Source organism: Pipistrellus hanaki (genome assembly GCF_964339955.1).
Source record: "Pipistrellus hanaki genome assembly, chromosome: 13".
NCBI lineage: Eukaryota > Metazoa > Chordata > Mammalia > Chiroptera > Vespertilionidae > Pipistrellus > Pipistrellus hanaki.
Window position 1 is genome coordinate 25,800,266 of NC_140515.1, and position 1,065,587 is coordinate 26,865,852.

The 1,065,587-nt window shown below is 44.6% G+C and overlaps 14 protein-coding genes, 2 long non-coding RNA genes and 4 pseudogenes across 68 annotated transcripts; 12 read left to right on the plus strand and 8 right to left on the minus strand.

Moving 5' to 3' along the window:
• Positions 1-174,781: 174,781 nt before the first annotated feature.
• Positions 174,782-223,238, plus strand: LMCD1 (LIM and cysteine rich domains 1). Its single transcript, XM_084901996.1, has 6 exons — positions 174,782-175,145; positions 203,676-203,764; positions 205,577-205,832; positions 208,164-208,493; positions 221,217-221,432; positions 222,601-223,238. Exons 1-6 carry the CDS (start codon positions 175,104-175,106, stop codon positions 222,757-222,759), a joined length of 1,092 nt encoding a protein of 363 aa, XP_084758122.1. The 5' UTR covers positions 174,782-175,103; the 3' UTR covers positions 222,760-223,238.
• A 120-nt stretch (positions 223,239-223,358) lies between these two features.
• LOC311631652 (transforming protein RhoA-like) lies at positions 223,359-231,098 on the plus strand. The gene has a single exon (XM_084902019.1). It carries the CDS (start codon positions 226,817-226,819, stop codon positions 227,396-227,398), a length of 582 nt encoding a protein of 193 aa, XP_084758145.1. The 5' UTR covers positions 223,359-226,816; the 3' UTR covers positions 227,399-231,098.
• Positions 231,099-262,442: 31,344 nt separating this feature from the next.
• Positions 262,443-290,591, minus strand: SSUH2 (ssu-2 homolog). The gene is made up of 12 exons (XM_084901575.1): positions 290,508-290,591; positions 278,548-278,646; positions 278,131-278,212; positions 276,760-276,889; positions 275,888-275,948; positions 274,579-274,703; positions 273,563-273,625; positions 271,357-271,442; positions 269,807-269,899; positions 269,178-269,283; positions 266,832-266,942; positions 262,443-263,981 (listed from the first exon to the last, which is right to left on the minus strand). The coding sequence occupies exons 1-12, from the start codon at positions 290,533-290,535 to the stop codon at positions 263,835-263,837; spliced, it is 1,131 nt and encodes a 376-aa protein (XP_084757701.1). The 5' UTR covers positions 290,536-290,591; the 3' UTR covers positions 262,443-263,834.
• A 42,467-nt stretch (positions 290,592-333,058) lies between these two features.
• CAV3 (caveolin 3) lies at positions 333,059-345,808 on the plus strand. Its single transcript, XM_084902025.1, has 2 exons — positions 333,059-333,452; positions 345,077-345,808. The coding sequence occupies exons 1-2, from the start codon at positions 333,339-333,341 to the stop codon at positions 345,416-345,418; spliced, it is 456 nt and encodes a 151-aa protein (XP_084758151.1). The 5' UTR covers positions 333,059-333,338; the 3' UTR covers positions 345,419-345,808.
• A 6,686-nt stretch (positions 345,809-352,494) lies between these two features.
• OXTR (oxytocin receptor) lies at positions 352,495-368,993 on the minus strand. Its single transcript, XM_084902479.1, has 2 exons — positions 367,992-368,993; positions 352,495-352,918 (listed from the first exon to the last, which is right to left on the minus strand). The coding sequence occupies exons 1-2, from the start codon at positions 368,908-368,910 to the stop codon at positions 352,671-352,673; spliced, it is 1,167 nt and encodes a 388-aa protein (XP_084758605.1). The 5' UTR covers positions 368,911-368,993; the 3' UTR covers positions 352,495-352,670.
• Positions 368,994-402,262: 33,269 nt separating this feature from the next.
• On the plus strand, positions 402,263-404,035 carry LOC311632188 (E3 SUMO-protein ligase PIAS2-like; annotated as a pseudogene). Its single transcript has 2 exons — positions 402,263-403,110; positions 403,358-404,035. The product of its transcript is annotated as an E3 SUMO-protein ligase PIAS2-like (transcript).
• A 31,903-nt stretch (positions 404,036-435,938) lies between these two features.
• On the minus strand, positions 435,939-515,928 carry RAD18 (RAD18 E3 ubiquitin protein ligase). Of its 4 annotated transcripts, none has more exons than XM_084901968.1 (13): positions 515,768-515,928; positions 511,273-511,354; positions 506,100-506,161; positions 504,868-504,938; positions 495,892-496,226; positions 494,531-494,630; positions 489,319-489,503; positions 479,494-479,570; positions 478,239-478,299; positions 463,606-463,755; positions 460,013-460,187; positions 443,656-443,718; positions 435,939-436,801 (listed from the first exon to the last, which is right to left on the minus strand). In XM_084901968.1, the coding sequence occupies exons 1-13, from the start codon at positions 515,816-515,818 to the stop codon at positions 436,702-436,704; spliced, it is 1,512 nt and encodes a 503-aa protein (XP_084758094.1). In that variant the 5' UTR covers positions 515,819-515,928; the 3' UTR covers positions 435,939-436,701. The 4 variants fall into 4 exon arrangements, with proteins under 4 accessions (XP_084758094.1, XP_084758096.1, XP_084758095.1 ...); XM_084901970.1 differs by lacking the exon at positions 515,768-515,928 and adding an exon at positions 515,411-515,659; XM_084901969.1 differs by lacking the exon at positions 443,656-443,718.
• A 6,283-nt stretch (positions 515,929-522,211) lies between these two features.
• On the minus strand, positions 522,212-741,795 carry SRGAP3 (SLIT-ROBO Rho GTPase activating protein 3). Of its 10 annotated transcripts, none has more exons than XM_084901918.1 (23): positions 741,043-741,795; positions 628,019-628,211; positions 610,535-610,697; positions 593,921-593,983; positions 584,570-584,755; positions 579,013-579,141; positions 577,852-578,073; positions 574,879-574,980; positions 572,464-572,661; positions 568,041-568,125; positions 560,645-560,672; positions 558,087-558,173; positions 551,540-551,585; positions 550,401-550,461; positions 548,345-548,422; positions 542,924-543,058; positions 541,953-542,058; positions 541,501-541,728; positions 538,868-538,947; positions 536,014-536,194; positions 534,282-534,431; positions 531,961-532,288; positions 522,212-527,572 (listed from the first exon to the last, which is right to left on the minus strand). In XM_084901918.1, exons 1-23 carry the CDS (start codon positions 741,107-741,109, stop codon positions 527,159-527,161), a joined length of 3,330 nt encoding a protein of 1,109 aa, XP_084758044.1. In that variant the 5' UTR covers positions 741,110-741,795; the 3' UTR covers positions 522,212-527,158. The 10 variants fall into 10 exon arrangements, 8 of the variants coding, with proteins under 8 accessions (XP_084758044.1, XP_084758045.1, XP_084758048.1 ...); XM_084901919.1 differs by having other exon boundaries at positions 551,555-551,585; positions 741,043-741,794; XM_084901922.1 differs by lacking the exon at positions 558,087-558,173 and having other exon boundaries at positions 551,555-551,585; positions 741,043-741,794.
• On the plus strand, positions 576,948-840,789 carry LOC311631662. The gene is made up of 2 exons (XR_014796619.1): positions 576,948-577,146; positions 840,385-840,789. It is a non-coding gene; the product is annotated as an uncharacterized lncRNA (long non-coding RNA).
• On the plus strand, positions 765,366-765,823 carry LOC311631601 (small ribosomal subunit protein uS12-like; annotated as a pseudogene). Its single transcript has one exon. The product of its transcript is annotated as a small ribosomal subunit protein uS12-like (transcript).
• On the plus strand, positions 808,854-830,938 carry THUMPD3 (THUMP domain 3 tRNA guanosine methyltransferase). Of its 3 annotated transcripts, none has more exons than XM_084901980.1 (10): positions 808,854-808,938; positions 810,215-810,490; positions 812,246-812,323; positions 818,223-818,696; positions 822,488-822,618; positions 825,405-825,474; positions 826,799-826,914; positions 828,473-828,583; positions 829,595-829,718; positions 830,040-830,938. In XM_084901980.1, exons 2-10 carry the CDS (start codon positions 810,236-810,238, stop codon positions 830,199-830,201), a joined length of 1,521 nt encoding a protein of 506 aa, XP_084758106.1. In that variant the 5' UTR covers positions 808,854-808,938; positions 810,215-810,235; the 3' UTR covers positions 830,202-830,938. The 3 variants fall into 3 exon arrangements, with proteins under 3 accessions (XP_084758106.1, XP_084758108.1, XP_084758107.1); XM_084901982.1 differs by having other exon boundaries at positions 808,926-809,560; XM_084901981.1 differs by lacking the exon at positions 808,854-808,938 and adding an exon at positions 808,950-809,564.
• LOC311631651 (uncharacterized protein) lies at positions 833,941-840,488 on the minus strand. The gene is made up of 2 exons (XM_084902018.1): positions 840,358-840,488; positions 833,941-836,539 (listed from the first exon to the last, which is right to left on the minus strand). The coding sequence occupies exons 1-2, from the start codon at positions 840,387-840,389 to the stop codon at positions 835,987-835,989; spliced, it is 585 nt and encodes a 194-aa protein (XP_084758144.1). The 5' UTR covers positions 840,390-840,488; the 3' UTR covers positions 833,941-835,986.
• Positions 840,790-842,870: 2,081 nt separating the features above from the next.
• On the plus strand, positions 842,871-931,261 carry SETD5 (SET domain containing 5). Of its 21 annotated transcripts, XM_084901883.1 has the most exons (26): positions 843,082-843,224; positions 876,405-876,591; positions 877,360-877,584; positions 880,903-881,095; positions 881,372-881,477; positions 881,861-882,012; positions 882,351-882,409; positions 882,862-883,040; positions 883,954-883,992; positions 887,018-887,260; positions 888,983-889,131; positions 889,507-889,624; positions 890,303-890,412; positions 891,563-891,815; positions 892,383-892,466; positions 893,120-893,377; positions 895,003-895,323; positions 895,718-895,960; positions 900,893-901,022; positions 919,543-919,787; positions 922,994-923,050; positions 925,047-925,517; positions 928,062-928,357; positions 929,404-929,537; positions 930,023-930,111; positions 930,419-931,261. In XM_084901883.1, exons 4-26 carry the CDS (start codon positions 881,004-881,006, stop codon positions 931,025-931,027), a joined length of 4,437 nt encoding a protein of 1,478 aa, XP_084758009.1. In that variant the 5' UTR covers positions 843,082-843,224; positions 876,405-876,591; positions 877,360-877,584; positions 880,903-881,003; the 3' UTR covers positions 931,028-931,261. The 21 variants fall into 21 exon arrangements, with proteins under 21 accessions (XP_084758002.1, XP_084757999.1, XP_084758006.1 ...); XM_084901872.1 differs by lacking the exon at positions 880,903-881,095 and having other exon boundaries at positions 881,804-882,012; XM_084901874.1 differs by lacking the exon at positions 880,903-881,095.
• Positions 872,771-873,286, minus strand: LOC311631885 (large ribosomal subunit protein P1). Its single transcript, XM_084902551.1, has one exon. It carries the CDS (start codon positions 873,148-873,150, stop codon positions 872,806-872,808), a length of 345 nt encoding a protein of 114 aa, XP_084758677.1. The 5' UTR covers positions 873,151-873,286; the 3' UTR covers positions 872,771-872,805.
• Positions 931,262-946,797: 15,536 nt separating the features above from the next.
• Positions 946,798-971,651, minus strand: LHFPL4 (LHFPL tetraspan subfamily member 4). The gene is made up of 4 exons (XM_084902016.1): positions 971,514-971,651; positions 970,060-970,538; positions 953,821-954,057; positions 946,798-950,401 (listed from the first exon to the last, which is right to left on the minus strand). The coding sequence occupies exons 2-4, from the start codon at positions 970,463-970,465 to the stop codon at positions 950,301-950,303; spliced, it is 744 nt and encodes a 247-aa protein (XP_084758142.1). The 5' UTR covers positions 970,466-970,538; positions 971,514-971,651; the 3' UTR covers positions 946,798-950,300.
• On the plus strand, positions 966,573-967,814 carry LOC311631647 (large ribosomal subunit protein uL30-like; annotated as a pseudogene). The gene has a single exon. The product of its transcript is annotated as a large ribosomal subunit protein uL30-like (transcript).
• Positions 971,652-971,673: 22 nt separating the features above from the next.
• Positions 971,674-987,854, plus strand: LOC311631660. The gene is made up of 3 exons (XR_014796617.1): positions 971,674-971,789; positions 975,364-975,503; positions 987,629-987,854. It is a non-coding gene; the product is annotated as an uncharacterized lncRNA (long non-coding RNA).
• Positions 980,071-980,499, minus strand: LOC311632139 (small ribosomal subunit protein eS25-like; annotated as a pseudogene). The gene has a single exon. The product of its transcript is annotated as a small ribosomal subunit protein eS25-like (transcript).
• Positions 987,855-988,352: 498 nt separating the features above from the next.
• MTMR14 (myotubularin related protein 14) lies at positions 988,353-1,041,769 on the plus strand. 8 transcript variants are annotated; one of them, XM_084901965.1, is made up of 20 exons: positions 988,353-988,658; positions 989,507-989,655; positions 993,395-993,503; positions 1,001,844-1,001,919; positions 1,002,203-1,002,263; positions 1,003,939-1,004,061; positions 1,005,100-1,005,173; positions 1,010,190-1,010,260; positions 1,011,056-1,011,130; positions 1,019,905-1,019,971; positions 1,021,750-1,021,835; positions 1,022,085-1,022,161; positions 1,022,404-1,022,440; positions 1,025,433-1,025,503; positions 1,026,403-1,026,461; positions 1,026,636-1,026,774; positions 1,027,481-1,027,663; positions 1,037,281-1,037,355; positions 1,037,918-1,038,073; positions 1,041,168-1,041,769. In XM_084901965.1, exons 1-20 carry the CDS (start codon positions 988,497-988,499, stop codon positions 1,041,352-1,041,354), a joined length of 2,037 nt encoding a protein of 678 aa, XP_084758091.1. In that variant the 5' UTR covers positions 988,353-988,496; the 3' UTR covers positions 1,041,355-1,041,769. The 8 variants fall into 8 exon arrangements, with proteins under 8 accessions (XP_084758091.1, XP_084758084.1, XP_084758088.1 ...); XM_084901958.1 differs by lacking the exon at positions 1,037,281-1,037,355; XM_084901962.1 differs by lacking the exon at positions 1,037,281-1,037,355 and having other exon boundaries at positions 1,037,959-1,038,073.
• A 64-nt stretch (positions 1,041,770-1,041,833) lies between these two features.
• CPNE9 (copine family member 9) lies at positions 1,041,834-1,064,664 on the plus strand. 8 transcript variants are annotated; one of them, XM_084901972.1, is made up of 20 exons: positions 1,041,834-1,043,330; positions 1,043,854-1,043,894; positions 1,044,012-1,044,058; positions 1,044,176-1,044,279; positions 1,044,791-1,044,827; positions 1,045,357-1,045,433; positions 1,050,368-1,050,431; positions 1,050,547-1,050,650; positions 1,050,890-1,050,994; positions 1,052,830-1,052,871; positions 1,053,192-1,053,267; positions 1,053,380-1,053,433; positions 1,053,842-1,053,903; positions 1,054,667-1,054,713; positions 1,055,623-1,055,804; positions 1,056,085-1,056,212; positions 1,061,599-1,061,701; positions 1,062,334-1,062,391; positions 1,062,784-1,062,857; positions 1,064,258-1,064,664. In XM_084901972.1, exons 1-20 carry the CDS (start codon positions 1,043,263-1,043,265, stop codon positions 1,064,441-1,064,443), a joined length of 1,659 nt encoding a protein of 552 aa, XP_084758098.1. In that variant the 5' UTR covers positions 1,041,834-1,043,262; the 3' UTR covers positions 1,064,444-1,064,664. The 8 variants fall into 8 exon arrangements, with proteins under 8 accessions (XP_084758098.1, XP_084758099.1, XP_084758100.1 ...); XM_084901973.1 differs by lacking the exon at positions 1,052,830-1,052,871; XM_084901974.1 differs by lacking the exon at positions 1,050,368-1,050,431.
• The last annotated feature ends 923 nt before the right edge of the window (positions 1,064,665-1,065,587 follow it).

Genomic DNA, 1,065,587 nt, shown 5'->3' on the forward strand with positions numbered 1-1,065,587 from the left:
AGTGCAAGTTCATAAAAAACACAAATTATACATCAAAAAAACAAAGGCACTATTGAGGTACTGAAGAGCAGTTGTAAGAATCTCTAAGGATGAGTATTTGCAATTCTACTTTTGTCATCATGTCAAAGCCGTAACTGAGATGACCCAGCTCATACTAAGGTTTGTGAAAATGTCCCACAACCAAAGCATCATTTCAAAATAACTTCAAGGTCTTCATGTGCCTTTCCCAATTTCTATTAAAACATACTCTTCAGTACTGTCTCCTCTCCTTCCCTTCCCTTCCGTACCATTACTCGTCCTGTGCTTTTCCCTCCACAATATTACAAAAGCCCTGCTCCCGGTTAGGGTGGTGAACACATGCTCTTCTGCTGCCTCTGCCTGGGAGAGTGAGTGCCATGCATTGGGCCATCCCATTCCCAGGCCGACACCCAGCTTCCCTGCTGCTGCTTGGTCACTTAGAATTGGTGGCAAGGACGCTCGCTTGGATTACTCACTTTTCTGCTCCCATGTGTTCTGAAGCAAACATCAATCCTTAACACACAGGTTAAACTGTGTCCAGCTGAAGTTTCTCCTTTCTCGTTCCTAATAAAGAAGATATGACCTTTCCCACTTATTTGGTGTCCTCTCCTCCCCTTCAAATGACTAATTTTACTCATTCTTCTGGCCTCAGCATCACAGACAGCACTTCCTCCTGAAAGTGTCCTTGCCCTGAAGGCCAAGAAAGCCTGTTGTCCCTTTTGTGTCCTCCTTGGTCCTTTGCTTACTACTTGGTGGTGCATCACACCTTGAGTGGCTACCAGCTCCAGGCCTCGCCTGGAATCTGACCCTCCAGGCCTCCCAGTGAGATTGTGAGCACCTTATTCCCCGAATTTCTGCCACATAAAGCCAGAATAATTTCCAGTTTCCTAACTTTCTTGATTCTAACCAGAATTATTTTATGCACACTGATGGCTGGAATCATAAAGTGAGATTGAAGGAAGGAACAAAAGGGGAAAAATACATATTTAGGTTTGTAGGTCCTTAAGATAACTCTCAAACCCTTAGTGAATAGAGATGGAAGGAGAATTTTACGGTATTCCTGGTGCTGGCATGTTTTGTTAGTGCTGTTTACTAGTAACTTGTATGTACTAATAGATTTGTCTTTGCCCATGAGCACAGAACAGGACAGTATAGCCACATCTAACTGAGCATTAGATAAAAATTTAATCAATTACATTAGAAACACAAATAAGCACTTCTTTTGTGACTTTTCAAAGTACCTAGTGTGGTACTTTATCGCCCAGTGACCTCAATTGAAATACAATATTCCGCCTTATCTCTGGTTCAGCTGTCTACAGTTTCAGTTACTTGTATTCAACCACAGTTCAAAAATATTAGGTGGAAAATTCCAGGAATAAACAATTCAGAAGTTTTAAATTGCACACTATTCTAAGTAGCAGCATGATATCTTGAACCATCACACAGGGCCATGAATCATTGCTTTATCCAGAGTCTCAAAGCTGTAGACCCTCCCACCTGTTAGTCTCTTAGCCATCTGGGATGTCAGATTGCCTGCCGAGGCATTGCAGGGTTTGTGTTCGAGTAACCCTTAATAGTGGCCCCTAAGCAGAAGAGTGGTGATGCTGGCAATTCGGATATGCCAAAGAGAAGCTGTAAAATGTTTACATGAAAGGGCGAAAGTTCTTGACTTAATAAGGAATGGGGGGAAATCCTATGCTGACATTGATAAGATCTATAGTAAGAACTAATCTTCTATCTGTGAAATTGCTTCATTTATAAATTATACTTGATCACAGGAATGCAAGTATAGGAGAAAACATAGTATATGGAGTGCTTGGTACTATCTACAGCTTCAGGCATCCGCTGGGAATCTTAGAATGTGCACTCCATGGGTAAAGGGAACACTGCAAACTACTCAACAGAAAAATTCAGTCTCCCAAAAGAACCAATTTGAACCAATTATATCCATGTAAAAATGGTTTCATGCCTCCTTATCCTACATACAAACACACACACACACACACACACACACACACACACACACACACAGCTTTTAATCAAAACATTAAGTATTTTCCTGTGAAGTTTCTTTTTTTAAGTCTTAAGTTCTTTTTAAATCTTTTGCCAAAAGCAGTTATTTTTCTAGTCAAAAAAGTTTCCAATTTTAAACTTTGAGAAGAAAAAAGCCCAACTCAGCATACAGGTACTCACCAAAGAAACTGTATGCTAAAATAGAAAAAAAAATTGATAAACCATTTGTACATAAAATATTAGATTTATTCTTTCCTACAAATGAGAAAGCTCCATTGATTTCTTTTAAGCCAAAGCCATCAGGTTAATTAAAGGCTTAATGATGTGATCTACCTCTCTTTAGATGAACTCTCTTTTTTCTTGGCGCCCTTTGTTTTTTACACGATGAATGTACAACCTGCCTTCGGCGCCTCTGGGAACAACTGGGTTATGATCTCCCAAAGCCCATTACTCGGGAGTCAGCCTTTTGGCAGAATATACAATGTCTTCCTGGGAGTTTTGCCAGTCCACCCACCATCGGCAATGAAAATTATCCAAGTGTGATGAGGAAGAAGTTGTGAAAGAGAAAGGAGAAAATAATAAATGGCCCTTTCACATCCTCTCCCATCCTGGCTCTTCAAAACAGCAATCATCCTACATCTTTGCTCCCATTTAGGAAAGGGCTCAGTCTTTCCTGTCTGAAGGGGAGGAAGGCTTGGGGAAAAGTTCTACGTTGCTTCTCCCTTGTTGTCTCTCAACGCTGGCTCTCAGAGAGGGATGGCAGTTAGTTACTTACATATCCATAGCTGGACTGTGAGCACCTCAATCAAAGGTCCCCAGACATCCTATGGCTTCAGGTTGGGTTCCTCAGGGAGCATACCCCAAGATATACGTCAGCGCATGGGAAGACTGTTGAGGAGTACTCTGGGGAACACTGAGGAAGGGGCAGGAAGGAAACTGAACTGGGCAAAGGGGACAAATGGGCTGCAAAGCAAAGTCCATCCACCATCTCAACTCTGAAGCCAGGATGGCCCTTTAGGGTTAGACCTTCAGACCAACCATTATATCTGGGCTGCCAGGGGAAGGGGATGTGACCTTGGGCGAGGCAGCTCTCTCCAGCTGAGTCAGTTCCTGAAAAGGGTTGACAGTTGAAGGCTGTCAGCCAAGGACACTCACAACACCTAGGAGTTAAGTCCTTCCATTTTAAAGGGGAATCCTAGCATCCACTGTTCTTTTGTTTTTGTTTATTGCCCTCATTACCTCGTACTGGGTATAGAATATTAAGTGTTAAAAGGGTATTTATTTAAATAAATTATTTTGGATTAAGAAGAACATGGCCAGAGATGGGCCTTACTATACTCCAGCCCCAGCACCCTACACCTTGCACCTTGAATTTTCTCAGATACCACAGTGTAATGGCTGCAAATGATTTGGGTAATACTGGTTCAAGAGTTCTGAGAGGCAGTGGAATACTCCAAGGATTTCAGTCATCACAAACAGACCCAGGCCTTATGATGATGTTGTTCCTACCAATTATATCTTTTAGAGGAAAGTACGTTCGCAGGAGAGGAGACGTGGACAGCATTACAAATTTATTCCAATAGCTGAGTGGGGTCAGAGAGAAGCAGTATATAGTACTCTCCATCCTTCATCCCCATCTGGGGCAAGCATGGGGAAGGTGGGCATTATGCAAAGGGCTTGCCTGGCCTGAGTGTCCAGTGCTCTCTTCCAAATGCAAACCCTAGAATGTGTGTGACCCTGAGCCAGCCCCTGTGATAAAACGGAGTCACTATCAAGAGACAGACTATAAATCTTCCTCCAGGTAAAAGAGAAGCATGGTAGAGTGCTGGTGATATTTATGGGCTTATTAAAATAAAGCCTTAAGAATCCGCATGGGCTCTAACTGGTTTGGCTCGATGGAAAGAATGTCGGCCTTGTGGACTGAAGGGTCCCAGGTTCGATTCCGGTCAAGGGCATGTACCTTGGTTTCAGGCACATCCCCAATGGGGAGTGTGCAGGAGGCAGCTGATCAATGTTTCTTTCTCATTGATGTTTCTGACTTTCTATCCCTCTCCCTCTCTATAAAAAAAATCAATGAAATATATATTTTAAAAAGAATCCACATGAAATAAGGCCAGTAAATGTCTACATGTGTTTTGCTTGTAATAATACATTTTCTTTCTAAATGTGACACAGGAAGAACTGCAGAGTTTTGGTCCAATGCTAGATAATGAAGTTCCTTCTGTGATCCGAATAATCCGGCCAGAGCACAAAGAGCATAGGAAACACATTAAATATGAAGCTATTAAATACATATCTCCCACTGAGAAATCCAGCTCCTCTCTATGAGGATGCTTAAGCTCCCACTAGAAGCTTGTGAAAGGGCATCTAGGATTACACAGCCCCTACTCTAGAGAAGATCAAGGTGCAAAAGTGACCTGAGAGCCCCATGAGATCTATACCTGAGGGTATCTTCACAAGGATCTAAGATTGCCACTAGGGGAGAAGCAGGGTGACCTGGGAAAGTGGCGTCCATTGTCAAAGCAGAGATGGGATTGGAGAAGAGACTAGGCTAAGCCCGGCTTTGCAGGCTTGAGGACATACAGGAGCAGGCCCCTGCTTGGCTCTCTCCTCATGGCCAAGACAGTTGGTTGCCCGCCATAGACTCATACTCACTTTCCATAATGGAGAGCTATTTCTGGGGAGCAGGTGCTCAGCTACAGACCTCATTTTAGCATCTCTGCATCCAGGAAGGACCAAGAGAATGGCACATAAAATGTGAGTGAAAGTGACATAGGCTATTCCAAGTCTGGCCCATAAAAATATCCCACCTATCCTCCCTGTTCTTTTCCCATTTATTATAACCATAGATAATGTAATGAGCAAAAAATAAAATGTTTTTGTGTTAACTCATCCTGAGGTTTTGTGATTATTTCTTCTGGCAGTTAATCAATCTTGACTAATACTCCAAAAGAATAATAATTCAATGAGGAAGAAATGGTCAGTGTTAAATGATTTTGAGGTCAAGTAACATAAGAGCAGACTATTGGATCTGGAAATATGGAAATTGTCAGTTACTCAAAGACAGTTTGAACAGAACAGCAGGAAGAGAAACCAAATTAGAGGGAATGGAGGAAAGAATAGCAAGTGAGAAATGGGAAGCAACACTTGTGGGCAATTCTTTTAATAAGTTTTGCTAAGAAAACAACATGGCTAAAGCAGGAAAGAGGCATATGATTAAGAGTGGAGAGATAGATAGAGGTAGATATAGAAATAAAGATAGAAAGAGAGAGAGAGAGAAAGAGATAATAGAGATTCAGATTGAGACACACAGAGAGAAAGGTATGGAGATTGAGAAAGAGAAAGAGAAATGAAAAAAGAGATAGATACTAGATGGACAGATAGATGATAGATAGATGGATGGATAGATAGCTAGATAGACAGATAGATAGATAGATAGATGACAGATAGATAGATAGATAGATAGATAGATATGGGAGATCCTAGATATGCTAGTATGCTGATAGAAATCCATTGCTGACTCTACTCCAGAACACTAAAAAAAATGAAATGACAGTCTTCAAGATGAAAAGGAAACCAGCACCCTTCAAGGATGATAAGTTGCCAAATACAATACTTCACTCACCAAATGTGCAGCACCTCAGGGCCTTACTAACCTGCCTCTATGAAGAGAGACAAAGAACATAAGAAACAGAAGCCCCTCTCTCCCACCAAGACCATGGAGCATTAGTTTAACTGTTACAATGACATTTTCTAGATGTCCAGACACTTCTGAACAAAAACTTGAAACAGAAAGATCACCAGGTTCAGAACTAGAAAGACCATCTTTTGTCCTATGCTATTCCGCACAATTTATGGTCCTGGACAAATAAATCACTGGACATGTTTGACTTCACTCCTTAAAATGGCAAAATCGTGTCACCTTTTAGTGATACCATTAGTTCTTACTGGACTCTGATAAGGTCATAAAAAGAACAATTAAAAGCAGGTAGGAGAAAATAACTTGAAACCATTAGAATGCCCGAAGATTTATTCCTTCTCCATTCAGGAAGTACAATAAATACTGTGGATTGACTCTATTCTGAGCAATATGTACTGGGAAGACGACAGTACCAAGAGACATGGGCCTCATGGAATTTACGGTCCAGAACTGTGGTCAGCAAACTGCAGCTCGAGAGCCACATGCGGCTCTTTGGCCCCTTGAGTGTGGCTCTTCCACAAAATACCAGGGCCTGGGCAAGTCTATTTTGAAGAAGTGGTATTAGAAGGAGTTTAAGTTTAAAAAAATCTGGCTCTCAAAAGTAATTTCAATCATTATTCTGTTGATATTTGGCTCTGTTGACTAATGAGTTTGCCGACCACTGAGTCTAGAAGAAGAGATAAAACATGAAAAAATAGATTTAAAAATAACACATTGACCATGAGCAGTCAGTTGTATGCAGTAAGCAGCCATGATGCTAAGATAGAGAACAGGGAGCTATCGAGGTACATTGGCCATTGTACCTAGATAGGTACATGGAAAGGATGGTATTAAAGCTGAGAGGGAAAGGCGGAGAAGGACCCCAGGCCTGTGAAGAACAAGGGTGGTAATAATTCCCCAAAGTCATCAGATATCTGATCAGCTTGTTTCCCTGATTGTCTCCCAGTTTTCTTTTTCAGAGATCTCTGGGTCAGTCCAGCTTCTGAATTGGTCAATTCACTGGGATCGTGTGTCTCTTATTTCCTGGAATCCACATGCTTCCCTGCGCTCCTCTCCCAGGCAATAACTGGCTTGTCTTGAAGTTTCCCACGGCCTAGATTGTGCTGTTTGCGCCCCTGTGGTGACTTTAATTTGCTCCCCTGCCCCCTGTATCCCCTGTAAACTGGTAGCTAGATCTAGCTTGACTGATTGGGGATCAATAGTTTGATATTTCTCACAGGGGGCTTTGTGTACTTCCACCTGGAGGCATATGCTATTCAGTTGCTGCATGTTGTATGGCATTAACAGTCTCTGTGATCACTGCTCATGTCTGTGGTTTCATTAAGGTTTGCAAAGCAGGGACGCTCTGATCCGGTGGCTCTCCATGTGTAGTCTCAGGACCAGCAGTGGCAGCATCACTTGGGAACTGGTTAGAAATGCAGACTCTCCAGTCCCATCCAGGCCTCAATCAGAAACTCCAGATGGAACCCAGCATCTTGGTTTAAAGAAGCGCTCCAGGCAATTCTGGTGCATGCTGGTGTTTGAACTGTTGTTCTAATTCTACCTTTTTTTTTTTTTATTATTATTCATTGATTAGTTGGCTGCTTCTATGAAAAGAAACTTCTCCTTACCAACTCTTTGTTTACCCTGATGGTGCTCATACAGCCAGAGCAAAGGAAATGCTTGGCTCTCTCCTTTTATTTACCAGCTTTCAGAGAAATTAGTTGATTCCTCTTCCTTTCTCCCTTCTTCCCTCCCTTTCTTCCCTTTTCCTCCCCACTCTCTTCTTCCCTTCTTCCCTTCCTTCCTTCCTTCCTTCCTTCCTTCCATCTTCTCTCTCTCTCTCTCTCTCTCTCTCTCTCTCCCTCCCTCCCTCCCTCCCTCCCTCCCTCCCTCCCTCCCTCCCTCCCTCCCTCCCTCCCTCTCTCTCTCTCTCTCTCTCTCTCTCTCTCTCTCCTCTTTCAATGGTACCCGCAGAAAGGCAATTTAGGAAGGAAGCTACTGACTGGGCTTTGCATCTGTGTGGTTGTGTTGGCTCCAGCCAAAGCAAGTATGCCGGAGGGATGGAGACTCTGAGCATAAGGTCTACGAAGGAAACACCCAAGAATGTTTGCAGCCTGGACAAACAAGTGCTCGTCCCCGTTTCCCAGCACTCTGCTCTGCCTTTTCCCTGCGGGCACGTGTTACACAATACGTGGCAGGCCTCATTAGACCAATTTCTCTGTCCCTATCCTAGAACCAGGAGGGCCCTGGGACTGATCAATACACCCTTCCTGCGATGATAAACAAAGATGGATGAGCCTGTGAGGCCTGGCCGGGATTTGTAATTACTGCCTCTGTAGGCATTCAATTACTGCTAATGAAAGGGTGATGGGCTCCCTGGCTGACAGAGGAGCACTTCTGCAGGCTCGCCGGAATGGCCAGCAGCAGACAGCTGTTTCTCTTTCTTCCTCTGACTGCAGTTCACCCAGCAGCCTCCCCAGGACACCTCCAGGTGCCATGACACCACCCCTAATGAAATTTTTAAGGAAGAAGTCCATTTTGCTCCCTATAATGCTCTCTGGCCCAGCCGCCCCAGGCCTGCGCAGGGCCTGCCAGGGTTGTGTAAAAGAGGGAGCTGAGCTCCGGTGAGTGACACTGCTGGTGGAAACTCTGCTGAAAGCTTTTCTCACTTAGAAGCCAGGCAGTGGGCAGGCAGCTGGCAGCTGCTTCTGTTTCAGCATCTGGGAATACAGGAAAGGGGGTGTACTCTATCCTTTCTTCATGAAAACAGAAGCCATTAGGGGATAATCAATTCCACTTCCTCTGCTAAGGAGCTGAGAGGAAATCTGTTGAATGCCTGAGCAGCACCAATTTCCCTTTCTAGTAATTGCATCTTTCATTACACCCCTTGCATTGGACACTGGTGGGTCCTGGCCAGACCGTTAGTGGCCATACAGTCATCCCTAGCTGCTGTGTGTATGTTGGCTGATGAGAGATTATAGCTGCCTCATTTTCTAAAAAAAAAAAAGTGTCCTCAGCCAAACAGAGCTGCCTTCCTGCACCACCAGGCCTTGCCAGTGACTGACCAGCGTGGGGGTATAAGCGGTAGAACTGTGTTCAGCCAGGAGAAAGAAGGAAGTCCTGCCATTTGCATCAACATGGATGGAACTTGAGGGCACTGTGCTAAGTGAGATGAGACAGAGAAAGACAAATGCCATATAATATCACTTATATGTGGAATTAAAAATAAAGTCAGCCGAAACTGGTTTGGCTCAATGAATAGAGCGTCAGCCTGCGGACTGAAAGGTCTGAGGTTTGATTCCAGTTAAGGGAATGTACATTTGTTGTGGGCACATCCCCAGTGGGGGGTGTGCAGGAGGCAGTTTATCAATGTTTCTCTCTCATTGATGTTTCTAACTCTCCCTCTCTCTTCTTTTATGTAAAAAATCAATAAAATATATTTTTTAAAATAAAATAAAGTCAAACTCATGAAAATAGAATATAAGTGGTTGTCAGGGGCTGCAGAATGGGGAACGTGGGGAGGAGGTGATAAAAGGGCATAATCTTTCAGCTATAAAATGATAAGGTCTGAGGTTCAATATAAAACATGATGACTGTGGTTGGTAGCACTGTATCATATTGTTAAAATGTGCTAAGAGAGTAGAACTTAAATGTTCTCACCTAAAAACAATATGTAAATGTGTTAATTAACTAGATGGGGAGAATACTTTTATAATGTATACATATTTTTTAAATCTCAGTAATCAAGATAAATAATATTTTAAGTCTTTTTTAAAATCAAAAATTTAAAAGTATCAAAATTTTAAATGAAAACTGTATCCATATTGCCTTTATTTTTCTTTTTGCCTCAGGCTTCCATTAGGCCCTCACAACACTGCACTCTGCCATCACTCTGGAAATTTCACAGGAATCCAGCCAACATAGAGGAATAGAGCCAAGAGATATGGAAAGACAGATTCCAGTTGACATGGAAACTGCCCTCTGGGATCAGTGAGGATTAAATAAATTAATGCACGGAAAGCCCTAAGGTACAGCCTAGCATGTAGTAAACCCAATGCAAATCTTGATTCTGGCTGCTGCTATCCTCTCTCCTGCCAGAACCATCCTCTGCCTTCCCTGAACAACCCTGGCATGACCGGCCCACCTCTTACATTCTCACGTTCTACGCGGTAACCAGGGAGTACATGTTGATCTCCTTGGTGTCAGTGTTACAGAAAACCAAAGAACAAAGCAATACCAGAGAGATGGAGTTACATTTATTACGTGCGGGTCCCGGGGAAAATGTCTCTCAAATTCTGGGCCCCAACATGCAGGAATTCTCCCTATTTATATGATTTTACCTTCTTTGTCTCCCAAATATGGAGTGTTTCCAGCCCCTTTTGCAAGTTCTTAAAGAGCCCGTATGTGTTGGGCCTTGAGACCTCAACCAGAGACTTAGCCTGGCATCAGCACTGATAACCTTGTCTGGGGAAAGTTTAATGGCCTCTCTGAAGTGGGAGTAGTCTTAGCAAGCAAGAATTTACAGAAGCCAAATAGCAGGGTTAAAATTTCAAACAGCAGTTTTCATACAAGATGGATGCTTCATCAGGAATAATTTATTAATTTTTCTTTGCACTTCTTTTTTAAGAAGCTAGGGCTCAGCCCAATGCCTCTCTTATACACCCAAGATACCATCTGTGTTTACAGAAAGAAGGAAAAGAGAATTGGAGAAATAGGCTGAGAAAAAAATTAGTAAATGAAAGGTGCTGTATCTTCTACATCAAATTATAGTAGTAGGTGCTGCAATTTCCCTTGCCATGCACATCCTGCCCTCTAAACTCAAGATCACATAGTTTTAATGGCATGGAATACATCTCCCTCACTCCTTCACTGACCCAAAGCCTGCAGGTCTTTCCTACTTAGCTCAAGTTCTGCCTTTTCAGTGATGCTACCCCCAGCTACCTAGCCACCCAGCCCTCCCTGCATTCCTCTCCTTGGTGATCAGATCTGAGGATACAAGCCATTGGTATCCTCCCTACCTTAATGCTTCTCTGCTTCATTAATCCTAAATAGCTGTGTGGCCTTGGGCAAGACACTTAATCCAACTGGTTTTGCACTTGGGACATGTTTTCTCTTCTAAAAAAATTTTAAAAAAGTAAATGGTTTAGACTTAAAGGCCTCTGAGGTCGTTCCTGGCCTAGACTTTGGCTCTCTCCTCTTCCGTTGCCAGCCTCTTACATCCCTGTGTCAGTGGGAAACAACTAACCTTCACTGAACTGTGTGGCACTTGTCAATTTTCACCTCGACCTTAGTGATACTCTTTTAAGGGGAGTCCTACTTAAAACTCAGCGCTGACTTGTACAGTGGAGTGATCTCCTGCCCTTAAATCGTCTCTTGGCTCCCCACAACTCAAAGCACTTTGCAGGCAACTGTCTCATTAATCCTTGTGCACTTTTCAGAATTTAAAAACAAAAAAAAAACATCAAGGAGAAAAGCTTTCCTCAAAGATCACCTGCCAGTCGGGGTGAACCCAAGAGAAGGAGAAAATAAAAGATCTCTGATGCGGTCTGTCTCACTGACCCAAGACACTGCCAACCTGGGGAAGTCTGACATGAGTGAAACCGGTTCCCGGGTCAATTTGTAAAAAGCTGTTTTGAGGCCAATGCAGAACATCCAATCTCTGGCGGGGCCCTGGCCAGATCCTTCTAGGGGCCATACAGCCATCCCTAGCTGCGGCGTGTGTGTTGGCTGATGAGAGATCACAGCTGCCTCATTCTCTGTGTCTTCAGTTTTTTCAGAGGAAAAACTTCAGATTCAATTTATGTTTGACATGCCATATGTAAGCATGATGTAATGAGATAGGAATTCAATTCTGTAACCAGAGTGTCTGGGATCAAAATCCTATATTTAACTGCTTACCAGCTACAGACTTTGAAACTTCCTTTCACCTCTGTTCAATAAATAAATAAATAAATACTTGAATTTACTTATTGATTTGTAGGGTTTAAATGAGAAAATGGATGAAAGTAGAGTCTTTGTCTTAATTCTGATATTTATTGGCCAAATAACAAGATCCATACCCAATTCTAGTTATTTTTTAACTTTAAAGATCATTATGTATGAGGTGAATAATATTTAAAGGTTAGATTTTGAATTGAGAAGTCTTACAGCTTTTTGAACAAAAGAAATCAATCAACAAATTACTAATTTGTGAGGAACAATGCATGATGGAGTCATATTTTTCTTTTGTTGTTTTTGTCCTAAAGAGAAAGTTAACAATCTTTCTGCTCATTTAGAGATTTCATGCCTGGGAGTAATTAATTTCAGTCTACTGCCGAATTCAATAGAACATATTTTTAAAAAGTATTATTCTTGCTTTTATAACTGCAGCTCTATATTTTATTGTTCAATGTTTCCTTCCACCAGTTAGAATGAAACATATGACGTGTGATTTAAAAAATAAAAAGCAAAATTAGCATTTGTGCAAACCTACTGAGGATTAATGCAAACTCAGTGTCCAACCTCAAAATAACACTTAGAGACTGAGCTATGACCAGCTGTTATGACCAGATGCCATTGGGGATCGAGCCCACAACCCAGGCACATCAGAGGTTGATACTCAACCACTGAGCCACACCAGCCAGGCCAGTTTCCCTTTAAGCCAAGCATATCAGTGTCATGGTCTCTGCTTGGAAATCTAAGGCAAGATTTATGACAAAGAAGATCATCTCAGGAAACCACATTAGTTTTTGAAGGCTCAAGCCTGAAAGCCTAGATGAGATACTAAAGACCTTTGACATTACCCTACTCTAATTTTCCATCTCAAGGAGTACAAAGTAAAAGACGCGAATGCACTGAATTTACGAGGGTGAGACAGCCTCAAGGTCAGCGGAGAAGCTTTCTGTGAATGGCAGCAGAGCACAGAAACCTCACCTCTATTGCTCCCGCAGAGCGATCGCTAACATCCTGATCTCTCTTAGACTCACGCTGAGGATTATTTAATTTCTCATTACCTTGACCCTCTTTGATATTGAATTGTCTTGAGGGCTAGTTTTCTGACCGGCCACTGGGCTTGAATACTACCTTTTCATTCATCACTGGCCAATTTTTATTAGACATCAGACACAGCTATAAAAGCTACTTTAAAATCCTTTTCTGCTATTTCCAATATCTTGAAGTCAGTCTCCATTGATTGTATGTTCTTTTTCTTTCCTTTTTATTGTGGTAAAATACACATAATAAAAAATGTACCAGTGTGACCCATTCCTGAGTGTGCAATTCAGCTGTAGTAGTACATAACCACTATCTAGTTCCAGAATTTCTCATCACCCCAAATGGCAATCCGGCGGAACCAATTGATCAGTCATTTCTGCTTCTTCACAGCCTGTGATCACCACTAGTCCTCTTCCTGTTTCTTTGGATTTACCTATTCTGGATGCTTCATATAGACATTAGGAAACAGGCCAGTGAAGTGTGATGGTTGATGAGGTGACCAGAAGAGAAAGTGGGAGCTGGAGAGGGAGGAAAATAGTGAACATTGGACACAACCATGGAGAACCCCAGGGAAGGGAGCGGATGGCAGGGACTCTGAGCATGACTAGCCAGAGAGGCAGGAGGAGATGCTATGAAGAACTCAGTGATGAAGTGAGAGAGCAGATTCAGCAGCACAGAAGCCAAAAGGCCAGATGGGCCTGGGTAGAGGTAAAAACCTAAGACCCTGAATGTCCAGGACTCCCCAAAACTGTGGTACAAAGGGAAAGAAAGAAGGATAGGTCTATAACCAGAGGGGGCTGAAGGATAAAGGAAGATATTGATTTTTTTAATTTTTTTTTGATGAGAAAAGGCTGTCTTTAAAAGTGGAAGGGAAAGATCTCATTGAATGAGAGAATTTGAAGATATAGGAGAGAGGGGGAAACCCTTTAACTTTCCTTAAAAATAACTAAAATAATACATCCTCATTTCGGTAATTCAGAAGTAAATAAAATGGAAAATGAAAGCCCTTCCTAGCTTCCAGGACCTGCCACACTCAGTCTCAGAGGTTATCTCTGTCCACTCTAATTTTCCATCTCAAGTAGAATAAAGTAAAAGATGTGAATGCACTGAATTTACAAGGGCAGACAGCCTCAAGGTAAGCTTATCTTTTACTGTACCAGGTAGCTCTCCTATTTACTATGTTTCTTGTTCATTTTCCTGGATGAAAATGTAAGCTCCAGAAAGACAGATTTTTTTTTTTTCTGTTCACAACTTGGCACATAGTATACACTCAATAAATATTTATTGAATAAATGAATGCTGCATATGCTTCTGGCTTTTTTTGTACATAAAAATTGGTCTGACAATATACATTACTCCATAACTTTCTTTTTCAACATAATAACACTATATTCATTTTAACAGTTTACATAAAATGTCTATAGCAAGATTTATTTAGACAATCTTTTACTGATGAGCCTTGTAGGTATTTCTAATTTTTATGATGACACATAAGCCTATGTATTTTTTTATTTCCTTGTGAGGGAACCACTATAGGAGGAAACACTCCTAAAATTGGAATTCCTGAGTCAAAGACTACACGCATTACAATGTTGACACTGCATCTTAAAATTGGCCTTGAATATGCCTTGGATCTATTTGAGTCTGAGAGTGGAGAGGGGCCATGGACGGAGTCAAATTCCAGAGGATAGGAAGGCGAAGGACTTCCAGGGGGGAGAGGATTTGGATAGGGCTCGGGGAGGGGCACTGAGAAAGATATGGGCAAGGCGGCTACCTGTGCAGTGAGCCATCATCGGAACAACAGGAACGAAACGGACGCTCTCTCCCAGCTGAATGAACATCACAGCTCCTCTCAGGAGCCCTTTCCCTTCCCAGCACCACACTGAAAGCTGGCAGCCCAGATTGGAGAGGCTGTTTAGCATTCCCTCCCCGGGCCATCTCTCTCCCACACTGCGCCAAAGCAGCCCGGGCTCCCTGTCTCCCTTTAAAAACATAATTAAGATTCTCAGCGGGGTGGGCTGTGCACATTACTTGCAGATAGATGCTTCCTGTCTTGTTAGCTCGCATGCTGGCTTTGGAATAATATGCCAAACAATGCTTTGAGTTCCCCTTCTCTTTAATTAAGGGAACCTTTAGACTCTGCAGCATTCTGGCTCATCCTTTCAGCAGTTCAACTAACCTGTATTGAGTATCTACTCCGTGCCAGACACTCTCCCCCTCCCCCATCCCATCCCACCCCCCTTATAAACCAAATACGGCCCTGCTTTAAAGAATTCACATTCCTTCAGGGATCCAGGCCTATGCATAAGCACAGTCCTGCATTAGGATGGGAAAGGCAGTATATGGAGTTCTTAACAGACGCAGAGGAGAGAACAGGCAGTGCTTCTTCCTTGGGTATAGAATGGGATTGTTTTGTATCAAGCTGACAGTTTAAAGTGGGAGAATGAGCAAAGCATTTGGGTCAGTTCCTAGTTCCAGCTCCCCACTTACTGAGGGCCTCCGGGCCCTGCTTTCCTCATTTCCAAAATGGGATCACAGTCATCCCCAGCCTCTAGGAGTGTTTGGGGGAGAGCACACATTTAAAGTAGCAAGAGCACATCCACCGCTTGTCAGCATCTACTAAGGTATCACTTAGGCCCTTTAAATACCTTTGCAGCTTCAAGGCTCTCTCAAGGTGGGTTTCATTCGCTTCATATTATAGCTGAGACCACTGTTAAATAAATTCCAATTGGCAGAGTCAGAACGTGCACACACAGTTGCTAAAACACATGCTCTGTGTAACCTGCCACACTGCCTTTGACTCCTAGGCCCTGGAGTGGCCGGACACCGTTGGCCAGAAGTAGATTCTGGCTCTGAGAGGTGACATCAAGAACTACAGATTCTGACTGCCCTTATCAGTCCCTTCCTTCCATGTTTAGAAACCACATGCAGTCAGCACTGCTATTTTCCAATCAACAAGATGGTCCAAGTGTGGCCTATCCTCTGCACCTTGTAAGAGAAGGACCATTGAGGCATGGTGTCCTCCTGAGAGGTCTACGCTTGCGGGGAAGCTACAACTAACCACCTGCACAGTGCAGAGTAGTCTACTTAGTTTGGTGCAGTGTGTACTGAGTCTGAGACCTTCGGATAAAGATGTCCATTGGGCAGCTGGGAATTTGTAACTGGAGCTTTGGCATTTCGGAATTGCCAGCATGCAGGTTATATTCGATACCCGATGTGGAAGTATTGGTACAATTACCAATCTCACTTTGAATCCCAAAGTCCATAGTAGCCCAGCGAGAAATACACAAAGGAAGAGAGAAATCCAGTCTCGAATAATTGTTTATGATCAATAATCAGGAAAAAAAACATTAGATGGTTTGCCTTCCTTTTCACCCCGTTTTCAAAACAAGTATCTCAGCAACAAATTTACCTTAAGGGTGTAGATGAAAGAAAACACACCTCCCCCTGGCTTTACAACTGTAAGTAAATAAACGTGAGCATAATGGACCCAAAAGGTAGTCCATGGGAACCCACAAAGGCATGCCAGATGCATTATTAACAACCATGCGGCACATAGTTAGCCCTACACAACCAGGAGCAGCACACTAATCAGGCCTCCCAGTGCTCATTCCTGCTCCAAAGGCAGTTGGTCAGACCCCAGAAGGCATTTCCATAATGACAGTTTTCTGTATACCTGCTCTCTACCAGAATTATGAGTTCCATAAAAAGTAATAGCAGTATGATTTTAGTGAAAACCCAATTTACATTCTGCATTTCCACTCAATAGTCTAGTTGGTGGAGGCCCTTTGGAAACAACTCTTATCCTGTGGTACTGAAGCTCATTAAATAAAACCATCCATTGTTCAAAATGGTTACACACTCGGTTTACAAGTTCCTTAAATATTATTTATCTTTCTCCTTAGCTTATAAAATATTGAGCAGAAAAACCACTGATGAACGGTGCCTGAATTTTACACACACCGGGGAGGAACCACCGTGGTTTACTGGAAAGAGCAATCTCACCCATGTTTGGAAATATAACGACATAATTGCCTCAGAATCTTGAAATAGCACATTGCCAGGAGTAGGCACTACATCTGCTACCCATGAATCTGGAAACGGAAATGTTTAGATAAAAGCTCAATGAGGTGCCACTACACTAGGCAGGGGTAAGAAACAAGTGGAGTGAAAAACTAGGTGGAAGCTAGAAGTAGCTGCAGGAACTTCACTCCTATTGACCACCATCATCCATTATTCAAAACCCCCCTGGACTTTATAACCTTTCCGATATCCTGCTAGATCACTCATTATCAATTTACCATCACTTGCACTCTCTTTGTACCCCCTCTAAATTTTAGAAGAGAACTGCATTGCCCATAATCTCCTCCCCCATGGGGTTCCCGATAGACAGAGATGAGAGAGTTGGGGAGGTTATTACGCTAGTCAATTTGTCTGAGAAAAGCATTTGCATGCAGACGCATGGGTAAACATTAGATTTGAAGCAAATCTTGGTGAGCTTCTTGGGGACCTCCTAAACTTAGAATATGAACTGTGGTTCCCTAACATCAGCATGCTCTAGAATCTTCCGAAAGGCTTGTTAAAAGTAAAATTCCTGGGCCATACCCCAGGGTTTTTAGGAGGACTGGGGTGGGTCTCAGGATGCTAATATCTAACAAGTTGCCAGCTGATACTGGTGCTTCAGGTCAGGAGATGACATATGTAGAAGCGCTTTTATAGACTGGGATACCTGGAGGAGCTTCCTAAAGGTGCAAGGAGCTTGCGGATGAACTCTTGAGGACCACCTGGGTCAGAACAGCAAGTGGAGGGCATTGGGTCTCCATTCTGACCTTTGTCCCCATTCCTCCTCTTCCAGGGGTCAGGTGGCCTCTCACTCCCTGTGTGTAAAGACCTTCACAGCCCTAAGATAAAGACTGCTCATCCAAAGCCCCCGCCCATTTATGGTTCTTTTCCTAACTGATCTTTCCCTAACCCAGCCATCCTCCAATTAGGGGTGTCGAACTCAATCAGAGAAGGGGCCAAAATCTAAAATCCAGCCTAAATCGCGGGCCGAATGGTTTACTGAACAGTCATAAACTGACATTGTCATAAACTGACAGCGGATTGCAGTGATGACAGCGCGGTGCGGGCCACATTGCAAGGCCTGGCCGGCCGGATTTGGCCCGTGGGCCTTGTGTTTGACACATGTGCAGTCCAAATGAAAGATTATTTGAATTCTCCTCTTTAAAAATGTTGATGCCGCCAAAACCGGTTTGGCTCAGTGGATAGAGGATCGGCCTGTGGACTGAAAGGTCCCAGGTTGGATTCTGGTCAAGGGTATGTACCTTGGTTGCGGGCACATCCCCAGTAGGGGGTGTGCAAGAGGCAGCTAATCGATGTTTCTCTCTCATTGATGTTTCTAGCTTTCTATCCCTCTCTTCCTCTCTGTAAAAACTCCATTAAGATATTTTTTAAAATGTTGATGCCTCCAAACTAGACACATCCCTAATGTCTATCAATGATGAAGAGACAAACTGTAGTACAACAAAAAGCTATTGGTGCATCCAACAACATGGCTGACTCTCAAGGGAAACTTGCTGAGTGCAAGAATTTCTATGACATTCTGAAAAAAGAGGAACTATAAGGACAGAAACTAGGGTGATAGATGGAGAATGACTATATTGGGGTAAATGGAATTTGGAAAGAGATATTCCATATCTCCAGTGTAGTGGTGGTGATACATCTGTAAGTATTTGTCAATATACTTAGAATAGAATACCTCAAAGAGAAAATTTTATCTTATATAAATTATACCTCAATAGACATGACATTTAAAATAATAGATACTCTCTAATACCAAGAGCATTACTTGTACATTTCTTAGAGGATAAAAAAGATTGAAAGGGAGACATGAAGGAAGTATTTGTGTTTACAAGTGGTACAGAAAACAAAGCAGCTCAAGTCCACACTAGCATTTAGTGTCCTCCGTATATTCAGAAGGGCTATCTTCCAGGATTGCCAACAGCAGCCAAGAAAATCTATAGAAAGCAGAACAGTGTTGGAAAGAGACAAAGAATAATCTAATCTTGCCATCTCATTTTATAGCTCCTGAGAAAAATTAACTTGATTAAAGTCACAGGCCACAGCGCTTTTTTCTAGCTACCCCAAAGGATCTGGCAGTAAATGAAAGCTTGGTATAGAAGTGAACACTCAGTTCATAAAAGCACGGAATTCAACTCTTACTTATCTGAAAACATCAGTCGTTTGGCTCTCTGGAGACCTGCACATTTAATGTATTTGATTAAAAATATATTTCCTGCACTGTGATAAAAGCTTCTAATGTCCCCTTATATCTATCATCTTCTCCTTCTAGATGCATGAAAGAAATGCACTTTCACAACTCTCATGCTGCCTGTGGGAGGGGCTGTGTGACTAATGCCAGCGCAGGGGTTGTGAGAAGACATGGAAAGTGGCTGGAGCACTTCTTTGATGGTGTGGGATAATCTCACACTCTTTTCTTGCTGCAAGGATAAGGGAGGAGCCTGGATGATGGAAGATGGAGAGGTGTTTGGGCTGACCATCTGGACCCTCAGAGATTGGCATAAATGAGAAATGGGTTTTCATTGTCCAAGGCATTGAATCCTTGAGATTGTTACAGCAGCATCACTTAGGACATCCTGACTAATATGGCCATATTTAACCCCCAAGTTTAACATTAACTAAGAGAAGTTATTATCCTAGTCAGTTTTGTCTGGGAAAAGTACTACTCAATCCACAGGCCTTGTAAACCTTATAAAAAGAGCAAAACTCTTGCCTGATACAAAGGCCCATTTGTTAAATAAGAATCATCTAGCCTCACCTTCATTTCACTGCAACTCAAAATGCCTCTTTAAGTCCACAGGAAACTGCTTTGTAAAAAGACCATAAATATCAATTTCCTGACCTCAAACACCACCAATGATGCTCATTATTATAATAGTAGTTACAGCCTTGGATGTATTGAGTACATTTTCTCTGGAAAGTTTCTTTCCCTTTGCATTTTAAGAGTATTCAACACAGAATACATTGGAGGTTGTGGCCAATTAGTTTCTATGGAGGAGGACTCAAAGGCTGATGATCTTGTTAGAAGAGATGCTTCAGCTGCATACAATTTTACATATCATTGAGAGAACTGTCTGTGTCAGGGATGTCCAGAACTTTCTGCAACAGGGGCTATTGGTCACTTAAAATATGGTGTGTGTGACTAAGAAATTAAATTAAATGTTTAATTTCACTTAATTTAAAGGTAATAATCAAGTGAGATTAGTGGTTACCATGTAGGATACAGATCTGTAGCAATGAATGGGGCCCATGAAAATATGGGACTTCCCAAAGTCCCATCCTTGATATCGTCACTGGTGAGATAGGAAGCTTTCCAAAATAGCTGTAGTCTTTAATTAAGCCATCGTAAAAATATGAGTTTCCCAAACATTCTAAATTATTGCTGAGGTGGATTCTACCAAATTACTCTTTCACACTATTTTATAAGGTTGTTGGAACTGCGGAACAGGATCAATTCAATGATCCTGACCGAATGGTTGGTTGATATAACAATCAGGATGAGCTGGGTTTTGCCGTGGCTTTGCACCGGAGGTCACTCCTCACTCAGGATCTGCAGCCACTGTTGGTCAACAAGTGGACTCTGCACATTGCTGTTCTTCTAGACTTGTGCTACCACAATTGCTAAAACAGCGGGATGAGGACATGACAAATTACACATTGGATTTTCAGCCTCCGCTTATGTGATTTGTCATATTTCATTGGCCAAATTAAGTCTCATGGTCACATCTAACATAACCTAATACGGCAAAATATAATCCTACCCTGTGACTGCAAAAAGATCTGAAAGTATTTGATGAACAGCCAAATGTGACTATCACAGTTGCTTTTATCCTTTTCTGTCCATATCTGTTTTATCATATCTTACACGAAGAGTCATCTGCCTAAATATTTACTAATGCACAACAGTTTATTCCCTGAAAATACAAACCAATCAAAGGAAGAAGACTAGCCTGGCCTTCAGGCCCATAGACTGAAAGGTCCCAATTTCAGTTCTGGTCAAGGGCATGTATCCCGTTTGCAGGTTCAAAAGGCAACCAATCGATGTGTCTCTCTCACATCAATGTTTCTCTCTCTCTCTGTATCTCCCCCTCCCTTCTACTCTTTCTAAAAATCAATGGAAAAATATTCTCAGGTGAGGATTAGCCAAAAAATGAAAATTAAAAAAAAACATACAAAAAAAGACTAGATTTATTGAACAATTGCTACATTTTAAGTAGCATGCTAAGTGTATACATGTATGTTAGCTTGGATCCTCTTCCGTACAAAGTAGATACTCTTATCCCTATGTACAAAAGAGAAAACAGACTCGTAAAATTTTCCTTTTCCTAAAGCTACACGAACACAGCCTTATAATGCCATTTTGGTCAACAGCAAGCTGCATATGAAACTGCTGGTATGCCATCTAGCCGAGGGGGATAGTAGACTATACTGTCTAGATCTGTGTAAGTGCATTCTGTGATGTTTGCACAACAAAATCAACTATCAACGTGTTTCTAAGAATGTACACTGGTTGTTAAGTGTTGTGTGACTCTAGTAAGAAACAGAAAAGGGGTGGATTTGAACCCAGATCCAAAATCCTTCATCTCACTCACGGTGTCTACAGGCACATCCATGAAGAATTAACATTGCTATGAAATATTTATAAAAGTAAAAATATTTGTTATATCATTGCCATGCATATTCAATTCATCAACTCGGTTTTATATAGGGTGTCCTCCAAAAATGAATAATTATAAAGAGAATTTTTATGAAAATACATTTCATTTTCAAAATTGAGCTACCTGCTGTTAAAGTGGATATAAATTTTGGGGGGGTATATTGAGTAACTGTTTTGTGCCCAAAATTTCAGCTATTTTTCAAAGTTTTTTAATCTTTAAACAGCTTAAACCTCAAGGCTTCCAAGTAATGAAGCACTAGTCCATCTTCCCAGCCAATGGGATTTTGCACCGAGGATGAAGATGTGGTGTTTTTGCAGGTTGTACAAAAGCAACTGAGGAAAAGTCAACACTGGCAGACACAATCTTACATCTCATGCCTAGAAAATAGTCCTGCTTGCCCCCTCAGCCTTCCTCAGCCCGTTCATTCAAGTCCTCAGCATTCCTGTCAGGCACGACATCCAATGATTCATAGCAACATTCCTCCTGCTCTCTGGTGCAAAATTTTATTTAGAGAGTGACATCCATTTTGACATTTGAGATTTTTTTTACTGAAATTTGAAACACAAAGGCTGAGAATTGCTGCCAGCAACTGAAGTACGAGCGGTTCCCTCAGTTCTCAATTATAAGATCTCGTCTGGAAATACGAACAGCCAGTGTCCTCGTGGAAAAATTTTGCCTGCATTTTTATATTTCTGACAAACAGTTTGATGGCTGAAGCCAGTGTGGTTTCCACAAACTGTTTTCTATTCAGCAAAATCTCTGCCGCACTAGGCAATTGGGACTGGGGAATTAATTGAGGAATGATTAATTGAAGGTGTACCCCTGATGTTCTTATGGAAGAAGGATGGGTGTCTGGGTCGTGTCCTGCTCTAGGACACCCTGCTGAGGGGTGGGAGAGGGCAGAGACCCAGGCCACCCTTCTGTCATCTTGCGGTGAGTGCAAGGCTGCAAAGAGTGGGGAGGGGAGCATGTCCTCATTCCCACAAAGATGGCAATGGGCTGGCAGGGTCCACAAGGAAGCCCTTTTAGAAAACAACCTTGGAACTTCTTTCTGCTCTCTGTCCTCTTTTATTCCTCTCCCCTCCTGTTTCCTTTGACAAGTTCAAATCTACATGCCAGACTTGCTCTCAGCAGCTGAGGTGGGGGACTACAGCCCAAGTGCGTCCTGCAGAACCACCTATCCTCAAGGTAGCCATGGTTTCCTAGTCACCACGCCTCGCCCGGGTGGCAGACCCATGGCCCTGTCAACGAGGAGGGCAGGAGAGCTGGGTCCATGATGGAGGTTACCCCGGTAAGGAAGAGCCCTGCTTTTTGTTCCCACTGGATATAAAAGAAGCCCCTGACCACCACGATTGCCAATGAAAATCATAGTTTAAAACCAAAGTGAAATTCACATCAAAATACGGTATCACGCCATACCACTTGAGTGGCGTGTCAAAATCAGCCAAAGTTTCATCTCAAACTAACATAATTAGTTCAAGAGGTGCTTTATAAAGAGGGGATAATCAAGAAACTTGAAAGAACACTCAGAAACTCAAAAGAACACTCAGACCCTTTCCTTCAGGGACTGCCCGTTTTCACACTTTTATAGCAAAATGTAGGCCTTGGCCGGAAGCCCCTGACCGGCAATCTACCTGTGACCAATGCCTACGACTGAGGCTGAAGTAATGCAGAAAGGAGATGCGGGTGAAGGAAGAGGTTCACATCCAATTCTGAAAAACTCAATGCTCTTTCCAGCCAGGATGAGCACTCTCTGGGTTCTGGTCTCCCCAACACCAGATCTTGTTACTCTTCCACTCAATGGCATCTTTAGTTATACTTTGTGCTGGGCACCTTCTCATAGTTACCATAACTGGTGCGCACATTGATTGTTAGGCTCATTTTGCAGATGAGGAAACTGAGGTTTAGAGAAGTTAAATTAATAAACCTGAGAGTCACAAAGCTGGTTTTCCGGGGTTGGTGTCTCCGAAAGGAAGCAACACTGAGGTGAGAACCCAGGGAAAGTGAGTTGTTATGCAGCATTTTGAGGAAATAAGCAGTAACTGGAATGTGAAACCAGTAGGTGATGAGAAACAGGGTGGACACCGGGCACAGATCCTTCCCAAGGAGGGGAGCTCTGGAGACAGCGTGGGTCCCACTTGAGAACTGTTGCTGTGGGGGTGAAGGAGGCTGGGTGATTATATTAGTCATTGGTTAGGGGCCAGCCCTGGGGCATGCAAATTCCCAGTTTTCCCAGGATTCCTGAAGGGACTGGCAAAGAGGGTCCAACAACCTGAGGATCTCTGTCTCTTTGCTAAAACAAACCAACAAACAACAAAACACCTCAATGCTAGCTGCTGAGAGCTGCAGGGGGTGCTTGGCCATTTTCCCCAGGTGACCCCTTCCCCACTCTCAGATCAAAGCTGTCACCCTCCAGCTCAGACCCACCCAGGAATTGTCCTTGGCCAGGGGAGCAGGCTTGCCCAAGGTCACGCCCTCCCCTCTGCCCCACCACCACCCGCATGTAATTACTGGTGGGTTCCTGTGAGGAAACAAAGCCTGGGCCCCTGGCCTACTGTGTTCAACTCTGAAGGGCTATTCCTACTCCAGAGCTGCCTCCAACTACCCTGTGGGTCAGTCAGTCCTCCATGGGCCCCATCCTGCCTCCCTCACTGTTGCAGGTGTGGCTCCCAAGAGCCCGCCCCAGTGAACCTGCAGCTCGTGATTCCCATCTCAGACTCTGTTTCCTGAGAAAGCAAACTCTGGTCAGGAGGGAAGGCACCTGGAAACCAGTGCGGTCAAAAATGGCAAAGGGATCTGCAAGGAAGGTGGAGGGGTACACTCCCTGCGTCAGCTCCCTGGTGCATGATGGGAACAGCAGAAATTACTCTAGAATGCTCAAAAGCAAGACATGGCCTATTGATTCATTTTGTTCAATCAGATTTAATTAGGCTCTGCACTCATCCAATTGGTTGGACATATGTTCAAGCTTAATCACTTTTTGAGAGCCTGCTCCTAGGATTGCACAAAAATATCGGGAAAGCACAGGGGAGCGCTGTTCTTTGGCGCACCCCACCTCATGCATGAATGTTCCAAGAATTGAAAATTGGAGGGATGGGTTATCTGCAGAGGTGATGGTGATGGTGATGGCTCAGGTAGAGAAGCACAAAGCTTACAGGGACAGAGAATGAATGACTCTTCTTAATTTCTGGCCATTCAAGACCCTTTGAGGCTTCATAACTGGCCCCTTGTCCTCACCTCTCATGTATGTCAGGGAACAACAAGCCTTGCTGATAAGCAAGAGCAAGTGGGGCCCTCTGTTCAGTTGTTGAAACTTCTCCCTTTGCACTGTCATCAGACCCCTCTTCCTCTCTTCAGTCTCCCAGCCCCCTTCTCTGATTCTTCCCCTCAACCACAGCCTTCCATGCACCTGAGCAGGTCTCATCTCTGCCCTCCCTGGCCCTGGCTGTGGCTCTATTCATCCATACCCAGCAACTCTGTCTCTTTTCTCTTGGCCAGGAAGGCCCTGCAATTCCTTCTTCACTTATTTGAATCCCATCCCATCTCTGACTGCAAAGCCCCCTCCTCCAGGAGGTCATAACTGCTGCTCATCCACACCGGGCCCTCCCTTCTCTGACCACCAACACGCAAGTCCTGGCCTACCTTTGGGTGAAATACATCCACCCATTGTCACCTCCCCAAATGGACTGTCTGCCAGCCAAGACCTTAAGTAATAAAAGCCCTCATGAATCTTGAACAGCACAGAACATGAAGACACAGAGGATATTATCAGTAAAACTAATAAATTGACTAGAGGTTTATTATATGAAAGTTAAGAGCCCCCTGTGATTCCTGGTTTTAAATCTCCTTCTTGGAACAGCACTAACAAGTTCTGGCTGAACTATGTCCATTTTCCCTCCATGTTTACTTTTCAATCTTAGTTGAACTATATTTCATCCTGGGAAAGAAAGATAGGCTCTTTCTCTCACTCCTTCCCCTGTATTATCCCTCTGCACAATCCCTTTCCCAAGATGAGACACATTGAATTGCATCCAATGCCCCCATGACAATGTCTTTTCTATTCTACTCTACAAAGCAGATCCAAAGCTGTTGGGCAGCATGGTCCTCTAAGTATAAACCCCAAGAAACCATGAGGCTGGATGCGCCATGACCCAGGGCAGTTAGTGTGAAGGGTACTGGTATGGCCACAGGTGAGACCATGGGTCTGGGCATGCTCAGAAGCAACAGGAATACTTAGAAAGAATGGGATGCTTGGAGAGAGACCCCTACGGGGGTTACAGAGCATGCTCAATAGTGGGAGATTGACATGAGAACTATCTCTTGCAATCTGGGAAATGCAGCAAAACAGGAGGGGAAAAAAAGAAGCTTCTCACATGTCAATACCAGTGTGGATTTTGAAAGTCAGAGACACCTGGTTCTTCACTTTCTAGGGAATACCCAGAGTAAGTCATTCCATCGCTCTGAGCTCCCTATCTGGAAGAGGGGGAAATAGTAGCCAACTCCAGGGAGGTGGTGATGAGTACAGCACAAATGGCCAGCTGTCCACTAAGAACCATGTTCCCATAGTACATACATGACCCTCAGGTGTATCCACATCCAGATGGAATCATGCAGTGGAGGGATAACCAGTAAACTGGGCAGAAGTGATATCCGCCACTGGTAGGCCTGGCCCACAGGAACCTCCACAGAGTCCTCCACTCTCAGACACCACCAGCCTCTTGATGTACAGGTCCCAGCAAATGGCTTTACACCCCACTGGTTGCTGGCCCCAAAAATGAAAGATACCTAGTCTTTTTTATTATATTTGAAGGGAGATCTGTCAATCATATTCCCATACTGAATTCATGAATATACACGAAGGGAAGTACCATCTTAAGGCACTGAAACTCCAGGGTTTGCCTGTTAGGGAAGCTAGTCTCATGTTTGCTGAAACAAGGATTAATGCTCTAATGCAAGCACTGAGCCCCATGCATGGCACAGAACATGGTTGCTCTAGTTTTTATCACCCCTAACTCCATGCAGCACTTTACACTTTCTAGGATGCTTCTGTATTAGATAGACTGCTTCAATGTGTGGCCAAGCACTGAAGATGACAGGAAGTTAAAATTTAAAAAATTTAAAAAAGCATATACTTCACTCTTTGGGGATTCATATGCTGGTGGTACAATTAGACCCATAATACAAGTAATTATATTGCAAGGCAAATTTTATTAAGTGCTTTGGCAGAACCTCAATATACAATGACAAGGAGGAAATTAATTTTTGCTGAAGAGTTCCTGGAGGAGGGAGGGTATGAATGAGGTCTGGAGGCACAATCGGGACATTGGCCAAGGGGTTTGGGCAGAGGGAATGCTAGAGAATGGGCAGCACTAGAGGGACCCAGTCGGAGTTTCTAAGTCACTCCACCTGTTCTCCTGTGTGAGGCAGGCGTGTTGGCGGGGACAAGCTGTGTCAGGGCCGGGGCAGGCAAAATGGAAGGCAATTTGGGGTGCAGTGGGAATAAAGCTGCACACATTAACGGGGCCAGCTTGAGAGGGTCCTCAGATGCCAGGCTCAGGAGCCCAGACTTGGCTTTATTAATCACAAAGTACATTAGGGATCTGACTGAAAAACACAGAAGCCCAACTGGCACCTGCATAAACAAGCAAAGGGACTGGGAGGCCCTGCTCATAGTCAAACTACTGATAGGGTTAGAGCTGGTCCTCAGGGAGACATGAAACCCGGAACCTGCTCACCATCAAGAATCACAGGTAGCACCCCCATCCCTCACCCCCATTTACTCTCATAATCCCATTTTAAATAGCTTCTACTGTTTTCCAGCATCCGAGACTATTTAATTTGTTTGTTGATGCTTCCCGAGGACACAGGTCTGTGTGGTTTGTTCATACAACACTGCAGCGTCTAGCATGATCTCCTGCATGCCTGGCATAGAGCAGGCACCCAGTGTTTGTTGAAGGAATGACAGGGATTGGTCAGAGATTCCCAGATGTGCTGATTAGGAAAATATGAATATTTACTCTCCCTAACTGCTCCATGTTCCCACATAAACGTGTATCTGTGCACTAAGATTTGAATGGTCCAATATCGCTGTGATTAATATCTGCAATAGGAGTGACCTTCCAGTTCTGCAAGACTGAAGGTCAGAAGCAAGACTAGTGAAACCTCGGAGATGAACCATCTCATAGCACCACAGGAAGGCAACCCAACCGACCTGAACTGTGACATCCTAACACTCTAAGAGGCTTTTTGAAATGCCTGTCATCTCTGTCTCAGAAACTCATCTACCTTAAACCAAACTCTATCCTTAAAGGCTTGGAGGGGAGTAAAAGGCCTTTACGTCACATAAAGAGTCACGAAGACATTGTTTAGACCTTGTCCCTGTTTTGTGGAAATGAAAGTCACTGTGAGACTTTTCTGAGAAGTCTTCACTGAGGCGTAACCAAGGCACTTAGTAATCTATCAGACCTTCGCCAGATGTTAAAATGATTCCATCCTCTCTCTTCTGAGGTCCCTTGAGGTCTTTCGGTCTTGTTAAGACAGAGTTGGTTTGAACATACTGGAGGCTTCTACAGCTGTTCTCTCTGGTATCATATGATGAGAGATGATCACAGCACTATTTTGAGCCTTTTTGTCTGAAATAGCCTTCCCTATTTTTACTACCATTGGGCTAAAAAGAGCCACAGTTATTTCAGGATCAGACAAAGCATCAGCACACAATGTTTTGGGTGGGTTGACTTATCTTAGCCATTCCACTCCTACCTGTCTCTGACCTATAATGGTTTCACCTTGATCTGCTGAATACTTGATACATGTGTGACCCTGAGAATTTAAGCAAGCCACTACAGTTTTCTTTTGTATTTTCTTTCCATTTTTTAAATAATGTGATATGCTTTTTTGTTAGAACAGGGAAGTGACACCAGAAGTTATAAAATAGCATATGTGTAACAGCCTATTACATAAAAATATGTCATGCTTTTTGGCCATTTTAAACAAGCCTACTTGACTAAAATCAGGAAATTAAAAAAAAAAAAAAAAAGAGTTAAGTAACAAAAAACAATCCCTAATCTTCTAGGCAGACAGAATGTCTTTTGGGTGGGGGGTGGGGGGAGAGGCAGAGAATACTATTTGTAAACTATTTCCATTTTATGGAGTAACTTACACTAATCATGAATGCTTTTATATAAACCCCAAAATAGCTTTCATCCTGCACTAGGGGAAATAATGGTGAAATTATTAGTAGTACAAGCAAATCACCCCATTCTTTGTATTGTCAGGCAGGAGCTCTGTCATTATTTGGGAGAGAAATCTGTGCAAATCCTATTTCTAAATCTCATCCCACCCAAGACCAGTGACATTTACTTAACAGCAGGTAAATTAGGACATAATTTCCATCTGTAGCTATCACTAAAATGAGGCCCAAATTTACCATCTATCCACAATGTTTATTGAATAGCAACAAGGCACGAAAATTTATGCTAGGAATTCAGGGGCACAAGAGAGATGAATTTCCTGTCTTTTAGGAACTAAAAGTCTAATAACAGGAGGGGGGAAAAAGATCATTAATATGTTAAGACAAAAATAAGTGTCTTAGAGGTAAGAAGAGGAAGTGGTATAGCAAAAGCAAGTGCTGTGGCCACAAACTAGGTTTGACTTTCAGTCTTAATGTATCAGTCAGATTCTACTACAATAATACTGTGTAACAAGCATTCCTGAAAGTTTAATAGCTCTTACAACAATAAACAATTTTCTCTCTCTGAAGGAGAATGTGCTCCTCCTAGACTCCTCAACTTGGCTCTAGGTTATGGGTTGGATTTAGATCTTCGCCACATTTCTTTCAACTTATTGGGCCAATAACTGCCTGATACATACATATTCTTCTCATTGCAAAAGAAAAGCACATGACCCCTGATTTTAGCCACGGAGGCTTACACACTTTCCTAATAATGGAGTAATGTTTTTATTATAAGCAAGACTGGTTACAAAGGCTGAAATTTCCAAATGTATAGAATTATATTGATATGAAAGCAAATAAAACTCTCCCAGCCCCCTTCTCCCTTCCTTTCTCTCTTCTACTATAACTATTATGATAATGCCCAATAGTTTCAAAACTTTTGATTGTACTCCAAGGTTGATGATCTTGCAGGGATGCATTTTGTTTCTCAGAGCTCCCTAACAAGTTTGGGAATGTAAATTTCTCTCAAACCCACTTTGAGGCAGGGTGGAGAAAATAAAGCCATCCTAAGCAAAATGGAGCACAAACTTTTGGATACTGAAATCTGGAATCTAATGAGATTCTAATTTAAGAGTTTAGGAAAACTCTTAAAGGGAAGAACTGATCAATACACTGTGGTAAGCTGGGACATTGCGGGGGAGGGGGGGGGGCACAGTCGGTAAAAAAAAATGTCACTATGGTGAAGAATCATTAAGTCTTCTTGAGAATAAGGACTGATGTTAATTTTTTTTTTTAATTTACTATACAGTGCTGAGTTATTTTTGCCTTAAAATACTGCATGCCCATAGTAAATTCTGCAGCACACAACAGCTTCTATAATTGAACTTGGAGGGAACGAAAGAATGGAGTTTCTGAGCAGCATGGAGCAAAGTCATCATAGAAGGAGATGGGAGCTGCAAGATGCAAGAGAGGCCCCGGAGGTGGAAAATACAGAAGTTGGAAGAAATAACAGTGAAAGTTAAAATACTAGAAATATAAACCTCCCAAACAATTCTTAGATGCTAGGCTGTCCACAAACTTTCCAGTAATTCTCAATTTCCCTTTGATTTCCCCAGCTGGTAGGGCTGCAAACGTGGCCCTTCTATTGCCATTCCATGGGTGGAGGAGAAAGCTACAGCCCAAAATGCACAATGCAGAGCTTTTCACCCTCCTGAACACAGAAACTGGTCCAGGTGGGGCACCCAGTTCAATCAGAATCCTATGGAATGAGGAGAAGGCTTATAATACATCCTTGGAGAAAGAGGGTGTCTTCTTTAGCAGTTACAAGGACTAAAAACCCTATAAGCCCAGGTCTGCCATTGGCCATCTTTTCTACCACTTAACAGAAAGTTTGTCTAGCAACAAAGCCAATACACCAGGAAGCAGAAGCAAGAGAATAAAAGATTCCTGGTGACATCCCTTGAGCCCATGGATCCAGCCATAACTGAAACCAGTTAACTGCCACCATAATTTGAATTTAATTGAAAAGGGTCTGCTGCTTGTGTCTATAGACTCTTATGGCATACAAATGGGTAAATGAATGCATAGAGCTATGTTCCTGTGAAATTCTATACAAAACCAGGTTGGCAGGAAAGAGTTTGCTCTAATGCTGTAGTTTGTTGACCCTGCTCTATAGAAAACCTTAGATGGAAGATTTCATAAATGGCCACTGCATTTGTGCCTCAGAAAATTCCATAAGGAGAAAACTTCACCGGAGAAAACTAAAAATCATTCCTTATGGAGAAAACTAAAAATCATTGCCTTGGTGAACTTCTTTTATTTTTATTTTACTGCAAAGACTGACAAATAGTCTGGGTGACATCACAGATTGTGCAGTGTTTACTCTTGTTCACTCTATGTGTGGAGCTAAATATGAAACATCAAGTGTTCAAAAAAATATAGCTGCTGACACGAGACCTTCTGGGCCCAAATTCAGTGAAACTTTGAAAATTAGTTGACTGACCAAATCAGTAAAAAAAAAAAAACAATGCTTCTTCCATCATATTTGTGTATTATATTTTGATGATGACTATTGCCACATGGGATACTCACCAAGCTTTACTTATCCCTTTCCTGGGAGACTTAATGAAAGCTTCCTTTCATTGGTTATTTTACTTTCCAATCTCTTTATTCCCTGGAAGAGTATGTCTCCTAGAACTACATGTATGTCCCACTGATGCAAGTGGACAAACTATTCAGAAATGTCCTTTCTTGTGAATACAATAGGAATGGCCACCAGCAAGCAGCAAGTATGTGAATCAATTCAAAAATACCTTTGAGTATCATTCATGATCAGAGAAAAATTAGGTTTACATGTATCAGTCTGTCACAACTGCAGAAAACAGACATAGGCTTAGCTCTGCAGTTATCTAACCATCTCGTCTACCTGTTTTAATGAGTTCTAGAAGCATCTGTTTAGGTCACTGATCCCATTGGGTTGAATCTGAACAAGTCCTAGAACTCTATGAGATGTCAGCCATCCCTCTGGGGGCCTCAGAATCCTGGCAGATGAGGCCTGGATTTGACAAAGTTATGGTTTCAGAAACTCTTAAATAGATGCCCAGTGGTCAGCAAACTCATTACTCAACAGAGCCAAATATCAACAGTACAACGATTGAAATTTCTTTTGAGAGCCAAATTTTTTAAACTTAAACTTCTTCTAATGCTACTTCTTCAAAATAGACTTGCCCAGGCCATGGTATTTTGTGGAAGAGTCACACTCAAGGGACCAAAGAGCCACATGTGGTTCGTGAGCCACAGTTTGCCGACCACGGGTATAGCCAACTACCCTGAGTCATTGATGTGAGTCTTCCCTCTCCTCAGGTTCTTGAACATACAAATTCTTTCTAAACCAAATAAATTAAACCTAGTGTCTCTCAAAAGGCAAGAGACTAGTAGAAAGAGATTATTCTCTGGGATATTGGAAATGCCAACTGCATTCACTGCAAAACCTCAAACCTACTCCCCTCCCAAGCCCAAGATCTAATTTGTCTCTCTCCATCCCATCAGATCAGGCTGCAGCTAGGTCTCCTAGCAGGATCCCAGGATCCGTGGACTCCCAATTTCCTCTAGGTCTTCCTTAGTATCACCTCAGTGCTTAGCACAGTGCTTCACACATGGTAAGGAGTCAGTATTATTTGATTGCAGAGGAAAATGAATGATTGTGTTGAGACTTTAAACTCAAATGATAGATGGCTATGGAAGAATATAATACTGTTTGGCAAATATCCATTCCCTCCTCCTCTCTCACAGATGACATATACTTACTTCATGACTGATGATAGGCTTGGTCATATGTTTTTCTTTGTTTTCATGGGAGGTGAAACACTTTATGCTTCCTTATCCCTTGGGGAAACTGGTCCTGGGCTTGGCCATATAACTCACCTCATCCAGTGCATGTAAGCAGACTTGATGCAATAGAAATTGTGCAACATGGCTTACCTTCTTATACTTCCATCATCAAATTGAAAAGAACTCCCACTCCCCAAGGTAACTGCTGCTCCTCTAGTCTGGGAGCTGGAATGAACACATGTAGAGTAACCTTGAGCTCAATCTACAGTAAGGAATCAAGCCCAGCTGGGTCTGCACCTTGAAGCACAGCCACCCAGCTAGCCCAGCCTAGACTAGTCATCCATCAGGTAATGTATCTATAGGTAAGCAAGAATAAGTAGGTGGCATATTAAATCACAGAGTTTAGAGTGATATGATATGTAGCATTATTGTCATACTAAATAACAAATACATCCACTACCACCAGTAACAACAGCATTGTCACTGTCATTGCTATCATTATGAGACAGACTCCAAGCACAAGACATTGTCCATTTGCCAAAGCTATGCTTGTGCTGGGAAGACAGAGTGCATCGTGACAGCCCTGGTGCCTAAGTGGAAGATGCCTGGAGATGCTGGAGAAGGGAAGACATTGCTTATTGAGCCCACAGAGGTCTGGAGGATCTACCCTGAAGGTAACAGGTATCAATCAAGAAAATCCTCTCTCAGCTGAAAAAGAGAAACACACTCCATATTTTCTTTGCACCCTCACGTGAAGTGAGGAAATCAACTCAGTTCCTTTTTTAAAAATAATCATTTCAATAGATCCTCACAGATCTGAGTGGGCACAACCAGCTTAACAATAGCTGCTAACAGCATCATGATGCAAATGCAGTAATCTCTCAGGGTCCTTGACTTTCAGATGTGGTGACCAATGCAAACCCAAACCCCAATCCTTCTAATCAGCATTGGCTTCTGAGGCTAATATACAGCCTTGTACATACAGTTGTTGCCTTTTCCCTGAGAAGTTTCTAAAAAAGAAAAAAGAAAGAGAAAAGCAAAGCAAATGGCTTTTTGTTTGAATTTCCTGAACAGTTATTTGGTGAAGCAAGCATCACTGGGTCTTGCAAACACACAAAATTCATTTAAGTGATCTCTGACTGTTCAGAGAAATGGGAAGCTGAAGCCTTGTAGCAAATTGTCTCAAATGGGTCATGGAATGTGAAATGCATACGATATAGGCAAGATTGCCTTTATGACAACTCAGAGAGGAAAATAATTGGCTGGTGCTCTTAACGCTTTCGGGTAGGGTTCTGTTGTCTGCCATCCTAAAAAGGGAATCACCCCAAAGCTTGAGATAGAAGCTGCGGGTAGGATTCAGGAAGTTGGGGACAAGGATGTTTGGAGGCCACCCAAGCATTACATGGACTTACCCAAGACTATGTGACAAAAGGTACTCTGATCATCTCACTATTTCCCTTTTCACACATCTGCTTCTTTCTCTGGTTTTCAAAGAGGTGTCTGAGTATGCCAAGGAGACCAAACTGTGCACCCAGGAATAGTGAACATCATATGCTGGCTTACCCTAAGTGTATCTATAAAGGTGAATGCCTTCTGACCTCTTTCCACCTCCTTCTTTCCATTCATTTGGTTCCTTCTCCTTGGGAAATCACCCACCCCATAGTGGATGCCTACTAAGACTTTAATGCCAGCCTGACCTCCCTGTTGAGCAAAACCCATGTGCTAAGTAACTGAACTTGAATATTTCACATGTTCTGACTCAATGTGACCCATGAAGAATTCATTAATTTCCCCAGATATATTTCTTCTCCTGCCTTCCCTTTATTGGGTAAAGAAATCAGAACCCAGATTCATTCTATACTCTCCTTTCCATCCCCAAAGCCAGGTGGAGGCCAAGAGCTGCAATTTCTACTCTTCTGGTTTACATCGGCTTTTTTCTTTTTTTTTTCTTTTTTTTCAGGAAACTCCCCTTCATTCATTTATCGAGTCCTTTTTCTATGCCAGGCTCTCTTCTAGGTGATCTAGGATGTAATAGGGAGTGAAGGGAGCCAACTATGACATCCCAAAATATGCCTCTTTGTCATAAAAATTATTTTGAGCTAGTTGTTTTTGTTCTCTTTGTTTCATTTTTCTTTTGATTTGGTTATTATATTTTTTAAAAAATATATTTTTATTGATTTCAGAGAGAAAGGGAGAAAGACAGAGAAACATCAATGCTGAAAGAAAATCATTGATTGGCTACCTCCTGCACACCCCCTACTGGGGATGTAGCCTGAAACCCAGGTATATGCCCTTGACTGGAATGGAACCTAGGACCCTTCAGTCCAAACTGGTTGGGGCTTGATTTTGTTCTTTTAAAAGAAACACAGAAGACATGGGAGATGTAAAAACTGAATAAAAGCTAACTTTTATAAGGGCATTTACATTGTAACATAAATCTCCATTTGTAAGGGTGTCTCCCGCTTTTACCAGGAAGAAAAAATTGTTTCAAATCTCTAGAAATTTATCAATGGAGAACACAGTGCCTTAACTCTGCGTAGCAGCAACACCCTCAACTTATTGTGTTTTTCCTGGTAAATTCCCATAATGATCTAGAAGCAACTAGGATGATGAGGAAGGCAGAGCCAAAGGACTGGATAATTGGTTAAATGGGGATGGTGTTGTTATGAAAAAACATCAAAGGCAGCTCAAGAGTTTTTTTTCCTGAACATCTGAAAGGATGGAGTTGCATTTGAGGTGGGGAAGTCTGGGGAAGGAGCAGGGTTAGAGGGGAAGATCAGTAGTTCTGTCTTGGACACGTGGAGTTTGAGATGGTTTTGAGACATTTAGTAGGACATTGAGTAGGCAGTTGGATAAAAGAGACTGGAATTGGGGAGAGAGGATCAGGCTGCAGATATGTCCCTGGGGCAGGTCCATATCATCACTCACCTGCGTTACTGCATTGATACCTACCAGAGAGGTGTTTCTAAAACCAGAATCAGTTCCATTTGGCACCGGTTTAAAAACAAAAAACCCTGTGATAAACCATTAAATACCAAATCCAATGCTTCTGCACAGCATGGCACTCCAGTCTGCATTTCAGTCTCTCTGATTAGCCCCAACCAAATGGAGAGAATATGCTAGCTCCCGGACTAATCCACAGTCTTGGGTTGTCAAGCACCCCCAAGCATTTGATGTCTCTCAACCTGGATTATCATTGCCTCCTTTGGACTTCTGGAAAGTCCACTCATCCTTAAAGTCCTAATTCAAATGCCACCTCTTTGAAGGTAGGTGTTACTCTGTATCTTCCAATGGAATTATTGCTCTTCTTTTCCTTCCATTTTTCCATTGTCCTTTATACATTCCTCTACTGGTAACATTTACCATGTGGCCATACATTTTTCCCTCTTTCACTTTTCCACTGTGGATGAAAAAAATGGGGGGGGGGTGTTTATGGAAAGGAACCTCACAAGGTGATCTGATCATAAATTCATTCCTAATTGGGCAGGTCATGGTGGTTAGTCACACCTCAGGCATATAATTCCTTTAGTAAAAGGTTTGTCTTTGCCTTAAACAAGCCTTGTCCATTGTTTTTGTGGATCCATCTAGGTTGACACAGTTTTGAAGTACCAGAAAGAATACCCCTCAAATGGGATATTAAACCTCAAGGGAGCATATAATCTTGTTAAGTGTCCTGGTAACCCAATCCCCGCCTTGCTTTCTCCAATCTTCCTTACATCCTCTCCCTAATTTCAAGTGAAGAAAGGAAGCTGCAAAATTGTTATTCTCTGGAGCATTTAAGATCTTGCTCCCAGGCATATGCCATTAGTTTGGCTCAAATAAACTCTTATAAAAATTATCTAGAGCCGAAACCGGTTTGGCTCAGTGGTAGAGCGTCTGTTTGTGGACCAAAAGGTCCAAGGTTTGATTCCAGTCAGGGGCATGTACATTGGTTGCGGGCACATCCCCGGTGGGGATGTGTGTAAGAGGCAAGTGGTCAGTGTTCCTCTCTCATCAGTGTTTCTAGCTCTCTATCTCTCTCCCTTCCTCTCTGTAAAAAAATCAATTAAAAATATATTTTTAAAAAAATACAACTTAAAAAAAATATCTAGATATTTGGGAGTTTCTTATATCAGCTCTACTGACTAAATGCCACTTTATTCACCTCTGAGTCCATGGCTAGCATTGTGCCCAGCCAAGTGCAGAGGTATGCAATGAACCAGAATCAACCCAGCTCCCTGCCAGTGTTGGCATAAGCTGGGATTCTGGGGACATAAGAGAGGGAGTGAGGAGTGACATTGTCCACCTACTGGTGAAACTAAGAGCTGTTGGCCAGGGCAAGAGGACACCCCTCCAGGTGGGCGACAATCTCTCTCTTACTAGGTAGCAGCCCCTCTTTCCCTCCCTCCTAGTGGAATCCTGGCAGAGAAGGGCAGCAGAGGTAACAGGCTTGAGTTCTGACAGCAGGGGTTTTGTTTAGGCATAAAGAATGTCCTCATTAAAGGGAGAAATGAGACGGAACTTGCAGAGAAACATTAGGGCAGTAGACAACTGTTCTCTACATTCATCAGGCGCCGGGACATCAGCAGGTACCTCAATTCATCACACTTTGCTTCCCTCGCTTATTTACAAAGCAGCCAAGGGTCCTGGATGTGCAGTTTATTAAGAGACATGCCTCCCATCCCAGGGGCCACACATACATGCCCCTTCTCCTGCCTTCCCTCCACCAACTTCAGGGATCCTCCAGTGTTAGAGCTGGAGGCGTCCAGTCCCAGTTCAACTCCTCCTGCAAAGGTCTTTTGGAAACTTAGCACTTTTAAATTAAGACAAAACTCTTTTTTGAATGGAAGGTGAGATGAGGGAAGCCCTTCTTTATCTGCATCGTAGAATTCTCACCTCCTGCCACAGAAATAAGCAGCCACAACCTCTGCTCTTCCCGGGGATTCAGAGCTAATTCCTGACTATTATGAACAGCAAGGCCCACAGGAAGCTTTGAGTCCTCAACACCATGAAGGAGGCTCTTTGGGAAAAAAACAAAACAAGAGGGACTGAGGGATGGATTTATTCTTCAGGAGGTTTTAGATCTTAACTGTTTCCAAGGAAAACAGAACAATGATCAGGGATGCTCAAATGTGAGTTTGATATGAAAATAAAAATCTCAGACTCAAATAGGACAAAGAGGGGTCACCCCATGAGGAAGACCAGGAAATTTTTCTTATTTTGTTTCCTCTCCTGTCCCCAGCCTCCAGAATGTCACCTGGCATAGAGGAAGCATGCCAGAAACCTTTGTTTAATAAACAATGGATCAGCCTGGATGGTGTGGTTCAGTGGTTGAACAACAACCTATGAACCAGAAGGTCACAGTTCAATGCCTGGGCTGCAGGCTCCATCCACAGTATGGGGTATGCAAGAGGCAGCCAATCAATGATTTTCTCTCACCATTGATGTTTCTATGTCTCTATCCCTCTACTTTCCTCTCTGAAATAAATAATAAAAATATATTTTTAAAAAATAGTAAACAGGGACTTAATAATCAAAGGTAAATGGAAGGAGAAGAGCTCAAAGATCAGATGTGATGCTGAGGAGCAAAGAATTCCTGTACATTTTAATCTGATTAAAACGTTAAACATAGCCGAAACCGGTTTGGCTCAGTGGTAGAGCATCGGTCTGTGTACTGAAGGGTCCCAGGTTCGATTCCGGTCAAGGGCATGTACATTGGTTACGGCACATCCCTGGTAGGGGGTGTGCAAGAGGCAGCTGGTCAATGTTTCTCTCTCATCAACGTTTCTAGCTCTCTATCTCTCTCTGTAAAAAATCAATAAAATATATTTTAAACAAACAAACAAACAAAAAAAACGTTAAACATATGACTAAGTAAAATAAGGTATCCTGGCATCTAGCAGTTTTTCATTCCATGTGTGTGCACATAGAAAAGCAAAGGTAATGGAATTATCAGCCAAATATTTACCAAAGGTAGGAATTCAGAAATGTGCTGGTCTCTCTTCTCCTTCTCTTCTTTTCCTCCCTCCACCTTTCCCTCCACCATCTTTCTTTTTCTTAAATATGTTTTTATTGATTTGAGAGAGAGAGAGAGGAAAAGAGAAACAGGAAGAGAGAAACATTGATCGATTACCCCCAGTATGCACCCTGACAAGGGATGGAACTTACATCCCCGGGCATGTGCCCTGACCAGGAATTGAACCGACAACTTTGCTGGTGCATAGGATGATGACACTCAACCAACTGAGCCACACCAGCCAGGGCCCTCTTCCTTCTTTTTCATTTCTATCTCTGTCTGTCTCTTTCCCAGGCTGTATCTCATACACACACTAGTTCACAGGCCACCTGCCACTAAATATTGTGGTTTTAATCTCTGTGCTGAGTCCTCTTTATCAAGATCTTTTCATCTCTCTTCTGTAATAGCTCCTGCCTACAGTCTCTCACAGGCTCATCCTTTCTCCGCTCTGCTGCCGAAGTGATCCAACCATATCCCTTGTCTCCTTACATATAGACCATAATGGCTCTCCCTGCCTAAAGCACAAAGTTTAGGAAGGTTTGGGTGGCATTCAACACCTCACCAGCTTCACTCCAGATAACTCTGGGCACACTCTGCCCTGAATGTGAACTGTGGCAGGCCTCTCCCCAGGTCTGCTTGGCAAGCTCCACTCATTTTCAAGGCCCAGATATCTTCAGGCGGTAGTGATAAGGGAAAAGATTAAAAAACCAAATCTCTAAACTCTTAGGCCAGCCAGTATGCCTAAGAGCAAAAGACCATTATCTGCATTTTTCCAAAAGCCTGAAAGAATTGCTGGTTCAAATACATACAAGCTTTTAGTCCCTAGTGGGGCGAGTCCCACATTTCTGTAGATGGCCAACTTGTGGCCAGAGTTTTGTAGTAGCAAGTGGTATCGCCGATTAATCTATTTAGGCATCTTATTTGTCTTTGGTTTTGTGAGTTCTTATTTGTTTCGTTTCCTGCAAGGACTGAGACTCCCAATTGTTGCCATCTTAATGAATGAAAGTAATGTATAATATTATCTCTCTCCATCAGTGATGGTTAGAATAAATTAGGATTATGTAATATAGTATGAGCAGTTTGAAATTCATTTCACTCAATTTGTTTATTCCTGGAAAATTAAAGACAAGAACTTTCAGAAAGATAATAAACCGAATATTTAGCGCTATGTCTCTTTCCATCTCAGAGGTGATATGCCAAAGATGACAGCCAGGATTGGAGACAGTCCAATGAAAAGTTCTTTTCTCAGTGCTAGGGAGTTGTCCTCAGTCCTCTCAATCATGGACAACATGAAAAGTTAATAAAAGAAACTTCAAAAAGGTATGGAAAAGTCACTGGAGGGTTCAGAAAAAATAAGTTAAAAAATCAACTCTGAAAAAGTCTTTCTCTTTAAATACAGTCAAGACTGTATCAATAGGGGAAAAATAATATCCTATTTTAAGCTGAATGCCAAGCCCTCTAAGGTAATTTATTAGTAATATTAAGTATATGATGCCAAATTACTTTTTAAATGCTTCTAGGTTTCAAATAATTTGAAATCAGTTAAGAGATATTAGAAGGAGGAGGTAAGTCTCATGATCAGAAAGAAAATACTGTAAAAGGGAAAGATAAAAGTTGTAACTTCTATTCAATATATTCATTCTGCTCATAGAAGGGGGAAGACTCAGAGTAATTCTTTCCTTCACATGAGTAAAATGCAAGCTTGCCTGGGCATCTGAGGGCTTTCCAGAAATGAGCAGGTATTATAGAAACCACAAACACAGTTCTTAACCCAGAACAACCAACTGGGGGACACTCCCGGCTCAGTGATACTCCTGGCCCTAGGATATTCCTGGCCATAGTGAAAGCCACAGGGAAACCCAGAGACCTTCTCTTGTTAGGTAAGAACAAAAACTAATGCAAGTCCCCTTGGCCTGATGCAAACCCTCCTAGATGAAGCAGTGATTGAGACCAGGTGAACCATGTATGATCAGTAGCTGTTTGTACCAAATGTTTTCATCCGTTGAGATCATGTGCAAAAAGGTAAGTCAGAATGTGGCGCACCTGGCATTCTGAAAGCTGCTAAGATAAAGCCACGGAGAGGCTGGAAGTCCAAGATCAAGGAGCCAGCCCAGCCAGTTCCTGGTGAGAGCTCTCTTGCTGGCTTGCAGTCAGTCCCCTTCTCTCTGTGTCCACATGAAGGGCAGAGAGAGCAACTGATCCATCTCCAGCCCCGGCCAGTGCTGCTCAGTGTTGTCTTGTGCACTGAAAGGTTGTAGGTTCAATTTCCGGTCAGGGCACATGCCTGGATTATGGGCTCAATCCCCAGTAGGGTGTGTGCAGAAGGCAACTGATAGATGTTTTTCTCTCTCCTTCTCCCTTCCCCTCTCTCAACTGAAGGACTTCTATGCATGCATATAAGCGTAACCAATGGATCCAAGACACTGGGGGGGTGAGGGCATATATGGGAGTAGGGTGGAGGTGGGGGGGGGGTAATGGGGAGATATAGACATATGTAATACCTTAATCAATAAAAATTTAAAAATTGGGAGAAAAAATATTTTTAAAAAAGACCCCATCTCCAAATATTTTGGGGTAGGGCTTCAAGATATGAATTTTAGGGGGTCACAATTCAGTCCATACCGAGTGTATACATGGTAAGATGCATCTTAAGAAAATACTTGATCCCATCGAGCATATTCACCTTAAAAATATGGCCTTGTTAAAAGGATTAGCTCTTAACATTCCATATGGTTTTATGTCCAACCTTTGATCAGAGTGAGCAGATGTGGAGGGTCCAGGATGGAACCCGGCAGGAGAAAGCGCTTTGCACTCCTTGTGTTCACAGGGAGACACAGAAGGAAAGCTGAGCAGGCTCCCTAAGAACATACAGAGGATGACACAGAAGCCTCGCTGGCGCCTGCTCTGGTTTCCCCTTCCATCAAAGGGTAGAAAACGACCCTGTGACACTTAAGTAAAATGCCATCTGTGCTGATGCTTCTGGCAATTGCTTAATTGATAATACACCAGGAAACAAAATGAAGTGTGCTTCTCATTCACACAGCTCGGTCCCATCTCAGGAGTCGCAAAGACACAGGGAGCATGCATTCTGCCTAAATTGGAAGCTGAAGCTCTTCTTCCTGCCTCGGATTGGATTACCAACATCTGAAATACCGCCCTGCAGGCATGAGCCAATCTACAAACACACGGCTTGGTTACCACCTGGTTTGAAAAGCAGAGCTGCCCTGAGTTCTTCCCACTCCAGCAGTGCTCACAGGTAGGACATCGAAGGTGCAATGTATTTCCCTTAACACATTTTCCCCAAGTTCCATAAAGGTCCATGTTCTCTGAAAGGCAACATGTGTTTTCTCAGATCTCAGAACTGAAACCAAAGTTGCATGCAAAGAGGAATTAACAGGATGGAAACCATCTAGAAACCTACATATAAGCTTGTTTCATTGCAACTCACTACTGAATTCCATGGAAACTGACAAGATCAATATTCCATCAGCCCAGACCATCTTGACACCTTGAAAATCACCTGGCCACGTGCCACCTGCTATACAATAGGCAGCTATTGACCCCGGCTTGCCTGCGGCAGATATGGCCACACTCCCCTCTGGTCATCTGGTTCCTCCTGATAACCCAGGCTTGGCCTCCAGAACGATCTCTTATCAGTTCATTATCTGCGGGGCAGAGAGTTCTATAGCAGCACAATGGGTGGTGCTTCAAAAGAACATGGAGTCATTCAGACCAAGTTTTCAGACTCTTAGAATTCCAAGGTCCTCTGATTGATTCTATTCTACAAAGTACTTAACTTTAATCTTCAGCTGCGCTACCAAGAAATGGAATATTTTGATTTGTGATTTGGAAGGTTCATCCCCAGGGTTTTAAATCTCCAGCGTTGGGAAGAAGTGATGTCTTTTTCTCTCCCCTGGGCATGTCTCTATTTGCAGCATTGCATGCTATCCACCGGCAAGCCATGGCACAAATTATTTTTAAAAATAGAAAACGAGAAAGTTGTTTTTTAAAGAGCAGTATTAGGTACTGTAACCAAGTTTTCAGGGAAATAATAGCTATGTGTATGTTGCACTTACTATGGGGAGGTAATCAAGCAACAGAGGAGGGAGGGGGGAGGGGAAGGGGGACTCCAGTGCTGTTTCTAAACTAGTGAAGTCTCTGCAAAGCCCCTCCCAGAGATGTGGCCTCTAGTGACAAAGAGCCAAAGGGTGTCTTCTCACTAGTCGTAAGCTTGGCCTAGACCCCTGCACCCACCCTCACCCCCAATTAGTGCCCGGCTCACTCCTTCGCTTCTTATCTGTGAGCTAATCTCATCTAATGCCCATTGATCTGCATTCTGCTTGCCTCTGCAGAGCCTGCACCCTGCCACTCCCCTCCGCCCCCTCCACTGCCGCCATGTCCTATTTGGTCTCCATCAGTCAGAGCAGTATACATGGGGTAGGCCCACAGGTCCCTCAAGGGGGTCAAGCTGACTGCACGTGATCACCACATCAGCGATTATGTCACTGTCACCAACTCTGGGAAGAAGTACTGGACCCACCTCTACCACTCTCCCCAACACAAGGAATCTTACACTAATAGTCAAGTACAGGAAGTGGGCAATGTGACCAATGCCAGCAGTGTGCAGCCATCTAGTAAACCTAATCTTCCCTAAACCAGGGACACTTATAAGTAAATAGTTTGCACTTCTCCTCCCAACCAGAGGATAAATAGCTGAAATCACCCTACTCTGGGAGACAGACAGCAGAAATGTAATTTGTGCATTTGCCAGCCACACCCAAGGACAGATGAAGTAAGAGAATAAATATCATTTTGGTACATCAGCATAAAGGGGATAAATATTCTATTGAAATCCTCCTCTAAGACCTCCCCTAAATGCCCAGCCTCTAAAACCCCTCAAAAGGGAGGTCCCAGAAGAGCTCTCCCTCCCAGGAGCATGCCCTTGTCTTTCCCCTCCCCTCCTCCTTCTCCCACAGGCGTGCATCTCCTAAAATCCAAGGGACCCCAAGGCCCCCTTTCCACTGACTTCTGAGTGAGCCAAAGCAGCCCAGCCTGGGCTCATTTCCCCACCAAGTTCTTCTCCTGTTATGTGAGGCCCCTCCTTGTGTCCCTGTCCCCAGCTTTAATAAATGTCCTCTAAAATTCACCTCAACTCGTGTTAGGAAGTTTTTCCTACACAAAATCAAGAACCCACACAGTACCAGCCAACCCTAGGGCCAGATCCTCTGTCCGGTATCAGTTGGACTAGGTGACTTTTGTTCTCTTCTATTTCTGAAATTCTGTGATTCTAAGAGAAATTCATGGGAAAACCTAACCCAGGGTTTCTGAGCAAGGACCAATGTGACTTCTAAATGAAGGAGCTCCCCCTACTGGACATACACATTTTCATCTCTGAATTTTACTGTTTCATCAGCCTACCTTCTCCTACCAACTTTTTCTAAATCCTGAAGAAGCCACTAGAGCCCGCATGGCACACCCAGGTTTGAGAATCAGGGGTGGGAAAGTGACATTGTCACAAGAAGTGAAAAGACCACTGGTCAGAAAGAATCTGTGCCATCATCCTCAGCAAGCATGTCAAACTCTCGGCCCACAAGGAGTGTTTTTGTGACCCAGCCAATATAACGGTATGTAAGAAACATTTAATAAACATTTCGTACCTTAATTTTTACAATATCCTGTTATACATAATTATTAATAACAAACTACAACATTTGCTAATGACTGATTACTATAATCATGTTGCATTCATTTCCCTTATGCATCTTGTGTGCAGGCGCACCATTTCTCTCCACTAATACTAGCAGCGAATATTTTAGCAGCCAATTGCCACATCATTAGTCTTGGACTGACTTGTTTGCTGTGCACAACAGGAAATATTTCATATTCGGAGAACAAGAAAAATAGGCTTATTTGTGTTACGCTTATTAATTTGTGCAGTTATTCAGTGTCTGGTAAGTTAATGTTCAAAAAATATTAATTTTTATTAAAATGTTCTATTATTTTATGTTAACGATGACTCATTCATTTCAGCACTTTGTATTCAGTATGTGTCTATAGAAATAAACCTACCTTTCTATGAAAATTGAAGCTTTTGGGTGTTTTTTTTTTCGGTTCACATCAACTTAAACCTTATTTAGTTGGCCCCTGTTAGCCTTTGAACTGTCTGCACTGAATGCCTACCACATGCATAAAGGATATGATGCTGAGAAGTGAACACAGACTAGTGCTAAGAAGTATAGGACCCTATAAGCATGTATGACATGGACTTATGACCTGTGTGTGTGAGTGAGTGAGTGAGTGTGTGTGTGTGTGTGTGTGTGTGTGTGTGACACAGGGCCTGTGGCCCAGGACAGGAAGAACTGACTTTCTAGGCTGATGTCTGAGGGATGAATGGAACAGGGTAGATGCTCACTATTTGTAAAAATTAAATAACTAAGCCACCCAGCCCATCATTTTATTTCCGTTATGTAGTGTTTTTTGCCTGCCTGCTCCTGGACAGACTGTGGGTGCTCTGAGGACAGGTACCACAGCTTGTATAATACCAGGTGGCCCCTAACCTGAGTTAAACAGAGGAAACCTGATGATTTCAGGCTCTCTGTCACTCTGAGGAGCTGAGCATTATACCAGAAACCTGTGCTGCCTGTATTTTCACCAATATCACTTTGACTTGAAAGTAATGAAAGTGTTAGTGGCATTTAAAATTTCGTCACCAAATATGGCTCATTGGCATCACATTTAAAAGAGCTTTGATAATGGGGACCCCTCCATACCTATTTTGAAAGGATAATGCATGAGACTCATGAATAGCCAATGGGGTGGGAGGGAGTTAAGAACAATGACTGTTCACTTATGCAGCAAAGGTACTGACAATATCTGCTGTAACGAGAAGGAATAGAAGAAAACACACTTACTGAGCACCTTCATTAATGCAGACAGAGGTCTGTCTGCTGCATTGTGTCCTTATGAAAAACATGTGAAATGGATTTGGTCAACTTCAATGGGTAAATTGACATACATTAAGCCTGGGTCACAATGGTTGTGTAATAACAACAATTATATTTCTGTCAGCCTCTTCCAATTAAAACGGGACAAAAATAGATTTTGAGCCATTACCATGCACCAGGCTTAGGCACAGTAGTTTATATAAGAGCATCGTAGACTTAATCCTGGGTACCACAATTATCCTTTCTTAATGGGCAAACTGGGGCTCTACGAGATTCCATTACCAGCCTGGAGCCACGTAGATATAGGCTGGCTGAAGCAGGACTCTTCATCGGCCCATCTGACTCAAAGGCCAGGTACCTGGCCGCATCCTACACAGTGTCCCCAAGCATCCAGACAGGCATGGAGAACTAAGGAGGCTTGGAGCACATAGGAAGCCATTCAGAAGGAAACCTTGTTTTTTAGCCCATTCTAACTCCATCCCAAGGCCTGTGCAGAAAGCTAAAAACAAAATAGTCGCCCCTCCACTCAGACAGGAAGGGAAGGGATGAATTGATTTTCGGAACCTCGGCTGTAAAAAAATCTAATGGGAGAATTCGAATTTTGTAGATGATGTTGATGTGAGTAAAATGCTCTGGGTTCCTGCCATTGAACTTTTGGGCTCATTGCCATCACTGACCCCTTCACCACGTTCTGCTAAAGCAGGAATTGGCTAGAAGGACACGACCAGGAGGGAAGTTTAAATTATAAGATCGGGGGACAAGTCCCAGAGCTTAAACAAGGAGCTGTGAAAGCTCTTTTTGTCTGCCCCTCCAAACCAACCCAGATTCGCCTATGTGAACGCCACCCACTCTCCTCTCTGCCTGGCCATGCCTGTTCCACACGTTCAGACTTGACCGCCATACTCACCTCCTAGGACACGTGGTGTATTATTCCTCAGGGGCAGAGGCTGTGCTTCATTCATCTCTCTGATCCTCAGCGGCCAGCCCAGTGGCTCATCCAGAACACACACTCAGAATAAGTTAAGCTGCTATGACTGTGCCCTGGTCTGCTCGGGCTGCCATCACAGAATCCTGCAGACTGGGAGGTTTCCTCGGCAGTTATCTCTCACGGTTCTGGAGGCTGAAAGTCCAAGACTGAGGTGCCAGCAGGGTTGACTTCTGCTGAGGACTCTCTTCTTGCAGATGCCACTTTTCACCGAGTCCTCATATAGCATTACCTCTGTGCACACATGGAGAGGGAGCTCTGGTCTCTTCTTGTGATAAGGCAACAGCCTTGCCCTTATGACCTCTTTTAACTTTAATTACATCCTTAAAGGCCCATCTCCAAAGACAGCCACACTGGGGCTCAGGGCTTCAACATATAGACCTTGGGGGTAGGGGTGGGACACCATTTAGTCCATAACAGATGCAATTACCAATTCACCATCAGCTTGCTTACTCATATTTGTATTTCCAGTGAAGGTGTGACCCCAACACAGAATAGAAGCTCCAATGAATATTTAGTAAATTCAATCCCATTTCACGTACCTACTGACTAGCTGGCAGTCAGTGTGAGCATCCCTGTGCCACACAAAAGGAAAAAAAAAAAAACCACACAGCTTTAAAGAAGTAAGTTTTCTGGGTCTGGGCAGTAATCATCTATTCTTCGAAGCTGGAGATATTTATGGAGGTTGCAAAAATTGAAAATGAGATCTGTCAAAAGAGAGAGAAAAATGAATGAAAATGAGTGGGTCAATCAACAATCAATCAAGGTGTGCTAAGTGTGGAATTCAGAGGTGGCTGCAGCTGCTTTTTCTGTTGGCCCCAGACCTTATGAGCTGAAGCATGTTTTTGAAGTTCTCCTTAATTGGTTCATCAGATATACCGATAGGGGATTATAAATCATAAAAAAAACTGGCTCTTACTGTGAGAACCACAAGGGCTTTCCATGTAGATGAGGGCATTTGCAAAACAATCAGGACAAAAGACATTAATTGTAATTAGACAGTGACTGTGATGCCAATATTATGTACATTCATTATAACATAAATGCCATTTTTCACACATGACCTCTAATTCATCAAGTTGTTGGAGGCAGAGAGATAAATTTCTGCTCCTGGAATTAACTGGAGTCATTGACTCTTCTTTTATTACCAATAAATTAATATCCTGTGGGTGGCCTGTGAAAGAGCCATTTCAAGACACGTTCTTTGGGATCAGATGAACTGAATTCCAATTCCCATGTGCCACTCCTTACCTGACTATCCTTGGAGGAGATATTTGCTGTCTATGTGTCTTAGCTTCTCACCTGGAAAAAAGGAGGCGGAATCATGACCAGTGATTTAGATGTACCTGAGAGTTCTTGGCTTGTACTGAACAGCTGCAATACCCTGCCTCATTCAAACCCTTTACCTTTACTCCCAAAGAGTCACCTCATGACCAAGGGAGCCTACATACACTACAGTCTTAAAAGAAGATAAAAATTATCAGGCCCTGGCAGGTTTACTCAGTGGTTAGAGCATTGGCCTGTAGACTGAAGGGTCCTGGGTTTTCTCTCTCTCTCTCTCTCTCTCTCTCTCTCTCTCTCTCTCTCTCTCTCTCTCTCTCTCTCCCTACCCTCTACCCTCCACTCTCTCTAAATATTAATGGAAAAAATATCCTCAGGTTAGGATTTTTTTAAAAAAATCATCAGAAGTTCTTCTCACTCCAATGCAGGCAGTCTATATAAAAATCAAACTTCAAATGAGAAAAGTATGCTGTGAGTCAAACACATCCCAGGGCATGGAACTATGGCCCAAACCAGCACAGTTCGTCTGCAGGAGCCACTACTTGACTCATGACACTAAGGTCACCAACAGCTGGGAAGGAAAGTCCCAGGTGTGGCACTCTGAGGAAAATGAAACTCAGAGTGGTTAGGCAAGCGAACTCAGGTAACATAGGAGTAAAGTGTAGAGTCTGGATTTGAACCGAGGTCTGAATGAAGGCAGAGGCTGAAGGCTTACCTATTATTGCTACCATATTTGCCCACTGAGTAAACATCACTCTAACCTCACAGCCTTTGATTTTTCCAAGAAAAGCCTTAAAGATGCTCTGATAAAATTTATGGAGAACAATGGACTAGTGTATCACTAGGTACACCTGAAATATATGTAGCAAGTAGCTAAAGTCCAAGCGATTCAGCCAATCCACAGGCTGCTGTTTCCTAAGATGTCCAACAGCCAACCTGGGCTGACACTTCACTGGGGGCCTCTCAATTCTGAATCAACCCAGCTCTAGTGCACCTTCTCTGAAAATATAATGGCCAACATCTGGAGCCAGGTGAGATAAATTAGCCCCTCAGCCAGATGCTTTGATGTTTGTTTTAAAAAAATATTTTTGTATTGATTTCAGAGAAGAAGGGAGAGAGAGAGAGAGATAGAAACATCAATGATGAGAGAGAATCATTGATCAGCTGCCTCCTGCTACCCAACACTGGGGATTGAGCCTGAAACCTGTATGTATGCCCTGACCGGGAATCGAACCATTACCTCCTGGTTCATAGGTCATTGCTCAACCACTGAGCCACATTGGCTGGGCTTGATGTTCATTAATGTGACAACATCTTGTTAAGAACGTGTTATGTTTGGAACACCGCATGAGCTGGTATCTGGTAAGGAACTGTCTAGTTTTTCTTATCTTCCAGATATGTTGTATAATATAAAATAGAAAAAATGGTCTGAGCCCTCATAGAAAAGAACTGAGTGGGGGAAATGACAAGGATTATAAAACAAAGTCTCAGACTAATTTGCATTGCGCTAGCAGGATTTATTACTAATAATAACATAATGAGGTTCATGGAGAACTAATGGCATGTCAAGGCATATAATGAATGCTCTATGTATACAGCAGGTCCTTGAAAAACATTGTTTCAATCAATGTCATTTTATTATAACATTGATGAGATGCTGTAGGAACTTAACTCTTGTTTATATAAAAATTGATTTCATTATAAATCGATTCGCTTAAAGTCACAGAACCTATCAACGATGTTGAATAAGGACTGATTGTATTGGGTCACAGGTCATCTCTGCACCAGTTCCCATTTGAGACATAAGGATTCAGGGATTGGAAGAGGTTGGTCACCAAGGAAATGGTGAAGTTGAACTCAAACTTGTGACTGCTTGGCAGCAGAACCCTCACTCAGCTGTCACCTTAGTGACTTTTCTATGTCCTTGCTACTCTACTCAGCGAGGTGCATGGACCAGTGGCATCTGCCTCCGGGTTAGATATGCAGCTTGTTAGATATGCAGAATGTCAGCCTCTCCCCAGATACTGAACAGGAATCTACAAGTCACCGGGGTCCTCAGGTGAGCGTGTGCTAGCTGTTCTAGGTGAGGTTCACAGACAGCTTGCCTCCTTTCACCCAAGTGCCTGTGCAAAAGCCACTTAACCTGAGCTCCATTCCAGTTTACTAAGTAAGATTCTCTGGGGGTGGGACCCAAGAATTTGTATTGTAGCCAGTTCTTCAGATTCTGCTAATGGCACGATAACATCTGAAAACCAATGCTTGGTGTCATCCCTTCCCTGTAAGGTCTAGATGGGGGGCTCTATGTTTTCTTCGGAAGGTGTGTCCATCTGAGGGGTCCTAGGAAGGTAGTCATTGTTGCTGCCTCGGAATACCAGGGAAGCTTTCAATCTTCCTGTCAAAGCCAATGCAGCCATTCCATCCGATTCAGCAAACATGTGCTGTGTCCCTTCACTCAGCATTAGGAGCAGGGGAACATAAGGGCGGGCTCTGAACCAGGCGGGTGAAAAGCAAAGACACAAGCAAATGCCACCCAAGGCCCAGGATCCTGATGACACAACAGAGATGCACACCGTCGGCATCAGCTCTCCCGACATGGGAAGGCCGCTGCCCTTCCTCAGCCAGCTGGGTACATCTGGCCCCAGAGCCGCCATCCTGACCAGAGCAGCAGCCTGCCTGCAGCCTGAGCTCCTCCTCTGGGTGCAGCCTGAGGTCAGTCAGATTGGTGGGCACTTTGGTCCCAGGAGCTCCCAGCCTGAGTCTGCACACCAACCACGTTGGCCTTACATATTCACCTGGCTTTGGCTTTGGTTTTCCTCTTCAGGTGTGGAATCATCTACTAATATTAAAGCTTTCTGCTTTGGCAGGTACACACCCCTGCTGATGTCCAACAGTGTCCCTGTCAGCTCCCTGCAGTGGGCCACCAATGTCCCTGTCAGCTCCCTGGAGTGGGCCAGCCAATGTCCCTGTCAGCTCCCTGGAGTGGGCCAGCCAATGTCCCTGTCAGCTCCCTGCAGTGGGCCAGCCAATGTCCCTGTCAGCTCCCTGGAGTGGGCCAGCGTCTGGATTTTGAACATTCATTCATGCATTTCACAAGCACAAGCCCAGGAAGGAGATGCTGTACCACAGAGATACAAGCCCGTCTCTGCTCTGCACCTGGAAATCTCACTTAGAGGCTAACAGGAGGACAGACAGTCAATAATTAATTACAAGCAGAGCCTAATGCAATAAAGGGGCGGGCCAGGGTCCTGTGAAAGTGAATAATAGGGGAGCCACACTCAATCAGGGACGCGTGGAAGACTTTCTTTTCCCGAGAAAGTGAGAGCTCAGTGGAGACCTGAAGATCCTCCAAGATGGGACTGGTTACCTGCACCCCTGCCGTCTGCTACAGGTCAAAAAGGCTTGCCCCTGAGCATCCACTGCTCTGCTATGCTAATGGCTGCTTAACATTCACTGAACACCTCCTGCTATGAACAAATGAAGCTTTGTGCTGTGTTATGGACTGAATGTCTGTGTCGCCCACAAAACTCATATGTTGAAGCCTTAATCCTTCATGTACCTGCATTTGGACACGGGACTGCTAAGAAGTAATTTAGGTTAAATTATGTCATAGGGAGGAGCCCTGATTCCCTCCCTCCCTTACTCTCTGAAGTCAATAAAAATATATTTTTAAAAATAAAGTAGAAACTTCTTAGCCTGTGTGAAAGACACTGGTTGCAAATAATAGAATCGGACTACTATATATCAGTAGCACCCATTCCTGTTGTGGGCATCTCATAAATGTCTCCAGACATTTTAGGGGGCAAACATTTTAGGGAGAACCACTGCTGTAAGTATAACCTCACTTCTAGGTGCTCTCTCTTCCGTCCTCTGGGAGGTCTTTACCTGACCATCTCCTACCCATCATGCACAGTTGGCTGAGATGGCACCTCCTCCTGAACTTGGGTGCCCTTCTCCAACTCTCTTCTGTTTCTCTACTCACCTGGACTCCGTGCCTGTCATACTGTAGGAAGAGCACCTGAAAATGTCTGCTCTTCATAGACAGTCCCTTGTGAATGGGGCCCACCTACTGTTCTTGTTCCACACCTGTGCTTGGCAGGGTGAATTACAGTGTAACAGGTAGACATCAGATAACTCCTTAAGGACAAAGAATGTGGGCAGGTAACATTAGCACCACTGTGCTCTGAGGTCAAGGCTGTTAACTAACTTGCTTATCCAAGGTCATAAAGCTAGTTAAATTGTTAGCTGCTTTTATTTCCTAAATTTCTCTAAATTCCAAATATGTGTCTCCATCGCCACAGAAATTAGCTAGGTCAGAGTCATCCTCGCTCACCTGGCCTTCTTATAGTTCTGGGGGCATCCTCTCCAGCCCTACCATCTGACCTTCACATGCCAGTCTGGCGGTCTTCCAGAACCCAACCCCTCTGCTCTCACCCCCCACTTCCATCATAGATCTAATCTGAAAGGAAAGCCCCTATCTAGCTCTGCACCCCTCCCCCCTCCCCCCTTCCCCCCGACCGCCACTCCCCAACCTCTCTCAGATTTTCCTTGTGTTCCACATGAAGCAACTCCCTCCACATCAGGGCCTCAACATATACCTTTCCCCTATTATGAAATGTTCTCTCTCTTTTTTTCACCTAATAAGCTCTTCTATTCTTCATGCTCTCAGCTCTAAGGTCACTTCTTCTTTGCCACTTCACAGCATGAGCCAGACCAAGTCCCCCTCCCTCCCACTGTAAGCTGTTCTGCCCCCATACCTTCCCTTCACACCACTTATTAGAACTGCTTGTGACATGTGTTTGATGTACAGCTCTCAACTCTACCTGTGAAATATAGACTCTACAACGATCCATCTATGTTTCTTTTGCTCACTAGAATTATACCATTCCATTGCACAGGGGCCTGGCATAGTAGACACTTAATAAACATTTGTGGAAAGAAGGAAGAAAGGAAGGGAAGAAGAAGGAGAAAAGGAAGAAAGGATGAAGGAAGGAAGGGAAGGAGGAGCATGCAAAGCCACGATTAGTTGACAATACTAAATCCACAGAATTAGTACTGGTAGCTTATGTACTTGACATTCTTAAAGAAAATGCCCCTTGACAAGCATGGCCTGACCTGCTTCCCATATTAAACCATCCACTCCTCCAATAAGCAACTGTTATATGGAATCTGTTACACACACACAAGACATCACAAATCAATAGAGCATGTGACCTTTAAAGAAATGACATTTTGTGGGATATATTGGCAGCAGGGGACACAGGGCACTTCTGGGTCAACGTGTACACCTCTGGAGGCACATTTCAGATTTTCTCTCTCCACACCTGCCTGTACCTGGGCTGTGGTTGCACCTTCCCTATGTGGGAACCTGAGGTCAGGCTTTCTTCCTCCTCTAGACACAGAAGGCCTTTGACCTTTGACCCTTTAACCATGGCACAGCCTTTTGATGGGTCACACAGGTCAGGCAGAGGGTGGGGGCAGTGGGAAAAGGGGCTCTAGAATCGAACCAGTGAAGACGAGAGCTAATGGAGAAGAGCAGGGGCAGCAGGGGCAGGAAGTGGGGGCAGTCTCTCTCCCTGTCCTTTACGCTTTCTCTGAACAAAGATGGGAGAGAAGTGAGACCTGGCTTTTCCCGGGCTGTAAGATAAGGCTGGTTCTCAGCAAAATAAAATGAGTGCTTTAGGTCAGGCCTGGCATTGGGCAGCTGAGGGTCAGTCACCCTGATGCTGCCTGCTCCTCTGGCCCCTGAACTTTTCTCCATGGACTCTCCCCACCTGAGCATTTAGGACATCCAACCTCCATTCCCCAAATGCTCCACTGTGGCAATCCCACCTGTGGTAGTTACTTTCATGTGTCAACTTGACTGGTCCATGGCACCCAGTTTTAGGTCAAGCACCAGCCTAGGTGGTGTTGTGAAAGGAATGTGTAGATATAATTAACATTGAAATTGGAAGACTCTTAAGTAAAACAGCTTACACTCCATAATGTGGGTGGGCCTTATCACATCAGATGAAGGCCAGAAGAGAAGACCAAGAATCCCAGTAGATGAAGACATTATACTTTCAGGTTGCCTGTAGATTCAAACTGCAATATTGATTCTTCCCTGGGTCTCCAGCCTGCCTGGCCTGCACGTTTGAGACTTAATATCCCCCATAATCATGTGAACGAAATCCTTAAAATCTACCTCTAACTCTGTCTAACCACCCAAATGCACACTTACGTGTGCGCATACACACACACACACACACACACACACACTCTATTGTTTCTTTATAGAACCCTAATACATAATTCCTACTCCTTCAAAGCACATGCACAGCTCTGAGTCTGGCCCTCTGGACTTGCTGGAATAATCTGATTTACTATTTCTGGCTGCAGCATTAATAGATATGAACAGAGTATAGGATTACTGATCTGGAAGAATACTCGTTGTAGCTAAGACCTACAAGTGTGTTTACTGACTTATTTTAATCATACACTATCCCAAGTAAGGAAACCAGGTATTAGTGTGTCCATTTTTTTAAAAGAGGAAAGTAAGGTTCAGAAGGTAGTGTGTGCAAACTCATGTGTATGATGAGTCAGCAGCATTAGGACTCAACCCCATGTGTGTGTCCCCAGTTCTGGGCTGTTTCTGGATCCATATAGGTCAGCCTAGAGCCAGGATCCTGACATTACATGACCTAATGCTGGGACCTTGAGACATGGATTCTTGGCAGAGAGAGAAGCTGAAATGTGTGGCAGAAAGACCTTGGATTTCAATTGAGTCAGACCTGGGATAAGCATCTCAAATTGATGCTACCCCCTGTGACATCATCTCATCCTTCTGGACCTCAGCTCACTCATCTCTAATATGAGGGGATTGGATTGACTAGATAATTGATTTCTAGAAGGGTGTCTCTCTCTTCCTTTCTCTCTCCTTATGCAGCTTCCAAAGTGCCATGACTAGGGAGAAAGGGCCAAGCACTGATAATAAACTACACCCAGGAAGGCATAAAGGTGTCTAGTGTGTGTGTTGTTTTTTTATCACTTCTCCATGCTGCCTGGGTCTGTTCTTCATCCTTAACACTTGTGTCTGACATATCCTTCCAGCTCATAATGAGCTTTCATTCAAGCCACTGATCAATAGCAGGAACCAGCAGGTCTGTCTCTCCTGCTTGTTTTCTCTATCTTCAATCTGCCAAGACAGATTAGGCTATTTCCAAGGTCACTCAATATTCGGGGAGAGAATGAAAAGATATCTGGTGGGCTGTTCATAGAACAAGACTGCAAACAGACAAGATGAGAGCTCAACGGTATGTTCCATGGCAGATTCAATTGACATCAAGGTCAAGAAGAGTATTTTTTCATACTGAACCTTTCCCTATCTCAAACATGCTGGGTTGTCCATCTGCTACCAAGTCAGCATCCTTCCTAGTGGAACACAAACTTACTACAAACACGGGACCGGTTGCACCATCCAGAGGTGCAATATAATCTCATGAGCCGAGGTGGCCCTTCCTATGCAATCTGCTTCAACAGTTTGCTGAAATATTCATCACCAGGCCAAATAAAGTACAGGACCTGGCACAGAGTCCCTTTCCTTGCCAATGGGATTATGGGATTTTGTTGCAATGGCTGAGGTCTAATTATTGACAAGTAATTAAACTCACCCGAAAGATTCTATGGAGTGTTTGTAGAGAAACGGTCTGCTCAGCCTCCAGCCTCTAAAAACATACAGAGATTTCCTTGTTCAGAGAAACAACACAATAAACACCATGTCACCCATATTCACTCCATTATTTAGGAGGAACTAGAAAAAATAAAATGTGAAAGAATACAAGCTAAAAAGAGTCTTCAATTTAACCCTGAAAGCATTGGGTCAAAAGCTAGAAAGATGAAACCCAGGTTGCAATATATGAAACATGGAGAGGAATCTGTCTCAACTCTTATTATGGGTTGAATGATATCCCCTCCAAATTTATATATTGGTGTCCTAAGCCGCAGAACCTCAAAATGTAATTATAATGGAGTTTAAACTGTAACTTTAAAGAGTTAAATAAATTAAAACGAGGTCATTAGGGTGAGCTCTAATCAATGTGACTGGTGAGCTTATAAGAAGAGAAAACTTGGACACAGTCACATTGAGAGGAAGGATGATCTGAAGAGATATGGGAGAAGGGGGCCATCTACCAGCCAAGGAGAGGGGCGTGGAACAGAGCCTTCCCTCAAGGCTGTCAGAGAGGACCAACCCCGCCGACACCCTGATCTCAGATCTAGCTTTCAGGGCTGTGAGAAAGATTATGTCTGTTGTGTTTGCCATGCAAGCAGTGGTACTTTGTTCCAGCAGCACTAGCGAACTCATTACACTCTCTCTAAAGACACTATAATGTTTGATAAGTAACTGAAGTACATTCAGATGTAGTGTCCCCTTTCTGAAAAGCTTACAATGTCAATAAAAATGGTCAGTGTTTCAAAGCAGATGCTCTCTAGAGGAAAAATAAATGCAAATACAATATAGATATATACCGTGTTTCCCTGAAAATAAGTCATCCTCCGAAAATAAGACCTAGCGCATGGAAAGATAAGACATCCCCTAAAAAATCAGACCTAGCGCAACTTTGGGAGAAAAAATTAATATAAGACACTGTCTTATTTTCGGGGAAACAGGGTAAGCGTGGATAAAAGAAAAAGCAAGAGAGAAAGAGATACTTTCTCCAAATCCCTTATTTTTTATGGTACTTTAAAGCTGTCAGACTCAGCTCCATGAACCACAATACCTCTGTCAGATGTAGTGCTGGGTGCTGTTCAGGGATTCATGTATTCATTCTACAAATTGGTTATTGAATGTCCCCTATGTTCTTCACACTGTTCTCAGAACTAAGGGTACAGCTGTGGATAAAAATCACTGCTCACACTAAGTTTACCATGTAGTAGGGGAAACAGGTGATAGACACAAAAGTATATAAATAATATGTTAGGCAGTGATATAAGCTATAGAGCCAAATAAATCAGGGAAAATGAATAAAGTATTGAGACTTGACATTTTAGACAGCATGAACAGGGCATGCTGATAACTGACCCAATGTCTTTCTGCTCTTTATAGCAGGGAGTTAGAGGCCTAAAAACTACATTTCCCAGATTCACTTGCAGCCAGAAGTGACTAAGTTCAGCCAATGCTCCCTCTGCCATGGGAAACTGATAGGAGATAGGAAGGCAGGAAAGATGAGGAGGAGGAAAAAGAGGAGGAAGAGGAGGAGGAGGAGAAGGAAAAAGAGGAGAAAGAAGAGGAGGAGGAGGAGGAGGAGGAAGAGGAGGAAGAGGAAGAGGAGGAGGAAGAGGAGGAGGAGGAGGAGGAGAAGGAGGAAGAGGAGGAGGATGAGGAGGAGAAGGAAAAGGAAGAAGAAGAGGAGGAGGAGAAGGAGGAGGAGGAGGAGGAGGAAAAAGCCATAATCTTTTTGTTTCTGGTGGTGCTTTAAGCAACTGCACCTACCAAGGCCTGAGTAGGCATTTATTCAGTTCCATATCAGACAGAGTGAAACTGATAGCAGTTAATGACTGACAGTGGTGACATCAGGAGAAGGTCTCTTCTAGCTCCTGAGCACCATTGGAAGTGAAGGGTCTGGTCTTCCTGCGAGGCCACAGCAGTGGTGAGTCTGGCAGTAGTCACTTCTGTGGCACAGTGAGCATGGGTGCTAGTTTATACTATTTCCCCTTTTCTCCTCCAGCCATCCTGCTGTCACTAAACTTGGTTTAAGCCCACCTATCTCTTCTGCAATAGCAGACCTTTAAATCCCCTACATTAAATTCTCTGTTTGAAATACCTACAGTTGTTCCTGTGTTTCCAATTACCAGACACTGACCAGTACAAAAGATCTAAGAAAGTGACATTTGAGTAGAGACTTGAAAATGGGATGTGCTTTGTGAGTAACTGGGGAAATACAGATCCTGAGGCCACTGAGATGAGACTATTTCCCTAAAAAGTTTCAGGCTTCCCTATTGAATATGGGGGAAGGGAGAGAATGACAATGTAAGGTGGGAATTATCATAAACTCTAAAGGAATATTAGAGTCCAACTTGAAGAGACTATGGGAACTATGATTTAAAACAGAGGTTGACGAACTGTGGCTCACAGGTCAAATCCAGCCAACCACCTGTTTTTACATATAAAGTTTTCTTGGCACACAGCCCATAACCCAATAACTTACATATTGCATATGATGGCATTTACACTTCAATGGTAGAGTTGAGTAGTTAAAGAGAACTTATAACCCATAAGCCTAAAATATTCACTCTGACCCTTTATAGAAAAAGTTTACCAATCTTGATTTAAGAAGTAGTCATCTCACTGATGAAGTAAAAGTGATTTCATATACAAAAGTAACTATCCATGGCTAGTAAAAAAAAATTATAGCTTTGACCTACATAATATAGAGTCTTGGTACAAAGTGAGTAAAAGGATGATGAAATAGAAACCTGCAACCATTATATTATGTACCTTGTCACCTCAAAAAAAAAAAAATCTGAATATTGTCAGAAAAGCATCAACAAGCACCAGGCAGTGATTGAAGCAATGAAGGGAGGCACTGAAATCCTCAGGGGCATGATTTCTTGAGCAAGAAAACATCTGATTAATGTGATCAGAACAAAGCAAAAGCCTGTGTCCAGGAAGTGGTGGGAATCCAGGGATACAAGATACGAGAAAACTTCACAATTTTGGAAAACCAATTCTAATCCTAAACCTTGAAGCAGGAGGGGAGAGAAATACATCTTCCATGCCAATAATATCTTTCCCCAAATGAGCACCCTCCTCCACTTCATCTTTCCTTCTTTTTGCCTAGGTTATACCCCACTCTGAGCATGGAGGTAGAATAGAAAAAACCCACCTTTGAATACAGACCTTTATCTTGTTTTCTTAAAATGTACAGAACTAGAAACTAACATTTGCATTTCAGTCTTCAGATTTTCATGGACCTTGATGAGCCAAGAAGCAGTTAACACAAGCATTCCAGGGTAAACTCAGTTTTCTATTGGCAAATAAATCTTTTTATATTAAGGTGGAACAATAATAATCATTTTAAACAATCATGTAGAGTGTGATTACAAAATAGCTCATTTGGAAAGAACATTATCAGCTTATGAGATCCTCAGAGATTCTAAGATGGAAGGTGCTATGGATAAAACCAACTGTTATGGGCTCTGTTATTTCCGAAGCACACGGAAGCAAAATTCACATTTTAATACTGTAATGAGAAAACAATGCAAATTCTGATTAAGTAAAAAAGTGAGAGCACTTGTTAAAGACAAACACAACGTCTCTCATATCCTTGCTGACATTGAGGGGAAATTGCAGGAGAGGTTTCCAAACTCTCAGAGCTCCTCAGGTACCATTCAGCTCTGTGCACTCACATTCTGAGCACGCTCTCTTCAGCGTCTGGGTAATAGCAAGGTTTTTCTAGCAAATGCAAACAATTACACTTTGCAATATTCCACTCAGTTGCTGTTTACCCAAGGTTTCCAGAAAAGAAAATTCTGTCTGGCCTAGTCTAAGTCAGTGGTGAGTTTTCCAAAACAGTGGTAACCTCCCTGATGTGGACTTCTTGGTAAAATGTCAACACTGAGTTACTCAACCATCAAAGGGGCAGAAGCCTTGAGTATCGTTGCCAAGGTTTGGTTGTGCGTCTTCTGAGTTCTAGAGTAACTCCTAAAATAGCAAACAACATGCACCCAACAAACAGTAACTGAGCCCCTTTCTTGTACCAGATGCTATTCTAGGTGCTGAAGATCGCTAGGAAGATAATAGTCAGAATTCTACCTGCATGGAACTTCATATCCAACACAGATCGGAAAGGCAATGCATTATATCAATAGTTTTATGAAAAGATGTATTTAAAAGATGTATCCTGAATATGGCAGCCATCCTCATTAACCTTATTTACACAAGGACAAATATCATTTACTTTCTTTCATAACACAGTTACAGGTAGTTTTGAGCAAAGCCATTATCCAAATTATGAATTCTTGACATCTGAACCAATGCAACTTAATCCTAATTGTACTGGCAAAGACAGTGTCTACTTTCTAAACTATTCATGAACATTTTCTCTGCTCCTGCAGGCTTTTTCTTACTGCCACGCATATCAGGCCTGCTTCTCCACAAAGCAGAAATTGTGGGTGCTTGGAGAATATACCTTATTCTTATTTTAATTGGCCTTTTACATTTTCATGTTTTTATCTCAATTCCCTCATTAACCCACTACAATCTGGCTTCTGCTTCTGTCACACCAGTTGACTATTGCCAAGTTTATTAATGAAGACTCTGTTGCCAAACCCAACAGTTAAGTATCATTCCTGTTTATAGATCTCCATTGCTTTCCCTGGAGGTGAGCACTCTCTCCTATCTTTGTCTTCCATGGCACCGCCTGTTTATGGGTTTCCTCTTACTTTCTTGTCCTCCATTGCCACTAATTCTCCTTTAAATGTTGCTATTTCCCCCGAGGAGGTGTTTACAACCTTTTCTCTTGGCTTCATGCTCTTCCTGCTAGCTTTTATAACCATCTTTGTGCCAATGACTCATGAATGTATGTGTCCAGCTCATGCCTCTCCCCTAAATCAAAGTACAACATGCTCAACTGTCTACTTCACATTTCCCCTTGGATTTACCATCATACCTCGAAATCAACATATCTAAAACTAAACTCTTGAGCTAATTCCCTACCCCTGTTTTTCCCAAAGTCCTCTGTCTCTCTGAAAAGCAGCACCAGTTGTTACAAACCGTCCTCCTTTCTTACCCATCACACCCCAGTCGATGTCAAGAGCTATTGATTCTACTTCCTAGATATATCTCTAGGACCTACCCAAACCTACTACAACTAGAGTCCAAGGCAACATTTCTTTTTTATTGACCACTGTAAGACCTATCTCCCATGTTTAACCCTTCAAAGCCCATTCTCCATATTGCAGCCAGAGTGATCTCTTCAGATCTGATAATGTTTCCCTACTTCAAATCCTTCAGTTACTCTCTACTGCTCTTAGAATAAAAACCAAAATCCTTAACCTAGTCATGCCTGATAATGCACCTGCCAATTATGCTTTGCTGATCAATCAAATTGACTTTTCATTTCCTCAAATAAGCTATATATTATCCTACCTCAAGAGCTTTGCACATCCTCTTTTTAGTGCCAAGATTGCTCTTCCTGCTCCTTTGAGATTTAAACTTAAATGTCATTTGATCCCCAGACTATGTGAAGCACCCCTTTTTCCCAAGCATAGAACTCACTGAACATCCCCATTTCTAGAACGACATTTGTAATCAAATGACTGGTGTATTTCTCCCATGCAGAAATCTCAGCTCTATGAGGGCACAAAATAGCTTAAGTGCATTTGAAAGACTGAACGAGCCAGTGAATCAATAACTAAAGGAGTTTTGAGAACTTCCTATAATCTGGAGTGTGGCATCCATGACTTTCAGCCCAGATACCCAATGACTAGAGATTATCAAAAGCCTTCATGCATTATCTAGCGTTTACATGGAGGGGAGAAAAAAAGGTTGCTTTGTTATCACAAGCAAGTAAGCCACACGAGAAAATGCACGTTAATTAATCCATGTTCATAGTTAATTAGCTAATCAGTTGTGTGTTCTCCCAATCTTCTTTTTCTCTATCTTCTCTCCATAAAACAGGCAGTCAAGAACTCAGCGAGAAAAACAGCATCCTGCTGTGTCAGAGCAGTGACCAGCTATCCCATCTCAGAGGACTGTTACACCCGTTCCATATATCTCACACCACCCCTCACTCCCTCCATGCAAGCATGCACTGAAAATATTTTAAAAGTCAGTGGCTGGTGCTAACTGGATTCCATTCTGTTTCACCTTCTTTGACCTGCTGCTTATGTGTGTTTTTACTTTTTTTCAGATCTCCAACTTCTAATCTTCCCCCCAATACCATCCATCTCTAGTTATGTCCTCCTATATCAGATACACTACTCTAGTGTGTTAGGTAGTTATTACTGTGTATCATATCAGATAAAATTTTAGTGGCTTAAAACAACCACCATTTATTATATCTCAAGTGTGTGAGGTTGGCTAGGTAAGCTGGATTTGACCAGAGGAGGCTGTGTTCCACTTTTTCTCACCCTCCTCCTGAGACCAGTGGGCTCACCTGACCATGTCACTCTCAAATCACTGATCAAGATGCAGGAAGTGAAAGTCCCTATAGAGAAGCCCAAACTGAGCTTCTGCTTGTGTCATCTCTGCTCTCACCTCATTGGCTATAGGCAGTCACGTGCCCAGGCCCAGAGTCACCCTTCCCCTGAAAGACTGCTGAGGCTAAAGATGCCATCTACTCTCTCAAACTGACTTGATATCCATTTGAACACAATCTTAGTATTCCATAGAGAGCACATATTGGAGATAGACACTCTAGCATCCCCTACCTCTTTACTCCCTTGTCCCTTTAATTAGCTCTCCTTCCTGGCTGGACTCATTTTGAGGATGAGCATGAGACAGCATGGTCCATGATGACCACTTGATAGTGACGACTAAAAAAAGGGTTAATGGTTGAATGTTCTACTTTAAATCTTTTCTAGGTGGGTTGCTGTCTCTGGGCAGAGAGAAATTTCTTTTGAAGGCAAACAAATGCTAGCTATAGCGGTGTTATCTATGCCCTTATTATACAAAATGTAATCCATACACCAGCAACTTGATGGAAATGCAGAAGCTCAGACTCTGCCCTAGACCTTCTGAACCAAAGGCCACCTTTTAACAAAATCCCCATGTGATTTGCATATATGTTAAAGTTTGAGAAATACTGAACTATGTCTTGACTCCTTCAAATTCAGGTAAAGAACAAGAGGTAACTTTGAAAATGATGATTCCTGAAATCAGAGCTGACCGATAGGAATAGAAGTGGAGAGCATAGAGCAATGCTGCTATTGCCAATAGATTATTAGACTCAAAGCTTTGGTTTGAAAAAATCTCCCATGGGGTTGTGGACAATGCATCCTTCAATGACTAGTCTATTCCTTTTGAAATCATTAAATTTCAAACAAATTACAAGAAAGGTCAGGCTGAAAATTAAAGACATAATTTTATTGGGTGACTCATCTTGGGCAGACAAAGCTGTTTTTCCTCACTTCTTTACTTTTATTGAATTTCTGGGTCATTTGAAAGGGGGGGGGGGGGGAGAAGATATGCCCAAAGTGAATGATACGTATATGCAGTGTTTGAGTCAAAGAAAAAGTATAAAAGATTATCATTAATTGTGAAATACTAGTTTATGGTGGACAAAAATAACTCAGTAACCATGTAGAAAAGCAACCAAGCAATTTTCTTATGTAGGAATAATATGCATAGAGAATATAAAAAAGAAAGTGAATTTTCAAATAAAATATATCTATGAAGAGTGTAAGGGGAAATATGCTACATGTAATCTGGACAAGAGCAATATATCTCCATCTATATACCTCCATCTATATATCTATCTATATCTATATCTATATCTATATCTATATCTATATCTATGTCTATGTTTATGTCTATGTCTATGTCTATGTCTACATCTATATCTTTATCTGCAAAAGCCTCCTGTGTCCTTTTGTAATTCCTCCCTTCCTCTATCCCTTTCAACCATTTAGCTGCTTTCTGTTATAAAATAACTTGCAATTTTTACAGTTTTATATGAATGAAACCATACATTATGTATTCTTTCTTTTGGTCTGGCCTCTTTCACTCAGCATAATGATTTAAGATGTATCCATACTATATCAGCACTGAATTTCTTTTTATTGCTGACTAGTTTTCAATTGTATGACTAACAATCACCTGTTACTGAGACTTGGGTCATTTCTATTTGGGCGATTAGAAATAAAGTTGCCATGAAATGTGGGTAGAAGTCTTTATGTGGACATATGTTTTTCTTTGTCTTAGGTACAGTATATACCTAAGAGTAGAATGGCTGGGACATAGGTTAAGTGTGTATCTAACTCTTTGAAAAGCACTGTCAAACATCTGCTGAAGTGGTCATATCATTTCACACTCACACCAGCAGTGTATGAGAGTTCTGGTCCCACCACATCCTCATCAGCACTTGATAGGGTCCTTCTTTTTCATTTCATCCATAAATGGGTATGCAGGGTTATTTCACATGGTTATCATTTGCATTTCTCTAATGAATAATTACTCTGGCCATATTTTCATGTTCTGATTGCCCATTGGTACATCTTATTTTTGAAGTGCCTATTCAAATATTGGGCCATCTTTAATGGGTTATTTTGCTTCTTATTATGAAGTTCTATAAATTCTGCATATAAGTCCTTTATCTGATATAGTTTATCAGAAAATTTTAAAGGTTCTTTTGTACCATCATAATTTAATATTCCATGGTTTGGATGTATTCCTGAGGATTTGGATACTTGTAATTATGGAATCGAATGCTACAAGAAGTATTTTACTTTTCACTCAATTATCAATATTTGTAATTCATGCAGATGTGATCCACTCAAGAGTGCATCCATGCAATGTAAAGAATTGCAAAGCTTATTTATTTTGTTTTTCTAGTACTATAGATGTTTGAAATATGCACAGTGGCTTTATATTAAGAGCAACTATTTTGTCCACTGCCCAGTAGCTGTGGAAGAAATTGAGCCTACTTAGAAAAAAAGAAGGAAAGTAAAATTGTCATAAAGAAAGGAATCTGTGCCTTAGGGGCCAAAACAAGTACATTCCCTAAAAGGCCTCTACAAGCTAAAAAGCCTGATGTAAAGGGGTCATGAGGTGATTTCTAAGAGATCACAGACATGACACTGGACAATAAAGCCAGGTCCCACTTAGAGACCAAACAAATAGGTTTGGTTACTGGTCAGTGAGGCCAAGGGAGCTAAAAAGACCACGGAAATGGTCAGATAAGTCAATATCGAAGGATTCAAAGCCAAGACCGGGTCGCTCAGAGAACCAGGGACTCAATGCTCCCTTAGGTGTAGGGAATGTGTCAGGCTTTGTTCTTGAGCTTGAGAACAAAGATGGGGAAAAGACAGGATTCCTGCCTTCAAGCTGCTCACACTCTAAGGAAGGCAGGTAACAGAAAGGAAGGAAGGAAGGAAGGAAGGAAGGAAGGAAGGAAGGAAGGAAGGAAGGAAGGAAGGAAGGAAGGAAGGAAGGAAGGAAGGAAGGAAGGAAGGAAGGAAGGAAGAGAAGTTTAGGAAGATAATCCAAGAGCAACTCAGAGCGCCACTGACCATCAGACAGAACAAGAACAGGTATTGGAGCCCAGCACAACCGACAGTGTGGTACCAAGTGTGATGAGTGATGGTTTTTCTGGCATCCCAGTGCAGACATCTTCCCCTTGGGGAAGACTCAGGATAACAAATTCAGAATAAGGCCCAAGGGTAGAACCAGAAACCAACAAGATAATAGCAACATTGATGGTACCAGTTAAGGGGCAGAAAGCCTCATACTTTGGAAGATTAACTTAGACCACAGAAAGACATACCCCAGATTAGTTTCCTGTGATCCGCCTGTTTCTGGACCTAGATGGCTGGCAGCACATGAAGGCTGGCAAACCAAGAACAGAATCTAAGAAATGAATGACTCCAAAGAGCCATTGTCTCTCACTATCTCCCTTAGCTACGACTGTGCCTGTCTCTGCGATGGTTGTGTTATAATTGCTATAATCGTATGTCCAAGTTCATTGTTTGGCAAAAATTCTATGGGATATTATTTAGACTCCTTACACTGAGTCCCATAAAACACACACACACACACACACACACACACACACACACACACACAAACACACACACAAAACAAAACAAAACAAAACAAAACAAAACAAACAAAAATAAAAAAATAAAAACAGGAAGGAAATCCAACCATCTGTGACAACATGGATGAACCTGGAGGACATTATATGAAGTGAAATAGCCAGACACAGAAAGACAAACACTGTATGATCTCACTTACTAATATATGTGGAATAAAATAAAGGCAAACTCCTCCAATCAGAGTGTAGAATGCCAAAGCCTTGGGAGTGGGGGAAATGGGGAGATGTGGCTGAAAGGGTACAAACTTACAGCAGTAAGATAGTGAGTTCCAGGGATCAGATGTACAGCATTCTGATTATAGTTAGCAATGCTGTATTGTGTACTTAAAATTTGCTAACATGCTAACAGTAGATTAGATCTTAAGTGTCCTCACCACACACAAAAAAAGAAGAAAGTAACTCTGTGAGATGATGGGTATGTTACTTAACTTGACTGTGCTGATCATTCACAGTGCACATGTATATCAGAACAGCATGCTGTACACCTTAGAAATAAAATCATATTTACAACCTAAAAATAAATGAATAAACTTTAAAATAAAATTAAGGTTTAAAACATCATTTAAGACAATGGCTGAGAGGAGTAACTCAAAACCTCAACTCAGAACTGTCCCAATGACAGTTCACTGCCCATGGGGTGAAGGCATCTTGGTCCACTGATTAGGCCCTGAACATTGGGACTCCCCACACACAACTGTCCCCCGAAACCAGAGGTCTCCACCACCAAGCTTCCCAGAAAATGGGATCCATGCCCAGCCTGTTTCTTCCTGCCACTGCACTCAAAATCTTACATGTGTTTGCATCTCATTGGCTGAGCCCAGTAGCAAGGGAGTCTGGGAAACTTAGTGTTCCACTCCCACCTTGGGTAGGAAAAAAATCATATGTAGAAAATTCTCCAAACGAATGACTTTTCAGAAGATTCTGTGTGGCCACAAAACAAATGTCCATAGATGTGCATGGGCACATCTATCCAACATAGCCCACAGTTGCCACCCTGGGGCTGTGAATAGGAAAAGAGTGAATGGAATACCCATGACACAGGTGTGACAACGCATCTGGTTTTACTAAGCATCATACTCCTTCCCACCCAGTCAAGTGGTACTCGCTAATGTCCATTTCTCCTTATCTCTTTACAGAGGTTCAAGTCAAGCTTCTGCCTCGGATGCTGCCATGGAATGATGGATAAAACTGAGTCTTGTAGCTATATTTGCTAGAGAACAAGCCTACTCTCAGTTTAAAGAGCTTTTGTATGTTCCACACACAATAATGGTTATCTAACCATTGCTATCATTGTACATTTGGCATGTACATTGAAACTTGTAAAAAAAAAATATTCTTTATTTCTATGGGCACAAAGGCAAGAGTCTGAGCCATGATAAAAACACTGGAGGCCACAGAGAGTGGGGAAGTTCCAAAGTCTAACAAAGGCTATTTTTTGATAATAGCAGAACTGAAAAGGTCATGTTGGCAAGATAAGGAGACTCTATGAAAAGAGGGAATCAAAGCAACCTATTAAAATGAATCTATACTATTAATATCATAGAGGTATGAAATAAAGATGAATGGTTATAAACCAGGAGATAGGGTTAAATTGTCAGGTAAATGGATATCCTAACATCAGATATCTTCTGATATTATAAAGACGTCAGTCTAAAAATGTTCAAGTAGGCATCTGTCTATCTTTACAAAAAAATGTAGTACATTTGAAAAAGAATACACACACACACACAGGAACAGTGAACTTCTTTGTTTGTGGAATCCTCATTTAAAAAAAAAAGAAAGAAAAGTAACTCTATAAAGCAAAATTAGATGTAACTTTTCAAATAAGTTTTTCTAGGGAAAATTCTCAGAAATGCTTTCTTGAGAGCAATTCTTTACTTAAAATGCTTTAATTTTACTTGACTGTCTCAATATTTCAAAAAGATAAGCTTTTAACATCCAGATTGATGTTCTGGGCAAATATCTATAGCCATAATTAATATGCATTATGAATATAAAATACAATATACAGTATATTCTATTTTGGATGCAATGTTTTATTTTTTTATAAAACAATGAATATATGATTTGACACATGAAAAAGCAACCAAAATTTATTTCACAATTAAGTTTTTAAGTTCTTAGTAAGTGGGATAATGCATACAATTTCAAACTAGTAATAGACTTCTCTTAAGCGAATTTAACATGTGCATAAAAACACTTTGATCAAAATAAATAGCTTAAGCTTGACGGCATTAAAAATATGCCTAGGATTAGTTTCAGAACTGTCAGAAAATTTAGAAAAGTTAAGGCTTCTGTCCACATAGTTTCTAAAGAGCCACATCATTTAAAAAAAAAAAAAAAAAAAAAAAAAAAAAAAAAAAAGATCCTTTTGAAACAAATATGTGGCCTTCACCCTGGATAAACTCCTGACCAGCATGTACCTGGCAGCCTGCCTCCCAAATCCAGCATGCCTTGCTCATTAGCAGCAATAGGGCCTCATAAGCCTGACTTTTCAATGCATCCTCTTGAAGAAATGGGGCTTTGCATTTTCCAAGCTTTCCAAAACCAAAAAAACAAACAAAAAAAACTTTTCCAAGAAACTTTATATATCACACACACCACCTTTTCCCTGCCTCTGTGGACCTGCAGGATCCATACAGGCTGCTTTCATTATGCAATGAAGCTTCCCAAGCCCAAGCCACCTGCAGAGACAGAGATGAATGAGAAAGGGTGGATGCTCACCAAGGAGGCAATTGATTTCCCTGGTACAGCTGCTAATCACGTTGGTGACATTAAGCCTGGACAGAGAAGAATTACACTCTCAGCCAGATGGTGACAGTGCCCTTTACTTGCAAGTTCCTGGGTGTAGAGAGCTGGTCCAGGACAACACGGTGAAGTTAGAAAAGTTCCCCAACTCAAAACACTCTCTCCCCCACCTCCAAGCGCAGGGGAGCTCACACCATTCCTCACAGGGAGGACACCCCTGCACTCCCCTCAGCTGCGCAGAGACTCGGGTGCCATGTCTTTAAAGTGGGGATAACAACATTACAATTTTTGTGTTTGATAAAGGAGCTACTGTAGGGGCTAGGTCCATGTGCTCAGCTAGTGGGAGATATTGTTCGTTCATATCAACATCGGTAATATTAACCCGGTAGTATTGATCACATCAGGTTACTGTCCTGAGCTAAACTGCTAAGCCTAGCCAACATTACTCATTTAGAGCATCATCTTCCACTCTCACTAGCTCCGAAGCTAGACATGACAGACAGTGGCTTCACACACTTTTGTAAGTACTATCCACTTAGTTGTTACTATGCACCAAGCACTGCGATAAGGATTTAACACACAAAACCTCGTTTAACCTCTGCAACCATCTGAGGAGAGAGGTGATAGCATCCTGTGTGGTGGGGAGAGCAGGGAAGGAGTGGGAGAGCTTCCTAGTGCCCCTCCAACACCATGTACACAGCCATCGGCTCCATGGATATGAAGGACTCTCCTAAAAAGCAGGTGTCTCCCACATGCGACCAGAAACAAAGTGTGTGGTGCACATCCTGACGATGGACATGCAAATCTGTTCACGTCCCACCACCATCCTGTTCTGTCATCTTGAACAGTGACTTTTATTTTTTTTCTTAGATTAAGTTTCCTCACCTGGGAAGCAAAGACTAGATGTTGTCCACAGTGTTTTTAATCTCTAACGTTGTATGTAGACAGTTACATAAGCCAGTCTCACTCTGTTGCAAAACACAGGGCCCATCTGAGCTGGCTCCTGAGGCAGGAGTTTGTCATAGGATGCCCAAAGTTAGAATCAGAAAGTGGTCCAGCCCCAAGACAGCTCAAAGGCCAGCCATCAAATCATGGGCGTCTCTGCTTTTCTTGAGCTTTGCGTCTATTGGTCTCTTTACTCTCTCTCCACCAGGGCTCTCCGCTTCTGATGTTTCTCTGCTGCTTTTTTCATGACCCTAATAATATCAGTTTGCACATTATCTTCCTTATAGCATTCTATGGCCTTTTTGCCCTCACCATTAACTAGGTAAGTTTTCTGGATTTCCAGTTTCCTGGAATGTCTAGCACAGCTACTAAACCATATCAAAGCCTCAATGAAAAGATCTGCTTTTACCAAGGAATGGTAGCTATACATATAGTAGCTACACATACTACTGTGGCTAAAACACACACAGACACAGACACACACACACACACACACACACACACACACAGCTGACTCACTCACACATTCATGCACGTGCACATGAAGAAGCACCAACTCTGTATTTGTCCAAATGTGAATGTAAAACACCCATTTTTCTATAATGCCTTAGAAAGAGGAAGCCACCCCTAACATCCAGCAGCTGGCCTGGCACCGCCAGCAAGCCTTGGATGTTCTCTGCTGAACGTAAACAATTTCACAAAGATCAGACTCAGACACGGCTGCTTTGTGACCATGATGGGTTAGGACAAAAAAACGAAACCATAAGCATGTCTGAACACAGAGAAAGCACCAACACTGTCCAAGACACCACAAAAATAGCGAGACATCCCTCCGTCCTGGCTAATATGAGTAACTGCTCCTTTTTTACTACTTACAGCTTGAGCCTCTGTCTAATCTTCCCTCCTTCTAGATACAATGTATTAAGGCATCAAACAGAATTACCCCAGCATCCTGACAGCATCCAATCACAGCACAGCCCCACTTCCTTAAACCCTCCCCCCAAACCATGAGACCCAGGCTAAATCTCACCTAAGCCTTTTCTAACACCTTCTAACGGAGACACCCCCATGGTTTCCCATGAACCCTTCTCCTTCACAACAATGAGTAATGAACACGACTTGTTCAGTTGCAGGTTGTTCTTAGTGGTCTTTCACTGGAGGGCAGTCCCATGCTTTTTTAACTCATTTATTTATTTATTTATTTTTAAAATACATTTTAATGAATTTTTACGGAGAGGACGGGAGAGAGAGAGAGAGCCAGAAACATCGATGAGAGAGAAACATCCATCAACTGCCTCCTGCACATATCCCACTGGGGATGTGCCTGCAACCAAGGCACATGTCATTAACCAGAATCAAATCTGGAACCCTTCAGTCCGCAGTCCAACGCTCTATCCACTGAGCCAAAGTGGCGAGGGTCATTCACATGCCTTATAACTTATGAAGCAATTTCACTTATATGACATTCACTCAGTTAACCTCTTACCTAGTACCACTAGTCAATAAGTAAAGCAACTAAGGCACAAGGAAAGTTACCCGAGAAGCACAACTGGCCAACAACAAAGGCCAGATTTAAATATAGGGCTGACCGATTCTAAACCCACTGCTCCTCATTCTGGAAGGAAACAACCTCCTCAAAGCAACTATTTTCCTTGGAAAAGTTACAGAAGCCAAACAGTCTCATGTTTCTCTTCCCCCACCCCCTTTCTGCTTTAAAAATCAAGGTGAGCAGCACAAAACTGATTATTATTTTTACCCCAAAGTTGTGATCAATTAGATTCTGAGGCTTGGCTGGAAATAAGGGCCATTCCCATAATTTAGGAGAAAATGCCATTGGCATGGGAGACCGCGGCCCTGGACGGTATAGAGCCCCTGTATATGTCTCCATCTCAACCCCAGCCAATCTGGACCAAGCTGATCACTTACTATCCTTCTCCCTCTTCTCTTTCTCAGGAAACTGGTGAAGATCCAGTCTCCATTGCTATTCAAGCAGGCGGACAGGAACACTTAAATGGAAAAGTCATCCCTATGTGTACTTACTATGAAGAGTTACTCCCATAAATGAAGTACTGAATGACAGAATTAATGAAACATCGAGAAAGACGCATTATCTCACTTGAAAACTTAATTGCTACAGCACATTTAACAAGAAACTCGACATTCTATTTCATAAGTGTTTTATTCTCCAATTGCACCTTTGATTTATAAACTGCAGGGTGAGGGCCCAGCATTGTCCACAGGGAACATTTCTCTTCCTACATACCAAGGTTTAATTTACATACATCAAGACTAAAACTAATTTATTTGACCATACAACCCAAAGTGCCATTAATTCTGTCATTATAACTTTGAAAAATTAACTTTGAAAATAAATTAAGCCATTGCCCTTCTTCACAAATACACATATCCTTTGGGACTTTGTCTGGGCCAAGAGCTCAGATTATCACTATGAATGGCAGTTAGAGAAGATTCCAACTTATGCAATAGGATATCCATCATATTATTAACCAACAAAATATCTAGTTATAGTGGGGATTTGGTTAGATAAAGTATGATATGTCCACCCAACAGTATACAACAAAGCCATTAACGACTTGAATGCAAAAATACATTTTTTGATATAGGTGTTCCCAATACATTAAGCTAAAAAAGTAAGTCACAAAACTATTTGTAAGGTACTATCCTTTCTTAAATATATATGAAGGTTAATACACCCTGTATTAACTGTTTGTAGGTGGATGAGATGATGGTTATATTTTAATTTCTTTGCCTGTCTGTTCTTTTTTTAAATGAGCATGGATTGCTTTTGTAATAAAAACAAACAATAAAAGAAAATTTTGAGACACACAGACTTCTCATACTGACTGTATCTAATTTAAGGGCCCAAAAAATAAGCAACTATTTTATTCTGTTTCCTCAGACCTCTGTGGCCCCATAAAATCCAGATGTATTGGTTATAATTAGGTTTTGCTGCATGTGACCTCAAATCCAAATTAAGAGAGGCTTAGAACTGAGGTTTTCATTTTCTCCCATTAATCTTATGGGTATTAACAGTCCTAGATCAACTTGACAGCTTACAAATCCGAGGCACTCACTCATCTCTCAGACTTACACTTCACCATTGCTGGAATGTGGTCCAAGATAGCTGCTGGAGCCTTGAATCAGGAGACAGGAGAAGAGGGAAAGAGAAGGAAATATTCTCCCCCTTCAAGACGCTTGCTTGAAGCGTACATACCACTTCTGCTTTGACCCTGTGCACTGGCCAAATCTCCCCATTAACCCTATATAGTAGGTTCTATTAATATCCCGATTGTACAGATGAAGAAACTGAAGCACAGAAGTAATTTGCCCAAAGTCACACAGCTAGTGAGCACTTTGAATCCTAACTTGAGCTCCTAACTTGAGCCTTCTCGTTTCTCTCCTTAAACCTCACCCAACTTCAGGTTCCTTACTAGTAAAATGGGGATAGTAACTCACACATTTACTAGGAGGATTAAAAGATAAAAAAACTCAGTCCCTGAGCAAAATAACGACTCAACTAGGAGTTCTCTTCTTGAGGTTACTTTCCTTTTCCTCCTGCTTTACCTCATTCCTTCATCTTAAATGACGATCCTTGCCTTCCACTTTGGCCGATCTGCAGTGTGACAACCTGGAAGTCATTATAATATGTTCCTGCGGTAGGTCCTCGGGTGACATCAGAGACCCGCTCTTAAGGCGCCATGTAATGTAAAGTGATTTCCGCCATAAGTAGGAACCCACCCACGTAAGTACCAGGTCCCTCACATGGAGCTCACACACGCAGTAATGCAGTGAAACAGTAAAAAAAAAAAAATTTAAAGAAAGATAACAATTCCTGACCTTTACTTGTGGTAAATTAATAATAAAATACAGAAAGCACATGGGTGCATACATATGAAATGACGGTACTTTTTTTTATATATATAAATAAATGGGAGATGGCAACATAACCATGAAATGACATACGTCGAGTCCAACATAACCTGAGGATCGCCTGTATTTCCTTTACCTCTAGGGTCCACCTTAAGTGAACTGGAAAATACTATAAAAAAAAAAAAAAAAAAAAAAAGGAATAAAAAAACTCACTCAAGATTTTAAGCCAATTAGGGAGCCAGCGTTAATAACAGTCCTCAGCAGGGAATTCTTTTTTTAACAAAAATAAGTAAATAAATACATAAATACATAAATAAGAGTTCCTCATTTATACCCCACCTTATTCCAGAATAGATTGGAGGTGGTTTCCATAAATGGATATGCCTCAGAAAGATAAATTAAATTAACAGGAAGAAAAATCAAACAAGGAACCTGATTTAGAGCCACCACCAAAGTCAGTAAGCTTCCTAGGGCTGCTCCACTGACTTGGCTGAATTTTTCAGAAGAGAATATTTCAAGGAAGCCGGATCGGGCCATGAGAGTCACAGTGCCCATGGGGCTGAGCCCACCAGGGCTCAAGAAAGGCCCTTAGCACAGAGGCCAGAGGAAGATGCCTCCCCAGGGATCCAGAGAGAAAATACCAAATACCAACAAACACCATGCCCGGCAGCCCCCAGAACAGCCTGAAGAATCACTTCCTAGTTGCTGTGCTTTGTAAAACCAGGGCTCAAGTTAGCATCATCTATTGTAAAGCCAGGGTTCAAGTTCGCATCATCTATTATTTAAGAGGCCCCCGGAGGGCTGAGGAATTAATGCTGGTATTCATGCTGCTGCATTAGTCACATGGAAGGAGAATGTGAAAGCTGAATAATCAGAAAGGCCTTCTAGCCCAGAGATCTTGAGGCTATTTATTGGATTTTATGGATTCCACAGAGATGTCCGGAGGAAGGGGAGGGCTGGGAGTCCCTGAGGGGACAGGGTCTTGCACTCCACAGCCTTGGCATCAACCAGAACAAAGTCTGGAAACCACAATGGCCTCAGTGCAGTGCAGAATTCAGTGAGCAGATTTCGGAGTTATTTGGAGGCCTGAGAACTCAGGTCAGGATTCTGACTACTCATGATCTGTGTGACCTTTGGCAAATTACTTCAGCTCTCTGTGCTTCAGTGTCTTCATCTGAACAATGGGGATATTAATAGAACCTACTATATAGGGTTGGTGGGAAGATCACACTGCTTGATGAAGATAAAGTCCAGAGACATTGTGATTTATAATAAATATATTATATATAAGTTTGGTCTTCCCTTATGGCTCTTGGCACTCAATAAATATTTGTTAATTGAATGAAAAAAAGGAATAATGCAGAGAAAATGGCATAATAATAGTTCATATTCCTCTAATGAAAATAGCTAACATGTGTTAAATATATTTCCTAACCTTAGAAGTCAAAATCTAGGAGAAAAAAATTATTTGCAACAATAAAGCTATATAATGAACATGCTTTGCTTTTTTCTGCAATTTCTAATCACTTTTATTCAAGTGTTTTATAGATATTTTTAAAACTTAATGAGTTTTTAAATGTTTCAAAGTAATAGGGAATTATTTTGAAACATTCAAGTTGTTTCATAATCATTTTCAAAAATGTCAACTAGTCAGCAAGCTTAGAAAGTAAACTAGTTCAATATCTAAAACTGTATTGAAATTGTGCCTTAAAACGTTAGGATTTAAAAATGGGGAAAAACAGTTTGGAGACAATTGTAAAAGCCAAATGTTTTCAAACTCATCGTGCTTGAAATTTAAAGTTTTTGTTACCTTTGTGAAGAAGGAGAAAGAATAAGTCAAATATCTCAAAACCACTTAAAAAGTAACATTTCCAAATTTGGGGGGGGGGGAGCTAATTAAAAAATGTCAAACATATTCAATGAAGAAAGTAAATTGCAGAATCATAGGTAAGTCATAATCCCACTTAAGATTTTTTTCTAGGAAGTTGAATGTGTAAACATACTCATGCATTTGCATGGCTGGAGCGACAGCAGCCGTGGTTGCCCCTGGACTGAGAGACTGGGAGGGTTAACATGGGAACTTTATTTATCTCCTTTTGTACTGTTTAAAGAATATTCAAAATGTGAATTATCTACTGAGGGTCTTTTTTTTCTTTAAAAAATACAAAAACCATAAAAACGGTTTCAAATATTTTAATCATCAGAGGATATGAGCTACTAAGATGAATTAAATGTTTGCAGCTTTTGAGGGATTTAAAAGACAGTAAAGCAGCCAGAAATGTTGAGGAATCATTGTTCTACGATGCAATAAGCTCTATGACAAAGTTCAGGAGATGTGCACATAAAGGAACACCTCAGTCTGTTAGGAAGCCTTCCCAGAAGATAAATAAATGGGCCGGTACTAAGGGACACCCAGAATTGGGTCAAAACATTCCAAGCCGGTGAGCATGAAAGGGCACTTTGGGGACACAGGTGGCTGTTTGGCTTGGCTGGGGGATGGGTTTGATGGGCTCAAGACTCCATGGTTATTCCTAGGAAGGCTGGATCCAAACTGGGATGAAATAGGAGGTAAATAAGTTAATACGTCTTTAAAATTTCTTAGAGTGAAATTTTAAGGTCTGCTGGTGATGAATATTTTCTGCTTTAATTTATCTGAACACATGTTTATTTCACTCTTTCTTGAAATATATTTCACTTAGTTTCTGTTTTCTTTTTCTTACTGGAATAGATTCTTCCTTAAAGCCTCCAGGAGATACCTGAGTAACCTTGGTTTCAAATCTCTAGCCTTCAGAACTTTGAAGGAATAAGTCTCTGCTGTCCTAAGCCACCTAGTGGGTTCATTTGTTTCTAGTTGTAAGAAACTAATACAGGTATAGATTAAAGTTCTTTTCTTTGCATAGGAATACCTAATTGTTCCACACCATTTGTTGAAAAGACTATCTTTTATCCACTGAATTGCATTTGCAACCTGCATAATAATGCAAAAGCTCACTCCAAACAGATCACAGACCTAAATGTAAACCCTAAATCTATAAACATGTAGAATAAAACATAGAAGGCTTTTGTGAGCTTCAGTTAAAGATTTCTTTAGATATGACATCAAAAGCATGTTCTATGAAAGAATAAAAAAGATAAATATATCAAAATGAAACATTTCTGGTCTTCAAATGAAAAGACACACCACAGACTAGGAGAAAATATTTGCAAATTTTGTGTCAGGTTGCTTGATCCCCAGTAGAGGACATGCAGGAGGCAGTGGATTAATGTTTCTCTCTCATTGATTTCTATCTCTCTATCCCTCTCCCTTCCTTCTCTCTCTCTAATAATCAATAAAAACACAACATTCCACTACAAGGCACAACCTTTGCCGTAATTATATCACTTAATATGCTCAGCAACCCTCTGAAGAAAAGGCTCTGGTCTCCATTTTACAGGCAAGGAGAGTGAGGCTTGGCAAAGCTAATGAACTTGCCCAAGCCCATCAGTCAGGTAAGTAAGACTTGAACCCAGGTTTTCCTGTTGAATATTCCGGTTCTAACCCCCTAATCATCCCACTGTGTCAGGGATCCTCAACCTCTGCCCAGTGACTTTTGGGGCCAGATGATTTCTTGCTGTGGGGCTGGCCTGTGCATTGTAGCATGTTTACCAGCACCCCTGGCCTCTATTCACTAGTTAATAGTAGCAACCCACTCCAGTAATGGCAACCAATAACATCCCCAAATATTGACAAGTGTCCCCTGTGGGCAAAGTTGCCCCAGTTGAGATGTAAGGTGCTCCAGAAGTCCGTTTCACTCTAATATTTTACATTCCCACTTCTGCTTGAAACTTGACCAATTGACATCCTCCGGTAGAGCATAGCGGTTACACAAAACCAACAAAGCCTTGGTTTAGAAACCTCCCTCCTGGACTTTCTTACCTTATCCTGACAGGGTGGGGTGGCAGCTAGGTCAACAGGCACCTTTGTGCTAAACAAAGGTGCACCCGCTTAGCAGGCAAATTACTGCATTGCCTCCTTTCACCCTTTGAATGACTTTGACATTGGCATGAGTCTTATAATCAACAGCCTATCGAGGTTTGATTGGAACATCTTGTCTTTCTAGGTTGTAAATTAAATAGGGATGCCTCTTACAATCAGTGGCATCCTAAATGTGATGATACACAATTTGCAAAGCCTCCCCACACACACACACACACACCACAGGAGAGCACATGTTTAAAAAAAGTCACCACCTCTGCACAGAGGTGACCCCAAAGGCCGTGGCTTGGCAAGGGACAGTGCACTGGCATGAAGAGAATGCTCCTGGGGCAGCATTCTGGCCCCAGGAGCATGGGGTGAGCCTGCTGTCCCTCCCTGCCCAGCCCCAGAGGCTCAAAATGAAAATATCATCAGAGAACAGAGCAGAGCATGGCTTCTCCAGCCAGAAATAATTTCAAGTTACAATTTCTTGAAACAATTTTCAATTTTTTTTTTCAAAGCCCAACAAAGCAGCTTGTTTTAGACCAACACGGTCAGCCAATTACCTGCAATTCAAAAGTAAATGAATAAACATCCACGATATGATGTGTGTGTGTGTGTGTGTGTGTGTGTGTGTGTGTGTGTGTTTTAAAGGGAAATGCTCCCTCAACAGGAGACAAATGTAGCAAAACAGCTATTAATATTGTCCCCTGAAGAAGCATGAGCTGGTACAAAACTGGGAAGGACAGGAGGCAGGCATCTTTCTCTGTCTCGTAAATACAGCCTTCCTGAAAACTGATGTGATTGCTTGTGAAGCCAGAGTTCCTCTCTTTTTTCTTCTTTGATGGCTCTGTGCGCCTTATGCGCTTTAAATGTGTAATAAAAATATAATGAAAAACATACATTTATTCCATGTGGCTGCTGCAACATATGCTAGAAAGCCCGAATATCCTATAAAGTTGAATTTTATGGCACTTCTTAAACCTGTTCCTTCCACTTACAGCCACCCTACAGTATTGGTCAGAATTTAGTGCTTCTCTCTCCCAGTTCCGCCTCCCAAGAAAAATATGGAGCTTGGACTTCCAGTTCCCATTCCTGCTCCTTCCAGGCTAGCTCCCCGAAACCCTTACTGCCCTCTTCTTCTCAGCCTCTCCCCCTAGCTCACCCCAAAAAGTCATGCTACACGTGTTCATCAAAACAATCACATCAAAATCACGTGACCGGGCTCCCAGTCCAAAAAAAATTTTTTTTGTTAAAATGTTAAACAGTGGAGTTAGATGAGCACTCAGTTAACTACAGTCCGTGTGCCAAATCTAGCTCTCCTTTTTCTATAAATAAAGTTTTATTAGGACACTGCCTTACCTCTTGGTTTAGTTATTATCTATAGCTGCTTCATGCTACCAAGGTGGAATTGCCTGGATAGCCCACAATTCCTATAGCATTTACCAGGAAAACGTTGCCAGCCCCTGGGTCAGAGCGGGAAACCTGGTTCACATCCCAGCTCTGTGCTTTCCAGCTCTGCCTATTGGGTGAGCTGTTACCCTATTGGTGCTTCCGTTTCCTTGTGAGTCAAATGGAGATCAGAAGAACTTACACCCTAGGGCTGTTGGGAAATGCATAGCACTTGGACCAGTGCCTGGCTCGAGCTGCGTTAAGAACTCAAATGTTGGGTGTTGTCTCTGCTCACTAGCATTTCCTGCCTTCACTCCCCAAAGAACAGAAAACTTGGTCCCCCTGTTCCCTGTCTTCCCTTCCTAACCTTTCTCTGTCTTCTCAGGCCCCTGCCTTGTCCTGAATCTTCCCCGCGCCAATAACAACACTCAGATCTGCATCACTGAGCTCCTTCGAGTGATCAACTGCTACTGCTACTGAAATCTTCAGTGGCTTCCAGAACTGTGGACCACGCCCCTCCTGGGGATGGACTTCCTCCCTGGGACTATCCACCCCAGGGCATGGATTGACTAGGACAGTGGCCATCAGGTCTCATGCTTTAGAGAAAACCAGTTTCTGCCCCACACTCAGCCCACCATGGAAGCCACGTGAAACAGCATGCTCACATACTGGCCACGTTCTACCCACACGGTGTGAGCCCTGTGGGGCCCCAGACTTCACTCTGATAGCTGCCTTAATGGCATGAGGATCTTTGGTTACCCTACTCAGGGGACTGGAAAGAACTCTTCTTCTCTTTTATACATTTTATAAATTGATTTTTTTTTAAAGAGAGAGAAAGGAGGAGGGAGTAGGAGAGAAACATCGATTAGTTGCCTCCCATACAAACCCCAAACAGGGATCAAACCCATAACCTGGGTATGTGCCCTGACTGGGAATCAAACCCATGACCTTTCAGTGTGTGGGAGGGCACTCCAACCAACTGAGCTATAAAAGCCATGGCTAACTTTTCTTCTTTGAAAACAATGATAATAAAGTGGGCTCTCCAAAAAGCAGTCTAATAATAAAAGTATTATTAGATGGCAACTGGGAGTCGGACAAAAGTGCACCAAAATGGCCAAGAGGCCAGGATGTGGTTGCCTGCAGCCTCAGATACAACATGTGTCAAATAAATTACCCCCAGTGAAAGGAGGGTGTGGGGTTATGTGAGACTGAGATTTTATGTAAAAACTGAAATATGCTTGTTAAATAAGGCTGCCATGAGGCTGTTGGAAAAGAATTGCCTTAACCAGAAGCAACTGAACGTGTTTGAATTTGGAACAAAGAATATTTATTCTTCTGATAGAATTGCTCCAGGATGTTTGCAATAAGAGCTGATCTCCACCTGCAAGGTATTATTAATGTTACTGGGCTGTCAATCAAGCTGTTTTTCACGTCATTTGTCCTAGAAGAAAACGTCCCCCTTTCTCTGCACGTTAGATATATTATTTCTCCTCACTAGGACTCAAGAAAAACCCCATCCTTATAAAAGACATATGGAGTTTTTTATACATTTACTCTCCTTGCTGTAAACACCACTGACACTCTAAAGTTACTTCAGACCATATTGTGCAAAGTGATAAGTGAGAGGTGAGGCTATTTTTAACATTAAGCAGCCATTTCGAAGTCCCTCCTTTTGCAGCCATTTGTTCAGGCACTCACTCAGTCAAGATCAGTTTTCTTAGTATTTGTTTTGTCAGCTGTTAAAGGTGGGAAGAGAATGCGAAAGCATTAATAAGCTATAATTGTGGCCTCCGGAGAATTTAACTTACACCTGTGTTGCAGAGAGCATTTGTTATTTAGGGTCTGCCCATGCAGAGAAGGCATCTAAGAAACATTCTTTCTCTTGTTCTAGACCAGGGGTGAGGAATCTTTTTTTCTTCCAAGGGTCATTCTCTTGTTCTAGACCAGGGGTGAGGAATCTTTTTTTCTTCCAAGGGTCATTTGGATATTTATAACATCATTCCCAGGCCTTACAAAATCTCCAACTTAAAAAATTAGCCCGCCATATTTGGTCAAAAATTTAATTAACTCACCCCTAATGCCTTGGCAGGACCAGACCAAATGATTGCACAGGTCTTATACTACAATGAGGGTCAGGCATTCCCCGCCACTCCTCTAGACAGACGCTGCTCCCAATCCTGACCATCTTTCCCATGGAGCCTAAACACAACCTCAGAATCCTCAACACAACTCTCCAGGCAGCTATTGTTAATCCACCAGATTTTATTCCTGAGATTAAATCTACTCCCCACATTTGAGTTCGGGTTTACAGAGAGAAAAAAATGATTCCTGCTGCAGAGATTGCTGGTACTAAAAGAGTAGCTAACATGTCTCCATAGAGATCTGAGTAACATTGTCCTTCTATGGGAGAAAAACAACGGGAACCATGCCTGAGGTGGGCACAGAGAGCAGAGGAGTCTGGCTAACGTCCATGAGAGTGGAAATGAGGCCAGAATTAAATGATTAACTTAATCATTTAATCAATTTAAATAAGTCTTTGGGAAGAAGAACTAGAAGTTATTTGGAGGGTAAAAAGAACCATCAAAGATATTATATTAGAAAAGTGTCATGTTTTAGAAACATCAGTGGCTGGATTCTAGGAAGAACAAGAACAGAAAGAGTAAGAAATTATATTAAAATACAGAGAGATGAGTTAAACAGTCAAAGCATATAGAGGAGTATATAGTCCTGACAATGAAAAAGCGAGTTGGGAGAAGCATCATGAAGGAGGAATAATGGTGTTCTGGCCCCGAGAGTGGAAGGATGAGGAAGGGAAGAGCAGTTTGAGTGAGTGAGAGGACATGGTATCAATAGAGAAGCTGGAGAAGGCTGGTTCTGTTTGGAGAGGGCTGAGCTTAAACATGGTAGGACATGCCATTGACATTTTCAGATGCACATTGATGGGGAAGTTGAACTTGAGGGAGAATAGAAGGTGGAGACATGGGAGTCAGAGCTCCAGCTGTGGGTAAGTAGGAGTGTGGTAGGGATGAGAGGAAGGATGGCCAAGGGTTCCTCCAAATAAAGGCTATCTTTGGGAAGCAGTCTGAAGTCAGGGAGTCGTGTGAAGGGACCAGAAATGGGGCACCCAGTTTTCTAAGATAATAGCTCCTACCCAAAAGGATGATTTTGAATCAAATAGGATCTTTTGGGGGAGGTGGAGAAGCAAGCCCCTGTGGCTGTATTGCACTGCCTATTGGTGTGGGAAGCACTCACTTCCTGGGCCTACAGACCTCGGGGTGCAGCGAGCTGTACATAGAGCTATGACTATTTCAGTGACAGATTCAGGTCCAAGCCTAACTGGCCTCCCAGGGCTATCCACAATCCTCCCAAGTCCACTTATGGCACCTATTCTGAGTCCATCCTTGGCTTGATGATGGGGATACAGAAGTGAATGAAACCCAGCATTTGTTAATATTCAAATATATTAACAAAAATGTGATGGAGAAAACAATTGTCTATCTAAGTGGAGGGATAATCGGAAAAGCTAATCAAGTCTAAGAGGTTTGTTCTTGACTTTCAAGAGCCGTGTTCTGGGCCTGGTACAATTAAAGTGGGATGGACTGATGGAAGGAGTATGTATTTGTCAATTATAATGACATGGAATAATTGTTAACATATTAGAGTTAGCATCTTCCTCATCTCCCTGCCAGCTAAAGAAGACACTGGTTTAATCCTTTCTCTTTCTCTCTCCTGCAAAAAGGATACTAAAATTGTCACAGATTTTCTTCTCTAATTTTTTGGGAGGAAGGACCAAGAAACCCCACATATATGTGGATTCCAGTTTTCCATTCTCAAGATTGAGAGTTACTAATGTAGTTCACCACTCCTCCCCAATCCCTGCTCTATGTGGGTGGTATGTGGTAGGAACAGAATGTCCAAATGAAGAGAACTCTTTCTGAGGATAAGAGTGAGTAGTCACTATATATCACTAGTGCAACTGTATATTTTAGAAATAATAAATTATTTAACTGTTTTAATGTCAAATGCACATTTTAATATGAATATAAGCAAAGAAAATGATTTTGTATCCATATCTATTCATGTCAACCACCGCTTGCTTTTTTGTAAAATCCACACTGTATTAGATGAAAATATGTTTTAAGCAAGCTCTTTAGAGCAACAAAATACTTACAAAAGCAATAACAGAAGACATAATTGATATTACGTCTATGTATGAATAGGAAAGCATTCTGGCATAAAGCTTAGTGTCCCTTTTTCACGACAGTACATTTAATTTCAAGAAATGCTTATAGAGGTGGCTTCAAAGATAAATCATTTTTATTTTAAGTTCCTTCAGGGGTAAATTTTAATGGTAAATTTTAACTATCCTCTCATTTTTTTTCTTTTAAAATGGGATACAGAAAAAAAAGAAAGAAAAACTTAATTTTCCAACCCTGTAGCATAAGTATTAAAGATAGTAAAAAACAAACAAAAAAATAGAGAAGTGGGGGAAAATGAAAAAAGCTTGTGGCTATTATATTGTTACAATATATCACTACTATCCCATAAAATTTTTATGTGACATCTCAAGATGTGATTTTAAAAAGTCATAAGTTTAAAATAAAACTGTTCCTCTAGTTCCCATCTAATCAGTATATATGGGAAGCTGTAGCAAATATTATACCTGAATTCTGAGAGAAAATAGAAAGCAGGCTCAAGGCAGGGGGGAGATGGGGACAAAGAATAAAGAAAAAAAACACATTATTTTTATTATATTTTATGTTAATACAGTCAAATATAAAAATTATATTTGTTTTATTTTTTAACAATATAATTACTCATTAACCCATTCGAAAAATCTGTAGAAAATTGGCAAAAGGCCCTAATTGGTTTGGCTCAGTGGATAGAGCGTTGGCCTGCGGACTGAAGGGTCCCAGGCTTGATTCTGGTCAAGAGCATGTACCTTGGTTGTGGGCACATCCCCAGTAGGGGGTGTGCAGAAGGCAGCTGATGGATGTTTCTCTCTCATCAATGTTTCTAACTCTCTATCCCTCTCCCTTCCTCTCTATAAAAAAAACAACACAATAAAATATAAATTTTTTTAAGAAAGAAAGTTAGCAAAGGCTCTATTAGTAATGTCAAATATTATAAAAGTTAGTTATTTTTCATTTCCTCTATTGATCCATCCATCCATCCATCCCACTGTCCATTCATCCATCCATCCACCCCACCATCCATCCATCAATCTAGCCAGCCACCCCATTATCCATTCATCCATTCCATCCATCCATCCATCCATCCACCCCACCATCCATCTATTCACTCACTTATCATCATTTAGCTATTCCTCCATCTACCTCTCTATCCATGCATGCATCCATTAACTTCATTTAACAAATGTTCAATTAATCAATGAATTGCAACATGTCAATCTCAAAACTCTTTGAAAAATATCATCTTAATAACTTTAGAGCTGGTGGAACTATGACACGGGAGAGGTACCAAAAAGCACTGAGTGTTCAGAAGAGATAGCAACCTCCCAGCAACCTTCCTGGAGCGGGAGACTGAGGTGGAAATGAAGACAGAGTGGAGGCTAATTCATGCCTTGCAGCTGAGGCTGAATCAGAACATAGTATTTATTACTAATAAATAGCTACTGTTTCAAAGCAAGCTGCATTAGCTGCCAGAGAAACATAGAACTATTTCTGCAAACCACTCCTAGAAAGTTTTACCATAAACCAAAAAAAAAAAAAAAAAAAAAAAAAAAAAAAAAAAAGAATGGAGATGAAGAAGAAAGTGGCAGGCCTGGGTGGATTTTTTTTATCTTTGTTAAGCAGAAACCCGCACAATGCCTTTGATATTACGTCTATGTAATATCAAAGACCACAAAGGCGGTCTACAATCAAAATGTCATCAGCTCGCCTCCTCCTGCTTTTCCGGTCTTTCAGGAAAATTGCTCTTTAAAGAAAACCATGGCAGCACATTTCCACCCTTCTCTATGCGGCTGTCCAAAACAGTGGCATTTGGTTAATGTCAGCACTCGGGTATCATTCACATCAGATGCTGCGATTTTTTTTTATTTTTTTTTTGAACTTAGGGTCTTACTTTGGGTATAATATTTGCTACAGCTTCCCATAAGCCAATTACAAAAGCCTTCACCACTGCTCCACCAGAAAAAAAAAAAAAAAAAAAAAAAAAAAAAAAAAAAAAAAAAAAAAAGGAGGGGGAGCAGGGAGGAGAGGGGAAAGAAAGAAAGGAAAAGGCTAAAACCCCTGGGTTTGTAAAAAGGTGACTGAGCATTTCACTGGCGCCCGATCATTTAGCACCAAGTGGCTGTGGAGGCAGCCCTGCTTTTCTGTCTCCTATCCTTCACGTCTCTTTTCTCAACTCCGTGGGGACTCCGCGCTGGGACTTGTCTCCACAGAGTGACAGGCTCGGCTCCTGTTTTCCCATCAGCAGCCCCACTGTTTAATCAAGGGAGTTAATCAACTGTGGAGTTCATAATGGATGTCAGTACCATTTCCTGCGTTATGATTGATGAGTCTAACTCGGGACTTAATGCCTTTGTTCAAAATTAGCTGACAATAGAATCGAGATTAATACCATTTTTTAAGCTGCATTGTGGCGGCGAACAAAAGTAGTGCTCCTCCAGCAATGGCAAACACCCTGCCGACACTGGGGGCGATTTCAGGCAGAGCCTAGAATTTTCCTTCTAACAACTACATATATTTTAACTTGTGTTAATGTCAATCTTCTATGTATGACAACAGATATTGTTTTTTTTCATGAGTAGCGGTGATAAAAAATTTCCTTTGTGTAGATATGTCTTTAAAAAATTGAGTTTTCCACCCACACGTAAGCTTTGGGTGCATAAATTTCTATCCACCTCCTCTTCCGACAAAAATCAAAATTACTTACTGAGTCACCTTTTTCCTACCTCAATCTCTTTCTGCCTCTCTAACCCATTCTCTCTCTTAAAGTAAAAGCTGATGATGCCGAAACAGATTTGGCTAAGTGGATAGAGTGTCAGCCTGCGGACCGAAGTGTCCCAGGTTTGATTACAGTCAAGAGCATGTACCTTGGTTGCGGGCACATCCCGGTAGGAGGTGTGCAGGAGGCAGCTGATAGATGTGTCTCTCTCATCGATGTTTCTAACTTTCTATCCCTCTCCCTTCCTCTCTGTAAAAAAAGAAGAATATATATATATATATATATATATATATATATATATATATATATATTTTTTTTTTTTTTTTTTTTTTTTTTTTTTTTAAGTAAAAGCTGATGAAATGCAGATTTCCCAAAGACACCTCCCTGGGAAAGCTGTGCCTGAGAAACCAGTGACTCATGCCCCCCATGGAAGCATCCCTCCTGGTACTGGTCTTGTCTGTCAGTCCTGCATCCAGCAGGCACTGCTGCATTTACAGCATCTTCTCCACTCTCTCCTATTTTCCTTTATTTTTTGATTAATCAACAATGCTTCTTAGTAATAAAGTAATACTCTCAAAAGAACATCTTGATAGATTGCAACCATTAAAGGACTTTCTCCACAGAGAAATGTACTTGAAATATTACTCATCAGGTTGAGGGAAGGGGCGGAGGGGGGCCTGCAGAGGAGTCCTTAGCAGTTACAAAAGGAAAAACTAATAAGACTAAAATTATTCATTTCAGCGCAATGGGGGAAGAGTGATTTTTAAATTATTAAGTTCCTGAGAAAACAAAACAACATTATTGCATTATAAAATTGGGCAGCATGCAGATGAGATTCTGCATAACAATAAGTAACTCTGTTCTCCTGATCTTTTAAAATCTTCATTAGCACCTAGAAACAGTTATCTCCTGAGATAACAAAGATCGCGACAATTACCCTATTATGTAAATCCCCTTCCATTTGCTTTCTTTAATCCTCAGGAGCATTATAACCTATGGAGGAAGGGGTCTCCATTCATCGGCTTGTACATATGAACTGCATTATCTTCTCCAGGAGTTGCCACAGAATTCCTGTTGCTCCCTGGTGAGAAGACTCCATAACATCTCAATTTGATTGTATAATCTAGTTAGTAAAAGTCTCCGCTTGATTCTTTAGACTCCACTGTGTTTGTTTCAAAGCATCACCTTCCTGTACAGTTCCCAGCTAGCCCCTCTGCCTTCCCTCACCAGTACAGGCTGCAAGGGCAACTCAAGATCCTAGAAGAGGCCGGTGGACAGCACCCGCAGTTTCTTGAACATCCCTGCTTTCTTCACAAATGGTGTTGAGAGGGAGAGAAAGGAGAGGGAAACAGACATCTTTCTTTGGCTAGTTATATCCACACTCTCCATGGACTTGAGGAGCATGTGTGGGGGCTCCAGCAGACCCTTCTGAAGGGGGCTTCACTCCACTCCCTGCCTAACAAGCAAAGCCTCAGCTCCTCAGCTGAACATTTAAGGTTCTTCACAACCTGATCCAAAACTCTCTTTCCAACCTCAACTTCCGCAAGTCCACCCCAGGGGCCCTGAGTGCCAGCTCCATGAAACCTTTGTCTGTTTGCCCAATGTGCCATGCTCTGTTCCGTATCCTGGCTCGTCCATTCACCCCCTTTATCCCTCAAATTAGGTGGCCCTTCTTCCCTTCTCAGCTCTCTAAATTCTTATTCACCCACCAGTCTTGAGACACATCTGTCTTCCAGGCAGTGGGGAAGGGAGGGAGGGAGACTGGGAATATACCTGGTTCCACTGGAATTCTGAAACAGGAGGACTCTGTAACTACAAGCCCTAAAATCAGGAGGAAATGGAACATATCCAAACGTATTTCTTTATAGTCATCGAAACATATAGATGATACTTCCCCTTTGCTTTCAGTACTTTCTATAATGCTATTACCTTCTCTAGCTAAAAGTTAATTTAAAAATAACGATACGCCAAACACAAAAGCCATCAGGAAAACATTTAAAATTTCTTTCACAAGCCACATCTTTACTCCCACATAAATGATGCTGTTTTCTTAAATCAAATAAATTACAACTGTGACCTATCAAAATAAAAACCCTAATTATTTTACTGGATGTTATCTCCCTGAGGAAACACACACACACACACACACACACACACACACACAACACACTACATCCTTGAAGAAATACACACACACACAGCAGAATTTCATCAAGATGGTCTTTTATATGTTGTCTCACAGAATCATCTAAGGCACATGTGTCAAACACAAGGCCCACGGGCCAAATCCAGCCCGCCAGGCCTTGCAATGTGGCCCGCACCGCGCTGTCATCACTGCACTCCGCTGTCAGTTTATGACATTGTCAGTTTATGACTGTTCAGTAAACCATTAGGCCCGCGATTTAGGCTGGATTTTAGATTTTGGCCCCTTCTCTGATTGAGTTCGACGCCCCTAATCTAAGGGAATATTGCAAGGTGATGCTTTACATCAAAAAAATAAAATAGCCCTAGCTGGGTTGGCTCAGTGGATAAAGCATCAACCTGCGGACTAAAGGGTCCCAGGTTCAATTCCACTCAAAGGCACATGCCCAGGTTGGGGACTCGATCCCCAGTGGAGAGAAGGCAGGAGGCAGCCAATCAATTATTCTCTCTCATCATTGATGCTTCTATCTCTCCCTTCCTCTCTGAAATAAAAATATTTTTAAAGTACAACAATCAGATGATATTGAAACACCATATTCCTTGTGCCAAAGAATAAAACACTAAATATATATATATATATATATATATATATATATATATATTCTAAATTTACATCTATAAATCAATGGTCTTTTTACAACAGACAAGAGATTTAGAATTGGTTATCTGAAATGGAATTTTCTATCATGTTATTTATCTCCTTTCCTCTCCCTAAAATAAATTATCTGTATAGACATAATCTATAGTTTAGGGAAAATGTTTGCTTTAACTAAGTAAAACATTTCTATTTCTTTTCTGAAATGACTTGTGTCTATGGTTTCATTAGGCAGCATTCAGTAGTGGAGATACAGGTTGAAAATTTGTTTGGACTTTTCCCTCTTTAGACGGTTTAGCAAAATCTCCCTAATGGATTCAGGTGGGCAGCTATGTGGGGTCCTGTGGGAGGCAGTGCATGGGTGGGTAACCGACTGTCTTCACCTGTTAGACCTTCCCCCGTACTGGCCTCCCACTTCCAGGCAGTACAGCTCTGAGCATCTGAGACTAAACAAATCTCTCATCTCCAGCTCTCAGGTTTTCCCTGCTGTGCAACTGGGCAAATGCAGTACAGTTTCTTCCATTAAGGCCAAAAGTACCATAGATTTTAACTTTAATTTAAAATGCAATCTCTTACTAGAGGCAAACAGAGTCTTTAGGGAAGCACAATACTGGCGAGTCTGTATGAAGTAGGCGAAGGATGTAAAATAAACACTGGCTATCACCAGCTCCCAGAAAATGACACGGCTGACCTTTCCTGACCACCATCTGAGGTGTGGATGCTATCACATGGACCCTCACCTGGACAAGCCCACTGAGCATGAACTCAAAATGTGTCACACAGGACTATACCTGGAACTGTTGGTATAGTGGGGGTAAGAACCCCACTCAAGAAAAATGTTATATAATCTATTGAAACTGTGAATTCTGTTCAAAAATTGCTCATGCTGATAAGTGGCTGTTGTCCTATATAATAAAAGGCTAATAGACAAATTGTCCCCTCAACCAGGAGTTTGACGAGGGGGTGAGGCCAGCCAACCAACTTCCCACATCCTTTCCCTTCCAATCCCCCTCCTCGACTGGCCAAGTCCACTGGACCTCACTGGTGCATGAATTCATGCACTGGGCCTCTAGTACAAAAGTAAAAATAAAAGGTGTGTCCTTCCAATGGGAATTTTGGTGGCCTGAAGGCAGCACAGTGCACCGAGCACTGTCTGAGAGTCACTATGCTGAATAGAGGCACCAGCTCTGGCAATAACTAAATGTGCTGTTCAGAGGTGGGCTATCACAGATTATGCACATTCTTAATTCTTGAATTCTTCAATTGTAAAGTTGGATGAAACTGGGGTCTTCAAAAGTTTTACCGTTAAATCTAGTTAAGGAAACTTAACTAGTGAGAAATCTCAATCTGATTGTATAACCTGGTTAGTAAAACAGTCTCAGGTTGATTCTTTAGACTCTGTTGTGTTTATTTCAAAGCATCAACTTCCTGTCCAGTTCAAGCTAGCCTCCCTGCCTTCCCTCACCAATGCAGACTGCAATATTGGCTCAAGGTCCTAGAGAGGAGGCAGGTGGACAGCACTTGCAATTTCATTTTGCTCATGTGAAATCGTATGCAAGACCTCATAACATCAATGGATAAAAGATTCCACTCCTCTAACTTCCAAAAGGAAGCCAATCTGCAAAGATTACATGGACAAAGGTTAAGAGGATAAAACAGGGTGGATTGAGTTTCAAATAATGTGAACCTGTCATCATTCTAACCACGTGATTGATGAGTGAAGTAATGTTGTCACTTTCTCATTGAGCATGGTCCCAACCCAGGGACCTTCAGAAAAAGAAATAGAAATTTCAAGTGGCTACTTGCTAAATGAGGAATGGGAGAGCCCAGAAAGAGAAAATCATTAGATTTTTATTGGATCATTTAGTCAATAAAAAGCAAATAAAGTCATCAATCCAGTTATTGGGAAGCAAAACTGTAAAGACACCAAGATAGAAAACCAGAATAATATGTTAGTAATTGCAACCACGGCCAGATCAGAGTGCATCCTAAAGCAAAAGGAATCCACATTTCAACTTGGGCTTCGCATATAGTATGCAGGGATATTCTTATCCATCACGCAACTGTGGGAAAAAATGGCTTTGGCCATTAATTAATTACTGGATTGTCACAACCCATTTTATGCTCACCCATCTTTTCTTTTCATAAGCTGACTTGGTTAGCACTTGTTTTTGTAATTACAGTCTCCTGACAGGCACCTCTCCCATGCCTGTCATTTTACAATGGGATCTGCTGAGGGGGGGTGGGGATCCCCTATGTACAGAGACTTCAGTGCCTTGCCATCTAGTCTCACGTGTGGTTCTGAAACAGGAAGGAAGGGTGCGGTACTGCCATTCTGATGCCACACAGGTGAGCAAGAGCCCTAAGAAGTACTCAACTTCTTTTTTATATATGGCTCCTTTAAGTGTATGTGCAGAATTAACCACTCCACCTCAGATGCATGTCAATGAATCCTGGGATTAGCTCTCTATTTGGGCTGACAAGCAGTTATTTCTGAGCTCCTACAATTACCAGGATGACTAATTTAATGAATGTGATAGCCAATGTTAACATCCCACAGAGCAGGGTATGTGACGGGGCTTGCTGGGAACAAGGAAGGGGAGACTTCACAGACTTCTTACAAATAATATTAAAATCAGAATTTCAGTTTTGTGGGGGGTTTTGCCACTTGTATTGGCCATATTTCCTATTCTCACTCCTCTGGCTCCACACAGCCCTGCTGTCATCCAGCCACACCTGTGAGCACCAACCCCATCAAGGGTTACCTGGTCATGGTGTCATCTGTTACCTCTCTGCATGGACACACTGCTAGACTGCAAACCCCATGGGCACTAAAAGGAAGTCTTACTTATCTGTAAGTTTCTTATCCCTGACATCACATATGTCCCTTCCTGTTCTGTTTAGTAAACATTTGTTGACTTAACTTACACATGGCTTTGCTAGTATGACAAGGCTCATGCAAGTAGGGCACACAACGTATTTCTCTTCTACAATAGGTATCACAGTGCTCACCTTCAACAAGGCCTCTCACACAGTAGCCACTGAAAGAATGCTTATGGAAAGAAGAAAACATTTTAACATTGGATACCATGAAAATCTGACTTTGACCAAATATGCTGTGGAACTAAATCAGGAGTCAATGATTATTTTCTGCAAAGAGCCAACAGGAAGTATCTCAGGCTTACAGGTTTTACTGTCTCTGTTGCAACCACTCAATTCTGCTGTTGTTTGTTGTACCAAAAAAGCAGACTTAGACTATAGGTAAATAAATGAGTGTGACTGTGCTCCAATAAAACTTTATTGACAAAATCAGATGGTGGGCCAAATTTCCTTGCCATAATTTGCTGATTCCTGATATAAATGAGAAAGGCAACCCAATAAAGATTTTGGAACACAATCCAGTAAAGTATATATATGACCTCAGCATACAAACAGAGTGTTTAAATGAAATACAAAAAAAAAAAAAAAAAAAAAACAGTCACCATTCTGGAAAAAAATTACAAGTGGACTATATTAGAATTAAGAACAATGGAATACATTGCATTCATGAAACGAACAAACCGTAGCAACAAACACATGTAAATAAAATCTCACAACATAACATTGAACAGAAGAAGCAGCTCATAAATGTACAGAAAAACACATCAGCAGCCCTAGCTGGTTTGGCTTAGTGGATAGAGTGTCGGCCTGCAGACCGAAGGATCCCAGGTTTGATTCCAGTCAAGGGCACATATCCAGGTTGTGGACTTGATCCCCAGTAGGGAGTAAGAGAGTAAGAGGCAGCCAATCAATGATTTCCTCTCATCATTGATGTTTCTATCTCTCTCTCTCTTCCTTCCTCTCTGAAATAAATAACTATATATATATATATGGCACATCATTGAGAGAGGGAAAAGGTAAGCTATAGGGTGGGAAAGAAATGTGTCACTTACTAGTATATAACTAACAAAGATCATGTAACCAACCATAAATGTGTGCTGAAACCAATTTCTATGTGTGGGTCTTTTCCACACCAGCAAGCAATTCTGTGACACCAGCTGTGTGACCTACAATTAAACTCAATTCTGACACTGTGCACCTGGAGGCAGTATCAGATTCTATAGGTTAAGGGCTCAGTCTCATGAGGCTGCCCATCCCACTTCAAATACAAGTCACAAGCAAGTTCGTGCCTCTGATCGACTGGCTGTGAATCAGAAGTCCCCAGGGCCTCCAGGTTTGATTAATTTGCTACAGGGACTCACAGAGTCCAGGAAACATTTTACTTACTAGATCACTAGTTTATTCTATCGATATAAGAAACATCCAAACCTGTAAGAATTTTTATGAGTTTACTTCAGCCAGACTGGGGACAATTGTTGGGGAGCAAAATCTCAATGGATTGAGAAAACGCTCTAGAGAATGGCAGTCTCACCCCTTATTTTACTCATTGCAATTAAAGGAGGAGGCGTAAGGGGGGTGACATGAAATTCATTGGTGGTAGATTAGGAAAGTTGGAGAAAGCAAAGGGATGAAGAGACATATTTCTTGTACATTTGTGAGTATAGAATAGTTAACAATTAACACATTAGAGATGGTATGCGAGAGAACAAGATAACAATGAGGTGCTCCCTGGTCTTCTATTCTGGTGGGAAATTGTCCCCTGAGGGGTCTAGAAAAAGGGGATTATTCTGACATTTCAAATGCATGTTATCCTAGATGCAAAAAGACAATAGATAGGTTCAGTTAAGGCAAAGATTGACCTTTGTCAAGAAAGATATAGGCCTAGTACATGACTGACTACCTGCCATGACTCACTTTTGGCTAGAAAGTTTAAATTTCAGGCCATTAGGTGTCTGAGTTTGTAAGGCCCACCCTGCCGAACTCCCCTGAGCTTGTCAGGTTCAGCATGTGGCCCCTCTTCACCCACAATTACAAAAGGATACAGATCAGAAACAACATAGGGCATGGAATGGGACACAACCATACCTCCATGCTGTCTCCATGGACACCACCCGCCCAGTACCCACCCTGACATGTTCAACAACCAAGAAGCTCTGAACCCTGTCTTTTGGGGGTTTCATGGAGGCTTCATTACATAGGCAGGCATTTCAAGGAGGCATCGATTACATCATCAACAATTGCCAATTGACTAAATCTCTATCCCCTCTCCCCTCCAAGGAACTGAAAGTTCCACCCCTCTAATGACAAGGTTGGGTCCTCTGGTAACCAGCCCCCATGCTCAGGTGTGTATGTGGTCTAAAAGGCATATTTTTTAACACAAAATGTCATATTTGTTGCTCTCATCTCTTAAAAAATCCCAAGGGTTCCAGGAGTTCTGTGCCAGAAAGGGATAAAGACACCAAATATATACTTCTTCTTACAAATCACATCAAGACATGTAGCACTTAAAGAACCCCTACATATCAGTAAGAGAAAGATAAGTGAAATAGGAAAATGGAAAGAGAAATAAGCATTTCACAAAATAGGTATATCAAGTGGCCACAAAGATGGTGTCCTGTGTCCCCTGAGATCTTGTCTGTAGGCACCTCGGTGTGCCCCAAACCCGAAGCCTGCCCCTCGGCTGAAGCTCCAGGACAAAAAAAATCGTCCTCTTCCACAGAAAGCCTAGGGCAGAAAGTGGTTGGCATCAAGATAGGGGCACCCTGAGGACTCTGCATTCTGGTCATTGGTTTCTTGACCTGTAATTACACAGGGACTTGCTAAATAAGAAATTATTAAGCTGTATATTTATCTATGTGTGTGCATTTTTCTCTATGGTGATAGTTCACAATTTTTAATACGTCTTTAAATGATCTGAGGACTGCCACTTGTGAAATTGGAGATTTGTAAAAATAAAAACAGTACCTTTAGCAGGGCTATTTTTTTTCCCAATGTTGCCACTGTGTCTTATGGATGTCACATTTCCTGTGGCAAAAGTTATTTCACGTGACTTTTGAGGCTAAGTCACAAAGGGTATTACAGCTTCTGTCCGGTTCTCAGTAGCTCCCTCTGGGAACAGAGCTGCTATGTTGTGACAATTTCAAACCATACGGAGAGGCCATCGGTGGGCTCCATCGGTGGGCACAGCTAAGCCCATCTTCAGAGTCATCCCAGCCGGCACCACACATGTGAGAGAAGAAATCTCCAGAAGATGCCCACACCCAGCCATTGGAGTCTTCCCAGCTGAGGCCCAGACATCCTGAAGCAGAGACAAGCCACCCACCGTGGCCATCAGAATCCCTGATCCACAGAAACCATGAACACAAAGAAATAGCTATTGTTTTATGCCACCAAATGTAGTGTCTGTTACACAACCACAGCTATTCAAACAACCACTGCAGCATTGTTATTTCTAGTTTCTGTCAGAATTTGAAGATAGGTGAGGCTGAGAGCAAAGGTGAATTGCCCTGTGTTATGTGGTGGAGCCTCCATTTAACCCTGAATCTGTCTGTCTCCAAAGTCTCTGTGTTATCCATGTGTCATGCTGCCTTCTTACAGGAAGGAATCGTGACCACAGAAAAATACCTCAGAAATGTGTGCCACAGAGATAAGAAAATTTCCTCCATGCTATACCTGATGCTGAACCCAACCTCCAGAATTTCTGTGAGAAGACTAAGAGGATTTAACATAGACTCTGGCACATGACAGCACCGTGGGATGCCAATTCACCTGGCCTCCACTTCTCACCCAAGACACTGGGACATAGAATGGGATAACGCCTGCTTGTGATCCCTGTTGGAGGCTTTATGAGGATAAAAAGAGAGAGAGAGAGAGAGAGAGAGAGAGAGAGAGAGAGAGAGAGAGAGAGAGAGAGAGAGAATAATGAAAATTAAAAATAATAATGATGCCATTAGGTATGTTACTTCTTAGCCAATGAACTAGTTTTGAGAACATGAGATTCTTACACACATCTACACAGCACTTAGGGTTTCAAAGCAAGTTGACCACATAACTGGGATGAAAGCACTCAGTAAAGTGTAGGGCATGGTGACAGACAGCATTATTATTGACACCCAGGGAGACAATCAAAGCTAAGAAGCATCAGTCTGCCATGGCCAATGGAATAAAAAAAGAAAGAAAAGAGGAAATAAAGGAGAATGAGGGCATTCGATGGTTTCCCTTCTATATATCCTAGTCAACATGGCCAGATATGCATGAGTTAAAATTTCCAGAACGGTATCTGGATATTTCCTTTCAAGCCAGCCACTGAAAATCTTTGAAATCTCAGACTTGGCAAAATAGTCCTATATAATTTCACAGGACAAATTTTCTGCCAACTCTGCTCTCTTCATGTAAGAACTCAGCATAACTATTCATGTGGCAATGAGGAGAAAAACAACGAAAGCTGGCCAGCACCGTTAGGGTAGCCAGAGTGACATTCCCTTTATGAGCTAAACCTCTGGGACAGGACACCATCCCTCTGAGGAACCAAACCCCCTCAAAAGGGTGGTTAGGATTCCACCCACTGGTCTCAATTCAAGGACTTGCTGCTTTTCTAAACTATAAGAGATTAAAATGTTCTGGGTGGCCAAAATCGGTTTGGCTCAGTGGATAGAGCGTCAGCCTGCGGACTTAAAGGTCCCGGGTTCGATTCCAGTCAAGGGCATGTGCCTTGGTTGTGAGCACATCCCCAGTGGGGGTTGTGCACGAGGCAGCTGATCGATGATTCTCTCTCATCAACATTTCTAGCTCTCTATCCCTCTCTCTTCCTCTCTGTAAAAAAAAAATCAATAAAATATATTTTTTTAAATTAAAAAAAAAAATAGCCGAAACCGGTTTGGCTCAGTGGATAGAGCGTCGGCCTACAGACTGAAAGGTCCTGGGTTCGATTCTGGTCAAGGGCATGTACCTTGGTTGCAGGCACATCCCCAGTGGGGGGGGTGCAGGAGGCAGCTGGTCAATGTTTCTCTCTCATCGACGTTTCTAACTCTCTATCCTTCTCAATTTCTCTCTGTGTAAAATCAATAAAATCTATATATTAAAAAAATTTAAAAAAATAAAATGTGTTGGGTGATTCATCTTCTTTTCTTTTTTCTTTCTTTCTTTCTTCTTCTTCTTCTTCTTCTTTTTTTTTTTTTTTTTTTTTTCATTCCCACTGAAGCACAATCAATGGGAAGAACCTGAGGTCAAGAAAGAAAGAAAAAAAATAGAATAGAAATTCACTTTGTATCTCTGGGAAGAAATGGGAAGATGGCCGATCGTGTTCTGAAGTGACTTTCACTGCTCTCCAAGGAGCAAAGTACAATGAAAGACTCAAAGAGTGGGGTTAGAGGTCACTTCTCTGCTCAGCTTTTGAGCTGATGTATTTTATTCTTAGTCTTTTGTTGTGTTCTTCTCCTCCCGAGGTGGAAAATGTCACTTCAGAACTTGCTCTGCCATTTTCCACTTTTCATGGAGTCTGTGCAGGGGCTGGTCTGCCTTCAAAGGACAAAGAATTCTTTGTTGATTTTAAGCCTTTATAGAGTTCCATGTGCTCAGACCATGTTAAGTTTTGTGCCTGACCTAGTGCCCCAAATATAGTTGGTGATCAAGAGATGGCTGGTTATTCATTCAAATAGACTGTGCTGGGCCCTCAGCTCAAGTTGATGAAACGGACTGCCTCTACCCTTCTGGAGCTCCCCGTGTTACAGCAGTGATGAAGGCACTAGGTACTGGATGCTATAGCTCCAGAAGCAGAAGTGAGCAGCTATCTGCCACATTCATGCTCTCCTTCATAAGGCAGTTACTGGGAAACAGTTTCCCACCATGTGGCTAGCCTCCTATGCACCTCAGCGGGGTCATGCTCATCATATCCTAAACAAAAAAAAAAAAAAAGATGGAGAAGTGATATTACAGCTTCCATACCCAGACCATACAATCTTCCCACAGAATCCTACATGCTCTCTGTCTCTACCCAGATGACATCTCTGATGGCATCTATGGGCTGGATGCCAATGCTTATAGGAGCCACATATTTAAATTTGAAGAACCTCTGTCAGCCTGGATCCCTGAATGACTCTATGGAGCAGAGATTCTGCCCTCAATCTCTACACTGCAACTCCATTATCACTGATTGAATTCTACATGAGTGAAAAATAAACTTCTATTCCAAAAATCCACTGAGATGGAAAGTTTATCTATTATTACTGCTAACATCCTATTAACTACTCATATAGCACATACTATTTCATTCATTCATTTGTGTGTTTTTTAAATTTATTCCAATACAACCGAAAGCCTACTATTAGCTATACACAGTTCCAGGTACTTGGGACATTATGGGTGGGGAGAAACATAAAATAAACAAAAGGATAAATACACAAGAGAATTGAAATTGAAATACTGCAATGCAGGTATTTTAGTCTATTTGGATTGCTACAACAAAAAACCACAAATGTCACTATGTCCTCAGTGTTAGGGGCTCAGGAGCTCTGTAGGATAAGAGCACTAATCCTGCTGAAAATGGTTTGGCTCAGAGGACTGAAAGGTCCCAGGTTCAATTCCGGTCAAGGGCATGTACATTGGTTGCAGGCACATCCCCGGTGGAAGGAGATGCAGGAGGCAACTGGTCAATGTTTCTCTCTCTCGTCGATCTTTCTAACTATTTCTCTCCCTTCCTCTCTGTAAAAAATCAATAATATATATATATATATATATATATATATATATATATATATATATATTTTAAAAGTACTAATCCCATTGATGAGGGCCCCACTACTACATTCACCTTGGGGGCTAAGATTTCAACATATGCTTTGGGCAGGCAGAACACAGACATTCAGATCACATAAGGAGGGGGGGAAATTTTATCTTGAGATAAATTGAGAACTATCTCTGATGAGATGATAATTTCACCTAAGACCTGAAGGACAAAAAAGAGCCAGCCATGCTTACATTTGGGAAAAGGACACTGCAAGCTGAAGGAACAACAGACACAAGGGCCTCAAGTTAGGAGATCACTAGACATATTCTAGGAACCAACCCAAGATGTGTGTGCTGTACTAGCTAAATCATAATAAAAGGTATAAATCAAGACAGCGCCTAATGATTCAGGAGGTGTGGTCCCATACTCATGACCTTCCCAACCACTTTTCCAAGGTCAGTCACTGCTGTCTTATAGTCCAAAAGCTTTGTTGTCCTCCCAGTGCTCCATGCTCTGGCTGTGATTACCCCTAGTAAGGACTGACTGATCCCCAAAACCATATTTCTTAGCAGCAGCAGGAAAGATTCTAGAACACTGCTTGGAGTCATCTCCTTTCATCAAGGAAACATTTTCAATTTATGTTGTTGTTGTTGTTTTTCCATTGGGAGTTCTATTGGCTTGAATATCCCCAAGCATCTTGACCTGAAGGCTTCAAGAAACCAACACCAAGCAAATTACTAAGTATTTCTTAATAAAATAAATAAATAAAAGGCAGGGCAATCATAGTAACCTCAGTTAGAGAGTGTTTCCTGTAGTAGGAAGAAGAAAATGTTATAGTTTCCATCCAGGACCCTGGGACCACATTTGATGTGAACCCTCCTGCCCTTACATGAAATATTGAATTAATTTCTGTTATCAACTGGAAAATGTTGCTTGTGAATTACCTCGGCTGAAAGTATTTGCTTTTTTTTTTTCTCCTTCAGATTCTCCTGTGTCAATAGCCTGGGGGATAAACTGTCTGATTTAGTTATAGAGAAAATCGCTGTTTTTATTTGATGCCTATTTTTCTCCAAGGGGACAAGAAAAACATTCTCACTACTGCCAACTTGTTTTTAAGAAAAGAAGAAGGTGCCATTTCACTAAAAATCTATCACGCAGCCTGATAAGGAGATTGCTCCGAGCTAGGGTAAGGGATGCTGCAGGAGATAACTTAAGTAGAAAGGAGGAAGTGAGGGTGGAGAGGAGAAGTTTGGATACTGTAAATCCAGAAGTTTAAATACTGTATTTCTCTGGGGGGCAAAGGAAGTCAGAACTTTTGATGTCCAATAGTCTCTACAGGCAACAAAGAGAATTGTGGAGCGGGAGTCAGGTAAGTGGGGTCAGGGAGCTGGATTCTGGTCCTGACTCCATTCCCAAGTGGTTGTGAGCATGTAGCCACCAGTATGGGCCTCAGACAACATGAACTTTGTTTAGTCTCTGTCCATCCTAATGGTCTACGATTTTTTCAACAATGTTCATTGAGCATTGTGATAGTTATTTTTATGTGTCAATTTGGCTGGGCTAAAGTATCAAGACATTTATTTCATCAAACACTATGCTAGAGGTTTCTGTGAAAGTATTGTTTGAATGAGATTCACTTTTAAATCTAAAAGCTTAAGTAAATCACTTTGCTCTCTATAATGTGAATGGGCTCCATCCAACCTCAGTGTCCCTGGACCTAAGTGTCATTGCTTGTAAAAGGGGGTAATGACCTATCAGTACGCCCAACTTGTTGCAATGATCAATAAGACCATTTTTATCAGTGGGGTCCCAACAGGACACAGATGCAATGCAACACTCAAGAATCATTCAAACAGGGCTGCTTGACAAGGGATTCATGTCAAACCTCAATGGACGGTGCAAGCATCTGGTCTAACAACAGTGGAGCTGTCTGGATGCCTAGGAACTAAGGGACAAAAGAAAGAACATGGACTAAAACACAGTAGTGTAGAGCACATTCATGGGCACACAGGGACTGAATATGTGCCACAGCTAACTACACAGAGGGGGAGGGAGTCAGGAGAACGAAGAGTCTAACCTTCCTCTTCTCCTCACCTCCTGCCACTGACCTCCCATAGAAGGGACTGGCAGGTGAGCCAGTTGGTGAACTTTCAGGTCACCTCTCAGGTGTGGAGAAGAGAGGAGATTAGAAGGTGAGCTCAGAAGGACAAAGAGACACTTTCAAGCATGGAATATAACAGGACCATAAAACACATGAAAAATGTACAGTCTCACTGGAATCAGAAGAAAAAATAATTTTAAGTTTTTTTATATCAAATTTGGAAGAAGCATTTTTAAGGTCATATTAAGTATCACTGTAGATCTGATAAAAAAACAGGGGCACTCAATTCAGCTGATTGAGGTAAAGATATCCATAGTTTCTGGAAGACAGTTTGGAATAAGTAGCTACTTACCCTTGACCCAATCTTTTCATTCAAATACCTAGAGATATTCCTATACTAGAATATTAACCATAGCATTATTAATAAGAGTACAAAGTTAGAAAATTAAATGTCTAAGAATAGAGTCTTAGTTGAATACACTGTAGCATGTTTATATGATAGAAAACTCTATAACCATGGAAAACCATACTGTTGGAGAATAGAGAATAGTTACATATAATAAAATGTTGAAGATACAATATTTATGACCAAAAAAATCAAGTTATAAAATATACCATGAAATATATCAGGCCTATCAGCATACTGCTTGTATATCTGGGAATACATCTAAATCCAATCAGGAAGGAAGTGCACCAAAATGTTAGCAGTAACTACTTCTGGATCAAGGGGTTTGGGGTGATTCTTATCACCAGTGGCTGAGGACACAGGAGAAAAACTAGGGAAAATAAGTGCCAGAAATCGGTAAGCTTCAAACCAGACAGAAAATCAAGGTTTGAAATTCCAGATGACAACTTTGTGCCACACCCAAAAGTCAATAATATCGCACCCAGTAGGCATAAAAATGCCCTTAAGTCATATCAGAGAACCCCAAACAGGGAAGAAATAGAGGAGTCCCCGGAGTCCTCTTCTCTGGTAGAGAAAGAGGAGATTCCAAAAACTAATCAATGTTACAAGTCAAGTATCTATTATTTCTTAATGTGGTGATTGGAAGTCAAGCTCTAGTTACTTTCAACAATAAACCCTAAAGTGAATGGCTCTATCAAAATGCACGCTTCCCTGATCTCATTAAGCGACACCATTTTTGCTTGGGGGTCCCAAAAGCTGTGACAACAGTTTCTTAGTGACAAGGAAACCCAGTTTGCCGAACTCTTTCCCATACATCTCTTCCCATGTATTGTTCCTCCTTCGTTTCCACATTCACATGGAAGCAGCTGTACAAAGCCCCTAGCACAGTGGCTGGCCCACGGTAGATCATTCCTGTTATTACTGAGCTCCTCAACAATGGGGAGGACCAAAGCCATTGCTCTAAGCTGGTAGGTGAGCAAAGAGAGGCTCGGAATGGTGAAGCTTCTCACACAGGAGAGGATGACTTGAGCTCAGGAATCCTGAGGCCAATTTACTACAGATCTTGTAACACAGAAACCCACACCCGAAACCTATATGATGATGTTGACCAATGTCACCCAATAAATTTAAAGAAAAAAAGGGGAAAAGAATCCTGAGGCATTTCCCTTATATCGGCTTCTCTCCAGGTAGCTGAGTGTGCTTGAGCCTCATACGTAGCTCCTCAGGAGGGCACCGCGTGTGAGAGCCTTAACCTGGGTGTGCGCATGGTTCTGCAGTTCATTTCTCAAAATTCATCCCGGGGAATCCACCCAGAAGAACACAACCGTTTATGCTTATGACAGTTATCTATTAAGTAAAATAGCAGGAAAGAACGGAACTGTGGAACAATAAGGGAATCAGTAACTGAAGGATGATGGAGCTGTGTACCGGAATATGTGTAACCATTTTTAAATGCTTTCAAAGACTACCCAATGGTGAAAGAAATTCCTCACAGTACAAAGCTGGATGGTGAGAGAGAAAAATTCGACAAAGATGACAAATTGTAATCCCTAAGGATAAGTACAGAATGACGATTTCAAAGAAAAACAACTGCTTCTTGCAGTCTCTTAAGTAAATAGTTACTGGGAGGACTTCTTTGTTTTTAAGAATAAAACAGCTTGGATACATAAAGAACCTTTTCTGCTGACCTCTATCTTCAAAGTAGTTCAACAAAACTACATTTATTTTATTAATAGCTTTGCTCTGATCACAATTGTAATACATGCACAAAGCAGTAAACCTGAGAAAATACAAAATGAAAAGGAAACAAAAGCACCAATAAATGTCACATTTACCCTACCTAACCTGTGCCCCAAGGTAGACACTCAACTGTTTTGTCCAAAACTCTCCCATTTGCATCCCAAGCTCATAATCAAGTCTTTAGATTCTGTAACTAGTGTGTATGTGATTGTACAACCAAGAAGCATAATATTCCTTAATTCTATTATATAAGCATATTGAGTGCCCTGTTCTTTTGTTGTTCAAAATGAACTGAGTTTAGGTTGTTGTTTTATTATTTATTTTATTTTTTCAAACACCTTTTATTCCCTCTATGTCCTCTACCACTTCCACCCATCCTCCCATTCACCCCCGCAATCACTACCCTGCTGTCCATGTCCATGAGTTCTCTCTCTCTCTCTCTTTTCTCTCTCTTTTATTTTGCTTACCACTCTCCCTCCCATCCTTCCCTCCCCCTCTATCTGCCTAATCTCTATGAGTCTATCTCTATTTTGCTGGTTTGAACTAAGTTTTAAAAACAAACAAACCCTATCAATCCACTAAAAAATACTGACCACCCTTCCCTTCCCCAATCATGGAAAATTCTTTTAGTCTAATGAATGAGTAAATTAATACATAAAAGAAATAAGTTTGAAATAATGAATGCATGCCGAGTGCATGTTTTTGACCTGGCAGAGAGAGTATGAGGCGATCTGCAAAGCTGCTCTCTAGCCCATAAACAATGAACAGCAGCACAACACAAGGCAGAGTTGCCACCAGGTCCTATCTGTCTGTCTTGCCCCAGGAATATCTGAGCTATTGTCTGCAATCCTGTTTGGTAAGCACAATTCACTTCTCATAGCACTTTATTTTCCTTTTGCCTGATGGGTTTTAAACTATTCTGTATCTAAGTGTTCCTGTTGAATGAGGCAGCAAGAAGAAATAAAATATCTGAGAGTGAGGCCTAATTGTCTTCAACTTGCTGGAGGAGCTCTGCCCTGGTACCGCCCATGGGGTCCCTGAGTCCTCTGAGCTAGCCAGGGCTTTCTCTCTTACATCCAGAGACAACGACCAGGTCATCTACAGATCTAGGTACCGCCCTTACAGCCATTCCACCACTGACACCAGTCAGTCTTCTCTCACTCATCAAGGTCAAAGTACTAAGAACACGGAGTCCTGGTGTCATTCGCTCGTGGTCTTATCCAGTGATAAAGAGCAGAGACCAAGTGAAGACATGATCCCTCTTTGCAAGCTCAGTGTTACTCGAAGGGAGAGATATTCTTTGGAAACTCACAGGCTGGTTTTATTAGGCATTCATTACTCATTCATTCACTCAATAAATCCGTGTTAAGTGCCTACCATCCCAAGCTCTATTCAATGAGCAGGTGAAACAAAGAATTAGGCAGACATGATCTCAGTCCTCATGGAGACTACAGTCCCGTGGAGGAAACAGTAAGAAATTAAAGGGAATAATCAGACTGTTGTATAGAAACAACAGGACCGACTCTGGGTGGTCAAGGAAGGCTGTGTGGTGGTCACTGTTGCGTTTCCTAGTCCTTCAAAAAAGGACTTCATACCTGTGAGTACTGTGGGCTCCCACCTTTAGCTGCCAACCCTCTCCGCTGCAGAGAGCCACCTCCCCCAGGTCACATCCTCCCCAGCAGGAGGAGGAACCCCCACTTAAGCCTGATGAATGAGAGCCTACAAAGGCCTGGCCAGGGCAGCCTGCTGGGGGCAACACTGCAAGACCACTCCAGCTCCAGAGCTCCTCCACGTGGTGGGCCGAGGCTGTGCACAACCTGCATTGCTCCATGCCTCCCTCGCCCACCCCAGCTGCATACCCCTCCCTCTCACAGGGGTGAGCCCCAGGGTCTCCCATACTGAACGTCAGTTCCATCTCAGAGCCTGCTTCCTGGGAGAGGCACACGCTGGCCCTCGAAGGATGAGCAGGAGCCAGCCATACCAAGAAGCGAAGAAAGCTGCACAGATTGGGGACCATCCAGGACCAAGTCACTGAGACACGAGCTGCGAGGCGCAGTTATGGACAGCAAGGCAGAACGTGTGTTGGGGACAGAGTGAGCTAATGAGCCAGGTGGAACATGAGCTAGAGGAGCACTCAGAGCTGTGCTTGGGTTTCATTCCCGGCGTGGAGGAGACAAATGAAAGGGTGTGTACTGAGAAGTGACAAGATCTGATTTTTTTCTAATACATTTTATTGATATTTTTTACAGAGAGGAAGGAAGAGAGATAGAGTGTTAGAAACATTGATGAGAGAGAAACACTGATCAGCTGCCTCTTGCACACCCCCTACTGGAGATGTGCCCGCAACAAATGTACATGCCCTTGACCAGAATCGAACCTGGGACCTTTCAGTCCGTAGGCCGACGCTCTGTCCACTGAGCCAAACTGGTTAGGGCTGATGTTTATTTTTAAGAGATGATTCCAGTGGCTTGCTGTCTGCAAGACTGCTGTGAGCACTGGTAATACACAGAGACATAAATCTCTGATCCAGCTGTTCCCCTACATGAATGTGGGCAGACAGCAACTCTTTAAGATGTGTTCAAGGTCTGCAGGACAAGAAAGGGAAAACGCCTACAGCTAACAAATACCTAAGTGCTGGCCCTGAAAGCCTTTCAAGGTAGGCATCAATTCCTGTGTGTGACAGACAGCAATGGGGACAAAGAGAAAGCAAGAAAGTGGCCCAAATTCACACAAAATGTAAAAAAAGGCCAGGGATGTGAGTCCAGGTCTCCTGGCTCACCAGTGAATTATTCCTCTTTATAAGTGTTATAGTATTACCAGTACATGCTATATGTGTTCTTACTACCTATGAGTATCCTATATAAGAAAAGCCTAATATGCTAAGTGTCCGTCCATTTGTTTGACCGTTCGACCAGTCAATATGATGCACACTGACCACCAGGGGGCAGAGGCTCCGACAACTAGGTTAGCTTGCTGCTGGGGTCTGGCTGAGCGAAACTGACTAGATATGCCCTGGAGTCCTCCTGCAGTCCGTCCCCAGCCCAGATCATGAACCCTCATACACTGGTGGGGTCCCTCAGCCTGGCCTGTGCCCTCTCACAATCTGGGACCCCTCAGGGGATGTCAGAAAGCCTGTTTCAGTCCAATTCCCACAGGCCACCAAGGGCCCCCACCGTTGCACGAATCTGTCATTATTATAAAGCCACTGAGAATCACAGGCATTTCAACAACCAATTGCTACCATTCTACATAATTCCCCATTATCTCAAACAGCTGAACTTGCCCCCGAATAATCAGTCTTAGAGGGAAAGGAAGAGACCCAATGAAGTTGACGGTGTCCAAGTTCCTTTGTGTGTCCTGAAGAGTTCCTGGCAGCTTCCCTCCCAGTGTGTCCCGCTCCCTCTCCCCCAGACTGTTATGTGAAAAAGGCTTCCCCTTGGGGGTTGCTGACTGCAGACACAAAACCATGGCATGTATGAATCCAATTACAGCTTTGGCTGTAATTCAGTGTAAGTGGCTGAACTTTCAAGAGGGTCTCCCTCTGCTTTCCCTTGATCTGGAACAAGAGAGCAAAGAAAACGCCTGCAGCTGAAGGGCCTCACAGTGTGCTGATGTGAAGGTCAGGGGAATGTAACTCTCCGCTCCTGACAAGGCTTGCACAATGAAGATTTCTAACACGAATAATGTAAAAGGTCAAAGTCGAGATGAATGTCCTGTCTTCTTAAACACTTCTGGGGAAAACCAAGGTCACCGATGCATTATATTATTTCAGGGAGTGATTCCTGGATAGCATGAAAGGGCACAAGAAGAGAATTCTAGCCCCACCTCCTCCCCCAAGGAAAACCACTCCATGCATGCTCTTCCCTTCACTAGATGGTATTATTACTCCTCCGGGTTCTACTTTTGTTGTCCTTTGAACAGAACTGCATCTAAAGAAAAAAATGTAGGTCATCCAATAAGGAGAAGAAAGATCTTGTCACCGTTGCAATATTTCCAATAGTTTCTAAGTCTTCATTAATTAGGGGGGAAGGGGACTCAAGGCAGCTTATGCAGAATATTCATAAAGAGAACAATCCACACAAAAACTAAATTGCAGTAAAAAGGCAAGAACCAAGAAATAACCATATTCAACTTGCTGAGATTTTCTGGGTTTATCTAGGATCATTGATTAGTCGGTAATTTCCTAATTTTCCAAAACAATAGATTGTCTGGTCCAGATGGGCATCTCTTCCTGGGCTGAACTACTCTTACAGAGTATATGTGTTTTATCTAATAAATGGTTTTAAAGATGATTCACTTAACAATCATATAAGGTATATATAGAGAAAAGCTATAATCTACTGATTACATATGTATATATTAAAATTACATATGTATATATGTAATCAGTAGATTATAACTTTACAAAGATTCACCAAGTGAACAGTCTTGTTTTAACAATTAAACCAAGAACTTCAAGCCCCTTCACTCACCCCATCTCCACCCTCCCCACCTTGCCCAAAGGCAATCAATACCTTATCTGACCATCAGTTAGTTTTGCCGGGTTTTTATATGAATGGAATCACATGTCACGTGCTCTTTGGTGCTTGCCTTCTTTTCCTCAACACAACGTTGGTGAGGTTCAGCAGGTGTTGCAATAACAGCAGCTCATTTGCATTACTATGGCGCACTCCCTTCTGTGACCACACAACAGCACTGTGCTGTGAGTGTGTATTTTGTTCTTCCCGGTGCCCAGGTATCAGGAAAACTGCTGCTACCGACATGCTTGTACATCTTTTGGAGCTCCACTGGACCTCTACTGGACCTGAACTGCTAGATCATAGATCATATGGCCTGGGAACAGTCAGCTTCAGTAAATACTGTCAGCGTTCCTAAGTGATCACTAATTTACACTCCCATGACAGAGGATGAGAGTTCCTGTTGATCTAAGAATTTTTTCCAGGGTTTAGCTGGTTTTGAATAATCAAGTAATGTATGTTCATACCTTTATTTTTTTTTAATGCATTTTATTGATTTTTTTACAGAGAGGAAGGGAGAGGGATAGAGAGTTAGAAACATCGATGAGAGAGACATCAATCAGCTGCCTCCTGCACACCCTCTACTGGGGATGTGCCCACAACCAAGGTACATGCCCTTGGCCAGCATCGAACCTGGGACCTTTCAGTCCACAGGCTGACACTCCATCCACTGAGCCAAACCAGTTAGGGTGCATGTCCATACTTTTAAAGCATGGCTTGTAATCCAATAAGGCCTACAACGCAAAAGAGCAGTCCCGGCTCTACCCTTAAGCCCTGCTTCCCAGAGCCAAGCATTTCCAACCCTTTTAGCTCCTCTTTCCAACATTTATCTTCATGTTTCTATACTTAGGTTTCTATTCCTTAACTAATTGTTTTTCAGGATTAGCTATTGTTTTCCTTCTATAGAAAAATTAACTTTTAACACTCTTACAGCCTATGTTTCTTTAGCCCCCACATACATTTCACCAGTTTGAAGTGAAAGGGAACAGAGAGGACAAAATAAATAAAAGCTAGAGAAATCTCAAAATCCTACAAACAAGAAACAGGCTCATAAAGGCATCCAGATGCAAACATATACTATTTTTTTAAAAATGATTTCCAGGCTCAATTATCTTCCTTAAGGGGACAAAGCAAATCAATCCATCACTCTCCTGGCTATGTCATGTGTTGACCAATATAATGCTGTGGTCTTTTCATAGACTATTTCAACGCTGATACTCTTAGTATCTGAAATGTGCTTGTGTGTTGCTTCCTATTCCTATTTCTCTAAGACTATCCCAGAATTATTCTGCATAGGGAAATTGGCACACTGAAGCTGGTATATTATCTCATGTTTTCCATCCCAATCCCCAAGCCACAGATTCACAATCAGGAACTACCTAAAGTAACCTCTGATGAGAGAGATTACAGTGCAGATGACACTGGTCCCCGTGAACAATGGACAAAGCGGATTCCAAAGTTGTTGTGTGATCTTCACCCTACATTACAGAGGGCCCCCTTCTGTGGTGTAGGGCTGTGGAGGTCTGATAACTTTTTAAGGATCTGTTCCCATTGAAGATGGCCACAAATTCCTTAACACGCCTTCCATCAGGTAAAATAAGTCAGACAGAGAAATACAAATACTGTATGATCTTATTATCTGGGGAATCTAAAAACAAAACAAAACAAAAAACTCACTGAAACAGAGAACAGACTGATGGTTGCCAGAGGTGGGAGTGGGGTGATGAAATGAGAGAAGGGGGTCAAAAGGTACAAATTTTCAGTTGTGAAATAATTAAGTAATTATTTATAAATAACTATAAAAAGGAATGTAATATCCACATTACATGTGTGACTACAGTTTTGATAATACTGGATTGTATATTTGAAAGTTGCTAAAGGAGTAGACCTTTAAAGTTCTCGTCACAAGAAAACAGAATGTATAACTATATATAGTAATGGACATTAACTAAACTTATTGTGGTGATCATTCCACAATATGTACAAATATCAAAGCATTATGTTGTATACCTGAAACTAATCTAAAGTTGTATCTCAATAAAGAAGAAAGGGGGAGAGTGAAGTGGGAGGGAGAGAGGAAGAAAGGAAGGAAAGTGTGAAGCTTCTTATTCTCTTATTGAAGTAAAAGGACTGGCCTCTTTGACCAGAATTGGGCAGAAGTCATAATAAACCAGAAGTAACTCTGGGCCTCGGCCTTAGGAAGACTGGCAACCTCTACCCTAGTCTCTTGGAAGCCAATAGCCAAGTAAGAAGCACAAATACTCTGAGATCATCAAGCTGTGAGAAGCCTGAGCCATACGGAGAGGCTCTGAGGATGAGATGCCATGCAGAGAAGAGAGAGTCCAGGCAGCACCAAGGTTTCAACATGTGAGTGAAGAATCTTCTTGAAGGTGGGTCTTTCAGCCTCAGCTGCCCTCACTGATGATGTCAAGTGGATGAAAACAAACCGCCCAGCTGAGCCTTTCCCAAGTTCCTCACACCAACAAAACTAAGTGCAAAATAAGCAGATCACATAAACCCATGAGTGTTGGGGATGCTTTGTTATGCAGCATAGATCACTGGGATAGTATTAATTTATCCAAGATGCTTCTCTTGGACTTGGCGAGCTCGTTCCTATGTTAGAGCCTCTGCACTGGCTTTTCCTTCTGCTGGGAAGTTCTCCTTCTAGGCATTTGCCTGGCCAGGTCCTTCCAACCATTCAAATTGTAGAAAGGCCTTCCCTGACCACCCTATCTGAAGTGTGTGCCCCCCCCACCCACCCACACCTAAGTCACCCTTTATCCCATCACCCAGTTGAAACCTCCTCTTTGTTCGTTTTTTTCACTAATAATGGGTCTCCCCACTCCCTTAAGGACTGGGAGCTCTGTCTTCTCTGTGCGTAGCTTATCTCAATCTCCCAGAACAGTGCGTGGCACGCATTGGGTACTCAAGAAATGTGTGTCAACCAAACTAAACATGTCTTTTAAAAGAGAAAATAAAGCCCTAGCCAGTTTGAGCTTCAGCCTGTGGACCGAAGGGTCTCACATTTGATTCTGGTCAAGGGCACATGCCTAGGTTGCAGGCTCAATTCCCAGTAGGGGGGGTGAAGGTTGCAGCTGATCAATGATTCTCTTTCATCACTGTTGTTTCTATCTCCCTTCCTCTCTGAAATCAATAAAAATATATTTTAAAAAATAATAAAAGAGAAAATAAAGGAAAAAATAATGGTAAGTTACCAGAATACTTGAGGAAACGAAAAAATCTTGAAGAAGAAAAAGTTGCGAATTATGATAAAATTATGTTGTAACAAAGCAAAGAAAAGCTTTTATCCCTCACTGATCTGCTTCTTGTGATTCTTATGTTTCCGAATTGAGAATTGAAAGGAATGTGTTAAAAATGTCCTTCCTGATTTTCCAGAGTAGGACCCTGAACATTAACATGTCATTTACATCAGACATCACTCCACCACCGAGCAAAGCTTCCCTCTTAAATACAGCCATTTTTCTCACTCTGAGACTTCAATTTAACAGTTACACCAAGGTGCTATTTTGTTAAGCTAAAACCCTGAAATCAAAGCTATTACCACAGTGCTACCTGGTGGCTAATGTCAATTCCACACATACTTCTCTTTGCATGCACAATGGAAATGAAGGAAAATGAATCTTGCACCTCAGGTTAAAAAGTGTTTGATGGCCGAAACTGGTTTGGCTCAGTGGATAGAGCATGGGCCTGCAGACTGAAAGGTTCCAGGTTCGATGCCGGGCAAGGGCATGAACCTTGGTTGTGGGCACATCCCCAGTAGGGGGTGTGCAAGATTTTTTCTCATCGATGTTTCTAACTCTCTGTCCCTCTCTCTTCTTCTCTGTAAAAAATTATATATATATATATATATATATATATATATATATATATATATATATATATATAATTTTATATATATATATCATGTAAATCAAACACCATATATATATATATATATATATATATATATATATATATAGTGTTTGATTTACATGACCTTACATGAAATGCAATGGCTGAAGCAGATGATGTTATTCCTACATTATAGAGGCTGAGAGAGGGGAAGAACTATGATAAAACATTTATTGATCCCTATCCTAATGTGTACTGTGTTAGGCAAGGCCTTCTGAATCATTTTCCCCGTTTAATTCTGGAAATAATCTCTGGATATTGATACTACCTTCATTTTTTAATATAAGCAGACTTGTGCATACTAATGTTGAATGTCTTGACAAACATCTAGTAAGTAGAATGCTGGCCTCTGAGCCTGTTTTCATTGTGCTGTATGTACAGCAAAGTCAAACATCTCCATCAGGTCTGCTGAGCCCGTACGTTTTAGTGACGAATCTCAAGCCCCAGACTTCTGGCTCCCAAGTTAGCTCATGTAGCAAACATTGTTGGGCCAGACAAGCATTGCATTCTGGAGATTGTGTTGGCTGCCGAAGACTCTAGTGGACTATGCCTGTCATTGTGTTCTGCCCAAGGCCCCAGAGAGGCAAGCATTGCCATTTTTCTAAATGTGGCCAACACATCAAAACCAGCAGGCCCTGGTCAACTCTGGATAATATGCCTGTTCATTTAGTCATTCATTCATCCTATGTAATTCTGTCATTCTCAGCAAAAGTAAATCCCCAGCATCACAGCCTAGTTGGGGAGACAGATATTAATAAAATAATCACGATAGAATGTAAAATACATAGTAGTAAGGACTATACAGGAGAAATGTGGTGCATAAGAGCATGTAGTAGGAAGAGGTGACCAGCACAGGAAGTTAGGAAGTGGTGATGGAGCCAATAGGAGAAGGAGGAGTCACAGAGGCAAAGAGGAGGGGAAGGAATTGCAGGTGGAGGAATCTGCACGCGCAAAGGCCCTGAGGTATTTGAGGACAGGTGACATGTATGATCCTAAATTCAAAAACCCACTGAGCATCTGCCTCATGTTAGAAAACAGAAGTGCATTCTCAGCACTTCAGATGCACTCGGAATCTTCTAGAAATGTAAAAGAAATGGAAACAACCCCAAAATACCCATTTTGCAACTGTAAACTAATAAGCCGAGCCTCACATTTGTGTGGTACTTTCAATTTCTAAAACACTTTTACATTCATATTAAGTTTACTCTTCCCGCAAGCAAAGTGTGTGGTTATTTTTGCATTCCAGAGGAGAGGGAGGCCGGAAAGGCCAAGTGGTTATCCACATTAGTAGGCAGCCTCACACAAAAAGTTTACTCAATCCCAGTCCGATTATCTTCTCACCATGCTTCTTCTTGGTAAATTACAGTGTAACTTAGTCCCTGGTTACCGCTAACTTACTGCACTGCAATAAGCAATAAACCGTTTGACAGGTAAGTCAAACTTAATCCTTATTTCCCTATAAATGTTCTTAACCTTCTGGGCAACAATTTTGTTGGGCTTCATTCACTGGCCAGCAATACTTTTGTTAATATTCTGATCTAAAAAACAGATACCTGTCTTGTTTTCTTGGCTCTCAGATTCAAGCTCCTCTGAGAATTTAATCAACTGATCAATTCACATTAGCTTAATTAATATTTTCCACTGAATTGCTCAATTCTTTAATAGATTTTTATCAAGTTGATCAGTTACATGAGAGTTGGGAAGATATAACAACCTAATTCAATTAATTTTAAATGTAGTAGAAAAGTGGGATTGAAGGAACTAAAAACCGCCATTTGCTATTCAATAGGTAAAATTTCCAGTGATAAATTGAATTTTCCAAAACAGCTTCCAGGAAAGAAGTCAAACCTTGCCATTCATTCATGCCCGGATTCTTTCCATTATTCAGTCAGCATTAATTTCACATCTACTAAATGCCAGGCTGGTGCCACGTAAGCCTGGTACAGAAATGACTCAGAAGAAGGCACAATGCAAGAGTGTGCCAGCTGTCAATTTGTTGCCTTCCAGCTCCAAGACCATCTCTCATTGTCAGCTCTGTGAGAATACAGTATTTTTTGAAGATGGCATGATGCTAAATTTTGTCAGTAGAGGGCGCTGGAAAGACACTGCCTGAAAAGGGGGCTTCTCTCTCAGTTCCCATGCTTTCCATTGGCTGCTTCTGGCTCCTACTAAGAGTTGTTGCCAGCAGTGTGCTGGTAGGTAGGGGGGTAAGTAGGGGATGGTCCATCGAGTTTCAGCAACACCCCAGATGGGTTTTCAGTGTGTCACCCGCACTGGCAGTTAGCTGCTGGCCTCTGTGCACCTGCACCAGGACGGGCGAGCAACTCCTGTTAGCTGATGTGGCCTCCCCTCAGGTTGTCGTCTGCTTGCCTGGCCACTGTAGACCAGCCCTGGCCCGAGAAAGTCCATACAGAGTGGGCTTCAGCCACACCTTCTTCAACAATCTGAACCCCAGCTTGGGGAGGAGGTCCCCTTCTCATACTCCCCTCTTTACTCCTGTCTAGATGATCTCTGACGTGAGTAACAATTCTTTCAGCAGTGGTTCTCAAACGGGGCCATTTTGCAGACACTGGCGATGGCTGGACACATTTTCAGTTGTCACAACTGAGGGAGAAGGAGAGAGTGCTCAGGCAGAGGCCAGGGACGCTGCTCAACATCCCCAGTGCACAGGACAGTCCCCTCAAATTCAGAATCATCAGGCCCCAGATCTTAGTAACGCTGAAGCTGTTTCACGGTAAACTTTCCTTGTTCGCGTCTCTGTGTGGGTGCTTTTTTCCCCGATTGCACCCTGACTGGTGCAGTCAGAGGGTGAAAGAGACATGAAGTAAGTTTCGCCACCAGGCTTTGTCTTGGCAGCTCTCTCTTGCTAAGGGAGACAGGATCTGATGTTGCTTATAAAGCACAGGTGCTGGAGGGTGGGAAGAAGAATCCAGGGAAACGCCCCAATGATGAGTGGGGAGCATATCTCCCACAGACTCCACCTGCTTCTCCCCGCTGTGGGAGGGAAACAGGGCCAGGGCGGCATGAGATGGCAGCTCACGGACTCGTTAACAAAAAGAATTTAAACATGAAATACTGAAAAATCATAAATTTAAGGAATATAAAATACAATTCAAAATCACTTCCAACTGGAGTGAGATGGCCTTAAAGACCACCAATCCATGGTACCCAAACCTGGAGGAACGTGAGTTACCGGGGGATTTTCTGAAAAAATACAGCTTCTGTGGCCTCAGCCCACGATGATGAAATCAGAGTCTCTGAAAAGCAATAGATCCCACTCCTTTATGTTGGAAAGGCCACTGCTGGCCCAGAGGGTGCTTGGCTGATGGAGAATCTGGGTTGTAGTCCCCTCCCACCCCTCTGCCAAGTTCACCTGTGCAGTGCACAACCTGCACAACTACATTTGGGAGCCCTGGTTTGCTAAATCTAAAAACAGAGGCCCACAGTATTCCATTTAATTATTTCACCAATGTATTCTCTGGCCCATTGATTCACTTGACCATCATGGGGCATAATATCTGTCCAAAATCACACACAGAATCCTGCCCTGAGATGGAAGCAGAGCCCAGCCCTTGAACCTAGAACAATGCGCCTGTTCTGGGGAGCCTCAGAGGTGCCATGGACCCCAGTACCTAGGTAGCCTGTCCCCCCAAACCTGGGCTGGAAGTCATTTTCCTCCCTGTTCCCACATCCTTGGGTTCTTCCTGATGAGGGATGCCTGAGGCATATATCCATGAATGCAGATGCCCTCTCGGGCCCAAGGGCTGCATTTGAAAATGAGAGAGAGAGCAGGGGCAGGTGGGAAGATAAGACATAGTAAATGTGTGCCCTGTTCGTGGACAGTGCCTCCAGTGTTACTCTGTCCTGGGAGAATGAATGAAGAATGAACAGGTTTTACAGAGTTCACGCAGTCTGGCCAACCGAACCCTTTTCTGCCTTTGGGAGGAAAGCCAAATGCATGTGGTTTTGTACAGATCAACGAAAAGCCTGTAAAACCCTCCGGCTTTAATAATGCAAACTCTTGTCAGGAAACTTGGAACACTTCCTCTCCAAACCTGCGCTTTTACAGTTAAGACCTTCTCTGCTTCATGGTCAGTAAAGGAATGTTCTTATAGCAGCACTAGCCCGTTTATGGTCTGTTTCTTTTTATGTGGATGATTAAAAATATATATCCATCTCGTTATTTTGTGCCACTCCAGTGGTCCAGAATAAACTGCAAATCCAATGTAGACAGTATGCGCGCCATCTTAGCGATGCATCGCAGAGTCACAAAACACTCGAGCTGGCAGAGATCGGAGAAGTAGCTGAGTGTCATACTCTTCTCACATGGGCACCAATCTGCAGCCAGATGGTTCAGGGAACCCCTGAAAACCACACCACAGGCTGGTGTCAGGTCTAGGATCAGACCACAGTTCTCCCCGGTGTTTTATTTCATATGTTGGGGTTTCAGAAAGAGACTCACAGATGAGGCCTCTGTGACACAGTCCTGGTTTTGGGAAACAAAGAGGAAGGAGAAATGTGGCTCTCACTCAGCTTCCCTATCTTTCTCCCTCTGGTCTCTAGAATGAATGGGTGTGGCATGAAGCTGAGTGTCAGATATATGTTGTTGCCTTAACAAACTACCTCAAAACTTATGGCTTAAAGTAATGACCATTGATTTAGCACATGGTCCCATAGGTTGGCAACATGGGCTGGGCTCAGCAGGAGATTCTTCTGGATTCCGTTCACTCATACATCAGCTGTCAGCTGCTGGTTATTTATAGAAAACTGTAATTTGGCGGAGGGCGAGAGAGAGATTTGGCCATGTGTCTATTATCCTCTGGCTTATAAACACAGCAGAGTTCTGGGAAAGAGACAAAGCATGATGGGGCTCCTTGAGGCCATCCTCTTACACAGCATTCAATGGCCTGGAAGCCTATGAGGTCAGCCAGGACTCAAGTGCAGAGACAGACTCCACTTCCTCATGGGAGGAGCTTCAAAGTCACATTTCAAAGTCAAGAAAGAATTTGTGACTATTTCTGTAATCTCCCACATCAATCCACGAGGTAAGCATACCCCTCCACATAGCCCCAGCATCTAGCACACCCTGTTTTGTAGGATTCTCTCAGCCAATCTGTAAGAATATTCATTTGCATCTTTAATAGGTATAAGCTCACAGAGATATTAAGAGGATATGACAATTTTTTTACAAAGAGAGTCACCAATTCAACAGGAGAAGTCACTTAAATTGCTATGGTACAGACAAGGAGTCCTTGTAGTAATTAAGTGTGTGGGTGGATCCTGGAGACAGCCTGCCTGGGTTTGAATCTTGGAGGGACCACTGACCAGGTTTGTGACCTCAAATACATTATGTAATTTCTCCAGAAATCTGTTTCCCTTTTTGCAAAGTGGGATGATCAAAGCAGCCTGATATCAGGGGACTGTAGTGGAGATTAAGTGAAATAAGGCAGACTTCTCCTACTGGAGGGTGTAGGTAAATGCCGCTGACTACTTTCTTATCTATGATGATAATAAAAGAATGAGAGGTGTGCTCTCCCTTCCCCTCCCCCAGCACTTTTATCCTCCAAGTTGGGGTTTCCCTCCATCCAGGCGGATTTGATGCCTGGGAGCTGTTTTGTCCAATGGGGGAAGAGGGCCCGGAGAGCACCTGGCCTCTCCCTCTTGAAGCACCTGTGTAGGGGGCAGGAACAGCCAAGAATGTCCAAGTGGAGACAGCGGCTCAATACGTGGCACCCAAATCTTCAGAATCGGTCCCAGGAGGAGCCAGACCCAAGAAGCCCAGAGGTCCATGACAGCCAGAGCAAGATGAGAAGAGGCCTTCCCATAGCTTCTGGGCTTTGGGAACTCCACAGACTCCCACACAACCCCAGGGCTGGGGAGGGGCTGCCCCAAAGCATAAACCAGGCTGAATTCCTGGTCCTTTCTGACAAGTGGGGAAGGGTCATGCCAGAATTGCTTGATTTAAAAATACAGAGAACTGTGGATTGCTACTTGTGCTACTTCTTGTTATAATATTGGCCACAGGTCCATTTCACGGCCCACGGAGCTGTGAAATGTGTATGGCCCATGCTGATGTTTCTCAGTCTCCATTTTACAAGATGCTACTGGAAGTTTAGCCCCAGCTCTTCCTGGAACTCTTGCCTTCCTTATGTTAGACTAAGCCCTGCCCCCCAACACACACACACATACACACACACACACACACACACACACACACACACACACACACTGGCTGAAGGCCTCAGCCAGGCTCAAGGACATCTCTAGGTATCATCTCTATTATGTGACCTGTCCAACACAGGAGGAGAAAGCCAAGCCAAACACCCACAGTCCTGCCTCAGGGGGCAGCCTTCTCAGGCTAGCACCGAGACAGGGAAGCTACAGAGGCAACTGAGGGGTCCAGAGGAAGACAGGGGTTGGGAGGGGAGGGATCAATGAGTTTAAAGCTTAGCTCTTCCACTTGCCTATGTCAGCCTCTCCTCTGTGCCTCAGTTTCCTTTTCTGTTGAGTCGAGATTTTATCTACTCTGTAAGGCCATCGTAAGAACTAAATGAGATGATGAATAAAAAACTTGGCACATATGGGTTGGCTGTGATAAACAGCATCAATACTGCCAATAGTTCACAGGATCTCTCTCAGCAGGACAGCTCAGTGCTGGACTCCTTGCTCAAAGCCAGACACATATAGTCACAACCTTTACTCTTAGGCATCTAGACCCACCTTCCTAACTGAATTGAGCTCCTTGGCAGCCATATACTGAGCTGTGGCTGTGCTAGGTGCTCAGTTGCTGGTAAACAAATAAAATAATGAATGCTGACTTGTCAGTCCACGATTTTTTTTTAATTTTTTTTTCTTTCCCCCCCCCAATTTTTTTTTTTATTGATTATGGTATCACATAATTGTCCTCATCCCCCCAATCCCATCCCAAACCCCTCCCTACATGTCAGTCCACGATTTAAAGGCCTTACAAGCAGAAAATCGTTATTCAGGGATATTTCCACCAAGTTCATAGGGTTGATGTGCTGATTAAAAGAGAATGAATTTGCACTGTCCCTGGTGCCTCAGAATTTCCCAATAAATGGTATAGCTGCTATTGTTGATTATTAATAATTAATTACTATGTAATGGCATTATTAATATTCTATACCATTATTAATATTAACACTGTGTCTTTGTTAATATCCATTGCTCCCTCAGCCCCCTCCCTTTTTCACCTCATCTCCAACCCTTTGGTGAGCGGATGTTCGGGTCAAATAGATACATCTCAGGACCGCAGAGGTCCAGTAAGATTGACCCTTAGCCTCTTGTGTAGTGTTCTTTATGTACAAAATAGAGATAATATATGGCTGGAAGGATTAGTCAGAAAATGTGGGAGTGCCAGGAACACTTAAAATGCATTCTCTTTCTGAATTCTTAATGATCCTTTTTAATAATTTTGGTTCCCCCACCAGGTAACACACTCCATGCCCTTTTTCACTCCTGGGCAAGCCCTCCTCTCTGGGCACTGGCTCTGTGACTCCCTCTTCCACCTCTTCTTGCCTTTCCATCATAAAAGCAACGTGCTTAGCTGCTAAATAGAACCCAAGCCTCACAACCAATCTACTGCAAGTCTGAAGGCATCCGGGTCGATCATGAGCGAGAGTGGAACTGGACAGGAAGTGCTGAGATCCATGGGGCCAGGTCTTGGGGACACCAGTCAAGGGGCCAGTTGCAGGGGTCACTGGGAGGCACCAGGAGCCAACATGGAGCGACTTGGAGGGGTGCACCAAAGAAAAGGCAAACAGATGCACTAACCTGAAAACAGCCATTCTCTGTAAAAGTCCCAGGCTTAATTTTGCCAGAAGCATCTTTATGGCCTACGGCGGTACTCAAGGCCCTTGAAGGCATGTCAAAGAGATCTCTGTTTATGGTTCCCAATAGGGCCTCATCCAATTTCCTCCGGATCACCAGTGTGCTTTTTGTTTTGTTTTGTTTTGTTTTGTTTTGTTTTGTACTCCAGCTCCAATTTTTGCCTTCCAGGAGCTAATGCTTCCTTCCAAGCCTGTGCCAGTCAGCTCCTTGATTCCCTCCCCTAACCAGCTGGCCCTCACCCTGAAGGGCCCCCCACGAAAAGCCCATTGGGGGCCCTTGCCAAAGGAGAGCAGCATTTCCACAAGAACTAAATTAACATTCTTCTTCAAAAATGAGAAATTTCTCATTAACAAAAAACACACCTTATGTTTTAATTTTCAGTCTTAATTATAAATTTTTCTTATTAATTACTGCACAAAATGAAGTGCGATGGGTCACAGGATGCAGGTTTCCCCCCTCCCCCCTTCTTCCCAGTCCTGTAGCACCTAATTATTCCATTTGGAATTAAAATCCCAGCCTCTGCACTCTAGGTTATGAGGACGCAAACACCCACCAGGCTAAGCTAATGTACAATACATCTCCTAGATTCGGTTCCTAGAATTTCATGTTTATTTATGAAGAATAATTAAATATTGTAACGATCACATCATGCATTCTATGTGCGAGGCACTGCTCCAGACACTTCACAAGAACTATGACTCTTGTAATACTTGCAATATGAGGAACCGAATAACCCTATGAGGGCTACCATCTTGTAACCCTAGGAGGCAGGGTATTAAAATGATTAGCTACATTTTGCAGATGAGGAACGCAAAGCACAGAGAGGTAGGGCTTCTTGCCCAAAGTCACATAGCTAGCCAGTAGTAGAAAACAATTTAAACACAGGCAAGCTGGCTGAATACAGTGTCTGTGCACATAGTCATGATACCATGCCAAAAACATTGTGATTGGAATTTTCCACTACCCCTGGGAAAACACGAATGCCGGCAGGACAGATGGTAAGTAAAATCCACCATTTCAAAAGAACGAGTTTGAGTGACCCCTGATGGCCACTCTGAGATGATGCTGAGGAATTACCTTGGGGTCAGCCCTGGCCAGTTCTCAATCTTGCCTAGACATTTCACCTCTCTAAAGCTCAGCCCCTGCTGCTGTGAGGATTAAAAGGTTATTACTTGCAACGTATTCAGAGCAGTACCTAGCACAACTTACCAGTTCAATGAATATTAGCATCCATTATTGTTTTGCAGATGCAAACACCAAGAGAAGCAATGACTCCTCAAAGCAAAGCCACACAGCTGGAGCATGAGGGGCCCAAATGGACTCGGATCCGTGGGTCTTCTTGTCTCCTGAAACAGATTCTACTACCTCGAGTATGGGTTCATTTTTTTAAAAAAAATATATATTTTATTGATTTTTTACAGAGAGGAAGAGAGTTAGAAACATTGATGAGAGCAAAACATCGATCAGCTGCCTCTTGCACACCCCCTACTGGGGATGGGCCCGCAACCAAGGTACATGCCCTTGACTCCTTGACCGGAATCGAACCCGGGACCTTTCAGTCTGCAGGCCGATGCTCTATCCACTGAGCCAAACCGGTTTCAGCAGGTGCAGGTTCATTTTGCCCTGTGCTCTGCCCCACCTGCTAGGATATCTGTTCATTCCGAATATCCTCCAGTGAGGGCTTCTGGCTCCAAAGAAACCCGAAAGCCACCAGAAAGGAAAGGGATTAGGAATTCCAGCCTTGCCCACAAGCCTGTAGCCAGGGACTCCTTATGGGATCAGACAGGTTTGCAGTCGGCCTTCCTGTGCTGGCGTGGTCAGTGTGCTGAATTGCTGTTTGTTTATTTCAAGGCTGAGCTCCAGCGCTGTGATGATAGGAGAAGGTAAATGTGAACCAACAAGGGAGAAAGGGCTACACAGGCAACCCAAACAGTCAGCAATCGATGTAATTAATCTGTCGGGAAGCCAGGCACCTAACTCAAGTGAGTTTGCTGCCAGTTTGAGGCATTTGTCTTCAAGGCTGAGATGCATTGAGTCTGCTGAGAGAACCAGTTTGCATTTCAAAGATGCCTGGAGGAGAAGTGGTACCTTGGCCTGCAAACAAGAACATCGAACGTTTGTAATTCCTCAGCACCTAACAAAACAATCACTCCCTAACGGTGGCGTAATTCTGTTAGAGGCTTAGCTGTGCGGATGGGGCATCTTTTCACATTTGTACCAGAGACCCTGGGGGCTTCTCTGCCCACGTGTTTGTGGCAGGTGCGGATCATCCACCTGGGAAGTCAGATAGTAAAGATGAGCCAGACCAGCCAGCCACCTTTCCCTCCCAGGACGCTTCTCCAGAGCCAACGCATCCATCAGACACAGAGGTCCACAGCGATACTTTTAGGAGACCTTGGACATGGCTTAATTCCTTTCGAAATATAAAGAAACAGCCCTCGTCGGTTTGCCTCAGTGGATAAAGCCTCGGCCCTCACACTGAAGGGTCCTGGGTTTGATTCTGGTCGAGGGCATGTACCTCAGTTGCAGGCTTGATGCCTGGCCCTGGTGGGGTGCGTGTAGGAGGCAACCAATCAATGTGCCTTTCTCACATCGATGTTTCTCTTTGTCTCATGCCTTCCCTTCTACTCTTTCTGAAAATCAATGGAAATATATCTCAGGTGAGGATTAACAAAAAAGCAAAATAATAATAATTTTTTAAAAGAAACATAAACTTTTAAGTTGATGAAAATGTTTTATACATGATGTTAATATATTTCTCTTTATACCAAGTAATTTCTCACTACACCTGTGCACTTTCTTAATGCACAGAGGGTCACTGAATGTGAAAATTCCTAGGTCCCATGACCCGGGTTTCTCTAAAGGCCAAATGCACAATGTGGTTAAATGGGGAAAGACTTCACTTTTAAAATGTTAAAGTGAATAGAAAGCAGCAAGCTGATGGAGAAATGGCCTTGGCTACTCAGGGTCCATGTGAGGCCGGTGGCCACTCCGGAGACTCTAGCCCCAAAGGTGAATATTCCCAAATTACAAAAATCCCGGGAATCATAACTGTGTGTGTGTGCACAGCCCCAGTCATTTCAGTACCCAGAAGCAGACACAGGGCCCCGCCCCCATCCTCAGACCTTCCCCTGGGCCCCCACAAGCCTCTAGGCCGTGGAATCTGCATTTCTGCCCCAGAGGATTTTCACCGTCTAGGACTGTGGACAGTCAACCTGCCAGGCCTCTCAGGAGTCAGTGTACAAACACGGCGGCTCCCTTACCCCTCACGGCATCTCTGTGAGGTGTGTGTGTGGAATCATTTCCCAGTTGAGTTCGATCATGCATCTCCATTGCTAGTTTTCACAGTTCACTCAGGAGTTAATATTCAAAATATATAAGAAATTCATACAATTCATTCAAAGAAGAAAACAACCTAATTAAAAATGGGCAGAGGCCCTGAATAGGCATGTCTTCCAAAAGACATACAGATGGCCAACAGACATGTGAAAAGGTTCTCAATAACACTCATCATCAGGGAAATGCAGACCAAAACCCCAACGGGATGCCACCTCACAGGGTCAGGATGGCTATCACCAAAAAGCCAAAGAAATAGCAAGTGTTGGCGTGGAGAAAAGGGAACCCTGGTGCGCTATTGGCAGGACTGTGAATTGGTGCGGCCACTACAGAAAACAGCACGGAGGTTCCTCAAAAAATTAAGAATCGAAATAATATACAATCCAGCAATTCCACTGCTGGGTATTCATCTGAAGAAACTGAAAATACTACCTTAAAAAGATACATGCATCCCCATTTTCCTTGCAGCATTATTCACAAAAGTCAAAATATGTAAACAGCCTAAGTGTCCACAGATGGGTGAATGGATAAAGAAGTTATGGTGCATATATGCAATGGGATAATATTCACCCATGAAAAGAAGGAAGCCTTGCCATTTGTGACAATGTGGATGGACCTTGAAGGCATTAAGCTAAATGAAATAAGTCAGACAGAAAGACAGATACCAGTTGTCTCACTTATATGTAGAATTAAAAAAACAAAACAAAACAAAACAAAAACTAAGCTCATTTTAATTGGGTTGTTTTCTTCTTTGAATGAAATACACACAGAGAACAGATTGTGGGTTGCCAGAGGCAGAGAGTGAGAGGTGGGCAAAATGGGTGAAAGGGATCAAAAGGTACAAACTTCCAGTGGTAAACAAGTCCTGGTGATGTAATGTACCACCTGGTGACTATGTGATTGTAGTTAATAATACTGTCTTTCATATTTGGAAGCTGTTAAAAGAATAGAGCTTCAGTTCTCGTCACAAGAAAAAACTTCCATAACAATGTGTGGCCATGGATATTAACTAGGCTTATTGTAATGATCATTTCATATTATATAGAAATATCAAATCATTATGTTACACATCCAAAACTAATATCATGTTGTATGTTAATTTTACTCCAATAAAAAAAAAATAGTGCACCCAATTGGCTGCCTTCCCTCCCTGGCATCACCTCCCCAGACCTTCTATACTCTCTTCTGTCTCACAAATAAAATCTTGAATTCAAATCCTCAATTCAGAATCTACTTCTGTGAGAACTCAGAAGCCCACCCTCTGTTAGCAATCATCAACCAGTTTATGCTCAAAAGCTGTCCCTGACTTGATGTGATAGGACAATTTTTTATTGATACATTAAGGTTTTTTCCTCATTCATTTTTTTCTCTGCTATCTACCCAATGCCACCATTGACTTGGAGAATTTTGGAAAAGCAGACCCTCCTTAAAGTCAACAGCTTTCCCTATGCATTGTAAAAACCTAATTTAATTGTCATGAATATGTTAGATGTCCCCAAGGGGGAAGGGAAGGGTGGGCATTCTGTCTTAAGAGTAGCAAAAAAAAAAAAAAAAAAAAAAAAAGAAGGAAAAGAAGTTTCCAGAGGTTCCCAAGAGGTGCAGCACCCCAGGGGTAAAAGGACATTGGTGGGACCCCAACCTCTAGACCCAGCCCAAGCTTGGCAACAGAGTCCCCAGACTTCAGTGGGCCAGGCGAGCTGGAGCACTGGGCCCCTATGGAGTAGCCAGTGAGGAGCTACCTAAGACCCTGCCATCCAGAACCTTAGAAAGACCCCAGGGAGATGGGGCCGAATAATCATGAGATAGACCATATTAGCACCCTGTGCAGTGGAAGCTCAGAGATGAATTTAAATGGATCAAATGTAAAAGGAGCTTGATGGGTCCTGTCAAAGGGACACAAGAGCTATGCAAAGGGACATAAGAGCTATGGTAGACAAAATAAGGGCCCCTCCCCAAAGATGACCATGCCATAATCCCCATAATCTATGACTATGTTACCTTACACGGCTAAAGGATTTTACAGATGTGATTAAGTTAAAGATCTTGAGATGGAAAGTGCTATGAACTGAACTGCGTACCCCTCAAAATTCACACATTGAAGCCCTTAATCTTAAGTGACTGCATTTGGAGAATGGCCTACAAGGAGGTAATGAAGGTTAGATGAGGTCATAAGGGCAGGGCCCTAATGTGCTAGGATTAGTGCTAGGATTAGTGCCCACAGCAATGCTACTTCTGGATATTTATCCAAACAAAACAGAAATACTAACTGGAAAGGATATATACACCCCATGTTCACTGCAGCATTATTTATAATATATTGCCAAAACATGGAAGCAACTAACAACCTATGTGTCCGTAGATGGATGAATGGATAAAGAAAATGTTTTATATATATATATATATATATATATATATATATATATATATATATATGGACATGGATATAAGTATAGGTTTGGGTATAGGTATAGGTATACACACATAATGGAATATTAAATCTTGTCATTTACAACAATATGGATGGACCTTGAGGGCGCTTGCTAAGTGAAATAAGTCAGAGAGAAAAAGAGAAATGTCATATGACCTAACTTACAGGTGGAATATAAAAAACAAATAAAACGCAAACTCATAGACACAAAGAAGAGATCAGTGAATGCCATTGGCAGAGAGCAGGGTAACAAAATGTGTAAAGTGGGTCAAAAGGTATAAACCTCCAGGATAAAATAAATAAGCCATGAGGATGTAATGTACAGCATGGTTACTCTAGTTTAAAAAACAATAATTCTACCAAGTAGATACTCTTGTTACAATTCTACAGCTAATAAAGATGCAAATAATGTATTCACTATTGTGATAACAACCATCATTATCATTAGTTAAGTGTTTACTATATGGAAAGTGTTATACTAAGTGCTCATATGTATATACACTGGATCTTGCTAATTCTAAGGTATGGTCACTTATAAGATCCATGATTAATTTAAAAGAAGAAAAATTATCTATACATATAAAAGCCAAGCTACCATAACTCTGGAAGGACTGAAATGACCCATTGCTAAGACATTGGGCCAGCCAACAGACCCAATGGGTGGGTGGGAGGTGGCCTCTCCCCTCCCCTTTCACCCCAGCCAGATCAGAGGTAGGGATGGCCAGCCAACCTCTCACGGCCCCTTCCCCCCAGCTGGCCCTGCCCCTGATCAGCCCTCCACACCCCAACTGGGGGCAGAGCCACTGGCCAACCACCCATGGCCCTTCCCCCAAGATTCATGTTATGCATTGATGGAGCCAGGACTGAATGCAACACTGGGTTCTTAAATAATACCCGTGCTGCCTCCCAGAGGCCCCTGTAACTACACAACTACACATGTGCATGCACACAAGCGTATGGTGTACGTACACACACACACACCTTTAGATTTATACTTAGGTCCTCAACTTTTAGACCATTTAGAACTAGTGACAAAGTTCCATCCCCAAAGAGGGATAACCATATGCCCAAGGGGACTCACAACTTACTATTCTTTTTAAAAAATATATATTTATTTATTGATTTTTTATAGAGAAAGAGGGATAGAAAGTTAGAAACATCGACAAGAGAGAAACATCGATCAGCTGCCTCTTGCACACCCTCTACTGGGGATGTGCCGGCAACCAAGGTACATGCCCTTGACCGGAATTGAACCTGGGACCTTTCAGTCCGCAGTCCGATGCTCTATCCACTGAGCCAAACCAGTTTCGGCACAACTTAACCATTCTTTTTCTCACTCTTTGGCCAAAACCAGTATAAGCTTTGCTCTTTGCTCAGGCCACTTCTGTGCCTGGAGCTTCACTCTTCGCTGAGTGACGGACATTCTCCAGGCCGTCCCTCGGTACAACTTTAACCAAGAGCAGGTCAGAATGGGTTCTCCTCAAGGGACACAGCAGGAATGCGGACAGAGGCCACAGCTTGCCCCTCTGCACAAGTGGGACACAACGTCTCAACATCCCTTTCAGAAGCTTTCCAATGGCTGAGGGGACATTTGAGCCTGGTCTGGCAACCCTGCAGAGTTCTGGGCGTGCCTGTCAGCGCTTCACCCGTTCCCTATGTTCTTTCCGTTTTTAGAAGCATCTTGTGGAGAGGGCATCTGCAACAGCCCTTAGAGACAGTCCATTTGGTGAGGATTGGGGGAAATGTAAAAACAAATGAGTCCAGGGCTTTTGTTTAGAAGTTCAGGATAAAGTGCCAGGACTCCACAACACGGGGCGGGTCACCAGCTGCTGGTTGCCAATCCGCAGCAGGAGGCTGGCTCTGACTGTTCCCTGCAGTGTCCCAGGCGCCTGTCCGGAGCCTCACACACAGCAGGCACTCAATAACCCTCCCAGAATTCATGAAAAGGGAACGTCTACTGTCTCAGGGGTTTTCCAGAGTCCCCTGGCCGTGCCTACAATTTTATCATTATAAATTCACTAGAGGCCAGGTGCACAAATTTGTGCACAGTTGGGGTCCATCCTGCCCACCCCAATGGTGGCCCATCGGGCTGGTGCGGCCAGGGGGAGGGGCTGCAAACAGTTGGCCCTGCCCCCAATTGGGGTGTAGGGGGCTGATCCAGGGCTGGGATGGTGGGGACAGGGGGTAGTGGAGGCTGATCGGGCCCTGGATCAGCTGCCACAGTGCGCATCATAGCCACCAGACATTCCACTCAGAGATTCCTTTGGATTTAAGTAAAAGTCTCCCACTAAGGAACAAAAGTCAAATATCTTCCAAGAGGGGAAGAAAGAAGAATTAAGAGCTTAGGCAAATAGAAGCCTGAACAAAGAAGCATAACAAGGCCTGCTAGGTGCTAAGGACTCTCCAGACATTAGTTTTCCCTGAACTAACTGGGTCCCCAGGATGAGGGACTTTCGGGCTAAAATCAGGAAAGGCCCAGGCAAGCTGGAGTAAGTTGGTTATCCTGTTTGCATCCTCTTATTTAATCCTCACAACAGTCCTAGCTGGTACAGACTGGGAGTCCCACTTTACAGATGAAGAAACCGAGGTTTAGAAATGTAAAGTCTTGCCTAAAGCCATACAGAAAGTGGTTCATTTGGGCAAGACTTAAATCTACACATGTCTAGTTCCAGAGATCAGGCTTAGCAACCAGACCCTGCCATGAAATCCAACGGACTTCCTACCCTGTTTCCCCGAAAATAAGACAGTGTCTTACATTAATTTTTTCTCCCAAAGTTGCGCTAGGTCTTATTTTCAGAGGATGTCTTGTCTTTCCATGCGCTAGGTCTTATTTTCGGTGGATGTCTTATTTTTGGGGAAACACGGTAGTTTATCCAAATATCATTCCAGCCGCCTAATCCTTCCAGGGCAGCAAATCCTGGCTCACCGCCTTCAAGAACTTCCTGGAATAGGTTCGATGCCTGCCCGGGGCAAGTCTTCAAGAAAAACCTGTTGAGTGAATAAACCATCAGTTGGGAAACCAGCCCCTTCCTCCCTGCAGTCTAATCTGCACAGTGACCTTGGGCCTCCGTTTCCCTGAGTTTTTCTGAGAGGGAAGGATCTGGAACCAGATCTTCAAAGGTAGTAGACTGGATAGTACAAGGAGGAGATGGTGAGTGCCGGGAGGGTGGACATGCATGGACACAGCAGGGAGAGGGCAGCGTGGGCAGGACATGTGCATAAGCAGACTGGAGAAGCATTTGTGCCAGAGCGATGGGCCCAGAGACAGAAGGCTCGAAGGCCAGGACTAACCCCGGCTTTTCAAAGTGGGACGGCACAGCTCAGGAGGACAGAGGTGAACCTCTGGGTAAAGGAGAAAAGCTTCAAACATCTGTTTGTTTACCTTTTCTCACAGCTTTTAAATGTCTCTTTTGTATGCTTTATAATGAAAATAATGTGTTACTGAAGAAGGACACATACAGCTTATAAGTAACATACATATGTATACTGGGGTCTCAGCTTTTACAGCTGAGGCATCATCAAAATACTGAAAGTCACTGTATTTGACTCAGGGGTGGGGGAGCTTACTTTTTTAAAAAGCAGGGAAATGAACTGGCCAAAGTCCACACTATAACTAACTTCCTGCTAGCTTGCTCTCACACCCCCAAAACCCATGGCACTTTTCTTCCAATGTCTGGTTACTAACCGTGCTGTATCATCTCAAGTTGAACTAGATACAGATTTGTGTCCATTCTGATTCTTAGCCACATTGGATATCACTTAGGATATAACTTGAAGAGTACTAGGTTAGTTCCGACTGGCCAAAAATGAGCCAAGGGGACTGACACTCTGTGCACTTATGACTCTTTTCAGTTTAACACTGAAAAAGGTATTGAAAAATACACTATTATTTAAAAGATGCTGTGTGTTGGCACCTGGAATATAAAAGAGGAAGGAAGTGAGAGTGAGAGGATGAGGAGGGAAGAAGTGGAGGGGAAATCTCACTGTTTAATGCAGACTCAGGCATGTGAATATATTGCTGCAATTCAATGTAATAAGTACTGATATATAGTGGGTGTGCAGTAAACAGTACTGACTACTTGAGAAGATTATTTTAAAAGAATTAAACAAAAGGGAAATAATAAATGTCTTGAAACCCCAGAGGAGTGAGTGCCTGGCTTGGTCTGGGCAGAGCAGGGAGGATTCAAAGTGGGCATCATCACCAGCGTGGAGGCCTCCATCCCAGTCATCCTAGCAGTGCCCTTCCGGGGAGAGGGAATGGGTCAGGGACAAGGTAGGTGAGGAAGGCTGGAAGATAGATGCTACGTAGATGCTGCCTGAATCCAGAGACAGAAAAACAGAGACATGAAGGAGACAGTCAGGAGTGGGCAGCTTTTCGGGAATGGGTGGGGAAGGTAGAGCAGGGAAGGGAAGAACAAATCCAAAGCTTTGCACTCTGCTTTCACAACTACTTCATCCAACCACTAGATGTCACCAAACACAAAACCTGCCAGAAACTCAGAGGGGAGGAAGCCAGGGAATCTGATCTTAAAGAATTCCTGGTCTCAGAGCCCAGGAATTATCTTAAAGCTAAAGAATGTTACACCCAAATACTCTAAGTCAAGGAGGACTGATGTTCATTACTGTCGCCGGAGGAGATGCCGCAATTCTGGTGTCTTGGTATCACAGTATCTCAGTAAATGCTCAGAACATCCAAGAGGGGCAGTACCACTAATAGCCCCATGTTACAGGTGAGATCACTGAGGGCCTGAGAGATTCTCATGTACTCAAGTTCACACAGCTAGGAAGTGGGTGAACTAGGATTAAACCCAGGTCTTTCCAACCTTTCTTCTACACAATGACATACGTCCCAGGGCTGTGACATGCTGTGAGTCACCGGGCACAGGCTCAAATGGCAGACCAGAGCAATTCTCTCATTCATTAACTTTGCTATTCTAATACAAGTATCTCTCCCTGGTTTTGCAGCAGCTGGAGTGGAATGATAGCCTGGATGACCTCCAACAGCAGAACTTTTTTGAACGTTTTGCCTCCATTATATATGTTGCACTTTCTTTGAGGGAATGAGGGAGGTATTGTGTTTTTAATCAATTTATGTAGCTTCTCGGTGTAGTCTGGTGTGGGATATTACTCAGCTGAGTGTATATGTTGTCTGATACAGGAGGTGCGTGAGAATGTAGACAAAAAGAAAGACATGGGCCACTATGTGGCCTAGAAAGCTCAGCCAGGTTCAAACTGCCATTCCAACATCAAAAGTTGAGGGACAACACAGTTTGGAGAGAGATGTGCTACAAGCCAAAAATACAAAGATTTTGAAGACTCCGTGAGAACAAAGAAAGTAAAATATCTATACTAATAAAAGTGTAATATGCTAATAAGACTGGATTGACCAGACATCTGGACAGTTAGAAGGCAACCAGGCCAGCAGGGGGGCAGTTAGGGGACCACTAGGCTGGCAGGAGGCAGTTACGGGGCAATAAGGCCAGCAGGAGGGCAGTTAAGGGGTGATCAGGCTGGCAAGCAGAGGCAGTTAGAGGTGATCAGGCAGGCAGGCAAGTGGTTAGGAGCTAGTGGTCCCAGACTCCAAGAGGGATATCCAACTGCCCATGTAGGCCCTATCCCACAGGGCAGTCAGACATCCCCCGAGGGGTCCCAAATTGGAGAGGGTGCAGGCCAGGCTGAGGGACCCCTCACCCCTGTGCACAAATTTTGTGCACTGGGCCTCAAGTCATTAATATGTCTATATTGTTTGGCTAATGATATTTGGGATATACTGAGCTTTAAAAAAAAAAAAAAACTATTTGATTAAGTTCACCTGCGTAAGTTTACTATTTTCCTGTGGCTCCTAGAAAATTGAAAATGGCATCTGTGGCTGGCTCCGCAGAACAGTGCTGAGCTCCTTCGGGCATGACAGCATCGAGTGCCATCCTAAGGGGCATGGGCTCTTCTTGCAGCAGAGGCTAAGCTGCGGTTTCGAAGCACCCGGGGAGGGCTGCCAGGGAAGGAAGGGAAGCCATGGGCCGGGAGAGCACTCTGGGGGCTGTTAGGATTTCCCAACTGCGACATGATTAGGACCAAACAAAGCAGAGAAGGGAAACTTGAGAGAGCTAGTTAGGAGGAGAGAACACCTGCCCGGTCAAATGCAGATGATCCCACTGTAAACAGACACCTGACCCGGTCCCAGTGTTCGGAGGGAAGTTTCTACTCAGCAAAACACACCATCCAGCCTCGCTGGCAGATGGAGACCACAAGGCTGAAAAGATGGTTTTCAGGGCACAGGAAAACACAGCGAGAAAGCTTCAGTGAAGGACTACTCCTTGTTAAGGATCCAAGAGAAAAATCCGGACTCATTAGGCTCCAGACAGCAATACCCAACAGTGTGCTCTTTTAAACCTCCCCGCAAAGCTGCTGACAGGAAAGGCCGTTGCCGTGGAAACACGCTCCGCAGGGAAGCAGAGTGGCTGCAAACACAGACAGTCTCACGGCTCGCTGAGTCCACAGAGCCGACCGGTTGGTAAATATTACACGAGGCACATACCAGAGACGCAAAGCAAACAGTAAGTCATCTCGGGGCCGCGCTGGCAGAGCTCCACGAGGAGATGATGAACTTGGAAGCTGCGTGGCTTGCTTCCCAACTCACAGAGGACCATCTCCCAGTGCAGCGGGGTGACGGTGGGGCACCTCGAAGTTTGCTGGTCGGCTAGCCCTGGAGCATCAGACTTGAAGTGCATGGGCCCATTTACATGCAGTTGTGGTGGGGTTTGGTTTTTTTCAATACATTCAGTCCGCGGGGTGTGTGTGTGTGTGTGTGTGTGTGTGTGTGTGTGTGGTGTGTGTGTGTGTGTGTGTGTGTGTGTGTGTGTCTGCGGGTTTTGTATCCAAACGTTTCGCATCCGCAGATTCAACCAACCATAGATGGAAAACAGTGTTTTCGCACTTGCAGATGCAATTTCCCAACTGCAGATTCCCAGCCGTGGATTTCCATCCAGGGTTGCTTGACTCCAAGATGCAAAGGGCCAAATGCAGTGTCAAAAGTTATTGACTCGCCAAAACCAGTTTGGCTCAGTGGATAGAGCATCGGTCTGTGGACTGAAAGGTTCCAGGTTGGATTCCAGTCAAGGGCATGTACATTGGTTGCAGGCACATCCCCGGTAGGGGGTATGTAGGAGGCAGCTGGTCGATGTCTCTAGCTCTCTATCCCTCTCCCTTCCTCTCTTTAAAAAAATAATTTTATATATATATATATATATATATATTTTAAGTCATTGACTTGACCATCCTCCCAGGTAGCCCCATTTTATTAAATGGAGGCCACAGCTCTGGTCTAGCAAGAGTAGAAAGCTATCCTGTATCCTCGAAGAGCCTGCTATCTGAAATAGTGTTTTTCAAAAGGTGGTCTCCTAACCACCTTCAATCAGAATTAACTGAGATCGTCTAAAATGCAGGTTCCCAGGCCCCATCCTAGACTAACTGAATCAGAACATCTGGGCATGGTGCCCGGAAGCCTGTATCTTTAGCAAACTTCCCAAGTGATATCTACGGTATGCCCAATAAAGTTGGGAAATCACTTCTCCCTCCATTATTTTTGCATTTCTTAAATGAATTCTTGGAGCATCTGCATTGTAATCTTCTGGATGCCTGTCTGTGAACATCACCCACATCCAAGAAATCCTAATCTCTGGTCTCAGGAACCAACGTGTAGAATGAGACCGCAGGTGACTCTTACCCACAGAGAGGTTTGAACCACCGGCCTAATGCATTGCAAAGCAGTGCTCCTCACCCCTGTACGCATAGGAGGCTGGGGGCTTGGGAAGAAAGAAGCTCTCCGGTAGGTAAAATGCTACCAAACAGCATCACATGCTACAGACAAATTATAATGTCGCTGCAGCAAACTCAGTTGTCTTAATTGTCACACACCCTAGCCTTCAGCAACCACCCTGATCAGCCAGCAGCCATCAACCTCAAGACAAGACCATCCAATGGGTAAAAGGTTACAACTCATTGAAGGCTCAGATGATAGTTAGCATTTTTTAGCAATAAATTATTTTTAATTAACATATATTACATTGGTTTTTGATACAGGGCTAGTTACACATACAAGACCACAGTATAGTGTAGCAGGAAAGCGAATCATGAATTTTTTGGTTTCCCAGTGCATATGACATGTTGTGTTGCTATATTTCCTTTGATGTGGTGGTCTGGAACCAAATCTACAATATCGCTGAGGTATGTCCCTACAAGCTTTGAACACCATTATCAATTCATTTAGGTATGCTAGTATATTTAAGAATGAAACTGCTGGGTCATATGATAATTCTGTTTAATTTCTTGAGAGACTGCCAAATTGTGTTTCACGGGGATATACCATTTTACGTTGCAACCAGCAATGCATGAGTTCCAATTCTTTCACATCCTCACTGATACTTCTTATTTTCCTTCTTGATGTTATTGTTATGGCCAACCCACTGGGTGTGAACTGTTATCTCATTGTGGTTTTCATTTAGTATTTCCCTAGTGACTATTGACATTAAACATCTTTTCATGTGCTTGAGGGCCATTTTATCTTCTTTGAAGAAATGTCTATTCAAATCCTTTGCCCATGTTTTAATTGGACTGTTTGCCTTTTTGTTGTTGAGTCATGTTATTTATATAGTCTTGATACTTAGACCTTTATCAGATACATGATTTAAATAGTTTATCTCATTCCAAGGGATGTCCTTTCACTCTCTTGAAAGGCCATACCATCTTGAAGATTAATTCAATTCCAGGGCAATGTCATTACGACAGAAGTTCATAACAGACAAGGGCCTGGATACTTCCAGTCAAAAGCATTCCAAGGAGAAATTGAAGCCTAGAGATCTACCAGGTCTCATGGACACGCACCAGTATTAGAAAGGACAAGGAGGACATTCAGTCCACTCCCCCAACACCCAATAGGCATTTGCAAACATATACACGTGCATATGATATTATTTTATGTCCTGAATGTTAAGGGCCTTGAAATACACCCATAGAAAGTCACCTCTTCTCAAAAGTCAAAATGCAACCCACCTTTAGAGTTTGTTTGTTCATACCTTACTTCCTTGTCAAAGGGGTTTTATAGAAGCCAACAACAAAGGGCCTAAAAGGGCTAGTAAGATAACTACAGGAATAGTGAATCCAGACAAAGGAAAAGGAAAGAAAGGAAATATGAGGCATAATATTAGGTAACATAGAATCTATGAGTAGCGCCAGATTTTGCTGGGAGCTCCCTGGCAGCCTGGAGGGGAAAAAAGAAGAGAAAATATACATAATTCTTAGTATCAGGGCTAGTTATTCCTAACAAATACTTTTCCTAATGGCAATTCCCCAAAACATCATCAGACAGTTAAGCATGCCTTGGTAAGTGTTTCTGAGCACGGACAGTCTCCCATGGGTGCTTTCCCTTGACATTGTGCGGTAGAGCAGCTCATGCAGACGCAGAAAGCTGCGTGCTAGAGCTAAGAGAAGAGGGCATATGATCCTGGGAAAGATGGAGAATTCACTCGTTCAGCTGCCCACACCAGCCCCGATATAGCCATCCTCAGACATCAAGGACAGTCTACACCACACATCTCTAGGAGTGGAACAATTCCAGAGTCTTAGATAACTTTCCAGGAAAACAGAATGGGTAGTCTCCAAGTCCAAAAAAATTAACAATTCCTTTTTTGGAGAGAGAGAGAGCTGCATCTGCGACATGGGAAAGATAAATCTGTGGAAAAAGTCCAGATAGACATCCCGCTCGTAAGATGATGTCTTCTGAAGCAAGGAATTTTCCAGTAGCCGGTGCTGAGCGAAGTAGCAAAGCAAGAGTCATTCTCCCGAGGGGACTGTTCACTATTTTAATTAATTAATCCAAAGCACCCTAGCGACAGACAATGTCAAACGGATGTATGTGAAGGTGGAAAAGAGGGAGGAAGTGGGGAGCCAGGAACCCGGAGAAGTGGTCATGGTCAAGCAGAGTTCTCCTTTCCATTGTGTCTACAGACACTTTTTAGTTCTTGGGTTAGAGATTCCAAGTCATAAAATGTAACAGATGAGTCACTATATTCATTAAGAGTCTTTCATCAAAGGCAACAGGACTGATTCAGATGAACTGAAACAGAGAAGAAATTTATTGAAGGCTCTGGGTGACGCAGAATCAGAGGAAAACTCCGGATCAGAGGAGGAAAAACAAGGCTTTGTCTCTTTAGGACACAGCATTCTTGATTAATCACCACAGCCATGTGTGCTCTTGCATCACTCCGCAAGAGCGAAATTCCTGGGTGGGAGAATCTGACTACTGGAACTTGGGCCAAATGTCCATCCCCCAGCCAGGGGAAGGCAAATCACCTGACCAGCAGTTCTGGGGGTGGGGGTGGCAATTTTTCCCCCAGGAGACACTGGCACTGTCTGGAGATATTGTTGGGCATCAGTGGATTGTGACTACCGGGAATGCTGCTGAGCATCTGCTGAGGCACAGGCCAGCCCCTACCACCAAGAACCCTCCCACCCCGAATACCAGGAGTGCAGGGACTGATGGGCCCCAAAGCAATGCAAAGAGGTCACCCCCTCCATGAAAAACTGAGGTGTGCAGAGGACACGTCCAATGTCTGCTCCATCAGATTCCCTTAAATCCCATTGACCTTCTCTCTTTGCCCTGCCCAGCTTGTTTCTCCCAGCGCCCATGCGCAACCTTCTTCAGAGGATGTCGCTTGGGCTGCTGGAGCCACTTGTGAGCTCAGAGAGAACAGTGGGGCCCAAAGTTTACAGCTCCCATGGGTGACCCTGCGTTGGGGGAGGCGGGAAATTAAACTCTCTGGCCTCAAGTCGGTGCAGTTACTCTCCAGAGCTCCCGTGGAATCGGGCTGTGGCTAGGGGGTCCCTTGCTGGGCAGCTCCTCCTGTCCCAGGCCTACTTCCTCACCGGGTTCTCCTGGAAACACTTGCTTTCTCTTAATTAAATGTATTGGGGTGACAATGGTTAATTAACACATATAGTAAGGTCCCGCCTTTGGCAGGACGTCTGGTCACCTTAATATAGGTTTCAAGTGTACAATTCTGTGACACCTCATCTGTATATCACATTGTGTGCCCAGCAAAGTCAAATCTTCTCCCTTCACCATATATTTCTGAATAACTCATTGGAGCTTCTATCCCCTCTGAGGGTCTGCATTGGGACACCTGGCCCAAGCCAAGGTGCTCTTCCCAAAAGGAAGGAAAGATTCCTGGGCAACCCAAAACCAGAGACCCACCATAATGCCACGCACCTCCCTGCCCGGCTCCCAGCTCCGCCCTCGCTACAGACAACACACTGGGTGGCCCCGGGTTAAGTGCATGGGCTTTGCAGCCAAACCTGGATTTGAAGCCTGGTTTGGTCACTGTGCAGCTTTGGGTGAGTTATTTCCTCAGTGTTTCCCCATTTCTATCTGTAACGTAGGCACAATGCTAGGATCTTCCTCACAGGGTGGTCTTGAGAATTAAAGGGAAGAACAGGAACCCTTTATTCTGGGGTGGAGTCCTTTTTGAATGCTGATCAGATGGGCACTCACCCTCTGCAGATGCTCTGATTACTAATCTCGGGAAGAATCTCTCGCACAGCGCAATGAACACAATGGCTGTAAATTAACTAGAGCTGCACAAAGTCAGCTTTCAACTGGAATCCAGAAGGAAGGGATGGGCAGGAAGGTGACGAATACACTTGCAGTCTGTGACATGATGAATACCTTCGCATCATTGTTTTCATTTTAAAACGGCACCTGTCAGAATGTATCTCACCAACAAATGAACAAACAGCAAATGCTGGCCAGAATGTGGAGAAAAGGGACGTGTTGAGCACTGTTGGTGGGATTGAAAACTGGCACAGCCACTGGGAATCAGTATGGAGATTCCTCAAAAAATAAATAAATAAATAAATAAATAAATACCTTTTGGCCAAGCAATTCCACTGCTGGGTTTTTATCTAAAAAAAAATAATCTAAGACACTAATTCAAAAAGACATATGCACCCCTATGTTCATTGCAGTGTTATTTGCAATAGCAAAATATGCAAGTAACCTAAGTGTCCATTGATAGATGTCTGGATAAAGATGTGGTGCGTATACACCATGGAATATTACTTGGCCATAAAATAGAATGAGATCTTACCATGTATAGCAACATGGGTGGACTTAGAGGATATTAAGCTATATCCTCTAAATAAAATAAGTCAGACAGAGGAAGGCAAATATCATGTGATTTCATTCATATGTGGAATCTAAACACACACACACACACACACACACACACACACATACACAAGAACTGAACAAACAAAACAGAAACAAACCATAGATACAAAGAATAGACGGATGGTTGCCAGGGGGAAGGGGCTTGGGAGGCAGAGGCAGGTGAAGGGATTAAGAAGTGAAAGCAGCCACGGGGGTGTGAAACACAGCACAGGCAATAGAGTCCGTACCCCTGTAATGACTGCACGGTGCCAGGCGGGTGCTGGGCTTATCAGGGGGATCACTTGCAAGTTAAATAAATGTCTACTCACTAAGCCGTACACCTAAAACTAATGCAGTAGTAAATGTCAACTCTAATGGGAAAATAAAAAGAAATTTTAAAGTACATGGCTACCTTCTGAAAATCAGTAATAATAAAAACAAAGCAAGAAAGAAAGAAGGAGGGAGGGAGGGAGGGAGGGAGGGAGGGAGGGAGGGAGGGAGGAAGGGAGGGAGGGAGGAAGGGAGGGAGGGAAGGAGGGAGGGAAGGCCATTGTATCTAAGTCAGCTAAGAAATGGCGTCCAGGAAGTGCCCAGCCCAGAGGAATGCTGATGGGTGGGTTGCAGGCCAGCTGTTGTGTAGAATGACACCTTTGTAAGCAGAAGCAGAGATTTAAGGCTCCAAGATGCTTTCCCATTATTAACAACAGGCTGGTGCTTTCTAATCACTACCAACACACACAGCAAAATCACCTCCGTGGCCAGCCCCGGCATCATCCTTTCAGATGGCTGGAGAGGCAGCGGCTCAGCCAGGCAGGAAGAGACGATTAGACAGAGGGAGAATTATGGTGCTTAATCACAGCAAGGAGACGGGGAAGGCATGAGGAAAACCAAAGAGTGGACCCCTGGGAAGCTGAATTGCTAGTTCCTTGTGGAAATCAGTGTCGCTGAAGTGCAAGGTGGAGATCAATGCCTTATGAATGAAACATAAGAGATCGCTAGTCTGCAGATGAGGAAATTGGATGTTTGCAAGCAGCGGAGATGAGCAGAGGAGAGCCAGCAATCCTCAGACTGTGCAAACCAAGTCCTCCAAGCGGGCTGAAGTCAGACAAAGGCTATTCAGGGAGACCTAGAGCAGGCCAGACACCTGGTCCCTGGGTGGGCAGGGAGGAAGAGCTCACACAGCTCTCGCATCTCTGCCTTCTCGGCTGCTTGTCCGGCAGAGACATCAGGGTTCTCAGTGAGGTGAGGAGGATGCATGCTTCTAAGGCTCCACAGCTTTAGGAGTTCTGATCGGGGGTTGCAGGCCGGCTGTTATCTAGAATGACACCTTCATAAGCAGAAACAGAGACTTAAGGCTCTAATACACTTTCCCATGATTGAAATAGCATGAGATTCAAAAAGACATATGCATCCCCCATGTCCATTGCCCTGTTATTTGCAATAGCAAAATATGCAAGTTACCTAAGTGTCCATTGATAGATGGCTGGATAAAGATGTGATGCATATATACAATGGACTATTACTTGGCCATAGAATAGAATGAAATCTTACTGTGTATAGCAACACGGATGGACCTGGAGATTATTAAGCTAAGTAAAATAAGTCAGACAGAGGAAGGCAAATTTCATATGATTTCACTATAGAAATAGTAACTAGCCACGTGGTCCTGATACAGGAGCCACTAGCCACATGTGGCTTTTATTTACATTTAAAATATTTAAATTGAATAAAAAATTAAAATTTCATTTTACAGTGACACAGGGTGCTAATTCCAGCTCGGTCCAGCTAATTCCAGCGTAAGCAAGTCACATCCCTCCCAGACCTCGGAATCCCTCCCAGTGAGTGAGGGCGCTGACTAGGTCTGCACGATCCCTTCCAGTCCAGTGTCCTCTGCTCTGCAGTCTGTCCTGGGAAACAAGTCAGGAGGAACGTCCCAGCTGAACAGCCACACACATGCCCCTCAGGGCCAGCGCTGTCCGAGGGCGTGGCCTTCCAGGCACAGTCTGTCACCTAGCACTTAGAGCGTGCCAGGCTCTCTACTCAGAGCTTTACGTTTATTCAATTCTTTCATCCCTGCAACAGATGTGGAAACCGAGGCTCAAAGAGGCAAAGTCACTTCCCCAAAAGCGGGGAAGCAGAGCCAGGGTTTACACACAGCAGGCTCCGGCATCCGTGCTCTTGACCTCTGATGACTCACAGCATCAAGCACCACCAGCAGCAGCACTTATTCAAAGTAAACATGCTCTTCCCACTTGGCACCCCCACCCTGGCCACCCCCAAAGCAGCAGGAGAGTGAGGGGGTGAGGAGAAGAGACAGGGAGGGGAGGAGAGTGAGAGGGGGGACAGGAAGGAGATGGGGAGGGAAAGATGCCAGACAGACAGAGATGGCTCAGTTCTCAGCCAGGGGTGCCTACAAGGGACTGCACTATCTGGTGCTCCAGTCTGTCACCTGGCCAGACAATGGGTGAGGTTTCCCTTCCCCTCCCTGGGAGGAGAGAGACTGGAAGGCAGAGGCAGTGGACGGAGGCTGGGGGCAGGAGAAGTGAGGTCCCGTTGGTTAGGAGCATGCCAGGCCCTGGAAGAAGCACTTCTGACCCGCACTGACTCATTTAATCCCCACCACAGCCCCATGACACAGTTACTTCCTGATCCCCACCGCGCAGGTGAGGAAAGTGAGGTGCAGAGGGGGGAAGAATCACACACAGTCACACAGCCAGTAAGTGCTCCCCTGAGTCCCATCTCCGCTCAGTGAATTCTCTTCACTCTCCACAATCATGAATTACCGTTGTAGCACTTGGTCCATCCAAGTGCTTGTTCCCGGAGGAATGAAAGACACACTGCCCTAGGAGTCAGGAGGCCCGGGTGTGGGGGCGCCTCTGCCCCCAGCAAATGTAGATCTTGGCAGGTTCTTTCTTCTCTGTCAGCCAGCATTTCCTCACTTATAAAATGACCATATGGATATAAATGATGAGTTCACATAGGAGTAGCAGTAATAACAATATTAAAAGTAGTAGTGGTGGCAAAAGAAGAACTAATAGTAGATGCAATAGTGATTGAAGTAATAGTAGGAGTAGAAGTAGGAGTACTAGAATAGCAGTGGAAGTCATACCAGTAATGGAAGGAGGAAGAAGAAGAGAAGAATAGTAATAGTAGTGATAAAGGAAGTAGTACTAACAGAAGAAAACATAGGAGTAACAATAGTGGTCCTAGACATAGGCACAGCGGTGACAATAGGAACAGAATGAGTTAAATATAGTGCTAGTAACAGAATATGTACTAGGAGAAGCAGTGGTAATAATGAGAGAAGTAACAGTAATGACAGAACAGCAGTAGGAATGAGAGAAGAAGTAATAACGAGAGTAGTCACTGAGGAGGAAGCGGAGGAGGAGAGGAGGAGGAGGAAGACACTGCCAACATTCACTGACAAGCACTGTGTGCCAGGCATCGTTCCAGACGTCATGCTGGGTGTGTCTTGTGCACTCACTCCTCACAGCCTTGTTAGGTAACTCCCTATAGTTGTGCCCATTTTACAGATGGGCAAACTGAGACCTGGAGACATCAGCCTGTGTGTGTGTGGGGGGGGGAGAGTTCGTGCCTTGACAGTCAGCTGTGCTGCAGGTTCCCAGGCGCCCCCACCAGGTCCCGCTGCCTCTTCTAAGCCTCCCCACAGGCTCCCCAGGAGTAGCTCTGTCCTCTCAGCTTTCACAAAGCTCATCTAGAAGTCTGGCTACAAAATCTAGCAACGTGACCCCTTGTCTTCTGGATTAGAAGGAAGCTTAGAACTCATTTCCCGCAGATAAGGTTCTGCACAAATTCTTTCCATGGAAGGCCCTCTCCGCTCTGTCTGACAGGCCCGCATGAGACTGGTTGTCACCCAGTACTCTGTTGACGTTTCCTTTTTAAAGAACATAACGTACATTCTTGGGCTGGATTCAAACATTCTTACATTTTGTATTTTTCTTTAAAAAAAACAAACACTATTTATGGAAAAACATAATATTTAGAAATGTTAGGTGAAAGCCCCGAGTTCTCGCTTCCTCTGTGATGAGGGGCATACGGCGTCCGCCCTCGGCAATTCTGGGGGCAGGACTCCCCTCCCCCGCCCCCGGACTGGCACAGAGCTTCAGGAGAACATTCATAGAGCACTCCGTGTGTTCTCGGCATGTGCAAAGCATTTCCATGCATCTTTTTCATTTAATTCTCTCCGTAACCTTATGAAATAGGGGGTTGCCATCAGCCCCATCTACAGGTGATGAAACTAAAGCTCCCACACATTAAAAAAAAACCTCCCACGTCCCAAGTAAGTGACAAGGAAAAGAAGCTTAAATACAGGTCTGTGTGAATCTAAACAGGACTCCCGGAATGGCTGGGAATGGCTGCAAGTAACCAGCTAAGGGAATGTAATAAACTACAGAAGGAATGAAAACTTTATTCAGCACACACACACACACACACACACACACACACACAAATGGGCATGAGGGGTCCCTGGTAGCACCCACCTAAGTAAGATGGGAAGGGAGAGGCTCTGTGAATATCTTCACAGTCACTCATTCATTGTTTATTCAACAAACATGTCCTGACCACCTGCAATGCCAAGCAAAGACCTAGGAACTGGGGATGCACACAGTGGAGGGGGATCCAGCAAGCCAATAGACAGTTACAATTCAGTGGGAGACATGAAATGCCTAGCTTAACACAAAAGACAATAGCAATCTGGGAGGGGGCCTGATACAGCCTAGGGGGTGATCATAATAGCTTTAACTTACAGAATTTCTGGGGGGACTACATGACACCAGCAACACAGAAAATGTCCAGTCTGGCACCTCCCACAATTGTTTTTAGAATCCCAGCATGAATCACAGCTGTTTGTGGATGTGTGTGCACCAATAGGTTGTGAATTATTCTAGGAAGGGACAACGTGTGTTTCTCTCTGTATTCTCATGCCTCTCTCTGTATTCTGTATCCCAGAGTCCCCAGACATAGTAGCTGCTCAATAAATGCTTGTCAAACTTGACCAGCGTAGCTCAGTGGTTGAGCATTGACCTGTGAACCAAGAGGCCATGGTCAGATTCCCAGTCAAGGGTACATGCAGGTTCAATCCCCATTATGGGGCATGCAGGAGGCAGCCGATCGGTGATTCTCTCTAATCAATGATGCTTCTCTCTCCCTCTCCCTCTCCCTCTCTCTTTTCCTCTCTCCCGCTCTCCCTCTCCTTTCCTCTCTGAAAGCAATAAAAATATACTAAAAAATAAATAGATAAATACTTGCCAAATTCATTGGGTGCCACTCTAACAGGACCCAGGCATGTTAGTGGCTTCAGTCTGCCTTCCCCCTGACCTGCAGCTGTCTACAGAAGGCAAACCCATATGGCTCATGTCGTACGCAAAACTTTAAGAAATGTTGCCAGCCATGAGAAAATAACCATGCCCTGGGTTCCCACACCCAACAGAATTGCTTTCAATCAAGTGCCTAGTCTGCACTCTGCCCCTCTGACCCGTGCTGTTAGTGTGAGCAATCAAGAGGTTACTCTGAGAAACTGCACGGAGCGAGCGGGAAATAGCGTTTGGCTGGTATCTGAGCCCCTGGTTGCTCTCTCTATGGACGCATTTTCATGTTCCCTTCTCAAGCAGAGGTCTGTTCCCTCAAAGAGAAAAAAAAAAAAAAAAAAAAAAAAAAAAAAAAAAAAAAACCTGTTCTGAAGACACAAGACCTAATGTCCTAGCCCTTTGCTGCCTAAACTTGCCAACTGTTCCCTTCTTCAGCTCAGGAACTGTGTCAACTTTCAGATCCTGACCACAGGGCCGCAGAGGAGCCAGACACGCTAACCAAATATTACTTGCTTGCCTGGTTGCTAGTGCATTCTACGGGAGCATTCAGCTCCCAGAGTCCCCAGACTCTGCAAATGATTACCCCAAGCCTTCACCACTCACTCCGGCACCCGTCAGAGTCTCAGACACCTCAGGTGGCTCCAAGGTCTCATTCCAAGGGTGGACTGTGCTTTCTTTTTCCAACGTTATGAATGCGCTTCTTTTTAAGACGTATTTTGCTTGGAAAGATCTGCATGTCCTCACTACGGGTCTCTCAGACTTCACCAGCATAATATGTCCCTTAAGAAGTCAAGCGCAACTGGTCAAAGAGCTTCAGAGCAGACACTCAGCAAGAAGGCCGCGAGATCTGCTACCTCGATCTGAGACAGTAGTGGGGTCAGGAGGGGAAGGCTGGGAAGAGCATGAGGTCCCAGACGGGCCCTCAGGGGGCCATTCTTCATTCTGGAAATTGTCATTTACTTGGAATACCTCTTTCTGTTCCACGGATGTTGGGCATGTTTTCTTGTTCAATGAGAAAATGGAAGGAATAGGTCATGGAGGCCTTCCATTTTTCTCATTCTTGTCATAGAAGCATGCAGAAACTGGCCTCTCTAAAAATGCCGCTCAGTTAGGGCAGCCCAGGGATATTTTGAGCCTGCATTTCTGGTCATTTCTCTCTGTTTTATGTGGCTTCCTGCTCTCACATCTGATGAAAATAGCTCTTTCCATAGCAACACCACATAGAGATATGGCAGGTTTTGGTTTCTTTTTAAAGAAATACTGTTTATCTTGAAACTGAACAGAATTCTCCCCCTCTTTCTCTCACTCCTCAATCACACCAGTGTTGGCAGGCTCTCTTGAGGGCATGTGAGGACATCTTAGCCATCTTTACCGAGAGACGATAGTTCTTTCTCTAGTCGCCCATATGACAGTAATCCCGTGTCCTTATAAATGGTTCCGAACTTTGAATGCTCAAGTCCAAGTTCTTAGCTTGATGTTCAAGGCCATTTACACAACGGCCCAACCTGCTTGTAAATGTCCATGTCCTAGAACTGTCTACATTTTACTTGGCATGCCAACAATGCCATGATGCTTATCTGGGACTCAAATGTACCTGGACTTCATAGCCAGCCCCCCATTTCATTACAGTCGAGTTCAACATATCACCTCCTATCAAACACACAGTAGCTTACACGCACATAAACACAAATACATAGACACTAAAATATACTCTCTATTACATTCAGACAGTAAAGTAGAATTTTACTGAAAGTCTGTAGAGAGAGACTGAAGAAAGGTATTAGGTTGTTGATCCATTTGGCCAAATCCTTTAAAAAATATTTCCTCAGAGTAGCTTTCCCTATGATAACTGTCAAGTATGTCTCTCACCTCTTTATGCAAAAATCATTCTCCAAAAGTTAAACTCTTTCTCCTCACCCCACACTCAGCTCAAATATCCACTGAACAAAATAAGAGCCAGGAAACCAGCTGGCAGGTTTCAGTGAAACCAGGGCATTAGGCATACCCTGGTGACCCAGTGTTCCTGGCGAGTCCCTGGCTGGGAGAGGTGGGTGCTGATGCTCAGTTCACTGTGCAGAGTTTACAGATACATCAGGCAGCTCTGACTCCACAAGTGTACACGCTGTTCCCTCTTCCCGGAATGCCCTTCCCACAATGCCTATCTGATGAACAACTTAAGGCTTCAAGATCCAGGTCAAGAATCACTACTTCTACCCTAATCTGTTTGGCTCAGTGGATAGAGCGTCGGCCTGGAGAGTGAAGGGTTCCATGTTCTATTCCAGTCAAGGGCATGTACCTTGGTTGAGGGCACATCCCCAGTAGGGGGTGTGCAGAAGGCAGCTGATGGATGTTTCTCTCTCATCGATGTTTCTAATTCTCTATCCCTCTCCCTTCCTCTCTGTAAAAAAATCAATAAAATAAAATTTTAAAAAAATAATCACTTTTGAGAAATCATGGGGATTTCAGATGTTTCCTCATCCAAAGGGAAAACATGGAAGTCCAGAGCAGACCACTCTGACTTAGCACTGTTACATTATCTCTGGATTTCATACTTATTGGCATATCCCTTGGCCCTATTATAGCATAAATTCCTTAAAGGGGAAGTCTTCCTACCAAATCTCAGACCAGCACATTGCCTGGCAGAGTGTATAAATGTACCAATAAATGTTTGTCATATGTAATTTTATTTTTATCACACACCCGAGAGTTAGGTGAACTGGGGAATATATGAGTAGAAATCAATGGGCAAATTCCTTTTCCTTTCCAAGACACAGGATATATTGTGTGTGCATGCTGTAAACACTTTGGATGCATTAACTCATTCAACTAACACAGTAATCCTATGAAGTACATATTATTATCATCCATGTTTTACAGATGGTGAAGTTGAAATAAGCTGCAGGTTCGATTCCCAGACAGGGTGCCTATGGGAGGCATCTGATCAATGTTTTTCTCTCTTTCTCTCTCTCCCCTCCCCTCCTCTCTAAAATCAATAAACATATCCTTGGGTGAGGATTAAAAAAAAAAAAAGTGATGTGTGTAATTTCCAAAATTGCAAGAATCAGTATGCCTCAATTCTCCCTGCCCTGTGAGCAGCCTCTGCTCATCACCCTACCATAAAGACGATGTAGGACCAAAATACAGCTGACCCCATGTTCAAATAGTATAGCAAAAAAATGAGCCTTTATTTTGACCATGATTTGGGGGTCATTTGTTACCTCGGCATAACTTAGCTTAAACTTACAAATAAACTCAACCAACCTGGTCCTTTTTTCAAATGAACGAGATTAACATCCATCTATCTACATAAACCATGAATCTGGAATTTATCTATGGTGCCTCTTCTCCCTTCTCCACCCCCTGCCCACAAAAACAAATTCCAAGTCCTGCCAGTGTACTTACTAAAACTCCCTGAACTGGACTACCACCTTCTTAGGTCAGGCCATGGTCATTTCTCCCCTAGGGCTGCTGAAATGATATATCTGAACCCCCCAATCCCACACTCCACCACCACCTTTTCCTCCCTCTATACTACCTTCCACCGATGTTTTAAGGACAGCACCAATCATGTTACCCTGGTGCTTGGAAGTCTTCAACGCCTTGCCATTGTTCTCAGGACACTGAGCGATATAGCCTTAAATTGGAGACAAGTTCCTTTGTGACCTGGCTCCTGCCCACCTTCCCAGTCTCATCTTATCCCGCCCTCTCACTTAGCCTCAATGATCCAGCCCTCTGGCCTTCTTTCCACCTTAAATAGGTACTGTATGTTATCTTCCACCTTCGAGTCTTACATATGTTATTTCTTCTACTTGGGGTTCTCTCTCCACTACCCACCACCAACCCCCACCTCACTCCTCAACTGTCACTTCCTTGGGGAAGCCTCCAGGACCCCCATAGTGTGGTTCTGGCCCCTTAATTAAGTCTTTCATTGGATCAGTTACTTCCCTTTCATAACATTTTTTCACGGTTGCAATTTTAGATGTATTTTTAGGATTGCTTTAGGGAGCTGCCTCGCCTTCTCAACTAGACCATAAGCTTCATATTAATGAGAATCATGCCAAATGCATCTCTTAATGGGAATACCCAACACTTTCTGAAACATGGAAGCTGCTCAAACATTTGGCGATAAAGTCCATTTCCATTTGTATATTCTAGGGCTCCTCGTAATGCTTGAAAACCCTCCCCATTCAACTTGATGGGTCAAAAAACAAACAAAAAACAAAAAAACAAACCCAGATACCACAGTAGTAATATTTCATTAGTGTTTCTAAAGGTCCTGTTACATGTATTTTCATCTACTTAGGCCCCCTGGCTATGCAGGTAAGTTAAACTCAGGACTGCTCTGGATGCTGGCCCCGGACTGAAGACAAATAAGATGAACGTGAGTGCTGACAAGGAGGGCTGGGTCCCTGCAGTCTCAGAGTTAACTTGTCATGAGCTAAAATGGACTGTTTTTCTTTTGGAATGTGTGTAGATGAGGACCAGAAATGGAGTCCCAGCTGATATTTTCCCTCAACAACCAGCCAGGGATTTGCACATCCCAAGGGCATGGTCTGAGCAGTTCCATATAAATAGTACCAGAGGCCCACAGCGAGGCCCCTGTGTTTTTCTAGGCCACTGGTCACGACACTGGCTGTGCCACTGTTCCTACTGGTGGTGGTCAGAGGAAGGAGGCCTGGGCCGGCTGCCAGCAGATGCTCCATGATCGGCATGGCTGTTTATTTCAGAGTTCCAACCCGAGTTCCAACAAGCACCCCTGCTGAAGTTCGCAGGACAGGGGAGCCCAAGCATCAGCAGCAGGGCACAAGGAAAAGAAGCAAGTTTCGCCCATGCTCCTGGGTTCAAATCTCAGCACAGCCACTCAGCAGTGATGTAAAATCGGGCCAGTGACTAATTTCTTCGAACCCTAGTCTGTTCAAAGAAGGATAATTTTTTCTACCTCTGAGAACCTACTATGCGCTAGGTGCTTCATATGCATAATGAAGCACCTAGCGCATAGTAGGTACTCAGTAAACATCCGCATCTTCTCTCCATCCCTAATTCTTCTTCCAACAGAGTGGAATTCTCAGCTTTTACCCAAATAGCTAAGAGAGTGATTCTTTGAACCTCATACTCTCATCCTTACTTTAATGGAAAAGACGAAATGTTTTTAGTTCCTTTATAAGAATGACAATGGGGGAGAGGGGGCGGTGAACTGTATGAGAACCAATAGAACATTAGAAAAATGACTGAACATTAAGAAATAGCTTGCCCTGGCCAGTGTGTTCAGTGGTTAGTGTCAGCCCATGCACCGAAGGGTAGCAGATTCGATTCCCAGTCAAAGGCCATGTACCTGGGTTGCAGATTTGATCAGTGGCCCAGTCAGGGTGCATGTGGGAGGCAACCAATCGATGTGTCTCTCACATCAATGTTTCTCTCTTTCTCTCTCTTCCTCCCTCCCTGCCACTTTCCATTCTCTAGACAGTGATTCCCAAAGTGTGGTACACATACCCCCAGGGGTACGGGAAGAGTTTGGTGGGGGTACGCGTTGCACCGGAGTTTGGTGGGGATATGCACTGCACCGTGCTTAGCTGCGCCTAATTCTACGTTCTCATGAGTACGAGGGGTACTCAGCGTTACGAAAATTATAGAAGGGGTACACATATGTCAGAAGTTTGGGAAACACTGCGTCAATAAGATGGAGAAGGAGGGAGGAGGAGGAAGAGGAGAATGAAGAGGAAGAGGAGGAAGAGTTAAGTGCTTAGAACTGCACGCACAGTAAGTGTTCAGCAAATGACAGATCCCGTTTTCACCCACGAACACGCTGGAGCAGGTGTGCAGGCTTCCCGGAGCGGAGCAGACCGCAGGTACTTCCTCCCAGCCAGCGCTCAGCACAGCGCGTAGCTTCACATCGGCTGTCATGGCATTTACACCACAGGAATCAGAAAACACTACAAATAAGGACCTCTTTATTTTCAGAGCTTGTTATCAGCTATTTGCCAGCACGGAACTAATTATTCTTTGTCCCCCATGAGGAAAACGACATTTCTGGGAAGATTAAGTGACTTTCCCAAGGTCACGCAGTCAGTGAATGGCAGGGCTGGGAGTTACATCAAGTCTGTTTGGCATCAAGTTTCATAGTTTTGCCCTAACCAGTTTGGTTCAGTGGATAGAGCTTCAGCCTGCGGACTGGGGGTTCTGGGTTCAATTCTGGTCAAGTGCATGTACCTTGGTTGCAGGCACATCCCCAGAAGGGGGTGTGCAGGAGGAAGCTAATGGATGTTTCTCTCTCATCGATGTCTCTAACTCTCTATATCTCTCTCCCTTCCTCTCTGTAAAAAATCAATAAAACAAAATAAAAAACTTTATAGTTTCTTTCCACAACAGATGTGCTGATATTTAGAATAAAGGAAGAGGTAGCAACTTGCATTTTTAATAGGTTCCATATATATTGTGAAGGTCTCAAAAGGAATCAAAATATTTGGCCAACTGTTGTTAACTTAGCAAAAACCTTTACAGCATGTGCTTTCCCTTTGTAACAGAGCTTCACAGTGTTCCTTCAGGAAATCCTACTCATGACTATGAGGTCCTTCTAGCTGTTGTCCCACTTTCTGGATGAGATAAGGGAGGCAGAGGGGAGGGAAGTGGCTTGTTCAGGGTCACATGGCAGAACAGAGGTGCCGCCCAGAATCTACTAGTAACTCCACCATCTGCTGTGCTCTCAGCCACGAGAGCCACGGGCCTGGGCTGTGCCTCCAAGACATCCAGGAGCGTTGGCCTAAAGCTCCCGCACAAAAATCGCCCACTCCTTAGCCCTGGGAACTCAGTGGCACTGCGTTTTTCCTTCTGGAACCACAGAGAACACATTGACGGATGCTCCACCATCGCACCACGGGGGCAGAAGTCAGTTTGCACAAGGGCCTCGCAGGTGGACTTCTTCTGTCAGCAAAATTCTGACTGGGTCATGAACCTCTCCTCTGGAGCAAGGCCTCGTGTGGCTGAGGGTTGACGGCTGCGGCTCTGAGAGCGCAGCCCGAGGTGGTGCGTGGGAAGGATCTATATTGATCAATTCCTATTTGAAGACTGATTTTTTAAAAATATATTTTATTGATTTTTTATAGAAAGGAAGGAAGAGGAATAGAGAGCTAGAAACATCGATGAGGTAGAACCATGGACCAGCTGCCTCCTGCACAGCCCCTACCTCTATGTGCCCGCAACCAAGATACATGCCCTTGACAGGAATCAAACCTGGGACCTTCCAGTCCACAGGCAACCTCTATCCACTGAGCCAAACCGGTATCGGCGAAGACTGATTTCTTTACCTAACCAGCAGTGTTTGACTCCACATTTAGGAGGTAGATGAGGTGAGTTCAAATAGATTTGAATTCCAATCACCTCCCCAAGTCCATTGCTGTGACCTTGGCCCTGGCCGATGATATCATCGCCTGGAAAACTGTGGTTGACTTTAGATGGGTTTCCTGGCTTCCATTCCTGCTGCCCAAAACTCTGTTCTCCAGAAACTAAGCACAGTGAGACTCATAAAGTATAAAGGACATTACATAACATCCCTACCAAAGCCCTCCGTGGCTTCCCCTCATATAAGAATCAAATCCAGACTTTTACCATAGCCCCTCAGAAGCCAAGAGATCAGCCATCAGCCAACATCTTCAACCTTATCTCCCGCCATCTCCCTCCATTGTCTCACCTCCAGCCAATGGGCTTTCTCTTTCAGTTCCTCCAACAGGCCAATTCCTTCTCACCTCATGGCCTTTGCACTTGCTGTTTTCCTACCTTAATTTTTTTTTTTCCCAAATGGAGATATGGCTGGCTCTTTGTCACTATTCAAGGCTCAACTCTAATATCTCTTCCTCAGAGCACTTTCTGTGATCGCCCCCTTTAAAGCTCTCCTTAGCATGTTCTATCCACACTTTATTTCCTCGAGAGCACTTGTCACTTGCTTATGCATTTCTTGGTTTAGTTATTTTTCTCCCCGCCCCCCAAGCTAGAATATAAATTGCATGAGAAAAGGACTTTGTCAAGTTCACCATTGTCTCCCCAATGCCTGAAACAGTGCCCAGGACCTAATAGGTGTTTAATCGATATTTGTTGGGTGAAAAAATAATAAGTGATGAAACATAAGCAATGGCTATGACTCCGCCTAGTGTCTGATAGTCTTGAGGTGCTTTTCCCAAATAGCAGGGCTGTAGTGGACATGTCCTATGATATCACTTTTGAATGGAGGAAGAGGTCTCCAGAACTGATTGACATACAGCCCAAATTCTCAGGGAAGCAAAGTGACTTGTGGGATGAGGAGGTACCTGCCATTCTGCCTGCACTATATATTGTGATTGGAAAGAGGGGGTGATGGACAGAGCCTCCGGCTCATCATACCTTTGTACTGTGTGGCAGGAACTGTGACTTGTTTCTAATGGAATGAATAGGGCAAAGGTGACAGCATTTCATTAAACAAGACTCCACCTCAGCAGACTGGAGTGAGAGTTGCTCTCTCCCTTCTGGCTGCCATGTTGAGAGGGCCACGTGGCCATGGCCTGCAGGAATCCTCTAGAACTGTGGGCACCAACCTTTTAGACCTCAAGGACCACCAGTGGCTACAGACCACTGGTTAGCAATTAGCAACCGCTGCTCTAGAAGCTGAGGGTGACCTCCAGATCACAACTAGAGACAGACAAACAGGAACCTCAGTCCTACAACCAGAGCAGATGGATTCTGCCCACAGCCTGAGGAGCTTGGAGTAGTTCCTTCCACAGTCAAACCTCTGATGAGACCACAGTCCTGTCTGGCAAGACTCTAAGCAGGGGACCCAGCTGAGCTGTGCCAGGACTCTAAACCCACAGGGACTGTGAGGTAATTAACATTGATGTTGTTTTAAGCCACTAACTATGAAGTAAGTTGTTACACAGAAATATGTAGTAAACTTAACAGAGGAAATTAAAGCCATTCCTTCATTTACAGAACGGAAGGCCCTCCACTAAAGATGTCTGCACTAAGGCCCAGTCAGACGCAGTTAGAATTTATAGAGTGTGCCATCAAGAAAATGAAGAACACGGGGCATTTCTTTACCACTCCAGAGACAAGCTTGGTGAACCAATGGCTAATGCGCTTGTGATGGCCCCTGGTAGTTTTCATTAAATAAAGCAAAATGCCCCTGTGGACTTGTCTTCTGGAGCAACTGGGGGAAAAGGATAGCCAGGCATGGGGGGGGGGGGGGGGATTCCCAAGGGTTAGTGCATATACTGAGAGGAGAGGAGAGCAGGCTGAGGCCCTGGGCTTGTGAGAAAAGGAAGGAAGAAAACCTTTTGTTGAGCACAACACAGGCCCCAATGTAAAGGGAGGCTTAGCAAGAAAGGATCATGGGCTCCCAGATAGTAGCTACTCTCTCCATCTCTCTCTCTGGGAGCAGCTATAAACAGCTTCAGATCACTGACTTGCTGGGGCAGGAGGGTAAGGGTGTGCCAGGCCTGGCACATGTAGTCTTGGTCTCCCTGGCAGTCCGGCTCGCTAGGCCAGCTGGACTCGCTGGGAGGTACACGTTGATGCTGGATAATAGCACCAGCACTGGGCTGCCTTCTGATCATGAGTTAGGCTTCAAGGCCAACCGCTTCCCAAACTCCTGGGTAAGTTTCACAACGCACTTGTTATGATCCCATGGGGCTCATCCTCATCCCTCGCAAGTCATTAAAGTCAGTGCCTTGTGATGGCTGCCACCAGGCACCAGACAATTTTGGGAAGTGAAAGTACAAAGATGTAGCACAGATGCAGAACAAATAAACCATCATTAATGGAGCCAAGGGACCCATCTACTTCCCAGGGCATTATCTTCTCATCGACTGGCGATCTCTTCCCACAACAGGGAGTGTTTCCTGCTGGAGGCCATGACTCAGCTGCCTGCTGTGGCTGGCGTGGCTGGCGGGCAGGCTCCAGTTATGCCCTGGGTTTTCTCTTCTTCTAGGAGCAAGGAGGACACATGTCAAGGGGCTAGGGAGGAGGAGGAAGGCAGAGGAGCCCTCTGGGTTGTAGAATCAAGGAAATGAGTGGGATTGAGGGATAAGCAGTGTTGGAATAGGGTTGGCATGAAACCAGAGGGGAGAGGGCTAGACCCACTGGGGCCTGACTGTTTGGGCCACTTTGGCCAGATGAGCAGAAGTAATCTCCCTTTCCCTGTGTGGCCAGACTTGTACTGTGAGACACTTGCCATTTCTCTACCAATGGCCACCAAGGAAATCTTAATTAATTTAATATTAATGAGTAGAATCCAGGAAAGACCCACAAACAGCAACCCCTGTATCCTGGAGTGCTAGCCTGGAAATCTAATATTAACTAAGCATCTTCTATGTCCCACAGCCTGGGCCAATAGCTTTCTTACCCTGAGGGCAACTACACTTGCTTCTACCTAAGTGGTGCTTCTTACTGGGTAAATCTCTCTGCTCATCTCTATGCAGTGCACTCCTACTCATCCCGCAAAACCCTCCATCACCTCCTTCTCTAGAGTTAGGCCCTGCCTCACCTGGGCTCTCTGTTACCACCTATGTCATACTTTCTTGTTTTAATTTATTTGATTGTTTGTTTGTTTATAATAAGTCCTTGTTGTTGAAAGTATTACATATGTTCCCTTATTTTCTCCTATTGACCCCCTCCAGACCGTCCCCACCACCCCCACCCCAAACCCTCACCTGCCTCATTGTCTAAGGTCCTTGGTTGATTACTTCCCACCCATCCACCCACCTAGCCTTCCCTCTGAGACTCAGAACTCCGTTCCATGCTTCCACATCTCTGGATCCACTGCGTTCATCAGTTTGTGTTGTTACTTAGATTCCACATGTGAGTGCATTCATGTGATATTTGTCTTTCTCTGACTGACTTATTTCACTTAGCATGATACTCTCCAGGTCCCTCCATGCTATCCTTCCTTGTTTTATATCTAACATATGGTGATCTTTTTATTACCAAAATATGAGTTATTCAATGTAAAAAAAAAAATCCTAAAAAAAAAATGAAGGAATAAGACAGAAAGTGAGATCAAGTCTCCCTTTCAACGCAGTGTCTTTCTCCAGAAGTAAACATCAACAACACTCAATGTTCATCCATCCAGATGCTTTCGCTCGCATGCAATGAACCATGTGTCTGTCCCAGGACACATGAACTCTCCAAGGACAGGAATTTGGCCTCCCTCGCCTTGTACCGGTACTGTAGGGCCATTCAGCCTGGATTCCAACCCTGGCTCACACACTCATTAGTCTGCGACCTAGGATGAGTTAACTTATCCAGACCATTTCCCAAGACATGCACACCCTGTGGACTGGACAAGATGAAGTGGGAGCTGGCAGGAGATGTTCCTTCCTAAAAACAGCAGTCACATCGGTACTTAAAACCAGTAAGAATGATCTTAGCTGGTTTGGCTCAGTGGATAGAGCATCGGCCAGTGGACTGAAGAATCCTAGGTTCAAGGGCATGTGCCTCGGTTGCAGGCTCTGATCCTGGGCCCTGGTTGGAGTGCATGCAGGAAGCAACCAATTGATGTGTATCTCTCACATCCATATTGTTCTCTTTGTCCCTTCCCCTCCCTTCCATTCTCTCTAAAAATCAGTGGAAAAATATCCCAAGTGAGGATCAGCAAAACAAAACAAAAAAGCAGTAAGAATAAAACAATTAGAGATAGGTTCACGGGGCTTTGCAGGAAGAGAACTGAAGGCCAAAGACATTAGGGCAAATCCATGCTCTCAGCCAGCTGGTGGTGCAGCAGGGGCAAGAACACGACCTCCCAGCCCAGGCCCAGACTTTGCAGCAGGAAAACAGCGTGGCCCTGGTACCCTGGATAGACAGCGGGTCAGGCAGGCCCTAGGTGGATAGCTCCGTGATCTTGAACAAGTAGGACACTCGGTTACTCCACTGATAAAATGCAGGTACTAATTCTTTCATTGAATTAGTAACAAGAACATATAAAAGTCCTCAAAACATCAGTAAATAAAATACAACCAAGGAAAGAGGAAAAGTGGGCAAAATAAACAGACAATTCACAAAAGAATAAACATAAGGCAAAAAAAATATTTTATATATATATATATATATATATATATATATATATATATATATGAATTAATGTTCTACATCCTTAGTGCTGAAGGAAATGCAAATCAAAATTACAATAGAGACCACTTTTTTATTAGCTTGGAAACAATTTTCTGATATGACAATTTCAAACACTGCATTGGACATAATCTGCGGGCTCTCGGATACATTGCCAGTAAGTGCACACATCAGGGCAACCACTTTGGAAAACCAAGAGGCACAAGAATGTTCAAAGGCCATGTTTACAAGAGCAGGACCCTGGCGGTCTCCCAGAAAGTCCTGAGGAGAAGACTGAATGAATACACTGTAGGATACAGTAGTCATGCATGTAGTAATATGTAGGGTAACTTTCTACAGCCTCATTCGTATGAACCACAGAGAAGTCACCATATAGAAAGATCCCAGCAAAGTATTACATGGAAACCAAGTCCCTAAAATTAGGTAAAGTGTGGTAGCCTTTTATATACAGATAAAAAAATTTAATATACATATATGTTTATGAACTTACATACATACATATGATTGTATAGAGAGGAAAGCCAGAGAGCGGGCGACATGGGGTTACCTCTGACAATGGTTACTTCTGATGGTGTGAAGGAGGGAGCCACACTCTTATATGTTAGTGTCAATGTCTGAGCTTGTGTTTAGAAGTCCAGGTTATGAGTGCTCATCTCATCATTAGCATGTGTCATTTTTGGTGTGTGTCATAAACCCAGAGTCATTAGTAATCTAATTCTGTGAAGCTGAGGACCAATGACAATGCGGACAAAGATTCCACTTGGCAGTGAAATGGAATTTTTGGACTGGAACACGCGTGTTCCCTGGGCAGGATTGTTCCCGTGATTCTATGTCCGCCAGAGTCAAAGAATGAATCTACAGATGGAAGGTGGCTGGCAGAGCAAAGGTGGAAATTTATTGAAGAACAAGTACAGACTCCACGTGAGGAGGGGGAAGGGTCCCCACATGGACTCTGTACTGAGTTCCTTTTCCCCACGGCTTATAAAGGCTGCAGATCTTGGTGCCGTGATATCCCTCCCCTCTGGTGGGTCACTATCCCTTAGATTGGTTACCATAGTAACTCCTGAGCTCAAATGTTGAACCTCACATGGGTCATGTGAGGTTTCCACACACACACACACCCTGTTTTCCTACCCCTATTCCCTTTGGGGTTTCTTCTCCTTCTGGATGAAGAGGTTCCTTCCCTTTATTTTGTAAATATAGCCTTTTATTTTGTAAATATCGGCCTTTTGCTGCTCCCAGCTCCCTCATTCTATGAAAATGTACCTGTTGCAGCTTTTCAACTTCCCTATTTTATGGAAATACACCTTCTGCTGCTCTGCAGCCCTGTGCCTCCTCCATGTTCCTCTTAATTTCCAAAATTTCCTAACCCTGTCATTTTCACCCCTAAAAATTCCTGTTTCAGCAGGTGTGGCATGAGGGTTCGGGAGTGGCCCAGCTCTTAGGCGCCTCCCTAACAACAGCCAGCTCTGGGGTGGTGGTTCCGTGTACTACTGGCTCAAACCCAGCTTGAAAGGAGCTCAAGAAGATAAAAGTCCTTTCCACACCTTCTCCATCCACTGGGGAACTCAACTGATTTTGTGAATTGATATAATCTCTTGGCTCTTCTGAGCTCCAGGTTTGAAGATCACACAACTCTCATCTGGTGGATAACAGGGCCCCGTTATTTCCAGAAGTCTCCAGCTGACCCTCTCTGAACGGTAACCGCCCTCTGTAAAGCTCTGTGGCAGGTCTGCACTGCCTTCCCTTCTGGAGGAACACCCCTAGCTGGGTCTCTGGCCCAAGGGTTTCACCCAGCCCAGAGTCCGGGTAAAAAGAAAAGCTGCTTTGGGCAGGAAGGGGGCGGGAACACCTTGTTGACACTGCTCTCCCGGAGGCTGGAGGTGAGTTTTCTTTTTCCTCCCACGCAACACAAGGAACAGAGAAGTCATTTAAGCCTCATAAATACTGGCAGGCTTCGAAAGCAAGTCGCCAGCCTCAAAAACATGTCTCTGTTTCCTTTGGCCAGTTTGCAAATCCAGGCATATTTTCAGATAGCAAGGTAAACAGAGGGTGGAGAAGGGGAAGGAGGCCTATCGGGCAGGCCAGCATCCTCACAGAGAAGCTAGGAGAAATGGCCCTGGATAGAAGAGCAGACACACTAACCCCAAAGCCAGGAGGGTAGTATTTTTCTCTGCATCTCCCAGAAAAAATCAGAATGTCTGAGAAAAGGGTGCCACACCTATCCCAGCCTGGGGCTCAGAGGCAGGGAACAGGTGGTGGTGGGCGGGGGCGGGGGGGGGGGGGGGGGGGGACTGGTCAGGTCTGTCCTCTCCAGAGCTCTGGGATGGAATGGGCGGCCTGGAGAGGTAGAAAGTGCCCCGATCTCTTTAAAAAACTCCCTGCCTTGTGGTGAGCCCCTCTGGGCACAGCTGCTGGGGACGGCTCTCAAGATGGTAGAAGCAGAGCAGCAGCTGGAGGGTGGGAGGTTGGGAGGCTGAGACCAAAACCTTCTGAGACTGAAGGCTCCAGAAGCCTGTGACTCTAAGAAGGATGATGAACCAAGAGACTAGATGATTTTGAAGTTTCTTCTCCACTCACCACCACCAAACCCCTGGACTTAAAATTGGTTCTCTATGTCTCCGAATTCAGGCTCTTCTATGACTCTACCCTAACTGGACTGTGGGCTCCATGGAGGCAAGGATTTCTGGGTGTTTGTGGCCCTGTTATAGCAGCTACAATAGTGGGGAAACATTTGATGATGAATATGGAGGAAAGAACCCTAGCCAAGGCTGCTGCTTCTTTTCCATAGGTCCGTGGTCGGCAAACTGCGGCTCACGAGCCACATGTGGTTCTTTGGCCCCTTGAGTGTAGCTCTTCCACAAAATACCATGGCCTGAGTGAGTCTATTTTGAGGAAGTGGCGTTAGAAGAAGTTTAAGTTTAAAAATTTTGGCTCTCAAAAGAAATTTTAATTGTTGTACTGTTGATATTTGGCTCTGTTGACTAATGAGTTTGCTGACCACTGCCATAGGTGATCCAAGGACAGGCAATGCCTCATCTGGCTGCTGGTGGGGGTGGCTGGGCCGCAGCAAATGCTCATCTTTGGAGCATCTCTGCACAGATTCAGAGAGTCCTCCGGCCCCCGTAAGTCTAGCCATAGCCACACCTGGCATCCAATGCCAGCTCCTGATTATGTCATGTTGGAGCTGCCCTGAAGCATCCCCCTACTCTGCCACTAGAAAGGAAGGTGTAAACTGTGGCTGGACACCAGATGTATGAAAAAACTTCCGCTGCCCTGGGCTTCAAACTTTCCCGTGTTGTTGACACGGGACCCTAATTATGTTGACATTGGTCTCCATGGTAAACAAAGCTTACAGGGGAAATGTTTGGACCTCGAGATTCCTGTTTGCTCCAAGTTTGGACAAATGGCCGGAATAAAGAGCATTTCCATTCATTTCCTTTTAAAGTGCTGCTGATAATGGAGCTACATGGACAGCCCCAAACCATTCCTATTGGCCAATTGTCAAAAAACAGTCTCTGGAATGCAATCAATACGCCCCACCCCTGTGGAATTTCTCCTAGAGGAAATGCCAAGAATGGTACCTCCATGAAGGCCCGGAGGTCCTGAGAGTAAAAGCAAGGCGAGAAAGGAGAAGGAGGGGAGGTTAGGAGAGATGAGGGTGCCAGACATCAACAGCTCATCAGAACTGCGGATCTCCATCCTCAGGATGAGCCTGGTACAGAATTAAGCCTCTGAAGTACCTGTCTGCATGGAACCCTTCAACAGCCTGAGACAAAGATTTTACATTCTCCATTTATTAGCTGAGAAAACAAAGGCCCAGAGATGTGTCCAAGGTCACATAGAGCTAAAGCCTGTGTTTTTTTGTGTTTGTTTTTTTTAAAATATATTTTATTGATTTTTTTACAGAGAGGAAGAGAGAGGGATAGAGAGTTAGAAATATCGATGAGTGAGAATCATCGATCAGCTGCCTCCTGCACACTCCCTACTGGGGATATGCCCTCAACCAAGGTACATGCCCTTGACCAGAATCGAACCTGGCATTTTTCAGTTCACAGGCCAACGCTCTAAGCCAAGCCGGTTTCGGCAAGTCTGTGCTCTTGACCACTAGTCTGTCTTTGTGCCCAAATCCTGCTCCTCTCTCTTCTCCATATGCATCCTTCCCCATCATCTGAGAATGGTTTCCGAGTTGTACAGAGACTCCTCAGGCGTGAATGACTAGTGAGCATATGAAGGAACTGACGGAGGTTCCATGTGGCTGGGTGGCAGATTGCAAAGGCTGGAGTTGGAGTGAGCTCTGTGGGTAAGCCAATGAGCTGGCCCGGACAGGGGAGGAGCATGGGGAGGAGAGTGGCCAGGACTGTGTGTTAGAAACATCATGCTGACTGTGGCATGCCAACCCTCCGGGGGCCCCAAGCAAGACAGAAACCGCGGGGCTCAGGAAGTTGTCTGGCCCATGGCACTCCCGGAAGGGGCAAGCCTGGCCAACCTCGGGCTAGTAACCTAGTCTGGAAAGCTGGTCTCTGGTCATGAGCTCAGCAGGAGAGAATGCAAGTGTCCCTGGGTTAGAGTTGCAAGGGTCTGCTCCTGAGGTCACAGCTGGGCCATCGCACGGAAGGGCTGGCCCAGAGCCAGAGCTACCTTTGTTTCTGGCCCGGGTGGTGGTGTTGCATCAAACTGGAGTCAGGCTCATCCTTGGCCCATGAGGGCTTAGAGCTCTGAAAATGAGCACCAAGAACCTGGCTGTTCTGAGTATGTCCAGAGCCCAGCAGCAGCAACATCACCTGGGGGCTCCTCAGCAATGTAGAATCTGCTCTGGCTGGTGTTCTCAGTGGTTAGAGTATTGCCTAAAGACCAAGGAGTCATGGGGTTCAATTCCTGATCAAGGGCACATACTTCCTTTGCAGGTTCATTCTTAAACCCTGGTTGAGGTATGAACAGGAGGCAACCAATTGATGCGTCTCACCTCGATGTTTCTCTCCCTCTCCCCCCTCCACCCCTACTCTGCCTAAAAAATCTTGGAAAACATTCTCTGGTGAGGATTAAAAAGGAAATAAAAAAGAGTAGGAGGGAAGGGAGGAATGGAGGGAGGGAGGGAGGGAGGGAGGGAGGGAGGGAGGGAGACATTCAGAATCTGACTCCACCCAAACCAGCAGGCTCAGACTCTTCATGTCAGAAACGCTGACCCAGAGATGCCCTGAGTAGGATCAGAATCCCAGAGGAGCATTTCTTGAATCTGCTTGACATACGAAGCTCCCCAGGTGAACTAGCACATGCTGAATTTTAAGAATGAGTATGAGAAACCTGTGAATGCCACAAGGACGTCAATATAATGGCATTCAAACCACATCTTTCAGATGCCTCCCACACCCAGGAGAATCACAAAGATTCCCTGTGGGATGCCATGGAAAAATACCATTACCTCTCAGAGAGGACGTGTGACAGCTCACAAACAGAGCTGGTGGGCAGCTGAGTAGAATGAGTTATAGGAAAACTCCACAAGCCCACAACCCACTGAGCGCCTTTCTCCACATTGGGGCTATGACAGAGCCCCAAATCCCACCCCTGGTTTCCATCCACGCTTCTTGTTTAAAGCCACACGTTTTCCTAGGAAGAAAAAGCACATTTGCATTCAGACAACATTGATGACTTCTCAGAGCCTGCTTTTCCCAGTGGCAATCTGTCAGCAAGTCTCGTTCTACCTCCAAAGAAAACCTTGAGGGTTCCACCTCCCCACACCTCCGCTGCTGCGTCATGTCTCCTTTGCATGCCCGCCAAGAGTGTCCCAGCTGGTCTCTCTGCTCCGACTCCCGCCTCTCTCCGATCTGTGCCCCACGTGGCACCCAAAGTGGCCACTGAAAGAGGTGATTCACATCATGTCCTTGTCTAGCCGAAAGCTAAGAACTGCCTGCATCACTTTCCTTGGCTAGAGCAAATTACCACAAACACGGTGGCTTACAGAAAGCCTATTGTCTCACAGTTCTGGAGGCCAGAAGCCCAGCATCAGTAACATGGGTTGAAATGGGCCTGTCAACAGGGCCGTGCTCCCTCTGGAGGCTCTAGAGAAGCATGTTCTTTGCCTCCTGCAGCTTCTGGAGGCCGCCAGCATTCCTTGGCTTGTGGCCACATGAGTCCAGTCTCTGATTCTGTGGGCACACGGCCTCCTCCTCTGTCTGTGTCAACTCTCCCCCTGTCTCCCTCAGGAGATAGGGATAAAGGTGATGATGAATTTAGGGCCCACCCACAGAACCCAGGATAATCTCCCCATCTCAGGATCCTTAACTTAATCACACCTGCAAAATCTGCTTTTGTCATAACATTTTCAGGTTGTAGGCATAGGATATGGAAATCTTTGGGGCTCATTATTCAGCCTGCCACACGGCCTTTCCATCGCCCTTGATAAAGTCCGAAGTCTTGCCGAAACCAGTTTGGCTCAGTGGATAGAGCTTCGGCCTGCGGACTGAAGAGTCATGGGTTCAATTCCCAAGGGCATGTACCTTGGCAGCTGATCGATGACTCTCTCTCATCGATGTTTCTAACTCTCTATCTCTCTCTCTTCTTCTCTGTAAAAAAATCAATAAAAAAATTTTTTTTTTCTAAATCTGAAGTCTTGACTGAGGCTCCGAGGTCTCTGTGACCTGACCTCTCTCCACCTCTCAGACCCATCTTGCTCCACTTGCCTCCTCGCAGCCCACGCCTCAGTCTGCTTTTAGATCTTCAGGTATGTTCCTGCCACAGGGCCTTTGCCCTGATGGTTCCTTTCTCTTGGAATGCTCCTACTCTTAGCCTCATTTGGTGAATGAATGAATGTGATGTTCCCAAGAATTCAGAAAACAAGTTGGTGGGGAAAATAGAAGCAGCAGCATGGGTAGAGATTAAACCCACCTACTTCTCTGTTTTGCCTATAAAGCTGTTTGGCTAACGGTGCTTGTACCTGCTCTTTTTTTTTTTTTTTTTTTTTTTTTTTTTTTTTTTTTCAGTTGCCTAATACCTCCAGGTACCTGTAGGCTCTTTGGGAAGGAGTTGCTTAGATAGCAGTAGCTAATCTAGAAGTGGGTATTGATAGGAAACTCACATGGAACCATCCACAGCCGCCTTGTTCTTGGAAAAATAAGACAGCCCTAGGTACAGAAAGCTATTTGGACTTCCAGCAATAATGTCAATGATGTTTCTTCTTCTAGTGGTCAATGAATGCTCATTGTTGATTTTGGTGGCAATTTGTAAAGGCCACTGCTAATGGCTGCATCCTGACCCATGGACAGGAGCCCTGCATGTGGTTGAATGACCTGTGATTATCTCCTGACTCTGAGAGCAGCTCTGGCACTAAATGGCATCCCCAGGGTGCTATTGTAAAAATGTACGTAGATGTTCTTTCCTGCCCCAGAGGGAAGTTGGAGTTCTGTACAGTTATCGGCATCAACAGCTCTGCTGTGTTACAGCTAGTGAATGGCCCAAAGTTATCCATTCCCCCTGTTCCAGTTTGCTTGAGTCTCTCTCCATTAGCACTTTAATTCCTGTATCCCAAGTGATCCCTTAGTTTCTGGTAAACTGTGATGACTGGTCATTCTAGTGGTAACTAACAGGCCTATTCTTACAATTGAGGGACCCAGAGCAAAAGGGTGGAAGTAGAGGTCTTCGTAGTGTCTGTCTAAATATATAGATGTTATAAATCACGTTAACACACTGCTAAATAAGCGTGCTCCATCCTCCTGCTGTGATAAATGTCTTCAAAACAACCCGGAAGGCCAGGCTTGAGCTCTGAGCTCTAGGACTCCCACCTGGCTTCCAGTCTACCTCTATCTTCTCTTCTCACTCCTAGCTGCCCCGCCCCCCAGGGGTCTCACTCATCATTTAAGTGCAGACACTGAAACTCCAAGCCCATAAACAGCCCCCTCTTGTTCCCCGCTCCCAGGATTTGGGGGTCTAGGGGTAACTGTGATAATGTCCATCCTTGGGGGAGAATGCCCCCAGGAAGAAGCCCACTCTGCTCTGGAAGTGGGGTTAGGGCTTTTCAGTCAGGGTGTTCTGGAGTTCAGGGAACCTAAGCCTGGCCTGGAAGGGGTGGATCACCAGAGGGGCCAGAGTGGGGTCCGCAAGAAAAGGGCCACTCTTGCCTGAGTCTAAAGTCACCATTCACTGGAGGCCCCTGGAAATTAGAAACCATGAGATAATTTTCAATTACCAAACACACCACCAGGTCCTACTAGGCAAAGGTTAGAGCTGTTCAGCTTGAAGTAACATTTGCACAAAGCCTTATAGATGCTCTCAGACTCTTCGTAGCAAGAACTAAGGTCCTCACTAGAGGACATGAGATACTATAGTATGGAATAAACCTGTGGCAAAGAGGAGACCAGAAGCTTAAGACCCATCCTTTTGAGTCCATGCTAACACAGGACTTCTGTTTTCTTTCTTGGGATTCACTTTGATGGATGATGCAGATCGTGGTCAAAGTATCCGTAGGTTAGAAGCACTGCACACTGAAATGACTGGTCTGCTCTAGAAGCTTTATTCCTCTGAGTGTGGCAGTGTCAGGAAGCTGGTATTACACAAACAACAGCACAGAGGTGATATATTATGAGATGGTGGAAAAGATCACGAAGACAGAAAACACTGATATCGTGGTTCAAAGCATACGACAGCTAAGTTTGATTTAGATAAGGCCTCTACCATTTGCTGATAGCAAGTCATTAGGTGAGTTCCTTTGCTTACTTGAGCCTTGGTTTTTCTTGCTGTGCAAAATCAGGATCCAAATAAGACCTACCATATATGATTGGTATGAGTATTGAGATACAACATATAAAAACTTAACCAGTGTCTCTAACATTGTAAGTGTTCCAAAATATTACCTGCTTGTAGTAAGAGAAGAGGTGGTGATGGTGGTGGTGAATGTGATGGCGGTGATGGCGATGGCAGTAACTGCAGCATTGCACTTAGTAGAGTAGTAATACCCTGTTTCCCCGAAAATAAGACAGTGTCTTATATTAATTTTTTTCTCCCAAAGTTGCGCTAGGTCTTATTTTCGGAAGATGTCTTATTTTCGGGGAAACATGGTAGCTATTGTCAAGAAGGGGCAGTACCATGTAGTTATGTGGGGTTTAGTCAGACCAGTTGGATTCTAAGACTCACTATTCTTGAGTCTGGAAAGAAAGGAGACATCTTTATTGATCATGAGATATTGGGTAAAAGAAGCCCCTATGACAGAGGAGATGATGTATGAACTAATCCTGTGGTAACCAAATAGAGCTGCTGGGAGACACATGGCAACATGACTCACTCAAGCCTTCATTGAAAACATGTGGCATAAACCGTGCAGTGCCCTCAGCACAGAATCACCACAGGCTGCGTGAGGGACGCCCAAAGAAACTGCCGAGGGAGCTCACTGTGTATTCATGGCTGGACGGGCTCAAGCTGAGTCATCCCAGCGATTCAGCGGCATCTCAAGCAATAGAAGACGGATCACTCACAGGCCGGCCTGAATCACCACCTCCACTAGCAACTAACCCCATCCCTGGCTAAGCGTAGGTACCACTCAGTTTGTAAATGAATCATTTCTAAATTAGGCATGAAGATCTCCAAATTAGCTCAAAATGATCTATCATCTGGACAAGAGATACATATTACTGAGTTGGAGGAAGGGACTCACATTGAGAGAGAGGGAAAAAAAAAAAAAGAAAGAGAAGGCTATGTTCTCTAAGAAAACTATTTTCTTTTGAAATATTGGGTCTATTTTTACCAAAGTGACTGACTCACTTTATTTTTCTGATCATTGAAAAGGAAGGGGAGGATGTGTAATGATTGCTTTACAACCAAATAAAGATGTCATGTGCACATCAGGCTTTCTAAATCGGTTTATATTATTCTAGCTACATTTAAAAAGGCACACGAGATTAATTCCTCAGTTGATTGCCCAAGGTCTTTCTACTGTTACAAATAGCTTCCCGCAAAGCCTTCTCATGCCTTCTGGGATGCAGGAATATAGCTCACCTCACGGTGCTCTCTGACCTGCTCACCCCAAGTTCTTGTTCCTGGGGACTGCGAAGCCTCGGAGGCCACAGAGCTCTTGGCTCTTGGGAACACACTAGAAAGGTCCAAAGGCTCTCTTTGCCCTGACTTCTCAGTGCCTTTTGTCATAGGTTTTCCAGTTCCAGGGCATGGGGGGGAGAGGGAGGGGACGATGACGGGAAGAAAGCATTCGTAGTTATTTACCCTGAGACAGATCAGGGTTCGACTCCTGGCTCTGCCACTTCACTCTGCATGACTACAGACAAGTGGCTTACCCTCTGGGAGCCTCAGTTTCCTCATCTGTGAAATGGGGACACTTAGAGTGCCTGGCTGAGGATTATTGGGAGGATTAAGTGTGAGCATGTTTGTAAAGGGTTTGGCTCAGTGCCTGGCTACATGGCAAGAGCTCCACGAATGTGAGCTCTTAATCTTTCTAATGGAGGAGTATTCGGAGTTATTTATTCAGACACCCCAGAAGTTAAGCCACTTGAAACTGATGTTTTAGGTAATAAAAAACTATAATCTCCAGCCAAACTAAACTTTCACCTCTGGGCCCACGCTATTCCAGCCATGACGCTCCCCATTCATCACGTTTAGTTGTAATTGCTTGTTTAAGATCTGTCTTCCCAAGGAGAGTAGGTCCTGGGAATCCTTTCTCATTGCGCATGCCCAACACCCAGCAGAGCTATTGGTACAGAAAGAGACATGCTATAGTAATTTGTTGAATGGCTGAAAAATTGACTTGAGTCACCGATGAAATGGCAGACTGAATGAATGAACCACAGACCAAATGGCTGAATGAACAACTGAGTGACTGACTAAATGAATGAATGAATGAACGATTGCTTTGGTCCTCTGAGCTCAACTGGGTGATATGAAAATACTTTCCTAGCATGACAAAAGATGAGACTACTAAATACAGAATTTTTAATTTGAAACGATAGCATCTTTGGAGGGAATATAACTGTTTTTTAACATCATACAGTTCAATTCTTTGCTCCCTAACTCCTCTCCCCCTCCAAAGATGGGATAGATGTTTGTACCCTCCTGGAAAACATTACTCACACCACAGTCATGTGACCCTCACAATGCATATCCCCCAACCTCCATCAGAACCAGGATCTGCTTGAAAGCTTCTGGCCTCAGTGTGTCTATCCATGTCAGATGACATCATGGCCAAACCATGAGTCCTGGGCCCTGAGAACAACTGGGGGGATCAACAGGAAGCCCCAGAGTGTCCACGGCCTGACTTCTGATAACTAAGAATCTTCCCTGAAATCTCCCACACACCCCTTTCTTCTGGGTGAGCTCATCCAGGCTTTCCAGAAAGGCTGGTCAGTGGTGAGGCATCGCTGGACTTCGTCAGGGGGATTTGGTGTCTTCATACCTTCTTCATCACACGCAGGACACACTCATCTTTCAGAAGCTCTGGAATGCTGCCCAGGGACGTCTGGACATTCCACCGCCTTCCCACGGGGCCTCTTAGGGTGTACATGGTTAAGTCATAGGAGAGCCAAATTGTTTTTAAATTAAAACCTGCCTCAAACGGACATCCTAAAACATCCACTGAACAAGTATTTTGACTAGTCTATCCTCCTACCAAGAATCTGTGATTGTAGTGAAATAAGCTAAACACACATTCAATGTCATTTTCCTGCTAAAGGGAGGGGGAAACTCCTAAATTCAGGCTGATCAAGACCCTAAAAGCCACCAGGAAGATTTTCTCATAAGAGAACCAAACCTGGTGCCTGTCTTCCTGGCAATTAGGCAATAACAATTACGCAGCTGCCAGGGATCAAGCGCGCCTTCTTCAGGCCAGGAGCTAGAACACACGTTTTCTCTCTATCAGAACAGCTTACCCGCATGGCAGTACTATAAGGCTGGTATTATTGCTTCTATTTTATGGAGGGGTAAACTGAGCTTCCCAGCAGGTGCCCAAGCAGGAATTTGAAGCTAAGTGTCTGACTCCAAAGCTGGTGCTCCTGCCCCTCCACGGGCTGCACCACAGCCACCAGGATAGGGGGGAAGGAAGACTGCCGATGAGGTGGAATGGAATGGTGGGATGTGACTTAGGCGGAAAGGAACAATGCCTGAAATCTGGAGGAAAGCATGGAGAGAAGACCACTTGAACACATGATCCGTTTTCTAATAGATCCACTGTCATCAACGGGAGAGCCCCTCAATAGGTGCCAAGGAAAGAAGAGACGGGTGACAGCGCTGGGGAGAGAGAGGCAGCCCCAGGGAACAAAGCACCGTCTGACAATGAGAGCTGTCCAAAGCTGCTGGCACAGCACCGACTGCTGACAGAGTGAGCCACATGTGTCAAACACAAGGCCCACGGGCCAAATCCAGCCCGCCAGGCCTTGCAATGTGGCCCGCACCGCGCTGTCATCACTGCACTCCGCTGTCAGTTTATGACATTGTCAGTTTATGACTGTTCAGTAAACCATTCGGCCCACGATTTAGGCTGGATTTTAGATTTTGGCCCCTTCTCTGATTGAGTTCGGCACCCCTAGAGTGAGCTCTCCCACATGGAAAGCATCCAAGCAAGGGGTAGGAACCATCCTGTCCAGTGCCACCGAGGTGAGGGTGGGATACCTTTGAGGTCCTGTCCTACGCTGTTTGCTTTGGGTAAAGGCTCACTCATCGGCTAAGAAAGCGCACCCCTGCCTGCACTCAGCCATTATCTGACACGGACGAGCAGAAAAAGATCTGTTCAGTGTGACAGCTTCATCTCCTCGAGGTTAGAGGAAACAATGATGGGACCTGTTATTCTGAATCTATTCATGATAAACAAGAGAGAACTGAGTGCACATGAGAAGGGAGAGGAAAGAACATGGTCATTACTGCATACCAAGAAATGGGTTAGGTCAGTAGTCTGGCTCACAAGCCAAATCACAAATGACACAGGTCCTCACACACAGGTCCTCAGATACCTCAATCTAAACAAAACCCACATATGTCAACTTTGCCCCAAATGTAACATTCAGAAACACCTTCACCATTATTTCCCGGAGTAGAGGATGATTTCAGTATCTCATGGAGAGATGTTACCAGGGAAAGCAGGCTCACGAGGCTTTGGAAAATTAAAATGCCAACATGGCAAACAGAAAGGAAAATGTGAGCGAAAGATGTGAATGATGACTTGAACTACATTGATCTTTAATCTCCTTTGTCTCCTAACTTCTCCTCAGAAACTGGGGTGCTGTGATGCTCCCCGGCCTCGCACTCATCAGAGATTTTCTGATGGGTGGAGCAGGCCTGAATAGTAGACTCTTATTCTAAAATTGAATGTTATTCTAAATAGCCCCCATAATTAGGTTGCTGAGGGTTACCTACAAATAGACCGCAGGGGTTAGGTGTGGGTGTGAGGCAGGGAGATGACATTTCTTACTGCCATGCCAGGCATGCAGACCCTATAGCACAGCGAGTACATGTGATTAGCAGAGTGCGGCAGGTGGTAGACAGCCCAAGCAATGGTGGCCGGTGCTTTCGTTGTTCTCTTATAATCAGTAGCAACTTTGGAGTCTCATACACGTGAGTCCAAATCCAGGTTCTGCAACCTGAATTGTAACCTGGGGGAAATTACTACTTAATGGCACTAGGGCTCAGTCGGCTCTTCTACCCTTTGCACTCCGAACCATTCTGGACATTGGCTACCAGCTACTCGACGCTACTTTGCGGCGGAAACGTGCTTTGAAATACAGTAACTCAGTTCCCCGTAATCACTAATAAACTGCAATGTCCCCTGAGAGGGGACATCCGAGTGATATGCTAGAATTCAAAGCGCTATATGCTAGAGTGCAAAGCGCTATAAATGGGAATAAAACTGCCTGCTTTAAGATGTTGGGAGAATATGGTGAAACTGCGCTTAGAGAGTGGCAAAGTCATTTTGATGATAGCTCAGAAATGGCACTTGGTTAAGGTGACCAGACATCCCGCTTTTGGTGGGACAGTCCCGATTTTTAACAATTTGTCCCGCGCCCCGCAGCATTTTTTAAAAAGTCCCAATTTCTTTTCAAAAATCGGGACTTTTTAAAAATGCCGCAGGAGCCGAAACCGGTTTGGCTCAGCGGTAGAGTGTTGGTCTGTGGACTGAAAGGTCCCGGGTTCGATTCCGGTCAAGGGCATGTATGTTGGTTGTGGGCACATCCCCGGTAAGGGATGTGCAAGAGGCAGCTGGTCGATGTTTCTCTCTCATCAACGTTTCTAGCTCTCTATCTCTCTCCCTTCTTCTCTGTAAAAAATCAATAAAATATATATTTTTTAAATAAAATAAATAAAAAAATAAATAAAAATACCGCGGGACGCAGGACAAATTGTTAAAAATCGGGACGTCTGGTCACCTAACACTTGGTACAAGAAATGCCCCTTGAGGCTGGAAAATATCCCCTTTGAGAGGCCACCCAGAACCTCCAAGCTAGTCCACCCCACTCAAATGCCCCTCCTCCAAAGATCAAAATCATCCTTAGACTGGGAACTTGGAGTCGCGGTACTAACATATATGCCTATGGAGTGAGTCACGCCAACACCTCACCCTCGATGGGCATGTAATAGAACACAATATGGATTTTGCTGCATCTCCCTGCAAACTCCGTGCAGGTCAGCAGATCACAGTGACTCAAGCTACGGAGGGCCCGGCCCAGCAAAGCACTGCACAGTCCCCAGCGTCTCACACCCCAGCCTCATCCCCAAAGATTCAAGGCTGGCTTCCTGTCAGCTGGAGCCCTGGCCCGGAGACACCACGCTTGGAAAGGCCATTAGGACTGAGACCAGGCTTCGGCATACAGCCCACCCTCACTCCTCACAAGGAACCCATTCTTACAGATAAGGAGACTGAGGCACAGGGAGTAGAATACCTACAGTCACTGTCAGCGGCCGAAGGAAAACTCCGCAATCTTCTCAGGACACAAGAACAGCCACGAGAAGGCCCCCCCCCCTCCAAGTTTCTTTTTTGCTTCTCCCAGCACTTCTCCCTGGTTTTCCTGTTCTAGTTAGTTGCCAAATCCCAATTCCTTTTAAAGAATTAATGTGCCAACGGCAAAAAGGCTATATAAGAAACAGAGCGGGCAGCCTATATCTCAACAACCTAGGGGCGGTCGCCCAGGCATCACCTAGACCCCCCCTTTGGCTTCCATTTGGGTCAGGACCCTCCGCGAAGGGAGATTAACAAAGGAAAAAACAGGGTTCAAGGAACTCAGTAGGGAGAAGCACCCCAGGCCAATGACAACAGAAAGCCAGGAAGCAGGGACGCCCCAGGCCCAAGGGGCTCAGAGACAGAGCTGTCCCCGCGGCCAGAGCTGCGCCCAGAGGAGAAACACCACCATTTTCAACACCCAGGTGGGCAGTGGAGAAGCGGAGAAATTAAAGCACCCACCTGACCTCAGCTGGAGCCCCTGCTGGCTGCACCGATGGGAGTCCATGGCTGGAGCAGTCAGCCTCCCAGGCAGAGCAGAGGAGCCGGGAAGGAGGGGCTCTGGAGGGACCTGAGGACATCCAGGGTGCTCCCAAGCCTGGGTCCTGTCTCCCTCTTCCCCCAGGCCGAGCCCTCAGGCTGACCCCTGCCCTGGTGGCTCCTCAGTGACCCCAGCAGGGTTTGGATCCTGATTAGCTCTGAGGCTTGGGCAGGGCCTGTTGCTCACCTGTAACTGGGACCACCTGGGGCTGCTTTATGGGTGAACAATACAACCTCTGCCCCACCCTCTCCTGCCTGCGGCGTTTTCTGGGCCTCTTTGTGAGCAGCTTCCTTTTTATCCAGCAGCTCAGCACCTTAGAGGCTGCAGTGGGAGCCCAGCTCTCTGAGCTCCGCTGCCCAAGGGGGCCGCCGAGAAGAAAGATGCAGGAGCATGGGCCTAGCGAGACAAAGGCCCCGTGAGCAAATGTGGGGCCAAGCCCAAAGGAAGAACACCGAGGCACGGTGCAGGGCCAGCTCAGTAACCCACTCAGGTGTGTCAGAGCAACACATGACAAACTCCGTAAGGAAGATTCCAGCTCCCAGTCTAGAGCCCAGCCTTGTCGCCGAGAGAATGACCACCCTGGGCTCCTGGCCGGGCAGCCCTGCAGGAGCCCGTAGGAAAGGACTAAGTGAACCAGTGTCCAAGGACAGAGCTCACGTATCGTGCACCAGAAACACAGCAGGGCACGTGTCCCAGCTGCTGGTGAAGGCGCATGAACAACAGGTCTCACCAGCTGTGCATTTTGAAAAATAAAACTATTGAATAAAAAATTAGCCCCAACTGGTTTGGCTCAGTGGATAGAGCGTCAGCCTTCGGACTGAAGGGTCCTGGGATCCATTCCGGTCAAGGGCATGTACCTTGGTTGTGGGCACATCCCCAGTAGGAGATGTGCAGGAGGCAGCTGATTGATATTTCTCTCTGATTGATGTTTCTGACTCTCTATCCCTCTTCCTTCCCCTCTGTAAAAAAAAAAAAAAAAAAAAAAAATCAATAAAATATATATATATATTTTTTTAAATTAACAAACACACACACATAACGTAACCTCATAAGGTACTGACAGCACATAGAAAATACCAGGCATGCCGAAACTGGTTTGGTTCAGTGGATAGAGCATCAGCCTGCTGACTGAAAGGTCCCAGGTTCAATTCCAGTCAAGGGCATGTACCTTGGTTGCGGGCACATCCCCAATAGGGGTTGTGCAGGAGGCAGCTGATCAATGTTTCTCTCTCATCAATGTTTTTGGCTCTCTATCTCTCTCCCTTCCTCTCTGTAAAAAAAATCAATAAAATATATTTTAAAAAGAAAAAGAAAATACCAGGCATTCACCTCACCTATTCACTTTCTTCCTGCGACCCAGACAAGCTGCTGCAGAAACCACACACACACACACACACACACACACACACACACACACACGATGGGTACGCTGAGTATAGTGTTACATATTATACCTATGGAATTTTAATGTGCAATATGGGTCCACCACAACCACCACCCCCACCACCGCCATAACTACAATAGAACCCTCTCCGAGATACAGAGTAAATGCTAGCTTAAAAAGGAGCTACTCGACGCATGTAACTTGTTGCCCTAGGAAGCTTCAAGAACCATGAGAAGCAAAGGTACTGAAATAAGAGGCACCAACTTCACTCCAAGAAGTAGCAGTAGAATAAAAAAGTAGCAGAGAATTCAACCTTTAAAACAGACCCAAGAACCATGAGAATGTTTTCTGTGCTGTGCACCGAAGGACCATGAACTCAGCAGCTTAGAACAGCGCTCATTTATCATCTCCTAGTTCCCATCAGTTAGGAGTTCAGACATGGCTTAGAAGGGTCCTCTGCTCAGGGTCCCACATGGCTATAATCCAGGTCTCAAGGTGTCAGCTGGGGCTGGGGTCTCCTACTCTTGGTCTCGTCATCCGATAATGGGGGGAGGGGAGAGGTGTTAGTTACTAGCCCAGGTTTCTACTATTAGTACTTCCTGGGTGTCTTGCTGTGAGTTAAGTGGTAAATCAGATATTGCCACACCCCCACTTAACTCTATAATTTCTCTGTCCAATACGGCAGCAATTGAGCATTTGCAAAGTGGCTGATCTCAACTGAGGCGGCCTGAAATATAAGACACACCTAACTTCAAAGGTGTAGCATGGAAGAAAGAACGTAAAACATCTCGATAACATTTTATATCAATGTTTTGGGTTAAATGAAATATAAATAATTCACCTGTTTCTTTTCACTTTTTAAAATGTGGCTACTAGCCCTGACCGGTTTGGCTCAGTGGATAGAAAGTTGGCCTGCGGACTGAAGGGTCCCAGGTTCGATTCCAGGCAAGGGCATGTACCTTGTTTGTGGGCACATCCCCAGTGGGAGGTGTGCAGGGGGCAGCTGATCGATGTTTCTAACTCTCTATCCCTCTCCCTTCCTCTCTGTAAAAAAATCAATAAAATATACTTTAATAAATAAATAAATAAATAAATGAATGAATAAAATGTGGCTACTAGACATTGTAAAATGGCATATATGGTGCACATTATATCTCAGTTGGAAAGCAATGAGCTATAGCTTCTTCCTGTTCTCAGATAAAAATGTAAATCCCCTTACTGTGACCTAAAGGCCCGACAGGACCTAACCCTGACCACCTGTCTCAGGTCCTCTCGTACATTCTCCCTGACCCTCACTGCCCTCAGGCAGGCTGACCTTATGATCCCTCTGAAGTAGTAAGCGCATGTCCACATAGAGTCTTTGTACTCATGACTCCAACCTTCTGGAATTTTCTTTCCATGGGGGCTCTACTCATAGCTGACTCATTCTCCTTCTTCAGGTCTCTGCTCACATGTCACCTCCTCCATCAGGCCTTCCTGGACCACCTGCTTTGAAGGAGTCACACATCCAGTAAACTCTTCCTCCACTTGTGCTTCACAAGGCACTTGTTGCCATCCTTACTCGGTTACCTTACTTAATGATCTGCTCACCTGCTGAATGCCTGTCCCCTCCCACTGGAATAGAAGCTGTGGGAGGCAGAACCTTTCCTATCGTATTCACTGTCTTTTGTATCCACAGCCCATTGTAGTTCTCAGGTCACCCTTTGTTGAATGCATGCAGAAATAAATGAATGAATGGTGAAAAGAGCTTAGGTCAGAAGTCCCAGTTAGGACAAACCCAGTTCTAATGATGAGGACAAAGCCCCCATCTTACCAGGCGCCCACTCTTTTCCCCTATAAGCAATCCTCGATGGCCACTTTAGGAGGCAGTGGGTGTAACTGAAAGGGCATGGTCTGGAGGTAGAAGCGCTGAGTTTGGGTTTCAGTTCTGCCGCTTACTGTCTGTGTGACCCTGGACACCAGAGCCCTTGACTGTCCCCAATCTCCATTTCCCCCCAGAGTGGTTGTCTTGACACTCAAATAAAGAGAGCATCTTATAAATATACCAGAGAGCCCGAGGGATATTTGTAAGACCAAGATGTTATTGAAAGGGAGAGATCCTTTCATTTACCTGGGTGTCCCCAGTACCCAGCAATGGGTTTGGCTAAGGCAGGTGCCCCCAAACTGCTGGATGGATGAATGAAGCTTCTCATGAGCGAAGCCTCCAATAAGCCCCAGCCCCATCACAAAGCCACGAACCTTGGGGAAGTCAGATCTCTCTGCTGTTCCAGCCTGGAGCAGGGACCTCATTTGTTCTCCCCGGGAAGCTCATGGACCTCAGAGTTGGAGTGAGGCTGAGGGTACTGGCCAGATTGCCTCCATTTTCCAGAACAGGAGTCTGTCCAGGTGTCCACAAAAGCTCTGTTGGTCTCCTGAGACATTTGGCTCCCAGTGTCCCAGTCAGCATCCTCATCCGGGAGGGGAGGAGGAAGAGAGGGAGCCTGGTCAGGCAGCAGGATCACCTGTCAGCCACCACCACACGTTCTCTTCCAGAAAGGAGAGTTCAGGCCACTCCAAGCAGTAGCCCAGGATTCTCACACTCGGAGAATCAGCCACAATACCTGCTTCCTTAATAGAAACTGAGGCCAAGAGTAAAAATTAGGAGAGGGGGAGGGAGTGTTGTGTTTGGAACTAACAGTGTTAAAGTTAACACCTTTAGAATTATTCCATGGAACAATGATTTCTCAAGCTGGGGCAAGAAGGTGCCGGGGAGGGGAGTGGGAAATGCTGTGGCTGGGAGGTGTCTGCCAGCTTGCCCGGGACAAGGCTCGCCTTTGTTCTTCCCCTGGCTGCTGAGACAGAGAGCCTTCGGGCAGGACAGCTCAGGCAGCACTGCTGTTCCTAGCATTTGCTACCGGAAGGCCTGTTCTCGCAGAAACCTCTCTCTGCCAGGCTTCTGTTGGGGATGGGTTACTTTATGTACACGCTGGTTTAACATGCAGCCCACTGTGGAAGTTTGGGCTAGCCAGGCCAGGGGTAGCATCGCACCTTCTCTCCCTAGTCCACCTTGCCTGCTGATTTCAGATTAAAAACCAGATTCCAGCCTCCATTCATTCAACACGTGTTCTGAACACCTGTCACCTGCTGTGGTTTGGGCTATAGCTGGGAAGCAAGCAAGACAGAAATCCATGAAAGAAGAAAAAGGCCACCCCGGGTCTTGCAAAAAGGGAGTCACCAAAAGAAAGCCCTTTCCAGGAGCGCGGGGTCACCGTTTGGGATCACTAGTCAAGGCTGTGGTTGCTGGAGCTGATGATGTGTTAAGAACCCAAAGGCTTTAAGGAGGAAACTGCCTCCAAGGAGAAGGTCCTAGGGTGTGGCCTGCACTGCAGCTCCCCCTGCACCCCCAAATCGATCCCACGTGGTGTGCTTTGAAATAACACCACCCTTAAACCCCTCCACAGCAGAGTTTTATTTTAGCCACTGGAGCCTGGTTGCTAGCACTGCCAATGCGGGTGACAGGATGGAACCCACAGAAAGAGCGGTTTCCTCCCCGGAGTGAGATGGGGCTTGTGTGTAGTCCTCTGTCCCGGCAGGGACAATGCGTGTGGGAGCCCAGGTCCCTGGAACCGGCTCCATAGAGGCCTGTGGACTTACAGGCAGACAACAGGGCATAGAGGGGAGCCTGGCCAGCGCTGTCTTACAGGCGTCGTTGTTGGATGCTGCAGCACAAATGTCCTGAATTATGGTCTGTAATCCTGTGCCCCTTCTCCCCAGTTGGGTTCTCCCTCTCCATCCCGGGTGAAAGCCTTGCTGGGGAGTTCCATTTCAGACCGGGTACCCTCTCTGCTCATACGTCTCCATCTGTCAAATGGGAGTGATCCTCTTCATGGTAATGAGAGGACCGCGGGACACAGTAAGAAAACACGCCCATTGGAGTGAAGATGTACATCTGGGCATTCATAAAATCAGGACGGCCTTCTCTTCCTGCGGAAGCAGGAGGATTTATAAGTTAGGAGAGGCAGATTCATATTTTGCAAACATCAAGTTAAAACACGCACGACTCGCTGGTAGGCTCGCCCTTCTCTGGGGATTGGAGAGTGTGCCCAGGTTTGGGGAAAGGGAGCCAGCCAAGGCAGTGCCGCTGCAAGCCACCTGCCCTCCCTCCCCTGGGCTGTCCCCCTCCGAGGACAACCAGGCAGAAGAGGTGGGAGGGGAACATAGCTCAGCGTTTATTTTTGGACCCAACTCACTAAAAATATCTCCGCCTTCCTGTTTGATCACTCTCCCTTTTGACCTGAATGAATCGCGTCCGGTGGGGCCCGCCCCTCCCTCTGCCCGGTGTCCTTTAAAGGAGAAGGGCGTGGGGACGGGTTCCTGCCGCCGCTACAGGGACGGACCCGCTGGCAGGGGCCGCTGCACTGACATCAGGGCAGCCCTAGCTCCGCTGCAGCCTCCAGCCCATCCCGGGCCGCCCAGAGGGAGGGGGGAAGCCGCGCGCTGCGATTGGCTGGCCCAGTGCGAGCGCCCGCGCGGATTGGCTGGCGAGGTTTTAGAGGGAGTCCCGCTCTCCAATTAAAGGGCCCGCCGCGCCCCGCTGCGCGCAGAGCTCCGCCTGGGCCCGCGAACTTGGCCATTCAGCCAGCGCAGTGCCGGCTGAGCGCCCTCGCGCCTCCGCCTGAGAAGCCAGGCGCTGCTGCTTCCCCAGCCCGGAGAGGATGGCGAAGGTGGCCAAGGACCTCAACCCGGGAGTCCACAAGGTGAGCTGCGACGTGTCTGTGCTTACCCAGACACTTTTTCCTCCCATTTCCCTCTCCCAGGCGTTCCTGGAGATTTAGCTGGAAGCAAGAAGGAAACCCATTAAATCCCAAGACTTCACAGGAAACGAAATAGCTGGGAATACTTGTTTAAACTAATAATAGGTACCCCTTCAGGAATAAAAACAAACAGTCAGCAACAACCAAAAGCCCTGGCGTAAAGTGTTTGCAAGGAATCTTAGTTCTTTGGTGATGCTAAAATATAAAGAAGGTGAGAACCTTTTTTTACATGGTAATCCCATGGTCTGTAAGGGGAGGAGGAACCCTACCTTCCCCTTTCCTTTCCCCTCTAGCGATTGGGGTAAAGGTTGGGGGGCGAGGGGACTGGCTTGGACTGTTTACTCACAAGGAATTCCCCCTTTCGCTGCCACCCTGGTGCTCTCTCTGTGTTTTCCACGCACGGTTTTTCAGTGGGTGATGTTGGCAGTGGCAGCGGCTCCAGCACACGGGAACTGATTTGTCCCCAAGGTCTGCACGTTTCCTTTTCAAGAAGGGCTGGCCCAGAGCCCAGGAGGTCATGGGTGAATTACCGCAGGAGGGGCCAGAAGCTGGGCCCGCAGCTCCAGCACCCACCAGTTACTTACCTGCATGCAGTGGGGAGAGGGCTCAGGCTTCCAGGACAGGAGCTGGAAGGGAGCAGGCATCCTTGGCCAAGGGAGGAACGGAGGCCCGGGGTCAAACAGGGCTGGTCCCAGCAGGCAGCAGGGAATAAGGAAAGACCACATTGGAACCCTGGCCCTGCCTCTTCTTAGCTGCACCGTATGGACGGGCACTTTCCAGAGCCCCTCTTCCCGCTTCCAATGCCCAGGGGATGGTCCCTACCCCACTCCCCACCACAGTAACAGTGCTGGTACATACCAGGTTCATCTCCTACGGCTGTCTCTCCCTCCACCACCCCCTCTTTAAAAAGACCTAACTGGCTTTCCTGAGGGATGCATGAATGGGGCAGTGTCTTCTGTACTAAACAGAGAGGAGCTCCAAGAAGTTTCAAATCTGTCATTTTTTAAAACTCGGATTTCAGGCGACTTGGTTTTGCAGGGCAAAGTCCTCCTTAGACATCTGCTGCCATTACCTGCGGGGTAGAGTGAGAAGGAAAAAAAAAAAAAAAGGAAATTATGTCAGAATCAAAATAAAAACGCAAGCCCAGCCACGTAGAGGCGCAGCATTCACACATCGGATTCACAGCTGTGCCACCGCCCGGCGGTCCTGGGGCGACTCCCACGGAGTCCAGCGGGCCCTCATCCGGGCCTTTCTCTGGAAGGCACCGTGCCCTCGTGCCTTTGCCGGACTATTTGCAGAACCAAACCTTCTCTCCTCCCATGGAATTCTCGCCGCACTTTCGAGACTCACTTTACAGTTGTGGGTCTGGGAAACCGTTTATTCTTGTATTATTAGTTATTGTGTTATTTTCCATACGAACAACTGTAAACCTCCTTTTGCCCCACCCTGTGTGCACCCCATGATATGATCCCCGCCGTAAGTCTAGTAGCCATCTGTCACTGTACCAGTTCTTACAATATTCTGGACTGCATCCCCTGCCTTGCTCTTCCTTTTCTTTGCATCGCAGAGTGTGATTATGTAGATTAGAGGTGGGACGTGGTCTCCTTCTTGTCCCCTCTGGCGTCAATGTCCTCAGCCTGCAAAGGGTTTATTTTTCATTGAGATCCGATTACAGGCTTAGAGAAAGAATGTGGTGGGTAAAGATGAAAGGGCCGCTATGTTTTACCTCTTGGGCCTGTGACAATGGGTAGGAAGATCGCCACTTGGTAGCTTAACCAACGTCTTCAACTCAAAGAGTCAAGGGAAGGGGGGGGGGAGAAGCTCTCCTTGCTGAGCGAATACCGTGTCATATCCAGGGTGTGCTGAAAAGCTTCCACTGCCTATTTACTTTTTAAAACTGCAACAAGCAGGGCGTGTTATAACATTTGGCATTGGAGTGCATAATCACATGGAGGCATTTCAGAATGATTTCATAGACTCTTGGAGCTTCAAGGGATCTATTTACAAAATGAGAAATTATCTTAAATGGCATATAAGCTGTCTCTACTGCCCTACACCCCCCCAAAACCCCCGTCCCACCCCAGAAGCTGGAAAGTCATAAAAAGGTCTTCAAGAGAGAACATAAAACACACAACAACTGGGACAGTCTTAGAGGTGATCTGACCAACCCTAGACAGACGGAGGGACCCGCCTTGGGTCCCAAACAGTTAGTGACAGAGCTTAGAAACAGCTCCCCACCTCCTCTCCTCTTGCGAAGGCCAGCGTTCCCACTGGATGGATGCTCTTGAGTTGTTTTCCTGCTGGGGGAAGAGAGGTCTTGTAACACAGCATTCCCTGAGAATGACGAAATAGCCAGCACTGCTTGGTAACGAAGGGTCCTAAAGGCCACATGCCATTTCTCTTGGTGGAATCAACCCTTACTGTGGATTTGTTCTTCTGTTGTTGATTAAGTGTATTTAAGAATTTGGGGTACTGGTATTCTTATAACGAGACGGGTTCAAATCCCTGCTCTGCCACTTAACTAGCTGTGTGCTCTTAGGCAAGCTAATGAGCTTCTGGGTCTGTGCCCTCAGCTGAAAATTGGGGAGACAGTAGCAGCATCTACTTCCCAAGAGGATTGTGGTTATTAAATGAGATGATGTATATAAAGGGGCTTAGCACATGAGCTGTTAAATAGAGTTAGTCATTATTATTGTCACTGGTGGTGGTATATTTCCATGGATGTGTGAATGCTGAATGGAGTCTTTGGGTGAATGAAGGACACATTTTTTTATGTATCCAGAGCAACTATTTTCATTCGGCTGAACCAAAGCCCATTGCTCTGCCTCAATGAGGTAGGACAAGGACCAATGATCTGACCTTCATTCGAGTCCAGCAGATACATGCAACATAGAACTCTTTTCACTTTTTAGATAAGGACACTCTGAGGTCCAGAGGGATCTTGCTCCTTATCTGAGGTCGCTGAGAACCCCGTGCTGAAGCCCACTGGGCTTTGCAAGTATACAGGCCCCTCGGCTGCCAAGGAACTTGCAGGAATTCCGAAAGGACTGGGACAAAGAGATCTAAGAGCATGCTCCCTGTTGACTGAGGGTGTGCCAATGGACTGGCTCCAAAAGGTCCTATTTTTCACTCCTCAGCCCAATGTCAGGGGAGCATTCAGCGATGGTTCTTCTGAGCGCATGCCAGCTGGGCGTCTCCCTCCACCCTGTCCACATCCTATCCCTCTTGGCTTTCCTCTCCTTCAGCTTTCTCCTCCCCTCTGTACTCAGCCCTTCCTGCTTTCACCTCCAGTTCCTGCGACGTGCAAAACTGCTGGCACGTCGCCTGGGTGAGCAGATCCAAGGTAAACACGGCTCCTCGAGAATTGTCCTTGGCTCCCTCCATCTTAAAAATATATTAAGCTGTCACTTAAAGACCTTAATAGCCATAGCATTGGAGACATGCCCATAGGTGTATGAGCAACTTGGCCCCAAAGAGAGCCTTAGTTTAAAAAAAAAAAAAAAAGGAAGAAAGAAAGAAAAGGAAAACAAGATAAATTACCTAAAAGACCTTCTTAAATAATGCTCCAAAACAGCTGCTGAACCTTTTACTTTGTCAATTGCAGGTGTTTGTCATATTGTGCAGATGTGTCTGAATATGTAGGGTTGGGGGCTGATGATTGGCTTTCTCCTATGCATCTGCCACCTATGGTGAAGGGAGGCAGGAAAAGGCTTAGTCACACAGCATCTCAGCTCCAAGGCCTTCTACAGGTAGGACAATGGAAAGGTGACTTTTCTGTTCCCCTCGGAAGGTCCTATAGTTTAAATCTCTCTGCCGAAACTGGTTTGGCTCAGTGGATAGAGCGTCAGCCTGCGGACTGAAAGGTCCCAGGTTCGATTCCGGTCAAGGACATGTACCTTGGTTGTGGGCACATCCCCAGTAGGGGGTGTGCAGGAGGCAGCTGATGATGTTTCTCTCTCATCGATGTTTTTGGCTCTCTGTCCCTCTCCCTTCCTCTCTGTAAAAAAAAAAAAAAATCAATAAAATATATTTTAAAAATAAATAAATAAATAAATCTCTCCATATTAACCGACGAAAGGTGACAAGGGAGAAAAAGAATAGGTTGGATTCAGCAAAGGCTGGGGACCAGGAAGGAGGGACAGGCTCGTGTGTCTTTCTTTTTCACCCCTACTCTGCCACTTGCGCTGAGGATAAGGTGAGGAACAGGTGAGAACTAGAGTCAGCCTCAGAAGAGGCATTTGATTTGACTTTAAAAAGGGACTCATTCTTTCTTTCCAAGTTGCTTCCTCAAAATAGTGTGTGTGAAATAAAGTGAAAATCTAAAATCTGTCATGTTAAGAACTGACCTTGGGAGTTCTCATATCTCAAGTATTCATCCAACATGGTTTAAATATTTATTATAAGGAAAGTTTTGGGGCAAGGGGATGAGTCGGTATAATAACTATAGGCATGGATGCACTGGGTGGCGGTGGGCAGGCCACTTTTCCATGAAGCGGCAGACCTTGGATGAGAACCTTCTAGTACGTTGACCTTTCCTGTCTATCAGGCTGTCTCCCAAATAACAAATGATTACAGAAAAGTATGCCTAAAACTGTTTCCCTGAAAGCAGAATTGTGGGGCAGCTTTTCAGGACACCCAGAAGAAGAGATAGTTGCTTTTTAAGTGCCTTTGTCTGGAAATGTGTCCCCCAAAGTCCCCCACCCCCCAATCTCCTGCCTTTATTTGGCTGGCAGCTGCCATGATCTCACCAGATGCAGGGCCACCAGGCACTTCTACAGGAGCCCCTCAAGTTCATGCCATTTCCTTCCCTTCACGTGGAACCGTGGGGCATCCCAAACCCACTCAGAGCTTCTCGTATACCAATGGCACAGATCTACAGAAGCTCAAGACATGCTTTCTATAAAGCTTCTATAGAAAGAGTTAAACAAGAAGTTGGGGCTCATATATGCCCATGTAAGACTCTTTTAGTGCCTGAAACTTACATTGGGTATCTAAGCCCAGATATCTGATGTGGAAATTCAACTGTTTTCACAAAAACAGAGACAATAATGCAACTGCAAAGCGTTGTAAAACTCCCAGATCAACTCTTTGGCTCATTGTCTGCTCTTTCATATGAGAAGCAAACACTTTATATTTGTAGTCTTACTTTTACCATTGATTTGGCTCTTGTCCCTTCAGGACTCTGCGGGGAGACTGATCCGTCTGTTCTCTGTTAGGGCAGACAAATTTGAGGGAAGGCAAAAGGGAGGAAGGAAAGCCATTTCTTGAATGCACACAGGGCAGTTGACATTTTTTCACATCTCATTCCACTTAGCCTTCAGGACCTCCATGTGAAAGGAACAATGACCTTTCTAAATGTGAGTAAATTAAGACTAAGGTTTAAATCATTTGCCTAATATCAGAAGATGGCAGGTTCAGAACACAAATCCATTCTTCTCTGATTCTGAAACTTAAGCTCTTTCCACTCCCAGAAGAAATGAGAAGGCTTTCATCAGAAGCAGAGGTCTGTAGAGAGGGATTATGATCATTGCCATGAGCTTCAAGGAGATGAAGGCCTTCCTACACAGTGATAGTCGGATTCAGGAACCACCTCGAATTTACCAAATGTCACTAGGCATCTGTACCTCTCTGACACCGCCAGGTCACCACCAGGTGTATACTACCACCCGCACCAAGTCAAAGCCATTTCCCAGGTGTAGAGCAAGGAAAATTCTAGATTTCTCCTGTTTCCTAGTTTTCTAGAAGCCTTGTGGAATTCTCTAGGGAGGAGTTGTAGGCTGGCAGGGAGACAATCTAAGGCATCATATAATGTAATCCTGGAATCACTAAAGAAGCGGTAACACTTGACAAAAAGAAGAAAAAAATCTCCCAGAGATCCCAGGCCCAGAGCTTCCAGGAAACTCCAGTCTAGGGATAAGCTTGTGTATCCATGCCTGGCCAGGCTGACTCATGTTCTACCCCTAGCACATGAACCAGGACCAAGCAAAACATGGTGCAGGCCCCCACCGGGACATGCTTTAAAAGGAAATATGATTGCTGAGGGGGCAGGAACCAGAGGCTCCATTTGGCAGCTCGCTCTTGAAGGACAAAGCAACACCGGGGTCCAGCCCACGGTTGCTGTTTCAAATCCACGTGATTTCTTTATGGATTGTTTTTCCTTCCTTCCTCCTGTTTTAAAATACGGGCTTCTCTGTGGAATCAGTCCTTGGGGAAAATGCAAATGAGTCGCTATATGAAAGAGCTGAGCCAAATCTAATGATCTGCTTGGTCAGTCCCTGAATGTTGCAGATGGGACATGGGGGAGAGGCATGGTGTATCCAGAATTTGCATGTGACATAACTGGGAGGTGCACTGACTCACAGCATCTCTGATGAATAAAGGAGAAAGGGGTATCTTCTATGTCCCTTCACTTCCATGCTCAGAATACTGTGATTTCAACTCGACATCCTCAGAAGGTCAAGCGAACATTTTGGTGGTGAACTTAGCTTTGGCCACAAGGTTTAGAGGCTTGGTCCATCACACGACCTTTGCAAGCATGGCATCTAGATGTGATACATGTTCTGCCATTTGCCAGGTCTGCAACCTTTGCCAAGTCGCTTTTCTTTTCTGGACCTCTGGTTCCTCACTGGAGAAAGAAGAGTTAGTAGCAGTTCTACCTTTAAACAACAGTTAATGAGATAAAGCAGGTACAGTGCCTAGACGCGCAGTAAGTGCTCAAACTCTACCCCTCCTGCTGTTGTCGGCGTCCCCATTGTGAGCAACACGCAGAAATCCCAGGGGTCGTTAAGTGCTGGAACGTGGAAGAGCAAGTCCAGCTTGCCTACGTCACACGTGGCTTCTGAGATATCAGATTGCAGGGCCTTCTCTTTGTAGCTAAACTTAGACCTCGCCATAAATATACTCAGGCCTCATCATATGCAAAACCATGACAATGACAACAATTTGCCCTGCGGGCCTGGTTGCTACACTTCCAAAACAGCAGCCGTCCCCAGAGAGGCAGCCAGTGATTGGCCTCGGACTGGTGATCTCACACAGGCACTGCATACCCTCACCAAGCCTTGGATGGCTTACGTATAAGTCAGGGTAACAGCCACTCATTTCTTCACTTAGAAAATATTTATTCAGTGCTTATTATGTGTCAAGTGCTGTGCTGAGAGCTGAATACAAGGCAATGACTAAGAAAGCTTTGTTCTCGGCCATGCAGACTTGAGTCTGATGAAATTCATTTCTCAAAGATGGGAGAAAGGCCAAACAATGCAGTTGATCTAGGATTCTTTTAAAAAAAAAATGTTTTATTGATTTTTTTAGAGAGGACGGGAGAAGGATAAAGAGCTAGAAACATCGATGAGAGAGAAACATTGATAAGCTGCCTCCTGCACACCCCCCACTGGGGATGTGCCCACAACCAAGGTACATGCTCTTGACCAGAATTGAATCTGGGACCCTTGAGGCTGCAGGCTGACACTCCATTCACCGAGCCAAACTGGTTAGGGCTATTCTATGATTCTTTGTGTCCCTCAACCTCCACCACCACCACCACTACCACACACACACACACACACGCCTTTTTTCTTTTCCTTTAATACCCACCATCCTCAGACTTCCCAGCACAGCACACATCTGAGCCACATCCCAACCTTGCTCATCTCAACACTATAACAGTGGAATGAGCATGATCATTCTCCCAGTTATTGACCTGAAACAGAGCATTGAGTGGAGAGAAGTCTGAGGCAGGGGGGACTGACCACCACTGGCAGCTCTTAGGTACCACTGGTAGCCAGTGGCCACTTCCACCTCCTTCCTGATCTGTGGAGATAGACAAGCTGTCTGTGCTCGGGCTATGTCTTCAGAGGCTCTGTCCTTCGTGGTGTTGATGTCAGGGGCATCAAAGGGCAGGAGCATAGGAAAAGTCTTGGGTGACTAATACCCTGTAATAAACCTGCCTTAAGGAGACAGCTTCTATTTGGGCTGCATGACTAAGTGGCATTTCCAGGTCTGAGGCCGAGGCTGAGCCCTGAGGTGACTGACCTGGTTCATCTGCCGGCTGGAAGGGGTGGAGGGAAAAGGGAACCCAGCCCTGTCCTCTTCCTAGAGCAGAGCCACCCACCTGCCTGTCACCACCTGTACCCTCCACCCCAGCCCTGGCCCTGGGGTCTTCAGTGTCCTTGTTAAGATGGTCTGGCCCTTATATGGGGAGGGGTCAGCACTTGGGGCTTCTTATTTTTGGATGAAGTCAGGAGGAGAGATTTTTAAAATCTTGTTAATGGGTAAAGGTGAGGTTAAAAAAGGAATCTGTGGACCCTGGCTAGTTTGGTTCAATGGATAGAGCGTTGGTCTGCAAACTGAGGGGTCCCAGGTTCGATTCCAGTTGAGGGCGCATGCCCAGGTTGCGAGCTCTATCCCCAGTGGGGAGCATGCGGGAGGCAGCCAAGCATTGATTCTCTCTCATCATTGATGTTTCTATTTCTCTCTCCCTCTCCTTTCCTCTCTGAAATCAATAAGAACATTTAAAAAAGAAGGAATCTGTGGATAGAATTGAGGGTACCCAGAATGAAGAATATTGCATCTTTATATCCCCAACATCAAACTGAAATTTAGCATTTTTTTTCAATTATGAATGAAGACAAAGCCCTGGCACCTTCTTTTTTTTAAATCAAATAAAGCCATTGTACATAACATTTACATTAGAAAAAAATAGCTAGATGCAGGCCCTGTGTCCTTGACACCAATGGAAATCTAGTATTTCCGTAACCTATTCCAGCAGTGAGAGATGCCCAAATACCACTTCTACTGGTCCCATTCTGAAATAGTAGTAATTACATCAGCTGCTAATTAATTTGGTAAAGGTATACATGTTACTAAATTTGTTCTTATAAATTTTATCATCCTACATGTTATATTATATGCATTTAACACATTGTTCTGGGAAGGAATGCTTTCATGTCAGTCAAAAGAACCCAACTATATTAGGACCTCCATTGAAATAAAGCTTTACATACACATATATAAACACACACATGCACAACTATAGTGGATTGAGATCAGAAGTACTTGGAGTAGAAAAACTGGGCTTCAATCCCAGCTCTGCCACATGTTTCCTGTTACCTTGGACAACTCACATTAGTTCTGAGCCTCAGTTTCTTCATCAGGCCTAAAAGTTTTCCTCACACCAATTAATCTGTTTAGTCCTTAACACAAAACTTAACAAATAATGAATGTGTGTTAAACATGAGTTAGCACTATTAAAAGAACTAATGAGTGAAGCAGTAAAGAATAAAAACATTGTTTTGATGTTTTTTATTTATTGATTTTAGAGAGAGAGGGGAAGAGAGGGAGGGGTAGGAAAAGAGAGAGAGAAGACATTAATTTATTGTTCCACTTATTTATGCATTCCTTACTTGATTCTTGTATGAGTATGTGCCCTGACTGCAGATCAAACCTTGGAGTATTGGGACAATGCCATAACCAACTGAGCTACCTGGCCAGAGTCAAAACATTCTGATGCAATTTACTACCCTCCTCTGATTTTACAAACTTTAAAAATTTACTTTCTGCAAACACATAAGCTGTTATATGCCAGGGACTGAGCTGGGAAGTGGAGAAGTAAAAGGAAAGGAACAGCCAGTTCAGCCATCCAAGATTATACCGACATCTAAAGCCCTTGATCAGAGATATAAGCATGGGGCTCTGAGATCAGAAGAGGGGGGACTCACTTTACCTGGTGCTGCCAGGGAAAGCTTACCCAGAAGGCGACCTGTGAGCCAAGTGTTGAAAGACAAGGATGGATGAGCTATTAGGATCGGGTCACAGTCCAGTTTCATGCCTTCCAAGTCTGACACCAATGTTTTCCATCTATTTGACTTCTAATTTGAGGGATGCCATCCATCTTACCCTGTGGAGAAACGCATTCCCTTGTATCCATCCGTGATGCTCATCCATGGTTTTTCCATCTGAGAACTTGCTCCTCTTGCCTCTCAACCAAAAGCCTGGGGGGTGGCAGGATGGCAGGGCCTGCCAAGCTGGCCTGCAGGACACCCCTTATGGCAGCGGCTGGCTGCTCCGCTAGGCCCAGCAGTGGAGTGCCAGCAAGCGCAGCCCCTGAATTTCTTGCAGGAAGATGTAGATTCATATTATATCAGAAGATAACTGAGGATAGAAGATAGATAGATAGATAGATAGATAGATAGATAGATAGATAGATAGATAGAGCAAGGAACAACACACACACACACACACACACACACACACACACACCCATAGGAGATTCAGCACACTGCATGTGTAAAAACATGAAAACACTTCCAAGTGTCTTCACCTATAAACTCTGAGGCCATTTAAATGATTTTCAGAGGAACAGAAATCCCAAGTAGGGTTCTTTAGTGAACTGAGAGGAAGAAAATCATCCTTTGAAATAGGGGAACGTGATAGACAAGACCCAGAATCCCCTTTGCACTGCTCCGATTTCCGATTTCCGGCGGGTCTGTGACTGGGTTCCTGCTTGTCCTGTTGTAGAGCAAATGATGCATCAGAATGAACCACACATGGTTTGGAGGTTAAAATGCCACTGGGGGTGGCGGTGGGGGGAAGATTATTCTTGATTTCTGTCAGTTGCATGTGGTATATTAAACAGAGAAAGAGAGATCCCGGATGATTCCCTGCTAATTCACTAGAAAAGGACATTATGGGGATCCTCTCTGTGTCTGCAAGGAGCTGAAGAAGAGGCAGGTTTTGATGGGAAAGCTGTGTCTCCCCATGTCTGCATTATGCAGTCAACAGTCCAAGCAGCCTGCGGGGAGAATGCGCTGTAAGAAGATTCACACTAATTAGAGCATCTCCTGTTACCCACTCTGTGCCTTTCCTGGGACCCAGCCCAGACTGGGGCCATCACAGGGAAATAATCATTCCTAGTGGAAGAATTCTTATTCTGTATTTTTCAGCAATTAGAATTATTAATTTTCAACAGGTGGATGGGCTTTGGCGATTCCTGAGGTCAACTTCCTTGTTTAACAGATAAGGAAACAGATCTGGCAGGTTAGGTCAGAGAGCTTGTTAGTAGAAGAGCAAGGGTTAGAATTTTGGGTGTCATAGTACTTCAAGTCCAGAAAGACTGAAAAACTCTATTTTTATCCAAGTATCCATCCAATACCTTAAACGTGAGATGAACTGGGAAGCTAAATGCTGTAAGAATACCACTGGTGAGCATTTATTCCTCCTAAAGAGATCTGTTTTTCCTTAATCCCTCTAATTATTAGGTAGCTCTTTTTTTTTTTTTATTTGAGGATATATATATATATATATATATATATATATATATATATATCTTTTTCTCTCTCCCCCCCCCCCTCCTCTACCTTCTTCTCTCCCTCCATCTCCCTTCCTCCAATTTCTCACCGTTAGTTCTCTGTTTCCATAGTTCAAGCTGAATGGGCAGTTTCTGTTCAGCATCACTCCTGTGTGCCTCCCCCATCTGGGCAGGGTCTTCCCTCTCCTTCCTTCTTCACCCAGAGGGCAAGGCCAATCCCACACCACCAACTATCCTGTTTCTTAGGAGAGTCTTTACAGTGAAAAAATGTGCCACGACAAGGGAATAGGGAATTTTAAAGCACCAAGAGAAGCACTCCAAACCCAAGTCGTAAATACTCATAAAAAATTAGCCCCGTTCCACATGCAAGGTGCCTAATTCATAAAAAGGAGGAAAGAGTGATATGAAATCAGAGAAGGCTATGGAGGAAAAGATGAAAACCTTGGTAAATAAAGAAAATATCTTTTAAAAGTTCTCTAAATTATTTGCAAAGTTGCCATAGCTTATTACTTACTATATGGAAGGCTAGAACAGTAAGAGAACAATCTTAAGTTTCATATCCTTGTGACTTTTTCATCTGAAGGGAGTGCTCAATAAATAAATATGTAAGAAGGGCATTAAAATTAACTGTTATTTGAAAATACCTCTAAGAAAGTGAAAGATAATCCACAGAGAGAAAATGTTCACAGTACATATATATCTGACCAAGGATTGTATCCAGAATGTGCAAATAACTCCTATAAATCAATAATTTTTAAAAGTCAACCCAGTTTTTAAATCCTCATATGAAGATATGTTTTTTAATTTATTTTTAGGAAAGGGTGGGAAAGAGAGAGGGAAATATTAATGTGAGAGAGAAATATCGATTGGTTTCCCTCCATACACGCCGCAATGATTGAACGCACAACCTTTTTGATTTATGGCATGAATGCTCCAACCAACTGAGCCACCTGGCCAGGGCAAGACAATGTAATTTAAAAATAAAAATAAGTTATGTATCTGAACCGCAGAAGGGTGTGGGGATAAGGCGCTGAGGGCTGGGCTCTTGCTGCAGCCCATGGAGCAAGCATGTGAATGGACAGCTTTGTCTCAGGGACCTGCTCCTAGGGATTCTTCCAATGTTTCCACTGACCTTCGTTTGGAACTGAAGTTTCTGTGTGGTGGGTCCCTTTTCAGCTTCACCTCTCGCTACAACATTTGGCCTCCCCCACACTGATTGGCCACTTGTTCCCTGACTGTATGTTTTCTTCCTCACATGCATGCTGAAAGGCCTTCTTCTCTATGGGACTAAACCCTGCCCATCCCCCCGTCCCCTCTTCCATGAAGCCGTCAGTCCCCCGAACTCCCGTTGTGGATTTACTCCCTTACTGAATAGATGGTCTGAATGGCCCTGAAACATGTACGTCAGTCTTGCCTGCTTAACTCCTATACCTTAATATCCTGTTGCTGCCTAAATTCTCCATCTATAAGTCCTTGACTCCGGGACCATACCTATTCCCCTTGGTGTACCCCTGGAACGCCTGGCATACAGTAAGGGCTCAGCAATGGCACTGGATAGAAAGGGAAATAGAATGAAGGATACAGGAGAGAGAAGGAAAGGTATCAAAGGAAGTAAGAGCAGCTCGGTTCTCCACCCTGACAGAGGGAAGGCATCCTGCAGGGACAGAATGGGGGAGAGAGAACGTGAGGCCGGAGGATACGAGACAGATGTGGGGTAGAGTAGGTGAGACCATTGGCCGCTTCCAGTTGCCCCACACATGGCGCTTAATCTAAAACCTGACTCGTGGACCAAGATCAGGAGTGGGGTGAGAGGAGAGGGGAGAGGGAAGGACTTTGCTTGGTGCTGTTGTTTAGGTTTCGGAAGGATCTTGAAGTGAAAAGGAAATGAACCTGAGAGGGCTGGGGAAGGCACGATGCCAAACCAGACCCTGAACTTCTAATGTCTGGTTCCAAGTTTATGATCCTCCTTCCAGTTTGTCTACAAAAGGATTGGCTTTAGGATGGAGGATGAGCCAAGCCTTTGACGTGTTTCCTTCCTTCAGACAACTCACTTGAACCTTCCTTCATCTGAACCCGAGGCCCCCTGTTTCTGGCTGGGAGTCTCACGAGAACAAACTCCAGTGGTTTGCCTGGTCTGGGAGGTGGTTGGCTTGGATCTCGAGACAACAGCAGCCCCGTCTCAGGAGAGTCAGCCCTCCTGAGAGGCAAGAGCCAGGGAAGCGACTGAACACTGGCTGAAACCGGGTCCAAACCACTCATTGCTCAGACCCATATCTCCTCTAAGTTTCTAGTCCTTGATGAATATTTATACCCAAATAGGGCCAGTGGAAAAGTTCCATCTGTGCGGATTTTAAGAGTTTTGCCTTTACTCAGCTCCGTTGACCAAACTCAGGAAAGTGGTGGAATCTTTGCCAAGTACATGCTCTTTGAAGTGTAAGAAATTCTGAGAAGGCGCTGGGCCCATCATATTTCTTCTTATCCTGAAGACTGAGAATTGGCACTCTCTTTTTAAAAATGCTTAATATCAACACCTCTGGGCTTTGTAATTGAAGCCAAGCCCTTGACACCGAGCTGACTGCAAATGCTCTTTGGAAAGAGTGGGTGATGGCCCGGGGTGAGTTTTGCTGGGGGGAAATTGCTTTCTTGGTTGACGTTTTTCCCATGTTTTAAAAATCATTAATGGTTCCATTAATCACTTCACTTCTACTCTTTACTTTGCTAGTAGAGAAATAGCCCCACATTTTTCTCCTTAGTTTTGCTAATTATTCCATACTCGTCAGAACCAAAGCACCAGAAACATCAACCACCTTCCGCCCTTGATATGAGGGGCAAAAATAGAAGGCTTGCTCTTGCATTAGGCCTATTAGCTGCACTTATGAAAAACATGGGCCACGTGCACGCATTGTTCTACATAGATCTACATATTTCCTTTCTAATGTTTCCACCAACCCCATTTTACAGATGAGTAAACAAAGATTCAGAAGTAAGATTTAGGGACTAAGTCAATTGCCATAAAGATATAACTGGTGTGATGGATGTGCATTAAATGTAGGGAATCCAACCCACATCTGCACACTCTTCCCTCTGTACCTTTCCCATCTCCATCCAGCATGTTCACACAGCAGGGTTCCAGAAGGATGGGCCGTGAGCATGCTGGTCATACGATGAATTCAGTTGGTACAAAGATATGCATCCACCAATTGAACCCAATGAGCATCTTCCTCCCTCTCCAGTTCCTCCTCCTTCAGCTTATGTCAGGGCTAAAAGTGTCTCTAAAGCCTCGGACACTTACCCAACTCCACGTTCAACAGATGAAGAGTGGGCCTCAGGCTCAGAGCATTTTGAAAGCAATAGTATTAGCAAGAATTTAATAACGCTACTTCATATTTACTGTATTTTTATGGTTACCTTCCATTTTTATACATTTTAGGGATAAAGATTTCAAGAAATAAGTTCTTAAGAAACGATTTGTTTAAAGAACAAATATAAGTTAAGATACATACAGACAGTATATTGAGGACAAAACTAACGAAGGAGGAACTTGAGTCCCTTAAATATCTCCTGTTGATACTCTCTACTCTCTACAGCACTTTACAGTTTTCAGAGCATCTCATGTATATCATCACAGTTGATTCTCAGAACAACCCCATGAAGCCCTTGGGATTGTGATCCATTTTAGAGATGAGAACATAGAGTCTCAGATGCAGAAACTGCTCGTCAGGGTCTCCCAGGCAGTGAAAAAAGTAGCCAGGGCTCAGCGCCTCAGCTCCAACGCCCACAATTCTCCCTCACCCTCCGCCAGCAAATCATTTGAAGGGCGGGCGTGGATCAAGGGATATTCCAGAGCAATGCGCCAAGCCCAGAAATGCCACGGAAAGTCTGCAGAACTTAATGGCTCTCATGGATTGGCCCAGCTCTCACAATTTCCTGGTGCTTGTATAGATTCTGTTTCATGGAAAGCCTGCGGTTGCCACATTCTGAGTTTCTCTAAAGAAGTCTGATTTTCTCTAGTGAGGCACCACTTTCTCCAGAAAGTTCAGAAACTGGCACTCCCATAGGGGAACATCTACCTTCTGGGGTACATCGTGGAAGGGAAGACACAAAGAAGAAATGGGCCCCTCGATGAGGAAAAGCCCAGTTCTGCCCAAACAGGGGAGCTTTCTTTCCAAGCTACTTGCCTTGAGCAGCTGACTGGCATTCAGACCGCAGGTCCAGGTGACCACACGGGCAGGGATACCATAAACGTGGGAGAACCAGTGGGTTTGAGGGGCAAAGAAGATGAGTTGGCAGTTCCATTGGTCTATACACTGAGTGGCCAGATTATTATGATCTCTGAATGCACAATAATCTGGCCACTCAGTGTATATCTTATATAATAAAAAGCTAATATGCAAATTGTCCCCTTAACCAGGAGTTCAACCGGCAGGCAGGCCAGCCACGGTCATGTACCCTACCCCTGGGCAGGCTGGCTGGATCCCACCCATGCACGAATTCATGCACTGGGCCTCTAATATATATGTGTGTGTGTGTGTGTGTGTGTGTGTGTGTGTGTGTGTGTATACACACATACTGAGTGGCCAGACTATTATGTGTTCAGAGATCTAATAATCTGGCCACTCGGTGTACATGAAGACATTTTAGGAGCTGAAAACCCTCTGGAGATAAAGCTGAGAGCTGGAGGGAATAGTTTAAGCCATTTGAGTAGATTCATACATGAGAGAAGAGCATATTGAAAATGAAGAGAAGACAAGAGCCAGTGCTAGAACCTTGGAAGGGAAAGGGAGCCATTGAGGGGGGAAGAGAAGGGTTAGCCTATAATCCTAGAAACCAGGGTGGTGCTTTTTTCTTCCACACCCTCTGCAGGCATCAGCCTCAGATGTGTTAGCTTTTAATGCACCAAGGAGCATTGATGAAAGGGAAAAATGAAAGTGTTAGAAAATAAGCTATTCAAGCAGATGTTTATTAAGGACCTACTATGTGCAAGACATTATCTTAGGCACTGGTGACAGAGCAATGAGCTAGACATGCAGGGACCCTGCCCCCATAGACTTACAGTCTAGCAGAAAAGAATGAAATTAAGGAGTTATATCCACAGCAAACTAATTAGAATTGTGATGGGTACAAGTAAGAAGTACAAGACACAGCGTTTTCTAAGACCATATGTTAGGGGTGTCTGAGGAAAGATTAGGAGTTTGTTAGGTGAAGGGAGTGGGAAATGGTCCAAGCAGAGGGAACTGAATGTGGGCAGGCTCAGAGGTATACAGGAATTTGGCATTATTCCTAGGGCATATGGTTAAATGAATAATTCTAAAGTTACTCAAGGGATAATTTTCTGGAAAGAAACTTGGCTTCTGTAGTTCTGGTTTTACATTTTAATTGTGTTAAATGAGTTTCAAAGGTGAGACCTTAAAAGTGAATAATTTGTAAAGTGAATTACCATGTACTAATGCTTGTTTCATAAAACTGGGCTTAGAGAAACCTGGCCTAAATACTCTTTAAGGTGTTTTCATTTCTAAGAATCTGTGACTTTCTTTATGTCAGATTTTCTGAAACACAGATTTCAACTGTATAAACTTTGTACAACTACTGCATTATATGTGGTAAAACCAAGGAAAGGAGGAAATACTTGAACGTATATTGAATGTTAGTTTTAAAAACATATAACAGCAAAAAAAGAGAGAAGAGGGAACCCATTTATAAGAAGAATACTTGTTTTAAATGAAAAAAGTCTTGCTAAATGTCAGTACACTAAAACGTAAGTGTTTTTTAGCATCAAGGAACCAATATTAGATGAAAGGGGTGTGTAAGTGTGTATGAATGTGTATGTGTGTGTGTGAGTGAGTGTGTGTGAGCGTGTGAGTGTGTGTGTGGGGGGTGGCTTGAGTGAGTGAGTGTGGTGAGTGTGTGGGTGTGGGTGTGGGTGAGTTAGTGTGTGAGTCAGTGTGTATGTGAGTCAGTGTGAGTGTGTGTGTGTGTGTGTGTGCATGTGTGTGTGTGTCAGTGTGTGTGTGAGTGTGTGTGTGTGTGAATGCTTTCATTGTGTGAGTTAACCTAAGAACTTGGGCCTGAGATTCCCAGCAGGAACCATTTGCATAAGCAAGGCCTGCAGACTTTCCAATCCAGAGCTGTACATGGACACAGCACAGTTCCTTTTAAGACATTAAGATTCAAATAGGCAAGATTGCAAATTCTCCAACTTGGTTTGCTAAGTCTCTCCCATTTCCAAAATTATTCCAATAAAAGTGTGTTATCATTGGAAATATCAGAAATGCTGCAGGTTAAGAAATCAGACATGTGAGCACTTATACACACACACACACCAAATTACATCCTTCTAGGAAGATCTCAGGCGGCTGAAATCAGGAGTCTTACAAACCATGGCAGGTACAATAAGGAGGCATTGCTGGCCTTAAGCTTACAGTTTTCTACTTGAGGAGCCAGTCTATTAAGAGCTGAAACCTAAGAACCATGAGGCCAATTCGATTTTCATTTCGCGGCACAAGCAGAAGATACCAGGCCTCGGGACACCATCAGCGTGTTCTCATGTAGGAAATGGGGGAGGGGGCGTAGAGAGTCCCTGCTGGGACTTCCTTCCCTTTTATTGGGACATCCCCAGAGCTCCTTGGTAAATCTCTAGGTAAGATTCCCAGAGGATCTGGGTAGCTTCTGGCCCACAGTGAGGCTGGTGGTTTTATTTATGTCTTCCAAAAGGCTGGCAGGGCCTGTCCAAGAAAAGAAGAAGAAGAAATAAAGACTATTTCAAGAAAAAAATAAAATTACAGTGGAGCCTCTGGAAGCACTTAGCTTGGCAAGAAATGCCAGGACAGCGCTTGACCTGTGAGGTCCCATTTTCAGTGGACGGAAACGGGCCCTCTGGGAATCCGTGTGTCTGGAGAGGTCGAGAGGAAGTCTGAAAGTGCGGAGGCAGGAGGACACCCCCCCCCCCTGACAATTTCCGAGAAGTAGGGAACCCCTCAAATAATGGGCCGACTTTTCTAGAAACAGGGAGTTCTCTAAACAGAGGAGGAAGGTTTTGCTCCTCCGCTGCATGCACTTCCTGTGCCGTTGGCTGCTCAGTGGCTGAATCTCCTTCAGAGGGCGTCAAAGACCACACTGGTTCAGCCGTAAAAGTTCTATCCCTGCCCCAGCCTGTTTGGCTCAGTGGATAGAGTGTTGGCCTGCGGATCAAAGGGTCCCAGGTTCGATTCCAGAAAGCGCATGTACCTCGGTTCCAAGCTCCTCCCTGGCCTGGACCCTGGTCCTGGTTGGGGCTCATGCAGGAGGCAAGCAGATGATGTGTTTCTCTCACATCGATGTTTCTCTCTGTCTTTCCCTCTCTCTTCCACTTTCCCTAAACAAATCAATGGGGAAATATCATTAGGTGAGGATTTTTAAAAAAAGTGCTATCTGTTCAGTGCAGCAGGGCCCCTCACACATGCACTCGTGGGCCTGATTTGGATACAACCACGTGGAAACGCCAGCTCTCAGTGAGAAACAAGCAGGGAAGAGGTCCTGACCTGGCCAAAGAGCGTCAACCAGAGGGTCAGCGTCCTCTCTTCTCCGTGGCCCTCGTGCAGACCTAGGGACGAGCGTGGTCACCTTCGGGATAGAAAGATATTCTGGGAACGCCTCACTGCTGCCCACTCTCACCTGGGCGAGGGCCCGGCCTTGCAGACTGCTTCCTGCCGCTGCCACAGCTCTTCGTGCAAGCGTAGTCCCTGTGTCAGGCCTTTCCAAGAGCCGCAAACTCTTGAAAAAAAATGTCCCGATTTGAGTCTTATCACCTCTTTGCCTATTTTTTATGAACGTGCTAACAATACAAACAGGGACCGTTGTTGGAGCGGCAGACAGACGGGGGAAAGGAAAAGGAAGGGCAGACCATCTCTATCTTGCTGGCGGAGCATCGGCTGCGTGGTGCCAAGTGATACGGGGCGGGAGGGAGACATGACTAACCGCTAGGGAGGGGACTGGCTGTAATTCATTTTGCATCGGGAGATCTCCAGATCTGCAGTGAAGAGCGGGGTCCCTGTTGGGGTGGGTGCGGTTTCAGAGGCAGACACCCCGAGGCAGGCTCAGCTGCTCCCTGCAGCCACAGCCGGGGCCCGGGCATGCCTCTGGGTCTGGAACCAGCGGGGATGGGTGAAGCGGTGCTGGCCGGAGCAGGAGGGGAGGCAAAGGCAGGGTCTCAAACAGAGAGACCTTTCCTTTTATAGTTCCCTCTCTGCATGTGGACTGGCTTTGCCACCGGGTTTTTCAGAGCCAGATTAACCCTTTGTGTTCACACCTTGGGGATCTCTAATCACTTCCTCCCCGGGATGGGAAGAAAGACTCAAACGAGTGGTAACAGCAGAAGATGTTCCTAAAGGCTCAGGCATGGTGGTCAGGAGCCAGCTCAGGGGGGAAGGGAGAGGTACTGAGCCTGGGAAAGCCAAGGACCTCCCTGAGGAAGGGACAGGAGGAACGGGGCAGTGGTTTCCAGAACTTTCCCAGAAGCATGTTCTTCCAGGGGCCTGGCAGGTGATTAGGACCCCCCGAGGGACCGTGACCCGCACCCACCCTGCTGACCTGGCCCCAGCGCGGCAGGCTTCTGTGGCTCCCCGCTCCTGCCTCTCCGCCCTGACCTTCCCTCAGTCCTACCTGCTAAACACGATGTGCAGAGTCTGTCCCCAACCCAAATTCTCCTACACCTGAACCTGGACAAGCTACCTTGGCAGACAAGAGCTAAACACAGTGAAACGCCATTTCTCATGGAGGGTAGCAAGTGCCCTTTTGTCAGGCATTTTTACAGAACTTCATTTGGGACGTCAGACACTGCTGACATCCTGAGCTAAAGCCATCAAACCAGCTCTTCCTACCACAGCCGTCCGCGTGATACATTTAACATACACAAATCATTCAGCAGGAGAAGAACTGAATCCGTACCGCGAAAAACCAAAAGCCCAGGCACTTGTGCAATCAGAACGTCACCCACTGACCGTTTTCCTATTCTGTTGCTTTAAATAGGATCTGTCTTTAAAAGCAAACACACACACACACACACAGTTTTCCATCCATAGAAGTCTAAATACTAGATCACTTGAGCTAATCTCACTTTGTTTAGTCTGTGCATTTCTGTCCTCATTACACAATTCAGGAGAATGGTATCTAAATTGAGGCGATTTCTTCACATCTGTGCTTGCCCAGACAGATTAGTAGAAATGGCCAAGGGCAGGGGGTGGGGGAGAAAGGCCAAAAGGCCGCAGCCACACGGTCCCTGCACACACGCACACAGAAGTCACCGCTGATGCAGACGGGGCTTGCAGCTGCAGGTATCGAAGTAGCCATGCTCTGAGGAAGCGCTTTATCTGAAGTGGTTTCCTGGCTGATTTGCACGTACGTCATCACGGAGCCCACAGGTCCGATGGTGCAGGGTGAAAATTCAAACAGGGAGCCGGTTCCGCACACTCCTCTGCCTGGTGCTACGGGGGCTCAGCCTGCTGTCTGGAGGCCAGATGGGCTAACGCCAACCCCCCCACCCCAGGATCTGGGCTCCAGGTCCCACTCCCCCCTCTCCTGTTTGGGGGGCAGTAGTGCTTTCTTGGCCATGCCGACAGCCCAGCCTGAGGACCCCCCAGCCAGCAGAGGAGCATCCACAGAGGGATCAGCGAGCCAGAGGACAGGCAAACACAGGGCACCGGGTCTGCCTGAGACTGGCGTGGGCAAGACGGGGAACGTCCATTTTACACCCAAACAGGAAAATACATGTTATGGAAATGCGTGCCAGAAGTCATCCTCATTAAAAGCCAACAGGAAAGAGCCTTGTCGTTGGCCTTCCCCAGCATCCGGGGGTTCTGCCCCCTGAACCCCCGGTGACAGGGTCGTCACAGGGCGGGTTTAGCATCAGGAAGGTGGCAAAGGCAGAGGCAGGGGTTGTGCTGGTGGGCTACTGATGTCATTGCTCTGGTAAGATTTTGTAGGGCCTGGGTGAAAAAAGTGAAGGGATTAAGCAAATAAACCAACACCTCCTAGACAATAGTATGATGATTCCCAGAGGGGAAGGGGCTGGGGGAGGTGGGAGAGGGGGATAAATGCTGATGGAAGGAGACTTGACTTGAGGTAGTAAACACACAACTTAAAAAAAAAAAAAAAGATTTGTAACCCTTTTTTAGCAACTCATGTTTTTGGTTGTTGGGGAGCAGATCCCTGTCAGGATCGTGGGTTTCTTGGGCGGGACAGTGAAGTGTCCTTAGATAAGGTGACCAGATGTCCCGATTTTTAACAATTTGTCCTGAGTCCCACAACATTTTTTTTTAAAAAAGTCCCGATTTTTGACTTTTTTCAAAAGCTCCATGGGACTCGGGACAAATTGTTAAAAATCGGGATGTCTGGTCACCTTACCCTTAGACCTCCCAGCCAGGCCACTCCCCAAAGGACCAAACTTCTGAAAGGAAAAGCAAACTAACAGCTCTGCGTGATGCAGCTTGTGATCAGCTGGGGGCTCAGGTGTTCCCCTCCCTCTCACCCCTGCAAACACTCCCTCCCACCCCTGCAAACCCTCCTTCCCCCCTCTGCAAACATACACTCCTTCCCACCCCTGCAAACACTCCCTTCCACCCCTGCAAACCCCCCTCTCACCCCTTGGATCCCACAGGCCTGATGCCCGGAGTCCAGGCCAGACTCAGTGGAGGCTGTCGGGGCCTGGAGACTCCTGTGTGGTAGGAAGTCACAGGATCTGGATTCCACAGACATGAGTGTGAACCAAGCTCTGTGCAGCAATCCCATCAGTCCTCGGAGCTTGCTTTTCTCATGAGCCAAATGCAATCCACCCACAGCCCAGGGCTGGTAGGAGCATGCTTCCTAAACCAGAGGGAGCTTAGAGCAAAGAGCCACAGCACAAGGCTGAGAGCTCACTCTGAAGTCAGGCCCTAGGTTTCCCTTCCTGCCTCTGGCACTGGTGAGCTACTGGCTCCTCACCTCTCTGGGCCTGATTTCTCGTCTGAAAATGAGGTTGGTAAAAGCCTCTCTCTCATAAGGTCATCGAGCAGCTTTAGTTAAATATCATGAAAATGCCTGGCATTTCCCCAGCATGTAAGGCGTTATCAATAAATGTTAGTTTTGTCATAAACATTAGGAAAGAGCAAGCGTTTGCGTGACGGCCAGTACAGATCAGTGGGTATTTAGAAGGTGCCACCCCAGACGAGCTCCAGGCCAGACCGTCTGAAGGCACACGTGGCTTCTCCTGCCCAGACGCGCTGTCCTGCATCGCCGGTTGCCCGGGGGGAGTAAGGATGACACCTCATGGGGCTGTTACAACTGTGAAGGGAGAGAATGCTTAAGGAAAAGCACCCCGTGGGCGATCAGGCTGCTATAACTTTGGGGTTGCTGATGGGAGTGGGGTGGTTTCTGGGATCCTTTTTCTGGTTATGATCTCAGTTCTTCTCTGGACCTTCTCATAGCTTCACCCCACCCAGCCCTCTCCACCCTCTCTCCCGGGAACCTCGCCGGGAGAGTTTGTTTTTAAGTAGCAGAGCGTGTTGACCAACAACCTTTAACAACACATGAGTGCATGGTGCTTACTTGCAAAAGACATGTCAGAGGAATTGACTTGGAACGGAATTTAGTGTCAATTCAGAACACCCAGCTCAGAAGGCAAGCCCATGCAGAGTCAGGAGGGTATAGGATGGTGTTAATGTGTAATTTTCTAAAAGGTAAAACCATGACTCTTGTGCAAATATGAACTAGAACTTAGCAAAGATTTTAGTCCTCTCACTCGTTCGCCAATGAAAGAATCAGTATGAGATTCCGATCACTTCAAAAACCACTTACTAAGAGAAGCATGGAACAGACTGAGAATCTCAGAGGGAAGGGTGGTGGAGGGAAGAGACTAACCAAAGAATTTACATGCATACATGCATTGCCCCTGAGCACAGACAGCAGTGCGGTGAAGGTCTGAGGGGCAGGAGGGGTGTGAGTAAGGGCTGGAGGGGAGTCACTTGGGGGGGGGGGGATCTCTAATATTTTCAACAATAAGGATTATTTTTTTTAAAAAAAAAATTTAAGGAGCTAGGTATTCATAATCTATTTAATATTAGGATAAGATTGATGGGTTAAGTACAAAACTTGTTTATGTCCTCTAGGACAATAACCCATAGCCTTTGGGGTTATCTTCTTCAAAAGGACAAAAAAAATATTTGCATCTGCATCGCCACTGGAGAAAAAGCTCCATGTTAACATGTAGCACCAGGTCCTGGGGCAGAGCAAAGTGCATTTCTCTGGATAGTCTTCGCGGTGTGGGGCAGGAGCAATGCCATACAATGTGGAAAGGGTGAGCCACCCATCTTTCTGCCTTGTTTCCAAGTTTTGGATTTCTTTTTAATCCATTGATTTTTTTAGGGAGAGTAGAAGAGAGAGGGAAAGATAGAAACATCGATGTAAGAGAAACACATTGACTGGTTGCCTCCCGCACAAACCCTGCCTGGGGCCAGGGCTGGGGAGGAGCTTGCAACTGAGGTATCTGCCCTGGATCGACCCTTTGGTCTGCAGGCCGATGCTCCACTGAGTCAAACCGGCTAGGGCTGGATAATTTTTAACAATGGTAAGTAATTATTTGACGTTATAAACAACCTTTCAACCTTAATGACGCTTACAAAAGCACTGCCAAGCCAAAAAGGGCAAGAAGGAAACCCATTCATCCCAGGTGAAAACTGAGTGACAGGGAGAGAAGCTGAGCTGGGAGGAGAACCCCCATGGCCAAGTCCAGGTCCGTGCTCACCCCTAAAGCCCACATGGCATTTCCCTTCCGGGCTCCTCTTCCTCTGCGGCCCTACGTCGTTCTTGGTGGCATTTTCCCATCTGAGATTTCCCTCGGGGTTAGTCTGAGGCCAAAGCTCGAAGGCAGGAGGAGTCCCTGTTGCCTGCCTCTTCATCCCGAGGGGACCTGGTCTGAGTCCTGTTCAGCCCCTCACACAATTAGGCTCCACAACATCAGATGAACCAGATCCTGGGATCCGGAGCCAAATAAAATTGTCAAAACATGTTATCTTCCCCTCAAAAAAAAAAAAAGGACAGTATCGATGCTACATTCCAAGAACCCCCCCCCCTTTTTTTTTTTAAAGTGACAGGTCCTTGTAAGCTCTTCTCCGCTTCACTGCTGTGGGCCACTGTGCCATCTGTCATCAGAGACACAGTCCCCATCAGACGAGCCCACAGTTTATAAGCTGGAATATCTCACTTGAACACGATTTCTGGTCCGAATTACACCCTCCACCACCCCCTCTGCCATAAGCAGGATCGCATCTGTGTGGAGATAGCTGGGCTGGCTGGCTCCGGGCAGATAGCACACAGTGCACGGGTGGCTATTCAATGTGCTAAGCAGTCTGCCAGGAAACCGGCTGCCAGTGTGGCCTGATGCCCCAAATCTATGTCTTCCTCACAGCTAGCGCCATTTATTTTCCTCTTCCAGGGACTGCTGTCGCCATGGAAACTGTCCCACCAGCAGGATGGAGACAGGGTCCAACTTTCGGCTCCCTACACTTAGTTAGAGAGGCAAAGCATATACGTATGTGAAACAAGGTCAAGAGTAAGAAAGACTGTGTGTGGGTGTGCAGTTAGGCAAGCAGGTCCTCTGAAGTCCCCTAGAGTTCTGCAGCTAGGAGGGAAAGCTTTTTTGAGAACATCTGGGTCTCTCAGACTGTTTATACAGGATAAAATGACGACAAACAGTGGGTACAGAGGAAGTGCAGGCTGCGCCCCTCCCTGCAGACCCATTCTCCCTCACAGTAACTGTGGGGCAGGTGGTTCTTATCGTCCTCGTGATACAAACGAAGAAGCAGAGTCCCCAAGACCCATCACCTGCCCACATTCAGCGGAAGAAAGGCCCAAAATGGGGAGGAACACCTGACGGTCCAACCCCAAAGCCTGGACCTCTAACACACAGCCCCCTGCTCCCCCCCTCCCCCCCTCCCGCCTCTCCTCTCACTTCCCATCGGGTCAGGCTCCAAAGGCTCCACACCAGTCCCAGCCACTGTCTCCCATTTTCGTTTGAGCATGTGATCCTCCCTGACCCTGGCCCCGGACCCCTTTATCGCACCCCACAGAACAAGGGCTCTGCAGAGCAAGATGTGGGCAACCCCGATTCCGGCCAGGTTTCTCCTTTTACAGAGGAGCAGTTTAGGAGGGGTGAGGAAATGTGTTGCCTCCAGCTGCACAGCTAATAAATGTCAGAGTTGGCACCTCAGGGCCAGTCCCCCTCCTCCCCTCAACCCCACCCCCACCCTCCCCAGTGCTCCGCTTGCTGTGTTGCCTCACATCACTGTTTCTAATCCAAACCCTGAGCCAGCAGCTCAACTCCCTGGCCAAGCACCAGGGCTAATCCCCCTGCAGGCGACTGTTAAACCAGTCACCCATTAGGAGAACCACAGAGCTCAGGCAGGCAGGGTGCACAGCCTCTCAGGAAGTGCTTCCACACGGCCCTCCTGCTCCGGGCCTCGCTGCCTCTGGTGCATTTAAAACCCAATAACGAAGCCTGTTCATAAAGTGTGCGCCTCCCACAGTCACCGGGGAACTACTGCGGAGCGTGAAAGGGTTGCTGTGCTCCAGCCAGCGGGACCCAAGGTGTCCAGGACAAGAGACGGATGTCTGCACGGTTTCCCACGTCAGTGGCTTTAGGGAGCAGAGAGCTGCCTGTGAATGAAAGCTCCCAGCTCAGGACGAGCGGGGGGCGGTGTGCATTGTCTTGTTTTTCCGTTTTAACACGAATCTTAGCACCACTATGAACATGCTTCCCTCACACACTGCAACATGGCTCTAGCTCTAGCTCACCGGAGCTGTGAATGTTTTTTAGAGCCAAGAGCATGGACCCGTCCCGAAGAGCATGCTCAGACGGCGGCCCCCTGCCCGACGAGCCCATGGGTACCTCTTTGCCCTGGCACATTTTCTTCCTTCTGGCAGAAATCCCTTTCCCCTTTCCTGCCAGCTCACCTTGCACTTCCCTCCAATGTCACCGCCTCTAAGAAGCCTCCCGGGATTTCCCATACAGGTATATGGAAACCTTATTCTGTGCTCCTAAAGTATTTGTGAAAATAACAGTCGCTACCATTTTTAGTGCCTAATACAGTCAGACTCTTCACATACATATCTCTGTACCCGTTTGGCAGGCTCAGCTGGTCCGAGGTCAGTGTGGCTGTTAGGTCACGAAGCTGGGTTTGGAATTCAGATCTCTCAGGCTCCAGAATCCATGCCTTTCTCCTACACAACTGGCAGCTTTCTTGCCTCAAATTTACCCCTTCCCAGAGCAGGTGATAAATATGTGTTTCCTACTCCATCTGCCCGTAGACTGACTGGGCATTCCTGAGTCTTACGATGTATCCCTGTGCCTGGCACAAGGAGACGCTAAATAAATGGTTAGTGGAGCCCTAGCTGGTTTGGCTCAGTGTATAGAGCGTCGACCTGGGGACTGAAGGGTCCCGGGTTCAATTCTGGTCAGGGCTCATGCCCGGGTTGTGGGCTTGATCCCCAATAGGAGGTGTGCAGGAGGCAGTCAATCAATGATTTTTTCTCATCCTTGATGTTTCTATCTCTCCCGCTCTCTTCCTCTCTGAAATCAATAAAAATATATTTTTTAAAATAAAAATAAAAAATAAATGGTTAAGTGGATCAATAGCTTGTTGAATGGTGACCTTATCTCTGTATCTAATTAGCTTATGGAACCTTGTTTTTGATAAAATCATAGCAATGTACCAAATCATACTCCGCACACCACTCCCAATGTAGAATCAGGTAAGTTTCTCAGCCAGCAGATCCATATACTAACCCACTGCTTCTCCAGTTCTAATGTAATACAAGTCTCCTAATTTAAAATATATATATATATTGTTATTGTCTTTTTAGAGAGAGAGGAAGGGAGAGGGACAGAGAGACAGAAACATGACTGAGAGAGAAACATCATCAATAGGCTGCCTCCTGCACAGCCCCACAGGGGAATGAGCCCACAACCAAGTACATGCCCTGACTGGGAATCAAACCAATGGCCTAATGCCATAGTCAGCAAAGTGTGGCTCACAAGCCACATGCGGCTCTTTGGCCCCTTGAGTGTGGGTGAGTCTATTTTGAAGAAGTGGTGTTAGAAGAAGTTCAAAAAATTAGGCTCTCAAAAGAAATTTCAATCGTTGTCCTGTTGATATTTGGCTCTGTTGACTAATGAGTTTGCCAACCACTGGCCTATTGCAAGCATGTCAAACTCAAAGGCTAACACGGGCCAAATAAACAAGGGTTAAGTTTATGCGGGCCCCCCAAAAAAACAAAAACTCCCACTTTCATAGAAACGTAGGTTTATTTTGATGGAGACATGCTGAATACAAAGGGCTGAAATTAATAAGTAATCATTAATGAGTATACGATGTGGGCCACATGTGACCTGTGGCCGCAAGTTTGACATGCTTGGCCTATTGGTTCCTGGCTCAACGCTCAACCATTGAGCTACCCTGGCCTGAATTCTGTTAAATGGAAGGTTCTGATATAAAAGGGCTAGGTGGGGCTTGAGGGTCTGCATTTCTGGCAAACTTCCCGTGACACTGCTGATTTCAAGACCTCATTTGAGAGAGCCATTTGGGTCTAAAGGCAGTAGCAGCAGAAGCCATTGAACTTCCGTTCCCTTTGGCTGGTAACAAAAAATACAACCGCACTCGTAGGCCGTGCTCCTTCCAAAGCAGGACGGGGCTGCGAATGGTCCTGGCTTTCCATGTTTTAGCCAAATGTTGAAGTTGTGCTCTGGGCTGTAAACATTTGGCAGCATGAACATTGGTTTGCACTTTGGTTTAGTCACCCCCTATCAATAAATTACAAGAGGGGACGTTTGCTGGAAGATTCCATTCCAGTGACAGTGGATGGGGAAGTGGAGGAGGGGGAGGGAAGTGGCAGATGGTCCCTCCCAGCGGCCTTGGCAACTAGTGACAACTGCAGGCTGGGACGCAGCCCCGCTGCAGCGATGGGAAGTGCCCACCCTTGCACACCGCCCACCCTGAGGCCATGTTCCCAGCGGGTCTCCCGGTGAACAGTCAGCGATGGCTGGTACATCTGCAGCCCTGTGCGCCCCACACCATCCCTTTGCCGGCATGCCAAGGGTTTCAGAGGTCAGGCATCCCGGGTCCCAGACGTGTGGAAGGAAAACACCCTCTTTTCTGCTCCTTTTCCAGATGTCCCTGGGCCAGCAGCAGTCAGCGCGAGGCGTGTCTTGTTTGCGATGCAAGGGGGCGTGTTCAGGCTTCGAGCCGCACCCGTGGAGGTAAGGGAGTTCATCCGGAGGCTCTGGCCCTCCTCTCAGAGGCCCTGGTGATGCTCTGCAGGGGCTGCTTGACATGCACGCTGTAGGGCGGAGTGGCCCTGGGACCACTGCGTTCCCTCTGAGCCTAACTCAGAAATGCCAGAGAGCCCTCGGGGAGCCAGGGTGAAGCAGTTTAGTTCTCCCTTAACCCTGTCATGGTGGAGGCCCAGCCCAGAAAGCGCTGCCCCCGGAAAGTGTGGGCAGTTGTTAGCTGGTGCTTGGTCCACCCTGGGTAGAGCTCTGGCCTGGGGTTTGGTGCCTGGGACCACACCATCATCCCCGTTGGTGATCTCAGTGCCCCTTGGACAGAAGTCAGGGTGTCCACACACCTAAAACCAAAACCTGGAATTCACACCCAGGAGGGAGGACCCCAAGAGCCAGATTAGCTTCCAAGCTTGTGCCTTTCCGCAGTCAAAGGTTTTCTATGATGGATGCAGAAATGGCCACTTGAACACCACGGAGGGCCTCTGTATCTGTGCCCTCCACAATCCGGCTTCCTGGAGAGAGTGGGCGGACTTCTACAAAGCCCCAGCCATAGACCTAGCAACATGAAAAGCACGAATAAAGGAGAAATAGTGTGGGAACCACCTCAGAGAACATCTCATTCGTTAGCACTTTTCATTTCAAAGTTTACATTCCTAACATCGCTACTGGCACCTGAAAATTGACGCTAACCAGGAAAACAGATGGCCACTTCTCCCAGGTTTACGCACAGCAGGTGTTTTTATATACAGCAGGTACTGGGGAGGGCAGAGGACCCGTGGGAGACCGGGATTCCCCCTCCTCCCACCTCCTCCCACTTTGTGCTGTCTGTCGCTGCCCATGTCAAACCAATGGTGCCATGGTGGCCCATCTGCTTGGAGAAGAGTCTCCCTGTGCCTTGTAAAAGGGAGAGGCAAGAGGATGGCGTTGATCAGGAATGAAATGCCCCAGGTCCACAAACCAAGCAACCTCTTCTCATGAGAACGAAGAGGCCTCGTCTTTGCCCTGTGTCGCCTTTAGGGTCTTCTTCTCTCTTGAGGTGCCAGAATTATCCTTGAGTTTGTCCATTCTGACTTTTCTCAAACTGCAGCCTATGAATGGGAACTTGGGCACAAGCTTCTCCTCAAATAACATCTTCCCCCACTTGATGTCACATGGCACGTAGTTCACTGAAGACAGAAAGCAGCTCACACTAAACAGTAGGCTCTACCTTCTGTAACCCACTGCTTTCCAAGCCCACCTCCATGAAGCCCTTATCCACACACCACACACTAACACACTGTGGTCCATCCGGCGAGATCCCACACGGCACATGCACCTTTCATGCGGCCCCACTAACCCCACTTCACATTTAGTTTCCATCCGATGCTCTCCCCACCCACCTCACCTGGAAGTTCCCTGAAGGCTGAGAAGAGGCCTCTTCCCCTCCTGGTACATGGGGGCCTCTCCCCCTCAGTGCTGCTGGCATTTGAACTGGAGGACTCTTCGCTGCAAAGGGGGAGCTGTGAACTGTGGGTTATTTCACAGCATCTCTAGCCGCTGCCCTATAGAAGCCACAGCACTCCACTGTGACAATCAAATGGGTCTCCAGACATTGCCAGGTGCCCCAATGCAGTCCCATCCCAAAGGCCCATGGGCCTCAGGTAACCATGTGTCTGCCGCTGACCTTTCCAAAAGTTAACTCAAGTTAAACTTGGCACTTGCTTCCCACAGGGCAGCTGCTGCTAGCAGGAGACCACCTCTCTTTTCTGCAGGTTGAGCTCACCTGTCCCCATCTCTCCCTGCCCCCAGGAAAATATGCAAGTCCTGCAAATGCAGCCAAGAGGACCACTGCCTGAGCTCCGACCTGGAAGACGACCGGAAGATCGGCCGCTTGCTGATGGACTCCAAGTACTCCACCCTCACGGCCCGCATCAAAGGCGGGGACGGCATCCGGATTTACAAGAGGAACCGGATGATCATGACCAACCCCATTGCCACCGGGAAAGATCCCACCTTTGACACCATCACCTACGAGTGGGCTCCCCCTGGAGTCACCCAGAAACTGGTAAGACAGCTTCCTCCAGCTAAGTGGTTATCTTCTTGCCCTCGTAAATAAATGTTCGCCAAGCCACAGATCCCCACCTTTCAAGAGGGCAAGGTTACAGGAGTAGTAGAAATGGCTGTGGTTTCATTTCTGTTCCCACCTTACAATGTGACCTTGAAGTGAAGAGTGTCTGGGCCTCAGCTTCCTCATCCATAAAATGGGTACAGTTGTTCATATGACCTCCAGGGCCCTTCCAAGTCTAGTACCTGGCTGCTCGCGGTTCCCTGTGCGCTCCTCACTTCTAAACGGTGGATGGCTTATCATCCAGACGTCTCCAACTACTTGTCTTCATCAGAGCCATGTTCATCTCCCCTCAGCGCGGCTGGGATGTGCCATTTGCAAGCAGAGAAACAGCCCTTGCTTCTCCCTCGCAGCTGAAGTCTCCTGGGCTTAGAAGGGAGAGCCAAACGGGCTTTTCCCAGCTGCGGGCAGAGGCACCCAGAAAAGGCTGGGGGAAAGACTTGGAGAAGGCCTGAGGAGGCAGGAAGGATAAGGCCCACAGAGAATGGGTGACTTGCACAAGTCACTGGCCACCCCTGGAATCTCTGGATACTCCCTAGATGGCCCCTGGAATCTCTGGGGACTCAAACAAGTCCCCATGCTGGGCCTTGCCCCAGACCATTAAGTCAGAAGCCCCAGACCTCAGGGTCAGAATCCCCAGAGGTGAGCAGTTAAATGCTACCCCAGGTAGCGCCATGTGCAGCCACCCCTCAAGACCCCTGGATCAGTCCAGTTCTGAGCAGACCACTCAAATTTCAGCAAGCATATACATCACCTGGAGAGCTTGCCAAAATGCATCCGGGACGCTTGGGTCCTGAGATTCTGCACTCCCGACAAGCTCCCAGGCGCTGCTGATGCTGCTGGTCCCAGGCCACACCTGGGATAGCAACAGCCTAGGTCTGTGGTCGGCAAACTGGGGCTCTTTGGCCCCTTGAGTGTGGCTCTTCCACAAAATACCACAGCCTGGGTGAGTCTATTTTGAAGAAGTGGCGTTAGAAGAAGTTTAAGTTTTAAAAAATTGGCTCTCAAAAGAAATGTCAGTCGTTGTACTGTTGATATTTGGCTCTGTTGACTAATGAGTTTGCCCACCACTGTCCTAGGTGGTGTCTGTAAGTTAGTGAACTAACAGAGGCCCTACAGTTTCGGAGACTCAAGCCTGACATTTAGTTAAATCTCGCCTGGGAGAAAAGGAGACTAGTTGGAGTCCTGCGTGTTTCTGTCCCCACAGACTCCTCCCACAGCTCCTGCTGCACCCCTGTCACTCAATACCCTGCTGTATCCCTGTCACAGTACGTGACAGCCCGCTGGCTGTCCTCCTTCCTGCTTGGAACACACTCAGCTCTCAGCCTCCTCAGGGATTTTGCACCTGCTGTTCCCTTCCTTGGCGTGTCCCTTCCCTGTTCTTGCATGGCTGGGTCCTTCTGACATTCAGGTCTCCATCTCTCCAAACTACAGGAGATGCCACCCACTCTCCTACTAGCTGAGCAGGAAGGGGCGCAGCCCTTTAAGGCCAGAACCACAGACATATCCTGAGACTGGGGAATCCTCACCAGGCGATCCGTACCCAGTCTTCCTGCCTGACATGATGACAAAGGGAGACTCCCCAGGCCACTGTCCCCAGAAGGGCCCTGACCCGCAGGAGTCCTGCTCCAGACGCACCGGGAGGTCTTGTAAAGGGGCTCTTTGCCTTTCATAGTTTCTCGTGCTGCGTGGCCCTGGCCTTTCCTTCCCCCTCTCTCCCATCCCCAGGACCCAGCCAACTAGAAGATTTCTGTTCATTTATTCATTTTTTCCTAAAAAGGCCAGATTGGTGGTTATCTCTGAACATATCAATATTCAGCTGATTACCATTCATACTCATGCAGAAATGTTACTGACTTCAGACCTTATTGATTCTACTGTTGGAAGGTGTCTTTGCAGATTTTTAAATTAATAAACCATGAAAACCCTTACATCCATAAAGATTTCATATATTTTTCCAAGGAAGCAATTTTAAAGTGGATTGACTTTTTTAAAATCAGCCATCAACATGAAGTTAGTAAAGTAAAAATATTCCCTTCTGAAGGAAACAAAATCCATGTCCCAAAGCCAGCAAATCTAAAATGAGCACCTGCTTATGTCACACTGTTCTCATCAAGAAAGTGGCCTGTGGCTGCCACTGGGTGTCACCACTCCTTCCCTGGGGATCCTCGGGTTCGGCCATGCCCTGGAGAAGCTGGAGAAGGTTCCCTGGTTCTCGGGTCTGTGCTGGGGCCGCAGAGTCACCGTGGGTTTCTCCCCCTGCTCCCCCAGGGCCTGCAGTACATGGAGCTCATCCCGAAGGAGAAGCAGCCGGTGACCGGCACGGAGGGCGCCTACTACCGCCGCCGCCAGCTCATGCACCAGCTCCCCGTCTATGACCAGGACCCCTCTCGCTGCCGCGGACTTTCGGAGAACGAGCTGAAAGTCATGGAGGAATTTGTCAAGCAGTATAAGAGCGAGGCCCTCGGCGTGGGAGAGGTGGCACTCCCCGGGCAGGGCAGCTTGCCCAAGGAGGAGGGCAAGCAGCAGGAGAAGCCGGAGGGCACAGAGCCCGCCGCCCCGACCACCAACGGCAGCATCGGCGACCCGACCAAAGAATACGTAAGTCTCTCCCAGGCCTCGGGGCTGCTGCAGCCGCCGGGCAGGCCTCCTCCCTCATCCAGGCACTCGTCCATGCAGGCAGGCCTCCGGCGGCTATCGGTGCTCGTTTACTTTGTGCCTGGCACTGTCCCGTGGACAGTAACACTGCCTCCAGAGTCTCTGTCCAGTGGCAGTCACAGGCAACCAAACTGTGGCAGCTTTGGGAAAGGGCATCTAAGCTTGCTTGGGTGAAGGTGGGTGTAGGTCAGGAGCCAAGGCCCACTCTGGGCTAGAGCTAGGAGCCACACAGTCCCTAAAGAGGTGAGCATGTGCTGAGAAAAGCCCAGAGAGCAGAGTGGAAGCAGAAGATGAAAAGAAGTCCCGTGTGATTAAAGGCAGGGTGAGCTGGGGGAGATAGACCAGGTCAGCGGGAATCACTTCCTGAAGAGTCATGACATCCATCCATCCATCCATCCACCCATCCATCCATCCATTCACCCATCCACCCACCCACTCACCCATTCATCCATCCATCCATTTATCCATCCACCCACCCACCCATCCATCCCCTCAGTTATTCATCCATCCATCCATCCATCCATCCATCCATCTATCCATCCGTCCATCCATCCACACATCCATCCATCCATCCATCCACCCACCAACCCATTCATCCATCCATCCACCCACCCACCCATTCATCCATCCACCCACCCACCCACCCATCCATCCACACATCCATCCATCCATCCATGCCTAAGTACTGATCAGCCTCTGCTGTTTGCTAAGCGTAGGAATTCAAACAAGCCAGATGCTCTTCCCACGTGGGAGAAAGCCACCCCTGAGGCTTCACTCCAAGGGCCATGGGAGCTGTGGCAGGCTCCCTAGGAGGTATCGTGGGATTGGAGCCAGAGTGAGGGTGATGTGCTGGGGGGTAATCCCCTGGAGGTTATGTGGGAACACACAGAGGAGCCAGGGTCTGGGTGGTGGAAGCCTCAGGGATGGGTTTGCCTCATTCTGTCCCCCAGGAAGTGAAGGGACCAGCTTGAGACTGTCATTGCTGAGTCCCGTGGCTGCCAGCTCCCTTCCACCTTTTGCACCATCCCCATCCTCCACACCCCTCAGCAGTCAGGTGGCCGCAGGCTTCTATTTGACAATTGGAGACAGAAGCACATGGTCCTCAAGCAAACTACCTGGCTTTCTGGGAAGAGGCTGTGGTCACTGTGTGAGCCAGACACCCGGGGCAATGCCAGCCCAAATGGCTCTGTCCTCGCTGCTGCATTGACTGCTGCATTGACGCAGACTTGTTATCTCAAACTGAGGCCTGCATCTCCCACCCCCGTGCTGTTGGCACATCCCTCTAGGATTACCATCTAAGAAACTGTGTTTATCTGAGAATTAAGACAACGAACAAAACTTTCTCTACCACACATTTAGGGGTGATATTGAAAAGACCCATTTCTCAGGAAGACAACATGTCTCAGGAACTTTAAAATTAGATCCTGTTTTATAAACAAATCTCCTCCCCGACTCTGCCTTTTTTCCACCCTCAACTAGCTATTTGTCCTTAAGGATTAATTCTGTGTAATTCCAAGTTGGATGGCGACTTCGTTGGGACATTTCCCAGTTGCCATTCCCGAGAGACAGATGTTGATCTAAGAACGTATTTTCTCTTTGACTCAGCCCCACATTTTGTTCAGGGTGGAAGTGGGACAAAGGTGGCTTGGGATCCCTGATCCCTGCCCACAGTCAACTGTAGGAAACACTTCTGACACTTAGGAAGCATGTAAACAAGACCAGACAGTAAGTGGCAGATTCCACAGTCAGAAAATAAAGCAGGGACTCCAAAGGAAGCCACTTGTGACTGGCCTGGGCGTTGTCCTTCCCTCCCCTACCCCCAGTCTTAATGCAACAGCCAATTATGTGATCAGTGGCTTCAGGTCTGTCACCAGCGCTAGAGGCTGAGGTCTTATCTTGTTCATCTCTCTACCTGCAGCAGTGCCTTCGATAGAGACACTGAGCAAGTCCTATCCAGGCAGCCAGGCAGCCCGCCAGGCCATAGACCGTGTGTGCCCAGCAATGACCGGTTTGGTATGGACATGGGCTGCACTCCTTGAGCGGTTCCACTTTACCCCAGGGGCCATCCTAGGTGCTGTGCCCTTGTTGTTTCTCATAACAGGACAGTGTGGGCAGGTGCCCAAGGCAAGAATCAGGTGCAAGGTCTGATTTCTGCTCCCCTGATGAGAGCAATGAACTAGACTCTAAGTTAGGGGTGTGGAACTCAATCAGAGAAGGGGCGAAAATCTAAAATCCAGCCTAAATCGTGGGCCGAATGGTTTACTGAACAGTCATAAACTGACAATGTCATAAACTGACAGCGGAGTGCAGTGATGACAGCGCGGTGCGGGCCACATTGCAAGGCCTGGCGGGCTGGATTTGGCCCGCAGGCCTTGTGTTTGACACATGTGCTCTAAGTGGTCGGGGCATTCAAGTTCACCTGTGGGTGAGGAGGAAATTGTAGGACTCTGTCTGATACCCCAAATCGAGAATTTTATGGAAAAAACAGATGCCCAAAAAGAGGCACGTGAAACTATTATACTAGAGCTGTATTGGTAACATATCATCGCTTATCATCCTAATCGTGGCCATAATTATCGCTGCTAATAGCTACGGTTTAGTGGGCATTGCTGTGAGTCAAGGGAGGGTGTGCTGAGCTGTGCCGTGTCTGAAACTCCCACACCCAGGGGCCTGCGGATTCAAATCAACTGACAGACTCCAGTCCATCCTTCCTGCTTTCAAAGGCCAATTCCTCAGAAAGCTAATATAAGGGTCAGTGGCCATGGAAGGTTGGGAGACCTCGGAGTGAATAAAAACGAAGAGCTTTTCAAGGCTAAAGCAGCGGTTCTCAAACTAAAATCAGTAGAAGGCTTGTGAGTTTGCCGACCACTGGTTTAACCGATGTACTGATGAGAGGTGTGGCTGGGATTGCATCGGACCGGTGGATTCTAAAACTCCTGGGGATGAGTGAGAACTCCTGGGTGGGACCCAGCATGTGGGTACACCAAGACAAGGGGTGCATGTTAAGGTTTCCTGGGTGAACGGCAGTGTTTGGAGTAACTCAGAGCCCAGCCCAGTGGATAATTTGGGGACCTCTTGTCTGGGTGCCAAGAACAAGGGAAGGACTTGCCTGCCCCACCCCAGTCTCACCCACCGTGGGTCTTGGGGCTTGAAAGGGTTCTGTGGCCAGGACCGGGCGCCTGCCCCACCAGAACAGGGACGCTCCAGACTCCCTTTCCAGCCCCCCGCCCCACTGTCCCCACCTCTCCCACCCGGAAGGAGGCTGTGGGAGTCTGCGCCCTGTGGACAGTCACCTTCCTGCTCTGACTGTGACCATCTCCACCAAACCATTTCCCTGCATCTAGGGAGCTGGCTGGATGTCCTCTCAGAAATGGGATCTACAGATTTCCCGGGCATGGTCCTTTTGCCCAGGCATTTCCGCCCTTCCCTGCACCCCAACCTTGTAACGGAAGACGGGGGGAAATGAAGCCAGAACATAACATTTAATGCAGCCTCCACCCTTTAGTGTGTGTGAGTCTGCCCCCAGCCCTTGCCCACATCCCCCCTTATCAGGCCAAGCCATGCCACAAGGAGTGACTGAGAGGAGGGGAGTGGGTTGAGGGGAGGGAAGACCTTCCTGGAAGTTGTAAGGGTTTGTTAGCTGGGCCCAAAGTGCAGCCTGGCCCCCACCCTCCTCTTCCCACAAGAATGCAGAGGAGGGGCTGGCTCGGACCCCGCCCTCCGCGGAGTCTGCCTCTCAGATGGAGACTCAGCAGCTGGCAGCTCAGCCGGACTCCGGCCCCAGTGAGGGACATATTTGTGGGCAAGGGACTTCCAAGTCTCTGTCTGAGCAGATGTTTGGCTCCTGGGCTTGGCCCGCTGGCTTGCCCGCCAGCCCCTCTCTGGGAATATGAAACCACCGCCCCACCCCCCACCTCCCACCTTGTGCCCATCTGAGCTGGAGGACAGGAGGACCCCAAGCCCAGAGAAGCAGCCCCGAAAAATCACCATGGTTACCAGGCTCCTCAACATCTGCCTCCCTCCTTCCTTGTGGCGGAAATATTTTAATAACAGTAAAGGAGCTATTTTTTTCACAGAAAATTCCCTGGATGCCACTTTTTATACTTGTAAATACTTTTCCATGTTGCCGCACAGGCTTCACAAGCATTTCTTTTCTGAGGCGGACCGCATAAGATTCCATTGACTGAAAGAGGGCTTGGCAAGCCCTTTCTGTAAGGAAGAGAGGCAATATTTCAGACTCTGCAGGCACACGGTCTCAGGCACAGCCACTTGCCTGTCTTTGTAGCACTAATGCAGCCACAGACAGTGTCAAAACTGATGACACTGTTGTGTTCCAATAAAACTTTATTTGTAGACATGAGCAGTGGGCTAGGTTTGGCCCATGGAGGTAGTTTGCTACCCCAGAACTCAAAGAAACATTAAAAAAAAAAAAAAAAGGTTTTTTTTTTTATTAATTACTTTGGCTTTATCTGATTTTATTTTGCAATTATAGGTTAATGGAAAATGAGGATGATGATGATGATGTCATCAACCACCTAGGTTGTGCTAGGCCCAGAGCCAGGATGTCACATCGTTATTTTATTTAATCCTAAGAATTATCCTACAAAGTATATGACCCCCTCCTTTATGAAGACTAAGATATTGAGAGAAGTTCTTAGCCAAGTTAAATAGAGTTTTCAAACTCCAGGTCACAATCTGTCAGAGGATAGTAAATCAATTTAGTAAATTATAACCAAAAAAATTTTTTAATTATTTTGAAAAAAATAAAACACAGAAGTGCTTCAGGGATGGTAACTATTTTTCTGGGACCCTTTTGTCTCAGGGTGTGATGTGCACATGTGTGTACTACATCGCGCCATACAATGCATTTCCTGCTCTGGATCACAGACGAAAAGAAACATGAGAAAACGTAGGTAAAAAATTGTGGGGAGTGGTTAAGTCAGACTGGAACTCTCGTCCCACGCCCAGCACAGACTCCAAAGTCCAGGCACTCGGGCTGCCGGAGCCCCATGCTGAGGCTGCCCAGCAATGACCTTGTGGACGGCTTCTCCTGCCCGCAGCCCCTGTGGCAGGAGGGCCATGGTTACCCACACGCTAGTGAGTAAAGCTGGAGAACGCCCAGCCGGTGGCCTCCTTTACAAGAGAAGCGTGACGGAGCCTTTCTGGTCCCCTCTTCCCCTCCGCCAGCCACCAGCCAGGGACACTCAGCTAGAAGTGCCTCCATCAACACACAGGACGGCTTCAGGGATAGAAACTACTTTTCCTGGAGACCAGAGTGCACGTGTGGAATGTGCGCCATATTAAACCCCCTGCCCCAAGGATGCGTGAGGCCAAGGGGTGGCCAACTACAGAGACCTCACATGTAAGGCATTTCCAGTGGGCAGGGCCTGCCACTGCTTCAGAGGGGAAAGCGAGGCTCCGTGAGGGGGGGACTTGTCTAAGGCTGAGCAGTGATGAAAGCTGAGGTAGAGATCTCAGTCCAGAGGCCATGGTCCTAAGCATGGCACCCAGCCAGCCCGTCCTGCCCGGGCAGAAGCCTCAGGAGGGTGACAATTATGGGGAAACAGAATGCAGCAGGGTAAGGATGCCAGAAATGACCAGAAGCCGGGGAAGGGAAGGGAAAGGAAGGGAAGGGAAGGGAAGGGAAGGGAAGGGAAGGGAAGGGAAGGGAAGGGAAGGGAAGGGAAGGGAAGGGAAGGGAAGGGAAGGGAAGGGAAGGGAAGGGAAGGGAAGGGAAAAAGAAGAGAGGAGATTAGAGGAGAGGAGAGGAGAGGAGAGGAGAAGGGAGAGAGAAAGGGAGGGGAGGGGAGGGGAGGGGAGAGGAGAGGAGAGGAGAGGAGAGGAGAAGGGAGAGAGAAAGGGAGGGGAGGGGAGGGGAGGGGAGGGGAGGGGAGGGGAGGGGAGAGGAGAGGAGAGGAGAGGAGAGGAGAGGAGAGGAGAGGAGAGGAGAGGAGAGGAGAGGAGAGGAGAGGAGAGGAGAGGAAAATAAATAAATACTGACTCGGCTGCAGAGCAAAGATGGTGAGCAATCACCATAAGAGGAAATGAGGAGATGCTGTTTATAAGTAAACTGGGGAGCATTTGTATTGGAAAGCTCCCAGGCGAGTCCAGGCCTTGTGCTAATATTTACGGTATTGTAATGGCGCTCTCACAGGGCACTCAGGGTCCAGGCTGCACAGGCCTTTGGATAAGAGCCGTCCAGAGGAGAGCGCAGGATTGGACAGGATTCTGGCAACCCTGACGGGGAGATTACCGCTGCTGTGGAGGGTTCTCCGTATCTGCTGACCCCTCTCTGAAGGCCAGCGAGCCTCGGTCCTTAGAGACAGTTCTTTGGCCGGTAACCCTTGGCCACTGGCCTTAATCTGCTGTTGCCTAAAACTCTGTGTCTTGATTATGTCCATGACAGAAGTCTTAAAAATCCCTGTGTCCACATTTGATGGTCCCGTTACCTAAGGCTACCCATCAGACCTCCCCAGGATGCAGAGCAGGGGAGGGGAACCTCTTTCCTGCCAAGGGCCTCTGGGCATTTATAGCATCATTCGCGGGCCATACAAACGGATCAACTTAAGAAGTAGCCCGCTCTATTTGGTCAGACACTTAATGAACTCATCCCGAAGGCCTTGGCAGGCCCAGACCACATGATGTTCCTCACCCTGATGCAGAGGCTTAAAACAATAAACTCTGCTGGCACTGAGGGCAGGGCTCCGTGGGGAGAGCTAATCGCTGTCCCCGCGACATCAGCGGGGGCAGCTCGCAGACTGGGGCTGAGCTTCTCTGACTCACAGTCTGGCCTTGGTGCTGGGAAGACGTGAGCAGCTGGGCCGGGCCAGCCATTGCTACTGTGTGTCTCCTCCTCGGGGTCCCCCCTCAGGACCTCTCCCACCTGCCGGGGGGCCGGAGGGTGTGCAGTGGCAGCGGGAGCCCATGGAAGCTGTGTTGCCTTTTCTGACCTTCCTCTGGCATCTAGGAGATCCTCTTCCATTGGACAGAAGCAAGCCATGAAGGCGGGATCACACTCACAGGAAGGGACTTAGACACCCCACTGGCTGGAAGAGGGCCCGAGAATTTGCAGCATCATTTTCACACACTTGAGGGACCCCCAACCCTGCGGGGGGGGGGGGGGTGTGTGTGGAGGGTGTCATAGTGGCTGAGGTGGATCTAAAATGTGCCTCAGCTTTCTCAAAGCAGGTTACAAAGGCCCAAAGTAGAGGATTTTCAAACTCTTTCAGCGACACCCTCTTCATTCAGAGGCTGGTCACCGGAACAGGGACAGGACAAACCTTCAATGGCACAGGGAGAATGTCACGTTTGTTCTGCCTGTGACGGGTTTGTGCCACGTGTCCTCCCCCCGCAGGAATAGTCTGTGAACTGAGCTGCATGGCAAACGTTGGCAAGGGTCTCATGAGCATGCTCTGACTTTTATTTTATTTTTTTAGAGAGGGAGAGGAATGGAAAGGGGGGGGGGGGGCATCAAAGTGAGAATGGAACATTGATTGGCTACCTCCTGCACCTCCCCCTACTGAGAATCGAGCCCAAAACCCGGGCACGTGCTCTGACCTTTTTGAATCCAACAGGCAACCTTTTGGTGCATGGGATGATGTCCAACCCACTGAACCACACTGGCCAGGGCACAAACTCTGATATTAGATAGCAGGGAGTATGAGTAAGAACCAACTGATATGCTAATCATAAATGTTTTTCTCTAAGCTTTTTCACATAGTCCCAGAGGACTCCTACTTGACCACACTATCTCCTTCATAGGCAAAGTAGCCTAAGAATGACCACATTGGGCTTTCTTAAAAATAGTCCAGAATATAAGCAGGCAGGGAATTCTAATTGGATTTCGCTGTACCCCAATCAAAAATTGGTGATACCATTTTTGCTGGGTTTGCTTACAAGGTTACGTTGAAACGCTCTAAGACAATGGTTCTCCAACCGTGGTCTGCTGACCACATCAGCATCCCCAGGGAACTAACAAATTCCTGTGCCCCATCCCAGACGTACCGACTCAGACTCTCTGGGCGGGGGCCCAGCGGGCTGTGTGAACAAGCCCTCTGGGGGCGACTGGACAGACTCCAGGCTGAGAGTCACTATCTTACAGACAGTCGCGTTGGAGCGAGATCAGAGCAGGCCAACCAGGCCGGGCACTGGTTGTAGCTGAATCTGAGGTCCTGCCAGACGGTGAAACACACATAGCTCAGAAGGAATCCTGGGCCCCCTAACCCAGTGCAGACCCCACCGTCAGCCTGTCTTTGTCACCTTGAGCAAGTGTTAACTCCTCTGAGCCTCGGCTTTCTCATCCATCGGGGGGCTGGGGCAGGGAGTCACAGGAGGTTTTAGCTAATTATGCTGAACTCTCATGGAGTCCACTAACCGTGTTCTCATTTCATCATGCAACAGCCCTGTGGTGTTGTTAGTGTTAGTAGTAGTATCTTCACTTGACAGGTGAAGAAACTAAGGCACAGAGAGGCTGGGTAACGTGCCCAAGTCACACCTCCCAACCACCTCCTGTGCTTTAAAGATTGTAAACCACAGAATCAAAGGTTACAGAAGTTTGTCCAGAGGAAGGTGGGGCCCGGACTGCAGACCCCAGCAGGCGAGGCATTCTGACTCGCGGAGGCCAGCCTGCCCCTGGTGGCTGGGGGACCGGCAGGTGACAGTCAGGACAGTCGGCCCCATCATCCTTGGAGACGACAGGGAAAGAGGTATAGAAAACAGCTCGGAATCAAGGAGAAGTAAACTGGTTCCTGAAGCATGCTGACAGGGCTCATTACCCAGATGTCTTACTTTCATACAAGGGCAGCGGCGCTGTCTACTGAGAAGGGCTGGCTACTGTCAGCCACGCGGCCAGGAGCCAGGGATGCTGGGAAACAGAGAGGGAAGAGACACCTCAGTGAGGCCCTTGACAAAGACCTGTCAGTCAGTAGAGGAGCCGAGACCAAGCTCGTGAGCATGAATCCCTCCTCCTCCACGATGCTGCCAGAATTCTCTCTCTACAGTGCAAACCAGCACGGCACTCCTTTCCTCAAGAACCAGCAATGGCTCCCCATGACCTCCAGGGTGAATCGCAACCCATGACCTGGATTCAGAGCCACTCATGGTCGCCCCCAAACTGCTCTTCTGACCGCGTATCAGACCGCGTATCATCCATTTCCTCCTCGGGTGCTCCGAGGCCAGCCAGGTGCATCGGTATCCCTCTCCCTCCCCGGTGATGCATCAGGGTGACATCCAAACCCCTGTCTTGGGTCAACAGTCAGTCCCTCTGTGGGAGGAAAGGACTGGAAACTTCATTCCACGAAATTTAGAGAGCCAGCCAGACAGACAGACAGACAACTTGCTTGGTACTCAGTAACCTTTGCCAAAGAGTTGACCCTTCCCGGCGGCTGCACTAGAGAGATGGTGAGAATAAAGGAATGCTGACTCATCACTGGCTTTTGGTTCAGACACCTGGTGGGTTCCTGGCGAGCTGGGAGCTGGGACTGGGTCGCGTGAGGCGGCGCGGGGCTACCACACCACTCATTCCTGTGGGCAGAACCGAAACCACAAGCCCAGCACGTCCTCAGCGCCGTCGGTGGGCGTCGGAGCAGTTAGCATTCCTTCCCTGGGTGCTCATCCACCGGCCGTGCTCAGGGCGGCGCATGGACACCCTGTCATTTGGTTCTCTTTCCCCAGTTCCACCGAGTTCATTTCCATTTCCCCTTCAGGCACAGGGGGATAGTGGTGTGTGATTCAAGTATTTGAATGGAGGGTACTAAGTGTGTAGGCTCTTCACATAGGCTTGCTCATCTCTATGGGGCAAAACAATAACCACTCCCATGGGAACTGGTGCTCAGTAGCATGGGGCTCTCCCCCAATGCCCGGTCAGCAAGTGTTTTCTGGAGAAGGCCCAGCTGCCAATGTGTCAGGGGTGGGGGGCCAAGATTAAGGTGACCAGACGCCCCACTTTTGGCGGGACAGTCCCGATTTTTAACTTTAATTTTTAATTTTAGTTAAAAATCGGGACTGTCCCGCCCAAAGCGGGACGTCTGGTCACCTTAGCCAAGATCCAAATCAACGATGTCATGTGGACACTTTTTGTAACAAGAGAGAAAAACCAATCTCTACCATATTTTAAATATTTGTAATTCAAAATACAGTTGATCCTTCAATGACACAGGTTTCAACTGTTTGGGTCCCTTTCAGTTTAAAACCATGTTACTCAAGGGTCAACTGTATTTTCAATCCATGGTTGGGGATCCAAATACGCAGAGGGCCATTTTAAGTTATATGCTGATGTTCTACTGTATGGAGTGTTGGTGCCCTCAACCCCCATGTATGAGGGTCAACTGTACAACATTATAACTAAGCACACGTTTTTATATAATAATAGTCAGTTCAGAGTATCATTACAGGGAACTGGGAATAGCACAGAGCAGGTGGCTTAAACAACAGACATGTATTTTCTTACTGTTCTGGAGGCTGGAAGTCCAAGACCAAGGTGCCGGCAGGGTTGGTGAGACCTCTTCCTGGATTTTGGATGGTCTTTCCCCTGTAATAATCAGGAGGAGAGAGAGAAGTTGCTCATCTCTGGTCTCTCCTCTTACAAGGACGCCAGTCCTGATTAGGGTCCCACCTTTACGATCTAATTCAACCTGAGGTACCCCCTTAAAGGTCCTAGGTCCAAGAACAGTCACCCTGGGGTTAGGGCTTCAGCGTGTGAATTCAACATAGAAATGTAGTGGAGACACAATTTAGTGCATAACACAGATCTGCTAGTGAGAAAAATTGATTTTTTTTTTTTTTGAGGAAACATTTCACTGAATTGGAGCTCAAACATAAAACCCATTCTTCTCTGGCCTACCAGAGCAGGCCATGGTCAGGTTTGGCCACAGCCACACTTTGCCAATGCCTGATCAACATGTAGCGGAACAAACCTCAGCTTGAGACAAGTGTTCAAATCCCAGCTCTGTCTCCTATCAGCTGGACATAGCTGAGCAGTCGCTGAATCTCTCTGAATCTCAGCTTTGCCATATCTTGGGGGAAAATAATGAATTTTTTAGGGGCAACAATTCTCTGGGGTTTCTATAAGAGGTATTAGTAATAATGCGAGATCTTGAGCACCGTGCTGAACCCAGACCTGCCCTAAGGAAATGCTAGTCCCATCATCATCATCATCATCATCATCATCATCATCATCAGAGTTTTGAGAGGCAGGAGATAACTCCAAAATGACTCAAAGGGTTTTAGGGATTGAGTATGTCCTCTAGGTAGGATGTGATGAGGCTGGCAATTTATCTCTGTGGTTTTCCTCCCCGTTTAATGAGAACATCAGACAAATCCCTACTGTGCAGCGCTCCTCCAAACTGTCAACATCATCAAAAACAAGGAAAGCATGAGAAACGGGCACAGCCAAGAGGGGCCTAAGGAGACGGGACGACTACATACAATGTGGGGTCCCACAGGGGGTCCTGGGACAGCAACAGGACATTAGGCAAAAGCTAAGACTACCACAGACCAGGTAGCTTAAACAATAGAAATTTAAAGCTTGGACTTCAGTTAATAATCACATCTGTATTATTAATTAATCATGACAAATATACCAAATTAATGTAAGCTATTCATATGTGTCACAACTTTTCTTTAAATCTAAAACCGTCCTAAAATTTAAAGCGTATTACAAAATCATCAAACATGGGCAAAGATCCATTCCATGTATGAGGTGGGCCAGTGGGTCTTCACGTAACGGGATGAAAGGCTGGCTGAGATGCTTTCAAACCCCACAGTAACTGACTTGTGGGAAACTACCACTCGCATTTTAATGTAGAATCAAAGAAAACTGTATCCAGTTTTCTGGGAAGGTGATTAAAACACCCTCCCTTTCCCAGCTTCCTATCAGCGTGCAGCCAGACTTTCTTCATGAGTTCAAAGAAAACAACATCATGCAAAACAGGAGAAGGGGAGGTGGCGTTCAGAACCCAGAGGCCAGTCATCAAAGGGATTTGCAACACTGTCGAGCAGGCCACTCTTCTCACTAAACTTTTCTGTTTTGAAAAATAGGATGGTTTTTTAAAAAATATATTTTATTGACTTTTTACAGAGAGGGAGAGAGAGGGATAGAGAGTTAGAAACATCGATGAGAGAAACATTGATCAGCTGCCTCTTGCACACCCCACACTGGGGATGTACCGCAACCGAGGTACATGCCCCTGACCGGAATCGAACCTGGGACCCTTGAGTCTGCAGGCCGACACTCTATCCACTGAGCCAAACTGGTTTTGGCAGGATGATTTTTAATTACCAATATTTATGTTAACATACTGGTTTATTGTCTAATGGATTAATATGTAATTATTTAATTTTTTTCCTCAGTTTTAATTTCTCTGATGGTAAATATCAATAACTATCACTCTATGAACAAAAAGTTATTTTATGCTCTTTTTTAAGAGTGTAAAGCGTCTTGAGAGCAGAAAGGTTGAGAGTCACTGTGCTAAACAAGTATTCTATTTGGTCCTCACACCAACCTCCTAAGTGGGCACTGTTAACCCACTTTGCAGAGGAGAAAACTGAGCAATGACAGTAACTTGCCCGAGGTCACCAGGGAAGGAAGGAGGCTGGAGTTGAAGCTGTCCCCTGGGTCACTTTGCTCTCCTGACTACCTTGTGTTTTCGGGGTCCCCCCTCCCTCCAGGTCTGTGAGCTCTGCAAGGGCGTGGCACCCGCCGACAGCCCCGTGGTCTACTCGGACAGGGCCGGCTACGACAAGCAGTGGCATCCCGCCTGCTTCGTGTGCGCCAAGTGCTCCGAGCCGCTGGTGGACCTCATCTACTTCTGGAAAAACGGGGCGCCCTGGTGCGGCCGCCACTACTGCGAGAGCGTGCGGCCCCGCTGCTCCGGCTGCGATGAGGTGAGAGCCCGCGCGGCTGTGATGGCGGGGGGGAGGACCCGGAGGCCGAGGAGCGTGTGGCTTCCCTGAGGATGTGACCCACAGAGAGGAAAATTGAAGCTCAGGCTGCACTCCCTGCTCTCTCCCCATTTGGCATCTGGAAAATGGGGCCAGCATCCTTTTGCACCCCTAGGGTTGCTGGGATGGGTCAGATGCGGAGTGCCTGTCCAGCCTTGGCCTTGGCCCTTAGTAGCTGCTCAGAAGGACATGGCGGGGTGTAACGGGAGGCAGGTATCTGGCTCAGCATCTATTGCTTGTGTGGTTGCCCAGCTCCTGAGCCTCAGTTTTCTCACTTATACAATGGGCAGGATAACAGTGCCCAGGCCATGTTGCTATGAAGGAACGTGAGATACTGAACGAAGAAGCTTGACATGGGCCTGGCCACGGAACTAATCAGCGGGAGCTGCTGTTAGTCTTAGGGTAAAGGAGTATAATGTGATATAATAACACCACATTAATGTACTATAATACAGTAGCTAGAGGTGCTATGAGAGGGGTTCGATGCTCCAGTATAGGTCAAGGCTAGAGGAACTCTAAGGTATGTTAATAATGACAACTGTGACTGTTGTCTGCATGCCGATGGTGACAGGAAACACTACCTTTATGGTTAGGCTGTCCGCACCGGGGTAGTTAATATTGTCTTAGAACGTTCTAGAGACTAGACAAGAAAAACCTGCGGATGGTGGAGGACTTTTCTTTTTTCTTTTTTTAAAATATATTTTATTGATTTTTTTACAGAGAGGAAGAGAGAGGGATAAGAGAGTAAGAAACATCAATGAGAGAGAATCATGGATCAGCTGCCTCTTGCACACCCCCTACTGGGGATGTGCCTGCAACCAAGGTACATGCCCTTGACCGGAATCGAACCTAGGACCTTTCAGTCCTCAGGCCGATGCTCTATCCACTGAGCCAAACCGGTTTCGGCTAGAGGACTTTTCTTTACATCTGAGAACCTACGATGCCACCGTGACTTGCACCAAACACTGTACTCAGCGCCTCAGACTGGTGTCCGACTTCTCCATGGAGGCAGGCCAAGGTCAAAACAAAGTCAAGCATAGGCTGACCCACCCTCCAACCCGCCCTCAACACTCTGTCTCTAGCAGGCTCGTTTCCTCTGTTCTCCTCCCAGATAATCTTCTCCGAGGACTACCAGCGCGTGGAGGACCTAGCCTGGCACCGCAAGCACTTCGTCTGCGAGGGCTGCGAGCAGCAGCTGAGCGGCCGGGCGTACATCGTCACCAAGGGCCAGCTCCTGTGCCCGACGTGCAGCAAGTCCCGGCGCTCCTGAGGGGCTGCCGGTCCGCGGCCGGGACCCGCCGGCGCCCGCCAGCGCCCACCGAGAAGGAAAGCCGGGTGTGGGGAGGCCCTCCTACGGGCCTGATGTGACAGCCAGCCGGCAACAAAACCCGCGACGTTGCTTTCCTTGAGAATATATACGCGCATATATTCCAGGTTGGGTGGTGGTGGATCCTTGAGGGTCGATAGTTTTCAAAGCCAGAAATGACCTGAGAAGTCTTAGGACGGAGTTTGCCTTTGTCTTTGTGGCTGTTGTGTCCCAGCTACCCAGAGACTCAGCTGGCATCCTGCACGGGGCCTCCGGGAGGAGTTTCCCAGAATGCAGTGCTGAGTGATGGAACTGCGTAGCTGTAGAGTGCGCGTGCTTTTTCGTGACCCCGGGAGCAGGCTGGGATCCCAACGATCGATCGTTTGTTGCCTCCTCCCCAATGGAATCTGAATTTTAAATAAAAACCGTTTCGGCGTGATAAACACAGCAATAAACATTGTATGCAGTCCGCACACGCCCTTCTCTAGTTATTGTCACGGAGGCCGTGATTTCCTGGCACCCATTTAGCCCGTTCCCGGGATGCTGGTGCTGGCACAGGCTCTGAAAGTGCGGGTGCCCCTCTTGGCCTGGTTTCCCCAGATCTCGGATGGAAACGTGTGTTATGTTTCATGGTGTCGCAACAAGCAGCCTCCTGGGGACAATGAGCTGCTTGAAGAGAAGGGACCCCACTCCCTGCCGCAGAGCCCAGCAGGTAATGGGGGCCCCTCTGGGTGTACGACCAGGTTGAGAGTTGGGGAGCCGCCAAACACGGCCATGGCACACGGTGACGTGTGTGGACAGAACTTGCCAACTGAACATTGAATGGCCAGATATGCTAGGTGTTGGAGTGCGTTTTTCTCTTTTTATGGCCTCTCTGAGCATGTGCCGCTTCCAAGTTAATTTCTCTCCCACCGTTTCTAAGAAAAGGCATCTTTTATATATATATATATTTGATTTTTTTACAGAGAGGAAAAGAGAGGGATAGAGAGTTAAAAACATCGATGAGAGAGAATCATCAATCAGCTGCCTCTTGCACACCCCCTAACTGGGAATGTGCCTGCAACCAAAGTACATGCCCTTGACTGGAATCGAACCCGGGACCCTTCAGTCTGCAGACCGACGCTCTATCCACTGAGCCAAACCGGTTTCGGCAGAAAGGGAATCTTTTTCTGCTGCAGATACAAGGCAAGAGCCCTAGGACTCGCAGTCCCGTCTCCAGACCTTCCTTCTTTCTTAAACTTCCCCTCTGTTGCCAAGTCTCTTGAATTTTTCACCAGATTTCGCTTTGGCTATCTCTTATCTGCAGTCCCCGCTTCATGTGCTTTGCAAGTTTGGCCAAAGCTACAGCAATACCCTCCTGAGCCGGCGTTGCTGCTGCCTCCTCTGCAGCCAGACTGGGTATCCCGCCTTTTCTTATGTCTCCTCGGGGAGGAGATGTGAGTGCTGTCCTCGCCCACTCTCCTGGCTCCCCGCCGCCTCTCAAGTTAAGAACCAAGTGCTCACCCTGACGTTTGAATCGTCCCAAAACTTGGCTTGTCTTTCTGGTCGTATGACCCATAATTTCTCTAGATTTCTCTTCGCCTATTTCTCTGACACATCCGGAAACTCCCTTTGATCAAGCTCCCGCCCCTTCCCCCCCTCTCCCCTCCCATGCTTCTGCTAGCTCTGAGCTGGTTACATGAAGACCAGTTCCTTCTGTCCAATTCTACCTGTCCTAGGAGGTGCTTCTCAAGTATAAGCTGCTTCTCAGTCACTTCCCAGAAGCATCAATGAGATATTCATTCATCTACTCACTCATTCATTCATTTCACAAATCTTCAGTGAGTAATACAGCATTCCAATTCCTAGAGTGGGTACACAGGTATAATAAACAAACAAACAAACAAAAAACAACACTGGATTTTACAGTCTGCGGGGGAAATTCTGGACAAATATCCCACAGTCAATGTGAAACTACATCTACTATGGATGCTGTAAAGGTGAGGTACATGTTGCTATGTTGCTATAAAGGATATGAAAGATATTGGACCTAGTCACGGATGTCAGGTATGCTCTTAGAAAAGTGACCCTTAGAACTGGTAACTAAAGAGTGAGTACACCTGAGTAGGCAAAGAGGAAAGGGACAGTTACAGATGGATATGGGGACAGCATGTGCAAAGGCCCTGGGGCTAAAGCGGCCCCAGTTTATTCAATACTGTTAACTGCTTTTATTTATTTTTATTTTTTTAAATATTTTTATTGATTTCAGAGAGGAAGGGAGAGAGAGAGAGAGAGAAAGAAACATCCATGAGGAGAGAGAATCATGGATCGGCTGCCTCCTACACACCCCCTACAGGGGATGGAGCCTTCAACCTGGGCATGTGCTCTGACTGAGAATCGGAACTGGGGACCTCCTGGTTCATGGGTCGATGCTCAACTACTGAGCCACACTGGCCGGGCACTGTACCTGGTTTTAGAGATACAGTGGTGAACATGGCCCTTGCTTAGGGCTGAGAGAAGACTGCTGTAGCAGGAGCACAGAGGGTGACAGGGGACTAGATTGGCACTGAGGCCTCAGAGGGCTCCAGCTTTGTGGGTGACAGGAAAGGCTGGTCTCTGCTCGAGAAGCAATGGGGAGCCTTCAGAGAGTTGTGAGCAGGGGTTGGTGACAGCTAGATAGGAAGGTTATCGATTGCCCCATCTCTCCTCTGCTGGAGCCCAGCACGATGTCCACACTCTGGTGGGTGGCCCACAACAGACCCATGGACCCCACCCAGAGCATGCTCCTGCCTTCCCGAATAAGCTTATTCTCCTTATTTATTTACACATTTATATCAGTTTGGAGTTACAGATGTCTTTTTCATCCAACTGTTTACCATCTGTCGCTATCATTATTTATTTTGATGCTCACATTGTTCCAAATTTGGCCAAAGAAAACTCCTTCAAGTTGGCTCTGTCTCTCTGGCATGTCCCCATCCTTCTTCTTTTTTTTCTTTTTTTTTTTTTCTTATAACAGACAATAGCTTGTTCTTTCTTTTCAATACATTTTTATTGATTTAAGAGAGGGAGAGAAACATCCATGATGAGAGAGAACCATGGATCGGCTGCCTCCTGCACACCTCCTACTGGGGATGGAGCCCCGCAATCCAAGCATGTGCCCTTGACCGGAATCAAACCCGCAGCCTTGCAGTCTGCAGGTCGATCGATGCTCTATCTACTGAGCCACGCTGGCCAGGGCCCCATTATTTTTTTGTTTGTTTGTTATTTTTTATTTTAATTAATTAATTAATTAATTTATTTATTTATTTATTTATTTATTTTACAGAGAGGGAGAGGGACAGAGAGTTAGGAACATCGATGAGAGAGAATCATCAATCAGCTGCCTCGTGCACACCCCCTACTGGGGACATGCCCTCAACCGGAACCGAACCGGGACCCTTCAGTCCACAGGCCCATGCTCTATCCACTGAGTCAAACCGGCCTTGGCTTGTTCTTTCTTTTCAATACATTTGTATTGATTTAAGAGAGGGAGAGAGAGAGAAACATCCATGATCAGAGAGAATCATGGATCGGTTGCCTCCTGCACACCTCCTACTGGGATCGAGCCCTGCAACCCAGGCATGTGCCCTTGACCGGAATCAAACCCGAGACCTTGCAGCCCGCAGGTCGATCTAAGCTCTATCCACTGAGCCACACTGGCCAGGGCCCCACCATTCTTTAAATACAAATTTACATTCTGTCTCCATATGAAATGCCCGTCTAGGAGCCCGAGGGACACGGACACGAGGGGGCGCGCACGTTGCTCCCCGCCTGCCCTGCGCCCCCCACCCCCGCGCACGCGCTCGCTCGTGCTCCCCGCCCACCGCCCGCCAGTCCGTTAGTCCGCCGCCCCCTTAGCCGCTCGCCCTAGACCCAAGGGGACCGGGGTCATCGGTGCAGAGAGGCCGGAGTCAGAGCATCTCCCTTCCTCTGAGAAGGTCACGGCGCTTTGCAAAACTTCTGCCCCCGGCCACGCGCGGGCCCGGCAGCCCCTTGGTAAGCCATGGCCGCCATCCGGAAGAAGCTGGTGATCGTGGGCGATGGAGCCTGCGGCAAGACTTGCCTGCTCCTCGTCTTCAGCAAGGACCTGTTCCCGGACGTGTACATCCCCATGGTGTTCGAGAACTACGTGGCGGACGTGGAGGTGGACGGGCGGCGGGTGGCGCTGGCGCTGTGGGACACGGCCGGCCAGGAGGACTACGACCGCCTGCGGCCCCTCTCCTACCCGGACACGGACGTGGTCCTCATGTGCTTCTCCGCGGACAGCCGCGACAGCCTGGAGAACATCCAGGAGAAGTGGGCCCCGGAGATCAAGCACTTCTGCCCCAAGGTGCCCATCGTCCTGGTGGGGAACAAGAAGGACATCCGTACCGACAAGCGCGCGCGGCGGGAGCTGGCCAGGATGAAGCAGGAGCCGGTGAGGCCGGAGGAAGGCAGGGAGATGGCGCACAGGATCGGCGCTTTTGGGTACGTGGAGTGCTCGGCCAAGACCAAGGACGGCGTGCGGGAGGTTTTCGAGATGGCCACGAGGGCCGCTCTGCAAGCCAGGCGCGGGAAGAAAAGGTCCGGCTGCCTCCTTTTGTGAGCGGCTTGCAGGCACAGCCTCGCGTGTTTCGTTTCGAAGTGCTGCTCATTAATTCTTGTATGTGACTCCTGGCCTTTTCCGTTACCTATATCTCACCGGAGATTGCAAATCACAAGTCATCTTGCCACCAGCATTTAGAAGCCAACCATGATTAGTGAGGATCCAGTCCGCCTGTCCCTGACAGCTCTCTAACAGCCCTCCTCTGCACTCCCACCCGACACACCAGGCACTGATTCAAGGAATTCCTTAACTTCTTGCTTCTTTCTACAATAGAAGGAGAAACGGTAACACTTGTGAGTTAGGCTGTCACTGCTTCCTAACCGACATGCCTTGCCTGTCATCTATCAGCTGCAAGGTACTCCGGTGAGCTGCCACTTCAGAGCTTTCCTCCTGAGCAGACGCGCTGTGGGGCCTCTGGAGCAGGCATCCAGTTTTTTCAAAACGCGCTCAGCCAGAGAGGCCAAGTTCATGCAGCTATGGCCACGTCACAGTTCTGTGGCTCCGTGTTCGTTACCTTATAGTTACTGTGCAATTAGTGCCACTTAATGTATGCTACCAAAAATAAATAAATATATCTACTCCAAACTAGATGTAGTACTTTTTGTATAATTGGATTTCCTAATACTGATATCTGTCACCCCCACAGAAAGTGTATTGGGTTTTTGTTTTGTTTTTTAAAGGAAGTGTATTGGAAAATAAAGTCAGGTGGAAAATTCATTTAAAAAAGAAAAGAAAAAGAAATGCCGGCTCAGGTTGTATTTTCTTTAGCCCAGCTTTGGAATCCGCCGTTCCTCAAGGAGTTCCCTCATCTGAAGCCGGGGCTGTTGGCTTGAAACTCCTGGTGCCACCTTAGAACCGTGAGGAGACACAGGAACCAAGCCAGTTGCAGGATTATGAGACTGAGAGTTAAAGCATAGGTCCTTGGGTATGCCCTCAGCCAGTGGACCTTGGCTCTAGGCTTCTTACACAAGAATCATTTCTTATTCTTTAATGCAAGGTGATCGATTTCCACATTGTCTGACAAACTTCTGTATCAGACGGTTCCCCATCAGTGGGGGTCTTGGTCATTGTAGCCAAAGACAATGCGACTGGTCCCCAAGAAGTGTCACGTTTCAGCTCGTGTGACTAACACATTTCTGAGGCCATGCTACTCCGTGGTTGATTTGGGTTTTTAATCAAGTCTGTCCCACGGGGATGCAGACGACAGTGCCATGAGCACTGACTCACCGCGTTATCGGACTTCGGCTCCAAACGTTTGGCTTCGAACATGAGAACGCTACATGAAAGACAGGACTGCGAGGGCATCTGTGCCGGCCGCTGACATGTCTCGGCCATTGACAAGCCAGTGCTGGCGCGGCCGCCGCCGAGGGAGGAAGATAAGAGGCTCGCCCTTTGATTCCAGCTGCTGTTTGCATCCAGTCAGATTCTCCTCCTGTGAAGCAGAATGATCTCTTTGTTTGAGCCCTCTATCCTGTGACGATAAAGCATGCAGGCTCTGACATAAAATGTTCTTCTGATCTGAGTCTGGGACAAGATTGGCTCTTAAACAACAGAAGGGATTTGGACTGCAAACAGAAGAACTGTTATCCAGGCCTCTCTTGTGAAGGAAATCCAATTCAAACCAGTTTAACATTTACCCCCTCCCATACCTCCCCCCCCCCCCCCCCCCCTGTGCCCCAATTAGAGGGAATCCATATTCTAGAATCTACTTTCTGGTCAGAAAGTTCAAGAGAATGGCTAACTTCAGGAACAACTGGATCCAGCGGTTCAAATGATGAAGTTCATTCCTTTCTCCATCTCTCCCCTCTGTTTTCCTCCAACGGCGGCTCCACCCTCGGGCAGTTCACCCAGGTGGCTGCAGACGAGGCCTCCGCAGCAGGGAGGGTCCCTTTGGCCCCGGGAGCCAGTGACCCCAATGAGCAGGAAGTCTCTCCTCCTGAGGCTTTCAGAGAACTACTCTGGTTGGCCCAATGTGGGTCACGTGCCTTTCTTTTGACCAATCACTGCGCCTGAATGGCCAAGGTACTGAGATTGGCCTTGATCACGGTGCCAACCAGCCACTTGATGGGGAGGAGAAAGGATTCCAAAAGACAGCCACACCCAAATCGGATGAAACAGGCCCCTTGGGGAAAGCAGGCTTGTGAGAGCTGGAGGTAGCAAAGAGAAGCCTTCTAGGCAAAGCGGAGCTGGCTCAGGTCTCTGAAGAGAGGGATGATGGGTACAATGCACAGGAAAGCGGTGGTCAGAGAAACTGGAAGAAAACGAACCCACGGAACCTACGGGACTAAGACTCCCAAGACTGGGGAATGGAGGCGCCTGGGAGGCCCGGGAGGGTGGAGCAAAGAGCAAGGATAGAAGCCAAGTCACAAAGAATCAATTATCCTGAATCAATTATCGTGCCACTAAAAATTGTATTTGTCTTGATATTTTCTTTAATTACTGGCAAGGAAAGGCTAATGTTTTTAAAGGTGGCCTAAATAAAATGATATTCCCTAAAGGAAATGTCTACGAGGTTTTGTGGTGGCCTCCTCTGCTTAATTTTATGGATGGTGATGGAGACTTACTAAACTGTTTTTATGGGAAAAATTTAATAAATGGAAGGGATGTACTTCCACGCATTCAAATATGGAAAGTTTTAAAATAGAAGAGTGACACAAGCAGCAAATGATCCCAATAGGCTAAGATTATGCAGGCTGCTGGCTCGGGTTCCGCTTCTTAATCAAATATATAAATTATGAAATATTGCGGCAAAAGGTCGCCAGCCTTGGCCCTACAAGGGAATGGCCTGTGCTTCGGTTGACAGGGAGCGCTGTGGCATTCACCTTCCGCTGGTAGGGGGAGAGGCAGCGGGAGCAGACAGGCGGGCATCCTTGGCCAGCACCAGGGACCACGTGGTGCCAGAGTGGATGGAAGAACATGCTCCCGCCGAAGTCCCCGGCCAGACAGGAAGGTGTCTGTCAGCTCGGTGCGTGGCCTGTGTGGTCCCCCTCTGCAGGAGAGGCATCTGTGATTGCCTGGACAGGAGTTTGCAAACAATGGGCTTTTGGCATTTGTTCCCATCTGAAAGGCCACCCTTCTGCCACCTCCTCCAGGAAGCCCTGGGTGATTCCTCCAAATGCTCACTTTCCACCAACTCTGTGACTGGTTTGGCCTTGACCAGACTATACTATGTCAGACAAAGGAAACTTGCTCACTAACTAGTTCGTCCTTTTACTCATTCATTCCGCATGCATTTACTCAGCACCTATTATGCCCCAAGCAGAATCCCAGCTTGTGCTCCTTCCCAAGACAGTCCCAGCCTCCTCGTAAATAACTCTAGCCATCCTGATCCCTCCCAGTCACTCGCCAAATAGGCCCCAAGTGCCTCGCAGGGCAGCGCTGGTCACGGACAGCATGGGCGTTGGAGCCAGATGTCTCCGTTCTCATCCTGACGCTTCTGTGCCGCCTTAGAGAAGACACGTGGCTTTGTTCCCAGGCTTCTTCATTATAACATGGGGAGAGTAGTAACATTTGCCTCACAGGGTTGTTCTGAGGATTTGTGCATGTTTAAAGGTTTGGAACAGCTCCTGGCACATGAGTGTTCCCTAAGCCCCAGCTTTAAGTCCATCAGCAAACTTCCTTTCCTTGTTCTAGTCACTCAGAACTTCTAATAAATGCTCAAATATGACCTGCCCACAGAGAACATTTCAGCCTCTTGACAAATACATACATGTGCACACACACACATGTATTATATACACACATGCAGACACGCACACACACATGCATACACACACACACACGGTGAATGTGCTACCCCTGGCATACAGATTACTTTAAGCAGAGAAAGTCCAACAAGCTCACGAGGGGTTGCTTTTTACCTTCTACTTTACCTGCCTAAAGGAACTCAGATAGAAAAACCTGTTTCAGGGAGGAAACTCGGCATATTCTCTCTGGCATATGTGAACTCCGTGTGGCAGACTGGGAGGGCCATGCACCTTACCCTCCCTCAGTGTCCCCTCTGTGGCCAAGCATGTGTTTGCTTTCCTCAGCTGCCTGTCAACTGCCGACTTTCTCTTTGAAGTCCCAGACCTCTGCTCCCTCTCCTTAGTCCAGAATGGCATGTAAGCCTCAATGCTCAGCGTGTCCTCAGGTCTCACATTCCTGGGGAACCCCATGTGCACACATGTAATGAGTTGGTCACTTTCTCCTGATGATCCATCTCCTGTGAACTGATTATTAGTCCAGCCAGAAGAACTTAGGAAGTGGGGAAGGAACATTTTTTCCACCCTACAATACTTCTTGGTCTGGCTGCCATTTCAAAGCCAGGCATTGCCTGTCCTGTATTCCTGCTGTCACACACACAACGGGTCCCACCCAATCTTAAGAGAGAACCTGCGAGAAGGCTGGGAGACGTTCTACTAATAAGATCATACAGCTTCTATCTTGTCTGAGTCCCCCCAGGTGTAAAGGCCACTCAGAAACAAACTTGGAAAGTGGTTTGCTGCTAACCTCACACCAGGAAGGGGACATTCCCGAGAAATGCGTCTCAGAAGCAGCGTGTGTGGGAGTCCCCTGGGGAGCTCGTTAATATGGGGGTTCCAGTGCAGCAGGTGTGGGCTGGGCCTGAGAGGCTGCATTTCCAAGGAGCCTTGGCATCCAAGCCTGGGAGCCCTGAGGGCCACACTTGGAGTAGCAGGACCACCGCCTGTGAGGGGCTGGGTTGTCGAACCCCTTGCCTGAGAAGTAGGGAAATGGAGGCCGGAGAATAGAGTGGTTTTACCAGGGCCACACAGCAAGCTCAAGATACAGCCAACATCCTTCCTGGTCCCCTAACCGGGGATGGGGTCTCCTGCCCACAGGACTCAGGCAGAGAGGTAAAGGGACGAAGCAGGCCAGGTGCCAACTGCAGGGACCACGCTGCCCCTATGCCTGCTGTTACTTCTCTTTTTACAACATCAGCAAAACGTGCCTGTAGGCTAGGACGGTCTGCAGGTGGCCAGATTGCATCCCCCATAACCTCGACCAGGACTAGCAAACCTTTCCTATGAGGAGCCGGAGAGCAGCGATTTTAGGCTTTGCAGGCCATGTGGATGGCCTCTGTTGCAACTACTCAGCTCTGCTGCTGTAGCAAAAAGCAGCCACAGACAATAGTAAACAGAGAAGCATGGCTGGGTTTGAATAAAACTTTATTTACAATATCAGGAACTGGGCCTGATCTGGGCTGTGGGCCATAGTTTGCAAACCCCTACCTTAGCTGATTAGACAAACTAGAGGGGATGGGGGGTGGTCTCTATTTATACAAACTGTGACTTATAAAACAGTATTTTAAAATGGTAGTTTTAAAAATGTGCATCTTTCCAGTAATGCTGTCTGTGAGTGTGTAGACATGGAGACAGAAGTTAACTATCTCATTTCTGCAGTTCCCTCAAAAGACACATTAAAGGAAAACATTGCGTTCCTAAAGTGAGGATTCATCTTAGAATGCATTTAATGTGCTAGAGTTTCTTCCTCCAGCCCCTACAAAGTTGTTACTTAAGTATATGTTATGGACTAAAGGGAATTCTTTAAGCAGAAAAGATGAAAACTAAAAATAAGAAAATATGTGAAAGAAAAGAATCTCTCACTAGAAAAGGCAAACATATAGTGAAGGTTAGTAGATCAACCACTTATAAAGCTAATATGAAAATAATTAAACCGGAAACAGTATATGCCCATCAACAATTATTTTCAATGTAAATGGCCTAAGTGCTCCATTCAAAAGACATATGGTATCTGAATAGATAAAAAAACAAGATACATATGCTGCCAACAAGAGACACACTTCATATCTAAAAACACACACAGACTGAAAGGCGATGGATGGAAAGAGATATTTCATGCAAGAAGAACTGAAAGAAAAGCTGGGGCAGCAATAGTTAGACCAAATAGACTTTAAAACAAAGATTGTAACAAGACACAAGGAACCTAATAATAAAAGCCTAATATGCAAATTGTCCCTTTAATCATGAGTTTGAGTAGGGAGAGAGGTGGCCAACCACCCATGGCCACTCCCCACAGCTGGCCCTGCCTCCTATCACCCCCCACCCTGATTGGGGGCAGGGCTGGCGATCAGGGCGGGCCTGATGGATCCACCTGTGCACCAATTTGTGCACCGGGCCTCTAGCATGACATAACGATAGAGGGATCAACCCAACAGGAGGCTCTAACACTTGTAACCACCTGTGCATCCAACATAGGAGCCCCTACATACATAAATCAAATATTAACAGACATACAGGCAGAGATGGACAGCAATCCTATAACAGTAGGGGACTTGAACACCCCATGGAGAGATTCTCCAGACAAGATCAACAAGAATACATTGGCTTCAAATGACAGTCAGACTAGATGGACTTGAATGTGTACAGAACATTCCATTCCCGAACAGTAGGTCACACATTCTTTTCAAGTGCACATGAGCATTCTCCAGGCTAGACCTCATGTTGGGCCACAAAGCAAGTCAATAAATTTAAGAAGATTAAAACTCCATCAAGTATCTTTTCTGACCACAATGGCATGAAACTAGAAATCAGCTATAAGAAGAAAACTGGAAAGAATAACACGTAGAGGCTGAACAACATGCTGGACATCAAGAAACACCTTGACCAAATGAAACTAGAAGCACCATTACAAAGTCTATCCGACCATCAGAGGCCCTTCTATGTGGGAGTTTATGTCAACAGAGGCCCTCAGGAAACAAGAAAAGCCTCATGTAATCTAACCTTAGACCTAAAGCAACTGGGAAAAGAGGGAGCAGAGCCCAAAGTTATCACAAAGAAGGAAGTAATAAAGACCAGAGCAGAGGTAAATGAAATTGAAGTTCGAGACCTCACTCTCCCTGATTTCAAATAACTAAAATGGCATGGTACTGACACAAAAGCAGAATAAAGAGCTCAGAAGTAAACCCCCACCTTTATAACCAGTTAAATTTATGACAAAGGAGGCAAGAATATACAACAGGGAAGAGTCTTTAATGATGTTGGGAAGCCCCAGCTGGGTGGCTCGGTAGGGTGGAGCATCATCCCAGACACCAAAAATTTGCAGGTTCAATTTCAGATCTGGACACATACCTCAATTGCAGGTCCCATCCCCATTCAAAGTGTGTACATAAGAAACTGACTGATCTCTCTCTCACTCTTTTTCCCTCCCTCCCTCTGTTCCTTTCTCTCTAAAATCAGTAAACATATCCTTGGGTGTGGATTAAAAATTATAATAATAATAATAATGTTGGAAAAATTGCACAGCTACATGCAAAAATATAAAATGCACCACTCTCTTGTACCATATACAAAAATATATATATATATATATATATATATATATATATATATATATATATATATATATACTCAAAATGGATTAAAGACTCAAACATAAGACCTGAAACCAAAAAACTCCTAAAAGAAAACACAGGCAATAAACCCTTTGACATCAGACAAGGGCAACAAAATAAAAATAAATAAATGGGACTACATTCAACCAAAAAACATGTGCAGAGTAAAGGACACCATTTAACAAAATGAAAAGGTAATTTACTGAATGGATGAAGACATTTGCAAATGATATATCTGATAAGGGCTTAATATCCAAAATATATAAAATATAAAACTTGGCATCAAAAATCAAATCATCCAATTAAAAATGAGAGAGGACCGACACAGACATTTCTCCAAAGAAGACACAGTGAACAGACCCTTAAAAAGATGCTGAACATCGTTAATCACTAGGGAAATGCACAAGAAAACCACCCTGAGGTATTGCCTCACACCTGTCAGGATGGCTATCATCCAAGAAAAGAAGTAACAAGTGTTAGGGAGGATGCGGAGCAAAGAGCAGCCTTGAGAACTGTTGGTGAGACTGCAAATTGGTGCAGCCACTACAGAAAACAGTATGGAGGCTCAGTAAAAGATTACAAATATGACCACCATACAATGCAGCGATTTCAGTTCTGGGCATTTATCCACGGAAAACAAAACCACTAATGGAAAAAATATACGCACCCCTATGTTCATTGCAGCATTATTTACAATAGCCATGCTATGGGAGCAATGGATGTGGTGCAATGGAATATTACTCAGCCACAAAATAGAATGAAACTTGCCATTTGCAACAACATGGATGGGCCCAGAAGGTATTAGGCTAATTGAAAAAGTTAGAGAAAGACAAATTCTGTACCATTTCACTTATATGTGGAATCTAAAAACTAAACAAATGAACAAACAAAACAGACTCATAGATACAGAGAACAAACTGGCAACTGACAGAGGGGTTGGGCGGTGGAGGGATAGAGATTAAGAAATACAAACTTATAACATGAATAAGTCATGAGGATGTAAAATACAGCATAGGGAATACAGTCAATCTGATCTAATAAAAGATTAATATGCAAAAATCACTCCAACACACAAGATGGCCACCCCCATGTGGACACAAGATGGCCAGCAGGGGATGGCAGTTGGGAGGACCAGGCCTGCAGGGGAGGGCAGTTGGGGGGGACCAGGCCTGCAGGAGAGGGCAGTTAGGGGCAAACAGGCTGGCAGGAGAGCAAGTAGGCATCAATCTGGCTAGCAGGGGAGTGGTTAGGGGGCAATCAGGAAGGCAGGCAGGCAAGCAGTTGGGAGCCAGCTTTCCTGGATTGTGAGAGGGATGTCCCAGATTGGAGAGGGTACAGACTGGGCTACGGGACACACACCTCTGTGCACAAATTTTGTGCACCGGGCCTCTAGTAATCTATAAAAGCCTAAGCAACCTAATGACATAATGAACAGTCAACTGCTCACTATGATGCACACTGACCCCCAGGGGGCAGATGCTCAATGCAGAAGCTGCCCCTTGGTGGTCAGTGCACTCCCACAGCCAACCTCCTGTGGTTGGTTAACCTCCTGCAGATGGCCAACCTCCAGCAGACAGTCAACTTCCCGCATCCCCTCCCCACAGCTGGCCTGTTGCAATCAGCCCTGGGACCCAATCAGGGCAGGAGACAGTCCTGATTGGCCCCAATCACCAGCCAGGCCAGGGGACCCCACTTGTGCACGAATTCATGCACCAGACCTCTAGTATTATAATAGCTTTGTATGGTGACAGATGGTTCTTAGACTTAGTGCAGTGATCACTTTGTAAGGTACATAAATGTGAGATCACTGTGTTGTGCACCTAAAACTCACATAATGTTGTATGTCAGCGATACTTTAATTAGAAAGAGCTTTACATTCCAGGAAAAAAAAAAAAAAATGAAAGGTGGCTTAAGAATTTAAGCCTGAAGGAATGAAGAATGTAGAACCAACAGCCTCTTTGGCACATGGGTTATTTGGCGATAAAGGCCACTGAGAACAGTAGATGCAGGAGAAGCTGCTCTGATCATTGTTCTCAGGCAGAGGGAAATGGTCACGACGTGACATGGCAGTGCCAGCTCATGCTACCATGGCGATGGTACTGCTGTATGTAATGGTACCAGATGCTGTACAAACTTACCTACACATCAATTACATCCCAATGAAAAACATTTAAAGAAGAATGGTGGAAGCATTGAAACAAGTAATAATTATTAATGATTGTCACCTCAGGAGAACAAAAAGATGCTCCCAGTGTCCCATTCATAAGAGTTTGGGGAGCTCTGTTGCAGGAAACAGCGGAGACCAATGTAGATATTTGCTATTCTTTAATAATCCCTACCCTCATTTCCTTGGTACAACGTACCCCAGTAGGAGCACCTGCTTATTTCTCGTTTACCCATTGTCTCCCGAGTGTAAGCGCCTCGAGCCAGGCCTGTCTATGGTTGGCCCCAGGGTCTGGGCTGCACCTGGCACACAGCAGGCCTCAGTGCATGTGACTGACGGAGTGTGATACAGAGTGAAGAGGAGAAGGACCTGAACTGTTGGCTGCTCGCTGCCTGCATGCTGGTCCCCCATCCTGCCTGTAAACCTCCCGAGGGCAGACCCACGTCTGCTCCCCGTGGGACTGTGTCCCTGTGTGAACTCCATGTGATTACTGTTCTGTGCTCCGGATGCTCCGGCACCTGGCCTCCTCACTGAAGATGGGCAGCCCTCCCAGGGCTGGCCAACTCTCCGAGAGGGCAAGCGACCTGTCTGCAAACAACCAGGCTGAGTCCACGCCCCAGCTCCTCCCATTAGACTCCTGCAGCTCCCTCTTACCCCCTGCCCTAAGTATGCCCAGGGACCAGCAGGTATTGGACAGCCATAGGCCATCCTATAGCCCAGAACCCCCCAGCCCCCAATTATTCAAACTCTCCACTCCTAAACCCCCCAGCCTGCTTCCCTGCCTCACCCACTCCTTCCCAGGAAAACCTTAATAAAAGCTCTCACTCCTTCTGCCTCCGTGCGCTCCTCCCCCACTCTTCACACACACACCCTCCCCCCAGCGTGGCCTACTACGTGCCAGGACTTCCACAAGCGGGAGCAGAGCACAGCGGGTGGGACCAGGGATGCCGAAGCCTGGCCTGGATCCTGTTCTTTGCTTTCTCGCCTCATAGACTTGGACAAGGTATTGAACTTCAGTGTCCCCATCAGCAAAGGAAACAATGACACCTCTCAGAGTGGTTGTGGATGCTGAGTGACCTTGTTTAGGCAAAGGCTGCAGGACTGTGTGGTTCAAGGACATCATCACCCACCTAATGGCATGCTCCTGCTTTCTCCATCTGCCAGCTCTGAGAACTAGGCCCTGATGATCCCATTTTGCAGAGGAGGAAATGAGTACAGAGCTGTGTTCTTCCTTCTCCTCCCTCTCCTCCTCCTCTTCCTCTTTTTCCTCCTCCTCCTCTTCTTTTTCCTCCTCCTCCTCCTCTTCCTATATCAGAACCCCAGGTTCCTCCCAGTGAGGGAAGCGGGCTGGCCTCCATCACCCCCAATCCTCTTCCCTTCCCCCACCCCCTCAACCCCGGTCCCCCGCCCCAGAGCTCACAGTTCCCTCCTGCTTCTCCCCTCACACCTCCTGACCCTGTCTCCTGGGTGCTGTATCTTGGGTTGCACACACAAGCCATTCAGAGCAATAACCTGGATTCCAGGCGTTCAAGTTAAGCTACAGTTATGCCTGTGAAATCATAACTATGTTATGCTTGGCAGAGAGGCTGTCCAATGGGGCCCAGGCCACAGCCCACCCCCAACATAGCTTAAGCATTTTTATTAGTTTAAACTTGTTTGTTAAAAATTGTTGACATTCCACATAGAACATCTATATGGCCACACTCTGTTGAGAAATCAGAAGGCCTGGCCCTATCAGCCTTGAGGGACCTGCCTCCCCATCACCACTGGCCCTTCACCAGGCCACTCCCCGTCCCTGCTCTCACCCCCTCCAGTTCTCTCTTCCCCCGCCTCCCAAGGAATTCTACACCAGGCCCTGGCCCTAGGGATCTCCTTAGAAAGGATTGGTTCTGTCAGGCTACCCCCTTGCTCAAAACTATGATCCTGTTTCTCTACGACTGAATGTCTCAGCTTACGAGAGTATTCCCCCCATTCACAGCCTGGCTTCTGGCTGCCTCCCCAGTCTCGTTTCTTTTCACTTGTTTTCAAAGCCCTCTGCTCTGAAATGGGAAGATAGACAACGAAGAAATGAATGAACAAGATTATGGAAGAGCTATGAAGGAGCCAAACAGGCCAGTGTGTTAAATGGTAATTGTGAGTCACGCTGGGTTAGAGCCATGTGGGATGGCTTCTCAAAGAAGGTGGCCTTTGAGCTGAGACCTCGGTGGACAGAGTTGTCTGATGAGTGGTCCCAGAGGCTCACTCAGGTTCCCTGGGGTGGTAGGTTCCAAAATGAATCCAGTCCTTCATATCTCCCTGTCTCAATCCACACCCCTAGCAATGAGACTTGGCTGCTCCTCCCATCAAAGTTGAGTCTATTTCCCTATTCCTTGGATCTGGACTAGCCTTGTGACCTGCTTTGGCCAACAGAATGCAAAGACTATACTTTCTCCATTGGGGCATCTTGGTTGAAAATCAGTTGACCCTATGTACGTAAGTCTCTTTTGGACTCTCTTCTATTCCACTGATTCTATATGTCTATCCTTTGCAAACCAACAGCACCGTGATGACTACGATTTTATAGTAAGTGTTGAGATCAGGTAGGGTAAGTCTTCCAATTTTGTTCTTTTCCAACATTGTTTTGGTTGATTCATTTGCATTTGCCATTTTCACATAAAGAAGTCATTTGCATTTGCACACAAACTTTAGAAACCATTCCTCAATTTCTACAAAAATGCCTGCTGGGACTTTGATTGGGATTGTGTTGAATTTATACATCAATTTGAGGCGAATTTTCATCTCAACAATTTTGAGTCTTCTGATCTATGATTATGGTATATCACTCCATTTGCCTAGGTCTGTGGTTGACAAACTGCGGCTCAAGAGCCACATGCGGCTCTTTGGCCCCTTGAGTGTGGCTCTTCGACAAAATACCACAGCCTGGGTGAGTCTATTTTGAAGAAGTGGCATTAGAAGAAGTTTAAGTTAAAAAAATTTGGCTCTCAAAAGAAATTTCAATCGTTGTACTGTGATATTTGGCTCTGTTGACTAATGAGTTTGTCAACCACTGACCTAGGTCTTCTTTCATTTCTCTTATTGCAGATGTCTTCCATGTCTACATCTTGGATATCTCTGATTACATTTATCCCTAAATTATAGATGATACTGTAATTTCTAAAAATGTCCATTTTTCAATTGTTTACTGCAAATATATAAAAACACAACTGGTTTTGTTTAGCCTTTGCTGGAAGCTGCTCACATCTGACCTGCACATGTGTTTTCAGTGCTCGGTCGGAGGCATTTGGAAGAACACAAAAAAGTTGGGACTTCCCCTTCTGCAGCTCTCGCCTGTCCAGGACTCCACCCTCTGCTTCCCAGGGGTCACAGAAGCCCCAGAGGACCAAGCTCCTGTTCCCTGAACAGAAAGATGGTGGAATTGCTACTGGAGTTTTAGCAACTGTTCGTTCGCTTCACTGTACCTGCTCCCTGCCCTCAGGCTAAAGCCATAAAAACTGGAAACTACTCCATGTTGGTCCCTACTTTCAAGTTTTGGCCCCTTTCCAAATCTGCTCACTTTAGTGCACTTTCCAGAGCCTTTGGACACTGTTGTTTTTTGTTTGTTTGTTTTATTATTTTGTTTTTGTTGTTTATCCAGTGTTTACAGTTGCTCTGTGAGGGAGGATCAGCCTGTTAGGAGCTGACTCTGCCATCCCGGAGGTGGGACTCCTTTTGAAAAGCAAACACACCATGATAAAAAGTAAAGTAACCGGTGTTGGCAGTGATGTGGAGAAACTGGAACCTCTTGCTTTGCTGGTGGAGATATAAAATGGAGCAGCCACTGAGGAGAACAGCTTAACAATTTCTCAAAATGTTAAGCATAGAATGAGCAGAGGATTCAGCAAGGTAACCTCTGGGCATATTTCCAAGAGAAACAAATGCTCAGACTCCAGCAGATACTTTTACACCGATATTCAAAGCAGCCTTATGTACAACAGCAGAAGGTGCAAATAACCCAAGTGTCCAACAGCAGATGAATGGGTGAACATGCATACAATGGAATCTCTCTTAGCCATAAAAAGGAAGAACCTTCTCTCTGATACATGCTGTTTGCTCGTGCTTTTATAAGAAAGTACCACAGCCTGGGTGGCATACCCAACAGAAATGTATTTTCTCCAGTTCTGGAGGCTGGATGTCCAGGACAAGGTGTCTGCAGGGCTGGTTCTTTCTGAGGACTGAGTGGAGAGGATCAACAATCCCCTCTCCTTGGCTTGTGGATGGTCATCTTTTCCCTGTGTCTTGCCATGGTCTCCCCACTATACGTGTGTGTATCCAAACTTCCTATTCTTTTTTTAAAAATATATTTTATTGATTTTTTACAGAGAGGAAGGGAGAGAGATAGAGAGCTAGAAACGTCGATGAGAGAGAAACATTGACCAGCTGCCTCTTGCACACCCCCTACCAGTGTGCCTGCAACCAAGGTATGTGCCCTTGACAGGAATTGAACCCGGGACCTTTCAGTCCTCAGACCGATGCTCTACCACTGAGCCAAACCGGTTTCGGCAAACTTCCTATTCTTATAAGGACAGTGGTCATATTAGATTAGCGCCCACTCTAATGACCTCAATTTAACTTAATCATCTCATACAACTCTGACCTCCAAATACAGTTGTATTCTGAGGTCCTGGGGGGTCAGGATTTCAACACAGGAATTTAGGAGTTTCCTTAGGAGGCACACAATTCAGCTCAAATCACCTACAACATGGATGAACTTTGGAAAATATAAGCTAAGCAAGTAAGCCAGACACAAAAAGACAAATACCACGTGTTTCCATTGATTAGAGGTACCTACAGTGGTCAAATTCAGAGACAGAAAGTAGAATAGAGGTGGGGGTGGGGGAGTGTTTAATGGGAACAGTTTCAGTCTGGGGGTGGATGGTGGTGACGGTTGCACAACAGCATGAATGCTTCATGTCACTGAATTAAACACTTAAAATGGTTAATGTGGCAAATTTTGTTATACTTTGTCCATTTAAATCAATTCTTTAAAACACACACACACACACAAACATATTTCTATTGATTTCAGAGAGGAAGGGAGAGGAAGAGAGAGCTAGAAACATCAATGATGAGAGAGAATCACTGGTCAGCTGCCTTCTGAGGACTGAGCCTGCAATTTGTGCATGTGCCCTGACTGGGAATCAAATTGGGACCTCCTGGTTCATAGGTCAACACTCAACCAGGGACCACACTGGTCAAACTAAAAGAATGCTTTAAAAAAAAATCTATAAAAATAAATTATTACCTGAAGTTTCTTCTGTTTCACATCTGAAAGTCAGTGGAGTAGTAGCAGGTGTTTCTATTTTGTTTCTGGAAAAACAAGAAATTATAATTCCCTCTTGTTTTCTTTTTTCCTTTGAATTATGTACTTCAACACAGTGACATGGGCCATTATTTTAAGAAAAGTGACAGGTTATTAAAAGCAAAATGAGAAAGAGGAAACAGCTTCTGAACAAGTGTTTTGAAAATGAGATTACAGGCAGGTCTTAGGTTTGAACAGCGGGCCATCAATAACCAGGGCATTTCATTTAAATAGGATACTTGAAGTTTCCAAGATGGTGACCTGGGTGTCCTTTTGCTCAATAAAATATCATCTTTTGGGCTGCAGACTGAGAAGACTGACTTAACTCTGTATCATTACAAGGACAAGGAACGCATGTCAGGGTCCACAAAGCATTTCAGACTCTTGAATATATATATATATATATATATATATATATATATATATATATATATATATTATTGATTTTTTTTTTTTTTACAGAAAGGAAGAGAGAGGGATAGACAGTTAGAAACATCGATGAGAGAGAATCATCGATCAGCTGCCTTTTGCACTTCCCCTACTGGGGATGTGCCTGCAACCAAGGTACATGCCCTTGACTGGAATCAAACCTGGGACCCTTCAGTCCGCAAGCCAACACTCCATCCACTGAACCAAACCGGTTAGGGCATATGTTCATACACATACACTAAATACTAAAATTCTGTGGTACACCAAAATAAAAGTAATTATTTTTTGCTGTTCTAACAACAACAACAAAAAAGTATAATTTTGATTTGTTCACACTGGATGGCTATTGTTGTGTTGGCTGTTGTCATTTTTTAATTTGACAGGGAAAGAGGTCATGCCCCTGACTAAATAGTCACGTATCGCATGTTTTAAAAGTTCTTGTGGGACACCAGTGTGCCATAGAACACCAGCTGAAAATTTCTGGTCTAGTCAACTGATATTGGAGGCCCCAAACCCCGAACCCTAACTCACACTGGTGTTATTTCCAGCTTGGCCAGCCCTACCTTGAATCCCATCATTACTCTCTGGCTTTTACCCAAGGCCCCAGGCAAACAGAGATCACCTCCTGATAACCAGGGGCAAAGGCCAGATTCCTTCCAGGTGAAGTTAAACTCTCTTCTGCACATTTTCAAACTTGTGCTTGCATTTGTATTTACACAGACACATATGGAAAGAATGTATGGAAGAAAGACTGGAAGGAAACACCAAAAAGTCAACAATCAGAATAAAATGAAATGGAACCTAAACAGGTAACTCTATGTAATCTTTCTCTATTTCTCTATTTCAAAATCTTTCCCGCTGAGAATATATTTGCATATTACTTATCAGGATGGTTATCTTTAAAATTTAGAGAATGAAGAAAAAAGGGGAAAGAAAACAAAGTCTATTGTGGCAGCCAAGCCGGCAGACCAGGCGCCAGTTCTGTATTGCACATCATCCCTATAAATAGGACGAAATCTGCTGACTTGACTTTGTGCGGAATGGCATGAGCTGGCCATATGGCGGAATGTGGAGTTGGGAAATCCAATTGAAATGGCATGCTGCTGGGCCTCGGGAGGGAAGGGAAGGAGGGAGGCAAATCCAGGAGAGAAGTGATGGCCAGGCAAGGGTCAGCTTGACCTGCAGGGCCCTGGCAGCGGGCTAGGCTGAGTCCTGCCAGGAGGTAAGTGGGACAGTGGCCAGGATGCAACCATGGAACTCAGATCTTGGCCTTGATAACGGGGGAGGGAGGTGAAGGTCAGAGGAGCAAGAGGAATCTCCCGCACTTTGCTCACCTTCTACCCACAACCCTGGCCAGGAGAAGAGAGCGGCGAAGCCTCACATCCCCCTGCCTGGCCCTCCATCACTGTTCCGTGCTCGTGTACCAAGTGCCAAAGTGCTTCCCTCCCGGCACCCTGAGCTCCCTGATTTACACCCACTTCTCTGCACATCCCTGGCCCGCCTGTCTCTGTTCATCAGGAGGGGGTCCCAGACCCCTGCCGCGGAGGGGAGGACGGCTGTCCAACGCAAAGGCAAGGCCTGGGAGCGTTTTCCTTTTCAAACGTAGCTACGCTTTGTTCTCCAAAAAGACTTCCTCACGAAGCCTAACAGTGAAGGGAAGTGAAGTTACCCGAGTGAGAAACACACATTAGAAGCCATGTTGAAACTGCAATTCAAGTATACTCTGGGGTCTACACCTCATGCCCTCCACCACTTCTCCTTGTTGGCTCAGATTTTTAAAAAGAGCTCGTGGTGCTAGAGGCATCGGGGCTGTGAGGTCACAAACGCAGTGTCTGCTCTATGGCAGGAACCGTGCTCCTGGGATGGACCCTCACAGGGATCAGCAAAGAGTAACCCACCTTACAGATGAGGATAACAGAGGCCAGAGAGGTTCGTGGGCGCAAGGTCACACAGCCAGAGAGAGGAGGAGCCACAGTGCAAACCCAGGACCCAGTCAGCTTCCGCACTCTCTCCAGAAGGTCCTGCTGCCTCTCCGAGGTCCCCAGCCCAGTGGAGCACAGGGACCTACGGTTACTTGTTCCCTGTCAGAATTTGTCTCCAAATTCAGCAGCATTCTGAATCTCAGAATGACCGGGACTGACGTTAAGGTCCCCTATTATGGGGACAGGTCTTCTAGACCAAAAGAACACACATCCAGAGTCTAACAGAAGACTTCTGTCTCCTCCAGGTGTGAGAGTCACGCTGGGAAGTTGTGACTGGACACCATAGTGTGATGACTGGGAAGAGTGCACAGCACAGAACCTCGGCCTTGGGGCTACCCAGAAGCTCCTGTTCCCATGGAGACCAGGGGGCTCTGGACCCTCCCCTCACCACCAGCGGGCATGGGTGTTGGTGACTGACATGCATCTCGCCCATGGTCTGTGACCTGGAGGACAGAGGCCCTCTAAGAAATGGTGAGTACAGAGAAAGCTGGTGCTCAGAACCGGGGGTGGGGGGTGGGGACCCGTTGAGAGGAAGGAGGCGAAGGAGAGGAAGGCAGGGAACGTGGGAAGGAGGAAGGAGAGAAAGCCAGAGAAATGTGAGACCTACGGTCACTCTAATGACACAGCCACTGAGTCCTGCCCCAGGAGAAGGGGCCCCAGGTCAGTGGTGAGCAGACCTGGGCCAGGTGGGCGGCTCCCCTTTGTCTGCCTCTGTTCCCCAAGGCCCTTCCTGGAGACCTCAGCCCAGAGGCCAGAGCCTTCACCGTGGGGGTGTCAGCCTCCAGGAGCCCTGTCCAGCCAACGCTGTTGCCTCAGGCTCTGCCTCTCCCTGGTTTCCAAGGCAACCAGGGGACCTGGCGGCCCTCCGGGCAGGAAGCTGAAGTCAGCAGCGGCCTGGCTAACTGCATGGGGCACCTGGGCCCCACCTCGTTGCCGTGAACAGTACACAGGGCGTGTGCGTCCACACGGAATGTCTGCCTTGCAGCCAGCTTCCCCAGCAGCCTGGCGTGGGGGTGGAGAAATGGGGGCTCCGTGTACTGTGCTGAATGACCACCCCAAAGGGGCGCAGGAGCCTGACGGGACACGCCTGCCCAGCCCCATGTGCTGGGTGCGAGGCACAGAACTGAGAGGGGCCGCCAGGGTCAACTGAGAGAATTAGGACCCAAAACACCTAGAAGCCAGGAATGATTGCAGGCATCCAACAAGGCGGAACTATAACGGGGACAGATGGTTGGAGGCCCTGCGCTTGGGCCTAACACACAGCTGCCCCAACCCCAGAGCAGGTGGGCGGCTTAGCAGCAGCATGTGTGAGAGCTGCTGAGGGCTCTGGTGGGTGGCAGGGGCTGCCAGGCCGGGCTGTGACAGGGGCTGTGGGAAGAACAGGGTGAGTGACTGGCTTCTGTCCCTGCGGTCGGTGCCTCCAGGCCCCGCGCTGTGAGAGGGACAGGGAGGAGCTGGTCGCCATCCAGTGGAAAATGATGAGGATGGTGGCACGGCCTGAGCCATGTCATATGAGCAATGGCTGCAAGAGCTATGTTTAGCCTGGAGTCCGAGCTCCAGGGGGGCGTGAGAGCCGCCTTCAAATGCCTGGAGGGCTGTCGCAAGGAAGGAGAATTTAAACGTGTTCTCTGTGGCTCCGCGGGGTGAAGCCAGGGCAGTGGCAGTGGCATCAAGAAGACGGTTGTAGGCGATGGAGAGGTCAGGGCTGGGAGTCAGGGTCCGATCGTGAAACGAGGTGTCTGTGAGAGACGGAGCTCCCCGTAGCTGGAGGTAATGAGCACAGCCAGAACGACCAGTTTGTAGGGGCATCGGGGAGGGTGCTGGCCGGCCAAGAGGACCTCTGGGGGCCTTCCATTCCCCAGAAGGGAGCCTTTCCCCACGGGACCTCGGGAGGAAAGGCCTTCCTCCAGGGCCAGGGGCCTCAAAGGGCCGTTTTCTTAAATTCTCTGGCTGAAGGGGGAGCCAAGCATTTTCAGCAGCTGTCATCCCACTGATTCCCTTTTCCTAAATTAGGCTCCTCGGGGCCTCACGCCGGCTGGAGCCCAGACACGGGGCCCTGCGTGGCCCAGAGAGTAATCAGGCCCATGATGTCATCACTCGGCTCGTCCCAGAGAACACCGAGGCTCCGGGGGCAGGGGGCCAGGTCTCCTCACATTACCATTCTTCCGGCGGATTCTGGCCTTTTGTCCCCCAGGGCCTCTGCAAGGTGACGCGTGTCAAGTGGTGACCGAAATAGAGCTGAGCCCTGGGAGCCAAGCTGCCCCCACGGGGGGACGTTCAGCCGAGGACACGGGGAAGCGGCCTCCAGTGTCCTGACCCACGGCTCCCCCCGCTGTGCCTGCCATTAGCTGCCTCGCACTCAGCCAGGCACAGCCGGGCGTGGGAGGTGACCCCCGCAGGAGCAGGAGCAGGAGCGGGGCGCCTTGAGGGGGCGGGACGAGGCCTGCAGAGCAGAAGGGGCTCCTGAGAGCATCTGGCCCACCGGCTCAGCCGAGGAGTGAGGGCTCGCTGGTGCGAGGCATTCTGCTGCAGCAGCTAACAGGGAGCACTGGGCTCCCGTGGAGGGAAAGAAAGAGGATGACACGTGAACACACGTTCTCACGTGTGGCACACGGGGAAATCAGGGCCCAGAGAGGCTGAGTGATGTGGCCGGGGCCTCAGAGCAGTGGCAAGGCCTCGGTCGATTCTAAGACAGAAATGTCAGCCCCGCTGGGCACAGAATAGCCAAGGAGCCATTTCCATCCACAACCCATGGGCTCTCCTCTCTTTCAGGGAATAGAATTTGTTGGGGATGAAAACTCCCCAATAGGTAGGAAATATACATTCTCCAAGTACCTCCAGGAGGTGTGTGGGAACTCCAAAGAGCAGACAACCCCAGAGGAGTCTGAGAGTTCTGAAAATGAATTTATCTTCCTCCCGAGGTGGCTAGGAACATGAGGGGCATGAGAGGAAGGCTGGGGGTGAGGAGGGGCAGAAGCAGCGGCATGAAGATGCTGCTGTGATGGGTGGGCCGCGTTTGAATCCTCACCCAACAAACCAACTTGAAGTAGACACACGTGCTCACCAGCAGCTGCATGTGGAGCAACGTAACCCCTTGTGAAGCGCTGTGGATGGAGTCACGGGGTTCTGGGAGCCAAGCTCGTGGGGTAACAGCGCAGACGAGGGAAGTGGTGGCCGAAGAAACAGGACGGGCCGTGAGTTCACAGCTGCTGAGGCTGAGTCCTGGGAACAAGGTGCTCACTATTCCTGCTGTGCTCTCTAGACTCCGGCATATGCTGGACGTTTTCTACAATTAAAGATTTAAAGTGGAGATGCTGCCAATATTCTGAGCATCACAGCTAACGTCGCGGCCTAGGAACAGAATTTTAAAAAGGACGCAACTAGTTTGCAAAGGTCAGCTTGGGTGTCCATGATTAAGTTGTCGCTTCTCCATCTTTCTGGGAGTCATCTGAGCAAATGGAGCAGGGCAGGGATTGAGAAAGGCACACTCGTTAACACTGTGGCGGAACTGTGGCTCATCCTCACTTCCCATTTCCAGGTTTCCGCCTCCTTTAGAGGGAAAGGAGGCTCCCGGAGAAATGCCTAGAAGTAGGGAGGAGGGTTCCCTCTCCCTTTCATTGCTTCGTGGTGGTCTCTCAGCTGCACTGCGGCTCCGGGGATGCCACCAACAAGCCCGCGTGGGCACTGGAGCAGCCCCTCTGCAGAGCCTGCCCCAAACCCAGCCACTCAGCTGCCTCTCCGAACAGAAGCCCGGGTGATGCCTCCTTCCTGCCACCGAGGGAGCCAGGCCAGAGGCCGAGCCGATGAATCCCGAGCTAATTTCTACCTGTGTCCACCTGTCCGTGTCAGTTTCCACAGGTCCCGAATGGTGCCGCCACATGGCACGGCGCTGGGACAGCCTGTCTTTGGGGCAGGGCTGTCCCTGTATCGGGTGAGTTCCCCTGGCAGTTTGGTTCACAGAGCCAGCAATAAATAACACAGCCTCCCTCAGCGAGAAATTTACTGTGTTCCGTCATCAATTCTCTAAAAATCTTGCCAGTTACTGAGGGAAGAAAGTCTCACTTTGGCGCCAGCATGTCTTAAACACCTTTCTGATGCTAGTTAAGCTCTCTTTTTCTTAACAAAACAAAACAGAAATACAGCAAGCCTCAGGCGTGGAGTCTCTGCAGGCAGCAGTTAAGTCATTAGCTAAGACATCATATTTGAATCCGTAGCCACTTTCTGTTTATGGAAACGATGCCGGCTTCCCATGAACAACCATAAGACAATGTAATGTAACTCAGGTGTTCTGCAAATTGAGAATACGCACACAGATTTAACACAGACCGGATGAGGCTTGCACAGGTCCTTCCTGACACCTCCCAACGTGAGGGGACACAGGAGGGGCAGGCAGAGTGGGGAGAGAAGGCGATCTTAACCAGCCACGTTTGAGATAACCGATACCCAACTTTTCAAACTCTGCAAAAGCATGGAACAATATGAATGTATTTTGTATGTTTTATTATTGTTGTTGTTGTTGTTGTTGTTACTTTACTTTAAAAGGGCTCCCTTAGTTCTCTGGCCTAGAACTCCAGGAGTCATCTGTGACTTTTCCTTTCAAATTATCCTGGATAGTTATCACCATCACCATCATCATCATTATCACCATCATCACCATCATCATCACTATCATTACCATCGCCATCACCATCATCCATTACTCTCCTCATCCTCGTCCATAGATAACAGCATGTCATGTACCAAATGCTTGTTAGGAGCCAGGCACTGTGCATAGCCCTTACACTCCAGTCATCTCAGTGAATCCTTCCGTCAGCACCATAAGCAGAGGCACCCTTACCCAGCCCGCTTTAGAGAATGAGACAGACGGAGAGGCTGAGAGACTTGCCCTTGTTTGCACACCAAGCAAGTGGCAGTCAGGATGCACACACAGATCTGTCATCGGAGTGCAAGGTCTTTATCACTGCACTTTCCTGTCTGTGGTGCAATCACTGACATAGTTTAGGCTTTTCCTATTTCTTTCCAGATCTTCAATATGACCTAACCAATATTCCTGCCTCCCATCTCCCCTCTTCTCCCATGGGAGCCAAGCCGTCCTTTGTCCAGCCACCAGCATGACCGATCTACACTCAAATCTGCCCCAGGAACTCTGCAGCTCAAAATATCCCCAAAGGGTACCACCACCAAGATGGTTAGTGTAAACTCTTTGCACCTATCAGGGCTCTCTGATGGAAAGCAACAGAAATGACTGAATATTTTAAGAAAAGGGAGAAGCAAAGAACAGAGAGTTTGTTGGAAGAATACTAGGTAGGTACTTAAGCTAAGTACTCACCATGAGTTTGTTGAAAGGATACATAAGAAGATCAGTGAGTCAATGGGGCAGGCTGCTTGCTGCATATCAGCTCTTCCTAAGCAGAAGTGTAGAGATTCATGGAATTACTTCAGAAGCCTCTAGTGGGTAAGGCTCTGGGCCACACATAACCCCTCCCTACCACTTCCATCTGTTGAGTTGAGAGGATCACACAAAACACATTCATTAAGGGGTCCTTTTTTAAACCACAGGTAAAGTATATAACACATCAGCCTAGAGTCTGAAGATTCACATTCTAGTCCTGGCTCCACATTGGGTGGACGTTCTCAGGCTAGACATGCCCCTTCTTCAGCCTCAGTTACCAGATCTGTAAGATGGCCACATCCAGCAACTGTAAGTTGCCTGCACTCAGGGAGAGAATGATGCAAGGTGATTGTATAAACACTGAATAGGTCCGAATGCAAGCTCTGCAGATCCACTTTCTTCACTGTACTTTTTGAGTTAATATGCAAATGAACTCTAGCCAGTCATGGGAAATGGTGGGGCCTTGAGAATAGTGACAGGAAGAGGGCGTTGTTCAGAGGAAAGACAGACTTGGGTTTCAATAGCTACTAATGATCCACTAAGTGCATTCCCAGCAGCAGGGTAAGGAGGAGGAAGCTGAAAATCAAGGAAGGGTGGGAAAGAGTTGGAATGTGTCCACCATCCAGCAAATGGATGACACAATAGAACATGTATCCTGGACGTGCATGTATGTACACTTATTGGAAAAGGCCCTAGAAAACTTTCCAACAGTTTCCCACACAGATGAGGAAGCTGAGCATCAGGGAGGCTAAATAGCCATGGCTTTCACTACTACCGCTGTTGTACCAGTGGTCTCTGCAGCCCCAGGTCTCCTGACCCACACACCATGCCTGCCAAATCTTTCAGCCACTCCACACACACAAATCCTTTCTTTGTTAAAAAAAATATTTTTAATGACTTCAGAGAGGAAGGAAACACCAATGATGAGAGAGAATCATTGATAGGCTGCCTCCAGCAGACCCCATACTCAGGATCAAGCCTGCAACCTGGGCATGTGCCCTTGACCAGAATCGAACCTGGGACCCTTCAGTCTGCAGGCTGATGCTCTATCCACGGAGCCAAACCAGCCAGGGCTACACAAATCCTTCCTAAAGCACAGCCCGCCTACTGTTGCCCCAAAGGGATCCTGTGGCCAGCGGTCTCCCTGAGGAGGCGATGGTGCTTCTGAGCCCAGGGGGGGCAGAGGCAGACAAGTTCCTCCACGTGAGCCCAGCACACAGCGCTTCCGCTCTAAGCTGGTTGGCACCAACCCACGGTCGATCTGCCAAAAATCTCCCGTGCTCTTTGGGCTTGAGCCCAAGGTCATCATATCACTTTCCAGGGAGCCGTGGAATTGGGCCCAGAGGGGAGAAACATCTGGAAAGTAGAAAATAGATACATATTACTCTTGGAACCAGATCAACCCTCACCCACGGCACATGCTCACTAACAGGCAGTGGGTTCACCTTTAAGACACATGCATATGGGACCTGAAAGTAGGGCCAGTAACGGGGGGGAGGGGAGAGGGACATGACCTGGGGGCGGAGCCACACCTTGAAGAGAGGCCACACAGGAAAAGCTGCATCAAGACTGGTGCTCTCCCAGGTGTCTGGCAAGAGACGTGAGCTAGTACAACTTCTCTGGAAAGCAACTTACAAAAATATATAGAAGTATTTTAAATGCTCATGTCCTTGATAATTCTACTTTAAAAACAAGGGAATGAAGGAAATAATCAGAGATGAACACAAAATTGTGACTACAAAACATTGTGTATACATATCATTATCATCATATACATAAACATATATATTATTATATATCTACTATTAGCTACCATAGCAAAAGATAAATAAAAATTAGAAAAGAAAAAGAAGAAAATTAAATGCCCATTATCATGGGAATAGTTATTTTAAGCAAATTACAGAAATTTATATAATAGAATAAAAAGTTTAAAATATCATGCTTATTCATAATGTCTACTCATAATGCTGAGAAGTAGCATGCAAAGTTATAAGAACCAAACAACTACAGCGATCTTGAAGAAAAAAGCCTGGAAGGAAATGCCCTATAGTAACTGAGTCTGAGTTGAGAGGCAAAAGCCTGGGTGATTTCTGTTTACGCCATGGCTTCCAAGTGTTCGGTAATTACTAGTCATCTGAATGGCTTTTATAATCAGAAAAAAAATGGAGGCACATCTTTCAGCCTAGGCACCTCAGAGACCTCCCAGCAGATTTGCCTGGAGTCCTCTGTACCTGCTCCTGCACCTGGCCAATTCCAATTTCCTATGTACATTTGGCATCTTCTCTGGTTGATGCTATTATATGTCTGACCTTAGGCCACGCCTTGTTTTCACTTTCCTACAGCTCTTTCAATGCTGCTCTCTACCTGACTGGAACCTCTTACAGCCTCAGTTTCCACATTAATGAGTGGTCACATCCAGTAGTCCTTGGTTCCCACACTCTATGTCTCTAGATCCTGGTTGTTCCCCGCTCAGTCTGGAAGGAACACTCTATGGTGGCCCAAGTGTGCCAGCCTGGTGAGTTCCTGGGGCCAGACACATTGAGATGCACCTTTTTTACCTCCAAGTGACCATGGCTGCAAGGGGATTCCTGGGGAGCTCCTGGATGCGTGTTATAACCAGACTCAGCTCTTCCTTTGTCTGTGTGACTCTGCTCCCGCCCTCGCCAGGACACAGAGCCCCACCCCTTACAGGCTTCTGTAAGAAATGCACTCACACCAACCAGGTTGTTCAGAGTCCTGGCAGGAAACAGCACATTCAAATTAGGATAATTTAAGTGGCATTTAATGGAAGGAAATTTTACAGAGGTAGGGGCAGTGTGTAAAGAACCGCCAAGGAGCTAGCAATAGCCAAGCCAAGGCTAGGTGGAATTGGAAAGTAGGGGGAAAATATCCCCCAACATCACCTGCTTTTTCCTTCTGATGCCCTGACCAGACATACAGGGAAGTTCCTCATTGGCCGAACCCAAAGACAAGCTCCTCATTGGCCAAACCCAAAGGGAAGCTCCTCATTGGCCAAACCCAAAGGGAAGCTCCTCCACTGGCCAAATGCAAAGGAAGCCGAAAGGCAAGACAGCCCATGCAGGATGGCTTCCCAGGGCTAGAGGGCAAATCCAGGTAGAAGAGGCTCCACCCACCAGGAATTTGGGGATTTCTTGCTAATATCTCCTGGCAATGAGTGTGCACATCCAGAAAGAAAGCCCACATCCCCCAGTGCCCTGAACCCCCTTGAAGAGCCATCACCTGGCATGCTGGCCTTCCTTAGGCCTTCTCAGCAGTGTCCCTCTCTTTCCCCCCCTCCTGCCCTCAGCACAGGGTGCTCAGCCTTTGAACCCATCACTCCCTCCCCCACTTCAAGCTCCCCTCCTCCCTCCTCGGTTATGCAGAGCCACTCCGAGAGCATCTGCCCTCTGTCCCAAGGGGCATCGCAGCACGTGCTCCCCAGCAGCACCTCCCCGAGAGGAGGGCTAATCATTTTCTCACTGTTTCACTCTCCGCCATCTGTGCTGCGCAGCTCAAGCTCATCATTAGCTGTAAAGCCTTGGTCCGGGAGTGTTGCAAACGAGTACTTTCCCCTATTTGATCTGGGTAAACACGTGTCTGCCAATGCAAACCCATCCCTTCATGGATCATTTGCTGCGTCTACAGTTCCATACTCCCGGGCAAAGCTAAAGAGGCTTTTCTGCCGCTGTATGAGCAGCCATGGGTAGATCTTCCAGAAAACTCTGAGTCAAGCTGGAGGAATGAGAAAAAAGCAGATGCTTTGAGCCAGAAGGAAGTTAGTGTTTGCACAGTCAGATCTGACTGTTCCCTGCGAGAGTCTGGTTCCCTGTGCCTCGCAACAACCAGCGACCCAGAGCCCTCTGCCCACCTCTGCCGGCAGCGGGCAGGGCCAGACCACACTGGCTGCCCAGCCCAGCCCGTGCTTACGGCTCTCTAAGTGAAGGGGCTGCCCTCTGACGCCTGAAGCAATTGGCCTTTGTCTTCTGGAACCATCTCCTCGCTTTGAGGCAGAACGGTCACAGTGGACAGTGTGGGCTGCGGGAGTGCAGGAGAGTAGGGAGTCTGACACCCCTGCCCAGCCTCAGCCAGAACCCAGGAGGTGTAGACAGAGTTGCCAGCCCAGCCCTGCATCCTCAGAGGAAGCGCCCCAGCCGGGGTTTCTCAAGTTCACGTGTGACACTGAGAAGGTCCAAGCTTACTGTGCCAGGATGCAGAGGTTGGCGGCGGGGTGCCCTGATTCCAGAATGAGCAGAAATGCTGCCCTGGTCCTGGGTGGTTTGCTGCCTAGACTCCCCTCCCCTTCTGGGACAGAACCAGCTTCTCCTAAGGAACCAGCCTTCACCCTCTGGACCCAGGAGATTTTCATGGGGTTGGTCCCATTCCCTGGAGCCTGGTCCGGCAACTCAGCTCATTTCACCACCCAGGCCACAGGGATGGGCTCTAGGCTGGCAATTTGGCCCACTGAGTCTCCGTTCTGGAACTTTTTCTAGAACAAGCAGGAAATCCATGCCCTCTTGGATTTGCTGAGAGGAGTTGCTGAGAGGGGCCGTGTGAGCCTGGATCTGAAGTGGACAGCTTGCCACCGACAGGACAAGAGGCAGAGAGAAATGGGTTCCTACAAGCATCATTTGAGCCTCTGGGCACACGCATGCCGTGAGTGTGCAATTCTGCCTGCCTGGCTTCTAGTTGCACATTTTTCAAGTGAGAAAAGGAATTCCAACTTTCCCTTAGGTCGAGAGTGGATACCAAGTGAGGGCAAAACAAACTCAGTGAAACATAATGATCACACCCTTTAGTGAGCATTAACTCTGTGCCCAGCATTTCCCCATTTAAGTCCCAAATGACTCTCCAAGACAGAACCAATAGGCATCATAATAATCGCTGATGTCGGATTAACGCCATAATCATTATCCAGTGCCAGGTGTGTGCCAGGCCCTGTTCTCAGGGCTCCCCGGACACTTCATACTCCAGTCCTCACAGGAGCTGCAGGAGGAGTAGACATGACTGCAGTCCCACTCTGCAGCTGGGCAGACTGAGGTCACAGAGATTGATAAATCCAGGTGGATTCTATTCAAATGCCAAGGTGATTTTACAACTTACCACTTACATGCTGTGAGTGTGTGTACACTACTTGTGTCTTACCTTGTTTGGTATGTAAGTAATTCCCCTCCCATGGATGATTGGCAGGGAGAAGGATCACACAGGGCTCTGTTAGTCACCCTGTCCTCAGCAGTGACACAAACAGGAAGCCATGGCTAGCACCCTTTCCTGCGCTCCAAAATGAAGCTGCTTTGCTCTCAGGGGGGCTAACGAGATGGCCTAGGACCACCAGCTTGAGCAAGAGGCCCAGCAGCCATAGTGGTTCCCAGCCGGCAGGCAGGCAGCCCCTCTGCCCGCCCAGCCTGGGCAGGCCACTGTCAGCTGGTCCGCACACTTGTCCCCTGGAGTCCCTGGGGTCACCCCTTCATACATACATACACACACACACACACACACACACACACACACACACGGTCTATACCGGCACACTCCATCTGCACCCAGGACTGAAAGCCAGACAGCCGGTTAGAGCAGCGCCTGGCCCTTCACAGATGCTAATAAATGCCTGGCACGGTCATTATCTGCTGCAATCAGTGCGAAAGGGAACAGGAACTGAAGCTGTGTGGCTCCTGCCAACGCCAGGTTAGAGGCGTCCCAGGGCTTGGCAGAGATGCCAGAGGGGCCTCCACGGGTTCTGTGAGCATAACAAGGGCTCCTGGATGGAGTCGGGAGGACTGTTTTGACATGAGCCTCGAGGGTGCGATGCGTGGGCTTCTTGGTGATTGGGGGCATCTTTCCTGGAATCCTGGGTCCCTGGAAGAATCGAAGGAAAGATGCTCTACTCTTGCCTCGAAATAGGCAAGAGTAGAGCATCTTTCCTTCAGTTCTTCCAGGGACCCAGGACACCAGACAAACAGACTGACAGCACCCGGGAAGGGGTGAGGAGAGGCGGCTAGTGCCTGAGCTCCCTTCACTCACAAGATTAGAGCACAGTGCTGCTCGGCCCTACTGCATTTTGGGGTTCCCAAAGCTGCCTGTGGTCAGAGCCTGTTCTCGCCTCATCACACGGAGACACTCAGCGCCTGGTGGGGGAAGCACTACCGTCCCCCTCTTACCGAGGTGAGAACCGAGGCCCCCGGTGAACTGGGTGGCCTGTGGCCCCATGAAAGCCAAGCAGAGGCGATCTGTAGGTCAGCACGCCTGGTCACTATGTGGGAAGTGAATGCTTTGAGAATGACAATGCAGGACTCAGAAGACCCTGGGATCCGGGGAGGGGGCAGACGGAGAGGGTGAGGGTGGGGGGCTGGATCATGGCCTCAGAGAAGCACATGAGTTCCAAAGGCAAGGAGGAAACCACGAGGGAGTTAATAGTTAACGGAGGTCCAGAGTGAGAGCTCAAATGACCTCCCTCCTGAGAGCCTTCTCTGCTCCTTAGGGCCAGACCTATGCCCTCAGGGTCTCTGCGGCCTCATGGCTCCCAGCCCCAGCCTGGTCCTCAAGGGATACAAACTTCACAGAGACACGGTGTCACCAGCAGCAGATCCTCACCAAGGACTGCAGCGGGAATAGGTTAGTTGGCAGGTGATCCCTGAAAAATAGTAGGAGCTCAGGCCAGTGAGACAGAGGAAGAAGCCAGGGAGCAGGGTATTGCCCTGGGCACCAGGAGCTCAGTCCCACTGGGGAGCACTAGGGGGCGCTATAGAACACAGGTCAGAGTTACTCTTTATCCTCCAACTCACTGGGCCCTGGGTGCAGGGTTGCTCCTGGGGCATCCACTCCCTAGCACTTCCCATGACCCAGCTCAGTGAGGCATCCTCAGCATGCCTGGGAACAGGAGTGAATAAGGCAAGAGCCTCTCACAGCTCTTATTGCTGAGTCATTATCATGCCTACCTTCCCCCACTAAACCAGACAGAGTGTGGGCTCTGCAGCCAGACCGCCCATGTTCAGATCCCTGCTTTTCCCTGGACGTGAGACCTTGATTTAACTTCTCTGGGCCTCAGTCCCCTCCTCTGTCGGTAATGCCCACCTGGAGGGACTCACGTCAGTGGACCCATAAAGAACTGGGAACAGAACTGACACGTGGGTGGGATCCAGAAATGCTCGCGGCTATTGTGAAGGCCAGGTCAATGCCTGATTCACCTTCGTTTCCCCTTGCCTGGCCAAGTTAGTGCCCAGCACAAAGGGACTCAGCTCATGTTTTGAATGAATGAACTAATGAATGAATGGATGAATGGAAAGGAAGGGAAGGAAAGGGAAGGGAGGAAAGAAAGAAAAGGGAGAGAAGAGAAGAGCTGAAACCAGTTTGGCTCAGTGGATAGAGCGTTGGCCTGGGGACTGAAGGGTCCCAGGTTCAATTCTGGTCAAGGGCATGTGCCTTGATTGTACAACATCCCCAGTGTGTGTGTGTGTGTGTGTGTGTGTGTGTGTGTGTGTGTTCAGGAGGCAGTTGGTCAGTGTTTCTCTCTCATCAATGTTTCTGGCTCTCTGTCCCTCTCCCTCTGTGTAAAAAATCAATAAAATATATATACAAAAAAAATTAAGAAGAAGAAGAGGAAAGGAAAGGAAAGGAAAGGAAAGGAAAGGAAAGGAAAGGAAAGGAAAGGAAAGGAAAGGAAAGGAAAGGAAAGGAAAGGAAAGGAAAGGAAAGGAAAGGAAAGGAAAGGAAAGGAAAGGAAAGGAAAGGAAAGGAAAAGAAAGGAAAGGAAGGAGCTAAGGTGCTGACCTAGACCATGACCTCTAGTTTGGCATCTCAAGCATGGCTTTCTAAATGTACTGTTGTTTCCCATGCGCCTTAGGATAGAACAGTTTTGCATGGAGTCTATGAGTAATAGCAGACAAACTAAATGCATCTCTGAAGCTTTCTGAGGCTGACCCCATAGCCCAGGGCCTGCTGGGAATGAGAGACCCTCCTGAAGTTGATTTCACCCACAAGGACCGCACGGAGGCTCTATGTGCGGACGCCTGCTGCCCTCTGGTGGACAGAGTCAAAAGCAGCAGGAAGCCTTGGAAAACTGTTGTTCCCACTCCTTCCCAATGAGAACAATAGTTTCGCTTTAGTTTGCAAAGCGCTTTCACAGTCTGTGTCTTATGTGAGGCTTCAGACAACCTGGCAAGGTAGGGAGGACAGGAGTGAGCCCCGGGCCAGGCTACCTCGCTGCCCAGATGAGGAAACGGGATGTAGAGATGGTAAGCCCATGGGGAGCCAAGAAGTGAAATGCAAGGCGGAGGGTTCTGATTCCAAAGCCCCATCATTCTGACTCCAAATCCAATCTCCACTTCTGATTATGCGTGAGAACCATCGTGGGGCATTGGTTAGGGTTTCCTGATCTCAGGCACCAGCGCCCGGGTATCTGGGGTGGGGCTGGAATCTGGGTGTCCGAGGACTGCCTTTGGAGTCGCTGCCTGCCTCCTGTGGCCTCGGATTCTCCACCTCCACGCTCTGGGGCTGTGCGGGCTGTGATGACAGAAGACCACAGACCTGGGGGCTTATAAACGGGAAATGTCTCCCGGTCTGGGGGCCGGAAGTCCAAGATCAAGGCAAACCACAGACTTGGTGTCTGGTGTGGGCCCGAGTGTCAGCTCTCAGACGGCCCTCTTCTCACTCTAACCTCACACCGAGGGGGCTCTCTGGGGTCCCGCTCATAAGGGCACCGATCCCACTTACGAGGCCTCTGCTCTGATGACCTCAGAGGCCCCACCTCCTGATTCCATCACATCAGGGGTTAGAATAGGAACATACGTTTTGGGGGACACAACATTCAGTCTGTAACACCCTTCTTCCCCAGATGCTGAGTCTGATATCGTCCTCCCTGGATCCCCTCACCTACTACAGCTCAGCTCTCTCGTGAGCTCGTGTGCCATGCGCACCCCATACGCTGTCATTTCGTCGCCCGCAGTCCTAGCAGCCACCGCTCCCATTCACAGGGGGGTCTCCGGCAAGCTGCCATTGAGCCAGGATGTTACCCCAGACTGTGGCCACGGAGGCCACACCATGTGGCTCTCTACCACACTGCACTCTCTCCCCCACAGTGTCCCGGACCCCTCAGTCCTGCCTGACTGTCCAGTCACGGAACAGAATCCGAGGGCCACCACACCGACAATGACTAACCTGGGCTAAAGATGAACCCGCTCCTCAAGCCCAGGCCACACCTTTCCTTTAGCCGGAAACTTCAGCTCCGCCCGCTGGGGCAAAGCAAGGAAACACCCAGACTTGAACATGAAGACAGGTGGCAACACCCTCCGCCACCGGGGACCAGGGTAGAGGGAGGGGACCCCAAATCGGGATGCTCTGGGGCCCTTCTGCTCCAGAGTCCAGGAAGAATACCCAGAGTGACCTAACACATTTCTACAGTGCCTTTTCCACTCTGAGAAACACTCCGTCAGAAAGTGAGGTCATGTCAAAGGCTTAACTCGGAAGGGAGGGAGGGAAGGGAAGGGAGGGAGAGAAGGAGGGAGGGAGGGAAGAGGAAAGGGAGGGAGGGAGGGAGGGAAGAGGAAAGGGAGGGAGGGAAGGAAGGAGGGAGGGAGGGAGGGAGGGAAGAGGAAAGGGAGGGAGGGAGGGAGGGAGAGAGGGAGAAAGAGAGGGAGGCAGGGCGGGAGGGAGTCTCCAGGAGACCCCAGTGGTCGGTCAGGGGTGCACCCACCTCTGACTCCCAGAGCCTGCGCCTGTTGGGCTGCTCCCTGGGCTCCTGAAGGCAGGGGCTCCGGGGAGGAGAGACAGGCGTCAGGGAGGGCTCTGGGCCCCGCCTTCTCACACACACCCCATCACAGCAATCATGTGTTTACATCCGAGTCTCATGTAAGATTGCATTTGGGGGGAGATGTAAATGGTGCCATGAGAAAGGAAAGGAAAAATGAGAAAAGGAAAAGCAGGATTCAACCCAACTCCTCACAGTACAAAACACCCTTTCCCAAAGGACCTGACCCGAAGGACTTGTGTGCATGCACATAGGCATAACCAGTGGACGCAGACATGGGGAGGCAGGGGGCCCGTGAAGGCATGTGCGCGGTGAGGAGAGGGGAGGGGAGGTCAATGGGGGGGAAAGGAGATATATGTACTACTATTTGTTTTAGTTTAACCAATAAAATAAAATAAAATAAAATAAAATAAATAAAAAACCTGACCCCCAGGAGATAAAAGGACACATCGTCGCTGAGCTGGCCAGGCCACCTGACAGTGCAACCCGTGGAAGAATTTCTGGCACCGAGGCTGGCAGCGCAGGAGGCAGATGCAAATCATGGGACAACCGCAGCCTCTGAGGAGGGGCTGATGCCTGGGAAGGGGGTGCCTGAGTGAAGCTGAAGGATGAAGAAAGCAGGGTCTCTGGCAGTCACCGCTGCGGTGTGTGGGCCCGAGTGTCAGCTCACAGACGGCCATCTGTGACAAGCATTCAGCACACCCCACGAAAGGAGTTTCACTCATTCGGGGAGACAGCCTGCCCAGGTGCTGAGCTCCCACGACTCTGAGCCCCGCACCTGATCTCCTTTAACCTCTTCTCCCCCGAAAAGCAAGCAGGGTCAGCCCCACCTCACAGACGGGGAAACTGCGGCTCAGTGAGGCTGCCAGAGCTGCCGGTGTCACGCAGCTGGGAACCAGCGAGGCTGGGATGGGAACCAGAGTGCACCTGCTCCCGCCCCATGCTCTCCCCACAGGCCCTGTCGGTTAAATGGGAGCAAAAGGAGATTGGGATTCTGAGCACAAGCCGTCAGGGCCAAGCCGCTGCATCTGGAAGGTTCTTCCCTGCTGGGAAACGTAATTCCACTTAAGGTGTTCGTCCCAACCATGAGGAAACACAGTTCTCTCCTCACCCTCCGAGTCAGGGGCTGCACGTGAACTAGAAATGAGAGCCGGCTATGGAGCGACAAGCTGAGCTGTGCTGCCGGCTGGTGTTGGGAATACCAACAATGAGGGGGGCCGTAAAGGGGGGGAAACAGGGGAGGAAGTCCCTCCTGCCTTCTGAGTAGTGATGTTCCCCACCTGGCCAGCACACACAGACCCCATGTACATACAGATACACACACACACCATGCATGCACACATACATTCACCATGGATGCACAAATTTGTGCACACATGCACACAGAAGCATGTGCACACACCATGCACACATATGCGTGCATACACACATATGGATACACATTCATCACATGTGCACAAATACACACGCACATGCCATGCACACATGTACATTCATAGCGTGCATACACACATGCCAGGCACACATATACACATACACATACATACATACACTTGTAGCTATCACCACCAATTTGTGTCTGACACATGCGCATGTGGTAAAGCTCCCCGATTCCCAGGGATTCCTTCCTTCTCTGCACACATGCCACCCTGTGGGCTCCAAGCAGAGACGTCAGCCCTCTGCGAACCCCACTGAGCCCAGCATGGCTCTGGCAGAGGGACACCTAGCGCCTGCTCAGCAGGGCAACACAGAAAAGGCGAGCACTTGCATCTGATGTTCCAAAGCGAAGTTGTATGGGGAGCAGAGCCACATCCATGGTGGTCAGTTTTGGGGTGAGGGCTGCCCTGTGCACCCTCTCTACCCCCCACGACATCGGCTGGGTCTGGGCTCCACAGTCAGAGCCAGTCAGTCCTCAGAGAAGGGGGGCCTATAGCAGGGGTCTTCAAACTACGGCCCGCGGGCCACATGCGGCCCGCAGAGGAGTCTGATCCGGCCCGCCAGGTTTTTTGGGCAGTGAGCGCAGCCGAGGTGTTACAGTAGGAATTAGTAGTTCATATAGTCCGGCCCTCCAGCTCTCTGAGGGACCGTGATCTGGCCCCCACTTTAAAAAGTTTGAGGACCCCTGGCCTATAGTCATACCCTGGCTGCAGCAAAGGCACACGCAGAGGACACGGCAGAGGACACCGGTTACCGAGCAGAGGCCCCGATCCTCTGGGACTTGGCCGGTCCGTGGGGATGAGGGCCTGTGGTGGGGGCTCCCGGGGCCTCCACTGGAACAGCGCCCTTTGCACCCCTCCCTCCCGCTGGATGTTCTCATGGGGTCACAGGCCAACAGTGTGCATGGTCCCGGTTTATCCTGAAATGACACTTGCATGTGATATACTGAGACATTAATATACCATTTACATTCCATTTTTTAAAAAGGCCATTGAATGCCCAAAGTAACAATAAAGGAGAAGTGAGAAGAAAGTGGCTTTTCAACACGTGTATTCAGTCTGAGGGAATGCGCAGGCCCAGAGGGCCCGTGACATCATCAGCTACGGGTGTGGACTTGAGGGGAGGGAGAGGATCACAAGCCATTTCTTTTCTTTTTTCTTTTTTTTTTTTTTTTTTAATATTTTATTGATTTTTTATAGAGAGGAAGAAAGAGGGATAGAGAGTTGAAACATCAATGAGAGAGAATCATCGATCAGCTGCCTCCTGCACACCCCCTACTGGGGATGTCCCCACAACCAAGGTACATGCCCTTGACTGGAATCGAACCTGGGACCTTTCAGTCCGCAGGCCGACACTCTATGCACTGAGCCAAACCAGTTTCAGCCAGAAGCCATTACAAAGGAGTCTGGGAAATCAGAGGAGTTGGCTCTATATAAACATCGGCCTGTGCTCAGGGGTAACTGATGAGAGTCTGTCTGACTCGGTTCGGCATGAATGTCGTGGGATTTCCACAGTCCTGTGAGACGTGGGGAGGAGCTTCATGGTGGGACGCCCCAGGCACGGCGGCATCTGCTTTCCCGGACTCCACCACCCGTCCCCTCCATTGTGCAGGCCCCCGGGGCAGAAGAACCCCCTCTGAGACCAGGAAGGTGGGTGGGGACACCAAGGGAGGGGGGCTGGCCTCCCTTGTCGGCCAACCAGAGCCGGAGCCTCCAGGCGGAGCACACAGAGCTCCAGAGCTTCCGGGGAAGAGGAGTGGGAAGCCTGGAGGAACCCTCCCTGTCTCCCCCGCCACCACCAGGCTCTGTCTCCACAGTCAGAGTCACCCCCAGTCTAAGGAGCACCTCGGCCTGCCCTTGACTCCCCTCCCCGACACACACACACATGCACACCCTCCGTCTGTCCAACACAGCAGGTGTGCTCGCCCTTTCGGGAACGGGGGCTGTGAGGGGCACTGAGCCTACGGCAGCCACATTGTGAGGAAGCCCAGGCTGCACGGAGAGGCCGCGTGCAGGTGCTCCAGCTGACAGCCCGGCGGAGGTCCCAGCCAACAGCCACGCCAGCCCCAGATCTCTGGTGACCGGCCTTCAGGTGATCTCAGCCCCTGCCCCGGAGCCATCGCAGCCTTCCGGTCTTCCCGGGAGGGGTCCCAGGCATCACGCAGCAGAGATAAACCCTGCCCAGGATGGCCGTGTCTGAATTCCTGCCCCACAGGAAGTCAAGATCTAGGATAGGAAGGTACTTCGTGCCCGAGCGCCCTCCTTGGTGTGCGTGAAGGGGCAGCCGATCCGTGCGCAGAGGAGCGCCTGGCCCAGGGAAAGGGGGGGCCGCCCCACACGCAGCCAGGCACCGCCTTTGCTCTGTGTGTCCTGAAGGGTTGCATGGAGTTGAGCTGTTGCAGGTGAGACACAGGATGGAGGCCGCCGGCGGAGTTCCGGAACGCCCTGTGCTTGGTAGATGGTGAGGCGAATTCTCTGGAAGGACAGACACGCCAGCATCATCGGTGAGTGACTGTCCAAAGCAGCCAGTGATGCGTGCGCTCCGAGGCCTCGGCGTCCTCCTGGTGGGTGTGCGCGGCGGGCTGGGGGCAGCCGGGCTGAGTCAGAGGATGGTGCAGCTGCAGCAGAACCGCTCGGGGTAGTCGGCCGCGTACACCCGGTGGTCGGTGCCGTAGATGTAGTAGACGCTCGTCTTCCCCTGGTACCAGTAACTCACCTCCGTGAGCGGGATCAGCTCGATGGTCTGGCGCTGAGGAGACAGCCGGCCGGGGGAAACCTCAGGGCCCTGCTCAGGCCACTCTCCTGCTCCCTACCACCTGCGGGCTGCAGCGTTTGCTCTGGAGTTGGCATCTTGGCTGCCATCTGCCTTTCTAGCTGTGCCTCCCACGACATTCCTACAGAAACGCTAAGCTCGGGCCCAAGCCGAACCCTCTGGTTCTAGGTGCCGTGCAGTGGAGGCACAGGCATCCTGGGAGGGGGAATGGGGTGCACGGGGAGTCACCGGCCAAAGGGGACATCTCCCAGAGCATTTATGTCAGGTGGGGGTGGGTGGGGAGGAGGGAGAAAAGTAGAGGAGAAAGTCATTTTAAACATTTTTATATTACAACAACCATGGACATATTAGGGAGTGGTTATACCATTTGAATTGCATTTCAGGATAAACATTGACACCAAAGAAATTCCAAAGTTTGGTAGGCTGATTCAGGCAATTTTCTCAGACCCCTGCCCTCTCTTACCATGGTTTTGCATCCACCCTCCTTTGAGAAAAGTCTCAAATATTCCCCTCCTTTTACAAATAAGGCCCATGGGCTCATGGGATTTCCGGTTTGGAAGATGTGAGGTCAAGCCCCAGCTCCTCACCATAGCTGGACCTGTTCAATGCTCCAATCTCTCCCAGCACCCTCCTCCACCCAAGAGCCTGGGACACTCCCTCCCTCCTACAGCGTGGCCCTAAAGTCCCTCCCTCCGTGGCCCCTTCTCTGATCAGTGACTCAACGACCTTCCCAACTGGAGGGGTCCCGAACGGGACAAGCAGCCGCCCTGGGTGAGGGCGCTGGCCTCCCTCTGAGGCACCCGCCCCCATGAGCTGTTTTGTAATGACAACTGCAGATGCGGCTGACCCAGCACAGTCACCCCTGGTCACTGAAGCGAAGCATTCCTGGGGACATGCTGTGGGCTAGGCTTTCCGTCAAAACCCTACGTTCTTCCGCACTGGCTCTGCCCCTGCCCAAGACTCAGGTTTGGGGATCTCGGACCCAGAGGGAGGGAGGTGGCATGGCCGGCCCAGAAACAGGCCCTCTCACTTCCCCTCCTTAAGTAAGGAGCCAAGTCCTGTTGCTGTAGGTGGTGGTTCAGGGCCCTGGGGAAAGGGTGAAACAGGCTGGGGGTGGGGGAGGGTTTGAGAAAATGCTCCCTACTACAGGGGGGTGGGGGGTAGGGATTTGAGGGGAGACATGGCATTGCAGCAGACGGGGGATCAGAGTCAGGGTGTCATTTCCACAAAGCTTTCCGTGGGATCCCACACTTCCTCTATCTGGGCCTCGGTTTCCTCATCTGTGAAATGGGAACAAAACTTCTCTGTCACAGGGTTGCTTAGACAACCAAATGAGACTGTGAGACTGAGACTTCTCCACATGCCAGAGACTGGTCTCCAACTAATAACTTTGGAAATAAAAGACCTCCCTGGACATTTTGGTACAGAAGGTTGTTCACAGTGGCCAAGACATGGAGATGGCCAGCGTGTCCTTAGATAGATGACGGATAAAGAAGATGGAACACGTACACAATGAAATACTACTCAGCCGTAAGGAAAGATGAAATGCTGCCATTTGCCACAACATGGATAGATCTCAAGAACATTATGATAAGCAAAAAAAAGTCAGGTGGATAAAGTCAACAGCCACATGATTTTATCCACCTGACTTTTTTTGTCAGGTGGATAAAATATGTGCCGGCACTCGGCCAGCAGCGAGGCCTGAGGCCATGCGTGTCTCTCCGCAGGTGTACCCCCTGGCGGACTTCCCGCTGAGGGCCCCCACTCATATATCATATGTGGGATATAAAACTAAAATCAACAAATAAGAAACTCACAGACACAAACAACAGTATGGTGATGATCAGAGGGGGGTGGGGAGGGGGAGATTGAGGAGGGTAAAGGGGATCAAATACATGGTGATGGAAGGAGACGAGACTTTGGGTGGTGAGCATACAATGCAATCAGTATACAGGTGTATTTAGAATTGTACACTTGAAACCTACATAATCTCATTAACAAGTCATTCCAATAAATTTAATACGATTTTTAAAAAAAGAAAAAGAATGTTGTCTCATCCTTACAAACCTCCAGGAGGCCATTTTAGCATTTCTTTGTCCCCAGGTGAGAAACTCAGCTTCAAAGAGGAGGAGGAGGTGGCCATGGCCAGGTTAGACTGCACAAGAGCCAGGGTCTGAGCCCCCCTGACAATCCCCTTCCCAGAGCTGGCCCTGGGCATTCCCTGTCCAAACCTCACCCTCCACCCAGCAGCTTCCAGCCAGCTGCCAGGAAGCCTAAAGCCACTCCTGGGGATACGACGGGTACCACTGCCATCTATGGGCCACTAGGATACAGCACCAAGGCAAGCCTAGCCCTGGGGACGTGGACGGCACCATTGCCACCTAGTGGCCACAGGGATACAGCACCAAGGCAACCCCGCCTGGCTGCCGCCCCTGCCCGGGGGAGGCTTGGGGAAGACAGGCTGGGACTTGGGAAATGCCCTGGGTTCCCACCCTGCCTACCACCCTGGATTTGAGATTTCCCTTCCCCTCTGAATATCGGGAAGGTTTGGGTCAAAATCACACTGAGCCACCTCCCTGCTCAAAACCCTGCAGTAGCTTCCTGTCGCTCTCAGCATAACAATCAAACCTGTCACCACAGACTGTGTGGCCCGTCCAGCTCGCTGCCCCGGCCACACTGGCCCCAGCTCGGCCCCCAGTCCACCTCCTGTTCCTCAGACTGAGACTCCCCTGCCACCCTCCCTCCCTGCCTCCTCAGGAAGGAGGCCCAGGCAGAGGGAACCGCCCTTTCCTGGTCCCAGACGCGGCCTCGGCCTGGCCTGCTCACCTGCTGCAGGACGCGGGCCCTGGAGGCCAGGGTGGCGGCGCTGTGCTGGGCGATGCCGCGCTGGGAGGCCAGCGAGATCTCCCGCAGCGGGAAGTCCGCCAGGGGGTACACCTGCGGAGAGACACGCACGGCCTCAGGCCTCGCTGCTGGCCGAGTGCCGGCACCTGGAGCCTTGGCAATGGGTTTCAGGTGGACGGAGTGAGCATAATTGGGAAGGGCCCGAGGGAGGCCATGCAGCAAGCCGGTGGTGGGGCTGAAGCCTCCAGACCAGGGGTCTTCAAACTACGGCCCGCGGGCCACATGCAGCCCCCAGGGGAGTCTGATCCTGCCCGCCAGGTTTTTTGGGCAGTGAGCGCAGCCAAGGTGTTACAGTAGGAATTAGTAGTTCATATAGTCCGGCCCTCCAGCTCTCTGAGGGACCGTGATCTGGCCCCCACTTTAAAAAGTTTGAAGACCCCTGCTCCAGACCCTTAATGACCCACAGCCTGTTGGGAATGCCACTGAGTGGGGGCTGAGGACACAGCACTCCTCACCACAAGGACCCCACGGGACCCCAGCAAGGCCCTGAGGCTGCCTTGGGGGGACGAAGGTGTGCGGGTTCCCAGGGGGGTGGCGCCTGCCTGGGGCCTGGAGGAAGCGCAGCGATGGGGCAGAGGAAGGAGGCTGAGAAATCCTGCTCAGCCACGGGAAGAAGGGAGACCTGGCATTCCCACCTGGAGGGGATCATGCCAAGTGAAATAAGTCAGACAGGAAGACAAATACCCTATGTTTTCACTTGTATGTGGAACCTAATATGAGCAAAGCGACCAGACTCATAGATACAGAGAACAGATTGACGGCTGCCAGAGGCCAGTGAGGGGTGGAGGAAGGGGGTGAGAGGAGGTCAAGAGACACACGCTTGCAGCTATAAAAGAAGTCCCAGGGATGTGATGAACAGTGTGGCAACTGTCGTAAGTAATACTGCGTTGGACACATGAAAGCTGCTGAGAGAACAGATCTTACAAGTTCTCGTTACAAGAAAAAAAAAATGCCAAATAACTATGTATGGTGATGGATGTTAACTAGACTTCTCGTGGCGATCATTTCACAATATCTACATAAATCCAATCATCCTGTTGCGCACCTAAGAGCTAATCTAATGATATATGTCAATGATATCTCAATTTTTTTTAAAACGCGTAGGACAGAGTGAAAGAAACCAATCTAGAAAGGTCACAATACTGTAAAGAAGAGAGAACGAAAGAAGAAATAAAAGGAGGCTGAGCACCTGACCCCCTCAGAGCAATCAGCACGAGGACCCTGCTCAGGCCTCCCACCAGGCAGAGCTCTGCCGAGGCCACAGCAGGGCAGGCAGACCCTTTCCGTAAAGGGCCACGCATCTGTACGCAGGCTCTGCGGGCCATCGCCCTCTGTCCCAATGACTCCGCCCCGCAGCACAAAGCCAGCCACAGGCAACACCTAAACCAACGGGCATGGCTATGTTCCAATAAAACTTTATTTATAAGGGCAGGACAAGGGCCTGGGACAGCCCCTGGCCCACAGGACCCTCCCTGACCTGGCTGCTGGCACAGTTCGTGTCTTAGCTCCTTGCTCCACCTGGCTGTCTGCCCTCCAGCGCCCCTGCTCTGCCGCTCTGCCAGGCCTCTGCGAACTGTTACGTCTGCCAGACACCCTCACTCCCATGGCCACCTGATCCACCCCCACTGTCACCCCCTGCCCCGCCCCCCTACACTTCCGGCCTCCTCCCCTGGCTGCGTATTTCTCAGTGACCCTTACTGCCTTCCGACACTGCGGTCCATGCTATCATCTTCTCTCACCCCAGACTGTGACATCTACGAGGTGAGGATGTTGTTGGTCAGAATGGTGCCTCACACAGGAGGGGGGTCCCCAAGGTTGTGAAGGAAGGAAGGAAGAGGAGGGGGGAAGGGAAAAGGGAAGAAGGGTCTGGTATGTGACGTTCAAGGAGGACTGGCCCCGTGGGGGTCCCCGAGGCCTCTGGCCTGACCAGGCCGCTCTCATCCCTCCCAGCCTGTCCTTCTAGAGCAGGGGTGGGGAACCTCTTTGCTGCCGAGGGCCATTGGATACTTATAACATCACCTGTGGGCCATATAGAATTATCATCTTAAAAATTAGCTTGCTATATTTGGGCAAACGTTTAATTAACTCACCCCTCATGGCTGGGCAGGGCCAGACCACATGATTTCATGGGCCGTAAGGGCCCGAGGGCTGGACGTGCCCCCTTATGCACCCCCCCCACCCCGTTCTAAATGAATGCAGTGCCCACAGAGGAGCCAGAAGAGCCAGAGAGGCGCGCAGCTTGGTGTGGTGCTTGCACACCCCCCTTACTGTCGTGTTTTCGTCCTTAAAGAGGTTCTCTCCTTTGGCTTTGGCTAGGAGCTGTGCGGGGCAGTTCAGCCGGTGCTCGGACACAAACTCAAACAGGTTGTTCTTCCTGCAGGTAAAGCGCATGGGGGCGGCAAGAACGTGAGGGTGGGGTCAGGCAGGCCTGGGCTGCAGGGACGGGGCAGGTTCTTGACCTCCCTGGGCCAGCACGGTCAGCTGTGCACTGGGCAGCCAGGCAGGTACCTGCAGCTCATGCCATCCTCCCCTGTGTGAGCCTCGCAAAGTGCCCCCTGGGGGAACCCCTTAAGGCCTGGACCCTTCCCAACCTGGGGAGTTAGGACCCAGGGGGACGCCAGATGTGGAGAGGCTGCGGCACTAGGAAGTGGTGATGTGGGCACGTGAAGTCGGTCAGTTCTAAAGCCACCAGCGGCCTGCCACCCTGTATCTCTTCCAGGGATCTCTCTCCCCTTCCCTGGTAGCTTTAGCCCTTCCCACACGCGTCCCCTCCCCCTCCCACCCCCCGCGGGTCCCTGTACTGTGTGCACAAGCCCCAACCACGTGGTCTCTCTGCAGAAACCAGTTCAGGCCGCGGGGCCACGCACGGGGCCACGCACGGAGACACGGCCACGTACCACACGATGACCAGCTGGACAAAGTGCAGCAGCTTCTTCTCGCCCTTGCAGGTGGCACAGGTCTTGTTCCCCCGCCCCGAACACGTGCTGCACCTGCGAGGGACAGGGCGTCAGTGCCGCTCAGACGCTCCCAGGCCCTGGTGGCTGCTGGGGGCCCCATCCCAAACCCTTGTTCATGGAGGGACTGTGCTGGGCATGGGCTGCTTCCACCTTCCCGCAGTCTAGACCTCTTTCTTCCGGTGGCAGCGCCCCAGTTCCCTTCGGAGACCACCCTTCTCCCACCCCGTCTCTACGGTTCACGGGCTTGCCCACCCCGTCTATGACCAGCTTTGTCCATCTCCCTGGCCCAGTGGCTGATACAAAGATGGGCACGTGACCCAGGGACATGCCAGGAGACCCACCCTAGAATTTCTATTGGAACGTTCAGGAAAGGGATATTCTCTCCTAATGCGGTTACTAAGCATGGAGCTGCTGATGCTCCCTCTGCCACAGCAGGAGACAGCGTGCCTGAGACTAACACCATCACAAAGGAAAGCACAGTGCGGAGTGGAGACAGATTCTCAGAGAGACTGTTTAAGCACCTGGATCCAGCCGTGCCTGAAGCCTTCTCAGAAATCTATTCCTGGGTGTTTCTGTTCGGGAGGACTCTACATTTATGTTTTAGCTGAAGCCGGTTTGAATTGGATTTCTTTCACTTGTAAATGAAAGACACCTGAGCCTCCTTTACCAGTCACAGGGGGCAGGCCAGCTAGAATGTCACCGTCACCATCAGGCTGGTTAGAAGGACGGCCAGGGCCTTCAGGAGCTAAAAGTGTCTTTAACCAACACAACTTTGAATAATTTCAACTCCTCACGGTTTCCTGTTTCCCTTTAAAGATTTATAGCCAAAACCGATTTGGCTCAGTGGATAGTGCTTCAGACTGCGGATTGAAGTGTCCCAGGTTCGATTCCGGTCAAGGGCATGTACCTTGGTTGCGGCAGTAGGGGGTGTGCAAGAGGCAGCTGATCGATGATTCTCTCTCATGGATGTTTCTAACTCTCTATCCCTCTCTCTTCCTCATTGTAAAAAAATCAATAAAATATATTTTTTAAAAAAAAAGATTTATAAATACAATACATTAAAGGCCCCGGTTTACAAAATGCAAAGCCCTGTGAACAGAGATGCAGCTTTGTTGGTTGTTTAGTCAATCAACCAGCCTTCCTGGGCGCCTCCGTTCACCCTGCAGTGAGTTAAAAGCAAGGGTCTGCCCAGGCCCAGGCCCTCAGGGAGTCAAGAATCTCGGCTTTGGCTGCTTGTCTGTGAGCACTCCCCGCGCCGGCCTGAGCAGGAACCGGTCTCCTTCCTGACTTTCCCCCTCCTTCCCGCAGCGCCTGACCCATTGCTCGAGGGGTTCCCGTCTTGTCGGAAATGTCAGGCCCCCCTCAGGAACAGCCAGCCGCCCCACAGACATGTGCCCACAGAGCCTCGGGACCAGGAGTGACAAGCAGACAGGGATCCTGGCCGCCTTTCAGAAGGGCAGACGATGAAAACCAGGGAGACCTGCTCCTACCTGTGCCTGCCCGACCCCGCGCACAGCTGGCACCGCCCGGGCTGCTTGGCTCTGCGCTTGGCTCCGCTGCAGGAGGGGCACCTCACCTGCCGACACACAGGCCTCAGTCCCCCGCCGCACAGGGAAGTGGGGCAGAGAGCCTCCCACACGCGGTCAAATCCTGACCCGGTGACTGAGCAGCCCTTCCCCTCCCTGGGCCTCCACCCCTCCCCCTGGACAGTGGGAGGGTGGGACGGTGTGATCTTAGGGCCCCTCCGGAGGCTTTCAGGGGCTCTCCGTCCTCCATCCGGGGGCAGCTGCCTCCCTGCTCCTCATTGAACCCTGTAATTCCTGGGACTGTCCCCTAACCAAGCAGCCATGGCAGAGGGAGCAGGGAGAGGGGCAGGTGGCCAAGGGACCTGGTGTTGGACATGGGGTCTCATCTTGGAGAGCCCCCAGAGGTGACTCAGGCAACGCTCCCGAGGGGGCTCAGCGTGGGCGGTGGGGACACTCCAAGGGGAGCCTGAGAGAGGAGCTGGAGGAGGAGGAGATGAAGAGGAGGGGGAGGAGGAGGAGATGTAGAGGAGCTGGAGGAGGAGGAGATGTAGAGGAGGGGGAGGAGGAGGAGATGAAGAGGAGCTGGAGGAGGAGGAGATGAAGAGGAGGGGGAGGAGGAGGAGATGTAAAGAAGGGGGAGGAGGAGGAGATGAAGAGGAGGGGGAGGAGGAGGAGATGTAGAGGAGCTGGAAGAGGAGGAGATGTAGAGGAGAGGAGGAGGAGGAGATGAAGAGGAGGAGATGAAGAGGAGGGGAAGGAGGAGGAGATGTAGAGGAGCTGAAGGAGGAGGAGATGAAGAGGAGCAGGGGTGGAGGAAGGCACAGAAATGACATTGGGAGGAGGTGAACAGCAGGAGTGAAGGCACAGAACAGACTGGGCAGGCGTGGCCCCACATGGAGTTCAGGCGGGCAGAGGTGTGAGCACACAGCAGGCAGAAGGAGGGCAGCCATGGGGTGGAGTGGCAGGCAGTCAGAGGGAGGGTGGAGGGAGACACAGCTCAGAGTGACAGTGGTCAGCATGTGCCCAGAGGATTAGGTGTAAATGGGAGAGCTGAGAACACGTGAGGAGCTCGGTGCGACTCCTGGAACCATGAGTAGCCCTGGAAGCGTATGCAGGAATGCTGATGCCACCACAGCCTGGCTGTGTGCTTAGGGGCCTGTCCGGGACACTGTGGAATAGTGTCCCGTCTCCCCCACCAAAATTTACACCCAACAGAGCCTCAGAAAGACCTCATTCGGAACTCGTCTTCGCAGACTAAGTAGTTAAAATGAGGTCATCCTGGACTAGGTGGGCCCTAAGTCCAATCCCAGCGTCTTTATAAGGAGGCCAGGAGGCCACAGAGACACCCAGGGAGATGGCCATGGAGGGCGGGGGCGGAGACTGGAGGGATGCAGCCACAAGCCAAGGATGCCCAGGAGTGCCAGCGGTTGCCCACAGCTCAGGCGGTGGCTCCTCCCTCAGAGCCTCCAGAAGGGACCGCCCCGCTGACACCCTGATGCTGGACTTCCAGCCCCCAGGACTGTGAGAGAATAAATGCCTTTTGTCCTAAGGCAGTGGTCGGCAAACTCATTAGTCAACAGAGCCAAATATCAACAGTACAATGATTGAAATTTCTTTTGAGAGCCAAATTTTTTAAACTTAAACTTCTTCTAACACCACTTCTTCAAAACAGACTCGCCCAGGCCGTGGTATTTTGTGGAAGAGCCACACTCAAGGGGCCAAAGAGCTGCATGTGGCTCGCGAGCCGCAGTTTGCCGACCACTGTCCTAAGGCACCGTTTGTGGTGACCTATCACAGTGGCCCTCGGAAACTGGAAGCCCTATGAACATGACCTTCTCTGCACCCATCACTCTGCACTATGAGGGGAGGCCACTGTGCCTCCCCCGGCAGGGGACCCTGGTGGGAAGGACCCAGGCCTTAGTCCTCTTGCTGGGCCTAGGGGCTCATAGGTGGGTGAGAAAAAAAGAGCAAAATTAAAATCATAATCCATCAAAGTGAAAAAGGCCAATAGAAACCGCCCAATCCCCCTTTCCCATTTTACAGGTGGGAAAGCGGAGATCCAGCCGGGGGAATGACTCCCTGGGTCCCACTGTTAGGCCCCCAGCCCAAGCCTCTGCCCCAGGGGGCTCCTCCGCCCACACTGCACTTACCGTCAGCCACACAGACTCACCATGGAGGCCCCGTGGCAGCCGCTGCACTTGTAGTGTCCCCGCCCGTGGCACTTGTGGCATTCCTGAGGGAGAAACGCTTTCCTCGGGTCCAGTTTCTCAGTCACCTGCCGTTTCCCCGCCCCCACCCCCGCCCCTGCCCCCATGTCTCCATCCCAAACAGAGGGGCGCCATTCAGAGCCAGAGGGAGACGACGGCCTTTCCACCGACCAGCATCCCCAAGGGCCGTGACTGCCGGGCCCAGGAGAGCTCAGAGCCCGGCCGGCCCGGCCTGGGTGCTGGGAAGGGGACCTGCTCTCCCAGCCCCACGTCCTAACTTACGCTCAGGCGGAGTCGCAAAGGCCTTGTCCTTTGCCCACTGTGTGGCTGAGGGGGCTGAGGGGGCTCTGGGAGCAGGAGCCGTAAAAAAATGGACGGCATTTCTGTGAACGGCAACGAGCTAGCTACTGGAGTGGAATCGCTGGTCAAAACAACGGACACTCCACTGAGCTCCCGGCGTCCTCCACCTCACGGTGCGAGGAAGACGCACGGGCACATCGCAGGCCTGAGTCCCCGTCCACAGAGGAGACCAGACAGGCGATCAGCTGAGACACCACAGGAGGGGTCTCGGCCGTGCTCCTGTCATAGGTTCGGTTACCCTTGCTTTGGGGCATGATTAAGTTCCCGTGAAACAGGAGAGAAGTTAAACCCTGTCCCCCTACTAACTTCCACACGTTTTCCCTTTATATGTATCCTTCAGCACTTCATCCCTTCAGCCGTCCACTGCCAGGCCACAGGGGGTGGCTGGGGTGGGGGCGGATAAAGGCTCAGAGGGTTTAGGAATGTGAATGCTCACCATTTAAAGCTGGAGACAGACTGTGTCAATGGGACCGTTCTTTTGCTGTGTGAGTAGACAGCCAAGAAATAGCCCTACAGCCCCGGGTTTGGGGTTTCCTTTCCAGAAGGCTAACGTTCCAGGAAACCCACAGCCTCTGGAAAACCAGCCAGGGAGAAGCGGGCGTTAGGACAGCCGTGTTACCTTGACCAGCGACGAGTGAGGGACCTGGAACTTCCTGGTTTCCTCCTGGAACATCGGGGGGACCTGGACCTTGATGTCCCAGAGCTTGGGAGAGGTCCCTCTTCTCGGCCCGTCCACCACGTGGTCTGACACAGAAGCGGTCGTTGTAAGAACAGCAAGCGGCAGCCAGGATAAGCTTTCGTTTAGTCGCCAAATAGCGCGAGCCTTCCCTGGGTGCCAGGCGTAGGCCAGACCCTGGTGCTGCCGGGAAGGGTAGGTAGGGGCCCCCTGGAGTTCGTAGTGAAGCACCCCAGCTTTGGGGTTGAAGAGTCTTGGGTTTGACTCCTGATTCTTCTACTTCCTAGCTGTGTCACACTAGACAAGTCACCTGACCGCTCTGACCTTCAACGGTCTCATCTCTAAAATGGGGATAATTTCCCACTTACCACAGGGGACGGCAGTGACAATTACACAGACGGCATCTACGTGCCAGCGCGGGGCCGGCACAGGCTGGGGCGCAATACACAGGAGCTATCCCCCCTATCGACTCCTCCCCACCGGCTTCTTCCTCTTCTGTCCAAGGGGACCGACGCAGCTACAACCCGAGGGTAAGCGCTTTGGCGAAGAATCACATAAAGGGCTCCGAGACCCCGGAAGATTGCCTCACTCTGCCGGGGACCAGACTGGTGGGCGAAGAAATGCCAAAAGGCTTCAGAAAAGAGGCAACGTGTGAGCTGAGACGTGAGGGATGAAGCAAAGTGGCCGGCAGAGGAAAAGGCCAGGGGTCTTCAAACTACGGCCCGCGGGCCACATGCGGCCCGCAGAGGAGTCTGATCCGGCCCGCCAGGTTTTTTGGGCAGTGAGCGCAGCCGAGGTGTTACAGTAGGAATTAGTAGTTCATATAGTCCGGCCCTCCAGCTCTCTGAGGGACCGTGATCTGGCCCCCACTTTAAAAAGTTTGAGGACCCCTGAGGTAGGGTGTGGGCTTCCTAGACAGAACCCAGGGCCTTAGCGGGGTCGGCTGGAGGGGGGCTGGCCCAGTGAACGGGGACCTGGGGGGCAGCAGACGCCTGAGCACACATGCTGCCCGTGCCATCTCCCCCGTGGCAGCACGAGCAAGGCCTTCTCAGGACCTTCTGCCAACTGCTTTCTGGACAGCAAGCAGGCGCTGAGACCAGCATGGGGAAGTGAGTCTCCAAGGTGAAAGCCTCCCTCTCATTTTGCAGGGGACAGCGAAACAGAGGCCCGAGCGGAGCATCTCATTCAGGGGAGTGCTAAGCCCACCCCCTGCCAGATCTGCTCCCCACGACACCCACTGCAGACAACTCACTAGTGAAGGGCTGAAATGTCCATTCGCTGATCCTGGATTCGCTGAAAGTCTCCAGGCGATACTGCAGAGAAACAGACACCACGTCCACCCACACACTCCCGGCCCGTTCGGAACGCCGAGCGCTGTGCAAAGCGGGGAGCCCAGGGGTCCCGCACACCCACGGGGGCTGCTCAGGGCAGGCTGCCCACAGCGACTTCTGCTCCAGCCGCCCCGGCACGGCAGCAGGGCGGTCTGCGGGCCCAGGAAACCTCCCCAGTTTCAGCTCACAATGGGGCGGTTTCGGGTCCCCACATTTCTTTACACGAGGAATGTTCTAGGAGGCAAGTTTTGGAGCAGCAACTGCCTCTGACAGATGGAGGCCCCTGGAATCCATCCACTGCCCTGAGGATCCCCTTCCAGAGGAAGTGATCTGCCTGGCGCCAACACCCTCCTGGATCCTCGTCCTCAGGATCACAGCGGAAAGGTATCGAGGACACGCCTGGCTGCTCCTTCCTCACGTGAGGAAACGGAGACCCAGAGAAGTCAGTGGACTTGCCCAAGGCCACACAGCTCCGCAGAGGCCTCTCTCCCCAGATCCCTGCTCTAACCACTCCCTGCCAGGCCAGTTCTTTACCCTGGACAGCCCCCCATGCCAGCCCCTTACCCTGCACCCAGTCCCCCAGGCTGGCCCCTTACCCTACATACACCCCCAGACCCGCCCCTTACCCTGCACACGGCCCCCCAGACTGGCTCCTTACCCTGTACACAGCCCCCCCTCTCCCCCGACTGGCCCCTTACCCTGCACCCCCCCCCCAGGCCAGCCCCTTACCCTGCACACGGCCCCCAAGGCCGGCCCCTTACCCTGCACACGGCCCCCCAGGCCGGCCCCTTACCCGGCACAGCATCTGCTGCTTCATCTGCTGGATGACCAGATCCCTGGCGGCTGAGCGGCCATAGCAGCATTTGGAGCTCACGAAGCTGAGGAGGGCTTCACGCGCCACCTCCTCCGTCACCATGGGGATTCTGCTGGGAACAGAGCAGAGAGGCAGGGGGTCCGGGGAGGGAAAGCACTCAGGAGTCCCTCGATGGAGGTGAGTCAGCAAAGGGGTCCGTGGGAACCGACTCCCAGTGGGACAAGGACAGTAACGCTGAGTTACGGAAGTGTGAGCTCAGATGTCGGCTGATAGAATCTCAGAAATAAAAACAAGAAGATACTTAAAGATGAATTATGCCATTTTGAGATGAGGGAATGGACAGCCAGAGAAGGCATCACAGCTAAGGAGGTGGGACTAGTGAGGTCCCTGCCCTCAGGAGCTTGGCCTCGGTCAGAGGAGCTGTGAGCCCCTTCACAGGAGGGCCGCAGCCCAGAACCGGCCGGAGCCAGTGACTCACCATGAGCTGGGCCAGAGCGCGGCCAGGGGAAGGCAGACCCTCCTCAGCCTGCTCTCTGGACAAGTGTCTCCCCCCGCCCCCCCCGTGCTGCAAAGCTCTTCACTGAGGCCCAGCTGCCAGGTCCCCTCCTGCAGAAGCCCTCCCGCCCAACCTCTCCTCCTTCCTCCCCACCCACAGCTTCACACGCGTCTCCACAGCAGCCCAGCCCCAGTGTCAGCCCCTCTCATGCACATTGCGTCTCCAGCCCCAGGCCCTGGCCGCCTGCCGGAGGCTGAAGGCTTATGCCCAGTGCCCTCCCATCCCCTCCCAACAGGGAAGAGAGGTGGCCGAGGGGAGGCCCTCCAGGCTGCCCCTCTCTGGGCACAGAGCTGGCTGTAAACTTGAACTCCGCCCCAGTCCTCGCAAAACAAGGGTGTGGGCCTCTCTGGGGAGCAGCTGGCTTTTCTGCAAAGGACCGGAGAGGAAATAGTTCAGGCTCTGCCTCTGACAGATGGAGGCCAGCTAGTCTGTGTCTCAGCCACTCACCTCTGCCGTTGCAGTGGGAACGCAGCCAGTGAGACAGAGGAGAGGGCTGTGTTCCCATAAAACTTGATTCACAAAAGTGGGTGGTGGGCTGGGTTTGGCCCCGGGGCCATAGTTTGCAACTATGGTTTTCAACTCTGGTTTGGTAGCCAAACAGCCTGCAGAGCATGGTAAGATACAGAGTCCCAGGCCCCATCCCTGGATCCTGATGGGCTGTTGGGATTGAGATCTGTGGCCCCTGAGATACGACCCCCGGGGGGGGGGGCCCTCTGGGGAGTAAGGGTGATGGAGAGGTTTACCACCAGTGAACTTGGCTCTGGAAGGGTCACCAGGTCACAACTGCAGCTCACCTGTGCTGCAGGAACGAAGACCAGCATGTTTGTTGCTGGGGTCTCCGCGGGGCCTCCAAGGGCGGGAAGAAGATCTGCTGTCCTGGAAGAGAGGAGGGAGTCAGGGTTCACTCAGAGGAACAGACACCGGTGGTGAAAGCAGGAAAGACGGGCGAATTGAGGGGGAGCAGGTGAAGAAAAGAATGACGGGTCCCAGGTCAGGAGCATTCTGACCTAGAGGGTCACGGTCATGGGATGCTCGTGGACACGGGGCTTATGCCCATGTCCTCTCATCCCTGTCCCCCAACAGGGACAGGGCCTTCCCGGGCCCCCAGAGGAAAGGGGAGCTAGCCCAGCACCAACCCGTTCCAGAGATGGCCCCCCAAGCAGCAGAAGCCCCAGGAAGAGGGCGTAGGAACCGAGACCCCACAGACTTACCGCCTCCTTGAACAAGGCAGTCATAGCTGGGCAGCCTCTCCAGGAGCTCGACGGGAGGCACCAGAGGGCTCTCGGCCTCGAAGCTGAGGTCGGCCGCACCTGCAGAGAGATGGGTGGTCCGAGCCTTAGGGAGGGAGGGAGGGGCGTCTACGGTGACTTCACGGGAAGCCAACAGGTGAGGGCAGGCACATTCCTAAAAGCCTCACCTAAACCAAGCCTGGCTCTCTCTGGCACCCTCAGGAGCCAGAACACATCTGCAGGGTGAGAGGGAGGCGTGGGGGTGAGTAGCTGCAGCAGTAACAATAAGGATGGAAAAACCTTGAGAATGGCAGCTCCTGGCTGATGGCCACCTGCCCTTTGTGACACCGGGACAGGTGCTTTATAAACATAGTCATAGGCCACCACCCTGAAGACAGATTCTGAGTTACAGTGGTCACACTTCCTTAAGGCCTCTTTCTTTCTCTTTGAAACATGGGTCTATGTCTCCTGGCCCCGCGCCCCAAGGGAACCCCTACCCTGATCCAGACACCATTCAGGGCAAACCAACCAGCCCCTACTCATGCACCAGGCCTCTATCCTATCTAATAAAAGAGCAATATGCAAATTGGCTGTCACTCCAACACACAAGATGGCTGCCCCATGTGGTCAAAGATGGCTGCCCCCATGTGGACACAAGATGGCCACCACAAGATGGCCAGCAGGGGAGGACAGTTGGAAGGAACCAGGCCTGCAAGGGAGGGCAGTTGGGGGTGATCAAGCCTGCAGGGAAGGGCAGTTGTGGGTGATTAGGCCAGCAGAGGAGGGCAGTTGGGAGAGACCAGGCCTGCAGGGGAGGGCAGTTAGGGGGGACCAGGCCTACAAGGGAGGGCAGTTAGGGGCAAACGGGCTGACAGGGGAGCAGTTAGGCATTAATCAAGCTGCAGGGGAGTGGTTAGGGTGTGATCAGGCTGGCAGGCAGAAATGGTTAGGGGCAATCAGGAAGGCAGGCAGGCGAGAGGTTGGGAGCCAACAGTCCTGGATTGTGAGAGGGATGTCTGACTGCCCGTTTAAACGAGCAGTCAGACATCCCTCGAGGGGTCCCAGATTGGAGAAGGTGCAGGCTGGGCTGAGGGACACCTCTCCCCCATGCACGAATTTCATGCACCGGGCCTCTAGTGATGTTATAAATATCCAAATGACCCTTGGCAGAAAAAATGTTCCCACCCCTGCTCTAAAGGAAGTACTGTCTGAAGCTACTGCTCTGGGACATCCAAATTATAAATGTCCCTTCTTCCTTTTCACAAATGAAAGTAAAGGAAATGCCTTAGGAGTTCTAACTCAGAAACACGGAGCTCATCATAGACCTATAGGATATTACAGTCAGCAACTAGACTGAGTAGCAAAAGGGCTCCCTCCTTGAATGAGGGTGATATTTGCTACAGCCATGTTCTATAAACAGACAGAAGAGACAGTAATGGGCTCTCCTTTAACCATTTATGTTCCTCGTTCTGTTGAATCTTTGCTGAACTCTCATCACACTCAACACTTCTCTATCAGTTAACTGGCTTCTTATGAAATGCTCCTGCTCTCTGCACCTAATCTGACTTTAACTCATTGTAATCATCTTAAATCTGCAGCTTTATTACCCTCTTTACAGGATGAAAACACCTACAATTGTGTTTTGCTTACTTACACCTTTTTGCTCCTAGGAATGATTTACAAGAAACTCCTAATGACAATGCTGACTTAATTTGGTTCACAGATAGATCTTATCTGAAGGATGAACAGGGACATTTCCAAGTTGGATATGCAATAACTTTCACCGTGGATATAATTGAAAGTTCTTATCTACCTGAAATAAGATCTGCCCAGCAAGCCGAATTAACTGCTCTAACTTGGGCTTGTCAATTGGCCAAAGATCGAGTAGCCGATATTTACACTGATAGCCTCTATGCATTTGATGTAGCTCAGGACTCTGGAATGTTATGGAAGCAGTGAGGCTTCTTAACTTCCTCAGGAAAGCCCATAAAAATGGAAAGTCAGAGGAGGGGGTTTATGTGAGTGGGAATATCTGGAATAGTTTCAACAATAAAGGTACATTTTTTTTTTAATAGGAAACTGGTTGCGGAATTTGTAGATGGCATTCAGCAACCAAAACAATTGACAATTATCAAAACCCCAGGGCATGCTAAAGCTACCACCATGAGCAAAAGGAAATCTTTCCACTGATGCTGCAACGTAGCAGGCAGCATTGAACAGTCATGTTATCCAGGCCTCAGAATGTTCTTTGCTTTCTATTAAATCAATAAAAGATTATCTTTCCCCCTATCAACAGATAGTTACAGAGGAAGAAAAGGTAACATGGCAACAAAAAGGGGGAACCTTTGACCCAGAAAGACGGATATGGCTTGGACCCAATCAGAAACCTATTTTACCTATAGGAGCCCAACTCCCTATGCTTCAGCATGTGCCTGAGCTAACACACTGGAGTTCTGAAAAGATTATCTCAGGGAGTAAACAATATTACTGAAAGCCTTCTCCTGCTGTAGCTCATAACATGTACAGCAGATGTTTTCTGTCCAAAATAACCCAGGAAAACCACTCCAGGGATCCCAAGGACATTTCCCACTTCCTTTGGGTCCATCCGAAATATGATAATTGGATTTTATCCAAATCCCACCATTTCATGGATACAAATATATATTTGTTATGATTTGTATGTTTGGGGTCCATTCAGTATATCCCTTTACCAGCCTTAAAAGTTGGTAAATTGTTATTAGAAAATATAATTCCCAATTGGGGAATTCCCTATGAATTACATAGTGACCAGGAGACTCAGTTCACTGAACAAATAACAAAATCATCTGTAACATTTGGCCTATACCACAGCATTTTCATTATGCCTATCACCCCCAGTCTTCAGGACTTGTGGAATGTACCAATGGTACAATCAAAATTAACTAGCCAAATTTCAGAAGCCTTTCATCGTCCCTGACAGACTTTTCAAGGATGAGAAGCCGACCACAGAGGCAGACAGCTACACAAGACGTCAAGTAGGCCTGAATGCTCAAAAACGGACACTGTTCAAACCTTGTTCTTTATATCACCTAATTGTTATTGATTAAATGTATATAAAATGATTTTTATATTGTTATTATCCTCCTTATTGTTTCATAGTGGAAACAGTATCTGTCTTCCTAGACCCTTTCCCTTATTAGACATGAAAAATTTAACTTGGGTACCTGCTAATCTTTCCCACCTACTAGACAATGATATTCTGATTATCAGTTATGATAATGAAGTTAACACTTTGCTGGCCACACACAGGTCTTCTCCTATAAATATAAGCATCGGTACATTTTTTTCTGGATATATCTATTGTAAAGGACCCAACTTGGGCAAATACCTCCAAGAATGCCTCCCTGATAATTCCCCTGGTAGAATTATATATGGATCTAATCTACCAGTATTGTATACCTATAGGAATGGATGATGAAAGGCTAAGAAAAACAACTGGATGTGATGGGGAAAAGCTTGCAGTGACCTGCCCTGTCTGTCATAAAATACCTTGTCCTCAGACTCACCAGCCATGCTCTTGTTGCTAGATGTCCGTGAAATCAGAAAAAAATCAATAGGTCCCCATTACAAAAATTATGAGGATTACCTGGTAGGTAAATATGTCTGTAACTACTTCTGGACGCTTGTTGGAAGCTCTATGGAATACTCAAACTCTACTCATTTTGGAGCTACCTCTACCCACTTAACTATAGCATAAGAAACTCAATATTTTGGGGTTCATTCAGTATACCCCAACTGCTCCCAATCCATAGTTACCCAATGGCAATAATGTTCCTGGTGGATACAACAACATTGGCCCCCTAAAGGAAATAAAAGGGGAATACTTGGAGGAGTGGGGGCTGGCGTTGGTATTCTGGGACAAGCTGAACTTGCAGCTAATGAAGAACGTCATTCATTAGAAAAAGACTCCACTTAAAATAGGTCATACGGAGGGAATGCTGTTTCAAGAAGAAGGAAAAGGGTGGGAAGCAGCATGGAAAGGACAATAAAGCCTTAGCTCCATGGATAGGACAGACTATAAAAACGCATGCATAAATCCAACAATGAGAACATGCCTATATCCTAACTTAACAGAATCTATTGTCTATGCCAATGCAAATGGAATCTGAAGTAGCTATGAAACAATGGCCAACAATAATGGGTACAGAAGCCCAGTCAGACACATATGAGACTCATACAGTTCTTCTGGATTTTAGAAAAATTGGGATGGGAGATGCGATCTACTTGGGTATATTTTAAAATCCAGGCACCTCAGTTAGATCCTAAGCTTAAATTCTCAGGAGTTCAACTGGCTGGCATAGGGACCATCTTCAATAACACTAGAATACTTCCAATGAGAAGTAAATGGGCCATATTTAAATATAATAAATAATGGGAACCTATCTCACAATCTGATTGTGGCACTTTGCACCACACCCACATCCATCCTGGCCTCTAAACTGTTTCAATTGCTTACAGATGTTTCCCTGCTACAAAGGCCCTCTCTATCTGCAAATATCTTTCTGTTTCTGCTTCCTTTGTAAGTTTTCTGCAAGGAGATACATTACAGTCAAAAGAGGAGATGTAAGTGGGTTACACACACAGATGCATCGGTGTTTGAGGACAAAGACCTTTCTCATTTGGGGGGAGGAGTAGAACGGGGCTGTTCACTGGTCATGTGTTTCAGCATTTTAGGCTCTCTCACCACCTCCACCTCCACTTCCAGACAAACGAGGCTGCCATCGTCCCAGAGCTTCCCACGGAGGCCTGCCCATGGGTACTGACGTCCCCGATGTGACAATATGGAACTATTTTTAACTTGGTTCCCTATGTTTTGTTTCCAATGCGTTTATTAGCATCCTGAGCTATGTTAGCCACCAGGGACCCAGGGACCCACAAACATTCTCTATAAATAGGCAGGTGGTAAGTATTGTAGACTTTGTGAGCCAAATGATCTTCCTCAATCACTCACCTCCGTTATTGTGGCCTCAAAGCAGCTGCAGACACTACACAATTGAATAAGAGAGGCTTTGTTCCAAGAAAGCTTTGCAAAAACAGGCCATGGGTCAGATTTGGCCCTTGAAGCCATATTTTGCCCACCCACCCTGACCTAGACAGTCACCTGTGAGGATGGGTTTGAGGGGAAGGTGGAGGCTGGAATTTTTGAACTTTCTGGGACCAGGGCCCATGCGCGTCCATTGCAGTTCCTGTGAGCCAGGTTATCCGAAGTGAAGATGAAGGTCAGGGTTTGGACTGAGGCCAGGGTGACCGGACTCGGAATCCCTGAGGCTCAGTGGCAGGAACCTGGGCTCTGATCCCATGAGCCTGTGCCAGCCACACACCCGTGCAGAACTCAACTCTCCAGTTATGAAACGAAGCGGACGCTAGTGCCCATCTAATGAGAATGCGAACGTAGCCCTGAGCCTGGCATTAATAAATGCTCAGTCAATGCCATGGACCTGAGAAGGCAAGGTCTTCCTCTCTCTTTGTGTTCCTTTATGCCAGGGAACAGTGGAAATGTCAAGCATAGAAAGAAAGCAGTGGCCACCGCCCACCCAGAAGTCTGGGGTCAGCGAGGGCATCAATACTGTCCTTCACGAGGAGAGGAGACAGGGAAATGCCGGGTGGCTGTTATGTCCTGCTGCACACCAAACAAAGGGGCAGGAAGAGGGGAAGAATGAGAGGTGGGAAAGCCAGAGCTCCATCCATCACGGGGAGCCACCCTGGCCTCCCAGGGCAGTCATCAATCGTCAGCGCTAACTTAATCTCCCCATTATGTTATGGGACAAAAATAAAGGACTCCAGGCTGAACTACAGGCGGATGCGTCATTTCCTGTGCAGATCTCATCGGGCACAACAGGAACGCGGACGTCACAGGGCATTGTGTGACACCCAGCGCAGGGCACCCCCGAGGGGGCCACCGGGCCCTTCGCTGTCTCCATGGTGCCGGGGCCGAGTCCCAGGGCAGCTGTCCCGCTGGGCCGCCCCACCCTCACACACGCATTGTGGCCTCAGGCCCACCAGGGGGTGGCATGCAGGCATCTCTTTTGCGCTTCACAAAAACCAGTTTTCCTCAATCTGCAGCAGAACAAGATGAGGCTCAGAGATGGGATTTGGGACGATGAGCTCCAAGATTCACAGCAGAGACAGAAGCAGAACTTAGAACTCAGGTCCTAACTCCAAGCCCCAACGCCCTTCCCACTTAGCTGAACGCCCTATTGCTCCATGCAAATGGCATCAAGCGGCTGCAGGGAAAACTTCGCAAAGTGTTACCAAGATATCATTTCTGCTCCCCAGCCACCGGCTGCTTTTTGTTTGTACAGAGAGGAATTTTCCTTGCAGAGAAAAGAATAATTTACGGATAGCCTATTATTTCAGAACGATAAACAGAGCCCACATCTTCTGCCCCTGATTCCAGATTCATCACCTCACAAGCCCTGAAATCATGTCCCTTCTCTGCTCACACGGCTCCCCGCTGCTGTCTTGCTTTAGCTTGCTTTAGCTTGCTTTATCTCCTTCAGCAGGTCTGAGGGCCCCTTTTAGACAGGGAACCCCCCTTTCCTGCTTCTCGCATACCGTTGGTGGACATATGTGTCTCATAATTTAAATTATACTTAAGATGCTGCAAGAGAGAGCCAAGTGGTCAAATTCACAGAGACAGAAAGGTGGTGTTTTCCAGGGGTGGGTGGGAAGAATGGGGCGTTCTGGTTTGATGGGGACAGTTTCAGTTGGGAAAATGAAAACATTCTGGAGACGATGGAGATGATGGTTGTTGCATAACAATGTGAAGGCGCTAAAGGCCACCGAGCTGCACACTTTGAAATGGTTAAGATGGCAAATGTTATGTTACATGTATTTTATCTCAATTTAGAATAAAACAAAGGGGAAAGATGAGGAGATTCAGATGATTATAAGATAAAGAAAAGAAAGAAGTCCTGTTGTGTCTAAAAGAACAAGCAGTCCTGGCCAGTATGGCTCAGTTGGTTGGGTGTCATCCCATGCACCAGGAGGTTGCTGGTTTGATTCCTGGTCAGGGGACATGCCCGGGTTGTGGGCTCCGTTCCTGGCGGGGGGCGTGCAGGAGGCAGCCGATCCATGTTGCACTTTCACATTGACATTTTTCTCTCTCCCTCCCTTCCACTCTGAAAATCAATAAACTATTCTTTTTAAAAAAGAACAAACACACAAATAATCAGTTACACTAATTAAAGGCCTTCAGAGCAAGACCAGAAAGCTGACCAGGCCGTGCCCTCTCTTACACACTGCAGCAGCTCACTTCTACCCGCAGCTGCTGTCCAGGCTCCTGAACCTGTCAGATGAGGCCCTGCGTTACGTGGGGGAGAAAAGGTTCCCTCTGCTCACATGATGATGAGAAACTCTTCCCATGCTGTCCAGAGCAGGGTGAGAGGAGGGAAGACAGCTCCCTGAGGAGCGGGAGGGGAGAGGAATGCAGAACAGAACAGAAAGGGGGAGTGAGAGAGACAAGCCTGCTTGAGGCTTGAGAGAGAAGTGTAGGAGCTTTGGGGTGGGGAACATTGAGAAAAATATAATGTGAGTGAGACCGACATCAGGAGAAATGGGGGAAGAAGACCTGGAAGGAGTTTCCCTGGAGTTAGTGGCCCCTCTGTGCCAGGGAAGAATGCAGCAAACGCCACCACACAGCTCCAGTAAGTGCGAGGGAAAACCCATGCTCTGTGGAAGGTGCCATCACGCCCAGAGAGGCGCTCGTGAGGGCTGGGCTTTCTAAGAGCTGCCTGTTCCTTCTAGAGGGGGCCTGTCACTTCATGGCACTGAGGCTTGCATACATCCTCACACATACACTGTGCCATTTCTCCCAGCCCTTGCTCTGGCTGCTTCTGCCCATGACATCCCATCATCTGGTTCAGCCGGAGTCAGCCCAGATCTCCTCTCCCGCAAAGCCGGCTGGGTGGGGTTCTCGTGCTCTGTGATCTCAGAACTCCACTGCCTTCAAGAGAATCCACTCCCTATCATTGCTTGTGCCAAATGGCTTTCTAAGAATTACTAGTGGCCCAGTGCATGAAATTTGTACACAGGTAGGGTCCCTAGGCCTGGCCAGTGATCAGGGCCAAAGAGGCTCCCCGCCTCCCCACCTCCTCCTTCCTTCACTCCCTCAGCTCCTTGCCACTGCAGCTGGTCAATTCATGTGTGTGTGGGGGGGAGGGGGAGGCTGAGGGGGGTTGCAGTTGTCCCTCAGCCCCCTGCACCCTCTCAATCTGGGACCCCTTGGGGGATGTCCCATTGCCATTTTAGGTTCGACCCACAGGGATCCAGCCTGATCCACTGCAACTGCTACCCCTGCCAGCCTGATCACCTCTAACTGCCCGCCCCTGCCAGACTGATTGCTCCCAACTGCCCCACCCCCCTGCTGGCCTGCTTGCCCCCAAATGCCCCCACACCGGCCTCCTCACCCCCAACTGCCCTCCTGATGGCTTGCTTTCCCCCAACTGCCCTCCCCTGCTAGCCTAATCACCCCTAATCACCTCTGCCTTAGCCCCACCACCATGGCTTTGTCCAGAAGAACATCCAGAAGATCTCCCGGTCTAATTAACATGTTACCCTTTTATTAGTATAGACTAGGGGCCTTGCGCACAAATCTGTGCATGAGTAGCTCACTGCCTCTTGACTCAGCTGGCTGCCCCACCATTCACCACTTGTATTGTAGATTGTGTCCTGCCCTCTACACTCATAGCCCTTCACCACTCATAACCCTCTGATGCTTGTAGCTCGCTGCCCCGTCCACCTGCTCTTTGGTTGTTAAGGTGCGATGGCATTAGGGCCACTTGTTTTTTATATATATAGATAGGTTACTTGTAAAATACCTTCTTGGGGTCTGCTTCCCCTATTAGCTTTGAACACCTTGAAGGTAGATCAGTGTTTTATTCATCCTTGTTGCCCCATCCATGAGCACAGGAAAGCAGCTAGCCTGCTGTACAGTCTTAGAGGGAAAATCACTTCACTCACTTTTAGGGCCTTGATACCTTTCCCTAAACCAGGGCTCGGGGAGGAGGGTCACAGTGCAGTGGACAAGAGAGATCTGCAAACAAATGTGGGAGAGTTCTTGGGCTCCCCTCTAAGCTATGATGACGTCATTAAGGGGATTATTTCTTACTCCCCAAAGGGGACAGTATCTTTCCACTAGTAGTTTCCAGACCCACAACAGCTTTCCAAAGATAAGGCAGCCCTCAGGAAAGACCGGAGGGGCCCTGAGAGGCCAGGGCCAGCCTGGCAGGGAAGGCCTGCATTCCTGGTAGCTGTGCCTCCATCCTAAGGGATGTGTGGGAAATGCCAAGGCCCAGGGTCAGTGACCAAGGCTCTTGGCCGCTGGGCCCCTGCCCAGAAGTCCAGCATCCCTTCCCTCCCAGGGACCGTGACAGCTTCAGATCCAATCTCCGACCTCCAACTCAGAGCAAGGCGAGGGACACTCTGTGAACAAACCTTCGGGGACCGATGCCAGTCCCATCTCTTCAGTGCTGAGTCAGTAATGGCAACAGTTTTGTGGCCTCAGATCATTGCCCCCACCTCCCAGGAGTGAGGAGGTGCCGCTGAGGTCCTGCACCCCTGGTCAGGGCAGCGTCCCCCTCAGGTTGCCAGGGGCTGCCGTTAAGAGCCCATCGTACTTAAAGAGGCTCTGACCTCCCATTTCTGGGAGGGGTGTCAGTCAGTCCGCAATCAAAGAAGTTACATTAGAAAAGGTAGGGTTTTTAGAATAAGGTGGGAGATATTTCCTCTTCAGTTCTGAGTGAGGACATTTCCCTTTAAGAGAAGAATGATTAAAAACATATTATGTCTGAGACCATTGAAGAAATAGGAGAAGAAAAGACTCTGAAGAGTTCTTGTTTTAAACACAAGACGGACAGGTTCTGAGGAGCTTTGGGGGCAGAATAAGAACCAAAGAGTAGAAGGTCCAGGGAAAGAGATATTAACTCAATGTAAGAAAAGTTTTGACAGGGTAGGAGGGGCAGCTGCCCACCACCAAAGGAGCTCCCGGCAGTGGGGGTAGGGAGGGGGATGCTGCCTCCAGCTGGCGATGCTGTCGGAAGACATCTCAGCATCCCATAGTAGAGGTGCTAACCTCATTCTGGGACGCCACATCCCAGAATGTCCCCATCTGTGCTACCTTTGGCCCAAAGTGTGTCATCGGAGGAGGATATTCTCTTGCTGAAGCTGCCCACACTACAGACTCAAAAACTCAGTAACTGGGCAAGCCAACTGGACAAAGTGGGCAGCCATCTCTCTCCTGAGACGGGACATTTAAATTGTGGAAGTCCTACAGCAATCAGTAAGTCTGAAACCTGGAGAAAATTTTACTTAGTTCCAGAGTGCCTCAACTCAGTCTCTAAAGTGTTTTCTGGGCAGCCCCATGCCTTGCAGTAGGCCCTCAGTGCTGCCCTGAGCTTTGAGTGGGTTAGAAATCCGACCCCATGACAGAATGGAGTCTATCATACATTTTGGAATGTTAAGGGAGCTAAAACGTTGGCCTTACCCTCACCTTGCTTACTAAAAGGGTGAGGCCAAAACAGAAACATCACAGGTGATAATATCTCCGCTTAATGACAGTTCAATTTTAAATCTCTGGGGGGTAAAATCTGATCATTTTCTAGAGTCAATATTTACTTCATGCCTGCTCTAGACTGAGTGATGGTTTAGGCACTGTACAGCCAATTAATCCTTGATTAAATCTGCAAGATGACACCATAGCGATTAAGTGACTGAAACAAAATCTCCCAGCACAAATGGGCCCAGCTTGCATTGGAATTGAGGTCTGACTTGGCCCATTTCTGCTAAGAGAAACTCCCCATATAAATGGAAAGACTGCTAATGAGCAGCGTTTTGACGAGGAAAGACTGCATTTGAATGTCAGTGGGAGCTTATTAAAATAAGGCTAACAACACACAATTTCCAACATGTCAGATTAGGTCCTCCTCAAACACATGCTAAAATATCTCCATACAGCTTCCACTGCAAGATGGAACATTTACATGAGCTCTAGGAATAGCATGGGTTTATGTTATATTGCACTTTGGCTCTGAAGCTTAGGCTTTGAGAGAACAACAGAGAAAACAGAGAGCGCCGGACCCTCGAGGACCTCTGAGGTCCCCGAGGTCAGTAACTGTGAAAACGGACCAGTGTCCCAGGTCTCGCTGGGATTCAGATGTGGACTCCCACCTCCAAAAAGAGCACATTCGCACACCATTTCCCACCCCTTCATGTCTTCAGATGAAGAGCTCCTTATCCAATCTCCCTTCGTGGGCGAGAAAACTGCGGCTCAGAGTTTAAATGACTGGCCCACGACCACACAGCCAGTTCACGGCAGAGTCGGGATTGAACCCTAGCCTCCGAGTTCCCAATCTGACACTGTACAGCATTCCTCATTCCAATTCAGGATCAAAAAAATTTTTTAAACATAGCACATTTTTTCCTAAAATCCTTTTTTTATTTTTTGGTCGTCTCTTTAAATAGTCTTTCTATTCCACCGTATTTCTGTCCCAGTAATGACAGGAAGGGGTCACCCAGGCTGTTTCCCGAGGTGAGGGAGTCCATGAGTAAAGACCTTTCGTGACACTTTTAAATTAACCTCATCTAAGAGCTGAGCCCCCGCTGTGATTGAAATAAGACTCCTGACAGTCTCACTTACATTTGGCTCTGGAGGAGGGGGACAGAGACAGGAAGGTAAGACTGTAAAACCTGGATGTATTAAGTCATTAGGGAGGAAAGTTCTCTGGGATTTTACATCCTTCTCCACCGCCCTGCAGGCTGGGAGTGGGCTCTGCCCACAGGAGGAAGGAAGGATGGAGGGAGCAGGGAAGAATGCCCTCCGCAGGGCAGACCCAGAGCCCGAGGCAGCACTGGGGCTTGGTGCCCATTACAGAGGTGTGCGCCCGCGCCCGCCCGGCTGTACTTACTGTCCTCGTCACTCAGATCCCTGTCCATGGTCCAGATGTCCAGCCAAAGAGGTTTCTGCCCTTCCAGTGGCCTGGCCGCCAGCATCTGAGGGACTACCCTCGGCCCCTCCCAGACGGGCGGCCCATTGTTGCCTGATTTGAATACAACAGAGGGAAACGTGGAGGGGAAGCACCGAGTCCATCAGAGTAGCCACTCTGGATGCACTGACAGGGGTTCCTGGAGCTCCTACTCACCAGGCTTTCTACGTGCCAGCCTCTTGCTGGGCACCTCTAGTCGCCCGTGTCCTCACCACCCAGGAGGTGGGCACTTTTAAGGTGCCCGTATATCTGAACTGAATCCAAACCCCATGCACCTGACTCAAGCCGGAGCCCTTGACTCCTAGGCTGCATTGCACAGAAGGAGGCGGGCTCTGAGTGTCGGGTGGGGGAAGCAGGAAAGTGTAATAACCATGAGAGGGGCATCTCCCCACGGGGGAGAGGGGAGATGAAGGGGCCCCTCAGGTCTTGAGGGTCACATGGTCTCACTGGGGAAGAAGCGAGATCACACAGCACATGGTGGGCACAGCCAGCTCCCGACCCAGGCTACGTGGGCCACTGCTGTCACACCAACCGAGTCTCCTGGGGAACATCTGTGGCATTTTCCAAGGACTCTTCCAAGCCTTTTGCTTGGCGCTTGGCACTCCTTCAAGCCCTTGGCAGCTCGCACCTCTCCTCCAGAGGAGTCTGAGCAATGGACACCTGGGTCCGGGTCACCCGGTGGCAGAGGGGGAAGCGTGTATGCTGGCTCCCCCGCCCCCTGCGCTGCGTCCTTGGCAATGACCCCTGACCCCTGGGCCTGGGCGCTCTGGCCAAGGAAGCCTTGCTCCGCAGGGCAAGGGGATGTGCGTGTCCATCCTCTGGGGACACTGGCAGCTGGGCTCATGGGGAAGCACTGATTAATCTGTCACCAGGCGGAGACGGCTCCGAGGTGTGCCACCAAGTGCCTTCCGTCTCTCCACTGCTTTCATCTCATCACTCACTGCCCACCCAGCACAGTGCTGGTGACAGCCACAAAGGCTGCAGCAATATTTGACAAATGCTTCTTTCTATCCCCTCAGACGGCCCAATGCCCACACATAGGTTTTTATAGTTGGTAAGAGCACTGGATTTCTTAAATTGGAGGGTTATGTAAGTTTCATTATTGTATATGCATGAGAAAGACCAAGATCCTGAGGAATGAATTTGCCTTTTGATACCTATATACATTAAGCAATGATTTTAAGCTCTCATAGAACTGTCTCCATGGGAACAGGATGTTTGTGGCTGGCTGTGTATATATTGCACTCTAAACATAATATATGTGTGTCTATGTGAGTGTGTGTGTGTCTATGTCTGTGTACATATGTGTGTGTTTAAGCTAAACCATTACAGATAGGTAGGTAGATAGATAGATGACAGAAAGATAGATAGATGATTGATAGATAGATCGACCACCGTGGCTTAACTAAAACAATATATCACTATTACATCTTGAATACTTTTTAAGCAGCAATATATACTTACCTAAAACGCCCCATGGCATTTGAAAAACAATCATAGAAAATCAGTAAAATGACAAACAGAAGGAACAGAATGTTAAATAGAGCTGAGTATCAAAGGGACCAGAAATCTTGAGGTTGCAAGATGCAGACAATCATGAGTTGTATCTCAGGAACCAGGGAGTGTAGATCGAAAGGAGGGATGGCTGCCGAAACCAGTTTGGTTCAGTGGTAGAGCGTCGGTCTGCGGACTGAAGGATCCCGGGTTCGATTCCGGTCAAGGGCATGTGCATTGGTTGAGGGCACATCCCCGGTAGGGGGTGTGCAAGAGGCGGCTGATCAATGTTTCTCTCTCATTGACATTTCTAGCTCTCTATCCCTCTCTCCTCTCTGTAAAAAATCAATAAAATATATTTAAAAAAAAAAAAAAGAAAGAAAGAAAGGAGGGATGGCCTCTTGCTAAACACTAGTACAGGCAGTCCTCGGGTTACCTCGGACTCGATGTATGTCGTTTCCTGGTTACGTCGCCATCTCCCATTTATTTATTTAAAAAAAGTTCCATCATTTCGATGTATGTACATATGTGCTTTATGTTTTTTATTATTTATTTACCACGAGTAAAGGTCAGGAATTATCTTTCTTTTAAATTTTTGTTTTTACTATTTCACTTAATTACTGCTGTGTGTGTTCCATGTGAAAGACATAGATGCTTATGTAGGTGGGTTCCGTCTTACAGTCAAAATTGCTTTACATCGCACTGTAGAAATGGATCTCTGACGTAACCCGAGAACCTACTGTAATGGGTTAGTTAGATAACATAGTAATAGATTAGAAAATATCTCTTTAAATGCATGGGAGGTGAAGAAACCAACTAACCTAACCTTGCTTAGGCATTAAGACAGGAGTGCTGTCTGCAGCAGCTTGAGTGACTCGGGGAAAATAATGTGCCCATCACCAGCCAGTAGTCATGGTGTCAGGAGGGAGCATCACTAATCCTAGGACCCAGGCCTGTATGATGCAATTTCTGGTTCCCACCTCCCACTTGTGTCAAAGGAGCTTGGGGTGTGGGAAGGGAGCCCCCACTGTGTGCACTTCACTTTCACCTGTATCATTGCTGCTGATAAAAAAAAAAGATAAAAAAAAGTGGGCTGTTCTTCCTGAACTGGTCCTCAGTGGTCCATGGACATGGTCCATCGCAGCATCCTCATGTCCTGCACATGACAAGTGCTCCTGAAACATCTGCTCAATGAAGGCAGCTGCCTAAGAGCTGATCCTACTCATTTGTTGCTGTGTGAGAAGCTATACAGTCTATGTAACCTCTGAGTTTGGTCTCTGAGCCTAGAGGATACGTCTGAGTTGCGGGGCACGAGTGAGGGTCGGGCGGGGCTCTAGAAGTGAAGTCTAGAAGTCACACTACATGACTGCAGGGGCGTATGCTAGTGAGGGGCGTGCCTAGAGGGAGGGCTCAGCAGAGCCTTCAGGAGGAGAAGAAGGCAGAATTGAATCTCAGGACACCTATCCCATGAGCACGAGTACTGAGAGCTGGTCCGGAATGGGGACCATTTTCCACTCACAAAGCACAAGATGTATCCGGTGCGCAGAGCTTCCTGCCGTTGGGCCAAGCCTCTCGGAAGGGCGTTAAAAGCAGAAACTTTGCAGTTACACAAAGCGAGCAGTAATCGCAGAATCCGCCGTTTGAGGCTTCCGAGTCGGTGCAAACTGGTTCAAAGCCCAGAAGTGGATGCTGCAAAAGTAAAACACTCCTGAAAGACAGGTGAAGGGAATGTGCCCAGTGGGCAGTACTTTGAAACGCACCTGATGGTGCATTTTGCCTGGGAAAAGAAGCAGCAGCAGGTACAAGTCTCTACCCACTCATGAGCTGCGGGAAAGTGGTCTGGCTGGATGGTCAGGGGCATCCCTGGAAAATTGGTGACAACAAATCTGGGAGCGATATAGTGTCCATTTCTCTAAATGGGCATCTGTGCCCCATGCTAACACACACCAAAGGGTGACGTGAGAGAGGAGAATTTTAATCATCGAGTTGATGGCATGACCCACTCTGTGGACACCCCAGTCAGGCTCTCTCCTCGGCCACTTCTGCCATCGCCCGGTGAAGCCATGCACGGGCTCAGCAGCATGGGCTCCCACTCACCCGGGCTGGCCTGGCCTCTGCTGAGTGCCCAGCCAGAAGCTGAGTCCCACTGGGGCACCATCCTGTGAGGTGACGGGAACTAGCTGGTGGCAGGTAGACTACATGGAACCACTTCCATCACAGGAGGATAGCACCTTTTTCCTTCTAAAATGGACATTCTGGGTATGGATCTGCCTTCTCAAAACCACCGTCTCTGACCCAGCTGGTGTGGTTCAGTGGTTGAGCGTCAACCTACACACCAAAAGGTCACCAGTTTGATTCCTGGTCGGGGCACATAATTGGGTTGTTGGCTCAATATTCAGTGAGAGGCATTTCTTATCAATCTCTCTCTCTCCCTCTCCTTTCCCCTCTCTCTCTCAAATCAATAAAAGCATTTTAAAAAATAAAAATTATCATCTCTGCACTCCAGCAAAAAGGCCAGGCTGGTTAAGAGACAGAGGTTTCTGGCAAGTAAACCTGATGCCTAAGTAGCCCGGAAGTTCACCAGATCCTCATTCACTGGCTCAAGGGCCTTCTGTGTGCCCCTCCTGAGAAGTAAACCAGGCCATTCCTTCCCTTCAGGAACTCCCAGTCTCAGGAGGGAGACAAATTCATAAGCAGGTGCTTACAAGACAGAGGATGAAGGCTGCCACGGTGGGGCAGACAAGGAGTTCTGGAATATGGAGGCTTCCTCCCCGTGCCTACATCTCCGTGCCCTGGCCCCATCGCTGGCTCTTCTTCCATCAAATGGTGGCCACCCAGATGGCCCCTGGGTCTGCCCCAGGCTTCCTAATGAATTCACTGGGCTGGCCCTCGGCTCTCAGTTTTCACTCAGTCAATAGAAATCACCAAGGGGTCTGTCAATAATACAAATTCCCAGGCTCCATCCACCCCCGAAATCCTGATTCAGCATGTGGGAGCCTGGACTGTGCATTCTTTTTATGAGACTCCCACCAACTCAGGTTGTCTACGCTTCCAGAAACACTGGCTTAAGGAACCCACTCGGTACAACTCAGCATTCTAACCTTTTATTTCTTACAAAAGTCATTTCAAGATACAACCAATAAAAGTTTAATGCAATTTCCCACCATCTGTCTTTGATTTCTTCCCTTTTTATGGAGGAACTTTCTTCTGCTCCAGATAAAGATTTATTTTAACGCGGGTAAAGTGCTTTAGGGAGGCCATTCTATCAACCCCGGGGGAAGGACCTCATTTTCCTCCCTCAAGGGCACAAATCTAACGGGGGGGGGGGGGGGGGAGGGGGGGGCAACAGTAACAAGCACAGTGAGAACTGGAAGCATTTCACAGGCACAGATGTTATCTCAGTTGGTGGCAGTTCCACCTTGAACAGCCTTAGGACATTCAAATACAGATGCCACCCACCCCATGCATCCTCTCTCCTCCTGACCCCAGAGTGCCACCATAACCACCTGGTAAGTTGACGACATCAAGAATTCACCCGGGATTTAAAATTATTCAGGACTCAGCCATTTCTATATGTAGGCATGTGGAGAGGCTCAATTCTGGTTAAGGTAGATTGTGTTTTCACGCAGAAGGTAGTCATTACATAGCACTTAAAAAAGAAATTTGCACTGTGATAAAATGCACATAACATATAATTTACCATCTTAACCAGTGTTAAGTGAGCACATTCACATTGTCAACCATCACCACTATCTACCTATAGCACTTCTTCGTCCCCAGCTGAAACTGTCCCCATTGAACATAAAGCCCCTGCAACCACCATTTTTTCTGCCTCTATGAATCGTCCTACTCTACGGACCTCATAAAAGCAGGATCATACAGCATTTCTGTTGCTGGTGTTTTTCACTTAGCACAGTGTCTTTAAGGTTCATTCATATTGTAGCATATATTTGAATTTCCTTCCTTTCTCATGCTAAATACTATTCCTTTATATGTTCAGACCACATTTTCTTTACCCATTCATCCATCCATGGACACTTGGGTTGCACTTTACAAATCAAAATTATTATTATCTCCATTTGACAGATGGTTTTTAAAGGTTCCAAGGGATGACATGATTTGCCCGGGATCATGCAGTAAAAAGCCAGACCTTGCCCAACCAGCATGGCTCAGTGGTTGGGTGTCAACCAATGAACCAGGAGGTCATGGTTCAATTCCCAATCAGGGCACATGCCGGGTTGCACGCCCAGTGTCGGGCGTGCAGGAGGCAGCCAATCAATGATTCTCTCATCATTGATGTTTCTCTCTCTCTCCCTCTCCCTTCCTCTCTGAAATCAATATATATATATATATATATATATTTATTTATTTTTATTTTTCTATTTTTTCTTTAAGCCAGGCCTCTTGACTCCTGCCCCTACCCCGTCCACTGCCACACAGTGACATATGAGCACTCATTCCAACTCCAGTCTCGCTCCTTCTGGGGAAGGCCTTGCCCTCCATCTGTACAGCTTGAGGTCACCCACTGAGTTCATCAGTGAACACTCACTGGGCACCCACTAGGAGCCAGCCTACGCCGGGCCCTCTCAGCAGTCCATCTTCCCCTCAGTCCACCCAGAACCCCGTAGGAGCCAAGACTGCCCAACAAAGGCATTCTGCCCCAAAGGGCCTGGCAGCTGCGATAACATTGTCACTGGCTTATCTGCAGGCGGGTGGATGGAGAACAGTGGTGCCCATGGCAGGAATCGAGGATGAAGTGGAAGAGAATGGTCTTGACACAAATAAAAAACTTGCCCAAGTGGGAGGTTCCTGGAACACTGCACACAAGGGCCGTCCTCTCCTGGGGAACCAGGGAGACGGGCACCTCCCTTCAGGCCAAGTCCTGGGCTCCCAACTGCAGAGACAGAAAAGGTTTCCTGCCTAAACCCTACAACAGCCCATGAGGTAGATCTTATTCTCTACAGATGAGGGGCTCAGAGAGGGTGACTGATGTGCCCAAGCTCACACAGCTCATGTGTGGCCGAGCCAGGATTCAAGCAAGACCTGCTGGCACTAAGGACCCAGTGATGACTACTGAAATAATGGGCATGCTTATGTGTCATTATAAGAATGGGGATAGGGGGTGCCATGGCTTTCACTGACCTGGCTAAAAAAATGGCTCAGTCCCTGTAAGCCTGGCTATCCACCCACGGGACAGGTGAACAATGCAGGAGAGTGGTGAAGCTCACGCTGCAATTCCTTGGCCTTCAGGAAGCTCACCCTCCCCTCTCCTAGCTGAGTGATGTTTATCTGAACCTTGGTCTCCCTGACAACAGAAAAGCCACACTTTAACACGCATCCCTCCCTGGTCTTTTGGGAAGTTCCCGAGGAACACGCACCATTGGTGAGTCCACACTGGGTGTGCTGCCACCTGTCACCTGGCCTGATGCTCTCGGCTCCTCCTCCCTCACCCCTGGACATAAGTGAGGCCGCTCCTGCCAGTCTCTAGAACCAGGCTGCTGTTCCATCTCCCAGAATTCAGTTACAGAAATTTTGGAACACAAAAGAGAACCTCACCTGGATTGTAGACCCTCGCAGCTCCTGATTCCACCAGTCCTGACTCCCCAGGGAACCCCAAACTTGCCAAGTGTCCTAATCGACCTGGCTTACGGCCGTCTTAATAAGGCCCAGCCACTTCCCCAGTGGGTGCTTCAGGTCCTCTTCAGGACCGATATGCGCACTCCCCAGCCCGTGGCAGCATGGATGCTCAAGGCCCCAGGGCCCTGTCCTTCCTGAACGCCGGCCCACAGGAAGCTGCCTGTCTAAGGGCCACATCCAGTGGCTGACCAATGCAGGGCCCCGGTGTCCAAGTTCAGGCCATGCTGAAGGGCCAGCTACCAGGCCCCATGGAATCGGCTGAGGTAAGGCGGCTGGACTCTCCCCTCTGCTGCTGCCTTTGTCCCCGACAGGACTTGTTCTCAAGAGCGGCCCCAACTGACTCCCACATGTACATCTCGGCCAGGAACGTTCCTCCTGGACTTCCGCCACATCCACACAACTGCCGCACAGCCCAGCGGCTCACAGAGATGCCAAACTACAGTTCTCACTCTCTCAGAAGTTCCCAGGGGTGAGGAGGTGAGGATGGCACCTCCTCACCCCCCTCCCATATCATTTCAACCCTGATACCCTACTGCCCCCTACTCCAGCCTCCCCACCCTCCCCATTGCTCTAAGCCACACCCAGCACCACCTCAGGGCTTTGCACTGGCTGTGCCCTCCACCACATTCCCGCCCAGATCACCACATGGCTCGCTCCCTTGCTTCTTTCAGGCCTCTGCGCAAATGCCACCTTCCCAACGAGCCTTCCCTGGCCTCTACTTAAAATTAAACACACACACACAGCCCCACCCAATCTCCAGCTCCCTATTCCTGGTTCCTGCTTTAGCTTTTCTTCGGAGCACTGATTTCTCCCCACACATGGCCTACCGTACCATTCACGTTGTTTAGTATCTGCCTCACCATTCTGTCACAAGGATGGGGGCTCCCGGAGGACTGTGTATGTCTGTTTTGTTTCCTGCTGCATTCTTAGCTTGCTGAACGGGACCTGACAAATAATAGGTGGTCAATATATGTGTCATGAACGAATGAATGAATGAATGCACAGTCCACATTATTACTCTGGAACTTTACCCTCCAGGGTTCTCTAAGGATGATTCTGTTCCATCTATGGAGCAATAGGAGGGAAATACTAGTAATGATTAAATATCAAACTTTCACAGAGGAACTCAGTGGCAGGGCATCTCATTGCAAGGACAGCAGAAGGGAGTCACCGTGACCCTGAGGCTCATCTGCGAAGCTCAGGATGCTTCCCCAGAACCCGGAATAAGAAAGGCCCTGTCCCCGCAGGTCAGAAAACTGGCCCCGGGCAGCTCAGGATCCCTCCGTGCCACGACTCAGAAAGGCACTTCCCAAGGCCTCTTAGCAGGACCAGGTGTCCTAATCGACCTGGCTCACCGCCGTCTTAATGAGGCCCAGGCTGGGGCTTCAGATTCACCTGACCAGCCGAGAACTACTTTCTGGGGTCTGGCTGCCCCCCTTCCTCTCTGGGCAAGAAGCAGGGGGAGGCTTTCACTCCTGGCTCCTGGCAGGAGGACAGAGTGGTTTGTTTGCAGTAGAAGTCAGAGATACTAATCTCATAATGGGCAAGGCTGCCTGCCAGCAGCCCAAGCACGGCGAGCGGGCCCTCTCCTGCTCCCCGCCTTCCTACTGGCCTAATCCATTTGTCTCCAAAACCAAATTGGAATTTTAAAAGGCAGGTCTATTTGGTCACATAAATTTTCAAACGCAAATTCAATTTGCTTTGTAAGGCACCGCCAGCCTTCCGAGGCCTGGAGACAGCACTGACCGCTCGCCCTGTGACTGCAGGGAGGTGCACTTGTCACTGATGCTGGGGGCCGCTGTGCCTCCCACCGCCGCCCCTCAAGGGAGAGGATGGGATCACCTCAGAATTTCTCTCGCCCCACCACCTCATGGGACACATGGGGAACCGAGGCCAGGAGAGAGAAGGGACTTACTTGCCCAGGGTCACATGGTAGCGAGTAGCCAGTCACAGTGTAAGATTTCTTCCATAACACATACGCCTGCATTTTACTTTATTTTTTGTTAATCCTCGCCTGAGGATATTTTCCCATTGATTTTTAGAGAGAGTGGAAGAGGGAGACAGAAACATCAATGTGAGAGAGACACATCAATTGGTTGTCTCCCACACACACCTCAACAAGCGCCAAGGATCAAGCTTGCAATGAGATTCATGCCCTTGACCGGAATTGAACCTGGGACCCTTCAGTCCACTGGCCGATGCTCTATCCACTGAGCCAACCCGGCTAGGGCCTCGCATTTTTGCCCTGTGAGCCACACAAGAGCTGGGAGTAGGGTTGGGAGTAAAAAGCAGGGTTTTGGTGTGTTTTTTCACTCCTCGCCATTAACAAGCTTTGTTTCCTAGCAGACGGGTACTGGAGCCATAAGTATCAGACACATTAAGGTGTCTCCCATGAAGCCGAAAATGGCAAAACGATTTCTCCCCCACCCCTTGATGTTGGATCTCCCACCTTGTGTAGCTCTGAGCAAGAATGATGCATTACCATAACTCCATCTAATTGCCTTCCTCCCAGCCCAGCCCCTCCTTCCTCAGCCTCTTCTTTCCCAGTGGCTTCACCATCCACAATCGCCACTCCACAGCCACACACTGGAGACCTCTAGTTATCCTCCACCCCTGCCTCTCCTCCACCCCGTGCCTCCTGCCAATCTCCCCTCCTCCCCTCATCTCCCCTCACCACCCCTCCATCCTGCCCTCTAGCCTCTGCTTACTTGCTTTGCAGCGCCCCCCAGCGAGAGCCTGTCTAAATCACGCTCATGCACTCCGTGATAACTCCAAGAGTAGAGGTAATGGGCGCATCACGGGACCTCCAGGGGGGAAATCGAATGATCAGACGATCCTGAGTGCACTCTGGGTCCAGACAATGCTACAGAACACTCTTACTTTTCCTGCGGGGCCACCTCTCAGGTCCCCAACTTCTGCACCACCCCTTGCACCCACACCGGGGTCTCAGGTGCTCTGTGAAGGGCACCTGTAACCCCCTGCACCTGGAGTGTGCATGGCTTCACCAGCTCTAGATTCTTCCAAATAAAACAGCCACAGGCCAGCAAAACTTTCGGTCACCAGGACCAACCACCTCCCACAGCATAACCTCCATGCTTATCATGCCTCCCAAGATTCTGCCTTTTATTCCTATTGGCCCAACCTCCCCCCCCTCCTCCCCCGCTAGGAGGAAGGATGTGAGAGGAAAGACAGGGAAGGATCGGCAGCTCTGCCCTGCCACACTGCAATCTGAGTGAGTCTCCTGCTTCCGTCTTCTATGGCTCTCTAGTGTCACCGTGATGAAGTCCAGGTCGTCAGTCTGGCTCCAGTAGCTTTTCCAGCTTCACCCCTGGTGCTTTCCCCAGTTCCACCTTTGAGGGCACTAATCCCATCATGGAGGCCCCGCCTGATATCAAGGCCCCACAACAAGGTCCTCATGCTATCATCTAACATTAATCACCTCCCCAAGACCCCACCTCCAAACACCATCACACTGGCAGTCAGGGCTTCAGCGTATGCATTGTGGGTCATAGTGCAACGAGCAGCAGGCCTCTCGTGCGTCTGGCTTCTTTCACGCAGCATTGCGTTTGTGAGACTTGCAGCAGGCACCTCAGCCCCATCTATTTTTAGCACTTCACAGCATCCTGTTATAGGAATGTACCCTGAGGTAGACAAATGATGGACTCCTGAATTGTTTTTGACTTTTGCAACTACAGACAGCATTGTGACAAAAATCAATCCTTGTACACGTGCCTGTTTCCATGGGGGAGATGAGTAGAAACAGAACCGGTGTAACTGCTGCATCTTACAGCAGATGCTGGGGCTCAGGAGGAAATGGTCAATGCCCCAGAGTCTCAGAAGGTGACTTCTCAAGGTCACAGTGAGTAAACGGTCTCCGAAGGTCACACTGCGTGTGGCAGAGGCAGCAGGCTTCGCTGACTCCCACGTCTGCCCCATTCGTCTGTCTGGCCTCTATCTACTTTATTTCATTGAAGACACTCAGCCTCAGTTGTGCACATGAACCAGGGGGAATCTCAATGCGCCAGGCCGCCCTCTGATTGACACCTGGAACTCACTGTGCACAGGGAAGGCAGCCCAGCGATCCAGCCATGTAGCCACTGGGCGTCTGCCGGACGTAACGGGACGCTTTCCACAGCAAATGGCGTGGATCGCTGGTCAGTGTGGGGCGGGAGGCAGCGTGACACAGTCTGCGGTTTTGAAAGCCCGCTCTGCTCTTTTTCAAGTTCAGGACACTGGGGAATTTTTCCAATTTCTCCACTGTTTTTCCTTCCCCTTGCATCACTATGGGGCAGGGGGGAAAAATGAATTTCAAAAGGATATTGTTCTAACCAAATATAAGCCTTTGCTGCTATGGAGACAAAGTTTTGGGGGGTGTTTTGTTTTGTTTCTTTTGTGTCTTTTGATAATAATTGTGTCCCACTTCAACAATGGCCAAGGAAATATTTTGAGAGAGAGACAAGCTTGGTGCAAATCTCAAACACACAACTCGAAAGGCATCACATTCAGGCCGAGAACTGAGAAGTTCAGATCGCTGGAAACACACATCCTCCCCTTTTCTGTCTGCTCTGAAAACGGCTCATTTCCCATCAACAAGTCTAGCAGGAGAGGGAACAAAAAGTCCAGTCCAGGACAAACTTTGCTATTTATTCCAACAACCCCCAGGAAACGAGACCTCTTAGAATGGCTGTCGCCTTCCCACGCCGGCCGGCCTGGTGGTGAGCCCCCGGCCTCTGTGCAGGCAGCTGGTTGGTGCGCAGGGGAGGGGCGCTCGTCGCCTGCCTTTTGCCAGGTGCAATTTCCCAGCCTCCGAGGAAAACGTCCTGGCTCTGGTGTGGAGTGATGTGTGCAGGCCCAGACGGAGGCAGGATGGGTGTCCTTTGGAAAATTAGGTCAGGGTGAAACAGGGATGCAAGCAGCCAGGCCCCCTGGCAATCTTGCCATCATTGTCCTTGGAGACCAAAAGCAACCGAAGGAGTACAGGTTGGATCTGAACTTCAGACGGAACCCCAGTGGGTTCTAGTCCCCTCCTCTGGGCTTCAGTGTCTCTGCTGCTGAGACAAAGAGGCTTGAGGCAGATCCAGGAAAAGGGATTCCCAGAAATTGCCCCTCCCCTTGCAAAATGTACTATACAGACAGAGGCTGGAGAGAAATGAAAAAGACTGAGTGGAAGTTTGGTTTAAAGATGATTTGGGGCCAAACTGGCACAAAACCTGTTTGTGGCATGGTCATTTCATCTCTTGGACCCTCAGCTCTCCTTGACCAACAACAGGCCATCACTGCCCGGGACTCCTGAACAGAGAAACAGCCCCGCCCCTGATGGTTAGCGCGCCGCCATCATGCCCCTGGCCATGAGGAGCTAACATGATTGAAAGGAGGAAAGGACCCCGTGTTCTTCATTCATCATCTCATTTAGTCCTCACTACAACCTTGAGAGGTGGGAATTAATATTATCCCCATTTGAGAGATGAGAACACGGGGGTACAGGAAGCCAGCTGACCAAGCTCCTACAGCTGGAAGTGGCAGGGTCGGGACTTGAATATGGTTTCTCTCAACCCCCCCCCCCCCCCCATGAGCCTTTCCCTCCTTTTTCCTAGGTCGTGCCGCCCTGTGTTGTAATTGCTTCCTTCCTGTGGAGACCCCGTGCTACTGCTGTATCTCTCCGCCCTAACACTGCACTTGCTATTGTTGAGCGAGTGGGTGGAAGGACAGATGAAAGCTCCATCCTGTGTGAGTAAGGAGTCACCGAGGGTCCGAGGACAGGGATATGAAGTGATGTAAAGAAGCACGAGCTCAGGTCTTCCCTCCAGCAGCTCTGCATCCAGCAGGGAAGACCTGGGCACTTGAGATGGTGCAGACATTGAGAGGCCACCTCCGCTGAGGCGCCCATATTTACAGACCCGGGTGAGACAGGAGGCCAACTGGCAGGGGCCTCCCTCGGCTCTGGGCAGGGAAGGCTGCCTGGAGGAGCTGGGCTGGAGCTGGACACTCAGGATGGGAAGAGTTGGCCATTGAAGAGGAGGGAGGGAGGGAAGGAAAAAGAAGGAGGAATAGAGAAAGGTTCTGAAGAAGAAACGAGGAGAGGAGGGGGGATAAAGACAAGCCTTCTCTAAGGTACCTTACAGAAGGAGGAAAGGTCCCTGTGTTCTTCATATAGGAAGGCTATAGAAGGTGTCTGACCCGCAGCTTCCCCTCCCCAACCCACCCCCCCCCCCCATCAAAGAATCAGGCTCGGAGACACATGGGGTCTCCACACTCCCCCTCCAGTGTGCGGGCCTTCGGCCGCCATCATCATGTGTTGGGCTCTCCAAATCTCTTGCACCCGCCGCTGTCACAGCCCTGCTGGCCAGGAGCACAGGCACTGCTTTCCTCGTAATAACTTCGAGGCGTGAAGAGCGCCGGCTGGAGGTCTGGGTCAGGGGCAAGACCAGGACTGAGGCTGGCTCCCCGGCCACTCCCTGCTCTTGTTCTCCTGCAAGGCCAGCAGCGAGGGAGGCCAGAGGGGCATCCACTGTATCTGGGGGCAAACTGCTTCCTAGCTGGTAAGACCTGCGCAAGGGACTTAACTCTCTGAGCCTCAGTGTGGATAACTGAAAAATGGGGCTCTTCCTCATGGAGATGTTAACAGGAGAGATGGTGCCTGATATGCAGTGGAATCTCAGTATGGGGAAGTCCTTACTATTAGCAGCAGCCTTACTTTTGTTCATTTTCTATTAGGGGATAAAGCTAAACTCCACAGATTCTTGCCTGATGGCTTCAGAAACTCTCTCAGGAAGCATTCTGGTCTCCTAGTTCCCAGCTGAGAGATGAAGTGTGTGTGTGTGTGGGGGGGGGGGGCGCCGCGGGGGGGGGGGGGGCAGGTCACTCCAGGAATTTTCCAGCACACCTGGCCTCCCGGCCGGGAAGCTGGTCCCCAAGGGGTTGGCTGTTTGCTTTCCCTGACGCCTGCAGAGACCGGCCTTCGCTGGTGACTGGCTGCAGCCGCCAGGCTGGGTGGGGCTGGCTCGGGGACTCTGGGGTGCATTCTTGTACTCGAGCCCCCCCACCCCCCAAGTAAAAATAGCTCTGCTTTGTTAGGCGGGTGCTCACACACGCCTTGCCTGGCAGCCTGCCTACTGGAAAGGCAAATGCCAGACTATTTCAGGCTGTGAAAACAAGCCCCAGGGTCAGGCCCTCAGAGAGCGGTATTAATATCCCCCTATCGCATTCTCTCAGGCTAGAAAAATAGAAAAGAAAAGTCTGTGGCTACCTGATTCCTCCTTTTGTTACCCACAATCCCAGCTGCCAAAGCCACTGCGGACAATGCACATGACCCTGACAGACATGTTCTCCCAAACAAAACAAGGCTATAGAAGGCTTTAGAACAGGGGTCTTCAAACTACGGCCCGCATGCGGCCCGCAGAGGAGTCTGATCCGGCCCGCCAGGTTTTTTGGGCAGTGAGCGCAGCCGAGGTGTTACAGTAGGAATTAGTAGTTCATATAGTCCGGCCCTCCAGCTCTCTGAGGGACCGTGATCTGGCCCCCACTTTAAAAAGTTTGAGGACCCCTGCTTTAGAAGGAATAGGAGCGATGATGATGATGATAATTAATAATAATAATAAAGCACTTACTAGACACAGAGCATGAGATAGGCATGTTGCTATCATTTGCTCACCTGCTCACTGCAGCCCTAGGAGGTACCTATTGCAAAGCCATGTCCTGGAAAAGGAAACTGAGGTTCAGAGAGGCGAAGTGACCCCCAAGGTCACATAGTGAACAAGCAGAGAGTCTGAGATTGAAGTCCAGGTCTGCCCAACTCCAAATCTATGCTGTGTCCTCCAGCCATTTCTGATGCCTTCAGAAAAGAAAGCCCATTTTGTTGCTTTTCTTTGTTTTCTTTGAAGTAATAGATTCCAAAGGGGCATTTCAATGGCTCTCTGCAGCCTTCAAGATAAATTCCAGACTCCTTAGCGTGGCCCTGAATGCCCTCAAAGCCTGGCCCGCCTACAGCTCAGCGGCCTCCTCCTTCTCTCTGAAAACGCCTTGTGCTGCTCCACCCGCTGGTCCCATGGCCTTCGTTCTCCTCTCCTCGCCTCCCACCTAAATCTATCCACTCTGGTCTGGATATTTCTGCCCCCTGACCCCAAATTCACAGGGGTTGAAATTCTAGCCCCTAATGAGATGGAATTGGGAGGTGGGGCCTTTGAGAGGGGAGTAGGTCCTAAGCGTGGGGCTCTCAGGAGGGGTTAGTGCCCCTATAACAAGAGATCCCAGAAAGCTTCCTCCCTCTGCTTTCCACTGCATGCGGACACAGCCAGGAAGAGGCCTCTCACCAGACACCAGACCTACCAGTCCCTTGACCTTGGACTCCCCAACCTCCAGAATTGTGAGAAATGAGTGTTTGTTGTGTAAGCCACGCAGTCTATGGCATTTTGTATAGCAGTCCAAGCTGACTCAGACACCCTCCTTCTGCACCCAGCTCCAGCGCCTCCAGGCAGCCTCTTTGATCTCTCCCTGCCCCGAGAAAGGTGAGCTCCCTCCTATCACACCCGCCTCTGTGTGCTTGGGGCACCTCTGCAGCCATGGCCTTTCAGGGTTCATGTCCCTGTCATGTTTTCCCAAGTGGACTGGAAGCTGCTGGAAAGCAAGGGCTACAACTGTGTTCTGTGTCTGTTCACATAACGCCTGTCCCCAAACCCTCCATGACATAGGATCACATTCACCCCTCTGTGCATGCCTACACCCATCCATATGATTATCCACTCACTCAACAAATAGTTCCTGGGTACAGCGTAAGTGACATGTGAATCAATCTCACCTTCAGTCAGAGAGGAGAGAGATATGGAAGGAGGCAAGTGAAAGACAGCCAGTCAGTACCCTGGAAGGGGAGGTGGAGGATCTTGGCAGTCCTTCCACAGAAGGAGGCACCTGAGTTGCATCTTATGGGAAGGATGGAGGTTAGGTCAGGGCAACCAGGAGACCTTTCTTAGATAGGCTTCCTGACACTCCCTCACAGTCTCAGGAGCGAAGGCAACCCCATAGGCAGGGAGCCAAGAGGATCCTTACCTTGACCCAGTCTCCCCCTCAGCCACTGTCTTCCACTGGACCCTCCCATTGGCTGACCCCGCCCGCCACCAGGGTAGAGAGCAGGGTGGAAAGGGTAAAGGTTAACTGCAGGTACAGATGAAGCTGCTGGGGCCAGCCAGCCATGCACCCCTGGCTCCAGCACGCTTGAACTGACTGCTGTTCCCTGAACCGCCCTTGGCCTTCAGACCCCATGCCTTTGTTCATTCTGTTCCCTCTGCCTGCAACTGCCTTGCCCAGCTTCCAAGCCCATCAAAATCCTAAGCCTCCTTCACGCCGCACCCACAGGCTGTGTCCTCTGAGAGTGCTTTCCTTAGCTACTCAGAAAGCAGTCTTTTTAGCGCTTATATCATTCTCTTGTGTGTCTTTTTCCCTCCACCTCCACTAGTATCTGAGCCCTCCTAAGGGCAGGGACTGTAGCTGACTCATCTGTAAAACCCTAAATCATTGTCTCCTCTAAGTCATAAGCCTGGAATCTGTCAAGAACTGTGAAGGGTCTGAGACTATGGACTACTTGCAAACTCAAGTTAGCCTGCCAGTTTCATGGATGCTGGCGGAAGACACGAGACATGGATGCTGGAGGAAGATCAGAGACAAAGGACATGATTGCTCACAGAAGAGCAGGATCCAGATGGTCAGCATTTTTGCCCCAGTCCCCTGAACCCCAATCTCCACAGGAGCACAGGAGGAGAACCTGGTAACGCCTGCACGTGCAGTGGTTGCATTAAAAGAGAGTAACGCTGAGCTCAGGAAGCCCAGAATAAAGGGCAGACAGGCCTCTGCTGGCAAGACATGCAGAAACACCAGAGGCCCATGGAGAACAGCCACCCTGCAGACCCGCTGCGCACCATGCAATGTGGACACGTCCCCTCGGTCTCCCGCTGCCTCCTGAAAACAAACATCAGGCTGAGTCTCCATCGGAGCCCTGACCTGGTCCCTCTTGAGGGCTCCCTTCCAGCCAGTGCCAGGACTCGCGGGGCTATCACATCAGAAACCGGGGGAGGGGCTGAGGGGTAATAAAGAACCTGACTGGTCCCCCAAAACCCATGGGGCCCTCAGCCCTGCGTATGGGTGGGGAAGGGAGACCAGAGCGAGGAGAGGCAATAGAGTTTGGAGAACCCAAAGCAGGTACAGAATTCACCTCTGAGCCTCATTTTGCCCAATGTAACAGGGCAAAGTTTGCCTGAATGACAGTGGCTAGCTCAGAGTGGTTGGGAGGATGGAATGAGTTGAGTCCTTAGGTGAGCACACAGTAGGGCTATATGTGTTAGCAAAAAAAAAAGAATAAAGGAAAAAGAACTGATGTGCACAAGGAGGAGAAGAGTGAACACGGGGACCAGAGGGCCTGCCCTGCCCTGAGCAGGGAGCAGAAGCCCAGCTGCAACAGCGAAGCGCCTAGTTACCACCCCCCACCCCCACCCCCATCCCCGGCTCTGGCTGGGCTCAGGCAGATGTAATTTCCTACACCTTTGACTCCGATTTCCATCCTGCGTCTTCATTCACAGGCAGGACATGGTGACATCCCCATGGCTGAGCCTGGCCCCAGACTCTGATGGTGCTGGCTTGCCTTGAGACAAATCACTACCCACTATAAAACAGAGACGAAGGAATTATTTTAGCATCTTTCCGAATGCAAAACAAACACCCAGGCGACGTCCATGCTATTATTCCTACTCGCATCCTCACATTGTTCACTCCCTTCAGCAGCCATACCGTGGCCCATATCACGGGCAGGCCACAACGCCTTAATGAAAACAGCCACTGCCACACACTGAGCATGCGGATGAGAGTGCCAGCCCCGAGCCAGGGCCTGGCCTCGTGCTCCTATTTGACCCTCACCGCACCCCCAGGGACAGCCATTAACATCGTTATTCCCATTGGACAGGTCAGAAAGCTCAGGTTCATGGATGTGAAATAACTTGCCTCAAGTTCTAAGCTCAGATGTAAACCCACGCTGGCCTGACCCAAAAATCCAAGCTTTACCCACTCATTCTGCTGCGATGGGGAGCCTGGGAGGTCCCCTACCCCTCCTGCTCGACTACAGAGGGACGGAAGAGACCTGCAGAACAGCCATGGGCCATGAGTCAGAGAAAGTACCTGCACTAAAACTTAGAAGTTTGAGTCCTGACCTCTGTTCCCCATCCTGTGTTCTCTGATAGCTTCACCTGGGCTTTGTGAGACATAAACACAAAAGGACACTAAGGCAGAGAAAACTCAGAAGAGTGGTTGAGAGCTGAGGGGTGGGGGAGGGCAGGAATCATAGCATTCTGGCTGGGAATGCTATTTCCCATTCATCCAAGTCCAAGAATTCATGGTCCATTAAAGTAGCATGTCCACCAGGGGGCGCTATGCATTTGCTAACGGAGTAATTAAGCAGCCCCAATCCAAAATCATTCAGGGTGCCCTTAACTTAAGTGGGGGGTGGGGCACTTGCTTTCTGACTAAGGTATAAATATTTTCTTAGCTCTATAACTTCCAAAAATATAATTTCTTCTGGTGGAAGTGCTTGCAGAATCAGCTTAATAGCTTTTCTGGTCTTGGCCATGCAAACCCAGAAAGCACTCAGGAGCCTGCGTTTTTGTAGGCTGCGGGAGATGCAGCACCCACGTTGTTCTGTAGCACCTGAAAGATGAAACTGAGCAGAGGGGCAAGGGGATGTTAAACCCTCCAAGAGCCTCGCATCCTTCTTGGCAATTTCAGGACCTCGCAGGAGACTGCCCTCTGCACAACCCCAGGGGCACAGCTCCCATCACAGTCTTCATGGAGTGTCCCTCCCCTTGGAGTTGCGTAGAGCACAGCCATGCTTACAGGCCCTGATGGTGAGCATCCATCCATCCATCCAACAATATTTCTGAACAACTGATTTTTGCCCGATTCTATGATAGGCTCTGGTTTTTTGAAAATCACAAAGCCAAAATACCAAGGAAGGGAGTTGGCAGCTTTGGACCGAAGAAATGCATCTGTTTTGGGAAACCCACTTTTCCCATTTCACCGATGAGAACACTGAGATCTTCAGAAGCTATTTACATGCTGACGATGACAAAACTAGAAAACGGCAGCACGGGCTCAGTGCTCAGGCCTCCTCCCATGCTGCCCTTCGCGGGGCCTCTGACCTTCACCATATCTCTAACCTTTGGAAAGGACCCAAATCGTCGCTCCCTTTCATGGAAAAGCAAATGCAGGCATTCAGAAGGCAACCTGGACATGTTATCAAGTTCCACCTTAGGCCACTCTGAAATGTTTCTGGAGAACAGATCTATTCCAATCCCTGCCAGTCACTCCTGGCTGTGAACCACACAGACACTGAGCTTGTATTGTCATAGCATCTGCCGCCTTTACAAATGCCTTCCTTCAGAAGAGCTGTCACACACCGTCCCCGCCGAACACACACACCCCTTCTGCCCCCGATCTGCTGCTTCACATTCAACCATGGGAGTTGTTTTGTGAAGATGTTTCAGAACATTTATTGTTGGAAAGGTACAAGGCTGACTGCAGTCACCTTAGTTCGGGTGCATTTCTGTTGCCACAAAAGAAGAGGAAGAAAGAAAGAAATAAAAGAAAGGAGAACAAGGCATTGGATGTGTGTGGGGGTGGGGGAGTGAAAAGAAAAGGTGGTGAAAGAAGAAGGAGATGGAGCAAGGAGAGGAAGAGGGAGGAAAGATGTTGGGGGGCGGGGCAGGTATGCTATGAAGGACCAGGGGTCATCTGTTAATTTTCCCACCGCAGATCTGGAACAGCCAGGACCAGGGCATTAATGTGCTCTGGCTGCCTAAACAGGGGGGTGTTCCCCTGCGGTCTCTGTCTCTCAGTTCTCAGTGTGTGGACTGAAACCAGTATAATGCAACTTTCTCAACCTCCCCTAATTGGGAGGAAGGGTATTGTGACTCAGACACAGCATCGCTAAGAAAAAGAGAATTTTATTAGAAAGCTCTTTAGTATATGCCTGGAGCAATGTGAGCAATATGAATCTACTTTTTCAACTTAATCAAATCTATGCAATCTATTTAATCAAACTGAAGCACAAATCGATTATTTCCAATGAAGTCCAGGTTGAGATGTTTTCTAAGCATGGTGACAACACATCCTGATTACTTTGGGACTGACTTAATAAATCACTTTAAACTGTAAGTGTAACATTCACACCAAGTTTGGAAGATTTTAGTGTGAAATTAAAATGTAAAATAAAAAAAGAAAAGAATAAGAGAATTTTATTATCCAATGAAGAATGCCAGAGCAGGGCAAGACCACACAGATCTCCAAAGGAGAGCCCTCAACCTTCCAATCCTCATCCCCTTTCCATTAACCCCAATCACGAACCAGCCAAAAAACCTCCTTCCTTGAAGTGTCTAAACGGATTAATATCACTACTATAAATAAAGCAAGGCTACCGCGATTTTAGATGAAAATAATTTCTTTTTCCCTGCAAGGGAAATCAAATCTTTATTCTAGTCACGTGATATCAATCTACTTGCCTGGCCCAGTTTTTCTCTCCTGGGTCAAAAGTAGCAGCTAAAACATAACCAATATAATTTTTTTATATCAAGGCCACTGTGTGCCTTTTTTAGGCTGGCAAATATAGGAAATGATGTATTAATATAAGAAGTGCTTACGTGTTTTCAGAAAATGACAGAGACAATTTACTCTTTAAAATATTTAAAGTCAGTTTAATGGGGGGGTTGAGGACAAATATGTGTGATACCTTAATCAATAAAGAAATAAAAAAATAAAATAAGTCAATTTGATGTAAGTTGTCTTGGTCCCTAAGTTAAGCCTGAGTTCCAAAGCACCTTGGGAAGATCTGAAAAGACTGGAGAGAAAGGAAAAAGGGAACAGTTTCAAATGTGCTTTTCAGCCTCAGAATTAGGGGGGAGGAGTGCATATCCTGAATTCACCCTGCAGACACATTTGATGAAATGTTATTTTTTAAAGCAAGAATATCACCAAATCCTAATACGGAACAAAACAATTTTTAACATGAATGTGATGTATCTATAGGCACATTTTGGCTATAACTTCTTGACATATGAAATACTCAGAAGTGAGGTGGATGTTTATTTCATAAAATTCAACTACCAACGTATTCAACATTTCAATACATCTGCCGAGGAGGCCACGTATCTGAAGTCAGGCTCCCAAGATCCCTAGGGGAGGGTGCATGTGGGAAGGTTTAATTGAGAAGAAATTGTGATGGAGTGTGGAAAACAGATGGACGAGGAAAAGCTGGACAAAGAGGCCTTATAAGCAGCTCCTAAGCTTGCCCTGGTCCCCTGGGGATCTCTGGGTAATGAGTTACAGCTTGGAATTTATTCCCACACCCCAAAGCAGGAGCTGGGATTTCACACCCAGCCCTACAGTCACTGGCTATAGCCACTCCTATGTGCTACAAATTCCCATAATGCACTGCTCTCTACACCTGTGCAGAGGGCCCCAGTCACCCAAGGGTGATCCTGGAAAAAGCAGCAAGTGCAAATGATGGAAGCAAAGCACACAGAAGCTGTGATGGGAATGCTTCGAACCCGTACAAGAGACTCAGGGGCGCCTGCTGAGAGGGTCCACTAGACCACGCTGTGTGAAAGTTAATACGTTAGAGAGTTTGAAAAGGTCTCTCCCTGACATTATTCCAAAGAAAGAGTGCCTGTGACCTTCACTGATTCCAGCCAAGTTAATTTCCCTTTGGCAATAAGCAAACCTTGGTATTCTGGATTAGCCCTCAACTCTTCACACAAAAAAGAAAATGATGCGATGTTTGAACACACTATTTCTCACAAACTGGCTATCTTGGTAGCTAGCATGGACTCCCCACACAGTTTTTCACCACAAGGTTTGGCAGCAATAAGACATCCTGAAAAGATTAATTTTCTCTTGGATTTTTGTTCCAAATGCTGATCTTGAACCTGGCATTGCCCAAATAGCATCAGTAGAAAGCCAATCTTATTTTTTCTAATTAAGCTCATTCCCCCAAAGATTTTTTGACAGCACTTCAAGGGACACAGCTTCTTCAGGGCGGCATTAAAGACAAGCAGCAAGTACAATTTTTTATGGGTTATGAGTTAGCCTTGAAATTTGATTTTTCTCGGCTAAGTCATCTTTTCAGCCGTTGACTGGAAAAGCAAACAAAACAATACTCTGGGATTTATTTTTAATTTTCTCTCCAAGTGAAGTTTTGTCAGCACTCAGAGTTCATGGTTTTCATGAGTCTCTTCAATAATACAAAGTCCTTGTCATTCTTTGTGATTTTAAAAAAAACACATACACAAATAAAACCTTTATAACCTTGGTAGATTCATGATTCGATATTCTAGTATATACAGCCTAATGCCAAAGAGAATTATTCCTTTTTTTTTTTTAAAAGAAATCTGTTAAGATTTCTCTGTGTAGCTCAAAGCTGTGCCACCTCCTTTCAGTGTTCAATGGGGTCATGAATGAAGTGGTCATATGGCAAGTATGCAGGATGCATGTGGTTGGCATTGTAGACTTCCACCCTTCCAACTTGACCTCCCACAGCTACTGCTGGGTGCCAAACCTGCCAGGAACCTAGACCAAAAAAACGGTCCCTCGCATGACGCCATTCCCCAAGTGGTCAGGCAGCTGCCTCAGAGCAGGTGATTATATTAGCGCCGGCTGCAATGGAAGAAGCATTGTTTTATTCTTTACGGTCTAGACTCCAACTCTGGATATACACTGGGCTTCCCTTCGCACAATGTTTCTGTCAACTACCTTCCAGTGTCTCACAGAATCCCTTATCCACCAGCAGAATATCCCATTCACATGGCTTTTAACCCAGGAACTCACTGCACAGACGGGCCCTGCAGCAGCTGACCTGATGGAGCAGATGGGCGGGTGAAGACTGAGTTACCAGCACCACGTGGGCAGCAATGCTTTGCAGGGTTGGGGCACCGCTCCCCAGGAAGTTGCTCAGGCTCTAAATCACTGTCCATAACACAGCACTAATTACCTCTGAGCCAGGATTTAGGAGTTCAGCAATCAAGGGTGGAAATGGGTGTGGCACCATTCGCCATTGCCAGTGCTACCTTAGTGAACCATAAGCATAATGTATGCTGCATGTCCATGTGACCTCATGGCCATATAGTCTAGGAGTTTTTTCCAAAGGGAAGAAGACATCCACCAGTAAACATGGTGATTTCACTGGACTGGAAATTAAGACTTGCCACCAGGGGACTTACAGCTCCTCATGACTCTGAATCAACAGGCAACAAATGGAGTTTCTGAGCCATCTGGAATGATTGATTCTGACTGTCTCGGGGTAATTGGACTGTTGTTCTACAGCAGACGGACGGAGTGAAGGGGATTCTTTAGGGCTTTCTTGGTATTACCATGCCCTATGATGAACATCAATGCCAAGTTACAGGAAAGAAATCCAGGCATAATTAGTGGTGGCCTGACCCTTTGGAATGAAGGTCAGGGTCAGTCATCCAACCAAGCAAAAACCACAATTAGCTCAGGAGCTTGCAAGCAGAGGGAACACATTTACTAGGCAATGGATGAGAGTAGTTATAAATACAAGCCCAAAAGAGTGACCAGCTGCAAAAGCATAAATCTGATTGCTATAATTCTTTCTTATTTAGTTATGAGTAAATGTGAGTTTTTGTGTATATTTTATGTTACTTAAATTTGCATAAATGTAACAAAAAGATTGAGCGACATGTGAAGAAAAAGAACACTGAGCAGCCACGTGTCTAGTCTCCACGTCTTCTCCATTCAAATGAAACACCAGTTCAACACAATAAAAAGCAGTGAAAAGCAATTTTAATTATTTATACTTTGCTGTATTGTTTAAGCTGTGAGAGTAATACATCATGCCAGAAGGATACAAGCATCAACCTGACAGCACTCCCACTAGGCAAAGCTGGAACAATTGGAGCATTAAAATACCGCCCCCCCCAAAAAAAATACATAAATAAATAAATATCTGGGATCCCTTATTGATGAAATTGAATGAATAAATGAATAAAGAGGTGAAAGTGATAACTCCTCCTTACAGAAGAATTCCAATTAAATGCAGAGGAATTGGGGGCAATAAAAAGCAACCATCAGAGCACCACAGGAATACTGCCTGCAAGATCCACCAATGAAAACTAAAATTGGTGGGTAAAAGTTTAGGAAGAAAAGGATATGTGATAATCTTATCCCCCACATCTATTAATTACACCAGAGGACACAGTTACTTTACAGTGAAGAAAGCTGGCAGAGGGGTTGAATTGGTTTCCACTGGAAAGGGTAGGGAAGTAGCCGCAGGAGGATGGACTAAGCAGGGTGGATTTAGAAGGTGGGGTCGGTATTGGGTGTGATATTGCATGGAAGGGAGCCAGCATGGGATTCAGGGCCCCCACCCCCACCCACCATGCTGCCCTAAACACAGGACCACCCTGCAATGACCCATCCCATCTGCCGTCCCTTCCACCCCGGAAGTCTCACTTTTACACTTACCCACTATGGCGAAATGTCACTTGCTCTGGGAATTTCGCCTTTTGGAACATGACTCAGAATACAGAAAGAAGCTAAAAGGACCTTGGCAAAGTCAGAGCCACTGTCATCACCAAGTACACACAGAGGAGCCTTTGCTCAGGCCGTGACTCACCCCAGAGACAGATTTTTAACACGGTCAGTTATCTGATAACCCACATCACAGCCAAGGAGAAACAAGGAATTAAGAGGGGACAGAAATCAGAGAGCTGGCTCATAGTAAAAAGAGGTGCCAGTTGACAGTGAGGAAAGAAATGAAAAAGCTATCAAAAAGCAGCCAAAATAATTTTTTAAAAAAACCCATAGCAATCTTGGGCCCAATGATAATAGTGGCATCGTGTGGAGGGGGCAGGGAAGCCAGTACAGTAATGCCAAAAAGTGAAGGCCACCAGCGAGCCAGAACACAATTTCATTTCGCGCAAGGCTGAGCTGGTCTGGCCAGGCCCGAGGCTGCGGGGGTGAGGGGACCTGCCTGAGGACACACAGCAAGTGGCAGAGGCAGGCCAGGGGCCGCCCCTGAGACCCAGCCCTGGCTGCAGTACCTGGTCCTCCCCCACACTCAGTGTCCTGTTAGAGGGGCCAGCGGGCGGGGGCAGCCCAGAGCGAGGAGCGTGTGAAAGCTGGAGCTGCCATTCCCACCAGACGCCCCTGTGGCTGGGGGGTCAGAGCTTAGGTAGAAACTGAGCATGCCCCAGCAATGGGAGACAGCAGGGACCCCCGGCTTCTTTTTTATTTATTTATTTTATTGATATTTTACAGAGAGGAAGGAAGAGAGAGATAGAGAGCTAGAAACGTCGATGAGAGAGAAACATCGACCAGCTGCCTCTTGCACACCCCCTACTGGGGATGTGCCCGCAACCACTGTACATGCCCTTGACCGGAATCGAACCTGGGACCTTTCAGTCCGCAGACCTACGCTCTACCGCTGAGCCAAACCGGTTTCGGCTACCCCTGATTTCTCATCCAGCCCCGGGCCCCACCTGCATCCTGACTGGGGGGAATTCCTTAACCCTCCAAACCCACTCAGCTCCATGTGAAGATTTCTGTCCCTGTTTCACCTGCCTCACAGGTAGTCTCAGAGACTAACTGTGTTGTTAGCATGTGAGATCTTTCAAAGCTGTTACACTGTGTGCGAAGACAGCACAGCCGTGAGAGAGGGCTGGGCCTGCTGGCTTCTAAAGGCGAGACAGCGCTCCACACGGCACTCCATCAGCTAGCCCGCCTGCGGGATTACCCAGACGCTGGCTCCGTGACAAATGGGTGTCAGAGAGGCTTGGTTCTAAGACAGAGCAAAGGGAAAATGACAAAACAGACACTAGCTGGTGACTCTATCAAACAGGAAGCCTGGAGTGATCATTTTGGCAAAGCAATAGTTAGGGTAAGGTATGTTATTTTTGCACTCACCCATCTTTTCTGAGATTGGGTGTGAGATTAAACATAGATTATGTTCAATCCAATGTGAATGTTGGGGTTACTTTTGCCTTCATCCTGATGAAGGGTGCCCATGACCGCCACCCCATCTCTGTTAAGACTGGCCAGCTGAAGACTGGATCAGAAAACTGAGGCCAGAAAGGTGAAGGGACTTGCCCAGCGGTGGGACTGAGTGGCAAAGATGAGCTTTAGATCCAAACCCTCAGTGCTTCAAAGACTTGTCAGCATAAGGACGGTCTAAGAGGCCGAGGCTCAGAGAAGGGAGGCCACGGTGGGAAGCCTGTACATTTTAGCTGACACTGACCATCGAAGGTGTGGTGAAAATGTTATCCTCTGGATGGGCACCTAACTTCATTTGGGAAAACATCTTCATTTGGGAGAAGAAGGGTCACAGGAGGGCATGAGGATAGAAGAAAATGAGCAAATTGGCATTCCTTGGAATTGCCTACAAATGTGCAGACAAGGAAGGAAGGGAAAGAGAAGTGGAGAGGAGATGGACTGTAGAGAGGAATTTGGCTGTAGAAGGCAGGACGTGCTGTGAGAAATGCCTGCGGGAGGCCGCCCTCCCCCTCCAGGCAGAGATGCCCCACCCAGTTCAAAGTCAGGAGGCAGCAACCCAGCCCCTCCTCTGGTTCACAAAGGAACGCCTAGCACATTCCCAACCTGCCCTGCTTGCATGAGATTTTGATCAGGAGAGAAATTCAAATGTCACATCTGGGCCCATAAAGTGCAAAACCAAGAAAGCAGGATGGCCTACAAGGCAGAGAAGCAGGAATTCCTGACTGAACTGACCTGAAGAAGGAATCCCTCCCAGGAACTCACTGAGACTTTGGGAAGGAGTTCAGGCTTCCATGGAGAATGGTCCAGACGGGGCTCTGGTCCAGACAGATAATACTGACTCGGGCCTTGGGATCCCACCGGACATCTGGTTATAAAGCATCTGCAAGAATCCCTGGAGGATTTCAACGCGGAGCGGAGGAAGCCAACACAGAAACCCCCAAGCCCAATGGTCTCCCTAAGCATCCCGAACCCACACCAGCCTCACCCATTGATGCCCTGTGGCTTTGTTCTCCGGGCCGCCCTCCACCGGGCAGATACAAGGCATGATGGGAACAGCCATGCTCCAGGCTGAGCGGGACCTTAGAAGGAATGAGAATGATGGCGGTGGCAGCAGCAGCGACAAGAGCAATTGAATGTGTCCATGCGCCAGTCACTGTTAAAACACATGTTGCACATATGATCTCATTTAAGCCTCCCAATCAACCTCCGAAGTTGATACTATGATTATTATTCCCACTTTTGCAGAGAAGGAAGCTGAGAAACTTGCTGAAACTGGATGTGGCCGCTGCTGCCTGCCTCACTCCTCCCATCACCAGCCTCCAAATCAAAGGTGTGGTTGCATCTGATTAGGGGATTCCAGGTTTGTGCCCACACCTTAGCTGCAAGGGAGGCTGGGAAGAAAAGGGCTGACATTTTTAACACAGGGTGACCAATTCATCCTTATTTGCTGGAATCAGTTTCAGTTTTTAAACTGCAAGTTTCACATCCTGGGGCTCCTTTAGTCCCAGTTGGGACAGCATCCTTTGATGGGGATGGGGAATCTGGCTGGTGAGGTAGGGAGGCCATAATGCTCCAAAATGCAGGAAGTTCACATTCTGAGTGGCCAGAAAGAATGGAAAATGCCCACCGGGTTCTCCAAAAGAGGCCAGAAAGACTCTGGTCCTGGTGGAGTTCAGGAAGAAACGACATCTGGCTGCAGGCCGGGAGCAGGCTCTGTGAACTTGCTCATTCCCTCAGCCACGGAACCCTAGAATTCTGGAGCACTAGAACTGGTAATCTGCAACGATTCTTTCCAATGAGGACGTCTTGCAGGCACTCGAAGCAGTGCATAGAACCGTTACACAGAGCTCCACTGCTGTGATGGACCAACCAAAGTGAACTTAATAAGAACCCAAAATGCCACACTATTTTTCATTCCACTAAGATAAACAGGGGATGATTCAGGACAAGAATCACTTCCCAGAAGTAAGCCTCTCCCTGCAAGTCTTCCTAGAATCCACAATTGTCACTCCCGGAGGGTATGGCACAGGCACGGGAGCTAATTGTGGGTATATTGATTGCTTGTCTCCCAGCAAGTGCCCCTAATCATCCTCCTCTCTGAGGGAGTCAGGGAGTCCCACCCCACCTGGGCCCCATGGCTAGGAATAAGCATGTGACCCTCACCTGGCCAATTACAGAACCCCATTGCCATGACCCAGCCAGCCTGTCCCCAGCCAGGCCTATTGAGTTTTCTAATTTTGAGCTGGGACAGAGGCGCCCTGACTTGGGCTCTTTGTGCCAGAAGAACTTGGAGCTACGACCTGCACAGCCATCTTTCCTGGTATGTGGAGAAAGCCTATTGGCAGCAGTAAGAAATGGAGCCCTTGGGAGAGTGGCAGAGACCTGAGAGGTGGGGAGGGAGACAGAGCAAGTGTCCTGGTGACACCAAACCCTGGCTCAGGTCCCTGAGGCCCTGGTTCCTGCAAACTACTCCCCATCCCTTTCAGGCCTGTGAGCCCACAAGGTCCGCTTGCTTCTGATAAAGTCCCTGACTAACAGACAAGCTAAAATCATGGGAGTTATATAGCTGCCAGCAGTCAACGACTGGAATGGTTACGTTCTGTGAATTGCTCTGGGCAAGTTGGAGAAGGGCAGTCAGTCAAACGGAAGAAGGCAGAGCCAACGTTCACCCGTTTGCTACCACTCCCATCTTAACCTCTGCAGTGGAGCCATCTCCACTGAACACAGGGCTAATAAACACACCAGCTTCAGAGGGCTGCTGTGTGACTCCGATGGGATGATGTATGGAAAATCCTTTCAGCTTGAAGATTTGATGACTTTGGGTTGTAATCTAACTCTCGAGTGAGGCAGCTGAGGTCCAGGGAAGTGGCCGGTGACCCTCTCAGTTACACAGCCAGGCCCAGACTCCACGTCCAGTGCTCCTTCCATTCCAGCACCACTACAGGATGGACGGAGGTGCCCAGGGGACCTCGTGCCGTGCAGAGGAAATGGATGAACTGATGAGAGGCCCAGATCAGGGAGTGGTTTGCCTGGCTCGGTGGGTTCCTTGGCCAGACAGGCAGACAGAGCCGGCCTTCTCCAGGCCCAGGGAAGGATGAGGCCACCTTGGGAAGTGGTGGGAGTGTCCAGACAGCTCCTGAGGGGAGTCAGGTGACCAGGGGCATTTCTTCCACAGTGACTGCGGAAGCAGGAAAGCTCACTGTCTACCTGAGTGGTGCTACTGGAGTTCCTCTTAGGATAAAAAGCTGGACAAAAAGAAAGGAAGGGGAACAGGGCCAGGGATGGAGAAAGCCAATTGTTCAGTTGGCACCGGACTTGAGACATCAAACTCAGAAATCCGTTCCTGCCTAGACTGAATATAAAGCTAATTCATTTCATTGCAAATTAAACAGCCACCATTAATAGCAAAGTAAGTTGAACCATACAATTACAGATACTCTATGACCCAATGATAACACTCCACAGAATTTTTCCCAAAAGAATCTGAAAGGCCAATGCCCAAAGATGTTGCCACTGCAATATAATTTAATGGCGCACCAAGAAAAGTTGAAAAACAATCTATCCACGATATGGAAAGAGTTCAACAAATGACAATATGCCATCCTAGTGGAATGTTTTAGAGCCACTGAAAATGACAATTGTGAGGATTTTATAACAGCTTAGAAAATGTTTTTAAAATGCTTAGTGCAAAAAGAAAAACGTACAGAGGCAAGATGTATAATTACAGAAAATTTTAATTTTCAGGGGTCCAAGAATAAAAGGAGCCCAGAATAATGGAAAGTGTCGTAAGTTGGGCAGACCATGGGGAGTGGGTGGTTCTCAGCTTCCTAATCAAAGAATTGGGGGCAGGTTCTCTCTCTCTCTCTCTCTCTCTCTCTCTCTCTCTCTCTCTCTCTCTCTGTCTTTCTGTCTCTCTCTCTGTCTCTCTGTCTCTCTCTCTCTCTCTACACACACACACCCCTCTTTTGGTAATTAGGGGGGTATGAATGAGATAACATGTGAGAATAATCGTTCACAGAGCAGGACTGTCCATGCTCCTCTTCTCTCTGCAGCCCAGGGTTCTAGGAGGGTGTGGGTGTGCCCTGCCAGAGGTGAAAGGGTTAGATGTCAGATACGGACAGTGCCTTCTGGCCAGCACTGCTCACACCCCATCTGCTCTGTCTGCAAACCCAGTTTACCAGCAGGCCCTGCATTTTTTCCCCCCAGGAGACCTGGGCTTTCAGCACCCAGAGGCTTGTTCAGAGGAAAGAGAAACCACAGTAGCTCCAAGCAGGGAGGAGCCTGAAGGTCATGAGCCAATCCCATAATGCCTGAGGTTACAGCCTCTAAGCCTTGGATGTCTAAGGACATCCAAGTCTTTGGTCTCCTCTAAGACTCACAAGAATTGTGGAAGAAGGCAAAGGGGAGAATATCACTGAGGAGGAAAGTGAGACTCCCCAGGGTTGCACAGCCTGGAAGTGGCAGAGATGGCAGAAGACAGGCTGGTGACTCCAAAGCCCACATTCTGGTGCTCAATAGGGAGGTCGCTGGCAGAAGCTGAGCTCCTCCCCAAAAGCCCCATTCCACTTGAAACCTTCATAGTAAGGAGACATCTGATTCGCCGGAAACTCCCAAGAGAAAGAACATGGTTGTCTAGACCTGAGGTTTCCAAACTTGAGCATGATAATCACTGGGAGCTCACTGGGCCCCATCCTTGTTTCCAAGGCAGTAGGTCTGGGGTGGACCCAACACTTTGCATGACTGACAAGCTTCTCTGGGATGCTCATGCTGCTGGTCTAAGGACCACACTTGGAGAGCCACTAGAGTCCTGAGAAATGTCTGAGCTTAAAGATGTGCTTGGGTCAGAAGGGAGGATAGGGCTGCATGAAACCTGAGAAGAAAATGCATCCTTTCCCTCCCAGTAGGGGAAATGAGAGAAGAAGAGGATGGAGCAGCCGGGAGGAAGGCTGTGGGCTATGAGAAGGAACCTCTCCCATGCCCGGCCGGCATGGCTCAGTGGTTGAGCATCAAGCTATGAACCAGGAGGTCATGGTTCAATTCCTGGTCAGGACATATGGCTGGGTTTTGAGCTCGATCCTCAGTGTGGGGTGTGCAGGAGGCAGCTGACCAATGATTCTCTCTCAGCATTGATGTTTCTATCTCTCTCTCCCTTTCTCTCCAAAATCAATAAAAATATATTTTCCTAAAAAGAAGGAACTTCTCCCACATTCCAGCACCAACTTCCATTGCAGCCAATAGAATTACGAGTGTTCGTGTTAGTGGCTTGGAGAGTGTGGAAATGAGGGGGTGAGAGATCGAGTGCCGTGTGGGGATATGGGTGGGACACACGGCCAACAATGGGCAGGCGGACTGGCTGGCGGTCTGGATTCCAGCCACCTGGAAATTAATGGGACAGGTTCTGGGTCCAAGGCTGTGGCTCCAGGGACTGGGGCTCTGCCACAAAGCTCCTGGGGGCAGAGCCAGCCGACATAGAGGCGGGTGGACGGATGGCAGTCTTTGGTGGCATCTCTCCTGCGCTGGCGTGCTATTGTTGCCATGCATTTCTGCACATGGTGTGAGTGAATGACCTCACCCACTGGCTGCACTGCCTTCTGGACACAGGGAGGTGAGGCTGGGTGCCTGGGCTGGCAGCCAGAACCACAGTGGCTGACGTGAGGATGCCTGAGTGCCACCACGGGAGCCAAACTGCTCCAGGGAGGGCTTTAGCGTCTTCCAGAATCCTCTGTTACAATGTCCTCAGAAAGCTGATTTGCCCGTGAGCTCAAAAATGTTTACAGAGCACCTACCGAGTGCTGGGGCTAGAAAACCTCCACACAGCCACGAGCTAAAGTTTGAGAGGGTTTTAACTGGCAACCAACCGGCCTGGTCAACAGAGTGAGGAAGCAGGGAGCCGCGTTAACAAGCGGTGGATGGGGACTTTCATCCTAGCTGTTAGCGGAATGGGCTGTTGAGATGGAGGGGGTCTTATCAGAGAGGCCAGTGGGGCCCAGAGCTGCCCATGGGCTGTGTGACTCCAGAGAGCCAGAGTCTTCATGCAAAGTGTCAAAGGAGTGTGAGTAGGACATGAATTGGGCAGGGATGGAGAGGCAGCAGGGGACACAGAAAAGATGACCTGGGTTCACCTTCATGGCCACCTGGACCCCAGGTTCATGAACGTGCAGATGGTGGGGCTCCTGGGGTGGGCGAGTCTGAGGGGGGTGCATTAGGGTATGACTTCTCTGGAACCATTTTTCTTTCTCTATCCCAGACAAGAACCGAAGTTTCCTTCCTGTACCTTGCAGTTTCTTGAGTTTGACACCCTCGCCTGTGCCTCAGGCAGCCAAGACTTAGCTGTTCTGACACTACTTCCCTGAGAGTCATTCTAGCTGATTCATGAACTCCTTGTAATGCTGGCCCATTCTCAACACAACAGGTCTCCTCCGTTCCCAGTGGACTTGCCATGTGCGAAGGGTGAGTCTGCAGGGCTGTGTCTGCTCTGGAGGTCTGTCCGAGGGGCTGGGACTCCCTCCTGCCAAATAATCGTGCCAGGGTGACCCGCTACCATGGTCTGGAACTGGGTTTCTCACCCTTGGCACTACTGACTTCCGGGCTGGATGATCCTTTGTTGGGTGCCTGGCGTGTGGGGTGGAGGGTGTTTGACAGCATCCCTGCCTCTGCCTACCAGATACCAGGCAGTTCCATTCAGGTTGGGTTCCCAAAAGTAGACCTTGCGACAAGGGATTCAGCACAAGGAGCTTATGTGAGAGATGCAAGGAGAGTCAGGGGGAAAGTGGGGGAATTCTAGAACAAAAACCAGGAGCCAATAGTGGGCGTGTCAAGAAGCCACTGTGGGTGACTGGCGTGCGATCCTGCTGGGGGCCTCTAGGAGGCAGTGCTGACACACTTCTCTCAGTCCTCTCTTTCCTGCTCCAGTGAGGAGCTGGGGTATTTATACACCACTTCCTGTCAACCAGTGCCTGCTGGCTGTCCCCACCCACAGGGCCCTCTCCCTGCAACTTCCCTCCCAGCTGCACCCCAAAGTATACCCTCGGATGCCACCCCATGACGGTCAGACTCAGTAAGGTGAGCGTCTAGAGATTGCTCACATCAGACCCAGGATCTCCTGTCTCACTCTCCATGCCCCTTTGCGGCATCAGTCCCGGAATCCCTGGGTAGCATGTCTGCGCTCCCCAGCGAAAGACCACCTTCAGCCGCAAACCACAGGTCATCCGGGTCCCTTTCAGAACCACCCTATGGCCGAGAGGAAGCTTTGGCATTGGAGAGTTCAAAGCACACCCACTTAGCAGCTGCGTGATCCCAGCATATTACTGTCCCTTTCTGAACGTCAGGGGATCCCGTGAGAGTGAATACAATGTGCCTAGCACCGTGTCTGGTATGGAGTCCTCAGCGTCCACTCACTCAACACACATGTACCTAACAAATGCCACCCTCCCTCCATTTGAAACACGTAACATCAGTGATGAACAACAGTAACTGGCACTGTTGTGCTTTCTGTGATTAACTCATGTGCCCACTCACTCAGTCCTAGGAGTGAGGAGGCATCGCCGCCCACTCTCCAGAGGAGGAAGCGGAGACCGGGCGAGCTGAATCACTTGCCCCACAGGTCACACTGGGGATGTGGCAGAGCCGGGATGGGTCTGAATTTATCCAGCCCAACTTACCCCTCATCTTCTCAAAAGCATCTCGACATTTCTTTGTTTAACAGAAACATAATGGCCTACCACGTCAACTCAAAAGCACTCGGAACCCAGCTGAAAGCCGCTAGTTGCTTGACTCAGCTCCCATGTGAGTCATTCTGTGCCCAACAAAAGCCGCCCCCGATGGCTTCCAGAGCGGAGAGCACGCAGAGGCTGTCCACCGCCCCCTCCTGGGGAGCAGGCATTCAACTGGCCTGGGGCGGGGTCCACATTCACAGCCCTTGTCTTGACCCCAGGGGAGGCAAGCCTGAGGTGCCAGGGCCCACACCTGTGTAGCTCATGGGACACATCCAGCAAAGCACAACTTTTTCTATCATTCTCAGTTTCCTGGCTGAGCATTTTCTACTCTTACTCTCTTCCGAGACATGAATCAATGTGGTATTACCTCCACACTGTGCGGGGTAATTTATTCGCTCAACAAATATCTACGGGGCACCAGGCACTGGTTTCCAAAAAGCTCAGTTCAAAGGAAGAATTTATTCCGAGTTCTCATACCTTCCCCTGAATCAATTTCTTCCCAAAGTCACTGTTGGCCCCGGAAGGGGCCAGTACAGTTAATTCCTCGGAACCCACTGTCAGAAACCTTAAACGGCTCAGTAACTCCCCAGGTGACCTGGCTTTTTTTTTTTTTAAAGGAAAGACTCTCCCGTTCATGTCCCTTTAGGTAAATCCACCCCAGTCCACCCGCCCGCCCTAGGGCAGCGCACGAGGCCGCTGTTTTCCCCTCCACGTGCCCTCTCCTTTAATGCTTCTGCCCTGTCGGTTTGCAAGCTTTCTGCCCCACCTCCCTTGGTCTCCTTGCCCCAACTCCTAAGCTTTCTTCTCAACACCTCTCCGGTTAATGCAAACCCTCCTTGGTTTGCATCACTCCGAGAAACAGTTTCTTTACCAGGTCACCCCTTTATTACAAAAGGATGTGACCCAGGAGCATGCAGGTGGAAGGGGTGCGTGGAGCCTCGTCCCTCTGGGAGCACCACCCTCCCTGAATCGCCCCGTTCCCCAGCCGGGAGCTCTCAGATCTTTGTCCTCTGCGTTTGTCTGGAGGCCTCACTGGGAAGGCAAAATTGACTAAGTCACTCCCTGTCCAGGAGGCCAGGGGTGTGGGGCCAGGAATGGAGACAAAGACCAAATACTACCTGTTATTGTAAACTACAGCGTCACACTTTCCCTCAGCCTTGCCACTTCCTTCTCTCCCAACTTCCCTGGCTCCTGGGAACCAACCAACTGGACCACGCTGTGCCTGGTCTGCTAAATGGGGATAAAACTAAGGTCTGTCCTGTTTCCCCTAAAAATAAAGTAATTCCTCAACCTGAAGGCATACAAATAGCAGACATAAATATACATGCTGGTAAAAATTAAAACAATTAATGCTAGCTCTGCAGCATATTAAAATGAAATATTACAGTGATCCCCTCACATATCAGAGCAAAACAAAGACTTCCTGCGTATCTAAGTAAAATAAAGACCGACTGCAAACCACAAAAGTTCCATTTCTATAGGAATAGCTTTCATTTTATTTTTTTAAAATATATTTGTATTGGTTTCAGAGAGGAAGGAGAGGGAAAGAGAGATAGAAACATCAATGATGAGAGAGAATCATCGATCAGCTGCCTCCTGTATGCCCCACAGTGGGGATTGAGCCCGCAACCCAAGCATGTGCCCGATGGGAAACTGAACCATGACCTCCTGGCTCACAGACTGACGATCAACCACTGAGCCACACCGGCTGTGTGGAATGGCTTTTACTCATTGGGCAGAGGTGCCAAGCCTCTCAGGTAAATGCAGCCTGAGGAATGTCCTTTGTGCCTCAGCTTAATGACACTACTGAATGTCTCAGAATGTTTCTTCCTGGGCTGACCAAGGACTCTTTTCTCTGAAACACCCTATTAAACTTCTGACAGTGATTTCCTACACTCCCTATTATCTCTGTCTCCTTTGACCTGGAAATTTAAACTAGGAATGGCTGGAACACGTTAATTTCTTTCTGAGCCTCAGCAGCTGGCCCTGCACTTGGAACCCTGACACCAGCCTTGGTAACCACCAAAAACATCTTCCCAATTTCCAATCTGTCAAGCTCCTTCCTCACTGCATCTAGACCTTGCAACTCTTCTTGCCTGAGTTCTGAAAAGAATGTGCTGTTTCCCGTAAAAGAACCACCACAGGGAGGTGGCGGGGGCGGGGTAAAGGGAATTAGTGTGGGGGAGAAGGGGATATCTGTAATACTTTCAACAATAAAAATAAAACAAAAACAAAAAACAACCATAACTGAGCAATTTCACAAGAATATTGGCCTTTTTGTTCTCGGCAAGTCAGCTGCTCTTCCTACAATAGCTGTTTTGGGTCACGTCATTTTAACACTAAATCCAGCCCTCCCTCCCCATGACAACAGGCACACTGTAACGTGAAGCTTTATGATGATGAGGGGTCACAGTGAGAGGTCACACTGCACAGCAGGTGGCACTCACCCTTGAACCCCTGCCAAGGAATCTCTTCTCTCCCTCAGTCTGTCTCCCTGGCTCCCATCACCAGGGTACCCCATGGCCCCGACCTCCTTGTCCCTAAGGCTAGACTGGCTCTAAAACTGGGACTCTGAGAGGAGCTTTAGAAATTACCGAGACTGTCGTCGTGGGTCTGGAGAATGACCTGGGCACTGAGATTCCTCACGGCCCCAAGGACAGCCCCATACTGTGCCCTTCAGCTCCTCCCCACAGACGCTGAGCCATTCAGCAGCATCACCCAGCCTGAATACCTACTGCCACTCCGTATTGTCCTCCACACTAAGGTTGAGCATCCTTTGCTGCTATCGTTCATGTTTGCCCTGTCAGTGTTCCTACAGCAAAAAGGAAAGGGGTGTGTTTCTTGTCTCTGCGACTATCAAAAGGGAGATGACCACAAGGCCCTGGGTTTCTTCCATCTGGGAAGAAACACATTCACTCCCCCCTGAGGGCATTTGCATTTGCAACTCTGACACTGTCCTCACGTCACCCTCTTAGTATCAATCCTATGTAACATGTCCGAAAACTCAGGTTCAAGGTCATGACAGTTAGATCCGCTCAGGTCAGTGTGACTCAGAAGCCAATGCTCTTCAGACCCACAGGATTCTGCATTCTACACTGAGCTACCTTGTTTCCTAGCCTAGTCCCCTCTCTGAGAGCCCTGGCTGTTTGAGAAGTCCCTCCTTATGTGAAGTCTCAAATCCATTTTTCTCCTGCAAGCTTAGCATTCATGTGAAGAGAGAGGGAGGAAGGAGAGTCTGGGGGCTGGCTACCCTTGGCTGCCCAGTATGCCTGGCTCAGCGGGGGCCAGCAGTGTCTGCTGTCCGGACAAACTGCCCTGGCATGAGGGCCCCAGAATTCCCACAGAGCCGGAGGCTGTGGGCTCAAATGGAATCAAGTGCTCATGTGCCAATAGGCAAAAAAGTAGACAATCCCTGGAGACCGGAAGTGGGGGGTCGGGTACCGGGAGGGCAGAGGGGAGGCAGGAGCCTGGAACACAGCCCTGATGAGGAGCAGGGGTTGAAGGGATGCACTTTGAAGACAGGCAGGGGCCACAAACCAGAGAACACGTGGCCTCTGGATGCTAGCAAGGCAGGAAGTGGATTCTGCTGGCCTGCTGACACCTGGTCGCTAGCACTTCTGAACTCCAGAGTGTAAGACAGAAATGTCTTATTAATGTAGAAGTTTTCATTCATTACAGCAGCTAAAGGAAACTAGTACAGTTGGAATTTCGGATCCTTCCACCATACATTAGTTTCATAGGGCTGTCGTAAGAAAGTACCACAAACAGAGTGGCTCAAATAACCGAAATGTATCCTGCTGTGGTCTGGGGGCTACACATCTGGATCCAGGCACCTGCAGGGCGATGGCACCTCTAAAGGCACCAGGAAGGTCTGTTCCAGGCGTCTCTCTTAGCTTTGGCGGTTCCTGGGCTTATGGCACAGAACTCCAGTCTTCACATGGCATTCTATCTGTGCGCATGTCCATTTCTGTGTCCACGTCCCCCCTTTTTGTAAGGACATAGTTATGTGGGAAGAGGGCCCATCCGAATAAGCTCATCTACACTCTATTTCTAAATAAGGTCCCAAGCATGGATCAGTTGCCTCCCATATGCCCCAACCCTCTTCAACCATGAAGCCCAAACAGGGCTCCACGTATAGTGTGACCAGTGTGGAGCTGAGTAAAGCAGTCACCTCCATCATTCTAGCAGATATGTCTCTGCTAATGCATCCTGAGATCACACTGTCCTTTTTGGGAACCATTTCAAAAATCTCCAAAGTATCTGGTAGGAATCAGGTACCAAACTGTGGTAAGAAGAGATGGTTTTCTTATCCTCATTACAAAAATGAGTAAACTAGAGCATGGAGGGCAGTGACCAGCTGATTGGCATGTGGCCATTACTCCCAGCTCTCTTTCCAAATCCCAAGCTCTCCCCTCCACCAACGAAGATTCTTCATCTGTGAGATACAGAAGATGGGTCTCTTCCAGCTCTGTAATGCTGTGATTTATCTTCTAAATGTAAACTCTGAAAGCCAAGCAGTGAACAGAAAAATTGAGGCCTTCTGCCTAGATCTAAAACGCGTAGGAAAAATAAAAAAGTTTCCTTTTCTACTACGCATCCTAGCCTTTTTTTTTTTAATCCTCACCCAAGGACATGCTATTCATTTATTTTTTGAGAGAGGGAAAGAGGGGAAGGGAAAGGAAGAAAAAAAGGAAGAGAGAGAAATATTGATCGGTTGCCTTCCATATGCCCCAACCAGGGATGAACCTTATCCTAGATATGTGCTCTGACCAGGAATTGAATCCACAACCCTTTGGTGTATGGGGTGATGCTCCAACCACTGAGCCACCTGGCAGGGTGCCTTATTTTTTTCATAAGTGGTATAGCTTGCTGGTTAATGGTAGCTCTAAATTTGACAGTTAATTAAGTCTTCCGATTGAAGGGCTACAACTTTCTCAATGACTCGGTCTTTATCATTTTTCCTATTATTTCCTCTTTTCATACTCCACAAACTTTAGTCTTTTTGCACGTCCCATTTTCAAGGATCTTTTTCTCTCTCCAAAATGACGACAACGTCTTTAAAACAAGCAGCAGAGTCCTTCATACTGGTAAGACCGCAGGCACAAAATGGGCGTTGGGAAGTCACTCACCCTCCTTCACCGTGTCTCACGCCAGCAGCATCGCCCCAGGGCTGACCTGACGGCCCCATCTTTTGGTGTGTGCTTCCTAACATTTTCTCCAGGCTGCACAGGCCTGTCGGTGCCCGCTAGGTTTTCTCGCTGTGTGTGAAAAATGCTGCAGGTTTACCGTCCACGTTCGACAGGTGAGAACCTGGGGCACAGAGGAGGTAAACAGCTGAGCCAGCTGAGAGTGATGGGGCCAAGAAAAGACCTCACGACTAACGCTTGCCGGGTTAAGTGCTCATTGTTACATGGCCTTTGGAAGCAGGGCTGTCATAATGAAATGCGAGATAGCTCTGCCTCTGATTCCAATCCTTCTGGTCCAGTTGAAGGACTGCCACCCGCAGAGAGCACTCCGTGGTCACCTCAGACCACAGCATTTCCTTCCTCTAGGGTCCAAAATCTGTATTGGCTGCCCCACAACCTTGGCCCTCATTACTGGTCATCAGATCAAGGTTGCAACAGTTTCACACAACAAATGAACCAACTTACACACTCCATGGGGTGTTAGCATAAAACCAGCACTCAGTGAACTCAACCAACAGTAGCTGCTATGACTTCTATTATCACTCATGCTCCCAGTTATTATGACCGGGAATCAATCTACCCCCAAATTAGTGACCTTATAAAAAAGTCTAATGCTCATGGACACTGGTATATATATTTCAGTTTACTCATCTATGCACAGAGAAGATAGCTAGCGTGGCTTTGTTCCAGGATGTCTGAGCTGCAGCTAGAAGGTGTGAAGGTTTAAGGGTGACTCGAAGACAGGAGTGGAGTCATCCAAAGCCTCATTCACTCGCATGTTTGAAGGCTGATGGTGGCTGACAGCAGGGGACCTCAGTGCCTTTCCTGTGGTCTCACCACATGGGTGTTTGGGCTTCCTCACAATATGGCAGCTGAGTTCCAAGGGCAAGAATGCTGAGAGGCCCTAGCTGGTTTGGTTCAGTGGATAGAGCATTGGCCTGTGAATTGAAGGGTTCGATTCCGGCCAAGGGCACATGCCTGGGGTTGCAGGCTCGATCCCCAGTAGGGGGCGTGCAGGAGGCAGCTGATCAATGATTCTCACTCATCACTGATGTTTCTATCTCTCTCTCCCTCTCCTTTCCTCTCTGAAATGAATATATATATTTAAAGAAGACTGAGAGGACAGAGCCAGAAAGCTGTATTCTTCCGTGGCCTGTCCCAGCGTCACATCGAGTCAGCTCTGCAGCACCCTGCGAGTCAGAGTGATCCAAACCCCTGTCCAGATTGAAGGAAGGAACACAGACCCATCTCCTGATGGAAGGAGCCTGTCCCACTGTAAGAACACAGATACAGACAGTCCCGTTCTAAGAAGACAGATGCAGCCGTCTTTGGAAAATACAACTTTCCATAATCATTACTATCATCTGCTACCTTTGCTTCTCCTTTAGGATGCGTCTCTTCCAGGTGACTCCCCAACCATGTGGCAATCCTGCCGCCCCCGGTGTTCACCACACGCCTGGCCCAGCAGTGGGCAGAGCTGGCGCCCAGGCACAGATCCCTGCCATGTCCCACAGGAACACAGCTACAACTTCCTTGTCCCAATCGCTTTGCAGGAGGAGGTGATGCACCTTCCAGCTGCAGCCCAGACATCAGGGAACATACCCCTAGGACCTGGGGCCCAGACAGGAGGGTAAAACAAACAAAAACAGAAACCCAGGTGGTTCCTCAGGGATTCGGCAGCAGAGTTCTCTAGTTGCCAATAGTTTATCCCCAGTGACACTGTGGGGGCTGCCCGTGTGCTCAGCTTAAAGTCTTTGTTTCTAGCCTCCTTCGCCAAGAGGGATGACCAACGAGAAATACACAGAAGTTGTCTAGTGGGAAAGCTTTCTACTGCAGCCGATTCAGCGGGCAGGTGCCTTTTCCTTCCCTGCACTTCCCTTTATTCTTGTCCAGACTCAGGTGCCATGGCTGGAAGAGCAGCAGTTACCCTGTGCCCTGACGGGGCTTTGAGAACAACAGGGTGGAAAGATAGAGGTCTGGGGCCTATTGGCACCATGTGGCCACCATAGAAGTTCTGAACTACCTGTTTGCACAACGTGAGAGAGAAAGAAAAAAAAAACCTACCCTGTACAAGCCACTATCATTTTGCATCTTTATTATTAGTGAGTAGCCAATCACAGTTATGGTAGAGTCCTTATTGCCTCCAGCTTTTTTTTAATAGTCTTCCTGCCTCAGGCCTCACCCAGTTCCCATCACCAGTGATGTTCCTCACACACAAATCTGATAAAGACCCTCTGCTATTCTCAAGTCTCCAATGGCTTCCCAGCACCTCTATATAAAATCCATACCCTCTGGTATAACATTCAGGATCCTTCATACCCCGACCCCAACAGAACCTGCTCTACCCTACACCCCAAGCAACCCATGCTCCAGCCACTGCACACTCCTCAGCTTTCTACTTCACACTAGTCCTCATGTCTATAGCCTCCCCATGTGAGATGTTCTATGTGGTGATCTCCTGCTTGTTCTTAACACCTTATTCCAAAGCCACCTCCTCCAGGAAGCCTTCCCTGATGCCCTCAGAGTGAGCCATTGTCCCCTCTGAACTTCTAAGGCAAGTTCTATGTAAAAATGTCTCTGATCTGCAGCACCTGCAGCACTGTATTACAATTTTTTTTTTTATCAGTCTGTCCCCCTAGACTGAGTTCCTCAAGGCAGGGACAGGGACTGATGGATCTGTTTAGCCCTGCTGTTAGCAAATCCTGAATGAGCGAGTAGGTGGATGGATGAGTGGACGCATGAACCCTGGTCCCTGGGGACACAGAGTCGTCATTCTTCATGCTGCGGAGGCTTAGAGTGATGGCTGAGTTGGAAGAGGACACACACAAAATGAGCAGACACCTAAGAGAGGTGCACAACAGTAATGCCCGCGGTCCATGAGTACCCTGGAAGCTATCGCTATGGGGAGGACAAAGAGCAGCGTAAACATGGACCTCACCACGTGGCATCAAGAACACAGGGGAAGGTGGGCATCCCCACTGGTGGTCTCCTTCCCTGTCCCACCCCCATGACACAGTCCATCAACTCCCTGTCCACGGGAAACCCCAGGAGGAGGACAATCTCTGCCCTACTCCAGGCCACCAAATAGCAGGGCCAGGTACCAACTACTCTGACACGAATCCCTCCCAGCCGGCATTTCCGTGCTTTGTGAACCCTTTCCCACACGTGAGCTGGCCTCCTCCCCCCAACGAAGGTAAACAGGGCCCGGTTATGATTATTATTAGGGGCCCATTTTACAGGCGGGCACACGGCGGCCCAGAGAGGGGAGCTGTGTCCACCTCACACAGCCAGCAAGAGGCAGAGCCAGGGCCCCGCCACTCGCCCAGGAGCTCAAACGCTGACGCGGTGGTGACACTGTGGGGCAAATTCCAGGACCTCAACCAACAGCCCAGCTGGAGCTGTGGGCGGGGGCTCAGGGGTGCCAGGCCCTCCGCCTCCTGAGGCCCGGTGCCGCCGCCGCAGCCCCCTTTAAGGCGCTCGGGGCCACCCAGCGGAGCGCCGGTCTTAATTTTAGCTTGGAGGCCTGCCACCGGGGCTTTGGAGAGAGGCCGGCGGGAGCTATGTGGGACAGCTGTCAGCTGGCATGCTGGGTGGGGCCTATTTAGCCGGCTGGGGCACAAGCCTGGGGACACTGAACCGGTGTCCCTGCCCCGAGTCTCTCCCCCCCTGGCTCTCCCTGCCCCACGATGATGGCCGAGGAGAACACGGACCTGGAGGCCCAGATCATCAAGGACATCCACTGCAAGGAGATCGACCTGGTGAACCGGGACCCCAAGAACATTAACGAGGACATAGTGAAGGTAGGCTCGGGCCTGCCTGGGCGCCGCCGCCCGGAGGGTGTGGGGTGTGCAGAGCAGGGGGTGCTGGACGGGAGGGCTCTGCTCCACACAATCAGCTTCCCCGGAGACAGGCCTGGTGCCTCTGTCTTCTCCAATTCCTGCCTGAAAGCCCAGCTGTACACCCCCCGGAGGACCTTTCCATAAACAAGAGCCAGAGTGAGCCGCACCCGGTGACCCAGGCGCTGACGGGCCGGGAGCATGTCTCAGAGCCCTTACTACCCCGAAGCGCTGCCCACGGGCTCCTGGCCCTCGTCCCAGGATGAAGAGGAGGTGGCCAGCGCGGGCTCTTCTCCCGGCCAGGGAGCTTTCTGCGGTCTTCGCAGTGGGCACGGGGCTAATCCCCGGAGGGCAGCTTCTGCCCGGGCAGGTGGCCCTCCCGGGGCACTCGCCACCCCACCTCCCTGTGGCGCTGCCCAATGTCCAGCCCCCAGGTGTGGGGCCATGCCGAGCACTCCTGCCAGCCCCCACCTGACCCTTGGTCCAGCGGCCAGGCCAGGACAGAGGCCTCTCAGAGAGCACCCAGGGCCCGGAAAGGAATGCTCAGACGAGGGACAGGTGGGCAGCCTTAGGGAGTCAGCCCCACCCACAGCCACCGCCAGAGTCAGGCCCCTTTCCCCGCCTGGCTGCCTCCAGGCCCACACCCTCACTTCAGCCTCCACCTGGTACCCACAGGGCTCTTCCTGCAGTTGAACTGCTGGGAGCGGGGGCCCACCTGCCCGCGTCAGAGTCGCTGTTAGGGCTGTTAGAAGGGGGCCGGACCTCCTGGTCCTCCTGAAGGCATCGGACTTCAGACAAGCACTTTCCAACAGAAACACTGTGACCCGTTATACATTCACTCCATGTAACTGTATATCTCCTAGCAGCCGTGATTTCAAAAAGGAAAAGGAGATATTAATTTCCATACTTATGATTTAAAAGGGATATTGATTTTCATACTTTGATTTAACCCAGTATACCAAATAGTGCAACATGAAACCAATACAAAACAATGATCAATGAACTACTGCCCAGTCTTTCTTTGGCTTTAAAATCCAGTGTGTATCTCAGACTTGGGGTACACCTCAATTTAGACCCCAAATTTTTATCAGGAATCCTTGCTTTGTATTTAATTGTATAAAATGTACAGTTGAAATGCCCAAATCGATTCACATGCCCAATCTGTTCCAAACATTCTCAAAAGTTTGCCAATCCTAGAACAGAGTATCAATTTTTACATTTTAATTAAAATTATACAAACCTTAGAATTCTTAAGTTGTACTGGCCACAAGCCAGTTGTACTGGCCCAAAGCTCATGGCCACTGAATGACATGGCGTGGCTAAGGGCCCGTCCTAAGCACCCCTGCACTGCCATCCTTCGGTGGGCACTGCCCATGCTGAGTCTAACTTCTCCCCATGGCTTCCAAACCCCAACACAATCTTGATTCCAACCTTCTCCCACCTTCCAGCCCACATGCCCGGAGCCGACCACACCCACCAGAACACACTCCTGTGTCTGTGCCAGGAGTGCCCAGCTCCACCTTCACATGGTCAAGGCCCTGCCCAGCCTTAAGACCCAACACAACCATCACCCCCACCAGAACCTTCCCCAGCTCCTCCAGGAGGTTGGTGGCTGGCTCTTCACTCAGGGCATTTACTCCAGAACAACTCATACTATGCTATTATTGCATTTATATATGTTATGTCATTAATGGCGGAGATAGGATAATTACTGCACAGGGTGAAAAGGCTGCAAAGGGAGCATCAGGGGGCACATTGTGCAAGCTAAAAGGGAGCTCTGGGTAAATGGCAAATAGTGTTTGTCATGGTTTGCTCAGTGTGGTCTAGAGGGAATAGTCCCAGACTTTACTTTAACAAATCTGGTTTCAAATCCAGACTCTTCTACCTAAAAATGATGATCACCTAGGTTTTCTGAGTCTGCATTTCCTCTGTGAAATGAGCATAGTATCATTGGCCTCCACCAGGCACATGGATCTCAGAGCGGGTCTGTGCAACAGAAATATATCATGAGGACTCAGCGTAACGAGGGGTTTGAGAGTGCCTGGCAGTCCCGGCACACAGCAGGGATGTGATAAGTGTGAGCTGAGTGAGGGCCCGGAGGAGCTTGCAGCACAAGAGAACTGAGCCAGTGCCAGGTTTTACTCCCAGGCTCCCCTCTGCAGCCCCTCAGCTGGGAATGGGGAACAGGACCCCAAGAGAGGATGTGGTTTCCAAAGGAGACACACAAGAGGAGACGATGTGACCCATTATACATTCACAGAGGCTCTCAGGTCCTACTGAGTGAGCCTGCCAGGCTCTGGGCCCAGATTATAACCCTAAGGAGGGACGGGGGCCCACAGATGCAGCTGCTTAAGCAGCCTCCCCTGGGGCTGAGCCCCAGAAAAATGTCTCTCCCAGGCGAAGCATGAGAGATAACAATGGTGTTAATTATTTAGTATAGTTATTGGCCATTCCCTTATTTGGATAGTTATTTAACTTTTTCTTTCTTTTGTTTTTTCATGAGTGAGAAATGAAAATATTTTGAAATTTAGAACCAAGTCAGACAAATACCACAAAGCAGGTTCAATCAGACTTGAGTGGTGTAATGGTCTGTGAGGGAATCCAGAGAGGAAGAAGGGAGAGAGGAGAGCTTGGACCACCTGGGCGTCTTTCTTTTTTCTTTTTCTTTTAAATTTTTTTTAATGTATATATTATTGATTTTTACAGAGAGGAAGAGAGAAGGATAGAGAGTTAGAAACATCGATGAGAGAGAATCATTGATCAGCTGCCTCTTGCACACCCCCTACTAGGGATGTGCCCACAACCAAGGTACATGCCCTTGACCGGAATTGAACCTGGGACCCTTCAGTCCGCAGGCCAAAGCTCTATCCATTGAGCCAAACCGGTTTCAGCTCACCTGGGCGTCTTTCATCACCTGGGGAGAAGACTAGATGGAAGGAGGAGGTGGGGGGGGGAGGTGAAGGGGGTGAGGGGGACAGGCTGAGATGAAGGCTCGGAAGGCACCTGCCAGGGGTGGTTTCATGAGTGGTAATAGGCTCCACATGGCTGAGGTTGAGAGGTACAGTAAGGTGCTGGAATAAGATTGCTTTACAGAGACCTAAGTTCTGGCCGCAGTCCTGACACTAGCTTGTTGTGTGATTCTGGGGAAACTCCTTTCCCTCTCTGGTCCTGAGCCCTGGTGTAGATGGAGTCTGGGTGGAGAAGAGGGAGATAGATCCACTGTGTCTATGGATCTAACCCCAGCAGAGGGGAGGCACTCCCTTCAGTCTCTCCAGAGCTTCAACTTCCCCAAACTTCCTGAGCAAGGCCTGGGGCTGCCCTTGAACCCAGGTGGAAAGTAGGTGCTAAGACAGAGGGGAGACCTGGACAGCTCGACAGACTTGAACTGTGGTCTCCAAGATTCTGGGCCGGGCCCAGGGCTGAGCAGCTGGGGAAGCACACCCATCCCTCTGCTCTCACCATCACCACCATTCATGGAGCACGACTCCATGGATCACCGCGGAGTGCCTGCCATGTGCTGTCTCAGACCCCATGCCAGGCTCTGGGGGTGGCAGGGTGAATGTGTGCCAATGGTCCTCGGGGCTCCAGCCCATCAGCGAGGACATCTTTCCTTTCACCATGTTGCAAAGCCTCAGCCTTCTCCCCGTGCATTCCTGCAGGCCCCAGCCGCACCCCGAGTCCTCCTGAGTTATTGTGAGGGCTCAGGGTTGGCCCTCTCCCAGCCTCACAATGAGGCCCCAGGCGCTACTGCAGTGACATGGGAGCACAGAGGGCCAGGCAGGCGCTTCAGTTTCTGGCCCCACCCGCTCTCTCCTCAGGCACTAAAAGTCGGCCCTTCAAACAGGGCAGGGTCCCAGCCCAGCACTCTAGATTCCATCCCACCCCCAACCACGCCTGCCTGCAGGAAAACACACAAGCAACAGCCTTTGCTGCAAACACCCCAGGACCAGCTCTCCAAGCTCTGCTCCCCAGGTGGGCCCCTGGACACGCTGTGACAGAGAGAGCTAACTGACCCACACTTCCCCCTTCTTCTCAAGAAGAAGCCATCCCAACCAGCAAGGCTGGAGGAAACTAGCAAGTGCTCAGGGAGCTGCTAAAGCCACAAATGAGGCCAGCTGAAGCACCCGGGAGGCTAAGGGGAAGACATTGCTGTCATCTGGGAAAATCAGGAGCCAGCTTGAGGAGAGTGGGGGGGTAATCCAGATGCATTTAAAAAGGGGGGGGGGCGATTTTAAGAGTGGAAAGGGAAAACAGGCTTTCCCAGAAAAGGAAAGAAAATAAGCAAAGGCCACAATTATTGAGAAGAATGTAGGGCAGAGTCAGAGGCATTGCCCCGCCCCCGCCTCTTCCCACCCCCACCCCGGGGTCCAGGCAGACAGGACTAATGGGTCAGGGCACTTCCCCAGGAAGCCCTGGACCTTCAGCCAGGCCGAGCTGGCTCAGAGGTGAAACCTCTGTGCTGCTCTGACTGCAGGAGAAAGGGGGACTTAGAAAAAGCATCTGAAAGGGACCTGGAGGGAGAGAAGGCAAAGGAGCAGGTTGAAGTTGGATTATGGGAGGTCACCCAATCTGCCCGTCGTTCCACATGGGCAATGCCTTTTGGAAGTGCCTTCCCTCCTGTCAAGTACCACGAGAGGGCCACTCTGGACTACCTCACACTGAGGTGTTTATAACTTAAGTGTGAGGGGAACTTCTGGGTATCAACTAGCCTAGAGTTCTTCAAAACATGGCCCACTTTCATGGGGAGCTTATTAAAATGCAGGTTTCTTGGACCTGCCACCAGAAATTCTTATTAACCAGGATCAGTGAATGTTTTGCACTTTCAAGTGCAAATAAGTCCCCTTTATCCTATAGAACAGTGTTTTTCAACCTTTTTTGGGCAAAGGCACACTTGTTTCATGAAAAAAATCACGAGGCACACCACCATTAGAAAATGTTAAAAAATTTAACTCTGTGCCTATATTGACTATATATAAAGTAATTCTCTTGAATAGGAATCAAATAAACACAAAGAAAGTATTTTATAATTACTTTATTATGAAATATTAAGTAAACAAAATAGTGAAAAATTATAAAATTCTTGTCTTGTCTGCACCTACGGCACACCAGGCAACATCTCTCGGCACACTAATGTGCCGCGGAACAGCGGTTGAAAAACGCTGCTATAGAAGACAAACCTGGAGTCTAGAGTTACCACCAGATTTCCCTGAAGACACACTGTATCAGCTATGTACTGCTGTGTAACAAATCATCCCAAAACTTGAGGCTTAAAGCAACCACCATCTGATGACCTCTCATTGTCCTGTGGGTTGACCAGGCTCAGCTGGGCAGCCTGCAGGGCTCACTGGGAGCTGCAACCACCTGGGGCCTGGACTGAGCTGGAGCATCCAAGATGGCTCATTCATATGCCTGGCGCCTTGGCGGGCATGGCTGGGAGGCAGGTCTTAGCTCCGATGCTGGGGTGGCTGGGCCTCCATCTCTGTGTAGTTTTGGGCCTCTCCCTTTATGTGGCCTAACCACCAGTATCTAGAGCAGGGTATAGCAATGGACTGGTCTCTAGATTAGGGTATAAAAGTGAACTTCTAATGTGGCTTAGAGCTCCCAAAAGCAGAGGCTGCCAAGCCTTCTTAAGGCTTAGTTCTGAAAATGGCACACCATCCCTTCTCCCTCATTCTGATGGATCTGGGTCACCTGGCTGGGTCTTACAGGGACTTGGGTTTATGTAAAAGAGCTAGGAAGAGAATGAGATGACAGATTGATTTAGTCCCAGTCTCCAGTTGACTACTGAGAGATGGTTAAAGCAAGTTGCAGGACTCAATGAGGATGAGACTATGCACGATCATAAATCCTGAGAGGCATGACTAACTGGGGGCATCTCTGAAGACTAGCTCACCACCCACCAAAATCTGGGGCCCAGGCATGCCTAGAACTCAGCCCAAGGCTATTTCTACTGCTCTTCTTTCCACCTGCACCGACTTCCTGAAGGCAGAGACTGACCGGCAGGAGGGAAAGGACAGGGCTTAGTATGGTGGGGGTTCTTCTGACAGGTCCTTTCTCTCACCCTGTCATCTCATTCTCTTCACAGCTCTTACATAAACCCAAGTCCCAGTAAGACCCAGCCAGGCGACCCAGATCCCTCCTGTAGGGTGCTCTGGACCTCAAGCTCCAGGGAATCCCTGACCCCGCCTCCTGCCCTCAGAACTGGCCTGTGCCGCTTTCTGTGCCTCATCTCTTGCTGGGGTATCCAGCCCTACAATGACCATGGCCAGGGTCAGGCAGAGGGAATTCAGGACTTGATGTCAGGCCAACGTGGGCTCCACCCCTTACATGCTGGGTGAAACACTAGATAGGATACATGGCCAGAAACCACCATCTACGGGGCCAAATTGTGGGTGTTGCTATGGTTATCCCAGATTGCACAGAATTCTATTAGTGTTATTACCAATTACACAAAAAGCAAAGCTTTGCCGTTTTTCAACTGTTTTTGCTGCAATCACCTCATGTTAGCTTCCTACTTTATAGGCCGGTGTTTCTCAAACTATCTCAGTAGAGGGTTCCTTTTATTACTGTTTTCTCAATCCATTTATACACCAATGCTTTTGTAACATTTAATAAAAACTAATTACTAGAGAAATCAAATCAATAAAAGGCATCCACAATATAAGCTCCAATTTTTAGTATGATTAGAGTCAACAGGCACAAAAATGATTAGAGTCAACAGACATAAAATCCAAAACTAAGTCTGTGCTATAAGGGTCTTGACCTAGTCCTCCATGAGTAGAGTGAAAAAAAATAAAAACAGAGTCCCAGAGGCTCGAGAGGGAAAGCACCAGGCCCCAGATCACGCAGTAGCCACCCAGTGGTCCAGTGGAGACTGGGACTGGACGAATACCCTCCCGCTTAGAGCTGTTTCCCACACGCCCTACCCAAAGTGTCCAGGGCCCTGGATGCCCAAGGACTGAGTCATGCGGGCCTGCGGGGGCGGTGTTTTTGACAGGAGGTGGCTGCTGGCCTCCCCCGCATCCTCCAGCAACGCCCCGCCCTGCTGTCCAGCACCTTCCCTGCCCTCTGAGGCTGCGGGGGCTGCGCTGGCTGGTTCCGACTAATCAACTGGCCCTCTTGCTGTTCCAAAAATAGATATGCCAGGGAAGGGGGCACCAACTGAACGAGCAGCCGCATTCTCCGCCTCCGCCTCCAGCCCCTCCCTCCAGCTGCACACTGAGCTGCCCACGGATCCCGCCCCCGCCTCACCATCCTCCCCAAACAGCCATCTCCCCTCCAGCTTCTGAAAACGAATTAAGAAATGAAGTCACCGTGGGCTTCTGATACACTGGCACGACTGCCTAGAGCGGTCTTATAAATACCTCCCCAAACAAGCACGCTATCTCCACGCTTAATCCCAGGGAGGGGAACAGCTGCCTCCTCCCAGCACAGCCCATCCCTCGGAGGGCACATTTTCTGATTCACAGATCAGTTGCCCCATGCATAGTGCCCAAGGGCAATTGCTGGAAATACAAATGTCAGCACCAATGGCTTCCGCAATAAAATGAATGATAATTAAAAGACACAACAGAGAGATCCTTGGGGTAGGATCATTACTGTGAGTAGGAAATGAGGGAAAAGAGGACCCGTCCATTTTATCAGCACAGGCTGAGGTCTCTGTTTGCACGGGTATACACACACACACACACACACACACATTCATGGCTAGGTAGGCTGTAGAAGTGCACTTATGATTTGGGGTGTCAACAGATACCCTTAAATATATTTTCATAGGAACTTCAGAGCAACTGAACAAATAATTACTATCACTAGCACCTACCACAGGCCAGGTGTTGTGCTCAGCACTGCCCAAGAGGCGGTGTGCCTAGCGCAGAGTGGATGTTGAATAAATACTTGTTGAGTTGAATGGATAGATGAAAAATTATTTCTATTCCTCATAGCAAGGTTGTGAGAAGTGGCAAACTCATTTTACGGATGAGGAACTGAAGTTCAAAGAGGCTAAACTGCCAAAGTCATTCATCAGATCAGCAACTACACTGGTGTGCACACCCAGATCTGGGACTCCCGTCTCCTGTGGAAAGCACGCTGTGACCACCAACAGCTAACAGTGCCTAACCAGTGTTCTGTGCCAGGCAATGTTCAGTATTTACATCTTTTAATGTACTGAATCCTCCAATAAATTCGTGAGCCTAGGAAAATGAGGCACAGAAAAGCTACGCCACTTGCTGAAGGTCAAAGAGCCATAGGAGCAGAGCTGGACCCAAACCTTAACAGAGTGACTTCATCATCAGGGCTCTTCCCACTCTGTTGCCTCTTAGAGGCCAGACACAAACAATCAAATGTGTCAAGTGGAGGAATATACTAGGATAAGTGAACAGATCGGGCTGGCTGCAGGGGGCCGGGGCATTGCTGACTGCTGGGAGCAGGGAGGAGAGCTGGGAAGAAGGGTGTGGGGCGCTGCCTTGGGCAGGTCTTTACTGACAAGGACCAGATCTCAGAGGTGCAGTCACCCTCCCTGACAGCAGCATCTACCCCGGGGTCTGACCCTGGCTGGGGCAGTGTGAAGTGCTCAGTGTAGAGTCAGGACTCCTAGATTCGGTCTGGGCCTGCCTGCCTCCTCCGGGCCAGGCCGTCTGCCCTCCTGGGAGGTGAGGGGCAGGGCTGGGTGATCTGTGGGTGGGGAGGCGCCCTCCTAAGGAGCAGCCAGCAGAAGGCAGGCGAGGCCACAGGTGCTCAGTGGGAGAGGGGAAGGAGGGAGGGCTGGTGGGGACACAGGCAGGGAGGCACGTCTCTGCCCAAATGCCTCCCTCTGCTGGCAAAGTTCCTGGGGCTGCAGCATGCTCCAGGGGCCAGCCTGGCACTAAGAGGCATGGGGCATGGGCTGGGCATTGGCCACAGTGAAGGAGCAGGTTCCAGGGCCATGAGTTTGACTGACCCTCAATAGCCATGATGGGAGTACCCAGGGCAAGGCTGGAATGGTCCCCCAGGCCTCTACTCCCCAGCTCCTTGGGATTGAAAGCTTCCCTAAGGAGCAGCAACTGGATTTTTGGCCCATAGAAACCAGATGTAATGCCAGCACTTCCCATCCACTCTTCAAAGCCCTGAGATGTTCTCCAACCAACGTGGGCTTTCTTTTCCAAATATCCAGATCACCACTTTTCCATCTCTGCCTCCAAACCCCACAACCCCACCCCCCAAATTCCCAGCCAGCCACCACCTTCTGGAAGCCCTCCAGGACCATATGCATGTTCTTCCCCTTCTATCCAGGGGGCTTCATGAGGCAGAGAGGGCGGGGGCGGGGGGGGTAGGCAAAATTTACAGAAGGGTCGGGCAGGCCCTTCTGATTCCCTAGTCAACTTCTCCAGATCGCCTGCTGCCTGAAAGCTTACCCTCTACACCAGGGGTCCTCAAACTTTTTAAAGTGGGGGCCAGATCACGGTCCCTCAGAGAGCTGGAGGGCCGGACTATATGAACTACTAATTCCTACTGTAGCACCTCGGCTGCGCTCACTGCCCAAAAAACCTGGCGGGCCGGATCAGACTCCTCTGCGGGCCGCATGTGGCCCGCGGGCCGTAGTTTGAAGACCCCTGCTCTACACTTTGCTCCCTGCTAACATGCCTCCATACGTGGAGCCTCGGCCAGAGCTGACCCTGGAGGACCCAGAAATCGAAGACATGGTGCAGGAGCCCAGAATCCAGTCATACGAGAAAAACAGGACTCGACCTGAACGTACAACACGGTTACATCCACTCCCTCCCCAAAAGAAGTTACACTGGAAAGAATAGCACCAAAGCAATACTATTTTTAGTAGCAGAGAAACACAAATTAGAGATGCTTTTGTTTTCTTTTTGCTATTCCCTTAATTTTCTGCAATGTGGCTATGTTATTTTAGAATGAAAACTAACTGTAATAATACCACTGACATGGAGAGAATTCTCTCCTCCCCAACAAAAGTGGGGAGCGGGCCCACCCTGGGAGACTGAACTTTGAGCTCAGGCCCCAACAGCCCCACCAGGGACCCTCCTGTTAGTCTGGTTAGTCAGTGCCTTCATTCAACCAGTATCTCTCTCCCTTCCTCTCTGTACAAAATCAATAAAATATATTTAAATAAATAGATAGATAGATAGATAGATAGATAGATAGATAAAATGGCCTGAGATGGTCACTACCCCATTTTACAGACAAGACAGCTAAAATTTAGTGACACTAAATGGCATCACATATGAGAAAGCAGCTGGAACAGAGCTTAATGCACAGCAGGAACTCAAGAAAGGCTAGTTAAGTGGCTTAGCTGGAAGCAACCTTTTTTCTAAGTCCACAGACTATCTTCCCACTTCCCAAATGGGGCCTGAGTCACCCTTCAGGCGGATGTGTGGATCGGGTTCTCTGGACACCCATGTTCCAGCTACACGGAGGGACCATGTGGACAATGGGGGCAGGACATCCGGGGCCCCTGCAGGACTAGGTCAAGGAAACAATCTGCCTTCTCCTCAAGGTGCTTATCAGCAGGCTCGGTCCCTCTCAGATACCGGACTCCCTTACTAGCCAGAACGGCGTGCCTCACGTTGCCACATGCCAGATCCTAGAATAGCTCTCAGACCTGTGCACCTCTAACTCATCCCACCACCCGAACAGGCGCCAGGTCCTGCCTGGACTCTCCAGCGGCTCCCAGCGGGTCTCACATGCATCCTCCCCACCACCCAACCTCAATGTCAGAACGAGCTGCTGCTCCCTGCACAGAGCCTTCTGAGGCGGCTCATCGCACGGTGTCTGTCCTGCCTGCCTCTCCAGCCTCACTCTTGTCCTCTAGGCTTGAACTTGGGGAAGCACCTGCATCTCCCTGAGAGCACACTCTGTCCCACCAGCTCCTCGCTCCCAGCAATCCCTGCTCCTTCTGCCCCAAACTCCCTTTCTCAACTCCCAACCCCTCCCTCCACCTGGCTACCTTCAGCTATCAGCCTAGAGCAGGGGTCCTCAAACTTTTTAAAGTGGGGGCCAGATCACGGTCCCTCAGAGAGCTGGAGGGCCGGACTATATGAACTACTAATTCCTACTGTAACACCTCGGCTGCGCTCACTGCCCAAAAAACCTGGCGGGCAGGATCAGACTCCTCTGCGGGCCGCATGTGGCCCGCGGGCCGTAGTTTGAAGACCCCTGGCCTAGAGAGATCTCTCTCTCCAGGAAGCCTTCCCTCTCCCAGGCTGAGTTCCCTGTCCTCCTGTGGGCGCACACAGCCCGTCCTTCTCTTACCCCAGCACTTATCACTGTGGTACCCGCCCGCTATGCGCTCTGGGACCATGAACCTTTGCTGCCCACCATCTTATTAGCAAGCAGTGTGACTATGACTGTCCAACTCCCTAGGATCATAAAATAATAAATTTTGAGAGCTATGCCTCCGACTTACCTTTGGCTTGAAGCAAGTCCCTCAGCTCCGAGGGCCTGCTTACCCACCCGTAAGGTGAGGGGTCAAGGCCCCATCGGGACCTGCGGGGTCAGGAGCCCTCCACAGAGGTCTGATGCTCACACACCGAAACTTGAGACACGGGTGGGTGCTGTGACTGAGGGTCCCCTTGCTGCCCCCACAGGTGGATTTCGAGGACGTGATCGCGGAGCCCGTGGGCACCTACAGCTTCGACGGCGTGTGGAAGGTGAGCTACACCACCTTCACCGTCTCCAAGTACTGGTGCTACCGCCTGCTGTCCACGCTGCTGGGCGTGCCGCTGGCCCTGCTCTGGGGCTTCCTGTTCGCCTGCATCTCCTTCTGCCATATCTGGGCGGTGGTGCCGTGCATCAAGAGCTACCTGATCGAGATCCAGTGCATCAGCCACATCTACTCGCTCTGCATCCGCACCTTCTGCAACCCGCTCTTCGCTGCCCTGGGCCAGATGTGCAGCAGCATCAAGGTGTTGCTGCGGAAGGAAGTGTAAAGCCGGGTGAGGCGAGGGGAGTGGCCGGGCAAGGGGGTTAGGCCAGGCTGGCCCCACGGAACTGCTCCAGGGGCTGCTGAGGAGCTCTTGCTCTGTGAGGACTATTTCCCCCCGGGACAGGAGCACTGAGTCTAGAGAAATCAGAAGGAAAAGAGTGGCCTTCCCCTCTGTCCCCGCCCCTCCACGATGCCCCCAGGGCTGGGCACGCGGGAAGATGGTTTGCTAAGAGGCAGCTACTGCAAGTCTTTGCGATCACATGTACTGTAACAGCACAAGCCAGCACTCTGTTCCCACCAGGGTGGACCTGCCCACATGTGCCACCCAGGAAGCCACCGGGGACTGTGGGCACCGGGGGTGGCTCAATAAAGGGCTCCGGCTGCATTCGGGGAAGGCTGTGTTTTGTGCATGTGTGTTCTGATCAGCTCCTGAAGTAGACTTCACTGCCCTGAGGAACAGACAGGGAACAAGCTGGCTGGCCCTTTCTCTTGTCCAAATCCAGCAAGCAGGAAAGCGTTTGGTTTCTATTGGGATTTTCCTTGGTAGCCGGGCATCTGCTCCCCGGTGACCCTTGGATTAGTCCACACTGACTTCTGTTGCCCTCAGGCCAGCTAGTGGTCAACAGAAGAAGAAAATGGCCCTGGGCTGGGAGGGGTGGGGGACCCTCTCTGGCACCACCGAGGTGAGGGCCTGGGGTCACCCCTCTCGGAACCTTCCCTGTGGCTCCCCAGACACTGAGCCCCTGGCACTGACAGTTGGCACCTGAACACCTTCAGCCTTGAGAGGTGTGATGGGGGCATAAGGTCTAAGGTGTGCACGTGTGGACTCACAGTGTAAATAAGCAGCAATAGAAAGGATACGTCTCACCAACTCCTCAACCCCCTTATCACCCACCCCCCCAAAAAAAATATCCCCAGCAATCTTATATTCTTTACGGATGCTTTTCCCAACTGTGTTATCTAAAACTCAGTCCTCAAAAAGAGGAGGGGATGGCTTCTGTCATTAAATTTGTTTGGGAAATGCTATGTATTTCTCCTAAAAGATTTTCAACAGACACTGACACATTGAAAGCTCTGAGAAGTCCTGCAGAAGTCCCGTATCCCCCAATCACAATATTTGACTATTTTATGCAAAACTCACTTAAGTCTCATAAAATTAAGATTCCACCGCACTTTCCAAGTTTTCGAAGGCATCACCGCGTTGGTGCCTGGCCAAGAACCAGGGGGCCAGGGGGGCAGCGTGAGGGACGGACAGTGCGTAAACTGGGAGGCAGGGCGCAGGCAGCCTCCTTCTTGTCCCGCCTCTCCTCCTGTTGCCTTCTCTGGCCTCAATTCTGTCATCTGCAAAGTGATCTCTAATGCCCATTTCCACTCTAAAGTTTTACCCATTTTTGTTTTTTCTAGTATCTTTTGAAACTGTCAAACACAGAGGATAAGCTGAAAGGGTTTGTGGTGAACAACTACATCCACCACGTAGGCTCCACCCACCACGAACATTTCACTGCTCCTGTTCTGTCACATCTCTATCCGTCCACCAATCTCACCTTTCTCTGTGCATGTTTCAATAAGCTGCAGGTAACAGTATATTTTGCTCTTAAAGACTTAATAATCAATCCCTTAGTTTTTTTCCAAATGAGGAAGTGACAGCCCGAAGAGGTCAGCAGACTTGCCGAAAAGTGCACAGTAGCCAGCATCCACTCTGCGCCTCCCGTGGACATGGCGAGCCAGGCTCCTCCTGCTGAAAAATACTGGAGCCAGCATTCCTGGCACCCTCCTCCAGGGGCCTGCTCTTCCAACACCCCTTGAAATCATTAGGCCACAGTTTCACACTTGGAATCTTGGGTTATGCAGAAAATTGTCACCATCTTGGCATTTGCCGAAACCCGATTTGACTAGGACTCCAATTTTTAAAGTTCGCTCTCTTTTGCTGGGGGCAGAGTATGGCAGGTGCTCAACTACCTGTGAAGTTCATGGAACTGGAGAAAGGACACCCCCTTAGGTGCACGTGTGTTTCAGTTCTGTTCCTTCCAGGAATCCCTTGAAAAGCAGGACACGGAACTGCACCCCGGGGAGTGTGGGCTGCTGCGAATGGGCCACAGGAGGGAGGTGGAGATCCACTCCCTCTTACATTCTGCCCCAGGGAATGAGGGCCTCTTGTTAAAATGAAGGCTGGGGCCCAGCTCCAGCGCGTGCCTCGGTAGTGGTGACAAGAATGAACACAGACCCATGTGTGATGTCACAGGTGGCCCCTATATCCCACTTCGAGAAACACTTGTTAGGGTCCCTTCAAGGTGGCAATCTAGAATCCTGTTAGACTGAGGCACACAGTGGAGGTGGCTACATCATACCAGAGGTTTGCTTCAGGGATGTGGAATGTTTTCTGAGAATTCTGGCTCATGAGAGGACTGTGCCCAAGGACGAGGGGACCAGGACCACCCGCCCGCCACCTCTGTAATTATCAGGCAGGTAAGCATGCAGCTCCGCAAGGGAATTCAAGTGTGCGAGCACCAGATATGGCCATTGTTCTTGGGAGTGAGAAAGAGGACAAAACAATGTATGAAAAAAACAAGTTTATTAGATGCTCCGTTTGTAAAGCAGCGGACGAAGCAGACATCTCACTGCTGACCACACCACTCACCATTTGGCACAGTACACGAGCGCCACCACGGCAGAATGAAATCAAGGAATTCACATTTTGCAGTAAGTGATATTTCACTGCAATAAAATTCAAAAAGGTTAAGCACTCTGAAACCAGGATCTTCATTTAAAAGGGCAGCTTCCTTCAGCCTCAATTCATAGATCCATCCCGAGAGGACACCAAACTGTGTGACAGATTTTTTTTTTTTTCTGGGCCAAAAGAAATAAGGCTCAGAGTCTTCAAGTATTCACATCCCACGTTTGACCATCAGAACAGTGACACATTCCGGAAGAAAATCTGTGTGCTCCAACCTATTGGCACCTCCAGCCACACACTGGGCTTACTATAAACTGGAGGAAGGAAACGACTGAGCTCCAGGCAGCATTCTGGACCCCATGCTCTTTCCTCCAGGCTTCTGGAGGAAATGCTAAGAAACAGTGAAAATATTCTCCAAGGTGAACCTGGGAAGGGGACGTGCATGGCCAGGGGTGCTGCTAAAATCAAATGTCACTGATTTGCTACAAAACACAGACACCTGTGCCACATGAGACCCAAGGTACCATCCAGAGCTTGCACAGAACCAGGAAAGTGTTCCAGTTGGTTCTGGTGAACAAGAACCTTGCAACTGCAGGGTTCCCAGGAAGGCTGTGCGCCAGTCAGGATAATACACTGTCAGTCTCCTTGGTCCCCAGTGGTTTTGTAGGCTGCTGGGATGACAACTTCCATGGGAACAGCAGAGATGGGGGCATCTCTGGCTGGAGAGCAGAGAGGCTCAAATGCCAACAGACCCCACCCTTGCTGCATGTGCAACCAATGCCCCTGGGGTCCTGTCCATGGGCACCGAGACTCTGCACCAGCATCCGGTTTGCTTCCCACAGAGCAAGCTGACACTCAGAGCAGCCGCATCAACCCTGAGCAATGCCTCTGCGTCCAAAGGCGATGCTCAGTCTTCAGTCTCCAGTTCGTACTGCAGAATGGGGCTAAATGCTGAGGCTAGAACAGTGGCATGTCAGGGCCTGCCTCCCTCCTCCCTGTGCATGTGTGTAGACTGCAGTGTGAAGGGGGAAGAGAAAGGTGTGCATGCAGAGAGTAGCCTTTTAGAAATGCTCTTACTGTGCCACAGTGAGTCCAAAAGCAGGTGTGGAAATTTCAAAAATTTACAGTGCCCCAGAGTGCCACTGAGCTGGCCAGTTTCAGTCAGAAACCTCTGATCTATAATGTCTTTAACAACTTGTAGGTATTTTTTGGACACCGTTATGTTCTACCTCAAGGAGGAGAGAACACTGGAGAGCATGTTTACCAAGTGAGACCCTTGTGAGTGGTCTTCCTACATAAAATATAACACCCGCAGCCACAAGGCCTCCCAGGGCCCTGCTAGAGCAGGGTGGGCGTCTCATCTCTGCTGGTCCTTTGGCCAAACTGGAAATACCAACTCTTGCAGAAAAACTAAGTATGGAAACCATGGGATTCCCTGAAATGGTGAGTCACATAGAGAAACAAAAGTACTGGGACATAAGAGATTCCAAGGAATTCATCCTTCAAGCTGAGTTGAGCTGGTGAAAATTTTTGTTTATATTTTTTATTTTTAAAAGTGTTTGATTCAGTGGTTTTTAGAATATTCTTAAAATTGTGCACCATCACTACTAATCCCAGAACATTTTCATCGCCCAGAAAAAGGAACCTTGTATCTATTAGCAGTCACTCCCCGTTCACCCCAGCGTCCGGCTCCTGGCCACCACTCTCCCATCATCGGTCTCTATAGATGTGCCTCTTCTGGATATTTCACATAAATGGAATTATATAGTGTGTGGTTTTTTCCAATGGCTTCTATCATTTCATGTAATGTTTTCAAGGTTCATCCATATTATAGTATGTATCAGTACTTCATTTCTTTTTACTCTGAATAACATGTCATTATAGAGATATAAATTTTATTTATCCATTCATCAGTTGATAGATATTTGAATTATTTCCATTTTTGACTATTATAAATTATGGTGCCATGAACATTTATGTACCAGTTTTTGTGTGTATGCTTTAATTTCTCTTAAGAAAATACTTAGGAGTGGCATTTCTGGTGTTTTTAACTTTTGAGCAATTGCCAAATTGTTTTTCCAAAGTGGATGCACTATTTTACATCATTAACACAAGCAATGTACAAGCATTCCAATTTCTTTACATCCTTGCCAACACCTGTTATTGCCCATCTCTTTGATTACAGCCATCTTAGTGGGTGTGAAGTGGTATTTCGCTGTGGTTTTGGTTTGCATTTCCTTAATGAATAATTCTGAGCATCCTTTCATGCACTTACTGGCCAGTTATATTATTTTCTTTGGAGAAGATATAAAAATGTCTATTCACTTGTTAATTCAAATACATGTTTGCCTATATTTAACAATGGCTTATTTGTTTTTTTTATTATTAAGTTGTAAGAGTTCTTGATGTGTTATGGATACAAGTATATTATTTGCAAATATTTCCTTTCTTTCATTCCATGAGCAAGTTTTCTCACTTTCTTGATCGTGTCCTTTGAAGCATAAACATTTTGTACCCATTTTTATGAGGTCCAGTTTATCTAATTTTCCTTTCCTCGTGCTTTGAGTGTCAAATCTAAAAAACCATTGCCTACTCCAAGGTCACGAAGATTGATGCCTATGTTTCTTCTAGGAGTTTTGAAGATTTAGCTCTTCCATTTAGGTCTTTGATGCATTTTGAGTTAATTTATATAGAATGTGAGGTAGGGATCCAACTTCATTCAATTGCATGTGGATAGCCAGTTGTCCCAGCACCGTTTTTTGAAAAGACTATCATTCCTACTAAATTCTCTTGTCACAATTGCCAAAAATCTACTGGCCGTAAATGTAAGTATATCTGTATTCTCTATTCTACTCCATTGGTCAATATGTCTGTCATTATGCCAGGACCAGACTGTTCTGATTACTCTAGCTTTCTAGTACATTTTGAAAGCAGGAAGTGTGGATCCAATTTTGCTCTTCTTTTTCAAGGTTTAGTAATTTGGGATTCTTAGCATTTTCATATGAATTTTAGGATCAGCTTATGTAAAGAAGCCAGGTAGAGTTTTAAAAGGAATAACATTAAATCTGTAGACCAATTTGGATAGTGTTGTTAAGACCCAGGAAAAAGGATGTCTCTCAATTTCTTTAAGTCTTCTTCAATTTCTTTCAATGATATTCTGTAGTTTCCAGGGTATAAGTCCTATATTTCTTTCATTGAATTTATTTCTACTTTGTATTCTTTCTGATAGTATTATAAATTTAATTATTTCTTAATTTTATTGGCATATTGTTCATTGCTAGTAAAAAGAAATACGATGACATCAAGCAGGTAGTGAAGCAGGCATCAGAGGGCATCTCAAGGACAGCCTGGGCTACACTGCGGACCAAGGTGTCTCCTGTGACTTTAACAGTGACGCTCACTCCTCCATCTTCGATGCTGGGCTGGCATTGCCCTCAACAGCCACTTCATCAAGCTTGTTCCCTGCTATGACAATGGATTTGCCAATAACAACAGGAGGTGGACCTATGGCCCACATGTCCTCCAAGGAGTCAGAGCCCCCTGGACCACCACCCTTAGCGACAGGAAGACAGGCCCTCAGCTGCTGGGGAGTCCTTGCCCCACAATTCTCCCCCAACACACTGAGAATCTCCTGGCCTCCACAGTGTCCATCCCAGACCCCATGAAGAAGGGGAGGGGCTTAGGGATCCCTACCTTGTCATGTACCATCAATAAAATTCACTGTACTCAGCAGAGAGAGAGAGAGAGAGGGAGAGGGAGAGGGAGAGGGAGAGGGAGAGGGAGAGGGAGAGGGAGAGGGAGAGGGAGAGGGAGAGGGAGAGAGAAAAGAAATACAATTGGTTTTTATATGACCTTGTACTCTGAAATTTTGCTGAACTCATTAATTAGTTTTCATGGGTGTGTGTATATGTGTACAAATTCCTTAGAATTTTCTATGTATAAAACATCAGCTACAAAGAGATTTTCTTATTTTCCAATTTGGGTGCCTTTTACTTCTTTCTTTCTCAGTTGCTACTTAAATATTAGCTTGTTAAACATTTTAAATCCAAGTTTGAATGGGCTGCTTGTGCCAAACTGCCTCCCAGGGGAATCTCCCGTTCCCAGAGCCATCCTCTGACAAGAGGATGCTGGGTCAGGCAAACACTCTCTGGGCTCAGGCGGCTATGAGCACCACCACCCCATTTGGGGTCCTGCTCCCACACCTTACTCCAAGCTCAGGACACTGGGCTTCCACATATAATTGCCACCAATCCTACACTTAGATCACAGAATAAAGGAGAAAGGAGATACTGGAGTGAAAGTACAGGTCTGGGAAACATAAACAACCCACCCAGCAGCCAGGCAGCAGTGGGGTTGGGGTAGCAGAAGTACCTGTGGGAACCCAGGGGAGATCCAAGTCACCCTGTCACCTTCCCCCATGCAGACCGCTTCCCCTCCCGTGTCAGGATCCCACCCCACCCAAGCTGCCCCGCGGTGTGGAGGTGTACAAACTGAAAGGTACCTATACACACACGGCCTGGGCCGCCAAGGGGCGGGCTGTCCTGTCACACACCCTGGTGGGAAGAGGAGTCAGCCAGGCTGGTCACAGGGAGGAGAGCTGCGAGGAGCTCCTCTGGCTGGAGCTGTGCCGGCTCAGGACAAAGGTGGAGGAGTTGCTCTTCTTGCTCACGCTGGTGTCCCCGGGCCGAGAGCCCCTCCGGAAGCCGGAGGAGCAGCAGAGGACGCGCTGCACGAGCTCGTGGAAGAGGTGGCCGGTGAAGAGCATGTAGATCCAGGGGTTGCAGCAGCTGTTGAGGCTGGCCAGGAGCATGGCGATGATGAAGGCCGAGGCTGCAGGGGTCGGGGTGCAGGGAGAAAGAGAACAGGGCATCAGGACTGGAGTGCAGCTTTTTTCTGGTACCGGGAGCTGGGCCACAGAGTACTAAAGAGACAAAGTCTGGCCCTGGCTGGTGCGCGCAGTGGTTAGAATGTCAGCCAATTCACCAAAGGGTCACAGGTTCGAATCCTGGTCAAGGGCACGTACCTAGGTTGTAGGTTTAATCCCGATATGTCTCTCTTATATCAATGTTTCTCTCTCTCTTTCTTCCCCTCTCTTCCTCCCTCCCTTCCACTCCCTAAAAATCAATGGAAAAAATATCCTCTGGCTCTAGCCAGTCCTGCTCAGTGGTTAGAGCATCTCAGCCCGAGGACTGAAGGGTCTCAGATTCAATTCTAGTCAAGGGCATATATCTCAGATGCAGGCTCCCCAGCCCTGATTCAGGCGCCTGCAGGAGGCAACCAATCCATATTTCTCTCTGTGTGTCTCTCCCCTTCCCTTCCCTCTCTCTAAAAAAATAAAATAAAAAATCAATGGCTAAAATATCCTTGGGTAAGGATTAACAAAAAATAAAATAAAGAGATACATCCTTGCTCTTGTTGTGCACACAGACTGCCCCCCAAGCCCTCCCAGGCTCAGCCAGCCCTGGGAGGCTCCAGGTCATTCTCTCATCAAACACTACCCCACTGCGTGCTTCCACCAGCAGGCGCTGCCCTCCTCACGGCCACCTGTAGGTTCACCGCTCACCCACTAGGTGCGAGTGCCTACAGCTCAGAGTCCAGAGCACAGAGTCTGGAAGCTGCCAGACCTTGTCTATATTCTAGCCCCATCAGGGACAAATAATTTTAACTTGCCCCAAACTTCTGTTTCCTAATCTCTAAGTGGGGACAAGCGTACACAAATCCCACAGGAATGCTGTAAGGATTAATAAGTGCCCAGAACATAGTTAAGTGCCCAATACATTGCTGGCTGCCACCTCAGCCATGTGCCAGGCACCAGGCTAGGCACTGGGAACACAAAAATAAAATGAGTGACACCATGAGGTGGGCACACTGAGGAGAGATGCAGCTTTCTAGGAGCAAATCACAGCGGACCCCACAGAAATCAGCCTTGGAGCTCATGAATGCTCCAGACAGGGAAGGGAGGAGAGAATGGCACAGGCATGGGCATGGTGGCCAGAAAGTATTGTAGATGCTATCAGTGAACATGACAACAAACTTTTACTTAAAAAAAAAAAAAAAGTGACACTAAAATTAAATGAGGCACTGTATACAAGCCATTATCCTGAGGACTTATTGAGTTTCAGGCAGAATTAGTGATGAGCAATCAACTTCATGACATTAGTTATCAAAACTGTCACAAATGTAACCTCCAAAGAGAAAGAAAAGTCCTAACCCTAAATACTTCTCTGTAGTAGAAGGTGAGAAAAATCTGGGTTTCTTTCAATGGACTTAAATCAGACAAACTTCAGCCATCTCCCAACAACAGAGAAGGACGCGCAGCCGTCCAGAAACCCAAGGAATCGTATTCTCAAGGATTCTGTTCACAACCACATCCTCATGAGCGAAGCAACTGCAAAGGCTGGGAAAATCCTCTGGTCTTCCGTCTCTTCTGGGAAAAGTTTTCAAAAGCTAAATCCAGGAAAGGATTTTTCATGGGAATGCTGGAGTTTTGAGATCTAGATGCCACCATACTAAAAAGAGGCCACATACTAAACCTGACAAGCTCAGGGGAGGCCTGCATGCCGGCCTGGGAAAGGAACTACATAAGATGGTCTGATCATAAAAATTCCTAACTAAAAGCAGGTAATGGTAGGCAGTCACATCCTAGGCCTGTAGCTTCCTTGACAAAGGTTAATCTTTACCTCAAGTGAGCCTGTGCACTGTCTTTTTGTAACTAAGATAACATGCCTTTGAAATAGTAATGGTCTTCCCCAGACCCCCTCAGGGCACACCCACCTCTGGGAGACCATGGAACCCCTCATTGTCATCTTGCTCCCTGAATTCCACCTCTGTGTGTTGTAAATGTAACTATCCTGTACCCACCAAAGTAACATAAGTATATGTCTCTCCATTTTGCTTTTCATGCAATCCCAGAGATTTCCCTACTTTACTCTCTCTCACCCCCTTAATCTACCATCAACCCCCGTTATGGCTCCTCCTTTGATGCTAAGGTATGAAATAAACTGCCATTGTCTGAAGCACTTTCTCAACCTGTTGCAATTTTGCTTCCAAGCAACTATAGTCAATTTGTCTAAAAACAAAACAAAACTCATAAAAAATCTCTACAGGCCTGGGCATTTCTTATGCCAACACCACCATCAATGCAGAATAGAGCTATTGGCCTGCAACGTGTCCTAGCACCAAAGGGAAGAGGGCGGTTATTTGTGAAACAAATTCATTGGTCCCCCACATCACCTGAACTCGTTAGAAAAGCCAGTTTCTAGGCCATACCCTAAACCTAGGGAATCAGACTCCTGGGGGCATGGTTGAGTGGTTGGTTGTAAATAGCCCTCCAGGGGAGACTGAGGCACACCCACGTTTGAGAAGCACTGGTCTGATTCCTGGGTGCACCTGGAACCAAAACAAGCTAAGGCAGACAAAAAAAAAAAAAATCTTGCAAAAGAGAATGTTTAGAGAAAAGAGAAAAATCAAACCCTTAGACTAAAATAATTTAAAAGAGAGAATGAAGAGGGGGAAAGCCAATAATTTCTTTCTAGAAAAGAAAATGAAAAAAAAATATATTTGCTCTGATTTGAATGGGCAAGAAGATGAATTTAAATTTAGAAATTCTGGTGAAATATCAACAAGACTAAGAATGTATCATAATTAAAGATACAAAATGAAAGAGGCAAAAATCACACATAAAAGTAAAAAAAAAAAAAGGCATCGAAAATAATCTATCAGACACGGGGGGGGGGGGGGAATGTAGGCATCTGAGGCTATAAAATGGGATAGAATGAAGTTCAGGCTTAGGCAGAAAGGCACCGTGTTTTACCTAGCTGTGTGGTTAACGGTATAATCTTAGTTGATTTAAGCTACTTGCCTTCATTTAAGCTACTTGCCTCACTCTTACGTGTGGATCTTTGTAATTTATTTACCCTATTTAAAAAAAAAAAAAAAAAAAAAAAAAAAAAAAAAAAAAAAAAAAAAAAAACAACTTCCATAAACAACAACACAAAGTAAACAGCTGATAAATTCTGAGCAGCTGGCCAGCCAGCCTGGGTGGGAGGCATGGGGCCATGGTCAGCACCTCTGCCCCCCATCGGGTGGCTACAGACACGAATAACTTGCCTGGCCACGGATGACCCTCTCTAAGCTGATCCTGCTCACATCATGCTGCCAATGCTAAGGACACATTTGGACTTCTTTTAGTTGACAAATATCCTAATCACCCAAGACCTGAGAGTCCTCCCTGTGGTGGAATTTCAAGCCATCAGCAGGAAGGAGAGCTACTTAGAAATAAAAAAAAAAAAAAAAAAAACAAGGACTATGGTGGACATTTCAAAGGGGGAAAGCAGCAGGAATAGCAGACACGCAGGTGAGAATGCTCCGGAGAGAGCATTCAGACACTGCCAGAGCTGGAGAAGGGCAGTTTCATGGGAGGAGAGACTGGAAAGAGCTGGGCTGAGGAGGACTTTGAATCCAGGCTGCATCTGAACTTGAATCTACAGGCAATGGGCAGCCACTGATGGTTCCAGCAGATGAGTGACTGCACCTCAACTGCTCTCTGCCTTACTGCATCTTGTTCAGGCTACAACAGTGCCCTTCCATAGGGCTGTTACAGAGACCTTACACCTGCCTCCCTCACTCCAGCCCATTTGGCCTTTTACAGAAAAAGTTAGCCAATCCTTGATGTCTAAAGAGGGGCCAATGTTAACCTGTTAACCGAGCGGGACGTATAAATACATCAAACGGAAACAATATCGGGAACGGGTAGGACGTATGAATACGTCCTGGAAATATATGTTGCGCCCTGAGAGGGACGGTATATATTTTTTGTAATCTTTATAATTGTTTGTAAAATTTATAATTTTTAAATTCGATGTTTTCATTTTTTTGTTGGTATTCTTTTCTGTTTTTTTGAAATTCTGTATTTTCCTTTGTGCTTTATATATAAATGAAAATATAAATATATATAATTTATTTTAATTAAGTATAAATAAAAAAAATAGTAATAATATGAAATTACTACACCCTTCAGGCGTGACGTACTGACACGTCCTAGTGAAAGAGTAGGCGCCCATTACAGGTTGCGTAATTAAAAAAGGAACTCCCTGATTAACAGGTTTAATTAAAAAGCATAGAAAAGGACTCAGAAAGGGAAGGGGCAGATCCCCAGGGCAAGCTCAGCCCACTGTTCCCCACATTAACAGGAGTGGCAGTATTTGGGGGAGGAGCTGGTGGGCACAAGACTGGGGACTACAGGTGATCTTTAAGGAGGGGCTCCAAGCAGGGAAGGTAAGCAGAAATGGCCATGTACCAAAAGCAGACAACTCATGCTGGGTAACTGTACCCCAGGAGACAGAGACACTCTGTATTTCCACTTAGCACCGTGATTCATGGAGAGGTGGGCGGCTGAGGGCCACTCCTGGACTGTCTGCCTGAGGTCCGCCTACCAGGCCCGGCTTTACTCAAGCCAGGAGAAGTACCCTGTTTGGATGTCCCAGAACTCCCTCCACTCAGATTTCCCAGCACTCCCGTCACTGGAGGCCCAAATTAGCCCGGAACAGCTGACACGCAGCTGCCCGAGGCCTCTCTGGGCTGTGCAGTCCCTGAGGCGGTTCACATACAATTTAGCTGGCATCTCTCTTTTCATCTGAATCAAATCAAGCTCATCGACTTTTACACTCCAGAAACCAACGACTAGGTTCAAGGCCTCCTCATTGCCCCGTGTCAGTGTCCCCCTAATGTCAATACTAGGGTCTAAGTTCCTTATTCCTATGGGGGCTGTGTAGAACTTGGCAGTCGTAGTCAAAGGAAGACCTTTTTATTTTATTTTTTTTTACTGTACACATATATAAAGGCTGAAAAGCAATATGTATTACAGAGTGCCTTCTTAAAAAAAAAAAAAAAAAAAAGACTACAATTTGACAACATTGGAATTGTTCTAAAAATTGGAATTGTTCTAAAAATCCCAAGTGTGTGATCATCCTATGTATCATAGGGTCGGGATTAACAGCCAAATTTGTGGGCTACAGAGTGTTACATGTGCTTCTATTACGTCACTGCTCAAATCTAGGGAACATGTGCTCTCTGGACTGAACCTGAGGCATAGCCACATTCTGAAAACAGAAGGGCAGGGGCCTTTTGGCAAATGACCAGCCCTTTTCTACTCCGAGGGGACAACAGGGCCCTGCAGCCCATTGGGCCATACGTGTCAAGGCAAACTGCACGTTTTGGTGAAAGAGAAAAGATATTAAAGACTTACTACTCAATGGGCCAGCTCATGGGCACTGCAAAGACACCACCACCGGGATGCTTGTTAAAAATGCAAACCACACCCAGTCCTCCTGAATCAGAATTTGCATTTTAACAAGACCCCCCACATGATTTGTGTGCACACTGAAGTTTGAGAAGTATTCCTCTATTAGGAGGAAAATAAAGTAACTGTCCAATGATCTCAACATGGCTTCTTTACATAGTCAGCTCCTACTCACCCTTCAAAACCCTTTCCAAATGTTGATTCCTCTCTGGAGTCCTCCTGATTTTTCCCCCAGAAAGAAAATCAACGAATCCCTCTTAGGACACTCATAGTACTTGATAAATAAATACTTCTCTTATAGCATCATCCCTTCATACCATTGTTATTTATGTTTATAACCTATTTATGTTTATAACCTGTTATTTATGTTTATAATTTGTGGCTTTGTCCCTGGCGAGCAAAGACTTGAGCTGAAGCATGAAATTAGCAGACAGAAGTCCTGATAAATCAGCCACCTCCACCAGCACACTGAAAGGCAAAAGGACAACTTCCCAGCTTGATGACAGGAGATGGCTTCTATCAAGATGACTGGACTCAAATGCAATTCCCTCTAGAAAAATTAAGTTCACACCCAGATATCATGGTCAGGTGGAGAGAAAGAGAAACAGGATGAGCAGTGTGAGGCAAGGGCCCCGGAGGGCAGAGACTGTGATACTGGAGCATCTGGCAAATGGGTAGAAAACACCAGCTTCCGGGGAGCACTCTATTCTTAACCCCTTGGGGGCCAGGAGTGAGGATCACAGGAATCAGGGGCTGGGACATTGAAGACCACCTGGTTATGCCTCATTCCTGCCCACCTGTCACACCTGGGTCCCCTTGTTTCCAAAACCCAGAGCTAGGACCTCCCCACCGCACCTCCTGCTGTCTCCTCCAGTTTCGCTTTCCCTCGTGACACTCTCGCTCCCAGCATCCCTGGGCTGGCCACCATTCCTCAACTGAGCCTGCAGCCCCTCGGCTACAATGCTGCTCTGGAGCTCAAAACAATTCCCACCCCCTCATTGCACTGACTTACCTCAGGACCCTGTCCCACCCTGAACTTTATTTTTTTAAAGTTAACATTTATTGCCCTAGCCCCGTGGTTGGCAAACTGTGGCTCTCAAAACACATATGGCTCTTTGGCCCCTTGAGTGTGGCTCTTCCACAAAATTACCACAGCCTGGGCGAGTATATTTTGAAGAAGTGGTATTAAAAGAAGTTTAAGTTTAAATAATTTGGCTCTCAAAAGAAATTTCGATCGCTGTACTGTTGACATTTGGCTCTGTTGATTAATAAATTTGCCGACCATTGAGGCCTAGCCAGTTTGGCTTAGAACGAAGGGTCCCAGATTTGATCCTGGTCAAGGGTATGTACCAGGGTTGCAGGCTCCTGCCTGGCCCAGGGTTTCATGCCTCCTGTAGGAGGCAACCAATCAATGTGCTTTTCTCACATCCATGTTTCTCTCCGTCTTTCACTCTCTCTAAAAATCAATGGGAAAATATCCTTGGGTAAGGATTACAAATAAATAAAATAAAATAAAAGCAAACATTTATTGAGCACTTACTATATACTAGGAGGCACTATGCTACTGGCACATTCCACCCCCTACCCAACCTAAACTCTATTCTCAACCCCAGAAATCTGAGGTCTAGGCAGGTTTGGGGGTCACTGCTGCCACTCCATTTGACTACCCCACAGGACATAAGACCCCAACGCCAGCCTGGCAGACGCTGGGAGAGTCCCTCCCAGAGATCCGTGGTACACCCAGAATTCTGTGGCCAATCTTGGCCTGACGGTTGCATGGTTATGGATACAGCAGCTGTTGGCCTTGGGAGGGCAGGTGAAGGCCTGAGGGGGGTTCCCTGCAAGCTCTCCTCACCAGGGGCTGGCAGAGCCAGGCAGAGGCCGGGCGGACAGAACCCTCGGGGCACACTGAATAACCGGTGGTAGAATGAACGCACTGGCGTTCAGAGGAGGAAGGAGACCCCCAGCTGGGGAGACAGAGTTTCATGTAAGGGGCCCTGGAAGAGGCTACCGTGTTGAGGTTGTCCCCACACAGCTCCTGAGAGCATCCTTCTCACAGACCCTGAGGTCAATGGCACCCCCTGGAGGTGTGCACAAAGCAGCCCACACTGGAACCGGGCTCTGAGAGATGGGTCTCCGCAGAAGAGATGGGGGTGGGCCCTCCTCGGTGAGAACACTGTCAGCGTGAGCGCCAAGCAAAAGGACCCGTGGGGAGTGGCAAGGGGGCAGGCCTGGAAGGGGACACGAGGCCAACGGGCCAGAGCCCAGGCAAGGTGGCAAGGCGCGCTCATCTGCGGGCTGTCAGTCCAGGTCAGGCCTGCATGTGGCTCTAAATCACTGCTTCTCAGCCAGACGTGGGCAGTGTCTGGAGATAGTGTTGCTGGTCACACGGGGAGGGGGGATGCAGTAGCATCTAGCAGGGGTCTTCAAACAACGGCCCGCGGGCCACATGCAGCCCCCAGAGGAGTCTGATCCGGCCCACCATGTTTTTTGGGCAGTGAGTGCAGCCGAGGTGTTACAGTAGGGATTAGTAGTTCATATAGTCCGGCCCTCCAGCTCTCTGAGGGACCGTGATCTGGCCCCCACTTTAAAAAGTTTGAGGATCCCTGATCTAGTGGGTAGGGCCAGGTATGCTGCTAAAGGTACTTCAGGGCATGGGACAACAGCCCCTCTTGACGCCACACTAAAACCAAGATTATCTGGCCCAAAACGTCAATAGCCAAAGTTGAAAACCTCTGCTCTCAACCAAGAAGGTGATAACGAAAAGGAAAAGGAAAAGGGAAGTGCGCCGTGGGAGGTGTGTGTTGAGGTGTAGGGGTCAGTGGACAGCAGGGAAAGTCAGGCGACAGGCATGGAGCCCAGAGTGCTCAGAGGGCAGTGCCAACAGCGGCCATGAGACTGGGTGTTGCCGGAGGAGCCCAGGGTTATCCGGGCCAGAGTGGGTGCAGGGCTCTGGTATGGTGCGCTTGGGGCCGAGCCAGGAATCAGCTTTTTAAACAAGTGCCAGCAGATCCTGACTCTCAGGCAAATAGAATACTCTGAAAATGCTGGCGTGGGACAGGCGCAGTGCAATCTAGCAGTGTCTGACATGAGGTGACTGGGTCAATCTCAGCTCTGCCACTTACTCAATGTGCTCCCTGAGCCTCAGTGTCCCCATTTGTGAAATGGGGATAATACCCCCTTCCCTGGCTGTGTTTGGGTGAGGCGGAAAGATGGGGCACAGGGTCTGGCACTTAACTAGGGGTGATACTGGTATCAGCTAGTCCAACTTCTCACTGAAACTGAAACTGATGCCCAGACAGGGCATCGGTGTCCCATCGGGAGGTACCATCTCCATTGCTCAGATGGGAATGCCCACAGGCATCTCTCACAGGGACTCTCATCACTTCCCAGTGCTATCTCAGGGTCTAGGGACTCTGGCTGGTGGGGACTGGCATACAGGGCCTAGCAAAGCACAGTTAAGCCTCCACCCAACCCTCAGAAGTGAGCCTTATGGGCTTGCCTTTGCTTCCAACTGCTAGCGTAAGTAGTGGGGTCATCAGGCGGGCCAACCTCTGAGGCAGCTAACAGACCAGCCCTCACCCCAGGCCTCACTGAGTCCCTCCAGAGAGCTAATCTCCTCCCACAGGCCCTCTCACAACCCCTGCCCCCTCTCCCCAACCCACTCAGACACCCATCAAATGGGAAAAAATATGTAGCAAAGCCTCACCCAATAGATTTTTATTTTTTGCTATTAATCAAATCTTTAAAGAAAAAGTCACCTTCAGCCAGAAACTCAAAGGGAAAACATTAGCACTAGCCAAGAATGTAAAAGAACTTGCAATTACTTAATCAGACAGGAGTATGGTCCTCAACTGTCCCTCTAACTGCAATTTATATTCAGAAGGGCCAAGCTAAGACAGACCTGTCCAGCCTCCTCCAGCCCAGCCTTTCCCACCGCTCTCCACATGAGTGGGTCACCTGACGAGCAGGCCCCTCTCCAAGGTGCCCAGCCCACCCAACCTTGAGTAGAGTCCTTGGAAGGCGGCAGGCCTCACTGGAGGGGCCTTGTTCCACAAAAACAGGGAGAGGCTGGGAAGCTATCATCAGATGGGAAAACACTTCAAACCAGGCCTCTATGCATGCCAGCCTTCCTTCTGGTACAACGCTCCTTCCTGACGGGGTTTGGCTGCCCCGGTGATGGGCAAACGCTCCTTCCTGACGGGGTTCGGCTGCCCCGGTGATGGGCAAATGCTCCTTTCTGACGGTGTTTGGCTGCCCCGGTGATGGGCATTTACTTTTTCACCAGGGAGCCGGGTCTGCTGTGGAAGGGCTGCTTAGAAAGTCCTTATTCCTCCAAGTCCAACTCTACACATGCATCCCTGTCCTTTCTCCTGCACCTCCCTCCTCCACATCCCACGTTATCTGTTCAACAAGCATTGCTTAAGACACCAGTGGGTGCCCAGCCTGTGCTAGGCCCCTGGCGCACACCGGTGACCAGGACAGGCCGTATCCCCGTTGTGACAAGGCTCGCAGTTCACCTCGCCAGTCTTCACTAGTCTCTCCTCCACATACCAACCTGCCTGGGCATAGAGCCCATTGTCCGGCAGGCTGTGCCTGTACCTCTTCCCCCTCCACCCAGGCTCTCAAGAGAAAAGTGTCCGTCCCCTCCCGCAGGAATAACTGCCCAAATCTCAGTCAACCCCAAACATGCAAACAAGACCTTTGACATGGAGAGTGACCCTGATCCTGTGGCCCCCTCGTGCCACCGGTCGCAGCATGTCATCTTCATAACTCCACGAGTTGGCTACCTTTGCTATGCACAGGAGAGAGCGGAGGACCAGAGAGATGAAGCCACTTGCTCAAGGACACACAGGAGGAAACAGCCAGCAGCCTCCAAACGCAGGCCAGCCGTGCTGCCCTCTCCCTGCACCAGGGAGCCCAGGCCCGGCTCTGTCCTCTGTGCATTGCTTGCGCCTGTGGAAATCAGCAAGTTCGAGAGGAAACGGGACTATTCCGAAAGATGAATATGGCTCATCTACAAACTGTGAGTGAGATTTTCCTTTAATTCAAAAGGGTCTCCTCTAGCTTCCCGGCTTCTGAGAACCATCACATCCCACCCAATCTGCCAACCTGCCCCCCTCCCCTCTCACCTATGCCCACTGGAGTGGGCATTTCACGAGGGACACATTGGAAGGGAAGAGCCTGGGACAGAGATTAAAAATCAGCTCACCATACCCAATCCGCATCCACCAACCCCTGAAAAAATGAACGTGGCCTTTTTACCTCCTCCCTCAGAACTATCCCAAGGCTGGAGTTCTTGGGACCAGCCGCAAAAAAAAAAAAAAAAAAAAAAAAAATTCAGCAAGTCCAAGGGGGAAGATTGGTGTGGCTGTGGGACTTGATTCTGAAGGATACAGGTGGGGCTTATCACACCTGCATGGATGCTGTCTGGTCTCAGCCCTCCTGCAGTCCCCAGGCTCACCTAGTCAGCACTCTGGCGTGTGGCTGCTTTAAAGGGGGAACTCATTAAATTACCACCGTGTGATCTGTCCGATACCTGGAGGCTTGACAGGGCAGCCTGCTATCACTCTTATCACTCATTGTTTTTTCTTCCAGTCAGTGGAAATATTGAAACTGGGTTTTCCTCTTAGCTCGGCTTTAGGGAAAGGAAGCCCTGTGGGCAGCTCACCTCCACACAGACTTTATCATTATTATTACTGTGATTACTCTTTTGTCCCCTTCATCTAAGTTTCGTTGTGTCTACTCTGTCTACGCTGTCTTAGTGCCCCACCTCAAATTATTTTTGGAATAAGGTGAGCTCTAAGCCCATGAAGGCGGCCCTTGATTTGAATGAAGGTGTAGGGGTTGGGGGACAGGGAGGTCAAGGCAGAGCACGGTAAAAGGGGCGCCTGGGTTTGGAGAGAACACCTGAGAGTGAGCCCGCTGGAGGGAGGCAGGGACCTCTATCCTCCAAGAGGCCAGGGACCAGCTGCCATGGCCAGCATGACTTCCTCACCGCTCTGCTCTGGAGCTGCTTCTGGTTCTGTTTTCCAGATGAAGCTACTGGCAGGAAGAGATCCCACGTCTGGCCCCTTCTGCCCTGGTCTGAGCCTGTCTGTCCAGGGGTTTCCCTGAAGAATGTCACACTGTCCACCAGCTCCCTGAGCTCCCTCCTCCACTCCCAGGCAATAAGCAGAGCAAGGAGCCCCGACGTAGGTATTTCGCATCTCTTGTAAATCACCTTCCTCTTGGACAGGAAAGTGGGGGCTGTGCACTGATTCCATTTTGCTGATCAACATTTCCTGAGTAACTTGAGAGCAGTCTCTCTTTGATTCTTTCATTAACGCTTGACGATAGTTTCTAGACTGAGTCATATCTCCAAGGTAACTGTAAATACCATCATTTCTGATGGCCCAGCCGGCTACTTGCAATTATCCAGATTAATGTCAAGTGGGCACAGGCTGTGTATTCTGGCTGAGCCCACGAACACTCGGAACCCTGCATGCCGTGGCCAGGCTGGTGGCCAGAGCCCGAGTCCTCTGTGCTCGGTGGGCATCTCCCACACGGGCTGGCCCCTGCTCCTGGCAGCCCGCTGGAGGTGGGGAGGGAGGGTGCTGGTGACATGGAGCCATGTAGCCCTGGAGTCTGCGTTTGTACTCTTCTCCAGCACCCAGGACAAAATGCCCCGGAGGACCAGGGGACCTGGGCTTTTCATGTGAGGCCCATCCTGAACTAGGAAAAAGCAAAGGAGCAAAGGGAAGAAAGACCTGAGGTTCCGATTCGGAGAGTCCGCTTCTTTTCCGGCTCCTGGAGTGGAGCATGAGCCCATCTCTATGGAGGCCTCGCCCAGGACATCCTCTGGGGACCAGAGTGCTCTGCCCCCACTTCACCCAGAAGCGTTTTCTCTTCTCTTTCCCTGTGTCTTGTTTTTAAGACAGACAAATAAATTGCTTGATGTACTTTTTGTTGTTATATTAATCCTCACCCGAGGACATTTTTTCCTTTTTTTTTTGAAAGAGTGGAAGGGAAGGAGAGAGGGAGACAGGGAGGAGGAGGAGGAGAAGGAGGTGAAGGAGGAAGAGGAGGAGAAGAGTACGACAATGATGATGAAAAGAATGAGGGAGGAAGAGGAGGAGGAGGAGGAGAGAGAGAAAGAGACAGAGACAGACACATAGACAGGTTGCTTCCCACATGGGGCCAGGATCAAACTTGCAACCCAGGTACATGCCCTTGACTAGAAAATGAACCCACAACACTTCGGTGAGAGAGCTAACATTCTAACCACTGAACACACTGGTCAGGTCAACTTAGTGTACTTTTAAAGAATAGAAAAAATATACACTTCACTGAGTGATTATGACATTTGCTGGCCACATAATCTTTGGGGAGAAAAATGAGAAAGAGGAGAGCAGGTGAAGGGGACGGACAACAGGAAGTCATATAGGAGACAGCGAGAAGGGGGAAAATCACTTAGGAGGAAAATAAATGGGAGAGGTGAGGAGGCTACAACGAGAGAGGAGTCAGAGTATTTGCCGAATGAATGAAATGAATGCTGAAATGTCCTCACCTAAAACGTAAGACACTAAGGGAAGTGAGGATCCCTCACTGAAAGTCCCACGGCTAGTAAGAGTTCGAGGGAGCATTAGATCCCAGGTCTCCCCAATATCCACTCTAAGGGAGCGTCAGCCTCACTTCCTCAAGGCCTGGGTCTGGGCTCCCCAGGAGCCTGCCCAGGAACGAATGGCCTGGTGTCTCACTTACAACACCTCACTGCTGGCTTCTGCCCAACCTAACTCCCGAATGAGAACCCTAGCACTGGAAGAAGTGGGAGGTGGAAAGGAAACCCCAGCCCTAGTGGCTGCTCTGCCTCTGCCTTGCTGTGTGACCTGGAGGATGTGCCTTCCCCTCTCTGGATCCCTGACTCCCCTCTCTAAGGTGTGACCAGGGACTGTGTGATGCAGCCAGGCTGGCTTTGCTGAGTCCTCTCAGCAACCTTACCCCTCACAGCTAGATTGGCATAACAAAGGTGCTCAATAAATATTGAAGACAATTGGCCCAGGAATAATGCTAGACTACCTAGGAGGGCTGGGGAAGCCAGGAGTCTGGTTTCGGGGAGAGAGCAGAGCAAAGTTATCCAGTTGAGTGAAGGGAGATTTCAGTTTGCACCAGATGGTTGTTTGAGACTCTTGGAAGCACTAATGATTATATCAGGAAATGGGACATTTGTGCTGTCTCAAAGGCAGATAGGATAAAAGCAAACCCCTTGACAAACACTGGAGTCCCTGGCATCCCAGTGGACTTTTATGTGCTTGCCCTCAAACAAAAAGCTCTGAGTTATTCACCACCACTGGGTACCCCTCCTACTCTCGGCAAATTGTAGCAATGAGACAGCAACTGCGGAGCTCCCAGCAATCCAGAGACAGCTGTTAGCACAGTGGTTCTCAACCTTTCCCGATGGTCTTAGGTGACCCTGCTAACGGTTCTCAACCTGTGAGACCCACCCTGTCTAGACCCACATGTTGAGAACCGCTGCTGTAGAGCCTAAGACCATCGGAAAACACAGATATTTACATTACGATTCATTAACAGTAGCAAAATTACAGTTATGAAGTAGCAATGAAAATAATTTTATGTTTGGGGGTCACCACAGCATGAGGAACTGTATTACAGGGTCAAGGCATTAGGAAGGTTGGGAACCACTGTCCTAGCGCTCCCTTCCGCCCCAGCCCATAGTGCTCTGCTCCCCCAAACTTCCTCGCCACAGATCACCCCATTCTTTCCTCTCCTCCTCTTCTGCCAGTCACCCAGACACCAGCCAAACTGGGACAAAAACCCCTGGCCACCCTCAGCACTGCCCTCCACATTCCTCCAACTGGAAGGCAAGTTCCCCACCTGGAGAAATCACCCAAATCTCCCGTCAAATCTGAAAATGTGGGTCCTTGCTCCCCTCCCTTCCCCACAGCCCCAGCAGAAGCACATCCCCTAGCCCTCAGGCTTGCCTACACCACTGGGTGTTACCTCTCTCCCACCTCCATCAAGCCAGGGCTCACAGACTCACCGCCCAGCACCCTACCAGTGCTTGGCTGGCCCAATTGAATCGCCCATCTCCCGCTGCCCTTATCTGAACTGGAATCTGTGGTTCTGGCTGACTTGAACTTAGAATGGACGTTCAATGCAAAGTGAACTTAAAGTGGAGGGATCTTGAAGTTGGGCCCGGGGTTCAAGAGTGACCTCCACCGCTCCCCAACAATTCTTAAACACCGCCACTTGAACCTCCGTTTCCAGGTCCGTATCGAGGAACCATTACCATGTGCAGCCCAAGGACCATGCTAAGGACTTTATGTGCATTTTCCCCTTTTCCTTCCCCTCCTGCCTAGTGACAGCTGGTACTTGCATCATAATTGTCATTTTACAAAAGAGGAAGTCGAGGCTCAGGGAAGTTATGCCCAAATCACTTGGCCAGTGGATGATGGAGCCATGCATAAATCAAACCCAGCTCTGCAGGATTCCCACCCACCCACCCCCAAGAAGGCCCCAGACTCCCCAATGTGCGGAGGCAGCAGAGGCAGGGCACTGCCCAGCCAGCGTGCTTGCTCCTCCCGGTCTCCCAGCCCGCACTACCTTCCTTGGGCGCGTTGGCGTCCCAGACGCTCCACATCTGCACAAAGAAGAACGGTGTCCAGCACACGATGAAGGCCAGCACGATGATGAATGTCATCTTGACCGTGCGGATCTTGGCCCTGGAGATGAGCTTGACGCTGCTGACTCGAGCCAGGGCCGCTCCCTCCCTGCTGCCCGCCTTCGCGCACTCGGGCGCCTTGGCCGCCCCCTCAGCCGCAGTCTTGTTCCGGAAGTTCTGCCAGATCTTGAAGCAGATGAGGCTGTAGCAGGCGGTGAGCACGATGACCGGCACGATGTAGACGGCCAGGGTGATCCACGTGACGTAGGCCTTGGGCCCCCAGGGCTGGATGAAGCCCGCCCAGCAGTCGAAGACGCCGTCGGCCACCTCGCGGATGGAGAAGATGTGCACCTGCGGCGCGCTGGCCACCAGGCAGCCCAGCCACGTGAGGAGCACGGCCAAGCGGTCGGCGCGGCGGCGCAGGGTGCGCAGCGGCTGGCAGATGGCCAGGCAGCGGTCCAGCGACATGAGCAGCAGCAGGTAGGTGGAGGCGAACATGCCCACCACCTGCAAGTACTTGACCAGGCGGCACAGCAGGTCGGGGCCGTGGAAGCGGAAGGTGATGTCCCACAGCAGCTGGGGCAGCACCTGGAACACGGCCACCACCAGGTCGGCGATGCTCAGGTGCTTCATGAAGAAGAAGAGGCGCGAGTGCTTGTGGCGCGTGGTGCGCAGCGCCAGCAGGACGCACGCGTTGCCGCTCAGCGCCAGGAAGAGGATGAGGCACAGCACGGCCACCTCCACGCGCGCCAGCGCCTCGTTGCGCAGCGGCCCGAGCGTGCGGTTGCCCTGCGGCCCGGGCGGCGCCGCGCTCCCGTTGACCGCCTCGGCGCTCCAGTTGGCCTCGAGGGCGCCCTCCATGGCCGTGGCCTTCGGGTGCTTTGTCAGACGCGGTGTGACGCGATGGGGCGGGCCCGACGGGGTAGGGCCCGACGGGGGCCTCCAGGCGCACCTGTGGGCGGCTCCGATTTCTCTCGGGAGACTCCGAGGGCAGATCTGCCGGGGGGACCCTGAAACAAACCCCCCAGTGCCTTGAAAACACCGCCACGGCTCTCTCCCGAGGCACGTGCTGCGCGGGTATCCCCTTCCCGGGACTCCAAAACCTCTGTGACTCGGGGTGTAACTGCGGGCCCCGGGATCGCTCAGCCGCCACCCCAGAAATCCCCGATTGAGGTACCTCCTCCGAGCCGCTGGAAATGACCGCGAATCTATGGGACCTCCAGTTCCTTCAGAGAGTCAGTCGCTTAGAGGAGAGGGGAGGGTCCTCATCAGCCACTCTGCCCCAGGACTGGGACGCCTACCAAACCAGGGATCCCCAAACTAGCTACCCGCCCCCAGGACTCTCAGCCCTGCCACCTCCCGCAAGACCCCCAAGCCTTTCCTAGTAAACGTTTCTCCAGTGACTCCCCCCGGAGATCCCGGACAGCCCTAGCTTGGAAAACCACAGCTCAGGACCATCCTGCAACCTCCTGTTTCTAAGACGCTTAACCATCCCCCCACCCCACCCCCCGAATTTCCACAGCAACTGCTTCCGCGGGACCCCAGCCCAGCGGTCCCTTCTAGAAGAAATCCCGCCTCAGTATCTGCCTCCAGGACGCCCAACCGCTGTTCCCAAAAGTCCAACAGCTGTTCCCAAAAACCCTCCAGCGGGCTCCTCCGGGCCCAGACACCTCCCGAGGGGAACTTCCCCAACCCAGCACCCTCGGGCATTCCAAAGCGCATCTTGGTCCCGGGGGTCATGGGCTCTGGCACTTTACAATCTCGGGGCACCCTGCGTGCCTACAGGAACCAGGAGAGCGAGGCACTTCACCACTTTCACTTGGATCCGAAATGGCCCATCAGTCCCAGCCTCCATCCCACCCACGGAGGGGCAGGAGGATCCAGCTACCTGCACCGAGTCCACGGGCTGGCCTGAAGTTGGCTCCGGGAGTTGCACCGCCGCGGAAGGCTCCGAAGATGCGTGCGCTCCCAGCCCAGGCTGGGGTGGCCGCGTCGGCGCCGTCTGACAATAGACTGAGTTCTTGCGCTCTGGAGCCTCCCTGGAATCCCCTCTCCCGCAGCCTGACGTCCGCTGATGGGGACAGAGGCGAGTGAGGAGCGCCGCCAAGATTGGTGCGCGCGGACCGCGTCAGCCTGCGGTGCTGTCTGCCGGCGCCGGGGCGCTTTTCCGCAGCCAGTGGCCGGGCTGCACCACCACAGAAACCCGCCGGGGGGCGCAGAAGGCCGGCAGAGCCGACCCCCGCAGGGCCGGGTTAACTCACTAGGTGTTGTTGGCCTCTGAGCGGTAACCAGCAGGTTTAGTTCTCAGTCTTCAAAACTGGAGGGAAGGAACTTGTAAATAACCCTGTTGGTTTCTTTCTTTCTTGGATCAGAAGCTGCAGACTTTCAGGCAATAGGAGGCTTGAATAACAAGTGTTTTCCGGAGTAGATGGTGATGAAGTTGCAAAAGCATTTAAGTGATATTTCCCATATACCAGGCAGGTTAATTTTAGCGCTTTCTCTCCCCTCCCAGGGGCTTGATGTGGTGGATTTAGCAGTGAATACGAGTAAATCCTTGCTTTGGTATACTTTAGCTCGTATTTCCATTCATGAGGAATTAGAAATGCTGTCCGTTTTAATCAGCACGGTGGGAGGTCTTTGTTTTTTAAGTTGTTTTAGAGAGAGATCTCACACGGGTGGAGGATTACATCTTCATTCTAAAGTGATTCTGTTCATATGGAGCTCTAAATCATCTCTGCCTCCTTGCCATGCTACGAAATTAAAATCTTAGATAGTGCCACAAGAAGGTTAAATGTAAAGACTGCTTCTCTGGCTCCTAGCTCCTTTTCTATTCTGAAATCGTTTTTTGGACTAATTTACAGTGGCAAGAACAAAGGCAGAAGAAGAAAAAAAAACGTGGAGATTCAAAAATGAACAGAGCTCTTTAAAATTTATTAAATGCATATTTCCTCCTGACATTTCACTTCTCCTTTTAATTATGTGGATACAGCTGAGTTAGCCAAGGACCCTGTTTCCTGATTCCAAAATTACAGTCTGATGACAAGACTCGGGGCAGACCCTTAGGCAGCCCTGGGCCTGCGATTCTAGTGGACTGCGTCTTTTAGGATGGGCCTGGGAATTCATTTCCTGCAGCATTGTGAAGAGGCAAGAGGCAAGAATTGTCTTTTTCTTGCCCTTGGGATTTGTTCAGAAAAAAATATTGTTTAGAAAAATTCAATTGAGTCCATTTTAAAGATCGTATTGGCTTTATTTAATGATTAATGAATCAAGCAGCATTCAATCTAGCAAACAGAAAGCAGCTCAGAGGACTCTTACAAAATGAAAGACTTTTTATAGGCGGAAGGGAGTGGGAACAAGGAGTTATACTAGGCAAAAATCGGGTTAGTTATTGCAAGGTTACTTTCCCCATAGGAGATGATGGGTTTATCAAGTAGGTTACCTAGTTAGTGCTGATCAGAGGACTGACCAGTTTAAGATTTTATCTATGGCAGAGTCAAACTGTAATTGGCAATGTTGGATTTAGCATAAGTATCTCCACTTGAGGCCTGTTGTCTTGTTTTTTGTTTGTTTGTTTTTTAGCAATATTAATAGTATCTGCCACACAAATTACTTATTTAAGTTTCAATCACTCAGATGAGGATTAAGTGACCCTGGGCCTCCATTTCTGCATAAGTAAAATGAGGGCTGGTCAGTAGCTAATCTCTGAGATCACATCCTCTGGTTTTCTGAAATGTTATGATCCACGCCACCTCAGAGCTTAATTCTAGCGGGATAAACACACCAGCCCCATCCCATGGCTGATGAGGAGGGGTTTCCCCTGAACACCCTGAGGGGTGCATTCTGGGAGGAAAACACTGGGCTGGAGAGCCCAGCCTGGCCCTCCGCGGGAACAGAGCTGCCTGCGGGGAACAGCCTTCCTGGGCCACTTCTCCAGGCTCCACGATTTCAGCCCCCAGGGGAGGCCTGCCCAGGCCTGCGCGGAATTCCGGGCACACTTAGCAGGCAGGACCATTCGGTTTCATACAATAACTAAAATCTCATGTAGCCTTCATGGGGGGTTGGGGGGGTGGTTCGATTCCCTTTCCTCTTGTTTTATTTCTCCAGGTGTGCAAAAGCCAGGCGGGGGGTCGGGGGTGGGGAGGTGCTATTTACTGTGGGGTCCTTGTGAAGACGCCTCACAATGAATAAGGCATGCTCCCAGCCCCGGTGCCTCCAGCTGGGGAGCCGTTGCCCCCACCCAACACGAGCAGTGCTTTGCACACAGAGAAGTACAGTACAACCAACCCTGTGTTATAATGACATTCCTCACCCCAGGTCCATCCAATGAAAATTGTTTCTCATCCAATCAACCTCCATCTTATTAATCTTTCTGCATGGAGTTCACGTGTCTTTTCAATTCAGTTAGACAAACACCGTGTGTGTGTGTGTGTGTGTGTGTGTGTGTGTGTGTGTGTATGTGACTGTGCCAGGCAAGGACAGTAGCTCCTTTGAACCTCACTGGTGTGATGGGAATTCCAAATCTTTACCTCCTCAGGGACACCCTCTTTCTCTGACTACCCTGCCCTCTGAGAACTCGCCACTTTCTGAGCCTCTGCTGTGTGAGTGCAGGTTTTCACAGTGCTGACTGCACTGTAATTTGAGTGTGCTCAGTCTCCCCATTCCATTGTAAGTGTGGAGTATTAATCCCATATATCAAAGTCCTTTATGTATTTACATACCATCTTTCCTATCACACATACCTATCAATAAAAATATGTTGAGAAAATGGTTCCTGGACTACCCAAGAACATCCCTCAACAAATTAATCACTATGGGCAGACCTGTGCTTCCCAGAACAATATTTCTGTGGAAATCAAGATAAGGAGGAATCTTTGTGAGAAAGCATGTTACTCATGCATATGTACCATTCTTCCAGAGAGGGTGTGATGACAGAGATAAGGCATGATGCTTCTAATTCCTCAAACATGCCCACTGACAGTGGATGTCACAGTGCAACTATTTAGAAATTGGCACACAAAAAATCATGTTCTCCCTTGGTAGTCCCTGTTGGCCTAGGTTAAGACATAATGAGAGAGAAAAGCATTTTTCAGAATGCCAGACCTTAGAATAAAAACAGGCTGTTCTATTGCAGACTATATTCAGAGTGAGGATCTTTGGATTTGTGACTTCTTCTGGAGGATTAGGACCTAGAAGAGTGGAGGGTCATTTAAAAGTGGCCGTAAACCTCAAAACAAGCAGAATGGCTGTGATTCTCAAGTCTATTTCACAGAGGAGGAAACAGTTCAGAGAGGGGAGGGGACTTGCCCAAGGCCACACAACTGGTTAGAGAAGGCCAGCATCACCGGCATAAAGTGTGAGGCAAATGTAGAGAGGGTGGGAGAACTAGACGGCCCCCGTCTGGTAGCCATGGTGGGGACTTTGCGCTCGCGCGCTCTCTCTCTCTCTCTCTCTCTCTCTCTCTCTCTCTCTCTCTCTCTCTCTCAGGGTTCCTGGAAGATTTGGGAGTTTTAAGGAGAGCTGTGATCAGTGATAAGCATTTACATTGTGGGGGGTGGGGCGGCATAGATTGGAAGCAAGCAAATCAATTACGAAGCTGCTGAGAATAGAGGTAGCCTGACTAGGGTTGTGCCTGGGGCCACATGGCAAGGACTCGCCCAGTGTCACAAGTAAAACCAGACCACACTCGCATCTGCCCATGGACCCGGCCACCCCTGTGCCATGAAAGGCCTGAGCAGCATTAAAGAGGCCCTGGAAGTGAACGCTGGAAAGACGTTTTGGTGACGTAGAGGGGGCTGAGGAAAGGGGATAAGGGTCCGCTGGAATCAGGTGAGGTCAGTCTAGATGCACATAGGACACGCAACTAAAACAAAGCTCTCTCTGCTGTCAACACTCCTGCCCATTTCTATCAGCTCCTCTCTAACAGGATGGGGAAGGAAGGAAGGAAGGAAGGAAGGAAGGAAGGGAGGGAGGGAGGGAGGGAGGGAGGGAGGGAGGGAGGGAGGGAAAGGAAGGGGAGAGGAGAAAGAGAAAAGATATTTCTTCCCAGAGGGGTAACCAACGAAGTCTGCCTGGGTTGCTGACCACATGGTACTATTTCCTGTGCTCTGTGATGCACAAACATGCATTTAATATGTATTTTCTAAGCACCGGCTGGGATCCAGCGGAGTGATCCTGAAAGTGGTGCTGTGGGTCCGGAGTTGAACTCCATCGACCAGTGCCCCCCCCCCCCCCCCCCCCCCGAGCAGGGAGAGAAAATAAAGGCAAGTGGAGGAACCAAATCTCTGCCTGAATGCAGCTACAACTCCACCAGGAATGCACTGCCGGGTGCAGCCCGTGGGCAAGGCCCCTGCCTGCCTGGCCCCACGTCCTTTCCTTACAATGAGACAATCTCTTTGGTCCCCCATAGCTCTCGCTTCCTGTCATCCTCTACATCTGGGCAGCAAAACACACACAGTGAAGCAGTGAGTATGAAACAGACAGATGAGGCATCCTCAGTGCCAACGAGGCACATAGTAGGTATTCAATAAACACTGCAGAAAGAATGAGTACGTGCTGTATGGGAAAGGCTAACACGCTCTATAGAAAGAGTGAGTCCAGCCAGTGAAATGTTATCATTTTTCATCTAGCAGACAGATGAAAATGAAAAAGGAAAATACCCTGGGGGAGGAAGGGGCAGGGAGATCTGATGCTCTCAAACATTGCTGACGGAAAGGAATGTATTTTGGAATAGCATCCTTAAGAGAAAACTGGACAATAAGTACCAAAGCGTGAATCCTCGGCTGCAAGCGGTGCACTTGTTGACACAGCAATTAACCCTTCTAAGTGATATAATTGAACAAAAAAGCAAAGAGGTATAAGGTGTTAATCAAGCATCGTTGGTAACAGTGAAAAGGGATGAGTGGAACAAGACTAGGACTATGCACATTCAGTGAAAAGCTATAGAAAGGTTAAAAATGATAGGGTGGATCTGAGTTAACAGACATGGAAAGGTGGTGTGTGTATGAGAGAAGAGGAGGGGGAGGAGGATGGTAAAGGGGAAGAAACGGGGGAGGGGAAAGGAGAGGAGACTGTCTATAAAGGATATTACAAGCAAATTAGCAGTTATCTCTGGATGGCAGTGTTAGATAGGTCTCAAGGTCTGGGCAGTTGTAAATGTTATTTCTAAGTGTTAAAATGCACGACACTATTTTGCAGATTCTGCAATAAACATGATGAGCTGACAGGAAGGGGACTGGATGGATCGGCACAACTGCAAAAAAGAAATCAACATGGGATTGACCAAATAGTGTCTATAAGCAATGGCTAGGCCTCCCTTCCCGGGAGGCAGAGTTTTGGGTATGAATCTCCTTCTTTCGTTTACTTACTGCAAGTAAATAAAGCTACTTTGCAGACACCATGTCTCATGTTCTAATAGAGCACCACGAGTGGCACACCCTGGAGTTCAGTAACAGTAGGGCTATGGGTGGTTTAAGTATTTTTATTATCTGTACCTTCTGATTTTCATTGTGCACATGGGTTATTTTTGCAATGTGTGGAGAGAATCCATTTCCAAAAGCCTCCGGACTGACCGACCTATCCCCACCCTCCACCCTCTGCTCTGCCTTCGCTATGGAAGTGTTTTCTCCAGCGTGCTGGAAAAGGCAGGGCACTTCCTGCACGTGTTCTCAGGCATCCTCAGCCGGCTCTGGCTTGAGTGGGGCTGGGCACCCAAGCGGGAGGCACAGCTTTTCAGGGGTCCTGGTCCTGGAGCAGCTCGCCCCTCTGAAGGCCATGGAGAGAACAGAGCAGCTGCTTCCTTACTCCCAGCTCTTCCTCGGGGCAGGTGGCGCATTCTCTCCACTGGTGGGCTGTTTGTGACACTCCATCAGCAGTATCCTAAAGGGCCCCTCCAACAGTAATAGGTCCTCACAGAAAGGATGCGCCAAGCCTGGGCAGGACAGCCCAGGCACCCGCATTCCTGGGGCAGACCACATGCCAGAGCTGGAGCTCTCTCCAGATGAGCAACATCCCAGAGCAGACCCGGACCCAGGATCCTAGAGCAGGAGGACTGTGGGGAACATGGACACACACCTACATTCATTTCACACAGGTGAACTTGAGGTGCAGAGAGGAAGAAAGGCTTGTTCACTGTCACCCAGCGAAAGAGGGGCTGAGCTGGGACCAGGACACCAGACTTGCGAACTATCTCTCCAATACAAACGCCCAGTCCTTAGCAGAATCTTCTTAATCCCACCTGTAGCCGGTTCTGAGACCCGGGTCCATCCTGTCAGCTTCCTCTTCACCCACACCACTCAGCTACCTGTACCAGGTACAGCTCTCTGGACACTCCTGTACATTCCACCTCCATGCCCTTACTCAGCCTATTCCCCACTGGAAGTGCCGGCTGTGTCCCTCTAACTGTTAAATCCCATACCTTGTCCACTTTACAGATAGAGAAACTGAGCTCACAAATGAGGGGTTTGCCTAACATTGCCTCACTAATTGGTATCATATCAGATGTCTGACTTAATCCTAGTCTGTTACCCTTTTTTCCTGAGAACTGTGTGTTCTGGGACTTTGGAGTAGGGTCCCAGAGAGTGGGCTTCCCCTTCCCTCTAAAATCTATGATCCTGAAGCCCAGCTCCCCTATGGTCTCCCTCTTCCTGCCTCTGGGAAACCCTGACAATTCAAGCATGGCAGAGGAGGATTCAATGCAAAGGCTCATGCAGACACTCGTTGGATAGATGCCCTGCCCCTGGAATTAGCATGGCATGGAGGAGCCAGGCCAGCACGGTTTTAAACCTTGATGCTGTCAGGTACTGACGGAGTTACCTTGAGAGACACTGCCAGCCTCTCAGTGCCTAGTGTGCTAGCTAACAAGGGAGCATGACGATAATGTCCAAATGCTCCAGTTACCATGGCTGCAAAACAAATTGTCCCAAATGTAGTGTTTTAAAACAATATTCTGCTCATGAAATAATGGCTTGAGCAGGGATTGACAGGGACAGCTCGCCTCTGCTCTATCACCATCAAACAAAGAAACTCAAAGGGCGGGAGTTGGAGTTTGTAAAGGATTGATTGATCTCTCACAGAGGCAGTGGGTTCTGGCTGGGACCCAAGCTGGGGCTGTGGGTCAGAGCTCTCACTCAGGCAAGCATCCTGAGAGAGACACAGAAAGAGAGAGAGAATCAAACAGCTAGAGACTGAGAAGGAGAAGGACAGAGGAAAACAGACAGACAGGCAGAGATTGAGGAAAAGGCCATTCACTCCTGGAGCTTAGCATAATGCATTCAAGGTCCATCCATGTTGTTGCAAATGGCAAGATTTCCTTCCTTTAAATGGCTGAATAGCATTCCATCATATATACTAAAAGCCAAATATGCTGTGCCCCGTCATCCATTCAACCAATCAAAGCATAATATACTAATGATATGCTAAGGCCACTGAACTACTCACTATGATATGCACTGACCACCAGGGGGCAGAGAGTCAACCAGCTGACCAGTCGCTATGACGTACACTGACCATCAAGGGGCAGATACAGTAGGTTAGCTTGCTGCTGGGATCCAGCCCATCGGGACTGAGTGAGATGGGCTGGACATGCCCACAGTCCCTTCCCGGCTGGCCAAACTTCCACATCCCTCCCTGGCCCCAATTGTGCACTGGTGGGGTCCCTTGGCCTGGCCTGCACCCTCTTGCAATCTAGGACTCCTCAGGGGATGTCGGAGAGCCGGTTTCGGCCTGATACTGCAGGACAGGTAGAGGGACCCTACTGGTGCACTAATTCATGTACTGGGTCTCTAGTTATATTGAGAGACAGAGACAGAGAGAGAGAATAAAAAGAGAGAGAGAGGTATATATATCCATTCATCTGTTGATAGACCCAACAGGCATTTTTGAAAGTTCATTATGCTACGTGGACAAATTATCACAGGACAGTATATGGGCTAGCTACTACTACATAACAAGCAGCCACAAACCTCAATGACAGGGTGGCTCAGTTGGTTTGAGCACTGTGCCATACACCAAAAGCTTGTAGGTTCAATTCCCAATCAGGGCACATACCTAGATGGTCAGGGGGTATACAGGAGGCAACAAATTAATGTTTTTCTCTCACACTGATGTTTCTCTCCCCAATCCGCATATATCTCTCTAAAATCAACAAACATATCCATGGTTGAGGATTTAACTGATTAAAAAAAAGAGAGAGAGAGAAGTGAGGGAGAGGGATAGAGAGATAGAAACATCAATGAGATGAGAGACCACCATTTGCAGGCACCCTATTGAGGGTCAAGCCCACAACCTGGACATGTCAAGCCCACAACCTGGACATGTGCCCCCAGCAGGAACTGAGCCGGGGACATCTTGGTTCATGGGTCAATGCTCAACCAACTGAGCCGCACCGGCCAGGGCAATGGCTTTTTCTTTATCCTTAATTATTGGACTTTTCAGCTAGATTTCACGTGTCTGCATGGTAGTTGTCCTGTAGTTTAGTTGTGCCTGTGGGAGGTTCTGAGTACCGAATTACCTATGCCATCATCTTGACCAGAACTCCAAAACTTTCTTATTGAAACCACTGCATCCTATAAGTTTTGGTATGCTGTATCTTCATTTTCATTCATTTCAAAGTATTTTCTATTTCTCCTTGTGATTTCCTCTTTGATCCACTGGCTATCTGAGAGTGTCATTTACTTTTCATGTATTTGAATTTTCCAAATTTCCTTTATATTAGTCTCTGAACTCATTTTATTGTTGCCAGAGAACATACTCTATTATTTCCACCCTTTAAAATTTTTTACTTTTTAATCCTCACCAGAAGATATTATTTCCATTGACAGAGTAAAAAAGAGAGAGGATCTGAGAGAGAGAAAGCCAAAGAGAAACATTGACTGATTGCTCCTGCACGCACCTCAACCAGGGCCTGAAATTGAGGTACATGCCCTTGACCAAGAATCAAACTCAAGATCCTTGGGTGTGGGCTGGTGCTCTAACCACTGAGCAAAACAGACCAGGGCCCCACCCTTTTATAATGTTGCTCAAGTCTTCTATTTCTTTGTTGATTTTATGCCTAGTTTTTTATCCAATACTGAAACTAGGCTATTGAAATCACCAACTATTTTTGTTGAATTGTCTATTTCTCCCTTCAATTCTGTCCATTCTTACTTCATGTATTTTGGGGCTCTGTTATTCGGTGCACATATGTTTGTAATATTTATATTTTCCAGATGGATTTCTTTCATCATTATAGACTATCCCTGTTTATCTCTAGTAACTTTTGTCTTGAATCTATTTGTCTGATAGCAGTATAAGCACAGCAGATTTTTTTGATTATTTGTGTGGTTTTTTAATTCTCACCTGAGGATACTTTCTCACTGATTTTTAGAGAGAGTGGGAGAGAAAGGGAAAGACAGAGAGAAATATTGATATGAGAGAAACACATCAATTGGTTGCTTCCTACACATAACCCTGCCCTACTTTCTTACCGTTGCTGTTTGCATGATGTATATTATACATTTTATATCAGTTTACTTTCAACTTATTTTATCTTTGAATCTACAGTATGTCTACTGTAATTAGTATATAGTTGGTCTTGGTTTTCTTATATAGTCTACCACTGTTTGTTTGTTTTTTTTTAAATCAGTGTATATTTCAACATTATGAGAAAGACATGTAACGTTTTCTGTTACTATAAAAACAGATTTATCTCACAGACCCCCTCAAAGGGATCTAGTCCATTCTTTGAGAACCATGCAATAATAGGCACTTATTTAGCTGATGCATCTTTGAATTATCTGGGACTAGACTGATATAGGCTGAGAGTGGCTAGATCCTTCTCGGGGACCAGCAGACTAGTCTTGACATCCTTCTCTTGGTGACAGCAGAAGCTCAAGCGGTCAAGCAGAGACAGGTTGTTTAAGGACCTGCCTTACTACATTGGTTAAAGTCATCACATGACCAAACTCAAAGTCAAAGGACAAAAAATATATTCCACTCCTTTAGTGAGAAGAACTGCAAAGACCAGGCAAAGAGCAAGAATACAGAAAAAGGTAAAGAATGGGGGCCAATGATGCAATCTATACATATGTCACGAATGAAAGCAAAGTGACCCACTACAAGCTGCTGCAGCAGTTAGACAGAAAGAACGATGCCTGGACTAGGGTATCACTGAAGAGAGAGGTGAAAAGCAGTTAGATCTAGGTATGAACTTCACCACGTCAGTTCTTCCCTCCCAACCTTCATTTCCTTTACTATAAAATGGTGTTCTTATTACAATTAAATGAGACAATGTACCTATAGTTTAACTCTAGTAAGCACTTGATCTATGAAGTCTGTTACTGATATCTCTAAAGTCGGAATGATTTGGGGGGAAAAAATTCATAGATTTCTAGCCAGGATCAAAGCAGCAGAGCAGAGGCTGGTACATGAAATATATTCCAATTGTTCATCACTTACATTCTGTCAGCTTCCTAAAAGGCTCCAAGATTTACAGTAAAAGATGCATTTATATAAACACTATTAAAAGTAGGGTGAAAGATTAAGAGAAAGAGACTTATCTCTTTGATTTAGAATTTGAACCAATAAAGCCACTTGCAGAAAAGAATTTTAATCACTTCATTTGATTACAGAAAATGTTTTTGTTATTTCTAATGGAGCTAACCACTTCCAGACATCATTCTTGTTCTGCTGTTTGGCTGTACTGGAGGGAGGAGGTTGGATAGAGTTGGAGGGGGTGCTTCTATATTAATTCAATTTAGATACTGTTTCATAGGTATTTACTTTGTTTGATTTTTTCCCTACAGATTAAAAGTTGTTAGCTTTTAATCTGCAGGAAGAGATTGTAATCTAGCCAGATGATCTAAGGCAAGTTCTTAACCTCTACCTACCTCAGTTTCTTCATCTGTAAAATAGGTATATTAAAAATACTATTACTTCCTTTGAGGATTAATTGAGTTCATAATATGCAATGGCACAGTTAGTGCTATGTAAGTCTTTCATATTATTGCTATTATTATTATTTAATACAAACTCACATGTTATTGCTCGGAAAAGTTGAGCACAACTTCACAAAGTCAGTTTGAAACAATCTTACTACTCGGGAAACTCAAGATCTACATGTTTTCAGGAAACCTATGCTCTGCTCCAACCTCTAACAGGGGTCCTCAAACTTTTTAAAGTGGGGGCCAGATCACGGTCCCTCAGAGAGCTGGAGGGCCGGACTATATGAACTACTAATTCCTACTGTAACACCTTGGCTGCGCTCACTGCCCAAAAAACCTGGCGGGCAGGATCAGACTCCCCTGGGGGCTGCATGTGGCCCGAGGGCCATAGTTTGAAGACCCCTGCACAGAATCTACATTTTCTCTCTGATTGCTCTTCCTGATTTGACAACTATGGGTAATCCAGAAGGAAGCCAAGTCCTGGAACTTGAAAAACCCAGGCTGGACATTTTCCTGCCCTCCCCCAGATGGTTCAGCTTGGCCAGGTTCAGTGCTCCTAGAGCTGTCACTGGGAGACAAAACAGACATAAAGTCAGATCTGCAATGCTCAAACAAGGATTCGCCTGACAAGTCACATTTCAAAGTGCCTTCTTATAAAGCTAAGGAAATTGTGACTCAGAACATGAGTAACTTGCCCAAGGTCAAGCTGTGAGTGGAAGTACATTCTACCTGACCCCAACACTTGACTACAAGGCCTTTAGAGCCTCTGCAACAAAGCTCCCTCCTTCAGGCTACTAGCTTCACTGTCCTCCATCCACCCTCAGGACAGACCCTTCTCTTCCCAAATCATTCTGCCTTGTCCTCAGAAAGCATAGACTAGAGATAAGGCCATTACTGCACCTGATGTCTGCCCAGCCCAGAGGCTGATGAACAGTCCTCTCCTTCACCCTAAATACCATACTTCCATTGAAGCAGCTGGGGAATAAACTGGCTTCCCCCCCTTGGAAGACTCACATGCTTCTCCCTCAACTCCACCTCACCTTTAGAATTCCGGCATCTAGCTCATGGCCCAGCCTGGGGGCTCAAAGCACCCCGGCATCTGGCTGCACTGACTTCTGAGAGGAAGGTATTTGGGTGTGACAACCTGGGAAGAGGACTTCAAGGAGACCCAGCACCTACCAGGCAAAACAACTGTCAAATGCAGGATGGTCAGGCACTCTCCTGGGTAGACAAAAAGCGGTTTTGGTGCCCCTGTTCTGCTTCCTTAGCACTTTCCTAATCTGTTCCAGGAACCCTCAAACAGCCCACCCCATCCATCCCCACCAGCGTCTGGCCACCTTGCAGTGTCCAATAGCTGCAGACTATCTTGCTCTGCAGTAAGGCAGAAAAGCAGACTGAAGAACGACATAGAGATAATAGTGTGGCTTTTCTGCAAAAACAAAAAATATTTTGTGAATTATATACATTCATGATCATAGAAAAGATAGCAAATGGTTAACAGTGCTTGGTCACCCCTGAGGGCTAGACTGGAATTAGGTGGGGAGCTACAGCTTTTTGCTTTATACATTTCAGCACTGTGGACAGGTAGGTTAATGTTAAACATGCTCACGTTGGATATGTTAGTTAATGAAAGGATGTATGACTGGACAGATAGAAGGAAGGAAGGGCAGGAGGGAAATAGGGATGAGTGACCACAGCCAAAGCCACAGTCCCCAATCCCGGAGGCAAAAGAAGGCATGATACTCTGGATCCGCTGGGCATCACTCCTGCGTCTCAAGGAAGGAGACAAACAAATGTTGGTGCAAAGGACAGAGGCCAGACAGCAAGGCTGCCCACGGAAACTCACTGGACACCGATGGGCTCTGAATCACCAGGCACTGCTGACTCAAAGTCTCAGAGACATTAGCTAATTGCTAAAGTGATTACAGGCAAGCAGGGACCAGGATCTTCCAGGCCAGGCTGACATGGCACTCAGGACATCTCCACATGCCCAGGTGGGCACAGCCTCTCCCCTGCGCCAAGGCTTAGTGGACAGTGCTGCAGTACTGAAGGTATGGAAAGCAGTAGGAAACTGAATTTGAGACATAGCTTTAGCTTTTAAACACAACTCACATGAAAAGCGAGACCCAAAAGACAGCCCTGAGCAAGGTAACGCTATCAACTGAAAATACCTAGAAAGATACCTGAACAATGGATAAAGCTTCTGAGTGTGCATTTTTGCTTTATGTTTATATGATCATTAAATATACCAGTGGGTAGAAATGTCTACATGTTTAAACCTGCGTTCTGTGGACCCACTACATCAGCATCACCTGGGAGCTTGCTAGTAATGTGCAGTCTCAGACCTCATCCTAGAATTCACAGAATTATGGAACCAGAATCTGTACTTCACAAGATCCTTGGGTGATGTGTATGCACACTGAAGCATAAGCAGCACTGGCCTAATATGCATAATAATTTGCCTATTATTAAATATCCGAGTTGTTGCTAATCAACATTCATCTATGAAACATCTGCTAAAGGCCCATACACTTCAGTCTGTCAAGCCCCAAGAAGGCAGCTGCAGATGAGAGACAAAAGAATTCTGCAGTCACAGAAATCCTACTGAAGGTTGTCAGATAATAAACTCCATGGATAAGATCATTCCAGGCTGTAGTAAGTGCTAATAAGAAAACAGACAGGGTGGAGATGTTTCAGAGTGATGAGGGTAGTCGGAGATTCAATAGCAAATCCAGGTGGGGCAAAATTAAAACTATTAGAACATAGGTAACAGAGGCAACATCAAATGCCAAAGTTTACAAAGGGTCTGGTATAATGTGGAATATATCAAATCCAGAACTTGATATAATATCATGTATCAATAAAACTACTCTGAAGTGTATATAACATCATAGAAAAAAGATCTATGATGTGTCAAGTTAAAAAAAAATCACACTTCAAAATGAGATTTGCACTAAACAACTATACATAACTTAAGTACATGGGTACAAGAACTGCAAAGGACACATTAAACTGGAAAAACCTGACTTGTTGGGGAGCAGGATTCTGGATACACTTTCCCTTTAATGTTACTCTTGCACAGCAAATAATTCTAAAGGTAAGAAGCTCTCAAGCTGCCAGCCACGGGAGGAGCCATCTTGGCCATTCCAGCCCATTGATAACTGGAGCCAACACGACATGGAGTGGCTGACCCACTCAGCTGAGCCCCGTCCACTCAGAGAATTCTGAGAGACAGTATATGGGCGTTGTTGTTGTTTTGGGCGGTTTGTGATTCGGTAAGAAATAACAAAACACAGGGTGTTGCCAAAACCGGTTTGGCTCAGTGCATCGGCCTGCAGACTAAAAGGTCCCAGGTTCGATTCCGGTCAAGGGCATGTACATTGGTTGGGGGCACATCCCCCGTAGGGGGTGTGCAGGAGGCAGCTGGTTGATGTATCTCTCTCATCGATGTTTCTAGCTCTCTATCCCTCTCTCTTCCTCTCTAAAAAAATCAATAAAATATATATAAAACAAAGAGGGGGTGGAGCTTGGAGTGTGGAGTAAAGGCCAGTGGAAGTGGAACAGTGTGTGTGGAGGGGTGGAGTGATGGGCAGCGCCAGATCATGCAGGGTGTCATAGGCATGAAAGTTTTAGTTCATAGTGTAAATGCTTCATTTGCCTTCATTTTCTTCTTTCTGCTCCTACTTGTCTTTTTATCTTTAGCTTCAGGTTTATCGTCAAAGTGCTGTTTAGAATCAAGCTGCAGGAATTCAGCACTGCCAATACACAAGTATGAGCTACCTACCTCACCATCACTTGTACAGGTTGGATTTTTTAGTTCCAAGAAACATATGAGTGTAAAAATGTAAATTCCTTTCTCAAAAACTACAAGGTCTCCATCTATCATTTCCATGGATGCAGGAAAACTGAAGCTTTCCAACTCTGAGTATTCCAAATCATTTCTGATCTCAAACTCAGTCTCTTCCAGAGAAACGCTCAGTTAACTTAGGATCATCTCCTTCTCCTTCTCCCTAGGGATTGTGCCAAATTCCCAAGTTCACGCCTAGGGATTGTGCCAAGTTCCCAAATTACGTTTAGGGATTATGCCAAGGTCTCAAGTTCACGCCTAGCGATTGTGCCAAATTCCCAAATTCACACCCTAGAGCACATGTGTCAAACACAAGGCCCGCGGGCCAAATCCAGCCTGCCAGGCCTTGCAATGTGGCCCGCACCGCGCTGTCATCACTGCACTCCGCTGTCAGTTATGACATTGTCAGTTTATGACTGTTCAGTAAACCATTCGGCCAGCGATTTAGGCTGGATTTTAGATTTTGGCCCCTTCTCTGATTGAGTTCGACACCCTTACCCTAGAGGAAGGGGATTGAGTCCCAGGCCCTCCTTTGTTCCTGTTTAGAGATTCTCTTCTCCTGAGTCTTTGAAAGTAGACTCCACTGTCCTGAAACATGACCATGTCCTTCTTGTCCAGAGCCCAAGTTCCTTGGTTCCACCGGCCCATCTGTCCTCCCACGACGCTCTTTGAAATGTTGTCTGTTGTGACAACAACCTGTAACTTATGGATGCCCAGAAACATAGATCTTTTCTTGGAGGAATCATAAGTGACCCTCTTGGAGCCATGAATGTCTTGTCTGCTTGCTACACACCATACTGAGATACAGAGGATTCTGTGAAATGCTCCCGCGGCCACTTCATCACCATTGCTCAGGTAATCTGTTGGACAATGAAGCTTCTAGACAAGCAATATAAGCTTCTGAACTGTAACTGAGGAAGCCAGACAATGTGTCTTTCTGCTCTGAGATGTCCTTCAAATATATCTGGGAGTGTGGGGGAAGGGTCAGGCTTTCTGTCGCCCCAGCTTCATCCTGATGTTTGGCTTGTGAAAGGGATCCTGGGAACTTAAAGGTATCTAAATCCTGAACACCTCCCCTCTGATACCTTCCTTCTGGCCTGCTGGTCAAACTCATTTCCTTCGGAAAATTTCAGAGTCCTTCCAATCCTTGGTACTTAAAAAAACAGGCTTATAGAAGAAAATGTAACCCTTTTCTCAAAAATTTGATTCTTACCATTGAAAAGCATGGCTTTCAAGACTATCCTCTCTACTATGGATTTTTAAGAATTTTATCTACTCTCTATAGGGAAGTGCATATGGAAAGGCACACTGTTGTCTGAATGGTATGAAGAACAGTCATTAAAGGAGTGGTATAAAATAAAGTTTAGCAACATCATTCTATTCTATTTTTCTCCATATTTGATGCAAGCATTAAGAGGGACCTAGAGATTATGTAGTATAATCCATCTCACTGATCCCATTCACACCCACCAATATAGAAGATGATTATTCTAAAACACAGGGAGGTCAAGGTTGGGCTTGTACCTTATATCTCTAAATGTGCATTTCAGGATACTAACACAAACTCTTCTCAGCCATTTTACACAGTGTCTTCCAATTCATTCTCACTCTGCTTTGAAACATCTGTATTCACTGATCCTCTTTGAAATGCTGTCTGGTTGTGACAATAAACCTATATCTTATGGATGCCCAGTGACACAGATATTTTCTTGGAGGAATCCTAAGTGCTCAGTCAGGAAAAAAGCAAGAACAACATCTTTGAAGTTAAACCCAGGAAAGCAAATATATTTAATCCTTTTGACCAAATCTAATTGATTTCCTGGTACATTGTGTTGAGAAGGATTGGAAGAACTCATTCAGCCTGTGCAGGAAAGAAAGCTGGGAGATTGATTAGCAATTTCTGTGTGGGTGTGTTGGGTAATGGGAGAGGAGTGCCAGAATGCATGCCTGATATTGATACTGCTGAGATCAAATGTGCGGTATTTATAGGAGATTCAGAGAAGGGAGTCATTAAAGGGTCTATGAAGGGTTAAGAGCAGTATCTCAAAGAGGCCTTATCATATATTGAAGAGGAGAATAAAATGAAGTTAAAATAAATACAACCACACCTCCTCCCCCAAAAATCCCTTAAATGCTCCTACTTTATTCCTTGCAAAAATAAACAGGCTAGCCCTAGCTGGTTTGGTTCAATGGATAGAGCATCTGCCTGCGTACTGAAGGGTCCCAGGTTTGATTTTGGCCAAGGGCACATGCCTGGGTTGCAGGCTTGATCCCCAGCAGGGGCAGCCAATCCTACCAGGCAGTTGGACATCCCTCTCACAATCCAGGACTGCTGGCTCCCAACTGCTCGCCTGCCTGCCTTCCTGACTGCCCCTAACCACTTCTGCCTGCCAGCCTGATCACCCCCTAACCACTCTCCTGCCAGCCTGATTGATGCCTTACTGCTCCCCTGCCAGCCTGTTTGCTCCTAACTACCCTCCCCAGAAGGCCTGGTCACCCCTAACTGCCCTCCCCTACAGGCCTGGTCCCTCCCAACTGCCCTTCCCTGCTGGCCATCTTGTGGTGGCCATCTTGTGTCCACATGGGGGCAGCCATCTTGTATATTGGAGTGATGGTCAATTTGAATATTACTCTTTTATTAGATTGGATAGAATATATGTCATCTTTGGTACATTTCATTTTTGTATACTACTGAAAAGTTCTTAACTTACATATTTAGAAAAATAAGTCTTTGAAAACCTAGTATAACGTGGTGATACATCATAGCATGTCAACTTAATTACTTTATTAGGACTGATCATTTTTAATTATTGAAAAAGTTATTTGATGCTCAGTATAAACAACCCTATATATTTTCTGAAGTAAAACATGCATAAATACCATACATTCACATTTTACAAACTGAAGAATTTGACTCAAGACAAATATGGGGTAGTTAAAATTTTATATTTCCCAAAATCATGAGTTTATACTTTAAGAGCAGGTTATAAGATAAAAGTTTTTAAACTAAAGAGATAGATAAGTCAGATGGAAAAAATGAACCATAATCCCCTTTTCAAAAAATATTTTTTTTATTGATTTCAGAGAGGAAGGGAGAGGGAGAAAGAGATAGAAACATCAATGATAAAAGAGAATCATTGATTGGCTGCCTCCTGCATGCCCCCTACTGGGGATCAAGCCCGAAAGAAACTCGAGCCATGTGCCCCTGACCAGAATCAAACCCGGGACCCTTCAGTCTGCAGGCTGATGCTCTATCCACTGAGCATACCAGCTCGGGCCATAACCCCTTTCTTATCCTTACATAAAAGGTATCTTTTTTAAAAAGAAAATTTTAATTTTGGTAGAGTCCAATTTAACAATTTTTCTTTTGTGGTCAGTGCTTTTGTGTCAAATAAATCATTGATACTTCAAGGTTGTGAAGATACTCTATGTTTCTTCTAGAAGTTTGATGGTGCTAGGTTTTCAAACTAATGTTTTTAATCTTGCATGTGATATTATTTTCCAAAGTTTGTTTTTGAAAGTTTCAAACAGTGAGCACACACAGTGAGAAGGCAGATGTCCACAGACAGGGAAGTGGAGCCTCACCAGACACCAAATCTCTGGGCACCTTGATCTTAGCCTTCCCAGCTTCAGAACCGTGAGAAGCATCTGTAGTTTGAGCCACCAGTCAGTGGTATTTTTGTTATAACAGTATGAGCTAACTAGATAAAATAGTATAAAATTATAATAATAGTAAATAGTATAAAATTTTTATTAAATTGAATTTACAAGTAGTAGAATTTACTCTTTTATAATTATTTTGTAAGATGCAAATCTGAATTAAGGAAGGAAGTAGTATCTTTGACTTGCCAGACTTTTTTTTTTAAGTTTCACCCTGGCAGGTGGCTCAGTTAATTGTAGCATTTTCATGTGCACAAAAAGGTGATCTCTGGTTGGGGCACATATGGGAGGTGCTAATTGGTGTTTCTCTCTCCCATCAATGTTTCTCTCTCTCTCCTTCTCTCTTCCTTCCCTCCTTTCTGCCACTCTCTCTATTCTTCCTTTTCTCTAAAAATCAATGAAAACAATACTCTTGGGTGAGGATTTTTTTTAAAAAAAGTTTCAAGCATATACTAAACTAAAAAGAATTTACACTGAAAACCCCTTAACTGCCCCCCTAGGAAGGAACCACTTTATATAAACTAAAGCAGGATTAGGAGAGAGATCTGTGCAGTTTCTAAGGGGGATGTTTGGGACCTTTCAAGAAGGATCTTATTTCATTGGAAATCACCACCTTCCTCTCCTTGATGAATGTGTGTGCCCTGGAGATGCCCGACCAGGATAACAACTGCTTTCAGGTCCAAAGTGAAGCAGAAATGAAGGATTTCCCTGTGGAAATCTGATGGCAGTTGGCAGAGTAAAAGGAAGGACAAGAGGGACCAGCAGTAGGGGTCACCGGGTCTCCCCTTTCTGTGTGGTGCTAAGGTGACCAACATACTCACTTCCTGGGCCCTGGGCCCTCCCTATGGGGCTCTGAGTACAAGAGATGTGAGAATGATGTAATGTCTACACACACACAGCTGGAATAAAAAAAAAAAAAAAACATCATCATAATCCAATTGACTAGTTAGAACTGGTTACCAACTAGTAGTATGATATATTCCACTATTTTTTTAATGCTTCACTGTTTAATAAACTGACTCTTATTTGATCCCCTAGATATTTTTGTGGGGTTTTTTTTTTGTTGTTGTTGTTGTTGTTAATCCTCACCAAAGAGTATTTTTTCCCTTGATTTTTAAAGAGAGTAAAAGGGAGGGAGGGGGAGAGAGAAAAAAAATCATTGGTATGAGAAGCTCATTGGTTGGTTGCCTCCTGCATGTGCAGGGGGAGGGCATGGGATCAAACTTACAACCCAGGTACCTATAGCCCTTGATGGAGAATCAAACCTGTGACCCTTTGGTGCTCAGGCTGACACTCTAACCACATTGGCCAGGGCTGTGGGGCTTTTTCAGGCAAAGATACCATCTTGAAGCTCTTTAGCTGTAAGAATGAGGAGTCTCGCCTCAATTTCTTTCCTTTACAAGAGGAAGAATGAAGCCCACTATGAGGTGATGACAGGAGCAAGAGGTTGTAAAGGTTCAGGAAATTCAAGTGACATCATCTGAGTGGTGAGGACATTTGTCTTCTGCAGATGGAGCCACAGGCTTCACTCCTCTCCCAGCCTAAAACAAGCAGGCTTCAGAGAGACTGAGTACCCTGTGTCACGGAACAGGCATCTCAGAGGTTCTAGAAGATCACCTGGAAGACTTCATTCATGCTAGTTTGTCTTACCATATGTCAAGGACTGACTCACAGACAAGTTACAGGAGAATGAAAAAGACCTAGTGTGACAAGTACAAATGGTCTATGAAGCAGACAACCTGTGACCTCACTTGAGCATCTTCAAATGGTGTTTCCAAAGCCCTGGGTTTTGCTTCATTCTCAGTACAAGCCAGCTTCTTCCAGGGCCCGAGCTATTCCCAAGGCCTGTATTAGAAAGCAGTAGCCGTTGCATTGATTCTTCCTAGTGTGAAGTTCCAGCTTTGCCTTGTGCTAGTTCTATGACACTGTGCAAATGACTCAACTCACTGAACCAGTTTCCTTGTTTTTAACATGGTGATGACAATAACACCTAGCTCAAATTGTATGAATTGAATCAGATTAGTATACAAAAATTAATGCATAAGGGAGATAAATGATCTTTCATGGGATAGATTACCTTTGACACTGTGAAAGTGACAAACATCTCAGAGATTTGGGCACCACTTTCTTGGACATAGAACTAAAAAAAAAAAAAAAAAAAAAAAAAAAAAAAAAGCTTAGACCAAAAATTCCATTGTTTCTGACTTATAGAGAAGAGATTAACTATGGCAGATAAGATCACAGAATCGTGGTCTATGCACTCAGAAAGGAACCTCAGAAAACTTAGCCTGACTCACTCTTTTATGGATGCATTCTCATCCAGGAGAGAAAGGAAGTTGCTCATCCATCAATGTTAAAATTAAAGACAGAGACCAACCTTTTTCTTAGTATTTGCACTCCCTGCCCTGCTCCCCTCCCCTTAGCACATGGCCTGGCCAAAGTTTATACTCAATAAACAGTCACTGAATTTTAACTTGTCCAAGGACACAGAACTCAAAAAAAAAAAAAAGAAAAAGAAAAAGCTCACTTTTTTAAATTTCACTTTTAAAAAATATATATATATTTTATTGATTGTTTTTACAGAGAGGAAGAGAGAGGGATAGAGAGTTAGAAACATCAATGAGAGAATCATCGATCAGCTGCCTCCTGCACACTCCCTACTGAGGATGTGTCCGCAACCAAGGTACATGCCCTTGACCGGAATCGAACCTGGGACCTTTCAGTCCGCAGGCTGACGCTCTATCCATTGAGCCAAACCAGTTTCAGCTAAAAATTCCACTTTTTTTTTTTTCCTGATTTATAGAGAAGGATCCCGTGCTGGATAAAAGTAATCTAGAGGTTGGTTCAAAGCTCAGCTCTGCCTTAAAGTTATGAACCTCAGGCAAGTTATTTAACTTCTCATTAGCAGAGCAAGGATAATAGCATCCACACCTCAGTGCTATTATGAGAATTAAACAAGATACTGATCATGCACCTGGCTCTTTGTTACAAAAGACCAAATATTAACAATGACCCAAAGGAAAAACAAGTCGGTTAAAAATTTGGATATTCCATTGACACCACATGAAGCCTCTAGATTTAAGGACTAGCTAAGGGAACTGCACTCATGTCTGTGTGTCATAAAAGGCGTCCTGGATAATACCAATATCACCTCTCCAGGGCAGTCACACCTGACACTTCACTCAGGCCTTCCTAGGCCTTGCTGCCCTACCTGGGTGATCAACACCATGGTGTGATAGCAATTGTGCTGGTCAGGGCTTGGGAAATGGGGGTTCAGAAAGCCGCCATCATCTGGACCAATCACTTCAGCTTCCAAATCTCCATTCCCTCATTTGTGAGATGCCAACAATAATGCCTTCCGCACAGGGATATTAAAAAAGATGGATGGGATGATGGTTTCAGAAAGTGCGCAACCCTTTAAAAACAAGAGGGAGGGGGTTTTCATGTGCCAACTGAAGTCAAACTGTGGTCTAACTATAACACTGGCTGAAAATTCTTGGGAGATTCTGTAAATTAAAAATCTAATTTGAGATTAAAGCCACACACACAAAAAAAATCTCATTTTTAAAAAATACTTAACTATTCTCTCTCCTTCTCCCAATCCATTGTGGGAGCCACTCTCAAAGAAAGATGCTCGGGTTATTGCAGGCAAGCAGAGATGAGTGGTTGACCCACCCAGCGGGGCTGCCCAGGGTGGTTACAGCACACCTGCCATGCTAGACTCCTTTCATCCTCCAGGGAGCCGAAGTGCTTTGGAAAGTCAGTCACTCCGAGGCACGGGGAAGACAAACCAATGAGCAATTGGAATGACAGAGAAGCCCGAGTTCTAATGATCACCACCAATCTGTAAAAGCCTTTCTCCTCGGCTGAGAGGATGGATGGCTCGTGCCTGCATTTCCCATGTCAGAGGTGGCTCATCCACCATGTCATTATATAAAGTAATTGCTGCACTCTCCTCAGGCTCCATCTGCAGCACTCCCGTGGCCGCTCAGCTGACTGATGGCATTTAACTTCCTCCTCCTATTCTGGGTGCAAAGGCAGTGCAGCAGGTCCTCTTCTGCACGAGGCCTTGCCTGCCAGGCCTCAGCTGTGCTCAGGGTCACTTTAAAGCAGCCAATCTGACTCTGCGGACAAACTGACAGCCACACTTGTTTTGTTAGCCTCAAAAATAACCCATTAACCATTGAGCACTTTTGAAATTTCCCAGTGATGTGTGTAAGAGGACCTTTGCCCCAAGCCTTGAGGCTCAATGAAATGAAGGATGCAGTGGGGTCAGTTGGGTGACATTTGGTATTTGGGTTTGAATAAGGGAAGGATTGTTGTTTTTGCAGCTGGCAATAGAGTTGGAGATGGGGTGAGCGATGAGATGTGGTCTGAAATGGAATGAGATTCAGTATTTGGGTGATGGATGGAGTTAGTATTAAGGCTGGGATAAGGCTCAGGAATTGGGTGAGAGACAGACTTGAAGCCAGGCGAAGGATGGGAGATGACACCAGACAGTGAGTTTCAGTCTTTGGCTGGTGGTAAGGAAAGAGCTGGTGTAAGCATCAGGCAGAAACTCGGGGTTTGGGTGAGGAATGGTCAGGCCCCAGCGAGGCTCACAGATAGATGGTCTTGCTAGGGGAGACTTATAATCTAATAGATAGAGCACCTGAATTAATCTGAAAAGTAATCATATTTTTTAAATCTTAGAACATATATAGTTATGTAAATAGGGGGTTACATTTCTTTTTAAAAAATATATATTTTATTGATTTTTTTTACAGAGAGGAAGGGAGAGGGATAGAGAGCCAGAAACATCGATGAAAGAGAAACATTGACCAGCTGTTTCCTGCACACCCCCCACCGGGGATGTGCCCGAAACCAATGCACATGCCCCTGACCAGAATCGAACCCGAGACCCTTCAGTCCACAGACCAACGCTCTACCACTGAGCCAAACCGGCTTCGGCAGGGGGTTATGTTTCTTATGTATAAATAGGGGGTTAAGTTTTTCTTAAAGTTTCCTTTAAAAAGCTTGTGCAAAGTGACAGGGGAGGTGACTCAGCTGTGAATTCAGCAAACAAAACCAATAAGCCTGGTCAGACCAACCCACCAGGAGTCAAAACATCATCTCATCATCATCTCATCACCTGATTACTGAAGGACAATTGCTGACATCTGCAGACCCCCAAGGCTGCACGTAGCTGCATCCTGCTCCCCAGTCCCACTCCCCTTTCCTCCTGCCCCCTTCCCCTTGCTGGAAAGTAGGCTTTGATGCCTGTAAGCGCCCTGTCTTCTTGGTTAGCTAGCCTTCTCAATAAATGCTTCCCAATAATATGATTCAACCCTGCCTTCGTTATTGGACACAGTGACAGGCAGCCCGAGCCCAACCGGGGGTTTCCCGGTCACAGTCTGAGGCTCAGGGGTGGACAGGGCAGACCTCAGTGATGGGGTGATGTGTGTTGTACGCATTACTTGATTTTTCTTTAAGCTGAAAGCTTGAGAACTTATTCCTTAAGGTCAAGAAATGTGTCCTCAGCTGCATCAAAAGACTCTATCAGAGAGCCCGGAGTCAGCCCCGAGAAAATGGGAAAGTCATCTGTGCTGGTGTCTCCCCCTCTCCTTCCGGGAGGCTTGTTCCCCTTCTGAAAGGGCACCTGAGAAGCAGCCAGCAGATCCTGGCGGCCTGTGGCTCGGTACCACCAGATCAGCAGGCCCTGCCACCCTGAGATGGGAACAGCACTGGGAGGGGGAAGGACATGGCGTCTGAAAGCAAGGAGACTTGGGTTCTGCTCCTAAGTCTTGGGCAAATCCCTGAACCTCTCCGACCCTGATTTCTCAATGATTAACAGGATTTTTCTTATTTCTGTGATGGGTTTGGGAATTGAGCAAATAACAAATGTGAGGAGAATTTCCTAAGATGTTTCTGGTGTCTTCTTACTGACAGTTGTGATCATCCTCCTGGCACTGGAGCACGGACCAGGGAAGACAGTGAGGGGCCCGGGGGACGGGCAGGGGTGGGCAGGGGCTCTAATGGGGAATCTGCCCCAACCTCTCTGGGAGGAAGAACCTCCCCCCTCTGGGCCTCAGACTCCTCACCTAGGTATCGGCTCTAACAATCTGAGTCTCAGAATTTCTCAGGACGGGTGTGTGGAGGACAGAAGCAGGAAGTGGCTCTGGGGAGCCATTCACCTCACCAGGCCAAAAATACCAGCTCATTGAGAAGCACAGATGGCTCTCTCCTTGTCGGTGCTGCATCCTGATTTCTACTCTCGCCATGCTGCTGGCACACAATGTGTTTTAAGAATCAACGGCAAAGGCAGCTGGCAGCTGGTTTCCTGGTGCTACCTAGCGCTTCCCAGGCTCCCAAACAGGAGCTCAGGTTATCGCAGAGGCTGAAAACAGGCAGCAGCCAGGGGTGGGCCAGCAAAGAAGTATAGAGAGTATTTGTCTATGTGCACCCCAATGTCCTCCCCCAGTGTCCCCAAATATCCCCATTAGAAAGCTATTCCTTTGGTGTTAGCACTATCCCATTCCCACTCACTCTTAAAATACAACCAAACACAGCACATTAAGCCCAAAGTCCTGGGACTTTTCAAACGTCTATAGCTGTACCTTTCAGTCTCCCATGAGAAGGCCTCTTTCTCAGTCCATCTACTCCCTGTCTCCTGGGGTGAACACATTCAGACCCGTCACTTCACCTACTATCTACATGCTCAGCCGTCTCAAACCTACATCTCCAGCCAAGATTCCTCTCCGTGCTTTCAGGCCCTTATAACCCACTGCTTCCCAGACAATCCAAGTGACCCATAACCACCTCGAATCAAGGAGTCCATAGACCTGTCCCACCTTCCTCAGATGGTCCCTTTATCAATGACACCAAAAACCTGGCGGTCTTATTTTTCTCTCCAGTTGCTCTCATTCCCCCCACCCAGTCACGCAGTCCTGTCACTTCTACCTTGTAAGCAGCCTGCAGCACGGTCCACTGTCATGATTCACTTGCCTAGTTCAGGTCTAATCATTTTCCAAAAAGGACTAAGCGACTGTGATTAAATTAGGGATCTTATGATGGGGAGATAGCTGGATTATCCAGGTGAACCTAAGTGCTATCACATGTGTCCCTATAATGAGGGAGACAGAAGGAGAGTTGACCCAGGCAGAGGAGGAGGAGGCAAGTGATCACAGAGGCAGAGACTGGAGTGATGTTGCCACAAGCCAAGGAATGCAGGCAGCCATTCCAAAGCTGGAAGAGACAAGGGATGGATCCTCCCCTAGAGCCTCTGGAGGGAGCATGGTCCTGTTGACACCCGGGTTTTGGCCCAGTGAAACTGCTTTCAGATGCTGGCCTCCGGAATGGTAAGAGAACAAACTTGTTGCTTTATGCCACCAGGTTTGTGGTGATTTGGTACAGCAGCTCCAGGAAACTAATCCACCCCCAGCCCCAGGCCAGATGAGGTTCACTAGGACACCTGCCATGTCATGTTGTAATTTCTGTCCTCATGTCTGTTTCCCCAACATGCTATACTGTGTATCTTTAAGTACAGATAAAATAATGAGGCTTTAATAAATATTTGATGAGGAAAAGGAACAAATGAATGACATTACCCACTGCCTGGCCTGACCCATGAGAATCCAACATATTTGGGCTGTCATCATACTAGGCCCACCTCCCTCACCTCAGACCTCCAAATGCCAACTATTTGCTGAACTGTGATGCAGACTCTGCACCCTAGGACTTGGCTTGATCATGTTTCTAGAGCCACTGTCTCCAGCTCAGCCATAGCTTCAGGCCAGCGTGTATGAGAATCATCTGAGGGCTTGTTAAACTTGCAGTTTCCTGGGCCCTAACCAAAGTCTCTCAGCCAATGGGCTTATGAATCTGTAATTGGGAAGGCTCTCCTACTCAGCACACCCCAGCCAGGGTATGCCAATTCAGACAAGATAAATAAGGACTAAGCTTTGAGCAAAACGTGTTCCAATGCTACCCTCACCGATCTTGTCCCAAGCCCAGGCTCACTGCTTCTCCCCTTCTGCCTAGGCTATGGAGAACTGACCTTCATGTCTTGCCCCTGAATCTCAAAGCAAGTCACTACTCCTCAGAGTCAAAGATTAATTAAGAAGTTCCTCGGCAAGTCCAAAGAGGTCTAAGTTCAGGAATCTGGAGAGTTTCTATAGCTACAGCAGCATGACATTGAACAGTGGACACTTCTGGTTCATCTGGCTACCATTTTCCTCCATCCTCACAGAAGCCCAAATTTGTTTAGCTCTCTAACCCCCAACCCCCTCAAGACCACTCCTGAATGACTAAAAGAAAAAAGGATTACTCTAAGCTCATGGTGAGAACCCTATTTCTCTTCTAGCCTGTGGAGTTCAAGGAATGGTTTCCTGTGGGATTTCTGGGAGAGATTTCTTTCTCTTTAGAAGAGTCTTGGAAACCAGTGTCCCGCTCCACAGGGTGCAGTCCCTGCTGCTACCAGCAGCTGTCCTACAACAGGAGTGAACCAGCCTTGGATGGAGCTGACTTTGGGATAACAGAAGGAATCAGAGTCTTGAAGACATGGTTATGCTGCTAGAAGAGCCATTCCCAAAGCCTTACTGCCCACTCAACTTCTTCACATATGGCTGCATGTTACTGATGCATCCTGATGACCAACCACTCTTCTGGAAAGAGCCTCCTCTTGGAGACCTGCTCCATGACTTAGACATTTGATCAGCCAAAGGACTAGACTCACAGCTGAATAAAACTGTGTGGTCTGACCTCTGCAAACTCAGAGATAGGGCTTACATCCCTGGCCCATCCTCACTGCTCCTGGGATGTTTATTTCTAGAAGGACCTGGCACGAACACACCTATAATGATGGGTGCCATCTACACCCAGCTGGTTCTGCATGTCAGATCAGGATGGAGCAACAGCCTCTGCTTTTTGTCTCTGCTAACAAAGGAAGTAGAGAATGGGGTCTGTCATCACTTCTGGGCAGATATGGGACCAACAGGGCGTCTATTTACAATTTTAAGGGAATGGAAAGGAGACTCGGCTTCAAGACTGTGATTGGAGCTATGTCTGGGCAGTACTTTTTCAGGACCAGCTTGCTGGAGTAGCTTAAGCAAGTCACTTCAAAATAGCATCAATCCTTTGCTGGTGGACCCTGGCAATGGGGTGGGGAGGGGTAGAGGCAGGCTCCATCTTTGCCTGGCCCACCTGTGGCCCCTCTGCAAAAAGAACTGCAAAACAGCCCGGTGACAAAGTGACTGGTCTTCTAGAGTCCGATGTGATGGATCAGGTCACACCTGCACTGCTGGCAAGCTTCACCTCTTTGAGCTTTAGTTTCCTGGTCATTGAGATTGTGGTGACAGTACCCATTTCAAGGCCAGATGTAAGGATTAAATGTCATGACCCCTGTCACTGAGGACACGCTAGGTACTAAATAAATGACAGCTCTTATTGTGATGTTTTCTTGTTATTATCTGCTCTTAATTTTAGAGGGGGCGTCCTAAAAGCACAGGACGTGGCAGGCACTTCCCAAGCATGTGGACAGAACAGCCAGGCCAGCTGGTCACTGTACGAGGGGCACTGTGATTTGCCAACTGTCGGGACTATGACTAAACACTTAAAGGAAAAGATGGCCTAGAGGTGGGACCCAATGAACCGCGGCAGGAACTGCACGGCGAGGCAGACGAGAAGGAATTCTAACAGCTAGAAACTGAGCAGAGTCAGCCATCTGCCTTTCGGGGTCTGACAGACTTCCCATGGAAAGCGTTGGTCTTTTCATTAAGTCATTGGGTAGTCAGACAACACTGTTCCCTGTCCCCTCATTTTAGACCCCAGGAACCAGGGGTCCAGGAGAGGAGGGGACACGCCAAAGACAGACAGGGGTTGAGGGTTACGCTGGAATTACAACTGAGGGCTCCTGATACCAAAGTCCATTGTTCTGATCCTTGAGGGAATTGTGACTAATGGTGTTGAGTTTGCTATGACAGGTCATATTTCTCCAGATTTATTTGTTTATTTGAACTAGAGTGTCCTTTCTGCACTCACTTGGCAAAATTGTGGAGGAGGCACAGGGCTGTCCTCAGCCTCCCTGCCCTCCTCCCCATTCTCTTCTCTCAGCAGACAGCAGGGTTCCCCAGCTGCCTCAGCTCACTCCCCTCACCTGTTTCCATCAGGGGTTATCACAATGTGTCATTATTTGATGGGTTATTTACTTATTTTCCGTGTATCTTCCCCCACTGGGTTGTACACTCCAAAAAGGGCTATGTCCCCGTGCCTAAAACAGTATTTGGTACACAGTATGTGCTCAATAAATATATGTTCAAGAAACCAACCAACCAACTCACTCACACTGGGGCAGTTAGGCCTCACCATGTTCCCTCCCATGGTGTAACGTAAATTGTGAAAGAGGATCCTTAGGGAAAGCAGGGGTGGACTGGGAGGAGGGGACTAAGATGTGCTGAGCACTTTCTGAGGGCCAGGCCCTGAGCCAGGTTGATGCACATTATCCATGACAATGGTCAGACATGGCTGATCCCCTTGACAGCTAATGCTTAACCCACAGCAACAAGTCTCTGTGGAAGGAATTAAGGCATGGTAGAAATCAAGACAATATTTTTGGTCTGAGAATGGAATCTTCCTGGTGCCTCTTTTAGCACACTTTATTGGCAATACTTGCTTTGTCTATCCATAGAAGGAGCCTACTTTGAACACCATGACCATAGCAACTATCACTGTCATCTAGACAAAAGGAATCCTAGGAATTTTAAGGACATTGTCCCATGGCTGCCTGACAAGCCCAAAGTAGCTGCGAATAAATCTAAAAGAGTCATATCTCCAAAACAACTGTGGGGATGACTTTTGTCATATGGATTGAGCAAAATCATCCTATTCAAAGGAAGCCCACACAGTTTTTAAGAAGATTCAATATGAGAAAGTGCTGCCTGCTTGAAATTGTTTAAATTTAGGTCCCCAATTTTCTATAGACAGGAGGCAGACAGAGAAAGCTACCTTGCTGCAAATGCAGGCCATTTCCCAGGAGTCCGAGAGGGTGGACCTAAGAGCCACATAAAAAATCAACTGGGGAACTGCTACTTCCAGGGGGCAGGACCGACCTAATCGAGGAATAGGCCCCACTTTCCTGCTGGAGGACCTGTCAACAACAGACCAGCTGGATTGCAGCACGGCCATGAACCAGTGACTGGCATTTGCTCCCCATTCTTTCCCCTTTTGAATAAGCATGTCCATTACATTTATCTTTGCCTGTCTCACCAATGCATTTTGTGCAGCTCCTCTGTTGCACTAGTCACATTGTAAGTGCTTCAACAGCCACATGTTGCTAGTATCTACTATATTGGACAGTGCAGATATAGAGCATTTTTATCATCATAGCAACTTCTACTGCTTGGGCATTATCTAGAATATAGAAAGACTCCTAGGAATTAAAAATAAAAATAAAAAAACAGCCCAAACAAAACAAAGGCCAAGTATATATTCAGAGAAAAGTAAAGGTATCTGTAATAATAAAAGTGTAATATGCAAATCAACTGAATGGCAGTCCAGATGTCCTTCCAGATGACCTTTGGGATGAAGCCGGGGCTGCAGCCATGGAATTGAGGCAGCCGCCACAACTGTGAAGGCCTACTCTTGCACAAATTTCATGCATCAAGCCTCTAGTATGGTCCCATATGAAAAAAAATGTGGAAAAATACACTGTGTATCAATGGAAAACAATAGAGCAAAGAAAATAATCTTGGATAAATTTCTTTTTAAAAAATACATTTTTATTGATTTCAGAGAGGAAGGGAAAGGGAGAGACAGATAGAAACATCAATTATGAGAGAGAATTACTGACCAGTTGCCTCTTGCACGCCCCTTCAGGGGATTGAGCCAGCAACCTGGGCATGTGCCTTTGACTAGAATTGAACTCATGACCCCTCAGTCCGCAGGCTGATGCTCTATACACTGAGCCAAGCCAGCTAGGGCTTAAATAAATTTCAAAAACAAAACCTTGAGCAAAAGAAATGAGCCTAGCCGGTTGCTCCAGTGATTAGTGTGTCTGCCACAGACTGAAGGGTTGTAGGCTCAATTCTGGTCAACAGCACGTGTCTTGGTTGCAGGCTCAATCTCCAGCCCCAGTAGGGGCATATGCAGGAGGCAACCAATTGATGTCTGTCTGTCTGTCTGTCTGTCTGTCTGTCTGACTCTCTCTCTCTCTCTCTCTCTCTCCTTCCCTTCCACTCTCTCTAAAAATAAATGGGGGAGAAATATCCTTAGGTGAGGCTTAATAACAACAACAAAAGTGAAACACCAAAAAATATCCTATATAATAAAGATGTAATATGTAAATGGTCGTTACGCCGTGAAGCATAATGACCCACCACATAACGACCGGATCACGGATCGACAGGAGGGTGGGACAGCAAGCTACAAGCTACAAGCTGGCTGCAGAGAGCTACAGGAGGGGGCAGGGCAGCAAGCTATGAGGGAAAAGAGGGCACAGAAGGAGCTACATGAGCAGCAGCGAGCTAATGAAGAACGGATTCATGCACAGGGCTACTAGTATTTAATAAGATTCCATGTATATAATATTCAAACAGGCAACACGAAGCATTAAAATTGGGAATGCATACATAGATGCTAATACTAAAGAAAAGCAAATAAAGGTTAACACAAAAATCAAGGTAGGGGTTAGTTATCACAGAGGGAGAAAAGGATGTGATTGAGGGGGTGCACACTGATAGTTTTATTTATTTATTTTTTTACCAACGTGGTGACCTATGAGTTGTTTTAACATAAATATGTTTTATCTTTCTATATTTGATATTTATTTTTCTCATTAAGAACACACAAACTTCTACTTCTGGTAATGACAGATTAGGTAATTCAGATTAACCCTTCCAGTGTGAACAACTACAAAAGCTGAATAAAATAATGATGATAACAATAATAAGTTTCCTTCGGGGATTCATAAAGCAGGAAAGAATGACCAGGTCATGATTTGGAAGAAAATATAATGCAGAAAGCTGAGTGTTTGGGGCTACTTTCTCCAGGGGCAATTTGCTAGTTCAGGAAGAGAGAGAGCTAAGAGGCTGAGAGTGTTAATAATACTCCAGAGCCCTAACTGGTTTGGTTCAGTGGAGAGAGGGTCGGCCTGCAGACTCAAGGGTCCCAGGTTCAATTCCGGTCAAGGGCATCTACCTTGGCTTCAGGCACATATCCAGTAAGGAGTGTGAAGGAGGCAGCTGGTCGATGTTTCTCTCTCACCGATGTTTCTAATTCTATCCCTCTTCCTTCCTCTCTGTAAAAAATCAATAAAATATATTTTAAAAATAATACTAATACTCCAGACATTTTGCCAGGGGAGAGGACCAAAGTTAAAGTCCAGGGACCACCACAGAGGAGCCGTGGCCACTCTCCTTGCCATGTGGACCTGGAAACCTGAATGGCTGCCTTAGGAGAAAGAAAGAATAGAAAGTAGAGCAGCTTGGAAGGCTCTGCAAACCAACTTTCAATCATCTCAGTGCCTACAACTGGCTCAAGTTCATCCTGAATCTCTAAAGCCCTTGATGCCTTCCAAGAGCATACACAGAGGCTCCTTGGAAGAGGAATAATCCAAGGCCTACATCACTGGGTTTATTCTAAGAATGCAAAGGTTGGACTGGCCTGGCAGTGGTGTCTTCAGCAGCACCAGTGCTGGATGTGCTGGAGGTGGCTGCCCTAGTGGCGGCAGAGTCACTGGTGGCAGTGGGATGGGGTACTGTAGTGGCAGTGGTGCCCACGGGTGTGTGAAATGGCAGATTTCAAGGAGTTGAGGAATATGGCTCTTGGGCTACAAGTGTTACTAGGCTTTGCTGGGTGAACTAAAAGCAGGTGCAAGCATGACCTCCTGATGAGGGTGCCACATTGACTGAAGGGCGGCTGCAGCCCTGCGGCTCAGGCTGAAATCTGAGAATCGTACAGACACGGACACCCACGGCTCTTGACGGACTTTCTAATGTATCCACGATCAAAGCATCAGCTTTCCATTTGGATGGTGGCCCACCACCTGTAGAGCCTGAGGAGGCTGTGGCTGGAATCCACTTCAGTTACACTTCACTCACTGTGCCTCTGTTTGTTCTGTGTTGCCTCCAGATACCTACTAAGCGCACACTTAGATGCAGCAGCCATCCCCCAAGGCCTCTGGTCCAGACTGTTGTGCAGTTAAAAACCTTGTTCTTTTATGACGTTCCTGATGTTCTCATCAAGCCCATGAGTTTAAAGCAGTATTCAACAATTTCAAGAGAAGTTTTTATTTTTGGTCTGACATTTCAACTATTGTAGTTAAGAGAGAGAGCATATCCAGAGATTTATTTATTTATTTATTTATTTATTTTTATTTTTTTGCCAGGTGGTAGGAGAAATTATATAGTCCAAGTTCAGCAGAGACTTTGCTTGGCAAAAATAAGTTGTCCCCAGGAAGTTAACTATCTCAACAGTCTATGTATAAAAGCAAACGGGAAGCTTTTTATTTTACCTGGCTACGCACCACCACCTAAAAATGAGATCGAACAGAGGCACCCTCTGAACATTACATGTCTAGTAAGGTTATTTTCACCTGTGCCAAACCAGAGTTCCATTTCTTGGGCATCAGAAATTGGAAAGTTAAACTTACTGCAGATCCTGATAGTGAAGTTGCCACAGCTAGTCTTAAGGGCATGGTCGGCAAACTGCAGCTTGCGAGTCACATGCGGCTCTTTGGCCCCTGGAGTGTGGCTCTTCCACAAAAAACCATAGCCTGGGCGAGACTATTTTGAAGAAGTGGCATTAGAAGAAGTTTAAGTTTAAAAAATTTAGCTCTCAAAAGAAATTTCAATTGTTGTACGGTTGATATTTGGCTCTGTTGACTGTTGAGTTTGCCAACCACTGCCTTAAGGTATCCTTGATGTGCCCTTTAGGGAACATGAGGCTGGCAATCCCACACTGAGCAGTGGTTTGTGCACACCTCTAGTGTTTTGATGCTGCTCTTTATCTGCAAATGCATGAGAAGGAGCCACCTGGATTTGTCTTGTGCGTGTCAAAAAACTGCCTATGAACGTCTAATTTTAGATGGGCTTTTTATGGAAATTCTCAGTGACTGTTCTGATGTGGATGAGATCAAATTCCAAGAAGATGGCTCTTGGTGTCCAATGAGACAAAGAAAGAAACTATGAGAGTATCCAGCCAGCCCTGTGCAAAAATAGAAAGTTCAAGTGTCCTCAGTAATCTTGATCAGTGACTTAGACAATGAGGCAGCAAGAAGAAAGCGGATGTGATCGACTGAACAACAGAAAGCTCTTCTGATGAAGCGGAAGACCCTCCTGCCAAAAGGAAGTGCATCTCTATGTCAGAAACACAGGGCAGCCCAACCAAAGGGGTTCTCACATATGAGGGAGCTCCTGCTGCTATTCCACTTCCATGAGCAGACTACACAGTGCCGTTCCACCACATGCAAATAGCAAGCACGTCATCAGATTTGCGGGATTTGGATTTTCTTTCCCTTATTCCAGTTGATTCCAGGTCTCACATCACCCTCGGCAGCAGGCAGTACGTCTGTCACCAGCAGCCCCCATGAAAGCAGTCCTCATGTAGCTCATGCAGCAGCAGGAGGGAGACAGGGTCACAGCCAGCAGTGGAGGGAACATTCCTGACATCGACTCATTTGTACTAAAGGAGGACTCACCCGATGCTGGGAATCATTCATCAAAACTGCTCTTCCTTAAACCTCTGGCCCGGAGAAGCTATTTTTTTTTTTGTAACAATTCCTTTGATATTTATTGAAACATCAAGTGGATACTTTTGCTTTCTGAGAGAGGAACACAAACTGCAGCAAGGACCAAATGACACACAGGATTGGTCTTATTCGTGCTGTACTCTGAGCATCGGATGTGTTCAGCCATAACTGTATATTCTTGGGGGATGGATTTCAATTTCGTGTTACTAGATGGATTCTACAAACCAGTTCAATAATTTTTTTGTTGTAATAAACAGCGATAAAATTATGTAAATGTTCAATAAACGTTTTTCTATGTAAAAATATCTCATCAATGATTCTAAAACGACAGCAACTTTTATTGAATCTGATGTGATGGAAAAAAAAATATATAGGAAGAAGCTATGTTTTCCAAATGAGTCCTTTCCACAGAGATTTGTCCTATAATATTTTGTTGAACTGATGAAGTTTTGATAAGTGGCCAAAGCTTGGGTTCCACTTTCCCTCCTGACCCATCAAAGAAAAATGGCCTCTGTGTCACCCATTTTCCCCTGGTTGTCATTCACACTTCGATAATGTTTGCTCCCGAAAGCAGAGAGAAGGCCTAGGATCTGGCTGCTCTTTATTAGTGAGTATGTTGAAGAACACACTATCCAGATCCTATTCTGATTTTTGATAATTGAACATTCTCATTTGAGAGATTTCTACATATTTCGGGGTTTGCCTTCTCAAAAAAAAGAAATTCTATGCAGCTATTAAAGGAAATGTTTGTAGAGTAAGGGGGCTGGAATATCTGTCAGAATTTTGTTCATACTGTCCAGAAATATTGAGAGCTTGGATACGGTGAAGTATTGTACAAATTTAGGGGAGGTGGGGATAACAAAGTTTAATTTGTTCTTAAGAACTTCTTTTGCTTTTTTACTTTAAAGAATAATATTGTTGAAACTTCTCAGATTTTAGTAACAGTGACCAAGAAAATACGTTTTAGATCTCTGGTCCTATTTAAAGAAAAAGCAAATAACAGGAGATATGGAGGGCATCCGATTTCCTCTCTCATTTTTTAAAAGAGAAATATTTTACTTTTTTAAAGGGAAATCTTTCCTGAAACCACAAAACACAAAACAGAATCAGAAAATGTTTGAATTTAAGCAAGGAAGAGGTTAAGAGGGACCTGACCCCCACTTTGGAAACCACTGTCTTATAGTGTGTGTTTGGTTTTAAATCCCTCAGAAAACTGAGTTTTAACCTTAGAGAAACATTTTCATCCAAATTTTATATTTCATCCAAATTCTATATTTCCTTTCTCTTCATTTGGCTTCCTAAATACTTTTTGAGTGCTCAAGACAACTTTCTCTCCCTAAGCTGTCTCTACTTTAAATAAAACATGTTTTTATTGATTTTAGAGAGAGAGGAAGGGAGAGGGAGAGAGAAAAGCATTGATATGAGAGAAACAGCTACATTAATTGGCTGCCTCCTATATGCCCCCTGCTGGGCATGTGTCCTGACTGGGAATCAAACCAGTGCATGGCCAATGCTCAACCACTGAGCCACACTAGCCAGGCTGTCTCTATTTTAATCCCCTTTTTGTAAAATGACTAATCTGATTCTCAAGCTGAAGTGCCCAGATGAAGAGTATAAGGACAGGAAAAAAAGGCATTTCTTTTTCTTTGCTGCCGCCTTACACAATTTATGAGAAGCAACTGGTAATTAATCTCCAAGTATGTTAGCTCCTCTGATTCATACTCTGTTTAAACTGCAAGACAAGGTACTCTCTTGCATACATACCCCTCCTCCCCCACTGCTGGTTTTGTTTCTTTGTTTGTTTGTTTACAACTCAGGGAAATTAGTAGAAAGTTCTTTGCCCCCCTCCCCCTTCAAACAAGCCTCTTTTGAACTCTTCATAACTTCTGCTCCAAGAATGTTTTACAGGCTTTGCAAAAATACTGATAAGACATCTCCCTAGGACATCTGCCAGGACTGTCTCCTGAAGAACTAACAAACTCTTCAAAGATGATCCCCCTAATGTCTGTTCAGTTTCAGCCCCCAATCTTCCTCCCTTCCTGTCACCTAGCCAAGGCTTTAAGGGGGGGGGAGGGGAAGCTGGGGCATGGAAGGGGGCAGCTTTTGTTCTTGACCTTGGTCCCTTCCCTTCAGGGAAAGTAAAAACAAACTTTCTCTCTGTACCTATCTCTTCTTTCAGTTGTGAAGAGCACCAATTTCAGTGAGAAACAGACGCATTACTCTAGGGTTGGTGCACTCCAGGGAGGTGCCCGGTCAGTGCTTGGTTTTTACACCTCCTCAAGTTTTCCTGGCCTCTGTGCACCTTTTGTACTGATTCAAGTTCATATGATTTTCTTTGTCATCCCTTCTTTGGCTGCATCATCCCCTTCGTGCATTACCCTTTTTGGAGAGCTGCTTATTATTAATTCATGGAAAATAAACCTCTTGCAACACTTGAGGCACTGTTCCCAGTTTTATCTTGTCATTGGATTCCCAATCCATGTTACAGTCCTTTGATCCAGATACAGAATTTCTTCATAATAAAATTTTATGTTGCTGCTTTAAATGCAGATATAATGTCTGTTAACTTTGTAATAATATAGAAAAAGTAACCTGATTCGTGTGTATAATTTGTTAACGAAGAAATGTTATATGTTTGTTATTTATTACCTTTTAAATTCTCAGAAATTCCCCTTCCAAATTTAACCAACAGAGTTTTATAAGGCAAATGAAACATTAATAGAAATTATTTCACTTATTTGGTTGTTATAATGGATACCTTTATGCTTTCATAGTTGTGATTTGTTCCTTTTGATATTTTATGTGTTGTTTTAATGTGCATTTTTGGTGCCTTCCACGGAAATTACATATAAATTTTTAATTTATCTCATGCAAAAAAATAAAGACAAAGTAAATAAAAATGCAAAGTTGGTTTAACAACAGAAAGATCAATTATGTGATGCAATTTTAACATAATTAAGGGAAGTCTGTATTATCTACATAGATACAAAATATGTATTTAATAAAGACATCAACAACCATTAATAATTTTTAAAACTCCTAATAACGTAAGAAAATAGGGAACTTTCTGAATCAGGTAATGGATATTCTCAACAAAGTACTATAAAAATTATACTATTGGTAAAATATTGAAAGCTTCCCTATGCTATCATCACTTCTATTCAACATTATACTTTAGGTTCAAGCCAGTACAACAAAGAAAAATAAATAAATAAAACTATAAAAATTGTAAAGAAATAAAATCAAGTGAACAGAATATGAGAAAATAAATGAAATTTAACTGCTACTTCACACCATATTTTAAACCAATGGTTTTCAAGTGAGGGCAATTTTGCCCCTCTATGGAACACTTAACAATTCTTGAGACACTGATTTCCATGACTGGAGAGGGACTGTCCAATTAGCATCTAGTGAGTAGAGGCTAGGTACACTGCTAAATACCCAACATTGCTCAAGACAGCCTTCAAAAACAATGAGTTATCTGGTCTAAAATGCCCGGAGTGCTGAGGATGAAAATGCCTAGGTTAAATCAACTCTAGATCTCCTGTAGATATAAAGGGGGAAAGTAAATTTGAAAATCTAAAAATAAATAAATAAGAAAAGTAAAGCAAAAAAAGCTTCTAGATAATACAGGATAATATATCCTTGACCTTGAAATAGGTAAAGACTGATTAAACAGAAAACCCAAAGCATCCACAATGAAAGGAAATATTGGTAAAATAAACTACATTAACATTAAGAACTTCTGTTCAAAAGCTACTATGAAGGAGTAAAGAATAGAAGATATTTGCAATATACATAAAAATCAGAGGACTCTTAGCCAAAGTATATAAAGAACCTATACAAGTCATTAAAAAAAAAAACAAACCCATTGGCAATAGACTTGAACTTCATAAATTAAGATATATAAATGACCAATAAATTTATAAAAAGATCCCAATCTCATTAGTAATTTTAAAAAGAAAATTAAAACTATAATGAGATACCACTATTCTACCACCAGAATGACTAAAATTAAAAAGACTGGTAATACTATCTTGGCAAGGACATGGAAAAACGTGAACTTCATATACTGCTAGCAGGCAAATGTTCTTATAGCTCTATCCACTGAACAAAACTGGGTAGGGCTAAATTCTATTTCTTAACCAGGTATGCTAATTTTGTGAAAACGTATTAACTGTATAATTTGTGCATTTTTCTTTATATACATTATCTATACTTCAATATATGTAGTACAAAAATTAAGTGCAAATAAAATAGAAAATAATAATAATAATAAGACCAGTATTTAATGAAATAGAAAACAAATGCACAACATAGAAAATTAGTTGGGTTTTTGAAAAAAATCCTAGGATGAAAAATTAAGAAAAGGGGCAAAGGTAAAGAATCAATTTGGGGAATATGAAAGAGATCATCAATACAGACCCACCAGAAACATGAAAAATCGTGAGATATTATTAACAATACAAACAAAATAGGACCAGAGGCATGGATACATGGAACAGATCTGAGGATGGGAAGAAATCAATCAAAGAATATGTACATATATATGCATAACCAATGGACACAGACAATAGCATGGTAAAGGCCTAAGGGTGGTGGGACAGGGTGGAGGAAACAAAGGAGGGGGGAGGGAAGATATCTGTAATAGAGTCAACAATAAATGTCATAAAAAATAATATACAATAGCTCTGAAAACTTTATTTTTTTAAAGAATGTCGATTCTTCCCAATTTGGTCTATTGTTTCAACTCAATCCCAAACTCCCAGCAAGTTAGGCTGAGGTATCAACCTAAAGTTCATATGGGAGAGGATAAAGACTCAGAATAGCCAACACAACATTTAAAAGAACAAAATCAGAGGGCTGACACACTTCCAAACTTTAAGACTCACTATAGAGTTACAGAAGTCGAGACAGTGTGGTATCAGTAAAAGAATAGGCAAATAGATTAATGGAACGGCATAGAGAGCTCAAAAATAGACCCACACAAATAGTTAACCAACTGTTGACAAAGAAGCAAAGACAATTCAATGCAAAAAGGACAGCTTTTCAACAAATGATGCTAAAATAACTGGACACCACATGCAAAAAAATAAATAAATCTAAATGCAGACCCATACCTTTCACAAAATTTAGCTCAAAAGAAATCAGATCTAAATGTAAAATGCAAAACTATAAAATTTTTAGAAGATAACATGAGAAAAATCTAGGTTTGGTGATGATTTTTTTAGATACAACACCAAAAGTTTGACATATGAAAGAAAAACTGGTAAATTGGACTCTATTAAAATTAAAATCTTCTGCTCTGTGAAAGACACTGTTAAAAGAATTAATAGACAAGCCACAGATTGGAAAAAAAACGTATTTGCAAAACAATCTGATAAAGAACCAGTATCCAAAACATACAAAGAACTCTTAAACTCAATAAGAAAACAAACAAACCAATTTAAATACAGAGAAAGATCTGGACAATTATCAGTGAAGATATACAGATGGCAAATAAGCATATGAAAAAAATGCTCAAATTTATATGTCATTAGTGAATTGCAAATTAAAATGATACCACTACCCACATATTAGAATGTCTAAAATTCAAAAACTAACAATACTAAATTCTGATGAGGATGTGAAGTCTCATTCATTGCTGATGGGAATGAAAAATAACCACTTTGGAAGAGAGTTTGGCAGTTTCTATAAAACTAAACATTCTCTTACATAGCAGTTGTGCTTTTTGATGTTTATCCAAATTAATTGAAAACATATTTCCACACAAAAACCTGCATATAGATGTTTATAGACACTTTACGCAAAAGCTGCTAAAACATGGAAGCAACCAAGATGTTCTTCAATATGTGAATGGATAACTGTAGGAATTTTGGTTACTAATCAAAACAATGGGATATTATTCAGCAATAAAAAGAAATTTAGTTACAAACCACAAAAAAAGACATGTAAGAATCCTAAATACAAATTCTAAGTGAAGAAGCCAATCTGAAAAGTCTACACACTGTATGATTCCAACGATATGACATTCTGAAAAAAGCAAAAACAATAGAAACCATCAAAAGATCAATGGTTGGCAGAGGTTCGAGAAAGTGGGTCAAGATGCACAGATTTTTAGGGCAGTGAAATTATTCTGCATGATACTGTAATGATGGATTCATGACATTATACATTTACATTTGCCAAAACCCAGAGAATTGTACTACACAAAGAGTGAACCTTAATGTAAAGTATAGACTTTAGTTAATAATAACACACTAGTATTTATGCATTAGTTGTAACAAATATACCACACTATAATTCAAAATGTTAATAATAGGGGAAACACTATGTGTGTGTGTGTGTGTGTGTGTGTGCGCGCGCGCGCGCGCGCATGCGTGCATAACAGAGGTAGTATATGGGAACTCTGCACTATCTGCTCAATATTTTTAAAAAATAAAAATTCTTTTAAAAATGTGCTCAACCTCATTGAGCATGATGGAAATGCAAATTAAGCTATAATGAGATACCACTAAAAATCTGCCAGAAGGACTAATACAAAAAAGACATAATATCAGATGTTGGCCAAGATCCAGTCACATATTGAAACCAGAATCTCATGCAAGTAAAGGAGGAAATATGAATTGGTAAAATCACTTTAATGAAGACAAGCATATCTGTACTTTATGACCCAGCAATTCCATTTCCAGATATATACCTAACAGAATGTCTGTGCCAGGAAGACATATATACAAGAATGTTTAGAGCAGCATTATTCACAAAAGCCTCTCCGAATCTAATTTACAAAATGAGAAAAATAATAACCCCCCTCAGGATAGTTGTAGGATTAAATATCATCTATACAAAGTGCTTAGCACCCTGCCTGGCACCTGGCACCTTGGTCAATGGAAGCCATTGCTTATTATTTGTGGGTGGCATATTCAGGCTTTCAGTTGCAAAAACACAAAAGTTTACTGTGGCCCTGGCTGGGTAACTCAGTTGATTAGTGTCTTCCCAATACACCAAGGTACAGGTTTGATCTCTGGTCAGGGCAGATTCAAGAATCAACCAATAAATGCTTATATAAGTGGAACAACAATTCATTGTTTTTTTTTTCCCCTTCCCTTCTTCCCTTCCCTTCCCTTCCCTTCCCTTCCCTTCCCTTCCCTTCCCTTCCCTTCCCTTCCCTTCCCTTCCCTTCCCTTCCCTTCCCTCTCTCTCTCTCTCTCTCTCTCTCTCTTTCTCTCTCTCTCCTCTCTCTCTCTCTCCCCCCCTTCCCTTCCTCTCCTTTCTTCTCCCCTCCCCTCCTCTTCCTCACTCTCTATAAAATCAAATTTTTAAAAATTTATTCTGATTGACCAAAGCAAAAGAAGGAATTTACTGATGAGACATTGCACAGTTCTCTGAATCTAACACACACAAAAATGGAAAATTGAGCTCAAAAAATAGCCAGAAACCAGGAGGGTAGATGGCAAAAGCACAGCCCAGGTCAGGATCCTGTATCACTTCCTCTGCCCAGCTGCCACTAGAGACCAGCTGTGGCTTCTGCTACGCTCTCAGCTTGTCCACTCCTCCTGTATGAATTATTTCTCGTGTTACCATTGTTATTGTGAGATTCCCTCAAGTTTCAAAGTGCAAGGTGGGAGCATCTAGTTGGCCACGCCTCGTTGGCCACATTTACCTGAGGGGCCAGGGACTGGGGAAAGGGAATGTCTGGTCCCCTTAGATCACTGACGAGAGAAACAGAACTATACCTATCACCAATGGAGGCTTCCCCCAAATATAAATACAGGTCCATTACAATGGACCAGCCTAAATCTTTCTTGATTCTACACCTCCACTCAATTCCTTTAGTCCTGTAGAGGCAAAATCACAAATAGTACCTGGAAACACAGCGCCCTCGAGGGATTATGGTCTAGACAGAGAAACAGACACATAAATTGTCTAACTCATACATCTTACAGTGGAATGGGTGAAGCAAGGCTGCAAGTTGAGTCCCAGGGAGTCAGCCAGGATGGCTACAGCAACCCAAGCCTCAAATCAAACCAGAAGAACTAAATCTCAATTAAATCCATTTCTGGGTGTTGCTCTAGATTGGAAGGTGTAGGTAAAAGGCCTTCTGGAAGAGTTGAGATGCAGGGGCTGACAATATCAGATGAAAAACACCAAATGGAAAAGTACAAGAGCAAGGTAGTAAATGCAATAGAGCCAAAAGCCAGGCATTATACAGGAACCAGAGAGAAGTGGAAACAAGTAGGGAAAACAAGCAAGAAAAGTCTGAGGCAAGAATCAGTGGGTGGGAGATCATAACTTGCTGTTGTGATCATTGGTTGTCAAGGATTAATGTGCCCCGTTAGTTTATTTTATTTTTTATTTTTTTAAATATATTTTATTGATTTTATACAGAGAGGAAGAGAGAGAGATAGAGAGTCAGAAACATCGATGAGAGAGAGTCATCAATCAGCTGCCTCTTGCACACCCCCCAGTGTGGATGTGCCCGCAACCAAGGTACATGCCCTTGACCAGAATCGAACCTGGGACCTTTCAGTCCCCAAGCCGATGCCCCGTTAGTTTAAAGGATCAGAGTCTAGACAGATATAACCAGCATTCTGTATCCATGGCCACGCCCCTTTGATTGGCCTGGCTGGATCACGGGTGTACACCTGAACCAAACTTGGTCAACCAGATTTCCCCTCCCAGAATCCAGAACTGGGATCCTGATAGATGGTGTCAGAAACCTCAACTAAGACTGCAAATAATATGTATTTTCTACAAGAAGAATGGGGTGGCATCTTGTCAGGCACTTCTCAGTATCACACCAGCCTAAATCTCAGGAAACTATTCTCTCCAAGCTGTATGATAACAAAATTATTTCCTAAGATCCAAACACCTGGATCCTTCCCAACACAAAATGTGATACCCATGGTAGGGATGTCAGGTACAACAACCCTTACATTTCATGACACACTATAATCTCTGGTGTTGGCCCTCTCGGCAGACGTGTGAAAGACATAGCTTTAGATCCCGTTATGAAGGGTGAAGGAAAAAGAAGCCACTTCCCCAAAGGCACAGAGAGCAGAGTCTATGGCAGATTTCTTTTTCTATGGCAACAAATCCTTACCATCCCTGCATGCACACCGCCTTGCTATACGACTTTGCTATTTTGCTTTAAGAGATGTCTATTCCTTTCCATCCTTTGAAGCTGAACTTGACCATGTGATATGCTCTGTCCAGTAGGACATTAGCAAGTGTGACCAAGGCAGAAGTTGGAAAGTGCTTGCACACTGAAGTTTGTCCTCTCTTGCTGCTGGGAACATTGAGATCCCTTGGGAGTAAGAGTAAGCTAAGCCTGGGCTAACCTCCTGTAGGATGAGATGAGAAAGAGAGAGAGAGAGAGAGAGAGAGAGAGAGAGAGAGAGAGAGAGAGAGAGAGAGAGAGGGAGGGAGGGAGGGAGGGAGGGAGGGAGGGAGGGAGAGGGAGGGAGGGAGGGAGGGAGAGAGAGAGAGAGAGGGAGGGAGGGAGGGAGGGAGGGAGGGAGGGAGGGAGGGAGGGAGGGAGGGAGAGAGAGATTTATTTGATTCAGGTATGGTCAGGCCAGCTGCCATTACAAAGATGGTTTCTTACAATTCTCAAGAGGAGGGGTCATACCACACCACAGGAGACAGGAGGGCCACACGGAGAAGCACCGGGGTCAGTCAGGAGGCAGAGGGAGCCGGTGGGAAACATGGGCAGGAGCCATTGTGGTTTCCATGGTAGGAATGGGAGGTGGGGCACAGAGGCTGTCCCAGTTACCTGGTGCCTGCCCTGGGTGAGCAGGGCAGGGGGAGAGGGACCCAGAGTGCAGGCGCTCTTCAAGAAGCCTGAATTGGTCAGTTTGCACATGACAGGTATGACCTTGCGGGAGAGTGATTTACTGTCTCTAGGAATTGGCCAACCTGGATAGGGGCAGTCCCTCCGGGTCTGCAAGGCCCCAGTATGTTAAAACATCAGAAATACAAAAAATAAGAGTATGATGAAGATGGAGAGGAGGAGAATGAAGACGATAAATTACTGCCATATATTGAAGACTTCTTTTTCAGGCAACATGCTTAGTCTCTAACATAAGGTGTTTCAATGAACCGTCACAATAATCTTAGGAGGTGTTTTATTATTATTTCCATTATACAGATAAGGAAACTAAATCTTAGACAGGTTAGATAACTTTCCCAAAGTCACACAGATAATTGGTGGTAGAGCCAGGATTTGAACCAGGAGTGTCTGGTTTTAGAGCTCAAGGTTGATGGAAGATGTTGGTTCTGGTCCCACCCAGTATGAAGCCTGAGAGAGTAGCTGATAATGAGTCCTGGCCAGGGTGCCAGGATCAGGCCACACTCACGGGCTGCCAAGGAAATGTGGAGATTACGGGTATTTAAGAATTCCTGAGGTGCAAAGCCAAGCGTCTCCCTTGTTCCAGTTCTGCCTTCCATACCTTTCTTTAACACCAGGTAGCCGCTGTTGTCTCCAGCCTTCTCTCTGCCCAGTATGGGAACCAGCCGGGAGGGCAAAGCTGGCTGAGGCAGTGCCAGGGAGCAGTGGGGAGCAGGGCCCCGAGTCGCTGAGGGCTCAGAGCCCATTTGGCACAGATTCCAGGCTGCTACTCCAGGCTGATTATTTTTTCTTTTGGGTCAAGGTATGAAGGGATACAGAGGAAAGTACTGAACAGAGATTGATGCTCTGAGCTCTCCACTGGAGAGAGCTGACTGTGGAGCACCTGAGGATGACAGACATCTCCATCGCCCTCCAGTGGCCTGTAGGACTGCGCAGGCCAGGCTGTGCACACGCCGAACAGACCCCATCTGTTGCCCACATGTGGCCCAGCAGGGCTAGGAAGACCTCCACCTAAAGTTGTCTCCCCTGTGTCTTGTAAGAACAGTGAAATCCATCGGGTAGCGTCCAGTCTTGGGGTTTAGGAGCTTTTCAAATGCTCAGAGTCCTCTGAGGAAAAGTGGAGCAGCACCTTTAGGCTTTCCAGTCATACTAGAGGCTTCCAAACATCCTAGGTTCACAATGTCCTTGGCGGGCACCGGCCTCTTTTCACAATGCCCCTAGGCTGAAAGAAATACCCAATAGTCCCTTTTATTGCAGAGTTAGGTCCAAGCAACTGACCGAGTATGTATGTCCTAGCAACAATCATACACAAAAATAAAAGAAAAAATAATCTCTTTTAATTTCATTCCTAAATAACATTAATCACTCCCTCGGGGACACGTGTGCCTGTTGGACACTGTACAGCATCTCAAACCTTGGATCCAACCGGCCATCACTACCTTCAAGTCCCATCCCACGCTGATTTCACTGGCACTCACTTTCCATCGTGGCAAACACTGAAAACCCAACTTTGCAAAGGTACATCATCATCGAAAGAAAGGGATACAGCCCTAGTTGGTTTAGCTCAGTGGATAGAGCATCAGCCTGCGAACTGCAGGGTCAAGGGCACATGCCCGGTTTGCAGGCTTGATTCCCAGAAGGTGGCATGTAGGAGGCAGCAGATCAATGATTCTCTCTCATCATTGGTCACTGTCCCTTCCTCTCTGAAATCATTAAAATTTATTTTTTTAAAAAGAAAGGAATGCAGAGTGATGCTTATCCCTTTCACATGGGGTCACATACTGTTATTTCCCTCAAAAATTCCAGATACTGTCCAAACACCTTGGTGTAGTGTGGGAACTGCAGAGGTACACGTTGCAGGGAGCTGTTTGGGGAGTGAGGGAGGGAATAAGGGTGATTGTGGCCAGAAGAGGCTAAATACCATAGAACATCTCTGAGACTCTTTCTTGGGTGGTTAAAGAGATCTAATCCTAGCCACACCCCGCCTCCTTTAAGGATTGCCATGAGTTCAAATGAGACCACGAATTGAGAATGCTTTGTACACTGTAAAGCCTGGAACAAGTACAGGGTACTGCAGCTCACACACTTCCCCCTCCTCAGAGAGGACTGGAGGGACCCTTTCCCACTAATTCATCACAGACTCCGAGCACCTTGGGGAAACATGGCAGGTTCCAAATGATGCTCATTTCCTTTCCTTTAGAAATCCATACACCCTGCTGGTTACTTCCCAAAGACCAGTCACTATCTCAAGGGCAAGATTAGTGCAGATTTCAAAACTCAGAAAGGTCTTTGAGGGAAGGAAGTGTACAACCCTGAATGCAGGCAAAGCACCACCAGCCTCTGAAACCTCACTCACAATGTTACAATTACTGTGCTGGGCTTCCCTCTCGACTACACAGGCTTCCCATCAAATATGAATGAGGAGGAGGTTGACTATATTACAAAATTAATCATGTAGGGTGGCGGTTGCCAAAGCCATTCATAATGGTAATTGTTTTTGAAAGCAATTTCATGTTTATCAAGAGCTAGGAATGATTCTCTTTTCTTAGATACTTATATGGGCAGGAACAAAACAGGACTGAACTATGCTGCACACAATAAATGTGGCTCTGAAAATATGTGTTAAAAGTGTAAGAAACAGACTTATTTTCCCCAAGTTAAATGGGAAGACAATGTATTCTTTAATGAAGACAATCTCCCACTCTTTCACCCCATTTTTAGTTTAGATTTTCACAGATGGTTGTGAAAAGGCAACCACCAAGTAGATTTTCAAACTAAAGGCAATGTAAGGTTCTTGCAATTGCAAAGGTGCTGAAAAGGGGGTAAATGAGTGTAGTCTGAAAAAAGTGTATGTACATAGTTCCACCAAACTGCACGAAAATTCTGCTCATCATGCCGAAACAGGTTTGGCTCAATGGATAGAGTCAGCCTGTGGACTGGAGGGTCCTGGGTTCGATTCTGGTCAAGGGCATATGCCTTGGTTGCCAGCACATCCCCAGAGGGGGGTGTGCAGGAGGCAGCTGATTGATGTTCCTCTCTCATCGATGTTACTAATTTTCTATCCCTCTCCCTTCCTCTCTGTAAAAAAATCAATAAAATATGAAAAAAAAATCTGCTCATCATGTGTACAGGGTTCCAGGAGAAAGGAAGGGTCTACAAGCCTTCCTTCGACAGCACAAGAGAGCGAACAGGAGAGCATAAATGAACATGTTTTCTTGTGAGCACAGGACTGAGTCTCCCAGTGTGGACTTCCGGAGCCGCTTTGAAGAGACAAAGAGAGCATCATCTGAGTTAAGGCACAGATGAGCTCTCTGGCGCTCCTGACAATAGTTGGGGTCACAGAAGAAAAACCATGACCATCCACACCCAGAATCGGAGGCAAGCATATCTGCGGTTAGAATCACATGTGGCATTGAGCAAGCCGCTTCCTACCTGTGAATGTTTCCTCATCTGTAGAATGGAGGCAATACCAACTTATGGGGGGTGAAGGTCTAACATAGTGATGTAGGAGGTAGAGCTTCAAAGTCACAAAACCTATACAGAAGTTTTTATTTTCCTTCTGGCTGTGGGGCCAAGGAGTCGTGGATTTGTGAGCTGTCCCTGGCCCCAATCTTTCCACTCCTTCCCACTGGGACAAGCTCTGACCCCAGTTGTTTTCCAAAGTGGGTGCATCTGGGACTCATCTGGGAGCCTGAGGCTGCAGAGAGGCTTGGCCTGTGTGTGCTCACCGAGTTCTCCAGGTGAGCCCGACACTCTCCAAAGGCAGAGAGCATTCCTGTCCTTAAAGCCCAGGAGCCCTTCAGCAAGAAAAACTTCAGAGACATTTTACCTAAGTTAGTTCAGTGGTTCTCAAACTTGGCCTACCCTGTAGTCACCCAAGGAGCTTACACTACTGAGGCCTAAGACCGCCACCAGAGAGCCTGATGGAACAGCTCTGAGGTAGAGCCGGCATCTGGGATTTCACACTTCAGAGGTGTTAAAATGTGCAGCAAAGTGTGAGAAGCAATGAGTTAGACCCAAGTGGAGCACTCGGTGGCCTCTCCTTACCCCCTTCCACCTCTTCCCTCTTTTCCTACCTCAAGGTGGCCCCTGAGGCATCGCCACCAGACCTAAGAGAACAGTGGGCAAACCAAGTAATCCCAAGCCTGGCGGAAATGCCCTGCCGAGCTGGTGACTCAGCACACTATTTAGCTCTGGCCAGGTAGCGTCCTCAGCAAGGAGGTGAGCGCAGCAAGACTGTAACATATTTGGGGCAGCCTGCCCCCAGCACTGCGCCCCAGCCCGCTAGGGCCTAGTTGTCAGTTGTCCTCCTCCCACTGGAACATAGACCCTAAGAGCTTAGGGGCTTTGCCTGTTTGTTCAGAATTGTATCCCCATCTATAGAACTGGACCTGGCACTTAATAGATGCTCAGCAAATATTAGTGGAATAAGTGGATGTGATTGGGAATGGGCCATGTATTTATTGTATTATCTTTCCCAAGAATGCCTGCGTTCCTATAGGGTAGGGGTGTCGAACTCAATCAGAGAAGGGGCCAAATGGTTTACTGAACAGTCATAAACTGACAATGTCATAAACTGACAGCGGAGTGCAGTGATGACAGCGCGGAGCGGGCCACATTGCAAGGCCTGGCGGGCTGGATTTGGCCCGAGGGCCTTGTGTTTGACACATGTGCATAGGGCATTCTGGGAAGATTAAATCTTCCAAAGCCTCCAAGAGATGGAATTCCAGATTTAATAGGCGGCTGGTCAGGGAGATTCCTTAGGGTTAGGAACCTCAGCAGAGCTGAATTCATACCAGGAATAGTGTATACACAGGACATTATCTACACTAGAAACGAACTAAAGTTTATCTAATTTGGGGGCTTCAAGCTGTGCTCTGCAGAGACCTGTGGCTCTCACCAAGATCCTCAAGGGCTCCCTGGAGAGGATGAGGTTGAATGGGCAGGACATCCTGCCCCTCAAACCAGCATCAACCAGGGACCACTCCATGGAGCTGATTATGTTTTTCATAATCAGCTCCAAGTAAGCGTCCATTGAAAGAAAGGATTTTGCTTTTTTAAAAAATGTTTGAAACAACTTGACTAGATTATTTTTGCTAAACAAGAAAACCTTATACTTCCTTCATCAAGGCTGAGAGTTCATCTTCTAACTGGTGGGAAGGAGAGGCGCTGATACCAAGACACCATCCAGAGGGATGCTTCTATTTGGTGCTACATGTCACTGAAGATTCTCTCCGTCCAAGAAGAAGGACCTGAGACCTCTCTCAGAAGTTCCAGATTCCTACATCCTCATCAGTTCCTGCTCTTGTCAATCCAGATATGAGACTTTGGGAATAAGAAACATGATGTCATCTTCTCAGCTCAAACTGACCAGAGGTTGGTCATGAGAAATATCATGGAAGAAATGCCCACATAGCCTTGTAGATAAGGTCCCAGCCTCTAGAGGTCATACCAGCCCGCAATGTTCTTGTTTGCCCAGCCATGGCAGCAATGGGAGGATGTGCTAGAAAACCCTTACTTGAAATACAAATATATTGATCCTGGGTAGTAGTGATAATAACCAATATTTTACAAATAATTTTCTCCATTAGATTGTAAGCTTGTTAAGGACAAGAAATAATTCTTATTTGTCTTTTTATTCCTAAAGCCTGACACATAGTAGGTGATTCATAAACTACTGTTGTTTCACTCAATTTCATATATGTCACTTAATACTCCCAATAATTCTATGACAAAGATACGGAAACTGAGAATCTGAAAGGGTAGATGATGAACCAAATTATAATTTGCCTACACTGGAGCCAGGAATAAAATCAGACTCTTGACCCAAATCTTCTTAATTAAATCCTATAATCTTTCAAAAGCCTATGGGTATAGACCAGTCTAAACAGAACATATCCAAAGGATCAGTCAACTAAAGAAGGACAGGATGCCAAGTCCGCAGCCCTGTATCTCCAGTGAGGACCCCTCATCTAAGAAGACCCAGGGAACTACGAGTATTTCCTACAGGCTCTTGGCCTTGAAGGACGATGGTCTTTCTAGGGCATCTTTAAGAGCCCGCCATTTTGCCTCCCCCGCCCAGCTTTGAGTCACACTTGTCAGCTAGTTCCCCATGATCTGTTTGCTGTTTGTGTCCTGACTCACTTGGGGAAACAGAAGAGAGAACTTGGCTGACCTAGTTTAGTCCCCAAACTTTCACATCAGTGAGGAGCAGAACATTCAGCACAAGACCCTGGACAATGCCACAGAGGATACTGGCTAAGGTGAGAAATCTGACCATCCATGGAACACCCCCAGGTCTCCACACCCCAATGCCTAATAACAGGCTCCTAATAATAGGTTTCAGGGTTGCACCCTAAAGGAGGCTTTCACGTTCACCAGTGAGAGACAGAGGTTGAATCACTGGGGTACATTTCCTGCTACACTTTCAGGAATGACATTCAGATAAAACAGCACCCAGTAGAAGGAAGGACATCTCTTCCTAAGAAGTACAATGTGCTAGAAGCTCCCTAGCACACATCCTTCTCATCCCTTCACAGAACAGCAACACATGAGGTGCCTAAACCAGTGGGCCCCCAGGATTGACTTAGACCAATCAGGATTTGCCCTTGGAGCTGAGCTTACTCATTCCGAATCCTCATCCCTGGGGGAGAGATGGACAATGAAGCAAAAGAGGAGGAGGAAGAAAAGGAAGAAAAGGAGAAGGAGGAAGAGGAGAAGAACAATAGTTCCCTAAACTACCACCAGTGTCTCTTACAAAGTTATGTTATTTCTCTACTTGCTGATCCAATTATGCAACCATTAAAATAATTTAAAAATGATATGGTGACATAGGCAAAATATTATAACTTAGTAAGATCAAAAAAACCAGGATTGTAGCATACAATATGTCTGTATTTGGAAAATCATGTTCCAGAATCAAATTAATTTAATGACATATTAGATGATTAATATTAACTTAATTTTTCAATTTCTCAAATATCCTGTAATATTAGAAAATATTAGTTAATAATTGTCATAATTTAAATAATTAATCAAACAAAAAAAGCCCATCAGCTGAACTTAAGTATGGTCGAGATATTGAAAAGCAAACAGAGTGAGAGGATATTCTACCCTAGTCAGGGCTCAGATTCTTCTGAGAGCCAGGTGCTGTGTTGAGAAAATGATTTCTCAAGGTGAAATTCTGAGCATCTGGCACCTCTCCAAATGAAATGTTTGTCTTTTGTTTTCATTAAAGCAAGTAAAACAGGAAAGCTTGATGAATTTAAGCTATATGTGAAGGCTATGTTTTGGGTGGGCACACTGACATTAATACAGGCACCCAGAGGGAACTGGAAGAGACAGGTGCTTCCAGAGCAACTCAGACTGAGGCCTGTGTGCTACTCAGTGAGAGAGACAAACAGCAGTTTTGAAAACCAACACGGAATCTAAATGAAGTCTCCAGGGGAGATACTTTGCTCGTAGGTTCTGGTTCTCACTTGGGTAATTCTGTGTAGCAAGACCTCACATTGTGCAGCAGTAGATATAAATTATATATAGTGATAGTTAATACTTCTCCTGGACAACTCCAGCTGGTCTTAGAACAAACATGGTTTTGTCTAAAACAGAGTGGTTGCCCCCGTCTGGACACAGGCTTAGGAAAGGCTTGAAAGAAAGAAGAAGATGGCTGGCTGGTACTGGACAATAATAATCCATTCTTAGGAGAGACATCCATTCAGGAAAGCCCTGGATTTGTACCAGATGTGAGATCCATCAGAGTGCTCTCTCTCCTTTCCTTTCCTTTGTGGAATGCTATCAGCTGCCTGTAACATACAATCCCATCTTAAAATGCCAATACTAAAGACATATGTTACTTAGCAGAACAAGTCCAGAGCTAGGAGAGCTAATGCAGGTGCCCAATGACATCATCAAGGATGTGGGTCTCCTCATCTTCCTGTTCCAGTTTTTATCCTGGGCTTTGCCTGTACTCACTCCCTTTATGTAGCAAGATGGTGGGCCCAGTGCAGCATCACATGTAGACACAATAACATCCAGAGGAAGAAAGGAGACCTTCCGTTCCTGTGTTTCCTTTTGACAACAAGGAAGCCTTTTTCAGAAGACCTTACTTTTTCTCACATTGTCTTGATGCTTACACCTAAACCAATTACCGGCAAGGGGAATGAGAAAGCCTAATGTAGTGAAGGTCATGGCCGTGTGAAGGGTAGATGCACCAATGGAAACAGAATTCTATTAGAAAGTGGGAGGAAGGCATAAAAGGTATAAACCAAAGCATTGCTATACCTCAGTACCCCATTCTGTTGACATTACTCTCTTCCCCTGCAACCAAAAACCACCTCCCTGGCTGCTACAGTCTCTTTTTCACTTTCTAATCTACCCAGCAACTGGAAATGCTCTTCCCAGGTAGGTCTCACTTGGAGAACATCATGGCTTTTGTGGAGCTTGCTGGGAACTCCACACTCAATCAAACCTCCTTTCTCCCTGTGTCCCACATCACTGTCCTTATACTCACCCCAGTCAGTGTTCCATTTTAGTCAGTTATGCAACTTCTTTCTTCCCCAAACCAGACCATGAGCTTCCAGGGCACAGACACTATGCCTGGTTTACATCTCAGTGCCCACAGTGTCCAGCTCTCCCCGTGATGTTTTGGGTTTGTTCACGGGAAACACCAGAGCTTTGCATCAAGTAGCTGAGATCCAAGAAGCCATCTAGTACATCTACATCTTGTTACTCAAGGCCAATGCCTAGGCTCCTAGCTAAAAACCGCCTAAGGAAATGTGAAACATGTGCAAGCTAGACAGGAGGCTGTGTCCTCCATTTGCTTGCTAATTTCAAGTACACGTGGACAGAATTCATCCTTGAAATGTTACTGAGTAACAAGCAAAGTCATATCCTCTGCAGCTTCCTCGCTAGCCCCCAGGCAAAAAGGACCAGGGTCACCCCAATAGGAAATGTCTCAGGAACACACTAAGCATGCAGGGAATAGCCAGTTCATTAACTTGACTTCATCTTAAAAACTAAGTTCAAACCAGTTACTGTTCACTCTTATTTGGTGAGTGCTATCCTGCCAGTCCTCAAGGCTGCCAGACCCTTTGCTTCAGAATTCTCTCCCTTCTTGCACAGCAGCCTATGATGCAGCTGAAGACAGGTCTCCTAGGCTATGACCTCCATTTGCAAGTCTCCTATCTCCCATCTCTGCCCCTGAAGCTAAGGCCATAACTCCCTCATGGTTCTCCAGGTGACAATGGAGACTGGCTGGCCTCACTCATCTAGTGATGGTGTGTAGCCAAAGCAGAAAAGTGGGGGACTTCCCCCTACACCTAATTAGGTGCTAAAGTAACTCAACATTGCACGAATTATCCAAGCAACTACTTAAAAGGCCGTTTATGTTGAAGCTACCAGTTTGAAAAGAGCACCGACTTTGAAGTCAGACAGGGATGGATGCAAGTCCAAGCTCAGTCACTCATCAGTTTGCTGAATGACCTGGAGCAGGCCAAATCACCTCTCTGAGCTTCGGTTCCCTCATCTCTAAAATGGCCATCACGATATTGATCTCATAGTGCTGATGTGGCGATTTAATTAAAAGAAAATGCAATCAAAGAACCAAGCATGGACTAGGAGCTCAATTAATGGAAGCCAGGACTCCTATTAACCCCAAAGTTTCTTTTGCACATACTGCCCCTCTGTCCTGTGCCAACGGCACTGGCGGTGATTTCCAGGTTCACAGACTGTCCGAGGTGGAAGGGCTCTTAGATACCAACCTAACTCGGTGGTTCTCAGCCCCGCCTGAATCATGTGGGGGAGCTTTCAAAAAAAACATCATTTCACAGGCCCAACCACAGACGAATTAAATCAATACCCCTGGGGACAGAGTGTGGACATCTATGGCTTCTTAGTCTCCTTACTTTACAGAGGAGAACACGAGGCCAGGAAAGGGACGTGGTTCTCCATGGTCTTTTCCCGTTTCTCACGGCCACATCAGGCCAGTGCTTTAGACAGAACATCGTGGGGATGCTGGTTCTGGGGGCCACGGTCCCTTCCAGGAGCACGTGTGACTGGCTTGTCCTCCGGGCCCTGTCCCCGCCCTCTCCTGTGCAGGCAGGACGAGGCCTGGGAGGTGTGTGTGAGGGCAGCGACGGGCAGGAAGGATGGGAACATTCTAGGTGGCAGGAACAGAGGGTCCACTTACCAGTCCTGCGCCCAGAGCCTCCTCCTGCCAGGTGGCCCAGCTCCCCGGCGCCCACTGCTGCTGCTGTCCCCGGAGACAGTCCTTCTTCCACCGGCTGCTTCCTACCCAACATCGCTGCGCTCCGGGGCCCGACAGCTGGCTGCCTCGGCCCAGCACCAGCCAGAGGCCCGGTGGACATTACAGAACCCAAGCGGTGCCCACTTCACACCTACTCCGAGCCCGGACTATTTGGGTAGGAGACATAAAGGCGAGGGGGCAGACTGGCACCTGCCCTCCTGGTACCATCATGTGCCCGCAGGCGGCTCTTGGGCGGCGGGCCCTCTGCCTCCCGCACTCGGTCTCTCACACCGGAGGCCGCACTGTTTGCTAAGCCGTGGACAGCCGTCCTGCCGGCACCCTCCGCAAACACACACAGCGGGTAGGAAAGGGTTCCGGGATCGCAGTTCAGGGGCGCACGGACTCTCAGCAGTTTAAGAGTTTAGGGGCCGCCGCTTGGCTTTTGCTGTGGAAACCTGGTCACAGGTCCCTGGACTTCGCCCACTGTGCCCCGCATGCTTAGGGGCGTGGTCACTGGTGTGAAGATGCATGGCACTGGGAGCTGTCACTGATTGGCTGGCTGTTAGTCACTGGAGTGAGACTGCTGCTGATTGGCTAGCTGTTAGCCACTGGTATGAAGCTGTTGCTGATTGGCTGGCTGTAGGTCACTGTAGTGAAGCTGTTGCTGATTGGCTGACTTTAGCAACTTGGTCTGGGTGTGCAACTGATGCCTGAGGCACCTAGTGGGCCATAGCAAGCATCCCCTGCAGCTTCCTCTCTAGCCCCAGAAAGGTACTCCAGCCGGTCTTTTTCTTTTTTTTTCTTTTCTTTTTTTTTTTTTTTAAATATATTTTATTGATTTTTTACAGAGAGGAAGGGAGAGGGATAGAGAGCCAGAAACATCAATGAGAGAGACCCATTGATCAGCTGCCTCCTGCAAACCCCCCACTGGGGATGTGCCCGTAACCAAGGTACATGCCCTTGACCGGAATTTAACCTGTGACTCTTCAGTCCGCAGGCCGACACTCTATCCACTGAGCCAAACCGGTCTCGGCCAGTCTTTTCTTTCTTGATGTTGTATGGGGATGTCGCCCCCAACCCCTGAACCCTTCTGGGTCCTTTTCAGCTAATTCTGGGTCCTGAAGGGGAGACCTTCCAGTACCTAAGGGCAGGAAGCTCACAGCCTTGTTAGGCAGTGGGGCACACTTCTAAAAGTGAACCTGTGGTGCAGGCAAGGTGTTCATAGAGCAAGCGTTTATGGTGTGCGTGCCACCTGTGTTTTTGCCCATGTAGAAAGAAGCCTCAGGGGACACACACCGCCCTACGCTCAAGGCCAATGAAGGCCAAGAGCAAAATACCAAAATAATGTAAGGCCACTGGAACCGAAGCATCTCCAAATGAAAAGCTGACAGAAACCGTGTGCTTCGTTCTCATTTAAAGGGTAAGAAAACCTGGTTCACAGACATGCCCACGTTCCCAAAGCATGTTGCTTGACAAAGTGAGACCCAGGTATCCTCATTCCTTGTCTTTTACTGAAACCTACTGCCCCTGAACAAAAAGGAAGGAGCAGGCTGCTCTTGTTTAAAGTGATGGGGTGCCCTGGCCGGATAGAAAGTTTTGGTTAGAGCCAAGGTTGTGGGTTTGATCTCTGGTCAGGGCACATACAAGAATCAATCAATGAATGCATCAATAAGTGGAAAAACAAATCGATGTTTCTCTTTCTCTAAAATCAACTTTTTAAAAATTGAAGTGATGGGGAATTCTCATTGAGGTGAGCTGTGAGGAAAGCGCATGAGCAAAGCCATGCATATAGAACCCTCTTGGTTGTCCAGGTGCCCTAATTTCTTACACCGGCCCTGTTGTTTTTCCTTCCCTCTGCCCTGGTGCAATGCTTCCTCTTGTTGGGATGTGCTCAGCTGGAGCGCTGAATCCCAGAAGGCACCTCAGCTAGCATTTCTAATCTGCATTTGCAGGTCTGTCCCCCTGGGCCCCTCCGGAGGAAGGAGCAGAATGGAGGACACAGTCTCTGCACCAGAGGTCAGCCAGATAATTGGGCAGGTACCCAGCACCTCCCTTGCTTCTGAAGCAGCTCTTCCAGGAATGTTGGCAGATGCTCATGTGGGGTGGCACAAACACATTTGTCAGCAGCAGTAGCTACCCTGTCTGGAAGGGTAATAGGGCCCGAGAGAGGTGGTGGCAGCAAAGCCTGTCCTCTGTGCGCACAGACATCCTCTGCTCGTTCATTTCGGAGCCTCCCCCTACCTACCCTGCTCTCTGGCCCTTCTCAGAGTCCTTCATCTCTTACCAAAACCTGCTTTCCCATGTACTAGTAGTGTTCCTTACTCTTACAAAGAACACGTCCTGGGCCTGCATGTGTTGGGTGCTAGAGATAGAAAGCACTAAAGCGGGCTCCTTTGCCCACATGTAATCACAAACAAGTCAAAGAGCCGAAACCGGTTTGGCTCAATGGATAGCACGTCGGGCTGGGGACTGAAAGGTCCCGGGTTCGATTCCGGTCAAGGGCATGTACCTTGGTTGCGGGCATATCCCCAGTAGGGGGTGTGCAAGAGGCAGCTGATCGATGACTCTCTCATCGATATTTCTAACTCTCTATCTCTCTCCCTTCCTCACTGTACAAAGTCAATAAAATATATTAAAAAAATAAAATAAAAAAAATAAAAAAAAAAACAAGTCAAAGAAAAAGATTAATGAATAGATATGAGACCAACAATATGCCAGGCCTCTGCTAGGCACTTCATATTCTATTTAATTCACAGCACTGAGAAGCAAATGTTATTTGTGGTAGACAGAACCCTAAAATGGGCTAAATTCCTGATCCCTGGAGCACATACTCTGCAAGTTCCCTCCAATGGAGTGTGAGCAGGATCTGTGAAGATAATGAGGTATCACTGTCTTGAGTAGGTCACATTATATAGGACTCTTGTCATAGAGGACCCCAAACCCCAGATAAGAATGAGTCCCAGCTGACACCTTGATGTTAACCCTGCAAGAGGCGGAGCAGACAACCCAGCTACACTGTGCCCAGACTTCTGACCTGTGGAAATAGGTGGTAACTCTCTAAGCGTGCAGTAATTTGCTATGCAGCAATAGAAAACTAATACAGGGTGATATTCAAAATACTTAAGAACTAGCAGGGTATGGGCACCAACCAATTAGAGTGGACACAGGCGGCAAGCAGGTGGTGTGGGCAGAATATTAGCCTTGGAAGTAAGTTTTGTAATGCCCACTTTACTGATGTGAAAACTGACATTCAGTGGAAGTTGACTAGCCCAAGACTTCATAGTTAGTAGAGGCAGAGCCAGATTCAGTCCAAGGTTTCATGCTGAGCAGTTTAGGATAGAAGCCAAGAGCATAGGTTTTGGTGCTTTGAGAGCCATCCTTAGGGACCTGGACTTGATTTTCTGGATCATGGTGAACCACTGATAAAGGCCAGTGAGATGTTAGGGTGGGATAGAACCTTGAGCATTTGGCAGGTATGTCTAACTTAGGAAAAGGTTCCATTGGAAAAGCAGAATTACAGCAAGTGACATAGAATACAGAGTCTGATAACAGGACTGGGCCTTGCATAGCTCTGATAGTGGGTTAAGACTATGCAAAGCTGTGCTCTTTGTTTCTGGTGCTGGGCCTGGAGGCATGAGAGGTCAGCCAGCTGGTGGTCTGGAAGGAGAGCTGGGTGTGAAGTTAAGGGAGAACAATGACTAATGGGAACCGGGCAGCTGACCTGCAGCCCAAAGGACAAGCTGTGGCCAAACCCTCATCAGAGTCCTAAGATGTGGGGGCTGCAGAAACAGAAGTCAGGTAAACCCAGGTTCAGATCTTAGCCCTGCCACTCCCAGCTCTGTGCCTTAGCTCTTCACCCACTCATTGTACCTTTCATTGGTGGATCTTGCCTGTGGGAATTAGCACTGTGGTCGATTAATGTTGATTTTCTATTTCCCTGTGCTTCCGTCTCCACCTCTGTAAATGGCACCTGTGAGAATTTTTAAAGGAAAATGGAGCACCATGCCCAGCACACAGTGTCCAATAAATGCTAGCTTTTATTATTCAAAGATACCAATGTCCTAAAGAACATTTTCTTCTAGGTTAAATATCCCTGGTTCGTGTCATGCTCTCGGGCCCCTCACCATCCTGGATCCTGAAGGGACATCCCTCGCCTACTGCCAGTCCTGTCCTTACCTATTCCTGCTGTCACCTCCACTCTTCAGGGCTAAGGGACACTGTGGGTGCATAGGTACAGAAGCTGGGACAAGCTGTGCTTTCACATCTGGCAGGAACAGGGAGGTGTCCAGGGAAGCTGAGAACAGCAGCCCTGGAAGTGAGCAGGGAAATGCACCAGCTGGTGAGGGGCAGCAGGGGGCGGGGATCCCCACCCACAGTACTGCAGACCCTGGATGATGCCTTGGCCCCTCCCTGACCCAGTGCTCCCTGCTCCCTGCTCACTCCAGATGGGCAGCCACGAGAGGTGCCTTCAAAATTATAAATTCCCTACAATTTCCTGCTCCAGACCTCCTTGACCTAGAAAATCCAACCAGAAGAGAACTGCCATCCCATCTGGAGTCACGGAGCACCCGGGGAGATCTCACTTGAGCTCTGAGGAACAGGGCAGAGCAGGCAGGCGCTGTTCAGCATGGGCTCCTCAGTGCTCCTAGCAGGGGCCTCTGAGGTCACTTCGCCTTTGCTGAGAAGACTGAGGCTGAGAGAAGGAAATGAATTTCCCGGAATCATAGGCAAAGTTTGCAGAGCCTGGCTTATAGCCCAGCTGTCTCCTATAATCACACCTTCCATGTTTCTTCCTTACCCCACCCACAATATCTGCGTGTGTGTGTATACACACATACATATGTTATACATATATACAGACATATACACCTATATAAGATTCTCAGTGAATGCATTAGAGACAATTTAGAAGATGTAGAAAAGATTAAAATAATCCTAAATTCACAAATGATGTAATATTTGGGGGCATTTTCTTTTACTTCTTTGTGCATACACATGAATACATAACAATACATTTTAAACCCTGGAATTTACTATAGGTTTTCATTCTCTTTATTACATTATCAAGTTATGTCTACAAGTATTCTTCCAAAACATTTAATAGCTTTAAAGTACATCATATGGATGTACCCTTATTTATTTCCTTATGGGTGACCTTGAGATTATTTTTATTTTGCAATTTAAATAAAACTTCCACTTCCAGACAAAACAGGGATCAGATTTACTCCCCATGCCTGGAAAAAAAACACAAGGTTTTAAAGCCAGCAGTTTTTAAGAAACTGGTCACCAGGCAATGAAGGACAGTGACCCCCAAGAGATGGAAACCTCTAAGGACAGCGAGCCCTGGAACTGCTCCAGCATCCTGCCTTGGTTCCCAGGTCCCAGTGAGGGTGGGCACCAGGTGGAGCATGACGAGCTCCCTGAATTGAGCAGGAGCTGGAGTCCAGAGAGACCAGTTAGTCAGAGACACGGGGGGTGTTTCTACACAGAGCAAACCCTGGAGGCCCTCAGGTCCGCCTGAGTCTTCAGCAGAATATTGATTGGCACCTGTGAGGGAACTATTAGAACTGGACAGAACTATTTGAAAGTAAATACTCCTCTATGTGTAACTCATGTGTCAAATTAGAAATCAAAAGGGAAATTAAAAAATATCTTGAACTCAATAAAAAGATACTCTAATTTAAAAATGGGCGAAGAAATGGAATAATTTTTTTTTCCAAAGAAGACACTGAAATGGCAGATACACACATAAAAAGATGCTCAGTAGAATGCAGTTTCTCATTTGCTGTGGACATGACCACAAAACATTTCCCCAATAGGTTTTTTTTCCTGCTATGTTGGAAGCATAGCATTCAGCCTACTGGGGACATTTTACTAACCTTAATTTACATTGCCTAGCTCACTGTCCACTATAAATGTAACACAAACTCTATGAGGTTTTTGTAATAGCCGCTGGTAATCAGTGAGATTTCATGACAGCCTCTTAGATGTCTGGGGCCTCTATGACCTATGTCGAGCTAATCCTCAATTACCATACAGTTTGTGATCATGATAATCTCTATTCCTACTCTATAGGGTTGACAGCAGGATTGAGCAAAAAAGGGAATAGGATGATTAAGACAAACTCAGGAGGAACTAAGGCAGTGGAGGAACTCAGAACATGTGAAGTCCTTAAATAACTTACTAACTTTAAAAAATTGTGCCTATGTCACAAATAATAAAAGCCCTTTATACTTTTTGTAGAAAATAAAATAAAATAAAAAGATGCTCAGGGAAATGCAAATCAAAACCACGAGATACCACTTCACACCCACTAGCATTGCTCTAATAAACAGGACAGATTAATCATAAGCATTGGAAAAGATGTGGAGAAATAGGAACCCTGATACACTGCTAGTGGGAAGTTAAAATTGTGCAGCCGCTTTGGAAAAGTTTGGCAGTCCCTCAAAATATTAAACACACATTGTCCCCAACATGCCAAACACCAAGAGAGGAGCCCACAGTACCCGTAGGAAATGCCAGGGCAGCAGCGAGGGCATTCTCCCTCCTCCTTCCTGCTAATACAAATTGTATCCCTTCTTCAAAGCTGGTCCAAACAAAACCCCATTTCTCATAACAAGTTTTCACTAGCTGATGTGAAATTAAAAAAAAAAAAAAAAAAAAAAAAAAAAAAAGCACATGGCTAATGTGTTATAGTCATCGCTACATTTAATTAGCTTTGCTGGGAATTTCTCCTACCTTTTTACTTCCTGTGCGCCCGTTTCCTGTAAACTGCACAAAGCTAGATTGTCCTTTTCCTAATAATCCATCCTGAGACACTCTCACACACACTAAGTGTGTGTTCTTGGAATATGTATTTTTATCTGTTTCCTTATCTGGTGAAATTCTATAAAGCAGTAGTCGCCAACCTCTCGGACCTCACAGATCACCTGTTGGTGACCGCTGCTATAAAGGGTTTCCAGCTATCCATTGCCTTCAGAGCTCTAAATACAATAACATTAAAACACCCAAGTACGTTTGGTCTTTATTTGCTAATAACACTATACAAGTGTCTTTCTCAGTTTCCTTCAAATTTAGACTGTTGGCTTACTTAACAGAAGTAACAGCCATTATGAGAGTTTTTGCACTTGCTGTGAAATTCCCACTGAAGAGTTGCAGTAAGTTTCTTAATGACCATTATTTAAAAATCCAAGCAACAACGTCCATTTACTTTAATATCCTGGTGTCCTCTGTTTTGAAAACCTGCCATATATTTTATTGCGATAATGTTCCAACAATTCTATTTCTGTGAATCTAACCTAAGAATGTAATTCTATTATTATTTAAGACCGGAAGTGACCTAGATGTCCAAGAGCAGGAGACCTGCTGATGCGGTACGGAATCCGGAAGGATTGGTGGTGCTCGTTAACGGGCACAGATAATGCTGAGAAAGTGCCATGTGATGAAATGCTGAAGGCACCATGTGCATTTAGTGTGGATGGTCCAGATTGTCTGACATAGCTGTGAAGTCAGTGAACACATGGTCAGCTATTTGCATGAGCATTTTAATGTTTTGTCTTTTGGACCAAAAGAGGATACATGCACAGGTTCCTAAGGATGAGGGGCACGGAGGGTATGGAGGGAATATGGCGATTAACCTTACCACCTTGGATTGACTTCTGAGCTCCCTAGAGAGAATGGTCAAAAGTGAAATCTCTTTCCTGCATGTTTTCATAGGGCCACATTCCTCTGCTTTATTGCACTTACCACAACCGTAATTCGTGTAATTATGCGATTAATGTCCATCTCTCTTTTTGGTCTTATCTTTGTTTTGCACACTACTTGACAGGAAGTCATGGAGAACAGGGAAGGGAGAGAGCAAAGGAAAGGTAAGGTAGAAGGGATAAAAAGGGGGGAAGGGATTAAAAAGGAGGGAAGGAGAAAGAGGGAGAAGTAAATTTTTATGAGGGACATTGTAAATTGGGAAATCTCATTGTTTTCACACCGTAAGACTAAAACCAAACAAAGGCTATCAAAATGATAATAAATTTAATGGCTGATTTAAATTTACCCCTCTATTTCATAATTAACTAGACGCCCAGTGTACGGATTCGTGCACCAATAGGGTCCCACAGCTTGGCCTGCTCCCTCTTGCAATCCAGGACCCCTCGAGGGATATTGCACTGCCGGTTTTGGCCTGATTACCACAGGCCAAGCCATCCAATATCCCCCAAAGGATGTAGTAGTGCACAAAGTGGCAGGCGGCTGGGGAGGAGCCCAAGCCCGGCTGATGCCTCTCTGGTTCCGTTCATCCTGGCCCCGCCTGCCACCACCACCATTCAGTAGTGGGGAGGCTTGTGCCGCCATAGCTGGCGCCCATTGGTCAGCTGAATGGAGTTCCCGCTGTGGGAGTGCACTGAGCGTCTGCCCCCTGGTGGTCAGTGCATGTCATAATGACAGGTCAAGCGGTTGCTTAGGCTTTTATATATACTAGAAGACCAGTGCATGGATTCGTGCACCACAGGGGTCCCTCAGCGTGGCCTGCGGGGATCTGGCAGAAACCAGCAGTCCAATGCCGCCTGCCACTCCTGCAATGGCAGGAGACTTTGTGCTAATCCCAACCCCGTTGTACCTGCTGCTCGGTAGTCTCGCTGCCGCTCTGCTACGTTCTCCGGGCTGCAGTGGCCAGTCGTGAGTCCTGCATCTGGCGCCCACCAGTCAGCTGAGCAGCGCTCCCACTGTGGGAGCGCACTGACCACCAGGGGGCAGCTCCTGTGTTGTGTCTGCCCCTTGGTGGTCACTGCACATCATAGCAACTGGTTGTTTGGTCGCTTAGGCTTTTATATATATAACTTTTATAATAAAAACATATAATAGGAAAAAAATGTGCCTCATTTAAACAATTATTTTTATCAGTGCTAAGGATTTTGTAATCTACTGTTTCTGCTTTTCCCTGGATCTAAGAAAACTCAGAGTGCAATTTTCTTTTTATCCAGTCGCTCTATCAGTGGAATGGTCTAGACAGCTGCTTTCTCTTCATTCTACAGGGCCAAGGGCCACAAGGAAAAAAGTCCTCTTCTATTTGTTTACCCCTGTTGACATGAATCTTTATCATATAAGTTAGTTTTTAAATCCATACCAGCCTCTCTATATAACTCACATTGTCCTATGTGTGTGAATTACTTTTTCAAGTAGACCAGTGATTCTCAATGAGGGGTATAAGAAGAGAAGGGGCCAGAGGATGGAAGGATAGGCTGACACTCAGAACCATCTCAACCTGTCCTTTCTAAATTACATACAGCAGCTTACCTGTGCCCTCAAACCATAAGCATCACTGTTGGGAGGTGACACACCCACAGTAGCTGTTGTACCCTAAGGGGGAGTGAGGAGGTAAAAGCAAAAAACAAACTGGTGATTAGGATCCTATTTTCACTAAAAGGTGAAATCAGAAGCTTATCAGTTTTAATCCTGGATTTAACACTTACTTTAAATTCCTTATTCTCAAATAAATACAAAAATACCCTCCTTTCAATGTGTAAGTGGTAAATGTATGCTAAGTGTTAACAACCAGAGCTCAGTAAATGCCCTTTAACCTTTATTTTTCAAGCAGACTTGGGAGGTTCTTGACTCAATCTCAGCACCAAGGACATTTTGAACCAGATAATTTTTAAAAATTGTTTATTACAGTTGATAGTCAATATTATTTTATATTAGTTTCAGATATATAGCATACTGATTAGACATTTAAATAAATTTACAAAAATGATCCCCTCAATAATTCAAGTACCCACCTGGCACCATACAGTTATTACAATATTATTGTCTGTATTCCCTATGGCGTACTTCACATCCCCATAACTATTTTGTAACTACAGCTTGTACTTCATCCCTTCACCTTTTTCACGTGGGTCCCGCTATCCCCTCTCCTCTGGCAACTATTAGTTTGTCCATTGCATCTCTTTTGTTTGTTCTTTTAGTCATTTAGACTCTACATATAAGGAGAATCACATGGTATTTGTCTTTCTCTGACTTATTCCATTTAGCATAAAAGCTTCCAGTCCATCCATATTGTCGCAAATGGCTAAGATTTCATTCTTTCTTATGGTGGAGCAATTTTCCATTCTATATATGCACCACGTTTTTATGAATGGATAATTCTTTACAGTGGGCTAAGTCGTGGGTCCCTGCCCCCAGTGGCACTCATATATTGAAGTTCTGACCCCCAGTCCCTCAGATGTGAATGTGTGTGGAGATAGGGTCTTTAAAGTGGTAATTGGGATAAAAGCAAGTTTATACAAATGGGCCCTGGTCCAGTATGACTGGTATCCTTATAGGAGAAGATTAGGACACAGATATGAGAACAAAAAAGAAAGATCGTGTGAGGACCCAGAGAGAGCCAAAGGGAAGGCTCCCAGAAACCAAACCAGCTGACAACCTGGTCTTAGACTTCTACCCTCCAGAACTGTGAGGGGAAATTCTCTTGTATGGCCTGTGGCACTTTGTTAGGGCAGCCCAGCAAACACTCCATGTTGTAGGCTATTTAGCAGCTTTCCTGGCCTCTACCCGATACTAGTGGCAATTCCCCAATCCCAGCTGAGAGAGCTAAATACCTCCACACATTCCCAATATCCCCTGGGGAGCAAATTCGTCTTCCCTTCCCCACTGAGAACAGCTTCACAGGCGCTGTCACCTCTGCACTGCCAGTGCTCAGCATGGTGCTGCTACCTCACTGCGTAGACAGTTAAATATGACCTGAGTGAATTCACTGCCTGCCTCTGGCTTGGCTCTCACTGCTCCCTCACAAACTCATTTTGCTGCAAACAGTGTAGTAAGTATTTCCAGTTTAATTTATAGCAGACTGTGTGCGTTTTAATGATACAAGCACTTTTCCTTTTAGCATGATTTCTGGCGACTCAGGCGTAAATATCATACCGATGGTAAGCCCTGTGCTGTCTGACATTGCCCACACACTGCCCCTCGGATCCTTCGACACATTCAGTGGGTAATACCGCCTTTATTTTCCCTAATGCACACTCATGATTTTAGGTCAGGAGTGGGGAGCTTCACTTCTGCCAAGGGCCATTTGGATATTTATAACATCATTCTTGGGCCATACACATTATCAACTTAAAAGTTAGCCTATTATTTGGGCAAACATTTAATTTATTCACCCCTAATGCCTTGGCAGGGTCAGACATTCCCCACCCCCATTTTAGATTAAATGGTTATGACAAATTATTATGCAATCACTTGAAGCTCAGGGAACTCATAAAGAAAACAAATGGCCATTTAAGTGTTAGAACGCTTAACTCTAAGTTATAATGAGACTCCACACATTACCCTGAAACCTGAGAGCATACCGAAATGTCCAAGTCCACAGAGACACTGTCTGGAAAGCGGAAGGCACAAGCATCCTGGAACATGCAGACATTTGCTGTCTTAACACTGCCTCATTGGCTAGCTTGTCACCGGAAAGCTGATGTGTCTGGGCTGGGCGGTGGCGGAGGGTGAAGACTGACGGAGACGCCAGGGCGGCCTGAGGGACTCTGGAAGCGACGGGGACTGGCGCTCATTTCACCCAGAGATCTTTCTGACCAAGCCCTTCGATGATTTGTAGCTTATACTCAAGATACTGTTTCAAGCACATGATTTTAAATTGATGTAGAGTCTAGTCATTTACAAAATCCATTTATTGCAGCATTCTTTTTAATGGCTAGGATTCAAAGTGTTAAAAATTCCATTTACCCAAGTGAAAAGAAAGACTAACAATAACCATTTGTCATTGCCATTTCTGAAAACTGCCCAATGTTTTTAATTTATTGTTTATGACTAACATCTGAATAACGTGTAAGACATGGGTCTAACAACTGACTACCTTAAACTCAGACAACAAACATCACTAACTGCTATAACAGGCATGATGGCATTCAGTCTAAAACGCGCGCGCGCACGCGCGCGCACACGCGCACTTGCACGCACACACTTGCACACCGAGAATGCTGACACCAAGGATGTGAGTTATGACATCCTGCCTTTCTATAGAGGCCTTAACTCCTCGACTGCTCCTGTAGTAAAAGGTTGAAGAATCCTTTCTGAAGTGGGTTTCTCCATGAAAAAGGAGAATGGGTTAAGGACATTCTGAAATTTAGAAACAAAACCAAACAAAAAAACCTTTGCAAAAAAAGCCTATGTACTATGCAAAACTGGTGAACGTGTGAAGTCAGTATTTGAGAGAAATATATCCCAGCAAAAGGTAACTGACCGAGGGAGGATGTTTTGTAACTTCCCCCTCCCCCACTGAAAAAGACAGAAGAATGAAAAGTTGGTTAAAAATATTTAGAATTTACACCCTTATGTGGGTATAAATATGAAATCCATATGGCAACAGAAGTACCATCTTCGGATCGCTACCCTGGGAAAGTCGCCAAAGCCACGCTAGTTCCTATTCCGCTTGTTTCTCGGCTCCATCTCTGCACTTTCTGGTCTTGTCCGACGATTCTGTGTTGGACTTGTTTCTGTGTCCTGAAGATCATTTCTGAAAACAATAAAATGGAATTGGCATCTTAGAAAACAATGACCGTTATTATTTATAGCAGTTTCTAGTTTACAAGTGCTTTCATAGACATCTTTTCACTTAAACCCCCAAACAGCCCTCTACTCCACTGACCAATCTGTTAAAAAAAAAAAATTATTTATATGTGTGTGTGTGTGTGTGTATATATATATATATATATATATATATATATATAATATATTATATATTATATATTATATATTATACTATAACTAGAGGCCCGGTGCATGGAATTTGTGTACCAGGAAGGGGGGGGGAGGGCCTGCACCCTTTCCAATATGGGACCCCTCGAGGGATGTCCCATTGCCTATTTAGGGCAGTCGGACATCCCTCTCACAATCCAGGACTGCTGGCTCCCAACTGCTCACCTTCCTGCATTCCTGATTGCCCCCTAACCACTGCTCTGCCAGCCTGATTGATGTCTAACTGCCCCCCTGACAGTCTGTTTGCCCCCACTTCCGTCCTCTGCCGGTCTGGTCACCTCTAACTGCCCTCCCCTGCAGACTTGATTGCCCCCAACTGCCCTCCCTTGCAGGCTGGTGCCTCCCAACTACCCTCCCCTGCTGGCCATCTTGTGGCGGCCATCTTGTGTCCACATAGGGGCAGGATCTTTGACCACACGGGGGCAGCCATATTGTGTGTCGGACTGATGGTCAATCTGCATATTACACTTTTATTAGATAGGATAGAGGCCTGGTGCACAGGTGGGAGCCAGCTGGTTTGCCTTGAAGGGTGTCCCGGCTCAGGGTGGGGGAACTGAAGATGGAAACTGCCTTGGGTGGGAGAAGAGAGTGGGTTCCCATATACAGATAGGGAGTTCCATGGTTTGCCAGGACCAAAGGAGGGAGCACCCAGGATTTCCTATCAGCTTGTCCAGATGTGGGGCAGAAGAGAAAGAGGAAGGGTTAAGGCCTAAAAGCTGCCAGCAAACAACAAAATAATGGAACCAGACTCCTTATCACAGGGTGTAAACTGATGAAGAACTCAGTCCAGAGAAGTACTATTGTGCCAGCTCACAGCTGTAGCACAGTGGAAGAAGCACGAGACTTAGGCTTAGGAGATTCAAGACAATTCACCATCCTTCTGGGCTCAGATTTCTCACAAAACACAGTGAGTGAAATTTCTTCTCTTCCGATAAAATGAAAATGAAAGTATCTAATATAACAAGTACCATTGTTATATTAGTTTATAACAATGTAGCACATATTAGGAATTTGAGAGGTATTAATTAAATATTTATCTTCTCTAATACTCAAAAGTAATTTTTTGCTAATTTTATTAATATTTACTTCCTAGAAAATAATGGATCAAAGAAAAGAAAAACATATCAGCCAACATGCCAACTTCCTTGGGATAAACCTATTTCTGTCTCTGGGTAAAGGTCTATTAAAAAAGGGTCTTTGGTTTTGTCACCAGATGATAGAAAACAGTTTGGTTTCTTTCTACTTAAATAGAAGGGTGACTCAATATATGCTATGACAGAACTGGTACCCAAAAGGCAAGAGGCATGAGCTAAATCTTAAAAGAGGAAAAGTAGGAAGGATAGCCAAAACCGGTTTGGCTCAGTGGATAGAGCGTTGGCCTGCAGACTGAAAGGTCCCAAGTTCGAATCCAGTCAAGGGCATGTATCTTGGTTGCGGGCACATCTCTCATCAATGTTTCTAACTCTCTATCCCTCTCTCTTCCTCTCTGTAAAAAAAAATCAATAAAATATATATATATTTTTAAAAGTAGGAAGGATAATAAGTGTGTCCAGAGATGATTTCCCAGATTCAGGACAGGAAGGCATTAATGGCAGTAGAGGGACACAAGGTTCAAAAGGAATGGACAATGAAAAGCGGTCAGTAAGCAAACAGATTAAACTTAAGATTCTGTGAAGTCAAATAAGCAATACAAAACAATCAGAGTGATGACTGGATGAGTTCTGCATTGTAACCTTTACTGCATACAGTTCTTGGCACAACACTTGAAAGGGAACAGGAACAGACAGACTGGGGCCTGTATTCATGCCTGAGACTTGCAGAGGCAGGGAGCACCCAGGTTCTTTTGTCTCAAGGAATCATCCTCTTTCCATTACAGGCCAGGCCTGGGATGAATAAGATCATTGTCTGCAGGCAAGTCCACAGGCCCACTCTGCCTTTAGCTTGCCTGGCTCTACACCCGCAAACGGAGGCCAGGCCCATCAGCAATAATTCCTTCCGATGGGCTTTTGCTCCTTGCTGCTCCTGGGTGGTTTCCCTTTCCAGAGTTTTCCTTGTCTAACTTGTAAGGATTTTTTAGGATTTGTTTTTTTCATCTTTTTTGCTTTTTGGTATATATTGAGGTTTATGTATGCTTACAATTACTTTGTCTTCCTGATGGATTGATCATTTTATCATTATAAAATATCTTTGTCTTTAGTTACATTTTTGTCTTAAGGTCTATTTTGTCAATTATTAACATAGCCAAGGCAGCTTTCTTTTGGTTTTTGTTGCATGGAATATTTTTTTCTATCCTTTTACTTTCAATTTATTTATCTTTAAATCTAAAGTGCATCTCATGTAGAATCATGATTTTTCTTTAAAAAATCCACTGTCAATCTCTGCCTTAAAAAAAAAAGAAATATATATATATATATATACACACACACACACACACACACAAACACACACTTTGAATTTTCACAGAGGAAAAGATAGGGATAGAGAGTTAGAAAAAGTAATCCTCTCCCAGAATGCAAAGTTAAATAATGCTTAGCTGAAAGTAATGCAACCAAAATCTCATAGTTTCATGCAACACTAGTTTGAACCATCAAATATTTCATGTTATGTTCCTTAGATACACCACATTTTTCCATTTCCATGAGAGAAAAACATCTATCAGCTGTCTCCTACACACCCCCTACTGGGGATGAGCCCACAACCAAGGTGCATGCCCTTGACTGGAATTGAACCTGGGACCCTTCAGTCCAGAGGCCGATGCTCTATTCACTGAGCCAAACCGGCTAGAGCCAATCTCTGCTTTTTAATAGAACATTTAATCAGTTTATGCTTCGTGTATTTACTGACAAGGTAGGATTTATGAATATCATTTGCTATTTGTTTTCTATAGTGCTTATGTCAATTTTTTGGTTCCTCTATTCTCTGCCTTCTTTGGTGTTAAATATTTTCTAGTGTACCACTTTACTCCCATTGCATTTCTTTTATTCTATTTTAAATTTCTTAGTGGTTGCCCTGGTAAATATAATTAACATATTAATTTATAACAAAATATGCCTAGAAGGATAACATAGATACTTATAAAACTGCTACATTTTGTTGAAAAGTAAAGCTGTGGAGACTTTTTCTGATTCTGCCTCTAAAGTTACATATGGAGCCCTGGCCAGGTATTTCAGTCAGTTAGAGCATTGTCCCAAGGTTGCAGGTTCAATTCTAAGTCAGGTCACATACAAGAAGCAACCAATGAATGCATAAATAAATGGAACAACAAATCAATGTTTCTCTCTCCCCTCCTCTAAAGAAAAAATCCAAAAAACAAATAAAGCTACATTATAGCATAAGTTTATTTACACTATTGTGCACTCAGCTGAAATCAAGAGTCCTGGATTCTGATCCTGGCAGTGCCACTAACCAGCTGTGGACCTCGACCTAGTCAATTCACCTCTCTGGAACCGAGCTTCCTTCTCCACATAATGAGGGGACTGGACTAGAGGAGTGCTTACATTTTTCCAGCTTTAACATTTATTATCAAGTGATGGGGTTTGTTTGCTAAGAGTTTTCTTATCAATAATGATTTTAAGAGGTCATCATTGTTAAAAATGGACTTGTGCTCGGGAATTCTGGGCTACAGCCTGTCACAGCCACTGGTGTCAAGATGATTCCCAATAAAAAAGAACATGATTACTGAAGGAGTGGCCTCCTCTCCCAGAATGCAACGTTAAATAATGCTTAGCTGAAAGTAATGCAACCAAAATCTCACACTTTCATGCAATACTAGTTTGAACCATCAAATATCTCATTAGTCTGATAAACCTACTCATATTGTATTCCTTGGATACACCACATTTTTCCATTTTCTAGCCACTCAGCTATGAAACTACAAAATGTCAATAGCACAGCAAACCTCTCCTTTGGAAAGATAGTATAGCTTATAGGTTAAAAGTGTTGACGTTGACACATTAAGCTCCTCTCAGCTCCATCACTCATCGCTTACTGCTAAGTGACACTGGGCTGGAGACTTACCTCTTTCAGCTTCAGCTACATTATAAAAAGGAATAACCATACATCATAGTATTGTCATGCTACTTAAATGAGAGCACAGATGTAAAGTATTTACTGTGGGTTAGAGCTGTGTTGACACTGGGGTGACAGTGTTGAACCTGATAGGGGAAATGGACAAACAGCCATAAGGACCATAAGGACATGATCCAGAGGTAAGGAAAGAGAAGACTTCCATGAGAAGCAGGTCTCGAGTTTAGGCCTGAAGGGTTACGAGTAAACAAGAAGAAAGATGAGAAGAACATTCTGGATAGAGACAAGCATGTTCAAAGGCTCTGTGGTCAGCGGGCATGTGACATGAGAGATGCCTGTATCAAAGGAGCAAAGCACAGGTGTATGATAAGACTCAAGACTGGAGAAGACCAGATCATGCAGGACCTTTCAGGCATATTCAAGAGTCCCTTCTCAATCCTAAAAGGAATAAGAAGCTACTGCTATTTTTAAAGTAGAGAGATGAGTAACAGTGATCAGATTTTCATTTTACAAAGGTCACTCTAGCTGCAATATAGAGATTAAATTGTAAAGAAGCCAGAAAATAAGGATAGACAAATTAAGACACAATTTATTACCCAATCAAGCTACAATGGTAGCATGAACTAGGGTGATGAGAAGGGTAGAAATAAATCAATGGACCCTAGAGATATTTAAGAAGTAAATCTGTAAGAGTGATCACAGTGGCACCATAGAACAAGATGTCAAGAAAGACAGATTTTGTTGTCACGAGGGGAGGGCGTAAGAAATTAGCTGAAAAGGAACACCAGAAGAGGATCATGTTTTTATTTTGCTTTAAAAACTATTTTGGGGGGTGTAGGAGAGTAGATAAGGTCAAGTGTTCAGCTTTGCACATGCTCATTTTAAAGAGTCTTAAAAATATCTAAGAAGAGACGTCAAGTAGGGAGTTGATATATGTATCTGGGGCTCAGGAGAGGTACTGGCAGGAGAGATAAATTTACTAGGAGATCAATTTAATCTTGATCAACATCAACAATTAATGATCTAGTTGAGCAAAAGGAAAACAGTGTTTTGTGTCTCAGAAGCCAAAGAAGAGAGGCTTTTAAGAAAGATGAAGAAGCCCTAGCTGGTTTGGCTCTGTGGATAGAGGATCAGCCTGTGGACTGAAGGGTCCCGGGTTCGATTCCGGTCAGGGGCACATGCCCAGGTTGTGGGCTTGATCCCCAGTGGGGAGCATGCAGGAGGCAGCCGATCAATGATTCTCTCTCATCATTGATGTTTCTATCTCTCTCTCCCTCTCTCTTCTTCTCTGAAATCAATAAAAATATATTTTAAAAAAAGAAAGGTGAAGAAGTCAATAGTATCAAACACTGTTAATAAATCAAGAGAGATAAGGCCTAAAAATGTGCTCTGGATTTAGCAACAGGGCAGTCTTCAATGGCCTGAGTGAAAGCTATGTCAGAATGATGGGACTGGCTGAATATGTTGAAGAACAAGTAAGTGGGAAATAAGGAAACGGAGACTGCAAGTAGAGATAATCTATTAGGAAAGGAAGGAGAGATGCAATAGCAGCTGAAGGATGAGAATGACTGAGATGAGAGGCTGAGTAAGGTATTTTGTCTGCTGCTGTGTGGCTGGCTGGTTTTAGGATGGGAAGGATTTGAGCACACAGGAAACCCAACAAAAAATTACAGATGAGAAGGAAAAGTTGCCTTTGAGAGAAGGGACACAGCGAAGTTCCTGACAAGAGAGTTGTATGTGGGAGGAATTAGCCTCCAATATGCGTTAGGACATCCCTTTATTATAAAAAGAGGAAATGAGGATTAAATCTGCACAAATGCAGGCAGATTTATATGTTTGGAAAGATGAAGATCCCACTATAATGGCTTTGGCTTTCTCTATAAAAAACCAGGTCTTCAGCTGGCGGAGGTGGGGAGGAGGGGGGAGCCGCTGAAAAAAGCTGAGTTTTCAAATAATCCTTGTGAAGAACAAGACAAAGAAGTGATCGCAGGCCCAGTGGAATGCTGCTAGCAATTCTAATGGCCTGTGGGAGGTATGTGATCATGAAATTATTGTGTATTTTCCCTGCTATACTACAGGTCACTCCTGTAGGTGGAGATTAATGAAAATGTATTGTTTTTTGTCCCTGTTTCTTTCCTGCTTACCTACCAGCAGGAACTGGAATAATCCCCCACCCCCACCCCAAAGTCTCATTTCCCAGACTGATTCATAAGTGGTATAGGGGAAGTAAAAGTGCATTTATTCTACACTAAACACATCTTATGGCTAGGAACATCTAGAAAAGGATTAGAAATTTCTAAAGACTCGAGCCAGTGCTTAAGGCCAAATTATAATCAACTATTGGAACAATTTTTCTTCAGAAAAACAACTCCTGACAAATATTCAGAATTATTACACTGGGATTCCACTTATAAGCAGAAATATATAGAAACAAGCAATAAACTAGAAATCTTTACCTGGAGGTGTGTGTATGAATGATTACTTTCTTAAATCAGAGAGCACAAACATTCTTTTGTTTGAAAATCAGTTGTGCAGAATTATAGTTTCTCAGGTCAAAACGGACACTTAATAATTACGAGAACTCACTTATGTGATGCTTCCCAGGCTTCCTCCTCTTCAAGAATATCTCTAATGATGTCCGAACTGGAACTAAAAGGATATGTGTCAATATTGCCAGACAATAAAAAGACCGTATGGTTCTATTTATATAAAATTCTAAAAAAAAAAAAAGGCAAACTAATCTATAGTGACAGAAAGCAAACCGGCAGGCAGACCTGTGTTTACCTATAAGGGGCACAGGATGGACAAGGAGGGGTTACATGCTGGCAAAGGAAACTTTGGGAATGAGGGCAAGGTTCACCATCCTGATTGTGGTGATGGTTTCATAACTGTATACATATATATACATGTCAAAATTCATCCAATTATGTGCTTTAAATATTGAAGTTACTTTTTAAAGAAACCTTTATAAGTTAGCAATAATAATGAAAAACATACAAAAGCTTAAATAAATCTCTCAACATAAAACCTGGATTCAAATGGAATATAGTCAAAGGCCTTTTCAATTTCCTATGGCAACCCAAGATCAAATCATATTGTTTTTGTTGTTGTTGTTTTGAGAAAAAAAAAAAAAAAAATCCATCAGTTGCCTCCTGTATTTGACAAGGATAGAACCTAAAACCTAGGTACGGTCCCTGACCAGGAATTGACCCACAACCTTCTTGGTATATGGGATGATGCTTCAATCAATTAAGCCACCCAGTCAGGGCTCAAACTGTGTCTTAGAAACTGCACTGTAGTCATGAGATTCACAAGAAATACTAAGTTCTGACGTGGCTTTTACTCCCTCTGTAAACAAAGTAAAACTAAATTAATTTTAATAGTACTAATAATGGAATTTGTTATAATGTAACCTGGCTTAAAATACTATGTATTTCTGGCCTATCTGTGCAGAGTAAAGAAAATTATAGAGGGCATGTATTATTTCTTTTTAAAAACATGTTTTTACTGATTTTAGAAAGGGAGGGAGAGAGAAATGATTGGCTGCCTCCTGCACGCCCCCTACTGCGGACTGAGCCCACTACCCAGGCATGTCCCTGACCAGGAATCAAACCAGTGACCTTTGGTACATGGGACAATGCCCAACCAACTGAGCCACACCAACCAGGGCTCATGCATTTATTTCATTATATCTGTTAAATTGAGTTGGCTCAGTGGATAGAGCGTCGGCCTGCGGACTGAAGGGTCCCAGGTTCTATTCCAGTCAAGGTCATGTGCCTTAGTTGTGGGCACATCCTCAATGGGGAGTGTGCGGAAGGCGGCTGATCGATGTTTCTCTCTCATTGTTGATGTTTCTGATTTTCTGTCCCTTTCCCTTCCTCTCTGTAAAGAATCAATAAAATATATTTAAAAAAAACACACACACAACTGTTTAAGACTTTAGCATCTTGTTCTTACCCAAATAAATCCCTACCAAATAAATATTTTTTTTAAAAAGGACATGTACAACAATTAATCTAAAAAGCATTTCTTTAGACATCCAAAGACATAGAATATCAGAGTCACTGTATGGGACAACTCAGAAGAAGCAGTCACTACCACAGGATGGAAAAGGCTAGAGTAAGAGGCTCATTCTCAGGTAAGAAACAACAGATTTGGAAATGCTAGTGTCAATCCTATTTCTAATGAGACTCTAGTAGACCAACGAATTTAAAAAATATAGATTTAAAGTTCCAATGAACCATTCTCAACTACTTCTGACAATCACTTTGAAGCAAAAACAGTAATTTCTGTAGCAAATGTTTTACTCACGGAATTTCTGCCAAATCCCCCAAACTCTCAAGGAGCTCTCTGCAAGCCCCCTCAGACTGCGGTCCCTGTGCTATGTAATGGCCTATGTGATTCCCCCTGCACCTCAGGTCTGGTGACCCTCCGACAGAGCTAGCTCCATAGTTCTCCGGCTTTTCAGAAAAAGGATTCTCATAGGTAGCAGCTTTTAGCATGGGTGGCTTGACAAAATAGGTAATAATAATGAAGCATTATATATTATGTAATACTTTTTGTTTATATTTTATTCATTATATATGCCCCTGCACACCTTTTTAAAAGAGTTATGCATGCGTTTGTGAGGCACTCTTTACTATAAGTGATACTTGCTGGGCATGTGCTTCTGCAGACCCAGTGCAGTCATTCCTTCAGGCCCCTGTGGGAACCACAGGCAGGCCTGTCAGAGTACCTAAGCCGCTCCTACTTTCTCACACTGAGGAGGGCCCACTGCTCAAATGCAAGTGCCCCTGAAAATAATAACACATTAATTTATCACCAGTCATTTTCACCTTCGTGAAAACTGGCTCATAACAAGCTTTTCCATTAAACAGCTAGCTAAATGGAGTTTTTATTAGCAGGAGGCTTTAAGAAGATCAAAGGCAGAGTTTACCAACTTTATTATTTTCCTGAGAGACAGACTCAGACAGCCACTCACTGGGGAGGGCTTAGATCCACTGCCACCCCATTCCCACGGAGGCCGTCTAACACCTTCTGATCCCAAGCTTTGTTATTCCTTACCGTGGTGATAATTACTCCAACCTAGTTCTTTTAATGTAACTGTTTTGTTCCCTCTCTCTATTCAAGTTATATGGATGCCCTCATCCATTCTTTATCTAGATAGAGCAGTGGTTTTCAGCCTGTGCCCCACAAAAATTGTTAAATTACCCAATATCTGATTATTTAGTCAGGGACACTGACCTCTTTTCCCTTAGATTGCCAAACAAACAAACAAAAAATGGCAATATCCAACATAACAATAGCTATTCAATGTGAATGAATCAAAATTATACACACTTTTTTTGTTAGACTGGCAAAAGATATATTTTTTGGTGTGCTGCAGTTTTATTAATTAGTTTATGTATGCCATGAGATGAAAAAGGTTGAAATCACGGGGCTAGAGCAATAGCAGTGCTTTTCAATTATTTCCCCCACATAACTTACCTTTTTAGACATTTTTTCTAATTACCACTCCATGAAATTTTAACGCCACAAATACAACATATATCTACTTATGCATTGGGTATATACTGTGCTTTTTAAAATATACTTATATTTTATTAATTTTTCACAGAAAGGAAGGGAGAAGGATAGAGAGCTAGAAACATCGATGAGAGAGATACATCGACCAGCTGCCTCCTGCACACCCCACACAGGGGATGTGCCCGCAACCAATGTACATGCCCTTGACCGGAATCGAACCTGGGACCTTTCAGTCCTCAGACCAACGCTCTATCCACTGAGCCAAACCAGTTTCGGCTATACTGTGCTTTATACATAAAAGGAGTAAGATATTTGGGCCATCTCCAACTTCTACCCCCAGGGGACAAAACTGCTCCTGCTGAGAACCCATGACTTAGGAGAACTGGGAGCAGGGGTGGTAGGTGTCACACAGCTAGAGAAATAATCAAGTCAGCTTCTGGCTGATTCCCCCAAACGCACGATGCAATTTTTTATTTTTTCCAAACAGGAAGGTTACAAAGCATCCCTACTATTCTAGCTAAGTAAGCAGAATGGCCAACCCTGTCAACTAACTTAGTAATCTGTGACCAATTTGCCTAGTAGCTTTCCAATCTCCAGTACAAATCACTGGATTGTTAAAGGAAAATATTTGCGGTACATTAGTGACATAATCTAAGAGGTTTTTGCTATGCCACCTCAGTGAAAACAGATGGCACAGGAGGCTGACAAAAAGCACATCTCATTAGTTGCCTGTAACCTCTTCTTCCTGAGACTTGAATGCCATGGACCACCCAGACTACGCAGCGCCTCGATTCATATCACCATTCCTTCTCCTCCAGTTCGCCACTAACCTGACTGACAACCAAACCAAGAAAGTGAATGATAAAGTTCTGGAAAGTTTTAACTTTACCAAAAATAAAGTTTCAGGATTATCCCCTGCATCAGCTGCTCTAATTCTAGTAACTGCTGAGAAATGAAGCATCGATACTAATACAATTGAAATACCAAACAGAACTGTCACGTTCTTTTTAAAGTTGTGTACTTATATTCTTTCCACTCAAAAGCTACATTCCTGAAATTAAACATGATTTTACAGAGACTTAGACTATGGGGCATAACAGTCAGTGGCACTAAAATTATCACTCTCAGATCTCTTCCTTGTAAACAAAAGTAATTAATATTTTTGAAGCCTTAGTAACTTTAATATACATTAGAGAGAACAATTCCTTTAATATACTTACAAGACATCTAAAAAGTCCTCCACAGGAGAAAATACTCACTATGGTCAATCTAGGTCAGAGCATCACAAACCCGCACAGCTGTAGCTTTAAATTCTTGGACAGGGAATGTTTTCAGAGTATACTGAGCTTCTCTCTTTTGGTTTGGAACATTCTGCAGACCAGGATTTAAGAAGCTGGATGGACATGAGGTCTGGTACCTATGGAAGGGTGTTCATATCGTGCTCCCTAGCTACAGTGGATATTATTATACAGATTAAATACATGTGAGAAAGACTCATTGGCAAAAATAAATATGAATTCTGAAGTCTATAAAATTACCAACCTCTGTTCAGGAAGAGTCTCCTAATTCCACCATACTTAATATTTCATACCATTTAGACCTTATTTGCAGCTCAAGGCTTCAGAAGCATAAGCTACACTGGTTTTGTTGGTTAGTTGATTGGTTGGTTTTTGACCTCATTCGTCTTCCTAAAATGTTTTACTTTTGTCATTCTGACCAAAAGTGTAGCACATCTTATCAAGCAAAGGAAGGGAAATATTTTTGTGACATCTCATTTCATTCCACTAGTCAAGATTTTACCAACAAAGAGGAAAAGTTATATGCCCAATTCCCCTGGCAAAGGTATGGCTGGTAATACTATCCAGAGGGTGAAAGCAAAGCTCTACCGTCAAAGTTAAGGTTTCAGCACTGTATCTGTCACTAACTGAATAACCCTGGACAAGTTATTTCACCTTCTAACAGCCTTACCTATAAAGCCAGGATAATAGCCCATGTATTTTACAGGGACACTTTTAGGATTAGTCAATAGAACACAGAATGTTCACGAAACAGCTCAGCACATAATAAGTGTTCAATAAATGTCAGCTCCATTTTCAGAAAACCCATTTGGGTCTGAATTACCTGAATAACTGCCTCAGCACTAAGCTTCATTCTGGCCTAGGAAACCTGGTCACTAGTGAGCTCTATTTTAATCTTTGATTTCCACTGTTTCTATGGCGCCAGGGTGCAAATTCATCAGAACCTGTTATTTATCCAGCATGGCAGGTACACAGGGTACTGCGGGGTAGGAAAAATGCAAGCATCTGCTATAAAAATCCTGTGGATTGAAGATTACTTACAAGTGAAAATTTCCTGTTATCTGGTAGTTACTCTCCCCCCACCCACCACCACACACACTATTCTCGTAACTGTGGCATGAATTTGAACGTGGTTGAGGATACTCAACTTAAAAAAAAAAGCTCCTTTGGGACAGCTTCCTGGAGGCTCGGTGGGGTTCACATAACGTCCACCGGACAACAGTACTTAAATGCTGCTAGCTACCACGGATCCTTCCTCACCTCCTCCTTTTTTTTAGTAATCTGTTCTGCAGGATAAGCAAAAGCTTGTATGCCAAAATTTAAAAAAAACAAACAAACAGGGAAGTGAATGCAAAGCTCATCTTCTTTCTATTACACCATGTTGCTTCAAGTAGTGGAAGCAGAAAATGCTATTAATCTGCAGAGTTAAGAGTACCACTTTCTCCTATGAATTCACCAGTGAGGTCTGTCAGACAACATCAACAAGGTTCATGAATAAAGCAAGGCTAAGCACTTCCCTGCTCTCCACTAGATCTAAGAAAAGATAAATGAAAAAATCTTCAGCCGAAACCGGTTTGGCTCAGTGGTGGAGCGTCGGTCTGAGGACTGAAAGGTCCCAGGTTCGATTCCGGTCAAGGGCATGTACATTGATTGCAGGCACATCCCCGGTAGGAGGTGTGCAAGAGGCAGCTGGTCGATGTTTCTCTCTCATCGACATTTCTAGCTCTCTATCCCTCTCTCCTCCTCTCTGAAAAAAATCAATAAAATGTATTTTTTTTTTAAAAAGAAAAAATCTTCAAATACGAGAAAAATATAATACAAGAACTTATTTATCAAGTAATACATACTAAGTCCTCAAAAAGAGATGAAACAGAAAACCAACTTAGTTTATATTCTATTCATTACCAATATATGATCATCTCATTTGCCTTTTAGACTTACCCTGATAGGAAAAAAACAAAAACGACAACACAAAACTATCGTCGTATTTTATCAATGAGGAAACTGTAGTCCAGGGAAATGAATTCCACAAACAAGCACAAAGCTATGCTGAGCTGAACAGTGGAGCAAAGATGACTTGAGGTACTTGGATCTCATGGACACAGACCATTTCATGGATTTGATGTCACAGTATCTTAGGGGAAGATACATCCCCTCAGAACAATGTCCCATTCATCCAAAATACCATTTTAAAAGATCGAAAGATATGGAAGAACTATTACATGTTCCCACATTTTCTCTAAAAAATTTCAACCAACAAAATTTACCACCCGAAACAAGATGAACCATTTAGCTTTCAGAAGTAATTTGAAGTTCATAAATGTTCCCAGACAAAAGGGTATAATAAAATACAAAACAAGAGTGTGTATTAATAGAAAAAGGGTTTGTAACAACATTAAATTCATTAAATGTCACATTCTTAACAGTAAAAACCGAGTATAATTGTCAATCTTTGAAAAGCAATTATAAAGTTGTAAACCACACTAATATATTTGTCTCACTTTTCTGCTTGCATCAGCAAACTTTATTAACCAATTTATAACAATGACATTGGTGAAGATAGTGATGATTTCCAAAAGTTTAAATCAGCTCTTTTTTATATAAAGTAGATTAATACATTTACATGGTTCAAAATCAAAATGACATAAAAAGATGTACCTACACTGAACCTGGCTGTTGTGGCTCAGTGGTTGAGCATCAACCTATAAACCAGGAGCTCATGGCTCCATTCCCAATCAAGGCACATGCCCGGATTGCAGGCTCCATGGGGAGTGCAGGGGCGGGGGTGGGAGGTGGGGGGTGTCAGTGTGCAAGAAGCAGTGGATCAATGATTCTCATCATTCTTTCTCTCTCCCTTCCTTTCTAAAATCAATAAAGATATATTTTAAAAAATGTATATTAAGAACTTTCACTTCTTCAACCATTTCCCCCAGTCTCCAACAAGTAAGCAACAAGTGAATTCGCTTATTCTTCCAGTGTTTTTATGCAAAAGTAAACATATAAGTATATGTCATTCCTCCGCTTTTAGGAAGAAGAAAAAAAAAAAAAAGACTATGCTATTCTGAATTTTGTTCTTTTCACTTATAAACGAGAGGCCCAGTGCATGAAACTCGTTCCCTCTGGTTGGGGAGTAGGAGCAGGGGGTTCCCTCAGCTCGGCCTGTGCCCTCTCACAGTCCAGGAGCCCCCAGGGGATGTCTGACTGATGACTTAGGCCCACTCCAAAGCTGGCAGTGGGACATCCTGAGCGCTGCCACGAAAGTGGGAGAGGCTCCCACCTCCAACGCTGCACTCACCAGCCATGGGCCCGGCTTCTGGCGGAGAGGCGCTCTCCCTGTGGGAGCGCACTAACCACCAGGGGGCAGCTCCTGTGCGGGGTGTCTGCCCCCTGGTCGATTTGCATATTGGCCTTTTATTATATACCTGATAGGATGCTAAAAATCGCTCCATGTAAGTGCATAGAAATTTCCCTCTTTTAATAATTTAATAGCATTTCATGGTGTGCGTATACTGTAGTTTAATCAACTAGCCCCTAAAAATGACAGCTTGAGTAGTTTCCACACTTTCGCTCTTATAAATTCAGTGAACAGCCCTGGATATAGGTCATTTCTGTATGTGTGCAGTGCAGGTGTATCTGTACAACAAAATTCATCAGAATACTGGGTAAAAGACAAAACAATAGTACTTCCGGCTGATCTCATCACATTGCCCTCCTTAGGGATTATTAAGGTCGCACTCCAACCAGCAATAAATGAGAGTGTTTCACGGCTTATGCTACAGCATATTTCAAATGTTAAGGTTTTTGCCAATCTCAATAGATGAAAAAAGGAATTAATTTACATTTCTCTTTCATGACTTTTGCCCATTTTTCTATTGGGTTGGGGGGGTCCTTCCTTCTCAGTCTCTAGGTGCACAAAAAGAATATCTATTCTTGAATGTTTTTTTAAAGTTTTATTAAACTGCTATAAAGGAGAATTATTAGCATGTCTTTTTCACTGTCAAACATTTTACTGTTATATCTAAAACTTAAACATTTTTTAAAGCTACATATTGAAAATTTTCTCAGTTGACAAGAAAAAAAATTATTCCAAAGCAAGCATCTATTACATTTTAATCTTAATACTGGCTGCAATCCAAAATCATATTTCTAGTACCCCTGTAATCAATGTAGGAACCCCAGCTAACCCCAATTAACTACCTATTCTAGCTGTACACCAGCAACACATTGGGGAAAAAAACCTAAGCATCTATTTATCTGACTTCATCTACAGACTAATCTCATTTACAATTCTTGATGGCAAATCTCAAACAGGCAACTCTCACTACCAGATGATCCTTCAAGACTCATCTGGCATGTTCTGTTTCCCACTCTCAAAAAGACCTTCTCAAATTGCCTCCTCTCAGCTGGGAGTCAGGCCTTAAGAAAACACATTAAGAAAACAAAGGCAGCCTGCCTTAGACCTCCCACCTGCACTCTACTAACTCCTTTGTCTTCCTTGCCATTACTAGGGAAGAGTCAAGCCTGCTCTTAGCAAAGGCCAATTCTTCCATTTGATACACTTGATGCCTCCTCAGGACTTCACTCATTCAATTAGCTCCCCATCTAATCACTTTCCCCATCTAATTCCGCCCTTATTTCCCTGAATCCCTCCAGATACGGACTTAATCACCACCATCCTTCACAGAAAAAGTTACTCAGAGTTGTCAGTAGTTGTCGTTTCTCCTTTCTCCCTTAACATTTCCCCCTCAATTGGCACTAGTAAGTCTTCTACCCCAAACCCACTCAGGACCACACCTGCTATGACCTGTTTGTTGCAGAAATCTACAGTCCCTTCTTTAGCCTTATCTTATTTGACCTCTTCACCTGTTTTTTTCTGTTCGCTTCCATGATATGGCAATGTCCCATTTTCCCTCATTCTCCAGTAGTTTATTCCTTAAGTGTTGGAGGAAGAGAGGTAGGGTCCTAGATGCCCTTCCCTCTTCTACACGCTCATGCTACACGATCTCTGCCAGCACCCTGCCTTTAGCGAATAGCTCTGGCCCTACTTTCTCCCCTTACCTCCCCTCCACCTCCATGTTTGACACTGCTACTTGGTTACCTCATAACCCCAAACAAATCCTTGATTACCTACACGACCTAACCCCAACCCCTGGCCAAACTTTCTAATGACCTTCTCAATCCCTCACCTTACTAGTAAGCAGCACCACCATTCACCCAATTGCTAAAGCCGAAGCTTTAAAACTCATTCTTGAAGTTGACCTTTTCCTTGCACATCATAGCCAAACCATCTGCAAATTCTGCCAATCCTACTTCCAAAATATATCCTCAATCCCTTCCCCCTCCCCCATGTCTCTCTTCTCTATTATTATCCTGACCCACTCCACCATAACCCCTGGAATGGACCATCACAAAGACCTAACTGGTCTCCCTCGGCATGCACCTCTGGCCTCCAGCATCATTTCATTGTGACACACAAATACTATCATTTTCTATGGACCAAGAAAAAGGGTTTGAAAACACTGTAAAAAAGAGAAGCACATCTTTTAGGCCAATCATTTTAAATTCTTTCTTTCTTCATTTATTTTTAAATTTTATTTTATTGTTTAAAGTATTACACATAGTAGTACATATAGCTCCTCCCCCCCCTCCCCACAATGATCTTCCACCAGTCTCCCCTACCCCTTGTCTCATGCCCTCATCCCATCCACCCCCAGTGTCTTGTGTCCATTGGTTAGTACTGTGTGCTGGGGTTTTGTTTTGTTTTGTTTTGTTTTGTTTTGTTTTGTTTTGTTTTTAAGAAAGAGAAATAAAAGGACGCTAGGTGACTCCAAACACTCAAGTCTTGGTTCTCTGGAAAAATTCAATTTTGAGATATAATTAAACATTTATGTTTAAGATTAATGGGCACATTTGAGAAACAAAAGAAGATTACCAAATCTGAGAGTATAACATAAGGAAAAATTATTTTTAACTAGAGGCCCGATGCACAAAATTTATGCATGAGAGAGGGGTGTCCCTCAGCCCAGCCTGCACCCTCTCCAAGCTTAGAATCCTAGAAGGATATCTGACTGCCTGTTTAGATTGTGAGAGACATCCCTCTCACAATCCAGGACAGCTGCCTCCCAACCATTCGCCTGCCAGTCTGGTTGCCCCTAACTGTCCTCCCCTGAAGGCCTGGTCACTCCTCAACTGCTCTCCCCTGCAGGCCTGGTTGTCCCCAACTGCCCTCCCCTGCAGGCCTGGTCCCCCCCTAACCTGTCCTCCCCTACAGGCCCGATCGCCCCCAACTGCCCTCTCCTGCAGGCCTGGTTGCCACCAACTGCCCTTCCCTGAAGGCTTGGTCCCCCCAACCTATCCTCCCCTACAGGCCTGGTAACCCCCAACTGTCCTCCCTTGCAGACCTGGTTCCTTCCAACTGCCCTCCCCTGCCAGCCATCTTGTGGTGGCCATCTTGTGTGTTCATGGGGGCAGCCATCTTTGACCACATGGGGGTGGCCATCTTGTGTTAGAGTGACAATCAATTTGCATATTACTTTTTTATTAGATAGGATAAATTGTCACAGCTAGAACTAGATACTGAATCAAGTTCTCAAGTTAAATGGGCAGGAGGACAAAATCATGATGCTTCATTTTGTCTTAGACTGTCAGCAGTACAAATGATTGGTACAAATAAAATCCAAATACTAAAAGATAACAAGATCCTATTAACAGGTTACAAACATGTAGTCCCATAATGAGAAACAAATTAAAAGACAAGAAACCTCTTGGTGATGGAAATGCCCTGAACCACTTAAGAAACTTTCATTTGAATATTGTTTTCTTTGATATCAGGGATCAAGAAGCTGGGCATGAAGCTCATGCTGAGCTTGGTATGTCTTCTGCACAGCCAGCAACTTCTATATCATCTATGCGTGCACATTCAGCTCTGCAAATGTGGTGCTGGCCACCAAAACTGGCCACAGAAACCCAGTATTAAGTCAAAATTTAGACCAAAAAACTTAGGTCTCACCATCTGTTCAAGAACTTTAAAACCACCTTATATTGCTGGATGTTAGGCAGTGGACATTGAGCCTCCCTGTGACTCAGTTTCCACAGTAATGAAGTACTTCACTAAATGGTCTAGGGTATGAAAAATAATTATCCCTCCCAAACTATATTTACCCCAACTTTTCATGTTCTGATACATATTTTTAATTTTTTACTTGTTTTATTACCTACACAGGTTACAAATAGCTAATAAAATGTAATCATCTAGAGCAACAGAAGCATATTTAAGCACACACATTAATGAAATCTTAAAGGGTTCGACAACTGACTTCTACAAAATTAATTAAAAAAATAACAAGCCTTTGAGGCCCATCACGCTTTAATACTTGATTCTCTCTCAGGCCCAAGAACAGCTTGCACTACGTTATGTGGTAAAATCAATAGAAGTAAGCAGTCGGTGATCTAATGTACCCATGTTCCAGAACTTGACCATCTGTGCGGGAGTGAAGAGACCAGAGAAGATGTGCAAACTAACATTGAATGTCCTTCCAGTAAGGCAACCGTAAAATCTACCATCTACACCCAGGCGCTCTGGAGCGTTCCACAGGGAGCTGTGGCTAATGATGTCAAGACAAGAAATGGAAACCAGCTACCTCAGGGAAACCAGAACATATGGCAATTCCATGTCTAATTGATATTTTGAATAACTCCAGTGGGTAGATGGGTCAATTGGGGTGGGGGTGGGGGAGGGGGACATCTGTAATACTTTCAACAAGAAAGATAATTAAAAAAATAAAATGAACTACTGCTAATAAAGGAAGCAATGGAGCCTGATACAAGCATTCTGATGTAGCTCACATTGCAATGAGGAAAGCCCTGGGCTGAAATGTATTGCTTTCAACTGTATTCACTGAATGACACATCGTGTCTCTAGGCCTCCATTTTCTTACCTGTGATATGAAGTTACTATATTTAGTGACTTCCTTGAAAATGTTTGTATCCTAACATCCTTTCTCGGGTTCTAAAGGTCTCCAAAGAGACCTCAGAACATCTGTTCCTCTGATTTAAAAGCAAAGGAGTACAAAGTGAGAAGGCAGGAAAAAAGCTCTAATTTTAACTTCCGAGGTAACTATAACAAATTATAAACTTGATCAACTGATTAAAATACAAAATCCCAATAGCATGATATATCAACTATATGTCATTTCTATTTCATTCTCCTAAACAAAGTCAAAAGAATTCTGGTTTTGGCCTTTTTAAAAACAAAAAACTATAGAAAGCTCTTAACTGGCTGCCTACATTTGGGGGTCTGGGAGTGTTGATACAAAATAATTATTGATTTTATGTCTAACATTTAGAAGGAACTAGTAGTTACTTCAAGGTCTCCTACTTATTCTTCTCAAAGCATTTTGAAAAATAGACTCTTGCCTATTCCATTTTTTTAAATTGAAGAATTGAATTCTGAATCAGTCAAGATTATATCTGTTTCATGAATCAAGCCAAATATGTGCAGAAGCATATGGAACAAGAATTCCTATGTAGTTTACAAAATGTCTGAAAACTAAAAAAGGAAAACCTACTTTAAAAAACTCAACCTTAACCAAGTATTACCATGTCATGCCAGTCAAAACTCTAACCATCATACTTTGAGTGACGGTCAGACATGGCTATGAGCTACGACAAGAAGGTATCATTTGTAAGAGTGGACCCTGAAAGGAACTACTAAATTCTACAAAGCACTTTAGATACACAAGTAATAACCCAGTGAAATTTTAAAATTATTTCCTGACACAGAAAATTGAAGGGCTCAGAGTAATTGTACAGAGGACCTTTTACATCAGAGCAGTTCGCTAACTTGGTAAAATAAAAATATTTGCCACTTAGGATTGACTCAGAGTAGAAAAACCAAGAATTATAAAATAACAAAAAGCTATTGTAAAGATAATCAGATTACCCAGCATACGGCACAATAAAAAAAATAAACCCGAAGGTGCCAACAGGAACTGCCTACGAGTAAAATAAAACCTTATTAACAGCAAATATCCTTTGGCAATGAGTTCTGGAGAAAGATAAAACTATCTGTACTTTCACCTTGTTCTTGGAGGATCACTTTTGCAAGTATAAATTCACTAATAAAAACATGCTAACTGACAAGGATGAGGCACATTGTAAATTCTTATGATGAAATGCAAAGACTGGGTCACATCCTCTGAGGTGAAATCATTCTATGAAGTTAAAACATTAGCAAAAAAACCCCAAACTGATTTAAAAGAAATAAGACAATAGGGAAGAAAATATAATTCTTCCCTCATGCTACATTTTGGATTAAATTTTAATATAGATGATAATAGACTTTATAGAATGCATTAAAACAGGGTTTATTAATTAATCTATGTGACTAAATGTAACATCTAATATTAAGTGAAAGGAAAAAAAGAATATTTAGTAACTAAACTTACTACAACCCAGAAACAGTACCCAATTTACCACTTCCGAAAATAACATTTTGATGACTTTGATTTTCCAACATTCAGTAAATTCTTTAAATAATTTCACAATAATATCCCTTTTAAAATAAAAAGCTGTTGTAATATATATTTTGAAATGAAGTTTCTATTTTAAAATAAAATAAAAATACAGAGAAAGGGCAGATACTCCAGAAAGTACCCATATGCCCTGTACCGAGTTTCTTCCATTGTTAACATCCCACCCCAGACTAATGTCTGACATATTAGTCACAACCAGGGCAGAGCTGGCCTTTTAAAAATTATATCCAAGGAGGGTTAAAACTCACCCATTTATAAGGTACTTAAGACTTTCAAAACAAAAAACAAAAGACCAACCAAACAAACAAAAAACCAAAACAAACAAAAGCAGCAGGCCTATCTGCCATACCCAACAGAGTAACTCCAGAAGTGGGAGAGGATGTCCACATGCACAAAGCCCCTCAATAGTGCTCTTATCTCTGGGAAGGAGAAACAAAGCAGGATGATAAAAACACATTACTGACAACCAAAGAACTACGGTAGTTCTATGCTTGTGACTTTTTGCCCAAAGCCAAGATATTTTCATTTAGTGTGTCGATAAACTTCAGTTTGATGATGAATTATTTCACATTTTGGTTTGTCATCACACAAGACTTAAAACTAAATCATTTCTCATCAACAAGCACATTTCCTTCCATCAGTTTTTGGAGCCATTTGCCTCAGGTAATCTGTCCTTTTCTCCTCTGCCCCCTCCCTGACATCTGCTCAGCTAGCACTTCTTCATCAGCCCTAGAATCCTTACTTTTCCCTTCCTGGCAGGCACACAGAGGTGCAAGAGCTCTGGGATGCCAGCACATACCCTGCATTCTCTTGGGCTAGAGATACAGGCAAAAGCCTATAGCAACCCATTTGTATTAATAAAGCATATGCAAACCCAAACCATTTTCCCATCCTCAGCTGGAATCACTGCCGTGGCAGGTCCTTTGGGTGCCCTTACCCCTCAGTGTAGCAGGCCTGACTTCCAACTGTCAGTGCCTTTGTCTGAGCTGTCCTCTTGCTGCTAGTTGGCTCTGTTGCCAGCATGGAAGGTCGGAGGCAGCAGAGAGCAGCCCCAACCAAATAACTGACTCCTCTGCCCTTTGACCCTTGCGTGGGGTGATTCAGGTGTGTGTCAAGTCAGCTCCCAGTTCCCAGGAGAATTAAACTCCAGTTGCTCACAGTGATATCTGGTTTAATAACACGGCCCCCTTAAATGCTATCTTCCTGTTCCTGCAACACACCCTCACGCCCTACAGTGGTTCCTTCACTTTCCAAATTAACCATGTCCACCCAATCCTTGTCTCAGGAAACAAAACCATTTAAAGAACTGTACTTTTCTACTCTTTCAAGAATGTTAAGAGCGCTGGGACCGGTTTGGCTCAATGGATAGAGCGTCGGCTTGGAGACTGAAGGGTCCCGGGTTCGATTCTGGTCAAAGGCATATAACTTGGTTGTGGGCAGATCCCCAATAGGGGGTGTGCAAGAGGCAGCTGATCGATGACTCTCTCTCATCGATGTTTCTAACTCTCTATCTCTCCCTTCCTCTCTGTACAAAATCAATAAAATATATTTAAAAAAAAAAAAAAAAAAGAATGTTAAGAGCAAGGCAGGTTGGCCATAGCATCGTTATCTGTCAGGAGAACAAATTTGCTCTGAGGTTCAAAATAGAACTAGACCTGGGTTCAAATCCTTGTATTGACACATATATGCAACTTATACAACTCTTTATTTCTACTTTCTAAGTGGGGTCTGCCTATGGACTGAATGACATAATACATGTAGCACTCTTAACACTCGAATAGCTATGTGTCTACAATAGCAAGACTTTACCATCCACTGTTTCATCAATATAACTACTAATCCAGGACACTCTTGTCAGGAAGCTAATTGTTAAGACAAAAGCTTCCTGAAAGATCCAGAAGCTTTTCAAGAGAAAGCATCAAAGGACATACCCACAGGAGTTTATGAACCCCTCATCTCAAAATCCTCATCTTGCTGTATCCATCAATTCTGAATTACTAGGCTTACACAATCCTAACCAAGACCTGCTCTAAAAGACCCGTCTAAAGCCAAGGCCCGGGCCGGGGAGGAAGTCTGCAATCAAGTTACGAGTCTTGGCTGGAATCAAACCTGGGACCCTTTGGTCCTCAGGACGATGCTCTATCCACTAAGCCAAACCGGCTAGGGCTAATGATTTTAAAAATCATCTGGAAAATGACTTCCCTCCAATCTCTCATTTTTGAAGTTTCCCTATTGATTCTACTTTTTTGTTTTACTCTCTGTGCACTGGCCTTCTGGTCATGACTATTTTCTAGTGTGGGTATCTTTACCTTCTTCACTCATTGTCTTGACAAAAGTTTCATTTCCTATCATACTTTCTATCCAACTCTAGGAAAAATGGGGTTATAAGGGCTACAAGTAGAAAACAAAACCCCCCTAGGGTTGCTGCCCATCCTCTCCCACGCACTGCCTCGCTGTCACTTTGAAGTTACCCCGCAGTGAAAGGTGACGGAGGAACTGCATTATGCCTCAAAGTTATTTCTAATTATGTGTGCCTATCTTAGCACAGGAAATAGACGTTTAAAATAACGACTACGAGTTTCTTACCTATTGAACGTATCTGATTCGGATGAAGAAAGAGCGTCTTCTTCGATATCAGTACAGCTGGAAGAATCATCAGGTCCGTCGGGCTCACATATCCCTGGGGAGCCCAGCTTTGGCTGAGGGAAGTGGTTTATTACTAAGGCCATATCTGGTAATTTCATTTTATTATCTTCCTGATCTAAAATGAAAACAGAAAACAGTTAAGAGTACCTTAAAAATCTGCAACCTCTGCAAAATTATTTCCAGAAACTTATTATTGTTATTTGTATTTAGTAAAATACAAGTTTATTTAACATTGACTCAAAAAGTATAATGACAGTCAGAGAATCAGAATCAACACTACAATGGTGCCATCTAATTATACTGTCCACACCATGTATTACCAAATTAATTTAAAAACAAAATTTGAACCAGGAGTGGGGAGAACTTTGTGATTCTAATGCAGCTTCTATTTACAATATTACTAAAGAATTCCAGCATATTTACAAACCAGAAAACACTGGTAAACATAAGAAGCATAACAAAAAAGAATAAAAGACTCAAGTAATAAAACAATCACAATATTTGTCACTGACATTTAACTAAATCTGTTACAATGAATCTAATACTCACCATGGAAAAGAAAAACTAATCAGACATATACAGTATTTTTGTTTGATCCGATACTTTCGATCAAAAGAAATATTTTATCACATTTTTATGCACATCTCTTGTAATAATCTCAATTTCCGAGGTCTCTTATGGCAGATAGAGACACAAGGTTTGCAAAACTGGCACCAGTAGGTATGCTAGTAACGAGATATCTACAAATGTGAGTGCAGAAAATAACGCCAGTGACGAATTCTTCAGCGCTCCGGCCTCTCCCTCACAGCCTGTTTCAGAACTCCGCTGGGCTTTCATTTGTGCCCTTTTAGGTTCGGGACAGGAGGCAGCACTATGCTTCAAGCGCAAGCCGAGTGAAGCCCTTGCCTGAGTTCACAGAGAGCAGAGCTTTCGCTCATTACTCCTCCAGGGCGCATTAGGGGCAAGCGGCCTTTCACAAAGCACACTACAAAGAACTGCCATGATTTTATTAAAAGGAGAAAATTATGGAAAGAGAATAAGATAAATTCTTCCCCCAAAAAAACCCACAACCTTTCAAAGTCCATACAGTCAGGATTTTTCCAGAAATTATTATATAAGTTTTTGTTATACTTGAGAACATCATATATCACAAGAGTGCAGTTTCTAAAACTAAGCTCCTGAAATTGTCTGACCTTCAGTAGGTCTAGTCATTACCATCTAATGTTCATCTGGGGAAAGAAAGAGAAAGAAGCTAACCAGGATAGCCCCTTGTAAAGAAATACCAAGATCGTGTGAAGAGGAATCAATCACCCAGTAATCCAGGCAATCCTGTCACTCAACTGGCCAGGAGAACGCAATCACACTGGCAAACCAGGGAACAGAATCCTATTCAACTGAAAACTATCTTTTATTTTTGCACCTGTGTTACAATCTCCTCTTACTTCTTCCCCTGTTTAATAAGCTTCTATCAGATAAATTCCCTCTTGGGGACAAACATCATGCAACAATTTGTGGGCTTTGAAAGTCCTTCAAATCTGTCCATAGATGCCCGAGGACTCCAAATTAGAGCCACAAAATATGAAGCTCCAACATCCCACTTCCCTAAAGGCACGCAACAAAATAAAGGAAGGTTTTACTTGACAGAACACACATCTTTTTAAACATATACTGGTGCAGCAATGAGCAAGTTTATTCTAAAGAGAGAAAATTACACAGTACATGCAGTTATGTGATGCCATCCAAAGCGCAGCCTTTCAGTCAGTCTATAATTCTGTCTTCCTCTCTCTCTCACTCCCCACCTCTCTCAGACCTTTGCATTCATGCATAGCAACCTACCAGTAGCACTCATTTGTGAACCCCAGAGACAGCAATGTTTAAGTGCGGTACACATATAGATAGGGCAAAGTAGGTTTACAGTTGTTCGTATGGAGAATACAATAAAGAAATAATACAAGAATAAATTTTTGCATACTTACTATAAACCTACTTTTGCCCCACCCTGTATAATACGTAACCCCTGAGTACAAGCAATCGATCGCTTTCAAAGAGATTCAACCAATAAACAAAATTATTCTCCAAATCTGAGATAATAAGCCAGATTTTCTCAGGAGCTCAAGCACTTCCTAAGACTATCTATCCTTCAACAACCACATGAACAAATCCAAGTTGTTCACCAAGACTATGAGGTATATAGTCAGGCAGCAACCTATAAAAGACACCAGAATTTAGGACAAATAAATTACTTACAAATAAGTCTAACTAAGAAGGTAAAAGACTTGCATACTGAAAACACAAAACATTGTTGAATTAAGAAGAGATACATAAATGAAAGATTATCCTGCATTTATGATTGAAAGATAGTATTGTTAAGATGTCAAAACTAACCAAAGCAATCTCTAGTTTCAATGCAAACCCTATAGCAATTTTTACAAACAGAAAAATCCAACTTAAAATTCACATGAAATCTCAAGGGACTCAAAATAACCTTGAATAAGAAATGAATAAGAAAGCTGTAGAACTCATATCAATTTCAAAATTTATTACAAAGCTACAATAATTTAAAAAGTATACTGCTAGCATAATGACAGATATAGATCAATAGAACAGAGATTACAGAAATAAACCCTCACATATATGATCAACTGATTTTCAACAAGTCAGAGTATTCAATGGGAAAGGACAGTCTTTTTAACAAATGGTGCTCAGAAAACAATTATCTACATCTGAAAGAATGAGTTGAACTCTATTAACTCAAAATGGATCAAAACCTAAATGTAAAAGATAAAACTCTTAGGAAAAAGCATAAAAGAATATCTTCATGACACTGATTTGACAACAATTTCATGGACAGAACACCAAAAGTATAGGCAATAAAAATATTTAATAAATTAAATTCTTCAAAATCAAGTACCTAGATACATCAAAAGATACTATTAAGCAAAAAGACTACATGCAATGCTTACAAACATTTGCAAATCACATATATAATAAAGCATTAATATCCAGTATAAAGAACTCCTAAAACTCAAGAATGAGAAAAACAAAAACAAAAACACACCAAACAACCCAATTAAAAAATGGGCAAAGGACTTTAACAAACAAAAGGCCAATAATCATATTTAGATATTTTAGAGAATGGAAGGGAGAGAGAGAGAAACATCAATGTGAGAGCTTGGTTGCCCTCCCCACTCGTCAGGAACGGGGCTAGGGTTCGAATCTGCAACTCAGGTAGGTGCCCTTGATCAGGAATCAAAACCCAAGACATGTTGGTGCACAGGCCGACGCTCTAACCACTGAACCACCAGCCAGGGCAAAGGAAGCTTTTAGAAACTGTATCTCAGATCATCCTCCCAGTCATTTTTCCCAGAGCTATAAACCTAGTTGATATTCAACAACTGCTTTAAGTCTAAAATACCTTTCCCCATGTCAAATATCTATTAAGTACAAAGTAATTTCCTTTGGCTTAATTTTCTTTTTATATTAAAATGAATAGTGAAACTCAACATTATTTGTTTTTAATTAAAGTCTCTTACCCAGGCATACAGGGAATAGCATTTTTGTAGGTTCATCTTTTTGACATTTCAACAGTTTTCTTGTATCCTTTTTTGACATTTCAACAGTTTTCTTATATCCTTTTTTGGCCTGATCCACCAGAAGCTGAAATTCACTCTGATGTTTTTTACCTGAAATTAAAAAGATTCTCTCAGCAAAGCAAGGACTATAAAAGTTATACATCTATAACCATCAAGAAGTGTACAAGCTCGCTCAAGAATAGCTCTCTTGGGAATCACTTGCAATAAATGAAAAAGCTGGCAAGCACAACAATACAAGGTGCTGGAGACTGTGGAAGCCTTTCCTAACTATCTCCTTCCTCAGCTACAAACACGGAAACATGACAGTCTTAGTTCGCTACTGTAGCTTTCTTCCCAAACCCAATACTCCAGAAAGGCTTTTGATACAACATGAAAGATACTGCTTTTTTGTTGTTGTTGTTGATCCTCACTGGAGGATACTTTTCCCTTTGATTTTTAAAGAGTGCATTGGAGGAGGGGGAGGGGGAGTAGAGAGAAACATTGATTTGTTGCATCCCACACTAGCCCTGACGGGGATCGGTGATCAAACCTGCAACCCAGGTGCATGTCCTTGACCAGGAGTTGAATCCATGACCCTTAGGTCCATGAGCTGATGCTCTAACCACCAATAAACACCGGCCAGAGCATGCTTTCTTAAATATATCCAAAAGGCACCTTCTAATTTCTAAGACACCATTCTAATTTCAAAGACACAAAAGAATACTAAGGTGAATATTAATTAAATATAAAACCAGAAGCCGCTAGGAAAGTTGGGTAATAAAAACAAATAATATCCACTTTAAGTCCCTTTTCTTTCCCTTCACATTTCTTGCCCATTTCCTATCAGAACCCTTTGAGCAATCTAAGACATTCCCTCCACCAATCTACCTCGTTACACCTCTGAAAAGAATTTAAGCCTGACCTCTAGGTCATCATTAATAATATGAGTTAATTTACTCAATAAAGAGTAACCAGTCATTGTTAGTGTGTGACTTGAGGATTATTTGTGATCTGAACCGTGGTTCAAATAGCTGAGACTGCACTTTACTTATCTAGCATCTATAAACACTTGAAGCCATGATTCAAAATGTCATATTTTGAAAAAATTCATTTCAGAAATAATCATACTGCAAAAGATTCTTTTAAAACAAAGTTTTGAAACTGTTGCATACAGTAACCTGTATTTCCCTCAAGCAAATACTAAGAACACCTGGGTGTAGGGGAAACTGCATTTCCTAGGGCTACCCTTCCGATTCCAGCCATTCCCTGTCTGAGCTGTGCTACGGCTCTGGCAAAGGAGGTAACTGACGGCAATGGAAAATTCTTGTCTACACAAGCAAAATCCCGGGTGAGGAAGGCTCAAATGACTTACCTCCTCACTGTAGAAGGAGCCAGGTTTACCTCCATTTGCACATTTACTTTAATATCCCGATCAATAAATGTACTATTATTAGCCACTAGGGAGAGACTGCTTCTAATTTTAATACATTTATGTGTATTGTATCTGTATGAAAACTCCAACTAAAACCAAGGTGCTGGGTTATAAAGTATCTGGTAAGTTTTAAATAAGATACTGATTAAAATTTCAGCAAAAGAAATATAAGTTGGCCATAAAGGTTACTGGAAAACTAGCTTTTTAGAAACAGGTGAGATCCTAAGATTACAAGCTACCGTGTTTCCCCGAAAATAAAACATCCTCCGAAAATAAGACCTACTTACAGGTTTCCTTCTGAGTGAAATATAAGGCATCCCCCCGAAAATAAGGCTCCCCCAGGCTCTGTCTCAGAATGAAAATTAATTTACCATAAACTGGTCGCTAGGGCCGCCCTGACCAGTGAAAATAGAATGGAGAGAAATCAGCGTGGAAACTTTGTGAAACCTAAACTGCAAGAAGTTGTGACTTGGGTGAAGAATTCATGGGAGAAAATCACTGACAGTTGCATTGCAAATGCACTGCGAGCAGGTTACTTTGACAATAAGTACTCATTTAAAGACAGTGCTATTGCTAAACGTGAGAGATTTGGTCCACTGATTCTGAAAGAAATGGAGTCACAAGAAATTCACCAGGAAGTTCAGGAATTGGATTGTTATGATGATGTTCCAGAAAATGATGACATGATTGTCATTGAATAAAGGAGTAAATTCTTGATACTGTAGGATTCACAGTTTGTCTGATTTGTGTCGACAACTACCGTACTACCGTACCATATACAGGTAATAAATTTCCTTTATTTTCATTTAACAATAAATGTGTACCGTATTCTTCTTCATGGAAAAATAAGACATCCCCTGAAAATAAGACCTAGTGCATCTTTGGGAGCAAAAATTAATATAAGACACTGTCTTAATTTCGGGGAAACAGGGTAGGTGATCTTTCAAGTCCTATTTAACTCTATGCATTTAAGGATAATTATTTTGTACTTCTTCACCTCCCCAGAATAAAAAATACAAATGGGCTCACATCATGGCAGTTTTTGTAGGGAAACAGCACCATGGGGTCTCTGGAATTTATTTAGAATAGGTGTAGGCCGTTTTCCACTCCATTGTGTAGCTCTGGATTGTGGTTTAAGAATTACACAAGAAACTTGCTAAAGTAATCTCATTAACAGCCTAGGAGGCTTAATGACTTTATCTTCTGAAGCAATAAAATCCCAGGATTAAAAGATATTTTCTTTTTAAAATCTAATTACTCCTACACCTAGGCAGGAAACCAAAAAGTAAATGGCAGCCACTGCTCTGGCTTTGGCCCAAGAAGTCCAATAATCACTGCTCAAAAAACAATTTCATAAGATATATAAATGTTGAATCACTAGGTTGTACATCTGAAACTAATATAATATTGTAATCAAAAAAAGGAAAAAAGAAAAATGCCAAGAGACTATTCTATGTAATAAAAGTTTAATATGCAAATCAATCAAATGGTGGACTGACTGGTTGCTATAATGCGCACTGACCACCAGAGGGCAGATGCTCAATGCAGGAGCTGCCCCTGGTGATCAGTGTGCTCCCACAGGGGGAGCACCACTCAACCAGAAGCCAGGATCACAGCTGGCCTGCGCAGTGGCAGTGGCGGGAGCCTCCTGCCTCCACGGCAGCACTAAGGATGTCTGACTGCCGAAGGGGCCTAAGCTGTCAGTCGGACATTCCCCGAGGGCTCGTGGACTGTAAGAGGGCACAGGCTGGTCTGAGGGACGCCCTCTGCCCCCAGTGCGCAAATTTCAGGCACCGGGCCTCTAGTGACTAATAAACCTGTTCAAACTCATCCTTCACCTCATTTTAGAAGTTCTGCCATTTGGCAAGGAGTACTTTATCGAGTTTTAAATCTCCATTCTGCTGGTTAGATGCCCTGCATTTACCTCTTAAAAGTCTTAAATGGCTCAGATAGTTGTGGGAACGGATGAGTAAGCCCACATTCAACCAAATCAAATTCAGGATTTTTAATACCTGAATCATACCACCCTTTCTGCCTCTTCAAGTTGAAATACCACAATCTTTCTAGTGCCAAGTCAAGCCCTTCACTCTCTGACCACCTTAATTACTCTTTTTTTAGACCAGCTTTTACAGCCGGATGTTTCTGGGTCTGCCTGCAAACCAGGGGTGGACAAGACCAAACCAAGCTCTTCCAAGACTGGACAGGCTCACCCCCTCTCCAGCAGTGACACCAAAGAGATACTGTTGCATCCATCACTGTGAACTTGCCAGTTAACCAATACTTTGCTGATGAATAGTGATATTAAGGAATGCTATGTTTTAAAAATGTTTTTAATTTTTTAGAGAGAGAAAGGGAAACATTGATGAGAGAGAACATCGATGAGAAAGAACATCTATTAGCTGCCTCCTACACACCCCTCATGGGAGATTGAGCCTGGGCATGCGCCCTGACTGGGAATTGAAGCAGCAACCTTTTGGTGCATCAGTCAATACTCAACCACTAAGCCACACCAGCTGGGCGAGGAATGCTATTTTTTAGTATTATAATATATAAAGAAAATATGCAAACATCTGGACCTCAATAAAACAATATTTTCCAAATAACCAACAAATGATGTTATAAATTCACATCAAAAAGTGCCTGACAAGAGGATTTTAATGTAATTAAAGTACAAAAACTTCATTAATATATTTTCAAATTCTATTGTAATTAACATTTCTGAAATAACACTGCCGTATCTTAGTGTAGTATCAAAGAATATCCAAGTTTTCTAAAACATTTATTGAAACACTCTTCCTCTTTTCAATAACCTATCTCACAGACTGGATATTTTTCATATACTTTAAGCGAAATAACACAGGATGACAGTTTAAATGCAGAAGCTAGTATCAGAATTGAGATGTCTTTTATTAAGCAAGACATTATGGAGATCTGCATAAAATAGAAAAGAATGCCATTCTTCTCACTATATTTTAAAAATCAGACTTGAGAAATACTTTACACAAAAATTAATCAATTTTAAGAGAACACAATGTGTTTTTTAAAAAATGTATGGTCATGTAACTCCCCACACAATCACAAAACCAAAGATTTAAATCACCCAAAGAGTTCTTCATGACCCTTTGTAACCAGTCCTCTTTTCTTCCCACCCACAGCCCCTGGCAGTACCAAACTGCTCTGTTCTATAGTTTTGCCTTCTCTAGACTTTATATAAGTGGAATCATTCAGTATTCTCCATTTTAATTTGGTTTTCTCTTAGCATAATGTTTCTGAGATACATCCATGTATAAGGGGTTAATTCTTTTATATGGATGTACCAGTGTTTATGAACATGTAGGTTGTTTTCATTTTAGGATAATATGAATAAACTGCTATAACATTTGTCTATAATACTCAAACTGTTCATTTACAACTGATAATTTTTTTGTAAATTATATCTCAATAAATATGATTGTAAAAATCTGTATAGACATATGCTTTCATTTGTATTAGGTAAATAACTAGGAATAGAATGTATGATAGGTATATGTTTTGACTTTATAACAAACTGCTAAACCGTTTACCTAAGTGAATGTATCATTTTGCATTATCACCAGCAATGTATGAGAGTTCCATTTGCTATACATCCTGTCAGCACTTAGTATTGTCCTCTTTCAATTAAAATAAGTGTGTAGTATTATAGCATTATTTCATTGTCATTTTAATTTATATTTTCCTAAAAACTAATGACTAGTAAAACCAACCATATATTCTTTTGTGGTTATTTGGTGTTTGAGTATCTCGTTTGCTGAAGGATCTGTTTAAATCTTTGCCCTTTTTAAAAATATGGCATACGGCAGAAACCGGTTTGGCTCAGTGGATAGAGCATTGGCCTGCGGATTGAAAGGTCCCAGGTTCAATTCCGGTCAAGGACATATACCTTGGTTGCGGGCACATCCCCTATAGGGGTGTGCAGGAGGCAGCTGATGGATGTTTCTCTCTCATCGATGTTTCTAACTCTCTATCCCTCTCTCTTTCTCTCTCTGTAAAAAATCAATAAAGTATATATTTTTTAAAATGTGGCATATGCCTTATTATTGAATTGTAGGAGTCCTTTTTTAAAATATATATTTTACTGATTTCAGAGATAAGGGAGAGGGAGAGACAGAAAATCAATGATGACAGAGAATCACTGATTGGTGGCCTTCTGCACACCCCCCAGTGGGGACCAAGCCCTCAACCTGGGCATGTGTCCTTGACCAGAATCGAACCTGGGACCCTTCAATCCACAAGCCAAAGCTCTATCCACTGAGCCAAACCAACTAGGGCTGTAAGAGCACTTTATATAGTCCTGGCCTGTGTGGTTCAGTGGTAGAGCATTAGCCCACGTATCAAAGGGTTGAGGGTTCAATTCCTGTGCAGGAGGCAACCAATCGATGTTTCTTCCCCCCTACCCCTTCTTCTCTCTTCCCCATCCTCCCTTCTACTCTCTCTCTAAAAAAATCAATGGAGAAAATATCCTCCTGTGAGGATTAAAAATTTTAAAAAAGAGTTCTTTATATATATTATAAATGCCAAAACTTTGTTAAATATAAATTTTACATCTTCTTGTAATCTGTGGCTTGCTTTTTCATTTTCATATTTGTCTTCTGAAAAGGTGTTTTTAATTTTAATAACATTTATATTTTCTTTCATTTTTTTCTTTTATGATTTATACTATTTATAAAAGATAAGCATATTCATTGACTATGAATAAAGTTTTATTTCTTCCTTTCAAATCACATATTATTTTTCTTTCTTACCTTATCACAGGCTAGGATTTATAGTACAATATTGAGTAAAGTGATAAGGATAAACATCTCTACTTTTTTCCAAGTCAGAGGAAAAACATTTAATATTTCACTATTACATATGCTGGTAGGTATAACTTTTTAATAAATATACTTTATCAGATTGAAGAAATTCTAGTTTAGTGAAAGTTTTAATATAAGTGGATGATCAATTTTACAAATGCTTATTCTGTATCTACTTAGAAAATCACATACAGGTTTTTTTTTTTTGTATGTTAATAGAATTATATTATTTTTCTAACATTAAACCAATCTTGTATTCTTAGGATAAATCCCACTTGTTTACAATGTATTATCCTTTCTATGTACTGCTAGATTTCATTTATTAAAATTTTGTAAAGGATTTTTGCATCTATGTTCATTAAGAATATTGGCCAGAACTTTTATCATACTGTCTCCATCTAGTTTTGTTTCATGGAAACTGAGCCTCTAAAATGAAGTAAAAAGCATTTCTTCCATTTCAATTTTCTAGAAGAATTTGTGTGGAGTTGGTATTATTTCTTTCCTTATGTGTTTCATTGAATTCACCAGTGCAGCCATTTGGAACTGAAGTTTTCATTGGGAATGCAAATTCACTTTATTTAATAGATATAGGATATAGGACTAGTTAGCTTATCTATTTCTTCTTAAGGTTTAGTAATTTGTCTTTCGAGGAATTCATCCACTTCTTGTGTTCTCATATTTAATGGTAAAAAGTTATTCATATTATTCCCTTTATTATTCCTTTAATATCAGAAGGATACTTAGTAGTCTCCCCTCTTTTATTCGTAATACTAGAGGTCCGGTACACAAAATTGGTGCACTGGGGTGTGTGTGTGTGTGTGTGTGTGTGTGTGTGTGTGTGTGTCCTCTCAGCCCGGCCTGTGCCTTCTCACAGTCCAGGACCTCTTGGGGGATGCCCACCCTCCAACTTAGGCCCACTCTCCATGGGGAGAGGCAGACATCCCTCTTGTAGTCCGGGACCCCTCACTCCTTACTCCCACCTGCTCACCTGCTATGGTCCCGCCACCACACTGTGCGTGCCAGCCATAAGACCATCTTCTGGCCGAGCAGCACTCCCCCTGTGGAAGTGCACTAACCACCAACAGGCAGTTCCTGTGTTGAGCATTTACCCCCTGGTGGTCAGTGCACATGATAGCGACCAGCTGTTCTGGTCATTCCACCGTAATGGTAACTTAGGCTTTTATTATATAGACTAGAGGCCTGGTGCATGAAAATTCATGCACTGGAGGGGGTGGGGGTCCCTCAGCCCAGCCTGTCCCCTCTCATAGTCTGGGAACCCTCAGAGGTGGGAGGCAACCCAGTGATCAGGGGAAGGAGATGTCCCCATCACACCTCTGCTGCCACCACTGCTAGCAGCGCAAGCCTCGGCTGGCCCTGGTTACCTAAGCCTCAGGCAGCTCTGGGCGGCTGGGCAGCCGCCATCCAAGGCTTGCCTGCACCTTGGGCATCAGCTAGGCATAGATATCTAATTTAAAACCTCTTCTCTGCTGAAACCGGTTTAGCTCAATGGATAGAGCATCGGCCTACGGACTGAAGCGTACCAGGTTCAATTCCGGTCAAGGGCATGAACGTTGGTTGCGGGCACATCCCCAGTAGGTGTGCAAGAGACAACTGATCGATGATTCTCTCTCATTAATGTTTCTAACTCTCTATCCCTCTCTCTTCCTCTATGTAAAAAAATCAATAAAATAAAAATAAAATAAAGTCAATAAAAATATTTTTTAAAAAAACCTCTTCTCTTTTCTAATACAAGTATTTCACATTATACATTTCCCTCTAAGCTCTACTTTAGCTGCATTCCACATTGATATGAAGTATTTTCATTCAGTTTTATATAGCTTAATCTGTTTTTACTTCATCTAGTGTATATTTCAATTCAGGTATATTTATCATAAAATGAATTGCATTTGAGTTTTTTTATATCATCCATTTCTCACCTCAGCAGGAACCCACTTAATTCTTCCTTCTTGACATATGGAACATATTTATACATGCTGTTTTAACATTTCTGTCAACTAGTCTCATCATCTGTCATTCCTGGGTTTGGTTTTATTAATTAAAATTTCTCATTTCCATGAATCTAATTTTTCTGCTTCTTTGAATTCCTGGTAATTTCAATAGGATAATACTATTAATTTTATTTTCTTGGTTGCTAATTTTGTTCTATCCTTAAATTGTATTACATTTTGTTCTGAAGAATATCAAGCTACTTGGAAGTAACTGAGTAATTTCAAGGCTTGCTTTCAATATTTAATAGGGCAGATTATGAAGATAATAAGAAGACAAGCCGCAGACCAGGAAAAAATATTTGCAAAAGATATATCTGATAAAGGACTGTTATCCAAAATACACAAAGAACTTCCAAAACTCAAGAAAATGAATGACCTAATTTTAAAAATGGGCCAGTCCTGGCCAGTTTTGCTCAGTGGATAGAGTGTTGGCCTGTGGACAAAAGGGTCCCAAGTTCGATTCTGGTCAAGGGCACACACCTTGGTTGCAGCACATCCCCAGTAGGGAATGTGCAGGAGGCAGCTGGTCGATGTTTCTCTCTCATTGATGTTTCTAACTCTCTATCCTTCTCCCTTCCTCTCTGTAAAAATCAATAATATATTGGGTCGGCAACTAAGTAATTGCGGATTTTTTAAAGAAAATCAAAGACAATTTTTTCATGGAACTAAATAACTTTATTCTGTAATGTATTGCCCATTTTGATCAATGACCTTTTGCCATCTTTCAGGCAGCATCATAATCCCACGTTCAAAAAACTTCTGGTTTTTATTAGCAAAAAACTGAATCAGGTACGATTTGACATCATCATCATTATTGAAATTTTTACCATTCAAGGAGTTTTGTAAAGATCGAAACAAAAAGTAATCAGATGGTGCAAGGTCAGGACTATATGGTGGATGTGGCAAAACATCCCAACCAAGCTCCATTAATTTTTGCCGAGTGACCAAAGATGTGTGTGGCCTTGCATTGTCATGATGGAATACAACACCTTTTCGATTTGTCAATTCGGGCCACTTTTCTTCAACTGCATTGTTTAATTTCGTTAGTTGTTCAATGTAGACATCAGAATTGATCGTTCGGTTGGGTGGTAAGAGTTCAAAGTAGACAATTCCTTTGTAATCCCACCAAACTGATAACAAAACCTTCTTTTGATGAATATCAGCTTTTGATGTTGTTTGAGTTGGTTCACCTGGCCTGCTCCACGATCTTTTCCGCTTGATATTGTTGTAAACAACCCATTTTTCATCGCCAGTTATCAGTTGTTTTAAAAATGGATCATTTTCATTACGTTTCTTTAGCAAATTGCAGCTGCTAATGCGTTGCGTTAACTGTGATTCTTTCAGTTCGTGAGGAACCCATGTATCGAGTTTTTGAACATAGCTAAGTTGTTTTAAGTGATTTTCAATGCATGTATGTGATACATGAAGCTTCTCTGCAATCTCACGTGTTGTACTGTGACAGTCCGAATTGATTATTGCTTTGATTAGGGCGTCATCAACTTCAACTGGACGACCAGAGCGTTTTTCATCTTTGAGTGAAAAATCACCAGAACGAAATTTGGCAAACCAATTTTGACACTGCCGTTCTTTTAAGGCTTCGTCACCATAAACAGCACATAACTTTTTATGAGCTTGCGATGCGTTTTCCCTTTGCAGAAATAAAAAAGCAAAATATGACGAAAATGTTCCTTTTGATTTTCCATTTTTCAAAGAACGCCAAACGAAAACTACAAAACAGATCAAAAAACTTTTTTTACTGATTAACAGCTGAATAGCCAACTATCAGATAACAAAATGTGTTTTACATTTGTACTACGTCTGCAAACTAAAAATTCAACTGAAGCCATATATGTGTGAAACCCGCAATTACTTAGCTGCCGACCCAATATATATATTTAAAATGGGCCCAAGATCTGAACAGACACTTCCTGGAAAAAGATATATAGATGCAAATAACCATATGAAAAATGCTCAACATCATATATCAGTAGATAATTGTATTAGAATGGCAAAAACCCAAATGCAAGTAAGGATGAGAAGCAACAGTAACTCTTATTCTTTGCTAGTGGGAATGCAAAATGGTATAGAGATTTAAAATACAAGTTCTTACAAAACTAAAGATACCTTATGATCTAGCACTCACATGCCTTAGGATAAATATTTGTATTTATCCAAATATATTGAAACTTATGTTCACACAAAAACCTGCACAAGAACATAAGGAACTTTTTAAATAACTGCCAAAAGAAGCAATAGGTAAGTTGATTATTAAGTATTAGGTAAATTGATACACTATAGTACATCCAGAAAATGGAATATTGTTTAAGGCTAAAAAGAAATGAGCTATCAAGTCAGAAAAAGACATTGAGAACCTGAAATGCATATTACTGAGAAAGAAGACAATTTGAAAAGACCATATACTATATAATTTCAATTATATGACATTCTGGAAAAGAAAAAACTATAAAGACATTGAAAAGGTAAGTGGTTGTCAGGGGCTAGGAAGGAGGGATCAATAAATAAATAAAGCAGTGAGTATTCTGTATGATAAGATAATGACAGATACATGTCATTATATATTTGTTAAAACCCATAGAATATATACCACCAAGAGTGAACCCTACTGTAAACTATGCACTTTGTGATAATGACGTGTCAGTGTCACAGATGCACCATCTCTCCTGCCATCTGTTGAGGGATGTTATGGTAGGAGAGATGGTGCATCTGTGCACCAGGGGAGATATAGGAACTCGCTGCATTTCCCCCTCAATATTGCGTTTTTACTCTAAAACGTAAAGTCTATTTAAAAAAAAAAAAATTTAGTACAACCATTAGTGAAAAGAGGAAATTAGTACAACCATTAATGTAAAGAGGACAATAAATAACTGCCCAAAGGCCAAATCCAATCTATGGCATATTTTTGTATGGCTCTCTAGCTGAGAATGCTTTTTATAACTTTATAAAGATGTGTTAACAAATAGAACATTTGACAAAGACCAGATATAGCCTGCAAAGCCTAAAATATTTATTATCTGGCCCTAAGGTAGATTAGGTTAGCCCAGCTGCTAAAGGAATAATATCTTTCTGAGGATTCTGTCTGATATCCCCAAATATTGTGAGGTGTGTGCGTCGTTGTGTTTTTTCTGTACTAGGGCTTGTGATGAATTCAAATTGTTCCAGACCCTGTGTGAACTCCAGAAACTGTTTGGTAGCTAATCCCTTCAGTTAGCCCTTTCCTAGCCTCAGGCACAAATTGCTAGGCAGCCAAAAGCTTAACAGGATCTTCTATGTATCATATAGAGCTCTCATCTCTTTGAGGTTCTCTCTTCTCTGGTAAGCTGTCCCACAAATTCTAGCCACCTTGGCCTCCCACAACTTTCATTGCCGGTTTACCTACTCAGTGATCCACCAGATTATTTTGGGGTTCTCCTTACCCAAAGCCTAAAACTGCCGCTAGACAGTAAGCTCTGGAACTGGAGAGCTCTCCGATTTGTTTTCCTTCCTTCAGGAATCACAATCCTGTGATACTTTCCCCCAGCATCTAAAAAAACCCACTGTTGCATATATTTAATCTGGTTTTCTAGTTTATTAATGAAGGAAAGTAAATTTAGTCTCTGTTATGCTATCTGGGTTAGTAGAAAATTCTATTTATTTTGATTTTTTGTGTGTTTTGTTTCAGGAACATTATTTTCTATCAGGTTATGTTAATGTGTAAATGGATTTGTTATTTTTAAACAAGTTAATAAATAATTTTGAAATTTCTTGGTTTTAATTTTCCTTTGATCCATGAGTTATTTGGAAGTGTGTTGCTTAGTTTCCAAATATTTGGCAGATTTCCAGGAGGCTTTGTTACTGATTTCCAACTTAATTCTATTGTGGTCATGTTACAGTAGGCAGCTTGTTAGACATTAACAAAAAGGAAGGGAGCAAACGGAACCAGATACCTGATCAAGCCAGATTAACTAGAAAAGGACAGTTTCAGTCACTCCAGGCAGAAACTTTTCAGTCACCCCAGGAGCAACCTGCACCATTCCAGCTGGTTGAGCAGGGAAGGAGAAAGAATGAGTGTATGAGCATTAGAAGCCAAAATGGCAACCGTAAAGGGGAGGGGACTAGCCTGGGGAAGTCTGGGGGAACATCTAATAGGGTAAGGACACAAAAACCCAGGAGATCCAGGAAAGGGATTGGATGGGGAGGGCATGGGCACTGCCTAGGAAAAAATCAGGAAAGGGATTGAAGGCTGAAGAGTTAAAAAGAAAGGCTGCTCTTTTCCGAGCTCAAGGAAATATATAGAAGCTAGACAAAAAATCCAGCGTGCGTGCCCTCTCTGGAGCACACTCATGCTGTACTTTTGGGCACGTACTTTTTGCCTTCTTTTCTCCTAAAGTCTGAGGATCCCCACCAGACTTGCCACCAGGGGAGCAGCAAGCAGTGGCAGAGGACTCTCCTTTTGCCTCTGTTCACGAGGCCGCTACTACAGCCAGTCTGCTCTAGGCCTCTCCAAGGGTGTACGACCTCGCTCACTCTAATAAATCTTGCCGCTTAAATTCCTCCTATGTGCTAGTCTTAAATTCTTTTCCTGAAACACCTCAGAAGAATCCTATTTCCAGACCATGCCAGGGCAGACCCACCGGGTCCTGGTCCTTCTTCAGTAACAGTCAGAAAAATACTTTGTATGCTGACTGAATACACAGGTGAACCTTCCGCAGATTCCTAGGGTGCCCCCCCTCTGCCCCTCCAGCTCCTCTCTCCTTCTTCTTCTTCTCTCTCCCCACCCAATCCTCCCTCTTTAAAATAAAATTTAAAAAAACAATAAAAACTACATGCATGTAAAACATTAATTAAAATGTTTAAAAGAAATCAATAGTATATTTAGAGCCAAACACTAAATCAAAATGTATGACTAAATAATAAGAACTTAGGCTTTAGAAGAGCCTGACAGTTGTGTGTTTTTTTTTGTGTGTTTTTTTAAGTATATACTGAGGGCTAAACCAATTAGTTTAACATGATCTATTTAGTAAAGTTTTTTTTTTTTAGATATTTTTAGATATTTAGATATCTATTTCTAGATATTTAATAGTGGGCAATAGATATTTGTATATTGTCTTGCCTGCATCAAATCCACTTCTTTCTTAGTGAGGCATATTTGTTAGATACCACTCTTTTAGTGATTTAAATTACTTTCTCTTCATGCAAATTTTCTGTTTTCCTTATTGTTACAGGCCTTAATTTTGCCAAATCAGTGAGCACTAGGTTGTCTCTACCTCTTGTCTCAAGAAAAATCACTTTGGCTTTCCAAAAGTTGATTAAAAAAAAAAAATCGCCAAATCCGGTTTGGCTCAGTGGATAGAATGTCGGTCTGCGGACTGAAGGGTCCCAGGTTCGATTCTGGTCAAGGGCATGTACATTGACTGCGGGCACATCTCCGGTTGGTGGTGTGCAGGAGGCAGCTGGTCGATGTTTCTCTCTCATCGATGTTTCTCCTAGCTCTCTATCCCGCTCCCTTCCTCTCTGTAAAAAATCAATAAAATATATTTTTATCTTTCTAGCAACAGAGAAATGACTTTTGTTGTTCAGCACAGGTCATCACACCTACATCTAGTGTCTGTGTACTACTGCATCCTCCCTCCCCAAATAGATCACTACTGAATCTGTCCCTTCAAAACTTAAGAACTGAAAAAAGAAGACAACATTCTCTTAGCACAACCAAAACATTGTATGTGTGGTATACTCATTCAACCACTATTTATTAACTATCTACTGTTTGCCAACCACTTAAAGTTAAGCTAAAAACAGACCAATCGAACAAAGGGTAACAGCTTCCTAACAGATAAAACAGTAATGTGTTAGCCATAGGAAAGATATACACAAAGGCCATTTAAGAAAAAGGAAGTGATAAAGTTAGGAAGTTGTAGGTGCCTAATAAAATGAAAACTCTTTTTTGGCACAAATTTGCAAGCTATTAGTGCTGAAATTCTTTACAGTATTGTCATTGAGTGGCTTGAGGACAGGAAAGTCAGAAATGTTTCCATTTTGATCCTATTTTCTTCTCACAAGATGCTTTGAGAGCAACTAATTAATATTTGCAAAGTGCTTAGTGATAAGCTCGAAGTAGAATGCTAGTTACAAATGAAAAAAGCAGGCACACTGACTTATAAAAAAGTCCCTATCTGAGTAAGCACAACTAAAATTCAGTCTCTTAAGTAATATTAACAAGATAAGTGTGTACCAAACATTAATATAAAAAATTTATTTTAAAACTTTAAGATAAAAACTGCAACCCAAATTCTTTGCAAATAGAGAAAACCTCCTACAACTTACGGTATTTACTATGGATTTCGTCTATTTCCTTTTCTGTGTGGTCCTTTGTAAAAACCATTACCTAAAATAATAAAAATTCCTCATTAAAAATTCATTAAATGACAAAAATAGAAATCAGTACTATAAACTTTAAAATCTCAAATGTGGATGTTTAAATAGAATAAAATAATCACTCATTTCTGTTTCACATAGACCTAGGAAAAGTAACTCCTGAGTATTTCCTTTGAATATAATTAATTTATATTTTACTCATTACTTATTTCTCATTCATGTAGAAAATGCAACATGAATACATAAAGTATTAATACAACAATTAAATTTCCTTTTTTCAATAGGTAATTTTTTTCACATTCATTAATACAACAAACTACAAAACACTTGAAACTACAAAACTGGAGACATTTAGCAGATCATTAATAAGGCAGATTTTCTTGTCTGCCTTCTATCTTTCCCAGCCTAACTTCCCCAAATCTATAAGAAATGTAATATATAGGAAAAATACAATAAATATTACATTTATAGTTCCACTTTTTCACATCTGAGACTTAAGAAACCAAAGGTGTACTTACATGACTTACTACCATCTCCATCTTACAGTTCACACTCAGTAATAAAGTTAATGCAAATCTCATTTTTTCCTACTACTGCTTATAAGCTCACTCCCCGCTACAAACACATTATGGATGGTCTAGGGGGAAAAGTCTACTTGAGAGAGCTCAAAACACTGCCTTGACATCCTTTCCTCAAGTTTTGGGTCATCATGCTAGAGGAAAGCAATAGTGAAACATTTTAGGTTTCTAATTCCCTCAATAAGCTCAATAGATATTCTATAAACTCCTACAATTACTTAATTTCTCAATCAGGACAATCATGGAATTGCAGAATGCCAGAGCTAAAAGGGGATCTTAGAGATCATAGAGTTCAATCCCAAAATTTTACAGATGAAGATGGTAAGGGCACCAAAGGTTAATAGCTTATCAAATACAATGAGCAGAGAAAGGGCCAATATAAAGGCTACTGGGTATGTATGCATATGCTTTCTCTAAGGACTATAACCCATTAATAAACTCTAGATTGCATTCTGTGCCAGAAGACTGCTAAATATGATAGAGTTTTGTGTTAAAAATGAGCTGCTGGTAAATCATAATATATTAAGTGGAAATGTGTTCTAGTACATTCTGGCTTGCTTTAATGTCAGGAGAGTATTCAACTTTCCTTTATTTCTACCCCGATAGTGAAATAGACCATAACATACTCTTTCATTGAGTTTACTAGCTTCAAGACGCATCCTAGTCTTCTCCATATTTTCAAGTTCTTGAACTATTTCAGCAGCTGTTAAAATATAAACACATATAGCCAATGTTAATTATGTCTCTCCGTCCCTCCCTCTCTCTTTCCCTCTTTCATTTTCATTCTCTGTAAATATCAATGAAAAAAATACCCTCAGGTGAGCATTAACAACAACAAAATAATAACAATAAGCCAATAGTAAAAATAAGATATGATAAAAATACTCAATCCAAAAGACAGCAAAAAAGGGTGAAAGAAACAAAAAGTATGTAAACAAACATTTGGCAATATGTTATGGTTAAAATCAATTGTATATAATTACATTAAATGTAAATGTCCGAAAGTACCAATAAGAGACAGAGAATGAAGATCAGATAAGAAGAGAAAGGCCACACTATATGCTTTCAACAGAGAACCCATCCTATATAATAAAAGCCTAATATGCAAATCGGCCGAACAGCAGAACAACCAGTCAGCAGGGGAGCAGGGCCAGAGAGTGGAAGACGCCACGCCAGCCAAGGCAGGTGCCCACAGGCAGAGGGAGGGAATGGCAATCAGGGGTCAGCAGCAACCAGTGGTGGCAGAGGGGCGATTGGGGGAATAGCCAGCCATTCGCCAGCCAACCACACTGTTCCCTGATCGGCCCACCAGTCACCTCCTGCAGAGGAAGGCCCGTGGGGAGCAGGTCTAAGCTGTCAGTTGGACATCCCCCAAGAGCTCCCGGACTGCGAGGGGGTACAGGCCAGGCCAGGCTGAGGGACTACTCACCCCTCCCACCCAAGTGCACGAATTTTTGTGCACAGGGCCTCTAGTTTTAAATAAAAGGCATAGATAGGTCAAAATAAAGTATGGAAAGAGATATATCATATAAATATAATACAAATTTTAAAAAACGTGAAATAGCTAAATTAACATGAGGCACAAGAGACTTCAGAACAATGAATGTTAACAGGAATAAAGAGGAAAATTATATGAAGGGGTCAATTCACTAGACATAATCTCCAATGTGTTTGCACCTGAAACAGAAATTTAAAATATATAAACAAGAACTTCTGGATTTAAACAAGATATAGACTCACTCACTGCCTTCTCAGTTTTCATATTCTCCCCCATTATGCATAACCAAACATTCTAAATATAACACAATAATAAGAGAACTCTGAATAGTGGAAGGAGGAAAATGAACTAAGGATCTAATAATTTGAGGAACAGCACCACTATGAGGTCTCCGATTTTTCTTTTATCTTCTATATATCTGAGACTATTCTTTGGTTAAGCATGCAACCCAGAACCACCAACAGGAACAAGGGTGGGAAAAGCCCCAAGAAAAACCTGGAGAAAAGCATTCTTTAAACCTGCACAGGAAGTCCTGGACACACCCCTAACTAAAAGTATAGAATATGGCAAAAGGTTTGAGAACTGAATCACAGTGTGGAATTCCAGGTTTCAGAGTGTCCTCCAGATAGCAATTACAAGATATAGACCAGAATAATACTACATGAGCTCTGAAAACTATTGTAAATTGTCATAAGAACCACAGCTCACAAAAGTAGGCCAGGATCTGCACGCTAACCAAAAAACAGGGTGGCTGCCTGCTAAAACAGAATATTTAAATAGGTTCTAGAATCTCATAACATCATACTCAAAATGTCCAGGACACAATATACTAAGAAGCATGAATGAGAAAAGACAATCAACAGATGACAACACTTAAGATGACTCAGAAGTTGGAATTATCTGACAAGAATTTTAAAGCACATCATAAAAATGCTTCAACAAGCAACTAGAAACACTCTTAAAACAAAAGCTGACAAAACTACTATTGTATATAATACTTTTATGATAGTCATAGGTATATTATAAAAATACATATTTTAAAAGTTACATTTAAGTTATTAATTCCTTGTACTGAAAGGCCAGGGAGGAGGGAAGAGGGAAGAGTGGATAGAGAACAGTAAAAAAAAATTTTTTTTTTTCAAATCTGGAATTCTTTGTTTTGCAAAGAAGGTATGTTTTGCAGTTGTGTAGTAGTACAGATGGAACAATTGTGAAAGTATTTTAAATGTATTATAGACTTGAATAATTAGTAAATGTCCTGATGCTCCTGGGAAGAAAGATTCTCCCTGTGGAAAAAGAGAAATACAAATAAGGAAGAGAGAAAGTTAATGAAGAATCCTATGAGGTTGGATTCAAAGTAGAAGTGTTAGTATGTTCTCTTGATTTCAAGTGGACTTAAATGTGTGCATACACATGTATGCATATGTTTATGTATGAATATATTCCTGAGTTCCATAGGTTGAAAACACCTAGAAGCAAAGGCAACATATCTTGGTTTGCAAAAAAATAAGAAGCAAAGATCCGAAGGCAAATGGCTGATACTACACACACACACACACACACACACACACACACACACTCTAAAGGCCCGATGCACAAATATCGTACAAGAGTAGGCCTTCCTTTCCCTGGCTGGTACCAGCTTCCCTCTGGCATCGAGGACCTGGGCTTCCCTCACAGCCCTGGCTTCATCCAGAAGGTCGTCCGGTCTAATTATATATACATATAAATATATATACATACATACATACATACACACACACACACACACACACACACACACACACACTAGAGGCCAGGTGCACAAAATTCGTGCACAGGGCAGGGGGAGGGGGTTTGGAGTGTCCCTCAGTCCAGCCTGCACCCTCTCCAATCTCATACCCCTTGAGGGATAGCCGACTATCGGACATCCCTCTCACAATCCAAGACTGTTGGCTCCCAATTGCTCACCTGCCTGCCTTCCTAATTGCCCCTAACCACTCCCCTGCCAGCCTGATTGATGCCTAACTGCTCCCCTGACAGGCTGGTCGCCCCCAACTGCCCTCCCCTGCAGGCCTGGTCCCCCTGAACTGTCCTGCCCTGCAGGCTTGGTCCCCCCAAACTGCCCTCCCCTGCAGGCTTGGTCCCCTGGAACTGTCCTCCCCTGCAGGCCTGATCGCCCCCAACAGCCCTCCCTTGCAGGCTTGGTCCCTCCAAACTGCTCTCCCCTGTTTGCCTGATTGCCCACAACTGCCCTCCCTTGCAGGCCTGGTCCCTCCTAATGGCCCTCCCCTGGTGGCCATCTTGTGTCCACATAGGGACAGGATCTTTGACCACATGGGGGCAGCAATCTTGTGTGTTGGAGTGATGGTCAATCTGCATATTATCTTTTATTAGATAGGATAGAGGCCTGGTGCATGGGTGGGGGCAGGCTGGTTTGCCCTGAAGGGTGCCCTGGATTCAGGATGGGGGTTCCCTTGGGGCATGGGGTGGCCTGGGCAAGGGGTCTGTGGTGGTTTGCAGGCTGGCCATGTCCCTCCACCACCACCACCCGCGACCCAAGGGAGGCTCTGGTATCTGGAATTTATTTATATTCTACAATTGAAACTTTGTAGCCTGGAGCAGAGCTAAGCCTTCGCCTTCTACTTGCTCTGTGGGGGCAGCCATTTCTGTTGGGATTTATTTATCTTCTATAATTGAAACTTTGTAGCCTGGAGTGGAGACCTAGGCTGACCAGGGCTGCAGAAGTTTGGCTTCTTCCATCACCAGGGGCAACCCTAGCCTCCTGCTCTCTCCAGCTCCAAGGCTGCCACTATTTTTGTTGGGATTTATTTATCATCTATCATTGAAACATTGTAGCATTGAGTGGAGGCTTAGGCTGGCAAAGGCAGGCAGAAAGCTTGGTTTCCTTCATCGCAGGGAAAACCCAAGCCTCCCTCCTGCTCTCCGTGGCCGCAGCCATCTTGGTTGTGTTTATTTGCATATTCACTCCTAATTAGCTAGTGAGTTTGGCTTGTGGGCATAGCGGAGGTATGGCCAATTTGCATATTACTCTTTTATTAGATAGGATACACACACACACACACACACACACACACACACGTATAAAATACATTTATATAAAATAAAGAAGCTCCCACTAGCCAAATCTGAAAAAAATATAAAACCAATATAAGGGTGACAGTAAGTTATAAATATGTGAGTCTACATTGATTGTAGACAAAGAAAGAAAAACAAGAGGGCTTTTGTTTTCAGAATCATGGCAAGTGGCAACCAGCAAATGTGAAAGTAGTGCTGAAGTTAGAAAATCATCATTTGCAACTACCATAGAGAAGATAAAATTACTAATAAATGCTAAATACTGGGGTAAAATTTTAATGATATATAAAATATTTATATGGCATTAAAATGTTTTTATACAGACTTCTTATTAGTATCAAGGGGGAGACTATACAATGGAGAAATTGACAATATGATCAAAACTGCAATCACATTGAGGGGCACAAAAATGTTGAAAACCTCTGGCTGTGACTGATGTTCTGAAAAGGACAGAACATTACTATATCGTGTTCATTGAGTATTGAAACCAATCAAATACAGGAAGGGGGAGCCAGAAATTCATCAACATTCAGGAATGTGCAACCTGAATGTTATTATAAGAAAATATTAGACAAAGTCAAAATGAGAAACATTTTATTTGTGGGAGGAAAAAAAAACACACAAAGACTATATTCTTTTAAAATGCCAATGTCATAAAAAGACAAAGAAAGGCTGAGGAATTGTTCCAAAGTGAAAAAGATTGAACAGATATTACAACTGAATGCAGTATGTGATCCAAAACCAGATCATCACTGGAGGGAAAGAAAATCTACAAAGCCATTTTTGGGTCCATTGCTGAAACTGGAATTGAGATAATAAAATACTCTAACAAAGTTTAATTTACTGAGATTGATAATTATATAAGAGAGAATATCCTTTTTCTTAGGAAATACACAATAAATATTTAGGGATAGAGTCAAGATTAGTCCTGGATGTTGGGTCCCAATCAGTGGTAAGAGCATCCCCTGGAGCACCAAAGGGTCTCAAGTTCCATTCTTGGTCAAGGGCACGTACCTGGGTTGCAGGTTCAATACCAAGCCTGGTTGGGGCACATGTAGGAGGCAACCAATCAGTCAATGTTTCTCTCTCTCCCCACTTCCTCTCCCTTCTTCCCTCCCTTCCACTCTCTCTTAAAACTCAATGGAAAAAATATCTCCAAGTAAGGATTAACAACAACAACAACAAAAGAGTTAAGATTATACAACTTACTCTCAGACTAAAAAAAAAAATATGTAGCCCAGCTGGCATGCTCAGTGGCTGAGTGTCAACCTATGGAACCAGAAGGTCACAGTTCAATTCAATGAAAACAAAAAAGAAAAAAGTGGAATTCAATGAAATACAAAATAGACAAAAAATGAGAAAAAAATGAAATTGATAGTTGGTTCTTTGAAAAAATCAAAGAAATTGTTAACCTATAAGTAATCCAACCAAGAAGAAAAAAAAACAAAAGGAAGACACATTTCTAATATCAAAAATGAAAGACAGGACATTACCACAGATCCCACAGACATTATAAGGCTAATGAAGGAATATTATTTTTTTAAGTTGGTAAACTATAAATTCATCAACTTAGATAAAATGGATAAATTACTTGCTAAAGACAAATGGTGTGCTTAATATTCAAAAATCAATGTAATGCAAATCAAAAGCATAATTACATATCACTTCACACCCACTAGGATGGTTGTAATAGGAAAGACAGAATAACGTAGCAACTATATAAAGAAACTGGAACCCTCACCCACCACTAGTGGGATGTAAAATGTTGTAGCCACACTGGAAAACAGTCTGGCAATTCCTCAAAATGCTCAGAGAGTTACCAGCAGACACAGCAATTCCATTCCTAAGTACATATCCAAGAGAAATAAAAGCGTATGTTCACATAAAAGCGTGTACAAGAATGTTCACAGCAGGATTAGCCATAACAGCCAAAATGTGGAAAAATCCCAGATGTCAATCAATTGATGAATGGGCAAAAAATGTGGCATATCTATACAATGAAATATTGTTCAGCAATAAAAACAAATGAGGTACTGACCATGGATAAACCTTGAAAATATGTTAAGTGAAAGAAGTCAGTCACAGAAAGCCACCTGTTTTTTATGGTATATTTATATGGTATTAAAATGTTTTTATACAGACTTCTATTAATATCAATTTAAATGAAATGAACTTCCAGTTTCCAGCTCTGCTTGTAAAAAGCCTGGAAGTTGCCCCTCAGTCCTAAAAACAAGTTAAAGGCTGAAAAGAGCTAATGAACTTCTCACAGCAGACGAAATGATGTAGCCATTAAAAAACAGGCTGGGCTGGGACCGATTTGGCTCAGTGGATAGAGCGTCAGCGGGAGGACTGAAAGGTCCCGGGTTCGATTCCGGTCAAGGGCATGTACCTTGGTTGCAGGCACATCCCCAGTAGGGGGTGTGCAAGAGGCAGCTGATCGATGATTCTCTCTCATCGATGTTTCTAACTCTCTATCCCTCTCTCTTCCTCTCTGTGAAAAATCAATAAATTAAAAAAAAAAAAAAAACAGGCTGGAAATTTTTTATATTTTTAAGTATACATAACTCACGTGACACAGCAATTCTACTCCTGAATATTTATCCCAGAGAAATGCAAAAATCTGTAAGCCCGTGTTCATGACAGCTTTACCCATAAGTGCCAAAAATTGGAGACAGCCTAGGCATCTATTAATACGTAAGATAGTCATACAATAAATGCAACAACAGGGACAAACCTCAAAAGCACTGTGCTGAGTGAAAGAAGCCAGATACAAAAAAAATGATATGCTGTGCCATTTGTATTAATACCATTTATCTGGCATTTTAGAAAAGGCAAAACTTCAGGGACATAAAAGAATCAGTATTGCCATAATGGATTTGGCTCAGTGGATAAAGTGTCGGCCTATGGGCTCAAGGATCCCAGATTCGATTCCGGTCAAGGGCATGTACTTTAGTTGCAGGCACATCCCCAGTAGGGAGTGTGCAGGAGGCAGCTGATCAGTGTTTCTCTCTCATCAGTGTTTCTAACTCTCTATCCCTCTCCCTTACTCTACGTAAAACATTTTTAAAAAATTTTAAATTAAAAAAAAAATCAGTATTTCTCAGGGTCTAGGGTAAGGGAGAGGAAATTTACTGCAAAGAGGCAGAAGAAATTTGGGGGTTGCATAATTTTAATTGAAGTGATGGCTAAATGACTATATATACATTTGTCAAAATTTATTAAACTATACACTTTAAAATGATTAATTACATCATAAGTAAATTATACCTCAATTTTTAAAATACACTCATGAAGTCCTGGCCAGGTGGCTCAGTTGGTTGGAAATAAACTAAATTCATGAATTGGAAGATACTGTATAGCTATCAACTTTTCCCAAATTGATCTACAAACTCAATGTAATCCCAATCCAAGCAGGTTTTTTTCTTGATGAATATTTACAAGCTTATTCTAAAATTTATATGGAAATGCAAAGGGTCTAGAAAAACTGAGGCAATCTCAATAAACAGCAAAGCTGGAGGAAGTACATTACCAGACAAGATAATAAGATCTATTATAAATTAAAATTAAGACAGTACACTGCTGATAAATAAATGACTGAATAAACAATGTCCAGAGACACATATAGTTAGCTGACTGTCAACGAAGACATACTGACAATTCACTGGGGAAAAATGGTTTTTCAATAAATGATGCTGTGTCAAATGGCTATCTATATGGAAAAAACACACACAAAAGAATTTTGCTCCATAATTCACAACATATGCAAAAATCATCTCAGATAAACTTTAGGTCAAAATGTAAAAGCAGTAACAATAAAACCTTTAGAAGAAAACAAGAGAAGATCCCCATGATCTTGTGGTAGGCAAGGATATAAAAAGCATACAGCAAAAAGAAAAATGCAACCAATTGGATTATATTGAAATTAAGAACTTCTCAACTGAAACCAATAACAATGAAAAGGTGAAATGGAAGAAGGGATTTAATATATATATACACATCCAGCAAGATTTGTTTATCCAGAAAATTTCATGTATTCCCACAAATAAATAAGAAAAAATAGATCCACAGTATAGAAAAATTGGGCATAAGACCTAAATGGGTATTTTACCAAAGAGGATATCCAGATGGCCAATAACCATATAAAAATGTGCTGAACATTATAAATCATTAGAGAAATGTGAATTAAAACCATAATGAAAGATCCAAATGGATGCATTAGAAGAGCCAAAATGGAAAATTGACTAAACTAATGTTGTTAAGAATGTGGAAAAACTGGAACTCTCACATCCTCCTGATGAGAATGTACATTGGTACCGAGTTCTTGGCTGTATCCACAAAAGCTGAACATCTGCAAAAACATACTATTCCATTCCTAGGTACGTATATTCAAAAAATTTGTGTGTCTGAATATTCAGAGATACACAGAGATTATTCATAGCACCATAATTTTGATGAGCCAAAGAATGGAAAAATTCAAATGTCCATCAACCATGGACTGGATATCACTATAGATTAGAATACTCAACAGTAACAACAAAATCACAAATGTACACAAAAACATGGATGAAACTTATAATGTTGCACAAATACAGATTCAAATAATTTATATAAGCTATCTATTATTCCATTTATAAGGATAAATTATAGGCTAAAATACGCAAAATGTATAGTGTTAGAGGTCAAGATAGTGGTCATCTGTGAGAACGAAGGTGACAGTGATTGGGAGAGAAGGATAGGGGCTTCTGGGATGCTGATGGTAATCTGAGTAGTAGTTACAAAGACATTTGTCCTTTGTGAAACTTATTTCATAATAATTCACCAAGCAATACACTTATAATTTGTGTATTTTTCTGTTCACATAGTATACTTTAATTTTTTTTAATTGACAATTCTATATATGCTCATAACTGAAGGAACTCTGAAATATGTGTGTGGTTAAGTGGAAGGAACAAATGGTTAAACAGTGTGTATAGTCATGCACTGCTTAACAGGGATACACTGTGAGAAATGTGCCATTAGGCGATTTTGTTGTGCAAATATCAGAGTGCACTTACACAAACCTAGATGGTAAAGCCTGCTGCACACCTAGGCTAAAGGGTATAGCCTATTGCTCCTAGGCTACAAGCCTGTACATGTTACTAGGCAACTGTAACATAATGGTAAGTATTAGTGTAATGCATTACAATATTAGGTTATAATATGACATTTCAACAACTACAACATCACTAGGCCATAGGAATTTTTCACCTCCATTACAATCTTAAGAAACCACTGTCCTATCTGCGACCCATCGTTAACCAAAATGTTGTTATGTGGCATCTTGACTATAAAATATAACAATTTTATAAAACAATAATGATCAAGAACATATGTTTACCTACAATAATCATAATGGTAGCATTTACTGAACACTAAATACTTGCTAAGGCACTATGCTAGGCATTTTACATACATTTTTTCATTAATTCCTCTCAAAAACACTATGAAGTAGGTAGTGTCATAACCCTTATTTTATGGATGAGAAAACTGAGATAAGAAACGTAAGGCACTTCCCCAAAGTCACGCAGTCTTAGAGCTGCAAAGATGGGACTATAACCCAGGTTCTCTAGATCAACTCTATTCCACACTATCTCTGGAAAGACACATAAGACACTGGCAGCAGTAACTGCTTCTGAGAAGGGAATGGGGACTGAGACTGGCTGAGAGAAAGACTGGCTATCATAGTGTATCTAGTACCTTCTGAAGAAATACATTTGCATATCTTACCTATTTTAAAAAATGTATCTATTAAAAAGTTTTTTCTATGGTTAAAAATCCATTAGCTACACAAAGGCTTTACCCAGGACACGCATAACTCATTGTTTTATTGCTTTACCTGATTTAGGATGCAAAGCATCACACTGGGCATTATACATGTGAACAAATTCTTGGTGCCTTTTAATGAGCTGCTGTTTACTTCCTTGAATAGATAATCCATGCTGTTTTAGCTTTTTCTTTAAATCACGATCTGATAGCAAACTATATACAGTTTTGGGAAGCGGCTTCCTTTTGTGAACAGAACTAAAAAGAGAAAAAAAGAGGTCACTGAGGGTTGTGAATCATCAAATGCTTTGAATGTAAAATATTAATTTACCTTTTGACTCAATACCAGTTGATTGAGAGAACACAATCATTAAGATAAAAATGGGAAAAAGAAGGATGGAATTTACAAATAAAGTTAAAAGTGTTCAACATGACCAATATGGGGTGCCAGGGGACATTCAGATTGAGGGGTCTAAGTGAGCCAAAGAATGGAACTCCTGGATATTCTAAGCAAACTTAGAGAAACTTATGTGTCAGAAAGAGGTCAGTTCTAAAGATGCAGACCTGGGTCTCACATAGAAGGCTTGTGAACTATATGCTATGAGAACTTCACTGAGAACCACACTTACACAGATTTATGCAATTCTCTATCTCTTTATAGCACGCTTTTCCTAAAATGTACCTATAGTTTCCATGCAAAATCTCTATAAAAGCCAGTTATATCAGATGATTAGAGTACAAATGCTATTGAGTATTAAGCTATGGATTAAACACTATTATCATGTACTAGAGGCCTGATGCACGAAATTCGTGCAAGGAGTTTGACCCTCACCACCATGGCGGATGCCTCTGCCTTGGCCTCTGCCCGCTGCAGCTTCTTCAGGAAGGACATCCGGTCTAATTAGCATATAACACTTTTATTATTATAGATAGCTTCTTTAGAAGTTTTGCTCCACAGACAAAAGTACCCCTCAAACTCAAGGCAATCATATTGCAAAAGCAGTAGATGAAATAAAAGAACACCTGTTGGGACAATTAGCTTTGCCCAACTCATTACCACCAATGAAAAGAGAACTCAGAAAATTGACAGGTAGATGATATTCTTGTGGTATCATCTTCAAAGAACACAACTGAAAACAACAGCAAAAAACACAACCGGGGTTTGTTCTCTTCAACTTAAATTAATTATACTAACAAATACTGTATATAAGGCATTGCAAGAAGTATTGTATATCAGCCAAAACCGGTTTGGCTCAGTGGATAGAGTGTCAGCCTGTGGACTGAGAGGTCCCGGGTTCGATTCCGGTCAAGGGCATGTACCTTGGTTGCGAGCACATACCCAGTAGGGGGTGTGCAGGAGGCAGCTGATCGTTGATTCTCTCTCATCGATGTTTCTAACTCTCTATCCCTCTCTCTTCCTCTCTGTAAAAAAATCAATAAAATGTATTTTTTTAAAAAGAAGTATATCATCAAAATCACCACCTAGCTCTTCATTCTATTTTCATAATTAATATACTGATCAGCACTAAAATACAATTTTTAAATATAATAAACCCTATTAAATGACTTTCTTTTACTCCCTCCAAAATACGTTAATAAACATTTGTTAGAATGGAACAGAATTCGCACCAAGTGCTTCTCCAGCTGGTCTGAAAGGTTCAGAAAAGTAAAAAATAAATAAAGATAAATAAAATGGAACAGAATTCAAGCTACCTATGGATATCAATAATTGAGGCAACTTTATAAACATGAACAAGTTAATGAGTTTTAATCTGATTGTAATGTTTCTCCAAGTGCATCACCTGACTCAATGCTATGGCATTTAGGTGTTTAGTAAATATGTATTCAAGGCAGTCGGTACAAATCATTTTTAAATAAGACTATCAAACGTTAAGGAAAAAATTAATAGGACGTTGAAAGCAATAGGTTTATTTAAAAAAAAAAAAAAAAAAAAAAACCTACAAGATTATTCAAAAGACTTCCATATACCTATTAATAAAAGGTCATGCTACCCAAATTTGAGTGTATATCATAGCGCTCCCCTCCCCCCAGGACAGCTTATCTAGAATGCAGATTCTCAGTCCCTTCGCCACATCACCCCCAACTCACTTGGTCCTGAAGTGAAGCCGTAAATCTATGTCAATAAGGTTTAACAGGGTAAATCTGATCCAAATAGTAAAGAACATAGAGAGATATGGTAGTGATATACAGACTGAAAATAGACATTCTCTACTAAATTATTCCTTGGATAAATTGTTTATTTTATGTTCTAATAAAGTCTAAAGGCCAGAGATAACTATTTAATTGCAGAAAGACCTGTAAAACCTCAACAAATTACATTTTTTCCTGAAAATTGCACTTCTTATAATAGACAGCCTATTGAACTCAATGAGACTGATACAATTATGACTAAATAAAATCTCAGTAGGTAGTCAGAGCTGAAACAGTCTGTATGAATTTATAAAGCACATTGTGAGGAACAATTCACTAAGTCTGTATATCTAAAATATTTATTTGATCAAGGATAGATGATTAATTTAAGACTATGAAATCTAATAAAAAACTGTGCTGTTCGCTAGCATTTACAATGAAAAGCACCAATTTCTACCAAGAATGTTAAATCTGAAGCTTGATAAATGTTTCCCAAAACATGAAAACGACACTGATCTTTCTTCCATGACTTAGTGAAACGGAATAATGAATTAAGAGTCCTGAGAATCTGAAGACATCAAAAGAAAGAGCATTCTTTGAATCAACTCTGATATGAATCTGCACAGAATGGACAAGAGTGGCCATCCACATCGAGGAATGGCCTGCCAGGGTGTTGTGGAGAAAAATTTTTACATGTCAGAGACTCTTTTATGTGAACAGATCCCAGGGCCAAGATGTAAGTTCTTTAGAAATGTGGCTCAAGCCGAACCGGTTTGGCTCAGTGGTAGAGCATCGGTCTGTGACTGAAAGGTCCCGGGTTCGATTCCGGTCAAGGGCATGTACATTGGTTGCAGGCACATCCCCAGTAGGGGGTGTGCAAGAGGCAGCTGGTCGATGTTTCTCTATCCTTCTCCCTTCCTCTCTATAAAAAAATCAATAAAATATATATTTTTTTAAAATGTGGCTCAATATTTCCCTAAGTGCATCTTCACAGACACTAGTTTCACAATATATAAGTTATGAGGACAAGTAGATTTGGGAGTGAAATAGATTTATAAGTTACTGGATTAAAGAAAAATCCAACAATGTCCTTTAATGTAGGACTTCTCAGAGCCTTCAATCACTAACTAGTATGGTCTTCCTGAGGGAGAGATTTGGTTTGCGGTGCTTCTCAGCTGCACAACACAGCAGCTGGCAGGACTATAGCATCCCATGGAGCAGGGCTGGAACAACTAGTGGAACTTGAACATAATTATACATGGATGAGTATGTCTTCGAATTAATTGAAAGAGTTAAATGTGTTAGAAGAAATATGATGGATGCATCTAGTAAAACAGCAGTCTAAGCAAGGTATCAGTGTTGATTCCTAACTTTTCAGGAGAAAATGCTCAGCCTCTTTGTTCCCAACTCTTTCTTTAAGAAGAAACATTAAGAGAAATGCAGGTCATCAGATTCTCATGGCTTATGGAAAATAATCCTTGGCATGACACAGCTTCATTTATTCCAAATCTCAACTAACAAAGTAACCTGAAGAAAAAAAACACCTAAATTTTATTCTCGTCAACAAATTTGCCCACTGGGAGGGAGTGCTGTGCACACAAGACTGCGCAGGAATCTGTGGAGGCACCTGGGGCCCTGAGGCCACCATGGGTAAGGGGCAGGGCGAAGGGGGAGGTCAGGGGAAGCAGTACAGCCCCAGGCCCTCCATCTCTGCTTTAATGCAGCGCGGCCAATGCTACCTATGTCATAGGTTTTAGTTCACTGCTAGATTTCACTTGAAAAAGGTGCATTAACTATCAAACTAAAAACACTACAATAAGAACTGTCAATTAATGCCCCACTGTAAATCAATAAAGCATTATCATGCTGCATATGCTACCTTTTGTAAGTTATAACAGCATGAGTTTGTCCCCTGGAACCTGAATTCACTCCATAATTATTCATAAAAATTGTGACACCATTTTATCTTTAATCACAAAAAATAGTAGTAAACGGTCCTGTCTTACTAACATGGTTTTTGGAAAATACTCTTCCAAGTCCTTCAAAACAGACCCAACAGTAAGAGCCAATCATTCTACTCACCCCACTCCCAGATACCATCAATTTCTTCAGTTCCCCTCCTCTCCTTTTCCAATCTCTCTCAATTATCACCTATCCCCCTCCTCCCCCCCTTCAGAAGAAGGGTTCTTTCTATACATCAAGGACATCTTCATGACTGGATTCTTCATCTCTTATGCTCCCAACCTTGTTTCATCTATCATCTGTTCTCTCCCTGGAGACAGTGGAAAGAGAGAGACTGAAAGCTTAACCGATTTCTATTTTAAAAAAATAAAATCTTCCTTGATCTTGATGTTTACTCCTTTCTCAGACTATCATCTCATCTCTCTTTGCTTCATCACTGGACTCCTCAAATTTACAGCTTCTGCTTATTATCTTCATTAACTTCAGATTCCCTAACACCTTGCAATATATCTTTGACTAAAATTTCATTCTCAATTTGTATGTATAACAGGGGCCTGCATCAATAAATTACTGTGACTTTGATACATAAAGGAGGCAAAACAGAAGTTTGGGTGCAAACAGGGAGTTGACTACTTACTACCTATGCCCCCTGGTGGTTGGGGGCTGGAGCAAGAGGACATTCCATTTCACACTACCCTTTTGTACCTTTTAATGTTATGGGTAGATAATTGCCTATTGGGAAAAAAAACAATTTTTGTTTTTGAAAACCCCCCCCTTTTTTTTTAAATTTTAAAACTTATGGGCATCCTAAGAACAAAAGAAAGATTTTATATGTTCTATATTCAGAGTCTAAACTTGCTTTCTTTGCCTAAGGAACTTTATGGTAGTTCTAAAGTTTTAAGGGAAGAAAACAAGTTAAAATAAAATTTAATTCTAAGTCAATAATTTTCTTATTAAGTCAATTTTTATTAGCAGTTAAATTCAATAGTTAATCCTATTTGGCAAAGGAAATGGAAGTGTCAACTAGCAGGAGTAAAGGAAAGAGCATGTGGGAGAGGGACTTGGATAACTGGTCACTAGGATACAATGAACATTATATTTTCTGCCCCAGATGTATAAAGCACATGAAGCACCCAGCAAAGCCACTCACTGGTTATGCTTAACTTTCTTACCTTCTGAGGCTCTCCTTCTTCTCTTCACGGGACAAACAGCTGTCCAAGTGCTTATTGATGTGATCTTCTAGAATACTGACCCCACAAACAGGACATTCCACTGCATTTTTTTTTTTTTTAAGAAAGAAAGAAAGAAAGAAAGAAAGACTTTATAGCTTGTAAAATGGGCTAAAGTATTATAGCATGGATTTTCAGAGATTAAGATAATAAACAGAATTCCAACATTACATGTACTTAGAAAAACAGGAGAGAGAAAGAATGACATCTCCAGGCAATCAGAGTGGGACAGACAGGTTACTGGGTAATGTCAGACAGGTTACAAGTTATTGGGGAAAGTCATATAATTCAAATCCTGGGCCTAGAAGAAGACTGCAGAAAAGTGTGGAAATGTGTTTATTAGAAAATGCTTTGATTAAACCTTTTCTACCAAGATGTGACCAAACTATAAAACTAAACTTAGGTTTTCCCAATGCTTAGGAGGCATTCCTGTATGTTAGCTCCAAAGCAATCATAATACCTGAGGAAAACACACTTGGCTGGGGGCAGGATAAAGGGGTGATGGTGCAGCTAGATCAAAGCATTTACTGGTTTAAGCCAATTACTGCTCAATTTATCAATGGCTACAAATTGGTTAATTTAGCTCTTGCTTGTAAGTTAAAATTAGGAAAATGCAATCATTCTCCAGCTGTTTCATGGACTGTGGTGATGTGTGGTGCTGTCTGGGGGCCTAGCCGCCCCTCTGGGTAACAGGCGGGACGAAGGGGAAGAGCAGGTGGAGCAGCACATCTCTAAGGCAGCAGGGCCTATTGTATCTCTTCTATCTCTTTTTCAAATTACAGTTCCTTATAAGATTTCATTTGAAAAAATAATGTTGCTAAAGGAAACAATTAACTATCAAGCTATAAATACTACTATAAGAACTGTGAATTGACAGACTGACCAAATATAAAGTATGCTAGGAAATGCAGGTTAAATTCACATACCCTTATGAATTTTAAATACTTGCATACTAATAAACTGTCAATCTAAATTTAATAACAACTAATAGCCTGCACTGTGTGTGCTATGAGTGTACCAAAGATGTCTAAGACCCAGCGTCCTCTAAACTTCACTGGCAAGAACAGACTGAAGCAATAGGTTAAACAAGCTGACCCACTCAACAAAAAGTTAAGCAAATTACACAAACAGTCCAGAAAACATGTGTTGTCAGACTTTAGTGATATGAGCTATCAATATTATCTAACAAAACAAGAGTGGTTAGGCTCGGGATAGAGTCTAAAATGCTGCTTATTTATTCATCTGGAATGCGGATGAGAGGATTCCCACTGAGTCAGAAAATACACGTGAAAATCATTTCCTACCTTTGGTAACTTGTTTCAAAGTGGATGTAGAGGGTGCCTCCGGAACATTAGCATCCGCGATGCTTGGAGCTGTCCTTTCTAAAGGCGTCTCTTTGGTCTTTGCAGAACTGCTCACCTCTCTTTGAGAGCTGAATTTGTTTTCCTTCTCATTTATCAACAATTCTGACGTAGAACCATTAGTTTCTCTGATCAAGAAATTCTCCATTAACCTGCTTCCTTGCTTTACAGACTGTTTGAAGGCCACAGGAGTGTGGGCTTTGGCAGCAAGATGCTTTGAAGAGGCAGAAGCAGGAGAAATGGGTGGTGACTCTAAGGCAAACTGCAACAAATGATTCCTGTAAGCACAAAAAACACAGCGGCTAACTAAGATACCAAGTGATGTGTAGTAAGTTAACTACCATAAGCTGTTTTCCCAATTAACACTTATTTCTATGAAATATAGAACTTACTCCATAATGACAACCAAACCAAATTGTTTCTTCTAGAATAAAATAAATAAAAAGTAATATATCTAACTTTAAAAATCAGTTAATCTATTTAAAAAATGGAGGGACTTCACATTCTGATGATGGAGAATAGCTAGTCTGAGAATTAATGTCCAATCATAAATATCTTTAAAATCTGGATAAAATATATAAAACAACTGTTTGTAAGCATGGGCTATAATCAACAGAAGGCTGGAATCCCTGCGAGAGAAACATGAGGTATTTCCCCCAACAATATCCCCGGGGAGCATTTCCTAGGAGTTATATATTAAACTGAGTCAAACACAGACCAGCGGTCTCACTGGGTGGAGGGAACAGAGACCACAGCTCTAGGGAAAGGTGGCTAGGATTGGAGGGACAGGCTGTAGGTAGAGGTTAGCCATGGAAAGGGAACCCCAGAAGTCTGCTTAGAAAATGTTGTCAATTCCTGATCATCTCCAAGACTGCACAAGCATAAGAGGAACCAGGAGACACTGTGGGAAACAGATGCCAGGAAGCTGAGTTCCAAAGGTCAGTGGACACAGATGCTGGAAAGCTGAGATTCTAAAGTTCAGCACTAGACAACTGTTGGGAGTTGGAGCCCAGCCAAAGCTGAGAGACCTCAGTGTAAGATCTCAGACATTCAGGTGTAACCCCACGAAGGTCACACGTAGGAAGAAGGATCACACCCTAGAACTATAAGTAAAACTAAAATAGACCAAACCTAACAAAACACTAAACCAGGCCCAGACAGGATAAAAGTGAAGAGCTGGCAATCTAACTGCCTATCAGAACAAAAAATTCAACATCTTTCAAAGAAAAATAATTCACAGCCCCTATCATATTTTCACTCATAATGTTCAACATACAATTAAAAATTACTAGGCATGCAAATAAGCAAGCAAAGTAGCTAATAATCAAGAGAAGCAGATCCAGAAGTCATTGAAAGAGTAACTATGTCATCAAAGTAACTATGATGAATATGTTCAAGAAAAAAGATGAGAACATAACCAAATGGATAAAAAGATAGTGTCTTGTAAGAGGGAATTAAAATCCATCCCAGGAAGGAAAAAGGCGTATCCTAATCAAACCACTGGAAAATAAAAAGTAATGAGGAAATTTCGTAAGTAACCAGAAAAAAATAAGACACAGCTTCTCAATCTTGGCACTATTGACATTTTGAGTCAGACAATTTTTTGTTGTAAGGAACTGTTCTGTGCATTGTAGGAAGGTTAGAAGCAACTACAGCACCCACCAAACGTCAGTAGCATATCTTCTTCCCAAACAGATTGAGACAATCAAAATGCAAGGTGTCCCCCCAAAAAGTATACAAGCAATGTCTGTAGATTCTATTGCATTTTGAAAATGAAATATATTTTAATAAATATTGCCTTTATAATTATTCAAAGTGTGTATATTTTTTGAGGACACTGCACATATGCTTATATTACCAAATGTCCCCTGGGGAGGGGCTAACAGGAAGGCAAAATCACTCTCAGGTAAGAGCCATTCATCTAAGGCTGTGGTCGGCAAACTGTGACTCACGACTCACATGCGGCTCTTGGGCCCCTTGAGTGTGGCTCTTCCACAAAATACCATGGCCAGGGCATTTTGAAGAAGTGGCATTAGAAGAAGCTTAAGTTTAAAAAATTTGGCTCTCAAAAGAAATTTAAATCGTTGTACTGTTGATATTTGGCTCTGTTGACTAATGAATTTGCCAACCACTGATCTAAGGGAACAACAGGAAGAAATATCTTTGACTTCTCAGTACAGAGTTTTCTCAAAAAAATTAAAAATGGAACTGCCTTATTCACTGATTCCACTTCCTGAGAATATATCCTAAGAAACCAAAAAGATGTTCCATGAAAACACTAACCAAAAGAAAGCTAATGTGGCAACATTTATAGCAGACAAAATAGACTTTAAGGCAAAAAGTATTATGAGAGAAATGCAAATTAAATGACAATGAGATATCTTTGCCTTAAAGTTTATTTTGTCTACTATTAAAACCACTATGCTACCATTTCACTCAACAGAATACTTACAACTAAAAGGATTTGGAGCAACTGAAACTCCATACACTATTGGTGGGTATAGTCCAACCCAATTAGAGCACTGTTGGACAATTTCTTTTTTTTCTTCTTTTTAATTTATTGATTAAGGTATCACATATTTGTCCTCATCCCCTTCATTCCCATCCCAAACCCCTCCACGAATGCCCCCACCCCCCTGTTGTCTGAGACCACTGGTTAGGTTCATATGCATGCATACAAGTCCTTTGGTTGATCTCTCCCCCTTACTCCCACCCTCCCCTACCTTCCCTCTGAGGTCCGACAGTCTGATCGATGCTTCCCTGTCTCCAGGTCTGTTCTTGATCATCATTCTATGTTGTTCATCATTTCCCCTAAATGAGTGAGCTCATGTGATACTAAATATACACTTATATGAACCAAAAATGAGACAAGCAATAATGGTTATGCTGAGAGGCAAATGAATCAGTCTGTAGTGAGTTTCTTTCTGGGCCAACAGTTTTTCTGAGTCCCAATTTCTATGTCAAACAGTTCCTTATGTGTACATGTCAGCAATGATATTTCAGTTTTGGATGGTGGACAAATGGTGGTAATGCAGGTCCGACCCTCTCGACAATTTCTTATAAAGTTCAATATCCATCTACCCTGTAAGCCAGCAATTTCATTCCTAGATATATAGCTAAAAGAAATGAAAAAAGATGCCTATACAAACACTGCCTGCACTGTTCCTGGCAACTTTTATCATACTAGCTATAAACAGTAGCAATCCAAATTCATCAATAGATAAATAATGAAACTGTGTATATTCACAATGAATACTATTCAGCAATAAAAAAATAATGAATACTGATACAAGCAATTGAGATGAATTTTACTTTATGAATATGCTAATTTCAATACTGCAATGATAAAATTATGGCAATGCTAAAATTAAAACTCATTCATTTCTTTGTGTGCCCCTCTCTAGACAGTGGAAATATAATTAATACCAAAGTAGTCTCTGTCTTCATGAAGCTTACACTGCAGTAAAGGGAGAGAGAATAGACACACCAAATATACGTGAAAAGTACTAGGGAAAGAAAAATGAGCTTCAGACTCCACAGGATGGTCACAGAAGACCTCACCGAGAAGATGACCCATGAAAAATAGAGTCCAAAGCAAGTGGAGGACTAAACTACATGGATATCAGGGAAAACTGTTTCACTAAGAAATACTAGTAAGTCAAAGTCTCTAGGGTCAGAGTATGAATAACATGTTTGAGAAACAGCAAGAAGGCAGTGTGACTGGAGCTGGAAAAAAAAGGGGGGGGAGAGAAGTCAGAAATGAAGTCAGAGAGGGATCCTATTAGGTAGGAAGCAGAAGACTACCATTGAGGACTCAGGCTTTCGCTTCCAATCAGATGGGAAGCCATCTCTGGATGGTACTGAGTGTGACCTGACTTTTTACTGTAAAGGGTCACCATGGTGCTGTCCTCAGAAGAACTGTAAGAGGGCAAAGAAGAAATCAGATCACTAGGAAGTGATCACAGTAACCTCGGCTGACAGTGGTGGCATGGACAGAATATTGGTAAGGTGATGAACAGCTGTCAGATTCTGCAAGTATTTTAAACACATAGCCAACAGGATTTACTGGTGGAATGACAGATAAATATGAAAGAGAGAGGTCAAGGATGACTCCAAGGTTTCTGGCCTGGGAAAACGAAAGAATGGAGCTGCCATTTACTGAGATGAGGAAGATTGTGGGAGCAGCAGGTGTGGAGTGGGGGTTGGGGAGTGACATAGGGAGTTTGGAGTTTAGTTTTGGCCATGCTGTCAAGAGTTTCTTTCTTTCAAGAAGGACCAATGTGAGATGTGAGATGAGCAGTTGGATATATAAGGCTAAAGTTTTGGGAAGAGATCTAGCTGAAGATATAAATTTGGAAGCCATGTATGTACAAGTGATATTTAAAACCATGGTATTATTTATGGCAATTTACACAGCTTTAAAATGATGGAAGGAGATTGGACTTGGGGCAGTGAACACACAATGCAATATATAGATGATATGTTATAGAATGATACACCTAAAACCTATATAACTTTATTAAATAATGTCTCCCCAACAAATTTAGAAAATAAAAAATTTTTAAAAACATCAATCCTATTCTAACTCTTCAAAAAAAAAAAATAATGAGAACATTTTATTTATTTAATAATGAGAACAACATTCTATGGTGCCAGCAGCATCCTGATACCAAAGCCAGAGAAAGATTCCTTAAGAAAATTATAGATCAATATTCCTTATGAGTAAGATACAAAAATCCTCAACAAAATATGACTAAACCATATCTGATGGCACTATAACCAAATGGGATTAACCCTAGAAATGCAAGGGTGTTTCAGTACAGAGAAATCAAAGTATAATACAGCATACTAACAGGACTAAGGAGAACCACCACCTGATCATCTCCATAGATGCAAAAAAGCACCTGACAAAACTTCAACACCCCTCACGACAAAGACACTCGGCAAATTAAGAGTAGAAGGATAGCATGGCCGGTGTGGCTCAATGGCTGAGTGTTGACCTATGAACCAGGCAATGGTTTGATTCCAGGTGAGGGCACATGCCTAGGTTATGGGCTCAATCCCCAGTGGGGGCCATGCAGGAGATAGCTGATCAATAATTCTCTCTCATCATTGATATTTCTCTCTCCCTCTCCCTTCCTCCCTGAAATTAAAATTAAAAAAAGTAGAATAGCCTTTTCAAGCAAATGTTGCTAAAACAATTGGATATCTATATGCAAAAATTATCAACTTGAACCCATAACCTTGTAATACATATTAAATTACGATATATGGTTCTACTTATATAAAAACCTAGAAAATGCAACTATAGTTAACAGATTAGTGTTTGTTTGGGAAATAGAGCTGTGAGGGTCAGGAGAGAGGGATCACAAAAACTTTTGTGGTTGATGGATAGGTTCATTACTTTGGTTGTGATAGTTTCATAGGAACCATTTTCAAGACTTAGCCAATTGCACACTTTAAATACATACAGCTTATTGTATGTTAACTATATTTCAATAAAGCTTTAAAAATATTTTTAAATGAGCTATGTAAAAATATTAATTTCAAAACTGTTATTTAGATTTAAATTGAATTGGTAATTTTTCCTATAATTTCCATCACTGTGATGAATACATATTAAAGTGAGTTGGTATTATAATGCCTAAAGGCATTAGTTATAAACACACATTTTTTTGGATGAATTATGGACTTCAGAATATTAAATCTTGCCCATTTGTTAACTATATACTACCTTATCTCCTCAGAAGGCAGCTAAGAAGAATCAAGATTCAAAATAGGTCTATGGGTGGACAGGGGCAATCCTGAAATCCATGCAATCAAGCCCCTGGACTTCAGTAACTAGTGAAATTCACTGCAAGTGCCTGTTCTGATCTGAAACATGCAAACAGCAATCTAGGACCATTTAGTTAGATGGGGAGAGAGAGGCCCACCACAGCATCAATTCTTATTAGCACCTTAGGGCATAAACATGTAATAGGATAGCACTATATTAACAGAGGTACAATATATATGATAATAGGGATGTTTGTAGGTTCCTTTATTCCAAGTACTATCCTGAGTATCATTTTGTATTACTCTTCATTTCTAATTCTTACAACAATCTCTCAAAGTATCAACAATATTGTTCCCACCTTTCAGATGTGAAACAGTGGTCAAAAAGGTTCAACATCTCGATCACATTCACATCAGAACTAGCAGGGTCAAGACTGGAATCTACTTCTACTTTAAATTTCACCATAAGAAAAGATAAAATTATATTCTACATACTTTTGTGAGATGCCAAGGGATTTATCTATCACAGTTATAATCTAAAATGTTCAACTTCTTAAGCGTGGAGTAAATACATGGAGAAAAATCCAGACCTCGATGGTGAATAAACCAAAGTATTAAATTATGTTCTACTCTCTCAGTTCATAAAAATAATGATATAGATGTAGACTGGCTGCTATGCAAAAATACAGAAACAGTATTTTCTTACTTAGATCAAGAATGACATTCTACTAAGACAAACATATCTTAATTAAATTTTGTTCAACACACAGTTTCTTAAGGCCATTATTTTAAATAAAATTGAGTTGAGAAAAAAAGAACAACACTGTTCTTTAAAATAAAAGGCAATAGAAGAAAATGTAAGATGTGCATGTCAGCCTGTGTCTGAAAACCTCTAGAATTATTTCCAATACCCTTTTGTTATCCCATTTAGAATATTAAAAGTTTTGAAAATTACGTCATAAAATGGCAATGAAAAGTCAGGAAGAAACAAAATCAACAAACAATATAAATCTCTTACATTTTTGTCATAAAAGTAAACCTCTTCCCTTGCCAATCATAAACCAGATTTTAAATAATAAAATTAGCTTGAATTTCATTCCTAATTTTGCATATGAGATACCACAGTGCTTCAGACATGACAAATGTCAGAGGAATGTTCACCGTAAGGCAACTCCAAGGCTAACAAAAGAAGTCAATGGTAAAAACCACCCAAATCTACAGAGAATGCTTCCCACTCCACCACACCCTCTATAATGAATAATTAAACAATCTACTCTTTGGGGGGGAGGAAGGGGAGAGTTCAGTCATTCCAAGGCCTCCGTTTAAGTTACCAAAAGGTCTGTGAGCCCAAAGACACTGATCGCTTCTCTTCTATCACACTCCCTTTTTCTTAGCAGGGCGGCTGTTGTTTTCAGTACCAGCAGAAGAGGAAAAAATAAGCCTGAAATACAATTATACTCTCTCAAAAATTCCTTCCTAAGATATGACTCCATCTTTTCTCACAGGCTTCAAAATCAAACTGACTGAAAGATTTTAAAATTAAAAAAGCAATTAACTTTATGAGAATCAGAGAATCTCAGAGTTTCTTCATCCAGTAAAGCTTACCACCTTTTTATGATTTTGCTTAGGGAAATAACTAACCAGCCAATTTCTAGAATGACATACTTGTAAGTGCAAAATATTAAACTTGATCGTTTTTTAGGATCAATCATTGTGCAATTCTACTGGAAGAAATCTCTTTACATTTTTAGATGCAATGTAATGTGCACCCAAGAATGCTCCAAAAGTCCGACAGTCATACACTAAGTACATGGGCACCTAGCTTTAACTAAACAGTTTATTCTTAATAAAAAGTCCGACTTGACTTGCATGATTTAAACTAAAAATAATTCAAGATGCCGTTTGGTAAAACTTGCCTTTTTATATCCCTTTAGGTGAACAAACTCACCTTCACCATCATGCAAATCAGTTAAGAAGAAAAGCTACATTTCTGACTTTTATGAAGTGGTTAATACATATTTCACATGGCACATCATTTTATACATGCTAAGAAAATCAGATTAAGAATAAATGGATTAATATGTGATAGACACAGAAACAATTATAGATGTTATGTGCATACATGGATTAGTAAATACATAAATATACATCTACATGTTGCCCAACTGTCTATGGAGAGGGCCTAGAAGCAAGGACAACCCAGTAACAATGAGCACAGCCCACTCTAGATCCTGATTTCTAAACACCATCCTATATAATAAAAGGTAATATGACCCTAACAGCAGAAAGACCAGTCGCTATGATGTGCACTGAGCACCAGGGGCAGCTCCTGCGTTGAGCGTCTGCCCCCTGGTGGTCAGTGCACTCCCACAGGGGGAGCTCCACTTAGTCACAAGCCAGGCTGACAGCTATGAGCGAAGAGGCAGTGGCAGGAGCCTCTCCCGCTTCCTCAGCAGCACTAAGGATGTCCAAATGACAGCTTAGACCTGCTCCCTTGGGAAGGTGGACATCTCTTAAGGTAGGGGTGTCGAACTCAATCAGAGAAGGGGCCAAAATCTAAAATCCAGCCTAAATAGCGGGCCGAATGGTTTACTGAACAGTCATAAACTGACAATGTCATAAACTGACAGTGGAGTGCAGTGATGACAGCGCGGTGCAGGCCACATTGCAAGGCCTGGTGGGCTGGATTTGGCCCGCGGGCCTTGTGTTTGACACATGTGCCTTAAGGGGTCTTGGACTGCAAAAGGGCACAGGCGGGGCTGAGGGATCCCGCCCCTCCCAGTGCATGAATTTTCATGCACTGGGCCTCTAGTCTCCAATAAAAGGAACCAGGGCTCCTTGGGAAATGGTTGACTCTAGGCCTGGGGCAGGAAAAATAAAAAATGAAACTGGAATATCTTTGTAGTACCCAAAAGTAAGTGCATGCTCAAATCTGCATTTTAACTCTTGTGTGATTTCTGTTAAGTAAAGGGAGAAAATTCCAATACAATTAAATAATCTATGCTTGATAAATAACTATTGTTGCCTCCCTACTTTACCCCAAATACACAACCCTGCCTTCTCTAATCCCCAAAAGTGCAGAGTAAAAGGGGGACACAATAAAGGCGAAAGTAGTTAGGGGTTAGTCACAAAGTCAAATCATACCGTGCAAAATTCAAGCTTTTTACCAGTTCATCCAATGCTCGGTTATTTTTCAGGTCCGGCTCTGTGACTGTCTAAAAAGGAAAAACAACAGATGGAAAAAAGTCATAAGCAATAACTTACTTGTCATGATCTTGTTTTTTAAAATGTGTGACCCATCCTCCCAAGACTCCCCATCCCATTAAGTCTTCCAGGAAAGCCTCAAAATAAAGTTTATTTATCTCATACTAATATGCTATTTAAAAACACTGAGTCAGTATCAGCCAACTGGAAAAATTATCTAATGCATATGGTAAAGTCATATATACTCTGTACTAAGGTAAAACTTAATATGAGTGAGGAAGCCAACACTCACCTTTACCAAACATTTCTCCCAAAGAACAGAAGAGATGCTCTCTTAAAAACAAGATTGGTTTTTAGGAATGCAAGATGAAAATGGTAAATCCAGTAGTTATTTAGCATAAATGACATACAGTTCATACCATCTTGACAAAATCAGGATGCCTGATGTCTTAAGAGCTTAGACTCGAGAAACAAACTATCATTTCTTACACAGGGTCTTTACATAATAGCTCAGAGAAGTTCAATGGTATCCTCACACCATGAACCTAACAGAACGAGAACCCAAACCCTTTAACTAGGCCAAGTGTCTTTGCTGTTGGCCTTACAATCTCTTTTCCTTCTTTCTTTACTCCTATTAATGTCTACTTTCCCTTTTAACCTATCTTTTCATCTAGTTTCACTACTTGAAAAGCTTCAGAAACCACTAACAAAACTAACAACAAATTTCCTGAAGGTCTGTTTTGGGAAAGAGGTGAGGGACCAGTTAGGCTGGGTTCAGCCCAATGGCCATGAATCTTTGCCTTCTGCACAAATACTTACAAATCACTTGAAAAAAATAATCCTACCATCAGATTTCCTATCAATGTGAGAATAACAAGTGAAAAGCCATAAAAACATGGGTCTTAACATTTTATGAGTGCTACATTCTGGCCTTAAAATTAGTTTTTCCTCCTAAAATATATTTAGGTCATCAGAAGTCCCCATAAAAACTTGAACAAAGCACAGTTCTCCATATATGTGTTTTAGAGGTTCTTTCTCTCAAAATGTCTTTTTTACAGCTCAATTCAATAATTACATATCTACCCTTGGGCTTCTGCACACACATGAAGCAGAAATATTTGCACCACTGAATTAAGTTTTTTTAAAAACAAAAAAAGGAAAGAACAACTCACCACACAACAAGTTGGACACTGTGTTTTATAGGACAAAAATTTTCTTATACAGAGAGAACAGTCTGCAAAAACATAAATGCAACATAAATTAGTTAAGCTATATTAATAAAACAGGAATCTGACTTCTAACAAAATCTGACTTAAGATGTAGAGTATTTCCATCATCTAAGGAAGTGGTCGCCAATTGGTGGTCTGCGGACCACTGGTGGTCCGTGAGGTCTGAAAGTTTGGTGACTACTGATAAGGTATCTATATATATAAAAGCCTAAGTGACCATTACGACCAAACAACCAGAACGACTGGTTGACCAGTCACTATGATGAGCAATGGCCACAAGGGGGGAGATGCTCAACGCAGGAGCTGCCCCCTGGTGGTCAGTGTGCTCCCACAGCCAACATCCTGTGGCCAGCCAAACTCCCACAGCCCTTCTCCCGGTCCCTCCCACTGCCCAGCCAGCCCCCAGAATACTCCAATTGGGAGGGAGCGGGTGGCCAGCCAAAGGGAGGGGCCGCAGGAGGTTGGCTGGCTAGCCCCTGATAGGCCTCAATCGCTGGCCAGTCCTGGATTGGAGAGAGTGCAGGCTGGGCTGAAGAACACCCACCATTTCTCCCCTCCTCCCCTCATGCATGAATTTCATGCATGGGGCCTCTAGTGGGTTATTAAAAATATAAAACAAGCCAAGTTAAGTTCTTTGGGAAGCAAAGGTGAATAAAGGGGACTTCTGGTTTCTGGTCTGGCATGTAAGGAGTGCAGAAGTCATAACTCTATCTAACAACAAGAAAAAGACCATACAGACTGAAAAACCAACAACTCTTCTTGGATACACCAGAGAAGTGAGGTCACAGGGCACACTGCCCCCAAATTGGAGACATCAGGCTGGAAATAGAATCATAACTTACCAGAGTAGAAACCCATACTCAGAAACTTGCATGGGAACCGGAGCTGGGGTTCCCATGAACTGCTGAACTACAACTGACAAATGGTATGGACAGTCTGAGTTTAAAAATTCTAAAGCAACACAAATACTGGGGAGCGGGGTGAGAGTGAGGAGAGGCTCACACTTACGAGTTTCCATTCCAAGAGTTCTACCAGGTTCTCAAAGTTTCTATCAGACAAAAATCCCCTAGTCCTTCTGCAGGAGGAGTGGAAAAGTAGTTTTTGAAATGGACCCGAGCACTGGGTTCTTCTTAACAAGGCCTGCCCTCAAGAAACTGTTCTACCAGGGGATATTCTGTTAGGCTTTATCAGAGCCCAGCTGACCTGGGGGAAGAGAAACAACCAACTCCAGCTACTTCTAGCTGTCCCGTCCACCTGTGGAAGTTGGAATGGGGGGGGGGGGGGGGGACCTGAAAAGCATGTTAAGTGCAAAGTCCAAGGGCACATGCTGACCAAAAGGCAGAGACCCAATCAGAGGACTACAGAACACACCTCACCACATCACTACAGGCCTATTTACTCAAGTTTCTTTTACCTAGTACACCATATCCATAAATACACCACATAATTAGGGGGAAATTATGAGGCATACCAAAAGGAAAAAAAAAAAAAAAAAGTTTGAAGGAACTGCAAGCATGAGAACCAGTCAAATATGGCAGGGATGTTGGAATTATCAGACCAGGGATGTAGAACAACTATAATTAATATGCCAAGGGCTCTAATGAACAACCCAGATCAGATGGTAATATAAGTACATTGCCTCCCATAAGTCCCATCTCCAAATACCATCACTTTGGGAATTAGATCTTCATCATAGGAATTTGGGGGAAACACAATTCAGTCCACACATTGTACTACTTGTCCTCAAAAATCCGTGTCCTGCCATGGAAAACATCTGCCATTTCACCAGCCCCAAAAGGGGCCGTGAGCGTTAACAAAAGAAAGCTGGGCAACTCGCTGTGCTCCAAAAAACACACAGGACAGCAGCCAGAGGCCAGCCCAGCCCAGCGGCTTCTCCTTTGGGGGAAGAGGGTAGCATGCACCCAATAGTTCAGCTTTCCAAGGGGCTCCTGAGGGACTGGTCTCTGTCTCCCTCAATGCTGATAGATGGGGCTCACTCCAGATGCCTGGGGGCCACTAGGATCAGAAGAGAGCAGAGTAGCTCATTATAGCTCCACAGGTCCTGCAGCACTACAGATGGAGAGGAAGCAAGATTACAAACGAATGAAAAAAAACAACAAAGAACAGCACAATGTCTCATTGGGAATTTACACTCACAAGTCCAGAGACTACACATCCACAGAAAAGGTTTGAAGACACCCCACAATCTCTAGCTGGGCTGACCAATGAAGGTCTTTCCTTAAGTGAAGGCAGTTTGTAAAAACTGTGATATGTGGCAACTGAGAAAGTAGATTTAATTTTATTTAACTTTAATTAGTTGTAATTAAAATGTAAATAACCACATATGGCCACATTTAGCTATGGTACTAAACAGTATAGGTCTAAATAGTCCAAGTAAAAACAGATATTGTCAAACTGCATTACAGGGCAACACCCAAATATAAGTTGTCTATAAAAAGCTATTTCTTAAATATAAAGAAACACATAGGTTAGAAGTAAAGGATGGAAAAAGCTAAACCATGCAAATACTATGTGCAAGGCCTGTGCACTGGAAACTAAACAATGTTGTGGGGAGAGATGAAAGAAAAGCTAAAGAATGGAAGAATATGCCATATTCCTCTACTGAAGACTCAACACTATTAAGATGACACTTCTCCCCATATGGAGTTCTAGATTCAGTGCAATCCAAATGCACAACCCAGTAGGCTTTTTTGGTAGAAATTTGCAATCTGATTCTAAAATTTATCTGAAAATGCATGTAAAATGTAAAGATCCTAGAAGAACCCAAATAATTTTGACAAAGAAAAACAAAGCAGGAATACTTTCAATGACTGACTTGAAGACTTTCTAAAAGTTACAGGCATTGGCCCAAGAACAGACATGTAGATCAGTGGAACAGAAGAAGAGTCCAAAAACAGGCCCATGTGTGATTGCCTACAACCGTACAGAGATAGGGAGAACTTGATCAGGTGACAGAAATGTTCTGTATCTTAAGTGAAGTGGTTTCGTGATATATGCATTTGTCAAAACTCACTAACACCTGTACACTTTACTATGCACTTACAATGGATGTATTTTATTTTATGTAAATTATACCTAAATAAGGATGACTTTAACACATATTAGAAACAGTCCCCAAAATTTACCTTGGTTATTAATGTGAATCTGGCCTACAAAGAAAACTGACATTTACTAAAGGCCTATCATGTGCCAGACACTGGTCCTGCACATTTAATTCTCACAACCCTCTTCTAAGGTAGAAAATGCTCTCCAGATTTTTACTTTTGAGAGCTTGTTTGGAGGTTCTAGCAGGGGAGCGCAGCTACTCGTAAACCCCTGACCGAAGACCAGTCCTCTCCTCTTGAGGGAAAGTCGTCCTCTTCGACCGAGCACGCAGCTTCGGGAGGGACGCACATGGATCGGTGAGGGAGGAGGGGGACACCCGCCTAGCCAGCCAGATCAGCCGAATCAACCCTGACGATCAATGGGGTGACAGATGTCGCAGCCAGATCGCCCTCACATCCCAGATTTTTACTTTTGAATAAATGTTGGGCATTTGCAAACTCACCATCCTAGTAAGTAGGGAGTCAAAAGTCAAGCTCAAGTATGTCTCTAATGCCCATGCTACTTCCACCAGCATCCTCTAAGTCTTCTCTATAGGAACTTTCCCACCAAAACCATTCTTTTAAGTCAAACTTGTTTTTTTTTGTTTTGTTTTTAAATAAATTTTTTATTTTAGAGAGTAAGGGAGAGGGAAAGATAAAAACATCAATGGTGAGAGAGGATCACTGATCGGCTGCCTCCTGCATGCCCCCTACTGGGGATAAAGTTTGCAACCCAGGCCTTTGACCGGAACCAAACCAGGGACCCTTCAGTCCGCAGGCCAAAGCTGTATCCACTGAGCCAATCAGCTAGGGCTCAAACTTGCTTGTTTTTTAACTTTCCATGACAAATCAACTTGAAAAACAGAGGACAGAAAGATCATGAACTTGGATAATCCATAAACTGGATAGCCAGCTCCTGAACAATGACAGGCTCACCTGTGTGCTAAATACCTCAAGTATAAAAAGCATTTACATACTAGACTCATAAAGAGAAGTTCAAATACGTTCCAATATTAAGAGTCTGTCCAGCATCACACAGAAAGTTAAGTGATAAAATGGTAATAGTCTTCAGTGGCAGAATTCTCCCACTGGGATTATTAAACTTTGGAATGCTACACAAACTATTACTTAGTTGAACTAACTATCTTTTATCCTGCTAAAAACAAAAATTTAAAAATTTAACATTCTAAAAGTCTTTGGTAAATAAAGAACCATGCATTGTGGCCAAAATCTTTATTGTCATAAATACTATAAAAGGCATAAAAATAACCAAGCGGGAAGTAATAGAAAATATAGGAGGTTTTGTAAAAACTTCAATATTCAAGAGCAAATGGTGAAAAAGACCTGAGAACTTCAAGATAGAACTAAAAGTGAGAAATAAATGTATACATATCTTTGATGTTAAATTAATACTATTTATAGGGACCCTATTCAGAGTATGCTGGATGTTCAAGGCCACCTGAGAATGAGAATCTTAATCAGGGTATCCAAGGACTATACACAGGTGCGAGCAAGGCCACAGTAATCCGTATATACACTGCGCAAGCGTGCCCTTCTATAACCCAAAAGACTGAGGTCACTATTTGGAAAGAAGTAACAGAAAGGATGTCACTGACCAGCTCAGATGCGGCTGCTCGGTGAGGCTGCTCCCATGTAAGGCAGGCTGCTGCTATGTGGGGCTGCATTGCTGACCAGCAAGCTGCTGCTGTGGGTACAGAGGCTACTGCTACTGTGTGGGAAAGATGTATTGTTACCTCGCCTGTGTGTGGCTACTGAATGGGACTTTGCTTTGAAGGAACTATTTTGTCTAATAGCTCCTTGTTAGCAATGGCTACATGGCACTGGCTTCTGCAATAAAGACTCTCTTATATACCCACAACTTGTCATGGCTTCTCCGTCTCTGAATACCCAGCATTCAAGAAGGTCCAGTCACTGGCAGAGGGGCTCGAACCTGACACTAACTTACATAAAAATCACATTTTTACTAATTCACAGAAACAGTATATACTTACAGTTATGTGAACACTGAGGAATCATCATTGCTATGTTGAAATATTCAAAGCAAATTCCACACCGTAGCAAATCATCTACTGTCTGAAATGCAAATAATACACATAATACATATATGTATCAAAAAGACACCCACATTGGAATGTCCAGCACAGAACTCTTTCTACACCCATAAAAAAATAACTTAGTAATACTTATTTGTCAAATATACAAACTTCACATAACTGCAGGAGATCTTAACAAATAGAGAAAAACCTCCGCCCGTGTGACTCTTACACATTCAAAACACTTTAGACAGATCAAGCTGACAGTGTGCAGATTTTTACACAATATTGTTACTCCTTCACAAAAGGACTGCTACTCTATTCCTTCCCCACTTCCCACACATTCCCAGTTTGTACTCCAATCCACCTCTTCTTCAAACCACATCCCCTGGCCTACAGTACTGCTAAGGGAAAGGTAACAGTAGCCAGTTAGCATAAAGGTTAAAACCAAATCAGAGAATATTAAAGGCAAACATTAGAAATTATCTAGTTAAACCCCTTACTTTACACCCGAGGAAATCAGTATCTAGAGCAGGCACATATGTGGGACATGAGTCCAGCCAGGACTAAACTTGCTGTCTCACTACTGGCTTCTGCATGGTTCCACAATGGAGCCAAACAAAGGAGCCCGAGGGAGACCAGGACCGGTGACAGCAGAGGGAGGTGAAGTGGACAATCTGAAGGTCCGACAGATATATGTCAACCTGGAACGCAACCAAAAAGGATCTACTCTCACAATCCCAAATCTTTAAATCATTTAAAATAAAATGTTTCTCAGTAGAATACTGAGAAAATAGTTAAAAGACCCAAAAGAAGAAGCTCTCTTATGCACTGATACAGAGGGATTGTCAAGATAAGTGAAAAAAGACAGTACATATAACTACCTTTTGCTTAAAAGGCAGGGGAGAATAAGAATGTATTCTATTTTTATCTTGTATGCAGGTATAAAGAAATTCTGAAAAGATACAGAAGACAGGAAAAGGTAATAAATAATAATCACAGGAGTTAGAAAACTGGATAGAAGAGGGACATGTTGGGAGGTAGACTTTTACTTTTCATTCCATGTATTTTTTTAACTATTATATGTGAGCATATCAAAATTTTAAAAAAAAACCCACCACAAATGAAAAGACTAATGTCACTAATAGTACATATGATGAAATATTATGTAGCCATTTAAAATATATATGCTTTTAAAGAAAAATGCCTAGTGGCTCCTTGTTTTATGTAAATTATACATGTTCATGTTTTAATGGAAAACTGGGGAAAAAATGCACCAGAGAACAAATCTATAACAATAATAAATAATAATAAAACCTTGTAGTTTAATCTCCATAACAATCCAATGAGGTCTACAGCATCTGAAACCCAGCCTTGCAGACTCAGACTACAGAGCTTAAAAGCAGCTGGATCAAACACAAGAAGTTCACCCCAAAGTTATCCCAAATTTTAAATGCATTTACACATTGTGGGCATGAGCACACACAAGGTAAATGGACCAGAAATAAGAGAAGATGTCAAACAGTAGTTATCTCTAGACCAGCAGTCGCCAACCTTTCAGACCTCACAGACCACCAATGGTCCGCAGACCACCGGCTGGCGACCACCACCCTAGACGATAGGACAATGGGTAACTCATTTAGTCCTTTCTCTTATCCTGGAGTTTAAATTTTTTTCTATTGTATACACATACATTTATAAACTGTCAAAGCCAGAAATTTTTGTTATTGTCAACCTAGGGAAATAAACATTAAAATACCAAAACCTTTCATTTTATATAGTAAACTACCATTGACTCAAAAGCAAGAGGACTGCCCTGGCTGGTTTGGTTCAGCGGACAGAGCATCAGCCTGCAGACTGAAGGGTCTCAGGTTCTATTCCGGTCAAGGGTATATACCTTGGTTGCTGCACATCCCCAGTAGGGGGCATGCAGGAGGCAGCTGATTGATGTTTCTAACTCTCTATGCCTCTCCCTTCCTCTCTGTAAAAAAAACAACAATAATTTTCTTTTTTTTTTTTTTTTTAAGAGGATTGCATTGAAAATCGATTAAGAGCAGAAGAGAACTGGAAGACAGAGCCCTGGCATCTAGTCTATTGTAATTTCTTCCCTATAACCATCCAATTACGGTGGAGGAGTGGTTCTAACAGGTCTGCTGAGCAAGATCTGTGGAAGGTGATACCACATCAAAGGAGTTGCTATATAACACTAGTGGCCTGGGGCATGAATTCTTGCACATTGAAAGGGTGGGAGTCTGATGGCCTGGGGGGAGGGGGGCTGAGAGCTTAGCCATTCCAGCCAGCTTACCAGCCCCACTCCTGACACAGGTCTTGCTGGGTGTGTAGCGGGTGACAGGTGGGGCAGGGGCCTTGGACTAGTGCTGCCCACATATTCTCTCCCCGCCCCCCATCCACTCCAGGTCCCTGTTTGCCATCGGCAATCAAAGCCTGCGGGCCAGGGAAAGGGACGAAGAGGTGGTCATGGTTGGTGCACCTCATAGTAACTGGTAGAGCGGTTGTTCTGGTCATTCTGCCATTATGGTTGCTGGGCTTTTCTTTTCTTTTCTTTTAAAATATTTTTTTATTGATTTCAGAGAGGAAGAAAGAGGGAGAGAGAGAGAGAGAAACATCAATGATGAGAGAGAATCATTGCTTCCTACAAGCCCCCAACTGGGGATTGAGCCCACAACCTGGGCATGTGCCCTTGACCAGAATCAAACCTGGGACCTTTCAGTTTGTAGGCGGACCCTCTATCCACTGAGCCAAACCGGCTAGGGATGGGCTTTTATTATATAAGGTATGCTCAAATTTACAAACAAACGGTAGCTTTACAGGTTACAGAACTTTCACTTCCTTTATCCAATTACATCTTCACAACAACAAATAAAAAGGGGTTGAAACGTTAACATACGTTAAATACTAATAAGATCCATCAACTGAATGTTTGACTTCCAGATACCTTCAATCAACTGGCAAATAATTTTTGAGCACCCACACATTAAGTACAGTGACAAAGTCAGACAGGATCACTATCACACACATCACCTCATTTAAACAACCCTACAAGCTGTTTATTTTAGCCTCCGGTTTATAGTTGAGGAAGTTCAGGTCAGAGTTTTAGTAACTAACTCAAGGTCACAAAGTTCAATGAGAGGCCGAAATCAGTCTTAACCCAGGACCACCATTTCTGCACCATGTCCTGTTAACCATAGCAGTTCAAGTGTTTGTTTACTCTCCAAATTGATGTCTAATTGCTTTCCACCTTAAAGATTTTAGTTGTTCTGCTTGCATTACAGAAATTGATCACCTTGTAACATATATAAAACTATTTCTTAGCATTTATATTTGGGCTATGCTCTTGCGAATGGGCCTAACTGCCTTAACTCAAATCTGTGTTCTACTCCTCTGTGTGTGAACACCAAAGCCACCATAACTGAAAACCACAGCTTTCCTAGCTCCTTTCCACAATGTCAGCTTTCACCATGGGGCTAATCTCCACTCCCCAAGGACTGCAGATGACACTGTTGACGACAGGAAGAATAAAGTTCACACTTACTTTAACCTCCCACAAGTCCCTTCACTTAATCCTCAGATCCGCCTTCTGAGTCAGTGGGGCAGATACCATAATCCTCAAGTAAACAAAACCCAGGAAGAGAAAGGGAAAGTGATCTTTCCCGCCGGGAGGAAAACCAAGCAACTGATTCTTAGCATAGCAAAACGTATTTGCTCTTCACCAAATCAAGCAGGAATCCTGGGCTCACCACCACCGAAATGCCTTGCCAAAAACCCAAATCATGGGCGACATGATTCCATTAGGTGAAAGGCTGACTAATGCTGAGCCTGAGTCCTCATCTCTTTGTTTAAAAGAGACACATGCACAACTGTTAGGAGTTAGGACATGTTAGGAAGGAGCCGGGGCAAACCAGCACTAGGCTTCTTAAGGGGAATTAGAACAAATTAAAGAAAACGTCAAGGAGCCTACCTGCTTGACTCGGTGACTAAGTAAATGCTTTTGATGCAAATTCTACCCAAAATCACGTCCAGTGTCACCTCGGAAATTCTCGACTAAGGTACGGGAAAGAGTTGCCATCATGCTTACCACACAGTAAACCCTCCGAAAGGGTTAATAACCGCTGTCGTTTCCCCGGCTTAGACTAACGGTCCTTCCCCGCGGACCGTTACTGTCCTCTGCTGTGGCCTCTCTTCCAATACTGTCACTGCTGTGGCTGACCTGCAGAATGCCCGGTTCCTGAAGACCGCCAACCTCAGCTCAGAAACAGGAGCCGAGGCCTGTCCCCGGGACACTGAGGCCCGGAGCCGCGCGGGCGGCCGGTGGGCAAGTGGCAGAGCAAAGCCGGGCGCCCTGGCCCAAGCCGGCCCCTCGCGCCCGGTCCTCTCCAGGCGGGCCCGGCCTCCCGCTGACACCGCGCGCCCCCTACCTGGCCGCGGCACTCACCTTCATGACTTCCAGGCCCGGGGGCCACCGAGGCTCGCCCAGGGCATCCATGGCCTCCCCCAAAGGATGCCAGGAGTTCCACTGCCCACTGATCTCCCGCGCTCCACCGCCACTCGAAATTCCCCGCGCTACCGTGTGCGCTACGACAGCAGCCCGCGACGCGCCGGCGGCGGCGTGTGCGCGGAGCCTGCTGGGAGTTGTAGTACGTGGGCGGAGCGCAGCCACGATGCTCTTACTGCACATGCGCCAGATCCGCCTTTCCAGCCGGAAGTTGAATGGTTAATGGGACCCCATCGGCTTTTGTATTTTGAACCTTAATGAATAAATGTCTGTTGAATGTTGGGGAAAAGACTTCCAGGAGTCAAACCAAATCCACACTTTATGAATCTTTCAAGGTCTAAGCTAATGCTTTTTCCTCCGGTTGCCTTCCCTGACTGCTATATAACTGCTGTGAGCAAGGGTTTTCATATTTATTATTTTATCTAACCGCGTCACAATTCTGCGAGGTAAGCATTATCATGGCCAGTTTACACAAAAGGAAGCTTCCACTTAAAAACTTGAATAGCGTGTGTTTTTTTTGTTGTTTTTTTCGGATTGAATAGAGTGTTCTTGATTCACACAGTGTCATGTCCAGATTATACAATCAGGACCTCTGGACTTTGAATAGATGCTCTTTTATCAAAATAAAATAAAATTTTAATTTTAAGTTATTCCTTTTCCTAATCACCTTAACTTTGTATAACTTTTCAGATATTTCCTATGCTAATACATAGACAAGGTTTTCCACAAATCCTATATAATGAAAGCCTAATACTCAAATTGACCGAACTGGTCACTATGACACGCACTGACCACCAGGGGGCAGATGCACAATGCAGGAGCTGCCCTCAGCCTGCAGGCCCCAGGCCAGCCAAGGCAGGGGGAGGAGGGAGGGCTCCCAATCACCCTGCCAGTTGCCCCACAGATGGGCCCTGATCACCCACCAGGCCTACGGACCCTACCCATGCATGAATTTCATACATTGGGCCTCTAGTGTTATTATAAATTCAAAGCTCTATCAACTTGAGTTTTTCTATATGTACTTAACGATACATCTTGATACCTCTGGATGTTAATACATATAGCTTTACCTCATTCTTTTTAATAGCTATGTAGTCCATTATATAGATACACCATAATTTATTTATCTACTCCAATACTGAGGAACATTTAAATTGTTTCCAATTTTTCACTATTGCCAAGTGTTGCGATGAACACACTATATAAATGTTGGCACATTTGAGCCTGGATATATGGTGGATGCCTTCCAATAAATGAAACTATTAGGTTAATTTGTTTACACTTTTAAACTGTGCTGTGTGATTTTCCAAAAAGGCTGTACCAATACATTTACCCTCTCACTAAGTGAGTATAAGAGCACCTGTTGTCCAAAACTCACCAGCACACCAGCCAGCCTCTCTGCTCAACTCACTCTCATCCATGGCCCTAAGTGGGCCATTGTCAGGTCTCCTGGGCGGCAAGTCAACAGTTATGTTGCTCAGGGTAGCTTGCCACTGCCACCCCTCCTGATCCATGTATTGATTCATTCATTCATTCAGATATTTTTCTAAGTGCTTACCTTTGGCACTCAAGCTTCCTTGTGAAGTAGGCAGAGGTGAGGTTGTTATTGCCATTTTATAGACACAGATACTGAGGCTCAAAGAGGTTAAGGTTTCATTCCTTTGGCCTCTCTTCTTAAGGAACCTCTGGCCCCAGAGCCAAAGTTGTACTCCACTGATTTTTCCCAAATACTCACTGGGCAATAAGAATATTAATAGCAGTTGGGCAAAGGACTTTAATAGACATTATAATAATAACTGACATTTATTAGACACTTGTATGCAAAGCATTGTTCTAGGTATTTTTACACATGCTGACTTATTTCAGTCTCCAACCAAATGAGAAAAGGAAAGTAACAGGAAACTTGCTCAGGGCACTCTGCTGCTAAGTGAAAGAGGAAGGACTTGAACTTAGGCAGTCTGTGCTTAAGAGTCCATATTAGCCACTGCAGAATATTTTCATAAGGCCCTCAGTATGAGAACTATTTCCATTATATAGACATGGAAATTGAGTCTCAGAGAGGCAAAGGAATTCATTTAAGATTACGCAGGTTGCCAGTGGCAATTTCTAGCCTTGAACCTAGGTCGTTTCACCCCAAACCAGAAGGGATCACCCACTGACACTTTACGAAGGAATAACTGAGCAGACCAGGAAGCAGGGCAGAGGTCGGAGGATCTCAGGATGCTGGACCTAGTGGGGCTTCAATAGGTAGGTGGGAATAGCAGGGAAATGGGAGGCAGCAGTGGGTTTGTATCAGCCAATCAGAAGAGGGCATGCAAATGAACTCCAGGTCGAGTAAGATGGCTTTGCCCACCTAGATCTGGACGCTGGGAGAGTGGTGTGGGCTTGGAGAGACAAAGGAATTGAGACCAAAACCAGGTTCCCCACCTGAGTGCACCAGGAATTGTTCCTTTATGGTACTAGTTGGTTTCAAAGTAATTATGTTTGTAATTAGATGACAAAGAGCTGGAATGTGAGGGAAGAGGAGATGAGAAAGGAAGGAGAGAAAAGAAGGGAAAGAAATACATTCTTTTTTTTAAATGTATTTAAAATATACTTTTTAAATATATTTTATCAATTTTTTACAGAGAGGAAGGGAGAAGGAGAGAGAATTGGAAACATCAATGAGAAACATCAATCAGCTGACTCTTGCGCACCCCCTACTGGTGATGTGCCTGCACCCAAGATACAAGCCCTTGACAGGAATCAAACCTGGGACCCTTGAGTCCACGGGATGTTCTATCCACTGAGCCAAACTGGTTAGGGCAAGAACTACATTCTTCCTGTTCAGCCAGGAAGACAGATTTGGGAGGCATCACTTGTTGGTCCTGGGGTCCAGAGCCACCTCCCTGAGTTTGGAGGGCCTCCAAGGCAGCTCCCAATGCCATTCATCTCTAAGTTCCAGCCACGAGCTACTCAGTGAGACTGAATGAATGAGTGAGTGGATCACAGGAATGAGCCCACATTACCACAAATCTTTTCCTCCCAGGCTGAGCAGCTCTGATCCTGCTCTCTGCATCAGCAGCCACTCAAGCCCACCTTGGACCTGGGAAGCAAAGCCACAGGCACAAGCAGTTCTGAAAGGCCCACCTTGAGTCACGCAAGGCAGCTGTCTTCTCTTCCCGTGGTATTTATCCACCTCGGGAGCCAATCTCCTCTAACATGCTGCTGTTTCCACGGATATTCTCCTTCTGTTAAATCAATAAAGAGATTGTACTTCCTTCTCAGGAGTGAAAACAAAATGTTCCGCACACAAAAGCAGGCTAGTGCTCAGTGGAATCTCCCCTGGCACTCAGCACAAAGTGAGAACCCAGGACAGGGCTGCCAGATAAAATACAGAATGCCAAGGAAATGTGAATTTCAGACAAATAGAAAGCAATTTTTTTTAATATAAGTACATCCCAAATATTGAACATGATGTATGTATATTTTTAAAATATATTTTCATTGATTTCAGAGAGGAAGGGAGAGGGAGAGATAGAAACATCAATGATGAGAGAGAATCGTTGATCGGCTACCTCCCCCTCTCCCCCCACTGCGATACAGACTGCAACCCAACCGGGAATCAAACGACCTGCTGGTTCATGGGTTGACACTCAACCACTGAGCCACACCAGCTGAGCTCAATCTCTTTTTCTTGATGTCTCGTATCTGTTTTCTTCAGTGCTGGCTTAATACTCAAGCAGTCTCTCCCTCCCTACCCCACCCACACACACACCCCGCCACACACACACACACATACACATGGTGGCAAACATGGCCTCCAGCCAGAATGATCCAGGCCTGCCCTCATGGAAAAGAAAACACCTCATTCCCAATAGAACCCAGAAAAGGTGCCAGGGCTGAATCTCATTGGCCAGAGTTGCGTCACATGTCCCATTTTTGAACTAATCACTGTGCCTCAGATTGTCTTGGTCTCAGTGTGTGGGTAGGGATATGCCCAAAAGAACACTGGAGTGCTGTACATAGTAAGATTGCAAAAATGGTTGCAAATTAGTCCCCTGCCTGTATCCACACCTCTTTACAATCTGAGTACTTCCATCAGGAGGTGGACTTGTTTTTCAAGCCTTCTGTCTGAATCTGGACTTTGCTGTCTTACTTTGGCCAATGTGACATTAACAAAGGTGATGCAAATAGGGTTGTATAGTGCCCATACACTGGAGCTTACCCCTGCTCTTGATGCTCTTGGGAACCTTCTAACCAGCACCATGTGAACAAGCCCCAACAATCCTCCTGAAGGATGAGAGACAGCCCAGTCATCTTTATCACCCAGCGGACATTGAGCCACCTACAAGGCATGTGAGTGAGGCCATCCTAGACTGCCCACTTCCTTACCACAGAGATCAGCTCAGCCTGTCCTGACCAGAAAACTGTTCAACACACTAATGTTGATTATCTTAAGCCACCAGATTTGGGGGTGGTTTGTTATACAGCAGTAGCTAACTGCGACAGTGATCTAAAACCACAGTGACCCTCCACAGGAGCCTTCTGCTTGCCTGGAGCTGGCTTGGGAGCCCCCAGATACAGAATTGCTGGAGCTTCAGTCCTGACAGTCCCTCCTCCCCCCATAGCAATCTTCACCTGCACACTTTGCTCCCAATACCTGTCTCTACTCTGCTTCCGATCTGGTGCTGACTTATGAGTGCCAGGGGTAGGGCAATCCTTCTTGTGAAGAGCAAGTCCTGTGCAGGTCTCCTTGTCTCTGTATGCTCCAGGCACTTCTCCTTACAAGGAGGCAGCCATCCACCTGGAACAGAGTGAAGGGCGTGCAGCTGAGTTCCTATACCAGGGAATCTCCACCATCTGTCATGGTGCCTGGTCACGGCTCCCCATCTCAAGCTCCATTCTTTGGCTCTTCTAGGCTGTTTAGATTCCCAGAGCCCCGTGGGAGAGTTGAATGTTCCTCTGGGGCTGCTAAAGCAGGTTGCACCTGTTACCTTACAGCACAAACACACTCGCTGTATGCAATTGCTTAGTCTCCTCTACTAGACCCTCTGTGTCCTAGCACAGCTGTGAATGTAGCAGGGGCCCACCAATGCTCACTGGGTGGATCCCCTGGGAAGATACCAAATAATGTCTGGCCCAAGGCCTCTGGGGTCCTGGGACACAGGGAGTGCCTGAGGCTAGGGGAGCAAGGCAATGGACCTTTGAAAGGAGACAGAGAGGAAATCACCAAAGACAAAGTTCTCGCTGGTCTATGGGGACTAAGGGAACAGGACTTAGAGTCACATGGATCTCAATTTGCATCCATGCTTTTCCACTTTCCATGAGATCTGGGATAAGCCACTTACCTATCAGAACCTCAACTTCTGCTTCTGTAAGATAAGAATAATAATGCCTACATCCAAGGGCTGTGGTAATGAATACATTTTTAAACTTTTGGAAGCACCTCTCAGGGTGTCCCACACATAATGAGTGGCTGTCTATGGCAGTAGGAGTAATAGTTGTAATTATTACCGTTATTATCTCTAGGACACATTATTAACCAGAGGGCATGGAGGTTAAGAGCTCTAGCTCGGAAGTCAGACTGCCGGTGTTCATATCTCAGCTCTGCCACTTCCTCATGCAGGGATTGTGGTCCCCACGAAGAGGAGCCAGGGCCCCTTGGAGACATGGCTGACCTTAAGCCTGGGGCACAGCAGGTGCAAGATGAGCCTGGAGTACCTTACTGTGCCCAAAATAAGGAAGTTGTCAAAACAACGTCAAAAACACAGAGCTGCTCCCACTGACTTCAGCCTCTGAAAGACCACTGGCTGCAATAGTCTGAGTGAAACTCACGAAACATTTTAAAATCCAGGGATTTCTAATGGGTCTCAGCAGAAGAAGGAAAATCCCTCATTTGCTACCAGTGGAGGTAGTCATTGTATCACCTTCTTACTCTGAACGTTGATAAAGAAGGGGAAAGAATCAACCATGTAATAGTATTCTTCTCTAGAAAGAACTATACTTTAGGAAAATACTAGCCCTTGTAGATGAGAATTCGACCTTAAAAATATAGAAAGACAACGAATGCTGAAATACTGCGTTTGTCTTCGCACTGGAAGTCAGTATCCTGTGGCCTAATGTGTGATGGTGGGACGTTTGAAGGCCCTCTGCAGTCAGCTCCTCCCGCTGGCCTTTGCTTTGGCACTTCCAGCTCTGCTTGAAGGCTCACCCCTCAGCTGTCTCCTTCAGTGAGCTCTATGGTTGGAGCAGTCCTCCTTGGAACCTTGATCTGAGCGAAAGGACACTTCAGGGATGGTTCCTGGTGGAAGCACGCACACAGTGTGGACTGGAGGGTAGGAACACCCCTCCCCCCACCCGCCATGGGCCACCTCCCCTTTCAAAAAGCCACCGGAGCGCGTGTTTGAGAAAAGTTAAGCTGTTTTATTTCACAGGATAGCTCCACATCAAACCAGCAGGCACCATCAGAATATGCGACAGAGGATCTAATCAGACACTCTACAGGACGGGCGTCGCCTGTAAGGTAGAGAAACAATATCTGGAGGAGGGCAGCACTTCTCATCACGTGGGGACAAGCAACCAGCAATTTCCGAGGGCGGTTTCAATTTTTTTTTCTTTTCTTTTTTCTTTTTTCTTTTTTTTTTTTTTTTTCCTGACACGGTTTGGGGAGGAGGGAAACCGAAGAAAACAAAACAGACCGGCCACTCTGAAGCAATCGGAACCAAGCCTATTGCCAAACCGTGTAAACAGCCAGCTGCCAGGGGCCGGAGCCCAGCGGGAACTCCAGCAGAGCCTCCCTCTGAGGAAGGCGGGGTGCGTTCTGTTTGTTCTGGTCCGAGAGACAGCTTTGTGAGGGGCAGTTCGCACAGAAAGGAGGTGTCCGAGAGAGGCAGCGCTGGCCCTTCGGCCAGTCCCAGAGGGCGGGGCGGCGGGACACTGGCAGATCAACCTCAGAGAGGAGAGGCCGGGAGCACTCCGGCCCGGCAGCTCCCCTTCGCTCGGCTCCCCTGGCAGTTTGGGTGTGTGTGGGATTCTCTGCACGAGAGAGGAGACCCCGGAGACCGGGGAAGTTGACATGGAACGTCAGCGTTAGCTCTGCACAGCAGAAAATCAGCTAAGCCACACCTCGGCTCACCCTTCCCGCCTTTTCCTCCCTGCCAAGCGCCAAGCCCAACAGGGCCCCCCACCATGGCTGTGAGCCAACCACTCCTCTTTCTCGGGAGAATGAGGCATTTGCTCTTGTGTGGAACCTTTTGGATGTGTGAACAGTGAGGACTCAGAAGACCTAGAGGAAGAACCGTGACATTAGTCCTTGTGGTTTCCCATCAGCCGAGGATGCGCACCGAGGGCCAGGTCGTGACCAGGTCACAGGAAGCCCCTTGTGTTCATGCTTCCTGAATGAGAGAGAAACACACCCACCAAGGCACTCCAAGGGCCTCCAACGGAGAAGCCGGCCCCGGGCCAAGCCCTTCCCCATGCTGGCTCCCTCTGTGTATCGTGAACCCGTTCTGAAGGGTTTATAAGGCAGATCTCTAAACTGCTGGTTCCAGCCGTGGCCAAGGGATGGCTCCATTTCCCAAGAAATTTCTTCATTGAATAGAAACCTGCTAGCCCTTGGGAATCCACTGTGCTCCTGCTCCTTGGCCTGGCGACCTCAGAGGACAGACTCCCAAGTCTAATGCCCGAGCTTACGTATCCCTCCCATGGGTGCTCTGTCCGGGTTCAAAGGCGCTTCAAGGTGAGAAATCGTTAGCACTGAAAACAAGGAAAGGCAAGAATTTTTCATAGAATCCCACAGCTCAGAGCAGCTCTTTAAGAGGAACGGGGAGGGGGGGGGGAAGGAGAGAGGGAGAGTGGGGGCAAGCACGGCTTGTTCTCAATTTTATCCGAGGAAGGTTCTTTAGCGGCGCCTGGGCCCCGGGGCCCAGGACACTAGACCAGGAAGGAATTGTCTTTGGTCAGTTCTAAATGAACATCTTGCTGGTTCATTCCTAAAACAGACTGAACATCGGTTACACGTAAAGACAAAAGGCTTGACCTCAGGATAAGTCGAAGGTTAAATAAATCGTTCTGTGAAGCAAAAAAAAAATAATAATTTAAACAAAAAATGCCCGTTATCGACAAACTGATCGGCACAGCTCTCAGCAATGGTGATGAACAAGTAGGTAAACACCACTTCCCCTTGTACAACTGGTTATATTGAGGACTACGAACTAGATAACTACATTTCCCCCACACTCACTGTACAGTTAGGTTTCTCGTATTTGTTTTTTTTGTTTTTGTTTTTTTTTACATCGAACTATCTACTAGGTGCAGAGATTTGGTGAGTGGCATTGGCTATAATTTAATTGTCGCTTTTTTTTAAAAATTACGATTTCACATTTTAACAGTTACTTTCCAGCATTGAAGCAAAGACAGCAATATATAGTGGACTAACACAGGCAGGAGTCGGGAAGAGAATGCCAGTGCTGGGTGACTGTGGGTGGGGCGGGGTGCCTGTGGAGGGACAGAGACATGCAGAGTGCCAGATGAGGAAGTGGGGGGTAAGGGGGAGGCAGAGAATGGGGGATGCAAGAAAGTATTTTTCCATTTGGCGATGCATCAAGGCTCAGATTTGGGGCTGGATGAGTGAGGTGTGAGCTTCTCTAAATGTGAACTCATCTGCCTTTTCCCAATGGAAAAATAGGTGCTTAAAGAACGCAGCTACAGCTCTGCCTTCTGATAATTCAGGGAAAGGCAGGTCCATTCTCAGGAATGAAGTTAGTCAATTCAGAGGAAAAGCCACATGGTTGGACTGGTGTTATGTAGATCAGGCACCAGGTCTGTCAGCTCAGATTTTTCTCTTTGCGTCCAGTAGTCCTGGCAGAGAATGCTACATTTTGCACAGGAGGTAACTATATTTAAGGTCTGGGAGTATCTGTGGGGTAGGAATGGAATATCTTGTACCCTGGCTGGACAGGATAGCATCCTTGCAAATAAATGTCTTCTGTGACTGACATGACCCCCTCTCTCAGGCACCTATTACATGGTGAGCACAGCCTATCCCAGGGAGTTGCTTTCTTTTCTAAGCTATAACATGGGGACATCTTCATACTGCCCACAGAGGTGCTTGCTCTGAGGGGCTTTCATTTCCAGGGGCTAAGAGAACAGTTGGTTCTAGGCAAGACAAGGAAGGTCAAGCTTGCCATTGCCTCTCCCTGGCATCCTCTTTTGGGGCCCTTGCTTGCTTCTTCCTTCCACTGTGTGCTCTCAATGTCAATGCTCGAGTGAGGCAGAAGGGCTTGCTGTTCCCTCACACCCAGGGATTAGTGGCTCAATAGGACCCTCCCTCCGGAGGCAGTCACCTTTTTGCGGAAGACCAGAGGGCAAGGCAAGTCATCTAAAGGGGTGAAATGATATTGATGGAATTTCGAGCATCTGTAGGTGATATATCTGCAGGCCTGGGCTTGGGGATTTTATGAAGCTGGTAGAAAAATTCCACTGCCTACTCTCAAAAGCCATTAGGAGGTTTTAAAAAGATGGGTTTGAGCTAAAAGACTTCCCTAAAGACAATAAAAAGAATAATCGTGTTGGCACAGTGCTTTCTAAACAGCTTACTCATTTACATTTTTATCCTTATTATCTTCATGTTATGGAGCAGGAAACTGAGACTCAGAGAGGTGCAGGGACGTGCCAGAGTCCCACAGCTCCCCAGTGGTGGGCGCTGGGACACATGGGACTTTTTATTCCTAACCACGGCCATGGACACACCCAGAGGCCTGGAGAAAGAGATGAAGCTTGAGAAGAATAGGGAGGAAACCCTTGGCTTGGCACGAAGGTGGTGAATAAAAGTAGTCCCGTTAGAATCTAGTTCATCTGTGTTCCGTTACCCATCAGCAGCCATCTCTGGAAAACCAGGAGATGCAAAGAGGAAGCAAAATAGAATCGAGGGAGGGTGATGCAGAGGCCCTTTCCCAGCCAAGAGGGGAAAGCTTTGCTCAGAATACTTGACGATCACACCCCCCCAATTCTTTCACCATGTTTCATGTACGTTAAATGCTCTGGGGAAGGTAGGTGAAAGGGAAGGGAAGGGAAGAGCGAGAGGGAAGCTATTTCACTTGCATAAACGCAACCTAAGCATTCTCTGGGACAGAAGGTGCCAAGGACCGCCCCCGCCCCAGCCCTGGGCACTTACGGTTCATGCACTTCGTGCAAGCGGGCACCAGCCAAAGTGCGTCATGGCCTGATTTTTTAATGAAAACGATGTGACTCAGAACCTCCTTGCCTGTTTAGTTCCACATCTGACACAGTATAATTAGTAGAAAGAGGAAAGGGAAAAAAAAAATTAAATATTTTGAAAATTGTGTAAGTTAAACCTCTATAGTTACCAGAATTATTCCTACAGCGTTTCTAGGTTTTGAAGTGTTCCATACCACTGTGGTCTTATTTATGTTTCCCCCCTTTCCCAACCACACATCACACTGTGCTATGATGGGGCTTAGGCTCTCATTACCCCCTTTTCTACGCACAAACACACGGATGCTGTGGTCGGAGGGTCTTTCTGCCAACGTCCGCCCGTGCCTTTGGGGGAACAGTTGGTCCTTGGCCTTCGGGTGGGAAGGCAGGGTCTCTGGGTTGGACAGGGGGTTTCCCCACCTCTAGGAGCAGCCTGCTCGGGGACTGCCTTCGTTAGGGGCAGACTGTTCTGGAAGGCCACGGCTTCTGGAGACAGTGGGAGACTGTGTTTTTCTGCAGCTTAGTGGTATATTGCTTCGTTCGCAGTTACTGTGGGCCTCTAAATTCTCCCAGAAAAAGTCCCTGCACATCCCACCAAATAACAGCGGGAGGTGTTTGGTGGCATGGGTCTGAGGTAAATCTAAGTTTTGTAAAAAGAAAAAAAGGAGATCCTATATACATTTAGTATGTGTCCTGATCTAGTTATATGTATATAGATGCATAAATATATATATATATGTACACACACCTACAGACACATACATACATAGATATGTGTGTATAGCACACATATACATACATACACACATATTTATGTATGTAGTAGAGAGAATGTCGAGAGGATCGTTTTCCAGTGACGAAATGCCAGCGAAATCGCTTAACATGTTGCCACCACCTAAGGACACGCTCTAGCTGGGGCTGCTCTGCTCCCGCGCCTGCTCCAGCTCCAGCTCCAGCTCCAGCTCCTGCTCCTCTGGCCTCTGTCACACCCGCCAGCTGGATGGAGCTGCGGCCAGCGCCGGGCCTCAGCTCCGCACAGACCTTCTTTCAGGCTGACCCCTGGCCAGGAGCACTGGGAATGGTGTGGAAGTCACAGAGGCCCCCGGCCATGGTGTGCCCCAGCCTGCCTGCGGGTCACATGGTGCCCGACTTGTCCGCTGAGCTGTTGGGGAACATCTTCTCGGTGGGTGTCACGGCCGGGCTGCCCACCCCTGAGCTGCTGCTGCTGCTGGAGCGGTGCTGGACGGCGGGCCGCACGGGCCGCACGGGGGGCGGGCGCAGCTGGGCGCCGGCCAGGCGGGCGGACAGCGCGGGCTTGAAGGTGGTCATCATCTCCGCGGAGGAGCTGCAGCCGCGTCGCACGGCTGCGTCGGGGTCGCGGATGACGATGGTGTGCAGGGGGCTGGCGGGCTCCGAGCTGGCGGGGCCGGGCGGGTTCTTCAGGGGCTCCAGGGTGTCCAGCACCACGTCTGGCGCCTGCTTGACCGTGTTCTGCCTCTCGAGTTCCCGCAACTCGTGCAGAGCCGTGCTCATGGTCTTCTCTATGTCCTGGGGGCAGAGAGGGCTCTGGTCAGCACCCAGGCTGGAGGCCTGGGGCCAGTCCTTCCCGGGCAGCGTGGGACAATCTGAGGGAGGTCTCCCCAGGGGCCAATCGCTGGGGTGGAGACTGAATCCCCAGGGAATCCACATGGTTGTGACCTGCACTCTGCCTGAACAGGAAGCTGACAGTGAGGGCTAGTCAAGCTAGAACTTGGCTAAGAAAGGCAAGCTCTGCAGCCAGGCAGACGTGGGTTCAAATTCTGGCTTTGCCACTTCTTTACTGCATGACTTGGACAAGTCACCTCAGCTCCCTGAGCCTCAGATTGCAGGTCATTAGAATATAGACCTCGGGGCTGGGTGAGTATGAAATGAAATGGTCCCTGTGAAGAACTTGGCCTGACCCGTGGCACACAATGAGCGCTCACACAGCACCAGGCCAAGCCCTGCCACGAATAATTCAGTCCATCCCCACACGTATAAGGTAGGAACTACCATTAAGCTCATTGCACACATGAGCAAGTGGAAGCTCAGGCTGGTTGAGTAACTTGCCCAAGGTCACACAGCTAATTAGTCACAAAGTCTAAGTCTCAACCCAGGCAGTCTGTCTCCAAATTCCATGCCACTAACCATTATTATTATTTTTAAAAATCCTTGCCCATAGAAAAACTCCTTGGAAGTTAAATATCAGAATGTTCACTTCAAAGTGATGGGACTTTTACTTTCTTCTCTGTTATAATCAGAAACTTTTGATTTAAAAAAAAAACAAAAAAACAAAAACAAAACGGAGGTCTTATAAAGCAACAAAAATCTTTATCTGCCTACGAAATTTCCTAGAAGTTTTAAGATTTAAGCTCATAAGGATGAGAGTGCTTTGAATGACATAGAGTGAGATCATGGCTGGCTGAGGACTGCCTTGTGAGCAGAGGCGCTCTTTGTCAGCCTGGGGTTCATCGCTCTCTCTTCCAAGGCCTCCATTCCCCTTCCAAGCCAGTAGGGGGTGCTAGAGCTGGAGCTGGAAGTCAGTATTTAACTCAGGAGCCCTAGGCTAGGGTATAGGGCTGGGACTTTACTCCTTTGCCACTTGCAAGTCTCAGTTGCTCAGCACCATATTTTGTTCATCTGTTGAAAGCCCACAAGATTATTGTGAAGATGGAATGAGACAATGGATGTGATGAAGCTTTGTAAACTGCCAGACAGTGGTTTTAATGTCCCTTTAGCCAGAGTCCTTGGTCCACATAAGAGGAGCTGCTCAGGCTGGGCTGGGCCACTGAGGGGACAGTTAATGATACTGCTTAAAACCACTGTTAGAAGGTCTGTGCATAGCCTAGTAACAATGATGACTATTAAGACTCACTGCTAAAAAAAAAAAAAAAAAAAAAAAAAAAAAGACTCACTGCTTTTCTGCCAGGGGCAAATCTGGAAAACTTACAGGTTTGGTCAGACTAATGGGATTGGAGCCTGGAGATGTCCTGGCTGCCCCTCTCCTTACTCACCTCTTTTACCTCTACCCCTCCTCCCCACTGGTGCATGAATTCATGCACCAGGCCTCTAGTCTATATATATAAAGGTCTAAGCAACCAGCCAACCAGGTGGTAGCTATGACACACAATGGCCACTAGGGGGCAGATGCTCAATGCACAGGCATGGAAACATGGAACTTATGTGCATACTAGAGGCCAAGTGCACGGATTCATGTACCAGTGGGTCCCTCAACCTGGCCTGCGGAGATTGGGCCAAAACCAGCTCTCCGACATCCCCTGAGAGGTCCTGGATTGCAAGAGGGCGCAGGCCAAGCTGGAGACCAAGCAGGGACCTCACCAGTGCACAAATCCATGCACTGGGCCTCTAGTATTAACATAAAGCTAATATTAGTTAGCTTTTAGGCTTCCCCATAATACTGACTCCTTTAAGAAGGGGTCTTTGGGCCTTTACCTAAAGGATTAGCTGTGGGGGGTTTTCTGCAGGAGGGAGAGAGGGCAGTTTCTCCCATCTTTGCCTTCACCCAACCCTGCAGGGATAAAGCCTGCTTTCAACACCCCACTCTGCTTAAATTAACTCCTCTACTGACATCACTACTCTTTGTTTGCTCTTCTTCAGTGTGAGCTGAAAGGTAAAACTTCAATAAATAAAGTGCAATTATTGCCCCTCCACCACCATCCCTCCACCACTACCACTCTACCCCTGGCAGAGTGTGAGCCAGAAAGACAGAAAGCTCAGAGAAAGATCAGCTGAGTAGTTTAGGCAGGAGGCTGGCATTAGTCTGAGGAGTGAAGCCGTGATCTCCAGAGTGCAGCTGCAGAGAGGTGCTGAGGGGTCAGGGACTTCCAGGGGTGGGGTGGGAAAAGAGTGCTTTTCAGCTCCTCCCAAATTACATCTTCCCACTTTGGATGGCAGTATAGCAAGTTCCTCAAACTGCCTCTTCCCTGGGTTCAAATCTAAGTCCTAAAGGGTATTTTGTGACCAGAGAATTTCGAGTAACTGCACTGACCACTTGATATTTCCTTGCCACAGCTCCTTTTTGTAGTCTGAGAAATCAGCACCAATGCTGAGCAGGCTGGAGGCCATCTAGCGCCCCCTTTTGGCTATTTACATATTACCTACCATACTTTCCCATTTCACATGTATCCATGAAAGGAGCTTTTGAATGGCAGCTATCAAATTAGAGAGTGTGTAGATATGTTTACTAAGGGAGAAAAATGCATAAAGCACTTCCCAAGTGTATTCATTCTTTAGGCTTGCCTTATGAATGTGCTGTGAATAAAGCTCAAAGAAGTCTGGGTGATGAGGTGTGCCCTCTTCTCATTCTTAGAGATTCATAATACACATATTTCAACATACTTAAAGGTTCTAAGAAATCTTGTAGACAAGTCATTCAACTTTGTCACACAGGAATTCCCCAAAGCTGGTTGACAATAAAACACATTTCCTCCACTTCCCCCATTAATATCCTGTGAACTAGTCTGCACTGGCCTAGACTGCAATGTGTTTGATTGTTTATGTTAAGGGCTCTGGGCCTTGGGGAGCCCAATCCCCGTCCTGGCTCTTACTAGAGCTTCAGGTAATGGGGGATGCTAGGGTGATGCTCCCCAAGGGGACAGCCTTCAAGGATGGAAGGACCAGCCGAAACCGGTTTGGCTCAGTGGATAGAGCATCGGCCTGCAGAATGAAAGGTCCGGGGTTCGATTCCGGTCAAGGGCATGTGCCTCGGTGGCGGGCACATCCCCAGTGTGTGGGGGGGGGGGGGGGGGGTGCAAGAGGCAGCTGATCGATGTCTCTCTCTCATCGATGTTTCTAACTCTCTATCCCTCTCTCTTCCTCTCTGTAAAAAATCAATAAAATATATTTTTAAATAAAATTTAAAAAAGGATGGAAGGACCAGCAGATCTTCCTCTGTGGGACCATGGTGCTGATCTTCAGGTATCCCTCAGGAGTGGGCATCAGGACATGGGGCCAAGCTAGACCTGTGGGTGTGAGCAGGAGTTCTAGCTGCTGGGTGAGTTCTTTCTTCATAGATTTTCCCCGGGGAACCGTTCCTGGTCTCCTCTAGAGCACAGCCCCCATGCCCACAACCTTCCCTTTCCCCTTGTACCAGGGATTTAAATGCCACTCTCTAGGGAGCAATTCTCACAGCCAAGAAGTTTCTGGCTGCATCTTCCCTTCCAGCATCAGCTGTTTATCCATCCAACCTCTGTATCTCAGGTCATGTCCCCATCTCCACCCCAGCGTCAGCCATTTATTCCATTTATCCTCTGTGTCTCAGGTCATAGACCTCTACCCCCCAAGGAAGTCTCTCCTCCTCTGAGCAATCCCCACATTTTAGGTTCTCAAAATATCATGAACCACTCTTTCAAAGAATCTGGCCCAACTGCCATTTCACAGCTGTGCTACTGGTTGATATCTCTCTCTTTTCTAAATTGGGAAGGGCCTGGGTCCATTCTAGGTCATCAGTGTACTCTCAGTGCCTCGCCCAGTGATTGTCTCACAATAGGTGCTCAATCAATATTAGCCAATGAATGAAACAAATGAATGAACAGATGAATGAATGAATGAATGAATAACTCAGTTATGCCACCTCATGAAATCACCTTCCATTCCTACATCTCCAGCTGCCAGCCTTTCCCTTAGTCAGAAATTGCCCCTCCATTCCTGAAGACTAAAGGGGGGGGGGGGTCTTCAGTCTTCACAGGGACCCTAGCCAGCAGCAGCACCCATCCAACTTCCATTCCCATGGGGCGGCCAGCAGGCAGGTGGGAAGCCAGCTCCCTATCTCTCTTGTGTCCTGGCTTAGCCTTAAGCCTGGCATTAAGGGCAGAGTGGCCCCCACAGTCCACAAGTCCCCACCCGGCTCCCCTCTGGGGGTGTCCGCTGGCCCAGCCTGCCTTCCTGGGGGCCCTTACTTCCGCCAGGGCCTCGGCCTCCAGGGACTTGTGGTCCCCCAGGCTGCTGTGCCTGGTGGAGCCGCACGTCGACCTCACGGAGTGCCCTTCTGAGAGCGCCTTCTTGTCACAGTAGTTGATGCTGCCAGCGCTCCCGAACGTCGCCATCCTCCGCTTCTCGGGGCTCTCGATCCTGCCCCGGGTGAGGGGGATTTTGTGGGGGCTGCTGGGGCAGGCGGCGGCCCGGGGCGGCGTGTCTATGCTGGGGCCCAGGCCCCGGGGCGGGCTGTGTGTGTCGCCCCCGCTTCGGCGCCTGGGAATGGCTGCTCCATCAGATCGTAACCGCACTCTGCAAAGGAGCCAGGGGGCGGGGGCATGGGGCAGAGGTCAACCCTGGCAATCAGAATGAGTCAGTCAACCCCCAGGCTACTATGCACTACACACACTAGTCACTAGTCTAGCCAGGGTATAGTAAAGCCTCCTTCAGCCAGACTGCGATTCCACACGAAAGCACCGGCTGAGCACGGACCTCACCGGCAGGGGACAGGCTTAAGCCACACACAGGAGGGAAGCAGAGCCCTGTTTCCAAGCTGCAGAGGGTGGTGCTAATTCCACAGTGAAGCTGTTACGTAAAGGCCAGAGGATTTCATCCTCAGACTGCTCTGGTCATGGTTAGTTGGGCTTGAGATACTTTCTTAAGCAATTCAGACATCGATGGTGTAGGGCTTCTAGCTGGTCTGAGGCATTGAGGCTTTACTGTACCCAAAGTTACCAGCTCCTCTGCAAGCACAGGAGGGAACAGAACCCACCCCAACCTCCCCAGCAAAGGGCTACTTCTAAGAGCCTTTTCCAGATCTTGGGAAACAAGTCATCCAAGAGGGAAAAGTGCATCATTGAACATGCCTTCCATGCGTGTGGACAAAAGGGACACATGAGTGTGAGTCCTTATCCTGCTGTCACTGACTTCCCAGAGTCCTCTCTGAGGCCCATTTTATTAATCTGTCAAATGGGCATAACATTCCTTGCCCACCTCTGAAGGAGGTTCAGTGGGTGTGGAAGCACTTTGAGGATAAAAGGCTCCCCCTACTGGAGATTTCGCTACATCCCATGGAGGCCACTAAGGAGGGACGGAGCTGCCCTATACCCAGGCGGTGGGGAGCAGGGACAGAGTGTGGGAATGGATTTCAACCAGGGGACCAAGTTCAATGTGGTCAGCAGCGCTTTAGATCTTAATGCCACCAGCCAAGCTAAGCACTGCCTGTGGGTACCCCAGCAGGACCAAAGCAGAGGCGCTGGAGAGGAAGAGGTATTGAGAAAAAAAGAACAAGGAGGAAGTAGGTGAGGGAGGGAGAGGAAAATTAAAGCAGGAGAAGATAGAAATGCCCTCCCCCAACCCTAGAAATCAAGGGACCGTGACTTTGTCCTCTACCTACCCGAGCTTTCCACTCTCCCTCCCAACTGTATCATCTATCCCAGGACCCGAACTGTTGTCTCCACTGAATAGAAAATGCTAAAGGAGGCACTGGGACTTCTGAAATAAATTCATAAATGTATGTTTCCATTGTGGCAGAATTTTTTTGGCTCTATTTGCAAATACTCATATGTGTAGGCTGGTCCCCTGACCTCTCCACCGAGTAAACAAAGAAAATTACATGTTGAGAACCTCATTGGGAAAGCAGTGAAAACGGTCAGGTTTTCGGTCCTTTCTTTTCTTTCCCTTAATATTATTAGTTTTTAAAGTACCACATCCTTTGGACCACACCTGTATGCAGAATAAGGAGCACAGCTCCCTTCTTGGCAGAAAGGTCATGTGACACAGCCTGGCCTACACATGGAGAGTAAAGAAATTGGCAAATGTGCTCCCACCAGATAAGTGGGTGGAGTCGAGTGTCAATTTTCCCCACACTTGAGGGGGTGTGAGTCTTCTGTTTATGTAGCACACTTCAGGGAGTATATGAGCTTTAAAAATTTAAATATAACTACTTGGATCTTCAACAGAACGTGGAGGAGGTGCAAGAACTAGAGCGAGAAGTTGAAAAAATACTTGCCAATTTGTAAATCTCTCCCCCACCATTTATTATTATTATTATTTTTAAGTGAAAAGCACTGATTTGCCAAGATATGTCTTTCTTCCTCCTTGCTCAATGTCACCTGTGGGGAACAGGGACCACAACAGCCTTTTCCAGATCTTGGGAAACAAGTCATCCAAGAGGGAAAAGTGCATCATTGAATATACACTTCCCTTCCTCCTGCCCCCCTTGTTTTTCCCAAATCAGATACCAACAGGCATGGCGCTAGCAAAAAAAAAAATAAAAAAAAAAAAATGAATCCATGTTTCCTACCGGCCCATCACCCCCCCAAAGCCGTAATCCGAGATGTGGTCCGTGGGGGACTGGAGGTCGTTCTTGGAGGAGGCCTTGTCGTCCAGCAGTGGCCCACTGCTGGCCTCACTGTCCGCCTTCTGGCTGAGGCTGTCGGAGAAGGCATCATCCCTGGGGAGAAGGACAGATGTGAGCTGGGAGTGCTCCAGAGGATGTGCTGGGCTCTGCTGGGTCAACATACACCTCAAGGCGAAGGGACGCCCACAGCTCTGGGTGAGCCACCTCCCGCGCCCTGTTTCAGCACCATGCACCGGCGCTCCTAAGTCAGTTTCTCCAGCAGAACTTCCTCCTCTGACCCACCATTCCATGCCTATCTTCTCCTCTACCCTCCTCTGGGTTCTTCTTCTCTCCCAGGGGTGAGGGCAAGCTAAATGCCTGACGGTGTGTTGAGAATGGGGGGAGGATCCTGCAAGCTGTGCTCTAGCGCTGACTTTCCACGGGGCTCTGCGAGGAGTGTTTCAGGGCTACGTAAGGAAGGGAGAAGGTGCCGCCAGCCCTTCCCTCTTCACCCAAGGCTTGAACCGGGAGGTGGCTGGAGCTAGTTGGAGTTCCCTGCCAGCCTCCTCCCACACCCTCTCCCTTCCAGTGCTCTGTCCCATGTCCACAGAGGCCTGGGGACATCAGAGTGCCAGGAGCCCTCCCCTGTGGCATTCCTCGTGAGATATGCCCATTCCAGACTTCTCTGGCTTCAGACCGTCTCCTCTGCTACCAAAACTTTGCCTTTGGCTCCTTCCCTTGCAGGCTAGCTTGGTGGCTGCTTCCTTGATAAATCAGTTCCACCGAGCCTGACCAGAGCTCAATGGGAGTGTGTGTGCAGGAACCCCAAAAAACTTTCAGAGAATGGAAGGTGTGGACTTTCTGGGTCTCTGGTAGGGCTAGTATTTGGGATGCAGAGCCTTTTTTTAAGGCCTGAAATTGTTTAAAACAAAATAATATCTATAGACACAGGGAACAGATAGGTGGCTGTCAGAGGTGGGCAGTGGGGGGCGGGAAGGGAGAAGTGATATAGGTGAAGAGGGTCAGAAGGTAAAAATTTTCAGTTACAAAATAATTAAGTCCTGGGGATGTGATGTACAGCATATTTATGTAGCACATTATGCATTGCATATTTGAAAATTGCTAAAAGAGGAGATCTAAAAAGTTTTCATCTCATATGAAAAAATTATAACTATGTGTGGTGATGGATGTTAACTGAATTTATTGTGGTGATTATTTTGCAACATATAAAAATGTCAAGTCATTATCTTGTACACCTGCAATTAATATAATGTGGGGGTGATTGTTCCTGCTGTCCCCTGAGAACGCCACCTCAGGGGTGGAGGATGGTGGCCAGTTAAGGGCCTGGTGGGCTGGCCACTGGCTACAGGGAAGGCCAGGAGAGTGAAGGCATGTGGCAAGACCCCCTGGACGCTGAGACCCCTGTGGGTGATGAGTGACCTGGAGGCTGTCAGGTGGGTCAGGAAGGGGACCAAGGGCACCCAGGCTGGCTCCGTGTGCTCTGAAGTGTGAGCAGTTTGCTTATTTGTTAACAGGATCACCATTTAAGGGAATCTGTTCTTAAAAGACCAAAGGTAATTATATCAGTTGAGAGCACATCCCTGGTATATGACCCAGCCCTCCCCTTCCTGTGCCCAGTCTAGACATCACTAATCGATTATGGCATTCTTCACTGTAGGGTCCAGCTCCCACTCACATGTCCTGTACGACTATGTACTGATGTGGGATGAGTCCATCCACGCCATTGTGACGACCTTCCCACCAGTCCTCTGAGGCACGGTGGTACAACAGCAGCGAGGCCCCCTTCTTGAAGGACAGCTCACGTGGGGACCGCCCCACGTAGTCAAACTTGGCAATGGCCTCAATCTGTTCCACTTCTGGAAGGAAAGGAAGAAGAAGAGCATCCATAAGGTCAGCAGAAGGACAGCCCGGGAGCCTTGCTCAGATGGCCCTGGCTTCTAGGGGGCAGCACAGACAGCAAGCCCAGTGCAAACAGCATGGGTTGGGGTCAGGACCCCAGGGTTCCAGGCTCAGATTCACTCTCCCAGGCTGTGACCTCAGGCTAACTTCTCAAAACGGAAAGAGGGGGCTGACATACATGTCCTTAGTTTCCACTGCTCTTTTTGTTCTCTATCTTAAAAACACTTAACAACATTGTAGGAAATTTATTTTCCTTCTACCCCTTAAAGTGCCTGGGGCAGCCTTCTGTGCAGAGCGGGTGTTGGACAGTTAAGTCAGCTTTTCCCAGCTGGCTCCCTGACAAATGTCTTTAAGTCCTATCCTAACACAATTGATGCAGAATGACAGCACAGCTAAATGGGTCAAATGCCTCAGATCCTGACCAAGAGTCACCTTTTCGGAAAACTGGAGAGATCTCCATCCTCCTCTGCCTCTTTGACTCTTTTCTGAGCCAGCCACGTGCTAGCACTGCCTGCAGCCCAGCTACAGAGAGCAGAAAGGCCAGAGGGTCTGCAAGGCAGGAGCTGAACCCTGCTGGCTGGCGGTGCTCTGGGCTTTCACCCAAGGGCGTCCTCTGAGCCAGCCCATTCGGCTGATAAAGCAGCAGACCTGAGCAGAGCTTATCTCCTGCTAGGAGCAGCACATAGGAGCTGCCTTGGGTAGCTGGGGTAGTCTGATGCTGGGGTGTAGAGGTGAGGGGGCGAGGGAGGAATGGAAAATGTAAGAGAAAGAAAAGAAAAAATGGGAGGAGCCGAGTTGAGCCCCAGCTGAGCATGAACACGTGTGCAGATGCCATTATGTAAGTGTGTGTGGTGGGAACAGTAATAGCAGCTACCAGTTATTAAGAAAGCCATTATTTGGGTCTACTAGTACAATATCTAAATAAAGTATGTTATTCTCCCTTGCACCGTTCTCTCACACACCCCTCACCAAACTTATTGAATTCTCTCATCTTCCCCAGTTAGGAAATAGAACCACCTTGCTCACTGGCTCAGGCCAAAGCCTTTCAGTTGCTCTTGAGGGTTCCGCATCTCACCCATCAGCACCCTCTTGCAGCTATCCCCTGAGTCTGAACAGCCTCACCACCTCCACTGCCACTGTTGTCCCTCTACCTGGCTTCCTGGCTTTTATTTTTGTGTGGGGAGCCATTTCTCCCCACAGCAGCCAGACCTGCAGAGCATTTTGCAAAGTGAAACAAGCCAGTCAGGAAAAGACAAGTACCATATTATTTCAATTATATATATATATGAATATAATGAACAAAATAAACTAACAAACATATTGGAGACAGATTTCTGAATACAGAGAACAGCTGTTAGAAGGGAGAGGGTTGGGGGCTCCCTGAGAAGAGTAAAGGGATTAAGCAAAGAAAAAAAAAGAAAGACTTGTGGACATAAGTATGGTGATTGCCAGGGGGAAGAGGGGAGTGGAGAGGTAGAAGGTACAGGGGGGATAAATGGTGTTGGAAGGAGAATAGACTCGGGGTGGTAAACATACAATATCTGAAACCTATATAATTTTATTAACCAATGTCAGCCCCATGAATTCAATTAAAAACCATAAATTAGATCATGAAACCCTCTTGCTCAAATCCCTCGGAAGGCTTCCCTCTATGCTTGGAACAAAACCCACATGTCCCACAGTAGAAACACATGATCAGTAAGAGAACCGCTAAGTAGTGATTTATAAAAGAGCAGAAGTCTCGCAGGGAGGCAGGAGGGCTGTGGTTGGTCTATAGTGGCCATGCCATGACTCTCACAGGCACTCTGCACTTGTATTTGCATGGGTCTCTTCCTCCAGTAAAAAAAAGTTAAAATTACATTTACAACTGTATTGGCACAAAGATAAATATAGTCCAAGTTGGGTCATATTCACTTTTTTCTTACTTTAAATTAAATTAGAACATTTTCAAGTGTTTTGGGCCCGGGACACTGTGCCTTCTGTGCCTAATGGACATGTGGCCCTGGGCCTGTATTACCCAGGTTGCTTATCTGCACAGTCCAGGTTCCCGTGAGATTAACCTGACTCTCTTCTCCTTGTCTAGAATGGTGGAAGGGCCCAGTGAGCCATCAGAAGCTGGGTTGGCCCTTCCCTCCCTCCCTCCACTTTCCTGGGCCATCCCTGTTAGGCTTTGTGTTCAGGCACCCACCACACTGGGGGTGCAGCTGCAGTCTGGCATTATCGCTCTGTGTCATGGGGAGCTGCTCCCAACCTGTCAGATGATGAGACTGCAGGTCCCCAGCGACCCATGTCTTGTTCATCGACATACCCCAAGTCCCAGCTATACAGAACAGATCCCTGGTTGGGGAGAAATGGAGGGACACAGCATGTTTCCTACTTAGGAAACTTTTGTCACTTCGGATTTGGACTTGGATCAGTAAGGACACAGAGAGGGATGAGGCAGCCAGGTAGGAATGTGATACATGGAATGCACAAGCCTCCGAGGTCCTTCTGGGTCCCCATCTATTCTGGGGACGATGTGCTGACTTGCAAAGCTAGAGGGTTATGTGGCCAGCCCAGCATTGAGCAGTTCTGGGCCAACATGTGAGGCCCCGGATGGGTTCCTTGGTCCCAGATTTCCCCCCACTCACCTTCATCACTGGTGTGAGGTTCAGTGCCATTGTCATGGTCAACTTCATCAATGGTCCCTGGCTCACTGTGTGGGCTATCACTGCAAAGAAACATGGAAAGGGGACTCATTGGGGAGCTTTGTACCCTCATGCTGCCCTTAGCCTCCCTCAGGCACCAGCCCGGTCTACCTCGGGCCTTGAACAGATCAGGGCCCACTTGGTCCCTTCTTCTTCATCGGACCACCCATGGACCTTCCTTCCTAAGAGAAAACCTCTTCAGCCTCCTGTTTGGGAAGCTTCCCCAGATGACCCAGCCCTGAAATTTGCTGGGCTGTTTTCTTGGTGAAGGTTGTCAATACCAAGGTGTTCTATAAGATCCAGAGGGCAGTGGCAAAACCCTGGCTTTTATCCTGAGAAGAACCACAGGGTAGGAAGGACTTTTGGAGGTTCTGGGAGTCATTCATTTAGCCCTGCTCCCTGTCTTATGCGAGAAGTGACACATCCAGCAAGGTGGAGTGATGCTCACGAGCAGGGGTCCTCAGTGCTGCATTAGGATGCTGGGTGCAAACGCCTAGCCCAGCCCAGCTGGTGTGAGCAGGCCAGCACCCATGATGGACTGGGTGACACAGTGAATCCAGGCCGGTCAAATTTAGTACTTAACGCACTGGCACAATTTCACCAGCTGCTTCCCTCTCACTAGGTTGAGCCAGCGTTCATGCACACAGTGGTCAGTCAGTTTTTTTTTGTTTTGTTTGTTTTTTACTGAGCCATCGATAAGTCCTAATATATGCCTGACACTGTGCTAGGTACAAGGGATACATTGATGGGTCAGATGGACACAGACCCACCCTCTTGGGCCAGAAAATAAAACTCCAAGTGGAGCTGAAACCGGTTTGGCTCAGTGGCTAGAGCATTGGTCTGCGGACTGAAAGGTCCCAGGTTCGATACCGGTCAAGGGCATGTACATTGGTGGGGGGTGTGAAGGAGGCAGCTGGTTGATGTTTCTCTCTCATTGATATTTCTAGCTCTCTAGCTCTCTCCTTTCCTCTTTGTAAAAAAAAAAAAAAAAAAAAAAAAAAAAAAAAAAAAAAAAAAAAAAAAAAAAAATCAATAAAATATATTTAAAAACAAAACAAAACTGCAAGTGGAAATATTTTATGTAGGAACAAATGAACAGAGACAAGAACAGCAGAGGGAACCTACATAGGGTGGTCAGAGAAGGCTTTTCAGAGTAGGTGACATTTGCAATACCATTTAAAGAAATATAGATTTTATGAAAACTCTGTTGCCTCCTAGATAAGGCCCAGATTCTGCACAAGCGCTTAAGCTCCTGCTGTCCCCCAGAGCATTCTCCCTCACCACCTCCTTGTCATAGGAAACATTCCAGACACAGAACTGGTAATGGTACAAAAACTTGAAAAGCTTCTCTGTCCAAAAAAAATGCTTGCTGGTTCTTCAATGTCCCTGTAATAGAACAGGGACAGACTTGCTCCTGGGGCCTCGAAGGAGATTAGAGAGCTGTGACTAGATAACACCAGGGCTGTCTCTCTGTGCAGGGAAGTGTAATGGGGAAATGGGCTGGAACGGCTCCCTTCTTTGAAGCAGTTGCCCAATATGCCTTCAGAACTAAAGCGATTCAAGAATCCGGGAAAGCTTTGACAATCAAAAGACAAATTCCTGCAGGCACCTGGCTCAGAGCAGTGCAGGCAATGCTAAATATATAGCTGTGTATTGTCCTGGGTTGGGGATAAAGAAAGAGTGAGAACCCTTTGACTGGTCTCTGTCAGCCCCTGTTCTAAATCTTCTGTCTTTTCCACATTAAAAAATTTCCTGTCTTACCACATTTAAGGTCTCAGCCTGGGGTAGGTAGTTGGTCCTGTTTTTGATAAGATTCTGACATATTTCTCCCCTGACCTAGTGTAAGTGCCCAACTAGCAACTGTTGACCTGGTGTGGAGCTCTCAAAGACTGGCTTCACTTTGCTGGAAAAGAAAAGTCCTGGTGGACGGGGACAATGGCAGAAGTGTCACTCTCAGTTCGTGAGTTTGAGGTGAGATCATCCACTTCCCTGCTACCTGAGATGGACTTACAACTCACCTGGCCAAGGACAGCATTGGATCTGCTAACCAATGTGATTAGTTCACCAGACTTAAGCCCCAGCAAGGAGACATCATTCTTGGGCTTGTGTTGGAACATTTGGGAAGGAGAAGCTCTTTTCCCACTGGGGATGCTGAGAGAATGGGCTCTAAATCTGGAGTTACCAGATGCCACCAGGAAAAAGGCTGCCTGAGAATGAGGCCAACATGGAAGAAAGAGGAGCCACAGGCTGAGGATGGCAGGACGAGTCCTGATGATAATAGTTGAACCCCTGGATCTAGCTATACCTGACGCCATGATCCAGACTTTTTAAGTAAACCAATAAATCCCATTTAGTTTAAACCAATTGAGTTGTATTCCTGTCCCTTATAAATCAATAGAGTCTGGACTGATGCATCTATCTCAGGTCAGCCTGCTGTGAAGCTAAAATGAGAGTGCAGACTATAAAGCAGTAAGAAAATTAAACGGTTTCTTACTGTCCCCGTTCAACAGTAACAACATGATAATAATGGTAATAAGAGGAATGGAATAATAATATGAAGAGGAATTGAATCTTACCAATATTCTTCCCCTCCAGCCATGCATTTTTCATACACGGGTCCTTCTAGCTCCCGAGGGCTGGGAAAGATGGCTTCATGATGGATGATGATGGTTTTGATGACTTCATTGACGTGTGCCTGGCAGGACACAGGGTCCTGCCCATCAGGAATGTGCATGAGGGTGGGCCCGAAGCAGATGGCCAGGTTGTAGGGATCCATCATGTTCTCGTCACTGTACTGCGAGAGGCTGTAAGAGAGGAGGTACCCACAGGTCACCTGGGAAAGGCGAAGCCTCCCCCTGTGATTTCTTTCTCTTGAAGGCTCCACTCAAATCTGGGAAGGTTCCGTGTTCTAAGAACAGCTGCACCTGCAAAAGTCTCAGGACCCTCCCTCCCAAAGGAGGCCAGGCTGAGTCAAAAAGGGGCATACCTCCCTCCCCGCCATCCCAGCCCTCACTGCTGGACAACTCACTGGTTGAGGAAAGCGAAGAGATATCTCATGACCACGATGACCACACGGGGAAGGGTGATGAGGATTTGTTGGATCTGGTGCACCCTCTCAGCTGGGCTCTCCAGTTCTGCAACATAAAGGGGCTTTCAGGTTGTCTGTCATCCTCAGAGAGCCAAGCAGTCAGCATTTGTGAGTCCCACCTCCTAGATCAGTTCAGGGGAGCCAGCTCTACTCAGTTCTGGAGACTGAAATATGACCCTGGCCTGGTCAATCAAAGCATCATATTCTTCTGGCCTCTGAGTAGATCTATGGAGGGGTACATGACCTAATTAGAACCAATAGCAGTTGATCCTTGGGACTTGGGACTGGAGAAACTTAGAGAGAGGCACCCTCTTGAAACTGGTAGAGGGGAGTGTGAAGCAGCTGAGGGATCCCAGGGAAGATCCTGCCTGAAAGTGAAGACAGCCTAGAGACAAGGGGACAAAGTCCTGATGACGCCATGAGAAATGTGCATCCAGTGAGGGCCTAACTTTCCAGGAACGTGAGCCAAGACATCCCCTTTTCTGGATTAAGCCAGTATAAGTTGAGTTTCTGTCCCCTGTAACCCATGAGTCCTGATTAAGCTTCCCATTACCCAAAGGGAAAATCTCTGGAACCCTTGCATGGCATTTAAGGTCTACCCCTCTTGCTCCATTGCACCCTTCCAGCCTCTTGCACTATATATATCACTCTCAGCTTTGATCTGGAAACTAAGTCTTCCTCTCTTCTCTTCTGAACTCCTTCCATACCCAGGGGTGTACCATGTCCACGAACTCTTGCATTATAATCCACGTTGTTATTTCTACAACTAGGTTTTAAGCTCTATGAGGACAAGGGCCATACTGCTTCTTTCTCAGTGTCCCCACTGTGTGCCTAGCACAGTGAATAGCCCATAGTGCAATCTCAATAAAGATTTGTCTAGAAAACGATCATGCCGCCTGGGAAATACTTACTAATAGTAGATATCAAATCTTGAAACCTTTCCTTAGGAAAGAGTGGGTTTTCCAATCCTCGGAAATACAGCTTTAAAACACCAGCGACGGAATTGATATCTCGCTCATTTTGGTCATCCACAAGGGGGTCTTCACCTGTGAGGAAACAGGGGTGATGATAAGGAGGCGGGGACCATGCAGGTGGCAGAAGAGAGGACCCAGGCCAGCCTGAACTGGAGCAGGCAGATGGGACCTCCTCAACACAGCAAGTTTAGGGTCCCCCCTGCAACTGATTCTGTAACTGTTCAAACCTATAGGAATGGTATAAAATACCATTCACTTCCCACCACCCTTCACTTATACTCACTTTGCCAAATCTACCTTCTCTCCACGGGGACTGCACAGCTTACACACTCCTACTAGCACCCCAGGAGAATGCTCCTTTTTCCCCCCAGCCCAGCCCATGGAAAGGTGCCAACCTTCTGAATTTTTGCCAATCGGACTGGGCAAATAATCTCTCAGGAGAGCAGCGCTTTCCAGTTTAATCAGGGGCTGCTGAGCTAGTTCACACCAGGGACTGCTGAGCTAGGAGGCTTCTGTGGGGAAGGTGAGAGGAAGCAGGGAGCAAGCTGCCACCTCTAGAAGGTGCTGCAAGAAGTCCGCAAAAGGGTTTCTTGCCCTCCTCCCAGGACAGCCCTAGGCCCTCTAAGACTCGCAAGCCATGAGGAGCAGAACTGGAAATTCATACTTAGCTCTCTTTTCCCTGCCTCCGTAGGAAGAGAATGTGTGTCACTTCAGGGCCTCTGCCAACCTCAACATGCTGTGGTGCAGTTCAGAGAAAGCCCCCCTTCCTTCCTGGACTGGGGCTGTGGCACATAGAGCATGAGCCAGAGCCGCCTCCCACCTGCCCTCCTGGCTGGGCAGTGCCCAACCTGCATGACCAAATGTGGCAGCCAGGACACTGCTGCTCCTTCTACAGGTCGATCTCTCAGATGTCCCCATGGGAAGAGAGAGAACGCTCCCCCACAAGACTTTCTCATGGGGAAGGAAGAGAAAAAGCATTAAACAACCATTGCCTGTGCTGATGTAGCACATTCGCACATGTGATCTCTCATCCTCAAACGGCATTTCAGGGCACCAGGGGAGGCAGGGTTCCAACACCACCATTCTCTCCAGTCAGAAAGCTGAGGCCCCAGCAAGTGAAACAGCTTGCCCACCCTCATGAAGTCAAAGCCAGACACTACCACTCCCAGACCTCATACTGCCGGGGAGATAGCCCTTCTTCCCTACCTTTACAATCATGTCTGCCTCCCTCCTCTCTCCCTCCCTCCCTGTCTCCCTGTCTCCCTCCCTCCCTCCCCCCCTTTTCCTCCCTCCTTTCCTTCCTTTCTTCTTTTTTTTCTCCCTTCTTTCCTTCCTTCTTTCTATTCATCCCTCCCTCCTTCCTCTACAGTAGAATCCCAACCTTTTTCTTTCTAATTTTAAGAAAACAGTTCCTATGAGTGTTCAACATATAGAACAAAACTGTCTTAATTGAACGGGGGGGGGGGGGAGAGGTCCAAGCCCTGTCTCCTCAGCCTCCCTTTCCCAGTAGCAGCCCTTGGGCCCACTGAGGGACCATAGGCATTCTAAAGCTCTGCACTATATTAAGCTGTTCCCTTATATTCACCACACATTGCTCCTGTGTTCTCGTGATGCAAAAGTGAGCTAACACGTCTCCATATTAGCTCCCCTTGTTGAGCATGATTAACGCGTTGACTTTATACTCACACATCATTCACTCTTGCTCTGACCCCCAGAAGACAACTCAGTCCACAAAAAGAGCAGCCCAAAAAGTCCTCCCTCCTAGCCTAGGCCTTCCGCTCTGTACAACACTGGTCACTTCTGCTTCTGGAAATGAATGGAAATCCTGAGCTCGAGATGAGCAGCTTTCTCAGGAGGACAATGACAGCTAACATGTCAGGCAGGTCTGGAGAAGCTGTGCTCACACTTGGCTAGCGTATGTCCTGGGGGAGCTAGAATGGTTAACAAAACGGCCCTGCCTACGGCGTACTCTCAGCCAGGTCACCTAGACATTAAGGCAAGGCTGTGTCCAGGGCGGGGTATGAACACACAGTGTATGCTTAAGGCTCCAGAGGACCTGCTGCAGGACCGGCATGGCAGGAAGGTGCAGGTAGTCTCTCTCCTAATATATGCCTGACACTGTGCTAGGTAAAGGGGTGCATTGATGGGTCAGATGGGCACAGACCCACCCTCATGGGCCAGGAAATAAAACTGCAGGTGGAAATGTTTTATGTAGGAACAAATGAACAGAGACAAGAACAGCAGAGAGAACCGACATAGGGTGGTCAGGGAAGGCTTCTCAGAGTACGGCCACACATGCCTCTCCTGAGACTTCTCAACATGACAGCCCTTCCCATGTCTCCTGTCCATACCCCTCCTTCTGGGGCAGGAAATAGTATTGGGAGGGCCAGGCTGAGGCCAGGATGTGTCACCCCATATAGGCTGTGAGTCCAAACCCCGTCTTGATGGTGCAGGGCGAAAGGGTCACCGGGTCCCTTTCCCTCCACACAGGAGAGACCTGGCAGCTCTCTCACCTTGGTGTATGAAGAGGATGTGGATTGGTTTGTGGGGAAAAGAGAGATGGAGAACTGGCCTGGGAGACAACAGCAAGCCTCGGCTCTCCCCCAGGCCAAGCGGCCCAGTCCTGTCTTTTCCTAGTGTTCTCACTTTTGTTTTGCCAGAAGATTACAGGAAGATCTCAACATTGGAGAAGTGAGTCTAAGATTTATTGACAGCAATGAAGAGGATAATAATAATGCCCTCAACTAAAACCCCAGTTGACTTGTGTCAGAAGAATAAGAAAATGGGTTTAGAAATAGTAAACCAAGCATGTCTGTCCAGAAGATTAAGGAAAAGAGACGGGTGCTTTCAACCGTCCTGTACAGGAAATGAAGGCAAGACCATCTGCTCCTGAGAAGAGAAGACCAGCTCTCTGAGCAAGTGGTGAAAATCAAGCACCCTGCAGGCGCTGGGGATTGAAATTTTACAAAATAAAAGAAAGGAAAAACTCACAATGTCCTGGTTTGGAAAGAAAGCTCTGTCACATGTTTGCACATGTAGGACGTGAGGAGCAGGTGAGAAAAGAAATGTTGAGCCCGGAGCTAGCTCAGGCCACCTGGCTGCTGTTGGGAGTGGGGGTAGGAGGAAGGGGGAGAAACATAGTGGGTTTTCAGGAGAGGTGGGAGGGGGTGCCCTTGAGGGTCAGCTGGGTGTTGAGCCTAACCCAGGGCAGTTGGTTCGTGAATGTCAAGGAAGAGAAAAAAATAAGTGAGAAATTTGGGCACTAGCCAGCCCAAAGAAGCCAGGAATGGTTTTTTCTTAAAAGAGACATACCAGGAATGATTCTTTTAGAATTAGCCATGCTTCACATTAGCCTCAGGTGGAGCAGGATAGACTGGAAAGAGAATAAGATTCACTTGGGAATGGTTGAGAGAGGGAAAGGAGCTAACCGCATACACAGAGAAAAAGCCGAAGGTATTCTTTGCAGCTGAGATTTGGGTCAGGTGATCTCTGCCTTCCAGGGCTTTGCCTGGGGTGGTGTAAGGCTTGTTAGGAGCAGAGTCCTTATAAATTTCATATCACCCCTGCAAGGCACCCAAACAAGTGAACAGAAGGTTAAACTTAGAAAACCACATTCAAGAAGGAATGAAGGCAGTGCTACTGGGGTGGGGATAGGGCCTGGCTGTCTGGTACAGTGAGGTTACTTACAAGACATGAGGAAGCAGGAAAATGCAGTGAGTTAACCCATGGGATTCAAGGAATTCAAAGATGAGCCCAGGAAGATGAGCCCAGCAAAGACTCCTGACCATGACTATTCATTTCCAATAACGCAGAGTAGCAGGGATGCTAAGGAGTTGGGGAAATGAAGGAAAAAAAGCTCTGGACTGTGCTGTCCAGTGTGGTCAAGAGAAGCTCAGGGAATGATGAATGACACTTCCATCAGGGATGCTGATGGGAGAGACCTCTTGTTTTGTGGCCTCTGTGCATGCTGTTTCCGGGGTATGGAATCCTCTGGCTCCGAGTCAGAGTTCATAGGGCCTCAGAGGGATGTGTGCAGGCTATAGTGGTGACCACCTGGAGCTGACAGAATGGTTTCTCCACTCTGAGCTAGACCTCAGGATGGAACTGGGAAGTTAGGGAGGGGGTGAGTGTGCACAGGAGGCAGCCCCTCCAGGGGAAGCCCCATAGTAAGTAGAGATAATTCTAGGGCTAGAACCCTAGGGGGAGGCCTGTCCAGAGCACAGCCAATAGGGATAAACCGTGTATCTCCCAAGGCTGTTAGAACAATGGGTAAGAAAGTGCTTTGTAAATTGGGTAAATCAGTTGGTTGGAGCGTCATCCTGTACACCAAAAGATTATGGGTTTAATCCCTGGTTGGGGTGTGAAAGGGAGAAAACAAATCAATGTCTCTCTCTCTCTCTCTCTCTCTCTCTCTCTCTCTCTCTCTCTCTCTCTCTCTCTCTTTCTCTCTCCCTTTTTCTCTAAATATTAATAAACATATCCTTGCGTAAGGATTTTTTTAAAAGTTGGGAGGTGATCTATTGTGGGGAAATGGATTTGGGACTGGGGGCCTTGGATCAAACTTAATATCAGAACCACTCACAGAAAAAGGGAGTAAGTGAGAGTTAAGAGGAGTAGACTATGGAGATGTTATTCTTCCATAAAGGTGGTGAACTGGAGGCAAAGATATTATTTAGGATGTGAGATAAGCACCTAGTATAAAAAGCAGAGGTGGATTAAGTATTAAACTCCTGACCCAATGAATCCTCACTTTGCATGGACACTGTCACTGGCCATCTATCTGTCCCCATCAGGGAATCTGAGGCCAAGGGAGGTTACAACTAAACAAGCCACATTTGTACCTTTTGTGCTAGTCACTTCATTTCTAATAAGCTTTACACCCTTGATTAATCAAAGTGAGAACTAGGTAACCTCACTGAGGGTGGGAGGAGTGTACAGTCTCTTCCTCCCAAAGTGTAGTTTTGCCAAAAACACTACATAGAAAATTAAGAATTAGGATATTCCAAAAGCCACTCAGCAGTGTTATCTATGTTCTTCCAATGTTTGTAAAACATATCAACCTTTGCAGACTCACATGATCATTCCAGAGAGCTTTACAAGGCCTTCTTTCCCAGCAAACACTGTGTGGCCCACTAGAAAAAGCTACCACGTGTGCTGGTAAATGCTTAACAGCTAGCTCGTTGGAGGAGAAAAATAAAAGATCTTTGTGTTTGCCAATTTCTGTGGTGTAAACACTCCCACCATGGCTGATTTCAAGCTACCAATGTGAAGTCACTGCACACCACTGGCTCTAAAACGTGCTAACACCCACCTTGGCTTCCCCTGGCCACAAGCTTGAAATGGTCACTCTGCACCTACCTCTCTCAAAGGAATTTTTTATGTCATTGACTTCGACTTGAGATCCTGGCACTCGGAAGATCCCTTGCTGCTGGAGTCCTATAAGAAAACACACACAAATAAACAAACAAACAACAACAACAAAAAAGAGAGAAAAAATGCCATAAGGCCTTGAGCTCATCACAACACTGGGAATTTTGGTGACTCACTCCACTGCTTGTCTCTTTCTCCCACCATCCTTTGTAAGAGAGTCATTCCCCCAATGAAAGTGTCCTGGTAGAAACCCAAAATAACCTTTGCAATGAAGTGTGGCTGGCCAGAACACTCAGACACATCCTGCTTCAGATGTCTGTGTCTCTTGTCTGGGCTTGGAGGAAAAGGCCACGAGAAGTTTATATCAAGACTGGATCAATGAATAACCTCCAATTTAACCAATAAGTCAGCTCAGGCAAATAACCGGTTGGTGCATATGGCTACTGAGTTTACCAGTCGCTCTGGAACCAAGAAGGTTGATCTGAGTTTATAAATGCCATTTGAGTGAAATAGCCACAAAGATATTGAACAAGGATCAAATCCACTGCCTCAGTCCTCTCTCCCCTACCACAGACATTTCCTTCCTTCAAGAAAAGCTAGATTCTAAAGTATATGCTGTCCTGGTATGGAGAAATTTAGAAGAAATTAAATCATTAAAAAAAATAGTCTCATTTTTCTCAAGTGTTTCTACAAGGCCAGAACAAAGGAGATGCTAATACCTGCCCTAACAGTAATGACATACAGCAACCCATAGGGTTGAGGGAATTATAAGACCTCCCTCCTTTTAAATAGGAATTAATGGAGGATACTCTGATCCTTTTCCTGGATTCAGTTTTCCTATATAAGACAACTGTCCACAATATAATTTAGGAAAGAGTTTACTCGTAAAAGGTAGGCTTTTGTCAAAGTTTGGTTTGTACAAAGCATTTGCTTGATAGACGCTTGCTTATTTCTTTCTTTTTAAAAACTATATTTTTTACAGAGAGGAAGGAAGAGGGATAGAGTTAGAAACATAGATGAGAGAGCAGCATCAATCAGCTGCTTCCTGCATACCCCCTACTGGGGATGTGCCCACAACCAAGGTACATGCCCTTGACCGGAATCGAACCTGGGCACCCTTCAGTCTGCAGGCCGATGCTCTATCCACTGAGCCAAAATGGTCAGGGCTTGCTTATTTCTTTCGTTAACAAATACTGGCTTTCTACCCCCTACCTATGTCACTGGCCCATTCTTGTAGTCGCATTGGCCTTTGTCCCATACTAGGCCTTTACACTTGTCTTTCTCTACACCTGGACTGCATGGCCGGCTTCCTCTACTCACTGGACTCTTAAAGGGCCCTGGATTCTTAATTACTCTCTGCGAGAGGTCTCTGCTTACCACCTTAGCCAAACCAGCCCTGCCCTGCTCCAGTCATTTCTATTCCCTCTTCATTAGTTTTTAGGCATTATTGCTGCTTGAACTTACATTGTTTATTTCTCCACTTGTTTATTTCCCTGACCTTCTAATTGGTAATATAATCTATGTTATATTGGCTGGTATCTTGTTCAAGCCTATATTCCCATTGTCCAAACAGTGCCTACTATGCGCTCTGAAAGAAATATTTTTGGAGGAATGAATAAATAGATCGATGAAAGCATGAGTTAAGTGCTGAGGATACTGTGGTTAGCAAATCCCAGACACTGTGTTTCCTCCATGGAGCTTACTACACACTTGCAGTATTAACTGACTGACACCAGCTGCAGTCAGTGCTCAAAGCACAGAGCTCTGGGGTCTGGTGGGAGTGAAGGAGGAGCTAAGATGGTCCTCCAGTCCATGCATGCCCTAGCTGCTCCTTGGTTTTCCTAGTTTCTGGGTCTTTCTATCTCCTGACACACAAGGCTCAAAAGATAGCACTCAGAAAGGCAGCTGTTCTGCGGAGCGTCTCCCCTCAGAAGCAGAACAGTGACAGGAAGCCTTCCAGATGAATTAGAATCCATTTCCTTTGAGAAAAGCCTAGCACCTGCTCTGGAAAGAGCTGAAAACACTGCCCCATGATTAAGCTTACCGTATAAATTGATGTATCGGATGCAGCTCTCAACTACCAGCGGGATAGCTTGTCCCGAATCCTTAAGAAAAAAATTTGTGAGTTTTATTGGGCTTGGCAACCGTCATGGGGGAACAGACATTGCAAACACAGATTATAAACTCAAGCCAGAATATTAGTACAATCAGATTAGTAGGAAAACAAGCAAGGAATTGCTAATCCTAAAGGCTCCACAAACAGTTAAAATAGAAAGACTTCAGTTATGTGCAAAAAAAGGCATAGCTATGATAATTTTAAAGAAATGCTCTGTCTTCTTACTCTGCTGGGAAGGAATCAGGGCCCCAGAGGCCTGATAGGCAATCTGGAGAGGGGGGGGAACCACTGTGTGGAGGGGCTGGAGTCTGCTCTTGCAGGGTTCTCTGCCTCCCACTCCACTTTGCCCCAACTGAAGCTATTCTCCCAGTGCTCAGGGATGAGAAAGCAGGGCCAAGGCCTCCTCCCAGGACTGCAGTACCCGATGCCGGAATTAAGAAGAATGCACTATGGGAGATGCCAGCTCTGGACCCAGCGGCCTTTTGAGCTCTGAGAAGAGAAGACCAGTTCCACTCAGGATGTTACAAACTAAACACCCAGACAGGTACTTGTTTAGCAGTGTTATAAACAAAGGTTCTAGAAACAGTAAGTCAGCCCTTGACCATTGAGTGGCCGACTTTAGTCAAACAGGCTGACTAACGTGCAATTCTAAACATGGGCACTTAGGGTGTGAATGTATTTTCGATGAAATCTTCCTAGACTGGCCCATGGCCACCGAGGGCTGGGCAAGGGGTAATTTGCTTTTGAATTCTGTGATTGGTTGGCCTCTCTGCTACTTAGGTCATGGAAGAGCACTTAATATTTTTAAAATTCTCTTTAAAAGGGGTCAGATTAAATGACCAGCTTCCTCAGAAATTGAGGAAACAGTAAGGCATTTGCAATATGCTCTTGTAAAGGGCATTCAGATGCTTCCGTGGCTCCTCCGCACCCAACCTGGGAAGTCTTTCCTTGACTGACTGCTCAAGGAGGGAATGATAACACAGACCCACTGGTGACAGGTGAGGCGGGCCCTGTTCTAACGTCAGCACTACAGACAGGTTTCATCCAGTTGAAGGGGGCTAACGGACCTTTCTAGTAAGTACCTGGTTCCTGGTTCGAGCATTTCTTCTTCCTCTGATAACAAAAAATAAACAGGCAGCAGAGCAGGAGAAAAAGAAAAGATTATGCAGGAGTAAGACCAGTTAGAGTGAGCAGATCCTTCAGAGTCCGTGAACGCCCAAATGCAAGGGCAGCCAGCAAAGGTCCGGGGGGCCTGCCAGCCAGCCTGCGTGGGGTGGGGGTCCCTGCATCTTGGGGCCTCATGGGAGTTTCTTTCAGCGTTGCTGTCTTGAACACCAGGTGACATAGGGGCTTTCAGTCCTTGTCAGAGTGGAGGGAAAGCATGCACTGAGCCCTTTCCTCACCCCATCTCTGGCTACTCAACATAGCGGCTCGCTATTCACCAGTGGGCAAGAGCCCAGCCAGACCCCTTCGGGTTAGCCCAGCTGCCCACACACCTGCAACGCTGTCCCTGGAATTCAGCCCAGGAAACCTCATTCCTGGAAAAAACTAATTTTACCAAGATCATGTGTATCACATGCCCTTAGGATGGCTCCCAATAGGATTCTGCCTAATTCCAAACTCCAAACAGCTTCCCATGCTTTCCTACCAAATAGCCTAGGTAGCTTGTCCTGAGTAGCCACAGGGCTTTGTTCCCTTCCTACCCTACACCCTCACCCTAGCACTGAGAACAGCTCAGGGAACTCAAAGCTGAGAGAGACTGGGGGAGGAAGGGCAGCAGAGTCAGAATGCCTTCCCAATCTTGCCTGTGTTTTCGCTAAGAACCCTGAGCAGCCCCTTTTCAGGGGAGCACACTCCCCCCATCAGTGCAGCAGGTCAGGCTCTGGGGAAGTGCTGTGTCCCATCCGGCCTTCCGAGGAGCCAAACTAAGAAACTGGAGAATGTGCATCTGCTAGCGGGTATCATCTGTCCAGCTGCCAGCATCTCAACAACTGGAATTATATATTAGCTAAACCCACCTGCCTCCCAGAACTGAGCAAACAGCCTGGTCAGATGGGGCTCTGTGTGCAATCTCCTAACAGCTAATGGCAACGACAATAGCCAACATGTCCACAGAGCTCACTGGGTGCCAGGCAGTGTTCTAGAAAGATGACGTCTCTCAGCTCATTTGTGCTAATAGTATCTATCACACACTGTGAGGTAGGTAATCACCATTCTTGTTTTATAGATATACGGTGAGGACTCCCCCTATGCCCAGGGGCAGACCTCCCAGGCTTTGAATTTTATAATAAAAATTGGGTTTCTGTCTATCCGAGAGAATAAAAAAATGATCAAGGATTCTGAAAAGGGTCAATTCAAAAAGGTAGGGCCCTAAGAAATGTATTATATAACTCCAGCAAAATTTATCTGTCCTTCTTAACTTGGGGATGCTTCCTTGTCCTTCAAAACCAGGCCTGAGGAACCTTTTACCTGCCAAGGTCCACTTGGATATTTATAACACTATTTGTGGACCATATGAAATTATCAACTTAAAAATTATGTTGCTATGAAAAATTATCTATGCTCCTAGATTTATTGAATTTCGAGTCCCATCTGAAGTTGCTCTGGCAGGGCCAGACCAAATGATATAGCCCACAGACGGGACGTTTTCCACCCTGCAAACCATCGTAATCATGGGGTCCCTGTGATGTTATTTTATTGGAAAGCCTTTCACAGGTTTGGCATTTCAAAACTGGGAGTTCTTAATCCATGCAGAATATCCTTCCAGAAAGCATGTGAAACATAAGAGAAAGTTCAATTCTGTTCAGAGGATGAAGAATTGACTATGTTACACTGCCTTTTCATTCTCTGAAAGTTAGTAATCCTTGAGAGTAAGACCAGGCTGCATGCAAGCTTGTCTACACACTACCTCCCTCACAGCAGGTGCGCAGGAGTTCGCTGAACTGCACTGACAGCAGATGGCATAAGTACAGTGTAACAATACAAACATCTAATCATTAAACATATCTCTTTCTTTTTCAGTCAAATAGTCCCCTGAGGAGGCTGTGCCATGCTTTGGGGTGTCCCTCTTTGGGGGGGGGGGGCGTCTTTTCAGAGCCAGTTCCACCAGCCCCAGTCTGGCATGTGCCTCTTGCCATTTTGTACCTCTGGTGGCATTGCAAAGCCGAGCTTTGAAAGACCAGAGTGTCCACCCTAACACAGAGTTTGGCACCACTGACAAAGGCCATGCTGCAGGCTCTGGGGAAGACTGGCCAGCTGAAGCAATACCATATCATTAAGCATAAGAATGCAGCTTCCCAGGGTGGCCACTTCCAAGGGGAAAACTCTCATGTTGCTGGAGAAGTTCTGATGTGTTTATCAGGATGAATAAAGTGGAATGACCTGGTGGTCTCAGTTATGTAGGAGCTGCCTACTAACAGACTATTTCTTCAGACAGAACACATATCTTTCCAATCCTGTCAGGTAAGCGTCAGCTCCTTCCGCATTCTCACTCATTGCCCATTTCCAAAGAGCTGAGCAAAGTGGAAAAGGCATCCCTGTCTCTGGGCCTTCCTTATCCTGTTCTCCTTTCAGAGACTCCTCTGTCCTACCCTCCTTTCAAAGCCCTGCCTCCTCCCCAAGCCTCTCTGCTTTGTTGAGCACAGGTCTCCTTGCTTCGAGCTCACACAGAGCTTGTTTCCATGGGGATAATTCACCAAGTGCTCATGGAATCGTCTTGCACTTTCAGCTTTCTGTGTCAAAATCTTCCTGACTGACACCTGAAGCTCCTGGAGGGCAGGGAGAAAAGTCCACACGCCTTTCAGCCCTGCTCAGCTACAGAGAGGGGCTTTCCAAGGTGCCGGGTGCAGTCTTGTCAGAGGAGGGAGGCTGAAGAAAGAACCCTTTTGACACAGCCTCATTCATCCTCCTGTGATCTATGAGGTGGCAGAGTGCTCACTCAGGGACACCTCCAAATAAGACCTCTTTCCTGATGCACCCAACAGCACCCCACCTTTTGGGACTCCATGCCTCACTCCTCTGAGGTATCCTGAAGCAGCCCCCACTGCTCCCCACTTGGGCAGTCTCACTTGTGCCCACTGTCCTTTCCCCAGAACTCAGCTCCCAGGCAGAGACAGTCCTAAGATCCAGGCATCCTGTGCCCCACCCCTCTGTAAGTCCTGGGTGCACCTTGAGGATGGAGGATAGAGAGCAGGGCAAGGGAGCCTCCACTACCCCAAACTGTCAGCAAAGCCCCAAAGCCATACTTTCCCCTGTTGGACACCAGTCTTCTTTTCTGCAGAAAGTGGCTCCGTTGGATGGTGGTGAGCTCTGAAGTAACCATTAAATGGTGGCAGGAACCCTCTCTCCTGTTCCCCTTGGCTAATGCTAAGGGTGAGTCTCTCCTTCCTCAGTCTTTCCCCACCTGCTGCCCTGTCAACTCCACCACCAGCTGAATTTGCCCAAGCCATTCCATCAGGTGGCTTGATCCTGCACCCTTCTCGTCCAAGAAGCAAGAAAAGTGAAACTCATCTAGTTGAACCGCTTTCTTTTTTTCATTTAAGGTATAAAGGGTTAACCGAGAATCTAAAGGAACTGCCTCAGCTTGTCTCCCTTCTCCCAAAAAAACCTTACATGAAGCAAAACTTGGTAGGAGGGTGTTCTGTCACACAGATTTTGTTTCCTTTGCTGGTATAGTCTTGACTGAAAAAATAAAGTCACACTGTTGCCTGCAGGGATTTTCTTTGTGTTGCCTCCAACCAAGCTCTTCCTGGGAGACGTGGGTGTGAGGCGAGGCAGGGGTTATCTGACTGTCCCTTCAGCTAGTGAGGACCACAGTTCCGGAGCAACAGCATGGGGCTGGCAGGGACCACCGTGCTGGCATCCCAGCCCCACGTGGACTTCACCATGATCTTACCCCTGAGAATCACAGCAAGGCACTGGTCAGAGACAAAAGCAGCTCTGATTAGAAGCCCCCACGGAAGCTAAGCACAGGCGGCAGGGAGGAGCTAGTTCGCCATAGCGCCAGGCCAAGGGCACAGATGGAAAGTTCTGGTAGGTGGGGGCAGGGCTGCTGGCCGAGGGGAGGAGGTGGAGAAAGGCTGCCATTACATTGGGCATATTCGCGGACTCTGCGGCACCCAACAAGTACCTTAATGAATGCTTCCATACAGCCGTTAAATAGTTTATGGTTACACACTGAGAGAGGCCTAGGTCTCCTCATTTTCTGTGGTTTAGGGGGAAGACAGGGGGGCCTAGGGGAAAACGGAACAAAAGAAATCAAGAAAGTAACCAATGTAAAACATACAACTGGGACAGATGCTTTTAAAACCCACGACCAGAGGAGAACACGAAATGCAGATGGAAGCCCCTGAACCCCTGCACAGTGGCGTCCCATGCTCCATCGGAAGGCCTTTGGGTGTTTAGGGGATCTTAATTTACCCCAGTGTCAGGCGGGAGCAACACTCGTGTAACACAAATGCATTCTGAATCGTAGCGGAGAGATATAGAACGTGTCTGGGAAACCACTGAACCTCCATCAGAGGCTGTCATCCTGCAAAGCTGACCACATGGAGGGGGACTCAGGGGAGAGATGGAATCTGTAGCCAGAGAAAGCAAGAGACTTCCAAAGATGATTGGAAGGGTTAATGTTCATTATTTTGGCTTAAATTTATCACCAAGTCTCAACTCCCAACGTACCGGGGCACGGATCTTCCTAATGCCTCTTGGCATTTCAAATGCACTTGACTAATCTTTATTCCATTGATCTAAGAGCCAGGCAATTATTATTCTCCTTTTAGAGATGAAGAAACTGATGCCGGGAGGGAGGCTGCAGTTTCTTTGGGATCCTGGGGTGACCCAGGATGATGATCATATCTTGTCCTTCAGTCAAGTACACTTCGATTTCAGCGCTTTCAGCTCCATTACCACACTTGACGTCAGCTTGATCCTGTATGCAAGGCCTCCTTTTAAAGAGGCAAAGACAGACCTAGAGAGGGGAACTGGCAGAGCCAGGCCCCAAACCCAAGCCTCTTTAGCTCCAAATCCAAGATTTTCCCCACGGAAACAATCATGGAGCCTGAGGACACTCCTTCATTTCCAGCCAAGGACTCGCCCCTCCCATTAACCCTTGCCAGCGGAGGACCCATAGGGTCAGGTTGAAAGTGTCTTGCTTTGCTTTAGGATCTCCAGTCCCTGTGTTCCACGCTTGGCCACAGGGAGGGGAAACCGCAACACAGTCCACCAGGAACAGTGAAAACAGCCACAAACATCTGGACCAGTTTCCAGAGTTGCTCACCATGCATATGCCTGGGTTGCTTATTTGCTCATCTTCGCCACCCAAGTTGGCCTGACTCATGCCGCCAGCCTTCCAGGGCAAAGGGCTCTGAGGTGAGGAGGAGGGCCCCCACATCCAAAGAGGCAGTTCGTTCTCAAATGGCTTGGTCCACAATTTGGGGAACAACAAGTAGGGACCCAGCCAGGCACAGATAATGTCCACACGGGATGAGCAAAGACCTGGTCCCCAGGTCTTGATTGAGTTCTGTAAACGGGCAAGAAATCGTATGGGCTTTGGAGCCAATCCAGGCGAATGAGAATCATGCTGCCTCTGCCCAGTGGCCTTGTGCGTGTCTCCTCAACAGCCCAGCCATCCTAGAAGCGCTAACCAACTTCTCCTAGGCGTTTGAGTATTGAGCAAATGCTGCTAGCTCCAGGACATGCATGGGCAAAGACACAGCTGAATCCAAATATCATGCCACCCAAACACTACAACCAAAATAACAGCACAGACCAAAAATTTGAAAAGAAACAACAGGCAAAATTTTTTCGACCCCCATCTTGGATCTTTTGCCAATTTGGTTAGCTAAGTCCATGTCATTTCGGTTTTGTAAGTTATTTATTTTTAAGGATGTGGGTATATAGGGCTGGTATTTCTTACAACAGATCTGCTTTTTAATTTCCAAATTCAAAACAGAGTGCCATAGATGACACAGGTCCATAGGTTTTAAGTCTTGAAATTTGGAATAACTTGAGTATAGCAACTTTGCTAACTTGTCCTCATAGTGTTTTGGGTTTCTGTTTTTGAACATTCTCAGGTCATTTCCTTATCTCACATGGTGTTATACCCTCACAACAATGCTGTGAGTTAGGTAAGAATTATTAAACCCACGTTAGACATAAGGCAAATGAGCTGATGAGAGATTAAGAAACACCCTCAGTCATGGGAATGAATAGAAGTCAGCTCTTCCTACTCCAGGTTCATATGTGAGTGCAAAATTGGGAAACTGATTTTATCACAGAACATTGAGCAGTAGCATTAAATTATCTATTAACTCCCATGGCCAGAGAGAGTATAGACTCTTAATGCAGGTGTTCGACACCCCGTATCAAAATATCCAGGTTCCCAGTTGGTGGATTTCCTTAAAATAAGTCCTAAGGATTTTTTTTCCCTTTAAGTTGATAAAATGGAATGAAGGGAAAATAGGATACTTTTCTCCATTTCTCCTATAAAAATCCTCGAAAACAAAGGGCTGTTGGAATCTCAGGGATTTCTTTCTTTGTGTGGTGCTCTGTGTACTGACTGGAATCTGACAAGGAAACGTAGCTATCCCAACTTTGCATGACATCAAATAGACTTACTGAAATGCGGGGTGAGGCACAAAGTGGGGAGCAGGGGGGCAGCTCAGCCAAGGAAAGTGGGGCAGCCTAAGCCTTCCATCTCTTCTGCTGCTCAGTTGCAGAGCACAAAGGAAAGAAAGAAAGAGAGGCAGGGAAAACGGGAACAGAGAAAGCCACAGAGAGGAAGAAAGAGAAACCAGAGACCAATGTCCCCTTTCTGCCTTTCAACCAAGGTGAAAATTAACACATGTTGGCAACATAGCACTTGGCCTCAAAATTACTGTGACCAAAAGGACAGTGATTAGAGTCTTCCCCCAGATAACCCGATGTACATGGGTGTCAATGTCCAAATATTACAGTCCAATGGTGGTCAGGCTCTTGGAGGCTGTGCATGGGTGTGCACTGGGTTGGATCTGTTTGGACAGAAATCTCCAGTGATTTCACTTCTAATCCAGACCACAAGGGCAAATTGACCTGGATTAGAGAAGATAGTCTTTAGTGTGAATGACCAAACCTTACACTTGCATCTGGCTTTGACATTTACCATACACTTTTCAAATGCATTATTGTGTCTGTTCAGCCTAAATTACAGGCTATTGTGAATATGGGCTATCATAAAATAAGGTTTCTAAGTCTGAGAAAAAGCTCATGTGCAAAAACTGGTCTATCTATTCAAGGCCAACTGTGACTGGGCTGAGGGGACCTGCTCAAATGATTATTCACAATGACACTGACCCTGGCAGGAAACCACAGGAAATACAGAGAGCCACAGTATAGAAACATCTCTCCAAGGGCCTTTCAGATTAACTTAAAAACCATTACCGAGGACAATTCATTGCACAATAAGTTAAAAATGATTTGTGAAAATAAGGGGAAGCTTTTAGTTTACTAACAAAGTTGCCTTTGACTTTGGCCAAGGACCAGAGCACAGAAGGTTGGGGTTTCAATATAGTGCAATGTGTCTAAGTGGGAGACCTAGTAATCTTAACTTGGGTTTCCCAGGTGCTAGGTCAAAGAAGATATGGAATACAACATCTTGGTGGGTTTTATTAAAAAAAAAACAAAATATCCCTTCCACCCCCCAAATGAAAAAACAACCCTCAGCTTTTCTCTGAGGCAGATCCTGAGGCAGATCCTGGCCAAGGACTGCCTCCAAGCTTCCTGCTGGAACAATCTTCTCCCACGTAAATTCTAGGAATTCACAGGAAGCAAGGGACAGTTCAATTCATCCCCCATCTGTCTCACCATTTATAAATTTTGGTGTAAAATGTGGCTTCTGTTGTTTTGGGACGATGATAACACCTTGCCAGAATAAATAAATAAATAAATAAATAAATAAATAGTCTGTTTCTGTAAGTTCCTTAGAAAGTGACCCTGCACATCTGCACACCCATGTGCAAGAAGTCCTCGCATAATGAATCATCCAGATGTTCCCAGACTTCCTGGCTTAGAGGGACAGTTGCACAGGCTAAGCTTCTGGACAGCCTCAGTCTCCACCATCCTGGGCCTGGCAAATTGAAACCCCCAAGGCTTTCCAAGCCTCTTCCCAGCCAATTCCCTTCCAGATGAGGAGAGAGTACAGGGTTCATCCTCCCTTCCTGCCAAGTATGACAGCTTTCCGGGGTTCTGGGCCACAGGGAAGAATTTGTGGGGAAAGGATGTGATCAGGTCACCGGGCTCAGGATGAGACACCTGATGGAAAAGGGCAGGCCCCTAGGTCATGGCTGAATGCATGTTGGGCAGTAGGAGAGCTGTTGCTGGGAGCTCCACACAGACGGGCTCTAAGAACAACCTGGGGCAATGACAGGCCTGCTTATGGATCTAAACTCTGAAAGTGGAGGAATGGTCCAGTCGCTGAAGTCAGCCGTCAGCTACCAGCTGCTGAGTGGAAAGTGTTCACTGGCTCTGGTCTGCTCAGGGGAAAGCGCAAAGGGTAATGCTGAGCAAGCTGGAGAGAAAGCAGAGTTGCCCGTTTGTTATTTTCCCAACAAGGGACTCCCCATCCAAGTGCGGGTGAGGCCCAAAGCCAGGGTTCGGGGCATCTGCGCACGCTTATGTGGGTATGCGCATGCATATGCCCAGATGTGTGCGATTCCAGCCAAATCCAAAGCCTTGGCAAATGCGGGCCCTAGGCTGGGCCCCCAGCTCAGCTGGGCAGTTTGCTCAGCAGCCATATAACAGATAGGAAGACAAGTCAACCGCTACCACACAGCCTCTGGCCTCTACTGGTTGTCCTCAGCCACAGTGATACAATTTACTGTCCCACTGGATGGCCAGTGCCATGGAGGGGGGATACCCCACTGACCCATAACAGCTCTGGAAGCACCCTACCCATCTCCAACTTGCAAGGGGCATGGCTTCCATCTAAGGCTAGAACCAAAAGAACAGCCACAAAAACACCATCTCCTCGGGACAGTAGGGAAGAACTGTCCCGCTTTCAGAAATCCCAGCCCATCTGAGCTCTGGGCAGAATCTGTTTTCCACCTTCCCTTCCCCTCCTCTCCTGCTCCTCCCACTTCCTCTCCCCCCACCACCACCCAGGGTAATAGGTGAGAGAAAACAAGATGCCCGGCTCTTACCTGGTTGTGCCACAGTCTGCTCTTTCCCCTGGAAAGAAAGATATATATTGATGTTTCATTGTTTTTTAACCAGAGAACATTCATATTTTTTTTTTCTAAAAACAAAAAAATAACTGGTCTTGATTATCTGTGAAATGAAGAACAAAACCATGCCTAAGGTATGGTCTGTTGGAAAGAACTGCCTGTTATCACATCCCAAGTACCTCCTACTGGTGGGGTTATGTTCACATACATTTCACTTTTATTGTTCACATACATTTTTTTCAGTGATTCTCAAACTACAGTCTGCTGTCTGCATCAGAGCCCCACCTGGGACCCTTACTAAAAAAGTGCAGGTTTCTGGGCTCCTCCTGAGTCAGAATCTCTGAGATAAGAACCCCTGAATCTACATTTTAACAATCACCCCAGGGAATTCCCTCTGCAAGATAAAGCCCGGTGACTGTGCATTGCTTTGTATCAATAAAGATCTAGTGGCCCTGAAGTGTATCAGCCACAAAATACTTTCTTGTTGTTCCTCAACCTTGCTACCCCTTCACATCCCTGCTGCCTTCATTCACAGATGAGTACCTGCTCACTTCCTTCCGTGGAAAAGAAAAATCAGTAAGATGGGGTCTTGGTGTTGCCTCCAAGAGACCTGCCCACCTACCTGCACCCACCCACTCACCTGCTACCTGCTGGTACTCCTGAGGAAGCATTCTGCTTCTGCCAAAGCCCAGGCCTTCTCCCTGTGCTCTGGGTCCCATCCCTCTACCTTTCTCAGGAGCCCTGTGCCTCCAAGTGCCTCCTCTCTCTCTAGCTAGCATTACCTATCCCCTCTACTAGATCATTCCATTCACATATAGACATATTCTGGATATGTATATGCTAGCTTTTTAACTCCTTCTAACTTCATCCACATTTCTCAGCTCTGTGTACAGCATCACTTCCTGAAGGAACTGGCAGTCACTCTCCCTCCTCCCTCCCCAAGTGCAGTGGCTTCTGTCCTCACCACTCCATGGAGCTGGCTCTGCCTCTGTGTGGCTGAGTCCAATGCCCTCTCTGCTCTTATCTGACTTCTCGGCACCATTCAACTCAGCTCATTGCTTCCTTCCTCTTAGCAGCGTACTCCTCTTGCTTTTCATGGATCCACACTTCCCAGGTTCTTATCTCAGGTGTCCTTCCTACCCTCCAGGCTGTTCCTCAGTTTCTCTTGTTGTCACCTCCTCATCTGCCCACATCCAACCTCTAAATGTAGGAATGTCTCCAGAACATATACCCACATCCACTTCTCTTCTCTTTCTGTGCACCCTCTCTCTCTAGGTGATCTCAAATGCTTACTGAGGACTCCCTAATATTATCTCCAGATCCCATCCGCCCCTGGACTCCTAGATTGCCCCCCTTTTAATTTTGAATCAAGGTATAATTTATATATCATAAAATTCATCCACTTGAAATGTACACCTCAATAATTTTTAGTTAATATTCCAAGTTGTGCAGCTGTCACCTACAGTTCAATGTTAGAGCATTTCCATCGCATGAGAAAGATCCCTGGTGCCAATTCACAGCCTCTCTGTCTTCTCACCTCCAGCCCCTGGACACCATGAATCCACTAATCAACTCTCTGCCTCTACAGATCTGCTTTTTCTGGACATTTCTTACAAATGAAATCATGAAAGATGTGGCCTTTTGCATTTGGCTTCTTTCACTAAACCTAATGCTTTTGAAGTCCTTCCATACAGCATGATCTAGTACTTCATTCCTTTCATGGAGCAGGAGCAGACCTCTAGGCCATGCTGTCCAATGGAAATATAATGCAAGCCATAATGTCTAGTAGCCACATTACAAAAATTCAAAAGAAACAGGTGAGATTAATTTTAAAAATATATTGTATTTAATCTAACACATAAAAGCATTATCATTTCAATATAGATCAACATAAAAATAAGATATTTGTTTCCTTTGAGGGGGCACTAACTTTGAAATCTGGTGTTCACTTTACACATCTCAATTCAGACTAGCCACGCTTCAAGTGCTCAATAGCCATGTGGTAGTGGCCACCATATTGGACAGCACAGCTCTGGACTCTAGAACCCCATCCAGCAGTCACATGACGGGACTTTTTAAAAGAAAGAACCGAGCATTTATTTTCCCTATAGAAAACAATGCTGAATGGGGCTAGGGAGAGAAATAAGGGGAGGAAGAGAGTAACAGAGATCTGAAAATAGAACTTAGAACAAACCAGCACACAATTCCTTAATTCCTGATCAAAGCCACAAGCAGTCACAAGAGTGACTGAAGCTGGTTGAATTGGAGCCAGACCAAAGCAAGAGAATAGAAAAGTCAGGTAAAACAAACTCGATTGTGTGTCTGAAGTCTGGGGCAACTTCCTAACAGACACTAAGCCAAGGAGAATTTTCATGTGGACACAAGACCCTGAGTAGGAGCCAATGGCAATCCATGAAAGGCTGAGCCAGTGGCCTGCGCTGGCTGTGAAGGGGACCCAGGGGGAGTTTCCTGCTCCACCTCCTCCATGATTTCCCCGCAACCTTTGCACGTGCTATTCTCTCGGTCCCAACACTCTTTCCCCAGTTTTTCATGTGACTGATGCCTTCTCTTCTCAGCCTCAGCTTAACCAGCACCTCCCCTTTGAGGCCTCTCTGATCACCCAGCCTAAAGCAGGCCACCCCATTGCTGCCCCTCCCCCCAAACTGATCTCAGGCCAAATTTTCCATTCATGGCACTTATCACAGTTATAATTCTTTGTAGTTTGTTTACTGTTTGAGGTGTCTCTTCCCCACAAGGGCAGGAACCTTGCCTGTCTTGTATACATAGAGGATGGACAGATGAAGGGACAGACAGGGCATGGAGGGAAGGGATCAGAAGGGTAGGTCCTGTGGTGGAAGTCCAGCACACACTCAGGCAGCCTTTCCTCTGGCAAGGACTCTAATACACGCTCAGCTTTAGACCACACCCCAGCTCTCAAGAACCCCATCACCAGCATCTTTTGGAGTCTGTTGTCTCAACTTCTAACAAAGATCAGAAATAAAAAATGTTCTGCCCTTTACCTTCTGAGACCTGTTGAGATTAAAAAGAAATATTTTATACTCAGTGGCACGGTCATTTTCTAAAAGGTCAGACGGCCTGGTCCTGGTGGACACTGTGCTCAGTAATGCACGATTAAATCTTGGCCTGAAAGGTTATGTCCATTCCCTTTAATAGACGAAGCACCATTCATCCTTGAGGGGCTCTAGTAAATTGCAAAACCATCAGTGTCTTGTGTGTAAGCCCTGGAGATTACAGACTACCCAGAGCAATAAAAAGGCCAAAGATCTAAGACTCAGAGGTGATAAACTAAAATTTTTCTGGCCAATAAAACAACATAGCAATAACCAAAGGCATGTAAGGGTGGACGCTCTTGTTCCCAAGATGTGGCAGTGATATTGTTTATAACAAGAATGCCAATTTGTGGGGCACACATTGGAGCTTTTTATTTATGTGTCTGGAATTGATCGTGTTCAAAAATTCACTTCTAAGTGAAGGTGACCCAAAAGACTTTGTGTTTCCCCTAACGTAGGAGAACAGAATGCTGGCAGAGCATTCAACATCATACTTTATTTCATTTTTTAAAAAAGCACACAATTGTATTTTTTTTAGGCAAAGCATTCCATTTGGCCTCATATTTCTCTCCTAGTTTTCAAAATTTCCAGATTGCTCCTCCCTCCTGCAAAATAGCTCTCATGTGAAATAAGGCCATTGGTGCAGGTTTAACCCTCCTCTTGTCCCTCTATTAGAAGGGCTTCCTACTGAATGGAAGCCAATGCCCTCAGGTAAAGGTGAACTATCCGTTGATAGTTGGAAGAATGAAATTAGCCAAACTTCTCACCTTTTTGGCCTGCTTACTTCATGCCTCCCCTTGCCCAATGGGCAAGAACTTTATCGGTCTCAGTTGGTGCAAATTCTCCTGGTTGAAAATTCTCCCTTTCACCCAGTGTCCTAAACATCCACATACACCTTTATCATGCACTGAACAACAACAACAAAAAGATTTGGTCTCGGCTTCAGTTTTTTTTTTATTATTAATTCTGTAATTTATTAACTTTAGTTAATAATGTACCTATATTCATTAATTGTGACAAATATGCTGTACTAATGTAAGGTGTTAATAATAGGGGAAATTGGACATGGAGTACACGGGAACTCTGTACTTCCTTTGCAACTTTCCTGTAAATCTAAGACTAAGCTAAAACAAAAAAAATTTATTAAAATGTCCCCATCTCAATTATCGAAAGGAACATAGTGACTTCCTCACTGCTGGCTTACTAGAGAACAAGACAGTGGTGAGTCTTCTAGATGGCTATTTCTCAGCTGCCCTTATACTTCAGAAGCTACATTTTCCTGCATTTTCTTTCTTTCTTCTTTCTTTCTTGTTTCTTTCTTTCTTCCTTCCTTCCTTCCTTCCTTTCAATATATTGTATTGATTTCAGAGAGGAAGGGAAAGGGAGAGAGAAACATCAATGATGAGAATCATTGATTGGCTGCCTCCTGCACGCACCCCACTGGGGATCGAGCCCACCACCTGGGCAGGGAATCAAACTGTTGACCTCTTGGTTCCTGGGTGGATGCTCAACCTCTGAGCTACACCTGGCTGGGCTTCCTGCAGTTTCTTGTTGCTATTCAGCTCAACACTCAGAGGAAGGACTGGTAAATCAAATCTCAGAGCAAGGTTTGTCTAAGGGCTCAATAAACTTGCAAGACCAGTGAGGAAGAATCAGTTGTTTCTTCGTTTCCTCCCACCCCTCTACATGCTGCCCATCCTGACATTTCAGTATTGGGCCAGATGAGTGGTCATGAGGATTTTTCTTTTTTGGAGCTATTCCAAACAAAACTATTATTAGTAGTATTTCATGAAGGCCATTCAGGTTGCATCTGAGATCACTCATGGGGGAGCTAGAGAGAAGCACTTTCTCATCTGGGATCTTATTTTTTCAAAGAATATCTAGTTTTCTAAATTTAAGGCATCTGATCTTGAAATTAAAGTTAAGTTGCCACCAACTCACATGTCACACACTCAGCAATCTCCTCTCTAGAACTTTCTGCCTCTTTTACACCATTCCTGCTGTGGTGTTTCCCACACTCCCCTGGCCCAGTACTGAAATGTCGGGGTGAGCAGCATGTAGAGGGGTGAGAGGAAACGAAGAAACAACTGATTCTTCTTCACCCTTTCCTCTCAGTCAGTGAGTTTTGACAAATATATACACCCATTTGTAACCACCACCCAAATCAGGATACAGGACATTTCCATCCTTGCCCTTTCCCTCCCCCCACTCAAAGTTCCCCAGCCCTCACCAGCTGGAACCCACTGAGCTAATCTATGGGGATAGAAATCAAAGCAGTGGTTGCTTGGGGAATGACTGCAAAGAGGCACAAGAGACCTTTTGGGGTGATGGAGATGATCTTCATCTTGATGTGAGTGGCTATATCTATCAACACTGATTTCTATACATAAAATGGGTGCATCTTGTTGTATATATGTTACATATCAATAAACTTAATTGAAAAATTTCCATTGGTGTTAAAGCCCTGGTTATTCTTTCAACCCCTACCTATTCACCTTCCTTGAAGCATTTCCAGTTCTCCTGGGCCCATGGTGATCCCTTCCTCTCCTGTCTCACTGCCCTAAGAATCCATGCTGTCCATTTGGCAATTCATCTAGTCTTTCTGTGTGACAATTTTATTGTTATTTAGCTTTTTATGGATTCGTGATTTGTCTCCCAGCCAGATTATAAATACCTTGGGGCTGGGAAACTCATTCCCTCTAAAGCATGGGGGTCACAACTGCTGGAGGCCCAGCAGCCCCCTTGCTAGCTGCTGAGAGGACAGTGTAAGGGAGGTCTTGGTGGCCAGAGCACAGACACTGGGATGTGCACCCACAAGGAGAAAAGAATGACCTAGTAAAGGGCACGGACATGCTGTGGATGGCAAACACCCAATGAGCCAATGAGAGCCAGCCCTGTGCCCTAGCACAGCTTATTTTGTAATGCTTTTCCTGCTTCCCCCCAAATCCTGGTGACCTCTAGGCCTGCTTCAAGGTGTTTCAGGATGTACTGGCCTCATCACCTTGGAAATTCCCTTCATCTCTCTCGTGTTGGCTCCCTATTTCCTGGAGTCTACATTCTTTCCTTTTGGTGAAGCACACCCTTCTACCAACAGCCCTCTCCAAACAGAACACAGAGTATGTCTGAGTGTGGGGCTGATGGTGCTCCAGGCAGGGCCCAGCAGCTTCAGAGACCCCAGTCAGCTCCTCCCCTATAGCTGACTCTCACATCAGGTTCCAGGCCCACCAGAACTTGCTGTAAAACATCCTTGACCATTGGGTCCTAATTGATGTGACCTTTCCATTCAACAATCATTCAGTGACTATTAACTGAGAGCCAACTATGAGCCAGGCACTCTTTTGGGCCCTGAGGATAAAGTGGTGGACAAAATAAGCATGCAAGTCCCTACTTTGATTTGAGATGTGATATTGTTGAAGTGGGGTGGGGCATGACCAAAGATAATAAGCAAGTGAACAAATAATGAATAGGGTGATTTCACATGATGATGAGTAGGATGAAGAAAATCAAACAGAATGTTGGGACAGAGGTGGTGATTCCTTGAGGTCAGGCAGCAAGGAGAGCCTCACTGAGGATGTGATATCTGTGTTATCAACTGACAGATACGGAGTCATCCATACTGAGATCTGGAGTAAGGGCATTCTAGGCAGGGGAAGAGCATATGCAAAGGCCCTGGGGTAGAAAAAAGCTCAATGAGTTTTGAGCAGTGCTGAGTGTCAGGAGCACAGTAAGGAAGTAGAGAATGGCAGATGAGGTCAGGGAGGTAGGCAGAGGTCAAATGACATAAGGCCTCATATGTTATGAGAGTCTTTGGGATTTTACTCTAACTGTCATTGGAAACCTTTGGGTAGTTTTAAGCCTAGTCCTTGGGCCCCTCAAGGACAAAAATGTGCCTTACACATATGGATTTTTCTTTTTTGGACCTAGAATCCTGGACATTCTAATAGTTCCTGGCAGAGAGTATCTGCTGAAAAGCATGAATAAAGACTCCCATGTTTCTGTATTCTCACCCCAACTCCCTACTGGTGGGCCCTTTATCACTTTGCCTTAGACCCTCCACATAACCTGAATTAAAACGCGTGTTTTCTCCCAATTTCCGCAGCCAGACTGGACCCCTCTCAGCATTTGTAACAAGGCTATAGATTATAAACTGTAGCAGCCTACCCAGTCCTGGGAGGTGGCACCAGTACCAGGCCTCATTCTGCCAAGTGCCCTGTGTCTCAAGCTAAAACAGCTCAAGGGGCCACAACAGGACCCAGTTGGGAAGGCAGCCCCTCCTCACAGGCCTCCACCACCTGACTCACCTTCACCCAGGGTCTGCTTGAGTAAGTCGTGCTTGGCCTGCAGCTTAGTGATGAGGTTACTGCCGTTCACATATTCTTTAAATTTCTGTAAGACACAAGGCACAAGGACATTACAGATCGCAGGGGCCAAGTCTCCCATCTCTGCTCTGGAATGGACCTCTGGGGCAGGGAGGTCAAAGGGAGAGCACGTCACCCTAAGGACCCCAGTATGGGGAAAGGGAGCCTCTGCGGCTGCTCCTTTGCTCTTCCCCATCAGACCCCCAGCTCTGCCGAGCGGCTGCCCAGTCCCATGACTGCAGGCATTTCAGGTCAGTTCTGGGACCACAGAGAAAGCTCAGGGGAATGGGAGCAGTGAAAGGCGCTGTTGTCAGGTGAGGACTGTGGGAGCGTTGAGTATAGGTCTCCACTGTGTTTCTGGGCCAAGAGCAACAAAGACTGAACCATCCCTGGGGCACACGGCTGAGCGAGAGTGCCCTATCGGACCTTCTCAGAGAGGAGCTCGGGACAGGTCTTTCTTCATCTGACCCCGCTCTGGAGGAGGAAGGGCTCTGCAGGCCCCAGAGATAGTCCTAGCAGAATAACCTCAACTGCACTGGGGAATCTATTTTCTTCTTTTTGCAGATGAGACGGGTAAGGCTAGCACAGAGAAGTGATGTGCCCAAGCCTCCTGGGACCTCCAGGCTGCCTCTAGCTCAGGAGCCAAGCACAATGCACTCTGAGCAATGGGGAGGGCCGGGGCCACCCAGAATAGAAATGCACCTACCTGCCCCAAGTTCAGCAGGCCTCAGCCACACCTCCATGCAGGTACCAGCTTTCCTGGGCTCCCCCACCCAGTATCTCATCATGCAAACACAGGGCTGGAGCCCTCTCTGCTAGGGCATGTCTTTGCTGGACCATGAGCCACTGTAGGTGTGGTCCTTGCCCAATTCAGTAACTACTAAATGCCTGGTATATAGTAGGTGCTGAAAGATGGAGCTAAATCCCTGACTTGATGAAGTTGGCACAGCAGGGTGAGGAGAGAAACAATAAGCTAACCAAAAAAACACAGATAGTGAAGAAAGCTATGAATGAAAATAAGGCAGGAATGGAGGATTGGAATTTGGGCCAGACTTGGCCGCAAAGCTGACATGTGAGTCAAGGCCTGAAGGAGGTAAGGAAAGGGTCATGTAGGTACATCGGGGAAGGAGAGTTCTAAGCAGACAGAATGGCAACTGCAAAAGCCCTGAGTCTGAAAGTACAAGTATGCCTGTGATTGCCCAAAATCTGCCAGCTAGTTTCTAACAAGGAAATCCATTCTATTGCCCCAACTAGAAGGTTAGAAAGGGGTGCAGAGGAGCAAAGAAATGAGCTGTGGAGGCTCAGGATACCCCCATGTGACCTGTAAAGGAGCTTCTGGAACACCACCATCTTCCTGTGAACAGTTGTAAGGGGCAAGGCCATGGGTAGGGGTTGACATGTGCATAGGTAAGATTGGGGTCACCTCACACTGTCCCCACCTCAGTAGGTTTCTGCACCTGCTGGGCTGGTGGAAGGCTGTGGTGTCCCCTCACCTTGGCCATGTCCTTCTTAGCTCCTAGGACTTGTCCCTTGGTCCTTCAGAGTCATTTCCCTGTTATATCTATAGAGCACTTGACAGTGTCAAATACATCCATTCAGTTCTCACCACAATCTTGGATGGCAAATGGCTGGAGCATTGTCATTTCTATTCTACCCAGGAGGAGACTGGAGCTCAGAGCTGTAGCTAGTCAGTGTATGACCTTGGGAAGATTATTGAATATTTCTGGCTCCATGGCCCCCTCAGGGTAAAATGAGAGTAGACTCACAGTTATCTCCAAGTGTGGCACAAGGACCATGGCTTCCTACTGGCTGGAGAGAGGGTCAAAATGCAGATTCCTGCTTGGGAATACTGAGAGTCTAACCCCTCATTTTACACCAAGGAGGACACCACAGAGGCCCAGGAATGTTCTCCTTTCCAGGGTCCCACCCTGGGGGAAGGTGGTAGTCTAGGAAACTAGGTTTTGAACAAGTTTTTCCTATTATTCAAATGCACATTTCAGTTTCATAACTGCTCACCTAGAGGCTTTCTCTGAATGCTTCTGTTAGCAATGCCCCCTAATTCTATCCTGAGTTTAAGAATTCACCATAAAATGCACAGCTGAGGTATAAGTAGGTGTTTTCTCTACTATGCTTCTCTGCCCCTGGTAGTTGAAGCTTTAGTCACAAACATGTAATTTAAGTGGGTTAGTCACTTACACCCTGGGGTTCTGGGGCCTGTGGGCTCTGCCCACTTCTTCAAGCTTGTGTGACCCACGAAGGAAAGGGTGCCATAAAATTGTACTTATGTCTTCATTAAAACGAATATTGTGCCCTTGATAATACTCCAAATAATGTCACAACATCAAGTCATGAGGTCTACTAGCCAACGAGGATGACAAATCAACATTAACATTGATGACCCTTAATGATGGATGTTGGTGAATTCCATCTTTTAATTTCAAGCAGGCTGGACCCCCTTTTCTGCATCTGCCACCCAAATTGCTTCCCTTCTGCTGCCAAAGTGAATTAGTACTCATATCCATTCCTCACTTATCTTTGTAACCAATAAATTTCCTCTGCAAACATAGGTGGTCCCCAGTGGAAGTGGTGAACCCCAAAGACTGACATCGGCAGATTCACTAAGACTAGCTATGAATTATTTTTTGAGAACAACAAAGTTGAAGAGTGTTGGTCGAGGAGATGGGTTTTTGACAAGGGATCTGACAAGGCCTGACACAAGGTGAATGCTAGAATTGGGTGGATTTATGACTGGTTAAATGACCACAATCTAAAGATGCTGATTAGGAGGTCAAAATTTGCCTAGTGGCCTGTTTTGAATGACTCTATCTTTGGCCTTGCCCCTGAAATATCCTTTTTTTTTTATTTTATTGACAAACACTAAGGTTTGGAAGCCACATTCACTGAGTTTGCATACTACACAAGGTCTGAAGAGAAAGTATATTTGGTGAAAAACTGGATCAGGATCTTGTCAGTATGCACTGAATCCACGAAGAAGATCTCTAACTGGTGATAAACATAAGACCTACCCAAGACGTCACCTACTTATCCTTCAGGAGGAGGACAACCTGGTTTAATGTTGGTGCAAGGGAATAGAGATTTACAGTAATTGATATTAACTTAGCTATTTTTAAAAAGGAATATGATTTTAGGACACATGAAAAGGAGCTTAGCACCTACTGTGGAAGGAGGTGAGAGTTTAGTTCTAGCCTGTGCTGGTCAGACCACACTGCTGGTAGTCTCACTTTGGCTTTTTTTTTTTTTTTTTAAATAAATTTCATTGATTTTTACAGACAGGAAGGGAGAAGGATAGAAAGTTAGAAACATCGATGAGAGAGAAACATCGATCAGCTGCCTCCTGCACACCCCCTACTGGTACAGTGATTAGCCCATAACCAAGGTACATGACCTTGACTGGAATTGAACCTGGGACCCTTCAGTCCACAGGCCGACACCCTATCCACTGAGCCAAAACCAGCTAGAGCTGGGATTCTCACTTTGAAAGAGGCTTTGACAAATGGAACGTGTCCAGAAGAGAGTCACTAGGATACCGAGGCCTCTCAAAGGGAAAGTTTATGAGGCAGGACTGAAAGAACCAGATGTATCTAACCTGGAAATGAAAACCCAGCTCCCTGTGACCACGCTGAAGACTGTCCTGTAGAATTTGCTGCTCTATGGATAACCCCAGAGAAGAGAATTGAGATCAATGACCAGAAATCCCAGTGAGTCAGGTTTTTTAATAAAACAGAGATAATAGAAAACATTATATCTATAGCCAACCACAGGCCAAACAAAAAGGCTGCTAGAGGAGGAGGGAGTTTTTCACCTTGGGCTGTTCAAGCAGAGCTGGATGACTTTTTGAAGAGATATGGTTGAATGGGATAAAGCATTAGATGGAGGATTTAAGGTCCCTCATGGCCAAGTTGAATGTTAGCCATCTGGATTTTTACATGAAAGCCTGGCAACTCACCACCAATTTGCAGGGTCACGCAGGGCATTGTTTTCAAAGCCTGCACCCCAATTTATGACAACACAGCATGACAACCATCCACTAAACTTCAAGGTTGTTACATGGGGCTTGCACTTGGCTCCATTACCATTTTCCTCTCACCCTACTGAACACTTTTTTTTTTTTCTAGAACAAGAAAGTTGCAATAACCATCAATTCAGGATCAATACCGATACTATCACTGGTGATTCAATTTCTGCATTTTACAAAGCCAAGCCAGGCAACTTAATTTGGGAAGCGCGTTGGAAGACCTGAGGGTCTAACTGACCCACGTGGCTTCACTGGCTCCCACTAGCTTGGGCTGCTCTTCAGAAGTCAGTGCCAGCGGGTAAGCAGATAGCAGGTTCTGGGTCCACTTACTGTAAAATAAAACATTTCTGTCTCCTGCTGGTTGGCTCTCCTTTTGGCGATGTTGATCTTGCTCATGTAGGTCTCAGAGGCAGCCGACTTTACGGACTCTGTGGACCGACTGTGTTGGAAGGCATCAGAGACATCAAAGTCCTCCACGGTCAGCATGTCCTGTAAGGTCTGCATGGTGGCATCCAGGGTTTTTCTCACCTGGGAAAGCAAGTCGACAGAAAACTTTTAGCCTCAGAATGCCTTTGACACCTCAAAGTCCTTTTCCTAACCATTACTTTCTTTCTTCCACACAAAGTCTCTAGGAGGCAGGCAGGACAAAGATGATCATTCCCATTATATTGATGTGCAAAGTAAGGCCAGTTAGCTGGCTGGGGTGAGCACCCAGGTTGACCAATCTTAAGTCATTTTATTAGATTGCTTCAGCCAGAGAGAGCCTTGGAGAATATTGTGATGAATAAGGAACTCGGGTTTCTTGGTTTGTTTCTCTTTACCTGGTTATAGTTTAGCCCCAAACTATATGGGAGGCATGCCCCTTGAGGAAGGACAACACTAGAAACACTCTTGGTTCTCTTCAGGATGGGGGCAAAGACTGGATAAGATGAGCGGCCATCCTCCATGAATGAACTCTCCAGCTATCTGCCACCTGAGTCCTATCAAAACCTTCACAGCAAAGAGAACTTGGAGGAAGAGAGATGCTGAGACACCACAGTCTAGTCATTTCTCCAGAATCCTGATTTCTGCCTTGGGATAGAGTGGGACCCCTGGAAGGCTACACACACAAGGCCCATGAGCCCTCATCTCTCTATACCCCATCACTGATTTGAGCTTAAACGGCAAACCCTATAATTTGATGGAGTGTCATTCCAAAAACACTCACAGGAGAAATTGTACCTACGTTCACCGCTAAATTACTGTTGCTCAAAGTCTCTTGTCACTCAGGTCTCAACTTAAATGTCACCTCCTGGTGACATCAGGCTCCCTGACTACAATTTTTAACTTAATGCCTAATAATCTGCATACTCATTATTTATTAGTTTGTTTTCTTTTGTATTTTGATTACTATCTCTCTTTTCTCAGTAGAATATAATCTCTGTGAGAGGAGGTACTATGTTGTCTTGTTTACTCACTTTACTCTTCATTTTAGCACAATGTTTAGCACATAATATATGCCTAAGAAATACTTGAATGAGTATTCACTGAATAAAAACTTGTTGAATGGATACATTAACAACCCAGTTCTTTCTAATACAGCCTGACAGAAGCTCAGGTTCCAAATCAAGAATTCCATGACCATGAACAGCCTCTACAGAGAAATACTCGCTTCATTCTTTCTCTGGCCCTAATTTCCAACTTAAATTCCATGAACATTATTATCCTTACTCTGTTCCATGTAAACACTTTAAAATGCTTCGGGGAAAGATGTAGGCAGGAGTAAATAAAGAAAACACTCTGTTCATCTCCTCAGGTTTGAAAAATATATATATAATTTGTCTCCACAAAACCTCCCCCAGGGACTGCTTTGATTCAGACTGAGTGACAGTCTGTCTCACATTCATGTTCATCCTACTTCTGTCCTTTATGAAGACAGAGTGAACCACCCTCTTTGCCAGGGCAGCCCTCTTGAGATATGAAGACAGGACCCTGGCTCCCATCGCCTGCTATGAATGCACTTCTCAATAAAAAACCTGCCCACGATATCTAGTGACACTCCCCACATCCTGGTGTCCACCAGTTGGTTGACACCCTCCCTGCGTAGAGGCATCCAGGCTGGAATAGAATTTTTCCCACCTAGCCTTATCAGTCCACATCAGATGGAACCACTACAGGTGGGCTTTCCATTTGTATCCTCCCAGTGGTAATCCTGTGCCACCAGCTGCATGGGAGGTATGTTGTCCATAGTAAGATTGAAGTTCCTTGGGATCAGAATCCATGACACATTTAGTGTGCCTGGGGTTGTTTATTTAATTGTATACATTAAAATACCTATTATTATTTCTGATGATAAAAATAACATAAATAACATTATAGAAAACAGAGAAAAGCACAAAAAAGAAAACAGAAGTCACCTATAATCCACAACCCAAACATAACTACTATTTATATTTGGAAGTATTTCCTTCCAGTCTTTTTTCTGTGCCTGTGAATACACACAAATATATATGCACACACTCTAGTCTACCTGAGTTATGATAATACTGAACATAAAATTTTACTTTCTCTTTGTGTTTCTTTAACTCAGCATCTTTGAGCATTCCCCCTGAAAGATTCTTGGTGTGCATGATTTTAATGGTTGTGTAAAAGTCCATCTTACAGAAGAACCCTAATTTCTTATGTATTCTTTGGTGAATATGGACTCTCCAGGACAAGTTAGGCCTTTGTAAGGAAATCCCTTATAGGGCAGAGGGGATCACTCACCTCCTCATTCTCTATCTTGAGAGTGGCCAGTCTGGACTGCAGCTGGTGGTACCGCATGAGCAATTCTGTCTGGACTGGCTGCTGAGCGCTGACTTGGCACACCTGTAGGAATAACAGCCCCCACCTGCGGTCACCCAGTGTCCTCATCAGCTGTGTGGAGTTTGGGCAGGAGCAACCTCTATATATAAAAGGCTAATATGCTAAGTGTCTGACCATCAACCGGTCGCTATGACATGCACTGACCACCTGGGGGCAGAAGCTCAATTCAGGAGCTGCAGTGATGCACACTGGCCATTTACAAATTGACCTGGTGCTGACAAAGCAACACTCGGCTTCCCCCAAGTGGGACACAGGCCCCACCACCACCCTGGAGCAATAGCCCACCAAGTCACAGCCGATGCTGCTGAGATCCCATGGCACAAAACGTGGCCCACTGTCCAGCCCAACCTGGAAAAGGTCTCTGTGGGCACTGGGTAATGATGTCACATAGCAACACCCAGTTTCCTCTCCCTAGTGACAACTAGCCTCCTTGCAGTTTCTTCAGCCCAGGAACATGACTTGCTTTATAGCCAGGTGGAAACATTTCACACTTTAACCAAATGTCTGTGAAGCATTTCCCCGTGCTTCGTCTCATTTGATCCTCACAGAAGTCCTGGAGTAAGTAGATAGGAGACTTGGTAGAATCCTGTTTTCTTTTCATTAGCCAGGAAATGGAGATTTAGAAAGTTTAGAAACTTGACCTGACTGAAAAGAAGGGATGGTGGACCTTAAAAATGACTTCAGGTTTTCTCACTGCACAGAATATAGTCAAACACTGCTGCAGTTAAATATTTTACCCTGTATTCTTCCTGAATGATCTACAATAATAATCAGCTTCATATTGATATTTACTGCTGTGTTCTGACAATTACCTGAAAGAGAAGTTGGGGTGCTTCACTGGGCTGGAAAAAGTTTAGCTACATCAGAAAGCAGGTCTAATTAAGCAAGTTTATTCTATATCTATAAAAGGCTAAGTTGATTCTTGCATGTGCGATACATAAAAGCTCTCGCTGGTGCCAATCACATGCGTGTTTCGATCTGTCATTGTTGTTAATTTGGTTGACACTTCTACTATAGAGAAAGGGCGAATAGTGATATTAAAATATTTCTTCTAATTAATTTTTATTTCAATGTGCATGAATCTGTGCACCGGGCCACTAGTCACTAATATCCCTATCAGATGCTGAGGAAACAGGTGTAGAGAGCTTAAATGACTTGCCATAGGTAACACCACCTATAGCTAATAACACCTGATGGGAACCAGGGGCCACCCTCTCTAATTGTAAGGTGTGGCCTCTCAGTTATGGTCTTCTACACTGTGCCCTCTTGAGGGTTTATTAAGCTCTGACATAACTAATCTCATAAAGTGAGACTAGTTAATTTCCAGGCAGGATATTATGGTAAGAAAGCAGCCACTAAGAGAAGCCAACGGAAAGAACAATGAATGGGGAACAATGAGCCAGGTGCTCCTATTTCTCAGCAGGAAAATGCTTCAGAGAGGCAACTGTGAGGTGATCACCTCTCACAGACCATCTTCCCCAGCAGGTAGATTGGGTGAGAAATGGAGGAGAGAAAATGTGAAGAGAAATATTGTTTTCCCTACATCCATTCCACCCGGGGCTCTGTCACCACCTGCAGTCTGAGCTACCTGGGGTGACTCAGCTGGCTCTGTTTTTACTAGTTATTTACCACTAACTAGGCAACCCAAACTTTGCAGTCATCAGTAGTAACCATGAGGTCAGAACTTTCAAGGCCAGATAAAAGGGTTGGACATGAGGGATGGGGCAGGTGTTGCAGAAAGCCCTACACAGGACTCTCCTTTGCAAATGAAGAAAGTGAGTAGAGCCACCTGGAGGGTCCAGCAAATGCTCTCTGCTAAGGAGCTTCCTTGTCCCTTCCCACCAAGCAAGTTTAGTGGATGGCCCAGCTGAGCTCTCACAAGATCCAGAGGCTGGTGGGGTCTTGTGCACCATTGGTCTGGGTCCCCCAAACTCCCATGTGCATGGGTGGATATGTCTAGGTTAGGGGTGTCGAACTCAATCAGAGAAGGGGCCAAAATCTAAAATCCAGCCTAAATCGCGGGCCGAATGGTTTACTGAACAGTCATAAACTGACAATGTCATAAACTGACAGCAGAGTGCAGTGATGACAGCGCGGTGCGGGCCACATTGCAAGGCCTGGTGGGCTGGATTTGGCCCGCGGGCCTTGTGTTTGACACATGTGGTCTAGGTGGAGGGACAGGGACCACTAGGATAAAGTTCTGTGCACATATCCCTGAGGTAGAGATAATGGAGATGGGGAGACAGATATGATGTCTGGTGGCTATTCTCTTCAGTTCCAAGACTAAGGCCTGAGCCCCAGAGAGAAGGGGGAACTATTTGCGTAAAGGATTTTGTGAAACTTGGGTAACTAGAGTGCTTCTTTGGGGCCAGTGGCCAGTACCTTATCTTCCTTCCCACCCCAGAATACAGTAAGAATCCAAGCAGCACCAGCACTGAAGGAAACTCAGTTGGTGAGTTTATATCTCCTGTAGTGGAGGGCAGGCAGTGCTCTCAAGAGGACATTCGCCAGAGAAGCTGTGATGAGGCCCAGCCTCCAGTGATCAAAGGGAAGAATGTATGCAGGTATACGACTCTCTTTAGCTATCCTAGAGTAACTGGGGGTGAGGGGGGCAGATTTTAAGGAGCACTAAGGTTCTGCAATTCTGTGGGTGGAGAACTTGAGCCAGTAAGGTTAAGGTATTAGTGGTAAACTCCTTGTCTGGGAAAGCCCTTGAACTAAGAACTTGGCCTCAGGCCTCTGAGACAAGCATGCTGCATGTGGATTGGGGGCTGCATGTAGATTGGGGAGATTGGGGCTCCCACCAATGTTCTGGGAGCACGTGAGGGAACAGACAGAAGCAGTCTCAAGCATGGGCTCCTGGGAGGAACCTACCTCATCCCCCATGTGGGGCTGGAACTCAAACTTGAGTGGAGGACAGAAGACCTGGTTGTACATGTCCATGACCGTGTGCTTGTCACTTCTGGAATCCAGGTTGTCCACTGCATTCTCAATAACATCCAGCCCCTCGTGGCGAGAGGTCTCCAGGTTGTACTCGGCTGAGAGGTAAGTCCGGAAGGTGCGGGCCAGGCTGGCATGAAAGCCCAAATCACAGCACTTGGAGACAGGCACACAACAGAAGGGTGCAGGTGAGGGCTGTGATGTGAATGTGGGAACCACAAGTATTTTCTGTCCCATCATGATGACCTTTCATTCCATAGTCAAAATCTTTCACCCTGGGGGCCCTTGTGCATTTTGGAACCCTACCACACAAATCACATTAAACCCTTCAAGGGAGACTTGGGGATTGCAATTTGGGCAACAGCAGAACTTCCCTCACCTTCCCAAATTCACTACATTCTTTCTCATCTCCAGGCCTTCTCACAGGCATTCCCTCTGCCAGGCACACTCTTCCTCTCTCCTCCTGCCTAAACATCCTTCCTTCAGGTTTCAGTTTAGAGGTTACTTCCTCCAGGAAGTCTTCCTTGATGTTCTCTTCACTCAGAGTTTACATCTGATGTCCCTCTCTCCAGTTCCCTCATTGTGACACCTGCCCCGTGGCATTGTGATTGCCTGTTAATGTATCAGGGTTATACAGGGTAAGCTTCCTGAGGGCAGAGCCACTGGATTTTGTCTACTGTAGCACCTCAAGACCTAGAAAGAGCAGCTGCTCAATAAACACGAGAAGCAGTCCCAGTTCCGACATAGGTGACACCTGGGGGTGCTGAACATGTCTGTACCATCCTAGGAAATCCCTAGGGCATGAACTGTGGACAACCACTTCTGTATCCCCAAACCCAGCCAAGGGCCTGGGCTAGAAGAGGGTACTTGGCAAGTGCATGCTGAATATGCCTGCCAGACCCAACTCTGTAGGGGCTGCAACAGGCCCACTCCCACCCACAGAAGTAGAAACCCATTTCCCAGACCCCACATGCCCACCACCCTTCCCCTCCACCCTGGACCATCAGCAAAGGACAGGGGCCAGCCCCTCCTTCAGCTGATGATCTGCACCAGCCCGGTGTAGGGCCCTTCCAGTCCCAGATGCCAGGTGCTCACGTCTATCAGGTCGGAGACATCGTGGATGTAGTATTTGCTTATAGCTGCGTTGGTGGCAGCCAGATTCAGCAAGTAGTCATTCCGGGCCTTCGTGCACTTCAGCTTGTTCTCAGAATACTTTGCCTGCCTCTGGAAGAAGAAAAGAGTAGGTGTGAGAGCTGAGCCACTAATGGCAGGGATTTAGGTTTTTTGTTTGTTTGTTTGTGTGTGTTTTTTGTTAATCCTCACCCAAAGATATTTTTTTCCCATTGATTTTTAGAGAGAATAGTAAGGAGGGAAAGAGGTGAAGAGAAAAAGAAACATCGATGTGAGAGAGAAACATAAGCTGGCTGCCTCCCACACATGACCAGGTTGGAGATCAGACCTGCAACCCAGGTATGTACCCTCGTCTGGGAATCAAACCCATGACCCTTGGGTGCACGGACTGGTGCCCTCACCACTGATTCACAGAGGCCAGGGCTGGGGTTTTCTTAATGGTCACTCCATGATTAAATGCACTGTACCCCTCTGGCATACCTTACTCTATATGCCAGCTGAGTAAGATTTGGGCTCTGTACTCAAAAAGCTCACCTTCCATTGCCCACATGTAGCCAATGACAACACTATTCAATAAGCAGCTGCCTGTTACTGGCCTCTACCAGAGCTTATTTTTTAAAAAAAAATATATATATATATTATTGATTTTTTACAGAGAGGAAGAGAGAGGGATCGAGAATTAGAAACATGGATGAGAGAGAATCATCGATCAGCTGCCTCTTGCACACCCCCTTCTGGGGAATGTGCCCACAACCAAGGTACATTCCCTTGACCGGAATCGAACTTGGGACCTTTCAGTCCGCAGGCCGATGCTCTATCCACTGAGCCAAACCGGTTTGGCCTACCAGAGCTTATTAATAAGACTTCCTGAGGCCTACTCACCAGCACCCAATGGCTGTCCAAAGTATTGTGATGGCCCCTTGTGATCTCCCAAGCCCCTCTTTCTCTAAGCTCTCCCTCATTGCCAGCTCTCTCTGCCCATCCTTTAAAAGGCCAACTTCATTCATGCTTCTATTCCAACTGATTGTTCTTCCTGCCTGGCAGGCCATCCTTCCAAGTCTCTGTGTGATCTGGTACTTCATGTCATGTCCTTCAGGTCCTTACCCAAGGTCTACGCTGTTCATTTTGTGGGACTGACAAAATGGTCAGATCAGACACTGATGGCAGCCTTGTTTAAAATGTTGCCAGCATCTCCACCATACCTCCCTCCACCCTCTATCCCTTTGCCCTTTTCAATTTTTCTCGTTTATTTAATCTTTTTTTTATTTTTAAGACTTTATGTCAGTTTTTAGGTCTATAGAAAAATTAAGAAGATGGTGCAGAGACTTCTGATGTGCCCCCGCCCCACATACATACAACCTCATCCATTACCAACAACCCCAGAATAGTACATTCACTAACTATTACCCAGAGTCCACAATTTACCCTGGGCTTCCCTCTCAGCATTTTCTATGGGTTTGGACACCATTAGAGTAGCACACAGACTAGTTTCCCTGCCCTAAAAACCTGCTGTGCTCTGCCTTTTCATCCTTCCCTCCCTAAAACCTCTGGCAACTCTTATCTTTTCACTGTCTCCATCATTTCACCTTTTCCACAATGTCATATGGTTGGAATCATACAGTATGTATTGTTTTCAAATTGGCTTCTTTCACTTACATCATAAGTGCTTTAAGGTTCCTCCATGTATTTTCATGGCTTGCTAGCTCATTTCTTCTTTCTTTTTTTTTTAAAATATATTTTATTGATTTTGTACAGAGAGGAAGGGAGAGAGATAGAGAGTTAGAAACATCGATGAGAGAGAAACATCGATCAGCTGCCTCTTGCACACCCCCTACTGGGGATATGCCCGCAACCAAGGTACATGCCCTTAACCAGAATCGAACCCGGGACCTTTCAGTCCCCAAGCCGACGCTCTATCCATTGAGCCAAACCGGATTCGGCTCATTTCTTTTTGGATCTTGTACATTTAGTCAATATTCCATAGTCTGGATTTACCACAATTTATCCATTCACTTACTCAAGGACATCTTGATTTCTCTGTTTTTCTTCAAAAGCACTTCTTACTGCCCAAAATTATATTTTTTACTTCTTTGCGTTCTTGCTGATTTTCAGTGACCCCCACTAGAAAGTAGACCCTGTGAAATCAGGGACCCACTCTGCCTTGCTCGGCTCTGGACCTGTAACACCCAGACCAGTCCCTGCACAGGGCAGTCAGTCATTCAGTGGTTTTCATGGGCTGTCTGGGTGTGAGAGGAGGAGAGGCAGAGCAGGCAACCCAGGGGCAGTGTTGGCGAGGAGTCCACCTGTCTCCCTGGGGAGCTGCTCCTGTTCTGGGCAGCTGCAGGAAGGAGCAGAGGTCATGGGTTGGAGAGCTGTCCCCTTACTCCTTTCAGACTAATGAGTCCCACTGCTGGGTAAAAAACAAACAAACAAACAAACAAAACAAAACAAAACAAAACAAAAAACAGCTCTCCCTAGAGTTTCCTCCTTCATTTAGACACCCTTAAATCTTCCTTATTCCAGACTGATTCTAGCTTTTTAGTAGAGGTGTCCCCAGAGATCCCCTCTGACCTTTCTTTCTCCAGGGACCACTTATTCTGGGAATTTAAAAAAAAAAAACATACTTCAGGTAATTACTTCCTATACCAACCATGCATCCAACCCTCACCAGAGAGTTTTGATAACCCTGACCAGTTTGCAGGGGACTACTCTGACGCTGAGACCATTTTTAGCCCTTTATGGACTCATAAAAGTTTGTACCTGGGAGGGTAGTAAAGGTATCTTAGTTTAAGTCACCCATTCTATAAGTGAAGAGATAACTGAAGGGGAGAAGTAGCTTTTCCCAGGGCCAAATGGCTAATTTACATACAACTCTGAACAAAAGATTGTCTCTACTTCTGTAGGTGGGAGTGGGCCTGTGCAGCCCCTACAGAGTTGGGTTGGGCAGTCATATTCAGCATGCACTTGCCAACTCCCAGCGAGTATTCTCTCTACCCCTTTAAATATCCCTCCATGTTGTTCTGTAATTCCCTGCCTGATTGTCTTTTTTAAAATATATATATTTCAGAAAGGAAGGGAAAGGGAGAGAGTGTTTGAAACATCAATGATGAGAGAGAATCATTGATTGGCTGCCTCCTATATGCCCCTAAATGGGGATCAAGCCCACAATCCAGGAATCCTGATCAAGCCTGATCAGGAATCAAACTGTGACCTCCTGTTTCATAGGTCGATGCTTGACCACTGAGCCACACCGGTTGTGCTAAATACTTTTTTGTTTAGTATATTCACAGAGTTATATAATCATCACTATTATCTAAATTTAGAATATTTTCATCATCCCAAAAAGAAATCCTGTACCCATTAGCAGTCACTCCTTATTCTCCTCTGCCCCAGTCCCTGGTAACCACTAATTTACTTCCTATCTCTATGGATTTGTCTCTTCTGGACATTTTATATAAATAGAATCCTACATGTATGGCCTCTTGTGATTGGCTTATTTTACTGTTTCCAAAATTTATCTATGCTGTAGCATGAATCAATACTTCATTCCTTTTATGACTAAACTAGAGGCCTAATGCCTAAAAATTCATGCACTGAAGGGGGGTCCCTCAACCAGGCCTGCTCCCTCTCACAGTGCGGGAGTCTTCAGGGGTGGGAGGCAACCTGGTGATCAGGGGAAGGCGATGCCCCTTTCACACCTCTGCTGGCAGTGCAAGCCTCGGCCGTCCCTGGTTACCTGAGCCTTGGGTGGCCCTGGGTGGCTGGGCAGCTGCCATCTGAGGCTTGCCTGTGCCTCGAGCCAGTTCTGAGTGGCTGGGGGGCTGGAGGGGCTGGGGGACTCTGGAGGCAGACACCCAGCTTTGCTGAGTGCCTGCCGCCCTGGCAGGGCTGAGGGGACTGGGCACCGCCATCTTGTGGGTGTGGGTACGTCCATCTTTGAGGGCGGGGCAGTCAATAAGCATATTCCCTCCTTATTAAATAGGATAATATTCTGTGTGGACAGGCCACATTTTATTCATCCATTCTTCAGTTGACAGATATTTGGGTTGCTGCCACTTTGGAACTATTATGAATAATAGTTCAATGAACATTCATGTTTAAGTTTTTGTGTGGACATATGCTTAAATTTCTCTTGAGTGATACTTAGGAGTGGAACTGTTAAGTCATATGGTAACTTAGTCTATGTTTAAATTTTTGTGGGATTGCCAAAACATTCTCCAAAGTGGCTGAATCACGTTACCTTCCCTCCAGCAGTGTCCACAGGTTCCATTTTCTCCACATCCTCTATCAATGTTTGTCATTGTCTGTCTTTTTATTTTAGTTATCCTAATGGATATGAAGTGATGTCTCACTGTGGTTTTGATTTGCACATCCTAATGACTAATGATGCCAAGCATTTTTCATGTACTTACTGACCACTCATACATTTCTTTGGAGAAATGCCTATTTAAATACTTTGCCCATTTTTTAATTGAGTCTCTGTCTGATTATTGTGGAGACCATTTTTCTTTGCCTTTAGTAATTACCCTGAAGTCTTATTTTATTTGCTTCTGGTTACTTTTCCTGCTTAACTAGGTCCTCTTGGATCTTGTTCCCACTCAATCTCCTATAATTCTTAAGAGCTGTAGGATCATATCATCATAGAATTCATCTCACTGAAGCCTAAATAGACATCTGGCAAATGTTTGGCACATAGAAAGAGCTCAGGAAATGTTTGCTGATTCCACAGACTGAATGACTGCAGATGATTCAACAAGAAATCATAGATTTTCAAGAAGAAATGAACCTTAGAAGTCGCCTAGTCTAGGATGACAGAAAAGCAACTTGTGCACTGCCCCTATATATTCTGGCCATGGCAGACATTATTAATTGATCACAGCACTATTTTTTAGCTAAAGGCGGAAGACAGCTCATGACCCTCAACACAGAGCTCTGGGTAGCCACTACCAATCCATCAGAGTTGATGTGAGAGGGGAGAATTATCTGCCATCACTGTCAGATTTAAAAACTGAAGCTCAGAGAAGCGTAGCAGCTGTGGCATTTTCAAAACTCAGTCTACCTGACTCCAGAACCAGAGTACTCCTCTCACCATATCCTACTGAGGCACTTCCCAGCACTGATACACAGCCATTCCAACCATCTACCTCTGCTTTGGCAATGGCAAATTGGAATGGTTTTTCCCAAATTCCCAGTGCTGGTTGGCATCCCAGTGCTGTTCCCTCTTGTTGGGACACACTCAGTCCCAACCAGTCCCCAGACACCTAACTGACCCCCAGAGCAAGCTCCCGCCCCTCACTAATGCCTGTGCTCTGGGCTATGAGTCTCATCACAGTTCAACTCTCTTATCAGCTGAACACATCTTCCACCTGTTGACCCTGGCACAAGCCAGACCTGCCTCCTTCATGACACTGACCTCCGAGAGAGCAGATGTGGGCAGCATTATTCTACCTTCACAAACCCCAGGGTGCAGAGAGGGAGGCCAAAGCTGTCAGGGAGCATGGACCCCAGGACCCTCACTCGCCTTCTCCTTCATCTTCTCAATCTTCTTCACGGAGCTGCGGCGCTGGGGCCGGTCGTCGTGCCGGAGCAGGTTCATGCTGAGCTCTCCCGCCTTGTTGAACTGCTTCTCCTCCTGCTTCTCAGCCTCCTTCAGCTTGCTCTCCGCACTGATGCTCTCCGCGTGGTACATGTGGTAGGTTTTCATGACCTGGGGACACACAAGTGCAGGAATCAGCAGGCTGTTAGGGCCCAGCCTGGGTGGCTCTAGTGCTCTCGGCCCCCTAAATTCTGTGCTCCAGTCTGCTCGGCCCTTCCTCTTCCCGTGACACGCTCTGAACTCCCATAGCTCCTTACTTCTGCAAAGCTCTCTGAGGACTGGACATGATGATTGTCAGTAGCGGCTTCATAGTCATCATAATCATTGTCATCATCACCATCATTAAGTCCTTACTAAGTGCCAAGAATGGACTAGCAAAGAGAAAACTTAAAAGGGCAACCACAGTCCCCACACATTTGGGGTCTCAGAGATGATATGGAAAGTTGCTGCTCTCTCTAGCCTCCCAACCATAATTGTGTCCCTGACCCCTCCCCCAGGGTCACGGGGAAAGCCCCTCCTCCAGTACTCTCAGAGCATCCATGGGACCATCCTTCTTACTCACAAATTATTTTCTCAGCTGTTTCATTAAGCAAAATTGGCCTACAAATGACTGTTCCCTAAAGGAGTACTATTGGGTAACTGAATACATCTAAATACATAGTCTATGCTCTCTGAACTAAATTCATATAAAATGAATTCCTGTAAAGCATATTGCCCTTAGCTACTCTGTGTCCATAACAAAAGTTAGATATTGTTATAACAAAAGGATTTTTGAGTCAGAGGAAATCCTAAATGTCTTCTAATCCGACTACCAAATTTTATAAACAGGGAAACTGAGGCCCAGAAGGTCCTCCAAGATCAGTAGTGGTATCAGCATAGTCTCCAGACTTTACATCCATGTGGCCAACCCCACAATCAAGGTATATAGCACTTCTATTACTCTGAAAGAGCCTGGTGCCCCTACACAGTCATTCCCTACCCCAGACCCAGGCAATCACTGATTCACTTTCTATCACTGTAGAATTCCATTTATATGGAACCACAGAGTATAAACCCTTTTGGGTTTACCCTCTTTCACTCAGCATAATTTTTTTTCAGATTCTCCCATGTTGTTGCATGTATCATAAGTTCTTTTTTATTGCTGAGTAGTACCCCATAGCATGGCTATACCACAATGTGTTTATCTATTTTTTGTTTGCTTGTTCATCCTCACTCAATTATATTTTTTTCATAGATTTTTAGAGAAGGAAGGGAGAGAGGGAAGGGGAGAGAGAATCATGGATGAGAGAGAGAGAGAGAGAGAGAAAGAGAGAGAGAGAGAGAGAGAGAGAGAGAGAGAGAGAGAGAGAGAGAGAGAGATTGGTTGCCTCCCACACATCCCTGAAGGGCTGGGGATCAAACCTGCAATCCAGATATGTGCCTTGACTGGGAATCGAACCCTTGACCCTTCAATGTGCAGGCCAATGCTCTAACCACTGATCCACCCGTGAGGTCTGATTATCTATTTGGATGTTGATAGTTATATGTATTGTTTACAGTGTTGTAAAGCTGCTATGAATTGTTCCTGTACAATTCTTTGCATGGACATATGTTTTCATTTCCCTTAGGTAAATATCTAGGAGTGAAGTGGAGAGTCATATGGTAAGTGTATATTTAGCCAAATTAGAAATCTGGTCTCTGGCTTTTAATCCACAATGTTTCTAACATATCATACTGTTTCCTTAATTTATTCCAATTTTCTCATCAATGAATACTCTTGGCAGCCTTAAAGCAATATCCTGTCTCCTGGTCCCCAACTAAAAGTACATTTTTTCTTTGCAATATCAAGTTTATGATCATATCTCTATGCTAAGAAATACAAGAAATTTCTGGAATCAATGGCTCCTGGGCCTTGTTTATTCTCTCTGTCCTTTGGCTAATTACAGCAGCTAATAGAGCAGAGGCTTCTACGAGGGCATGGGGTGTGCTCCTACCTAGCCAAGCCCTTCAGGGAACTTGGAATGAAATACTGGCCAACATTATAACCTAATATATTCTCATTTACAGTCTTGTGAGGTAAGTTTATCAGAATGAAGATTTCTTCTGTGACTCTCACCATTAAGTCACAACATTGATCTGTGGTTCAGAAAGTTCCCTTTGCCAGAGGTCAGGAGTCAATAGGGGCAACATCTATTGTACAACATGGTGGGTAGACATGTGGACTCTGGGCCCAATTGTCTCGGCTGAATCCCGAGGCTGCCATTTACAAGCTGTGCAACCTTGGGCACGTCCTAACCTCTCTGACCTCCCTCCTCAGCTGTAAAATGGGGATAATAGCACTGACCTCTGGTTTGTTGTGTGGACCTAAGGAGTTAATATCTGAGAACATTACCTGTTGCAGGGTTAGGAGCATTAGCTGTCACCATCACCATTATCACCATCCTCTCTGTTTAGGCTGAGGGTTTCAAACTTTGAAATCACTTGACTTCAGGGAAATGTTTGTAAATTCTAGAGAACACCTACTCTTGTGAAAAAATATATATTCTATGCCATGTTTCTCCCTCCTTCTTTCAACCTGAAAATCTCCCCAAATTTAAAAAAAAATAAATGGATAAAAAAATGCAAACATTTTTGTGTGTGTGGATCTTGGTGAAAAGAACGCTTGTCTGCATTCCACCCAATTTATTATTATTGTTGTTGTTATTATTATTATTGTTATTATTATTATTTTGCTTATTTGCAGTTGCTCTAAAACCTCTAGAGATCCCCTTCTTAATGATTTCACCCACCCATTTCTACTCAGTGGATTTCCAAACTCAAGGGGCCAGAAAGTGTGCTGGATTGGTGCATTCTTGACATCTAGTGGCCAAAAAGAAGGGCTGCAGGCTTGTGAGTAACCAAGGCAGTTGGCTATTTTTAACTATCTCCTTTGTGCAATGGCTCCAGGAATGTGATGCAGCTAAAAGTTGGCAATGCCTGCTCAAGTCTGCCTCCAGGGCCCTGCCTTTCCCATTCTTGACTATTTCCTCTATCCTTCCACATTGAAAGATACCACTGCTTTCTTTGCTTTTCTGCCATGGCTCTGGCGATGTTCATTTCTGGACTCCACCCTTTCTGGGTTCAATCCTTCCTGCTACATCCATTTTTTTTTTTTTTTTTTTCACTTCAACTGCTGAGGTCTGCTTATTTCAGCACTAAATCTGTCTTTTGTGTTATGTAGTTCAGAGGAAAACAGAGCATTCTATTTGCATCTATATCTTCTTGTGCAATCATCCATGCATCTACTCACTCTGGTTGAGAGGGGCAGAAATAGAATATTGAGGACCAGCTATAATTATAAGAAATATTGCCAAAACCGGTTTGGCTCAGTGGATAGAGTGTCGGCCTGCGGACTGAAAGGTCCCAGGTTTGATTCCGGTCAAGGGCATGTACCTTGGTTGCGGGCACATCCCCAGTAGGGGGTGTGCAAGAGGCAGCTGATCGATGTTTCTCTCTCATTGATGTTTCTAACTCTCTCTCCCTCTCTAAAAAATCAATAAAATATATTTTAAAACATATTAATAATACTCTGTTAACCATGATTGTTTTGTTCTGATTGAAGAAGGCACAGTCTAACCTGGCTGGGAGTTGCACCTGGGACCTGGGAGCTCACCTGGAAGTGCAACCCATCCTCCCCATCTGGGAACTGCCTATCATCATCAAAAGATTAACAACCTTAATGCAGAAACCAGAGCTGCCAGCCCTTTGAAGACCTCCAGCCTTTTCATACTCATAGGCCTTTGCAAGTCTCCAGCCTGCATTACCTGTATACTGCCCATCTAGCATACCTTTTGCCTACTTCCCATGTAATTATTGTCTTTCTACCCAATATAAGCAGCTGGCTAATGGTGTGGTGCAGAGCAGATTTTTGTGGATCACCTTCTGCTCCCCCCTACTGCTGGCAGTCTTGGAATAAATGCTCATATATGATTCAGCTCTGTCTCTGAATTGGCTCAAGCCAAGATCCTTTGATTGTCTGGTTACAGGGTCAGCACCCCAGCAGGGTGTTCTTAGTTTCTCACATTTTCCTTTGCCTAGTTTTTTACTCTTCCTGAACCATAGAGCACTTTTTCTGCTCTTCAACAAGCCAAACTTCCCAGTGCAGTCTTTGAACTGCATTCCCAAACCCCATGTTTGGAGAGCATAGCCCTGACAATGCTGGAGCCATATGCTATGTTGAGCCATATGCAATGCTGGAGCCATATGCTATGTATCCAATTGGTAATTCCTGATCCCAAGAATATCAGGGACTGGATGGCCCGGTGACTTATATCCAACAGCCGCCACAAAAAAGTTTACCTGGGGCCTCTCTGAGTCAGGTCTAAGTACTTATACCCAGAATCCTCTAGATAAACTGAAACATAGGAGTCGATGAAAGGTCCTTAGTTCATAGCCTAGAATATTCTGCTCAATATTGTCAGTCTAAGATATGTTAACTAATACTTAAATTATCTGTTACTTCAAAGTTTGTAAACCTCTCCTTTTATTATCTCCAAGGAGTATTTCCGTTAATCCTTATCCCAAATCCTGGGAGGCAATGTGATAACAATAACAATAGCAGCTGACTTTTACTGAGCATTTACTACCTACCAGGATTTTATATATAGTAACTCATTTATTTCTCATAAAAAAACAACAACACCCTATGAGATGGGTACCATGTAATCCCTACTTTATAGAGGAGGAAACCACAAAACAGGAATGAAGGATCCTCTACCCCACAGGGACCCAGGAGGCCCAGCTTTGAGACTTAATGCTCCCACCACTGCTGGGTGACCATGGCAGAAGCTTGTCTTCTCTGTGCTATTGGTGAAGACCAGATGAGAGGTAGGTAGGAAGATGCTTTAAAAAGTATGACTGTAAGACTATAAAGTGACTGGTTGACAGCAGTGCTGGGCTGGGAAGGGAGCAGCATGGATGCAGGCCTTTAGCCAAGGCCCAGCTTCCAACCTGGGATCGCTAAAAGGCCCCTCAGAGGCACACACACACACACACACCCAGTTTCATGCCCGATGGGGGTTCCTGTCCTGCCCTCTGGACTCTATCAGAAGGGGGCCTCAGAACAAGGCTGAGATGCACCATGTAGGGATATGTTCTTGGACCCAGATTAGTTTCATAGGTGCTTGGAAGGCCCTCCAAAAATCTTGGTGAATTAACCCCTCACTGAAGGAAACTAAAGCCCAGAAATAGCTAGTGTACTGTTCAAAGTTAGATAACAAGTTGGACAGTCAGGCCTTCTTAGCAGTGGGCATTGTCTTCTTTGGTAATCACACTGCCTTCTGTTGTGTACACTTTGCCTTTGACATCTTCCCAAAGCCTCGGGAAAGTATCATGAAAACAGGAAAGTATTATCTGCACAGCCCCTCAGATGCTCTTTTACATGCAAACAAAGGTGAAGGCGATCTGGAAGTTGACAGTATCAATAAGGGGACACGCTGAGGCAGGATATGGATCAGTTGTTAGAAAACAGGTTTTCAACAAGGTAGTGCAGGTGTGCTTCCTATACCCCAGGGCCATCCCTGGGTTATCCTAGAGTTGTGTGGGGGAGACCCTGAGCTAACACATGTCAAAGACATCCTTGAAAGAAAAGAGAAGTGCCTAAATTTTAGTTGACCACCCACACTCTGTCTGGCCTACATTCTCCATAGAAGTTATCATCACTATTTTAGTTATTTATTTTGCAGGTTTATAAACATCCCTGCTAAAATTAAAGTCCAGGAGAGCCAGATCCCCATTTATGATCATATTCATTATATTAAAGTGGAGATAGATACCCAGCAAGTATCAATATATGTCTGCATGAATAAGTGAATGAATAAGAACTGGCCTGCTGAATAGATGGATAGGTGGATGGGTAGATGGATAGATGAATGGATAGACAGATAGGAGGGTGGATGGGTGGATAGCTGGATGGATGGTGGGTAGATGGATAGGTAGGTGGGTAAAATAATGGATATGTGAATAGAAGGGATGGAAGGAGGAGAGGAGGGAGAATAAAATAGGGGAGGTATAGTTTTACTGCCTTCAATTTGGTAAATATAATTGGGGTGGGGTATGGATATACCTTTAATAATCACATTTTTATTGAACAGGTTATTATAAGCTAGGTGCTATACTAGGAAATACCATGGTGTGAAAGACAGATAGGGTCTCTACCCTCACAGAACACACCCTCTAGTAGGGATACAATTATATAAGTGATTATCACACAGTGTAATAAGTATATGATGAGGGAAGTACAAGGCATTTAAGGAATGCTTCCTGGAGAAGAGTAGCTGTTAGCTAGGTGAAAAGGGCATGGAGTGGGGGTAGGGTTGGGTGGAATATTCTAGATAAAGGGAGTAGTGTGTGCATCAAGCCCAGGAGCAGGAGCCAAATAAGTTTGAGGAGCAGAGGTCTGAGCACTAGCCAATGGAGCTACTTCCTTATTCTTCCCCAGCTACTCCTCAGTGGACATCTGTTGTTTTTCTCTGCCTAGGATCATCTAGTCCTCCTTCTTTTAGAACAGCTTCCTCATTTTCTTTGAGAAAATCCTCCCAATTCACCTCCGCATTTTCAGTCTATGTGGTTGATGGGAAATTAAAACCAAACTCCACCTGAGGGTGAGCATGAGACCCAGGCCTGGACAATTAATAACATTATGTTAATCTGGCCACAGTGAATTAGACCTCATGATTCCAGCCAGGCCAATAAGAGACAGCCATGGGCTTTGCTGCACACACTGGAAAGGGCACTTCTCTTTCCACTAGGGGGCGCTAAGCTGATAGAAAATGAACTTACAGTGAGGCTGGGTGGGGAGACCATTTTTGTGACCAATAGGAGAAATTTGCCTGATCATGAAAGCAAAACAGAGGAAAACAAAACCAAAAGAGGGAGGCAGGCTGATTTCCACAGGTTGATGGATGGGTGGATGATGGATGGATGAATGGATAGATGTGTAGACAGATGGTAAGAAAGGAGGAAAGGAGAGAGAGATGAATGAAGGGAGAGAGAGAGGGAGGAAGGAAAGTGAGGGAGGAAATAGGATAAAATGGAGGAGGTATTGTTCTATTGCCTTTGATCTGGTGACTATTTTGGAGGTATTGCTTGCAACGGAAGAGTTGTGGTAGGCAGTTAGACAGGCAAGAGCAGAGCAAGGACAATGGGCCAGGTACAGAGGTCACCAAGGCAAAACTGGGAAAACAAGAACCTTGTCTCCAAGGTGACTTTCCTACCCTAGCATATTGCTGATCATGAGGTTCAGACTCTCCCCTGACCTTTCCTCCCCTGGCATGTTGCTAGTCATGCGGATTAGAGAGGATATAAACAAGGGAGAGCATTAAGCCCCCAGGACAATGAGGTTCTGACCTGAATCAAATACATCTAGGCCTCAGCTGTGTTTCAGCTCCAGGCCCAGAAAAGCTGCAAAACCAGAAAAGCAGCAAAACCAGACCAGACACACCAAAGCTGACCTCTGGACCAGCTGTATTGACTAAAGACCCTGCCCTGGCCGCCAACGAATCAGTGGAGACCACAATCCAGAAAGGACCCACCTGGAAAGCTGATAAATATTCTACTGAGATCCTCCCCTGGTAACTCCCTTAAAATCTGTACCCTAGCATGCCTGGGCCTTTCCCTTCCCCCTCCACTCCTCCCAACTACCACCTCCCAGGTATACCTTTACCCTTCTCTCTCTTAAACTCCAAGACCCTTCTTTTGATGCTGTAACTTGTTTCCTGAGCCCATTTCTTCTACCATCCACTCTTCTACCTCTATGACTTTCTAAATAAATTTTCTCTTATAGTTTCAGTCTTGGTTCTGAATTCTTTCCTAGCCAGAACTCAAGTGTTAAGATTGCTGAACTAAAGCCCCATTGAACTAAGGTCTGACACCTGGTGCCATTTTTGTTGTAGCTACCAAGAGAGTGAGTGTGCTGGGGTGCCAACAGCAAATCCCTCCCTCAGTCATTTGCTGACTGCACATTGAGTTTCAGGAGTTGCCCAGAAATTCATTTCAAGCATATGCAGCTGCCTGCTGTGGACCCAGTGCTGTAAGCACAGTGACAGGCTGTGAACATTTCAAGAGTTGGCCTTTGAAGTGTCTTATACAACCCTGGTGTTCCCAGGGTGCTTACTGAAGCAGAGAAGGGAGGGAGGGACGGACATGTGAATAAATGAAAGAAACTGCTTTTGCCCACAAGGAGTTTAGAATCAGGACAGGGAGATAAGAGTAAAGCATGTGCAAGGATGATAGAGCAGTCCCAAACAGCATAGTGTGTGCTGGATATGTGGCCTGGGAGGGAGGCTGCACCATGTTCTCCACAGTGTGTCCAGAGCCTCCAGCATTGCTGGCATATAGCCGGTGATCAATACATATTTGGTGAGTGAAGAAATGAGAGGAAGAGTGTGCACGTGCATGAGAAACTAGTTAAGAGTTCAGAAAAGTGATGGCTCCAGGTGAGCTTCTGTGTTCAAGAGTGAGTTTGAACTTGCTGCCTTGGGATGGGCAAGAATTCAGGAAGCAGAGGGGAAGAGAGGAAGAGAAAGAGAATTCTCAGCAGGAGAGGCAAAGGAGAATCCCAGCAGAGCAAACAAATCTGATTACAGACAAATCTGGGTTTGAAATCCTGCTGGACGATCTACCAAATAAATTCCTGCACTATGACCCATGTGTTTGTGTTCCCCCATCCACTCGCCTTCTTGGATTCTAACACTCATCCTAAGTCCAGTTAGATTTTGCCTCCACACAGATAGCAAGATCAATTCTTGGCCAAATTGTGATGTTCTGAAATTATTTCCTGGAGATGACAAGGCATGCTCATCCCACTCAGCTCATGTGATCCTCAGAACAGTGCCCCGTTTTGCAGGTGAGAATACTGAGCCCACATGAGCTACGTGGGTGCCTAAGTTCCCGCGGTCAGCAAGGAGCAGGCTTCGACTTCAGCCTGTCCTACCTGACTCCAACCCCACACTCCTTCCTCGGGAGCTTTGTGTCCATGCTCCCCCACCCCAACTCTGTGTCTTCTGCTTTGGTAGGCAACACATTCCCACAGCTGGAACTTTTACAAAGTGAACATGCCCAGCACCCGATCCCAGGTGTACAGAATGAGAAGCTGGCGTTTTGAATCACTACATCCCACCATAATGGCCCACGGTCCCTTGGGCACATAGTAAAAAAGGCTCAGGGTCCTCCCAGACTTCTGGTTAGCCTCCCTCCAGCCCTGGGCACTGAAGAAAGGGGGCCCGGTCTCACACGGCAGCAGAGCTGAGCAGGACTTACTGTGTAGAGCTCATTGGTGACCTTCAGGAGCTCCTCGTGCATCTGCAGGCCAATCTCCTTGCTCTGGAATGTGAAAGAGCACATGTCAGAGGGGGAGAGGTAGCTGTTGGCTTTAAATTTCCTTTTCAACACAGTAAGGGCAGGAATGCTCTGGGCAGGGGCTGCAGAAATCAACATAAAACTCATTGATCTAAACTTGAATTCCTCAACTAGTATCCGCAAAACAAAGTCTTCCCTGGCCATGGAAGTTGGGAAACCCTGCTTGGTGATTCACAGAGATATGACCATATTAAAGATTCTGAGAAACCTCACAGCCATCTTTCTTTAATTCTGTGTGTCCTGCGTTTAAGTGACCAGAATATGTGTCCTAGTTCAATACTCATTAACATTTCATGAGGGTGGGATTTCACAGAACACAGTTTGAGAAATAATGACGTGGCATCTCAGTTCATCAGAGCAGAGCCAGTAAACAGACAGCCCTTTGGGTCACTGGCAGAATACTGAGGTTCTGGCCTCCGCTGTGTCACCAGCTAGCCATGTGACCTTGGAGACTTAGTTACCATGTTATAAAATAAAAAACTTTTGCTTTTATACCCTCACATGCATGGACTGTATGTGAGGGGGGCTGTAGTGTGTAATTTAGTTGACCTCAATCCTTTTCGCTGTTGTATACATGTTCAGTATATTGAGGGACACAATTTAGAAAATAATGAACAAATTATCTCCAGATTCCATCCAGCCTAAAGAGTCTAGGTTCTTGTTACTACTACTTCTTCTTCTTCTTCTTATCATCATCATCATCATCAACATCATCATCATCATCACTCTCCTGTTTGCCTGACCATCATGTGAAGATTCTGTACTGAAAAGGAGAGCCCTGATCTCTGCTCCCTTACAGCTGAGTCACCCTGCTCTCCCTTCCAGCTCCCTCAGCCTCAATCATGACCAGCAGTTGACGGGCAGAGACCAGCCTTCCTCTGCCCTGCCCTGGGCAGGTCAGCAGGCCCTGGGCTCAGTGGTAGCTGGGGAGGGCTCAGTATCAGGCTCCTTCTCCTCTCCCACAGCCTTTCTCTCAGTTCCTGGGCCTAGACTTGCCAGGACTCACTTGTCTGAAGGCAACCCTGGCACTTACCAGATGTCTTAACAGACAGCATAAGCTCGGGGGCAGTTCCAGGGATCTGCTTAGACCTCACTCCAGTTCTGGTGACTAAAGAAAAGGGACCCAATCCAACAGCACAGCAGCGTCTCAGCAGAACGGTCTGTACAGAGCTCGCAGAGAGCCTTCAGTGCCATCCCATGCATCCACATGGTGTGCGATGAACTCAACTAGTTACCCCCATTTCCTTCTATTCTCCCTGATTCTCAGTCTGTGCCTCAGTTTCTCCTGTGGCCTATCCCCCTAATGTTTGCCCCACTGCTGACCCCGTACTCTGACATCCATAGAGGTTCCTCTCAGTGCTCAGACTCACCAACATCTCCGACACCCAAGACCCAGTTTCTTCTGTCTTTATATTTATGATCTTACTTTTTTGAAGGTACTAAGTGCAAGTGGTTAAAGGACCCTAACAGCCAACAAAGTAAACGTGAAGAGTAAGTCTCTCATGCTCCCTGACCCCTGGCAAGAGTCAACTGCTATTCAAAGTTTCTTCTGATACCTTCCAGAAACAGGCTATGGATACACAAGTATGCATTTGGATAGCATATGTTCTTTTGTAAATACCTTTGCATCTTGCCTTTTCTACCTAACAACATATTTGAGGGGTTCCATAAACGATATATATATATATATATATATATATATATATATATATATATATATATATATATTAATTAACCTGCTGCATAATGATGGGCATTTAGGTTGCTTCTAGTCCCCTAATATTTCAAACAATGATACAGTTAACATCCTTATACTCTATCACTGAGCACCCTGTCATATAAATTCCTAGAAGCAGCTCTGCTGGGAAGAGTCCTGCCTTCAAAACTCCCACCAGCCTTGCCTTCTCCGCCTCTGCCCCAGCCCCCTCCCCACACACTACTGACTCCAGCTCCCACTTCTCAGTGATCAGCAACCATGTCTACCATCTCCATGGTCCTCTCTCTTGGGCTCGACCCTCCACGACCCTGAGCCCAAGCTCAGAGACCCATATCTTCAACTGTTGTAAAACAGTACAGTCTGGATGTTCCCTCAACCAAAAGCAAGCTCCTGAACTTTCCTCCATCTCCTTGAATTTGGTCCATGGTACAATATAGTCCCTGGCATGGCAACTGAAATATCCCTCCTCAATCTAATCTGTCATTGCCTCCTTCCTTCTAACTGCCTAATACTTTGCTCTCAGTAGCAGTGATGCTGGTTCCCTCCCCGGTATCCTTTTTAGCCCTTCCTGCTTCCCAGCAGAGCTACGAATTTTGGCCCTGCATTCAGCCCTCCAGCTGACTTCTTCCAAGACAGGACTCCATCCCTACTTGAGATAACACATTCTGGTATGCTGTTAGCCCGGGGGTATGTGACTTAACTAGATAGACTAGAAGGACTCTGATGATTAAGAGGAAAGTTTTAGCTTTTCCATTGAGTGCCGGCAAAATAACCATGAAGCCCCAATTGCTATCAGCAGCCTTGGGTGGCAGAACAAAAGAATCCCGGTTCCTTAAGGACTCCCTGAGAAATTGGTTGAACTGAACCCAAAGCCTGCCTCCTAGTGAATAAATCTATGAATGGATGAAGCCTTAGTTTCCTTATCTGTAAAAGTGGGATGATGTCATGAGTGTCATGGAGTCCCTGTGAGGATGAAAAGCGGTAACACATATGGCAACACTAGGCATCGATGAAGAGCTTGGGAAATAGTGCATGCTAAACTGACATCCACTGATGCCAGGGACAAAGTTAGAAAGTTGATTAGAAAAGGAAATGCAAGTTGAATTTTTTTTTTATTAAGTTGTCCCTTAAGAATCATCTACTTTGGCAGGATCGTGAGTCAAGAACCAAATAATTCTAAGGCAAGAGGTGGAAAGAGCCACAAGAGTGACAGATGGCATGATGTGGGATGAAGTGATGAAGAGGATACAGGGACAACCACCAGAGCCACCCCACCTTGTGTGAAAGGATAGTGACTGTATTTGAGGAAGGGGCACAGCCTGAGTAAAGGCACAGACACTGGCACCAGGGAAAAGCTTGGTTTGCAAAAAGAGAAGCACAGCAACAGGGGAGCAGAAGATGAGCTTGAAATGGAGCTGGGTCACACAGGCTGGTTTCATTGAGTGGAACTGGGAGCCTCTGAAGGCTCCCAGTTCCACTCAATGAAAGGCTGTGATCAGAGGTGCGCTTCTTCAGGAAGATGAGAGAGGGCATAGAAGAAGAAGACAGGGTGGACTGGACAGGGAGGAGCTGGAGGCCTGGTGCCTGTGTTTCCTCAAAGGCACAGTAAGTCACCAGAGGGAACCTGCCTGAGTCTCTGCTCACCTCCCTCTCAGCACCAAGCGCGGGCTGGCCACAGAGTGAGTGCTCAGCAAATAGTTACTAAACTGCACAGGACTCAAAGGAATTTTATTTTTCTATGGTTGGGGTTGGTTGAGAAGGGAAATATTCTCAACCACAGTTCCAGAAACTACTGAATGAGGAACCCAAACCAAACATTCCACCAGGAACAGGAGGCCAAAACCCTGATAATCTTTAGCAGATCATCACACCCAGCCCTTGGGGATCCAAGTAGCAATGCATTAGCACTCTTTGTCCACATTTCTCACATGACTTTCATGCCTGCAGAGGTCAGGGGTGGCAGGCTGCTTCCTTCATGCACAGGAAGTATGTGGACTGTAGAAAATTACATTGGACCAAGTAGGGCTCAGCCATGGCAACCGTGGTTCTTCGGGGCCGAAAGGGTACAACACTGTCTCTTTGACCCAAATAAGTCTGTAAAATCAGGTGGCAGATGGCCCAATCCTGCCTCTTTCTTCTGCCCACAGCTAATGCCAGCTAATAGGGTCAGATAGCTCTTTGATGGGGGTGGGGCCATCCTGGGCATTGTAAGATGTTTAACATCATCCCTGGTCTCTTACCAGGAGCATTCCCCACCTCCACCCCAAGTTGTGACAACAGAAATTATCTCCAACATGGCCAAATGTCCTCTGGAGAACAAAATCGCCCTGGCTGAGAGCCACTGCCCTAGACCAAGGGCTCCAAATCACAGTGACCTGCAGATGTGTTGTATTTGGCCATTCAGTGTTTTCAGATAATCTGATTCTTTTCCCAGCTTTTAAAAATCAGGAAATCCTCCTTATATGTCCAGATTTTCAGCTTCTCCTGAAAAAACTAGAAGATCCAGTAATACTGAGCCCCCACTTCAAGTTGGCTGCAGTGCCCAGCATCTCCCTTCATTGGCCCTTCGGGGCATTTGAGTTTGGACCCAGACACTAGTGTGGTCTTGCAGGGAGTAGCCATCAGAATCCCTTGGCTCTCATCAACGACAGCCATAGCTACCCTGTGAGAATGCCTTTTTAACCAACATCCTCCTCATATCCCAACTTTGAAAGCCACTGAAGCATCCACTTCCTGAGACCGAAGCTCTTGGTTCCCCCATGGACTCTAACAACACAGCCTTCGTAGAATCCCAGCATCCCCTGAACCTACCTCTTCTTGTTCCTCTGCGGCCAATTCCTCACCTAGCTTTGATTCTATTTACACCAGCACTAACTGAAACCTACTAGATACCAACTTCAACTAGGCCCCAAAGACACAAAGCTGAAAGAGACACAGCCCCAGCTCGATCAACCCCACCTAGCATTTATGGAGCACTTTCCATTTGCTGAACACTGTCCAAAGCACTTCCATACATTATTTAATTTAAACCTTGAAGGTAGGTAATAATATTATGTCCACTTGGCAGATGATAGCTGGAGGCTCAGAAGGACTGAGCAACTAGTCCCAGGTTGCACAGCTAGGAGGTAGCAGAGCCAGGATTCAGCTTTTAGTTGGTCTGACTTCACAGTTGGCACTTGTAATAACTTTCTGTTGTCTGCTTCCTTAGGGCCTAGCACGACAAGCAGGCACAATGCTGCAATAGAAATGAGTTCAGGCCACAAGGAAGGTACAAGGAGAGCATGCCCTCTGGACATCACCTGCTTGTCCAAGCCACTTTCTCACCACCTGTGCAGAAATCCCTTGCCCCCACTTGTAGGCACAGTTAGTTGTCCTTGGCCTGGTCCTTCTTGGCCTACCTGTCCTGTTAGGAATAAATAAGCCACGATAGCCGTCTCTGACTTCTCCCTTCCTCCTGCTGATAACGGCAATGAAATATGATGGCACTGACCCCTGCTTGCCTGATCACACAAGATGGCCTATCGGTCATGGGACTCAGTGTGGCCAGAGCACTCTGGCTCCTCATGTCTAGTGATTAGGTCAGGGATAGAAATATATTCCAGGCAGGTCCAATAAGAATCTTCCCTGGTAGCTTTCTAACAACCACATTCTCAGATCATCTCTCCTCTGGCGTCACTGAGCTAGGATGTCAGGGGTCTTGGGCTGCCCATCAGAAGGAGAATAAGGACAGCAGCATTGGAGTCCTGGACCTTGAGATATCTAGGTAAGATACCTCTGTACTTTCCAGCTTACAAGGTCCAGCAAATTTTCATTTTGCTTATGTGAAAGAATACTGATATAATAAATGCTTATGCCAGCATGAAAATGCCAAAAGGAGCATGGAGGTACATAGGCTTCTGCAAACCCTCCAAAAGCACCAGCTTTCACACAGCTCCTGCAAAAGGACCATGTTCTAATCAATTAGTGAACACAGAAGCTCCTTAAATACTTGCACTCTGGCTTCCAAGAGTGCATGCAGATTACTAAGACTTGCACACACAAGGAGCTCCACCATCTGTGCACCAAACCCCACATGGTCACGTGAAGATGGGACTAAATTTTTTTGGACACAATGGTTCCTGAATTAAATAAATTTCTTCACTCTAAAAATCTTACAATGGGTTGCTTGATTTAGTTTTCAATACAGGTTAACTATATATATATATATATATATATATATATATATATATATTTGATTTTTTACAGAGAGGAAGAGAAAGGGATAGAGAGTTAGAAACATTGATGGGAGAGAAACATCGATCAGCTCCTCTTGCACACCCCCCACTGGGGATGTGCCTGCAACCAAGGTACATGCCCTTGACCGGAATTGAACCTGGGACCTTTCAATCTGCAGGCTGAGGCTCTATCCACTGAGCCAAACAAGTTTTGGCCAGGTTAACAATGTTTTAAAGGAAAATCCTCAAAACTAATACTATAAGACCTAGGGCTTTATGAGCTGTATTATTATTATTTTTTAATTTTGAGAGAGAGGGAAATATCGATTTGTTGTTCCACTTATTCATGTATTCATTGGTTGCTTCTTATATGTGCCCTGACCAGAAATTGGACCCATAACCTTGGCATATCTGCATGATGCTCTAACCAACTGAGCTACCAGGCCAGAGCTTGAACTGTATTTGAAAAGTTCTGTTATTTAAGGGCATGTCTCTGTCTCCCTCAAATGAACTCAAAAGTGGGTCATTCCCATGGCTAAAGTCACTCTTTACGTCAAGAAAATAATGCGGTCTTAAAATGTTGTGTTTTAACGACAAGACTCCCCCTTCACTTCTCCATAGGAGATCATTCTTTTTTTTTTTTTAATATATATTTTATTTATTTTTTACAGAGAGGAAGGGAGAAAGATAGAGAACTAGAAACATCAATGAGAGACATCGATCAGCTGCCTCCTACACACCCCCTACTGGTGATGTGCCTGCAACCAATGTACATGCCCTTGACCGGAATCGAACCTGGGACCTTTCAGTCCGCAGACCGACACTCTATCCACTGAGCCAAACCGGTTTTGGCAATAGGAGACCATTCTTAATGCAGGAAATAAAGTGGAGGCTTCCTCCATCCCCAGTTATCCATGTGGGACCTTCAGGCCTCTTCTCCAGCTCACCAGACCCTGCTACAGCAAGGCCTCTCTCTTGCTTGACTAGATATTCTCATGTAGGGTTGGTTACCTTTGGGACATTCCATGGTGTTCCCAGTTCTGGGGTTCCAAGCAAACAATTGGAAGAAAATAAACCAACAAAACTAAATAAAAACAAAAACTCCTGACTCTTGTAGGTCTAAATCCCACTGCTTTTCCACACTCCAGCTTGTTTTCTCATCAAATAACGAAAGTTGAGACCCACAGATGTTCCCTATTTAAGTATCTGGTATATGTAAGCTCTGGCCATCTCCCAGAGCGGTTGTGTTTTCATTTCCAAAGCAAAGGCTTTAAAGGCGTGTCTCAGAGGACTGGGCTTCTCCAGTCTGTCCTGGAAGGTCAGCTTACCCCTGCACATGGCAGCCTGGACAGCTAGCTGGCGGGCTGTTTCTCCTGGCTATGTCCTAGCTGCCTGCATTCTGTCATGTCACCACTCCTTGCCACCCAACGTCCTCCTTAGCCTACACTCTGCTCCACCTTCCATCTGGACCCTTGTTACTCCTCTCCTTTCCCTCCCCCACCTTCTTTCTCTCCCTGCTCCTGGACACCTCCCTTCTTCCCCTCCCCTTCCCAAACTAATTTATGTCTCCTGTTGCTGCAACTCCAAATGCTGTCATCTGCATGTTGTTTTTGCAAGAAGCTGGAATGCAGACTTGAGGCTTGAACTCTTCCCCCTGTTTCTGCGGCTGGGATACTGAGCTGCAGGAAAATAGGAAGGTCCTGGAACCACTCGTCATAGGTTCTTGGCAGTGGTGGGCCCCACTGGAGCCCAGCAATGAGCTGAGGCAAGAAGCCTGCCACCCTCTTCCCCCTGTAATTACTCCCAGCATTTCTCCTTGATTCTGTTTGCACTGAAAGCCTTTATTTTCAGAAATGCTTAAAATAACAGATCTGAGGCAGCCCAAAGATACTTTGGGATGTCTATGAACAGGTGACCTACTGTGGTCAGGCTGGATGTTTCTGGATCTCCACTAATAATATGAAATATTAATAGTAATACTTATCATTATTAACAATAATGCTTGGTACTATTACTAATAATACTTACCATTATAATTAATAACAACAATAATAACTTTTGTTTTTTGATATCAGCATGTGTCAGGCACAATGATAACTGCTTTACAGACAATACTGTACCTCACACCAGCCTATTATCAGCCCCTTCATAGGAGGCAATATTGTCTACACCACTTTAAAGATCAGGATACCAGGGCTCAGGGAGGGTGAGTAATTCGCCCAAGATCATAGAGCTAGTAAATGTGATTCTCTCAACCAATCCACTCTGTTGCCTCCACTGGGAGAGCTGCACACCTTTAGAATTTTCCCACCCAAACATTCCAAGGTAATTTATAAAACACAGACCTCCTCAGACTTAGCATAAAAAGCATACTGATATTTACAAGGCTCTGCTTTAGATCATTGCGTGTATGAAATAACATACAGTGCTCAGTGCCATTTTGCAGAATCTCCTGTTATCAGTGACCATATTCCAGGTCCTCCTCCTGGCCTCCAGGCTCGAGGCAGAAGGAGTTGATTTGGACAGCAGGGCTGAGTCTCTGCAGAGGCAGAATATACTCAGGAGTAATCCTGCTTGACTATGACCCTAGTGTTGGTTGGTGTTTTGGAGGGGTTTTGTTTTTGATTTTGCCTCGAATCTCTTACAGATAAGGAGTGAAAGATTTAGGGGGTGAGTGAGAGTCTATGTCCTGGGGAACATGACAAAGCTGTCTTCTTGAAAAATCAATATCCATGAAAACCTGATGCCACTCAGTTTTGAGCTGTTTTCTCCCTCCATTACCTTCAAGGGGAATATGGGTGTTGTCTGGCTTATTTGTTGGATTAAAACATTATTGATCACATTGCTGAATCATTGACCTGAGACATCTCTTTGAACTCCTTGTTATTTTATAATCTGATCTTCAAATTCATTTGCATTGTGAATAGGATGTAATGAGGATGGCACTGGCATTTCAAAAATGTCTACAGCCATGTATCCACCCATCTATTCACCACCTTCCCACCCATTCACCCATCAGTAGATCCACCCATCCACCCACCCACCCATGTACCTACCCATCCACTTATTCACCCACTCACCTAACCACCATCCATATATCCCTTCCTTTCTCTATATTCCCATTCCAACCTCCCTGATCTAGGCTCCTACTGTCTTTCACCACTAATCTGTATATTAGGGTACATATATTAATAATATATAACTACTCCCCCTTTTCAAAGCCCTAAATATACCAAATTAATCAACCTTAATCTTGGCTCTGATTATGCCATTCCTTATTCAAGAACCTGCAATGATTCTCCAATGTCTAGAAAATAAAGCCCAGATTCTCATTCTGACACCCAAGGGCCTCCTTAATCTGTCTTCACAGCCTCACTCCCTGCCCCCCCTTGATTTCAGGTCTCCAGTATTTAAATAACTAAATATTAATTGTCACCAATATTTGAAACATGCAGAAGAGCTGAGAAAACAATAGCAAACATCCAAGAACATGCCACCCAAATTAGTTAACTATTAGGATTTTCTCATTTTTTTTTTGCTTCAAAATTACTCTTAGGAAGCAAAATGTTATAGGTGCAGCTGAAGTGTTCTTTGTTACCTTTCTTACTCCCTCACCCCTCAATCACTATTCTGAAGCTGGTATGTATTCTTACATAGTCCATATTTGGATAGCTTTATATCAGACAAATGTCTAACAATACGAACTATTAACTTATGTTTAAAATTGTATAAAAATATCATAGTGATCCTTGCTTTTTTCCACCTGACATTGTGTTTTCAGGTTTTACCCACCTTGATACATGTAGATTTAATTCCACCATCTTAACTATTATATAACATTCCACTGTAAGACTATCCATAGCTTACCTAGCCATTCCCTTCATGATGAACATTTAGGTGATGTCTCTTTGTTTCTGTGTTGCAAACACTACTGCAGCAAATATCCTTGTACAAGGCTGTGTGTGTGTGTGTGTGTGTGTGTGTGTGTGTATCCTAGAACATCTTTAGGTTACTCTTAGTAGAGGAATTGCTGAGTCACATAGTATGCCCCTCTTCCTTCACTTCACTGTTGCTAGATACTGCCCAACTGTTCTCAAGGGGCTGGAAAAATGTCCAGGTTTTAAAGGAGGACAGGAGAGTCCCTGCTTCTCCTCATTGCCAGCACTTAGGACTGCTGTACCAATCCACTGGCACTCAAACTGTGTCTCAGTTTATTTTACTCTCTCCAGATCACCAGTAATTATGAGTATCTATTCTTATATTTTTAACCATTTAAAAATATTTTTCTGTGACTTACCCATTTATATCTCTTACCTATGTTCCTATTGGGTTGTTTGCCCTTCTCTTATTAATTTGGAGCAACTGATTTTATATTCTTGGTATTAACCTTTCATGAATTTTGTACAAACCCAAATATCTTCTTGTCTCACTTGTAGTTTCCCTTATTAGCTGCTGTTGTAGGGAGATTGTTATATAATGGAATGTATTAGTATTTTCCTTATGGGTTATGCTTTTTTATTTTTCTAAGCAGAAATAAAACTATCTTTTTATGTTTATTTTCCTACCTCAAGGTTTTAAATATCATCTCCCATTTTATCTTCCAAAAGTTTTAAAGTTTTGCTTTTTACTGTTAGCACGTTAATCCATCTAGGGGTGTTGAACTCAATCAGAGAAGGGGCCAAAATCTAAAATCCAGCCTAAATCTCGGGCCGAATGGTTTACTGAACAGTCATAAACTGACAATGTCATAAACTGACAGCGGAGTGCAGTGATGACAGCGCGGTGCGGGCCACATTGCAAGGCCTGGCGGGCTGGATTTGGCCCGCGGGCCTTGTGTTTGACACGTTAGACTATATTTTTGTGAACTAAGGTGGAGGTCTTATTTTCTCCGTATAAGAATGTGTGTGTGTGTGTGTGTGTGTGTGTGTGTGTGTGTGTAAAATCACTTTCTAAAACAACAAGACAAGGATGCCCAACCAATATAATACTCTATCCTTTCCCAGATCTGTAGTGCATCTTTGCCATGTGCTGTGTTCCCACATGGAGAAGGGTGTTTCTGTGCTCTGAGCTGTCCTGTAGGTCAGTTAACCTGGCACTGCTCTAGCACAAGCTGCTTTACTGACTATCACGTTAGGGAAGTCTTGGTACTCTGACAAGGCAAATGCTTCAACAAAAACGTACAGAGCTTTTTAAAAAAATGGTTATGGTATAATAAAGTTAGAAATTAAAGGCAAGTGAAAGATTTAACAAATGTTTGAAACTAAAATAAACCTAATTCTGAATAATTCATGAAGCAAAGAAGAAACTGTAGTGCAAATTATGAAATATTTATATCTAAATGACAGTGAAAGCATTACTTATCAAATCTTTTAGGATGTAGCTAATTTGCAGCATTAATGGCATTAATTTTCAGTCATTATTATTTTCTAATGTATGCATTTTTAAATTACATTTTCTAATTAAATGTGGAGGGGACACAGGGACATTATTCATTTTTGTATATTGATCTTGTAACCAGCCATCTTGCTGAGCTCTTGTCAGCAGCAAGTATGATATTTGCTGTTGGTTTTTGGTAAATATCGTTTGTCAGACTAAGGCAGTGCCTATTTATTCATAATTTGCTAAGTTTATATCTTAAATGGTGAAATGTTAGAAGCATGCCTTTTAAAAGCCAAGAATATCACTTCTCTCCCATTTCCCTTCATACTGTACCAGATAGAGGTCCTAACCAATATAATAAGACAAGATTAAAAAAATAAGAGGTTATCAAAGAAGAGATAAGACCATCATCATTTAGAACTAATCTGTAAGTACTTTCCTGAGTACATTTTCTTACTCTGACTCTTTATTTAACCTATGTGCCATGAATAAAATATTCCCTTATTCCATCTTCAATCTTAACTTTCACTATGTTCTTTCTCAAAGTCTCGATAGTCACCCCAAGAACAACTAATCTTTATGAACTGTTTACTGTGAACCAGGTAGGGATTATATATTGTCATTTTTTAAAATTTTATAACTCCACTAAGGAGGTTATCATTAGCTCCATTGTTAAAATGAAGAAACTCAGAGGATCAAGGGACTAGGCTGAGCTCGCATGGCCTGAGAGTGGAAGAACAGAAATTGAGCCAGAGAGTCTGTCCGAAACCTTAACCACTGCACTAGACTACAATACCGGCAGACCTGCTCATGATACAGGCCCCAGATTTTTCTTCCCATGGGCCTTTCCTTTGGTCTGGAATCCCATTTCTCCCTTTTCCTGAATCCCTAAATATCTGTTGTGGATACATTGAAGCACCACCCAGATCCCCTTTAGGACTGGAGGACTTATTCCCCCAGGTGTGAGGAATGCTGCCAGCAGACACCCCTGGCTGTCAGCCTTATTTGGAACTTTCTCAGTTAAAGAGGCACATGCCTAAGGCCATACCCCTTTCTGGGAACAATTTGAGGGCATAAAGGTCCGCTCAATCTCCTTACCACAACCCAGGGCAACTTGGAAGGGCACCCCAGCTTCAGAGCTCCCCAAGGAGTCAGTTGAGGCCTTTGTTGTGACTACACCAAGGCCCAACTTCTCCACTGGCTGACTCCTGCTTCTCTCCCTTTCCATCTACAGGTGGGAACCCCAGTGATACTTGCTAATATACCCCTGCATTGTAATCACCATCCCAGAATCTGCTTTCTGGGGAACCTACTGAGATAGAGAATAATACTTCAAGGATCACTTCAAATGCTGCTTCCCCAACATAAAACCTTCCCCAAACTCCCTCATACCATCCCACCAGCCCAGATAGGAAGTCCTCTACACCAGCTCCCCTCTCCTCACTGTTATATGTCTGTCTACTCTGCGCTCCTTGAGGGAGGGCATCATCTCTCTGTCTTCTTTAGCATGTGCCTTTACCACTGGGCGCTGGACTCAGACAAATCTAGATTCCAAACTGAGTTTCACCTACATCAGTGTCAGCATTCTGATCTATAAAATTAAGTGATGACAGCATCGCTCTCTGAGAATTAAATGTCTGCATGCTTAGCCCAGAGCCTAGCGGCACACAGTAAGCACTCACTAATTGTTTGTTATCTATAATTACTGTTTACCTAATGTCATGATAGTACTAATATACGTCCATTGAATGAGTTGGGAATGCCTGATAGTGACCAGCTCAGCAGGCTGTACTAGCAGAGTGAGCATTCAGGACTTCATATCCCTGGGATATGGTAGAGACTGGCTGAAGGCCCTTATACCTTGGCAGTTTGCCCACTTTGTGTTCTCTCTCTCTCTCTCTCTCTCTCTCTCTCTCTCTCTCTCTCTCTTTTTCTCTCTCTCTCTCCCCCGCCTCCCTCCCCCAGGCCTCATAGCTGGACCCTCCAGGATGCAAACCCTCACTCTCTCCTTCAATGCAATGATAAAAAATAAATTTGGCTTTGAATCCAAGGCCATTGGTGCTTTTGATCTTGGTTACAAAGCAAAGCAATTATTGCACACAAAAGCCCTGATTTATTTATGAAATGCGACAGACATCTTCAAGGTGGGAACGAAAAAGCTCACTGAAGACCAAGCCCTTACTGCCACACAGTGAATGGCTGCTTTCAAACACAAGCCCCCCACAAGCCCCCTCTTCTCTGCTAAGAGTCTTTCCTCATTAGGGCTTCCTCTAGAACACCACAGCTTCCAACAATCAAATTCACTTCACTGCCCGGCAAGTAATTAAATTCTGCAGGCATCAGAGCATAGAATAATGGGTGGCTATTGTTAAGGAAGCTGAGGTTGGAAATGAAATGGGCTTCAGCGCCCATTCTCAGAAATGGTTGGGGCAGGAAGGAGAGCAATCAGGATGCAGATGGACCTCCCATAGTGCACCTCAGCGGGTAGTGGGTTCAGTACCAGACCTGGAGTCAAAACCTGTGCTTGGGGCCATATTCTGCGCTTACCAGAGGGGAATGGGGAGCCTCAGTTTCCTTACCTGGCAAACAAGGAGGTTGGACTAGGTAAGTCATTCTCCATGTGTGGTCCCCAGACCAGCAGCACCCACATGGCCTGGAAACTTGCTAGAAATGCAGATTCTCAGGCTTCTCTCAGACCTACTGAATCTAAAACTGTGGAGGTGGAGCCCAGCAATCCATGTTTAACAAGCCCTCCAGGTGACTCAAACAATAAAGGGACAGGATGCAAAATAAAGGAGCCAAGTAGGTGTCATACACTGGACAACAGCAGGGACCATGAGTGTGCCCTGGCTATCAGGGAGACTTGCCCAGAGTCACAAGTCAGTGAGAGGCATTTCTGAGAGACTGACTGCAAAGCCCAGCCATGCTGCCTCCTGCCAGTGATGACAACAGGCCCAAAGTTACTAAATCTGGGTTCTCCCTGCAGCTTCTCAAGCTTTACCTCCTCATCTACAAAAATGGGGGAGTGATGAGCCCATGCCCCAGTCTGACCAGAGACCAGCCCTGCAGTCATTTTGAGGCCTGCAGGAACTATTATTATGTAAGGAGTGCCATCTCGGTGCCGAGATTATCTATAACTGATGTGACACAAAGAGGCCGTGCTGTGCTAGCTCAGCCAGCGAGGAGGCCCTGTCCCCATCTCTCTCCCGGCCCACGGGGGCTGGGTTGCTTCCTTTGTTCCACAGGCACAGGCCTGGTAACAAGGCAGCCAGGAGCTCAGCTGTAGACACTTTTTCATTATTTTCCACCCTGTTAACCTCCATCACAAGTGAGGCTGCTGTCAGACTAAATGAGAACTGAAAAGATTTATCTCACTTGTCCCCTCAGCTCAGCTCAGGGGGCGGGTAGAGGGGGCACCTTCATTTCCTAAAGGCCATGATGATCTTTTCTCTTTGAGTCACTCCCACCCAGGAAAAAAGATGTGACATTGCAGCAGGCAGAGGCTTGTGATGGGACCAAGTGACCTGAATCACTTCAGTGTGGCTCTGCAAAGCGCTGTGGGAATTTTTTTTTTTTTATTGTACTGTATTTACCATTCTAATTATGTTTGCTTATGTAAATATTAAAGTTAGACTATGTTTTGTTAACAGAGCCCCGGGAGGACACTAGAGCACACTGTGTGGAGGATGGGAACCAGCCTGTGATAACAGTTTTGTTACCGAAGTCATCCTCAGAGTGGACAATCCCAATACAGACCATGGGGAGGTTATTATATTTCAAACCAGCTTGTCCTCTTCCTTGTGCTCCTAGCAATCCCAGGTCACCCAATCCCTAAAATTGGCACCTCACAAAAACAGATGAGCTAGACTTTTTTTTAGTAGGAAGAGTCTCTCACATTCCTATAATGACAGCCAGCTTTCCTGAGCACTTAGCTGCCAGATGCTGTTCTCCATGCTTCACGTGGATTAAAAACCTTCTTAATCCTCCCACTTGCCCAGGGGGTATTCTATCCCTACCTCACAACTGAGGAAACGGAGGCACAAAGAGTATAAGGAACAAACCCCAGACTAAGGGTGGAAAGCTAATGATGGGACCAGGATTATGACCCCCGGAATTTCAAGAATTGTGGGCCCAAAGACATACACCCTGAACCACTTCTCAACACCTTCCCGCTTCACATGCATTGTTTCCCTTAACCCTCACACTGCCACTGGGAAGTAGTGGATCGCCACCCCATTTGCAAGACAGAGAGGATGAGGCTCATGAAGACTAGATGACTTGCCCACTTCACAAATGAGAAAACTGAAGTTCAGTGCCACAGTCATTCACACAGCAGCTGGTGCTTGCTTGGCACTGTGCAAGGGGCTTGGGATACAGAAGCCTGGGGCATAAATTGCTCCTTCCACTTGGCTTCTGGGCCATAAACATGGGTGAGTCCTTTCTGAAAGCAATTGAGGAGTCTGTTAAAAGACTTAAAAATGAGTAAACTTTGGACCCCAAAATCCCCGTTGTAGAAACTGATGCTAGGAAATAGCAGTGAATGGTGACAAAGGTTATATACAAGATTGCTCACAGAAGCATTGTTTAGAAGAGTAAAAGAATGGAATAATCTAAGTGTTCAACAATAAGACACTGATTGGTGAAATAAATTAGGGTACGTTATATAATGAAATATTATTAATCATTCAAAATATTATAGAAATACATTTATTGACATGGGAAAATTCTGTAATAAAGTGTTATATAATTTTTAGTTGACATAAGCAGATAGCAAAATCATATATGTAGACTGACCTCATTGGGGGAAATGCATATGTATACTGGAAAATTTGTAAGTATGAGCACTCGTAGAAATACCTATGACCCCAAAGTGAATACTGCTGATAGCATTGCAGGTGATTTTGATTTTTGTTCGTACTCATGTTCATTTTTCCATATTTCCTACAATGAATGTGTATTACTTACTTTATCATGAAAAGGTTTTTATTTCTGAGATGGTTGCTGAAGTGGTTGAGCCACCATTCATATCCAGGATTCAAACTCAGGATCTGGGATGCCAAGTCCAGCCCTCAACCCCTTACACCCTCATCACAACTACCCTCCTGGTCTCATGTCCCCAAACCACACCCCACCCTGGATAGCACACAGTTACCATGGCCAGCCTGGGGGAGAAACCCAGGCAGGTCATGTGGCCTGCTTGCCCACCTTTTTGAAGAGTCTGATGACATCCTCACTGATCTGTGAGAGGCGGACGATGACGTTGTTCATGAAGATGTCATTGAGGGTGGCATGGTCTCGGCTCTCCCGCCTGGTCTGATGCAGGACCAGATACCAGCAGTTCACGGGTGAGAGGAGGTACTGGTCCTTCCTGTGGAAACCAAGACAGCTCAGGTTGGCTTTGTTGGAACTGTCATCCAGATAGTGTTCTGCAGTGTCACTCGCCATGGCTCTCTGACCCTCATGGGGTCCTTCAAGCTCGGTTTTATTCTAACACATTCACAGGTGGAGAAACGGATACTATGAAAGCTGGAGTGATCCTCCCAAGGTCACAGAGCAGTGCTGGGGCCAAAACTCAGGTCTTTATCTCTGAGCCCTACCCCATCTACTCTCCCGCTACATATGGCATTTGCTACAAGCATCTCTCCCTTCTGGGAAGAAGCTGCCCTCCCCAGGGCTAAGGAATATGAAACAGTTGTGTTTGAAATATTTGTCTGAGTTCTAGAACTATGCAGTTAAAAGAACAAAATATGAACACTTCCCCTTTCCTTCTTCTGTATTTGGGAGTAGGGGTTAAGGAAAGCTGCTTTGAGTAAAGTACATATAAGACAAGAAAATCTTTGTCCTGTAATGATGGACAGATGCTTAGCATCTTCTGGCTGGGCAGTATGCTAAAACAGGGTTTCTCAGAATGTGGTCCTCAGACCACCAACAGCAGAAGCACCTGGGGTCTTGTTAGAAATGTAGATTCCCAAGCCCCACTCTAGACCTGCTGAATCAGAAACTCTGAGGATAGGCCCAGCAATGTGAGTTTTAACAAACCCTACAGGGAATGCTAATTCATACTAAAGTCTGAGAACCACAGGTTTATATGCCACTGTTTCACAGAGCTTGGGAAATGGGAACGCTTCCAAAAAAAATGAAATGGAGGAATATTTCTCTCAAAGACCCCTCTGTTAGCCTTAGTAAAGGGGATATATATATATATATATATATATATATATATATATATATATATGAGATATTAGAGGCCCGGTGCATGAAATTCCTGCATGGGGATATTTGTCCTTCAGCTCAGCCTGCACCCTCTCTCCAATCTGGGATCCCTCTCACAACCCAGGACTGCTGGCTCCCAAGTGCTCGCCTGCCTGCCTTCCTGATTGCCCCTAACCACTTCTGTCTGCCGGCCTGATCACCCCCTAGCCACTCCCCAGCCATCCTGATTGATGCCTAGCTGCTTTCCTGCCAGCCTGATTGCCTCTAACTGCCCTCCCCCGCAGGCCTGGTCATCCCTAACTGGTTACAGTGGAAGGTGATAGAGCGTTCATTCTGCGTGAGAAGTTGGAGAAGGTGCCGCCCTCCCGTGCTCTCCAGGCTTTCAGAGCTCCTTTCCACCTGAGGTCTTCACTCACACTGCTCCCTCCATCTGGAATATGTTAGCCCCTGCTCTTGTCATGAATGGCTCCTTCTCTTCCTCTAGGTCTCAGTTTAAATGATACCAGAGATCACGCCTGTGACCACACTCCAAGACACAGGTTCTCAAAGTGTGATCCCAGGACCAGCCGCAGCAGTTGGGAATTTATTGAAATGCAGGGCCATTCCAGACCACTTAATAAGAAACCCTGAGATTGGCCCAGAATATGTGTTTTAACCAGTCCTCTAGGTGATTCTGATGCACACTTATGAGAAAGTCTACCTTAAGGAGTTTCCATTCCCAGCCCACCTGTAAATTATTTCAGAGTAAAGATTGTTTCTGTTTTAGTGACCACACCCAGCAATGTGCCTGACACAGAGGAGATACTGTGGACGAGAGATCAATAAAAGGTCTCATTCATGCTGGGTCTTCAAGAATGGTAAGAGTTGCAGTGGTAAGAACTCCAGGAATTCTTAACATTTGCAGCAGCATGGATGGAACTGGAGAGCATTACGCTAAGTGAAATAAACCAGTCAGAGAAAGATAAATATCACATGCTCTCACTCATTTGTGGAATATAATGAACAACATAAACTTATTAACAAAAATAGATCCAGAGACACAGAAACATCGAGCAGACCATTAAACCTCAGAGGGAAGGTAGGGGAGGGTGGTGATAAGGAGGGGGAACCAACCAAAGGACTTGTATGCATGCATATAAGCCTAACCAATGGACACAGACAACAGGGGGGTGAGGGCATGAGTTGGGGGAGGGAGGGAAATGAGGAAATAAGGACACATATGTAATCAATCAACCTTAATCAATAAAGAAATTTAAAAAAAGAATGGGTAAGAGTTTTCCAAATAGAGAGGCAGAAAGCTGGAATTATAGATAGAGGAAACCATGGATAAAAAGAGAAGTAACTCAGTAGAGTAAGAATTCTGAATGCAATAGAAGAGGATTGGCTGGGGAGACAGAGTAAGGACTTGATGGGAGGCTATGGGGGCAATGAATTTCAGGAAGAAAGATGGGTGGGTGGGTGGGTGGGTGGATGGATGGATGGATGGATAAATAGGTGGGTGGGTGGATGGGTTGATGGGTGAGTGGGTTGATGGGTGGATGGGTGGGTAGGTATATGGGTGGGTAAATGGGTGAATAAATGAGTAGATGGTAGATAGGTGGATGGGTGTGGGCATAGGCATGGTGCTGGAAACAAGAGGACCAGTCAGAAGGTGAACTTAGTCCAAGGGAATAGAGATAATGAAGGCCTGGGAGGTGGCCAGAGAAGGCTGAACTTCAGAGACTCCTCAATAGGAGAGCAGGTGATCTTGGATTCATCCTGGAAAGCGAGTAGGGGGTATGAGGGAGGGGTAGATGGTGATCATGAGGTTCAGACCTCAGGTGATTGGGTGGATGCTGATGACATGAACTAAGATAAGAACTGCAAGGGAAGAAATAGGTTTGGGTAGAAACCTATTTACAGATCCCATTTTTCACTGCTTCCTAGGTGGTGATGGAAATGGAAAGATTAGAGTAAAGGAGAGATGAGATAATTAAGCCGTTACCTAAATTACTTTGGGGGCTTATCTCAGCCTGGGATTTGAGAACTGAATAGCATCAGGGAATTAAATGTGTAAAATTTATGGAAGTCACAGCCAAAGGGTGAGTTTTGGGGGTAGAGGGAGGAAAAAGATCTTTAAAGGGTACAGAAGTTCTAGGATGGTTCAGGGGCCATTAATTAGGCCACCTGGTCAGGGATATTTTTGAGAGAAAAAGCAGAAAAGACAGTACTTTCCTTATGAGAAGCTGTGGGCAGGAGCAATGCAGCCTTAGATGTAATCACCAGGGGAAGCAAAATGAGTGGGGGCAAGGAGGAGAAAGCTACTGAAAGCAACCAAGGACTTGTCTATGTAGTGATAAAGGCCAGTGTGGCTGGCGCTCAGAAGGCAAGGCACAGAATGGAGCAGGTGCAGGGGCTTGCACCTACAGGACTAATACATTGGTCACCATCCTGTTGGTCATATGGATTGTTTAGGAAGCACAGAAAGAAGCAGCGGCTGGGAAACTGAAGGTCTGGTTCATTCAAGCTTTCAGTCATGCACTGTCTGTCTGTGTACATGTGCCAGGCACAACTGGCTGCTGTAGATGCAGCAGACACCAGAGCAGGCAAGACCCTGATCCCACAAGCCTTCCACTCGAGTGAAGAGAACATGCAAGGAAACAAGCCGATAATATAGTCTCATTCATGCAGTGATGAGGAGGCTGTGGAGCAAAGGAGGTGGTGGTGAGGTAGGCATGGATAGCTTCCTGGAGGAAGCAGATTCTAGAATGAGAAGTAAGTGCTGCAATGGTTTTATAGAGCAGAGCTTTCAGGGTAAAGAAATGTGACAAACAAAGGCCCCGGCGGAGGCTAGAGAGAGCATGTTGGTGACTTGAACATAGCTGAGGGGGCTTCACATGGTGTTCTGGGGTGGGGGTGGGGACGGGAGTGATAAACAAGGTTGGAGAATTAAGCAGAGGGCACATAGCCAAGGGCCTTTAAGTCCCATTAGAGTGTTTGGGCTTTGTTCTGAGGTTGGTGGGAAGCCGGATTTGGAGCAGGGGAGTGAGAAAGTAAAATTGAATTTTCACTCTCATTCTGGCTACCATGAGAAGGATGCGTTCGCAAGGGGTCTGTGAAATTCTTAGGTGGTAAACTGGCTGGACTGAATGGGGTCAGGGTTGCAGTTGGGAGAGAGCCCACTCCCAAGTTTCCCAGGCTTGGCCCTGGGGAGAGAAGTGGCATTTACTGAGAAGAGGAGAAGCAGGTCAGCAGAGGGGTCGGGAGGGAAGATGATGAGTTTTATTTGAACATGACGAGTCCATAGGGCTTATGCAACATCCAGACGGATATGCCTGGGCTAGAAAGAAAAACATGGAAGCCAACATGGAGCTCACAGTCTAGTCAGGGAGGTGATAACCCTCAGGGATCTCAGCAAATGTGTGTGAAATTAAGCTGCAGAAAGCACTAGAGAGGAAAGCATGGTGCCATGAGAACCCATGACATGTGGGGCCTGACCTGACTTCAGGGGTCACTGAAGTGTCCCTGAGGAAGGGTTCTTTTGGCTGGGCTCTGAAGAAAGAGTTCGAGGGAGCAGGGGAAGAAGTTCAGCAGCATGGGCTCAGGGAACAGAATGCGCAAAGGCTCACTGAGGGGCAGGAAACTCAGTGAGTTCAAAGAACCCAATAAAGGCCAGTGTGGCTGGAGCTCAGAAAGCAAGGCGCAGAAGGGAGCAGGTGCAGGGGCTTGCACCTACAGCACCAGCACATTGACCACCATCCTGTTGTCTTATGGATTGTTTGGGAAGCACAGAAAGAAGCATCCAAGCCACAGATGGCAGAGCCGGACACTAGCCTTTGGGGACCTTCAGTTCTGTCCTTCCCTTTTCAGGAGGTTACTTGTTCTTTTGGAAAGTGAGACCCCCTGGACCTGAGAGCCATTTTTTCCTGCTGTAGCCCCACTTTTGGAGAACGTCAAAATGAATTTGGACGTGCGCTCTCTCTTCTAAGGCACATCTTGAGCAAACTTTCTACTTTTCCAGTCTAGCATGTGAGCATCTATGCAGCAGGTGGAAGCTGCTGAGCTAAGGCATAATGTGAGAACTTTCATATATATATATATATATATATATATATATATATATATATATATATATATATATATATGAAAATAGCAATGAAATTTTCTGGTGAGTCACAGCTTTCTTTCTTTGGCTAGGAGAGCTGGGTCTGAGCTCCACGAGACTGCAGCTAGAGGAGTGAGGCCTTGCCAAGCTGGTGAGCTAGGAAAATGAAATTAGCAGGGAGCCAGCTTCTCCAGCTTCTCAGCTGGGGGCTGGAAAATTCTGCTTAGCCAACAGAACCCATTTCCAGGCCTTCAGAGCCCAACGCTGCAGATGGATCCAAATCTACTGGCCTGGGATCGCAGTCTCTCAGGAAGGGAAGCGAGTTCCTGCAGCTGACACCGTCCCCTAGACACCAAGTCCCTGCCTCTGGTTTCCTGCTCCCTTCCAGAACATTCTTGGGCTTTCCATTGGACTTGCTTGGGCGTTTGCCATCAAAGCTGTCTCTGAAAAGCACTCCCTCATATACTTCCAGGGCCAAAAAAGGTGTGGTTAACCTCTTGCTACCTAAGTTGCCCCAATCAGAAAAGGGAATTCATTATCCTATCTTGAAGCAGGAATAATCAATTCTGCAAGTATTGAGTGCCATCTTTTGTGCCAGGCAGTGGTAAGCAAAATTAGAATACTCCCTGGTTCTGGGAGCTTAGAATACAGTGGGGGCCTCGATGTCAATCAAATAGTCACATAAATAGGTAGGAAATTGCAACAGTGGTAGGGGCTTTGAAGGAAAAATGCATGATGCCTTGAGAGTACCTGGGGAAGGTGGAGGTGGGTGTCAGTTCATCATGCTGGTCCTTCTTGTCACTGAGACCTTCCTGAGATGTTTCTAGTCAAGGCCTACCCTGACCCCAGTGGCCCCCTAGTCTCTAGCACATCACCCCATTTCATGGTCGTTACAGCACTACCACACCTGAACTTTGTTCTATACACTCTTTGTTTCTGGTCTTTGACTCCTCTCTGGCTTACATCTGTCCTGTTCCCCACTGGGTGCCACACAGTCGGCTGAATAGGTGAAAAGTGCCCAGAAGATGAGCTGGGACAAGAAGGTTGGTAGGTTTCAACACAACACAAATAAGGGAGAGCATTCCCAGCTCCACAGTGGGCACCTTCCAGAACTGAGAGGAGGTAAGTGTGGCCTGAGGGCAGAGGGGAGGGTGGGGGCTGGAGATAGGTAAGCCCGAAAGGTTGTAGGAGCCGGTCCTTGAAGGACAGGATGAGCACCTGGGTTGGTACTGCTGTACGCAGGGCAGTTGTAACAAGGGTCACAACTGGGTGGCTTACACAGCAGCCATGTATTGTCTCACAGTTCTGGAGGGTAGAAGTCTGAGATCAAATGGTTGGCAGGATGGTTCCTTCTGAGGACATGAAGGGGACTGTTCTATGGCCTTTCCCTGGCTTCTGTGGTGTTCCTTGGCTTGTAGACACATCACCCAGATCTCTGCGTTTATGTTCATATAGCATTCTCCCTGTACATTTGTGTATGTCCGCATGACCCCTTTTTTTAAGGACATCAGTCATGTTGCAGTAGAGCCCACACTAATGACCTCATTTTTACTTGATTACTTCTATAAGCCCCTTGAAGGCAGAAACAATATATTTTACTTCCTTGTTTTTTTCCATAGCTCTTAGCAGAATCCAATTCATTCCTTCACTCTTGTAATATTTTTTTTGTTTCTGCTATGTGCTAGTTCCCATGCTAGTCACAGAGGATTAAAAAGATGATTGGATATGCCTTGAAAAGGCTCATAATCTAGTAGATGAAAGTAACACTAACCTAGGATTATGGCTATTGGTCAGAAAAACTTTAGCTGAAGCAACAGAAATACATCAGACTGGTTTAAGCAAAAATGATAGTAATGGGAAGAGGAGAAATTTAAAGGATCAAAAATTTTAATCAAAAATATTAAGAAATAGGAGGTGATTGGCCTCAGATATAGCTGGATCCTGGGACGTCATCAAGACCTCATGTTCTCTCCATCTATTGGTTCTGCTTTCCTCTTTCTGTTAGCTTCACTCTTAGGCAGGCCCTCTCCAGACCAATAATACCCCGACTGCTAGTAATCCCCACAGGAAGAGAGCTTTTCCTCAGCTGTTCCACCAAAAGGCCTGGAATTGCATCTCCCTATATTAAAGCTCTGTGGCAGATGATGTACTGCTGATCACAGGCTCACCATTGCTCAGGGATGACTCCCCAGAGGAAAACCTAGATGTTGTTATCAAAAGAAGTGGGGAGATAGGCTGTGGGGAAGAGTAATAGATGCCTACTATGTTATGCTCTGTGAAGAACCAGATCCCAAAGGAGTGAGGGGGTGGTTAATTTTGCCTCAAGGTAGAGGGAGAGTCACAGAAACATCTGCACTGGGCCTTAAAGTACTTACAAGAGTTTTCTAGGTGGAAAGGCAAAGAGAGATAAGAGCATATTGCAATCGGAGGAAAATCTGGCTGTGAGGCTGTTGTAAGACACGGGTTGTTCCCAGGTTATCTGAGTAGGACAGGTGTGAAGCAGGGCACAGTGGAAGCAGAGGCAGCTAGCTGTGCTGGATCACGAAGAGCCTCATAGTTCAAGGCTGAATGAAGGTGTTAAGTGGGCCAGCGATGTGATCATAGGGGCAGGAAAGCCAGGTGGGAAGCGGAGCTGCCGCCCAAGTGAGGGGGGAGTTTGATGTAGGGCTCTGCAGTCAAGTCACATGGGCGACAGCAGGCCTGAGGCTTCCAGGCAAGGGAGCCTCTTCATGCCAGTTGAAATCTACTGACTTAGAAACTGCTTTTGGCTGATGCCAGCCCTGAGACAGAGTAATTCAGAAAGGGAAGGCCTACATCCAAGTGGGTTCTGCTTACCAGGCTGGGGTGCTATGGAGTCTCTGTCCCTCTGCAGTTGGGTAAACTTGGGTAGTTAAACCTTTTCTTTCCTTATCTATAAAATGGGTTGTTAGCACTTACTTCACAGTGGCACTTTAAGAATTAAATGAGGTAATTCATGGGATGCTATTAGCATCAAATCCAGCATATAATAATAATTACTATTATCATCACTAGTATTACCACCAGCACCTCACTAGGTTGTTGGGAAAATCCAATGACTGTTGTATAATGTAAATGTATGGCCCGTGGTAAGTTCTCTACTACGAGTATTGGTTTTCTTCTTCCCATTACTACCTTCCCCTCTACAAACACTTACATGTTTTGAAAGGCCCAGTGCAAATGGTACTGTAACTCCCCCTCCACCCTGGGGCAGAATTATCCCCTCACTCATTTGTTCCTCACACCTCAAAGTGATGGCACATTGGGTCTGGTGTTTTATCTCTGAGCTCCCCTTGAACTTGCTGAATATATTCTTGGTACCAGAATGAAAATCCCTGTCTACAGGCAATGCCTGGCCAATCTCTTCTTCTCTTTCCCTCCAAAGTCCCTTTTGCCTTTGTTTATCCTCCTACAAAATGGGTGCATCACCTGGTATGAACAATATTAGGCAGAGGAAGGGCCCTGACCCATGGCTCCTTGGCCAGGAGATGAGGACCTTAAGCCAGGCTCACCCTGGTTGGCCTTCAGGTCCCTTGCCTGTCAGGTGGGATGATGGCCTTCAGTGCCAATAGGATTCTTAGGAAAATTTAAGCAACTAAAGGCTAGGGAGGCACTTTGCAAAGTGTAAGGTACTGTATAATCGTCAAAGATAATTATTATCTTACTAGTGGCCCAGTGCATGAATTCATGCACATTGAAAGGAAATTGATTAAAAGAATTATTTTAATATCACTATTTGTCCTTTCTGTACTAAAAGTGTCAACCAAATACATAATCGACAATGACAGGTTGAAACACACGCATGGGAATGGCGCCAGTGAGAGCTTTATATGTATCGTGCATGCATGAATCAACTTGGCCTTTTATATATACAGAATAAACTTGCTTAAATAAACCTGCTTTCTGATGTAGTTAAACTTTTTCCAGCCCAATGAAGCACCCTAACTTCTCTTTCAGGTAATTGTCAGCAACACAGCAGGAAATATCAACACAAAGCAGATCATTATTGTAGATCACACAGGGAGAACAAAGGGTAAAATATTTAACTTCAGCAGTGTTTGACTATATTCTGTACAGTGAGAAAACCTGAAGTCATTTTCAAGGTCTACCATTTCTTACTTATTTTCAGTTGGGTCAAGTTTCTAAGCTTTCTAAATCTCCATTTTCTAGTTAATGAAAAGAAAATAGGATTCTATTGGCATAGAATCTCCTATCTACCTATTCAAGGACTTCTGTGAGAATCAAATGAGATGAGGCATGGGAAAACGCTTCACAGACATTTGGTTAAAGTGTGAAATGTTTCCTCTTGGATATAAAGCAAGTCATGTTCCTGGGCTGAAGAAACTATAAGGAGGCTAGTTGCTAGGGAGCTAGGGAGAGGAAGCCAGGTATTGCTACAGGATGTCATTACCCGGACGAACACTTAGCATACTAGCCGTGTGTGTGTGTGTGTGTGTGTGTGTGTGTGTGTGTGTGTGTGTGAATCTTCTTTATTACAACACCTACTTTTCATTTCATTTTGTTGTTGTTTTTTTTAAATATTTTTATTGATTTCATAGAGGAACAGAGGAGAGATAAAAACATCAATGATGAGAGAGAATCACTGATTGTCTGCCTCATGCATGTTCCAGCTGGGGATTGAACCCACAACCTGGGCATGTGTCCTTGACAGGAATCAAGCCTGGGACCTTTCTGTCTGCAGGCTGACGCTCTATCAGCTGAGCCAAACCGGCTAAGGCTACTTTTCATTTTAGAATAAAATTTAAATGATATGATTGTATCACATGTATCAAGCATATCATACATGAATAAATCATGTCCTGGTTAATACTTTGAAAGTCACTGATTATAGTCTATGAGGATCCCAGGAAACCTGGGGTGGAATCTGGGAAAGGGCCAGAAGGGAAAACAGGAAGGAGCAAAAGGGGCTGTAGCCAGGGCAATGACCACTTTTTAGGCTGAGCCTCCTGCCTTAAAACCCTTCGCAGCAATGAAAAGAGGAAGTTGGAGGACATAGAGGGTTACAATGAAAGAAGTCCACTTTCTAGGAAGAGCTGGGAGAGGCTCAGACGTGTCATTCCCAAACACCACCTCCCTGATAGTTGTCCTTTTTTTACTTAACTGAATTTATTTATAAAGGGCTTTCCTTAGTCTTAGTTAAAATAACATTTAAAAAACCAGCTTCCCTTGGCATAAATAAAAGGTAACTGAAAAAGTAAGTGTAAGGCAAACATAATCACATCACCAGTCCTAGGCAGATGCTGATGTCTGAGGTCTGTCCTCACTTTGTAAAAAGAGATATTTGAGCAGCATTAGCAACACACTAGTACTAAACCGAGACTTTCTCCTTGAGGCAACCACAAAGTTGGAAAGGGAATTGAAAAGATAATTCAATATTTATGGTTCATGTGCGATCCATGATCCCTCCCTCATTTTGAGGAGCATTAATCTGACCATCCATCACATTACAGCAATGCACTCCGTACCACTCACTAAGTGGCCCCAGGCCTGGCACTAGCAGCAACCAGCCTTGGTCCACAGATTAACCTTGCCTGGCCACATCCATGCCAAGCAAAGGTAACAGCCATCTGCAGATCACTTTGTAGCTCATGTTGGGTAGCCTTTGCCTTCAAGCAGCTGGCCCAGTGTATGAATAAGACTTATGAACTGGAACATTCCTTAATAATCAACCTCAGGTCCCATAAGAGCAACACACAGACTGCTCTGGGTCTGGATCAATAACAGGAGCTCCCAAAGGAAGCAAACCCTGAACTGGCTCTGATGGGATGAGCAGGAACTGACTAGCAGGAGAGGAGGGAACCCCTGATGCCAGTACAAGGACAACGTGGTCTGTACTGATGGGTGACTCTCCGGAAACACTAAACCAGCCCAGAGAGGTGAAGGGACATAGCCAAAGTCATGCAGATAGAATCAGTTTTGCATTTTGGAGCCATACGACTCAAGATTCGAATCTTAGCTATGCTACTTAACCTGCTCTAGCTGCCCCTCTGGACATATTACTCAATGTTTTTAACTGGAAAGACAGAGATAAGACCTGCCTCAAAGATCACAACATTTACTGTGAAGGTTAAATGAGGCAATGCATAAAAAACATCTGGTCGAGTCATTGGCATGTGGTATTGTGGACGTGGAGGTGTTTGCAAGACTAAACACCTGCATAGCACAGACTCCAAAAGATCAGGAAAGATCTGTACTGCACACTGTACTGAGAGAATAGCAGCTCTGGAAAGTATTACGGGAAAGCCATTACTTGTGTGATAGTCATCATAATAGTAGTAGCTGGAATGGAGAAACAAGCCCCACCTGGAGGGCCTACCCCATTATCCTCACCTCGTTCTGAGAAAAACCTTTTCATTCTGAATCCTTTGCACATTTATAGGTTCAGTTTGCAAGCACAAAAGTGCTTCTCTGCTTAGAATTCACCTGTAGAGCTAAGTCTAAATTATAGCATCTTTTTAGGAACATGCAACCCCTGAAAAAAAAAGTCTGTGATGTTTTATATCCCCCTCTCCCCCCACACAAAAATACACAAAAGCACATTCTCAGCAATCAAATTAGTTGCTCACTGGAACCCTCCCTCCCACTACTGCTCAGAAAGGGCTTCCAGGTCCAGGACAAGCCAGGTTCAGGCCAGGCCTCGCCGGGAAAGGGCAGTGGAATACGGGTTTTATGCTGGGGAAGAAGGGGTCAGGAAGGCCAGCACGGCCTGGAAGTAAGTTGTAAAGAATTTATCATCTAAAATCATCTTTCTGAGCAACTCTTAAATATGGTCATCAGAATTCCCAGGAGGATTTGTTAAAACACAGACTGCTGGGCCCCACCCCTGGAGTTTCTCATTCAGCAGGTCTGAAGGGCAGGGCAGGTTTGCTGTTGGTCAGGACCACACTTTGTAAGCTAGTGCTCTGGCCTCTCTGGTCCCCATACCCCCATCAGGGAACCCACATTTTGTCCTCTTACACTGAGCCAGGCTCCAGGCACAGGAGAGGGTGGCCCTTAGCCCAAATGGACTCACCGAGCTCCTGAGGCAGCCAGAAGGTAAATGTCCTTTCCCTTCCTCTCACCACCCCCACCCCAGAACAACTCTAATTATCACTTGACCTTTACTGATTAATTCAGCAAGCATTTAGTGAGTGCCAACCGTATGCCAAACCTGGACCAGGCGTTAGGGACTCCAGGTCAACAGCCACCCTTTCTGTCACTTCAAAGCATGTAGCCCAGTGGTTGTCAAATGGGGGACAGATAAGAGAAAGGACTATTACAAAACAGGGTGGCAGCTTTTGCCTCACCCCTCTCCTCAAATCCTTCCATTGCTAACCTGAGAAGTGGGAGACAACCTTGATTCCTCTTTCCCCTGATTCTACCTCTGAGAGATTTCTCAGCGTCTGTCCACTCCTCTTCATCTGCTCTGCTGTCACTCAAGCAGCCATCATCAGCTGTGTGGAGAGCAATCCTCCCACCACCCCACTGGTCTCCTCAGCTCCACTCTATCCCCCTTCAATTCAGGGCAATCTTTTAAAAACAGAAATGGATCATACTACTTTCTACTTATGATGCCTCAATGACTTCCCACTCCACTCCCATCACCAGTTCCAGCCCCACTGGGCTCTCTCCCTCTCACACTGTCCCATGGCTATTCCTTAGGTCTCTGCTTAAATGCCACTGCCTCCAGAAGTCCTCCCTGACTGCCATTCTAGCTCAGTGTGGAGGACTAAAGAGGGTTGCAAATCCTTTGACATTCCTCCAACTAGAGGTGGGCTTTGCTTCCTATCCCCTTGATGCTGATGGTGATGATATGCCCATTCCAGGCCTTGCCTTGAAGAGGACTACAGCTTCCTCCTTGCTCTCTCTTCAAGCCCTGGGATACCATGTCTGAAGCCCAACAGCTGGCTGAAGCACTAGTTAGAGGGACCCTGGCACCATATGGAGAGGGAGGCAACCCAGCCGAGCCCAGCCTTCTAGCCATCCCCACCAAAGTGCCAAGCACATGGTTAAAGCCGTCTTGGACCTTCCAGCCCAGCCCAGCTGCCAGCTGAATATCGCCAGATGGTTCCAGTTGATGCCACACAAAGCAGGAAAATCACCCAGTTGAGCCCTGTCCAAATTCCTGACCCACTGAAGCATGCGATACGTTAAGTTTGGGAGGTACTGCTGTTACAGAGAATTGATGACCAGGACATAGCATATTACGTTTACTTCCATCATAGCAATCAATGGATGGCACAGTGTCTTTCTTTTCATTCTTTATGTTTGATTCTTCATCTCTCTGCTCCACTGGAGGCTAAACTCCACCACGGCAGGAACCAAGTCTATCCTGTTCACCACTGCAAATCAGGGCCTGGCACATGGCAGAGGCTCAAAAATATTACATGAATAAGCACATCAACAGGTGCAGAATATGATGGGCACACAGAGGAAGCACCAGGTCAGACTCAAGGTAAGTTTCCTAAGAAAGTGACACCTAAACGCTGAGGCCTGGAGAGCAAGCAGGTGGCAGGCTCCAAGCGCAGAGCCACAGGAATTGGGCACCTGACCCAACCATACCAATCATGGGCATTCCCCAATCCACGTGCTCCATCTCTCGAGAGAAGAGAGAATATCTGAGAGCAGGGACTGTGTCTTCTTCATCTTTGTGTCTTCAGCACAGCACACACACAAAAAAGAGGACCTCATTACATGCATTTTAAATAAGTGCATGACTGGCATGGCTTCCTACCGAGAGGAGCCTGAGCTTGGAAGTAGGGAATTGTGGGTTTTCCCACTCAACAACTTGCTTGGGGTCCTTTGTGAGATAAGCCACTCGGCTTGTCTGGTGCTCAGTTGCCTTGAGATAAAACCACTGACTCCTCTCTATGCCCTTGGCTTACCCATCAGGATGATAAGAGAGCAAAGATGGCAGGGTTCTCTGAAAAGGATGGGATTAGAATGTAGAATAGAAACATGTGACAGTAGAAAAGAAACATGTGATGGTATTATTCTCTCACCAGTCAACCTGCCCCAGGCAAACCCTCAGAGCCATCATTTGAGGCTTTTTTTGAATTGCATGCCACCCAGGTAAGTCTAGCCCTGGACCCAGCACCTCCTGGGCAACTGTAAATGTTTTTATTGTCTAGGTGGGCAAGGAGCCGCTAGGGCTCACAGCAAAAGGAGGAACACTGGAGTCAAGAGACCTGAGTTCCTATTATGTTCCCCAAAAGTCATGTTAAAACCATACCCCCAATCTGATGGTGTTAGGAGGTGGAGCCTCTGCAGGTAATTAGGATTAGATGAAGTCACGAGGGTGGAGCCCCCATGAATGGGATCAGTGCCCTTAAGCAGTCACTAGAGCTTGCTTCATCTCTCTGCCACTTTGGAAAAGAAGGAGAATTAGCAGTCTACCAACCAACCAAAAAAAAAAAAAAAAAAAAAAGGGCTGGGGGAGGCTCTTACCAGAACCCAACCATGCTAGCACCCTGATCTTAGAATTCCAACCCCCAGAACTGTGAGAAATAGATTTCTGTTTATAAACCACCCAATTGATAGTGCTTTTTTTATAGCAGCCAAACAGACTTAGATGGTTCCCATCCCAGTTCTGCCACTAATGTGCTGTAAGATCTTGAACAAACCAATTCCCTTTCTGAACCAAACTTCTCAACCAGAGTGGACTTTATAGACTGAGAAAAACCCCTCCCTCCCTTTCTCCCACTCACTGGCAAACACCCCATCTCTGTCCAGCACTGGGCTGATTGCAGTGGGAATAAAATGACAAGACCTGGACCCTGCCCTCAAGGCTCTGAGAGGCTACCTAGAAGACAGAGACACCCTTAAATGGATTATCTGTGAGAAAGAAGGACAGGGCTTCTCTGGAAAGCCAGGACTAAGACCCTAGGTGAGGCTCCAAAGAAGTGGCAGCCAGGGGGTCAGTGCTGGTTGGCCTGGGGGTCAAAGGGCAGGCCCAGACATACCCTCGAGATTCCTGTTTCCAAAACCCACTGGGGGCTCTGCAGTCACATCAGCATCATGCAGAAGCCCACACCAGCTGCACTGGCCTGGCCCACTCCCTAATTAGACTTTCATACTCTGTCAAGCAGCCTGCTTAGCCCGAGTGCCAGCTGGGGCTCCTGTTCCGTCTGGTGGCTCCGGTTAATGAACCCGTGCGGGGCTGGCCAAGCTCATTACAGGCAATGCAAGGGAACAGGCGACCCCGCCTTTTCCTCTCCTCCCTGTTCACACTGAGAATGGGAAGGGATCTGACTCCAAACCAACAGGAAGGGGGGGGCAGGAGCAGAGGCTCCAGACAGGCCACACAGGCCTGGATGGCTCCAGTGACAGCCCAGCCTGAGACCTGGGCTGCCCAACATGTGCTTCCCAGTGTGTGTTGGTGCCTGTGGTTTTAGGGGAGTGTTCGGATTCCACAGCTGCTCCCAGGCTCCGCCCAGACCCTTCCTGTCTCAGGGCAAAGAGGCAGAACCATAGTGATGGTTCGAATCCGTCTCCGATGGCTGGTCTGCTTCCTCAGAATTTCACTGTCTTCATCTCTAAGAGAGATAGTAATACCTACCTGGCACAAAAGAAATGCTCAGTTAACTTGCTCAATGAATTATTGTTGCTGTAGTTATTAGTAAAAGACAGGTGAGAAAAGGCACCAAAATGTGCACAGAGGTTGATTCTGACCATCTGGACTGTGTAATATTTTTTTCTCCTATTTTTCTGTACTTTCTAAATTGTATACAGTGAGTATTTTACTTTTGTCACTTGGAGGAGAAAAAAACACCACAAAATTTCTCCAAAACATATATCAGAAAAATGAGATTCTGTATGTGAAAGGACCTCGACAGTGCCTAGGAGAAAGTTATTAATAGAAGCTCCCTTCTGCAGTGAACGTTTAAAGAGATGCGACCGAGTAGAAAAACAAGCATGATATTTGCAAGAGGGTAATGAATTTTTGCCTTTTAATAAAGCTATTTCTTATTCCCAAATGTCAAGAGAAGAAGGCACCAAAGCAAGTGTTCAAATGCTGTGGCCCAGACTGAGGGAGATGTTTAGAGGGGCTTAAAGGACCTGTGCTCCCTGCCCCAGAGTGTAATGCAAAATTACAAAGAAGGGCAAAAGCAACCCAAGCATTCAACAACAGATGAATGAATAAACAAAATGTGGTCTGTACATAAGCAGAACATTATTCAGCCTTTAAAAGGAAGGAAATTATGTCACATGCAACAACATGGATGAACCTTGAGGATATTATGCTAAGCGAAATAAGCTAGTCACAAAGGACCTGTCCTGTGTGATTCCATTTAAATGAAGTCCCCAGAGTAGTCAGGTCCATAGAGACAGAAAGTAGAATGGTGGCTGCCGGGGGCTAGGGGAGCTCAGGGAGGAAGAAGCGGGGAGTTCAATGGGTACAGAGTGTCAGTTTGGGAAGAAGAAAAGTTCTAGAGATGGATGGTGCTGATGATGTAGAAATGCCACTAAGCTACACACTTAAAAATGGTTAAGATGGTACATTTTATGTTACGTGTATTTTATCACAATTTAAAGATATACAAAAGGGAGAAAAGAGATTAAACACGGAGGCAGAAGGAGCAGGTCTGGTGCGTTGTAGTAAGTCTCTGGTCTCCGGGGGCTGAGGGCCATTTGCTGGAGAGATGCTCCAAAGAGGGAAACATCTGGGGAGCGGGGCAGAGGAAAGGGGATGCAAAGTGGTCCTGCCCGCGGGCGAATGCCTCCCGGGGCGGCTGTGGCTTCTGCCTGCACTAGGAGAGTTTTGTAGCTGGAGGACTCAGAGTCCCCACACACCTGAGAGGACCAGGCCTCCAGGAACGCAGCACGTGGGGTGTAAGAAATTAGCACCCAGAGTCTATGTGTCTCAGGTAAGCAATAAGGCAGCATGGGCCCCCCAGGGAGTAAGGAAGAGGAATGCTTGAGCATCAGTTCCATGGAGAAGAAATGCTGAGGTCCTTGCGCTGAAGGGATTTGGAAGTGGACTGGCTGACCCTGAAGGACAAGAGAACTGGACAGAGCCAGGATGCTCTGAGGGGAGGTGGGGAGTCACCTTGGCCCAAATGGAGGCTAGCTCCCACAGTGCCTAGTCGGATGAGAGTGACAGCAACAATTTACTGAGCACTTACTGTCTGTGAAAGCAGTCTTCTTGGGATGCCGATGTATGCCCTACCGCATCCTTATGTGGAGGAACTACTCTCTCTTCACCCTCCACCAAGGAAGACTGAGGCTTGGAAGTGTAGTGTCCTGCAGACCCAGGGCCTCAGAGGCAGCCATCCCCCCTCCAATGAGTCCTTGCCTCCGTTCAGCTTTGTGGCCAAGTGCCCACCCACCCCACTGCCGCCTCCCCCTCGCCCCGGACCCTGACCCCTTCTCACTTAAACTGGTGCTCCCGGGAGCTGCGGATCTTGGAGGAGAACCGCTCAGCCAGCTTCTCCAGACTGCGGGAGTACTCCAGCTCGATCTCAGCCTTCCGGCGGAAAAACTCCTGGAGGTCCTGTAGCAGCTGCAGCCTGGACTCCGACTGCTGCTCCAAGCATTTGAACTGCTCCACCAGCTGCGTGCGGATCTCTGCAGGCAGAGGCAAAGAACGGATGGGACGTTAGGCTGGTGGGGACCACCCAGAGCCTCTTGGGTCATTGGCATAATGGCCTGGCACTTGCCAGGGTCTTACCCAAAGTCAAACCACTGCATATTGCTTCCAGCATTGTTATTTCTGCCATATCATCTAGTAAACTGGCTCACTTTTTTTTTTTTTTTTTACTCAAATGAGGTTATTTTAAATGAACAGTTTTATGTCACTATAGTAAGGGGAAACTAGGACCGCTTGCCATGCTGGTACATAAAAAATTAATTCAATGAAAACAAGTATTTTGTAAAGACTAGAGATGACTGCTTATCAAAGGCCCTAAGCCTAAACTGCCCGCTACCAACAAAAGAAAAACGGGAACGTGAGTGGTGTTAAAGAAAGGTGTTTGGGACTGAGAAAGGGCTGAGAGAGAATGCTTTTTGCCCTTGGGTTTCAGTGTTACTTAAGGCCATGCCGGTGTTCCACTCTGAATTATCTTGAGCTCCATGCATAAACTTCTCAGGTACCACTAGGAATGCAGCTCACACTTCAGGAAATACTGATGGAGCAAACCGGGCAAAAGTTCAAAAGCTAGGGGTGAGGGTGGGGACTGGAGGGTGGTGGAGATAAAAACCACAGCCTGGGTATCGCAGCCTTATTGTCAAGCCCACAGTGTTGTCACTGCATCAACTCTTTCCCAGCCGTCCATGAGCTGCTCAACAGATCAGTCTCCCCACAGCACTCTGCTCAGGGCCCTGCTCAAATCAGCCCATGGTCCCCTTTGCCTGAGTATTAAACCCAACGCCATAGAATGGATTCAAGGCCATCTACCACTCAGCCCCAAACCTAATTTCTCAGGATTTGCCACCAGTACACTGTAAAACCATCCAAACCAGTTCCTGAAATGCCCAATCCCGCCTGCATTAATGGGCACCCTTTCTGAAAGGGTGGTGGCACCATCTTAGCATCCTTGAGAGAAGTGTTCTTCAAAGGGGCAGCCGGCCCTTTGTACACGAAGCTCCCCAAAGAGCCGCGGGCAGGAAGAGCTCTAAGGGAACCAGCTGGAAACTTTGTTTCCATCCCCACTCTTCTGCTCTGCCTGAGACTGTGGCTCAGTCTCAATGACACCACCCCTTTTCCCACTTCTCTCTTCATAGCAGGCCTTCTCCCTCCTTGCAGAAGAGCAACTTCTCCCTCATCCGGAATCTGACTATGGTGCAGAGTTCCTACATGTCAAGATGTCTGGGCACCAAAAAATGGACCATGGAGACTGCTGGTGTTAGCAACTCTTTAATTTAGGGACCTTGCTACCCGAAATGCAATCCATGGGCCCACAGCAATGGCAATGCCGAATCTCAGGCTCCAACCCAGCCCTTCTGCATCAGAATCTGCATGTTAGTAGGACGCCCAGATGGTCTTTATGCACCTTAATGTATGAGAAGCACTGCCATCAATTTCCCTATCCCCTGCATTATAAGAAGTGTTTCCCATGCTATCTTACTTTTTTTATGTTTAGTTGTTATTTATCAAATTATAAAACGTTGATGGTATTTTAATGAATTGTATGATAAATCAACCCAAAAGAAATATAACTTAGAGTTTTGTGGTCAAAGGAAATTTTTTAAACATCCATTTCCATTCACATACATATTTTAGGTAAAAAAAATATATGATAGAGTAATCAATAAAGTTTTTCAATCATGAAAATATAGTAAGATAAAGTTCTGTGAAGGAAATTATGAGTTCAAGAAGGTAAAGAAAGAAACAATGAGCCAAAACCGGTTTGGTTCAGTGGTAGAGCGTCGGTCTGCGGACTGGGGGGTCCCAGGTTCGATTCCGGTCAGGGGCATGTACTTTGGTTGCGGGCACATCCCCGGTCTGGGGGTGCAGGAGGCAGCTGGTCGATGTTTCTCTCTCATTGACGTTTCTGGCTCTCTATCTCTCTTCCTTCTTCTCTGTAAAAAATCAATAAAATATATTTTTTAAAAAAGAAAAGAAAAAAGAAAGAAACAATGAAAATTTCTGACTTGTGCAGGTAATTTTTGATGAATGGTGGTGGATACTAAGTGTATTCACATGTTTATCCTATGACCTGTCAATTACACTCTTGGATACAGACCCAAAAGAAATCAGTGTTTATGTCCACAAAACATTTAGAGAAAAGAAAAGTCACAGTATCTTTACAGCCAAATGTTAGAAACAACCCAAAATGCCCATTAAGAGTAGACAAGGGTTTTTAATATGAAACATTCATTAAATGGAGTACTGTGCAACAACAAAAAATGTACTGCTACCTGCAGTGACACGCTTGAATCTCACAGACCTCATGCTGCTTGAAAGAAGCCAGAACAAAGGAAATCGTGCAAAACTAGTTTATGCTGGTATATATAATGATATAGTGATAATAGAGTTCAGAGAAATGTCACCTTTGGGGGGAAATTGACTGGGAGGGGGCACAAAGCTGCCTCCTGGAATGCTGGATGTATACCCACTTCTATCTGGGTAAGTCAGTACACTGATAAAAATTAATTAAGCTGCATGCTTAAGATTTGTTCATTTTATTGTATATAAGTGAAGTTTCAATAAAAAGGAAAAATTAAACATTGCTATGGTATTTAGCTTCCATTGGATGCATGTAAGAGAGCAGTGTAATTTTATTCTACAAGGTCAATATTTACAATATGGCAGAAATTGTATCCTTTGTAACTAAACTTATAATGAAACTTTTCAGATGTCAAGTTAAAATGTGTGAGGCAAAGAGACTTTTTTTCTGCCAAAGTTCATTTAGAGGGTAGGCAAGCAAAAGTTTTAAAAATCAAAATCATTTCTTTAGAGTCCATGTCAAACCCTGCTCTGCCTAGACAGTCAGGACTGTTCAGCCCTGGTGACCCTCCTCTGAACTCCTGTGGTACTTAAGTTAGTCTCAGACCACCTCCTGCTGCTTTTTAACTCTTTCATGAACACATCTTATCTGCCTGGGCTTCTCAACTGAAATTTAAGCTCTGAGGGTGGATTCTCCCAGCACATATGGGCCATCAGGATATAAATATCTGTATAGCAAATTACTATTTACCTTTACTAAGTGCTTTCCCCCCAGAACATTAAGTACTGTGATTATGGGAGTCTTTTCCAATACAAACACACACATACTCCCACACATACCACACACACATATACCACACCTCACACCCACCACACACATTCACACATACACACCATAACCACACACATCATATAATACACACACCACACATACACCACACACACTCATACACCCCACACACCACACACACACTCACATGCCCCATACACCACACACATACATACCATACATCACACACCACACATACCACACATCACTCACACATATGCATAACATACTTACACACATCACATAACACACACACTCATACACAGCACATACCCCATACACCACACACATACATACCACACATCACTCATACATACACGTCACACTTATAAACAGCACACATATACCATACACACCAGACATCCTACATACCACACACCATGCCACATACCACAGACATGCACACCATGCACACTCACATATACACACCACATACCACATATACATTATCATATAACACACACATACAGCTCACATCACACACTCGCACAAGACATGAATATTATTGTTATCCATTTGTACAGATGAGGAAACCAAGGCTCTGTGTAAACCAAAACCAGGAGCTTGTCTGAGGTCACATTTTGTTCTAGGAACTGTAACAAACTATGCAGGTACACCTATGACATGGCCTACTTGTAGAACTGGATTGAGATGCCTTTGTTCCAAGGGCAAGCCCTGCCATATCAACACATAATTATAAAAATGCTTCCCAAATCGTTTCCCACTCACTTTGAGACCATCCACTCTTCAGCATCTCAGAATAATCCTACTAATCCCCAGCACTTCCAGAGCACACATCTGTTCCAAGTTTGTGCTGAGTTCTTCAGATGTTCTTCTCATACTCTGCACAGCACCAGTAAGGTGGGAGCCACATCAGATGAAGAAATGGAGGCTCAGAGGTAAGCAGCCTCTGGTCTTAGTAGCTGGGATGTGGCAATTAAGCTAGAAATCAAGCCCGGAGCCTTCAGATGGGAGCAATAACCCTCCCGACACCCCATTAGACGCCTTATTAAGAAAGAAAGAAAGAAAAAAAAGACTTTAATCCATCTGCAGTCAACCTCTTGCACCTTTTTGGTAACAAGATGGTGGTCTAAAAGAGATAGTATTTATCAGAAATGCTGCAGCCGCTGCCTTCCTCCATTACAGGACCTAATCAGGAGCCAACGTTCTCATATTTTAGAGGAAAAGCTCATAAATCACATTGTGATGACAGGAGCTGATTTGGAAGGAGCAGCGGAACCTCCCCCAGTTCACACAACCAGCTGGAGCCTTCCAGGCGGGGTTGCATAAGGGACCTCTTGCAGCTTGGATGCCTCAGAGTCAAGTCTTCCTAGCAGGAAGCGGTCCTGGCAGGAGCCCTGAGGGGATTTGATTACCCATCTCTTTCTTTCTAACTCCCTTCCAAGTTGCCCCTCCTTGGGGCAGGCACAGATTTGGTTTTTTCTCCTTGAAAATTTCAAAAGGAGCAAGAAAATAAAATAAAACACAATTGCTCCCAAGGCCCAGACTTCATTCAGCACACGTTCCCCCAGGGAGCCGTTCCAGTCACAGCGCAACACGGGGTGGCAGAAAAATAAAAAAGGTGGGGGAGGGGGGGAGTGGAGGTGGGGACAGGGAGGAGGGAGGGCCCTCTTGGAAAGTTCAGAAAGGCTTTGATCTCAAAACCTTAGAGCTGAAGATGACCTCCTTGAAGGTCTAGGGCAGACTCCTGGGTTACAGACAGAGGCATGAGGCCCAGAGAAAGGGCAGAACTAATTGTAAAGCACAAACTTTCCCCATGTCACTCTCCTGATAAAATTCTCCATGGCTCCCCATTGTTTACAGAATCACGGCCAAACTCCTCTGACATTCTTCATAATGCTCCTGCTTACTCTCCAAGCAACAGTCTCACCAAAGACCTCTGAGCCTGCATCAGACCTGCCACTCATGGCGATACCCAGGGCAACCACATGACAGGAGAACAAGTTTCCTTGCACTCCCTACCCAACCTCACTGGCAGAGGGCACAGGAAGCTTCTTCAGATCCAAGGGAATGAGGAATTGTATTTTTTTAGTTAATAGGCAATTTTAGGTTTACAGAAATATTAACCAGAATGTAGAGTTCCCATATACCCCTTCTCCTTCTCTTATACATGTCCCTATTATTGACATTTTACACTGGTGTGGTACCCTTATTACAACTGATGGACAATATTGATACATATTATTCACTAAAGCCCATAGTTTACATTAGGGCTCACTCTTTGTGGTTTACATTCTAGGGTTTGAACAAATGCATGATGATGTATCCATCATTAGAGTATCATACCATGTGTTTCCACTTCCCTAAAAATCCCCAGTGCTGCACCAATGCATCCTTCCCTTCCTCCTCTCCCCAACACCTGGCAGCTACTCGACTTTTTGCCATGTCTTTATAAATTTTCCTTTTCCGGAACGTCATGCAGTTGGAATGGTACATTATGTAGGTTTTTTAAGCAAGCTTCTTTTAATTAGCAATGAGCATTTAAGGTTCCTCCACGTCTTTTTGTGGCTTGATAGCTCATTTCTTTTTATCACTAAATAATATTCCGTTGACTGAAATAATATTCAGATAGTCTATTTTTCTACTGAAGGACATGTTGGTCGTAACCTGAGCTATCCTGGGCAAATCACTGTGGCTCCCTGAGTCTCAATTTTTGGCAATTATGAATGTTTTGTGCAAGTTTCTGTGTGGATAGAAGTTTTCAACTCACTTGGATAAATACCTGTTTATTAATTAATAAACTATAGTTAAGAGCAGTTTTAGGTTACAGAAAAAAAAGAGAATTTTTGACTTAGATAGGAAATATAGAAAAACTCAAAAGGTAGAAGGGGTATAAAGAGAAAAGTCTTTCTCCAACCCCTACCCTCCAGCCACCTGGTCTGCCTGTAGCAAAGCAACCCAATCACCATGTTCATGTGCACTCATCCTGAAATAATGGCATATTTCAAGTATATTACTTCTCTTTTTATGCATTGTTATAGGATATCACTCACAGCATTCTGTACCTAATCTTGCTAAGACTACTGGGGAGATTAGTCCATATCATTTTATAAAGAACTTCCTCATTCCTTTTTATACCACTATAGAATTCCACTGTAAAAATGTTTAACTCAACCAGTACCCTTGGTTGAATGGTTTTTTTTAATAATCATTTACTATCCCCAACAATGCTGAAGCGAATAACCACACACAGCCTCATTCTGCACATGTGCAGGTACGTCACCTGTGTAAAGTAGAAGTGCCAGATCCAAAGACACCTGCAATAGGATTCTGAGCCTGCTGAATGAGTCTGTGTGTGCTTCTTCTGAAATAGTACCAATTTGACTCCCACCAGAAATTAATGAGAGGGTAACAGGGACTATTTGAAAGGAAGACATGCTAGGATTTGCTTCAAAATAACCTTGGGTGGAAGGAAAGGGGGTGGTTAGGATTATGAGCAACACAAGGTTGGTCTTGTCTTTTGAAATTTAGTTGTAGTGATGAATATGGGAAAGAGGCTTGCTATACTATTCTCTCTATTTTTGTTGTGTCTGAAATCTTTTCATAATAAAAAAGAGAGAAAAGAAAGGCAGACAAAGCCAGAAACTTGACACAAAGCCTGCGGCTCTGGTTAACAGGCCTGACCAGTCAGGAATGCCAGTAACTTGTCCCCAGAGGCCTCTGTCCCCAGCCTGTGAGGGCTGTCCTGGGTTAGAAAGAGGGGCCAGAGTAAGACCCCAAGAGCAAGTTTAAATGCTGTTTCCCAGGCCCCAACCAATTCTAATTCTCAGACCCTTTCCTGGGAATGAGGTAGCTTTTCTGACCCCTCCTGAGATGGTGAGTCTGTATTCGTCCTGAGGATCAAGATCGTGTGAGCGTTTGGCCCCTCCACCCCACAGAGGCAGCTGGGGTATACTGCCCAGTGTAGAGTTTCAGGAGCTAACAAGGAGGATGAACCATTAGGTTACAGACTTTCATCACGTCTGTGCACAATCATGCCTGGTCATTACCACATCCAATGAGGCGGGACTATTATCATTCCTATTTTACATGTGGAGCCATTGAGCTCAGGGAGCCACAGTGATTTGCCCAGAATAGCCCAGAGAGTGGCAGAGCCGGGGCTCAAATCTGGAGTAAGAGGCAGACAGGCGCCGAGATTACCCAGTTTCTAAGTCAAGGTGCTTTCCCGAGGGATCCAGTGCTTCTCCTTTCAGGGATCCTGTCCCTCTTCACCTCCTATCGCTCCCTGCACTCCATCTGTCACCTTGGTGCCGTTCTCACTGGTCCTGGCTGTCATCATCCCTGTGCAACCTAACCTTGACCTCAAGCTCTCCTGTGGTGGAAGACACATCAGCTTGGTCAAACAATGTAACAGGCTCTGGGCTTACCTGCCCAGGGAGTTCAAGTCCTGGTCCTTCCACACGGTCAGCTGGGCAAATTTGTTTCCTCATTTCCCTGGGACTTTGTTTCCTCAGTAAAATGGGGATAATAATAATCTATCTCGTTGGTGTGAGGATGATAAGTAATCATTCGATAAAGCTCTCAGTACAGCACTTCATCTATTTTTAACACTGCACTGTCCAACACAGTGGCCACTCGCCAAATGTGGCTATTTGAATTGATTTTTTAAAAATGCATTCCTAAGTTACACTTGCTGCATTTCAAGTGCTCAAAGGCACATGTGGCTAGTGGCTACTGTATTGCAGAATATTGCAATCGCTGGAGAAACTTCTATTGGACAGCACTGTATTACAGGCTTAATAGAGGTTAGCTGTAATTATCATTTATTGTTATTGCTTTTTTTGTGGCCATTTTTCATCTCCTCAAATGGAAAATAAGGTCCTGAAAGGCACAGATGGCGTCCGTGTTCTATGACTTAAAATATGTGCAAGACCCCTCCAACAAAAGCAGTGTCCTGGGGTCTGTAATGAAGACACTCTCACTGCCACCAGCCCAACTCCCACCATCCTGAAGGGCTCCTCAAGGGGCCCATTGCTGCCCAGCTCCAGCCATAGGGGAGGGCAGTCGTGTGGCAGAGTGGATAGATCCACAGAGCCTGGACTCCAGCTGCTGCATGAGGTGAAATGTCATCTCTGCCAGGTGATGAGCTGTCCCTCTGTCTCCCCCCATAAAAGGCAGTTAACTATGCTCATCCTGCAGGGGTACAAGGGTCAGACTAGCAATAATGTAAGTAACGTGCCAGGCACCTAGGAGGCCCCCAGCAAACAGCCTCCACAGAGAGGTGGCACGCACACCCAGGCTGTGGGGACATGAGAAGAGCACACGCTCACAAGCTGTGAGACATGGAAAGGGCACACGCTCACAGGATTTGGGGACATGGGAAGGGCACACGCTCACAGGTTTTTGGGACATGGGAAGGGCACACACTCACAGGCTTCGGGGACATGGGAAGGGCACACGCTCACAGGTTTTTGGGACATGGGAAGGACACACGTCACAGGCTTTGGGGACATGGGAAGGGCACACACTCACAGGCTTTGGGGACATGGGAAGGGCACACACTCACAGGCTGTGTGGACATGGGAAGGGCACACACTCACAGGCTGTGTGGACATGGGAAGGGCACACACTCACAGGCTTTGGTGACATCAAGCCTGGACTCCAAACCTGGTTTTACCCTCTTAATAGAAGTCACTTCAGCTCTCTGAGTCTGTTTTCTCATCTGTAAAATGGGGAATAATAATACCTTCCTGGTGGGTTTGTCAAGAGACTGGTATGCATATCAAGCAGCTGGCATGATGCCCAGTGCGGAGTAGATAAGTGATAAACAGCAGGAATGAGCCATCACGGCTGCAGTAGCCAGGCAGATTAAGCACAGAGCAGGCTGGGTGTTTCCCAGGCCCCTCTGGTTCCCTCCTTCCACAACCCCGGGGGGGAGGGATGAATTACTTGGGCCTCTTGGGCTGGGTCCCCTCCTCCTTCCCCACCCCCGCAGCAAGCTGGGCCCACGTTCCATTCCTTCTCTGGGCTTTACACAAAAGGCTACGCATCCCCGCCCCTTCTCCTAGGCTCCCGTGTGTGAAGAGATGGTTTATTGTGGGGGCCCTGTGCCCCTGAGGGTTCCTGGACTTCATGCCTTGCAGGAGAGCACCAGCTGCCAGGCCAGGCCAGACACAGGCGCTTCATGCCGTTTCCCTGGCAACCACTGCCCGCCCACCCATGCCAGCCACTGTCCCTGCTGCCTCCACACTGGATGGAGCCAGTCTGGTAACTGGGAGCAAGGTTCTCCATGTGTCCTCTCTACAGATGCCATCGGTTCCTGGACCCTTGTATTGTTTAGCTCATAAGGCCAAAGACCCCTGCCAATGGCATTGGTCATCCTTTATTAATCTTGACCAAGCTAATTCACATCCATTATTGCTTCTACCTCAAAAAAGAGCTGCAGGGAGAGGGTGGGTATTACACCATTTTACAGGTGGGGAGACTGAGGCCCAAGAGAAGAGAAAGGACCTGCTTGAATCACAAGATTCCAACTTGAGCTGCCGTGACCCTGCCAGGCACTGCCCTGGTCCAGCTCTGATCTGGTGGACCAGAGGGAGTGAGCCCCAGCATGGGATTGTTAAATGGGTGTCTGGGTGATGCAGGGCCAAGAAAGCAGACTTGCTGAGCTGAGAGCCTGGCCTTGAAGCTGTGTGACCTTCAACAAGTCACTAACCTTTCGGGGCCGTGGCTTTCTCATCTGCAAAATAGAGAGCAAACAGCAGACATTTATGGCACCGAGTGCTTCCACAAATTGTCCCCTTGTTAAGCAAAGCAGTGAGCATTACGCCACAGTCTTAGGAGGAACTACACTGTTGTCCTGTTTGCAGAGGAGGACGCTGAGGCAGAGAGGTAAAGTGACGAGCCTCGCTTCACCCAAACATGGAGAGATCTTTGGGCTCCAAATCTTTTCCTCTTGCCAGGAATGGTGTTCCTGTGCGCTTGCCATGTGTATTAGACCAAGTCAGCCAAGTTTTTACAGTGTGTCTTTAGTTGTCCCACAAACACTCAGGGTAGCAAAGGCAGGCTTAGCACAGATAACCAAAGCATATCAACTCCCCATGCTTCCCTGAAGCAGATATAATCTGCTTCCAACTTTCTTGAGGGGAGGGGAAGCACATACCCCGGGAAGAAACTGGGTGAAATGACTGGCATTTCCCCCTCCGCTCCTTACCACCCCTCCCTCCCCCCAGAAGGAAGCACAGTATATGGGCTAGTGTTTTTTGTGTTGTTGTTGTTGTTTTAACATACTTTATTGATTTTTTACAGAGAGGAAGGGAAAGGGATAGAGAGTTAGAAACATTGATGAGAGAGAAACATCCATAGCTGCCTCCTGCACACCTCCTACTGGGGATATGCCTGCAACCAAGGTACGTGCCCTTGACCAGAATCAAAACTGGAACCTTTCAGTCTGAAGGCTCTACCCACTGAGCCAAATCGGTGGATAGGCTAGTGTTTTGAAAAAATAAGAGTTATTTAATAATAGTGATAATGAAGCTATCAACCAGGAAAATCTTCCTCTAGGTAAGAGGAAATGATTTGAATCCAAACACACTGACTAGCGCTGGATATACATTCGTGGCTGAAGAGGTGGGAGACAGGAGATTCCCACCTCCCACCGCGGTCCAAAAGCAGAGACCCAGCTCTGCAGCCCCAGCAGCACCCCACCTGGATTGCTAATCCAGTTTCCTTTGAGCAGAAAGTGAGAAGCGGAGTGTGTGGGGAAGAGGCTTTCCCCACAGCATCTGTGCCATGTCCAAATAATAGCCATTCCCTCTCAAACAGAAGTCGAAAGTCCTCTCCCTGCCGTCCTGATGTTTGGTGAGATGCAAATAAGGGTCAGAATAAGGCCACGCCTCCTCCTACTTGAAGCTCTGACTTAAAATGGGCCGTGATCAATTTCAACACAATGTTAATATTCACAGCGTTGCTGCCCCGTGGTCCCTGAAGAACCAGACGTGTTTAAATGGGAAGAGATCAGAATTCATTAATGCTGAATTTCCAGCTGCGTCCTCTGACAAGAGAACGCTTCTTTTTATGTTTTCAAGCCACCATGCTCTGGAAACATCTAAGTGCTTCCCAAACTTTAGAGCCACTCTCTAAAAACTATCTGTTCTGTATTTATTTAACATGTTTCTTTAAATCGCCTTGCATTTTACATCAGATGATTCATAGTATTGCCATAACTGGAAAAACACGAATCACTCACCATTAATAGAAGGAAACTGTAAAAATAAATACAATGAACACAAAATAATGTTATTAAATTCTGCCTAGATTTTGTAGCCTGAGATCTACTTTCTTTTTGATAGGCATTATTACTTCCCTAATATGGAGAGAAACAAGAATTTTTTTTATGTCAATATCAATGGGCCTGGGAAGGCCATGGTTGGGCCATAGTAAGGTAACATCACCTGTAGGGATGATAACCTCAAATAACCCTCAGGGGTAGGCAGGAATAAAAAATGTGACTAGAGAGACCTGGTATAAAACAGACATATATCAGATCTGATAGAGAGCACAGATCTGAACAAATATATTCAAATTCACTCTTGAGCCAAAACCAATTTGGCTCAGTGGGTAGAGCGTCGGTCTGCGGACTGAAAGGTTCCAGATTTGATTCCAGTCAGGGGCATGTATAATACATTGGTTGCGGGCACGTCCCCGGTAGAGGGTGTGCAAGAGGCAGCTGGTCGATGTTTCTCTCTCATCGATGTTTCTAGCTCTCTATCCCTCCCTCCTCCTCTCTGTAAAAAATCAATAAAATATATTTTAAAAATTAACTCTTGAATGATAATGCTATATCTGCGAAACAAAAACAGTATATAAACCTCAAGCTTACGACTCCAGAAAACTCTCCCAGCAAATGTTAGTGCCAGTCCTACTGGACTCAAACCCAGAGCGGGGAAGCCTCGACTCACTCTGCCTCAGCTGTCCCCAACTTGACCCTATTAACTCGTGCTGAAATGACCAGCCCAGGCAAGAGCTGCTAATCTTTATTGAGAAGGTGCCTCCGGCCATGTGTGCATTCACCTGACAGTAACAGGATGCAGGATGAATTTCCCTGACCTTCTGATGAGAATGCCACATGAAAGAATATCCAAGGCCACAGTGAAGCTCAAATATTGTATGCACATTGCAGCTACTGCTCAGAAGGCTTGCCGTGGGATGGAAAGGCACTACCTCAGGCGTGATTTATATTTCTGAAAGCCACCTGAGTTATTGCCCATTACTTCATTCCCGCAAATTTGCAAATTATTGCCAATTGATTTTGGAGAGGAGAAAAGGAGAAACAAAAAAGGTCTGATTTCGGGGTGTGTGTGTGTGTGTGTGTGTGTGTGTGTGTGTTTAAATTTTCAAGGAGATCGGTGAGTGGAGGGCTAGCTCTTTGAAGGGGTTTCATTTTATACTGCAGGGCAAGCAAGTGCTTACAATTATCATTATCAATTCTGTCGTCAATAGGTGAACCTTCAAGAGACACCCTTCAGGAGACGCTTTTGCCTCTGAGGATAGATGAAGGGTGGCAGGACATAAGAAAAGGTTTCCAGAGAAGTGCTTCTCAAATGTTGTATCCAACAAACTTTTAGGGAAAAGCCTCAGAAAAAAATACAAAATCGTTTTAGTTGCCTAATGGTTTAATAACCAGTTATAAGTCTGAGTGCTGATAATGTACATGCTGTGGTCTGGAAACTATTTCATACTCAAGCATGGGCTTGAAAAAATAAGTTCTGGGTTCATTCCAGCTCTGCCTCGAGTCATTATTAACCTCATCCATAACCTGGGCTTAAGGATACCTACCTCAGAATTGTGGTAAAATCAAATTAGGAAATATATACATTCATGAGAGAGTTCTATAATATAAACAGTAAAAAAGTTTTACAAATGGGCGTGATTCTTCATCGTGGTATAATTATTACCCATTACCTGCAAATTAGAACAAAGTGTTGCTTGCACATCGCTGACTGCAACACTGACACAAGATTAACGGAAGAGGAAGGGGTTGCAGCCCCCTTAGCAGACCCAGCGTGCTCCCAGAGTGGTAGCAAATTTCAATGCTCAGGCTGGAATCCAATCATTCATGCCTGGGTTCAGAGTGAGCACTTACTACCCCAGTGTAAATCTGTTGGTCCTTTTAATGTAATATTGAACTCTCTGCCAAACTCATATTTCATGTCTTGACCAAAGAGAAAAAACACCTTGTGTTTATTATCTTGCCACTAGCAGCATAGTATAGTAGTTGTGTGTGTTTTCTGTGCCCTACTCAAGCAAAAAAATATATATGATCACTAAGTGTGGTGTGTTGGTGTGTGTGTGTGTGTGTGTGTGTGTGTGTGTGTGTGTGTGAATTTATTGGGGCTCACAAGGCTTGGGGAAAATAGCTTTACTATCCTTGGTCAGTGGATTGCTATTGTGATCCTACTCTAAACCAAGTCCTGGGCCTCAAATTCTGCAGAAAGTAGGGTCATTTGATTAAAGTCTGTTTCAGCATTAAGAGCTTATTGGATGTCAACCAAATGGGCCATTTCTTGGTCTCACACACCTCTGTGCCACATTTGGACATAAATCAGGTTATATGATCAACAGTCCCATAGGAATCACCTCGCAGCCAAGGTGCCCGCCACCTGCACCAACTACATGGAAATGAACTCTCGCCCCTAGCCCTTCCCCTTCCTCTTCCCTTGGCCTCCACTAATTTCTCCCTAGCACTGAGGTTAGCTGCTGGTGCAGCCTGCTCAGGCAAGAACACAACAATAACAGATTCTAACTTCCAAAGCACGGCCTGTTCCCATCTTTTCAGCTCACGTGCAATCTCCCTCCTAAACGAAGGAGGTTGCTGTGGGTCAGCTCATGGGGGAAATGAATGGATAAAATGCCATCTAATTTTGCGTTCCAGTGTCCAGGACCAGGCCTTTTGGATCCTGAAAGTAGTTCATAGTAAGAAATATATAAAATATTAACAAGGAATGTAGCAGAAACAGGCCAGAGATGCTGATTCCTTTTCCAGTGTCTGTCTTTTCAAAGGTTGAGGAGCCATGGGCAAAACTGTAATCATCACAAGATGAGAATTTCTTATCTCCTACAGGAAAGGGATGTAAGAGACTACAAACACCATTAGGGAGAGTGATGGTCTTGATGGGGTCCTAATTTCTGAAAATTCTAGGATCCTTAGGGATCACCAAAGCCAGCATTTATCTCAGGGAGTCCAAGAGACCCCTGAACCCATGAGATGCCCCCCCATTTCTACCCTGAAACTTGTCCCCCCACCCCGAATATTCCCTATGTGAGGAAATGGCACCTCTATTCCCCTACTTGGTTGAATTAGAAACTGGCCATTACCTCACCTCTCCCTTACCTCCAGGTCTCCATCCCATCCATCACCAAGTCCTTTCCATTCTCCTGCCCTGACATTTCTAAATTCATCCATTCTCTCCATGTCCACTACCACCACCCTAGCAAAAGTTCCCATGATCTCAGGCCCAGACAACCACAACAGCCTCCCAAACCAGTGCCCACATCACTTTTGCTGCCCCCTCCTTCCAATATTTTTAAATCAATCCTTCTTTGGAAATTAAAAATCTAATTCATACCACCACTAGCAAGTCCCTATTCTCCCCACTCTCCACCTCCAGCTTAAAATCATTTGATGGATAGTCATTCCTTTTAGGATAAAGACCAAAACATTAACATACTTTTAGGATAATAGACCAAGCCTTAATGTGACCTATAAGACTCTACGTGATGCAGTCTCTTTATGCCTCCGAGGCCTTATGTGGTCCCTGGCCTTCTCTCTGGTACTTGAACATACCAAGTTCTTTCCTGCCTCAGGGCGTTTGCACTTGCTATTCCTTTACTTGAGATGCCCTTCTCTTCTCTCCACTTATTCCTCCTATCCCATCTTCCTCCTATTTATCTTCAGGTCTTGGGATTGAGGAAATTTAATGCCTCATGGTGTTGCCAAGGGCATTAAATGAGATTATGTATATAAAGTGCTTGGTACAGTGCACAAGTATTCAATGAATGATACATATATATTATACATGTTCAAATCTGAAACTTTATTTTTATTCATATCCATGCTTGCTTGCTTGCTTTCTTCTCCAAATCAAAAGCTTTATCTTCAACTCTAGCAAGCCTTTCAGAATGCTCAGAAGGGAGTTAAGATTTTTCTTGTTTCTACCTAGTCTTACAAATCTCACAGCTACTTTCCTTTCTCTCTATCTCATATAAGCTTTATGTTTCACTCAAATATTCAAAACCCCCTTCCTCTTAAGGCCGGCTTCGTGTCTCACTTTCTATTTCCATGTTCAACATCCATTTATATATTCAGCAACATTTATTAACATCTGCCAGGCTCTGTTTGAGGACAGGAGGATTCAGCTATGGTGATGATGTAAGACCTGTCCTTGAGGAATTCAGTAGAGACTAACATATACACCAAAAAATTACAACATTACAATGAGTTAGAAGAATTGTACGCACAAAAGTGCTGATGTGCACACTGAGGAGGAAGCAGGACCTCTGCAGGGGAGATGGTACAGGCCAGAAAGATCAGAGAGGCTTCCCTTGGCATCTGAGCCTAGCCTTGCAGGGTGGACAGAAGCTCAGCAAGTGAAAGGAGGGCAGTGAAGGCAGCATATATAAGAGAGTGGACCAAGGCCCTGAGGTATGGAAGCGCATGGCATTTTCAGGGACAGGCAAAGGGTTCAGCAGGGCTGAGTGAAGAAGTTTGGAGGATGCAGGAGATGCTCAGGCAGAAGGGTTCCTTAGAGCCATATGGTGAATGGCCTCAAAGGCCAAGGGGCTTAGACTTTACCCCAAAGTCAATGTTAGAGAAAACCCTGGTGGCAGCATGGGGGACAGGTGGATTGTCACCAGAGGAGATAGGACATAAGCAGACGAGTCAGGAGGCTGCTGTATACCACAGTCAGGGACACAATTGAAGAGACATTTGTTGAGGTCCTTCCACAAAGCAGGCATTTCATGTAATGACAAGTCCTGGTTTACTAGCTTTCTCCAGAAGCATGTGGTGCCACAAGACCAATTTCAAATGCTATGTTCCTAGTAGTGGAGGCCACAGAGAGCCTTTCCAATGTCCAGCTCAGAGTCCTTCTCTAGATGTGGTTGGTGGGGTAAAGGCAGTGAGGTGCTGCTGCTGTCACAGCCTAGGCCAGTGGTTGGCAAACTGTGGCTCGCAAGCCACATGCAGCTCTTTGGCCCTTTGAGTTTTTAGCAAAGGCCAGCTTAGGAGTACCCTAATGAAGCTAAAAACAATGTACCTACTTATATAGTTTAAGTTTAAAAAATGTGGCTCTCAAAAGAAATTTCAATCTTTGTACTGTTGATATTTGGCTCTGTTGACTAATGAGTTTGCCCACCACTGACCTAGGCAGTTCCTAGCCCAGGCTAGAGGAGCAGAGCAGACAACTCAGCATCGATTTGCACAGTCAATTTCATATACCTATGAAAAGGAAGTCAGTCTGGGAGAAGAGGTGGCTTCTAAGTAAAAGATAAGTGTTATATTTACCCCTCACCTGGTAAACTCCTACTCACACATTCAGGCCCAATTCAGATGTGCCCTGGGAGACACCATGAGATTTCGGCAAAGTGGGAGGGAAGGGTTTCTTCCAAACTTGGGCTCAGAACAGGGATGGCTCTGGGGCAACACAGACCAGAGGGAGCACGGTGGCAGCAGAAAGGATGCAACTTGAAGAGCACCAGGGCCAGGTCCTGGAACAGAAGTGGGAATCCCAGGAGGGCGCCCCCAGCAGGGGCCAGGAGGTGATGCTTCCCTCCTGGGCACTCATTCCCTCAGGAGGCAGACATTAACTGCAGCACAAGCAGACTTGCTCAGGGCACACGTGAGATACCTTCTGGAAGTTGAACCCTTTGGGGCCCCTGCCTGGATGACCCCTTCCCTAGACATGAAGTCACAGCAGCCACCAGAGAAGTGGAGTGAAGGATCAAGAATTGATCAGTCTTGACTCAGATTCAAAACCCATCTGCACATGGCAGTTTCATACACCTGGTCTCACCTAGTGCTGAGCACAGACCTAGAGGAGCTCGTGGGTGAGAAAACTAAGGCTCAAGTGATGAGCTCCCTACTAAGGCTGGACGGCATATGCTGCAGCCAGAATCTGAGCTGCGGACAGTGGGAGTCCAATAAGGCATGTTCCCCCTGAATCTCAGCCTCCTTGGCTTGTCGCTCACCAGTATGCCAGAATCCCCAATTCTGGGGGCAGAATCCATCACCAGATAAACCCTCCCCGGGAAGATTCCAGGCACGGTGATTCATGAGAGAGGGAAGAGGAAAAGAACAATGTGCTGTCAGCGAGAAGCACTCGAGCGCTTCCTTTTGCGCTTTGGAAATTGGACCCTCCCTGAGCCAGGTGTTTCCACACAGCCAGCCAGAGTGACGATGGCCTCAGGAGAGACAGGAGACGTGAAGCCTGAGAAAGAATGGAATGCAGCCTGCACTTGAGCCACAAAAACAGATGACATGCTGCAAGCCGGAATCCATGCGGGCTCAGATGAGCGCCCAGGCCCTGAGAATGTATTACCATTCTCTGGCCTCTCCCTCCCACCCTGTAAGACCTAGCTTTCAAACAATCTCCTGGAAGACCTTGAGCTTCCCCCCCAATACTCCCCATGCCTCCAGCCCTGTGACTGTCTCCGGAACCAGACAGGGGCTGTTGTTCTGAGGGGTATTTCCCATCAACACCAGTGGGAGAAACGCCCCCAGATCCAGCTTAGCTGGGGTGCCCAGGTGAACTTCCCATTAGCATTTCGGAAATGTTACATTTGAGATACCTGCTTCATTTCCAGAAACACAGACTTTTGTCTGAGGAGATGACCAAGTAGGACTGGAAAAAGAAAACACCCCAGGGAAAGCACCAACCCTAGGATCTCTCTACCCTGGGCAGACAATAGAACCATCACCAGCCATTCTACAGGCAAACTTCATGGCGCTCATGTAGAAAAAGAGTACAGAACAAGTTTTGCTTGTCATTTTCTTGGTCTATGGGAACATCTTTACAGAACAATTTGCTCCCAACTGTCTCACTTCCTGGGGAGACTGAGGAAGTGCCATGTGGTAAGGCCAGACTTGTCAAATAGCTACTTTGGCAAAGGTGGTCCTGTATCTAATAATTCCTTATGGCCAAATAATCTTGGCACTTTTCAAAACCCATTTATATCCATTATTTATTAGATCTCACAACAGCCTCTAATTCACAATGGAGAACCTGAGCTGTTGGAAGCCTAGAATGTGGGGGTGGCAGGTGGGTTCCTGTCTCGCTGTCTCCCCTCTTCCCCACACTCCTTGCCAGTTCTATTGGGTGAGCGCCCATGGAAGAGCAATCCTGCTTCCCACATCACAGCACTCTGCAGTTTATAGTCCTTCCTGAACTCTGAGTGTGGCTGAAGAAGCGGGGGGGGGGGGGGGGGGGGGGGGGGGAAGAATACATTCCTTGTAATTATGTGAGATGACCAGAGATCATCATTACCATTTTCCAGGTGAGGAAACTTAAACTCATAAATCCATTTGATATGTGTGTCTTCCCTAAGGCCCCAGTGAGTTATAAACTACAACCCAGGGTTTTTGATGCCCAATGTGGCAGATTAATTGCATTAAGAAACCCAAACTTCTTTAATCCCTCCCTGTATCCACAATCTTTGCCGTGTGACTTTACAGTTCTTCTCTCATTAAAGAAGATAAATCTATTTGCCTACCCCTTCAATCTGAGCTGGCCTATAACTTCCTTTGACCAAGAGAAGGTGGTATACTGGTTCCAGCCTGGGCCCCAAAAGACCTTGAGTATTTCATGCCCTTACCATCACCAGGATCACATGCCTGGATCACCAGGATCACATGACTGTGAAACCCAAGGAGTGGAGCTGTGCTGCCGTCCTTGCCCTAGTCTCCCCAGGCAAAAACAGCCAACCTCAGACACGTGAATGAGCTCAGCCAAGATCAACAAGCTGCCTAGCTGACCTTCAGATAACTCCAGAAACATGAGCAATTAACACAGGTTACCCAATGACCCTGAGGTTATGTGGTTGTTTGACATGCACAATTCTATGGCAGTGGTCGCTAACAGATACATAGCACCTATTTTCATCCATTCATCCACCTACCCATCCACTTATGTCTCCATCCATTGATTCAATATATTTGCTGAATGCCTACTATGGGTCAGCACTGTGCTAGGCACTGGGGATACAATGGTGACCCTTTACTGTCTTCATGGAGTGTGCAGTTCAGGAGGATGAACAAGTAAGATGAACACTGGGGGCACAGGATGGGTGAACTTGACTGAGATGGGTGGGTGATGGGCGGTCAGGAGGGGTTCCTGGAAATTTAAAGACTGAAGAGGAGCCTATGGGGTTTGGAGGGGAGTGTCAGGAAGAACGTTCCCAGCAGAAGACACAGTCTGGTAAAGGCCTGATGAGATAGGGAACTGGCTGGCTGAAGCCCAGAAGTAAGAAGATGGGACAGGATAAGGGAGTCCAGAGAGGCTAGCACCATGAGGACCCAATCATCACCCCAGGCACTTTTTCCATATTTATTTTCAAAGCCAAGTGAATCCAGAAGAAGAAATAGGAATCATTTCCAGGCACAGATGGAGAAGTGAAGGCAAAGGCCATCGAACATTTCCAATGCACACTCAGCAGGGACAATGCCAGGGGGGCGGGGAGGGAGCCTTCCGGGGGTGCAGCAGGAGGGGTTCTTGCATTTCAACTACAAAGGGCATTTGCTACCTGCCTAAAGCTCACAGTAGGACCTGAGTCAGGGAACAAAAGCTGGAATTGACAACACTGGGTAAAACAGCCAACTTGGAGGCCGGGTGGGGAGAGAGCACAAGTGGTGAGCACAGGGGTAGGCAAAAGTAGGTTTATAGTTTTGAGTATGCGAAACAGTTACTCTTGTATTATTATTATCCTACCTTTGCCTTACCCCTGTATGCCTCACCTCCATGGAGAAAAAAAGGGAAAGAGAAAATCCCAGAGAAGCTGTATGTTAGTGGCATTCATTCATTCATTCATTAATTCATTTGTTCAGCACAATGATCACATTCTGCAAGTCCCCAACCACATGCTATGGAATTCGAGGAGTTCACATAAGAGTTAGATGCCCATATCTGGCTGAGTGAATCTGGCAAGGCTTCTAAAAAAAAAAAAAAAAAAAAAAAAAAGATGAGTGAAGGACTGAAGAAACTAGGGGAAAGGAGATGGAAAATGCTGAAAGGCATGGAGATAGGAAGCCTGGAACCCACGTGGAGACTCATCTGGTTACGGGAATCAACGAGATGGGAAACGTGAAACGTGGAAGGTCAGCTGGAAAGGCAAGTTGGAGCCAGATCACGGAAGTCCTCAGAGGCCAAGAAAAGGAGGTAGAACTTTATCAAGAAGATAATATTGAGCCAAACAATGTGACATCAGGAGTGCATTTCAGGAATATTAATCTGGCTGACTAATGAAATGGGTTGGGAAGGAGAGACTGAAGCCAAGAAGAGCAATTAAGAAGATCCTGCCAAAACTGGTCGGAGAAGAGGAGACAGATGTGAGGAACAGACTCCAAACAACTTGACAACTGGCTGGATGGAAACACCAGAGCCTCGGGTCATTCCCAGGTCCCACATCTGTGAGGATGACTGTGAAGTCCACCGCGATAGGAAAGAGGGAGGGGGCTGTCAGATGTAGTCAAGTTGAACTATCTGAGGGGCATCAGCAAGGAGCTTGAAGGAGAGCAGAGGTAAGAAAAGGTGTTGCTGTTCTTGAAAGACAGGACAGGTTTGGAAGGAGAAGGAAGCAAAAGGGGGCGGTGGTTAGAAGGAAATGAATTAAGCTGCAAGAGAAAAGAGAAGATAATGACAAAGCCAGGTTCTGAGAGGAGCTCCTCCCACTCCTCCCCATATCTTCACATGCGTCCTAAGAAAATGCTGTTCTAGACCCCAGCCTCTGTCTTGGTCAAAACATATTGATTTCTTCACAGTCACTCTGCCCCGAATAGAATGTGCTCTCTGAGGGCAGGGTCCCTTGTTGGTTGGATTGGCTGCAGTATCCCCTATATCCTGGAGGCTGCCTGGTACTGCAGAGGAGCTCAGTAAATCCATGTTCACTGTTCCACAGACATATGTTTATGGTGCCTGACCAGGCCAGAACCCCTAGAAAATGGAGGAGCAGCATGATCCTATCTCCCACCTCCAGAGACTGGACTGAGAATGAACAGTGATCCAAGTGGGAGGTGGAAAGAGGGTGTCCACTCATAGATTGGTCCAAGCCAGCCAGTCTCTTTGTCTATCTCTCTCTCAGACATTTTAACTAAAACACAATGGTTAACGTCACGAGTGAGTCTTGACTAGAGTGATGGCACCCATTTTTTAAAAGTCCATTTCAATTGTGGTGACTCCTCTTTTTGTATTCCCAAGAGCACTTTCCAGGATATTTTGCAAATGATTGCAGTAAGAATAAGAATAACATTTATTTAACAAATACTATGTGCCAGCCATTGTTTTATAAGGATCATTTAATCCTCACAACATCCCTATGAGGAAGATACCATTAAAAAGAAAAAACAATTGAGGCATATTTTCCCAATAAGAAAGGGCAATGTCAATATGAAAAGCTAGAACCTGTGTCCTTAACCACATTCAACTCTGTCTCCTGCATCACTCAATTACAATATCAAAGAAAGAGTCCATGATTTTGAGCTAGATGAGCCCTATAAATTATCTGGGCTAGTAATTTTATTTTACTAAGGCCCAAATGGATGGGTGTTTTCTTTTATGCTCAAGGTCATACAATCCAATTGCAATATATGAACATTTAACTTTTACAAAATCAAAATATACATGGGACAAAAAAGAGAGTGATAAAAATAATCACTTAAATAATATAATTTTCTCCACAATAAATCATCTTGTTATATGTACTCTACTCACGGCACCTTACTCTATAGATATATATATATAGATATATATATATAGATATATATATATATTATACATATTACTGCATCGTGTTGTATACTCTTCACCATGTATATTATGTTTGAAGGGCAATTTCGAGGGCTGACATGGGAATCTAAACCTCTGTAAGATGAGATCTGCCTCTGTAGGAGCTGATGACAGTGAGAGAACTGGATCCCAGGTCTTAGACTCACGATCCAGTGTCCTCCACCTCTTCCACCTATGTCTCCTCCCTTTGTTTTTCTAGCTTATTTCAAAGAAGCCAAGCTGATTCAGAGCATTTCAACAATACCTTTTAGAAAAACTCAAGCTATTGAGAAATCCATGTGAATTGCCACACTGCAGCCATGCTTTCGAGATCACTGTTTCTAATTAAAGGACTGGCTGACACATTACGTAGCTTCTTGGGAAGCATACCATCACACCACACATTCCCCCAGATGTCCCTCCTTCTTGACTTTTTCACTGGCATTCTCACCCTCATCACCAAGTACTGTTCATTTATTCACCACCGCCATCCCAGGGGAATGATGTAAGACACTAAACAATGTGACAGACCAGCAAATAGACCAGCTTTCAGATCTTAAGGAGGATACAAGGCAATATCCAAACATCTCTGGCCCCAACCAACCTCACCTCCTCCTTCCAAATGCCACTCCCCTCAGATTCTTATTTTCTGAGCCACTCCAAATGCTCTCCTACTCTGCCTCCAGTGTCCTCTCCAACTTACTTAAATCCCATCCTTCCTTCAATTCCCAGTCCAAGTACAACCTCCTATAAGAAGACTTCCTTGCTGCTGTGATAGAAACCAGAGAGCCAAAGGGACCCTGAAATACTGCCTATACCTTAAGTCATCAGTTGTAGGCTGAATGGCTGGCTAAAGTTTTATTTGATCTACAAAGTATTGAAGAGCCTGGAATGCCAAAAGTTTCTGGATTTATTAAAAGCCAAGATATTTTGCATAAAAAGTTCTGGCTTTGTGGCTTGTCTTGAAAGACCAGTGATCTGGAAATATTACTTCCGACATGGCAACAATCTCAGATGAAAAGGAGTAGAAACTGCCCTCACTATGTTTTTTGGGGGGGGTTTTTTGGTACAAAAGTTTTGGTTTTGCTTACTTTGACAACGGGGGGTGGGAGGGGGAGGGAGAGGCATATGTAGGGAGGGGTTTGGGATGGGATTGGGGGGATGAGGACAATTATGTGATACCATAATCAATAAAAAAAAAAAAGGAAAAAAACAAAACAAACAAACAAAACAAAAAAAACACCACCATTGGTTATGTAAATTTGCAACCAACACAGTTCACCAATTTTTAGGCTTAGTTCTTTTTTCCCCCAGCTTTTCATCTTGATATTCACTTTTCTTCATGATAAAGTTCATCCTTTAGTATCTCTTTAAGTCAGCGTCAGTGTGTACTAAACTTTCCTCTTTTTGTATACTCGATGCCTTTATACCATCCTCGCTCTTTAAGAGCTAGCTTGGCTGAGTGTAGACTTCTGGGCAGACAGTTATTCCTCAGCACTTCCAAGGTACTTTTTCATTGTCTCTGACAGCTGTTGTTGCTGATGAGAACTGTATCGTCAGACCAGTTGTTCCTTCCCAGGTAATTTGTCTTTTCTTTGTGGAGCTTTGAACAGTTTGTCTGTGTCCTAAGAATATGTCTAGGTGTGGATTTATTTTTATTTGTCACTTATGATGCTTTTTCATCCCCAGAGCTCGTGTCTCTTTAGTTATGGGAAAAGGTGCATTCACCATTATCAAACATTGCTTCTCATTCATTCCCTCTATTCTCTTCTTCTGTAACTCTGACATACACTGAAGCCTTTTGGTTTATCCTCATTGTTTCTTAACTGCTCTTCCATATTTAAATTTCTCACTCTGAGTTAGGTTTCTGATGAACTCCATAATACTGACTTCTAATTCACCAATTCTTTCTTCAGTTATGTTCAGTATCGAGTCTATTGCTTCTATTGAGGTTCTATTAAGAAATCCAAAACTATACATAGAGAGTGATGGTAATGCAGCGAACACCTGCATTAAGCAATTTTTAAATGACTTCTGATGTGATGCCATCCTTCGAAAGGCCTTCCTCTCCCAATGTAAGAATTAAAAATGTTCTCCCATAAAAAGAAAAAATCAAAACTACATATTTCCTGATTTCTAATTGTTTATTTTTACGTGCCTGTGTTCTTGTTTCGTTTCTGCTTACTTTTTATTTCATTGTTTCTTTTCTTTTTTTATTTCATGATTTCTTATTCTTCCTTATAGATTCTACTACAGGCCAGACGCAGGAGGCAACTGATCAATGTTTTTCTCACATTGAAGTTTCTTTCCCTGTCTCTCTCTCTCCTTCCATCACCTCCTCTCTCTAAAACCAATTTTTTTTTAAAGAGAAAAAAGCTTTTTTCCAATCTTCTTTCCCAGTTGAAGGAACTCTACTACAGTCTCAGATTTCAGCAATTCACCTGGTTCTGGAACCCTCATCCCTATGGGGAACTTTAACAACCTATTTCCCTCCCCATAATGTATTCCAGGGGAGCTGACACTTGGTATTGTCACTAGATCATTGAGGCTCCAGCGCAGGAGTGGGGAAGAACTGCACTAGCCACTGGAGAGCAAGATCTGTTAACTTATTTCCCAAGGGACTTTGACTAGTTCTGGGAAAGTGAGAATGGCAGGAATGTTATTCCCTGGGATATGTTTTTCAACAGACAGGAAACAGCCAAGCACAGCAGGAGATAGCACCTCAAAGGAGCATACCCCCACCCTTTATTTCCTATCAGGACCCTACTCCATACTCCCAAGTACCCTAGTTTTAATATTCTAAGTATGGATTCAGGGATTTATCTGAACCTTTCAAGATGTTTATATTTCTAGGAGGTATATTTTTCTTGAGGGTAAGAAAAATTGTATTAGCTACTTGGAAAAAACAAAAACAAAAAACCCTCGACACTTACCAAGTGTTCACTATGCACTGGATACCATCTAAGCACGTTACATACATTAGTGCCTTTTAGCTTCAAAACAACCCACGAGGTAGCTACTGTTTACCTTATTTTATGGGGCGAGTGGATGGAAGTTTGGCCATTATACAGTGAGTCTTCTCTAAATTACACTGGGGAACACCAGGAATTAAAGTAAGAGAACCCTAAGAGGAAAACGAAACCCAGGCCAAAGAATTATACATCTATAGCCCACACATATTGGATGTCCCCAAAAAATGTATACAGCTGATAACTCATTTAATTTTCACTCCTTTTCAAGTTTGAAAAGGAGTGGATGAATCCAGACTAAGCTTTGAACAAAGAAAATGTAACCTAAAGTGCCACTAGACTTTTTTTTTTAATGGGGATACATAAAGGATAAAGTTTACAGTACAAAACTGGCAACAGTCAATGACCTGAGGGCACACAAATGCCCAACAAAATGATTCCTGGTGTTTACAATTCCATTATTTCACATTATCAGCAGTGCGGGGACCAGAACGGTCATCAGTGTGAAAACGGGCATTGACCAAAAAATTATTCATTTCTGTAGATTCTTTTAAATTTTGAAAATGAACTATGCTAATAAACACTAACTTTATAATCACTCAAAGTGTGTATACATTTTCTTGGAACACCGTATATGTAACCATTTAGAATACGCACTTCTAAGGCATGAAGGAAATAACACAGGAAATACAGTCAAACCTTGTTCTTGAATGTCTCCCCTCTCCAACAATTTACTTCTCAACCTGACCTATATGCTAATATCTATATGATCAGTCACCAGTCTCTCAGGCAACAAACAAAGGAAAGAATTTGCGAGTATGAGTCAGTTTACTACTAAACTTCACGTGATTAACATCTCAGGAAATTGTGCTGCAAATATTTTCCTGTGTTTTGTTTTTGTTGTTGCCTATTATTATTATTAAATTTCATTTTTTACAGTACATTCCATTTCCTTTTTTTAATTTTCATTTATATTTCGTCCTTTTGTTTTAAAAGTGTTTATTTACAGATTAAACACCATTAATCATGTACTGCATATAAGAAAGGTTAAAACGGGGAACCATTGGGAGGGGATCTGGAATAGATTAATTCAATTTACATTATTTCTAATGGGGGGGGAAAGGATTCGGTTTTCAAAGAGACTTCCGGAATGAATTAAATTCCAGAACTGAGGTTCCACTGTAATCTAGGGCAGTAATTTTAGGCTTGAGGGAAGATGCTTCAGAGGGAACTCAGTCAGATTGCTTAGTCTAGCACCATTCAGTGAGTAACAGTCATTGTTATTTTCACCTAATTCTTTTGTTATCTCTCTGAAAGTCCAACTAAAATAAAATAACTCAGATATTATCAAGAAATAAGAAGCCAGTCTGGACACCAGGGCTGTGTGAGAAAAAAGCCACTTCCCACTCAGAATTCTGTCTGGCTTTCTTGTTTGCTCAAACCAAGAGGGTTCTGTATGAGACCCTCACAGAAGACAAAGTTGCGGGTGGGGAGGGATTCTAGTAAAATCGGAGGATTTTCTTAACCAGGTTCTCCTGGAGTTTTTGTTCCATGAGCCAGAGAAGGGCAGTGCGTCATTTCTATAGGTCCCCTGAGAATGCAACTGGGACATCCAGGTTCCTATGTAAAGAGGGGTCCACCGATAGTGTTAAGACCTTTCAATATTCACTGGGTGGAGTTTATTTCACAGAATTATTCCCTTAGGTTCACATACCACTTTGCTGTTCGAAAAATTATATTCACAAGTGATTGAATTTATTATCTCCAAAACCCCAGGAGGTGGGTATTAATTATTTCCATGTCCCTGATGAGGAATTAGTCACCTAAGGTCCCACAGAAGGAAGTGGCAAAGTGAGGGCTTAAATCACAAACTTAAACCTTCCTCGCAAAGAAATGTAGATGCTATTCTACCTCTTTGCACAGTACATAATTTCAGACAGGCTTCCACAGGGGCCGTGGTCCTTGGGTCTCATTTGCAGTGCAGGTTCTGAGTTTCTCCTAAGAAATTCAATACTAAAAATCCCTTGAGAGCAGATTCACCTTCACTCAAATATATACCATAATCTACGATTTGTGCCTCAGCAATCTGTAGGACACATTGCACTGGGCTGGTCCTAATGAGACCCTCTTTCCTAGTCCCAGCTCCTTGACAAAGCCCCTCAACAGCTACGGGCACCTCCCCAAGTTACTCCAGTCCCTTCCTGCTCACATTCCTGAGAGTGAGCCCCTCTGACACCAGTTTAGGCCTAAACAAGGTCAAAGGGTACCAAAGGGCAAACCATGTCTGCCCCAGACTCCAGCCCCTGTTCTGAGCTCTAATCCTAGGGCTAGAACTCTTTGCCTGCCCACCTAGATTCCTGGTGCTGACACCTGCCTGCCCCAAGATTTCCCCTGCCACACCCCTCCTGACATCTATAATAGTATATTCCCGTCCTTAAGTCTTCAGAACATTTTTTTGGTGCTTGTCAATTTTGTAAATCCTTATGATATCTCCTTGGCTATTATCCTCTGCTAACTCCTACCTAACCCTGCCTCCTGGGGCCAGATGCTTCATAACATGCACCTCCTCTGGCGGGCTCTCCTGGCTTCACCACCTACCTCCTTCTTATCTCTGCCACCGGTGCCATGACAGGGCACCATCATGGTATCTGTCTTTTGTTCACTTAGCAATCAATAAGGAAAATGGTGCACCCTGCTATGTACTGTGATGAGATATAAAAGCACCCAAGACACAACCCTGAGCCCTCCTGCTTAACTGTTAATTACATGCAAGCTGAGTCTTACATGATTTCATGTTTATATTCTTGTTTCCAAGTAGGCAATTACTAGGATAAAGCCCATACTGTCCCATTTTTTTCTCCCACCCCACCTTCAATACAGGTGTGCCATACCAAGCCTTCCTGCAGTGCTTTTGCCAGGAAAAAGAGGCCAGCACCACCATCCTGCCCAAATTTAAAAACTGTGATTTACATTGCTTTTTCTGTCTACCTCTAACATGAACAGATGGAAAGCACTAGGTGGAAAGACAAGCCTCCTGGCTGCAGAGCGAGAAAATGGATCTGCATGCAAGCCCTAGGTGAAAGGCAGCTGGACACTCACTTCTCCAATCATCCTCCCACTGCTGTGTGTTGCCTTCAAAAACTGGCTTGGGTCATGTCTGTTTCTCTTCAAATGCCTTCAGAGAGTCTCCATTTCCTTGGTTCAGCTTAGCAAAGTATTCAAGGCCCTGTCAGACCAAGTAGTAGCTGAGAACAGAGGCCCTGGAGCCAGCTGCCTGGGTTCAAATCCCAGCTTTGCCACTGGCTGGTTGTGTGACCTGGGGCAAGACAATTATTCAGAGTAATGCCAAGCTTACAGGAATATGGTACAGATGAAAGTATTAAAAAGAGTTCATATAGTTTGCGGTAGGTTCACAGTACTACCACAAATTCCTTGATTTCCTCTCTTCAAATGGGGCCTATGAGCATACTTCGCCTCCCTTTAAGTGTGGGGTATATTCAGTGATTCGTTTCTACTGAATAAAATGTGGCAAAAGTGATAGTGTACGTCTTCCAAGACCCGGCCACACAAGGCGTTGTGGTTTCCTCCGCGCTCTCCTATGTGGGATCGCTCACGCTGGATGTTGGCTGCTGTGTTGTGTTGTGAGGAGACACAAGCAGCCATATGGAGAGGTTCATATGGAGAGGAACTGAGGCCTCCTGCCAACAGCCATGTGAGTTAGATGTCGTCAAAGTGGATTCTTTAGCTCCAGTTAAGCCCTGAGCTGACTGCAGCCCTTGCCAAGATCTTGACTGTGAGGTCATGAGAGACACTGAGTCAGAACCACCCAGCTAAGCCACTCATGATTCCTGATCCACAAAAACTCTGGGAGAAAAATAAATGTTTGTTATTTTAAACTGTTACATTTTGGGATAATTTGTTTCTTGCAATAAATAACAATTACATGTGTGAAGAATTAATATATGTAAAGAGTTAATAAAGAGACTTAGAACAGTCCTGGCATGTAGAAAGGGCTCTATATTATTATTTTATATTATTACTACACTTGGCTATTTACTACTATTCTCCAAGCTTACTAGATATTTTAAGTTAGAGAAAAACAATTTAAGCATCAAAATAAATAATGATTGTTATGGAGATTATAAACCAAGGAATAAAATAGAAATTCATGAAGCTGCGCTAATCTAAATTAATGAATGCACAAACAAATAAACAGATAAATAATGGAGAAACTCTCTACCTTGCAGTAGAATTCCATGTAATAAATGTAGAAGGAATGATGAAATTATAAAATCATCATTCAGCTAAATATGATGCTAAAACTACAAGGTGAAAGGTTGATGAGGAATAGAATATTTATATAGTCCTAAAGTAGCTCCCACAAAATGCTTATTAAATACTAATTAATGAGTATAAAACACTTGTTAATTAACTTTGCAATGGAAAAACCTGGCAAATATCATCTTAATCAACTAATACATGTCAATATGACCAGTAATGGGACAAATCAACAGCATGTGCCTCTATTTTTTTCTTCTTGTTTTTTTATTTTATTTTATTTTTCAACAAAATTTATTAATTTATTAAAGTATTACATATGTGTCCTTATCTCCTCATTGCCCCCTAACCCCCCCCCCCAATCATACCCTCAACCCTCTGGTGTCTGTGTCCATTGGTTAGGCTTATATGCATGCATACAAATCCTTTGGTTGATTTCTTCCCCTTACCCCCATCCTTCCCTACCTTCCCTCTGAGGTTTGATGCTCTGATCGATGCTTCTCTGTCTCTGGGTCTGTTTTTGTTCATCAGTTTATATTGTTCATTATATTCCACAAATGAGTGAGATCATGTGATATTTATCTTTCTCTGACTGGCTTATTTCATTTAGCATAATGCTCTCCAATTCCATCCATGCTGTTTTAAATGGTAAGAATTCCTTCTTTTTTTACCGCAGCATAGTATTCCATTGTATAGATGTACCATAGTTTTTTAATCCACTCATCTGCTGATGGGCATTTAGGTTGTTTCCAAATCTTAGCTATGGTAAATTGTTATGAACATAGGAGTGCATGTATCCTTACTGATGGGTGTTTTTAGTTTCTTGGGATATATTCCTAGAAGTGGGATCATTGGGTCAAATGGGAGTTCCATTTTTATTTTTTTGAGACTCTCCATACTGTTCTCCACAATGGCTGCACCAGTCTGCATTCCCACCAGCAGTGCACAAAGGTTCCTTTTTCTCTGTATCCTCACCAGCACTTGTCCTTTGTTGATTTGTTGATGACAGCCATTCTGACAGGTGTGAGATGGTACCGCATTGTCATTTTGATTTGCACCTCTCAGATGATTAGTTACTTTGAGTATGTTTTCATATGTCTCTTGGCCTTCTTTATGTCCTCTTTTCAAAAGTATCTATTTAGGTCCTTTGCCCATTTTTTGATTGGGTTGTTTATTTTCCTTTTGTTAAATTGTATGAGTTCCCTGTAAATGTTAGAGATTAAACCCTTATCAGTGATAAAATTGGCAAATATGTTCTCCCATGCAGTGGGCTTTTTTTGTTGTTTTGTTGATGGGTTTTTTTTGTTGTTGTACAGAAGCCTTTTATTTTTATATAGTCCACTTGTTTATTTTCTCTTTAGTTTCCGTTTCCCTGGAGCTGTATCAGTGAAAATATTGCTTTGGCATATGTCTGAGATTTTGCTGCCTGTGGATTCCTCTAATATTGTTATCATTTCCCATCTTATGTTTAAGTCCATTTTGAGTTTATTTTTGTATATGGTATAAGTTGGTGGTCTAGTTTCATTTTTTTACATGTATCTGTCCAATTTTCCCAACACCATTTATTGAAGAGACTTCAATGTATGTTCTTGTCTCCTTTGTCAAATATTAATTGAGCATAGTGGTTTGGGTTAATTTCTGGGTTCTCTATTTTATTTCATTGATCTATATTTCTGTTCTTATGCCAATACCAGGCAGTTTTGAGAACAGTGGCTTTATAATACAGCTTGAAATCTGGTATTAAGATCCCTCCTGCTTTGTTCTTCTTTCTTGGGATTGTTGCAGCTACTGGGGTCTTTTTTTGTTATTGTTTTTCCAGATGAATTTTTGGAGAGTTTGTTCTAGGTCTGTGAAATATGCCGTTGGTATTTTAATGGGAAATGCATTGAATCTATAGATTGCTTTGGGTTGTATGGACATTTTAATTATGTTGATTCTATCAATTCATGAACACGGTATGTTTTTCCATCTGTTTACATCTTCCTCTATCTCTTTTTTCAGTGTCCTGTAGTTTTCCGAGTATCTCCTTAGTTAAGTTTATTCCTAGGTATTTTAATTTTTTTGGTGCAATGGTAAATGGGATTGTTTTGTTAGTCTCTCTTTCTGAAAGTTCACTACTGGTATATAAAAATGCCATAAATTTTTTGGTGTTACTTTTATATCCTGCTACATTGCCGAATTCATTTATTAAGTCTAATAATTTTTTGATGGAGTCTTTAGGGTTTTCTATGTACAGTGTCATGTCATCTATGAATAATGACAGTTTTTTGTGCCTCCTGATGTCATGCACTGAGAACTCCCATGGGCCAGAGCCTGTCTTGTTCATCTCTTTATCCCAGCAGTGCCTTGCAGAGGGCAGCTCCTGTTTCGTGGGAACCGTGTGCCAGACACGCATCAAGAAGCACTGGACACATGTCATCTCAATTGATCCTCACCGTGACCATAGGCTGTAGGCTCTGAGAAGTGAAACAACTTTCCCAAGGTCATACGGCCAGCAAGAGGCCGAAGTAGGACACAACCCCTGCTCTGTCCATCTCTTGAGTTGGGCTGGCTCCCTCAGGCACCCAATGAATGTCGAATCCCATCTTTCCTGCAACTCCAGGAGGTTTGTGACAATTGCCCACAAACAGAACTGCATTCTCATCCTTCCTCTAATAAACATCAGAGGAAGAAAAGATGCTGCATATAGAGTCTACAGGCTGCATTTCAGCTCTGGCCCTCTTATATACAGTATCTTACTCAAACTTGTTGGGTCTCCATCTCCCCCAACTTTAGACAGAACAATGGTTTTCAAACTTCTTTTAGCATCCAATTTTTCCCCCCAAACAAACTTTTCCACAAAACCTCAATACATAATAGCCCTACTATTGGCAATAACCAAAAGGTTTGGAAACAACCCACGTGTTTATAGACAAATGAATGGATAAACAAAATGTGGCATATGCATACAAGGAGTATTATTCAGACTTAAATAGGAAGGAAATTCTAACACCTTCTACAAAATGGATAAACCTTGAGAACATTATACTAAGTGTAAGAAGTCAGTAGCAGAAAGACAAATGTGTACTGTATGATTCTACTTATCTGAGGTCTCTAGAGGAGTCAAGTCCATAGACAGAAAGTAGTGGTAGTTGCCAGGGGCTCTGGGAGAGGGAATGGAGAGTTCGTGTATAATGGGTACAAAGTTTCAGTTTGGGAAGACAAAAAGTTCCAGAGGTGGGTGATGGTGATTGCTACACACAATGTGAGTGTTGTTAATGCCATCGAACTGTACACTGAAAATGGTTAAAATGTAAATTTCATATAATGTGTATCTTGCCACAGTTAAATAAATAAATACCTCAATATATGCAATAGGTAAAGCAAAAATAGGAATGGGGTATTAAGATCCCCCTGAACACCTTCCCCCAAGATGACTGCAAAGACTCTCTACCCCTGAAGAGCACATGGGCCATTTCAATCCCAATATTTGGAGCTCTGAGAGCAGTGTCTGTTTCAGGAGTTTCCTGTCTACAATTTCACATCCTGGGCAGTCCCTGCTCCCTCTATTGCACTTGCAGGCTGCTGTGACGAAGCCCATGAGATAATAATCCACAGTGACAAGGTTTCTAGGGTCATCTGGCCAAAAAGAGACACACTGGTTTGGGGTGGGCAGGACTAGGAAGCATGAATTCTACCACCTAATGAAATGGCTTGGACTCACTATCCCAGGGTTTCTTGTCCAGACCCTCGGCTAGTCAATTAACTGGTGTAAGCATTAGAGATTCCTGGCACAGAATATGATTCAAAAAAGGGGACACTATATGACAGAGGCAATGTCCTGTAGTGGTCCAGGATTGCGCTTTGGAGACGGGATGAATGAATTTCAATCCTAGCTCTCAAAATGAGATTTTGATAAAGTTACTTGCCTTGTCTGTGTTTCCTAATCTATAAAAAGAGAGTGATCCTCCAAATCACTTCTTAGGCTATTTGGAAGATTAAATAGGCTGATGGAGGTAAGGTTGTTAGAACAGTGCCTAGTACTTAGCAAGTGTTCATCTGTCACAGGCCTGTCTGCCCAGGCTTCCCTGGCTGAGACAGAGGAGGATGGAGCCCCCAAAAGGAGGCTGGTCTGTCTGAGCCAAACCCAGATAAAACCTGCCAAACCAAACACAGACTGCAGAGGCTTGCTCCCACAGCCCAGCACCCCACTCACAGGGTACGGAACACTTCCAACAGGCTGCTCCAAGCCAAGACTGCAGGGCCTGGGGACCCCTGGAGGGTGTGTCAACTGAGGAAGCAAAGGAGAAGGAAATAAGATTGTTTTCTAGTTTTCCCTCCAAAACAAGCAGAGTGCGTGGGCCCATCTGAGGGCTAACATTTGCTCTGTTTATGGTCTTGACCAAAGGTATTTTGAAAATGTGGCTGCCTCTTTGCTTTCCCCTTGGTCTTCACCTGTGGCTTACCACAGAAGCCCGAGGGCTAAAATTAAGCCACTCTGCCTCTTGTGCCAGCCGGAAGGCTGCTGCTCTCAGAGCAGAGGGCAGGGGAGGTGGAAAACAGGGGTTTGCACAGGAAAAATGAAGCAGATAACACCAAAGGGCTTCCGGACACTGCCAGGATTAGGCCTGGTCTGAACCACTGCAAGTTTGCACTTGCCCCACCTGAGGCAGGTTGTAGACCTGGGGCCTGAGCACAAGCTGGGCTGGGGTGAGTCAGAGACCCCGGGATCCTGCCAGTAGGAAACACTCATAGGAAACTCTGACATTCCCCCTGAAAACCCTTGTCACTGTCACCACTGGGATAGACTCAGCTCAACTCTGCAAATGAGGAAGTGGAGGCCCATTGTTTTCATTTTAGGCACAACCCACTACACCAGGATTGCATGAATCACCTTAGATGTGGCATCTCCTTTAACTCCCAGCAGCGACTGTTATTTCTGCATTATTGTAAGGAACATAGCTAATAAGTGACTCAGCAGGATTTGACACTAGGCTAATCTTTTTCATGATTGAGCATTTAAACACTGTAACCTACCATATAAGTTGGGGGACTGAATTGCTCAAGATCGCCCACCAACTACTGCTGCTACTGAGCTTGGACCCCAAATCTCCTGATCAATTTACACACACACACACACACACACACACACACACACACAGAAGTATTCTGGAAAACATCTCATATGGTGATATCACGTGTGAACACCATCATCTTCATTGCCACAAGAATGTAGGCATTTCAGGTAAATGTCAGAGCCACTTCATTCTCAGGTAGTTGGTATTATTGTCAGTGTCCACAATGTTCATGCTGCACCGTACTGTTAGTTGATCTTCCCTTTGATCCCTATAGAAACCTTATTTTACAGACAGAAAAACAAGGACAGTCCCAGGCTCAATAAATAACTCAGATGGAGGTTCCCTTGTGGTTCCAAATGCAGCACCCAGCCCAGCTGGATTCCCTGCCCAGTCCCTGAGCCCACCAGCCTGGCCTCCCAAGGAGTAGAGTCCCATGATGCTATCAGTTTGGGAACTAGCCCTGTGGTTCTTCTCAGGGGATTTGGAGATAAGCTGGGGTCAGCTAGGGTGGAAGGCCAGGCCTGTGGACCTGGAGAAGCCCTCAGGGCCTGGGGGCTGCTCAGTCACCAATGCTTCATTCCAAGGGAGACAGGGCTCCAGAAGAAGGGCATACCCCACAGTTTTCTCCTCCAAGGAAAGGGGCCATGCTGGGGTGAGGTGCCCACCGTGATAGCCAGCACATTAGTCAGCCATGGAGCCCTTCCCAGGGAAAGCCAAACAAGTAGTTTCACATTCCAGTTCCAGATGGGAATCTGAGGTCAATGAGCCCATTCTCTGTCCCTCCATCTGCTCAACTCCTCACACTTATTGTCCAAGTGGGCCACAGACCTTACCCAAGGCGCCCCTCTGTCCACCCTGTTCTCTCAGCCTTCTGACCCCTTTCTAATCCTTCTCCTGTATCTTTTACTTTTCTGAAAAGACACTGCACATGGACTTACCCTTTGTAAGGTTCTGATCATGTCAGTCCTCCCAGTTAAAACTCATCTGTGGCTTCCCTTGCTTCTTATAATAAAGGACAAAATCCCAACAGAAACTCAGGCCCTGTGTGTGCTTGCCCCTGATAACCTTTCCAATACCCCTCCTCTCCACCACCCCCAAGCCTGCTTCAGGCACAAGGGCATTTTTAGTTCCTCCACCCCAGGGCCTTTGTACATGCTGTTCCCTTGATCTGGCATGCTCCTTACCTGGTTAATACCCTTTCATCTTTCAAATGGTCATTACTCCTTCCCTGAACCCTCTATCTGGGTCAGATCTCTGTTAAAAAACTCTCACAGATCTAAATTCTAAAGCTTTATCTCGGGTTGTAATTATCCATCTCATACAGGTGATTAACTGATTAATAAGGAAGAAAATCCTATTGGGAAGAAAACCCAATGAGACTGAGCACTGTACCTGTTTTCACTATCCCCATCCCCATCATTAAGTACTTGATGAATAAACAATGAATGAATGAATGAATGAATGAATGAGTAAATAAATCTTCCTCTCCCTACTGCCTAAGCCTGAGTCCACCCTTCCTTGACACCCCTCTTCCCTTCACAGCCTGTTCTTGTGAAGCTGCCCATCTCTAGGCTCTCACATGTTTCATCTACAGCTGTCACTCAATAGTCTTATTTCCTTCTCTAAAGACCATACCACCCACTAGGCTGTGAGCTCCATGAGGGCAGCATCATGTCTATTTCCTTCACCTCTGTAACCCTAGTACCTAATGAGTAGGAGGTCCTCAATAAATATTTGTTGAATGAATGGCTCCCATCCTTAAAGCCATATGTGCCAGATTGCTAAATAGTCTCACAAATTCTGTTCCTTCCTTTGTCTGTAGGGACAGAAAGTTAGCCAGGTTCCATATATATATGGTTGTTGCAGAGTATCATAGAGATGCCCCAGATAGAAATTCCCTGGCCTCCCTTGCAGCTAAGGGTGACCCTGTGACTAAATGCTTTGCAATGGAATATGAGCCCACGTCACACCACAGGACCCAACATCAGCTACAGATAAATGCAACATCCTAGGAAATGGCAGAGCCATGATACAGAAGGAACCCATTCAACCAAATGACCTCATTCAGAGTCTCCCAGACAGCTGGAGCCAGTGGGACTGTTATGTGAAAGAGAAATCAACATTCATAGTACTTAAGTGTAGTATATGTGGGTATTTCTGCCTGAACATGTTGTTATTTATAGAACCCTAAGCCATACCCACAAGAGCAAATGTTTGACTTGATTACAGGTAAATATCCTCTTGACGTACACTCTTCCCTTTGCCTAGGGCCATTTCAGCATCCATGCTGCTGACTAATCAATTATCACCCTGACTTCATTTCTTAGTCTTCACTTATCTAAAAATCTTACATTCCACAGCTCCTCAGATCCCATTCATATGGCCCCACCCTGACCTTCTCAACTCCCAGGAATTGCCCTACCTCTCCTTCCCTTACATGGCACTCAACACATATTTGTGGAATGAAAAGAGGTTGAATAGTTATGCAGCACAGATTTGATTTGGACAAGGCATAGGAAGGACATGCTGGATGGAGAGGACATGGAGGTGAACATGAGCGTAAAGCAACTGGCAGACAGCAAAGACACCAGCCTAAAGAAAGGAGAAGCTGGGTTGGGCTGTCTTGGGATGTGCTGGTTTTAAGAAACATCCCCAGAAATCCAGGATGTAATGTAAGGAATCCAGCTCCCAACTCAACTTTGCAGCATCTGCTGAAGACCATCAACTTTCCCACTTCAGACTGGAAAAAAAAACAAAAACATTCTCTCCAATTCCAAACATGAGCCCCACCCTAAAAGTCTTCTAATCCTCCGTACCACCTCTAAGTCCACTGAGCAGAGGTAGCTGGGAACAAAAATGTCCCCAGACAATGGTAAGAAAAACTACCTAATAACAAATAATGGTAGTTACGGAATCTGTAAAGGCCTTTCGAATTCCCAAGGTATTTTTTTTATATAAACGTTAGCTCCTTGACTCCCCACCACCATCCTGTACAGTAAGTGACATTCTCCCCCTATTGCTGGGGAGCAAATGGAAGCCCCAAGAGGGTAAGAAACCTGTTCAAGCATGCAACTAGCAAGGCAGGCCTCTGTTTCAACAGATGTTGCAAAGACAGAATTCAGAACTAAAATGCACAGTTTGACGTCTCAGCCCAAAAAACCATCAAAGAGAATGCTGTCCCCAGGTCTCTCCATTTCCTTGCTTTGATGTGAACAACTCATCCTAAAGCTCCATTTTTGTCTAAGTCAGAGTTCCAACCATCAGCTCTTATGTTCCCAGCTGCTGCATGTACGCTGGGAAAATCACCTGGCCGGGCAGCAGGAAGCCCTTCCTCCCAGGAGGACTCGGGCTGAGACCCTGCTGGAGAACCCAGTGCTCCTGCACCAGAACTGGAGCCAGCACCCAGCACACTGTCTGCGAGCAGAGTGTGCAGTTCTTGAAGCTGGTTTCAAACCAAGCCTGTGTTTCAGCTCACCCCTGGCTTTTGAACAACTGCTTAAACAACTTTCAAAGGTCCAAAGGTGGCAGAATGAATTTACTTAGAAGACACCTATGTAACACTCCAAATGCAGAGCTCATAATGGTTTTCAGTCATTTCTGCTAGGAGGCAAGCCAACTAAAAGAAGTGCTTCTTAACCAAGTACCATGTTAAATGGTGACCTGTTACTGCATATATGAAGAACAATGAAAAGGGGAAAACCTATCCTATATAATAAAGAGGTAATATGCAAATTGACCATCACTCCAACACACAAGATGGCTGTTGCCCCCATGTGGACACAAGATGGCCGGCAGGGGAGCACAGTTGGCAGGGATCAGACCTGAAAGGGAGGGCAGTTGGATGCAATCAGGACTGCAGGTAAGGGCAGTTAGGGGTGACAAGGCCTGCAGGGGAGGGGAGTTGAGGGCAACCAGGTCTTCGGGGGAGGACAGATGGGGGAGCCAGGCCTGCAGGGGAGGATGGTTAGGGGTGACCAGGTCAGCAGGAGAGGGCAATTAGGGGTGACCAGACTGGCAGGGGAGGGCAATTAGGGGCAATCGGGCCAGCAGGGAAGAGCAGTTAGGGGTGACCAGGCCTGCAGGGGAAGGAAGTTAGGACAATCATGCCGGCAGGGGAGCACTTAGGCATCAATCAGGCTGGCAGGAGAGTGGTTAGGGGGTGATCAGGCTGGCATGCAGGTGAGTGGATGGAAGCCAGCAGTCCTGGATTGTGAGATGGATGTCCGACAGCCTATTTACTGTGGGATCAGGCCTAAATGGGCTGTTGGACATCCCTCGAGGGGTCCCAGATTGGAGAGAGTACAGACTGGGCTGAGGGACACACCACCCCTCCCCTGTGCATGAATTTAATGCACCAGGCCTCTAGTTGGTTTATAATCTCTCTTTTCATCCATGTTTGGGCCCTACTCTGTGTCTGACACTGGTGACATGAATCTGCATATTTAAATTCCCAGTGTATTGCAGGGGTTAAGAGTGTGAACCCTGGAGTCAGTCACAGCTCTGTATCAAGGTGAGAGTAAGAGTTCAGCCATACTGGCCCCTCCCCCAAATGCCCTGTCCAGTGTACAGCCTGCCAAACTGTACATGGCAGCATTGATTTCATTCCTGCCTCTGCCACCTACTGTGTAAGCTTAGGCAAGTTTCCGAGCCTCTCTATGAAGTTTTAGCTTCATCTAGGAAATAAGGATTATAGTAGTATCTATCTTATAATGTCATGGAAGATGAAATGATAAAATACGTGGAAAGTGGTTAGCATAGAGCCTGGCTACAGGGAAGCACTTTTTAAGCACCATCCTATATAATAAAGAGGTAACATGCAAATTGACCCTCATGCCCTCTCATAAGATGGCCACCCCCATGTGGTCAAAGATGGCTGCCACAAGATGACTGGCAGGGGAGGGTAGTTATGGGTGATCAGGCCTGTAGGGGAGGGCAGTTAGGGGCAACCAGGCTGTGAGGGGAGGGCAGTTGGTGGCCATCGAGCTGGCATGGGAGGGCAATTGGGGGTAATGGGGCTGCCAGAGGATCAGTTAGGCATCAATCAGGCTGGCAGGGAAGTGGTTAGAGGGTGATCAGACTGACAAACAGGCAAGCAATTTGGAGCCAGCAGTCCCAAATTGTGAGAGGAATGTCCAACTGCTAGTTTAGGCCCGATCCAAACCAGCAGTCAAACATCCCCCAAGGGGTCCCAGATTGGAGAGGGTGCAGGCTAGACTGAGGGACATTCTTTCCCCCTCTGCCGTTCACGAATTTCATGCACTGGGCCTCTAGTTGTTATTATAAGCCCTTATTGAGTTTACAGTTTGGTGGGAGAGGCACACTATAGAAACACTACATCTATTTATGACTAGGATTGGGGGAGAGGAGTGGCAGGACATGAGTCAATAAACGGCTCTTGAAGGATGAGTAGAAGTTAACCAGGCTGAGAATAAGAGGTGAGGATTAGGATGGAGAACATTCAGGGCTTTGAGAACAGTATGTACAAAAAAAATGAGGCATTACATGTCATTACATGTTCTGGAAACAGAGAGAAGTTCCTATACTATTAACTACTAATTATGAATTTTTTGCTGAGATCAGGTGCGAATAACTGAACAAATAACTCCCTCTGAGTGCCAAACTTATGTATCCAGACCCTTGACTTTGAAACTCAAAGTAGCTGTACTTTGGATCAAACTTCAAAGTAGCTGTACTCTTAAATAGCCATGGGCTTGAATTAACCAATACCACTTTCTCCAGGTTTAACTGGGGCCTGGGATGTAACTGCAAGAGCATCGCTGAATCAGGGCTCTTGCTGGTACCCAGTGGCCATCTACTAGCAGCAATTCAGTGTTTCCCTGAAGAGGAGGACAGGGCAGCAGGAAAATCCCTGGAAATTAGGACACCTGGGATTCAGTCCCTTCTTTTAGGCAAGTCACTGCCCTCCTTCCTGGGCCTCAGTTTCCTCACCTAGATGATGAAGGGGCTGGTCTAGAGTTTCTTCAGACAGAGAGACAGTGTGCCGTAACTGCTTAGAGCCTGGCCTTTAAAGTCAGAGGGGCATGTTTGACATTTAAGAGGATAAAATGAGGATTTTAATATATACAATACACACCTCACACAGTGGCAGACCTACAGGAAGTACTTATAAAAGGATAGAGGTTTTTGATCACTGCCATTGAAACAGTGCTGGTATGTGGCTGTGTCCATAAATGCTTCAGAAAAAAACAGTCCCTCAGTTTTACCTCCTCAAGCTCACAAACCAAAGTCTTCTGACAGTTTTCAAGCCTGCAGAAGTCCTGTGCCAGGGCAATGAGACAAACTCAATCGACTTCAAACTCAGTAATTCATCTTTCTATTTGGCTTGAATGGGTTTTCCCCATGTTTTTACATGGAAAACACATGACAACCTCAGAATGTGGTGGCAGGGAGGGTACAGGGAGGGATGTAGTGGAAAGAAACTCTCTGGTGATAGAAACTGCAAGAGAACTTGAGTCACACCCTGGAACAATAAAAGGGGGGCAACATGGGGCAGAGTGGTCCTTCTCTTTAGAAATCACCATGGTTCTGGATGGCTCCTCATGGGCAGGAGTTATGGCATTCTTTCCAAAGACGCATGGGCATTCACTATTATTATTATTATTATTATTATTATTATTGTGAATAACATTGAGGTCAACCATTACAAAGTGCTCCCACCATATCCTTCCCTCCTCACCTCTGCCCAGCAAGGTGGATGCACTCATCCAGCCCTGACTCTCCATGAGGTTAAGGGACTTGCCTGAGGTCACACTCTGCAGTGACCTATACTCAGGCCTCTGACTACTACAGGGTAGCAAGCACTTTCATAGCCTGGGCAGCCGGGACCACACACCACCATCATTCCCTGGCTGGCTAAGGGTCAGGGCCATGTGACTTGCTTCTGTCCAGTTCCTCTACTGGAAGACAGCTGGATATCTGATGAGTGCTAATCCCACCCTGGGCAGCCGGGTCTGGCCTGGAGCCTCTCTCCCCACGTGCTGTGCATTGCTGCAACGACCCCAGCATGGCCCACTCTCACAACTGGACTGCTCTAGCACAGTGACAAGAACCCAAGGGCCCCGTGACCACCATGGAGCCCTACAAGAATGTGAAAACGTCCTGGCTGGCTGATGTCTCCTCTTCCTGGCTCCTGAGAAAGAACCAAAAGAATGTGTTACTCCTTGGGCCACCAGGCAAGGACTCAGCTGCCCTCAAACTGTCACCTGCTCCAAGTTCGGGGGCAGCTGAGAAGCACGGAAAGAACATGAGACTAAAGTCAGAAGGCTGACATTTAAATCTCAGTTCTGCCACTTCACACAATTATGGAACTTCTGTGGTGCTCCGTTCTCTCCTCTCTAAAATGGGAATCTCACAGTCTAACCTCCCTGTGAGATCAACCTAAAACGGGATAATAAATAAGAAAGACTTTATCAACTGGAAAGCCCTAGAAAAGTATAGAGGGATTGTTGGTCTTACTATGCCTTACCCAGTTCACATCCATTGGAAGGATATCAAAAAGTTCCTTATTAGAATCTCATTGCAATTCTCATTAGAGTCTTATTAAAGGTTTTTATTATTTTTATTATTAAAGATCTTTGCCTGGATACCACGAAATAATCCCTGTGTCTCCCCAAACTAAATAAGATGTGAAGAAACACAAGAGCTAAAGCACACTGTTCCATAATCAGAGGTGAGAGGCTCTGACAGTATTTAAATATTACATTCATTTCCTGCGGCTGCCATAACAAAGGACCACAAAATGGTGGCATAAATGACAGAAATTTTCTTCCTGTTCATGAGGCTAGAAGTGTTGGCAGGGTTTGTTCCTTTGGTAGCTTTAGGGGAGAATGGATTCTGGTCTCTTGCCTACCTCCTGGTGGTTTGCTGGCCATTTTGGCACTCTTTGGTTTATACCTGCATCTCTGTCTTCATTTTCACATGGCATCCTCCCTGTATGTGTGTTGGATGAGGGCCTACCCTAATGACTCTATCTTAATTTGATCATCTCTAAAGACCCTATCTCCAAATAAGGTCTCATTCACAGATACTGAGGGGTCAGGACTTCAATTTTTGGAGGGACACAATGCAACCCATAACCAATACCTTCCCCCGAGCTTTCTAGGACATTCAGAGCCTGGATCCCCAGCTTCTGTCTGCCTCCCACTATCCATCTCACTCATCTGTTTTCAGTTAAGCTCTGGGCTAGGCTGTTCACTGCGCAATATTCATCCCATGACTTCAAGATGAACCTGTTCCGAGGAGCCAGTTACCTCCTGGGCACTTGATGGAGGAACCCCAGACACAACATCAAAGGTTTAAAATTAGGAAGTGCACAGATCCTCCTTCATGATGGTAGAGAATGCTGGGGAGGGTGCGAGGAGCCTGGGCGAGGAGGGTTAGCCAAAGATAGCACATGCTCTGGAATGAAGTCACCTGGAAGGGGCCACTGCAGGGGCTGCGTATAGTGCAGTGTATTAAATTCCAGGAGGCCTGGGGACACCACAGACAGGGAGGCCAGAGAGAGAAGTAAACAGAGATAGTCATGTGAGAGGAAGCTGGGAAGCAACCAACACCAAGAGGAGAGGTGGCGGGGCATGGCTATGGCCACGGACATCTGAGCACTGTGCATTGTGGCCCCGCTGAGTCACCTGGACTCGCACGCACTGCGACTTCGGAAATCTGCAGAAGGGGGAAGATACCGCTGCATTGCCCAGCCGTAGGCAGGATGCTTCCCATATTCCCTGCTTAGGAGGCAACGGTGTAGGAAAGCTCCAGCCGGCTGAAACAGGCATGCTACACAGTGACGTGTCCAAGTATATGGCACATCATGGGAGAAAGCACAGAAGAAAGGCTTCGATGTTGAGTCAAATGTCCTAATGCTAGTTCTATGTCCAGCTCTGGCAGGCCTCAGATGGCAGCAGGCTCCTTGTGTAGACGTTCTTGGGGCGTTGCCAGGAAAACTGCTGACCTCAGGGGAGTGTCTAAGAGTTGCTGACACCTACCAAGATATGCAAGCATGCCCCCCAAATAAAATAAAATAATAGTGCCTGGGAGAGATCAACCAAAGGACTTGTGTGCATCCATAGGAGCCTAACCAGTGGTCAAGGACAACGGGGGGGGGGGACATGCGTGGGGAGGGGTTTGGGATGGGAATGGGGGGATGAGGACAAATATGTGATACCTTAATCAATAAAAAAAATTAAACAAAAAATTAAAATAATAATAAAATTAAATTTTTTGAAATTAAAATAATAATAATAAAATAATAGTGCCTGCACTCAAGTATAGCTCACTAGCTAAGACAGCTGAACAAAGGGGCAGTTGGAATGAACTGGAATAAGTGCCAGGGTGGAGAAAGTGACGAGGGAGAAGTAATAAGCTGGGCCTGGGGTTTGGGGAGGCTCCTAAAGAAGGGCACAACGAAGTAACAATCTAAGGACTAAGGACATCTTTCAGCTCTTACAACTTGCCATCTCTATCTCTCTTCAGTGGCTCTCTACAGGCTGTTCCTTCTGCCTCAACCTTCCCCCTCGCCCCTCCCTTACTCCTCATCCTTCAGGCCACTTCCTGAGACCTCTTCATCGCCCCGGCCACCCACCCCTACCTCCATACCACCATTATTCTCCCTAGTAGAGCCCTGCTGTTTATCTTCATAGGACACAAAGCAATCTGATGCACTTACTGACTTGTTTGCTTTTGTTTTAAATATATTTTATTGATTTTTTTTTTTTTTATAGAGAGAGTTAGAAACATCAATGAGAGAGAAACATCAATCAGCTGCCTCCTGCATAATCCCTACTGGGGATGTGCTCTCAACCAAGATACATGCCTTTGACTGGAATCAATCCTGGAACCCTTCAGTCCACAAGCTGACGCTCTATCCACTGAGCCAAACCAGTTAGGCTGGCTTGTTTGCTTTTTGACCTCACCTAAGAGACTATAAGCTCCATGGGCAGTGGAACTGAGTTCATTCCTCACCGCAGCCCCAGCACAGTGTCGGGTATATGGTAATGCTCAAAAAGTGCTATCAGTATACTCATGTCCGCATCCACAGCAGCATGATTCACAAGAGTCAAGACATGGAAATGACCCGAGTGTCCATCAATAGATGAATGAATGAACAAAATGTGATATGTACATGCATTGGAGTATTATTCACCTGCCGAAACCAATTTGGCTCAGTGGTAGAGGGTCGGTCTGCGGACTGAAAGGTCCCAGGTTCGATTCCGGTCAAGGGCATGTACATTGGTTGCGGGCACATCCCTGGTAGGGGGTGTGCAGGAGGCAGCTGGCCGATGTTTCTCTCTCATCGACGTTTCTAGCTCTCTATCCCTCTCTCCTCCTCTCTGTAAAAAATCAATAAAATATTTTTTAAAATAAATAAATAAAAAGGAAGAAAATCCTGACACATGCTACAACATGGATGAACCTTGTGGACAATATGCTTAGTGAAATAAGCCAATCACAAAAAGACAAATACTATGTGATTTCACTTATATGAGGTCCCTAGAGTAGTCAGATTCAAAGACAGAAAGTAGGATGGTAGCTGCATGGGCTGGAGGGGGTGGGAATGAGGAGCTCATGTTTAATGGGGACAGAATTTCATTTTGGGAAGATGGAAAAAGTTCTGGAGATGGGTGGTGCTGATGGTGGCACAACAATATGAAGGTACTTGATGCCTCTGGACTATACACTTAAAAACGATTACAATGGTAAATTTATGTTATATATATCTCTCTTACCACAATCTAGATAATTAAAAATAAAATAGTGTCTATTAAATGAATAAACGAGGAAGTGATGATGAAAAGGACAAGGGGAGGAAAGGGATAAAAAGAGAGAAGGGCATTGTAGGCAGAGGAAACAGAACAAGAGCTGCAGAAGCAACAACCAGCTCCAGGCAGTAAGCTCTTCCACACGCAGGCACCACACTAAACCTTCACATTGATCACCTCAGTAAATGCAACAGCAGAGACCTAGAGGCAAACAGCCCGAGAGGCTTCAGGGTCATGAAAGAGTTCAGGCCCCGCCTGACCTTGCCTGCTGGCACTAGAGCAAAATAGGAGGCTAACGGGGCCGTAATTCTCTGCTTCTCCAGGGCGACTCCTGAAGTCCCTGACAGGTCTTTAACAATATGTGACATCTGCAAAGCTCCTCCAATTACTTCGTCTCATTTGATCCTCCCTACCACCAACGAAGGAGGAATCTTTACTCCCATTTGATGGATAAGAAAACCGAGGTCAGGAAATGAAAAGTCCATGCTTGTCTCTGGGGACTCAGGTGACTAATCTGGAGAAATGGGGGTGACCTGGCAACACTGGACACCAGGAAGGCATCCTTCCGTGGCTGGAAGGACAGCATGCAGGGCAGTGGGCGATGGCATTCTGTGTGTTGCCTAGGCATAGTCAGCAGCACAACCGGAGGGAGCCCAGTGAGGCAGCACCTCATTCCCACGTCCCTCCCTGCCCATGGAGCAGGTGGGCAGGAGTTCCCTGGGATGCTTCAGAACACACCTTGGAACACACAGATGCTCACTGCTGTCAGCCAAACATCTGGCCTTGTCCTTCATCCAGATGTTCTGGCATCATTTAAGCATGACCTTCAATCCCAAAACTAAATTAATTTGGAAGGAAGGAAGGAAGGAAGGAAGGAAGGAAGGAAGGAAGGAAGGAAGGAAGGAAGGAAGGAAAGAAGGAAGGACGGACCTCAGAACTCCCACAGCATGCTGGTCTGCATCTCTAATGGGGCACATCTCAGGGGCACATCTCAGTTTGTCAGGCACTCTGATTTATTATGATTGCCTATGCACTGATCCGCCTCCCCCAATGGATGTCTTGGGGAAAGAGACATTACTTTATTTTCCTCCATATCCCCAATCCCCAGTCCCCAGCACAGGTTCTGGAGCACAGAAGGTCCTCAATAAACATTTACAGAATGAATGTGCATTTTGCTCTGAACTAATTCGTGGACGTGACTCGGGGCAATGCTCCACTGAGGGGAGATACAGCTGAATAGCCTGAGGTTGACCTGGAAACAAGTGGGTCCTGGGTGGGGCAGCCCAGGAGCGTGACTGGTCTGTTATGAGGACAAGTGGGACGACTGGGCACCCCTGGGCAATAAGGATGTGGCTTTGTATCCATGTTCCTGGCACTCCTAGCACCACGCCTGGCACAGAGGGTGATCCATAAATACTTGTGGGATTGAGTCTGTGCCAGACCTACATTCTTCCGGTCTTAGTCCTACTCAACATGACTCAACACTTGACTAGTGTGTCCCCAACTTGCTCTGATCCTGGGGATCTTCTACATGTTTGGAGAGAAAAGAGGTTCCATGATCAATAAATACGAGTTAAACAAAGATAAACTAGTCCTGCCATAGGATTTCTCACACCTTCAGTGATTAAGGAGATTGGACACACATAAAATGGCCAGGGTTTGAGTTCCCAATCTACCACTCCCTAGAAGATAGCTTGGGATTCTTAACCCCTCCTATTATTCATTTATCCTCTGTAACATGGGATGATGATGGCATCTATCACACAAGGCTATTATGAGATTACATGTGAAAATACATTCAAAGAACCTATTAAAGTACTTGGCACATAGTAGGCCCTCAATAAATGGTAGTTATACTAACAATAATTTTGAAAAATATGTTACTTTTATTAATGTAATTTTGAAGTCCAAGAGCAGGATATGTTAGATTAGACAGTGTTTTCCAACTTTATTTGACCACAGATGTTAACCCAGAACTCTTTGTCATCGTCCACAGAACTCCACTTAGGAGACTCCAGTTTGAGTAGAAAAAAAAGAGTTTACCAGAAAGACTATATGGGATGGGAGATGGTGAAATCCTCATTTGCATGGCCCTGTTTTAAGTGAGCTGATGGCCAATGCCTTGATTTTTCCATTTTTTATTCTGTGGTTTTTTTTAACCTCAGGTTCAGAGACAGACTCTAGAAAGCTATAGTGCCACTAGGAATTTCAGAGCAAATTGTGTACGTAAGGACATTCACTCATGTATTATCTGGCACCAACTAAGTGCTAAAACATTCTACTGGGTGCAATAGATACAAAGGGAGTAAAACCAGCTCCCTTTTTCATGCAACCTCCATTCTGGTGGTAGAGACAGGCATTAACAAAATAACCAATTCAAATTGCTACTGAAATAGGGACCTAGACTTATCTAGGCAAAGAGAGGCAATGAGAATGTACACAAAGGAAGCATTAACTAGGTCAGAAGGAACAATCAGCAAGTTCAAGGATCTTTAAGGGAGGCAGCATGGTGAGTACAAGGAACAGCTAGGAGGCTTGGTGGGAGGGGGCAGGCAGAGGCAGGAGAGACTGTGCAATGCCACAGAGGCCATGCTAGGGAGTCCTCACTTGCGTGTCTTCCTGAGGATAGGGCATTCTCAAAAGATCTTATGAACCTAATAGTTCAGAGAAGTCCCACTGTTAGTGGCTTCAGTGAGAGACAGTCAGACTAGCTCTTGGATGGTGAGGAGGCCATCTGTAGCTTTTGTCAGCTTGTTCTGAGATCAGCACTTCTATGTTCCTTTGGAGAAATCATTCCTTCCCATTCTCACTCCATGTATTGTAGTTTCTGGGACTAACTGTAGGGAAGATCATCTGATCACAGTTTGATCAATAAGAGGTGGGCATCTCTTGCCACAGGAATAGACACAAAGATGGGCACAGGATCCATGAGCAGCCACCCTAGCACTTCTGTAGGAATTGCTAACAGATCCTCAGCTTCCCTGGGTAGAAGGCACACCTGGAGCAGCTGGCAGTCACCTTGAGATCTCAAAGGATGAGCCTGTGACAGAAGACATCACAGAGGACAGTACAGCCAAAAGATGAAGAGAAACAGACACCTGATGATACCATTTGAACCTCCAATCCAACCTTCCCTAGAATCAGAACTGTACTTTCCAACCACAAGTCAAAAATATTTGTTTTCAGTCCATTTGCAATCCGTTGTTACTGATACATCTCTCAAGTCAGTTTGGAAAACTGAGGGCCAAAAGGGAATTGATGTTCCAACTTACACAAAGCTCCATAGGAGCACAGCACCTGGGTCTCTGCACTCCCAGGCCAGACCTCCTACAGCTTTCAGGCACAGGCCCTCATGTTGGCCTGCGTCACCCTCCCGATACCTCCCTGTGCCTGGACCCTTCCATCCTCCTCCTCCTCTTCCTGAATCTAGAGGGAAGCAGCTCTGTCGTTCTTCTTTTCTAACCTCAAGGCCCCAAAAGATAAACAACAAAAAGTGCATGATCTTTGTTCCATCTCAGATCCTGGGTACTAATTTCCTTTGTGGCCAGCTGTGCTAACCTCAGGCCACAGCTGTAACGGTTGCTGGAACCATTCAGCTCCTCTGCTGCACTTAGAGCCCATTTTATCTCCACTGCTCCCCCAAATGCACCCACTAGCCAGAATCCCCTCCTCAGCTCCCTTCCTCCCCCACATCCCGTACCAATCCTTCCCCAGCCTCTGCCCTTCTGAGCTTCAAGATCCATTTTCCCAATAACTCCAGGCTGCAAGAAGCCCGCTTTTCCTGATGCCCACTGTTCCACTGCCTTGGTCACACCTCTGTGTGTGGGTGTGAGGCACAGTGCAGCCTTGCCTACTTTCTGGTATGCTTTCTGGTTATTTTGGTCATGTCAGGTGGGGATGCCCAACTGTATAAGCAGATAGCACGGAGATAAGTCTAGGCTCAGGAGTTAGACACACCAGAGTTTGAATCTGCCTTTGCCTCTGCCTCTGCCTCTGCCTCTGCCTCTGCCTCTGCCTCTGCCTCTGCCTCTGCCTTAGAAAAGTGACCTTGGACAAATGACTTATCCCAGCTGAGCCTCAATGTCCTCATATGGAAAGTAGGGGATAATAACAAGACATGTTTATAGCCTAGAACTGGGCACATACTAAGCTCTACAGTAAAATAGAAACCAACAAAAAAGAGTTCGTGTCTGTTCCTGCCCCTGCTCTTCAACCTCTCTGAGGCCTCGCTTTCTCATCTGTGAAATGGGTTTACAAATGCTGCTGCTCTATATCATGAGGTTACTGAGAGGACCGAGTGAGAAAATAATAACGAACAATATCACCTCCAGAGGGCCTTATAGTTTACTACACACTTTAAAGGGCCATGTCAGTCTTACAAGACATGACTGAGACACAGAGGTGAAGTGACTAGCTCGGGGTCACACAGCTAGCAAAGGGTGGAAGCTGGCCACGCACGAGGCCCCCCTGAACAAGCTGTCTTGTTCAGTGCCGTGTCCCTGAGGGCGAGCACAAGGCTAGGCACACAGCAGGTGTTTAATAAGCACTTGCATTCTCTCCACAGTGCCATGCTGCCTCCCCAGGGAAAGCCTGCCAGGCTGGTATTTCCGGAGCATCCCCACAGTGCCTGGCACAGTGTGTTAGAAAGAACTTCCGATCTGAACAGCACCCCAGGACATGTGGGGGAAAGCAGTGGAAACCCAGCGGCCTTCACAGCTCCTAAGAGAGTTTTGGTTTGGGAAAGCCACGCTGTAAGTCACCTCAGCCATGCAGGGAACAGACGGAGGAGGGAACAGTCCAGGTGCAAGAAGAACAAGTGGAAATGGCTGAGGAACCTTTACTAGGACAGATGACCTCAGAAAAAAACAGGCCGCTTGGTTTCCACCCACAGAAAGCCAGAAAGTTAATAAGAGTTACAGCGGGTTAGCAGAGAAGCCACAGGAAGTGAGGCCAAGCAGGAAGCTCTCGGCCTCTATTTCCCTTACCCTTCTTGCTCTCCCACCACTGTTCTTTCGGCTGCTGAAGCAGTCAACCGCATGGTGTGTCCTCAGCCACCACGATGGACTTGGAGGTGGGATGGGGAGGGCAGGCCAGAGGCCTGGGGTACACTCACTTCAGGTTTGACCCAGTTCCTGCCAGCAAGTTTCACCAAAGCAACTGGAGTCAGAAGGCGGGGGCTAAAGACATACCCCACAATTACGCCAGAAACCCAAACACAGCCATCCTCTCTAAGCCCTGCTCGTACTCCAAGTCCTAGGGCAGATCTCGCCTCCTCTGTGAACCCTTCTACTGGCCAATGCAACTTCTAGTGAGTTTTCTCTTGCCTAAAGGGAAGTACAAAAAATTCATCTCACTTCCCACTGTGGACCCTGAATTGAAAAAGGCATCAGGAGGCATCTGCCAACATCCTTCCACGAATAGCAGGGATTCCTTCCTCAGCATCCCGAGTAAATTGTCCTCAGCTTTTGCTTGATCATTTCTGGGCCAAAGGAAGCCGCAGCCTCACAAGGGGGCTCGGCCCACTGGGCAGCCCTAATTGTGCTCAGACAGCTGATGTTTTGGGAAACGGAGGCAGCAGTGGGCTATGGCAGGAAGCACATGTGATTCAGAAGCAGGAAGCCTGGCTTGTAATCTCAGATCTGTGAGGCTTTGGGAAAATCACTTACTTCTTTAAAATTTGGTTTCCTCCTCTGAAACTGGAGAAAATAATCTCCCTACATCTCACAGAGCTGCAGAAAGGAGTAAATGAAATTTTGTGTGAAATACATTGGGAACTATCATGTTCTGCACAGGAGAATGGTATTATTAAAGACCCACGAAAGTAAACATATGGCCCCAAGGAATTTCTAGCACTGGCCATTTCATTATTAGCTTATGGCTCCGAAGGGCCAGTGAAATGGGAAGGTAACTGTATTCTTTTTCCATTGCTGCTGGAACAAATTCCCACAAACGTAGCAACTTAATATAGTACAAATGTACTATCTCTCAGTTCTATAGATAAGAAGTACAGGCTGACTCAGCTGGTTTCCTGCTTTGGGTCTTGCAAGCTGTCGGCTAGCTGAGCTCTTTCAAGAAGATTCTGAGAAGCATCCACTTCTTGGTGGATTGTGGTTGCAGCAGAATCTAGTTCCTTGCAGTTGTAGGATGGAGGTCACAACGTCCTGGCTAGCTGTCGGCTTTGGGTGGGGGTGCTTAGCTTCTGCAGGCCTCTCTCCAACTTTTCCAACCCTGCACCTGGACAGGCTCCCATGTCTCTGAGCCAGGGGTGGTGCAGTGTGTCAAGTCCGCCTGGCTTTCCCTCTGGGGCACTTCTCTTCTGCCTCCAGCTGGAGAAAGCATTCAGCTTTTAAGGACTCATGTGATTAGATTGAGCTCACCACCCACAATAATCTCCATATTTTAAGAAGGTTATGGGTTGAATTGTATATCTCTCTCTCTCTCTCTCTCTCTCTCTCTCTCTCTCTCTCTCTCACACACACACACACACACACACACACACACACACACACACACAGATATGTTGAAGTCCTAAGTCACAAATATCTCAGCTTACCTTAATTGGAAATAGGGTCTTACAGAGGTAATTCAGGTGGGCCCGATCCGTTGTGTCTGATGTCCTTATAAAAATGGAAATTCGTACACAGAGACAGACATGCACAGAGGGAGGATGGTCCTGAGACTGGAGTGATACAGCTATAAGCCAAGGACTGTCAAGGATGGCCAGGAAGGATTCTCCCCCGAGCCTACAGAGAGAGCAACGCCCCAATGCTACCTTGACTTTAGACTCCAGCCTCGCAGGACTATAAGACAAAAAAATGTCTGTTGTTTTAAGCCACCTAGTTTTTGGTGCTTTGTTGTGACAGCCCTGAGTAACTTAAACAAAGTCCCTTTGCCATGTACAATAACATTCACAGGTTCCCAGGGAACTGAGGCACAGACATCCTTGGGCCCAGAGGAAAAGCAGTGATTGGGATCCTGGGAGAGGAGGAGGAGGTGAGGAGGCCAAGAAAGTGGCCCAGAGCAGAAGCCAAGTCGCAAAGAGAGCTAATATAATCCTGCTTTGTTATAAACAACACATACATGTTTAGCAGGGAAGTATAAGAACCTTGTAGCACATTTTCCCCCTTTTGCACCTCACTGTCTCACTTTCCTTACCATTTCAATGGGAATTATATTAATATCTAACTTCATAAAAGTGTAAGAATTAAATGAGGTAATGAAAATAAAAAACACCGTGCACTTATTTAGAACCTAGCATCTCTATTATACAGATGTTTAATTATGTTCATATAAAACATAGTACACACACACACACACACACACACACACACACATAAATGCACATGCACACACACACATACCTGCATACAAGTCTGGAAGAAAACACTCCAGTGTTAACAGTGATTACTTATGGTGGGTGGCAAGAGATTCAATGTTTTATTTAGAGGTTTATATATTTCAATATTTCAATTTTTACAGCAAGTATGCATTACTTTTATATTTTAAAACTATTCTTAATTAAAAACACATATCTCCCTGGGAAACTGTTAAACACATCCTTTCACACCCATATAGTTGTGCTCTAACACTGAAACATGAATTTGCTATCACACACACACACACACACACACACACACACACACACACACGAGCACACCAGAACGTTTCCTAAATTCATTCTCACTCTCATCAACCTTAACCCCCAGCCCCAGCCCCGGCCCCTCAGACTCTGCAGTTGCACCCCCAGATGAAACTCAATCCTCTGTGGCTGGTCTCTTTTGTGGAGTCAGAGCAGCAGTAACTCCAGCAAGCCCCCCCTCACCACCCTCACTGCTCTGAGCTCCTCCTCCTTGAGGAGCTGGGTTCTGAAAGGCTCTTTGTTGCTAGGCAGACCGCTTTGAAGGGGCTGTTTGAAAAACACTCTCTGCAGACATTTCCATAGGATCCCAGGGTTCTCCATGCTGAGGAACTCCAGGAAGCAAAGGGCTCTATCCAGGTGCCCCTGGGTTGCACAAGCCCTAAATCTCCTCCTCCCGATTCAATCAATTAATTCATGTACAGAGATTACTGAGCAAGGGGTGCTGGAGGCCCAGGGTACTGAGCAAGTGAGGCAGGCACGTGACAATGCACTGCACAGTCACCGCCTTTTACAAATAAAAACTCGTTTCAATGAGTTGAAATGATTGTGTTTTGCAGAACAGCACGGGGATTTAAAGTACAAACTTTGCATCAGACTTGATGTGAATCTGAACTGCTAGTTACTAGCAAACTTCAACACTAGGTTTTTCATTCTTTGAGTTTCAGTTTCTTCATCTGTCAAGTGGGGATAAGCCTGCCTCAAGGATTTAAAGTTAGGTTGGATGACTTATACATGTAAATCTCCCAGCACCTATAGGAAGTGCTCAATAAATGGGTGTTGTTGATGCCATTACTATTATTAGAAATGCAGGCATGGATTCTGTCCTCCAAGAATTTATGCTCTAGATGGGAGCTAGGCAGAACCACCTGGAAGTTCAATGAGGACTTGGCTGGCATATGAAAGGCATTTGGAGGCTAAGGGTCAAACAAATAGTAAACAGCCAGTTAGCTGCTTTATAGGAGAGGTTAGAAGAGGGAGGTTACCCAGCCAACCTGGCTCCTTACTCTTGCACTGAATGATCCCTACCAGACAGGAGTATGAATCAGCTCAGGCCCCACCCTTTAGTTCTCACGTCATGCATCCCAGCAGGACAGCCAGGAACCCACTTGTTCTGGGCCTTCATGTGGGTGTTGCTGCCGTGTCTGCCTGATGTATCCTGCTCTTACCACCTTCCCTCCCCAGACTGGGGTCTCCTCTATGAGGTTCCACCCTGGATTCCTAAGGGTCCCAGGCCCAGACTCCCATTTCAAGTATTCATCCACCTAGTGGAGAGTCTGTGGTTTCAGAAATACTGCAAGTCCCTTGGCCTGTTTGGTCTCCACATTCTCCCCCAGGACACCATGCCATGCCTTTTCCACCAGGTGGTGCCTCCCTATCCCACAGGTGCCTGCCTCACCTAGGCCAGATTCCAGCCCCTCTCACTAGCTACCCTGAAGTGGCCAAAGACTAAGAATAAGGGGAAGGAGCCATCTGTGAACTGAGATGATTGAAGGTGAGGAGGGCATACCAATGACACTTCATTTGTAAGACAGTTGCAGGGCAAATGTTGTAAAATATTGATGTACGGGGGGGAGGGGGGGGAAATATTCGAAACAGACTGTAATGAGCCTTGGATGCCAAGCTTGATCCCTCTCTCCCAAAAGGCTCCTGGGAGGATTAGAAGGAAGAGAACGGTGTAGGCAGGCACATACAGTTCAGCAAGGCAGGGAAGCACTCCACTTTCTACCTAAACCAGAGAGCTCAGCAATTCTCCAGCCACATCACACCTCAAACCCCAGGGCTGGTGGAAATAACCACCAGTCCATTTCGCTCACGCCACACCACACTAGTTAATGCTTCCTCAAAGAGCACCACGTTGTCTCAACCTCTTGCCTTTGGACTCGCAGACTCCTCTGCTAGAAATGTCTTCTCTGTTCTTCTGCCTTCAAGGTCTAACCTGAGAGACTCCTCCTCTAGGGGAGCTTGTCTGCCTCTCCCACAGAGGACCCCTTGTCCTATCCTCCATGCTCTCACAGAACTCTGAGTGCCCCTCTATTACAGTATTTACAACATGGCCTGTTAAAAATCTCTCTTTTTTGCTACATTGCCAGCTTCTAAGAACAGGAGGAGTCTTGCATTATTCATTCTATAACATCACCTGGGAAACTCAATAAATGCTTGATTGTATTATTATTAATACCACCTTTTATAGAATGCTTACTGCATGCCTGGGATGACATTAAATATGTGAGATAGAAAATCTCGTTTAATCCTCATATAAATCTGCAAGATAAGTATCACCCCATTTTACAGATAAGGAGCCTATCCTTTGGAAAACCTCAGATAAATAAATATCAGGTGAAAGTATGAAACACCTTCAGCAGGTCAACTCTACCTCTCTCTAAACCAAGCTCACACATCTGTCTCTGGAATAATTATGCCATGTCCTTAGGTAGTCCAAAGTAGATGTTTGCTTCCAGTTATTGGAATCTATTCAGTTTGAGTCAGTCCAATCGATAATCTGCTCTTGAATAAACATCAGGGGCATCTGTTATTCTAGAAGAGCAGCTTGTCATTTGGACAGCCCCAGAGCAAGGTTAATTAGATCTTTCCAGAGTAGGTGGTACTAAATTCTCCTTTGTATCTTACTATTTCTCCTGCAAAAAGGGACATAATGGTGATCTCTCTAAAAGGCAGTGTGCCTCCAAGATAAAAAGTGGAAGAGAGGTGGCCCAGTTGGTGGGTTAACTGAGGAAGGGGCCAGACAGGATTTAATCATTATGCACAGCAGTGAGAGGTGGTTCGGAAGAGAACCCCACTAGCACACATACAAACTCTGTGCTAAGTGTTTTGCACCCGCTTTCTCTCCACACATCACCTCCCTTTCACCTCTTCTAAGAAGCATCATCTTCGCCAACCTCCTAATCACAAATCCAGCGGCCTGTCTCAGTCCTGGTCCTCCTCATCCTCTCTCTTCCCTGCCTGAACTTGCCACCCCCATGCTCTCACCCCTGACCTCCTGGGCTTGTATGAATCCAGTCTCTGCTGCTTCTTTTCCTTTGTTGTTCCTTCTGACAGCATGTGCTCCATTCCGCCTCAATCTCCTCTTCCTGTCTCCTCTTCCTCCGCCAACCTCTCCAATCAGGGCCCTGCAGTCAGCCTCTGTCTCGCTTCACTGGATGACTGCTCCCTGGGGATCTCATTCAAGCCCGAGTGAGACGGGTTTAGACAAATCAGTGATGCCCTTAGAACCCCCAAACCCCTTTGCATTATCGGTAACGGTGATTAGGACAGCAAACCAGGTCCACAGCAAGTCCCCCCTCATTTAGCAAACAACCCCCTGTGCCAGAGCCCTATGGAAGCAAGAGATCTGGGACTCTTGTCCCAGTCCTTTTCAGTGTCCATCCAAATTAGAAGAGGGAGGAGGAGAGGAAGAGAATACAAAAAAAAATATTCATAAAAAGCAAGGACCAAGCTATATACTTATCAAATGTACACTTTTCTTTATATGTATTATACTATACAAATACAAGTTTTAAAAGACCCAAATAAAACGAAAAGCAAACAGCTAAAAAAAATAAAAAATAAATAAAAATTAAAAATCTATGCTTTGGTGGAAGCAGGAGAGAGATATAGAAATATTGGTTCACTTTTCCTGCTCCTAATAATGCCCATGGGAAGGTTGAACAAGGAAAACCTTATGGATTATGAGCAGGTAATTAGTGTGTCCATGTGTAATATAATTATAAGTCTTCAAAAAGACTTTGACAGATAGTTGTAGACCTAGAGGGAGGGCCATGAAAGATTAGCTAACCTGCCTTTTCATTCTATAGATGAGGAAACTCAGGCTCAGGGAGGGAAAGAGTCTTGCCTCCACTACTTTCTGATCCACTGAGGTACTGATCAAAGGTGTGACAAACAGGGCTACAGGAGTTTTAGAAGCGCTCAGGTGCACCTGCTGACATTTCCTGGGCTAGAGCAAAGCTCGCAGAGGCCTGAAATGGCCGCTTCCATCAAAGCGCATCCCGTGGCTTTAGTGCCACGTCTTTTTTCCCTTTGATGTATGATCACTTAATTCCTTCCTTGATTGCTTTTCAAAAGCAATCTGAATTAATGCGAACTCACAAAGGGCAAGGCTCTCTATGAATAATTAGTGCGTGATAATATATGCAAATAGGGAAAGATGCAAAGTTGGGCTAAGAACTACGGATCCCAGCTCCCTGACCCACTTGCTCTCTTCTCATTGGGAATTCTCTTTACACCATTTTTAAAAAGGTTTTGAGGAAACCTGAGAAGGGGTGGTATTTCTAAATAGGCTGTTGGGTTCAATGAAGGACAGCCAAAGGAAAAACAAGCTGAAAGAATCAAACCAGTAACTCCTATGGGTCTTTTCCTTTTTTGTAGCTTCGGCTGGAGACAAAACACTTGCCCAAATTTCTGCCATGTAGATAGGAAATATCATCACAGTCAGGGAATCAACCATCACTTAACCCCATCCATGCAGGACTTCCTTCCACAAACCTTTCATTCCAGCCAATTTGGTCTCCTTTCTGTCTTTGCATAATGCCAGTGACTCCCACCTTTAATCTTTAACTCTTGCTTTGAATGCCCTCCCTACTTCCCATCCCTTGACATAGTCACATCTTATACATTTTCCAGAGCCCTTCTCAAGGCCTTTTATTTTTCTTTTCTTTTTTTTTTTCCCCCAAAGCCTTTTCTGACAACTCCACTCCTTTTGGAAGTCTCCTGCTAATCCAGGGTGTGTGGCAGAAATTGCTAGTGCCCATCAACATCTGCATTTCTTCCCTATTTTCTGGGCACACAGCTAGACTACATTTCCCAGACTTCTTGCAGTCAGTTGGGGTCATATGCCTGAGTTCTGGTCAACAAAAAGTGAGTTCCCTGGTGCATGCCCCTTCCAAGACTAGACATATAGAATCCTCAGGCATAGTCCTCACTCTCTATGTGGTCTATTTAAGTTAATAGAAAGAATTCCACAGGCCTCAAGGAGGGACAGAGTCACAGATGGAAGAAGATTGGGTTTGTAAATGACTGTGTAGAGCAGACTTCCCTACCAATTTAAAAATTAACTTTGAAATAAAGTTTTATTGTGCTAAGCCACTGAGATTTTGAGATTTGTGGCAACAGCTGTAATGACATATAGGTTTTACTTCACATGCCAACTCTGACCTATGGTAGTGGCTGCTTGGAATTCCATGTTGAGAAGGATTATTGGGCAGTACTTGAGGTTACTAGGAAAGACTGTAGTGATTGATCAGTTATGTCTGCCATGGGCATAGTGATGCTGTGTTTTTCTATCTCTGACCTATATGTTTTAGTACTTAATTTAGCTTCTGATTGTAAACAACCCTGTACTGTGTTCTCTTACTGCTCTTCAATCCAATCCTATAGTTAAAATTCCTTCAGGGCAGAGACAAAGTCCTGTCCACATCCACCTAACAGAGAACATATAAATACCAATGTTTATTCAGTGGACTTAAAATCAAATTTAAAGGTGGAAATAAAATGTGTTCAGGCCTTCAGTAGGACTGTCTCGAATATTATGCCAAGAAAACAGAAGTCTAGAAAGTGCTGCAGCCAGTAAGGCAAGCCCCTGCTTATCCTCAGCTAAATGGTTCACAAGGCCTTGCTGAAAGTCCGTTTTTATTTATTGTCATACTTAATGGGTAGAGTTATATTGGGCTCCACACACCCCTTTATTTAATAGTATACATGATCAGAACTGGGATATCATTTAGCCCAGGGACAAAAGACAGATTTCAAATGAGGTGCTATCTGATCAATTTATAACAGCTGCCCTAAAGACCTGTATTCAGAAGATTCTGAGGTCATATATGAGACTGGTAGAAAATGAGTGAGAAAAATCCCATAAGTTCTACTGTCCTCCTATATCTTTCATTCCTGATCTAATCCACCCTCATCATTGTACTATGACCAAATTAAGTTGTAAGAGGAGGTGCTGGCTTATTCTGTGATGTTGGGTTAGTCATGAGTAGGAACCAAGATTCAAACCCAGGTCTCCCCACATTTCCTTTTTTCCCAGGTTTTACAATAGGAGATACCCCTGAGAGTACAATTTGGAGATATGGGTAATCATAATACTCATAACCAGTTATTGGTGCTTATTAAATGCTGAGCACTGTTTTAAGTGCTTTTCATACATAATCCCATTTCATCCTCTCAACACAGTGAGAAAAGTGCTATATGTAATCATCCCCACTTCACAGATGAAATTGAGACACAAGAGAGGTTAAGTTACCTGTCCACAATCCCAGCACCAGTAAGTAGCAAAAAAGGACTTAAACACAGAGAAGGAAAAACTCAGAAAAGAACAAAAACAATAACAACACTGGATTTAGAAATATCCTCATATAATCTATAGAAGATTCTGGTCATTTCACCAACACATACAAAACTCACTCACATTGAAAACATATCCATGGGTTTCTGGTGATTTTTTCAAAGCCTAAAAGATGCGGAATAGGGTGTGAAAAACCTGGTTACAGAGACAAGGAGCAGCAGGGAGTGACTTAGAAGACAGGAGATGAGGACAAGTGAGTCAGAAGGGAAGACACTGAGCTCTTGGCATGAGCATGAGATCACCATGATCTCAAGTGTGACAGGCTGGCCCTTAAAGGTCCCATTTTGCTTAAAAGACTCCCCCAAACTAACAATGTGGTATAATGGAATAGCACTGGCTGGCTCTGATCCCTAGGGCTTGCTGTTTGAAACCAGAAAGATGTGCCAATTGATGTATTTATAGGCTTAAAGCTGGCATGCAGTTAAGCTACCTGGGTTGTTCGACATCTGTTTTAGTGCACATTTCTCCCAATTTTTTGTTTCACTAGGTTTTAATCAGCCAGCTATTTTGAGCCTGAATTACAATTTCACACATATCTAGAGCCAAATGACAAAAAATAAAAATAAAGAAAAAATAAAGAAGACCCATAGCCAAAACAGAACTTGGAGCCAGCAGCTTGGCAAGGGCAGGCCCCTGGGAACAAACCCTGCCTGGGATCAAAGGCATCCAAGTAGCGTGTCACATCTGAGGACTGGGGATTCTGGGGGAAGGAGAGACCCACAGGCTTGAGCTCAGCCAGCCCACAGCGCACATTGCCAATCACCCGCCTTTGTTCTATGACCTTGGCCTGGAAACCTCTTCCTTCCCTAAGCAAAACCCTAAGTTCCTTTAAGCCCTTGCCTAAATGCCAACTTCTTTGGGAAGTTTTCTCTTACTCCATCCCTATTTCATCTCTACCTTCTGCATTAAAAAAAAAAAAAAAAAAAAAAAAAAAAAAAGCTACTCTTTGTCCTTCACACTGCCAGCACCTTTGTTCGTGGTACATCCTCAGCCCCAGCAAGCTGTCTAGTCTGTCTCTCTGTCTCCCCCACCACACTGAGCTCCTCAAGACTGGGGGGAAGGAGGTTAGGGGAGGGGTTTCCCTCAACTCTATGTCCTCAGCTCCCAGCCCATTCCACATGTCTCTGGAATGAAGAGAAAGGAGGATGGGAGAGAACACGGGTGTGGGCCACCCTCATTCACAACCTTAGAGAGATTTAGGCGCATCAGGCAGCAACTTGGAAGCAGAGGCAGGCTCAGGCCCTCTGGTTGCAAGGCTTTAATGTGGAAAGCACCGGAGAGGAAAAAGTTGTAAAGCATCACGCTGCCCCAATATTTTACCATGTGTAAGTATTATTTTTATAATTGGAAAAGCATAAACTTTAATAAAAAAATAAAATAAAATAAAAACTACTTGTTCCCTACTCTAAAAGCGTTAACAGTGTTTCCCATTGTGTGGAAAATAGACACAAGTGACCTATGAATGACAGGGGTATTTAGACTACTTTGAGGGTACAGAAGAGAGAAGCTCAGCCTGCCTGGGGGCATCAGGAAAAGCTTCTCACAGGAAAGCTTCTTCTGCTTGCCCAGAGACTTGAGGATGAGTGAGAGCTCTGCAGGTAGATGAGAGCAGGAGAAGTGGAAGGGAATTCCAAGCAAAAGGAACAGTACATGCAAAGGCACAGAGGCATCAGAGTACAGGCTAAATGATATGGCTGGAGTCTGGGGTGCACCAATGGATGTGAGGTTGGAGGGTGTGCAAGAAAGGATTAACTCAGAGGGCCTGCAGTGTTCAAACCCTGCACGTTCCAAAGGAAAGACTGGTCCTTGTCCAGCTCCTAGGAGATAACCTCTGAGGTCTTGGAATATCCTTCCTGAGCGTGTATTTGTATACATAGGGCTCTGGGCCACACCAAAGTTTATGCTAACAATGGTTTATGGTGAAGGCCTGTGTTTGTTTGCCTGGGGGACTCTGTGGGAGCTCAATACTGAGAAGCTAAGGTTAGTCACACAGGTGCTCCATGCCTACGTGACTGACACCAATAAAAACCTAGACAACCAGACGGTGACCTTCAATGTGTTGTCACACATCACTGGTGGGAGAATGAAGCACTGTCCATGTGACTCCACTGGGAGAAGACAACTGTCGGCTAATGTCTGGTGTCCCTGGACTCCACCCTGTGCACCTTTTCCTTTGCTGATTTTAATCTGCATCCTTTTTCTATAATAAATCATAACTATGAATATAAATACTTCGAGTTCTATTGAGTTCTTCTAGTCAGTCATCAAACCTTCGAGTGTCTTAGGGACACCCTGCCTCCCCCCCTCCCCCCCCACCCCCACCCCCACAAACACAGAGCAAGAAGAGCTCTGCCCAAAGTTAATGAGTTTGAATTTCACCCTGGAGTCAATTGTTATGAAACTGAAGGGTTCCAACTTGTGGGGCAATGATGACAAGGTCTACTCTTTCTGAGAGATATTGGAGACTGCAGGTGGGAATGGATGAGAAGAGGAGACAGGGCTGGAAGCAGGAAGACCAGGAGAAGACTGCTAAACCAGTCCAGGTAAGAGCTGGTGACCCCTTGGGAGTGGGCTGAGAGCCATGGAGAAGAACTGAAATCAAGGAGGTCGATAAAACAAGACTCAGTAACCAATTAGACTCCACAGTGAGGGAGGAAAGTCAAGGATAATGCTCAGGTTTCTAGCCTGGCAACTGGATGGATGATGGTATTGGTGACTAAAATGGGAAGTCCTGAGGGGAGAGTTTAGGGGTGTCCTGACGCCCAAGCCCACCCAGCCTGGCATCTTTCACTCTCTTCATTTCTATAATCCAAAAGTAAACAGGTTGCTTCAATCACTGGTTTTTCTCTCCTTGAAACCATCCCTTCAGCTGTCTCCCTTCAGTGATCGCTTATAGATCACTCCTGCTTAAAAACCACAAAAAGATGTTCTTGGCAGATCTCCCTGACCTCGATTTCCCTGCTGGCAGAATCACAAGAAAGGCATTAGTGCCTTATGTGAAATGGGGAACCAGGCAGAGGAGACACCCAGAAGCCTAAAGAAACAGTGAGTACATGAGGATATTTCAAACACCAAGATGGGGTCCTGGGGCAGACACTCAGGTGAGGCTCAGGTGCCTGTTACACTGGAGTGGGGGTGTAGGTTGAAGGAAACTGAAAAATAAAGGCTCTTTGGTCTGCACAGAAAGAATCCCCTTGGCCTGGTGATAAACTATGTTTTATGGGTTTCCAGGTGGCAAGAAGTCAGTGTGAAATGTGAGTTCTCCTTGCTTGGCCCCAGGACCAGACATCACAAAAGAGTAGCTGGGTTTTCTGGGTAAAGGTGATCTGACCCTTTGGTAAGTCCAAGGGTGAACCAACACATCTCCTGGCTGTGTTCTGACAGCTGCAACAGCCCCAAACAGCAGCTCAGCATTTGCAGGGCCTCTTCCAAGCATCACTGGGAAATGTTCATTACGGACCTCCTTTGCTCTTTACACCCCATCACTGTGCATCCGGACAAATGGCTAAGTGTACAGCTGGATTCCATTCCCCTGGCCTTTCTGACAAGGAGCTTACAACCCACACTACCCAGAAGAGGGCCCAGAATAAGAAAGGCAGGGAGTAGGAAGAGAGGGAATGGAACCAGTCAGTCTCCCCATCTCAAATGAGGACCCTGACATAGCAAGAGCCTCTGACAAATTCTTTCCCAATAAGGGGAGATAGGAAATGGCTGAAAGCACAGGCTCTGGAATCAAGCAGACTGGGGTTGGAATCCCAAACTGAACATTAGCTGTGTGACTGGGCAAGTTAGTTCATATTTCAGAGCCTGTTTTCTCGTCTGTAAAATAGAAAGGACAAGCAAACAAGCCCTATATGATATATAGATTAGACGAGCTAATGCCTGAAATGCCTTGTGTATAGCAAATGCTCAATCAATGTTACCTAATTTTATTGTTGGCTTTCTAAACCTGGGGATCAGAAATGAAAATTTTGAGTGTTGAGTCCTGTAGGAAATACAGTGAGATGAGGTTCTCATAATATTCCCAATTCAGGCCTTAGCGGCTAAAAGAATCACGTAGTCTGAGGCTGTACTGAGCTGGAAGCCTCCTAAGAGATCATCTGATCCCCCCTTTCATGGGTGAGGAGACAGAGATGTCTAGTAACTCTCCCAAGGTTCTACAGTAAGGTAATGGCAAAGCTAAGACCAGAATCCAGGGCATCAGACCCCTGTTTCCTTGTTCTTTTATCTCCATGGAAACTTACAGAAACAAAAAGAGATGATGCCACAAGTCAGGACATGGACAAAACATCAAATGACTTGCTGCAGTAAAGAGGAAATTGTTGGTGCCCTGTCCAGATCCCTTACCCCAAGCCCTCTGCTGCTGTGAGTGTTGGCTGCCAGTGGTTCCCAGTTGCCCCTTCCTCTGGACAGTGCCACCCTCCTGCCCAGCTGATGGAAGCTGCCTGACCAAGGGATTATACCCAGTGCTATGCTGGCAAATGTTTAACAACCTGGTTTGAGTGTCTGCCACTTTCCATACTCCCACCAAGGCTGATTTCAAGCTACCAACATGGCATCACTGAATGCGGAGCTGCAAGGAAATGCACAGTAGTTCTTCATCATATGGTATTTCTACCCTAAAACTATGACGGACGAAAAATAACCACAAGAACATTGATAAACGAAAACTTTAGTAAAAGTATTAGGAAGTAGTGAATTTTGAACATTTATTAGCACTATTTTTAATATTATTTAATTATAAATTTATATAACTCATTTTTAATAATAGCTCACAAAATTTCTGAAAGTTTGACAATTGGCGCCTGTTAAGACATAGGGGACAAGTCAATCACATCACTGACTTACCCTCTACCCCCTTCCCAACAGCCTGAGGCCAGTGGCTGTCATAGGAACACAGAGGCTGCCCCCCGCCCATCTCACCTAGGGAACAACTCTGTAGTCTGATAAATTCCAGAGCCACCAGTGACATGGGGCTACCTTTCCCCTCGGTTCCCCCTTTCCTATCCTGATCCCCTCACCCTTTACAGGTTTTTCCTGAAGGACACTTCTTTAATAAATCACATGCGCCCAAGGCCCAGTCACAGGCTCTACTTCTAAGAAACCCAACCTAAAGCGTTTGTAAAGGGTAAAAATGTAGGGAAAGAGTCGCTTTGGCGGGATTCCCAAGAGGCTCTCTGAAGAAGGTGGGATCCAAAGGGTGGGTGGATTTAGATACTCCATAAGAAAGGCCATAAGATACTCCAGATGGAGTGGTTGGGTCCAAGTTACACCAACCACCATGCAGTTAACAGATCCTTCTACCAGGCTGAGCAGGGTTTTTACAGGGACATGAGCCCTGGGGTCACCCAGTAGGGACTGCCAAAGTTGAAGGAGAATGTGTTTCCATGGCAACAGTGTGATAAAGAAGTTAAACTGTGGGTCCGTCAAGATGTGTGGCTCTCTCTGGCAAGGACATTATGGCATTTTAGTTTGCACTAGAAACATTGTGTGTACCAAAGCCTTTGAAGCTAGAAGATGTTTTTTAAATCATCTAGTGCTACTGGTGGATGAAAAATTTGAGGCAGTACAAGGAAAATATTATTTATTTTAATATTATTTATTTTAATATTATTTATTCTAAAATATAACTATATTTTCTTTGCCTTGGATTTTTAATTGTGGTAAAATATATATTAACATAAAATTTACCGTCTTAATTCCTTGCTATTGTTATTAAAGTCACCTTCACTATAAAGCAACAATGTTGATTTTTCATTTGCAGAACTATGTAACGTTTTCCTTTAAAATAATTTGTACAGAATAGATCTATTTAAAGAAAAATATGCAGGAAATAATTAAATAGGTGATACACATATGGAAAATTCACAAAGATAAAACACACATACACACACACCCCGCTACATTTTGCAAACTAGTCCACACTCTCATTTGAACCTAGAAAAGGTAAGGGAACTGCCAAAGATCATATGACTAGTTAAATACAGAAACAGGACTAGAACCCAGATTTTCAAATTCCTGTTTCCATGTTTTCCACTGTGCCCTGCTTCTCCTTTAAAGAAAGAAGAAAAATATTGGTTTTGTCCTCCCCCTAAAAGATAGTAACAAAAGAAACATCCAGGTTCTTTTTCATTCATGATAGGGAAAAGTCACCTTCCCTTTTTAATCAACCTCACTGATGGTTTTCAGAGTAGGGAGGGATTCTTATAGCTAACTGGGTGTGGCAGCCTGGAGAGGACACAAATCCTCTTGAAATCTGCCTCCTCTGATTTCATCATTCTGCTAACATCAGATGTCAAAGCTAGAGAGGAAAGGAAAGTTGGCATTTTGATGCCAGCATCCGCCTCCAGCTATTCCGTGGTGCATGCTTGTCAGAGAGGGAGCCTATCTGTTTCATAAACTAAATCTGTGAGCAGAATTGGTCTAAAATGCATCTTGAAAAGAACTGTGAGTCAGGAGACTGCCTTTGCCATTTAATGGCTCTAAACAACAGACTCCCTTCTTAACCTCTGTAGACCTGTTTACCTACTCTATAATGGAGACAATAGCTCTTATTTATTTCAATATAATCTCAATAATCACTAAATGTTTTTGCAAAACAACTTAATAATTGACAAAATATTTTCAGACCTAGTGTCTCTAATCTGTACAATTGTGTGATGTGGGTGTTATCATTTAGTGGGTGGGGACCATCTCTGAAAGAGGCCATGTAACTTGTTCATGGTTGTGAGGAGGTCTCAAATCCAGATCCTGTGACCATGGACCACCCACCTTAAAATTTAGAAGTATATCACCAATGTTTCCCAAAGCATATTCTTCAGGATCTCAGATGTAGATAGATAAATAGGTAGATAGAACTGCAGTAGTTTTATATATAAACTAGAGGCCTGATGTACAAAATTCATACAAGTGTAGGCCTTCCCTCCCCCTGCTGTTGGCACAGACTTCCCTCTGGCACCAAGGACCCAGCTTCCCTTGCAGTCCCGGCTTCGTCTGGAAGGTCATCCGGAAGGACATCTGGTTAATTAGCATATTGTGCTTTTATTATTATAGACTAGAGGCCCAGTGCACTGGAGGGGGTCTCTCATCCCAGCCTGCCCCCTCTCACAGTCCAGGGGCCCTCAGGGGCAGGAGGTGACCCGGCGATCAAGGGAAGGCAACACCCCATCACACTTCTGCTGCTGCCACTGCTGGCAGCACAAGCCTCGGCCAGCCCTGGTTACCTGAACCTCAGGCAACCCTGGACAGCTGGGCAGCCACCATATGAAGCTTGCCTACACCTCGGCCGATCCTGGGTGGCTGAGAGGCTGAGGGAACTGAGCGCCACCATCTTGTGGCTATCGACACTGCCATCTTTGAGGGTGTGGCAGTCAATTAGCATATCCCCTCCTTATTGGCTGTGGGCGCTGCCATCTTTGTGATGGCATGAGGGTCAATTAGCATATTCCCTCTTTATTAGTTAGGATAGGATAACTATATACATCTTATAGCTATGTATAGATATCTATAGATATAGCTGCTACTTATTACTTTGTAAAAGAGTAATCAAATAATGTTGTGTCAAAAGTGTTTAGGGTTTTTTTGCTGCTGTGGGACTTTCATAAGAATTGTAAATCTCTAGGAGAGAACAAAGTTAGGAGCATCTCTAAAACTGATTTGTCAAATAACCCAACTGAGGGAGGGTAATTAATTAAAATTAATATTCCAGAGGCCATTTTGGGGAAAGTGAAACTATCCTATTGTAGTTACTCTTAGTTCTATTATTACTTTGCTAGGTGTCTATTGCTTTATAGAAATGCTAAACTCTACTCTGTGTTACCATACAGAGAACAAGCCTTCCTTATAAAGACTGTCTTTCAGGTCTATAACAATTAGACTAATCACAACTTATGAATGTGTTCCACAGAACAAACTTTGGGTTGAAAAGCCTTCTATCATCGTATTTGATTATGTCCAGGTGTGTTCAGAGAAGCTGAGCATCCTGTACATGTCTCACGCAAGCAATATTTAATATTTATCTTGCCTCTTATCTGTGTTCTATTGTCTCTCTATGTAAGACCACTAAGTCAAAGAAGTTACTCTCTTCTTCTGAATCCCACACATAGTGATAAGGAGGATTAGGGCAATAGGGAGGAAAAAAATCACAATGAGGTGCTCTTGAGAAACAACCACAGGGCCAGCTTCCCAGGGTGCAACCTGTACACATACAAACTACATGGCACACATCTCTCAGAAGGGTGCTTAGCATGGCGCTCTACCATATTTTTAATAATTTCTGAATAAGGGGTCCTGCATTTTCATTTTGTACCAGGTCCTGAAAATTATGTAGCCCATACTGAACAATCAGTATTTAATTGTAAGCTCCATAAAAGACCATATCTGTCTACTCCCAGCACCTAGCACTGTATCCAGCACCAGAAAGGGGCAAACTATTTATGTATTGAACAAATGGGTACAAGGAAAGGCTTGCAAAGAGGTGAGGCCTGGTTCTTTCTCTTCCCAACAAGGCTTAATACACCCTTGTATTTTGAAGTCAGAACAAGTCACCAAGTGAGATTGAAAACTCACAAATAAGCTTGAAGAATAGGCTAGCCCATGAAATTAAAGCCCAGCCTGTAGGAATGCAAACAAGCAAAAGACAGGAAGCAGGCAGACACACCGTCCTCTCCTCAGATAATGGTACATTTTCCACCGCTTTTCCGGGTGACAGCCAATTTCAGAAACCAGCACTGACCTGAGTGTGATGCATTTTCCTTCCCATCCCCACCCAGTATCTGCCCCCCTTCCTCTTCTTCCTAAGCCAGCTATCTCCCATCCCCAGCACCTCTCAGCTGCTAACAGCCTGAAAGGTTTAATCTCTAAGAAGGATGCTCCAGGGCTCTGTTATCAGAGTTACTTAATTCTGCATTCACCACGGGCTTAATCATCTGCATCAGACCACACTCCTGTGACTCACGCACGCGCACACACACTAGCTCTCTGGGAGCCAAAAGTTGTTCTCACTTCATCAGCACCTCAGAAGCATTAATAAAGTGCAAAAGTGTAGTGGCAAAGACAGGGGAGGGAAGGGTGATCAGTTTTGTGTTTTTGTTTTCAATAATATTGATGTTCTAGCAACACTGATAAAAAAATAAAAATAAAATCATGGCATTTCACCCCAACCACCGACTAAATGATATTCATTTTGCCATGTTTCCTTCCTTATTCATTTTATATCACTGTCATAACGATAAATAAATTTAAATGTTGATACATCACTTTCAGAGGCCTTGTTTCTAATATTCCATCAAATGCTTGTGACCATCTGTTATGGGCTAAATGTGTGTGTGTGCCACAAATTCATATGTTAAAGCCTTAATCCTTAGTGTATTTGAAGGCAGGGCCTTTGGGAAGTATTTGATTTAGATGAGGTCATGAGGGTGTGGCCCCAATGATCTCTCTCTCTCTCTCTCTCTCTCTCTCTCTCTCTCTCTCTCTCACACACACACACACACACACACACACACACACGTATCATGAGGACATAGCCAGAAGGCAGCTGTCTGCAAGCCAGGAAATGAGCCCTCATCAAGAACTTAACCATGTTGAGACCTTCATCTTCAACTTTCCAGACTCCAAAACTCTGAGAAATAAATGTCTGGTTTTTAACTCACCCAATCTGTGGTATTTTTTTTTAATAGAAGCCCAAACTGACCAAGATGCCATCCAACACTTAATAAATATGACATTACATAGATTGAGCTTTTGTTTGTTATTAGAAATAGTGCTGCAACAATCATTTTTGAGAGGAATTTTGAGAGAGTAGAACTGCATTCGAATTTTGATTAAGTCTTTTACTAGCTAGGAAGATCTTAGAGGGGAAATAATAGTATTTGCTGACTTAAAGCATTGCTGATAGAAAAGTGGTATATACACTATATGGCACTCAACAAATTTCATTATGACTGGACATGCTAAGCCTTGTCCAAAAAGATTGACAAACACACAGTCTCTGGCCACTGGATACCTGCCATTCAGACAGAAACCAAGTTGAGCTATTAAATAGAGGAACTATAATAAAGAAATGGGAGATGAATATCACCATAGACATTAAAGTATAGATGTTTAAGGGGAAAAAAATCAAGATTTCAAAAAGGACTTAAGAATTAAAAAATGCAATATAGGTTGTAGGTTGACTAGTAACCAGGAAAAAAAAATGGCTTTTAAAAGCAAATTGATTAAAGTAGGAGTTGATAGCATGGCCATTATAAGACATTATTTGTGTGCTTGGGGGGAAAGCTATAGCCAGGAATATACTAGTATACTGTATCCTTTGGGGATTAGGGCCATGAAAAGAAAATGTATTTGTCCTTTAAATTGCACCAATATATATTAAGATAAATAAGCTATATTATCATGCCCTGGCTAGTGTGGCTCTATTGGTTGGAGCGTCATCCCATGTACCAAAGGGTCACCAGTTCAATTCCCAGTTAGGCACATACCCAGGTTTTGGGTTTGATCCTCCCCCAGTCAGGGTGCATGTGGGAGGCAACCGATCGATGTTTCTCTCACACATTGATATTTTTCTCTCTCTCTCTTTCTCCTTCTCACTTCCTCTCTCTCTCAAATCTATTTTAAAAATATATTTAAGATAAATAAGTTATGTTATCAAAACTAAAATTGTCTATTTGAATATACTTAAAGAAGACTACACAAAAAGAGTATGTTATTAAAGGAGTTGACAAGGATTCTTTTGTTTAGTAAATATTTATTGGTGCTCATGATAAACTATTCTGCTAAATTCTAGAACAGGGGTGGGGAACCTTTTTTCTACCAAGGACCATTTGGATATTTATAACATCATTCATGGGCCATATAAAGTTATCAACTTAAAAATTAGCCTGCTATATTTGGGCAAACATTTTATTAACTCACTCCTAATGCCTTGGCAGGGCCAGACCAAATGATTTTGAGGGCCTTATACAGCCCACGGGCTGGACATTCCCCACCCCTGTTCTAAGGACAAACAAAAAGATGAAGATGATGAGCTCACTGTCCTCAAGGAGCACATGGAAGCCCAAGATAAATGTGCATTGTGCTGTCCTATCAAAGTAAAAAAGTACCCGCAAAGTGCTATGGAAGCAATTCTACCCGATTTAGCAGTGTTCAGAAAATGCCTCACAGTTGACGTCACTTTTTATCTAGATCTTATAGAATAAGCAGGTATCCAGGCAAAGGAGAAAGAGCATGAACATGTGTGACATTCCTGGGATAGAAAGCAGAAGAAACTCCAGATCCCAAAAAAGTCAGGGTTCCAGGCCACATTGTTCCTAGTAATCTAAAGTTACCTGTATTGGCACTACTTGGGGTGCTCGTTTCTTCAATTAAACGTTTTTTTATTTCAGAGAGGAAGGGAGAGGGAGAGAGAGATATAAACATCCATAATGAGACAATTATTGATCTGCTGCCTCTTGCACGCCCCACACTGGGGATCGAAACTGCAACCTGGGCATGTGCCCTGACCAGGAATCGAACCATGACCTCCTGGATCATAGGTAGCCGCTCAACCACTGAGCAACACAGACCAGGCTGGGATGCTTGTTTCAAATGCAGATTGCTGGGCTCCACAACAGACCTACTGAGTCCCATCTAGGGTCCAGAAGTTTGCACCTTACTAAACTACTCACGTCACTCTGACACATGCCAACGTTTAAAAATCAATGGTACTAACAACAAAATGGCACTTTCCAAGTACAAATCAAGTCATAACTGCCCCCTGAGTTGTCAATGACCTGGAAATGCACCAACAGAGCCTAAGGGGAAGGAAAGGGGTGAGCTTGTAGGCACCACCTTCAAATCACTTCCAATGTTTCACCCTCCAGCTCCCCCTTGACAGCCAGCCAATGTTGGTCCAGATGGATATATCCCCTAATCAAGCAGACACCATTTTGTTGGCTTAAAATTGGTTTTCCAGCAGGAAGGCTCAGTGATAATAAACCAGACATGAAGGACAGTAGCAGGAGCCAACCACGCTCCACTCTTGTTCCCTCTCCACCACCACCTCTCTCAGAAATCAGGCTGGTATAACCCAACCTTGAGTGAGGAAAAGAGAGAGAGCTCCTCCAACACCCATTGGTGACTGAACCAGTGTGGAAGCTCAGGTGATGGAAAAACCTGGAAGCCAAGACAGATGTTCAGTCAAATTAAGTGGTTCCAGAAGAAAGCGAAAGCTTGCCTGCTGAGACAGCTGGTGTCCATTAACCTCCTAAGCAGAGCTGCAGCAGGTCCATCTGCTGGAATAGACTCTGGAGGCAGGGAGCTTCCCCCACCTCTGTGTGCCTCTGCATGTTCCCAGCAAAAGAGCTGGCCTTAAGAAGGGAGAGAACGACACAGGCCCATGTGCCTTCAGGGTCCTAGAACTGATTCCTCCGAAACTTGGGGGCAGCAAACAGAATGGTCAAGAGATATCCTACACGGCTGCAGTCCTAGGACTTGATGTTTGCCATTAGGGAAAGTAAACTGACATCAAAACAACTTATTCTGTATTAAGTGCATGTGACACTGTACAAAGATCGTGGATACTACTGGTAAATGTGATTTTTAAGTGGCACAACTGACAAATTACAGAGGAAAGAAATTAACATTTAAGAGGACCCACCATGAGCCTGGCAATGTGTTAGGCATTTTCAGATGCAATCATCTCATTTAAACCTTATAACAACTCTATACCCTAGGTATCATTATTTGCATTTTACATATGATAAGGCTGGGATTCAAACTCAGATCTTCTAAGTGTCTAGAAAAAAAAAAATCCAATACTTCTCTGAGAGATGGCTGTGCCACAATTAAGCCAGTTTCTTTGGTTTGGAGGATGAATGGGAGAGATGGGGGAAGGGCTATAACAAAAGCTATTTGTGGGGCTGTAACAAAAGATTATGCATGGATGGGGGTTTGCTGCCTTTGATGCTTTTGAAGATGACCAGACTGAGGCTTGAAATGTATCCATGGAAACAGCTATGCTGGGAGCTGTGGCCAAATTAGCTCACCCTTGAGACAGTTGGGTTGGGGGCTCTGGAGACTATAAATTGATGGAGAGAATAGTGTCAACTCCCACTTCATTTTTAAGCCCCTGCCTCCCTGTCCCCACAGCTGGACCCCCTGAAGGCTCAGTCTCCGCCCAACACACCAGCCAATCCAAACACCAGGCTTTCTGTGAAGCTGAGCCTTAATCAGCCTCTGAGGCCCCAGTTCCAGGGGCTGAAAACCACTCTGGCTTTCACTAGGTCTACCCGCCTACCTCACCCCACTCTAGCAAAGACCTGGGCCCTAACCAGGAGCTCTTGTCTGGTGCAGAGGTTTTACTCCGCTGTTCAGACCTCCAGGTAGAAATTGCCCCAGCTGTTCACCCCACAGAAGCCCTTCTTTCACTCAATGGGAACCCCTCAAGCTGACACTCAGCCTTATTTTCCACTGATCCTGCAGGCCTTTGACTTTGTGCTTCACAGCCTAGACCTCTATTGTTTCTCCTGCCAGCATCCATTCCCCATGCCAGGACTGAGGTCCGTGGTACCATTCCACAACTGCCCACAGGGTTGGTGGCCCACAGCCCTCAGCTAAGCCCCTCTCCAGACATGCTCTAGGCCTCTCCAAAGGTCACAACCCCTTTTGGGGGAAAACCAACTCCAGTGTCAGGTTGATGTGAGGGTATAAAGCTCAGCCACCTCCCCCAATTTGTGACAACTCCGAAGGCCAGTCCAGCCTCAGCACTCCCTGTGAGAGCAGCAGAGGCTTTTGATGTGACCACATTGCAGTTGAGTTTCTCTCCTCTTCTGCTAAGTCCTGTTTCCCCACCTTCTACGTATACATTGATCCTGAGAGCAATCCCCAATAAACTTACTGCACAGAAGTTTCCAACTCAGAGTCTGTTTCTCAGGGAGCCCAACCTCATAATGACATTTTGTCCTCATTAACTGAAGGCACCATATTCCATGTCCCTACCAGCTTGTCCCTGAAGCTGTCGCTTATACGCATCGGAAACAACCAGCCTCCCTCCCAAGCTCAGAAGAATCACCCTGATGCTTGTCCTAACTTACTCTGCCACATACTGCTGGGCACCTTCATGAATTACTTAACCTCTCTGAGTCAGTTTCCTATCTACAGATTGATAAGTAAACACTGGGGCAGTTATCCTTGTAGCTCATAGCACTTTTAATTATTTTATTCACTCAACAAACACTAATTGAGAACTGGCCACATGTTTCCATCCCTTCAACTACAGCTTAGATGTCACTTCCTCCAGGAAGCCCTTCCACGCCCATCCCCAAAGCTAGAATAGATCATGTTCTTCTATGTTCCTGCAGCCCCTGACTTTAGCCTTCCTGTAGCTCTTACCCCTGGATTGTAAATAACCTGCTTTTTGCCTTTCCCTTTCATTGGACCATGAGCTCCAAGATGACAGGGAATGTGTTTATTCACCTTTATATCTTTCATGCCTTGCTCAGGGTTTGGTCCATGATTAAGGGTATAAAAATACTTGTAAACTAGACTTCTGGATGCTGCAGGAAAAGCAAAGATAATATCCCACATTCAGACAGCCCTTTACAATATGCAAATTGCTTTCATATCCAGTCTCTTTTGGTCCTCATAAGAACATTGCAGGGGAGGCAGCTGGAACCATGTTCCCATTCTACAGATGAAGCGACAAAGACCAAGGTGTGCTGAAGCAGCTTGTGCCTTGCTGGAACCAGGTCTCCTGACTACTCAGAGAGGGATCACTCTCTATTCAAAACAGGTCCCCCACCAAAACAGGAAGAGGCAGACCTCGCATACGCAGTTTGACATCTCTATAGAATGGCTGGCTTCCACCAATCCCAGTTCACTCTTGGGATCTATGATTTCCCTCACTGTGGACCACGATCCTAACAGTGAAAGAAGAAATCCATGAAACATCCATTCTGCTGGGTCCCATCTTGGAAACTATTTAGACCCCAAGTGACAAAATTCCAGGGGAGCAGGGCTGTAGTTGGTACAGGAGAGCTGGAGAAGGCAGAGGCCTGCCTGAAATGCTCTGAGCCTCAGGAATGCCCTCTCAACTCTGGGCAAAGCATTAGGTCTGTACCGATTTGAGAGCAGGGGAGAGTGTATTGCTGAACGGGGCCATACCCCCCTCCCTGCCCCCCCCCCCCCCCCAGGCTCATCCTGTTCCCAGCGCCGTCTGCCAGGGTCTGAGCTAGATTAGTGCCTCTGCTTTCACTGGCTTGGCTCGGAACTTATCTCTATTTTGTGTTGAACACTGGCTGTCTCAGCTCCTTGAATATCCTGTCAGCCGGGAGATAAAATGAGGGAAGAAGGAGGGGCCTGCACACAAAAGCTCTCTTCCAGCTGCAAAATAGAAATTCTTTTCTCCTCTGCCCCATAGAAGAAAAAAAACTCTATACCCAAACATAGTACCGAACGGATCTTAACTCTTCCAAGGTTGGTGGTGTTGTTTTTTAAGCCCTAAATTGTTTTTCCCTAAAGAAACTGTGATAATACAATTAGCAATACACAGAGGCCTTAGCCGGGAAACTGCGGCCCTCCCCACCCACCAGCCCAGCCTCTTAGGAGTTGGGCTTTGAAATGAAGAAATCTATTGTCGCTGGGGAACACAGGGTTGAATCACAAATCCCAGCAGAGTGGTGATGCTGAAACCTCCCTTTGTGGAGGGAATGGGGAGGCTGCACAGTAATGGCTGCATATTATTTGCAGCAATGTGGGGCCTATTCTCTTGGCTTGTTTAAGCTTCCAATGGCCATAAACATTGATCACCATTTAGACTGCAGCACCTTAGTGATGTAAATCATTTGTCTGCCTGAAGCTCTGGGAGAGAATCTTCTTCCAGACCCCAACCAACCCGGGAAGAAACACCCAGAAAACTGGTGATTATGATCCAAAAACATGTGGTGAGCTCCAGACCAGAGCTATCCAATCCAAATATGAAGCAAGCCACACCTGTCATTTTAAATTTTCTAGTTGCCACATTAAAAAATAAAAGGAGATAAAATTAATTTTAATAATATATTTTCTTTAACCCAATAATACCTAAAATATTATTATTTCAACATGTAACCTATATAAAAATATTACTGAGATATTTCACAGTCTCTTCATTTTGTATTGAGTTTTCAAATTACATGCGTATTTTACATTTATAGAATGTCACAATTTGGACTAACCACATTTCTTTTTTTTTCTTTAATTGCACTTTGCTTTATTGTACTTCACAAATTTAACTTTTAAATTAAATTTGTTGAGATAATATCATGTAAATTTCAGGTGTCTAACATCATAATTCAATTCAGTATCTTCTATTATGTACTCACCACCCAAATTCTACTTTCCCTCCCTTACCATATATTTGATCCCCTTAATCCTCCCACCTGCCTTCCCCTCTGGTAACCACTATTCTGTTGTGTCTATGAGTTTATTTTTATTTGTTTTGTTACTTTGTTTATTTGGTTTTGTTTGATATTTCACAAAGGAGTGAAATCATACAGGTTTTGTCTTTTCAGTTTGACTTATTTCACTTAGCATAGTACTCTCAATATCCATCCATGTTGTCACATATGGCTGAGTAGTGTACCATTGTAAATATATATGCCATACCTTCTTTATCCCTTCATCTGTCAATGGACATTTAGGTTATTTCCCTATCTTGGCTATTGTAAACAATGCTACAATGAACACAGGGGTACATATATCTTTATGAATTAGTTTCAGATATTTCGATAAATATCCAGAAAGGGAGTTGCTGGATCATATGGTAGTTCTATTTTTAATTTTTTAAGGAACCTCAATACTGTTTTTCATAGTGGCTGCACCAACTGGCATTCCCACCAACAGTATACAAGGATTCCCTCTACTCCACATCCTTTCCAACACTTGTTGTTTCTCAGACTAACCACATTTCAAACACTCAGTGGTTGCATGAGGGTGGTGGCTATAGTATTGCAGAATAGCTCTAAAATTTGCAGAATATATCTAATTTAATATTTTCAACAAGCCCTCTGAAATAGACATTACCATCACCATTTCATAGATGACAGAGTTGAGGCTCATACTGAATAACTGAGTTGGCTTCACGTAAATCCAGAATCTACATCTCCTGCCTCCCCATCCTAAGCACTTACCATTTTCCCACACAAAAAACAGGCTAAAAATTATGGCAAAGATAAATCCAGTGCTTACAAAATGTAGAGCATGATTCAAAATAGCCAGAGGTGAAAGAAACCCAAATGTCCATCATGGGTGAATGTATAAACGAAATGTGGAATATACAATGGAATATTATTCAACCTTTGAAAGGAAGGAAATTCTGATACATGCTACAATTTGGATGAACCTAGAGGACATTATGTTATGTGAAATAAGCCAGTCACAAAAAAAGACAAACACTGTATGATTCCACTTATGTGAGGTCTCCAGAGTAGTCAGACTCATAGAGACAGAAAACAGAATGATGGTTGCCAGGGCCTCGGGGAGGGGGAAATGGGGAGTTAGTGTTTAAATGATACAGAGCTTCAGTTTAAGGAGATGAAAAAGCTCTGGAGGTGGATGGTGATCATGGCTGCACAGCAGTTTGAATGTACTTAGTGCCCCTGAACTGTACACTTAAGAAGAGTTAAAATGGTAAATTTTATATGTTCTACAATAAAAAATCAGCTATAAAAATGCAAGTATTATCCTAAACTCTATGAGTATTACCACATGTCATTCTCACAACATAAAGTAGATGCTGTTATTATCTCTGTTTTACTGATGGGGAAGCCAAGGCTTAAACACATTAAGCAAATTGTTCAAGATCCCATGGCCAGTGAGTGATGAAACCAGGATTTGAACTCAGAGAGTCTGACTCCCAAGACTGTGTTCTTAAATATGACATCTTCCATGAAACTTCTCTGATGTCCTCAGAAATAGAAATAGAAATAGAAATAGAAATAGAAATAGAAATAGAAATAGAAATAGAAATAGAATCCAGAAAGGAAATGAAAATGACATTTATTACAATCTATTCTCAGAACAACAGTCACAAAACCCCCTTTGAAACAAACTTGATCATGCCACTTGCATTCTCCAAACTATCCTGCAATAAAATCCAAGTTCTTTATTCCTTGCCCCAAGGCCCTGCAGGATTATGGCTGCTGATGCCTCTTCAATCGCATCCTCTCCAATCTCTCCTGTTGGCTCATCATGCTCCTCCCACCCACCTCCTTCATCTTAGACCTGCCAATGTGCAGGGCCTTGGCACATGCTAATCCTCCCTCCTGGAATGCACTGCCACTGACATCTGTATGGCCATTCCTCCTTTCATTAAGGTCTTTGGCCAAAGGACTCTTATCCCAGAAGACTTCTTTGTTCCTTGTCTCTAAAACACTACACTTCCTCACCCTACACCCATTTCCCTATTCTCTTATTTTTCCATCATAACCACTGCCACTGCTTGACTATAGTATGTACTTATTTGTCTATTCCATTGCTGTTTCCTCTCGATGCTAAAAGGCAATGCTGGTCCCTAAAGTGGTACTTTACACAGAGCAGACACTCAAAGAACATTTGTTGAATGAGTAACTGAATGGATAAAGTCAATAAGCGCTTCAGTCTACCCTCATGTAGGGTGACCAACAACCTGGTTCACCAGGGAGTACAGAGGTCCCCAGGATGTAAGACTTTCAGTGCTGGATCAAACAAACTCAGATCCAGAGATTAAGGCTGTGGCCACATGAACTTTCAGTTTCCTTCCAGCAATCTTATTTTATAACCCCATGGTTTCCATTGCTAAAAGTCACACATCTATAGGGTGGCAATATAGAAAGGCAGGGCTTTGGACACAACTACACTCAGTTTGAACCTGATATCTGCCACATAATGCCAATGGGTAAACCACTCAACCTCCCTAAACCTCAATGACTCCACCTGCCAAATAAAGTAATCCCAGCCCAGGGATCTAACATGAGGTCACAGTCAGATCACCTGTGTGTCATGAATTGGGCTCTCTGGAAAGCAAACTCTGAGACAGAGATCATCACACAAGAGTTTTTTAGGGTGAGGTGCTGGCCACAATGTAGTCCCAGCGGAGGTGCTAAAGCTGAAAGGGTCCTTTATAGTTATCCCAGGTTTGGGGGAAGGGGCTGGCCTTTACACGTGGAACAGTCAAGGTGCCATAATCTTAGGCTAGGCAGCTCTGTGTATCCAACAGTCCCCCAGGACTAGGGATAGACACTTCAGTCCTGAAGGAGACCTCCTGGTCTAGCACACCAGGCAACACACATGCTCAATAAATGATACTGTTGCTGTCATAATCACAGAACACAATCCAAGGCCAGATCTATTTTGCTGTGAAGTCTGTGCTCATTCTGCTCTACCTCCCAGTTCTTTGTCTGAACCTCTCTCATCATTGATATTTCTATCTCTCTCTCTCCCTCTCCCTTCTTCTCTCTGAAATCAATAAAAAATGACAATGAGACATTTTTCACTTATGAGATTAGAAAATATTAATTTTTGCTCACATTGACAAGTATGTGGGAAAACAGTCATTCTCATGGGCTGCTGGGGGTGGGAGCTACAAATTGGTGCACCTTCTCTTAGATGATAATTTGACACTAGCTATTGAACTTTCAATGTTTACATCTGTTGATTCAGAGCTTCCCCTTCTAAATATATATCCTTCAGAAACATTCACCCATACGCACAAAGATATACAGACAGTCTTTGACTTACAATGATTAAACTTAACTATTTTCCTACTTTATGATGGTGTGGAAGTGATACACATTCAGTAGAAACCATATTTCATATTTTGAATTTCTATCTTTTCCCAGGCTAGCTATATGAGGTATGACACTCGTTTATGATAGTAAGCAGCAGCAGTGAGATGATTTTGTCCAAATGTGAACTCATTAATGTATGTATTCTGAGCACATTTACCTTAGGCTAGACTAAGCGAGGTGTACTAAATGCATTTTTGACTTAGGATACTTTCAATTTACAATAGATTTTCAGGATGTAACCCATCATAAGCCGAGGAATATATGTATGTACAGGTTTGTACAATACAGTATTATTTATTCATCCAAAAAAAAATCAGAAACCAAGTAAATGGTCAGCAGTGGGGTTAGCCATAAAATGGAACTCTATACAGGCACTCAAAAAGAATTAAACATGTATCCACACAAAGATTTGTACAAAAATGTTTTTAGCAGCATTATTCATAATAGCCAAAAACTGGAAGCAATCCTTCAGTCCTGAAGGAGACCTCTTTGTCTAGCACACCAGACAACAATCCAAATATCCACCAACTGGTAAATAAACAGAATGGGGTATATCATAATATAGTTCTACTGAAAAGAAATAAAGGTCTGTCACATGTTATAACATAAATAAAACTAAAAAACATTTTACTCCTTAAAAGAAGCTATACACACAAAAAACATATTTATGATTTCATTATATGAAAGCCCAAAAAAGGCAAATTTACAGAAACAGAAAATAGATTTAAGTCGTTACCTGGTGATAAAGATGAGGATAAGGGTGACTACAATGGGCACAATGAATTTTGAGAGGTGATAAAACTTTTCTAAAATTGGATTATGGCATTAGTTACACAATTCTTGATATTTGCTAAAAAGTCAATGAGATACATACTTAAAACGAATGTTATGGTATATAAATTATGCATCAATAAACCTATTTTTAAAATAGAATGTGATAGATCAATAAATTCACACATGCAAAGATGTCCAAGATAAACTGTTAAGTTTTTTAAAAGCAAAATAGTATTAATAACATTATATGAGTATTAAGATAGTCATAATAATGTTAATATAACAGAGAAAAACTCTAAAGAACTATACACAAAATGTTGAGGGGGAAGTGGATATTACTTTTACAATCTAAAAACACACAATGCAAATCTACACTAATAAAAGAGCAACATACAAATTAACCATCACTCCACCACACCCACCAGCTAATCAGGAGCAAGTATGCAAATTAACCCAACTAAGATGGCAGTCGCCACAGAACTGGAGCAAGCAGGAGGCTTGAGTTGCCCCTAGCAATGAAAGAAGCCAAGCTTCCCTCCCACCCACCCGTCCACCCTGGCTGGAGCTGGCCTCCACTCAAGGCTACAAAGTTTCAATTATAGAAGACAAATAAATCCCAGATACCTGCTTCCAGCTGGACCTGGCCTCGGCTCAAGGAGGCACTGAAAACAAAAACAAAAAAAGAGAAAAAGCTCCTTAGCCAGGCTGGCCACACCCCATGGGGTGAGGGTCCCCGCTGTGGAGCTTGACCAGCCTGCAAAAAGCCATCAGCCCTCACCCAGGCTGGCCAGGCACCTCAGTGGGGACCCTCACCCTGCAGGGTGTGTGGCCAGCCTGCACACAGCCCTCAGCTCCTCACTCAGGCTGGCAACACCCCCTTGGCCCGATCCCTGTAAAAGGGCAGTTAGACATCCCTCAAGGGGTCCCAGATTGGAGAGGGTGCAGGCTAGGCTAAGGAACACCCCCTCCCGTGCACGAATTTTGTGCACCAAGCCTCTAGTATTAAAATAAATACATCAACAAGTGTTATTTAAAACTGACTCTGTTTTGTTGATACTGCCCAGTTAAAGATGCCACATCTGGTCAAAAGATGTATGGAATCTTTCATTCTCGTGGCTTTACCAGAGCCTGAAAAGGGGCAGGGAAAAGGTAGATATCTGAAAACCACCAGCTCCATCTTTCTTTCATTACAAGGTCCCCAAGCAAACTATGACTAATTCTATTTATCAGCAACCTTGGAGCTGGGGAGAATGAACGCTCTAGAGAGGTGTTAGCCTGTCTATAAATACCATGGCTTATAAAGCAATTTCTTGTGAGTTCGGCTGGCAAAAAAATAAATAAATAATTTCCCAAATGCTAATAAAATAGTGTAATTACTCATTAAGTTGAAGAAAATAGGGTCAAGGGCCTGTGAACCCTGGCAATATACAAAGACCCCAGAAAGGTCAACCCTATATGCCTGACCCACTTCCCTGTCTTGATTTCTTTAAGCTCAGACTCTGGCAGCTTAGAAAACTCAAGTAGCAATTTCTTAAGTATTTATTAAAGTGTAATAAACATATGAAAATGTGTATTTTTTAAAACAGCATTTTTATGGAAACTCTCTCAAAAATAAAAATTATTCTTTTCCAATGAAAACCATAGTGCCACTTTTTTCTTCTCCTAATGGGAGGTAAGTGAAGAGGCTGAGCTAATAAAAGTCCACACCCTCGCTGGTCCCATCTCCCTGAAAATCTGGACTAAGATGCATGGTGGTCATTATTTCCCAACCTCAAGAGGTGCTTTCCAAGTCAGATGCCAACATCTCCTGTCCCAGAGAATAGGGGCTGAGATTAGCTCAGGCTTGCCCAAAGGAAAGCTCTCTGGCTGCCAGGAAGAAAGACAGATGGAATGACCTCCACGAGGCTATAAGCTTTATGAGAGCCAGAAGTATGTCTGCCTGTTCATCAGTGTAAACCCAGTGTCTGATGCAAAGTAGGTACTGTTAAATATTTGTTAAAACAAATGCTGACTGACTGGAACAAAGAAGGGGAAGACAGACCCTGGAAACTAGGCCACAAAGCAGAAACCCCAAGGGTTTGGACAGGGCTACTGCTAACCCAGATGGTGACTTTGTGCCAGTTAGAAAAGAAGACAGCCCTTTCTCCCGGAGGATACAGCTCCACGCCAGGGCAAATTGCTTAGTGGGCAGAGCTTGTACTGGGTTTCAGGCCCCACTTCTCAGCCAGGTGCCCTTCTGTAGGGGATAACCTGCACCTGCTGTATAGGTGGCCCTGTGCTGGTATCAATGCTGCCGCTTGTGCCATTGAAAATACAAATCGTGCACACTATTCCTTGCCAGGCTTCCGGGCAAAAGCCCAGTTTGTCCACAGGAAAGTCTGACCTGAAGTAGAAACCACAGGCCTAGAAAAATCTTCCAATAGTCAATAAATGCTTGTTGACTAATTTACAGGACGATGAAACCCCAAACCCTGCATCATCTGAAAAGGAAATGCAGAATGTCCCCCTGACCACTTCAGCTCCCGGCCTACTCCTGAGAGAGAGCAAAGCAGACGGGAAATAGCAAAAGAAAGGACATCCTACTTTATACCAGGAGACTGCCCTGTACCTCTGAAAACAGTTACATGAACTTCATACCCAAACACCTCAAAGACGATTTTATCTGTACTTTTTCTGGTGAGCAGGCATCATTTCCTCCCTAGAATTCTGCAATAGCCCCTCACTGACCTCACTGCTTTCTTCTTGCCTACCAACAATCTATTTTCCACATTCTAGGAGAAAGGATCTTTCTAAAGGAGAAAACTGATCATGTTATTCATTGTTCAACATCTCTAATGGCACATAGGATAAAATATAAGCTCTTAACCTGGTCCATAAGGCTCTCTATGACCCTGTTCTGGCCAACCTCTCCCACCAGTTCTTATGACATTCTCTGTTTCACTCACTTTGTTCCTGTCATACCTACTTTCTTACAGTTCCTTTCTCTTCTTTCTTTTTTTTTTTTTTTAATTCTCCAAGCTTATTGTGTGTACCCCAGGGCCTTTGCACTTGCTGCCTCTAGTCCTGGATTCTCTTCCCCAGCTTTTTAGGTGACATTCAGATGACAATTTAGAGTGGCTTTTCCTGATCTTTTATCAGGAGCTCTAGCGCTCCCCCATCCTTAATTCTCTATTCCATTACTCTGTTTTATTTTCTTGGTAATGGTTACCACTATCTGAATTTATCTTGTTTATTAATCTTTATATTGCAGTCTCTCTGCCTTCCCATATTCCCCTAACTACTTCCTGCCCCCCAAACACACACACACCCACACACACACACACACACACACACACACACACCATTTCCCTCTCTACCTCTGGTATCTAAAACACAACAGAAGCTTAAAAAAATACTTTTGTTAAGAATTAGAATAATTATAATTGTAAGGCTCTTAGTTTACAAATAATACTCATATTCATTGCCTTAAACTTAATAACAGCCCTATACAGATAACACAACCTTCATCTTACTGGTGAGGAAAACAGAGGTTCAGAGAAGTTGTGCAACCTGCCAAAGATCACACAGCAAGGAGTAAGTTTAATTTGCATTCAAGTCCAGGTTTTCTCCCTCCTCCAAGTCCAGAGTTCTTTCCTCAATATGCAGTTAACATTCAATTGTGCTTCCCACCCACTAAGCAAAAACTTTACACCACCAAGATTGTTAAGCTCCAAGACAAAGAAAATATAAGGCTATGAAACCATTTTGGAAATCATCAAAATAGACAATTACGTAAAATGAGCCCTATCCGAAATTCACAGATGGAAAAGTTGCAAGGTATCCAGATGCTACATTTCAAGTTTGTTCTCTTCTTATAGAACTCCCTGACTCAAATGAAGGACAGGGAACTTGGGAGTGAGGAACATAGGAGAGATGAAAAAGACTGTATCTCTACCCAAGAGTAGCAAAAAGAAACTATGACTAATAGGGAAAATTCACTGTAGGAAACTAACCACATGCGACAGGAGGATTGAATTTCTCACCATTCAGGCCAGAAAGTTAAAGGCATAACAACCCAGACATGTTTAAAATTTCTTCTCAGTCCTAGGTCAAAGAAAATAATAGTAAAATTTATCTGGGAAGAAAAACTGAAGGAAAGGGGTGGGAGGGAAATGTGCTTTCTACTCTAAAATACTTTATATGAGTGTCCACATTACATATTCCAAAAAATGAGCTAAATTTAACCAAACAAGTAAATCAAAGAGAATGAAAAGATTTAGGAAGCAATTTCAACAGGTCTGTTCTTCCAATCTGGCCTCCTTACCAGATCTCATCTTTTCCAAACCAAACAAGGATAAGCCGGTCTATTTCTCCCTCTTCATAACATGACAGGTAGCTCTTCCTTTGGTCTCACTCATATCCAAGCCATTTCCCCTTCAAATCCTGGAGCCACAGCTGAAAAAAAAAAACCATTCTCTCCAAATCCTTCATTTTACAGATGAGACCCAGGGAAGGGAGGAGACTTTCTCAAGATCCCACAGCTAATCACCAGCCAAGTTGGAGCTTGAGTGCAGGGCCCTTGTCTGCAGTGCTGTTCCCCTTCTGGGACAACAAGCTCCTTCTCTGTTCAACACTCAGAGGACTCAAACCCCAAGTGTGAACATGCACAGTGTAGGAGAATCAGCCGCCTAGGCCATTTCCTGCAGCCTTCCCTTTTCCATACTGTGTGTCCCTCAGGCCTCAGGCCATTCCAACACACTCAGCAGGCGGCTCTGCCCAGGAGAAAGGACCATGCCCCAAGAGGAATGCAACACTTGGTGGGTATATCACAGAAGCTAGGTAGCACTACCAACATTTAGTAGAGAGAGGCCAGGGGTGCAACTCCCTGACCCCACCACCTCTGCAAAGCCTCTGAATCCTCTCCAACCCTTTAAACGATGAATGTCCAGAGTAGAAACCTTGATAAAGTTAGCTGAGTGTTATCATAAGTAACTACAGTAATCCAGCATTTGATGGATCCTTGCAGCTAAATATGGTCATGAACAAAATTTATAACCCAAGGAAAAGGACACAGCTGTTCCCATTTAACAGACGAAGACACCAAGAAACTAAGGGGCTCAGTCACTTGCCAGAGCCATGCTAAAAATTGACAGATCAGACATTGGTCACTGAGTCTCCCAAATCCAAATTTTACTCTCCTTAAAGTGTACTGCAGACCTCGGGCCTAAATGAAAACAATGCACCTTTAAAATAAACTGGGCTGTGGGAAATGTAAACTACTGAAAATCCTGTGCCTTCGTGCCAGACCATGTCTTCCAGACTCAGCCAGGAGGCATATGGAGTCCTCACGGGCCTCACCTTGAACAAGGCTATAGTTTTCAGACCAGATTTCACAGTCCAAAAATCTCAACTCCTCTCCCCCCAAAAAATGAGATCAAGGGGTCTACAAAGAGTGGCTAACATTTATTACTAAAGGCATTGAGGGGAAAGACTACCTGAATTAAGAAAGAATAATTTTGTCTGGCCAGAGTGGCTCCAGGGGGTCACGGTTTGATTCCCCAGTCAGGGCACATGCCTGGGTTGTGGGCTCAATCCCCAATCAGTGATTCTCTCTCATCACTGATGTTTCCATCTCTCTCTCTCCCTCTCCCTTCCTCTTTGAAATCAATAAAAAAATATTCTTTTTTAAAGAAAGAATAATTTTTCTCTCTCTTTCTCACACATATACTCCAGAATGGAAGTACATAGTTTAGAATAAAGAGCAGGTGTTTACAGATAGTTAGCTTTGTGAGAAAATCCTTATATTTCTTATATTGCTTCAAACTGGGGTACACTTCAAGGACTGACAGTGGTCCGGGGACCTGTATAGGACATACAACCTCATTGTAACAGAGGTGAGGTTGGCTGCAGGCTCCAGCCTTATTGAAGCCAAACCACCAAGAGAGTTGCAGAGGTGGGGAGGGACAGGGGCTCAGAGAACCATGACAGCGGAAAAGATGTAGCAGGGCCACCCCCCAGCCTATGCCAAAGTTCTTCCCCCCGACCAGGAGCCATGTGCCAGTGGTCATTACCCCTATGGGAAGGGAACAGAGCACAGGGGGCTGGCACAGTAGGGGCTGTCTCTGGCTCTCCTGCCCTTCCTCCTTTCTCCCACAAAGCCCCCTGCTCCATCCTCCCACTCCCTTACCCTCAGAATCGGGAGCAGAGTCTCTGAGCTACAGCTTTGCCAACACAGGGAAAAGGCTAATGCAACTTTAAGCCGCATTAACAGGATCAAGAGATGTATGATTAGTCTCGATGGGCTCCATATTGTCCAAAGTACTTCTGAAAGATGGTGCTTAGCTTGGGCTCCAGATTTTAAAGGATGTTAATAATGTGGAGGTTTATCAGTAGACTGCAGACTCAAAAATGGTCCTCATCTATTTGGGAAGACTTCCCAAAAAACACTGCTCTAGGAGAGACCCCAGCCCAGCTAGCCAGATTGGTTAAATCCACCGTAGAAATGAATTAGGTGGGAGATGTGGCAGCCAGATGGCTTTTTTAAATGCTGATAAGCTGAAATGTGGCAGGGGAAAGAGACCAGAGGGTGAGTAAACAAGTCATCTAAAGCATAATAGAAGAATTTAAGCCTGAGAATGCTTAGCAGAGAAAACAAATGTATACCATCTCTGCCCACCCCCCAGCCCATGGCTGATATGTTGTTGTTTTTCCTTCCAGTCCTAGAAGACAACCTCAGAATCCTTCTCAACACAGTCCTCCAGCAGCCACTAGCAACCAACACAGCAGGCCCATCAGATAGGGACTATTCCCCATCCCCAACTTAGAAGTACATGAAAGCAGTTTTCAAATAATGGAAATATTACTACAACTCAGCCAGCTTAGACTTATTCTGGGTTGCTCCGAAGAACCGAAGTGTCTTGCAATTCTATTCAAGGAAAACCTTCCTAACCTTTCCAACAATGGATAGTCTGGTCTCTGAGGTGGTCAGTCTCTCACGGCTAGAAGTTCCAGTCAAAAGCTTCACAGGATTTCTATTATACATGGAATGGGCATTTGGACAAATTCCGTGATTCTAAGGAGGGCTTGAAGTTCAGATATAATACCTCTGTGAGCACTTTGTGTGTGGCAGGAATGGGCACTCAAGCTATCATGGTGGATACTGTGAGTCTCCATATACAGAGGAGGGCACTGCAGCTCAGGGGGATTGAGTTACTTCACACAGGGCCAGAATGGTAGGTCAAGAATTCAAATCCTCATCTGGCGACTCCAAGTCTTGCGTGTTTTCCACTCACCACTATTAGCTGCAAACAAACACCAACACAGGGCCTCCTCTGAAGCTAACCAGTCGTCAGATGGCGCCTATGCTGGCTGCTTTTCTTCCCTAAAGATGCTTCCTTGTTATGTGATGGCTTCATATCTGCTGCTCTGTAAGTGTTCAGCTCCTTGCTGCTGGACAGCAGGTATCTTGTTTGCTCATTCTATTCCCAACAAGAGTTCTCTCCACAAAGGAGCACAGATGGAATCTTTGATGTTTTGCTCAGTATCTTTGTCCTAAAACCCCAGGCACTGTCTTTTTTTTTTCTTTCTTTTTCATTTGTGGCTTCCGTTCCAATGCAAAAGTCCCTAAAATGAGCTGAATGCTACAGCCACATTAATCACTAACTCCCAGATGATAGCTTACCATCAACTATGGACCTGAGTGTCAGGAGGGAGAATAGGGAAGTCTGAATGAGGAAAATGGAAGACAAAGCAACTCCATTCTCAATGCTAGTCCTACTGTGGACTCGTGGTTCCTTTCAGATTCCTGGGGATTGTCTTGTACCCCAACCCCCATTCTCTCAAGTAATGCTTATCCCATCCCTCCATCAATAGTATGTCTTATTCCCCGGTGCCTGGGTCTTATCCCTGAATTACCCAGCCGCATGGCCAGGCCCTGGTTTTTGCTCTATCTTGCTAGTACTGGGGAATAGCCCCAATTCAGACCCTGTCAGTCCACTTTTATAGACCGACACCTGTCAGCTTGAACTTCCCCAACACACTTCCTCCCCCAGGGGGTGCAGTTCTAACTTCCAGCCCCTCCTGTCACAGCCCCACCAGCCCACTCCTGCTTCAGTTAACCAGACCACAATGAACTGTGTGCCCAGCACTGTTTGTACTTCCCACAGCTCTCTAAAGTTACCTCCCTGGTCTTGTTTAGGAGCCAGACCACATTTGCATCTTTCGTTCTATCCTTTATCCATGTCCTAGTCAAAATGTTTTGCTTCCACCTGCCCTGGGAGAACCTAAATTTGCTGCGGGAAGGCCTTCCTGGTGCTGTCAGCCCGCGCAAGCCTCTCCTGTCTCTCTCTTTACGCTCAACGTCTGTGCAGCATAATTGGTCCCTTTTTATACCAGTATCTTCCTCACTGTCTATTGAAACAATTTAACTCATCTGACATTCTCATCACTATTATGCATTTGCTTTACGTTCCAACTCGTTTATAAATATCAGTAGATAAAAATGTTCTACTTCACTCTGCACCTGCTCGGCAGGCGCCTAGCCAGGGGAGGGCTGTACTAGATCCTCTTCTTTGGAAAGTGACTGCCCCACCAATAGGGGTAGGATCCTGGCTGGCACAGTTGTGGTGTTAAGCCCACCTCACTGGCCGTAACAACTGTGGTTCAGGAGCCACCTCGGCTAGGCCAATCAGAGTCCCTTCCCCAGCAATATTGAAGTGAGAGAGGAGGAGAAAGAGATGAGGAGGAAAAGGAGGGGAGGACAGGAGAAGAAGAAGAAGAAGGAGAATGTCTTTCCATGTGATCACATCCAACTGAAGCATGAACTTAGAAACTACGGGCAACCATTGTCTACCTTCCAGGTAGTAGTATCAAAAATAGCTGGTTTGATGAGAAGGAAGAGTGAAGCAAATGTGCAAAGGGAAGCCAAAATGAGAGAAAGTACACCGGTTGATACCTAGAACAGACCAGGGCTCCCTAGCACTCAGGTTCCTGGACCCAGGCCATCCTGAGGCCACCTGCATTTCCTCATCTGGATTCCATAGGCTACCTTGCATGTTTATGATAAATTCCATTCTCACTGTCACCTGCTTCAGCTGGTTTCTGTTGCTTGCAACTAAAAGTTCTAATTAAAGCAAGGACACAACTTAGCTATTTAGTAAATTCCTGCTCTTTGATTGAATATTCCCCCTGATTTCTTGCCATAAACTTCAGTTCAAATAGCACTAGTGAATCACTTTAGCACTTTTCATTAGTTGCCCTGAAACAAAGACCTCTAACTGGATAACTTATCTATTGGCCACATTTATGCTTAATAACTCAAATACTGTAATCACACTCAGACCAACTTACATACAAACACCCATATGCACCTACATGCACATTGCCTCAATTGCACATAGCAGCACATGGTGTGTTTTGCCCCTTTCTCAGGTCTGTTGCTCCAAAATATCAGAGAAACATTTTTTTTAAAAGAATTTATAGTCAAGAGCCAGGCTGACATCTGTGACAGCACTTAGCAACCAAGTACTCTAAGCAAAGCATTCAACCTCTGAGCCACATTCCATAAATCATTGCTACTTATGCCAACTGTTCTGGCGGCTGAGAGTAGAGTCCCTACCTAGTATTCTCTGGACACTTCAAGAGGCATCTACCAAAGAATGTTCTGCAAAATGCTTGTTCTAGAACAGGGTTGGTAAACTACAGCCCATGAGTCACTTGAATCTGTCCCTCGGCCTATTTTTGTAAATAGAGTTTTACTGGAGCACAGCCACACCCCTTCATTTCTCTTCATCACTGGCTGCTTTTGCATTCAACAGCAGAAGTGAGTAGATGTGACAGAGACCATATGACCCACAGCCTGAAATGTTTATTAGTTGATCTTCTGCAGAAAACATTTGTACATCTATAACAGGGTTGTATCATAAATAAAAAACAGTACCTGGGTTAATTAGATCAGAAAACAATGGATAAAGAGATTTTTTTCCTACAGGACTTCTCAGAGCCTTTAATAAATGGATGTGTACTATAAATTTCTGAGAGCATACTAGAAAGCTTCCCACACTTATTTGAACAGAGAGCCCTTTTACAGCAGACATTTTGAGGGGCTAGTACTCTACAGGAATTCCTCATCTGTAAAATAGAGATAATAATAACCCCAACTCTGCAGAGACCGGTTTGGCTCAGTGGATAGAGCGTCTGCCTGCGGACTGAAAGGTCCCAGATTCGATTCCAGTCAAGGGCATGTACCTTGGTTGCAGGCACATCCCCAGTAGGGGGTGTGCAAGAGGCAGCTGGTCGATGTTTCTCTCTCATCGACGTTTCTAACTCTCTATCCCTCTCAATTCCTCTCTGTGTAAAATCAATAAAATATATATTTTAAAAGAATAATAATAATAACCCCAACTCCATCTGCATCACAGGTCTGTTAGCGAGATCAAATGCAACAGTGAGTGTGGGCCCTGCAAACAAACCATGACCAAATGAGAGTTATACCTTTAACCCAGTAACTTGAAGGGATTTTCTCTCCATTTCCCACCAGCCACTCAGAGGAAAGACACAAATGGCTTCAAGGGATCGACTGTTTCCAAGAACCTGCTGATTCTGAAGAACTCCCTGGGTCTTCATAGGAAAGTGCATGACTGTAAGCTAAATGGGAAAGGTTGCTGAGAGATTCAATTTGTTTCCATTAAAGAACATCAATTAATCTTGATTCTGGGCAGAAGACAGGCATTTCTCCTCCTGAAGTTTTGATTAGCTCCCACCCTGCCCAGGAGTGTCATGGGCTCTGGATAGACTGCTTCCTCATGCAAAGCCATTTCACAAGCCATGGGGTTCCGAATGGGACAGATGCTCCTGCAGAAGAAACATCTGACCTCTCCTCCCTCCCCGTACCCTCCTCTTGCTCCACACAAACAAACCACTTAGCCCTTCCACATAACACTTAAAGTACCAACCGGTTTTGTCATGAAGTGTTACCCAAGCCCAGTTAATAAGACAATCGCTGAGACACAAGGCCTCTTTATTTCTGACTCAAGATGCATGGAAGCACCCAGGGAAGGCTGAGTAGGTCAGGGAGGAAATGGCCAGCATCCAGCAATGACATTACGCTGAGATTTATCCCTTTTACATATGCATGCCACCATTTCCTTTTCCAAAACAAGAAGTGGGAATGGAGATGGACATATGGAAACACCACCCACCCACCATCCTGCAATCCTCACCTTCTCCATGCAGTTAAGATGGTGCTGGCCATCTTTACCCCTTCTCCATACAGACTCAAGTTCTTCCAGATACCAAGTATATTTTTAGGGAGTCCCTGCCATTCTCAAGAGATAACACTTTCCTGGAATTCCCACAATTCAAAATCACCACCTCTGTCTGTGGGAGAAAGGGCAGATCTTTTTTTTAATGGCTTCACTCTCCCCTTTAGGGAAAGGTGAAAGAGAAATAACACTCAAAGGATGACTCAATAAAAGGATTCATGAGGCAACTACAGTAAAAAAAAAAAAAAAAAAAAAAAAAAAAAAAAAAAAAAAATTGCTACCAGATGGCTGTACGATGGAGAGCCAAACAAGATCTTTGTCTGCACTAGAACAAACTCAAATCAGCAGGGCATTTCCTAAGTGAGGTCCCATGCAGGGAGGGGTCCATCTTCAAGGTGGTGGTACTGGAGAGTGGCCCTAAGAGTTTTGAAGTCCAAAGTTGGCCAATTTCAGTCTGAGAACCTAAGAGCAGAGAGACAGGCTCAAGCAGGGTGAGGGTCTAGCTTGAAGTTTTGATTACCACTGTCTTGACACCTGTGGCAAGTTCTACCTTGGAGTGGGAAAGCCCACCCCTTGACTCCTAATAGCCATCAGACATTAAGCTAACAGCCCTGGATCCCTGATTCTAGTGAAGTTCTTGCCATTTCCACCACCAATACCAAAGCTTCATGAGAAGAATCATTTCTTCTTGGTTTGCCCCAGGCTCTGACAGCTGAAACAGAGAGGTTCTTGGGCTTCCAAGCTCAAGCTACCCAGCTCGTGACCCACTTGAGGGCAAGACTGTCTCAACTACCTCAGTTTAATGTGCCTGGTCTCACCGGGACCGGTTTGGCTCAATGGATAGAGCATCGGCTTGGGGACTAAAGGGCCCCGGGTTCGATTCAATGTGTCGGCTTGGAGACTAAAGGGCCCCGGGTTCGATTCAGGTCAAGGGCATGTACCTTGGTTGCGGGCATATCCCCAGTAGGGGGTGTGCAAAAGGCAGCTGATCGATGACTCTCTCTCATTGATGTTTCTAACTCTCTATCTCTCTCCCTTCCTCTCTGTACAAAAATCAATAAAATATTTTTTTTTAAATGTGCCTGGTCTCTCTTTGTCCTGGTCCTCACTCCACCTCTCAGAGCAAGGATTGTCAGCCAGCTCAGAGGTAAGCCCACAATGTGCAAATGTCTGTAAGCGATGCTGAGGAAGAGGAAGCCATTGTTCTGCACAGTTCCAGAACTGGCTCAGAGTAGAGAAGTTACAAGGATGAAGATTTGGGTCAGTATAAGGAAAACTATGGGGAGTCTTGGAGTAGTTCAAAAAAATAACTGGGGTGTCCACTGGGGTGCAAGAATTAGGGCTGCTGATATATGACCCATGGGTACTTTTTTAGGAGCAGCTATAAAGACATCTCTGCTCCATCTACCCTACCCCAAATCTCCCCTGTGGACCCCCAGCTGCCCTCCCCACACTGTTGAGGAGATGAACAGAGTTCGGGACTGCACCTTAAGAATGACTCTGACCATGCAAGGCATTTTGATGTAGCATTGAAAACAAACCAGTACCTAATGTATTATTCAGGCTTAAATAAACACATAACTCTCTTTTGTTCCTTAGATTCTAAGGCTTAGAGTGAAACACAGCGTATAGAGTTAGCCCTGGGAGGAAGATTTCGATTAGATGCTAATGCTGCTGTTGTCTGCATTCTTGGTCTGCACTGTCTTGACACCTGTGGCAAGTCTTTCTGTGATACAGATGCCTACTTCTCTTTGAGGTACCCCACCTAACCAGCTTCAAAAAAGTGAATTCCAAAGGCTATTTTTGAAGTCAGACAGTCCCAAACATGATATTTCTTCAAAATTAATCAGTGGAAAAATTAATCAGTGACTTTTATATAATGAAAATAAAATCCAATGGCATTTTCATTTAAAAAAAAAAAAAAAGCCACCACCACCACAACAGGAGTAACTAAATCCAATACCTACTGAGATCTGGGGAACCAGACTAAGAAGTAGAGCAGGTGAGGTGAGGGGGATGTGAACAATGGCCAAGTGATCTCAAATCCTGTCAAAGAAGGGCAATGGGGTCAGCTCTGGCCATTGCTGCCATGTGAGAACACAGGCCCAGAGCTGCCAGACCTTTTGATTTTTTAAAAAGGTGCTAGAAATCCAGATTTTACATCAAATCTCCTCATTTTTACATGTTGGCATCTAATTCACATTTTTGAAAGACACAGTGCAGGCCAAATCAAACACATCTGAGAGCTGGATTTGTCCTGTGTGCCGTCAGTTTGCAAGCTCTGCATAAAAATTCAGCTTAAATAAATTACCACCAGTAATGTGCAAAACAGATCCTTCTCCCTTACCCCCTCCATCTCTGAGAACTGCAGCAGGGGACCAGGGAAGCCACTGCAGGTGAGAAGAGGTTCAGGGATGAGGTAGGGCCTGTGCCATCTGTTGTCCAAATTACTACATAAGAACTGGAAGATTACATTCCCATTTTGACAGAATCTGATCAAAACAGCCACTTCCAATCAGCCTCTTCCCTCCATCAGAAAGGCAAGATTTTTACTTTTGTTATGAAAATTATCTTCTTTCACTGGGCTGCAGAAAACAATCTTACGGTTGGCAAAGACTCTGTATGTCACCTAAAACAGTCGCTTTCTGATGCCTAAATCCCCACTTGGACAATATTTTCCAGGGACAGAGCACCCAGCCTCAAACACTGCCGGGGAGTTCAAGGCTTCCTGAGGCTGCCTGTTTGTCTCTTTAAAACAACTCTGTTAGAAAGGTCTTCCAGACACTAGACTTCTATAAACCCAGCTCAAAAATCAGATTAGATTTTTTTGGCAGCTGCCTCGCCATGACTCACACCACTTACTGTCCACGAGACCCTTAAGTCTTTTTCACAAGTGCTGCTGCTAAGCACGGCTCTCTAAGCTATACTTGGCCAGCTGGGTTTTTAGACATAAGGGCAAGACTTTACATTTTCTTCTTACTAAATTTTACCCCACCTCCACGTTGCGACGAGGAGGCTAACCGTTCACAGGTACAAATTTTTTGTTTCCCACATTCTTTTAAGGGGACTTTGACCTACCTCTGCCCCATGGATTGCTGGAGCTGAAGGCTCTGCACTTAATCGATAACACAGATGGCACTGGGACATTTGCCATTAAAACAACCTACCGTCTACCTTCTCCAAAGCCTGGTTTCTGGAAATATTTACGAAGGATTGAATGAAGGTTGATCCATTTCTCCAGATCAATAAGTTCAAACACCAACAGGAGCTAAGCAGGCAACCAAAGAGTGAAGTGGACTGGGTGAGCCCTAGAGCAAAGCAGAGCCCAGGCCCCATTGGAAGGGGCAGCCAATCTTGGCCTCTGTCTGAGAATGAGGGCCCAGTGTTTCTAGATCTTCCTATTTCTTAAAAACAAAAACAAAACAAAACAAAATGCCAGAAAATTTGATTTTTATTTGAACTTGCCTGATTTTCTTTAAAACTTCCTTGATTTTTTTAATGTTGGAAACTAATTTTCTTTTGTAAATGTCCAAAAGACAAACAAAACACACCAGTGGGGTTACGTTTACCTGCAAGCTGCTGATTCTGTTGTAGGTGTTCTAAATGTCACTCTATGATTGAATCAAGCCCTTAAAATCTGGGTAGGAATAATAATAAAGAGCATTTATTAAGTGTGGCCTGTATTTCAGACTGGGTTAAAAAGTGTGGATTATCTCATTTAATCCTCACAAGAGTCTAGTGAGGTATCCATTTTACAGAGGTGGAAACTTAGTAAGTGATAAAGCTGGCATTCAACCCTGAGTCTGGCTGACTTCAGAATCCAATGCAGAGTTTGTGGAGCACATTGTTCATAAATGTTGTAAATGAATTGTGCTTTGGTGTTCAAACTAACAACTGACAGTGAGGGATTTTTAACTACTAAAAATGTGTTATGATCACTACTATTTGTGACTAAGGCCACCCCTGCCACATCTCAGGATTCTTATGGCCCCCGGCAGCTGAAGGGTCCTTCTGTTCCCCCTACCCCTCAAGAATGGATCAGAGGAAAATATCACAGCACTTCTCTTTGGGCAAGATTGTCTTGCTCTTGACTCCAGGCTTGTACTTATTCTTGAGGAGAAGTGAAGGATTTACTTAAAATAATGCCAGGGAGTCTCTATTGCCATGCAAGTCTCATTGAACAACCCTACCTGATGAGCATACTTTGAGACAGAAGATAAAACAAAATTTGTTGGCCATATCCAAAAATGGCAAACCCAACTGCCTATAGAAGCCAGGAAGCTTAGCTTAGGTCAATGAGTGAAGCAGTAGATGTCAGATAAGAGGGTGTGGGGACTCAAGAGCTCCTGCCCAGAAGTGGAAGAGACTGAGAGTACATGCTTCATCTAAAAATGGCAGCTTCTACTCAGCTCTGGCTGATGGGCTACCATGTTGGAATGGGGACTCAGTGCAGCCAGAATGTCCAGTTTGTTCTCAAAGAGTCAGAAATGCAGATTTTTCTATGAAGTTTCCCTATTTTATTGTGCATCTCAACAAAATACACCACTGGCCTGCAGAACGTCATTTGCTTAGTGATCAATGCTGGTCTGGGAGAAAATAAGTTGAATTTTCAATTTAGTCTTGAGTTGCTTTGAACATCTGAAGAAGGAGAAGGACTCAAAGAGGCATTCTTAAATCCTTGGAGCCTAAATTACCCAGCTCCTGACTTCATAGCAGGCACATGATGGAGCAGTGTTGGAAATGCAGGCTGAACATTATTGTTTCTCCATTGATTTCTTCCATAGAAGGCGATAGCCACATCCTGAGTTGATCATAAGCTTGGAAGTTAAGGTCATAGAGGCATTAGAAGAAAGGGCAACAAGAATGGGAGGGACAGAGATATTGACCTCTACTTAGCTTAAGACCAACTCTATTCATTCCTCCAAAGTTAGGGTCACAATTAAGGGCATGGAAATCTACCCATTGGAAGAAAATTATATCATGGACTAGCCAGGTTCTAGAGCACATTTGTGAACCAAAATTCCTAGATGCTGTACTTCCAAGGAGGTCAAATGTCAAGTCTGGGTGGGTGCAGACTTCTAACTCTTCTCCTTGTGGCTGATTAGACTTGGTCAGAGCAACTATCAGAGAGAAGTAAGAGCAGCTATCCAAGTTGGTCCCTATAGGGGTTTGAGCTCCAGACCAGCTTTTGTTACCCTGGAGCAATAGAACCAAGACTCAAGTATGGGCTTGGAAGGGAGAACTATGTGCCCAACCTGCCAAGGCCAAAGGAACTCTGCAGGTGAAGATCAGTCCACCAGACTTCTACATTAGAGTATAGAGCCACAGCTTCGGGACAGACATTCATTTCCCAGTGAGTGGCCTCTATCATCTATTTCCCTCTGGATCCTCTTAGGGAGGTGCCAAGAACCACCTGGAAAAGGGGTTCAAGGTCTGATATCCTAATCAAAGGCCAATTTGTTATTACTCCATTTACATTTCTACCTATTCATGGGAGAAATTCCTTCCAAGGCTCAATATCCTTAAAGGTTTAGTTTCTCTTGAAGAGTTGGTGGTGTTCTCTTAAAGGTATTGTTAAACTGTACATTTTTAGAGTCAATGCCTTGTCCTGTTCTGCTAAGATATCTCTGCTTCCTGATTCTATTCACCACAGAATGTACTGTTTCTCTTAATGGTAACCACTGTTTATGGAGCACCTACCATGTGTCTGTTCTGACTTGAATGCTTTACAAACATGCCCAAGGGAGGTCTATTGTTCCTGTTTTACAGAGGTATGGAGAGCTGAGACTCAGAGAGGTTAAAAAATTTGCCCACAACTAGTAAGTGGCACAGCAGGAATCTGAGCCCAGATTTACTAACCTCCAGAGCGTGCAGTGTTACTTACAGTTGTGATTATTAATAGCTAACACTGATTGAGTCCTTACTATGTGCTTAGCCTTGTGCAGTGGGCTTTACATACATTGTCTCAATTTAACCACCTAGATAACTCTCTGAAATTGGATTACTATCTTCACTTTACAGATCAGGAAACAGGCTCAAAGAGATTAAAAAAAAAAAAAAAAAAAAAAAACTTGCCCAAAATCAGATAGTAAGAAAGTAGCAGAGCTGGGCTGCAAATCTCTAGCAGTTTGATATTAACAATCGTGTTCCTGATTACTAAGCCTGCCTTCCTTGGTTTCCTGGCATTCTCAGACTGGATGGGCACGCTCGTGTTCTCATCCACTCAGTGGAAACACCGAACAGGGCAGACAGAGCCTTTTGGCAGGCCACTAGAGACTTCACCTAGGCAACAATGGACCATGCAATAATCACCACTTGTTTGGACAATTATGAACCCATCTAATGATGCCCCTAGGCTGACTTGTGCTTAGAGAACTGGTGCAGGAGATAGAAAAGAAAATGTGGCTTCTCAATAGTAATAGAGAGGGGTCCAGAGACCCAATGCTGAGATTGGTCCCCTCCTTCCTAACTGCAAAACTACTGTTTCTAGGCTTGGCTCCAGGCCTCCCCGCACCCATTCAGATGATAATTATCTGGGTTTTAGGGGTATTGGAGCCCCCAAGTTGAACCTCAGATAATCCTTCCAGTTTTGTCAAGCAACTGGCCTTTTTCCCACTTCCAGGGGAAATAAGGGATTTTGTGGTTTACCGGCCACAGTCTGGGGTAGAGGCCAAAAGAGGGTCTTTGTCTGAGGAGCCTGGAGAATGCTTATTCCAGGGTTCTGACAAAGGAAATTGGTGATTCAGGGCATTCCTGTTTCTTGGGAGACTTTTTTCCCGGAGTATCAGGATTTGTCCTTTCTCAATCCCTTTTCATTCATCTTGCCTTCCTTGGAACCAACTGTCAGGTCTTTGACAGTAATGAGGATGGAGAGATGTGGCTCTGTCTCTTTATAAAACTGTGCAATTAAATTTTCCTTAATGAGGTTATTTACTTTCTCCCAGCAATATCATTTCTGTTGTGGACTTAGCTGATTTCTTTTTTAATTCCTTTTAAATAGAACTGGGAGGCAGTGTTTCCTGGAAGAGCATCTTAATATTTTCATAAGCCTAAAAAACTAACTGTGCGTATATTTTTCTGTCCTTGATAGCTATTCCAGAAGTTGCTTTGAATGCCTCCTGTGTGGCAGGCACTAGGCACAAGAATTCAGAATGAATAAAAGAAGGCCCTGCACTCTGGGGCACTCAGAGGGAGACAGACACATAAACAACCCCATGGTAATAGCAGCATGCCCCGGGGAGGAGCTAGGCAAAAATAGAAATAATTAACATTTCTGCAGAACTCTAGAGTTTACTGTCTTACACACCACCTCATTTGATCCTCATGGCAACTAGCCTTTAGGGAGGTAATGCCTCATTTTACAGATGAGGATGCAAGGATGCAGAATGGAGAAGTGCCTCATTCAAAAGACAGATCAGACAGGTTTTATGACTAAATCCCAGACTCTGGACACAGCAGCACGATGGCTCCTGATTTTAACCCAGTACTTCAATGGTTGGACTTGACTATTCCATCCCTATACCCATCTCTTAGAATTTTAAAAGAGCAGAGAAAAGAAAAGATCTTCCACACTGTTTTGGGGGGAGAGGGGGGATAATCCAGTCAAGCAATACAGATAATTCCAGCAATCATTCTTACAATACATAATGAACACCACAAGATGTTAAGCAAAACTTAAAAATCTCTTGCAGGTGTTTTTTTTTGTTTGTTTGTTTTTTTTGTTTGTTTGTTTTTTTTCCTTCCTCCTTGTTTCCCTCCCTCCCTCCTTTCCTTCCTTCCATAGTGCAGCTGATGTCTGAATATCCTCCATAGCAGAAAAATTTGTCAACAAATTCCTTACTTTTATTGCCAACTTGGTGGGTTTTTAAATTAGAAAAGTAATCACAATCACTATTTCAGAAGTCAATCAAAAATAGAAGAACATAAGGGAAAAGGTCTCCTTTCTACTGTTCACTGTCACTACCATCCTGCTCCCAATCCGACCTCTACCCGATTCATAAGTCCCCAAGAGAAAGCATCATTATCAATCATTAAGAACTATGAGACTCTTTTTTATACACACCCAAATACATAAAGACACACATTTTTTATTTTTAAAAATAGGATTGTAACACAGAGAGACATACATACACTGAGAGTTCAGTCTTTTGGGGGGGCGGAAGGGGATAATAAAAGATTTATCCAAGGTCATTCAGCTGATAAGACATAAGCTAGGACTCAAACCCAGTTCTATGCAATTCCATCCTGAGCACCTCCCCACCCCCAACCCAGCCATATCACAACTGCCTCCTTCAACAATCCATATTCTTGCCTCACTTACTTTCTGTGACTTTAATGTAACTATCCTCTTCAGTTGATCCCTGGCTTTAATTTCACCTTAAAAGCACTTAGCCCATTAGTGTACTTACTATTTTAAGTATAACTACTATAAAATTCCTTTTCTGAAACCATTTCAATCTTTTACACCAGAAGTTGTGTATTTCTCTTAGAAATACAAATCTTTCTGACCCCTTAAATATTTTGATTGCTTCTGACCCTTCTCTAAATGAAAAGATGCTTCTGTCTTGGTCCTAAATAGCTCAGGAAATAATGTGGTGGGATAAGCTTGACCAATTCAGCTTTACAGATCAATATCAGAAATCACATAGAATATTTTCAACAATTTATATCCATTCACTATAGGTTCCTCCAAGAAGTCTGTACCATCCTTTCATAACACTCAACATTTTTATAATTACAGGTTAAAATTTGTCTTCCTCCTATGGAGTCAGGGAACATAGTAGGAACTAATAAATATTTGTTAGACTAAATAAAAGTAAACTAGCCCACCATGTTCTCAACATTTCTTTCCCACTATTCCCAAAAGCATAAAATTCTGTTTCTGGCAGAGAGCAGTGGGGCTTCCATCATTTTTTTGGTGTAGAGTTTCAATGGTGATATTATGCCAAGTATGAGATCCAGCAAGACAGATATATTTGGGGTGGGACCTAAATCAAGTGGTTTGGGCCATACACTTAGACTAAAGCCCTAGAAGAGCTGAGGGTCAAGAGACAAACTCAAAAAACTACAACCAGGCAAAAGGTCAGGAGTCCAAATGGCCAGGGTAGGAGATGAAGAAGTATTTAGTTAACAGGTATCAGAAGCCAGGGAGTGACTGTTTTTCTGCCTCCATTTCCACAAGATCATGTATCTTCAGGAGATCCAAAAATACTGTCTGGAAAGACCACTATTCAAAATAAAGCCCATGTAAAATAAAAAATAATGTACTGGTCAACACTACTTGGAAATGTCCTACTGAGACAACAATTGGAGAGCAGTCATGCTGCTCAGTCTGTGTGTATTCTTTATTACAAATAAAATCAGAGAAGCAACATCTATTCTTTGGTGTTCTTGAAGGTGACTAAAGTGTCTCATTGTTACATGTCTCTTATGTCCCGTCCTTCCTCCCCTCCCCCCCCCCTTTCCTTTTAAGGCACTTTAAGCTATGGAAGGTCCTCCTACAGAGCTATCTCTTCCCTCTGAGCTCCAATCTCTCAGTAAGAATTCTACGTGCCTACAGGGCTTTCTGTCTGACAAAAAGTTGGAAAACACACTGACCTATAGTGAACTATATTCTGAAAATACCCTCACCAACCAATATAAGCCAGGGGAGAACTGGTTACCACTATTGGGAACAGACTAGCAAATTGAGAATCTCAAAAGTTCCACTGATGACCAGGAACTCCAGCAGAGAACAGCAAAAAAAGGTAAATTAGAGGGAAGCTGCCATCAGAGAGGGTAACCTGCTTCTGAGACTAAATTCTTTGCTTTAGACAAGACTCTTTTTAGTACTTCCTGCCAAAGTACTTCCTGGGTACCAACAGGGAAGTGAGACTATAGGGGACTGGGATAGGGGGAATTTTAACTGAATGTGGCTGGAACAGATGTGGGGTAGGGGGAAGTTCTTGATGAGTCAGCTCAGTTTCCCCCAATTTTATACAAATTTGTGGGGACAGAAGTGACCAACACAAGCCAGCTATCACAATCCCCAACCCTAAAGGACCATCCAAACACATAGAAGATCAGGCTTATTGACTGATGTTCTTACTTGGCAACATCTGTTTATTTTTAGGCCATACTCTGTCTATTTCAGACCTAGGTCTACAGGCCTATGATGATTTGTTTATTAGTTTTATTTTTATAACTTTTCATAAAAGATCTACTAGTATGATCCTATTTTTTATTACATAAGAAATAAAACAGATTTAATAGAGATACTGAATCTGGAAGATTATATATTGAATGTTTATAGTGGTTATCTCATGTATTGGCTTCTAGATTCCTTTTTTCCATTTTTGTGTATTTTCAAAACTTTAAAAATAATGAGCATGTACACATCAATAATCATTTTAAAAAAAATGTTATAAAAAAAGGCCCTTATCCACCATCTCCAAGGTCAAAGACTCATAGGATCCAATGGTTAAAAAGAACTTTAAGCTCCTCTTATTTCAAATCTCATCTCCCACCACCCCTCCATTCCACTGACTATGAATTTCAGCCACATCAAATTTCTCACCTATTTCCCAAGTACCCAGGCTCTTTCATGATCATCCCATACCTTTGCACAGGCTGTTTTCTCTTCGGGAAATGCTTTTTATCATCTTGAGAGCTTCTACCCATCCTTCACAGCCCTACTCAAAAGTCCTCTTTCCTATAACAACTTCTCCAGCTCTTCCAGGCAAAGCTGACACGCTCACTCTGAGTTTCCAGTGTGTTATTCCAGTACTATTTCAGCACTTACTGTATTATAATTGACTAATCTATGTTTGTAACTATAAGTCTATTAAAGACAGGGATGGAGACTATATTTTACCCATTTTGTGCCCCCATACTAGATACATATACAACTAATAAAAAATATAGTACCCCTGCAAGTAGCACCTGGTCTCTCTACCTCATTCCCCTCTAATCCATCAATGGGATTGCTCTGTATAGATACAATTATCCCTTCTGTGGATTAATTTTCCTGAATTATCTCTCAGTCAGGGTTTGGGGAAAGCCTGGCTCTGCTTCATTATGTGCCTTTGGGGTCTGCTTCATTATTTTGTTTTGGGGTCCATGGGATGCAACTAGGACCTGCAGTCTAGTGCAGGTCCTAATTGCATCCCATGGACCCCAAAGCAAAATATCTAGAAGTGATTGTGTGTAAAGTCCATCACAAAGACATCTATAATCATTTGTTCAATCAACCAATATTATGATTACCTGTTATATACCAAGTGCTATTCCTGATGCTAACAAAACAAATGAACAAAAGAAACAAAAATCTTGTTCTTCAGTGTGGAGTTTCCTCAAAAAACTGAAAATGGAACTCCCATTTGACCCAGTAATCCCACTTCTAGGAATATATCCCAAGAAACTAGAAACACCAATCAGAAAGGATATTTGCACCCCTATGTTCATAGCAGCACAATCTACAATAGCCAGAATTTGGAAACAGCCTAGGTGCCCGTCAGCAGATGATTGGATCCAAAAACTATGGTACATCTACACAATGGAATACTATGCTGCCATAAAGAAGAAGGAATTCTCATCATTTGCAGCAACCTGGATGGAATTGGAGAGCATCATGCTGAGTGAAATAAGCCAATCAATGAAAGAGAAACACCACATGACCTCACACATCGGTGGATGATAAAGATCTTTATAAACTGATGAACTAAGAGACAGATATAGAGAAAGTAAAGCAACAGGCAGACTGTCAAATTACAGTGGGGAGGGGAGGGATATCAGGGGGAGATAATAGATCAACCGAAGGACTTGTATAAATGCATATAAGTACAACCAATGGACATAAAACTGTGGGGAGGGAGGGGATGTGTGGGAGGGAGGGAGGAGGGCAATAAAAAAAAATCAATAAAATATGTAAATAAATAAATAAATAAATAAATAAATAAAACTAAAAAATAAATAAATAAAATAAAATAAATAAACTTGGTTATTTTAAGGGGTCTCAAAAAAAAATCTTGTTCTTACAGACTTTCAATTATGGTAAAGAGAAGAAATAAACAAAGGGAAAATATCATATAGTCATAAGTGCTCTGCTAAGAATTCATGTCAGCAGATCCAGTAGTTACTCCATGGCTACTTAAGATTGAGTGGTCAGGAACTGACATGCAAGCTGAAAGCAGAATACCTATAATACCAGCCATGTGACAATCCAAAGGAAGAAGATTCCAGAAAGAGGGAAGATCTAAGTGCAAAGGCCCAAAGCAGGTCCAAGCTTGGAGAATTCAAGGAACCAGGAAAGTGGACAGTTAATGTGGCCAATGTAGGCAGAGCACAGCTTTGTAAGCTGAGGTAGGTTTTGAATTCAATTCTCATGCAGTAAGATGCTACTGGGAGGTTTGGAAACCAAGAGTGACATAATTAGATTTAGACTGTGTAAGAATTACTGCTGGTTGCTGTGGGGAGAACAGATTATGAGGACAAGAGGAGAAGCAGGGAGACCATGTAGGATATTGTCTTTCAACTGGGGCCTATTTTGCACTCCACACCCCTCCCCAACCTCTACCCCCCAAGGAATATCTGGCAGTGTCAGAGACATTTTTGGTTGTCACAATTTGGGGAGGGGAGTGCTACTGGTATCTGTTGGGTGGAGGCCAGAAATGCTGCTCAACATCACATTGTACAGGACATTCCCTCCTCAACAACAACAAAATGATCCAGCCCAAAATTCGGAAAGTGCAGAGGTTGAGAAACCCTGAGTTAGGAGGCTGTTGCCATGGTCCCAGCAAGAGGTGATGGTGGTCTGGGTCAGGATGGTCAGATGGAGAAGGGAGGAAACTCGCTGCAATTAATATATTGGAATATTAAAGGTTTCCTTTCGTATTTCCTTAGACCCCTTGGGCCCGATTCAGTCAGGGAAGGCATTCTGTTTTCATTGCCTCAGAGAAAGACAATACAGAGAAAGACTCAATTCTTGGCTTTTGACTTTCCAAAGCCCAGCCCTCAGGGAGAATAAAAAGAAATGTGGATTATGGACCATAGCTGTGAGAAAATATTAGATGACAAAGCACCAGGTTACCACCCCTCCTACCCTCCTTTCTCCTTCCAGTCCTATACATGAATAAAGATTTCAGGGAGTCAGGTGTATACAGATTTAATGGATGCAAAGAAAATAACCTGCACCTTGTGTCACCCCAAACATGCCCACGAACAGAGAGGAGCTAGGCCACTTCCCCAGGCAGAGCCTCAGGGAGACAGTGGAGAAGGGAGTGCTGGGCATGGCAAGACAAGCCTGAGACAAATGTCCAGTCCCTCAACATCATGGCATGTGGGCCCTGGTGCCTGCAAATCCATGGAAGGAGATGAAGAGGGGGCATGCAAAGGAGCCTCGGGATTTGAAAAAGGAAGATCACTGTCACAGAATGACCCCTGAAGACCCAGTAAGAAGGAGAATAGACCAGTAGTACCAAATCAAGCGAATGTCCTGAGTGCTGCCTGTTTCAACCTGGATTTGGGATACAACACTGGAGGAAATGAGAGAGGAAACCCCAAATTGACTTAGATTTGTTGCTGCCACCTCCAACAGAATAGAGATGTGAAATAGAATTAAGTTACAAAATATAAAGAAAAGCATATTTCTCATGCACCTGGATTTTTGGCTGAGATTTGTTCACTCTAATGTGCAATGGGCCATGGGTTTCTGTGTGTTCATCTGCACCATTATCACCTGGCACTAACTGTGCAATCCCAGGGGCCATGCCTAGGCCCATTCAAGACACCTTGAACACTGCCTGCAGTCTAGTGCACCCCCTTAGTGTCATGCACAGATGGGTACATGTGTACATGCCATGCATATTGATCAGGGGTGAGCTGTCACCAAATTACCATTTAAATCAATGGTTGAGCGCTCTATAATTGGAAATGTCAAAACCAACATTTTCTAAGTGACCTCAAAACAGCACACTGAGCCAGGACCGGTTTGGCTCAGTGGATAGAGTGTCGGCCTGCAGGCTGAAAGGTCCCAGGTTCGATTCCGGGCAAGGGCATGTACCTTGGTTGTGGGCCCATCCCCAGTAGGGGGTGTGCAAAAGGCAGCTGATCGATGATTCTCTCTCATCGATGTTTCTAACTCTCTATCCCTCTCTCTTCCTCTCTGTGAAAAATCAATAAAATATATTTAAAAAAAAAAAAAAAAAAAAAAACAGCACACTGATATCACTTGGCTGAGCTAGATATGCTTTTATCTTCTTCAAATTGCCCTCTCAGAGAAGTATAAAAATTAGGGAAATAGGCAAAAGGCAAAAAAGAGAAAGAATCTGGATAATCCACAAACCATGTACATTTCCAAAATGTAATCTCAAGAACAGAGTCTTGAAAGATGTTCCATGAAAAGGATCTATAGATGAAATAAGTTTGAGGAAGGCCCTGACCCTTTTGGATACTCCGTCCATTTACATTCAAGGTTCCCAGAAGTCCTGTGGGAAACAAACTTATTTCATTCAGTTTATGCTAAGACTTCCAAAACCTATTTGACCACAAAAGTATACACCTAAAGGAACACTACTCCAAACAAAAATTGGCCTAATAACTAAACAAATTAAGAGAACAGCACCAAAATCCCACTCCTGGCCAGCTAGGATATTTTAGAAATAGCAACACGCCATCAGGAATGAAGCATTTACAAGTGCAATTGAGCCCAGGACACAGCTTCATACGTCCTGAAGTTCTGAAATTCAGCATTTTTAGAAGGTCCACCCTGTCACCTTCTTGGCACTTACAAGGAAAGGGCCAGTTCCTGAACCAGCCTAACCTCTTCTCCTGATCTCTCCAATCCTTAACCTGTCATATACTTGACTCATTCTGTTTTCCAAGGCACCACTCAGCTCTGCCTCCTTGACAGCCAAGATATTTTATAAATATCAACAAGCCATCAGGAATGAAGCATTTACAAGTGAAACCACTGCCGGGGCTTGCCCCACCCGCCAGAGCAATTCAACTCCATACATTTATTGATCACCAATTAGATCTCAAGAACGAGGGTATAGCAATAAATCAAGCAGATAGAGCTTTTGCCCTTCTGGAAATATGGTCTAGAAGTGTCTGCTAGCCAGAATCCTTCTCTGAACATCAGTTTCCACATCTGGGAGGGAAAAAGTAGGAGACTTGGACCAGAAGACACCTAAGATTTCTGTTTCTTTATTTCCAGGTTGATGGAGGTAGAGCTGTCAGCCTCTGTCAAATCTAGAGGAGTGTTCCCAGTAAGCTAGTTTCCCAAAGATGACTCCCTGTGGTGGGAGTGAAGAAGGGACCTGACACAACTAGGGGACATCAAGTGGGACTAAGAGAGGTTGGATGAGAAGATGTGTGGAAGTGTTAGGGAAGGGTAGGGAGTCAAAAATTAAGCCCCATCCAGACTGTTCCCTTCAAGGAAGAAATCCTTGGGTTTCAGAGCCATGTTACCTTGGTGTGCAGCTTGCCTCCCTACACAACCAGATGTCAGGAAGACTGGTTTAAACCCTAGCTCTGCCACTATTTGCTATGTAATCATATGCAACTTACTTTGTTTCCCTGAACTTTAGCCTTTAATCTATAAAATGGGACTAATAATGACTATCTCTCAAAATTATTGGGATCATAAAATTAGATGCTGACTAAATGATTGAGACCTACAGCTAAATAAAATTGAATGACCTCCCACTGCTAAATAAAGCTATATAGCCTAAAGCATGGCTTATAACAGTCACTAAATGAATGGGTGAATGAATGATAGTCACCCACACACAAGGCCTAACCCCCAATAGTATTTTTTTAATATATTTTATTGCTATTTTACAGAGAGGAGGAAGGGAGAGCGATAGAGAGCTAGAAACGTCGATGAGAGAGAAACATCGAAACATCGACCAGCTGCTTCCTGCACACCCCCTACGGGGGATGTGACCACAACCAATGTACATGCCCTTGACTGGAATCAAACCTGGGACCTTTAAGTCTGCAGACCGATGCTCTACCACTGAGCCAAACCAGTTTTGGCTCCCAATATAATAGTATTTTGTGGTGGGTGTGGCCTTAGGAAGTGATGAGGATTAGGTGAGATAATGAGGGTGATGCCCTCCTGTTTGGGATTAGTGCCCTTTTAAGAAGAGAAAGACAGAGAGCTTACTCTCTCTCATCACACACTAAGAAAACACCTTTGGAGCACACAGCAAAAAGGCAACCATCTATAAGCCAGGAAATAGGCTCTTACCAGAAATTGTATCTGCTGGCACCTTGATTTTGGACTTCTCAGTCTCCAGAATCATGATAAATAAATATCTATTGTTTTAACCACCAGTCCATGATATTTTGTTATAGCAGCCTGAGCTGACTAAGTCAAATGTCAAAGAAAAGAACTGCTTGAGTCATGAATTATAAGAGTAAAACTTATCAGTAACTTATCAGCCAATCCCTCAACCAATCGTGTGCCAAGCATTGGGGAAACAAAGATGACCATAAGTATTTCTGCCCTCAAGAGTTCAGAGCCAAAGGACTAAACACAGAATTGTAATAAAGGATAATAAGGCTCAGAACAGAAGGGCAGATGTGAGAGAAGCATTGATTCTGCCCAGGAGAGTTAGGAAGGCATCATGGAAGAGGGTATCTTTTGAGCTGGCACTGAAGGATGGTTAGGAGTTGGTGAGACAAAAAGAGAAGGAATGAAAGCAGAAAATGGGGAAAGAATTGGCAGTAGAAAAGAGTATACAGAATCCAGAGACAAGGGATATGGTTTTAAGAGCAGTCAAGCCTATTTATAGAGAAAACAACTGAAGATAAAACAGGAAAATTACCTGAAGGCCCATCACTAAGATTTTTTATGGACTTCACCTTATAGGCCAGAAGTTGCAAACTGTGCAAACTGGTGAGCCATGAGCTGAAACTGTCTTACTATCAGGTTTGTTCAAATACTGTAGTGTTTTTTAAATCTGAGTTGCCATTTAAAAATTAAGAGATTGTCTTTATAGCCTTAGATTTGGCAAAGAATTTTTAGATATGACACCAAAAACTTGAGGGGAAATAGAAAAATGGATACTCTGAACTTCATAAAAATTAAAAAAATTTTGTGCTACTAAGGACACCATCAAAAAAGTGAAAAGACAACCCAGCAAATGGAAGAAAATACTTGCAAATCATATATCTGATAAGGGACTAATTTGTGGAATATATGAAGAATACTTACAGCTCAATGGTTTAAGAAATTTTAAAAATAAAAATCAGGCAATTTTGTTTTAAAATCCAGTTTCACTTGAAACAGTGAAAGAACTGACCACTCCTGAGCTCACATTTTATGGTGATGACAAACTGAAGCTGCGCAATGGCTGCCTCCTCTAGGCAGCTCCCTAATCAGCCGCAGGCCCCATGACTCCTTATTGCTTCCCCACCCCAGCCTGCATTCCTCATTGAATCCTGTTGAAGGCAATCAGGGTTCCAAAGATGGTTGTCCAATCATTCTATGCACAACTTCTTTAAGACTGAACTCATCTGGCCCTCAGTTGGAAATTTTGTGTTTTGTGTGTTGTTGTTTTCTTCACTGATTCTTTTCACCATATTCCAAGAAAACTGTTAGAAAGTAAAGAATACACCATATACGTTGCATCTCTCAAAAACACCTAGCACAAGACTAAAAACAAACTAGTACTAAATGAATGCATAAATGAATGCATTCTCTGTGATTCTCTTCAATACCTGCTTTTCTTCCCCAAAATTATAGACTTTTGCTATTAAGATAGACTAAAATGATGAGAGGCATGTGATAAAAAATAAAACACTAAAGTCAATCACTGCATTTCTATTTCAATTTTCCATTAGGTTGGAATGGAAATGGGAACTCTGAATAAATGCAGAACAGACCATTATGTCTGACAGCAAGATGAATTAGAGCCCAAGATACTGAGAATGCCTGCAAATAAGATTACCAAACACTATCAGTGGTCTTTGAGGGAATTATGAAAAATAGGATAGGTGCCAAAAAGCTCTAGATGGGCAAATGTTGTTCTAACTTCAAATGGGGAACAAGTTATAACTTGCCAGTTCCTGACTAGAGAATGATGTCACTCTCAGGCAAGATTCTTGAACAGATTTGTAAAAGGACATTTGTGAGTACATCAGTCAGGAAGCAATGTCCATTTAGAACCAGCACGAGGTCACCAAGGACAAGTCATATTAAATTCGTTTCATTTTCCTTCTCTCTGACAAGGATCCTAACTATCAGATTGAAGAATTAGAGCAGATATAAATATATATGTTTGCAATGAGGGGTTGGGCAGTGAAAAGGCTAATTGATCCCTTGGACTATATTAATAAAAGCATTACATACATCATAAGAGAGGTGATAGTTGTTTTCTTTCTCTGATCACATCTAGAGGATCTCATTTAGAATTTAGCACCACTCTTGAAGACGGCTTTGGTAGTGTAATCTTTTAGAGACCAATTTGGCAAAGTCTCTGTAAAAGCATGAAGCTCTCATCCAGATTTCTGGCATCTGTTGAAAAATGAAAAGATCTGGCTGGGCCTCCATTCCCTAATGGTCAATTGGTTGAATCCAGGTAGTGATTGCCCTTTTGTACAGGATACCCACCCTCAGATGCTTCATAATCACTACCACACCTTCTTATATTGCCTTCGCTGAGGTAGTGGAACACCTGTCACAAATCATCTTATTTGACCATCCTCACTCATTTATTCTACATGCCAACCACCCAAATGCACTGGAGTTTGCAACCCAGGATGCAGTAGAGTCAAAGGAGAGTGAAGATAAGCAGCAGAGAGTTATTGTAAATCAACAAATGAGGATAATCATAGTCTAGGGGCTGTGATCAGAGTCTCCAAACATCCAATGGGCAGACATAGAGAAGAAGCATCTGTCTTGTTCTATGAAGTCCCAAGAGGCAGATACTATGGAACCAATAAATGGATGAGAGACTTATTTAACCCAACATAAAACCACTTACAACAGCCAGAGCTGTCCAAAGATAAAGTACGTGGGCTTTGGAAGTGGTGAGTTCCCCATCGCTGGAAATGAACAAGCGTATGGTATGCTACTGCATTGCAGGTATTTAATCAAAGGAATTCAAGTATCTGATGAAGCAAGAATAGGCATGGAGTCTGAAATTTTTACAACAGGAAGAAAATTTGCTTTAAAATATTTCTTTGGTTAGGTCAATAAATTCTCTAAAAAGAGATAAAAGAGAGTACGTTTACAAAGAACTCAGTATCATTTTTAAAAATCAGACGTTCCCCGCACAGAAGCCACAGAGGACAAAAATCTGTCTAACTAGGTGGTGTGTTTACAACAAACTGGTCAAATGCTGCCCAGGGAGAAAGATAACTGGCATCAGGCATTATCTTTGGTGATTGGTCAAACATCCTTCAGAGGCAAGCAACAAAAGCAAGGCATCAAAGTAAGAGGGAAAACAATGGAATGCCACAAAGAGGCAGCCATCCCGGCCACAAAACTGCCATCTGCTACTGACATCAATCCTTCCAGGGGCAGCTGCAGGCAAACAATGTATCAGGGAACACTGGGCCTGGCAGGAAACCTGCCGCCTTCACATTTCAGTCTTGTGACCTTGGGCTAGTCATTTAACATTACAAAGCTTCAGTTTCATGTCTCTGAAACTGAGTTCGTGTGGACCCTTTCTGAACCTTGTGCAAACCAAGAGTCGTGATACCTGGGAGTGACCCACAGAAACTGTAGAGCCCTGCACACAAAATAATAATGATGACGAACAAAGAATTTTGAAAGAAAAGATTCCAGATGGTTTGGGGCACAGCAGCATCCTGACCTTAATTGTGTGGGTGTCAACACTAAAGGAATAAATTTAAACTCTTGTATCTAGAATGCAGAGGCGTTTGGAGTCTGGAAGGGACAAGATCATTTGGGCAAATTTCCTGCTGAAATGCATTACCTTAGTTTGCAACCCAGGTAACGCATTTAGTTTTTAAAATAAAGGTGAAATGTAAAAAGTAAAAGAATCAGCCAGAGTCATAAATGTTTAATAGATCTTCCAGCTAAGTTCACTGGCCCAGTGGTAGCAATCCTTCAAAGTTATCAGCACATATCCTACCAACCTGTCCAAAACTCAGTATCCCCTTCTCCATCATGGCTTTTTTTCAAAGAAACCTCCATTTATTTAAATTAAAAAAAAAAAGAAAAGAAAAGAAATAAAAAAAAGAAAAGAAAAGAAAAATCACACACCTTAGTCTTAGAATATATAAACTCTCTAATTTACCCAAGCAGTCAGGTAAATTCAAATCTCTGACCAGGGCTTGTTTCTAAATTTTCAGCAAATCTAAAGCATCAGAAGTCACTGTTTTCCACACTGAACTGAAAACTAAAGGGGAGGAGAGCAGAGGGTTTTCTGCTTATTTCATCCTGGGGTCTACCCAGAGGTGATTAGCATGTGAGGTTCGACCAGGATGAAAAGACACAAGACAGTTGGCGAGACTGGAAAAAAACTGAGGCTCCCCCCTGATGGCGGCTCCCCTCCCAAAGTTTCCCAAGCGTCTGAAGCGTGTACAGCAGCTGTGACTGCCCGGCCTTTGGCCATTCCTGGGGAGGCAGCCGCCTTTCTGGGTCACTGAGTCTTGAGCTGCAGCAGCACCTAGAAGCAGGTGTGGCAACCTCAGATCAGCTGAGCTCCAATAACCAACTTGCCCAACAGTGTACTCATCGCCTCAAGGGGAGGGAGGCACCAACATCCACGGAAGAGGTATCCTGTCTTTACTCTTTCTAAGAGAGACCACAACACACCAGTGTAGCAACAAGGAGAACTGTGACCAGAAAGAAAACAGATGCTGAGAGGGACAGGCCCCAGCTTCCCTAAGAGTATATCCTCAGAGAAAGAGTGAGGAATGGTGCTTTTAGGTTGTCCTTGCCAAAGCTAAGCCTAGAACTCATGAGGGTGGGAGAAGCCTGGCCTGTATGAGGGTTCTGCCTGCATTTGTCTATGCAATTGTGTGTCCAGTGTCCTTTTTCGCCTTGCTATTGTGGACTTAGGGAGGGGCTCCTGAGAGGGGTGTGCACTGAAGCTAGAACACTCAGCCAGAGGTCATCTCACCCTCCTGGCTGGCTCCCCCTGGCACCATGGAAGCCAGGCAGCACCTACCAGTCGACACAGCGCACTGAGCTGCTGGCTTTGAATGAAAACTGATGACCCTAAACGCTAATGCATGGGAGGAGGTTGGGGCTGCACCCTGCAAGAGAATATATTTTCTGCACCAAGCTCCCTCCTTATACCTAAATGCCTGCATTAGTTTGGATCAATATGCCCCATTACAGTTAATCCATGGCAAGCCAGGCCAACAGAGAGGCTCTGACAAAGCAGTGCAGCCTCCCTGTGCTACTTCCCTGTGCACATGCATGTGAATTTCAGCCCAGAGAAAGACGCAGAGGCAAAGCAACGACAGCATAAAGGAGAAAAAACAAAACAAAAAAACATAATAGACCGTAACAAATAGACACCATATTAAGGGACTTTCAGGAGGCCTCAGAGTGACATGTCACAGCCGAAATGATGGAGTATCTGAGACACTCCTAAACCCGGGGTCGGATCCTCATCGCACACCTGCAATGCAGTGATCGCTACCACTTCACAATCCATACACCCAGCACCAGCGCGCTCTGCAGTGGAAACCAGTCCGGACTTGTACAGCTGCCACTGTTTCTCCTCACAATAAGATTATTGATGCATAACAACATTTCATAATGGCAGGGAGGAAAGGGGGGAAAGCCGAAGCAAGGGAATAAGAAAGGGGTGGGGAGGCATGAGTCCCCAACCCGCATCTCACCTTTTATTTGGGCTTCATATTCAGCAATGATCTCTTTGTCTTTCTTGAACTTAGTTTGAGATGACATCTTCCAATGTGGCCAAAGGCACTGGCAGGCTATTTAATTTATATCTCCTTTTCTTCCCGTATTCTCTCTTACACGGCTCTAGTCGATTTCCCAGGTTTAGGGGCTAATCTCTTTCACTTGGCTGCAGAGCCAGAGGGGGGAAAAAATCCCTCTCCTGGAAGGAAAATTCTCTTTACTCGCAGAAAAATGTCTCTAGTAGCTTGGTCTGGTCAGCTCCTCTTGCAAAAGAATCACTACCCTAGGAGCACAGTAACCTGCCCCAGACTTTCAAGATTTTTTCTTAAAAAAAAAAAAAAAAACAAGAACACACGCGCATACACACACACACACACACACACACACACTCACACACACACACACTCACACATGCACTCACACACTCATCTGGACACGCACACACACAGTCACAATGCACGCACACACACCCTCACTCACACCCACTCACACACACACAGACACATCCACAAGAGGTGCGGCGCCTCCTTGGTGCTGCAGTCTCTGGCTGTCTTTCCAAGGCTCTGCTAAGGAGATGGTCAGGTTGCCAAAGGGCCAGTCATCTCGCATCCTCCCTCCCTTCAGCGCCTCTGGTCTGATGTACAGTGAGGATCAAAGCCAGAAGAGCGAGGAGGAAGTTCTGCTGCAAGGCTTCAGCTCCAGTGAACCCAGAGTAGGACTGCTCGCCCTGCAGGGCTGGCTTGAGCACTCCCCCACCAACCTCGCCCTCGTCACTAAGCTCCACCTCCCGGATTTTATAACAACTGACACATTGTAGCCTACAGGAGAGCAGGGCTCACTGCAAGCAAAAAGGAGGAAGAGATGTCACAAAAGGAAAGGCAGCAGGAAAAAGAATCAGGCTGGGAAAACCAGAGAGGCCCCTGCAAATGCCTACCATTGGCAGTAAGGTTAGGGAATTTTCTTAAAATCTCTGAAAGGTCCACCTTTTCTTTGTAGTGTGCAATTTATCCAATTTCTTAAAGCTACAGCTCTGTGACAATTTGTCACTCTGTGGGAATTGTCTAGCAGAGTTGAGGGGCTGACCCGTGTAGGCATATTCATTAATATTTTTCTGAGCAATGGTGGGGTAGCAGGGACAATGACAAGCGTTTCAGACATGCAGTTTTGCAAACCCTTTGAGGGCAAGCATGCTGATAAACCCAGCTGCCTTTGTCTCTCACTGGGCTTTGGGCAAAATAATTACTCATTGAGCCTTAGTTTTCTCACCAATAAAATGGGCTTTGGGGGCTTTTTCATTCAACAAATATTTATTGAACGTTTTCTATAGGTCAGGCATTGTTCTGAGCACAGGAACACAGTGATCAAAATAGGAGGGATCACACAACTCTAGGAAGTCACTACATTAATATTCTCAGAGCAGAATTCAGAATGCACTGTGAGTGGTGCCTGTGGAATTGTGCAAGGCAAGAGATCCTAGGAGGGGCAGATAAAAAATAAACAAAATGAGTAAATTATGTAATATGGTAGAAGATGGTAAGTGCTATAGAGGAGAAAATATTGCAGGGTAGGGGACTTCAGGAATGAAGGAGCTCTTAAGAAGATCAAATAAGAATGTAAAGCCAAGCTTAGCACTCAATGACAGCAATTATTATGACTTTATGATATCCCCACCAACACCCTAACAACATAGTATAAGTATCTCTCTCACACAGATGAAGGAACAGAAGCACAGATGTGGAAAGTGACTTACCCAGGTAGGCATGGTGAGGGGAGTGTGGGCAGCAGGGCATTCTTTTGGAGCAAACAGTAAGAGCTAAGGTCTACAGATGGGAATGCACAGGATCTACTTGGAGAAATCACAGGGGAAAGTCCAGCTGGCGAATCACAGGGCTTATTCCAGCTTTGTGCCCAGAGATAGGAGTTTGCAAAGTTCATAAATCACAACCGGCCCATTGCCATTACCCTTCTGCCTCACCCTTCCTGTGGACATACTGAGGCCCTCTTCGGTTCCCCTTTGGACTAGTTTAAGAAAGAGAACACCGTGCATGTTACCTGAGGAAGATGTACTCAGAGATTAGCATCCCTGCCTCATGTCTAGGCTCTCAGAGAAAAATAGGAATCAACACTGCACACCTTGGCATGCGGCAGACAGGGTCCCCTGCCTGGCTCTGCCACTGACTAGCTCTGAGAAGGAAAGCAAGTGACTTAACCTGCTTGTTGCCCATTCGAGACAGGAACCAATAAATGTCAGCTATTCTCTTCATTACTAAAATTTTAAATCCACTACTAAAATTTTAAAGCCATAAATATTTCTGGGAGACCCATATGTAGGGCACTGAGCCACAGGAATTCACAAAAACCCATATGAATTTGAATCAAAGTATGATACAGAGCTATGTGCTAAATGGCAGGAGAAGCTGGATTCTGGTATAAGACAGATGGTGATTTAAATTCTGGCTCTGCTGATTACCAGCTTATAGGGGGCCTTCTCTGAGCCTCAGTTTTCTCATCTACAAAATGATCTCACTCATTGCACAGGATCAAATGCAATTGGGGATTTAGAGTGCCTGGCATATAGCAGACATCCCACAGATATTTTGTGTGGTTTTTTGGGCTCAACTATGCTGGACCTAGGACAAGACCCCCAGACACATAGGTTAAAAGCAGGAAGAGAAGAAAGGGGGGGAAATGGGAAAAAGAAGAAAAGGGCTGTGCCCTGGCAAATATATCACCGCACACAGTGAATCACAGCATCCAGAAGCTTCTGTCTCCAAGAACAGGTAATGTGACCTAGGCAGGCCACCCTGGCACAATGTCATCACCCTTTTCCTTCCAGTCCTTCCCGCAGCTCACCCCAGTCTCCCAGCTTCCCTTCTGTGACACACCCCTCCCCGTGGCCACTTCTTCCCTTACTATATGAGAACCAACTGCTATTCTGGATGTTCACCCCCCACATGATAGTAACAGAAACTAGATTTCTCCCTCGAGTAAATGTGGTCTGCCTCAAGCAAAGGGGTTCTACCATTAATCTGTGCCAACCCCACAGGATGGGAATACCTGCTGGAAGGGTATATTCCATTTCCCTTGGGCTCATCTTATGATTTTTTTTTTTCAATATTCCTGAATGATACTAATAGCTAGTATTTACCGAGCCCTCATTCCATACAGGCACTGGACCAAGGACTCTAGATAGATTGTATCACTGACTTCTGCTGCAACACAATAGTCAGGTGCTGAGATCATTCTTGCTTTATATGAGGTGAAATAGAGGCACAAAGCAATCCGTCCAAGATCACACACTGGATTACTAATTGAATCATATTCAAGTCCAAGTCTGACCAACATCAGGGTCCAAGGACTTAACCAGTACACAAGTCGAATACTGATTTTTTTTTTCCCAATCTATAGTGTTCAACCTAAAGCTTGCTACTTTAAAAAAAATAATAATTGGGGCCTAGGCAAGTGTGGTTCAGTTGGGTGGGCATTGTCCTGTACACCAAAAAGTCGCTGGCTCGATTTTTGGTCAGGGGACATGCCCAGGTTGTGGGCTCAATCCCCAGAAGGAGGTGTTCAGGAAGCAGCTGATTGATGTTCTGTTCTTACATAGATGTTTCTCTCTTTCTCTCCCTCTATCTCTCTAAACTCAATAAAAATATTTTAAGAAAAAGAATTTTGGGTTAAAAATACAAGAAAATCGTGTCACAAATGACCACTTTATGAGGTTTAAATTACAACAGCTGAATAACACAAAACCCACAGAACTGGTTTCTTCTCTTGGCAGAAAAAGAAAAAGAAAAAAAAAAGACTCTACTTGAAGAAAGAGTGACCAGAATAGTTTTTGCTTTAAGGCAATTTTATTTTTCTGGTCAAATATGAACCCTCCTAAGATGACTAATAAGAGTTGACATCTTTTGTGACATTCTCCATATTGTTACCAACTAAAGTATCCGTGGCCAGCTCAGTGAATAATTCTGCCCTTCAATCTCTGCTCTGCAAAAAGAAAGCAAAAACAACTCAGCTAGTTAGTGCCAGAATCTGATACAATTAATAGTGATGATGACAACATGCCTTTTGTGTATATATTGTTTTATATTTTAAAAGCCCTTTTATATTATTTCTTATTTGGTACTCACAGTAACCTGGGAGATAAGTAGGGCTGTTTTTAATCCCTGTTTGACTGATAAGAAAATGAGTGGATAAGTGGAAGCTCTGATGGAAGAATTATATTATAACCTCAAGTATAAGGATGGCCTTCTTAACTGTGTCACAAAACCCACCTGGACATGTTCAATTACATTACAATTTTTTCAGAACTCTGCTTGCAAAAGCCACCATAAGCCAAGTTAAAAACAAATGGTAAACTGAAATACAATATTTGCAATACCTATCATAAGCCAAAGATTATTTTCTCTGATATATAAAAACATACTAATTTCCCTGATATATAATTCAAAAAATATGTGTACATGAATGTTCATAGAATTGTTCATGATAGCCAAAAAAGTGGAAACAGCCAAAATGTCCATCAACATATGAATGAATAAATAGAACATGATCTATCCATACAATGGAATATTATTCAGCCATAAAAAAGGAAAGAGGGCTGATGATGCTACAACATGGATGAACCTTGAAAACATTATGCTGAGTGAAAGAAGACAGACACAAAATGTCACATATTGTTTGAGTCCAATTATTTGAAATATTTAGAATAGATAGACCTATAGAGACTGAAAGCAGATGAATGATTTCCAGGGGCTGGGGGAGGTGGGGAATGAGGAGTGACTACTATATAGATATAGATACGGGATCTCTTTGGTAATGATGAAAATGTTTTAGAACTAGATAGAGGTGATGGTTGCAAAACATTATGAATATGAATATACTAAATGCCACTGAATTGTTAATGAATTGTTCATTGTGAATAGTTAATTTTATGTTATGTGACTTTTACTTCAATAAAAAAATAAATATTAAAAATGTTCCTTCAAATCTATAAGAACACCAATAAACAGCCCAGTAGAAAAATTAGTAACAGATATGAAAGGGAAATATATATATATGAAATGTTAATCAACCTCATTCATAATGAATATAAATCAGCATGGCTGGATCCAGAAACTTTAACAATGTCAATTGGACATTATATGTCTTCCTCCAACTCTCCCTTATGCTTTCCTTTATGGTAGCAGGCTCTTCCTGTAAGATGGCTAAGTGGCCCGAAACAGCTCCAGGCTTACATTCCCCCAGCTTGGCAATTTCAGCAAGGAAAGCGGGTCGTTCACAGGAATTCTAGAAAAAGTCCCAGGAATGGTCAACTGGCTCGGGATTAAAGTGAACAACTCTCCCCGAACCAATAACTGTGACCAAGGAATGAAATGTTCTGCTTGGTGAGGCCTGGATCATGGGTTTTTCCCATGGAGCTATAGAATGAAGTCAGCCTCAAACAACCCACATAGCCAGAGAGATTCCCAAAGGGGATCAAGGTGCTATTCCAGAAAGAGGTAGAATGGATGTTGGGTGGGCAAAATCAATATGTGTCTGCTATAAAAAGGATGTGGGGAAACCCTGGCTAGATAACTCAATTGGTTAGAGCATCATCCCAATAAGCCAAGATTTCAGATTTAATCCTAGGTCAATACAATGAATGCATAAATAAGTGAAACAATAAATCTCTCTCTCTCTCTCTCTCTCTCTCTCTCTCTCTCTCTCTCTCTCTCAATAATAATAAAAAAATTTTAAATGTTGGAAAGAAGGGAAGAGAAATTGACAGAAGTGACCCATGGAAAAATGTGATAAAGCATCTTGAAATTATCCAGCTTTGATGTTTCTAAAGCACTTTCTCACCCATCATCTTGATCCTCACACAGTTCTTTGAGATAGGTCGTTTTACTCTCATTTTACAGATGAGAAAAAAAAGGCATGGGGAAGCTAAAGGACTTTCCCACTAGAAAACTCACATAAGGAACCAGGACACCTGACCTTCTATCTGATGTTCTTTCCCCTAACCACATAGGTGCCACATCCTACTGAGAAGCACTGCAGTGCACATGGGAACTCACAGATCCTCAGGCACCTGCCCACTTGGCTCTGTTAGAGAAAGTAAGGAAATGAGTCTCTTAGCAATCAGAACCTGTCACTAGGCCTGAGGAGAGCTACCAGCTGATGCAGCAGAAGTCCTCTAGCTTTTCAAGAAGTGTGCTTCCAATTATATAGCCCAACTATCCCTTTGCCCACTCACAGGGACAGTGATTCAATCTGGACCTCAGAATCCTGATTCTGGAAGAAAAAAAGGACTCAAGCCAGAGCCTCTGACTCCCTACAACTCATAATCAACCCAGAAGCCAGAGTGAGTTTTCATATCAGATCACATGACCCTTCTCCTGGTAAAAATCCCGCAATGAATTTCCACCACTTAAGAGTTAAATGCACAGTCTTTTCCATGACCTCAAACCATTAAGACTCTACCTCACTCCTGACCCTTTTCATACTGTTCTCCCTCTGGCTCCCTACTCCAAACCATAGTAACTTTCTTAAACTTCTGAGAGGCTCCAAGGACGTGCTGTCACTCAGCATCTTCCAGGACCTTGGCCAATGTGTCATCTTCTCCAAGAAGGCCACCCAGAACATTCTGTTCAAAGGGCAACTCTAGCCCCTATACCTGTTTTACTTTCTTCACAGTACTACCACATCTGAAGTGATCTTATTTATGGACATGCTTGCTCAGTTAATGACTGTTTCCAGACCCTCCACACCCTGCTCACAGTAGACTAGTGTGTCTGATAAAACTTTCTGCGGTGGTGGAAAGTGCTCTATACCTATGCCGTCCCATACAATAGTTACCAGCCTATTGAGCACTTGAAATATGACAATGTGATTTAAGAACTGAATTTTTAATTTGACTTTGTTGTAATGAATGTAAATTTAAATGTAGTGGTTATTGTATTGTATAGAGAAGGTCTAGAGTGTAAGCTCTAAGAAGGCAGAGACCATGTATGTCATCATGTCCTACAAGCCTACAGCAGTACCTGATATTTAGTAAGTGCACAATAAATGATTCTTTTTTCTTTTAAATATATTTTATTGATTTTTTCAGAGAGGAAGAGAGAGGGATAGAGAGTTAGAAACATCGATGAGAGAGAATCATCAATCAGCTGCCTCTTGCACATTCCCTACTGGGGATGTGCCCGCAACCAAGGTACATACCCTTGACCGGAATTGAACCCAGGACCTTTCAGTCCACAGGCCAACGCTCTATCCACTGAGCCAAACCGGTTTTGGCAATAAATGATTCTTGAATTAATGGACAAAGATATGAACAAATGAACATGGAAATCCCTTCTGACCTCCTCTTGGCACTGTTCTCCCACCTCTCACTACAGGCCCTGAGGTCTCCCTCCTCTACCCGGAGGGGAGCGAGAAAGTTGTTTGCTGCAGCGATCTCAGGCATTTGGCAGAAACACCAGGTGCCAGGGCAGCAGAGTCAATTACTCCCTCCACTGCACTCCGCTTGGAGCTGAACGCTGTAATGAAGGTGGGACTGTAATGAAGCTTTGCCAGGCCCCAGTAAATACTGCAGCTGTTTCCTATACAGTCATTTGGGCTTTACAGAATGTGGAAGTGGCTCGGCCTATAAACCCACGTGGACTGCTTTATTTGCCTATTTCTCCTCCTCCTCCTCCTCCTCCTCCTCCCTTGTCTAATGTTGGAAGGCGCTAGGATAGAGAATCAAGTCAGTGTCAGGTCAAGAGGCTGAATTCAATTAAAGTCTTACTTGGACCCAATCTCTTTTAGGAAATGAAATCAAGATTGGGCTGAATAATATATTTTTGCAAGTTAGGATCCCTCCTGGGCTCTGTTTAGGCAGAAAGATAATTCAGAACAGACATTCAGTCTGGTCTTATTTTTACACTGTGAGGATTAGGACATCTACATTATCCGGTGGCAATAAAATAAAGTTATACTTCCCCCCGTAATAGTCCCAAATAATGATTAAGAAAGATATTACTCCCAAGGTCTCTAAGAAACACTGTTCACCTTATTAGCTGTGCTCAGGATCAGATGGAAAAGGAGCAGACACCAATGCTTTGAGATAGTAACAAATATGAGACAGAGAACAGACAATGGTTTCATAGACAAGACAAACTGAGATCAACTGCACAAAGGTGGCTCTCGTGAACTTCCTGGAGAATCCCTGTCATGAACAGGCTATGGATGCTATATGGGGACTGACTGGTTTCCCTTGGTGAGAAAGGAAACTCTTGCGCCTACTCTGCAAGGCTGATGTGGAGGGACAACAAAAAGCTGGACTACGTCATACTCCATGGCACATCTCCCACAATGGCCAATCACATCATCTGAGATGCTTCAGGAAAAGAGCTGTATTTTCTCTGTAATTTAGAAATCATCCTTTACCTGGAGACGCCTCTGTGGCATATCGGGGATCTGGGGCAGAGGGAAGGTTAGGGGGATGGGAGGCATATCTCCAACTGCTGTCTGGACAACAGCTAGCTTCCAGAGTATCAAAAGCCCTAAAAATTATAATAATAGTAACAATAGTTGCATTTAGGAAAGCCGGACATTGTGCTAGCCTCTGTGCAGAGCCATTTTCTACACAATCTCAGTGAGTTCCCATAACAACTCTATAGCTATTCCCATTTTACAAGGTGAAAAAAAGAGAGGATTCAGAGAAGTCATCTGCCTTGCTGGAGAGGCCCACATACTAGAAGGAACTGAGGGTGGCCTTCGACTGACAGGCGGCATGGAAGCGAGGCTCTCAATCCAACAACAGTGAATCCTGTCAACAATCACAGAAACCAGATACCGTGAGATAAATGTGTACTCTTATACCACATTTTGTGGGTGATGTTTTTACCCAGCAATAAAAAACTGACACAGTCACACAACCCATAAGTGTTTCAGCTCTAATTCTAAATTGGGTCAACCTGGTGCTAGAATCGACTTAATTTTGCATCCCCCCACATTGCCTTCCATGTTTTCTTCCTTCCCTTTCCCCAGAAGTACCAATACAGGTGCCTACTGCTCTGAAATAGTCTGATGCTGCTTCTTTTCCTGCTGCCCTGTCCACGAAGGATAAAAACAGGACCATGCACACTCCAGGAGGCAGCAACACAGAGTGGAAAGCAGGCAAAATCTGGAATTAGGTGATGGGACTAGAATTTCAGCATGGCCAGCACAAACCAACTATGCGACCTTGAGTGAGTCACTTCTGAAATCTGAGTCCTCACAGGCCATCTCTTGAAAGATTATTTCTTATAAGATTACTAGAAAAGCCTTTATGTGGAGGGCTATACTGTGGGGACAATTGTGGATAAGGTCCCTTGCCATCCTCTTTCAGCCTAATAAATATCATCTCGAGACAAGAAGAGTCATTGGGCCGAAACCGGTTTGGCTCAGTGGTAGAACATCGGTCTGCAGACTGAAAGGTCCCAGGTTCGATTCCGGTCAAGGGCATGTACCTTGGTTGTGGGCACATCCCCGGTAGGGGGTTTGCAAGAGGCAGCTGGTCGATGTTTCTCTCTCATTGACGTTTCTAACTCTCTATCTCTCTCCCTTTCTCTCTGTTAAAAATCAATAAAATATATTAAAAAAAAAAAAAAAAAAAAAAAAAAAAAAAAAAGAAGAGTCATTGGGCATTCTCCAAGGTGGACCAAAGTTAAATCTGCCAGTCTGAGGATACAGTGCTCCCCAGCAGTGCAAGAGAGAGGATTAAGGTTCTACCATGACCAAGGAACCAGTCAGTGTCCCCCACAGAGCCACAATCACTTCCCATCAAGACATCTCGTCTGCCATTGGCATGGTTGTATCTGCCTACTTAGATTCCTTAAGACTGATTCTTATTTGGAAACTACAAATGTCAGCCCTCTATGTCATTTGCCTGGATAAATTGTTACTAACCAGATCTACATGAGACAAGATCTTTTGGTAAATCTTCCCAAGTACAACTGGAGTCATTTTACCCAACACATTTCCCAGCATCATCATGCTATATGGTGATGACAGCAAGTAAAAGAATCAGTCCATAAATGTGTCATTTTGGGAAATAATTATCCCAAGAGAAGACAAAAGACAAAACAGGCCACATTTAGCCTCATTACTACACTTAGAGACCACACAAAATTCTTTAGGTAGATAAGTTAACTCATTAGTTGTCATGACATGATATTGCTTCTAATAAATTATTACATGAAAAGGTAGAATGTAAAAATGTGAATACAGTATGATCTCATCTAGGAAAGAAAAACAGTACTAGTATAAGGAAATGGTTTTCAAATAGATGTATTAATATATATATTAGAGATACCAGGAGGACTTTTTAAACATATTGCTGGGCCCCACCCTTAGAGTTTCTGATTCAGCAGGCCTTGGATGAGAATGGAAAATTTGTACTTATAATAATTCTCAGATGTTGTTAGTCAGGATACCAAACTTTGAGAATAAGTATTGTAAGAAAATATACCAAGATTCATTGCTTACCTATAGGAAGTGAATCTAAAAACAATCTTTTTCTTTTTTAATCCTCACCCGAGGATACTTTTCCATTGATTTTTAGAGAGTGTGAAAGGGAGGGGGAGAAACAGAGAGAAATATCAATGTAAGAGAGACACATCAATTGGTTGCATCCTGCACATGCCTGACTAGGCCAGGAATTAAACATGCAACCGAGGATGTGCCCTTGACCAGAATTGAAACTTTGACCCTTCAGTTGGCAGGCCGATGCTCTATCCACTGGCTAAGACAAAACAATCATTTTTAATGCTATATATTATTATTCTATTTTATTGAATGTTGATAATAAAGGATATCTTCTTTATAATCAGGAAAAATATTATACATGAGTAGTATAAGAGAAAGGGAGAAATAGATTTTTTTAAACGTGTTTATCAAAAGAGTCTATCTTCTCTGTTCTCTTTCATGTAAAATTCAAAATCAGACAAATCTAATCCATGGTGATAGAAATCAGTCTTGGCAATGGTTTTTTTGGATATGATACCTAAAGGAAAAGTACCAAAATAAAAATTAACAAGTGGGACTGCACCAAGCTAAAAAAAAACTTCTGCACAGCAAAGGAAACCGTCAACAAAATGAAAATGCAACCTACTAAGTGGGAAAAAGTATTTAATAAAGGGTTACTAGCCAAAAAATATATATATAAAGAACTCATACAACTCAATAGCTGGGGACACACACACACACACACACAAAAACACAAATAATCCAATTTAAAAATAAGCCAGTGACCTGAATAGACATTTCTCCAAAGAAGATATATATGCAAATGGTCAACAGGTATAATAAAAGGTATTTAACATCACTAATCATTATGGAAATGCAAATCAAAACCACAACAAGGTATCACCTCTTGCCCATTACAATGGCTATTATCAGAAAGGCAAGAGATAACAAGTATTGGGGAGGATTCCATTACATACAATGGAATCCTTGTGCACAGTTGATAGAATTGTGAAATAATACAGTCATGATGAAAAACAGTATAAAAGTTCCCTAAAAAATCAAAAATATAACTACCATATGATCCAGCAATTTCACTTCTGGGAATATACCTGAAGGAAATGAAAATACAAAATGTCAAAGATATATGCTCCCTATCCCCATGTTCAGAGCAGCATTATTTACAATAGCCAAGACTCGGAAGCAGCCTAATGTCCACTGACAGAGACTAGATAAAGAAGCTGTGGTATTTACATACAATGGAATATTATTCAGCCATAAAAAGAAGGAAATCCTGCCATTTATTACCACATGGATGAACTTGAGGAAGGGTGGGCAAGGAAACAGGAGGAAGGTAGTCAAAAGATACAAACTTCCCAGGTATAAAATAAATTATTACTGGGGATGCAAAGTAAAGCAAGCAGGCTGACAGTAAACACTGCTGTTATATTTGAAAGCTGTTAAGAAAGTAAATCCGAACAGTTTTTTCTATCTATATTAAATGACAGATGTTAACTAAATTTATTGTGATAATCATTTCACAAAATATTATATATGTCATCATGCTGTACACCTTAAAATTATATAGTACTGCATGTCAATCATAACTCAATAAAACTGGGAAATTTTTTGAAAAGATTATCAGAACAGCCCTGGCTGGGTGGCTCAGATGGTTAGAGAATCATCCCATACACCAAAAAGATTTTAGATTTGATTCTTAGTCAGGGCATATACCCAGGCCTTGGGTTAAATGCCTGAGCTGAGTGCATTTGGGAGACTACCAATTGATGTATCTCTCTCACATTGATATCTCTCACTCTCTCTCTCCTTTCCTCCCTCTCTAAAAAGATCAATTAAAAGTTTTACAAAGGATTCAGAACAGAAGTTGCCTATGGGGGAGGGGATTGACAGAGGGATCAATGGGGGACTTTTTTCTTTATTTGTTCTTTGTTTTTTCATTAATCCTCACTCAAGGATATATTTCCATTGATTTTTAAAGAAAGTGGAAGGGGCGGGGGGGACAAAAAGAGAGAAACATTGATTGATTGCCTCCCGGATACGTCCCAACCCTGCAACTGAGGTACATTCCCTATGCCCTGACCTGAATCAAACCCAGGACCCTTCAGCCCACAGGCTGAATATCTATCCACTAAGCCAAATCGGCTAAAGCTTGGGGAACTTTTTCCCCAAGTGATGGAAATGTTTACCTTAACTGGGGTGGTAGTTACCCAGGTGCATACATTTATCCAAACTAGTTTAATTATACATTTAAGATCTGTACATTTCTGTGTGTGAAATTTAACTAATTAAAAAAAGCACACTGTGAAAACAATTTTATTGCTTATATACAGACTAGTGGCCCCATGCATAAAATTCGTGCACATTAAAAGAAGATTATTTAGAGGAAATATTTTAATATTGCTATTTGCCCTTTCTCTATGATAGAAGTGTCAGAGATGAAAGAAAATTAGTAAAATGTATGTGAAAATCTTCCTCCTGTCAGAGTCTGGGGCACACCACAAGACCCAGAGTCAAGTCCCCGCCCACCCATGTGCACCTCAAAACCGCATGAGACCCAGACCCTGCCACGTCCCCCCGCCCCACATTGGGCTAGATCCAGACCCAGCCGGTCCCACCCTTGTCAAGCCCCGCCAGGCGGGGGACATAGCCTCAGGTCCCCTGGTCCAGTGCTGGGGTGGGGGGTGGGGGGTGGCATGGCCTGAGGTTCCCCAGCCCAGGCCAGGGTGGGGGCACGCCTTGAGGTCCCCCGTCAAGCTCTGCCAGGTGGGAAACACGGCCTCAGTTCCCCCAGCCCCTAATACAACTTCAAGGATACCAACATTAACGTCATGAGGGTGCTGGAAAAAGGAGAGAGAGCAAGAAATTGAAAACCTATTTGGAAAAATGACAGAAAACTTCCCTTACCTGGTGAAAGAAATAGACTTACAAGTCCAGGAATTCAGAGAGTCCCAAACAAGATAAACCCAAAGAGGCTCACACTAAGATACATCATAATCAGCCCTAATGGGTTTAGCTCCTAGGGGTGTCGAACTCAATCAGAGAAGGGGCCAAAATCTAAAATCCAGCCTAAATTGAGGGCCGAATGGTTTACTGAACAGTCATAAACTGACAATGTCATAAACTGACAGTGGAGTGCAGTGATGACAGCGCGGTGCGGGCCACATTGCAAGGCCTGGCGGGCTGGATTTGGCCCGCGGGCCTTGTGTTTGACACATGTGGAAGAGCATCAGCCTACAGACTGAAGGGTCCCAGGTTCGATTCCAGTCAAGGGCATGTACCTTAGTTGCAGGCATATCCCCAATAGAGGGTGTTCAGGAGACAGCTGATCAATGTTTCTCTCTCATCTATGTTTCTAACTCTCTATCCCTCTCCCTTCCTCTCTGTGAAAAAAAATCAATAAAAAATATTTTTTAGAAAAAGAAAAAGAAATGTCTATCAAGTCATTGCCCATTTTTTTAATCAGGTTGTACTTTTGTTGTTGCTGCTGTTGAGTTGTAGGAGTTCTTTATGTATTCTGGATGTTAACTCCTTATTATATATATGATTTGCAAATATTCTCTCCCTTTTCACTCTGCTAATTATGTCCTTTGATACACAAAAGTTTTTTTTTATTTTAATGTAGTTCAACTTATCTATTTTGTTTGTTTCCTATGCTTTTGGTGTCATATCAAGAAATCAATGTCAAATCCAATGTCATGAAACTTTTCCCCTATGTTTTATACTATTTAGCTCTTATATTTAGATCGTTGAACATTGTGGCATAAATTTTTATATATGGTATAAGATAAGAGTCCAATTTCCAGTTTTCTCAAAACTATTTGTTGAAAGATTGCCCTTTTCCCAATGAATGGTATTTGCACTCTAGGTAAAAACGATTTGACCATATATGTTAGGGTTTCTTTCTGCTCTTTATTCCATTAGTCTGTATGTCTGTCTTTAAGTGAGTGATAACTTTTAATATCTTTTTTTTATTGTCTAAAGTTTTATATATGACTCCTTTTTCCCCAATTCACACTACCCCCCCACTCCACCACCACCACCACCCCTCCCACCCCTGCCATTTCCACCCCAGGCAAGCCCCCATTGTCCCAGTGTCTGTGTCCATTGGTTATTCTAATATGCATACATACCAGTCCTTTGGTTGCTCTCTAATCCCTCCCCACCCCACCCCCTCCCCCACCACTACCAACATCATTTGTCTCTGGACATGCTCAAAGTCACTAAGCATCTGAGAGATGCAAATCAAAACAACATTGAGATACCATCTCACACCTGTCAGAATGGCTACCATCAACAAATCAACAAATGACAAGTGCTGGCGAGGTTGTGGAGAAAAGGTAACCCTCTTGCACTGCTGCTGGGAATGCAGACTGGTGCAGCCACTGTGAAAGACAGTATGAAGTTTCCTCAAAAAGTTAATAATGGAACTCCCATTTAATATCCTTTTAAAACAACTCTGATGTTTGGCCTCCAAAATTAAAGGACTTCCAATATAATCTGTTTTCAAATGTCTTGCTAAAAGACTACATGCTCCTTAAGAGCTGAGACTATGTCTGGTTGTCTTAGTAACCTTAGTGCCTGGCATTGTGCCTAGCACATAGTACGTGCTACAAAAATGTGACCCAGATGTGGCAAGGTCCTGCTGGGCAACTTTTGTTCATCACATGCCCACCTTGAATTAAGACTCAGTCTTTCAATGCATTCTCAAAAGAGATTAAACTTCACAACCCATTAATAAGGAATGTTTATTTTACTGAAAAATTCTTAGGGACACAGAAAGGAAAGTTTATATTAAATATAATATGGTAATACTTCATAAAAATCTCTTTAAATATGTCTCTTTTCCTTCAAAGTCCTCTCCCCTATAGACTACTTCATTTTTTCCCTTCCTCTTCCTCTTCCTTTAACTCAGCCTCTAAAAACTTTGCTCTATTGTCAATTCTCTGCCTTATTATTGGCCAACCCACTCAGCCAAATAACAGGTGGCTGGTTAGGAATAGAATCCTCTATCTATTGTCCCTCAAGCTTAATGCTTTGAGCTCTTCACCCCCACCCCAAGCAGCTGATCAGAGTGTTCACCCACCTACCTGGGTCTCCTGAAAGGGAATAGGGTACTAAGAGATGGGAAAATTTACTGCTACGAAAATAAGACTTTCCTCCATCAGGTTACAGAGATATATTGAATGAATGAATCAAGATTATCACCATGAAGATTAGACAATGTCAAGATATAGAAGCCTGACAGAAGCTGCCATTTCCCCTAATCCTAACCCCTTCTTTTGCAGAGTCCCAATCAACCACTCTTCAGTAGGTTAATGGCTTAATAGAAACCACAGCAAAGCTCTGGGCCTGAGATAAAGAGCCTTCTGAGTCATTAAGTTGCCCCTAGTGTGTTTTCTCTAGTCCTGTGCATCTCTAATTCCTGAGTCCACCTGTCTTGCTGGGCCCTCCTTCATTATCATCTATGCCCATCTTGGTCTCTGGTCCACAAAGATGCTTTGACCTTCATTACCTGCCTGATACAGTCTTCGACGCCACTCTGTGCAACCTGGACATAACCCTCTTTTACCCTAATTCCTCTGCTTCAATTCTGTCCTGATACTGAGCTTTTCAAAGAAAATGGAGATAAAGAAAGAGCTTCCTATTATTTAAACACTTATTCTGTGCTAAGCCCAATTGGGATTAAGGGCTCTTAACCAGTATGTTTGGGCTAAATACTGCTGTTCCTTGGGCAAGTCACTTGACTTTTCTGTGCTTCAGTTTTCCCATATGGAATATAGAGATAATAATAGTAAATAACATAGTAAACAGTCAATTCATTGTTACTATTATTATTATTATTACTGCTCATGCGCACTGACTTTAATTCCCACAAAAATCATGCAAGGTAAATATTATTCTTCCTGACTCATAGGTTTTACAGAAGAAAATAGAGTTCAGATAACTCAACTGGCTTGCCCATGATTACAGAGTCTAAACTTGGGTCTGTTTAATCCCCAAACTGCATGCCATTTCCAACTTGTCAGGCCTCCTCCAAAGGCAACTACCTCCCAGGTATGAAGTGGTCAAGACTCCCTGGGAAAAAGTAAAGGACAAGAGGACTCCAGCTGAGACAATCTCTCTTTGTGGCATATTCAGAAGTAATTGAGAAGAATGGAATAAATAAGAAACCAGACCAAAAATAAGCAGCTCTTTTGCCACCAGCTAAGTGCACATGTAACCAATCCTCAACAACCTCATCTGGAAAATGGGAATGATAATACTTTCATAACAATAATAATAGCCCTGTGCTGGGAACACATGGTGAGAGCAATGAATTGGTGTGTGATGTAAGTTATGTAAAAGCACTCTGCCTACCGTGAAATGTGTCACAAATGTAAGGTTACTATTCAAAGTCAGCGTGGGATAATGGAAGAGAGATAGTCTTTGGAGCCAAGAGAAATGAGGTCAAATTGCAGTAGCTAGGTATCCTAGGTAGGTTATTTCACTTCTTGGTGCTTCAGTGTCTTCATGAATGGGGATATATCAGATTCTTTCAGTTGCTAGTGACAGAAAACACAACTCAAACAGGCATTTACATAAAAAGGATTTATTCTTACTCAAGTATTTGAACTACAATAAAGGCATGCAAATAATGTCACCCAGTCACCACAGGCTTTCTCTTGACCTGTTAATTCTGTTTTTGTCTGCATTGTTTCTACTCCTTAAATAGTAGCCTCCCCCTCAGCACATCAGGATTACATCTAACCCCCTGAACAACCACAGAGCAAAAAATTCTCTGCTGCAAAATTTCCAGAATTAATCTTCATTTACCAGGTTCAATCATGTATCTATCCCTGAACCAATGGCTGAAGCAGAGAGATAATAATATTTAGGTTGTCCAGGCCATTTGATAAGAAGGCTGGAATGAGCCCCGTTAGAAACCTATAAACTGAGTTGAGTCAGTGGAGTGTTTCCCCAAAATGCCATTTCCTGAAAAGAGGAGAATAGATACTGGGCCTGCAGCAACAAATGTCTCCTGGTGGAGTTGTCTCCAGCATTAAATGAGCCCTGAATATAAGTAGGTGACTATGACATTTACAGAGGAGGACAGGGCTCTGCAAAGTAAAATTCGAGCTATTGAGAAGACAGTTCAACAAGAAGCGAAATGAGGCAAATATGGAAGGTCCCGAGACAGCAGTAAGGTAGTAGACCCCACAATGTGCTGGTGCGCGGGCAAAAATCAAAGTCAGTCTCACAAGCAGGGAGGTTTAGGGCTCAGGATGTGCAGGTGATGAGATATGGCTGGGACTGTGGCCAAAAAGCCAATGCTGGCAGAACTGTGCCTCTGGCTTTTGGTTGAGTGGACAGCTTGTCCCCTTAAAAAGGCTAGGCCCAGCAGGCAAAGGAAACCATAGCAACCACAAGTTAAGGAAGAAGGATGAAAAGCTTGTAAACACAGCTTCCAGCCATGTTGCATAGCTTTGGACTCCTAAGAGACAGCCACATAAAGACCAGTCTGGCTCTTGATGACCAGGCAAAGGGGCCTACTTCTGGGCCCAAATTTGGACTGATGCAGAGTCTGCAAACCAGGCAGGCAAACAGGCAGAACAAACAGACATGGCTGCAAAAGCAGAGTCTTCGTGTGTTGTACTTCTAGTTGCTTATGTGTGCCAGGTGGCCAGGTTTGCTCTTTTTTTGCCCATACCAGTTTACATACACCTCCCCTTCCCATCTCTGTGCAAACTTCTGGCCTGGCCTCAGCACCAGGTGGCAAGTGACTATGTACAGAGTGGCAGCAACTAGGAAACATACTAAGGAGCTCTGTGTTGCTCAGTCGTAAATAACCAGCTGTGTCATACAATTTCCTGAGCTGCACAACTGGCAATGACAACCTGCCTTTCCATCCATCATCAGGCAGTGATTGTGGGTCCTCAGCAGGATGCTGATAACTGCATTTTTCAAGGTCGTGGCCAAGCCCACTTTTCACCACTGGAAAGTTAATACTCGGCAATACTGGGTATGACAGTACCCACCCAGAACAGACACATTTAACAAGAAATAAAATCTGCTTCCTCTCCGATCTGATTTTCCAAAGAGAAAATAGAAAATCAGCAAACTCTTTTTGCCTGATAAATACTTGAAATTTTAGGTCCGCAGAACCCAAACAGTAACTATGGCAACACAAGCCACTCCAATAAGACTAACACATTATTTCCAGCACAATAGCCTGGCTTGTGATCAGAAAGCAGAGGTAATGTTAGCTGAAAGCAATTCCTGAATTGGGGAGTGGGGAGGGACAAAATCCTCTGGCAGTGGAAGCTTTATGCTTAGGTTTCCAGTTTCAGGCCTCTAGGATTCAGTGGCCAGATGAATAAACTACGGGATTAATATTTTACCTCTCCACACTAATGAACTGGCAGCCTATCATCTTTTGCTTGAGCTTCTTCACTTCTAACACAAAGCTATTCAAACCCAGGACTCACAGTGATAGCACTGAGAATATGGGTTGTGAAAATTACAAAATCAGACAGATTAACCAGACATTAGGGATCGCCCAGACTAGGAACCTCTTAAAGGCAGAAGAACGTTCTACACAGAGCTGAAGACCTCACCGTGATGGGTGAAATTCCATCTAACTTCATTTGTTTCATACAGTGGGAAACTGAGACGCTGGAAAATTAGGAGACTTGGACATGATCACTCAGAATCAAGGGATGACACGAACTCCCGGTTAAGGCCTCTGGCTATGAAGCAGGACAGAATGGGGTTTGCATCCTGGTTGTTATAGGTATTTGTCATGATTATTATGTTGAGGTATATTCCCTCTTTTCCCACTTTTTTGAGAGTTTTTATCATAAATGGATGCTGAATGTTTCTGCATCTATTGATATGATTTTATGATTTTCATCCTTCATTTTGTTTATGTGGTGTAGCATGTTAATTGCTAAATGAATTATATTGAACCAACCTTGCATCACAATTACATAAATCCCACTTGATCATGGTGTATGATCTTTTTAATGTTTTGCTGAATTCAGTTTGCTATTATTTTTGCATGTATGTTCATCAGGGATATTGGCCTATTGTTTTCTTTTTTTATTGATTTCAGAGAGAAATGGAGAGGTAGAGTTAGATAGAAATGTCAACAATAAAAATCATTGATTGGCTGACTCTTGCACACCTCACACTGGGAATCAAGCCCACAATCTGGGCATGTGCCCTGACCAAGAAATGAGTCATGACCTCTTGTTTCATAGGTCAATGCTCAACCACTGACCCACACCAGCCAGGCTGTTTTCTTTTCTGTATTGTCTTTGTCTGGTTATGGAATCTGGCTAATACTGGTCTTGTAAAATGGGCTTCAGAATCTTCCTTCCTCTTTCATTCTTTTGGAACAGTTTTGAGAAAGTTAGGTTAAAACAAACAAAAAAAATTAATGAGAACAGTGGCATTGTTTTACATTTATGCAAATCTCTTTAATGTCTGACTTGATAGAGGATAGCTCAGTTCTTATATCTGCTTTTGCATTAAATCTATTCTGATTTGTTGTTTGAAGTATATGAAGAAAATACAATCACACAGATATGTACTATTCAGAAAAGGGAAAGAATATTTTAACAATTCAGATAACTGAATTTTCTTCTTGGATACTGCATTAAAACTCAACAAGTGGTAGTTTCTTAAAGATTAGATTCATGTAGAATCTGAAACCATATCAGTGAGCCTCTCATACTTGTTATATTAAAATCTATTAATCTATCATGCACATTGAATGGATTTTTTAAGCATGCATGTTCTTTTAATATCATGTATTTGTCTTTTGGAAAATACTAGCTCACTGAGTTATTCAGATCTTTTGAATGTGGTCACATTTCATTATTCAAAATAATATTCATTAATATTACTACCAATTGCATGAGATAAGTCTTTTAAGTATTTGGAAGCTATAAAGTTCATAGTGGCAGATATTCTAATTTTCACTTTAAAGTTTGGATTTGATCTTTGATAACAAATACTATCAGTATTTCCCTTGACACACTCATTTCAATCATTTTTGAGAAATATTCTGCCACATACTCAAACTGGAGTAATTATCGTTTTTTGTTAAAAGATAATTTTTAAAAGATAAAACTATAACTATCATACAGATATAAAATGAACAAATGTTAAAGATTATATTTAACTCCTAATGAGAGAGCCAGGCAGATGTTTTAACCAGTTCAAAGGAGAAGTCGAAGATGCACAAATTTATAATGAATAAAAGAATGTTGAAATGAATTTGTAAATGGCACAAAAATGGCTTTTTTATTGTCAGGGAAGGGATATCCTCCACCAGGCAGAATTCATTTGCATGTCTATAGACAATAATTATTTTGCATTGCTATCATTTATCTGCAATTTACAGTTGTAAAATAGCTTCATAGAATCAGAATCAACTAAGCATAGGCTATATACAAGGCTCAGTTTTCCTTTAGCACAAATCTTTCCTACAGTCGTTTTGAAAAAATGGTGTTTTTTGGGGGGAGGGAGCAGCTAGTTTACCTCACAACTTAACAGTTGCACAAGTGCATTTCCTGAGATGATTATCATGCTTTGGTATGCAACACAGTAACACAAATAAAATGTGGTGCTTCTGCCTTGATTTCTGCTAATGCTATCATTGCTTTTGCACCATTAGTTCCAACATCGACACAGTGAAATGGCAAATGATGGTCTTCATATTAATCTAAAAATAGTTTTGACTTTGAGGATACCCTGACAGAGTTTGGGGTACCCTAGAGGTCTGTGGACGATACTTTTAGAGCCACTGTCCTAAAGTTTGCTGTGGATCAAGGAAATGACCCAAAGAAGAGTGAGTGAAAAGAAGCAAAGAGCCAGACATCTGCAAATTGAAAAATCAGACTTCGCATGGGGAGGGAAAAAGTTATCAAAAAGAATCTAGAAACAGTGCCATAAAGTTGGGGGAGTTAATAAGTTAAAACACAATAATAAAACCCACCAAATATGGTATGCTTTGTTGCTACTACAGACTCGCAATTCCAAACAATGTCAATGATAAAATACTCCTCCTACATGAGCAGACCCTTACCATTGCTCCCTACACCACAATCCAGAGTATAGGCCTGGGTCCAGGAGCATTATAGCCGCAGACCATATAGGGAAGAGACGGCACACATTCTATTTCAGTTCTTTTAGTGACTACCTTAGAAATGTTAGCTTGGATGCTTGTCAAAACCCAAAATTGATCTTAATCTTCCTGTCCCCCGACCCCTGCCAAAAAAATGATTATAACTCTTCAACTTTAGTCACGTCCTCCTCCAAATTTTGAGCCATTGTTATCATAAACTTTGGTTTTATCTTCATTCTTTTTAACCTTATAAGACATCGTTGCCCTAGCCAGTACGACTCAGTGGTTAGAGTATCAGCCCATGCACCAAAGAGTCACAGGCTCAATTCTGGTCCAGGACATGGATCTAAGTTGCAGATTCGATTCCTGGCCCCGGTCACGGCACATGAAGAGGCAACCAATCGAAATATATTGTATATCATGAAGAGGCAACCAATCGATATATATCATGAAGAGGCAACCAATCGATATATCTCTCTCACATTAATGTTTCTCTCTCTCTCTCTCTCTCTCTCTCCTCTCTCTCTCTCTCTCTCTCTCTCTCTCTCTCTCTCTCTCTCTCTCTCTCTCTCTCTCTCTCTCCCCCCCCCCTTCCTTCCCTCTACTCTCTCTAAAAACCAATAGAAAAGATATCCTTGGTGAAGACTAACAAACAAAAAAAGACACTGCTGTCTTATAGAGTTGATTATTTTTATCCATCCACGTATTTAGCACTTTCTTTGCTCTTTATTCCTTCTTGCATCTCAGACCTTCCTTCTGCCTAAAGTATATTTTTTGGAATTTCCTTGGGTGATAGCCTGCTGATGATTATTTCCTTCAGATTTTGTCTGCTAATGTCTTTCTTTCCTCCTTACATATTTATTTAGTTAGTTAGTTATTCATTCATTCATTTATTCATTTATTCACTTATTTATATTATTTTTTTATCCTCACCCAAGGATATGTTTATCTGTTTTAGAGAGAGAAAGGGTGAAAAAAGAGAGTGAGAGAGAGAGAGAAAGGGATCAAGAGAGAGAAAAAGAGAGAAACATTGATATGAGAGAAAAATATTGATAGGTTGCTTCCCATAGGTACTCCAAATGGGGATCAAATCCATAACCTAGGTATGTACCCAGATCAGGAATTAAACCCACAACCTTTCAGTGTACATGAGAAAATGCTCCAACCAACTGAGCCACACCAGCCAGGGCTATTTCCTCCTCCTTTAAAAATTACTTTGCATACATATACAATCCTAGGTTCACAGTAATTTTCTCTCAGCACTTTAAAAATATTTCAGTGGTTTCTATTACTGCTGTTGAAAGGATTAACTGTGATTGCCATTCTTTAAAGATAATCTGTCTTTCCCTTTGGTTGCTTTAAGATCTTTTCTTTGTCCTGGTGTTCTACAGTTATATTTATGTTGTATGTAAGTACGGATTTCTTTTTATCTTACTTAGCATTCATTGGCCTTCCTAAATGTGTAAACAGGTGTCTTTCGCAAATACTAAAATATTCTCAGCTATACCTGTTTAAATATTGTCTCTGCAACATTCTTTCTCTTCTCTCTTCTAGAACACCAATTATACATGTCGTTGAATATTTCATTCTGTTTTCTAGATTTCTTATTCTCTCATTCATATTTTCCATCTCTTCATCTCTATGTGCTACATACTGGATTTTGTCCCCCAGAACTATCTCCTAGCTTACTAATTCCCTCCTCAGCTGTGTCTAACTAACTGTTGAGTCCATAATTTTTCATTTCTAGAAATTCTTTTTTTAAAACTCTGTAATTTTTATAGTCTATTTATTCCTAATTTTATTTAATTATATTAAAATACTTATTTTATATTCAATCATTGATAATTCTACTACCTATAGTTCTCATGGGTCTGTTATTTTTGCAGGCTCAATACTCACGTTGCCTAGCTTCCTTATTTATTTCATAATTTTGGGCATGAACTGAAATTCTTAAAGCTCTAACATGACGGATTCCTTGAGGCCTGTGAGAAGACTAGTTCCTCTAAGGATATATGTATTTGGTTCTAAGCATCTCAGGAACACTACCAATCTAGCATCACTTTAGTTGGGTGAATTCATGCTATGGATCATCGTAATGGTTGAATTGTGATTATAAATTCTCAGGGAAGGTTTTTTAAAAATTTGTTCAAGACAAGCAATTGTTTTTATCCCTCAGGTGACAGGTGTATTTCTAAATCACCCTTGCACTGAGGATTCTATCGAGATCCTAACTTTGTGTGGATCTTGTGGTTTGAACCACAAATTTGAACCACAAGATCCACAATAAAGTTAGGATCTCGATGGGATCCTCAGTGCAAGGGTGATTTAGAAATACACAAGTTCTCTTATACCCCTATCTTGGGTAGGGTATGGGTTTCATCTCCTGTCCCTATGAGTAAGGCCATGAAAAACCAAAGCTCAAAAATCACCTGATTCAGCAAGTATGCATGAGGCAAGAAGCAGTTGCTTATCTTTCTAACTTAGTTTTTGGCCTCTGAGGATTCCTTGGTCACTTGCTGGGTCATGAGCACAATTCTTTAAAAGATTTTCAGATGTTATCGAGCACATGAAGTTCTTTCCAGCAGGAGTATCAGTCAGTATCAGTCAAGGCAGCTATTCCACCCTCCTGCACGAAATGAAAGTTCACATGAAAGCATGTGATGTGGCTCTTTTGGTCAGGCCTGTCACACCAGCGGGATGGGCAAGTGTCATGGTTTTCCCACTGCCAGGAAGCTCTGGAACCATCAATGAGACCAGAGTGGCATGATAAACAGTACAAGAAAGTCCATTTGGGGAGAGCCCTGAAGGCCAACCCTTTTGGAGGCACTTCCCATGCAAAGAGAATTGTACTAAAAAAAAAAAAAAAAAAAGTAGGGGTTAAAGCCAAACAGCCAAATACTGCCTTAGGAAGTATGTCAGAGTCCAAAGGATCAAAAATGACCAAAAAAAAATCAATTTTAAAAATCATAGCCTTTGTACCCAGTGATGGTTGTTTGAATTTTACTGAGGAAAATGAAGAAGTTCTGGTTGCTGGATTTGGTTGCAAAGATCATGCGGTTGGTGACATTCCTGGTGTCCACTTTAAGATTGTCAAAATAGCCAATGTCTCTCTTTTGGCCTTATACAAAGGCAAGAAGAAAAGACCAAGATCTTAAGTTTTGATGATGAAAACACAGTAGTAATAAATTTTCATATGCTTAAAAAAAAAAAAGGTATGTGGTGTGTAAATGATGAATGACCTGATATGGTTTGGTTATACAGAACAGGAGTGAGTGAGGGCAACAAGATTGCAACTGGGGATATACCCAAAAGCTCAGCAGGGACTAGCAAGTGAAGGAAAGATCTTGAATGCCATTGTGCGTTTTGAACTTTATCTAGCAGGTAATGAAGGTACTTTCAAATTTGAACCACAAGATCCACAATTTTTTTTCGGTTTTTTAGGATTCTATTACAGTTTCCCTTAAAACTGTGTTTCTTAAAGTGTAGCCAAGTTTTACCTGCATCAGCATCATCTGATTCACTTACAGAACCTTACAGATTCCAAGTCCAAACCCTACTGAAAGTCTCCCCAAAGAGGAAGGATAAGGAAGGGGGAACACCCAAGATCTGGGAATCCGAAGTTTAACAAGCTTGCAGGTAAACCGGATGCACATTAAACTCAGAACCTGTGGGTGAGAGTGCTTTTCAACCTGCTACTGAGACCACTGGTGGACTGGAAATCATTTTTCAATGAGATAGAATAGAGTAAAATCTCACATTGTGTCTCCTGCTATCAAGATGAATATTACTGCATTAAACCTTTGTTTAGGTACCTTTGAGGATGCCCTATTTATATCACTTTTTAAAATATATTTCTTTATTGGTTTCAAAGAGGAAGAGAGAAGGAGAGAGAGATAGAAACATCAATGATGAGAAAGAATCATTGATCCACTGCCTCCTGCACATCCTCCACTGGGGACTGAGCCACAACCCAGGCATGTGCCCTTAGCCAGAATCAAACCTGGGACCCTTCAGTCTGCAGGCTGACCCTCTATCCATTGTGCCAAGCCAGCTAGGGCTATTTATATCACTTTTAATCAGATTTTATCTGTAATTAAAATGTGAGGGAAAGGAATTCAGTATAATTAACACTGACTAACCCTGCCCATAACATGCTGGGACACATCTATGTTTGTTCATAAATCAATTAATTTTGGCACCTCTTGACTCCAAATGATGTGATGAAAAAGCATCTCTATGAACCTGGTGTGGATAGAAGCATGCAGTTAATTGTCACCTATTCAAGAACTGTCTTCTTATTTCCCTCAAGAGACTACAAAGCTTATGTTCCAACTCTCATTACATCTCATCAACCCTAAACTTAAGGAGATAAAGTATCACAGAATCCTGGCACAACTAACTCCAAGGTACTGAGTGGGTCCCTTTACTGTGTAGGATTTTGTTGTACTGACTGCTGGTCACTCCCACAGTGGTCCTACTGTGTTTCCCCGAAAATAAGACATCCTCCGAAAATAAGACCTAGCACAACTGTGGGAGAAAAAATTAATATAAGACACTGTCTTATTTTCGGGGAAACAGGGTAGGTTGTAGCCTGGAACACCTTTTACCATTTGGATACTTTTTTCCTTGCACTGGTAATCGCTTCAATTGAGTCTGTAACTGTGGCCTATTCTCCCAAAATGAAAACGATAAGTAAAAACAAATACAAATCCATCCAGTCAAGCATCACACACACACACACACACACACACACACACACACACACACACGTCTTGAATAATGTTTCACAAATTTCAATCATTCACATAATGCATTTACTATATTTTCAATTTCCACATACCTCTGGTCCTATTATTTACCATTTTTCTTTGAATCAAATCAAATTTTTTATACTTAAAAAGTTCTCATAACAAATACGTTATATCCTTTCTATAAATGGAAAACTATCACTTGCCAAAAGAGAAGGTAACTGTAGAAATAAATGTTAGGGAAGGAGAACCAAGTTATCACACTCAAGTTAAATTCTGTTCCCTGCCAACACTCTGAAGCCAAATGAAGCCTGTTCTCTTTGCTTGAAAAAAAAAAAAAAGAAAGAAAGAAAGAAAGAAAGAAAGAAAGAAAGAAAGAAAGAAAGAAAGAAAGAAAGAAAGAAAGAAAGAAAAAGAATTAACCCCTGGGTGGTGTAGTTCAGTTGGTTGAGTGTCCTATAACTCAAAGGTGGCCAGTTTTATTCCTGGTCATCCTATATAATAAAAGCCTAATATTCAAATTGTCCCCTTGGTGGTCGTTGAACCAGGAGTTCAACCAAGAGACTGGGAGTTCAACCACTCATTATGATGTGCACTGACTAGCAGGGGGCAGTGCAGAACATGGCAGATGTCGGTGATGCACTACAACCTCTCGCCGACTACCTGGGAGTGGGCGTGATGGGGATGGAGGTGTGGTGAGAATGCAGGGTGTCTACCAAGGTTGCTCTCACTCCCCCTGCTAACCTCCCCCTGGATGCCAGGGCTCATGAGGCAAGGAGTCCACCACACTAGTGAGGCCTCTTCCAGTGAGCCGGGCCACAGACACCAGGACTGCAGGGGCCAGTCATGCTCCCCATGGGTTCATGCAGGAGCTGGTCCATCATGCCAGCCGGGAAAGGGTGCGCTGCCCACCTGGCTTCTGTGCAGCACCACTGGGCAGCCCAGAGACCCATGCTGCACCCCGGCCCTCAGCATCTGGCTCACCACATCTCTGCATGGGGACTGAGGTACCATGACTCAGGCAGATGGGGGCACACAGGGGTCCAGGTGCTGCTCAGGGCCCAGAGGTCAGCTGGGACCTGCCCTTCCACACCAGATGCTCGTATTTTGATCACTGGCCAGGCCTACCGACTGCACCCGTGCACAAATTTCGTGCACTGGGCCTCTAGTAAAACATATATTTTAAAAAGAGAGAGAGAAAGATTTGAATGTTTCTTGTTAAAGACCTACTAGAATCCAGTTAAGTCTTTGTGTGTGTGTGTGTGTGTGTGTGTGTGTGTGTGTGATGTTATCAAAAGGCATAAAGATTGGAAAAGGAAATAACATTTTCATTTTGTCTTAAGGCTGCACAGGTATCTCTTAAAATCATCTCCTGCTTCATCAGTATCTGAAACTTTGGGGAATAACAATATAGATTCCCCCAAATCTATAATCTCATGCTATAGTGTGCATTAGAATCCCCTAGAAGTCCTGTTAGAACATATGGATAGACCTCTTTCCCAGAGTTTATGATTCAGCATGTGAGGCTCCAGAATTTATTTTTCTAGTGAGTTTCCAGGTGGAGCTGAGTTGTTGGTGCATACCAGACTTCGGAGGCCACTGCTCAGATAAACGTCATAAATCTTTCACAACTCTGATTAGGTGAGTTGGTCCTCTGCCTTCCAGGAAGCCTTCTCTGCCCTCTCTAAATACATTAAACTTTTTCTAGTCACTTCTTGCCCATCTCTCTAATTTCCAGTTTTTTCACCCAACCCATGCTTTAAAATCTTTTCATCTTTCAAACCAAACACATATATCAAGTAATCATTCATTTTTCTCATGTTTTATTAATCAAAGACAAGGGTAACTGCCAATCAGAGCTTCCAGGCAGTATGGGGTAACTGGTGTTTCTATACTGAGTTGATATAATTCTAGCCCAGAGCAAAGAAACCTGATGTTTTAGTTTAATTAACATACAATCTTTGGTAAATATGAGTTCTTTTGGTCTTTTTGAAATACTGAAAATAGCTTACAGGCACACTTTCTGTCTCCTCCCATTACTGCTATTTAAGACCATTGCGGGGCTGGGAAGCTCAGGTTGAGACCACCAGTATCTCTCACTCTTTTGGTAATTAATCACTGATGGTCTTCTGTCATTTCTTCCATTGTTGTTCTTTAAAAGCCCAAGGAGCTACCTCTGATACTTCTCTGTTAACTGTATGGTAACATGCTCAGAGCTTTAGAACCACCTTCCACCCAAAAAAAATAAAATAAACAACAACACCTATTTATTTTGTCTGTATGTTTGACTATACCACAATTGTCTCCAGGGGGAAGCAACATACAAAGAATATTTGCAGTAAAATACACCAGCATTGTAAATAAGAGAGTTAAAATCAAAAGTTAACCTTTGAAAGAGGAAAATGAGTCAACAAAATAATTTATTTCCAGGGTTCATAAAAAGACTTGAAAATAAATACTAAGTTCACCTGGATATGATTTTACTGGATTGCTCTGCCTGGTGCCTCCTGGAAGGCTGGTAAGGGGGAAATGTTTAAAATGTCTCAGAGTGAATCAAAGCAAACTGAGAATTTGGGATGATGTTAAAATCTTAATAAATCAAAAATATTTTTGCCTTCCTCAAGAGTATGTGACTTCCTTTTTCTAAAACTCTACTTAAAAGTCTTGTCCTCCTGGAAGCTATCCCTGGTATTAATTACCACCACTCTCCCCTCCATCCCCACCTGATTCTGATCACATTTTATTCTGAATTCCTTTAGCAATATGGACTCACTGCATGTTGCATTGGAACTGTTAATAAAGCTTTTTCAAGTGTGAATGTGTGAATGTAAGTGTGTGTGTGTGTGTGTGTGTGTGTGTGTGAGAGTGTGTGTGTGTGTGTGTGTGTGTGTGTGTGTGTATGTGTGTACACATTTGGGAAGGTACCCTTCTTCCCTCCAAGAAATAGCTCCCCACCCACCTGTGACAAAGACCTAAAAATTAACTATTATAATTTCATTTGATAACCATGCTTTTGCAGTCATCTTCTATGAAAATGCCAATAGCAGTAAGTTGTTAATATGTTGGTGTCCTTCCTGCCCTTTGCTGGTGAGTGGGATGCTCAAATGTTATTGCTAATACTGCCTTGAATAGTTCCACCATGGAAGTGCCAAGAAAACCTTTTTTGACTATGGATGACTCATAAAGATGCAAAAAGCAAGATTTTAGGTTGTTGCTTTACTCATTTCAAAACTTATTAGATTTAGCTAATTATACAGCTTATCAAAAGATCTCATGGGTGCCATGTGATGGTCAACCCCATCATTCATGCCTGATTGAATAACATGGTTAAAACCCAAGGAGCTCTTCCTCTAATGAAGCTCCTGCTCTGGTCCGTTGCTATGGCAACTTAGGGCTGTAGTCCAAAATGACAGCAAATATATTAAATATTGAAGCAAATCCATTTTCTCCATGCTTTAGTGACCTCATGGCCAAAACTGTGTTTGCTAGCACACAAGTTTAGAAAGAGTATTGTGCCTGCTACTTTTTTTAACATAGAAACCAATCATATTTATATTCTCCATAACGATGCAAAAAGCAAGTAGTTATGCATCCATGTAGCAGGCATTGAAAAAAATATCTCAGGAGAGTTAGTTATATGTGGTGGACTGACCACACACATTTATTCCCTATTTTTCCTGAAACCATACCAAAATGACAGTAAAAGAATAAAAAAATGAATATGTTCACAAAAACAAAGAAAACAGGAAATGATACAATAGTAGTCAAGAGATTTCCACTCTTTATTAGCTCTTTTTTCATGTAGTAAAATATCCATAACATAAAAGTTACCATTTTAAACATTATTAAGGGCATAGTTCAGTGACATTAAGTATATAGACATTGTTGGGCAACCATCACTACCATCCATCTCCAGAACTTATTCATCTTCTCTGACTAAATCTGTACTCATTAAACACTAACTCTCCATCCTCCCTCCCCTCAGCCCATAGTAACCACTATTCCCCTTTCTGTCTCAATGTTCTTGACTACTCTAGGACCTCATATAAATGGAATCAGATAATATTTGTCTTACTGTATCTGGCTTATTTCTCTTAACATAATGTATTCAGGCTTCATCCATATTGTGCCATGTCAAAATTTCATTCCTTTTTTTTCCCCTTCTAAATCAGATTGAATTTAATTTTCAACTTTATTGGGGCATAATCGACAGAATTTCATTCCTTTTTGATGCTGAATAATATTCCATTATACAGATATATCACATCTTGTTTATTCTTTCCTTTGCCAGTGGACATTTTTGGTTGTTTCCACCTTTTGGCTATTGTGAAAAATGAAGCCATGAACACTGGTGTACAAATACTTATTTGAATCTCTATTTTCAAAACTTTTGTGTGTATACCAAGAAGTGAAATCACTGAGTCAAACAATAATTCTATCTTTAACTTTTTTTTAATCCTTGTCCCAAAACTGAGAATATTTTCCATTGATTTTTAGAGAGAGTGGAAGGAAGGGAGGGAGGGAGGAGGAGAACGAGGAGGAGGAGGAGAGAGAGGAAGCATGTGCGCGCGCACGAGAGAGAGAGAGAGAGAGAGAGAGAGAGAGAGAGAGAGAGAGAGAGAGAGAAAGTGGGGGGGGGGGGACATCGATTGTTTGCCTCCTGCTCATGCCCCATGGAGACTGGGGATTGAACCTGCAACTGAAGTATGTGCCCTTGACTGAGAATTGAACCTGTGACCCTTCAGTCTATGACCCAACACTCTAACCACTGAGCACCCAACTAGAGCTATGATTAACTTTTTGAGAAACCATCAACTACTTTCCACAACAGCTGTACCATTTTTACATCCCAACCAACAATTCACAAAAGGGTCCCAATTTCTCCATGTCCACCCCAACACTTATGGTGGGGTTTTCTATAATAGCCATCCTGTAAGTGTGAAATGATATCTCATTGTGGTTTTGATTTGCATTTCGCTAATAATTAATGATGTAGAGCAGCTTTTCATGTGCTTATTGGCATTTGTTCTATTCATTTTGAAAAGATGGAAAGCAGATGGAGGAATGATAATCATCTTAGCAGAGCGAGGGGAGTTACAGATGAGAAGCAAACTGATTTGCCCCACAAAAGCTCTGAAATAGTCAGACTGTCATGGAAAAATGAACCAGAGTAAGGATCAGGGATGAAAACATCCTTTGTCCCAACAGCCAAGCAGTTATTCCTCACCCAAACAGGAGAAGGGAGGCTCAATCCCTGGGGAATCTGAACTGGTGAGGCCCTAGCTTCCAGCCCAACTGGAACAATAGCCAACAGGAGTGAGAGAAGGTCTAGAAATGGGGAAACTCCACAATGGGACCTCCAGCCCTCTTCCTTGAGTCTATTCCCAAATGCAGGCAATGTGTCTTACTCTGAGGCAGAACATGAGAGGATTCTTCTCATAAGAAACTGAACTTTGCCCTGGCTGTTGTGACTCAGTGGTTAGAACATTGGCCCATGCACTGAAGGGACATGGGTTTGATTTTTGGTCAAGAGCAGGTACCTGGGTTGCACATTTAATCCTCAGCCTCAGTTGGGGGGTACTTGCAGGAAGCAACCAATCTATGTGTCTCTCTCAGATCAATGTTTCTCTTCTCTCTCCCCTCCTCTCCCCTCCCCTCCCCTCCCCTCCCCTCTTCTCTTCTCTTCTCTTCTCTTCCCTTCCCTTCCCTTCCCTTCCCTTCCCTTCCCTTCTCTTCCCTTCCCTTCCCTTCCCTTCCCTTCCCTTCCCTTCCCTTCCCTTCCTCTCTCTCTCTCTCTCTCTCTCTCTCTCTCTCTCTCTCTCTCTCTCTCTCCCCTTCCCTTTCTTTCCACTCTCTCTACATATCAATGGGAAAAATATCCTGGACTGAGGATTAACAATAAATAAATAAATAAATAAATAAATAAATAAATAAATAAATAAAAAAGGAACTGAACTTTCCAGGGGAAGCAAACTAGTGACATTTGGGCTTTTCCTAACAAAACAGCAAAATCCCCATTAGAAACCCAGCAGTGAAAGCCTCCACTTGATAAGCTCTGGCTATGTACACAGGATTTCCAATTAGGTTTTGTGCATTACTCTAAAATATAAAGTGACAATTAAGTATCACCAGACGTTGGAGGAAAGCCTCCATCATCATGAAAGACAGAGACTAAAAAAAGAAAACATCAATGTTTTAATATTGACAAAAAAAAAAAAAAAGACAGAGACTAAGACAAACAAAAAGAAACAGAAAGAAATAGATGACAGTAAGAACAGAAGAAAGCTTCAAATAAAAATTGCAATTAATACCCCCAGAGAATTAGACAAGATAGCACATCCATCAATTTAAAAACAAACAAGCCCGGCCAATGTGTCTCAGTGGTTGAGCATCAACCTATGAACCAGGAGGTTGTGGTTTGATTCCCAGTTAGGGCACATGCCTGGGTTGTGGGCTTGATCCCCAGTGAGGTGCATGGAGGAGGCAGCCAGTCAATGATTCTCTTTCATCATTGATGTTTCTTTCTCTCCTTCTTTCTCCTCTCTGAAGTCAATAAAAATATATTTTTTAACAAAGGTAGGCTCCAGTTCAGATAGCTGTATAGCCTAGCAGATTTGGCTCAGTGCATAGAGCATTGGCCTGCAGACTGAAGAGTCCCAGATTCAATTTCGGTCAAGGATAGAGCATCAGCCTGCAAATTGAAGAGTCCCAGATTTGATTTCAGTCAAGGGCACATGCCCTGGTTATGGGCTCAGTCCCTGTTAGGGAGCGTGCAGGAGGCAGCCAATCAATGATTCTCCCTCATCATTGATGTTTCTATCTCTCTCCCTCTCCCTATTTCTCTGATATCAAAAAAATAAATATTTTTTTTTTTTAAAAGATGCCTGTGTAGGTAAATGCGGTACTAGCCTCCTCCCACAACCACATCAGAATTACAACTAAACTACAGAACCATCCTTCAGAACCACCTGGAATCTAGCTAAACAACAGTCCTACAACTAGAGAATCAAAGAAGAAGCACATGGAGACTAGTAGGAGGTGCTGAGATGCGGGGCAGAATCATGGGCCCTGCTGGCCCCACACCCAAGTGTGGTAGTTTAAAATCGGGAGGGTTATCTTGACTGTGGAGGTTTTCTTGAAGAGCAAGGGGTCCCAGCACCACGCCAGGCCCCCAGCCCAGGGTTCCAGTGCTGGGAAGAGAAGTCCCCACAACTTCTGGCTATAAAAACCATAGGCATTGTGGCTGGGTGGCATGGAGGTTGTAGGAGTCTAAGGCACGCCTTTTAAAGGGCCTGCTCACTGACACACTCTGACTCACTCCCTCTGAGTTCCAGCACTGAGGCAGCAGCTTGAAAGGAAACAGGAACATTCAGGGAGAAACTAACTTGTCTGGAATCAGGGAGAGAGCTGGAGGGGCAGCTTTCTCCCACACAGAAGTACTGGCAGGGGCCATCGTTCCTTTACCGAGCCTTCTCATCACAGAGCCAACAGGCAGGCGCCATATCTGAGTCTCCATCTACCTGGCTTATACTTTTTGCCATACTGTGGTGATTCCCTGAGAATTGTCCCTCTCTACTTGCAGGCTGATCTAAAACATTTCCAATGGCTTTTCCATACAACTGGCCTTTCTTGCTTCATGCTTCAGACTTTCTTAAAATCTCTCAAACAAGCAGCAGCTGGCCTCAGAGTGCCCCATAACTCTCAATAAGTAGTCCCAGGCCTTGCACTAGTGGCAGCCTGCCTTGGTTCACAGCTTGGCCTCTACTGGGCACCTCCAAGCCCAAAACAAGTAGCAGCCATCTGCAGATTGCTTTGTAGCTCGTGCTGGTGGCCCTGGGCAGGGCACAGGCAGTGGCTGACTTTGCACCTCCTAAGAGTCCCCAGAGCCAGCTCACCTGGTGGTAGATTTAATCATGCCAGATTACAACCCTACTACATCCATGAGCAACACACTCAAGGGGTGGACTCAGTGAGCGCCAAAGCCCCACTGAAGGAAGTCCTGCTCTTCATAGGGGCAGCACCTACACAGAAACTTTTCCACAGCAGTTGCAGATGATCCTCGAAGCCAATTGGCCTAGGGTCAATCCCTCCCAGTGATGCCAACAGCAAACAAGGCTCAACTATTGTACAATAGGATAGTGCACATAGCCCACACAGGGCACACCTGGAATGCCCAGCTCAGGTGATTGGTGAGGCTGAGCCACTGGACTCTACAAGACATCTACTACACAAGGCCTCTCTATCAAGTCCATGAGACATAGTAAATCTACCTGATGCATAGGAACAAACACAGGGAAGCAGCCAAAATGCAGAGACAAATAAACATGTTGCAAATGAAAGAACAGAATCTCCAAAAAAAGAACTAAATGAAATGGAAGCAAGCAAACTACTAGATGCAGAGTTCAAAACAATGATTATAAGGATGCTCAAGGAACTTAATGATAACTTCAAGAGAACATCAACCACATTTAAAAAAAAAAAAAAAAAAAAAAACTAGTCAGAAATGAAGGACACAGTAACTGAAATAAACAATAATTTACAGGGAATCAATAGTAGAGTAGAGGACACCTATAATCAAATCAGCTATTTGGAATATGAGGAAGCAAAAAACACCCAATCGGAACAACAGAAAGAAAAAAGAATCTGCCCTGGCTGGTTTGGCTCAGTGGATAGAGGGTTGGCCTGTGAAATCAAGGGTCCCAAGTTTGATTCCAGTCAAGGGCATGTACCTTGGTTGCGAGCACATCCCCGGTACAGAGTGTGCAGGAGACAGCTGATTGATGTTTCTCTCTCATCGATGTTTCTGGTTCTCTATCCCTCTCCCTTCCTCTCTGTAAAAATATCAATAAAATATATTTTAAAAGAAAAAAGAATCCATAAAAAGAAGATAGTGTGAGGAGCCTCTGGGACAACTTCAAGGATACCAACATTCACGTCATGGGAGTGCTGAAAGAAGGAGAGAGAGCAAGAAATTAAAAACCTATTTGGAAAAATGACAGAAAACTTCCCTTACATGGTGAAAGAAATAGATTTATAAGTCCAGGAATTCCGAGTCCCAAATAAGATGAACCTAAAGAGGCTCACACCAAAATACATCATAATCAGCTCTAACTGGTTTGGCTCAGTGAATAGAGCATCAGCCTGCGTATTCAAGGGTCCCAGGTTCAATTCCAGTTAAGGGCATGTGCCTTGGTTGCAGGCACATCCCCAGTCAGGAATGTGCAGGAGGGAGGCGATTAATGTTTCTCTCTCATCGATGTTTCTAACTCTCTCCTTCTCTCCCTTCCTCTCTGGGAAAAAAAAAAAAATCAATTATATCAATATATATATAAAGATACATCATAATAAAAAAGCCAAAGGTTAAAGACAAAGAGAGAATCTTAGGAGCAGCAAGAGAAAAGCAGTTAGGAGTGCCCATTTGACTGTCAGCTAATTTCTCAACAGAAACTTTGCAGGCCAGAAGAGAGTGGCAAGAAATATTCAAAGTGATAAAAAGCAAGGACCTACAACCAAGATTACTCTACGCAGGAAAGTTATCATTTAGAAATGAGGTTATTTAGAAAGGAGCTTACCAAACAAGAAAAAGCTAAAGGAGTTAATCGCCACCAAATCAGTATCACATGAAATGTTAAAGGGACTTCTTTAATAAGAAGAAGTAAAAAAGAGATTTTAAAAATATGAACAATAAAATACCAATAAATACATATCTAGCAATAACTGAATGTAAATATCAAATAAATGAACAAGCAGCACAGATACAGATTCATAGATACAGAGAACATTTTGACAGTTGCCAGATGGGAGGGAGATTGGGGAAATGGGTGAAAACGGTGAAGGGATTTAGAAATACAAATTAGTACTTATATTGTAATCATGGGGTGGAAAGTACAGCGGAAGAAATATAGTCAATAATATCCTAATAACTATGTATGGTGTCAGATGGGTACGAGATTTTTCAGGATGATCACTTAATAAGTTTTATAATGTCTAATCACTGCGGTGTTCACCTCAAATTAATGTAATATTGATTGTCAACTATAATTGAATGTTATTTAAATCCTTATAACAAAAACAAAGAAATAAACAGGATATTATGAAAAATAAAAAGAACCATTGGAAAATAAAAATGATAGTCAATATTAAAAAGTTAATAATTTGGAAGTAAAAAGGCAAAATGATGAAAAATAATAGGGATCAAATAAAGATTAAAAAAAATTAAGGGAATAGACTGAATTCAATGTCCAAATAGGAATATATAGAAGGACCGAAACCAGTTTGGCTCAGTGGATAGAACATCAGCCTGCGAACTGAAAGGTCCCGGGTTCGATTCCAGTCAAGGGCATGTACCTTGGTTTTGGGCACATCCTCAGTAGGGGTTGTGCAGGAGGCAGCTGGTCGATGTCTCTCTCTCATCGATGTTTCTAACTCTCTATCCCTCTACCTTCCTCTCTGTAATAAAATCAATAAAAATATACTTTTTTTAAAAAAAAAAGAATATATAGAAGGAAAAAATTATTAAGAAATAATTTAAGAGAATTTTCCTGGTACTGAAGGACATGAGTCTCCAGTTGAAAGCACAATAAATGAAAAAAGGCAATGTCAAGTTTCAGATTATGAATGATACAGAGAAGAACCAGGAGTGTTTAAATAGATAAGTTACATACAAAGTAAAAGGATTTGAAATACTTGGTAGTGCTGGACTGCTCAAAAATGACCCTGAAAGCTGAGAAGACAATGGAACGATGCCTTCAAGGGAAATAATTTGCAATCTGAATTCTACACAATCAAACTGCAAATCCAGAATAAGGGTAGAAACAGGGGTTCCAACATAAAAAGAAAAAGCAAAGAGAACTCCCAGAATAACAAGTAAAGGTCTAAGGAAAAACCTATCTATACTAGAGCAGGAGGGCTTCAAGGAGGAAAGCTCACAGAGTATACAATTTATTATGAAAAACTATTGATAGGCCATGAAAGTTCTAATGGAAAGGAAAAGGACAGGTACAGAGAAAGTAATTCAAGTAAAACAAACTAACAAAATAGCATCATCAACAGGAACAACAAAAAGTTATACTAGGAAGAAAATATAATCACTTTTTGGCTTTGAAATGTGTAATAATTATACAAATGTAATAATCAATGAATGTTGGTTAAACAAGAAATAATTATTTGATTATAGGAGTTTGCAGGAAAGGGTAGGGGGTAAGTACCAGACAGACATTTTTATCTCAGATAATAGCAAGTCAATAGGTGATTTCTAAAACTGATAAATCAAGAAGCAACAGTATGAGTATATTATTTTGATACGCAGCAATAAATATCTTGACAGTTGAAATTAGAAACTTTTTGGAAAATGATGGTCTAAGGAGTCTCCTGACTCAGGATTCTTTTTGTGGAAATGGTATAGATTGATTCTTCGCTAGGTTCCCAGAGGCAGTATGGAAGCATAATGATTAAGAGTACAGGCTCTGAGTTTAGACTTCCGGAGAGCTCAACTTCACTCTACCACCTCTAATTAGCAGGGCAAATTTGAACAGGTTAACTCATCACTCTGCCTCAGTTTCCCCATATGTAAAATAGAAAACATAATAGTACCTATCTAATAAGATTACTATGAGAATTAAATAATGCATTCTGCCTGACATATTGTATACATTCATAAAGCATTAGTGATCATTAATATTATTCCCATATGTTGATAGGTACTATCAGCATATACTACCCCTGCCACTTTCCAAAGTCCTTTCAAAAAGATCATTATGACAGAATTATAGGTGAAGGATACAGAAAAAGCAATTGGAATTCAATCCCCTGCTCCTCAAGTTATAAATAGCTTTCTAGCTATTTATGCAAAGCTATGCAGACTTGTTACCATCCTCCAACTTGCTATTTTTCTGCTTGGGACAAGAACTGAAGACAATTTTTGGAAATAGTATAAGAAGTCATTAATACAGGAGCATGAGGCCAGACCCGGGTTAAATTATGGCTTCCCACCTATTAACTACATGAGCATAAGCTAATTACTTGATTCTATGGGCTGAACTGTATCCCCCTCAAAATTTGCATGTTGCAGTTCTAATCCTTAGTACCTCAGAATGGCACTGTATTTGGAGACAGGGTCTTCAAAGATGTAATTAAGATAAAATGAGTCATATGGTTGGTCCTTAATCCAACATGAGGGTGTCCCTATAAGAAGAGATTAGGACATAGACACACACAAAGGAAAGGCCACTTGAAAAAGATAACCATCTGCATGCCCAAAAGAGAGGCCTCAGAAGAAACCAGCCCTGCCAACATCTTATATCAGACTTCCAGCCTTCAGAACTATGTGGAAATAAATATATGTTGCTTAAGCCAGCCAGTCTGTGGTACTTTGTTACGGCAGCCACAGGAAAGTAATACACTTCATCTCAGTTTTCTGAAATATAAAATAGGAATATATATACCTCATGAGATAATTGTGAAAATTAAATTGTGTAGAAAAGTACTTAATGCAGTTCTTGGCACATTGTATATGCTCAATAAATGTAGATTAATATGATTACTGTGTTATTATTACATAATTACTGTGGTCTTTCCACAGCAACAGAAGAAAAGAGAGAAGCTGAGTGACCATTTAACCAAAGTTATTGAAGTGATAACAATGACTTCGTAATTCATCTTCAAATTTTTATTTTTTCCCTCTTCAGTCCACCTCCACAATGCTATCAGAACATTCTTTCTAGAATAAAAATATAACTGTGACTCTAGTATCTAAAGATGATTTCAAACAATTCCTCCCCTCCCTTGTGAATCTGTGCTGTGTCTCTGATCACTTTGACCAGCACAATATAGAGGAAATTACAACTGGGATTTCTGAGTATAGGCATTAAGAAGATCTGGCCTAGCAGCTAAGAAGGAGAAGAAAGAAGGAGGAGGAAGAAGGAAGAAGACAAGATGAAGAGAAGGAGGAGGGGAGGGAAGAGGAGGACGAGAAGGTCTAGCAGCTTCTGAAACACCAAAAGAACAGGCTACTCTGCTAGAGTAGTTATGGGAAAAGGCTCAGAGGGATGGAGAGAGAGAGATGTTACATAAAGGAACACCAACAGATAGACATCCAGCCCCAAGCCACAAACTTACTGCATGAGAGACCCCAAGCCAGACCAGTATAGGAACTACACAACTGAGCCCCAACCAATCCATGGAATCAAGACCTATAATAAAATGATGTTGCTTTAACTGATAAATTTGGGATGGTTTATTATGCAGCAAAGGATAACTGAGACACTGACCATGACACTGCTCTACTTAAAACCTTTAGTTCTCTATAACCAAATTTCCTTAACTTTCACAGTCTATGGGACTTGGGCAAGTTATCTAATTTCTCTGTGCATCATTTTTCCCATCTGTAAATTAGAGGTAATAATAGTCCTTCCTCAAATGATTGCTGTGAAGATTAAAAAATAATATATGTAAGGTACTTGGAACAGCACCTCACATATAATAAGTGTTCAATATATGTTAGTTTTTATTATCATCATCATTCTTGCCCTGTCCCTTTCTCTCTGTTACCTCCTCCTCCCTAACCAGGTGCACTCCGAGGTACAGTCATACTAACATACTTTTCCCCCACCCCCAAAATGTCACACTTCACAATTCTTTACCTTTGTTCATTCCATTCCTTCTGCTTAGTATGTCCTTCACCCACCAGCTGCCTGGAAATCTGCCATATCCTTCTATGAAGCCTTCTTAGATCTCCCCAGTGAGTGCAGTGTCTGCCTCTGTGCTCCTAAGAGCATCTAGCTCTTGTCTCTATGGAGGGGTTTTCCATACTTTGCCACCTGTGTGGCCCTGTCTATCTTCCGAACTAGACTCGGAGTCCTTTGAGGACATGCTTGATTCATGTGTCAACAGAGCATGGCTCATAACAAGCTCTTACTACATGTTTCTGGAAGGAAAAGAGCCTGCTTTTAGAGGACTGGTTCTCAACAGGCTCGGGGGAACAGGGAGGAGAGCAATTTTGTCTTCCTGGAAACGGTTTTACTTGTCACACAACTGGCGGTATACTACTGGCATCTAGCGAGTAGAGGCCAAAGATGCTGCTAAACATCGGACAATGAACAGGACAGCTTCCACAATAAGGAATTATCTGGCTCCAAATGCCAACTGTGCTAAGGCTGAGAAACTCTATTTCGGAGGCTCATCACATAACCTCCCAGGAGAGGGCCAACTGGCTGGATGCACATATGCTCAGAAGCCATATGCACATCCCCATGCTGCCCCAGCTCAGCCCTTTCTCAGCACTTCTGGAAGCCGTGGCTGCCAGCAAGGGCATTGAGGACAATAAGGGCTCAAATCTGGTCACCTTCCTTCCTTCTCAGTGTGATGCTGATCAAGACTCTTCCCCCATCGGGGACCTGTTTTCCACATTCTATGGTCCCTTCCAGTCTCGACTGACATTCTATGATTCTGTAATTGTAGACTGGCGCCTGCTGTGTCTTTCTTGGCAAAAGTATGTCAGTGCCACACAAGTTCTCTTATGTGCCAAGAAAGGAAAAATCCCAGATATGCTGGCTCGAGTTACCGAGAGCTTATGTGACATCTTGGACCACCCAGAATTGGGGTGAACTCACGTGCTTGAGATGCAAGCGCCCTGCCTGCCCAGGTAGGAGGCCTGCAGGCTGCAAAAGAAACAGGAAGGGGGAAGGTAGCCCTTGAAGGCTGTGTGGCTATCTGAACGCTAATCTGAAGAGGACTCTTTGTTAGTCAAAGCATGTTGTGTTGTGTCTCTTTGCTGTGAAATCTGTTCCTTCATCCCCCAGAATAAGAGTGGAAGAAAAGACCTCCTTACAGGAGAGAGGGGTCCTGCAGAGATGCAGAGTATAGCTGATGCCAGGTTAATTGACTTTAGTGTATGCCAAGACTGGTTTGGCTCAGTTGATAGAGCGTCGGCCTGCAGACTTAAGGGTCCCAGGTTCCATTCTGGTCAAGGGCAAGTACCTCAGTTGTGGGCACATCCTCAATAGGAGGTGTGCAGGAGGCAGCTGATTGATGTTTCTCTCCCATCAGTGTTTCTAACTCTCTCTCCCTCTCCCTTCCTATCTGTAAAAAAAATAATCAATAAAATGTATTTTTCATAAAAGAAGAGGTCAGTGTTGTCCAACTGGTGTGACCCAGTGGTTGAGCATCGACCTATAAAACAAGAGGTGACAGTTGGATTCCCAGACAGGGCACATGCCCAGGTTGTGGGCTTGAACCCCAGAAGGGGCGTGCAGGAGGCAGCTGATCCATAATTTTCTCTCATCATTGATGATTCTATCACTCTCTCCCTCTCCCTTCCTCTCTCTAAAATCGATAAAATCAATAAAAACATATTTTTCTAAAAAGAACATGTCAGTGTAACTGTAAAAGCTTCATAAGACAAGCCTGAGTGTGAGTTGCAGTTCCATCACTTACTACATGATCCTAGGGAAAGGATTTATGTTTATCTAACTCTCAACCTTGAGATGTAACAGTAACAGTATCCACCTCATAGGGCTGTTGTGTGGATTAACTGAGATAATGAAATTGTAGGTTTAGCATATTGCATAGCATAACTGCGAGTAAACAGCAATTATTAGGAAAGGATGCTATGGGATGAGTGAATAAGTAAGGAATGTGATGAATCATACTGAAATTCTCACATAAATTCTTATATCCAGGTAGGATGCTGGTGAGTTATATTAAGAACTAACTTTTTATTTTTTGAGGGAGAGGGAGAGAGAGAAACATCAATGTGCAAGAGAAACGTTGATCAGCTGCCTCCCACATGCACCCCAAATGAGGACTGAGCCCACAAACTGGGCATGTGCCCCAATCTGGAATCAATCAGCGATCCCTCAGTGCACAGGACAATGCTCAACCAACTGAGCCACACTAGCCAGGACAAGAGCTAACATTTTTATATCTCTTACCACGTGCTTACAACTGTTCCAAGTGTATTATATATATTAACTCAGTCCTTTGCAATAGGCACTTTATTATTGCATTTTAGAGATGGGAAAATGAGACACAGAGGTTTTCCCAAGGCACACTGCTGGTAAGGGAAAAATGAGGTTTTGGACAAAGGTGGTTTAGCCCCAGGATTCTCGCCTTTGGCAGTACACATACTACCCCTGAATGACACTGAAGAAGGGTAAGAAGTGGGAGGAAGGGGGCCTCCCCCACCCTGCCTCAAACTCTTGCCCTACTCCCAAACACCTTCTCCACCCCTGTAGAGCAGACGTTACAACTGCCCACCAGGGAAGTACCTAGCTCTGCAAGGAAGGGTCCAGAAGTGGCTGTGGCGAGTGGGCAAGAGGTACGACATGGTGGTAGGAAGCAAATGAAATTCAGAATTGGATAAATTGGGACTCCACCCCAGCACCACCATGTGGCCATTAATAAATATGGGCTCAGAGTTATACTTTCTCAGAGCTTTATTTCTCTCCCTCTAAAACAACAACTTAGATACACTCAAAATCCATGCTAGCTCTAGAATGCTAGATACTCCACATGAGAAAAGGCTAGTCCTCTCTCTGGTGGGGCCTGGGTCTGATCCTAAACCGTGGGAAGAGCGCCACCTAGTGAGGCACGCTAAGAATGTCCCAGAGCATGGGGCGAGGCCTCAGACCTGGTTCCTATTGCTCTGCCCCTATCTAGCTGTGCAGTTCAGGGCAAGGTGCTTGTCTCTTTGAATCTCAGAATTCTGATTAGTAAAATGACACCAAAAAAACTAGCAATGATGATAATGTTATAACAGCAAACACTTTTGCCCACACACACATATTTCCACCACTTTATTTTGAAATAGTAACTGGTTATAAACCAATGTGCATATATTTAGAAGTGACATAAAATATTTTCTGTATATTCTAATAAGTTTTGTAACATTGCCTCTATTTTTTCATATACATTTTTTCCTTCACATTTTTTTTTGTTTTGATTTGGGCCTGGGGAGGGCATTTTTTTAAATTGTGGTAAGAACACACAACATGAGATCTGCTCTCTGAACAGATTTTTAAGTATTAACTATAAGCAGTATGTCATAAAATATATCTCCAGAACTTATTCATCTTGATGACTAACACTTTATTTAGCTAACACTTTGAGTGTTTATTACATGGTTGGCCCTGTTCTAACATTATGTATATTAACTTATTTAATTCTCCAAATAACTATGTGAGACAGGTACACAATCACTACATTGTGCACAAGAGACTGCACCAATTAGAAAAGTACAATAATGACATTTGTAAGGTGATTTACAGTTGATTAACATGAGCCCATTCAATCCACACAACCAGCCATGTATCAGTGTTGTTACCCTCCTTTTACAGTAGGAAAAAGAAAAACATCGTTGCCTGTGTGTGCCCAGCCCTGCATTGGGCCGTAGGGATGCACATAAGCAGACCCTCGGGTCTGCATCCTTTTGGAGTCCTCTAGATGGCAGGAAAGGAAGGCACGAGTGAATGCCCACATGATGATTGTGAGCTTATGGAAAACCTAGGAGACAGGGGTTACACTCAGTCTGGGAGGAGAGAAATGCCCCAAATTATTACTGAGCCCAGGTTCACATGCTCCAAGCTTTGTGTGCCTGCCTCATCCTGGGACACTGCATGCTAACTACAGGCCTGTTTGTTCACCCCCAGCATCTGCATTGGCATCTGAGCTCCTTAAGAGTGGCGCTTGTGCCCTAATCACCTTCACAAACCCAGCACTCAGCAGAGGGGCTGGTACATGGCAGCTGCTCATAAATATTGTTTGTCCAGTGAAAGCTATACTCCTCTGCCTCAGACCTTCTTCTCCTTCCCAATAACCCACAGAGATCAGGGCAGTGACTCTTGAGACCAGGCCCCAGCCATAATTCTCCAACTCAGAGCAATCATATGAACACTACTATTCCAAATATCACAGAATGAAAATGTTGTGGGGCGGGGCGGGGGGAGCCGGGGGGCGGGGGGCGGGGAGACTAACTGTTTTCAGACACTTACTTTGTGCTGAACATTCTTTCTTTATTATCTTAACCTCACAACCCTGGAGGGGGGGAGGGGGCGGGGCTGAGATTTGAACCCAGGCAGCCTGGATCCACACTCTGGTGCCATGTTCACCATGTTCTGCTGCTCTGGACTCCTTCCTCCAAACTTCAGTGAGTGGCCAGTGCTACTATGAGTGAGAGACAGAGCTCAAGGCCTGCCACTTGGGCTTCTCCTCCTTCCTAGGACTTCTCAGACCTTCCTAGAATCAGAAGATTTTTCCTGGAAGCTCCATGCTCACTCACTGAAGGCCACAAAGCATCTTTCCAAGGTTCTTTCCCATTTCCAGTTTCTAGCCCTTTGTTCCTGAAGAAACTCCTAAGGATGCAGGGGTTCAGGTGCAATCCACTGGGCTGAACCAACTAATGAAACAGCTATCTGAAAGATACCATTTTCCACCTGCTCTCCTGGGGAGTAAAACCAGTAGGAGTAATAACAACAACAACAATGCATATCCTTCACCGAGCTTTTCCTCGGTACTGGCCTTCTGCTCAGCCCCACTCAAACATGATCTCATTTAAACCTCAAAAGGACCTTCAGAGGTATGTACTATCCCATCTCCATTAGGTGAGGTTCTTGAGAACAGAGCTACATTGGTTTGGGCCTTCCAGGATGCTGACACTAAGAATTAAACATGTAAAAGACTTATTGGGAGAAACACTTAAGGAGGACGAAAGAGGAAGAGGCAGGAGCAGCCAGGAAAGCCTCTGACTCTGATGCAGGTCTGACTCCTCAAAAACATTGGGTGGGAAGCACCCCAGGCTTCAGTGTCCTAAGTACCCTCACCGTGGTCAGGAGGAAGGCAAAAGTTAACTCCATCCCTAAAGGAAGGTTCCCTCTCAAAGTTTCTCTGAGCACCTTGAACCCCTATTTCCCAGCACCTAGAGTAGTACCTAGCAAACTAGACAGGTAGTCTGGCCCAGCTCTGAGGCCTGGTTTCCTAAGTTCACAGCCCAGGTACAAGGCTGTGTTCTTCTGTGCCGTGGCCTTCCTGCCTGACTCCTCATCCCTGCACTGAGCACTCAAACATTGCCTGCTGTCATATCAGGACTTTTTCTTGTGTTTTTTCGCTCTTCGCCCAATCACTCATTCATTCATTCAGCAAACATTTTCCAGATACTTCACAGGATAGCTGGGTAACACAGGCCAATAAGAAAGGTCCCTCCCTTTGAGAAGTTCAAAACCTGGGGCAGGGAGGCAGTCTCATCACAAAGGATTAGACAGGTGTTACAATAGCGGGGCACTGCTAGAATTAAGTCTCAGGGGTGAGGGGTGGGGCGCAAAAAGTGGGTCAGAAGCCCACGTAATCCAGGTAGCTTCTGCCATTGCCCACCTCATCCCCCTCCCCCAGCCAAAGCACAAAACTTTTGGAAGGAGTTTAACCTCTGAACACACCAGCCAGCCAAGGGCCACAAGGGCTAGAAACGCTGATTACATGAAATTACTTTAAGGAGGTAATGGTAGCAAGCCTGGTAACCATGGTTACCTACAATTCAACTCAACAATATGAAGGGGGATGGCCAGCCCTGGAACCCACCATACAGCTAGCAACATACAACCTTTTAGTCAACTAAGTGTAGACTACATTTAAAGAAAAGACTGAAAGAGGATTTTAAAAATCTATTGTACATTTCTTGAAAGCCATTTAGAAATTCCTAGTAGATGTCCTAAACAGAATGTATGTCAGTGATCAAAATAGCCACCACAAAAGAAAAAGGTGGGGAGGGGGGTTTACATAGACAGTATCTTCAGCAAAATGACCCAGAGAAAACGGGAAAATCTCAAGGGCAGATCGGAAGTCAGAAAATAAAAAATTTACTTAACCCTCATTATACAAATTGGAAACAACTTAAATACCATCAATGGGGGATTGCACAAGCTCATTCACAATTTGGTATTTTTTAAAAAAATCAGTTTATAGCATCATCCTATTCACTGTACCATGCATACACACCCACTGAGGAATGCCTGAAGGCTGTTCACTAAAATGTTAACGGTGCTGCCTGCTGGGTGGTGGAATTTAAAGAGGCTTACATTGTTCTTTACACTTGTCTGTATGTTTGGATATTTTAAATTTTTGTGATTTTGAGAGTGCGTTTATTAATGTTAGTAACAAGGACGGGCTTAGGATAGGAGAAACAACAGGAAAGAGACCAGGCGGGGCTTCTTTGGCTCTCTAGAAATGTTATAGGAAAGAAATGAGCCAAAGCAGGCCGCTTGTTTACTCACTGGAAAGTCAGAGAAAAGGGGCATTGGAGACAGGGTCAGGAAGTAAGCCTGGCATAAGCTGCCACTGCCTATTTCTCCCCGGTTGCCAGTCTCATGGGGATCCTTAGAATTTAGGTGATGCACACCTAAGAAGGAAGAAAAATGTGGGCGTGCTCCCAGGAGGAAGACTTCGCTGTTTGGATATTTTAAAACAAGCATATGTCATTTATAAAATCAAGAAAAAAGTATATAAAGTTATTTTTACTTTGAAAAACAAAATAATCAGAGAATCACTCAAATTATTACAAAAATGGTAGGTTCCAAAAGCACAGAAATGATTCCAGAAGAAGGAAGACTACAATCCAGGAGAAACTATCCAAAATGTTTTTTCTAAACATTTATCAAAGGAAGCAATTATCACTGGGAGCTGACTGTTAAATGAAACTCAATGAGTAGATTTCAGAGTCCTCTCTAGAATTTTTTTGATGGCTGTAAAATCATGTGCCTAGGACATAATAGGTGCTCAGCAAATAATTGTTACATAAATCAATGAATGATCATGTCGGCAGAATACCAGTTCTTTGGTTTCATCTCAGTTCCTTTAATATCCAGGTGAAAGGTATTGATTCACCTGATACATTCACTAGACCGCCTTTCCTTTTACTTACAGGGTCAGTGATAATCACAATTTATACCTTGATGAAGCATAAAGCAGCAGTCTAGTTGGGGATTTGGCTTGGGAGCTTGTTCTGAAACTCTACCTTAAACAAAATTGAGATGATGCTGATTGTTCCTATCAAAGGAAGCAGAGGGTGATGGAAATGACAGGGAACTATAGTTTTCTCAAGTGACCTCTTGGCGCTACCAAAGGACAAAGCTAGTCAACCAGATCACAGGAATGTGGTCAACATTCTTGGCCTGGCCTCTCTCTACTCCAGCCCAACCCCCACAGCCTATCAATCACATACAACCTTGCCTCATTCTTTCAATAGGTTTAGAAACCATGATCCCTGGGCCTCTATAGGTGGCCTCCAATGAGCCTCACATCCTCATATTCAAATTCTTATATGTGGTCCCACACTGACACTGGGCTTGGCCATATGGCTTGTTTTGTCCAATGGAACATTTAAATGTAATGCAAACAGAGGCTAGATACGCACTTGCACACTGAAGCTCATCCTCTTGAAATGCTCCCTTTGAGACCCAGATGGTGCATAGGAAGGTTAGACAAGACAAGTGAATAATGAAAAACCACATGGGGCCAAGCCATCCTAGTGTCCTGCCTAAGCAGCCACATGAAGGACCTCAAGTGAGACAGGCAGAAGAATTACCTTGTCAAACCCCAGAATCATGAGAAGCAATAGATTGTTTTAACCCACTAAGTTTTGGAGTGGTTCTTTATGCAGAGGTAAGTAACTGAAATAGCCCCTAACCCCTGTCAGCTCCACTACCCTCTTTCCTGGTTTGTTTCATGTACTTCAGACAATCTTGAGAATAAATCTTCCTTTCTGCTCAGTTCCTTCTTGCCACCCCCAGGACACTTTCCTAACTTTAGATCACTGTATTCTCCAAATCTGGGCTCCAGACGAAATCCAATAAAATAAAATCGATGCCACTCACCTGAATTTGAACGGAACAGAGAAAAAAACTACATACAACTGTTATTCTGTCAACATGATCATTCACTGATTCATGCAACAGATATTTGCTGAGGACCTATTATGGGCTAGGCACATGGTACTACAATCATTAAAAACATTCCAGAGAGGACCCCAAAATCTATTCACTGAGTCTCTTTTAACAAACTGGTGACATTAATACTATTATAGAATTTTTAGCACTTTCCTGTTACAGAGATGAGAAAATTGAGGACCAGAAAAGTATATGATTTCTCCAAACTCATTAAGCTAATGAGTAGCAGAACCAAATTGAGGACCAGGTTTACCTTTTCATCATAAAGGGCAGGTAGAAATAAAAAGGCATTTCCCAGAATGAAAAGGGGTAAATATCAAGAGTTTCTCCTAGATCAGAATTAGGGGTCATTTTTGAAAATAAACAGAAAGATAGAATGCCCAATTTAGTGGTCCCTTTCCAAGCATCCTCTCCCCGTTCTTTCTGACAACAGTCTTCTTATTCCTTGGCCTCAGCCATGCAAGTTGGTTGGCCAACCTCTAGCTACAGAGCTGGATACTGGTTGGCACAAGCTAATTCATGTATCCTAGGCTAATGATTAGCCTGTGATTGGACCTGCAACCCAATCAGAGTCAGAACCACTCAGGAGATGTCTGTTAGTGCTTCTGGGAAGAGGAGTCTCTGCAGGAACTACTGAAAGAGACATCCCTTCTTTCCTAAGATGGTATGGTTTAATATTACAAGGTCTGGAACTGCTCCAACCAATTGGTAGCATAAGAAAAGAACCTGGAGTCACCAGGTAGAGCTTAACACTGGAAAACTGAGTAGCTAAGCAGAGGGATGGATCTAACAGGTCCTCAGAAACATCATCTGAGTGGTTGGCTCAGGCCTTATCTGAAACTAGTGCTAACCCTGGACTTTTTGGTTATAAAAAGTTACTGTTTTAAGTGTGGGTTTTCTGTTACTTGCAATAAAATAATTCCTGAGTGATACAAATAGTAAACAAAACAAAAACAGTAATAAAATAAAAAATAAATAAATGGTGAAATATATCTTTTATAGTTAATTAAAATCAGAGTTGTACAAAATATACTTAAGCCATTGAAATTTAGGGGTCTAAATGATGCTAATGATTTTTCAGTATAATTTGCTTTCGGAGTTTATAAAAAATAAAAAAAAAGAATGTAATGATATTAACATATACCTTTAAAAGAACAGAAAAGGCAGAATGAAATTAGGGAAAGGAAAACAGAGATGAAAAACCCATTACAATAGACTCCAAAGGCTGTCTGAATTCCTCTCTGGTAATGCAGTTTAAAGCCCAAAAAATGGTTGTAGATTTTTTTATGTAGAAATTTGTCCCATATGATTTTTCTTAAAGCTGGATTTTAAAATTGACCCAATACTTTTGTCCATCTGAAGGAATGCATCAAATATATTTGCTTAGAAGTCAACTATTCATGCAATTTCTAAAATTTTTAAACCAACACTTGATTTAGTAATTGTTCTGCCCCTTAACTACTCCCCGCTAAGCATCTTTAAGCTGGAGAGGAAGTTAGAGGAAGGTTTTGTGTGTTTTTTTAAAGTTTGAGAAACTGGGACTTCCCTGCATTTCAAAGCACAAAGACCTATTATTCCAGGAAAGGGCCAGGGAGGCAGAGTGATTCAATTTAGTAGGTCACCGGGTACTTCTTCCTTTCTCCTGCCAAATCAAGGCTCACCCCAGTCCCAAGCGGCCAGTAAGAGGGCAGTCCTCTGAAAAAGTGAAAGTAGTCGAGGAAAAAGAAAAAGCAGCCAGCCAGAAGAGCCTGGGGAGCACTCATTATATTTGAACAGAGCCAGTGAAAGGGGCCTTTGCTGAGTCCCTGGGTGGGGCCACTCCATTACACTCCCATTGTAAATTCCATCTGTGTGCTATCATTTCCTGACCCAGAAACAAGAAAATGCTTCAGCTGTAAATTTCCCTAGGACCTTGGCTGGCCACAAAAATCATTCCTTCTGAAGTTCACCAGCTCCTTCAGATTTCATAAAGGTTTGAGAATGTTTGCCTATGATTCCCTCTCCCCGTTTTCTAAAGGGTCTCCTCCCCATCTCCAGCATTTCCTTCCAGGAATTGGATCTTCAGTGAAGTAAAATAAAACTGGGATGGTTGTGAGGAAAACTCTGGGGGAAATCAGAAGTTCTTTTGTCCTCATATGAAAAGCTTAAAATATCTGGCTGGCCCAAAGCTGATGACTATGTTTAAATAAGCCTGAGAAACTGAGGATGTAAGTAGGACAAGAAAACAGAAATAACGTAGAGCAGTGGCTCTCAAACTCTAGCCTGCACCAGAATGACCTGAAAGAATTTCGGATTCAATAATTCTGGGGTATGACCTGAGAATGTGCATTTCTCATGAATGCCCAGTAGTGCTGGTGCTGCTGGTCCAAGGACGGTACTTTAAGAACACCTGTGAGTGGTTCTTAGTGAGTGGCTGTCCCACACCTCAGACATCAAGCAGGACATTAGATACAGTCAAAGACTCAATAACAACTGTATTCAGACTCCATAAATATATTCTGGCTCTTACATACAAACACAGGCTAAGTACTTTTTATGGTAATCATTATGGCTCTTGAATCTACCACACAGTTATACACAAAATAATCCTATCTAATAAAAGAGTAATATTCAAATTGACCATAACTCCATCATACAAGATGGCTGCCCCCATGTGGACACAAGAAGGTCAGCAGGGAAGGGCAATTGTGGATGATAAGGCCAGCAAAGGAGGGCAGTTGGAAGGGACCAGGCCTGCAAGGGAGGGCAGTTGGGGGTGATCAGGCCTGCAGGGGAGGGCAGTTAGGGGCGACTGGGCCAGCAGAGGAGGGCAGTTGGGAGTGACAAGGCCTGCAGGGGAGGGTAGTTAGGGGCAATTAGGCCGGCAGGGGAGTGGTTAAGGGGTTATCAGGCTGGCAGGCAGAAGTCGTTAGGGGCAATCAGGCAGGCAGACAGGCGAGTGGTTGGGAGCCAGCAGTCCTAGATTGTGAGAGGGATATCCAACTGACCTGATCCCAGATCTGCCCTCCATGCAGGCCTGGTCCCCCACAACTGGCAGGCAGAGGGGGTAGCAGAAAAAGCACTGGACTTAGAGATAAGACATAAAGGTTCAAATCTCAGCTACTTACCAGCTGTGGAAACTGGGGACTCCAAGTCCTTTAACTTCTCTGGGCTTCAGTTTCCTCATCTGCAAAATCAGGATTAGTGTAAGCGTTAAATTAAATGAGATAATTTAACTTATACAAATATCATCTCAACAAATGGGAGTATGGTGGGAGTTCTGGCTGAAACTAAGTAAACTCTGGGTGTGTGGGATGGATTTTAGGTGGATTTGACTTTCAAAAACAGCATTAAGTTCCAGCAGTCAAGACCTTCCTAAAGCTTTAGTTCCCAAAGTGCTTTCTGTGGAGTACTAGGTCCACAGGATGCTGTAGTATGTTCTGAAAATATTGGTTATGTGGGTTCTTACTAGATGTTACAAAGATAAAAATAGGTTTGGGTTTTGTTTTTGTTTTTTTGTTTTGTGTGTGTGTGTGTGTGTGTGTGTGTGTGTGTGTGTGTTGTTTTGCTTTCTGGCTAGCATTTTTCTTTCAGAAAAAAACTTTCTGCCCTGAAAGTTTTTTGTTTACCACCACAGTTAAGCAGCAATAGCTAACTGATACAATTTGAATTTCTCTCAAGTCATTGAGGTGCCTGTGCTGGGTCCATGCTACAAAGAAATACTAAAGTAACACAATGTAGTTACAGCCCTTTCGTTGAGTTCCTCTTCACTTCTTTTCCTAATACATAGATCAAGCCCACACTCCATGCCCAGAGAGTGATTATAGATCTCATACTCCTTACCAAATAAAAATTAAATAAAAGGGAAAAAAGGAAAGAAAAAAAAAATAGAGAGCTCTTTTTTATGTGAAAGCAAGGAATTGTTTGTACAGGAAAATGTGTGCTGAAACCCATTAATTTTTTTCCTTTGCTTTTACAGCACATTAGGTTTTTCATCCAAGATTTATTGTCATGAGACATATTAACTGTGGCAGGCTGGGTTTCAATTAAAGACAGAAGGCGAGGGTCATTTACCTACAACTAAATTCTTCTTCAATAATAACAGACTCATGAGCAAAAGGAACTTGCTGCAAGGAGAATATGACAAATTGTTACCATAGCTGTCATTTTTATTCAGACACAAATGGCCCTTGACCAGAAAATCATATTAGCTCAAAACATGATATAAAACCCACTGCTAATACCAGGAAATGTTTCTTGCATGAAGGGGATTCTCTATTGAAACCAGCAACCATGAAGATAGGGGGAAAATACCCGAGTTTCTTGACTTATTATCTCTCTTGACAGAATGACTTGGCATATTTCAGTTTCACAAAGTAACAAAATGCTATCATAAATTAAACTCTGAAAATAAAATTATAGTCTACATTTTAAAAGCAATGCCACCGATAAAATACGGCAGTCGCATGTGGGGTTCAATGATGACAATCCTTTTCAGAAGAAAGTGTTTCACAGGAAAAAGCACAGATGGTATCTTTGTGGCTCCTTCACAGCAGGTCACTTTGCATTCCTTACTCTCTTTTAAATGCTATCGACAGAGCACCCTCTCAGCCTTTCCTTCCTCTCCATTTCTCATATTTCTTGGCCTGTTCGCTTTGCTGATTTCAATCACTTGGCCCCTTCTAATTCCTCCTTTCCTTCAACCTCAGTCCTCTCTTTTCTGCCTTACCTGATACACAGAGTCTAACTGCTCCTCACATGACAGCCCTGCATTTCTCTGGTGTCAGCACAAAGAGAGAATTCTCTCCCAGACAGGGTCCAGTTACCCTGCTATTTCCCATGTCTTTCTTTTCTCAAAGATGCAAGTCTCTCTGGCCCTGTTTCTAGCATCCCATCCGTGATAAAAGAGTGAGAGCATATTTGGTGTTCAGACAGAGTGCAAGTAGACTTAACTAGAAGCAACTTTTAAACAGCTCTTTCTCTTTCAAATATTTCCCTAGAGTGGTAACAAATGTAGCTTCTAACATAAGGAAGTGGACACTCAATTGAAATCAACTATTGCTAGAATCTGCACCTGCCACACCTTATCAGGCTTAGGCACTGCCATGAAGGTGAAAACTTTGCATAAATTATAAAGAAAAGAAAAAAAAAAAAACAGTCAACCATTTTATTTTTGTTTTGTTGTTAATCCTCACCCGAGTATATTTTTCCATTGATTTTTAGAGAGAGTGAAAGGGGAAGAGACAGAGAGCAACATCAATGTAAGAGAGACGCATCAATTGGTTGCCTCCTGCACCACCCCACCCCAGGATCAAGCCTGCAACTGAGGTACACGGGCTAATGCTCCATCCACTGAGCCAAACCTGCCAGGGTAAGAGTCAATCGTCTTGAAATCAGACAACCAATGGTTCTGGGCTGCCTGTCACTCTTGAGCCAATTAAGCAGAGAAAGGGTTGAGTCATATGTGAGCACTTATTCCTATAATGCTGGCAGAGCAGCAGACCATCCATGAAAATCTGCTCTGCACACCCTCATAAACCAGCTGCTTATATAGAAGGACAAAATTACAAGGGGAAGTAGGCAAAAGGAATAAAAATGGCTAGAATGGTTACAGATTACAGACAATGCAGGCTGGGGGTTTGCAAAGGGCAGTGGAGGAGCCTCTAGTTTCATCACAAGGTTGTTAATCTTTCCATGACAACAGGCAGCTCTTAACTCACTGGGGCATAAAACTCCCAGTCAGATCAGAATATGCTTTCTTTAATCAGAACAAAATAGAGTTAACAGAGTGTAATTAATATTTCTTATAACTATAGCTAGTCTCTACTGTTTTATTTCTGCCGCTAACAGTTTGATGGAAAACCTAGTAAATATCAGCTGAGTATCACCAGTTGGAAAGAAGTTATCAGTACTACTGAACTTCTGTTTCCCCATTTTTAATATGGGTATTATGATATCCTATATAATAAAAGCCCAGCAACTGACCAGCAGAACAACCAAAATGACCAGTCACTATGACACACACTGACCACCAGGGGGCAGCTCCTGCATTGGGTGTCTGCTGTAATAGACAGATTATTTAAAATATATATTATTTTTAAATATATATTTTTAATATAATAGACATATATTATTAAAAATTAAATATTTTTAATAGAAAGACATATATTATTTAAAATATATATATTATTTTTAAAAAAAAAACAATAATAACTATCTCTCATTAAGCCAGTTCTATGTGTCAGTATTAGGTACTTTATAGATAATATTCTTCTTTTTTTTTTTTTTTTTAATCCTCACCCAAGTATATTTTTTCCATTTATTTTTAGAGAGAGTGTGGAAGGAAGAGGGAGAGAGAGAGAAACACGGATCGATTGGTTGCCTCCCACATGCTCCCCTGGCCAGGGCTAGGAGCCTACAACCAAGTACATGCCCTTGACCAGAATCTAACCTGGGACCCTTCAGTCCACAGGCCAACACTCTATCCACTGAGCCAAACTGGCTAGAGCAACAATATTCTTAATAAGTAAAGACTAGATAGAAGGTTCCCCTTCTTGAAAACATTGTGTCCCGATAACATTGGCCATATAGTGGCTATCAAGTCTATTAGCCTGGAGAGACTAACAGCTAATTGCCCAGATGGAAGGGGGTGAGGGGAGCACTGAAATAAAAGTGAAAGTGATGGGTCCTCATCCTACTTTGTTGCTATGTAGCCCTAGGGATATCCCTTAGCTTGCTAGTCTTCAGTTTTCTCATTTACAAAATGAAAATTTAACACCAACTGACCTTGTAAGGTTTGGGGGATAATGAATATGCAAAAGGATTTCAAGTTGTTGAGTGTTCTACAAGGTAAGGCCCAGGCTGGCAATTCACTTGCCAACAGGGGTCAGAGAGGTAACAATTTAGCAAAGCAGGGCTGTGGGAACTCTGCCAACTATTGTATTAGTTAGCTATTGCTGCATAACAAATCACCCTACAATTTAGTGGCTTAAACCAAAAATAATCTATTACTTTTCACTGCTTTATAAGTTCTCTGGGTAATTTTTCTGCTGGTTTTGACTGGGCTCACTCATATGGCTGCTTATTTGGAAGGCAGGCTGGAGGCTGGGCTCATTTGGGATAGTAAGGCAGCTACTTTTTGTTAATGTTCAATGTTGCCATGTAGGAGAGTGGGCCCCTTTCTGCCAACCTATTGTTCTTGAAAAATTGAAATATTTGTCTGTCTGTCTGTTTGTGTGTGTGTGTGTGTGTGCATGTAAATGTGTGTATACAAGTGTGTTAAATCCCTGACTTTTAAATATTATTTTCCATTTTTAATGGAAAATGTTAGACCCTTCCAGAGAAAGGACAGTGGGCCAGGTACAGAAATTCACCATCAGGATTTTTAAATGCTTTGCAAGTGACTCTAATTTGCAGCTATGGGATTTCACTTGGGCCTGGAAACAAGGGAGGAAAGAAACTGGTAACTGTAGATGTCTCTAGAGGGGAAAGCACTGGGGAACAAGACGACTGGAAAGAGTCTCGCTTTCTCAAATTCTCTTTTACCGTGGGCACTTCCTGCAGATCTTCCTTAACTTCCAGCAGATTAGCATTCCAACTACTTAGCACAGAGCACAGTGCTCAGGGATGAATGCAATTCAGTACTCTTCATGATTTTTTGGGGGGGGGAGGTTATTTTTCAAAGAATTTAAAAAGTAGAAAAGGGGGGAGGGAGAAATTAGAAAAAGAAAGAGAACTGAGTAGAGTGTGAATGTATAGGGAAAAGGACAGCTATATTCTAAGCAAAAGAAACAGTGTGGACAAAGCCTGGAGGTGAATTCTGTAAGGGGTGTTTACAAATAATGAAAAGCCAGTTTACTTGGAGCATGGTCCCTACAGCTTTGGAGCTCAAATCTTACTGGGTTGTTTGGAAAATCAAATGAAATCATACGTACAAATTATAAGGCATAGTGGTTCCTGCACAGAAGGAATGCATAGAATAAATGCTAGTTTCCATTTAAAGGGTAGCAGATAAGTCACCCTCAAATATGTCTCTTTTGCATATGGATCATTTTGTACTAAGGGCAACTGAGAACCAGCAAAGGCAAGAAAAGCTCTTTACCTACCCATAACTGCCTAAATATAGAGTGTAAACTTCCCCATTTGCAAAGGAAATTTACATTTATAAAGGAAATTTTCATTTATAAAGGTGCCTCTGAATCAGGAAGAGAAATAACTTTTATCACCTGAGAGGCTCTTACCTGCATAATCAGACAACCTGTATTTACCATTTATTTCCTCCCCTTATACCTTCCTATAACTTGCTTCCCTTACTCAGAAGCCCCACACCCCTTTTTCCTTTGTCTAGCTCAGGATGGTATGTAAACCTCAAGCATCTGGCTACCTCCTTGAGTCTTATTTTTTTGTGAAACTCCCATGTGTACCTATGCAATTTAAATTGTCTCTTTTCTTTTGTTAATCTATCATCAATTTAATTGGAGGGCCCAGCCAGTGAATCTAAGAGGATAGATGAAAAATGGGTGTTTCCTCACCTACACCTCCTTCCTACAGACTAGTGGTCGGCAAACTGCGGCTCTGTTGACTAATGAGTTTGCCGACCACTGCTATAGAAGATGAGACAAACTCAAGCACCTTTATGTGATCCATTCAGAGCAGCAATAGTTTCCAGAAGGGGATGCAGGTCAAATGTTCCAGATCTTCCAGTTTTAAAGAGAAACAATGTTAGCAACTGAATTCCTAACCCTGGGTAGAGCAAATAAATATAACCCACCCAGGGGTTACTACAGACTAACTCCAAGAAGGCAGGGCATTTTGGTAACTCCCCGTTTTAAGCACCCTCTAAGCGGCATTATGCAGGAAGACTAAGGGACCTCCAGTAAAATCCTTATTTCACTCCAGCTCAGACTCAATCAATCAGCCTAACTCTCTTCACGCTCCAATGAAACAGCAACCTGGTGTGACAGGATCATTATCACCAGAGGAAGGGACAATCTCACCACGGGTCATCAGTTTGCATTATATAAATGAACCTAGGGGCTCCATATGAGGACACAATGAAAAAGCACTCAACAGGGCAGTGAGGTGCAAGCAGTTCAGGAACCAATTGTGCTGATGGGACTTAAAGGGCCAATCATAAATACACAGGGAACATTCAGTCAGCACTTTCAGGTGATATTTTCCCAGTGACTATGGCTTTCATATTTCCTTTATCTCTGACTCATTCTTTCTAGTTCAATCTATTTTGTTTATAGATTTAATATCTGGCACTATTCCTCCAAAGAGCTCATATTTTTCCTCTGTCTTCTCTTTCCCCTCCTGCTTCAGAACAGGGCAGATGGAAAACCAATAATAAACAATGACACATGTACAAAGAGATATGGGTATGTATGTTGCTTCAGTTTGGGGCACCAATGAAATTGGCCTAACAGACACAAGGTTGGAGGTGCCTCATCCCTACCAGAAGAGGCTAAGTATTGTTGGTGGACATACACCTTATTTATAAAATGAAGTATTTATAATTCTGTTTGACACACCCGTACTTCCCCCTTTACTTCATTTCTTAAGGGTTATTGAGCATTTGTGAGTCAGAAATGACCCTAACAGACCTGAGTCATCTAGAAGTCTGTGAAAAGACCAACATCCAATAGTCTTCTTACCTATTGGAAAGGTTTGGTGACAGTGAAATTGTTACCGAGACACATTCCTCGATGTGTATGGGACACAAGAGCTTTATGGAAGAGATGATGAATACAGCCCACAATTGGGATATGCTATACCACCCTATAGGACAGACAGGCGAGCTCCTTAAAAAAGGCTGGACTATTCCCTAACTGGTTTGGCTCAGTGGATAGAGCATCAGCCTGCGGACTGAAAGGTCCCCATTTCAATTCCAGTCAAGGTCATGTACCTTGGTTGCGGGCACATTCCCTGTAGGGAGTATGCAAGGGGCAGCTGATTGATGTTTCTCTCTCATCGATGTTTCTAACTCTCTATCCCTCTCCCTTCTTCTCTGTAAAAAAATCAATAAAATATATATTTTTAAAAATAAGGCTGGACTATTAGAAGAGTCAATAGGGCCAAGAAAAATCCCCATAAATGAAGGAGTTTGGTAGGATGGATGACTTAGTCACCTGAGGCTGCCATTAACAAAATACCATAGCTAAAATAAAATATTTTTATTATATTTCATGAGAATAAAATGTTTCTTGGGGGGGAGGGGGGAATGACTTTCTTGGAATCTGAGCTTAGTGGTAGCCCAGATCAGTGGTTTCAATAGCCTCTAAATTGTCAAATGTAGTGGGAACTTTTCAGCATATATAGTATCTGGATCTGACAGGGTTGACAATCCCTTCCTTGAAATTCTATCTCCCCTTAACATCCTTTCCCTCCAAATCCTTCTGGCCACTGTTGGTATGTCATGGCTGAGCCTGGTGCAGTGGGGAGGCAACAAGGAGAGAACATACAGAGATGTACCTATGGAACAGCAAGGAATTGCCGTAAGTGGTAGCAACTAGACCTTTGAGGGCTACCACGCCCTTCCCCAACCTGAAGAGCAGTGAGTGGCAGATCAGACTTGTGAGGGACTGTGCTGAGCTCTGAATTTTGGTCACATGCCCATAAGGAGCAGAAGAAATTCCAGAGTCTATCACTCACTTTCATTCTCATTTCCTGTGCCTGCTGCAGTGCTTGCTTGCAGAGTTGGAAGTAAGCTAAAATGAAAACAATCTTGAACTCGTCCAACCAGTCATTCTTGCCAGGCTTTGAACCTGGATTAGTATATTACAGGCTGGCCTAGCTCACTACTCCTCAGTCTTCTCAGTGACCTTCTTTCCTTGTCCTGCCCTGAACTGTTGTGGTTCGACTGGAGTCCCTGCCCAGTCTTTTTCTCACTGTTCACTCTCTACACAATCTTAAGAACCACCCAATTTTAACAACTGCTCATATATCGATGATCTCTAATTCTGTATCTGGTGACCACATCTGAACTTCAGACTCATGTACCATAGCTTAGTACATACCCCTCAAACTCCACATGTCCATTCATTTCACTGAACAAGCCAGAAAACAAGAATTCTGTCATCAGAGTTGGCTCTGCGTTTCTTTAAATGTATATTTAAAGGAACTGTAGAGATATAAATAAATCATGTTGGATCTTTTAAAAAATCAATTTTATTATTGACTTGATGGTATGGTATGTGTTTATAGTTCTCATAGACTACTGAGTATGTCTTCAATCATTTTTCCCTTCTCTATCCAAATTGCCAATCCTTGGTTCCTACTTGCATTGTGTTTCTGCCTGAACCACTTCAAAAACCTCTCATCCAATCTCCCTCATTCATATTCTTCTAACCACTGCTGCGAAAATGATCTTTTTGTTTCAAGTATATTTAAGAGCCTTTTTTTTTTAGTCCATAAGTAATACATGTCTATTGTAGACTTGTGAAGAAAGCCCACCTATATAAATAAAAGGCTAAGGGACTGTCCAACTGTCTGACTATCCAACTGGCTGGTAGGTATGATGCACACTGACCACCAGGGGGCAGATGCTCAATTTAGGAGCTGCCAAGCCATGGTGACTTGGTAGCAGTGGTTCTCTGGTGACACACCCTGGAAAGAGAGAGGAGGGAGCCTGATACCTTATGGGGCCGCACAATTCCACCCTCAGACATGGGTTATATTGTTGCTGGGGTTCTGTCAGCCCCGAATCTGGTTTACTGCCAGATGCCAGGCTCACGGCTGGCAAGCACAGCTGTGGCAGCCCAAGACTCTCCCACCTCTGCAGCAGCGCTACCCAAGTGACTGTGGCAGCAGGCGTAGTGGGGCTAGGATAAGAAGGAGCAACACCGACCCAGCTGCCTGCTGCTTAGCATACTAGTTCATCCCTTGGGGGATGACAGATTGCCGGTTTTAGCCCAATCCCTGCAAGCCACACCTCAGGGGATGTCAGACTGCCAGGGTTCGAGCCGAAACCAGCAGTCTGACATCCCCTGAGAGGTCCTGGATTGCAAGAGGGCACAGGCTAGGCTGAGGGACCCTGTACCAGGCCTCTAGTTGAATCATAGAAAGGCAGTCCTAACTGGTTTGGTTCAGAGGATAGAGTGTTGGCCTATGGAATGAAGGGTCCCAGATTCAATTCCAGTCAAGGGCACATGCCCGGCTTGCCAGCTTGGTCCCCAGTAGGGGGCATGAAGGAGGCAGCTATGGGTCAGGAATATGCTTCTATATTATTTCAAATATACACTGAGTAACCAGATTATTATGATCTCTGAACACATAATAATCTGGCCACTCAGTGTGTGTGTGTGTGTGTGTGTGTGTGTGTGTGTGTTTTAGAGGCCCGGTGCATGAATTCGTGCATGGGGGGGGGGGTCCGGCCAGCCTGGCCAGGGGGAAGGGACATGGGCAACTGACCAGCCTGCTTACTGGTCAAACTCCTGGTCGAGGGGAATATTAGCCTTTTATTATATAGGATATACACTCAGTGACCAGATTATTATGCATTCAGAGATTATAATAATCTGGTCACTCAGTGTATATGACAATTTGAAATGTTAGCAAAATCTTTTTGAGTTGATATCCAGCAATATTCTCTTTTAATAAAAAGACATATTTGTAACATCTGCTTATAAGCCTCATTTCTCCCAGCCTATTCCAGTGAAAAGGGGGAAGATATCAGTGACCTAAGAAAAGATCACCCATGTATTTAGCTGAATCCCTCACCAGCACCAATTATAATACTATCTATTATAATTTCAAAATTAGAGGGCTTTCTATTTGCTGCAAAACAAACTATCTCAAAACTTGGTATTTTAATAGTAATTATTTATTTTTTGTGTGTGTGACTCTGTGGGTTCTGATCTTGCTAGACTCCCTCCTGCAGCTGCATTCAGATGATGAGCTCAGCTAGATCACTGGCTCCCTGCTGCCTTTCTCTGGTCTCTTACTATGTAAGAGTCTAGGCTGGGCTTCTTTCTACTGGCACTAGTGGTCCAAGAGAGAAAAAATGGAAGTTGCCAGGCCACTTAAGACCTAGGCTTGGAACTGGTCAAGGACACATTTGCCACATTACTGAATTGCCAAAGGAAGCTATAAGCCCAGCCCAGATTCTAGGGGAAAGAGATTCCACCTTTTATACTTAAAAAGGATGAGAAAAACTGTTGGCAACAACTATACATTATCTATACATTAATGACACTATATATTACCTCAATGAATCTTCAACAGTCTCCAATAGCAACTTAATAGTCTCCATTGTATCCTTGTTTTACAATTAAGAAAAGGTCATTTCTAAAATGTTAAATAAGACCAGATCTTAATCACCTTAAAGTTCCAATTCACAACCATCCTCCATATAAGGGTCCGTAGAGTTAGAGTGGTTGAACCTCCTATTCCCTCTTCCTGAAGGAAGCAGGAAAGTACTATAGTTAAGAGCTCAGAGCCTGGGGTCAAACTACCTTGTTCCAATCTTGGCTCCAATCTTATTAGCTCTGTGACTTTGGGCTAGTTAGCTCAAGTTCATCATTTGTAGAATAGGGCTCATAATATTTACCCACAGGACTATTAATAAATAATGCAGGTAAAGCACTGCCTGGATAGAGTATGTGCTCCACAAATGTTCATTATGTATCCTCATTTGTTTACCTTCAATCAAGCAGTACTGCAGTCCCAAGACTATGGTTTCCAGGGCTGTTGCTGACCAATGATCCTGAGTCTATGTGGCTTAATCATCATTGTCCCTGCTAGCCTTGCTTCTGGTTCTGCTTTGCTTCTGGACCCATGCTATTGCTGCCCTGACCACTACTGAGGGTCCTGCCTCACAGTGGTCTCTCTTTGCTCATTTGTTGCCCTTCCTGCTTCCTTCTGGAGTTGCTACTTGTTGCTAGAGATCTGATGGCTGTCCATGTTCACCTTCAACCATCTCCCTTTGTGTGTACTCTGTTAATTCTTCTGATTACACAAAGGAAAAGCAGCTCTGAGAGATTAATCCCATGAACACCTTGTCTTGTCTATTTACAAAAGGTTCACTAACATCCCTTTCTAACATAGGAGGAAGGAATGGGAATTTCCAGGTTTCAGGACATTGTCTAGTTGTTTCCTGTACTAACTCAATTCATTTTTGCTTGTCTGCGCTTTGGAAGAACTACAGTGTTTCAGAATGAGTAACCACTAGGTGGCAGAGATGTTTCACTCCTCAGTCACTTCCTTCTTCCCCCGCCTCCTGGTAATCTCAGTTACATTCAAGATAATAGTTCCTTTCAAAATGAGTAAGGTGTTTTTAAATCAACTATCCACATGAAGTTCAAGGTGGACAATAAATTTCATGTATATCCTCTGGAAAATTCGTTGTGATGTCACTAATTCCATGAGAGAGCTCTCACAGGAGTTACATTACTAAAGCAGTTTTATAACCTTTGGCTTGAAAGGGCATGGGAAAAGTAAATAAAGCTCAGCTTGTTTAGGGCATGGCCAAAGCTGATTGCTCTCCCTTCTAGCTGTTAACTCCCAATAGGCCAAAGGTTGATTGAGTTAAGAGTTCATGGACTCTCAGGCTAACATTTCTTTAATAGGACTGTAGACACATCTCTCATTTCCCAAAGAGGTCCCAAAAGGTTTTCTTGGAACAGATGGAATTTCAGTAGCTTCTTGAGGGAGAAGAAGATGTAGGGGCATCCCTTGTTTCAATTACATCCCCACAGAAATCCAACCTGCCAAGTGGAATGCTCTTTTAACAAAATAGATTGGGAGGTACGAAGAAGGGAGAAAAGATAAAAGAATGGCCAGGAGTGCTGATAAAACCCTCATCTTAAAGTGTGGGAGGGTCAAGAAATGCTGTCCAGAGTTGATAAAACTAGAAAATGTTTAATATATTTTATTATTTTTAAAAATATATTTTATTGATTTTTTACAGAGAGGAAGGAAGAGGGATAGAGAGTTAGAAACATCAATGAGAGAGAAACATCGATAAGCTGCCTCCTGCACACTCCTTACTGGATATGTGCCTACAGCCAAGGTACATGCCCTTGACCAGAATTGAACCTGGAACTCTTGTGTCTGCAGGCTGACACTCTATCCACTGAGCCAAACTGGTTAGGGCATATATTTTATTTTTTTGAGAGGAATAAATTATACTGGGTTATAACTTCAATGGGGGAAGGGAAAGAGAAATAGGACAATGGGGATGTTATAGGGCCTAAGCTAAATCTCAAGTGCCATAGAGAGACTGTGAGTAATCCTTAAAATTAAAAGAGCAAGATATAGCACTACAAGCATGTTATTTAGAAATGGGGAGGAAATCCCCACGTGTACGAAAGACAGAAATGGTTAATAATCCTTACCTCTGTTCAAGAGCACAGGAAGAGGGAGGACTGAGGAATGGCTGTACTGTTGGATTTTCTAACCATGACTTTGTTTTACCCTTAAGAATAGCAAGGATGCCGAGACCGGTTTGGCTCAGTGGATAGAGCGGCGGTCTGGGGACTGGGGGTTCCCGGGTTCGATTCCAGTCAGGGGCATGTACCTTGGTTGCGGGCACATCCCCAGTGGGGGGTGTGCAGGAGGCAGCTGATCGATGTTTCTCTCTCATCGATGTTTCTAGCTCTCTGTCCCTCTCTCTTCCTCTCTGTAAAAAAATCAATAAAATATATTAAAAAAAAAAAAAGAATAGCAAGGATTCCTGGCTGGTTTTGCTCAGTGGATATAGTGTCAGCCTGTGCCCTGAAGGGTCTCAGGTTCGATTCTGGTCAAGAGCACATGTGGGTTCAGTCCCCAGTTTGGGGCATGCAGGAGGCAGCTGATCGATGATTCTTTCTCATCACTGATGTTTTTATCTCTATCTCCTCCTTCCTTCCTCTCTGAAATCTATAAAAATATATTTTAAAAAAAGAATAGGCAAGGATAAAAAACAATGAGGGTAAAATAGATTATCTGGGTACATGGGAACAACTACCACTGAGTAGTTTCTCATTTGTGTCACTATAGCTGACAGGAATTATCAAATTCAATTCTTTGCTTGTTTATATAATACTACTGCCACCAGCGTGGCTCAGTGAGCATCGACTTGTGAACCAGGAGGTTGAGGTTCAATTATCAGTCAGGGCATATGCCTGAGTTGTGGGCTCGATCCCCAGTATGAGGAGTGCAGGGGGCAGCTGATCAATGATTCTCTCTCCTCATTGATGTTTCTCTCTCTCTCTCTCTCTCTCTCTCCCTCTCTGAAATCAATAAAAAATATTTTTAAAAATTATTGTTGACACTATTACAGATGTCCTTATTTCCCTGACCTCTTCCTTTACCAACCTCCACCCAGCCCCAGCCCCACTCCCTCTGGCCATCACCACACTGTTGTCTGTATTCATGGGCTATCCATATATGCTCTTTGGCTAATCTTTTCACCTTTCACTCAGATTCCTTCTATTACTCTCCTCCCCCTGACCACTGTCAGTCTGTTCCATGTATCCATACCTCTGGTTCTATTTTGTTCGTCAGTTTATTTTGTTCATTAGATTCCATACTTAAGTGAAACCATTCATCTTTGTCTGGCTTATTTTGCTTAGCATAATAATCTCCAGATCCATCCATGCTTCCCTTTTACAGCTGCACAGTATTCCATTGTGTAAATATACCACTACTTCTTTATCCACTCATCTACTAAAGAGCACTTGGGCTGTTTCCATAGTTAATCAATAAATTCTGCTAAATAACAGATCTAATGTGATACTACTGGTAGATAATGTGCCTTTAGAACAATGTTTCCCCAAGTATGAGATTTGTTTATGAAGATTATTTTAAATAGTACAAAGGTGTGCATTAAATAGCACTGAATCAGCCCAGCTAGTGTGACTCAGTGTTTGAACATTGGCCTATGAACCAGGAGGTCAAAATTTGATTCCCAGTCACATTTCGGTCTCAATCCCCAGGAGGTAGGGTGCAGGAGGCAGCCAGTCCATGTCTCTCACTCATTGATGTTTCTATCTCTTTCCTTTTCCCTTCCTCTCGCTCTAAAAATCAATAAAAAACATATTGAAATAACACGAAATCAGATGAAGAGAATCTTGAAGATTGTTTTAATTTCTCTTATTTTGTCAAGAAGGTCTCATTTAGTGCACCGGGCCTCCAACATCCCCCAAGGGGTCCTGTATTGTAAAAGGGTGCAAGCCAGGCTGAGGTATTCGTGCACCAAGCCTCTAGTATGCATATAAGATCTTTGGTTAATCTCATCCTGCCTCCCCCCTCTCCTTTTCCTTCTGAGATTCATCACATTCCATGTTTCCATGTATGTGTGTCTACCCCCTGGTGATCTTGCATGTCATAGCTACTGACCAGCTGGCCAGTCGCTTAGGCTTTTACATATATACTGTTTCCCCAAAAATAAGACATCCTCCGAAAATAAGACCTATTTACAGGTTTCCTTCTGAGTGAAATATAAGGCATCCCCCCGAAAATAAGGCCCCCCTAGGCTCTGTCTCAGAATGCTATTGCTAAACATGAGAGATTTGGTCCACTGATTCTGAAAGAAATGGAGTCACAAGAAATTCACCAGGAAATTCAGGAATTGGATTGTTATGATGATGTTCCAGAAGATGATGACATGATTGTCATTGAATAAATGAGTAAATTCTTGATACTGTAGGATTCACAGTTTGTCTGGTTTGTGTTGACAACTACCGTACTACCGTACCGTATACAGGTAGTAAATTCCCTTTATTTTCATTTAACAATAAATGTGTACCGTATTCTTCTTCATGGAAAAATAAGACATCCCCTGAAAATAAGACCTAGGGCATCTTTGGGAGCAAAAATTAATATAAGACACTGTCTTATTTTCGGGGAAACAGGGTAGCTAACATTCCATTGCATGGATAGATCACATTTGCTTATGGATATTTGTTTCCACTTTGGGGTTATAAAATACTGTTAGACACATTCCTGTACAAGTATTGCTTGAACATCTATTTTCAATTCTCTTGAGTATACACACCTGAGTAGAAATGCTGGTTCATATGGCAATTCACGTTTAACTTTTTGAGAAAGGCCAATCTGTTTCCCCGAGTGGCTTTACAATTATTAAAAGCATTCCCACCAGCAATGCATAAATGTTCCATCACTCTACATCCTCACTGGAACTTGGAAATGCATGTTTTTCAAAAAATTTAGCTACTCAGATATTTCATTGCGGTTTTCATTTGCATTTTCCTAATGGCTAGTGATGCTGACTATCTTTTCATGTGATTATTGGCCATCTGTGTACTAGTATGTTCTTTGGAGAAATATTTAAGCCTTCATTCATTTTTAAATTGGGTTATCTTTCTACTGTTGAGTTTTAAAGGTTCCTTCTAAAAATAGCTTGTTAAAAAATATATTTTAAAAAGTGTATTAAATAATAGCACAATTGGGCAAAGATAGTAAAGGTGATATAGTAGTACCCCCTTTTCTGTGGAGGATATGTCCCAAGACCCCAATATTTGCCTGAAATCACAGACAGCACCAAATTCTACATATACTATGTATTTTCCTTTGCATACATACCTTGATAAAGTTTAATTTTTTAATTAGGCATAGTAAGAGATTAGCAATAAGCGATAATAAAATATAACAATATACCCTGGCTGGTGTGCATTGGTGCGTCCTCCCATGCACCAAGAGGCCATCGGTTCCATTCCAGGTCAGGGCACATACCCAGGCAGGGCACATACCAGGGTTTCAGGCTCACTCCCCAGTAGGGGAGGGTGCAAGAGGCAAAAAGATCAATGTCTCTTTCTCATAAATGTTCCTATCTCTCTAAAATCAGTAAAAACATAAAACAATATACTGCAACAAAAATTATGTGAATGTGGCCTCTCCCAAATGTCTCATGATTGTATGTATTGTGTGGATACCTTGAACAAAGGAATGATTCATGTACTGGGCAAGTCGGGGCAGGATAGCACAAGTTGCCACTCAGAAAAGGGTGCAACTTAAAACTTATTATTGCCGGAATTTTCCATATAATGTTGTCGGCCCAGGATAACTAAAACAGTGGAAAACAAAATTACGAAATTAAGTGTGCGGGTGCAGGAGGAGGGACGGGCGTTGGAAGACTACTGTACATACATACCTCAGGGATTTATTTGAGCAACACTAACTCAGATATTAACAGCGAGAATTCTGGTCACATCATCTAAATTCAAGTCCCAGCTCTGCCTGGAAAGTGCTGTGCCTGACATTTTAGTCAGGATATGTAACCTCTCTCAGACTAAGTTTCTCCTGCTTTAAGACGGGAACGGCCACGTCAGGTAGTTGTTGGAACAAAGGACGCCTGTGAGCACTTACTCGATGCCTGGAACGGACAAGCACTCTAGAAATGCTAGCAGTTCCACAGGCGCAGCGTGCAGACCATGCTGTCGCCGACTGCAGGGATGGACCACTCCCTATCAGCCCAGCCGCCACCGGGCACAGACCGATGTGCGCATGCTCCTCTTTCCACACACCCCAGCGCCGGCGCCCCAGCTCGGAGCCGCGACGACGGCGCCGCCTGACTTCCGTTTCCGGGGCTGTCGAGGGTCTGCTTCCGGCCGCGTGACCTGAGCACGTTGAGGCGGCGGCGTGCAGAGCCGGAAGAGTCTACGCTGCTGGCCGGTAAACGGGCGGCGGGTGGGAGTGGCTGGGTGTGGAATCGCTAGCCCTTGGGAGGGAGGGGCGACCTTGGTCTTGGTAACTTGGGGTAACGCCGGGCCGGACTTCTGCCTGGTGTCATTGTGGAGCCCTTCTCGCCGGCTCTTCTTGTCCTTGACCGCCTCTCGCGATTCCTGTAATGAGGGCCCTGAGGGCGGGGGTCCGGACACGCGGTTTTCATTCCAGCCTCAGCCGCTGATTGGCCCTCTGACCTTGAACAGGATATGTCCTTTTACGGACTTGGATCTCATTTATTTAATCCATCAGCTTAAATTTTTTTTTTTTTTTTTTTTTCAGAGAGAAAGGGAGAGGGAGGGAGAGATAGAAACATCCATGAGAGAGAATCATTGATCAGCTGCCTCCTGCCCGATGGATCGTGGATCGAGCAGCAAGTAACCCGGACAAATGTCGTGACCTCCTGGTTCATAGGTTGGCGCTCAACCACAAACCCTCCCCTGGCCGTGCTAGCCTCTTTCTTTAGAAGCTGGAGCTCTTATTCACAGTGATTGTGAGCTCAGTAAGAGCAGGAATTGACTTTTATTAGTGTTAGACGCTGTCGCTTGACCCTGTACGGAACAAAGACAATGTAGGTACCTACTTCTAGGTTGCAAAACCTTAAAAAATCGGGTGAGAGCTATTGATCTCCACTTCCCACCTCTCTAACCCCAACCCCACCCGGTACCACTTAAGTCTCCCAACAACTCTAGAGGGAAGGTATTCTTTAATTCCCATTTTGCAGATAAGAAAATTGAGGCACAAGAAAATAAACGTGTTCTATGCCATTCAACCTATGAATGGTGAGGGCAAGAAGTCAAATCTATGTCTGAAATTCCAGTCCCCACGTTCTTAACTGCTATCTAAAAAAGGACCAGATGCAGAAATGTATTTGAATACGCTCTAGTAGCCTCTGTTTTTGGAGTGTTAACTATTGTAGTTATGAGGTGACTATTATCAACATAGATGATCCCAAACCAAACATTGTGTGCTGTGGAAATTCTTTTATTTGTCTTTCTTCTTTTTTTTCCATAGTATCTATATTGCTTATTTAATAATGTATTTTACATCTATGCCCATGTTATTCCATCCTTTTATCTTTAGTGAATACTGATTTGGGTGAATATGGCTATATCAGTTGTGTTGCTTGTTCTAGCCCTCCAAAACAGATGTTTTTACTTATAGTTGATACATGAGGTGGTAATGTTTGGAGATTATTTTTTTCTTTTCTCTACTGCTTTTGAAGAATCTTGGAAGCACTGCCAACATGTCTGATGTTCAAGAAGCCACTAACCAACTTTTGCATGTGAACCTTCATGAGAACCAGAGGGATACACACGTGACCGAAAGTGTCCCCAGAAGTGAGTCCGAGCATCTTCGAGTCACTATTGGAGCCACTGTACCTACTGGTTTTGAGCAAGCAGCTGCAGATGAAGTGAGAGAGAAATTGAAATCATCATGCAAAATCAGCAAAGATCGGGGCAAGATATATTTTGACATTTCAGTGGAAAGTTTGGCTCAGGTTTGAATGAAGCAATATTTAAAATAGTTTTCTAAATAGATAATTTTATGGGTATTGCCTATTGTATTTTGTATTGGGTACTGATTTATAAGTTTGACTGTTAGGTTTGTTATATTTTTAGAAGTGATCCTAATATTTCCTGAGGGTGAATTCACCGGAAGAATTTCACGTACCTGAAGGAATTCTGTATATCTGCTACACATCTTTAAATTTATTTACTTTAAGCATCTAGCTGAAGTTTTGATTTTGGGGGTGAAGCATAATAGATTTTTTTTTAATCTATTAAAAAAAATACCTGCTCAAAAGTAATTAGGAATCACTGTAGGTGAGAAGTGAAGGTCAGCAGCCCATTAGAATAAAACAGCTAAGCTATATCTCATTACCACTTAAGCAACATGAGGACAGGGATTGTCTTTTTTTTTTTTTTTTTAAGTCTCCCAAGCTCTTAGTGTCTGCATATAGTAGAAACCCCACACCCCCAAATGTGTGGGATGAATTGGTAAGCAGGTATTTCCATCCAGTATTTTAGTTAATAACCTCAATAGCTTTGTGAAGATAGGCATTATTATCCTCATTAGTTATTAGGCTTAGTACTATGTAATCTGCCCAGGGTTGTTCAGCCTGTAATCATAGAGCTGGATTAAGTCCTATGCTCTTAACCCCAATATACAGTGTACCCCAGAGAGCTATGAGAAATATGATAAAGTTTCTCTTGACTGTATTTCCCTTAGTTCCCAAACCTGTGTTGCTCGCATAACACACTAAGCTTCTATTCTTTCATCTGTCCTTCCTTTTCTCTAGTGGAATAGAAAATGTTAGATACCAAAAAGATGGGAGACTGGGGAAATGGAAAAAAAATTTAAATACAAATTATAGGCACAGTAGACCCGTCACTCTAAATCCATGGAGAGACATTCCAAAAACCCCAGAATCCTATATATACTATGTTTTTTTCCTACATATATATACTTATGACAAAGTTTAACTTATGAATTAGGTGATTTCATGGGTATAAGATTGATTCTTGCCATATATCTTAGCAACCTCAGATACAGTTTTTTCTTTCCTTATTCAGTCAAGAACTTTCACTTTTTCGCTTAAAGGAAACACTTTACTGCAGGGGTCTTCAAACTACGGCCCGAGGGCCACATGCGGCCCGCAGAGGAGTCTGATCCTGCCCGCCAGGTTTTTTGGGCAGTGAGCGCAGCCGAGGTGTTACAGTAGGAATTAGTTGTTCATATAGTCTGGCCCTCCAGCTCTCTGAGGGACCGTGATCTGGCCCCCATTTTAAAAAGTTTGAGGACCCCTGCTTTACTGCTTCTCCTGGGCATATTCAAATTGCTAACATCACCACTCTTGTACTTCCCAGCCATTCTTAAGTAAAATAATTGATATTTGAACATAAGCACTATACCATGACATGGCTACTAAGTGACTAATGGTGGTTAGCATATATACTCTGGATACACTGGACAAAGGGATGACTCATGTCTTAGATGGGACAGGATGATATTTCATCAAGCTACTCAGAACAGTGTACAATTTAAAACTTAAGAATTCTTTATTTCTAGAATTTTCCATATAATATTTTGGGACAGTGGTTGACCACAGATAACTGAAACCACTGACGAGAAGAGATTGCTGTATTAGGTGCTTTAAAGTCTTTGTACATCATTTTTATATTTCAGTGTCAATAGTTGGTGTGATTCAAAAGCTTTCTCAGAAATTTGTTTCTAACATTTTTTTCCTCACCAGGTTCATCGTCTGAGATCAGTTGATAATTTATTTGTGGTTGTTCAGGAGCTTAAAGATTACCAGTTCAAAGATACAAAGGTGAGCTATCATTCCCAAAGGATTATTTCTACTTTTCATACTCTATCCTTTAGCATTACTGCTGCTTTTATCATATAGAATACTGGGAAAGTTTTTACAATAAAATCCAGAGGTTTGTTGACAGTCCAACCTAAAAGTTGTTTCTAAAACTTTTATTGATTTGAGAAAGAATCATTGGTTGATTCTTGTATGTGCCCTGACTGGGGATCAAACCCCCCAACCTTGGTGTATTGGGATGGCATTCTAACCAACTGACTGTTTGGCCAGGGCCCAGAAATTGTTTCTAAAAATCAGTCTTGGAAAAGGTAGAGAATGGGCAAAATGAGTGGAGGGGGTCAAAAGGTACAAACTTCTAGGAATAAAATAAGTAATTGGGATGCAATTTAAAACATGGCAACTATAGTTAATGGTACTATATAGCATATTTGCAAGATGCTAAGAGAGGAGATCTTAAAAGTTCTCATCACAGGACAAAACATTTTGTAACTGTGTACAGTAGCAGATGTTAACTAGACTTAACTATGATGATCATTTCTCAATATATACAAATATTGTACACCCGAAACTAAAATGTATGTGTCATTTATACCTTATTTTTTTAAAAGATGAAAGAATAAGAAAATATAAAAATCAATATCGAAGACATCAAAACTTATAAGAAATAAATTGTTTGACTTTTTTTGTTTGTTTGTTTGACTTTGTTACAAAAGATATATATATACCTTAGGTCAGCTTTGCTGATATATATGGTTTCAAATGGAATTGCTTCCTGTCTGTGAACCAAAGAGCAAGCGACAGTTTGTATCATCTACCGATAACACATTCCCTCACCATTGGGCTTTTGCCTGGCTTTTTTCTCTAAGTTTAGTTTTTGAAATAAAGCCAAAGTACTGTCCAAATAATTCTTCAGTTGTTAGGACAACAGCTTTGTCTCCAACTTGTATTTAGCATCTGATTCGTAAATATTGAGAGGCTGCTAAGCTGAAGGTTGAAAATAGACCTCAGTAAGGCGTTAGTATTTTTCCACATTACTTTTTGGTCAGGTTTCCAGAATCAAATGCTTGAAAACTTATTTCCATTAGTTTTATTGCCTATATGAGAAATAACCTGTTTTTAAAAACTATGATATGGTGCTTAATTCTCTAAGTTTTATTTATTGGCAATAGGTTGATTTCTAAAATATTCAAAAACCAATCAGCCCTGGCTGGGTGGCTCAGTTAATTTGAGTGTCAATCTCATACACCAAAGATAGCAGGTTTGATTCCTGGTCAGGGCAGGTGTCAACTGATACAATGTTTATCTCACATTGATATTTCTCTTTTCTTTCTCTCTCTCTCTTTCCCTTCCTCTCTCTCTAAAAATCAATAAAAAACATATCCTGGGGTGAGAATTAAAAAAAAAAAATACACACACAAAAAAAACACCAAAGTGGTGTGGTAACCCACAGCCTAAAAAAAATTAAAACCAAACCTAAAAGAATTCAGATTGAAAATAGATAAAAGTTGTAATAACCAAAAAAATGTAACTTTCAACACTAGTATTATATCACTTCAGACTTCTGGTAGTCATTGCCAACTGAATCGTTATCTGTGAAACTAGTAAACGATAGGTAGGCTACTAAACATTTATGCTGCTAAGTATTTCAAAATGTTAATAGCCACAAATAAATGTTAGCAGGCATTTAAAAACGAAGTTAAAAAAATTTTTTTTTTAATTCTTGCTTCTAACTTGGTGGCCCTATTAAGTCAGTGGAATCTCGTTTCTTGAACTTAATTAATTCCAGAAGGCTGTTCAAGAAACAATTTGTTTGAAAATAGAATCATTTTTTCCTATTAGTAATAATGTAAATTGAATTAATCCATTCCAGACCCCAAAATGATTCTCTGTTTCAACCTTTCTTATATTCAGTACATGCCTAATGTACTGTTTAATCTATAAATAAACACTTCTTAAATTTATTGAACCACATCCTTCCTATTAGCCTTAAAGGAATTTTTCATATATTGTTGCCTCCAAAATGCTATCACTGGCTAATTGCTTTTCCTTTTATCTAAACAACAGTTTTTCTACCTATTCAATTGCCTGAGATAGCTGTTTTGTGAGCACTTTCTACACCCTTAACAACATTAGCACTCTTGATTGCCTCTTTACATTTTAAAATTTTGCTAATTGCCAGTAGCAAGGATTGCCTGCAAGACTTTTTTTTGTCATGCTGAGGTATCCACATGAAAGGGTTAACTGAAGTTTTGGTCAACAGTGGAATCATTTTTTTCTGAGAACAACTTAGTCAAGAACCAAATTTTTAGAGAGGAGAGATGTTCGAGAAATGCGAGGTTTGACTGTATTCTCTCAATTCCTGCATTTTTTTTCAGCTTGGAGTTTGTATTATTTTGGTGTTTTTGATCTCTAATTGGTGGTTAATCTGATATTATGTAATGGTTATATGTGAGCCAGCTTTTCAGGGTTGCTTTGTAAGTACAAAAGAGGTTGCTGGTAAAGATCAGCAAGTATTAAAGTAGATTTTCAGATCTGTGCGTGGGTAACTTCTGTTGTTTGTGACCATGAAAAATTGTTAAACCCTTTACTTCGTGGACTTTAGTTGCAACATGCCCCAGTAAAACACTGCTTTTAAACATTTGCTTCTAGCTTTTATTCTGTTGTTGACCATAATTTTATTCTTTGTAGCATTGTACTTTGCCTTGTCTTATGAAAAGCCTGTTAGTTTAAGCATTTTAATGGGTATTTTTAAGAATTCAGATGATGTCATGAATTTATAGACTTTTTTTTTTTTAAGGTTAGCATCTGTAAGTTATTTTTCTTTTAACTCTACAAGCTCCTGTTTTTTCTTCAGGTGGCTCCTCCCCTCTTTCTGTTTGTCTATGTCTGCCTTGAGCTCTTCTTTTTTCAATTACTCGTATAGCCTCATTACATTTTTTTGATGCTATGTCAATATATTTGATTATAGCTTTCAGCTGCTCTTAGGCATTGCCTTTCTGATAGTCGTTTTTTGTTTTTTGTTTTAAATTTATTTGTTTTTCTGTTCCTTCTTTTTTCTTTTTATGCTCTTCTGTGAATGATAATTGATAATTGCTCATCTTTGAATGAGGGAGTTCCTCTTGGACCTGCTATTTAGAGGAGGTTCTCCTGGGAGAAGCCAGAAACTGTTAACACCAGGTCAGCAAGAAACCCTTCTGATTTATTTTGAAGTTCCTTCCGACAAAGGGCTGTGGGTGAATGAGTTTTCTTCTTTTTTTAAAAAAAAAAATAGCTTTACTGAGATAGGATTTTTTAAAAATATATTTATATTTAGAGAGGAAGAGAGTGAGAGATAGGAACATCAATGATGAGAGAATAATTGATCGGCTGTCTCCTGCACACTGCCTGCTGGAGACTGAGCCCACAACCCGGGCATATGCCCTGACCTGGAATTGAACTGTGACCTCCTGATTCATAGGTTGATGCCCAACCACTGAGTCACATTGGCCTGGCAAGATATAATTTCCACACCATTAAATTAGTTCTTTTAACTATTGCTTCTTCGTAGCCTAAAGAGATCAGCAGCTTCAGGTTTATTTACTACGTAGAGTACTGGTCCCAGTTCTGCCTTACCAATGGACTGCTTTCAGCAAATAGAACTTGTCTGTGAGGTTCCTTGTTCAATCTCCATTTCTTTCCCCTGCTGCTTCTCAGTACAGAGTCCATGCACATACTTGTTCCCAGCTGTTCCCAAGAAGAGTTTATTTGCTACTACTATGCAGACTGGCCTACCCTTTATTTGAGTTCTATAGGCATTCTTCCTCTATGTCTTATTGTACCTGTTTGACCTTCACTGCACTTGGGAATTCTTATGTTAGAATTCCCATGTTATGGTTCTAGGTTATGGATATCATGCAGATTCTATTAAGATAGAGTTGGTATTACTGTTGTTTTTTCTTCTACTATGGTTTCTGGAGAAAGAAAGGGGCTATACCAGTATTATTCCACCATGTTAAACCTAGTGCCCTTTATAGGAAAATTATTTGTAAATGGAATTAGATCTGCGAAATCTGAAATTTGCCATTATTTTACCAGGTTTCAATTAGTATCAAAGCATTCACTCACTTCCATTTCAAGTTTTAGTTCCATCAGCCAGCATTGATTTCGTTCTGCTTTGATCTTCTATGACAAATACTGTCTACCAGCACTCTGCAGTAGAGCTTTGTAATGGAAATGCTGTGTCTATGCTGTCCAGCATGATAACCACTGGCTACCCGTGTGTGAAATGTGGTTAATGTGACTGAATTTTAAATTTTAAATCATTTAAATATTGGCTACATGTGACTGATGGCTGCTGAATTAGACAGCTCTGTACCACCCATTTTAACATTTCATCACATGTTATCCAACAGCTATTTATTGAATACCTTTTGTATATCAAGCACTTTTCTATGCATGTGGCTTATAGCAATGGTCAGGACAGGTAAAGTCCTTCCCTCCCTGCACTTAATTCTGGGAGGAACTTTGGTGGTGTTAGAAATGCTCTCAACGATGAGATCAAACACTGAAACTGGATTGGCAAGGCAAATTTACTCCTGCAGAGGGTGCTGTGCCAGCTGGAAATCTTGGGCAAAGCACACCAAATGGGAAGTCCCTTCAGGGTTTTATTTCCTGACACGGGTTTGCCCTGCCTTTCACTCTGAACTCTGACTTGATTGGTCAGGGCTCAGAGGTCAGGTTCCCATTATTGTGCGATTGGCTAATTCAGAGGAAGGGTAGGGGTAAGGTGGAGCCTAAGATGGTGGCCCCCTGAGAATCTGAAGGTCATATCAAATGGCAGGACCTAAGATGGCAGCCAGCTCCTTTCTTTTACACAAAATATTGCTGGTTCACTCTCACAGTGAACAATATATAAACCTAGTAACTTTAGGTAATGCTAAGCTCTGTAAAGAAAATAAAATGAAAGAGAAGACTTGAGAGGACTAATGTTAGTAGACCAGGTCTCTCAGAGGAAATGCTATTAAATAATGAGAAGAAAGCCAGCAGTGCAGAGACCATGAGAACCAAATAACTTCCAAGCAGAGGAAGTAAGGGAGAGAAGTATCCTGAAGTGATGTATGAGAAGTAGGCAGGAGTGAGATTATGTTGGGCTTCTTTAAGAATTTCAATTTTTTTAAAAAGATGAGTTTAGATACTATTTAGAAATTGCATAGGTAAATTTTTAATTGCTCAAAATTTTTTTCTTTTAAAAAATTGTTAATAATGGTCCTGGCTGGTATGTCTTGGTGGTTGGAGCATCAGCCCTCACAAGGAAGGGTCTCGGGTTCCATTTCCGGTCAAGGGCATGTACTTGGGTTACAGGTTTGATCCCCGCCCTGGTCAGGGGCAAGTGTGGGAGGCATCCAATGGATGTGTCTCTCAAAAAGCAATGTTTCTCCTTCCTTCCCTCCCTCCCTTCCTCCATCCCTCCCTCCCTTCCTTCCTCTTCCCTCCCACTCTAAAAATCAATGGATTTGATTTGGTGAGGATTAAAAAAAAAATTAGTATGTATACACAACACAAAATTCAAAAGGTAATTAAAGAGAGATAGGTAGATAGCCCTCCTTTTCTTTCATCCATCCACTTCACCTCTCCGGAGGTAACTACTGTTAATAGTTTATTATTGCTTATATTTTAATCTTAAAGCTCAACTTATGATCTATTAGTATGTCTTGTTTTCTTCTTTAGTGATTTAATTTGTATATGTCTTAATTTTCAAAGAGATTTTTATTTCCTCAATTACAACCATTATTTTATTGACTCTTGTTTTGCACCCCTATCACCCTTAAAAAAATGATTAATGTAATCTGCAGGCAAAGTAGGAGTTTATTTGTTTAATTAAAGTGGTGAAAAATTAATGGATTTTATTCTCTGTCCCTTCTAGGAAAAAGTCCTAAAAGATTTTGAAGAATTGGCTGGGAAGCTTCCATGGTCAGACCCTTTAAAAGTATGGAAAATTAACACCAGTTTCAAGAAAAAAAAAACAAAGCGTAAAAAGTTAAATCAGAATTTAAGTAAAGAGAAGATTGATAATGGACGAGACAAAAGAGAGGAGAGAGATGTCAAAAAGGAGTTGTCTAACAATTCCTTAGATTCACATATTATAGACTACTATGAAAAGCCAGCCATCAAAGAAGAGATATCAACATTAGTAGGTGATGTTTTGGCATCTTGCAAAAATGAGACTGAGGAGAGCTTAAAAGAAGACACTGACCCCGAAGTTCTAAAGTTCAGAGTCACGTGCAACAGGGCAGGAGAGAAACATTGCTTTTCCTCAAATGAGGCTGCAAGAGATTTTGGGGGTGCTGTTCAAGATCATTTTAAGTGGAAGGCTGACATGACCAACTTTGATGTGGAGGTAGGTACAGGCTCTGATTGTGATGATTCCAGAATGCCATTATAGGTTTGTAGAATTTTCAGACTAACCTAGTAATCTATGGACGATTAAGGCCACAGAGCTAATAGTGTGTGGCTAATAAGAGCATGGGCTATGGAGATTGATCTAGATCCAACTTTAGATTTTGTACTGTGTAACTGGATAAAATATTCTTTCTCAGCCTGTTTTCAAATAGAACCAGTAGTAGTATACACCTCTAAGTGTGTCCTGAAGGTTAAATTAGATAATACATTTTAAGTGTTTGGTGTAATACCTGGTATATACTATGAGCTCAATAGATGAGAACTATTAAGACTTGAGTGTTCTAATTTCTAGTCTAGTACTTTGTACAACATTATATGGACTTTCAGATTATAAAATTCAACCAGAGTACCTTCGTTTTAGAGGGAAAAAATTTTTTTAAATATATTTTTGCTTTATTGATTCTAGAGAGAGGAGGGGAGAGAAAGGAAAAGAAGCACAAAGAAACATCAAGCAGTTGCTGCTGCACAAGCCCCCACCAGGGACTGAGCCCACAACTTGGATATGTGCCCTTTCCAGGAATCAAACCTGCCACCTTTTGGTGTACAGGATGATGCTCCAACCAACTGAGCCACCTTGGCCAGGGCTAGAGAATTTTTATACGAGTTTATTTCAGCCAAACTGACAACATATTCTGGGGATCAATTGATTATTTTTTTAGAGAGAGAGTAAGGGAGAGGGCCGAAATCGTTTTGGCTCAGTGGTTTGTGGACTGAAAGGTCCCAGGTTCGATTCCGGTCAAGGGCATGTACATTGGTTGTGGGCACATCCCCGGTAGGGGGTGTGCAAGAGGCAGCTGGTCGATGTTTCTCTCTCATCGACATTTCTAGCTCTCTATCTCCCTTCCTCTCTGTAACAAATCATTAAAATAAAAAAAATTAAAATTAAAAAAAGAGTAAGGGAGAGGGAGAGAGAGAGAAACATTGATGATAGAGAAACATTGATTGGTTGCCTCTTGCACGCCCCCTGCTGGGGATTGTGCCCACTATCTGAACCAGCGACCTCTAGGTGCATGAAACAATGACTGGGCTGGAGTACATTTTTAAAACAAACCTCGGATCTCCTAAAATCAGGACATCTTGTTAATACTCATCCTAGAGCCGGTTCTGCTAGATTCTCAACCCCAGATATCTCATTTTAACATGCTTACTCTTCTTAGTCTCAATCTTCTATTACGTGGGTGATTCACATGTGAACCATACTAAATTGTTTTTAAATCTCTAACAGCTTAAAAGGTCCCTAGCAGCTGATGTTTTTATCAAGAAGTCATTTTCTATTGCTTTTGGGATACTTGAATCTGGGGCAAGCTACTTATTCTCTCTGTAACCTTGTATTTTATTGCATATCAAATCAGAACAATAATTCCCCATTCCTTTTTTTCCTCATAAGAATAAAGCTAACTAGAACACTAATGTCCAAAAAGTTAACTAGGAGGCTCAGAAGACAGATACTAGAGCCATACTACCTGGGTTCAGGTCCTAATTTACAAGCAATATGACTTTGGGCAAATAAGCTGACATCCTTGTGCCTCAATTTCCTCATCTAAAACAAGGAGGATAATGTAGTATCTAGCTCAGATGGTGTAAATATGAAATGAGAATGTAAAGTGTGTAGAATACTGGCTTGCCTATGACTAGATAAGTGTCTGCTGCTTCTAAGATCATGATGAGACATTTTATTTTTGTTTTAATAGTTTATATTTAGCCGAAACCGGTTTGGCTCAGTGGTGGAGCGTCGGTCTGCGGACTGAAAGGTCCCAGGTTCGATTCCGGTCAGGGGCATGTATGTTGGTTGCGGGCACATCCCCAGTGGGGGGTGTGCAAGAGGCAGCTGGTCGGCGTTTCTCTCTCATCGACGTTTCTAGCTCTCTATCTCTCTCCCTTCCTCTCTGTAACAAATCAATAAAAATATATTTTTTTAAAAAAAAATAGTTTATATTTAGTGAGATTAAAAGGGGATTAGAGGAAATATTTTAATATTGCTATTTGTCCTTTATAATAGAAGTGTCAGATTAAAAAAATTCGTAAAATGTATATGAAAATCTTCCTCCTGTCAGAGTCTGGCACGCACCATGGGACCCAGAGTCAAGTCCCCACCCACCGCGGCACCTCAAAATCTCGTGAAACCCAGACCCAGCTGGCCCCCAACCCATTGGGGGAGATCCAGACCTAGCCTGCCCAAATCTGTCAAGTCCCACCTGGTGGGGGTGTGGTCTCAGGTCACCTGGCCCAGTGCTGGGGCAGGAACGCAGCCTTGAGTCCCCTCTCAAGCCCCACTGGGCGGGGGGTGCAGCCCCAGGTCCCCTGCCCTGGCCCAGTGCCACGCAGCCTCAGACCCCTGCTGATTGCTCCTTAAGGCTTGTTACTAGAACTCTGCTGTGGGTGCATCTGTGACAGTCAACTTGCATATTCCCTCTTTATTAGATAGTATTATGTTAGAAAAACTATAGGACAGAAAACATTTCATATACATGGAGTCAAATTTTAAAAAACATTAAGTTAGAAAATAATAGGTGATAAAGCAGTTGTATTAACAATTACTTAAAAGTTAAAATTTTTAAAATGTATATTAAGGCCCTACCTGTGTGGCTCAGTGGTTGAGCATCACCCTATGAACCACGAGGTCATGGTTTGATTCCCAGTCAGGGCACATGCCGGGTTGTGGGCTGATACCTATAGGGCAGCGTTTTTCAACCGCTGTTCCGCGGCACACTAGTGTGAGATGTTGCCTGGTGTGCCGTAGGTGCAGACAAGACAAGAATTTTATAATTTTTCACTATTTTGTTTACTTAATATTTCATAATAAAGTAATTATAAAATACTTTCTTTGTGTTTATTTGATTCCTATTCAAGAGAATTACTTTATATATAGTCAATATAGGCACAGAGTTAAATTTTTTAACATTTTCTAATGGTGGTGTGCCTCGTGATTTTTTTCATGAAACAAGTGTGCCTTTGCCCAAAAAAGGTTGAAAAACACTGCTATAGGGGACATGCAGGAGGCAGCCGATCAATTATTCTCTCTTATCATTCATGTTTCTCTCTCCCTCTTCTTTCCTCTCTGAAATCAATAAAAAAAATATTTAAAAAAATGTATATTAAGAAACCCATAGACATTCAAAATATATTATAAAAATGAAGGTGACATGGTTATAACGAACTTACAAATACAGAAAATGAATAAAATAGATGTTAAAATTTAAAAGTTATATATATTGCCCTAATCGGTTTGGCTCAGTGGATAGAGCATCAGCCTATGGACTGAAGGATCCCAGGTTCCATTCCGGTCAAAGGCATATACCATGTTTGCAGGGCCATCCCCAGTATGGGGTGTGCAGGAAGCAGCTGGTCGATGTTTCTAACTCTCTATTCCTCTGTAAAAATATCAAGAAAATATATATTTTTTAAAAAGTTATATAAATTTCATTTATATGAAGTTCAAAACAAGATAAAACTAATATATAGTAGTAGTCAGATTAATAATTACTGGGAAGGGCAAAGGGGAGCATTCTGGTGTGATGGAAATACTGTATATCTTTATCTGAGTGGCAGTTACAGTGTACACATAGGTAAAAATTCACTGCGCTACATATTTAAGATTTGTGTACTTTATGTAAAGTATACCTCAATAATAAAGTAAAAAAATAATAAAGCCTAAAATTTAAAAATCCTAGTAATGAGTGTAGTTTGAACAATTCTAAGACTATTTTATTTTATCTTGCTTAATTTTAGGTGCTTTTGAATATCCATGATAATGAAGTTATTGTGGGCATCGCATTGACAGAAGAGAGCCTCCACCGAAGAAATATCACACATTTTGGACCTACGACTCTAAGATCTACTCTTGCTTATGGGATGCTCAGGTAAGAGAATGGGTTTACCATCTAGCTTAAAGTGGCAATTTGGTTTCAGTTTTCCCTTCAAAACACTTGGAATTTCTTCTGAGGTACTGTGTGGGGATTTAGTGGATAAAGAATAGTATAAAAAGCTGCTGAAACCGGTTTGGCTCAGTGGTAGAGCGTTGGTCTGCGGACTGAAGGGTCCTGGATCCGATTCCGGTCAGGGGCATGTACATTGGTTGTGGGCACATCCCCGGTAGGGGGTGTGCAAGAGGCAGCTGGTCGATGTTCCTCTCTCATCAACGTTTCAAGCTCTCTATCTCTCTCCCTTCCTCTCTGTAAAAAATCAATAAAATATATTTAACAACAACAAAAAAAAAAGAATAGTATAAAAAGCTGATGATCTGTTTTTCTCTTGTGTCCAGTGTTGATACTTTATGATCCTGAAACTATCACTTAATTACTATATCAGTTTATTGATTTTAAAATGGGAAGATAATTTTCATTTACCTCTTGACTAGCATTGCCACATTGTTTAGAAAGAATATACTGTATGTTGGGAAATAGAGAAAATTTTACTTTGTTTCATTTCTGTCAGTGAAGCAGATAAAAGCAGAGATTTTTTTTTAAATGTCTAATGTGTAAATGAACACAGAGAGCTTTTACTTATATATATATATATATTTTTTTATTATTATATTTTATTGATTTTTTACAGAGAGGAAGAGAGAGGGATAGAGAGTTAGAAACATCGATGAGAGAGAATCATCAATCAGCTGCCTCTTGCACATCCCCTTCTGGGGCTGTGCCCACAACCAAGGTACATGCCCTTGTCCGGAATCGAACCTGGGACCTTTCAGTCTGCAGGCCAATGCTCTATCCACTGAGCCAAACCAGTTTCGGGAATTTTTAAATTTTATAATCACTGCAACCTAGGAATCATCCTGGAATTTTCCACTTTCCCGAATGTAAGATCCAGCTTGCTTGCTTCTTTTCCCTGTTCCCTGTTCCCTTTTTTATTGGGTGCTTCTTTCCACCACTCAGACAAGATTGTCTTCTCTAGGTTTCTATTTTTTAGAGTGAAAAACCGGTTTGCTGTGACTCTTCAATTATTATTAGTGAGGAATAAATGCAGAAACATATGCAAAATACCTGTTATATGCAGTGTCTGGCATATCCTGGCAGTCCTCTTTTACCTCCTCATCCATGGAGTTACAGTTCAAACACAGTTAGAGCCTATCAATTCGATGACAATAATAGGAAACTGGAGACATTGGATTAAGTCTTCATTTTTTTTTTTTTTTTTTTTTTATCTCCCCTCACCCCCAGTCTTCATTTATTTGACAAACATTTATTATCTGCTGCCAGGCATTGTGGTGTAGGAGTCAGGGATATGAATAGTTATTTTGGATGCAGTTATTAGAAACCTAAGTAAGCTAGTTTTAAGATTTAAAAAAGTGTTGATGGTGTGGGAAGGGGATTTAATGGAAAAATACTGAGAAATTGTGGGGAATCCACAGGAAAACTGAAAGCCATGTTTCAAGAAGAATAGGAACCAGATCTTGGAAACTTTTGTCTCTCCCAGAGATTTGTGTGCTCTTTTCTCTGTTCATGTGTGTAAATGGCTGCCCACATCCACAGTTATGTATTCCCATTTTCAAACGACCAACTCCCTATTGTCTGGGGCTTCTAGTTCTTTATTCCAAATTCTTGGAAGAGAGAATCTGATTCACATAGTCTTGGTTAAGTGTTCACCCAGACCCTGGCAGCAATGGCTGGGAGTCCAGGGTTGCTAACAGTTCTGTTGCCATGTGTGGAGGGGCAGAAACAGGGAGGTAGAGCTGGACAGATATTAAACAACAATGCAGTGTTATTTCAAGAATCTCAAAGTCTTGAGAGGGAGGTAAATAATTACCTTACATGTAAAAATACCATAATAAAATGTGGAAAGACTAGCAGGACAAAAGGAGAAACCTAATGACCTGAGGAGGGGGTGCTTCAGAGAGAGGGTAACATTTAAGCCACTAACAGTAATGGCTGACTCTGTCACCTATTAGTTTTGTGTCTATGGACAGGTTTTGCATCAGTTTATCTGTAAAATTAGAATAGTAAGCAACCTAGCTCATAGGATTATGAAAAGGATTAATGAGATGATGCCTGCAAAGAGTTAAATCCAAGCCTAGTAAATACAGCAGGTCCTCAAATAACATCGTTTCTTATAGCATTGATTAGATGCCAGAGATGGTGTAGGAACTTAACTCTTGTTTATATCCATTAGCCTATGATAAAATTGGTTCCTTTATATGTCATTTCACTTAAAGTTGCAGAACCTATCAATGACATCAAGTGAGGAATTACTGTACTAAGTACTCATAGTAAAGCAAATATGTTTATAGCAAACTTATTTACAAGGAAAGGAATACTGAATGTCTAATTGCCACTTCTATTTGAAACATGTTTGGGGTTGTTTTATAATGTACCAATACAGGTTTATATGCAAAATGTGTTTTCTAAAGGCATACATGTACTGTATATTAAAAGATTTAAAGACTAAGTTTCATCTATAATGAAATGGGATTTTGGGTAACAGTAAAAGGATACTTTTATATGTAATGGTTTTTTTTTTTTTTTGGTTTTTTTTTTACAGCTAAGATATAGAGTCAACATGTTGATTTTTTAAATGAGTATTAATTGGTGTTTCTTCATGCTAGTATAATAGGTCCTTGATTTTATAGCTTCAGAAATAGTCACTGTGGTGGCTTCAGCTGTTGGCTAAAGTCTCTTCACATAGGTTGTTTTCTTTTCTCTAGGCTCTGTTCGCCTCAACCTTCTGATATAATAGTTGATCCAATGTGTGGAACAGGGGCAATACCAATAGAGGTAATAAATTTTCTTTAGCTTTTAATAAGCAAAAGTTACATTCAGGATGTTCTAGAACCAATGAGCGTAGAAGACAATGAAATCAAAGGCCCCTTTCCATAAGGGGGGGGAAATATATATATATATATATATATATATATATATATATATATATACATACACACACACACACACACACACACACACACACACACACACATACCTACCTACCTAAGCTGATATATGATCAAAATGAATGAAATTATTAAATGATTTGACAAGTTATGTATCTAGATTTGTTCGACAAAGTATAAAATACTTGAGTAAGAATACTCCCCTTAAAACTGGAAGTATTACAAAACCTAAGTCTTTTAGAGACTAGGAATCTAAATAGGTATTGAAGAAAAAAAATGAATGTTGGGGAATCAGAGTCACCTGAGAGGCTTTCATCGGATTCTAGGTCTCTTTTACGTCCCCTCTACATCACTCTCAAGTGTCCGAGCAAAAGAAAAAGCTGTGAAACACTGTGTTCATGGGTGAATGGATATTACCATTTACAAAGAAAGAGGTGTTTGTTACTCATCCCTGAACAGAGGGCAGAACTTCCCCTGCCTTCATGTCAGAAACCTGTTAATCTGCACAGACATTGTTCAGGCCTACGGGAGTATGCCACCTTATTCCACAAATATGTAGCAGCTAGGTATTTACATTGTGCTGACATGTTTCTTACCTAAAATTGCAAAATCCTTTTAGGGACAAGGTGGTTATCATTCATTCAAAAGCCTATATATACAGTGGAGATTACATTGTATTTTGAAATTCTCAAATATTCTAATATATCAGATTATGCAAAATCTTATATTCACAAAAGGATATAGGTAAGTCAGTTTGATTTGGTTATTTTTTTCAAACTACATTTGTAATTAAGGTCTGTAATGCCTACTGTAGTGTGCCAGATACTGCTGTGTGAGAGATTGAATAAAATACTAGACCTGAGTTCTCAGATTTGTTGAGAGTCAGACAGGCATAGAAATAATTTAAAACAGCACAGTACAGTGACAGACATGTACAAAGTACTCTAGAGAGGAGCAAATGAGGCAGCTTGGAGAGTTAGGGTTTATGCACACAGGTCTTGAAAGATGAGTTCAGCAAGCAGAGAAAGAATAGGAGGGCATTTCAAACGGGGGGTATAGCAAAGTTGACAACATGCAGGGTTTTGCCACTTTAGAAAAGCACTTGACTATTGGATTGGATGCCTTATCTGTTGACATTTGAAATGATTTTTTCCTTTAATCATTTTTTGCAGTTGTGACTTCTGTTTCAATATATACTCTTTGTCTTTTAGGGGGCTACTGAATGGTCTAATTGCTTTCATATTGCTGGTGATAATAATCCATTGGCTGTGAATAGAGCAGCAAATAACATTTCATCTTTACTGACCAAGAGCCAAATTAAAGAAGGGTAAATTTTTTTTCAATCCTCATCCAAGAATACACTTACTTATTTTTAGATGTGTGAGAGAACATAGAGTGGTTGCTTTCTGTACGTGCCCCAAAGGGGAATCAAACTCACAATCTCGGTTTGTGCCTTGATGACTGGGAATCAAACCTACAACCTATACATGCCAGTGCTTCAAACAACTGAGCCACATTGGCCAGGGCAAAGAAGGGTAAACCTTAAGCATCTTTAACACTTAGATTCTGACTTTATATGATTAATACCCCAAGTGTATTGTGACATGATTTAACCAAAATAAACAGTGAGACTCCATTTAAATTTTAAACAGTTGTGTTTTTTTATTGATTTTAAAGAGAGAAAGAAATGTCAATTTGTTGTTCCACTTATTTATGCATTCATTGGTTGATTCTTATCTTTCTGTTTTCTGAATATTTTTTGTTACTTTGTTGCAGTTATTGGTGCTTGTGATTATAAAACTTTTTTTTTCAATGTGTTTCTCACTCCCCCCATTATATCATGATTTTTCTTAAATTCTTTATTATATATCAATAATATAACCCTTCATTTATGCTCATATTTTGTTTTCCTGTTGTATCTTATTTCTTAAACCAGTAGCTTTGCCTGAATGAGATTTAAATCATGCTATTATTATTATCTTGTCATCTATATTAATATATGACAAAGAGGGATGGGGATAGAGAGAAATATCAGTTTTTTTGTCCCACTTAATTTATGCATTCTTTGGCTGATTCTTGTATATGTCCTGAATGGGGATCAAAAAACCCACAACCTTGGCATATTGAGATGATGCTCTCACCCAGGGGTGGGGGAACATCCAGCCTGCAACATCATTTGGTCTGGCCCTGCCAAGGCAACCGAAGGTGGGATTCAAAATTCAATAAATCTGGGAACATTTTTCATAGCAACACAGATTTATATTAAGTGAATTATATTAAGCTAATGATGTTATATTCAAATGGCCTTTGGCAGAAAAAGTTTCCCCACCCCTGTACCAGTCTAACTACTTGGCCAGACCCTGCCTTTTTTTTTTATCTTACCTTTCTTTGCTGCTTATTTAATAGTATGATACAAATACTTTTTTTTTATCTTAAAGTACCTCTATATTCACTAATTTTACATATCTGCTTTTAGATCTCCTCTTATTACTATGTAGATTTATCAAACTTCATCTTTCAGATGTCACCTCACTTTTCCCCCCTCTTTAGTGTTGATCCAGTGTCTATTTTATCTGTTTTACATCATCAGTTACATAATTTGCAAGTTTTCATAGTTGTCTGTTAGTTGTGTTGCAATCTTGTTTTTCCCCTTAATCCTCTTTTGCATGCCAACCTAACCATAAAAATCACTTAGTCATTCTTATAAATTTGGTTTTATTTTATAGACTTATACTTTATACATTCTACTTTAAAATTTTTTATTGATATTGTCAATATCAATTGATATTTTAGTAGTATTTTGTACTTTATAGCAGTCTCTTCAGAAAAAAAATTTAAATTTCATTCTTCAAATATGTTGAAGTATTTTTCCTTTGTACTCACAGCAAATTGTCCTGGGGTTTGCCCATAGATGCTATTCAATGGGATATCTGCAACCTGCCATTGAGAACTGGCTCTGTGGACATTATTGTAACAGACATGCCATTTGGAAAAAGGTGGGGCCGTTTTTAAGAATCTGAGTTTTACTTTCACTTGTTATACTAGTACCATGTGTATTCTAAACCTGTTGTATTTTCTGAGTTTATGTAAAAACCTTTCGTTCTTTTTAGCAGACTGTCAGTAGAACTGAAGCATTGTAACATGACTATTTGTGTACAGGTGGGGTATGGTTGGCCCACCCGAACTGGGCTGGCGGGGGAGAAGGGGAGTAAGTTGGCCAGCTGCCCCACCCCTCATTGGGGTGGGGTGGGGGCAGTTGGAGGTGGGGCCAATCAGGAGGAGGAGCTGCAGGCAGTTGGCCAGCACAATTTGCATATTAGCCTTTCATTATATAGGATATTAGAGTCACCTTTTTTTTTTTTTTTTTTTCTTTTCTGAAAACTGAGGAATGTATTACATTTTAATCTTGACCATCACAGGAAGTTCATCCTCTTTCTAAACCATTGTTGAATTACATAATTCAAAAACGTTGAGGAAAACTTGGTTCTCATTTCTCAGAATAAATTATTTTTAATACTGATTTAGTTCCTACAATGGACTGACTGTTCATGCTCATTAAAAGGACAGTTTATATGCTTACAGTTCTCAAAGTTCTTTTCTGTAAACTTATTCCAAATTCTATGCAGTTTTAGGTCTGATTGCTCATTTCATTGACATATAATACTCTAGCTTCTAAATGGCAACTGTTTTACATACTTCAGAATCTTACTGCAATGTATTTTTCTACTAATTCTTACCCAAGGACAACTTTCCATTGATCTTTTTAGAGTGAGGAGGGGGAGACAGAAACATTGATGAGACACATTGGTTCCTCCATGTGCCCTGACCAGGGATCAAGCCACAACCATTATTTGCCTTTGATTGGAATCGAACCCAGTACTCTTCAGTCTGCAGGCTCTGATGCTCTACCCATTGAGCCAAACAAACTAGGGCTGCCATGAGTTTTTAATAACTTTCCAGTCTTAGATATTTTTTGCATGTTTGACTCACTGGGCCTTCTTTTATAGGATGGGCTCCAAGAAAAGAAACTGGAACCTTTACCCAGCTTGCCTATGGGAGATGGGCCGTATCTGTAAACCAGGGACAGGCAGAGCTGCACTACTTACTCAGGACAAGAAATGCTTTACCAAGGTACAGTGCAATACCTCAAAAACTCAGCCGGAAGGCCCAGGGATATTAGTTTGAACAGGATTTGTGTTCCCTTTCCCTAATGTTTCTTATTGGCACCTAAGACTCTTGGTTGGTCTAGAACAGGCCCACAAAATCATTTGGTGGCAAGTTAAATGCTTAACCAAATATAGCAGGCTAATTTTAAAGTTGATAATTTTGTATGGACTGCAGATGATAGAAATACCCAAATGTCCTTGGCAAAAAAAAAAGTTCCCCACCCCTGGTTTAGAAACAGGCAAGTCATTAAAGCTAATTACTTTTATGCCTTTTGTGTGTACACAGGCATTATCTGGAATGGAACATGTGTGGCGCAAAGTGCACACTGTCTGGGTGAACATAGGTGGTCTTCATGCTGCAGTTTACCTTCTGAACCGTACACCTCTAGCTTTTGTTCATCCTTCAGGACAAGATAAAGAGGAACTTCTAAGTGCAAAGAATGATTAATAGTATTTGTGCTTCCTGACACTGGAAATGCTAGAATTATCTTGCTTTAAGAGAAAAATAGTATTTAGTATTAACAAAAGTACAGTTTGCTGTTTAAGTTGGTCTAAAGCTCTTCACCTGGGTTAGCAGGTGTGAATGTAACGTCATGAAATTGAAAGTCTTAAGAGAACATTTCTTCCTTTGCAGCTATTGTGAAGAGGTAGCTGGGCAATTGGTACTTTTCCTAAAATGCTCTTGAGATTTGGGTTTATATTTTATTTTCAGGCTTTGTACCAGTTCCTGTTGTCCATGGGAAAACAGAACATAATCATAGCATCTTAGGCAACACAGATACTGCCTAAGCTTTTGCTTTTTAGTTGCTCAAGTTCTCTTTACGTCAACCTTAAAAAATGTATTACATTTTGTGAAATAGTGTTGGCCCCATGATAAGATGAAATCTCACAAGACCTTTAGAAAAGTTTACCATCTGCCTTAAAAATTAAACTATGCATGTTATTCAGATTAATGCATAAGAGGACTAGAATTTAGCAAAGGAATTACAAAGACACATTTTTATTTGTAAATAGTAGCAAATACATCAATAGATGAAGAATGGGACCAAAAAGTCAAATTTAAAGATTTTATTTTTCAGTATACAAAAGTAGTATTGCTTTTCAAAGTCAAACATAACCTGTCAAATATTTCTGGTTTCTTAAAAGGACAGACTGATTTATCTTTGAATTAAAAACTTCACCTGAGTTCTTTGTTGTTTTCTCTTTGGTCATAATTCATGTTTAGATGCTTTTCCAGCTGCAGAGAGTAGAAAATGAAATTACCTCAACAGTATTAAGTCCTTGTGAAAACAGTGCTTCCCTGGGACAGAGTACGTGGGGCTTTATGTGGAATTCTTTATAGAATTCAGAGTTTATTTTATAGTTAGATTTTCAATGTCTTATTAGTAATATAATAGAACTAACATTACTTTTGATGTCTTTCAAATAAAAGGACAGTACTTTGAAAGAACAGAGTTCAAATTAATAGTACAGCCAACATTCCTAGTCTGGTTTTCTCTGTTATACTACCTAACACTTGAGAATGAGTGTCATCATAATGTAGTTTCATGGGATCAACATAAAACAACTTTTCACTTCTGATAAAAGAAACCATTTAAACCTGTGGGTCAGTATAGCCCATAGAAATGGAAAGTATAAGGATCACATCCATGTATACCACTGTTTACCAAATGTTGGTTACAGTAACATCCATAGTGGACATTTAATGAACAAATGAATATTTTTGCATATTGGCTTAGTATTTACATCAAATTGAGCCTGTTCCTTCTTAGCTATAGTCTTAAGTTCCACCATGAAACATGACCAGATTAATAAAGATTATGCAAATATGTAGAGCATTGTCTGCAATAGTTTGAAGTCTTTCCACACTAGTATGTTTTAAAATCTGATGGCAGGAATAGGAAATGGGCTAACAGGATTCAAAAGAGCTGGAATTGAGTTATATATGACACCGTCACCTAAATCCTTCTGTGACTTTTGGTTTTTAACCTTGAAGTGGGCCTCCTACACCATGGAAATGTGGAAAGATGGGACAGCAATCCTAATCTGAACACAAAATGAACAGATTATAATCTAGACATTTTGTTACTGGGAGAGTCAATATATTTTAGAAGGAACAATAGCAACATAAACACTTTTTTTTAATGAAATGAAAGGAAGATGGTTATCTCCTAGAGACTGACAGTGGTGAGAAAAGGAAACATTTGTTAAACACTTTTAAAAATAGAGGCCTGGTGCACAACCTTCATGCACTGGGAGGGGATGTTAGGGGATGGAGTCCCTCAGACTGGCCTGCAGCCTCTCAGTCCTTGGAGGGTGTCCACTCCCTGGGGTGGGCCTAAGCTGGCAGATGGATATCCCCCAACAGGTCCTTAGTGCTGCCGCTGAGGTGGGGGAGGCTCCCAGCACCACCGCTGCACTCACCAGCCATAAGCAGCGCTCCCGTGGGAGCCCACTGACCAACAGGGGGTAGCTTCTCATTGAACATTTGCTGCCTGGTGGTCAGTGTGGTCAAAGCATAGCGACAAGTTGTTCTACCATTCAGTCAATTTGCATATTAGCCTTTTAATATATAGGATGGTAGTAAGACTCTCCAGTCAATTTGCATATTAGCCTTTTATTATATAGGATGGTAGTCTTTCCAGAAACAGCCAAGACTGTAGATTCTGATATGTTCAGTGTCAAATGTAGCTCAGGTCTCCACTGCAAGAACCAAATAAGTTGAAGACTGGGGGAAAAAAAGGGGGGGGGGGGGGTATTTTAAAAGGCCTGTAGAGTGCCTAAAGTAAATAGGCATAGAAAAAGTAATACATTCTTAATTCTCATCATAGCCTTTTCTAAAAATTTCAGATGTAGAAATTTCAGTGGAGATATGGTAAAAGCTTGTAATTTCCATGAGGAGGAAAAAAAAAATCACATTCAATTATTGTACCTTGGTACATTTTTAAAAGATAAACATACAGGTCTCCTATACCAAATTTTGAAAGTGCAATATGATTTCTATGAAGGAAAAAAAATGATCACTGTTTAAAGAGACCTACACTGACCTTGTATTTGGCACTAAAGCTAACATATTTGCTAATCAGTTGTGAAGTTGTAGCTATTTGATTATATATATTCATGATAAAAGCAATTTTCACTGGAAAGGGAAATGGTATTTGTTTTTCATGAACATAACTTTCTCCATTAAAATTTTCTCTGGATCCTAGCATACTTGTTCTCCCAGTCATCCAGCCTTAACACTGGGAATCTTTTTGTGTGTGTGTATGTGTGTGTTTTTAAACGCCATCTAGTTAATTCTATAGGCATTTGAGGGTTTACTAGTACATGTGCTAAAGAAGCTGTTTTTCATACTTTTTGGCCTCAGGACTCCTTTTTAAAAACTGAGGAGCCCAAATAACTTTGATTACCATTATTTTTCCATATTATAAATTTTTTAAAAAAAATTTTAAGTTAGTAATAAATATATTACATTAACATTTTCATGGAAGTAACTACTTTCAGAGTGGATTTATTTTACTTTTTTTTTTCAAATCAGTTCTCTCAAATGTCTGCCTTAATAGAAGGCAGCTGAATTTTTTTTCTTTCCACATTTGATTATGTTACTTATTTGCATTTTGGGGAGTAATTTCATGTATTGGTCATTTGGAAAATATTAGTTAACTAAGTTTAATATAAACTAATATAAATCTCCCAAATGTTGACCCAGTTCATTATTTAATATCTAAAAATCATATTACTATCACTATATCTCACAAAAAAACAACTATGCACTGGAAAGATGTCAAGCTCCCTGGTAGTGGATACAAGTTTTCCCAAAATTCTAATTTTCACTTTAAATTTTGAATTTTATCACTAAAAACAGCAGTCAATTGTTTTCCTTGAAAGGCTCACTTCCTTTATAATCCAAAATATGTCTGCCAAATAGCCAACTCTGACAACCAAAATTTGAGTCATTCTTTCCAAACTGCACGAGTTTTTTTTTATTAAAACCACTGTCCTTTAGCATGTAGCAGAAGTATTATATGCAATTTTCCTATTTTTACCCCTGGGTGTATTATGCAAATGCATGGCAGGAAAGAATAAGTACAGTCTGGTGTCACTGTCTTGACTTATGCCAAGATGCTGACAGTTTTTACCCACCTTTGCCTTTTTACCATGTAAAAATGTCCCAATAAACCTTGAGATTTTTAAAAAAATATATTTTATTGATTTTGTACAGAGAGGAAGGGAGAGAGATAGAGTTAGAAACATCAATGAGAGAGAGTCATCGATCAGCTGCCTCTTGCACACCCCCTACTGGGGATATGCCCGCAACCAAGGTACATGCCCTTGACCAGAATCGAACCGGAGTCCCTTCAGTCCCCAAACCGACGTTCTATCCATTGAGCCAAACCGGTTTTGGCAACCTTGAGATTTTATTCAACATATCAACTATTTCAGGATATATTCTGTTGCCAAATTTTCACTTAAAAGTCTCTGACTAGCCGAAAATAACAAGCCCAGTCAAGTTTGTAGATTCATCCATTTGTAAGGCTTAAGTACACTTCTACAAAGATAATTAACAGAGTTCATGTCTGCACATAAATATTTCCTAAACAAGTTATTGTTAAAAAGTAGAGCTACCATTTTTTCTTTGCATCTACTAGTGGCAAATGTATATGGCTTTTTGTTTCTCAGCTATTGTGTTTCTTCAGGCAATGTCCTACAGTAACTTATTTCAGTAGCTTTTCCTTACAGTTTATTTGAACTTGATTCTTCCTATAAGAGCTCTGCAATATCTTAAATTCACTTTTTTTTTTTTAGCATTTTTAGACATAAGCTGTGGGTTGAACAATCTTTTTATTAAATCAATGATCCATTCTTAAATAAAAATATAAATTGGTTTATTTTGTGTTACTAAATTCTAAAATAAATTTTAGTTAAATTTAAAATTTTAGTTTTGAGCAAATACTTAAAGCACTTTTGCATAATAGGATGTACTTATGTTTATACCTAGGCACAAAGAAAATGAAAGGATTTTATATTAATAATTATGTAATACTGAGGGTTGCTGGGATGATAGAAGGTATAAACTAAAAAGTAAGTTAATTCCTAAAAACAAATATTCATACCCCAACCCTACCACCTAAGGAAATTATATAAAATTTAATATCCTCTGTTCAATTAACATCGGTAATGATCTATTTCAATACACATCATGTAGCCTTTACACACTTGTGAGAGGTAAATAACAGCTCAGTAGTATATTGTTTGACCTAAAAGACCTCCCCAAGGAGCCAGGCCCGGAGCAGCCGGGTCTGGGGTGGCCAGGCCCAGAACAACAGCTGCCAGGCTGGGAGCGGCCAGGCCTGGAACAGCCGGGTCGGGTGCAGCCAGGCCTGGAGCAGCAGCTGCCAGGCTGGGAGCGACCAGGCCCGGAATGGCCGGGCCCGAAGCAGCAGCAGCCAAGTCCAGAGCAACTAGGTCGGGAGCGGCAGTGACCAGACCCAGAGCAGCTGGTTGTGGAACGAACCAGAGCAACAGAGGCCAGGCCCGGAACAGCTCGCTCCTCGCCTGCCCCACGGCTGCCTCTCAGACATGGCTGGAAACTTTTGTGGGAACTTGAGGGTCTGCTGAATCAAGTGATGAAGGCTTAGATCTGGATGTGCTGAGTTAGTATAGCGCTGGGGTGTTGATCTGTGAGTGCCTTGGGTGGGGCCTGGATGAGGCTGGTTGACCTATTTGGAAATGTCTTTTGTGTGAAATGTATCTTTGGGCATGTGGAGGTATAATTGATATGAGAAAATGCTAAGTAACTGATTTACTATCTGAAAAGGGATTTACTATCGGGGAAAGGGAGGGAGGAAGAGACTGAACATAAACTGCACCTATGGATGAGGACAATGGGGGATGGGGAGGGGGCAGAGGGTGGGGTGGGAACCTGGTGGTGGGGGGAAGAAATGAGGAACCTTTGTAATAATATGAACAATAAAGATTGATTTAAAAAAATAATACAGTGGTGCCTCACACAACGAACTTAATTCGCTCCAGGAGCGTTTGTTATGCGAAAAGTTCGTTATGTGAAACGTGTTTTCCCATAACAATACATGTTAAAAAAAATAATTCGTTCTGTAGCATAAAATATGCTAAGATAACATAAAAAAAGATAATTTTTTTATTATTTTTATTTAGATACATCTAAAAACATAATTTAAAAAAAAAAAAACACATTTTTTAAATTTTAAGACAGACTAAGTAGAGTCTACCGAATCTTGCACATCTTCATCCATTTTCTGCTTTTTGGCCGATGGTTTCATGAAAAACCTGTCCAAAGTTGTTTGTTTTTCTCTTTTCTCCAACATCTGCCGGAAATAACGGACAAGAGTATCGGAGTAAAGATCGTTGATCCTGTTTGCTTCAGCTGAATCCGGATAGTGGGCATTGGTAAACTCCTGAACTGCTTTCCATTTGACCAGGATGTTCTTGATGTAAGCAGTTGGGATTGGTTGATTGTTTGATTGTTGCTCCTCATTATCAGATGACGCTTCCCTTTGAGCATTGTCCTGTTGCTGGACCAGAAGTGCTTGGAGCTCTTCAGTTGTCAGCTCTTCTTCGTGTTCCTCAATAAGCTCCTCTACATCCTCTTCCTCTACCTCTAATTCCAACCTTTGGGCCACTGTGATGATGTCCTTCACCACTTCTGTGTCATCAACTACTGCTTCTTCCTGGGTCCACGAAGGCACAAGCATCTTCCAAGCAGAAATGAGGGTCCTTTGTGATACTTCTTCCCAGGCCTTCTGTATACTGTAAATAAAATAAAATTAAAAAAAAAAAAAAAGACCTCCCCAAGCTTAGGCAACTAGGAAGTCAACCTTAAAAAACAAAACAAAAACCCAACACTCACTCAACTAATTTAATTACAGTTGTGAGAGCTGCTATAACATTCAAGTTGGGGACCCAAAGTAGCAGAATTGAAGACATCAAGGTTCCCTGAAGTGATGCAATGAGACTGTCCTCCCTCTCAGCGTTTGGCATTTGGTCAGTTATTGAGTCAACTTATTTCCCATTTTGATTGCCATCACTATACCAGATCTCATCACTTGGTGTCTGTACTACTGTGAAAGAAACTCCTGTCTTCAAATTTCTCCTCTTTTATAATCCTTCCTGTATCCAGCAACCAGATTAAATTTCTTAAGACTGCTATCATCAGAGAAAGAATACTGACTTATGCAATTCAAACCAGAATTCCTGGTCGTTAATTTGTTTGTGTCTACAGCAAAGTTGTTTAACCTTTAGTTTCCTACTCTGTAACTCTGGTTTATAAATCAGCACCACACCATAACGACAAAGAGGCTCACTATCTAGTACACAATTGGTACTCAATAAATAAATATTAATTTCTTCACCTAAACTGTTTTCATTAGCTTTTGCCTATAGTGTGCATTGGAATATGTTGCCATTATTTATCATGATAAAAAGTGTGGATGAGGGCAGGGCGGAGTTATCCTCCATTAACTGGACCCTAGCCCAATCAGGGTCAGCCAAAAAGCAGTGACATAACCACCAGAGTAAAACCCCAGGATTTGGCGAAACTTCGGCCATGCTGTCGGCGTGAGTGGGACAGAGCACATGCTAGGATGGAAAAGGCTCTTTTGTTTAATGCATCAGACATAACAGTTGTAAGGATATTTCATAAATGAAGTGTGATTTTTATCTGGATCTGGGTAAAATTACAATCATTATATTTTAAGATTAAAAAAAAAAAGTGTGGATGAGATTTTAACCAAAGGTCAGTAAAAAGAAAAAAGGACTGTAAGGAGTGTTAACTGAATTGACAAGAATTCATATACTAGGGTGGTTTAGTTAGCTGGTAAAATAACTCATTTTATAAAGCATGACCTGAAAATGTGTTTCTTTTGTTAGTTGGAAGATTCGATCTTAAGTAATATAAAGTAATATAATATTCATACCCTAACCCTACCACCTAAGGAAATTCTATAAAATTTAAGAATTTATAGAATTTTAAAATTCTATAGAAAACATGTTAGAAAACAATTAGCAAAGGTGACTAAGTACCAGGACAAACTAAAGGTCAGTGATAATTGTAAATTCTAGGAAAAAAAGCTGTAAAGTTGTATCATTTCATGTAACCATGATTTTGAGATCTAATCTAAGAGGCAGAAATAGTCTACCTAGTCGCTATGAAGGTATACATCAAACCGAATAATTAATTCATCAGGTTTAACCCTGGCCAACATAAATATTCGATTTAATGCTAACATAGTTCTGTAACAATCCAGTTTTTCACCCCAACAAGAATGGGGAAGTCTTAAATAAAAAATAAAAGGTTCTGTAGAAGTATGTCCTCCAATATAAAACAGGATGTTACAAAATCCTACATAATATAACAAAACCAAGGATTTCCAACCTGCAAAGTAAAATACCAGACTCCTGGATGTGACCTAACAAAGTGCTCTACAATTAAGATTGGCATAAAACAGTCAAACCAGTCTTAGCCTTGTGATGCTGATCCCTATCATATTCTGGATTAACAGTTGCAAACCATAATTGTACTAAACCTTCTCCATGCATAAAAAAATATATGGGAGCAACATTATGTAGTTCAAATTTTGCAGATCTAAAAAAATTAAAAGCCTGTACAAAACCTTCAATTCTCTCATGCAAGTTTAAGTGCTACTAGTTTTTGTCCTAGAAAAAATAGTATGGCTCTACTTCAAAAGGAGAGAGGTTGCTGGTTTATTAAAAAATAAAAAATTAATAAAAATTATAAAGCCTAAGGAAGTAAAACACAGGAAGCGGTTAAATACAGTGGTTTATACAGGAAACTAAGGAAGAGTTGAACGGTGGACAGATGAATAGATTGTATTCAGAGACCATGAGGCATCAGTTTCCTTTATGAATAGAATATTAGCAGACTTAGGTTAAGTCTGACCTAGTTTCTCCAAAAAAGGAGCCTTGTGTCTGTGTTCTGTGGACTTAAAACTATTATCTGGAAAATAATTTCACAAATAAATCAAGAAAACCAACAGGTACTGGAAATAAAAAAAATAAATCTATATCCCTGAGGAATGCTTTTAGTGGTTAATTCAACAAAATGTAACTTTTATGTGCAAAAACACAGTATTTGAAATATTTTAACATCCCCTTTAAAAGAAAAAAATCTCACCTGAAAGTTCCCAAAACTATTAACTATCACTACCTTTCTGTTTTCCCATTCAGTTTTTTGGAAGGGAAGAATTCTCCAAAAAACAATTGAGGAAAAAATTATGGACATATTGGATCAGAGAAGTGTCTCTCAAGTTGGTCTTTTTTTGTCAGATAAATAGGAATACCATAGCTCCAGGATGTTTTTAGTGTGGTTTAGGAGCTGCCAACATCAGAAGCAAATAAGAAACTTAAAAAAAAAAAAAAAAAAAAAAGCAATTCTGGTGCCTACCTCCCGTCCGTCTCAAATGAATTTGAAAACTCTGAGCTTGGTTCTGGGGATCTGCATTATGAATCAAGTCAATTCTGTATACTGAAAGTTTGAAAAAACCCTTATCCTAAGGGTCTCATATTCTATAAACTATAAAAAATATAATTGAAATCTGTTAAGGTACTATATTAGTACATAACTCAAAAAGCATTTGTGTTAAAATATATCTATTAATTTATACTTCATCAAGATGAAACTTAACTTTGATGTTTCCTGTAACTTATGATACTTATGGCCTCATCTGATGCAAGTTTTTACAAAAATGAAAACTTGGGGGATGAACTTTAAGGCTGGTTTTCATTAACATCACATCTAGTCTTATTACCATTATGGTTTCATGAAATCCCACTTTCCTAAAATTCATTATACATTCTCTTTTGAAGTAAAACTAGTCACTACTTGTTTTCTCAACACTGTTGTCCAAGGATGATTTCTTTTTATTAAAGGCTTGTTGGATTTAGCTCACAGCTAGGTTCAGCTGAAGTACAGAAACAGGTAAAATAAAACAAGACGGGACACACACACGAACTAAATGGACCACAGAGGTCCAACTTTATTTCTTTACTGCTCAGCATGAAGAGAAAGTTATCAACATCCATATTAAGTATCTTGCAATCCACAAGTTTGTGGCTATAACTATTCTGTCCATACAATTTTATATAAAATTAAAAATTCAGTTCTTTAGTCACATTAGCCACATTTCCAGTGCTCAGTATTAATATATGGCTAGTGGTTACCATATTGGTCAGCACAAATAGATAACATTTCCATAATTGCAGAAGATTCTATTGGATAGTGCTAATCTAGAGCACTAGCAAGCACACAACTGTTTAAGAGACCACAATAATCTATCAAACTTTACAAAGACATCTACATGTCATTCTATGTTATTTAGGATTGGCTACACATCAAGGAATATACTAGGAGTTTAGTGTTACTACAAGACTCAACAAGAGCCTGTGTTCAGAATAGTTAAGAGAATTCAAACAAGCAATGACAACAACCTGAGAAGTGCTATGACTCAACATGCTTGTTATGGGATCAGGAGAAAGCACTATTTTTTTTTATAGGGAGTCACTATTACAGCGATAGATCAGAGAAAGCAAGATCATAGCAGAGATGATACCTGAGTCTTAAATCTTGAAGGGTCAAGACCATCAAAGTTAGAATTCCAGCAGACAGAACCCTACAAAATGGTATAACTATTTATGATTTGGGTAAGAGAATCAATTCAGTGTGACATGAACAAAGTAGTGGTGTTGGTGTACGGAGCAAGTGAAAAAGCTGTTAAGAACAGAGATTACCCACTGAGGGACTTTGTATATCAGTGCTGATGGAATTCATCCTGTAAGTAGTTAGGAGCCAGTGAAGGAGTTACTATCAGTCATGTGGATGCTCTAGCAATGTTAGAACAATTGTCCCGGTAACATTTAAGATGGATCAGAAGAGGTAACAGGAGGCAGAGACAACTGGTTTGGAGGCTGCTTAGCATTATAGCAAATGAACTCAGAAACCGAAGAGAACAGAAATCATAGAATGGACTGAAAAGTTATTCAAAGGAGATAAGATAAAAAGGATATGTTGCTGAATCTCATGTCTAATTCTCAGTAAAGCAGTCGTTAAGATTGCCTGTACTGAGAGGTTGGGGGTAGAACCCCAGCTGAGAAAAAAACATAATACTGGTTTAAGAGTGAGGCCTCTGCTCAGGTTGGGTGGCCTTAATTGGCGTTGGAACCAATCTGTCTGGTTCCATGACTCACCGGGCTATCAAAACAGTAGAGGAGAAAGCCAATGGTATGTCTGGAGACTGGATGAGCAAGTACAACAAACAAAAAATGGGCTCAAAATATGAGTGAGAGTTGCTAAGGTGCTGCCTGATCCTGGGGGTGCAAGGAAGGGGGCCTAGAATTTCAAGATAAAACCTTATGATTTAGTAAGGGTTTCTACTGGGGTGAGTATAAAACTCAGTCTGCTTCTCACTTTATCCCCAGGAAAAAGCTACAAAAAGGATCTTTAAGTAGCAATAACACACAGTCTTGCTGTAAAATCAGTCCCAGGTGAATGCCTGAACTCCATTTTCTTATTCCACTCCTTCCATAATTACTTTGTGACACAAATTCAAGTCTGTGGGAAGACAGATATTGGGCTCACCCTCAATATCTTACATCTGCTCAAACCCCTGCAGGACAACGCCCCGGACCAGGATAAACGTGGGCAAGAGAATCGCGCCCATAATCTAGGAGGAGACTCGACATGGAGGCGATCACGAGATCGCGGGGTGTGGAGGGAGGGGTTCTTCCAGGCCCAGGGCGGTCCTTAAACGGGAGACAACAGAGAACTCCCAGAAAGGTATTGCGGCACTCCCCTCCCCCCGTCTGGAAGGGCGCGGCCTCCTCTCCGCGCCACCGCCTCCACGGCCGCTCCTTCAGGGTAAGCACCTCGCGCCGACTTTTGGAGAACTTGCCCCTCCCATCCACAAACCAGCAGGACCGACCCCCCCCCCCCCCCCCCGCCCTTCCCCTCCGGCTCTGCTCCTTTCCTCACTCCGGCGATCCCGGAGCAGTTCGGGCTCGTAGCTTTTTTAGGTGGCGGGTGCCCGGGGCGGAGCCGCAGCCGCTGCCGCCACCCAGAAGCCTCCGCCGGGCCACCCGCCCCCACCTCCGGCGCGCGCTTCCTGCCACGTTGCGCAGGGGCGCGGAGCCAGACACTGCGGCGCTGGGCCTCGCGAGGAACGTACCAAACTGCCGCCACCCCCGCCGCCCCGCGCAGTGGTTCCGCTCAGTTGGGACCTGAGCCAATAGGAAGGAGCCATTCCCCGGGCTCAGCAACCAATCAGATGTGGCGATCAGGCAAGCGGCGGGTAAACCGACTCGCCCGCGAAGGGGAGGGTGGGAAGGGGAGGGTGGCGGGACGCCCGCGCAAGGAGCCACTTTCACTGACCCTCCTCCCCGCCCCCCGCACACACCCCGCGTTAGGCCGACCGCGCCCGTAAGTCCGACTCTCCCCACCTACCTACCCACCCACCCACCCACCCAACCCACAGAGCAATGCGAGACTCCCTAGGCGGCTGCGCAATCCCGAGCCGGTAACTGACAGGCCCTTTACTCCAACCAGAACACGCCATTTGTGTTTTCACACGCGGCGGGAGACGCAGCGGCCAATCAGTGACAAGAGCTGAGCCGACAGCGCTCCTCCCTTTGCAGTAGCAATGGCTCCGTCCGGATTCGAGCCTTTTCCACTCCTCCCTCACCCTCCGGGGGCCGCCGGGCGGGCCGCATTCCTGCCTGCCTCTCACCTCCTCTTTTCCTCCCAGCGTAACAACCATGATACGCCCGAGTTCCCGCGGGAGAAGGCAGCCCCCCCCAAGTACCAGTCAGACCCCCCCTTAAGCCACCCATTCCCCCCACCGTGTCCACCGGTCTCCCTCCCACCAGAGTCCCGCTCCCCTACCTAGCCGAGGCTCTCTGAGGAGCCGGAGCTCAGAGCACAGCCTCTTCTCTAGGCGGCCCCGGCGGCTTCCGCTGATTGGCAACAAGTTGGCCAATGGGTGTGGGGCGGTGGGCGGAGAGGCCAATGGCGCGGCGGGAGGGGGCGTGTCCCAGGTGCCCCTGGCGCCGGCGCTGGTAATCCCCGTGCGGTCAGTGGCGTTTCCGCTCGGGCAGCGGCTGAGTGAGCTGCTGCTGCTGCCGCCGCCGCCGCCGCCTCAGCCGCCGGGGGAGGGGCGGCCGCCGCCCGCTTGCGCTCAGAGACTCACGCAGCCCCAGTCCCGCCAGTCCGCCAACATTGTAGTGCCGCCCCCCCCTTCCTTTGGCCCTTCCCCCACCCGCCTTTGCTCGCTCCGCCTTTCTGCCCCCACCCCCACCTCACGGGCAAGGGCCATTCCCGGCCAGGAAACGCCGTGGCGCCGCGTTGGGCCTAACTCGAGTCCTCCTGCCTCCCGGGAGTGCCGTGCGCCGCAGCCCGGGCCCAGGCCCCGGCAGCGCCTGGGATAAGGTAAGGGTCCGACAGAAAAGAGGGGACCACCTACCCTCACACCGGGCCCCGGGGGAGGGAGGGAAGGGTCACCTCCTCCCGTCTCCCCGCGCTCGCTTTGGGGACTCGGGCCTGGCCCTCCCCGGGCTCTTAAGCAGGAGGATGCTGCCCCTTCTCATCCCCCCTCGACACCCCCCCCTGTACACCATTGCATTCCTCTTTCCCAGGGAGAGAGATCCCCTTGGTGATCTAGTCGACCCCACTACCCTTTTCGTGTCTTTCCTGGGTCAGGACGCTTCCCCTCCCCCAACGCCTCTTCACCCCTTTTCCTGGGAACTGCCTTAGTCCACGTTTACCTCTGGTTTGAGGCTAGGCCCTCGGCTGCCCTCGTAAGAGACACAGGCATACTTTTTCCCCCTCCTCCCCTCCCCACATCCCCACCCCAACAAGCCCGGTTCGCGCGGCCTGGTTGGTGACAACTCTGATCGTTCTGGGGGCCTCTGTCTCTTCATAATGTTCCCGGACGCCTTTCCCCTCTCTCGTTCTCGGGTCCCATCCCCAGACGATCGCTTCCTTTCCCACGATCAAGACGTTTCCCTTTCACCAGCCCTACTTCACATTTGGTGGGGTTCTCCAAGTGGCTTCTGCCCCAGTAATCTCCGAAACAGTCCCTAGTATTGAATGTGTAGGGTTTGAGCTTGGAGTGGAGCCAGATGGTGTCGTTCTTCCCAGCCTTGGGCGTGGAGAGCGATCGTTTGAGAAGGTCTTTAAAGGCAGAAAAATGTACTACCCTTTATGGATTCCCCTTCCCCCTAGCGTGGAAGCGAAGGGATGCGAAGGGAATGACGGTGAGGAAAAGAGGGGGGGGGGACCCTGTTTTTTAAGTAGGTGAATCGCGTGAGAGGGAAAGTTGAACTGTTGGGAAAGCCTCTCCCCCCCCCCCCCCCAAATGCTAATTTATTCTATGGAGCTCTTTTGCTTCTTCCTTCTGAGGAATAACTGATCTTTCCCTTGGATCCTGACGCTGCAGCCAGCCCTGCTGGTCTGGGTCAGGGGTGCATGTATGACCTGCATTTTCTGCTTTCTCATGTTACTTGTGCAATGTGTTCACCAGTGACTCGCTTCGTGCCCAGATCTCGGGGTTCCATGGAGCTTTTGTCTATATTTTAGTTCATTTCTCCCTTTTCCTCCCTTGCTCATAGTACTGAAAGAATCCCCACCTTCCCTGCTAATGTCTTTCATCATTTGACTAAAGGAGTTGCTTATAAATAATGACTTGTAACCAAGACCATACTTGGATTTTTTTGTTGTTGTTGTTGTTGGGCAGATCCAACAACAACAACAAAAAAAACTTTTGGTTGCGTGGGATCCAGCTGAGTTGAGCATTTATGAGCTTTTCAGGAGCATGTTCGAGTACCCCCCTATTTGGGAAAATTTCTTGGTGGTTAATTTTATATCACTAGTGCTTTTAGGTCACTCATGAAAAAAAAAAAGTTATTAGTTGTAATTTTAGATGTGTGGAATATGAGCTGGGGCTAACGCAAAGAATAGTCACATATTCTGGGCCTCTTGAAGAACCCAAGAAATTTTTTCTATTGGATTTCTTCCAGTTTCCACAGGAGGATCATTCATTTTCTTCTATAGCCAAAAATTCTGGTCAGTTATAGGATTAGAGTTTTTAAGGTTTACTCAGACTGTCATGAAGATTCAGAAATGAATTATGTCCTTTGGTAGGGCATAACACAAGTCTCTGTCTCTAGCTGCAAATTTAAATTTGACTGTAAAGAGAGCCCTTGAAAAATTGGCCTTTTCAAGACTAAAGCTTAATCTTCACCCTAAATTGCTGGCTTAATTAAAATGGATATCTGGAATTTGGTAAATATTGGCTTTTCTAATAAAAGGCCCTTAGTTTAAAACTACAAGGACCTTAGGATTGTTTCTTTCTAAAAGCATAATTCCAGCTCTTCTGGCATGGAGCATTGGTCAAAAAAAAAAAAAAAAGTGTGTAAGGAGTGGGGGTGGGGTAAGGAAAAGGTTGTTCTTTGGGTTGGATCACAGGACTGAGTATACAAGGCAGCAGCAGCTGCTGGCTCTGGAACTCTGGTTGCTACGTGAGAAGCTTGAGTAGTGCTGGCTGCCGTCTCCAGGGAAGGACAGCAGTGCAGCGTCCATTAATGCTGTTGGCTGCAGGGAGCTAGGCAATAGCTAGCTGCTTCAGGACGAAGAAGAAACCTTGCTTTCCTGGGAATTTTCATTGCTGAGCTGGTTTGCATTTTATTGGTGGGGAGATGAGAATTCATAACCTTCTACCCATTTATGGGTATTAGCAGCATCTGGAAACTGGATCATAGTTTTTCTTTTTTGTTTGTTTTTTGGGGTGGGTTTTTTTTTGTTGTTGTTTTGGCAGATTTTTGCTTTTTGTCTGTGGATTTGTGCTTGAATAGGACTGAAAGTTTAATTAGAGTTTTAATATTGCAGTCCATTTCATATTTTGCTGTGTGTCTTCTTTCATTTGTTAGGCCATATTTACCTTATTGAATAGATGTTTTGTAAGCATTTTACTAAATTTGGAATCTTAAACTCTAAAAAGAAGCGCCCTTTTCAGAATGACTTGTAAATATAAATTTCAGACGTATACTCTTAATTTCTCTATCAGTAATAGACTTATGCAAATTGAATTATTTCTTTGGAGTTTGACCTATAAAATGAATTCATTATATGTGTGTTGGATATAGTCTTCTAAGACCACAAGAATGTATGGTTGACTGTGATCCATCTGAAACATAGTGACAAACCAGAAAGAATATTCAGAAATCGAATAAATAGTGTACAGGATACCTGAGAAGATGGCCTCTTATATGGTTTCTCCTCCCCACAGCTACTGCACATTAGGAAAATCTTTGATTAAACAGAACAGTTTATTGAGTATGGAAGTACTTGAAGGAGAGGCACCATACAAATATACCACCAATTTTATACAGTACTTAACAGATGGGCTGTCTCTTTCCCACCCCACAAGGCGCTTGCATGCTATATTTTTTCCCCTTAGAATTTTACATGTTTAGCTTTGTGTAAATGTACTTAAATCTATAATGTATAGTATGAGTGTGGCATTTGTGGCAGGGAACCAAAAGAACGGAAATGAGTTGTGTCATTCACAAATGTGGCTTGCGTTGTCTCAGTGATCCATGGAACCTTTCATGAATAATATTTTTAGGTGGTTTTAATCTTATCACTATCATATATAAAAGATGCCATATCAGGTGAATATGGTTTCACTCATAGTGGTTATTTAACATTTTAGATAGGTTTTTTAGCTTAAGTTATACAGTATGTTAAAGTTACCTTATAAAATAATCACTTTTTTCACTTGTGTTTTCTGTTGTTTGAAATCCATTGTGATTTTGATGTGATTATTTTCTGAAAGATCATAGAGGCCTTTTTCAATGGATTTATTTAATCAGTATGCTTGACAATTTTTATATCTTCTGATATCTTTTTATGTCCAGGAACTTACATGCTTTCTGAAGTTATTCTGGCCCTCTGGGGGAGAATGGTTATTTAATTTTGCCTTTGGATAGGAAAATAATATAGGGCAAAATGCAGATGTCCAGACAACTATTTTTATTTTGTCCTCTTCATATTGAAATTACTTATGAAACATTAGGCCATAGTTAAGGATAGTCCATGGTTATTAGGTACATATTATCAATGAGAAATTGGATCATGAATAGAATATAATTTTCTTATAACTTCTAGTTCCACTCTGATGATTTGTCAGTTTAATTTGAAATTTTGTTTATAAAATTTGTTTCAGGTATTGGAAACTAAAGCTTGATAGGAATATTTTAAGACAAAGCTTACTCTGACTACAAAATATGTGAGATAATGTATATTTTTAAAAAATGATTGCTATTTGTAATTTGATTTAAAACATTCATTTAGGGGCTTAAAAAGTATGATAGACAGTAATTGGTACCTTTTTCTTACAGCTAAAAGTTCAAAATATGTGATAAATGGCATTTTTAACCTTTCATTTGATGCAGTGATTGATTTTCCTTATAAAGACTTAGAAAGATGAGAGAATATAATTTTTTTCACTTATCAATACATATTTTGTTAAACCAGAGTCATATGAAAAGTGTCCTGTTGTATATTTGTCTAAATCCAGTAAAAGATACCCAGTAACTTGGGGGAGGGAGAAGCTGTTAGAAAACATCACTTTAGAGAATTCTCTTATTCTTACTAAATAGACTCTTTAACACTTTATGAAGCAAATTTGAAATATAACAAAAGAACAATGAAGCTAAATCTCAGTCTACTTTATACTAACCCTCACTGAGCAAGGAATTTGTAATCCCATCCTGCCTCTCAGTTTTTGCACCATATTGATTTTGTTTGCTGAATACTTCAGGGAGAAATGTAAGGATCACATTAACTATCTTTGATATAAAGACAGGGGAAAGGAATTTTCTGCTTATTGGAATAAGATCTTACTATTTTTTTAAAACTAAAGTTATTTGGCCAGTTTTGCCTCATGCATTCGACTGTTGGTTTGGTCTGACTGCTTTCTCTTCTGTGCTCTTCCTTCATAGCATGAGAATTCTCAGAGTTTTGATGGCAAACTAAAGTAATAAGAATCGTTTTCTTAGTCATGTTAGTTATGTATATACACCCAGAGCTGGAAATAGTCCTTGACCTATGTTATGAATCACAAAAAGCAAAGGACATAGGAATTTATACAGAATTTGTTTCTATCTGGGAAATCAAGTTTTTGTTGTGCTACCTAATTGAGGGAAAATGCCAAATTCCTAGCTGCTCTATTTTAAAAAGAGATGAAAACATGGGAGGAGCCCGAGACCTCTGCATCAGGATTTGGTCTGAGTAGAAAGGAAGATTTTTGTTTCAAATTGCCAGCTGCTTATGTCATACTGACTCCCTTATTATGCCTTTAGTTGGCCTGTCAATATGGCCAAACAGCTAGATAAGTGTGGGGCAGGACAAAGGGCTCTTTGCACAGCAGGGAGGCAATGTTGGTGGGGGAGGGGTGGGAGGTAGGAAAGACAGGAGGAGGAGGTTCTTTTCCCTGGGAGATTATTCACTTTGGCACACAATTAAAGAAATCATTTGTATTTCCTACTGAAGCATTGAATTTGTGCCAACCTTATACTGTTAACCTGAAATTTAGTATATCCCTGAATATATGGTAGAGACCCATCCTCTCCTCCAAGGAAAAATAAAAAATTAAAGCTTTGTGTAGATGAAAAGAAAATAAATTCCATGCACTTCACTCTTAAATACAAGTCACTTCCTGAGTAGAGCAGTTCTGGAGCCTCTAGAGCAGAATTCTCATTTAAGAAATGGAAAAGGATATTATAGCTGAATAAAACTTAAATTTCAACATATACATTGTCTTTATTTGAGTTGGAATTAGACCAAAATAGGTAAGATAATTTGTTTCCCTTTGTAAAATAGTTGCATATCATTAACCTCCAGTCTTACAACAGTAATATAGAGAACACCCTCCAGCATTTACATGTTGGCTTGCCTCGTGTACAATGCTAACTGAAGAAAGGCTGCTTACTGTTTGTCTTGTCCTGCTTCCTGAAGAACCTGATATTCCCCAGAGATTTTTCCTTCCCCCACTTTTATGGTGTTGGCACTACCTTGTTTGATACATCTGTGCTTAATTCCCAACTAAAAATGTGGTGGTTGCATCCATGTTATTAGAATTAATATGAATCTTAGAGTTGGAAGAGATCTGTGGGTTATGTGGAACTTTAAGCAAAATCATAATGAAATATTCAAAGTTTGGGTCCAATTGAAGTTTTCATTAATGTTAAAAGGCTCAGTGTCCTGAACAGTATTTTTAGTTACTTTTAAAATAAATGTCGATGCTTTTACATGTGTATTAGTTGTGGGGTATTTTTGTTGTTTTTTTACAAAAATATTAAAGAATTGCATTCATAGAAAAATTAAATAGCAATTATTTGGGTTGCAAAAGGATTCCTCCTTGCCAAAACCGGTTTGTCTCAGTGGATAGAGCATCGGCCTGTGGACTGAAGGGTCCTGGGTTCGATTCCGATCAAGGGCATGTACCTTGATTGCGGGCACATCCCCAGTGGGGAGTGTGCAGGAGGCAGCTGATTGATGTTTCTCTCTCGTCGATGTTTCTAGCTCTCTATCCCTCTCTCTTCCTCTCTGTAAAAAAATCAATAAAATACATTTTTTGAAATAAAAAATAAATTTAAAAAAGGATTCCTCCTTAATAAAGGAGTATATGCTGAATTTACTTTAAATGCTTAATATATTTTAAGAGAATTTGATATTTAGAAATAATTGGTCAGAACTCAGTTTTCCAAGAGTGCATCTGTTGTTTAAATTAAGATGCCACCTATATTGCAGTGTTATTAAACTAGGCTTAAAGTTTTCCCTTCTATCCAGACCGCAGGAGACTTAACTGTAAGGACATTGCAATGCTAATTTTTACTTATGGATCCAGAGACTATGACTGTTAGCAAAGAAGAGGTGTTTGTTTTAACTTAATAGAGTAATTAAAAACTGCCGTTAATGCACATTGTAATATTAAGCCATATTTGATACCAAAAGATACCAAACTTTGTATCTTTTCTCTCTGTAAAAGAAAGATACATGTGTTACCTACTTAACTTTAAATTTCTGTATGTATTGGTCTTGACAGCAATGACATTTTGTCTGATAAGGGATATTTGAGTGACTTAATTATGATTGTCATTTAGAACTTTTTATCAGTAAAATAGCAACAATGTTAACAGACTTAATAGGCTATATTTTCTATCACCATAGAAATTTAAGGTAGTTGTTCCTTCTGTTAATAAAGATTCATTCACATGGATTATTTCCATAGATTTGTGGGACTATAATAGAAGTCATCTAATTCGAACCCTGGCCTCTATTCTAGACAGTTTTCTCTACATGTACTAAGACCCACATTGCTTGCTCTGAGGAAAATATTGTCTCTGCACACACACACATACCCAACTTCCCAGATAATTAGAAATGTCTTCATTGTATTCAATAGCTTCTACTTGCTCCTGTGACCTGAATCTGGCCAGAGGACCTAAAAAGTTTCTGGCAAAAGTATGGTGGAGAGGGGGACACATTTTGATCCCAAAGGATAACTGCTTTGGCTCCCCAAACAGCTCATCTCATTTTCAATAAAATCCAGCCAGCAGTAGCTGTAATGGAGGTAAAATGTAGCACTGTGCCTCATCTTGTGATTGCAGCTGCTCCACCTGGTTTCCTGCTATTACCCACAACACTTCTCCCCAGCAAAAAAAGAAACTAGGACAAAAGGGGAAAATTGGATGGTTTAATACGATTTTTACTATGATTATGGATTTTTTATATGTACTTAAATATGAAGTTCATTTTCCTATTCTTAAAAGTTAGTAGTGAAAGAGACTTTGTAACTTCAGTGTCTTCTACTTTCTTGATAAACCATTTCAGATTCTTAACTTTATAGAAAAAGAAAAGGTTAATTTTCATTGGCTGTTCACGCAGTTGTTATTACTGCCAAATGCCACTGCATTATTATTATTGGCTTGAAGGGAGACAGACTCTTCTGTGGTTTGTATTGAGAATTACTAATTTGTGTGATTCAGATTTATAACTAAAATAATGTTAAAAATTAAACCTTCATTTATGCTTATCTCTATTGTAGTGGAGATGAAATTGATAGAATATAAATTTTTCATTCTTCAGAGTTCTTTCTTAAGCTGCATAATTAATGTTCTTCAGATCTTCTTTTTCCCTTACCATCACTCCCCCCCCCCCAAAAAAAATAATAAAACACCAAGGAATTTCATTTTTATCATTTTTAGTGTTGCCTTTGGCCGCTGAGATTTTCTCCTTCCCACTCCTGAAATGTGAAGACTCATAAAATCCAGGAATCTAATAATGTGTGCGTTGCTGAGTATAATAAGAGGATTATTTCATAATTCTTAGAAATTATTATCTGAATAGGCTGTTTCAGTATCATGTTAGCATATTTAATAATGTTGGCATGTTAATATATATCCAAGATGCATCTCATTGTTTTAGATTTGCACCCGTTGTTTGTCGTTTTTATATGAGGTGGTTTCTTTTCTGCGCCCCTTCTCCCCCCACCACACACACACACACACACACCCTTGTGTTCATGGTTTTGTATTTTTGTCCTGTTGTGATCTTTGGCCTGTGTTGAAAAATTCTGTCTCCTCCCATCAACTTCTGCATGCCACAGCACATACAGTTTTTGCTCTCCTGGCTTTGTGAAGGAGGATGATCTGTAGTTAATAATCAACTGTTTGGTATCCAAGGACGGTTTTATTTATAAAGAAGAACCTGGAAGGACCTGTTGGCAGTTACACTGCCTCTGCATTTATGGTACCTTTTTATTAATGTAGGCCATTGAGAGTTAACTTGTTTTAATAAAAGAAACCAGACAGAAAGAGAAGAGCCACAGTTAGAACTGATTATTTAAAAAATAAATGGTTATTATGATTATATTTGGGATAGAAACTTAGGCACTTTTTTTTTTTTTAATATATTTTATTGATTTTGTACAGAGAGGAAGGGAGAGAGATAGAGAGTTAGAAACATCGATGAGAGAGAGTCATCAATCAGTTGCCTCTTGCACACCCCCTACTGGGGATATGCCCGCAACCAAGGTACATGCCCTTGACCGGAATCGAACCCGGGTCCCTTCAGACCCTAAGCCGACGCTCTATCCATTGAGCTAAACCGGTCCCGGCAAGGCACATTTTTTAAAACTTTATTTTAGTTCTAAAGACAGAAGAGTTTAAACTCTTAAAATAGAACAAAGGAGGATTGTTGTTGCAGTATGATTGATTGCATGCTCAATGTAGCATTAGATTATTGCATGAATGCATAAATTTTTATTTTCTCAGTTTTTATGGTGCAAACTACTATAGCCATACAAGTTAAATAAATGTTTTGTTGCCCACAACCTGAAAAATATTAGGTGGAATGATTTCTTAAAATAACAGATCTGAGGAAAATGTAGAAGCTAGTCCTTTTTTTTTTTTTTTTTTTTTTTTTAATCCTCACCTGAGAATATCTTTACAGGCAGGGAGAGAGAGGGCAGGGGCCTTGATGTGAGAGAAGCCTCTAGTGCACACCCTGACTGGAGATAGAACCTGCAACCTTTTGGTGTACAGTGTGACACTCCAACTGAGCCCCTTGGCCAGGGCATTAGTCCAAATTTTTGAAGTCCCCTTTTATTTTTGTTATTGCTAGATAAATTTAGTTTTATTTATGGCAATTAGAGCTTTAATGTCATAGATTAGTAATAGAACAAAATAAGGGTAGACTGACATAATGCCAAATGCATATTGTAGGATGAGGCTAACATTGTACCAAATTGTTGCATATTTAGGCTACTTTTATTTTAAAAGTAACTTTTTGTTAATCCTGCGCAAGGTTATTTTTTCCATTGATTTTTAGAGAGAGTGGTGGGTGCCTTCCACCCCCATCCCCACCCTCACCCCCACCTCTGTACCTTCGGGGTGGGGGTTGAACCCACAACCTAGGTACATACCCTTGACTGGGCAATGATGACCAGGGCAAAAGTTTTTAAACTTATCAAGTGGCATAAAGTACTCACAGATTGAATAGGTAGTTACCTTATTGATGGCACATTGTATAAACAGCAATTTAAAATATTTACTAAAAATCCAAAAAATGAAAATTGTGCTGACATATCATATATGGAGTTCTGAAGTTACTGTAGCCATACCACTTAGACCAAATAGGTAATAATGCCAGCTCTTCTTTCTTTCGAGCCTAGGCTGGTTGGCCTGACCCAGATGTTTTTACCTCACTCTTCCTTACTTAATCCCTAGGCTATTAAGATTTGAAGTGTTGCTAGGAATAAAGTATCCGTTCATAAATTGAATAGGAATCTGACTGGGCCTGTGGGAAGACATGTATTTTTAGAGAAGCAAGGTTCTGGGTTAGTGTAACTTTCCACTTATAGTTTATCATTAAAGAGAATTGCTGGAAGTTTGCAGAGTACACTGAGCAATAAGAAGAGAGTGGACATCTTTACAAAATAACTATGTACCAGTCAAGAGACAAAAAGTTTTTTTATGTAGAATATCTTAGTTTTTCTGAAAACTTAATATTAGGAATGTGTTCCTGTGGAAAGTAGTTACCCAAAGGATTGTGTTGAATATCTTTTGTAAAAATAATTTTAAAAATTGAATATTTTACAGATAGAGTGACCATATGTCTTGGTTTCCCTGGGACAACCCTGGTTTATGCTTACTGAATAATTAGTAATGGCATTTCTTTCTCAAAAATGTCCTAAATTGGACCATAAATTATATGTTCTGCCTAATTACAGAAGATCATGAGTCTTATTGTCACTACATAACAATCCATTTATTTGTCTTTTATATAGTTCTGATTCTCTCTGCAAGGATTTATCTTTTGTCCTCTCTGAACCCCCCTTTTTTACATGAGTGATTTTTTTTTTTTAGGATGCCTTTTTCTTTTCCTTATAGTTGGTAAGGGAGGGGATAGATATATATTTAATTTTTTTTTATTATGGAAAAGTCCAAATACAACAAAATAGAATAGAAAAGGGGACTCCTTTTTATTTAAACCAAGGTAAGGTCTATACATTGCACTTGGTTGATAAATTTGAGTCTTTCTAAATTATAGGTTCTCTCACTCTCGTTTTCATATAATATAATATACTTATTAAAGGAATTTATTACATTGTAAAGTTTTACTCTTCGGATGTTGGAGGTTGCATGTATGTGGTGTCACTTAACATCTATCTATATAAAACCCTAATATGCAAATAGACCGAACAGCAGAACAACCAGTTGCTATAATGTGCGCTGACCACCAGGGGGAGTGTGTGGAACATGGCAGGCATCATCAGCCCACATAGAGAGTGTTGGCCATGGTAGGATGGTGGAGCAGGGCGTCGGTCATTGTCATCGGGTCAAGCCTCTGGTGGTTACTGAAAATTCTTTGTTCCTGTGCGCTGTGGTCCCACCTGGTGCTCACACTTACTGCTGGTCCCACTTACACCCGCTCCTGCCCCTGATCACCCCTCAGGGCTTCTCCACCTCCCTCTGCTCCTAAGGCAATTGGGGCCAGCAGCCACCTCTTTCACTCCCTGCCAGCGCTTCTGCCAGCCCCGCTCACACCTTCTGACAGCGCTGGCTCTGCTCGCACCCACTGCTGGCAATGGCCCCAATCACTCCCTGCCATCAGCGTCAGGAGCGGGGCTGGGTGGGGCTGTGGAGGATAGGCTGAGAACTACTTCTGTGCCCACCACAACCTCGCAGCCCACTGTTCCTTTCAAGGTGCATGAATTCGTGCACTGGCCCCTAGTATTTTATAAGATGACAACCCACACACATCATATTTCATGTAAATAGTGATTAGATCAACTGCAAGTATACTTTTATAAGAATACTATGTACTTCTTTGAGAATTACTTAATATCTACTTGTTTATGTGATGATAAGCAGCTGTTGATATTTATTGCCTAGGTCAGCTATTCTTAAAAATTGGAGGCCCCAAAGACCTTTTGTTTTGTGGGTTATATCAAGATTTGCCAGATTTAAAACTGAGGTGGGGACGGTGGGAATCTTAGTTACAGGTTGATTTAAAAATAACAGTGCCAAATTCTGCTAACCTAAGTAACATGATTTTTGTGTGAAATACCTAATTTTTTTGAGTGGCATTGCTTTCCATTTTTGCAAATCTCCTTAGTATCTTTCTGGCTTAATAGAAAACAACAGTTTTCTCTCAGATCCTTCTGCATTTAATTTGTGTGTGTTTTGGTTGAAGAATATGAAGATAATTTGTTCTCACACATATAAGTAGTTGAAAGAGGAAAGGCCTCCCATATTCCTTGAAAGAATCTGGAGAACTTCAGAAGTTCTGAAAGATTGAGAACTACAGGCCCAGATTATTATTAGAGGCACAGTGCACAAAATTCATGCATGGGTAGGGTCCCTGGGCCTGGTCGGCAATCAGGGCCAATCTGGGGGGGCAACCAGCAGGGTGATAAGGGGACCCCTGCTGGCACCCACCTTGGCCAGCCTGGTACTGCCTGTTCACTGGCACCACTCCCTGCCACTACCGCCAGTTGCCTCCCTGGAGCGATTGGGGAGGCCCCTGCTAGCAGTCATTCTGCCATTTGGTCATTTTGCATATTGGGCTTTTATTATATAGGATGATTGTGAAGTATTGATATTTTATCACCACTTCATTGTTTTCTGTAATTATTTGCTTACCCTAAGATGCAGTTTGAATACAAAAGGCAAGATAGATGCCTGTTTTTCCCCTTACTAGTTTTCTAAATGTTTGGTGACCTAGTAACCTCCAAAGGTGATCAATGAAGTGTTATTATCGTATACTTTTTAAAAAAATCCTTACCCAAGGATATATTTTCATAGATTTTAAAGAGGGAAGGAGGAAGAAGAAGAAAAACAGATACATTGATTGGTTGCTTCCCATGTGCACCTGATCAGGAATCACATCTGCAACCTTTTGGTGTATGGAATGATATTCCAACCAAGCCATACCAGCCAGGCTATATATAGTATTTGTGGTTTTAAATATATTTATGTATTTCAGTCCCTTGTAATTATTATTTTTTACGTTCAAATTGTCCCATAATTGGCTCTTGACTCTTAACATATTGGGTGTGGAGTAGTACTTGTTTTTGTTTTTGTTTTTGTTTTTGTTTTCCAGGCCAGTAGTTTTATTGCTAGCGTTACTCAGTAGCCAGATAAGCTTCTATTGAATGAGTACAAAAAACATTTTATATAAATGTTAAAGGCACACTTTAAATATCCATTGCACTTTGAAGTTATTTATTATATGTTCTTACAAACTAATATCCTTTTAAAGTATGATACTTTGTAAAACACTGTGTAATATGAATCGAGAATTCGAGTGATCATCTGCAATGTGTTAAATCTTTTTTCCTCATTCTCAATCAGTTGCTTTCGTTGTTGTTGTTGTTAAGTTGGTTCTTTGCTTTCTCATATGACAAGATGTTCCATTGCTCTTGATTTCGTCCTTGATTCTAGACCTTTTCAGTGGACAGAACTAAAAAGTGGTTTCTTTTCTGCCCTCTTTGTTTCTTTTTTAAAATCTCAGTTGTTGGTGTTTGATAGCCTTTAGTTTTAATTCAATACTATGTGATATTTAAATAATCCTAATCTTTCCCCACACCCAAAATTTCAATTTTTGCTAACATCCCTGTAATTACTCTTTGATTTAATCCACAATTCATACAAAACAATTTTAGAATCTCAGAACAATATGAAACTGGAAAGTGGAGTTGTTGTTTTTTTTTGACCTTAGGATATGTCCCTCTAAAAAATACAGTCAGATTACAGTGTTTTAAAATCACCTGGAATAGTTCTCTATGTGGTTATGCCACCAACTATGAGGTTAAGTTTTTTTAGTCATATCAGATTTTTCAGGGACTGCTTTTTGTTTTATAATTACATAAAATGTGGCTACTAAGTGAAATTTATATCTGTATACAGAGAAATCTGACTTCTAATCTTTTCCAACCTATCCTTATATGTAAGACTTTACAGATTATTCATTATTAAAGTGTTTATTTTTTTATCCTGGTACTTTCATGGTAACAGAATCACTTAAGTTAGTTCATTTACTAAAAGTATTTGCTGCTAGATTTTTCAGTAACTAATAAGTATTTTTAGGCCATGGAAGAGGAACACTGCCTTTTCTGTGTGTGTTTTTTTCTGGTGACCACAATTTCTTGCCTTAATATAAAATAAAAATACAAAACTTCCTTATCTCTCTTGAAATGCTAGATAATTTTCCATTTATCTCTGATTATTTCACTTAAATCTAACACTTGGACACTGGTTCTACTTGTAATAGAAAGTTGTCATCATTTAATATTTCTTCAATGAATAAAATTCAAGTAATTTAAATCTGAAATTTAAATATTAGGAAGAATGTAATCTACTTTTTAACTTAGTCATTTAAAGTTCAGAGTGCTTGATTTTATGTTTTAAATTACATCTGAAACCTGTTTAATATTAAGCCTATTTTATTCTAATAACTGAAAGAAGTTGCAGTATCATAGTTCAGCAATATATGTCACATTCTAATATGATATATATTACAGGCTAAAAACTATTAAATTAGGCTATTCATATGGTGAATCAGTTGGATTCATATTTTAGTTTGCAGTTTTCTTATTCTGGCCTTGGCAAGTTTCTTAGCTTTGGTGAGTTTGATTCTTTGGCAAGTTTAATTCTTTGGCTAAGTAGGAATATTACCTTCCTCATAAAGATGATGTGGGCATCACATGAACTAATGGCTGTAAAGTGATTGAGGGAACAGTGGTTGCTACAAAGTAAGCATCCAATAAGTGTGAGCTTTTATTTGAAAATGGTTATTGTTACAAAATTTTGGTTAATTCTTTAAACTCTATATGCACCTTAGGATAAGTAGTGCTTATTACATGCTGTAAATATAGCACCTCATTTTCATGACTCCATTAGTTAAATTAAAGAACCAACTGTTAACAAAAAAATAATCAGGGTCTAACTAAAACTTGAGTCTTCTGGTTTTACAATGTGCCAGTGCTTACCATATAAATACAATCACATTAAAAGGACTTAATAGATAAGGGAGCTTTAAGGAAACATTTTCTTACCATCAGGTTGTTCATTAATTCAGGTGTTTTGGTTTGTTTGCTTGTCTTAGCTTTATTGATGTGCTAGTGGCCCAGTACATGAAATTCATACACAGGGGGAGGGTTGTCCCTTAGCCTGGCCTGCACCCTCTCTAATCCAGGATCGGGCCTAAACCAGCAGTCAGACATCCCTCTCACAATCCAGGACCACTGGCTCCTAACGGCTCACCTGCCTGCCTTCCTGATTGCCCCTAACCACTCTGCCTGCCAACTTGCTTGTCCCCAACTGCTCTTCTCCCCCCTCCTGGCCTGATCACCCTTAACTGCCTCTGCCCCGCCACCATGGCTTTGTCCGGGAGGTCTCCTGGTCTAATTAGCATATTACTCTTTTATTAGTATAGATAATTGAAAAATAAAATTGTAATAGATTTATAGTGTTCAACATGACGATTTGATATACATTGTGAAGGGATTCCAGCAAATAAGTTAATTAGCACATTAACCTTTATATTTGCACCCTTTCTTGGGGTGAGAATCTTTAAGTTCTAATCTCTTGGCAAATTTCAGTCATACGGTACTAGTACATGCAATATTATCAACCAGAGCAGGAACCCTTTTTTCTGCCAAGGGCCATTTTGATATTTATAACATCACTTGTGGGCCTTAAAAACTATCAGCTTAAAAATTAGCCTGCCATGTTTTGTCAAACTCACCCCTAATGCCTTGGCAGCTCCAGGCCCAATGATAGTGCAGGCCTTAAACAATCCAAGGGCTGGACGATCCCCAACCCCTCAACTAGAGTCACCGGTGTTATACATGAGATCCCAGACCTTATTGGTTTTTATAACTGAAAGTTTTACCCTTTTACTAACCTTTCCTCATTTCTCCTTCAGCCCCTGGCAAACATGATTCTACTCTTTGATTCTATAGTAGTAAATTTGATTTTTTTTTTTTTTAAAAAACGATTCCACATATAAGTGATACCATGCGATAATTGTCTTTGTCTGTCTGGCTTACTTTATTTAGTATAATGCCCTCAGGGTTCATCCATGTTGTTGCATGGCAGAATTTCCTTATTTTTATGACTGAATAATATTTTGTTATAGGTAGATAGCTAGATATAACATTTTCTTTTGACAGATACTTAAGTTGTCTCCATACCTCAGCTATTGTGAATAGTGCTGCAGTGAGCATGGGAGTACAGGTGTTTCCCTTCCAGATGGTGATTTTCCCCCTTTGGATATATTCCCCAAAGTGGAATTGCTAGATCATATGGTAGTTCTATTTTTAATTTCTTGAGGAACCTCCATACTGTTTTTTAGTGACTGTACCAGTTCCATTCTCACCAACAGTATACAAGGGTTCTTTCTCTTGTATCCACATCCTCACTAGCACTTATTATCTCTTTTTGGTGATAACACAGAATATCTTTCCATTCATTTGTGTCTTCAATTCCTTTCATCAATGTTTTTATTTTTTCATTGTACAGATCTTTCAATTCCTTGGTTAAATATCTTCCTAAAGTATTTTCTTCTTTTTGGTGCTTTGTAAATGAGATTGTTTTCTTTATTATTCTTTCCTGTAGTTCTGTTAGTGTATAAAATGCAACTGATTTTTGTTTATTGATTTTCATCCGGCAATTTTACTGAATTTGTTTAGTCTGGGTTGTTTTTTGTGGTTTTTTTTTGGAGGAGTCTTCAGAGTTTTCTAGATGTATTGCCATTCATCTGCAAACAGAGAATTTTATTCTTTCTGATTTGGAACTTTTGTTTTTCTTGTTAATTGCTCTGGGATTTTTAGTACTATTTGAATAAAAATGGCAAGAGTATGCATCATATACTTGTTCCTGGTCTTAAAAGCTTTCATCTATCCACCCCTAAGTATATTAGCTGTGTTTGTTTTATTATGTTGAGGTGCATTCCATTTATATGCAATTTGTTGAGTGTTTTTGAAAAAAATGTTAAATTTCGTTAAATACATTTTCTGCATCTGTTTGGTTTTTATTCTTCATTTTGTTAATATGGTACATCACATTTATTGATTTGGATTGTTGAAACTTTTTGTTGTTAATCCTCACCTGAGAATTTTTTTTTTTTTATTGAATTTTAGAAAGAGTGGGAGGGAGAGAGACAGAAACATCAATGACACTGTTATTGGTTGCCTCCCATGTGCACCCCTGCCAGGGCTGGGGTTCAAGCCTGCAACCTCAGTAAGTGCCCTTGACTGGACTCAAAACCAGAATCCTTTAATACAAGGGCCATTGCTCTATCCATTGAGTCAGACCAGCTAAGGCTAGTTGAACCATTTTTGCACCCCCAGAATAAATCTCACTTGATCATGATGTATGATCCTTTTACTGAATGTATTGTTGAATTCATTTTGCTAATATCTTATTGAAGACTTTTGTATCTGTGATCATTAGGGATATTAATATTGGCCTGTAGTTTCCCCTTTTATTGTAGTATTTTGGCCAGGCTTTAGTATCAGAGTAATGCTTGCCTCATAAAATGAGTTTGGAAGTGTTCCCTCTATAATGTTTTAGAAAGTTGGTTGGTTTGTTTTAATCCACACCTGAGGATATGTTTATTGATTTGAGGGATGGAGGGTAGGGGGAAGAGAGAGAAAGATCTATGTGTGAGAGAAACATCTATTTGTTGTTTCCCTTATTTATGCATTCGTTGGTTGCCTCTTATATGTGCCCTGACGGGGGCTCAAACCCTCAACCTTGGCATATTAGGATGACACTCTAATAACCAACTGACCAGGATCCTAACTTGTAATTTTAGATATGGGGAGTTCCAGAAAAGGACAAATGGTAGGCTAATGTTTTTTCCCTTCTCAAAAAACAAAACAGGAACTAAAATGTACACTTTTTTAGAGATATGTGCTAAATGTTGAAATATGTTGTTTGGTGTTTGCTTTTAGAATGGAGGAGAGTTAACAGGTAAACAAGATTGAATATGAGTTGATAATTATTAAAATAGTAAGTAAATGAAGTTCTTTATAAAACTTTACTTTAAACTTGTTACAACAGGCAAATAAACATAATCAGATTTTTCAGTCTCTCCCCATCCGTGTTACTTGCCTTCTGAACCCAATTTCTCTTACAATTATCACATACTTCCAATCAAAAGGAAAATAGAGTGGCTACATAGGTATGTAATTGATTATACTAAAAGGAAGTGTTAATATTTTAAAGAAGCCTACACAGATTCTAAAGGTATTCCTGACAGAAAGATTGAAGAGGCAAATGGGTAAATTAACAGTATACTTAGTATACAATAGATATCATTTTATAAAATAGTTAAATATCTGAAAAGGTATCTTATAAATACCGAATCAGTGCCAGTCAAGATTTCTCTAAGAAAATTAATAGGCTATTTAGGGTGCAGTTTATTCTGTAACTGTTGGCAAATCTTAATATTAATGGATTTGGCGAATTACTAACAGGACTCAAACTGTAAATTCCTCCCCTCTACTTCATACTATTGGCTTGAAAGTAGAAAAGTGGTTCCTATTTACATTTCTTACTTTCTGTACTTCTTTAGTGTAACCCAGCATTTCAAAAGTTGTGTGCCTGCAATGTGTCAAATATCTTGCTAGTTCTCTTATGAATGTTATGTCACTTAATTCTCAAAATAGTACAGTGGGATGGTTTACAAATGAAAAAACTAAACTGGAGTAGTCACATAGCTAGTAATAAGGTGAGTCAACTCCTTATGATTCCAGAATCTTTTCATTATACCATATTCCTTATTTTATTTAAAAAGCCTTCCACCTTCACCATTATAATCTTGTCCTTTTCTCTCCTCCTGACTTTGGGTACTGCTACCCATCTGAAGTTTTGGCAGTTTTTTCTTTAGGATTCTTTGCCTGAAATTGGATGGGGCTCCTGGATCTGGATAAAGAAAGGGGGAAAAATAAATAAATAAATAAATAAATAAATAAATAAATAAATAAATAAATTACTGGGCATCATCCCCTACTAGAGTGATAATTCATTATCTTTGATATTAAAAAAAAAAAGGTTTATTCGCCCCTTCCAGTTACCCATACCTTTCTTATAAGTCAATTAGTTGCAGGCTTCATATATCGAGTCTGATTGTAGTTCAGGAAGGGTTATAGAACAAGGGCCTAGAATCCCTAGAAGTTTTACAAGGTTTATTGGTGTTTTTCTAAGGAAAATATTCATGGTGTTTATCAGAGTCTAATAGAAATCTGTGATCATTCTTCAAAAAGGTTTAAGAAATATAGGTGCCCTAGGATTTGCTTGCTAAGCAACCAAGAAGATACCAGACTCAGTTGGTTTTTCTTGGGCCTAAAAAGGTGTGTCCCTTTGATCTATTGGACCAAATTGAATACCACCACAATGCCCACTGTGAGCATACTTGTTTTCTTACAAAGAAACCAGAAGCCTTTTGCATGAAATTCGAGTATGGGGCTCGGCCCTTGCAGACCCTGCTTCATCCAGAAGGCCATTTGGCCCTCAGGTCTCATTAGCATATTATGCTTTTATTATTATAGATGATCTACGATTTCAGCTTTTATTATTTTTTATTTTTTGTTAATTCTCACCAGAGGATATTTTTTCCTTGATTTTTTTTTTAGAAAGAGTGGAAGGGAGGGGAAAAGACAAAGAGAAAAACATCTATGTAAAAGAGACATCGATTGGTTGCCTCCCACTCATTTTTAGTTTTGAAAATTCAAATTATTTTGCTACTAAAGATTATAGCCTACTTAGTTTTATTTGTATTAACTTGACATAGATGCACTCTAAGCTGTACTTGGTAAACTCAATTTTATTTCCAAAAGAAAAATGCTGTTTTTAAAAGGAGGATATTACCGTAATAACAGTTTTAGAAGTCAGATAAGAATTCCTAAAGGAATTTGTTTTGGTAACAAAAGGGATGGTAACAAGCATCTCCCAAACATTGCCTCTGTAAATTAGTATTGCTATGTTGTTATAAACTGATAGCCAAATAAACATTTATTATAGATCTCCTCAAAGAAGAGATTAGGCAAATACTGTCTCTTTTGAGCAGTTCACCAAAGAAGGGTATCGTGTAGTCCTATAATGGCTAAATCAAAAATGGTTCTTAAGCCGAAACCCGTTTCTCCTGAGGCCTCTCTCCTTGGTTTGCAGGTGAGGTGACCTGCCCTCTTGCTGCCTCTTCACATTATCTTTTCTCTTTGTGAATACTTCTTAGTGTCTCTTCATGTCTCCAAATTCCCTTTTCATAGAAGGATACTGATCATATTGGATTAGGGCCCACTCAGAGGCCTCGTTTTAAAAAATCTTTTCTTTTTTTCTTTTTCATTTTTTTTAATATTGTGGGACTTTTTTTTGGCATTGTTATTCTTTTTTTTTTTTTTCCTCTTTTTTTTTCTCTTAAATATATTTTATTGATTTTTTACAGAGAGGAAGGGAGAGAGATAGAGAGCTAGAAACGTCGATGAGAGAGAAACATCGACCAGCTGCCTCTTGCACACCCCCTACAAGGGATGTGCCCGCAACCAATGTACATGCCCTTGACTGGAATCGAACCCGGGACCTTTCAGTCTGCAGACCGACGCTCTACCACTGAGCCAAACCGGTTTCAGCTAAAAAAAATCTTTTCAATTGAAGTAGATTAATTGATGTACAACATAATGATTCAGTCCATATGCATTGCAAAATGATCACAACAGTTTAGTTAACCTCCTTTACTTTACATGGTTACCAAAAGTATTATTTTTCTTGTGATGTATACTTTTAAGATCTACTCTCAGCAACTTTCAAGTATGCAGTATTATATTAACTGTAGTCACCATGCTGTATGGTATATCCCCATGACTTATTTGCTTTATAACTGGAAGTTTCTACCTTTTGATCCCCTTCTCTGGTTTCTCCTACCCAATCCCCAAACTTTTGCACTTTTAAAAAACTCCTTTTTTTCCAGAAGATTGGAAACCACTACTCTAAAGTTACTATTGGTGGTCTATAAGAGATTTGTCATAATCTGGGGTATAAAAGGGTTTTTGTTTGTTTGTTTATAATCTCTTAGTTTGGCCAAGCCGGTGTGGTTCAGTGTTTGAGCATTGACCTCTGAACCAGGAGGACACGGTTCAATTCCGGGTCAGGGCACATACTTGTGCTACGGGCTTTATCACCAGTATGGAGCATTCAAGAGGCAGCTGATCAATTATTCTCTCTCATCATTGATGTTTCTATGTTTCTCTCTCTCCCTCTCCCGTCCTCTCCGAAATCAATAAAAATATTAAGGAAAAAAAGATGTCTTAGTTTTTATATTGCTTACCAAGTACTTGGTTACCAAGTACCAGAAAATGAAATACAGTATTTAGAAACAGTAAAATTCAGCATTTAGAAATATTTACTCAGTAAAAAATAAGTTTATAAATAGAAGACTTCTCAACAAAGAGGGAAAATAACAGTTAAACGCTAAAATACTTAGTGTTTTACTTAATTCAGTGCTAGAATTCTGGGTTTTATTTAGGGTCAAACTGATATGACAGGAAAACCCACAGAGATGATTAAAGGAGAATAAAATGACAGAAAATTTAGCATAGTATATAATTGTGATTATTTTTATGCATAAGGATTTGGAGCAGTTTACTATGCCAGTTATATTCATTAACTAAAAAGTGCTATTTTGTCAGTGTCCTGGGGCTAATTTATTATAAGAATTAATGAATGAGAATTTTGGCCTAAATACAGCTGAAATGTTTACTGAAACTGGACCAAAGATGAGCATCCATGAGGAGGTTTAATCATTTATATTAATATCTCAGATAAAAGTTTTATAGTATTTTGATGTTTTGTATGATGGGAATTCTTGAAATTCTTAGGTCTCATAATAAACCACCATACATGCTTGTCCTCTAGGGAAATAATGTACTACTCACCATTCCAAAAGTTTCATTTTGCTCAAGAATCTACTGTATGAGTAAAAATAGACTTGTTTTATGCATAGGCCAAATCCTATACAGGAGTGGGCAAAAGTAAGTTTATTGATGACAAAGAACTCTGTATCCAAGTGTGTTTGAGTATAACAAGTAGACTACAAGAATATGTAAATAATGAAGGCCAGCAATTCCAGCCACTTACAAGATAGTACATAAATGCACTGTAACATTGTGACATTCTTTTGAGTTAATAAAGCTATTGTAATAATCATAATCTGTTAAGTTCTTTTTCCATATGAACAACTATAAACCTACTTTTGCCCACACGGGCATATCAATATTTTGTTTTTAATTTATGTCTTTCATCACCATTGCTTTTTAAATTACAAGTTATTCTGAGTTTTAATTCTATTGTTATCAATATAGCTTCTGGTCAGTAGTTTGGTAATAGAATGTTGACTATTTACAGCTTTTAATTTTCATTTTAGGGTTTTCTTTTAAAATGTAGAATCTTCTAAGAAAAACTGAGGAAAAAAATTAAAATTATTTTAAACTTATGAAAAAAATGTAGACTTCTCACTATGTTTGTGGGAGGATAATATGGTTTTTACTTTCTGGGAGGTGGTTCAGCATTGCTAATAAATATGCTTATGCCATTCTAACAGTTCCACTTTTAGGAATGTGTCTTAAGGAAATGTTTGTACACGCACGCACGCACGCACGCACGGCCCAGTGCACAAAATTCGTGCACAGATAAGGTACCTAGTGGCCAGGGCCTCAAGGTCTCCCTTCCTCAGGCCGCCTGCCTGACCCGCCAATCTAATGGTTCCACCAGCTCCCAGTCACTGAGAAAACATGGTGGCAGTCTCACTGCTGCCGCTGGTTGCCACCTACAAGGCCTGATTGCCCTGCCACTGCCTGGCTCCCAGGTGCTGAGGGAGCGGAGCAGCAGGGCATTGTGGCCAACCCAGCTCCCTCAGCGCCTTGGAGCCCAGCACTGGCATGGTGATCAGATTGACGGGGTGATTGGGGCCCACCTGCTGACCAATAACTCTGGGGCTGCCAACTCACCTGCTCCACCATCCCGCCCGGTCCCACTCTCATCTGGACCCATCAGGGCCTGCAGTGCCTCTGCTGCCAGTGCCACTTGCAAATGCCCACCATGTTATGCACCACCCCCTGGTGGTCAGCGAACGTCATAGCAAGCGGTCAAACTCCCAGCAGAACTCCAGTCAAGAGGACAATTTACATATTAGGCTTTTATTGTATATACACACACACACACACACGATACAGCATTGTATATGTCATGGAAAATTAGCAACAATCTAAACATCCACCTGCAGAAGACTGACTTAAATTATGGTTGATCCGTGGGATAAAATACTCTGCCATCATTTAAGAGGAAGAAGTAAATTTGTATTTCTCCTTTGAATATAGAAAGATGTCTAAGACATTACTAAGTGAACAAACCAGATTATAGAACAGTAGGGTTATTTTATTTTTGGATTATCTTTGGGAAATGGAATTATAAGGATTTCACTTTATTTTATGCTTTTGTGATGTTCAAATAATTTTTACAAGCAGTTTTTAAATAAGATTAATGATTCAGCTATTAGGAGATGAGGGGAATACGATTGTACATATCAGAATTATTAAACTTTAAATACCCTTATTACTATATACTTACCTACCTGGTCTGCCAAATAATCACAAAACATGTTTGGTCAGGTTCTGTTCATCTGTGTTTTGCAGATTCTTGCAGCCCATTGTCCTTCATTCTTAATAGAATTTTCCATGAGACCAGTAAGTTTTGTCTAAATAGTTTAAGAGATTTATAAAATAATCTCTTTCCCTAAGAGACTCCTCTGTGTCACTGATAAACGATGGATGTTTTTGGGATTTTCTTTTTTGTGGAGAGGATGGTGTTTTCTTTTCAGAATGACTCATTAAATGTAAAGGCATACTTTAGGATTCTTTTTCCCCTTCATGGTTGTGAAAACGCAATACTTGGCACATAGGCAAACCTAAAGCGTTTGCAAATTGCTTCTCTTCTCTGGATAAGAGAAATATCTTAAAATAGCACGTAAACATAGCTTTTATAAATAGTAGTTACTTTCTGATCGTTTGAATGAATGAATGAATGAATGAATGCAGAAAAACTGGCAAGTCTAGATAATATAAATTCTAAAAGAGTCAAGAATTTTAATATGGACTTGTCCAACACAGCAACAATAATTGGTGCTGAATTTTACAGTATTTTAATTCAGATGTAGCTTTCTAAAATAAGTACTAATTATTTTAATAAACAGAACTATATATTAAATCCTAATTTTTTTCCTGAACTCTCTACCACTATGTTTGTGATTTCTTACAGTTAAAATATATGTAGTCTGTTTCTTCCATCTATAAAATAATAAATTAGACTTTACTCTTAAAACTCTAAATTTTTTATCAACTGAAGAAATTTTACCTGAACTACAGAAAGTATAACAGATATTAATGCCTCATAAATGTGCATAACCCACTTCTTCTAGAGTAAATCTGGTTCCCATTTCAATGTTTGAAAATGAAAGCAGTTTGGACAGAGGAGGCAAATGTAGAGGTATAAGAGGTTCTTTTCCTAGCTAGTCTGATACATGTTTTTAAAGCATATGCTGTGGCTCTAAACATAGTAGGACAGAACCTTCAAAAAGTCTTGAGAAGATCACCTTTTAAAGAGGTAAATCAAAGTCCATGTCATTCAAATTGATTCTTGTTAAAAATAGTCTCTGCATCCTTGGTTAAGTTAGCAGTATATATGTATTTATCTGTTTTGAACAAGTTATAAGTAAAATATTTTTCTATGATATCAACATAAAATAATTTAAAAGTGTAATGTGTATTTAGCTTCATTATTTATGGCATGTACTTTTGTCCTATCACCCCTCCCCTCCAAGTACAACTAAGTATGTCTTTCCTCCATAATATTGCCATTAATGAAATTTTTCATGACGAAAGAAATTCTTGCTATAGGCTATAAAATAGGGTTATTATTATTTTTTTTAAACTGGGTTTTAATTGCCTCCTATTCTAGTCATTGGTTTGTTGTACCAAGCCCAGTAGCCCCTAGAGGGAATATAAATTTAGGCAAAGTGACCAAGGGATAAACAAGTGTTGCAGAAGAGATTGGGAAAAAAGGAAAACTTTATCTTGGCTCTAAATTACTAAATCATGATATTTCTTTAGTCTCTTAATTTTTGCCCCAATGTTCCTCTTTTTTTCTTTTCAGCCCTGAACTTCTCTTACTCTGCCTGCATTAACTTGCTACAGATTGTAAGCCTAACTTAGAATTTGTACAATCCCAATTATATGGACTTTTCAACACATTTATTTCTTCTAATGCTTATTACTTATCTCACCTATACTGTTGGGTTTTGTTTGTTCGTTTCATGTTTTCTATATATAGTCTTCTCACATTATTTTCTGTTGCAAGATTGAAATACACTCTGTTGAAGAAGAGTGAAAAATAATTTTACTCATATTCATGTCGTTAGTAGCAGTTTATCTTTCTTCACATGTATTTAAAGACTACAAAGAGCAGTTTAAACTTGTATTTACTAACAATAGTCCCTACACACCTGAGTCAGCAGGACAGGTATTATCTTTTCTATTATACAGATGAGAAAACTGAGACTTTGAGACATTGCATAAGGCAGTGTCAGGATTCATAGAAATTTGGAGCAAGAAAAGATAAGAATATAATATAGCTGCCACATTAGTTCTCAAGCATGTTGGTCATGTAGATAAAATGCATTCATATATTTGTTGTAATTTTTTCTGTGATTTAAAAATTAAATTGAGAGTAATAATCATACCAAAAAACCTTCTTTTCCTATCTCATTTTTATCATGTTGTAAAGTTATTCAAAAGAAGGAAATTATAGAAGTATTTAAGAATAAATTCAACTTACATATATAACAAAATCAGAAATTGTATCTTAAAATTAGTGACTAAAGTTTTCTTTTAGTCCTAATTGAAAGTTTTTCTGGCATGTTTTTTCTCTTCTCCTTAACTGAGTTAAATTAAAGATCTTTTATGGCTTCTATCTATCTGATAATTTCATTATTTAATAGTTTAAATGTATAGGCAGGTTGGTCTGGATATGTTGATTTCAGGATATATTTTAGGTGCTTGTTTCTCGTAATCTTCAGTTTGAGGGTTATTGCTTAAGGGAAGAAATTTGGTTAATTGTAGCTAGTTGGAGTTTAGAGAACTGAAGTTTGCTGGATTCGGTCCTTTATTTAGTAAGTGAGAAAAAAATCCTAATGATTTTATAACTATACTGTATAAACAACCTGGTAAATCCCTGAAAAAGCAATGAGGCCTAGGAGATGAATAATCTATGGAGGATTTTAAATTGAGGATTTTTCTAAGCTAGATTCTAAAATAAAATAGTAAATTGTGGCTAGTAGGATGAAAATAGTTATTATCCTTCCTATAAGATCTGAAATAATATTGTTGCCCTTGAGAAAAGTAGGCATTACGGTGTAAAGATACTACTCAATCTACTTCTTTTGTCAGCCTAACTAAGAAGAAATTTTCTATTTTTCTTTAAGAAGTGCCTGTTTTTAACATAGAGTTTCATGTAATTTCAAAGAAGTCTATAAAATATACCTTTGTGGGTTACATATTTGTCCTTATTTTGAGATTTCAAAATAAGGACAAATTGGGCTGTAGATTCCAGAGTGATTTTTATTTTTAGGAAAGCCATTACCTCCCAAAGGTTTTCTTAGGCAAGTGAGAAAAATAAGTGTAAAATTTCTATGTAAATACCTTGTTTATATGCTTGGAAAATTATATTCATAGTAGATATGGTCTCAGTGTTCTAATTAAAATTTAATAATGGATGATAGATATTGTAAAGCCAAAGGAATTAAAAGACAAGAGACATTTTGAGAAAATAGCTTGTTCATATATATCTATTTACTTACATGTTTTGTCAGAAACCAAAATTGGAGGAAGCAATTTGGCTTTTTATTGGTTTGTGAAATTGATCAGAGATTGCTCCTTGGCTTAGTTGCTGTCTGCATAGGCTATTAACAATTGTTTCTCTGGCAGCAGATCTTGTTCATCAGGATTGCATCATTTCTGGGAGAATGGCCAAGGTCCACAGCCTCAGTACAAAGACTGTCTGAAGCATATGAGGCCTGTTCTCTTTCTGAAGCAGCACTCCTCTTCCTGCCAGTCCTCTTCACAGGATTACTGAAGCGGACTTGTTCTGAATTTCCTTTCATTGAATTGGCTGTTTATTGGACTCTTGTCTCCCAGCTGCTTCCGGCTCACCTGGCTGATGCAATTTCTTTCTCTAAATCTCTGTTGGAATTATTCTTAAAAACTGTCTTCTGAGAGTAACCAGATAGATCACCCAAGTCTTGTGCTTTCAGCAAGTCAAGTCATATAGAGAAGAGACTGTCAAAATGACAAATACAAAGACTATTGACCATTTCTGAATACAGTTAAAAAGATAGGAATAATTATAAACTATTTCTGGCATGTTCAATTTATTAGCCTTTTCCCAAGAACCTGTGTGTAAAATGGTGACTGCTCAAAGGAGTAGTCAGTATTGGGAGGCAGGCTGATTCTGCTTCTGAATTCGAGAACATACTGGTATTTTGGTGGATTCTGACGGATTGTTCTGGAAATACTGAAATTGAAATGAAATTGAAATTGTGATGCATTCATTTTCCCCCTGCTGTGCACTCAGACTTACTGCTTTTTTTCCTTCTGTCATTTCTTACCTTTCTTATTTATTGCTGCTAGAGGAGTCTACATCTGTTTTGGGTTCTTTATGTGTTTTTGTTGTTTCTTTTACTGTTACCTTCATCCTTTTATTATTATAATTCCTAACATTCTTTGTGAATTGTTTCTACAAAATGGTTTATTTTCCCATTTTTAATAAGTTGGAAATTCATAAGATAACGTAGAGTACATTTCCTCTCCTTGGTAACTGAAATACCATTAACAGCTTTTTCACTTCTGGATAATGTTAAATTTCACTTTTCCTCCAAAAAAGTCCTAGGTTATCACCTATTTATTTCCTTTCCCTTTTTTGGAGGGTAGAAAGTTGATTATGACTTTATTTGTCAATGTGTTTCTATTACAGAGTTGACCACAAATAGAAATTACTTCCATTTGTCAATCTTTTTCTATTTTAGGACAAGAAGATATAAGTGGGATGGAATGTGGATGGGGAAAGGAATAATATGAACTTATTGGATCATGGTAGATCCTTGTATGACTGGAGAGTAACTTTGACATTTGGTTAAAGAAAAGCCTCTGAATTTGGGAAGGGGTCAGTGGAGAAAAGAAATACTTACTGGGAGGGAGAAAAAGAAGGAATCCCTTGAGAAATGGGAGATACCATAATTCTAATTTGAAGGAAAGAGAAAGGAATATCCAGTGACATAATAAAATATTTACTACTTAAGTAAAAAAAGATGATTTCCCTTTCCATCTTTATGGGGAAATAGGATGTAAAGAATAAAGGATAAAAATGATAGCACCAGGGGACTCTTTTCCCCCCTCCCTATGTGGGAGTCGGGTCTGTGGGACTCTTCCTCCTCCCTATGTGGGAGTCTGTACTTGTTCTTCAATAAATCTCCATCTTGCTATACAAAAACAAACAAACAAATTAACAAACAAATAAATAAATAATAGCACTAGAGCCCCAGCCAGATGGGTTAGTTGGTTGTAGCATCATCACATATACCAAAAAGGTTACAGATTTGTTTCCTGGTCAGGGCATAAAGTAGATTGCTGGATTGATCCTCAGGTGCGGCCGGCCAGGAAGGGACTTCCGGAGGTTGGCCCCAAGGCGTGTCCAGCCCCTCTCACCCAGTCCCACTCTGCTGGCCACCTTCTAATTAATTTATTTTCAATGTGCACAAATCCATGCAGCAGGTCACTAGAAAGACGAAGTTTCTTTCTCCCTCACCATCTTTCTTCTTTCCTCTGTCTCTAAAATCAGTAAACATATCCTCAGGTGAGGATTGAAATAAATATATATAATGAGAGAGATCATAGGATGTAAACAAGAAAATATACAGACGTGAAACAAACATAATTACCGTTAAAATATTATTTCTGTAACCGAAATTGGTTTGGCTCAGTGGATAGAGCATCGGCCTACGGAATGAAAGATCCCAGGTTCGATTCTGGTCAAGGGCATGTACCTTGGTTGTGGGCACATCCCCAGTGGGGGATATGCAGGAGGCAGCTGATTGATGATACTCTCTCATCAATGTTTCTAACTCTGTCCTTCTCTCTTCCTCTCTGTAAGAAATCAGTAAAATATTTTTTTAAAGTATTATATCTGTAGAATTCTATTCTGTGAGTCTTTCAATGTTATTTATTTCTATACTAATTTGTGTCTCAACTTTTTCTAGGTCTTCAGAGCTACTGACATAATTTTTTACACTTCATATTCAGAGGTCTATAAAAAGGTGACTGTGACTGAGCCAAATGAATTATTTTAATTTGTTTGTATTTTGATGAATGATAAAATTATATATTGAGATAAGAATAGTCAAAATTAATTCAACAAATATTTCTTGGAAACCCATTATGTGTTAGGCACTCTTCTGGACATTGGAACTACAGCAGAGGATAAAAACATAAAAACCCCTATCCTCATAGAGTTTATACTTTAGTAGGGAGAGAGAGACAAATTAACAAGTAAGAAAAAGTATCTTAAATTTGTTTCAACTGGAGACAGTGTTAATTCTTCTCAATCTCTAGGACACATCTCCAAACTCTGTGATAGATTAATAAATGCTATAACCACTAGGCTTAGTAAACTATACTAGGAATCTGTTGTCTTGGCTTATAAAACTAGTGTCATTATAAGAAAATATTACATATAGATCTGTTAAAAGTTCTTTATAATTAAAATCTTTTTTTTTTTTTTTTTTTTTTTTTTTAACAGAGGTCAGCTTTTATTGACTGTGTTACAAAAGAGCCAGTTTAGTCAAAAAGACCAAAGCCCATGTCATCATCAGACTCCTCAGATTCTTCTTTCTTTGCTTCCACTTTCTTCTCCTCAGCTGGGGCAGCAGCGGTGGAGGCAGCAGGACCTCCTGCTGGTGCAGCACTAGCTGCAGGGGCAGGTCCACCAGCTCCTACATTGCAGATGAGACTCCCAATGTTGACATTGGCCAGAGCCTTTGCAAACAAGCCTGGCCAGAAAGGCTCAACATTTACACCAGCTGCTTTGATGAGGGCATTGATCTTATCCTCCGTCACCGTCACTTCATCGTCGTGCAGGATGAGGGCCGAGTAGATGCAGGCGAGCTCCGACACGGAGGCCATGGCGAGGGTGGGTGCTGGGCGAGCGCTGCCGGGAACGGTGCTAGTCGCCGGATGAAGTGAGGGCCTCACCCCAACGCGGCCTTAGCTTCCTCGGAAGAACCGAGCACCTTAGCGGCAGCTGGGGAAAGGGGGATATAATTAAAATCTTAATAGCTACATTTTGAAAAGTGTTATCTAAGGAAGGAATTGTCCTCAGAGTTACATGAGAAATTTGGATTTGCTACCTTTTTTTTTTTTTTTTTTTTTTTTTTTTTTTAATTAAGAAGCCCGGGTATTGAGAAGGCATTATAACCTATGATTGCTTTCATTAGAAGATTGGAAGAGTCGTGTAAAACTAGACAAAAGGAAAATCATATATAGAGATAAGAATAGTAAATTTATGAAAAGATAAATTCATAGTTAACAATGTTTCTTTTTTTTCTAATATATTTTATTGATTTTTTTACAGAGAGAAAGAGAGAAGGATAGAGAGTTAGAAACATCGATGAGAGAGAATCATCGATCAGCTGCCTCTTGCATACCCCCTACTGGGGATGTGCCCGCAACCAAGGTACATGCCCTTGCCCGGAATCGAACCTGGGACCTTTCAGTCTGCAGGCGGACGCTCTATCCACTGAGCCAAACCTATTTCGGCTAACAATGTTTCTTAAAGTTATTTCTCAACTATCAAAATTAGCTGGGGTGGGATTTCATTAAGGAATGTATTAATCATTCATTTATTAGGGAGATATCTGAAGTAATTTTTCCATCTTTTCCTTTTAGTATATATTTTAAAAATTATTCTCAGAAAAATAACTGTAAATGTAGATTTTATAAAGTTGGAGGTTTGTTGTTGTTAATCCTCATCCAAGTATATTTTTCTCCTGATTTTAAGACAGAGTGGAAGGGAGGGGGAGAGACAGGGTGAGAGAGAGACACAGAGCCACATACATACACATTGGTTGGTTGCCTCCCCCTTGGGCCCTGACCAGGACTGGGGATCAAGCCTGTAACCAAGGTATTTGCCCTTGACCGGAATCAAATCCAAGACCCATCAGTCCACAGGCCAATGCTCAAACCATTGAGCCAAACAGGCTAGGGCTAAGTTGTTTTTATCTAAAAACCTACTTTGTTTATGGGTATATAATAGTGGCTGTGATAGAGGATTTTTGATGGTGCTGAGTAACTTTGTTGTTGTTCTTTACTGAAAATATATAATTCAGATTTCTGTATTTGTCAAGGAAGGTATGGTTATTATCAGGCTCTGTTTTTTATTATCGAGCCAGGCAGTTTGGGGGCTTTTTTATTTTTAATTCGAATTATACTTTTTATTTATTATAATTATATAAATATAAAATTTGTGAAAGTTAAGCCAACAATCCTCAGTATTTAATGTTATACCCTTTGGAATTATTTGATGTGTTCTCCTATCATTGTAGACTTTTATTTCAATTTTCCAGAGACTTTTAAGACTGTACTGCTTAAATCTCTGTATATATTGTTGGGAAAAGGAAACATGTGTAAGACAGGCTCAAAGGCAAAAGGCTATATTAGTCACTTTTATGAGCTGTGAAGAAGCAATAGATACGAAGATTTTGCCCTTTCATTTTAGTCCCGAATCTTAGCATTATGTCACCTTCTGTTGAATAGAACCAGATCTATTACCACATCCATATTTGGAGAGTCCTAGATCCATTAGAGAGGTCAAGCTCTTGCAAAGTGTAGGTGCCAGAGAGGACTGTTCAATTGAGCAGTTCTAGCATTCTAAAATGACATAAAAGAGAAATGCAATTTATGCGTTCTTAAAAATCTTGGCTTGATTCACTGCTTGCAACTGGGTTTTTTTTTACCCATATTAATTTGCTTCATATATCAAAATAAGATTGAAGCATCTCAGATTGTCTACCATTTAAAATATTAAATATTTTTCATGCCATATTTTTAAGTATAAATAATCATTTGAATTTTCTACCATCTTCATTTACCATTAATCAGTATATCAATCATGACTCTTTACAGTTTTCATTTTGCAGAAATCTTTATCAATCTGGGTCTTTTAACATGACTTTCTTCCCACATAAAATGCTTGTATTTCATCCTTTTAATTTTTTGTTGTATTTAATGTTTTGGGAGGGTTTTTTGTGGTGTGGTGTGTGTGTGTGTATATATGTTTGTTTCCAGTATAAAACCATTCATGTAAAATCATACAAAGGAACCTTTTTTCCATTTGCGCCATACCTCCAAATACTTTAATCTACTTTTGCATTTTTACACTTCAGTAGTTTGTGAGTCTTTCTGTTCTCAAATTCCACTGGTTATGGTCACCAACTCTTAAGTATCATCACTGCTTTTCCATACAAAAGTTTCTGATCTTTATCATGAAGCTGTATTCTTTGTGGTTTATGTTTTTATTCATACTTTGCAATGGATTTACCTCACAAATAGTTAAGATAAACTACATCTTCTCCCAAAATTACAGTTAAAATAAAAATGGTTTTAAAAAGGAAAAGAAACCTGGCTAGCATGACTGAGATTGAGGGTTGACCTGTGAACCAGGAGGTCGTGGTTCAGTTCCTGGTTGGGGCACATGCCTGTGTGGTAGGCTCAATCCCTCGTGTGGGATGTGCAAGATGGCAGCCCATCAATGATTCTCTCTCATAACTGATGCTTCTCTCTCTTCTCCTCTCCCTCTGTGAAATCAGTGAAAATTTTTTTTTTAAAAGAAAAGTGTGTTCTATGACAAAAGAAGGCAGTAAGAACAGCTTTGTCTAGTCAGAAACAAATTGATCTCTTTTATCATATTTAATTTGAAAGAAATAACATTGGCTGCTGGAAAAACTGCACTTATTTGTGGTGGGGCAGAGGTAGCAGGATTTAAATAAAGATTTTGAATTGTCAAAAAATTAGACTGACATTTCCATTAACCAACCTATATCTTTAAAATTGTTAAGTCCCAGGCTATTGGAAAATTTCGTTTGATGAGAAGTTGTAGAGTGGGAGAAATATGCTGCTTATTAGTGAGCTGGACAAACTCTTACTTTCTCTTTATCTGAAAGATGGAAAAATAAAATAGAAATGAAAAGAAAGCATAACTTTTACTACTACATTCATGAAATGCATAGTAAACATGGGACAATGTGTAGGTCCCTTGCTATACTTACTTTATATTTATCCCTTTAAAGAACTTATTCAAAAAGTGGAGAAATATTTAGTAGCATTTAGGATAAATATAAAAAAACTATCTGGTTACTAGATATTTTCCTTTGCTATGGCAGGATTCCTCATGTCCATAACATGTTGGTTGAGGCTGTACAGCTCGCCCCCACTCTCAGAGTGGCCAGTCTCCATTAATTGGACCCCGTGATTTCCACTTTCTGCTGTGTTGGACGTCATGAGCATTGCAATCCCTCTGGGAGTCACCACACCAGATACATCCTACTCAGATATGGCTGCTGGATCAGAGTAAGTGCTACTTCCTAACTAGTAGATGAATTACCAGTTTGTGTGGAGACAACTTATGGGCATCTAATAAATATGTAGTATTTTTTAAATCCAAGCCTCGCCCACTGTAAATGACATTAGACCCTTTCTCCTGTAGAAACTGAATGTGGGAGGGAAAAAATTGGGGAGGAAGGTTTCTAAGTAAATTATTAAATGGGATGAAATTTGCAAAGTAGTAACTACATTTTTATTTGTTTTGATGGGTGGGGAAGATGAAAGAAAGTAGGTGTCACTGCCTGCTTCTGTAGAATTGATGGATGGAGATAAAGAGGAGTTCTCTCCAACTGATTTTCCTTGAAGGCCTCTTCCTATGTACTTCTCATTATTCTAAAGGGGCTAAAACTTTATATGGGCAGGTTACTTAAACCTTATATGGGGCAGAAAACATGGAAAGTTAGTATCATCTGTTTTTTTATAATACTCATTGCCTAGAAAGAGGACCTTCAAAATCAGTGGTACCAAACTTTTTTTTCAGCTAAGAGCAGCTTTAGGAATTCAGAGTTTGTCGAAAAGTCCAATCCCTAAAATAGACTCTCAATTCTTGAAGAATTTAAATGCCAAATGCTAATGAAGGTAGGCCTTCGTTATAAAACTTTATATATTATTCTCAGTTTAAAAGATTTTAGCCTTTTGTATCCCTTCTCTTTTAAGTGTCCGAGATTCCCCCTGCTCACAGATTCCCCCTCTTGTCCTTTTACCTCCCTTGTACCCAATCTTCCTTGCTTACAGAAAGGAAGTGGAAGCCCCCTACCTTTCAAGACGAAGTGGCACTACACAAGGATGTGAAAGTCCAGCGAAAGAGACCCAAGGGGCCTAGGGGGCAGCACACCCCCAGAAGCCAAGTCTATTCCAGGCAGTACCAGGGATTAGGGTCTGGGCTGGAAAAATCCTGGTGTTTTGAATATGTTCAGGTCCAGTTCAGACTCTTGATCCCACAGCCACTTCTAGAGTGAGGTGGGTGTTGCTCTAATTCCCCTGTTTCTCTTGCCATTTTCACAGTCCCCGGGGATTCTCCCCCTTCAGCCAAGAAAAGCAACTGTACTAGAACTATGGGTTCAACTGCATCCCTGATTCATAGTAGTTTTCTTCCTTAACAATGAGAATATTAGTAAAGAGCATGTATATTTCTTCATAAAGCCACTTAGGATAACTTAACTGCTTAATGACTTCCTTAAAGAGGAAGACTTAAAATGAAGTTACTCTAAGCAGCAATGTATTACTATATTCTGGGGTAGTCTAGAATTTAACACAGTTTTGGCCTTATTCCCGTATAAAATGAAAGATGGAGGGTGGGAGATAAAGAAGGGTGGATAGTGTTTCTTCCAGGGCTTTCCCTACCCCCCCCCCCTTATTTATTTATTTATTTTTGCATGCCAAAGAGATTTCGTTATGCCAATAGCCAAGGTTTCCAATTTTGTAACTATTTCCCAAGTAAGATAATTAAAAATAATCCTGTATTAGTTATTGGCTAGTATTAATACATTTTTATAAAATTAGCCACTAGCCTGCTATATGGATTGACTAGCAAACTATATAGCTAGACAGCATTAACATTTGTGAGAAATATTAATAAAAAAGATTAAATCAATGAGTTTGGGATAAGTGAATAAGAAAAATAACAAAAACAGTTATTCTTAAAACTGGGGTTTTTCCCAGAGTGCACAGATGACTGCCCATAAATGTTGCTAGGGAGTCCAGAAGTAATTGCAGAAAGAAAAAATACTTATGGCATAAAAAATTTGCCTACAATGTTTCTGTTTTCTGAGACATTTCATTCACAATCTCCAGTCAGATTTTTGATAGTGCAATCATAACTAATTACACAATTATTTGTTTGATATTTCGACAAAGCAAGAAAATGTCAACAAATTGCTTATATGCCATTCTGTTAAATTATTGATGCCTATTTTAATGCTTAATCATGCATATTTTACTGTCATGCATATTCCACTAATCTAGGCACTGGTATGAAGATTAAATCTGATATGAAGGGCAAAATACTCAACCAAGAAAAAGACCTAGATTTTACCTCATGCTTTTTTTAATGCTGAAAGCAACATTATGCATTATCCATGTTTCATATATTTGTAGGGGGGAAAATCTAGATATAACAAATGAAGAAAAGATTTTTCTGAATGTACAGTCTTGCCATAAATGAACTTCAGACATTTCCCAAGAGGTAGCATTATAGCAGCAGATTGTATATTGTACTTAGAACACAGTTGATAGAGTGTATCTAGTGTAAGCATGGGTTCTGTATATGTGCCCAACTGTCATTTCAAACATAAGGGGCGAAAGGCTATAGTTACATTTGCATTAAATGGTTGGCTAATAAAGAGATGCAGTCCTAACACTATAAGTTTTAATCCATTTAAATTATAGATAAAATCTGATATATATGTCAAGGAATATCCTAAGAAATACCCTATATTTACCTGTCAACATGTAAGTGTATTGAATCACTAACCAGTATGGGAATTAGAAAGTTTCCTCATCAAAAGATATGGGCTTAAATTTTAGTATTTGGCATGCATAGCAATATATTAAATGCTGTGCTTGACGAGAAAGTATTGTGTAATGGGGTGGCCTTTTAACCTCCAAAACATACATTTTATTTTTATTCCCTAGACTTGCACATGAATTGCATATGTTCATATTTACCCAGTTTGGAGATGGGTAAGGTACAACCAACATAGTTACATCTCCATGGCCATCTTTTATTTCATGTCACTTTCCTTCTTCCTACCCCCACCCCACCCCCCCACCTACCAAAAAAAAACAAAACTACACAGGTCATTCCTAATAAATAGCTGTCATGTTTCACCCCATGTGTTCAATGGTACAAAATCTCTTATGTAAATATGTACAGCTCTTTGGAATACTTGTTTATCAAGTAAATTAACAATGTTGTATAAAATTTCTTTCTCTTGACTTTCCATCATAGAAACTAAATTCTACCTTCATTTTATTAATGCTTGCCTATCTTTGGTTTCATTTAGGAAACCCCACCTGTTTCCTAATATTCAGAGCTGATTGCCTCCCAAAGAGCCATATTCAGATCATCTTTTTCAAGAGTATACTGACGTGCATTCTTGATTTATTCCCTCCCAGTTCCCATCTTGCAGACACTCTTTTAAAGTAATAAAATGCATGCACTTCACTAACAGAGAATACTTTCCTATGTCTAAAGTTCTTCTTTACCTAGAAATTACCTTTGCTGTTATTAATAAGATCCCTTCTCACAGTTTTGGAGCATATGATTGGGTGAGTTGGATACATATGTCAGAATTTTCTTTTATCCCTCACTTCTCAGCTGACATTGTGCCACATTGAACCTCACATTTTATTCCTGCCAAGTACTATATATTGTGTATTTTTAATATATTGAAATAAACATATTACTTGCAGCAAATAGTATGCACTATTTGATTCCCTAAAAAAACGCTTTGATCTCTAAGGCTGAGTTATGCATGGTGTCCTTGGAGTTTCAAATTTGTGTGAGTCTCTGTTCTGGTTAATTTAAATGACAGGTAATCTGTTATTCAGTTCTGCAAAGTCATACAATTGCATTAATTATCTTTCAAAATTCTGCCAAACCTAACTACTAAAGTTCTTTTTTCCCCTAAAACTCACATTTTATCCTTTACCACCTATGCCTTTTTATTACCACGTAAAGGATTACATTGAATTTCTAAATTTGAACACACTTATAATTCTTTTATATTAATAAATTGAACTGTTTATTTTCCACTCAAGGAGGGGTACTAAAAGATACTGAACCAAGCTTTCACTAAGCCTGATTAAGATTTCATATAATTTTCTTTAAAGGTAGAATGTTATCCTGGTTTATAAACCAGTTAGGCAGAGTAGAATGACCACAAGCTTTGGAGTCGGACATTGTCTCAAATCCTGGCTCTGTGTAAACTCATACCTGTTTACCCATCTGTAAATAAGGGGTTCTATTTACCATGTTTAGTAGTTGTAGAGTAATGAATTAATATAAATATATACAGTACCTAGAAAATAATGGGAAATTCAAATTGGTAGTCACTCTTGCTGTTGTCATTAGACTAACAAAACATCTCAGTAGAGTTTTGATTATTTTGAAGTTCTGTTTATCATGCAGCTGTAAGATAATTGTGTCCTTGATATGCTTGCATGTCATTGGTGGATGAGAAGTTATTAATCTAATATTTGAAAGGTGTTTGGGGGTTCATCAAGATGAGAGGTATAAATATAAGATGCCATTGTTTTTACCTGTACTTTCTTCAGGGTATCCAGTCTTGGTAGTGAATGGAAGAGGGCCTGGTCCCTGGGGCAGTGCAGAAGGCACTTTCATCATCTCACTCACTGCAAATGTCATGTGAGGTTTCATGGAAGTATTAAGAGATCCAATTAAGAAGAATAGTTCTGAGTCTAAAGCAGCCCAGAGTGGCTTCTCTAGGGGAAACTCCCTGCTCAGCTGGTACGTTTGTGTTTGTCATTAGGGACACCTTGTATCCCAGGTGCCTGCCTTAAGACATCTGCCTGTACTGGCTTCATGTTGCACACAAATCCACATTTAATAACACCCGTAGTGTTATTTATAGGCTTAGTTGTGTTAATCAGATTATTTCACTGAGTTCTTTATTCTAGTAGCTGGTGGTTGTGGAAAGAGGAGGGGTTGAATGGGAAGTTAAGTTTTAGTTTAAGGGAAGATTAGGTGTTATGCTATCATGCATTGCTTTTCGCCTTTGTGCAGCCCTGAATCTGTGGAGGCTAGTCCAGCAGTTAATGAGAAGAGCGTGTATTCCACTCATAATTATGGGACCACTCAGAGGCATGGGTGTCGAGGACTGCCTTATGCTGTGAGTATGCATTTGTTTCTCTCCAAAGCAGTGATCTTCCTGGAGTATAATCCATTCTTATACATTGTGACTTTCTTGCAATGTTTATATGCAGCATGACGAAGTTGCCCCTTTTGCACTTCCCTGCCTCCAGCGGACGTCTAGCCCTGCATCATTGTTCTTGTTTTTATGTCCCAGTTGACCTTGGCATTTTGTTTTATCACTTTCCTGGTTGAAGCCAAAAAACGAAGGGTACTACTTTCTTCTTTCTTTCCATATGTACCATACTTTAGGGGAGAGAGGGGCCAGTGTTTGGACACTGTTGATTTAAAAAATCTTATTTTCAGGATCATAATTACGGAGCCCCTCCTCCTCCGACACCTCCTGCTTCTCCCCCTGTCCAGACGATCATCCCTCGTTCTGACCTGAATGGCCTGCCGTCGCCCGTAGAGGAACGCTGTGGAGACAGCCCGAACTCTGAAGGAGAGACTGTTCCTACCTGGTGTCCTTGTGGTCTTTCTCAGGATGGCTTCCTTCTCAACTGTGACAAGTGCAGGTAAGATCATGTCCCATCTAAATTCAAGCCTGGGTTGCTGGGATTAGGGTTTCTTATTAGTAGGGAAAAGCTCAAAGTATTCTTTCTTGTGTTTGTTAATGTAGATGATTCCTTAGTGCTCCTTGGCTCGAATTCTCTGCACTAGGTGAGAATTGCTGACAACAAGGAATGAGAGATTGATGTTAAAGCTATTGAATTTGATATGAAATTTAATGTCCTGGAAACTTTTGGTAGGTGGGAGGAAGGGGGTAGTGTATACAGAGACACATCTCCCATATGTGTAATGACGTGCTGCATGCTGTTGGAAGGACTACTTTAAGTTTATTTTCCATCTTTAGGGGAATGAGCAGGGGGAAGGTTATTAGACTTCATCGGCGGAAGCAGGACAACATATCAGGTGAGTGGAAGATGGGTTATGCCCATATTTTTATATAAAATATTTTATATTTTAAATATTTGTCTAAACCCCTTCTGTAAGTGCCCATGTTCCCTAACTCATTTAAGAGAGAGAAGTCCTCTGAAGACCACTATGTAATTCTTAATGTACATAAATGACATTTTGCCCTGTAGTAATCAAAATATTTTTTGTGAGCACAGAAAATCAGATCCTTTTTCTATGTTACCTACTAAAACAATGGAGCTTTGGGACTGATTATAAGGGGAGAAATATATACAATATAGAACAGTTGCTTACTATTTTCAAATGGAAGGTGGGTATTTATGTTGTTCTACAGATAGATTTAGTAGTAGAAGTAATGACTTACTGGAAAATGGAATAAATCTAACAGAATAAGCTGCTTTAATATGCTTTTTAAGTGAACTATGAAATAACCTTTTTTTTTTTTTCAGGTGGGGACAGCAGTGCAACAGAAAGCTGGGATGAGGAGCTTTCTCCTTCCACTGTGTTGTATACAGCAACACAGCACACACCTACAAGCATCACCTTAACTGTTAGAAGAACCAAACCCAAGAAGCGGAAAAAGAGTCCAGAAAAGGGTCGTGCAGCACCAAAGACAAAGAAAATCAAGGTATGGAGGGTAAAGTATCCTAAATAGAAGTATGTCTGAAATAGCTCAAATTTTGGACCAAGAATGCACCAAAATTCTTTTAAGAATTTGATCCAGATGTTTGAAGGGCCACTTTTGCTCTACTTGCAAAAATCGGCTAATCTGTTGTCAACATGTAGACCAACCTCTCTTCTGCCACTCCATACCATCACAACTGGCACAAAGTTTCTTCTCCAAGCCCCATCCCAGGTATGAAATCCTACCCCCAACCGGTAGCAAGCCCATATGTGCTACAGCCTCCAGTCTAGGGTTCCACTATCCTTACAGTATCTCCCTGCCTCCTCAGCTCAAAGTAGTCTGAAATTCTTGTCCTGGTACATGCCTACTTCATGTCATTGGATTGATTTATTTCCTTGTTTCAAAAAATTAGGAAATGTCTCTTGAATGGTCTAGGCTTCCTCAGTGTTGTGGTCACTTTCCTATATTCTAGGAGAAACCTCTTCTGTTTTGTGTTCTTTCTTCCCCATCATGGCAACTTTGTTGCTCCTAGGTGACTTGCCCATCCCTTGCTGAGGGGATTGGTCTTTGTTTCCTTCTTAATTTCAAAACTGGTAAATCTGCCACCTTACTTAATGTTTTAATTTACTTTTTCTGTTAGTGTCAGGTGTGTTTATAGGATTTAAGTGATGCATGCTCTTCCCTGTTAATTACCTAGTTTCACAGAGGGAAGTCCTAGAGTTAGCCACAGGGTTCACTCTCCTTGACCTCCCCCTGTTCTTGATAATAGTGTGGGGATTCAATTATATTTGTTACCTAGGAAAAGGGGACATGCTAGAACACTAGTTCTGGCCTTAGTTTTAGTCTCAGATAGGTATAACTGTCATTCTTGGTACCAAGTTTTGTTTTGTTCTACTTGTTTTCCTCTTTGGGATAGGCATTTCGAGAGGGATCCCGGAAGTCCTTGCGGATGAAGGTAAGGGGTATTCTTCCCTGATGCTGTGTTTTACTTCACTGTGATCTTGCATTTTGGTTAGCTTCTTTCCTGACATTGATGGTCTTAGAATCTTGGATTCTACTTTTTGTTAGTTTGTAATTGTTACCATTGGTTTTCATAGAGCATTTCTCTAAAGTAGATTTTCTTGGCCATTTTCTGAAATATTTTCTCTTTCTGTAATGAGCTTTCATTTGTTGGTTTTTCATTAGCTGCTTTTCTAGGGATAAGTGGCATTTTGCCAAATAAAATAGAGCGGATATGTTCTGTTATTGTGTTTGGCCTCAACCTCAGGACTGAGGTTTTTCTGGTAAAATAAGATCTCTTGTGTACTGACCCTAGGACCATATGGGCTTTAGTCACCAGTTGGAAGGATAGTTTTCATCAGTAGGAAAGTGGTGTTTATTGATAGGATCTACTCTTATTGGAATTACTTACATTTGAACTGTTTTCTTCTGGCATATTTATTTGATATAGAAGATTCTGATGGCTGATGTGTTTCTTTTCTTCGGTTATCAAATAAAAGAGCTTATGAGGCATGATTTTGGATAACAGAGAATATAGAAATTATATGCAATGGACTTTAGGTACTGTGTGACAAAAACAGAATTTGCCCAAAGGAGATTTGATTGTACTATCTGGTATTTCCCTATAAGTATTCATATCCCTAAATATGTAAGTGATAAAAAAGCAGAATCTTTCCTGTTGACCATTATATGGGGAAAACATTAAAATATTTTAGTGAAGATAAGCTTTATTAAGATATATATGTGTGTGTGAAGAGATGGGAAGAAGACTTAGAGCCCAAGAGCATCAGAGTCTTGAGATACCTTAGAACACAACTTAATTATCTCCTTCAAGGGGCCAAGTTTGCTCTAACTGCCCCTTTATTTTTGTCCCCTTTGCTTTCAGAGAGCCTTTAAATAGAATTATAGAACAGAAAAAGGCTTATCCTAGCTGTTAAGCCCTTTTCTATTTTATCAGCTACTATAATTTGTCTTTAGAGATTTGAAATGTTTTGAAAGCTGTTGACCAACTCTCCAGAAAAGTACACATAAACCCCAAATATTGCTTGTTATTTCAACATGTTGACACATAGTCCCATAAACTTAATAAAATTTAGTCAATAAAAAAATACTGGTTAGTTTACTTTAATTCTCATACCAGAATTTTAAGTTGAGTTGCAAATTTTGTACTCAGAATTCATTATTAGTAAGAACTTCACCAAAGATCTGGGTGATAGCTGTAAGAATAGGAAGAAGCTATCATTTGGATTTTTAATCCCAAAGTCAGGCACTTCCCTACTTGGAGACTACTCAAAATTTCTCAACTTTGACACTACTGACATTTTGAACCAAGAAATTCTTAGGCTGTTGAAGGGAGCTGTTTTTTGCATTGTAGGCTATTTAACAACATCTTTGGCATCTACCATTAGTACCAATAACACACAGGTGTGATAATAAAAAATGACTTCAGATATTACCAAATGTCTCCTTATGGGCAAATTACCTCTGGTTGAGAACCACTGTTCTCAACCTACTGAGATAGGATGTTCAATACCCAAAAGAATGGGACAGCAGATTAGACAGAGTTGTATTAATAAAATACATATGATACTGTGGCAAAGGCTTCCCATATACATTGAGTTTAATAAGTCAAAAGTTTAGTGATATCTACTGGTTGCATAAATTTGAAAATACTGTTTGGGCATCCATAATCCTCAGTCTTATAAGCAAGCACCCTTAAGTCTTAGGTTTTGCACTTTTTTTTTTTCTTTTCCTCAGCTGTTACTGACATCTCAAGCAGATAATATTCTGTTCTCAGTGTATTGGTCTTAGGTGTTTCTTAGATCCTTTGTTTGTTGTTCCATCTCTTGGACTCTAGCATGAAATGTAAAAAAAACAATCGTATTGATATTTTCCTTTTCCTTTCATGGGGAAAGAATGGTAGACAACAGTCAATTAAAATAAGTGACACAAATATGAAAAAAAGCAATTGTTACAGTAGGTATAAATGTTTTCTATATTATTCATGGAAAGTATATTTAATTTTCTTATGCCTGCTTTTGCAAGTTTAGTGTGGATTATTTATGAGTAGCTTTGTTACTATACTGTCTTTTCCTTCTAATCATCACTAATATGACATTATCACAGTTGTTTGTTTTGTTTTCTGATGGCACCTTAAGTCTTGAGCTCCAGAGAGGAGAGCATGTGTCAGACTTAAACTCTGTCTCTGTAGCTTAAGCACACAAAAAACTCTGTTTAGGATAATGTTTATGTAATATAATAATATTTTCTTAGTTCTGTCACCATAGAGGGCAATGGTTTTCCCTAGAGAAGTATAGTAAAGTAACTCTCAGCATTTTCCAAACTCTGCCTATCCACCTCTTCTTCTCACCTTAGCTCTTCAGTGTGGCTATTGAAACTGTTGAAAATAGAGTGTTAGAAAGATACACTCCAGAATGATAGCTTTTTCTATGGGAAATGAGATGATGGGTTATTTATTTATTTGGGTCACATGTATATTTCAATTAACATGTAATAATTGTATAATGAATATAAGTCATACAGCAAAAACGTTCTCCTGGAGAGAAGTGAAATACTATCAGTTTGGGCTGGCACACTAATGGAGATGTCCAAGAAATTCTGAAATTTAAGTGATACGATATTTGAGAGGTCTCTTGTTCATTTTCATGAAAATTTTCTTCTTAACTTGATTTTTATTACTTAAAAATGATCATAAAACCACAGTGATGGGATAGAACTATGATCCAGAGTAATTTCTCACTTTAGAAATGAGAAAAATAAGCTTTTTTAAGATGTTTAAGGCTTTGCTGCTCTTTGGTAATGAAACCATTCTAGAAGCCAAATCCCCTGACTCCCAGGCATTACTCTTTTATTCCACACCAACTGCCAGTTAAAAACAAATTTTCTGAGACTCAGCCTCTTTCCCCCCCTCCAATTTTTATTCATGGACTCTGCTAACCTACCTACTTTGTTCTTTACAGAATTCTCCTTCTGAAGCACAGAATTTAGATGAGAATACAACTGAGGGATGGGAAAATCGGATAAGACTATGGACTGATGAGTATGAAGAAGCTTTCACTAATCAGTACAGTGCAGATGTACAGAATGCCCTTGAACAACATCTACATTCTAGCAAGGAATTTGTGGGCAAACCTGCTATTTTAGACACTATCAATAAGACTGAATTGGCCTGCAATAATACAGTTATTGGTTCCCAAATGCAGGTAAGGATAAAAGGATTGATGGCTCAAAGTAGTTGATTTTTAAGAACTCAGGAAGAGGGTTTATATTGGAATTACCAAATCTTTCAAATTTACAAGGACTTAGAATAACAAAATAGCTAGATATTGAGCATCTTTAACCAAAAGCAGGTTATACATGCCCTAGTTGATTTGCTCAGTGGTTAAGAGTGTCGAGCCGCCAACCAAATGGTCGCATGTTCGATTTTGGGCAAGGGCACACACCTCAGCAACAGGCTGGATCCCTGGCACCAGTCGGGGCACATGCAGGAGGCACCCAATCAATGTGTGTCTCACATTGATATTCCTCTCTCTTGTCTCCTCCTCTCTCCCTTCCACTCTCTCTAAAAATGAGCCCGGTGGGCATGGCTCAGTGGTTGCTTGTCCACCTATGATCCAGGGGGTCATGGTTCAATTCCTGGTCAGGGCACATGCCCAAGTTGTAGGCTCTGTTCCCAGTATGAGGCATGCAGGAGGCAGCCAATCAGTGATTCTCTCTCATCATTGATGTTTCAATCTCTCTCTCCCTCTCCCTCTTTGAAATCAATAAAAAATATGTTTTTAAAAAGTCAGTAGTGGTGGGGGGAGTTATAGTAACTGGACACTATTCAGTTACTTATTTTTAGACTATCTTTATTAATTTAAAATATATGTTAAGATAAGAAATTTTATACAGCCTTAGTAGAAAGTATTAAGCTTATTAGAAAGCTAAGCTCTCTTCCCCCCCCCCCCATTCTTCTATTAGATATAGACCACTAAAATCTTAATTATGCATTTTTCTTGGATTTTAAAAAATATTTCACTGATTTCAGAGAGGAAGGGTGAGACAGAGAAAGAAAGATCAATGGTGAGATAGAATCATTAACTGGCTACTTTCCTACAAGCCCCCTACCAGAGAAGAACCCAGAACACGTGCCCTGACTGGGAATCAAACCGTGACCTCCTGGTTCATAGATCAATGCTCAACCACTTAGCCCCTCTGGCCAGACTTATATCTTTTCTTGATGTCATTGGGCCCGAATTAAGCTGTGAAGGTGTGAGGTAATGTGGCAGGTTCGTTTCCTAGAAATACCTTTCATCAACTCAAAAATTTCTAGCTGGTTTGGCTCAGTGGATAGAACATCAGCCTGCAGACTGAAGGGTTCTGGGTTCAATTCCAGTCAAGGGCACATGCCCAGGTTGCAGGCTTAATCCCCTGTTCAGGTCTCTCTCATTATTGATGTTTCTCTCTCTTCCTCTCCCTTCTCTAAAAATCAATAAAAATATATGGGGGGAAAATTCTGATCATTGAGCTAAATAGTATTTCCTCAGTTAGGAAATATTATTGTCCACACTAGAGGCCCAGTGCACGAAATTTGAGCTCTTGAGGGGGGGGGGGGATTCCTCAGCCCAATCTATGCCCTCTTGTAGTACGGGATCCCTTGCTCCTTACCACCTCCCTGCTTGCCATTCCTTAGTGCAGCCATGCAAGTGGAGAGGCTCCCGCTGCCACCACCGCACTCACCAGCTGTGAGCCTGGCTCCTGGCTGAGCAGCATTCCCCCTGTGGGAATGCACTGACCACCAAGGGTCAGCTCCTTCGTTGAGTGTCTTTCCCCTGGTGGTCAGTGCACATCATAGTAACTGGTCATTCTGCCATAACTGTTGCTTGGGCTTTTATTATATAGATGTTACTGCAGTCTAATGTTAATGCTCTGGTTTTATTCAGCTACAGTTGGGAAGAGTCACTCGTGTTCAAAAGCACCGGAAGATCCTGAGGGCTGCACGAGATTTGGCTTTGGACACTCTTATAATAGAGTATCGAGGGAAAGTCATGTTACGACAGCAATTTGAGGTCAATGGGCATTTCTTCAAAAAGTAAGAATATTATCTTGTGAGCAGTGAGGGCTAAAGTGGGCCTAGTTGAGCTATATCACTATAAAACCATTCTGGTTGATAGGACACTCTTGGGAAAAAGATTACAGCTTAAATAATCTCATCCATGTCTGCCATTGCTAGAGAAGTGTGAATAAGTCTGCAAATTATTTAATGTATAAAGTGGTAATGACTCCAGGTCAAGCATTCCTTGCTTTGTGCTTATTTAATCAAAAGCAGACAAGCATGTGATATTTTCCAAATTTAGGCATTGCAAAAGACTACTGCTTCTGTCAGCATGTGCTTTATATTTGAAGTCACGAGGTGGCCTTTTTATTTGTGTTGAGAATTACAGCAATTTTTAAATTATATCCCTAGACCATACCCCTTTGTGCTCTTCTACTCAAAATTCAATGGTGTAGAGATGTGTGTGGATGCACGTACTTTCGGTAATGATGCTCGGTTCATCAGAAGATCATGTACACCAAATGCAGAGGTAAGATTTCTGTAGCAACTTCTCTTTGAATGGAATCACCAAAGAATAGAGTAAGTCTACTGAAGAAACAATCTGAAAACTTCACCCAGTTTAAGGTCTGTAAACAATGGTTATGATCTTTAATTGTAAAAGAGAGACAAAAAACAAAAGTAATGATGCTTTTATTCTAAAAGGATGGGGGCAAGGAATGAATTACTTTCAGAGAAGAAGAAGTGGGGAAAAGCATTTGTTAAAGAGAAAGAGTTAGACTGGATAAGAAGTCAAAGAGTTTATAGTAAAGAAGTTGCCATATAGTAGGAGATGTCATTGGTTCCAAATTAAGCTGTATGGTTAATAGTGCTATAAAAGAGATTAGAGACATTTTTAGAATTGATTAATCAGTGCAACCATATCAAAGCAAGAAACTCTACAGGAGTTTTCTTACAGGCTAAGGAATTTTAATTCTCTGAAAACAGCTTTAATATATTAAATAGTGGTCTTACCTTGATTTCTAACATCTCGAAGTTTATTGAAGTATACATTTTCAAACAGTTACTATATAATAGTTCCGAATGAAATGATAGAGTTAAGACTATTATAACTCTATAAATTGGGATAAATTATTTGTATAAAACGTTTTTTTCTTTTGGAGAATTTTTGGTCTTTATGATAAATCAATCATAAGTGCTATTCACACAGGTGCGACACATGATTGCAGATGGGATGATTCACCTCTGTATCTATGCCGTGTCTGCTATCACCAAGGATGCTGAAGTCACCATAGCATTTGATTATGAGTACAGTAACTGGTAAGACCTCTAAAACCTTTCCTAATATGAATCGCCTTATCTTACATATTAAGCCTATTAGGTCTACTTTTATTCCTAAACATTTTTCTATTTTTAAACTAATCTTTTCATGAGTATTACATTTTCTGCTTAGAAATTGTGGAGGGAAAAAGATTTGGGACATTTTTTGTTTTGTTTGTTTTATGAGACATAGATACCTAGTATTATACTGCTCAATAGTCTGCTAACCAAATGTATTTTAGTTTACACTTTTATAGCAAGAATAGCAAAAAACGGGTATGTATGACATTCCTAGAAATTGTGACAGCATCAGTTCTATGCACACAGCAGTTGTGCCGGGGTCATATAGAATGAGAATTTAAAGGTTCACCCATCCACTCAAATCATGTAATCTAATTATATATAACAATACAGAAAAACAGATGGCAAATCACAGATGAATATGTGATGGGTTTTATAAAATGAATGATTTTTCTTCCATGGTTCTTTTAGGCATATAAGATTAAAGATAAATGATGTTTGGCACATGTATAAGAAGAAATGGTATTAATAATAAGTAGGGCCCTAGCCAGTTTGCCTCAGTGGATATAATATTGGCCTGAGGACTGAATGGTCCCGGGTTTGATTCCAGTCAAAGGCACATACCAGGGTTGTGGGCTTGATCCCCAGTGTGGGGTATACTGGAGGCAACCGATCAATGATTTTCTCTCATCATTGATGTTCCTCTCCCTCTCTCTCTCTCACTCTCTCTCTCTCTTTCCTCTCTGAAATCAATAAAAATATTTAAGAAAAATTAATAAGTAGTGAATTAGTGAGTAAAAAAGTTAGTGGTAATGTAGACAAAAGATAAGTATAGCCATTTAGAATTTTTCACTGATTCATTGCTCGTTCAATAGTATAAAGACATTTGGGAGAATTGATTTTAGTGGGGGCTTTCTTTTCTTTCCATTGACCATATGCCAGTGGGAAGAGTTGGGGTTCTGTAGACACACAGAAAGTATTCAAAGGACTCTCTAATGTCTCTGTTTAACTTAATCATACATAATACCAGAAGAAATTACTTAAGTAATATTTCAAGAGAATGAATGGGTAATATAACTGATTTTCAAGGTTACTGAGACAGGCACTTTTATTTGTTTCCTTGGAGCAGTAATTATAAAGTGGACTGTGCATGTCACAAGGGGAACCGGAATTGCCCTATACAGAAAAGGAATCCCAATGCTGCAGAACTGCCACTCCCACCTCCCCCAAGCCTACCCATCATTGGAGCAGAGACAAGACGGAGAAAAGCACGGCGGAAAGAGCTAGAGATGGAGCAGCAGAATGAGGCTGTAGAGGAGGATACCAACCCACAAGCAGAACAAATTCCTCCTGAGAAAGTGACTGTATCCAGTGACCATGAGGTAATGTTACTTGGCCAGAGGGTGTTGCTATGGTATTGATCATCTCCAAACGAAGAAGATCCCAGGTTGACACATGTTTTATGTAGGGATCTATAGTAACACTTAATGCCCTTCATATCAAGGTGGGTGTGTGTTCATTTGTTCCATTCATTCTCTCTTTTTTTAAAAAATATTCTTACTGATTTTGAGGGAAACATTGATGTGAGAAGGAAATATTTATTGGCTGCCTCCTACATACCCCCTACCAGGATCAAGCCCAAAACCTAGGTCTGTTCCCTGACTAGGAATTGAACTGGCAACTTTTTGGTGCATGGGACAATGCCCAACAAACTAAGCCACACTGACTAGGGCCTCCCTCTTTTTTTAAACAATGTCAAAAATATCCTTTTTGCTACTTTCCAGGTTTTAGTCAGAGAATGAGGCTTGTCTGTGTTTACCATGTGGCCCCACATGAGTAACACTATCAAGCACTAGAAATTGTTTCTAGAGAGTTTTAAGCTACTGGGAGGAGGGTTGATTTTTGTCCAAAGCTTAAGAGTACAGCTAACTATTGCCTTTATCTTAAAGGAAATAGACAATCCAGAAGAAAAGGCAGAAGAAGAGAAAGAAGAGGTTACAGATGACCAGGAGAACCCAGCTCATAGCAGGAGGGTGGGTACCTTATAACATCCTTTTGTTAGACTCCTACTACCTACAGTATATGAAACCCTTCTCTTCTGAGTTTGGATCATCTCATTTCTTTGATAACATACTATACCATCATCTGTACATTATAATTTGGATTTTTTTTTTTTTTCATAAAGTCAATTTCATTAATGTAGTAGTTGTCTAGTACCTATTGTCAATGATGGACTTTAGAAGCTTCTTACTAAAATCTCATTTCCAAAAAATTGTCTGGTCAAAACAGAATGTGTCTGTTGGGTCTACTTGCTCTGACTTAACAGGAATTTTCCTAAGTTTGTAAGTTTTGACATTTAAAAATCCCTATCAGTCATAGTGATTTAAAACTCTTACTTTTTGCTGAAACCATCATGTTTATTTCTGTCCCTCAAAAGAAGTTCAAGAAAATAAACTCGGTTATTTTGAACTCTGAAAATGCAGAAAAGTAATTGGTTTTGATGGCTATTTTTCTTTTATTTTAAAGTTTCGGGAAAGCTGGCCTTGTTCTTGTAAGATGTATGTACTGGTAGTTTTGTTAATGTCTATAAATTTTCATAAATAATATTTCTGAAAAGCTGTTTCCCCCTCATGGTTGAAACTTCCTTCTATGCTAATGCTTTTTTTTCCTTTGCTTTTTTTTCTAGACCCGGGAAGATAGGAAGGTTGAAGCCATCATGCATGCTTTTGAAAACTTGGAGAAAAGAAAAAAGCGAAGGGATCAGTCCTTAGAACAAAGCAACTCTGACATAGAGGTTACAACCAGTGCCTCAGAGACACCTGTAAGGGAAGAAACAAAAACTGAAACTCCTGAATCTGAAGTTAGCAACTCTGCTTCAAATGTGGCTATCCCAAGCACCCCACAGAGTATTGGGGTGAACACCCGGAGGTCTTCTCAAGCTGGGGTAAGAGAAGAAAAGATTCCAGCCTTCAACATCCTTGCTTTTGCTAATGTCAGTTACCTGGGTTTTGGAAATGGGTAAAATTTGACTTTTCAGCTTTATTTCATATTGCTTTAAATAAGGCCATTTTCATTAGCTGTGGGATACAGGGAGGCAGAATTGGAATGACCAGACACTTTAGAATGAAATGTCATATTGTTTCTGCCAGATAAACTTCTGGTGATGAGTTCATAAAAATCATTTGGTTTCTCTTTTGGCCCTTCTGCACAGTTATGCAGCTGCCCTTTCATAGTATTCTCAGGGTAAACTCATGCTTTCCTTCCCTACCCAAGCCCTAAATTCTAACCCTTAAACTAAAATCTCAGTGTCTGGGAAAGAAACAAAGGAGAGAATTGTTTTCCTTGCTAAGATCTCTAAAATTAGGTGGCTTCAGCTGACTTTTTTCCTACCCTGTTTCCCCAAAAATAAGACAGTGTCTTATATTATTTTTTGCTCCCAAAGATGCCCTAGGTCTTATTTTCAGGGGATGTCTTATTTTTCCATGAAGAAGAATACGGTACACATTTATTGTTAAATGAAAATAAAGGAAATTTATTACCTGTGTACGGTACGGTAGTACAGTAGTTGTCAACACAAACCAGACAAACTGTGAATCCTACAGTATCAAGAATTTACTCATTTATTCAGTGACAATCATGTCATCATCTTCTGGAACATCATCATAACAATCCAATTCCTGAATTTCCTGGTGAATTTCTTGGGACTCCATTTCTTTCAGAATCAGTGGACCAAATCTCTCATGTTTGGCAATAGCATTCTGAAACAGAGCCTAGGGGGGGGCCTTATTTTGGGGAGGGATGCCTTATATTTCACTCAGAAGGAAACCTGTAAGTAGGTCTTATTTTCGGAGGATGTTTTATTTTCGGGGAAACACGGTATTTTATAAATACAAGAAGCAAAAAATAATAAAAAATAACCAATACAGCCAAAACCGGTTTGGCTCAGTGGATAGAGCATCGGTCTGCGGACTGGAAGGTCCCAGGTTCGATTCCGGTCAAGGGCATGTACATTGGTTGCGGGCACATCCCTGGTGTGGGGTGTGCAAGAGGCAGCTGGTCGATGTCTCTCTTCCATCGATGTTTCTAGCTCTCTAGCTCTCTCCTCTCCCTTCCTCTCTGTAAAAAATCAATAAAATATATATTTTTTAAAAAATAACCAATACAGCCGAAACTGGTTTGGCTCAATGGATAGAGCGTCGGCCTGCAGACTGAAAGGTCCCGGGTTCGATACCGGTCAAGGGCATGTACCTTGGTTGCGGGCACATCCCCAGTAGGGAGTGTGCAAGAGGCAGCTGATCGATGATTCTCTCTCATCGATGTTTCTAACTGTCTTCCTCTCTGTAAAAAATCAATAAAATATATATATATTTTTAAAAATAATAACCAATACAGCCTATTTAGCTAATTTTACTATTTAAATTTTATAAGAATTACTTTTGAAATTAGTATTTCTAAATGCTTGTTTTTTTTCACCAGTAAACATTCAGAATGCTTAAAGGGAATAGGGGGCTAGATGGAATCTTTGCTGATAGAAATTTCTGGTAAGCATTTACTCTGCTGTTGTTACAGGATGTTGCTGTAGAAAAGCCAGTCCCCAAAGCACCTCCAGCAAAGTCTTCTAGGCCTCGACCGAAGAGTCGAATTTCTCGGTACCGGACCAGTTCAGCCCAAAGACTAAAGCGTCAGAAGCAGGCCATTGCACAGCAGGCAGAGTTGTCACAAGCTGCCTTGGAAGAAGGAGGAAATAACAGTTCCGTAACTCCTACTGAAGCTGGAAGTATAGACAGTTCAGGAGAAAACAGGCAATTAACAGGATCTGACCCAATTATGGCATCAGTAACTGGATCCCATGTCAATCGTGCAGCGTCTAAATACCCCAAAACCAAAAAGGTCAGTCATCAAAACATCTTCATAAGTCTAGTCTGACAAGGGCTGTGCTTAGTAAAGTGAGAGGACCTGTAATTCCCCCGGGGGTGAGGGGGGAAATACTCTAAATATCATTAAATTGACAGTTTTAAATATAATATTTTGCCACAGAGGGCTGAAGCCATCCTACTACAGTTCTTTTGTTCCATAATTTTTAGGCAGAGATAAATGCTGATATCTAGAATTATTATTTCTCCCTTTGTGGTCACAGAGAGGGTGAAGGAAACATCCTTGCATTTTGAATGCCCAATTCATTCTCTGTAGCTCTTGTATCTACCTGTGTCTAATTTCTAGATGAGATTTATCTATCATCTAACACTGCTGCCTCTTTTCATCTAATGATGTCTTTTTGCTTTAGTATCTAGTTACAGAATGGTTGAATGACAAAGCTGAGAAGCAAGAATGCCCTGTTGAGTGCCCTTTACGTATCACCACGGACCCAACTGTACTGGCAACGACCTTGAACATGTTACCTGGTCTTATCCATTCCCCGTTAATTTGCACCACCCCTAAACACTACATTCGCTTTGGCTCACCCTTTATCCCTGAGAGGCGTCGAAGACCCCTTCTGCTTGATGGCACGTTCAGCTCCTGTAAAAAGGTATGTCGATGTTTATTTTTAACCTAGGTTGCTTGCATTCCTAACATATCTAACACATTCTCCAGATAGCCACTCTTCCCATGTGAGTTTATTATGAATTATTTGTTCAACTTTGAATACTGATGCATCAAAAGTCAGTGGGACTAAGGTCGGATGTATACTGTGTTTTTGGTGCTCAGTTTGTGAGTATTTACTGTTGTCTTTTCAGAGAGCCCTTGAGGTTACTGACTTGAGAGTGCACAGCATTTGATGTCTGGGAAGGGAGGAACGTTCTATGTGTGCTCTTGTGGTATTGGTTAAAATGTCCATTTGTGATTTTGAGTGAGATTGGGCCCCAGGTACTCTAAAGTACTTTTGCATAAGTAAAAAAAACGATCAAATTGTGTTTTAAATTAATTCAATCACTATTATCATTTGAATTAAAGGAAATGTCCTACTACAACTGGCATAATTGCTGTTCCTTGATCAAATGACAAGTTGGATTGTTATTCCCTAGTGAATATGGAACCTACTATAAATTCATTCTATCTCTTTCTCTTCCTATCTCTCCTCTCTCTAGTTACATACTATTTTTGGATCTAGTGGCAATAGCATTTGAGTTGTTTTTGGAATGTTCTTTCTTAATTCCCAGAAGCCCTGAATATTTTCCAAAGGTGTCTCTCAGGAATAGATCATTGCCTCAGACTATAATGTCGTTTTTGTGTTTCTAGAAGTATAGGACACCCTTTCATTTGGCCTTCCTTTGAGGTAGTCTGTTCCCTGGAACACCCTTTTCTCTTATCCTCAGATCTGGATTCAGGCTGCCTTCCTCAGTGTCTGCCATTGCCCTCCTCCACTGGCATCACGTACATGAGGATGCTGCATGTAGATTATTTGATGTGATGAAGTCTCCAACTCCAGGCAGGTCTTCCCTGACTCCTCCAAACTTAAAGCTTTTCTCTTTCCCCAAAGAGCAGAAATTTATTTCTTGGGGGGGAGGGGGGTTACAAAAGAAGAGCCAGAGTGGTGTGGGATATGGAGGGGAGGAGGGCAGCAGGGATCTGTGCACAAAGGAAAGGCCCTACCACTGAATGAGCATAATACACTGAAGAATTTCTTTTCCTGATCATACATCTTACCTAATAAGTATTTGAGTCACTTACTGGTTTATTTGGGGAAAATTCCCAAGTAGAACTAAAGTGCAATTTGACCATGAGCTCTTTGCAAAAAGTATTTGTAGATAATGCAATAACAGATTACTAGACTTCTAAGGGTGTTAACTGTTGAAGCATCTTATCAAGCCAGATTGTAGAATCTCCTATTTTGGTCCTTTATGAAGGTTAGACAGTTATTTAGTACAGATTAATAGTAAAGTCTGAATTGTAAATAGTATAGCTTCTTGAAATGATGCCTTTATTATTCTGATGCTGGGTTATGGTCTTTCTATTCCCATCTTGCTTTTCCAACTAGCAGAGTCCTGTGAAAACCAAAAACATATAGATATAAAACTTAAATTTTGATAGAAAATCTACTTCTTAGAGCTCTTTTTCCCAGGTTATGGTTCTGGGCTTGAATCTGCCTCCATCTTTTTATCTCTACTGGCAATAGATAGAAATCCTATTTAACTCGTGTTCATGTTATATTCTCCAAATGTGTCTGTCTATCCTTAGTCTTGTTTTATACAGGCTCTGCTCAGGCACTTGTCATCTATATGTGTCATTCAAGTCAGTCTTTAGGAATTCAGGCTATATACTCTGAATTATCATAGTAAAATTACCTTACTTAAATTGGGTCTTATTTAAGTTTAGATTGAACTAAGTTCAAATCACAGCTTTAAGATTTGCTGTTGACATACCAAAATTATATATTATAAACTAAAATGTAGCTTTTTATGAGGCAGAACTAATAAAATTGGAGCTTTTATCTAGCAGTCGCACTCAGCTTTATCCTGGGTGGGGATGAAGATGAGTCATTTGTAGATTGCTTAAAAAGTATTCATCTAGTGCAGAACCTAAGATTTCTGTGATTAAACAAGATTGTAATAAATTTCTGAAGATCCCTTAGAGAAGAATGTAGGTTAAACAGGTAGATGAGAAAAACCATCCTCCATGGGATTAGTTGGAACAGTGTAATATATTATTAATAGGCCTACTGTTTCATATCTAATTAAAGGAGGTACAGGCCTCTTAAGTAAAAAGCAGTGTAAAGTTGTATATGTAAATATATTTGCACCCATATTTTTAGAGTATTTGACAGAATATTTTATGATCTTCCAGGATGTTCTAAAGTAAATTGAATCATAGTTCTTTAAAAGCATATTATGGTATGTATGTCTTTTGTTGGATCTTGCTTCACTTCTTATTTTAGAATAGAAGCATTTATAAGTGGCAAAGAAGTCTTTCAAGTAGTGTCCTTCCTTGTTATCTAAAGCTTCTCTAAACTTACCTTGAAGGCATAATATATGTATGGCATTTGATCTCCCGGATTTCTTAGAAAACCATCCTGACTGAAAATGAAACACTGTGCTTTGCATGGGTAATACACTGGAAGGTTATTAATCTCTATCTCCATATATAGCATTGAAATTCAGCTGAACAAGTCCTCGCTGAACACTTGTATTTAGTACTCTGCTACAAACTTTCTTCACATACAATATCTCACTTAGCCTACATGAAAGCCCTATGAATTATTGGCCTCAATTTACAGATCAGAGGCTTTGTCTTAGAAGGGTTCAGTAACTTACCCAGAATTAGGCAGCTAGTAAAAGGGATGGCCAAGTTTCAACACAGATCTTTGAACTGAAACCGAAGTTACTTTCTTGCTCTTTATTTTTTAAAATACTTCTCCCTCTCATCTCTGAGCTTCCTAAAAAGTATATGAATACAGTTACAGAGAAGGAAGATATGTTCTTTTGACCTTAACCATAGCTGGGACTCAGAGATTAGTTTATTAGATAATAAACTAATATTAATTTATTATCTAGAGGGGTGATTTGAACTGGTTAGATACAGATGTTCATGTTCCTTTTTTATGAGCCATAAAATAACTGTGTTGACATAAAATAGGGCCAGAATAAATACCCTGTTTCCCCGAAAATAAGACAGTCTCTTATATTAACCCTTTGCACTCCGAACCATTCTGGACATTGGCTACCAGCTACTCGACACTACTTTGCGAAACGTGCGTTGAATTAACTCAATTCCCCGTAATCACTAATAAACTGTAATGTCCCCTGAGAGGGGACATCCGAGTGATATGTTAGAATTCCGATGTTCCCTGAGAGGGGACAGCGGAGTGCAAAGGGTTAATTTTTCTCCCAAAGTTGTGCTAGGTCTTATTTCAGGGGATGTCTTATCTTTCCATGCACTGGGTCTTATTTTCGGGGAAACACGGTAGGTTAGATCATATTTGCTGTGTTTGATCTTATATCCAACCATAGCAGCATCTTATTCCTTAGAATGCCCCATCCTTCTTTTATTTTTCCTTTTTTTTTTTTTTTTTTTTTTTTTTTTTTGGTTATCAAATCCAGAATGTAATTTCTTTTATGGGTACATCTACTTTTCTCTTGGAGGAAAGCACAGTAATCCCAATTAAGTCCTGTCATCTGCTTAGAAAAGAAAAACTTGTACTAAAGGTAACTGTAAATGAAGATTTTACAATCATTTCCTCCTGATCCTAATTTTCTTCATCTGTACCCTACGTGCTTTGGACAAGGGACTTCTAAGGTCTTTTCTAAGTCCATAAGGAGTTGTGGTTCTAATAGTTCATCTTTATATCAATATTTTGTGTATAAGAGAGTTCATTCTTGGTCTTATTTGGGCTTTTCAGAGACCCGGTCGTATTCTACAATGCTGATGTGATTGTTGAGATCTTTTATATTCTTATTCACTCTTTTCCCCTCATGTTTACTACTTTATTTTTGCTTTCATTTGGCAGTCCACAATGCCATTTACAAGATATAAAAATTTTCTTGGTGAAATTTTCCTCACATTATTCCCTAGAAAATAATTGTTTCTTATGTTTCTAATCAGGTAAATCTATTAAAATTGCTCTCTTTAGTGATGAGAATATTTACTTACCTGTAATACTTGTTCTCTAAAGGTGTGAAATTATAAACACCTTTGATCTTCCTATTTGGGGGAGGATCCTACTCAGAAATTGATGTTTATCAAAATTCAATCTGTCTTATGTCAGGGCAGGAGAGCCACAGAGTGGTGAGCAACCTACAACTGTGTATCTTAAGAGAACACAATTACAAGTAAGAAATTTTCTCTCTTCCTCAGGATGCGTAGTCTTACTATCCTAATCTTTGTAGGCTTACTTCCTGACCTTAATTTATTTTTCATCATTTAGATTCTAGTATTCACACACAAAAAATAAAGTTGCTTTTCCCCTTTTTTACTTCTGCAGATCATTTATTCTGGCTATTTGCATTATGTATGCATAATTTAACCAACTACTTGATAGGGAGAGAAAAATTAACAGGATATTCCATCTGAGAGTAGACCTTTTAGAAGTATTTTGGTATCTGTAGTGAAGAACTGTTTGTTCTTTTATCTTCCTTCTTGGCACTTATTTTATGTGCTACTTTCATCCTATATGATCACTCTCTTAAATAAATGCTAAGGTTTCTTCCTATCTCTTTCCATTTCCCCCATTCTAAGCAGTATGAAAAGTTGAGTTATCATTTTTTATTGGTTTCGGTTTTTTAATGAGATCTCACTATGTGTAATCTAGGTTTTCTCAGTTTTGCCCAGTAAAAGGAATTGATGGTTAATATTCCAATATGCTGAAACAAGAGAAAAAAATATACTTGACTATGGAACTGAATGAGTGTGTTGGATTGCATCTCTCACCAGTTGATATGTAATGACCTGGTTAATGCATTTGAAGTAAATATACTAATTGTTTTAAATTGTTATTGATAATTTCCTGGTTCTTTTCCCATTATAGCGCTGGATAAAGCAAGCCTTGGAAGAAGGGATGACTCAAACATCATCTGTACCCCAAGAGAGTAGAACTCAGCACCTATACCAAAGTAATGAGAATAGTAACTCTTCTAGTATCTGCAAAGACAATGCAGGTATGTATCTCTAACCTTTCTGAATATATAAGCAATGATTATTACAGTATGAATACTGAAAAAGTCTGATACAAAAAAATAAATAGCATTGTTCTTTAAATAGTTACTTTACCTCTGTCTTTTTGAGGAAGAGAGAGATCTCAAGTCAAGGGATCATTTTTTCTAGGATGACAAAGTAGGAACTAGACAGTGTATAGATAACAGCAGAAATAGTTATTAAGAAGTTAGATATATTTATCAATAAAGAAAAAATTAGATATATTTAAAGCAGTTAAGTTTAGGAAATCTTTATTCATATTTATAAAAGGGGAAGTAAGAAAGATGTGGGGCACTATTCAGGAGTGAATCACAATTGTAGGTAATTGAGGTGGGAGTGGCTTGGTGAAGGGTAAGTGGATGAATGAAGTAAAGAAATTATTAGGAATTGTTTATTTTAAAAAAGGCTTTCCCTGTTAGCATCAAAATTTTTAGAAGACAACCTTGAATCTGATTTAAAGTCCTCGTTTTTAAACTACAGTGACTCTTGCAGGGAATATAATTGAATTGCAGTTGAAAGTACTGGTGCATGAACTTAAAACACCAGCTTATTTTGGGACAGTCTTTTTTACTAAAGTTTCTCCTGCCAACATCAGCTTAGTTGAAAAGTTTTCTGTGATTTCCATAAGTTTATCTCTATATCTCAGTTTTGGTGGAATGTATGCAATTAAAATAAAACATCAACATAAATTACATGCTAACAGTCATCTAAGCCTGCAACTAACATGATATTTCAGATTTTCATAAAAATTACTTCATTGTTTCTTTTCATTGACCTGCTGAGTAAATACAAAGTTGTATTAAGTAAATACACTTGTTCTGCTAATATCTGCTTTGTTTTAAAATGTATTTGTATTTGGGGGAAAAATTGCTGCTAAAAATATATTTTCAAATTATTGACTTATTCTTCTATCTGTAGATTGTATCATATCTAATAAATTATTACATGCATAACCCCAGCGTAATAAAATCCTAGTGTGGAACGTGTAGAAGACAAATAATACCACGTATTTAAAATATTTTACTTAACATGTACTATCGAGATTTACTCAAACCAAATTAATGTAAAAAAATGCTGGTACCTGATTTCTATATATCAATTTATGGTAGCTTTTATAGTACAGTGAGTATATAACTTAACTGAAATCTTCTGTCTGGTATACATATGAAATCTGCCTAATGCACATTTTTATTTGTGTGATGTGTGTGTTAAGTGTGTACATATTTGAGGTTGGGAAAGTGAGGTTGTGTAGCATCGTGTCCTGATTGAAAAAAACAGGGAAAGTGCCTTGGTTACTATATGCCTTTTTTTTTTTTTTTAATTATTGATTTAAGAGAGGAAGAGATTAAGGGAGAAAGAGATAGAAACATCAATGATGAGAAAGAATCATTGATCGGCTGCCTCCTGCACGCCTCCCGCACTGGGGATTGAGCCCATAGCCCAGGCATGTGCCCTTGACCAGAATCGAACCTGGGACCCCTCAGTTCGCAGGCCGACACTCTATCCACTGAGCCAAACCGGACTATATGCCTTATTTGGAATGGAATTAGGACAACTAGTCACCAACCTTTATTGAACCTCTGCTCCTGCCTCTAGCAGTGAGGAACATACAAATGATACACCTTGCCTTAATAAGGAGCAATATAAACAAAAGGAAAATATTCAGTTATAACCAAGCTAGTCAAATGGGTGAGTTGGTATATTGCTACAAGTTAATATAAATCCCAAGGAATTATTTTTATTTGTTAGTTTCAGGGTTGTTTGTTTGTTTGTTTCCCAAAAATAACAAGGAGATATTAATGAAGAAAAGGAGACAGTTTGAATAGGAGAAAGACTCCTAAAAGACCTGAATTTGAGACCAGCTCTACTCTTTACTGACTATATGATAACTGGCAAGTTTCTCATCTCTTAACCTCATCTGTAAAATGGAGTAGTCATGTCTACTTCAAAGAACTAATATATTAAATTCAATAATATGTATGAATTTCTTAGTACACTATCAGACCCATAATTACTGTCATTATTCTGTACAAAATACTCATTCTTATGAAACATTTACAGAAATTAGATACTATAATAAATTAACAATTCTAAGTTCCTAAAAACTAAAGTCATATAGAAATGAAAGTTATCATTACTTAGCTTTGGGGCAAGTTTAATGTTCATTATTTATAAATGATAGGGATATATACCTAGGAGAGCCTAATAATCTACTGGAAAACTTAGAATTAAACTCTTGTTTAATAAAATTGCTGGATAGACAATATATAAAAATTAATAGCATTTATGCACTAAGGAAATTAATGGAAAGTCTTTATTCTCAAACTTAACAAAACTAAGAAACTTCTTAGGAATAACATTAGTGGAGCATGTGGAGCAAACCATTCCTGAAATTTTTGTTGCTGTTGTTATAGTTAATTCTCACCTGAGGATGTGTGGGGGGTTTTTTTGTTGTTGTTGATTTCTTATACAGTTATAACTGTAGAGTTACTATCACACTAGTGTGTATTGGAATTTGATTAAGTTATATTGAGATTTATCTAAAAAAAAAAACAAGAGCATAAAAACAGCCAAGAAAAAATAATTGAAAAAGAATAATGAGATATACTTTCCTAGAAGTGTGAAACTAGCTTCTAATATGAAGCTGGACACTAGGAATTAAATTAGTACAGTACTGGTCCTAGAATGGATTCATAAATAAATACTAGAGGCGTGATGCACAAAAATTCATGGAAGAGTAGGCCTGCCTTCCCCCAGGTGCCTGTACTGGCTTCCCTCCCACACCCGAGACTGTGCTGCTTCCCTCTGGCCACTGCCAACAGGCACCCAGGACCTTGCTGCTTCGCTCTAGTTTCAGCTTCATCCAGAAGAACGTTTTGTCTGAGAAGCATATTACCCTTTTACTCTTTTAGATGGAACAGAATAGTCGGAAACAGGCTTTATATAAATGAAAGACGTAAATTATTGTGGAATTTGGAGGAATTGAAAAGAATTAGATTCTTGCCAATGCAAATTCGGGCACATTCAAATTTTTCTTAAAAATAATGTTTCTGTTTCTATCGGGTCTAGTAATAATTAATGTCGTTTTAAAACATTCGTTTAAAATCTTGCTTGGCGTTGACTTGTATTGACATAACCTTCAAACACGTGGTATCTACAGAACGTGTGAAGTGCAGTTAACAAGTTTTGCTTGAAAAAGTTTGTGTTTGGTTTGGTTTTTGTTGCAAAACTAGGGCTAAGAAGATGGCGGATGAAGAGCATATTCGGCACTGCATGCTTTACGAGTTCCAATTAGGAAGAAAAGCAAGTGAGGCTGCAAAAAACATCTGTAGTGCTCTTGGTCAAGATGCAGTTAGCGCCAGAAAATGCCAGCGTTGGTTTGAGAAATTTCGCGAGGGAAATTTTTCGTTAGATGACAAGAGTGGTCGAGGCCGTGTGTCCAATTTTGATCAAGAAGCTCTTCAAGCTCTTTTGGTGCAAAATCCTCAAATTACCCAACAAGAGCTTGCGACAACTTTAAATTGTTCACAAAAAACAATTTCCAATCAATTGCGTGCACTTGGCAAAGTCCAAAAGTTTGGAAAATGGGTTCCTCATGAGTTGACCGACAACAACCGTAATCAAAGAGTCACAATTTGCAGTTCGCTCCTCTCTCGTCAAAACCGTTTGCCGTTTTTAGAGCAAATTGTTACCGGAGATGAAGAATGGGTGCTGTATGTTAATTTGAAAAGGCGGCCTCAATGGTTGGACAAAAATGAGGCTCCGCAGCCCACGCCAAAACCTGACTTGCATGCGAAAAAAGTGATGTTGTGTGTTTGGTGGAATTTTAAAGGAATTCTTCATTATGAACTTTTACCATCTAACCAAACCATTACAAATGCAGTGTATAGTGCCCAATTGGAAAGGTTAGCCCAAGCTTTAAGAGAAAAAGAACCCGCGCTGATTAATCGGAAGGGCGTAATTCTTCACCACGATAACGCACGACCGCTTACTGCAAGAATCACTGCTGAAAAACTGCGCCAGTTGGAATGGGAAGTTCTCCCTCAACCTGCATATTCTCCTGATATTGCCCCTTCCGATTACCATTTGTTTCGTTCTTTGCAAAACTTTCTTCTTGGAAAAAAATTTAATAATGAAGAATGCCTCAAAAATGCATTGACCGAATTTTTTGCATCAAAATCACAAGAATTTTACAACAGAGGGATTAAAATGCTTCCTGAGCGTTGGGCACAAGTAGTAGAAAACAACGGCAACTATATTGTTGATTAAATTTTGTTGTATTGTTTAAATAAATGCGATTTTAAAAAGTATTAGAAAACGGCATTAATTATTACTAGACCTAATATATTGTCTCTGAATTAACAAGGGACAAATATATTGGGGGAAAGAATTTTCAATAAAAATGACAGTATTAGCCCTACTAGTAATTTGGTAAGATTTCTCATAGTCATTAAAAATATTCATACTCCTACCTAGCAGGTATGGGTCACTGGTTAAGTGTCAACTGACCCAGGAACCAAGAAGTCACGATTTGATTTCTTGTCAGGGCATATGCCCAAGTTTTGGAGTTGATCCCCCAGTAGGGGATGTGCAGTGAACAGCCAATCACTGATGTTCCTCTCTCATTGATGTTTCAATGTCTCTATCACTCTCTTTTCCTCTCTTAAAAATCAATAAAGACATATTTAAATATATATATATACATATACATACATATATATATATATATATATATCCCTAGCCAATTTTGCTCAGTGAATAGAGCATCAGCCTGTGGACTGAAAAGTCCTAGGTTTGATTCCAGTCAAGGTTGCAGGCTCTATCCCCAGTAGGGATCATGCAGGAGGCAGTTGATCAATGATTCTCTCTTTCATCATTATGTTTTTATCTCTCTCTCTTTTCCTTTCTCTCAAATATATATATATATATATATATATATATATGTATTTTTTTTTTTTAATTTAGTCTCCTTAAACTAATATAGTAGTAGTTCTTTATGTGTTCTATAGAAATAGGTGTGGACCAAAATTTTTGTAGAAAGCATTAGTCATAGGATTATTAACAATTGCAAAACTGGCCCTACCTGATTTGGCACAATGGATAGATCGTCGGCCTGTGGACCCAAGGGTCCTGGGTTTGTTTGATTCCAGTCAAGGGTGTGTACCTTGGTTGCAGGCTCCTCCCCAACCCGGGGCCTAGTTGTGGCTCATGGAAGAGGCAACCAATCAATGTGTTTCTCTCACATCGATATGTCTGTCTTTCCCTCTCTAAAAATCAGTGAAAAAATATCCTTAGGTGAGGATAAAAAATAATAATTTTAAAATGCATAGTATAAAAACAACCTGGATTTCAGTCAATAAAGGAATGCTAAAATTTGGTTTATCTGCTGTGTGCGCATACTTTTTTGATGGAATACTATGTAGTGTCATCAAAGTTTTTATTCTTTATTCATTTTATCAAGTTAACTTGATAAAACAACCTGGATTTCAGTCAATAAAGGAATGCTAAAATTTGGTTTATCTGCTGTGTGCGCATACTTTTTTGATGGAATACTATGTAGTGTCATCAAAGTTTTTATTCTTTATTCATTTTATCAAGTTAACTTAACCTTCCCCTCCCCCAAAATAAAAAGACATAGAAATACTCCCCCCCCCCCCCAGAGAGATTTGTTGTTCACTTATTTATGCATTCATGGTTATTTCTTGTACATGCCCTAACTGGGGATCAAACTTACAAGCAACATTGGCATATCAGGATGATAATCTAACCAATGAGCTAACTGGCCAGCGCCATAGTATTGCTTTTGAATTTGATTTTTTTTCTTTTTTATTCTGAACCGAGTTCACCTGAGGACATGCTTAGTGAGAGAGAAATATTGATCTGTTGCCTTCCATATATGCTACAACTAGGGATTGAACCTGCAAACCAGGCATGTGCCCTGACAAGGAAATCAAACCAGCAACCCTTTGGTGCATAGGACAGTGCTCATACAACTAAGCCACTCCAGCTGGGCTGAATTAGATTTCAGTGGTTTGAATCTCGAATCTATAAAAATATTAAATGAATAGTACATTATGATTAAATAAAATTTCTCCTAGAAATATATGATTCAGTATTTGAAAATTTATTCATATAATTAATTTATTAGCAGACCAAATGGAGGGGGGGTAGCAGTTGATAGTTATGCTTTATCGTGAAAAACATAACAAAAACTGGTTGAGATCAATAGGGTAGCTTCGTACAAAAATATGTATAGCATTTTCTTATATGTTAGCAATAACATTTAGATAACATAGAAAAGTACATATAATTCATAGTACAAAAAATAGAGAACCCTAAAGAGTAACAAAAAATAGAGAACCCTAAAGAGTAACCCTAATTAAAACTATAACCAATCTAATCGAAACCGGTTTGGCTCAGTGGATAGAGCTTCAGCCTGCAGACTGAAAGGTCCCAGGTTCAATTCCAATCAAGGGCATGTACCTTGGTTGCAGGCACATCCCCAGAAAGGGTTGTGCAGGAGGCAACTGGTCGATGTTTCTAGCTCTCTATCCCTCTCCCTTCCTCTCTGTAAAAAATCAATAAAAAAATATTTTTTAGCCAAGACCGGTTTGGCTCAATGGATAGAGCGTTGGCTTGGGGACTGAAGGGTCCCGGGTTCGATTCCAGTCAAGGGCATGTACCTTGGTTGTGGGCATATCCCCAGTAGGGGGTGTGCAAGAGGCAGCTGATCGATGACTCTCTCTCATCGATGTTTCTAACTATCTCTCTCCCTTCCTCTCTGTACAAAATCAATAAAAAATATATATATAAAAAAAATATTTTTTTTTAAAAAAAAAAGTAAAATAAAATAACATCATTCATATATATATTATATATATCACCAATCTAGCCCAGCCAGCATGGCTCAGTGGTTGAGCATCAACCTATGAATGAGGAGGTCACTGGTTTGATTCCTGGTCAGGACACATGCTCGGGTTGTAGGCTTGATCACCAGGGTGGGACATGTGGGAGGCAGCAGATCAATGATTCTCTCTCATCATTGATGTTTCTATCTTTCTCTTCCTCTCCCTTTCTCTCTGAAATCAGTAAAAATGCATTTTTTAAAAATGTGATGAATCTGTTATATTTGGAGAGAAGAATGGATGAAGGCATGAGTAGGTGAAAGATCATGCCATGGTGCTAAGAATCCTCAAATTACTCATGAATTTAATGCAAACTTAAAATTCTAACTGTTTTTTTTAAATCAACATAGTGAATGATTTCTACAGTTCATTAACATGAACTATTAAGTATGCTAAAATAGTCAAAAGTTTTTGGAAAGTTGGAATACAATTGCTAGTATTGCCCAATTTTTTTTTTTAATATATATATTTTATTGATTTTTCACAGAGAGGAAGAGAGAAGGATAGAGAGCTAGAAACATCGATGAGAGAGAATCATCGATAAGCTGCCTCTTGCACACCCCCTATTGGGGATGTGCCCGCAACCAAGGTACATGCCCTTGCCTGGAATTGAACCTGGGACCCTTCAGTCCGCAGGCCGACGCTCTATCCACTGAGCCAAACCGGTCTCGGCTGGTATTGCCCAATTTTGCTTAAAATGTTATGTCAATATTGATAGCATTTGGACATATATATAGAATAACACTCAGAAGTAAACCTAGTATATGTAACATTCTAATTTAAGTGTCATATTTCAAATCAGTGGAGACATTATAATACTTAAAGATATTGAAAGAATGTGCTAGTTAGTTGGTCCAAAGGTTGTGGGTTATTGTTAAGCTGAAAGAATGTGCTAGCCATTTGGCATGCAAAAGATAATCACTACATTATATTCTGTTTGAGTCAATGGTCCAATCAAAAGACAAAGGAGAGCTGCATGGATAGAAAAACATGACCCAATTACAATATATGCTGTCTACAGAAGACCCACCTCAGAACAAAACACACATACAGGATGAGAGTAAAGAGCTGGAAGAAAATTTTCCATGCCAATAGAAACGAGAGAGAGAAAAAAGCTGGGGTAGCAATGTTCCTCTCTGACAAAATAGACTTCAAAATGAAGGCCATCAGAAGAGATAATAAAGATATCTATCCAACATGAGAATATAACCCTGGTAATCATATATGCACCCAATGTTTATTTGTTTTTTAACTAGAGGACTCGCCCTAACTGGTTTGGCTCAGTTGACAGAGTGGACTGAAAGATCAAGGGCATGTACCTTGATAGCGGGCACATCCCCAGTAGGGGCTGATTGATGTTTCTCTCATGATGATCTCTCTCATCGATGTTTCTTTTTTTTTTTTTTCTTTTCTTTTTAAATATATTTTATTGATTTTTTAGAGAGAGGGATAGAGAGTTAGAAACATCGATGAGAAACATCGATCAGCTGCCTCTTGCATACCCCCTACTGGGGATGTGCCCACAACCAAGGTACGTGCCCTTGACCAGAATCGAACCCAGGACCCTTCAGTTCGCAGGCTGACGCTCTATCCACTGAGCCAAACCAGTTTCGGCTCATCAATGTTTCTAACCCTCCCTTCCTCTCTGTAAAAAATCAATAAAATATATATATTTAAATCTAGAGGACTTTAAGGGTGAGATAATAGCAATACAGTCATACTAGGGGACTTGAACATCTCACTAACTTTACTGGATAATCTTCCAGATAAAAAACAAAACAAAACAAGAAAACAGCCGAAACCGGTTTGGCTCAGTGGTAGAGCGTCGGTCTGCGGACTGAAGGTTCCCGGGTTCGATTCCGGTCAAGGGCATGTACCTTGGTTGCGGGCACATCCCCGGTGGGGGATGTGCAAGAGGCAGCTGGTCGATGTTTCTCTCTCATCGACGTTTCAAGTTCTCTATCTCTCTCCCTTTCTCTCTGTAAAAAATCAATAAAATATATTTAAACAAAAAAAAACAAAACAAGAAAACAGAGATTCTAAATGATACACTGGATCAGATGGATTTAATTGATACTTATAGGACATTTCACCCCAAAGCTGTAAAATATACATTCTTCTCAAGTACACGTGGTTCATTGTCAAAGATAGACCACATATTATTAGGTCTAGTAATAATGCCGTTTTCTAATACTTTTTAAAATCGCATTTATTTAAACAATACAACAAAATTTAATCAACAATATAGTTGCCGTTGTTTTCTACTACTTGTGCCCAACGCTCAGGAAGCATTTTAATCCCTCTGTTGTAAAATTCTTGTGATTTTGATGCAAAAAATTCGGTCAATGCATTTTTGAGGCATTCTTCATTATTAAATTTTTTTCCAAGAAGAAAGTTTTGCAAAGAACGAAACAAATGGTAATCGGAAGGGGCAATATCAGGAGAATATGCAGGTTGAGGGAGAACTTCCCATTCCAACTGGCGCAGTTTTTCAGCAGTGATTCTTGCAGTAAGCGGTCGTGCGTTATCGTGGTGAAGAATTACGCCCTTCCGATTAATCAGCGCGGGTTCTTTTTCTCTTAAAGCTTGGGCTAACCTTTCCAATTGGGCACTATACACTGCATTTGTAATGGTTTGGTTAGATGGTAAAAGTTCATAATGAAGAATTCCTTTAAAATTCCACCAAACACACAACATCACTTTTTTCGCATGCAAGTCAGGTTTTGGCGTGGGCTGCGGAGCCTCATTTTTGTCCAACCATTGAGGCCGCCTTTTCAAATTAACATACAGCACCCATTCTTCATCTCCGGTAACAATTTGCTCTAAAAACGGCAAACGGTTTTGACGAGAGAGGAGCGAACTGCAAATTGTGACTCTTTGATTACGGTTGTTGTCGGTCAACTCATGAGGAACCCATTTTCCAAACTTTTGGACTTTGCCAAGTGCACGCAATTGATTGGAAATTGTTTTTTGTGAACAATTTAAAGTTGTCGCAAGCTCTTGTTGGGTAATTTGAGGATTTTGCACCAAAAGAGCTTGAAGAGCTTCTTGATCAAAATTGGACACACGGCCTCGACCACTCTTGTCATCTAACGAAAAATTTCCCTCGCGAAATTTCTCAAACCAACGCTGGCATTTTCTGGCGCTAACTGCATCTTGACCAAGAGCACTACAGATGTTTTTTGCAGCCTCACTTGCTTTTCTTCCTAATTGGAACTCGTAAAGCATGCAGTGCCGAATATGCTCTTCATCCGCCATCTTCTTAGCCCTAGTTTTGCAACAAAAACCAAACCAAACACAAACTTTTTCAAGCAAAACTTGTTAACTGCACTTCACACGTTCTGTAGATACCACGTGTTTGAAGGTTATGTCAATACAAGTCAATGCCAAGCAAGATTTTAAACGAATGTTTTAAAACGACATTAATTATTACTAGACCCGATAGTACAGAAAACAAGTCTACAAGTTCAAGATGATTGAAATCATATCAAGCATTTTCTCAGATCACAACGCAATGAAATTAGAAATCAACTACAGTAAAAATACTAAACATTCAAACACAAGGAGGCTAAGTAGCATGTTATTAAACAATGAATGGGTTACCAGTGAGATTAAGAAAGACATAAAAAAAAAAACTTGCTGTAGCCCTAGCTGCTTTGAGTGGATAAGTGTAAGTGTTAGCCTGCAGACTAAAAAGTCCAGGTTCAATTCAAGTCAAGGGCCCCTAGCCCGGGTTGCAGGTTCAATCCCCAATAAGGGGTGTGCAGGAGGCAACCAATCAATGAGTCTTTCTCTGAAATCAATAGAAGTATATTTTTTTAAAAATTGCTGGAAATAAATAAAAATTAAAATACAACCCAAAATCTATGGGATATAGCAAACACGGTCCTGAGAGGGAAGTTCATAGCACCACAGGCCTACCTCAAAAAACAAGAAAATTTAATAATAAACTATTTAACACTATAACATAAAGATTTAGAGAACAATAAGAAAAGCCCAGAGAAAGAAGGAATGAAATAAAGAGAGCAGAAATGAATGACGTAGAGGAAAAAGAAATATTAAAAAGTCAGTAAAACCAAGAACTGATTCTTTGAAAAGATAAACAAAATTAATGAACTGCTAGCCAGAATCATCAAGAAACAAAGAGAGCCATAACCAGTTTGGCTCAGTGGATAGAGCGTCGGTCTGTGGACTGAAAGGTCCCAGGTTCGATTCCGGTCAAGGGCATGTACCTTGGTTGCAGGCACTTCCCCAGTAGGGGGTGTGCAGGAGGCAGCCATCAATGTTTCTCTTTCATCGATGTATCTAACTCTTATCCTCTCTGTAAAAAAATCAGTAAAAACCGCTGAAGCCGGTTTGGCTTAGTGGTTGAGTGTCCGTCTGCGGACTGAAAGGTCCCAGGTTCGATTCCGGTCAAGGGCATGTACATTGGTTGTTCGCACATCCCCGGTAGGGAGTGTGCAAGAGGCAGCTGGTCAAGGTTTCTCTCTCATCGACGTTTCTAGCTCTCTATCTCTCTCCCTTTCTCTCTATTCAAAATCAATAAAAATATATTTTTTTAAAAATCAATAAAAACATATTATAAAAAAAAAGTGAGAGCACTGCCAGTATGACTCAGGGGTGAAAGAAAATACCATGAACAATATGCCAACATCCTGGGCAATGGACAAATTCCTAAAAATAAATAAATAAATAAATAAATAAATAAATAAATAAATAAATAATTCCAAAACGAATTAGAAAACCTGAATAGGCCAATAAAAACTGAATAGAGGCAGTAATAAAAAGAAAAAAAAGGAAAGAAAAAAAAAACTCCCAGCAAACAAAGCCCTGATAGGGATGGCTTCACAGGGGAGTTTACCAAACCTTCAGAGAATAACTACAAAGAAAGAGAATTACAGGCCAGTATCTCTGATGAACATAGATGCTAAAATCCTCAACAAAATATTAGCAAATCGGAACCAGCAGAATATTAAAAAGATACACTATTACCAAGTGGGATTTATTCCAGGGATGCAAGGCTGGAACAATATTTGCAAATTAATAAACTTGATATATAAACAAATTGAAAGACAAAAATCACATGATCATATCAATGGATGCAGAAAAAGCATTCAACAAAATTTAACACCTATTTTTTATAAAAACTCAGAAAATTCCATATATGGCAAACCTACAGCCTACATCATACTTAATGGGCAAAAATTAAAACCATTTCCTCTAAGAACAGGAACAGGACAGGGATGTCTGCTTTCACCATACTTATTCAACAGTACTGAAAGTCCTAGCCATAGCTGTCAGACAAGAAGAAAGCATAAAAGGCATCCAAATTGGAAAGGAGAAAATAAAACTCATTATTTGCAGATGATATGTCATGATATTGTACATAGAAAATCCTAAAGCTCAACTGGTGTGGCTCTGTTGCGCATTGATTTATGAACCAGAACATCATGATTCTGTTCCCCATTAGGGCACATGCCCAGGTTGTGGGCTCGATCCCCAATAGGGGTGTGCAGGAGGCAGCCAGTCAATGATTCTCTGTCATTATTGATACTTCTATCTTTCCCTCTCCCTTCCTCTCTGAAATCAGTAAAAATATATTTTAAAAAATAATATCCTAAAGATTACCAAAAATCTCTAGATTTAATAAATGAATTTAGCAATGTAGCAGGATACAAAACCAACACCCACAAGTCAATGGTATTTGTATACACAATAATGAATTCTCAGAAAGAAACTAAACAAACAATCTCATTTACCATTGCAACAAAAATAACATACTTAGGAATAAATTTAACTAAGGAGGTAAAAGACTTGTACTCAGAAAACTACAGGACTTTGAAAAAAGAGATAGAGGAAGATATTGGGTCGGCAACTAAGTAATTGCGGATTTTTTAAAGAAAATCAAAGACAATTTTTTCATGGAACTAAATAACTTTATTCTGTAATGTATTGCCCATTTTGATCAATGACCTTTTGCCATCTTTCAGGCAGCATCATAATCCCACGTTCAAAAAACTTCTGGTTTTTATTAGCAAAAAACTGAATCAAGTACGATTTGACATCATCATCATTATTGAAATTTTTACCATTCAAGGAGTTTTGTAAAGATCGAAACAAAAAGTAATCAGATGGTGCAAGGTCAGGACTATATGGTGGATGTGGCAAAACATCCCAACCAAGCTCCATTAATTTTTGCCGAGTGACCAAAGATGTGTGTGGCCTTGCATTGTCATGATGGAATACAACACCTTTTCGATTTGTCAATTCGGGCCGCTTTTCTTCAACTGCATTGTTTAATTTCGTTAGTTGTTCAATGAAGACATCAGAATTGATCATTCGGTTGGGTGGTAAGAGTTCAAAGTAGACAATTCCTTTGTAATCCCACCAAACTGATAACAAAACCTTCTTTTGATGAATATCAGCTTTTGATGTTGTTTGAGTTGGTTCACCTGGCCTGCTCCATGATCTTTTCCGCTTGATATTGTTGTAAACAACCCATTTTTCATCGCCAGTTATCAGCTTGAGAGAGCTGTGGTTTGCAACTCTGTTGACTAATGAGTTTGTCGACCACTGTTCTTAGGGCAAAGGAAACTAAGGAGAAAATAAATGGGACTACATCAAAATAAGCTTCTGCACAGCAAAACAAACCAACAAAATGAAAGGAAAGCCCATTATATGGGAGAACATTTTTGGCAATACATCAGATAAAGAGTTAATATCCAAATATATAAGGAACTCATACAACTTAACAAAAAACAAAAAAAAAAGACAAGCAGTCCAATTAAAAAATGGGCAGAGGGCCTAAATAGACATTTCTCCATAAGTGGACTTAAAGGCTAAGAAACAAAATGAAAAAATACTCAAAGTCACTGGTCATCAGAGAGATGCAAATTAAAACAAAAATGAGGTAACACCTCATACCTGTGAGAAAGTTTACCATCAAATATAACAAGTGTTGGTGAGGATGTGGAGAAAAAGTAACCCTAGGACACTGCTGATGGTAAGTGCAGCCATTGTGAAAACAGTATGGAGTTTCCTCAAAAAATTAAATATGGAACTGCCGCCGAAACCTGTTTGGCTCAATGGTAGAGCGTTGGTCTGCGGACTGAAAGGTCCCAGGTTCGATTCCGGTCAAGGGCATGTACATTGGTTGCGGGCACATCCTCGGTGGGGGGTGTGCAAGAGGCAGCTGGTCGATGTTTCTCTCATCGACGTTTCTAGTTCTCTCTCCCTTCCTCTCTTTAAAAAATCAATAAAATATATTTTTTTAAAAATATATGCAACTGCCATTTGACCCAGTGATCCCACTTCTGGGAATATATCCTGAGAGACCCAAAACACCAATCAGAAATAATCTATGCGCACCCCACCTCCCCAACCCCCATTTCATAGCAGTGCAATTTACATTAGCTAAGATCTGGAAACAGCCCAAGTATCCATCAGTAGATAAGTTGGTAAAGTTGTGGTACATTTACACCATGAAATACAATGCAGCAGTAAAAAAGAAACAGCTCTTACCCTTTGAGATAGCATGGAGGGACCTGGAGAGTATTCTGCTAAGCAAAGTAAGCCAGTCAGAAAGACAAGTATCCTATGATCTCTCATATATGGAATCTAATGGCCAAGTAAACTGATGATCAAATAGATCCAGAGACATAGAAGCATGGAACAGATTGTGAAATCTCAGAGGGAAAGTGGGGGTGGATGGGTGGGAAGAGATCAACCAAAGAACATGTATCCATGTATGCAAACCCATGGACACAGACAATAGGGTTGTGAAGGCCGGGGAGGGGATGGAGGTGGGCAAGAAGAGGTCAAAGTGGGGGAAAGGGAGCACATATGTAATACTTTGAACAATAAAGGTATTTTTTTTATTGGTTTCAGATAGGAAGGGAAAAGGGTGGGGGGGAAACATCAATGATGAGAATCGTTGATCAGCTACCTCCTGCACACCCCCCACTGGGGATCAAACCTGCAATCCAAGCATGTGCCTGACCGGGAATCAAACTGTGACCTCCCGGTTCAAGGGTCTATGCTCAATCACTGAGCATAAATTTATTCACCACAGAATAAATCTAAAGCTAGTGAGCCTATATAAATACTCTTTTGAGTTAATAATTCTATATCCAGATGTTTGTCCTAAAGTAAACAAGTGTACACTCAACTGGCATGACTCTGTGGTTGAGTTTCCACCTATGAACCAAGGGATCATGATTCAATTCCCCGTCAGACCACATGCCCAGGTTGCAGACTCAATCACCAGTGAGGGCATGCAAGAGGCAGCTTATCTATGGTTCTCATCAGTGATGCTTCTGTCTCTCCCTCTCCCTTTAACTCTGAAATCAATAAAATGATTTTTTTTAGTAAACAAGTGCAGAAATATGTAAGAGCAAGATTATTGCTCATTGAGGCATAGTTGTAATAGCAAGAAAAATTTTTAATACATTTTATTGATTTTTTACAGAGAGGAAGAGAGAGGGATAGAGAGTTAGAAACATCGATGAGAGAATCACCAATCAGCTGCCTCTTGCACACCCCTACTGGGGATGTACCTGCAACCAAGGTACATGCCCTTGACCGGAATTGAACCTGGGACTTTTCAGCCCGCAGGCCGATGCTCTATCTACTGAGCCAAACCAGTTTTGGCTGTAATAGCAAAAATTTTGAAAAAGACTTCGGTGGGTTAAATTTTGACAATATGAATGTCATACAGCCATTAAAATTTTAATTGTTATAGAAAATTTTTTTTGCCATGTATTTCCGAGTAAAAGTAGTAAGTTATTAAGTAGTGTGATTTAGACAAGAAGTCAATAAGGCAGTATAAATACACCAGGTTATTGGGGTTGTGATTTTAAGTTGTGTTTAAATATGTGGATGTTTGTTTATATAATCCTGAAAAGTAGTTGAGTAAAGATTAAAAAAAAAAGATGGATAGATTTTATAAAATTTGAAAGTTATGTATGACAATAGAAATATAAAACTGGAAAAAAACTTCATAAATATAATGCTATTAATAGAAAAAGTGCAATTGACCACTAGCTTATAAACTTCATAAGGGCACACATCAGGTCTGTTTTGTTGACTGTGATATCATAATAAGTACTCAGAGAATACTAGTATATTTTAAATGAATGACCTGTAAGTTGATTTGAGGGATGGGTTCATCTGTACTTTCCAGCTTTTCTACAATGAACTTGGTCACTTATATAATTAATTGTATCTAGCTATTTAGATTTTAAAGATTAACTGTTAAGACTTTTGAAATCTATAAAAGGTATCCTATCTAATAAAGAGGGAATATACTAATAGACCCTCACGCCATTGCAAAGATGGCAGCACCCACAGCCAATAAGGAGGGGATATGCTAATTACTGCCATATCCTCAAAGATTATGGTACCCACAGCTAATCAGGAGGGAATACGTATACTAATTGACTGTCAAGCCCTCAAAAATGGTGGCGGCCAGTCCTCTCAGCCCCAGCAGGCCCAGCCACTCCAAGCACCTGCCTCCAGAATCCCCCAGTCCCCTCAGCCCCCCAGCCACCTAGGGCCTGCCCAAGGTACAGGCAAGCCTCCATTGGTGCTGCCCAGCCACCCAGGGCCAGCTGAGGCCTGCGCTGCCGGCAGTGGGAGCAGCAGAGGTGTTATGGGGCATCACTTCCCCCTGATTGCCAGGTCTCCTCCTGCCCCTGAGGGCTCCTGGACTGTGAGAGGAGGCAGGCCAGGCTGAGGGACCACCCCCTCCAGTGCATGAATTTTCATGTACCGGGCTTTAGTTCTATTATAAATATAAGTCACAAAACACATTTGTTTTTGTATACCTAGGCACTTTTCAAAAGGAGAAAGGAAAAATAAGAAAGTATATTTAATATCTGAAACAAAAGAAAAAATACAAATATACTTCCAATCTGGGAAAATAAATTCTCAGATATCTATCAATAAAAGGAAAATATATATTTCAGGTATTTTTTGCACTTAATCTTCCACTGTATTTAAAATCTTCTCAAGCTCAGTGACTCAAAACTCTTTCAGTTAATTCTTACATTAATTCAAATAGTTTCCCAGTTGTAATCACATCCTAATCATTACTACCAGAATAATATTCCTGATGCACAACTCTGATCATGACCTACTGTCCCGAAGCTTTTCCTTGAGGGACTGGAATAAATGTTACTCCATTCACCAAGCCTTCCGGATATAATTTAATCTAGTGATTAGTAATGTAAATGGGAACCAGATTACCTGTATTTATCTCTCTACACATCAAATTGGTCTTTAAAATGGGGATGATAGTAGAGGTGCTGAATTTATAGAGTTGTTCAAATGAAATCTGATTAATTCACATAAGCACATAGTATATGCCTGCTATATAATAAGCACTTAAAAGTATAATTATTTTTTACTAACAGAGCAGTATGATCACCTCTGTTGATATTTTTAAACTTATACTAAATATATGTTTTCTGTTTATTACAAGTTTGTAAATACCTTTGAATAAATTATATGATAACCATTTTGCACACACACACACAAACACATAATCTAGTTCAGTCATTTTTATATAGTAGCTATTAAGTAAATAAATATCTTTTAACTATTGTAAATGAATAAAAGTAAATTTTTCCTCAGAGAAAGCGAGATAGGTTCTTTGGTCTGAGTATTCATTAAAAATATATACATACACACACACACACACACATATATACACACACACACACACATATACAATAGCCCTAGCAGGTTTGGCTCACTGGATAGAGTGTTGGCCTGGGGACTGAAAGGTCCAGGTTCAATTTTGGTCAAGGGCATGTACCTTGGTTGCAGGCACATCCCCAGTAGGGGGGTGTACAGGAGGCAGCTGATTGATGCTTCTCTCTCATCGATGTTTCTAACTCTCTATCCCTCCCCTTCCTCTCTGTAAAAAATCAATAAAATACATTTATATATATAATAGTAACTTCCTTTTTAAGTGGACCTAAAAGTATAGAAAGTATAATGTTCTAACTAGGAAAAGTTCCAGCCTAGTTTTTTTAAGTGGTTGGGAGTTTTCATAGAAGTCATTTCAAAAATTAGTGGTTAGATATGGAATAAGTAATTATGTATACCTCTTTTCAACTAAAGCAGAATGCCACAGAAAGCTTCTGAAAAATGGCCCCAAAAAAATGTTTAAGAGAAGATAAAAGAGAAAAGAGCTATCTATGTAGTTAGCATTCAGGAAACTTGAGCTGGTGGCATGTTAATTAAGTAGAAGGTGGTTTTAACAAAGTGACACAAATTTGTGTTTTTTGGAAACTCAGTGTAAAAGTTAATTTATATTTTCCACTGAAAGAAATTAATTAGCTCCAGGGATCAGTCAGAACTGTCAGTTTTATCTGGCAGTTCTCTGGGAGATACTTTCAAAACAGAGTGGAAATTAAAGAATATCTTTGGGCTTTTGATTTGATTGCAGGAGATAACAATGGATTGAGACAAAAGAAAAATTCTAGCCATTGTGGGGTAGAAATTAATGGCTTTATTATCGAGCCTCCTTTTGAGCTGTGGTTTTGGCCTCTCATCTGAGCTTTGTATTTCACAGATTTGTTGAGCCCTTTAAAGAAATGGAAGTCTCGCTATCTGATGGAGCAGAATGTCACCAAGCTACTTCGGCCTCTTTCTCCAGTCACACCACCCCCTCCCAATTCAGGCTCCAAGAGCCCCCAGCTGACCACACCTGGCCCATCTCACCCAGAAGAAGAATGTCGAAACGGATACAGCCTCATGTTCTCACCCATCACGTCTCTTACTACTGCTAGTCGCTGCAATACTCCTCTGCAGTTTGAGGTGATTTGGGTTTGGCTGTTGGGAATGCTGAATATGAAGTCATCATTTGCACCTTCTCATTTCAAATACAATATCATTCCAAATGCTTCTTTACCATGTTCTTTGCCTGTCTCAGCAAGAGAATGGGAACCCTCAGGGTCAGTGTGACCTATTACCTGGTAGCCTCTCATCTTGGCAGTCCACATACTTACCAAAGTAGGAATAATTATACCACAGATGATATTCATTTGCCTTTTGCATGCAGTCCATTAGTCTCCCAAACTAGAGGTAGTAAGCATGCTAGATCTCCATCTTAGGCTTTCCTCTCTACGTGTTAAACAAGCCTCTAGTAGCCTAGTAATCATTTATGATACAGCCTGAGACCTCTGATTATAATATTTGTGTCTTTGTTTCTAGGCCTTTAAATTAGTTAAGTGTCTCTTTCCCTGTTTTTTTGTATTCTCATTATGGGCTCAGTGAATAGGTATTGAAAAAGCATGTGGTTTATGACAAATGAGGGGTTTTTCCTTATTCTAGGTTACTTTCCCTTTTTGTTATACTGTGTTATGAATAAGACAGGAACTAATAACACGTTTATAAAAACAAAATTAATTACATTCACTCTCTGGATATACATTAGAAATGTATATCTGAGTTATTTCAAGACAATTCCGAATCACTTTAGTATTCAAGTTTGGGTGACACCAGATTTTCAGAGTAGATTCTAGGTATATAAAAATATACCTCATTTATTGCATGTTGCTTTGATTTATAATTAAACAGACATTTTTTTAATTCTCAGAAAAATTTGTTCTGATCACTAAACACTCAGCTCTGTCCCTAACTTGTACTTCTCCAGATGATTGTCCTAACCAATGCCATCCCCCTCCTTGTTCAGCTTTATGAGAGCATGGGGATGAAAAATATCTGGACTTGTAAATGGCTAACTCAGAGAGGTAGCAACCTTAAAAACAGGAGGTAGCTATACCTAAGCTAGACCATATGAACTTGACTTTTGGAGCAAGCCTCTTTCTGGTGGGCAAAAAATATTCCTGATTACATTGGATTTCTAATAATTCCCTGTGGCATTCTTTTTAGCCAAATAGTAAAGCTAATTTTACTTGGTCTAATTGCAGTTGATTTTTCAATTAGCAGCTAGCGTTTGATAAGTAAAATTTCATGAGAGGACATTCTCCCCGGTGGGCAGCATGTTATATTAATAGGGATTTATACCTTGTCATTGTAGGTTTTACTATAATTAAACATAAAATTAGAAGGTAAGTTGCCTTCCCAAACAGCCAAGTATAGTACTCAGTGTATTTCCTATCCCTTATAATATTTTTGATAACTATGAAAGTGTAAAGTGTTGCATATATTTTTTTAAATCAAAGATCTTTTTATTGATGCATAGATGTTAGAATATCAGGAATGGGGAAAATGTTATATATAATGTATTAAATTGTCCATCCCTTCATAAAGTTCAGTGTATGTCTCTACTATTTTAATCTTATTATTTAATTGATAAAATTTAGCCTTTCTAGTCAATTAAAAAACAAACTTCACTCTCCGGACCATCTTTATCATTCTAATTGCCATATTCTTTCCTACTTTCTAGTATAAGAAATTGTGGGGAACCTTATTTACATCCAAGACTGTGACACAGAGAAATACCAAAAGGTGTCACGAGTAAAAATCAGCTTGGTTGGGGAAAGAAATGTTTTTGAAAGAAAAAATAAAATACATTCCAGGGGAAAAGTGAGAAGTTTCTCCAACTCCAAGACAAGGAGTTAAGGAAACATGTAGTGGAAAAGAACAAGATTGTAAGGACTGGGGACGAAAAGCAGAATTAAGAAGACACACTTAATTTGCCCCTCCTTCCCACCATAATAATCCTTCTCTTTCTGCCTTGTGATCCATACTCCACTATCCATCTCACACTCTCTACCCACCCCACCAAGTAAAATTAATAGTCAATAAATACCCTGCTCTGCTGAAGCAGCCTCATTTCGCCTGCCATAGACACAGTTGTCTGTAGTATACAACATTAAGAACCCCCTCCACCTTCACCTTACCCCTGGCACCCTGAACTCTTGTCACAACTACCACCATCATTCTTTCCACTTTTTACCATTCACATCTTCCCATCAGAGTTCACTGCCCACTTTGTTTCACCTGATCAGATACCTCAGGTGAAAGCCCTAAGGGTAAACTTATTTTGGAAGCAGGGACTCTGAGTATACACAACTGCTTAATTCCCTCTCTTTCTAAAAGTACAATGGATTTTAACATCAGAGAATGTCAGTAGGTGTGGTCGGATCCGATTAGATTATGTCAAGACCTTCTAGTCTAAGCTACAAAGTCCATCAGTAATATCTTCTATAACTGTCATTTAAGAGGAGCAGGCCATCTCCCTAGCCCTGTCGTCTGCCAGCATGCTAAGTGGTTCCCTGAATAACAATGGAGGGCCTGTGTCACATAGGAAAATGAGGAAATGTAATGTTCAAGAAGGGAGTGTGGAGTGAAGGAAAATGATTCCCCTAAGGAGGAATAAGTGGTCAGATACCCAATAACAAATATTATAGGTTGCTAAATTCTCATCTAATCTAAAAAGAAATATACAGTTGACCCTTGAACAACACGGGGGTTAGAGGCACTGACTCCCTGCGCATTTGAAAATTTAATGTGACGTTTCACTCCCCAAAAACTTAACTACTAATATCCTACAGTTGCCTGGAAGTCTTACTGATAACATAGTCGATTAAAATATATTTTGTATATTTATTATATATTGTATTCTTACAATAAAATAAGCTAGAGGAAAAAATTTTAAGAAAAATCATAAGAAAAAAATACATTTAGAGTACTCTATGTATTTATTTTTTTTAAATCCATGTATAAGTGTAACTGCTTGTTCAAGGGTCAACTGTAATAGTGAAATTTCACCTCTTTCCTGATACCTGCTTGAGATGTTTACTTATAGCATGAAACATAACCAGTTTATTCTTAAATGCTTTCAAAGGCACCAGGAAGCATTTTAACAAGTCATTCTGTTCATTGAGATGAATTCTGCAGTTAAACATTTCCCCTGTGCATTCTTGTCCCTCCCACCCCACCCAAAAAAAAAAAGTTGTGGCTAACTTTCTATGCTTGCTTTTACTTTATTTTTTGTTTTGTTTTGCTTCTTGACTTCAAGTAGATGAATAACAAGATGCTTTTCCCTCCTCTAGAACATATCCTCCCCTGAGAGTTACCCTGCGAATAGGCCCGAGTCCCTGTCACCCGAGGTAGTTATCACACCATCTCAATCACACTTGGAGGCTGATAGTGAGTGTGCATGAGTGTGTGGGAAGGGCTGGGGTATCCAAGTGAATGGGGTGATGGGCTGGAGGGTGGCCGATTGGTCACTGTAAGTTGAATGAATCTTCCCATGTATGACTGTTGTTACTCAGAACTCTCAATGTAGGTGGAGGAAAACAAAGTAGCTACGTGTGTGTGATGGGGTTTGTTTTTATTGTTGTTGTTTGGGGGAGGGAGTGGCTAAAGAGTTTAAAGGAATAGTATCTAGAAGTAAAGTTTAATGAAGGCTGAAAGTATGGTAGGAGCCTTGTTAAAGAAAGTCTGACATAATGTGTGTTTGTTAAATAGGAAAAGTTGGATCAAACGTTGGTAGGAGCTATTTTTTGATAATTATTATTTTAGGTTGATAAAGGAGAAGCTGGTTGGGAAAGTAAGGCAGTAATTTATGCCTTGTTCCTGGGTTAATCTGAGAGCTCTGTTTAACTGCATGTTTTGGGTTTTGGTTGGTAGATTGAGGAACTCTTTAAAATGGGAGAGGCAGGCCTCTTGGCTCTCTACATTATTGTTGCTCCTTACTGGGTACACAGGAAAACTATGGCAGCCATGGCTTCTGTGACCTGGGCCTCCATTCTGCGGTGGTTGGAATATGATTGCCATACAAGTGGTATCCCTTAGGACAGTAGTCAGCAAACTCATTAGTCAACAGAGCAGCAAACCCGCAGCTTGAGAGCTGCATGTGGCTCGCGAGCTGCAGTTTGCCAATCACTGCCTTGGGATGTTAATTGAGTGCTTTGCTCAAAAACCCTGCTGCTATGGAGATGTAAAATTCAGACTTTAGTAGTAGTATTTCTTAATTGGACAGAGGTAGTAATGATTAATTCCGTAAATCCACATAGAGTAAAGACTCTCACATAACCTTTTAGAAATTAACTGTTAACACACACCTCTCCTTCTAATAAAAAATTAGTATTAAACATAGTGACAGTTGACCAAATTCCAAATCAGTAGGATTTTATAGAGGATTGTGAAACTGAGAAAGGTTGTATATAGTGTACTAGAGGTTTTCTGCGTGGTTTTTGCTGTTTTACAAGGAAAGGACAGGGCATTCTCTCCTCAGGTGCTAAAGGTTCTAAGATAGCATATTTTGGAGGTTGATATGGTGTGATATCTGGGTTTCTGGAACCATTCTTTCTAGAGTTAGTTAGTTGACCTAATAATGGAAAATCTTGGTATTAGGAGGTAATGATAATCAAATAGTAGATGGGACTTATTTTTGGTACATTTCAGCATTTCAGATACTCTGCAGTGATGGGCATTAATGGTAGTGTGGTGTGTTGACATAGATTAAAGGATAAATAAGAATTGAGTGACCAGAAGATTTTATGAGGAACATACCTATTTAATAGTGAAAGTGAGTGAATAACTGATTGGTTGATGTCTTGATGCCATTCTCCTTTACTGAACCAGTACCTTAAATACTTGACTTTCCATCTACTTTCTACTTTCTTTCAACTTTTCCCCTCCTTCCACCTTCCATCAATATTAACTTAGAAACGAATAACACCAGAAGCCAGTTATATAAGCCAGCTGGTCTCTCATCTCTAGCATACATGGGGCTCAGGTAAATCCCAAATTAATACTGTCAATCCCTTAATGTAGTGCAAGGTGATTCAGCAAACTTGATGAAAGGCTAAGCAGGCAAAGTAGTCACATTTGGCCAAATATCTAATTCTGATTTTTCATCATTCTTCTCAATCAGAAAGATTTTAAAGTAATTTGGGAAAGGTGGGGGTTGTTAGTGATTTGGCCTGTATACATATTGCTACATGGGACTCTTACAGATGTTAATGGCATTCTCTCTTCTGCTTTCATTCCTTTTGTCTCTGCTGTTCACCTGTGCCCCTCTTCCCTCCTTTCTTTTCTGCCCTTTGACTGTTTTCCTTCTCCCCTACCCCATGTCTCCATTGATTTTTATTCTTTCAGCTTTGTCATCGAAAAGACCTGGACTTGACAAAAGTAGGCTACCTTGACTCCAACACTAACAGCTGTGCTGACAGACCTTCCCTCATCAACTCAGCTCATTCTGATCTGGCTCCTCATGCCTCCCTTGGGCCCACCTCTGAGACCGGCTTTCCCAGCAGGAGTGGGGATGGACATCAGACCCTCGTGAGAAACTCGGACCAGGCATTTCGGACAGAGTTTAACTTAATGTATGCCTATTCCCCACTGAACGCTATGCCTCGAGCAGATGGATTGTATCGAGGGTCTCCACTAGTAGGAGATAGGAAGCCTTTGCATTTGGACGGGGGATATTGTTCCCCTGCAGAAGGATTTCCCAGCAGATATGAACATGGTTTTATGAAAGATGTCTCTCGTGGATCCATGTCACCTGGTGGTGAAAGAGCTTGTGAAGGAGTCCCATCTGCCCCCCAGAATCCACCACAGAGGAAAAAGGTAAGTTTCACACGATACAGAGCACTAACAATAGATACTTATGAAATTACCACCATGTGTTCAGCACTGCTCTCAGTGTGAGGAAAACAAAGATAAGTAAGACACGGTCTCTGCCATGCCCAATAAAATACAAGCTGTTTTAATACAATTTGATAAATTTTGTAAATAGTAAATTTAAATGCCTATTGTGTATGTGCCATACACATAGTTGGCAGTTCAAAAAACATAGCAGTGGAAAAGAATATTAGTAATTAGTTGTATTATTTAGCACTTCCCAAGTTCTAGTTACTGTTAAGCTTTATTAAGCACTTAATCCTCAAAATAATCCTGTAAGATAGGTAATTTCCCACTTTGCAGATGAGGAAACTAAAGCAAGTTGAGTGACTTGCACATGGTCACACAGCTAGTAAATGGAAGAGCCAGGATACTACCCAGGTCTGTTGGATTCTCAATTGCATGCTCTTATTGCCACCATGCTATATTGCCTCCTAGGTTATGCCCTAATGGGCTCAGAGCAAGTGATAATTGTATTAATAAGTAATTAATTATAATGGTGATGGATGCTTCAAAATAGTTGTTCAGATGTGGTGAAAACATCTTAACAGGGGAACCTGCCTAGTCAGATCTGTGGAAGGTGCTTTAAAAACAAGCAAGAAGCTCTTGGCCAGTTTGAAGAGTGGTAGAATGAGAGATAACAGGTCATTGATTTAGTTGATCTTAGACAATAAAGTAGGAATCAATCATCCAACAAATGAGGGTGAGAATATAACAAAAGGGGCAGAAAAATTAATTATGTGACGAGTAATTATGGATGGGATGTGATTGTAAACAGTTGAGTGTTGCCATGGTGTCAGAAGAAGACTTTGCAGAGTAAGGAGGTGAATCAAGAGATATGGGCAGAGTCGGGCTATAGAGAGCTAGCTAATGGTTTGGGACTTGGCTTTTAAGCAGTGCCTGTTCTAAAAATTACAAAGCCAAAAGTTCGCTTTTTATATCAGTGATTTTTCAACTGATATATTTGGGGGTTGGCACAGAAACTTTTATTGGGAAGGGCTAGAGAAGCTAGATGGCTCTGTGTGTGTGACACTCTCACATAATTGCAAAATATCTGTAGTACTATTGGTAAAATGTAGCCTAGTGGCTTTTTACATTTATGTTAAAATAAAATACATTACCAAAAGGTATTATTATAAACTCCTTTCCAAGATTGTGTCTGAAAAATGCATATGTAAAATTTATCTTATTTTGAGTTTTGTTGTATTTTACATTTGGACAAAAAATGAAAGCCCTAAGAAGATAGAAGGAGGGAACACTGGCAGATAATTTGGAATAAAACAGCAATGGATTTTGAAGACTTGCATGAACAGCATTGTCTATCAGGAACAAAAATGGAAATAGACTTTGGATTTCTGGTTTCATTGTATGCAAAAGTGATTGAAATCATGATTTATTTCAGAATTATTGCTGAGCACCTGCTATTGGCCAAGTTCTGTGCTGGATGTTAAAGATTTTTTTTAAAAAAAAATTTAAAAAAAAAAAACTTGGTCTTTGCCCTGATAGACCATACAGTTTAGTGGGAAAATAAGCAAGACATTGTTACAGACTACGAGCAGTGTAAGCCCAGTGCACTGTAGCAGCACAGAGAAGGTATGCCAGTTGGAGCAGGGAGAGGATTGTGTTGTGGCAGTCAGAAAGAATGAGGTAGATGAGCAATGAGATGGGGAGAAATTTCCAAGTCTGAATAGGTTAGAGCTGACTGGCTACAGTAAGAAGTGAAATCATTCCCTTTCTCCTTTTATACTAGTTTCTCTATGTGTATGACAAACACTAATGAATCTCTTGAGTGTATCTTGGAAAATTAAGTACATTTAATAATCCTGAAGAATTGGCTTTTTCTTTTGCTTGGGGTATTTTTTATATTTTATTGATTTCATAGAAGAGAGAAAGAAAGAAACATTAATAATGAGAATCATTGATTGGCCGCCTCCTGCGCTCCCCATGTTGGGGATCGAGGCCCCAACCCAAGCATGTGCCCTGCCCAGGAATCAAACTATGACCTCCTGGTTCATAGGTCAACACTTAACCACTGAACCACGCTGACTGGGCTGCTCTCTTGTTTTAAACAACTGTCTCTAAGGATTTCTAAGACATTAGAAAAAGCCATCAGTCACCTGGAAGGCTTTTTCAAACTGCATAAGCTCCCAACTCTCCGCCCTCCCTTTTCTAGGAGCTACCATTGTTGCAGATAACTGTGAGAGCACTGTCATCTCACAAGTTTTTCTGAAGGCAGAAAAAATGTTGAGTTTTATTAGTGAACACCAGCCCTCAAAGATATTATTACCTGGTGTCTTCTCCTCCTCACCAATATCTAACTGATGTAAATATGTAGCTGTGCTCAGATCTGCCTCATACCTGACATAAGTTGCCAATGTTGGTACTTGCTTTGTTTGCATGGCTTGCTAATGGTTTATAGGGGTCCATTTCTCCCGATTGCTACTGATCCACTAACAATGTCTAGAATCCTGTTTGTTATTTCCTTCCTAGGTATCCCTGCTGGAGTACCGCAAACGGAAACAGGAAGCCAAGGAGAATTCTGGTGGGGGCGGTGACTCTGCACAGAGCAAAAGCAAGTCTGCAGGAGCTGGGCAAGGCAGCAGTAACTCACTTTCTGACACTGGTGCCCATGGTGTGCAGGGATCCTCAGCCCGAACCCCATCTTCCCCTCACAAAAAGTTCTCCCCATCTCATTCCTCTCTGTCCCACTTGGAGGCAGTAAGCCCATCTGATTCCAGAGGCACTTCATCTCACTGCAGACCACAAGAGAATATCAGCAGTAGGTGGTAAGTTGATATTTGATGCTTTAATAATTAAATTAATCATTCCCAGTTTTATTTAAAATGTATGGGAACACTTATCTGAGAAAGCCAGACAACAGTGCCCTCAGTCCTGTTCAGCTGATTAAATAATATCAATCAGAACCACTCCCCACCCCCAGCTTTACAAAAGCAAATAATTGCCACCGATCCTGTTGTACACCACTTTGAACTGCATACAGTATAGTATTTGCTGGGCCCTTCCACTGCCTTTGATGTTATTTCATATGCAAGGTAAATCAGGAGTTCAGCTCAGTTCCACTTTAAATTGCCAACAGAAGTCTCAATTCCACACAGCTAGCAGAGAGATAAGACATATTCTGAAAGGACTTGTCTGGCTTAGGGGAGACCACAAATAACTAATACTGATGAGTGAAATAGATGATGAGGCAGTTCAGTGATCTTGAGCTGAAGAAATTAAGTCTGGGAAAGAAGAGGTGGGGCTCAAATAATATTTATTAACCTATGAAACATGTATTAAATAGTATGTGCCAGGCACATGACTTCACAGGAGAGAAAACTTAGCATTTCAAAATGGGGGTTGAGCACACTCTCCCTCTTGTGAGCATACCCATGACTTTCCCTTCCGCCAGGTGTGTCACCTCTGCCTTTCTCTTAAGCTCCAAGGGCCCTTCTTTTGCCTCTGTAGCTTGTGCCCTGAGCCCATTTCTTCTATGGCTCACTTTTACTACCTCTATAACTTCCTTAACTTTCTCTTTTAATTTGGCGGGGTGGTTAAAAGAAGTAGACATCTTTAAATTTACTTTTTCCTTGATTGCTTTTTTTTACACATCAAGATGGAATATAATTGTTTTTTAATTTTTTATTGTGCTTTTCCTTTAAAAGTCTTTTCTTTTGTGTCTGACATAGTTTGAGGCAGAGAAAATACTTCATTTTAAATTGATGTCTAAGGTTTTTTTAAGTGAATATGTGTACAACCTTTGTCAAAGATTCAGTTCGGACTCTTGATCTGAAATCATGTGGCATAAACTTGCACCATGTTGCCTTCACAGGATGGTTCCCACATCAGTAGAACGACTCCGAGAAGGAGGGAGCATCCCCAAAGTCCTCCGAAGCAGTGTGAGGGTGGCCCAAAAAGGAGAGCCTTCTCCCACCTGGGAGAGTAACATCACAGAGAAAGACTCAGGTAAGCCTAAGGCTCTGTGCTGCCCACCAGTTCAGGGGCGTGTGACCAGGCTCAAGACATTTCATAACAAATGTTAGGCTGAGGTGAGTCAGCTTCTTATGTGGTTGGGCTTCATTGTATTCACGGTTCCAGCGTGGTTTGCTTCTATTCTTTTGGGCTACGGCATTCTTAAGATCTATCATTGCTTTCTCTCTGTCTGCTTTTTTTTTTTTTCCCCCCCCCCAAGGGATACCTTTTGGTAACTCATCTGTCCAAAGGCCTGGAAATCTACCCTGTTGGAGGATGAAGAGAAAGGAGACAGGAGTCAGATCAGGCATTTAAGACATAGCCCATAATTAACCATTCCTTTGCCCTTGTCGCATGCTACACTCACCTTATTTGTCAGAAAGAGAGCAGCATGGGTTAGTGATGGCATTGGTGATTGCAATAAACAATGGCTATTTCTCACTTTCTAAGAAGCCAAGTTGATTTGTATTATATCCCAGACCCTGCAGATGGAGAAGGCCCAGAGACCCTGAGCTCAGCACTCTCAAAAGGAGCGGCCGTTTACAGCCCTTCCAGATACAGCTACCAGGTGAGGTGAGAAATTGCTCATCTCTGGACATAGGAGTATGTTCTGGGTGCCAGTGTTTTGAGATGCCATCTTTCTGTATAGTTTTAGCAACCTTATAAATAAGCCATCATCTGCTCACCTTTGGGTAATCAAATCATTCCAGAAAAATAAGAGATCAGAGATAGCTATTTTGCTGTCTTTGGTATTCTAAAAAGACAGTAGTTAAGATGATGAAGAAAAAGGAGGGTGTTTTAAATATTCACAAACATAAATGGCTTAAATAGGGACTTTTTCACCTCTTTATCTTTTTCTTCCCAACTCTTTCTAGCTCCTGCAGTGTGATAGTCCACGGACAGAATCACAAAGCCTCCTTCAACAAAGTTCCTCCCCCTTTCGAGGACATCCCACCCAATCTCCAGGATACAGTTATCGAACTACTGCACTGAGACCTGGAAACCCCCCCTCTCACGGTTCTTCAGAATCCTCCCTCTCCTCTGCGTCCTATTCTAGCCCCGCCCACCCTGTGTCCACAGACTCGTTGGCCTCATTTACGGGGACACCAGGGTATTATAGCAGCCAGCCACATTCTGGAAACAGCACGGGCAGCAGTCTTCCAAGGAGGAGCTGCCCTTCTAGTGCTGCTAGCCCTACCCCACAGGGGCCCTCAGACTCACCGACCTCAGACTCGGTTTCCCAGTCCAGCACAGGAACTCTGAGTTCCACCTCCTTTCCTCAGAACTCTAGGTCGTCATTGCCATCAGACTTACGGACTATCAGTCTGCCCAGTGCTGGGCAGTCCACTGCCTATCAGGCCTCCAGGGTATCTGCGGTTTCCAATTCACAGCACTACCCGCACCGCGGGAGTGGGGGTGTGCACCAGTACCGACTCCAGCCATTGCAAGGGTCAGGAGTCAAGACTCAGACAGGACTTTCCTAGGGCTTCTGGATTTGGGCAAACAGAACTGAATGAGCCCATAGCTGCTTCCTTCCAGCTGCCTCTGGAATCTAGGCCAAGCAGATTGCTGGGGAAGGGGGTACAAGGTGCCAGAGAATTGGGTCTGGTCGACAAGAAACAAGACTTGTGGTCACAACAGGCTCAGGCCTTGGAGAAAGATGTAAATCTTGTCTGAAGCAGAGACTATAAAGAAGTTTCTCCCTGCTGTTAAGGGTACATTGTTGACAAGCAAATGGTGTTTCGGTTAGTAACGGTTCTAAGTGCAATGAGTTGTGTTGAAGCCTCCATCTCCCATCCTTGCCTGTAGCCTGTAGTCACTTGTGCAGTGAGGACATCTTTTTAAATCCAAAAAAAAGTTTTCTTTTCAAAGGAAAAAAATGTGAAAAGAGCCAATCTCCAAACCCCAAGCCATCTGATAGTGTTAGGGTTTTATGCACTTAAGAAAAAAAGGTAGGTATGTAAATGTTCACCGGAAGACAACCATTCCAAAAGCAGATATCCAGCCAAGAGGTGTCCACCAAGAATGTTCCTACCTTTGTCTTTAAATCACTGAGAAATAGGCAGGGATAGTGAATGTGCTTGGAATGTGCTCTGACTAAGGGGTGCCTGGCTCTCTGAAGAAAAGCTTGTGGTCAACTCTTGATTATTCAGGAGCAGATTAACCTAGTAGATTGTCTGAGCCCCCAGCTGTTACCATCCCACTCCCCTTCCCCAAGCTATTTCACAGCTCAGTAACCCATGAAGGTAATAGGTAAAGAAAAGAGGAATGATAAGTGAGGTGGGCCAATTGCTACTTATCAGCTGTTGGCAATAAATTTACTTAAGAAGGATCCCAGATGGTTTGGGAATTCTTTGAATTTTATTTTTCTACTCCCAATTAATCAGGAGTTGACGATCCCATGAGTAGGACCGCCTCCGTGATTGGGGAGCATGCACTCGTGACTGCAGGGTAAGAGTGGAAAGATGTGTGGAGTGGTGCCGACAGGACTGTGATTGTGTGTGGGCATGTTCCACATTTCTTTGGGGGATGCTTATTTGAGAGTGGCCTGGGTGAGACAGTTAGGAAGCCACCCACGCACCTAACACTGTTCTGGATGAGAGACAAGAGCAGACTGGCTTCTCCCCATCAGTGCATTGTGCCTGTTGTACGCCCCTGGAGGAGCCCTGGAGCCAGCCCAGGTGGGGTACACAATCTTTTTAAAATTCCATACGGTTGCCAGCTTCTTTCTTTCACTTGTTTACTGTAATATCCGGCGTGTTTTTATTTATCTAATTTTGTATTCAGTTATAACCATGGTAGGGGTAGCAGATCTATGACAGGTGTAATCCCTGGTGCTGCAGTGGACCTTACTTCTTTTCTTTTGGACAAGATAATACTGTGAGTCTCCCTCCTTCCTTCCCTCCAGATTGTTTTTTTTGTTTTGTTTTGTTTCTTTTTTTTTTTTTTTTTTTTTTTGCCCAGCCGCCTTTTCCATCCCCTTCCTTCTACCCTTCCTACAACTATCATATGCACAGTCTTCTCTCTTTGTGTGTGACTGTTACAAAATTTCATTTTTTCAAAATTGAAATCAGGTGTTTGCTCAAATGAGGGGAGATTTTTCTTTTTAATGCTGACGACTCAGCAGAATGCTTTTCTTTTTATTGTTTCCCCCACAAACCCATCAGTCTGGGAGAGCCTTGGGAGTGGAAATCATGTGGCCTGGGATGCTGGTTTCTTTGTATATTATATAAAACATATGTAAATGTCTCTCCATTTGGGCTGGGGTTTGCATTCTCTCCTTGGCTGTTAACCAAGGGGAGAGGCCAGCAGGCAGGCGGCCCTCACCCTGCCTGGCACGCGCAGAGACCCCAGCCACTCTGTGTGGGCAGGGTGCTGTCAAGACCAGACCTCTGGGGGGGATGGGGGCGGGGGGTGGGGGGAACTCTTGGAAGGGAAGAAGTATCACTTCTTCCTCAAGTGGAGTGTTTACACCTTGATGTAACATTTGAACTTTCACAAGAGATGTAATAATTTTGATAATAAAATTCTTAACCATAATAATCATAAAGTTGAGAACTTCTTTGTCCAGTTCTGTGACCTTGCCTTGCCGAATTTTCCTGTTTCCTTACCTGAAGAGGGCATGGTGTACCAATGTTCAGGAGGTTGTGCTCTTGGTGTTGTGCCTATAGTGAGGCCAGGAATATGGATTGGTCTTCATTCTGCCCTTTTTTTTTTTTTTCTTTCTTTCTTTTTTTTAATATATTTTATTGATTTTTTTTTACAGAGAGAAAGGGAGAGGGATAGAGAGTTAGAAACATTGACCAGCTGCCTTCTGCACACCTCCTACTGGGGGTGTGCCCGCAACCAATGTACATGCCCTTAACCAGAATCGAACCTGGGACCTTTCAGTCCGCAGACCGACGCTCTATCCATCGAGCCAAACTGGTTTCGGCCATTCTGCCTTTTATTATGATTATGGGCAGGTCAGTCTGCAGCAGAGGAAATGAACATTGCAAACTGACTTGAACCAGACTAGAGTTCCTGACCTTGGCCTTAACCTATTCACTCAGCAATGATTTATTAGCCTCGTTCTTTTCTATCAAATAATTTTAGGCATTGTTTTTGGTGGTGGGTTTATGTTATTAAAATGGGGCATGAGGAAGTCAGATAGAATATCTGCTTTCATCGAGACCGGTTTGGCTCAGTGGATAGAGCGTCAGCCTGCGGACTGAAGGGTCCCAGGTTCGATTCCGGTCAAGGGCATGTACCTTGGTTGCAGGCACATCCCCAGTAGGGGTGGTGCAAGAGGCAGCTGATGGATGATTCTCTCTCATCAATGATTCTAACTCTCTGTCCCTCTCTCTTCCTCTCTGTGGAAAATCAATGAAATATATATTTTTTTTAAAAATCTGCTTTCAGGAGAATCCAAGATGGCTGCACAGGTAAACACCTAGCCGCAGCCGCACACAACAATTTCAATAAAATGCAACTAAAATATAAAATGGACATTACCCAGAACTACAGGAAAGTCGACTGACTGGAAATTCTACAACGAGAAGCAAGGAGAAAACCAGAAGGAAGCGCGGAGGAGCTGTAAAAGCCTAAGGTATGGAGATACACAGCGCGCACGGAGAGGACGGAGCCGGATAGAAGGGGCGACTGATTGCCTGGCTGGCGTTCCCTAGCGGGAAGGAGATAAAAGCTCCGACTGTGCTGGGCCTCAGTTCCGACTGCTCTGAACCCCAGTTCTAGGCCAGACCCCGGGACCCAGGCTCATCCATAGGGAGCTGGGCTGTAAGGCAGAACCCCGGGGGAGTGGCGAAAGGAAGTCCCAGAGGCCCGCACATTGCGCGCAGAGAAGGGACAGTTGGCTGTGCCGCGGGATGGCCCTGGTGGGAAGGAGACTGGGGCTCCAGACTGCTCTGAACGCCACCTGCAATTTCACTTCCAACTGAGCTGAACCCCAGTTCCGGGCTCATTGGGGGAGAGCCTAGACTGCTTGGTAGCAGGCGAAAATCGAGGGCACCTTTCTCTCAGAGGTGCTTGCAGCCAGTACTGAAGGACCCTGAGACTCAGGAGCCGCATAGGGCGGGGCTGACGGAAGCCAAGGCTGTAGGCTCCACCCTGAAACTCCGCCCCATCAGGGAAGCTGCGAAAATGCAACAACGAAATAGATCACAAATGAAAGAAATGGAGGACAAAAAGCGACTGGATATAGAGTTCAAATCTACACTTGTAAGGTTCTTCAAGAATTTCCTAGAAAAGGTCGATAAGACCTATGAGGATATGAAAAGGGATCAACTAGAATTGATAAGGAATCAACGAGAAATGATAAGGGATCAACAAGAAATAAAGAATACATTGTCTGAAATAAAAAATATTATACAGAGTCCTAAAAACAGAATGGAAGATCTCAAGAATCAAGTCAAAGATTTGGAACATAAAGAGCCAGAAAACACTCCTCTGCAGAAGCAAGAAGACAAGAGAATCCAGAAAATTGAAGATAATGTAAGAAACCTCTGGGACAACTTCAAGCGAACCAACATCAGAATTATGGGGGTCCCAGAAGATGAGAGAGAGCAAGATATCGAAAACATACTGAAAGAAATAGTGACAGAAAACTTCCCCCACCTGGTGAAAGAATTCGACTTACAAGTCCAGGAAGCGCACAGAACTGCAAACAAAAGGAATCCAAAGAGGACCACACCAAGACAAATCATAATTAAAATTCCAAGAGCAAAAGACAAAGAATATTCAAAGCAGCAAGAGCAAAGCAGGTAGTTACCTATAAAGGAGCACCTATATGATTGTCAGCTAATTTCTCAACAGAAACCATGCAGGCCAGATGGGAATGGCAAGAAATATTCAAGGTGATGAATAGCAAGAACCTACAGCCAAAGATAATCTACCCAGCAAAGCTATCATTCAGAATCGAAGACCAGATAAAGAGCTTCACAAATAAAAAAAAGCTAAAGGAGTTCATCACCGCCAAACCAGAATTATATGAATTGCTGAAGGAGGTTCTTTCGGAAAAGAAAGTAAATAAAGATAAAAATTATGAACAACAAATACGTAACTATCAACAAGTGAATCTAAAAACCAAGGAAATTTAAAAAAAAAATCTGATGAACAATATTAACTGGTGAATATAATAGAATCAGAGGTATGGAAGGGGAGTGAACTGACGATTCTTAGGGAAAAGGGGAGAGGGGGATGTGGGAAGAGACTGAACATAAACTGTGCACCTATGGATGAGGTCAATGGGGGTGGGGAAAGGGCAGAGGGTGGGATGGGAACCTGGTGGAGGAGAGCAATGGAGGCGGGGGGGGGGGGGAACATTTGTAATAATATGAAAAATAAAAGTTTATTTTAAAAAATAAAAATAAAAATCTGCTTTCAAGGTGCTTACACTCTAGAGCAGGGTGAGAACTAAACCAGTCCATAATTTCAAGTAGTCATTACCATGCTATTGTTTGACAGCAGTTCTAGGGAAGTTGAGAGGTCACTGTAAATTGGTAGATCGGGGAACTTTCTAGGAAGGTGACATTTAAGCTGAGACCTCAGTAGTAAGGAGGTAGTCATGGGATAAGAATAAAGATCACTCCTGGGGAGTTAAACAGAAGGTACAAAGCTTTTGAGCAAGAATGCTGTGGTTAGCCAAAACCAGTTTGGCTCAGGACTCAAGGGTTCCGGGTTCGATTCCGGTCAAGGGCATGTGCCTTGGTTGCGGGCATATTCCCAGGAGGGGGTGTGCAAGAGACAGCTGATCGATGATTCTCTCGATGTTTCTAACTCTCTATCCCTCTCTCTTCCTCTCTGTAAAAAAACCAATAAAATATATTTTTTTTTAAATAGGTTCAGAGTCTTTTAGAAGTATTTCTAGAAAGAAAAAAAAAGTATTTCCATTTATAGTGCCTTTTTTTAAAAAATCTATATTTTTTAATTGATTTCATAGAAGATGGGAGAGGGCCGGGACCGGTTTGGCTCAGTGGATAGAGCGTCAGCCTGCAGACTGAAAGGTCCCGGGTTCGATTCCAGGCAAGGGCATGTACCTTGGTTGCGGGCACATCCCCAGTGGGGGGTGTGCAAGAGGCAGCTGATCGATGATTCTCTCTCATCGATGTTTCTAACTCTATCCCTCTCTCTTCCTCTCTGTGAAAAATCAATAAAATATATTAAAAAAAAAAAAAAAAAAGATGGGAGAGGGAGAGAGATAGAAACATCAATTATGAGAGAGAATCACTGGCTGCCTCCTGCACACCCCCTACCAGACATGCGCCCTTGACCAGAATCAAACCCGGGACCCTTTAGTTCTCAGGTTGACGCATTATCCACCAAGCCAAACCGGCTAGGGCTCTGGTGTTTTTTTAAGAACATATTTTTATTGATTTCAGAGAGGAAGGGTCGAGGGAGAGAGAGATACGTCAATGATGAGAGAGAATCATTGATCTGCCTCCCACATGCTTCCTACTGGGGATGGAGGCTGCAACCCAGTCATGAACCCTGACCTGGAATCAAACCATGACCTCCTGATTCATAGGTCAATGCTCAACTACTGAGCCACTCTAGCGGGGCCATATATAGTGTCTTATTTGATCTCATAATTCTGAGAAGGAAGCAAGTCAGATGCTAGAATTTAAAGATGGGAAATTGAGGCCTAGTTCAATGTTACAGGGCTTCAGCTCAGCTGATTATTGCCAGAATTGGAAGCTTCTATAATTATTTACTAAAGCCCTACTGCATGCCAGGCTATATATAAAGTGCTAGGAATATGAAGGTAAGGCACCCATGCTATTAGGAGTTAGTATATTTGCTATTATCAAATACCTACTCTATCACTAGGTACGTTACTTTTGATATGGTATAAATGTAGGAAGCTGAACAGTATTAAACTAGTGCAGTGGTGCATCTTATTTATGGCTTCCCAGATTGTCAGACTTCCATTTATGCCATTGGCTAGCTCATTCAAAATGTATAATGTAGGTATTATCTCTTTTATAAGTTTTTAATGAATTTTAGAAAATACAGCTTGTCCAAGATGTGTCTTTTCTAAAGGGCAGAACCAAACTAACAGTTTTGAAAATTTTGCAGCTTACCAAGTGAAAGCTAGAAATGCTGTGAATCTATGCCTAGAAATCACTTAACTTACTGAAAAAGTATGTCATACCCTTTGCTACCTTATAAACAGCAGTCAGGCCTTTTTGGCCCTGGGGCATCAGTGTGCGGGTACAGGGTTCTCTCTTTAGCAGAGGTCACCCTGAAGGAAAAAGTGCTTCATTGGCCAACTGAGTGGTTCATTTGCTTTGAAACTACATACCATGTTTCTCCGAAAGTAAGACCTAGCGCATGGAAAGATAAGACATCCCCTGAAAATAAGACCTAGCGCAACTTTGGGAGAAAAAAAGTCTTATTTTCGGGGAAACAAGATATATATATACACACACACACACACACACATACACACCCTGTGCTCAAGGTTAATGAAGGCAACAACTTGGAGAAAAGCATAGTCATTGAAGAAGATGGTGTTCCGAGTGGCCATGGTAGCAAAACAAAACCTTGGGCAACATTACAAGAAAACTAAGTATCCCCCATGAACCCCAAAATAAGGTATGTAGAAATAAACCACCAATAGCCACAAGACTTTCATGGTATCACCTGTTCCAGAAGAAGCAATGGAGCATCTGATGCATCTCAACTCCAGAACAACAAGTTCTCACTTGGAAGTTCAGTGAGCCAATTTAAGAAGTACAGCCAAAATTGGGAGAGGTTTGCAGGGGGAACAAGGATGGTTGGTTAAGCCAAGGGGCTGGAGCCCAAAAAACAACTAACCAGCAAAGCCCCCACGGACAGAGCTCCACATTGAAAAGATAATAGAATCTCAATTTATCAGGACAGTCAAAAATAGAGGGTTGGGGGATCACATTCACTTAATAAAAGTGAAACTAGGGTTTTTCCGTTAAATCCAGGATGTATTTTCCTTCTGGGAATAAGTTATTCAGTATATTTATTGTCAAAACTGGTTTGGCTCAGTGGATAGAGCATCAGCCTGTGGACTGAAAGGTCCCAGGTTCAAACCCCTGTCAAGGGTATGTACCTTGATTGTGGGCACATCCCCAGTGGGGGTTGTGCAGGAGGCAGCTGGTCGATGTTTCTCATAGATGTTTCTAGCTCTATCCTTTCTGTAAAAAATCAATAAAATATATTTATATATATATTTATATATATATTTATATATATATATATTTATATTTATATATATATATATATTTATTAAGTATTTATTAACTCCTGAAAGAAATAGTTATAAAGTCCTACTCTGTGCTGAGTTCAGCTGGGTGGTGGTGTTTTTGGGTTTTTTTTGTACACTTCATATATTAATACTTTATACACAAAAAGTACTGTAGAAACTTGAAACAAAAATTCATAAATCATGTCTCCTTAAAAATGAAGAAAAACTGACATAAATGTGCTTAACAGAAAGGGCCAAAGTCAAATCCCAAAGAAAGCAGAATAATATCCCCACAGGTAATAAAGACATGCAGATAAACAAAAGGGCACATGCCGGGACCGGTTTGGCTCAGTGGATAGAGCGTCGGCCTGCAGACTGAAAGGTCCCAGGTTCGATTCCGGGCAAGGGCATGTACCTTGGTTGCGGGCACATCCCCAGTAGGGGGTGTGCAAGAGGCAGCTGATCGATGATTCTCTCTCATCGATGTTTCTAACTCTCTATCCCTCTCCCTCTCTGTGAGAAATCAATTTTATATATATATATATATATATATATATATATATATATATATATATATATATATATATATATATATTTTTTTTTTTTTTTTTTTTTTTTTTTTTTTAAAGGGCACATCTCCAAAACTAGGAAGGAGTTCCAACCTGATAAGAGTTGCTACAAAAAAACCTATAGCTAACATCCTACTTAAGAGAGACTAGAAGCTTTAACACTAAGACCAGGAATGAGGTAAGGATGTTCACTCTTAAAACATTTGTACTGGATGGAAATTCTTGCCAATGAAACAAAATGAGAGAGGGAAATACCTACACAGATTGGGAAGGAAGAAATGAAACTGTTCACAAGTGACCTAATTGTCTTGTAGGAAATCCAAAGAATTAACAAAAACAAACTTGTACAACTAACGTGCTAATAGCAGGTTGCAGAATACAAATGTCAATCACTTTTCTATATACCAACAAATAACTGGAATTTGAGAATTACAACATTTACATTAGCACCCAAAATAAATAAATCTAATAAAATATGTACAAGAATTCTGGGGGAAAACTACAAAACTGATGGAAGAAGAACTAAAAATTGGATATTCCATGGTCATGAATAAGAAAACTCATTATTAGGATATCAGTCCAATACAATATTGAAAGAGAAGAGCAAAGTCAGGACTAACATTGTCTGACTTCAATAATTAATATAAAACTACAGTCGAGACAATGTATTATTGAAATAAGAACAGAAGGAGATCAATGGAACAGAAATACTGGTAGACCCATACAAATATAGCCTAAGCAGTCAGGCATCCCCCCAGGGCTCCCGGGCTGCCAGAGGGTGCAGGCCAGTCTGAGGTCTCCCACCCCAGTTCACAAATTTTGTGCCCAGGCCTCTAGTTTTAGTATATGTGCTGCCAAAGCAAGCACTGTGGTCAATTAATTTTTGACAAAAGTGCTAAGAGTATACAATGGTGCTGAAGAACTGGACTGCCACATACAAAATAAAGCTGGGCCACTATCTAACCATATACAAAAATTAACTCGAAATGGATTAAAAACAAATGTAAGACTGAAACCGTAAAACTCCTAGAAGAAAACCTAGGTGGTAAGCTCTGTGACACCAGTTTTGGTGCTGATTTTGTGAATTTTACATCAAAGGCAAAGGAAACAAAAGCAAAAAAAAAAAAAAAAGTAGCCGAAACCGGTTTTGCTCAGTGGATAGAGCATTGGCCTGCGAACTGGAAGGTCCCGGGTTTGATTCCGGTCAAGGGCATGTACTGTGGTTGCGGGCACATCCCTGGTGGGGGGTGTGCAGGAGGCAGCTGGTCGATGTTTCTCTCTCATCGTTGTTTCTAGCTCTCTATCCCTCTCCCACGCTGTAAAAAATCAATAAAATAAATAAAAAATTTTAAAAAAAAAATGAGACTACATCAAACTAAAAAGCAAATGAAACTCCACAAAATGAAAAGGCAACCTATGGAATGAGAGAAAATGCAAGTCATATATCTGATAATAAGGAATTAATACCCAAAATTTATCAAAACTCACTACTCACCAAAAAAAATTTTTCAATTTAAAATTGATAGAGGATATGGACAGACATTTTTCTGAAGAAGACAGAGACGGTCAACAGATACATAAAAAAAGTGCTCAACTAGCCAAAACTGGTTTGGCTCAGTGGATAGAGTGTGGGCCTGCGGACTGAAGGGTCCCAGGTTTGATTCCAGTCAAGGGCATGTACCTTGGTTGCGGGCACATCCCCAGTGGGGGGTGTACAGGAGGCAGCTGGTCGATGTTTCCCTCTCATCGATGTTTCTAGCTCTCTAACCCTCTCCCTTCCTCTCTGTAAAAAATCAATAAAATATATATATATTTTTTTTTTTTTAAAGTGCTCAACTTGTCCTAGCTGGTTTTGCTCAGTGGTTAGAGCATGGGCCTGCAGGCTGAAGGGTCCCGGATTCAATTCCAGGCAAGGATACATGCCTCAGTTGTGGCTCAATCCCCAGGAGGCAGATGATCAATGATTCTTATCACTGATGTTTCTATCTCCCTTTCTCTCTGAAATCTATAAAAATAAAAATATTTTTAAATTACATTTTAGTTAATAGTGGTCCACATATACAAACCCACTGCACTGCCAATAAAGTAAAAGTATAACACACACTCTTCTGTGTACAGTGCATGATGCTTGTTAATAAATGACTGTGGTACTGCCTTATGTATTTACTGTATGTTTATTGTTATTTTAGTGTACTCTTTCTACTTATAAAAATGAAATTTGCTTTAAAGTATTATGTTGTGCCATACCAACAACAGCCTCATATATCTTGTGTTCATTGCATCTTTTTATTGCATTTTCTCTTGCGCTTGATTTAATCTTGTGTCGTTTTGAGCAGTGACATGCTATGTAGGCTTGTAGCCTAGGAGCAATAGGCTACACCATATAGCCAGGGTGTGCGGTAGGCTATACGATCCAGGTTTGTATAAGTGCACTCTGTGAGGTTCTCACAATGACAAAACTGCTGAACTGCTGTCATGAAGTGGTGCATGACTGTAGATGACATTCTAGAAAATGCAAAACTAGTGGGGCACTGAAGGATTGGTTGCCAGGAGATGGAGAAAGGAAATGAATGGGCAGAACACAGATTTTTTCAGATGGTGAAACTGTTTTTGAATGATGCTGTAACGATACATGTCATTATACATTTGTCCAAACTGTGGATTTGGGGTGAAAATAATGTGTCAATGTAGGCTCATCAACTGTAACAAATGGACGACTTCCATGAGGGAATTTTTCTTTTTTTCTTAATCCTCACCCAAGGACATTTTTCCTTTGATTTTTAGATTAAAGAGTGGAAGGGAGATGGAGAGACAGAGAGAAACATATCAATTGGTTGCCTTATGCATGCACCCAGCCAGGGCCCACGCCCGAGGGGAGCCTGCAACCAAGGTACGTGCCCTTGACCAAATTGAACCCGGGATCCTTTGGTCTGCAGGCAATGCTCTATCTATTGAGCCAAAGCAGCTAGGGGAATATTTGTGGGGGAATATTTTTAATATGGAAGACTGCGCCTTTGAGGCAGGGAGAATATGGGAAATCTCTCTACTTTCTGCTCAATTTTGCTGTGAACCTAAAACTGCTCTATAAAAAAAGTGACAAATATAGAAGACAGGCTAAAATAAAACAACACAGCATGTGGATAAAAGATAAAAAAAAAAAAAAAAAAAAAAAAAGGGGGGGGGGCAAATACCAAAAGCTACAATTCAAGGAAATGCGAACTTAGGCTGTTACACAACTGCTGGGGTCCGCTCCCGCTTACCGCACCTCAGGGGGCCTCTAAGCCCCACACATATCCTTCCTACCTTCTGTGTCTCCTCTCCTCGGTGCCCCCTGCCCCTGCCTACTCTGGCCTAAATGAGTGGGGACCATCTGCATAGCAATTCCCAGATGGCAGCGGATTTCCCAATTGAATGACTCATAAACACAAAGATCAGAAACTCTGGCACCAAGAGCACAAGAAGGATGAGGAGGAGGACCAAGAAGTCCAAGCATAGCAACAGTGAACATGAAGATTCTGAAGAGCTGAAACCGGTTTGGCTCAGTGGATAGAGCGTCGGCCTGCGGACTCGAGAGTCCCGGGTTCGATTCCGGTCAAGGGCATTGGTTGTGGATACATCCCCAGTAGGGGGTGTGCAGGAGGCAGCTGATGGATGTCTCTCATCGATGTTACTAGCTCTCTATCCCTCTCCCTTCCTCTCTGTAAAAAATCAATAAAATATATTTAAGCTGAAACTGGTTTGGCTCAGTGGATAGAGCGTCAGTCTGCAGACTGAAAGGTCCCAGGTTCAATTCCGGTCGAGGGGATGTACATTGGCTGTGGGCACATCCCCGGTAGGGGGTATGCAGGAAGCAGCTGGTCGATATTTCTTTCTCATCAATGTTTCTAGCTCTCTATCCCTCTCCCTTCTTTCCTCTTTGTAAAAAATCAATTAAAAAAAATTTTTTTTAAGATTCTGAAGAGAAACACAAAGAGGAGGAGAAAAAGCAAGCACAAAGATGGAAATTCTGAAAGGCATAAAGACAGACAAAAATGAAAGGAGGAAAGGAACCGTTAGAGCCTCCGGGGGATACAAAAGTAAAAGAAGGAAATGGCTGCCCAGCCGGTGTGATTCAGTGATTGAGCATCAACCTATGAACCAGGAGGTCCCGGTTCAATTCCCAATCAGGGTATATGCCTGGCTTGCACGCTTGATCCCCAATGTGAGGGGTGTAGGAGGCAGCCCATCAATGATTCTTCCTCTCCCTTCTCTCTGAAATCAATAAAAGTATATTAAGAAAAATGGTTTCTTAAGTCCACCACAAATTAAAAATGAGCCTGAAGGTGATGGCTGCTTTGCTCCTAAAGAGGATCTAAAGCCATTTGAAAGACCTCCAGAAGAGGAGGATGCTGATTATAAACCCAAGAAAAATAAAATAGGACACCAAGAAAGAGAAGAGCCCGAATCGGTTTGGCTCAGTGGACAGAGCGTCGGCCTGCAGACTCAAGGGTCTGGGTTCTATTCTGGTGAAGCTTGCATGTTCCTTGGTTCTGGGCACACAGCCAATGGGGAGTGGGCAGGAGGCAGCTGATGGATGTTTCTCTCTCATCGGTGTTTCTGGCGCTCTGTCCCTCTCCCTTCCTCTCTGTAAAAAATCAATAAAATATTAAAAAAAAAAAAAAAGAAAGAAAGAAAGAAAAAGAGAAGAAATGAAAACTAAAGGAAGAAGAGGATGGGGAATTGAAGAGAAAAAAAAAAGAAAAAAAAAACACGAATAAAGATTTTAAAAAGAAGCTACAGAAGAGGAGCACTGAGGGCACCAAGTGGAAATCCCTAGAGCAGTGTTTCCCAAACTTTTGACATATGTGTACCCCGTCTATAATTTTCGTAACGCTGAGTACCCCTCATACTCATGAGAAGGTAGAATTAGGTGCAGCTAAGCACGGTGCAGTGCATCTCCCCACCAAACTCTTCCTGTACCCCTGGGGGTACGTGTACCACACTTTGGGAAACACTGCCCTAGAGCATAAAGTCCTGTATTTGCTTCACCATATGAGCCTCTTCCAGAGAGAACTCAGTTGTACTGCAATGGTCAAGTCATGAAGCTGAGCTCTAAAGCAGAAAAAGTTGTTACGTTCTTTGCAAAAATGCTTGACCATGAATATACTACTAAGGAAATATTTAGGAAAATTCCTTAAAAGACTGGAGAAAAGAAATGACTAATGAGAAGAATATTATTACTAGCCTAAGCAAAAGTGATTTTTACCCAGATGAGCCTGTATTTCAAAGCCCAGTCAGAAGCTTGGCAACAGATGAGCAAGGAAGAGAAACTGAAAACGGAAAAAAAAAAAAAAAAAAAAAGATTTCAGGGTACCTTCTTCTCACACTCCTCTGGACACGCTCTTCAATGGTGGCCTCCTTGTTCCCCAATCCAGAGGACACAGTTTTCAGACCGAATTGTGGACCTCTCTGTTCCACCTGACCAGTTGACCTTCCGTAACAATGCATCCTCATGGTTTTCTTGGCTCTTTCCTTGTCTTCTCCTTTTAGACATCCATTCCTCTGGCCTTTATAGGCTAGTGTTTTCCAGCGTCCCATGGCCCCATGGCTTTTCACACTAGACAGTCGCCTGAGCAAGCTCATCTGTGCTTTCCATTCCAGCCATCGCCTGATGCTGTTTCCGGTCCAGATCTCTCCTTTGAGCTCTCACAGCCATATGTCAGCTAATTACTGGAGAACCGCACCAGGGTGCCCTACAGGTCTCTCACATGTGGCGTGTCTCGTCCTGCTCCCCTGCTGTACTGTCAGATTTCCTTCCTAATGGTCCTTCTCTCACAGTTACCATGTGTCCTCAAGTCTGCTTCCTGAATACTGAATTTCCACCGCTCAGAGACACTGCCACCACCTTGCTTCAGGCCAAACTTTTGGTTTCTCTTTCATTAAAATGTCTCCCTCTAATTCAGCCCCCTAACACTGCAACCAGAGTTATTTTTCTGAAATGCAAATCTAATTGTGTTCCTTTGCTGCTTAAAATCCTTCCATGGTTCCCCATTGCTCTCAGATCTGGAGCTTTGTCGTCATCTGGCCTTTGTCTCTCCAGACTAATCAATTAATCTCTGACCCTCCCTGCCTCACACTTTACAGTCCAGCATTTAGTTCTCTGCACAGACCATTCTATTAATATTTCTTACTTCGACCTCTATCCTCAAGATGCTCTCTTTCTTTTCTTTCTTTCTTTTTTTTTTTTTTAAGTAATTATCAAGATAAAGAAGGAGGGGAGAAAAGAGGAAAAAATAGCTATCATAGTTTTTATTTTTAAACCTCACCTGAGGACATTTTTTTTCTATTGATTTTTAGAGAGAGTGAAAGGGAGGAAGGAGAGGGAGAGTTGGAGAGAGAGAAGCATCGATTGGTTGCCTCCCCCATGTGCTCTGATCAGGGCTGGGGATGGAATCTGCAAGGTACATGCCTTTGACCAGGAATAGAACCTGCAACCCCTTCGGTCCATGGGCTGACGCTCTACCCACTGGGTAAGATTGGGCAGGGCGGCTTTTAAGATTGAGCGGCTTTTCTGACCCATGCCGGCCTAGATCTGATTTATCCTACAGTAAACCTCTCCCTAGCTCTACCCACCCCTCCAAAACCCAGTAAGGTGTCCCTACCCAGGGCACCCACAATTCCCTGCACCTCGCAAATTTTACATTTTTACATGTCACTTCCCCAACCGGACGGGCCATTAAGTCAGGGTCTCCGTTTTTGTTCCTTCAGTGCCTAGTCTATACTGAGTGCCCACAATTCCCAAGTGCAAAAATGGTAACGTAGCTGCCATACATGGGGCATGTTACAATGTGGCAGACACAAAAAGCAATCCACACACATCCCCTCATTGTTCCTGGCAACTTCCCCCAGACCACTGCTGTCACCCACATCGGTTCAGTGGGATTTAGAGAGAGGGGAAGGGGCTTCCCCAAGTCCACGCAGGCAGAAAGGGGTGGAGTCTTGTTTGCTGCAGTCCGACTCCTGAGTCCAAAGTCAAGTCTGTGCAACCAGGCATGTGCAGGCTGCCCGCACCCACTCCCATCTGTCCTCTCCTTTCCCTTGGTATCAGAACCTCAGCTTCATCTGGGGTGGCAATGGGCCCAGTTCACAGACCACCTCTCAGCGAGTGTGCTCCTGGGACTCGGCCCTCTGGGATTCCCAGAAGTCTCCTCCAAAGGAAATGCGGGCCACGTGACCAGATGCCAAGCAGCCATGTTGGGCCGTGAAAGTGGCACCGAGGAAGACAGAGCCTGGGTATCTGACCACACCTCGGGCCACACTGGTCGTGGTCTGGCTACCTCCGAGTTCGCGCGGTGGGAAGAGAAACCATCCTGCTGAGCCACCGCGGTGGAGCTCTGTCACGATGACGCAGCCAGACCCGATGGAGAGTCAGGCTGAATCCCACCCCGCCTGACCCCCCGGGGGCCGACTCAGAAAGAGGAGCCAGCACGGGTGATGTAAAGTGTTTCTTTATTTGAACATCATTCCACCTGTACTGAAGCTCAAATCCAGCAGCAGCAGAAGGGGGTCTGGACCGAAATAAGTGTTACCAAGTGGAACAATGAACAGTGAGGACACATTCAGACAAAACTTACTAATGGGGCGTAGACAACACCAAGCTATCCTAACGTCACACGGCACAGGCCCTCTGAGGTCTGCCGGTCAGAGCTCCGGGAAGGACTGTGGCTCCCTTGTTCCTTTCTCAGGAAACTGCAGTCCCCCCCAAAGGCTAGCCCTGAGCCTGGCAGGGGCCTGTGGAAGTGTCTTGTGCTGGGGACCTCCCAGCGTCTCCAGAGAGAGGGTCTCCCTTTCTCAGCCCACCCTGGAAGCCGGAGAAGGGGGACTCCCCTGGTTCCAGGCAGGAAATCTCAAAAGTCCAAGGAATTTCCCCCACAGCCTCGTCTATAGGCTCCCGATGTCTCGGCTGTTCCGGGTGTGACAAGGCTCTCGATTCTCCTCAGGAAATCAATGTTTTCCTCCAGGGGTACTGGTCCCCAAAGAGGGAAGCTTTCACAGCCCAGGGACCCAGAAGGATCTGACCAACCAGCACTCTGAACCACATTGAGGTTGTGGCCACGTCGGCCTATCCTGATAGAGTCCCCCCAGCTCCGGGCAGAGAAAGCTGGAGGGGAAGGGGCGGGGCGGGGGGGGGGGGCGCGCCAGACCCTCTGACCCAGTCCCAATGGGGAGGAGCTCCTCAGAGAGCTGCTCGAAGCTCAGCTTCCAGGGACCCAGAGAGTACGAGAGACAGCCCTCTCTCTGCTCCCGCCTCCTCCCGAGGCCAGCGTGCCCTGGCCTTTCTGGCTTCCTCGCTCCGGGAGCCCTCTGGCCACACCTGGGCTTCCCTGGGGCCCTGGCTAAAGCACCTGTGACCCCTCTGCTCCCACCTCTGGGGAAGCCTCAGGGACAGGGCTGTGGTTTGGTCCCCACTCTGACCTCTTTCCCTTCCCTGTGTTCCTTTGGTATTCCTTCAGCCCACCCAACGCTGCTTTCCTAACCCCAAAGTCCTCCGCCAGGGCAGCAGCTGGCTGAGCGGAGGGTGTCATGGAAACACTGTCAGACGGTCTCCAAGGAAATGAACCTCCCTCCTCTCTACCGCCCATCCGCTCCAGGGGCGCTCACCGCTCAGAAACCATCTGCTCTGTCCCCTGGTGTGCGGCTGGCCGCCGGGCCGACCTTGGCCTCTGAGGGGGCAGGTTCTAACCTCTCCACAAGGCACATGGCATGGTGGTCCCGGGCACAGAGCACACACAGCAGCAGCTGCTCCCTCTTCCTCAGCATCCTGTGGCCTTCCTCCTCCTCCTCCTCTCCTGTCCCTTCCACTTCTCCCTGCATCCCAGTCTGGTCTCCCACCACTGTCTTGCCAGTGCCTCCTTCCCTAACTCCAATGCCTCTTTCCAGTCCCCTACCCCACCCCACCCCTGCCCCCCGCCCCCTCAGGCTCTCTGTCCCTCTGGTTCCCCCTTCTGTTCACTCTTCCTCTCTCCTCTCTCCATTTCTGGACCTCTCTGCCCTCCATCCCCCTTGCTCTATCTCTGCCTCTCCTTCTCCCTCTCTCCTGACTCATTCTTTCTCCCATCTCTGTCTTCTCCCCATTCCTAACCATTTGATCCTGCCTCTCTCTCTGCAGCCTTCCAACACTGGGTTTTGGTTTGGATCTGCCCCCTTCCCCCACTCCCTCCCTCCCACAAGGCTCTTCTCTCCCTTCCCTTCCACCTGGGACCCTGGTGCACAGCCCCACCTGCAGGCAGCCTGCTGAGGAAGGTGCCAGTGGGGGCTGCAGTGCAGGGCTTGGCAGGAGCAGAAGAGAGGGGCGCGGTGCTGGGCAGAGCACTGCGGGAAGGTGTTTGCCCAGGGAGGAGGGAGGGTCAGGACTTGGGGAGCTCCGGGTTTGAGGAATCCTATCAGGATCCAGCATCCGATCCGGGTTGGGTCCAGAGGGGAACTCGGACAGGGGATTCCTAGAGTCTGTCTCGGAAACCCTCCCTCTCAGGTCCCACTCCAATGGAAATGAACACAGGTTGGCAAATACATGGCACGAATGCTTTTCTCCCCTCCTTTGGCTGAGCCAACAGGACAGAATGGTGGGGTCGCAGGCTCCTCTCCAGGGAGCCCTGCAGCCAGAAGCAGGCACGCTGGAGAAAGCCCACATGCCGCCTGGACTCGGGCCTGAAAGGGGCTGCCTTGCCCCCAGCCAGGTGGCCCCCGGCCAGGCCCATGCGGCAGAGAGGGAAGTCCAGAAACACCTGAAAATCTCCCTCAGTTGCTTCTCGCCAAGCAGGAGGGAGATGCCCCCATGGGAGGAGAGGGGGAGAGAGGACGCCTCATCTGCCCCCCTCCACACACTTACACACACACACACACACACACACACACACACTCACACACTCACGCCTCGGCTCCAAGCACTGCCCATCGGGTGGCAGACCCTGGGCATATCGCAAGGCGAGAGGTGGGCCAAGAGGAAAAGAGGTGGGGGCAGGGTTACAAGGCCTGGGGATGGGGACAGGGGGTACCCTGTTCAGAGGTGACCTGCAAGTTCAAGTTATGCAGAAAAGTATCAAAGAGGCAAGACAGTCCCTGCCCTTAGCAAACGCCAGGGTCAGGCAGCACAAGAAGGGGCAGAGGGGTGATACCTCCCCCGATGCCCCACAGGTAGGCCCCTCCCCAACCTCCAACCCTAACAACAGGGCCAAAGGGTCTGTGCTGTACAAAACGAGCTGGGGCCGAGGGTCCAGTCAGCGGCAGGACGTCCCAGCAGCGAAGCCAGACCCACCCCGGGCCCAGCCACTCCCGGCCCTGGCTGCCCGGAGTCCCGGCATCTCCTGCCGTTCCTTCTGGGGCCCTGTGTCTTTTCTCAGACGCGGGGCCGGACAGGGCGCCAGGAGACGGGGAGGCCCTGTGCTTTCTCCCTCGGTGCAGCTCAGACTCCTTCAGGAGAGCTGGGAGCAGGCTGGTGACGCCTGGAGCTCTGCAAAGGTGTGATGGAACCATCATCGCCAAAAAGGGAAAGAAGAAAAAAAAAAAAAAAAAAGGAAAGAGTTTGGTTGCCCTGGGGCAGTGTCTTGAATAAGTTTCTACAGGAGGCAGGGACCAGAGGTGGCAAGGATGTGACCAGGCAGTAGCTCCCAGATCGAGTGCCTCCTTCCCCCGGGAGACGGCGGGGCCCCAGGCCAGGTGGGAGAGGAGAGGAGAAGCTCCCAAGGGATGTCCGGCTCCTTTAGGTCAGTTGAGGGAGGGGCAGAGCCAGGCCCTCCCAGGGTCTGCAGGGCCTCTCCCCTCCCCCAGGCTGCACCCAGCCTCCACCTCTCTTCAAAGTCTGGAGCTGGCAGGCGGGTAGCAGACGAGACGTCAGTCTGAGATTGGGGTCTTCCCTCAGAGCTTGACTGGAGGATGAGAGGGCAAGAGACGGGACACACTGAGGGCAGGTCAGTTCCTGGGCTGTGATCCTGGCCTTCAGGGTCCCTGTGAGTGAGCGACTGGGCAGGGCAGGACTCCCCAGCTGGAGACATCACCCCCTGGCCGCAACACGGAGCTCACTGTAGAGCTCACGAAATCTAAGAGAGAGAGAGAGAGAGAGAGAGAATCGGAGAAAGTCAGAGACCACCAGGGCGTTGGGGCTCCCCTTGGACAATCCTCAGGCAAAACGGGGCAGCGTGGTGTGAGGTGGGTGCCCAGGCTCTGAAATCCCACCCGGGCCTCAGACGAGCTGGATGGCCCTGAGCAGGCCAGTGGACCTCCCTGAGCCCCAACTTCCTCATCTGTACGACGGCAGAACAGCCTCCTTCACAGGGTGCTGCTGAGGGTCGGAAAGGCGTACAGAACACCCGCCAAGGACTCTGCGCAGTGTCTGGCACATCCTAAATGCTGGGCGTTGTGGCCATGTGTTTTATTGTTCCCTTTTGTCCCGGAGGTCTTTGGCTTAGAACTGAACGGAGAGTCTCAGCCATCTCGAGCTCTTCATGAGGACGGAGATCTCTGATGTCGCTTTTAACACTGAGCTATCAGGGTGCCTGGTGGGGGAGGGAGGAGAGGACGCTGAGTGGGCTGGGCCCACCTCACACCAGAAAAGGCAGATGGCTGTCTTAGTCATGCACTTCTGGAAGCTGCCACCAGAGGGCAGGCCCTGACTTCATACCAAGGCCACAGAAACCTCAGGATAGCAGGATATCCTGGAGAGGGAGGCTCAGAGCTTAGGTTAGCAGCTAGCAGTCCGGGAAGGGCTGGAAGGGGGACAGGCAATGGGGCCAGAGCTGGGTCTCTGGACTTGGACCTGGGTTCAGATTCTGGATCCATCACGTAGGTGGCTTTGAGCAAGTGACTGGACCTCCTGTTTGTAAAATGGTGGTCATGAGGCCCACCTGATGGGGAGTGGGGAAGAGTGGCAACTTTCACAGAGCATAAGCCACACGCCCCTTTGCAGGCATAATCTTCCTCACAGGACAACCCGTGGTACCGTGAGTATATGTATGTGTACACTATCTTTGGCACGTTTTCATCACACCCATTTTGTGAATGCGGGAAACTGAGGCTCACGGAGGTGAAGTCACCCCTTAGCTCAGCCTGCTTCCAACATAGATGAACAGCTTCCACCGTCTAAGGGTTCCACCCCAATGCCAAACTACCTCCCGCCAAATGAGACCGTCTTCCCCACCATTATCCCTGTTTTATAGAGGAGAGATTCCAAGAGATGAATATAATGAATGGAAAGTGCTAAACACAGGCCCAGCTCACGCTAATGGCTCACGGAAGGGTGTGACTGTGAAAATGACCACTATTTCTCACAGCAGGGAACGCACACCCAGACAGACGGGGGTCTGTCTGTCCGCCGTGGCCGCGCAGTGTCTCCCCTGGCCCCGGGGGCAGGGCGGGCCCCTGGGTCAGAAGACCAGCCCTCCCGCGGAGAACCATCTGGCACTGTCATTCCAATGGTAAGTGAGCAATTTAACTTCTGGAAAGGCACCAAGGAGACACTTGTGTCTAAGAAGACACAGACAAAAATGGTCCTTGTGGCTTTGCCAGTGATAGTAAAAACCTGGAAATCTCACCAAGAGCCCCTCAAAAGGAGAATGGTAAGAAAAGCACAGTTCCTTTATTTCACGTGATGCTAAGCACTGGATACAAAGGGCAAGATGATTCTCCATGGAATGATATACAGATCTTTACAACATGCTCCAGAGTGGAGCACAGTAATCGAGCTGAGAGGGGGGAGGAGGGTTGTTTAGGATGATACCTGCTCTATGTCATCATAGCACTTAACGTGACTCTCTGTTTCGTGAAGGGACAGATCAGGTTTGAAGATAAGTATTGACAACAGTGACAACCCCTAAGGTTCTGGCCTTAAAGTTGTTTCTTTGTTGTGTTTTAATGTTACCTGATTATATATATATATATATATACCTTATATAATAAAACCCTGATATGCAAATAGACCGAATGGTAGCACGACTGGTGGAATGACCGGTCACTAGGATGCGCACTGACCACCAGGGGGCAGACCTTAACACAGGAGCTGCTCCCTGGTGGTCAGTGCGCTCCCACAGGGGGAGCACAGCTCAGCCAGAAGCCCGGCGGGCTCACGGCTGGAGAGCGCAGGGGCCGTGGCCGGAGCCTCTCCCACCTCTCGACCAGAGCTAAGGAACAGCGATCAGGCGAGTAGTAAGGGGTGAGGGGTCCCGGACTGCAGAAGGGATCCCAGACTGAGAGGGATATCCGAATGCTGGCTTAGGCCGATCCCCTAGGGCCTCTAGTATATATATACTAGATGAAATTTGTGCACTGGGGAGGGGGGGTCCCTCAGCCTGACCTGCGCCCTCTCACAGTCCGCAGTCCAGGAGCCCTGCGGGGGGGGGGGGGGGGGGAAGGGGGGATGTCCGATTGGTGTGGAGGCGGGAGAGGCTCCCACCACCGCAGCTGCACTCACCAGCTGTGAGCCCAGCTCCTGTGTTAAGGTCTGCACCCTGGTGGTCAGTGCATGTCATAGTGACCGGTTGTTCTGCCATTTGGTCGAATTGCATATTAGCCTTTTATTATATAGGATATATATATATATATATATATATATATATATATATATATATATATATATATTTGCAATATACTAGGTATAAAGCACCATTCAAGAACTGTAGCTCGCTGAAACCAGTTTGGCTCAGTGGATAGAGCATCGGCCTGCGGACTGAGGGGTCCCAGGTTCGATTCCGGTCAATGGCATGTGCCTTGGTTGCGGGCACATTCCCAGAAGGGGGTGTGCAAGAGGCAGCTGATTGATGGTTCTCTCTCATCGATGTTTCTAACTCTCTATCCCTCTCTCTTCCTCTGTAAAAAATCAATGAAATATATTTTTTAAAAAACAAACAAACAAAAAAAACCCCTGTAGCTCTATCAATAATGTGTTTACACCTACCTGTCCACATCTGCTCCTGGCTTCCCTCATCCATCCCAAACACACCCTTCTACCATTTATATTTCTCATTTGTTTGTTTGTTTGTTTAAACTGCCTGTATCACCATAAATAACTGTGTTTAAACTATACATTGCTTAGTGGTGCTTGGTGTTTGAGCTCAATATAAATTTCACTGTGTCGTCGTCTGGAACTTTATTCCCCTCCACCCCACCCCCTCCGTGGTATGTCTCCAGCGGGTGCCCATTCTGTTACTATAAACTGAGGCTCATTCCTTTTCAGTTAGGAATATATCACCATCCGCCTGCCCACCCTCCTGTCCATGGCCATGTAGGCTGCTTTCAGTCTCTGCTATTTGGAACCAGCTGCCAAGGCCATTCTCACAAGTTTCTCATGGGCTTATGCCCACTGGTGGGCTCGGATCCGAGACATAAAGCCGTGTTGTTTCCAAGGCGATCATCCTGTCTGTACCATCCCCAACTCCTGCATCACCATCAGCCTTCACGGGCCCGCCCGCCCCCGCCCGCCCCCGCCCGCCCCCGCCCGCCGGAGGACACGCACGCGTGCACTCGCCTTTGTTGTCGGGCTTGAGCTCCTCCAGAAGCAAGTCGGTTTGCCGGTTGCCCAGCACGAAGGCGAGGAAGGAGAGGATGAGGGCGTTGAGGATGCCGATGATGGCCAGGATGTACGCCCAGCGCACCGAGCAGTCCCCCAGCGAGTACTTGCCGGTCTTGGCCCCGCACATGTCCCGGATGGTCTCCGCGTCCCAGCCGTCGGGGAAGATCATGCAGCCCAGCACGAGGCACAGAGCTGAGGGCGCGAGGCCCAGCCCCGCGGTCAGGAAGGAAGGCAGAGGGGATGGTTACTCCTCAGAGCCCGGGGACCCCCAGGGGCCCTCCTCACGCCGCCCAGCAACCCAAAGGCCTGCCCCCCGGTTCCTGTGGGTTCCAGAAACTCCTGGGCCTGGAAGGACACCGACTGCCCAGAAGAGCAGGGGCTTTCCGGGACCCATCACACCCTCTCCCTCCCCCTTCGCATCAGCCCCTTCCTGGAAGCATGAGGAAGTAGCAGACCACGGTCACCTCCCTTCACCTATGTTTACCCTCTCCCACCTGGGCCATGCTCACCCTCTCCCAGCCTCATCACCATCGATTTAGTTAGGTTGTTCATTCAACACATAGTTATTGAGTGATATTGTCGTTTCCGTCAGGATGCTGGAAGCATGTCCTCATTCACACAGTTGGAGCACTGTGCACAGACTGGAGTGAGAACAATGGGGTCTGAGCCTCCTGTTTGTCTGGGTGATGGGAATCAGAGTGAATGCTTACCTCCCAAGGTGGTTTGCTTGTGAGGGTTAAAGGAAGTAGCGCTTGAAAGACACATAGCACAGCGCCAGGCATTCACTCACTCAGTATCTACGGAAGGCCTGCTCTGTGCCAGGCACTGGACGAGGCGCGGGGAGGGTACTTGGACTCTCGCCTCGTGAAGCTTGCACGTTAGGTGGGGGGTGAGGGGAGAGAGAGAGCCGTTAGAGAAAAGCCCTAAAGGGCTCGAATCGTGGCTCAGCCATTTCCTAGACGTGTGATCTCGAGCCAGTTCTGTCACCTTTGAGCTTCAGTTTCCTCATCTGTGAAATGGGGGTAATGATGGCTCTCAAGTAACCGTAAAGGTTACAACAACAAGCAGTAAATGTGAAGTGCTTGGCACAGTGAGTCCTGCATAAATGGTAGCTACTATTCAAACTAGTCATGATAATAATCAAGCAAATAAGGAGGGGCTTGGTTTCAGATGAGGGCAAGGCAAAGAAAAGAAAAGCATTTGGCCCAGCCGGTGTTGCTCAGTGGTTAAGCACTGACCTATAAACTAGGAGGTCACAGTTAGATTCCAAGTCAGGGCATGTGCCCTGGTTGCAGGATTGATCCCCAGTGAGGGGCATGCAGGAGGCAACTGGTCACTGATTCTCATCATTGATGTTCCTATCACTCTCTGCCTTCCTCTTTGGGGGGAAAAAAAGCATTTGAATCAAAATGGGCCCCTGCTGATACCTTGCTGGGCACCCTGGCCCTCTGTGTTTAGTGACCCACTTGGGTCCATCTCTTGGGCTCCTCCAAGTATTTACCCTATTGAGTGGGACTCAAGGGTGAGCCAATCAGCACATTGTATTTCTCTGATAACTGATTGGCTCAGAGAGGGACACATGCCCCATACAACCAATCAGAGCCAACCAGGTTCATTAGGCCCCAGAGGCGGTGTCCTCTGCTCCTCCCTCCCCTTGCAGTGCTGGCAGCCCTGTGACCTGAGACTGTGTGGTTTGATGTTGCCATCTTGGTGTGTGATGGTCCCGCCAGCGACAGGGTTATTACTGTGTCTGAAACCTAAAGGTTCCATGCCAGCCAACTGAGTGCTTAACCTGGCTTTTTAAATTATTATTATTATTATTATTATTATTATTATTGATTTCAGAGAGGAAGGGAGAAGGAGAGAGATAGAAATATCAGTGATGAGAGAGAATCAGATTGGCTGCCTCCTGCACGCCCCCTACTGAGGATCGGACTCACAACCCGGGCATGTGCCTTTGACCAGAATGGACCCCAAGACCCTTCAGCCTGCAGGCCGATGCTCACTGAGCCAAACCGGCCAGGGCCTTAGCCTGGGTTTTAGAGGACAGCAATGACAAAGTGGGGGTGGGGGTCAGCTCTACCCACTGTCCATCTAGTTTCCAGCATAGGGTGGGGGCCCTACGCTTTGCCAACCTTCCTCCTGAGAACCCAGACTCCTGCCTGACAGTGAGGCGGGGCCTCCTCCCTTCCTCCCCCCTTTCTCCGCTGGCCTCCTCTGGCCTCACCCCCCCTCCCTGTGACAGACAGTGTCCCCCTGCCCCTAGGTGGTGTCCCTTGCTGATGCAGAGTTCCTGCACAGCACGGGGACCACACACACCCAGGGCTTCCTCCCTCTGCCATGCCCGCCTCCTGGGACAGGTGGGCCACCTCAGTGCTGGGAACAGAGTTCCTGCCAAGGGGATGGCAAATGCAAGATGCCCTGCGGCAGGAAGGAGCTGGGCGAGTTAAGGAATTCAACAAGTTTGGAGGCACCCGTCAGGCCCTCAAACGGAGAGGAAGGCTGGTGGGTGAGGGGGAGAATCGGTGCTGGAGATGTAGCCAGCGGAGCTGTGGGCGTGCAAATCCCCGGGACTGGGCACAGCGGGAACCTGAAGAGGAGGCTCAGGCCTGAGCCCCGGGTGCTCCAGCGTTCACTGGGCGGCAAAGAGGAGGAGCCTACGGAGGAGGCTGGACGCGTCTCCCCAAATGTCCCTGACACTTTGCATAAGGGAGGAGAATCGACCTTCATTCAGGGAGGGGAGAGGAGAGAAAAGGAGCGGACTCACGCAGCCCTTCGGTGCCTCCCACCATCCGCCTCCCTCCCCACCCTCACCCCCACCCCCAGCAGGAGGCAGGGATGGGAAAGAGCCTGGGGGGGGAAGACAAACCCAGGGAGCCCCTCCTCCTTCTCTCCAGCCCTCCCCTCGGGGGTTCGGTGTTTCCTCTCCCGCGGGGAGCATTCCTCGTCTCCATGGAAACCGCTCCAGCATCCAGAGCTCCCAGCCGCGCTGCTCCAGCTCGGGCCTTCAGTCCGAGAGAACCTGCAATCCCGCGCTCAGCCCTCAGAGGTTTTCTTCCAGCCTCTGTCTCTCTGCTTCGCCATTTACCGCCTCTCTCTGTCTCTGTCTCTAATCGCATGCCCATTCCCTTCTTTCTCCACCCTTCTCATCTCTCATCTTTCTCTTCATATCCCCCTCTTAGCTAGTCTGCATGGTGCTCGAGTCTCAGTCTCCACTCGACCTTTGACCCTGGCTCTTGCCTCTTCAGTTTAGATCTCTCGGTGAGATCTAATTTCACATTCACTCAGCACTCCTCCCCCCCCTCCTCTCTTCCTTTCCTGGCTTCTCTTCCTTCCCTGTATCTGTCTCTTGGCCCTTTCCTTTCTCTGGCTCTCCCTTTGCACACTCCCCATAGGAATCCTGAGCGCCGGGCCCTGTGCAGGGGCTGGGGACGCTGGCAGGCACGGGTTCTGACATCGGGGGCAGAGCTGCCTGGGGAGGAATAGGACCAGTCCACACGCACCAAGCGGAAGGAAACAGACGAAGTACTGAGACCCCGAACAACGGGGTGCTCAGAGGAGCTGGCCGCGGAGTGCGTCTCCCCGGGTCTCTCTCTTTCTCCGCCTCCTTTGCTCTGCAGGGTTTTAGGGGTGGCTCTGTGGCCCCAAAGGCTGCTCTGGGGATGGAAGACAACAGAAATCCAGCAAATGGAGGACAGCAAATCAGATGGTTTCTCTGGACGGCTGGGAAGAGAGGAAAAGACACGAGGGACAGCCTACACCAGGAAGAAGAGGCTCAACCATCAGGAGGTGGAATGACTACAGGCAAGGCAGCCCTCAGCATCCCCATCTGCTGGATGAGGAAAGGGAGGCTGAGGTCTTCAGAGTCCAAGTTCAAGTCTCTTGAAACTAATCAGCTGGCTGAAGAGTTGGCGGCTTCAAGCAAGACACATTCACAAGTGCAGGGTGCAGCATTTTTTATGTTTGGCCTGATCATTCTTCATGGCGGGGGACCATCCTGTGCATTGTGGGATATTTCACATCATCCCTGGCATCTACCCACCACACATCAGTGCCACTCCCACTCCCAGTCATCATAAAAATGTCTCTAGCCCAGCTGGTGTGGCTCAGTGGTTGAGTGTCGACCTATGAACCAAGAGGTCACAGTTCAATTCCCAGTCAAGGCACAAGCCTGGCTTACAGGCCCTGTCTCCCATTGTGAAGCATGCAGGAGGCAGCCTATCAATGATTCTCTTACCATTGATGTTTCTATCTCTCTCCCACGCCCTTCCTCTCTGAAAAGCCTCCAGACACTGCCAAATGTCCCCTGGGGGACAAAATAGTCCCTGCTGAGACTACTAGGGGAAGGGGCTTGTCTATCCAATCACCTGACACCCAGCGACTTACTCTGCTCCAAGAAGTCAGTATTATTATATTTTGTGACAAAATTGAGATGAATACTATTAATATTATTATGTTTTACAATTATATTTTTATTGGTTTTGGAGAGAGAAGGGGGAGAAAGAGAGAAACATCCATCGGTTGCCTTCTGTATGTGCCCTAACCTAGGACCGAACCCAGCAACCTTTCTCAGCTTTTCCGATGCTAATCTGAGCAGCTGCTCTGGCTCCTCTCTCCAAGCCTCCTTAACTGACTCCTCCTCCACCTGCCCCTTACGTGTTGGTGTTTCTAGGGTGTCTCCTCTTCTGCCTCCCTCCACACATTCACCCCCACTCAGCATCCTGAGGTGCTGCCTCACAGCTCCATCTCCCGCTGAGACCTCTCCTCAGCTCCAGACCTGAACGTGCAATTGCTTGTCAGACCTTTCCTCTTGCACCTCCCAGAGAATCCTCAGACTCACCATCTCCCAAACGGACCTGATCTTCCTACCGTGTCCTTTGGGAATGCCACTACAGAGACGCAACCTTCCAAGAAGAAAACCAGGATCATCTGCAACTCCTGCCTGTCCTCAGCCCAGCACTCCTGCTCGCCCCTCCGTGGGTCCCAGTGTTTCCCTTCCTCTACCTCCCCCAGCCTCAGGCCTTTCCGTCTTTACAGATGAAGAAGAAAACATACCATTAACTGATAGAAAAATATATATGAACTAATGGTCTATAGGAAATAGACATGTGAAAAGTGTATGACCTCATTCAAAATAAGAATACTACATAACAGCATTTTTTTACCCATCAGGTTGGCAAAAGTAAAATGTTTGATAATACACTTCGTTGGGAAAGATGTGGGAAAACAGGGACTTCCAAGCATTGCTGCTGGGAGTGTAACAACTTCTGTGGAGGACTAAACTGCAAATCCATAGACCATTTAATCCAGCAACTTCATTCTATATGTACATATGTATCAAATTATTTATGTACATAACCCATTGAAATACTGTAGCAAAATATTCTAAACAAATACTGATTTAAAAAATGATGATATATCTATACAAAAGTATATTATGTAGCTCTGAACAAAAAGTAGCTCTTTTTATACTGAAATGAAACCATCTCCAAGGTGTATTGTTCACTTACAAAAGCAAGATGATGTATGCTACCATCTGTGGTAGTTTTATTTTTTTTAATGTATTTTTATTGATTTCAGAGAGGAAGGGAGAGGGAGAGAGAGACAGAAACATCAATGATGAGAGAGAATCATTGATTGGCTGCCATCAGCACGCCCCACACTGGGGATGGAGCCCACAACCCAGGCATATGCCCTGACCAGGAACCAAACAATGACCTCCTGCTTCACAGATTGATGCTCAATCACTGGGCCACACCAACTGGGCAGGGTCACAGGTTTTATTCCCAGAGGCATGTACCTTGGTTGCAGGTTCAATCCCCAGCCTCGATCAGGGCAAGTGGCAAAGGCAGTCAATTGATGAATCTCTCTCACATTGATGTCTGTCTCTCTCTCTCTCTCTCTCTCTCTCTCTCTCTCTCTCTCTCTCTCTTTCTCTCTCTCTTTCCCCTACCTTTCCTCCCACCCATTCTCTCTAAAAATAAATGGGAAAAATATCCTTCAGTGAGATTAACAAAAATAAGTAAATAAATAAAAATTTAAAAATAAAATCAATAAAAACATATCTTCGGGTGAGGATTAAAAAAAAAAAACTAAACAAAATGGAAACAAGAAATCTACTGGATGCAGAGATCAAAATAAGGAAGCTTAAGGAACTTAGGAGTAGAGTAGAAAACTTAGAGAGAGCTTCAACAGCATAAAACAAAAAAGAAAACCATAAAAGAACCACTCAGAAAACAAGAATACACTAACTGAAATAAAGAATAATTTCTAGGAATCAGCAGTAGAGTAGATGAAGCAGAGAATCAAATCAGTGATTCAGAAGATAAGGAAGCAGAAAACACCCCATCAGAATAACAGAAAAAGAAAAAAGAATCCAAAAATGAGGATAGTGTAAGAAGTCTCTGGAGCCCTGGCCGGGTAGCACCAATATATCAAGGTTGACGGTTCGATCACCAGTCAGAGCACATACAAGAAGCAGCCAACTAATGCATCAACAAGTGGAACAACAATCAATGTTTCTCTCTCAAATAAAAATTTTTTTGTAAAAAAGAAGTCTCTGGGACAACTTCAAGCATACCAGCATTTGCATCATAGTGGTGCTGAAAGGAAGAGAGAGCAAGAAATTGAAAACCTATTTTTAAAAAATAATGATGGAGCTCTGGTCAGTGTGGTTCAGTTAGCTGGAGCATGTAAAGATCATGAGTTTAATTCTTGGTCAGGACACATACCCAGGTTGTGGGTTCGATACCCAGTAATGGTGTGTAGAGAGGCAACTGATCAATGTTTCTCCCTCACACTGAATGTTTCTATCTTTTTGCCTCTCCCTTTTTCTCTCTGTAAAATCAATATGAACATATTCTCAATATAGGATTAAATAATAATAATAACAATAATGGAAAACTTCCCTAACCTGGTAAAAGAAATAGACATACAAGTCCAAGAAGCACAGAGTCCCAAACAAGATGAACCAATGAACTCAAAGAGTCCCACACCAAGACACATCATAATAAAATGCAAAAGGTTAGAGACAAAGAGAGAATCATGAAACCAGCAAGAGAGCCCTAGCCAGTTTGGCTCAGTGGATAGAGTGTTGGACTGTGGACTCAAGGGTTCTAGGTTCAATTCCAGTCAAGGGCACATGCCCAGGTGGCAGGCTCGATCCCCAGTAGGGGGTGTGCAGGAGGCAGCTAATCAATGATTCTCATCATTGATGTTTCTATTTCTCTCTCCCTTCCTCTTAGTAATCAATAAAAACATATTAAAAAAGGAAAAAATAAAACAGCAAGAGAAAAGCAGTAACTCCCATAAGAATGTCAACTGATTTCTCAAGAGGTATGTTGCAGGCCAGATGGGATTGGCAAGAAATATTCAATGTGATGAAAAGCAAGGACCTACAATCAAGATTACTCTATCCTGAAAAGTTATCATTTAGAATTGAAGGACACATAAAGAGCTTCCCCAACAAGAAAAAGTTAAAGGAGTTCACCACCACCAAAACAACATTATATGAAATGTTAAAGGGTTTTATTTAAGAAGAAGGAAAAAAAATATGAACAATAAAATAGCAATAAGTACATATCGATCAGTTGAGTCTACAAATAAAATGACCAAGAACAGAAACAGACTCATACAGAGAACTTTTTGTTAATTGCCAGATGGGGGGTGAGGAGGGTGGTGAGAGACTAAGAAGGACAAACTGGTTGTTGTGGAGTAGTCATGGGGATGTAAATTACAGTATAGGGAATATAGTCAATAATATTCTGATACCTAGGCTGGGTGCAGGATTTATTGGGATAATCACATATTAACTTATATAATGTCTAGTCACTGGGGTATACAAAAATATTTTTAAAAGCCCCCTATACCCTCAAATATCCTGGTTTCAGTGACTTAATGTTCTACTTATAGAGAATAATTTCTTAGTCCAACACTGGATTTTCCTGTGGTTCTACTTTATTTTGTACAGTAAATATGTACAAGTATAGTGGAAAATTTAAAAACACAGAAAAGCAGCAAGAAGGAAAAAATCATTTGTAATTTCCCACTGAAAGTTAAATAATAATAATATCTGTGTATATTTTCTCCCTATATAACTTCTAAAGTAAAATGGGAACATTTTACTTTAAAAAAAATAAAATAAAAAGATGTACAACATCACTAATTATTAGGGAAATGCAAATCAAAACTACAATGAGATACCACTTCACACACAGTATGATGGCTATAATAAAAACCTCAGATAATAGCAAGGATATGAGGAAACGGGAGCCCTCATGCACTGCTGGTGGCAATGTACCATGGTGCGGTCACTTTGGAAAACAATGTGGCAGTTTTTCAAAATGATAACTAGCCCTAGCCAGTTTGGCTCAGTGGATAGAGCTTTGGCCCGAGGACTGAAGGGTCCCAGGTTTGATTCCAGTCAAGGACGTGTACCTTGGTTGCAGGCTTGATCCCTGGCTCTGGTCAGGGCACGTGTGGGAGGCAACCAATCGATGTCTCTCTCTCTCACATTGATGTTTCTCTCTCTCTGTTTCTCCCATTCCCTTCCACTCTCTTTAAAAACCAATGGGAAAATATCCTCAAGTGAGGATTAACAACAACAACAACAACAACAAATGTTAACTATAAAGTTGCCGTTGAGCCACCCATCCCACTCCTAGGTACATACCCAAGAGAAATTAAAATGTGTCCATACAAAAACTTGTACACAAATGTTCATAGCAATATTCATAATAGCCAAAAGGTGGAAGCAGCCCAACTGATGGATAAGTAAACAAAATGTGATAGATCTACAAAAAGGAATATTAGTCACAAAAAGGAATCACATATTGATACATGCTACCACATGAGGAACCTCAGAAACATTACACAAAGTGAAAGATGCCAGTCACAAAGACCATGTATTGTATGATTCCATTGATATGAACTATCCTGAATAGGCTAATACAGAGAGTCAGAAAGTAGATTAGTTGTTGCTTAGAGGCTGAGCAACCTAATGGAGAAATTGTTTAGGGAGTGATAGCTAAAGGGCATGAATTTATGAAAATATCCCAAAATTGATTGTGGTGATGGTTGCACAACTCTGTGAATATGCTAAAACCAACCAACCAAACAAACAAAAAAAACAAACCCCACTGAATTACACTCTTATATGGGAGGGAAAGGAGGTGGGAGGAAGGAAAGAAGGAAGAGAGGGAGGGTTAGGGGAGAGGGAAAGAGGAACGGAGGAAAGAATTCCCCCAATGTGCTTAGCAGTGTTATACACATGAACAAAGACTTAATTGGGATGAGTAAAATCCTGAACCAAACCTGAAACAACCAGAAAAAAATAGGGAGGAATGTGAAGACGTATTCCTAGCTGTAGTGACAGAAGCTCGTCCTGGCTGTTCCTGGCCCAGAGGCCCCCGCTGATTAAGGACACACATCTGGAAGGCTGGGCGATCTCACCAACCAGCCCTGCTGCCACCTCCACCGTCAGTCTCCTCATCTCCCACTCCATCTCACACACACTCTTCTCGGCTGTGACTCCAGCACCAGGCAGTGCCTGGCACATAGTAGGCACTCAGGATTAAAGGAGCTGTGGTCAGAATCACCCCCCTTCTGTGGATAGAGGGTCTCACTTTGTGACCATGAACTTGTCTCTTTTCTCTAGGACTCAAGTTTTTTTTTTTAATCTGTGAAGTGAAGGAGTTAGACCAGCTGACTGGTAAGACCCTTTCCAGCGGGTAGTTTATGACTTCTCAAGGTCTTGGACCATCAGTCCAAACTCTTCCACCAGAGCATTAGGACTCCTGACCAACTACTTTTCACTCAGACTGTGCTGCAGAAACAGCAATGGCCGTTTACTGGGTGTTTATTGTACACCAGGAACCATACTCAGCATTTTATACCCATCGTTTCGTTTATTTCTTTCTACCACCTTTGAGGCAGGTACAATAATAATCTCCATTTTACAGATAAGGACACAGATGCAGTGAGAGAGGAAAACCTGCTTATCCAAGCCCACACAACTGGGAAGTGGCAGATATATTTTATTGATTTTTTTACAGAGAGGAAGGGAGAGAGATAGAGAGCTAGAAATGTCGATGAGAGAGAAACATCGACCAGCTGCCTCTTGCACACCCCCTTCCGGGGATGTGCCCGCAACTAACGTACATGACCTTGACCAGAATCAAACCTGGGACCTTTCAGTCCGCAGACCAACGCTCTACCACTGAGCCAAACCGGTTTCGGCAAGTTCTCTGTTCTTCAACCACTATCCCACACTGCCTCCTCAGGTCCTCACCAGGCTTCCAACCTGAGTGTCCACTCCAGCCAGCAACCGCCCCTTGGCTAACCTCACCCCACCCACAGGTAAGCACAGAGCACACGGAGCTCACAGCGGTAACTTGGAACCTGTGTATTCACCCCATGGGCTCCAGCTCTAGATCCCTTAGGACTGTGTGAAGTTTCAGCTCCACCTCTCACTAGAGGTGTGGCCTCTGGGCAAGTCGCTCTAGCAGGTGAAGGTTAAATGGCATGAGTGTGAAAATGTCCAGCACAGACGCTGGCACATTGTGTGTTCCTGGAAAATGGGAAAGACCAGGTCCGGAGGAGCAGCAGGGTCCTGAGAAGCACTGAAAAGCTGAGCCCTAACTCCGCAGAGAGCCACCTGGGTCCTCCAGAACCTCCACTTTGCATTCAACCCTTCTGGCAAATACATCCTGCCACCATCCCCCCATTAATGCTCCTTTATAAATCCCTGGGCTTTCTTTTTTTTTCTTCTTTTTTTTATTAAGGTATTATATGTGTACAGATCTTACCATTGCCCCCCCCTCCATACATGCCCTTACCCCCCCCCCCCGAGTTTTGCATCCATTGGTTATGCTTATATGCATGCATACAAGTCCTTCGGTTGATCTCTCATCTCCCCCATATCTCCCTGCCCACCCCACTGTAATTTGACAGTATGTTCATCCTTGGGCTTTCGAGTCAGAAAAACTGAGTTATAATCCTGGCTCCACCACTTAACCACCTTAGACACATGACTTCTTCCTCTTTGAGGCTCAGGGTCCTTATCTATAGAATATCAAAAATTGCCCAGCTGGTGTGCTCAGTGGTTGAGCGTCGAACTATGAACCAGGAGATATTGGTTCGATTCCCAGTCAGGGCACATCCCCGGGTTGCAGGCTCAGTCCCCAGTAGGAGACTGTGCAAGAAGGCAGGAGGCAGTCAATTGATGATTCTCTCTCATCACTGATGTTTCTTTCTCCCTCTCCCTTCCTCTTTGAGATAAATAAAAAGATATCTTTAAAAAGATATTAATAATGGCACCTATTCCATAGGATTGCTGTGAAGATTAGAAAATAGTATGCATGTAAATGTTTAGCAAATGGTCAAGCATTTAGTAAAGGCTCAGAAGACATTAACTGTTTTTCCTGAAGAATAATAACAGTAATAGCAACTTCGAGCTGCCTACTGAGTAGAGTCCACACTCCTTGATGCAGTATTGAGAGCCTTGCACATTGTAGCCCTATTGCTCCTTCCCGGCCTCTCCTCCCTCCTGCTATTCCCCTACGTGGATGTCACGTTCCATCCAGATGCGGCTTTCTTACCTCTGTGCCTCTGTCCATGCTCTTCCTCTCCACTAAGAATGCTCTCCCACACCTCACACCTGCCCACACCCTGTCCTGCTCGAGTCTCACCTTCCAAGGAAGCCCATAGCCTCCTCTGTTGCCCTGAGTTTCCACTTTGTCTGCACTTGCCTTACCTAGAGTATCAGTCCATGTGTTCCAGAGATTAATTAAGAGGTGGACACCTGACCAAAGCTGAGTAACAGGTGTTCTTTTTTCAGCATTGATAAGCTTCAAAAGAGAAGCAGATTTCCCCTGGCTTGTATGCCTCCGTGGAATGAAGGGTCCCAGATTCAATTCTGGTCTAGGGTGCATGCCTGGGTTGTGAACTCAATCCCCAGTAAGGGGTGTGCAGGAGGCAGCCAATCAATGATACTCACCATTGATGTTTCTATCTCTCTCCCTCTCCATTCCTCTCTGAAATCAATAAAAATATTTTTTTTAAAAAAGAGAGAAGTAAGCTTAAAAATAAGCCAACACAAAGGAACAAAGAAATGGAGAGAGACATAGTATAATGGCATTATTTGATCCATCTGAGAGACATATTATAATGGCATTATTTGTGTTTGTTTTTTCTTTTGTTTTTTGTTTTTATAATGGCATTATTTGATCCATCCATGACTGAAGCCAGATACTCTTTTTTTTTAATATTTTATTAATATTTTACAGAGGGGAAGAGAGAGGGATCGAGAGTTAGAAACATCGATGAGAGAGAATCATCGATCAGCTGCCTCTTGCACACCCCCCTACCGGGGATGTGCCCGCAACCAAGGTACATGCCCTTGCCCGGGACCTTTCAGTCCGTAGGCCGACGCTCTCTCCACCAAGCCAAACTGGTTTCAGCTGAAGCCAGATACTCTTGACTTTTAAGTTACATGAGTCAAAAACACTACCCTCTTTATTACTTAATATTTTTTAATGTTTTATTTTATTTTTAGAGAGAAAGGAAGGGAAGGAAAGAAACATCTAAGTGAGAGCTTGAGTCTCCAACCTAGGCATGTGTCGAACTTTCAACCTTCTGGTACATGGGATGATGCTCCAAACAGCTGAGCCATACTGTTCAGGGATACTCTCTTTTTTTAATTTTATTTATTTAAGCCAGTTTGAGTTGGGTTTCTGTCACTTGCTAGTGAAAGACCGCTGACCAATGTAATGATCTAACTAGATGGTAAGCTTAAGAGAAGGAATTGCATTTTATAGCCTTATAAAATGCTCTCAAACCCTTGGAGACAGGGATGATCTCAGTATCACAACTCATAGCATAAGGATGATCACAAAGCAGGTAAGGAATCAACTCAGAAATCTAAGCAAAATGGAATCAACTGCTCAACTCTGATAACAGCCCTCAGGGTGGGACAGTAACACAAGGGAAAGAGCACTGGGCTAGGAGTTGAGACTAATTTACTCACTTACTGGCTGAGTGACTTTGGGAAAGACCATAATTTCTCTAGGCTCAGTCTCTTCTCTCTAAAATGGGGGCAGGTTCTTTTCCGGCTGGAACCATGGAGGGTGCAGAAGAGAAGAAGAAGAAGAAGGCTCCTGCTGTGCCAGAAACTCTCAAGAAAAAGCGAAGGAATTTCGCAGAACTGAAGATCAAGCACCTAAGAAAGAAGTTTGCCCAGAAGATGCTTGGAAAGGCAAGAAGGAAGCTCATCTATGAGAAAGCGAAGCACTATCACAAGGAGTACAGGCAGATGTACAGGACGAGATTCGGATGGCTAGGATGGCAAGAAAAGCCGGCAACTTCTACGTACCTGCCGAACCCAAATTGGCATTTGTCATCAGGATCAGAGGTATCAGTGGTGTGAGCCGAAAGGTACTGCAGCTTCTCCGCCTTGGCCAGATCTTCAGCGGCACCTTTGCTAAGCTCAACAAGACTCCCATCAACATGCTGAGGATCGTGGAGCCTTACATTGCTTGGAGGTACCCAAATCTGAAGTCGGTAAATGAATTGATCTACAAACGTTGTTATGCCAAAATCAACAAAAAACTAACTGCCCTGACAGATAACTCATTGATTGCTCGATCTCTTGGTAAATATGGCATCATCTGCATGGAAGATCTGATTCATGAGATCTACACTGTTGGAAAGCATTTCAAAGAAGTGAACAACTTCCTGTGGCCCTCCAAGTTATCTTCTCCTCGGGGTGGGATGAAGAAGAAGACCACCCATTTTGTAGAAGGTGGAGATGCTGGGAACAGGGAAGACCAGATCAATAGGCTTATTAGAAAGATGAACTAAGATATCTTAGCTATCATAACCGTAGTTATTTTTGTAATCTGGTCAGTTAATAAACTGAGTTCTTCAAAATTGAAAATAAAATAAAATAAAATGGAGGCAGGAGGCCCGGCCAGCCTGGCTCAGGGGTTGAGTGTAGACATATGAACCAGGAAGTCACAGTTCGATTCCTGATGAAGGCACATGCCCAGGTTTCAGGTTCGATCTCCAGTGTGGGGCATGCAGGAGGCAGCAGATCAGTGATTCCCTCTCATCATTGGACTCACTCTCTCTCTCTCTCTGCCTTTCTGAAATCAATAAAAATATGTTTTAAAATAAAAAATAAATAAATGGGGGCGGGGAAGGTGGTATTTGAAGGAGCTGATCTCTAAGATCCCTGAAATTCTATATTTACACGGGGGTTGTGGAACAGTTCACCCAGTCCCCAAGATTAAACGCATGTGGATTACAGAGAATTAAGAGGCCAAGAAATCAGCAACCCATCTGCAAACTCCAAATTAAGGTTGAAGAACTGGGGGTTTCAACTGAACCTATATTCTTTCCAACTTGCCTTTGGAAGGAGAATAGAATTTAAATACACAAAATCATGTTCTGGGTACCACTGAGATATATGGAGAGAGAGGTCCCATGTCCTACAATTCTCCTTTCTCACTTGCTTAAAAAAAAAAAAAAAAAAAAAAAAAAAAAAAAAAAAATCTAAGTTGAATGGACTGAAAAAGCCTAGAGGATGTCCATATCTGAATAAGCACTGACTTGTTCAAAGTCATTCTTTTGGGCGTTTGGGCAATTCTCCCAGTAGCATGGTCCCCCCTGCCTGCATGTGTAGAAAGCCCTTTGGAAAGCATACCAGCCTCAAGATCTCGCCCTCACTCCTTGGCTTTCACCCCAAGTGACAACTGTCAACTTGATCACCCATCGTATTTTCTACACTTGTCCCTGAGTAACTTCCAGCCATTTCCAAAAAAATCATGTTCCTCCTTTAAAGACAGGAGTTTCCCCTCAAGGAAGACCTTCAAGAGAATACACCCCATGCACCAAAGATAATTCCCTACAAGGATTTCAGCAGTGGAAAAATCGACGAGTGAGAAAGCATTCTTCCTCCAGGGGACTCTTTTGAAGGGGCCAACACTTGTTGAATGCTGGCCCTCGGTGGGCAGCCCCGTTGGTGAGAGTGTCATTCCGATAGGCCAAGGTGGTAGGTTTGATCTTCAGTTGGGGCACAGATAGATAACCAATGAATGCATAAAGTACGTGAAAGAATAAATTGATGTTTCTCACCCAAATCAATAAATAATAATAATAAAACACTTGTTAAATGCTCTGCGGTGCTTATTTTGAAAAAGTATCTCTGTTGCATGATCATCGTATTTCCCCTTCTCCCTCTCACCCTGGAGGGCTCCAGACTTTTTCCAAGCCGTCATCAGCCCTCCTCCCCCATCTTCTGGCCCCACTTTTCCTAGCCCAACTCTCTTTTCTGCCTGCAATTAGGCAAATGCCCAAGCTGCTGAATCTTCAAAATCTGTCTTCGATCGGAAGGCGGGCAGGCGTGGGGGACTCTAATGGATCCTGAAAAACTGCCTCAGCAATTTTTATTCCCAAGGGCCCTTCTCCGATTCTTAGGGTAAGATGTCTGTCTTAGCCAAACATTTCAGAGGGTCCTAGGAGTTCATTTCCATTTGGGCATGGCACCAGAACCCTCCTCCCTGCATTGAGTGAGAGTGGGGAATGGAGACCAGTCCAGGTGCTGCCAACTGCCCACTCTTCAAACACTGAATAGACACGACGGACAGCCTCCTCCTATATCTTAGCACAGCACTTTAAAGTTTACGAGACGCTCTTTCATTTGTTCTTGGAATCCTCTCCACTGTCTTATGGATGAGAAAAACTGAACCCCAGAGAAGTAAAGTGAAAGATCCAAGTTGATGATGTCAGGAAGTGAAAGGTCAAAGTCAGATCTCTTGAGTCACCATCTTAAGTTTGTTTGTTTTTTCCAATACAACAAACATCATTCACACCTAGAGTCGCTCCTCATTCTGGTCATCATTTCCCCTAAAACAGCCAACCAAGTGTCTCCGAGACCCTCAGAGACTCTCAACCATAACTCTAACCCATCCATCAACGCAGCCTGCCCATGTCCAACCCCACAGCCCCAAAGACCGATTCCTAAGGCGTCTCTCTCCTAAGAATGCTCCCCTCCCTGCTGAGGGACAACCAAAGGTGTGTTTTCAGACAGAGGAGCAGAGTCTGTCTCTGATTCCCCCCAAGAATGGGCCCCAGAAGGAGGGAGCCCCTTCCGCAGCCCCTGCTCCAGGGGTCCCGCCACCCCCACCCCTCCCTTACCTGCCAGAAGCTGCATCCAGGCACAGATCTTGTAGACCGTGGCGGTGTTGCAGAAGAAGAAGAGCGAGAAGCAAGTGATGCAGCCGAGGATCAGCACCATGGAGAGCAGCACGAAGAAGGCGGCCGCCTTGAAGGCGCCGGACGGGATGGTGCTGAAGTCCGTGAAGGAGCCGCGGCAGGTGAGCTCGCGGCCCGTCAGCCCGCTGCCCACGCAGTAGTGGAAGAGGCCGAAGTAGCCGGGCTTGGGGGTGCTCACGCTGTCGCCCACCCAGTAGGGCTGGATGAAGACCACCACGTTGATGATGGCGAAGCAGATGGTGAAGATGGCCCACAGCACGCCGATGGCCCGCGAATTCCGCATGTAGTGCTCGTGGTAGAGCTTGGAGGCCTCCTGCGAGGGCAGCATGGTGCCCGGGGGCGGGGCCGGCGGCGGCGGCTGGCGGGGGCCGCCGGCCCGGGACCGACCGACCAGGCGGGAGCTGGGGACGCACCGAGAAGCCGCCCTGAGGCCGGGCCTGGGGCGGGGCCGGGGAGCCCCGGGGGCTGGAGCGGGGGAGCTAGCAGGGGGTCAGGAGAGGGCTGGGTGCTCGCTGTCTGTGGGCAGAGATCTCCAATGGGTGACTTAGGAAGGGGCCGTGTGGAAGTTGGGGGGCTGGAGGGAGGGGGCCGTGATGGTGATAGGGGAGCTAGGATGGGGGGTTAGGAAGTGGTCGCGGGGAGCTGGGGAAGGAGCGTGGGGGCCGGTATTAGGGGAGTGGAGAGGGACCATGCGGAGAGGGCATGGAGGCTGAGGGCTGGGGGCCGGTATTGGGGGATTAGCAGGGGCGGGGGGCTATAGAGAGGGGGCTCGGGAGGGAATGGGGGGCTGGTAGTGGGGAGAGGAGGTCGGTGTTGGGGGTTTAGCAGGGAGGGGCTATAGAGAGGGGGCTCGGGAGGGAATGGGGGGCTGGTGTTAGGGGTAGGAGGTCTGGTATCGGGTATCCAGGAGAGGACTGTGGAGAGGGGAGTGGGGGCTTCTGTGATGGGGTAGGAAGGGGATCTTAGGGGCTTCCCTGGAGGGATTGGGAAGGTGATGGGGGGCTGGGACAGGGAGGGGGGCTGGTGTGAGGGTCTAACGGTGAGGGATCAGGGTGAGGCTACAGAGGGGCCGGAGGCTGGGACTGCTGCAGGGTCTGGACCCGGGGTGGGTGGGGGGTTCCTCAGAAGCCGGGAGGGAGCCTAGGACTGGCACGCCGGGGCTGGGCAGAGCGGGGTTTGCCAGGCCCAGGGGACGAGGGTGGGCAGGCAGTCTGGGCTGGGAGGGGCGGGTGGCGGGCGGGAGATGCCCCCTGGGCGCCGGCGAGCAGCCGGGCCGGGGAGGGCCGGGGATGGGGTGGGGGGGGCTGCCCCGCGCCCAGGCCGGGCGCACACACACGGAGGCTGCGGCCGCGGGGACGGCGTGCGGGGACACCCACCTGGGCCCGGTCCGGGGCAGCGGGTCCGGCTCTGGCGCGACGACCTAGGCGCCGCGGCTCGGCGCTCCGGCCAGCGGCGGCCTCAGCCCAGGCGGCGGCCGCGGCGCGGCCTCCATCTTGCTCGGCTCTGCCGGGCGCGCTCCGGTGCCAGGGCGCGCGCCCCGGGTCCAGGCGCGCAGCGCAGAGGCGCGCTCCCGCCGCGGGCGTGCGGAACGGGGCGGGCCCGGGCCCGGGTCCGGGCGGCGCGCCCAGCCGGAGCAATGAGTCCCCGGCACGGTAGAGCCCTCCGGTTTGGGGAACCCCTTTCTCCCAGCCTACGCGACGGGGCTATGGGTCCCCGCAGAGTCCATGGGGAGCGGGGAGGGGCCGGAGGCGGTGTGATGGGATAGGGTTGGAACAGATCTCTCTCTTCCAAATTGCCTTCCTCACAGCCTATCACAGCGCCTCAAGGTGCACGCTGCGCGTCCGGTCCTGTGGGTCCGGCAGGCGGGGAAGGCTCCCGGAGTCGCCTAGGAGACTGCCAACAGCTCCGGGAGAGGGAGCCCCCGGGCGGGGGGGATTCACTGGCCGCCAGGCAAGGAACGGGGCCCACGGTGAGGGCACAGGAGAGGAGAGTGGGGACATGTGTGTGACCCTCTTTACACTGTTGTCCCCAGTGCCTGCCATGAAGTGGGTACATCATTAAGAACAAAGCATCCAAGTGAGGCCGAGCTCACCCTGGGGGCACTCCAAGAAGGCCGGGTGGGTCACTGCTTTCCCTGGAGTGAGGGGAAAGCTTTGGCTCAGGATCTGCCAAGGCGACCCGGTTTGGCACGCAGACAAATTCAAACTCTGACTCCTTACTACCTCTTTGACCTTGGACTTGCACTCTCTGAACCTCTGTTTCCCCATCTGTAAAGTGAACGGATTAAGCTTTGATTTTTAAAAAGCGAAGATTAAAAGTGGGCTTTGAAAAATAATCTTTACTCGTGGGTTCCAAATACTGGACCTCACACAGGGGTCAGCCTGATTAAGTTTACCTCTGTCCAGGGGTGGGGGGTGCGGGGGAGATAGGTAAAGTTGCCAATTGTCTTTTTCCCCCACCTTAGGGGAGAAAGGGACTAGTTATTATCTTCCTGAGATTATGTACTTCCTGCTATTTTAATGTAAAAAATCTCTTTTTAAAAAAGAAATGGTGATAATAATTAATGGAAATTTCTTTTTAATGTCTTTACTTGGCAAAATAAAAATAGGCAGTGTTAATTTTTTAAAATATATTTTATTGATTTTTTTTACAGAGAGGAAGAGAGAGGGATAGAGGGTTAGAAACATCGATGAGAGAGAATCATCGATCAGCTGCCTCTTACACACCCCCTACTGGGGATGTGCCTGCAACCAAGGTACATGCCCTTGACCAGAATCGAACCTGGGACCTTTCAGTCCGCAGGCAAATGCTCTATCCACTGAGCCAAACCGGTTTCGGCAGTGTTAACTTTTTACTATAAAAAATATTATGAGTCTGGAGCTCCAGGGGCCGAATCCGTTAGCGCGAGGTACTTATAAAAAATATTATGAGTCTATGAACTCTCACAATTTGGAGACCTCAGACCCATGTGATGTCATGTCACCTGAGTGCTCAGTAAGTTTGCTTACCTTCTATTGGTTCTTTGCAAAGGGCATCCTGTCTGCCTCCCGACAGCCCTAAGATACCGTTATCATAAGCTGAGAGGGGTTGTGGAGAGAGTCTCTTTCCAAACCTTCCCCTACCTGACAGATGGAGAACAGAGGTCACTTATACAGAAGGGTGGATCAATCCTGCTAATTAGACTGATCAACCTGATTCACGAATCTGTTCATCCAGGCAACAAACATGTGATGAGCACCTGCCTTGTGCCAGGCACAATAGCATGCTAGGCCTTGGGAGAAGATGGTGGGTAAAATAGATGTGGTCCCTGTCCTCCTGGAGCTCACAGCTTCATGGGGAGATAGGAGGTTCTGGGAGGAGGAAGTAGGCAAGTGGTCTTCCTCAAAGAGCACTTCAAAGTCCCCTTCCATGAGTTCTCCTGGTTTGGGTACCGTTCAGAACACAAGTTACTGGAGCCAGAAGCTCCATCTTTTCTCCTTACTCTGCCTTGAATAACTACCTTTTTCTCTATTCTAGTGAGCCAAGGTAGGCAGTCCATGGGGAAAAAACATAGACTACTCCCAAGGCAAGAACTGAGAATTCTTTTTTAAAAAATATATTTTTATTGATTTCAGAGAGGAAGGGAGAGGGAGAAAGAGAGAGAAACATCAATGATGAGAGAGAATCATTGATCAGCTGCCTCCTATATGCCCCCACCTAAAGAAGATCAAGCCCACAGCCCGGGCATGTGCCCTTGACCACAATCGAACCCAGGACCCTTCAATCTACAGGCTGATGCTCTATCCACTGAGCAAAACCAGCTAGGGCAAGAACTGAGAATTCTTGCTAAGATGGGCTCCCAGTTCCTCTCTGGTTGTCCTGTTTTAGCTCTGCAGAGCAATGGTGCCCTGAAGAGATGTGCCCACCACCCACACCACTTCTGACATCAATACTTTTCCTTTAAAGAAACTCCTTTCTCCCTTACTCAGTCCCTGCGTTTGGTGAGACTCACTGCATTGTCACCACCATCCTCTTCCACACAGGGAAGCAAATGATCAGGCCTGGACAGTGAGAATACTCCACGATAGCAGACACAATGATTGGTTCAGGGGATATCCAGGTCATTGATTGTAGTTTATAAGGAGATGTTCTCTTTCTGTTGAGAATAATGAACTGGGGAATTGAAAGCTTTAGCTACTGGAGCCACCTTTGATATCCCATGTAGAGCATTTGTCTTAGAATAAGATGAACACAGAAGGAAGTTAAGAAGTGGAAAGAGGAGCATTTGAGCTCTTGTTTTCCAGCATGTCATCAGTTTGGCTCAAATAGACTCTTTTTTAAATTCTCAAAAAAAAAAAATGGGGAGAGAAAGTTCTAATGACATAGTTTGAGCATCTAGATCCATCCATGCCCCAAAACCTGCTTCTGGGTTGTTTTATTAGGTGAGTCAATAAATTCAGTTTTTGTTTAAGCCAGTTTGAGTTGAATTTTTGTCACTTCCAATAAAAATAGTCCCAGCCCTGGCTGGTTTGGCTCAGTGGATAGAGTGTCAGCCTGTAGGACTGAAGGGTCCCGAGTTCAATTCTAGTGTGTGTGTGTGTGTGTGTGTGTGTGTGTGTGTGTGAAGCCTGGGTCACAGGCTTGATCCCCACTAGGGGGCGTACAGGAGACAGACAATCCATGATACTCTCTCATCAGTGATGTTTCTATCTCTCTCCCTCTCTGAAATCAACAAAAATATAAAAATATATATTTTTAAAAATAGTCCCCACATCCCCCCAAAAGAGAGCAGGGCGGATACCCTGGGTTGTTTATCTGTAAAAGAAGGCCTGAAAGGTGAGTTACTCCTCACATCTTGGAAGTGAAAGACCAGAATGTGAGGCCCATCTCTGCCAGTGATCAACAGCGTGACCCAGGTCAAGGATGCTGCTCTTCAGAGCCCTATTTTCTTCATTTATGAAATGGAGGAAAAAAACATCCTTCCTACAGCTGTGGTAAGGATTAAAAGAGATAATGGATGGGAAAAAAGGCTTTGTAAATTGAAAATGGCTTTATAAATGTAAGTGATTGTCATTAAATTTTAATAAGTAGCTTCTCCAAAGAGTAGAAATAGCAGCATTGGAAAGGCACTTGCTGAGCTGGGAGTAGCTGGGGAAGAATGTCTCCTCATTTTAAAGACAAATTGGGCGGGGGGTGGGGGAAAGCAGTTACAGAAAGAAAAATCTGAGACCTTCTCGTTGTCCCCAGGGAGCGACCAGACCAGAATGGAACAGTGGTGGGATCAAGATGGGGACCATGGACCGTAAGGTAAAGGTGAGGCCGGACTGAGCACCTGGCGAAGAAGAGAGCCAGCAGGGCACATCCAGCTAATATCCCACCAGAGAAAGGTGTGTAACTCGCTGGATACTCAATATTATTAAGTGTTCTAAGTGAAGTGTTCAATTCTGTTGAACAGTTATTAAGGTCTTAAAACATTCTAGGTCCCCTGATCTTTGCTTTACATGTATTGTTCATTTAATCTTCACAATAATCCTATGAGATGGTGTTATGGGCTGAATTGTGCCCTCCCTACCTACTCATATATTGAAGTCCTAACCTCTAGGTAAGTACCTCACAAAGTGACTACATTTGGAGATAGGGATGATAAAGAGGTAATTAAGGTAAAATTAAGTCATGGGTCAGCCCCAACCCAATATCACTGTCCTCATGAAAAGAGATTAGGACATATAGCTCACAGGCCAAGGGACAACTATGGAGGACACAGGGAGAATGCAACTAAAGGAGAGAGGCCTCAGAAAAAAACGAACTTCACAGCAAACTTGATCTTGGACTTGGCCTAGCTTGCAGAACTGTGAGAAAGTTAATTTATGTTGTTTAAGCTGCCAATGTATAGTATTTTGTTACGGCAGTGCTAGGAAACTAATACAGGTAGGTATTGCTACATGGTCATTTTACAGAGGTTAAATGACTTGCCCAAACTCATTACACGGAGGTTAAATGACTTGCCCAAAGTCAAACCTCTAGCAAGTGGAGGATCTGAGATTTATTTATCTCCAGGTATCCTGCCCCAGAGTGACCACTCTTTAAAAAAAAAAAAAATTTGATTTGAGAAAAAAAGAGATTGATTTATTGTTCTACTTGTTTATGCATTCATTGGTTGACTTTTTTTTTTTTTTAAATGTTTTCATTGATTTCAGAAAGGAAGGGAGAGGGAAGAGTTAGAAACATCACTGATGAGAAAGAATCATCCATCAGCTGCCCCCTGCACATCCCCTACTGGGGATTGAGCCAGCCACTCAGGTATGTGCCCTTGACCGGAATCGAACCTGGGACCCTTCAGTCTGCAGGCCGACGCTCTATCCACTGAGCCAAACCAGCTAGGGCAGGTTGACTCTTTTTTTTAAACCCTTACCTAAGGACATGCTTAAAGAGAGGAAGGAGGAGAGAGAGAGACAGTGAGAGAAACACAGATATGAGAAAGAAACATCAATCAGCCTCCTTCCAAACATACCCTGACTGGGATCGAATCCAAAACCTGGGTATGTGCCCTGATCAGGAACTGAACCAGCAACCTTCTGGTGCACAGGATGACGCTCAACCAACTGAGCCACTCTGGCTGGGCCATTGGTTAACTCTAATATGTGCCCTGACTGGGGATCGAACCCACAACCTTGGTGTTTTGGGACGAGGCTCTAACCAGCTGAGCTACCCACCCAGGGCCCAGAGTACCCATTCTTCCTTAGTGCACCATATAGGTCATTCCACAGAATGGATTCATTTCTTCTCAACTACTTTTGCTCCCTTTTTAAAATTCATATCATTTAGTTATGAGCACATGCACTGGCGTCAGACATCTGGATTTAAATCTCATTTCTGCTCACAATTGCTCTTCAGCCTGTTTCTTCACTTGTAAAGTGGGGGTGACGATAGTAGTGTTACCTCACTCCCAGGGTTCAGGAAGGTTGCATGACATATTGTGCACACAGAGTGCTGAGCACTTGGAAAACATTCAAAGCTATTTGCTGTTATCATTGCATTGCTAGAAAGTGGAAGTTTTGGGACTCAAACTCGGCACTGGTTTGGTCAAAGCCGGTACACATAACCCTGACATTGAACTGTTCAGAGCCGATGAGTCTCTCCAGAGCGGCATGGGACCTGTCAAGTTAGACAAATGGGTAATTGTGTTCTGTAAATCCCTGTATCTGTGTGGCTTGAGTAAGTTTTTAAAATTATCTGAACCTATAAAATTCAACTGACAACCCCTTAGTCTCGGGTGGTTTAAATGAGGTAAAATATGTGAGATTTTGGCCACATGTTCAGTAAAGATTAGTAGAGAGGATTTCATATTTTGTAGCAGGTTAGGTTCTAAAGACAAATCCAATTGAAGACAAATATGGTGTAAATTACTATTTATTACCTGAATGTGTTCTTGCAGAAATTTAGAGAAAGTTGATAATAGTAAAGCCATGTTACAAGCCTTAAAGATACCAAAGGCATGAAGGTCCTTGAAAATGGCTATAAGAAAAAAAAATACCCTTTAAAAAATCCCTTTATTGTCCATAAAGTACAATAATCAAGGTTCTTATACACAAAACCACCCCATCCTGTAGTTCTTAGGTACTAACATTTAAGAAAACATTTAAGAAAACTGAGGTAGCCATACTGGTTTGGCTCAGTGGATAGAGTGTCAGCTTGTGGACTGAAGGGTCCCGGGTTCAATTCCAGTCAAGGGCACATGCCTGGGTTATGGGCTCGATCTCCAGTAAGGGGTGTGCAGAAGACAGCTGATCAATGATTCTCTCTCTCTCTCTTCCTCTCTAAAATAAAAAAATATATATTAAAAAAAGAAAATAAAACTGAGATAGGCTGAAGAAAAAAACAAAAGTCCATTTTCAGATGTGGAGCCATTCAAACCATTCCATCTTTAAAATATTATTAATCCTTAAAAAGTTGGGGATGGATGAAAAACTCTAAAGGATTCACGTATGTAGAATTTACTCTTATCTATAAAGTCTTCAAAACATTAATACAAAAATAGGTTAATTCTTGCTTGTGATGATTAAAATCAGGGGTCTTCAAACTATGGCCCGCGGGCCACATGCGGCCCGCAGAGGAGTCTGATCCGGCCCGCCAGGTTTTTTGGGCAGTGAGCGCAGCCGAGGTGTTACAGTATGAATTAGTAGTTCATATAGTCCGGCCCTCCAGCTCTCTGAGGGACCGTGATCTGGCCCCCACTTTAAAAAGTTTGAGGACCCCTGATTAAAATAAATGACATTGTCTCCTCTTAAGGAATCCCTCATTAAATATCCACATGAAGCTGTAATGAAAAATCTGTGGGGCTTGTCCAGCGCTCCTTTTCCTTTTCTTCTAGTAATAGTATCCAACTTCTGATAGGGCACTGCCCCTCCTCCCTCCCTGGGCAGGAGTGGATATGGGTCCCAGGCCCGCCAATCATACTGCCTGTCTGAACCAACTCTGGCTGCTATTTCACAATACCAAAGACTAGGTGGCTTAAACAACAAACATTTTAAAAAATATATATTTTATTGATTTTGTACAGAGAGGAAGGGAGAGAGATAGAGAGCTAGAAACATCGATGAGAGAGAGTCATCAATCAGCTGCCTCCTGCACACCCCCCACTGGGGATGTGCCCGCAACCAAGGTACATGCCCTTGACCGGAATCGAACCCGGGTCCCTTCAGTCCCCAAGCCGACGCTCTATCCACTGAGCCAAACTGGTTTCAGCTGATGCACAAATGTTTTAAATGTTGATGAAGTCTAGTTTATCAATTTTTCTTTCGCTGCCTGTGCTTTTGGTGTCATATCCAAAAAATTATTGCTAAACCCAATGTCATGAAACCTTTTCCCAATGTTTTCTAAGAGTTTTTTTTTTTTTTTTTTAATATTTTTAGCTTTTACACTTAGGTCTTTGATCCATTTGAATTAATTTTTCTGTAATGTAAGATTTCAACTTCATTCTTTGCATGTGGCTATCTATTGAAGAGACTGTCCTTTCCCTGTTGAATGATTTTGGAACCCTTCTTGAAAATCATCTGACCATACATGTGAGGGTTTATTTTTAGGCTCTCTATTATATTCCATTGGTCTGTCTATCTGTCCTTATACCAGTACTACTGTATGAAGGAAGCAATAGTTTTAATCACATCAAATATTAACATGATAGATTGTTGCTTGTATGCAGATCTTTCATTGTATTTTATTTTTGTTTTGGGAAATTTTGGGGGGTTTGGTATTGACATCTCACGCATTATAATTTCTCCCATGTAAAATAATGGGAAGCAGGCTTCTTCCAGTCTGTTTTCATATAGAATATCTGATTCCTAAAACAGATTAGTGATGTTAAGAGATTCTGTATTTTTTTGGGGGGGGCGGGGGGAAGGGGGCAATGTAAAATATGTACACAGATAATAACTTAATAAAAAAAAAAGAGGTTCTGTATTTTATTTCTACCCTTTATTATTTCTACATCTTTAGACACTCATACTTAACATAAAGTAAAAAAGTAAAGATCTTAGAATCAGTTTGTTGATATCAACCAAAATTCCTGCTGAATTTTTTTAAAAAATATATTTTATTGATTTTGTACAGAGAGGAAGGGAGAGAGATAGAGAGTTAGAAACATCGATGAGAGAGAGTCATCGATCAGCTGCCTCTTGCACACCCCCTACTGGGGATGTGCCCGCAACCAAGGTACATGCCCTTGACCGGAATCGAACCCGGGACCCTTCAGTCCCCAAGCCGACGCTCTATCCATTGAGCCAAACCAGTCTCGACCCTGCTGAAATTTTTAAATGAATTATATTGAATCTATATATCTATTTGGGGAAAGCTGACATCTTAACAACAGTGAGTCTTCTAATTCATGAACAGAGTATATGATTTTTTTTCTGATTTAATAAAGGTTCATTTTTCAAAATGTACAGCTGGCAAGATCTATTGTTCATGCATCTTCTCTCCGGCAGCGGGGGCATCCCCACCTTTGGTGTTTCTGGTGTAAATCACTTGAGCTCTGTGCTTTGAGACCAGTTTAATAAGCCCTTTACTGAGGAGCTCCTGAAGGGCCGCCCTGGCCAAGGAGCCGCGAATCTTCAGCCGCTCGGAGACCACCTGGGGTGATGAGCTTGTAGTTGGGAACTTCCTTACAGAGCTGTTCACACGTGGCTTTGTCAGACAAGACCAGGTTATTGAGCTTGTCCCGAACTTTGCCTTTAGACCACTTCCTTCTTTTTGGCCTTGCCCCCCGACTTGTTCACGGGGTCTTTGTCTTTCTTGGCCGACTTTCCAGCATCTTTCTTCTTCTTGTCCTCCTTGAGCGGCATCGCGGGGCCGGAGAGCAGAGAGACGCTGCTGCCTCGCCGAGATGTCGGCTCCAAAGTATATGATTTGTTTCTCTTTGATTTCTTTCACCAGTGTTTTGTTTTTAGAAAATAAATCTTGCACAACTTTTTTATTTTATTTCAGAGAGGAAGGGAGAGGGAGAGAGAGATAGAAACACCAATGATGAGAGAATCATTGATCAGCGGCTTCCTGCACACACCCCACTAGGGATTGAGCCCGCAACCCAGGCATGTGCTCTGACCGGGAATCAAACCCGGGATCCTTCAGTCCACAGGCCGATGCTCTAGCGGCTGAGCCAAACTGGCTAGGGCTTTTAAAAAAATAAAGAAAAATCTCAAATGAATAAGGAAAAAACAAAAAACCACATTTCTTCTTGACTGCCATGTGTTGGGTCTCTATAATACATTATTGTTTTTAATCCTAATCAGAAATCATAATAATCTGGCCACTCAGTATATATGTCAATGTCCCCATTTTACTTATTTTATTTTATTTTATTTTATTTTAAATATATTTTATTGATTTTTTACAGAGAGGAAGGGAGAGAGATAGAGAGCCAGAAATGTCGATGAGAGAGAAACATCCACCAGCTGCCTCCTGGGATGTGCCCGCAACCAACGTACATGCCCTTGACCAGAATCAAACCCGGGACCTTTCAGTCCGCAGACCGACGCTCCACCACTGAGCCAAACCGGTTTCGGCTCAATGTCCCCATTTTATAAATAAGGAAATCGAGGCTTAGAGAACAAAGGTTGCCTTGCTCAAGGTTACAGAACCTGGGAACCCAGCATAGACATGTCTGCCTGCTCCGAAGTCCATGTCTGGGCCATTCTTCCTTCTGTCTCCCCATCCCAGTTATTTGTAAGGATCAGGAATGTGATTTTCCATCTTGAAGGCAGAAATCAGAGTGGGGCTTGTTATTAAGTAACCCACCAGACAGCCCTTGATTAGCAATGGAAGTGAAATTCTGCCAGACTCTGGGGATGCCATTTAGCAATATTAAATTTAGGGTGTAAATTAGTCTGGCTGGAGACTTCATTCCTCTCTGGTTCTGGCAGTTGTCATGAGAGAGATGTCTAGTGGGAATTCTGTCTCCTGGTTCAGATTTTCTGTAGACAAGATTCCAGAAGCCAAACTTTCCCACAGCATCTCACCTGCCCTGCCTTGGATTTGTTGTTTAGCCGCTACCTGCCCTGCAAGACCACGAACAGCAGCTCAAGGATCTCCCCACCTTGCTTAGCACTGACATCCAGGCCCTTCCAGTGATGCAGTGCCTGGCACGTAGTAGCACTCCATACAAGTGCCCTAGCCAGTTTGGCTCAATGGATAGTGTTGGTCTGTGGACGCAAGAGTCCACAATAAATAAATAAAGAAAATGTAGTTTCCCCCATATTAAGTTGGACTGTGTGTGCCAGGATTTGCAAAACTCCCAATGGTCAGGTTAGCACCACTGAGGAAAACTGCCTCGATGGTGCCTCCTGGTCTTTGAGGGTTTTCAGGGGCAATCACTGGCAAATCACTATACATGACCCTCTGTTCCTGAAAGTATTGCCCTCGCCAGTTTGGCACAGTGGATAGAGCGTCCTCTTGCAGACTGAAGGGTCTCGGGTTCGATTCCCAGTCAAGGGCATGTACCTCAGTTGCAGGCTTGATTCCCTGCCCCACTCAGGGCGCTCGGGAGGTCACCAATCGATGTATCTCTCTCACATTGAGATGTTTCTCTCTGTGTGTCTCTCCCCCTCCCTTTCACTCTCTCTAAAAGTAATTTCTCTCTGGAAAATATCCTCGGGTAGATATTAACAACAGCAGCAGCAACAACAACAACAACAAAAAATACATATATATAATTGATTTTTTTTTAGAGAGAGAGGAAGGGAGAGGGAGAGAAACATTGGCATGAGATTGGCTGCCTCCTGCATGCCTCCTAAAGGGATTGAGCCCAAAACACTAGTGCCCTGATTGGGAATTGAACCAGCAACCTTTTTGTCACCAGAATGACACCCAACCAATTGAGGACAATTTTCTTTGGATAAATAAATACCCAGAAGTGGAATTATGGGATGATATGGCAACTCTATTTTTTTTTAATATATATTTTTATTGATTTTTTACAGAGAGGAAGAGAGAGGGATAGTTAGAAACATCGATGAGAGAGAGTCATCAATCAGCTGCCTCTTGCACACCTCCTACTGGGGATGTGCCCGCAACCAAGGTACATGCCCTTAACCGGAATCGAACTCGGGATCCTTCAGCCCGCAGGCCAATGCTCTATCCACTGAGCCAAATCGATTTCGGCGGCAGCTCTATTTTTAGGGTGTTTTTGTTTTGTTTTGTTTTGTTTTGAGGAGCCTCCATACTATTTTTCCATAGTGGCTGCACTAATCTACAATTCCACCAGCATTATATGATTCTCTTTTCTCCACATCCTTGTCAGCACTTGTTATTGGTTGATTAATTAACGGTAGCCATTCTGACACATGTGAGGCAATATCTCACTGTGGTCTGGATTTGCATTTCTCTGATGATTAGAGATGTTGAGCATCTTTTCATGTGTCTGTTGGCCATCTGTATGTCCTTTTTCCAGAAATGTCTATTCAGGTCCGCTGCCCATTTATTTATTTGTCTATTTATTTATTTCCTCATCACCATTTAGCCCCTTTATGCCCTCTTCCAGCTCCTTTTCCTCCTCTACCTCCTCTCATCACCACATTGTTGTCCAAGTCCATGAGTTCTCTTCTTTTCCTTTTTGCTCAAAAAGTTCCTTCATCTGCCTTTTTAAATGTTTGATTGTGGGTTTTTTGGTGTGAAGCTCTATGAGGTCCTTATATATTTTATTTTAAATATATATTTTATTGATTTTTTTACAGAGAGGAAAACAGAGGGACAGAGAGTTAGAAATATCGATGAGAGAGAAACATCAATCAGCTGCCTCCTGCACATCCCCTGTTGGGGATATGCCTGCAACCAAGGTACATGCCCTTGAAAGGAATTAAACCTGGGACCCTTGAGCCCTCAGGCTGATGCTCTATTCACTGAACAAAACTGGTTAGGGATAAATTGTCTTTCTTAAGCAATTTTTTAAATTTTATTTTATTATTTTTAAATTAATTAATTAAATTTTTTAATCCTCACCTGAGGATATTTTTCCATTGATTTTTAGAGAGAGTGAAGTGGAAGAGAGAGGGAAAAACTGAGAGAAACATATATGTGAGAGAAACACATTGATTGGTTTTCTCTGGCATGAACCAGTACCCCGACAGGGAGGAGCCTACAACTGAGGTATGTGCCCTTGATGGGAATCAAACCTGGGACCCTTCTGTCTGCAGGCGGATGTTCCATCCACTGAGCTAGGACTTAAAAAATTGATTTTAGATCCTGGCCCATGTTGCTCAGTGATTGAGTGTCAGCCCATGAACCAGGAGGTCAAAGTTTGATTTCCAGTCAGTGTGCATGCCTGGGTTGTGGGCTCGATCCCCAGAGGGGAATATTAGAGAGAGAGGAAGGAAAAGGAATAGAGAGAGAGAAACATCAGCAAGAGAAGAAACATAGATCGGCTGCTCAGGAATCAAACAGCGACTTTTTGGTGCACAGGACTTCACTCAACAGACTGAGCCACATCGGCCAGGGCATTAAGCATTTTTTAACAATCTGTCAAAAAATTAGTAATAATTTTACTAAAGTAGTAATCTGTCAGAGATAAATCATTATTTAAAGATGAAATAATGAGATTTGCTTTAAAATAATTCTACTGGATGGGGATTGACTACACGTAGATTTGTTGTAGGTGGCAGAAATAGCACCAGGTATAGACTGGTGGGGTTGCATCTGACCTGGGTTTAGCAACTTGGCTAGGAAAGAATTCAGAACCAAGACTCAAACTATAAGAGAACATCTATCTCTATATATAAAAGGCTAGGTGTCTGTCCCTCTGACCGGTAGCTATATGATGAGCACTGACCACCAGGGGGCAGGTACTCAACGCAGAAGGTGCCATGACATGCGCTGGCCATTTAAAAATAAACAGCTTCCTCCAAGTGGGACACAGGCCCTGCCACCACCCCAGAGCGACAGCCCACCAAATCACAGCCTTTGCTGCCAAGACCCCCGGCACAAAATGCAGCCCAAAAAGCAGTCGCTATGGGTGCCGGGTAATGACCTAATGACGTCATGTAGCAACACCTGGCTTCCTTGCCCTAACGACTAGCCTCCTTGGAGTTTCTTCAGCCCAGGAACACGACTTGCTTTAGAGCCAGGTGCAAACATTTTATAGTTTAACCAACTGTTTGTGAAGTGTTTTCCCCGTGCCTTATCTCATTTGATCCTCACAGAAGTCCTGGAGCAGGTAGATGGGAGACTTGGTGGAATCCTATTTTCTTTTCATTAGCAAGACGCGAGAACATAGAGATTAAAATATTTCTTCTAATTAATTTCCTTTCAATGTGCACAAATCCGTGCAGCAGGACACTAGTTTATTTATAAAATCACAGAGGTAGAAGTAATTCATAGAAAAAAAGGGCTGAGGAGACAAGTTATAGGGGCATAGGAAGGGCCCTAGGAGTTTGGGAGTGAGGATGGTAATGGTGAACCACCTATGGAAAGGGGGAGGGAAAGAGGGAGGGACAAGGCACTGGCGTGCTTCTGGGAGGGGGAGTGCGCTGGGTCCTCTGTCCTAAGAGTTTTATTTATTTATTTAAATATATTTTATTGATTTTTTTTTTTTTTTTTTTACAGAGAGGAAGGGAGAGGGATAGAGAGTTAGAAATGCCGAGAGAGAAGCATCAATCAGCTGCCTCCTGCACACCTCCTACTGGGGATGTACCCGCAACCAAGGTATGTGCCCTTGACCGGAATTGAACCCAGGAACCTTCAGTCCGTTGGCCAACGCGCTATTCACTGAGCCTAACCGGTTTCGGCTGTCCTAAGAGTTTTAAAGGTGGAGATTTTAGGGGAGGTCCCAGGGGAAGATCTCAATAGAATATTCAGCAGCTTTTCAGGTGTGTCCTTTTGAGAGGGTTAACTTGAAATGCAGGCCAATAGGGCAGGGACAGACATGGCAGTTTGAGCCAACCTAACCGCAGGAACCAACCAAGCAGAAATGATAAAATGTTTCTGGACTCAAAGCATGGGAAGGGAGGCATGGGAAACCAATGGAGGGCCTGCTGTAAACAAGATGGACGAACACACAGAAACAGAAAAAGTTTAGGATAGTAATAGAGACAGGGAAAGTTTAGGTCCGTTGCTGGGCAAAAACTATTGAGGGAATCCATCAGGTGACGGCACAGATAGATATAGCAGCAGGCTTGTGGCAGATATGCACCCCTGGACGACAAGGCTTTAACGGGCAGCCCATTCTTGGGTCCCCCTCCCCTTGCGGGGATTCTGAATCTGCTTGTAATAAATTTTCCACACTTTTGCTTAAATCTTCTGGTCCGTGTAGCTCATTCTTCAGCGTCTGGAGGCACGACTCTGTGAAAAACACCTTGGCTTACGGCTCTGGTTATCACTTTCCAGGACCCATGATTGGTTGGCACCGGGGATCATCAATCAGTGCAGCTGGTCCTGAGGTCAGCCACGGCATAGCCTGTCAGGTTTTGCTGCTTTTCTGGGTGTGGAACTGAATACACCTGAGACCTAAATGTTACATATCTCTAGGAAGGGAAGGTCAACGGGGTCCAAATAGCAGGACTAAGGATAAGCTAGGGGAGGAAAGGTCACCCTCGGGCGAGTCCCACCCTGCCTTTGTCCTTTGCGAGGCACCTGGGCTTTCTGGCCTGTTAACCTTCTGTACTAGGCCCATCGTCCTTGTTCTGCTTAGGTATGTCTGTCTAACTGCCTACCACAGATGGGCAGATGATAATTATTATTGAAACTGGCTGGTGGATTCATTATGCTATTTTCTCCACTTCTGTGAATGTTGGGAATATTACATTGTGCGTGAAAAAAGGGTTCTGCAGAAAACTTCACAGGGTGATCTGATCATAAATTGCTAACTGGGAAGATCATGATGGGCATTTAACTTTTTAGTCAAAGATTTATTTTTGCTCTGGCTTTTGTGGCTCAGTTGGTTGGGCATTTTCCCATGCACAAAAATGGTTGCCGGTTTTGATTCCTGGTCAAGGGCAAGTACTTCAGTTGCATGTTCAATCCCCAGCCCTGGTCAGGGTACTTGCAGGAGGCAGCTGTTAGTGTCACCAAAGGAGGTACACACGAGGCCAAAAGAGGTAAAGAATTTTATAAATTTATTAGATCATCTGGAGACCAGATGGGCTGAGCCCCAAAATGGTGCTAGCACCCAGGGTCCGGGAGTCTGATTTTTAAAGGACTCTAGGCGGACTTTTTCAGCAGGGAATTCTCTGGGTGTGTCCAGATCCTGGGCAAGTCCGGAGGCGAAAGTTACTGGTTTTAGTAAGTGGAATGTGGTTTAAGCAAAAAGGAATGTTGGTTGGAAAATGATCTAAAGGTCAGTTTCCCAGGTGAGGGGATATAGATTTGATTATTTGGTCAGACCTAACAGCAACCAATTGATATGTCTCTCTCACATTGATGTTTATTTCTCTCTTTTGCCTTCCTTTCCACTCTAAATTCAACAGAAAAATATCCTCACCCTTGAGGGTTAACAAAAGTAAAATAAATAAGTAAAATAAGTTTAATTACCCTCTTAAGAGCATATAATCTTGTTAACTATCCTGTAATCCAGTGTTTCCCAAACTTCTCTCATGATGAGAATCACCTGGTGGAGTTGTTAAACTACAGATTCCTGAATCCCAGCTAAGAAGTGCTAAACTAGAATTTTTGGGAACATATAGGTAAAATTGTATTCTTAACTAGTGCTCTAAGACTAGCACTTCTTAGTTGGGATTCAGGAATCTGTAGTTTAACAACTCCACCAGGTGATTCTCATCATGAGAATAGTTTGGGAAACACTGCATCCCAGCCCTGCTTTCTCCCACCTTCAGGTAACCTTTCTTAAATTCAATCCTTAATTTCAAATTCATAAAAGAAACCACAAAATTTAATTTTCCAGAGTATTTGAGATCTTGCTTCCCAACAATTGCTGCCAGTTTGGCTCAAATAAACATATATATATATATATATATATATATATATATATATATATATATATATATATATATATATTTTTTTTTTTTTACAGGTTTGAACGTTCTCATCAAGACCATTATGAAAAAAGAAAAATATGGGCTTTTCAATCACAGACTTTCAAGCCAAAGCCCTGGACGAGTGGTCAGAGCTTGACAGCTGTGCCAAGGATGTGGGTTCCATCCTGGATCAGGGCACATACAAGAATCAACCAAAGGATGCATAAATGAGTGGAACAATAAACGGATGTCTCTCTCTCTCTCCCCTCCTTCCCCTCTCTCTAAAAATCAATAAATAAAAAATAATGCTAAGCCAGTTACTATTGTGGGTTTCCTCATTAATGAAACAGGTAGATGACAGGGGCACTATAAAATCACGGGGACGCTGTAAGGAGCAGAGCAAGCAGGGTGCCTTAGGAAACACTGCCTTTTTGTTACTGTTATTCCTGAGGCTGCCAACACTAGTTGCCTCCACGAGTTTCCTCCTCCTGCTGTAAAGGTTTATTTCACTCTCACTCGCTCCTTTCCCAGGGCTCCTCCTTCCTACGTCTCCCTCTTCCCCCCCCCCCCCCCCCCCCCCGGCCCCGACCTCGATGGTTCAGCCTGGCTTCCCCGGGGGAAACCCCGAGGGGCGGGGCGCCGGGTGTCGGCGGGCGGCTCGGCCCCCTCCCTCGAGGCCACTTGGATCGCTCCGCGTGCGACCCGTGGGCCGTGGGCGTGGGGCGGGGCGCGGGTCCCGGGCTCCGATTGGCCATAAAAAGGTAAACATCCGGTGGGCGGGGCGGGGCCGGAAGTGGGAGCGGAAGGCGGCGGCTGAAGCGGTTCTGGAGGTTCCAGGCTCGGAGCCGCTGCCTCCGGGTGCCATGGGCCGGGCTGAGGCTCGCTGAAGGGACTTGGGGCGCTGAGGGGACTTGGGGCCGGGCCATGGCGGGCGCTCGGGGCGCCGCTGCCGCCGCCGCTTCGGCCGGGTCCTCGACTTCCTCGGGCACCCCGCCGCCGCGGGAGCCTGGGCTCGGGGAGCTGCTGGAGGAGTTCTCGAGGACTCAGTACCGGGCCAAAGACTGCAGCGGGACCGGCGGCTCCAGGGTGAGTCCGCAGGCGTAACGAGCAGGGGAAGGTTCCTGGGTTTTGGAGAGTTAGGCGGGAAGGCTGAGGTTAGGGGTCAGAGGAAGGAGGAGAGGTCCCAGGTCTTGGATCCGGAGAGTAAGGGTCGATGTAAAAACCGAGAAAGGAGGAACCGAGGTCAGTCTGTAGCAAGGAAGTAAGTCCTTTCGGTTTGAGACGGGGGTTTTTGGAGGTCGGGGATCAGAGTGAGGAACTGAGGAGGGTTACTCCCCTGCATCCGGCAGGGATAAAATATTTCTAAAAGTCTAAGAGTATTCCTCTAGTTCAGAGGTCAGAATGAAGGAGCTGGAGTAGTGGGGCTGAATGGGAGTCAAGAGATGAACTATGTTGCCTCCTTGTACTGTCTCCTACACAGCCTGACACTAAAAGTGGGCCCATCCCTTTCCTTCCCCTAGAGAGCCGGAGCACAGCCCACACACGTTGTTCCTTTATCAAAAGCAGGCTTCAGTTCCTCTTTTCTCTACCCTTTGGAATTCCCTTCATTCTCATTGCCAGACCTAGATGAAAGCTGTAATCCTCTCTTCAAATGCTTAACAATTTCACTGCAACATTGAGGGGTTCAGTGTCCCTCCTATGTTATACATTGGAGGGACCAGTTAACACATTGGTTAATAATAACCAATTATCACATTGGTTAATGAACTACACAGCTAGGGCCTGTGACCCCGCAGTAGGTCTTTTCCTGGCATTGAATAATAATCACAGAGGTATATGTAATTTTCAGTGACCTCTCCAGGTCATACACCACCCAATTCTCACACTCAGAGCCCTAGAATCTTCCTTGTACTCAGGTCTCTTCCTTTGTGCAGGTTGAGCGCATCGAGAAGAGGTGTCTGGAGCTGTTTGGCAGAGACTACTGTTACAGTGTGATCCAGAATGTGAATGGGGATATCTGCGGCCACTACCCCCAGCACATCGTGTTCCTGGAGTACGAAAGTTCTGAGAAGGAGAAGGACACGTGAGCATCATGTGACCAGGGTGGGCCTGTCTGGGGAGACTTGGGAACTCTGCAGCTGAGCAGAATACTGGGCTAGGCAGACTTACTTTCCCCACATGTTAAGCATAATCCACATCTTTGTTTACTTCAGGGTTTGAATGGTAAGTTTGGCAAGGCAGCATGGCGTAGAATGGAGCTTGGGAGTCACAGCCCTGGACTTCCATTTCACTCCCATTCTACAGCAGCTAATTGTCCTAAGACTGTTGACTTCACACCTCATCTCTCCGAACCTGTGTCCTTTTTTAAGGGAATGTGGATGTATTAATATACTTATAAGCCTGACTGAGGTCTCCAGACTGATTGCTTGAGTTTACATGCTGGCTGCCTTATTTGCTGGCTGGGTAACTAACTTGGGCAAGTTACTTAACTTCTTTGTTAGTTTTCTTACTGGTTAAGTGCACCTCTTTAGAAAAGTGGCTAGTGCGATCCCTGATAAAGAATGTGGCTCTTATAAGCCTGGCATGTTTGTTGTGAGAATTAGAAATAAGGGCTACCACTTACTAGTATTTCGGGCCTACCTAGGTCTGAGTGCTTTCGTAGGAGAGCAAACACAAAGCACCTGGCCCAGGCTGCAAGCTGTAAGTGGTCAGTAAATGGTAGCAGTGGTTTGACACTAAAAAGTAATCACAGCACTTGGGCTCTAGGAAGTGCTTTACGTCAATCACAAAGTTTGTTTCACTTGTTTCTCTGCTTGTTGTGAATTTTAAGGGAATTCTGGGAGCTGTTTGTAACAATATCTATGGAAGCCTGGCCCCATGAATGCCAGCCACACTGGATTCATGCTGTAAAGTGTAGCAGGCCATCCTACCCATCAGTGCATCCAGAAACTGGCTAGAGATTCTGAATCAGTCAAAATCACAGCATAACAAGATGCTCCAGTGATTGATTTGCTCGTTAAGGTTTGAGAAATGCTATTGTAGGCCTACCAGCAGTTGGTGTGGCCCCATGGTGGAGATCCTTTTCAGCTGGCATTGGAAGGATGAGTAGGGGTCTCCCTGAAATGCCCTTGGGGCCCAGCTTGTACAGGGTCCTGCTCATCAAGCCAAGGAGAGTGGATCTGAAGGTGTTAGTGATTTTATTTCCTAGCATCCCCACAGATTCTAGGACCCCTGAGTCATACTTTCCAGAATCTACATTCTCAGATTGCTCCCTGGATCAGTCTTACATATGCCATAGCCTGAGAACCACTGCTGTGGACCATCGGAAGGCAAAGAAGGCTTTCAAGCAGAACAACCAGTTTGGAGGAGTTGAAGGATAAGCTTTAGCTTTTTCACTTGTGAAGTGGGATGTCCATAAGTATCCCATATCGTGTGCTTGTTGTGGCGGGGTTCACTGAGAAAAATGAATGCATTTGTAAAACAAATTATATGTAGATCATAGAAATTGTGTCGCAGCCTCTGTTGTATAACCCAAGAACTCCAGGAATCTCCAAGCCTAAAGTTTCTGAAAAAGAGCTCTTTTTTTCCTTGCCCTCACCCTCATTCCAACTGTCTTCAGTGCTGACTGGTGGTTTTACAATGCCATTAAGGCAGTGTTTCCCAACCTTCTCTCATGATGAGAATCACCTGGTGGAGTTGTTAAACCACAGATTCCTGAATCCCAACTAAGAAGTGCTAAACTAGAATTTTTGGGAACATATAGGTAAAATTGTATACTTAACTAGTGCTCTAACACAGATGTTATATACAGAGCACTAAGTTAGGTATGCAATTTTACCTATATGTTCTCAAAAATTCTAGTTTAGCACTTCTTAGTTGGGATTCAGGAATCTGTGTTTTAACAACTCCACCAGGTGATTCTCATCATGAGAGAAGGTTGGGAAACACTGCATTAAGGTACTAAGTTCAGCTGTAGTTCATTTTTATTTTTTTTTAAAACTCAGCTGTAGTTCAGATGGTGCTTTTCCAGCTTGATTCTGTGAGTGAATCACCTGAAGCTCTAGTTCCAGTGCAGAATCTGACTCGGTAGCTCTAGAGTGGGGCTGAGCTGCGTTTTCTAACAAGCGCCAGGTAATGCCAAAGCAGCCTGTAGCAGCAGTTCTCTAGGAACTCAGTCTTGGTTGCCTCACAGGAGCTTTTCTGGGAAGGAAATAAGTTTAGTGCTGATTCATTCTAGCCCATAAAGAGAAGGAAATTAACGTTTGTCAAGTGCCCACTGTTTGGCACATGTTAAGAGTTTCAGACACTAAAGCCCTGTAGCCATGAAGTGAAAAGGATAGTATCACCTCCATTGTACAGAAAAAGGAAATTTATTTTTATTTTTAAATTCGTAAAAATATATATTTTTTTATTGATTTCAGAGGGGGCGGGAGAGATAGAAATATCAACGATGGGAGAGAATCATCGATTGGTTGCCTCCTGCAAGTCTCACACTGGGGATCGAGCCTGAAACCTGGGCACATACCCTCACGGGGAATTGAACTGTGACCTTCTGGTTCATAGGTCGATGCTCAACCATTGAACCACACTGGCCGGGCCAGAAGAGGAAATGTAAACCCACAGACATAGTTAGCAGAGTGAGGTTAAAAGCCAGGTCTTCTTCACCCTCTCTGTCCCCGTCTGCCTTTTTGTCCTGCCATCATCAGGGCTTTCCCACCTTGTCTAGCGGAGTGTCACCTGTCAGGCCACGGATACTGTGGTACATCCCTGTTCCTGGAGTTTGTTTTTACCTTTCACTCCTTGGCAAAGACTTGAAGTGATACTGAGCAGGTGATGCCTGATTGTTGAAGTGAAGGGAATATATGCATGTTTAGGTGGCAGTGTGATGATCCAGAACTAGGGAAATATAATGAGGCATGGAGGGTAGTTTTGTACCCATTTCCATTGGGTATCCTGCAGTTCAACTCAGTAATGACACTACCCAGAGATGTATCCATAGTGTAAAGACTCAGTCTGCAAAACAATCCTACACTTATTCATTCAAATACAAGTCATGTGCCAAACAATTCAGCGCTTAGCACTGTAAGGAAAAGATCCTAAGGCCAAGAGAGAATAAAAATAAAAACAGGAACTTTGGAAAGAAACCAAGCTGGTCCTTTGAGTAGGAGAACCAAGAAAATAAGCCACCAACTAGCCTAACAAGAATAAATATGCCCGCCCCTACGTTAAAGGCTGCACAGAGCCCCTAGCAGGGAAATGCTGGCATGCTCTCCACCTTGGTTTTCGGAGAGTATGCTCTGCGGCAGGATTCAACCTGGGAGAATCAAATGTATCCAGAGCACAGAGGGAACTGCTGGTGTGAGCTGAGGGAGTGTCAGTTGGGGATCTACTGATTTCATGCGGTTTGAAAGGGGTGTGACTTGCTGTAGCTCATTGCTATGTCTGACTCTAGAAGCTCCCTTAGCAAACCCCTGCAGTAACTACTATACTTCTCAGTATCAGAAATGGCTTCTCTTTCTCTGTTCCAGCAAAAATGGCCCTATGTCTTCAGAGTAGCTGACTTTTTCCCCCCTCATTTTAAAGGTTCTGAAATCAAGATGACTTAAATTTTAATACTTATGATATAGCATTTTTCTTTCTTTTCCTAAAAAATCACACACATAATCCATGATCTGGAATTTAGAGATTAGTGCACTTAGTAAGTTTCAAATGCGTATTCACATACACAGGCAGACCTAGCATGGGGTCTTGGTAAAAACAAGCGCACACATGCATGCCCCCTCAGAAACCAGCCTGACCTGCCTCTCTCGTCTGTGTGCCAGGTTTCAGAGCACTGTGCAAGTGAGCAAGTTGCAAGACCTTGTTAACCGCAGCAAGATGGCCAGGTGCAGAGGACGGTTTGTCTGCCCAGTGATCCTGTTCAAGGGCAAGGTAAGACCACGCAATAGCCTCACACTCCCAAAGACCCTCTTCTGGGGTACCTGTTTTAATGCAGAGTGTAGGGTAATTTTGTTCTTGGCCGTTGCCAGCTGAGAATTGGTGGTTACTGGGTGCCAGGTGCAGGCCAGACAAACAGACCAGTTCTGATAACCACCTTCAAGAACGGTCTGGGGCCTGGCCACTGTAGCTCAGTGATTGAGTGGCAACCTATGAACCAGGAGGTCACCTTTGCTTGGGGCACATGCCCAGGTTGCTGTCTTGATCCCCATTGTGGGGCATGAGGAGATAGCTGATTGATGATTCTCTCTCATTGTTGATGTTTCTCTCTCCCTCTCTCTCTTCCTCTCTGAAATCAATAAAAATATATTTTTAAAAATAGTTAAGTCTAGGTAGGGAAGGGATAGTCACATCAGAGTGCCCCACCCTGTTTTGTAGCCAGACGGCCTAGGTTCAGACCTGCCTGTGCAAGGCCGTTTTCTCCTTTATAAAATGGGAATAATAATCATGTCTACATCAAAGGTTCATGGAGTAGATTAGATCAAGTCAGTTATGACATTATTGTTTATTCATTTTTTTCAATCATGTAAATCATTAAGTACTTATTAAATGTGTACTATATTCCGTGCACTGTTTCAAGCCTTAAGTTACATCAGTAGTAGACAAAATTCTTTACCCCCATGGAGCTAATATTCTAGTGACTGTTGTTGATTTGACTCCCTTCACCTTTCTATAATTCTTTGACATAATTGATAGTCTCATAGTGCAGATGAGACTCAAAGAGGTTAATAATTTCCCAAGTTTACTTTAAACAACTAGAGAGCTGGGATTTAAACCTATCCCAAAACTTCAGGCTACCACACTAAATTAGAGTCCCAAGGTGTGTAAGAGGAGCTCCCCAAAGAGGTGCAGCAGTGTGGACTGGCTGTCTGTGCCTCGTTAAATGAGGGGGACTGAGTTTGAGAGCACTGGAAGATAAGCAGAATAAGCATGGGCAGGAGGAGTGGGAGGGTGTTCCAAGCAGGTGATACAGCCTGGGAAAAGGCATGGAGGCAGGAAACCTGACTGGAATGGAAGGTCCGTGTAGGAGCTAATTGAGTACAGGAGGCTAACCTGACCAAGCTGTTTGTGTTGGCCAGGAGAGCCACAGTGATTCTTGAGCAGACAAATACAAGACAGAAGTATCATTTTAAGGAAGATTCATTCGTCCAGAAATAGTGAGTGCAGTCATTTAGCAGGCTGAGTGCATGCACCATAGCTTTCACCCTGGTAGCTTACAGACTCCAGCTGCAGTTACGCAGCATGAGTGGTCAGGGGTCAGGGTGGGCAGTGAGGAAGAGGGATGTTTCTGCCCTTTTGGGTCTTGTCTTTTGCAAAACGGGAGAAGGGCAAATGGGAAAGGAGAGATAAGAAAGGGAGATTTAGCCAAAGGCTTCCTTAGAAAGTTTTCATGTTCCTGGGAGTTTCCAGAACTCTTTCTTTTTTTAAAAATCTTTACTGTTGAGATTATTACAATTGTTCCTCTTTTTTCCCCCCAAGCTCCCCTCCACCCGGTTCCCACCCCACCCTCTGCCCTTACCCCTCCCCCCCCACTGTCCTCATCCATAGGTGTATGATTTTTTTTCCACACCCCTTTCCCCACTGAGAATTGTCAGTCCACTCCCTTTCTATGCTGCTGGTTTTATTATGTTCACATTTATTCTGTTCATCAGATTTTTTATTCACTTTATTTTTATTTTTTTATTCACTTGATTTTTAGATTCACTTGTTGATAAATATGTATTTGTTCATCATTTTTATCTTTTTACCTTTTTCTTCTTCTTAAAGAATACCTTTCAACATTTTATATAATACTGGTTTGCGGTGATGAACTCCTTTAGCTTTTTCTTACCTGTGAAGCTCTTTATCTGACCTTCAATTCTGAATGATAGCTTTGCTGGGTAGAGTAATCTCGGTTGTAGGTTCTTGCTATTCGCCACTTTGAATATTTCTTGCCACTCCCATCTGGCCTGCATAGTTTCTGTTGAGAAATCAGCTGATAATTGTATGGGTGCTCTTTTGTAGGTAACTGTTTTTCTCTTGCTGCTTTTAATATTCTCTTTGTCTTTTACTCTTGGCATTTTAACCCTTTGCACTCCGCTGTCCCCTCTCAGGGGACATCGGAATTCTAGCATATCACTCGGATGTCCCCTCTCAGGGGACATTGGAATTCTAGCATATCACTCGGATGTCCCCTCCCAGGGGACATTGCAGTTTATTAGTGATTATGGGGAATTGAGTTAATTCAACGCACGTTTCGCAAAGTAGCGTCGAGTAGCTGCTAGCCATTGTCCAGGATGGTTCAGAGTAGCTGGTAGCCAATGTCCAGAATGGTTCGGAGTGCAAAGGGTTAATTATGATATGTCTTGGTGTGGTCCTCTTTGGATTCCTTTTGTTTGGTGTTTTGCGTGCTTCCTGGACTTGTAAGTCTATTTCTTTCATCAGGTGGGGGTCACATTGATTTGGTTGCTTCCCGCAAGCACCCTGACCAGTCTACTATGGGAGAACTACTGTGCTGGAGACACCCTTATGAGACAAATCTTGCAAAAGCCTCTGTGCTCAGCTTGGATGGGGCGGAGTCTCAGGGCAGAGCAGACAGCAATGGCTCCCTGTCAGCCCTGCCCTAAGAGACCCCTGGGTCCCAGTGTCCTGCAGTAATTGCTTCAGGCACTTCTGAGAAAAAGCCACCCTCCCTCAAGTTTCACCCTCTGCTAGGCAGTCCAGCTTCTCCCCGAATGAGTCTGGGTCCCAAGAGTCTCACCCGGAACTGGAGTTCAGAACAGTTGGGAGCTTTTGTCTCCCTCCCTATTGAGAAAGCCAACCGAGTACTCAATTGCCAGCCCTCTCAGCACTCGCGCCTCTCCTCTGAGTTTCAGTGTGCTTTTCTCTCCTTCTAGTTGTAGAATTTCAACTCAGCCAGCCTTCCTGTGGTTCTGGATGATGTCCATTTTGTCTCTCAGTTGAAATTTTGAAATGGTTGTGCAAGACAGCAGTTTAGGTGTTTACCTATGCCGCCATCTTGGTTTCTCCCCAGAACTCTATTTTAAAGATCATTGCTCTATGGAGCATAGTGCTTGTTACTAGAAATTACACAGGAAATACTCAAACCACTGTTTCTCAAAGTGTGTTCCATAGAACCATAGTTTAATAATGTATTTGAAAAGCATTCCTTGTCCAACAAGAATGAACAATATTGCATACTAGGTTTGGCCTGATCCCCAAGCTCCAGATTCATAAGGTATGTTGATATGCAAATATTAATGCATAAAGACTCTGGGAAGTCTTGTAGCAGAGAGGCCTGTGTAGCTTTGTCAGGTCTGGTATGTCTCATTTGTCTGCAGATCATGAGTTAGGAACTTCCCTGAATGCATTTGGGAAATACCACCCTGAGCAGCTTAGTCTAGTGGGGTTGCTGAATACCAGATTGTAGCACTTAACAGGCTAAACAGGCCTGCGAGAAAGGAGTCTAAGCCAACTGATTTCAGAGGGAGGTGGTGAGTTGGAGGGATTATTGAGGAGGCTTTGGCATTCTTAAATCTTTATGAGGGCTTTTCCATAATCCTGCTCTCTTCCTTTGCACCTTCTTGTCTAAGCAGTGTGATATCATTTTATGCTCCTTAGCTTCCCCTGACTCAGTCAGTCAGTGTTTACTTAATACCTACTTAAGTGTGTTTTATTCTAGTTGTGTGTTTGAATGCCTGTCATTTCCCTCTCTCTGCTGTAATCCCTCTGAGGGCAGTGTTCTTGTCTTACTGCTGTCTTCCCAGCACCTGGCAAAGTGCCCTCTGGCTTGTACATACAGGCTCAACAGGAAGGTACTGCTCTTGGATGTAACAGTAGTGGGCCCTCTGCTCCTTTCTAGACGGACAGCAGAGTGAGACAGCCCTTGTCCTCATGGAGCTCAGTGAGTGGGGAAGGAAGACCAGTGAGCAAGCAGTTAGAGATTGGGAAAAGTACGTGTGTGTCTTCTCTGTGTAATGGGGATGTGGTCCTCAGAGAAGTGTGGCACTCACCGGGCACTCGGTTACTAGGGCGGTGATGGCAGTCTTTATTGCCAACAGTACTTCAAGGGCAGCTACCTCTGCCAGGCTGGGGAAGGGGAATATGTTAAGTGCTTCCTTCCTGCTTCCTTCCTGATATTTTTCCATTGATTTTCTGAGATGATTTTATATATATATATATATATATATATATATATATATATATATATATATATATATATATATATATACTGATTTCAGAGAACAAGGAGAGGGAGAGAGAGAAACATCAATGATAAGAGAGTCATTGATCAGCTGCCTCCTGTATGCCCCTTACTGGGGATCAAGCCCTCATCCTGGGCATGTGCCCTGGACCGCAATCAAACCTGGGACCCTTCTGTCCGCAGGCCAATACTCTATCCACTGAGCCAAACCAGCTAGAGCTCCATTGATTTTTAGAGAGAGTGGAAGGGAGGGGGAGAGATATATAGTGAGAAACATCTATGTGAGAGAGACACATTGATTTGGTTGCTTCCCGCAAGCACCCCGACCAGTGCCAGGATTGAGCCTGCAATCAGGGTACATGCCCTTGACCGGAATCGAACCCAGGACCCTTCATTCTACGAGCTGATGCTTTACCCACTAAGCCAAATTGGCTAGGGCTATTTTATTATTTTTAAGTAAGGTATAGTGGACACATAACATTCTATTAGTTTCAGGTGTTCAGCATAATGACTCAATCTTTGCATATTTTGCAAAGTAATCATAATAAGTCTATCTAGCTCACCACACATAGTTAACAGTACTTTTTCTTATGGTGAGAATTTTTAAGACCTATGTCTTGCCGGCCAGTGTGGGTCAGTGGTGGAGCTTGGACCTATGAACAGCTTGATTCCTTGTCAGGGCACATGCCTATGTTACTGGCTTAATCTCCAGAAGGGGGCATGTAGGAGGAAGCCAGTCAATGATTCTTTCTCATCGTTGATGTTTTCTGCCTCCCTTCCTCTCTGAAGTCAATAAAAAATACATTTAAAAAAAAATCTACATCACTCTCAAATATGCAGTACAGTGTTATTAACTCTAGTACCATATTGTACATTACATCCCCGTGTCTTATTTATTTTATAACTAGAATTTTTTTTTTTACCTTTTGTATGATTTTTAAATTTTTTTTATTTTTTAAATATAGTTGATGTACAATATTATGTTAGTTGCAGGTGTACAACCCAGTGATATAACTTACAAAATGATCACCATGATAAGTCTAGTACCCATCTGATATCATACATAGTTATTACAATATTATTGACTATGTTCTCTATGCTATACTTTACATCCCCATGACTATTCTGTAACTAGCAATTTATACTACTTACTTTATTTTATTTAAAAAAATATATATTTTATTGATTTTTTTTATAGAGAGGAAGGGAGAGGGATAGAGAGCAAGAAACATTGATCAGAGAGAAACATCGACCAGCTGCCTCCTGCACATCCCGCATTGGGGATGTGCCCACAACCAATGTACATGCCCTTGACCAGAATCGAATCTGGGACCATTTAGTCCGCAGACCGATACTCTAACCAGTTTTGGCTATACTACTTACTTTAAAAATATACATTTTATTTTTTTTTTAGAGAGAGAATCAGGAGTTAGATTCTGCAATGGTGTGTAGCTTTCCTCAGGCACAGGCCAGGGCCTTCCTGTGGAGGTTGGTGCCCCACTTGGCGAGTTGGCCAACTCATGGCTACTTCTCTGGCTGCCTCAGTTACCAAAAGACAAGGACAAATCAAAGGGATGTGGGAGAACTGGGGCAGAAAGAGATATCTGAACCTTCAACAATTCAAGAAATGCTCTCAGAGCTCAACCACCAAAGAAGGGTATGTGACTGCTCTGAAAATATTTTACAGAAAAATGGCAAAGAGTGAGATTTGGTGCCAGCCGCTTAGATGATGGGAACAGTGGGCATGATAACACATGCCAGTGGAACTCAGATAAGCCATATGCCCTTACCTTCAGGGTCTTTGACACTTCCCTGCGACTGCTCTCTACTTCGCTGCCCTTGGTTTTTGGGCTGGTCACCTTAGCACAGGGGCTGGAGATGGGTCCATGGATGCACTTGGGGAGAGAGTCCAGAAACCCCTGAAATGTGGGGAAACTGGTGTGTCCTTTTTTGTTTTTTTCAGGAGAAAGTCTATTTTCATCAGATCTTCAAAATGCTTTTGGATCTAGAAAAAGTTAAGCACCCCCTGTCATAGTTCACCCCGCCTAGGCCAGCAGAAATCCCAGCCCAAGCCCTTAGACTTGCAGACGACCTTCCCACAAATCTGTTCTTGGCCCAGCATTGAAGAGCACCCCAGCCAGCCCCAGGTTCAATCCAGGTGGCTCTTCTATTAACTCCCCCGTCCCCAGGCTGCCACCACCTTGAAAGTAAGAAGTTCCTGCTTACACCCTCTCCTGTGGGAGCACAGCCATTTCCTCCATTCGCGTACAGGTAGAGAGGGCGAGGCGTTGTTTTGTGGTCTTCCACGGACCCACTTGACATTGAGGAATGGCTTCGCCCTCTCTGTCACCTTGCAGCTTCCATTCTCTCGTGTAATCACCCAGCCACCCTGACTGCCACCCCAGCCTTTAGCTAAACTCTGGGCGGGCTGGCTTCCCCAGCCCCAGTAACCTCCTCCCATTCCCCAGCCCTGTGAGATCTCCTGGAACACAACTTAATTAAAGATGAAGCCTTGCCGAGACCGGTTTGGCTCAATGGATAGAGCATCGGCTTGGGGACTGAAGGGTCCCGGGTTCGATTCCGGTCAAGGGCATGTACCTTAGTTGCGGGCATATCCCCAGTAGGGGGTGTGCAAGAGGCAGCTGATCCATGACTCTCTCATTGATGTTTCTAACTCTCTATCTCCCTTCCTCTCTGTAAAAAATCAATAAAATATATTTTTTAAAAAAAGATGAAGCCTTAACATTAGATGCATTCAAGTTCATGCAGGTTGGTGGTTTCTAGAATTCTAGCTCTCAAAACACTTCTTCAGTGATGAGGAAAAGAGTAAAAGGAAATGTAAGCACATCTCTAGCTACATTTCCTTAATACTGAGGAGAGAAAAGAAAAATATTATATATATATTTTGGAGCAAGAAACATCAATGAGAGAGAATCATCGATCAGCTGCCTCTTGCACACCCCCCACTGGGGATGTACCCACAACCAAGGTACATGCCCTTGACCGGAATCGAACCTGAGACCTTTCAGTCCGCAGGCCGATGCTCTATTCACTGAACCAAACCGGTTTCGGCAATATATATATATATATATATATTTTACTTACTTTACTTACTTACTTACTTACAAAAAGCCCCCAAGCATTTCTCCCTTTATTGGCTCTCCTGTTCAAAGGTTGCCCACCCAGCACTGAACGGTTCCAGGTAACTGTAAGCCCACAGGCTTTGGAGGTAGGTGGGTCTAGATCAGATCTCATTGTGTGACCTTACACATTACTTCACCTGCCTGTGCCTGGGAAGCAGCACTAATGCCTGCCACATGGACTCCATGGGCTCATGAAAACGGTGAAGGGATGGTGTAACCATCAAATCTTACCCAGGTACACGTGTGACAACCTCTAAATGAATCAGTCAGTAGCACTCTGGTGCTACTCGTCTGGGGAGATACCCCCTTGACAGAGGCTGAAGATTATATATGGGCATCTTTCTAGTCGACTGCTGTGGCCTTGATGCTGATAAGGTTTCAGTGAGTGCTCCTGAGCCCATTTTGCTGGAAGAATCAGAGGAGTCCAAGTGTTCTTTTGGCTGCATACGTCAGAAAACTGACTGGTCAGAGGGTGTAAACCTCAGTTATAAGACAAAGAAGTTCTGTGTGGATCTGATGTATAGCATGGTGATTATAGTGATACTTGAAAACTGCAGAGGGATGATTTTTATTTTATTTTACTTTTAGAGAGAGAAACAATTTGTTGTTCTACTTATTTATGCATTCATTAGTTGATTCTCGTATGTGCACTGACCAGGATCGAACCCACAACCTTGGTGTATCAGGATGATACACCAGCTGAGCTACCCGGCCAGGGCTGAGAGATGAGTTTAAATGTTTTTACCACAAAAAAAGAAAAGCTGATTATGTGACATCATGGAGGTGTTGAGTAACAGTATGGTGGTAATGATTTTGCAATATATGAGAGCATCAAATCAACATGTTGTATATCTTAAACTTTCATAATGTCATGTCAGTTATATTTCGGTAAAGCTGGGGGTGTAAAAAAAAAACGATCTGATCCTGAAAATTCTGTTTTTCTCTCAGCACATTTGCAGGTCGGCCACGCTGGCTGGATGGGGGGAGCTGTATGGACGAACTGGCTACAACTACATTTTCTCAGGTGACTGTTAAGCTGTGTCTTCTGTGACGTAAGAACAAGGGCCCAGTCATAGGGAATGGCCACCCCTAGCTACAGTGGCAGGTGGCATCTGTGGAGGGTGGGAGCCAGTGTGGGAGAGGCTAGGTGCCTTTCGTCACCCAAGGGGAAGCCTGCCAGCATAGGGGGCATCTGGTGCTGAAAAGACACAAGTAGGGGTGGAGCTGGAGGGGGCAGGCTGGTCAGGACTCCCCTGGGTGGAGCCCCTGGACCCAGCGCCTAGGTGCTCACAGACTGTCTCTGGCAGGGGGTGCAGATGACGCCTGGGCGGACTCAGAGGACATCACGGAGGAGGACTGTGCTCTCCGGTCAGTGCCATGTTGGTATGGGTTGGGCTGGCGTTGGGGTCGGGTGTCTGACCAGTGGTGGCCCTTTTCACACTGATTCAGATTCATCCTTGGTCTAGGTGAGTGGATGGCTCCCTTCCTCCCACACTAAGTCCATAATACAGGGTTGTTGAACTCCATCATGTGGCTTCACACCAGAGTGGACTTGATTGAATACATGAGCAGTCTCTCTTCACCCTGGCTCACATGAGGATCCCAGAAATAACATCCTAGTCCAGACACCGGTGTGTGTGTGTGTCTTTAAGCCCTACAGTTTCCAGAGCGTGGCCAGGGAGGTGACGGCCAGCTTGCCTGCCAGTGTCACACAGCACACTTGGTGCTGAGCCACAGGGCAAATGCTTCAGTACCCACGTGAGAGATGTAGAGAGAAGATGCTCCGTAGCTTTATCGGGTCCTCGCCGGTTTAGGTCAGTGGATAGAGCGTTGGCCTCTGGACCGTAGGGCTCTGTGTTCAATTCCAGTCCAGGGCACATAACTTGGTTCCAGGCTCCTCCTGACCCAGGCCCTGGTTGGGGTATGTGCAGAAGGCAACCAGTTGATGTGTTTCTTTTACATCAGTATTTCTCGCTTGTCTTTCCCTCTCTCTCCCACTTTCTAAAAATCAATTGGAAAGTATCCTCATCAGAGGATTAAAAACAAACAAGTATTTTGGCCCCTGTAAAGGCAGGAAATGGGCTGCTTTGCACTCTTCGTACTTCTTTCCAAATGTTCTTAGAAAACAGAAGTATGGGCTATTTTGGAAAAGCTCCTTTGCATGGTCTGCACCACATGGGAAGTCTTTAATGGGTATCAAGTGTCTCTGGAATGCACATGGGCACCCTCGCAAGATCAGCTGCCCAACATCACGGCTCAGTCCCTGGAAGGCCTCAGCTGTGCCTGGGGTTCTGCCTGTGGCCCGAGAGCAGCGGCCTGGCTTGTGCTCAGGAATGTTTGGCTCTTCCCCCGAGATCAGCCAGGCCTTCTTCCACAGCTTATGCTTTTTGGTGAGGAGTCTGCTAAGGACAGCTAAGCAGTGGACATAAAAAAGAATTAATGGGGACTGTTTGCTCATTCTACTTTTGCCTTAATCTGTGTGACTGATCAAAAGGGGATTAGGAAGATTTTTATCTTTCTCCTGGCTTCACAGGCCTGCTAAATAGAAGGAATTCAGTTGGCTAGTATTTCACATTCGGTTGATAAGATAGCTTTCAAAAGTCCATCTGCCAGCAAGAATGTCAGTCTGTTCCGATATGAGCAAGCCACAGCTAAAAGTAGTCACAAAGGTGGAGGGATATAAACTCTATAATGGAAGCTCACAGACTCTCTCAGCCATCAGCTTGCTGCTCTTTAGAACTTGGAGATTATCTTGGGTCTTCTGGCTTACTGTCAAGCTGGGCCAAAAGCCTTTCCCTGGCTCAGGGCTGCAGCTTGTTTCTTTGAAATGCATCCCAGAGGAGGTAACCTCTTAGAAAGTCACCTTCTCCAAATCTTTCCTAGAACCAGTTTTCCTGCCTTCCCTTCCCTCCATTTTCTGGAGAAGGGAAACAGGTTCTTGCCAATAACACCTGTATTTCTCTGAACAAGCTCACCAACCCCCCAGTTCTTTTTTTTTGAATGAGCGTGTAGTGCAACTTCTCCCTCTGGCTCTTTGTTTCAGAAGTTCCGACACACATCTTTTTGATAAGGTCAGAGGCTATGACATCAAGCTGCTTCGGTACCTGTCAGTCAAATACATCTGTGACCTGATGGTAGAGAACAAGAAGGTGAAGTTTGGCATGAAGTAAGTACAGGGCACCCGCTGTTAAAGGGGCAGAAGCGATGTGTTCACAGGCTTTCGGGTTGGTGGCAGGACGTAGCGGTTACTGAGGGCTCACCCCATGCCAGGCCTTAAGCTGAGAGCTTTCTGTCATCCTCACATTGTACCTTCACACAGCCCTGCAGCAGGCTCTAGTGTTGCCCATGTTGCAGGCAGGAAACTGAAGCACAGAGAGGTTAAATAACTTGCTCAAGTTCATCCAGATAGTAACAAAGGAGCCAGGAGTCTCCAGCCTGTGCTCTGCTGCCTCCTCTGAGACACCCTTGAAGGTTTTCCTTTGGCTCCAAGTTCTACACAGTCTCTTGTAGACTAGAGTCTTTTGTAGTGGGACTATGACAACAAAAACCAGTGTATATTCAATTTTTGCTTCGCATATGAAGCAAATCTTCATGTAATGAGGCAGAACTTGAAAAATTGGAACCCTTGTGAGGGTGATGAAATTGTAGATTTTCTGGACATTTTTTTATAATATTGACTTTTAATTATGCTGAGGTTGTCCTAGAAAATAAGGCATAAGCTCTCCAGATACCTGAATGTCTCTCATCCCTCCTCCTTCATCTGTCAAGACAGTCCTAAGTCTGTACCCTTGTTCTTGTTCCTCTGAACAAGATGCTGCTTGTTCCCCCCATTTAGGAGTGTCCTCAGTGAGTATCGAGGTGAGAGCCCCCAAAGTTACTTGGCTCTCGTCTTACACCACATTTCATGTCAGAGTGGCCGTGCTGCCTTCACCTGTGGGACAGAGGTGGAAGGTTGTTCTGCAAACTTAGGTTCTGGTTGTGTTGCTGCAGTGTTAGAGGGAGAGTAACCTCTCCCGTTTGATATGTTCAGGTAGGGGCAAGCTACCTTTCTTAACTGTTCAAAGTAGACAGTGCTGAAGGAAACCATTGGTAACGCTACAGAGGAGTTTGTTTAGCAAGAGGTTCTTTTACATTGTCACGGTGCTCATTGGGGAATGGTGTGTCTGTGTTGTGATGTCATAACACATTGTGTCCTGTCTTGTAGTGTAACCTCCTCCGAGAAGGTGGACAAAGCCCAGCGCTATGCCGACTTCACTCTCCTCTCCATCCCGTATCCAGGTAGGGAGTCTTTTCAGGGTCTAGACAAGTGACAGGCTTCCAAGGACCCGGGGCACTCGGAGGCCGTTGGAGGCCTTTTCACGTAGCGTCCCAGAGCTTTCTGGGAGGATCTTGTCGGTCAGCACAGCACTCCGAGGCTCCCACGCAGAGGCGGTCACCCTCAGGGCCGGGCGCTGTCCTGGAAGAGGCTGTCCTCTCCCGGGGCCTCTCTGAGCCTGAGGCTTTCTCAGGTGTCATCTGGAGCTCAGTGCGGCTTAACTCAGGGTTTTGTTGTGAAGACGAGATGAGGTCATGTTTGTCAGTGTGCTCTGGGCAGGCGAGGTAGCAATGACGTTGTGAGTACTCAGGGTCACCAATAAATCATGCTAGTCTGGCCCCAGTGGATGTGACCCTTTTGCAAGGCTCTTCTGGTAGTAGAAGAGCATCATTGCTCTGCCCCTGGTTGCACGTAGTTGTGTATAGTTGGTGGTGGCTTCACCATGTTACAGAGCAATTTGATGTGCATAGCATTGGCTAGCTGCACTTGTCTTCGGTGCACAGACATGCATGCAATCTGTGACCAGGGCAGTATTCTTTTTTTTTTTTTTTTTTTAATGTTTTATTGATTTTTTTACAGGGAGGAAGAGAGATAGAGAGCTAGAAACATCAATGAGAGACAAACACCGATCAGCTGCCTCCTGCACACCCCCCACTGGGGATGTGCCCACAACCAAGGTACATGCCCTTGACCGGAATCGAACCTGGGACCCCTCAGTCTGAAGGCCGATGCTCTATCCACTGAGCCAAACCAGTTAGGGCCAGGACAGTATTCTATGCACTGGATACTAAAGCTGTATTGGTCCAGTTGGTAACAGTTAAGCTAGCTGGCTATACCCGTTTGTTCAGCCAGGGAGTCCAAGGAGCCCCAACAGCAGTGTAAGACTGTCAGCAAACAGCAGGAAGTATACTCTTTCTTGCTTCTCAGCACCAGCCTCTGCCTTCAGTCCTGTGCTGGACCTTGTCTCCTCATCTTGGAGCCACATGGCCAATAGCAAGGGCAGGCCGGAGGCAGCAGGTTGCTATGTAGCCAAGAGGCCTTCTCATTAGAACTTCATCTAGTGCCTGGCAGGGAGAGTGGGTCTTCATCAGTGTAAGTTGCTGACCCCGGATGGCCTGGTACTTTTACAACGGCTTCCACCGCACTCTGCTCATTCTTCTCTGCCAGCGTGGCATTTGGTGCCATGAAGAGCTGGGCTTGAGTCCCATCTGAAGCGCTGTGTATCCTTGAACAAGTCCCTTAGCCCTTCTGAGCATCTGTTTCATTCTCCATAAAATGAAGACAATGGTGCTCATTGCAGGTTAAAGTGCCAGGCCCACCCCTGACAGGTGCTTGGTCAACACCAGGCCAGCGACGGGTACCTGGGAGGAAAGACTCGGAGCAGCTCCTCTCCCTGAGAGCACGGAGGGCAGATGCAGACCACGGCAGTCATGCCAGGAGCTTGCCAGCAGCAGAGCTGCCTCCGGGCAGGAGTGTGAACCAGGTGTCCACTCGATCTGTGGGTAGAGCTTGGTTTCTGACCAGGCTGTGGTTCCCAGGAGATGTTTGGGGGGACTTCGCAGACTGAAGTTCTCTGTAGAAAAGTCGCGTTGCCTGAGGAACCAGACGTTGCTTTCTTTGCTTATGTTTAGGTTCTAAGGACGTAATTACAGAAAGTTTTGCCAGAAGTTTCAAAACCACTACTTCAGAACAATAGCACAATATCCTTTCTGTGGTAGTTTAACAACTTGGTACAGGGCTCCCAAAACGTTAGCACCCTTTGACTCAGTTATTCATTAGGCAAGCGGTCGGCAAACTCATTAGTCAACAAAGCCAAATATCAACGGTATAACGACTGAAATTTCTTTTGAGAGCCATATTTTTTAAACTTAAACTTCTTCTAACGCCACTTCAAAATAGACTCGCCCAGGTTGTGGTATTTTGTGGAAGAGCCACACTCAAGGGGCCAAATAGCCGTATGTGGCTCCCAAGCCGCAGTTTGCCGACCACGGTATTAGGCCATAATCCTGCCAACTTGGGGTAAAGATGTTCATCACAGTGTCTGTTGATAGCAGCAAAATGTGGGAAATGTTTTCATTAATCAGGATAATGAACGTGTAAATGATGGTACAGCCTTTGATAGAGTGGAATATTAGTCATAGAAAATGCTTTAACTTTTTCATGTGGAAAGATGCTTAAGATGCTAAGCAGGATACAAGATTATATAAAGTAGTCCCCTCTTATTTGTGGTTTCATTTTCTGTAGTTTTGGTTATCTATGGCTAGCCACTGTCTGAAAATATTAAGTGAAAAATCCCAGAAGTAGTTCATAAGTTTTAAATTGCATGCCATTCTGAATAGTGTGATGAAATCTCACACTGTCCCTCTCTGTCCTGCCCGGATGTGAATCATCTCTTTATCCAGCATATCCACAATATTTATGCCACCTCCACCATCAGATCAACTGTCATGGTAGCACAGTGCTTGTGTTCAAGTAACCATTATTTTACTTAATTATGGTCCCGAAGCATAAGGTGATGCAGATATGCCAGAGAGAAGCTTTAAAGTGTGTGTATAGTACAGACACACTGTAGTATTGTAGTACAATTTCAGCTATGTAAGGGGAACAGTGCCTACACAATGTTTATATATTACATCTAAAAATGTTTATATATTACATCTGATAGTTTATGTATTGAGGGGAGGGATTAATAAAAATAAAGCCATAAGGGACATATGTCATATTTTCAACAATAAAAATTTTATTAAATAATAAATAAAGCCAAAGGTGGGAGAGTTGCCATTGCACATGCAGAAAAGGGGACAGGAGAAGCACTTTCTAAAATATATACATTTTTATTGATTTCGGAGAGGAAGGGGGAGAGAGAGAGATAGAAACATCAATGATGAAAGAGAATCATTGATCGGCTGCCTCCCGCACGCCCCACATACCAGGTATGTGCTCTTGCCCTGACCAGGAATCAAACCGTGACCTCCTGGTTCATAGGTCCACGCTCAACCACTGTGAGCCATGCCAGCTGAAGAAGCACATTTAATTGCTGTACTTAACGTTCTTGAATTTCTTCACATGCCTGTATCACTTCATAAAAAGGAAAAGAAAATTACCATTGCCCAAACCAAGTCATAAAATACACTTTGCTGAGGTTGAGGCGTCTCGGCCGAGCCCTCTAATGGCTTTGAAGCCCAGACAGGAGCTGTGATGGCATCAGTGCTAGTTCTGTCCAGCCAGCGTGAGCCTAGACTGGCCCTTGAAAATGGGAAGTGTTCTGGGAGCACTTCCTCCAGGGACCGAAATAGATGGGACGAAAACTCCCAGCATGGGTTTAATTTGTCTCCTTGAGCGCGGCTGTTCTCGCCCCACTTTCGCCCCAATCCTCTTGCCTCTCAGTGTGTTCAGAAGCCTGTGCAGGTGATGGATGTTAGAAATTGCACTGGGTACTGAGTATTTTAATTCTTTTTTTTTTTTCTCACAAAAAAAATTGTTTCTGCATCATAGGCCAGTCAGAGCTCTTCCTAGAGCCTGCAGTGTTGATCTGAACAGCTCAGGTTTGGGGGAAAAACACTTCACAGGAGCTCTGAGAGAGCATTAAGTCTTCTAACCCTGGGCTCCTAAGCTCAGGGCCTCTGTCTGATATTTATGTTCTTTCTCCCAGCGAGGTACCAGGAATAGGCTGGAGTGTTGGAGCTGGGGATTGTTTACTGGCTTCAGAGTCAGAAGTGAGGTTTGGGGGATTAGAGTGCAAAGTGTGTGTGGGATGAGGGCCAACTCCATAAACATGTGACTTTCATCTCCAAAGGAGCCTTTTCTTGCTTCCCCGGGTGACCTCAGACAGGAACTTGGCTCAAGAGCAGCTGGAGAGTTCCATGTTAATATTTTTGGCTTGTAGCCACTTCCACAGAATTGGAACAACTGTTTTGCCTTTGGGGACCTCACCAAACAGATCTCTGGCCAAAGCCTTGTGCCCTCCAAAGCCTGTGTTGTCCTGCTTGAGGAACTGAGTGACTTCAGGAAGCTTCTCTCAAGATGCCTTCTCCCATCCTTGTGGCTCGAAGCCCCAGCAGCCCAGTGATGTCCCTGTGTTAGGGGTGAGAGCGAGCCTCATCCTCCTCGAGTCAGGCAGCCGACTGTAAGCTGCGGGCTGGCACTGCGGGCTCTTGGAGCAGCAGCACAATGCTCATGTGCTGCCATTTGAATGCCACTTGTAGCAGAGCTGTGCTAGGTGTTTTGTATGTGTTATTTCATTTTATCCCCAACCATGTTACAAATGAGAAAATCAAGGCTTAGAGAATTTAAACAACTTGTTCGCCATCCCAGAGCTAAGCCAAAAGTTGAGATTTGAAGCTGGGAATGTTGCCTAAGCCCTTTTCCACGTTTCCTCTCTATATTTCTGCGGATTTACCCTAGTGGTGTTCATCGTTTTTCTAGCAAATGACACAGAAAGCACGTCTCGGCCAGGCTTGTTGGAGGTGGACTTGTCTCGTGAGCACCTGTCACATTTCAGGCACTGTCTGCGTCCTTTCCAGTCCGTCACAGCGCTCAGCCCCCACTGAGAGCCTGCGAGTTTGGTGTCAGAGCGGAGGGAGGGTGATCTGTAACTACGTAAATTGCCGATACGGTGCTGACAGGACTCCAGTTGTAGGCCATGGTTTTGTTTGCTGGCTGTTGATGCTTCAGGGGCGTGTAGGACAGGTGACCTGAAACAGGACAGTTGTAACATCATTGAGTACAGATGGAGAGAGATACAGAGAGGTCTGCAGGCAGGTCATACATCCTTGGAAGGCATGTAACTGGAAACCAGACTGTCTCTCACCTACCCATTCCAGTCCCCACTCCCCACCCCCCACTCCAGGTAAACTGTGGCTTCACCTGGGGCCTGCCACGTGGAGAAGCTGGTGGCCCCTCGGTCCTGCAGCACTCAGGGGCATCTCAGGAGCCCGGGCTGGAAAGAGTGGTGTCCTAACTCTGCCCTTCTTTTCCAGGCTGTGAATTTTTCAAGGAATATAAGGATCGGGATTACATAGCTGAAGGGCTCATTTTTAACTGGAAGCAGGTATGAACAATATTTGTCAACTTGGGTCTTATGTTTCTTTGTAAAGGGAGTCTATGGAGAACAGCTAACAATCTTTTTGGAGAAAACAAGGACCTTTTCTCTCTTCTCTCTTCTCTTCCCTAAATGAGTCTCATTTTTTCTCCCTCCTCCTCCTCCTTTTTCTTTTTCTTCTTTTTAATATTTTATTGATTTTTTTTTTTTTTTTTTTTTTTTTTTACAGAAGGAAGGGAGAGGGATAGAGAGTTAGAAACATCGATGAGAGAGAAACATTGATCAGCTGCCTCCTGCACACCCCCTACTGGGGATGTGCCCACAACCACGGTACATGCCCTTGGGCGGAATCGAACCTGGGACCCTTCAGTCCGCAGGCCGATGCTCTATCCACTGAGCCAAACTGGTTAGGGCTCTCCTTCTTGTGTACACATGTTTACATTCACATTACATATACTTTCCTTTCCCCTTTAACGTCTCCTTTTCTGCAAAGGCGTCTTCAGGGACAAAATGGGAAAAGCCCTTTCTCTTTGCTCCACCATCTGTGTCAAGAGTGGGACCAGCACCCGTTCCTTCCCCAGGAGCCTGCGGGGCTGAGCACAGTCCACACGTCTGTCTCAAACGGAAAGCTCCGCTCGGCAGCAACACCCGCTCCCTTTCACCTTACGCTCTCGCTCCCAGGGCAGCACAGGCGTCTGGCTCAGAGGGCAGGCACCACGGAGGCACATCCTGGCTGCCTGTGGTAGCCACAGCTTCAGGGCCACAGTTTGCCCTCAGTCTCACAGGTGTCTTTTCTGTCCCCAGGACTACGTCGATGCCCCATTGAGCATCCCCGAGTTCCTGACTTGCTCTCTGAACATTGACTGGAGTCAGTATCAGGTGAGGGGCCCGGCTCGAGCAGGGCAGAATAAGGAAAGGTGCGCAGGGGCGCGTGGGGCCAGTCCCTCGTGCAGATGCCTGGAGGCTGCTGGTGCCCTCTCACCGTGCACTGCCCAGGGGAGGAGGAGCTGCTCGCCTGGGACTCTCCCTCCTGCTTTGCTCTTGGCCCAGAAAATCGAAGCTTTCTGAACGTGACTCAAACATGTGTGTGTCCACCAGGGGGTTCTGTTTCCAGTTCTGGGCTTCAGTAATTTTTTTTTTTTTTCCTTTTTCCTTTTAAATGTGTGTTCTGCCAGAGGAAGTGCAGAGCTGCCTGACCTCATTTGATTATAAAAACTTCAAAATTATTTCCATTGTGCTCCTCTCTGTCGCTGGCTGCCATGGAAGAGGCCCTCGTCTTACTGGCTGGATCCATCTATCTACTGTGTTTGTCGCTGTACAAGCCCAAAGGCGTCAGCAGTTCCTTGTCACTTGCTCAGCCTAGTTCTCCCTCTCTGTTCCCTCTGCCCAGCTGACACACTGCCTTCAGGATTTGGCTCAGTGTCCATTCCAGGAGGACTTCCCTGATGTCCTCTCCCCCACACCTGGAGGGTCACGTACCTGTATCCTCATTCCTATGGACTCCTAGGCACAGTTATCATGGAATTTTCCACTGAACTATGGTCACTGGGTCAGAGATGTGCTTCCCCGTCTCCAGTAGACGGAGCTCCAGGAGTGCGAGCAGGCACCACCTGTGCTTCCCCAGCACAGAAACGCACAGAGCCTAGAGCTGGAAAGACCAAGCCAGTGAAACCTGTCTCCCCCCTCCCTTCCTCCACCCCATCCAGCCCTGAGGTCTCTCAGAGAGGCCCAGCCCACCTCTTAGGCAGCTGTGTGGACTGTCTTCCTGGTAGCGGGTGGTGTGTAAAGGTAGAGGTGGTGCTGCTTTTATCTTACACATCCAGCCCCCAATCACAGAGCAGACGCTCCGTGACTGTTGGGTGAATGAGAGTGGTGTCAGGTCTCTAGGCAGGTGTTTCTAGAGGGCGTTAGGAAGGACAGCAGGCCAGTGTTTGCTGTGCCCCAGCAGCCTGGGGAAGGGCCAGGGTGGGGGGCCCTGCTGCTTGGTCTCAAGTCCCAGACTGTACGTGGTCAGAGTGAGTGGCCAGAGGAATCTGCAGGCTTCCTTCCTTTATTATATGCAGAGGTCTCAAGTGGGCCCTACCCCAAGCCACATCTCCTGGTACATTCTTTCTCCTTATGTGGGTACAAACATTGTAGATCGGATAAACTACTTACTCATCAAGTAAGGTGCAGCCGTAGGGGTTCGATATGTTGACACTGCCAAGGACGTTTGTTTCTCTGGAAAGGAGTCCTGTGTGTGCGGAGTTCTGCTGAGTAGACAGAAGCCCTGGATCTAGGCCCCGGCTTGCTCAGCCTTTCTTGCAAGGCTCTGTGGCCTTGAGCAAGTGCCCTCAGTTCTCTCTGAAAGCGAGTTAACGCCTATTTCAGCATTGTGGCGAGGCTCAAATATGATCACTGTGAGAAAGTGTCCTTTTAACTGAAATGCCAGGCTGGTTTTCGTGATAATTAAGAACTAGGCTACTTACTAGCTTGCTAACTCAAGGGAGTGAACACTAGTAACGTTCCAGGCACAAAAGGAGAAGTTCAGGGCTTCCTCTCAGGATTCCAGCCTCCCCAGTTGGTCTCACTGGGCCTCCTGCCATCCTCTCCCTCTGCCAGGTGTGGTTTCTGGCCTTTCTGCCCCTTCACAAGGCAGTCCAGGACTCCCCATTACTCCTCATCTCATTCATCATTCACTCTTAGCCCACTGCCAGGCTGCCCAGGCCAGGCCTCTCTGGGTGATCTGCATCACCTTTTGCAGGTATCCCTCTGGGCAGCCATCTCAAACTCAAGCTGGCCAGACTGGCCCTAGCCTACAGTGCCACCAGACCCGCCACCATTTACCTAGATGCTCAAACTTGAAAATTGAGTGCTTTTCTCCCCCAACGCCCATTGCCGTATCCCATCAATTCTTAAATCTCTGTCCCTGGTGAAACTCTCCAGTTCTTGCCTCCCTCTCTTAGCCTAGTCCAGGCCACTGTCATCTCAGGAGAATCTCATGTCTGAATGTGGGGCGCATTGGGGGGTTCTGGAAATGGTGGATGTGAAGCACTAGAAAAGGGCCTCAGAGAGCAACACTCAAATCACGGGGCAAGGTCTTCTTAGCCATCCCTTCCCTAAAACCCACCAATGACTTTCTTCCTTTCTCTTTCTTTCCATCTTTCTGAGAGGGAGGGAGGGAGGGACATCAATGATGAAAATCATTGATCGGCTGCTTCCTGCACACCCCATAGGGGGATCCAACCCACACCCAGGCATGTGCGCAATCACTGAACCACGCCAGCCAGGCCCCCACCACTGACTTTAGTCCAGGACCCTTATGTGGCCCACCTGCTCCCATGACCCCGCCTTGTTCTTGTGGATGGCCATCCTCTCCTCCAGCCACACTGGCCTCCTTTTAGCCCCTGAAGGAAGAGTGCTTTCCAGGTTTGCACACGCTCTTTGTAGGAAACACTCGTCCACTTTCCCTCTCTTTTTAAAAAAAAAAAAATTTTGATTTTTTGCAAAGAGGAAGGGGGAGAGATAGAAACATCGATAAGAGAGGAACATCAATCAGCTGCCTCCTGCACATCCCCCACCGGGGATGTGCCTGCAACCAAGTTACATGCCCTTGACCAGAATTGAACCTGGGACCTTCCAGTCCGCAGGCTGACGTTCTATCCACTGAGCCAAACCAGTTTCGGTCCTCTTTTTGTTTTGTTATTTTTATTTTATTTTATTGGTTTTTCACAGAGAGGAAGAGAGAGGGATAGAGAGTTAGAAACATCAATGAGAGAGAATCATTGATCAGCTGCCTCTTGCACACCCCCTACTGGGGATGTGCCTGCAACCAAGGTACATGCCCTTGCCCGGAATCGAACCCGGGACCCTTCAGTCCACAGGCCGACACTCTATCCACTGAGCCAAACCGGTCCCAGCCCTCTCTTTTTCTTACATTCATGTCGCCACCTCCAAAAAGGGCTCCCTAATGGTCCCCTGGGTCAGGCTAGGCTAGGCCACCAACTCCATGGTCCCGCAGCTTCCAGAGGTCTTTTCTTTTTTTTTTTTTTTTTTTTTTTTTTTTTTTTTTTTTACACTGGGCACCCTTTTATTCTTTTTATTTTTATTTTTATTTTTTTATTTATTTATTTTTTTTTGGCCTTAAAATATGTTTATTAATACATTAACTTTATTTAAAAATGAGAGTGGTGCTGAGAGAGATCATGGACTTTCTTTTTTTTTAAAAATATGCTTTTTTTTTTTTTTTTTTTTTTTTTTTAAATCAATCTTTATTGTTCATATTATTACAAAGGTTCCTCTTTTTTTCCCCCCTCCACCAGGTTCCCACCCCACCCTCTGCCCCCTCCCCATCCCCCATTGTCCTCATCCATAGGTGCACAGTTTATGTTCAGTCTCTTCCTCCCTCCCTTTCCCCGATAGTAAATCCCTTTTCAGATAGTAACTCTGTTACTTAGCATTTTCTCATATCAATAATACCTCCACATGCCCAATGATACACTTCACACAAAAGACATTTCCAAATAGGTCAACCAGCCTCATCCAGGCCCCACCCAAGGCACTCACAGATCAGCACCCCAGCGCTATACTAACTCAACACATCCAGATCTAAGCCTTCATCACTTGATTCAGCAGACCCTCAAGTTCCCGCAAAAGTTTCCAGCCATGTCTGAGAGGCAGCTGTGGGCAGGTACAGGCGAGAAGCGAGCTGTTTCGGGCCTGGCTGCTCCGGGCCTGGCCTCTGTTGCTCTGGTTCGTTCCACAACCAGCTGCTCCGGGTCTGGTCACTGCCGCTCCCGACCTAGTTGCTCTGGACTTGGCTGTTGCTGCTACAGGCCTGGCCGCACCCGACCCGGCTGCTCTGGGACCGGTTGCTCCGATCCCGGCCGCTCCGGGCCTGGCCGCTCCCAGCCTGACAGCCGCTGCTCCGGGCCTGGCCGCACCAGACCCGGCTGCTCCGGGCCTGGCCGCTCCCAGCCTGGCAGCCGCTGCTCCTGGCCTGGCCGCACCAGACCCGGCTGCTCCGGGCCTGGCCGCTCCCAGCCTGGCAGCCGCTGCTCCGGGCCTGGCCGCACCAGACCCGGCTGCTCCGGGCCTGGCCGCTCCCAGCCTGGCAGCCGCTGCTCCGGGCCTGGCCGCACCAGACCCGGCTGCTCCGGGCCTGGCCGCTCCCAGCCTGGCAGCCGCTGCTCCGGGCCTGGCCGCACCAGACCCGGCTGCTCCGGGCCTGGCCGCTCCCAGCCTGGCAGCTGCTGCTCCAGATCTGGCCGCTCCCAGCCTGGCAGCCGCTGCTCCTGGCCTGGCCGCACCAGACCCGGCTGCTCCGGGCCTGGCCGCTCCCAGCCTGGCAGCCGCTGCTCCGGGCCTGGCCGCACCAGACCCGGCTGCTCCGGGCCTGGCCGCTCCCAGCCTGGCAGCCGCTGCTCCGGGCCTGGCCGCACCAGACCCGGCTGCTCCGGGCCTGGCCGCTCCCAGCCTGGCAGCCGCTGCTCCGGGCCTGGCCGCACCAGACCCGGCTGCTCCGGGCCTGGCCGCTCCCAGCCTGGCAGTCGCTGCTCCGGGCCTGGCCGCACCAGACCCGGCTGCTCCGGGCCTGGCCGCTCCCAGCCTGGCAGCTGCTGCTCCGGATCTGGCCGCTCCCAGCCTGGCAGCCGCTGCTCCTGGCCTGGCCGCACCAGACCCGGCTGCTCCGGGCCTGGCCGCTCCCAGCCTGGCAGCCGCTGCTCCGGGCCTGGCCGCACCAGACCCGGCTGCTCCGGGCCTGGCCGCTCCCAGCCTGGCAGCCGCTGCTCCGGGCCTGGCCGCACCAGACCCGGCTGCTCCGGGCCTGGCCGCTCCCAGCCTGGCAGCCGCTGCTCCGGGCCTGGCCGCACCAGACCCGGCTGCTCCGGGCCTGGCCGCTCCCAGCCTGGCAGCTGCTGCTCCGGGCCTGGCCGCTCCCAGCCTGGCAGCCGCTGCTCCGGGCCTGGCCGCACCAGACCCGGCTGCTCCGGGCCTGGCCGCTCCCAGCCTGGCAGCCGCTGCTCCGGGCCTGGCCGCACCAGACCCGGCTGCTCCGGGCCTGGCCGCTCCCAGCCTGGCAGCCGCTGCTCCGGGCCTGGCCGCACCAGACCCGGCTGCTCCGGGCCTGGCCGCTCCCAGCCTGGCAGCTGCTGCTCCGGGCCTGGCCGCTCCCAGCCTGGCAGCCGCTGCTCCTGGCCTGGCCGCACCAGACCCGGCTGCTCCGGGCCTGGCCGCTCCCAGCCTGGCAGTCGCTGCTCCGGGCCTGGCCGCACCAGACCCGGCTGCTCCGGGTCTGGCCGCTCCCAGCCTGGCAGCTGTTGCTCTGGGCCTGGCCGCTCCCAGCCTGGCAGCCGCTGCTCCAGGCCTGGCCACACCAGACCCAGCTGCTCCGGGCCTGGCCGCTCCCAGCCTGGCCGCCGCTGCTCCGGGCCTGGCCGCACCCGACCCGGCTGCTCCGAGCCTGGCCGCTCCCAGCCTGGATGCTCCGTGCTTGGCTACTGCTGTTCTGGGCCTAGCTGCTCCCAACCCGGCTGCTCTGGGCCGGGCTTCTCCGGGCCCAGCCACTCCGTGTCTGGGTGTTCCTGGAATGGCCACCCTGGGCTTGGCCGCCTCTGCCTCAGGCCTGGCTGCCACTGCCCCAGGTCTGGCTGCTCCAGTGCTGGCCGTTGATGCTCTTGTTCTGGCTGCTGCTGCTCTGGGGCCTGGCCACTGCTGCTCCAGGCCCAGCTGCCACTGCCTTGTGCCTGGCCACTCTAGGCCTGGTCGCCGCTGTTCCAACATTCTGTCCCTTTTTTCTCTTTTTTTTTTCTTTTTTTAAAAACAAAACAAAACGCATTTATGTTGCAATGTTGGCTGGTGCGTTGAGTTCTGACGTAGTCTTTGATTTTTCAAGATCTTCTTTGTATTCTTTCTTAAGTAATTTTACTATCATTTGCTCTCACTTGATTTCTTCACATTGAGAACTTCTTTGGTTTCTTCCTCCTTGTCCTGGGAGCTCAGCAGGTTGGCCTGTGGCACCCCTTTGTTCTCCGCGGGCTCCCGCGCTGCTCCAGTCTGTTGCCGGGGTCGGCGCCGCCCAGGAAGTAGCCCCCGTCCTTGGCTCCGTTGCCAGCGCTCAGCAGTCGAAGGCTCAGGGGCACCCCCCGCACTGGGGGCCCCGTCGCCCGGCTCCTTGCTGGCGCCCGGCTGGCCGGTGTCCGGCAGGGGCTCCTGCTCCTCGTGGCGTTCCTCCAGTCTGGAGCTTTCTTTCTTCCTCCCACTAGGGGAGTCCAGGATCAGAGTCAACAGACTGTCCTCTGCGCACAGTGTGCACGACTCCGGGGGCTCGGCCTTTCGCCGCGCTCCCAGGACTCCACCTCACAGCTCCGTCTCCCCCTGCCCGAGCCTGGGTCCCCAGGGACTGGCCCAGACCTGGAGTTCGTGGCGGTCTGGACTGAGGTTCAGAGCTGCCGCCGGAGGCTTTGTTTCTTCCGGCTAGGGTAATCCAGCATCAGAGTCAACATTCAGTCCTCTGCGCGCCATGTTCGTGCGACTCCGGGGGCCCCGCATTTCGCCGTCCCCCGGGATTGTCTCCCCCTGCCGGAGCCTGGGTCCCCAGGGTCTGGCACATAACTTGGGGCTCAGCGCTGCCGGTTCGGGGGTTCAGCCCAGGCTGGGGGTTCTATTTCCTTCCTGCTAGGGAACGCCAGGCAGCACCCAGCCCTCTCCTCCTCTCCGGCTGCGACCTCTCCGCGCGCGCGTGCGTGCGTGCGAGCGCGCAGCATGTCTCCGTACCTTAGGCTTTTTTTCAGCTCCTCTGATTTTCCTTCTGGTTTTCTCCCTCCTTCCTATTGTAGAGTTTTCAGTCAGTCGACTACCTGTAGCTCTGGGCAATGTCCACTCTACATTTTAGTTGTATTCCCTTGAAATTGTTGTGAGCTGCTGCGGCTAGGTGTATACCCGAGCAGCCATCTTGGATCCTCCCAGAGGTCTTTTCATCAGTCCACCTGCAGCAGCTCCCTTTGCCTCCCCTCTCCTGCAGCCCCGTGAGGGCTGAGCTCATTGTTCACCACGGTGTCCCAGGGCCCGTGGTTCACCCATTGATGTCCACAGTGGGAGAGTGCTTGGGGCAGGATGTGGGGTCTGATGAGCTTTCCAGTCAGGGGGAAGAGTACTCCAGGCACAAAAACATAAGACGCCCGGTGCTCACCTCCACACTCAGAGACTTCACGGATCATGTCGGATAAGAGAGTCAGGTTAGCCTAAATATTAGTGCACTTCCCAGGTCTTCCTCTCATTCTGCAACCTCCTCAGACTTTTATTTCTTTGTTATTGTAGGAAAAGTCCCTGCGGTATAGCATGTGACTAAGAATGTGAACTTCGAAGTCCAGCAGGGCTGGGTTCCTGCCCCAGCTCAGCTTAGCTCTGTGACCTTGAGCCTCTAGCAACCCATCGCTCCCCGCCTGTGGTTCCTCCCCCAGCACTGAGCTCACTGTGAATTTGCTGTCTCTCCCTAGTTGTCAGTGTCCCCTTAGAACAACCGCCTGGTTCTGATCCTTGTTCGGTCCTGCCCACTCCTCGGGCTGCAGTCTTTCCCAGCCCGCCTGACTTCCCCGGGCTTTGTGCTACGTATCTCCTGCCTCCTGCTCCTGCTTCTCCTCCCACTTAGAGAATCCCGGCTCTCGGGAAGTCTGCTGGCAGCGGTGTGTCTGACACGCTTGAGCCAGATGAGCGGAGACCCGTGCTCCTGCGGGTAATGGCTTTATTAGTGCAGCACCGTCCCTGGAGCTGCTGGAAGTGGGTCAGAACTCGCCAGGGGCCCTGGGAGGGTCACGTAGATGAGCCTGTTTTAAATTCCTGGGAAAACCACTCCAATTACAGGTGCCGTGTTCGCCCTCCCCCCGGGAAGCACGCTCTCCCCGGCACATCCGCCCTCTGCACGGCCCTGGGACGCGGACACACCGTTGTGTTGAGAGGCTTCCCCGTGTGGGGGAGGGGCTGCAGAACTGGGTCGAGCCCCTCCGTGGAATTCCGGATCCGGGTGGACTGTTTCTAAGAGCGTCTGGGCTAGACCTCTTGGGCGAGAACAGAGGCCCCAATCTCTTTACAGCTTTTGCCTATTTTTTTTTTATCTCCCACCCCATGGGCTTCCTGTTTTATAAGGTTCTGTCTGCCTAACAGACTGCATTTATAATTCATCAAAAGACAGGGTATGCAGTGAATAGCAGTAAAAAGCAAATGAAACATGGTTGGATGAGAAGCTTGATATTTTCCTTGGTTTCTGTGATGTGTTAGCAAATGAAGGAATGATTCTTTCTGTTTAGCAACAGTGGCCACCGGCTCACGGCTCTTTGTTCCCTTCTGCTAGTCCCCTGGAGAGCCACGTGGGAGCCGGGGGCTGAGAGGAGGCCAGCGGAGGACTGCTGCTGTGGGCGTGGGGCTGTGGGCTGCCCAGGCCTCGGCATGGCAAGACTTCCTCACTGTCCTGAGCAAGGGGGCTTGTGGGGTGAGGGTGCAGGGGAAGGTGGAAGGAGCTCTCAGAGCGGGCAGTGAAGTCTGGTTATCTGGGATTTGGGACCAAGAGTATTTGTTGCCCCAGAATAACTCAGCATTTTATTTTTTCTAAAACTTCAAACTCTCAGTCTGAGTTAAATATCTATTCTTAGATCCCTTTTATCTTCCTTCTCCTACAGAGCTGGGACCTGGTGCAACAAACACAAAACTACCTGAAACTGCTGCTTTCCATAATCAACAGCGACGGTGAGTCTGCCTCTGGCTGCGCCTCAAGCCATTGGGTCCCCTGGCTGTTCCCAGGTCATGACATTGAGGATGTGTGTTTGCTAGGGCCGCAGAAGTACATTTTGCTCTGTGGTGGAAGGACTTGGGGATTCCCTTGTCCATTGGCAGCTTTATCCCATGTCCTTAAAACCCTAGAAAACACAATTATAAACTCGTTACTATCTGAACCACATGCAGGATGTTTCTGCACGGCAGCAGCTGACCTTTGGGTGTCCAGTGTTTTTTGGGGGGCCGTAATGGCCTCTTTTAATTCAGAAAGATGAGAGAAAATCAGTTCTGACTACAAAACATCGATGAGAGAGAAGCATCGATCAGCTGCCTCTTGCACACCCTCTACTGGGGATGTGCCCGCAACTCACGTACATGCCCTTAACCGGAATCGAACCTGGGACCTTTCAGTCCGCAGACCGATGCTCTTTGGCCAGTCCTGACTTCTTATTGGGCACATGAAAAAGGCCTTAGAGGACCAGTCAACCTATCCCAATTGGCTATTTTGATTGGATGTCTCTGGAGCACAATGACTTTTCTAATATCAATCAAGAATTCTGGCCCTAGCTGGTTTGGTTTAGTGGGTAGAGCATCAGCCTGTGGACTAAAGGGTCCTGGGTTTGATTCTGGGTTGCAAGCTCTATCCCTACTGTGGGGTGTGCAGGAGGCAGCTGATCCATGATTCTCTCACATCATTGATGTTCTATCGTTCTCTCCCTCTCCCTCTCCCTCCCTCTCTGAATTCAGTAAAAATATATTAAGTCCTAACCAGTATGGCTCAGTGGATAGAGCATTGGCTTGCAGACTCAAGGGTCCCAGGTTTGATTCTGGTCAAGGGCATGTACCCTGGCTATAAGCACATTTCCAGTAGTGGGTGTGCAGGAGGCAGCTGATTGATGTTTCCCTCTCATCGATGTTTCTAACACTCTCCCTCTTTCTTCCTCTCTTTAAAAATACATATACATATACATATATATACATGTTAAAAAAAAAAAAAAAAAGAATTCTGTGAGTTTGCGCTTGCTTGAACAAGTAGAATATATTAGCTTATATAACCAACCAGACCCAAGAGCATAGCCAAGCCCTAATACCACAAAGAACCTCTCTCTGTTTTTCATACCCATTGTCCAATTAGCTTCATGGCTCGCAACCCTTCCAGACTTGCTTCCTGCCATCTTAACTTCCCCAGAAGAAGACCGCTTCTGTCCGAGCTCACGCTCAGTGGCCCAGTTTGGGTCCAGTGCCCATCTCTGAATCAGTCACTGTGGCCAGGTTTGCCAGAGTCATTCCTGTCCCTGGAGCTAGGCAGTGGTTCTCTGTCTGGGGTTGTACCGCCCCTCATGGTGGTTTTGGAAGGTTGGGTGTTTTAGGAACTAGGAAAGGGCCACTAGCATTTGGCAGGAGTTAGCCACGGATCCTAAATGTTCTCGGGACATTGAATTGTTTGGCCCTAAAATATTTGGACTACCCTCCCTGAGAAATGCTGGGTGGTGACATGCAGGTAAGCCCCACCTAAATGACCTGCTTCTCTAAAAGTACCCTGAGAACCTGCAGCCGGAGGAAGAAGAGAGGGATGCTGCAGGCAGATGGGTGCCCACCACCCGTCCCTTTGTGGGACCAGATAGGAGAATCCTGGGGCGGAAGAGGGAGCCCAGGGGTGGCCTGGCTCTCACCAGGCCAAGGGAGTGCTGTTTCCTCCTCATCCGCTGTGTTTGCTTCTCTTCTGGGCCTCTGCTCGGTGGGCGGAGTAGATGACAGCGGGCTGCTGGTGCACTGTATCTCAGGCTGGGACCGGACCCCCCTCTTCATCTCTCTCCTGCGCCTTTCCTTGTGGGCTGTGAGTATGACGGGCTGGGCTGGGCAGGGAGGGTTTGAGGCCCCCACCACCATCTACCCTCTGGGAGTGTTCGGACTGTCTCCCGAAAGAAGGTTTGGAGTAAGGAGTTGCGATGAACCCTTTTTCTGGGGCCGCTGGGCAGCCTTGTTGTCGCTGGGTTCGTGGTTGTGATTCAGCTTCCGGACAAGGAGGGGCTTTGTCCCGGAAAGGCACCTTTCTGATGTGGCACGTCTCCCCGGCCTCTTCCAGGACGGGCTCATCCACACGTCCCTGAAGCCCGCTGAGGTCCTCTACCTAACTGTGGCCTATGACTGGTTCCTCTTCGGGTGAGTCTGTGGGGAAGGTCAGGTTCGGGCGGGGGCAGTGCCTGGAGAGCTGCTCCTGTGTGTCCATGGGCGCAGTGGCTTCTGGGATGGGGGGGGTGAGGACGCTCCCACCCTCTTGAGAAAGACTGAGAGGTGCCAGTCAGGCCCCACCTGCGGCTGGTGTCAGAGCCACAGTCCCTGGGACTGGGGTCCCCCGTGGCCCTCCTGCCGCTGTCTTTGACCTCCTGGCCTTTCTGTTGCAGGCACATGTTGGTAGATCGGCTCAGCAAAGGAGAGGAGGTGGGTACTGCTCACAGTCTGCAAGCACATGCCAGGGCTCTGAGGGCTTGGGCTCTCACCCGTCAGAGGGACAGGATGGCGGTCTGCGTGGTACCCACACCGTAGGAGCAGGTGCTTTCCCAGTGTGTGCTGGGATTAGGCAGCATGGCAGGAAACGCACCAGCACAGCAGCCGCTTTCTGAACCTCTGCCCCAGGAGATAACGGTTGTCCACACGCTCCCTGAGGCCTTCCTGTGGCAGCTCTTTCCCCCTTCCTTCTGCTGCCTTCCTTACGCGCGACCTTGTTTCCTGCACTCAGCTCGAGCCAGTTTACAGGTCCTTTTCTGTGCCCCTCATCCTTCTGCTGCAACCAGATGCTCTTCCCTGTCTCCCACTCTCATCACATTCTCTCAGCAACTTTTAAGCCCCAGGGCCATCCGTGCCTTACTCCTCACTCCCCGCCCGGCCCCGGACCAGGCCTGGCCAGTTGGGCTCCCGGGCCTGCTTCCTGTCTGAGGGGTTGTCCCTTCTTCCCGCTCTCTCTGCCCTCACCGTCTGTTTTGCTGTTTTTCGCAGTATTTGCCTTTTTGGGTATCCTTGTTTTCCTCACTCACAGATTGAGAGTCAGACCTGAGTTTGAGTCTAAGTTGTCCCACTTATTACCTGGGTGACCTTGGGTAATGTGAATAACCTTGAGTCTTTGGCAGTCGATCGTGCTACCTCACAACGAGAATGAGTGCATATGCCCAGCGTGGGAGCCGTCACACAGCGTTAGCTCTTTTTCCTCTGTCCCCCGTCCCCGCTTGGAATCCTGAAGCATCTTTCTCACTCTCCGGGGGTGCCTTCTTCCCGGGCATCTTATCTTGTGCCTCCTCCTTTTGTTCCTTCTCCTAGCTGCTCCTTGCCCCTTCCTAATCTCTTCCTCCCGGCACTTATCGCATCTGCCAGGGCTGCAGAGCTCATGAGCCAGCTCCTGGGAGGCCTCTGTGAACTCTGTTAGAGGCATTGCCTTTGGCGTTGAAATTGGCAGGTGAAACCCCTCTGCGTTCTTGTTTTGAGACTCACTGGTGCTCCAGGGCATTCTGACCTCCGTGTCTTCTCCCAAACCCCCAAAGCAGGCCAGGTTCTGCCTTCAGAGACTCCACACAAGATGAGGCTCAGCCCTGTGGGGTCTGATTTAAATCCTGGCCATGTCTCAGCGTGTACAAAAGGTCTCCTCAGCTGGGAGGGCTGGTCTTCAGGGTGTGGGCTTTTCTCTTACCCCCACCACACACGCGAGACATTGATACTTTTCGCTGCAGCAACCCCTCAAGATGAGGGGCCCTCCATGGCCTGGGCCTCTTCATCTTTTTGTGGGGGGATGAGGGAGATGGTGGGTGGGGGAGGGGAGGGGCAGCTGCTCTCTTGAGACAGAAATATGCAGGGCAGCATTTTATATGTAACAGAATGTCTGCCGTTTTTATAATTCATAACCCTTGTTGAGGGCACCTGGGAGGTGGGGTAAGAAGAGTTTCCATTTGTCCAGTAGGTTGCTTGGTAGGGGCTGTTGAGCTGGGGGAGGTGCTGGCGAGCTTGTGACAACCAGCGCATTGGTGTTGCCTGCGAGTTAACTCAGAGGGGACCCCGTACCCCTGGTCCCTGAGGGTCAGACTCATCCCCGGCAGGTCTTCTCTGACTGAGGCCTCCCCTCTGCCCTTCCCTGCCCCATTCCCACCCTCTGGTCAGGCCCATTCTTAACCTTACCTATCTACTATTTTAAGACACCTCTATTTACTAGGCCGCACCCAGACAAACATGCTCACAAATCCAGCTTGTATATTAGGCAGATTAGACTTGACATTATCTTTTTTTTTTTTTTTTTTAATATATTTTATTGATTTTTCACAGAGAGGAAGAGAGGAATAGAGCGTTAGAAACGTCGATGAGAGAGAAACATCGAACAGCTGCCTCTTGCACACTCCCTACTGGGGATGTGCCTGCAACCAAGGTACATGCCCTTGACCGGAATCGAACCCGGGACCTTTCAGTCCGCAGGCTGACGCTCTACCACTGAGCCAAACCGGTGCCGGCTTGACATCTTTTAAAAAAAATGGAAGGAAGGCATTGATCCTTTAAAAAATAAAAACAAAAAACAGAGGCCTATTAAATAACACTCTTCATCTCCCTTGTCTTTGAGATTCACAGCACATTAGCATATTAAAGACTAAAAGTCCTTGGTGAAAGCACCTATTTAATGTTATATAATACAACATTTTCATACTGACCTGATGTTCCCTCTTTTTTCTTTGAGAAGATCATATGGGGCTCTCAGACTACATGGACTACACTCTTCAGAATCACTGGGGAGTTTAAAACTGCAAAGACTGCCTTGTGTGCATTTAGTGGAGGTCCACCTGACTAGGGTGATGGCTGGGGAGAGAAGGTCGGTGGGGCTAGGGCAGCAGCCTTCTCCTGTCTGCCCACCTCAGCCTTAGACCTGCCCCCTCACAACTCTGAGCAGTGCAGGCTCTGGGCTGGACAGTGGCTGTCCTTCACCCCTGCTTCTGAGCCACCATTTCTGGGCGTCCCCCTACCCAATCTGATTCCTTTGCCTTCTGTTGTGTTCCTTAATTGGTGTTCATTTAATCTCCTTGACTGAAAATAATCTGTCCCAGCTGTCCTCTGTTAGCCTCTCCCCCGGGGTTCTTGGGGAGAGGCAGAGAGGGGAAGCTGCTGTGTTCTTCATCCTTTTCTCTATCTTGAGAACATGCATGTTGAATTTGAGGAGCGTGAAAACCCATGGCTTACTTTCTTGCAATCCTGTCCTCCCTCACCCCAGGCTAAGTGCATTTGTGTAGCCTGCTAAGCCCTCTCTACCACCCATACCATTTACAGACCAGAATACCAGCAGGGTCCCCAACAGGGCTGCCATCCAGCAGAGGGCTGACTAGGGGGGCTGCCTGCGCATTCTGGCCCCTAGATTCTTCTCTGGACAAGGCTATGTTTTCATGAGTATTGCTTTTTGTTTATTTAGATTTTCTTCTTCTGCTTCAATTTTTTGAAGCATATCATCTCTGAGGAGTTCTCTTCTCTGAAGACACAGAGGTAAGAAGCCTGCTCTCTCACCCTGGGACGGAAGAGCCACTCTGTGCAGGCAGGGTCCTGTTTGCCACCTTATCCCTGCCCTGCTGCCCTGCGTGCTCGGTAGGCTGGCTTTTCTGGCCTTCGCTCTGAGGCCGGGGGCGGGTTCCCTGGTGGAGAGGCTCTTCTGAGGTATAACCAAGGCCAGCCTGCAGTTACACTGTCCAATAGGCCTGGGGACAGATGAGTGGTCTCTGAGAGCTAGGAGAACAAGGTGATTCGCTGTAGGAAAAGCCAGCCCAAGGACAGGAGGACTTCTGACTGCCCACACCCCAGCCAAGCAGCCAGTTCTCAACGGCAAGAGGATTGTTGCCTTCCCTGGGCCACTGCCAGCGGAGTCTGCTCCCAGCCTGGCAGTTGCCTTAGGACCCCGGTGAGAGTTGGCTTTGCAGAGTTCCCTTGCCTTCCAAAGTCAGGCTCCCAGTGTGCTTGGCCAGACTTGAATATATTTTATTGATTTTTAACAGAGAGGAAGGGAGAGGGATAGAGAGTTAGAAACATTGATGAGAGAGAATCATCGATCAGCTGCCTCCTGCACACCCCCTACTGGGGATGTGCCCGCAACCAAAGTACATGCCCTTGACCAGAATCGAACCTGGGACCTTTCAGTCCGCAGGCTGACGCTCTATCCACTGAGCCAAACCGGTCTCGGCCAGACTTGAATTCTTAAGGGGCCACACTGACAGGGAGGAGGCGGGCTCTGCCGGAAGTGGGCCTGGTATTTTGCAGCACTCTAGGTAGACCTGACTCCATGAGTTGCCTCTGTGGGTTGGAGTTTCTTTCCCAGGTAGGCAGCACGTGGGGGAGGGGACAAAGGAGACCCAGCCCAACCCGGAATTCACCATTTTGGCGTCTGTTTACAGGAGGAAGAGTTTGCCAGCCCGGGATTCAGGCTTCAACCTGGACGACATCTACGCGCTGAGTGAGTCACAGGCCCTGGCAGATTACCCTTCCTCTGTGCATCTTTCTCAGTATAGACCACCCTGGAATTGTTTGTTCTAGAAACTTCTTTCTCCAGTTACATGGTGTGGAAGAGGTGGGGGACCTGTCGTGGGAGAAGACAATGTGGTGAACTGATGGCATTGGCGTCTTTCAGGACGAAAGGACCGTGGCAGCACCACCAGCCTCGGCAGTGACTTCTCTCTGGTCATGGAGAGCTCCCCAGGAGCCGCGGGGAGCTTCACCTATGAGACCATAGAGCTGGTCCCTGCAGGAGCACAGACTCAAGCAGCTTGGTGAGGGGCCAGGCTGGAACTAAGCTTGCTCACAGCTGTGGCCCAGGGTCACCAGCTCCGGGGAGTCGCAGGAACAAAGGGGCCGGTGACAGTAGGACTAAGAGCACAGCTCCACGCCCTGCTGTCTCTCTGGGCCGTGGAGGCCAGCCATCTGGTCGGTGAGGGCACTGCCTGTGGTGGCCCAGGAGCATAAAGGAGATGCGACGGGGCTGGGGGAGGGAAAGCTGGATGCTAAAGGACTCCCTGAGGAGCTCCCTTGTCTTTTTTTTTGCCTGAAAAGGGGGGGGGGGGGGGGGGCGGGGAAGGGGCAGTTTAGAAAAAATAAGAAAACAGGTGAGTACAAAATGATGATTGGGAATTGGGGCCTTGAGTCAACTCCTTTGAGAATCTGATGACTTTCTCCTTAGACAAATGGCTCAAGATTTTGTGTAACATTTGGAGGGAGGGGCCTTGACTGAACTTGGTTAAGAATCTGTTTTGTAATGTGCTCTAAGGCCAGTAGGCATTCATTGGATGCCACGGTTCTTCCGTGAAGACCCTGCTCGCGCTGCCCGTGGCTGAGCCTAAGGGAGCACTGATGTGTGCCCACTCCCACGTGGCATTTTCCCTCTGGAAGTAAAGACTGGGCCCCGAGATTTGGTGAAAGTAGGCCAAGGGCTTGCTTGGGGCAACCCCTTGGCCAACAACCCTACTCTTTCCACTGCAGGAGGAAGAGCCACTCGTCCTCTCCACAGAGTGTGCTCTGGAACCGGACCCAGCCCCCGGAGGACCGCCTGCCACCTTGCCATCAGGGGCTGATAGAAGCCAAGTCTTCCAGCTCCTCCTCCTCGAACCATTCTGAAAACTTTTTCAGGATAGGTAGCAGTCCTTTGGAGGTCCCCAAAGCCAGGTGAGGAGCTCCAGAGCCTCTACTGGAGGAGGTGGCTAGCCCTCCCCTATCAATAGGGCTGGAGAGGAGGGTTCCAGCACCTGAGGCGGTGCTTCGGACGCAGTCTTAGGGCAGGGCTCCTGGCGTGCAGCCTGGTGGGCGGTGCACCAGGAGGCTAGGGGAATTGATAACCTTGGAGACCAGCTCACTGTCTGGAGGATGGGTTAATGTTTGGATACAGAGCAAGAGCTGTTCTGTAGGGTGGCTTGAGACTCCTTCCCGGAACCCTGGCAGGTGGGGAATTCAGAAGGCTTAGTGGTTGTGAGGAGATGGGCAGAGTCGGGGCTGCCTTCACCTGTTGCCTTTGGCAGATCTCAGCCCACTACCCCACCCCCTTCCCTGTGGACCTTGCATTCTCATGAAAGAGATGGCTCTAGATCCTGCGTCTCTCCTGGCTCTCACATTCTGTGTCTGAATCGGTGGAGCAGTGAGGAGGACAGATACTAGTGAGCAGGCTGGACATGTGAGGCTGGGCAAACTTCAGGAGGCTGCATCCCTGGAACGGGAGCCACTCAGACCGGTGTGGCTGGATTTGCTGCAGGCATGTTGTCTCCTAGATCAGATTAAAGCTGAGCGCAGGCAGGGCTTAGGTTTGAGGAATGGTCTGACACTTGGGGAAAGCATTTCTGAGCTGACTTCATACCTCATTTTTCCATGTCATATCCCGGGGAAAGAACTCTGTGAACTGCTTTGTTTTCTAAAGCCTTAAGAATATCTGACCCTTCTGGAGAAAACAAAGCAGTGTGGGACTTAGGAGGTCCATAATAAAAAAGTGTTGAGTGTCAACCTACCCTGTTTCCCCAAAAATAAGACAGTGTCTTATATTATTTTTTTCTCCCAAAGTTGCGCTAGGTCTTATTTTCAGGGGATGTCTTATCTTTCCATGTGTTAGGTCTTATTTTTGGAGGAGGTCTTATTTTCGGGGAAACACGGTATGAACCAGGAGGTCATGATTTGATTCCCTGTCAGGATACATGCCTGGGTTGCAGGCTTAATCCCCAGTAGGGAGTGTGCAGGAGGCAGCCAATCAATGATTCTCATCATTGGTGTTTCTATCTTTCTCTCCCTTCCTCTCTGAAATTATATATAGATATTTGAAAAATCAGTCAGTAAATGAACTTTAGAAAGTAAAAAATGAGTAAGGAGAGTAAGTATTGAAGTCCGCTCTGGACTTGAGCCTAGTCTGCCTTGCTTTAGGCCTTTATTGTAACAGGCCTATATATCCAGGAGGAAACGAGGAGCCCTAAAGTCACAAACATATTAACAAGGAAAAACCCAAAACTTCTGGAACTCTCCTCTCATCACCATCCTCTTGTTTTTCTCTGTGGGCGAAAGCAGGTGATGGGGAGAGCCCCTCCCCACGGAGGCAGAGCAGATCGGTAGTAGAGCTCCAGATGGTACTGTTCAGATGGGTCTTGGGCACTCACCTCTGAAGGTGAGCCCTTCAGCTTGGAGCACTAGCATGTCTGCCTGTGCTGTAGCTAAATCTGTTAAACCACAACCTCTCTGACCACATGGGAGAGTGGAGGGCACTGAGCAAGCATACCTGTGCTTGTTCACATTCTCTATGTATGTCCACTGCCATGCACCTTTGTCTGCATGCCCAGGTTTCCTGGGGCAGGTCCAGAGCTGCCGCAGCTCTGTGTGACCCTCCCTGTGCTGGGCTGGAGTTCTTGCTCATCACCTCTGCCTTCTTTCTGTCTGAGGACAACTGGAAGGGGGACAGAAGATTAGTCTTGACCTCTGAGGCCCTGCCCCAGCCTTTTATTTTATTTTTATTTTTTAAAGAATATATTTTTATTGATTTCAGAGAAGGAAGGAAGGAAGGAAGGAAGGAAGGAAGGAGAGAGAGATAGAAACATCAATGATGAGAGAGAATCATTGATTGGCTGCCTCTTGCACATCCCCTACTGGGGATCGAGCCCACAACCCAGGTATGTGCCCTTGATTGGAATTGAACCTAGACCCTTCAGTCCACAGCCCATGCTCTATCCACTGAGCCAAACCAGCTAGGGCTCTGTCTTGGTCTTAACTGTCCAGCTGCTGGGGGCTCCCTGCTGAGGCAGAAATCCATCACCTCTTCCTACACTTAGCTTTATTCCCCGCTTCTACCTGCCCAGAGAGTCTCCTGTCAGATCTTGGGATTATTTCCGAGTCTCAGTGGTGGTTCTCCGCTTGACTGGGCCACTCAGACTCAAATGGCCAGTCCAGGATAGCAACCAAGGCCCCTCCCTCGGAGGCTGAGAAGGGGTGGAATGTCCTCGGGCTCCTCAGCCCTGTGTGCCAGGGCCTGGTTGACGCTGGGACAGCTGGACCAAAGTGGGACACACAGCCTTAGAAAGGCGTGAGGTGGGCTGCTGTGAGGTGTTTGGTGACACTGCCGGGCTATTCTGGGAATGCCCACTTGGAGCCTGCCTGGACTGGCCAGGCGACAGGGTTCTGAATTTGATGCCTATTTTGAAATACTAGATTATTCAGATTTGGAGCATTCTAATTATGTATTTCCATTAACATTAAAATTAATTTAGTCTCTTTTATCTAAAATTGCCTGAGGGATCCTGTCATTAGCTGCCCTGCCTTGCCTCTCTTAGGTAACAACAGCCAATCAGCAGAGGAACTGCATGGAAAGAAACCCTTTAGTAAAGCTATCTGTGGCAGCCAAAATTCCTCTCATAATGTGAATTCTTTGGGTTTTATGTGCTCCAAATTCCACAGTCTCTCTCTCTTAAAGTAGGACTTCCCTAGAAAGGGAATTGGTAAAGCTTTGTTCAAAGGGAAGAGGTTAGGTGTCAGGTTGGGAAGAAACTTCTGTGGGGGTACTGCTCTGTCCCCAGCCCTAACCCACACCCTTCATGAGGAATCCGTGGCCTTTTTGCATTATTAGCTGCCATTGCAGCAGCTTCTGATTGAGCTGCATTTCTGGATGTTAATCTCTCATTAGCTACAGGGCTGGAGGCTGGATGCTGGAGGTTGGGAAGAGGCAGTGCCAGTGCTCCATGCTAACATGCCCCCCAGGCCACAGTTAGTAAGCAGCCCCGCTCCATGTCACCCTGACCTCTGCTCCCGCATTAGACACCTTTAGGGGTGCAGGGTTGCTAGCACAATACTGTCCATGCCTGAGGGGGAATGGTGCTAGCACTGCGCCCAGCATGAAGCCAAGCAAAGCCTGAAGAGCATATGAACTTGGCTGAGGGTTACCCAGCAGCCTGGTTAAATAGCTAAGTAGTAACATAGGAACCAACTCTACCTGCCAACTACCTGCTCTTCCCATATCATCCACCACCTACTAACTGCTTATTGGAAGCAGTGAGCTCTGTCCCAGGCTGTGTTTAATGAAGCAGAGAAACCAGATTGCTTTCTGCAATCCATAGGGCTCCTGTCCCTAGGTTTGATGGGGCCACAGCGCCAGACCCCAGATGAGTGTGAGAAGCCTAAAGGCATTACCAGCTTGAGACCCTGGAGAGAAAACTTGGAGTTCTAAAAGACCTCTCTTTGGATTGCGGCAGAAATTCAGAGGTCCCTGGTTGGTTCACATACATGAGGGTATATATGTGCTTATGATATAAGGCCCAGCTGGGAGAAAAGGATGTTCCTTTTTTCAAATGTAAGAAATCCCATTTAGCCATCTCTAAAGCCAGTTTCTCCATGAATTCAGGCCCTTGTTGAATGAAGGATTCTTCCTTTAAGGCCCCATTCCTGGAGGCATTCATTGGGTAGAGGCTGTGAGATCATCACCTGAGGCTTGGGCTTTGGTGGGGGTTGGTGTGTGGATTAGGTAACACCCAGCCCCCTCAAAGTAAAATATTCATTCCCTGCAGGACTGCAGACGTGCCATTTGATGGTTTTGGGATTCTAATTTCTCACCAGAGACTTAGGCAGCTCCCAGTTCCTTCCTTCCTATGTATATTCAAACTTTCATCATCAGCCATCAACTCAGGTGTGACAGCAAAACCATCTCACATGGGATTAAACAGTAAAGAAAAAGAACGGTTCATGTGGAGAAGTACAATGGAAAAGGCAGCCTTCGGTTCTTTCCTCTTGCCTCTTCCTATATGCTATCTTTGCCTTCCATCCAACTTCACTAGTGGTGGCCACCCACTCCTGGGACACCCTGCTTCCTTTCTCACATCCCAGGATCACATACTCCCCTTTTTTCCATCAATAGATCAGAAGCGCTATGCTTTAGTCCAGTTGGAAGGTATGTGTCCATCACTGAAGCAACCTCTGAGGTTCCTACCAACCATTCATTATCAGGAAGAAAAATCAGTGTATTATGGAGCTAGCATTGGCTTTGGTCAGACCTTTTGTTAGACCTGAGTTTCACTTCTAGCTTTGTGACTTGGAAACATTCTGAGCTCAGGTTTGTTTTGGGTTTTTTTTTTTCCCATGTGTTTTTTGCCAGTCTTTGGTTTACAGGGCTTTAGAGGAGAATAGGGAATTTTACATAAGTGAATTTTAGAAATAAATGAAAATTTTGTCATATTGCCAAATCTTGGCCTGTTTCCATGTATTTTTGATGGGCAGGATTCTAAATGCATTACTGACTGCCCTTTCTTCTTTGTTTTTTTTATTTTTCAGGTGTACAACCCAGTGATTATACATTTATATAAATTAAGTGGTAACCCCACTAAATCTAGTACCCATCTGACACCATATATAGTTATTATAATATTATTGACTGTATTTCCTATGCTTTACATCCCCATGATTGTTCTATAACTGCCAATTTATCCCTTCACCTTTTTTACCCATCTTCCTGTACCCCCTCCATCTGGCAACTATCAAAATGTTCCCTGTATCTTTGAGTGTTTGTCGTCTGTTTGTTCATTTATTTGGTTTTTTTGATTCTACATATACTAGCAAGTGAAATCTTAGGCATTTGTCTTTCTCTGTCTGACTTATTTCATTCAGCACAATACCCTCTAAGTCCATACATGCTGCCGATTGCTACATTTCATTCTTTTTTTGCCTGAGTCATATTACATATGCACTTCTTTTATTCATTCATCTATTGGTGAACACTAGATTGCTTCCATATCTTGGCTATTGTAAATAATGCTTCAATGAACATATGGATGCATATATCTTTTGGGTTTCTTCAGATAAATACCCAGAAGTGGAATTGCTGAGTCCTTCTTTGTCTCTTATTATTAACTTTTTCATTAAAGTCTATTTTGTCTGGTATAAGTATTGCTACCCTAACCTTTTGCTTATTTCCATCTTTATAAAATATTTTTTTCCATCCCTTTAAGTCTATATATGTCTTTTGATCTGAAGTGAGTCTAATAGACAGCATATATAAGGATCTTATTTTGTTATCCATTCAGCCACTATATATCATTTAAAAATATATATATTTTATTGATTTTTCTTACAGAGAGGAAGGGAGAGGGATAGAGAGCTAGAAACATCGTCGATGAGAGAGAAACATCAACCAGCTGCCTCTTGCACACCCCCTACCGGGGATGTGCCCGCAACCAATGTACATGCCCTTGACCGGAATCAAACCCGGGACCCTTGAGTCCGCAGACCGACGCTCTACCACTCAGCCAAACCGACTTCAGCACACTATATATCTTTTGACTGGAGTATTTGATCTATTTGCATTTAAAGTAATTGTTGGTATGCATTTACTGCCATTTTCCTTTTTCTTAAAGAAAGCCCTTTAGCATTTCTTATACTGTTTTGGTGGTGATGACCTCCTTTTGCTTTTGCCTGTCTGGAAAGCTCTTTGTCTGTCCTTTCTTTCTAAATGATAATCTTGGTTGTAGGTTGTTGCTTTTCATTACTTAGAAAATTTCAGGCCAGTCTCTTCTGGCCTGTAAAATTTTGTTGGAAATCAGCTGACAGTCTTATGGGCACTCCTTTGTAGGTAACTGTTTTCTTTTAAGAATCTCTGTCTTTAGCCTTTTGCATTTTAATTATGTTGTGTTTTTTAAAATATATTTTTATTGATTTCAGAGAGGAAGGGAGAGAGATAAAGAAACATCATTGATGAGAATAATTGATTAGCTTCCTCGTGCATGCCCCCTTACTGGGGATTGAGTCTGCAACCAAGGCATGTGCCTTTGACTGGAATCAAACCCAGGACCCTGTAGTCCACAGGACGATGCTCTATCCGCTGAGCCAAACCGACTAGGGCAATTAATGATGTGTCTTGATGTTGGCCCCTAGGTTCATACTGTTTGGGGCGCTCTGTGCTTCCTGGACTTTAGTATCTTTTTCCTTGACCAGGTTAGGGAAATTTTCAGTGATTACTTCTTCAAGTAGATTCTCAATTTCTCTATGTCTTCTCTTCCCAGCACCCCCAAGATGAGAATGTTGATACTCTTGAAGTTGTCCCTGATCTCTCCTCACTTTTTGAGTTCTTTTTTCTTTTTGCTGTTCTGGTTGGGTGTTTTCTGCTTCCTTGTCTTCTGAATCACTGATTTGATCCTCTGCTTCATCTACTCTATTATTGATTTCCCTCTGATGTATTTTTCATTTCAGGTACTGTATTCATTTTTGACTGGGTCTTCTTTATGCTTCTATCTCCATTTTTATGGATACTTTCTATCTCTTTTTATTGAAATTGAAGTTCATCTATTCTTTCCTGAAAGTCCTTATAACTGGAGATGTTTTTTATTTTTTATTTTAGAGAGAGGAAAGAAGGAAAGTCAGAGAATGAAACATTTATACGGGAGGGAGGCAACATCGCACACACTCCAAGTGTGATCACACCCAAAACCTGAGCTTGAACCCTGACCAGGAATTGAACTGGTGACCTTTTGGTGCATGGGATAACGCTCGTCCGACTGAGCCACACCAGCCAAGGCATAACTTGGGTTTTGAGCTGTGCATCTGGTAGATTGCATTTCTCCATTTTATTTAGATCTTTTTCTGGAGTTTGGTTCTGTTCTTTCATTTGGGACATGTTTCTTTGTCTCCTCATTTTGGCTGCCTCTCCATGTTTGTTGCTGTGTGTTAGAGATGCTTCATCTCCCTGTCTTGGTAGAGTGGCCTATGTAGTAGGTACATTGTAGTGCCCCATGGTGTAGTCTCCCTAGTCACCCAAGCTGAGTGCTCCAGGCGCACCCCATGTGTGGACTGTGTGTGTATTTCTGTAGTTGTGAGCTCAGTTTCTTGAATCCCATCTTTAAAGGGGGAGTAATGAACCTGGCCTCCATAAGTTGTGTTTAAATGACCTAATGAATACCTGGCACATAGTAAATACTCATTTTTTCCACAAATGCTCAGTAAATTGTAACCGTTTGTCCTTATCAGTTACATATCTGAGGGCAGGTAAAAGGCCAGGCCAGATCTTTTTTTTCTTGCTTCAGCTATGTGGGTTGCACCAGTTTGGCTTGTATGTTCTACCCTTGTCTAAAAAGAACTGCCTAGAAAACACCTGCCTGCCCCTGGCCAGTGTTGCTCAGTGGTTGGACATTGGTCCCATGCATCAAAACGTTTCAGGGTTCAATCACTGGTCAGGGTAGGTATGGGAAGTGACCAATCAATGTTTCTCTCTCACATCGATGTTTTTCTCTTTCCCACTCTCCCTTCCTCTCTAAAACCAATAAAAACATATCCTTGGGTGAAGATTAAAAAATAAAATTTAAAAAGACACCTGCCCCAGTTGGCCCACAGCAAGTATCTGGCAGGAGATGGGGAGGGCCCAGGAGGTTGGCTTCTCACTGACATTTCATCCCTAAGAGTTGTAGTTTTCTTGGTGCCTAGGCCCTCTTCACAGCACCAAGAAAGCTACAACTCTCACATTCTCCCCATCTCCTGCCAGATACTTGCTGTGGGCCAACTGGGGCCCTCCTGGGCTCTCTGAGTCGAAGGGATATGAACAGATGACCTTAGAAGCAACATTGGCTCCAGTTGTGCAGTTTGAGGTTAGCTTGGCCCCATATTTCCTCCAGTTCTGTAGATAGAGAGAGGAGGTGGAGCTCAAATCAATTTTTGTTGTTATTGTTTTTGCTACTCTGTTTGTGCTTGAGAAAGGGTCCGGGGTCTTATTAAAAATGATCGAGTTACTTGTCTACTGAGCCTGACTTGAGGTTTTCCTTTTACTAGGCAGGTACAGGTGCTGTGCTCCCTTCTGATGACTCTTTTTTTCATCTTTAGGTGTCCCCTCTAGCCAGCTAATCCATACTCCGAATTTATAACTACCTCTCTGCTTAGCACGGTTCTTTGTTCTCAAACCCAGGAGCTGAACAGTTGTTTTGCAACCCTTTGACAAAAACCTCAAGTAGGAAGATTCATTTGGAGCCTGTTCTCTTGAAAAAGAGGACTACTTGCTGAAATGGCCTCATATCCCCTGGGATCATGTACCCTGCTGCTCTCTGCCAGCTATTCCATCTCCCAGTTGATCCCTGGCTGCTCCAGGTGTCACTCTTGCCTGGTGGAGCTACCTGCTGGACACTGAGGAAGTAAAGAGAAGTGACTGGCCCAAAACTAGCAATCCTTGCAGGGAACCTCACTGTAACCATTCTATCTGTCCACTATTTTCCCATTGGTGGTCTATGTGTCTTGATAGTCCTGGGTGAGTAAGGTTGAGGCATAAGAAACCATGGTCCTTGCCCCAGGAGTGCCTCATTCTGCCAGGCTCTTCTACTCAGCATCCCTTGCAGTCCCTCAGCACTCTGGTGTTTTGGAATTGTTCTCCCACAGCCACTAAAAGTGGAAAAGAAACTGCCCTGAAGTTTGAATAGTAGATGAGATCTGTGGAGCCAGGCTGATGTTAGCGGGTTGTGCTGACTGAAGGCATGACCTGAAGGAAGCAGAGGGCAGGTGCCAGACTATGGCATGTGGCGTGTCCTCTCCTGTCTCTCTGATTTACAGACAGCCTGAGTCCTACCAAGTTTCTCCATCTAGAAACAAGAACGCCCTGCTTTGTTGGGCGCTAGAGTCTTCCACCGGGTACCAGACCACATCCTGTTCTCATCTCTAACGCTGCTGTCACACACCTTCTGGGCTTTGGCAGGAATGATGAATGTGGCAAGTCTCTGGGTTACAGGAGGTTCCAGTTCATGGTGACTCTGATGTAGAAAGCCATCTGTTTTCCCTAGTCTCAAGGTAGTTCTGTTGTAAGACAAACCTGTAATCAAACTTGGCTTTAAAAATCTCTTCTTGTTCTGCCTAGCTTCACCTGTCTGGGCTGACATCTCCCTGTCTCCAAAATGGGGATGGTTAAGGATCCCTGGAGATGCAGTGCCGGGCTGGTGTGACCGATGCGGGGGACTGTCGCTCTCTACGTCAGCCAACTGTGTGGGCCAAGATCAGCGAATGTTTTTCTCTGTTCCATACTCCCTACACCACCATTCATGCTTCTACTCTGCTTCTAGGTCCCTACAGAAGCACCTTCTGCTATTCTTGAACTAAAGAATAAAGGGTCAAGCATCAAAGCTGATGCATCTGTGGGATCTGGGACATGGGGTAGCTGTTGGAAGGGTTTGTTTGATATATCCCTTCCTCTTCCTTTCTCTTCTAATGGCTTTACTGCTGCCCTGAGATGACAGAGGGGTTGGCAGTGAGTGCGGAGGAGGTGGCACAGTAGATTCCCAATACCATTTTCCTCTCCCTGCACTTCACAAACTTCCATCTGAAACAGGCCTGATGAGGCGGTCAAGTTGCCTGCCTGATTCATCCCTTCCCTCTGGGCATAGCCAGTGAGTTAGCTGGGTGTGCTTGTGAATACAAACTAGGGCTCCTGCAAGGCACTGCAGAGTGGGGCTAGGGCTCTTAATCTAGGTCACCACCCTCCACTCTCCCCAAGAGGCTTGTTCTCCCACCCCTGACAGGAGCTTGGTGGCCCTGGGTTCTGTGTAGCCTCCATGCTAATCTGTGTGCTGGGGCGTATGGGGCATCAGTCTTGCTCCCCTCATTTTGGTGCTGTGGATATTTTACTTGCTCTGTCAGACACCAGGGCAGGCTTTGGTTGATGGCTCACCTCTTGTCACCATGCTTTGCTCTTCTTTCGCTTCCGAAAGTCTTTGCATTAAGCATTGTCTTCACAGCTGAGCCTGTCTTATGTTCTGCATTCTTCTTTCTTGGTCTATCCAGCTGTCTTTGCACTTTTTCAGAAGTGGTTGACTTTTCAAATGCTCCACCAACAGCACCTTGCGGCCATGGCCCAGGGCCACCGTAGCACCCAACCCCCACCCCTTCAGTGTTTCCCCTGTCAGGCATATGACTGACTGCATCATCTCCCCTCTCTCCTCTCTGCCCCAGATCAGTGGACCATCCCCTGCCCGGATCCTCTCTCTCCACAGACTATGGCAGCTGGCAGATGGTAACAGGCTGTGGCAGTATTCAGGAACGGGCTGTCCTGCACCCAGACTCCTCTCTCCCTTTCAGCTTCCAGGAGGAGCTCCCTAACAGTTGTCTGTAAGTGTCTTGCTTGAGAAGGCAGGATGCTCCCCTGCCCATATCAAAAGCTGGTGAGCACACAGCCAGCCGTGCTGGTCAGGAATGAGGCAGCAGCCGGCCCTAGGGAGCTGGCTTGGGATCCCTGCCCCATCCCAGTGTCTTAGTTGAGTGTGCTTGCTGCTCATGGACCTGAGGTTCGGAGGAGGCCTGTTATGGGCCGCTCAGTGCGTTGGAGTGTGTTCGCTCTCCCCAGCCTCTAAAACCACCCATCCCCGGGTGTCTTGGGGCACATCCTGTGGGAAAGCTGGCTGGACTGTAACTATAGAAGATTCTATTTCTGTCCATGGCTTTGCCTGACAGGAGAATCCTTTGAAAGCAGAACAGTGGGGAAGTGAAGGTAGGTGTATGGTGGAGACCAAAGCCAGAATGTTGCTGGGTTAGCCCTGAGGCTGTGCTCCTCCCCATTAGAATCAAGGGTTCTATGCCAATCCCTCTTCATATTTGTCTTCTGCTTTTGCCTCTGGTCAGGAAAAATAAAAACCCCAAGCCTATAAAATCCTCTTGCAAGCCTATAAAAGCATACAAAATCCTGGACTTCCAACTCCTATAAAGTATCCACTTGAGCAACTGCCCTTGAGGCAGTCACCTGCCCCCTGCCTGCTCTGCTGCGGCACAGATGTCGGGGGGGGGGGGGGGGGGGGGGGAGGTGCCTCTGGCGGCCTGGCGAGCTTGTTGGCCTGCACCTCAGCTGTGGCTACCTGAGGGACCTCGCCTCCCTACCACAAGTGAATGAACTCGGGTTAGGGATTCATCCCACCACCAGAAATGCAGCTCATTCCCACCAGTGCTGACTGGTTGGAGACAAGCTGCCCTGGGAGTTGAGAAGATCCCTGCTGAGGGCAGGCAAGGGCTGGGCCTTGGGATTCCAGGATGGCAATTCCAGGGACTCCAGAGGCCACTAGTGCCTGGTACAGCCTCTAGCCATGCCATGAAGCCAGAAACAAGGTCCCTATCTTCGATTTTTGAAGGATTAAAAAAGATAGTTGCATCTTTCTGTTGAGACTATTTCAGTCACACTGGCCTAAGAGTTATCTTTGGAGTAAACAGACATCTCTGCCCCTGCTTGATAGCATCCCCCCACTTACCTGGCATTAGCCACTGAAATAGGCAACTCTAGTCCCACGTCCTACAATTTATCCCTTAGGCAGCTCTCAGCGCATAGCTCAGAATTCTGGTTGGTTCTGGTGGTTCCCAGAAGAGGCTAGGTTCTACATGGTCTTGGCAACCAAGACTGTAGGGGAGGGTGAGGTCAGGGTTGATTCCTGGTGAGGTCACGCAGTATGTGAATTCATTGCTTGGGCTTTATCATCAGGAAAATTAGTTGGAATCTTCACTGCTTTGCTCACCAGCTATGTCTTGGGGTATCAGCCTTGATTTCTTGGAGCCTATTAGCTCATCTCTTGAAAGAAGCTAATGGCACTCTGGTAGCTCCAGTCCCTGCCTAACCATTGCCTACTGTGAATCATATATCCTGGACTCCAGTTTGGTCTCTAAATAGGTTGTGATCTCTCCCCCTTTTTCTCCCAGAAATGCTCTCCTATGGACCTTTGGATGTTCCCTGTGAATACAAACTACTAATTGGACTTTCTCTAAGAAAAAGCTGACGATGCACACATAACTTATAGCCTGTATGATAACCTGAGAAAGTAAAGATCTAGGGCCATGTATTTGCCTCAAATGTCAAGAGATACTTTGGAGTTGTTCATAGTATTGCAGGAATCCAGTATCAGCTCCATTTTCTTAGTCTGCTGTAAGAGTTATTTGACTTTTTCCCTAAAACAACCCCCTTCTCCTCCTCTTTCCCGTCCCCTTTCCCTTCCTTCCTTTCCTCCCTCCCTTCCTTCCTTCCTTCCTCCTCTCTCCCACCTTCTCCTCCTTATTCTTATTTCTCTCTCGCTCTGTGTCATAAATACACGCACACATGCACTTCACTGCCACCAGTCTACTTTCCCTAGATCTGCTCTCCCCACACTTACCCAGGACTGTCATTTATTCTTACACCTCCATCTGTTCCTCAGGTCCTCGGGTGCAAGTCATTTGGGCTTGGGAATTGCGGACATTTATTCGGCTTCTGACAAATTCCCAGGAGGGATTATCCAGAGATTGGTCTCCTTCAGAAATTTTGGGTTAAGTTAGGGCTAGTCTTTGTGCTTAGACGGATGGGAACATGAACGTAGGTGTGTCACCTGTCTCCCTCCATTTGAGTTCCTGACCTTTCCTCTGATTCCATGCCTCTCCCACTTCTAGACTGCATGCCTTTTAGTCCAGGTATTGGATGTGACCAGTACCTCGGGTCTCTTCTATTAAAGAATCCTTCAGGCAGCGGTCGCCAACCTTTCGGACCTCATGGGCCAGAGGTTGGTGACTGCTGCTTCAAGTTGTCAGTCGCATTGATGAGTCTAACTTTTCATGCACTTACTCTTCTTCTTGACTTGTAATTCCAGGCCAGTGAGAAAGAGGGATTTCCTATCTTCTGACCAGTCCCTGTAGAGGCCAGAGAAGGAAAAATACATGGAATCAGAACAGGAATTTTGCTGGAAAAGCCAGCACTCTCCTAGCTGTTTACCTGGGGTCACAGTGACTAAAGGTGTAGCTAAAACGTTAGGGGTTTCCAGTGAGGACCCTGGCCTCTCCAGGGCACTGCCAAGAATTTTCTCCCAGGATGCTCCGTGTCCTGGCCTCAAGAAAGCTGAGGCCTTTGATTAGCCAAGGCCTGATGCCCGATGCTAGGGTCTCTCCCTTTACTTAGAGGTAAGGCTTGTAACTCGCTTGTTCTTATGAAGGAATGGAAGCCAGCAGCTGTTGGAGCAAACTCCCTCCTGTTTGGCTTCTCCCCTCCCTAATGATCACAGAGATGGTTGTTTCCCATAAAAAGTCAGGCCTGTCCCCCCCAAACAGTAACCTGAAAACTGAGAGGAATGGTTTAAGAGGAGAACAGGACAGATATTTGGGGCCTTGTGCTGGTGAAGACGGGAGGATAACCATTGTGACATGAGGATGAGGATGTTGGGTCCTGCCCCGTGGTGATGCATTTATTCTTTCTCCTCCATAGGCTCGCAGCCCTGAGTGAGCGGGAGACACGCCTGCAGGAGGTGCGCTCAGCCTTCCTGGCTGCATACAGCAGCACAGTGGGGCTTCGGGGGGCGGTGGCCTCCAGTCCTTCCGGTGCCATTGGGGGCCTGCTGGAGCAGTTTGTGCGTGGCGTTGGACTCCGGGGCACCAGCAGCAGCACCTTATGAAGCAGCCAGCCCACAACAGTTTTCTCCTCTCTCACCTGAGCCCTGAGTGGAATCAAAGCCATGCCTGGCCGAAGGGTGCTTTTTTAAAAGTCGGGGGAAATGGCCTCACTCCCCCATCTGCATCATGCACATGGCAGCCCCAAAGCCGAGCAGGGCCAAGGACAGGGTTCTCCAAACCCCAGCTTCCTAACTGGTGACCACCACCCCTCCTCTCGTCACTGCCTTCCACCCACCCTAATCTTTGCCTGGGTTCCCACCAACTCAGAACTGTGTGGGGTTTCCTAGGGCCTTGTAGAGGCTGAGACTTCACAGACGGCACCCCCCCCCCCTTTCCATCTTGTTTCCTGGGGAGGAGGGGGTCACCTGCACTGAGAATAGGCAATTTGACACAAAATAAAATCAAAGTCTTGTTGAACGGCAGCTCTTTTGGGCATTCTCACTTGGTTGCTGTCTTTGTGAAGTTATTTGGAAGGCCCCGCTGTCCTTGTGCTGGGAAAAATGGGTTTGGGGGCTATCCCTCAGCTCTGGAGCCATAATAGGCTCCTCAGTAAGATAGGGTCAGGCTGTTAAGAGGTGGAAGCAGTTGTCCTCGGGCCTCATAAGGCTCTAGTCACCTAGGGAATCTGTTTATCTGTGCAGATTCTTAGGGTTGTGTGAAATCTAGACTTGAGGTTGCTGAGATTTTCATTTCACAGGGAACAGGGTGGGTATGTGTGTGTTCATTTTAAATTCTGCAGGCACCGCAGTCCTGGTTCAAGTGACCTGCAGCCTCTGCCTATAGTGGAAGGTCTGGCAGTAGTTGGTGTGGAGAGGATAGATCTGTGTGACCACCAGACTCATGTACAGCATGACCTAGAGAGGGCTGCATCCTCACAGAATGTCTGCATCTCTAACACCATGAATTCCTGAGGGTTCAAAGACCTGGGTAGGGCCTTGCACAGTGCTGTTAATAGCCACTGTTTTACTGAGCTCTGGCTGTTTTTTTGTGTTTTTTTTAATGGTTTTTATTTTTTTGTTGTTGTTAATCCTCAACCGAGGATATTTTTCCATTGATCTTTTGAGAGAGAGTGGAAGAGAGGGAAAGATAGAAACGTCAGTGTGTCACATAGATTGGTTGCCTCCTGCCCACACCAGGGACCGGGCCAGGGGAGGAGCCTGCAACCAAGGGATGTGCCCTCGACTGGAATCGAACCCTAGACCACTTGATCTGCAGGCTGACACTATCCACTGAGCGAAACCAGGTAGAGCGAGTTCTCTCAATACAAGAGAGGTCATTGTATGAGTGCTCAGAGGAAGCAAACACTTGAGAATTGACTGTGTATAATCCCCTGTGCCAAGTCCTTTTCGTGGATTATCTCAATACAATTTTACAACACCCCCAAATAGGTGCTATAATGGCCTTTCTACTAATGAGAGTGAGCCACAGAGATGTTAAGTAACTTGCCCAAGGTCGCACAGCTAATGTGAACAAATGTGTAACTTTCTATTCTAGACCTAAGCAGGGCGGCATTGGGAGGGGGGAGAAGCAGATTGTTGAGGGAGGGTTTAGGTAGAGGAAATCCCAATCGCCCATCAGGTGCCCCAAGCCCTTCAGCACCGCGGATAGCTCTTCAGGAGGCATGGGTTTTGCCCCAGAGAAATGCCCTGGAAAGATTCTCCCAAGGTGTGGGTTGGAGGGGTCTGGGTAAGATTCCCGGGCAGCCTGAGGCTGCTCCAATGGGGCGGGGGCCACCCGCAGGGCTGGGCGGGGCTGTGTTGCCTCTGGAGTTGCTGCCCGCGGCCACAGCCGGGCGCGAGCGGCGGGAGAGCACACAGTGCTGGAGGGAGTGCAGCCGCCGCCGCCAGCACAGGGGCCGGCCCCGCCGCCGGTGCCCCTAGCCCTCCGCTGCTCCGGACACCCAACCAGTCATGTCTCTCAGCGGAGCCTCTGAACGCAGCGTCCCGGCCACCAAGATTGAGATTACCGTGTCCTGCCGGTGAGCTGGCCAGCTGGAGAGGGCGTAGGCACTGCCCAGCCCTAACCAGCTCCGGGGCTGGGCGGGCAGGGGCTACACCCGGGGGGGAAAGCATCTGGAGCAGGAAAATCGTGAATGCAGACTCTGGGTTCGGGGAGGGGGTTTCCTTGAGTAGCCCCACCAGCAAAAAAGGGGGGGGGGCTCACTCAGCCTGCGGGTTCAAGGGATGGGTTGCGGGGATCCAGTAGATTCTGGGCCCCAGGAGGACAAAGTTCTGAGGCAAACCCTCATTCCTGGGGACACTGTGGACACAGCCGTGTCCGGTCCGCAGGGACGCGGTGGTCTTTGGGCTGCGGTTTCCAGCGCTGTCCAGGGTGCTGATAACACGGGACCCCCCCCCCCCCCCCCCCCCGGGTATAGGAATGAGGAAGGGAGGTGCGGTTTGAGCCCCATGCCTCCTCCGGGTGCCCAACTCAGGGCACAGTTGAGGCGGTGGGCTTCAGAATGACCCATGCTCTGTCCGTCTGTCTGTCGCTTTCTCTAGGAACCTGCTGGACCTCGACACCTTCTCCAAGTCCGACCCTAGTAGGCGGCACCAGGCGGGGTGGAGGGCAACTCGGTGTGCGGGCGCGACTGAGGAGCGGGGAGGGGGCGCAGACTGACCTGACGTCCTTCTCTCCCCGCCCCCGCTCCCGCCGGCAGTGGTGGTGCTGTACACGCAGAGCCGGGCCAGCCAGGAGTGGAGGGAGGTGAGTCCGAGAGTCCGCCTCCAGCCCAGAGCTGCCCCGGGAACGAAACACCCCCGCCCCCTTTGCAGGCTCCGCGGTGACGCTCGGCGCCCCCCCTCCCTTCACCCCCCTCTCCAGTTCGGACGGACCGAGGTGATCGACAACACGCTGAACCCAGACTTCGTGCGCAAATTCGTCCTTGACTATTTCTTTGAAGAAAAGCAAAACCTGCGCTTCGATGTGTGAGCCCCGCCCAGAATTCTGGCTTGAACCGCCCCCCTCCCCCCCCCCCCCGCCCCCTGACCTGGATCCCCCCGAAATTCTGGCTGGCTACACCCCCACCGGCCATCCCGGGCTAGTTCCTCCCCAAGGCCCGGTTGGGTCCCACTTTGAAGCGCTCCACTCTAATCTTAACTCCACCCCGCGTCTGCTTTGCTTCGGTGAACATCCAACCAGTTCACTCCCAGAGCCTGGTCCTGCCCACAGCTCTGCTCCTAACTTAGCTCCACCTGCGCCTAGGTCCCGCCCCACTCCTCCCTCCCCACCACCCTCCCCTCACCCCCAGCAAGCCCTGGTTTGGCTTCGCACAGGTCTGACCCTTTCCAACTCTGACTCCTACCCCAAAGGAGATCCAGTTTTAATTTGGGTCCAAGCCTCCCCCTCCACCCACAGTCTTAACCAGCACTTGAAACTCGACCCCCTTCCAGGCTCTCCCCTACGAGTCCCGCCCGCCACTGCTCTTCCTCTTTCCAGGTACAACGTGGACTCCAAAACCAACATCTCCAAACCGGTGAGCGCGCGTCCCCTCGCGGTCTGGGCACACATGCGTCGCTCGGTGTGAAACGACCCTCTTTGGAACCCCCCTACCTCTTAACCCCGACTCTACCTTCTTTGGTTCGAACCCCACCCTTCCCGGCCGGCCCTTCTCCGTTTCCTGCCTCGGCTTCCCACCTGTGCCTCCTACTCACTGCTCTCTTTCTTCTCGGCGCCACTGGGTCCTGTAGAAGGTAAGGCTGCACCCGGCTGGTCGGAGCGGGGAGGGTGGAGGTGAGGGGTGGGTTGGCAACATGAGGAGCAGCTTAAAATGACAGGACCGAGAAGGGGAGCTTGCTTAGGACCTTCCCTCCCCCGCCCCCCCCCCGCCCCCTCCACCATCAGCTCTTTTAAAGCACAGACTGGGCGGTGGTTCTTGCTATGTCCCGTCTCCTCGAAACACCTGGTCATTGTAGCTGGGCTGGTGTGGGCTGTTCTCCGGGGCTGGGCTGGGACTCTGCACCGCCACCCCCTCCCAGCCTTGCTGACTCCCTGTCCCGGTGCAGGATTTCCTGGGACAAGCGTTCCTGGCCCTGGGAGAGGTGATTGGAGGCCAGGGTAGCCGTGTAGAGCGACCCCTCACGTAAGCTGAACTGGAAGGGGTGAGGGGGGAAGGGTGGGTGCCTCCAAATTCTCCTCCCAAAGATCCTGCTGACCTGGTCGTAGTGGAAGCTGGGATTCCTCCTGGTCAGGAGCCTTCGGTGGCACCCATCACCCTCGAGGGGGAAGCTCTAATCTCTAGGATTTTGTTCAAGTCAGTCTCAGGCCTGGCATGTCTTTCCTGGTTTTCTAAGTCTTTCAACCTATAAGGTCCACTTCCAAGCCCTTCTCCTCCATGAGGTTCCCACTCACTAAGTCAAGTCCTCTGGAATGTCCGTTATGCACTAAATATTTATTAGCATGTTTCATATGCCACTTCCTATGCTAGGTACCAGAGATATCCATTTCACAAATATTACTGGGCATATACTCTGCCAGCCACTGTTTAAGGGGCTTAGGCTGGAATGGTGAACAAAACAAAAGTTCCTGCCCCGGGGGAGCTTACACTAAGGAGCGGGGGTGAGACCTACAAAATAGACATAATAAATAAGTAAATTACATAACATATTAGACAGTAAGTGCCACGGTAAAAAGCTAAGTAGAGCAGAATTAGGGTGATTGAAATAAAATGGGTAAGTGGGCCCCTTGGAGAGGTAACTTTAGAGCAATGACCTGAAGGAAAGGGGGCAGTGAGCCATGCAAATATCTGGAGGAAGAATGTTCTAGGCAGAGGAAACTGCCAGAGCAAAAGCCCGATGTGTCAAAGAGCAGCAAGAAGCCAGTGTGGCTGGAGCCAAGGGAACAAGGGCAAAGAAAGGAGGAAGTGATGTTGGAGATGGAGCCAACAGTTTTGACAGATTGAATATGGATGTCAGAGGAAAAGAGGAATCAAGGATGACACCAAAGCCTTTGACTTGAACAACAGGATGAACAGAGTTGTCATAAACTGAGATATTAAAAAAAAAAAAAAAAGTAAGTTGGTGGGGAATTCTATCAGAAGTTTAGTCTGACTTGTTGAATTTTACAATTGTTATTAGGCATTCAAATGGAGATGTCAAGTAGGCAATAAGATACATGAGTCTTGCCCTAGCTGATTTGGCTCACAGCATCGGCCTTTGGACTAAAAGGTCCCAGGTTCGCTGAAATCGGTTTGGCTCAGTGGATAGAGTGTCAGCCTGCGGACTGAAAGGTCCCAGGTTCGATTCCAGACAAGGGCATGTACCTTGGTTGCAGGCACATCGCCAGTGGGGGGCGTGCAGGAGGCAGCTGATTGATGTTTCTAGGTCTCTATCCCTCTCCCTTCTTTTCTGTAAAAAAATCAATAATTTTTTTATTTTTTATTTGTTAATATCAAAATATATTAACAAATAAAAAAATAAAAAATAAATAAAAGGTCCCAGGTTCAATTCCAGTCAAGGGCACATGCCCAGGTTGTGTGTTTGATCCCTAATAGGGGGCGTGCAAGAGGCAGCCAATCAGTGATTCTCTATCATCATTGATGTTTCTATCTCTCTCTCCCTCACCTTCCTTCTCTGAAAGCAATAATAATTTTTTTTTTTTAAGATACATGAGTCTTAGATGCTCTTTAAGGCCATAAGACTAGATGAGCTCTCCAATGGAGTGGAGAGAGAGGGGATCAAAGAGAAAGGATTTGTTCCAAGAGTTGGAACTAGAAAGGAAGACTAAGAAGAAGCATTAGGTGGTGGTGTCCTGGAAGCAAAGTGAAAGACATGGGTGGATCAAGGAGGAGAGAGTGACTACCATGTCAAAAACTTTTGCATGTTAAATAGGTGAGAATTAGGAATTGGCCATTGGATTTAGCAAGATGGATGTCACTAGTGACTTTGACAAGCATAATTTTTAAGGAGAGACAGTTGGAGAAATTTAGAAAAGAATGAAGAGAGGAAAGGTAGTCAAGGAATCTTTCAATGGGGCTTTGCTGCAAAGAAAAGAGAAAAGGAGTGGTGGCTAGAGAGGAAAGTGAGGTCAAGAATAGTTTTGTGGCCGAGACCGGTTTGGCTCAATGGATAGAGCGTTGGCTTGGGGACTGAAGGGACCCGGGTTCGATTCCGGTCAAGGGCATGTACCTTGGTTGCGGGCATATCCCCAGTAGGGGGTGTGCAAGAGGCAGCTGATCGATGACTCTCATCGATGTTTCTAGCTTTCTATCTCTCTCCCTTCCTCTCTGTACAAAATCAATAAAATATATTAAAAAAAAAAAAAAAAAAGAATAGTTTTGTGCCTGGCAGGTGTTGCACTGTGGTTGAGCATCAAACCATGAACCAAGAGGTCACTGGTTCAATTCCTGGTCAGGGCATATACCCCGTATGCAGGCTCCAATCCCAGTCAGGGTGTTTAGGAAGCAGCTGATTGATGATGTTTTCTTCTCATCGATGTTTCTAACACTCTATCCCTCTCCCTTCTTCTCTAAGAATCAATTTTGTAAAAAAAAAAAAAAAAAAATAGTTTTGTTTTTTTATTTTATTTTTTAATATATTTTATTGATTTTTTATAGAGAGGAAGGGAGAGGGATATAGTGTTAGAAACATCGATGAGAGAGAAACATCAATCAGCTGCCTCCTGTACACCTCCTATTAGGGATGTGCCTGCAACCAAGGTACATGCCCTTGACCGGAATCGAACCTGGGACTGCAGGCCGACACTCTATCCACTGAGCCAAACCGATTAGGGCACTTTTGTAATTTTTTAACATGAGAAAAATTATATACCACATTTGTATGTTAAAGAGAAAGACCCAGTAGAAACTGAAAAATTGACATAACAAAATGAGGGGGAATTGCTGGAATGAGTCCTTGTGTAGGTAGGCAAGAAAATGGGAATATAGCACACAGTGGAGGGATAAATAGACACATGCATAGTCATTTATAGCATTGGTAGGAAGATAGTTGTGTGGGTGAAGATACTGGAGGCGGAGAAGATGTGGTGGTGGGTTTGTGGACATTCTCTTCTGGTAGCTTCAGTCTTGTCAGTGAAGTAGGAAACAAAGTCATTGGCTGAGAGTGAGGATGAAGGAGGAGGTTTTTTGGGTTTGAGGAGAGTAAAGAAGAAGTGAAACTGCCATCTAGCAAAACTGAAGAGTAAAGGATCTTGGGACATATGATTACTGAAGGGCCCTCTTGAGGTTTGTGGTCATGCATTTATAATGAGGCTAGCTGGCCAGTTATGTTCAGTGATTGAGCATTGACCTATGAACCAGGAGATCACTGTTTAATTTCTGGTCAGGGCATATGCCCGAGTTGTGGGCTCCCTTCCCAGTAGTGCAGGATGTGCTGATCGATGATTCTCTCTCATCATTGATGTTTCTATCTTTATCCCTCCCCCTTCCTCTTTGAAACCAATAAAAACATATTTAAAATATATATATAATATATTTAGACCAATTAGAGCCCTGGCTGGGATAGCTCAGTTGATTACAGCATCAACCCAATATGTCAAGGTTGTGGGTTTGATCCCAGTCAGGGCACATACAAGAATCAACCAATGAATGCATAAATAAGTGGAAAATAAGTTTATTTTACTCTCTCTCTCAAATAAATAAATAAATAATTTTAAAATGAGATCAATTGGTCATATTGATTGTATAGGTACAGTATGGGTTGGGCAAAGAATTGGGTTTAACTAGGGCAGTGGTTCTGACAAATAAGTATATTAAAGTGAGTGAAGGACAAGGAAAGAAGGCTAGGTTGCAAGGCAGTGACTATCATAATCACTGACTGGAACTTATATTGAGTGAGGAGGTGAGAGAGAACATCCAGGAGGCGAAAGGCAGTGAGAAGGCAGTAGGGTCAGTGACTTTGTCCTGGATGTGCAGGTGAAGAGTCCCTGTACTCATCACACTTGTCTTTTTAAAGTACAAAAGGTTAGAGATCGAAGAAGCCAAATAAATGGTTGAACATTCTCATTTTTAAAATGGGGGAAATCACATAGCAAGTCGGTGCCAGGACTTGAATTCGGAACACTTCTGACCTAGCTTTCTCTCTCCCATACTTGGGATTCTTTTGAGGATCGGGGTTCATAGGTCCATGCCAACAAGGTTCCTGACTATTTGGAGACCCAAGGCAAGTTGGAGATGGATGTCCTGGTATGCACCCTTCATGCACACGGGTTAGGAGAGGTTAAGGCTTCCCTTGTCTTTTTCTGTTGTTGTTAATCCATTGATTTCTAAAGAGAGTGAAAGGAAGGCAGGGGGAGAGATACACATTGATTGGTTGCCTCCTTCAGTACACGACCAGTGCTGGGGATCTAATCTACAACCGAGGTACAAATGCCCTTACCTGGGAAACGAACCTACAACCCTTCATTGATGCACAGTCTGAAGCTCTAACCACTCAGAAACACCAGCCAGGGTGTCCCTTGTCTTTTTATTTTTAATATGTTTTTATTTATTTTAGAGAGAGGGGAAAGGAGAGGAATAGAGAGATGGAAATATCGATGAGAGAGAAACATCATCCATCTGCTGCTTTCTGCACACCTCTACTGGAATTGGAGCCAGACCAGGGCATGTGCCCTGACTGGGAATTGAACCAGTGACCTCTTGGTTCATGGGTCAGGGCTCAACCACTGAGCAACAACACTGGCCAGGCTTCCCTTGTCTTTTGTATTTCACTCATCACAGTCTTTGAAAAGCACAGCATCTTTAACTTGACAAACAGGCCCTTTGCACCAGGTCTGGATAGAAATTCCAGGACTCTTAAATCCTATGTCTTTCTCATCATACCATTATGAGATGCCCACCTCGGTTATATTAACCCCATACTTCCAGACTATGGACTCCTCCCCAGTCAAAGTTAAGCCCTTCCCCACTAGGAGCCACTCGGGACAGAAGGGGACACATTCAGGGGACTGTCAGTAAATAGCAAATTGAATCCCTTGAGCCACCCACCCAATCCCAGATTGGCCACCCCAATCCTTGTTACGTACTCTCCTCCCTCACAAAGAGGCTTTTTCTGCTTCCAGGGGTGTACCAGGCAAGAAGTGTGGGACCATATTGCTGACCGCAGAGGAGCTTAGCAATTGCCGGGTTAGTAAGGGCCACATGCTAGACCCAGGAGGCTTGCTTCTCTCCCCAAACTCCCTTTAGTGGACTGTCTGAGGCTATGGGACATTCGAGGTCAATGGCCCAACTTCATCCCTAGGACATTGCTACCATGCAGCTGTGTGCAAACAAGCTGGACAAGAAGGACTTCTTTGGGAAATCAGACCCCTTCCTTGTGTTCTACAGGAGCAATGAGGATGGCACGTGAGTCATTCCTTTCTCCAGTGGCACCCAGCCTCTCCCACTGTGACCATGGGCCCATTAGGGTTCTTAAGTTGGGCATCATAGACTCCACCAGGACCTGAGTCCAGAATTCATTCAAGGCAGCACACAACATGTGCTTAACAAGTGGGAGAATCCCAAAAATCCCTAAGAGTATCGGGCCCTCTCTCTGGGTTCAGTCCTACCCAAAGGCAAGTTTTAATCTTCTTGTTCATCTCCAGGTTCACCATCTGCCACAAGACAGAGGTGGTGAAAAACACACTGAATCCCGTGTGGCAGCCCTTCAGCATCCCTGTACGGGCACTGTGCAATGGAGACTATGACAGGTCTGCTTCAGCATAAGCTAGGGAGTAAGAAGACAAGGGCATGAGAGTGGGGCCTCAGAATGATGTCAGAAGGGTCATAATAGTGTTAGAGGATCCTGCTCAGTGAGACCATTTTGGGCATGGAGATGATTGGATGGATAGATAAGTGGGTGGGTGGATGGATGGGTAAATGGATGGATGGATGGGTGGATGGATGGATGGATGGGCAAATGAACAAATGAATGAGAAGATACATGGTGGATTGTCTAATGGATGGATGGGTGTTATAAGAGGATTGATAGATGGGTAGAGGGGGAGATATATGAATGGATTAGTGGATGGACAGATTATGTATGGATGAGTAAACAGATTATGGATGAATGGCTATATGAGAGATTGGTGGAGTAGATCTCTCATTGGTGGAGTAGAGAGGCAGAGGGATGATTGGAAAAGCAGAAGGATAAATAAATGGAGTGATAAGTATATTGATGGGTGGACAGATGAATGAATGGTAGACGGATAGATGGATTAGTTGATGGATGAGTATAAAACAGATGGACAGGCTGACCATATAAACTAATAAATGGACAGTATGAAGATAAGTGGGTGGGTATAAAGATGGATGGGCATATAAATGGTTATAGATGAATGGAATATCAGATGAACAGATAGATATCAGATGGTCAGGTGTTTGGTTGGATAGATGAATGGACAGGCAGATGGATGCTTGCATGCATCAATGAGTCAGTTAATGGCTGCATGCATAGTTAGATGGATGGACAAAGATAGGAATTGATATGTAATTGGATTGGCAAATGTATGGGTAAATGGGTGACTAGATGAATAGAGAGATGGTTGAATGGACTGCCACATAGATAGATGGACAGATGGGGGTGACTTAGGCATAGTAGTTAAGAACAAGGTCTTGCTGAAACTGGTTTGGCTCAATGGATAGAGCGTCGGCCTGCAGACTGAGAGGTCCCAGGTTCAATTCTGGTCAAGGGCATGTACCTTGGTTGCAGGCACATCCCCAGTAGGGGGTGTGCAGGAGGCAGCTGATCGATGTTTCTCTCTCATCAGTGTTTCTAACTCTCTATCCCTCTCTCTTCCTCTCTGTGAAAAATCAATAAATTATATTAAAAAACAAACAAACAAACAAAAAAACACAAGGTCTTTAGAACCAGGATGTCTGAGTTTAATCTCAGCTCAGTTATGATCCTTAGTCAAATTACTGTTAGGTTTTTTTTTGTTTTGTTTTGTTTTTTGCTTCCTATCCAAAAAGTAAGGATAATAGTACTTACTTTGTAAGGTCGTTAATAAATAAGACAAACTGTGAAAAGTGCTGGGAACAATGCTTGGAATATAGTAGGATATGGTAAAGAATAGCAATAGTGGCTGAAACCGGTTTGGCTCAGTGGTAGAGCGTCGGTCTGCGGACTGAAGGGTCCCGGGTTCGATTCCAGTCAGGGGCATGTATGTTGGTTGCGGGCACATCCCCGGTGGGGGGTGTGTAAGAGGCAGCTGGTCGAAGTTTCTCTCTCATCGACATTTCTAGCTCTCTGTCTCTCTCCCTTCCTCTCTGTAAAAAAATCAATAAAATATATATTTTTTAAAAAAGAATAGCAATAGTGGTACAAATAGCAGCAGTAGTAATAGTAGCCTGATAATGGCAATAGATAGTTGGGTATTGTATATGGACTGATGAATGAATACATAGAATAGAAGGACAAATGGGAGGAATGTTGATGGAAGGACCGATGGATAGATGAGAATATAATTTGTGTATGGTAAAGGAGTGGGGGTGTCTCTAAGATTTGTCATACACACCCAGCCTATCTTTATCTTTTGCATTTCAGAACAGTGAAGATTGATGTGTATGACTGGGACCGGGATGGAAGGTAGAACTGCCTTCTCCTATACTTAACCCAAACAGTTCCCTATAATATGTAGTACATTCACTAGAACCCTCAAAGTGGCTTTGGGAATCAGGAAGGGTGATAATAGATACCAAAACCTTGGATACAACTGATCCCCTCAGTTGTCTCTAGTACAAGGTCTCTTCCCTTCTCTTCCCATTAGTTTGGCCATTCTTCTGGCTCCAGCACCAATGTCCTACAGCTCAAGTAGAGTCAGAGGATAGTGAGAATAAAAGTCTGTTTTTAGGGCTGGTTCCAAGCCAGCAGCAGCTGCTACTCACCCACCCCTGGCCTCGTTGCAGCCATGACTTCATTGGTGAGTTCACCACCAGCTACCGGGAGCTGAGCAAGGCGCAGAACCAGTTCACAGTATATGAGGTGAGAGCTCCAGCCCTGCCCAGGTTGCCCAGGTCATCCCTCATCCCAGTGTGATCAGTTGGTAGTTCCCTCCCTAGTTTCCCACATTATTGTTATTATCTTCCTCACTTAGGTACTTAACCCTCGGAAGAAATGTAAGAAGAAGAAATATGTCAACTCGGGAACTGTGAGTGCTCCCTGGGGGTCTGACCTTCCCTGGATCCTTCTGTGTCTGTCTCCATTGACATAGCATATTGGGGGTATCAAAAGCTATAGGTACACATTACTTGGGTTAGTAATGTTGAGCACAAAGTGACACCATTAAGTTTTTCCTTTTTTTTTTTTTTTCCTCAACTGTGGAAATGTTTTTATCTTTACTCTTTTGTGGAACATTTTTTTTAAATCTAAATTATATTTTCCAATTTAATATACTTTTGGAAATCCAAATATGTTTCTGGCAGCTTCCTCTTTTTGCCCTTTCCAAAATTGGAGAAGGTGGGTCAGGGTGTGGCAGGGGTGGCATGATGGATCTCTTCCCTTCTGCCACTCTAACTACCCTTTTTAAAGTAGCAGGGCTGCCTCTTCTGTCCTACAGGTGACACTGCTCTCTTTCTCTGTGGACTCTGAATTCACCTTTGTCGATTACATCAAAGGAGGGTAAGTTACAGGCTAAGTTCTGGGCTAAATGAGTTCCTCCCAGTTCTGAGCCTCAGTTTTTTTAAAATTTATGAATTGTCAGGGTCCAATGAGATCATGAAAACAAACTTTAAAACACTTGGCAAACTATAAAGCTCTCTGTAAAATGCATAGTGTTCTCGAGGCTTCATCCCTGGCTCTCAGACTCCCTCTAAGTCATGGCTTAAATGTGGCCATGGATGAGCAGCAACTGCTGCTGGCTTAGAGCCAGTCCTAAGATTCAAGACCAGTGGTTTTCAAAGGTGACCCCAGTAATCTGACTGGGACCTATACAAAGTTATGTCTAGGCAAGAGGGGAGAGGTCAAGAGAGAGGGAAAGGCCAAGCAGACTATCGGGTCATTCTGCTTGGTTCAGTGGAGACAGGCAGACCTGAGAGAGGTACTTGGCTTCTCTGAGCCTTGCTTTTCTCCTATGTATGATGGAGATGTTAATTACTACTTTCAGGCTATAGTGAGGGTTAAGTTAAATTCATGCAATACACTTGTCATACAATAGGTATTTAATTCTGCTACCCAAAGTGGGCTCCCTAGACCAGCAGTATCTGCATGACTTGGATGCTTGTTAAAAATATAGAATCTCAGGTTCCAACTATCAATAGATAATCCAGATCAGAATCTGTATTTTAGCATGATGCCCAGGTTTCATATGCACACTTGTGTTTGAGAAATCCTGGTATAATAAGTCCTGGCCCCTCACTTCTCAATCCATCTATTTCCCTGACAGGACCCAACTGAACTTCACAGTAGCCATTGACTTCACAGCTTCTAATGGTGAGGCATGGTTTGGGGAATGGGATGTGGAGGAAGTCCTTAGGATTGGTCTGGATTCCAAGCTAGAGATAAGAGTTCATGTACCTAGTAAGCACAGGCTAGAGGCAAAGCCCAGCGAGGCTGGTACTGGGGCAGGAATGCTGGGGAGAGGTTATTGGGTATAAGGGTAGGCAGAGGGTATAGGAAAATAAGTTCGTGAATAGATCAGGAAAGTTGAAAGGATATATAGTTCAAGAGGTGGGTGAGTGAATGAATGAATGAATGAATGGGAGAGAATATGGGTATAAGGAGAGATGGGTGTAGATGGATGGGTGTTGAGTGATGACTGGGTGGATAGACAGATAAACAGAGAGGGTAGATGGGTTTGTAAGAACAATAGAATGCCTGGATGAGTATGTGGGTGGGTAAATGCACAGATGTTTAAATTGGGGGTAAAATGGGTAAGGAGATGGGGAATGAATGAGGGGACTGGTGGATGGATCCATATGAGAATAGGCAAGTGAATAAATGGAATGGATAGGGATGAATGGATGGGTGGGCAGACGAATATGGCTGTATGGATGGATGGAAAAGAAAGAAATGGCAGGTGGGCAAGTGGATGGATGGATGGATGGATGGATGGTTGTCTAAGAGAATGAAAAGGCAGATGGATATAGGTAATCTGATAGATGGAATTATGCTAGTGGATGGGTGAATGTGTGGGAAGACAGATAAATTGATGGATAAATGTAGGGGTTGGTGGGTGGACAGATGGACAAATGAATATATGGGTGATTGGATAAAATAATAAGGGAGTACATGGGTAAAGGGTGGATGAATGGATGGATGTATGGATGCACACCAGGATAGGCAGATGAATAGATGCATGAGCAAGGTGACTATAAGGCTGGGGCTCCTGTGTCCCTACAGGGAATCCCCTGCAGCCAACCTCTCTGCACTACATGAGTCCCTACCAGCTCAGCGCCTATGCCATGGCCCTCAAGGCAGTGGGAGAAATCATCCAGGACTATGACAGTGACAAGCTCTTCCCAGCCTATGGCTTTGGGGCCAAGCTGCCCCCAGAGGGACGGATCTCCCATCAGTTCCCCCTGGTATGGTATAGGACAGAGCCTACACTCCATGCCCTGGCATGTGGCCTACCCAAGTTGACAAATTTCTTCTATTTACATTTCTTTTAAGGGTCATGGACCTGCAGAGGAGCAGGAAGCTATGTTAGGGGAGGAGAGCAGGGAGGGGGAGCAGGGCTGGAGTTTGGGTGGCGGGGGGAGCATGAAAAGAGAGTGATGATAAAAGGAAGGAGTGAGCTTGGATCAGAGCACTACTGGGTGTACCCTGCATGGGTCCAGCCCAGCAGGGCATCTTCCCTGACAGAACAACAATGATGAGGACCCCAACTGTGCGGGCATTGAGGGTGTGCTGGAGAGCTACTTCCAGAGCCTGCGCACAGTGCAGCTCTATGGGCCCACCTATTTTGCTCCTGTCATCAACCAGGTGGCCAGGTAAGGTAACTTGACTCCCCAAGGATAGTTATAACCATTCTTAGTGAACTTGGGCTTTGGGGAGAGGGTGAAATTTTATGTTAGCCAGCCCTTTGTATAAAGAGGTTATAAATGCCTTATTCTGGGTCAGAGACGGTATCAGCAAACTACCCCAGTCCCACTCCCTGTGAACAGCTGAAACCTCAAGATTGGGGGAGAGAAAGGCCAAAGCACAACAATTAAGTTACAAGCTTTGGCATCAGATCTGGGAGCGATCCTGTTTCCACCACTCATTATGTGACTTATGCAATTTAGCCTCTCCAAGCCTCCATTATGGGTGTAATAATGGATAACAATAGCCCCTTCTTTATAGGGTTGTTGGGAGGTTACAATTAGATAACAATGTAATAATTACTATTTTTTTTCTTTTCTTTTTTTTTTTTTTTACCACCATTAAAATTAAACATTTTTTAAATTTATGATTATGCATTCATTGGTTGCTTCTTGTATGTACCCTGACGGGGATTGGCTGCCTAGCCGGTTTGGCTTAGTGGATGTTGCGTTGGCCTGCGGGCTAAAGAGTCCCGAGTTTGATTCCAGTCAAGGGCACATGCCCAGGTTGTGAGCTCGATCTCCAGTAAGGAGGTGTGCAGGAGGCAACCAATCAGTGATTCTTTCTCAACGTTGATGTTTCTATCTCTTTCTCTCTTCCTCTCTGATATCAATAAAAATATATTTTTTAAAAGAAGAAGAAGAGTCCCGAGTTCAATTCCAGGCAGGGGCACATGCCCAGGTTGCGGGCTTGATCCCCATTGGGAAGTGTGCATGAGGCAGCCAATCTGATTCTTTCTTATACATGTTTCTATCTCTCTCTCCCTCTCCCTTCCTCTCTGAAATCAATCAAAAATATATTATGAAAAAAAAGAAAATGGATAAAAGTGGGAGGATTTCAGGGAGATTTATATGTCCATAGACTTTCTTTTTCCCTGGTAAAATTTTATCTTTTAATTCATAATAAGGATGATAGTTTCTTTAATTATAAAAGTAACATAACACATAACATTGCTATAGAAAATTTCAAGGATGGAGAAATACGATATCACCCAGAATACTGCCCAATACACACACACACACACACACATATATATATATATATATATATATATATATATATATATATATATACATATGTATGTATTTTGACAGTCTTTTCCTTATGCATCCATAATTGCAGTCAAATTACATGTAATATTTCACTACAGATGTTTTCATTTAATACTAGAGCCTGAGCATATTCTTTAGTTGTTATTAACAGACTTCTTAAATATTATCCTGGACAACTTCACTCATTCATTCATTCATTCATTCATTCATTCATTCATTTAATAAACATTAGGAAACCCTAGCCGGTGGATAGAAAGTTGGCCCACAGACTGAAGGGTCCTGGGTTCAATCCTGGTCAAGGATATGTACCTTGGTTGTGGGCTTGATCCCTGGCCCTGGTTGGACTGCTTGCAGAGGCAACCAATTGATGTGTCTCTCTCACATCAATGTTTTTTTTTTCTTTTTTAAAATATATTTTATTGATTTTGTACAGAGAGGAAGGGAGAGAGAGAGAGAGTTAGAAACATCGATGAGAGAGAGTCATCGATCAGCTGCCTCTTGCACACCCCCTACTGGTGATATGCCCGCAACCAAGGTACATGCCCTTGACCGGAATTGAACCCGGGACCCTTCAGTCCCCTAGCCGACACTCTATCCATTGAGCCAAACCCGTCTCAGCACATCAATGTTTTTCTCTCTGTGTCTCTCCCCCCACCCTTCCACTCTCTCTAAAAACCAATGGAAAAATAAGCTCTGGTTAGAATTAACAAATAAATAGATAAACATTAAGAAAAGGGGCAATGTAACATGAATGTGGGACGTGGCGTCGGACTAGCTCATGCACTCTCCCTCTTACTAGCTGTGAGACTTTGGGCAAGGCTCTTAACCTCCGTGTGTCTGTTTCCTCTTTGTACAATGGGGATAGCAATATCCACATCACAAGGTTGTGAAGACTAACTAAATTAGCATCTGTCAAGCACTTAGAACAGTGCCTGCCACATCATAAGTACTATAGGTGTTAGCTATTCCTGTTACTATTATTATAGTTATTACTATTCAAAGGGCATCAGCTGTGTGCTCAGTTCTCTGCTGATGCACTGGAGACTCACAGATGAATCAGATTTAGTCTCTACCCTTGGGAGTTCCCACCTTGGTTCAAGAGACAGAAATATAAATAAATCATTACCTTCTGTAGGCTAGAGCTTCCCCGGCTTTTCCAGCAAGTCGCCTGTCAGCAAAGGCAAGCTACTGCTTCCCCCAGGGGAATCTGGGGGCACAGCTGAAAGCAGCCAGACTGAAAATGTCTTAGAAGTCCCCATATTTTATCTTAAAAATTTATATACATTTTACATTCCTCTCATAGTGTGTCCATGTTTGCTTTAATCTAGAAAAAAGGTGTTTTAAGTGTACATATTGTCATCTAGCTTTATCCACATGGTCATACAGAACAATGGATGGGCCAGGTACTCTGTTGCCTTGGGTCCCCCTAGGCACACAAGCTGGTACCCAAATGGGTGTGAGAACCCATTTGGAAGGGCACACAGCCCATTTCAGTGGGCAATATCCCAGAAGGCAGAGGGAGAGGAGAGGAGGTTATAACTTAGTCTGAGAAATCCAAGGCAGCCTTCTCATGAAGGGGGCTGCCACTCTGGGTCTAGAGGGCAAGTTGAACTTATCAGAGAGGGGAGTAGAGGAGGTCTGACAGAAAGACCAAAAGCACAGAGGTATGAAGGGGCAAGCTCAGGAAAGAGTGAACAGTATATGAGGATCGGAATGTGCCATGTATGTGGAATGGAGGAATATCCAAAGAACAGTCTGGGAATGGAGAGGGGGCATCAAGAGCTCAGGCTTTAGGCTTAGTTGGTCAAGCATGAGGTTGGACCCTGGCCGCACCATCCCTTGGAGATGCTACTTAATGTCTCTGAACATCAATTCTCTCATTTAAAAAATAGGAATAAAAATGTGCCTACCTTATAGAATGGTTGTAAGGATTAAATTAGATCATGTATTATACATCAAATGTGCAGCTATAGGTGTTTTTTTAAAATATATTTTTATTGAAGGGAGAGGAAAAGAAAGATAGAAACATCAGTGATGGAGAAAGAATCATTGACTGGCTGCCTCCTACACACCCCCTACTGGGGATCGAGCCTGCAACCCTGGCATATGCCTTGACTAAGAATTGAACTGTGACTTCCTAGTTCATAGGTCGACATTCAACCACTGAACCATGCTAACCAGGCTGCAGACATGATTTTAGTGAGCATAGATAACTCTTCATTTTTTACCACCCAGTAGCCAAGTGGGGCACAGACTGGCACCCCCCAGCCAGTCACCCATCTCAGAGGTCTAAATGGCCTTGGTAATGCCAGGTATCTACAGAGATGTACCTCCCTGGCCCCCAAACCACTCCATGCCTTCCATTGCCCCTGGCTCACAAATCCCTTCATGTGTGGGCCTTCACCACTGTACCAGCCTCATCTCTCTCCTGTAATCCTACATATGCCACTAGAACATAGATCTTGGTTTGCACATGCAAACCCTCTCTCTGGAACACTTTTCTTTTTACCTCTCTACCCACCCCCCCTCCTCTCTTCTCCCTCGGCAACACCTTCATCTGGCTAACTTGTACTCACTTTTGTCTTAGGTTAGATGTCATGTCCTCAAAGCCCTAACCTCACTATATCATAATGGTCTAAGCATTCATCTCCCCAGGACAATATCCTATTCTCTGCGGCATGCTCAGCACTGAGCTTGGTGCCTGACACACAGCCGGTGTGCAATATTTGTAAAATGAGTGACAGGAAACGGTACCAGTCCAGGCCTATGAAGAGGCTGTGGCCAGAATTCAGAAAAAGAACAGGGGCTGCTAAGGAAGATTATAACCCAATCCCACCCAAGGCACTGGGCAAACTGAGCCATGGCTATTTGAATTCTCCACCATGCTTTCCTCTGATTTTTAGATATTAGGCTTAAATGCCAGCACAGTTCAATAGAACTTTCTGTGATGATAGAAATGTTCTATAACTGTGATGTCCAACATGGTCACATACAGACACTGAACACTTGAAACACAGCTAGGGTGACTAAGGAACTGCATGTTTGATTCTATTTAACTTGATTCACTTACATTTCAATAGCCGTATGTGGCTAGGAATACTTTACTGGATGGAGTGGTTCCATCCTTTCCAACAAACACAGGGCTGAGAATGGATGTCAGGAGACCTGGCTCTGCCATGGCCTTTGTGCTCTCTCACTATGTAAACTAAGGGGACTGGACCCAATCACTTCTGAAGTCCTTTTCACCTGGAAAAATCTTGGATTCAAAGATTGATGGTAAGAGAAGAAAAGGGGTTACACTGACATGGCACCCAGCAGCCCGGACATGGGCTGTGTTCAGCAGAGAGGGGAAGGGAGTCAGGTGAAATAGGGGAGATGAGGGAAGAAAGGAGGCCTTCAGCCTTTGGGTCATGCTCTTTTTTAAAAAATATATATTTTTTATTGATTTTTTACAGAGAGGAAGGGAGAGAGATAGAAAGCTAGAAACGTCGATGAGAGAGAAACATCGACCAGCTGCTTCCTGCACATCCCCCACTGGGGATGTGCCCGCAACCAATGTACATGCCCCTGGCCAAAATCGAACCTGGGACCTTTCAGCCTGCAGACCGACGCTCTACCACTGAGCCAAACCAGTTTTGGCTGGGTCATGCTCTTGTATAAACACCAAAATCTTCCCAGGGGCGACAAAGTACTGTGTGGTCTGGCTCCGACCTTACCTCAGCCACATGGTCCAGTCTGCTTCCCTCACTTTCTGGCTCCAGGCAGGGTGGGCTTCCTTCAGTCCCGTCACAGGACCTTAGTCCATGCTGTTCCTTCCTCCTGAAATGATCCCCCCTCATTTAACCTCTCCTTCATCCTCCAACATTGTTTCCTTCCAGATTTGGAGTATGCTGGGAATCCTTCCTATACACCCTCACAGCAGTGTCCCTTCTAACACAGCACTCATAAGTGTGATTTTATATCTATTTCAGTGGTTCTTGAATCAATATCTGCTCCCATTGAGAGGCCTGTTTTTTTCTCATGGTGTACCTTCAGTGCCTAACACAGAACCTCCCATACTAAGTGCTCTACAATGTTACTGGCAGACAGGGGCAGGCAGCCAGGTCTGGGGAAGGAGCATGAGCTTCAGAAGCCCCAATCCCTGCCTGGCACTTACATGCTGGCTGTGGAAGCTCTAGGAGTAGGGTGTTCTCATTGGTCTCTCTGGGCTTTCAGCTGGATTCTGTTCTTGGCCTCTCACCAGGGCTGCAGCCAAGGTCTCTGATGGTTCCCAGTACTATGTTCTGCTCATCATCACCGATGGAGTCATCTCTGACATGACACAGACCAAGGAAGCCATTGTCAGTGTGAGTCTGAGGAGGAGTGCTTGGCAGGGAGGGGTCACTGTTAATATAACTGTGAAGGGGTGGAGATTTTAATTTAATGTTAATTAAATTGACTAATACTTGTCAAGAGGTTTAAAGCTAACAATTTAGCCTGACAGTTTCATGAATGCTAGCGAATGAAACACAAGATTCGGCGAATAGGGACAAAGAACTCTGCTATTCCCAGCAATAGCAGTAGCTGGAGTATCAGCATTTTCTCTTATTCTCTAAGCCCAATTTCCCACAAGAGGATGTTAAGAGAGTCAGATGACACATGCATCCAGTCAGTTGCATTAGAGAACAGAAACAGTGAGCTTAGGAAACCCCTCTGTTTTATAATGGGCAGTAATGTTTGGAAGACAAGCTTGGGTGCCCAGTTTCTCCGCTTTGTTCTTATACTGGGCATTAAACAAAGGTGCCCTTGGCTCTGAAGAAAGACACTATATGTTTTGATATGCAGACATCCTTGCAAAAATAGTCTGGAACAAAGTAAATCAGTGCCTCTACTTGCAAGATGTGCAGAAATATAACACATGCACACAAAAATTGCTCTCAACAGTCACCTCCCTTATTATGGCTACTCACCCCAGACATTAATCCTCTTTCTCTCACAGGCCTCCTCACTGCCCATGTCTATCATTATCGTTGGTGTGGGACCGGCCATGTTTGAGGGTGAGTAGGATGGGGGTTGTCCCTGACTGGGACCAATAATGGGGGAAAATGAAGGAGAAACTGTGTACCCAGGCCTGCCCCCGAAAAAAGATAGGATTGATGCCTGTGTTGGACCTTCGCCAAGGCACAGACCTTTTCTGAACATCCTTCCTCATCATAACCAAGGCTGTTGATCTGAATACTTCCCTCTTGGGATTCCTGGGAGGATGGAATGTGTGGAAAGGCATAATAATAATAATAATAATGCCACAGCAATGCCTAATATTTATAGGACTTTGACAATCATGAGGCATTCTCATGCTGACTCCAAAGGAGAGCTGAGAGGGAATGGGCAGCATGGGTTGGTTGGTGTGGAAGAGGTCAATCAGCTGAGGGGTGTCTTTTTTTTACAGCAATGGAAGAGTTGGATGGTGATGATGTGCGTGTATCCTTCAGGGGACGCTATGCTGAGCGGGACATCGTTCAGGTAGACCTGATCAGAGAGAGGAAGTCATGGAGCTGAAAGGCATGATGGGAAGGAGAGCCTAAGTTGGCAGCTATTCTTTCTTCTGCCTTCTTAATCACCTATCTTTCACCCCTCACTCGAAGCCTTCTTGCTTTCACTGAACAAAATCATTGTGAGAAATAAGCACGTTGCTATAGCCATTATGGATCCACAGGGTAGATCCCCAAGGCCTCTGCCCTCTAGTGGAGGCAACCAGTAATAATCACACAGCTGAACATCCATTAGAGTGTGGTAAGCGCTCCAGAGAAACAGCAAACGTCACTATGAGAGTCTATAATAAGGAGCTGTCTTAGGTAGGGTAGTCAGGGAAGGCTTCTTCGAGAAAATTACATTTGAGCTGAAAACTATAAGCATTACAAGCAGAGGAACAGCATGGAAGAAGGCCCTGAGGCTCAGAGGAAGAGAGAGGGATGGAGAGTTAGAAACATCAATGAGAAAGAATCATCGATCAGCTGCCTCTTGCACACCCCCTACTGGGGATGTGCCCGCAACCAAGGTACATGCCTTTGACCGGAATCGAACCTGGGACCTTTCAGTCCGCAGGCTGACGCTCTATCCACTGAGCCAAACCGGTTTCGGCCAGACAATTATTTAAGAAAAAAATTTACAACAGCTATTTGACTAAATGGTGATGGTGAGTGAGTGGGGCTTCAGGATGATTCTGTTTTCTAGCCTGAGCAATTGGTAATAGTCCCATTAATTGGGAAGGGAAAAGCTGAAGGAGGAGCAGATTTGGCAGAAAGGATTGGAATTCAGTTGTGAACACACTGGATTTGAGATATCTAAGACAACTGAATGGAGAGATGATACAAGCAACTATATATGTGGTTCTGGACGTTTATAGGGATGAATCTATAAATTTGGCAGTCAACAAGGAACAGTTTTTAAAGTGACGGGAGTGTATAAAATCACTCTGGAAGAGAATTGAGAGAGAAGGAACCAAGTTTAGAGATTAGCTAGAACTTAGAGGAATGAGGGGAGAGGGGAGCTTATCCAGAAAGATAGGAGAAAATCCAGCAATGTGGTGTGTCAAGAGTGGATGTGTCATGATCAAATGTAAAGGAGAGAGAAGTAAAATGAGGACTGCCAATTACTACCCATTGGACTGATTTGGGAACATAGGCTGTTGACAACAGTACCAAAAGCAGTTTCGGTAGATTGTGTGAAGCCTGACTGGAGTGAGTTGAGGATAAATAGAAAGGGGTGGGGGGGTGGGGGGGAAGAAACCAATATCCCTCAGGTTAGAGGGATATTTAGAAAGAGATGATAGGGGTTAAAGAGGAAGCCTCTCTACTTCCTCTCTTCCCCACTCCCCTCCCTCCTGGCCATCACTCACACCTGATTGTCTGTGCCTGTCCTAGTTTGTCCCATTCCGAGACTATGTCGACCGGTCAGGGAACCAGGTGCTGAGCATGGCCCGACTAGCCAAGGATGTGCTGGCGGAGATCCCAGAGCAGCTGCTGTCCTATATGCGCACCAGGGACATCCAGCCTCGCCCCCCACCTCCTGCCAACCCCAGCTCGACCCCAGCTCCAGAGCAGCCCTAAGGAGCCTACTAATCCAATGCCTGCAAACTGCCCACCTGCCCACCCACTGCTTCTGCAGAAAGCCAGAGGCACCTGGAGCCCTGGAACTCATTGGGAGGCCAGCTTGGAGGATCAGTGCTGGCTGGTCAAGGCCTCCACTCCCGTACCCTCAGAAGGGCCTTGCACTGTAACCACCTCCCTGCCTTCATTCCAATAATAAAGCTGATAATAATAATTACTCTACCTCTGTCTGTCTCATGGGTCTTGGGGAGGGAGACGAGGGGACCCACCAAAAGGAGGGAACAAAGGGTGCTTCAGCTAGGGTTCATTCCCATCCTAATATACAATCATCCAATCATTTCTTTGGACATTCTTCAAACACTTTCGGAAGTGATAAGTAAAACTGTATGTTTTTGCTGACAGAGGAGACAGGCTATAGCTTTCATCAGACTATTTTTAAAATATATTTCTTTACTGATTTTTAAGAGAGGAAGGGAGAGAGATATATAGAAATATCAATGATGAGAGGGAATCATTGATCGGCTGCCTCCTGCACAGCCCCTACTGGGGATTGAGCCCACAACCCCAGGAGGAAGGGATAGGGATAGAGAGTTAGAAACATCGCCGAAACAGGTTTGGCTCAGCGGTAGAGCGTCGGTCTGCGGACTGAAAGGTCCCAGGTTCGATTCCGATCAAGGGCATGTGCATTGGTTGCGGGCACATCCCCGGTAGGGGGTGTGCAAGAGGCAGCTGGTCGATGTTTCTCTCTCATTGATGTTTCTAGCGCTCTATCTCTCTCCCTTCCTCTCTGTGAAAAATCAATAAAATATATTTAAAAAAAAAAAAAAAAGAGAGAGTTAGAAACATCGATCAGCCGCCTCCTGCACACCTCCCACTGGGGATGTGCCCACAACCAAGGTAGTGCCCCTGACCGGAATCAAACCTGGGACCCTTCAGTCCACAGGCCGATGCTCTATCCACTGAGCCAAACCGGTTTTGGCGAGAGTCAAATTTTTAAACAAACTTCTTCTAACGCAACACCACTTCTTCAAAATAGACTCGCCCAAGCCGTGGTATTTTGTGGAAGAGCCACACTCAAGGGGCCAAAGAGCCGCATGTGGCTCAAGAGCTGCAGTTTGCTGACCAGGGGGCTAGGGCAAAAGGG

Excerpts from the sequence above, each read along its gene's own strand:
- SETD5 (XM_084901877.1), top strand. The coding sequence starts at position 881,004 with ATGGAAGTATTAAGAGATCCAATTAAGAAGAATAGTTCTGAGTCTAAA. Across the intron at positions 882,013-882,350 it reads CTCAACTGTGACAAGTGCAG|GGGAATGAGCAGGGGGAAGG; the intron begins GTAAGATCATGT and ends TTCCATCTTTAG. Across the intron at positions 891,816-892,382 it reads CTGTATCCAGTGACCATGAG|GAAATAGACAATCCAGAAGA; the intron begins GTAATGTTACTT and ends TTTATCTTAAAG.
- LOC311631651 (XM_084902018.1), bottom strand. The coding sequence starts at position 840,389 with ATGGTCTTGACCCTTCAAGATTTAAGACTCAG. Across the intron at positions 836,540-840,357 it reads CTTCAAGATTTAAGACTCAG|TATACAGAAGGCCTGGGAAG; the intron begins GTATCATCTCTG and ends TTTTATTTACAG.
- LOC311631885 (XM_084902551.1), bottom strand. The coding sequence starts at position 873,150 with ATGGCCTCCGTGTCGGAGCTCGCCTGCATCTACTCGGCCCTCATCCTG.
- LMCD1 (XM_084901996.1), top strand. The coding sequence starts at position 175,104 with ATGGCGAAGGTGGCCAAGGACCTCAACCCGGGAGTCCACAAG. Across the intron at positions 175,146-203,675 it reads TCAACCCGGGAGTCCACAAG|ATGTCCCTGGGCCAGCAGCA; the intron begins GTGAGCTGCGAC and ends CTCCTTTTCCAG. Across the intron at positions 203,765-205,576 it reads TTCGAGCCGCACCCGTGGAG|GAAAATATGCAAGTCCTGCA; the intron begins GTAAGGGAGTTC and ends CCCTGCCCCCAG.
- LHFPL4 (XM_084902016.1), bottom strand. The coding sequence starts at position 970,465 with ATGCTGCCCTCGCAGGAGGCCTCCAAGCTCTACCACGAGCACTACATG. Across the intron at positions 954,058-970,059 it reads CTGGATGCAGCTTCTGGCAG|CTCTGTGCCTCGTGCTGGGC; the intron begins GTAAGGGAGGGG and ends TCGCGCCCTCAG. Across the intron at positions 950,402-953,820 it reads GCTCAAGCCCGACAACAAAG|ATTTCGTGAGCTCTACAGTG; the intron begins GCGAGTGCACGC and ends TCTCTCTCTTAG.
- SSUH2 (XM_084901575.1), bottom strand. The coding sequence starts at position 290,535 with ATGGACAGGGATCTGAGTGACGAGGACA. Across the intron at positions 278,213-278,547 it reads CTGCCTTGTTCAAGGAGGCG|GACAGCAGATCTTCTTCCCG; the intron begins GTAAGTCTGTGG and ends CCTCTCTTCCAG. Across the intron at positions 266,943-269,177 it reads TTAAGGACGAAAACACGACA|GTGTACCCCCTGGCGGACTT; the intron begins GTAAGGGGGGTG and ends GTCTCTCCGCAG.
- RAD18 (XM_084901968.1), bottom strand. The coding sequence starts at position 515,818 with ATGGATGCCCTGGGCGAGCCTCGGTGGCCCCCGGGCCTGGAAGTCATG. Across the intron at positions 504,939-506,099 it reads AGTGTCCAACTTGTTGTGTG|ACAGTCACAGAGCCGGACCT; the intron begins GTGAGTTGTTCT and ends TTTCCTTTTTAG. Across the intron at positions 436,802-443,655 it reads GCCTGGGAAGCATCACATAA|AAATGATCTTCAGGACACAG; the intron begins GTGAGTTCTCGT and ends TATTGTTTTCAG.
- SRGAP3 (XM_084901918.1), bottom strand. The coding sequence starts at position 741,109 with ATGTCATCTCAAACTAAGTTCAAGAAAGACAAAGAGATCATTGCTGAA. Across the intron at positions 574,981-577,851 it reads AGCCCCACATGGGGGATGAG|GTGTGCCAAGTCAGCGCTCA; the intron begins GTAGGTTCCTCC and ends TTATTCCTACAG. Across the intron at positions 560,673-568,040 it reads CAAGCAGACCCTGGGTGAAG|GGGAAAGAGCAGACTGTGGC; the intron begins GTGAGTCAGGTG and ends CTTTCTTTCCAG.
- THUMPD3 (XM_084901980.1), top strand. The coding sequence starts at position 810,236 with ATGTCTGATGTTCAAGAAGCCACTAACCAACTTTTGCATGTGAACCTT. Across the intron at positions 812,324-818,222 it reads ACCAGTTCAAAGATACAAAG|GAAAAAGTCCTAAAAGATTT; the intron begins GTGAGCTATCAT and ends TGTCCCTTCTAG. Across the intron at positions 822,619-825,404 it reads CTTGCTTATGGGATGCTCAG|GCTCTGTTCGCCTCAACCTT; the intron begins GTAAGAGAATGG and ends TCTTTTCTCTAG.
- CPNE9 (XM_084901972.1), top strand. The coding sequence starts at position 1,043,263 with ATGTCTCTCAGCGGAGCCTCTGAACGCAGCGTCCCGGCCACCAAGATT. Across the intron at positions 1,045,434-1,050,367 it reads CGTGTAGAGCGACCCCTCAC|GGGTGTACCAGGCAAGAAGT; the intron begins GTAAGCTGAACT and ends TTCTGCTTCCAG. Across the intron at positions 1,050,432-1,050,546 it reads AGGAGCTTAGCAATTGCCGG|GACATTGCTACCATGCAGCT; the intron begins GTTAGTAAGGGC and ends CTTCATCCCTAG.
- LOC311631652 (XM_084902019.1), top strand. The coding sequence starts at position 226,817 with ATGGCCGCCATCCGGAAGAAGCTGGTGATCGTGGGCGATGGAGCCTGC.
- OXTR (XM_084902479.1), bottom strand. The coding sequence starts at position 368,910 with ATGGAGGGCGCCCTCGAGGCCAACTGGAGCGCCGAGGCGGTCAACGGG. Across the intron at positions 352,919-367,991 it reads CGCCAACGCGCCCAAGGAAG|CCTCGGCCTTCATCATCGCC; the intron begins GTAGTGCGGGCT and ends CGACCCCTGCAG.
- CAV3 (XM_084902025.1), top strand. The coding sequence starts at position 333,339 with ATGATGGCCGAGGAGAACACGGACCTGGAGGCCCAGATCATCAAGGAC. Across the intron at positions 333,453-345,076 it reads TTAACGAGGACATAGTGAAG|GTGGATTTCGAGGACGTGAT; the intron begins GTAGGCTCGGGC and ends CTGCCCCCACAG.
- MTMR14 (XM_084901965.1), top strand. The coding sequence starts at position 988,497 with ATGGCGGGCGCTCGGGGCGCCGCTGCCGCCGCCGCTTCGGCCGGGTCC. Across the intron at positions 1,025,504-1,026,402 it reads TCTTCTCTGAAGACACAGAG|GAGGAAGAGTTTGCCAGCCC; the intron begins GTAAGAAGCCTG and ends GTCTGTTTACAG. Across the intron at positions 1,037,356-1,037,917 it reads CTTCCCTCTGGGCATAGCCA|ATCAGTGGACCATCCCCTGC; the intron begins GTGAGTTAGCTG and ends TCTCTGCCCCAG.